The sequence below is a fragment of the Schistocerca americana genome, chromosome 2 (genome assembly GCF_021461395.2).
Source record: "Schistocerca americana isolate TAMUIC-IGC-003095 chromosome 2, iqSchAmer2.1, whole genome shotgun sequence".
Classification (NCBI taxonomy): domain Eukaryota; kingdom Metazoa; phylum Arthropoda; class Insecta; order Orthoptera; family Acrididae; genus Schistocerca; species Schistocerca americana.
In genome coordinates, this window is record NC_060120.1 from 5,067,070 (window position 1) to 6,220,502 (window position 1,153,433).

The 1,153,433-nt window shown below is 43.9% G+C and overlaps 1 protein-coding gene, 2 non-coding genes and 3 pseudogenes across 3 annotated transcripts; 2 read left to right on the forward strand and 4 right to left on the reverse strand.

Annotated features, from left to right (window-relative positions):
- Positions 1 to 77,916: 77,916 nt before the first annotated feature.
- LOC124596588 (transcriptional regulator ovo) lies at positions 77,917 to 936,491 on the reverse strand. Its single transcript, XM_047135781.1, has 5 exons — positions 935,849 to 936,491; positions 581,443 to 581,495; positions 203,162 to 203,277; positions 87,042 to 88,302; positions 77,917 to 81,592 (listed from the first exon to the last, which is right to left on the reverse strand). The coding sequence occupies exons 4-5, from the start codon at positions 88,106 to 88,108 to the stop codon at positions 80,620 to 80,622; spliced, it is 2,040 nt and encodes a 679-aa protein (XP_046991737.1). The 5' UTR covers positions 88,109 to 88,302; positions 203,162 to 203,277; positions 581,443 to 581,495; positions 935,849 to 936,491; the 3' UTR covers positions 77,917 to 80,619.
- LOC124597256 lies at positions 245,446 to 245,563 on the forward strand (annotated as a pseudogene).
- LOC124597016 lies at positions 399,145 to 399,262 on the reverse strand (annotated as a pseudogene).
- Positions 549,604 to 549,678, reverse strand: Trnas-uga. Its single transcript has one exon. It is a non-coding gene; the product is annotated as a tRNA-Ser (tRNA).
- On the forward strand, positions 922,991 to 923,108 carry LOC124597368 (annotated as a pseudogene).
- Positions 936,492 to 993,014: 56,523 nt separating the features above from the next.
- On the reverse strand, positions 993,015 to 993,089 carry Trnaw-cca. The gene has a single exon. It is a non-coding gene; the product is annotated as a tRNA-Trp (tRNA).
- Between the last annotated feature and the right edge of the window lie 160,344 nt (positions 993,090 to 1,153,433).

Consider the following 1,153,433-nt stretch of genomic DNA (forward strand, 5'->3'; position numbering starts at 1 on the left):
GTACATCTACTTGTTTGAAATGATAACTATTTGTACAGAATTTATAATGTGTTTGATATTAAATAATGCATTTCTTGCTGCTCACATATTTCTACATTATAATTTTGCTAAAACGCAAAAATGTCGTAGTTGTCACCAGTATCATTACTATGAATCTTAAATTTACGGACAGTGCAACTGATATTTCTGAGTGATTTTTAAATTTCTAAAGACAGACTATATTAGGTGAATGCTTAATCGCAGGAGTACTTGGATGAAGGATACACCAGGCTGAATAGCCAAGCAAATGCTAGACTACTTTGATGCTGAGTGGTATATTAATGAAATGTTGTGATTACCTAAAAAGAGTTTAAATTGAAACACTGTGGATATTCTTGTCATGCAGCTGTTCCTGTCCTAATCAAAAGTAAAGTGACCATGTTTTTCTACTAGCTTTTTAACAAGGAGTTTCTTCCATATGACTACCTTGACTTCAGTGGGCTTACTTTACAAGTTGTCACTTATTTTCAACTTTTGATAGTTCCACTTGGATTCTTGCAGGTTCAGTGACTCCAATTTGTGTGATGGGATCAGTGTAGTAAGAGATTCTTTTTCTGGTAGTAAGTGTTTTTTGTGAAACTAAATTTTCTGTTTGATAAATTACTGCCAGTAGACTGTTAAGAGTTGCAGTGAACTGTAACTCTAAATATGCTGCAATCCTGATAAAAAGTGTCTGTCTCTATAGAAAGAAAATTATGGTAATGTTGTGTTTTTAGGAGTGGAGTAGTCTCCTGTCATCCTTTCTTCAACAGAGCAACACTTTCATTTGCCATATGGTACTTTCTGAAACATGTAGAAGTTCTTGCATTTTCAGCAGTAACTTTTGGTAAATAAGCCATGTTTTGTGGTATGTAGGCCCTACTGTATTTCATACCACTACTTTTTTTTTTTTATTACTGTGCCTACTTTGTCATGTTCACAGAACTTTGTTGTATTATGAGGCTGAAAAATTCCATTCTACTGAAGGAATAGAAAGTTATTCTGTGATTTTTGTAATTTTGGAATGTTGTGTTCCTGTGTTTATACTGGGTAGTAAATCCGTCCGAAAGTAATACAGATTTTATGCACAAGTTAAAAGTCTACACATCATAATTTACCAGATTCATTTCTTCGCTAATGACAACTATGGATAATGATACCACCCACCCAGCTCGTGCCACACCTTCTGTATCCAAGCAACTGTTTTGAGCAGTGCTGCAGAATATTTGACAATGTCTGCTTCAAATTTTATATTGACACACACAAGAATAATTTTCAGCTACATCAATTAAACAAAAAAAAACTAAATTCCAAGTACCATAACAGATTACATAGCAGCTTCAAATATTTGGACTATGGCTTTGCATTATTGAAGAGAACATACTGCAGGCATATATTTAAAATGGTCATGAACTATATTTTTCTGAAAGGGTGTTTTTATATATATGTTTCAAACCAGATTCCAGATTCATAATGTGCTAAACACTGCAAAACCAGTGAATTTGGTAATACAGATATTGGAGTGAGTGCTTTTCATAGTAGGCATCAACTTACATACAGTGTGAAATGTAGTGAAGGAGATTCATAGAATCAGAGGTGAGGAGCAAATTATAGCATTAGCAGTAAAAATATAGGGCCGGCTGGAGTGGCCGAGCGGTTCTAGGCGCTAAAGTCTGGAACTGCGCGACCGCTACGGTCGCAGGTTCGAATCCTGCCTCGGGCATGGATGTGTGTGATGTCCTTAGGTTAGTTAGGTTTAAATAGGTCTAAGTTCTAAGAGACTGATGACTCCAGCAGTAAAGTCCCATAGTGCTCAGAGCCATTTGAACCATTTTTGAAAAATATAGCATTTCATAACTGTCGTTGTGAGAATGCTTTGAGTTTGTTGGTTCTTATTGGCACAATATTTTGATAACATTGCCCATTGAAATATTCTGCCAATAACACAGCAATCCAGCAGCATATCTGCAAGAACCTTATATAGAAGCAACACTGGCTAAACAAGATCTTACATTTCACAACTGTTACTGAAAAATTGAAGGTTATTTGTGCAACCAGTCGCTGATCACTGGAACTTTCCCAATTGGTTGAAATAAGCTGAAGTTTAGCCTCTCTGTAAATAAGGATGTAAAGAAAGATCATCAAACATCCAACCAATTTCAGTTTTGCCACGATGCTCAAAAATGTTACACTTCTTGACCATCTGACTACCTATAATCAGCATTAGGGAAACATCCAATTCCACCCATCTGCTTGACCCGTAATGTCATCAGTTGGTGGAAACACCTACTTCCAGTGTATGCAAAACGGTGACGATGTTGTCAATACGTACACATGCCAACAAACATGAACAAAAAAAAAAAAAGACACAAGAACATCTCACTCTAATAGTAAAATGAAATTAATGGGGCAACTGCTAGAAGAAGGGGGTTTAGGATGGGGATAAACTAAATATATAACAATATGAAACACAGCACCATCTCAAAATAAATATTATAAAAAAAAATTCTCAACTTACGGCATGTTGCTACAGCCACAAAACCAGCAGGAACCGTACACTTCATTTGACCTATATAGCTCAAATGAAGCCCATGACACCAAAAAACCAACATATGCAGTTGTGAAATCCAGAACCAGACATTTCCTTTGACCTTTAAAGCTCAAACGCAGCCTTCAGTACCTGCTGGCAAACCCCCAATAAAAAAGCCACAAACTTTCACACATCCGCATAACTTACAAAACATCACCGAAACTAGAACACAACTATCTGAAAACCAAAGAACCCCCCCCCCCCCCCCCCAAAAAAAAAATAATAAAAAAATAAATAAAAACCACCACCACACACACACACAGGGGAAAAAAACACCCACGATGACAAACACGAAACTAATCACACCTAACAAACACACAAACTTTGGGGAAAAAACATAACTTGCTGAAAACAAAACAGGCACTTCCAGATCCCTGTTACAGCACTGACTCACTGACTTCCCAGACTCAAATAAACACATGGTACCATAGTGATAACCAAGACTCAAATGAACGCAGTGCTCCACGTTAAACTCAACATGTCATCATCCGTCACCAAAGGGTGCCATCAAATGCAACAGGACGATATCTAGAAACACGAACCAACTAAAAAACACAGCGCCATAGTGATGTCACACACACCACCACCATTACGTCGTGGGTCAAAAGCAGGCAGGTGGAATTGGATGCTTCCAGTGATCAATCTGTTGTCTAATCATAGTCTGGATTTTTAGTGGGTTTCATTATTGAAAAGGTTATTTACATTTACAGTGAGATTGTAGTACATAAAACAGCACACTCAGTTTAGGTCTTAGGCCTGTTCCAAGTGGCAGACTGCTACCCACAAGACAGTACGAGGAGCAATCTACAATCGTGAATGTGATTAGCATGTCGCCAATCCCTCCGACTGTTATTGCCTGATCCTGATAATTCTGCTGCTTTTGTGTTAAAGTGCTTGTAGATTCTCATTTAGCTTCACAAGGATTGTGTGGACCTTACACCAGACTCCCCAACCTTAGAAAAAATCTGAGGAAGTACTGGGACTCGACCCCAGTAGAAGAGAGTCCCATGGTAAGCTGTCATTCATTATCCAACTGTGAACTAATTACACGTGGTGTCCCACAAGTTCCCATGTTAAGGCCCTTACCTTTTCTTATGCATATTAATGATCTTTTATCAGTGGCCTTACCACATGTTAATATTTTCTCTTTGCAGTTGATACTAGTGTTGCAACAAAAATATATTCAAATATAGTTTTAGAAAATGTGGTTCATGAATGTTCCATGGACATTAGTAAATGGTTCCATGTCAATTCTTTGTCACTAAACATTGAAAAGATGCACTATACATGGTTTAGAACCTCTAAGAGATTTCCACATTGTCAGCCACAAGAAGAGGCTGACAGTGTTAAATTCTTGGGATTATAACTTGACAATAAATTCAATCAGAGGAGCATATCACAGAACTGCAGCAGCATTTAAACAATTTTTATTTGTAATAAAGATTTTGCCTTATTTACAGTTCAATGATGTCATATGGGATCATTTTTTAGGCTGTGACATCTTGTCAGTTAAAGTTTCCTGAGTGCGAAAGCATGTAATACAATTCATTGGTGGGGTAAACTCAAGAGCACCACACAGAAGTCCGGTCAAGGAACTGTGGATACTAACTACTACTTTACAGTACATTTATTCATTAATAAAATTGATCATAGGTAGACCAACAGCTCACCGGCCGAAGTGGTCGTGCGGTTCTAGGCACTACAGTCTGGAGCCGAGCGACCGCTGCGGTCGGAGGTTCGAATCCTGCCTCGGGCATGGATGTGTGTGATGTCCTTAGGTTAGTAAGGTTTAATTAGTTCTAAGTTCTAGGCGACTGATGACCTCAGAAGTTAAGTCACATAATGCTCAGAGCCATTTGAACCATTAGACCAACAGCTCATTTCATGAAAACAATGCAACAAATAAGAATAATCTACATGAAGGTTTAAAGTAAATTTGGTCCTGAAATGTGTCCGTTATTGAGAAACACACATTTTCAGTGACTTGCCAGCAGCCATAGAAAGTCTAATTACTAATTAAGATGAGGGGACCCCAAACAATTTATTGGTGGCCAGCTTCTCTTACACAACTGAAAAATTTCATAGTAGAGTCATCTGATTTATATATTAATAATAACAATAATATCAAATAACATGAGTGTTATGTCAAATCTGACTTGTGCACATCTTCAGAACAGTAATGTGATCACTGTAAATGTGTGCTGTAAATTGCTTTCCATTTGTTGATAAGTGTCTACGAATTATCCTATGACTCCAGTGTTTATACATTTACTTGTCTTTGATAGATTTGGAATTACCTCTTAAACTGAAATGTTTCAGACTTTGCCTTAATTCGTCTCGCTGGGAACTATTTTACTTAGGGTCTGTTTAAGAAATGTTGGTGTATTTCTTTCTTGTAAATATAGTAAGGAAAGTTCTGGCATAAAGGAGACCACTCATCAAATAGAATAAGCATTTAGTTGTTAGGTTAGGGTAGCTAGCAGCTGGCTTGGAATGCAGGAGGGAGGGGTGGCAGGTGCGTGGGCTAGGCATGTGATGTACTGGATACCAGAGCTGTTAAGGGGTGGCGCTTTATGAAGATTAAATGGAGGAGATGGATTAGGAGGAGTGATAGGACAGAGGAAGAGGAGACTGTTGAGTTGAGTGTGGGGACAGTGGGTTAGCCGAGATTGAGGCCAGTATGATTATGGGAGTAAAGGATGTGTTGCAAGTGTAGTTCAGAAAAGCTGGTGCTGAAGGGTAGAATCCTGATGGCATGGATATGTTGTATGCAGCAGCATTTTATGTCACAGGATGACTAACCTTGTTCTTGGCCACTGCCAACAGTGGCCATTCATTCTGTTGAACAGCTGGTTGGTTGTCATCCCCGTATAAAATGCTGTGCAGTGATTGCAGCAGAGTTGGTAAATGACATGGCTGCTTACACAGGAGGCCCTGCCTGTGATGGGGTAGGGTACGCATTGACAGGACTGGAGTAGGCTGGGTGGCTGAATTGGATAGGTCTTCCACAGGGATATGACCTATGTGAGGAGTCATTGGGAATGGGAGTGGCATATGGATGGACCAGGATGTGCTGTAGATTGGGTGGACAATGGAATACCACTTTAAGAGGGGTGGGAAGATCTTGGGCAGGATGTCTGTCATTTCAGGGCACAATAATAAATGGTCGAAGCCGTCCCAAAGGAAATGGATCAGGTGCTCCAGTTGAGGGTGAAATTGAGTTACTATAGAGGGAGGTGCTCCTATGTAGCTGATTCTTAGAGTGCTAGAGAATACGGCCCAAGAAATGTGATTGTGCTTACGTTTTGTTGCAGCGCCTGTCCACGGAGGCCTTCATGTGACCTCCATCCTACTGGCCAAGGCAATTCTCATCACTGCAGTTATATCATCCTCAGGTGGCCAGGTTGTTTGGGAGTGATTATTTGGTGTGGGAGAGGTGACAGCTGTCAAAATACTGGTACTGTTGGGGGTTTAATGTAAAATTGTATTACATTTTCTTCTTTTACGGCACGTTCTGCATTCTTCAGATCTCCTCACCGTTGATCTATGGGACAAAATGTATATACACTGAAGAGCCAAAGAAACTGGGATACCTGCCTAATATCGTGTAGGGCCCCTGCGAGCATGCAGAAGTGTCGCATCGTGACGTGACATGAACTCGACTAATGTCTGAAGTAGAGCTGAAGGGAACTGACACTGGGAATCCTGGTGGGCTGTCCACAAATCTATAATAGCACGAGGGGGTGGAGATATCTTCTGAACAGCGTGTTGCAAGGAAACCCAGATATGCTCAAAAATGTCCATGTCTGGGGAGTTTGGTGGCCAGCAGAAGTGTTTAAACTCAGAGGAGTGTTCCTGGAGCCCACTAGCAATTCTGGACGTGTGGGGTGTCGCATTGTCTTGTTGGAATTGCCCGTCTGTCAGAATGCACAGTGGACATAAGTGGATGCAGGTGATTAGACAGGATGCTTATGTACATGTCACCTGTCAGAGTCATAGCTGGACATATCGTTTTTGTGGTCTTCAGTCCTGAGACTGGTTTGATGCAGCTCTCCATGCTACTCTATCCTGTGCAAGCTTCTTCATCTCCCAGTACTTACTGCAACCTACATCCTTCTGAATCTGCTTAGTGTATTGATCTCTTGGTCTCCCTCTACGATTTTTACCCTCCACGCTGCCCTCCAATGCTAAATTTGTGATCCCTTGATGCCTCAAAACATGTCCCACCAACCGATCCCTTCTTCTAGTCAAGTTGTGCCACAAACTTCTCTTCTCCCCAATCCTATTCAATACCTCCTCATTAGTTACGTCATCTACCCACCTTATCTTCATCATTCTTCTGTAGCACCACATTTCGAAACCTTCTATTCTCTTCTTGTCCAAACTGGTTATCGTCCATGTTTCACATCCATACATGGCTACACTCCATACAAATACTTTCAGAAACTACTTCCTGACACTTAAATCTATACTCGATGTTAACAAATTTCTCTTCTTCAGAAACGATTTCCTTGCCATTGCCAGTCTACATTTTATATCCTCTCTACTTCGACCATCATCAGTTATTTTATTCCCTAAATAGCAAAACTCCTTTACTACTTTAAGTGTCTCATTTCCTAATCTGATCCCCTCGGCATCACCCGATTTAATTTGACTACATTCCATTATCCTCGTTTTGCTTTTGTTGATGTTCATCTTATATCCTCCTTTAAAGACACTGTCCATTCCGTTCAACTGCTCTTCCAAGTCCTTTGCTGTCTCTGACAGAATTACAATGTCATCGGCAAACCTCAAAGTTTTTACTTCTTCTCCATGAATTTTAATACCTACTCCGAATTTTTCTTTTGTTTCCTTTACTGCTTGCTCAATATACAGATTGAATAACATCGGGGAGACGCTACAACCCTGTCTCACTCCTTTCCCAACCACTGCTTCCCTTTCATGCCCCTCGACTCTTATAACTGCCATCTGGTTTCTGTACAAATTGTAAATACCCTTTCGCTCCCTGTATTTTACCCCTGCCACCTTCAGAATTTGAAAGAGAGTATTCCAGTTAACGTTGTCAAAAGCTTTCTCTAAGTCTACAAATGCTAGAAACGTAGGTTTGCCTTTCCTTAATCTATTTTCTGAGATAAGTCATAGGGTCAGTATTGCCTCATTTGTTCCAACATTTCTACAGAATCCAAACTGATCTTCCCCGAGGCCGGCTTCTACCAGTTTTTCCATTCATCTGTAAATAATTTGTGTTAGTATTCTGCAGCAAAGGCTTATTAAACTGATAGTTCAGAAATTTTCACATCTGTCAACACCTGCTTTCTTTGGGATTGGAATTATTATATTCTTCTTGAAGTCTGTGGGTATTTCGCCTGTCTCATACATCTTGCTCACCAGATGGTAGAGTTTTGTCATGACTGGCTCTCCCAAGGCCATCAGTAGTTCTAATGGAATGTTGTCTACTCCCGGGGCCTTGTTTCGACTCAGGTCTTTCAGTGCTCTGTCAAATTCTTCACGCAGTATCTTATCTCCCATTTCATCTTCATCTACATCCTCTTCCATTTCCATAATATTGTCCTCAAGTACATCGCCCTTGTATAAACCCTCTATATACTCCTTCCACCTTTGTGCCTTCCTTTCTTTGCTTAGAACTGGGTTGCCATCTGAGCTCTTGATATTCATACAAGTGGTTCTCTTCTCTCCAAAGGCCTCTTTAATTCTCCTGTAGGCAGTATCTATCTTACCCCTAGTGAGACAAGCCTCTACATCCTTACATTTGTACTCTAGCCATCCCTGCTTAGCCATTTTGCACTTCCTGTCAATCTCATTTTTGAGACGTTTGTATTCCTTTTTGCCTGCTTCATTTACTGCATTTTTATATTTTCTACTTTCATCAATTAAATTCAATATTTCTTCTGTTACCCAAGGATTTCTATTAGCCCTCATCTTTTTACCTACTTGATCCTCTGCTGCCTTCACTACTTCATCCCTCAGAGCTAACCATTCTTCTTCTACTGTATTTCTTTCCCCCATTCCTGTCAATTGTTCCCTTATGCTCTCCCTGAAACTCTCTACAACCTCTGGTTCTTTCAGTTTATCCAAGTCCCATCTCCTTAAATTCCCGCCTTTTTGCAGTTTCTTCAGTTTCAATCTGCAGTTCATAACCAATAGATTGTGGTCAGAATCCACATCTACCCCTGGAAATGTCTTACAATTTAAAACCTGGTTCCTAAATCTCTGTCTTACCATTATGTAATCTATCTGATACCTTTTAGTATCTCCAGGATTCTTCCAGGTATACAACCTTCTTTCATGATTCTTGAACCAAGTGTTAGCTATGATTAAGTTATGCTCTGTGCAAAATTCTACCAGGCGGCTTCCTGTTTCATTTCTTCCCCCCAATCCATATTCACCTACTATGTTTCCTTCTCTCCCTTTTCCTACTGACGAATTCCAGTCACCCATGACTATTAAATTTTCGTCTCCCTTCACTACCTGAATAATTTCTTTTATCTCGTCATACATTTCATCAATTTCTTCATCATCTGCAGAGCTAGTTGGCATATAAACTTGTACTACTGTAGTAGGCATGGGCTTTGTGTCTATCTTGGCCACAATAATGCGTTCACTATGCTGTTTGTAGTAGCTACCCGCACTCCTATTTTTTTATTCATTATTAAACCTACTCCTGCATTACCCTTATTTGATTTTGTATTTATAACCCTGTAATCACCTGACCAAAAGTCTTGTTCCTCCTGCCACCGAACTTCACTAATTCCCACTATATCTAACTTTAACCTATCCATTTCCCTTTTTAAATTTTCTAACCTACCTGCCCGATTAAGGGATCTGACATTCAATGCGCCGATCTGTGGAACGCCAGTTTTCTTTCTCTTGATAACGTCGTCCTCTTGAGTAGTCCCCGCCCGGAGATCCGAATGGGGGACTATTTTACCTCCGGAATATTTTACCCAAGAGGGCGCCATCATCATTTAATCGTACAGTAAAGCTGCATGTCCTCGGGAATAATTACGGCTGTAGTTTCCCCTTGCTTTCAGTCGTTCGCAGTACCAGCACAGCAAGGCCGTTTTGGTTAATGTTACAAGGCCATATCAGTCAATTATCCAGACTGTTGCCCCTACAACTGTTGAAAAGGCTGCTGCCCCTCTTCAGGAACCACATGTTTGTCTGGCCTCTCAACAGATACCCCTCCGTTGTGGTTGCACCTACGGTACGGCCATCTGTAACGCTGAGGCACGCAAGCCTCCCCACCAACGGCAAGGTCCATGGTTCATGGGGGGGGCTGGACATATCAGGAGTCCCATATCACTCCAAGAACACAAGCCCCACACCATTACAGAGCCTCCACCAACTTGAACAGCCGCCTGCCGACATGCAGGGCCCATGGATTCATGAGGTTGTCTCCATACCCATACACATCCATTTGCTCGATACAATTTTAAATGAGACTCGTCTGACCAGGCAACAAGTTTCCAGTCATCAACAGTCCAATGTTGGTGTTGACTAGCCCAGGTGAGGCATAAAGCTTTGTGTCGTGCAGTCATCAATGGTACATGAGTAGGTCTTCAAATGTTTTATTGAATGGTTCACACACTGACACTTGTTGATGGCCCAGCATTGAAATTTGCAGCAATTTGCAGAAGGATTGCATTTCTGTGACAGTGAACGATTCTCTAGTTGTCGTTGGTCCTGTTCGTGCAGGATCCTTTTCTGGCTGCAGCGATGTCAGAGATTTGATGTTTTACTGGATTCCTGATATTCATGGTATACTTGTGAAATGGTCGTACGGGAAAATCCCCGCTTCATCGCTACCTTGGAGATGCTGCGTCTCATTGCTCTTGCACTGACAATAACATCATGTTCAGACTCACTTAAATCTTGATAACCAGCTATTGTAGCAGCAGTAACCAATCTAATGCTGCGCCAGACACTTGCTGTCTTATATAGGCATTGCTGGCTGCAGTGTCATATTCTGTCTGTTTACATATCTCTGTATTTGAATACAGATGCCTAGATTGGTTTCTTTGAGGCTTCAGTGTCTAACATACCTCTAAAATGGATTAAAACTTTCCACTGTCTGCATTACAAGTTTTATTGTAATCATTGTACATTTGGCATCACAAAAAATGGTTGTGGTTAAAATTTGAATTATCTTCCATGTTACACAGGAGCCAATTATGTTACAGGGTGTACTAATCTGCTCATAAAAGTAGAGAACACTTGTAATTGTAAGTGGAGTAGAAGTATTAATACATTTTTGACACTTAGCGTAAGGATACACCCTCTTAAAACAATCAAGAAAATTGTGCCACATCCGGTGTAGCACTGCAGATCTAAAGGTGGTAAGAAATATTCAAATGTGACAACTGCTGCGTAATACATTTGCAGCTCAGTGGCATAGTCAGAGCTCTAGTAGACAACTGTCTGGTGACAGGGTTTGGTTTCTATCTGGCACCGTGCAATTCTTTTTTCATTACTATGTTAATTTGTTTAGCATGTATAAATCACAAAATTAATAGAATAGACAGTTCACAGTTCTTATGAAGATATTTTCAGCCCTCAGAAGTGCACAGCATCCGGTTTCTTTACATTTGATTTCCCAACCAAAGGCCATCAACTTGAATGACTGTTTGCAATCTGTGAGGAAGGGAGTCCACGAGGTGCGTAATGAATTTCCAATTTTCTGCTATCTCTTCAAAGGCCGTTAGGGTGACTTTCCGAGGATCATTGGCATGGTATCAGACCAGTTTTCTTGCATGGCCTGTTTCGTCTTTGCCCGTGTGCTTTCAATAGGGCTTAGGTCTGGTGCAGGATGAAGCTAATTGAAAAGAGAAATCTCACTCTGTTCTGCAAACCACTTATGTGCCATCACTGACATGTGGGTAGGAGACTGTTTGTGCTGGAAACAGGTTTCTCCATCCAGATATATACTTATCACACTGATGGGACCATAATATTACTCTTAATATGAGTATATATCGGGCAGCATGTATTCTGTGAAGCATTCCACGTCCATGGGAACACATCCAACTCCAAGCAGCCACAGACACTTGGCCATCATGCGATGACTCATGGATGTGTTTGGGGTCAAAATGAGTACCTTGCAACCTGTGTATTCATACTGTACTATCCTTTGCTGAGGGCAATATTGATTCATCAGAAGATGAAATGTTGTGCCCATCACAATTCACACAGTCATAATGTTCGCTAACCGGTAGAGTCAATGATCATCACAGAGTTTCTCCTTGGTGACTGCACATTTGCTACGTAATCCAGGCTCACAAAACCGGTGCCAAACCATATCCATTGAGCCAGGAAAAGCAGTAGTATGTTTCAACTGCACCACGTTTTAAAAAAAGGATTTTGCTGTGATGTGTTGACAAGTTCATTATCTTGGACAGGTGTCACATGCCAAAGTCCATTCCCAAACACTTACAGAATTCTCCAGTATGTTGATAATATTTAATCCATCCTCATGCAGTATGCTCAGGAATGCCATACTGTGCCCCAGCCTGCAATGCCATCAAATTTCCTTCCTCCACAAGAGCAGTGACGTGGTCACAAATGGCCTGTTGATATGACATCATGCATGAATGATGTGACTCACCTGCAAGTGATGTGGTGAGGCGCTGTTGCTCATGTACTGTCATTGGTTATTGTAAAACAAATGCGTGCTTGCAGATGTAACTGTTTGTGACAGATTATCAATCTGTTAGTGTATAATACCAATGAAACTGTGACTAATTCTCACATATATGCAATAGAGGTAGTAAATATAAGTTTTTGACTCCAGATAAATTATAAAAAATAGAGGTAGTAAATATAAGTTTTTGACTCCTGAGAGCCAGTCTCCACTAGAAGTGACTCTTGTTTATTTACAGCCACAATTCCATCACGTTTTCTGTGGGAAGTCAGCTGCACATTGTCACAAAGCGTTTCACATAATACAATGGAGGGATTCATAGAGAACGAATTGTTGAATGAGATAAATGCTTTTCTTGTGACAAAAAAGAAAAGACGGACAGTGAGTGAGTGGGTGAGTGAGTGAGTGTGTGTGTGTGTGTGTGTGTGTGTGTGTGTGTGTGTGTGTGTGAGAGAGAGAGAGAGAGAGAGAGAGAGAGAGAGAGAGAGAGAGAGAGAGTAAATCACATGGATTTGAACTTGAAACTTTACGTGTAAAGTCTGCATATTGTTTATTCAGCTAGAGTGATCATTTGTGAAATTATATTTTTTTTAGTTTACATGCAATATATCTATAGATAATGCCAGCATATTCTACTGGCAGATTTTGTACCTTCTGGGAACAGATCTGCTTTTTGAACTAATATTTCCTCGTCTGCATGTTCTCAAGGTAAAGAGAAAAATGTGCCATGTTGCATTTCATTTATATCAGTGCTGTACCAGACATTAACTCTGGATGAAATTTTTATACTACCATGTTTACGTGTCATGGCAGGTGTTTTGTTTGCAAGACTTATCCAGAGTATGACAGAGTTATTACAAACGTAATGAGATGCAGTTGGGGTTGACTTTATAATTTCTCTTTTCCTTGCATTTATAAATTTCTTGTCAGTCACTCTCCTTTTAACAGTTTTTATATTAAATTCACGATGGTTGCTACATAGCTGCTCAAAATGCAAGATGGACCATGTAACACAACCCAGCACAAGGTTTGCTATTGTGCATTAATGGAAACTTCAGAATGAATTTTATATTTGTTTGAGGGTTACACACCAAAGAGAGGAGGCAGTGAGTTGTAGAAAACAAAATTACTCAGCTTTTGTAAAATGTTTTTCCTCAGAGCTAACAAAAGTATAGAAAGCAAACAATTTATGATATTTTTCAACATACTTGGCTGCTACTCAGCATCTCTTCTAATTCATGATTTTTATCCATCCCTAAATACTTATCTAAAATACATATTTAAAACACCTTAAAATGAATTGGAGTTTTTCTCAAGGATGTGAAATAAATGGAAAAATGATAACAAATTTATAGTTAATAAGTACAGTAATTTACTGCATACTGAAGTGCACGCCTGCAGGTAAGAAATTTTTTTAAAAAGTTTAAAAATTTTATTTCCATTAGTCATATTGCTGCACATGATTTATATTAAGAGTCGAATGTTGGACAGTACTCACAATTTATTTTATAACAATAATGAAAATTCCTGGATGGGACAAAATGTAAAATTAGGGACAGACAACCACTCGTCTGTGATGGTTTGTGTGTGGAGCATTGAAGTGAGTAACAGGAAGCAATGTTCATGCTATCTTTCGAGCTTGCTCTTTTTCTAGTGAGAGTACGCACGGACACCTAAATGCATACTTCTGTGGCCAAGGCAACAGTGGTCATTGTTTATTGATTATCGAAAACTGTTATCTGACCTGAAGAATGGGAAGGGGTTAAGGAAATAGTCAAGGAGGAAGTAATGGGATAAAGCAGGTTTTTTAACATGTGACTCAGCAGCTGCATAACAAGATGAAAGGCATACAGAGAGTAGGGTATATAAGAGATGTAGGTAGATGGGAAAGGAAGAGGAAAAAGTAGACGAAGGTGGAGATGAAGAGGGAGACAGAGAGAGGTCCAAGAATGGAAGAGGGGTAAAGGGTTAGGGGGGAGGGGGGGGAGAATGCCCACAAGAAGGGAAGAAGAGTGGTGGGAGAAGGCAGTACCCAATCTGGACAGGGGAGTGGCGTGGACAGAAGCGAGAACGGAAAAGGTGAGGTGAGGCAGTGGGAAACAGGTTAGCGCAGGTAGGCCTACAGGTCATAGGGATGCAGGTGCACAGGATATGGTGAGGAGATAATTCCCCTGTGGGAAGTTCAGAGAAACTTTTGGTTGGATGAATTATCCAAATGACCCTCACAGTGAAGGAGTTGTTGAAGTCATTTTTGTTGATGTGCAGCATGACCAGCAACTGCATGAGCAAGGTTCCCACAATTTGGCAGTGGCCATCCATGCAAATGGACAGTTGGTTACTTGTCATGCCGACATAGAATGCTTCGGTAAACACACTTCAGGTTTACAGACCAACATTGCAAGCAGATGGAGAGAGAGAGAGAAAGTATATGAGGATATTAAAACTGGTAATTCAGTATGTAAATGGAGATGAGAGTCTAATAGTCATGGGAAATTGGAATGTGGTTGTAGGGAAAAGAGTAGAAAAAAGGGTTATGAGAGGATATGAGCTTGATAGTAGGAATGAGAGAGGAGGGAGATTAATTGAGCAACAAATTTCAGGTGGTAATAGCAGAAAGATCACTGAGCAAAGAAGTGGGATATGGAAGTATTAAGGAATCAAAAGATACGCTTTGGGACTATAAATAATGTGGTAATGATTAGCCCAATAGGCATTTCAGTTGAAGAGGAATGGACATCTCTAAAAAAGGCAATCACAGAAGTTGGAGAGAAAAACATAGATACTAGGAAGATGACAGTGATGAAACCATGGGTAACTGAAGAAATACTTCAGTTGATTGAGAAAAGAAGGGAGTACAAAAATGTCCAGGGAAATTCAGGAATACAAAAATACATGTCACTTAGGAATGAAATAAATAGTAAGTACAGGGAAGCTAAGGTGAAATGGCTACTTGAAAAATGTTAGAAGGATTGACGTAGTATAGAGAAAAATCAAAACAAATTAAAAAGCAAGAGTAGTAACATTAAGAGTGCAATGGGAATTCCATTCTTAAATCCAGAAGAGATAGTGGGACAGGTGAAAAGAGTACTTAGAGGGCCTCTATCAGGGGGGGATTTATCTAATGACATGAAAGTACAAAAAATAGGAGTTCACAGGGAATAGATAGAAACTACAGCATTAGAATCAGAATTTAGAAGAGTTTTGTAAGACTTAAAATAAAATAAGACACAGGAGATAGATAATGTTCCATCAGAATTTCTAAAATCATTGGGGGAAGTGGCAACAAAATGATTGCTCATGTTGCTGTGTAGAATGTGTGCGACTGGCAACATACCATCAGACTTTCAGAAAAACATCATCCACACAACTCCCAGAACTGCATGAGCTGACAAGTGCAAGAATTTTGAGGATCTACTAGATGATGATCAATTTGGCTTTAGGAATGGTAAAGGCACCAGAAAGGCAATTCTGACATTGTGGTTGATAATGGAACCAAGACTGAAGGAAAATCAAGACATATTCACAGGATTTGTCAACTTGGAAAAGTCATTTGACAACATTAAACGCCTCAGGGGGCTTGCCACTTTTCGGTGAGTTCATGCTTGACTACCATGAGGCCCCAGCCTTTGCAGCATCTTTTCCATTCCGTGCTGTATGTCTATCCTGTTGTATTCCTTTCCCCTCCCTTGGGGACCATGTCTGGGTGTTTTTGGGAATATGTTCGACATTTTCAGTAATTGACATAAGAAGAGTTTCGCCACTGTTTTTTGTTCCTTTTTTCCTTTCTTCATTCACCTTCTCCTATCCTTCCTCTGCTTCGGTATTTCAGGCTCCTCTTTTTCTTCTTCCTCCCTGTGTGTTCCTGAAGGCCAGCCCACACATATGAAATGTAACAGGTGACTGGGTAACACGTAATTCCCAGCCCTGGGTTGACAGGTATGATTCGCATGTGCCCACTGTACAGGCCAGGCCAAGGAGGGGTGATTCCCTGGCTGATACCTTCCCAAATTGCCAATTGGTCCCTCTGTCTGATGTTCAGGAGGTGTGACCAAAGCTGTGAACAATCGCCTAAGGCAGGTGAGGCCCCCTCTCATGGAGGGGGGGAATCCCTAGTTTGAAGGCCCACCATTGGAGATGCTGGCAATCAAGGGTGATTTTCTTGCAATGAGCCAATCATCATCTTTGTAGTCCACATCTACCAAATGTAAACGGAGTGACGGTCCCAATTCAAAGGCACCAAGGTTCCTCGTGGTTTCACTTACTGAAGAGGGTCAGACCTTTGCAATGGTAAATCTGTCTTTATTCAGAAAGGTGGTGATGCAATTTCTGGCCCTGTCAAATCCTACTCTCATTTATGCAATTGTACTTTACTTTTAGAGCTTACTTATGATTCTCAGGCACAACAGCCGCTTGCCACTTTGCTGCTCCATGGCTACCCTGTTCGTGCTGAGGCCCATAGATCTCTGAATTCTTTCCATGTTGTTATGTACACTAGGTTGCTTGATGGTCTGACTGAGGCAGAAACCCCAACATACCACTCTGATCAGGGTATCATTGTCATTCATCAGGTGATGAAAAGGGTAGATGCATCCTTAGTGCCCACATGAACTCTTTTTTCTCATCTTTGACAGAGTGGTTCTCCCATCCAAGATCAAAGCAGACTAAGAAGTTACCACAGTCCGACTGTACATTCCGAACCCAATGCACTGCTATCAGTGTCATTGTTTCAATCACACCCAAATGTCTTGTCAACACCCGCCAAAATGTGTAAACTGTGGTAGAGATGCACACGAGAGCAATTGTCCAACCCCTCCTCCCCGCTGTATCAATGGAAATGGTGACCATGCCACCTCCTCTCAAGATTGTCCCATGTATCTCAATGAGCAGGCTGTCCAGATCTGGATAAATGAAAAAGTGGCTTACCTGGTCCCTCGCAAGTTCTACCATCTGTGTTATACCATCTGGCACTTACAGTACTGTTGTTGCTACATCTCGCTCCATGAAGGACATGGCCATGGCGACATGCTACCTCTAATTCAGCACTGCTGTTGTGAATCACCCAGTGTCGTTATAGCATTGCCATCTCCTCATCCCAGCTGTGCGACAAGCCACCAAACAGTCGCCTCCCGAAGTGAAATCCCCTGCTACACAATCAGCAGGCCAGAAAGGACAGAAGAAAAACTCCCACGAAGACTTCCTATGTCCTTCCAGCCAACTAACATCTGTGTCTTCCTCTGCCAACTGGAAAGGCTCCAAGAAGTCAAACAAAGGCAAAAGGTCTTCACCTTTGTCAACTCAGAGGTGCTCTTCGACAGTGTCGCCATGTGATACCCTAGCCTGGCCAACCTCTGTGTTGCAGGTGTGCACCGCCAACTTGTTTTCTGCCCTGAACGCCGCAGATCGACAGAAGGAGAATGCTGATGCCTCTGTGGATCTCATGGAGCAGGATCCTCTAGCCTCAGCGCCCCGTAGCAGGGAGTCTTTGAAGGCTGGCATTCGGCAGCTGCCGAGGAGACACTCCTTCATGTTTTGCCTCCTCCCCTTTCCTCATTATGACTTCCATTCAATGGTACGTTCATGGCCTTCCATCAAATAAAGAGGATTTACAGCTGCACTTAGAATCACAGCGTCCGCATGTTCTCTGCCTCCAGGAAGCAAAATTGCGTCCTCATGACCGCTTTGAGCTCTCGCCGCATTTCTTCCCAGTCCATTTTGACCTGCTTGATGACGGCATTCCATCTCATGGAGGAATCATGCTGCTCATACAGGATGATGTTCACGGTCAACCCAGGTCCCTGATTACCCACCTCGAAGCTGTTGCAGTTCGCCTTTTCTTCCTCAGTTGATCTTTTTCCTTTGTACCATTTACATCCCTACATCATTCAACATCACCAGGTCAGACTTCCTCCAGCCTATTGGGCAGCCAGCCGCGGTGGTCTCGCGATTCTAGGCGCTCAGTCCGGAACCGCGCGACTTCTACGGTTGCAGGTTCGAATCCTGCCTCGGGCATGGATGTGTGTGTCGTCCTTAGGTTAGTTAGATTTAAGTAGTTCTAAGTTCTAGGGGACTGATGACCACAGATGTTAAGTCCCATAGTGCTCAGAGCCATTTGAACTATTTGAACCTATTGGGCAGCTACGTCACCCCTTTCTGCTGCTTGGTGACTTTAATGAGGACCATCCCTTTTAGGGTTCTCCCAGAATGTGCCCAAGAGATGCCCTTTTGGCTGACCTTCTCAATCAACTTAACCTTCTCTGCTTTAACACAGGAGTACCCATGCTCTTTTCAGACTGCACGCACACGGACCTGTCCTTCTGCACTGCCCAGCTTGCCCATCATCTCGAGTGGTCTGTTCTCTCTGACAAATACTCAAGCGACCATTTCCTGTGTGCTATCCATTTTCTGACTCCTAAGCCAACTATGTGCACACCCAAATGGCAGCTTACTAAGCCAACTGGAGGCTTTACTCCTCCCTGGCGACCTTCGACGAACAACATTTCCCCAGTTGTGATGACCAAGTAGAATATCTTATAAACGTTATCCTTACTGCCCCAGAATGTTCCATTCCTCACACTTCCTCTTTACCACACTGTGTCCTAGTCCCTTGGTGAACTGAGGGACACTCCGATGTAATTCGCGTGCTGATACATGCTCTCTGCATTTTTAAGCATCATCCTATGACGGCGAACTGCATTCATTATAAACACTTGTGTGCACTGTGTCGTCATGATTTTCGGGATGGCAAACAAGCTAGTTGAATTTCATTCACTAGTTCTTTTAACAGTTCCACTCCCTCGTCCGTTGTGTGAGCCAACCTCCGACCGATCCCTGGGACTAAGATCCATTCCCCAATTTGTGGCCTGACAGTAGCAGACAATATCATAGTAGATCCTACTGCTATCTTCAACACCTTGGCCCGCTATTTTGCAGAGATTTCGTGCTCCTCCCACTATCATCCCACCTCCCTCCACCAGAAGGGAGTGGAGGAGGCTCAGGCGATACCCTTCTCTTCTCAGAATAGTGAGTTCAACAATGCTGCCTTTACTACGAGGGAGCTAGGCCACTCTCTCACTTCATTCTGATCCTCTGCCCTAGGGCCAGACGATGTTCACATTCAGATGTCGCAGCACCTTTCTCTTGTGGGCAAGCACTTTCTGCCTCATACATACAACCACATCTGGGCAGAGGGTACATTTCCCAGATGTTGACATGAAGCCACTGTCATACCCATACCTAAGCCTGGTAAGGACAAACACATTCCTTCTAGCTACCATCTTATTTCTCTCCCCAGCTGTGTTTGCAAGGTGATGGAACATATGATTCATGCCCGACTGGTGTGGTGGCTCGAGTCTCAATTTACTAACCACTGCACAGTGTGGATTTCGAGTATGCCATTCTGCAGTTGACCATCTCCTCACTTTGTCCGCCCATGTAATGAATGGTTTCCTGTAGATATCTCAGAATGTGGCTGTGTTTTTCAGTTTGGAGGGAACCTACGACACACTCTACATTTTCAGTTTCTTTTGCCACATGACCCGTTCCTTCAGGAATTTTTAAAAGACTGATTTTTCATGGTATGTGTGGGTTTGCTTTGTCAAGCATCTTTATCCAGGGAAACAGTTTGCCTCAGGGTTCTGTCCTGAGCATCATCGTCTTTGTTATCACCATTCCCTATAACGGCCTGTCTCCTGTCGGGCATCTCGGGCTCCCATTTCGATGATGATTTTTTCATATATTGCAGTTCTCCATGGACTTGTCTTCTTGAGCGCCATCTTCAGCGAGGTGTTGATAATCTTCACTCATGGAGCATCGACAATGGCTTTAGTTTTTCTACTGACAAATTTGCATGAATTTCTGGCGGCACAATTGGTTTCTTCCACCATCCTTACATATTGGACCTGTTGCTTTTCCGTTCTTTGAAACTACGAAATTCCTGGGCTCATGCTTGATAGTAAACTTTCTTGGTCCTCCCATATGTCTTACCTGGCAGGCCGATGTATGTGGTCCCTCAGTGTTCTACATGTCGTCAGTGGTACTTCCTGAGGAGCAGATCGAATCACCCTCCTCTGTTTGTACCAGTTCATTGTCCATTCAAAACTAGACTATGGATGTTTTGTTTATGCATCTGTACATACGTCCCTATTATGCTGTCTCAATACTATCCACCATTGTGTCATCCGTTTGGCCATCGGCGCCTTTTACACTAGCCCAGTTGAGAGTCTGTATACAGAAGCTGCCAGACTACCACTGTCCTCAAACTGTGACCTTGTTCCTCAGCAGATATGCCTGCCATTTGTCTGCCATGCATGGCCACCCATCCTGTGCCTCCTTCTCTGACGATTCCTTTGCTCGGCAGTGTGGGGCGCATCCCTCTTCTCTGTTCCCTCCTGGAGTTCGCTTTCGGCTCTTGCTCCGGCAGCTTAACTTCACTCTGCCTGCAACTTTCCAGGTGGGTGTGAGCCCTTCACCATCTTGGCTTTGTGTGGTGGCCTCGGTTCATCTTGGCCTTCATTTGCTTCCTAAGGACACTACTCCAGCCTCGCTCTATTGCCTTCAGTTTCACGACATTCACACGGAACTTCCTGATAGTAGCTTTGTGTACACTGATGGCTCTTGGACTGACCGTGGTGTTGGGTGTGCCTCCGTCATTGCGACTGACATTTTTTGGTATCGACTTCCGGAACACTGCTCAGTATTTACAGCAGAGCTCTTCGCCTTATATCAGGCCACGCAGTATGAGTATGTTGTCAGAAGTGTTTGTTCAGATCATGTTTTGCCACATTTTGTGAAAGTGGATGTGAGTTGAAATAGTGAGTGGAGATTTGTGAAAAACTGAATGAAAACAATGCATTAAATAGCATGAATGAAAACAATGCACTAAATAGCAGTTGATCGAGACACCAAACAGAGACACGAAACAGGATTAAAATTTTGCAGGTGACTTGCTGTCAAAAAAACGATGAAAACAAGCACTAAAACCGGTGTATAATAAAACAGTTCAGTTAGCGATGTAATTTTAAGAAATAAAAATTTGACCCAAACAAGATGATACTTAGGTGTTGAAACATGTCTGGGTAAATATAAAAATAAACTAATTGTGTTTGCATAAGGCTGAATTTCAAAACAACCAAGTTTTTAAATCGCAAACATGGAAGAACATAAAGAGGAGCGTCAAACCGTAGTAAAATGAGTGCTTGCAGTACATCTGGTGACACCAGTGTTCAATTTGTGCTTTTACCAGTGGGGGGGATGTCTTAGGGGGTTAGTATAATTACATATGTTGCTAGCTCGGACCATGGCGTTACCTATGGTTCAACAGTTATTTATAAATAGATGTTAATGCCGAAACTCACTACTCACGTGTAAGCACTATCAGAAAAGCCATCCCTTGTTATATCTTTAAAAGTACATTATAAGTAAAGCTTATTTACAGAATCATCTACATACAGGTATACGAGGGGAAATCAAAAAGTAAAGGCACATTTGTGAAAAGCTGTACTTATTCTGATGATAGAAAACTGAAACATGCGTTATTTTTCTACGCAACCTCCCTGGACTTCAATGCAGTTTTCCTGACGTTTTACAAGTTTTTTTTATTTCATCAGAAAATACGTTTATCGGTTGCATCTGTAACCAATTTTGCACCGCAGCAATGACGTCTTCATCACTTTCAAATCTTCTTCCCTGTAGTGCTTCGTTAAGGGTCCAAACATGTGAAAGTCACTTGCAGCCAGGTCTGGACTGTATGGTGGATATTCCAGCACCTCGAATCTAAACTCCTTTATGGCGTCAGCTGTCCGTTTGGCAGAATGTGGGCGAGTGTTTTCTTGCTGCAGGATGACACCTCTTCACAGTTTTCCACGACATATGGATCTGATTGCAGGTTTTAGTTTCGTAGGCAACACATCCACCATACAATACAGACCTGGCTCTAAAGCCTTGTTTACGCTGGGGCGACGTCTTGCAACATTGTGGCATGCTACGGAAATGTGGCGTGCGTCGTCTTGTCGTTTAGTTCTAAATGTTTTGAAATGCTTACCTACTACATAACACTTTTTCAAAATTAATAAGCAAACATATTAATAGTATTCTGTACTAAAAACTTTCAGTGTTCGGCTCCACAAATTTAAATTATATGTGAAGTTTTACTCCAGTGCGTGGGAAATAAACATCTCAGGTTGGGATGCATAAACTAAAACCAGAGGAGGGGATGGTCTGATGCAGAGGGGGGGGGGGGGGGGGGGGGGAAATCCCCCCCATCCCCCCCTGCAAATCGCACACTGGGTGACACAGGCTTTTCAATCGTGTCATCTGCTCCAACTCTCTCTGTAGCCTTTAAAGCCTCGGTGTGCTGTACACAGTCCATCCCTTAGTGCAACATGTCCATGAAAGCTGTCACTCGCTCACTCTTGGTGGAGCCACTGTGATGTTTATGGGGGTTACTGGTCACATCGGTCTGACAGGAAACGAGGCCACTGCTGCTTCTGCCAAGGCTGCAGTCTTTGTACCTCAGCCTGCTATTCTTATAGTCCCTCCGATGATCTCTCTACTGCTGTCTGTCAGCAGGTGGTGTCACTTTGGCATCACCCCTGGTCCTCCCTTCATGGGAACAAGCTCCAGTTTATTAAAGTCTCTCCCAGCGACTTGGACGACCTCCTCTCAGCCCTCTTGCTAAGAGAAGATCATTTTAGCTAGGTTGCATATTGTTTACCATCTTTTTAGCTATTGTTATTTGTTAAGTTGTGCGCCTCCACCATTTTGTGCTCAACCTTTGACAGTCCACCATTTCCTGATGGAATAACCTTTTTTAACCACTTACATTCTCGTTTATGTTTGCCATTTGAGTTATAGGCCATTTTAGCGAACAATGCGCAGGCTGTTGACCACGTTTTGCTTTTTATCTGTTGTTGCAGTGTGGTGAAAGCCATTTAATTTTTAGTTATGGACCTCCTTTTCTCTATGGCGTATCTTATAGACCTTTCTTGATGTCCCTGTTTTTAGCTGTCTTCTCTTCTGTCTGTTGGGATTAATGTATTTTCATTTTTAACTCATCCCTTTGTCTTCGTTTTCTACAGTTTTGACTTGGGCGTGTATGACCCTGGTTGTATTTGTGCCCTAAAACAAAAAAGAAAGGTTGAAGAGTGGGATTAAAATTCGAAGAGAAAGGATATCGACGTTAAGATTAACTGATAACATTGCTATCCTCAGTGCAAGTGAAGATTAATTACAGGATCTTTTGAATGGAATGAACAGTGTAATGAGATCAGAATACAGATTCAGATTAAATTAAAGAAAGATGAAAGTAATGAGAAGTGCAGAAGTGAAAACAGCTAGAAACTTATTATCATAATGAACTAGATGAAATTAAGGAATTCTGCTACCTAGGCAGCAGAATGACCCCTGAGGGACGGAGCAAGGACTATGTAAAAAACAGACCTGCACTGCCAAAAAGGGCATTCTTGGCCAAGCGAAGTCGACTGGTATCATATGTAGGTCTTAATTTGAAGAAGAAATTTCTGAGAAAGTACATTTGGAGCACAGAATTGTATGGCAGTGAGACATGGGCTATGGGAAAACTGGAACATAAGTGAAAAGAAGCATTTAAGATGTAGTGCTACAGAATAATATTGAAAATTAGATGGACTGATAAGTTAAGGAGTGAGGAGGTTCTCTGCAGAATCGATGAGGAAATGAATATATGGAAACCACTGACAAGAAGAAGGGTTAGGGTGATAGGCCATCTGTTAATACATATGGAAATAACTACCACGGTACTAGGTGGAGCTGTAGCGGGTAAGAACTGTTGAGGAAGGCAGAGATTGGATTTCATTCAGCAAATGATTGAAGACATAGGTTGCAAGTGCTATTCTGAGATCAAAAAGTTGGCACAGGAGAGGAATTCATGGTGGCCCACATTAAACCAGTCAGAAGACTGACTTAAAAAAAAGTAACATAGCTGATATATAATATGGCGGCATTCATAAGTGGCCCTGCCTTTTCTGTATCAGCTATGCTGCAATTATTGTACAGAATTCTGTGTGGTAATGAAAAGGAACAACTGTCTACTTATATGGTTGACAACCATCAAACTGTGGCACACCACAAACATGACAGTCCAGTTACAACAACAAAAAAAAAAAAAAAAAAAGACTTCAACAGGTGCTTCACAATGCAGGCCATTTGGATACTTCCTGCCAGCATAATGTTCTCTGAACTTCCCATTTGGGAATTGTCTCTCCAACATATCATGTGCTCTCGCTATCCCCCTGGCCCAAACTTCCACCAACCTATTTCCTACTGCCTCACCTTAATCCTCTCTTCTGTCCACATCATTTCCCTGTCCAGATCATGTACTTACCTCTTTCCCTCTTCTCCCCCATGCTCTCTCTCTCTCTCTCTCTCTCTCTCTCTCTCTCTCTCTCTCTCTCTCTCTCTCTCTCTCCCTCTCCCTCTTCATCTCCACCTTCCTCTCCTTTTCCCTCCCCTCCCCTCTGCTCCCACTTCCTATATCTCTTTTGTGCTCTGCCCTCTCTAGTCTTTTCATCTTGTTGTGCAGCTGCTAAGTGATATCCCAAAAGTCCTGCCTCTTTCCCACTACCCAACTTTCCCCTGCATCCTCCCCTACCTGCTTCCCTACGTCCTTCAGCCCAAGTAACTGCTTTCAGTCACTGACAGTCAATAACCAGTGTCACCATGGCCACAAAAGTGTGTACTTGGGTGTCTTTGTGTGTAATTGTGCATCCTTTATTCCTTAATATGTCTATACTTTCTTCTCCTCTACAATACCTACCTTCAAAACACTACCGGTCATCCTCTGTTACGAATCTGAATGGCCACTTTTGTAACGGCCCTCCAAGCTAAGTACAGCTTCCACCTCATGTGGTGACAGCCGCCTATCCAACATTTAATTCCACTGCTGTTTATAATGTTTTCTCTACTACTGACTCCTGCAGCCCAACCTGACTGTTAGCCGATTGCATGTGTTTGTTTACTACTGTATTGTGCGATCACATGTGTTTATTACTGTCACAGTGTATGATCACACATGTTCATTTGCAATAATGCATGTCAGTTTGTGATAGAATATATTTATTTATGAGTGCACTCACTACTTCATGCTTCCTTAAAACTTTTTCTCACCTTGCCTCTAACTCCTACAAAGATCTCTGTATAGTATCCACCATTTATTTCCTTTATAACACATCGACATTAGTTTTCACCTTATTTTCAACCTTTTGCAACTATTTTTCAGTCACTATTATTTTCTCCCAACAGTCCAACCATGAATCCCTGCTCTTTCTACCTTCATCATTTCTGAAAACTCTCCTTTGACCTTGAAAAACTAGTCACACACCTCTTTCTAAAATCCTGTCTGGCATGGGGTATCACACCTAATGGGCTGACCATTAAAATTGTTATCCTATTGCAAGAACCTTCACCTTTCCCAATTCCATCAGTCCCTAACCCTCATCAGTCTGATCCTTCATAGTCATACAAAGTGCAAACTTTAGTTGACAACCTCTATTCTCTTCACAAAACCCTTTCACTTAGTGACCACAACTTGCTAAAAGCCATTAGTGTAATAGAAACTCTTATCCTTCAATGACTGGAACAGCATTTCTAGCAGCATCTGTCCCACCTACTCCTGTCTTATGCCCACATGGGATTATCTATAGCCAAGAAAGGGCCTACCACATGATCCAACACCCCCAGCCTTCTGGTCCTTGTCAACCCCTCAGAGGGACTCAGCTATGCCTTGCTGACTTACTCCAGCTTGTACATCACCAAAAACTTACTCTACCCTCCCCGAAACACACTGCTCCTGAACACCCATCCCGTAGGACTGTTCTCAACATTTCTGCCAAAACTCTGAACCCTACAGAAGTCTCAGTACTTTCTAAACACCATGTCTTCAGCCTCAAACGTAAGTCCAACCATACTGGACTTGTAAAGGATTTTCTTTCCCTTATTCGTTCTGTCCAGTGGAAAAATTTCTTTGCCACATACCCCACTGACAACAGCCAAACAAAACCACCGCATAATTGTTTAAAACAGTTCCATCCTCCCTCCAAACATGATCCTCCTCCCTGTCCACCCTGGCAGTCTTTCAGGAATTCTTTACTTCTAGCCTGGCCTCACCTTTCTTTCCTAAGTACCTCCCCAGTCAGTCCATCATTGCTTCTGTCGAACACACAGCTATCCATATCGTAACCTGAAAACGAATCCAGACCTTATAATACTTCCCACAGCCAAAGACTCCACCACTGTGGTCATGAATCATAGTCACTATGTGCTGAGGGTCTCTGCCAACTTTCCAACAACTCTGCATACAAACCTTATGACCGTGATTCCATTCCAGAGGACCAACACAACCTCTAGTACCTCTTCAAGGCCGTAGGCCCATTCCAAAACCTGACACCTGACTCCCTCTTCCTCCCCACACCAGAAATCCCCCACATTCCTACCTTCTACCTATTCCACAAACACAGTCCCACATATCTCCCTACTGGTCGTGTCTTTGTGGGTGAATATAGTGTTCCCACAGAACGAACATCCGCCTTTGCTGATAAACACTTCCAAACTTTCGTCCATAACCTCCCATCCTCCATTCAAGACACTGTTCACTTTCTGCACCATCTCTCTACAGCAGGCTCGTCCAAGAATTGCGTCCGGCGGGCGTGCCCGCGCCCCGCGGGCGGAAGACAGTGTAGTTCAGCGCCCTGTCCGCGACCGCGTGTCGCTAGTGTCGCCATAGGGGTGAGAGAGAGAGCTACAGAGCGAGTGAGCCCGCACACCACTGCTCTGTGCTGGACTGTCACGCGGTCAGATCCAACGCAAACAAAAGAACAGAGGAAGTGCACCTCTGTAAAAGAGGCTGATGAGCGGTAAAACAAGCAAACAATTTACCGTTTAGGTAGCAACTAGAGTAACGCTTTAGACAACAATATCCAAAACAAGAATTGAAGAACATCTTACAAGGGGAGGCCGCCAATTGTGAAATTCAGATTCAATTCATATTGCGCATAATAAAAGCTCATGGCCAGAGGTGTAATGTGGCAAAGCACCAAGATGCACTTCTCAGCCGTTGTCGAGAAAATCGACAGTTAAAAGAAACCGTTGCAGTGAAATACCCTCTACGATTAATAACTTTCTACAGCGTCGTGGTGCAGCGGTAAGCGCTCGGGTTTGTAATTCGAAGGTCGCCGGATCGAATCTCGCACCATGCACCGTTTTTTTTTTTAGTATTTGTTTTTTGTAATTCCATTTGTTTTTGTAATTCAATTTGTTTTTTTATATATATATATATATATCAGTTGCAACAATTATGCATATAATAAATTGTTGAAAGTCCTTTGTCGTGGAAAAACTGGCGACTTCAAACATCATTATGTTTTCCGCAAGCAAAGTTGTATTTCACAGATATTATTAATTGTCTTCATAATGTTAACCACGTATAGTTAACGGAAGATGTAGAAACGATATTCCGAAACGAATACGTATAGCGTAAGTCAAACGTTCGAAATAGACTAGAGACCCCACGAACACAAATTTGCTGTGGCAGGTATGAAATATAAACTATGTTACTCGCTCGTTACACTTGAAGGACAGATGTGGAATGGGCCGAAACGAGCCGCCGCATAACAGCGTAGTTGCCTGCTAACTTCGAAAGAAGGTAGATGCGGTCCCTAGCGCATCTTATAACATCGTCGAAAATCAGTGCGGACGGGAGAGCTTTGGTACACCCTGTTAAACAAACGGAAAAATGGAGGCGGTACAATTGGAGAGCGATCCGCCTTCACCAACATGCATAAGCAATTCATTAATAGTATACAAAAAACTAATAATAAAAAAAAAATTGCGTGGCGCGAGTTTCGATCCGGCGACCTTCGGATTTCTAACTCGAGATCTTACTGCTGCGCCACGACGCTGTAGAAAGCTGTTAATTGTAGAGAGTATTTCACCGCAACGGTTTCTTTTAACTGTCGATTTTCTCGACAACGGCTGAGAAGTGCATCTTGGTGCTTTGCCACATTACACCTCTGGCCATGAGCTTTTATTATGCGCAGTATGAATCGAATCTGAATTTCACAATTGGCGGCCTCCCCTTGTTAGTTGTTTTCTGACCCACAGGTTCATTCTATTAGTACTGCACATGCACACTCATCATATGTACAATAGGCATCTTCTGAAAGTTTCTTAAATGAACTAGAGTCATAAATATTCTATTTAAGAAATAACTATATGTAAGGGATATAGAGTCTCATTCTTACTGTTAGCAGTTATAAGTAAACATTTTTTGTTATGCTTCGGGCTACATCTCCTTGTATCCCTTTTCAGAGTTTAGAAATTGGATCCTTAGTTTGCTGTTTTGTACATAATAATTTTAGCCGACCAAGTTTGAAAACTTGTTAAAAATAGAATTGAGGTTATAAAGCTCTTTAATTCTCACAGTCAACATTGTTAAAGAAGACAATTAACATTATACACTTTTTTTTGGGGAAATGGTTTCGTCAATGTTTGGTACAATACTCCCTGAGACTGATAACCTCAAAGAATTAGTCAAATTTTTATCACCAAGTAGTGAACGATTCTTAGTTTTAGCAAGCTTTAAAACAGAGAAAAAGAGCTCACAGATATACGTGGAACCAAACATTAAGAGAACTTAGGCCACTTGCTTGTGCAAAAGAGGATATTTCTCTTGGGGAAGACAGCTGTAAAAGTCATCCAAAGTTTTACACATGAGAAAGCGGTCCTTCGGGCGGATATCACACTGCAGGTCAATCAGCTCTAGTTGAAGAACTTGTGAGACGTCCTATGCCGAAGGCAAACGGGCTAACAAATACATATATGTAAGGCCGATTGAAGCTCACTTATCTCCAAAATCTGTTTTATAACCATTCTTGTAATTCGCAAATAATTGCAACATAATCTGAGAAATCCACATCTTCTTTAATGCTATGTAGTGCAGGAAAGTGTCCACAATTCTTCTTGCGCAATTGTTTTCCCCACAAAATAAGTTTTTTTTTTTTTTTAAATGCTTGAATCGTCTGCACTAAATCAACTGCATAGTGATTTTCCTGTTGGAGCGAAATGTTCAAAGTATTTAAATGACCAGTAAGGTCACTCAAAAAAGCCAAATTCGCCACCCACTTAGGATCTGGAGGTCCTTTCATTTCCAAAAATGTATTTATTTCGCCCCTCAAGGAGAAAAACCGATGAAGCACCTTTCCTCTGCTCAGCCATCTTACTTCGGTGTGGTAGGGGATGTCCGAGTATTCCTCTTCAATCTCAGCTAGAAATTCTTTAAATTGGCGATGTGTGAGTCCATGCGAGCGAAGATAATTAACTGTTCAAAGAACTGTGTCCATAACATTTTATATGTTGACAATCTTCACACAAAGTGCCTCCTGGTGTTTCAGACAATGGACTGACGTGAATAAGGAACAGCCAACTTCAGCCATTTTTGGCCTCAAGTAACTCAGAAATCCAGTGTGTATCCCTCGTAACGCAAGGGCTCCATCCCTCGTTACACTGGTCAGGCGTTCCCATTTTAAACCGACTGACTCAAACACATTTTCCACAGCTAGAAAAATATCCAAACCCGTGGTTGTGTCTTTTAATGGTATAAGATTAAGAAATTCTTCGGTGACACGCAGATTGTCGTCGACACCTCGAGTGAACATGGCGAGCTGAGATATGTCCGCAACGTCCGCGGACTCTTTAAGGGCGATAGAAAGTGAAATGAAGTTTGCCGCTGTCTCCATTAATTACTGCTCCATATCTGAGACCATATTTCGACTCTGTGAGCAACAGTTTGATGCGAAAGAGCTATTTTTTCAAATTTTTCCTTGAGGTCTGGTGGACAAATACAAGCCGCCGAATCGACCAGGCAATCCTTGATGAGATGCCCAGCAGCAAAGGGTTTCCCTGCTTTCCCAATTCTGAGTGATCATTTGTAACTCGCGCACAAACTTTGTCCACCTGTTTCCTGCTCGTACCACGCCAAAAAAGAACATACAATTAACTTTGTACAATCCTGTTTTTAAAACACTTTTATCACTTTAACAATTAATTGTTTCATTCAGTAAAACTCAAATAAAAAACTAACAAAAAAGATTGGTTGTAGATGCGTTTTCTCCCAGTTCCGCTTAAAAGGAGAGCGATGGGTGGTCGCAAAATAAATTTTTATCTATTGCAATATTTGCGTACAGCGGCATGGCGAGGCTCGGTGGGCAGTCCGCATGGCCAGCTAAGCGACATGACTCAGCCACTGCGACAACATACGAATTCGCCCTGGGCGCTGGCCGCGAGCGATCGCAGGCGCTAGCGCCTCAGAGGCACAGTTTGGACGAGCCTGCTCTACAGTATCTGTCCAATTACCACCAGGAGAAAGAAAACTGGCATTCTACGGATCGGAGCATGGAATGTCAGATCCCTTAATTGGGCAGGTACGTTAGAAAATTTAAAAAGGGAAATGGATAGGTTAAAGTTAGATATAGTGGGAATTAGTGAAGTTCGGTGGCAGGAGGAACAGGAATTCTGGTCAGGTGAATACAGGGTTATAAATACAAAATCAAATAGGGGTAATGCAGGAGTAGGTTTAATAATGAATAGGAAAATAGGAAACAGGAATGCGGGTAAGCTACTACAAACAGCATAGTGAACGCATTATTATGGCCAAGATAGATATGAAGCCCACGCCAACCACAGTAGTACAAGTTTATATGCCAACTAGCTCCGCAGATGACAAAGAGATTGATGAAATGTATGATGAAATAAAAGAAATTATTCAGATAGTCAAGGGAGACAAGTTAATAGTCATGGGTGACTGGAACTCGATAGTAGGAAAAGGAAGAGAAGGAAACGTAGTAGGTGAATATGCAATGGGAGCAAGGAATGAAAGACGAAGCCGCCTGGTAGAATTTTGCACAGAGCATAATTTAATCATAGCTAACACTTGGTTCAAAAATCATAAAAGAAGGTTGTATACATGGAAGAAGCCTGGAGATACCGGAAGGTGTCAGATAGATTATATAATGGTAAGACAGAGATTCAGGAACCAGGTTTTAAATTGTAAGACATTTCCAGGGGCAGATGTGGACTCTGACCACAATCTATTGGTTATGAACTGTAGATTAAAACTGAAGAAACTGCAAAAAGCTGGGAATTTGAGGAGATGGGACCCAGACAAACTGAAAGAACCAGAGGTTGTAGAGGGCTTCAGGGAGAACATCGGGGAACTTTGACCTCTGAGAGGTGAAATAGTCAGGGTAGCAGAGGATCAAGTAGGTAAAAAGATGAGGGATAATAGAAATGCTTGGGTAACAGAAGAGATCATGAATTTAATTGATGAAAGGAGAAAACATAAAAATGCAGTAAATGAAGCACGCAAAAAGGAATACATACATCTCAAAAATGAGATCAACAGGAAGTGCAAACTGGCTTAGCAGAGATGGCTAGAGGACAAATGTAAGGATGTAGAGACGTATATCACTAGGGATACGATAGATACTGCCTACGGGAAAATTAAAGAGACCTTTGGAGAAAAGAGAACCACTTGCATGAATATCAAGAGCTCAGATGGAAACCCAGTTCTAAGCAAAGAAGGGAAAGTAGAAAGGTGGAAGGAGTATATAGAGGGTCTATAAAAGGGCGATGTTCTTGAGGACAATATTATAGAAATGGAATAGAATGTAGATGAAGATGAAATAGGAGATGTGATACTGTGTGAAGAGTTTGACAGAGTACTGAAAGACCTAAGTTGAAACAAAGCCCCAGAAGTAGACAACATTCCATTAGAACTACTGATAGCCTTGGGAGAGCCAGGCCTAACAAAACTCTACCATCTAGTGAGCAAGATGTATGAGACAGGCGACATACCCTCGGACTTCAAGAAGGATGTAATAATTCCAATCCCAAAGAAAGCAGGTGTTGACAGATGTGAAAATTACCAAACTATCGGTTTAATAAGCCACAGCTGCAAAATACTAACCCGAATTGCTTACAAATGAATGGAAAAACTGGGAGAAGCCGACCTCAGGGAAGATCAGTTTGGATTCTGTAGAAATGTTGGAACACGTGAGGCAATACTTTCCCTACGACTTATCTTAGAAAATAGATTAAGGAAAGGCAAACCTACATTTCTAGCATTTGTAGACTTAGAAAAAGCTTTTGACAAAGTTGAGTGGAATACTCTATTTCAAAATCTGAAGGTGGCAGGGGTAAAATACAGGGAGTGAGAGGCTATTTACAATTTCTACAGAAACCATATGGCAATTATAAGAGTCGAGTGGCATGAAAGGGAAGCAGTGGTTGGGAAGGGAGTGAGACAGGGTTGTAGCCTATCCCCAATGTTATTCAATCTGTATATTGAGCGAGCAGTAAAGGAAACAAAAGAAAAATTTGGAGTAGGAATTAAAATCCATGGAGGAGAAATAAGAACTTTGAGGTTCGCCGATGACATTGTAATTCTGTCAGAGACAGCAAAGGAACTGAAGGAGCAGCTGAACGGAATGGACAGTGTCTTGAAAGGAGGATGTAAGATGAACATCGACAAAAGCAAAACGAGGATAATGGAATGTAGTTGAATTAAGTCGGGTGATGCTGAGGGAATTAGATTAGGAAATGAGACACTTAAAGTTGTAAAGGAGTTTTGCTATTTGGGGAGCAAAATAACTGATGATGGTTGAAGTAAAGAGGATATAAAATGTAGAGTGGCAATGGCAAGGAAAGCGTTTCTCAAGAAGAGAAATTTGTTAACATCGAGTATAGATTTAAGTGTCAGGAAGTCGTTTCTGAAAGTATTTGTATGGAGTGTAGCCATGTATGGAAGCGAAATGCGGACGATTAATAGTTTAGACAAGAAGAGAATTGAAGCATTTGAAATGTGGTGCTACAGAAGAATGCTGAATATTAGATGGGTAGATCACATAACTAAAGAGGAGGTATTGAATAGAATTGAAGAGAGAAGAAATTTGTGGCACAAGTTGACTAGAAGAAGGGATCGGTTGGTAGGGCATATTCTGAGGCATCAAGGGATCACCAATTTAGTATTGGAGGGCAGCGTGGAGGGTAAAAATTGTAGAGGGAGACCAAGCGACGAATACACTAAACAGATTCAGAAGGATGTAGGTTGCAGTAGGTACTGGGAGATGAAGAAGCTTGCACAGGATAGAGTAGCATGAAGATGTTAAGGAAATATTTTTGTTTTTAGTTATTTATAAATATAATCCTGATCCACAATTAATTCATTTTCAAAGGCCAAATCTATAAATAAATCAATGTTACTGTCTTGGGCACTCATATGGTACCATCCTAAGCCAACTTATATAAGGCCATCTGGAAGAATCCTTCCTATCCAATCAACACCTAAAAGCGCTTGTCTGTTTCAGATTCGTTGATGACATTTTCATAATCTGGATTCATTACAAGGACAGCCTTTGCTCTGTGTTGCATAACCACAACACTTACTCATAAAACCCCTTCACCTGGTTCTTCTTTGTTCAACTAGTCATCTTCCTAAATGTGTGATCTTAAGCTTTCCCAACTAGTTGACTGTCTGTAGTGTTCTTGGGTGTCCAGCCAGGTGCTGTCATTTTTATGACATGATATTTTGATGACACCTTGCCATCATTTTCAGGTGATACCTGTCGAATTTTCATATTCACTACATCCTGCTCCCATTATACTGTGATCACTCCCTACCCCTTCCACCCTTCAGTTGCTGCCGTGTTGGATAGAGCGGTGGGGAGCTGGGTACAAAACCCATGTCCGTCAGTGCTTCTGTAGTGCCCTTCAGGTGAGAAAGTGACTCTCGGTCGACATTGTGACTTTAGTAGGCTGAACAACAGGTCCCATGCTTTACATAGGGTTTAGCCACTGACTGTATTGTTCATCCTGTTGTCCACTTGGCTTTCAGCAACCTCCTTCAGAACACAGTTCCAAAATGACGAGATCTGTCTTGACACTTAAGTTTCTTCATACTTCTTTGAGTCCCCCCTAGCCATGCAATCTTCTGCAACTGCAGATTTTGTTGGTTGCTTAAGTTTGATTCGTCTTCTTGTTCCTTGCATCTTTCTTTTGAGTATTCTCACATTCTGTCGAATGTATGCCTTACCACATTTACATGGAATACAGTAAACGCCAGGTTTATGGAACTGCAAGTCATCTTTCACCAAACCTAATAGTGCATGCATTTTTGGAAGTGGATGGAAAATGCCTTTAATGTTATGTCGAGCCAGGATTCCGCCAATTTTGTTCACTTCTTTGCTGGCTTATGGCATATATGCCATTTTCTTACCCTGCTCATTGTATGTTATTTGCTATGCCTGTACATTCTACCTGCAAGCATGTCTTTCTTTGTACAATACTGTAGGGGCTCTGTGGTACCAATGTATGTAGCACACCCTCACATTGTTAAGGATGGTGGCAGATGGAAGTGTGGAGATAGAAATCGGTGTGGGTGGCTTTCCTGTACACGCTATCTGCTGTCAGTTTTGTGCTCGACTAGAAAGTGAATTCGCCATTCTCCTCCATCTCCATGGTGATTTTGATACTTTGGTGCAGAGAATTCAGATGTGGGAGGAAATACTGAAGCTTTTCATTGCCATGTGACCACACTACAAATGTGTCAACAATATATCTGAATAAGCATGTAGGCTTAAGTGCAACTGTTTCCAGAGCTTTTTCTTCAAAATCCTCCATAAACAATTTTGGCACAGCTGGTAACAGAGAACACCCCATGGTGACACCATTTGTTTATTCATAACAATCAGTGATGAAGGGAAAGAATGTTGATGTGAGGACAAAGTTGAAGAGATTAGTCATCTTTGGGTTGAATTTCTTCCTGATCAATTTGAGGGAATCATCAAGTGGCATGTGGTGAAGAGGGAGACCACATCAAAGCTCACCATAACATAGTGGTCATGAAGGTTTAGTTCTTGCAGCTATTGAATAAAATGCACACGGTTTCTGATGTGGGGCTTAATACTGTCTTTTTTGGTCAGCTGATACATAAGTGTGGCAATGTTGATCACAATTGGACATAGAGGAACATCTTGTTTGTCACACTCCTCGAGTGGAGGAGTAGGGGGACTGTTCTGAAGTATATTACTGTAATACCAGTGACTGATGGGCTGACCAACAGACATAGAGGGTATACCCTAAGCAAAGCTGGCACACAGTGCTCAGCCAACTAAAATCATAGTGTCAGCTGAGAAGCACTTTCATGTGTGACGGGTGCTATAAAAGCACTGAGGGACCAAGCTTCATCCTTAGCCCTTGACAATCTCACACCCCATCACTTCAGCCGAAGGCGTATGACCAGAGAATGGGTAAGAGATGGGGAGTGTTGGCAGTATAAAGGAGGACGGATTTATTGAAGAAGCTCATTCTATGGGTATCGCCTGAAGATGAGAGCAAGGTATGCTGTTGAAATGTTGTGTTACAAAAATGCCTGCACCCATCTGGACACCCAAGAACGGTAGAAACAGTCAAGCCTAAGATCATATGTCAGATTCCTCTACAGTGGGAGATATATCAAATACTTAAGAAGCTGAATAAGCCTTGTGACAGCAAAGAGCATTGACTCAGCTCTCTTGCCTTTCTGACGAGGTGCCATGACTGTACCATAATACCAACATCACAAGGTTCTAGTCTGGCTATAGTAAGGGAAAGGATCCAGTACACACATCATTGACTGGACACAACAGCTAAAGAATTTCTCACACTCAACTTAGAGATGGCTACTCTACACATGCCTGATTCTTGGGAGTAGGTTGATGCAATCGCTTGGGCTGGGCTCAGATGGACCGATCTCCATACAGTGTTACTACCAAACAAGTCTCCAAGCTTGAACATCTGGCAGGAAGAAAGCAACAGTTGCAAGAAGGGCAACAATAAACTGGCATCAGCCTCACAGGGAAAGAGATTTATGATGCAGCAAAATCAGCTCTTGGAGACGGACTCAACTTCATACCAGCACCAACTGCTGCCTTTATCGGTGGTATATAACAAGTAATTTCTGCTCTCTCCAGTGAGAATGGAGAAGACACACATCAGAAAATGTGCTGCACGCTCACCAGAGCCGAACCACTGAGGATGAACATCATGGAGGTGGAAAGAACTCCATTAAAATGATCCTGTAATAGTCATTCTACCTGTGGACAAAGAGAATGCTGCTGTACTACTCCTGCTGTCAGAGTACAATAGCAAAATGTACAACCCACTCAAGGATCCAGCATACACAAAATTGAAGGGAGACCCAACCAGCAAAGTGAAGAAGAAGACCATTGAGCAGATATGGCAGCCCCTGTCAAAGGAAATCATCAAGGAGCTTCGACCGTGTGCTGCTACACCGCCAAGGCTCTATGGCTTACCAAAGGTTCTCAAACAGGATGTTCCTGTACGTTTAATTGTGAGCAACATAGGCACACCTACGTACTGACTGGAGAAACATCTAATGCCATTATTAAGCCCTTATGTTGGTAAATGTCAGCACCACATCAAGAACTCTGTACATTTCATTCAATAGCTACAAGAATGATACCTCAATGACCAGGATGTTACAGTGAGCTTTGATGTGGTCTCCCTCCTCACCAGAATGCCACTTTCTGATGCCCTCAAGTGGATCAGGGAGAAATTCAATCCAACAATGACTAATCTCTTTGAATTTGTCTTCACATCAACATTCTTTTTCTTCAACAGTGACTGTTGTGAACAGATGGATGGTATTGTCATGGGGTGCCCTCTTCACCAGTTGTGCCAAAATTGTTTATGGAAGATTTTAAAGGGAAAACTCTGGAAAGAGCTGCATTGAAGTTTGCATGCTTTTATGGAAGATTTTGAAGGGAAAACTCTGGAAATAGCTGCATTGAAGCCTACATGCTTTTTCAGATATGTTGTTGACACGTTTGTTGTGTGGCCACATGGGAGTGAAAAACTTCAGGATTTCCCATAACATCTGAACTCCCTGCTCCCAGTTTCAAACTCACCTTGAGGTGGAATAGACCTTTGTGGACATCTTAGTCAAGCACAAAACTGACAGCACTAAAGGACATCGGGTGTACAGGAAAGCCACCACCCGCACTGATTTCTATCTCCACACTGCCGCCTGCCACCATCCTTAACACTGTGAGGGTATGCTACATATGTTGGTACACAGACACAGAGCCCATGCAGTATTGGACAAAGGAAACCTACCAAGGGAACTCAACTACCGTAAGGATGTATCCAACAACAATGGGTATGATGGGAGATAAAATTGATGTGCTTGCAGGCAGAAGATACAGGCACAGCAAATAAAATACGATGAGGAGGATAAGACAATGGTATATATGCCAGAAGCTGGCAAAGCAGTGAATGAAATCAGCAGAATCCTGGCTCGATGTAACATTAAATACATTTTCCGTCCAGCTCCAAAAATGTGTGCACTATTAGGTATGGTGAAAGATGACTTGTCGTTCCTGAAACTTGGTGTGTACTGTATTCCTTTTAAATGTGGTAAGGCATACTTTGGACAGATGGTGTGGACACTCAAAAAAGGTGCAAGGAACAAGAAGACATGCCAAATTTAAGCAACCAACAAAATCTGCAGTTTCAGAACATTTGATGGCTACAAGGGACTCAATATAAAGTATGAAGAATCAGAAGTATAAAGACAGACCTCATCATTTTGGGACTCTGTTCTGAAGTGGACTATTGAAATACATTCAGCCAATGGGCTAATCAACAGAGAGAGTGGCTACACCCTACGCAAAGCTTTGGACCCAGTGCTCAGCCAACTGAAGCTTTGGCTGAGAGCACTTCTGTGCCTGATGTGGAATACAGAAGATCTGAGGGATCTGGGTTCATGCCCAACCTTCAGTGATCCTGTCCCCTCCATTCCACTTGATACTGCATGCAATCGGATAGTGGGGAACTGTGTGTGGAGCAATCACACTATAAAGGAGGCAGGGTGTAACAAAGACACTCATTCTACAGGTATCACCTGCAGATGATGGCCAATTGTGCTGTTGTCATATCAAATTACGAAGACAACTGCACTTGGCTGGACCCCTGAGAACAGTATCTACATTTTCCTAGATGTTGATCTCCACCTCTCAGATAGTTCCATAGGTACATCTGTTCTTATCAAGTGCACCAACCACCAACAGTACCTCCATTTTGAGAACAGTCACCCATTTCATATCAAAAAATCTCTTCCTTATAGCCTCATCACATGCTGGTGCCACATCTGCAGTGGAAAGCAAGAGTGTAAAATCATACTGACTGCCTTACCAAAGCCTTTATTGATAGCCAATATCCTACCCAGCTCATCTATAAATGGATCACCCATGCCATCTCCAACTCTGACACCAGTAAACATGTTAACCAGTTACTGATCAACTCTCCTTTGATCACACGATACCACCTCAGCCTTGAAAAGCTCAACCACATCCTTCAGCAGAGCTTCAACAATCTTCTACCCACATGACCCTTAGTAGTCTTCCACTGCCCATTCAACTTGCAGAATGTCTGGAACTATGTTGGAAAAACTGTAGAAGAAAAAGCTGCTGATAGTGAATTGCTGTTTGATAAAATAATGAACAATTTACACCAAACTACAAAGAAGAGACAAGTTTGAAATACTTGCAATGATTCTGAATACTGTAACACTTGTCTTACTCTGACATAACAAATAATAAAAGTTCAAAATTTCAATAATGTGTTGTTAATATCCATATTTTTGTCATTCCCATGCAAATCATAAAGAGGACATGTTCACTTTAATAATTTAGTAATCTAATACTTAGTTCATCGAATTCTTCAGGGGAGATGAATATTCACTCAGACTTCAAATTATACAGAATGTGTAGCTATCTTTATAAATCAAACAGAGTCATGCAGGTAGCACCAGTTAAATCATGTTGGCAAAATTTTCTTGTGAGTTACCTGTTCTATATTTTGCCTTCAAAATAATCATCTAATGGACAATACATTTTGTTTTCACAATGATTACATTACAACTTCTTTTCAGAAAAAAAACCAACTACATACTACGCAGACAGTTTTCATTTACAGTAATTGTTACAATAAAATTTATTATACCATTTGTCATTGTAAGCAAAAAAGAGAGAGTGATAGCATTCACATTATTATCAAACAAATTACTTTAGTAGCTTTTCTATAAATTTATGTAAAAATATAAAAAGTTAAAGAAAATATTATTGCAGGTTGTAGCATAAGTTTTATGTAATTTCATTTTCAAATTACTAATTATTAGAATAATTTAACCCATAATAATACATTACTTATACTTGAAAATTAATTTATGGATGTGTTTTATTATTTTATTGCTGTCATTGATGATATACAGTGTGTCAGTAGACACTTATAGTGTTGAAGTTGATTACATCACAATACTCAGGTTGGCATGTAAAGTAGCAGAACTGACACTACATCAAGAACAGATCAATGCCAGTTCTATTGCAAACTATGGTACCCCTATAACCCACTGCATGTGTGAAGTACATTCAGTTCTCTGCATTTTGTATCAATGTTACACATATAAAGCGTATTGCCTCTTATTTCAATAAATTTGCATGAATAATGTACTGTAACAATCTTTGTAGTTGCCAAGTAATGTAAATAAACACAGCTACTGATATATTTTAATTACTAGGACAAGCAGTAATAAATGTACCAAATAGTACATAACAAGCTTATAGCAAAGACATGATAGGAACATTTACTTTTCACAATATTGAAGTAATAACATTTTTATGTAGAGCATTGTGTGGACAAATAAGAACTCATATTTGCACAAGTTAGCCAATGAAATTCTATTAAATTATCATCAAATATGAAAATCCATACAAAATTGTATCTGCTTTTGCTAATCGGCCATTCAAAGTTGTAAAATATTAATTGTAATTTGTGAAATGTACTCAAGTGTTTGATGTTCTGTAGTTTCCGAGTGGCAGCTCCTTCCCCAGTGGAACGGCTCTGGTGAATGCTGACATGCCTTGTTGTAAGATTATACAGGGTGAGTCAGGAGGAAAGGTGAAGGTACACGCTTTGAGGAGTGACAGTATCAGTGCTTCTGAACAAAAAACTTCATATGGACGTATGCCCTAATCCGAATGGTTTCCAAGATAGAACACATTTAATATCACTTTTGTATGTTTTTCTTGAATAACTCAAAAACTGCATGCTCCAGCGAAAATGTGTCGCAGTACTAAATTAAACTGTATTAAATTTCCTACAAAAAAGGTCCTATTCAATTTTTTTCTCTAGAACTAATGGTTTGTGCGAAGAGAGTGCGAGAATGTTGAAAAACTCACTCAACGCGCGTAGGTCACATAGTTTTTGTAGGCCAATCTGACGAGTTTCCTGACTTGATAGACCACAAGTGTCCTGTATCAAACTGTTCATCGCAGCTTGATCTACACTACTGTGGTACATTGTAAACCTCAAATTGGCCTACAAAAATTACGTGAGCTACAACGCATGAGCATTGAGTGAGGTTTCCAACATCCTCACGTTCTCTTTGTAAAAACCATTAGTTCTAGAGAAAAAATTGAATAGCACCTTTTTTGTACGAAATTTAATATGGTTTAATTTTGTACTGCGACACGTTTTCGCTGGAGGGTGTGGTTTTAGAGTTATTCAAGAAAAACGTACAAAAGTGATATTAAAAGTGTTTAATCTCGGAAACTGTTCGGAATAGGGCATATGTCCATATGAAGTTTTTAGTTCAGAAGCCCTGATACTATCACCCCTCAAAGCATGTTCCTTTCCTCCTGACTCTCACTGTGTAAGCAGTAACTCTGAAAATAAATATATTTGTACTGAATGCCTACTGAAACCAGATTACAACAGCTTACAGATAGACCATGTCCACTACATAGTAGTTTGAGAAAGATCAAGAGTCAGCTCACATGTCATCTGAGTCCTCAGTCACAATTTGACACTTTTCACACATGCATCTAATAATGATATGCTTCTTGCAAACAAAACTCTTACATGAATCACATTTTATTGCTGTGTTAATATTCTTGGCCCTTCCGCTAACAACACAGCATCCTCATTTCTTAGGAGAAAACTCCTCAATTTTCTCAGATGTCACCAGGTACTTGAAGGAACAGCATAATATCCTTAGGAACACTCGAATTTTGGTTCTTTCTATTAGATGCACTTTTGTGAGATCATAAGTCAGGTTCTTCAGGAAAACCCTCCTTGCAACCCCATGATTTTCTCCAGTTGAGTAAAAACGGTTCTGAGCATTAATGCCTGCAATGTCCATTATAGTGAAAAAGATTACCAAAGGCTGTCTTCTTGTTATACAAACCATGTACCACACATCTGGTTGACTGTACCCGCAACACCCCCCACCCCTTTGTGGTATTGTAATCTAATATGCTATATGGCTTTCAAGAATCCTCATTGGTAGCACATTAATCATTCTTAGTTTACAGCATCAGAAACCCTTGTTGTTCTTTGGCACATACAAAACGAATGTCATATCATTCTTATATCCAAAGAGGGACAAATCTGGTGCTCCAGCCTTCCTTAGGCAAGAATTTCAAGGGAATTTATTGTTTATTCTGAGTGTCCCAATAGACATAAACCTTTTCTCTCACAGTGATGCAGCAAGGGGCAACTTATGTTGCAATTGTCCAGTGTTATATTCCTGTTGGATTCCTCTTCATGACTCACTGGTCTGTGAACAATTTCTGAAGCTGAATTTCAGACTCTGTTAGGTCTTTTAGGCTGCTTTCCATAAGATACCACAATGTCGCTTGTAAAAAATGTTTTCTTATAACAAAGTCCAAATATCTTAATGCCATATTTGGCAGGTAATTTGGGAATATATTGTACAAATTCATGACAATCCCAAGAGGTTAAAGTTTCTCATCAGTGGTTACAAACGTACTGAAATTATATGTACTTTTACAATTGGTCACAAACTCATCCAAAATTGAATGTACTGCAGCCATCTTATCAGTTTTCCTTCTCTCTTCTGTGGTTGTTTTATCATCAAAATGAACACAACTTAGCAGGAAAAGGAATCACTTGTAGCTGTGACAACTCTTGCAACTTCAATTCGTGATCCATTGGTACTCCACAGTTCCATCACATTCATGTGGCTAGCTTTCTTCATCCTGAAAAGGTAAAGCAAACCAAGGAGTGCCAATATTTCACTTCTTGTCATTTCTTCGTAATCTCTTTCTCTCTGATAATCAGAAAATTCTGGTTTGAGCTGAATGTTTTCTGTTCATATATTTTACAATGTCATCAATCATTTCCATGCTAATTATCTTACTGAACCCAGAAATCTAAGTTGCTACACCCCTCGCTATAGCTGTGGGTCCTGGAAAAAATTTTATAATATTTTTACTTTCTGGTGTGCTTGTGGCTGAGCTAACAGTTTTCCTCCATGTAGAAGTTTTGTCCCTTCTCACAAACCGTTCACCAGTAGAACTTGACTGACACACATTATCTTCAGTTTCATATGAGTCATACTCTTGTTTACTTTCGGTGTCATCATCACTATGAATAATTACCACCTTTTCCCCACCAGTATCACATCTGATATACTGCCTACATCTTTGTTAAAATCTAAATTGTCATTCATGAGCCACTCAAGTTCCTCATTAGTTAAACACTTTCTTGCCCTAAAATAAAAAGTACTAGAGAGCATGGGTCATAGGAATAATTTAACTAAAACATAAAAATATGTTTGAGGAAGTAACATAATACTTACATGACTAGTTGCACCGTTCTCTGAGTGCACTGTTGTGACATTATTACACAAAATTTCCTGTTAAGCAAATTATTGAATACTGAGAATTACTAGACTGCACAGAAAAATAGTCACGATGCTGAAGGAATAGCTAGAGTTTGAAATGTCTCCAGTGTTGCCAACATGATGAATACAGTTTTTATGTAAGTTTGGTGCACTCTGTACTCTGGTGTGCCTGCTCTAGGATTAAATGTGCCATTCAAACTGGTAACATTTCAGGCAAATACAGAATATTTTTAAAGAAAAGGGTTTCTTCTCAGAGCCAAACTTGAAAAGAGGGAAGAAATTGAAGCCTGAATTAATTAATTTGGGAATTATTTTTTACCAAAATATGGAAGATGTGGTAAGCATTGAGAAAAAGCAGCGTGGAAGTAAACAGTTGATTTTAGGCAATTTACACAATATTTATTCAAATTTTAAAAGTGAATATCTGGAAACTAAGGCAGGTTTTTCTAACTTGTGTTCATTTTCCTCCAATTGGTGTTTTTCATGTGTTGACGCCCTATCAGTTATATTTGTGCACCTTTCATCAGAACATAATTTCACTAATGGATGCAGCATCATTAATTTCTTCATGGACGGGTTTCTCAGTCTCATTTAGAGTATACAGTGTCATTTGAAGAAAACTGTAAAGCTCTCATAAAAATCCTAGTATGTGAAAACATGATGTCGATATGAATGCTCTGACACAGCAGTGAATGCTCTCCTAAGAAACACTGTTATGTTTCCTAGAAAAAAATAATTGAAAACTGTGATGAAGATGAAACAATTGAATTTCATCAGTTGGTTTCAAGTGTCAGAAAATAAATTATCACATGTATTGCAAACTTTATTTAGGGTCAGAGTTGGAAAAACCTATTCTATATTCTTATAATGCCAAGTCTCACTCAAAATATTGTCAGCCACTTAAAGAATCATTTTATGTAAACATTGCCACAGTATCAAAGAACTCGGTGACAACTGTATCCAAGATCCTATTAAAATTAATCTGTAAAATACTCAAAGTGAAAGATTAGCTTAATGTCTTTGTGTTTTATATGCCAACATGAAACTGACTATACAGGGTGTCCCACTCAAACCTCTCTGATTTCAAGGACCCGGGAGAGAAAAACCACAGTAGATATGACAATGAAAATTGCACTAAATTGTAGAGCAACTCATAGAATTTATATTCCCACATCAGAAGTGCAAAGTATCGTCCCCAGAGTGCAGCATGGTCATATGAAGTGAAAATGGCAACTCCACAGCAGTGCGCACAAGCAGTAGAGTGACTCGCAGAAACAAAATCGCCTATTACTGTGCAAAGAAATTATCGCCATGTGTATGAATGTGATCCATCTGATTTGAAAACAATTAAGGAATGGCACAGGAAGTTTCTGGCTACAGGAACTGTACTGAAACATTCTGGCAGTGCATGTTACAGAGTTTCAGAAGAGACAGTGGAGGACATCAGACAAACATTTCTCAGAAGTCCATGTAAGTAAATTTGTCAAGCATCTAGGCAAGTTGATGTACCTTGATCAACATTGCATTGTGTAGTTCACCAGCGTCTTCTTATGTGTGCCTACAAAGTGCAAATTCTGCAACATCTGATGCCGAACAACAAACCACGCTGACAACAATTTGCTGCAAATATGCTGCAGTGTATTGATATGGATGCCAGCTTCCTGAAAAGGTGTTTATCCTCAGATGAGGCAACCTTTCATCTATCAGGAAGGGTTAATAGGCATAATGTTCAGATTTGGGGTTCGTAAAATCTGCACATTATCATTGAACGTGTTTGTGGTAGCCCTAAACTAAACATCTGGTGTGGGCTAATGCACGACAGGATTGTTGGACCATTTTTCTTTGTGGGAATGGGTCAGTGTATCTGGACATGTTGAAGTGTTTGTGTGCCCTCAGATACAAGACTTGCAACCGAAGATCATTTTTCAACAATATGGAGCTCCGCTGCATTGGTCAATGGCTGTTCGCAAGTTCCTGGATAGGAAATTTTCCAATAGTTGGATTGGACGCGGAGGTCCTATTGCCTGGCCACCATTTTCACCTGACATTATGCCGCTTGATTTCTTCATGTGGGGATTCATTAAGGAACATGTGTATGCGACCAAAGTAGATGATATTCCTGCATTGCAACACCTTATTACTAATGCAGTTGCAAAATAACAAATGAAATGTTACAAAGAACTTGGCAAGAAATTGAATATAGGCTCAATATTCTTCGTGCTACAAATGGTTAACACGTAGAAGTGTACTGATGATAAATAAATTAATTCTTTGAGATGCTCTACAATGTGGTGCATTTTTCATTCCCATATCTACTGTTTTTTATTCCTGGGTCTTTGAAATCAGGGAGGTTTGAGTGGGACACCCTGTACAGTCCACAAGGAACCATGGGAGTACATATACTTATAGTTCTTGTTTTTTTTTACGATGACTGTGCAGTGCAATACAAATATTAATTTAATTTATACACCAATATCTGCATTATAATGATTATTATGTCAGTGCTGTTGGTCACTCTTTACAACTAGCCATGGAAAACTGAGTGTGATTTCGTAGGAGGTACAGTTAAAAAATTATCATGAAAGGAAAGTTTACTAAGATCTCTAGAAAATCAAATGTTATCTGCATAATTTTGTAACATTAACATCACCAAAGTTACATTTTATTTCTGAAGAGGCTGTAAGTCAGACACAGTCTAACTTTGCAGAATTTCAAGCACTTCACGGAAACAGAAATTTCCACAACTTTAAGCCATTAGATTTTTTAGGAAAGTTGGAAGCAAGGCGTGTGAGTAGTGATGTGGAGCTCATTTTGAAATAAAATTTAAGTAAGAAATTGATTCCCATCGATATATGTAGTTTGTAAATATTCCAATGTGTGGTACTTTGGGATAATCCCTGAGTTAAATACAACAGAACATGATTGTACTGTCCAGTTTATGCATCTTTCAGAACCATCACAATCATTCCATTGGCCCAGTGAGAGTATACTTGCCCAATTCTAATTTATCATATACCGTCTGTTGTTGGATCTCCCGAAACAAAGACTAGATGAAATTACAAATTTTCACAGGTGTGAACATGCTCTATTCAGAAAGAAAAGTTACTGTTATGAATTACATTTGTTGTATGTAGTGCTGAATTAATTTGACCTAATTTTTAAAACACTGTTGGTTGGGTCTGTTTATTTTATATGTTTAATAACTTGAAATTTCAATTTTCTCAAAAGTATATTCTTCTGGACCTTTGAAATTATGGCAGTTTTCTTAAATTCTCAAGAAAAATTAAAACTATTATCTTTTACAAAACAAAAAATAACAGATGTACGAAAACCATTAATTTTATTTTCCCATCCCAAATGACATCCATTGCTTTAGAGAGAGAGAGAGAGAGAGAGAGAGAGAGAGAGAGAGAGAGAGAGAGAGTGTGTGTGTGTGTGTGTGTGTGTGTGTGTGTGTGTGTGTGTGTGTGCGTGTGTTAAAATGTGGTATGGTTACTTATCATAGGGAGAACAAAGAAGCCAAGTTTTGTACAAATGTGTGATGGCGGATGAGAAACTCCTTTTTTCTGGTTGAACTGATATGGAATATTCCTGATTCCAGTTGTATCTCATTGATGTTGCAGTCATGCAATACTACATTTTCACATTTTGTGTAATGCATAATTTTACACTTCTGAACAGTTAAAGCAAGCTGCCTATCTTTGCTCTTCTTTGAAATCTTCTAGAGTTCTGTCTGAATATATGAGCTGCTATTTCGTATAGTACTTCATTGTAGATAATGGAATCACTTGCGAAAAGTCTGAGATTACTTTTAATATTGTTTGTCAAGGCATTAACATAAAATGTGAGTAGTAAAGATAATGGCACAGCTACCTGGTGCACACTTGAAGTTACTTCTACACCTGTCAATGACTCTTCATCCAATGCAACATGTCACGTGCTTCCTACCGAGAAATTCTCAATCCATTCACAATTTTGTTTGATAATGCACATTGCCACACTTTCATTATTAACTTTTGGTGTTATACGGGACAAATGCTTTTCAAAAATCTAGAAATACTGCATCCATACGATTGCTTTGATCCATGGCATGTGACAGAAGTGTGAGTTGGGTTTTACATTACTGATGTTTTTGGAATCCGTACATGTTAGCATTGTGGAGATGTTGGACTTGGTGGTCTAGAGGTAAAGTGCATCACTGGAAACTGAAAGGTCATGGGTTCAAATCTTGGTTGACCATGAAATACTTTAGACTGCCTTTAACCTAACCTTCACCTCTCAATGATGTGGAGATTCACCAGAAATGACACTTTTTTTGGATGCACTTTAAACTGTAGGTTCTCTTTTCTCAATACAATTACTGGGCTAGGTTATGGACACGTGCATTTCTGAAGTAGCATTCAATTGAAAGACTTGTTCTTTGAATTATTATTCTGGTGCTGGTCATTCTCTTCAAGGTACCACATTTAATTTGAGCTCAAAATGCTGTTGTGGTCTTCAATCTGAAGACTGGTTTGATGTAGCTCTTCATGCTACACTATCATGGGCAAGCATCTTCATTTCCAAATAACTAGTGCAGCCTACATACATTTGTACCCACTCATTGTACAAGGTCTGTTCAAAAAGTTCTGAAACTTTGGACAAAACATTTTTGTGTGATTACGCTTTACTTAACTGGGTATGGTCTCCTCTACAATTGATACACCACTCCCAATGCCATTTCCGTTTCCAGAAGCAGTCTTGGTACACCTCTTGCTGGATTGCATTTAGTGCTGTCTGCAATTTTTTTTAAATCTTGTCTATTACTGCAAATCTTTGTCCTTCAACAAGGTTTTTTAACTTTGGAAATAAAGAAAAGTCTACAGGGGCCAGGTCTTGACTATGAGTTCGTTTTTTGTGCAATAATCACGCACCAACAGGGATGAATATGTAGGTGTATTATCATGATGCAAGAGCCATGAATTGTGTTGTCATGTTTCAGGCCATTTCCTTCTCACATTTTGTTGCAGACATTGCAACACGTCCTGATAGTACCATCAGTTAACAGTTTGTCCTTGTGGCACAAATTCATGATGAACTATCGTTTGAAGTCAAAGAAAACTATCAGCATGACTTTGATGTTTTTCCTGACCTGACAAGCTTTTTTGGTCTTGGAGAACCTTTCCCAACCGATTGTGAAGACTGAACCTTGGTCTCAGTATTGTAACTGTAGACTCATGTCTCATCACCAATTATGATTCTCTTAAGGAACATCTTGTTCTCATTTGTGTGATTCAAAAGGTCCCAAGATACTGTGTCAGGATTTCATTACATGATGCAACTGAAATGTTACAATCTCTTGGGCAGTCAGTCTTCAATTGGCAGGCACAATTTTGTTGACGTTTCTGACCTGAGCATCGTCGGTAGTCATCGAAGGGTGTCCTGAACATGGGTCATCTTTAACTTCTGTCTGGCCATTTTTAAACTGTGTGAACCATTTGTAACACTGGGTATGACTTAAGCACTCATCACCATACACTTCCTGCATCATTTGGTGTGTCTCTGGAAAAGTTTTCTTGTGTTTCACACAGAATTTAATGCAGACGCATTGCTCCTCTAACTCTGCTATCTCGAAATTTGCAAACTGTGCAACATAGTATTCTACTCAATAGAGCCAATAACAATGAAACTTCTGACAGATGCACATTAAACACAGGTGGGTGCAGGGATGCTAACCGCATTTCACTCCAACACACCATTGGTGCGAAATTACAAATGTTCTAGACTTTTTTGAACAGACCTTGTATTTGCTTCTTGTATTTGCTCTACAATCTGCTCCTCACCCCCCCCCCCCCCCCCCACCCCACCCCCCCCCAGCCCCACTCCCACTCACTATCCTCCAATACTAAACTGAAGATTCTCTCATGTCTCAGAAGTTACCACCCAGTCCCTTCAATTAGTTAAGTTTTGCCATAAATGCCTTTTCTCCCTGATTCTATTCAGTAATACTTCATTATTTACATGATCTACTCATCTAATCTTCAGCATTCTTCTGTAGCAACACATTTCAAAAGCTTGTTCTCTTCTTGTTTCATTTCTGTACAAGGCTACATTTCTAACACTGCTGTTCTGTATATCCAGTTAAAACATCTTTGATAAAATATTGTTGCTGACATATTTGCATAAAACAATCTCATCAAATGAACACAAAGGTACTACGAAAAAATAAACACTATAATAACCTAAAAGTTTTCTCAGACAATTTTGGAAGAGGGTTAGCTATAAAACTGAAAACAGATGATGCAGCAGGAAAAATACCACCTCTACAGTCCTTGAAATAGTTAGACATTAACTGCATTTGAAAGTAAACAAACAGTCTCACTTGAACTTTATGATCTGAGTAAGGCATTTGATTGTATCCCCTTTGACGTCCTTGTAGCCAAACTAAAGTATTATGCTATAAATAATACAGAGTTGGAAATATTCAACTCTTATTTAAATAACAGGAGACAATTTGTGTCAGTTCAAAATAGACACTCTTCAATGAATAATGTCACATGTGGTGTACCTCAGGGCTCTGCCCTTGGTCGTTTCTTCTTCATTGTTGCAATTAATTATTTGGCATCGTATGGTGGGCCTGAGTCAGTTATCTGTTATGCAGCTGATACAACCTTAATCAACACAGATCGAGATTTAGCAAAGATACACCAGAAATCACAGGACACTCTAACGTTAACACTAAACTGGTTCTTGGTTAACAAACTTCTATGTAACCCAGAGAGAACTCAGCATCTGCAGTTGGGACTGGCTAATGAGGTAGAACCAAAATCCATAAAACTACTCAGAATACACATTGATTTCAAACTTAACTGGCAACCCCATATCAACCAGGTCTGAAAAAAATTATCAAGGGTGTGCTATTTGATCTGGAAAGTGTCTGATCTAGTGAGTAACAAATATCTCAGAACAGCTTACGTTGGACTTTTTCAGTCTCATTTATCTTATGGGCTGTTACTTTGGGGCCACTCATGTCATGTCAGTGATGTACTACTGATGCAGAAACAGGTGCTACGAATAATGTGCAAGGTTGGTCCAAGGGAGCACTGCCGTCCATTATTCATCAAAATGAAAATAATGACAGTGATAAATCTTTATATTTATGCATCACTGAGATATGATAAAAAAAATAAAATAAGGAAGAACAAAATTTAACACCAGAGAGAACATACACTATCATGACACCAAAAACAAAGAGAGTATTGACATTCCTAGACATAGGCTATCGAAAACAGGCAACCCGCACAAAATGAACTGTTAGAAATTATTTAACAAATTACCACATATTGCACTCAATACATCTTTCAATAATTTTAAAAGTAAACTGCACAAATGGTTAATAGACAATTCATACAACAGTCTCACATAATTCTTGGATACTTGTAACGTAGGAATTGAGTTTTAAGTCTATGATTGCAATACTGTACAATTGATTAATGTAGCATAAATTATTTGTACTTGTAATGTTAAAAAAATGGCTCTGAGCACTATGGGACTTAACTTCTGAGGTCATCAGTCCCCTAGAACTTAGAACTAACCTAAGGACATCACACACATCCATGCCCGAGGCAGGATTCGAACCTGTGACCGTAGCAGTCGCACGGGTCCAGACTGTAGTGCCTAGAACTGCTCGGCCACTCCGACCAGCACTTGTAATGTAAACACTAACTAATATAGTAACTTATTATGTATCTTGACATCATTATAAAGCCTATTTCACTGCATGTGGTCATTGGCAAATAAAGAATCTGAATCTGATCCATGTAACCAAGTTGAGTGTTCTCCCCAACATAAACTTCAAGTACTTAGCATGCCGCTGCGCGCCGCTGGGACCTGAGAGGGTTTCGAGGTGTATCGTGCAGGGGAGCTCAGCCTCCTCCTGTTTGCAGAATAATTGAGCGAACGCTTGCGTGTTCCATCAGCTTGTTTCCCCCCTACATTGTCACTATTGCTAGGGGCCTCCAGCATTGGAATAACACCCCAGTGCTGGATGTAATGGGGAAGTCCTGTTTGAGCATTGTGCACTTTGTTAAAGAGAGTCCTTCCCATGACAAGATTGGAGGATATTACAGAAGATGAGTTCCAGAAATGTTACCATCAATGGCAGAAGCGCTCAAAAAAGTGTGTGCAATCAGAAGGGAACTACTTTGAAGGAGACAACAATAAACTTGACTAAAACGTTAAGCAACATTTTTTTTTCACATCAGTCTCATTACTTTATTGTCGCACCTGGTTAACTGCCAGAGAAAAAAATTAGTACTCCTGGAAAGACGAAGCGATGACAGTATATTCCACCTGGGGGACAGCAGATGTACCGATAATGGTTTCAACGTCGTCTGCCAACAGATAGCCTAGTGGCGCAGCTTCCAGAGCGCCACCTGTGTTTACTGTTTAATAGGGAGTAATGCTCACGGATTGAAGGCACAGTGTGGTGAAACATCTGAAGCAAGCAGGTAAACACGTCACGGAGACGAATTTGTGCTTCTAACACCAACAAACGTCAGTTTTCTTGTAGTTCTCGAAAAATATTGAAAAATATAGGCCATTTAATATCAGTTCATCTTTAAATTGTGTTGCCGTGTGGTTGCGGCCCCATCACATCCCTTCGCAGCGCTCCGGCAAGCGAGTGCGGCAGCGGTGTCGGCGGCAGCTCGGGTGCCTGCGGACACCGGTTCACACTCTCAACGTCTTCAACAATCTTCGAAGAAAAACTGTGAGTAAAATGACAACGGCCAACAGAAAAACTACCGTGCAGTGTATCTCTGACAGGACTATAGTTAGGCCCTCACCATTTGAAATTAATGAGTGGATCTTTAAAGAACTCGTAATTGTAGAATATGATATATTTGGTATTCAAGTAGATATCACACAGAACTCTGGGTTATAAGATTTAAAGATGCTAAAATTGTGAGAAGCTCATGACTGGAGTTTTCAATACATGCAAATTCAAGCATCTTGACGGTCCAGTCAGTAATGTCGCTGTAGTACATGCAGGTTACGGAATATAAAAGTTTATAATGTATGTTTTGAATACCCAGATGAGGTCGTACTGTTTAAGGTACTGCACCATTTCGGAAACTGAAAATGACAAATGGTCTGGCACTTTCGGATATCAAATCGACAGTGGTGTGCGAAACATTCGGACGGAATTAAAAAGACACATTCCGTCTTACGCATCAACTGTGGGAAATAGAGTGTTTATTATTCCCCATGTACCATGGACCTTGCCGTTGGTGAGGAGGCTTGCGTGCTCAGCGATACAGATAGCCGTGCCGTAGGTGCAACCACAACGGAGGGGTATCTGTTGAGAGGCCAGACAAACGTGTGGTTCCTGAAGAGGGGCAGCAGTCTTTTCAGTAGTTGCAGGGGCAACAGTCTGGATGATTGACTGACCTGGCCTTGAAACATTAACCAAAATGGCCTTGCTGTGCTGGTACTGCGAACGGCTGAGAGCAAGGGGAAACTACAGCCGTAATTTTTCCCGAGGGCATGCAGCTTTACTGTATGGATAAATGATGATGGCGTCCTCTTGGGTAAAATATTCCGAAGATAAAATAGTCCCCCATTTGGATCTCTGGGAGGGGACTACTCAAGAGGACGTCGTTATCAGGAGAAAGAAAACTGGCGTTCTGCGGATCGGAGAGTGGAATGTCAGATCCCTTAATCGGGCAGGTGGGTTAGAAAATTTAAAAAGGGAAATGGATAGGTTAAAGTGAGATACAGTGGGAATTAGTGAAGTTCAGTGGCAGGAGGAACAAGAGTTTTGGTCAGGTGAATACAGGGTTATAAACACAAAATCAAATAGGGGCAATGCAGGAGTAGGTTTTTAATGAATAAAAAATTAGGAGTGCGGGTAAGCTGCTACAAACAACATAGTGAATGCATTATGGTGGCCAAGATAGACACGAAGCCCACGCCTACTACAGTAGTACCGGTACAAGTTTATATGCCAACTAGCTCTGCAGATGATGAAGAAATTGAAGAAATGTATGATGAGATAAAAGAAATTATTCAGGTAGTGAAGGGAGACGAAAATTTAGTAGTCACGGGTGACTGGAATTCGAGAGTAGGAAAAGAGAGAGAAGGAAACATAGTAGGTGAATATGGATTGGGGGAGAGAAATGAAAGAGGAAACCGTCTGGTAGAATTTTGCACAGAGCATAACTTAATCATAGCTAACACTTGGTTCAAGAATCTTGAAAGAAGGTTGTGTACATGGAAGAATCCTGGAGATACTGGAAGGTATCAGATAGATTATATAATGGTAAGACAGAGATTTAGGAACCAAGTTTTAAATTGTAAGACATTTCCAGGGGCAGATGTGGACTCTGACCACAATCTGTTGGTTATGAACTGTAGATTAAAACTGAAGAAACTGCAAAAAGGTGGGAATTTAAGGAGATGGGACCTGGATAAACTGAAAGAACCAGAGGTTGTACAGAGTTTCAGGGAGAGCATAAGGGAACAATTGACAGGAATGGGGCAAAGAAGTACAGTAGAAGAAGAATGGGTAGCTCTGAGGGATGAAGTAGTGAAGGCAGCAGAGGATCAAGTAGGTAAAAAGACAAGGGCTGATAGAAATCCTTGGGTAACAGAAGAGATTATGAATTTCATTCATGAAAGGAGAAAATATAAAAATGCAGTAAATGAAGCAGGCAAAAAGGAATACATAAGTCTCAAAAATGAGATTGACAGGAAGTGCAAATGTAAGGATGTAGAAGTGCATATCACTAGGGGTAAGATAGATACTGCCTACAGGAAAATTAAAGAGACCTTTGGAGAAAAGAGAGCCACTTGTGTGAATATCAAGAGCTCAGATGGAAACCCAGTTCTAAGCAAACAAGGGAAAGTAGAAAGGTGGAAGGAGTATATAGAGGGTCTATACAAGGGCGATGTACTTGAGGACAGTATTATGGAAATGGAAGAGGATGTAGATGAAGATGAAATGGGAGATACGGTACTGCATGAAGAGTTTGACAGAGCACTGAAAGACCTGAGTCAAAACAAGGCCCCGGGAGAAGACAACATTCCATTAGAACTACTGATGGCCTTGGAAGAGCCAGTCCTGGCAAAACTCTACCATCTGGTGAGCAAGATGTGTGAGACAGGCGAAATTCCCTCAGACTTCAAGAAGAATACAATAATTCCAATCCCAAAGAAAGCAGGTGTTGACAGATGTGAAAATTACCGAACTATCAGTTCAACAAGTCACAACTGCAAAATACTAACCCGAATTGCTTACAAATGAATGGAAAAACTGGTAGAAGCTGACCTCAGGGAAGATCAGTTTGGATTCTGTAGAAATGTTGGAATACGTGAGGCAATACTTTCCCTACGACTTATCTTAGAAAATAGATTAAGGAAAGGCAAACCTACATTTCTAGCATTTGTAGACTTAGAGAAAGCTTTTGACAATGTTGACTGGAATACTCTATTTCAAAATCTGAAGGTGGCAAGGGTAAAATACAGGGAGTGAGAGGCTATTTGCAATTTGTACAGAAAGCAGATGGCAGTTATAGTAGTCGAGGGGTATGAAAGAGAAGCAGTGGTTGGGAAGGGACTGAGACAGGGTTGTAGCCTCTCCCCAATGTTATTCAATCTGTATATTGAGCAAGCAGTAAAGGAAACAAAAGAAAAATTTGGAGTAGGTATTAAAATCCATGGAGAAGAAATAAAAATGTTGAGGTTCGCCGATGACATTGTAATTCTGTCAGAGACAGCAAAGGACCTGGAAGAGCAGTTGAATGGAATGAACAGTGTCTTGAAAGGAGGATATAAGATGAACATCAACAAAAGCAAAACGAGGATAATGGAATGTAGTCGAATTAAGTCAGGTGATGCTGAGGGAATTAGAGTAGGAAATGAGACGCTTTAAGTAGTAAATGAGTTTTCTATTTGGGGAGCATAATAACTGGTGATGGTCTAAGTAGAGAGGATATAAAATGTAGACTGGGAATGGCAAGGAAAGCGTTCCTGAAGAAGAGAAATTTGTTAACAATGAGTATAGATTTAAGTGTCAGGAAGTCGTTTCTGAAAGTATTCGTATGGAGTGTAGCCATGTATGGAAGTGAAACATGGACGATAAATAGTTTGGACAAGAAGAGAAAAGAAGCTTTCGAAATGTGGTGCTACAGAAGAATGCTGAAGATTAGATGGGTAGATCACATAACTAATGATGAAGTACTGAATAGAAATGGGGAGAAGAGGAGTATGTGGCACAACTTGACAAAAAGAAGGTACCGGTTGGTAGGACATGTTCTGAGACATCAAGGGATCACAAATTTAGCATTGGAGGGCAGCGTGGAGGGTAAATATCGTAGAGGGAGACCAAGGGATGAATATACTAAGCATATTCAGAAGGATGTAGGTTGCAGTAAGTACTGGGAGATGAAGCAGCTTCCACAGGATAGAGTACCATGGACAGCTGCATCAAACCAGTCTCAGGACTGAAGACCACAACAACAACAACAACAACATGATATAGAAGGTGTTACAAAAACGTACGGCCAAACTTTCAGGAAACATTCCTCACACACAAATAAAGAAAAGATGTTATGTGGACATGCGTCCGGAAATGCTTAATTTCCATGTTAGAGCTCATTTTAGTTTCGTCAGTGTGTACTGTACTTCCTCGATTCGCCACCAGTTGGCCCAATTGAAGGAAGGTAATGTTGACTTCAGTGCTTGTGTTGACATGCGACTCATTGCTCTACAGTACTAGCATCAAGCACATCAGTACGTAGCATCAACAGGTTAGTGTTCATCACGAACGTGGTTTTGCAGTCAGTGCAATGTTTACAAATGCAGCGTTGGCAGATGCCCATTTGATGTATGGATTAGAACGGGGCAGTAGCCGTGGCGCAGTACGTTTGTATCAAGACAGATTTCCAGAACGAAGGTGTCCTGACAGGAAGACGTTCGAAGCAATTGATCGGCGTCTTAGGGAGCACGGAACATTCCACCCTATGTTCACGACTGGGGAAGACCTAGAACGAGGAGGACACCTGCAATGGACGAGGCAATTCTTCATGCAGTTGACGATGACCCTAATGTCAGCGTCAGAGAAGTTGCTGCTGTACAAGGTAACGTTGACCACGTCACTGTATGGAGAGTGCTACAGGAGAATTAGTTGTTTCCGTACCATGTACAGCGTGTGCAGGCACTATCAGCAGCTGATTGGCCTCCACGGGTACACTTCTGCGAGTGGTTCATTCAACAATGTGTCAATCCTCATTGATTGGGCCCCATGTTCTTCCACCTATGCTCAATGGAGCACATTATCATGATTTCATATGGGATACTCTACCTGTGCTGCTAGAACATGTGCCTTTAGAAGTACGACACAACATGTGGTTCATGCACGATGGAGCTCCTGCACATTTCAGTCAAAGTGTTTGTACGCTTCTCAACAACAGATTCAGTGACCGTTGGATTGGTAGAGGCGGTCCATTTCCATGGCCTCCACGCTCTCCTGACCTCATCCCTCTTGACTTTCATTTATGGGGGCATTTGAAAACTCTTGTATACGCAACCCCAGTACCCAATGTAGAGACTCGTATTGTGGACAGCTGTGATACAATACGCCATTCTCCAGGGCTGCATCAGCGCATCAGGGATTCCATGCAACGGAGGGTGGATGCATGTATCCTCGCTAACGGAGGACATTTTGAATATTTCCTGTAACAGAGTGTTTGAAGTCACGCTGGTACATTCTGTTGCTGTGTGTTTCCATTCGATGATTAATGTGATTTGAAGAGATGTAATAAAATGAGCTCTAACATGGAAAGTAAGCGTTTCCGGACACATGTCCACATAACATCTTTTCTTTATTTGTGTGTGAGGAATGTTTCCTGAAAGTTTGGCCGTACCTTTTTGTAATACCCTTTATAGTGGGCAACCGCAGACGTGTTCCATTTGTCATTCTATTGACCACTTACTTACTAATTGTACTAAAAGAGTACTGGTGTATTTCTCCATGGAAAGAAGCAGTACGTTAAGTGACATCCGCAGTGGTTACGTGGAAGTCACGAACAGGTTGGTGGCGTACACTTCACTGCCACCAGCTGCGACGACTGTTGCTGTAGTGCATGAGACAACTAAATCTGCACAGGAAGTGGTAACGGAAATTCAGAAACCAGTAGCAGAAAGCTACTCTCAGTAGAGAGCTCATCTGCGGCTGCAAACCTTACAGAAATTCACTCCAAAGCCAAAGAAGATACTTCCAATGAAACAAAATCAAATTCAAAAGTTGAAAAGAAAAAGGCAAAAACTGAGGAAAGTAAGACCTGACGAACCGGAACCACAGATGCAAGGTAGCGTTACCTCTGAAACATCCCAGACGACTACGTAAAGCGAAAAGACAGCAGGTAAAAGCAAAAACGGGGTGTCAAAAGCCTTGTGACCTCTGAAGAAATAAATTAGCTATAGAGGACTGGGATCTGGTTTACCAGACTGAAGGATCTGAAAACAAATGGGCCAAATTCTATGATACTATGCTAAGACACTTTGACAGATGCTGTCCTGTTAAGAAAATACAAAGCGTGTTCACCCATAACCAAAGTGCAAAAACCAACAGATTGATACTTCCAGCAAATATGATAAAACTCAGGCAAAACATCCAGGACCTGGATGTGTTACACAAGTCAACAAACCTGCAAGGTTTTAAGGCCAAGTACAATGAAACCAAGAAAATCTTTAAGAAAGAGCTTTCAAATCTAAGAAAACAGATATACAGCAGTGAAATAGCTCAATCAGACAATGTAACCAAGACCTCATGGAGAATTGTAAATCAATATCGCAAAGCCACACCGAAGCCAGAAACTGAAATTGTAAATATAAGACATGAAGGAAACACAATTAAAGATCCTAATAAAGTCTGCAATGTTTTCAATAAATACTTTATATCTGCAGCTGTTAGTCCAGTTAATAACACAATTGTGAGTAGTGAGGTAAAGCTCTGCCCCTTTGAGGAGCCACCTTTTGAATTCAAACAAGTAAGTGAAAAAGAAATAGTCAGGATAATAAATAACCTAAAGAATAAGTTCTCATCTGGATGGGATGGTTTGAGTAGTATTGTGATTAAAAAATGTAATAAGGAATTAGTTAAAATAATCACCCACCTGGTAAACTGCAGTATTAGAGAACATACATTTCCAAATGTATTGAAATGGAGCACAGTTAAACCAGTGCATAAAAAAGGATCCAAGGAAGAGGTTTCAAATTTCAGGCCCATATCATTAATACCTGTCTTCAGCAAAGTATTTGAAGTTGTGCTGCTGACAAAACTTAGTGACTATTTCTTGAAAAATAAGTTCCTAACAGAGACACAACATGGATTCCGAAAAGATCATAGTACTATCACAGCAATTACGGAATTTCTTCACAAAACGTATGGTGCCCTTGATCAAGGAATGCAAACAGCTGGCATATTTCTAGACTTTACTAAAGCCATTGACTCGGTAAACCATGAGTTACTTTTAAGTAAACTTGAGTCATACAATGTAAATGCTGCATCCATGCAATTGCTGGCTACATATTTATTTAACTGCAAGCAGTGTACAAAGCTGGCTTACAAAATCAATAATCAGATCATTAATTTCCAGTCCAAATATGAGACAGTCACACAAGGTGTACCCCAGGGCTCAATTTTGGGCCCTTTCCTTTTCCTAGTGTACATAAATGATATAGAGCAACCTTTCAACTCCCAATTGGTAACCTATGCAGACGATACCTCACTGTTATTTCTTGGTAAACAAAATGATGAGTTAACGTTGGTAGCAACTGAGGGACTTAGTCAAATAACTACTTATTTCCAAGATCAAGGTTTGAAAGTTAATATCAGTAAATCTCAGTTATTGCCATTTAAACTTACAAACTTACACCAAACCTCTATTAGTAACATAGGTGGAATTGAAGTAGTGGACACAGAAGGCTCCAGATTTCTAGGTATTCACCTAGATGAAAATCTAAGATGGGTAAACCATTTCAAATTGTTATGCAATAAAATCAGCAGTTCATTACATGTAATCATCCAGTTATCAAAAGCAGTCCCACATCAGACATTAAAAACAATTTATTATGGAACCATTTTTGCACAGATTAATTATGGGATAGAGATATGGGGTTGTGCTGCCGACATACATATGAACTGAATATTAAACCTACAGAAAAGAGCAATCAGAATTATCCATGGATTAGGGTACAGAGATTCATGCAGGGAAATCTTTGCATGCCTATAATACAAGAAATAAATACTGCTACTACAGACAAAGAACAAAATTAAAAACAACAGACCATAGTCCATGCATTAGTGGTCAAATATGGTACAACAGATTACCGAGATCTATAAGGTGCCACAAAGGGAACTTATTCAAAGTGAAACTGAAATATTTCTTGATTGACAAGTGTTTATATTTTTTAAGTGAATATTAATATTAAACTAAAATAAACTATATATATATATATATATATATATATATATATATATATATATATATATATATATATATATATATATATATATATATAATGGAAGGAAACATTCCACGTGGGAAAAATTATATATAAAAACAAAGATGAGGTGACTTACCGAACAAAAGCGCTGGCAGGTCGATAGACACACAAACATACACACAAAATTCAAGCTTTCGCAACAAACTGTTGCCTCATCAGGAAAGAGGGAAGGAGAGGGAAAGACGAAAGGATGTGGGTTTTAAGGGAGAGGGTAAGGAGTCATTCCAATCCCGGGAGCGGAAAGACTTACCTTAGGGGGAAAAAAGGACGGGTATACACTCGCACACACACACACACACACACACACACACACACACATATCCATCCACACATATACAGACACAAGCAGACATATTTAAATATGCACACGCTGTACAAAATATTTGCTTGTCTACCTGCATCTATTGGTACAGTAGAAAGAAGTTTTTTAACATTGCAACATACAAATACATGGCTGTGGTTGACAGTAATGGAGGAACAACTTCATGGCTTAGATCAGTTGAACACTAACCCTGACATTGATTCTCCTATTGATGATGTAATTAACCAATTGTCCAGGAAGAATAGCCGCATAGAATTCATCATTTAAGGAAGAGAAGCACAACTGTAACTTTTTAATATCATAAGATGTCACTGTCTTGTGTATTTGTATAATCAGTTTAAATAAAACTTCCTTAAACTTTGCATGTGACTTGATTATTTTTTTACTGCGGTAAAAGTAAAGGCAACTCAAGATATTTTTAGTGTCCCCTGCTTGAAGTCTTTCTGTCCTCTCTTTTGAAGTCACATGAGGTCGGCCCTGCCCTGGTCTTTGGGGTACTGCTTCGATCTCTATAAATTGTTACCACATTGAACTTTAGTAAGTGCACAAGTGGTGGCTCAGGGACTTGTGATGTGCATCAATACTGACTACACAGTGGTGGCTCATGGACTTGCTATACTATCCTCAAGACTCTTCAATTGTGAATGTGCACCCACACAGTCGCAACAGATGGCTGCTGGCCATCTCTGCAAGGGCTACAGTGGGTCTGCACCTCTAGTGGCCCACTACTGTATTTTCCATCTGTACTCAAAGACTGGTCAGGGAAATCCTCAATATATTTTTGCGATTTGAAACACAATGTTGCTTGTCCTTTGCATTTCTATGTATATATAAAAAACCACACAGACTGGGATACGCAGCTTTTACACTTGAAGAACATAGATCCGTAAATAACACAATGATGTGTAGTGGCAAACATCGTCTTTATTAGCAGTGACTGACACGGCTAGTGAACTACTTGTGAAGGTGTGTGTCAGATGTTGCACACTGAACTTAACACTCGAGCATAAGAATGAGGAAACATTTAATGCTGCAGCCTAATTGTTCACACTGCTGGGATGGACTAGCCTGCTTGACTCAAAGGCTTAAGTATTTTGCATTGCACATGAAAGACAATCGAAGTACAAAACAGAATATGCGGAGGAATAGAAATCATGTAACATATCTGTGACGAAAACAGCAAATAAGGCACCACCTGTAAACCTCCTAGTGAGCCCTTGCACCCTAGTTTGTACATGTAGAGTTCATGGGCGTCAGGAATACATTTACTTGAATGCTTCTCTAGGGAGCTTTTGAACATTGTGTTATTTAATTTCCATAATGGTATATTTTGAGTGTCAAAATTGATTGGAGAATAAAAAATGGGACGTCTGTTCGCAGTGCTGACTCTTGACATGCAGTTTTGAAATGATATCGTAAGTTGGTAAGCAGACTCACAGCAGTATCAGTCGAAGTCTGAAGAATATTGGAAGTATTAGTGGACCACCACAGAGCAGACCCACTGTAGTTTTAGGAGAGATTATGTGGTAGACGTGTACTCTGATATTAGAAAATGTTGCTCTGTCGACAAAGATTTTTCACAAGCATTACAAAACAGTATTTTCCATCTATCTATAGCGTCGAGAGAACCACCAAAAGAAATTTCGTTTGAGTCGCTTTAATTTAATATCTTGTTCATTACTAAAAAGAAGTACCACATTGGATAATAGCATGTTTATGAAAATGGGCTTTCACGAAAATATGTAACTTTTGTGAGACATTTTCATTACAGGAAATAGCTGGTAGGAGAGGGTATGTTGACAGCAGTGGACAACATATCAAAAACTGCTCTCCCCCCCCCACCAATCAGAAAACATAATTTCAGTGCTTCACTCCCCAGAAGAGGCTTTGCTTTTTTCCCTCTTCCCTTAATCCCTGTTCAAATGTGTGTGAATTCTTGAGAGAACAAACTGCTGAGGTCATCAGTCCCTAGACTTACACACTACTTAAGCTAACTTATACTAAGACCAACACACACCACACACACACCCACACACACCTATGTCCAAGGGAGGACTCGAACGTCTGGTGGGAGGGGCTGCACAATCCGTTACATGACGCCTCTAAGTGCACGGCCACAGCATGTGGCCCTAATCCCTGAGAAACACCACTAAAAGGTTTTCAGGCTGTGTGAAAGAGTAGGCTGCTTCAGATGTTGCGATTTGTATTTCAGCTCCTCCATTCTGAGCCCAGAAATTGCACTTTTAAGTGGCATGTAATGAAATTTTTAATGCTGTTACGTTTTAAAAAGATGAATTTTATATAATGTATGGTGAAAATATGAATTTATACAATTTTGATATAAAAATATAGACTAAACTTTCAAATAGCGAAAATAATGGACCGAACTTGGAAATATAGAAAACTATGGAAAATGAAAGATACATTTTCAGACTCCAAATGTCATAATTTATGTAGAAACCTACGAAAAGCATGAAAATTACTTAAAACGAAAATATATATTTACATATTAATTTGAGCCCAAGTAATGAATGTAAATTTATTATATTTATCATACTGTCAATAGTTAAAACGACTTTGCCACTTGGTGTTTGATACATAACACCTATTTTTTGTGACTCTTGTTGTCAAAATCTTAACCAGTTGGTTATAAATTGTGATTTCATATCATTACCTATAAATACCCAATTCTCTGATAACAAATATATAAAATTTGATTAACAAATAATAAAAAACGAACTTCTTAACATGATGTATGTATAAATGACTTTGTTGTTGTTATCATATTTTTTATCACACAAACTTTGAATAGCAACAATATCATCTTGAGGTAATTCTAAATTTGAACCATTGTATTAAGGATGCATTACCGCTCCATAAACATCTGACCATTGGGAACCTAATGCATGACAAATTTCATGAACTAAAACTTCAACTAGATTTCTCTGGTATTTCTGCATATTCCAATCAATCTCCTAGTATCATCCATATGCATCTCTGCTGGATTATTATGCAATTTGAAAAATAAAGTCTGACCATTCTCATTACCTCTTACATCTAGATCTTTTGAACATTGGTGACCAGATATTTAATACATGTGAAATTGCCTTTTACGTGTAATTAAAACATCACGATTACTGCTATCACAAAACACTATATATCAAAATATTTTTGTCATTAACTAAATGCTGCCTCTGTTACTTCTAATAACTTTTTATTTGCTCCTTTGTAATCGTGTTTTATATTTTTTATTCAGTTTATACATATTGGTTCTATAGCTACCAAATGTATCTTTTATGTCACATCTAGGCCTATTCATAAAACTTGAAGTCTCTTCATTTAATCCACCATTTATCTCAAGATTATGTCTTAACTGAAATAATGTTAATCCTTCCCAGCATCATTCACTTGCGTTGATCCAGCTGTTGATGGAATATCTAAATAACCAAAATCATTCAAGTATTTTATTGCTTTACTCTATCATCTGCTACTACTATTTCCACAAACAACAATAGTAGAAGTACCTTCATTTATATAAACTTAACGTATTATAAGATGCGATGATTCTAAGTAATATTTCTGATAAAAAAGTTCTCTATTAAATCTTTTATCCATTATAGATGAGGATCACTGTGACTGTGACTAATAAAGGGTTCTTGATATTACTGCAACCACTCTCCTTTTGTTTTATTCTTAAATTTTGTTATCCCTTTACCAGTTTCGAACCACCTAGCGATTTGTCACTAGATGATACATATTTATTGATTGTTTGCAGGAGTGTGGGAGTTGTATAGCTGTGGCAAGATGTAGAACGTTTATTCATCTTGCCACAGCTACATGCCTTCCACACTGCTGCAGACTATCAATAAATATGATGATGAATCATTGGGTGGTTCAAAACTGGTAATTGCATAATAAAAATTGAAGCACAAAACAAAAGATTACTGGTGGCAGTAATTTCAAGAAAGTTTTCTGTTAGTTAGGATCAGTTATAAATCTCATCAGTAACAAGTTTGCACACAGTGGTAAGCAAATATTTGTGATTATTGATGAAAAGAATAATCCTAAAGAAATGTATCAATGTTAAATAACTCACTTGGAAAATTTAAATAAAATTCGAGAAAATCATATATAAAATTTACAGGAATAGTTGATAACACTAGAGGAATAAGTGACAGAGACAGAGAAATAGGTACATCGCTGCCTCACATTATATCCTAAAAAATTCAGTAAACCTACACTAGAGATCATCATCATCATCATCATCATCATCATTATCATTTAAGACTGATTATGCCTTTCAGCATTCAGTCTGGAGCATAGCCCCCCTTATAAAACACACAAGAGAATGAAAGAAAATTTACATTGTTGGCTATGGTAATTATTTCAATATTTTGAATGATTATACATAAGAAGAGTTGATTAATGGTATGATTAGTATTGATCATACTAAGATAGTGTAGCAATTGCAGTGATATCGACTTCTGAAACTTTTATGATTTATTGATTATTGTATTTCATTGTTTTTGAAGCCTGACCTAAATTCCAGGTGTCAAATCTTTGGCACCTGCGAATTGTAATTACAATCTTTAAATAACATTTCTACACATTGGACAATAAGAATGGTCTGTTAACCATTTATGAACACTTTAGTTACGAAATATAGGATTTCATTTTGATTTCACAAATTGATGATTTTGATCGATTAAAGATAGAAAACATTTGCTGCCTTCAGGCTGCTCCATTATTTCATAAGGTGCTATTATTTTTTGTTTAGAAGATTTAGATAAATTTTGTCATTTCAAAATGCTATCCCAGCCAACTTTATGTTTCAATTCTGTTATAAAATGTTCAGACAATACTTGATCATTTGATACATCCTCCCAATTTAATTTGTCTTCAAACTCTCTCATAAAATGTTCAGATATATTTTGCATTACTGATATAGGGTTTCAATTTATTTTGTCTTGAAAGTCTGTCACAGAATCTTCTGATAATTGTTGTCCACTTGAAATATCATCCCAATCTGATTTGTCTTCAAAGTCTCTCATAAATCTTCAGATAATTTTTATTATCATATGATATAAATCTCCAATGCACTTTATCCTGAAATTTTCATATGAAGTCTTGAGATAATTTTTCATTCCTTGATACATATAGTCAATCTAATTCATCTTTAAATTCTTTTATTAAATTTTTACTTAAGTCTTGTTGTGATATTACATTCCAGTTTATTCTATCTTGAAATTCTTGGATACAATCCACAGGTAAATTTCGTTTAGTTGAGACAATATCCCAATTAATTTTAACATTAAGTTCTTCTACAAAATCTGTAAATAAATTTTGATGTGATATACCAGTAGTTCCTGAATTTATTTTGTCTTGAAATTCTCTTATATAATCTACAGATAATTTTTGTTCAGTTGATTAAATAACTTAACTCCTACTTATTTCAGTTTTTTAATACAATTTATATAACTCTTCAAAGCATATATTCCAAAAATCATAATCAGTTCATGCAATAAGTTCTTTCTTTTTTAGTCTAGAATATCCTTTTATTCCCAATTATCTTGCTATAGCTTTTAGATATTTTGCAGTAGATTTTGTCTGTTTGTTGTTTTGTGTTTGTGGTTGATGATGATGATGTTGATGGTGTTGATTTTTGTGAGATCAATAAGTTGTTATTTTCTCATTTTAGAATATCCTCTACATCCTAAATCTTTTGCTCTAGTTTTAAATTCGCTGACTTTAATAGCTTGTTGTTTATGAGATTTATTTTATAATAAGAAAATGAAAAGCTGTGTATTTGCAGGTAGTAAATATTTACAAGCTGTAATTATGCTAATACTGCAGAGGAAACAAATTATGCCCATGAAGGTACTACTGTTTTCATGAAAACTTTGTGCACAGAAAAAACGATCACTGAATTTTTTAAAAACGTGAATTGTTCATGAATGATAGTTCATGTTTATTATATGATATTCCCAAGTTCAAATATCTGGATGAGGCAAATTTTATATTTTTTATTCATTTTGGCTGATGTGAGGTCAACATCTGAAAATTATTCAAATATCAAAAGATTACTTACAATATTTTAGCTTTTTTATATGGACCTCTGGAGGAAGAATATTCTCCCATGAGGATTTTTAAATACCCTAAAAGAAAGTGTTGCTCACAACTGATATTTATATTTTGTTAGTTATGGAACAGAGGATATGAAGGGATCCACTGCAAATATGAATGTTATTAAAACGAATATCATTAAATCCTTAAAAAACTACAATCTTGACTATACTGAATTAAAAGATGATAACAAATTATACAGGACATGAAAAAAATAATAAAAAAGTAAAATAAGTCCAGTTTTATTAAGTTTTTAAATTATTACAACCTAGATCACACAGAAATAAAATACAATGATTCCCTTGCTTTAGAAAACAAATTTATTCAAAATATTTTTTCCTATTCAATTTTGTTTCCTTATAAATGAAACTAATATCAAGTACATCTAATGGTATATCAACTATCATCAATATATTTGAATTTATTCAGAACAACATGAATATTTATAACAATAAAGAAGTGCTTGTGATCATTAATAAAGAGAATAATCCTTGGTTTAAAACAAAGGATGTTGAAGAGATTTTTGAATAAGAAGATGCTGATGATGCACTTCGAAAACATGAACAATGATGATAAATAAAGCACAATTTGAAAAAGTATCGAGGCCTGATGGTTCATCAGGACCAACTTATAGTGAAAAAAGAACCATATTTGTCACTGAAACTGGACTATACAAGCTGATATTCTCATCAGATTTGCCCCTTGTTGAAAAGTTAACTAAATGGTCAACAAAAAAAGTTTTGCCATCAATTCAAAAACATAGCAGGGTACAAACTAAAAGAAACAAATGAAAACTTACAAGAACAAATTGCAGATTTACAAATTGATAAAGAAATGTTTTTGTGTGCAGAAGACAAGAAATTCAAAACTTAAAAAGACAAGGGGAGAAGCTTGAGAGCAAATAAGAGAAATGAATCAACTGTAGTTGTACCAACTGCAAATATTGATTTGAGAAAAGTGTAATTAGGTTTGTTGTTCTACAATTATTTGATGATGTATTTGGGTATGGTACTACGTGATTAGACGGCAAAGAAGAAAGTTACAAACACAATTATATATACCTGTCAATATACATCCAAACTATAAAGAAATAAGAAGAATAAAAAATAATCCAAAACCAGTCAACCTATACAATAAAACGAAATAAGAATTAAATCAAAATATTAATTTTTACATAACAGCTTTTAATTTGTTGACAGATATATTGAGCAACAACTTTTCAAGATGTAAGAAATCTTTTATAAATTAGTTTTATATTTATTTACCTAACTATTCTGCAAGTTCTCAAAACCCAGCCTTTTGTCATAGACTTTATCTCCTTTCTTTCTCAATTTTTTTCAGTAAGATATATATTAGGAAAATTATGTTTTGTAGCTCTTGTTCATATTAATCTCCTTTCACTTCTTCTCCACCCATTGCCATCAGCTTGTGTGTGATTGGATTGAAAGAATAACATTTTCAATTTGGAAAATTTCTTTTGACCAATTAGCAGTATAATTTTTTCGAAAAGTCTTTTAAGTTTACTAATTCTAACTTTATCCCCCGTTTATAATTTTGGTTTAACTTCGGATGAAATGGCAGTTGGCTTATAATTTTTGTCATTAGCCTCATTGGGCTTAATTTTTGTTGTTGAATATTTTGTATTACTGTATTTATTAAATGGTTTTATAACTTAAAGTACCCACTTATAATTTCCTTGAAAAGCTTATAAAAATTGATTCATACAGAAAACTGAAATATCCACATTAAGGCAGATACACATTTAAATAGAGTTAGTATTGAAAATGTTGTTAACTGTGCATGGACATAAATGATAGTATTGGAAGTGTGCTTGGATTTAGTGTCCAAACTATTCTTCCTAATGAAAGACTGTTGCTAACAATGTTCCTAAATTTGTTCCATTCAAGCTAATCTACGTAAGTTTTGATCTAGCTGATGGAATGTTTGTGAAGCATACTGATCACTTTCACCGAGAAACTAATATTATTGCTTCATGCAAGCATAATGCTCAATTTGGTGGAGCACTAATTCACGAACCACATTATCCTATATATATTCCAGTCACAATAAAATTCGGGATTTAGAAATAACTATAACTGATGAAAATGAAAATTTAATTGATTTCAATTGTACTTGTCTGACAGTTGTTTTAGAATGCTCTAATAAAATTTGATCATTATTAAATGAACGAGATTGAAATCTACGAGTTTTACTGATTATCTATGAGTGAGAAAAGTAAATATAACCAAAATGTTCCTAACAGGCTTAATGAAATGCACATCCATATTGTAGGTTGGTGGCTCTATCCTAATTATAGTCAATTGTATATTATCTTTAGGATTGTTAAAGCTGATGGACCAGATTACCCAACATATGATGGAAAATCCAGTAAAAATTAATCGATTATTACATAGTAAAACTATTTGATATTACAACCATAAAGAAAGGGTATTTTGTTTTATCTAGAAGCGAACATCATTTTATTTTATCAACAGGTGGTGGTTAGTGTTTAACGTCCCGTCGACAACGATGTCATTAGAGATGGAGTGGTAGCTCGGGTTAGGGAAGGATTGGGAAGGAAATCGGCCATGCCCTTTCAAAGGAACCATCCCTGCATTTGCCTGAAACGATTTAGGGAAATCACGGAAAACCTAAATCAGGATGGCTGGAGACGGGATTGAAACGTCGTCCTCCCAAATGCGAGTCCAGTGTGCTAACCACTGCGCCACCTCGCTCGGTATTTTATCAACACTTTTGTTGCATTTGACTTCATTTCTTGCTGATAAAATAAGTGTGGATCATCATATACTTAATAATGGAAAAACAAACAGCACGAAAAATGAAGTGCATTATCAGCTTGGAATGCTTGGTAGATTTTTAAAAGATTATAGGGGGCTACATTACAGGGTAATCTTTCTGAAATATTTATGTGGTCTTCAAGTGCTGCACATACTGTTCTTACATGGTCTGATTACAATGATGTTGGAATTAAAATAAAAGCCATTCTTCTATATGAGGGTAGAATTGTTGTAGATTCTATGGAAATTCGTGTTAAATATGAACCTAGTTATGAGCTTGACCAATGAGAAAATATTTGTAAAAATCCAAAAATTCTGATACATATTTATGAACTACAAACTGTGGTAGTCAGTGCATTGAGTGGTAAGAAGAATTTTGATTTAGATATTACGAATTTCTATAACTCGGCGGAATTTGATATACCTAACTTTGTATTCAATACATTTCAGGCAAATCGAAAAAATAATCAATTGTTTGATTCGTCGTTATCTGATCACATTAAACTATACACGCTTTATCTTATGAATGAGACGTTTTTCCGCAAGAAACGAGGAACTTAGACCTACCAAATAATTATTTGATGGCTTTCAATTCTTTTCTGGATTGTAAATGAGATACACAATTGACAGGTGATGTTGGTATAAATCCATATAATTTCATAGTGAATTATCCAATTTATTTCACAAATATGAGTTGTAGAAAGAATGTGGTTGAACTCAGAAAACAATGATGAAATTTTGTGCAAACTTTAATGATAAAATTCCTGCAGCTACACTTGCTTACATAATTATGTGTGGTAAAAAGAGTCTTTCATATGATGCACTGCACAGGATATTAAGTGAAAATTTTTAATTGTATAAATGAATAAAAAACATTTCCTTTGCAAAACAATAACAATATGATATCTATTATTATTTCTCTGGATATCCCTTTTCGTGTGGATTATACTAGCTTTTTGTATTTTTAAAATTGGTTGTTATTTGGCTGAGAAATAAACAAAAATTGATCTATTCTGGAGCTCAGAAGTGGTGCTGCCAGTATGTAGGTACTGCTTGTGTGAAACAAGTGACTCGACTGGTTGAATCAGTAATTGTGCATGGCTGCCACACTCGTTTCTCACTATCAAACCACAGTTCCCTCTCTGTCTCTTCCACGAAAGATAAGCTTGTCACACAGTACTACTTCAGGGAGTTGCTAACAGATTTTGTATTCTTGAATCAACTTTGTCACTCGAAATCCAACAACATATACAATTTGTAAATGGTTTCTGCTAGCCAATATGAGCATAGCTGATGCTTTAGCTAATCGTTTGGGTGGTCATTACTAAACCCTTTGCTGTCCTGCAATCATCAATAACATCTGACAGCTCTTACGTGGAGCACAGTAACCTATATACATAAGAAATTGGGACAGTAAAGTGTTGCAAAAAGAAAAAACTAACACAACAGCAGCACCAGGAAACACGTGGGGGGTGGAAACTAGAAGCAACCAAGAAACATCAAGAAAAAACCGTCCAGGTTTCTCTGATCTGGCCTGTAGTTTTGTTAAATTTTATTAATAAAAATTTTTGTGTGTAATTGGTACCTCTATTCGAGGAGCTCTATAATGCAAGCAATAGATTAGTAAGCTGGAAGTAAATATTTTGTATAATGTTATTGGATATGAATATTTTAATTCTGGATGAGGAGAAAAATTGTTATGGAAATTAAGAATGAATTAAAGATTCTTTTGCCAGAGAGGTATTTGAAATTAATAACTAACTGGAATTTTCAGTGTTTTGAAGATGGAAGGCACTGATGAGACACAAAGGATGGCTTATGTAGAAGTACACTTCCAGACGCTACAGAGAAAAGGTTATTATGTATGTTGTGTATGTCTACGGTCTTAATTATATACTTATAAAAAAAGGAAGAGATTGTTAGGCTACACATATATTATACAGAAGCTGTACTAGTATTTTTTCATATTTCCTAGTAGTATTTACAGTACACCTCATGCTTCTCTTGTGATGTAAACTGGTAAGCATCAGTTCACTTACTGAAGTGCTAAAATCTTCAGTTCTACTCGTATACACACAAGAATGTAGGGAGAATAGTTTCTGACATGCTCCTTCTCTCAAGCCATTTTATTAATGATATTAGATTAGTGGAGTGTGATTTGTCAGATGCTCTTTATTTGGATTCTGAATGCTGTGGCAGTCTTTACTGTGAGATGTTTATCATACATATTTGGAATCATAAAATATTTGGATGTAACCACCCAATGCAGTCTGAATGAATGATTCCATAAAACTAACTGCAAGGAGAAAAATGCAATAAACATGGAACACATATCGACGCTGTTACTGCTGATAACATCATGAGGAGACTGTCGATAAGAGGGTGTGGAATATAAGAGGAAGAAAGTGTTCTATGTGCATGTGCAACGAGAGTGGCGAAGACCCAGCAGCAAATATCCAGTGACTTACCATTAATATAGGAATAGAATAGCAGTGGGCTCTTCATTTATTTATGTGCAGTACCTTAGATGTAGCTGTAGCAATCATGCTCTGCAAATTCTCTACTAGATACAAGCCACTGAAAATGTATTTCAATGCAAAATTGAAAAAAATGAAGTTGCATTCCCTCTTGACGTTATACAGTCTATGAGATGAAGATGTAGGATTTCCCTGTTAACGTATGTTGCACGAATTGTGTGTAATACCCTACACCATACATACATACGTAAATAATCAAATACTGTAAACGACACTCGACTACATATAAATAGGTTTATGCACGTTTTCTCCTAACCTGTATACCCTCGAATCACATAAAAACAAAATCATGCACTCTTCCTTCTTTTACTTTTTGGACACAATTGCTTTCCTTCTTTGTACTGCAGCTAGTCGTTCATTACTTTCAGTATGAGGAATAGTTAGTGAATGTAATGCTGGTCTGAACACCAGATCAGTTTATACTTGTATGGTGATAATGTGATCATTACATCACTTACAATTACGACTCCTAAAATTAGAACACATATTGGCACTACAGATGAAATCACAGTACATGGATGGTTTGTGATGTTCGATGTGTGTTAGTTGCTGATGCTGTCAACCACATATCAGAGTCCTTACTGCTCTAATGCTGCAAGTGCATGTCTGTATATGTGAAAATGTGTTTAGTCCCCAATCAGTTATTGGCAATAAACTGCCACAAAATACTTAAGATTACACGTCTGGACAGATCTTATCAGAATTATTTAACACATGCACGACACATTTCAGGGAATGAGTCCGATTTTCAGGTGCATATTTCGTGTATTATTCGTAGTGTACGTTTTCCAAAGTACTGCAGATGATGAGAAAGGAAGTACACTCAAGGAGACTGATAAATAATACCATGCAATGGGAAGTGTATGCTTTCCACTTGTTATGTATGCATCAGGCTTTTTTTGCTCCGACTTGGTGAACCACCTTTGCCCAGCTCCAAACTCACCAAGAATAGTCTGTAATGTGTGTAGGAAATGAGACATGGAAAATGTTACACAAGGCTTCACAATGTTAATGAAGGACCATAAAAATTTTATTATTGATTTTTAGCTTTCGTTTTTTTCTTCTTAGAGAATTATCATAGGTATCAAGATTTGTCAATGTATTGTAGCAATCAATGTGAGGACAGTCCTTGCAGAATGGTATGTGATATACAATTGTCACTAGAAGCTTATGGTACATCACTGTGTATGTAGATAAGATGCAGATGTACTAATTCCATCATGGTTAAGCTGGCACCAGAAAACAATTTGTTGTACAATTTTCATTGGCAATGTCACAGCAGGTTTTATAGTACGCTCGACTCAAATTTTTTGAAAAATGTTACTGTACAGATGAGCTTTGATAGTAGTAGTAGTGAAATGTCTTTCATCCCATAGATCCTCATGCATATGAATCAATTACACCTCTGCGGCTCAGTATACATGTTAAGAGTTCATTCTAGTGTTGAACCAAGCAATGCGTGATTTGCGTTTAGCACAGAAGGCTACCCAAATGATAACACGTCCACAATCAAAATTTCTGCTCATTCTTACCTGCTACTCTGTTCTCTGATCATGTCAATAATACTGATATCAATCAGGCAGCTTCTTATCATTCTAGATCACTTTATCCCATCCCGAACTCCATCACGCATATTTTTCTGCAGTCTGTTTATCGTTTGGGTGTTAGAGCAGGTTTCTGCAATCATTTCTCAGGAGCAAGATGTTTGTCGCTTGAGAAAATTTGTCGTACACATCTAGCATTTACTAACAACTGTAAATCGGCAACAAGTTGAGAAGAATAACAGTTTGTGGCCCTTGCTTTGTGCAAAAGGAACCGTTTCAGTGCCTCAAGTAATTTTCTACTTAGTCCATATATACCGTTCTGTCCATATCGTGTGTTCAATCTAATGAAATTATCAATCACTGTAATTGAGCAGATCAACTTCTTGCCAGTTTAATGATTAGAGTCCCGTTTCCTTGTACACACTGCTTTTTGCTTTTTCCTCTCATGATGACTGTTTACCGAATGGCATTGTCACAATCGTGGTTTATGTGTTAGACTGCTCTAATGCAGTCTTGCAGAGGCGTCATTGGTCAATAATGCAGACATTGTGCTAATTGTATCACTTGGGTTATCTGAATTGTTGTTAAAATACCACACCGTGGTAATCGTTAAACATTTAAAGTACAGTTTTTAGATGCGCCTTTGATTGGCAACCTGGGAAAGTGGCAGAAAATCGGCCAAAATCATTGTGAAATTGTAAGTGGCAGTAAGAGATGGTCATGTGTTGGAGTTCTTACAGAAAGTGCCATGATGTCGTTAAATCACAGTAATTCAACTGTGCCCCAACGAATTTCCAAGTCACACACTTTTATGTCTAAATGTCTTATGTCATAAATTATGGTAATATTTATCTCAATTTTTAAACACGTTAACTCTACAGCTGATCTCTCTAATGAATCTTTCGCTACAGAATACAGTACCCAAATCACAAGGCTCACACAATTGGAATAGTAATAAAAGGGCGAGGAGGAGGAGTTGGTTTTCTGCCTTTTTCAAGTCATCCTATTGGTCTAAATAGAGGAGAGGGAGGTGACCTTGATTTTAATTTCCATACTGGTACAGTGGAGGTGTAACTTTGCACTGGGGCGTATCTTGACATGTAGCAGGTGTCTTGTTACATCCTGACGTTGGTTATGTCACACGTAATTGCCCAAGTGGTATGGGTGTAAGATGCTTCACCAACTGATGCCTACCTGCGGTTGAGTCGGTGCTGATTCACTACCGTCGCCAAGAGAACAACAAATATTGCAACACGCTTTTCTGAAAAAAAATTTCTCAGATCATGGCAGAGTAGTGCAATTTTTATTAAGTTGACTATCAGATTGCAATCGATAGCTTAAATATTTTTTATTGTTCTGATTGAAAACAGTTGCAGTTTGTCCGGCAGTTTGAGTAGTGTTTTTATGTTTTTCAGTGCTGTATAATAATTTTGCTTGGTGTTATTTCCGAGTGGATGTCACTCGAAGTGTGACTAACAGGAACAAAATTTGTACACAAAATAGAGTACTTTCTCTCTGTAACTTATTTGTCTATCTTATAATCTGCAATGGTTTCTACAAGTTAGGTAAAAAGTGCAAAATAGAACGATTCTATCAACAAGATCTCGTAGTAGTGGTGGTGGCCAGCCAGGTTACAGGCACGCACTGCCATGCGCTGACCCGCACTCACCTGTTTGATCCGGCGAGTCAGCGAGTTCAGCGGCACTGCAGTGTGTAAACTCACCTGCTTTCCTTTCACTACACAAGCTCTGAGGCTGCACAGCTTCTGGTGACACATTCGTACATTCTGAATGGAATGGCATGTCAGGGAAGAGGTTGACTGGCCAGCAAATAAATACCAGACTCGTCTGGTAAAAACAGACTGTATTGTTGAAATCTTGTATCTTCCAATTAAGTCTGATTTATATTCAGATTCTGTCAGTGAACTGTAAATATTGTACTGCCTATTTTCCAGCGTAGTACACAGTAATTTATTCTCTACCTGAAATTACATTACTACACAATATTATTTCATAAGTAAGTGTGGACATGGAAATGAAATAATGAAATATCACTGACACATGTTAAATTTGCCATGTAGGAACAATCATTTGACAAGAATATTCTGATTTTATATTTGTGAGTTCTGCATCTAGGAATTTTCCCAATTAGTATGTGGGAGTGACAAGTCGATAGTCGACAGAACACTGAAAGATTCTCTTGTGAGCAAGTCCTGCTTTACGCCATTTTGTTGTTTGGTGCAGTGGCTGGAACCCAAATTCACAACTTACAACATTACACATATTTTTATTTGATACGTAATGTTTTGGATACCGTCAGCTTATTTGAAGTTGTTTCTTGTTTTGAGTTGCACACTTCTATCAAGTGAATAAATTTCGACAACACAAGTGTGACCGTACAGACAGAGAGAGAGAGAGAGAGAGAGAGTGAGAGGGGGGGAGGTGGGTTGAGTTAATCAGTTTCCCTCCTTCCTATTCCATTCATGTGTAATTGAACACTAACCATTACACCTCCATGTAGGCCTGGTTACCATCGTGGCTAACATGAGAGACATAAAACGGAGGAATTAATATACTACCTTAATCGTCTTACAACATCTGCTCCAAAAATTTTAAATATCAGCTCTTCTACGTTGCACTGTGTTTACCTTGTTGTGTCACTCAAGAATTTTGAATGTTTCTGAGATACCAACATTGTATTAATAAAGCCTAAGATTTAATAGTTAGATACATAACATGATTACTTTTAGAAAACTTTTTCTGTGCCTAAAGGTGTATTCATAAGGTGTTAAAATAGATAATTTCTAAAGGCATTTTAAATTTCTGTAGGAAAAATTTTTTAGTCAGTCAGATATAAGATACTAAAATGATTTGTGTTTAAATATGTAAGCATTCCTGAGTAGCATTCAGAATCATGTTTATGAATGACATTATGTGATGCAAATTAATTCCCTGACTCAGTTGTTACCAAAACATATAACCACACACATTACAAAAGTCGTTGAAAAAAGGGGCCAAGAGTATGTCTACTATGTGATTTCCAATCCAATCTATCAGAACACACATCAGGAAGTCTTCAAGATGCTCTTTTACATATTGCTTTTCCTTAGTCCTTTACTGATACTGACAAGGGTACATCCTGTCTGTTTTTTGTGTTATCTTTTGCCCATTGACACCTATTTTTAAAATGTTTATGTTGGTAATTCCTTCATAGAGCTTATCATTATATTTGTGTCATAATTAAACATTATTACTTACATTATGAAAGGACACTCAAGTATACTGTAAATAAGAGTAAATCCAATCTTAAGCCCCATGACATACCAATAGCACTTTGTTCCTTGTTAGCTATCTAAACTGATAGAGCTGTGAAATGTTACACTCTGCTTCCTATTAGGTAAATATAAAGTAAACCTGTTATCAGTTTACTGACAGCTCAAACTTTCAATTTAAAGGCAATTTTAATTGATTGAAAATTTTATGTTTGCAGTAGTGTCCAACCACTTTTGGGTACATTAACTTCAACAGAACTTTTGAGAGAAATTGAAATAATTCCATTTACTAATTCTTGGTATCTATTTAATACATATTTTAATTTGTTCCTAAACATACTTTGCCCATGTAGTACACGGAATGTCTTGGGAGGAAAAGCAAAGAGTAGTATATAGTATGCAGTAATTGGTACTCTAGCATACAGTCAGTACAGTTTGCATATACTGCTTGCACAAAAACACTTAAAACTGATGAAATCCTGATAAATGTCCTCTTCAGTGCCTGTAGATGTTAAAAGCTCATTGCAGTTACATGAAGAATCTCTCTGTTTACTGTTAAATCTGTCTCTCTTTGATGAAATCACTGTTATGTCAACATTGTTTCTTTAAGGAATTTCTTGAAGGAGAGAATAAGACTGACACCTCAGTAATTCCATAAAAAAGTGAATGTATATTTAATTGTTGGTTATGATGTATAATCTTCATTTGTGGATCCATACCCTTCTGCATGAAATCTGGCATTTTTCATTTGCTGAAACCATCTCAGAAATATGAAGTATGAGAAGTACATAAATGTTGTTGTTTATGTAAATAATTTTCTTTTTCTCAGTCCATTTGTTGCCTCAGTAGCCAGCACACTTCTAGCACAGTTCTTCATTACATTGTGCCAATTTTGGAGGTCAGAATGTGACACCATTGAGGCTACTGCCTAGTAATTTGACAGGAGAGTAATGAAATGTATTTATGAATGCTTAAGTATTGTCACTATCCAGTGAGTGAGTAACGTGTCATCCATATAAGATGGAGTGGTCCTATTGTGAGGCACCTTATTTTTGTGTTAATTCTTTATCACTGAAACATTTGACAGTGAAATGTAGTTGAAGATAAAATCAGTATGTGGTAATGTGTAAGGGTTTTATGACATCTGTGCACACAAATAAACATATTGATCTCACAGTTCTGTGACTGAGATATTCAGAGCAGAAAAAAAACGAGATTGATTTACCTCTATTAATAGTCTCCTAGGGTTCTGCAAATAAATTAAGACAATAAATAATGTTGGCAATAACATACTGCATGGTGTGTTTGGTGTAAACATATAAATGTTGTCACATACTCAGTGTAGAGGGCTATCTTTGCCTGTCTTAAGTACAAAATGATTGTTGCAAACAGATAAAAATAGAAATGTGGAGTAGTTATAGAGATCTCTGAAAAACACGTCTACAAAGGAGTATGACATTTGCGAATATTTTATGAGTTTCAAACATTGAGCCTTATTAATGAAAGTTATTTTGTTGTGGGACAGTAAATAAAAACAGTCACTAATTGTGTAAAAATATTATTAATCTGGTAAAAAAGATACAGTTGTATGTAATTTGAAGGACATTGACACTCTTTAAGTTTTAACTAACGCTAAGAAACAGTTCACTCATTTCAGTCTGTTCTGTATTTTATTATATATTTTATGATATGGAAAACAGTGCTGCAATCATATATGCATAGCCATAAAAATCTTTATTTTCTTTGTATTTTAATATCTCATAAATAAAATATCTTAAATTGTATAACAACATTTATTACACATATATAAACATTATATAAAAATATGAATTGGCAACAAATGTTTGGCCTTCATAACTGCTATACCTAATATAATTACCTCAACTGATTGGGAAAAATAGTATACATATTATAGGATTTGTCTAAATGATCTCACTCATTACACCATTTTCACTTGATATGCACCACTGCTTCACCTCAAACACAAGGATGATCAGTTATTTACTCTCTTTGTGATTAAGTCTTAATTTTAAATGACAGTTTGATATGTTTGTGCTTTGTGATGTTGAGATGAAAATGTCAGTTGCTATTAAAGTCTGACAAATACTCTGGTGATCAAATGGGCTACAATAAATAATGTGATTCACAAGAGAGATAGTGAGTTTCTTACACAGTCACGAAAATAATTTCAAGGAGAAGAATATGTCATTGCTGTGTGGACATGTGGAGAAATGAAAGTGATACTTATAGTAAATATAAACTGATAGTTGTAGCTACATAAAGTAATCTCAGTTATGCATATTTAAAACAGTATGTTTACTCCCAGTGTACTGAACAATATTATGAAGGAACTACCAGCAACAGTTTAATCAGAGGCCTGCTTTGTAAGGGTAGTGTTTTGTTTGCTCTGTTTTGTGAATGACATGGAGGAAATAATTCTGCTGAAATATCACCCAGTGTTGTATATGGATTATCAAATACTGGAAAACTACAGAAATTACTCACTACACCAATAACCATGACCACCAAAAATAGATGAATTATAAAATTTTGAAGAATTTATGGGGCTGTGAAATTATCAGTGAAATGAAGAAAGATGCTCACAACAAGAAAAACATCCCCAGTCTTTCAGAGGCAATGCCATGGTGTACACACAGAAATACTTGGAACTGATGGCTTATATGAGTAATGCATTAAACAGCAATTAAGTTGAAATTAATTGTGTGTTTGTGTGTGTACAGACATTGTCTATGAAGTGATGAATATGTTATTTTAGAGAAGATAAGTACCTACATTTATAATACTGATTAACAGATCACACCTTGTGGCTGAAATAGGTTCTCATCTTTCAAGAAATAGCTATCATAACTGCACTCAATGGTACTGGAGTATGTTACAGTTTCATGTCTAGACATGTCAAAATTTACTGTTTTGGATATGATTTCTGGAGACATAGTAGTGTTGTATGATATTTTTGTACTTATTTGTGTTTAACAGCTTCAATTAGTTTCTCTTTTTAAAATCCAAATATATTTTTTATGGCACATGACTCTCTCAGCTTTTTTATGCAGTGCTTTTATGTTACTGAGCTATTACAAGTGATCCATGTCAGAGAGGCAGTTAACAACACAGGCAAATTAGGAGTAGGTAAGTGCGGATGATATCAAAATATTTAGCTATGCTAGTGATATTGCTATTACTAGTTACACCAGTGATATTATTATTGTTTTGCACCGATATGTGAAACTCAGAAGTACTGAGAACATTATAAGAAATCGTAATAAGCACAAACAGTAGTTGCTTACGTTCATTAATCTATGCAAACGTAATATACTGGGTGTTCCAAAGTTTTTGCACGAAACTTGTGAGGGCGACAGATCACGTGATTTGGAACAACTTTTGCTGGAGGTGCTTCCCCAATGCTAGGCGTTTTTTATTGTATTTGCGGGCCATAGGATGATGAGATTTCACCGAACGAGCAAGACGCATAACCAATACAGGATGGCCCCCAGCACCGTGAGGAAGCGTCAGCGACCATTATGTCTAACAGTTGCCCACGACGTGATCGATCACCACTAGAGTTTGATTTATGTTTGAAACATCTTCTATTTGTGATAACTGAATAAATTTGGTTAACTATGAAGCTGGAGTCGAAACAAACCATCTGAGACACTTTCCACTTTATTGAATGATTATTTTTCTGTCACATTGCTCCACACACTAGCATATCTCAGAAAAGCAGAAGGCATTACCTTATGTCAAGGATGTTCCGGTCTCACTATGGAATTTCTCCACATGTTACTCTTTATTCTTCATATGATTTTGTCGTAGTTTTCTGGAAAGAATATTGTAACAAAATTATATTTTTCTTTTTCGAGTAGTATAATATTCCAGCGCTTATGGAAGAATACTGACATCTGTGTTTTCAGCAAAAATGCTTGATAAAATGTGAACGAGTCATTTTTGTGCTACTCCGTGAAGTTTTGGACAGTGGTTTGGTATGGTCATCTTCATCGCCTCCGCCGAAATTATCGTTGTGATATAATTATTTACATTTATACGAAACTTAAAAACAAGTATTAAATAATAACAATAAAATAATAATAGTAATAATACTGAGAGATCAGCAGGAGTAAAAAGAAAAACGGGACGTTTATAACTTTCCACACTTATTGAAATTCACAGGGGCATCTATAAACTAAAATATGCAGTGTAGTTTATATAAAATGCACTGTGTGTCCACGAGATAAAAAAAAATTACATTTGCTAATAACAGTGACGTAGTTGGTGACTCGGAAATACGGACTGACCTACAAAGCCAAATGCTCTGAAGATGGTAACATTAGTGCCAACACAGCCACTGGACAGAAAGTCTGCTGCGACCGTTTTAGAGGAGAAGGAGCCGTCCGAGGCGCAGTAATCACGAGGCTTTGGGAGCGGCGTACCGGTTCTTGTTGGTGGACGGCTTGGACACGCCGCTGCCGCCTCCGCAGCCGCTGCCGCCGCCGCCGCCTCCGCCCGGTGTCAGATTCTTCTGCGCGATGTGTGTCTGGTAGTGCTTGGCGAGGTGCGCCTTCTGGCGGAAGCTCTTGCCGCACAGCGTGCAGGAGAAGGGCTTCTCGCCGGTGTGCGTCCTGATGTGCACGTTCACCGAGTACTTGTCCTTGAAGCCCTTGCTGCAGATGCTGCAGTAGTGCAGCGAGCGTTCCTTGCGCGCGCCCGGCGTGCTGCCGGCTGCGCCCTGCTGCGCTGCCCCCTTGGCTGCGGAGCTCTGCTTCTTGGAGTACTTCTTGGCCCTCGGCGGCGCCTGCGGCGGCGGCGGCGGCGGCGTCTGGTGCTGCGGTGCCGGAGGCGACGACAGCGCGTGGTGGTGCGGCTGCTGGTGGGGGTGGTGCTGTTGGTGGTGGTGGTGGTGCTGGTGGTGGTGGTGCTGGTGGTGGTGGTTCAGAGGGATCAGCGCGAGCCCGTCGTGGGTGGGTGGCGGGAGCCGCGCCATGTACAGGGACGCGTGGTGCTGGTCGTGCGGCTGCTGCTCCATCACGCAGAACCGCTTCGCCGACTCCACGACCTCGTTCGTGATGTTCCGTATCTTCTCGTCGAAGCCTCCCGGGAACGAGAAGAGGATGTCGTCGACGCTGGTGGCGGGCGGGGAGTGGTGGTCGCCGTCGTCGAACATGGCGGCCCTGCCCGCCGGCCCGCTGTCCAGCTGGAGGTGCTGCACCAGCGGCTTCTTGTCGGCGCTGTCCTCCGCCGCCTCGGGCACGAACACCGGCGACTCGGCCGCCGTCGGCGTCTTGGAGCCGCTGCCGTGGCTGCCGGGCGGCGTGGACAGCGCGCGACGCAGCTCCGTGTGGCCGTCCTTGAGGCAGTCGCTCTTGTGCACGCCGTTGTACCTGCAGAAGGGGCAAAGTTCTCTCGTTAGTGACGTAACTAAGCTGTGGCAACCGGGGCTCGTGTTTCCGAGGGCCAGCACTTTTGTCACGGGTCAAAGAAAAAGGACAATGGAAGAGTGGGAGAGGAGGGAGGACGCAGAAGAAGAAGAAGAGGAAAAGAAATGACTGGAGACCAATGAAATGAAAAGAGGCAAAGGTGTGTATAAGAAAATCGTGAGTTCGCACTAGACTATGTTGAGTAACAGTTTTCAGGAAAATACATGACCTCACAAGAGAAACTGGAATTCGAATTACTGTTGTTGTGGTCTTCAGTCCTGAGACTGGTTTGATGCAGCTCTCCATGCTACTCTATCCTGTGCAAGCTTCTTCATCTCCCAGTACCTACTGCAACCTACATCCTTCTGAATCTGCTTAGTGTATTCATCTCTTGGTCTCTACGATTTTTACCCTCCACGCTGCCCTCCAGTGCTAAATTTGTGATCCCTTGATGCCTTGGAACATGTCCTACCAACCGATCCCTTCTTCTAGTCAAGTTGTGCCACAAACTCCTCTTCTCCCCAATTCTGTTCAATACCTCCTCATTAGTCATGTGATCTACCCATCTAATCTTCAGCATTCTTCTGTAGCACCACATTTAGAAAGCTTCTATTCTCTTCCTGTCCAAACTGTTTATCGTCCATGTTTCACTTCCATACATGGCTACACTCCATACAAATACCTTCAGAAACGACTTCCTCACACTTAAATCTATACTCGATGTTAACAAATTTCTCTTCTTCAGAAACGCTTTCCTTGCCATTGCCAGTCTACATTTTATATCCTCTCTACTTCGACCATCATCGGTTATTTTGCTCCCCAAATAGCAAAACTCCTTTACTACTTTAAGTGTCTCATTTCCTAATATAATTCCCTCAGCATCATCCGACTTAATTCGACTACATTCCATTATCCTCGTTTTTCTTTTGTTGGTGTTCATCTTACATCCTCCTTTCAAGACACTGTCCATTCCGTTCAACTGCTCTTCCAAGTCCTTTGCTGTCTCTGACAGAATTACAATGTCATCGGCGAACCTCAACGTTTCTATTTCTTCTCCATGGACTTTAATACCTACTCCGAATTTTTCTTTTGTTTCCTTTACTGCTTGCTCAATATACAATTATTAGGGTCATTTAAAAAGTTCTGCACACACTTTCAGACAGAACTGAAGAAAATAATTTATTTTACAAAATACGTATACAGGCCATCAATATAATCACCATTCTTGCTCGTGACAGCTTCCCATCGGTTTGGGAACGTCTGTACTGTGCATAGGGCATCATCATTGTTGACCTGTCTGTTTACTCGGGTCACCTCACCGGAATTTTCACCAATTGTAACAAAAGATTTTTCACCGAGTTGTTCCTTCAATTTAGGAAACAAATCAGTCTCGTGGGCTCATATCAGCACTGTATCCCTATGGTTGGTGGGGAAGTATTTGCCATCCATATTTGTCGAGCGTTTCTATCAATGGCTGGGCAGTATGCGGTCTTGCATTATCGTGCAAAATGAGGTCACCAACTGCAAGTATGTCAGGCCTTATTTGACGAATTTTCGGGCGCAAAACATCTTGCAGATGTCTCCCTGGCCACTCTATTTGTAGCTATGAGTCTATTCATGTCACACGCAAAGATCATCGTCAGTTTCATCACTGAATGTTGGCGGCGTAACTTTTTTTGGGGGTGGAGAGACGGAACTTTTTCATTGTGACGACTGAGACTTCAGTTCTGGCTCAAAATCTCGCATTCAGGTTTCGCCAACTGCAATAACCCTTTTCAGAAACTGTTCTCCTTCTGTTCGATAACATTGAAGCAATCTTTTTGCGATTCTTTTGCGAACTGCTCTTCCCTCAGGTCATACGCAACCCATCTGGCAGCAACTTTTCTCCTCTGCAACTTTTCAGTTACGATTATGTTAACTGAAGTGACAAAAGGTCTGACCTCGTATGCAGTTTCCTCACATGCTTTTTTGTCAATCCTCTCTCAAAATATCATTAACAATAACTTGAGAGGTGTACTCTGTTCCAGTTGATGGCTCTCCACTTCCTGGGTTGTCCACAGTGCTCAGCCGGCCTTCACGGAAACGAGCAGACTACCGTGATACTGTGCTACGATCCAGTACACTGTTCCCGCATACTTCTCTCAAAGCGTTGTGCATTTTCGTTGCGTTCTTTCCACCTAGGGATTCGATTTGGCTGCAGAAACGCTGGCTGGTCACTCCGTGCAACCCGACCTGACTCGATTTTAGCTTCTATTTTAAAAATGAATTGTCCACCAGACAGTAACGCGAACCAGCAAACACGAACGTCACACCTAAAGTCTCGCAGACATTCGTCATGAATTTCAACTTGATGACGCGACCGTAACGGTTGCGCTTTTGCAGTGAGCAGGACTTTTGAAATGACACTCGTAAAAGAAGAGCAGCAGACTTCTGTACTGTAGTGGATATTTTTATAGATATTGCAATCCTATGACATTTAATGACCAATGAAGACTTTTACAAAAAGAGCAAAAACGGATTTGCCAAATGCGAGCTTAAAATAATCAGTCCAAAGACGGAGACAGAGAGTGACCTGTGACAAATGATCACCCAGAAGATATCACAAAAGATTGCGGAGCCTTTGCAACATCAGTAACTCAAACTTAAGAAGATTACGCACGTAGGCAGACTGCTGCGACCGGAATCAGTTAATATAAAAGTTCATTAGGGTTTGAGCTGCTTCATTGTGTACAATAACTTTCGCTAAAAAACCGTTTATTGTTAGGTAGCAGTGTCTTTCCTTGGGGTCTAGCAACTGAGAAACTGATTAGGAACTACGTAGACGAATGTCCACTTTTATTTAGTTATAACCCTTCTACTGGGCATTGCATCACGTCACAGTTTAACAAAAATGCTATTTCGACACACTTCCTACTGTCAAATGAACAGGAAATTTTATTTGAAATTATTCAAACTTACAATTCTGAAGATAGTTACAATGCCACATCCAGTGGTAGGATTAGGGCAAATGTAAGTGGACATTCTACCGCACAGTACATCAGGTAATATACGTTACATACCGCCTTTTGCGACTCTAATAAAATACTTTTTTTGGACCATATTAGGCATTTCGCTTTATTTCAAAGCATTTTCAGTTAATACTGTAACAATATGGATTTTATCACAAATCTGCTTGTCAATCCGTAAACAGTTCTCATGTTGTTACATTACTACTGTTAGACAATATTCAATTATAATTATTAATTATGATCTTTTGCTTCCTACGTCGTTCTTAATGTTCTTCCACACTTAGATGCCCGATTTTCAGAACACTGTACTTCACTAACGCTAGATATATTTACATTTTCTTGCTGTATGGGTACATTTACACCTTGTATAGTTTGTTTTGATATTGTATGATGTGACAGTCGTTTGTTTTGTTTCCAGTGGTTGTGGGAGTGTGCGTGAGCTTATATTTTTTGACTAGTGTGTGCGTGTGTATGTGTGTGTGTGTGTGTGTGTGTGTGTGTGTGTGTGCGCGTGTGTGTGTCCAGTCAGTTCTGGGTTGAGAGCTGAGTTATGAATTTTAACCTTAGATTACTGAAACCTCGTAAAATTTACGATTTCAGTAGGGTATAAGACAGGACTTTTGTAGTATTTATCAAACCATTGGGGATCTAATAACTGTACTTAAGTAATGTATAACGTGTAAAATATGTCTTCCCTTGAATAAAATTTGGTGTAGTAATATTTAATTGTTTAGTAGGAATGTAAAATTTTCCCCTCTTTAGTGTTACTAGGGTTAACTTGACAGAGTGACTGAGAGTGGTGTAATGTAAAATATGAGAACTGCTAACGACCCTGACAAAAATATTTGAAAAAAAAAAAGTTCTTGCAGTAAGCACTGAAGATCTTTTGCAATAAAGTGATACTCACATGGTCTAAATAAGACCTATTACAGTCGCAAAAGACAGTATGTAACCTGTATTACTTTTATAACTGCGAATGCTTAAGAAAGGAGACCTAAAACCAAAAAAAGACATGTACAGTACATCAATTTCTCCATTGGTGGACGAATAGCAAAAGCATTGCAACCGTAGCCAAAATCGGCAGTTGTTTCTATTTTGTAGACGTATTTCTCTAAAGTTATTACACACCACTCTTACAGCATTACTCCCAACCAGCTTCCACAACAGATATGTTATCCAGAGAGGGTCTCCTGCTCTCTAACTGCGACAGGAAGTCACCTGGCCATGGAATGGGCTATGAACTGTGTGTTAATTGTGCTATTAAAATCATCGCGCGTGCGTAAATAACCATTTCTTGACGATGACGACTAGCGTTACACAGTTGCTTGTGGATTTTCTCGGTGACTTTCGTTTCTAGTAAGCTGTCGAGTTTGTTCTAGAGACGATAGAGATAGTTCGGTATAGGCTGCCAACGGAAAACCTTGGGAGTAATGGTCTGTATGCATATAAATGTTGTTTCGAACTGAGACGAACATCCTTAGCTAGTACAAAGAGGTGCACAAATTCTTGTTCCAACCCTGCCTGCCCCTATCTCCCCCGCAACCATTAAAGCAGCTCAGCCTGTCACAGCGGAAACACAAGAGTACATCTGTACTGAAGCACACCGGTCAAAACAGGGCAACTTGGGTTTCCACAAGCCTGTCAAGTTTCACGGGACCCCGTTCAGCCTGCTGCATCTGACCACAGCTTGTTCTATTAATCCATCGTGACTATAGAATAGCCAGCTATATGTTTGCGTAGATAGTTTCACTGTAGCTTAGTTATCTTAACTGTGGAAGCAGCAAGATAAGACAAACCAAACTTAAGGGAGACTAAGGAGAAATTAAGAACTGGGAAATATACATCAGTCACGAAACAAGACTCAAGTCCGGCAGGTGAAAAGCTTTAGTGTGTTAGTGACACAGCTTCAGACAAATAGGTAGGTGTCTCACAATGCATTTTTGTGTAAAAAATATACTAACCACACATTCGGAAACCTCGAGTACGTTACGATGTGTTTGTAAATTTGACCAAAAGTTTCGTCATTCCATAAATATTTTCAAAGAGGACAAGCAGTTAGTGGGTGAAAAATGTTTGTCAATGTGTGCTAAAGACTTGAGACAATATAGCAGTACAGAGGAAAACAACTTTCTAAATTTGGACAAACATTGTTGGCAATAGAAAAAACTGGTGCAGTGGATATTAAAAACTACATTTGTGTAGTATGCAACGCAGTGGAAAGAAAACATAGTATGAATGAAAAGATTCTCTTTTTCAGACATGAGGGTTTTACATTAACATAATGTGAAAAACAAAGTTCTCGTTTTTTAAAATGCATTTGTGGAAGTTAAAACGAACTATTTTGACCACTTATAATGAATGCGGGGAAAAGACTCCCAAAGAAATGAATAAGATATAAAATTTACCTGTTCAAGAAGGCCCCTTTGCCTTGAAGCGCACTCCTCAGCAGCGAGTCCACATTGGTGCCGCTGTTGTTGTCGCCAATCTTCCAGTCGTTGTTGTTGTTGGAAGCCGCGGTCTGGCCCGTGGCGCCACCAAACGTTTCGGCGTCGCCGCTGGTCTCCATCATCGGCGACGACTCGGAGATGTGTTCGTAGCTGTACTGCTGCTGCTGCTGCTGCTGCTCCGTCTTGATCTCGTGGGCCATGGCCTGGTGCGGGCTGAGCGTGCTGGCGTCCTGGTGGCTGTGCGGCTGGTGCGGGTGGTAGCCGTTGGAGTGGAAGGGCGGGCCGTTGGTCCGCGCGTGGCCGTCGCCGGGCACGATGCTGAGGATGGCGTCGATGTCGAGCGCCGGCTGCGGCTGCTGCTGCGGCTGCTGCTGGGCGGCCATCTGCCGCAGGCCGGCCTCCGGGGCGCCGCCGGCGGGGGCGGCGGAGGCGGAGGCGGCGCCGCGGTCGCCCTTGGCGGCCGCCGCCTCCGGGGGGCGGTACCAGGTGGCGGCGGCGCCGGCCGGCTGCTGCTCGTTGCCGTGCAGCACCGTCAGCGTGTAGATGGCGCCGTCCGTGTTGCCGCCGCCGGCCGCCCCCGGCCGGCCGCCGCCCCCGGGCGTGGCCGCCTCCTTGTGGCTGGAGGATCCCGACGCGTCGCTGTCCTGGCTCCAGCAGTACGTGTTGAGGTCCTCGAAGAAGGCCGTCTCGAGGCGCACCGTCTCCTTGTCGCACTGCGGCGGCGACGACCAGAAGCCGTGCTCGGAGAAGGCGAGCGCCCCCGGGTCTCCGCCGGCGTTGGCGGCGCCGGCCGCGGACGCCATCACCAGGTGGTTGTTGTTGGCCTCCTTGAGCTCCTGGAACGCACCCATCTGGGCGGCGCCGCTGTTCACCGAGGAGTTCTCGATGAATATGCCCATGGACTTCATCAGCGAGCGGTTGAAGGTCAGCGCGTGCGGCGGGTCACCCACGTCGGGGGCCACGACGAAATCGAAGAAGTCCGTCTTTGATATGTCTTCCGCTCTGAAAGCTTCTGTGATATCCATTATCACGTGGGGTGGGGTCCTCCAACAAATGTGCGTTCTGGTACACGGAAGACTCTCCAGTGTCAACTCTGCTCTGGATTCTCGGTGTCCTCCGCCTCTTATTCCATAACGCTGCGATCGCTGCAAGCGAGGTGGTGCTGTCTACGTCAGCGGAAAAATGCAGTCACGCCTTTCTCGTTTCATCACGTCTCCACCTGCGAAACAAACAATGAACTGTTATAATTTTTGTTTACCTTAGCAAAACTGTTTTCTAATGTAAACACATTGTGTTTTAATTTAACGAAAGAGTGTAAAAACACACAGAATCTATTGCTATGTAATTTAAACAATATGATTAAAAATGTGCTTTATAAAGCAAATAACACACATTCCATGAAACCGAATACGACTGATGCTCTGAAAATAACGACCAAAGTTTGAAAACAACTAATAACAGTATTATCTAACATCAGGATCATTAATAATCAGTTCGCGTTAAGTGATCAGAGAACTCGGTAATTTAGGACTTTATATGTCGCACGAGCAAGCGGTAAAAGGAATGAAAGAAAAATTTGGAGTAAGAAGAAATATAAACCCTCAGATTTGGCGATGACAATGAATTCTGTCAAAGACAGCAAACGACTTGGAAGAGTAGTTGAACGGATTGTACAGTTTCTTGAAATGAGGATATAAGATGAACATCAACAGAAGCAAGACAAGGATAATGTAATGCAGTTGAATCAAATCAGGTGATGCTGAGGGAACTACATTAGGAAACGAGACATTTAAAGTAGTAGACAGGTTTTGCTATTTGGGCAAGAAAATAACTGATGATGGCCGAAGTAGAGTGGATAGAAAATGTAGTCTGGCAACGGCAAGAAAGGCGTCTCTGATGGAGAGAAATTTAACGTTGAATATAGACTTCAGCGTTAGGACGCCTTTTTTGAAGGTATTTGTCTGGAGAGTGTAACATCGGCGATAAACAGTTTAGACAAGAAGAAAATAGAAGCTTTTGAAATACCGCGCTACAGAAGAATGCTGAAGATTAAATGAGTACATAAATAGCTAATGAACAGAACTGGAGAGACAAGAAATTTGTGGTACAACTTGAGTAAAAGAAGGGAACGGTTGATAGAATTATCAGCTCAGTACTGGACGAAGTGTGAGGAGTAAAAATTGTAGAGGGACACCAAGAGATGAGGACAGTAAGCAGATTTAGAAGCATGTAGGTTGCAGTACCTATTCGGAGATGAAAAGGCTTGCACAGGATAGAGAAGCATGGAGGGCTGTATCAAACCAGTCTTTGGACAGATCACAACAACAACAACAACACAAAGTCAACTATGGAAAGGCGATGTAGTTCGTATCTCTCCTTGGAACGCGTGAGCTCAAGCGCCCCCCCCCCCCCCACACACACAAACACATATACACCAAAAGGCTCACATGACGCCAGTCTGTAATATAAGACTATTCGCCATCGACACCAACAGAGCATCACGCTAAGAGGAGAACGTGGGTTTCACAAATGTCGACTCGTCTCAATTAAACATGACGTGAAAAGTTCAGCTGCTTCTGCCCTCGTACCAACTGCACGATGTTCACTAAATAGACAATCACAAGCACTTTAGAAACATGACTTCTGTTAATTATTATTTAGTAATAATAGACTACAGAACTTCAATATCCGAAGCTAGGTTAGTGGAATCTGGAGTTCATTTGGTTATCAGTAGTTTTCACCTTTCGCGCACTACGACCTCTTTCCTCGCGGTGTATAAGAGCTGTGTCTTAAGTGTATCTGTTGAGTACAGGTGACTGAAAAAGATGTGTGTATAGTGCGATATCAGTTTTGTACTCCTTTATAACAAGAGAAGGGAGAGGGTGTGTCTTGAATAGCATTAAGGGGTCGCCGAACTTAACCTCACCAACGTAGCACAGCTGCATCAACAGCGTCGCTAAGCCTTCCCTCTCCAAGACGCAACGCCAAGGTGTTTGGAGCTTGTTTCAGGACAGTCCGGCCATCAGGAACTTAATAATAGCGGTCTAATATTCCGAAATACTTAGGCAAAGATCACTAAAAGTGATTGGCTAGAGTTTCTCGTGTATTTCAATTAATAATCATAACAGTGACGATACAACCTAATCTCAAATGTTCGCATTTAAAGATGTATTATCAAATATGGAGCAAGACCTATGGTCGGTCTGTAGTCCTCTGGACGAACGGCTTACAAAAAGGCGTGTGGGTCTTGGAAACCCAGTTTAGCGCCATTTATTTCTACTGAATTTGATTCCGTTGATTTATTTACTCTTGGAGCCTATCAATTTTACGAGATCCCATCGGATCTGAGAGGAGGCTTCATTGAATGACATGTTAGCGGCTGGTGTAGGACTCATGGATACTCCAGAACGCGTACTGAAGCCGTGCTACCAGACAAAGTTTTGATTACAGCAAGTGAGCGCGTTTCGTCGATCAGTTCATGTTTCTGGACGCAGAAGCAATGAATCGACAATCGAGTTCACCTTTGCGATTCGGGAGACGTTCAATGACGGGTTTCAGTTGTATTTCAGCAATAACAGGAAAACGGTACGTTTACGAACAATAATTCCTGTTCACAATGACACCTCTTTAGTCCCTATTAGAAGCTCTTAAACTGCATGTTTGGGACTTCACGAACATCCTAAATTCAACTGGCTCTGACACAGAGAGTTTTCGGGCTCCGGTCTCGAGGTTCGCAGAATTACTCTTACGTCTGTGGGAAACAGCGAAGTTCCTACCTTGATGCGAGGAGATTTGGATCTTAAGTGAACGGTGCGCGCAGCCATATTAACGTAGCGAGTCTTCTCAGTGCCGAGTGGAACAGCACCTGTCCTACTACTGTAGATACGTATATCGACCCGACAATTCGTTTGACATGAGAGGCAGTGAGCAGTGCGCCATCCAAACTTCACGGCTGTGCGCATGCTCACCATATGTGGATAGCGGCCAATTAACCGTAGCAGACGGAAAAAGCCCTACACGCACAGGCAACGCAGCTACTGGTAGAGTGCGTTCTCGCACGTGCAAACCCGTGCAAGAAAGCGTGGATGCACCTGTGTTACGAACGCCGTTCCTGCAGGGTTCTGGGAGCTGCTCTCCCCTTATGAAGCTTCCTCGTGTCCAGGAACGTACACCTACCTACAGCAGAAATGTATCTAGGAGGCATCGTAAGGGATACAGAGGCAATCAGAAGGCTGTCGGTCGCATATGAAGGGTTCGAACGCTAGTTGTGGGAGAACTTTAAACCCCAAATTACGTCGTGCGAGGGTGGAGAGGCAACAGAATGGTGAACTAATGCCTTGAGCTACGGCAGTGGCTGATGTAGAGGATACTGATGAGAGATTCGTCTGTCTCCATCTCCAATCCTCGTTTCGTCAACTGATGCAAGTTTTATGTTGTAAATACCTAGATTCTTTCTTAGCCCCTTTCTTACCAAAGTGAGCTGGTATTTAATATACAGTGTAGTAACCTCTTTACTGAACAGACCCATTTTCGGCCGTCCCTAGAAGGCCCTTACGTCCGTGGCCACTTTGAGGTTTTTCGAGAACAGCAGATTATGTGAAGACACCAGTTTCACCCTCTGAGTTCCATTCATTCCCGACTCATCAACAGCCATCAACCACAAGTCCATACTTCGTAAGTAGTCATTCCACTCTTCCAGTCTACTTATGTAACAGGACATCTACATTAGTATGAAGACAATGATTACGGTCACGTTGAATAAGTCTACGCCTAGAAATCACCTAGATTTTGAACCAGGCACTGAGGGCTCACTGACTATGGTTCAAATGACTCTGAGCACTATGGGACTTAACATCTGAGGTCATCAGTCCCGTAGAACTTAGAACTACTTAAACCTAACTAACTTCAGGACATCACACAACACCCAGCCATCACGAGGCAGGACTCTAACCTGCGACCGTAGCGGTCGCGCGGGTCCAGACTGAAGCGCCTAGAACCGTTCGGCCACACCGGCCGGCGCTCACTGGCTATCCTCTGCTAAGATTCGTTCTCTCCTCTGTCGACCTTCCTGGTGGTACTTCAAGCACCCACCACCTTCGTCTCAAATCCGTTTCACGAAGACTGCACAGTGTCAGACTGTACTCCCAGAAGTCAGTGTGATAGCTTCTCCAATTCTCACACGTTTTCATACCAGGTACGGCACTAAAGTGCATATAATTTTTACCCGGTTATTTTCATAAGACTTGCCCTTTAGGCAACCATTGCGGATTAGACCTTACAAGCTACATAAAAAACGCTAGCCTGAGGTTTTTGAATGGTTTCCCGAATTTTTATGGAGTCCCACAAGCCTCCATCATCTATAAGAACAGTTTACATTAATATTGAGCTCAGTGCTACCTAATTAAAATAAGCACGTAACAAAGAAATTATTATTGCGTAATGCATTGGAAGTGTGTTAGCGAAAGCACCTACAGCGTTGAGTTACGCGTCATTTCCGCTGTCTTTTGAGTCACTGTACTCACGCGTGTCGTGAAGAGGGTGTTGAACGTCGTGATGAGGCCGAAATGGCGGTGTTATTAAACTAATGCTGGTTCATTATAACAAAGATTCTAGCTAGTAGCTGCTGCGGATATGGTCAGGAGTATGTACTGGGATGTTACAACTAGTTTCAAGTTGATCACTCATAACAGGTATATAAAAGTGTGACCTCAGACGGTATAATCAATCCAAGGGCATTATGTATCTTCGTAGAAGGGCCAGTCGAAAATAAACGATATCATACGATGATCGTCGGCTCCACCACCATCATAATGAGCGTCATCACGCGTCGTGCTCCTCCTCTTTACGTCTCACCCAGCATTTTTATTTTGCTCCTTCTTATTTTCTTCTGCCCTTCCACTGTTGTCAGCATTCCTTTTCCTCGCAGTTTTTGTCTCATCTAATTTGTTTTCCCCTTTTAAAACAGGGTTACGAGAGTTATGCGTTCTTTTCCGTTACTTCACTATTTCTCACTTTGTTCATCTACTTTACTTTATCCACACTGAACTAACGTTTCCCTCAACTCTAACGCCATCCTGCGGCATAACAACCGTTTAGTTTCCTGGAAAGCTTGCTTTGCCATTGCAGTTATTGATTTTATTTTCACTTGTCCAGTAATCAGCATGGTTCCCAAATATCAGTACTGTACAACCTGTTCTTTGTCATGTTCTCAAATCACCTTAGGTTTCTTTGTTTTGGTTTTCGTTCCGTTGCGTTACAATCCTTCGTTAAATGTGGATGGTGTTATTTGAAGAGCTGTCGTTTTATCTTCAAGCAGTAGCATGTCAGTAACAAATCTGATGCAGTTGATCTTCCGACCTCCAATGCTTACTCCTTCCATCTCTACTTCTAGCGCCTCCAAAGCATCTTTTTTTTTAGATTCCCTCTTTGTATATCCATCAACTGGGGCTCTCAGCTGTATTTTGTTAATCGTACGCTAGGTAAATCTCCTCTCTTCTGTCTTTAATTTAAGAAAGCCATATCATTGCATCAATTTTGGCAGTATACCAATTCGGTTTTTTTGTGGTTAATCGAAATCCGCGAATGCCATCCAAACACAGTGACGTTTTGGAGTAGATGGCGTGTGCGGATCCCGATTAATTAGAGCACCTATATGGACTTTCTGAAGATGAGATTGTACAATACGGTAATGGGTCAAGTAACATGATGTTTTTTGAGTCATCAGGCTTCTGACTGGTTTGATACGGCCCTCCATTAATTCGTCTCCTGTGCCAAACTTTTCATCTCACAGCAGCAGTTGCGACATTCGTCCTCAATTATTTGCTGGATGTATTCCAATCTCTCCCTTTGTCTACAGTTTTTACTCTCTACAGCTCGCCCTAGTGCCATGGGAGATATTCCCTGATGTCTTAGCAGATGTCCTATCATACTGTACAGGTGTAGACAGATTGAGTACGGGAGTCCTTTATTTTCAATAAAAGAAAAGGGAAAATTTTTTTAAGTGCGTGAGCTATGGATGGCAAGGGATCTTCACAAAGCCGTGCTCGGGCCCTGGGTTGGCGACACATCAGATTTTTCCAGTATGTGCCGCTATCCCACGGCTTGTTCACGTGCTCGGCGAACAAACAACCTTTCTGCTGACGGGGTGACGCTTAGGGAAGCGTCGCTTGCCTAGGCAGAGCTCCTACAGCAGCCAATCAGAAAGGTCCGGGAGATCACGTGTGAGCGCCAGGCCCCCGACGAGATCAGGCGCCTCCGTGCACTTTTCGAGCCCCGGCTCAATCTGTTTGCGCCTTAGGGCCGCTAAACTCACATAATGTACCCTGGCCAGGTCAATCAGTAAATGTTTTCTCAATAAACCGGAGTTGAAAAATTAACACTTGTTCTTTTTTAGACTCCACTTCCACCTCAGCCACATCCTGACATGCACAATACTGTCCCTTCTCCTTGACAGTGTTCTCCATGTATCCCTTTCCTCGCTGATTCTGCCGGAGAACCTCCCCATTCCTTACCTTATCAGTCCACCTAATTATCAACATTCTTTTGTTGGACCACATCTATTCTTTTCTATTCCGGTTTTCCCGCGGTTCACGTTTCACTACCATACGTAAATTCTCAGAACTTTCCTCCTCAAAGTAAGGCCTATGTTTGATACTAATAGACTTCTCGTGACCAGGAAAGCCCTTTTTGCCATTGCCAGTTTGCTTTTCATGTCCTCCATGCTCCGTCCGTGATGGGTTATTTTACTGCCTAGGTTGCAGAATACCTTAACTTCACCTACTTCGTGATCACCATTCCTGATGTTACATTTCTTGCTATTTTCATTTTTCCTACTTCTCATTACTTTCGTCTTTCTACAGTTTATATTCAATCCATATTCTGTCTCATTAGACTGTCAATGCCATTCAACACATCATGTACTGCTTCTTCACTTCAACTGAGGATACCTTCACTTTCACTGAGGATACCAATGTCATCAGCGAACCTTATCACTGATATCCTTTCAGCCTGAATTGTAACCCACTTTTGAACGTTTCCTTTTTCCAGTCATTGATTCTTCAACGTCTACATTCAGCAGTAGGGACGAAAGACTGTACCCTTGTCTTACACTCTTTTTAATCCGAGAACTTCGATCTTGGCCTTCCAGTCTTATTGTTGCTTCTTGGTTTTTGTACATACTGTATATTACCCATCTTTCCCAGTAGCATATTCCTATTATTCTCAGGATCTAGAACGTGTTGCACCATTTTACATTGTCAAACGCTTTATCCAGGTCGACAAATCCTATGAACGTGTCCTGATTTTTCTTCAGTCCTGCTTCTAAAACCGCGAAGTCGGAACTGCCTCTCTGGTGATTTTTCCTTTCCTACAGCCAAACTGATCGTCATTAACACAGCGTCAATTTTCTTTTCCATTCTCACGTATATTATTCTTGTCAGCAGTTTCAATGCACGAGCTGTTAAGCTGACTGTGCGATAATTCTCACACTTCTCAGCCATTGCTACCTTCGGAATTCTGTGACTGATAGTTTTCCGGAAGTCTGCTGGAATATCGCCATTGTGATACATTCTACACACCGATCTGTATAGTCGTTTTGTTGCCACTTAACCCAGTGATTTTAGAAATTCCGATAGAATGTTATGTACCCCTTCTACCTTATTCGATCTTAAGTCGTCCAAGGCTCTTTTATATTCTGATTCTAATACTGGGTCCCCTATCTCTTCGCTGTTGAGTCCTGTTTCTTCTTCTATCGCGTCACCAGACAAGTCTTCCCGCTCAAGTGGCCTTCAGTGTACTCTTTCCGCATACCCACTCTCTCCTCTGCATTTAACAGTGGAATTTGCACTGCATTCTTAATGTTAGCGCTCTTGCTTTTAATTTCATCGAAGGTTGCTTTAACTTTTCTATATGATGAATCAATCCGTCCGACAACCATTTCTTTTTCGATTTCTTCACATTTCTCATGCACCCATTTCGCCTTATCTTCCCTTCACTTCCCGTTTATTTTATTCCTGAGGGACGTGTATTTCTGTTTTCCTGAATTTCCCTGAACGTTTTCGTATCTCCTTCTTTCGTCGATCCATTGAAGTATTTCTTCTGTTATCCATCGTTGCTTCGCAGTTCCCTTCCTTTTACCTTAAATTAAAGACAAGTGAGTCGAAATTTACCCAGTGTACGTTTCTTCTAAACGCCTTCAACAGAAAAAAAAGAGCTTATACGCAACCAGTTAAAGATACTCTTCGGCCAAAAGCGTGGTGGGTGTGGTGCCCACAGGCCCGTACACCAACAGGGCGGGCCCCGTCGATATGCCCGAGGCGGCAGCCAGGGCGGCTTGTAATTCGCCGCATTAATTACGAACGACCCGCCGGGACAAGAACACTTTGCAAAAAAGAATAAGAAGGAAAATGAAAGCGAAGAAAAGTGCCAGAAACTGCTCACCAAATTGCGGTTGTGTTCCGACCGGAGATATTTATTATCATTGGAACTAGCATGGCGGCTGCGATAAAAATTATGTAGATTTTATACCCAGCTTATCGCAGCGATGACTAAAGCAGTATTAGCTGCCCTGTCCACTGCTGCGACGCTATTAACATAACTCGAAGACAGGGACCAGGTGTTCCACATCGACAGTTTAGCTCGGAGAGAACGTCGTTACGGGGCGTCGCACTGGAAATTACGGAACACAGGCCGATAAAGTGGAGTATTCCGAAATCACTGGTCCCGTAGATTAAGCTGCTGCGATTAGCTTTCTATACACCATAAATTACAAGCAGCGTTTACCGCCTTATAAGTAACCTCCTGATCGTAATAATAAATCGCAAATCGCCAATCGGTGCGGCATTTGTGACGGAGCACGGCGGAAACAATGAAGTCCTGAGTGCAAAATACCCGTCACGTAATACATGCGACTACTTGACAGCAAAGACCTCTTCCACGATGTTCACGCAGACTCGAATATGCAATCGTGCTGCATTTGTAGCAACAACACTAAAAGGATACGAAGAGCTACAAAAATAGCCGGTCTATATGTTCATTACAATGCATAAAGAACAGATTTCATCATTCAGTTTGGTTAATGAACTTGTAGAGGAACAGTGACTCCAGTTCAAGTGAAGAGTCCATCGTGCCCTGGAGGAGTGTGTATCCATCAAAATAACTAAAACTCGTCACCATGGCCGAGGTCGATAATGGACTCCTGTGCAATGCTGCTCGACTTATAGGTAGACGGTTTGTGCTCAGGTGGTGGGGAGTAGACTTCCATCGACGGTATGGGACACACAGGTGCTGGCGCCGAGTTCTCGATCGCCGAACCTTGTGCCAATGTCCCGGCTTAAATTTAAAAACCTTCCGCAGTATCTTGTGAAATGAGAGCATGAGGCGATGTTGATGATGATGACCTGTGTCGGAAACTGACAGCAGACTGACGATTCGTACGAGGGCTACTCCGGTCAAGTGTGACTGCCTGTTCCGAGATTTCGCCTGATTTCATGCTGCCCACATAACGTAACTGTCGCCCATTTCCTTCTTCGTGACCATTCTCGGCCGCACACTGCAGGGGCAATGAAAAAGCTCCCGCAACATTTTCGGTGGGAAGTGTTTTGAGTTTCGTCTCTGCTCACACAATCCGCTGCTCACGGCGACAACGGCTTGGCACAGACAATGAGCTGCAGACCAGCGTACAGAATTGCAAAAAGCACAGACGGCTGCCCTCTGGAAAGTTGGTACAATGCTACGACAAATCTCAAAGTCGGAGCGGCGACTTTGCAGAGAAGTAGCAAATAAAACGTTTTTGATTTTCACTGTAGTTTCCATTGCGCAACCGATCGGACTTAATAAACGAACAGCCCTCGTATGTATGATTTTTATGAGCAGCCTTTGGCAGTGTCTGGATGGAGAGGACGAAAAACTATTACGTCCTTCAAAGTTACCTGAATGTTTCCATTGCATAGGTAAGAAATAATATAAACCACTGGAAGGGGTTTATGTTTATGTCACTGCGCCTCTCGACTGGACATGAGCCGCCAAAGTATCTCGGCTTCTATACTGACAAGAAACCTAAGTGGACTTTCTGTATTTCTGATGCAACTAGCTATTTAACTCTGTCACTTTCTGAAATGGAACGGTCTCAACACCTTCCACTGAACGAGAGTAACCGATAGAAAATTCATTACGGCCATGTTTTTAACACACGGTCCGAGCCACATCTCTCTCTCTCTCGCTCTTTCTCTCCCTCCCCCCACCCCTCCTTTGTTTTACCCGGTGTCTCTCCTATGGATCGCCAGGCGCATTTTGTCTGGGGTTTCAGCAGATGCTTGCAATTCCGTTTACGCAACCTGTAGCTGGTGTCAACCCCATCAAATTCTCCTCTTCACGTCTTTCATACGACGCCCAGCGTTGTGGGAAAGAGTCGGTTTGTTTCCCGTTACAAAGAAAATTATTTTTAAACAGGAATTTTAAATGCCTGTTCGATACAGCGCTCCCAGATCGGTCTAGTGGCTTTTCCATCTTACTGATATATATTAACAGATTCTTCTTTGGAAACAAGCTAGTTCCATTCATTCACCGCACACTTGCCGTTGACAACAATAATCCCCACTGTACTTTTGCTAGGCCTGTTAGTACACTCAAGTAAAACGAATATCTTGGGACCACTCGGTCGAATGGCCACGTAAAATACCACTTTAAAAATGATTTAGTTTGTAACGGGAAACAAACTGGCGGTCTTTTATCGACGCTAGATGGCGCATGAAGGACGTTATGCGCAGCTTTTTTTTTGCGCTGACTCCAGCTAAAAGTTGCAAAAACAAAATTGCGAATATCTGCTGAAACGCCAGAGAAAATGCGCCTGACGACTGTTGGGAGAGACACCCAGTATATATAATGCGTGTGAGTGTGTGTGTGTGTGTGTGTGTGAACGCGCCATGATGCAAATTACCCCATGGTTTCGATCGACCATTGTTACGCGGCCCTTATCGGGGTTCTGTTACACATTTAACAGCATTTTATTCGTGCTTCGTATCAATAAATAATGGCAGCTTCAAATTCTGCCAATAATGTTATAGTTCAACATTATCTTTCCCTTTTTATTGATCAAAGATTGTGGTTTATATTAGCAATTCCAGGTAAGGAATTGCTCTAGACATATTGCATTGCGGAAGTGCATCTCCGGTATTAGTCTTAAATATACCGTTACAGAGAAATTTTGTGCAACCTGAAGCAAACACCGTTCACCACCACAGCTTGGATAATGTCGGTATATCACAAGGCGGGTCGACATCTGGTTGTCTTTTCTCATCTTGGGTACTCAGGCAGAACCAGAAGTGAACTGAGAAGCAACTGACAAGTAGGCAGATTTGGCACACACACGGATACATTCCTGCACGTAGAACGGCACCTCTCTTCTTACAGCAGCCGTGAACTGTGACAGCACGGAAAAAGTCGCTTGTAGCGGATGGCTATAAATCAGGACTGAGGCCGGCAGCCAAATTAGAAGTATTAGCGCTTAGCTCGGTTTTCTGCCTGGGAATACCGAAACTTTCTACGCCGTGCGTCTGCCGTTCTTAAGCGTGTCGGAACGGTGAGCAAAGGCGGGCAGGTGAAAAGCTCTGGAGGGAAGACGAAACAGAACGCGACGGGGTGGGACGTGGGAGAGAAGTTGGGAAAACCCCAACCAGTGCACGGATCTAAAAAGAAAAGCGTAACCTTGAATTGAGAAGGCTTATGCTCTCCGGATAAGTTATTTGTAGCAAATACAGGTTTTCCTTTTTTTGCTAGCAATAATTTAAATCAAACCTTAGGAAAGGCGAGTGACAACTTTTTCGTTACAAATTACCTGTAGCGGTTTAGCTTGTGCTGTTGCTTCCACGCTTATATTTGATGCTTGATTGCCTGTTGGAATCTTATAGTGCAGCTATTTCAGAAAACTGATATTCATAGTAGAAGTCCTATTAATGCTGCCGTTTTATAAAATAACGAAATAAAAAAAATATAAAACAAATGTAAGCACACCGGGAAAAAAATGGATCACCCCCAATGGATCACCCACCGTGTAACATCGCTTCTCGCATTGGTAATGGCCTCGGTTCCGTGGGCAGAACACTATAAAAGTTTCTTCAGGATGCCGTATCCAGGTGAAGCAATTCATTGATGATGATACGTGCAGAGTGACGAAAAGTATATAGCTGTTGATTGCTATTTTCCACCCGCCATTCGAAAAAGTCTTAAAAGGAGGCCAAACAGCAATGGGATTTGTATATATTTTTAAAAAAATATTTGTAGTACATGAAGTTCAGAACTCAAACGTCAATTGCCAAAACAGTTCAAAGGAACTCTCAAAAATTCTCGAGAAAAGCGACTTTGAAATAACCCGTGTGGCACTGTTGTTAAATGTTCATCTGCCACGTGAGTGGCCCAGGTTCGATTCCTGGTTGATGCTAATTTTCAAACAAAGGTGCATTTTCTAAGAGCACATCCGTGAAGCGTAAAATACAGTGATGAAAAAAAAATCCCAAGACCAAGAATGGATTGTGCGAGATAAACAGAAGTTGGTAGGCGTGTTTCTACATCTGGAAGAGTTGTACGAGATAAACAGAAGTTGATGGGCGTGTTTCTACATCTGGAAGAGTTGTCTATTCAGATTTCGCGCCATTCGCATTAGAGCGGCGCCGGTAGCGGACTATGAGGATGAAAATCAGATTTGCCTTAAACAGGCGCTGTAACGGCTCTATTGACCGGCCGAGTGCAACATGCATTCAACATTCTGGCGATTACACCAGTTACTAATGTACCAGAAATTCACATTTGCAACGGCTTTTCTAACCTGTGAAACTGCAACGTTAATCACTTAAATATGCTACCTAGACAAATGTGTTCCCGAAAATTCATTACTCTACATTAGTTATTTCTTGGTGATGGCATTTTTTCCGTCAGTGTACATAAAGATGAAAAAACAAAAAATAATTGGTAGCGGTCTAGACTGGCAATTGATGTATCTCTGTTTCGTATCTCATTTTGGTCACTACGTTTTTCGTTCTATGCAAATACACACCTGTTTTAAATAAGAAATCCATCAGACATCCGCTGCTTAACACATATCTGTCATTTTACTGAAAAATGCACGTCTTCTTATATGTATTTGCATACCACACACAAAAATCCAATTTTCATTGCAAATATAAATTCTTATTTACTGATCTTTGATAAAAGATTGTTAAAAAAGCAGCTATATGTATTTTATGCTTGACGGAAAAGCTAGAAGAAAACTCACCTTTGTTTAAAAATTTGCGTCAACTAGGAATCGAACGCTGACCACCCACCTTGCAGATGACCGTTCTATCACAGAACCACATACCACAGCGAAATGTTGTCCTTTTTTAATGAATTAAAGATGCTCCGAAAACTTCAAAGCTGATTTTCTTAAGAATTTTTGAGAGTTGCATCACTTATCACAAATACAAAAAAAAGAAAGTACAAAAATACAGTGTGACTGAGATTGGGTGATTTAGGGATTTGGGGGACACTCGACGTGTGATACGATTCCTGTGCGTTCATCGAACGCGGTGCGTATGCACGCATCTGTGTTGACACGGCAGTTACCTCGAAAGATGAGAGTGTCGACAGCGACCATGAAACTGTACAAGAAAGAACAACACTAGTTCTCCGAGAATGCTGAAATGAACATCCTGTCACAGAACTATCTCCGACCTGGACCTGACCCCACACTCAGAGGATTAAACACTTCTAAGAGCCATCGATGTATTCACTGCCTTGCGTAAGTTGAGATGAGGCGAAATCGTGACTGGTTGGTATAGCTACTTGCTTCTAGCAAGCTACTGTCCAAGTTTTTATATTGTCTGGCTCGCTGAGGAAGTCTGTCTTTACGTGGTGCTGTGAGCAATGCTTTTTGAGAGCTTTATTTATTCTCATATAAGGACATATTATATACACAGTTATGACTATATTACTTTTGCTCAGAACATTGGCCGGCCGGAGTGGCCGAGGGGTTCTAGGCGCTACAATCTGGAACCGCGTGACAGCTACGGTTGCAGGTTCGAATCCTGCCTCGGGCATGGATGTGTGATGTCCTTAGGTTAGTTAGGTTTAAGTAGTTCTAAGTTCTATGGGACTGATGACCTCAGATGTTAAGTCCCATAGCTCTCAGAGCCATTTGAACCATTTTCAGAACATTGGCCACTTCCAATGCATTTTCCGCTCCTCGATGAAGTTGTTCTCAGTCGGCAGTGAAGGATACGACGAACAGTCTTTTCTTCTCAACAGTCGCACTGAATATCTTCTCGACCAGTGTAGCCCCGTCTTGCCCAAGACTTTTGACCTGCCAACTGAAGCTCGCAGTTTGTTTAGAAACTTCAGAGTCACCCAGTTTTCATCACAGTCAGAAGGTAGGGTCTCTGAAACTCTATTCCAGCCACGGACAAGGTAGGCCGTAGCCCTCCATAGTTGCTACCTAGAATGCAGTTCCCTTCGCACTGTTGGCTCGGCAATTGGTTGAGATGGACCTGCAGTCACGGAAAGCACCAATTCGTTTCGGGTTTGAACTAACTGTCATCTCTGATACCCATCGATTAGGACCTTCTACAGACGATTGTTCTCACTTTGTGTTACACAGTTGCGAGTGGTACAGCAGTTCTTGTGGACAAGTTGGGCAGTTGCCGTCGATTCTCTGTGTCTGTCAATTACATTTACGGTGTGGTTACGCGTACGCGGGAAGCCGACAGCCCTTTTCTGCCATTCTCTCTCGTCTCCGCGTCGACGCCCCTTACTCCGTTCGGTCCACGCAACGGACTGTCACAGACACACCGCGTCAGCGACATCAGTTACGTCAGCTGCGGAGGGTGTCGATTTTCGCAATTTCTCGACTACATTTGTATGCTATTTTAAACAGATACTAACAGTTTGCAGTGAAAGTAGACGGAGGTGCGCGGCAGTGTGCGGCTGGCTGGATTGCCGCGCGCGGCCGGAGGCGCGTGGGGCCGGTGACGCGGCCGACACACCTACGGGCGGGTCCCGCGTGACGTCACGCGCCCGCCGCTGACTGACCTGAGCCAACGTCGGCGACCGGTCCGGCGCTGCGCGGCCCGGCTGGCCGCCGTTGCATCCGCGGCCGCTGACCGCCGCGCCGCGCCGCGCTGGCATGCGGCTCCGGGCCTGCGCGCCGCCCCGATTCAGCTCTCGCGGTCACTCCGATCTTCAGTTTCGAGCCGGAATGCTAGCGACACACGACGGCGGTATGCCGTAGCAGAGCAATGTTACAGGAGGCGGCATTCCCATAGCGCTCCTCGTTTTTCTTGCTGTCTGCGTCAAGACACGATGTCTGACACCACATCCAGCCTCGACACGACCGTACGTCCCAGCAGCTACCTTCCAGACGGATACAGAATACCTTCCTAGTAGTGAAACAGCAGGAAAGAGGAAAAAAAAACATTAACTGTCTTCCGTGGACTGACGGAGCTGCTTGGGGCACGGATGCATGTTCGAAGCGTGTAGTTACTGCATGTCAGTCGTCGTTTGTACAGAAACAGAGTAAAAAAAAAGACAGACATGAATGCGTATAATGAACTCGAACACCGGCAGCAAAATTTTGTTGATTGTTCTCGGATATGTTCGGTGTAAAGAACTAGTAGTCCCCAGTGTTTCTTTTCGGAGCTTCTACATCTACATGTATACTCTGCAAATCACATTTAAGTGTCTGGCAGAGGGTTCACCGAACCATCTTCACAATTCTCTATTACTACAATCTCGTATAGCGCCTGGAAAGAACGAACACCTATATCTGTCGGTACGAGCTCTGATTTCCCTTATTTTATCATGGTGTGCGTTTCTCCCTATGTAGGTCGGTGTCAACAAAATATATTTCTATTCGGAGGAGAAAATTTGTGATTGGAATTTCGTGAGAAGATTGCCCCGCAACGAAAAACATCTTTGTTTTAATGATGTCCATCCCAAATCCTGTATCATTTCTGTGACACTCTCTCCCCCATTTGGCGATAATACAAGAAGTGCTGCCCTTCTTTGAACTTTCTGGATGTACTATCTGGTAAGGATCCCACACTGCGCAGCAGTATTCTAAAAGAGGACGGACAAGCGTGGTGCAGGCAGATCTGTTACATTTCCGAAATGTCCTGCCAATAAAAGGCAGTCTTTGATTAGCCTTCCCCACAAAAATTTTGATATGTTCCTTCCAATTTGCCGGCCGCTGTGGCCGAGTGACTCTAGGCGCTTCAGTCCGGAACCGCGCTGCTGCTACGGTCGCAGGTTGGAATCCTGCCTCGGGCATGGATGTGTGTGATGTCCTTAGGTTAGTTAGGTTTAAGTAGCTCTAAGTCTAGGGGACTGACGACCTCAGATGTTAGGTCCCACAGTGCTTACAGCCATCTGAACCTTCCAATTTAAGCTGTTCGTAATCGTAATTCCTAGGTATTCCTAGCAACAGCATTTAGTTTGATTTCTTAACCCCATTTATCTTCTTGTCTTTATTGCACAAAATATCTCCACAATAGTGCAAATGGGACTGTATGCACTGTGTCTTGTTTGGAAACAAACTTGGTCCATGCACTCAAGGTAGTTGATGTTGAGAACAGTTATCCCCACTACATTCTTACCCCTCAAGATCGCTTGCAGAACTGCTCTGTACTGCCTCGGTTTTGTTTACCTACCAGTGTATGCTGTGTGTTAGCAGTGTGGATAATTTACTAACGAAGAGTTGGCCAATGTGCACCTCGCTTATAGGTTCACTGCACGCAGTGCAACAGCGGTACTGGCGTATTCCACATTGCCAGCAACAGTGTCACAGTAATTTTGCATCTGTGGGTTATTACATTACTATGTGTTTTCTGTTCTACATTTTGGTAATTGTGTATTAGAGGATTTTTCATTGCTGCGAGGGTATTTTCGTAGAAATATAGATATTTGTGGTAACAAAGGGAATAAATCATAACCCCAGTACTATACTATAGCGAGCCACTGGAGACCGCGGCTCCCACATATAGGCATACACATGTGCATACACAGAAAGTATGCCTGAACAACTCCCGAAATTTTGCCGGCACAGTTTTGGTTCATCCTGTATGCATGTGTCTGTCTGGCTGTAAATACGACGAATGCATTGAAGGTAGCTGAGAGGAACACTGGTGAGCTAGCTGTCAGGTCGCCTAGCCAAACCAATTTTTTTAAATTTCTGTTTCTGTGACAGATAGAAAAAAATACTGTATCTGTTTGCTGTAAGCACAACGGAACATATTAAAACACTCGAGAGGTACTAGGTCTCTGACACATGTTGCACTTGCATGTGACGGTGTTTTGTGGAAACCGAACGGAATTTGACTGTATTCAAAAGTTCTTAATAAATATTGAGGACACTACAGCAAAATGTTGCCTGGGCAGGAAATGCTTATTGTTACAATTTAAGTAATCGTTCCATGACGACGCAAGAAAGAAATTATCTCCTGCGACTTACATCTGCATAACGACCACGACAGGAAATGAGACAATTTGGGCTTTTTCGGAGGAGTCCAGCAATCGTTCCTAACGTCCACTACTGTCTTCCTACGGACTGTGAAACTGCGGGGTGAGGGGAGGGCGTACGGGCTGCAGAGTAGCGACGTAGATTCTTATTGTCTGAAACCTCTCCTGTTTCGAGGTATGATGAAGTACGCCGACAGAGCTGGGGCAGTGGCTAACACACTGATTTTGCACTGGGAAGGAACGAGGTTCAAAATCCTCTGTGTTCATGGAGGTCTGAGATTTCCAGGGTTTCTGTAAGCCGCGAAAGGCATTAATGCCGGGAAAGTTACATAGAAAAGCGGCATTGCTGAATACGTTTGCCAACCTTTTCCATTATCTGTCACTAACGACGTTGTTATAGATAACACGTTTCCCATTTTCGTGTGATGAAGTGTTGTCCGAGGACAATAACTCAAAAACGCAACCAGATCTTACCAATATCCCAACACGGTATTAAGAGTTGCAAAAATTCTAAAAGAATGTGGAGTTATTTAGTTCTTTCGAAGTGTAAAAATACAATACAGTTGAATTACAGAATTATTACCTCGATTGGTAAAGGTATCCGAGGATACGAAATATATGGTAGCATAATAAAGGTTCAGTGGTAGCTAAAAGAATTGACAGGCCAATACCGACCAAAAAAAAAAAATAAAATAAAAAAAAATGAATTGACCTACCATCGAAGTAAAATTTGACTAAAACCCATCTTAGAAAATTCCAAAAATGGTAGTGTTTAGTCTCTGTCGCCTGTGAAAGGGCAACAATAAAAAAAAGTAAAAGTCTGAGGCACAACACTCTGGCCGGATTATCGGCCTAAGTGTAGCCGGAGTGCAGCCTTCGTCAGCCGCGGCACTACGAGGAGGGCGGCTGGCCCATCATCCCGGCCGCCTTTTACCCTCGAGAGAGACTCCCTGTACTTATTTGGCAGCCTTGTGACTGGACCTGCGGCTATCGTGGAGTGACTGAAACGAGGAAGAATCCGCGTCCCTCTGCGAGATTGAACCGGGGGGGGGGGGGGGGGGGGTCTCCAGAGCCGGAATCTAGTGCTCCGTTAGACCATCACCCATCACGAAACAACAGCAGTAGATTTGGAAAATAGAAAATGCAGTGGAACTTGTGTCAAGGACCTTGAGTAACGCCGTGTGCTTAGAATTTACGTAACCCACTCAATGTAGTACGGGGACATTATTCTGACTGGGGAGAAACCACCTACAGGGTCCTCCAAGGGTCGATCTTAAGCCCACTATTATTCGTCGTTTATGTAAACGATTTTCGTTCTAGTATACCATGAGCAGAATTTCTTATTTTTCCTGTTAACACTAGTATTGTCCTCAATCCACGAATACATGCAGAAACAGAAGAAATGGTAAAGAATTTCGTAAAATTGCTCATTACTGCTTTTCTGCGATTGGGCTCACCCCCAGTTTTAAAGAGACCCCACGTATTCAGTTCTGCACACCTGGAGGCGGGCGCCGACGGCCCGGCCTTGCCGCGGCGGCCGCACCGCCTCCCGTCAGATCACCGAAGTCATGCGCTGTCGGGTTGGTCCAGCACTTGGATGGGTGGCCATCTGGTCTGCCGAGCGCTGTTGGCAAGCGGAGTCCACTCAGCCCTTGTGAGGCAAACTGAGGACCTACTTGACTGAGAAGTAGGGCCTCCGGTCTCGTAAACTGACACACGGCCGGGAGAGCAATGTGCTGATCACATGCCCCTCCATCTTCGCATTTAGTGGCGCCTTTGGGCTGAGGATAACACGGTGGCCGGTCGGTATCGTTGGGCCTTCGTGGCCTTTTCGGGCGGAGTTCAGTTTAGGTTTTACATCAAGAGGTACTACAGCAATGGTAAGTGTAACACATTGTGAGGAAATAATAAATATGGTGGAAACTTCAAAATTCTTAGCTGTCCATATTCATGAGAATTTATACTGGAACAAGCATATTTTGGAACTCTTAAAACAACAAAGTCAGCTACATTTGCGCTTAGAATGATAGCAAATCTTGGGGAGAGACAAATCAGTAAGTTAATATACTTCCCATATTTTTATTCAATAATGTCATATGAAATAATGTTCTGAGAAAACTCATCTTCAAGAAAGAAAGTATTCATTGCTCAAAAACTGCCTGTAAGAATAATATGTGGTGCTCACCCACGATCATCTTATACACATCTCTTTAAGGAGTCGGGCATTCTGACTACTGCTTCACAGTACACTTATTCCTTGATGAAGTTTGTTGTAAATAATCAAGTGCAATTAAAAATGGACAATGATGTACGTAATTACAATACCAGAAGGAAAAATGACATTCATTACTACACATTAAAGCTGCCTTTAGCACAAAAAAGGGGGCGCACAATGCTGCGAGTGAAATTTTTAAGTCCGCAGCTCGTGGTCGTGCGGTAGCGTTCTCGCTTCCCACGCCCGGGTTCCCGGGTTCGATTCCCGGCGGAGTCAGAGATTTTCTCTGCCTCGTCATAACTGGGTGTTGTGTGATGTCCTTAGGTTAGTTAGGTTTAAGTAGTTCTAAGTTCTAGGGTACTGATCACCATGGATGTTAAGTCCCATAGTGCTCAGAGCCATTTGAACCATTTTTTTTTTTTTTGAAATTTTTAAAAATTCTGATAGACAGCAAAGTACAATACGAAAACAAACTGGAAAAGTTTCTCCTTGCCAACTCCTTCTAGTCCGAAAAAGTATTTCCATTATTGTAATGTATAAAAGGTGGTGAGAAGGGATTACTAAGTCACATATTTATTTTAAAAAATCTCATAAATGGTTAGCATGTAGCCATATTCACAAATCAATTTGCTATGAGAATGTAAAATGACTCACTCCGTATCATTGCAATGTATCGTGCAAAATGAACTATAGAACATGAAACTAACAAACTGGTAGCTATTGTAAATGACATAATAATTATCAATACAGGTGTTTAGTCCTTTTTGCGTTGTTAATAATGTTTAATCGTCAACATGCGACGTACATACTGGCAGGATATATAATTTAACACAGGCTTTGGAGTATTAAGAGTTCAATCTCGAGTGACATCCTGCAGACAGGACATAAAATTTTCAGTTGACATATTGTTTGGGCACGAAACAGAATCGCCCGAACTCAGGCGTTCGGTCGGGGCGTTGCTGGCACCTCCTTCACGGGCGTCTGCGCTGTGACGTAATTCCGCGCGGGCAGCAGTGGCCGACCCACTTATGTGAGCTCAGAACCAGTTCCAGCCAATGACCGCTAACGCGTCGCTTCTGCACCTGTGAAGTCCTTGAGCATCCGCCGGCGAAGAACGCCTCCTGAATTTAGAAGAGACTTCCCTCTTGATACTTTTAACGAAGTATCGGCCGATCCGAAACCAACAGAAATAGAGAAAGATCAGCATTCAGAAACATTTGCAAAGACTATTTACATTTTTCACCCAGAGGCGGCACGGTAATGCTCCCCGAGTTTCATCAGTTGTTATTTCAAGACATTTTCTGCTTGATACAAATAGACGTTGCTATTGGGTGATTCGAGAGCAGACGAAGAGCACTTTACACTTAGTGGTGTTGAATTTATATCCAACTGTGACCTGTGTTACACCAGTTAACTCTTTCGACTCAAATTCCATTTGTCAATGTAAATGTTTATTATTCCGGCTCTATTTTCATTTTTAAAAGGAATCAAATAAGATTAACATTTGTAAGTAGGCTGTTTATGTTTTCTTATTGGCAACGTTACGTAGCGCTCTGTATGAAAATCACTGGCTGTGCTGTGTGCAGTCTGTGGCTAGTTTGCATTGTTGTCTGTCATTGTAGTGTTGGGCAGCGGCAGTTGGATGTGAACAGCGCGTAGCGTTGCGCAGTTGGAGGTGAGCCGCCAGCAGTGGTGGATGTGGGGAGAGAGATGGCGCAGTTTTGAAATTTGTAAGACTGGATGTCATGAACTGCTATGTAAATTATGAGTTTTCAACACTATTAAGGTAAATACATTGTTTGTTCTCTATTAAAATCTTTCATTTGCTAACTATGCCTATCAGTAGTTAGTGCCTTCCGTAGTTTGAATCTTTTATTTAGCTCGCTGTATTGCAGTAGTTCGAGTAACGAAGATTTTTGTGAGGTAAGTGATTTGTGAAAGGTATAGGTTAATGTTAGTCAGGGCCATTCTTTTGTAGGGATTATTGAAAGTCAGATTGCGTTGCGCTAAAAATATTGTGTGTCAGTTTAAGCACAGTCTTGTATAATTGTTCAAAGGGGATGTTTCACATTTAATGTTAAATAGAGGCCAAGACAGACTACACGCTTGGAACGGACAAGAATGGGGACGGAAATAGATCGTGTTCTTCTTAATCGGACATTTTTCTTTGACTAATTCAGGAGAGCCACGGAAGACTTGAATCTGGATGGCCGGACTGCGGCCTGAATACTGCTTCTCCGGAATGTTAAGCCCATTTAAGTTACGGGCAGCCGCAGCCAAATTTCCACACTTTCAATGAGATGATCCGCACTTGCTGTAAAATACTTTTTGTTAGAAGTCACGACCGCCTTGTCTGCTGCTGCTGCTCGAACACCTTTCTGCCCGCGGCGCGGGTCCGGTACCCCCTTCATTTCGACAATGGAGTACGGCTATTCGTTTGTAACTTGACATCAATGATGAGGAGTGCCTCCAAGGCAGTTATCTTCCTGCTATGACTTGTTACAAAGAATCTCTGTCACCTGAGGTTGCGTCTTCAATTGACGCGAAAGCCTTTGTGTCTTTTAATGGAAGGTATTTTACAGCCAGTGTGGATCATTTCATTCGAAAAGTCCATTTAACCACACCATCTCTGTGGGCTTCATCATCGGCATCTATCACATGTATTTATGATTTTTATGAGCAACCCACAGCACGTTGTTTTCTCGTTTTATGTGACTTTTACATCACATTCCACATTTAAATAATGTTACCAGCTAGAGGCTCATAACCGTTTTATGATTCCGAGACCAAAGCGAACTCTGTAGTCGACCTGTAGAATGGAGGAAAATATGTTGCATCTTAACACATCGATCCCACATCTTATTGTTAGAAGTACCATTCGAACAGTTGTTGCTATCATCACTTGTTGCGAAAATGATGCTTTTTCTTCTCCGTTCCTTCTATGGGGGATGCTTGGCGAACCCTGGAGATTATGTTAGTACAAATTATCTTTTGGTTTTATCTGACCTTTTAATTTAAAGAACCATATTGTTCAACCTCTGTGCATGATATGAATGTCAGAACAGCGCACGGAAAAAATGAAGAAAATAACAAGGAAGTAGAGCAGGAGGTGAAGGTAATCGTGTGACACAAAAGGAAAATAATGATGGCATCTCCTCAGAGCAGGCGCAGACGTTTCTCTACCACTCTTTTGCTGCCAATGAACTGGATAAGAAACCAGGTGTTGGAGAAAGCCGATTAAGTCGACGTGAAGACGATCTAAGAAGCAAGAACGTGCAACTCAGTTAGTGGACTGGAAACCACTGCTTGGAGCAGGTCTGCTAACGGATACTAACAGCAATAAGTCGTCAGAATTAGAGCAAAAAGCTAAGAAATACGGTCGGAGGCAGGTGACAAAGCATGGGGTAGCACAGATTTTGCTATTAAAATCCTATATTTAATGTTTTATTTTCTTCAAATTATCATTCACTTCTGCGCACCAATGTTGAAATATTAGCTGCTGTCTACGTTTAATTCCCTTAAGAAAGAGCCATGCTGTCAGCGAGACAAGAAATCTAAAGAAACCTGCTATCATAATTTGGAGTAACCACCATAACAAGTAGTGTTAGTCAGTGATCAATGTCCCATCGCTGACGACGATATAAGAGACGGCAAACTCGCCAGCTGCTCCCACAGTGCAAACAGCAGTATTTACGTAAATTCGATAAGAACTGTTATATGAATAGCGACGTCCTGTGTATACTTGCCGTGGAATACTGTTTACTTATGCATATGATATGAAATACGTAAATGTCACAGGTCTTCATGACTTTCCAGAAAGTAGAACAGAACTATTGAACGGTGTCGTGGTGACGCCATGAAACACATACGGACAGAACGAAAATTTCAGCACTCTGTTTGTTATTTATTTATTTACTCGTTCGGCATCACAGAGGCATAATTCACAATATTCTTATCACTATATACTAAAAAGAAAACAATATAATTCTGCACTATATTAGATATGTTTTTGAGCCACTCTATGGCTGAGTCACTGGGTCTATGTATGTCCATGAGTTCACCACCATAGCCATACACTTTGCACACGAGTAGATGGTCCATTGTCTGTATTTCACCGCACTCACATACAGCGCTGTCTGCCAGGCCCCACTTGTTCATCAGGTGTTTACATCTCCCAACACTCGTTCTGACCCGGTTTAGAGCTGTCCACTCTGCTTGTGTTTCACAGGAACGCAAAAGCGAAATGGTTCACGAGCCACGTATGCTGCCGTCGCCCCCAGACGCTATCCATTAGCATTTTAAATAGTTCCTGTGTACAGCCACGAATGGACCACCTAATTTATGATTGTGAAAACCCATCAACCAGCCACGATTACAAGTACGATCACATTCTTAAACAGTCACATTCTTAAACTTGTCAGCCGCTCTCTACCGCAACGCATGTAATTTTCCACAACCGACCTTCTCCTACAAGTACAAGGCTAAAACCCTTCCTACAAGGCCTGAAATGCTTTTTCGTATCATATAGGCGCACCATTCCATCTGAACAACTCGCTGTGTCTTAAACCCAAGACAGAAAATCTGCTTCATCACAATTGTCCTCCAAAATATCCAGCCTTTCGAGCAACCCCATATCCTTCAGAAAGTCAAGGTGACTGCTCGTCCTGTAATTCATCTACATCTACATCTACATCCATACTCCGCAAGCCACCAGACGGTGTGTGCCGGAGGGTGCCTTGAGTACCTCTATCAGTTCTCCCTTCTATTCCAATCTCGTATTGTTCGTGGAAAGAAAGGTTGTTGGTATGCTTCTGTTTGGGCTCTAATCTCTCTGATTTTATCCTCATGGTCTCTTCGCGAGATATATGTAGGAGGGATCAATATACTGCTTGAGTCCTCGGTGAATGTATGTTCTCGAAACTTCAACAAAAGCCCGTACCGAGCTACTGAGCGTCTCTCTTGCAGAGTCTTCCACTGGAGTCTCCGTAACGCTTTCGCGATTACTAAATGATCCTGTAACGAAGCGCGCTGCTCTCCGTTGGATCCTCTATCTCTTCTATCAACCCTATCTGGTACGGATCCCACACCGGTGAGCAGTATTCAAGCCGTGGGCGAACAAGCGTACTGTAACCTACCTCCTTGTTTTCGGATTGCATTTCCTTAGGATTCTTCCAATGAATCTCAGTCTGGCATCCGCTTTACCGACGATTCATTTTATATGGTCATTCCATTTTAAATCACTCCTAATGCCTACTCCCAGATAATTTATGGAATTGACTGCTTCCAGTCCTGCCATATTGTAGGTAAATGATAAGAGATCTTCCTTTCTATGTGTTCGCAGCACATTACACTTGTCTACATTGAGATTCAATTGCCATTCCCTGCACGGTGCGTCAATTCGTTGCAGACACTCCTGCATTTCAGTACACTTTTCCATTGTTACAACCTCTCGATATACTACAGCATCATCCGCAAAAAGCCTCAGTGAAGTTCAGATGTTATCCACAAGGTCATTTATATATATTGTGAATAGCAACGGTCCTACGACACTCCTCTGCGGCACATCTGAAATCACTTTTACTTCCACCTCTTGGAAATGGTTGTTATCTGAAGTAGATAGTGGAACAAGGTGGTGAATATCAGACCACAGCTCGCTAGCCCCACCAAAGTGAGAAAGGGACGAAAAGGCACACATGGCAGAACTAGCTCCATCTGAATGGGATCTCTCAGTACTTCACCCTTCAGCCTGGTCACTAGGTCTTTCGTTATCCCAGAAATGACCATCTCGCGCTGAATATTAAATACGGTGGATACTGGAGCAGGAATGACCTGGAAGTACCTGCAAACACGGGCGGCTTGGCGGGGAGACTGGAGGGAACGCCTGGCAGGCTCCGTCAAGCATCGCTTGAGGAAGGCATTTGGTCGCCGTCAGGTGGATGAAGAATGCTTAAATACTTTTTCGATATAAACAGAAGCCGCAATAAATTCGAGACCTATCACTCAAGGAGAGAGTGGTGCGTCGTTGACAGCAGCCCACTTCGTAAATGATGCCAAAACTGGTAACTATTCCATGTGTAGCAGAAGAAGAACCGAGAACTGGAGAAGTTGTTCTATGAGGAGCGATCAAAAAGTATCTGTTCGAAGGCTGTACAGTCCGGAAGCAGTATGCCAGTCAGGCAAAATCGCTTTGAGCACTGAAGCAATCATCCCACAGATGCAACAGGTGGAGGATACCTGTTGCTAAGATACCGTGACCTGCTGCGCGAATTAGTCCTTAACTGCCTGCCGCACATCCTCGTTCGACAGCAATCGTCGAGCTTTCGAGGCCTTTTCCAGGGGACGGAACGCGTGACAGTCGCCTGGGGAGAGACCAGGACTACAGACAGAGGGGGTGGGCACTCGAGTGTCTCCCAGATGGACGGCGTCTTGTGTCGAACCGCGACCAGCTCGGAACTTGGCGCACCATTCCACAACGATGGTTTTCAACAGGAATCCTGTCCCACACACATTCTTCATTCTCTGATGGATGGTCTGCCGGAGATTGTCCTTCAGTAGCAAAGAAAAGAAAAACAAAGCGTTTGTCCTGTTTGGACGCGTTTGGTAATAACGTCGCCATAGCTCACGTTTCGGCATTTAGTGCACGCACGTCGGAAAGGCAAGAATCCCAGACTAGTCCGTTGCCTACATCTTTGTGCTTGTATGCTCGCTTCGGAGTTACGCTACGTTGCGTATAAGCTGCGGCGATGCCCTTAAAGGGAACTTTTTAGATTACCCCTTGTATTACAGGTCACCAATGCACGGCACTTGTGGAAGAGAGCAGTGGAGAAAGAGGTGCGGCATAGTAGAGACAACAAAATAAGATGCACAGTTCCACGGTCGCCGGATGGAACGAAAATTTGTCGTCCGATCCACCTGGTCATTCCCTTTGAAGTAGACCAGGCTGGTGAGAATGTAGGGAAATAAGAGACTCTTACGCCATATGTTGAAATATTATAGGAAACTGCTCTCTGCAGCAAGTGTGTGTGTGTGTGTGTGTGTGTGTGTGTGTGTGTGTGTGTGTGTGTGTGCGTGTGTGTGTGTCTGCGTCTGTGTGATATAACGAAAACTGTGCACACAGTGAAGACCCAAACAAACTGGTACACCTGCATAATACCATGTGCGCCGCAACACGACGTGGCATGCACTCGACTAATGTCTGAACTAGTGCTGGAGGAAACTGACACCATGAATCCTGCAGGGCTGTCCGTAAATCTATTGGAGTACGAGGGGGTCGCAGGTCTCTTCTGAACAGCACGCTGCCAGGCGTCCCACGTTTGCTCAATAATGTTCATGTCTCGGGAGTTCGCTGGTCAGCGGAAGTCTTTAAATTCAGAATAATGTTGCCTGAGCCACTCTGTAGCAATGCTGGACGTGTGGGGTGTGGCGCATTGTCCTGCTGGAATTTCCCAAGTCCGTCGGAATGCACAATAGACATGAAAGGATGCAGGTGATCAGACAGGATGCTTACGTACGTGTCACCTGTCAGAGTCGTATCTAGATGTATCAGGGGTCCCATATCACAACAACTGCGCATGACCCACACCATTACAGAGCCTGCACCAGCTTGAACAGTCCATGCTAATATGCAGAATGCATGGATTGATGAGGTTGTCTCCTTACCCGTACACGTCCATCCGCTCGATACAACTTGAAACGAGACTCGTCCGACCAGGCAACATGTTTCCAGTCATCAACAGTCCAATGTCGGTGTTGACGGACCCAGGCGAGGGGTAAAGCTTTGTGTAGTGGGGTCATCAAGGCTGGACCAGTGGGCTTTCGGCTCCGAAAGCCCATATCGATGACATTTCGTTGAATGGTTCGCAGGCTGCAACTTGTTGATGGCCCAGCACTGGAATCTGCAGCAATTTGCGGAAGGGTTGCATTTCTGTCACGTTGAACGAATCTCTTCAGTCGTCGTTGGTCCCGTTCTTGCAGGGTCTTTTTCCGGCCGCAGCAGTGTCGGAGATTTGATGTTTTACCGGATTCCTGACATTCACTGTAGGCTCGTCAAATGGTCGTACGGGGAAATTCTTACTTCATCGCTACCACGGAGATGCTGTGTCCCATCGCTTGTGCGGCGACGATAACACCACCTCCAAACTCACTCAAATTTTGATAACCTACTGTTGTAGCAGCAGTATCCGATCTAACAAATGCGCCAGACACTTATTGTCTTATATAGGTGTTGCCGACAGCAGGGCCGTGTTCTGCCTGTTTACATCTCTCTGTATTTGAATCCGATGGCTGTACCAGTTTCTCTGGCACTTCAGTGTGGATGCTGTGTCTAAATTGTGTGTGCTAAGTTTACAGTTTTGGAATCCTCTGAACAGTAGTAAGCAGCACCGCTCGCATCGAGTACCGTATGGAGAAGAACAGTGGGTTAGCGGCGGGACAGAGCCGGAAAACGGTGCTGGCTGGCCACGGCGAATGTGTGCCTGGTGGCCGGCGCCCAGGGGGGGAGAAAGCGGCTGGCAGGCGTCACTCTCGTCACACGGCGACAGCAGACAGCCGACAGCCGACAGCCGACAGCAAGACAGCCGACACCACGACAGCGGCGTTTAGCGCGCCGGCCACCGGCCACGTCTTCCTGGCCACTCGGCCCTCTCCAGCCGCGTCACAGGTTGTCTTTCCTTTTTCTCTCCTCCTGTCGGACGAAGAAAGTGCGCGGTTTCGAAATATGATGATGTCCGAGCCGTAAGCCGAGTGTCCCGGCAGTCGCGTCGCTAAGCAATTAAGGACGATTCGTACTGGGTGCGGAACTGCAACGTCTCGTGATCGGGGCAAGCCAGAATACATCACTTTGCCCTGAAGTCGAGACTCTGTGTTCGGTTATAAGGAAGGTCTCGTCTGTTGCAAAGAAGATTGGGTTTTTGTCTCAACATTAAGGGGGGGGGGGAGGGGGTTATGGCTTAATCCAGCGTTTATATTTTCGGCTTAAAATAATCAACAGTGACAAGAGCACGAATGTCGACTCTGCAGGAGCGCCAATGGTCCTCTTACTGCCGCGTGTCACTGTCCCAAGCGCGAGTCACACGTTGACCTGACCGTGACAGCAGAGGATAGGCCTGCACTGGACCAGGCGGCCACGACATGTCGCTCGCCTCGGCAGCGCAGCTCCCCGACATTCCGGCAGCCAACTCTTGGCGTGGTCTGGAGTGACGTTTACGTTCCGTTACGTTGGCGCTTAGCTCGAATGTGGCCATTTAAATTACAGGGCAATCGTTTAGTGCCACGTGACGTGACGGTGATGTTATTTTCAGTGTGAATTGACAGTTAGTTATAAACTAGTGCCTCAGAACTCTGGCCACATTTCAGAAAAAATTTAACAGCGAAGCTGACTAAATGCGATTGGCACACAACTATTTACTTAGTTCTAAACTGGTTTTCGGCTTCTTAAATTCATTTGAAGGGTATGAAAGCAGAAGTTGAACGGAAGGTAGAAGGAAGAAATGTAGGGACAGGTTTTGATACGAGCATGGAACACAGGTGATCAGTGATGTGTGCTGCAGTAACTATGCTGAAATGAAGAGCACAGCTGGTCTGGCAGGGTACAAAAATGGATCGCTGCATCAAACCACCCTTAGACTTAAATTCTAAACGACGAGTCAATGAAAGAGCCATGGCTGCGGATATCACATGTGCAGCTTTAATTCGGAAACACGCTTAATTTTTTGTTCTTTCTGTTGAACCCTTCCGTACAGTTTACATTGACCCCAGCGCTGGAGTACCCGGTGATCAAAAAGTCAGTATAAATTTGAAAACTGAATAAATCACGGAATAATGTAGATAGAGAGGTACAAATTGACACACATGCTAGGAATCACATGGGGTTTTATTAGAACAAAAAAAAAAAAAAATACAAACGTTCAAAAAATGACCGACAGATGGCGCTTCATCTGATCAGAATAGCAATAATCAGCATAACAAAGTAAGACAAAGCAAAGATGATGTTCTTTACAGGAAATGCTCATTATGTCCACCATCATTCCTCAACAATAGCTGTAGTCGAGGAATAATGTTGTTAACAGCACTGTAAAGCATGTCCAGAGTTATGGGGTGACACTGGCGTCGGATGTTGTCTTTCAGCATCCCTAGAGATGTCGGTCGATCACGATACACTTGCGACTTCAGGTAACACCAAAGCCAATAATCGCACGGACTGAGGTCTGGGGGCCTGGGAGGCCAAGCATGACGAAAGTGGCGGCTGAGCACACGATCATCACCAAACGACGCGCGCAAGAAAACTTTCTTTTTTCTTTTGGTTCTAATAAAACCCCATGTCATTCCAAGCATGTGTTTCAATTTTGACCTCTCTATCTAGATTATTCCGTGCTTTATTAAGTTTTCAAATTTGTACTGACTTTTGATCACCCGGTACATCTTCTCACTACCTCGGTTCCTTTCTGATATTTAATTATACAGAAAGGAAACTTCAAACATATTTTAAGATATGATCTTTGTTAATGTTTCCGCCTTTCATTGCGTTACAGCAACTGCAATTATTCGTGCAGACACACTGCGTCGCTAGTACACGACCACTATGTTCCGAAACCTCTGACGTGTGTGACTCGTCGCTTTGATTAATTTATACAGTGACAGTAGAGCATTGCTTTGGCGCTGATCCAGCTCGTGCCGTTGGCGGATGGAAACATGGAAGCAGTCGCTGAAACCAGTTTTCTTCCGGCCTGAATTGGAGGCCCGGCCACTGCCATACACGTGACAGTATGTAAACGTCGACCAATTGGCAGCTGTCCGAAGGCCTACCACTTAGAGGGCGGTGTGCCTTGGACAAAATGAGTCAACGTGAAGTCTTGGTGACCCGGCTGCCAAGGATTGCAGCACCAGTGTTCGTCCCGCTTTTAGCCATTACCTCGCTCTCTCTCTCTCTCTCTCTCTCTCTCTCTCTCTCTCTCTCTCTCTCTCTCTCTGTCCCTCTCTCGCACACGAGACTTTACGCAGAGCTTCCTCTGCAGTCTCACATATAATCAGGGATCTCTGGAATCACTGTCTGTTAGTTGATGAAAACAACAGGAAGAAAGACAAACCTAAGTTCATAGCGTTTTTAGATTTAGAAAGTTTTTGGCAATGTTGACTGGAACACATACATTAAAATTGTGGAGGCAGCAAGGATGAAATACAGCCAGTGAAAGCTTATCTACAAATAGTGTTCAAAACCGTAATGCAGTTATAAGAGTGGAAGGACATGAAAAGAAAACACAAGTTGAGAAGGAGACTTGTTTGTAGCCTACCCTCGATGTTAATCTGAACATTGAGTAAACAGCAAATGAAATCAAGGACGAGTTTGGAAAATACATTATTCAGGAAAATATAATTTGAACTGTGAGATTTGCCGATGACAGTGTAATTCTGTCAGAGAAGGCAAAAAACAGTTCAATATCCGTTGAAACGGAACGGACAGTAATCCTTAAAATAAGGTTAATGAAATGTAGTCGAATTAAATCAAGAGATGCTGAGGAAATTTGACTGGGAAATGAGAGGCTGAAAGTAGTGAATGCGTTTTGCTATTTGGGAAGACAAATAATTAACGACAGCCGAAATAAAGAGTATACAAAATGGAGGGGGGCAACAGCAAGAAAAAAATTTCCGAAATGAGAAATGTGGTAACGTCGAATATAAATTTAAATGTTGGGAATACGTTTCTGAAGGTATTTATTTCGAATGTAGCCTTTGACTGAAGTGTGGGTGATAGTTCAGACGAGAAGAGAACAGAAGCTTCTGAAATATATTACTATAGGAGGATGCTGAAGTTTATATGGGTAGATCTGGTACCCAGGTACTGAATCGAATTGGAAGGAATAAGTTAATGGCACAGCTTATCTCAAAGGAGGGATTAGTTGCCAGGACACGTCCTGAGACATCGAGGAACCGTCAGTTTCGTAGTGGGAGGAAGTGGAAGGGGTACAAACTGGAGAGGCAGACTAGGGCCTGAATACAGCAAGCCGGTTCAATTGTATTGGGCTTGCAGTAGTTACCTGTGACATGAAGAGGTTTATACTGGATGGACTAGTCTGGAGAACTGTACCAAACCGATCTCTGAACTAAAGAACACAACAGAAATAATCAGGAAGGCAATTTCTTACCCCATAGAATATGCAGGGTGGTCAGCAACAGTTTGAAAACCTTGTAAGAGTGTTGCAGGATTGGTTGAGCTGAGACTAAAGCGTTGACCCTGCAAATGAATGGAATAGGACCTTTGTTCTGTAAATTATCTGTAATTTCTGCAGGCAATGTTTCCCTACACGTCGAAAAATCATACTGTATACAGAGAAGAGCAGTCTTTGTCATCCCAACGTAGGGCACTACTTTTGTTTGTGGCGAACATTCTCTGTCTGGAGTAGCGTAGTGGCTTGAATATGAGACGTACATAGAACTTCAGCGGTGCTCCATATGTTCATAACTTTGGTATCAGTCGACAGTGTGGGACATTGTCTAGCATCTTTCGGTAGGTACGAAATCTACAATTGGTTCGCCTCTTACTTTAAGAACAGAAAGCAGAAGGTAATTCTCCGCAATATTGAGAGTGGTAGTGATGTTCAGTCCCAATGGGGTACTGTTAAGTGGGGCGTTCCCCAAGGGTCGGTGCTGGGGCCACTGCTGTTTCTTATTTATATAAATAATATGCCTTCTAGTATTACAGGTAATTCAAAAATATTTCTGTTTGCTGATGACACCAGCTTGGTAGTGAAGTATCTTGTGTGTAATATTGAAACAGTATCAAATAATGTAGTTCATGAAATAAGTTCGTGGCTTGTGGAAAATAATTTGATGCTAAATCACAGTAAGACTCAGTTTTTACAGTTTCTAACTCACAATTCAACAAGAACTGATATTTTGATCAGAGAGAATGGGCATATTATAAGCGAGACGCAACAGTTCAAGTTCCTAGGCGTTCGGATAGATAGTAAGCTGTTGTGGAAAGCCCATGTCCAGGATCTTGTTCAGAAACTACATGCTGCTTTATTTACCATTACAACAGTATCTGAAATAAGTGACACTTCAACACGAAAAGTAGTCTACTTCGCATATTTTCATACGCTAATGTCGTATGGTATTATTTTTGGGGGTAATTCTTCTGATTCAAAAAGGGTATTTTTGGCTCAAAAACGTGGTGTTCGAGCTATAAGAGCTGTAAGTTCGAGAACCTCTTGTCGACCCCTATTCAATAGTCTGGGAATTCTGACATTGCTCTCACAGTATATATTTTCTTTAATGTCGTTTGTTGTTAGCAATATTAGCCTATTCCCAAGAGGTAGCAGCTTTCACTCAGTTAATGCTAGGCAGAAATCCAATCTGCATGTGGAATGCTCTTCCTTGACTCTTGTGCAGAAAGGAGTGCAGTATTCTGCTGCATCCATTTTCAATAAGCTACCACAAGAACTCAAAAATCTTAACAGTAGCCCAAACTCTTTTAAGTCTAAACTGAAGAGTTTCCTCATGGCTCACTCCTTCTATTCTGTCGAGGAGTTCCTGGAAGAGCTAAAAAATTAAGCAAATTTCAGTGTTACATTGTTGATTTTCTTTATTTAAATTTACGACTTGTCACCTGAATATGTTTTTTTTATATTTCATTTTATCTGTTTCTAATATCGTGTAATAATTTCATGTATTGACTCGTTCCATGACCATGGAGACTTCTCCCTAATTTGGTCCCATGGAACAATAAATAAACAAATAAATCTGCCTCTTTGCTTGCTCGGCATTTAGAGTGATGGATTAATACAGGACTACTTAGAAGTATCTGCTGGAACTGAGAAGATGACTACGCGAAAACGAAGAGGAATACGGAAAAATGTCTGACATCAGTGGACACAGCATGTCTCCGAGTTTCGATTCGTAATGCGCGCCGAGGCACAGTTGTACCAGGGGCAGGCGTGTCGAGACACGTATAACACTTTGCAGGCAGATGAAATGGAATGATCACATAGGTTCAGTCGTGGGTAAAGCAGGTGGTAGACTTCGGTTTATCGGTAGAATACTGGGGAAGTGCAACCAGTCTACAAAAGGGATTGCTTACAAATGAGTGCGACCTACCCTAGAATATTGCTCAAGTGTGTAGGACCCGTACCATATAGGACTCAATGGGGATTTCGAACGTACAGAGAGAAGGTCAGCGCGAATGGCCACAGATTTGTTTAATCCATGGTAGAGTGTCAAAGACAAACTGAAGCAACTGAGCTGGCAAGCTCTTAAAGGCAGACGTAAACTATCCAGAGAAAGTCTATTAACAAAGTTTGGAGAACGGGCTTTAAATGATTACTCTAGGGGTATGCTAAACCCCTACGAATCGGTCACGAAGGGATCGTGAGGATAAGATTAGAATAATTACTGCACGCACAGGGGCATTCGAACAATCATTCTTCCCGCGCGCCATACTTTAACGGAACAGGAAGAAGCCCTAATAACTGGTACAATGGGACGTACCCACTGCCATGCACCTCACAGTGTTTTGCAGAGTATAGATGTAAATGTTGGTGTAGCAATCAAGCGCTCCATATTGTCGCATCGAATCAGTCCGCCCTTGTAGATATGCAACCCAATGAACACATTTCCAAAGCCGGCTGCTGATGCGCCTTCCCAGGCAATTCTAGTCAGTGACTTTATTGAACTGCAAACACATATGTGGTCCAGTCACAATAATGTAACCACTGTCTATGTTCGATAACGACATATAATAACCATTCACAGACAGCAGGTAGCAACACTAGCAGTGGAAGGTTGTTGTTGTTGTGGTCTTCAGTCCAGAAACTGGTTTGATGCAGCTCTCCATGCTACTCTATCCTGTGCAAGCTTCTTCATCTCCCAGTAGTTACTGCAACGTACATCCTTCTGAATCTGCTAAGTATATTCATCTCTTGGTCTCCCTCTACGATTTTTACCCTCCACGCTGCCTTCCAATGCTAAATTTGTGATCCCTTGATGCCTCAGAACATGTCCTACCAACCGGTCCCTTCTTCTAGTCAAGTTGTGCCACAAACTCCTCCCCAATTCTATTCAATACCTCCTCATTAGTCATGTGATCTACGCATGTAATCTTCAGCATTCTTCTGTAGCACCACATTTCGAAAGCTTCTATTCTCTTCTTGTCCAAACTGTTTATCGTCCATGTTTCACTTCCACACAAATACTTTCAGAAACGACTTCCTGACACTTAAATCTATACTCGATTTAACAAATTTCTCTTCTTCAGAAACGCTTTCCTTGCCATTGCCAGTCTACATTTTATATCCTCTCTACTTCGACCATCATCAGTTATTTTACTCCCCAAATAGCAAAACTCCTTTACTACTTTAAGTGTCTCATTTCCTAATATAATTCCCTCAGCATCACCCGACTTATTTCGACTACATTCCATTATTCTCGTTTTGGGGAGGGTATGTATTGTAAATTGTGTCAGGGACACGCGAAAAACAGCGCAGTCGTTGTCGTAATGAGTACTCTGAGCGATTTATGTGACGTCCAAATGGACATGATCATTGGATTTCGGGACAAGGAGGAAGAATTTCTGAAACGTCTAAGTTTGTAAGCTGTTCGTATGCCGCTGGGGTCAAATGGCGCTGTCCAAACCCGGCGCCGAGGCAACTCTAGTGCACCACGAGCAGTAGGTGACAGGTGAACGATGGCTGCGCTGCGGAAACGTGTGTGTGTGTGTGTGTGTGTGTGTGTGTGTGTGTGTGTGTATGGGTGGGTGAACAGACGAGCAACTTCTCAGCAACTGATCACCCAGAGGAACCGAGGCGCTGCCAGTCCTGTCTCCTCAAAGACCTTTGAGTGAACGTTTGTGTGTGTGGGCCTCTTGTAGCAGGCACCTTGTTCGTGCACCCTAGACGACTGATGTTCATCGACGACGAAGGCCGCAATTTGTGGGCCAGTTCCGCAACTGTACGTCCACTGAGCGGTGATGAATCACTTTTTGTGCTCCATCGGACAGATAGTCGTCGGCGTGTACGGCGTGCAATGTCTGGAAGCAAACCGGGAGGGTGCGTTGTAGGCTGTGGAATGTTTTCGTTGCATTCTCTGGGTGACCCCGTCGTTCTGGAACACACAGTGGATCAACACAAGTATGCATGTATCCTTGGGGCCCGTGTCCACCCATACATGCAGTTTTTTATTCCTCAGCACGATGGCATTTACCAACAGGACTGTGCAACGTTTCACTCAGCTCGTAGGGCGCGTGCATAGTTCGAAGAGCATCACGATAAGTTTACCGTTCTTCCCTGGCCACCAAAACTCCCCGGATTTAAACCCAGTCGACGATCTGTGAGACTACCTAGATCGGGCTGTTCGCACCGTGGATCCTCAACAGAGAAACGTAGGGCGGTTGGACGTGTCACTGGAGTGGGCTCCACGTCTCCGTCGCTTCCTTCCAGAATCTCACTGACTTCTTCCCGCTATGCAAAAGGTGGTTACTGAGGTTTTTGACCGGTGGTCAGATTAATGTGGCTAGAGAGTGTATTTACGTTTATCATGTCACAAATGGCGCCCGTACTGAGCACCTGTGTTGTGAAGAAAAAAGTTGGAGAGGTGCTCTATCCGCTGACATGTCTTGCTGCTTTCAAGCAGTTGCCTTCTGAAACCCAGAGGCTACTTATGAATATCTCTGCAGATAGGAAAGTTCTCAAGCTACGGCCCAGAGACTGTACTTCGTAACCCAGGTTGATGACACATGTTCATGTTGTTGTTGTGGTCTTCAGTACTGAGACTGGTCTGATGCAGCTCTCCATGCTACTCTATCCTGTGCAAGCTTCTTCATCTCCCAGTAACTACAGCAACCTACATCCTTCTGAATCTGCTTGGTGTAATCATGTCTTGGTCTCCCTCTACGATTTTTACCCTCAAAGCTGCCCTCCAATAGTAAATTGGTGATCCCTTGATGCCTCAGAACATGTCCTACCAACCGATCGCTTCTTCATAGTAAGATGAAATTTTCATCGCCAGCATTTTTCCGATAAGGAGAGTAGACGTCATAGCGTAATGGTCTTGACTACCATATTTTGCGCCATTATCTTGGCTTAAGAAAATTTGCATCATAATATCCACATAGCTGTGAGTGGTGAACTATTCTGCAGACATTAGAGCAAGCGGAGGCTCATAACTGTGTATAACATTTGATGGCTCATGGCACAGGCCCACAGTACCCGCCCTAGTGACTAGGTCTTCTTTGCTCTGACCATCTCATGATAACGTCCGTCTTCGTAGCTGACTGGTCACAGTAGATGGCTACCAAGCGGAGAACCAGGGTTCTATTCTCGGTACTACCAATGACCTTTCCTTGGTGGGAGGTCCGGTACGGTGTGCACTTCGCCACTTGAAGCCAAATGAGACGCTGTTTCATATGCAGCGGCTCCACGGCCTGGAAAGTCTGGAAAACATCTGGGAAAACGGTGTGCTGAACACATGCGCCTCCAGACGGCACCTGCATGACACTGCAAGGCAGAGGATGACAATCCTTGGTAGACATCCCTTGACCTCTACGCTTATATGATGATAACGCTATGTACGAGGTAAATACGTCGCTGAATAACGCAATGCCATACCGCAGCTTTTCCGCTGGCCATGTTTTCCACTCTGTAGTGTCTCCTGCAGTGATGGCAAGTGACAAGTGCAAATGGCTCTGAGCACTATGGGACTCAAGTGCTGTGGTCATTAGTCCCCTAGAACTTAGAACTAGTTAAACCTAACTAACCTAAGGACATCACAAACATCCATGCCCGAGGCAGGATTCGAACCTGCGACCGTAGCGGTCTTGCGGTTCCAGACTGCAGCGCCTTTAACCGCACGGCCACTTCGGCCGGCGCAAGTGACAATCCTCGAGATGATTCGTCCATGAGTTTGGCGGCTCCTTCGACAATGGACTTCAAAAAATTAATCATCCACACGACACAGAAGTGCACTCCACTCTTTATAACAGGCTGGAGAAGGCAACAGCAAGCGACTTCTACTAGTACTTTGTCCAAGAAAGCTATATAGAATTCTTGTCACTCGCTTCAACGTTCAGTTTATCAAGTGGACTGGCTCTCTACATGGTGTGCTCGACGTTGGGAATCCAAAATATGAGTATGGCTGATTATCGATACTATCCCAAGTACACTACTGGCCATTAAAATTGCTACACCACGAAGATGACGTGCTACAGACGCGAAGTTTAACCGACAGGAAGAAGACGCTGTGATATGCATATGATTAGCTTTTCAGAGCATTCACACAAGGTTGGCGCCGGTGGCGACACCTATAACGTGCAGACATGAGGAAAGTTTCTCAACCGATTTCTCATACACAATCAGCAGCTGACCGGCGTTGCCAGGTGAAACGTTGTTGTGATGGATGGTGTAAGGAGGAGAAATGCGTACCACCACGTTTCCGACTTTGATAAAGGTCGGATTGTAGCCTATCGCGATTGCGGTTTATCGTATCGCGACACTGCTGCTCGCGTTGGTCGAGATCCGATGACTGTTAGCAGAATATGGAATCGGTGGGTTCAGGAGGGTAATAAGGAACGCCGTGCTGGATCCCAAAGGCCTCGTATCACTATCAGTCGAGATGACAGGCATCTTATCCGCATGGCTGTAACGGATCGTGGAGCCACGTCTCGATCCCTGAGTCAACAGATGGGGACGTTTACAAGACAACAACCATCTGCACGAACAGTTCGACGACGTTTGCAGCAGCATGGACTATCAGCTCGGATACAATGGCTGTGGTTAGCCTTGAGGCTGCATCACAGACAGGAGCGACTGCGATGGTGTACTCAACGACGAACCTGGGTGCACGAATAGCAAAACGTCATTTTTTCGGATGAATCCAGGTTCTGTTTACAGCATCATGATGGTCGCATCCGTGTTTGGCGACATCGCGGTGAATGCACTTTGGAAGCGTGTATTCGTCATCGCCATACTGGCGTATCACCCGGCGAGATGGTATGGGGTGCCATTTGTTACACATCTCGGTCACCTCTTGTTCGCATTGACGGCACTTTGAACAGTGGACGTTACATTTCAGATGTGTTACGACCCGTGGCGGCTACCCTTCGTTCGATCCCTACGAAACCCTACATTTCAGCAGGATAATGCAGATAATGTTCGACTGCTGCCCTGGCCAGCACATTCTCCAGATCTCTCACCAACTGAAAACGTCTGGTCAATGGTGGCCGAGCAACTAGCTCGTCACAATACGCCAGTCACAACTCTTGATGAACTGTGGTATCGTGTTGAAGCTCCATGGGCAGCTGTACCTGTACACGCCATCCAAGCTCTGTTTGACTCAATGCGCAGGCGTATCAAGGCCGTTATTACGGCCAGAGGTGGTTGTTCTGGGTACTGATTTCTCAGGATCATTGCACCGAAATTGCGTGAAAATGTACATCACATGTCAGTTCTAGTATAATATATGTGTCGAATGAATACCCGTCTATCATCTGCGTTTCTTCTTGGTGTAGCAATTTTAATGGCCAGTAGTGTATTTGTAACGTCCAGATTTCGAGATTAGAGACATAACTTGTGGACATGACTACTAATTTAGAACGTGAATGTTTTCCGATGTTGATATGCATTGCCTCCATGAGTTCATTAGGTTTCTTTTGGGTTTTAGTTGTATATTTTATTTTGTAACAGCAAATATGAACGGTAACGCTGAAGGCGTTTGAGGAAGAAAACCACTTGGCCTCAATGTCTTCTACAAAGGGCCGCGGGAGTGACGCCGATTTCGATATTGGCTTCATGCAGCTGGAAATTCGGTGCAAGTTTTCACGGTGCGATGATCAGAGAATTGCTACTTAGGGAGGTTATTGTTGTTTCATGACGCGGCAGAACTCGCGACTCACGAACGGCGGCCCCCGCGTTCTCGGAAGAGCCAGGTGGTCGGCTGGGCGCTGAGCCGGCCATCAGATGGCGAATAAGGCGCGACCCGCCCGCGCGGAATTAGGCTGATACCCGCTGGCTAATTGTCGACCCCTCGGCGCGCCTCTGCCATTACCGTAATTACGAGCGGTGGCGAGGGGAGGCCCCGGACGGCGAATTAGGCACGTGCGGTGCAGGACGGCGGCAGCGAACCTCGGAGGTACGTACGCGACACGGCGTGGCGGGCGTCCTCCGCGTGATCGACTGTTCGTGCGGAAATGCGCCGTCGTGTACTTCTCTCTACTGCGGTGGCTGCCCTGTAAGCCGGCAGTCTCGGTTCGCTATTCAGAGTTCGAGTCATAAGAAAGTTTTCTCCGCGCACCGTACAGAGCTGTCTGCAACGGACTGTTTTCGTTATACACTCTTCTAAAGAACGTATAACGTTGAAGCTTTCACGTAAACATAGTTTTACCAAAAGTATAATACAAAACTGATGTTCACTATGCTGTACTAGCACAGAGTGCTGGTAACCGGGCTAACTTTACTCGTCCAGCTTCTGTAGATGACAGTAAACGAACAGAATTATAAGGAAAATGCACATCTGTCGTCCAGTCAGTCGGCTTCAGTTGAAGCTTCGTGCGAGTCCAGTGTGCACCAACAAACAGAAAGAAAAAGTGGTTCAAATGGCTCTGAGCACTATGGGACTTAACTTCTGAGGTCATCAGTCCCCTAGAACTTAGAACTACTTAAACCTAACTAGCCTAAGGACATCACACACATGCATGTCCGAGGCAGGATTCGAACCTGCGACCGTAGCGGTCACGCGGTTCCAACGAACAGAAGGTAGAAATTTTACGCATGACAGAATGACGGGTATGCATTTCTGTTTGTTTACCGGCAACGCCATATCATCTTGTTTACGAGAATGGCTCACTGTGATACGTTTTTGAGCTGCTTTTGAGCACAGGAAGTGGATTACAAAATAAAAAATATAGAGTCCTATATAAAAAAGAGGTACTCCAATTCATACCTTGTTAACGAACAAAATTACAGGAAAGACAGTCATGCTGGTTAATGTGCCCCTGGTGGCTAAGAGACATTTGCTTGGTAGTTTCTTATTATGCTGTTGGGTAAAAAGTTATTTGGGGTGGTAAACGTAAATGCTGCACCCTATATACACTGACGGAAGAACAAAACAGCAACACCAAGAAGGAGTTGTGAAACATAGATGAAAGTAGGTAGGCCTGTTCCTACACCTGAAAAATGATATCTATTCAAATTTCTCCCCTGTCGCATAAGAGTGGCGCCAGGAGCACCACTATGAGGCTGCAAAGCAGGTTTGCATGTCGTGAGCGTTAGTTACCTCTGAGATTGGACATGGTGAGTTTATATTAGTCAAGAATGCCTTTAAGGCGACAAAGACGCCACTATCAACACCGCACTGCGTTTGAACTAGGTCGTGTAATACGTCTACGAGAAGCTGGATGTTCCACTATGGGACTTAACATCTGAGGTCATCAGTCCCCTAGACTTAGAACTACTTAAACCTAACTAACCTAAGGACATCACACACATCCATGCCGGAGGCAGGATTCGAACCTGCGACCGTAGCAGCAGCGCGGTTCCGGACTGCAGCGCCTAGAACCGCACGGTCACAGTGGCCGGCGAACGGTATCCGTTCTTATCAGCTTATCATGAAGGTAAAAGCACGTGAAGTTGAGGGAAAACTATGTTGTCTTCTTTTGCTTTAGAGCACTTATGAAGCCCATACTGATTGAGGAGTGTACGAACCAAAACTATTGTCTGTCTCGAAAATATTATAAGAATATTAGCTTTTGGCTGCCATTTTGTAACGTTCCGTTCGCCAGGTGGTATCAGGAATTAGTTTTTATAAAATGTTGATTAAGGAAGATGTGCGAACACTGCCGTCACACGCTCCATCGCCAACAATCAGAGCGGCACCATTTTTGTTATGGTGACGGTCTGAAAGCCTTTAAGGGATCCATGAATAGACAGTTGGATGCAGAAAATTACTACGCTACGTATGAGGATACTCACTCTGCAGCTCCATGTTCTTTTGTTCTATTAGCGCCTTCGAATAGCAGCATTTTGGTCAAACCTGCGGACATAGCTCACGTTTTCTTCGATTGTCTCAATTTCTTAGTCTACGTTATTACTTACCGTTTGATTTTGAACCTTTAGACAATGGATTTACATCAACTGTTTTCTGTCGACTGTGTTGGACGTCTATCAATCATTTCGAAGTCAAAATGACGTCAAGTTTTACTTTTTTGTGGAGCAGGAAAGTAGGTAACAATTGCTGTGTTTCCGAATTTGCGAAAAATGCAATGCGGAACGCGATAAAGCGCCTAAAATGCTAATCTGAGTCGACGATACACAACGAGGCATTTATTGATAGTCGATGTCTTACAATAGTAGTTTTCAGTTAAGTGGTGGATATGTCATCTTACACAGTCTCTGCTTTTAGGTTGTGCTCGATATTCGCAAGTGTTGATAAAGGCCAAATTCTTCGCACAATATGCACAATGCATTACTCTTTCTCTTACGCAATAGTGACCAATGAGCTACCAACTGTTTTACCGTACACTTCCGATTATCTCTATCGCTGCCCAATTACTTCACCCTAATTCGACGCACAAACCTGCGAATTATCATACGCTACTGCTAATAGTACTAACAACGGTGACGTGGTACATTTCAAGTACCAACACTTGTATAAAATCCGAGTAATACTTGCATTTCTTTTACTTAATGGGCATTCATATTTTATACATGTAGTGATAAATAGCTGGTATACGTTTCAACTGGTTCGCATGAGACAATAAATGTGCTGCCGAAAACAAGAGGTTTTCCGTCTGTAACAGTCCCCGAGCGCAGCCACGTTAGCAGCGATTACAACTTCGTTTGTACGAGATTTTCTTGATAATTGCACACATCTCCTTATGAGGCAGGAAAAATGTGAGCACTGCGGACGGAGATGGAGTTATGAGAACCTATCGACACGACTGATGCCGACCGCTGTCGGCGTTCCCCGCGGTCTATTGAGCGCTGAGCGGCGGACAACTTCCTCGCCTGATACGTCAGACCCATTTATCTCCCCGGCTCGAGCGTAAAAAGTACCCTTTGATCCTCGCCGAGTGCGACACTCTCCTATGCTGCACGTCGCCTCCATTACTGCCCTGGGACGCCAGCTCGGACGGACAATTGTTTTCACAGCGGCATGCTCCTTCTCTCCATATCTGTCGGCGGTGGCGTAAGCCGCGTAACGCACAGTGCGGAGCGAAGCTCTCGCTTTACGCTCACAGCAGATAGCAACTCATATCAAACTTCGCCTGGACGCTAACGGCTGCACGTTCACCCGACGTGCAAGGAGCGTTGCCGTCATCAGAAGACGGCATTCGACGACTGACACTCGTGGAAATAGCCAATTGAGGTGATCAAGGGTAACTGCTAGTAGATGGGACAACAGCGGAATGAACCAATGAGTTCCAAATTGACATTCCATGCCATTAATGCGATGAACTCTCTATTCTTCTTTCTCAATAATTCCACCCCTCATTTAATCGTCGGCTAGCACCTATATCTGCGGCGGGGTGCATTTCCTAGCGTTACAACGTCGTATTAATCCGAACTTTCTGGCTCACAACGCCGCTGTCTACAGAAAACTAACGTCGCCGGATGACCAGAAGAAAATGTAGACTCAGTGTTTCCACGTGGTGTACCGAAGCTAGCTTTAAGCACTCGTGGGCTCCGTCAAAGATGATTTGCTGCTCCGAAAATATGGAGTTTACAAAATTCCATGTGAATGTGGCCTTTCTTACATTGGACAGACAACTCGTACTGTCCAAGAAAGATGTACAAAACACCGGAGGTATACACGGCTTTTACAACCTAACAAGTCAGCAGTGGCAGAACACTGTACTGACACTGGTCACAGTATGTTGTACGACAACGTCGAAATTTTGGCAACTACATCATCTTTTTGGGACTCGATAGTCAAGGAGGCAATTGAAATTCGCTTGACGTCGAATTTAATTGATAGAGATAGTGGTTTCAACCTTGATAAATCATGGAATTCGGGCCTTGCTGTAATAAACTCGCAAAGACGCCGTCACAGTGCAGCTCACAATGATATATCGACATGCCAACACAGATCGACTGCGGCGTCATAGATGTAACTCGCGCATTGTGCACGTCTCTGCCGCCGACCAACGTCTCTGGCGCATTAGCATCTGTGGCCGCATACACGAGTATAAAGGAACGAAGCGAGCACTGGAGCGGCAGTCTTGCGGCTCACTCTGAAGATGGCTGAACGTTATACGGCCGAAATATTAGAAGAAGAAGGAGGAGAATTCTTGCGGCTGCACATCCGAAACTTAATAGGACAGAGCTTTAAGCAGTTTGGATAATTAGAAGGTGGAACCCACAATAAAGAGAAGGAATCCAACAGTGTCCAATTACAAGCGGTAAAACAAACATTTAGTGGTATCAAACAAACAAGTGTAATAAGTAGAAACGAAGGCTAAAAATATTTGCTTGTACAAAATATTCTGTGCCTTTTTTGCCTCTTGATGTTTGGATAAATGCTTGAGAAGTTACGCTTCTATTGATTTACAATGCTGTCAATGTTATTCGATATTTTTTCCCAAGATTTACCGTAACTGATGTAAAACCAAAAAGAAGACGACAAATCTCCACCGACAAATAAAGTACGTATCAGTACCAGTGATTGCCAGTATTTAACTAAAATATACGAGGGGCGTTCAGAAAGTAAGCTCCGATCGGTCGCGAAATGGAAACGACTATGAAAATCCGATAAAGCTTTGGACAGATGTGTTGGGTAGTGTCTCTAGTATAACCCCAGTTAGCATCACGTCGCTCTTCTCATTTCTGAGCTCGCAGTGAGTGCGTAAAGATGTCTAGAAAATAGTGTCTGCCGCCAAGTACGAGGGCCTGGTGAGAAATTTCGCCTGAAGCTATGCAGCCAACATTACATAACTGTCGTGCTGTTTCGTCTTCACGACAATTCTCAGCCGCATTCTGCAGGGGCAATGAAGATGCTCCTGCATCGTTTTCAAATGGAAATGTTAGATTACCCACAATACAGTCCGCAATTGTCTCCCCCTGAGTTTCATCTCTGGTCACATGAACCGCTGTCTTTGAAGACAACATTTTGACACAGACAACGAGGTGTAGGCCAGCGTGGAGAATTGGCGGAAAGCACTGGCGGCTGCCTTCTATGATGAGGCTATAGAAAAGTTGGTACAACGCTATGACAAAAGTCTAAGTCAGAACGGCGACTACGTAGAGAAGTAGCTGAAAGGTGTAGCTAATTGTTACAAGTAAAACATTTCTGATGTTCACTGTGGTTTCAATTTGGCAATCAATCGGAGCTTACTTTCTGAACAGGCCTCGTATTATAATTTGCTGTACTGAACTCATGTACACCTAAACAAAAAGCGTCTATGAAAGCGAGCTGCACTTGGTGTAGGCGAGAGAACGGGCCAGGGGCCGCAAAATCGGCAAGGGGAACAGCCCCCAGCAGGGTTTGTGGGAGGCCCGCCTCGCGTAGACACGCGGCACCACGCCGGAAGGTCGGGCTCGACAGCGCCTTGAAAGAAGCCACCTCGACGGCAGATGGGCCAAAATCACAATGCGGATTATACTTCCAGGCTGTGCTGGGACAACGGAGACTGTTTGTAGTGAGGTGTGCACGGTTCGGGCATGCGTGCCGTTTTTGGCAGAGTCCTGAAAGATCACCTACTGCGGACAGAACTGCAGGAAGTCAGAATTCGTTCAAACACACGGGTCCTGAAAATAACATCTTAGAGACTGGAATGTGAACAGAAACGTTTATGGCGCATTTGAAAAACGCGAGATGCCGACACCACGTTCAAGGCCCACAAGACAGAATGTTCAACAAGACGAAAGACAGCTACCGTTGCATTACCTAACTAATTCAGGAGTAATAGAGGCTGTTCTCACAGAGGTCCACGCTCACTGGCCAGCACACGAACGCAGACATAGGGAGGGAGAGAGTGGGACAAAGCTTTGGAGCGCGAAATATAACGAATTTGAAACTGGATAACCAGCTGAAATGAGAGCAATGGAGGGACACCGGGGCCTTTTAACACAACTTGCAATATCTATCCTACAACCAGTCATAATTACTTGACGATAGAAAAATCCAGAGAGACGAATCTTCCACGTCGAAAGAGAACTGCAGCTGTTGAAATATGTCATTGATTTTAAGGCAACAGTTTTAATTGTAATTTTATTAAAAAAAACCTTTATTACAATACCGAGGACTGTTCGGATTTATATATACAGGGGCAGCCATGTTCTTGGCATGGGGCAGCAGTGTCTTGGAAGATATTTTGCAAGAAGCATGTAATTGCTTAAGTAAGATGTATGTCAGTGTTGTAAGCATGTCAGTATAATTATGAAGTGATTTATAGTAAAGGTTCGGAAACATAATGTTTGTACTGATCATTCCTGGTGTAAAAACCATGCTACAGTCAACAACATGAGGCTGCGGCAGCAGCAGATATAAAGCAAATGGATAAGTACACGCTACAAAACTCGATGGGTAGACTACACTTTGGAGACGACATGGTTCCCATCCGCCTGAGATGAACTCAGATGCAGACGCAAGTTATAGACACAGAGCTAATTGATTTTGCAGTCGCTTCAGCTGCCACTTGCAGATTATGTATGTGGTGAGATCCATCTGCAACAGCGAGGCGATCTGCAGGGAACATTGAGTCACTTCAGTGATTTGTACGTTCGTTCTGAAGAACTGTTTGCAGTTACAGGTTCAACATGCTTTCAACTCCGGCTACAGATGGAAACGCATAACATTCTGTAGTGTTTTCTATATTTACACAGTAAGCAACAGCGATCACTGTACGACTTATGTGAATATACACGGTCCAGTCCCACTAATGTAGCCAGCACTTGCGTTCGACGTCTACGTGCAGCGGCCATTCTCAGACAGGTGTGTAAAGTGTGTCGGGGGACGCAGAAAACAGTGCTGTCTTTGTCGTAATGTGGAAATGGAGCAATTTATCTGACGTGCAAAAGGTCACGATCGTTGGCTTTCTGGCCAAGAGTAAAAGCGTTTCTGAAACACCTAAGCCTGCAAACTGTTCACGTACCATTGTGGTTCCAAAACCAGCGCCGAAGCAACTGCGGTGCACCACAGGCCACGGGTAACAGGGCTGAGGGCGGTTGCGGAGCTGTGCGTGGAGAAACAGACGTTCAACTGTTGGATGCAACCGACCGGCGAGATGAACCAGGGGGCTCCGAACAGTGTCTCCTCAACGAGTGTTGAGCGAAAGTTGTTGAGTATGTGCCTCGTCCGTGCACTCATGTTGACTTCTGTTCACTGGCGACGAAGGTTGGGATTTGCACGCCGGTACCACAAATGAATATCAACTAAGGGACGAGTGGTGGCCTCTTCAAGTGCATCGCGTTTTACGCTTCATCGGACAGATGGCCGTTGGCGTGTACGACGTGAAACGGCTGAAAGCGAACACCCTGTAACAATTGTCTCTCGGTGGAGCGAGCATTACCGTCTGCGGAACATTTTCGTAGCATTTCCTAGATGACTTCGTAATTCTGGAAAGCGCAATGGATGAGGAGAAGTGTGCATCTATCCTTGGAGACCAAGCGCACCTCTAAATGCAGTTTGGTCAAATGGCTCTGAGCACTATGGGACTTAACATCTGAGGTCGTCAGTCCCCTTGAACTTAGAACTACTTAAACCTAACTAAGCTAAGGACATCACACACATCCATGCCCGAGGCAGGACTCGAACCTGCGACCGTAGCCGACTGAAGCGCCTGGAACGGCTCAGCCACCGCAGCCGGCTTGCAGTTTGCTTTCCTTTGGCGCTGTGGCATCTACCACTAGGACAATCCAGTGCCACACACACACACACACACACACACACAGACACACACACATCTCGTAGTGAACGTGCGTATTTCGAAGAGCATCGGCACGAGTTTATCGTACTTCCTGGTCACCAAACCCCCCGGATTTAAACCCAATCGAGAATCTGTGGGACCACCTCGCGCCGTGGATCCTCAACCGTGAAATCTGTTGCAGATGGCCACGGAACTCGAGGTGGCATGGCTCCAGTCCTTGTCGCTATCTTCCAGAATCTCACTCACTCTCCTCCTGCACGTCTCGCAGCTTCTGACAGGTGACTGGACAGTGTAATTGTTTCATTCACATATGCGTTCATTTGATTCACATTCCAGATCCCTTGTTCAGGTTTGTCAAGGTATTAGGTTATTACTGTCAGTGACTGTTAAACCATTTCTTTGGAATTTACGTGTAACAAACTCAGGTAATTTCGTACCAGAACGAATTTCCTTCCCATTGTTTTGGTGGATGGCTATTCACTTATGTCAATATACCGGCCTAAATTAGTATGTTCAGTTAAATATTCATTATAAAAGTAAGTCAAACCCAGCGACAGCTTACATCATCGTCAGGAGGGAGACGTAGCAGCTAAACATGAAAACGAAGGAGACTGCTGAAATTTCGAGATTTTAGTCGAACTTGATACGGCAAGAGAAGCGAGGATCCAAAATGCGGAGAGGAAGTTAAGAATGACGGCAATCCAGAAGAGAACAATCTGAAAATGGATAATGGCGATTGTTGGAGGAGCACTGAATTTAGCTGAGTAGCCGCGCGGGATTAGCCGAGCGGTCTTTGGCGCTGCAGTCATGGACTGTGCGGCTGGTCCCGGCGGAGGTTCGAGTCCTCCCTCGGACTGTGTGTTTGTCCTTAGGGTAATTTAGGTCAAGTAGTGTGTAAGCTTAGGGACTGATGACCTTAGCAGTTAAGTCCCATAAGATTTCACACACATTAGAACATTCTTTTTCTTTTTTAGCTGAGTATTTACTGACGTATTACGAAGAGTAGTAGCCAAAGGAAAGCAGTTGTTCAAATAGCTGAAGCAGTAAAAAACGGGCTGGCCGGGGTGGCCGAGCGGTTCTAGGCGCTACAGTCTGGAACCGCGCGACCGCTACGGTCGCAGGCTCGAAGCCTGCCTGGAGCATGGATGTGTGTGATGTCCTTAGGTTAGTTAGGTTTAATTAGTTCTAAGTTCTAGGAGACTGATGACCTCAGAAGCTGAGTCCCATAGTGCTCAGAGGCATTTGAACCATTTAGCCAGTAAAAAACGGCAAGAAAGAGTGAAAAAAGTGGATACATTTTGGTGGATAACACACGGATGACTGTCGATTATCGAAGACTGTTTATGCCTCACTTATTGGTGCTGTTGTTGATGGTACGGTGGCAGATGCAAGTCAAAGGAAGCTAAAAATAGTGAAACCTACCAAAAAGATATTTCGTGGTACGTTGCGTAAGGAGGCCTGGCTGGAGCAGCAGGATCGGCCGCCGGCGGCCGGAGCTCGCTGCAGCGGCTGGAGGCAGGCTGGACGGCTGGAGCGCCGCCGCCGCTACCGTACGCCCGCCTCCGGAACCGGTCGGACAACATGCTGGATGCACCGAGCCACTCGGGCCGGGGCAAGAAAGTAAGAGCAAACACGGGGCTTCAATTAGGCCAGCCCGCGGGCCCCCGAGGGTCGCCTGCAGTTATTAATGTGGCACACGCTGACGGAACACAGTACACGGCGTGCCGCAGGCTGCTTCCTGCTCCGACCGTTTCTCTCGCAGACTCGTCATCTTGACAATGGACTGTGGAAACAGTATTCGCTACTGCCATGCAGAGCGGTGCAAAAGGCGATCTTTCAGTCAGTGGTATTGTTTTTAACTCTTTTATGGTTTCGTACCTCAGTCGGGTGAAACAGAACTGGATCTCTTTGTTGCCCGTGCGCCTGTGTGTCTGCCGATTGTTGAAATCTCTTTTGTCATCAACTGGTAGACAGGCCGTGTTGAAATCTGTGTCACATACTAAGAGTTGCGGTAACTTGGTGGTGTAACAGTTGAAGCTTCTACAGCAAAGCAATCAAAAGATAAGGCAATTTATGTCACATACTCGGAAACTCATTAATCAAAACCTATACGATAATTTCTGCTGACCTAGAATCATGAAAACTGATGCATCGTCATGAAATTTGATTCACCAACACTGTTATTGATAACAATCAGAGCGGTACCTTTCTTGTGACAGTGATGATCTGCAAGCCTTTAAGATAATGAATAACTACTTGGTTGGAAAAAAAAAATAATAATAATACGACGTTACATATGAGGATACAGACTCTGGAGCTCCATCTTTTTTGTTTTTTTGTTTTATCACCTTCTAATGGCAGCATTTTGATGATAACACGCGGACAGTCTCACAGTAGAAGTTGAAGGAAAAATACAAAACGGTTCAAAAATGGTTGAAATGGCTCTGAGCACTATAGGACTTAACATCTGAGGTCATCAGTCCCCTAGAACTTAGAACTACTTAAACCTAACTAACCTAAGGACATCACACACATCCATGCTCCAGGCAGGATTCGAAACTGCGACCGTAGCAGTCGCGCGGTTCCAGACTGAAGCACCTAGAACCCTCGGCCACCGCCGCCGGCGATCTTTCCAAGTGTTTGACTGTGTATGTAATGTTACTTCCTTAGAAAAACTCAAGTTTTATGGAACTGATTGCTTCAGACACACCTGATTTGGATCATACTTAACAAACAGAATGCAAAAGGTTGCGCTGAATAATTCATGCAATACCGGAAAGGCAGAAAATTTTGATGACTTGAGGGGGTGGGGGGGGGGGGATATGATCCCGAAGGGTTTCAATTTTGGGTCCACTCCGATTCCTTAGATATGCACAGATTATTCTAGTTTTATAATAAATCCCAGTAGAGAGAAAGCAAAGGAAGACTTGCTGAATGATATTTTTCAAAGAATTTTCAAGTGGTTTTCCGAAGATTGATTCTCCCTAAATTTGAAAAATAACTAACTACATTCAAATCTGTACAACAAATGAAATCGTACCAACAGTTGATTTAGCACATGAGGAGCAGTCAGCAAATAGGATAGAATGCTCCTGATTTTTGGGTGTACATCTTGATGAAACCTTGAGCTGGAAGAAGCATATTACTGAGCTTCTCAAACAATTAAGTTCAGCTACTTTCGCTCTCGGGAACAAATGTATCAACCTCCTGACATATTTTGCATATATCCCTCAATAACGTCTTACGGAATAATTTTCTGGGATAACTCATCACTTAGAAAGAAAGTATTGCTTGCAAAAAGCCAGCAGTAAGAATAATATGTTGTGTTCACCTAAGGGCGTCAAGTAGATACCTCGTCCTGGAGCTCGGCATTTTAACCGCGCAGGCACAATACATATCTTCGCTAATGAAATTCGTCATAAATAACCCATCATAATTTGAGAAGAACAGTGATGTTCATTACTTGCAACACTAAATGGAAAAATGACCTCTATTACCCACTGCTAAAGTTATCAGTGGCTCAGAAAGGAGTTCAATATGCAGCAACAAAAATTTTTGATCATTTGCCCAATAACATAAAACGTCTGACAGGTAGCGAACAAGTTTTAAATCTAATTTCAAATCATTTCTCCTGCACAGCTCTTTCCATTCCACTGATGTATTTCTTCTTAAAAATTGGTAGCCAGTATAAAAAAATGAAATGGTGTTGAACGGGTAGGACTAAAAACAACGCTAATCGTTCATACATATCCTGTAAACTGACTTGTTCTGTATCATTTCGATAGCAGACTCTTTCAAATGATCTTTGTAATATGTAACTAACTGTCTAACTGACAGTCTATCATCCACGCAAATCGTTAATAAATTAACAGAAAGGGGAGAAATGATAATGGTACCAAAAGTACAGTGTCTCCCGCCACGCAACATGAGATGATTTGTGGAGTATAGGTGTACATGCAGATGTCAGCATAAAGCTGAGGTTAAAAGACCGACATCTAATATCCTTCAGTCGAATCAGTCTCATTCCTGGCTGTGTCACTGCGCTAAACGTATCTCCCAAAACAGGCCACACTTAGTCTGACGTCAAAGACAGATGCAGTTCTTTCGGTGCAGTGCCTTAGACACTACACTAGTGGTATATTAATAATTTTTACTTATGGACCGTCTGACAGCAACTGAATAAAACACAATTTTAGTGCCATACGCGTTTCGCCTTTATTTTCCGCAAGGCATCATCAGTGGCAGGTTGCGTGGATAATTTCTTACATATTACGCTCCTGTTGCATTTTTGGTGTTGTTCTTCTTCTTATGAACGCCAATTTGCGGTTTTTTTCCCATTCCACAACACTATGCACTGAACGCTTGTTTTAAAGCAATGTTTTGGTTTCTGTTACCGACTGTCAAATGATTGTCAAATGACAAATGTAGGAAATTGTCCACTCAACCTGCCACTGATGATGCCTTGCAGAAAATAAAGGCGAAACGCGTATGGCACTAACATTGTGTTTTATTCAGTTGCTGTCAGACGGTCCATAAGTAAAAATTATTAATATACCGTAATATTACACGCAACTGAGGAAGACAGGACTATAAAAGTTGAAGAACTACACTAGTGGGGTCGCATCCTGCTCAGACAACTGTTGTTCGCCTTTTCAGAGGTTTCACATTGAATGCACCTGTATGTAAGGTGATCATCTCGAGCAGACCCACTCGGAACCCGAGCTTCAGTGCGAGTCCAGTGGACAGGAACACACCGTATTGCGTTATTTTTCTGTGTTATATAGATTATAATCTGCTGAAATTACAGTTTATCCTGATGTTTGCGCACGTGTTTACCTTTCAGAAGCCACGTACATTCTAGCGATGCAACATCCATTAACCTAAGTGCATATGTACTTGAAAAGACCATTTAGTCGAAATCGAATAAGTTATTTTATTTGTGACGACAGAGAGCCTATCTGGAAACAAGACTTGTTTTGATAACTGTGACACTACGTTACAACTATACACCAACATAGTATTTGGAAGTGGCGAATACGGTAGATGCGAAAAGACCTATATTACAGCGAGTCACTCAGCTACCCACTGAAACCATAGCTCTAAAACACACCAGGGCCTTAGGTCTTGATTGCTTGCTTCGGAAGTTCGGATGAGATTCGTATCTTCCAACATTAACGACCACAGCTTGGCTGTGTCATAGGGTACAAGTCAGATCTTGCCATGAAATTAAGTTTTTTGTTTTTTGTTTTTTTGGTAAATGTAACGTGTGTAATTTGAAACACCACACTGAAAGCAGTTCTCTGCAGAGCTTAACACTAACTGACATTCGACGTAAGGCTTCCGTAAATGCACCGCAGGCATTTTGCTCCATCATCTCACTACGGGTTCATGAACAAACCCTGCACTGTGAAAGCAGGTGTGAGTAGAAAGAGGATGCGTATGTTTCACGACCGTCCAGAACATAAAGACCTCGAAGAGTACCGGTGCACCACCCAAGAAGAAAGTCAGGCTGTGGAATTCGTTGAAAAGAGTGCCGGGGGAGCTACGGACAGCTTAGAGAAACAGAGCACCATGGAAGAGGGACAGATCTTGTACGGATGTGACGGACTTCAGTCAACGTTCCCCATAATGAACTCACTCTTTGTTTCCTGTAAGCACACTTGACTTATCCAAGCAGGTTTAGATGCCATCAGCAGAGAAGTAAATCTTTGTAAATACTCTGTAATTGATTTATGCACTGTATTTTTTATTTCTAAGTTGCTATTCACTTATTCTACTCTCAGCAATAAAGTAGGAAAGGAAGTGATTTCTGGAGAATTCCAAAGCTTTCGTTTTGACAAGGTCACCTCCGCTTACTTTCCTTTGCTATGCCAGCAAAGGCGATCCTGATTTTGACGAAACGCTAAATTCTCTGCTTTTCTTTATTTTTAGACATGGTTAAAGCCATAAAAACACTGTAGCGAATCATTATGATTACGGTTCACAGTCTAAAAGACTGCATAACGTATACCCTACACATTAATTTTTACTCTACATCGCGTCAATATCAATAGTCATGCTGGCGATTTCTTCCCGTTCCCAGCAAACGATGGAAAATCTGCTACTCGAATGTGGGCCAGGAGCTATGCAAATCAAAACGGAAAGAAAAAAAGGAAAAAAAAAAGAGAATGGACCCTCCCTGCATGCTAATATCAGCGCCAACAAGGGTGATTTACCGTTCCCATCAGAGAAGCCTATCAGTAGTGGTCCTTTTCTTTATGGACTGAACGTACCGTCGGCGACGAGGTAATTACTAACTCGGAGTGGCAGGAAAGTGACAAGGAACGCGCCGTGACTTTGTTAAAGGAACCAGTCCCGCCTGAATTCATTTTCAGAGACACAAGGAAACGAAAATCAGAAAGTTCGGACCGGATTTCGCAGTCGATTTTTCCTGAAACGGGTCCAGAGAGTTGCCCAATCCGCCACATCGCTCGGCTTCTCATTAATTGAGCAAAGAAGAGGAATGAGACACTTACATCATCTGGTAAATGTGGTTCGAAAGTGGAGACGAGTGGAAGATGATGTCGAAGGTAGAGCTGATAGCGAGCGTCTGGCGAATCATTTATCTTTAACCACCGTCATTTAGAGCCGTTACATCCTGTAACACCTCTGAAGTCTACGCACGAGAACAATAAAAAATTTGTGACAGCAATAATTGTAGCGAAATTTCTCTCCTGAATGTCAAACGACAAATGGTGACTGATTTCAGTAACCTCCCCGTTCCTTCTCTGCCTCTTAATAAAACGAAGCTCCGTTACCTAAATCCCCCCTCCCTCGTAGCTCACCAAAAATTTCATCCCTGTAAATACAGTTACGACGTTGCCAAGTACGCCACCTGACTATGTATCAGTCCGGTGACTCGCTCACTTGCTACAGAAGGGGACGGACAAACGTATTGTAGGCAGTTAGTCTCTTTAGTATATCTTTTACATTTTCTCAGTGTTCTCCCAACAAATCGCAGCATTTGGTTCGCTTTCCTTCCAACATTATGTACGTGGTAGTTCAAATTTACGTTATTAGTAATTGTAATTCCTAAGTACTTAGTTGAATTTACTGTCTTTAGATAAGTCTGATGTATAGTGTAATCGAAATTTGGCGGATTCCTTTTAGTACTCATGTGGATGGCTTCCCACTTTTCATTAATTAGGGTAAATTGCCACTTTTTCACTGTACAGATGTCTTGTCTAAATTATTTTGCTGTTGGTTTTGATCATCTGATCACTTTATAAGACGGTAAGCGACAGTATAATATGCAGAAAAACCTAAGATGGTGGCTCATGCCGTCTCCTTAATCGTTTATATAGACCACGAACAGCGTGCCTTGGGGAACGCCAGATATCCCTTCTTTGTTTCTCGATGACTCTCCGTCAGTTATTACGAAGCGAGATGTTTCAGATAGGAGATCACGAATCAAGTCGCACGAATGAGATGATACGCGAGGCAAATCTGATTAGAAGTCGCTTGTGAGGAACTGTGTCAAAAGCCTTCTGGATATCTAAAATTATGGAATCAATTTGACATAATTACTTCGTAAGAATAAGGAGCTAGCTGTGTTTCGCAAGAACAATTTTCTCTGAATCCGTGTTGGATATTTGTCAATAGATGGTTTTGTTTGACGTAATTCATAAGTACAGTCACAAAATCCTACTGCAAATTGATGTCATTGATACAAATCTGTATTTCATCGGATTACACCTACTTCCTTTCTTGAGTATTGCCGTAACCTGTGCAAGTTTCCTGTACGTAGGTACGGATTTTTCGAGGAGCGAGCGATTGTATATTATTGCTAAATATGGAATTAATGTATCAGCGTATTCTGAAAGGAACCTGACTGATATACAATCTGGAACGGAGGTCTTGCCTTTATTGAGCTGCTTCACTGTATCGAGGATATCTACTTCTGAGCTACTCATGTTGGCAGTTACTCTTGATTCGAATTGTGGAATATTTGCTTCGTTGTCTTTAGTGAAGGAATTTCTGAAAACCGTGTATAATAAGTCTGCTTTAGTGGCACTGTCATCAGATACATTACCACTGCTATAGCACAGTAAAGGTACTGATTGCGTCTTGCCGCTGATATACGTTACATACTATTAGAATCCCTTTGCGTATTCTGTCAGATCTCGAGGCAGAGTCTCGTGGAAACTATTGAAAGCATCTCGCATTGAAGATCGCACTAAATTTCGAGCTTCGCAAATCCTGCATGTTTTGCGTTGTTTTAAATTTGGCATGCTTTTGGCTTTGCTTCTGCAACAGTGTTCCGACCTGTTTATTTGGTATATATCTCTCAATTGCCGTCGACACTATTTGTCTGAATTTAAAGTACATTTAGTCTACACTTACGTAGACAGATCTTTTTTTCTTTTCTTTTCTCTTTCTTTTTAATTGGCTTTCGGGACGAGCCCACACAGCCATCTACAGAGTGAAATGTGAATTATGACGATACGGACGTAAGGACAACACAAAACCTAGTACCCGGGGAGGAGAAAATCCCCGACCCGTCCCTGACTCGAACCAAGGGCTCTTCCGTTAGGAATACACCACAGTGACGGCTCAGCTACCAAGGCGGACACACAATCGGATTGGAAGGTGTGGACACTGTATCTTCGAAAAGCGGCAAGCGAATTTTTATCTGCTTCTTTAAACAGATATATTTTGCATTTATTTTGGTGGATTTGGATGTTGGGTATTCAGTCTTGCTACGACGACCTTATGGTAACGAAACCCTGTATCCGGCTTGATGCTGCCTTTTTGCTTAGGATTATTTGTAACATGTTTGGAACTTTGTGGTAAAATCCTATGGGACTAAACTGCTGAGGTCATCGGTCCCTAGGCTTACACACTACTTAATCTAACGTAAACTGACTTACGCAAGGACAACACACACACCCATGCCCGAGGGAGGACTCGAACCTCCGACAGGGGGAGCCGCGCGGGCCGTGGCAAGGCGCCTCAGACCGTGCGGCAAAAGAAGGAAATCATCGTGTGGCATTGGTGGCTGTTACATGTTATTTCATGTTATTCGTGCTTACGTTCTGCATTCGTATGCAGGCTAGTGGACGATATATGTTAGAGAATATCCCACTCCTGTCCTCAATGTTTTGGCCGCACTTGTCGTTGGACATGGCATTAAAATCAAGTTACCACATTCTCGATACGAATTTGGGATCGAATTGAGGTATTTTCTTGCTATCTGCAATTGCGGTGGAAATCTTTTTACTCATGGCAGAATATACGCCGAGAGCTAGAAGTGATTGTGGGAGAACCTCTGAGGATATCAAGTGGCAAAGCGAAGTTGTGAGTCAGCCTGTGAAGTGTGTTCGACTGGCTCAGTTGTTAAGAGTGCTGACTGTGTAACTTTGGCATTTCGGTTTAGGGCCAGGCCCGGTTTTTACAAGGTGTAACAAAATGTAAAGAGCGAACTTTCAGGATACACACAGAAGAAGAAAGTGTTACTTGGACATGGATCTGGAAAAACTATTTCTGTCATCACGGTTACTCGTACTTTTTCTCTTAGTCAGTAAATACAAGTAGGGATGGTATCTGGCAATACGTGACGCGAGCCCTACCGGCGAGTAACTGCCGCCGCACGGACTGCGCCCACTAGGAGGAAAACTGCGTCTCACATTCCATTCGCCAATGAGCACCAGGCTCTGAGCACTATGGGACTTAACATCTATGGTCATCAGTCCCCTATAACTTAGAACTACTTAAACCTAACTAACCTAATGACAGCACACAACAACCAGTCATCACGAGGCAGAGAAAATCCCTGACCCCGCCGGGAATCGAACCCGGGAACCCGGGCGTGGGAAGCGAGAACGCTACCGCACGACCATGAGATGCGGGCTCCAATGAGCACCAGCCACAGCAAGCAACACAGGTAACAACAGGGGACAGCCGACTCCCACTCCCTACACAATAGCAATCTATTGTAATACAGTTCCGCCTCAAGTGCCCAATCTGAACAATGAAATGATATGGTCGCATGGCATTGATGGTCGGGAGGCCCCATGCGGGGCAGTTCGGCCGCCGTATTGCAAGTCCTTTTTAGTCGACGCCACTTCGGCAACTTGCGAGTCAATGATGATGAAAGACACACAACAACCAGTCATCACGAGGCAGAGAAAATCCCCTACGCCGCCGGGAATCGAACCCGGGACCCCGTGCGCGGGAAGCGGGAAAGCTACCGCAAGACCACGAGCTGTGGACATCTTAACAATGACCGTTTAAAACTAAGTCGTAACGTCGTGCTGAGTGATCAGCAGTGACAAAATATAAGCAGCTCCACACAGCTATAAGCGCTTCATTAGACCAAGAAGAAGGCCGCTATGGCCATGTCCGAAACGTCGGTTTCTCCAGCACCGGTTTGTTTTCCCATTATGGCTCAGTACGATACTCAGAAAGCTTTTGTGTCAATTTTTGCGATAATTTTCTATACTCAATACATTCGTAGTTAAAGGCGAATGGTGGTTAGGGGACAGATGTGGGAGAGATGGGGAGGGAGAACTCGTGTGCTGAGTTTATTTGATTTGCAAATACGCCAGCTTTCTTTCCTACCTCCGAGGTTTCTCTCCCTCCTGAATCGTTTTCTGCGGCTCGGTCCTTGAGCTGTGGATGCGCGTTTAGCACAACGCCAGAGGAAAATAGCACTGTGACATTTTCATCGGACGTGGATAGATGTAGTCATAAACGTGCGGCCGTTTTGTTCTTATCCTCGTAGCGATGAGGCGTAATTCGCAAAATGAGCGTTTTTGACAAGTCGGCGGCTTTTGCACAGGCGAGGGAAAGCCGGGGATCTCGTGTCGGCGTGCGCGCTACAGGTTTCTGCCTGTTTAACGACTGGCCGGCGATAACCGGCGGTGTGTGGGGTGACCGGAGCGGCGGTGCCGTTTCGCCGGCAGGCTTTTTCTCGTTGCTGCGGAATGCCGCGCGTACGAGACCGCCGCTCGACCCTCATTAATCTGTCGATCTGGCCGCCGCCGCGAAATGGACATAACGACGAGGTGGCGTCTGCAGCGCACAAGGAAAGCGGTGCACTTCCTGCTGCCTGCCGTGGCTCGCGTTGCGACATTCCCGCAGCCGCCGGCCCCCGCTGCTTAATTAAACGCCCATAGCGGCCGCCGTAATTGGGTCCTTATGTGAGCTGTCCACCGGGCACGTGACCCGCAAGCGAGACGAGGCTGCCCGAGCCGCCGGGTCGGGTTCGAAACCGAACGCGGTCCCCCGCGGTAGTACCTGTCGGCACAGGCGAGCTCTGTACTTGTTCTTCGACTGAGGTAACAGACAGCTCGTTGTGATAGCTGCCAGCGTTGCCAACCACACCCATTCGCAGGATGTCACAAGTATTCCAAGACGCAAGACTGAAAAGAATTCCTAAGGGACCAAACTGCTGAGGTCATCGATCTCTAGACTTACACACTACTTAAACTAACTTCGTTGTTGTTGTTGTTGTGGTCTTCAGTCCTGAGACTGGTTTGATGCAGCTCTCCATGCTACTCCATCCTGTGCAAGCTTCTTCATCTCGCAGTACCTACTGCAACCTACGTCCTTCTGAATCTGCTTAGTGTATTCATCTCTTGATCTGCCTCTAAGATTTTTACCCTCCACGCTGCCCTCCAATACTAAATTGGTGATCCATTGTTGCCTCAGAATATGCCCTACCAACCGATCCCTTCTTGTAGTCAAGTTGCACCACAAATTTCTCTTCTCCCCAATTCTATTCAATACCTCCTCATTAGTAATGTGATCTACCCATCTAATCTTCAGCATTCTTCTCTAGCACCACATTTCGAAAGCTTCTATTCTCTTCTTGTCCGAATTATTTATCGTCCATGTTTCAGTTCCATACATCTCTACACTCCATACATATTTTCCAGCTGTGACTTATTAAACTGATAGTTCGCTAATTTTCACATCTGTCAACACCTGCTTTCTTTGGGATTGGAATTATTATATTCTTCTTGAAGTCTGAAGGAATTTCGCCTGTCTCATACATCTTGCTCACCCGATGGTAGAGTTTTGTCAGGACTGGCTCTCCCAAGGCCGTCAGTAGTTCCAATGGATTGTTGTCTATTCCCGGGGCCTTGTTTCGACACAGGTCTTTCAGTGCTCTGTCAAACTCTTCACGCAGTATCGTATCTCCCATTTCATCTTCATCTACATCCTCTTCCATTTCCATAATATTGTCCTCCAGAACATCACCCTTGCATAGACCCTCTGTATACTCCTTCCACCTTTACGCTTTCCCATCTTTGCTTAGAACTGGGTTTCCATCAAAGCTCTTGATATTCATGCAAGTGGTTCTCTTTTCTACAAAGGACTCTTTAATTTTCCTGTAGGCAGTATCTATCTTACCCCTCGTGAGATAAGCCTCTACATCCTTACATTTGTCCTCTAGCCATGCCCGAGGGAGGTCTCGAACCTCCGGCGGGAGGGACCGCGCGATTTGTGACATTGCGCCTTGAACCGCCAGGCCACTCCGCGCGGCCGGAAGACTAACACTTAGAATCTTGACCACTGACGAAGTGAACATGTGTCAGATGACGTAAACATTATGACGGCTATACCGTCATAGTCGTGGCCGTATTTTCAAACGTAGTCAATTTTGATTACCAGAATATGCTACATGAGAATACAAAATCTATCGAGTTACAACTACGATACTGTCCCAGATTGATAAGAGAAATATCCATCGGAAATAAAACGAATCGAGTGTCGAGGTGCATAAGACACGCAGGACGAACTAAAAAAAAGGAAATATTATTGTGTGTGCAGACTGAAGCGACGAATGAAAATTTATACCAAGGCTGGGACTCGAGCCTGGATCTGCTGCTCTGTAGGCAGGTGCACTAACCACTACGCCACCCTAGCACAGAACCTTTGTACAAGTGCACGGAATACCTCCTCGATTGAAATTGCCACTCACGCCTCGGCCAACTTGGTGTTCCTCCTAAACTCCAACACCAGTGCACAGGCTCTCCGGCTGTGTTGCTGAATGGCACATCAGCATCGACCGAAACGGGGGATCCTGCCTGAAGGTCTTTGCGACCATGCACTTTCAATTGGAATTTTTTCTGTAAAGGAATAGAAACAAATCACAGCAAAATACATGCTGACTTTATAGCTCCAGTGGAGACTGCGATACTCAGATGTAAACTATGTATCAGCAGTAAATTGACACATAATGACAGGAACATTTACAGACATTTATCAGAAAGGAAATGGATCCAGTAAAGCAAAAAAAGACCACGTTGCAAAGTTTAAATTTAAAAGAAACTGAGGTAAAGAAAAAAGACTGATGAATCGATGCCGTAATAGAATTCCTGCGTAAATGAAACAGATAGTATTACGGTTTTCGTACAAAGCAAAGTACAAAAAAGTAGTAATTTACCTCCAAATCAAGGAAAATACTATAACCGATAGACATATAAAGACGTCACTGTGTTCTACAGCATCCTCAATGGATAAGCTTAGTACGCTATACAGAAAATTAAGATCAAAATTCGCGCCAAGAAATAACGTCACAGCAGCCATTGTCATTACTTCAATGGCCAAAACCGATTCATCTTGATCTCGACGGGCCGTTACAGATAAAGCATGAGCTCGAAGGACAAAACAAGAAGAACGATTAGAGTTTAATGTACCGTCGACAGCGTCATAATTAGAGACGGAGCACAAGCTCTGATTACGAAAAGGTGGGGAAGGAAATCGGCCGTGCTCTTTTCAAAGGAACGATCCCGGAGTACGCCTCGAGCGACTTAGGGAAATGACGGAAAACCCAAATCTGGATGGAACAGTCGTCTTCCCGAATGCGAGTCCAGCGCGATCACTGCAGCGGCTCCGCGATAAGTTTTCTAGAACCCTCCCGGTTTTCCGGTGAAATCAAAATCTTCGACAGAAAGTGAGAAGAGAGATGTCCCGAAATGTCGTGGAGATCTTACTTACAGTTCAACTACAAACGAAAAGGCCCTGAAAGGGGTGCGAAGGGAAACATTAATGTTGTAGGTGGCTGAAGTCCAAGAACATTTCCCAGTGAACATTGCCATAGTACTTTTATTGTGTCTCAGTTGCTACTAACCTATACTGCTACATGAATTATAGGCCTATAAAAAGAGTTGTTAATAATGATTTCGTACGGCTCAATTATACTGACGGAAAAAATCACAACCCCAAAAAAATAATTACGTTAATGTAGAGTAATGCATTTCGGGAATATATTTGTCTGGGTAACACATTTAAATGCCTAACATTGCAAGATCACAGGTTAAAGCAAACACGAGATACGCCTCTGCAAATGTGAAATGCTGGTACATTAATAATCAGTGTTACAGCGAGAATGTTGAATGTAAACATGAATGCACTGTGTTGTACAGGTACCAGATGTCAATTTGTGGGATGAAGTTCCACGCCTGTTGCACTTGTCGGTCAGTATAGGGACGGTTAATGCTGTACGACGATGGTGCTGGTGGCGTCGTTCCATGATGTCTCATACGTGCTCGACTGGAGGCAGATCGGGTGAGCGAGCAAGCCGAGGCAATAAGTCGACACCTTGGCCAGCATATTGGGTTACAATACCAGTATGTGGGCGAGGGTTATCCTGCTGGAAAACACACCCTGGAATACTGTTGATGAATGGCAGCACAACAAGTGAAATCAGGAGACTAACGTACAGTTTTGCAGCCAGCGTGCGTGGGATAAACACGAATTCGCACCTCAGACCATAAATCCGTGTGTAGGGTTAGTGTGTTCAGCCCACCGACAGGTTGGTTGCAGGCTCTCAACTGGCGTCAAGCTAACCAACACAGGGCCATCACTGGCACCTGGGCAGAACCAGCTTTCATCAGAAAACACAACAGACCTCCACCCTGGCCTGCAATGAGATCTCGCTTGAAACTGCTGAAGTCCGAAATGAGTGTTGTTTGGGATCAGTGGAATGCACGCTACAGGGAGTCTGGCACGGAGCTATAATTGAAGTAAGCTATTTGTAGCAGTTCAGTGCGTCACTATGGTGCCAACTGCTACTCAGATTGCTGCTGCAGATGCATAACTATGCTCCAGAGCCATACGCCGAACACGATGGTCTTCCCTCTCGGTAGTGCCACAAGGCCGTCGGAGGAGACCGTACTTTCTGGTGACCACCGCTGCCAGCAATCATGTACAGTGGTTACGTTCGTGCCAAGTCTTACTGCAGAATCGGAGATGAAACATCCAGTTTCTTGACATCAGTTCACACTTACTGAGGTGTCAGTAATGGCGTCTTTGTCGCCTTAAAGGCGTTCTTGACTGACATCAACTCACCACGTCCAGTCTCAAAGGTAACTAGCGGTCGCGACCGTTACAGCATGTATTTAAAGCAAGTGTTATCTTTACCGTCATAGTGTCGCTACTAGCGCCACTTTTACACAACTGTCGCGAAAGTTTAATAGACACAATTTCTTCAGATGTAGAAACACGCCTACCAACTTTCGTTCATGTTGCACGACTTCTTCTCGGTGTTGCGATTTTTTTTTTCAGATGTAGAAACACGCCTACCAACTTTAATTCATGCTGTACGACTTCTTCTCCGTGCTGCGATTTTTTTTTTTTTTTCGTCAGTGTATTTCGATTGGACACCACTTAGGCGACTTGCGTGTCTCTGAGACAGCCCAGATATCTCACTTATAAACGGTGTCTGTAGTTTAACGTGAAGTCGGAACCACACGTCATCCCCTGCGGGTCCTCACACCGTTGAGACATGAATGCTGTGTTACAGGGATTGGATCCTGCGATTTCTAGGTTTCCAGACACACGCTTTACCTCTAAAGCACCGGACCCGACTGCAAGTTCTCGACATGTAACAAGTTAAGAAACCAAGAGCTGGACCGCGACACAGGATACATAGCTAGAGCAGTCTGCCAACTGTGCTGTCCGTAAACAATCTGAATCAATGCTTCAGCTAATAGCAGGCTTCCACTAAGGGCGTCTGAACTTCGCAGAAATCTCCCTCGTTGCTGCGGGGCTCACAGGAGAGAAATATTTGTTTCTTCACGGCGTCAGTGTTGGTACTGAGTTAGTTTTCTTTACTCTTCAGGGTAGACGAGAGGCAGGATCCCACCTCAAAAATCACGTTCACAAATGATGTCAACTTTTGCAGAGAGTGAGATCAGTTTCTTTCGGAATCGTAGGTGACATGAGGACTATCAATTTCTTTCCTAAAATCTTTAGTCCGTTATTATGATCAATTCTGGTTCGCACCCAAAGACGCGTTCCATAACGTCTGTAGCCGAGGTCTTCCGGATACGTACTGAGCTAAACGGTTCTCCAAATCCGATATTTGTAAAAGAGCAGTTTGCAACCATCTGAGGAAGCCATAGTTCTTTATCGTTCACCAGTACTTTTTTTTCTTTTTTCATTTTGTTCGATATAGTTCGTTGCGTTTGGTCTGGGCGGACGCCACAAGACATTCGTTCAAGTTGATCGTTGGTTCCTTGACTCAGTTTTTTTTATTACATGTACTCGAGGCACAAGCATAATGTTTAGGCATCGTCGAAGTGTCAAATAAATTTTTAACGAACTGCAGCGGGAGGTGTTACAGAATAGACGTGGAGAGCCTTACTGATGGTATTCCAACAGCCGTCGTTCCAAAATGAGTCACAAAACACACTTTCTTCAGCGTATTTCTCATGAATTACGCATGGCGCTACAGTAAGACAATTCGGGTTTATATATTATTCAGTGAAATGTATGTGGACAGCTTTTAGCGTACATCGCCTTTTGGTGACTTTAGTTCTCTACTGGGCATACTTTCAGTAAGGTATCCGCATGTCTGTGGCAGCCCACTAGTCCCCAAAAGCTGAAACCGAAGAAGGAAGTGTTGTTGGACGCTGCACTCTGAAACGAAGTCTACATTCTAAACTCATCCCAAAGGTGTTCCTTCGGCTCATGTCAGGACTCGGGGCAGGACAGACCGTTTCAGGAATGTTATCGTCCAGAAACCAATGACTCATAGCTGCTGCTTTCCACAGGGCGCACAATCATGCTGGTACAATCATCATCTTCGAACCCTACTGTATGCAGTACAGTGCTGTGAAATGTGGTCATAACCTTCCGCACTCAGCATTTTCTTCAGCCTAATAAGAGGACCACACTCAATCACAGAACCGTAACAACGTCTGCTCCACGCTTCCACACACAGTGGCAGCTAACGTCCTCCACACATTTGCCAACCCCATTTGTCGGATTGCCATCCACTGTCCACTGGCGTCTCATATCAGTGGCTACGTGGCTCATGAAGAGCTTCTCGACCAGTGTTTTTAACCCACTTTGCAGAGACATTCTACTGGCTGGACTGCAGGGAGCACTCTGGAACTAACGAGTGGTTCCCTCCTCTGATTTCACGCAAATTGTAACAGCCTTCCTCCGCAATGCTCCATGGTCCCCGTTCGTCAGTACATCAGGTCTCTCTGGTCTAGCTTTCTTTACGATTGTTCCTTCACGTTTCCACTCGACAAGCTCATCTACAACAAGCGACTTGGGCAGCATTAAGAGGACGGAAATGCCCCCCCGGTGGATTTGTTGCTGAGGTAACATCCAGTGGCTAGTCGACGTTCGGAAGCCGCTGAACTCACCTGACCCATCCATTCTGCTGTACCTGATTTTCTGCTGACAACCGAATACCGATCGCCGCCTTTTAGACTGGCGGATCCGACTCTTGTGGCATCTAGTGGTCAATTCCGCATTACGTAGGGGGTCGACACACTTTTGATCAGCGAAGTAAGTGGCATAGGAAAGAGATAAAATGGATCCGACACATTATGTACTCTTCACCACAATCCGTGCATGACTTGCGGAGTAAAAAAAAAAAAAAAAAAATGACGAATTGAAGATGTTTAGTTCCTTCCTCATCATGAGCGAGAGTTGGTTTTTGGGCGCTCTTTGCCAAATGCATTCTCTTAATTTGCGTTTTGTTTCATCCCCGCACAATATCTATTATTTCAGACGGATGTAGAGCATAATCCTGTAGCTGAAACTAGCGTTGCCTTTGGTCAGACTGTGTCTGTTGGCAACGAAGCGAAATAAGTTACTTTGAATGACACGATTCTCGCTATCTTGCCCACGCGCTGCACGTTATTCTGGATTCGTACGCTAAATAGCGCCGTGATGTGAATTACATTTAGTATGTGGAAAGCTGCCAGCTGAGAAAACGCTCGCCGGCCTTGCGACTACCGATATCCATTAGAACTGCGGAGTGAAACTGCTGTGTACAAAGGAAAAAATCCTCAGGACGTCATTTGAGCTGAAGGAAGCCGAACAGCGAAACTGTACATTCGCATCTATTCCATGTTCTCATTAGACCTGGCACCTCTGTTTCCTCGAGAGTCGGTTATTTGCTGAAAAGTGTGTCATGCCAGCATTAATGCGATAGTTGCACTGAAGGATGAAGCTAAGGAAATCACGATTTTCACCGGAAGGAGACTGCAAGGGACCTTCATGCCATGTCATGAAAAGTTATTAGTTAATAATTTATGTCATAAGACAAACCCATTTCGAAGATTTCACTTTTCAATACTGTACTGAGATTTCATAACGTTTTTAACAAGTTAATTGTTCCGAATGCATACAGGTTACTATTCATAATGATTACAAAGACAGGAAAGTCAAATTTGTTCTTTAGTATTCCGGTGGTGCGACGCTGTATTATTTCATCAAAAATCAAGTGTAATTTGCTCCAAAATTTCATTCTTCACATTTTGTACTTCTTGCTTTTTCAACTAATTTTTTTGCACCGATGAAAGTTCTCAAACAGAAACTTCAAGTTGTTCTCATTTACTTCTGTAAAAGAGAACTGAGACCTCTTTACCAATAGTTATCGCTTATGTCTCTATGTTTCTCATTCAAAGTGGTTTTTTGAGAGAAATTTTGATAAATCTGATTATGAAATAACCATAACATGTCCCAGTGTGCTATTTAGTACCTTCTACGCTTCTCTTTAATATTAATCAGATTTCATTTTTACTTGTCGTATGTTCGAACTATCCGTGAAGTACAAGAAAATCCGGGAAGGAATATGGATAGGCGTTAGAAGCCAATTTTGTATTTGTGGGTTGTGTAAAGTTATTTCTGGCTTCAGGTTATGGCAAGCTAATTCTGTCTTCTGTGAAAGAACGCCATCTACGTATTTAAATATACACAATATGAATTCACTGAAAACCATGGTAAAGTACATAGTGGGGATTAATCCACTAATATCTCCCATTCAAACGCGGAGCGAAGGAGAAACTGACTTTCTGTATGCTTCCTTTTGCGCCCTGAGTCTGAAACAGATATAAAGCATCACTTCAGTTTCCTTCAAGTGCTATTCAGATGGATGTACGGGAATGCCGTACAGTATATATGTACCTACGTTTTCTCTATTAACAGCGGAAGTAGCGATTTAATCAGGGAGCTATTAAATGGTGTACTTTGATGAGGTAAAACTGATTTGTATCCATTAAAGTGATTGATTCTGGCAGAACTTTGCTTACCATTTTCGTTTTGTATGAGTAAGGGTTCCGATTTGCTCGAACATATATCTTCACCTAGGTCTTTTCATCCTTGAAAACGCTACTATACGCGTTGGAAACGACCAGTGTTGAGAACGCAGTGTTCAGTTCGCATTCAGTGCTCGCAGTAATTAAAGGTGCAAGCAGCCTCTCACGTGCTGCGTTTAGACGCAGCCCATCACGCGTGTGGCGTGTGACCAATTGAAGTATGGAGAGCTGTAGACAGACCCTCTCTGGCTAAAGATGGATATTTCAAGCAACGAGTAACAAGGCTAATTCATCATTATCAACTCGATGACAGCAATATTATAAAGTATACTGGACATTTTTCTTTGTCCCGAGTTGCTGATGGTGATACAATCACGCATCTGCGTAACCAGCAGGTTTATTACACCCCTTCCAATGCGGAGGCTGTAATTCTGCCGCAGTGTCAATTTGTTCCCTCTTGACTTTAAATGAGAGGCGAGACTTCCTTTCATTACTAGATAAAACGGGAAGCGCGTCTAAGCACCTACGTATTTTCTCACTTAGCGGAAGTGTGTACAAATTGAAAGTCACTGTACAGGACGTGAGTCTTGAGATAATGTGGTCACGTCGCTCAGTTGCGCTATTACCTCATATGTCACAACTACTTTTATGTAAACAGTCTCCATGGAATTTCAGGCAGTTCTTACCTTATTCGAAAAACTTTTGTTAAGTTAACAATATGTTGTTACGAAGGAACTGTTTGTAAGTAAGTAGATACGTGTAGAGCTGTATGTGTCGTCACTGTTATTAGATTTGGGTTCAGTTGACAGGAATGGCAGAAGCGACCACGGCCAGTTTAAGTACCCATCCTCCGAATTTCCTCCAGTGATTTAGGAAAATAATGGAAAACAGAAGCAGTTTCGGCGCAGAGGAACCTAAACCGTCCTCCTCCAGAGGTCAATCCCAGTGCCTCATATACGGCGTCATTTCATCTGGACGATTGCGACAGAAAACTCCAAAGCGCAAGGGCGGTGAAGTCACGATAAAGGGACGCCTACAATAATCTAACCTTACAAGGAGAAAATTACATGCTACTCGTTGTACCTCAATCTCGTCCTGCAATATGTAGCATTAAGGTTCTGGTAATACTGCATCGCCCGTTTGCAGAGACAAGGTTATGGAGGGCTAATTAGAACTATTTGTTATTTGACACTGACGTGACGCCTTGGAACTCTCAGTAACACACACCTACAGTACGCTGTTGAAAATGTGTCGTAACAAAGCGCCATTTCATAGCAGCTGATTCACCAGCAACGAGTGCCATTTAACAGTTAATAATACACTACTGAACCCTGCCAGCCGCCTGTTTGCTGTCGCTCACTGCAGCGGGCGACAATGTGCTCTACCGGACGTGTCGCACCTAGTACGTCAACGCTTAACGGCGCACGAAAGGCGTCAACTAACAATTAGATTTAATTACAGTGAGTGGAAGTTAACGAGGCCACATGTAACCGTCTGAGGACACCTGGAAATAGGCTCCATAGGTGGTGAGCCACTGAATTCGTACAGGAACTTGTTTCAAATTCTAGCCACTCTCTTACTGGGTTTAGAACTTGGCTGATTTAGACGGTGCTCTCGATGACCTATTTGGTTTTACAGTCGATCGGGAAGTGCCCAAAGGATACCGCTGCGGCGATCCCCATCATCATGTGAGAAAGCTACAGATTCTGTTCAGTGAATGCATAGCACGAGTGTGACAGGCCACGAGCCCCAGTTACGCAGAACCACTTACTGTCGAGTCCAGAATCCCTCCCTAAACATGCCAGGAACGAGCCCAAGATTAATTTAATAGGTCCAAAACGAAAACCAGGGCTCTCCAGGTTCTTAACGTGTTAGGAGCCAAGTATAAAACTCGCTGGGTCAGCAAGGGGGACTATATTCCTAACACCCTTTACGGGCAGTTCTCCCAAGACATAAGACATGTGGAGATAACTTTCTGTCCTGCACGTGTCCTTTTGCAGTAAGCGACTGGGTGAAAGGAACTGAATTAAGCGTCCATCTCTTCTGGGATCTCAAATTCTTCAACCATTATTCATGGCTATCCTTCGAGATGCTAGAAAGCAGTCAACAATCCGCAATAGGCTCGCTAAATCTTTACGTACTCGACAGCGCAAGCGCTGCCTAATATGTTCCAAAACGCCATGGTTCAAATGGCTCTGAGCACTATGGGACTCAGCATCTGAGATCATCAGTCCCCTAGATCTTAGAACTACTTAAACCTAACTAACCTAAGGACATCACACTGATCCATGCCCGAGGCAGGATTCGAACCTGCGACCGTAGCGGTCGCGTGGTTTCGGACTGTAGCGCCTAGAACCGCTCGGTCACCTCGGCCGGCCAAAACGCGATCCTCCAAATGTTCATTGTCAGGAATTTGTTCCTTAAATTAAGACCTGTATTTGTTACTAGGAGACTTCTCTTGGCCAGGAATGCCCTTTTTGCCAGTGTTGCTGCCTGGGTAGCAAAATTCCATTCAACGGGTTCTGTAATTCTTCTTCATTTTCACTGAGGATAACAATGACATGAGCGAATCTTAACGTCGATATCCATTTACCTCGAATTTTAATTCCGCTCTTGAACCTTTCTTTTATTTCCGTCATTGCTTCTTCAACGTATTGAATAGAAGGGAAGAAAAACTGCATCCCTGTTTACACCCTTTTTCAAATGGTTCAAATGGCTCTAAGCACTGTGGGACTCAACATCTGAGGTCATCAGTCCCCTAGAACTTGGAACTACTTAAACCTAACTAACCTAAGGACATCACACACATCCATGCCCGAGATAGGATTCGAACCTGCGACCGCAACAGCAGCGCGGTTCCGGATTGAAGCGCCTAGAACTGCTCGGCCACAGCGGCCGGCTACACCCTTTTTAATCCGTGCAGCCGCGCGGGATTAGCCGAGCGGTCTAAGGCGCTGCAGTCATGGACTGTGCGGCTGGTCCCGGCGGAGGTTCGAGTCCTCCCTCGGGCATGGGTGTGTGTGTTTGTCCTTAGGATAATTTAAGTAGTGTGTAAGCTTAGGGACTGATGATCTTAGCAGTGAAGTCCCATACGATTTCACAGACATTTGAACATTAATCCGTGCACATCATTCTTGGTCTTCCTCTCTTACTGGTCCCTCTTGGTTTTTGTACATATTGTATATTACTTATCTTTTCCTACAGCTTAGTCCTATTTTTCTGAGGATGTCCTACATCTTTCATAATTCTACATTGTCGAACTCTTTTATTAGGTTAACAAATCCTGTGAACGTGTCTTGATTTTTCTTCAGTCTTGCTTCCATTATCAACCGCAACGTCAGAACTGCCTCTCTGGTGCCTTTCTTTACGTTTCCCGAAGCCAAACTGATCGTCGTCTGACACGTCCTCGATTTTCCTTTCCATTCGACTGTGTATTCTTCTTCTCACCATCTTGGAAGATTGGACTGTTAAGCTGATTGTGCGAATATTCTCCCACTTGTCGGCACTTGTTAACTTCAGAATTGTGTGGACGATGAAACTTCCTGGCAGATTAAAACTGTGTGCCGGACCGAGACTCGAACTCGGGATCTTTGCCTTTCGCGGGCAAGTGCTCTACCAACTGAGCTACCCAAGCACGACTCACGCCCCATCCTCACAGCTTTAATTGCGCCAAGTTCGAGTCTCGGTCCAGCACGTAGTTTTAATCCGCCAGGAAGTTTCATATCAGCGCACACTCCGCTGTAGAGTGAAAATTTCATTCTGTGTGGACGATGTTATCCGAAAGTCTGACGGTACATCGCCAGCCTTTTCGCCAGTTTTCCCAATGACTTTAGAAATTCCGATGGAATTTTATCCAGCTCCTCTGTCTCACTTGATCTCAGGTCTTCCAAAGCTCTTCTAAATTCTGATTCTAATACTGGATCCGCTATGTCTTTCCCATCGACTCCTGTTCCTTCACCTCTTACGTCATCGGACAAGTCTCATAGATGCCTTCAGTGTACTCTTTCCAGCCATTCACTGTCTCTCTCTCTCTCTATTAATGCTGCCGCCGTTGCTTTTAATTTCACACAAGTTATGAGAGCTTGTGGGAGTGCGAGGTGACTTGCACGTCAAAAGGAGCGCGAATATGTTCGCATGCCAAAATTTTTCGGATGTATTTTTAAAGGTGCTCAAGGTGGTAGAATGAAGCAGCAGCTGGTACCGCACTTTTCAGTCAGTCTTTTATTGAACAGCAGCGCATTCGCCCTTTATCTGCTCCGATAGGAGCTTTTTGCTCTGGTCCCTAGATGTCTAGGTACCTCCCAGGCCGCACTCTGGACGCCTCCAGCAGCGTTCAGACAGCCCCGTCCAGGAAGCCGCGGCAGGGTCCCAGAGAGCCCCGGGATGTGGGAGAGTGGTACGTGGCCGCGGGCCGCGCTCTCGGGAAACGCCCGCGGCGACAATTAGCGCGGCGAGAGTGGGGGAGGGGGAGCCCATCGGCCGCCGGCCGGTGCTCGCCTAATTTAGATGGTGCAGTAGAAAGCCGCAGCCGCAGCCGCGAAGAAAGTGCAGCCGGCCGGCACCGCACGGCACCGCATGACGCGGGGCTCGCCGCCCCCTCCCCCCCCCCCCCCCCCCCCCCACGGCCGGCGCTGTCCGCCGCCGCTGCTGAAAGGGCGGGGGCCGCTCCTGAAAGCCCGTGCATCCGCCGCCTGCCGCCGTAAATAACACCGCCACGTGCCGAGCGACGACGACGCTTCAGAACGCGCGCTATCAACTTGTGTCAGGCCCTACTCACCCTGTGCTGCCAGTGAAAGATACACGGAAGTTTCTCAGCCACCTCTGATTCCGCGAGGAATTGCGTTGCAGTGCGAGGGTAGACCGTACACTGATCAGCCAGGACATTATGGCCACCTACCTATCGGGCAGTCTGTCCTCTTTTGGCACAGGTAACAGCGGCGACGGCCTTGGTAGGTCGCTGCAGGGTGTTGGCACCACGTCTGCACACGCAAGTTACCTAAATCCCGTAAATTCCGGGAGGGGGGGGGGGACGAGATGAGGTCTGAAGCTCGTTCCATCAGCCCAACGTTCCATCGGGTTCAGACCTGGCGAGCTGCGGGGAGGGGGACGGCTGGGGAGCCAACACATCAAATGGAACCCGCCACTGTATTCTTCTAACCACTCGATCACACACCTGGTCTTATGGCATGGGGCATTATCTTGCTGAAAACTGCAATGAAACATGATGGTTATGAAGGAGCTACGTGGTCACCAACCAGTGTAAGCCTTGGCGGTCATGGCGCCTTGCACGACCTCCACCGGACTCACGAATGCTCATCTGAATCTTCCCCAGAGCATAATGGAACCGCGCCCAGCCGGTCTCCGTTAGGTGTCAAGGAGCTGTTCCCCTAGAAGACGACCGATTCGCGCTCTCCCATCGGCACGTTAAATAATATATAGGGATTCGTCTCACCGTGCAACACTCTGCCACTTCCCCAACGTACAGTCCGATGGTCACATGACAGTTTCAGTCGTAGTTGCGATGTCATGGTGTTACCACTGGAACATACACTACTGGCCATTAAAATTGCTTCACCAAGAAGAAATGCAAAAAATGGTTCAAATGGCTCTGAGCACTATGCGACTCAACATCTTAGGTCATAAGTCCCCTAGAACTTAGAACTACTTAAACCTAACTAACCTAAGGACATCACACACCCATGCCCGAGGCAGGATTCGAACCTGCGACCGTAGCAGTCCTGCGGTTCCGGACTGCAGCGCCAGAACCGCGAGACCACCGCGGCCGGCGAAGAAATGCAGATCATATACGGGTATTCATTGGACAACTACATTTACCAGAACCAACATGTGATTATATTTTCACGCAATTTGGGTACATAGATCCTGAGAAATCAGTACCCAGAACAACCACCTCTAGCCGTAATAACGGCCTTGATACGCCTGGGCATTGAGTCAAACAGAGCTTGGATGGCGTGTACAGGTACAGCTGCCCATGCTGCTTCAACACGATACAACAGTTCCTCAAGAGTAGTGACTGGCGTATTGTGACGAGCCAGTTGCTCGGCCACCATTGACCAGACGTTTTCGATTGGTGAGAGATCTGGAGAATGTGCTGGCCAGGGCAGCAGTCGAACATTTCCTGTATCCTTTCTGGCCCGTACAGGACTTGCAACATGCGGTCGTGCATTATCCTGCTGAAATGTAGGGTTTCGCAGGGATCGAATGAAGCGTAGAGCCACGGGTCGTAATACATCTCAAATGTAACGTCCACTGTTCAAAGTGCCGTCAATGCGAAGAAGAGGTGACCCAGACCTGTAACCAATGGCACCCCATACCATCACGCCGGGTGATATGCCAGTATGGCGATGACGAATACACGCTTCCAATGTGCATTCACCGCGATGTCGCCAAACACGTATGCGACCATCATGATGCTGTAAACAGAACGTGGATTCATCCGAAAAAATGACGTTTTGGCATTCGTGCAGCCAGGATGGTCGTTGAGTACACCATCGCAGTCGCTCCTGTCTGTGATGCAGCGTCAAGGGTAACCGCAGCCATGGTCTCCGAGGTGATAGTCCATGCTGCTGCAAACGTCGGCCAACTGTTCGTGCAGATGGTTGTTGTCTTGCAAACGTCCCCATCTGTTGACTCAGGTATCGAGACGTGGCTGCACGATCCGTTACAACCATGCGGATAAGATGCCTGTCATCTCGACTGCTAGTGATACGAGGCCATTGGGATCCAGCACGGCGTTCCGTATTACCCTCCTGAACCCAGCGATTCCATATTCTGCTAAAAGTCATTGGATCTCGTGGGCACGTTGTAGGTGTCGCCACCGGCGCCAACCTTGTGTGAATGTTCTGAAAAGTTAATCATTTCCATATCACAGGATCTTCTTCCTGTCGGTTAAATTTCGCGTCTGTACATGTCATCTTCGTGGTGTAGCAATTTTAATGGCCAGTAGTGTAGATGGGTCCTCGGTGCGCTAGGTGTTTAGACACATTTCTCCTCTGACCAGCGTCAAAGTCTGATGTTAGTTCCGCCATAGTTCGCCCCTGTCCTGTTTCACCAGTCTGCTCGAAATGCGGTTTCACGTTAGTTTCTCCACGTGCTCAAGGCACTCACCCAGCACTCCTCGAACACCGACAACTCTTGCAGTTTCCGAAATGCTCCAAACTCACACAGATTGCGCGCCTTCCCCGCTCAACACACGGACAGCAGTCTCGCTGATACTACAGTCACCATGGGTGTGTCTCAGTACTCATTCCTCGCCGGGCAACGCTGTTGTCGCCTGGATGGGTTTGTATGGATGGCAGGTCGGAGGTCATAATTTTCTGGCTGATCAGTGCAGGTACAAGAGGTTGACAGAGTTAAATTTCTGGTATTACAATCGATAATAAATTCAGCTGGGAGAGGCAAACCACAGAATTGCTGAAACACTTAAACAAGTCTATATTTGCAGTAAGAAGTATATCAGATGTAGGAGATTTGAATATATCGTATGGGAACATATTTTGGGGTACATCGTCAAACTGAGCAAAAGTTCTTAGAGTGCCAAAGCGCGTAATGAGACTCATTTGTGGTGTAAATTCAAGAACATTGTGTACGAACCTGTTCAAGGAATTGTGTGTTCTAACCACTGCTTCTCAGAATATTTATTCCTTAATGAAATTTGTTGCAAATAACATGTCTCTATTTCCAACCGATAGCTCGATACATAGTATCAATACTAACAATAAAAACAATCTAAATAAAGACCTAAAATCACTAATCTTGGTCCAAAAGAGGCCTCCAGTATTCAGGAACACACATTATCAATAAATTCTCAGCAACCATTAAAAACTTTGTTTCAGATAAAGCACAGTTTAAACAAATTTTGAAAGACTTTTTGATAGGCAGCTCCTTCAACTCTGTAGATGAATATCTTAACAGTGACTGTTAAACCAGCTTAAGTAAAAATGTCTGTTACAATTTAGTTTTGGCACCACTTGGTCACAACACTCAAGATTGCGTATTTTGTGCATCACAAATTTATTACGAGTGGATAACTACGTTTCATTCTGAAAGTGTATTAATTCTGCAAATGTTAGCAGTACCAGTTTACTGTAAAGTATTCACATATTTTGACAGTTTCATGACAAATGATCAGGGGATTGAATATTATATCCGAATTTTCTATGCTTTCTTATGTTACGTTCTGATGTGTTCCGCATCCATCTCATTTTTTAGTCTATAGAACGAGAACTGAATCTAATCGAAACTTGGTTTAGCAACGACGTTGCTTTAGAATGCCCACAGTCGACTTGTGTTAGTGAAGCTACAACGAGCTGTAACAAAACTTGTTTCCCAGGCCGTGATCTATGGCCGTTAGAGGCTTGATGCAAAGACTGTGTAAAACCCTGCAGTCACGTCAGTGTGACAATGTTGTTTTGCAAGTCTACATTTGTTTCGAAACACTGAAGGCGAGACGTAAATTGCAAAGTGATAATCTGCTCTCGCTTGTTTTTGTTATCATTCTGGATACGTGACTACTGGTAAACGGCGTTTCGACAAATGCGGTGTTCGAGGATATTTGAAAGCTTCGGCCTATTCCAGCCCCTTTGACAGTGTCTTTGAATTCCGGGAAGGCACCGAGGAGGATTGCCAACGCATTCTGAACACGCTTGAGATTTTTGAGCGAGTACGGGCGTCGATGGAGACGTGCCTCAGCCTGCCTTCACGTGAATGGGCGGCTATAGAGGTAGCTCGGCTCGGTATGCCTGCAGGGGACTTCCAGCAGTGGTGGATGTGGGAAGAGGGACGACAGAATTTTGAGAGCGGACAATCTGGACGTGTGTCCATCAGAAAAAGGAAATTTGTAAGAGTGGATGTCATGAACTGATATATATATATATATATATATATATATATATATATATATATATATATATATATATATAATGACTTTTGAAACTATTAAGGTAAATACATTGTTTGTTTTATATCAAAATCTTTCATTTGCTAACTATGCCTATCAGTAGTTAGTGCCTTCAGTAGTTAGAATCTTTTATTTAGCTGGCAGTATTGGCGCTCGCTGGATTGCAGTAGTTTGAATAACGAAGATTTTTGTGAGGCAAGTGATTCATGTAAGGTATAGGTTATTGTTAGTCAGGGCCATTCTTTTGTAGGGATTATTGAAAGTCACATTGCGTTGCGCTGAAAAAAATATTCTGTGTCGGTTTACTGTTGATCACAATAAGTAAAGAGAGAAATGTGTGAGTACGTTCAGTATTGCTCAGCTGTTTGAAAATCAAATAACGTAAGAGGTTTACCAGCACAGACATTTATAAATTATTTCCAAGGGGACGTTACAGTTGGAACAACGTTACGGCAAGTGTCTTAAGTCGGAGCGGCGAATATGTAGAGAAGTAGCTTGGAAGGTGTAGCTAACTGTTGCAAATAAAACATTTCTGATTTTCAGTGTGGATTCCATTTCGCGACCGATAGGACCTTAATAGTCTAATAGTCGTCATACATCTGTTAACTAAGTATTTCATACTGTATGAAGTGGTGGCTGCACATTCGCAGTTATTTCGAAAATTGCCAGTTGTCGTTCTACTTTTACTAGAACATCTTTGCATTTATTATCGTACATTTTCATCCGCGACAGATTTCTGTGTTAATTATATTTCCTACAAGAGCACGAGGGATCCTGTTAGATGTTCTATTGGTCCACTTTTCTATGATGAAAATAGGCATAACAACATGGAGTGTATAAAGTAAGTACACTTAAACAAAAACACATTGTGAACATATAATTCACAAAGTGTAGTAGGTAAACAAGATTGTTATTTTATCCATGTCGGGCATAGCATTGAAATTGTTATCGATGTTGTAGCTACGCACTGACTAAGGCTCAAACAGATATTGCTCTAACTGAAGCTGGGTGAAAGCCGGAAACGCATGTTAACTTAAATAAAAATACAGAAGAAAGTGCCCGGTTGCTGTATTTATTAAAATAACTTGTGACGTATTTCGAAGTTACTAGGTTGCCTAATTGCGGTCGTCTCACGTAGTGACTTTTATGTCATGGAATGCACATTAAGGACAACTGTCAGTTTAATTTATAATTACATCGTACGGCAGGACTTGGGAAATTAGGACCAGACTCCTGGCGCTCCCTTCGAGTTGTTACGAAAGCTGCTACGGAGGACTCGCTCGTTTCTGTCGCGGTGATCACAAGAGTGAAAGAACGTAGAAGTAAAGTCGCACCATTTTCCTCCTCGCCTCTCATTGTCAAGGGTTAGTGTACACGAAGCGTGGATAAAAAACGGACATCTCTCGCTGTGCAGCAGAACATCGCCCGCTGAATAGCAATTTGCATGTGAATATAGTACGCCGGCGGGAATATTATTCATGAGGCTCGGAGTTAACATCGCACCGGGTACTCGCATGCTGCAGTAGGCCCGGCCGCGCTCAACAGCGCCGATCTGGCACCGTATAATTAACAAGACAAGCTCGGCCGCGGGAGAAAACCGCGCTGTGAAATCTGACGTGCGAGGAGGGAGGCGCGGGGGTGGGGAAAGGTTGCACCGGTAGTGCACGCCGTCTCTGCTCGTTACCTCTCTTTTACCTCCCATTACAAAGTGAGCGAACGATCGACCGCAGAAGAGAGGAGGCGAGTGCTAGCGTAGTAGAGGCTGGCGGGTAATTCTCCTTACAAGTACACAGGATCAACCCGAACTCTCCGACAGGCATTGTGAGGCTGTCTTGGGATACTTTCTGACTATGTTAACACAAGGGACCAGCTGTCTTCGGTGGCGTGTTACAGAGTACGGTGTCGGCCGTCATCCGGTCGGACGCACTGCTAACGTACGACTAACACTACCCGAGACAAAACGGAGCAGTAGTGAATGAAGACTTAAAGTAGGAGCTACTGTCGTCAACAGCAAGTACCGTGAATGAACGGGACAACTTTGTTTCCAAAGAAGAAGCTGTTAGTATATATCGATAAAACAAATATCGCACTACACTGATTTCTTACTTATGTCTTGTACGTTTGGTGCTCTGCAGCTACAAATTTTAAATATGCCATATTATTAATTAATTGCTCGACAGCATGTGCTTTGTGGTAGTATTTTATTTCACCATACTAGTTTAAGCCGCTACCCATGGTCAGTGGTATCTGTATTACAAATAATACAGCGGAAATTTCGCTAGTATACTTTAATGAAAACACATTTCTTTGTTAGATTAACAGAGGTAGTACAGAATGTGAACAACCATCAGTTGTATAATGGAATGACGACAGTGAAGATGTGTGCCGGACAGAGACTCAAAGCCGGAGTTTCCACTTTAAGCGGGAGGGGGGAGGGGCAGGGGGGGGGGGCATTCATTACTCATACTCATGAGCGACGTGGAGATATAGCTTTGCTTGCAAATACGTGCGCCAATGCATACCACCCTACATCCGCCACCGCGACACGGCGGCGCCGCCACGAACAAAACGAGATGCAAGCATCCCGTCTCCGGAGCTCCAGCGGCGGGTGTATTCAAGTTCGAACATTCGCGGACTGAGCCTATTTTGTGTGTTTTCCAGTTGAACAACATTTACAGGCTTTCATAGTGGCCAGGGCTCGTTATCAACTGAGTAGTTATTGCATTGAAAAGTGACAGATTAAAAAATGGCTCTGAGCACTATGGGACTTAACATCGGAGGTCATCAGTCCCCTAGAACTTAGAACTACTTAAACCTAACTAAACTAAGGACATCACAAACATTCATGCCCGAGGCAGGATTCGAACCTGCGACCGTAGCGGTTCCAGACTGCAGCGCCTAGAACCGCTCGGCCACTCTGGCCGGCGAAAAGTGACAGATTTATAAATCTTTCGTATCTGTATATAATTCTACATTCAGATCTATTGTTAGCAACAGACGCTGCAAATTCAGGAAGAAAATTATGTGCTGTTTTCTATTAGATGTACAATAAATTAATAGCCGAATTCTCTGTTCATGAACGACATCTGTTCCTCGCTCTTGTATCCACTAAAGAACCACGCAGGGTGCAAAGTAAGTCATAAGACAAATAATGCAGTTATAATTTATTCGGTTTGTGAACCAAGTTACCTTCGATTCTGTGAAAATACTTTAAAAACAGTGGAAAGCCAGTAATTTGCAAACACAGAAACGTTGGACCGCTCTGAAGCGCATTTAATGAATCAATTCACGACATGTATTTCGACCAACTCTTCATGAGTAAACCTTTTAATATTGCTGTGTATCACTGTTAACGTACGATTAACACTACCCGAGACAGAACAGAGCAGTACTGAATGCAGACTTTAGGGTGAAAAGTAAACTACGAGTTACTGTCGTCAAAAGCAAGTACCCTGAATGAACGGAACAACTTTGTTTCCAAAGAAGAAGCTGTTATTATACATCGATAAAACAAATATCACAGTACACTGATTTGCAACCGCTCTATTAAATGGGCACGCAAACCTCCGCTTTAAAAATAATTTTGTTTGTAAAGGGGAACAAACCGACGCTTTCCGTCCACTCTGGGTGTCGTATCAAAGACGTGATGAGAATTATTTGTGTAGGCGGCCATTCTTCGTTCCTGCGGCACAAACGCTACTCGCACACACATTATGTAACTAGCGTACAGGGCAGGATACTTATTAACTGAAAGTCGCTGCCTGCATGGCCAAAGGAGCTTTGCATCGTTCTCCTTAACGACGAAGGACGACAATATGATAGAGATAATACAAATTAGTAGTGGTATTATGTATATTCCACGATGTATTCCAACGGTAATCTTTCCCTGTAGTCAATTGGGAATGATAGCTGCACATATTTCATAAAAAAATTCCGTATGCTGATTACACATACGTGTATACAAATCATGTAATAGCATTGTTGCATGAACAGTGTGAAATATTGTCATTGGGATACCCTAGAGCACATCACATATAAAGCAAATTCAACTACAATTAACTGAAAAACCACTTACGCGTAAAACACTACAATATACACTATTACGTAACTTATTATAAGAAATATGTGCCTTTTGCGTAATGCAGATGCTGCTCATGGTGGACAACGTCCGAAACTAGTCCTGTGAAATAAAATACTACCACAAAACAGCTTTTTTCGAACAGTTAATTAATAATATGACATACCCACTAGTTCTTAATTGTATTATTAATGAAGGAAATAAATTCCCTAAACGTGTCTTTGGTTACTAGTAATTTTCGCGAATAAAGCTCGCGTAAAATTTTTCACTTACTGCAAATTTTTCACTACTATCTTCTTCGTAAAACGAAGCTCAGTGTCAGTCGCAATAAAAACTTCTGCCCAAGTGGGAATTTTGAGATGACAGCCTGCTTAGGCGTAAGTGTTATTGCCGCTGACTTTGAACTCTGTTTTACGAGTTCTGAGTTTTGAGCTATGATAGCACCAGCCGAAAATCAAAACATGTTACTTGCTTCATCTGACGGCACGCATCCACTGGGAATACATCATAGGAGACAAATGGTTCAAACGGCTCTGAGCACTATGGGACTTAACATCTATGGTCATCAGTCCCCTAGAACTTAGAACTACTTAAACCTAACTAACCTAAGGACAGCACACAACACCCAGCCATCACGAGGCAGAGAAAATCCCTGACCCCGCCGGGAATCGAACCCGGGAACCCGGGCGTGGGAAGCGAGAACGCATCACAGGAGACACTCAACCCTTTCTTGGTTACAATTCATTTTGCACGTAACTGAAATGCAAAAGATGAGGAACTGTAGTCCTTTGTGCTAAATAATACACTTTCACTACCAAAAAATTTTAAGCTGACCGATTTTGAAAATCGGCGACGTGGGACCCGTGTGTACAACGAACCTAACAAAATTCAGGTTTTCATGTGAACCTAGCATTTCCAGGGCAAAATTTTTTTTGTTTTAAAATGATTTTACCAGGATGACTACTATGGAAGAAAGTGTAACAAATAAGCACAAAACACATTTATCCTCCTGACAATAAAACACATGAAATGTCGGACACAAATTTTCAACATAACATTTGAAGGTGATTTTCACGTACCACATACCAACTTTTCTGCATTTTGTGAAGATTTCTCTGGCATATACGTTTCACTACATACAAGTTACATAGAACTACCAAAAAAAAATTGGCTCCAAGCACTGTGGGACTTAACATCTGCGGTCATCAGTCCCCTAGACTTAGAACTACTTAAACCTAACTAAGCTAAGGACATCACACACATCCATGTCCTAGGCAGGATTGGAACCTGCGACCGTAGCAGTATCACGGTTCTGGACTGAAGCGCCTAGAACCGCTCGGCCACCGTCGCCGGCCCTAAAACTACTGAGGTACGTACTAATGTTTCAGATCACTATATATGATGTTTAAGAAAACTCAGTTAGATACTTCAGATATTCTTGAATGGAAAATATGGTGATTCGATCTGATTTTCGTGGAAGAGACGCAATGTGACAATGATGATTCAATTTGATTTTCATGAAAACAAACGCAATTCGCCATCAATAAACACAAACATGCTTCCGTAGTATTTTTCTCCAAATTCCGAAGGAATTCCTACATGCTAGCACTAGACAGGTATGAAATATAGGCATCCAAACGCTCAAAACGGCAAATTATTTCAGTGGGACATATGTGTCCCATCAACAACGACAGGTTTAATGTGGTGCAGCTGGGGACGCAGCGGCTTAGGGCTTTCGCTCTCGGGATCCGCACGAATACCCCGCGGCTGCAGCCTGGGGGCGTGCATGTGTCCGAGATTGCGTGCCTCTGTCTGCTGGCGGCGTTGCGTGCGGAGTGCAGGCTGCGGGAGAAACCGTGCGTTGCGGGAAGCGTTCACCGCGAAACGTTTCTTGTCTCTTGGCGGTAAGCTGCTAATTCAAAGCACAAATAAAATAAGACTAGGCATCACTGATTAATGTAATGTTCCATCTTGCTTTTTTAAAATTCTATTTTAACAGCTATACAGCTTTGATCTCTGGAATAGGCTCTTTTAGTTTATGAAGGTAGCAGGGTTAAAACGCAAGGAGCGAAAGGTTATTTACAACTTGTACAAAAACCAGGTCGCAGTTATAAGGGTCGAAGGGCATGAAGGTAGTGGTTGAGAAGCGAGAGACGAGGTTGCAGCCTATGCCCAATGTCATTCAGTCTGTACAATGAGCAAGCTTTTAAGGGAAACAAGAAGAAAGTTAATTAATGTTTAGGGAGAAGACTTTGCAGTTTGCCTATGACATCATAATTCTGTCAGAGACAGCTGGGGACTTTCAAGTGTATTCGAACGGAATAGATGTTATTCAATTTGTATATTGAGCAAGCAGTGAAGGAAACAAAAGCAAAATTCGGAGTAGGTAGTAAAATCCATGGAGAAGAAATAAAAACATTGAGGTTCGCCGATGACATTGTAATTCTGTCACAGACAGCAAAGGACTTGGAAGAAGTGGATAGTGTCTTGAAAGGGGGATATAAGATGAACATCAACAAAAGCAAAACGAGGATAATGGAATGTAGTCGAATCAAGTTAGGTGATGATGAGGGAATTAGATTAGGAAATGAAACACTTAAAGTAGTAAAGGAGTTTTGCTATTTGGGGAGCAAAATAACTGATGATGGTCGAAGTAGAAAGGATATAAAATGTAGACTGGCAATGGCAAGGATTGCGTCTCTGAAGAAGAGATTCAAGTGTCAGGAAGTTCGTTTCTGAAAGTATTTGTATGGAGTGTACCCATGTATGGAAGTGAAACATGGACGATAAATAGTTTCGACAAGAAGAGAATAGAAGCTTCCGAAATGTGGTGCTACAGAAGAATGCTGAAGATTAGATGGGTGGATCACATAACTAATGAGGAAGTACTGAATAGGATTGGGGAGAAGAGAAGTTTGTGGCAGAAATTGAGTAGAAGAATGGATCGGTTGGTAGGGCATGTTCTGAGGCATCGAGGGATCACCAATTTAGTATTGGAGGGCAGCGTGGAGGGTAAAAATCATAGAAGGAGACCAAGAGATGAATACACTAAGCAGATTCAGAAGGATGTAGGTTGCAGTAGTTACTGGGAGATGAAGAAGCTTTCACAGAGTAGCATGGGGAGCTGCATCAAACCAGTCTCAGGACTGAAGACCACAACAACAACAGGTAGTGTATTGAAAGAAGGATATAAGATCGACATTAACAAAAACAAAATAAAGATAATGGAAAGTAGTCGAATTACATCAGGCGATGATGACAGAATTGCCGGCCGTGGTGGCCGAGCGGTTCTAGGCGCAACAGTCCGGAACCGCGCGACCGCTACGGTCGCAGGTTCGAATCCTGCCTTGGGCATGGATGTGTGAGATGTCCTTAGTGTATTTACGTTTAAGCAATTTTAAGTTCTAGGGGACTGATGACCTTAGAAGTTAAGTCCCATAGTGCTCAGAGCCATTTTCTTGCTGACGCAGTTACATTAGGAAATGGGATACAAAGAGCAGTAGATGAGCTCTGTTATTTGGACACTAGAATAGCAATGGCGAAGAAAGCGTTTCTGAAGAAGAGAAATTTGTTAACAACGAATATGAGCAACTTATTGTACAAAACAGAAAACGGAGAATCTCTCTGTCGTAGAAACAGTAAAAAAATGAACTTGAATTGACATTACTGAAGGGAACTGCTGGAATTAGTTTTACTAACCAGGTTGTGTACAAGGTAGCCTCTTTTTAAGACGGCAAGAAGTCTCGTGTTAAATTGAGTAAGTAGAATTGCTGTGTTTGCTAGCCGACTTCTGGATAACTGCGCGCTTCTTTGGCGCGTTCTCTCTGTGCGCTTCCTCATCCGGATTCCCATCTCTGTTACGAAGTTAGTAGGTCTGCGCCAGCCATGGGGTTTAGTCGTGTGTTCCGGCCATTTCCACGGTAATTGCTGTATTTAATCCGCTGCCAATTTGGCCACCGCGCGCTGCTCCGCAGAGAAGCGCATTAGATCAGAATTTCCCCGTGCAGTCGCGCAGATGCTTGCTAGGATTTAATAGAGGCAGAACCGCGGAACGGTCGTTCTCTTACGGGAACTCGTATTTATCTGCGTCCCTCGTTACACCCGGTATAAAAAGTGAGCGGCCATCGTGTCCCGGCAGACTGTAATCAGTCTGATACGAATTTTCCACTGTTTATCTTCTCTGCGGCGAAGACGGCAGTAGAAAGGACTGTCTTCATTTAATTTACTTTTTGGTTGCGTTTCTGCTCTAGTAAAGTAATCTTCTTTTTTCTCTCCTGGAATTCTCGAGACGGACTTAAGATCGAGATAAATGAGCATATTTTAATAAGCAATTTCTCTAGGTGTGAGTCGAACATACGTGCAGCTACCTTCATATTAATGAGTACGAGACATAACTATCACCTCGCAAAAATCAGGCTGCTACGATGAATCGTAATGATTACGTTTGTCCTCCTCTAGGCATTCACCGTTCAATGCGACAAATTTTCCCAACGATGAATGTCTTCATGAAGATCTTAGTTGTAGAGGTCTGCGTTTTAGCTGTTCACGAAATGATCCACTTCGAAAATTATTTCGTTCTCATTCTGGAAATATCCGCCATGCAATGGTTTCTTCTTTCGAGGAAATAGGAAGTATTCCCTGGAGGACTAATTATTATAGCATTTTGGGTAATACGTTTTTACGTTGGGTAGCACCTCCAAGTGCGCAAGGCTCAAGCCAGCCATTAACACTCATTTCGCTCTGGGCAGCGGGTCAGGTACTAAGCGAACACCACATTACTCGACCTGGCCTCCAGTGGCTGTTATCGGAAACACGCGGTGACTTTACGGTAAACAAGTAGAGTGATGACTGGGGAACGTGCTTCGCCCTGAATGATTTTAAGATAGTTGTGCACGTACTGTCAAGCCGTTCGTCGTATCCTAGTGAAACAGGGCGACAAAAACTCACGATAAGGCGACCGAAGCTTCCTCGCTCTCACGTGCAATAATTTTGTGGTCAACTAATACTGAGGTGTGCACGTGTGGCCGTAAAAAAGTCTCTACTGACAGGCTTTGTCCACTTGGCGGTGCAGTTCCAACTGTGCGGGGAACATAAAGTAATAAATAATGTGATGCGCTTGCAGGATGACCACTAGACGCAGAGAAAAAGCTACCTACACGCTGAAGTGAGTACATATTAAGGTAACAATATCTGTACCTGTGGTGTGCGTACTGTAAGACCTTCGGTACACACACCATCAGATTATTTGATTTGTCGCTCTAACGAAGTAGGCGAGTGTCAGCAATATGTCTCGTGGTCTTATCGTGGCGTGTTTATTTTCTGCCGTTAGGTCAGACGATAGAAATGCCACTTGCACGCTTAGAGTGGCAGATTGACGGTGACCATCTTTAAACAGAACTTGATTAATTTTCACACACATTTATTAAAATAATAAAAAGCATAGAAATTACTTAACTTGATTCTGGATGCTATTTACAATTGACAATCTGAAGTCCCTTTGGTCTTGGTACGTTAATCTTATTCTCACATATCTCTGATACTTGACAAAGTGTCTATACATTTCTCTTCATGGCTGTCTACAGGAATATGATTAATCTTATTAGGCGCAAACTAAAACTAGACTACAGACTAATGCAGACTGATGCAGACTGGTGCAGACTGACTAATCGGAGGTCTGTACCCTCGTTATAATACTTCGAGCGTTCAGGTATCACTGCGCGAATGTAATCCGCGAGGAGAAAAGGTTCTACGTTAGCAGCAATCTCATTGGCTGCGTGACATATTAATAAGCGGATCGGCGGAAGCAGAATTTGGTCCGTCTCTAAGGCAGCGCCATCTCGTAGTGCGGAGACGGACGAGCGCTGCGCCTGCGCTGTTGTGCTTAGCGGGGCGCGCTCTAGTGGGAAAGTTGTGTACGCGCTGACTACGCGGAACTATGTACGCAACAGTACCCATACCCCATCCACCAATAAGTGCAAAGTCAAAAGCAACATCTTTCACAACCAGTCACCACTTTGTATCGGCCAAGTCTTTCTGACAGCAATCCCTCCGTCATTTACCTTCACGGTTCACGGAGTGTGGAAAACCTAAATCAGGATGGCTGCGCGGAGAACAAGTCTGCCGCCCTCCCCAATGCGGGTCCAGTGTCTTACGACTGCACAGACTCACGCGGCGCTCCTAGCGGCGTGTACATCGAACTGCTATGGTATTTCAGAGTTATTTCTTTTACGAGTGATTACTGGCTTTCGCAACTGCTAATCAGACACAATTTGGAGAGCTCCATTAAAAACGAGTTACAGAAATTACTACTAAACCTGTAGCTGTAATTCGGTCTGGAAATGGGTCGAACTAGCGGAATAGCCTAGCATGGTATTTGTGCCACGTCAGGACGTAAAGTTATAACGCAAAGCGATTTGGAAAGCGCTTGCCGTACCGATAAACAAGCAATCAAATCTCAAAGAATCCTGTGTGTATAGAGGATGGTGCCCTAATTAGAAACTTTTAGGCAGGTTGGAACTGCGTGCCCGATCTGGACGAGAACCTGGAACTTTTGCCCTTCGTGAGAAAGATCCCTAGCGACTGATTTCATGCAGCAGGGCACTTGAACGCGTAACGCAGAGCTCCCTGCTTTGTGTCGCGGTCTGGCACAGTTTTAATCTGCCGTGAAGTTTCAAGCATTTTAATACCTGTGAATGACTACAGGTTTGACGATTCAGCACATTGGTAAAATAATTTCTTACTCTGACGCTTCCAAGATATTAGTCTGTGATAATGCGCCTGCCACCACTTATAGAGGATTTAGGATATTCTGTTTTGGTGGTGCCATATCAGATATCATCACTATCCCATACTATCCTCAAACTTCGCTTGCAGAATGTGTTAATAATATCCTCAAATCAGCGCTGATTACCTATCACAGCCAATCTGAAGAGCAGATCAGGCCCACAGCGAGCAAGCAGGCAAAATTTCTCCCAAACTCTTGCCACGTTTTGTTAGAGCACGTGAAATTCTAGAGTTGCCCTTCCCAATTAGTCTCCTAATTATAAATGTACTTGCCGGTAAATCCCACAGGAAAGGTGGAGAGAGTCAGTAATCAGAATGAGATTTCAGCGGAGTGTGCGCGGAGTGTGCGCTGATATGAAACTCCCTGGCAGATTAAAACTGCGTGCCGGACCGAGCAAGTGCTCTATCATCTGAGCTACCCAAGCACGACTCACGCCCCGTCCTCACAGCTTGCCCGTGAAAGGCAAAGGTCCCAAGTTCGAGTCTCGGTCCTGCACACATCTTTAATCTGCCAGGAAGTTTCATATCAGCGCACACTCCGCTGCAGAGTGAAAATCTCATTCTGGAAACATCCCCGAAGCCGTGGCTAAGCCATGTCTGCGCAAGATCCTTTCTTTCAGGAATGCTAGTCCTGCAAGGTTCGCAGGAGAGTTCCTGTAAAGTTTGGAAGGTAGGAGACGAGGTAGTGGCGGATAGGTAAAGCTGTGAGGAGGGGGCGTCAGTAGTGCTTGAGTAGCTCAGATGGTAGAGCACTTGACCGCGAAAAGCAAAGGTCCCGAGTTCGAGTCTCGGTCCGGCACACACTGTTAATCTGCCAGGAACTTTCGGACTCAGTAATGTCAAGATGGTCCTTCTTTAAAACGAGGAAACTATTTTCTCGCCGAGCTCTGTCCAGTGGGACTATCCCTATACACCGCGCAAATGTTTCTGGTCGCCTCCGCTGCTGTCATAAATCTATTGGGTTCAAACAGAAGAATATGTTGGAAATGTTCCGATTTCTCTGCTTTGGACTCCATTTTTCTGGCGCAAACAGCTCCACTCACTACCTCGAAATGACAAAGTGACAGTATATGAACTCAAATAACAACAGTGAAAATGACAAAACAGAAACGTTTCGAACTTATGCACCAACCTAATACGAAGCCACTCGCTTTCTACGTGAATGGAATGCACTGGACTCTCACTTATATACCGGAGTACCGGATGAATCTTACCTGTGCTATATACCATAACTATAGCTGTCGTCAAGCTCCACGGGTAACTGCAATCCGGCGAAGGCCACTGGACCTGATGGGATACCAGTTCGATTTTACACAGAGTACGCGAAGAAACTTGCCCCCCCCCCCCTTCTTGCAGCGGTGTACCGTAGGTCTCTAGAAGAGCGTAGCGTTCCAAAGGATTGGAAAAGGGCACAGGTCGTCCCCGTTTTCAAGAAGGGACGTCGAACAGATGTGCAGAACTATAGAACTATATCTCTAACGTCGATCAGTTGCAGAATTTTGGAACACGTATTATGTTCGAGTATAATGACTTTTCTGGAGACTAGAAATCTACTCTGTAGGAATCAGCATGGGTTTCGAAAAAGACGGTCGTGTGAAACCCAGCTCGCGCTATTCGTCCACGAGATTCAGAGGGCCATAGACACGGGTTTCTTGACTTCCGCAAGGCGTTTCATACAGTTCCCCACAGTCGTTTACTGAACAAAATAAGAGCATATGGACTATCAGACCAATTGTGTGATTGGATTGAAGAGTTCCTAGATAACAGGACGCAGCATGTCATTCTCAATGGAGAGAAGTCTTCCGAAATAAGAGCGATTTCAGGTGTGCCGCAGGGGAGTGTCGTAGGACCGTTGCTATTCACAATATACATAAATGACCTTGTGGATGACATCGGAAGTTCACTGAGGCTTTTTGCAGATGATGCTGTCGTGTATCGAGAGGTTGTAACAATCGAAAATTGTACTGAAATGCAAGAGGATCTGCAGCGAATTGACGCATGGTGCAGGGAATGGCAATTGAATCTCAATGTAGACAAGTGTAATGTGCTGCGAGTACATAGAAAGAAAGATCCCTTATCATTTATCTACAGTTTAGCAGGTCAGCAACTGGAAGCAGTTAATTCCATAAATTATCTGGGAGTAGGCATTAGGAGTGATTTAAAATGGAATGAGCATATAAAGTTGATCGTCGGTAAAGCAGATGCCAGACTGAGATTCATTGGAAGAATCCTAAGGAAATGCAATCCAAAAACAAAGGAAGTAGGTTACAGTACACTTGTTCGCCCACTGCTTGAATACTACTCACCGGTGTGGGATCCGTTCCAATATAGGGTTGATAGAAAAGATAGAGAAGATTCAACGAACAATACGAGACTGGAATAGAAGGGAGAACCGATAGAGGTACTCAGGGTACCCTCCGCCACACACCGTCAGGTGGCTTGCGGAGTATGGATGTAGATGTAGATGTAGATGGAAGAACCAACAAAATGATGAACTATCTCTGTTGTAAATTGTAGAGTAGGGACTGTAACAATGAGTCTGCCCACAGGGTCGTTTGTATATTATAAAGATGACCTTACCAGTCAGTCACGTACACGATAGATGGGGGTAGGGACGACAGCCAGAATTACGTATTTGCAGGGCACGCCGCTACCTGTGAGGGAAACGGTTTGGTGGCGGAGAACAGACTTCGGATGTTGTGGCATTATGAAAACTTGTCGTCACAAGAGCTGAAACATGTGGCGGGGACAGGCACGTCGCGGCCGTTACGTAACGCAGTAACTTTCTTTTCCAGACATCGATAGCCGGCCCGGACAGAGGTGCCGGAGCAGCGTCGGCCGCAGCGACCGGAACCGCCGGCCCCAGCACTGAGCCGCGAGGACTTCCTTGTCGCCGGAGAAAGCGCCCGCCCGCACCACGGGCTGGCTGACCCGCGGCGCGCTTCCTGCCCTTGCCGGCGACGGACAACACGCTGATTTCAGGGCGTAAGCCTCGGAGGAGCAGCCGAACTGCTGGGAAGGGACACGACTCCACAGAGGCCGCCGCCGGTGCTGTAAGGAGCAATCCGCTCGTCTCAGAAAACACTGCTTTACCAACTGGGTACGCTGCGGACCGCACCTGACGTACGTCGTAAGGACGCAATTCCCTCACAGTCATCCCCGCAGGACAGACATTAGAGACTCCCCAACCAGATTGTGCCACTCCGTATGACATGAATTACGTGTAAGTCGCACGCTCGTTTCGTGTGGGCGGTTCTGTGATCAGTAGAGACGGGCAAACTCGTTCATCCTTGGGAACTAGTTCACTGCTGATCGTTCTTTTTTGGGAACCGTTCATTTTTACTCGTTCACCGTTCATTTGTGCTTGGTATATAGTTCTTATAAAAAAACTGAAAACTAGTAGTGTAGGTGACTGAAGGATGGAGGGCACCAAGAGGGGGCACTTGCCTCCCCCCTGGAGTATAGACTTTTTATTCATTACAGAATTCTTACACAGTTTTAGAAGTAATTTCTGTGATTCTGCAGAACCTCTCGTTTAGCCAACTGTAGCGTTGTGTGGCTGATCGCAGGGAAATAATATTGGGTGGCGCACGGAAAACCGGCCCCGAGTACAGACTGCTCGCCAATTACGGACGACGTGCTGCCCGTTACGAGCAGATACAACAAACAGACAAACATGTAATAATTAGGAAGTGAAGAAATAACAAGTTAATGCAAACAACAGTGGCGAAACAATCGATGACGATGTGTAGAGAGCTGGAGAAGAGAACATGAAAATCTCACGCGACGTGCATGGGCTATAGCACATTTAGTCTTGTAAACCTTTTGGTGGCTGTTTCCCAACTTAATAGACCACAAGTGTCTCGTATAAAATTCTTCGTTTCGACTTCCACTACATAGCTATGCTACGTTGTAAACAATAATCGTTTACACCCCATATATATACTTCACGTTGTCTCTGAGTTCGTAGGCGAAGTAGACTTTATGGAAGCATAAAATAAAATGTGGTTTTCTCATCATACTTGCGTCACACCGTTAGTAAAAATTAGGTTTTTATGTTGCATTATTAAAGTTAATGCAGCAATAATAAGAATAATAATTAAGGTCGCAGTAATAAAGTTTTTGGTTCGAAAGGTCCTTCTGAACAAATGTTTTTGAGATAATAAGTAAATACGATTTTATGGCACTCTATGTCTTTTCAAATGGAGAGGCACCGCTTTTCCTACTGAGCTAAAATGACCCATATCCCACTTCTTTTTTTTTTCAAAGAAACCAAACTAGCAGGTAATTAGACTTCCTAAATGTAATGTTTTGTATATGAAAGATACACGAAAATCATTTTATATGAATTTTCTTACACTAAAAATTAAGCAAATTGTTGAAAGTTAGTTGCTAAATCAAGTCGATGAAACCAAAAAATATATGAATAACAAAAAAAAACTGCCTTGTTATAAGTATGTCTTCTGCTGTTCATCGATATAATGAAGTGAGCTGATATGCCCTTTTGTTACCTGAAAAGACGTACCTATTATATACAACGTAATTTTTATGTAATTTACGTAACTATAAAATACTTTTTGATTACCGGTCGTGGACGCTGAATAGCCAAACCCAAGTGCAAGAACAGTTTGGAACACATGTAAAATGGGCGAGCGCAGTGAACGAAACGAACAACTGGATACTGAACTAACTAGGAGCAGTCGGCAGTTTGAACTGAGACAGGTGGTCATGCGAAGAATGACGGGTGCGGTCGAGGGAGACCGAGACTGAGACGAGCACGCGACCGAGGCTGGAACGAGAACTGCCGAAGTGACCGCCGCGACCGAAGTGAACTATGAATCGATCGTTCATTGGAATTCGTTCCTCGGTCCTTTCGTTCATGTTGGTGAACCGTTCTTTGCACCCGTTCGTTCGCGAACTACCCATCTCTAGTGATCAGCAAGTCACTGTATGAAAGAAACTAAACAGAGCACCTAGATTCAGAAGACGCCGTTGGTGCGTATGTTCTGTGTCTTCACCTGCGAGGAATTCATCCGCCAGAGCATCTCGTTACGAACGGGATGAAATTCGCACCAACTTCATCTCTGTCAGCGCTAATTTGTATTCACATGTTGCACCTTATTTAAGAGGATCTCTGCTACTAAAATCTATAACATTTATTGGAGCAGGCTTCACCGTAGCAACGTCTCGAGCTATTTAATGTTCAGAGGTTTCATATCCACTTAATCCAACATTGTTCAAGAACTTGTTTTTTTACCGTTTTATTCCACAGATTGTCAGAATTGTAAAGCAGTTCTCCCTTGTATTTGGCGGAATCTGTTGCTGGGCAAACTAAAACTTGGATATTCTTTTTAGAGGAAAGGGTAATTGCACAGGCGCGATACGTGCAATATAAAAGTAAACAAAACTGACCATCTAGTGACTGATGAACTATTAACGTCTGACAATCTCGTTACTTCTTTTTAGACGCACATAGTTTCACCTCTTACGTGGAGCATTGCATTTATTTTGTTTTATTACTTTTCGGCAATAAAATTCAAACGAATTTCTTGAGGGATAGCCATTTTTAATAACGAAATAATTCGAAACAAAAAATTTTGATAGCTACTCTTTCCTTAGTACTAGGAAGTATTTCTGAAACGTTAACATCAGCACAAAGTGTCCAAAGATTAGAGTAATAAAATAGGCAGTAAAAATATACAAGCACACTGTAACACGCTCATATGTAATCCACTTTATTGCCTATTTTATTGCTACGTGAAGTCGGTGTGTCTTTATGGCGATATTTTATGGAAGAGGCGTTAAGCAGTGTTAGGTTGCCATCTCAGTAAAACGTCTCTTTTGGTGAGATATAGGCTAATCCAAACTGTCATTCCGCGTAACTATTTTAATGACATTTAACCAACGCTTTTATTCCTTTTGTGATTAAGGTGAGTGTTCTAGCAGAGGCATCATTTAATCTCATATCAAAACGAGCTTTTAGAAAAGATATTCGATTCGGTGTGTATTGTTTGAACGGAGTCAATGAGTATGAACGGGCTGTAGGCGATCGGAAGTCCGAGTACTGGCTCGCGGAGTTGTTGAAGAAGCCATGATTCACAATCAACTGTGCAGCTACAGAAGGAGAAGAAGAAATACAGTCCTGGAAATGGAAAAAAGAACACATTGACACCGGTGTGTCAGACCCACCATACTTGCTCCGGACACTGCGAGAGGGCTGTACAAGCAATGATCACATGCACGGCACAGCGGACACACCAGGAACCGCGGTGTTGGCCGTCGAATGGCGCTAGCTGCGCAGCATTTGTGCACCGCCGCCGTCAGTGTCAGCCAGTTTGCCGTGGCATACGGAGCTCCATCGCAGTCTTTAACACTGGTAGCATGCCGCGACAGCGTGGACGTGAACCGTATGTGCCGTTAACGGATTTTGAGCGAGGGCGTATAGTGGGCATGCGGGAGGCCGGGTGGACGTACCGCCGAATTGCTCAACACGTGGGGCGTGAGGTCTCCACAGTACATCGATGTTGTCGCCAGTGGTCGGCGGAAGGTGCACGTGCCCGTCGACCTGGGACCGGACCGCAGCGACGCACGGATGCACGCCAAGACCGTAGGATCCTACGCAGTGCCGTAGGGGACCGCACCGCCACTTCCCAGCAAATTAGGGACACTGTTGCTCCTGGGGTATCGGCGAGGACCATTCGCAACCGTCTCCATGAGCCTGAGCTACGGTCCCGCACACCGTTAGGCCGTCTTCCGCTCACGCCCCAACATCGTGCAGCCCGCCTCCAGTGGTGTCGCGACAGGCGTGAATGGAGGGACGAATGGAGACGTGTCGTCTTCAGCGATGAGAGTCGCTTCTGCCTTGGTGCCAATGATGGTCGTATGCGTGTTTGGCGCCGTGCAGGTGAGCGCCACAATCAGGACTGCATACGACCGAGGCACACAGGGCCAACACCCGGCATCATGGTGTGGGGAGCGATCTCCTACACTGGCCGTACACCACTGGTGATCGTCGAGGGGACACTGAATAGTGCACGGTACATCCAAACCGTCATCGAACCCATCGTTCTACCATTCCTAGACCGGCAAGGGAACTTGCTGTTCCAACAGGACAATGCACGTCCGCATGTATCCCGTGCCACCCAACGTGCTCTAGAAGGTGTAAGTCAACTACCCTGGCCAGCAAGATCTCCGGATCTGGCCCCCATTGAGCATGTTTGGGACTGGATAAAGCGTCGTCTCACGCGGTCTGCACGTCCAGCACGAACGCTGTCCAACTGAGGCGCCAGGTCGAAATGGCATGGCAAGCCGTTCCACAGGACTACATCCAGCATCTCTACGATCGTCTCCATGGGAGAATAGCAGCCTGCATTGCTGCGAAAGGTGGATATACACTATACTAGTGCCGACATTGTGCATGCTCTGTTGCCTGTGTCTATGTGCCTGTGGTTCTGTCAGTGTGATCATGTGATGTATCTGACCCCAGGAATGTGTCAATAAAGTTTCCCCTTCCTGGGACAATGAATTCACGGTGTTCTTATTTCAATTTCCAGGAGTGTATTTGTTAGCACCACTGTAAATAACAAAAAGGAAACTGTAAAAAAAATCTAGTGTACATAGTAACCACGATATGTGCATCTTCCCATCGTACACAATTCCTGTGTGCATTAGTGAGTCTGCCGGATTTGAACAAGGTTGACTGCAGCATGCATAAATCGACTTATAGCTCGAACTACGATGTAATTACGACGTGACTTTTAATACATGCTGACCCGTGAATGCTAAAGATAGGAGGCGATTCATAAATATTTATTACCCGCCCCGCGTACGGGAGATAAATTTTACTTACATAATATTAATGGGTCTAATAAATTCACATACGCGTGTAACAATTCACGCTGGCGGGATCGGCCACGAGAATCGGTCTTCGCTGCGGGGAAGAGCGCCTGACGTGGCCCAGCACGCGTGCGTGCGAGGAATGCACGATCTGCAACGGGTGGCATCCGGAACACGCGCGCGAGCTGTAATAGGTGTAGCAGCAGGAAGTATTCCAACATTTCTGAGGCATTCGCATCCCGATACAGAAGACATGGCGCAGTGTGTTCGAATATGACAGCCAACCATAAAAGTTCTCTCTAGAGACGAACGGTTGCTTTCTCTCTTACTGGATTCGCCATTAGCATAGAGAGACAGAGCCGAAGTGTTGCTCAGAGTTTGTTATTAATCGAGGGCAGCAATATTAATGAACAATCGTGACAGGTTTAGGAGTTACGGAAACAGTATTTGATTTGTGTTGAACAAGGATCGCGAGTCTTTAAGATTTATGCAGATGCAGGCCTGAGCAAACGAAATGAGTGATTGAGCACGTTCTACAAGGGAATGACTCATCTAAACACCTGCTTCATGATCTCCAGTCAGATGGCGTCACTGGCAGCGTGCGATCTCTTAATAATTTATAAGAGAAGTCCCTGCTGGGCGGCTCGCAGGGGCGTCAGAAAAACAAGCGATGTTTACTAAAGACACGGTTTGATTTATCGTCGAAAGTGGAGAACCCTGATCCTACGTCTGCTTTCCCCTTTGTCTGTGTGAATTACGTAAGTTCGTCTGAATAACGCGGTTGTCAGTGTAAGTAGGCGGAATAACGCAAGTGAAATGTGTCTGATCGATAGTCCGATTGTTCTGATACCATCGATGGCTAATGCAGGATATTCAGAAACTGTAGCAATAACCAATTGAAATAGCAAAGAAGTAATACAGAGAGGTCCAAAAAAAAGTATCCACTGTTTAAAAGTCCATAACTTGCAAACTAATTGACGGAGTTGTCTCATTTTTGGTGAAAGTGTAGCTTAAAGTCCAACTTAAAGATATCACTGTAGGTGTTCGAAATGGTCACCATTAACATCCACACACAAACGATGCCGCCGAACTGCAGCACGAACTACTGACTGCAACACGTGTTCAGTTGGATGTTTGCACATGAATGTACGATGGATTCTCATAGTTAATCCAATGTGCGTGGCTTTTGTCGATAAACGACGTCCTTTAGTGTTCCCCACAGGTGAAAGTCCAGAGGAGTTAGGTCTGGGGAACGTGGTGGATACTCAACAGCACCTCTACGGCCTATCCATCTTCCTGGTAGATTTTCGGCGAGATACGCCCTAACCCGATTTTGGTAGTAGGCTGGGGAACCATCTTGTTGAAAGTAAACTCTTCCGTCTCCATACAAGTCTCGGATGTCAGGTAAAATGGATGTCTGAAGCTTGTGAAGGTACACCTCACCGTTAACTATGCCGCCAAAGGAGAATGGCCCAATCAAGCCCCAGTAAGACAACCCATACCACACATTTACTCCTGGCAAATTCACGTCTTTGTCTACATGGACGTTCGGATTTTCAGCGGCCCAGTAGATGCAATTGTGGTGATTTACTGTACCATTGAGTTTGAACTGTGCCTCATCAGGCCACACAATCATCTCTGCAAACTGTTCATCGTTGCGCACCATGTTAGTAAACCACTCGCAGTACTCCGTTCTACGATCTGGGTTGTCCTCGTTCACTGCGTGTAGCAATCGTGAGATTTAGCACTTCCACTTTGCTGTCTTCAAAATTCGCCGAACACTTGAGCGACTCACTCCAGTTTCACGGGCACACCGTCTCACAGACTTCTGTGGTGAGCGAGTGAATTGTTGCAACACACGACGGGAGCTAGCTGAACTTGTTACTGTTACAGGTCGACCAGATCGTTGTTTGTGTACATCTTTAACACAGCTTTCGGCTTCAAATTTTTCTCGAATGCGACGAATCGTTAAACGTATCGGTGGCTCTGTTTGATTCATTTCGCCATTGCCGTTGAACCGCATTAATGTTTTCGTACTTAAAATACCACTTCAAAACTGACTTCCTTTCATCGAATGTAAGCCTTGCGCCATCCATGTTTACTCGAGTAACTAGGTGCAACTAAGAACAAAACACTGACTATCTGGCGACTGTCATCTGACAAAACAAAACAACGCAATACAACGCTTGTGTGGCGAATGCCGGAACTACAAACTATTACACTACCAAAGATGAGACCACTCCGTCAATCAGTTTGCCAGTTATAGGCTTTTAAACAGTGGATACATTTTTTTGGACCCCCTGTATAGTGGTCGAGTGGGGTTCAAATGCTAATAGGGCTATTCCGATTACAATTTTCCACAGTTTTCATACGAGTAAAATTATCGAATGGATACTGTGACCGTACCGTCAGCAGTCCATTCTCATGTGTTTCAAGTTAACAAACGCTTTCTCTGTAACGACTTCTGTTTCACGAGGAGTCAAATTCTGTCTCAGCTGCTGCTCCTGCTGTTTGGTTGGTTGGTTGGGGGGGGGGGGGGGGGAGGGGACCAAACAGCGAGGTCATCGGCCCCATCGGATCAGGGAAGGAAGTCGGCAGTGCCCATTTCAAAGGAACCATCCTGGCATTTGTCTGAAGTGATTTAAAGAAATCACGGAAAACCTAAATCTGAATGGCAGGAAGCGGGTTTGAACCGTCGTCCTCCCGAATGAGAATCCAGTGTGCTGACCACTCCGCCATCTCGCTCGGTGCTCTGGTCTGATAACGAGTTTAATTTTCAGTAAGGATCGGTGAAACGCGTAAGAAATCGCTTCTAAAATAATTAAGTAGAGCTGATTAATCCCGAGATCAGCTGTACGAAGTTATAATAGGAAAGCATGCTTGAAAGTAAGGCCTCCAGGTTTTTAATGTGAAAAGTGTAAAGGCTTTTTAAATTAAATAAGCGTTATGAACATTCTACATCTTAATTGTTTATGTCTAAATATTTATTTCTCAATTTAGTCACCCTAGGGCCGAACGTATTTCCCCCAATGAGAGACAAGTTTGTTCGCCGCAACCTCATGTCTGTTTGCACCGCTTCATACTATCAAAATGAAGTCCTCGTAAGTGTTCCTTAAGTTTCGGAAACAGATGCAAATCGGATGGGCCCTAGTCGGGACGAAAAAATGGTTCAAATGGCTCTGAGCACTATGGGACGTAACTGCTGTGGTCATCAGTCCCCTAGAACTTAGAACTACTTAAACCTAACTAACCTAAAGACATCACACACATCCATGCCCGAGGCAGGATTCGAACCTGCGACCGTAGTGGTCACGCGGCTCCAGACTGTAGCGCCTAGAACCGCTCGGCCACTCCGGCCGGCCTAGTCGGGACGGTATGGAGGATGATCGATGAAGTGAACCCGAGGCATCGGACTGTTGTGGATGTCGCAGCGCTCGTGTGTGTGTGGTCTGGCACTGACATGGTGAAGGAGAGCGGGCTCCGTGTGAGGAAGAGTTCTCCGAATTCGAACTTCGATTGCGGCACGCTGATTCTCACGCTCCGACACAACAAAAAACGGGCAAGTCGTAAGTCTTCTAGGAGGCAGGCCCATCATATGGCTTAACCGATACTGTGCTAAAGGCTGGTAACCTATACAGAAGACATTCACTGTTACTCGTCAATGTCATATACAGAGGAAGCTGGAAAGATTTACAAGACGGCGGCGTAGACAAGCATTCTTTTTTTATGGCGAGCATACTTTGGAGCAGAGCAGATGTACGGGGAGACAATTACTGAACTACTTGAAATAAAATCGTCTTAACTTCTGAATGGGTGACTGTGTGTCGTGCAATGTCCAGTTACGGAATAATAGATGCGATATTCCTCGATGGCACGGTGGCTAACGAACGGGACTTGGAAGTTTTGAAAGAGGATTTCATCCCCCATTATCCAAAGTGACTCTGATTTCGACAAGATGTGGTTCATGCAAGACGGAGCTCGACCGCGTCGAGGCAGGACAGTGTTTGATGTCCTGGAGGACCACTTTGGGTACCGCATTCTGGCTCCGGGGTACTGAGAGGCCACTGGCATGAGCCTCGACTGGCCGCCATATTCTCCGGATCTGAACACATGCGACTCTTTTTTGAGGGGCTACATTAAAGACAAGGTGTACAGCAATAACCCCAAAACCATTATTATTATTATTATTATTATGCAGTATTCTGCCTAGTGGCAGGTCCATGTCTTCGTACGGACAATTTTTGTTTCCACTGTTCCCTGTCTTCAGCTTCTTCCTTCAGTCTGTTGTATCTCCTTCCATCTTTCATGTCGTCCAGATGTTGAATTCTTCTTCTACCTCGTCCTGCGTTTCCTCTGAGTTTCCCTCCGATGACATCATGTATGAGTCCCTCGTGTCTAAGTACATGTCCAATCCAGTTGGCCTTTCTCTGAATAATTGTACGCAGAATACTTCTCTTCTCTCCTACTCTTCGATGTACATCGTCATTTTTTATGCGATCTGTCCACTTGATCTTCTCCATTCTCCTCAAGCACCACATTTCAATGCTCTCTAAGTATTTTTTCTCCTTCTTTCTCATGATCCATGTGTCTGCTCCATCCAGTGCAATGCTCCAGTTATCAGTTTTTTCCTCAATGGCAAACTCAACTTGCTGGTCAGCAGAGTCCTCTTCTTGTTGAAAGCAGCTTTGGCCATGGCGATTCTTGCTCAGATTTCGTTGGTGCAGTGGGCATCCTTTGTGATAAAACTCCCCAGGTACTTGAACTGATTCACATTTTACAGTTCCCGATTGTCAACAGTTATCCTGAAGTGTTTCTCACGTTTTGATATGCGCATCACTTTTGATTTCTCGATGTTGATTTCCATGCCGTATTTCCTTCCCGTTCCCACCAAATTGTTCGTCATGTGTTGCAGCTGTCTCCGATTTTTGGCGAGCACTACCAGGTCGTCTGCGTACTTGACGGTGTTAATGAGACGTCCTCCTACTTTGAAGTTCCCGCATCGTTTCAGCGCTTCTCTCGCCAGGATTTCTCCGTACAGGTTGAAGAGACTTGGCGACAGACAACATCCTTGTCTCACTCCCCTTCCTATTTCCACACTATTCGTTTGTCCATAGTTCAGTCGTAGCTTTACTCTTTGTCCCAGGTACAAGTACCTTATAAGTCTCCGATCTCTCCAGTTGATTCCTATTTCCTTAAGGATGTTCATCAATATATTCCAACTGATTCTGTCGAAGGCGTTCTGCCAGTCTATAAAACAAGCGCAAACTTTTTCGTTAACGGCCAGAACCCCGTCTGACAATATCCTTATCATGCCAATGGCGTCTCTGGTCCATTTTCCTTTCCTGAAGCCAAACTGGTTCTTCTCCCATCACTTCTTCAATTTTGTTTTCCAACCGTCTATTTAGTATTCTTGCAATGATCTTTGGCACATGCGATATCAGACTAATTGTTCTATGATCACTACACTTCTTTTTCTTCTCAAGAGTAACCATTGTTGAGCTGTAGACACCCATTCAGGAGGTCATCGACAGCATCGATGTTCCGACACTTCAGCGGGTCATGCAGTGATGCAGAACTTTGCTATTCGTCTGCACCACATCATCGCCAATGATGGCAGGCGTATCGAACATATCGTAGCCTAAATCCGAGTATCTGTAGCGAGGTTTACATGCGGAATAAAGTGTGGTGCACGCCGCAGTTTGAAACGAACTTACTTTTTATTCGTGTAGTCCAATGACTGCCACCCCGTGTAAAGGCGACCCCGGCTCGTGCTGGCGGCTGCCCCAAGGCCCCAGGCCAGAGCGTCGCCGGCTGCGGCCCTCACAGGCGCAGCAGCCGCAGCAGCAGCAGCCCCTGGCCACAGGCCGGCGAGGCGCGGCCAGATGCGGCGCGCAGATTGTGCCGCTCTGCCGCCTGCTGGCCGGTCCGGTCCTAGCGCACGCACCAGGCGTGCCGCCACAGAGTTTATTAGCTGTTGCGCCGGCCCGCACCCGCGGCTCTCGGGAAAATGGAGACTTGCGATCCATCTCGCGGTCTGCCTCACACTAGGGTTAATCACGCACCGGGTGATTCAAAACGGAAGAACAGATTTCAATTATCTATTATAGCCAAACTCTAAAAGATAGAAACACAGTGCGCAAGTCAATACAGAGAGGAACGTTACAAGTTTTGACGACTTTTACGCTGTTCTTTGTTCGAAGGAACTTAGCGACTACACCACAAGAGAAACTATTTTGGGTGCTGGAATCTGCGCTAAGTCAGTCCATTGTTGAAGTGCAACGTCCCATTTCGGAACTGATTCAGCAAGAAACCACCTCTGCACAAGCAGGTTTACGACTGAAATACAAAATTATTGGAAGTTAGTTGCATACGCAAAGGGAAGAGCACTAGTCGGCCACGCACGTCTGATGAAACTTTCGGACGTATCCGAGGTGCGTGGACACGGACTCCTCGCAAGTCGGCCAGGCCAGGAACTTCAGTTTACTTAAACAACAGTGTGGCGTCTTCCGAAACGACGCCTGCGTATCAACCGTTACGAGTTGCAGTCACTGCAGCAGCTGCGCGCCCGCGACCATAGCATGACCGTTCTCCAGGATATTGCAGAAGACCCTTCTCCTGAACGACTCATCATTTCGCACGAATCGGCTTTTCATCTAGCGCCGTCCGTGGTGGCCGAGCGGTTCTAGGCGCTACAGTCTAGCCGCTACGGCCGCAGGTTCTAATCCTGCCTCGGGCATGGATGTGTGTGATGTCCTTAGGTTACTTAGGTTTAAGTAGTTCTAAGTTAAGTCCCATAGTGCTCAGAGCCATTTGAACCATTTTTTTTCATCTAGCAGGTAAAGTAAACAGCCATAATGTAAGATTTGGTGGTCACAGAATCCTTCCATGAAAGACTCGCCGAAACTGAATGTGCTTCGTGACGTTTCTGCTCAAAAATTTTCAGGACGTTTCTTTTTTGCGAAGGAAACTGTGATATGGATGTCGTACCTGGACATGCTGCAAATCTGGTTCTTTCTTCAACTCCATGAAGATCCCACGTTCATTGCTTTTGGCGTCCTAGGTCACCGGACCTCACACCTTGCGATTTTTCTCTGTGGCAGTATGTAAAAAGAGAGAATCTTTCTCCCCCGTATGGCAGCTGCTCTTGAAGAGCTGGGAAATCAGATTGTTGCAGCTGTCGATTCGATAAACAAGGCCCTGCTGATTCGTGTGTAGAATAAAGTGGACTACCGTTTCGATATTTCTCGAGCAACGCATGGTGCTAACCGCGAGTGTCTGGTACAGTGTCTGTGCGAACATAAAAGTTTGAACCTCCCTCTATGCGGTGACACGCACAATCTGTTTCTATTTTCTATAATTTGTCTGTAATAAACAACTGAAAACTATGTTTTCTTTTTGAATCACCCTGTATTTACAGTGCGAACGATGAGTCACGTACCACATTGCTGCTCGTCTGCATCTGTCCCAAAGGGTCAGGGGGGGGGGGGGGAAGCGCTCTCAAAGTCTTAGTTGTCAAATTGAAAAAAAAAGAAGCGAAATTACTATTTTCTGTCTTTATGTTAGTTGTCAGTATATGTCTGTAAAGGGAAAAAAGCCATATATTCTCCGGGTGTTGGAGAAAAGTGTACTCACGTCGCGGAGATGACATCATAGAACGAAATCAGCTACCTGTTGTACAAATTGTGCTATGTAACTGGAATAAAGACGCAAACAGTACTTTAGCACTTCGAAAGAGAAGCCAGACAATATGGTGTAGCCCATCGATAGAGTATAGCATGATGATTAGTTTTTGGCAGCAGTGGACATGTTGCAATCCAGACGGCTAAAGGAGTCATCTTCCAATGCCTGATATGGCTGATACATTGCTGCTGCTGCAGGAAACGAATTACGGCACGACAGTCTGCTTTGTCAGTGAGGTGAGCCATTTCGTTTTCGTTCCGCTAGCGGCTTGCTAAGGTGCTGTGGTGTGGAGATTTCAGTGTGTACCAGGACTGGAAAGAATGTTTACTCTGCAGCGGAGTGTGCGCTGATTTGAAACTCCCTGGCAGACGAAAGCTGTATGCCGGATTGGGACTCGAAAGTGGGACCTTTGCCTTACGTGGGTAAGTGCTCACCGATTGAGCTATTCAAGCTTTACACCTTTATGCCCGCCAGCACTTCACCTCTTACCTTTCAGGCAGTATACCTTGCATGTCTAACACATGTGGAAGAACAGATACTGCGCGCGACTGCTGCGGTCGCAGGTTCGAATCCTGCCTCGGGCAGGGATGTGTGTTATGTCCTTAGGTTATTTAGGTTTAAGCAGTTCTAAGTTCTAGGGGACTGATGAGCACAGCTGTTAAGTCCCATAGTGCTCAGAGCCATTTGAACCATTTGAAAAGATACTGCAGAGACGTGATTCAGCCACAGCCTCGGGGGATTGTTTGCAGGATGAATTTTCGGTCTGCAGCCGACACTGCGCCGACCTGGAACTCCCTGGTTTAACTACTCTCATTTTCTCTATTGTGGTTCTTCTTGGAACATACGCTCTCCGACTTCATGTAGCAGTTGACACTAGAATTTTTTAGGCATATCTGTAACACTCTCGTACTTACTAAACCAATCTGTGACCAAATGTACTGCTGTTCTTTGGATATTCTTCTTTGGATCTTCCCTGTTTCCCCTGATAGTCACATTTTTCCTCTACATTGTTACTAACAAGAGCAGTGACAACTGAGTAGAAAATCACTCTGGCAAAGAACACACAATAATGAGCAGGACTCGAACGATAGGTTCAGCAAGTGTTTTGTAAGCCACTTTCTTCACATATGAGACACATTTTCTAAGCTGTCTCCCAATAGACCTCAGAAAGGCGCCTACTTTCCCTACAATTAATTTTATCTGGATGTACCATTTTAGATTACTACGGACACATACTCATACGTATTTCATTGTTATTCTATTCGGTTACTGACTACCAATCGTGTAATCGAAAAACAGTCAGTCTTCTAGCCTCTTTATGTGCAATACACTCGACGAGAACACACTTCCCTTGTAGCTCCTTTCATGAATAAGCGGCGGGGATTTCGCGGGCAATTGTTTCACGTCTATCAGTACTAAGATCGAAGACCGAATTTCAATTGCACTCATTTCCATCCTGTTTAAAATCAATTGCTCCAGCGAGTTGCAGATTTTTGGTACGAAAAGATTCTTTCATTTTCTTAAAGATATAAAAGTGCAGAAGAGACAGCTGCAACTGAGAACATCTTGGGAGAGAACCATCGAAGACAGAAGAGTCACCAACAACCAACTGGACGAGTATGTAGTAGGTGCAACGAGCATATATCCCCCTATTTATTTCATGCGTTATTTCTCAGGGTGCAATAGTCCTCGATTCGAGTCCCCATGTGCGAACATCTCAGCAGAATTTTTTTTATTCTAACTGCATGCTAAAGGAGACAGCAAAGGTCATCAGTCACCTATTCGATCCCCGCTCCCAAAGGACAGAAGCAGCGTGCCTAATCTGCCTGCGTATGGAGTCATTCTGTGTGCAAATGTGAGAAAATGTTCTAAATGCTTGAGTGGCTTCTGCGTGAGGCGTAAGATGGTGATCAGAACGCGTCGGAAATTTCGTAACGACAATGCATAATGTTTTGAGGGTGAAATGTAAGCTCGTTTGTCATGGAGAAACCGGACAATCTGATGGAAGTTAAATATATTAGTGATCAGCGAAGTGAAGCAGAGACAGGAAAAATGCGTCTGGTGAGGTCAGTGTGCGAGCATTTGGCGTTACAGGAGTCGGATTCGTTAGAAAACAACGGGACTCCTAACAGCTGGCGTTCGGGCCGAGTTTGAATCCGGCTGCTCTCGAATACCTATTGTGCCTGTACTGCTGCACCAACTAAACCCGTCTGCACGCTCTTAGATTTAATTATTGGAATTTTGATACCGCAAAAGAAATGCAGCGCTAATGGCGTACGTCACGATTCCCTTTGCTGTTTTCTTGTAACCTTCTCGACATCTAAAGGCGTTTGTGATGAGTCATGTTGATAGTAATCGTGTTATAAACTTTATATTTACTTGCGACATATTTCGCATGAAATTAAAAGTACATTCTCTATTTTTTGTCGACACAGTTTTACTATTATTTTACATGTAGTCCAGCAGATTTTTCTATTGCTGATTTAATTAATGCCGTAAAACTGTATATTTCACTTAATCCACTGGTTTATCTTGGTACCTTATAATCAGAATCCTCTATCGCCTGTCTCATACGTGATTAGAGCTGATTGGTTTGCGTCAGGTCTGGCAGTAACATAGAGAAATGCGGAAAAGCCAGCTGTGCTGTCTGCATGACGGACATCAGAGGCATTCGTCCAACAAAACATTTGACTAAGCACGCAATTATTCTGTCATGTGGGACGTTACTTCTGACGCAGCGTTTACTGCTGAATGCAAGCCGCCGAGAGAGGCAGTTAGTGCGGCAAACATCGTGACTGAGTACCAAGTGAACACTTGAATTCGGTTTTTCGAGTAACACTTAACTCTGAATACTGCTCGCCAGCTACTAGAGAGCGAGATGAGTGTGGCATGGAACTAAGGACGCGACAAAATATCTTTTTGTAGTTTATAAGAGAAGAGATGGGCGACGTTTGGAAAACGCAGTATACGAACAGTAACGCAATGCGTCCCAGGTGCGTTAGCAATGACATGCGGATGCAAGCTATCCTGTCACGTAAGTACGATGTGTTCAAATGGTCGGGTGTATTGGCAAATAAAGCAAACGTATCGTGCTGTTTGAAATCACCTGCTGCAGTTCTGGCTGTGGGCACTCGCCTTGTGTTAGTGAAGCACCAAAGTACCAAAACGGGGAACAGATTCCAGTAAATCTATTTATTGTTCTTTGCACGAAGAAATGACCTCTACCAAATCACTCGGCAGCATGTGAAAACAAAGTGGAAATGTACTAAAAATGGAGTACGCTACTTGGTAAGTTGTGCTGTAGTTACTCTGTGGCTCAGTCGTAGCGATCGTTTTCGTCTGTCGTTCGAGTCAAGTTGTTTGACACCTATGTAGCTACACACGCCGCTTGCTCAACTTCAAGTGTTCAGTCCATCCACACGAGGTAGAGTTCGTTTGCCAATTATAATGTAACATGTAAGACCTCTAGTTGGAACTAGAACGCTCTTTTGAATGGAATTGGTAGGCAACACATTATTGTATTTGAAATGAGGAAAATTTAAAAAAAGACGAAACTGATGAAGAGCAGTAGAAAGGAGTGTAGCGACTAACTTGGAAAAGACACACTAGAAGTAAATGAAGAATGCATGATATGCCTGCGAGACCAGACAGAGGTAGGAGAAAAAACTTTCTTTGAAAAAAATAGGTCCTAAAGATATCGAATAGTGGTGTAGTAACGACGTAGAAATTTCTTAAACTGTACGCCTGAAGCGCAGCATTTTTTTTATTTTTTTATTTTTTATTATTTTTTTAAATTTCTTTTTTGGATGCACGAAGTGAATAGAAGGACGTTACGAATTTAGCGTGCTGGTGATGTAAGAAATGAAGAAGTACAGTGAAGAGAATAAGAACGATGTATGCAACCTTAAGAGAGAAGGGGAAAGTTACTCGGTGTGTGCTTAACTTGACAGTTAACACAGCGACACCTGGGGAACATCGTAGAGGCAGACAAAGTCTAAGGTATATAAATGATCATTAGGAAGTTGCAAGCCATAGGAGTGCATATATGAAAATATTAGCACAAGTAAAAGAAAAGGGTATTAACGTGGTAAAAGAAAAGAATGTACCGTATCTCACCGTGTTGGCTTTTACGTATCCCTAATCAGCATCATGTTCCCGAAACACAGACGTTAATAGCGGTGTCTGTTATGCTGCCAAATGTTGAAAGAGTAAAACGTCGGATGTGTTACGAGAACTCACCAGGTGATAGTTCTGACACAGAAAGACTACACTTACGGGGATATTAGCTGCAAATTATGCAGCGTATTTCCTTTTCGTGACCAGTGGAGGCGTTGGTCGTAAATTGAGGAATGTACTTGCTTTTACTGGGCGGCGGTGAATGCGAGAAACTATTGCTTCACCATCTGCGAGACTCTAAATGGAGCAAGGCAACACTCTCCTAATGCAACACGGAAAACACTCAGCCAACATTCGAAAGAAACTTGACAGAACACTATACCATCCGGCTGTCGTCATCGCATTTGTCTGGTAAATATGACAGCTTGTTGAAGCCCGGTGGAAAAACAGAGAACACTCATGTTATGTCTCAAAGGCACGAATCTCGGTGAGGACATCGCCAATTCTCCTCACGCGAAAACCAACGACTGGGTTTCAGAAGTAACTTAAGTTCCAAAGCCACGGAAATAATGTCAGAACGTTATCACCGAAGTGAGACAATAAAATGGCTCAGGAAATCGGATGTCAGTGGTGGTTGTCACTGAGCTATACTCGTATTCAGCAATGCAGGGTTATTATAAGTACAGTTTGGAGGGGGGCTCCTTTTCATTGTTTACATTTAACTTAAAGTATTTTCTTTCAACTTGCTTGTCCTTGAGTGACTCCCTCTTACAAAAAATGTGCTCAAACGTCACAATTTTTCATCTTAAAGTCGGTGATGCGTAAATGAGTTTGTCTTGTCACAGAAATTTGATCTGTGAGATTTCACATGTGGTTTTTCGACGATGGAAAACGTATCGCTGCATCGTGGCTTCAAGCGTGTTAAGATATTCCATGGATTCAGTGGATAAGAAATCAGTACCTAAGCACACAATGAATCTTAGCAGCAACATCCTCTGTGATCATTAATACTCCCCACTCCACTTATTACTATTGCACAATGAAAGATTCACTAGCTATACGCACAAATGAAAAAGAGAAGGAACGGCAGCGCCAAACGCAGTTCATAACCATAGACCGTTTACATTATCAGTGATGTACTGAGTGGGTCACTTTGTTTCTGAATACCAAAACGGTTTTTAATTGCAGCTGCATCGATGATGATCGAGAAGTGTCACGCTTCAGTGCAGCAACTGAACTTTAATGTATAAATCCTTGCAGTTTCAAAAGTAGTAGAGTACGTTACTTTTTGTTTTTATGCGGGTATTTACTCCTTTTTAATTTGTCACTTACAAAAATTGCCATACAGTGGCACTTGAGCTTATTGACTTGAATACTGTTTTACGAATACCTTGTTACAACGACGTTTTTCAACTGAATTGCTCTAAGCGGTTTACAACTGGGAGTTGAACCTCTAGGCTAACGGCTTCTGATTGTGAAAAGTAGGTTTACGACTTAGTTCCTGAGCTTTAATACCAACCACGAGAAATTTCTTGTGGTGGGCAGGAAACAAACGTGATCATTACTCCACAGAAAAAGTTGACTAGAAGCACTAGATCACTGTTTCGCTCAAGTTATGATATCTTACAAATATTGTTTTAATGACAAGAAAAAATATGAGATGTCTCTCTTCGCCAATATTTCATGGTTTTACGCTTAGAATAAAATACTTTTTCCTAGCACATTACTAAAGCACTCTAGTCTATACTTGCTTATAATCAGTTGCAACTTAAGCAATTTCTTTCGTCAGAGATACTGAGATATTCCACTCCATTTAGAGTTCAACTTCCTAGATCTGACTCGAGAAGTGCATGCACGTCATCTCTATTTTTTAAATGTGTAATATGTCTTCCTCTTATTGATTTCCTCCTACGAATAGTGCAGCGGCAAACTTTCGGGTCTCTCACTGCCCATGCGTTTGTCATTGTCTACAGTTACAGTTGTGTCAATATGCTTTAGACCATATAACCACAGCTTGTCTAAAAGGAGGGATCGGTTGATAAAACACATCCTGAGGTGCTTAGGAAACATTGGTTTGGTAATGGAGGGAAGCGTGGGAGGTAGGAATTGTAGAGGGAGACCAAGGTATGAATACAGCAAACAGGTTCAAATGGTGTAGGTTGCAGTAATTATTCAGAGATGAAGAGGACTTTACGGGATATAGTAGTGCTGAGAGCTGCATAGCTGGCAGCCACAAAACTCCTCTGTTTACTATATCTGTTTGTAACGCATTTCGAGTTCTGGGAGCCCATCTTTTCGAAATTAATGGTTAACTTACGTATTACTGTTAACACAAAATTGTTAACAGCTAAGAGTGGTGTTTGGCATTTCCGCTGAAAATTCTGGTGTTCACTTATCTGACGTATGCTACCTCGCAGTCACATCTACGATGTTTACTACACAGTATTGTTGCTGTCAGTCACCATTATCCAGCCGCACGGTAGCTTCAACTGTGTTATGGTCTTCTATGGATACAGTGGAAGAGTAAACAGAACCTAAACGCACAATGAGCCATAGTTACATCGTCTTCTATGACCTCAGATACCGCCATACAGGAATTATCACATTTGAGACAATAAACCGCTATATGTCCACCTTAGGATGACGGAAATTTTTAAGCATAAGAACTGTGCTACATCGTGTAGTACGTTACTGGCCTGTTGTGGCCTGGGGCTAATTTTAACTGTCTCCAACATCAAACATTGAGGAGCTAATACAAGATAAGCAAGTGGAACACTTTTTTCGACTTGTGCAGCACTAAATAGTTTTTAAATATATCACACATCTCACCGACGCACCTGTTAGTAATGCAACAGCCGTGAGATACTTGGCTGGCGTTGCTGGGCTTGAAAGCTGCAGTTGTTTTTCCTGTTTGTGAATTAAAGTTGGATTACTAAAACCCCGTCTTCTGCGAAACACACTGTATTCGTTTTTTCTTTACCCAAGCATGTTTCGACACCTGTAGTATCAACGATCATTTGGACTTTAGAAAAGGCAAAGTCGCAAGAGAAGCAGTTCTTACGCTGCGGTTGATAAAGAAAGCAAGACCAAAGAAAAATCAAGACACGTTCATAGGATTTGTTGTCTTGGAAAAAGCGTTCGACAATGTAAAATCGTGAAAGATGTTCGAAATTACGTGAAAAATAGGGGTAAGCTATAGGGAGAGACGGGTAATATACTATATGTAAAAGAGCCAAGAGGGACTAATAAGAGTGGACGACCAAGAACGAAGCGCTCGGATAAAAAAGGGTGTAAGACAGGGATGTAGTCTTTCGCCCTACTGGTCAATCTATACATCGATCTGTACATCGAAGAAGCAAGAATGGAAGTAAACGAAAGGTTCAGGCGTGGAATTCAAATTCAAGGTTAAAGGATATCAGTGATACATTCGCTGATGACATTGTTGTCCTTCGTGAAAGTAATGGACAGCTACGAAATCCGCTGTACGGAATGAACAGCATAATGAGTACAGAATATGGATTGAGAGTAAATCGAAGAAAGGCGGAAGTAATGAGAAGCAGTAGCAATGAGAACAACGAGAAACTTAACATCAGGCTTGATAGTCACGAAGTAGATGAAGTTTAGGAACCATACCGCCTAGGCAGCAAAATAACCCATGACGGACAGAACAAGGAGGACATCAAAAGCAGACTAGCAATAGCTAAAAGGGCATTCCTGACCAAGAGAAGTCTACTAGTACCAAACATAGGCCTCAATTTGATTAAGAAATTTCGGAGAATATACGTTTGGAGCAGAGCACGGTATGGTAGTGAAACATGGGCTGTGGGAAAACTAAAACAGAAGAGAATAGAATCATTTGAGGTGTGGTGCTACAGACGAATGTTGAAAATTACGTGGACTGATAAGGTAAGGAATGAGGAGGTTCTGCGCGGAATCGAAGAGGAAAGTAATACAAGGAGAATGGACATCTGTTAAGACATCAGCGAATGACTTCCATTGTACTGTAGGGAGCTGTGGAGGGTAAAAACTGTAGAGGATAACAGAGATTGGAACATATCAAGCAAGTAATTGAGGACGTAGGTTGCAAGTGCTACTCTGAGATGAAGAGGTTAGCACAGGAGAAGAATTCGTGGCGGGCCGCATCAAACCACTGAAAAGGCTGATGACTCTAAAGAAAAAAAATGTTATCTACATTGAATAACATTTTCTTTCGATAAAAATATTATACAAAATTCAGGGTTGGTTTTCCATTTCACGCCTAAAAACTATACCATGTGCATTTTTATTTTGTTTTAATAGCTCACCTGAAACTAAATTTAAGACCTACTTTTTTCTAAATCTCGATTGTGTATTTGAAAACGTGTGATACTAGGTGAGAGAGGAGTGAAAACGATTGAAAATCATAGCCTGTGACTGCAAACAACAAAGAGAAGCCACTGTTATGCGAATGGGAAACTTAGCACAAAACATGAACCACTGTTACTCTCGGAAAAAGTATTCAAAAATAACAACTGTGAGAAAGTATCGTTTCAAGTATCACAATACAACCATTTTGCTTACTCGAGAGATCGTTTTGGTGTAGTTAGGGGTAACCAATGGATTAATGGTTTTGTACATCACAGCTTCAGACTTCTAAACTGTGCTGGCAGTACCATTATGATAACGGAAAGAATAGTTTACTACAGCAAACTTCTAACTGATATGAAGAAAACTAAGGCTCCTAGGAAGTTATAGGGATACTTCTCTAATGAGGAGGAAATGAAAAGTTTTTTGGAATATTATATATAACTGGAGCACCACTAATAAGAACTGAATTGAGAATTTTTATTTTCATTTTCATTTATGAAGTATTATCCAAGTGTTAGCATACTTTTCGTGTGAAAATTGGACAGGATTTATTGGTACTGTAAATGTTTAAAGTAGATACACAATTCAGTAAATGCTATGAGTGGAATTTTGGTTTTTCTTAAAACAATAGTAAAATGTTGTTCATTCAGCTTTGAAATCCCGTATGTCACACAGTCTTAAACTTTTGTGTAGGGAATTTTGAAAATAATTAAAGTTGATGTCATACTTCCATGACTCTCCTAGACAAGTATTGATTCTCAGATGCAAAATAGTTTATAAATAGTTTTTAGTTTATCCAGCAATCAGTTTTACCTGTTTTCTCACAAGTTTACGTGGCGTGACTTACAGGGATTCAAAAATATCTGATTGAAATGTAGTTTCAGGTGACTAACAAAATAAAATTAAGAATGCACATGTTATTGTTGTTAGACATAAAACAGAAAAACCAGCCACTAACTTTCCAGATTACTTTCAGAGAAACAAAATGAGACCTACTGCAGATCATAGGTAGGTCTCGAAACAAATTTCGGTATGGAACCGTAAACAGGAATACATTGTGCTCTGCAGAAGGCGGAGTTTTTATAAACCTGAAGTTGCTGGTAATTTAAATTGTAAGTTGTTTAGGTTACAAAAAAAACTAAATATTCCCTTCGGACCATTAGTTCGTTACCTCAAAATTCTCAGTTTGGGATCCTGTAGCATCTGCATAATTTTTAGCCGTAAGCATAGCAATACCAAGGCATTCTAAATAGCACGCAAAAATCAGAGCGTGGGAGGGAGGGGAGAAGGGGTACCACAAAAAATTCATTTTGTTGAACTGTATTAAAAACACGCTTTTTGAAGAGGTACAGATATGTAAGTCGGATCCAAATTCTGAAAATACTTTTTAGGACACTCTTAGCAATAGCGACGCACTATCAATAATGCGTACTACCGACTTTATGACCATCACAAAAGATAAAAAATATTTAAAAAATGCAAATTTCGTTCACTGCTTTGGACCTCTACTCTCAAAACACGGAAGTATAGCCCTGAACCTGGAAATACTGAATACGACATTCGTCAGGGAAAGTAATATCTACTTCTGAGACTTAAATCTTTGGGTTAAGTTTAACTAAAAAATTTAAAACGCTATGGAATACCGTAGAATAATTCATTAAACACAATAAATACACTGCCGGAAAAAAATTAGTACGCCTGGAAAGACATCGATGTTGATCCGATGACGACATACGCCACCTGGGGTTAGGAGATATACTGATAAAGGTTTCAAGCTCGTCCGCCAGCAGATACCGTGGTGGCACAGCTACCAGAGCGCCATCTGTGTCTCCCCTTTGTAGGGAATGCTCGTAGCCAGAGGGCTGAGTGTGGCGCAAACGTGTGAAGCAAGCAGCCAACCGTGCCACAGAGATGCACTCGTGCTTGCTGCAGCCAACTGAGCGATCCTGAAACGGGGGCTGGTCCTTTCGTAGAATTACAAGGTTGGACGTGCTGCGCCAGCTGTGCAACGATGCCGGTACCAGCCGTAGGTGAGATTCTGGACGTCCACACAGTATGGACGCCGTCACAGTCGTCGTACCGTATGGTCAGCAGCGGCGGATCGTACAGCTACCACAGCACAGGTAAGAGGGCATGTGAGTCCTGACGTGTCAACACGAATTACTTGTGATCGGGTTATTAGCAGTGGGAGTACGGGCACACAGACCTGTAGCTCGTCTTGAGTCACACAACAGCATCGACGCGCACGGCTCGACAGGTGCGTCAGAGGGTCAGTTGGAAGATGGAGCGGCGAGCCGAGGTCTTCAACAGTGAAACCAGATTCTGCCTGCACGCGTACGACGTATATCTAGTGACGGCTGTCTCGCACAGTGCATTCGTCCAAGGCACACTGGTCGCATCGCAGGCCTTGTGGTCTGGGGTGCGACGAGCTACAACTCTCGATCACATTCGGCACGTGCAGAATGTTGTTAGACCCGTTCTTTTGCTTTTCTTGCAACAAGAAGGTGATTTGACATGTGGGATAATTGGGTCTACTGCCGGATGTTTGTGTCGCTCTGGCAAAATATTTCGGCCACGTCACACCGGGGAAGAGACAACACATTACATTCAGCGCCAGGCGGGCGCGAACGGCAAAGAGAGCACCCAGCGCCCTCTGGGCATAAATACTGGACAAGATCCTCCAATACGGTAGTCTCAGGTAGCACCTGAAGAAGGCAACGAGTTACGTGGCCGAAATATTGTGCCGGAGCGACACAAACATCCGGCAGTAGACCCGATTATCCCACATGTCAAGATCTCGCCGGGAAAGCCTGAAGAGTTACAACAAGGTGATTTGTTGTTCCAGTAAGATAACGCTCACCCATAGACTGTCTGCGACATTCCAGGTGCTCAGCAAGGCGCGCAGCAACTTCCCTGGCCACTACAATCTCCGGACATCTCTCCAATCGAGCACGTGTCGGATATGATGGGACGGGAAGTGACTCGTGCGTCTCGTTAACCAACAACTCTTACAGAACAACTTGAACAGGTGGATCAGGCGTGGCATAACGTATCCTGGAACAGTATTCGCCATCTACACGATCGACTGGATGCCACAATCAGCGCCTACATTGCCGTCCGTGGAGGCTGCACCATCTATTGTACTGATGTGGGTGTTTGAGCACGGATCGATACCAAGTACCTCACAACCATTGTGCTACTGATCTGCAAATGTAATTATTTCATGTACTCCATATGCAATGTTGCGAAAATAAATCTTGAATGAACTGGAAACCTCTAAAAGGGTGTGCCAGTTTTTTGCGGCAGTGCTTCGTCTCAAAATTTTAAAGTACAACGTAACTGACTACGTTACAATATTTCCAAAAGGTGTAACTGCGAGGCTTAACATTAGGACGTCTTGTACAGTAATATTTTTCATACTAAAATGTAGACTTTCACGGCCGGAAATGTCACGTCCATTATAATTATCCGGACTGTTATGCCGTAGTCGGTTGATGAATTCTGTGTCAATTCCCAACGTTTCGTCCCCGTCTGCGGAGGACATCTTCGAGGGGGTCTGTAGCTCGATGGAAGGTCCAACACACCCACTGGCTCGCTACTGACTGACTGACTGAGCCAGTGGGTGTCTTGGAACTTCCATGGAGCTAAAAAAAAATAAAAATAAAAAAATAAAAAAAAATTAAGAAAAGGTTCAGGATGCGAACCTGCGACCGTAGCGGTCGCGCGGCTCCAGACTGCAGCGCCTAGAACCGCTCGGCCACACCGGCCGGCATCAAGCTACAGACCCCCCTGAAGATGTCCTCCTCAGACGGGGACGAAACGTTGGGAATTGACACAGAATTCATCAACCGACCACGGCATGACAGCCCGGATAATTATAATGGACATGAGTAAGAGTTTTCGTCCACAAAGGCGCTTCGTGTGGGTACGACTGGTTCGTTTCCCTGTACAGTCTGCTGCTCGGAGTTTTTTAGGAAGCCACGCGTCACCCACAGGAACAGCAACGCCCGCGCCGTGATCCTAGCGCGCCAGCTGCCGGCCCGCCGAGTCCATCAGAGGAGCGGCGCGTGACACCGCGGGCCGGCTAATTAGGCGCCCCGCCGCCCCGCCCGTGCTTTAATTAGGCGCCGGCTTTGGGCCGGAGCACAGTTTTGTTTAATTAAGGCGGTCGGCCGGCGCGTGCGCGAGCGCAGCCGGGGAAATGACGGCGCGCGGACCGGGCCACTGACCTGGATGCTGCTGCTGGCCGCCCCGGCTCTGGTGATGCGCTAAAGCCGGCCGCTCCGAGTCCTCCGGCACACGCCCATGGAGCCGCCTGCTCGCAGCCGTCGGCCGACGTGTTCGCCTGCAACAGAGGAAAGCCACCTAAGGGTCTGCGCCGACGAGCAGTCGCCTCTTACTGCTGCAAAATACGCTCTCCCTCTGTCCGATCAGGTCTCGGAAGGTTAGTTAGTTAGTTACGTGTTCCATTGATCAATAGCACGGAAAAACCTTTATGACGTGGAACGCGTCAAATGCACAAGAAATGCGCACAGGAAACAAGCTTTTTTCCCATTTATAGTGTCATACCTAAATACACTCCTGGAAATGGAAAAAAGAACACATTGACACCGGTGTGTCAGACCCACCATACTTGCTCCGGACACTGCGAGAGGGCTGCACAAGCAATGATCACACGCACGGCACAGCGGACACACCAGGAACCGCGGTGTTGGCCGTCGAATGGCGCTAGCTGCGCAGCATTTGTGCACCGCCGCCGTCAGTGTCAGCCAGTTTGCCGTGGCATACGGAGCTCCATCGCAGTCTTTAACACTGGTAGCATGCCGCGACAGCGTGGACGTGAACCGTATGTGCAGTTGACGGACTTTGAGCGAGGGCGTATAGTGGGCATGCGGGAGGCCGGGTGGACGTACCGCCGAATTGCTCAACACGTGGGGCGTGAGGTCTCCACAGTACATCGATGTTGTCGCCAGTGGTCGGCGGAAGGTGCACGTGCCCGTCGACCTGGGACCGGACCGCAGCGACGCACGGATGCACGCCAAGACCGTAGGATCCTACGCAGTGCCGTAGGGGACCGCACCGCCACTTCCCAGCAAATTAGGGACACTGTTGCTCCTGGGGTATCGGCGAGGACCATTCGCAACCGTCTCCATGAAGCTGGGCTACGGTCCCGCACACCGTTAGGCTGTCTTCCGCTCACGCCCCAACATCGTGCAGCCCGCCTCCAGTGGTGTCGCGACAGGCGTGAATGGAGGGACGAATGGAGACGTGTCGTCTTCAGCGATGAGAGTCGCTTCTGCCTTGGTGCCAATGATGGTCGTATGCATGTTTGGGGCCAACACCCGGCATCATGGTGTGGGGAGCGATCTCCTACACTGGCCGTACACCACTGGTGATCGTCGAGGGGACACTGAATAGTGCACGGTACATACAAACCGTCATCGAACCCATCGTTCTACCATTCCTAGACCGGCAAGGGAACTTGCTGTTCCAACAGGACAATGCACGTCCGCATGTATCCCGTGCCACCCAACGTGCTCTAGAAGGTGTAAGTCAACTACCCCGGCCAGCAAGATCTCCGGATCTGTCCCCCATTGAGCATGTTTGGGACTGGATGAAGCGTCGTCTCACGCGGTCTGCACGTCCAGCACGAACGCTGGTCCAACTGAGGCGCCAGGTGGAAATGGCATGGCAAGCCGTTCCACAGGACTACATCCAGCATCTCTACGATCGTCTCCATGGGAGAATAGCAGCCTGCATTGCTACGAAAGGTGGATATACACTGTACTAGTGCCGACATTGTGCATGCTCTGTTGCCTGTGTCTATGTGCCTGTGGTTCTGTCAGTGTGATCATGTGATGTATCTGACCCCAGGAATGTGTCAATAAAGTTTCCCCTTCCTGGGACAATGAATTCACGGTGTTCTTATTTCAATTTCCAGGAGTGTATTTCTATTATCTATCCCATTCCCTTAAATGCCACAAAATTCAAGAATTCATCTACGGCATAGAAGGAGTTGTCAAGGAGATATCATTTCAATTTGTTTATGAAACTATTACTGCTGTCTGTCATACATTTTATTTCATCGGGTAATTTATCAAAAAGTTTTATAGCAGCATATTTTACCCCTTTCTGTGCCAAACGTAGGTTAAGTAAAGGATAGTGTAGGTCTCTCTTTTTTCTGGTATTGTAATCATGAATGTCGCTGTTGATTTTAAACTGGCCCATGTTCAGAAAAAATTTCGTTACAGACTAAATGACTGTGAAGCAGCTGTAAGAATTCCTAACATTTTAAACAGATGCCTACAAGATGTGCGACTACGAACGCCTCACATTATTCTAACTGATTTCTTTTGAGCACTGAAGACCTTTTGCCTAAGCGTTGAGTTGCCCCAGAATATTATTCCGTATGACATCAGAGAGTGGAAGTACGTAAAGTATGTTAGCTTACTAATTTATACATCCTCAAAATTGGCAATTATTCTGATTGCAAAAGTTGCTGAACCTAGTCGCTTTAGGAGATCCAGTTAAGATTCTCATCTATATGTACATCCAAAAACTTAGTATGCTCTACCTTGGCTACTGACCGACCAGAGCCCGGTTCATCCTCGGCCGACAGGTGTGTCTGGATGCGAATGTGGAGGGGCGCGTGGTCAGCACGCCGCTCCTCTGGCCGTTGTCACTTTTCGTGACCACTGTCCCTACTTCTCAACCAAGTAGCTCCTCAATTGGCTTGAGTGCAACCTGCTTCCCAAACGCCCTCGGCAAACCCACCAAGAGCTAGCCAAGCCCTGCAACGCTTACCTTCGCGGAAACGGTGTTGCCACTGCGACAAGGCCGTTGTCATAAAATAAGCTCACCCCCCCCCCCCAAAAAATTTGTCACTCCTAGAGAAACCGTTACACGCATCATTTATTCATTCCAATTTCACCCTGGAATGTTAAACACCTGGATTCGGTTAGGGAGCGAGTCCGTACGGTTGAGCACGTACATAATCATATCCATGTTAAGACACTCACTCAGGATTTGATCGCCCAGTTCCGCCAAATTTTGGTGGATGCTGATATCGGCGTTTTCAGAATGAGGTTTTCACTCTGCAGCGGAGTGTGCGCTGATATGAAACTTCCTGACAGATTAAAACTGTGTGCCGGACAGACACTCGAACTCGGGACCTTTGCCTTTCGCGGGCAAGTGCTCTACCAACTGAGCTACCCAAGCACGACTCACGACCCGTTCTCACAGCCTTTCTTCCAGGAGGCCTAGTTCTGCAAGGTTCGGAGAAGAGCTTCTGTGAAGTTTGGGAGGTAGGAGACGAGGTACTGGCAGAAGTAAAGCTGTGAGGACGGGTCGCGAGTCGTGCTTGGGTAGCTCAGTTGGTAGAGCACTTGCCCACGAAAGGCAAAGGTCCCGAGTTCGTGTCTCGGCCCGGAACACAGTTTTAATCTCTCAGGAAGTGTCATATCGGCCTTTTATTCGATGCTCCATGTCCCACAGATTTTCTGTGGGTTTCAAGAAATCGGTCTTTGTAGGCCAATAGAGATGTAATAAGGTGGGGGAGTGTTCAGAAAAGTAGTCAAGTTTTCATGAAATGTACGTGCAACTGCATGTGTGGACAACCATAAGCTGTATAACGCAATGACGACAATGAAGATTTCTGCCCGTCCGGGACTCCAACCAGGATTTTCCGCTTGTCGCGAGCAGTCACCCTACTATTAGGCTATCCGAGCAGGCTCCACGGCTAGACGCAAACTTCCATATGCCGTCAAAGGCATCTGCAAACTGCGCTTGCACGTTCATTATATATACTCCCGTATGGGGCAGGCCTTTTAATTGAAACTATTGCACACCGTTATCAAGCTGATGGTTGTCCATATTCGCAACTGCGAATACACTTCAGGTACTTCATAACGGTGTAGTCGCCGCAGTTATTACTTCTTCACACACGGATCTGTGTCCGAAGGAATATTGCATCGTACTTCTCAACATCACGGGCACTGCAATGTCGTCTTGAAAAGTAGAGGTATCAGTAGCATACTCGTCATGCAGGCACACCCGGTCATTCAGAATGTTCAAATAAACATACCGGTTCATGTCAGTAACCACATCACCGAGCGGGCCCATCTTTTGTTGAGTAAAACTCCCCCAGAACATCACAAACCCACCTCTGACTTCAACTTGTCCTTGGACACATTGATGATGAAAAGCTTCATTAAGCCTTCGCTGCACTCGACGACGTGCGTCATGTGAATATAGGCAAAAGCGTCATTCGTCTCACGAATAATGGGAGCAGTATGGGCCTAATGAGCCTAGGACACCCCTGCCAGCCCTAGTTGCGCGGTGTAGATAGCAAAGTGTGACACGTAGGAAAAGCTTCAAAATGCCATTGTTTTTATAGCGCACGCAGATATCATTCTTTCCCCGTCCAACAGTGGAGCCAACTAACCACAGTTAATATTTGTTTTTTAAATAGGCATTTGTTCTGGATATTAGATGAGAGTAGGCTGGGATTTCGACACTTTGAATAAGTGTTCGATGGTGGTGGTGGTGGTTAGTGTTTAACGTCCCGTCGACAACGAGGTCATTAGAGACGGAGCGCAAGCTCGGGTTAGGGAAGGATTGGGAAGGAAATCGGCCGTGCCCTTTCAAAGGAACCATCCCGGCATTTGCCTGAAACCATTTAGGGAAATCACGGAAAACCTAAATCAGGATGGCTGGAGACGGGATTGAACCGTCGTCCTCCCGAATGCGAGTCCAGTGTGCTAACCACTGCGCCACCTCGCTCGGTTAAGTGTTTGACAACTGATTAATAAACAACCAGGAATGTATACGTTAATAATCAGGTCGTATTGAGTTACTTAACATGCGTTTTCGTACACTGATGTGACAAAAGTCATGGGATAACGTATGCGCATATACAGATGGTGTACACGAGGCTGGTTCAAATGGCTCTCAGCACTATGCGACTTAACTTCGGAGGTCATCAGTCGCCTAGAACATAGAACTAATTAAACCTAACTAACCTAAGGACATCACACACATCCCTGCCCAAGGCAGGATTCGAACCTGCGACCGTAACGGTCGCTCGGCTCCGGACTGTAGCGCCTAGAACCGCACGGCCACTCCGGCCGGCTTACACGAGGTATAAAACGGCGATGCATTAGTTGAGCTATCATTTGCACACGGGTAATTCACATGAATAGATCTCCAACGTGATTATGCCACACGACGGGAGTTAATGGACTTTGTAAGGAAATGGTAGCTGGAGCTAGACGCATGGAACATTCCGTTTCGGGAATTCTTAGCAAATTCAGTCTTCTGAGATTCAAAATGTCAAAAGTACGCCGAGAACACAAAATTTCAGGCATTACCTCTCGCCGCGGGCAATTCAGTGGCCGGCAGCCTTCACTTGATGACCAGGAGCAGTGGCGTTTGCGTAGAGTTGTCAGTGGTAACAGACAAGCAACACTGCGTGAAATAACCACAGAAATCAGTGTGGGACGTACGACGAACGCATCCGTCGGGAGGGCGCCGCGAAGTTTGGCTTTAATGGACTGCGGCATCAGACGATGGACGCGATTGCAGCACGACATCCCCTGCACCGCCTCTCCTGGGCTCGTGACCATGTTGGCCGGACCGCAGGGGACTGGAAAACCGTAGCCTCGATCAGACTGTAGTTGGCAGGAGCAGATGGCAGCTCTCGAGTGTGGCGCAAGCCCGACAAACCCGTGGACCCAAGTTGTGAACAAGACACTGTGCAAGCTGCTGCTGGCTCTATAATGGTGTGCATAAGACTGAACTGATCGTTGACTGTACATGATTCCGTTCGGCTACTTGGAGACAATTTGTAACCATTCATGGACTTCACGTTCCCATGACAATGGGCCAGGTCACAGGACCGCAACTGTTTGCCATCTGGCTGAAGAACATTCTGGACAATTCGAGCGAATGATCTGTCCTCCGAGATCGCCTGACATGAATTCCAGCGAACATTTATGGGACATAATCGAGAGGTCTACATCTACATCTACATATACATCTACACTCCGCAAGCCACCCAACTTTACGTGCCACTGTCATTACCTGCCTTTCCTTTTCCAGTCGCGTATGGTTCGCGGGAAGAACGACTGTCTGAAAGCCTCCGTGCGTGCTCTAATCTCTCTAATCTTACATTCGTGATCTCCTCGGGAGGTATAGGTAAGGGGAAGCAATATGTTCGATACCTCATCCAGAAACGCAGCCTCTCGAAACCTAGACAGCAAGCTACACCGCGATGCAGAGCGCCTCTCCAGCAGAGTCTGCCACTTGAGTTTGCTAAACATCTCCGTAACGCTATCACGCTTACCAAATAACCCTGTGACGAAACGCGCCGCTTTTCTTTGGATCTTCTCTATCTCCTTCGTCAAACCGACCTGGTACGGATCCCACACTGATCAGCAATACTCAAGTATAGATCGAACGAGAGTTTTGTAAGCCACCTCCTTTGTTGATGGACTACATTTTCTAAGCACTCTCCCAATGAATCTCAACCTGGCACCCGCCTTACCAACAATTAATTTTATATGATCATTCCACTTCAAATCGTTCCACACGCATACTCCCAGATATTTTACAGAAGTAACTGCTACCAGTGTTTGTTCCGCTATCATATAATCATACAATAAAGGATCCTTCTTTCTATGTATTCGCAAAACATTACATTTGTCTATGTTAAGGGTCAGTTGCCACTCCCTGCACCAAGTGCCTATCCGCTGCAGATGTTCCTGCATATCGCTGCAATTTTCTAATGCTGCAACTTCTCTCTATACTACAGCATCATCCGCGAAAAGCCGCATGGAACTTCCGACACTACCTACTAGGTCATTTATATGTTGCTGTGGTTGTGGTGTTCAGTCCTGAGACTGGTTTGATGCACCTCTCCATGCTACTCTATTCTGTGCAAGCTTCTTCATCTCCCAGTACTTACTGCATCCTACATCCTTCTGAATCTGCTTAGTGTATTCATCTCTTGGTCTCGTTCTACAATTTTTACCTCCATGCTGCCCTCCAGTACTAAATTGGTGATCCCTTGATGCCTCAGAACATGTCCTACCAACCGATCCCTTCTTCTAGTCACGTTGTGCCACAAACTCCTCTTCTCCCCAATTATATTCAATACCTCCTCATTAGTTATGTGATCTACCCACCTTATCTTCAGCATTCTTCTGTAGCACCACATTTCGAAAGCTTCTATTCTCTTCTTGTCCAAACTATTTATCGTCCATGTTTCACTTCCATGCATGGCTACATTCCACACAAATACTTTCAGAAACGACTTCCTGACACTTAAATCTATACTCGATGTTAACAAATTACTCTTCTTCAGGAACGCTTTCCTTGCTATTGCCAGTCTACATTTTATATGCTCTCTACTTCGACCATCATCAGTTATTTTGCTCCCCAAATAGCAAAACTCCTTTACTACTATAAGTGTCTCATTTCCTAATCTAATTCCCTCAGCATCACCCGAATTAATTCGACTACATCCATTATCCTCGTTTTGCTTTTGTTGATGTTCATCTTATACCCTGCATTCAAGACACTGTCCATTCCATTCAACTGCTCTTCCAAGTCCTTTGCTGTCTGTGACAGAAATACAATGTCATCGGCGAACCTCAAAGTTTCTACTTCTTCTCCATGGATTTTAATACCTACTCCGAATTTTTCTTTTGTTTCCTTTACTGCTTCCTCAATTTACAGATTGAATAACATCGGGGATCGGCTACAACCCTGTCTGACTCCCTTCCCAACCACTGCTTCCCTTTCATGTCACTAGACTCTTGTACCTGCCATCTGGTTTCTGTACAAATTGTAAATAGCCTTTCGCTCCCTATATTTTACCCCTGCCATCTTCAAGAATTTGAAAGAGAGTATTCCAGTCAACATTGTCAAAAGCTTTCTCTAAGTCTACAAATGCTAGACACGTAGGTTTGCCTTTGCTTAATCTTTCTTCTAAGATAAGTCGCAGGGTCAGTATTGCCTCACGTGTTCCATTTATATATATATTGTGAAAAGCAATGGTCCCATAACACTCCCCTGTGGCACGCCAGAGGTTACTTTAACGTCTGTAGACGTCTCTGCATTGAGAACAACATGCTGTGTTGTGTTTGCTAAAAACTCTTCAATCCACCCAGACAGCTGGTCTGATATTCCGTAGGCTCTTACTTTGTTTATCAGGTCAGTTTATGCACGAAACCCTGCGCCGGTCACACTTTCGCAATTGTGGACGTTTATAGAGGCAACATGGCTGAGTATTCCTGCAGGGGACTTCCAACGAACTGTTGTGACCCTACCACGCCGAGCTGCATGCAGACGTCTTTTTACAATGCACAGCCCTGGCCGTGTCAGGGTAGCTTTCGTCCTGCCCCCACAGAAGGAAGAGCGCAGCGCCGACCACATCAGAACGGAGGGGGCGTTATAGGAGGACAGCGTGCGGCCGCCCCGTTTGCAGCGGGGGGCGGCTCCCCCGGTATCCGGATGTGAGCGGCGGCTGTGTCGGGCGACACGCCCCCCGCCCCCGCCGCCCGGCGCCTGCGCGGCGAATCTCCGCGGCAGCTCAGCTCGCAATTCGCCGCGGCGGCGTCGGCGTCGGCGGCGGCGCCGCTAATGAGACGCGGGCCGCGGCAGGTGGGCGGCCAGGCCCGGCCGCGCCCCTCCGCCTCCACCTCTGCTCTTCCTGGTACACCTGCCGCAAACCGGCCGGCTCTTCCGCCCAACCGCCTCATTCTCCCGTGTGTACACTACACGTATCGGACTGTTCTGGCGCACAGTCGGTCATTTGCACGATTGGCAGCACACCAGCTCCAGGCTCCTCAACGTTACTATTCCTTCCCTGCTATGGCTGATAGTTGCTTCCCGGGTGGCAGGTGGACAGTCGCTAACGCCTGCCTAAAATGTCGGATATGTTATTAGCGAACAACAGTTTAACATCTCGCGTAGAATAGAGACCACGTCAAACATACCTAAAATATTAGAAAGTAGTACTAAGCCACTGAACTTCCGTTCACTATCAGTTACATATTTCTATCAGTTACATATATTTATAGCAGAGCACTGGAGCGTACTCTCAGTTCAAACATCGTTACCTATCTTGAATACAATAATATTCTTCATGGGAATCATCGTCGATTATGCGAAACTGAACTCGTACTCTCAATATACGGACCATGGACAACGTATCAGTTTATTACTGTGTTTACAGACTGTCGCAGTGTTATAACTGAATATTATATCAACGGGTTATGAAGACGACAAAGTTCCGTGGCCCATGTAACCAGGTTCACGACATTAATGAAGTCTGGAGGCAGTACATCACACTCGACTTGAGCCTGTAGACACTGAAGTAATACGTACTGTTTTCCGGAGCCTGTAACAGTGCTATACGTTAAAGACTTAGACGACTATATTAGTTGCAACCTTGGTGTTTTCACAGATTACGCGGGACTGTGCGCAAATTATGTCCCCTAAAAGTTGCTATGAGTTTCTGTGAGACCTCGCCAAGATATAAACCTGATCCCAAGACTGGTAAGTTGCTCTTGTTGCACAAAAATGTAAACCTATGCACTTCATGAAACCTGAAAGTGTGCTATCCTTTCACCGTAAGGTTACTGCGTAACAACTAAAGACTAACATGCCATTGGAAGTTGCATAAAAAGCAACTGTCTGTCAGTACCAGACTGCTGCTCCAAGCTGTGAAATCTGTATTACGCTATGTCACCTAGCATGTGCGAAGAAGTGCCGTGCGGGTGGCGGCAGCCTCGTCAGACAGGCTCGTAACTGTAACACAAATGTTGCAAATTCTACCTGGAGGACTCTCGAAGACAGACGCCTCTAATCTCACGGGAGACTCCCCAGAAAAGTTCAAGAATTGTCTTTCAAAGCGGAAACTACGAATATTCCTCAGTCTCCATACACCCATCCCAAAGAGAACAGGCAGATAAAATTAGGCAAACAATAACTCCCGCGGATTTCTGCCAATAAAGAGAACACCAAATTGTATACACCCCTGACATCAAATCGAGTGCTTTGTTTACAGACGAGACTGCCTTCACAGAGGAAGGTACGATCAGCAGCTACAGTAGAATTTTCCACTAGGCGGCAAATCCCACGGTAACTCGTGTGTTCCAACGCCAACAGAGATTTACCGTAAATGTGTGGTTGGGCTGTTGATAAACTATCCATATACTGATATTTTTCCAGTAAGTATATATATATATATCCGCGATAATTTTCCCCGATATATTGATATCGAAATGCCGATATCGAGTGCCGATATTTTTATTTTATATTATATTTTTTTGCAGTTTTCGGTAAATATCTGAAATTGCTCTTTTGAAACTATAGTAGAACACAATTTTGCTTTCACTGTGTGAAGGGGTCTTACTATTTTTTGAGCTTTTATCACGTACAGTCTTTCTCTCTGACTGTGTCAAACAAGTACAAGTGGGAAGAAGAAGAAGTTCGATTTCTCCGGGAGAGGGGGGGGGGGGGGGGGGGCTGTTGTGGTGTGAATAGAATAACAAGACTTCCGATGTGAAGAAATAGCACACCAGTTGCGTTAAAGATTGATTTTTAATGCAACTAGTGTGCTCTTTATTCGAACTGGCATTCTTCAAAAACTGTTGCTGAAAATGATGAACGAAAATCTAAATGACACGACTGGTCTTTGGGGTGGGCGAAGACGTGTGAGAAGAAATGATGACGTAATCGGCGCTCGGCGCTACCAACAGAAACTGAAACTTTTAACTCGACCCGCAATTCTGACAGTACAACTGCTGTGTGGCTGGTGTTTACAGAAATGAAAAAACAAGGATGTCGACATGAAGTGTTCCGGACGAGTCCGGTATGTGGCGAAACGGCCGGCCGAAGTGGCCGTGCGGTTAAAGGCGCTGCAGTCTGGAACCGCAAGACCGCTACGGTCGCAGGTTCGAATCCTGCCTCGGGCATGGATGTTTGTGATGTCCTTAGGTTAGTTAGGTTTAAGTAGTTCTAAGTTCTAGGGGACTAATGACCTCAGCAGTTGAGTCCCACAGTGCTCAGAGGCATTTTTTGTGGCGAAACCGAATGACGTACCCATCGGACAGCTTCTATTGTCCCGCTTACAGGCAGTTACCATTTTTAGCAAAGTGGTTATCGTGAAGCGTGAACGCGCACAGTTTCCCTTTTAATTCCTGTTCTAAGGGGGATAAGCAGGCTGCTAGCTTGGTGATGTACAAATAAATATGCAGGCTGCTGTTTCTTACGATCATCTGATTTGGCTGTAACTTCTGCTTAACGTGCTCCGTGGAGGAAATTACCGCATCGTTGTTTTGGAGGTACTGCTGGAAATGTTTGAGAACGTCTTGCTAGCAGCCAAGCAACGATTTTGATTCCAGAATGACGGGACTCTACCATAGTTTCTCTTTAGTGTCAGAGGACCATCTTCTGCCTAGTTGTTGACTGAGACAGGTGTGGGCCAGTAGTGTAGCCGCAACGTACCCCCGATATAGCTCCTACGAAATTCCTTTTGTGTGAAGGGAAGTGAAGGGAGGTGGGTGGGGGGGGGGGGGGGGGGCGAGAATGAATCGTTTGGTGTACGAAACACCGACAGACACTCCAGGCAGCTCAGCTGCTGACATCCGGATACGGGGCCTCCTGCTATTCCAAATGGGACAGACGTACGGTGTCAGCTCTTCCTGTCATAGTACCCAACTTTAATACGGTCTCGGGTGCTACTCGTATTACGTATGACAGCAGGAGCACTCACGTGGCTATCCCGCGCACACTGACTGCAAAACTGTACGCCAATCTGGTGATTCGATGTGCTGTGCTACCATTCATGAACAGCATACCAGGATAACACTCTCCCACATACCGCTGTTGTAACCCAACATGCTCTACAGGGTGTCGACTTGTTGCCTTGACCTGCTCGAGCACCAGATGTGTCTCCAATCGAGCACATACGGGACATCATCATACGGCAAATCCAGCGTACTCCACAGCGAACATGACCGTCCCTGTACTGGTCGGCTAAGTTCGACAGGCCCGCATCTCGTGGTCGTGCGGTAGCGTTCTCGCTTCCCACGCCCGGGGTCCCGGGTTCGATTCCCGGCGGGGTCAGGGATTTTCTCTGCCTCGTGATGGCTGGGTGTTGTGTGCTGTCCTTAGGTTAGTTAGGTTTAAGTAGTTCTAAGTTCTAGGGGACTGATGACCATAGATGTTAAGTCCCATAGCGCTCAGAGCCATTTGAACCATTTGAACCAAGTTCGACAGGCACGGAACTCCATCCACAAACTGACATTCGACGCCTGTACAACACAATGCGTGCACGTTTGTATGTCTGCATGGAACAGTTTGGTTGTTACGCCGGTTATTAATGTTTGACATTTGCAATGGCGTGAGTCGTGCTTGGGTAGCTCAGTCGGTAGAGCACTTGCCCGCGAAAGGCAAAGGTCCCGAGTTCGAGTCTCGGTCCGGTTTTAATCTGCCAGGAAGTTTCATATCAGCGCACACTCCGCTGTAGAGTGAAAATCTCATTTTCAGAATCTCAAATGGCTCTGACCACTATGGGACTTAAATTCTAGGGTCATCAGTCCCCTAGAACTTAGAACTACTTAAACCTAACTAACCTAAGGACATGACACACACCCATGGCCGAGGCAGGATTCGAACCTGAGACTGTAGCGGTCGCGCGGTTTCAGACTGAAGCGCCTAGAACCGCTCGGCCACTCCGGCCCACAAAATTTCATTCTAATGGCTTATCTCGCTTGTAGTCTTGCAATGTCAGTCACTACAATATGTTAAGTTTGACAAATGTGTTCCCGTAATTTTATTACTCTAAAGTAATTATTTTTCAGTGTTGCGATTTTTTCCGTCACTGAGCAGCAGGAAAGAGAACGCTAGAAGTGTCTAGGGGGTCATATGGTCAGCGCTGTGCCCTTCTCCGTAAGACAGGCCTGCGGAAAAAATCGTCCTCATTTGGAATCGACAATGATGTTGCAGATCGCTACGGATAAAAGACCGAAGGGATGACGGAACTGTGTTCTGAAAGCGACTAATCTGGCCGCTGAAGCGGAACCCACACAATGGGCGAGCTGGAGGCAGAGGCATCTCCGGCGGCCGGTAACAGACCCCGCGCGGTATCGGAAGAGCAGCCGGCCGCCCCGAGCCTTTGTTGGAGCGCCGAGACAATGGCGAGCGCGGGTGGGCGGGGTCTCGCCGTCGCCGGACACTGGCCGCGCTTCTTCGGTCCAGTTATTAAATATAAAAGCGCCTGCAGCGGCGCATCTGCACACCCCAGATGAGTATCTAGCGGACGCGGCGGTCCACCTCTCTCTCTCTCTCTCTCTCTCTCTCTCTCTCTCTCTCTCTCTTCCTCGCTCTCTTCCGTGCCTCCCCCTCCCTGCGCGCCTCTTTCACCCTGACTCAGCGAATCTCCACTACTGCGGGTCGCCTAGCAGCTAAATAATGACGGCGGAGCGCCGACAAAAAGACATTTCTCTCGCGGACCGCTTTTGTCGGAAATTAATAAACCTCTCCGGCGGAGAAAACAGCGAGTCACGGAACGTCAACAATTGTAAACAGGTCTGCTGGCGGACATTCCGACCCCGCCAGCGGCGCAGGTGACAAGACGGCGGCGAGAGACCGGCCCACTCTGGATCGCATTCTGCCGCGCAAACACGGCAGCGGCGACAATGGGCGGACACCTACGTGGACGGCGGCGCAATCCCCGTTCACGGTGACCGCAGTCAATTATTTATTTTGCGTCCCCTGTAAACGAGTACCTTTGTGCCCGCCCGTTATTGCGGCCGGACGAGAAGCGTGCGACCCGATTTGGGCTGTCCCCAATCTCCACGAAAGGGGCGGGCTCTAAGGGCATTCCGGCGGAGGAGCGGCGTGAAGACGTCTCGCTAGGCTGGCAGCTTGCTTCTTTTTGTACCACCAGAGAAGCTGCTCATCACACCGTACTCGACAAACTCGGCTTCCTGTACGTACTTTGTTTCCCGCATTGCTGTGCAATGCGCGATTGTAGCAGTGAGACCATAAATACTTCCCCACAAATTCTTCTGGAAAGCAGCCTTAAAGTTGTATCTGCCGAACTCCCGACCTTTTGCAGCCAAGGAAAATCAAATATTTTGCATTTCTTATCCCTTACAACTGCCTTTACCGTGACCACATATTAAGACACCAGATGACGTTCGCTATCTAAGACTATTAATAATGCCTGGGAACTGATGGAAACTGCCTACGGCAGTTCTTATTTTTAGGTGACGAGATGATATCTCCATTGATCAATACTGCCGGACTGAATTGCCGTGGTCCATATATAAAACTTCTTCTCCTTCCTGACGTTTCGTTGCCTGCTGCGGGCAACATCTTTTGAGGTCGCCGACTCACCTCACAAGATGTTGCCCGCAGTAGGCAACGAAACGTCAGGAAGGAGAAGAAGTTTTATATATGGACCACGGCAATTCAGTCCGGAAGTTTTAATTAATGAAGACGCCGGCCGTGAAAGCTTACATGTTATGATAAGGTGAAATCTGTAGAGACAGGCGACTGATATATGCACGTATTGACGTGGAGTGGCCAGCTTAGCAGTATGACACTTCTTCTTTTTCTTCTGGCTTTGTCCCGCATTGGCGCAGGGTCCGCACGCTTATCAAGGGATGATTTAGAGGGGAACCGGACGGCCTCCGTGCCGCCACCCCGTTACACTTCAGGACGGAATTGTGTACCACGACTCTCTGCCGGTAGTGTCCGAAAGTTTCCTAAATGTTTGCGAATCGTGTAAATGACCCAGGACTTGGGTGCCGGCTGCTTTCACATAGTGCGATGTGGGAAACCAACCCGCTCAGCGCCCCCCGACCCGAAAGCAGCGCTTTAACACTCTCGGATGTATGAGCTGGTCGACATGACACTTATATATGTATTAAGAGAACATTTGTTTGTTTTAGTGTACAGGTATGTGGTTCCTTAACAGCCTTTTCTCCTTCGTGTAATTTCTTACCAACTCTACAAATTCGGTCGTTGTTTCTCTATGTTTACTGCATCTCCATGGATTACGACTATCGTCAAGAACGGTGCAGGGCAGAGGGACTCACAATTCTGTTTGCTCATTAATGCTACCGACAAGAGATATTCTATTCACCTTTCGTCCTTCGTGTCGAGCAGCTACGAAGCTTCGCAGTCCAAACTTCGCAAACCTGTCGAGTAATTAAATATTATGTATGTTACATATACTTGTTGATAGGACAAATGCACATTTTGATCAAAGTTTTGCCTCGTCTGCTTATTACGGACTAGGAGCCGCAGAAGCAAAAGAATATTGCGCTAAGGATAATGTGAAGACGGCAACTAAACACCGATTTTGAATAGCCTGAGTAGTTACGCGAAACATCTTTAATATTGCTGTACTTGAAACTAGAGAGCGTTCGCTTTCGCCTGAACACAGACTGGCGTGGTAACACTTCCACGTAAGAGATTGTCTTGGAAATTTCGCTATTGTCTGCGTCGAATCGATTTTACTTCTGACTGATGACTCAGAGGAACATGAGTGGACAGCTGCTTAGACATTGTTGGCGGTTAACAGTAACGCATGAAGTCCACAGTGATCGAGGTCTAAAACGCGGGCGAATCATTTCTGGGAAAAATAGTAACTGGTGAGGACACTCGCTGTTATCAGTACAAACCTACCACAAAACGACAAACTGCAGAAATTTGCATCGAAGGTCAACGCTTTTACAACATAACTGACATTCAGTCCAATGAGTTAACAACATCCTAAAGAAAGACGTGCGTGATAGTCTTACGTGCTTGTATGAACGTTCTGTGCGTTGTACTCAAGTGGAAGGAAACTGTGTAGAGCACCTGAACCAATTTAAATCAGCATCTTAACTTTTTTCTGTTTTTAATTAATGCAATGTCTAAACCTTTTGGACAGACGGGGTATGCTTCACCAAATGCCAAACCTCTTAAGAGTCTTTTATGGAATGGAGGCATGTCATTCCGTCAATTGTGATACGTTTACTACATAGAAATATTAAGGTTACTATTCTACAGGAAGGTATCAGTTTTCTCCTTTCGTTTCGTACTTACAAAAACACAGCTCTACACTGCCAAGGCATTCGCGAGCTCAATTTAAAGGTCTGAGAAAGACAAGACAAGTGACATCCGCTAGGGAGTTACCTAGAAAATATCGCAGTACTTTTGCCCTGCATTCATACATTTTCATTGATTTCGGGGCTGACTTCCACCTATGCAGCAAGGTCAGCTAATGACGACATAACCGTGTTGAGCAAAAGTCTGAGGTCACTTTGTAGTATTGTGCAGGAGGCGTGTGAAACGGCCGCTGACGATTAGCACCAAAGAACGCTTTTTACCTGCTGGGAAGCGTTTTCTAACGTCTTTCTCGTTTTCATGTCACCAGACTCCCTATTAGTATTATATAGGCTTCGTATTCATATTAGATCTTTTTAAGTGAATAGCCATATTACACTAGCTTCCATTGCTTTATTTCTGTCATTGTGGAACGCAAAAGCACTTGCTTAGCGGGTACGTCTTAAAGAAGGGGTCCCTGCCGATAACGTGTCAACTTTCATATATGCATTACCGGGAACTGAGACATTCACATAAAAGACGACATTCAGGATACGGTTCATTTACGCTGGTAGGTAGAAAACTGGTTGACTGACGGAAGTAATGGGATAGCGATACACACGCATACAGGTGGCAGTAGGATCGCGTACACCAAATATGAAAGGGCAGTAAATTGGTGAAGCTGTCATTTGTAGCCAGATGGTTCGCATGAAATGGTTTCCGACATGATTGTGGCCCCACAACGGGAATTAACAGACTCTGAACGCAAAATGGCAATTGGAGCTACACTCATGGGACACTCCATTTTGGAAATCGTCGGGGAATTCAACATTCCGAGAGCCACAGTATCAAGAGTGCCGAGGGTACCAAATTTCAGGCTTTACCTCTCACCACGGACAATGCAGTGGCCGACGGCCTTCACTTAACGATCGAGAGCAGCGGTGTTTGCGTAGAACTGCCAGTGCTAAGAGACAAGAAACACGGCGTGAAAAAGCCGCAGAAATTAATGTAGGACTTTCGACGAACGTATACCTTAGGACAGTGCGGAGAAATTTGACGTTAATGGGTTTTGGCAGCAGACGACTGACGCGACTGCCGTTACTAACTGCACAACACTGCCTGCAGCACCACTCACTGGCTCGTGACCGTATCAGTCGGACCATAGACGACTGGGAAACCGTGGCCTGGTCAGGTGATTGTCGATTTCAGTTGGTAAGAGCTTACAGTAGGGTTCGAATGTGGTACAGACCCCACGAAGCCGTGGACACGAGCTGTCCAAGCCGGTAGTGGCCATGTAGCGGTGTGGGCTGTGTTTACATGGAATGGACTCGGCCATCTGCTCCAACTGAACCGATCATTTACTGCAGATGGTTATATTGGGCTACGATTTTTCGATTCATAAATCGCTATTGTTGAAATTGTGAAGGAAAAAGGAACGCAGGAACGAAAATTAGAACATCGAGATTGTACTTCACGTTTTAAGTGGACTTGACTGTAGACTGTCCACAGTAAGATACTGCAAGGTAACTTCTGTTTGATTTAAGAGGGATACATGTAAAAAGAAAATATCATTGTACAAGGGACACATTCTCACGAAGACAGTCCCGTTCTGTAAGGTTCAAATGGCTCTAAGCGCTATGGGACTTAACATGTGAGGTCATGAGTCCCAAACCTAACTAATCTAAGGACATCACACACACATCCATGCCCGAGGCGCGACTCGAACCTGCGACCGTAGCAGTCGCGCGGTTCCGGACTGAAGCGCCTAGAACTGCTCGGCCACAGCTGCCGGCCCAGTTTCCTAAGCTCACTGCCATTAAAGAAAAGGCGAGGATCGAGGAATTCATTGTGGCCTTCAAAGAATAACAAGGATACTTTTGTAAAGATTCTGAGGACACTGTCAGTCTCACATCTGTTGCCGAGCTGTTTTCTTGAGTTAAAAGCTCCCCTGCGCATGCGCAGGTGTAACTGATTGACCTGCAAGGTGATTCCAGGTTTAATGACAATTCTTTCTCAGTTAAAAATGTCCAGGACATTTATAGTACCTTCCTCAGGTATAGCATCCAAATGTACATAATGAGGCTGCAAAAGTGCTACAACATTTCGATCAACATGTTTGTTTGAAAGACCATTCTTGATCTTGGCACTACATAAGTGACGATTGTGTGGAAACTTGAGAGCGAAGCTGTGCAAGTGATTCCATCTTGTCTGTATGCCGACAATCTGAACGAGATAACTGTTATATTTAGTCTTCAGCGCGCCGACTATAATCAAAGAATACTGAAAATCTGTTTCCTCTGTGACCTATGTTGTTGAGAAATACGAAATATAAAAGCAAGTAGTATGCAGTGCGACTGCGCTGCCATTTAAGTGCGGCGCGTTCGCAGTTTCCTCTCTCCCCCCTCCTCCTGCTCAGACAGTGTGGTGCGACAGTGGGGAGAATGTGAAGCGAGGCTGACCCCCTTGGCCGCCCCTCTGCTTTTGTAAATAAGAATTAATACGTTTTCATGCATGATGGAAATCCAGCACAATTCAGTCTTAGCGTTCAAGACGCGATGATTGGTATCTGCCATGACAGACGGTTAGGTAGAGAAGGACCAGTTCCATCGCCTGCTCGTTTTCCAACCGCAATCTTTTAATATATTAGTATATGCGTCGGCACGTCAAACAATTTGTTTAAGCAGCATACCATCCGGATGCAGAAATTCTTAATCGACGGGTCATAGAAGCTGCAAAACCATTCGAAACCATTCGTGATTCGACGTGTGCATGCATATTTAGAACCATGAGGAGGACGTTTCGAGCATTTATTATGAGTTTGAATGTTGATGAACTCGAATCATCTAAATTGTAAACTTCCATAATAATCTAAAACGAAGGATTTTCGAGAATATACACTACTGGCCATTAAAATAGCTGCACCACGAAGATGACGTGATACAGACCCGAAATTTAACCGACAGGAAGAAGATGCTGTGATATGTAAATGATTAGCTTTTCAGAGCATTCACACAAGGTTGGCGCCGCTAGCGACACCTACAACGTGCTGACATGAGGAAAGTTTCCGACCGATTTCTCATACACAAACAGGAGTTGACCGGCGTTGCCTACTGAAACGTTGTTGTCATGCTTCTTGTAAGGAGGAGGAATGTGTACCAACACGTTTCCGACTTTGATGAAGGTCGGAGTGTAGCCTATCGTCATTGCGGTATATCGTATCGCGATATTGCTGCTCGCGTTGGTCGAGATCCAATGACTGTTAGCAGAATATGGAATCGGAGGGTTCCGGAGGGTAATACGGAACGCCGTGCTGGATCCCAACGGCCTCGTATCACTAGCAGTAGAGATGACAGGCATCTTATCCGCATGGCTGTAACGGATGGTGCAGCCACGTCTCGATCCCTGAGTCAACAGATGGGGACGTTTGCAAGACAATAACCATCTGCACGAACAGTTCGACGACGTTTGCAGCAGCATGGACTATCAGCTCGGAGACCATGGCTGCCGTTACCCTTGACGCTGCATCGCAGACAGGACCGCCTGCGATGGTGTGCTCAACGACGAACCTGGGTACACGAATGGCAAAACCTCATTTTTTTCGGATGAATCCAGGTTCTGTTTACAGCATCATGTTGGTCGCATACGTGTTTGGCGACATCGCGGTGAACGCACATTCGTCATCGCCATACTGGCGTATCACCCGGCGTGATGGTATGGGGTGCCTTTGGTTACACGTCTCGGTCACCTCTTGTTCGCATTGACGGCACTTTGAACTGTGGACGTTACATTTCAGATGTGTGACGACCAGTGGCTCTACCCTTCATTCGATCCCTGCGAAACCCTACATTTCAGCAGGATAATGCACGATCGCATGTTGCAGGTCCTTTCTGGATACAGAAAATGTTCGACTGCTGCTGTGGCCAGCACATTCTCCAAATCTCTCACCAACTGAAAACGTCTGGTCAATGGTGCCCGAACAACTGGCTCGTCACAATACGCCAGTCACTACTCTCGATGAACTGTGGTATCGTGTTGTAGCTGCATGGGGAGTTGTACCTGTACACGCCATCCAAGCTCTGTTTCACTCAATGGCCAGGCGTATCAAGGCCGTTATTACGGCCAGAGGTGGTTGTTCTAGGTACTGATTTCTCAGGACGTATGCACCCAAATTGAGTGAAAATGTAATCACATGTCAGTTCTAGTACTCGTTTATCATCTGCATTTCTTCTTGGTGCAGCAATTTTAGTGGCCAGTATAGTGTATTTCTGAAACACCGTCTGCACACTTATCACCATCGTTAACACTGTTGCTCGAGGCAAAGAATTGCGGTACTGCAGTGTCAGGTCAATGAGGAAGGTACGCTCCGCCGGCTGAAATTGCGGAGGCACAATTTAAATTCACGGTGCACACTAACTTATTATCCTCAGGAGGATTACGGGATGTTTACTTTCGGGAATGGCAAGTGCGTAGAAAAACAGCAGGTGTGTTGTGAATATATAGTGCGGTGGCGTACGGAAACTGTACCGCTACGGACGCGTGTAACGGCGTCCCTCGCCCACGGCCGTAGGCGCGTGAAGCCGCGCCAACTTAAATGCAAATCCGGCGCCGGCGCGCCCAGCACGGCCGAGCGACGCACGCCCCCAAGGCGCCACTCCTAGCACGGCCGTGCGCCTGCGCAGTGGCCACCCGGACCGAGATGTCCGCGAAAGTAGAACTGAGCCATCTTCCTCCGGCTGCTTTCCTTTTTTTCTCTCTCTCTGGCCACCTTCCTCGAGTTTTCTTTAGGACCGCCTAACACGGTGAGGCACCCTACTTTCCTCTTATTGCCGTGCCATCCCGCGACTATTACTGCGGGCCGCAGGGACAGGAGAACTGCACGTAATGGTGTAAACAGCTTTCTGGGAGCGGCTACTAATTTTTGTAGTCTGCTACGCTTGTCGCCTGCGCGTAGTGGGCTCAGTATTCTGATCCGGAGAGGCGTGAGGTAAAAATTTCAAAGCTTCTTTCGTGGCACCCGCCTAATGGAATGTCGTGCTCACAAATAATAATAAATGGTCCAAATTACAGCCTATTTGAGATTACGCTTCTCTGTCAGAACATATTCTGTAAGAGGCATAGGCAAAATACGTAATACACTCAGCTTCTCTATTGTGTGTTATTCTCAACAGCTTTTCTTCTCCTGTTGTGGCATTGATTTGTTGAGACACTAACTACTGAATGGTTTCTTGTATCTTGTGGGCGAAAACATTGGAGGAAAAAAAAAAGGCAGCGTATTGGCTACGTCGATATGGTAGAACCCGAAAGTATACGACGACTAAAATATTAGTGGTGATCATCTAGAGCACGTCTTATCTTCTGTAACAAAGGGTAATACTAAAAAGCGATATGAAAGGGGACGCTCATGTATTACAAAAGGGAAACGGAGAAAGAAGGGTTCAGGGAAACTTCAGATCATCTGGAAAGCAAGTCGCATACAAGGAGACAGTGCGACCAGTTCTAGAGTACTGTTTCAACAGGGTGGAGTCCTTATCAAGTAGACACGACAGTGGACTTCGAGAAAGTCAGAGATGAGCTGCTTAGGATCGTAACAGATCGATGTATCTAATACGAAAGTGTAGCAGAGATGCTCCGGGAACTTAAATAGTAGTATATGAGGGGGGAAAAATAGGACAGTTCTTTTCACTTGACAACACATGCGTAGCTTTCTTCTTCTAACAACTTGTGTTGCTTTAACTGGATCTTTGCCAACTGACGACTCTCACTTCGCCGTAAGTCGCTTTTGTTTGCTACATGTTATTAATTTTTGTTTCGAGTACTGGCACTGTATATACTTTTATGTCGCTTTACGACTGTCTTTGTGCATTCGTACGCCCTTTTCCTTTCAGAAACTGATCGACCTGACGATGACCTAAAAGAGGGTTGAACCCTGTTAGTCAATAAAATAAAAAAGCCACTTAGACGACATTTGTCTTTCTACGTAATAGAAGTCGTCGATGATCTCTGCAGACATTATGTCTTCAGCTACGACACTTCGAACTACAGATATATCGACGTATGAAATTGGGCTTACAAAATTAGGAAAGATATTCTTCAGGTTTCAAGCCTTAAGATTTCTACTGAGCTGAAGAAAACAGTTTTTGTCCGATGTACTGCAAGACTCTACTGGCATTACAGCTATACTTTACTAAATGAGCGTTTGATATGCACCGAGTATCCTTTTTCGATATGCAAATCACCTCTCTACGATTCAGACGTAGGGCAATCATGTAAGTACAAGCAAACGGAAGGGAAGACTGGCCCTGACATGTGAACCGTAGTTGTGAGTCTTATAAGAACTTAAAATGTGACAGTAGCATTGTGCACCGATGTGTAATGGAATGAAACAGGAACCCAGAAACATTACGATTTATTGACAACACAGCTGACTGTAGAATACCACCAAACAAAAATAAGTAAACAATTCTCTCTCAGAAGAAGTGAGGGCAGAACCTAAGTTCACGGAAGTAAGTACGTTAAACTGCTACTGTGAGCGTTATGTGTCAATAAAAGGGTGGAGGTTACCCTAGTAACAAAGCTCCGCGCAGAGTCTAACTGAATCTAACCGTGGGTTTGTTATGATTCTGATGACTGTATCGAATTGGTAGAGTGTTGGTGAGATTGTGAGAACACCCAACAACAAAGTCATGGCCAAGAGGTCAAGGACGAAGCGTGAGCGACTGACACCAAGTGAGATCAAAGCGAGCCATTCCCTGGCAAGTGTTGCTCTCCCGCTGTGCCGCTGGGCAACGCAACCTAGGCTAAACGGCGCCAAGCTGGGAGGAGCCGGCAGTGGGTGTTGGTCTGCCGGGTACGCATCGCATCGGTTTCTGCGCTCTGCTGCTCTCTCCTGATGTGTCTCCCAAGACAGTTTCATCCCCAATGTCTCCGAAGGAGACTCCGTTTATAAAGCCTCTGAGAACTTGCGCTCTCCACTTCTGCCCTCAGCATTAGATATCAGACGTGCAACGAAGGTAAGTGACATCATGAAAAGAAAGGATGACAGATGATCAAAACAAATACTAGATTGTAGACCAGTTTTCCAAAAACGCCGGAGGAGGGGGGAAGGGGAGGAGAAGGGAAAGGTGGGGAGGGGGGGGGGGAACTACAGGACAGATGGGACACAGACTTAAGAATGTGTGATTCAGTTGGCTATACGAAGCTCAAGATAGGCAGAAATGGAAGAGCCTGTTCAATAGGCGTTCGGAGTTGGACAGAAATCCGCTAATATTCATATGCGCAGTAGTACGCAGTGACTAGAATAGTATTATTTCTAGGAGGAGATATTAACCCCCACGTAGCATCAATGAAGGACAAACGGAGAGGATACACTATGTACTTTTTCCCCCGCATCGTAGAGTGCCTTGTGTACTACGAATGTAGATTGTGACTTTTGTTCACTTACTTTATAATATTTTTGTCTACGTGTCAAGGTAATATCTGACAATTTCTTACATCGTCAAACATGAGTTTACTTGCCCGTCTTACTTCATAGTTTGCGTATACTAAACGAGTATTCACATTGGTTAATCCAGATGTTTGTTTGCCTTTTATCTCTGCCACCCACACTCGACATGAGCTCTCAGATGGCTTGGCGATGTGTACACTATTGTCATAATTAACTACTGTCAGCGGTGTAACAAAGAACAAATGTATTTGATACTAATTTACTCAAGTTTGGTTTCACAATCCAGATATCGTCTGAATGACTGATTTTTCCGCTAATACTTTGCATTTAGTGAAAGTGTGAGCCGACGTCGGCTACAGAAAAACCTTAAAATAGTTTAGCAGATGCATAGCGATGACTGTACCTCACACGATATTCAAAAGGTGGCGCAGTACTGATCAAAAAGCGATGCACATCTCATGTGACGGTGGAAGAAAGACCTAGCACTCGTAGTCACGAAGACGGCATTTCAAACCTCCGTTCGGTCACCCAAATTTATGTTCCGTGTTTTCCCTAATCGATTACGGCTAATGGCAGGATGGTTCCTTTGGAAAAGAAACTGTCCATTTCGTTCTCCTGTCCGAGCTTGTGCTGCAATGACGTCACCATCGATAGGATGCTACACCCCTAATCTTCTTTCCATCCTTTCTTCCACTAGTAAAATGAGGATGGCGCTGAGAATATTGTGAACAGTAATACTGAAGTTTTGCTGGTTCTGTGCAAGACATGTAGTGGTGCTACACAGATATAGCACAATTTTACCGCGATCTCTGCTCCGAGAATAGGACGGAATTTGCGAGACGAGCCGTCTTCCTCGTTGCTCCTCTAAACCTTAATATTCCTGGAGACGAGCCGAGTGCTTTCCTCAGATGGCCATGCAGGAGGACCCGGCGGGCCGTGCAGGGCACGTTTAAGCAGGCGGTGCGCTATTCACATGTAAATCGCGAGGGAAAGGGCGCCGCTGCAGGTGCGGGGGAGAGCTGAGTGGCAGCTGCCGCAACTCAGGCGAAGCGCCGGCCTGCCCAGCTGAATCGGCTGCACCTCGTCCTCTTTTACTTCCCTCTCTTCTTTGTAGCAAACTGGCTGCTTATTTCTTTACCTTGTGGCAAGCTAAGGTCTACAAGTTAGGATGAATTTGCATATACAGGGTGTCCCATTTATCTTGACCTCCAAAAACTACTTTCTGTCGAGTAGCAAAACAAAAAAAGTATCAATTGAATGTTGTTTAGCTACCAGGGTGACATTAGCAAGTATAATTGCATGTGAACAAGATTACGGCTTTTTTAAAAATAGAACGATATTATTTTTTATTCGGCAGTCCAATTCCTCTCCTCCAAACCTGTTCAAAATTGTATCACAGTGTACCATTCATGAAAAAACGACGGTATTAAAAAAATAAAAGCAAATAAAGTGGAGGTATCCAAGGTATTGTAAGTCGTCTACTTGATGGAGTTCGCAATAAAGAAATGGAAACACCAGGAAAATGTACGCCTGTCATTCAGTCATCCGTCTTCAGTTGAAGGTTCGAATGAGTACACTGTACACTAACGAAGAGAGTGTAGAAATGCTACTCATCTATAAAGAACGTAATTTATAAAAACAGTAACTCCGTCTTCAGGCCACAAGTGGTCCATCGGGACCATCCGACCGCCGTATCATCCTGAGCTGAGGATGCGGATAGGAGGGGCGTGTGGTCAGCACACCGCTCTCCCGGTCGTTATGATGGTTTTCTTTGACCGGAGCCGCTACTATTCGGTCGAGTAGCTCCTCAATTGGCATCACGAGGCTGAGTGCAACCAGAAAAATGGCAACAGCGCATGGCGGCTGGATGGTCACTCATCAAATGCCGGCCACGCCCGACAGCGCTTAACTTCGGTGATCTGACGGGAACCGGTGTATCCACTGCGGCAAGGCCATTGCAACAACAATAACTGCAATAATAATAATCTTTTTTTACAAAACGGGTACCGAAAGTACAGCACTTCAAATGGCTCTGAGCACTATGGGCCTTAACATCTGTGGTCATCAGTTCCCTAGAACTTAGAACTACTTAAACCTAACTAACCTAAGGACATCACACACATCCATGCCCGAGGCAGGATTCGAACCTGCGACCGGAGCGGTCACGCGGAGTACAGTACTGTAATACAGTTAGACGATATGCTGTGTACAGGAAAGGCACTATTTCTACCTTGCCTCCGTTGGTGTACATTCTACTCACTCAAGTCTTCAACTGAAGATGGTTGACCAAATGACCGGTGTGCTTTTTCCTTGTGTGTTCATTTGTATACTTGCATTTCCAGCAAATAAGAGTTACGTTGTACGGGATACCTATACTGCACTGCAAGAGAGTCAAAGTCGGAATTTCCGTTGCATTTTTAAATAACATCATTTCTATATGAATGGTACACGATGATATATTTTTGAATAGCTATTGAAGGGAAGAACTGAATTACCTAACAAAAGATGCAGACTGCAATTTAAAAAAAAAGACGTATCTCTGTTCATATCTTCGTAATCAACAAAGTTACAAAACAGGCACCCACGCCGGCCAACATCGAGCCCTGTTTGATGATGTGGTTCGAGGACTGATCCACACTATATTCAGGACTATCGGCTGTATTCGATTTCTGTAAGGCAGCTCTGGTTCCGGCGTGGACTGTTCGGAATATTTTTTGAGAAGCAAATCTTACCACAGAAGTGTTTTGCATGTAGAGCCGGGTCATGTAAAAAATATTGTGACTGGATGAACAAATGCGTCGTTTCGGCTGCATCTGCACGTGACCTTGTTGTGGGTCTACATGTCAATTGACTGTAGCGCCACTTACAGTAAATCTTCTTGCATAGTCGAGACCTCGGAGCTGCTAGGAAAATAATAGTGTCGCTGTGGTCATTACGATGGAAACCTATTACCATCTCTCCTCTCGTGAATTCTCCAGGACAAAGGATTGATGCTGCAGCAGGACATCCGTTCCACGGGAATACTAGCGTATGGGGCGAACGTTTTGACGTGGATTTTACAGTTACAGTGCTGTTTGAAGGCACAGCTCTGGGGAGGCTACATAATTTTTTCTCTTTTATTGTTTCGTTTTATTCATTATATTCAGTAATAAATGACGCTCCATTAAAATGTTACAAATATGTCTATCTGAACATAAATGTTGCAATGTATCTATATTTGTGCTTGCTATAAGAGAATAAAAGCATAGCACCTTATTTTCGCCACACTATCTCGGAATTCTGCACCCAGGTGACACGCAGCCAAAGCGGACTTTATGACAGAGAATGCTTAGAAGAATCTGATTCTCAGTTGCGTAAGTTATGTATCATGTGGTTTCTATTTAAAATAAAATGTTGTTCCACCTAGGTGGCAGCACAATTCACCTATTATGAAAAACGTATGTTTTGGGTGGTATGCGTATACTTTTGATCACATAGTGTATTTATTTAATTTTCTCTATCCTCCGTTTGCCACACATAAGTAATGGTACAGGGAAAATCTTTGTCAACAGCTTTTTTGAATTTGAGATGGTCAGTATATTTAATTTCATCCTTTTTACCTCAAAATACCACATGTGCAATTAATCACTCTTGACTAACACACTTAAGTTCATTGAGTCTAATATAACGAGTTGATTCCATGCCCATTAAAACTGTTTACATAAGTATTTAGGTCGACAATCCTGCATTTAGGTGTACATCTAAATTATGGTGCCCCTGCTCCTCCGCCATACTGGTACACAATACTTTGCAAGAGAATGTCCTGACTTATTATTGTTAGATGTAATGTTTTCTCTTCTTTGTAGCGAAAGCTACCATCATTCAACCTGCGTAATGGAAATACTATAGGTGTTCCTTGTTGTTTCAGACCCGACTTCCCATCTACTAAACAAGAGAAGTGTTGTGCCGACAGTCTTAGTGCCTATATACATACTTCGTATTTTCGCGTCCCCTTATACTAGCGAAACGCCAGTCACAAGTATTTTATAAGTCATGTTCCGAAGTAAGGGAGGATGAGTGTACTCCAAATTCCTAAGCGCAGAAGAAATCCTTTTTAGCCGGCCGCGGTGGTCTCGCGGTTGTAGGCGCTCAGTCCGGAACCGCGCGACTGTTACGGTCGCAGGTTCGAATCCTGCCTCGGGCATGGATGTGTGTGATGTCCTTAGGTTAGTTAGGTTTAAGTAGTTCCAAGTTCTAAGGGACTGATGACCACAGATGTTAAGTCCCATAGTGCTCAGAGCCATTTGAATCCTTTTTACCCTATAAGCAAAACTGAAACATAATCTAATTAAACTAAGTGTACAAAAAGAGTTAATGAAAGGCAACACTGCCTCACAAAGACATAAAATCACCAACGTTCGAACTGTGTTGGGCACTGCGTTCAACACAGTACAGTGATTTAAATGTGGCACTGAACATTCCGCACGCACAGCTGCAACTAGCGGAGATGAAGCTGCGTCTGCAAAGGCCAAGACCAGACGGCCACACGTCACACTGAGCAGGCAGAGCGACTTCACTCGTGTGCAGTGGTTTGGTGTTCCAGCGGTAGCACGTCCTACTCACTGGAATGTAAACTACGAGGTGCGGCATCAGGCAGCTCTCACTTTAGGCCAGGGAGAATACTACCGTCACAGTTCTGGATTACCTAAAGGGTTAAAGTGGTTTACAAATTTCAGTATCCGTAGATGCGGATGACGACTTGCAGATGCGAATCTTATTTTCCTTATCCGTGCACATCTCCTGTTTTGTTTTTTACCAAGATGTGTTAAGAGTATGTATTCTGCACACTCAAAGCTACAGAAATTGGTGGTACACTCTTTATTTTTGCAGATGAGTCATAGAGACAGAACCACCAGCCAAACACTATAGAATCTCATTTGAAGGTCCTCAGGTAAACCAATAGTCAGGCCCGAAACTAACAATGTAGAAATCTTTCCCCATTTAGAACTCAGTAATACAAGGGGCAGAAGTTGATAAATGAAAATGTAACAGACCACTGTTTGCCACACTTAACAAACTATATACAGACACTTCCTCAAACATAACCTTATGCTCAAGCATCTCATACTGTTCAAATCTGTTTTCTCTTACTGGATGTTTTCGTTTGAGCCTATATCAGACATAATGAACACATATGATTTAAAGTGGGACACGCAAGCTGCAGATGTGATTTAATGTCTTTGTACAATCTGGAGTGTAATATAAGTTTTTAGGTTAGAGGTTTTAGCATGTTGCGGAGTGACCATCTCGTACATTTTTAGTTCAGGAGAGTCGCGTCATGGTATGCGAGGAAACTGTTTTTGATTGTTGTTCGTCTGAAGCCAGAATGACTGCGCATCTTGCTGGCTGTCACTATTCATTACAATAGATGTAGCAGAGACTTGCAAGGAAGTGTCGTACATGACGTGAAGAGCCCATGTCACACTTTAGAGCAGGTAAAACTACTTCACAGGCGGCTGCAAGTCGCTTACATTTTATTGGCTCCTGTACACATATTTCAGAAGCACAAAATAAAATTACCACGTATATTATATCGCTCATCTTCAGCAAATAAAGCAGAAAGAGAAAAAATAGTATCAAATGTCTTCCGCCACACACTGGCACTCGCCAGTGATGTACAGATGTTGTGAAGAAATGCATCGCGTCACTCGCTGTGCGGGTGCAAAGGTCTTATGTTACCTCTCAAGAAATATGTTTGTCAACGAAGCACTCCGCTTTCGTTCATAAGGTGCAGTAAGTACCACAGAAGATATTCTGCTGTGAAAAAAGCTATATAGAGAGACTCGAACACGGCCTCGCAACCAGCAGCAAATTATGCCGGCCACTAAACGGTTGAGGCTACTTGTGAAGCAGTTCCACTTACAAAGGTGAGAAAGTGACCCAGAAGCAATTTCAGCCCGCTCGCAGCAGTAAAGATTATTGTCTTGCTGTAAAGGGAGCAGGAAAGACTCAGACGTAGACCAGCTGGTGGTACGGCGGGAATACCGCCACGTGTAAATGTGCGCAGAACCAGGGATGGGAGAAGAATATGGCGCCACCTTTAGCCCTTGCAGATGTGAACACACCCTCTAGGAGGCTCCGCACTGAAGTTAACTCGAAGTTTAGTAAATAGTCTTTTCCTTATTGGTTACCAGCAGCTCTTTGGAATGCCTTTTGTATTGTTTAGGCAACAGCCGGCTTGAATGTTACCTCGAAATGAGTTGAACTGATATACCAGACCGTCTCCGATCGAGATTCTGTGCGACTGACCGTGAACCACCAATAATTACGAAAGTCAGCGAAAGGAGCTGTACCAATGTTTAAAATAACACTCGGAACGCCGAGAATACGTTAAATTGTCTCACTCACTACGAGATCGACGTTTTATTGTGCTTGATACTGATTATGAACTTCTTAATTTTTATGTTGGGCATTCAATTAAAATTTTCCCACACACTCAATCACATTGTGTCAGTAAGATGAACAATTGTGTATAGAGTGATTTCTAGTAAACATTATCTTTGACGATCACGCTGTGCAGAAATATGAATGGCACGTGACTTTTTGACGATACAAGGACAATGTATCCACGTCTGCTACTATACCCGCCTCCATTACTATACTGTGGATGCACTTGAGAATGGGCAGTATCCGAAACTGGTAGCGCAAATAAAATAATGTAAAACACAGCTTGGTGGAACAATGTCCTCCTTCAAACTGGCGCTATCGTTTAACTTTTAACTACAAAATAATTATTATTGCGGAAATGTACAGATATATCCGCAGAGATCCACCTCAACGCAGCCTTTCATCCGCAAAAACCTAGGATGGCCTCGGATCTACGCAACTGTGCAGACCTGTACCAACAGCCACCATTAATTTTGCAACAAGAAAAAAATTGCAAGGTCCATTCAATAAACAACTGGAAAAGCTGTATAAGAAATACAAAACTTCGTCAGAGTTTGCGTTTCTGTGTTATTTATTGATCGTGTCCTACAACTATGGGAGGGGGCTGCCACGCCTGCTTAGCAAACGGGATGCTGGGAATCAGTGAAACAAGATGACGGAAACCTTGCGGCTTTTCAACAACGTGCGCAACGGAATGCTTTTAAATTTCTCTCAGCTGAAGGTCTGAAATGAATCGAAATACACCGCCGGCTGGCTGTGTGACGTGGTGAAAGTTGATTAAGTCGAAAACAAGTGTACGAGTGGGCAGATAATTTAAAACGAGGTGTAACAAGTGTTCAAAATTCGCCACCTCCGACTGTCTGTGCAGTCACGGAGAACAATAGTACGAAAGCTGATGAATTGATACGGGAAAACAGGCGTATTACGGTGAATGATATTACAGCAACGATGAAAATTGGTGTCGGATCAGCCCACGATATTGTTCATGATCTACTGATGTTCAAGAAAGTGTATGCGAGATGGGTTCCAAATTACTTGATATCGTAAGTCTGTACATAAAGTAGCAATCCACATTAAGTACACCCTCACGGTGGGGCCACTTATCACGATATAAGTGTATATTTTTATTTTTTGTAATTATGTACCTTACGATTTTGGTTGGGGTGGCTTTAAATATTGTGGGCTAGCATGAGACTTTTAATTAACTTATACCGCGATAACACTCGTACGGACATCGACTGCCCCGAAGTACGTACGATATACACTCCTGGAAATGGAAAAAAGAACACATGGACACCGGTGTGTCAGACCCACCATACTTGCTCCGGACACTGCGAGAGGGCTGTACAAGCAATGGTCACACGCACGGCACAGCGGACACACCAGGAACCGCGGTGTTGGCCGTCGAATGGCGCTAGCTGCGCAGCATTTGTGCACCGCCGCCGTCAGTGTCAGCCAGTTTGCCGTGGCATACGGAGCTCCATCGCAGTCTTTAACACTGGTAGCATGCCGCGACAGCGTGGACGTGAACCGTATGTGCAGTTGACGGACTTTGAGCGAGGGCGTATAGTGGGCATGCGGGAGGCCGGGTGGACGTACCGCCGAATTGCTCAACACGTGGGGCGTGAGGTCTCCACAGTACATCGATGTTGTCGCCAGTGGTCGGCGGAAGGTGCACGTGCCCGTCGACCTGGGACCGGACCACAGTGACGCACGGATGCACGCCAAGACCGTAGGATCCTACGCAGTGCCGTAGGGGACCGCTCCGCCACTTCCCAGCAAATTAGGGACACTGTTGCTCCTGGGGTATCGGCAAGGACCATTTGCAACCGTCTCCATGAAGCTGGGCTACGGTCCCGCACACCGTTAGGCCGTCTTCCGCTCACGCCCCAACATCGTGCAGCCCGCCTCCAGTGGTGTCGCGACAGGCGTGAATGGAGGGACGAATGGAGACGTGTCGTCTTCAGCGATGAGAGTCGCTTCTGCCTTGGTGCCAATGATGGTCGTATGCGTGTTTGGCGCCGTGCAGGTGAGCGCCACAATCAGGACTGCATACGACCGAGGCACACAGGGCCAACACCCGGCATCATGGTGTGGGGAGCGATCTCCTACACTGGCCGTACACCACTGGTGATCGTCGAGGGGACACTGAATAGTGCACAGTACATCCAAACCGTCATCGAACCCATCGTTCTACCATTCCTAGACCGGCAAGGGAACTTGCTGTTCCAACAGGCCAATGCACGTCCGCATGTATCCCGTGCCACCCAACGTGCTCTAGAAGGTGTAAGTCAACTACCCTGGCCAGCAAGATCTCCGGATCTGTCCCCCATTGAGCATGTTTGGGACTGGATGAAGCGTCGTCTCACGCGGTCTGCACGTCCAGCACGAACGCTGGTCCAACTGAGGCGCCAGGTGGAAATGGCATGGCAAGCCGTTCCACAGGACTACATCCAGCATCTCTACGATCGTCTCCATGGGAGAATAGCAGCCTGCATTGCTGCGAAAGGTGGATATACACTGTACTAGTGCCGACATTGTGCATGCTCTGTTGCCTGTGTCTATGTGCCTGTGGTTCTGTCAGTGTGATCATGTGATGTATCTGACCCCAGGAATGTGTCAATAAAGTTTCCCCTTCCTGGGACAATGAATTCACGGTGTTCTTATTTCAATTTCCAGGAGTGTAATACACAGCGCCCGACTCACCGCCTTCTAATAAATAGTGTGCGTAACCGCTGCTATTTAGAAAAGAAAATATGCGTATTCTTACGCAAACTGTAATTATTAATATGAGTCTCAGGGGCTACTGGTTATTTATGCACCAAATTACATAAAGATTAACTGAGATATTGCGTAATGTAATGATTTTCAATATTTCTTTTTCATTATTTGCAAGCAAAACTGGAGAGAATCTCGTTTGCCGTTAGGCGGTCGAAATGAAACATACTGAACTCACTCAGTATTCTAAATATTAATAAACGAAATCTATTTTGACTCTTTTTAACTTTGAAATTAATGAAAGATCAAAATTGAGAAGTCTCTCGCATTTACATTTAATATTATGACTTGAAATTTTAATTAAATAATACAATCAGCGTAATGGCCGACTAAATGCTGCTAGAGGAGACGAACCCCCTGCACTACGAAGTTCTGTAAAAATTTTGTTAATTACAATTAATGGTTGCAATCATGAGAGGTGACAACTAAGTCAATAATACACACTTTCTAATTACAATTTCTATTATATTTTTCAAAATATAGATAAAACTTACGTTAATTATCAGACAGCACTAGAATGGCGGATTACCGCAACACGAAACAAAATAGGAGAGCTAGTTCAATCAAAGTATTGTCTCTGATCTTCATGGCCTACGTTACACAGAGATTATAGCAAAAAAAAAATTGTGTTTTGTTAATTACATCGATATTTGTGTTTTGATAATAATAATAATATACGTTCTTTACTATTTGTTACAGATCGCGCACACGTACACAGTCTTGAAATAATTTATAATTCACACTTCTCATAACAAAAACTTCCTTTCTCTTTCTCCAAATGTCCATTTATGTGACGTACCGTCACAATCAGAAATGAAAGGCACGTCGATTTGTGCACGAAGATCTGAAATTCATCTACTTGCCCCACCCCATATCTCCAGTATCTGGCAGCTTTAGAATGTCTCATCTTTAACCCACTGAAAGTTGGTCTTCGTGGCCGAAGGTTCGCTGAAGATGAGTAAGTTGAGGCAGCAGTGCATGACTGGTTACACACGCGTCTCCAAGAGTACTTTGCGCTTGTCCACCGCTGGCGTAAGTGCATAGAAGTTGAGGGGCATTACGTTGAAAAATAAATGAGTTTTATATTTCGTTCTCGTAACAGATTCTTTACAAAATCCGGTTTATTTATTGAATGACCCTTATACAACGCTCCACGGCCCGTGACGCGGCTCTCCTTGTCTCTCTCTCTCTGCGCCCTGGAGCCGCCCCTTCCCCTCCCTGGAGCAGGGTCAGCTTCCGCGTGGAAAGCGGGGGCGCCGGCTCAGCGGGGTGCCCTCGCCGCCCCTCTCACCCTGAAGTGTGTTAAGGAGTCGCTTCAGCTAGGAGCACCGAGCACCGGCCACTTCTGGCCGCTCCGAGGCCGGCCGGGTACAGTTACCGCCGCCTCGCACACATCTGCACACTCACCACGGCCCCAACCTATAAACTGGCTGCCAGCTCTAGCCGATCCGCTCATCGGGGGCAACCCATTTGTGTAGGCTGCATTCGTAGTAGCTCACGTACACAAACAGACTACTACTTCTGTGCGGGGAAACATCCGGCCCACTGTAAGATAGTACTGTGGATTTGTCTCCTTTCTTGTGCACCTTCAGATCGGCTAATGGAGCGGGGGCTGCAATCAGAGGAAGAAGAACCGAGACTGAGAAAGGAAAAGACGAGCCAAGAATTGCTTATCTATGCTACGCAGTCCTGTTCTTCGGATCTGCAGACTCAGATGGAAACACGGCATCAGGCGTATTTCGATCTCGTCAACAATAATAATACGATCTAGGTCTCTGAAAGCAGGGATGTGGAGCACATTTCGTTCAAATGTGGGACGACTCACGTGCGGCCAGCTGTTGTAAAACAGTCGAGAAGAGGCGCTCGGAATTAAAGCTGTGAGTACCGGGCGTGAGTCGTGCTTGGGTAGATAAGTTGGTAGAGCACTTGCCCGCGAAAGGCAAAGGTCCCGAGTTCGAGTCTCGGTCCGGCACACAGTTTTAATCTGTCAGGAAGTTTCAGGCGCTCGGAACATCAGCGACACACCCGACTGACAGGACCGAGCCGATCAGCTGTTGCCGAGCTACGCAGACTTACCGACCGTTGGGTTTCCTGCCCTACTGCAGGTGCCACTTCCGACCAATCGCTTCTGCACCGTGGTGTTTCGGACCAGAGCCTCCCGCCAATGCTTGTTAACTGCAGCGGATTTGTTCCAGAATGAAATTTTTCACTCTGCAGCGGATTGTGCGCTGATACGAAACTTTCTGTCAGATTAAAACTGTGTGCCGGACGGAGACTCGAACTCGGGACCTTTGCCTTTCGCGGGCACGTGCTCTACCGACTGAGCTGCCCAAGGGTGACTCACGCCCCGTCCTCACAGAAGGCAGGAGACGAGATATTGGCGGAAGTACAGCTGTGAGGAGGGGTCGTGAGTCGTGCTTCGGTAGCTTGGTCGGTAGAGCACTTGCCCGCAGAAAGCAAAGGTCCCGAGTTCGAGTCTCCGTCCGGCATACAGTTTCAATCTGCCAGGAAGTTTCATCTCAGCGGATTTGTTGTCATCGTGCGAGGCAGTGCCCTCGCAGAGATCCTTCTCTCCAGTGCAAATTCGTGCGCTACTCGCGATCTATACAACGTATAATGGAAACGAAACAGAAGCCGTGTCTTTTGAATGGTGGTCATCGCTACCGAGCGCACAGAAAATTGTTTGCGCCATGAATTCCGAACGGAGAAAGAGCCGAGACCGTTTAAAAGTGAAAATGGCAGAATCATGGCTGAACAGTAACATTCTAGACCACTCGATGAAAAAGATACCCAAATTAAAAAACGAATGTGTAACTGCGGCAGAAGGTTTTGCGAAGAAAAAAAAGAAAGTTCGACTTTCCCCAATTTGTGAACAGGAGTTTCAAGATTTTGCAGATAAAGATATAGATTTCGTAGGAAATATGTAAAATTATGAGAATTCCAAGACTAGTTTGTGTAAAGCGAGCAAACAAGCTTTTAAGGCGACGCAGAAATACGGCTGTAGTTCGGACGTTCAACTGAGCGAAGACATTTTGAAATTAACTGATGCTGTTAGTTTTTTGAAAATTGATGTTTGGTGCTACCATGGAAAAAAACTGATGTTCAGTTGAGAAGAGGCGGAACATATCACGTGAGATAATGGAACGTTTCTTATTGACGGGATATTTGACAGCTGTTCGAAACTTTTAGAAAGAATTTGTACAAAACGAATTTGCACGGAAGAGGCGACGAAATTGTTTCCATTTTTATTTGCCTTACTCTCAGATAAAATTCAAAATACGTATGTACTTCTTACACATTCTTAAGTAAGATGCATGCGTGATTATAGAAAACTGCAGTGTTAGACTTGGAAATGGCTACAATTAAACAGGTTATCTGAAACATCCCTTTCCGTCTGCAGTTTTCTCTTCCACCAATGTCCGTGGAAGAAAATAAAACAACGTGGTTTAACCGAAGAATACAGGGATACAAGTCCGACTGTTTGCCGCATGTGTTCTGCGTTAGCTGCACTGCGTTCGCTGTACTGCTGTTTTCGTTGGTCAGTCCTGTTGCAATTCAGCAAAAGAAGTCCTTTCTACAACGATTGTATTACACCTTCTGCAGGTGAATTTGAAGAAACAGGACCCCCATTAGGTTGTACCTGTTGATTGTAGGCTTACGAATAACGAAGTAACCTTGCGACCCTCGCGCGTGATGTGTTCGTATTTAACGTCTTAGACGAAGAGCACCCTTTTGCACATATAGTGAGGCTCGATATATTATGACGCCAACTTAGACCCAGTCCTATTCTGTGGACTACTCAAAACGGCTGTCAAGTAGAAACATGAAAAGTTCTGACGTGTTTGACTTTTACATACATCACAGTAACGCGTACTGTCTCAATGTGTATACAACTGTCAGTGACCATAGAATACCTGAATTCTGCTCTTAGCGATCGCATCATAATCTTTTAGCTGTTGCAATTGGAGAAATTTATGTTAACAATAACATGTATTTAACCGTTTAGTTGTGGGAATCTCGTTCTGCCACTAGCGGATGAGATCTTTATTAACAGTTTGTACGGTGGCATCCACGAAGAAGTCGTTATGAAAAACAAATCACGAAGAGCGTTAAGTGCCTCTCTTTTTCCCGGCGGAAGGTACTGGCAGTGGTCTTAGCAGTTTCAGTCCCGCAGCGAGGCAGTGGGCGTTGCTGCGATGAGAATTTCTGTCCAATTACTTCGAAATGTAGGATGAGGTTACGGTAGGAATCAACAGTGTATTATTTTCTAGCAGTCTGCTGGCAATTTCCGGAGAAAAATGTCACAAACACTGTGCCAGTTTTTACTGAAGTTCGAGCTTTTCTTCCCTCCTGAAATGAAGTCAGTGCGCGATATGAAGAGCAACTTTGTGCTCACAGTAAAATTCACCGGATTTCCTCCTCGCTGTTTGAGGTCCAGTTGGACTTGTGCTGCGCGTTTAGAGCAGATTTTCCAACAAATTACTGCTTTACGGCTCCTGCGCGCCGCGCCGCTCGTTAACGGAGAGACCACTTGGTCACGCCAGTGCTCCAGGGGAATTCCGGGCCGGCACTCGGGCTGATGGAAGGCCGCGCCGAGCCGCGCCTCCCACGCCTGGGGCCATCATCTGCCGTTTCGGCTTCCAGCAGCAGCGTCATCACCGTCATCGTCATCCCAGTGAGAAAGCTCCGCTCCGCTAAACCTGCTACGCCACTCTCACTGTGCATTCTCGGCAGGCGAGCACACCCTTACGCAGAGCTATTTTCTGTCAGCGCCGCACATTCGTCGCATTATTTATTTGTCAGCCACTTCAGGGAATTTGATCTGCTAATGGATGGGGAAACAGGTAAATATCGCGCGTGCATGAATAATGTAGGTCAACTAAGCCGTGTTATGGCAATTCCGTCTCACTGAGTTGGACTGGAATCTAGGAAAGTACTGACAGACGTATGTTTTCTTTAATTTTTTTATATTTTTGTAAGAGTGTACGGTGCGATGTCTCGAAAATATTGAGACGAACAACTCAAAAATTTAACCTTTTTTTTTTTTTGGTGTGTTTCCGATGCCTTATCAGCGCAGTAGTTCAGATTCTGCTTGCAAAAAGACAGCTATCCGGAATCGAATCTCAATCCAGCAAACAAAAGTTTCTCACAAATGAGGAAAATAGTGATGTATGCATCCTTTACATTCACTTGAGTGTCTAACGGAAATTAATCGAAAAATAACAAACATGTTATGTCAAGAGCGTTCCGCACTGCTCACCCGACTGAGTCAGCCGTCCTGAGTTTCTAAATCGTAATTTTACAAAATAATTCTTTGGCAATGTCGGCCATCACCAACGGCTTATCCAGTGGTCTATAAAATTTCTTGAAAGCTGTCGGATGTTCGTACGTTTCTGCCACGATATTACAGTACGGACTCTTCTGATCATCTTCAGTTATAACTTAGAAAAGCAGTCTGAGTTCCTCTTTTGATCGAACAATCAATACACTGGAAACGTTTCAAACGTCACAGCTTTCCCAAGCCTTGCTGAATGTTTACCAACGTACAATAAAGCAAGTTTTTGTGATGAATGTTTATTAACGTTATTGACATTTTTATTTTCGTTTTGACATTTTACAGTTCAACGTTTAATCACTTGCTACAGATACGTCTTTCCAATGGAAAAACAAATCAAAATAAAATACGAAACACTAAGCTATAAAAATGAGCTGACATACGCCCGGTACTTTTCTGCGTGAGGGACCTCAGTCATGTAGAATTTTTTGAAATAAATTCCCCCCATTTGATTGTTAACTGTTCCTTTATTTTACAAAATCATGATTTCGAGTTTATAGCAATTCTCAAGTGCTTGTTGAAATGTTAAAATATGTCTGACCTGTCTGTGATACGTCATCTTCGAAAAAACATATTTTTGGTCTTATAGACCGGTTTTTGTATTACAGGATAGGCGTACATATCGAAGGTACATGATATGGCTGACATTGTGCACAGTGAAAAACCATTAATACACGGTATGGCGTATTTAACAGCCAATATATTCCTGCGACCTCAGCTGATGAACAGAAGTGGCGATGACATATCACAGGCTGGTCAGACATATTTTGACATTTCAGCATGCACTTGATAATATCTGTAAATCCGAAATCGCGATTGTGTGAAATCAATGAACAATTAATAGTCAAATGGCGGAAATTTCCATCAAAAAGATACACCCGGTTGTCATGGAAGTACCGCTGTTAAGGAATTGCTACACAGAGCTACCAACTGTTCAAATGTATAAATAGAATACTATGAGGTTCGTCACAAAGGTAAAAGTTGATTGACAGAAAATACTAGTATCTTTAATGATCAGCTTCTAATTTAATTTGATTTCCTTTTTAAGCGGACCAAATGCCAGTAAACTGAGTCTTGGGCAACGAGCTAGCTCCTCATATTGTTGCTTCCTATTGCGTGACGATTAAGAACGCTTGACAAAATTGAACACTCCCACCTTCCACGAGTTATAATAGACGATTCACTTTCGAAATGCAAAGGAATAAGCCTATAATGCGACTCAATTTCACCCGGAAATTGTATGGCGTTTACAAGCATTCAGCAGTGGTGGAAGAGAATCATGGTGTCGAGTATTTAGGGAAGCCCGTACAAATGTGCACCCCTGAGGTGGGAGTGAACAGCCCGAGATCAAACAGGAGTCTTGTTGAGCCAGTAATGAAAAGAGGGCCGGAAAATCTCCACTTCGCAATTAGTCAACTTGATACGGTATTCTGGATAATACGAGTAGTACACCAACTGTTACCGAGGAACGTAATTATAGACCCGACAATCAAGGCCAACACCCTTTCCCCCACAATTAAAAAAAAAAAAAATGGCTCTGAGCACTATGGGGCTTAACTTCTGAAGTCATCAGTCCCCTAGAATGTAGAACTACTTAAACCTAACTAACCTAAGGACATCACACACATCCATGCCCGAGCAGGATTCCAACCTGCGACCGTAGCGGTCGCGCGTTTCCAGACTGTAGCGCCTAGAACCGCTCGGCCACCCGGCCGGCCACAATTTACAGTCCGTAGCTTAGAATAGTTACAATTTTGATCACGCAAACAGTAGCTTTCTCCTACAGCTCAAGAAATGTCTTGTTTCTCAACATTCTGCAAATAATGAAGTGGTGGAGATTTCTGAACTAGCTAGTATCAAAAAAAGTAAAATTGTACTCAGAGGGGTCTATGGCTCCAAAGTTGTATAGAATTTAATGCAGAGCAACAGGAAGTAAATCTCTTTGTGTTGCATCTCATAATTAATGTTTCATCCGTATAGTTTACGAACGTTTCTAGTTTTACTGGTGTTTACTTTCGGAACACGCCAACAACGGCTTCAGATTTAAAACTTTCAGCGACAGGGGACGAGAGCAGTCTCTTTGCCAGGTGGTCACAAGAATGTAGCGTTTGCAAACTGCAAAGGAAGTACCTCTCGACAATGAATATAAGGGAACGTATTCTGACCATGGAAAAACAAAAATATGTGAAATTAATAAGCAAGTGACTCGTTGCTACACGTAACTGTCAGTAATTACAGTTCGCACCGCTCAGAGAGAAAGTTAGAGCGAGATACGGAGAAGAACAGCCATTCATCATGGAGTTGTCGGAAATGTAAATGGATGTTTACTAATTAAAAGGGCGGCTGTCCCGCTCGCTCCTTTGTAACACATTTTTCGATTGTAGCTATTCCTAGATGTATTGCAAAACTTTATACGGCACTACGAAATCCACCATGAAATACGAGTTGCACAATTACCACGTCTCCCTGAGACGTGAGTTTTCTGGTTTTTTTCCACGCCCCAGTTTTTTCCCCCTACCAAGAGCGTGGTAAAAGAAACTTCAACTCACGAAGCTAACGGAATACATTTAAAGATAAACTACGAAATTCGTTCTGGGTCTGTTTTGTTGACGTGACGCTGCTGGGGGGCGGTTGTTTCACATGAACCAGCAATGCAAGATATTCACAGAAACAGGCTGGGAAAATTCCGCTTATCGGCAACAGAAGAGAAACTAGTTTGCTTCCTTTGTAGCGCTTTTCGTTTGCGTTTATTAAGGTCGGGTAGGACTGATTAGCCACGTAAATCTATGGAAGATCAGTGCTTCTCGACATCATGCATATGCTTGTGGAATAATGGAGTCAACGGCATACGGTACACTTAACAGCATTTTGAACTTCCTCCAGCTCTTACGTTTTCTTCCAGATATAAACATTCCGAACTCTTTACGCAGCACACATAATTAGTTTTGGTAATGTGGATTTATGAGGCTGAAAGTAATCAACTGGGAAGTGTAATACACTGACGAGCTAAAACATTATGACTAGGTACAGGGAGAAGTCGGTGTTATTTTTTGCGAAATTCTGTGTTATTTTTGTCAAATTCACTATTATTATTCCGGATACGGTGTTTTTTTTTCAAATTTGGTGTTTTTCTTTGCCAAATTAGCTGTAATTATATTTCCAAATTCGATGTTTTATTTTGCAAAATTTAGTGTTATTTTTTGCCAAATTCTGTTATTTTTTTGCCGAATTCAGCGATTTTTGCCAATTTTGGTATTATTTCTTTGACAAATTCGGTGTATTTATTTCCAAATTTGGTGTTATATTTTGCCAATTCGATGTTGTTTTTTGACAAATTGGGAGTTATTTTTTACCAATTTCGCCGTTATTTTTTGCCGAGTTCGGCGACTTTTTTGTCAATTCGATGTTTTTTGCTAAATTCGGTGTTACTTTATGCCAAATTCTGATAAAGTCAGTGATTGTTATTCAAAATTCGGTGTTAATTTTAGTCACATTCGGCGTGGTTTGCGTCCTCACATCAATGTTTATTACATGGGAAATGAGACGTTATGTGGTTATACTCGAACGTGAGCTTAGGAGATTAGTAGACAAAATGCAGTTTCAACATTAATTATTTACAAGTTACGAATATTAGAAAACTGTCGTCCTCAGAATCATAAAACTTTCCTACGGCAAAATTACAACTTCCGCGATATCTGTCACAAATCGCCGATTTCACGTAATGTCACTAGAAGCCGATAATTTTGTGCTATCGTTTTCACGAAATTTTTCTGACCCTAATTACGACCACTGTTCGCCACGAGACTGAATGCGGCTGTGGCTGTGCGGGCAAGCGAAAAGTTGAGGAAAGCATACCTGTGCTGCAGACACGAATGGAGGAGAATCATTCTAGCGGACGATACGAGCCGCAAATGGGGAAAAGCGCTGACATAAGCGATTTTGACAAATGGCACACTGTCATAGTCCAGAACCTGGGGACGATCGTTTCTAAAATGACGAACCTGGTCGGGTGTCGGTTTGCTTCTATCTTGAGCATCGGTGGAAAGTAGTTGAAGGACGGTGATACCACAAGTAGGCGACAACATTTTGGAAGTCCACGCCTCATCACTACACGTGGAGGTCGTAGGCTTGGCCGCTGCGTGAAGTAGGATAGGCGGCAATCTGTGGCAGATCTGGCGCAGTGCACAATGCTGGTACAGGCACAGGCAATCCTGAGATCATATTGCTGGAGTTCCAACGCATACTACCCTCAACCATGTTGACACAATGACGTCATAAATTAGAAATGCAGTGGGAACAAGATCATGGAAACTGGACCAGAGATCAATGGAAACATTTCTCCTTGTCGGCTGAATCACGTTTCTTGTTACTCCAGCTCGACGGTCGCGTCGGGATATGCCTTCATCCATGCATACGGCTGGGCCAACGGCCTTGCCGCAGTGGATACACCGGTTCCCGTCAGATCACCGTAGTTAAGCGCTATCGGGCGTGGCCGGCACTTGGATGGGTGACCATCTGGACCGCCATGTGCTGTTACCATTTTTCGGAGTGCCCTCAGCCTGGTGATGCCCATTGAGGAGCTACTCAACCGAATAGTAGCGGCTCCGGTCAAAGAAAACCATTGTAACGACCGGGAGAGCGGTGTGCTGACCACACGCCCCTCCTATCCGCATCCTCAGCTGAGGATGACACGGCGGTCAGATGATCCCGATGGGCCACTTGTGGCCTGAAGACGGAGTGCTTCATGCGAACGGCTGCAAGGAAACCTACAGGAAAGCAGTATTGTGCTATGGAAGACATTTACCTGGGCTTCAATGGAAACTGCGGTACCATGGTACCATAACAACTATGGACTACGTGGACATCACCTGCGTCCCTTCACGTATTACGTCTTCCCCGACGGCGACCGCACTTTCTAGCAGGATAACGGCTCGCGTCACAAGAACTGGTTTGAGTTGCACTATAGTGGAGTCACGTTGATGGCTCGGCCACCGACTTCGTCTTATTTGAATTCGATGGAACACATCGGGACGCCGTCTGGCGCCAGCTTCGCACCCAGAAACAAGTGGCTGGCAATTTACGGGAACTGCGTGACCTGTGCGTAGACGTGTGGTACCGCATATCTCTGGAAACCCACGCAGAATCGCTGTTGTGCTGCGTTCCAAAAGTGGAGCAACAGTATTAAGCAAGTAGTCATAATGTTTCGCCTCATCAGCGGATTATGTGTGTGTTTCAAGCACAGCTGTCAGACGCCTGGTTCTACTTCTGCCAAACTTAGCAGAAATACGACTTAATGTCACGACACAGTTGGAATGGAGGTGAAACACTTACAGCACCCCTAGTTTGTCGAGGGGTATGATGGCGGAAAGGTGGTTACACACACGATCAGCTTGCTTGGGCAATTCCAGTGAACTGTATACGTTTGCGACAAAACATAGGGCAAAGAAGTTGCACTGTAACACCCTTAGTAGAGGGCAAGGGTTTGAAGGCGACGGCACGTAAAAATTATCGAAAACGATTTATGTTTGTGATGAACAGTTTTCAAGATGTCTAGGCTGGTTCCTGATGACCCTGATGAAATGCAGCCTCTAGGGATGGTATGGCGGTGGCTCGTGGTGACACGTAAAGCATAAAGATGAAACGCTTGGAGTAATTTCATCCAAACCTGTTACACTTATGAGTTAGTATCCGAAAAATAGATTATGTGGCAGTTGCACTCGTATAGGTGGGGTTGCGGACAGAGAAGGGAACTAGGGTAACATCTGAGCATAACGCGAGAGCTCTTGAAGAAACATCAACCAAATTTAGCTTTTGGATGGCTTACTAACCACAAAAGTAATAGTGTTTCGACGTGAGATACCCAGCACCTATAGAAATGGTGGCCGGCTTGGAGGTGGCAAGATAAAAATAAACGAAACGACTGATATATGAGTCTTATCTATAGCTAGTTAGATGTTCCATTGTTGGTTTGAACGATTCTTTTATGGGAACTATGTGAAACGAGCCAGTTTACAGTATATGTATATGCGATTAGTGTTAACATCAATGAACACATTTTTTAGTCGTATTAATTTTTTTTTACAGAATTCCTGTTTTTAAACAAAAATTCGTTCATTGAATAGAAGGAGTTGTCGAGAAGAAATTATTTTAGGTTAGATTTAAAACTGGCTTTGCTACCTGTCAGATTTTTTCCATTTTTGGGCACATGTCAAACATTTTTGTTGCTACATATTGAACTCCTTTTTTAGCCGGTGACATTTTTAATAACGGGCTTTCGGTTTTGCTAGACTAAATGGTGACGGCTCCGATGACATTCAACCCATGGAATGCACGTAAGAATGTGTAATTTGTTGCCGGCCGAAGTGGCCGACCGATTCTAGGCGCTTCAGCCTGGAACCGCGCGACCGCTACGGTAGCAGGTTCAACTCCTGCCTCTGGCATGAATGTGTGTGATGTCCTTAGGTTAGTTAGGTTTCATTAGTTCTAAGTTCTAGGGGACTGATGACGTTAGATGTTAAGTCCCATAGTCCTCAGAGCCATTTGAACCATTTTTGAAGGCGCATACTAGAGTGCACATACTGTGTACTATGCCGGATGTGCTATGTGTCCATGGCTGGTCACATTAGGTGCAATAGCAGTAAATACTACGGAAACAGAGCGCGCGTGCGCGCGCCCACACACACACACACACACACACACACACACACAAACTGAGAAAGCTGTTTCTTTTTTACAGTTCGTGAAAACTGTCTCATTATTACGAAACTGACTACGGCTGTGTGTTAAATAAATAAATAAATAGCTGGGAGAGCATAGATGGACATTCCAATAATGTCCTAGGGTGCAAGGGAACCTTCTGTAGTTGACTAAAAACACTGTTTATTGTGCGTAGTGATTCGTCCTTTATGATGGGGTGATAGAACTCCTCGGAGTGAACGGGGTATGTTTCTGCAACAGATAATGACCACCGTTTCTTTCATTCCACGTTTTTGTGTAATACGCGAGACACCAGACACTGAAAATTGTTTATACGATTGATAATTGTAGATATACATTTTCCTACGTACACTTTTCGACCAGAAATCGTCCGTAAGCGCATACGACATTGTGAGCTCTTCAGGATGTGCAATGCGCCGTTAAAAACCGAAAATTAAATCTGGAGTATAAAACTAGGCAAATCCACAGTAGCCTCCGATGTAGACATTTACTACTCCGTTGTTGTGGTCTTCAGTCCTGAGACTGGTTTGATGCAGCTCTCCATGCTACTCTATCCTGTGCAAGCCTCTTCATCTCCCAGTACCTACTACAACCTACATCCTTCTGAATCTGCTTAGTGTATTCATCTCTTGGTCTCCCTCTACGATTTTTACCCTCCACGCTGCCCTGCAATACTAAACTGGTGATCCCTCGATGCCTCTGAACATGTCCTACCAATCGATCCCTTCTTCTAGTCAATTTGTGCCACAAACTCCTCTTATCCCCAATTCTATACAATACCTCCTCATTAGTTATGTGATCTACCCATCTAATCTTCAGCATTCTTCTGTAGCACCACATTTCGAAAGCTTCTATTTTCTTCTTGTCCAAACTATTTATCGTCCATGTTTCACTTCCATACATGGCTACACTCCATACAAATACTTTCAGAAATCACTTCCTGGCACTTAAATCTATGCTCGATGTTAACAAATTTCTCTTCTTCAGAAACGCTTTCCTTGCCATTGCCAGTCTACATTTTATATCCTCTCTACTTCGACCATCATCAGTTATTTTGCTCCCAAAATAGCAAAACTCCTTTACTACTTTAAGTGTGTCATTTCCTAATCTAATTCCCTCAGCATCACCCGATTTACTTCGACTACATTCCATTATCCTCGTTTTGCTTTTGTTGATGTTCATCTTATATCCTCCTTTCAAGACAGTGTCCATTCCGTTCAACTGCTCTTCCAAGTCCTTTGCTGTCTCTGACAGAATTACAATGTCATCGGCGAACCTCAAAGTTTTTATTTCTTCTCCATGGATTTTAATACCTACTCGGAACTTTTCTTTTGTTTCCTTTACTGCTTGCTCAATATACAGATTGAATAGCACCGGGGAGAGGCTACAACCCTGTCTTACTCCCTTCCCAACCACTGCTTCCCTTTCATGTCCCTCGACTCTTATAACTGCCATCTGGCTTCTGTACAAATTGTAAATAGCCTTTCGCTCCCTGTATTTTACCCCTGCCACCTTTAGAATTTGAAAGAGAGCATTCCAGTCAACATTGTCAAAAGCTTTCTCTAAGTCTACAAATGCTAGAAACGTAGGTTTGCCTTTCCTTAATCTTTCTTCTAAGATAAGTCGTAAGGTCAGTATTGCCTCACGTGTTACAGTGTTTCTACGGAATCCAAACTGATCTTCCCCGAGGTCGGCTTCTACTAGTTTTTCCATTCGTTTGTAAAGATTTCGTGTTAGTATTTTGCAGCTGTGGCTTATTAAACTGATTGTTCGGTAATTTTCACATCTGTCAACACCTGCTTTCTTTGGGATTGGAATTATTATATTCTTCTTGAAGTCTGAGGGTATTTCGCCTGTTTCATACATCTTACTCACCAGATGGTAGAGTTTTGTCAGGACTGGCTCTCCCAAGGCCGTCAGTAGCACCAGTGGAATGTTGTCTACTCCCGGGGCCTTGTTTCGACTCAGGTCTTTCAGTGCTCTGTCAAACTCTTCACGCAGTATCGTATCTCCCATTTCATCTTCATCTACATCCTCTTCCATTTCCATAATATTGTTTTCAAGTGCATCGCCCTTGTACAGACCCTCTATATACTCCTTCCACCTTTCTGCTGTCCCTTCTTTGCTTAGAACTGGGTTTCCATCTGAGCTCTTGATATTCATACAAGTGGTTCTCTTATCTCCAACGGTCTCTTTAATTTTCCTGTAGGCAGTATCTATCTTACCCCTAGTGAGATAAGCCTCTACATCCTTACATTTGTCCTCTAGCCATCCCTGCTTAGCCATTTTGCACTTCCTGTCGATATCATTTTCGAGACGTTTGCATTCCTTTTTGCCTGCTTCATTTACTGCATGTTTATATTTTCTCCTTTCATTAATTAAATTCAATATTTCTTCTGTTACCCAAGGATTTCTACTAGCCCTCGTCTTTTTACCTACTTGATCCTCTGCTGCCTTCACTACTTCATCCCTCAAAGCTACCCATTCTTGTTCTACTGTATTTCTTTCCCCCATTCCTGTCAATTGTTCCCTTATGCTCTCCCTGAAACTCTGTACAACCTCTGGTTCTTTCAGTTTATCCAGGTCCCATCTCCTTAAATTCCCACCTTTTTGCAGTTTCTTCAGTTTTAATCTACAGGTCATAAGCAATAGATTGTGGTCAGAGTCCACATCTGCCCCTGGAAATGTCTTACAATTTAAAACCTGGTTCCTAAATCTCTGTCTTACCATTATATAATCTATCTGATACCTTTTAGTATCTCCAGGGTTCTTCCATGTATACAACCTTCTTTCATGATTCTTAAACCAAGTGTTAGTTATGATTATGTTGTGCTCTGTGCAAAATTCTACCAGGTGGCTTCCTCTTTCATTTCTTAGCCCCAATCCATATTCACCTACTACGTTTCCTTCTCTCCCTTTTGCTACACTCGAATTCCAGTCACCCATGACTATTAAATTTTCGTCTCCCTTCACTATCTGAATAATTTCTTTTATTTCATCATACATTTCTTCAATTTCTTCGTCATCTGCAGAGCTAGTTGGCATATAAACTTGTACTACTGTAGTAGGTGTGGGTTTCGTATCTATCTTGGCCACTATCTTACTACCCTATGAACAGAAATAAATTCGTTTCTGGCGCGCTAACTGCTGAAGCGTGACAATAAATCAAAGCCAGCGCCGGATTTTTATTTTTTCGTGTCATACCGTGTGCAGAACGCATTGCGCTCTATAAAGCTCAGACGGACGGACATAAATCAGTATTAATAACTGCGTGATTAATGCAAGGCCGGGCAGGCAGCACGCCAACAGGTCGTGAGTGTATCTATAGCGCAGAAGCGGGAGTGGGAGATTAGCAGAGGACGCGGGGGAGGGGGGTCTTACATTAGTGGGAATGCGTCGGCGAGATTCGTTTCGAACAGGGAGGGCGGTCGCCGTCGTCGGGATCGCGAGGCTGCGCGCCCGTAACAATGCAGCGCCGTGCGATCAATATTTATGAGTGGCGTTCCGGTGTGCGCGCAGCCGCTGCGATCCCGGCCGAGCCAACCTGTCAATTAGCCGGCATCGTCTGAGGCTATCCGGGCAGCTCGGGTCCCGGGGTTCGGCCGCTGATTGTCTTCCGCGGAGAAACGGCACAGTCGACGGAGCTACACGGACCGGCAGTTCAGCGCGCGGTTCAAGCGCGCAAAGACTTCCGCGTAGCACCGTTGTTATGAAACCGTAATAGGTCGCGTAAGGGAACTGCAATGCATAGCACACTACACCACTGACCTCTTTAACGTTTCAAGAGATTCTTAGGCACGCACAGGTCTCCTCTAAAGAAACTGAACTAACGATAGACATTTTTGGTTTTATATCTTCTCTAAAGCCGACAGGGGTAAAATACAGGGAGCGAAAGGCTATTTACAATTTGTACAGAAACGAGATGGCTATTATAAGAGTCGAGGGGCATGAAAGGGAAGCAGTGGTTGGGAAGGGAGTGAGACAGGGTTGTAGCCTCTCCCCGATGTTGTTCAATCTGTATATTGAGCAAGCAGTAAAGGAAACGAAAGAAAAATTCGGAGTAGGTATTAAAATCCATGGAGAAGAAATAAAAACTTTAAGGTTCACCGATGACATTGTAATTCTGTCAGAGACAGCAAAGGAGTTGGAAGAGCAGTTGAATGGAATGGACACTGTCTTGAAAGGAGGATATAAGATGAACATCAACAAAAGCAAAACGAGGATAATGGAATGTAGTCGAAGTAAATCGGGTGATGCTGAGGGAATTAGATTAGGAAATGACACACTTACAGTAGTAAAGGAGTTTTGCTATTTGGGGAGCAAAATAACTGATGATGGTCGAAGTAGAGAGGATACAAAATGTAGACTGGCATTGGCAAGGAAAGCGTTTCTGAAGAAGAGAAATTTGTTAACATCGAGTATAGATTTAAGTGTCAGGAAGTCGTTTCTGAAAGTATTTCTATGGAGTGTAGCCATGTATGGAAGTGAAACATGGACGATAACTAGTATGGACAAGAAGAGAATAGAAGCTTTCGAATTGTGGTGCTACAGAAGAATGCTGAAGATAAGGTGGGTAGATCACGTAACTAATGAGGAGGTATTGAATAGGATTGGGGAGAAGAGAAGTTTGTGGCACAACTTGACCAGAAGAAGGGATCGGTTGGTAGGACATGTTCTGAGGCATCAAGGGATCACAAATTTAGCATTCGAGGGCAGCGTGGAGGGTAAAAATCGTAGAGGGAGGCCAAGAGATGAATACACTAAGCAGATTCCGAAGGATGTAGGTTGCAGTAAGTACTGGGAGATGAAGAAGCTTGCACGGGATAGAGTAGGATGGAGAGCTGCATCAAACCAGTCCCAGGACTGAAGACCACAACAACATCTTCTCGATGTACCTCTGTGACCGAAGTCATTAGCATTCGATGATCCTATGACAATCGACGAGCAATCTTCAGTCCCCACTTGTGAGACTGATTTTCACCGCTGAAACTTGATCGACAGGTTGGGCGAATGAAGTCTTTACGCAGAGTCCTGAGTCTGGTTCTAAATCTTTTCGAAGCATACTTTGGGGTTGGAGCGCAGCACGCTGTTAACAGTGGTTCGTACACCACGAATGGGGACCTTCGTCTGTTGGCCTGCTTCGCTTTCGCTGGCAGCAGTGGGCTATGTAATAGTAACGCAACTTTCTTTCGTGTGATTTTAGGCTTTCCGAGCTTATGCTGATTCTGATATGTTATCGGATTTTCAACCGGGCGGCGTCGCGATAGTTCAAGCTCACTTGTTGCCATTTTTAGGCCGTCCTGAAGGCTCAGCTTGACTAAATACCGCACCTTCTGGACGACGCCACCCAGCTAAATTCCCGAACATTTCAAAAACTTTCTTTTCAATTGTGCATTTATTTGTAACTGTGGAAACACGCCCGCATTTCAGTAAAGTCACAGTTATTCAGGTTATCTAGTTCGCACCAGTCGCTGGGACGCAATGGAAGACTGGGTCTACTTACCATCTTGCTAATTCAACACGGCTGCCTGGAAGCAGTCGCTTTCGTAGATGGAAGCAGGAAACCTGGTTCTCAACATATTTCGTCACTTCAAATTTAAGATACAAAATGCCAATTATGTTTTATTCTTATGGTTTTTGTAGAAACGTATGACAGAAATACTACATTACAGTCAAATACATCATACAAAAAAAATGTTTATTCCACTTTCAGCAGAAAGCGGGGAAGATTTATCTTGATATCGTAATGAGTTACTACAACGTGTTTCAGATTCCTCGTGAAAATTTGTAAACTCATATGCTCGGCATAATGCACATATTTCTTGAACGTCTTGTAACTTAAATCCAGTGTTATTTCTCTACGTCATACGAGTTAAACAAGAAGGTGACGACCTGTGTTACATTTCCCTGTACACATGCATTGCTCTCAACTAATCCGTTAGTGGTCGGCAACTCGCGAGTGATATTCGACTTGAAATTCACTTATATTACGGAAGAAGTCTCCTCCCAAAAGAATAACCGTTTCTTAAGATCTATTGTAAACTGAATCCCGCTATATACTTCTCCTGTAGTTAGGCTTTTCTGTTGCACATTGCTTTGTGACAGGGAGTTGTTTTTTTCCACCCCAGAGTTCTTCTCCATCGACTACCATCCTGTTAAGCACACTGGTTAAAAAGTTCATATTTATATATACAGTATCCCTTGCTGTCGTTCGTCGCCTTATTTAACGCGCGCAGTGGAACCCTTTTATCTAACACCAGAGTTCATGTAGTTTGTCGTTCTGAATTTAGCCCATAATTGACGTTCTTCAATATCATATGTTGAATGCTAGAATATGCTACTCTCTTTCTCTGTAATTATAGATTATGTATCGCTAAGTTGTTCGTAGTGTTTTTCTGATTTTGTGGGAAGTTTTGTATCTGAATACGAACTTGCCATGTCCTCAAAATGAACACGAAAGAGACATCTACATAGCTTTAACAATTGAATCCACCGTCGAATTCCTCTCGCTCGAAACGATAGCAGAAAAAAAAGGCATTCACCGTCGTCGCCAGACTATTAGCTAGCGTGTTGGTGTTGGTTCGCTCTGCTGCTTTCCATTTACGTGTCTTAGCCTACTTACCAACTGAACAGCAAGTAAGCCACATAAATGTGCTCGTTACAGCTTGAAGTAATTGTTAATTTTGGCTTTACCTCAGTTGAAGCACTTGCGTAACGCCGCACAGCCGTCCACGCTGGAACATTAAATTCAAGGTTAACTCTCCGGTACGAACAAGTAGGTGATTTATTCTCAGTGTGTGTGTGTGTGTGTGCATGTGTGTGCGTGTGTTCTCAAGGGCATATCCTTCAATCTACGAGTACAATCATGAACAGTGAGAATGTGGTCAGATCGGGGTCGCCGTTAATGTATGTTGGTTTAGTCTAACTGCAGACCGTCCTTCGCTGATATCTTAATCCAATAAGACATGAAAAATCCACGAGAGTATGTAGGTTAATTCATTAACAACCTGATACGTTTTATGACATCCAGCTGTTGTCGGGTTTAACTAACAGCTCAAGAACTTCGTCCGCGAGTTAAGATGGGTACTCATACTGAGCAGGTAGTCGTTTGCAGATGCATGTCATTGATGTTTAAACAAAGCTTTCTTAGCAGTTTAATGTTTCTCAGTCAGTTGCCGAACACACCTTAATGCCGTGCCACACATACACTTACCGACTAATGCTGAAGTTACGTCGGTACGTATGTTAAGCAGATACGCCGTTGTGGAGTAATTTTATTTTCCTTTTAATGTAGACGTTGACACTGCTGACTGGCGGCAATACTAAGTTACTGCAGAGGTGATCAAAAATTCCGGTAGCCTCATATTGCCACTTTTTTGAGGTGAGACCTGGATTTGGGAAGATTAAAGAAGGTTCATTTACTTTTAGTGTCGTAATAATGGATATTATTAATGCTGCTGAAGCGATTTATTTAGAACAAATTTCACTAGACGTCTTTTGTTAAAAAGCTCGTCTCTTCAGAGAGATATGTGCAAGATGGTATTATATACTATTGCAGGCTTTTGTGCAATGGTGAGTTTCTTTCTAAAAGATATCGGTAACTTAATCCAAAATATTACCCCAGAAGACAAATGTAAAATGAAAATAAAAAATGGCTTATTGATTTGTTTGTGTTCTTGAATCGCGCCAGTTTTATATTACCGTGATGGCGAAGGTCTCTAGAAAGACAAAAAAAAACTGCACTTTTTTGTTACATTGTAACTACTTTTTATCGGCCGTTTAATGCGCACACATCTCTTGAAGCTTATAGTTAATCACAAAAGTACGTAATCTACACTGGTAGCTATTAAAATTGCAACTATACGAAGGCAGAAGGCGACAAACGTCAAATTGGCATGGAGTGTACTAACACGTGACGTGATGGCATGGAGTGACATTGGCTGTGAAACCCATCACCTGTAGTCTGCATAACTGGTAATTTGGACAGCAAGAGTTACGTGCGTGTAATGTTGAGGCTGGTATCTGTGCTCTATTTTCGAGGTCGCCATGATGTTAACTTTCAACAAAATAATGCAAGACTCCTTGTCGCCCTTGCTGTTCTGCCTACTTCGATGCAGAGACTCATTGAATGTTGCCCTGGCCAGCACGTTCCCCAGGTATGCCAAACATTATAAATATCTTATCAAGGCTTAGAGTGAGAATGGCATGTTACTATTCGTCAGACACTGCAATTGATCAATTCAGGCACAGAACTATGGAATGCAATGTGATCGAATCTCAGTTTCATTCTATAGCCAGCCGGGTTGGAGCCATCGTTGCTGCCAAAGGTGGGTACCGCGTTCTAAATTTCGCATCCTCTATGACCCCAAATCATCTAAACATTCAGTCATATATTCCTTCTGATCCGCATGTGTGATCTAGTGACTAGCGTCGCTGCCTCCAGATCTCTGGGTGGCGGGTTCGATTCCAGCGCGCCTGAGGCTTTCTAAGCTGGACTGGTTGTTTATGTCGTCCTTATCATTTTGTCTCATCTTCATCGACGCACAGGCCAAGGAAACATGTCGGTACTCACCAGAGCGTGTTGGGTTACAACAGTGGTACGTGGACGAGGTTTATCCTGTCGGAAAACACCCCCCCCCCCCCCCCGATCGTCAGACTGACGTACAAATTTGCAGTCAGGGTGCGTGGGATAACTACGAGAGCGCTCCTGCTGTCATATGAAATCGCACCCCAGACCATGACCCCAGGTGGTAGGTCCGGTGCGTGTAGCACGCAGACGGGTTGGGTGCAGGCCCTCAGCTGCCCCCCTCCTATCCAAACACGCGGCCATCACTGGCACCGAGGCAGAACCAGCTTTCATCAGGAAACACAAGAGACCTAAACCCTGCCCTCCAATGAACTCTCGCCCGACACCGATGAAGTCGCAAATGACGGTCGTTTAGGGTCTCTGAGTCGGAGCTGTCCTTGAAGTAACCTATTTGTGACAGTTCGTTGCGCCACTGTGGTGTTAAATGCTGCTCAAATTGCTGTTGCAGATGCAGTACGACGTGCCAGCGGCATATGCCGACCAAGACAGTCCCTCCTGCCGGTAGTGCGGCGTGACCATCCGCAGCGCGACCGTCTACATCTACATCTACATCTATACTCCGCAAGCCACCCAGCGGTGTGTGGCGGAGGGCACTTAACGTGCCACTGTCATTACCTCCCTTTCCTGTTCCAGTCGCGTACGGTTTGCGGAAAGACCGACTGCCAGAAAGCCTCCGTGCGCGTTCGAATCTCTCTAATTTTACATTCGTGACCTCCTCGGGAGGTACAAGTAGGGGGAAGCAATGTATTCGATACCTCATCCAGAAACGCACCCTCTCGAAACCTGGACAGCAAGCTACACCGCGATGCAGAGCGCCTCTCTTGCAGAGTTTGCTAAACATCTCTGTAACGCTATCACGCTTCCCAAATAACCCTGTGACGAAACGCGCCGCTCTTCTTTGGATCTTCTCTATCTCCTCTGACAATCCTACCTCGTACGGATCCCACACTGATTAGCAATACTCAAGTATAGGTCGAACGAGTGTTTTGTAAGCCACCTCCTTTGTTGATGGACTACATTTTCTAAGGACTCTCTCAATGAATCTCAACCTGGAAACCGCCTTACCAACAATTAATTTTATATGATCATTCCACTTCAAATCGTTCCGCACGCGTATTCCCAGATATTTTACAGAAGTAACTGCTACCAGTGTTTGTTCCGCTATCATATAATCATACAATAAAGGATCCTTCTTTCTATGTATTCGCAATACATTACATTTGTCTATGTAAGGGTCAGTTGCCACTCCCTGCACCAAGTGTCTATCCGCTGCAGATCTTCCTGCATTTCGCTGCTATTTTCTAATGCTCCAACTTCTCTGTATTCTACAGCATCATCCGCGAAAAGCCGCATGGAACTTCCGACACTATCTACTAGGTCATTTGTATATATTGTGAAAAGCAATGGTCCCATAACGTTCCCCTGTGGCACGCCAGAGGTTACTTTAACGTCTGTAGACGTCTCTCCATTGAGAACAACATGCTGTGTTCTGTTGGCTAAAAACTCTTCAATCCAGCCACACAGCTGGTCTGATATTCCGTAGGCTCTTACTTTGTTTATCAGGCGACAGTGCGGAACTGTATCGAACGCCTTCCGGAAGTCAAGGAAAATGGCATCTACCTGGGAGCCTGTATCTAATATTTTCTGGGTCTCATGAACAAATAAAGCGAGTTGGGTCTCACACGATCGCTGTTTCCGGAATCCATGTTGATTACTACAGAGTAGATTCTGGGTTTCCAGAAACGACATGATACGCGAGCAAAAAACATGTTCTAAAATTCTACAACAGATCGATGTCAGAGATATAGGTCTGTAGTTTTGCGCATCTGCTCGACGACCCTTCTTGAAGACTGGGACTACCTGTGCTCTTTTCCAATCATTTGGAACCTTCCGTTCCTCTAGAGACTTGCGGTACACGGCTGTTAGAAGGGGGGCAAGTTTTTCCGCGTACTCTGTGTAGAATCGAACTGTATCCCGTCTGGTCCAGTGGACTTTCGTCTGTTGAGTGATTTCAGTTGCGACCGTACATTCTCTTGACCACTTCTGCCGGCAATCTGGTACAGCTGCTACATGCCTGTCAAGTCTTCGTGCAATATCGGAGAAGGAACGTCCAGCCGCATTACACGAATTCGTTCACACTCATTGAGACAGTGGCGTCTTTTGTTTCCTTAAAGCCATTCTCGACTAACATCATCTCACCACGTCCAGTCTCAAAGGCAACTAATTCTAAAGACCGCTATAGTGAGTATTTAAAGCAAACTTGATTTGCATCCTCAAAGCGGCGCTATTAGCACAGCTCTTATGCGCATGGAGAGAAACTTTGAATAGCCATCATGTTTCAGATTTAGAAACACGTCTGCCAACTCTCGTTTACGTTGCACAACTTCTTCCTGTTGAAGCGATTATTTTTCGTCAGTGCAGAAACACTTGCATCCCAGACGGAGTCTGCCGGCCAATAATGCCATACGATCATTTCGTGTATTGTTCCTGCTGTGGTGTATAGGCACAATAAGTAAATTTCCGTTACTTGGTATCCTTCCTGGAGATTTAATGATCAAGTGCGTATAAAGAATGTCGCCCATGGGGGGCAAACAAAAGAAGAAGAGGTTACAGGAGAAGAGAAGGAGAGAAGCCAGAAAGGAAGGACAGTTTCTGGGAGTGGCAGAGGAAAACTCTGCAGTCGTACAATTGTGGTAAGGAGATAATAAGAATCACGCGTGATTACTGCGGCAGTCGTTGTTCCTGCCCTCCGCGTCGGACCTCACAGGACAGAGACAGCCGTCTCTCGGCCGCTGCCGTCCGGCTAATTGGCGCACCTCCGGTCCCCGGCAGGAAGCCGTAATAAGAAGAAGACGGGGAGAAATCCATTGCGGACCCGGCGCGCCGCCCCGCCATTCATTCGGGCCGGCGGCGACCCGCGGCCCACGCGCCAGCCCCGCTTTTTGCCGCCAGCCGTTCTGAATCGCGCGCATCCTCCTGACATCCTCCTCCAGGTCGGCCGCCGGATGTGCCTGCCCACGCAGCCGCAGCCGCAGCCGCAGCTCCTGTCCGCCTTCTCACGAGCTGTCGCAATCCCATTTGGATTTCATGTCGCCGAAACTGACTTAGGACGTCAGAAAAAATACACTACTGGCCATTAAAATTGCTACACAAAGAAGAAATGCAGATGATAAACGGGTATTCATTGGACAAATATATTATACTACAACTGACATGCGATTACATCTTCACGCAATTTGGGTGCATAGATCTTGAGACATCAGTACCCAGAACAACCACCTCTGGCCGTAATAATGGCCTTGATACGCCTGGGCATTGAGTCAAACAGAGCTTGGATGGCCTGCACAGGTACAGCTGCCCATGCAGCTCCAACACGATACCACAGTTCATCAGGAGTAGTGACTGGCGTATTGAGAAGAGCCAGTTGGCCAGACGTTTTCAGTTGGTGAGAGATCTGCAACATGCGGTCGTGCATTATCCTGCTGAAATGTAGGGTTTCGCAGGGATCGAATGAAGGGTAGAGTCACGAGCCGTAACACATCTGAAATGTAACGTCCACTGTTCAAAGTGCCGTCAATGCGGACAAGAGGTGACTGAGACGTGTAATCAATGGCACCCCATACCATCACGCCGGGTGATACGCCAGTATGGCGATGACGAGTACACGTTTCCAATGTGCGTTCATCGCGATGTCGCCAAACATGGATGCGACCATCATGATGCTGTAAACACAACCTGGATTCATCCGAAAAAATGTCTTTTTTCCATTCGTGCACCCAGGTTCGTCGTTGAGTACACCATCGCAGGCGCTCCTGTCTGTGATGCAGCGTCAAGAGTAACTGCAGCCATGGTCTCAGAGCTGATAGTCCGTGCTGCTGCAAACGTCGTCGAACTGTTCGTGCAGATGGTTGTCGTCTTACAAACGTCCCCATCTGTTGACTCAGGGATCGAGACGTGGCTGCACGATCCGTTACAGCCATGCGGATAAGATGCCTGTCATCTCGACTGCTAGTGATACGAGGCCGTTGGGATCCAGCTCGGCGTTCCGTATTACCCTCCTGAACCCACCGATTCGATATTCTGCTAACAGTCATTGGATCTCGACCGACGCGAGCAGCAATGTCGCGATACGATAAACCGCAATCGCGATAGGCTACAATCCGACGTTTATCAAAGTCGGAAACGTGATGGTACGTATTTCTCCTCCTCACACGAGGCATCACCGGCCGAAGTGGCCGTGCGGTTAAAGGCGCTGCAGTCTGGAACCGCAAGACCGCTACGGTCGCAGGTTCGAATCCTGCCTCGGGCATGGATGTTTGTGATGTCCTTAGGTTAGTTAGGTTTAACTAGTTCTAAGTTCTAGGGGACTAATGACCTCAGCAGTTGAGTCCCATAGTGCTCAGAGCCATTTGAACCATTTGAACGAGGCATCACAACAACGTTTCACCAGGCAACGCCGGTCAACTGCTGTTTGTGTATGAGAAATCGGTTGGAAACTTTCCTCATGTCAGCACGTTGTAGGTGTCGCCACCGGCGCCAAGCTTGTGTGAATGCTCTGAAAAGGTAATCGTTTGCATATCACAGCATCTTCTTCCTGTCGGTTAAATTTCGCGTCTGTAGCATGTCATCTTCGTGGTGTAGCAATTTCAATGGCCAGTAGTGTACTTGCAATTTTGTCACCGTGGCGGCAGATGCTTCTCCTGGTATGTTATGGGACTGCGCTGTACAGATTCTATCATAATGAATAGCGCAAACTGACACGGTTGACGCTACCTGACAAAAAAATTAAAATCCGGCAAGTCATGGTAGAATGTGAACGTACATACAGTTGGCGTGTATGAGAATAATTAGAGCTGTAATTCTCTGTGATGCGTAGAACGGTCACCACAGTGCATTAATGTTGTTCGTGGTTGGTGTTCCTATTTGGCCTCGGATGGAATTTAAGAGGCGTGAGCAGCGCCACATGTCGAGGAATCACTGTGAAGGAAATGCTACGTGCTAGTGTAATTAATAGTGTGAGACAGCGTTATCAACATCTCAGACAGCTGGAAATGGGCTTCAGTGCGTGTCTCCATTTGGCAGGCAGGTTGCATTCGGGTGCGGCAGTAGCCCTGACGTCGGACAAACTTGGAACTTAATGAAACATCCCCTTTGAAAAATGAATGAATTACTGTGCCGATAAACCCCTTACGTTATTTGATTTTAAAACAGCTGAGCAAAACTGAACGTGCACAGACATTTCTCTCTTTACTTATTCAGATCATCAATAAACTCACACACAATATTTTTAGCACAACGCAGTCTGACTTTCAATAATCCCTATAAAAGAATGGCCCTGACTAACAATAACCTATACCTTTCATGAATCACTTACCTCACAAAAATTTTCGTTACTCGAACTACTGCAGTACAGCGAGCGCCAATACTGCCAGCGAAATAAAAGATTCTAACTACTGAAGGCACTAACTACTGATAGGCATACTTAGCAAATGAAAGATTTTGATATAGAACAAACAATGTATTTACCTTAATAGTGTTCAAAAGTCATCATATATATATATATATATATATATATATCCAATCTTACAAATTTACTGTCTCTGATGGACACACGTCCAGATCATCCGCTCGCAAAACTCAGCCATCTCTCTCCCCACATCCATCACTGCTGGCGGCTCACCTCCAACTGCGCAACGCTACGCGCTGTTCACATCCAACTGCCCAGCACTACAATAGCGAATGTTCCAACAACGCAAACCAGCCACAGACTGCACACAGCACAGTCAGTGATTTTCATATAGAGCGCTACGTGGCGTTACCAACATAAAAACCTAAACAGTCTACTTACAGGAAAATCACGCTTAGTTGTCGTCAGGGATCCGGACGAGCACGTCTGACAAACACGAGGGAGGATTGCCCTGTTGTATAACGAGCACATCGCGACCCCTGGCCTGGCCTGGCCTGGCCAAACCGAATCTGTTGAAGCGTAGCCTTCGTGCGATTGACAGTGTGGGCGGGCGCTATCGTGCATTCCGTCCGACAATATTCCTGGGCGTTCTGAGTTAACAAGCACTGTGCTCACATTTAAATATATGGCCGAAAGAGTCAGCCAACAGGAATTGTGAAACGAACCCTGTCGTCCAGGACCGCCTGCCGCAATGGGCGCAGATTCACCACGAGATGGGGAAACTCACAGGCTTCTATTGTCTATTGAGGCCTTAAGCGCTGTAGTGCGCGAGTGAGACAGGCGAGAACCTACGTTATAGGGAAACCCAGTAGAAGCCTTTGTGGCCAAGGAGACGTTAAATATGGCGGACCTAAGATCAGCCATAAAGGCAAACATTTATGAAAACTATTTAATTCTGTAGTAATGCAGGGAATCAAGCCACAGTAATTTTAATCTGCCATCCTCCATAGAATTCCATGGTGATCCCAATAAAACTTGAATATTGATCATATCTCTAATAGTTTAGGATTTACTTTTAAAGTAAAATTAACAAGTTTTGTAACAAAGACCTGAATGCTAAAATCTGAACGCTTTGGTCGATCTTAACGATCAAGATTTCTTACAGAAGGGCATCATTAAAATGACAAACGTTGCAAACATCGATTCAGTAACTTTATTTGTTTAAAAGATACAATAAATTTAAATTATCACTATTTTCAGTTAAGCATCAGATCATCATTCCCTCCACACAAAACATAGTGAACGATGACAGCATGACACCTTATTGAATCATTAGGCAATAGAATATTTTTGTAAAGTTTAGTGCATAATAGTTACTTTCGTTCTTTATTAACTTATCAGAAATCACATTGGTGCAAGGCTACTGGTCGTAACATTCAAAGCTAAGAAGGAAATTTTATTGGTTATAAGTAAAAGAATTTAGCGTTTATTATGTAATGGATATCATTGTTACTTTATTTACAACGTGACAGTGGTCAAGCTTTGTTTATTTACATATGCTAAAATGTTAAGTAATGTAGAATAAGCTGTGGCCAATCAGATGGAGGCTTCAGGAAAGGGAACTGCACTAGTCAATTGAGCGAAGATGTTCGGCGCGCGGGAAACGCGGGCATAGGGACAGTTCTGGTGGAGACACCAAAGAGGACAGTTCGGCTGGAGACACCAAAGTGGACAGTGCTGGTGGAGACGCGAAAGCGGACAGTCGGTCTTTAGGCAGCTGTGAAGTGAAACGACTCAGAAAATTACGCGTTGTGTGGTATCGCAGGACTTAGTCTCTGAGCGGTGAGCAGCCGCACTCCTGGAGTGAATTCTAACTTTTCGTGTAAATGACGAGGTGGAGTATTGTGTTTCGCGATGAAATTGAGAATGATCGACCTGTGTGAAATGGATATGCCCTCGAGTGTAACAGTAACTCTAAATATGACCACTTTCGCTATTAGTTTGCTTTCTAAATAGACATTATTCTAACCAAATAGCAACTGTGTGGCCTACATCATTTATGGGTCATTAATTTAGTTATCGATATTACTATTACTCTTATTATATGTTATATTAACTATGTATTTCGCAAACTTGCCAAAAGCCAGACAATTTAACCAAAGGGTCACGAGTGTGTAATTTAGGGCGTGTAATGCGACACGTGCGGTTCAAGCCCTAGACGAGTTTGAGCCAAGACATTTCGACGAAGAGGAACCGCATGTGAGCCCGAACACCTGTGGGATGTCAGCTCGCAGCGTTTTCACTTTATGGTGCGTCGCAGTTTCTGCAGGTGTCTTCCCAGCACTACGCATTGAGTGTGGTTCCAGCCTCGGGGAACTGGACGAGCAGGGGCAGCAAGCTGTTGCACGATAACTGCCACTCGGACGAAGGCTGCGCTTCAGTGGTCCAGCCGGGAGACAGTGCAGCACTCTCCGTACAGCCCGAAGCTTCACCCGTGAGATTTTCACGCATTTCGCGACCTGAAGAAAGACGTACGTGGACATTAGCTTAAGTAGTGCGAGGACGTGCGAGAGTGGGTGTGGTCGTGGATCCGTCAGCTGCCGCCCGCGTTATACGAAACAGAAATTAATCATCCTGTCTCCAAGTGGGATAAATGTCTTCACGCGTGTGGCGATTTCTTTCGAATTGAAACATTCCACGATACCACTGTAGCGCGTGTTCGGTTTTCAATTGAATGATTTTAGCACCTGCTAAAAAACCATCTTCGAACATTCCTTCAGTGAGTAGGATCTTTTCATAGTACGTTTGCTCAGTCACGCAATAAGAAAGACGAAACCACTCAGACAGCGATTCGGCACTTCCCCGTCAGCATATTTCTTTTTTTCCTCCTCCTCTGGGGCCGGTGTGATGGGAAATCCCGAGCCTTCGGCGACATTGCCCAACACCGCGCCGAATTATCGCGCCCAGTAGTAGAGCTCTCTACGGAGTTCTTATTTACGAATTTGCCAGCAGCAGTAGGAAATTTCCTTAAGGATTAGGCATCAAAGACTGAGACTTGAGTCTCCAAGAGTTTCCCTGCAGACATGCACCGATGAATTACACACGTGATGATACTGTGCTCAAGACTGCAGACAGTAAAACACAGAGTAAATACAGATTTTTTAAAAAATGTACGTGTAGTGAACTGTGCATGCAGATGTCAAGAATATGATACGCCGTACTGTAAAGGATAACTAGGATATGTAGGCTACAAATGTATCGTCAACACAAATTAATTATTTTCTCAGAGTGAAAGAAGATATGTTACAAGCAAGGGAAAAATGTTTGAAAACTGATAATAAGCACAAAATACGAGAAGTGTTACCATGAGTATGAAATATATACTTCCATCATTCCTTAGTCGCATAGCTTGTTGTTAGTATCTCCTAAGTTTCGTCTCAGCAACTGAATAAAGGGCTGTTTGTTGACTGCTTTTTGTCTTTTCAACTTCATTAGTTTGTAGCGCTATCACTTGTCGCATGTGACGTCTGCCTGAGTGATGTGTATTATACAGTTTGTTCTGGGAGAAACAGCAGCAACAAATCAAATAAAGGAATTTTCTGGAAGTGTGGTTATCTCTTCGTGTATTTCCGAAAGTGAATGAGATAAGCCTATTTTAGATCCTTTTGTTGTGGAACACAGGTTTGTCGTATTCTTTTTTTCGTTTGATCTCGGGGCTTCTGGACGGCACTCAATACTTTTAAAAACGAGGGTTATCTGTCTACTCAGATATTCCAAACGTTATCCGCTGTACTTAACTCTACAGCCGACGCATACACATAGATACTGTATGCATTTATGCAAAGTTGACAACTTAGCGCAGGGCAAAGTGTAGCCACGCGAGCTGAAGGACATAAAGTAATAGACGCCGAAGTGAACTTGTTACACAGAAAAAGAAAGTAAACAAAGGTATGCCGTGATAACGGCAAGGAGTGCCTACATACTACAAGCACTATTACCACCACACAATCAAGTTCTTTTGACAGCTAAATACGTAGATATTATGCTAATACCGGCGATTTATCAGTTTTGATCGACTTTCGTGTAGAACTCAAATATAAATCGCGATTATCCCACAGCTTTGTCTTGCTCAACAGCGGAATAAAAAAGGAGGAAATGTGTTCGATTAATTCGATGCGGAAATGGTGGGGCGCTACTGGCGAGCACTGATTGCCCTAGATACCATTCTGTTAGTATTGATAAAAAAAACCTCTTCTCGCTTCTTCAGTCTGTCCTTCATAAAAGAATTTAGCTTTCCTCATCCCGAAATGTTGTGCGGGTGCTTCCCTTTTCTTTTCTTTTCTTTTTTTTTTTGCATCTATTCCCGTCTCTGCCTTCCTCTACAGTTTTTACCCTCTCCAGTTCTCTCTAGTACCATTGAATTATTCTCGGATGTCTCAACAGACGTCCTATCACCCTGTTGTAAGTAGGCTGTTTAGGTTTTTATGTTGGTAACGTCACGTAGCGCTCTGTATGAAAATCACTGACTGTGCTGTGTGCAGTCTGTGGCTGGTTGGCATTGTTGGAACATTCGCTATTGTAGTGTTGGGCAGTTGGATGTGAACAGCGCGTAGCGTTGCGCAGTTGGAGGTGAGCCGCCAGCAGTGATGGATGTGGGGAGAGAGATGGCGGAGGTTTGAGAGCGGACGACCTGGACGTGTGTCCGTCAGAAAAGCAAAATTTGTAAGACTGGATGTCATGAACTGATATATATATATTATGACTTTTGAACACTATTAAGGTAATTACATTGTTTGTTCTCTATCAAAATCTTTCATTTGCTAACTATGCCTATCAGTAGTTACTGCCTTCAGTAGTTAGAATCTTTTATTTAGCTGGCAGTAGTGGCGCTCGCTGCATTGCAGTAGTTCGAGTAACGAAGATTTTTGTGAGGTAAGTGATTCACGAAACGTATAGGTTATTGTTAGTCACGGCCATTCTTTTGTAGGGATTATTGAAAGTCGTATTGTGTGTCAGTTTAGTGATGATCAGAATAAGTAAAGAGAGAAATGTCTAAGTACGTTCAGTTTTGCTCAGCTGTTTGAAAATCAATTAACGCAAGGGGTTTACCAGCACAGTAATTCATTAATTTTTCTAAGGGGATGTTTCACAGTTCCTCCATCATGCCTGCATTTTTCATATATTCTTCTCCTCTCCGATCCCGCGCAGAGCCTACTTCATCACCTTATCAATCCACCTAATTTTCAACATTCTTCGTAGCACCAATTCTCAAATATTCACTTCTCTTCCGTTCCGGTTGTCCTACACCCCACGTTTCACTACCATATGTGCTCCAAATATAATTTTCAGAAATTTCTTTTTCAAATAACGCCTCTGTTTGATGTTAGTAGACTTCTGTTTGCCAGGCATGAGTGCCTGGCTGTCTCTATTTTACAATCAGTATCGCCAGTTTCCACGACACGTGAATGAGTACTGGTACACTCCTGCATCGGCCCTAACATCTTACAATCTAAATCAGGATCAGATCCGAGAGGCGCTAAACTACTTCCGTAAATATTTATGCTACTTTCACTCTTACCTTTTTTCTAAGTATATGTTGTTGTTGTTGTGGTATTCAGTCCAAAGACTGGTTTGATGCAGCTCTCCATGCTACTCTATCCTGTGCAAGCCTCTTCATCTCCGAACAACTACTGCAACCTTTATCCCTCTGAATCTGCTTACTGTATTCATCTCTTGGTCTCCCTCTACCATACAGGAACCAAGAACTTGGACCCTCTGGGATGACCGCTCGCACCGACTCCCTTCGAATGGCGTATTATTGACGAGAGCCTATGAGTCGGCCAGCCAGGACGTGGTTTTTGGGCGATTCGCCACATCCGACTAGATGAATGTTGAGCTGGTACCCATGTCAGGCATCAGTTATATGACTCGCAGCAAACATTTAGAGCACCGTCCACAGGACAACACTACACGCAGATAGATGGGGTACACAAATCCGTCACAGGGGTGGGGGAGGGGGAGGGGAGGGGGGGAGTCTGGCAATGGAAGGGTATCCGATCACCCTCTACCACCAATAATGTCAAATCCACATTATCATGCCGACAGCGTGAAGGAACGAGGAGAAGGCCAAGAAAACGGAGGAGGAGAGGAACCATGGATTTCACAGAGGTGGGATGACTTGCGCGCCTCAACTACGCAGACAGCCATAAGTGTAACCACAACGGAGGGGTATCTGTGGAGAGCGCAGACGAGGGCAGCATACTTTCCAGCAGCTGCAGAGGCACTGGACGACTGATCTGGTCTTTTAACGATCATGCCTATGCGAACGGTTGAAAGCAAGAGAAAACTACAGTCCTTTTTCCGATGACAGGCAACTGTATAAAATATTCCAGGGGTAAAATAGTCCCCCATTCGGACTCCAGATGGGAACTACATAGGAGGAAGACATCAGCAGCAAAAAAAAAAAAAAAAAACAACTGCCGATCAGAGCGTAGAATGTTAGATCCCTTAATCGGACAGGTAGGTTGGAGAGTCTAAAAAGATAGATGGATACACTGAATTTAGATACTGTAGGAATCAGTAAAGTGCAATGGCAGGGAGAACAGGACTTCTGGTCAGGAGAGTACAGCGTTATCAACACAAAATCAGATAGGAGTGATAGAAGGATATGTGTAAAAATGAATACGAAAATACGAATGTGGGTAAGATACTATGTACAACATAAAGAACGCGTTATCGTAGCCAAGATAGACACGAAGCCACTTTCACCTCAGTAGCACAAGTTCATATCCCAACTAGATCCGAAGATGAAGAAATTGAAAGAATGTATGATGTAATTAAAGAAAGTGTTCATATAGTTAAGGGAGGCGAAAATTTAATTTAATGAGTGACTTGACTTCGATAGTAGGGAATGAAACAGAAGGAGAAATACTAGGAGAACATGCACTGTTGCCACCAGGTAGCATTTTATCCAGGGCATAATTTAATCATCGGTAACATTTAGCTTAAGAACCATTAAGGTAGACTGTACACATGGAGGGTCCTGGGGACACTGAAAGGCTTCAGATTGATCATATAATGAGAAGACGGCGAGACTGAAATAAAACGGAAGTACTTGCAAAAATTTAGGAATTTAAGAAAATGAGACCTGGATAAAGTGAAAGAACCAAAGGGTGTTAAGAGTTTCACAGGGAGCGTCAGGCAACATTCGACTGACACAGGAGAAGAGACTACAGTATAAGACAATTGGGTAACTTTGAGAGATGAAATAGTATATGCAGAAGAGAATCATATAGATACAATGCCTAGTAGCAGTCCTTAGATATCATAGAAGATTATGACTTTAATTGACGAAAGGAGAAACTATAAAAACGCAGCAAATCAAGCAGGCGAAAGAAAACACAAAAGACTAAAAAATATTGACACAAAATGCAAAATTGCTAGGTAGGAATAGCTACAAGGCAAATGTGTAGCTGTAGAAACAAACATGGCAAAAGGAAAGATAGATGCCACCTCTAGGAAAATTAAAGGTACTTTTGGGGATAAGAGAAGCAGCATAGATGGCAGGTCAGTACTAAACAATGAAGGGGAAAGTGTAAGGTGGAAGGAATACGTAGAGAGTCTATGTAGCGGTACCATCTTTTGACTGGGACTGGGTGACAGGACATCTGTTAAGACATCAGGGAATTACTTCCATGGTACTAGAGGGAGCGATAGAGGGCAAAAACTGTAGAGGAAGACAGAGATTGGAATACATCCAGCAGATAATTGAGGACGTAGGTTGCAAATGCTGCTCTGAGATGAAGAGGTTGGCGCAGGAGAGGAATTCATGGTGGGCCGACCAAACCAGTCAGAAGACTGAAGACTCAAAAAAAGTAGTGGGGGGAACGAGTACGATATTACAGCTGAAGAAGTTACGATACTGCAAGAAGAACTAGACAGGCACTAAGTATTATTGAGATCCTTGGGAGGGCCAGCGATGACAAAACTCTTCCATCTAGTGAGCAAGATATACATACTTCAGACAAAAGAAGAATGTAATAATTCCAGTTCAAAAGAAGGCAGGTGCTGACAAATGTGGACACTACTGATCAATCAGTTTAATAAGTGATGGTTGCAAAATATTGACACGAATTAGTTGCAAGAGAACGGAAAAACTTGAAGCCAGCGTCGAAGAAGATCAGTTTGGGTTCCGGAGAAATGTAGGAACACGTGAGGCAAGACAGACTGAAGAAAGGCGAACCTAGATTTATAACTTCTCTGGATTTAGCAAAAGCTTTTGAATACATTACACGTTTTGAAATTTAGAGAGTGACAGCGATAAATACAGGTATCGAAAGGTTACTGACAGTTTGTTCAGAAAGCAAAGTGTAGTTGCCAGAGTTGAAGAACGTGAAGGGAGAGCAATGGTTGTGAAGTGTGTGAGACGGAGCTGTAGACTCTCTCCCAAGTTATTTAATCTGTACATCGAGCTGACAGTAAAGAAAATCAACGACAGGTTTGGAAAAGGAATTAAAGTTAAGGGAGAAGAAATAAAATCTTTGAGATTTGCTGACATTGTCATTCTACCAGAGACGGCACAGGACCTGGAGGAGCAGCTGAATGCAATGGATATTGTCTTGAAAAGAGATAATAAAATGAACATCAACAAAAGTAAAACAAGGATTATGCAATGCATCCGAATTAGATTAGGAAATAACACACTGAAAGTAAGAACATTTCGGAAAACAGGAAATTGAATAACATCTAACATAAATTTAATTGTTAGGGAGTTGATTCTGAAGGCACTTGTTCTACAAAAGAACGGTGAAAATTAGATGGGTAGATCGAGTCTTAATGAGGATATACTGTGGAAAAAGAAAAATTTGTGGCACAGCTCGGTTAAAGAAGGCATCGGTTGATAGGGAAAATCCCGAGACCTCAAGGAAAGTTTATTTGATACTGGAGAGAAGTGTGGGGGGTACAATTGTAGACAGACAACAAGGGACGAATACAGTAAGCAGACTCAAATGTAACAGTAATCCAGAGACGAAGACGTTTCCACAGGATAGACTACCGTGGAGAGCTGTATTATGCCAATATTCAGGCTGAAGACCACAGCAACAACATCACCAAATTTTATTTTCATCAAGATTTCATACCTGTTTTTACTTATTTTTCTTTCCTATCTCACCCTTTATACAGTGCCCGCAAAAGGCGGAAGTCTCTTGTTCGAGCTTCAGTCCGGCACACAGTTTTAATCTGCAAGGAAGTTTCATATCAGCGCACATTCCGTTGCAGATTGAAAATTTCATTCTGGACTATCTGCACCTCCCATGATACTGAAATTGTGTGTTGGATTTTGCAATGGTGAGAACTGGAACCATCTAATGCAGTTATGTGAAGGCACAACTACCTGCGATTATATTCAAGCGAGACGTTACGACAGCACACCTATGTCGTAATTTCTGGTAAATAGCGGACAAAATACAATAGAGAAAGCAGATGTTGTTGTTGTTCTTGTTGTGGTCTTCAGTCCTGGGACTGGTTTGATGCAGCTCTCCATGCTACTCTATCCTGTGCAAGCTTCTTCATCTCCCAGTACCTACTGCAACCTACATCCTTCTGAATCTGCTTAGTGTATTCATCTCTTGGTCTCCCTCTACGATTTTTACCCTCCACGCTGCATTCCAGTACTAAATTGGTGATCCCTTGATGCCTTAGAACATGTCCAACCAACCGATCCCTTCTTCTAGTCAAGTTGTGCCACAAACTTCTCTTCTCCCCAATCCTATTCAGTACCTCCTCATTAGTTATATGATCTACCCATCTAATGTTCAGCATTCTTCTGTAGCACCACACTTCGAAAGCTTCTATTCTCTTCTTGTCCAAACTAGTTATCGTCCATGTTTCACTTCCATACTTGGCTACACTCCATACAAATACTTTCAGAAACAACTTCCGGACACTTAAATCTATACTCGATGTTAACAGATTTTTCTTCTTCAGAAACGCTTTCCTTGCCATTGCCAGTCTACATTTTATATCGTCTCTACTTCGACCATCATCAGTTATTTTGCTTCCCAAATAGCAAAACTCCTTTACTACTTTAAGTATCTCATTTCCTAATCTAATTCCCTCGGCATCACCCGACTTAATTCGACTACATTCCATTATCCTCGTTTTGCTTTTTTTGATGTTCATCTTATACCCTACATTCAAGACACTGTCCATTCCGTTGAACTGCTCTTCCAAGTCCTTTGCTGTCTCTGACAGAATTACAATGTCATCGGCGAACCTCAAAGTTTTTATTTCTTCTCCATGAATTTTAATTCCTACTCAGAACTTTTCTTTTGTTTCCTTTATTGCTTGCTCAATATACAGATCGAAAAACATCGGGGAGAGGCTACAACCCTGTCTCACTCCCTTCCCAACAACTGCTTCCGTTTCATGTCTCTCGACTGTTATAACTGCCATCTGCTTTCTGTAGAAATTGTAGATAGCCTTTCGCCCCCTGTATTTTACCCCTGCCACCTTCAGAATTTGAAAGAGAGTATTTCAATCAGCATTGTCAACGAAAGTAGATAACGAAAAGAATTATGGCCTCAGATATTTTGGTCCACACACGAGACTCAGAAATAACAATGAAAAATTTTAGAACTACTGTAAGAAACCTAGCTTTCTTGATAAAGATGTCATTTAAGTTGCCAAAATTAACGCTGTCTCTCCGTTCGGCCTTCTCTGTCACCAGCGTATGTCTCGATTCCAAATAGGTTACTAAGTCATTCAACTTCCAGCTATATGCAGCAGCTGTTCCCCTGCGACGCTATTACGTAAATCAATTTTCGCGCAGTAGCATTTGACCGCAATCAAGTTTCATCACAGGCGATTATAAAATCCTGACGTTCCAGTCCACGCGGAGACTGCATTTATACAGGCCCCAAATACAGAGTGACAAATTGGTCTTACTTCTAGCGTTTGCGTGCTCACCAAAATGCCGGTAGCGATAAAAGGAGACATAAATTAGAAGAGACTCGCGCTCCGGTGCGTAATTACGGCAGCGCAGCGGGGGTTTACAGCTCGGCGTGTGCAATTTGCGGGGCGGGGCGGCGCCGGACCCCACGATGGACTGCGGGCTTGCGACAGGTTGGTTGGTGACTCGGCGCGGTTCCGCGCTACGCCTCTGAGCCGTCTCCCGGGGCGAGCAGCCGCCGCCGTCACCAGCCACCGGCTACCAGCAGGCCGCCGCACCTGCGCCGGTTGCTCCAACGAAAGCGTACGGCCGGAGACGAGCCTCTCCGCTCCAGCGACCGTGTAACAGCCGCTCCAGAACGCGGACTACAACGTTTCCAGCGCTGCCCTGTCTCACCACTGGACGAGCAGTTTAAACTCTAATTACCTGGTTGCGGGACTGGGTCGAAATCCATGCACTACACACAGAGGTGACAAAAGTCGTGGAATACGTTCTAATATCGCGTCGGCTCTTCTTCTACCCGACACAGTGCAGCCACTCGACCAGGTATAGATTTCTCAAGTCGTTGGAAGTCCCCTGCAGAAATTCTGAGCCACGCTGCCTCTATAGCCGTCCATAAAAGCACTCCGTCTTCAGGCCACGAGTGGCCTACCGGCACCATCCGACCGCCGTGTCATCCCCAGTGGAGGATGCGGATAAGAGGGGCGTGGAGTCAGCACACCGCTCTCCCGGTCGTTATGATGGTATTCTTGACCGAAGCCGCTACTATTCGGTCCTCAATTGGCATCGCGAGGCTGAGTGCACCCCGAAAAATGGCAACAGCGCATGGCGGCCTGGATGGTCACCCATCCAAGTGCCGACCACGCCCGACAGCGCTTAACTTCGGTGATCTCACGGGAACCGGTGTAGCCACTGCGGCAAGGCCGTCCGCCCATAATTGCGAAAATGTTGCAGGTGCGGTATTTTCTGCACGAACTGACCTCTCCAATATGTGCCATGCCTGGCGATTTGGGTGGCCAAATCATTCGCTCGAATTGTCCAAAATGTTCTTCAAACCAATTGCGAACGACTGTGGCCCGGTCACGTGCTGCATTGACACCCATCGTTGTTCGGAAACATGTTTACGAATGGGTGCAAAAGGTCTCTCAGCAGCCGAACGTAACCATTTCGAGTCTCGCTTCAGTTGGACCAGAGAACCCGGACCATTCCATGTAAACACAGCCCATGCCGCTATGGACCCACCAGTAGCTTACAGACTTCCTTGTTGACAACTCGGATCCTTGGCTTCGTGGGGTCTGCGCCAAACTCGAACCGTACCGTCAGCTCTTACCGCCTGAAATCTGGATTCATCTGACCGAGCAATGGTTTTCCAGTCGTCTACGGTCCAATCGATATGGCCACTGCTGTTAGCAGTGGCGCTCGCACTGGTCGTCTGCTACCACAGCCCATTAATGCCAAAGTTCACTGCACTGTGCTAAAGGCTGAGCTCGTCGTACCTTCCACATTGATTTCTGCGACTGACAACTCTGCGCAAACGCCGCTGCTCTCGGTCGTTAAGTGAATACTGCCGGTCACTGCGTTGTCTGTGGTGAGAGGTAATGTCTGAAATCTGGTATTCTCGGCACATTCTTGACACTGTGCATCTCGGAATACTGAATAAAACAATTAACAAACAATCCTGCTGGAGGAACATCCTCAACTGAGCATTATACCAGAGTCTGTAAATATCACTACAGTTGAAAAGTTCTTTTATTATCACGCAACCGGTTTCGGTCTCTTATACGCCCATCTTCAGATCTCGTAACTTGGTGCTGTGACCCCCATGTGCACCAAGTTACGACACCTGAAGATGAGCTGTAAGAGGCCGAAACCGGTCGCGTGATAATAAAAGAACTTTACAACTATAGCGGTGTTTTCAACCTCTGCTGACCTAACAATTTCCGAAACTCAATGTCCCATGCGTCTAGCTCTAACTACCATTCCAGCTTTAAGGACTGTTAATTCCAGTCGTGGGTCAATAATCACGTCGGAAACCTTCTCATATGAATCGCCTGGGAACAAATGGTAGCTCCACCAACACACTGCCCTTTTACACCTTGTGTATGCGTTACAGCTACCGTCTGTATATGCACCTATCGCTATCCCATGCCTTTTGTCCTCTCAGTCTTGAACATCCATTCAGACACGTCACCCCAAACACACATGCGTCTTGCCGTCTGCCTCTCCGAGCTAAAGATTGACTCCCAACTGTCAGGTAGAAAGAACCCTCCTATAATTACATATCTCGCCAAGTACAACAGGTGTTTCCTTCACGTACCCACTTTGGAACTACTCCCCCACCCTTCCATCCCAAATAACCTTAACCGGGATAGATACATAGTGACTAGAGTTGTAAAACTACCGTAAGATACAATATACTATCGTAAATAAGTGCACACTACGGTACTTTTCCTAGTAGCATTGGTCAGTTAAGGTCGTAATCACGTTACTCATACGTTACGTGTGTTGCATGCCTATCAGGCGTTACCTCATTTCGATCGCTTTGTTTGCGTATACGATCAGTCCCTTACCGTACTCCCCCAGAAACTGGAAGCGATGAACCGTCTAGAAACTGGGTGAGGTTGTATAAAGGGGCGCGTAACCTGTTACTTAAAAGTAAACAGTGTTCATAACAAAATTGAAACTGTCAATGTTTAATTCTGTTTTTATTCGTAACCTGTTGATCTGTAACGTGAAATAGAGGGGTGTTGTAGTAAAAATATATCATACAGTGCTAGAAACGCTATTTGCTGACAGAAGGTAAAGTTAAAAAACGCAAAACAAAACCATATCAAAAATCGCTTCAATACTTCGTCCAACTTATAGGAAACATATTTCTCCTATTCATAAACAATCCGCGTTTATCTATAATAACAGGAAACTCCCGCCTTTGTTCATGATAAAGAATGTTCCATTGAGTACGAGATAACCACAATAATTATACAGATTTTTCGCTATATTTGTGATTTGTACATGTAAATGGAACTTGCATCAAAAGTAAATAGTTTGATTACACAAAAGCGTAAGAAGTTATGCCGATCAATTAATTTTACAAAACCCAATTTATATTTTAGAAGGACATAAAATACGCAATGGACTAACACTGAACGATGTGCTGTTCTAACTACTGTATGTGCAAAACAAATAAACAAACAAAAATCAAAGAGAAGTCGTCGGCTCCCAGTTTCTCTCCCATACATTCAATTACGTTTGTTTCCCTGCAAACGCTACCCGTATTACCGGTAATCCCGCCACTTACTATGCCATTTATGTACTACACCGAAACTCCAGAATCGTTGTTTTGGTAGATCGCAACTCTAATACCGCCTCTTCTCTCAAATTGCTCGAGTTATATCCGCAATTCCATCGCAGACCACCTATCTCACTGTTACATACCAGCTCCTCCGAACTTCTCCTGACTAAATTTACTTTGGAAATATCCACTCGCTGCTACATTAGCTTCATGAATAAGCAATATCATCGAGCACAATCCCCCTTTCGTGTGCTAATCTCGGTCTGAGACTCTTAGTTGCTCCAGTAACCACGTCTTCTCGTTCATCATGAATCCTCATATAATATCCGTAACTCAATTGTCCGCCAACCACGTCACCACTGCTCCACACACCATCCGCCAAAGATTTCACATTACTTGCGAAGTACTTCTGGTGCAAGAAAGCACCACCAGCACCAACATCTTCCTTCATGAATAGCCTTACATGTAGTACAGGGCGTCCCGGGAAGAGTGTTCATTATTCAGGGATGCGACACGAACATTCGTTCGAAGCAAAAAAGCCTACAAAACATGGTCTCTAAGATGCATACTCGTATCTTAGGAGCCCTGAGCACTTCTTCATCTTCGATAATGTAAAACAAACCGCTGCTACTGCATGCTCTTCGCTTTCCATATTTTGAGAGGAGGTAGTATGGACATAACCAGAAAAAAAGTTCAGGAAACATGGGCTCTAAAAGGTGTACCTTAGGAGCTACTAGCACTTGTGCAGTAAAAATGGTTCAAATGGCTCTGAGCACTATGGGACTTAACATCTGTGGTCATCAGTCCCCTAGAACTTAGAACTACTTAAACCTAACGAACATAAGGACATCACACACATCCATGCCCAAGGCAGGATTCGAACCTGCGACCGTAGCGGTCACGCGGTTCCAGACTGAAGCGCCTATAACGACACGGCCACACCGGCCGGCACTTGTGCAGTAGCTGAGATGTGTTTCACATAGCAAAGACAAACATCTGCTCGTAGCTATTAAGTTAGGGACTTTAGAGCCCATTTTTACTGGACATTTTTTCTTATTTTGGTTTATACTGCCTCCTCCCAAAATATGTAAAGGAAAGAGGTTGTAGTAAAAGAGATTTGTTTAATATTATTTAAGATGAAGAAGTGCTCAATGCACTTAAGGTATGCATTTCAGAGCCCATGTTTAGCAGATTTTTTGCTTCGAATGATCGTTCCTGTCATATCCCTGAATATTGACCATTCCTCCTGGGACACCCTGAACATACCAACAAAGAAACCAGTGACAATTAACCACAAACATTAGAAATTTTATAGCTACTGCTTGTTTATCTTCCTAAAAAGTTTTCACTCGACGCTTTTCCTGTCCTGCCCACCGTGTGTAGTGAAGACGATGCGTGGAGTCGATCCTTAACTGGCTGGCCACTTCTCTCGCAAGACATTATTTAAGGTTGTAGCAGGTGATGTCATGTTCCGTAACTCAACTGTCTGCCTTGTTACCAGCTAGTCCACTGAAGGAATATGTTTAAGGAAACATGAAGAGACCTTGTGAAATAAAGAGAATAGGAGTTAATCGAAATCCCGTGGTGTTTGCTTTTATTTTCTGAATTGTTTCATCATCATTTGATCTTCAACAACTACGCTAGCTTAGTGGCACTGCAACTTAACCATCATCATCTCGCTGTAGTGAAATTAGTCCTAAACAACAAATTGAAATTTACGGTTAGTACGAAGTGCGTTCAATAAATAATGCAATACATTTTTTCTTGGGCACCGTGAAATATTCTCGCTTCTGTCCCTATAGTTTCAGGAAGTTATGGTAGATGGTGAAGCTGTAAGTAGCCTTGAAAATGGCGTCCGTAACGGAGGTGTGTTCCAAGCAGAGAGCCGTCACTGAGTTTCTTTTGATGAAAAACCGGAGCCTCGCAGATATTCACTGGCGCTTGCAGAATGTGTACGGAGACCTGACAGTGAACAAAAGCACGGAAAGTCTGTCATCATTATAACAAGGTCGCGCACACGTGGCCGATTTCCCGCGTTCCGGCCGGCCGTGACTCCTGCAGTGTTGGAAAGTGCGGACGCACTCACATGAGACGATCGACGGATCTCGACCAGGTAGCTCGCCGTGCAAGAGGACGTCTGCTGCTCACGCACTCGTCCACCGACTGGGGTACTCAGAGGTGTGTGCCCGCCGAGTTCCCTCTCCACCTAACAGGAGACCGTAAAGAACGGTTTCCGTCTGTTTGGCCGAATGAAGGATCCACTCTGCGGAAAGCCGTAAGTGTGTGGCGGGGAGGTTATTGACGCAACAAGGCATTGTCTCCGACGTCGACCAGCAAACTGGTACCGTGCGGGCGGGCACACATACCCTCCCAATAAGGTGGCGTGAAACCGTCGCACTGAACGGAGACTTTGTTGAAAAACAGGGTTTTGTAGCCAAAAGACTGGGGAATAATATCCTGTATTGGAATCTTGAATAAAACCAAACTACTCTATATAAAAAAAAAAAAAAAAAAAAGTGCGCTGCCTTACACTACTGGCCATTAAAATTGCTACACCAAGAAGAAATGCAGATAATAAACGGGTACTCATTGGACAAATATATTATACTACAACTGACATGTGATTACATTTTCACGCAATTTGGGTGCATAGATCCTGAGAAATCATTACCCAGAACAACCACCTCTGGCCGTAATAACGGCCTTGATACGCATCGGCATTGAGTCAAACAGAGCTTGGATGGTGTGTACAGCTACAGCTGCCCATGCTGCTTCAACACCATACCAGAGTTCATCAAGAGTAGTGACTGGCGTATTGTGACGAGCCAGTTGCTCGGCCACCATTGACAAGACGTTTTCAATTGGTGAAAGATCTGGAGAATGTGCTGGCCAGGGCAGCAGTCGAACATTTTCTGTAGCCAGAAAGGCCCGTACAGGACCTGCAACTTGTGGTCGTGCATTATCCTGCTGAAATGTAGGGTTTCGCAGGGATCGATTGAAGGGTAGAGCCACGGGCCGTAACGCTTCTGAAATGTAACGTCCACTGTTCAAAGTGCAGTCAATGCAAACAAGAGGTGACCGAAACGTGTAACCAATGGTACCCCAAACCATCACGCCGGGTGATACGCCAGTGTGGCGATGACGAATACACGCTTCCAACGTGCGTTCACCGCGATGTCGCCAAACACGGATGAGACAGTCACGATGCTGTAAACAGAACCTGTATTCATCTGAAAAAATGACGTTTTGCCATTAGTGCACCCAGGTTCGTCGTTGAGTACACCGTCGCAGGCGCTCCTGTCTGTGATGCAGCGTCAAGGATAACCGCAGCCATGGTCTCCGACCTGATAGTCCATGCTGCTGCAAACGTCTTCGAACTGTTCGTGCAGAAGATTGTTGTCTTGCAAACGTCCCCACCTGTTGACTCAGGGATCGAGACAGCCATGCGGATAAGATGCCTGTCATCTCGACTGCTAGTGATACGAGGCCGTTGGGATGCAGCACGGCGTTCCGTATTACCCTCTGAACCCACCGATTCCATATTCTGCTAACAGTCATTGGATCTCGACCAACGCGAGCAGTAATGTCGCGATAGGATAAACCGCAATCGCGATAGGCTACAACCCGACCTTTATCAAAGTCGGAAACGTGATGGTATGCATTTCTCCTCCATACACGAGGCATCACAACAACGTTTCACCAGGCAACGCCGGTCAACTGCTGTTTGTGTATGAGAAATCGGTCGGAAACTTTCCTCATGTCAGCACGTTGTAGGCGTCGCCACCGGCGCCAACTTTAGGTGAATACTCTGAAAAGCTAATCATTTGCATCTCACAGCATCTTCTTCCTGTCGGTTAAACTTCGCGTCTGTAGCACGTCATCTTCGTGGTGTAGCAATTTTAATGGCCAGTAGTGTACTTCTTATAGACCGCCTCTCGAAGACTTGTTCAGGCGGGAGTAATGGTCACTGTTTAGTGTCACAGCTTTTCACAAGTAACTACTTTTTGCGTCTTACTCTCGCTACTTTTAAGTTAGCGTGGTCGCAAGCTTTGATATCGTTCCGTAATTTGGCGAGATGGATCCGCAAAGTTGCAACCGACTTTAATAACCTGTCATCAGTGTTGCGGGTACAGCCGCCCTAGGTGCTTCTTTTTTCAAATTTTTTTTGTTTACGCGCCGTGGGGCGTATGCAAGCCCGCAGTGCAGGCGGTCGTCTCCCGCGCAGGAAGCCGTGCCCGCCGGGCGGTAAGTGTGGTAAGTGTGGACCGCCGGCCGCCGTCGTCTCAAGGGGCCGGCCGCGCCATTACGGGCAGACGCGCCGCGACCAATCGGTAATAAAAGCCGCAGCCGCTTATTGTTTGCTCGGAAACTCCATAAAACACCGGCAAGTGTTGCCGGCCTGTGGCCCGCCATTTGCATTCCCGCAGCGAATGCTTTCTTACGGCATTTTAACAACCGCGCCCTGCCCTCTGATGCCGCTTTCGTTACGCAGACTTGGCGATTAGGCATTATCTCTCTCTCTCTCTCTTTTTCTTTCAGTGACTCTGAATAAGAGTGTGCTTATAAGCCTCCACTTTAGAGACAGAGACAGACAGAGAGAGAGAGAGAGAGAGAGAGAGAGAGAGAGAGAGAGAGCGAAGAGACACAGCTATTTTCTTGCAAGAGATGATCAGGATGGTAAGAATAGCGATTGTAAAGGTAAGATAACGGACTGCCACTACTACAACATTTACGCTTCGGGGAATGTCTTCTACTGTTCCTATACACCGGAAGCGAAAGCTGTTTCCATTCTCCCTGAACTGATTTCTTCTGCGAGGCTACGACAGTCTCGATAGACTGGAAGAAAAGATCGTTCGCACTTAGCTACCAGCTGTACCGGTATGAAATCAGCGTTTCTTTTGTGAAAATGAAACACTAATTTTGAATTGAAAAGTAAAAACACTTTATTCAAAGTACTGACCATTGATTTCTATACATTTTGACCACCTTTCAAAATGGCTCTGAGCACTATGGGACTTAACATCTACGGTCATCAGTCCCCTAGAACTTAGAACTACTTAAACCTAACTAACCTAAGGACATCACACACATCGATGCCCGAGGCAGGATTCGAACCTGCGACCGTAGCGGTCACGCGGTTCCAAACTGAAGCGCTAGAACCGCAAGGCCACACCGGCCGGCCGTTGTTTGTTCCATGACTTGATGTATACTAAATATCTTTGACAGATGTCATACCAACCAAACAAAAACAAAAATTGAAGCTCGTTCACAACAAATGTTCCCTATCGGTACATTTGTATCTTAACGCTCATTTCATACCGGTACACCTGGTATTATTTTAAATACGGGAAATGTATTCGCCGATGAGAATATGATCCACCATCGGCTGTGTACTGGAATGACGACAGTGAGAATTTGCGGCAGACCGTGACTACAACCCAGATTTCCAGATTTTTGCGAACGGTCGTCTTAACGAGTTCGGATATCCGTGCACGAATCACATCCAGACTTCTGTACGTCGTCGCCCTTATGCCACAGTGTTTATTTGTACATTACGTATATTCCCGTCCAGGAGGGCATTTTTATTGAGAGTGGAGGGCCTGGTATTGGCGGATAAATACGAAATAGCAGAGCCAGTGTTATTAAAGCGTGTGATGCTGTGTTCCTTCGCATATGCATGCATGTCCGAAGAACATCGTATCGTACTTTCTAACAACACAGACACTTCTCTTTCGTATAATTTTAACCCTTTTCTTTTTTTTCTTGTGCCTTTGTGTCGCAACGGCGCTGTTATTAACGGGTTTGGCATGGTTAATTTTATGCGGTGGCCGGACGCCCTCCCCCCCCCCCCCCCCCCAACGACAGAGTATGTGTACCCCAAAGTGGGCAAAAGTTTCCTAACCATCTGCGAATCGTGAAACTGAGCTGGGACGTGGGCCACAGCCTGATATTCACGCAGTGGAAGTTGAGAAACCGGAGGATTCGATCTGAAGCTAGTATTTCCCTCCCCGAAGCGGCGCTTTAAGATGCGCGGCTGTCCGGGCGAATATTTTAAAAATCGTGCTCTACTGAGCACTTATCTTGTCTCGAGCTTTTCTCATTCTCAAGTTCATTTGTTCAAATGGTTCAAATGGCTCTGAGCACTATGGGACTTAACATCTGTGGTCATCAGTCCCCTAGAACTTAGAACTACTTAAACCTAAGTAACCTAAGGACAACACACACATCCATGCCCGAGGCAGGATTCGAACCTGCGACCGTAGCGGTCCCGCGGTTCCGGACTGAGCGCCTGAACCGCTAGACCATCGCGGCCGGCAAGTTCATTTGTAAACATAATAACACACTCGAATTAAAAGTAAATCAAATACATTCTTCCAGGAACGTTTAAAATATGTTCTATCATCCTGCAACAGATGAAAGTTGGCGACTTTGGGATCTAATTCCGTCCATCCATTCTCTTGCACTCTTTTGTAATTACGAGTGGAGGAAGTGGATGATGATGATGATGATGATGAACATTGGTTTCTGGGGCGCTCAACTGCGTGTATATCAACGGCCATACCAATTCTCAATCTATACACAGTCTAACCTCGCCACTATGGTGAGATGATGTGGACAACACAAACAGTCTGTGCCCGGGCGGAAAAAATCCCCAACCCGGGAGGAGCAGGAGGAGATTAGTGTCTAACGTCCCGTCGACAACGAGGTCATTAGAGACGGAGCACAAGCTCGGATTAGGGAACGGCAACAAAAAGTGCTTGCCTTCGCTGTACACGTATTACGTCGAAAGGTAGCAAAAGACGGTGTTGTCTGAAATGGGCGCGAGTTATAAATGGCTCTGAGCACTATGCGACTTAACTTCTGAGGTCATCAGTCGCCTAGAACTTAGAACTAATTAAACCTAACGAACCTAAGGACATCACACACAGCCATGCCCGAGGTAGGATTCGAACCTGCGACCGTAGCGGTCGCTCGGTACCAGACTGTAGGCGCGAGTTATAAACCTGTAGCGAGAATGCGACAATTCTTCCCGTCCAGAAGACTTAAGTTACACGTTTGATCACCTAGTGAGAGTGGGACAAGTCGTCGACCACAAAGAGAAGTCTACTCGAGGAAGGGGGAGAAACCTGATAATGTTGTTTTCAAAGGCTACATAAACTTATGACTTGCACTCCTGGTTGTTGTGACGTATGGAGAATTACGCACAGCCGCCAGCATCGGAAGCTCAGTACTCCACATCCGGCTGAGTTGCGAGCTCTTTGTCCCAGGCTTCCTTGTGAAAGAGACATAAATCACAGATCGGATCTCCTACGTCCGCTATGATGAATCGTAATTATCGGTCTCTAGCCCATTGCCGTACAGATAGGCGGGGAAGAACTTCCGCCTGCTGCCAAGTACTCCAACCCACCGTAATCTGTTCAGGAGCACAACCTAAGGTGACGTTAAAACTAAAGCGCAGACTGCAAACTACTGGCTAGGGTGGAGTTTTCAGAACGTTGTTAGCAAGGAAAAGAAACTTCGCCAGTGTGGAACAGCTCCAATCTCGGTAACAGCTGAGGGCAGCCCTTTGTTTTCAGAATGTCTAAGGAGCTTCCATGGTCCATTGTACAGGAATGCAGTTAATGCCGTAAGCCCCTAACCCGCTATTAAATGTCCATCGTGAAGCATCGCACGTGTAATCTCTGTAAAATGATCTGATGGGCAAGCCTACCAGGTGTTCCTGATCCTGTTGCATTATAATCTACACGAACCGTTTAAGCAGGCGCAAAGTGTGGTATCCGTTACCATAACTGCCATCTAAAATTTTAAATATTTCTACTTAGACATGTAAAACTATTTACAGGAAAAGAGACACATTACAGATGCAGCATTTGAATCACTAACTCTGAGAAGATAGAAAGCGTAATTTATGTTTTCATAGAAGAAGACACACCAGCCAAATGAATTTGTAGAAGTCGAAAAGAGTTTGCTGCTTAAGTTCTTAGCACCCATGAAACAAGTCTTGTTTTATGCTGTGCGTACTTTGTAATTTATTACTGTATAAAACTTATGGGTATGCGTTTCGAGCCTCGGTTCATCATACAGCAAGCATCATCAGAATACGTACTACCTTATAACTCTCTGAACGTTTGTCTAACGAGTAGCGGAGGGTCGAAACCCATGGTGCCGTATTTTCCAAAGAAATAAATTACACACAGCATTAAGTATTGATTGCCTTATGGCTCGTTGTTCAGTTACGAACTCTCTCTCACCCAAACTTGCAGCGATTTTTTGCTATCTGTGTATCAATAAATGATTGACAATTACGAAGTGCGATGGCAGTCTTGGTCGTTACCGCTAAGAAAAAAAATTATCACGTTTAGGGAGCTTGAACTGCTGAAAGCAATGCGTCAAATGTATTCTTGGGCGCACAATTGCGCTTAGGAGCGACTTGCCCACGGAGTGGTTGGGTTGCACTGCAAATGCATGTTTGTGACGAAAGGCAAACTAACGTGAAATTGCACTAATCCACGCAGCTCCATCTCTCACGTGACAATCTTGTTTTATTAGAAGATGAAATACAATAGCATACAGCATTACACTTCACAGAAACTCTAGATAATCGTCAACTTTTCTCAACACACCAAGTTTTCTGGCGATCGTTCTTTGCTAAGTAAGAACATCCATTGTCAATCGGCAGTGGAAATTAGTTTACAAGAAAATTATTTTTTGGGCATCAACTGTGCGTAACATAAAAATATTTATAAATAAATGCAAGTATACAATAAATAAATAAACTGAAGTAAGTAATGAGTGCGTTATACGTGAAAGAAATGCTGGGAAGAAAGTGATCCTCAAAAATATATGGACAATTAACAGATATATACACGATCCGAAACAGCAGCTAAAGATTGTAAACTAAAAACTCTAAACAATATATCGAAGAAGAGACCGAAATTATGCAACAGTTGTCCAAAAATGAGTAAAAATATCACTTAAATCGAGCTAGGTGGTAGTAGAAAATGTGTACACTTGTAAAAGATCCAATGTCCTGACTGACTGCCTCCTCATCGCCCATCCTAAACCTGAAATCTGGAGAGGCTGTTGATCTCATGCTGTGGGTATCGTTTACGAAGGGATTTTTCGAAACTCTACGAATGTTTCTTTCATATACAATTGGAAACTCTATCGATAGCTCCTGCATATCTGAGGATGGATAAATTCCGAAACGCATCATTCGACCAATAAAGTCATTCCCTGCCTGATGTTTGACTTCTACTATTGCGACACAGGTAGCCTGAATGCTGAACTACTGATCATCATAATAATGGTCGCGCCGCGCGGAGTAGCCACGCGGTCTTAGGGCGCCTCGCCACAGTTCGCGCGACTCCCCCTGTCGCAGGTTCGACCACCACCATCAATAATGGTCGCCTGGAACCTGCATGACTATGATACATTTGCATTAGAGACAAAGAAATGTGCTTAGAGATGAAAGTTTCAATGGAAATATCACCACAAGAACGCAGAAGGTATGATTAACAAAAACCTTCGACTTCGGCTAGCAGAATCGCTTTTTGGTCAGAAGCACATTCGGAAAAGACCACGTTTCTGTGGCCTTAATTAGCTTGAAAAGTTCAGAAGATGTTGCAATTTGTGAACAACATGAAAATTCGATTAAAAAAAAAAAAAGAATCTGTGTAGGCAATACAGCCGGCTCTCAAATAAAAACTACCGGTGCCACAGCTATTTAGATAACGGGCTCTGTCTCGTTACAAATAATTCCTCTCCATTTAACGTCCTTTCAGTTGCCCCTGCTGGTTACTCCATTTCTGTCACATCCAAGTCACGAGAAACAACGTCTGCCGCAGCCGCTTTGTGGGCTTACACCGTGTTCAGGTTCGTCTTCTACAAATACACGTTGCGGCTGACTTGGATATTTACTGCTTTCCTTACACACGTGCTACCAAGACTAAGATCACATTAACTAAATACGCACACAAATTCCCATGGGGCGGAGATCCTGCCATTCGCTACAGGAAAATATCCGCACGGTACAGGCATTCACTGACGCCCACTGCAAGCAGCGTTACCGTAGCTCCCATACAGGCGAACGTTCCTCTAATAAAGTCGTCAGCTAAATAAAGTGGCGCATTTAGAGACGCGGCTTAGAACTGACCGTGCGCTCGCCTAAATTTTCCCTTCAGACCTATTAAATTTCACGACGTCGGCCATTGCGCGTGCCTTCAGAAATTGCGCTGGATACATAAACGAGATAAACAGCGCGATCATAGCGTTGGCAGAGGCGAGGCCGCGAGAGGCTAATGCGATTACCATTACTGGTAACAAGGACATTTATCAGACGGGGCGCGTTTCCTTTGCTGAAAGCGACAGTGTGTGTGTGTAACGCTTTCTTCCCATACCGAGCTGGCAGCAGGCTAGCCGGAGAGGGCTTAGCGGCCGTGAATCAAAAGAGGTGATCTGATTTACTGCTGCCGTGACGTCAGGATTCTTAGCACGAACTTCTTATTGACTTGGTCGCATTTCAAGCAAGCGGTCTAGTCGATTTAGTGAAACCCTGAGAGTGACATAAAACATATTGGATATGACATTTGCGATGTTCTGGTAGCAGACGCTTATACTAAAGAGAACTGCTTCGTGAAGTAACAAGAATATGTTTTAGTAGAGAAGTGAGTAGACTGTCATTCAGATGGTCTGGAAACAGGAGACCTGCGTATTTAGCGTATTTTCTTCTCCGTGGCCGGCCGAAGTGGCCGAGCGGTTAAAGGCGCTACAGTCTGGAACCGCACGACCGCTACGGTCGCAGGTTCGAATCCTGCCTAGGGCATGGATGTGTGTGATGTCCTTAGGTTAGTTAGGTTTAAGTAGTTCTAAGTTCTAGGGGACTTATGACCACAGCAGTTGAGTCCCATAGTGCTCAGAGCCATTTGAACCATTTTCTTCTCCGTCACTGTACCGTCCTTAGTATCTTCCTTCCTCTTAGTCACTGTTAGGTCCTCTAAAAATGGAAGACGTAAAACAAATCGGGGATACTTCAACTATTCCGACAGAACAATAACAACGGATCAGATTAAAAGATGCTATGTAACTGACGAACACTGCATAACTGTTTTGTATAAGGGGTAGTCAAATGAAAGCGAGACACATGGAAAAAAAATAAGTTAACTGTTTATTATTTCAAAAATAGTCGCCATAACTGTTACTACATTTATGCCACTGTGAGACAAGACGGTAAATGCTTTCGCCTTCACGGGAAAATGTTTGCGGTTGCCTGCTCAATCATGATTGCACCCAGCGGTGCATCTCTCCAGAGCAATCGACGACTACGAATGTCTCTCATCAGGGCTGCAAAAATACGGAAATCGTATGTGGAGGGATCATGATTGTTTGGAGGATGCTTGGGCACACCCATATGTTGCCAAGGTTGTTCCGCTGGGAAGCCCTCATAGACCCTCCATACAGTCCCGACCTTTCCCCATGCAATTTTCGTATTTCTGGAGTCCTGAAGAAAGAAATTAATGGCCGTCAATTTGCTTCGGACGGAGATATCACGCCTGGATGCAATCATGGTTCCATACACAACCGCAAACATTTTTCCGTGAAGGCACTGGAGGTCTTGTCTCACAGCAGGATAAATGAATGAACGAATATGGCGTTTACTCTTGAAATAATAAACAGTTAACTTACTTTTTCTCTATCTGTCTGGTTTTCATTTGACTGTCCCTTATATTTAATAATATTAACAATGCACGAAGACCATATCGCACGTCTGTTTGTAACAGCCATTGCCTGATATGTACTATTCTCGCAAGATATTCAGTTTTTAGCTATGGAAATCTTTTTTTTTTTTTTTTTCGAGCTGAACGTGCAGAATGTGAGTACCACGAACTACAGAGAAAGGCCATAACGACTAAATATATTAATCACGCTCACAGTATTTTTGTATACACGTTTCAGCCTCAGAAACACCTAGAGGTTCCCTAAGACACTTCAGTTGAATGCCAGGGTGCTGGTTTCCACACATCTACGACCGATTGTACCCTTCCTTCTTGTCGACTGCAGAGACCTAATGAAGATACTGCCTCCGAAAAGTTGAAATTTGATGCTCTTCTGGAATGGCGCTGATGCTGTCTTTAATAGTGAAAACAATTGAGAAGGACCTTAATTTCAGGTAAATTAACGTTACAACGCCGCTATGAATGTCGAAGCCACCAGTAAAATGCCTTTCTTGCAATACTTGTATCAGAGGTCCGTCCAAATGCAAATTACGTAAGAATAAATAAAACATGACCAGCTTTCTTTCATCAGTCCGTAACCTGAAACGAGAGCAAGACTCCATTGTAAGCAAATTTTAGGAAATCAGTTCTTTTTAACACGGAAGGTTTACCGAATTATTGTATTGTCGTGAACCCGTTCTGAAGCAGCGATAAATATCAGCTTTCCTGCACCCGAAGGCGAGGTTCTCTGACAGTTCTTTGTCGTACATTTTTCAGCTTTAATCTCAGATGCATAGAACAAGGCTCGAATGATATTTATAAAAATTCTAGAGATAAAATTTCTAGACTGCGGAGATATTTGAATGGAAAAAACACTTCTGAAAATAGGTAGGAAAATCTCAGGAGAGCAGAACAAAAAATGAGGAATGCAAACTGCAGATACGAGACCACTAAAACATGAAGAATGGCTATCCGGTTCGTGAAACTATTCTCTCAAATGTTTCAAATGAATTACTTCAGCAGAATTAGGACGTCGAAATCATTCTTGGTAGCTTATGAAATTCTTTTATTATTATTTGTTTTAACCACACAATGCACGTTTCTTTACACTCTCCAGACGGAAGAAACAAACGAAGAAAGTATTACTACTTTCCAATGAGACAATTTCCTCAAATGTATCAGTAAAACGTCCCTAATAGAAATACGCGAGTGGCTGTGGTACTCGTGTTTGCGCTGTTTCACAACGTATGATCTATTAAAAAGGACACGTTACGTTTATTACCATGGAGTGGATCTTTAAACGCTCCAGTTTTCAAATTCTCAAATTTATCCTTTTCTAATGAACCTATTTGTATGAAAATACTATTAAATTTTAAACGATATTAAGTTACTACGTCACCTATTGAATGTAGCTTTAACGCGAGAATTATACGGGGTTGAAAGATGTTACTCTGTGAAATCGTTTGAAAGTAGGTACAAAGTCCGCAGAACCTTAGGAAACCTAATGGGAAAATCAAGGGTACTGTTATTTACGCTGAAAAACCATGGCGTCAGGGAGCGTTTCAGAGTTACGCTGATTGTTGCCCGAAATGTCTTTGTTTTAGGAGCATGAGATATCATTGGGTACTTTAATGTGAGTCAACATCAAGGCCAGAGTGTGTCTGCCTACGTATTTGCTTTATATTGCTATAACGAACACTAAAATGGCTAAGTACAGTCAGTGTACCTAAACTGTAATGAAAACCAAGAGTTCTACTCGCCGTCCCGAAACGCACGCTATAAACAGATGAGGTGGAATGCCGCTGTAGGCTGGAGCGTCATATGGTCCACTGCTGATTCAGATTCTTTATTAGTCACTCACCAACAGTCCACGCAACAGACTTCGTCGAGACACTCATTAATTTTACGAAAATAAATTTTACATTGTTACGCTTCTATTGGACATTTACAAAAATTCTTCTGATGAGTAAAATGGGTTAGCTAACAAGGAGCCGTGTAAATTTATCTTACACCATTTGATTGGCATGCTTGGGAGTGTTTAGATAATTTGTTATACATTCTGATTACCATGTACAAATGGCTATCATTAATTTCTGCTAATCTGTTTTGTAGTAAGAGCAGAGAACTACAGGTTCCTGTATTATAATCATTTCTTTGATATGTTATAACTAAATTAGGTATTTCAACAAGTGTATTATAAACACTACCAAGAATACATAAAATAATTTCCTTTGATATCTTGTACTTGAGGAACAAGGTTTATAATGTATTCTGCTATCTATCCTTACCATTACTCTGATTGCCTTCTTATGAATCACAAGAATTTCATTTTGTTTTTTCCTACTTCCCCAGAGTTTTCGTTCATACCTTAGAATAGCCTGATGTAGGCAAAGTGCCCTGTCCTTGCACATACCAACGTGACACATGACATCGGTCCCTTCAGCAAATACATTACTCTCGATAACCTAACTATTGTGTGTTCACTTTAGAGGTTCCTTGTTAGTTTCTTGTCAAATATGATGCCCAAGAACTTAACATATTTCTGTTTTGCAGTCTTCGAAAGACTGAAACACATATTGGGATATTTTTTACATTTAATAATACACTGTTTACATTAAACCACGATGCTGCACTTTCAGCAAATACATGCCGTTGACAAGGTTTTCAAATGTATGATTTGAAGACAGAAAAATTTTATCATCCCATACATGTAAGTCTTCATGTCTGTACTTTCCGGTAAGCCACTGATCTGTACAAGGAACAAAAAAGGTCATAATTTAGATCCATGTGGCTGTCTACGTTGAACGTCAAGTGCGTTCATACCTGACTTCCTGAACTCACCGCTTGCTTATTTTGTTGATGTGGGGTTTGACTGTTTTTCAACTTTTACCAGAAATTCTGCAGTGCTCAGCTCAGAGAACACAACAGAGTGGTCCACACTTTCGAAGACTTTACTCAGATCACTGGAAGTTACCTGTTTGTGAGTATGGTCCTCGATTGCTGATAAAATGCCTCTCGGTAGATGTTCTATGGTATGCATAGCTGATATTTCCTTCGTGTAACGAAACTGTGAGGTACTTAACATCTTTTTCAGTTCTAGTTAGCAGCCACTGTGCTTCGTCCCATCACTACAACAATCCGCGACCCCTGTTAGCAACACATCGATGGCTGGCTCATTCCGGCAGAGGCAGTTGCGTCTGAAATGAAGTAATCACGGTACTCGGCGACATGTAAAGGGCCCAGTACCTGCACGAGTGGCGTCGTGATCAAACGCCCCGCTGCCAAGCGTCACGACTGTCATGCCGACAGGCAATATAACCTCTGACGACACCCTGATCGAGTGATACGCGCAACTATTCCATTCGCGTAGCAACGGGAACTGTCTCCCTCCGACATAGCGAGAGAGGTTGTGCAGTAGCAAGGCCCCGCCCCGCTCTCGCGCACTTCAAGTCCCAGCTTCAGATCACCGTCCGACCATTCAATCTTAGGCTTTCTGTGGTCTCCTTACATCGTTTATGGCGAAATAACTATAACTGAACAAGTGAGCCGCAAAACTACAACCAATATGATGCAGATTCATCTGCTGCGTTGTTGTTTATTGTTGTCTTCAGTCCAAACACTGGTTTGATGCAGCTCTCCACGCTACTTTATCCTGTCCAAGCTTCTTCATCTCCCAGTACTTACTGCAACCTACATCCTTCTGAATCTGCTTAGTGTGTTCATCCCTTCGTCTTCCTCTACGATTTTTACCCTCCACGCTCCCCTCCAATGCTAAAGTGGTGATCCCTTGATGCCTTAGAATGTGTACCACCAACCGAGCCCTTGTTCTAGTCAGATTGTACCACAAATTTGTCTTCTCCCCAATTCTGTTCATCACTTCTTCATTAGTTATGTGATCTAATCTTCAGCATTCTTCTGTAGCACCACATTTCAAAAGATCCTATTCTCTTGTTGTCTAAACTGTTTGTCGCGCATGTTTCACTTCCGTACACCGCTACACTCCACATAAATACTTTCAGAAAGGACTTCCTGAGATTTAAATCTATTTTTGATGTTAACAAATTTCTCTTCTGGAAACGCTTGTCTGATCATTGCCAGTCCACATTTTATATCCTCTATGCTTCGACCATCATCAGATACTTTGCTTCCCAGAATAACAAAACTCATCTACTACTTTAAGTATTTAATTTCTTAATATAATTACCTGAGCATCACCCGATTTAATTAGACTACATCCCATTATCCTCGTTTTGCTTTGTTGATGTTCATCTTATATACTCCTTTCAAGACGCTGTCCATTCCGTTCAACTGCTCTTCCAAGTCCTTTGCTGTCTCTGACAGAATTACTATGTCATCAGGCAACCTCAAAGTTTTTATTTGTTCTCCCTGGACTTTACTTCCTGCTCCAAATTTTTCTTTTGTTTCCTTTACTGCTTGCTCAATATACAGATTGAATAACATCGGGGATAGGCTACAATCCTGTCTCACTCCCTTCCCAACCACTGCTTCCCTTTCATTCCCCTCGACTCTTATAACTGCCATCCGGTTTCTGTACAAATTGTAAATAGCTCTTCGCTCCCTGTTTTTTACCCCTGCCACCTTCAGAACTTGAAAGAGAGTATTCCTGTCAACGTTATCAAAAGCTTTCTCTAAGTCTACAAATGCTATAAACGTTCTTTGATGACGATAGTTGTCTGTTTTTCTTCTTATCTCTTGATTTCTGCTGTACTAAGTATAATAAACGTGTTGTCTCACCCTGTTCGTGGCCTTCCTTTACTGTGCTTTGTGACGTCACTGCCGCACCAGGAGAGCGTTCCCGACCATGTGTTGATGGATGGTTTACCATCGTCTGGGTGTACTCTATCTCTCCTAAACGTTTATAACCGCTGTGCTGAAACACATTGTAGATAGTTCATCCACAAAGTGAATCTACAATCTCGACGATTTTCGCCTCTTATCGACAACGAACACAGCAAGATACCTGCCACGAAAATTCCAAGAGTTTCTAGAAGGTTTTAATTTTAAATTTTAAGTTTACATTTTTGTGTATTTTCGCATTTTTATCGTATTTCCTGAGACGATGGTGTCTTAACAGAAGGACAGACAATCAGACAGACGGATAACACAAGACAACAATATTTTTTCCCTGTAATTACAAATTAACAATTTTCAGATTTTTCACTTTACTTGCATTGTGAAACCTTGCTGCTTGCCAAATTTCATGATTCTAGATCAACGGAATGTTCTCTGTAGGTTTTGATCAGTAAGTTTGCGAGTATCAAAATTAGTGACACAAATGGCCATATCTTTTGATTGCATTTACTTAGAAGCTTACATTTTTTACACCGCCAAGAAACCATAGCACATACTACGCCACATAAATTTGAACTTGAGATCCATATCCGTTCCTGAGAAAAAAGGGTTCTTAACAGTCGAACAGACAAAAAGACAGGCGGGTGGATAACGAAGTGCTCCCATAAGGGTTCCGTTTTCAGAAACTGAGGTACGAAAAACTTAAAAACTACGCAAATATTCACTACAAACTCGATAAGATTAGGAAGTGGAACAAACATTTGCTACTTTCGTTAAATGTCCAGAAATGTAAAATTGTGCATAAAATACAAAAGTATATTATCTTGTTATTACAATATCAATAAGTTACAATAGGAATCAGTCAGCTGATACAGACACATGGGCGTCACAATTCCTGGGGATGTAAGATGGAATGGTCACACTGACTCAGTGGTATGTAAAGCAGGTGGAAGACTTCGATCCACCGGTAGGATACTCGGAAAATGCAGTCAGCCTACAAATGAAATAACTTAGAAACAATAGTGCGACGCACTCTAGAATACAAAAGACAGGACGGCAGGAATCGTGACAGATTTGTGTGATTCACGGGACAGCTAGACGGATACACTAAAAAACAGACATCAACGCAGAAGCCTACTTACAAATTTCCTAGAACCAGTATTAACTACGGAATAAGGGAATAAACTACAGCCTCCTGCGTATCGATCCCGTAGGGGGCACAAAGACAAAATTGTACTAATAGCAGAGAAGACAGAAGGATTTAAGCAGTAATTCTTCCCCGCGATGCATGAGCGAATGGAATGCGAAGACACTTTAACACATAGTACAATGGGAAGTACTCTTCGCCATGTACTGCACACCGGTCTACAGAATACTGATGTAGATGTAGACACTGGGACGATTCCTACGCCGGCCGCTGTGACCGAGCGGTTCTAGGCGTTTTAGTCCGGAATCGCACTGCTGCTACGGTCGAAGGTTCGAATCCTGCCTCGGGCATGCATGTGTGTGATGTCCTTACGTTAGTTAGGTTTAAGTAGTTCTATGTCTATGGGACTGATCACCTCAGATGTTGAGTCACATAGTGCTTAGAGTCATTTGAACCATTTTTGAACGACTCCTACGAGAAGGACACAGAAAATTTCCTCCCTTCTTTTTAAGGTTCCATATTTCAGTCGGTGAAAGCGGAACCATTATAGAATGACATTCTGTTTTGTTTGTTTGTCTGTCTGTCTATTTGTCTGTCACTTCGACTGTTCAAATTGTTCAAATGGCTCTGAGCACTATGGGACTTAACTTCTAAGGTCATCAGTCCCCTAGAACTTAGAACTACTTAAACCTAACTAACCTAAGGACAGCACACACATCCATACCCGAGGCAGGATTCGAACCTGCGACCGTAGCAGTCGCGCGGTTCCGGACTGAGCGCCTGAACCGCTAGACCAGCGCGGCCGGCTACTTCGACTGTTAAGACACCTTCCTCTCATGCATGGGTAGAGGCATCAAGTTGAAATTTCTGTCACATGCTGTCTCTTGGTGATATAATAAATTTAAGTTCCTAAGTAAACGCAATAAAAACATATGGCCATTTTATTGATAATCGCAAACTCACTCACTCACTCACTCACTGATAAAAACCTATAAGGTACTTTCCGGTGACCTAGAATCATAAAATCTGACAAGAAGAAAAGTTTCACAATACAAATAAAGGAAAAAATCCTGAAATTGTTAGTCTGTGGTTATAGCACATAAAAAAATATTTTTCTTGCCATTACAACCTTTCATTGCATTCTTGATCCTTCAAAAGTGTGATGACCTACTGCGGGGATTTTGATCTGGTTCTCAGTAATACGTAGAGTGGCTCACAAGGAATGTTTGCATTTGTTATTTACACATATTTTGTGTTAACTGGCTGAGCTAATGAAGTAATGTCCCCTGCAACTGTGAAAACGATGTCACTGGCATCTAGCGGTGATAGACGTAAGGAGGCCCATTAGCGCACCACGCCGACACTAGCGTAGCACGTCTGTTACGAACTGCTCACTGTGCATTTCCTACAACAGTGATAGTATCTGTGATCTGTGATATCAGTCCGCCTGCTTAGCTGAGTAGTAACGTGTTTGCACCCATCGGCCGAACTTTCCTGGATGAGGCCTCCCGGCCAACAAGGTCACACGATCATTTCATTTTATTTCGTAATGTTAGAAACCAAAGTAATACCGGTAACTGATGCAGGATTGCAGTTGTATCGTTTCGGATAATGAGGTTCTGATATCTCAAAAAATATCCGTTGAAGCACTTTACAAAACAGTTCGACATTTATGTAAGAACAGCAGCCCTATGGCCGGCTGTACCGATTTCTTCTCCGGAGACTTTCGTCAAATCTTAGCAGTAATCTTAAAAGGGATGAGAGCAGACGTCAACGCATCTGCCATTACCAATTAGAAGCTCTGTTAATAGAACACCACTATTAATAAGATAAATGAAAATTACAATAGCGAATGCCGAATTACACAAAAAAATTTGAACTCCTGCAGTTCCCAAGACTGGCATCTTGCCAGTATCGATATCGGTAACAGGCAAATATGGTCAGGATTCTCCATTCCTGGAAAGAGTGAGCTATCTATACACCACAAATATTATGGAAATGAAAAGTGTTACTGGTGTACGGTTTTCGCAGTAGTCAGCAGGTCGTATTGTTACCCAATAAAAATTGTAATAATGGTTAGAAAGTGTATTTTTTCAAAGATAGCACGGGGTCCCGGGTTCGATTCCCGGCGGGGTGAGGGATTTTCCCTGCCCCGAGATGACTGGGTGTTGTTGTGTCGTCTTCGTCATCATCATTCATCCCCATTACGGTCGGAGGAAGGCAGCGGCAAACCACCTCCACCTCCACTAGGACCTTGCCTAGTAAGGCGGCGAGCGGTCTCCCGCTTCGCTCCCCTATGCTCTGTAAAGAAGTGTGGGACTCATCATGACACTTTTTAGATGGAACTATGCCTATTGAAATTAAAAAACTAAAAGTAAGTTAAATTAGAATGTCAGTGGCGTTTGTTGCAGGATTGTTGTGCGAGTCGCTTACGAGATATCGTGCTTTGAAAAGTTTCCGCACCAACACTTGCAACGTACCGGTGGTAGCAGACACTAAAAAACTGCACAAGTGCATGCCCTAGTTATGTGAATTCTGACGAATAACGAGACAGTGTAGCATCACAGGTTGTTTTCAGAATGACCACCGGCAGCGGCAATGTACGCTTCCAGTCTGGTATGGAAGACTGCTGCACACTTGCTAGCATTTCAGCGGAGATGGCCGAGCAGGTTGCAGTGGTACGTCGTTGGATACCGTTGACTGTAGTTGGTATGTCCTTGTAGACAGTTTCTTTCAGTTTTCCCCACAGGAAGAAATCTGCAGCCGTCAAACGCGGGGGACGGGCCGGCCAAGGTACCGGTCCCCTGCATCCAATCCGACTATTCGTAAACAATTCATGGATACTGTAATACTTCTCGCATTATGAGCTGGTCAGCTATCATGTTTGCACCGCAGGTTGTTCCTAATCTGCAGAGGAATGTCTTATAGCATCCGTGAAAAATGGTCTGTTAGGTGGCTGCGATACTTCTGCGCGTTCAGTGTTTGGTCTATGGAGGACGGTCCTACGAGCTGACGGTTCACTATCCCACAGCATCCTGTCTTCACGCCCGTGTGCAGAAGTTAACATAAGTCTAGTGATCGTTTCCATGAAGCTCTTGATGGAGAGAGGTGTGATAGGGATGCTACATATGTTGATGGATTGTTGAAATGTTCAAATGTGTGTGAAATCTTATGGGACTTAACTGCTAAGGTCATCAGTCCCTGAGCTTACACACTACTTAACCTAAATTATCCTAATGACAAACACACACACCCACGCCCGAGGGAGGACTCGAACCTCCGCCGGGAGTAGCCGCACAGTCCATGACTGCGCCGCCTTGGACTGCTCGGCTAATCCCGCGCGGCTATGTCGATGGAGAATGGGTAGGAAACTTGGCTGACTCGTGCCTCTTAGCCGTGCGGTTGCACGAGAGCCAACACCCAGATCAACTCCAACCGTAGCAAGAACATTAATTTCCCCCTCTTCTGCCGTCAATTCTTTCCTGCTGTTACGTTTTCTGTGTGTTACAGTACCACATTTAGGTAATTGGTTGAATAGATTGATAAATGATTGCCGAGATGGGCGACGTCTATTGGGATACCTTGCCGAATACACCGTGCGAGAACGAACTGCATTCTTCCTACTCTCTCCATACACCGTGGGCGTGTCGGCTTTTACTGCACTGACAAATGCCGCCTTCAACGACCTGCCGTTTGGACTGGCACACACTAACCGACTAGTAAGTAGCAGTATGCTGAAGAAATGCACAAGCACACTCTCAACAAACAGAACAACATCGCACCTGGCAACTATGCAGATTGAATGACACAAACAAGTGTCGGAGTGCAAAATTTTTAAAATACGATATCTCCTAAACGACTCGCAATAGATTCCTGCAAGAAACACCACTGACATTCTGTTTTACCCTACTTTTAGTTTGTTAATGTCAATAGGCGTTGTTCCATTTAAAACTGTATTTGCACTAAAAATACACTTTCTACTTACTCTTAGAATATGTTTATTGGGTAATCACACGAGCCTCTGAGTACGAATCCATTCTGTGAGAACCGCACATGAATAGCACTTTCAATTTTCGCAATATTTATGTTGCAGTTTTTAGGTGAGTCACCCTCTGCACGTAATTAATTTTGTACGAAATCCTCGGAGCGCGAGTCTTGGTAGCACTTGTTACGTTTCGTTGTTCTCCTGTACCAGCTCGTATCGCATCTGTGATGAGGTCGCTGTCGACGGGACGTTAGCCTCCAATCTTTCTTCCTCGCTGGAGCGTTAAAGGTGAAGTACGTGCCGCGCCTCCTTACGAACGCGAGTACACTGGTTAGCCACGAGCGGCCGCTACGAGCGTGGCGGATGTGTCGCGGCGCGGCGCGGAGGCGGTGTCCGCAGATTTACGCCGCCTCCCCGTGTGACAGCGGCGAGGCGGCCGGGCTTCCCGCATTGCCCGCTGCCAACAGCTCGCTACCGGATACGGCCGGCCGCCGACCACGTGCCGTGGCTCGGCGTAGGGCGATTCCGGCTCCTGGCGAGAAACCCATTACATGGCCCCTACCCCGCTAATCGGACCATTCTGCCTGGCGTTACGCTTTGTCTATTCTGTGTCAGGAGCTCCGAGCGGGGCGGAAAGCTCGAATTACACGACTATCTATCGAGTACACAACCGACTGGACCCTGTAACTGCCAGCGGTGGCTTGTTCCGTAACCTGCTCAGTAAGTATACAGTCACAAAAGAGCTGCCGTTCGCGGTGGCCGAGCGGTTCTAGGCGCTTCAATCCGGAACCGCGCTACTGCTACGGTCGCAGGTTTGAATCCTGTGGCGGGCATGTTTAAGTAGTTCTACGTTCTAGGGGACTGATGACCTCAGATGTTAAGTCCCACAGTGCTCAGAGCCATCTGAACCATTTGAAGAAAAGAGCCTCTTTATTTAAGCTCTTGCACCTGCTTGTTCGCCGCGCGCGCACACACACACACGCAGGCACCTTCCATTACAACATTACGATTCCTTGATGCCTCGGGCTGTGTCTTACCCGCCGATCGTTTCTTTTAGTCAAGTTGTGCCTTTATGTTATATCTCCCAGATTCTATTCAGTATCTCTTCATCAGTTATCCGATTTGCCTGTCTAACCTTTAAAATTTTTCTGCAGCACCACATTTCAAATCCTTTTACTTTCTTCTTTTCTAAACTATTTATTGTTCACATTTGACTTCGGTATATTGCTGCATTCCGGACAAAAAGACTTCCTACCGCTTAAAGTTACATTACATGTTAACAAATTTCTGTTTTTCGGAAAATGTGTCCTTGTTATTGTCAGTTTGTAGTTTATTTCCTCTATACTTCAGTCATACTTATTTAGCTACTCAAATTACGAAACTCACCTACTACTTTTAACGTCTCATTTCCTAATCTAATACCCTCAGAATCACTTGATCAGCCTTATTTTACTTTTCTTGATTTTCAAGTTACAATTTCTTTTCAAGACGCTATTCCGTTCTTCTAACCTTCTAAGTCATTTGCTGTCGGTGACAGAATTATAATGTCATCGGCAAACCTCAAAGTTTTTATTTAACGTCTCATTTCCGTATCTAATTCTCTCATTATCATCTGATGACTATCCTTTTACTTTTCTTGATTTCTATCTTACTATCTCTTTACAAGACCCTATTCCGTTCAACTCCTCTTCCAAATCTTTGCATTCTACGACAGAATTACAAAGTCTTTGGCAAACTCCAAAGTTTTTATTTCTTCTCTCTGAACTCTAATTTCCTTTCCAAATTTCTCGTTGGTTTCCCTTACTGCTCGCTCAACATACAGATTGAATACCTTCAGGAACATGCCACAGTACTGTCCCTCTCCCTTCTCAGTGACTATGTACTGCTTGTGTACAGCTATTAACTGACTGCAGTACTGAACGCAATTAGTCGGTATCTATTATGTATAATTCGGTAATAATAGATTTTTTAATGGCGCTGCTCGTACATAGCGTAAGAACTGTTGGTTATTTGTAAGACGAGTTACATTAGCGTTTAAGGTGAATAAAATTCCCAAAGAGCAATGGTCCTTATTGCCGGTCTTCACACAAATAAATCCTTACGACCAGGACAATATTTTTATACAAATTCGGTCTAATTCAAAGATGTAGGCATAAATAGGAAAGAGTAGATTTTTTCCAAATCAAGACTATACCGAGTGAAATCAAATAGGCCTACCTTCTACCCGCCGCTGGAAACAAAAACGTATCAAGATCTCTATTTGAGCATTTGCGAGACACAAGAAACTCTTCCTTCATTAGACATTACTTGAAATAAACCCACAATTATTGTCAGACCGGTCAAACTCCCATGGTAGTCTATTGACTACAATAACTCAGAGAAGAGAAAGGTAACAGAATAATGATAACTGTAATTTTTATAAGAAAAGTCATAAAATCAATCGAATAACACTATTCTTACATCGGGCAAAGAATGTAGCAGGACTTGGAGAGGTTGGAGCTGAAAGTCGATCGAATAAACATACACATCTACAGACATTTACGCTAGTACGTAACGCTGGAATTTTGTGATTTTTACTTCTTCAAGTAGCTCTTTTAATAACGATGAAGCTAGCTCACGAAGTGAGACGTTATAATATACTGTATGTCTGTCACTTTTATATGAATGGGTGCTGTCTGTTCATTCGAACATGTCAGAAAGAACAGACACCGCTCATTCATATAACTGACACGCCTAGACGGGCAACGGATCCACCTTCTTCAGTGCGGATGCGCAAATATGCCCGACCTCCTCTGGGACCTCAGACTAGCGAAGAACATGGAGGAGACAGAGACAGTACACGGGTGACGCTCGACGGGAGTGTGAATCGGCGTGCCGAGGTGGTCCAAGCAGTTGTGACAGCGTTGCAGCCGTTGACGCACCTGCCTAGCAAGCAGAATATCCCTGGTGCGAATCACGGTCCGATACACATTTTCACTCGTCGCGCTGATTTCGCGTAACATCCCGATACAGCTGACAGCAATGATCCCCTCCCTTCCCTTTCCTACCTTCCAACTTCATTTTACATATAATCTGTCGCTTTTATTTCGGAGGGAAAGAGTTGTATCTTTTTTCTGAAAGTTAATCAATATGAATAGATTCTTCATGATCTGTTAAGCTAACAGATGGCGATAAACGTAGAAACAAAACAAAAAAACTTCTTGTTCATGTTGCTGTGTTATTCATTGCAATTCTCGGAGACTGTAGCTGCCGCGACTTCCTGCATCTGTTAACAATTACGCCAGAAATGCCTGAGTGTGCCCGTTCCTCTCTTAAAATACGTTTACCTCCGGGAGACACTAGATGCGGTTCAAATGGCTCTAAGCACTATTGGACTCAACATCTGAGATCATCAGTCCCCTAAACTTACAACTACTTAAACCTAACTAACCTAAGGACATCACACACATCCTTGCCCGAGGCAGGATTCGAACCTGCGACCGAATCAGCAGCGCGGTTCCGGACTGAAGTGCCTAGAGCCGCTCAGTCTCAGCGGCCGGCACACTAGATGCGGATTTGAGTGCTTTTGAAACAATGAGTAATTTCACATTTAAATAACTTCCGTTGTATTTCAAGTATCCGCGTTTCTAAGTTGACTCCCGTTCACTCCACGTTAATTCATCTTTCGGTGGCAGCTACTTAGCATTGTAAACAAATTTTCCTTATCTATAGAGCGCGATAAACATTTTACGTCTGATCGAGCTTAATAATTTCTCGTGCAAGGATTTCCGAGACGTGGAAATTGTTTCAAGGTTAATCAGACACAAAGAAGGTTTACGGAGAATGGCCGTAGAAGTCCTGTTAGTGTTCTACGGCTCTAAAGACCGGCAACTTTATCAGTTTATACCTGACACACATCGGTGTGAAATTCGGTGCAGGTGAAGGAACTTTTTTAGCGGCGAAGGGACTGGTGATTTCCTTAACGGAACTAATTTCGGCTTTGGCAGATCTGAAGACCTTTCGCGGGCAGTTAGCTACCAACTTCGCAGTTTGGGCTCGGCTCACGAAGTGCTGTCGCAGATTCAGTTCTACATGCACCTCTCATATTTTTCAAAACTCCTCGGGACTTGTTCCGCACGCCTTGCAGGACTAGCTCTACCTGGAGAAAGAAGCTAATGGATAAACACAAATTCTGTCACATTTACATAATGTCAGAATGTATGTATCGATGATTAGCTGATAAAATAAAAATACGTAAGGAGACAATTATTCGTCAAATCATGGGTATGGTAGTTTACGTACTTACAATTTTTTTTCATTGAGAGTGATACTACGCCGTTATTGTTGTTCATTATTTCCCCTCTTCATAAAGTAACTAGGGAGAGTCCACAAGCGGCGCGGCTGCGAGGATGGTCAACTCAACTGTTGGAAAATGGGCACTAGGAAGATGGATATGGGAGAGTTATGTATGTAGTGACTCCAGATGTTAGATTGGATATCAGTGGGTAGCGTCCAGTTCCGCTGAAAATGAAAAGGGTACAAGGACCCGGGAATAATACGGGCTCCGTGGTGTTTTGAGTACGTAGAGAGAGCATTTAGGGAATGTAGAAGGTAAAGCCAGCGTAAGTAACGGTGTGTGTACATCTCTCTGGAATACAAAGAGATCCTCAAAACTTAGAAAGATCGTATATCATGTAACGATAGTGTTGGTTAGAATGCGGAGGATCATGGGTTTACAGATGTAAAAGGTAGAAATAGGTTGATATATATACTTGCGAACAAGGTCAAGTGTGTTAGGATACTCCACTGATATCACATTTCGACGTAAAAATAAAAAGGAAGGAAAGAAGATCAGGTCCTAACATTCTCTCGATGAGGTCTTCAGAGAAAACACGCAAGTCTGGATATATAGTGTCATCTACAGGGCAACTGGCTACCAGGGCAAATTTTGCGCCTTCTGAATCATTCCCCCCCCCCCCCCCCCCCCTTCGTCGACATCTCCCCTATTTAAGTTTAATTCTGCTTATTTAATCGGTTACTGACACCATCACTACTTTACAATGAACTCGTAACTCTTTTTGTATGATACGGTTCACAACATGATACAGAAGTCCAAAGCCATTTTTCTTGCAGCAATAACGCTATCCTTTTTGTGTTGTTTAATTACTGATCAGTGCAAACCCGTGACAAACATAAAGACAAACGCAAATACAGACACGCTTTTCCACTTCCGTTTCGTTGGCTTACTTGACGTGCGAAGAGTGTACCGAGTTAGCGGGAAACAAGCGTCTCCGTGCCAGGGAGAGATGAGTGTATATCGAACTTTAGCTGAAAACAGTCGATTCCCAATCGCCTACGGATTTCCTTTAATGCATATCAATGCCCTTTCCGTTTTGGTGCCCTTCAATCCATTGCTGTTTCGTCATTTCTCTTCTTTTTCTTCTTCTTCCCCTTCTACTTCGTCCTCCTGTTCCTCTCTTCTTTGACCACTGGTCGTTTTTCTCGCCCGTCAGATTCCTGCTCCCACACGGAAACGACGTCCAGTGTGTGCACATGTCCCCGCTGCCGTACCCTAATCACGCCACTGCGCACGTCCAAGGATGGACTAGAAAACGGCGTGGTCTTTTGGCAAAAATGTAGATTTGGTTTCACCACTAGTTAATTTGTTATCTGCACTTAGGAGACCAGACACATAGGAGGTTCGACGACGTTTAAAGGGGGAGCCAGAATTTGATTGATTGTCCGGTGGGATCAGGAAAGAAATGTTATCGGGAAACCGAACCAAGCAGATATGAGGAGACAGTTTGGATGCATCTGCAGTGTAAAAGTTGAGGAGGAGCAACCATTACGGAGCTGATATAATTACTTCAGTATTTCCGTGAATAAAGCTGAGATCCCTAAATTTATTTCACTTTTTACGACGACATCACGCTAATGCTTTTTTCTGATCAGAACTTAGAACCTGTAGAACAAACTTCATTGTTCGTTGCAATAACACCTGTTATGCCTGGGTGAGTCGCCAAGTTCGCCGTCAATGACTTGCTTAGGCAGAAGAGATTTTATTTTAACTGACGCCGAACATTGTTTTACAAGTTTCAAATTTTTATCTATTGGCGGCAGCAGAAGGAACGTCGTTATAAAAAAATGGCTCTGAGCACTATGGGACTTAACAGCTGAGGTCATCAGTCCCCTAGAACTTAGAACTACTTAAACCTAACTAACCTAAGGACATCACACATATCCATGCCCGAGGCAGGATTCGAACCTGCGACCGTAGCGGTCGCGCGGTTCCAGACTGAACTGCCTAGAACCGCTCGGTCACACCGGTCGGCGGACGTCGTTATAAATAATGACCTATATTAAGTGATGGTTTTATTCATAAAAATCCAATGATTGCAGACTCATTTAAGACACTAATTTTCTTTATTAATAATTGCTTTAGAAGTTTTCTTCTCATTATTGTCGCAGTCTGGCATGCACTAACAGTTTCATTCTTCCCGACCGGTCGTACGCCTTACGTTGGAAGCAGTGAAACATTACAGTGTAAGGTTGTTAGGCACGGAGCAATGACTCACTTAAATAAGAATGTGGAAGGAAATCGCCTGTGGCCTTCCCCTATGGACCATTTATTCTGCAACCTACGCCCTCAATTATGTGCTGGATGTGTTCCAATCTCTGTCTTCCTCTACAGTTTTTACCCTCGACAGCTCTCCTTCTAATACCATGGAAGTTATTTCCTGATGTCTTAACACATGTTCTGTCATCCTGTCCTTTCTTCTTGTCAGCGTTTTCCACACGTCCCTTTCCTCGAAAGAAGCTCTTCCCAGAGCAGTGGAGATGCAAGAAGTATATAGATGACGAAATGTGGTGTGAGGTACCTGTGAAAGATATTAGATTCAGTACCATTCCCGTGAGAAAGACCGCCTGCAGAATGCTACTGCTCTATGATTGGCTGCTATGTTCGGAGAAAGGGCGCCAAAACGTTAAAGTATAGTTATTACTATTAGTTAAACTACTTATTGGAATGACTACACTTTTTAATATAAATATCTCTCAACAGCTGACTATCAGTCAGTCATTTTAGAATTATTAAAAACAATTTAAATCAATAACAAAAGACTGACGAAATTGCAGACGAAGCACTTCGGAAGCGTTCGGGTCACACCTTTTCTGGTATGACGCGCGAGGTGTTTCGGGCTGTTCGTCACTCTGGATTAGGCAGTCGAGAAGAACAGACATGTTGTCTGTCGTAGGAAGTGTTTGCAATTTTTAATTAAGTTCCTGTTCGTCACTCTGGATTAGGCAGTCGATATGTACAGTCATGTTGTCTGTGGCAGGATGTGTTTGCCAGTATTCAGTATTAAAAGATTCACTCCGGTAGTCATGAGGCACAGACACGTGCCACAAATAGTGTAAAGAAACGTTCTCGTAAACATTGTGTTTGATCATGTACTTTGCTGTATCAGAAGGTGTTGTATTAAGATCATGTAGTCTTCTCGTGTGGCTATATTAAAGCACGCGAGTGGCATCCCAAAGAAGTGATACATTATTTCAGAACAGAACCTCGCTAAAAGTCAGTTTCAGCCTCAAGATACAGAACCTGCGACCTGCGTGCTGCTTTCTGCGCTGGGGACATCAACTTGAAGACAGCAGGTTAGTGAACTATAACAGAACCTTCTTATTCCACACAGTGCAGTGGAAACAACTAGGCGCCTCACGTGTGTTGGATGCACAGAACAAATGTGCTCAGTGACACACGTCATCTGCAGTAATGCAGAGGAGGTAAAGGAGGATGACCGTTATTAACACCAACAATCAATTCATTCTTCCTTTCTTGCCGTAAGCACCACATCACAATGGCTTCGATTCTCTTCTGTTCGGGTTTTCCCACGGCCCATGTCTCACAACCACACAATGCTGTGCTTCAAACATATATTCTCAGAAGTTTCTTCCTCAAATTAAGACCTATGTTCGATACTAGCAGACTTCCTTTGTCCAGGAATGCCCTTCTTGCTAGTGCTGGTCTGCTTTTTGTGTCCTCCTTGCTCCGTCCGTCATGGGTTATTTTGCTGCCTAGGTAGCAGGATTCCTTAACTTCAACTATTTGGTGATCCCAAATCTAATGTTAAGTTGTTTGCTGTTCTCGATTCTGCTATTTCTCGTTACTTTCGTCTTATTTGATTTACTGTCATTCCATCTTCTGTACTCACTCATTCACGGAATATTCCTAGCAGTTTCCTTGGAAATGTGAGCGCCGGTCGCTCGCCGCAACCCGCCTTCCTCCCGTCATCGCTCCTTCCCTCTCCACCTCTCCACCCGCAATGCCAGTCTGGTGCCGTAGCCACTGCACCACCCCCTCGGCGAGTTGCTGGGGGACGCTGGTGCTGAGGTGAGGACAATGCGGCAGGAAGGGCGCGCTTCGCCTGGTGTTGTGCCGGGTGGGAGGCAGGCAGATCGGAAGATCACCCGGCAGTCGGTCTGTGTACAGTCGGAGGCCGCACAGCCCCGCCCTTCGTGGTCTCGCCTTTCGCGGCTCGGCGTGGGCCCCGCCCCTTGCTCCTAGGATCAAGGCCCACCATTAACCAACAGCCCAGCAACAGCGCCTCTATAAATAACGCGACCTATGAAATCACTCCGCGCCACAAGTGAAGTCTCTTACGATCATGACATGCGTAATCCCGCACGAGTTACGGCTTATGCTGCGTGCCGTTAACAAGTATTCGACCCACGATCTCTGTTCGCTCTCTCGATACACCAACATCGCAGCGTCAGGTAACGGGAGTTGACTGGCGTGCCCTGACAGAGCAATACCGGTAAAGTCATAATGGTAATTTAGCAGACTTTACAGACAATACAGGCGTTCTAAATCACCTGTATTTATTTATACAAAAAATCCTTTATTGTTCAAAGACCACGCTAGAGGAGACAGCCACGTTGAACTGATGTTTCATTCATGCGTGCGGTGGACGTCGGCAGAAGACATACAGCAGTCTGAGGAAACGTCAGACATTTACCAACACCTCTTCAACAATAGAAAATGCATCATTGACGATCGCAGGTACTGTAGTTCCGTCCAACAATCAATCAATCAGAGGGTGTCTGCGGAGTTAAGCCGACTTAAGGGTGTCGCGAAACGATCGTCTGCTGTTAATGAGGAATAATGTCGGATAAAAGCGGCGTATACATTTCGAGTACGTGACTCAAACCCAAAAACAACACTACTCGTTATGTCAGAATTATGTCTTCCATCATATCCTGAGCTAGTTGTAATCTGGAGAGACCTTGAATGGAAGTCCAGAATAGTTTCAAATTATGTTTCCTAAGAAGAACGAATTAGGTCTAACATTGACGTCAAGATACAGCTGCTGCCCAATGAAATCGTTTTAGTTGGAGTGTTTCCCAATTTGTGCCTTCCATGTGCCCAATAAATACATACTGCAGTGGTTGTCACCTTTCACTCAACATCACATTCTCTTTTATTCGACTGTTGTTTTAAGATGTTCTGTTTCGCCTATTCAGATATTAGGAGTTATGTTTCATCGAGACGGCATTATTTTATTCTTTAACGACGTGTTCGAAGCGATAAACATTAGTGACATGTTAAAACTGTCCGGATCTGGTACACCGTTCTACCCCGCCGCAAATGTTCATTTGATCCGTTATTCAGAGATGGCGCAAATCTCAATGTTCAACTCACAACAAATTAAAGTTAACCTCTTTCCTCAGACCATGTTTTCTGTTATTGTGACAGGTACGGCTGTAGGCGTAGAGAGGCTATGATACGCTGTCAATTAAGAATAAATTATGGAAGCAACAAGTGAACATCGATTTCCGATAGAAGTTTTAGACTTTTCTTTTTTCTTACAGCCTGCTTTAAGATTAAAACCCATTTTGATAGCGGAAATAGGAAAGAAATGAATCTGGCTCGCAAATATTGTCTCACGTCGGCCGATACAATGGAGAACACTTGAGCTGTTCGTCAGAAATTGTAGCGCGGAGTTTATGGAGAAATGCATCGGCGGAGTTCTTTATCTACAACCAACTCGAAGGCTGCAACCAACAGTACATACGTGAGTACTAGTCAATTTACTTTTTTTTCGCTTCTTCCTTGTTACTGTATATATTATAAAACGGAGATGCAAGTAACTTTGGAAAATATTGAGAATGTTACATTATGAGGTAAAATAGGAGCTCTCCCTTAAATGAGAAGGGGGAGCAGCACAACAATACGTCATCGAATTTTTTAAATTCTGCTGATGCATTACCAACAAGCCGTCGAATTTTTGGATCAGTATCGTTGATGTAAATTCAAGGGTACACGTTTATATCATTTTACAATGAAATCAAATCACTATCGTTGATTTTAATGGTACAAGCAAAGAAGAAGTTGGAAGAACTGAAAATACGTTAGGATAACACGCTATACGTGCCGCCGGCCGCGGTAGCCGAGCGGTTCTAGGCGCTCGGTCCGGAACCGTGCGACTGCTACGGTCGCAGGTTCGAATCCTGCCTCGGGCATGGATGTGTGTGATGTCCTTAGGTTAGTTAGGTTTAAGCAGTTCTAAGTTCTAGGGGACTGATGACCTAAGATGTTAAGTCCCATAGTGCTCAGAACCATTTTGCTATACGTGCTTGTTGCAGCTGCTTACCTCAGCATTTCCACTCAGGCGAGACGTATTTTTCATGGAAAATCTTAGCAGAGTGCGTAGCCTCACTAATTGCGGTCAGGGGGGGGGGGGGGGGGGAGGGGAGAAGGAGGCAGCCTTCACATTCTCTTTTATTTAAAGCAGCCTTCGTTCGCATATCCTTCCAGGTATTCCAGCAGAATGACAGCTGAATGAAAATTTAGGCAGCTTAAAACAATCTGTTAAATTTATTAAGGTCATCGGCTGTACGTCGGCGCTCGGGCATTTCAACTACCAGCTTTATCGCCTCCACCGGTACCACACCGAATTCCATCCCTCTCTGAGAACGCGTGATAAATGTTCCCATTAACGCCGTCTATTGTCCGGCCGATTGTGCAACCGAATTAGCTGCACTTGTGAAACTGTATTGGATCGTGATTCGAGGCAATCACACGTCATGACTAGACCAGATTTGGAGATACTAATTGTGTTGGCTGTATGTCGATTTCACCTGCCCAAACCACTCTTCGATCATTTTTCGCTGTCTGATTTCAGGCCCGTGACTTTCTCGACTTATCCTGGGGCTGCATTATTCCAGGAATTTCACTATACCTTCCTTAAACAATGTCACCGTCACGCATGTTTTTGAGCGGCCGTGAAACCCCGTCCAAGCAATAATGCTCGTGATGCTTTTTGACTCTGTACAGGTGTATTACTTTAGTAATCGTTCTGAACCACACATGATCATTTAATTGGGTAGTAATTGTATTTATCACTTTATATTTTACTGGATTTTGCGCGATGTTGCCATAAAACGGCGCAAACTTCGTTATTTGTCTGCCTCCGGTCTACTTGTGTCACGGTTTTATACTCAGAATGTAGAACTGGAACTGACATATTTAGCTGACATATTTGTTTCCTGAGAAGCAGAGGTAATACAAAATTCGTAAAGAAAATCTCTTAAACTCTGTTCTCTGAAACGTGCATAATTTATGATTACATAATATACAGGGTGGTCAGAAATAGACTGAAAGCTTCTAAGGCTGTTGCAGAGTAGGTTGCGCTGAGTAATAATTGTTAAGAAAAAAATTTCTTTTCTATCTACTATGATTTTGATGACTTAGTGTACTGTAAAAATGTATAAGTGCATTGTAAACGAATTTATTGATCTGTATCTGTACTTACTCTTTATACGATCCGATGTATCTCTGTTCGTTACTACTACAGAGCCACCTGGTGGATGGCCATAACATCTGTAACGTTTACTCCAGATTCTCAGTCTTTATTCGCTGTTAACTGAACGTGAGCATTTGTACTCGACGCACTACGCGTGGTTTTTATGTAACGGCAATTTTACTAATTATATGCCTAGAATTTTCTAGAAATGTCTCTTTACGACGTGGCACGATATATTGTGCGCGTGGTCGAGATTCTCTGAAGTGTAGCGCGTAAGGCACGTTATGAATCCATTTTTAAAAAAGGTTTTGTAGAATGTCACACCTGAGTTGTATAAGCACATTCTACTGAAAACTAGGTCGGTGCTTTACAGATCAGAAGATGGCAACATAGTTTCCCGAAACCGACAATCTAAATAAATGCTCTACAAAAGCGATCATGGTTGTGTGAAGATTTTTACTCCAGTTTTCAAAACGTTTTGGGATGAAGAAAGAGTGAACGTTTGGTTGGAGATGACTTGACCACTAAAAAGATACTATTTCGACACAAAAACTGGATACTAATTTAAAGAGCACCGCATCTGATCTTCCTCTACATGTAAATCTGCGTCCACGCTTTGCAAACCACTATGAAGTTCATGGCAGAGGATACTTCCGACTATCCCATGTATTAGAGTTTCTTTTTGTTTCATTTGCGCATGGATGGCGTAAAAATCACTGGTCAGGTACCTGTGTGTGTGCTGTAATTAATGTAATCTTGTCTTACCGGAGCAACAGTTAGGGAAGGAGGCACTGCGCTATATTCCTACATTCCTCACATAATACTCGTTCTTCATATTTTATGAATAAGCCTTTGCGCGACAGTTGATGTCTGTCTTCAAATTTATTTTTGAGAGGGAATGCCCGTTATTGATTTTTGAAGAAATTATGTTGAAAGTGACACATCTTGACTGTATAATCCTATTTTAGTTATTGAAAGTTCAGTCATGCTAGTGGAGGGTATATGCCATAAGTTGACTGCATAATACTATTTTAGTTATTGAGAGTTCGGTCATACTAGTAGAGGATATAAACAGGGCCTTTGGTAGTTGTTTTTCTGCCTTAGCAGAGAACTGAAAAATGACCCCCCCCTCTTGTTTACTACTGCCGGTCTCCGCAGTAACCAACCCCCCCCCCCCCCCCCCTCCCCGCGCTTCCCAGCTCCACCAACCCCAAAATACAACGGCACAACAAGGCACAACTCCTATTATAGTTTTAATCGGTAGGAACGGTGACCAGACGTTCTCATTTTGTGGGGACAGTTCTCAATTGATGCAGGAGAAATAATGAGGAAAGACAAAAACAAAACGAAGGACTGAGGGAGGTGTGGCACCAAATCGCAAGACGATCGCAGGTCAGCATACGAGTCCCGCTCGACAGAGATGAATAAAAGGGATGTTTGTTTCCGTTTTGTACTCAATAGGGACTGCTTTAGTTTTGAGGTAGCTAGAGACAGAGAGTTTTCTTTCGTCAAAGACTTATTAACTGTTCCGTAGGCTTTTGAAAATAATTAGATGTTTTAATTTTTGCACTTTCTCATTTTTTCTCCTCATTTGGTCAATTTTTTCGCTGTTTGATTTGAAATTAATTTGTTCCGCCCTTTGTCGCCGCAAAAATTTTGCCGCCCTGGCCAGTCGCCTAGTGTTGCCTAATGGTAGAAACGGCCCCGGGTGTACAGCTTTTGTATAAAGGCGTTGATGTGAACAAAGTGGTGGCTTCTGGCTACTCGGTACAGAGGGGAAGCGTAAAACAGTGGCCGAAGGAAGGCCTCCGCGGCGATATTCACATAAAGTCTTCAAAACAGTGGTCTAGCAGCAGCAAATAAGGAAAGAGAAAAAAATGAAAGCGAAAAAAACAAAAACTGAAAGCAGCCCGAAGACAAGAAGGCCAGCAACAAGAAAACTGTGAAGCGCAGGAAAGACAACTCTAGAAGAACTCTTTTTGACGGCAACGACGATGACACAGAGCGCATGTACGGCGAAAAAAGAAAAAATCATATTCAGCGCCAGAGGAGCAGTAGTTTAAGTAGCAGTTGTGCTCCCACTGAACTCACGAACTCTGTACAGGAATTGAGGAAACAAATTCGAGTTTTATTTGTGAAAAGTGCAATTCGAGTCATGTTTTATAATAAAATATATTCAGTTCTTTGTTAAAATTGTTTTTGTATCCTTTACTGCTGAGTTTATAGCTAAGTGGCCACTTTGGCCGACGTGAGGGGGCAAAGTGTCCGCTTTGCCACTTTGTAATAACTGCATTGTTGACAGTACTTACTTTGATTCTGAGACGATTAAACTGTTACGGATAGTACCTGAGAAGTTGTGGATTGTAATCAGTGGTTTATACATACGTATTTCCGCCTATTGTTAGTCTGCACCAAAAATATGAATACCCTAGCCCGGCCACTTTGCCCGGATCTCCCCCACGAGTCTTCTGATTCGTTGATTACGTAGCTTCTTTGTTTTGCCAAGTGCTCGGTTTCACACTTTTGAGTATTCAAAACAATTTTCCAACGTTTGCTCTAGCCTGACACCTTATCGAGGACCGAGCGAGGTGGCGCAGTGGTTAGCACACTGGACTCGCATTCGGGAGGACGACGGTTCAATCCCGTCTCCGACCATCCTGATTTAGGTTTTCCGTGATTTCCCTAAATCGTTTCAGGCAAATGCCGGGATGGTTCCTTCGAAAGGGCACGGCCGATTTCCTTCCCAATCCTTCCCTAACCCGAGCTTGCGCTCCGTCTCTCATGACCTCGTTGTCGACGGGACGTTAAACACTAACCTCCACCTCCTTATCGAGGACTGGTAGGTCAGAACTCCCGGCTGGACAGAGGTGCCCTGCACGGCTAACCTCGTCTCGGCGCCGCCGCTCGGCCTCTGGGCGTGCAGCCAGACGGTGGCGCCGCCACGGCTGCGGCGGACGGACGCCAAAGCGGGCTGCGTGACCGCGCGGAACACGATTCCAATTTGGGCGCGCTCTTTAGTGTAATAGGCTGCCGCTCGCCGGCCGCCGGCGGCTGCTGGTCGTCTAGAGCCGCCGTTAGCGTCCCCCCCCCCCCCTCTCTCTCTCTCTCTCTCTCTCTCTCTCTCTCTCTCTCTCTCTCTCTCTCCCCCTCCCCCTGCGGTTGTTTTTCTGGGAAGAACGGCGAAGCCACGGGGGCGCCGTGCACGTCAAATTACAGGCTCGCGCCCTAGCCGACCGTTACTTTTGGGTGCCCGTCTCTCGAGATACTCGCTGCGCGGAATCTCCTATTTATATCGTTACAAGCGAAGCATCTTCGCCTTTTTCAAAAAGAGCTCAGCATCAAATCAGCGCAGCCCCTAGAGACGCTCTGGTACAACTACAAACTGTAACCAAATTGTGTATTTTCTCCCTATAATGTCTTTCCTATCTTGACATCCGTGCATATCTGTTACACCGTGCTTCTTGGGTGACCTGTGTCATATACTGTCCTCTTTCACTGTTCTTACAACAGTTCCTTACATTTTTCCTTATGCAATTAAGTTAATGTGTAGTCTACTAAAGGGCACGTTGCAGTGTACGTTTTGAATAAAGCCGGGAGCGCATCAGAAACGTAAATTTTTGCAGTAAAATGTGTGTGCAAGCCACAGCAACCTAAGAAGACATAGTGTTCACAAATGAGCAGGAGAAAAAGCGTGTCCAACACAAAAACAACAAAAACACGTTTGGCACAAACTAATCGCCAAATACTACAATAATGACACGGTGTAGAAATTTACATCTGTGGCCGATTATCGCTGGCAGCCACAGGAGGCACACAATGCGAAATAAAAGAGAAATATAAGAAGAAAAAAAAAAAAAACCAATGAGGATGTCACAACCGTGGTGAAACACATGTTGGGTGTTAAAGCAAAACAATAATTTGTTTAATTGTAAAAAGGAGGACCCACCCTTTATTTACAACTATTTTCCGCAAAGACAGGTACTGAGCTCAAAACTGCAATATGAATGTTCATGTAGTGCACAGATCTCGAGGCGCACTTGTTTACGACTACACACTTTATGCAAGTCGAGGTGAGTGTCCACCTCAACACGACACTGCTCCCGTGACGCGGTGCACGTCGGCGTACACGGACTCGATCTCCGACCTGGTGCAACAAGAAGTGTAATTCACCCTACAAGTCGACTCGTTTCCACTGATCCCTGTTCCAACCTCGATGCCCTCGTGCCCACTGCAATTGTCCTTGACGTCAAATCAACTTGAAAACAAGTAGGTGCCGTCTCCTGCGGAGCCCCACGGACAAATAACGTGCGCTGAACTGCGAGCACTGAAGCAATTTTACCCGCACCAGCGTTTTACTCCTTCGTGAGATCTGCTACAGGTCACCACCTGTCCCACATTACAGAGCGAGCAAGACGTTCGATGCGGAGGCTTCCACGTCCAACACATTTGTCACCTACTCTTCGTTTCAGAGTCCTTTAACCACTTTGCGTGTGCTCGGGACAGTAGCATGCGGACACTTGACCAGCTACCTCGTTTCTGAGCTTCCTGTTCGAATTCGCCGTGTTATAGAGATGCGAGACTTAGAGAAAGCTTTTGACAATGTTGACTGGAATACTCTCTTTCAAATTCTGAAGGGGGCAGGGGTAAAATACAGGGAGCGAAAGGCTATTTACAATTTGTACGGAAACCAGATGGCAGTTATAAGAGTCGAGGGGAATGAAAGGGAAGCAGTGGTTGGGAAGGGAGTACGACAGGGTTGTAGCCTGTCCCAGATGTTATTCAATCTGTATATTGAGCAAGCAATAATGGAAACAAAAGAAAAGTTCGAAGTAGGTATTAACATCCATGGAGAAGAAATAAAAACTTTGAGGTTCGCCGATGACATTTTAATTCTGTCAGAGACAGCAAAGGACTTGGAAGAGCAGTTGAACGGAATGGACAGTGTCTCGAAAGAAGGATATAAGATGAACATCAACAAAAGCAAAACGAGGATAATGGAATGTAGTCTAATTAAATCGGGTGATGCTGAGGGAATTAGATTAGGAAATGACACACTTAAAGTAGTAAAGGAGTTTTGCTATTTGGGGAGCAAAATAACTGATGATGGTAGAAGTAGAGAGGACATGAAATGTAGACTGGCAATGGCAAGGAAAGCGTTTCTGAAGAAGAGAAATTTGTTAACATCGAGTATAGATTTAAGTGTCAGGAAGTCGTTTCTCAAAGTATTTGTATGGAGTGTAGCCACGTATGGAAGTGAAACATGGGCGATAAATAGTTTGGGCAAGAAGTGAACAGAAGCTTTCTAAATGTGGTGCTACAGAAGAATGCTGAAGATTAGATGGGTAGATCACATAACTAATGAGGAGGTGTTGAAAAGGATTGGGGAGAAGAGAAGTTTGTGGCACAACTTGACAAGAAGAAGGGACCGGTTGGTAGGACATGTTCTGAGGCATCAAGGGATCACCAATTTAGTATTGGAGGGCAGCGTGGAGGGTAAAAATCGTAGAGGGAGACCAAGAGATGAATACACTAAGCAGATTCAGAAGGATGTAGGTTGCAGTAGTTGCTGGCAGATGAAGACGCTTGCACAGGATAGAGTAGCAAGGACAGCTGCATCAAACCAGTCCCAGGACTGAAGACCACAACAACAACACAGCGATGCGACCTTTGTCGAAATCGTTTACGTCAGTGGATATCCGAAGTTGTGCCCCGTATCAGGGCTACAGTGATCCCCTACTCGCCTCTTCTCCGCTTATGCAGGGCGTTGCAGAAATGTTGCGACGAACTTCTAGAGGTCGCAGAGAGTGTCTTGAGGAACAAATCGAGGGCAGGAACCTGTGATTGGCAACGTCACCGAATGACCTTCGGCAGCAAACGTGACTGTGTACGCTGTCGGACCAGACGTGGAACGCCTCTCAACGTTGTCCTCCATTCGGTCAGGCCGACTGGTAGCCACGACCGCGACAGGAGATGAAGATGCAGCTGGCTGCTGCGTGGACGGGCGGTTCTCTGCTGCCACGGTGGATGACTGTTTCTCCTGGCATCCTCTAAAATATACAGGTTGTGAACGCTACATTCATGGCATCTGCGAGCATTAAACTCAGGGAGAGGAACAAGCATTCCGGACGCATATTAAAGCCCCCTTCACACGAATACCAAAAAAGCCATTATTGGTGGGCAGGACTGAAAGAAAAATGTAGAGTCCCAGGTGAAGAAAATGAATGTGGTCTCCGACAAAATGTTCCAGTTAGTTGAAAAGGATCTGCAATTAGAGATCTTGTTCCCGAAACTGACAAGGATCCTGGGCGTGATCCGAACATTCGGCTGTCGTAGTAAATGTGACAAATGAAGGTTTTTATAAAACGGGTGCCAAAGAGGGAATTCTAAAGCATTTGTACAAAAGGACACACTTCATAGCATACAATAAATCTCTCTTAAAGTTCGAACATGTTCTGGCGGACTAATAAGTATCTCTCTGGAGTAACAGCAAACCGAAGAAAGACGGAAGAAATGAGAATAGCGAGAAGGTTAACATCAAAATTGGTGATCGGGAAATAGGCGAAGTTAAGAAATTCGGTGCCGTAGAAGCAAAATAACTCATTACGGACGAAGCAAGGACGAAATAAAAAGCAGAAGAACATCGCTAAAAATGGTGTTCTTGGCCAAAAGAAGAATAATAGTATCAAGCATAAGCCGTAATTTGAGGAAGAAATTTCTGAGAGTGTGCGTTTGGAGTACGGTATTATACAGTAATGGAGCAATAGGAACGGGAATGTGGTGCTACAGCAGAATGCCGAAAGTTAGGTAGACTGGTAAGGCAAGGAAAGAGTGGGCGAAGAAAGCAACGTACAGAAAACACTGAAAAGATGATAGAACAAGTATAAATCAACAGATAAAAATGCGTAACTGAAGGAAGTTGCCCAGTACTGCAGGACTTTATCGAAAAAGATTTTATTTTTAACAGGACAAGATGTTTATCGTTTCATCATCCTGTTATGTCAGTATGTCATTTTACGAGTTTATTTTCCTCCTGAAAATGATAAATTTATATTTGTCGAAACCAAGGTAAAGGGTTAGTAAGCCTTTAATTGTGCAACAGGTGGGCTGTTATTTTCCACACCTTTCAATGAAGTTTCTGGTATTGGCAACAACGAGGACGCGACGTTAGGGGTTGGGCCGCGGCGCGGCGCGCCCTCGGCACGTGAGCGAGTCCTCTCGCCGGCCGCTCTGCACTGCACCGCCCCGCCCCCACTCGTCTGCCTGGCCTGGGTCAATGTTGAGGCCGGGAAGCGGCGCGCCTCCCCTTCACCGCAATTACGGCCGGCCGCCGCCCGCCGCCCGCCGTCCGCTTCCCAGATCCCGGCTCGGCCTCTCTTTGTGTACCTAATGAATGCGTCTGAACTGGGACACCGCGCCGCTGCCGATCCGGAAGGCCCACATTCCGCGCACATTCCAGGGGCGACTGTCGGGAAAAATCGTCGTGGCTTCACTACCCGTTACTCGATGTCTCTACAAATTACTTACATTTCTCTCCGCTGTGGGCGGGCCAAATTCGCGACTCCTTATTTACGGCATTAAAAAATTGCGCAAAATTGGAAAACAGTCTGCATTGCAAAGTTATTTAATTTCAATAACGCGTTTTGGGGTATCACTAGATTATGCAAAAGTAACTGGATATGAAACCCATCCGTCACACAGTCATGAAGAATGAGAGATTGACAGTATTCTTTATGACTCTACGACGGATCGGTTTCGTATCCAGTGACTTCTGACGATGCCCCAAAAGGACGAAACGCTTTAATGAAATTAAATAGCTTTTGTTACCCAGACTGCTTTTCGGTTTGAAATAATACGAAGCGGTTGCTGTTCGAAGCGGCCAGAATGGAATGAATAAAAGATTGCATTTTAAGTTAACAATAGCCGATTTTTTTTTAAAAAAGCATATGACTCGACTGACAGGGAAACGTTATTCAACTCCAGAATCAATTTTCACTCTGCAGCCGAGTGTCTTTGTTGATATGAAACCTTCTGGAAAATTAAAACTGTGCGGCGAAAAGCAAACGTCCCGGATTCGTGCCGTGGTCCGACATACAGTTTTAATCTGCCAAGAATTTTCATTATTCAACTCCTTAAAAGAGTTTGAAGCTGACAACAAACCAGTTGCAGTCGTAAAAGACACACTCACAAGTACAAAATGCAAGATTAAATTTTTATGTACACCCTCCAACGTTTTTGAGATCAAAACTGGTGTAAGACTAGGATATGGACTGTCTCCACTCTTGTTCAGTTGCCTACAAGATGACTTTATCAAGGAATGGAAGAAAAGAACAGAAAAGGGAGGAATTTATAAAAAAAAGTTAGAATTGGGAGAACGGGGGATAATCGAAGAATTTATTGTTCGGACTTTGCGGACGATCTTCCCATCTCGCCGCTAAATCTGCTAAACGGCTTCAAAAGCAGACCTATGCAAATCTTTTGAGAAAAAAACAGTGAATACTACAGATGCGAAGGAGATATCAAAATGCCTGAACTGATTATGGAAGAATAAAAAAGGCTATAAAATTTAAATATTCGGATGAAATAATCTAACCAAATGCTTTGTACAAAGAAACAAACTTAATAAGGGCGAAGAAATAGAAGCGGCTTTTCAATTAACACAAAAAAAGAAAAAGGAAAAAAAACCAATGTAACAAGAACCCAATAATCGAAAATGCAATCCTCCGGTTGTAAAATGCTCTCATTAGAACAAAACGCTTGTATGCTTCAGAATCCAGCTCGTTAGATACAGACAAATGACTACGTGGAATATAAAAGGAGGAACGGAAAATAATAAAAAAAATCTTGAGACCAAAATATGACTATGTAAAATGGAAATTAAGAATTAGTATAGAATGAGATTTTCACTCTGCAGCGGAGTGTGCGCTGATATGAAACTTACTGGCAGATTAAAACTGTGTGCCCGACCGAGACTCGAACTCGGGATCTTTGCCTTTCGCGGGCAAGTGCTGAGCTACCGAAGCACGACTCACGCCCGGTACTCACAGCTTTACTTCTGCCAGTATCTCGCCTCCTACCTTCCAAACTTTACAGAAGCTCCCCTGCGAACCTTGCAGAACTAGCACTCCGAAAGAAAGGAGTTCCGAGTTCGAGTCTCGGTCGGGCACACAGTTTTAATCTGCCAGGAAGTTTCAATCAGTATAGAAGTTTATGAATGAATAGAAAGAACATTAGACACAATGAGAAGGAGAGTAATTGTATTCTATGGCCACATAAACATGATAGATGAAAGATTAATAACAAAAATAATTTTCAACTTTTTTACCGGAAATCCAAAAGCGTCAATGACGTGAATTAAAGAAATTAAACCAGACCGGAGGGAAAAGGAAATAACGGGAACAAATAGGAGAAAGAGAAAAGTTCAGAGCAAAAGTAAAAAGAATCAACGGCTCCCAGGAGAAAACAAAGAAAAAGACAGACCCAATGTGGACGAGAGAAAGAAGAGAACAACGTAAGGATATAATTAAAAAAACTATTGGAAAGAAAGAAAGGAGCAAAGAAAGAAGGCGTTAGTTATTTCGTGTAGCTCACAGTAGGCCAAACAAACGAAAAAAATTAAGGTAGAAACACGTCCTGATGTTTATAACAAAAGGATAGTCCTATGACGTGAATTACATATTTTTTTATATACGATGTGGAGTGCCACTGTAAGTTTAAGAGTTTGGAACAAGAGTCGAATTCAACCATAAGAAGTCTGAAACCGAAAAATCGTATTGTTGGGAGCTCCTTGTAACTGAGGGGGTGGGGGGTGGGGGTACTTGTGGTGCTAGAAGTATCGGGGAGGGTACTGTGTGAAAAAGATTGTGAATGTCTGTGTGTGAAGGAACTGCCAGATAGGACATGAGCGTTAGGAGGTGAGTGGGATGCCAGGCAAGCTAGGATAAGGTGGCTTAGAGCTTTCTTTGAGATGGGATGGAATCGGATGGATACAGTAAGTTATGATTATGTGGAAGGATAGATGCTGGGGATGAGTTGATGGTCTGGGAAGGTAAGGTGATTGACACCGCGTTGGGGAAGAATATGGAGAGTTTGGAGATGAAGAAGAGGCGGAGTGTGTAGATAGATGTGCGGCAACAGGACAAGGTTTTCAAGAATGGGGGAGATGAAAGTGCATAGGAGAAGTGGTCTAGGCGTTTGAGGGAATGTGGGAAGAACCATCCAGTCTGATGCACACGACGTAGCTTCATTTTCCCGTTTTTGGTAGGAATGTGCTGCAGTGAAGTGGTTACTCTTTCGGATCGTGTACATAGTAGTACGGGTCACGTTTGAAAGTTAAGGGCTGTTTGCTTATATTTAAATGACAGCAGCTCAGAAAAGAGCTGTGCAAATGTAGGGCCATCTGCAGTAACGAGTGAAGAAAAGGTTAGACAGTGGTGTCCACTATTTAGAACGATGAAATCATGCGCCAAGTGGATGAAAACTTGAAATGTGATTGGCAGTGGGCGACTGGTGCTGTGGCCAGTGAATTTCCTCGTACTGGGCGTACCGCTATTAACACTAAAGTCACGAAAATGCACGGATATCGCAAACTGTGTGCAAGTTGGGTATCGAAAATGCTTACCAACTAACACAAAGAGTAAAAAATTGTAAGCAGATCAACGTTTTTAGACCGCTGTCGACAAAGTGAAAATGATTTGTTACGAATAACGCGACGTGAGTATCCTGCAACAACGGTAAATCAAAATAAATATCAGTAGAATGCCTTTATTCCCACCCCTCAGTTAAAATCTTCTTTTCGGAGTAGCATTTACTCTCAATGTCCTCAGTTATTTTTTGCGTATATTCTAATCTCTGTCTTCCTATACAACTATTGGCCTTTACGGCTCTCTCTATTAATGCATTTCCTATAACTCTATCCCTTCTCCTAGCTAGTGTCTTCCATATGCTCCATTCCTAGCTGAATCTTTGAAGAATCTCCTCTACTTTATAACTACTTAATTTTCTGCATCGTTCTTCGACACCGTTCAACACAAATCTGTTCTTTTATGGTTTTCACACAGTCCATGGTTCATTTGTAAACAATAGTGCATTGCAGGTGTACATTCTCAGAAGTTTCTTTCTAAAGTTAAGTCCTTTTTCTGCGAAGAATCTGCCTGCGTTAGTCTGCTTCTTATATTCTACTTTCGTCGTCCATCGTGCGTCATCTTGTTTCCAAGCTAGCAGAATTACTTCTCTCTGACTGCTACATGATCCCTAGTTTTGATGCTAGCTTTTCCATTAACCTCATTTCTGCCACACCTCAGTACTCTCGCTTCTTTAGAATTACTCTCCGTCCTTACCCTGTGCTCTGTGGGAGTGAAGAACGAACTGTGTAGGTGCGTCCCAAAGGTTCGGTTTACAGGTTGTTTGCCAATCGTAGCGATGGAATTCGTGAATAAGATAATGAATAGTGAGTGGAGTTGCGTGGCAGAGAAATTACTATTAGCGGACGGAAAGAACCAGGCAGCGTTACGAAATAAAAGAAACGGAAAACTCATTCCTACATAAAAATGAAACGATAAGACTCCTGAAATAAAAAAGGTTTTGATAAAATGGAGGAAGTTGAACACTGCGACTACGAAATGGAATCCAAACAAACCTGAAGCTACTTCTACTTCAGATCTATCAAATTACCCTGCTGCAGATTGACCGAGCGAGGCGGCGCAGTGGTTAGCATACTGGACTCGCATTCGGGAGGCGAAGGTTCAAACCCGCATCAGACATCCCGATTAAGGTTTTCCATGATTTCGCTAAATCGCTTCAGGCAAAGGCCGGCACGATTGCTTTGAAAGGGCGCGGCAGACTTCCTTCCCCATCCTTCCTCAATCCGATGGGACCGACGGCCTCGCTGTTTGGTCCACCCCCCCCCCCCCCCCCCCAAATCAACCAACTAACCAACATACTGATTGAGAGCTAAAATGTGTTTATGAGCAGTTCATTATATAACTTTGTTCTGTTAGAAACATAATAAACAAATACTAATTACTATACCTTGAGGAATTTTTAAATGAACTGTGTATTTTTTATACGTACTATGATTACTGAGAAGATTTTACCAGTTTTTAATTATATTTTATATGGAACAACGCCTCGGATAACTACGGTATTGTTTAGTGGCGATAGATGTGGAATAAATTTCCGGTTATAATGAAGATACGTTGTTTTCGGGCATCAAAGTGATAATCTTCAGACATCTAAAGCTAAAATATGTGTCTCGTTGAAATAATCCTTCTAAAGGCGACTAAAACACGATCAGAAGTAATCAGGCATAAAAATTTCAACTTATTTCAATCCTGCCCGATGTCTGAATCGCTGGAAAAGGCTAAGATAAGACAAACGTATCCGTAACCTGGCAAGGAGTGGAAATGTTGGCACACCTGTTCCGTTACGAGAGGATGCTCAGCGCAGCGCAGGCGCCGTACTTGCCCTCGCAGTCACTGCCGCGGCTCTAAAATAAATTACGAGAAAATGGCCAGCAGGCAATTAGCGTTTAACGCCAGTGAGAGAGTTGTTGGGCCGTTATGTAAGAAACTATAACGGTCCGTTTCACCTAATACACAGACTGGGACAAACTTACGACATTATGCAAGGCTTTATTGTACAGCTAACGGCGCTGTATTTTGCAGGAGTGAATTTAAGCGATCTTTTGAGTTCGTAACGACTCGCTTAAGAAAGAATGGGAGCACTTCTACAAGACTATCGCATATTGATCACTATAGCCGACTTCTTGAGAAGTTTTTTTTTCCCACCCACTAATTCAGATTGCAGTCCTGTTACACCTCAACACCAAAGAGGCGACCACTACTGTACTTTGAGGTGTCTATGAAAAAGTGACACCTAAAGTAAAATTAGTGGTAGGAAAGGTCCCTCTTATATTTTGTATGTTGTTGGGGAGGGGCAAGGGGAACCTCCGTCGGGAGTAGATGACACGTACAGGTAAATGGTGTTCCGTCGTTTCCCTTCCAACTAAGGATCACCGAAAACACCTGAAATCACTGCTTTATCTGCTAAATGTTTGACTCTCTGTTTCCATGAAATATATTATAGTTTGTGGCTTACATCTGGTATATCTGTTGTAGAAACTTCCATTTTATTGTTCTTTTTTGTACGTTTCATTCCCTGCCGAAGTGACGAAGATACTTTCAACCGGATTACACCGAGAGCGGGACATGTGGATACCGAAATGAATATGTTGTGGACGTAGTTGCCAACTGCAGTATGTTGACTGATAAAAAGTACAGCTTTACCACAAGCTTGAATGGAATCGCGCGTACGAAAGAGTGATTCGCTGTATTTTTTTACTGCAGTGTACCTGTCACGTGTCTATTTCTCTGAGGCAAATTCCTCACTTCCTAAGTTCTCTCTCAGATGTGGGTCTGGAAGACATATTTTGATACAAACAGGTAGACATACTATGTACAGTGATGAGAAGTTTCATAATCAGCACTGGGAGTTGGAGTGAGTAGAAAATCTATGATTTTCCCAGCATACGCCGCGGCAGTGTGGGGAAATGAAACGGACTCGTTCGTCCTGAGCCGTGCACTACGGCAGGCACATGGCACATCACGTGCTAAGGGACTTCACACAGCGCAAGTGTCAGGTGTGTCACCCGGTCCTCCCCCCTCTCCCCAGTCCCAGTCCCAAAAAAACAGGGAAGAATTTAAGGACGTTGCACGATCCTCGGACGAGAAGGTGTGGAGGTTCCAAAATAGTCATATTCAGGCGTTTGGACACATAATGCATTGTAGTATGAATACAAGATGGTCAGGACGGCTGACAACACAATTGGTATCTTAGAAATGAAGTAGTTAAAGGATCATAATAGCAGACAACCAAAGGTAATGGACAAAATCGACAAAAACAACCCAGCAAGTTGCAGACTTCGATACAGATCAGGGCGTACAGACGAAGTCAATGCGAAGACTCTACTGCTGCGGCCTTCCTTGCGTGTACATCAGAACATCGTGAATGCTTGTCCGTTATTATGATGTGTTTCTCATGTTATGGGCGAGTACGGTCATGATGATGCGTGCCGACATATGTTTCATACCTCTCGATGAACACTACAGTAACCATCACTCTAACGTCCCCATGTAACTTGCTTTAAATGTTCAAAAATACAAAATTATGCTCAATAAATAGTATCCTATGACTAAAGTATGAACGAATCCCAGTTAGAATCAGTCAATTCATATAAATGCCTGTTCGTAACAATTTGTAGAGGTATGAAGTGGTATGCTGACATAGGGTCTGTCGTAGGTAAAGCGAGTGGTAGACTCGGGTTCATTGGTAGGATACTGGGAAAATGCAGCCTGCTTATAAAGGTGACTGTTTACAAATCACTCGTGCGACCCATCCTAGACTGTTTCTCAAGTGTGTGGGATCTATAACAAACAGGGCTAAAGCGGGATGTAAAACGTATACAATGAAGGGCACCACGAATGGTCACAGGTTTGTTGTTTGATCCATGCGAGATGATAGGAAAGCCAAACCGGCTGGCACTTAAAGACACACGTGAACTGCTCCGCAAGAGCTTACTTACAACATTTCAAGATCAACTTTAAGTGACAAAGCTATAACCACGTACGTAAGGTTGCCGTAGGGACTGCAAAGACAAGAATTCACTAATCACAGCACGCAAAGCGGCAGTTGTGCTTTCTTCCCAACCCCTATATGGGAATGGAATGGAAGAAGACCTGACAAGTGCAGTGGTAAGTAACCTCTGCCATGAACTTAAAAGTCTCTTGCAGTGTACTACCTGATCACGATGTTATTGCACTGTGGCCGTCAACGGAAACACGCGGTGACGTTACATTAAGAATGGTAGGGCGTCAAACGGGCCAACTTGGAGCAGGAGAGGCGCCACAGGAAAATTTTAACTTCCACTGGCCATACTTTTACAAATAAATTCATAAAACTTTATCAGCATGACCAGGAAGGATTCAGGATTCACACTCGTAGCAGTGTAAGTTCAAAAACATAAGAAAATACATTTTTGTACATGTAAAATTTGATTACTTTTTCACTTACTATTGACTGCATTTGTTGCTGTAGGTACAGTTTTCTTCATACGTAAGAGAGATTCTTCGATGAATTTTGGACAGCATACGAACCATACTTTCAGGTGCATGAAACTCTAGAATTTATTTACTTTCTAAAAAAACGAATGAGCAGTTAAAATAACTCAAATTTTATAGTTAATTATCTCAATTTTTACCACAGTTTTTAATAGATTTGGAAAATTCTTGACTTTCATGCACCTCTAAGTACGGTTTGTATGCTGTACAAAATTCATCGAAGAATCTCTCTTACATACAAAGAAAAGTGTACCTATAGTAACAAATGCAGCCAATAGTAAGTGAAAAAATGATGAAATTTCACATGTAAAAAAAATTATTTTATTATGCTTTTGAACTTCCACTGCTATGAATGTGAATCCTGAATCCTTCCTCGTCATACTGACAAAGTTTTATGAGTTTATTTGTAAAAGTATAGACAGCGGAAATTATGTCTTGTGGTGCCTCTGTCGCTCCAAGTCGGCCCGTTTGACCTCCTACCCCCCCTTAAACAAGTATAGTGGTGATCAGGGAAAACGCACCGCATTGTAAATCATTTCAAGACAGTTCTCCATGTACTACCAAATGGATCGGCGTGTCTTCATGAAACGTTACAATAAAAACGCACGATAAGCCAACCGAAGCGCTCCCACTTCAAAGTGCAAGAATATTGTGGTCGACTGATACATACGTAAATAGATTTAGATGAAGATGTAGAAGGATTGACGGCAGTCTCTTATGCTCTCACCATATATTGCAGGCAGTTTTGGAATATAGACCAGAAGGCATAAAATCAGATGGTGTGACACAGGACGCTCTGTGGAGGAGGCAACTTCTTCGAGTGTTAGAAATCTGCCAGCTTCCATCGAACCGTGTCATTGCCGTACCTCTCAGCATGGACGCCGACAATGGGCAGCGGTGGCGCGTAAGGTGAGATTAAACAGAACACGACAGCTATTACAGTCATTGTTAAAGTGGACGCAATCCTTCCGGTAATGCCGTACTTCTTACGCAACGGTCTCCCTCTCTCTCTGTCACGAAGCCGCTGAACAATCAACGACAAAGAAATTTTTCGGCTTGCTTGTCGGTTGTGTCGGCTGGCTTTGCAGGGACAATGCTACGCAATTTCTGCTGCTGGGGACTTTTCTTCATCGGCGCGCAATTAACCGTTTTGAAGGACTGTACTGATGAAACAACAGCTGTAGTTGAGAGGAAGAGGGGGGGGGGGGGGGGGGACACACTGTACTCGCTTCGCCCACCTCCGCCGTCCACTCGGCACGCACAGACCGCGTTCTGTCGCAACTCTTCCACGGCGAGCGCCGGTAATTCGGTAATGCTGAGACGGTGAGCAGGCACGGCGCGGAGAATTCCAGCCCCCCTCTGGCGCGCGTGATTTTTCGATTCGGGGCTACCGTAATACGTTTTAATGGTCGGTCACTGCGGCGTGGGGTAATAGCGGCGGCAGGCAACCCGGATTTTCCACGCTCGGACGTCGGTTGGTGGGCGATTTCGTGATAAAGCGAACCCGCCGTGCTGTTGCCGGCCGGGGACGCAGTCCCGGGGAATTTTTCTGCGCCGGCGACCTTACATTTAATTGAACTTCTGCTCACGAGCGCGCATTTCAGACGCCGGACTGCCGCCGCGAATGTCGTTTCATTCGCTCATTGTAGCCTAAGGTCGCGGGCTGTTTTCATTATATTCGCTCCTGATCTAGTTCTGTGCAATTGCGGGGCGTAGTGCGCTCTATCGCCGCGTGACTTCTCTCTGCAGATAACTGGCACAAAATGGTCAGAAATTTGAATATAAAAGAACAGTCTTCAACGCAAACAGTCTGATCAGGAGACAGTAATATGGGTGTGCCCACCCTTTGCATTTCTGACGACTCGAACGCTGCTGGTTCTGCTGGGGATGCTTTCAGTGAGGCGTTCGGAAACAGAGAAGGTAGTGATGTTGGACGCTAGGGTGTCGTGCTCTCGCCCCTAAGGTGGTCCATTGGGTTCAGGTGGGGCCTTTGGGCAGATCAGTCCATTTCAGGAGTGTTACCGGCCACAAACAATTGCCTTACATATGCAGTTTTATAACAGGCTGCATTGCCTTGCTGATACAGTCAGCGTTCCCGAAATGTTTCTCTACAGTACGCAGTACACAGTGCTGTAAACTGTATTCATATCCTTCCGCATTTAGCGTTCCCCTTAGCCGTTTTATCCGACCACACCCCAACCATGAAAAACACCCACGAGTCGTAAAAGTACCTCCTCTGTACTTCACTTTTGGCACTACAAGTGGTAGCAGGCAAAATCCTTCAGGGTTGAACCAACCCAAACCCTCACATCGGATTTTCCACATGCTGCAGAGTGGTTCGTCACCCCAAACCACTCGTGTCCAGACATCCGTTGTCCAATGACGCCGCCCTTCGCAGCACCTAAAGCACTGCTTAGCACTGGCTGCAAAAATGTGTTGATCATCAGAGATACTGAGCCATCCTACCTCTCAGTCATTCATTTTAAATCCCCAGCTGGACTGCATCTGGTGCCAGAGCTCACGAGTGATTTCTTCCCCGCTGATGTAGTGTGAGTTTCTACACCCACGCTCTGCAGTGCTCCAGCCCCCGTGCGTCAGTACGTGAGGCGCGTCTGCTGTTGGCTCAGCTGCGGTTGTCCCTCTGCGTTCCCACTTTACAATCACAGCGGCTGACTTGGCTGGCTTAAGAAGTGTTGAAATATCCCTGTGGATTTGTTACTGCGCTGACATCCAACCAGTGCTCCACTTGCGAGGTCACCGAGCTCTCGTGACCGACCCCTGTGTCATTAACTGCTCCTCTGCTGACGTCACAGTATTCCCCGCCTCCTTTTATACTGGCTGGTCCGGCTCTCGTGAGATCTAGCACGTAGCGGCGTTTGATCGGAAAGTCTACTGTCACACCGCTTCTCAGGAAAGTGATGTAGATGTTCTTACGGACAGAGCTCTGTCCGGATATGAAAAATGCTATCCTCAGCGGCAAGTCTCTTAACTGCATCCGCAACTCTTCTAACCGCATCTACGTCTACGTCTACACTCTGCAAACTACCGTGAGGGGAATCGCAGAGGGTAAGTCTCAATGTACCATTTATTAGGGTTTCTTCCTGTTCCATTCACGTATGGAGTGCGGGAAGAATGACTGTTAGAATGCTTGGGTGGCGTACAGTAATTGTTCTAACCTTATCCCCTCGCCCCTATGTGAGAGATACGTAGGGGTTGCAGTATACAGGGTGTTACAAAAAAGTACGGCCAAACTTTCAGGAAACATTCCTCACACACAAAGAAAGAAAATATGTTATGTGGACATGTTTCCGGAAAGGCTTACTTTCCATGTTAGAGCTCATTTTATTACTTCTCTTCAGATCACATTAATCATGGAATGGAAACACACAGCAACAGAACGTACCAGCGTGACTTTAAACACTTTGTTACAGGAAATGTTCAAAATGTCCTCCGTTAGTGAGGATACATGCATCCACCCTCCGTCGCATGGAATCCCTGATGCGCTGATGCAGCCCTGGACAATGGCGTATTGTATCTCAGCCGTCCACAATACGAGTACGAAGAGTCTCTACATTTGGTACCGGGGTTGCGTAGAAAAGAGCTTTCAAATGCCCCCATAAATAAAAAGTCAAGAGGGTTGAGGTCAGGAGAGCGTGGAGGCCATGGAATTGGTCCGCCTCTACCAATCCATCGGTCACCGAATCTGTTGTTGAGAAGCGTACGAACACTTCGACTGAAATGTGCAGGAGCTCCATCGTGCATGAACCACATGTTGTGTCGTACTTGTAAAGGCACATGTTCTAGCAGCACAGGTAGAGTATCCCGTATGAAATCATGATAACGTGCTCCATTGAGCGTAGGTGGAAGTACATACTGACGAAACTAAAATTAGTTCTAACATGGAAATTAAGCGTTTCCGGACACATGTCCACATAACATCTTTTCTTTATTTGTGTGTGAGGAATGTTTCCTTAAAGTTTGGCCGTACATTTTTTAAACACCCTGTATATATACTTACAGTAATCATTTAAAGGCGGTTCTTGAAACTTTGTTAACACACTTTCTCGGGTTAGTCTATGTCTATCTTCAAGAGTCTGCCAGTTCAGTTCCTTCAGTATCTCTGTGACACCCTCCCACGCATTAAACAAACCAGTGACTATTCGTGCTGCCCGTCCCTGTATGCGTTCAACTTCTTCTGTTACTCGTATCTGGTAGGGTCCCACACACTTGAGCCACATTCTAGAACCGGTCCCGCTAATGATTTGTAAGCGATCTCCTTTGTAGACTGATTGAACTTGCCCAGTGTTCTACCAATAAACCTGCTTTACCCGCGAGTGAACCTGTCTCATCGTTCCATTCCATACCCCTACAACGTGTTACACCCAGGTATTTGTACGAGTTGGCCGTTTCCGGCAGTGACTCACTGATATTATAGTCATAGGATACTACGTTTTTACGTTTCGTGAAGTGCAAAATTTTACATTACTGAAACTCATCCGCAGATATTAAAATACTCTAAACAACTTTATCCTATTCGGTACCCTGGAACTCTGACGGTGGGCGTGCAACTGGCCTAATTTTTGTCTATTGAAGTCGGACCTTGTAATTCACATTCCGTAGACTAAGAAGGTAGGGCATAGATCATTACCACATTTTCAATTAGCACAATCTTATTCTTGATACGTTCTTTAAATTATAGCGTTTTGTCATAATTACTGAAATGGATTTCGTGCAATTTTCTGCACACTGTTTCCTCAGCACTGGAAAGTCAAATGAAGCAATGCTGCAAGTTGTTGTCACGTCTTGGGTTCTCTTCAGTGTTAGCCATATAGTTTGTTCATAAAATGTCCGGTGGTTCACTATATTGTCAAAGTATGTTAACACGCTATTCTTCTAAATGTACTAAGCGTTGCATAGTATGCTTGTCAACATTTTTAAGAGAAATGTTGACAGCATCACTGATTTTATACCGATCGTTATTTACTAAGAGCTGCTATTATCTGGTGATGATGAAGAAAAGCGAATTTGTGTATTGGTAAAATCTTTCAAATTTTTAAATTTTTTTTTAATTTTAAAAGAACATTATTTTTGTGTAATTTGATTCACAGACAGGAGTCAGATCACGAAGATAAGATTCCAGTGGATGGTGTATTCTAGAATCACCTTCATGTCACTTTGTCACAGCTTTCGGCGATTACGTAAGTGACCACTTATAATGTAAACGAAACAAGAATTACTCGTGTGTAAGGCAGCTGCTGGTGCGACGGTAACAGGAAGTGCGTGTAACTGTGCATCTGTGGCACTCACCTGTACAGTGTCTTGGTTGATACCAACGCGCCACATCTTCCTCAAACACATTAGCGAACAGATATTGGAAAAGGCTAGTTTTGACTAATTGTTTGGCGTGGTCTGATAAAAAAAAATTTGGACAGAGGATGGGTTGATGATAGAAGTGCTAACAAAGAGAAGCAGCTGAAAAAAGAACAATGCTAGGTCAAAAATAAAATTTGGCAATTGTAAACAGAGGAAAATAAGTACTACGTTCGCGGAACTGCAAGTTATAATCGAAACAAAGGCGCCCTAAGAATCGGTCCCAACGAGGCTAGAAGATTTATTTCACCCTTTAAATTTATCGTTTTTAAACATAAATTTCTGATTTCCAAACATTTTTCCAAAATTATGTATCTGTAACGCAATGTGATGCGAAAAAATGATAAAAAAAGAAAAGAAGAATTTCCAGACAAGTTGCCTTTTGACACCAAAGAATGTTTCAAGTAAATACTAATGAGGAATGAGGGAGAATTTGGTAGCAGTCAAATGTTAGTTAATCTGTAATTTCACCATAAGATCCTTGTGGAATTTAAAATAAGAAGGTTGGAATGTATGTAACGTGAGAACGACCTTATTTCCTGGAGGTGTTCTGCCGCAATGGGAAATGACAAGTAAAAAAAGTTAATGAATACAATCTCTCGGTTTTGTAGCCGAGTCAATCCGCGGTGGGTCCGTGATGTTTCGTGGAGACTACTCTCTCTTAGTTTTCACTAGGGCAGTAAAACAAAAAAAAGAAGAAGACACCGCTTCTCGAGTAAAATAACTCAGTTTCGTGCAGTATCTTGCGCTAACATTTCATTAATTCGGACACCATAATGTCGGAACGTGTATTCGAAATGAAAGCGCCTGTAATAAGTATTTAATATTCAAGCAAAATACAACCAACACCTCCACCAATTTGATAGCGTGCCTTCCTCGCGTTAAGACGTTTATCATACGGGTGACAAGTATGCTGGATCAGGCTGGATTTAAATCCTGGCGCAGACGTTTGGTTCAGATAGTTCTCGGGTTTCCAATCGGATAAGCTAGTTGAAAAGGAACTAGCTTTTCATGAGTGTTATCCTCACAAACGGTTGGCGAAGTGCAGATACACGAGGCTGCTGTAAATGACACATACCTTTTCAAAGCTCTATGTTTACCAAAGTATTTCATGTAAAAATATGATTGTAGCATGAATAGAACCGTAAAATCACCAAATCTGCATTTTGTACTCTAAAAAAGTTCTATGAGTGCCTCTGGGAGCGCGTCACATATCCAGGGGGTAGTCAAGTTCGTTCCGTACCGTATTAGCAACATGCTGTGAACAGTCATCACAGCAGCATTGCTGCGTTCTCTGAGCCGTCTCAGTATTCTTGGCAGTGGGGGCGCGTAAACACGGTCCTTAAAGTACCCCTTCAAAGGCGTTAGGGCAGGCGACCTGGGAACACAGTCACATCATCGTCACCAATCGCACAATAAAGCGATGCAAAAGTCACTCGTTTACGTTGCGACGAACGTCCATGATCTAATGAGGTGCAAACTTTCGGAATCAGTAGTCAGTTGTGGAAACAATCACATCTGCCAAGTATCAAGGAAAGAGGCACCCGTCACAGCCTTCTCACAGAAGAAAAACTCTTTTCTTGCTTTGTTGCCATTTTGTCAAGGAACTGCACTCGTAACGCAAAGTGGTGAGCATATTGCAAACTGGGTGAGTTTATGGTTCTTTACAAGCATCAGTCATATTTGTACATGTAACACTTTCGAAAATGTAGACCTTTGACGACACGTGGATAATTTATAGCACCCCAGCATTTCTCACCGTAACACTGAAGATGTCTGTGGCTGCTCCATGTCATGTGTACATGTAACGAAAAGTCGGGCATATACAGTAGATAACAACATCAATATCGTACGTCAGAGAAGTCGCCGACAGCAGATGGACGGAAGGCGGCTACACCTTGCAATAAAATTGCCCACCTGACGGACAATCGCCAATCCACAATCTACAGGCGGATGTGTTTCCCCTAACAATAACCTAACGACGGAGTGTCATGCGCACTATCTGTAACTTTTGCTTGGGTTATTTGTAATTTAGCTATTTCTGTATTTTATTTCGTCGATGCAGATTGGCAAACAGCCCGACATTTGCCGAGAAAACTTTGTCAATCAGTCTAAAAACCCAAGGACGCCCGTTGTAGCAGTGTACCAGTCATTAAACCGGTAATGGGCGTGGCTCACCGTCCTGCCTCGTTAACGTATACGAACAGGTGGTCCATTAACTCTTTGCGTAAAGGTGTACGGACAGGAGTATTCGTTTTGCATTCTATCGTTACCAACCAGATCAGCGCTACCTCACACAAAGGCAGTTGCCTCATTCTGCAATCTAAACGCATTCCTGGCAACAGTGCTGGATCTCGTAGCATTATCATCAAATCCTTGACGGCGAGGATTAAAATTTATTGTGACAATACAATTAGTTTCTGGTCTAGTTCGAACCATTATGTCGCAGAAATAAACACGGTTTTCTGCAGAAGCTACGTTGGCTGTATAGATTACAATCGTCGTCTGTTACCTCACAGCCAGGAAAGGTTCCAACATTGTATATCTTACACCATCACTCCCATGTAGGGAGCGCCAGTGTTCTGATATGGACTGGCTGCTGAATGACCATGATGAAACCCGAGGCCGCAGCGTGTCTGAATGGAGCATGTTTCGCGTTCCCGGACCGGACAGCCCGGGCCGTACGTCATCGGCTGTGTATTTCAGCGCCCGGGTCGTATGCCCATTTTTTGCGCCGCTAATGCGATCCGTCGATTGGACACGCCCGGCTCCGTGTGACTGACACGGCATCGATAGGCCCCTATTTTGTCAGCCGCGCGCAGCATGACAAGGGTCTCCTGTCGTGCGCTGTAACACGATACCGCCTACCGGTAGCCCCACACTTCTTCACGCGGCGGTTAAGCAATTCGTACGAGCGTGACATAAGCGTTTTGTCTGTCCGCCCGGAAATGCTGACCTACATTTTCAAATGTTACTTCTCAGGAAGTGCTTTCCAGGCTGCGTGAGATGAAACTACATATTACTGAACACGAACAGACATGCTAGACGTTCTGTACAGTTATGCGCTGGCGCACAGTGAACGGAATAAAGGCTTGTGGAATATGAAGACCCGCAGGAAAGTCGTGCCCCCTGGCCCACGAACACCACGCGACGTCGACCGGCCGCCGTTCCACCCTCTGGCACGCGGCGTCATGCGGATGCGGTACGGATCTTAGAAGTCAGGGGGCTTCTCAGTAAAACTGGCACCACGAGGCTGAGTGCACCCCTGTCCAGTTCTCCCACCAAGGACAAATCCCTCGAAGCACCGGGAATCGAATCTGGGTCCCCCGCATGGCAGCCACATACGCTGTCAACTGTCAGCTACGAAGGCCTCCTACAGGGAATGGCAATTAATCTTCAACATAAACAAATGAAACGTACTGACCCTTAAATAAGTAGAATCGCCCATTGTTGTTTTACTGCATTATTGAGGAAGAATCACAAGAGAGAGTGACAACTTCTTTTATTATTAGTTTCAGGCAAAGCCCATTTCACCACACATAATTTTGTGTTGCAGTGATGCATACAGGAGATTTGCCTTACATCATTACAGAATATAGAACATAATCTACTACATAAAAACAAATAATACAAACGTAGGCAAACAGTTATGTGAGATTATACACATAGAATATGAAGCCACTCCTAAGAACGTCAGGCGCATTTTCTTTCGTGTTTCTGCAGATATTTACAATTTCGTTTTTGCAATGTCTAGCAAATAAGGCATACCACATGTTTAATGCAACACCCAGCGTCCCGTTGCATAGAAAACGATTTTTTAAAAGCGGAACGTTTCGTGCGATCCCAGAGTAGTCTAGTGGGATATTCGTTTTACCGATATGTATTAATAGGAGCAGGAAACCACTATAAAACAGTACTCCAGCATACACTGAATAGCGCTGCTGCTTCGCGGTAGCAGACAATGCACAGCACTGCGATACACAAGTCGTTGATGAAGTACTGGTTATTCTTTAATTTTAACGTCCCTGTTAATACAGGGTGGCGCAGGGGAACGGGAAATTTTGAACGTTACGGTTGGCAGCACTGTAGCGCCGGCAGATGTTCGAAACTTTGCACAATTGATGTGAACGCATTCCCATTTAGCAATCATGGAGAATTGGACTGGTGCGGACCGTGCAGTAGCTGTGAGATCGTTTTACAAAAATGGTGATAGTGCGACTGCCGCGCAGAGAACATTTCACAGCGTTACCAGCTTGGACGTCATGGACGTGTCCCATCTGCGCATGCGATTACAACGTGGGTGCGTAATTTTGAAGTAACAGGATCTGCCTTGAAAAAGAAACCTCCAGGTGGCATTCCAACGGTACGTACCCCAGAGAACATTGCAGCTGCTAGAGCTGCAATCGAGAGAAGTCCTCGCCGCTCTGTTCGACAGCACGCATCTTCGCTAGGGATTAAGCGACGAAGCTCACAAAGAATACTGCACGAATTAGACTTCCATCCCTATAAGTTGCAGATTGTGCAACACTTACATGAACGAGACCCAGCGTCACGTATGGAGTTTAGTAGCCAGATATTGGCTAAAATCAACGAGGACGCAAATTTCCTTGGTAACTTATGGATATCAGGCGAAGCCCATTTCCACCTGAACGGATTCGTGAACAAACAGAATTTTCATTATTGGGCACAGGACAATCCTTGTGAGTTTCGCCAGCGACCACTACGTAGCGCCAAGGGCACAGTATGGTGTGCTGTATCATGTCACGGTGTTATCGGCCCTTATTTTTTTGAACGTGAGGATGGTAGTGCAGTGACAGTAACATCCTCTCGATATGTTGAAATGCTTCAAACATTCTTTACACCGAGACTGTACGAGCTTAATCTTAACGTCGAAAACATGTGGTTTCAGCAGGACGGAGCCACGTCACATACTGCTCGACAATCGATGGCAGCAGTTCGTCAATTGTTTGGAAGACGCATTATTTCACGTAACGGTGACATTGCATGGCCTGCGAGATCCCCTGATCTTAGTGTGTGCGACTTCTGCCTGTGGGGATATCTTAAAGGCAAGGTGTACCGTACACGTCCTGCAACAATCCATGAACTGAAGGACAACATTGAAAACGAAATCACTGCCATTCCCCTAAATTTGCTACACCGCGCATTCCAAAGTTTTCATAACAGGCTGTTAGAGTGTGAACGCCGAATGGGAGCACATCTTTCCGATGTCATCTTTAAAAAGTAAAGATACACTTTTGGACATTTTGATTGTAAAGACATACTGAATAATGGCATACTGAATACATTCACTTTCGTTAATAAATTACTAGTTTTATGAATTTATTCATGGAAATGACGTTATTTCGAAATTTCCCGTTTCCCTGCGCCACCCTGTACATAATGATGAAACAAATATCGTATTAGACTAATCTGAGACTGCTCAGTCTAACTGAAGGTAAACTTCCGCTTTATAAATAATACGTAATTTCCTTCGTAACGGGTAACAAACCGAAACTTTCCACTGATAATGAGCGTGCCATGAAAGACATGGCAGCGATATTCGTTTGCGATGACTCCAGCTACATATTGCAAATACTGAATTACGCATAGCTGCCCAAACACTAGACAAAACGCGCCTGACATCTGCTGGAAGTGACACCCAGTGTATGAAAATTTTAAAGTTCCCTTTTGGAAACACGAATCCTTGAAACTAATGTTACTTCAACTTACTCTAAAAGAAAAATAATGCCTAATTTTTGAACTGTAGTATAGTCCACTTGTTCTTACCGTCAAATGCATCTGCAGCGCTACCAGCAGAAAGAAACATATGAAACTAGTTGCTAGAAAGGCAGATGCAGAAATCAGCTGGTACCTGAGAACTGCACGTCTAATTGCGGGATGCCTACCAGGTAAGATTATCCGTCCTACGCATGCCGTAAGGTGGCTTGAGGACCACAGGTGTGTATGTGGAGAGGTTATGGCGGCTAAAAGTCCGGGAGCGCTCGTCAGAAGAAGAACACAGCTACATATTACTTTCTGCCGCATTCATCTCGCGAAATGGCCCCATCAGTAAAAACAGAAACTCATACAGCTGTTGTTCCCCCGTACCATTCAGGAAGAGAGAGGGAAAGGGAGTCTTACGAAGTATCTTCCGTCACACACCGTATATCACACGAAACGTGCTCCTCAGTGTGATTTGTGACCCCGCAGTACCGTCCAGCGGCGATAACTGTCGGCCATATCTGGCGAGTTAACCACAAACTGGGTACGAAAACGGACGCTCGTAAAACAGAAGTTACGTTAGCGATCAGCACCTCCGTATGCCTTTGCTTGCTGTGCTAATTACTACTTTTGAAATTGCACAACCGCTGCTCCTCTTTCAGTGTGCCTATTTAAACACACATTTGTTCCCTCGTCCACATACGTTGGTCATTCTGTAGTTCACACCACAGAGAATTTCGACAGACTCTACCACTGGTGCAGAGAGCAACTTTACAATTCATCGATCCATTTCCCCGGAAAGTCCACATACTGGAACAAACGTACTCCGAAAGGAGAAAGCTTTTATTTATATATAACATAAAATAGTCCAGAACATGTTGTTGTTGTTGTTGTTGTTGTGGTCTTCAGCCCTGAGACTGGTTTGATGCAGCTCTCTATGCTACTCTATCCTATGCAAGCCTCTTCGTCTCCCAGTACCTACTGCAACCTACATCCTTCGGAATCTGCTTGGTGTATTCATCTCTTGGTCTCCCTCTACGATTTTTACCCTCCACGCTGCCCTCCAATACTAAATTGGTGATCCCTTGATGCCTCAGAACATGTCCTACGAACCGATCCCTTCTTCTGGCCAAGTTGTACCACAAACTCCCCAGTCCTATTCAATACTTCCTCATTAGTTATGTGATCTACCCATCTAATCTTCAGCATTCTTCTGTAGCACCACATTTCTAAAGCTTCTATTCTCTTCTTGTCCAAACTATTTATCGTCCATGTTTCACTTCCATACATGGCTACACTCCATACAAATACTTTCAGAAATGACTTCCTGACACTTAAATCAATACTCGATGTTAACAAATTTCTCTTCTTCAGAAACGCTTTCCTTGCCATTGCCAGTCTACATTTTATATCCTCTCTACCTCGACCATCATCAGTTCTTTTGCTCCCAAAATAGCAAAACTCCTTTACTACTTTAAGTGTCTCATTTCCTAATCTAATTCCCTCAGCATCACCCGACTTAATTTGACTACATTCCATTATCCTCGTTTTGCTTTTGTTGATGTTCATCTTATATCCTCCTTTCAAGACAGTGTCCATTCCATTCAACTGCTCTTCCAAGTCCTTTGCTGTCTCTGACAGAATTACAATGTCATCGGCGAACCTCAAAGTTTTTTTTTTCTTCTCCATGGATTTTAATACCTACTCCGAAATTTTCTTTTGTTTCCTTTACTGCTTGCTCAATATACAGATTGAATAACATCGGGGAGAGGCTACAACCCTGTCTTACTCCCTTCCCAACCACTGCTTCCCTTTCATGTCCCTCGACTCTTATAACTGCCATCTGGTTTCTGTACAAATTGTAAATAGCCTTTCGCTCCCTGTATTTGACCCCTGCCACCTTCAGAATTTGAAAGAGAGTATTCCAGTTAACGTTGTCAAAAGCTTTCTCTAAGTCTACAAATGCTAGAAACGTAGGTTTGCCTTTTCTTAATCTTTCTTCTAAGATAAGTCGTAAGGTCAGTATTGCCTCACGTGTTACAGTGTTTCTGCGGAATCCAAATTGATCTTCCCCGAGGTCGGCTTCTACTAGTTTTTCCATTCGTCTGTAAAGAATTCGTGTTAGTATTTTGCAGCTGTGGCTTATTAAACTGATTGTTCGGTAATTTTCACATCTGTCAACACCTGCTTTCTTCCAGAACATACCAGATCATTATAAATGACTGAAGCTATTTCGTAAATTCACTATAGCTACACTAATTACTCAACTCTCTCATAGAAAAACTCAGAAAGTTTTGTACTGTTGCAGCCGCACTTCGGTTTCCTACACGAGAGCAGTCGACGACCAGAGCAAGCAGAGAGCTGAACACACTACAGCGGGCCGCTTGGAAGGTTTTAAGGAAACGGCTGAAGCTGAAGCCTTATCGCTTGCAATTTTTAATCGCTCTGACTACCAATTACAACGTCAGACGCTTTGAATTTTCGGCACAATTCCAACAGCTTATGTAATGGGGTGGGTTTTCTGAGAAACTCATCTTCAGTGATGAAGCAACACTTTTTGTGCGTGGCACGGTAAATAGGCACAGTGTGCGAATCTGGGGGACAGACATTGTCCAAGCTACCGAGCAGCACATTCGAGATTCACCATAAGTTAGTGTGTTCTGTGCAGTCTCCTGGTTTAAAGCTTACGTTCTGTTTTTCTTGCGCTAAAAGACCGTTACAGGACACGTGTATCTCGAGATGCTGGAAAACTAGCTCATGCCACTGCCGGAGACTCACAGTGTGGACGTCATCCACCTACTGGATTTTGCTCCATCCCATTTCCATCACGATGTCCGTGAATCCTTAAAAAGGGAATTGAATAACCGATGGATCAGTCGTGGAGGGGTTGATGATCAGCAAATGTCACGGCCCCCACGCTCTCCCTACCTAATCCCATAAGACTATTTCGTGTGGAGTTACGTGAAAGATTCAGTGCTAAGGCCTCCTGTACCAATAAACCTACCAGAACTTTCAGCTCGCATCAACAGTGCTTTTGAACAGATAGATAGGCATATTTTGCACCTCTGATAATACGTCAAATAATATAGCTACAGCAGATTTGTAAAATCGCTTCAGTCATTTATAATAACCTTATACTTCTGTTAAAACAATGAGAATGCTCCAGAATTTTTTAGAAAACACGAAACGGTTGGGGGGGGGGGGGGGTTGTTTTGGGGAAGGAGACCAGACAGCAAGGTCATCGGTCTCATCGGATTTGGGAAGGAAGTCGGCCGTGCCCTTTCAAAGGAACCATCCCGGCATTTGCCTGGAGCGATTTAGGGAAATCACGTAAAACCTAAATCAGGATGGCCGGACGCGGGACTGAACCGTCGTCCTCCCGAATGCGAGTCCAGTGTGCTAACCACTGCGCCACCTCGCTCGGTCACGAAACGGTAGCCGGCAACAACGTACTTCTGATAAATCCTCAAGGCGCCGGTTCCTGCAAGCGGTCTACTTGCATAGCACAAAAGTTATAAACCAAAAAGTACGAAACACGAAAACTCTTTACCATCGTTTCTCGTTATTGTTTCATAAAAAAGTCGTACCAGCAACGACATCTTTTCGAGAGATTTTCAGTTTTCCGGGGTTTGATATAACATAAATATTCATTAGAAAATAATAACCTTCAATTACGGGAGCATGTAAGTTATAAAATAATAACCACCAAATACGGGCTTCAAGTGCAAAATTACGTAAGCCAATGTGGCATATCCTAAGTTCTACTTGTGACGTACAAAACGATCTTGCATCTGATTGGTCGTGTTTCTCTCCACGCTGCAGACTCTGATGTGTCTGTTTCTGCATCTCACTCTTTGGAAATTTCACGTTGTGATGTCAAAAAACCTCGTCCAGGTTCTCTTTCACGTCCCGTATGAGGACGGCTGAAGTTGGCTGCCAGATTATACAGAGAAAAGATGATGACAGAAGGAAAGAGAAATTTCTATTATTACGCATAAGGTAATCGAGAGATGTGGGGTGTGTCACATAAAACCAGTAACCTGACGTACCGGTTAATCGTTTCTAGAAGAATTGAATGTGAAGTGGGAACACTGTCTTGCATTTTATCTTTATTGTAACTGGCTGTTAATATGAACTCGTAATGGTTACTTGGACCCCTTGCTTTACTTCACGTCAGATGAGGCCTGGTTATGTAAAGCCGCGCAGAGTGACCGCACGGTTGGAGGCGCCATGTCACAAATCGCGCGGCCCCTCCCGCCGGAGGTTCGAGTCCCTCCCTCGCGCATGGGTGTGTGTGTTGTCCTTAGCGTGAGTTAGTTTAAGTAGTGTGTAAGTCTAGGAACCGATGAGCTCAGCAGTTTCGTCCCTTACGAATTCACACACATTTGAACATTTTCAGGTTATGTAAACAGCCAGAACTGCAGCTACTGGTAGTAGCTGCACGAAGAACCTCTCCACTCAGAGAAGATACATGTTTGATGTGCGTTGTCCGGCATGTGAATCGTTGGCCCCCATTCTTCAATTACACCTTTAAACAGCCGGCCGGAGTGGCCGTGCGGTTCTAGGCGCTACAGTCGGAAGCCGAGCGATCGCTACGGCGGCAGGTTCGAATCCTGCCTCGGGCATGGGTGTGTGTGACGTCCTTAGGTTAGTTAGGTTTAAGTAGTTCTAAGTTCTAGGCGACTGATGACCTCAGAAGCTAAGTCGCATAGTGCTCAGAGCCATTTGAACCATTAAACAGTGCCAGATGCCGTACCTAGATATCTTCGAGACTATCTATGCACAGTTATGTATGCAATTTTCGAACAATTAGGAGCAACCGCTCACACATCCAACCAAAGTATGCCCACGTCCCCAACGTGTTCCCTGAAGACCGGCTTGTCAGTAGACGCCTCTGGTCCACAAAGTCCTCGGACCTGACATCTTGTGATTTTTATTTATGGGACACACTAAGAAGCAGACTGTATGCTGATAATCGCTGCACAATCGACGACCTTAAACGGAACATTGTCAGAGAAATAAACAACATTACACCTGCAGAATTACAGCGTGTTGCTGGTAACGTCATCACACGACGTCAGCGACGCCTGGACGCCTGTGGCCATCACTTGCAGCGTATCTTGTACGTAGGTAACTACATCAATCTCAGGCGTGAGGCGTACCGGTTTTACATGGGACACCCTGTATAGTTCTTTTGTGTCTCGCGTTTGCTGACAGATCAGATTAGATTAGATCAGATTAATACTTGTTCCATAGATCATGAATACGACACTTCGTAATGATGTGGAGCGTGTCAGGTTAATAAAAGATGTCTGTACAAGATATTACGTTACACAAAATATTGCATGACACTAATGTTTAAGTTGTTGTTCTCTTTTTTTTTTTTTTTTTTATTTCCCCCCCCCCCCTTAATTTATATCTAAAAATTCAGCCAATGAGTAGAAGGAATTGTCATCTAGAAATTCTTTTAATTTATTTTTAAATGTTAGTTGGCTATCTGTCAGGCTTTTGATGCTGTTTGGTAGGTGACCAAAGACTTTTGTGGCAGCATAATTTACCCCTTTCTGTGCCAAAGTCAGATTTAACCCTGCATAGTCAAGATCATGCTTTCTCCTGGTGTTATAGCTATGCACACTGCTATTACTTTTGAACTTGGTGGGATTATTAACAACAAATTTCATAAGTGAATATATGTACTGTGAGGTTACTGTGAGGGTCCTTAAATAGATGTCTACAGGATGACCGTGCGTGGGCTCCAGCAATTACTCTGATTACACGTTTTTGAGCAATGAATACTTTTCCACTCAACGATGAATTACCCCAGAATATGATGCCTTACGAAAGCAGTGAATGAAAGTAGGCATAGTAAGCTAATTTACTGAGATTCTTATCACCAAAATTTGGAATAACCCTAATAGCATACGTAGCTGAACTCAGACGTTTCAGCAGACCATCAATGTGTTGCTTCCAGTTTAACCGCTCATCAATGGACACACCTAAAAATTTTGAAAATTCTACCGTAGCTACAGACTTCTGTTCAAAGTCTATATTTATTACTGGAGTTGTGCCATTTACTGTACGGAACTGTATATACTGTGTTTTATCAAAATTTAAAGAGAGTCCGTTTGCTGAGAACCACTTAATAATTTTGTGAAAAACATCATTTACAATTACATCACTTAGTTCTTGGTTTTTGGATGTTATTACTATACTTGTATCATCAGCAAAAAGAACTAACTTTGCATCTTCATCAATGTGGAATGGTAAGTCATTAATGTATATCAAGAACAGTAAAGGACCTAAGACCGAACCCTGTGGGGCCCCGTACTTGATAGCCCCCCAGTTTGAGAAATCAGCTGTTGTTTTAACATTACATGAGCCACTTATTTCAACTTTCTGCAATCTTCCAGTTAAGTATGAATTAAACCATTTGTGCACTGCCCCCCCTCAAACCATAATGACTTAGCTTACCTAAAAGAATTCCATGATTTACACAATCAAAGGCCTATGCAACAGAGAATCTAATGGACCTGCGAAACCTTCATCCACGACCATTGCTGTCGAGGAACTGGCTGCAAGTGCAAGAGCGTGTCTTGTAAACAGCACTCGTGAGAACTCCTGGTAGCAGCCGCTTCTGTCTGCTGAGAGCACATGTATCAAATAAACGCGCCTCTGTGTACAGTATATCCTCGCAGGGTGCCTGCCAAAGTGGCCGCAACGTGCCGGTCGATTTAGGCGCAACAACCGGCGCTCCGGCGGTCATCCGTCTTCGGCCAAAGACGGCGAGCCACAGCTGCGGTGGTGGGGGAAAGAGGGGGAGGGTGGGAGGGGTCGCCGTTGGCAATTAGGTCGCGTGCGCGGGCCGCGGCCGCCCTTCCAATTTCAGGCACGAACCGCGCGCCGCCGCGCCGCCCGGCCTAATCACACCCTGATGCCACAATTAAGATACCACCTCCAGCACGCCCTGGCCGCTGCGACGGTCACCGCTTTCCAGCGCTGTAGCGCAGTGGGCCACCGGGAAAATGCCGCTACCATACACACATTACGCGCGCTCGCGGCTCTCTTAATTGGTAATAATAAATTTAGAGAGATACGCTCTACTTAAAATCCATGGAGAAGAAATAAAAAATTTGAGGTTCGCCGACGACATTGTAATTCTATCAGAGACAGCAGAGGACTTAGAAGAGCAGTTGAACGGAATGGACAGTGTCTTGATAGGAGGATATAAGATGAACATCAACAAAAGCAAAACGAGGATAATGGAATGTATTCGAATTAAGTCGGGTGACGCTGAGGGAATTAGATTAGGGAATGAGACACTTAAAGTAGTAAAGGAGTTTTGCTATTTGGGGAGCAAAATAACTGATGATGATCGAGGTAGAGAGGATATAAAATGTAGACTGGCAATGGCAAGGAAAGCGTTTCTGAAGAAGAGAAATTTGTTAACATCGAGCATAGATTTAAGTGTCAGGAAATCGTTTCTGAAAGTATTTGTATGGAGTGTAGCCACGTATGGAAGTGAAACGTGGACGATAAATAGTTTGGACAACAAGAGAATAGAAGCTTTCGAAATGTGGTGCTACAGAAGAATGCTGAAGATTAGATGGGTAGATCGTATAACTAATGAGGAGGTATTGGATTGGATTGTTTGGGGGAGGAGACTAGACAGCGAGGTCATCGGTCTCATCGGATTAGGGAGGGACGGGGAAGGAAGTCGGCCGTTCCCTTTCAAAGGAACTATCCCGGCATTTGCCTGGAGCGATTTAGGGAAATCACGGAAAACCTAAATCAGGATGGCCGGACGCGGGATTGAACCGTCGTCCTCCTGAATGCGAGTCCAGTGTGCTAACCACTGCGCCACCTCGTTCGGTGAGGAGTTATTGGATAGGATTGGGGAGAAGACAAGTTTGTGGCACAACTTGACAAGAAGAAGGGATCGTTTGGTAGGACATGTTCTGAGGCATCGAGGGATCACCAATTTAGCATTGGAGGGCAGTGTGGAGAGTAAAAATCGTAGAGAGAGACCAAGAGATGAATACACTAAACAGATACAGAAGGATGTAGGTTGCAGTGGGTACTGGGAGATGAAGAAGCTTGCACAGGATAGAATAACATGAAGAGCTGCATCAAACCAGTCTCAGGACTGAAGGCCACAACAACAACAACAACAACAACAACGCTCCACTTGTACCAGTTATTTATTCAAACCACGACAACTTTCGGGATTTAAGAGTCTCATCTTCAAGTGTATGAAATTATGGTATTTTGTAACACGTAACATGCGGGCGATACCAATTGGTGCAAGAGCTCCAATCACTGGATGTTGGTGGAAAATGGCCGCCGCCGGGCAGTCGCGCGGTATGAACGCCAACCGCTAATCACATGGCTCCAGTTTCCAGAAAGCGACACACTAGATCTGCAACGCGGCCGAGGAGTCGCTGTAGCCCTCTTGACTTTGTATAACTGAGGAAGTAAACACAGAACTTTTTAAATACCTACTAAAAGAAGCTTGCAGGAGCGTTGTAGATTTTTATTTTTTATATTAATGACGGCAGCAAAGGTAAATACAAATGGAATAGACGAAAGCGATACTAACACCCACAGAGGACCAACACGGAATACAAAATTTATGCGAAGATAATAGTAAAACAGAGAAGTATCGTAAGCAGAAATGACTCGAAGAACATACAAAATGTATACTAAGATAGTAGTAAATCAGAGAAACATCTTAGACATCATGTAACTCGAAGAACAAGCAAATTTCCGCAAACGCAGGTCCTGCTCGGATAACATTTTCTTACTGGAACAAAGAACAGAAAAAGGGAGAGGATACTCATTAAAAACAGACGTAGTCTTTATGAAGTAGAGCACAGATTATGATAATGTTTGCAGACAAAAACTATGGAATATTACGGAGAAAAGAGGAATACAACTGGTCGAAGTTATCCGAAGAATATATACAGGACAGACATGAATGTAAAGCTAGAATCTGGAAATATCGCCCAAGAAAATATTAATAAAGGTACCAGACAAGAGTATTTTACGTCGTCGACACTTTTTTTAGTCACAGAAACACCCAGAGAAAAAGTACGAAAGGACACATGGTAAAATTTTGCAATGTTATGGCATTTCCCTGTGAACCATACGAAAGAGCAAACTGAGCAATCAACGCTAGAACACATCTTAAGACTCCAAGCAGCTGAGATAAGATAACTGAGAACAGTCCAGGGAGTAACAAGAAGATACATTAAAAAATGAGACTATCTGGAAGAATGTAGGAATCCACAATTTAACCGTTTTAGTTACAGTGGTTTCTGCATGAAACCAGCACTTCAATAATTTTATTTTGAAGCATCAGTGCCTGTAGAATGAAACCACCGATGCCGTTGCAAGACAGTGACATCTAGTGGTACACTGAGGAACTTGGACGTATGTAGTGCATTGTAGAAGTCACTTACAGCGTTCAAAGCAACAATCGGCACGGAGGTCGTTTCGTGATTGTGGGAGATTCTGCCATGTGATTTTTTTTATGGAGGCCACATTGAGGCGATCATTGGCAGTGAAAGTAAGTATTTCTAAAGTTTTTGTAAAGTAATTTTGAGTTTATTCTACTGCTTTTGTGTCGTTTCGAAACGAAACCACTGCGGCAGTATGTATCTTCGATACAGAATTTATTAAATTTCAGAATCATTTTTGGTTGTTAATTTAGGACTATATTTGTTTTAAACGTTGTGAGTTTATGGAAATTTCGAGATGTTGGATTTTGTCGAGGAAACATGCGAATTTGCTTTCAAATATAGCACATGAAGCGATGGGTAGTTGGAAATTGTATGACTCAGTAGTTCCAAAGCGAAACCGCTTCCTTAAAATAACTGCTTGTTTACTTTTTGCCATTTTTTTCTTGTATTCGTTGCTTATATGATAATAAAAGTTAATTTAGCGAAAAAATTTACAATAAGGTTTTCATGTTGTTGGGACTCAAACTGTTAAACGAAAAGATTAAAGAATACAGAAAAGAAAGAGGAAAAAGAACAGACGATCAAAATATTTTGAAGCTACTGCCACAGTACATCCGTAAACAAAGAAGAAACTTCGGTAAATTCGAGAGAAGGCGGATGGATCAAGAAGTCGCAACCGACGCACTGGTCTAACTCTTGAATGAGGAGAAGAAGAAGAAGAAGAAGAAGAAGAAGGAGGAGGAGGAGGAGGAGGAGGAAATAAATAGTTATTTTATTAGCATCCCTGCTTTGAAGCTGACGAAAAGAGTTGTTAGTATTATGATTCGCTTACAGCAATGTTTACAAGGTGTATGTGGCACAAACACGACAGAAAAAGGAGCCTTTGACCCCTGGAGGCAGTGTCGCATGTTACGCGACTCATAAATGCCTTATCAATTCAGATAAATCCAGCTGATGATGCAGATTAAACTTCTGAAACGCGTAATGAAAATAAATTGGGAGTGGTAAATATGTCGTTTTAATAGGAAAACTTTCAATATTAAGATCGGAAGCCGAATCTGTGATGAGAAAAATATCATCAAAAATATTTCATTCCATTTTGACATCAAGTTCGAAAAGTTTATCTGCAGCTCTCGCGCTCGCATCATTACCTCGAGCAAAACCTCAAACCAGCTGTCGCACAACGCCGGCCTGGCCTGCCGCCGGAAACCACGTCTTCCCGCGACCGCGAGGGGGCCAACAGGTGGCGAACGTCAAGCGCTAACGAGACGAGAAAAACTGAGAGAACATCATCTTCGACTGTCGGACACATCAAATCACATGGCCGGGAATCAGCTCACGTTAGAAGAAACACGCTTCTGGGCTACGGTGTTCGTTAATTAGCATAACCTTGCATATTGTATGAATAAATTACCATACGCTTACAGGCCAGCTCCCACTGAGTCAGTCGCCTCTCCTCGCTGCGGAGTTGCTCTCGATTCTGTCTGCGAACCGCTGCGTGTCACCTCCCACAATTCTGAACCGTCTGACATCTGTTTTGACCGGCGGGCGCTATAAAGGCAAGTCGTTCGGCTAAGTGTGTTCTTGTACTGCACCTTTTAGCGTCTATCCACAGCATGAATATGTCCGAGTCTGTTTTTATGAAGACTGCCTAGGAGTGGCAGCTTCAGACTTTTGTCTTTTTGAATTCAAAGTGATGGCGAATTTAAGTCACGCTTCATAACAAAATAAGAACAAAAATGAACAGTCCTGAATCTACATCTCACGAAACAATTGAAGATGGGAAGTGGTGAAACAAGACGGTGGCAGTTGTACGACTAATAATTTCTGTTATTTTGATTTATAACGGAGTGAGTGAGTACCGTGCGGCTGCAGCTGACAGGGCTACCAATAGCAAGTGAAACGTAAAATGTAAAAGAGGATGACACTTCTTTTTCAGTACAGTGTTGTTGAAATGATTGTATGGCATTGTTGGCCGGGACATCCCATGCGGGGTTGTTCGGCCACCGTATTGCAAGTCCTTTTTAGCTGACGCCACTTGGGCGACTTGCGAGTCAATGATGATGAAATGATGATGAAAGACACAGAACACCCAGTCATCTCGAGGCAGAGAAAATCCCTGACCCCGCCGGGAATCGAACCCGGGACACCGTGCGCGAGAAGCGAGAACGCTACCGCGAGACCAAGAGCTGCGGACAGTGTTGTTAATATCGCTGTTACCATTGGATCACGAAGTAGATTAAATAAATGTAGATACGACCCACGACCAGCCAAGACATAAACACGTCCCCTCTCGTAATAACTGAGAATGAATGCAAAACAATAATGGAAACGCAAATAATTCTCCAAGACACTTCCCGGTAGAACGCCGTCATTTTCAGGTTGAGACCTACCCTAGTATAAATACCTGTCAACTGACGAAATATCAAGTGGTAAGAATCCCAACAGAACGTTGTCCAACAATATCGTCGTGAGGTGCTACGTTCCTGTATGAACTGTGCGCATTGTTTTCAGCGTTCCCGAACAGTATTACACTCTCTCACTTCTGTGGCGAAATATTTCACCATCTATCCTAAGTGGCACATTATATTTTATTGACATATATATCTAAAACTACATCTACATGCTCGTACATACTGTGCAAGAAACAATACTGAATGAAACTTCCTGGCAGATTAAAACTGCATACCGGACCGAGACTCGACCTCGGGACCTTTGGTTTGCAGGAGAGCAACTCTGAAATTCGGAAGGTACGAAACGAGGTACCGGCGGACGTATGGCTGTGAGGACTAGTCGTGAGCCGAGATTGGGTACCTCAGGCGGAAGAGCACTTGCTCGCGAAAGGCAAAGGTCCCGAGTTACAGTCTCGGTTCGGCACAGAGTTTTAATCAGCCAGGAAGCCAGTTGCAGAGTGAAACTTTCATTCAACAACACTTCACATGGCGGAGGGTGCCTCATGCCACTGCTAGTCATTTCCTTTCCTGTTCCACTCGCAAATGGAGCGAAGGGAAGAACGTGCCTCCAAAAATGGCTCTAAGCACTATGGGGCTTAACATCTGAGGTCATCAGTCCTGTAGAACTTATAACTACTTAAACCTAACTAACCTAAGGACATCACACACACCCATGCTCGAGACAGGACTCGAACCTGCGACCGTAGCGGTCGCCCAACGTGCCTCCGATCGAGCCACATCTCTTATATTTTATTCGTGGTCCTTGCATGAAATGTATGTCGGCAATGCAGAATAGTTTTGCTTTCAGCCGTAAGTACTGGTTCTCTAAAATTTATCAATAGTGTTTCGCGAGAAGACTGTCGTTTTCCTTCCAGCGATTCCCATAAAAGTTCACGAAGCATCTCCGCAATAGTCGCGCTTTCATCGAACCTACAGTTAAAAAATTTAGCAGTTTAGCTGTGAGTTGCTTCGTGTCTTCCTTTAATCCGACCTGGCGGGGATCCAAAACATTAGGGCATTGCTCAAGAATGGGTGCACCAATGTTCTGTACACTGTCTGCTTGGTAGACGAGCTACATTTTCCTAAGGCTCTCCCAATAAACCGAAGTCGACCATTCACTTTCCCAATTACCGACCAAAAGTGCGCGTTCCATTTAATATCGCTTTGCAACGTTGCACCCAAATTTTTAATCAAGCAGCAGACCGCTGACACTGCATTAGAATATTACAGGATTGTTTTTCCTACTCATCTGCATTAGCTTACATTTTCCTACACTTAGAGCGAGCTCCCATTCATCATACCAAATAGAAATTTCGACCAAGCCCTATGTCGTGTATCCTGGTACAGTATCCCAAAGACAACAATGTTCCGTACAATGCTGTCTCATCAACGAAGAGTTGTAGATTGCTCCTAGCGATTCGTGCAAAATTAAATTCAGTAAATACACTGCTGGCCAACACTGCAAAGGTGGCATGCAACAAACGTCAAACTGGCACGATGTATTCTTTATGCTTAAATATGAAAATGATCAGCATTTCAGCGCAGCCAACGAAGAAACTAGGAGTAATACCATCTACATTCATTGTCTCAGGTGAAGAAAAGAAAAAGAAAGCGCAGCAGGCTTCTCATTCAGAAAAGGCATTTGAACGTGTTTCTGAATTTGAGAAAAAACAATACTGAATTGGTTAACACAAAATTATACAAAAAAGTAACAACGAATTTGGGAAAATACAACAAATCTGGCAAAAAATTAACTAATTTGGCAAAAAACAAATTTAGCAAAGAAAAGAACCCCATATTTGGAAACAATGAAACAAGTAAACACAAATTTGGCAAAAATGAGAATTTTGCAAAAATAGTAACGAACCTGACAAAAAATAACACTAATATTTGAGAAAAAATAAGACTGGATGAGGCAAAACATAACACCGACTTTTGCCGTAAAATAAAACTTTTCCTGTTCCGACATATCTGTCATACAAACTCATTTAGACGATTCCCAGCCGGATTAGAACTAGCGTTCCTGTCCGCGGCAGCAGCGCTACGCATTAACTTGCGCCCCCTGTATATTCACAAATCCACATAGAAATTTAATCATGTGTTCTTGCTACTGTACTGTTTACGCAGAATAAGTAAAGATTCGTTATTCGCTATCACGCTTCGCGTTAAAAAATTTAATGGTGAGCAGTGTAAAGGATGAGAACGCCTCTGAGAGGCGCGCCTGCTACAGGGTCGCTTCACGGTTTCGGGGAAGAGGGGATGCCCCGAATCGAATCCGCCTCGCGGATTAACCCTCGAAATAGCGGCGGATTTTCAGTAACGTCTGTTATCAAGGGAGGCAAGGAAGCTACTTTATGCTCACGCTAAAATAATTTAAAAATTGTTGACTATTGTTGACTTGTATCAACAACACATGTTTTAAAGAGGTACTGATATGTAATTAGGGTCCAGAACTTTTACTTTCAGCTCACTCTTAGAAATACCAATGCAACTTTTAGTATCGCGTTTGACTTTTGTCGCAACATACTTTTCGAAGAGATACCAATGTCTAAGTAGAGAGCCGCGCGGGATTAGCCGAGCAGTCTAGGGCGCTGCAGTCATGGACTGTGCGGCTGGTCCCGGTGGAGGTTCGAGTCCTCTCTCGGGCATGGGTGTGTGTGTTTGTCCTTAGGATAATTTAGGTTAAGTTGTGTGTAACTTTAGGGACTGATGACCTTAGCAGTTGACTCCCATAAGATTTCACACACATTTCAACATTTTTTTGCAAGTAGAGTCCTGAACCTGAAAATAATGAATATGACACTCATTGCAAAAAAATCTACTGATGAGGTTGTAGGTTGTGGTAAATGAAAACTTTAAAACTCTCGTGGAATCTAATGCAAGACTTCATTAAAAATAAATATTTTTAAAAAAATTTTTAAATACGAATTAGCTCACTAGATTACATTACTTGTAGAAGGTGGACACAAAGCACGCTCTCCCTTTCCTCTCCCTCTTTCGTATTGCAAGGATCAATCGACGAGGTCTAGCGAGGCAGCCAGCCTGAGTCTGGTTTTCAGGCGGTTTCCCACATTGCGGGCTGGGACACAGCCAAAACACGTATAAGAAGGCTGACCCCTTTTAGGACGGGAAAAAGGCAACCAAGAAAAGGGGAAGAAGAAGTGTGAAGACTAACTGCTGCAGCAGAGAAGTGTGTAGGTTTTCGTACCGACATGTGGATACTCCGCACAAAAGGAAAAAGAAACACACGAGGAGACAGATGCTGGGAGGTGGTACCGCGTGTGGAGTGCCTCGGCGTGGCTGCGCAGCCGGCTACGGCTGAATACCAGGTCCGTGTAAACGTGACCGCTGCCCGCCCGCAGATCGCGGTTGCGCAAGCCGACCTCCCCCAGGGCGGATTACGAATTGTTGACTAATCACGGTCGCCGAGCCGGCGCTAACTCGATTTCACATTCTGTAAACGCTCGCGTGGGAACTCGTTCACTCCGAATAACAATGGCCAGTAATTCACTTTCAATGAATGACCAGGCGCGACCGAAGTTATTTCTCGGGTACCGTTCCAACGATACATTGTATTATTTCCCAGCCGAGTTTTATTGAATTCAGATCGCCGTTCTCTAGGCCAAAATGTTTGTAATTCTGCGCTATGCAAATGCAGTATCACATACATAGTGTATTATTTCTCCTCTTTTGCGAAAGCCCCAACGTGTCCGTCTCTCATTTGAGAGGACGCGATGACTGAATAAAATAAAATAATGTCGTTCTGAAATGCCACTGGCAAATGCCTGCAATTTAACTTGGCTGAAGTTCAGTTCTTAATTGTGTATTGTGCTCTTCCCTATAGTAACACGTATTCAGTATGATTACATGCCAGTGATGTCAGGGAATCCTGTCCAACGAGACTCAAAGTGATATTTTGGTTGCTGAAAAAATTAGCACAAAAGGAATTGTATTTGTTGACCGGTCTCAGGCTCCTGTTGTCCTCCGTGAAGACTAGAATTATCTAGAATGAAATTTTCACTCTACAGCGGAGTGTGCGCTGATGTGACACTTCCTGGCACATTAAAACTGTGTGCAGGACCGAGACTCGAACTCGGAACCTTTCCCTTTTGCGGGCAAATGCTCTACCCAGGATGTGGCTAGGCCATGTATCCGCAATATCCTTTCTTCCAGGAGTCCTAGTTCTGCTAGGTTCGCAGGAGAGTTTCTGTGAAGTTTGGAAGGTAGGAGACGAGGTACTGGCAGAAGTAAAGCTGTGAGGACGGGGCGTGAGTCGTGCTTGGGTAGCTGAGTGGGTAGAGCACTTGCCCGCGAAAGCCTAAGGTCCCGAGTTCGAGTCTCCGCCCGGCACACAGTTTTAATCTGCCAGGAAGTTTCACAGAATTATCTCATCACTAGCGAGAGTCAAAAATAAGCATGTAGATGTAGCAGAGTACTATAGTCATATGGATCGCAGTACATGGACACGAGTATGGCATAAAGACACCACACAACAAGTGCAGACATCATGCAGATCGTTTGACGTTCTTATACAATATTTGTACACGTACTAGGATCCATGTGGCTACAGTAATACGCTGCTTACGAGGGGTGTCCAGTAATTAATGCAACGCATTCTTTTTCTCGGAAAAGAATTCGGTTAAACTGTGGAATTTGTTGTGAGATATCGAGGAATGTTCACGCTTCAGTCTCTACAGTTTAATAAAGTTCCGGTAGGTGGCAGCGCTACATGTTGTCTTCAAAATGGCGCCTGCAACGGAGGTGCGTTCCAGGCAGAGAGCTATCGCGAAGTTTCTTTTGGCGGAAAACCAGAGAATCTCAGATATTCATGGGAGCTTGCAGGATGTCTGCCGAGACCTGGCAGCGAACAAAAGCACGTTGAGTCGTTGGGCGAGGCATCTGTTACCATGGCAACAGCCGGCCAGTGTGGCCGAGCGGTTCTAGGCGCTTCAGTCTGGAACCGCGCGACCGCTACGGTCGCAGGTTCGAATCTTGCCTCGGGCATGGATATGTGTGTGATGTCCTTAGGTTACTTAGGTTTAAGTAGTTCTAAGTTCTAGGGGACTGATGACCTCAGCAGTTAAGTCCTATAGTGCTCAGAGCCATTTGAACCAGGCTTACCTTATGAACGTCGCGAATTAGCGATTCGTTCCAAAACAAACCACGAAGGATGTTCCGTGTTCATTTACACTTTATTTTGCTCCATCATTTATCATGGACTATTTGACTCGTCATTAGAGTTACAAGTATGTAGTACTTTGGTCTAAGTGCAGGTGGTAGCAGAATCACTAGAAGTGTAATTTCTGTCCACTACATCCCTCTTTTCCAACAGCTCTCGTTACGTGAGTGGACAACATGACGTGTGAGCATTCAGGGACAGCGTTGAACGACGTGATTCCTGTGGGAGGAGGGTGCAAACACTGCGGATATCCACAGCGCGTGGGCGGTATGCGCTCTTGCAACACGACAACGCCCGGGTCGGAAAACCGCGAGTGCCATCGCTGAAACTGGAATCCAGATGCTGCCACACCAACCGTATTCTGAATTGGCCGCTTCTGGTTCGGGGATATGAAGAAAACTTCGCACGGACGTCATTTCGCAGACTTCCAAGAACAGCAAACAGCTGTCCTGTGCTCGTTGCAATAGAGTCCAGAAAACTGGTTCTGGATAGGCCTGCAGAAGTTAAACGGCTCAAGTCAGGAGAATACGGTGGATGCTGGAGTACACGGTACCCCATTTCAGGTACGGCAGCCGTGGTTTCCCGAGCTACACGAGACCGACCGTTGTCGTGTTGGAAGAGCACTTTCCGTGATGGGGCGCTCTCGACACACACTGCCACTAACTGCCCGCGGATTGTGATTCCCCTGCCACCTACGGCTAGACCAAAGTACTACATACCCGCAGCTGTACTGATGAGTCAATACGTAATGCTCCTCATATTTTATAACTTTAGATGTGGACACAAAATTCACATAATAGGGTGCTCAGAAACATGTGATAGAGTTCGATGGTCAACGGCATATTGTAATTGGATACTGATTGATATTTTTCTCTTTGTTATGTGACATTAAATTCTAATTTTGAAGGTGAGGTTAACGTTCACTACACCAGGCCCAACACACAATATTTTCTCCATTTTGGCTACTAATCAACGTTTATATCTTTTACGGAATGACAATGGCGGCTAAAGACTCATATCAGCTGAATTGTCACGAGAGGAAACGTTGCTTATGTCTTGTCTGGCGGAGGGTGGCGCCTACATCTTTGAAATCTACCACACGATCCAAAGGTAACAAAGGTAGTGCAAGCAAAATACTTCAGAAGAACATTTCCGGTACTGCGGTACTCATTTCACAGGCATGCACAAAAGTCTACAGAATATTTTTAAATTAAGAAATAATATTTTGCTGTTATAATTAGATGCTTCAGCAATGTAGGGCCTCGGGGTTGTCTAGTGTTTGACGAGCGTCATTATTATTATGTTAATTTTCCTTTTCTTTATTGGCCTTTGGCTGACGCCATACACGCATGCATGGCACGTACACAACAGTTTTCTCAGAGTCTACCTTGTGGAAGCACGCAACGATACCAATCTACCGCCATATCAGAGTCCGCAACAGAATTGCAAGTTTCCATCCAGCACTGATAGTGGTGGTGAGGGAGTCGGCGGACCCAGTGGAGCACTCAGCACTCCCGCTGAGCCACGCTTCCAGAGGCTCTGCACCACGAGCGCCCTCTGCTCTGCCGACGCAATCAGGGCGGCTACTCGGCCCATTCGGGATTTCACAATATAAATGACCTAGTAGATAGTGTCGGAAGTTCCATGCGGCTTTTCGCGGATGATGCTGTAGTATACAGAGAAGTTGCAGCATTAGAAAATTGTAGCGAAATGCAGGAAGATCTGCAGCGGACAGGCACTTGGTGCAGGGAGTGGCAACTGACCCTTAACATAGACAAATGTAATGTATTGCGAATACATAGAAAGAAGGATCCTTTATTGTATGATTATATGATAGCGGAACAAACACTGGTAGCAGTTACTTCTGTAAAATATCTGGGAGTATGCGTGCGGAACGATTTGAAGTGGAATGATCATACAAAATTAATTGTTGGTAAGGCGGGTACCCGGTTGAGATTCATTGGGAGAGTGCTTAGAAAATGTTGTCCGTCAACAAAGGAGGTGGCTTACAAAACACTCGTTCGACCTATACTTGAGTATTGCTCATCAGTGTGGGATCCGTACCAGATCGGTCTGACCGTGATAGCGTTACGGAGATGTTTAATAAACTCAAGTGGCAGACTCTGCAAGAGAGGCGCTCTGCATCGCGGTGTAGCGTTTCTGGATGAGGTATCGAATATATTGCTTCTCCCTACTTATACCTCCCGAGGAGATCACGAATGTAAAATTAGAGAGATTAGAGCGCGCACGGAGGCCTTCAGACAGTCGTTCTTCCCGCGAACCATACGCGATTGGAACAGGAAAGGGAGATAATGACAGTGGCACGTAAAGTGCCCTCCGCCACACACCGTTGGGTGGCTTGCGGAGTATAAATGTAGATGTAGATGTAGATGAGATACCACACAACGCAGACACGCTAGTCGCGGCACCAGCACCGTATTCGTGTTCAGTACTGAGAGAATCTTCCTTGTTAGCTTTGAGACAGACGGACTTTACATCCAGGTGCAGTGTTTGTAATTAGTCTTCGTTAGCTTGGACAAGTTAAGTAAATCTTCTATTTGATTTGTTAACTTGTTCGCTAATCATTTCTGCTCCTGTCCAGCTTTCATAAGACGACAGTTGCCGCACCACCCTGGATCGCACGTCTCCTTACCGTTGTGTACGAAGTCGCAGACAACAGACTGCACTGGGTTGCACGTTTAAGGTTTTCGTATAAGTGTTGGTACACGCTTTCAGATGTTGAACCCGCGACTGTTTCACGAGGTTTCGTGAAAATTGATTGTGCAGAAACTTTGCGGAAAGCGCCTAAGAACAGGGTCATAAGACACCGAAATTGACTCCATTACGAAGTGAACAATGTAATAATAAAAACAGCTGAAAGGCAAATCTGACTGATACAGAAAAAAAAAAAAAAAAAAGCAGGTGACAGAATGCTGATGCGTCTGCGTGTGTGATCTCTGATGGGACCTACCAAGTCAAAGTTATTGGCAGGTCAAGTAGAATGTTGTCTAGGACGCTATTAAATCTCTTACTGGACACACAAGCCTTACTTTTTAGTGAGCACCACGGAAGGAATGAATTTGTAGGCTTCGAGAGCTTTTAGAAAAGGTGAGCAGCTTTTTTTTAAAAAAGAGATTTGTCTCGCCCTGGTTGTCGGCGAAGAGAAAATGGTTTTCGGTCTGTGCCCATCCAACCATCTTAATAGCAGGAAGACGACACGACAGCGTGTTTGAGGCGATTTTCGAGTCAGTGATGGTGATACGAATGTAAGGGCAACACAACACTCAGTCCCCGAGCGGAGGAAATCTCCAATCCGTCTGGGAATCGAACCAGGGTGCGTTCAGTTGACAATCTACCGCACTGACACCGCAGTCTCGAATTTTGGAGTACGAATAACGCTTTGCGGCAACGCGAGGGTAGTAGCGCACTTTAGAGCCAATAATTACAATTATTCAACTTTCTTTTTTCCTGTGTGGTTGACTGGTTACGATTACCCCGCATACTTATACGCTTTCGTTAAAGAGTTATAAGCGTAGCATACTGCACTGTGAAAAGAGAGCTGTGAGGAATAAAAAAAAGTACATCGGTTTTAATGCATGTTTTGTGGGATACTGCTGGTTCGCAAAACATGTACAAAAAGCGATGTGAAAAACAGTCGTACACAAACTTAATGCGCCTGAGAGACGTTTATTAGGGTTAATAGCTACATATACTACTTTGTAGTACCAACAAAGACGGGAAATGATATTGGGGACGATAAGCGCTGAGAAACGAATACTGCTTCTAAGACGAACTCTCACATAAAAAAGAAGGTTAAGTTCGTGAGCTGGTTGCTGACTGCCGTCTCGGCAAAGCTCTTCCTTCAGAAGAGGCAGGATATGTAGATTGGTATGCAAATGGCGCTGTCTCCTTCCCACGTGGACAATCCTGACGGCGGCGGCGCGGCTGCCGGAAACCATCTCCGCGTAATGGCCGCAAAACACAGACCAGGGCGGAGTGCTGAGTTCTGCCCGGCCGCCACGGTAATGGCCAGACATCCGCTGCTAACCGAGCGGGGGGCCGTCCGTGTTGGACCGCGTGGAAATCGATTTGCCGATCGGAGCGCCGATAGAAGCAGCAGACAAGCGAGCAGTATCGATACCTCCGTCGCGGCGATGAGCGATGTCGATAGCGAACACGCGCACCCGGTGGGGAATCCCAGCCGTGACGGGCAACCTGCGCTGCCGAAAATCGTGTCTCTGGAGGCGAGCAGTAGCTGACGATGTCTGCGGTTTTTATCTTTAGGGCACGTGGAATCTATGCCACTAGCTACCGTTAACGACTGTAGCGTTTTGTGAGATATCGAATGACACACTCATACAGGGTAAATCCAGGATAGACGCCATAGTTTTTTTAAAAGCCTGTTTCATAACCTAATACACAAGAAACTCGCTACAAATTGCCTTTTCAAGTCATAAAAAACAAAAGCCGACTTCGTTTACAAAGGTATACCAGATCTCATACTGACTAAAAATTATTAAAAAATATGTAACACTGGGTCGTCTTCCGTGAGTATCAGGGTTAGATCGCCAGACATGTAACGGATACATGCCCATCAGACGAAATATCTTAAAATCAAAGAGAAAATTATAAATTAACTTTTGACATTTAAAAATATTTTATATAGATATTAATTGTAGGCAAATTACATCCTGAACAGAACCGCATGTGGGAAAAGCATTCTACAATTCTTAAGTTTTTTAACATTTTTATTATCTCGTTGGAACATACTCGTTTCACTTACGCAGTTACTTGAAACTAGAACTAAGCCTGATTTATGAAAAGTAATGTTTACTTTATAGGCTTCTATTTTTTTTAAATTGCATTACCACATCGATGGCACACATTAACATATGATATGCAAGATTCCACTCGCAGGTTTTATCGGTTTTTGAGTAGTTTTCCCCGCAACCACTGCACCCGTCCTCTTCTACAAGAAGTTTGTCACTTGTCTCTTCCTTGCAGTGAACTTCATCTGACGAGTCTGTAATGTCTGAAGCATCTTTAACCTTCCTGACTCGAGCCTTTTTCACTTGTCTTTTTTCCCAATAGGACTAATTTTTTTTCTTTTGCATCAACTTTCAATTTTAACTTTTTAATGTCTCCTTTTGATGTCAAGTTCGTAGCTTTAATTTTTCTAGGCCAAGAGTGTTTATTTTAGGTTCGGATCTAGCGGGCAAAGGTGAAATATTGTTCAAAATTTTTGTGAGGGTGAGTTGATCCGTTTCGTTTGAAATCACAGGCCAAACAGGGCTATCGTCTGCTCTTGTAGAAGGTCCTGGTAGAGGTGACGTTGCTCTTTTTTTCAGGGGATTTTTGGCCACATTTTTCTGCTGAAGCAGAGTCGGTGGATCTAGTAGGATTACAGCTTGGGTAAAAGGGCTCCCTGAGTGGAATTCTGGCTCGATGACTCGATGATATCTACTCTAGTCAGGGAATGTGGCAAGGCTGACGAGTTCCCGGCGGGGTCAGGGATTTTCTCTGCCTCGTGATGACTGGGTGTTGTGTGATGTCCTTAGGTTAGTTAGGTTTAAGTAGTTCTAAGTTCTAGGGGACTGATGACCATAGATGTTAAGTCCCATAGTGCTCAGAGCCATTTGAACCATTTGAACCAGCTGACGAGTTGCTGTCGTGGACTGTTTGGCCAGATACGTTGATGTTTTGATTTCCTGTGAGTCTATCTGGATCACATCCAAAAGTGTAAACCGGAACTGCCACAGGTATTAAACGGGTGGATTACCGTAGCTTTGAATCACCAGTGTTGCAGCTTCACTCCAACAATCTTGTACTAGCTCGCCAAATTGCAATCTTCCTCTCTTTCGATCTGGGTGATTCCTTTGCGATTTTTCAACGGCAGTGAAAAATTAAGCTTTAAACGTATGACGAGAGGACCAGCGGCGGCAGATAATTGGTGGTGACGTGACAACTTTTCTTCGAAGTGGCATGTTGTTCCCCCACTCCTTGTTTTGTTAACTCCGTTATGACAACATGAGGAAGAAACATCCCTTCAGCGTTGCAGCATGCAAGTACTGCCATAGTACTCCTTTTTCTGACGAAGTAGTCACAGAAACTATTTTTAACCTCTTTTTAGCTACAACAGCATCTGGTCGGCTATTTGACGGAAGGCATGTCTCATCCATATTAAACAAACTTCCCGGTTTATTGAGCAAACCATTTCCTTTCATTAGGGTTGAAAGTAAGTTGAAATATTACTTGACTTCATCACGATTCATCCCCTGGACTCTGGCCAAAGATACGCCTTCAGATTTTCAAAATGTTCAAATGTGTGTTAAATCTTATGGGACTTAACTGCTAAGGGTTGGGTTGTTTTGGGGAAGGAGACCAGACAGCGAGGCCATCGGTCCCATCGGATTAGGGAAGGATGGGGAAGGATGTCGGCCGCGCCCTTTGAAAGGAACCATCCCGACATTTGCCTTAATTGATTTAGGGAAATCACGGAAAACCTAAATCAGGATGGCCGGACGCGGGATTGAACTGTCGTCCTCCCGAATGCGAGTCTGGTCTTAACTGCTAAGGTTATCATTCCCTAAGCTCACACACTACTTAACCTAAATTATCCTAAGGACAAACACACACACCCATGCCCGACGGAGGACTCAAACCTCCGCCGGGACCAGCCGCACAGTCCATGACTGCAGCGCCTTAGACCACTCGGCTTCAGATTTTCGAACACTTATATCTGGACCCCGAGATAAGAACAGTAGTAACCAGACATTTCCCTTTTTCTTTATCAAATTTGCGTTATAGGCCCACTACTTGAATCCAGACAAGAACTGGGACCAATTGGATTTTTTAAATCATAGCCGGGCTTTAATTTTTTCTCCAGAGTTTACCTGGGAATATTAAACTCCATGTTTACTTTCTCACTAGCACTTTTAAGGCGTTGTTCTTTCCAAGATCACCTAGAAGGGCCGGCTTTTCGAATGTACTTATTTGATGACAATGTCATCAAAATAAAACAGACAACACGTTTGTGGAATGTCCCTATGATGGATGGCCGTCTTTCCCGATCAACAGGGAGGGATGGCAGTAGCGCTTCATCAAACGTGGGGGACGCAAACTCAAACAAAACCTATGTACCGGTATGCAGTTAGACCTAGACAACTCTAAAACTAAAGTTTCTGTCACTACTGACAGCCTAATTTATGTTTAAATCGAAATGTTTAACATACTACAAAATTTCATGGTATAGTGTAAGCTAAAGACATGGAAATTACTTACTTGTAGTTGAAATAAAGAGTCATCCGGAGCAGCAACAATTACCCACGTTGGGAGAGCTGTATAGCGAATCGTGGAAGAACTACAAGCGTTTGCCATCTCTTCCGTATAGCCGTCTGTTCCGGGTTTACCCTATACCTCTATAAGGTAAAGTTCTCATTAAACCACGGTGCACCGGATCATTTTTCACGTCAACAAACGAAAGTCAGGGAAGTAGTGATAAAAGCACCAGGACTATCAGGGATCGAACACATGACGTTTGGATACATTGTCACTTTACCACTGAACCACACGTACGGTGCTCTGTAAACACGAACTAAACAATAATAATTTTATTGGTACTTACAAATGGAGGGGAGTGGATAATGTCGAAAGCTTAGAACAGTTCAAGGCTTCTTCACATTTTGGCTGGATGCGTTGGGCCCTTAACTCAGTTGTTCGTTCACTGTATATGGTATTTTTTCTTTTTTCTTTGTTTTTACACTGCTGTGGGAAAGAGCAGAAACTGTTGACGATCCACAGTTGTACGAAATAAACGAAAGCTAATTCACTGACTGTGAATTCCTTGACATCAGTTGTATTAGGTAGGAATGCTGTCGATCAGGCGATGCAGAGGGGTGTGGGCTAGGAAATGAGAGACTAAAACCAGCAGATGGGTTTTGCTATTTGGGCAGAGAAACGACAGATAAACATTCATGGCAGACCGGGACTCGAACCCTGATTTCCCGCCAATCGCGGACGGTCGCCTCAGCCACTTCAGCTATCCGTGCTATCCGTATTCCATGTAGCTACGAAATTTTATACATTTGCAAATAAATAAAAGTTTTAGTTGCATTCTACAAATTTTACGCTTGACTGGAATTGATAGTGTCTTGAAAAGAGCTTAAACGATTAACGTTAACAAAAGTAAAACAAGGGTAATGGAATATTGTCGACCAGGTTATGCTGAGGGGTGGAGGCTTCTACTGTCTGGGCAGAAAAATAACTATGGCCGAAGTAGCGAGGATATAAAATGCAGACCAGCAATGGCAACAAAAGGGTTTGTGAAAAAGAGAAATTACGTAACATATAAATCTAAGCATTAGGAAGTCTTTTCTGAAGGTATTTCTTTGGAGTTCAGCCATGTACGATAAACATACTAGACAAGAAACAAAGCTTTTGAAATGCGCTACAGAACAGTGCTGTAGAACAAATGGGTTGATCACACTCGTATAATTAATTGACAGGTGCTGAACCGAACTGGGGAGTGAAATTTCAGTCATGACGTCATAAAAAGAAGGGATCGGTTCGCAGGACAGATATGGAAGCATCAACGAATCGTCAGGTTTTATATATTCCAGTCTTTGTCTGCCTCAGCTCTTTCTATCCTCTAGCACTCGTCTAGGATTCCTGGATGCCGAAGCACATTCCCATTAATCTCCGTTCTTCTAGTAAGGGTATTCCTGCACGTTTTGCAACACCTTTTATTTTTATGACTTCGTATTCTTCGCATTCTGTCGAGTTACTTTTTACCATTGTTCGATAGCAACACATTTCCAGTGCTCCAGTGTCTCCTTCTCCGGATTCTGATGTTTTTTTCTCTGGGTGCAGTGCTTCAGATGTACACTTCCGTGGTTGCTTGAGCAAATAGTGTGAAATAGGTTCAGTTCAACAGATACTGTTAGTATTTACCTACATCATCCAAAGTATCCTGAGGCGCCTATGCAATGCGGAACTGGACCACTAGATGTCACGACAGACGCATCAGCCAGTATAAAAAGAAGAGCCGGGGGGGGGGGGGGGGTATTGTGTTGTCAGTAGAGAAGCATACAGAACAAAACAGTTCCGTCAGGACAGCTTAGTGACTTCGAACGCGGAGCACTCGGTGTCACTGAACAACAAATCCATCAGAGGCATTTGAACCCTTCTAAAGCTGCCCAAGTCGATTGCTGCCGATGTGATCGTGAAGTGGAAACGCAAAGGAACGACCGCACCTAGAACGAGACCAGTCAGGCCTCTGACTTGTGGACAACGGACGTCGAATATTGCGGAGGGTTGTTGTAAAATCTGCTTGAAATAAGCGGAAAGATTCACTATTGTGCTCCACACAGCAAGCAGCTAGCTAGGGAGTTATAATGACTGGTGTCATCTGTTCACAAGCCACATATTTTTGTTGTCAGTGTCTGACGTGGTATAAATGGCAAGGTCGATGAACAATGCATAAATGGGGACCAATAATTTTAGGCGATGAATCCTGTATGCCCCGTGTTCGGATTTGGCGAATGCCTGGTGAAGTGTGGTTCCCTCTTTGCGATTAAGAAAACACTAAATTGGTGGGACACGAGCACATTTTACGGCATTGTGTACAAAGTGAACAAACTGTTCGAAGGCGATGGCTATATCAGCAAGACAATACACCCTGAAATAAAGCAGAATCTGTGGACCATAACAGTCCTAAAATGAGGCAGCCTGCCCGACTTCGCACCAGACCCCGGCGTCAACATCTTCTCTGGTTTCGGCTCTTAAGGAAGAATGGGCTGCCATTCCTCTACAAACACCGAGACACCTCACTGAAATCGTCCCTAGCGTAGTCCAAGCTGTCATATAAGTGAAGGTTGGACACACCCCATATTATGTCCAGTAACAGGTGACGGGCTAGGTTTCATCAGAATGTATGGCGGAATTATGCTCGGAGGATAAATACAGTTTAGTCCTGTCAACCTCTGTGTTAACGGTCACTCCTAGCTCAGCCCGGCTATTGATCAGCAGTTCAGTAGTTGTGCCAGAGTCAAATACGAACGAGACAGATTTAGGACTGGAGATGTCATTTGGTATTTGCTCTAGCGATGTGTTATGTTTGCTCGTTTATATACGTCGAAGCGGTAGGCGTTTCAAAGTTTCAGTAAGCGTGGCTTTTGATAGGCGTCAGAACGTGCACAGCAAAATTAGGGACATTCACAAATGATACTGAGACAGGTGATTGCGAATATCTTTAACACCACATTCGCTTGAAACAAGCTATGGAACTGGTAACACTTTCCGTGCGAATTGCGTGCGTGTTGCGAGAATTACTGCCAGCAACTCAAGGTGAGCAAACATGTGGAGGTCAAGTTCCCAAGAAAAAATGCCAGCCACGGTGGAAAAGCGGCTTCAGCACTTTGTTGCCGGGGCGTGTTCGCCTTCCGTATTCTGGTTCTAAACTTCTTTCAAGGCCAGCTGTGTAGGCTTCGTTGAGAAAGGGGCATACTGGAAATTTTGAGACTGCAGACCAGATGAAATAGAATCTGACGCTGTCGTGTGTAGATCTGAAGTTCCAAACTTCTTTGCATTGCTGACGAATACTTCAGGTGTCTTTTATCGACTCATACCGTGGCTCGGAACTGTATTGCTAACGCCCGAAATGAAAACATGCTCTTTGACTGTCAACGTGGTATTCTTTGAATATGCTGCCACCACGTGGTGTGCCTTGAATATGCTGTCACCACGGCAGGAACATTTACGATAAAATCGTATAATTATTGCTGTAACGCTGGGATGAAGAATATAAGCAAGCGATGTTATATGGAGTCGTAGTGAAATGAACTACAATCATTTGCGCTGATATTATTGTACCGTCAATAGTGAAGTCAGTATTGGTCACAGGGAGCTGATCGGCGCTTTGTCGGAACACTGCTTGGGGTACTGGCCGAGGTTACTAGAAAAAAAAAGAGCACATAATTTACCTCAGGACGTTCAGATTGGTGTCTGAGCACATCTTCCTCGAAATGAGGTACAGGAGTCTTCACAGTCAGGAGGAATATAATTACAAAGAGAGAGCTATAGAGGCATCACGTAGGCCATACTTTAACTAAGCGCCTTGTTAGGGGTTGCTTCCTATCAGCTGAAGGCTATACTACCTTCCTACTTGATGTCCCGAGCAAGAGTGGCCGAGCGCCCTAAACTGAAACCCCGGACGTCGATACCACAGCTGCTGCCTTTTTGCACCACAGGTTTCCTAAACCTTCGCAGGCTCGGCTGCTGGGACGGCGGGCTTTTCTGTATTCGTGTGCGACTCAAGACCAAAGAGGAGGCGCTCCTTTTAAACTTGAATCTTTTTAACGAGCGCCGCCGTACTGAACAGTTTATTATTGTTCTCAGAATGACGACAGCTGGAACATGCTTACAGATTTCGGATCCTCTGTAAGTAGGGAATTATTATTATAAAGTTTCTTTCCTTTCTGTAACTACCCAGATCAATTCGCGGTTGAGTTTTTAGGCGCACAGAAATAAAATTGATATGCAAATTATGGATAGATCAGCAGTTTGTTCTTCACCAAAAGGTCCCAGATTTGTCACCTGATATCAGATTCCTTAATGACTTCCCTGAGAATTCCAAGTATGAAGAGGAAGACGGTGTCAGGAAGCTCCTGATAAATTAATGGTGAGTGCGAGGGGGGCAAAATCCCACTGTATCTTTCCTCTCAGCTGACCTATATACCAGCCATAAGTAGCAACTTAACCACAGTTTTTAAACATCAATAATTTGTGTGGAATATTATTCATGTAATCAACACTGTGAGATTGATGAAGGTTTCTCGGGTCTCCAGTCGGGTGGTAGCGTTGATATCCCGCGACGTTTCGGGAAGTGTCATACTACCCATCTTCTGGCCGGGAAAGCCTACAGTCACAAACGCTGTGAGATATTTAAATATTTTAAAATTTGTGATTTATGAAATTCAATAACATTCATTTTCGGTGCTAGGTATGAAACGCACAAATTTCCTGAGATTCCTCTGATTTGTTCAATTTTGTCGTATGATGACATTATGGAGACCGTGGCTGTTGTTTGAAGACAAATGTTGATGGTGTTAGGACAGCAACCAGCCACAAATTTACTTTCAGTTCCTTCATTCAAAGGCTACCTTTAACGGTTTCGAATCGTTGTGATTCATCCTCAGACGGTTTACATGCTTTATGACATGTGGTGTGTTTTTTACAGATTAATTGTCCTAACATATAAATAATACATAATTATAAACACGCCACACACAGATGGTTGCGTTACAGATTTTCGTTGCATGTGACTTACGTGAAACGTCGGTTTCGCGTTTTATGAAAACATTCATGTAAGTCACATGCAACGAAAATCTGTAACGCAACTATCTGTGTGTGCCGTGTTTATAATTATGTATTATTTATATTTTAGGACAATTAATCTGTAAAAAACACACAACATGTCATAAGGAAAGCGTGTAAACCGTCTGAAGATAAATCACAACGATTCGAAACCGGTAACGGTAGCCTTCGAATAAAGGAACTGAAAGTAAATTTGTGGCTGGTTGCTGTCCTAACACCATCAACATTTGTCTTTCTCTGATTTGTCCAAGTAAAATGTAATTTCCTGAGAATTCCAGGTTCTCCAGAAGAATCGCTACCCTCGTAAGACGACGTGTTACGAGTTGATAGGACACAAGCTGAGGCGTGAAGGAATCGTCAATTTGATAATGGCATGGGGGCGGGGGGAATTATGTAGACCGGACTGACGTGAAAACCTACATGAAACTAGTCTTGTGACTCAAGACCACAACTACAGCAGTAACAACAACGCCGCTATCTTTACTGGTGTTGAGGTTTCATTTTTCACTAGCCTCCTGTGGTCAGTGAGCCTATCTCGAATCGAAGACGATGCGCTGCGCGCGACGTATTCCCCGAGCTGGCGCGGCAGCTGGACTGGACTGGGGGCACGCTACAGCTACAGCTACAGCTACAGGGAGAGTGGGCGAGTGGATGCCGCCATCGCACTCGGCAGGTGCTTTATTCGAGTTCCGGCTGGCCGCAGTCGCTGCCGGCATTCCCCCGGCCGGCCGGCCAGATATCATCGGCCGATGCCGGCTGTGGCTGCGAGCCCTAACAAAAGCGACGCGCTCTTCTCCCTACAAGGACGCGCCAGATAAAGAGAAAGAAACCTGCCGAGTAATTGGTGTTGACTCGCCGCCCGCACTTCATTACGTTTCTATTGTACTTACCTGCTGCGCGATTGGTATCCCAGATCGCGCGCGCCTTCCTTTATTTCTGCTCCCTCTTGCTTTTTTTTTTTTTCGTCCTCTTTTTTCCGCCGGGCCCCGCCGTTCATTCGGCAGGTCCCGCGAATATCTTTCACGCTCAGCTGGAGACACAACTCTTCGGCGACTGCGGCAGCTCACTTACCTGGAACACACAGATAAGAGCTCGGTAAGGAATCCGACGTATCTTACAGTGGCTGTGCACGCGCGTGCAATTAGCGCGGCTGAGTTACGTTGTGCAGTGAGATTTATTCCACTGCGTTTCAAGGGATACCTTATTGTCTCCTTACCCCGGAATTTCGGCTACTTTTTCAACGTTGCTGTTAGGGTTTATAGACTCGTTCACAGTGGACGTATTTGAGGCATCCAACAACTCGTTCATGTTTACTCAGAAGGAAACATCGCCAATTCCCTTGAATAAGGTGAGGGGCGAAGAAAACTGAGGAAGACGAGGCATAATCGCCTGCACTTGTTTTCTTTGAGACAACCCACGTCATTTAGCTTTGCTAATAATAATTGTTTTTTGTTACGAGATAAACACTGCTCTCATTATATTTGACATGTTAAACCGTTCTTTCTAACCGACCCAACCCATTAAAATTATAAAAATGGATGTACGTGTGTGTGTGTATGGACGTTGCACATCTCCACCTAAACCACTGAACTGATTGCAACCAAACTTTGTACATATAGAATGAGATTTTCACTCTGCAGCGGAGTGTGCGCTGATATGAAACTTCCTGGCAGATTAAAACTGTGTGCCCGACTGAGACTCGAACTTTTTTTTTTTTTGTAACCATATATATTTATTTAAATATTTTAACAACGATACATTAAAAAAAAGACATTTTTCTATTAATCTATTATCCTAGTGATGGTTAATATTATTGTCATTTTATATGTTTTCGTTTTTATATTTTCCTTTTTCGTTTTTCTCTTATTGTTTGTTCCTTAAACCCTTTTACATGGCCATTTGTCGTCTTTTTTTTTTTTGAGGGGGGTAGACATTGCAGGACAGGCATAACAGTTTATATTTGGCATCGTTGCATTGATTTGAGTTTATGTTTCTGTATGTGATGCACTTGTGATGACATAGGCACATTGTGTATTCTGGTTTACAGAAGCTTCGCAGAAGGTTCGCAGGAGAGCTTCTGTAAAGTTTGGAAGGTAGGAGACGAGGTACTGGCAGAAGTAAAGCTGTGAGTACCGGGCGTGAGTCGTGCTTCGGTAGCTCAGTTGGTAGAGCACTTGCCCGCGAAAGGCAAAGGTCCCGAGTTCGAGTCTCGGTCGGGCACACAGTTTTAATCTGCCAGGAAGTTTGTACATATAGGCCTACCATTTGTTTCTGTGGGGTAAGACCACCATTCTAGCAAAGGGCTGGGATGGGTAGCGTAGCCCATAACGCGAGAAGTTCCATGCTTTAGCAGCCCAGTATTTCAGAATGAGAGCACTTCTAGACTTGCAACAAACTGTACACATAATTTCAAAGCTTTACGAAACTTTTTCTTGCTGACGATCTCCTGAAAAAGATGAAAGGGAAAACGTTTGTGGCATACTACAATTTCCTATTCATGCATTACAGCCACCACATGAAGCATGACGTTTTAATTTATTATTTCTATACTAACACCTGGACTCGTGACAAATTTTGCTGCTAGGTGAATGTAGCAGGAAAATTACATCATTGTACTACACTTACTTCAAGAGATATGACGTCATAAACACAGAAATGCCTGAGGAACTGCCGCATCGTGAATGAACTTCTTAATTTATTACTTCTTTGCTTGATACTACGAACTCTATTCACAGTTCATTTGGCAGACAGTAAGTAGATACATACTCGTATGCTAATGAATGTGCCTGGAAAATTATATCATTTCACAGCACGTGGTTCAGGAGTTACAACGTCATAAACATTAAGCTATGTGAAAATGAGGCTGCACGGCGAAATTCGCTAGACATACAGCTTAACACGTGCACAACAAATTTGGTACACATATTAGTTACGATCTGGAAAGAAATACTGTAGGGCAAGAACCAAAAGCCTCCTGCTGGGGTGAGTGTGGTAACGTGGAGAGAGAAGGCAGCACGAGGAGACGCACAGACAGCGAGGGAGAAGGAGCATAGGGACAGATAGGAGAAGGAGAGGGACATACACGGGGGACGGGGAAGTAGACAGAGAAAGGAAAGGGGAGGAAGAGACAGGCGGAGAGAGGGGAGGAGACAGATGAACAGGGAGTGGCATCACGAGGCTGAACGGAGTTGTATCATGCAGATCTATAACAGCAACAATGTTTCACAACAATGTTTGATAACTTACACGGTGTAGAATTGAAGTACGGTGCACTCACGAGTACTAGTAAGTGTATTTCGTTTATGTATTTATGGAACGTGAAATTCAGAACTCAAGTATCAATCGCCCAAGCAGTTAGATGCAACTCTCGAAAATTCTCGAGGAAATCGACAGAGCGTTTATAATAACCTAAAAATTGTCATTTTTTTACGTAGGTTGCGTAGCTGTGTGGTAGAACGCTTACCTTCCGTGGTCGGGGCTCGACTCCTAGCCACGGCAAACTTTTAATCAGTGGCACATATTCTACCAGCGTTTCCATGACGCATGAAAAAATTAATTTGTAAGGTTTTTAACAATCTTTTATAAAAAGGTTGCTAATTAAGAATTTATGTGTGCAATGAAAACTGGATTTTTGTGTGTGATACATAATTAGAAATAAGAAGATGCGCGTTTTCCATGAAAAGGACAACTAGAAATTGTTAATCAGCATTTATTTGATGAATTTCGCATTTAAATGACGTTGGTATTCGGACTGAATGAGAAAAAATACAAGGAAAAAATAAGGACACTGGAACGAGACTCGAATCAGCGATTACCAGTCTCGAGTGTCACCGATTTTTTCCGTATTTGTGCATCACGGCAACGCTTGTAGAACATTCACGTTTGTTTAAAAATATGCATCGGCTGGGCCTCAAACCCTGGGCCACTACACTCATTAGAATAGCAACCTTTATTTGGGATATTAAAGAGTATCTAAAAATTTCAAGGCAGTTTTCTCACCGGTAATTGAAAGTTCCATAGAACTGTTTTGATAGACTGATATGTACGTTCTGGACTTGGGGTGACATAAATAGAAACAATTACAAAAAGGCGACTGTTATGTGGTCCCATTGCAGGACCAGAACACAGATCTGCATAGTATGATTATGTGAGAGTGTACATGGTGTGAATGCTGTATCTTTCAGTCATCTGCGCCTTCATTCGGTAAAATCTGTATTTTTTCTAATTTCTTTTCTCCTAGTGCAGCGTCATTCACCCTTCTGTCTCGCCTTAGTCTACTTCCTGCGGTCTGGTGGTCCCTGTGGACTTACGAATCATGTCGTGTTCGTTCCTGGCAGCTGTCGATTTCCTGGCTGTGACGTTTTCTGCAGCCGGTGAGGCCTCGGAGCGGAAAGCAACTTAAATGTGTACTGCTTTAAACGAAAACTGTTTTTTTTTTTTTAGGGTTCCGTACCTCAGTCGATAGAAAAGGAACGTCTATAGGGTCACATCCGTCTGTCTGTCCGACTGTTAAAAAAAAACCTTTTTCTCAGGAACGGGGAGAGGTATGACGTCGAAATTTATGTCACGTACTAAGCTCTACGGTGCCTTGGCTGTGTAAAAGAGCTTAAGTCTCCAAGTCAACACAGTCAAAAGAAACGGCCATTCATGTCACATATTTTGATGCTTGCAAACTCATTCATCGAACCACTGACCTAAAATCATGAAACTGGCGAGCAGCAAGCTTTCGCAGTAAAAGTAAATGGAAAAATTCGAAATATCGGAAGAAAAAAAAAATTTTGGCATCTATTATCCGACAGTGTCCCCGTTTTCTCAGGAAGGTAGTATATAGAGAGGTTGTAACAATGGAAAATTGTGCTGAAATGCAGGAGGATCTGCAACGCATTGACGCATGGTGGCACGGAATGGCAATTGAATCTCAATGTAGACAAGTGTAATGTGCTGCGAATACATACAAAGAAAGATCCTTTATCATTTAGCTACAATATAGCAGCTCAGCAACTGAAAGCAGTTAATTCCATAAATTATCTGAGAGTAGGCATTAGGAGTGATTTAAAATGGAATGATCACATAAAGTTGATCGTCGGTAAAGCAGAAGCCAGACTGAGATTCATTGGAAGAATCCTAAGGAAATGCAAACCGAAAACGAAGGAAGTAGGTTACATACAGTACACTTGTTCGCCCACTGCTTGAATACTGCTCACCAGTGTGGGATCCGCACCAGATAGGGTTGATAGAGGAGATAGAGAAGATCCAACGGAGAGCGGCGCGCTTCGTTACAGGATCATTTAGTAATCGCGAAAGCGTTACGGAGATGACAGATAAACTCCAGTGGAAGAGTCTGCAAGAGAGACGCTCAGTAGCTAGGTACGGGGTTTTGTTGAAGTTTCGAGAACATACCTTCATCGAGGAGTCAAGCAGTATATTGCTCCCTCCTACGTATATCTCGCGGAGAGACCATGAGGATAAAATCAGAGATTAGAGCCCACACAGAGGCATACCGACAATGTTTCTTTCCACGAACAATACGAGACTGGAATATAAGGAAGAACCGAAGGAGGTAGTCAAAGTACCTTCCGCCACACACCGTCAGGTGGCTTGCGGAGTATGGATGTAGATGTATAGACGTATCAGGTTGAAATTTATGCACCTCAACAGGTATGGGAAGGGGAGGTTGGCAAAGCTTATAGGTGACAGCATAGGTGGGGTTGGTGGGATCACTCATGGGAAAATTCCTGCAGTAGTGGGTGTTAGAGATGCACCTTTTTTAGATTGAAGTCAGCTGATAGGTATTCCTGCCTAAGGGAAGTCTCTCTAACAACGGAATCACTTTTACAAAGCTTAGGTATCCGAGTAATGAGGGAATTAGTATATTTCATCAAAATATACAAGGTATTAGAGATAAAGTTAGTGAACTGCTTATAGATGTTGATTCTGAAATTATTGGTATATCTGAACACTTCTTAAATAAGGAGATAATTCAGAGGCTTCCTTTACCAGGATACAGGTTGGCTGGCAGCTTTTCGAGGAGCTCTTTGCGGTGTGGGGGAGTAGCCATGTATGTGAAAAACGGCATCCTATTTGAGTCAATTGATGTTTCAAAGTACTGCACTGAAAAGGTGTTTGAATGTTGTGCAGGTGTGGTTAAATTTAACGGAGCTAAACTTCTAACTGTTGTTATTTATAGATCCCCAGACTCCGATTTCACAACATTTTTGCTAAAGCTAGAGGAGGTTCTTGGTTCACTTTATAGGAAATACAAAAAGTTAGTTGTGGTGACTTCAATATTAATTGTATAAGTGATCGTGCAAGGAAGAGGATGCTGGTAGATCTCTTTAATTCATATAATCTTATGCAAACCGTATTCTTTCCAATGAGTCTGCAAGGGAACAGTAGAACAACCATTGACAACATTTTTGTTCATTCCTCATTACTAGAAGGGCATTCTGTTAGCAAAAAGGTGAATGGCCTTTCAGATCATGATGCACAAATTTTAACTTTAAAAGATTTTTGTGCTGCAACACGTGTTAAATATAGTCATCAGCTGTTCAGGAAAGCTGATCCAGTTGCTGTAGAGACCTTTGTAAACCTTATCAAGGAACAAGAGTGGCAAGATGTTTATAGCGCTGATGCAGTAGACGATAAATATGCTTTTCTCAAGACTTTTCTCATGCTCTTTGAAAGTTGCTTTCCGTTAGAACGTTTAAAACAGGGTACTAGCACAAACAGGCAGCCTGGGTGGCTGACTAGAGGGATAAGAATATCTTGTAGAACAAAGTGGCAATTATATCAAAACGTTAGAAACAATCAAAATCTAAATGCAGCAGCCCATTACAGACAGTATTGTAAGGTGCTTAAAAATGTTATTAGGAAGGCAAAAAGTATGTGGTATGCAGATAGAATAGCTAAGTCTCAGGATAAAATCAAAATCGTATGGTCAGTCGTAAAGGAAGTTGCTGGTCTGCAGAGACAGGTCGAGGATGTAGAATCAGTGCGTAGTGGGAATGTCCGTGTTACTGATAAGTCGCATATATGTACAGTATTTAATAATCACTTTCTGAATATAGCAGGTGAACTAAATAGAAACCTAGTCCCAACAGGGAATCATATAGCGCTCTTAGAAAAAAGTGTTGCGAGACTGTTACCTGAAATGCTCCTCCATGATACTGACAAGAGGGAGATTGAGTTAATAATTAAATCACTAAAGACCAAGAACTCTCATGGATATGACGGGGTATCTAGCAGAATACTGAAGTATTGTTCTATGTATGTTAGCCCAGTACTTAGCCATATCTGTAACTCTTCCTTTAGGAGTGGTCGGTTTCCTGACCGATTAAAGTACTCGGTAGTGAAGCCACTTTATAAAAAGGGAGACATTGATAATGTTGACAATTTTAGACCTATTTCTATGCCATCGGTGTTTGCTAAAGTTATCGAGTTGGTTGTATATACAAGGTTATTGTAGCATTTAAATTCACATAATTTGCTGTCAAATGTACAGTTTGGTTTTAGAAATGGTTTAACAACTGAAAATGCTATATTCTCTTTTCTCTGTGAGGTTTTGGACGGATTAAATAAAAGGTTGCGAACGCTAGGTGTTTTCTTTGATTTAACGAAGGCTTTTGACTGTGTTGACCACAAAATATTACTGCAGAAGTTGGACCATTATGGAGTAAGGGGAGAAGCTTACAATTGGTTCGCCTCTTACTTTAAGAACAGAAAGCAGAGGGTAATTCTCCGCAATATTGGGAGTGGTAATGATATTCAGTTCCAATGGGGCACTGTTAAGTGGGGCGTTCCCCAAGGGTCGGTGCTGGGGCCACTGCTGTTTCTTATTTATATAAATGATATGCCTTCTAGTATTACAGGTGATTCAAAAATATTTCTGTTTGCTGATGACACCAGCTTGATAGTGAAGGATCTTGTGTGTAATATTGAAACAGTAACAAATAATGTAGTTCATGAAATAAGTTCGTGGCTTGTGGAAAATAATTTGATGCTAAATCACAGTAAGACTCAGTTCTTAAAGTTTCTAACTCACAATTCTACAAGAACCGATATTTTGATCAGACAGAATGGGCATATTATAAGCGAGACGGAACAGTTCAAGTTCCTAGGCGTTCGGATAGATAGTAAGCTGTTGTGGAAAGCCCATGTCCAGGATCTTGTTCAGAAACTAAATGCTGCTTTATTTACCATTAGAACAGTATCTGAAGTAAGTGACACTTCAACACGAAAAGTAGTCTACTTCGCATATTTTCATACGCTTATGTCGTCAAAAACGGGCTGTTCGAGAACCTCTTGTCGACCCCTATTCAAAAATCTGGGAATTCTGACATTGCCCTCACAGTATATATTTTCTTTAATGTCGTTTGTTGTTAGCAATATTAGCCTATTCCCAAGAGTTAGCAGCTTTCACTCAGTTAATACTAGACAGAAATCAAATCTGTATGTAGAATGCACTTCCTTGACTCTTGTGCAGAAAGGAGTGCAGTATTCTGCTGCATCCATTTTCAATAAGCTACCACAAGAACTCAAAAATCTTAGCAGTAGCCCAAACACTTTTAAGTCTAAACTGAAGAGTTTCCTCATGACTCACTCCTTCTATTCTGTTGAGGAGCTCCTGGAAGAGCTAAAAAATTAAGCAAATTCCAGTGTTACATTGTTGATTTTCTTCATTTAAACTTACGACTTGTCACCTGAATATGTTTTTTTATATTTCATTTTATCTGTTTCTAATATCGTGTTATAACTTCATGTATTGACTCGTTCCATGACCATGGAGACTTCTCCTTAATTTGGTCCCACGGAACAATAAATAAATAAATAAATAAAATGTCACGTGTTGAGGTCTATTTTCCCTTGGCTGTGTAAAATGCGGAAACCTCCAAGTCAATGTAGTCCAAAAATACGGCACTTTATGTTAAGCGTTCTGATACTCGCAAACTCATTCATTAAGAACCATAGGGTACTTCCCGCTGATCTACAATCAAGAAATTCGGAACAAGCGAGATTTCACAGGACAAATAAAGGGAAAAAAATCAGAAAATTATCATTTATAATTATATCACACGAAAAAAAATCTTTTGTCGTTTGCTATCCGTCTTCCAACTTAAAATCAACTTTCTAGAATGAAGTCTTGCATTTTTTTTGGGACTTAACTGCTAAGGTCATCAGTCGCTAAGCTTACACACTATTTAACCTAAAGTATCCTAAGGACAAAAACAAACACGCATGCCCGTGGGAGGACTCGAACCGCCGCCGGGACCAGCCGCAGTCTTGCAATTCCTGGGGTCGATATCTTGGTGGGAGTATCAATATCGATGATGGATAAAAATCGTCGCGATATTCAATTTCCGGGATGGATTTTATATTTTGTGCAGAACCTTCACAACGTTAGTCCTACTCGCAGCTGGTCAGTTTTTTTTAGATCCTCTTGACATTTTCGAGACGTATGTTTCCGTTTACCATACTTTTCAAAAGTTACTAGAAAACTTGGAAGTTAATTTGTAAAGAAATAATAACGTATTCAGGATAATGTTATTTGGAAACGGGATGACATGACTCCACGAACCCCCCCCCATTCACTCCTGTATCACCCCCCCCCCCCCCCCCCCCCCTGGAATCCACGCTTTCCCGCACCCCAGGGATGGACATGCTAAGGCCGCCTCTGTGTACAGACTATCCGGCAAGCCAGCGGTGGCACTGCTATTTTCAGAGGGTAAATCACGTTTGTATAGAGGTGATGGGACCAGAATCCTCTACTGACCGGGGTGTGTTTACCGATAAATCAGACGAAGCGGGTCCCGCTGGCGACACGTGGCGAGGTTTCTCCGTCGCGCCGGGAGTAGGTAATGGTCGGCGGCCACAGCCCCAGATATAGCTGGCCCGGCTGCGACGGCGGGTATTTTCGGTGCCCGAACGGGCCGAGGCGTTTCCGATCGCTCGCCAAGGGCTGCCGCGTCGGATAGTACGTTTTTTTGCTCCCGTGGGGCGCGCCATTGTTTTTGGAGCGCGGCGCGCGCGGTCGTTAAGTTTTACGGCGGCCGGCGCGGCGCGGCCTTGCGCAACTCGGCCGCCGGCTGACGGCTGACGGCTGCCGCTGAGGCGGCGGGCAGCTTCCGCCGCAGCCGCGGGCCGCGGGGAACCAGCCCAGCGGCCGTTGCGTCGCTCGTTCCACTCCTCACACACATTTACGAGGGTGTGGCGTATCAGCTAAAGGGGAAGCATGGAAGGTAAATCAGTCTTTCCTTTTTTTTAATTTTGACTTGTTGACAAAACTGAAGTACGCGAACTTTTAATTGTTTACACAACAAGTAGGTGTACCGGGCCACGCATTGCTGTGTGGCTCAGTCTGGTTGCATGGAAAAGAAGGAAAAGAGAAAGCGCCCGTTTCTAGTATGTATGGGAATCGGATACACGTCCTAACCTCTCCCCCTCCCCTCTCTCTGTCCATCACCTCCTCCCACTCTTTTTGCCCATTATCTCTCCTCTCCCCTCTCTTAGTCGATCCTCTCTCCTCTCCCCCCTCCCTCCCTTTCCATCTTCTCCTGCCCCTCTGTCTGTCCATTCCCCCCTTTCTCCTCTCTGTGTACATTTCCTCCCGCCCTTTGTTCGTCTTCTCTCTCTCTCTCTCTCTCTCTCCTCTCTGACCTTGAGCCTCGTTTATTGTTGTTGCAAGTTCAGATTCTGTTGTAATATTCTTTTCATACGCCGACAAGCCAGAAATACAAGTTTCCTGCGAAGAAGAGAACTTAACAACAGATTGCCGTACATACAATTTATGCTTAAAAATGTGAATAATGAGAAGAAGTGTATATCGGAGAAACAGTTAATCTAACGATTTAAATGCCTCGGTATCATAGCTGCGTCAAAAGTTATAAAACTGCACATTTTTTACGACACAGCATTTTCTTTCTCGCTGTCGCTTTTAACACAAAACCAGTACACAATTCTTTAAATTTATATAGATCGAAAATTTGATAGAGTATCTTTAAAAATTTGAAGTAGATCGGCCAAGAACGTATCGATACTTTTGCTAACAAGGTTTTCCAGTTATATTTACATTCTTCAAAGCGATTACTAGAAAAACGTGTAAAACTTTGAAGTAAATCAGCCATTTCTTTTTGAGATTTTTGGAACAATATTTCCTCTATGTGTACACACGTAAAAACATATGACCTATATCTCTCCGACTGTTCATTAGAGTATCGTGTAAAAATATGAAATACATCAGTTAAGAAAACGTCGAGGTTTTTGGTGACAACGTTCCCCTCTTATATGTTACATATTTGTTTGTATATTACATATATTTAATAATACGTATACAAAAAGAAGCGCGTATTCTGATCCAACGTTGTATCAAAATATCAAAGCAAAATATGAAGAACTTCCGGAGATTTATGATTTTGAACAAACGAACTTGAGATGTCTGCTAATAACCCGTTTATATTTACCATATGGCACTCCAGTAAGTGTATAAAAAAACGCGCATGTTCATACCCAACTTTCTGTTAAATTTCAAGACTATCAACCGACTATTTTTCGAGTTTTTCGAGCCCGAACACACGCACGCTGAATTTTTATATATCAATATTTATTACGACTAATATCCCTTAAAAACAATCACAGTACAGATTACAGCAGGTGATTGCCATTTTCAGATGTGACTATGAGTTAGCAACTTCAGCAATATATCTAACAATTCCACTTTTGAAGACAACAATCAAGTGCTGAAACCAGTACGCGACCTTGGACGTAATAAATGATCATCCATCCCCTTTATGCGAAGCACTACCGGAATGTGATATTAAACCAACATTAGGAAAGTGTTGCTCGACAAAGCGAACCGCGGACCCCGTCGTATCGGGAACGGCTTGGTCACGTGGCTAGATACAGCCGAATTTCAGATCAAAGGGGTTCGTGTTTATGCCTCGCAGTGCAAGGGCGTCGTTCGTAAGACTTCCTGTCGCAGGCGTCTCAGGGAATTAGGTTGCTGTTCATGCAGCCAATATTCCAACTCCACTACCCAGCCCTTTTCGTAGGAATATTCTATCACTCTGGCACTAACATTGCTTTCATCCCCGTAGGAACAAACTCTGAACAATTAAACCCTTTCCTACGAGTTCAGCGACTTTGTTTTGGCTGCCTCGTTGCGAGGAGGTAATTTTGACTAGACTACGTTTACTCAGAAGAATGGAAAACTGGTAGAAGCCGCCTTCGGGGACGATCAGTTTGGACTTCGGACAAATGTAGGAACACGTGATGCAGTACTGGCCCTACGACTTATCTCAGAAGATAGATTAAGTGAAGGCAAACCCGCGTTTATAGCATTTGTAGACTCAGAGAAAGCTGTTGACAATGTTGCCTGGGATACTCTCTTCGAAATTCTTAGGGTAGCAGGAAGCGAAAGTCTATTTAAAATTTGTACAGAAACTAGATTATAGTATAAGAGTTCAGGACATGACAGGGAAGCAGTGGATGAGAAGCGAGTGAGACAAGATTGTAGTCTGTCCCCGATATTAATCTGTACATCGTGTAAGCAGTAAAGGAAACCAAAGAAAGACTTGGAGTAGGAATTGAAGTTCATAAAGAAAATGTATAAAAACTTTGAGGTTTCTACAATGAGGTTTGTGTGATTCTGTAAGAAAAATGGTTCAAATCGCTCTCAGCACTATGGGACTTGGGACTTAACATCTGAGGTCGTCAGTCCTCTGGACTTAGAACTACTTAAACCTAACTAACCTAAGGACATCACAAACATCCATGCCCGAGGCAGGATTCGAACCTGCGACTTTAGCAGGCGGCCGGCAACTCTGTAAGAGACAGCAAAGGATTTGGAGTAGTAGTTCAACGGAATGGACAGTGTCTTCAAAGGGGGATACAAGACGAACATCAGCAAAAGCAAAACAAGGATAATGGAATGTCGACAACTTAAATCAGGTGATACTGGGGGAAGTAGATTAGGAAACGAGACACTTAAAGTAGTATAGATGTGAGTTCTGCTAGTTGGGCCGCAAAACAACTGATGATGGCTAAAGATAAACTGTGGACTGGCAATGGTAAGATAAACGTTTCGTAGGGAGGGAAATTCGTTAACAGTGAATATAGATTTAAGTGTTAGGAAGTCTTTTTCTGAAGGTATTTGTCAGAAGCGTAGCCATATGTGATAGCGAATCATTGACGGTAAACAGTTCAGAAAAGAAGAGAACAGAAGCTTTTGAAATGTGATGCCACAGAAGATTGCTGAAGATTAGATGGGTAGATCGCGTAACTAATGAAGAGATACTTAGTAGAATTGGGGAGGCAAGAAACATGTGGCACAACTTGACTAAAAGAAGGAATAGATTGATAGGACACATTCGGGGACATGAAGGTAAGTTTACTATTGGAGGCCAAAAGATGAAAACGGTAAGAAGATTCACAAGGATGTAGGTTGTTAGGTTGTAGTGGTTCTTTGGAGATGAAGAGCCTTGCACAGGATAGAGTAGCATGAAAGTAGTCTTCGGACTGAATACCACAACAAGAGCGACGTTTTTATAGCCGTCGTCAACCGTTAACCGGCGATCCTGCACCACTTTGCTGTCAGTGTATCGAATCACTGACTGTCCGGTACTCTCTAAATCACTGTCAGTTTTTTAATCCTTCTCATTTTAAGACGTTTTGTCTTATGAGCTATGCGAAATTTCGGCAGACACAGCATAGGTTATAGAACCCAGAAATTCTTACCGATCGGCTTGTTAAAAAAAGAGGTAGTTGTTCATTTTACCTTTCCGCTGTGATTGTTGTCTTTTAATTAACGTTCCAAGTTCACTGCCATTATTCGTTATAGCTTATACCCTCCTACTACCACCGTTTAGGACAGTGCGGGGTTATTACTCCCTAAGGGATAAAATTTAATTTTGGGGGAAAGTACAAGAATGTTCAATTGCCACGAACCTAAATAATTTTTCGCAGATTATTACGATTATCGGTATTTCTTAAGACCATAATACGGACTACATAAGTTCTCCATATACTTGTTTTAAACTAGAATTAATGGGTGATACAATGTAGTGTAGGTTACGCCTGGTGAAACACAGATGTGGATATCTTCCTCACATAGTCTAACCCACTACACACGTACATTGCACCATGCTAGTATAACAGTAAAAGTGAGACATATATATCACGCATGCTTAAATATCTCACGAAAATGCATTCCCCTAGTCGTAAGTAGTTCCCTCAGTGGAACAGAAATTACTTCATTATTCGTTTCGCGAGAATAAACGAACTGACTGACAACAGAACACAACGGTAGGTGTCGTAATGGCTGCAACAGTGATGAGAGGCCTACATTATATTAATGTTGTTATTGGCAGTGGCCAGACGCGGGATTGGCAGACTGAAGTCTCACAATGTCTGCCATCTCAGGAGCATGGAGACCAACAAGCAAGTGATTTACAAACAGCAGACCTAGGTATAGTGCACTCCTTCCACTTTGGTTGAATTTGAAGTAGGGGTGCGGGGTATGGTTGCGCCGCAGTTTGCTGTTAACGTCATTAAATTCGTTGACGTGTAGAAGGAGAACAACTGACAGACTGAAATAAAGAAAAAAATGAAAGAGAAAAAAAAAACCTCTCGGAGGAAAGCTCTTCTGACAGAACAAACGATGTATCATTTTTATGTTAAACTGAAGCTGTAGAAAATATATGATGTCTCCAGAATGAGATTTTCACTCTGCAGCGGGGTGTGCGCTGATATGAAACTTCCTGGCAGATTAAAACTGTGTGCCCGACCGAGACTCGAACTCGGGACCTTTGCCTTTCGCGGGCAAGTGCTCTACCATCTGAGCTACCCAAGCACGACTCACGCCCGGTACTCACAGCGTTACTTCTGCCAGTACCTCGTCTCCTGCCTTCCAAACTTTACAGAACTTCTCCTGCGAAACTTGCAGAACTAGCACTCCTGAAAGAAAGGATATTGCCGAGACATGGCTTAGCCACAGCCTGGGGGATGTTCTCCGCAATATCCTTTCTTTCAGGAGTGCTAGTTCTGCAAGTTTCGCAGGAGAGCTACTGTAAAGTTTGGAAGGTAGGAGACGAGGTACTGGCAGAAGTAAAGCTGTGGGTACCGGTCGTGAGTCGTGCTTCGGTAGCTCAGTTTGTAGAGCACTTGCCCGCGAAAGGCAAAGGTCCCGAGTTCGAGTCTCGGTCGGGCACACAGTTTTAATCTGCCAGGAAGTTTCAATATATGATGTAACGTATTCATCCCCCCAATTCGTTGGAACTTGCAGGCTTCCAATGAACGCTTAGTTGATGCAACCATGTAAATGGTAACAAGTCTGTTAAGTGCACCTTCAGTTAACGAATTCACCGTCGTCTGCTGAACATTATAACGCGAGAAAAACTAAACTTATTGGTAGAGACAGGAAAAACTAAACAGGAGTGGTAACTCTGATAAACAGTCAGCTAAGTCGAAAGTGAGTACCGCGTTTGATGTACTTCGACATAACACAATGTCAACGAAACAATTGCGATGGGAACTGCGCGAGCAAAAGTTATGACAGAGCAGTTATTACTAAGAACTTTGTACGCCCCGTGAATGCAAAGAAGAGGCTTCAGTTATGCAAGTGGTGTAAAATCTGAACTATCGACCAGTGGAAACATATATTATGCGGTCTATTTTTACATCCGGGAAAGAAAGCAACTGACTGCTTCTAGTTGTACACGTTGGAGGTTCTGTAATGATTTGGAAGGTCTGATCCTCCTTGTCAGTTGGTTCTAAGGTTGTAACACAAGTAAAAGTAAACAGTAAGATAAGATACCCTTAAATATTATGTCTTCAGACCCAGAATTTTATTTCTCTAATTAAGTGCTATTCATTTAGGAGCTACAGCCCCATTTTCAATCAGTGCGTGTCTTTTTGGGAATTACGTGAGCTTCAGTGCATCATCTTCGTTCAACCAAGATTTTTGTTGCCGTCACTGATGAAAAATTGCACTTTGCATTATGCAACATTCTTAATATATTACATTTATCTGTTATAGAGAACTAACAAAATATTATACAATACTGCGTGTAAAGCTGAAAACAGTCAATTAGCTTCAGTACTAATGCGACTTCGTTCCTGTAACGTAGCTATTTTTTACACGCTACAAGGAAAGTAATAATAACTGTGTTGGTTAAATACACGTATGCACCTGAAATCTTAATACTGTCCCTCTTAGCCTGGCGACATTGTATCGTTTGCAGTGGTAGGCAATTTACTTCGAAGAAAAAGAGAAAATCGTCTTGCATGTAAATGAGGTCACTAATAAGAATCCTCGGATGATTCCCTTCAGATAACATTAGTGTTTTGTACACAACTCGCAATTACCGGAGAAGGGAGAAACTTCAAAGAACTATGAGTGTTTCTTCTTCGCCTTGATGCTAACACAACTGTTGAATAATTTAACGAATGAAAGTATCTTTCAGTAAAAACTATAAAACTTCTCAGTATCTCATCTTTAATGAGTTTCTCTAAGTCAATGATTGCCAGCCCTTTGTTTGGTGAATATATTCAGCATAAACGTCTGGCTGGAACGCAACAGCGGACACAGTTAATAGCAAACACTCTGTTGTAAAGCCATAAAGAAATCAGTGCTGTCTTAAAGTAGCCATATCGTACGCCTACAGGATATGCCTTTTTAAGTGGACTTTAACCGCAATTGACTTCAAAGTTATTGAAACATCTTGCTACAGATTAAACCTCATTTTTATTTTTGTAATCAACATGGCAGAAGGCGTCGCTTGAATGCGGAAGAAACGAATGCCACTGAAAAACGCTTTGCACTCTTTTACGACCCGGATAACCGTTCCCTATTTCGAAATTGGCTACAAAATTTCATCACTACATTGAGTAACTGAATGTACAAACGTATCCTCGAAGGCTGCCACGCACAAATGATTTTCAAGGCAGCATTACTTACTTCTGATGACGAATCACTTTCCATTTGTAGTCGTACAGAACTGTGTAGCGTCTGTTACTTGGAGCGTGCGTACAAATTGATCTTCATGACAAGCGAAAAGGCAGCACAAGTATTAAACTGTGCTCTTTGGATAATGTCATGTTCTTTAGTGGCGGATTTAATAAGCTACGAATATGTTCCTCGTCCGACTGGAGAGAATGTTTCTCGTTTCGTTTATTACGAACCACATGCATGAGAAGAGTTGCATTCTGTTTCAACTTGCAGGTGTACTTGGTTTCTAACATTAGCAATTGTTAATCACACCTGAGAAAATTTTTGTAGAGAACGTAACAATAATTTCAAGCTTTAAAGTTTACAGACAAAGAAGAAACAATTTCCCAAGTGCTCTGTGTAAGCTGTTACACAATGTGAGAGCTTAAGTCTAGCTAGATATTCTCCACAGTTTATTAAGCAAAAACATCAAGAAAGAGTGGCCGAGCGGTTCTAGGCGCTACAGTCTGGAACCCCACGACCGCTACGGTCGTAGGTTCGAATCCCGCCTCGGGCATGGCTGTGTGTGATGTCCTTAGGTTAGTTAGGTTTATGTAGTTCTATGTTCTAGGGGACTGATGACCTCAGACGTTAAGTCCCATAGTGCTCAGAGCCATCACGAAAGATGTTTGAGTTCCCTGTATCCGACGCTCTAAGTACATAGCGAACCATCTTCGCAAATAACATCTTAATGAATTCGTGCTGCCCTTGACGGTATGCAAAGCACGACTGCACCCCCACTTTCGTCCAAAAATAATTGTACTTCTATTAGTACCTGTCTAAATTGTTGGTTAAGCAAGGTAAAAAAATCTGCATTTATTTCTCGAATATGTTTAATGAATTTTTTGCGAGTTCGATAATAAAGAACATTGTCATAACTCAGATTAAGTCTTTTAAAGACAAGCTGCGTTATAAAACTTGCAATTATTATTTCAAGTTTTCCGAAGGCCAGCAGCTGCAATTAACGGGTGGCACGCCGTTCTGACAGCAGAAGGCGGCAATTTGCTTCTCATGTCGAACACTGCGTGACTTGCATACGGGTCCAGCCAGAGACAGAGTCGAGCAGCCGTTACTCGTGAGCGGTGTAGCTGTCACGCGCCACCGTAGTTAGCGGCCGGGAGGTTAGGATGTTACAAGTCAACTGTCGCTGTAAATAAAAAGTGTAACGTAGACAATAAATTATAACAGAATAGCAGTGATTAGTTAACAGTGTTAATACTTCTTGTAGGTCCATCTTTTGGAACGCCTTAAAACTAATTAAAGAACAATAGAATGCTGACAAGGGAACCTCCCCATCACCCCCTTCAGATTTAGTTATAAGTTGGCACAGTGGATAGGCCTTGAAAAACTGAACTCAGATCAGTCGAGAAAATAGGAAGAAGTTGTGTGGAACTATGAAAAAAAAAAGCAAAATATACAAACTGAGTAGTCCATGCGCAACATAGGCAACATCAGGTATAGTATGAGCTCAGGAGTGCAGTGTTCCCGTGGTTAGCGTGAGCAGCTGCGGAACGAGAGGTTCTTGGTTCAAGTCTTCCCTCCAGCGAAAAGTTTCTTTATTTTCCAAAGTTATGATCTGTCCGTTCGTTCATTGAAGTCTCTGTTCACTGTAATAAGTTTGGTGTCTGTGCTTTGCGACCGCACCGCAAAACCGTGCGATTAGTAGACGAAATGACGTGCCTCTCAAATGGGAACCGAAAACATTTGATCACAAGGCCATAGGTCAACCGATTCCTCCACAGGAAAACACGTCTGATATATTCTATACGACACTGGTGACGGCATGTGCGTCACATGACAGGAATATGTTGTCGACCCACCTAACTTGTACACTTGGCGAATGGGTAAAAAGATTCTTCTACTTGCCCGATTCAGGTTTTCTTGTGGATGTGATAATCACTCCCAAAAAAGTGATGAAAACGTAAGAGTTTGTCACATAAACTGAGAATAAAAAATTAAACTTTTCACTCGCTGGAGAATTTTTATCAAGGACTTCTCGTTCCGCAGCTGCTCACGCTAACCACGGGACCACGGCGCTCCTGAGCTTAAACTTCCCTTGATGTTGCCTATCTTCCACATCGACTACTCAGTTTGTATATTTTGCTTTTTTTTTATAGTTCCACACAACTTCTTCCTGTTTTCTCGATTGATCTGTGTTCAGTTTTTGAAGGCCTGTCCACTGTGCCAACTTATAACTAAATCTGACGGTGGTGCGATGGGGAGGTTCCCTTGTGAGTAAACGAAAATTTTGGCAGAATTGGGATGATGGTGAGTTAAGAAAGCTTAGGGTCTAGGAGACTGAAATGGTCTACCAGCTAACTGTCATTTCACACAGAACGTTCTTCTCGTCATGATTAGCAAAAAACCTTGGTCACTAGAGTAGAGTTATGATCTGTATACAGAATAACTCTTGCATTGGAAAAAAGGAGAAGAAACTGATCTTCATATTAGTGGTTACACTGAACCGTACTCAGTTAGCCGGCCGGAGTGGTCGAGCGGTTCTAGGCGCTACATTCTGGAACCGCGCGACCGCAAAAATTGTCTACCAATTGCAAAAATTGTCTACCACTTTTAGTGTCTTATTTCTCACTCAGATTCCCTTAGCATTATCTGATTTAATTCGACTACATACCATTATCCTTGTTTGATCTTTATTGATGCTTGCTTTACATACAGTTTTCAAGGCACCAACGATTCCACTCAACTGAGTCTCCAAGTACTCTGCAGTCTCTTAAAGAATCACAATGTAATTACAACCATTAAAGTCTTTCCTTTGTATTTTTTTTTCTCAGTGAACTTCAGTTTATTTTCCAAATTTGTTCTTGTTTTGCTTTGCTGCTTTCTGTCTGTGGAGATTGACTATTTATATGCACATTAGTCATATAGTCTAAAATGCCGGGTGATCAAAAAGTCAGTATAAATTTGAAAACTGAATAAATCACGGAATAATGTAGATAGAGACGTACAAATTGACACACATGCTAGGAATGACATGGGGTTTTATTAGAACCAAAAAATACAAACGTTCAAAAAATGTCCGAAGGATGGCGCTTAATCTGACCAGAATAGCAATAATTAGCATAACAAAGTAAGACAAAGCAAACATGATGTTCTTTACAGGAAATGCTCAATGTGTCCACCAATGTGTCCTCAACAATAACTGTAGTCGAAGAATAATGTTGTGAACAGCACTGTAAAGCATGTCCGGAGTTATGGTGAGGCATTGGCGTCGGATGTTGTGTTTCAGCATCAGTAGAGATGTCGGTCGATCACGATACACTTGCGACTTCAGGTAACCCCAAAGCCAATAATCGCACGGACTGAGATCTGGGGACCTGGGAGGCCAAGCATGACGAAAGTGGCGGCTGAGCACACGATCATCACCAAACGACGCGCGCAAGAGATCTTTCACGCGTCTATAAATACTTTTTTTTTGTTCTAATAAAACCTCACGTCATTCCAAGCATGTGTGTCAATTGTTACCTCTCTTTCTACATTATTCCGTGGTTTATGAAGTTTTCAAATTTATACTGACTTTTTGATCACCCGGTATTATGAGCTGCCATTATTTAACTGGTTTCCTACTCAGTTTGTCGGTCATACTCCTGGAATCTTCACAGTAGCAACCTCTTGATCGACTTTTTTTATCTGTCACCAATCATGCTACTGACAAAGATACCAACAGCAGACGTTAGATTGTTCCCGTGACGTTGTTCATCCGCATATCGGAGCAGCTGAAACGGCGCGTCTCTGCAGCCGCTTTCGGTGCTGTTCTGCTGGCGGACAGAATGAGGACAGGCACGCCGAGCGCGGGAGCTCCTGCCACGGTCGCCAGTTTTATGTGGTCCTCCCTCGTCCGGAGACGCGACGGCAAACGCACGGCCCCAGCCAGTCACGGCGCCGGTAATAGCAGGTAAGGCACGCGCGCGCATGCGCACATCCGCCTACCGACCCGTTCGTCACGTGCACGCCGTGCTGCGCCGCTATCTTGATTGGCTGTAATTCAACACATGCGTCATGATTAGAATTACTAAATAACCCCCTCGGACTGCGTTATCGGCTGCTGAGCCACGAGGGCAATCTGCATGGGAAATAACCTATGAACTTTCGGCGCAACAGAAGAAAACTGACCTCGTCCTTCCAATAGCATTGTACATCATTCATCGGACAGAAAATATGTGCGTTATTAAGAGATCTCTATCGGTCAGAGACGTAATTTATGGCCTGAGAGGCTGCAGAAAATACTGTATTGGGAGGGGGGGGGGGCGATTAAAGGGACGAGGAATATTTTGACAATTTCTTTGAGGAGCCATCGGCCTACTGCACATCATCTACATCTACAACTACACACGTACACCGCAAGCCATCGTACGGTGCGTGGCGGAGGGCACCTTGTACATCTACTAGTCGGTCCTTTTTCCGTTCCACTCACAGATAGAGCGAGAGAAAAACGACTGTATATATGCCTCCGTATCAGCCCTAATGTTTCGTATTTTACCTTCCTGGTCCCCAAGCGAAATATATGTTGACGGCTGTAGGCTCGTTTTGCAGTCAGCTGCAAATGTAGATTATCTAAATTTTCTCAGTAGTGTTCCTCGAAAAGAACGTCGCCTTCTCTCCAGGGATTCCCGAAGCATCCTCATAACACTTGAGTGTTGTTCGAACCCACCGGTAACAAATCTAACGGCCCGCCTCTGAACTGCTTCGATGCCTACCTTTAATCCGACCTGGTGCAGATCCCAAACACTCAAGAAATCGAAGTCAACCATTCGCCTTCTCTACCTCAATATTCACATGAGACGTCGGATTTGACAGTAAAACATCAAAGAGTTGAGAGAAACTATGCCTTTATCGGAGTAACAGCCGTTCTGTGCTGAACCCTCTTTCCGACTAGCGACTACTTCACAAACGGCAACTTTATTAGTTACTAGAAGCTTAGCGGAGTACACTGAATGAACTAAAAACTGTTTGTGTAGTTTCCTTTTTGTGCATCATTTCTCCTCACAAAAACGTATTGTATGCTCTGAGAGCTAATAAGATCTTGCGAATGCTACACATTTGACAGAGTAATTAATGGACGATGTATAGCACAGTTTCATACTGTATTCCAGAGTGGTAACTGAACCTCGACAATTTTTTGCGAAGTGTTATGCTCTGGTTTCGATTCCCAATCTTTATAAATCTGTCAGAAAAGTTCAATCAGAACATTCTCTGTTGCAGAATAAAGCTAACTTCATTTTAGTCACCCTGCTCTTGTTCAGTTGCGAATAATCCTATTTAAAGCAAAAATGTATGCATTGTTTTTCCGGAGAGAGAGAGAGAGAGAGAGAGAGAGAGAGAGAGAGAGAGAGAGAGAGTAGGAATACTAGTTAATACTAAAAATACAACCATTCAAAGTTTAAAGACAGAAAGTAGGTAGCTCGAGATGTAAGCATTTCTTACTGTCCATTATATCTATGTCCGACCCGTTGAACGGCATGTGCTGTAAACACCCACAACACAGCGGCATTGTTGCAATCCGCTGGCAATATCCTATACGCTGCGATCTGCCCTTACCGAACGTCAGAGATCTTCCATTTCGCTTCATCTAGGCCTATCAAATTCCGCGAATAAATACGTAATAAAAAATCTGGCATAATTGCTATGTCTAGCGACAGTCAGACTGCATCAACGGAGCCCCCTCAATGAGTTGATGCTCAGAAACATAGATGTATCATATATTTTTACAGTTATCCATTGACTTCGTCGAATTGGGCTGCGGCTGGAGAAGGAAAATACAATTTCGTTGGCTATATAATTTCAGATTATAGTTCTTTTGTGAACTCCGATAACTAAACGGCTTTCAAAGGCTCACAGGAAGGAGCGAGTCATCGGTAGTCTAGAAGGTGACCTTGGACACGTAGTCCACCTGACAAGGGCAGCTTTTGTGGAGTTGATGCGCATAATGTCCGCGCCGCTGCGCCCGGCGTGTTCAGAGGGACAAGAGAAGGAAACCGATCCTCGATAAGGCAGTCCTTCGGCCAGTGTTATACATTTGACATCTGTATCAGTTCAGGTGTCATTCCGACAATTACGGCCTCGACTGTTTCTCCTTTCTTTGCGAGCAAGGGCACGCACTTTGTCCTTTCGAGTCCTGGGACCACATGATACAGCAGCAAGGAACTTTTCTCTTCCAAACTTTCAGTGCTGAGCAGTTGGCCTTCAGTAACTTCTAGAGACGCACAACATCTCTCGTCTATAGTATAAATGCAAATGCAACGTGATCTCGAGGAAGAATGAACGCCGGCCGTTGTGGCCGTGCGGTACTAGGCGCTTCAGTCTGGAACCGCGTGACCGCTACGGTCGCAGGTTTGAATCCTGCCTCGGGCATGGATGTGTGTGATGTCCTTAGGTTAGTTAGGTTTAAGTAGTTCTAAGTTCTAGGGGACTGATGACCACAGATGTTAAGTCCCATAGTGCTCAGAGCCATTTGAACCATTTGAAGAATGAACGCTGAAGTCGCATAACTGCCACATTGTACTCTTGATAGAACGAGGCGTAACGGATGAAAATCGTCACCACGATAAATTACGTTACGCATCAGTCTAGAAGCTTCGCGCATATGCATGAAAATTATTGCAAACACTAGTTAATCCTTAAGATCCCACTAACCATCCCGCTGTTGCATCGTAACGTGCTGTTTGTCAAAACCTTTGTTTCAACGGCAGGATCAAATAGTTTTTTATCTAATCTTGCATTTGGATGAAGTCTCCAACGCCAGACGGAACGTAACTTTTTTTGAAATGACACAACAGAACGTTTGAAATCTATTTATTTCCTTTCCCGTCTCTAGTATAAATGCAGACGCTAACCAGGAGACGGACAGATGTCTCCAACGATGAACAATAATGCTATTCATTTTCCTTTGTTGTTATCGCCCCCAAATAAAGTTTTTCCAAACAGAAAGTATTTATTTGATTCTGATAGGAAAAATTAATTTTGGAGTCTCCAGACAATTACTCTATCAAACTGAGAAGGATTTAGATAAAAAAATTGCTTTCTGTAGTCAATGGAAGTTTGTTAAAAAGGCGATAAACGTAAGATAAGGTATGTTAATATAAGAAGAAAGCTCAATAAGAATTGAGTATGGCATTGGTGGTATTACCCTGTATTCATACTCCCGAATTAAATTCCTAAACATACGGATATGAATTAAGATGAAGTCGGAATAGAAGGTTTCTTGAAACTTTCTGGCAGATTAAAACTGTGTGCCCGACCGAGACTAGGCGATAAACGTAAGATAAGGTATGTTAATATAAGAAGAAAGCTCAATAAGAATTGAGTATGGCATTGGTGGTATTACCCTGTATTCATACTCCCGAATTAAATTCCTAAACATACGGATATGAATTAAGATGAAGTCGGAATAGAAGGTTTCTTGAAACTTTCTGGCAGATTAAAACTGTGTGCCCGACCGAGACTCGAACTCGGGACCTTTACTTTTCGCGGGCAAGTGCTCTACCAACTGCAACGTTCGCAGGAGAGCTTCTGTAAAGTTTGGAAGGTAGGAGACGAGGTACTGGCAGAGGTAAAGCTGTGAGTACCGGGCGTGAGTCGTGCTTGGGTAGCTCAGTTGGTAGAGCACTTGCCCGCGAAAGGCAAGGGTCTGGAGTTCGAGTCTCGGTCGGGCACACAGTTTTAATCTGCCAGGAAGTTTCATATCAGCGCACACTCCGCTGCAGAGTGAAAATCTCATTCTAGAAGGTTTCTTATTTGCTGGGATGTTCTAGATGAAAGTAAAATGTGTTTTAAAATGACCGCGAGTCTATTCTCGATGTTAGGACATCTGCGCTTTATCGAAGTAGTGCGAAAGAAAGGTATGGAAGAAATTATAGTCATGCTACCAGAGTTATAACCAGCCGGTTCAATAAGAACTTTCTTTGCTTACTCGAACGACACGTAGAAGGGAATGACTAAGTGTACAAATGGCGCTGGATGGTAACAGCCGTTCCAACTGTGAAGTTTACTTTAGTGTTCACTGGATTGACTCCATACGGTGCTTCACAAGTAAAACTATTTTCGATAGTTTACATGCTCCCAGGACTTTGGAATATTCTTGCGGTTGTTGGTCTTTGACGTCAATATATTGTGATACGGAGGGGAATAGCGTGTAATGAAGGGGACGACATGCACATAGACCGTCGTGTCGAGAAGCGCCACTTTACCGCGGAACGAACTAAACTTAAGTAGACTTGTCTGCTGTGACCAGTCGACCATAAAGAGGGTACAGATTTGTTGTATAGTGCAGAAATGGGCGAGTACTGACTTTTGTTACAGGGAACGAGAACTGGCGACAGAGACGCATGCTCCGGTGGAGGGAAGCAGAAGCCGTGAGAAAGAAATGAAACTGTTGGTAAAGCTCAGAGACGGACAACACCGAGCAAGTACAACAGACGCTGGCGCAAAATCATCATCTTTCTCTGAGACTGGTATCAGAGGAATTTGAGATCAGTAAGTACGGTGGTGAGGCCGTCACTAAAGTTTTGAGTGCGGTCAAGACTTGCTCCCGATTCGTTCAGAGCAAATGAACTGATGGGCAAAATGGATGGGAATTGCTAAGAGATTATTCCACAGAGACGTGACCTACCGTCAGTAGTTATGAGAGTGACAGTTCAGTCTGGAGTAGGTCAGGCAAGCGTCAGAGTCGCACTGCAGAGCCACTGCTTCACGTCAGGAGGATGCTCAACACGGGTGCTCCGGAATACACGTCCCTACACCTATAAGTACATCAGTACGCCACAAGCGTGAAGTGTGAAGGAGGATACTTCTCATAACACTAACTGATCCCCCTTTCCCAGTTCCGCTCGCGAATGGCGCGTGGAAGGAATGACAGTGCGTAAGCCTCTGTATTAGCTCTAATTTCTCGTAGTGGTTTGGTGAGATGTGTTTGGGGGGAAGCAACATGTTGTCTACTCTTCCAGGATGGTAATCTCTCGAAATTTCTCTAGTAAACCTGTCCGTGACACACGAACGTCTCTCTTGTAGCGTCTGCGAACGGACTCTGTTGAGCACGTCTACAACACTCTCTCGCCGACTAAACGATCCCACGAGGAAACATGTCACTCGCTGTTGGATCTTTTCTATCTCTTCCCTCAGTTCTATCTGGTAACGATACTCATCTATCTGTACGATACTCAAGCGCCTTAAAGCCACTTCTTTAGTGGGTGAGTTACATTCTCTCAAGATTGTTCCTATGAATCTGTTTTATGTGGTCATTCAACTTCATGTCACTCTGGATAGTTATTTCTTGATATTTTACAATAGATTCTACATCCAGAATTGTGCCATCAATAGTGCAGCAGCACCAACAGTGGATTTCTTCTCCTCCGTGTGTAGTCCAACCTGAATATGCATTCCATCGTTAGGTGTGTCTGGGATGCCAGTAACATCTACATCGATTCAATGAAAGACGCCCATGCTTGGCGAATCGCCAAGCTGCCCTACCACAAAATCACGAAGTAGGGAAACGAGTGCCAGAGGTATGGTAAGGAAGTCGGGGCGGCAAACATTAGAAGGAAGGCGCTTTTCTTTTCACGAAATCACCTGCTTCCTCTTCGGAATGGCAAAATATTTTGTTCACTCCCAGCCACTTAGAGTGTTGCGATAAAATAACAGAAATCAGAGCACGCTCGGAAAGATATAGATGTTCGCTTTTCCTATGTGCTGCTCTAGAGTGAAACCGTAGAGATACAGTCTCAGGGGTTGTGTGAACCCTCTGCCAAACACTTATGTGTGAATTACAGAGTAATGATGCAGAGATAGATGCAGGTATAAAGTTTTACTACATACAGACAACAGCCACGATTCACTTAAACAAAGAACATGAACCACCATAGCCGTGTAATCGTAGAAATTAATTTCAAACGACTAGTTTCGGTGCAACACTTACGCCATCTTCAGGTCCACTGTAAACGGAAAGAGCACTTGTATTTCTTGGTCTATGTACCGTTGAAACCATATAATACTAGTTGTCGCGAACTGCGTACATCAGCAGTGTATATTCTACAACGTGTTGTCACCTGTGTGACAGTGAAGACAACACGTTGTAGACTATACACTCCTGATGTATGCAGTCGACGACAACTAGTATTATATGCATTCTAGAAGACATGGGCCAAGGAATGAAAGTGCTCTTTCGGTTTAGAGTGGACCTGAAGATGGCGTAAGTGTTGCACCGAAACTAGTCGTTTGAAATAAATATTCGTGATGATACCACAAAGCGATTCTCTTAGTTCGAACAGATTGTTTAGCCGACAATTTCCGGCAGCTTTATAGACGCTGCCGAAAGGTTACTGGCTTGTCATTGGAGGTTAAGTTCGATGACAAATATTCAGCGAAATTTTTATACTCGCGTTATTTGTCGGATGTAAATGTGTGTAGTGTAGCTGTTGGCGGAATCTCACTGCGGGGTACATTTCGTCTCGGTATCAAGGCTCGATATAGAAAGTTTTCAATGTGCGAAAATCTGTGCAGCGAGATGCTTCCTGGACCGGCACGTCCACACCGAACCGTCCACAGGAGTCGCAGCCAGACGCAGTCCGCGGGTGTTGTGTTACACGCAGCCGGCGCACGAGTCGGCTTCCTACTCTGCGGCAGAGAACTTTCGCGAGGGCGGTGTCGGGTGTTATCGGGAAGTGCAGCGGTAGAAATCCGGCGCGGCACGCGGCCGCTCGCGGCGTGCGGCGCGGTCTGCACGCGGCGGCTGAGTCAGAGCGGCGCGGCGCGGCGCGGCGCGGCGCAGCCCGCGGCCCAACAGCCGAGGACCGCGGGATCAAGGCTGGCCGCGCCGTTACACAAAAGCGCAGCCGGCGCTCTGCCGATGTGGGTCACGCGAGTCGTGACGACGCCGGCGCTCTGGCGAAACGGCGCGTCCCGATCAGCCGCGGCCCTGGTGGACGGCGTCCGCCCTGGCTGCCTGTCTGCCTCCTGCCACTGTGGCCGCGCGGGGGAGGCAGCGGGTGCCAACTCGGCATGTGAAGCGGAGGGAGGCTGTCCATTCGTATTGCTCACTCTAGGCCAGGTGTACGCTCAAGCAAAATAAAAAAAAAATCGTGACACCAAAAAATAATTAATGTACAGTAACAATATTTCGGGAATACATTTGTCTAGGTAACATACGTAAGTGATTAACACTGCAAGATCACACGTTACTGTACGCGCGAGGTAAGCCACCTGGGATAACCGCCAGGACGTTGAACGCAAGCATGCAAACGTGCATGCATTCTAACAACCCTACCACAACAAAGGTCAAAATTTAATAATGGTTCAAATGGCTCTGAGCACTATGGGACTCAACTGCTGAGGTCATTAGTCCCCTAGAACTTAGAACTAGTTAAACCTAACTAACCTAAAGACATCACAAACATCCATGCCCGAGGCAGGATTCGAACCTGCGACCGTAGCGGTCTTGCGGTTCCAGACTGCAGCGCCTTTAACCGCACGGCCACTTCGCCCGGCCAATTTAATAATGATTCTGGTGTTGCTCACACTGTTAAATACTGCATTTTCGGGCAACAACAAAGTTATTATGTGGCAGGTGTCATTAGAGCACAGTTAATAAAGTCATTTCATGTAATAATGAATAAACTAGGCACTCATCTTTCCGTGTTTCCAACGCTGGTCTCGTTGTAAAATCATGGCTCAATCGTCGAAAATCTAGATGGGGATGATTCCAAGCTCGGATGCAAAAAGGGTTAGGTTTTATTCTGCTATATTCAGAAGTTTTGTAGATGCGCTTCACAAACCATTCTTGAAGATTAAATCTTTAAAAGTTAGGACAATAGGGATGTAAAAAAAAACAAAAACAAAAAAAAAAAAAAAAAAAAAAAACCCTGCACTCCGAATTTAAGTTACACTTCCTTTTTATTGCTTTTGTTGCAATATCTCGTAACACACAAAACATCACTTCACAATACAAAACATACTTCAAAACGTTTTTCCCACTGTTAAAGTTCACATTTTATAAGCTGACTGCGTTATGCGTCTTTCCAACATAACGTCCAAGACTTGACCTTCTCAAGGTCCGACTCTCCAACAACTAACAAAATAATCGCTTACGCGCCCAAAAATCAGAGTTACGAGTACGTCAAAGATCATAGTGACAAAAGAAAGAATACACTTAAGAATAATATCAATGCAACATAAACATATCGGTGTATCAAAGTAGCTGTACATTAATGAAATCAAATCTGAATGTTGTCTCAGGAATATGTCAAGTACCTTGCAGAAACTCAGTAGAATATTACTGGTATCGAGAGGTTCAGGTGAGGTGCCGTAATGGTTACGTAATTCAAGTACCATTACAGCATTGCGTTGTACAGGTGCTGGATGTCACTTTGAGGGATTGAGTTCCACGCCTGTTGCACTTGGTCGGTCAGTACAGGGACGTTTAATGCTGGCCGTGGATTAGCTGGAGTTCCCGTCCGACGATCCCCCATACGTGCTCGTTTGGAGACAGATCTGCTGATTGAGCAAGCCAAGGTAACGAGCCGACAATGTAGTGCATGTTGGGTTACAACAGCGGTATGTGGGCGAGGTTTACCCTGGTGCAGAATACGCCCTGTAATGCTGTTAATGAATGGCACCACAACAGGTCGAATCATCAGACTGACGCACAGTTTAGCGGTCAGGCTGCGTGGGACGACAACGAGAGTGCTCCTGCTGTAATCCTTAATCGCACGCGAGTCATCAACTCCAGTGCGTGTCACACACAGACAGTGTGATTGCAAGCCCTCAACGAGCCTCTCCCACACGACCATCACTGGGACTGGGGCAGAACCTGCTTTCATCGGAGAACACGACAGACCTCCACCCTGCTCTCCAAAGGGCTCTCGCTTGGAACCACTGCAGTCGCAAATGCTGTTGGTTTGGGGTCAGTGGAGTGTACGCCACATGGCCTGAGTGAGGCTCGGTGCTGTCCTTCAAGTGACCGATCTGTAACAGTTGGTTGTGCCACGGCGGTCCGGACTCGGCTGCTGCGGGTGCGGTACGCCGAACACGGCCTCCCTCCCTCTCAGTCGTCTTTCGACCCCACTGTCTGCTGGCCACCGCTGCCAGCCATCACGTACAGTGGCCACACTCCTGCCAAGCCTTTCTGCTGTATCGCAGAAGGAACATCCAGCTTCTCGTAGCCGTATTAAACGACCTCGTGCAAACGCAGTGAGGTGTTGATAATGACGTCTATGTTGCCTTAAGGGGGGTAGGACGTCAAACGGGACGACTCGGAGCAGGAGAGACACCACAGGAATTTTTAACTTCCACTGTCTATACTTTTACGAATAAATTCATAAAACTTTGTTAGAATGACCAGAAACGATTCCGGATTTACTCTTATAGTGGTGTAAGTTCAAAAATATATGAAAATATTTTTTTTTTTAACGTTTGTATTTCACCTTTTTTTCACTTACCATTGGCTGCATTTGTTGCTATAGGTACACTTTTCTTCATAAGTAATGGAGATTCTTCGATAAATTTTGCACAGCATACAAACCATACTTACAGGTGTATGAAACTCTAGAATTTTCCAAATATATTAAAAACTGTGGTAAAAATTGAGATAATTAGCTATAATATTTGAGTTTTTCCAAACATAAAGTTCGAAATGTAACAGGACACTCATTTTTTCATAAATTAAATAATTCCTAGAGTTTCATACACCTGTAAGTATGGTTTGTATGCTGTCCAAAATTCATCGAAGAATCTCTCTTACTTATGAAGAAACGTGTACCTGTAGCAACAAACGCAGCCAGTAGAAGTGAAAAAATGATGAACTTTCACATGTAAAAAAATTTATTTTGTTATTTTTTTAACTTCCACTGCTATGATTGTGAATCCTTAATCCTTCCTGGTCATGCTGACAAAGTTTTATGAATTTATTCGTAAAAGTATAGACAGTAGAAATTAAAATGTCCTGTGGTGCCTCTCCTGCTCCAAGATGGCCCGTTTGAAATCCTAACCCCCTTAAAGGCAACTAACGGTCACTACCGTCAAAACGTGTATTTAAAGCAAACTTGATTTGCATCCTCATGGTTACGCCACTCTTATCCGACTGGCGCTAAATTTTACTACACATTATCCTTCAGATCTAGAAACACGTCTACCAACTTCCGTTTCTGTCGTACAACTCCTTATTGCTGTTTCGACTATTTTTCCGTCACTCTACATATACTCAGCTATACTCTGCAAACCAATGTCAAGTGGATGGCAGAAAGTACGTCTCATTGCACCAGTTATTACGGCTTTATCCCGTTCCACTCATGTATGAATTGCAGGAAGAACGATAGCTGAAATGTCTCTGTGAATACTGTAATTGGTCTTATCTTGTCTACGCGATACCTATTCGAGCAATTCGTGGAGGATTCTAATATATTCCTTGAATCATCATTTGGTGTTAGTTCTAGAAACGTCCAACCTAATTAGGCTGTCACGAGATTTTTTGTGTCTATCTTCAGGCGTCTGCTAATTCAGTTATTTCAGCATCTTCGAGAAAACTCTCGCATGGGTCGAACAAACCTGTGACCATTCGACCTGCCTTCCTTTGAATCTGTTCAGTATAGCCTGATAGTTCTATTTCGTACGGGTGCCACACACATGAGCATGCACAATCAATTAAAAATTTGGAATATACTTAACACGGCCTCTTGTAGTGCCTACGTAGCTGGTCAAAGTGCCAACAAATTAAATTAAACAGATATAGACTAAATATGCTTTCAAGGTCGCACTGTTTTGCTTTTAATTACGCGTTTCTGCAGAGTGCTATAATAGAGTATGTGCTCATACCACGTACAATGATGTACTGTTTGACGTAATACGTTGTACTGATTAAGTTAGTGATCTGACAATGGCAGTCGGTCCGAACGGGTAACTATAACTAGAAGTAATGTTGTGTAGTGTAAACTAAAAATTTTATGTACGAGTGCATCATGTAGAGGTCTGCGACCTCTACAAAAACTGTCTTCCATTAATATATACATTCAATTTTGTTCAAGTCTTCAAGAAAAAGATAGAGATGCAACGCAAACAAGTGCTGAGAAGTAGGCAGCACTTGTTGATGCTACACGCCTCGGGGACAGCTCACACCTCCGCCTGAGACCCACTGTACCTACTGCAGAAGTTTGAACACAGATTCTTCTCCTGTTGCAGCCTACCTCCGTGGCGTAATGGTCAGCGCCGCTGACTGCATGTGTGGAAACCGCAGGCTCAGGTGGTCAAGCGATTTTTGCTGTGTCCAAGGTCAAGAACAAGGGCTACTAGATCTCTTGACGCTCTGTGATAAGATGCTGTAATAAATAGGCAGCAGCATCGACACGAAACTCTCCGAGCTGGAGTTACATCGCACGCTTCGCGTCTTGCAGGGAATCACACCACATTTACTTTGTCTCCCGTAGTGGAGTCCAACAACAGTACGAATTTTGATTTAAAGGCATTCACATTTAAGTGAACATGGCCTTAACGCTAACGTATAACATTAATTTAAGTGGAGTTACTACTCGATACAATGTGTTGCATTAAGTTTGTTTCTGAAATTTAGGCCTTACCCCAGACGCCCCAATAAAGTTTTTATAACAAGTAAACGCTTGTTATTTAGCGATGTATGTTAGTATTCACGAAGTTGTCACTTCATCACATAACAGTCGCAAACCTCTAGCGCCACCGTATGTACAAGTTAAATATGCAGATTTAGCCATGTACCAAGATCCGAAGACCTTAAAAGTCAAGGTGACGTATACGGAAGCTCTGGGAAATTACGGATGTAAACGAATAATTGAAGTGCAATGCAGTGACGAAAAAGACTGATGTACTGTTCGGCAATATTTGAACTACATGTTTGATAGCTCCTGAGAAAACCCCAACTGACGCAGTGGAGACGTAAATATGCTGAAGCTGTATTCTGAACATACTGAATTCAAGCGCTTGACCGGTTGAATTAGATTTCCAGCAGTTTCTCCATTTCACAACCACCAGTATTGGTTCTCTACTCCATTTCCTTCCAACCAATTTATACGATATCGACAAGACGCAAAACTTTTTTTTCCCTTCTTTCTCCATTTCCTAGCTTTCAAATCTGATACCATGTGTGTCAAACACAGTAAACATTACATAATTGATTGTCATATAAATCTGTTGGGACCACTGTAGAAATACAAAAGCGAGGAGCGTTTACCAACCGAGACAGATGTTCGGAAGGTAACGAGTGTGTTCGCGTCGCTCGTTACCGGTCAGGAATGGGAGCACAGGGTCGTTACTTCGCTCGTGTCATCTTAGCTCTTGCACTGCGCTGTCGTCAGCGGGACTCAGACCGGCCTTACTCCTTCACACAGGACTCCACTGCGGGCGGTTGGTGGCTGTGAGAGTGGAGAACGAAGCGGAGTGCCTGAGCGTGCTCCGTTCCGCTGCGGCTTAGCCGCTCGGCCGACGCAGGCCGCGGCCGTCGGCGTGCAGGTCCCGGGGCGGCTGCCACTGACTCGCATGAGTGGCTTAGTAGGCTGGCCAGGCTGGCCGCTCGTTCACTGCGCCGCGGCTCTCTGTCGCTCGCCAGCATCTCCCCTACGTGGTCTTCCTCTCGCGCTCAACATGTAGAACGGCCTGTCTTTGTCGCTGTCTTCTTTCAAGCAGCTCCGAGACCGTATGAAAGACATTTGTGACTTTGATATTTGTCGATTCAGGAATTTAGTAGTTCTCTTCGCATAACATTACAAACAAAGATAAGCCATCTACAAGGTAATGTACTGCGCGTCATCTCAAGTATTTGCTATAAACTTGCTTTTCTAGAGAGGTGCTTGCCATGTTACGTATTGAAGCCTCCAAAAGAAAAAAAAAATAAATAAATAAACTCTAAACTCCTCCCAAGCAGGCCATGAAGCCCCAAGCGTACCGACCGGCCGCCGTGTCATCCTCAGTACACAGGGGTCACTGGATGCGGATATGGAGAGGATGTGGTCAGCACACCGCTCTCCCGGCCGTATGTCAGTTAACGAGACCGGAGCCGCTACTTCTCAGTCAAGTAGGTCCTGAGTTTGCCTCACAAGGGCTGAGTGCACCCCGCTTGCCAACAGCACTCAGAAGACCGGATGGTCACCCATCCAAGTGCTAGCCCAGCTCGACAGCGCTTAACTTTGGTGATCTGACGGGAACCGGTGTGACCACTGCGGCGAGGCCGTTGGCAATCGTTACATCTACATCCATACTCCGCAAGCCACCTGACGGTGTGTGGCGGAGGGTACCCTGAGTACATCTATCGGTTCTCCCTTCTATTCCAGTCTCGTATTGTTCGTGGAAAGCAAATATAGCACTCTTGAGTTTGTTCTCTTCGCTTAGCTATCGTATAGTATTTTTATTGTTACGGTCCTATCCTAACTCAGCATGCTGGCCCTTTACGGTTTTTTTGTATAGTAACGCTACCAAGTAATATCGTTTCTATCACGCGACTTAGAGGAAGGTTTGTCACGTCTGGTTTACTTGTTGCCAGAATACCCACAAATACGAATACTCCTTAGTACCAACTACGGAGATCAGTTTGCATTTCTAGAGTGTTTTACTGGTAGTTCTCTTGCTTAACCTGCAATTAACTCCCAAAATATGAAATCGAATTTCCCTCTTTGTTTTCCGTTACAACGTCTTCCAAGCATTTCGTTAAAAATTCTAAATGCGCTGTCTCACACATATTTTGAGCGACAAAGTACTAAATAAGAGCGACATAACATGGATCTTAAAGTAGCTTACGTCTCAAATTTCTGAATATAACAAGGCGAGCGTCATACTGGGAGATAACATCCATTACAAGTCCCGCCAAGGGAAGAAATGTTCAGGAGGGAAGGAAATTTCAGTCGTAATGGAGACAATAGCGATTTCCTGTTTTGAAGGTACCTTATTTTCCCTCCCAATAACGACAATTTCAGTACAAAATTACCAGTTTCTACCGTCACCGGCCGTTCTCAGATCATGATCATGATCACGATACACAACTGTATTCTCGTTTGCTATCGCAAATCACTTTCAGACTTCGTACTGACGTTATCTCCGAGACGAATCAAATCTTTCCAAACCATCTACGTCACTAAAGCGTTGTTACTTTCATCTTTCTGGCTAAGTCAATGGAGCTGTAAAACGTCTGTTCTCAAACAAATTATGATGGCCACACGTGTTAGGTGTTTCAGCTAATGTGAGCCCTGAGTTTCTCCTGGCGTATACAATTTTCAAACAACTTACGGGAATTCAGCCAGGTAATATTTTCAGCGACCGCCGATATTTCGGCGGGAGTACACCCCGCCATTTTCAAGGCACACGCGGTCGCTGAAAATACTACCTGGTTTAATTCCTGTAAGTTGTTTGTTTCAGCTAATGTTCTTCAGAGCTTCTTTCACTGCGCGTTGTAACCCTTACAAACACAAAACACCATTTTGCGTTCATCTAGAAACTGTCCTTTTTTCTGATCCTTACAGGGGTGAATCATATTTCAGTAATCTTCAGGTATCTAATTATTTTAAGTGATTAAAGAAAGAGAGAATAAACGAAAAGCAGACAGCAGAATAGACTTTGAAATATTTTGCTCATTTAGACCAGAAAAATCATTATGATACTTTCGTTCTGTAGTATTTAGACAACAGATTCAATGATTTATTATTATTTCGATATCGTATATTTTATTTCATGAATGACGGGATGATGACACCTCATGAAACCGTGATCACCTGTAGTTATAATTGTGAAAGGCAGTCTGAGTTACCAAGTGATGCAAACGACGTATTTCTTAATTATAGCGAAGATTATAAGACACAACTATTAAAACTGGGATTATAATTTATCTCACATCTGCACTACCACAAAGCGTTTGTAATATTTCCTTAAGCGACGGGGAAGTTCAGTAGAAGTACGTTTATGAGTGAATTCATTACTCGGGAAGTGACACATTCAGACCCTTTCTTGCCTGCTGGCCTTTTCATGGTCAGTCATCTGATTTTCCTAACTAAATTGTGCAAAGCTGTATTCCTGTTACTTTTATGTTTAAGGGCAAGACATACATAATTTCACCTGCTTCAGTTTCTTCACGATTCGAATATGAAGTATAAGGCATTGCGAAGCTTCCTGGCAGATTAACACTGTGTGCCAGACCAGGTTTTTCGAGCCTGGGGCCTTTGCCTTTATCGGGCAAGTGCTCTACCAACTGAGTATACGAGCGTAACTCACAGCCTTACTTCTGCCAGTATCTCATCTCTTACCTTTAAAACTACACGAAAGTTCTCCTGCGAAACTTGCAGGACTAGCACTTTTGGAAGAAAGGATAGTGCGGGGACATGGCTTAACTATAGACAGGGGACTGTTTCCGATTACAGTATATCCGTTAGCACTGGAATCCTTGTTTGATGATCTGTAGACAGAATGTGGACTAACTAGGCTTCAGCGATGAGTTTGTTGAAAAAGTCACTGAAACAAGACTTTTCTTCAAGCTCCAGTCACAAAAAGTTTCCGAATTTACAGAGGATTTCTATCATAATCTCAGTCTTTGAATTGGTATCGTTTAAGATAAGGTAGTCGTGCCTTCAAAGTCTCCAAAATAATGAGTCCTGCATCAGATTTAAAAATATCAAGGCTAATACAGATTTTTCAACTTCACGGGCCTGGATGACATGTAGCAAATGTTAGACGGCGTAAAAGAACACGTTTTAGATAATCTAAGTAGTAGGAAACTCTCTTAACGATGATAAATGAATTGCCCGTTTCAGCGTATAAATCATACCATAGGTGAAACGAGACCAGCAATTAGAACAAATGAAAACTGCAGAACGAGATCTGAAATAGGGTTTAAACTACAGGGATTCGTGCTTCGTTTTTCCACCAAGCGTTCGGTCGAGCGACAGCAATTAGAGGCCGAGGTGTTGGATGGCGGTAATTGCGGAGCCACCAAGAGGCTAACGGGAGTCGTTGTACGAGATAAATGGAGCTGATAACTTCATTTGCAGGCGGGGCATCTACTTGGTGATATGACTTGAATTCACTAAACACGCTGCAGATATTTTTTTATTTTCTCGAGAAAATTAAAGCAATAGAATATCAGTAGACCAGGGACTGCTCCACTGAAATGTTACTACAATTTTTGTTGTTATATTTCACTGTCAAGGATATTCGGTATATGGTTTTGCAAGAAATTGGTGTGAACTCTTATTTAAAATAGATTTTCTTCCAGAATACTTATTGACTTTAGCTAGCGTGGCTGTTCAAAATGGTTCAAATGGCTCTGAGCACTATGGGACTCAACTGCTGAGGTCATTAGTCCCCTAGAACTTAGAACTAGTTAAACCTAACTAACCTAAGGACATCACAAACATCCATGCCCGAGGCAGGATTCGAACCTGCGACCGTAGCGGTCTTGCGGTTCCAGACTGCAGCGCCTTTAACCGCACGGCCACTTCGGCCGGCAGCGTGGCTGTTACTAGAGAGTTCTTTGAAGTTATTACTCTATGAGTTTTTGTGAAATTTGTTTAAGCGTTATAAAGCTACTTCCTTCCCTACATCTATGCTATATGAAACAATAGTCTCTGAATATCTCTGCATGCGAATTCTGTATGGTATCAGGATGTGCAGGATCAGGATCACGGACGTGCTTTCCTTCAGGCTGTGTCAAGGAAGAGAAGTGATTCCCGAAGGGCGGACGTTGGGAAGGACTCACAGGTTAACGCAAGCAACATTCGACAGGCGTATGTGTACCGTGATCCTAATGTGTTGTGTTATTCTGAAGTGGGGATATCGAGGAAGCACGAAAGGATTGATCACACTGGTAGGTCTAAGGAAGTGTGACAGTTAACATAACACTGCAAATCCGACTGTAGAAACCAATATACAACGCTGAACCTGACGGATGTCTGACAAACAGTTTTTAGCTGTGAGGATTTTGGCTCTAAAAAAATTGTTGGAAGCAATGTAATTTCTAAGCCTGATAATCCCACTATAAGATTGGATTTATTAGTTTTCGCCTTTCGCAGAATGCACAATTTTTGAACGTATTTCAAAGGATAATATGGTTCCTACAGTGTGGCGGTAGTTTGGGATCAGGTCTTTGCTGTACAATTGTGACAATGATGCAGTTGATTCTGAAATAACCTTAGATCATGGTTTTAAAAAAACCCGCTGTGTTTGTTGGAACACTGTGCGGTCTCAGGCGCTGCAGTCATGGACTGTGCGGCTGGTCTCGGCGGAGGTACGAGTCCTCCCTCGGGCATGGGTGTGTGTGTTTGTCCTTAGGATAATTTAGGTTAAGTAGTGTGTAAGCTTAGGGACTGATGACCTTAGCAGTTAAGTCCCATAAGACTCCACACAAATTTGAACTTTTTTTTTGTTGGGACAGTCTTGAGAAAGTCTCGGTCTCGACCTCTTCAGACATCTTTGGGACGAATCAGCGCGATAGGTGTGTGCCAGATTCATTCCTCCAAACAACGAACAACTGTTCGCCACACTCGAGGAAGAATGCAGACAAATTCCGTCTTTAGAACATCAGAACTTAGAGCGCTATGGTAGCTTAAATGCCGTCACAGTGAACAAAGGAAGGCCCATAGGCTTACTTTAATAGTTACATTTTAGCATTCAACAGTAATGTGTGCCCGAAGGTTTTCTGCCTTATAATTACCTGTTGTTTCATAAATACCGCTCAGTTTCTCTGGGTGTGTAGGAGCGTTTAAGAGAATCAAAAGTATTGAATACGTTTCTCTCTATGTAAAGAGAAGGAAAGCAAGCAGTTTCCATTACTGCTGTTTTTTTTTCCTCGTCATTTGCAAGCAACTCTAAAGTCATAATCGACTTGCGATGCACAAAAGGAAAGGTAGTGCTGTCGTTCAGTGTGTTTATTGTGATCGGGGCAGAACGAAGCAATTTTGTAACAATCCTCATTATGCGTTTCTCGCTCCGTCCAGGCTGTAAACATCATGACAAGTTGCTCTCACACTGTTAACAACCCGCGGCAAAGCATTTACCTGCCATAGCGCAAGCGAAGGACGAATACAAGACTCGTTACTTGCACACGTTTGAGCATTATTCTTCATGTACACACAAGTCGCGGAATAATAAAGCGCCAGGTTCTTTTCGTAAAGATATAAAAGCCCGTATACCGTTCATTACATCGAGTGTATGGTGCTGACTTTAATGAGGAAACCTTTTGTTGCTTTCACGTGGAGCGTTATCACTCAGCATAAATGGAAAACTTAAGGGGTACAAAGTATTTCCGATTGCAAATATTGCATCTGAAGTTTTTGCCGTTTGAGAAACACTAACAGATAGAACTTTCCGACGTTGCTGCAGATTAGACAACTAAATACTCTTTTTCATTTTTATAGTTGATGGACTTGTCAAAATCGAAACGACTGAAGAGAGAAAGAATTCCGTTGCTGAAAGATAAGTACAACTTTGGATATTTAGTGTGGTGCACATGAAAAGGTGAATAGGTAAGCACAAAATATGTCGAGATGGACGACGACGTCAAACTGATCGAAAGAGAATTCCAGTGAATTTTATCGGCGTCTGTTTTAGGCGACAGACAAGTCGCTTCAGTCTATACTGTAAGCGTCAGAGGTAAACGAACCGCGGCAGCCGACCGGTCACGACCACGGGACCGCCGGAGCGCGTCCTCTGTCTCGTAACGCCGACTGTCAGCGTGGTACAGCCGCTCCGAGCGCCTGCTTGTCTCCGTGCCGCCAGGTTCGAGGGACCCCGGAACCCTGTGGACACCGGAGACCTGGGGAACGTGTTCCGTCTCGCTGCTCGTTCCCACCGAGCGTCACCGGCGACGGCGGCGCCGTTATTATCAGCTGAAAACCTAACGGAGGCACTCATGTGCGCCGTGGAGAAGCATTACCTCACTTGGCACCACTTGACACACTTCCCATATTTTAGTTTGTCTCTATGACTAGAAATGAAGAGAGCATTTTGTAGGAGCTAGCCGCTTCTCACTGTTTTTAATGTGTACAGCTTACTTACGGATTTGTTTTAGGTCCAACCGAAGGAGGTCATTAGAGACAGATCTTCTTTTGGCACTATTTTCTAGCATTTGGATCTGTCTGTCCCACTTCACTCGTCGCCTCCGACTGCAGTTCCTGTGTTACCCTGACATGGTAACTCAAACGCAACATTTCGGAGATTATTTACTGATTTCTGAGTATTTTAGTAGAATGGATTCGTGTTCTCCGTTGGTCCGTTAGAGGGTTCTGTGAATATATCGTTAGAATAGTGAAAAAGCTTATAATACTCCAGCACCAAAACGTACAACACAAAACACAGCGCAGAAGTGCTGCGACGTGGTTGGTGTGACTGCGGGAAGAGCTGAAGCCCATCGTCGTTGTGCAACTATTCCACTCATACATGTGTTGCATGTCAGTCACATCATCAGTTGTCGGATAAAAAAACAAAGCCGAGACAGAAGCGAGTAGTACTGAATGCAAGCTTAAGGACGAAGAGTAAAGTGGGCATTAGGTTTACGGTTGTCAACAGCAAGAGTCGTGAGGGAATCAAACATAGAAGGCGAACATTAATAAAACCGACAAACTGCAGGGATCCCGTGGACATGTGGAAATGCATCGTTGCCTAGGTGACTGGCGCTGACGAAGTTTCCCTGACCACGTGTCGTGTGACCCTTGGGTGTTGCAGGCTGTGTGATTGACGCAGCAGTACTGCAGGCAGCAGAATGGTCCGGTATTCGTGTCGGGAACAGGCCGAGGTGGTGTTTGTGTACGGCCAACCAGGTGGAAACGGTCGAGAGGCATCACGGCCGTACCAAAACGAGTACCCTCACAGACACACAGGACATCACAGGACATTTCAAGCCATTTTTCGGCGTTTGCACGATCACGGGTTCTTTCAAGCAGAGGAACGTGCAGGGAAGCGGTGAACTGCGCGGACACCAGATTTGGAGGACCGGGTTCTACAAGATACTGAGACGAGTCCTGGTACAGCACAAGCTCCAAGCAAGTCCCCCGCCAACATGGGTGTAAGCCAAAGTACGACTGTGTGTATCGTGCACGACAAGCGCTACCACCCCTGTGATCCCAGGGAGGCCAGTTTGAACATCTGTTGTGGCGTGGGCGAGATGCAGCTCTGGACTGTGTACCGAGACGATTTGTTGTCGTTACACGCACACCGTCCATTTACGGACACGTGTTCAGTGGACCTATTCTTCTCCATTTTCAGTTAGTAATTCGTCCCTGCACTTTCTCGGTTTTATTAATGTGCGTCCTCTATTTGTTTCCAAACAAGGCACACAGAGCATAATATCGATATTTGCACGACTTAACAGATATTTTCACTGAAATACATGTAGAAATGTCCACTTCATTAGCTGAGTGGTCTGCGCTGCTGACGGCTATGCGGAAGGCCCGGGTTCAAAAAAAATGGTCCAAATGGCTCTGAGCACTATGGGACTTAATATCTGAGGTCATCAGTCCCCTAGACTTAGAGCTACTTAAACGTAACTAGCCTAAGGACATCACACACATCCACGCCCGAGGCAGGATTCGAACCTGCGACCGTAGCAGCTGCGCGGTTCCGGACTGAAGCGCCTAGAACCGCTCGGCTACAGCCCCCAGCCGGCCCGCGTTCCATTACAGGTACTGCCGGGGGTTTTTCCTTGGTTGGAGGACTGGTACGGGATGTACTGAGATTCGAGAGGTCAACTAAGTTAGCGGCTACAAGGTGAAGGGCGTGCCACGACCAGGAAAGCAGTGTGCCGACCGTACAGTATCCGATGACACCATTGACAAAGGATGACTCGGCGGTCGGTCGGAGCCGACTGGTCTGTCTATAGGTAGATACAGAACATTAACTTACATATAAAAAACCAATGGGTGTAAAAAATCAAATATGCAGTTACTATGCAACGAGTCACTAGAGACTATGGGTCCCATCTACCAAAATATAAAATACCTTTGAACAACATCAACGTATAAAATGCTGTTGGACAACATCTGAAATTTTGTCGACAGAGGTAGAATTCGCTCTGCTTATGAATGAGTAGTTGCTTACACGTGGCACAGTTAAATTAGAGTTTGTCACTGTTTGGTGTACTGTACCATCAGATTTATGCATAATTCAAGATGCTCTTGCACACAACATAAGTAACTTATTACGAAATTATGTGCGAAAAGCTGAGTCGTAATTGGACATTCTCTGGAAATGATTCAAGGAAATAATGAACGATATGAATTCATACCGCCTGTGGAGATTGGTTCCCCATCAAATATGAGATAAATGTCTTATCCAATAAGTAATTTCAGTCGTTGATAATCATAAATAGTCATATGGATATTCAATGTTTTGGGAATTCTATCTGCAGATTTTGCTTGCTGTTAAATAAAGAATATTTCTTCTATAGCAAATACATAAGTGAGACATTTCTTTGTTATGTTCACTGCTCATAGAACATTTTACGTTCAGCAGCAATCGCCAAGTGCTCACGGCTAAGGATATTACAACATGGCGTTATGAAGGTAAAATCTAAAGAGGACATCTTAAGACTCGAGGACCGCCAGTAAAGTATTTCGAAGATTGGCGCACTATTAATTAGGGGCAGTAACGCAGCACGATTTATTGCAACGTCGTCTGTGAGCGGTCTCGATTCAGGCCAAAGGATTTCATCACCTGTCGTCCACGCTTCAGTTGGAAAGAACTGAAACGAAGCAAGGTGCACGTTATATCGTGCTTTCGTCGAAACGGGACCTACTACGTTCGTTGCGTAAGCGTTTCTTTGTAAGCTTGTCGTTGTCATGCTACTGACTGCAGAACTCGCAGGACAGGAATGCGATAATAATTCTGTCGTCTACAAAGAAGTTTAACAGGAATGAATTGAAAACAACTATCCCTGATTTGACGGTACGTCCATTTGGTTTGGAGTTTTTTCTGCGGCAGCTGTTTTTAACAGTGTGTATGGTCTAGGATAAGAAAAAGATAAGATGGTGCTGCAACTGATCGATTTGTTGCAATAGAGCACTCTAACTTTGAAGACAGTGTTTGTGATGGCAGCATGGAAGTGGTAATAGTTATGTAATTGTGTTGTTGATTTGGGTTGTGCTTGGTACAGTGTTAATGGTATTAGTGGCAGGGACGTAAGTGAATGCGGTATTGTAAGGAATGGAACTGTGCATCGCGGGAGTGGAGGTGGTGCAGAGAGAGATGAAGCGGTAGAAGCAGTTGCGTAGATTTTGGTGCAGGCGTTGAAGTAACAGTGGTGGTCGTGATGGCTGTAGTAGAGGTGGTAGTGGTGATTGTGATGGATGACATGGGTAGGGGTAATATTGGTGACGGTGATGGGTGTGGTGTTGGTGACGGTAACAGCCACGATAGTGGCGATTGTTGCGTCTACTGCTCACTAATATCTGCGATGCACGATAGAAGCGGTACACTCCATAAAGACCGTACTTCACCACACGTCATGTATCTTGTTGTAGACCAATTATTCAGTTGTGCTAATATTAGTGACTTGGTGCCTCATAGCGCCAACAAGGCGTAAAGGCATAATTACGCTGACAGACAACAAATTTTAATATTCCTCTATAGCCACAGGATGACTCTGTGAGTACCAATGTCAGAGTACAAATCGAAAAGTGCAGCATTCAGTAGACAGGTGTTCTTCCTCAGCCTTCTTGACTCTGTGGTTAAGGAACTTGACTGGTAGTTGACAAAGCTAATCTTTAACCGGTCATAGGGAATTACATTCACTCTAATTATCCATAACAGCGTAATACGGGTGCTGGAAAGGTTCCTATTAAAAAAGTTACGAATGATTTTCTCTCAGTGACTGTTCAATCCGAGCTTGTGTTAAGACACTATTAAGACAGCCGTCACCGATTCAGTCAACCCTTCTTTAAAGGTTTTTATTAAAAACGAAATTGCTCCAGCTGTACTTAAGATTTTATATTTACTTCGCTACTAGTTTCGACGTTGCGTCAACGCCATCTTCAGGTCTGTACACTTTGATGAAATCATTTGTGTGTGGCTCAGTCTAGCAGTCCGCGGTGAGACCAGCGCGTGTACGAAGAAAAAAGAAGAGCTTCTTTAAAGGTGTTCTCTTTCCAGCACCGAACACGATAACCTTATACAACATGTTGTAGAAGTGAAAAATCGAAATGCACTGTGGTTCGGGTTCCTCCACCCCACCACCTCTCGATAACCGGAGGGAGTGACTTATTTCCAGGTCTGAGGAAGGCAACATGCATATGAGAATAAATCACTGTGGGGTTCAAACTAAAGATGATGTGCGTCTTGTCAGAAACGTTGTAAGGGAGTTACTGGGTAGGCTGCGCTGAGAGATAATTGTTAAGAAAAAAGAATCGTTACGTTGCGCCGTTTCCGAGTTAATTAGCATTGAAACTGGCGAACCAGCTGTTGCGCGCGAAAATTCAAGCGGCGCGCCAGATGTAATTAGTGTCGGATGTTCTCGTAGAGTAGAAGGTAGCGCAGCGGGCTCTTCAAACTTTGGCTCGGGTTTGAACCTTATTGCCGTCCCACGACCAATTTTTATGTTGCTCTGTTGTTCGGTTTTACGAAACCAAACGAAGAGCAGGTTTGGCGAGCCGCTTGAATTTGCTCGCGCAGTAGCCTAATTCGTTAACTTCAACGCTACTTAAGACGGAGCCGGCCGGTGTGGCCGTGCGGTTCTAGGCGCTCCAGTCCGGAACCGCGCTGCTGCTACGGTCGCAGGTTCGAATCCTGCCTCGGGCATGGATGTGCGTGATGTCCTTAGGTTAGTTAGGTTTAAGTAGTTCTAAGTTCTAGGGGACTGATGACCTCAGATGTTAAGTCCCATAGTGCTCAGAGCCATTTTGAACTTAAGACGGAAACGGTACAACGTATCGAATTTTTTCTTATTAATTCATCATTTAAAAAAAAAACGTACCACACAAAACTAACGAGCTTTTCAGACTGTTTCTGACAATGCTGTGTAAGCTAAGACAGTCATTGAGAGCCTACGAATGCTATGTCTTTCCGCAACTGTAACGCGTTGCAGGTCCCTTCTGGAATTATTTGCACATGCGATAATATTTACGTGTTTGGTTTGTCGTGTTGAGTTTTTCACTAGTTGGTACTACATTGCGTCACACTTGCCGGACCGAGGCTGAGCATACCGTAAGGCAGGGGTGTTGCGGAAGCATCGAAGAATGTTTCTGTTGGCAAATATAGTAGTGTAAACAGTGGGAATGTGGAACGACTTTCATCGGCGAGCAAATGTCAGGCGCAGGTGGACGGCCGCCTTCCGGTGTCGGTGCTCCGGTTACGTCAGCGGCCGGCGACGCACGAGAGCGCCTCCTAATGACTGCGCCAGGAGTTGGTTCAACCCGGATCTGGCTGGCCGGGGCTGCCGGGGCAGCAGCCTGGTGGGGCGGGGCAGGGCGGCGCCGGGCCGTGCGTCGTTGTGCAAGCGCGGCCGTGCAGTGGCGGGGGTGGCGGGGGTGGCGGGGGTGGCGGGGTTGGCGCTCCCACCGGGGCCGGCCGGCACCCTCTGGCCAGCGTCGCTTCTGGACGACAACGCAGGCCCAGTCGCGGCATAGCAACTCCGAAACTCTTACCTGCCCGGCAGACTCCAAATTTGCCAAAGACTGCCATTAAGTCGATGTGACGCGAGCCGTGGCATTCAGTGTACAACGCGCTGACTCGATCTCCACCGTTCTGCTGAACGCTCAGAAGCCACTCGGCTCGTGCACACGGTGCGTGCGTTCCGACGTGGTAGGAGCGACCGCAGCGGGCTCCAGCTGATGTTCGCGGCTACACGTTGACGGTCGCGAACTACGCTGTACAGACGAGTTCTCGAAATGGACAAGCGTAAACCTGCTGCGATGACTTTAAGCCGCCCTCACACGGGGCGAGACAGCTGACGTCGGAGTGAACGCGTGCGCCAAAACCGACTGCACGAGACACAGCGCCTGCATCTTATTGTACTTACTGTTTAATGTGACCTGCCTAGGTACCTTTGTTGTTTTGCGAGTGCAGTTGTCGGCTGCATCCTGCTCGCAAATTATTTTCTCTATGAAAATGGATTGGGGTAAAATTCCAACGTTCGCTCTAATAAAACGCACATTTCTTCCATCGTTCCTATGCTACAGTGTTGGTCTGTCTGTAGCGTTCATAAATAAAAACTTCAATACACACGAAAATGTTAGAAGGAAAAGGAAATTACAACCATCGCAGCACAGATAAGAGCTCTTGTCAGCCCAGACATGTCGGCACGAACTGTTGCGAACTGGGTACTAGCGGTGCGACTACGGATACCCACCCACTCCTCTGGTGCGGTTTGCTCTCACGCCACAGCATCGACTTGTACGGCTCGACTGATGCCGCCGAATGGCGCGCCACGGTCTTCAGAGATAAAAGCAGATTCTGCCTGCTCGCAAGTGATGGTCATTTGTGCGTACGACGTAAGTTAGCGAGCAGTATCTGTTAGAATGGATTCGTCCTGGACACAATGGCCCCACCACTGCCCTCATCGTCTGGGGCTCGACTAGCTAGAATTCTCGTTGCACTTTTGGTGTTTCTGGAGGATGCTAACCAGCGCTCGGTACGTGCAGAATGTTGTCTTGCCGTTCTTGCAACATGAAGATGATGTGTTGTTCCAAAAGGATAATGCTCGCCCACACACACTGCTAGTGAAACTGAACGTGCTCTGCAAGGCGTGAAGCAGCTGACCTGGTCAGCGTGATCTCCGGCCAGTAGATAAAGTGTCGGGGACGACGGGAAGAAAAGTGACTCGTGCGACTCGACAACCAGCGACTCTTGCAGAACAGGTGGAGCAGGCGTGGAATAACGTATCCCAGAACAGTATTCGCCATCTGTCACGATCCACTGAATGCCAGAGTACGTGCCTGCTTTGCCGCTCTTGTAGGCTACACCACATACTAGTAGGGTGTTTCAGCATGGTTCGACACCTAGTACCTCACACCTGCTTGTGTTACTGTTCTGTAAATGTAATCATTTCATATACTCCATATGCACTGTTGCAACAGTTAATCTTGTGTGAATTGGAGATATCTAAAAGGGCGCACAATTTTTTTTTTCCAGCATTGTGTACAAATCAATGTGTTTACATCTTTGTCAGAGATAATCACTGGTACATATTTAGTAATATGTAATAGAACTTAATTTCAAAATTTTATGTTCAAATTTTAATATTGTTCTAAAGATATGGATTATAAATATTTAAGGATGAAATAATTAATTTTAATTGACACAGTTTTTATACGAACATTTCCTTTCGTACGCGATGATAACGACAGCGTCTGGTATCGTAAAATTCACAATGTGTCTTGGGCTTGATTACATTAGATCTACCATCTATCACAGTGCCATCGAAACAACACTTACCTCCCGGCTGTCACTGCTGTCCCAGCACATGCACCGTTCCTTTTCTCAGGAAACAAGTAAACTCCTAGACGCCACGACGCACAATTTGAAAACCCCTGCATTCGCTGATCGCACAACTGTTACGAACGCTCCGTAAAGAAATGTTGCCTCGGAGTCCCGCAGTGCCGTGCTGTGTTACGAGAGGACGCAGGTGTCAGCAGAGAGCCTGTGAGTACGGGAGAAGGCGACCCCGCGCGCCACGCGGCGGCAGATGTTTTGTAAGCGGCGCGCCGGCCTCCCGGCTTGTCCCTGGAGGTCCAGCTCGCCTGCCTCCGCTGTGGGCGGTAAATCACGGCTGCACAATGGCGCGCCCTGTCTCGCGAGCGCTGACGAACGTCTCCATTGCGCGGGCCCCGCCGGCGCTGTTCGCACCCTGTCGGCGCGTCTCTGCGGTCCCCCTGCGAGACGGAGGGCCGTCGCCCGCGCATCGCTCGAGAAATAAAGTGCAGACGGTAGCCGTTTCGGCAGCTACTGATTGAGAGAATGACTGTGCCGTCTTGTATGACAGCAGGGACAATGGCACGTCCATTAGGCGCGGCTCTTTAATAACAGATTGTGTCCCAACAAAGTGACGCTGTTAATACCTAATCGACGGCTGCTGCCGCTGCATTGCTACTGGCGTGTAAGGGAGCGCGGCGGCCTACGTCGCCTTCTATACGACATCATTAAGAGAGTTGAAGTCAAGTCGTTTTTGCATATCCATTCCTTGGAAGAAATAATTCATACTGTCAAAGTTCTCGTTCCCTCTAATAGTATTACAGTACAGGAAGGAAGGAAGACAAGAATTTAATTCCTCATCCTTGGATGATCGTAAGAACATGCTGTACGACATAAACAGAATTCCCAAAAGATTTCATGTATGGCAGCTCTTTTAAATGCGGGCAAGTGAAAAAGATAATCACCGTAAAAACGAGAAAGAAGCCGACAGTGTCGTATTATGCTGGAGCACTTGACATCTTATAAGTTTTTACACCTAATACTAACAAGTGGAACTCTCCAGCACTCCCCCTCAGATTCAGTGATAAGATGGCCCACTGTATGGTCCGTAAAAAACTGAACACAGATCAAGCGTGAAATTAGGGAGAAGCCGTACTGAACTTTTTTTTTTTTTTTTTTTTTTTTTTTTTTTTTTTTTTTTTTTCACTAGCTGCTTATATTTTATGACCCATCGTCTAATTTCTTATGGTGGGTCGTATATTGCCACTTAGCCGCTGTGACTGGGTCCGGGGTCCGCAGTGACTTAAAGTAACACCACACCGGCACCCGTCCCCACTCACACCGTTGCCCGTGTCCCGCCACGTGGAGGCGGGCTCTGTTTAGATCCATTTGTTATCTTTTTTTTGTGCAGCATTAGAAAAACTTATAACTAATACAAAATCAAGTAAGATATTAATAAACAAAACGAAATTAAATATTTAGAAAGAAGGAAGGAAGAGAACTGAATAGAGAAGTTATATGTATAATATGGCCCGTCACCTGGTTGTGGGCTGCGGCCCGGGTCTTGGAATGACCATCAAGACGCTGGCCGTTGCTCACCATGCCTTTAACATCTACCATCCTAAAAACTACCTTAACTAGAAGAGATTAGGGTACGTTAAAGCTAGAAACTAAGACTAAGACCTCCATGTCCAGCCTGCTAAACTATTTACGATATACAATAGAGAGGTAACTGATATTGTGCTTGGCTCAAAGTTGCTAATGAAAGGGTACTCGTGGTAAAAGTAATAAGGTAATGACGCTAACGGTTTGTGTTGAGCCTGCAAGGCTCCTAGTAGAGTACATCAGGCGCAAGCACCTCCCGGCCCCGTCGACAACACGACCTGAACGGTGGTTTTCCCCGATCTACCATAGGTATCCGTCGGGTTGGGCTCAAAAGAGAGGAACCACAATTAAGATCCTTCCATCCAGGACGTGCGCCGCCTCTTACCAGGGGGGCGTAGGTCCCTTGAAGAGGTGCCCAACTTTAAGCTTCAGATGTGAGGTTCTTAGTATAGTGGAGGTTGAGGTATAGGCTGTGTAGGTTGGTTGTACAAACAGTTCACACTGAGCCAATGAGACTTACAATGATACGTGGTGTGGCAGTTAGCACCTTCCGGCCCCGCCAGCAACACAGCCTGAGCGGTGGTTTTCCCCGATCTACCATAGGTATCCGTCGGGTTGGGCTCAAAAGAGAGGGACCACAATTAAGATCCTTCCATACAGACTGTGCGCTGCCTCTTAACGGAAGGTGTAGGTCCCTTGAAGAGGTACCTAGCTTTAAGCTCTTATTGGACATGGAGATGCTGTAAACTATTTATATATACGGTGCAATCTGTTTTTAGGATTGTGTGTGACTTGTGCACCTCTTGTCGGTTGTTCCACTCTGTTCTTTGAATTTGACTTGGTTGACACTATGGATCATCCGCGCTGGACGCTTCAATATCTGTGTTGGTGCCCTGGTCTGTATCTGTTTCTTCTTCATCACTCGTGGTGCTAATCATATCTGTATCCCCCTGGGCATCGTGACGTCTGTTTGGACCGACTTGCCTTCGGTAGGGTCTGTTGCGCAAGTATTCTATTTGTTGGATCTTCGAGATTTCGTCCGTTAGTTTGTTGAGTTCAGTCCACCTTTCCGGGTCGCGTATTATGGCATGTAGTTCGTTCTGTGTGTTCAGGCGATTTATGTGTACTGTGTGTCTTGTGTTCGTGCGTTGTCCGCAGAAGAAGACAGTATGTTCAGGGGAACCTTCTTCCCCGCATGTGCATCTATTAGTCTGCTGCAGACTCACGCGGTACAGGTGCGTGGGATAAGGGCCATGTCCTGTGATGAAATGTACCATACCGCGGCTGGGATCAATATGTTTTAGTTTTAGTCTTTCCCGGATGTCAGGGAAGAAGTTGTAGACACGGCGGCCCTTATCGCTGTTGGCCCACTCGCTCTGCCAGGTATCCACTCGCCATGCTCTGAGTTGGCGTGTTGTCTCAATCGGTACACCAGTGATCTGCCGAACCTGGTCTATTCTCCCCATCCTAAGCCAGTACATTGCTGCGCGGTACCTGATGGTGATATCTATGGGGAAAATTCCCATGACGACACATAGTGCGTCATTTGATGTTGTATTGAATGCCCCTGTTAGTCGAAGTAGAACACTTCTTTGGCCTCGACGTACAATGGTTCTGTTGGTTGAGAGATTTAACCTGTGGGCCCACGTACTGGCAGCAAAGCATAGTACTGACTCGAAGAGAGCGCAATGGTATGTTCGTGTCACTGACAGGGGTAGTCTGAATTGCTCCGAATTTAGCCTAGCCAGTTTGTGTAGTATCTTTTCTGCTTTGTTTGTGCATATTCGCATGTGTTCGTGGAAGTTCAATCGTTCATCAATGTATACTCCTAGATAGCGTGTGACTGCTAGTCTTTTTATGTTTGTGTCCCCAATTTTGACTATTGGGTTCCTGCGCAGGATACCCTTTAGCAATGTATAAGTTGTTTTGTTTCCTGCTATCTTTAATTTATTATCTGTGCACCATTGGGTTATTGTCCTAAGTGTTCCATTGGCTCTTTCTTCTAGCTGGGCACGGTTATTTGCTGAAACTACGACGAGTAGATCATCAGCATAAGCGACAGCTCCATCTGTCAAGATGTGCTCCTCTAGTAACTGTAGGAGCGGTTCTATAACTATGTCCCAGAAGATGGGGCCGCAGATCGACCCTTGTGGACAGCCTTTTGTAATTCGTTTAATCACTTTCTGGTTGTCCATTTGCCAAACGACCGTTCTGTCTCTGCAGTAGTCCATGAAACTATTATACAGAGACTCCGGTACCTGCAGGTGTCTGAGCCTCTTGAACAAGGCCGGCCACCAGAGGTTGTCGAAGGCACCTGAGATGTCTATCATAATTGCAAGTGTGTATTTGGAGGGTGTGTCGTGTACTATTTGGAGTGCTCTGTTAATTGCGTCGTCTATAGATTTCCCTTCCCTGAAGCCGTATTGGTGTGGTGTCAGTCCCCGTAGTGTTCGGTGTGCTTGTAGTCTTTTGCAGAGTAGTTTTTCTTGTACTTTACCGAGTGTATTGATAAGGCAAATTGGTCTGTATGACTTGGGGTCTGATGGGTCTTTGTCTGGAGCCTTTTTGATGATAACCGCCTTCGAGGTCTTCCACACTGCAGGCACACGGCCCAGCCTTAATGCATCGTTTAACAACGTTGTGAGAAACGGGGTGATCTGCGGTGCGGTGCAATTTGTTTCAGTACCTCAGAGTGGATACCATCCGGTCCAGGCGCCTTTTTGTTTTTGAGTTCTGAGATCGTACTGAACTGTGAAAAGAGAAGCAAATTAGGAACAGTGAACGGTCCAAGCTCAAGAAATGCAACCACGAGCGAACCGGCAGAATCCTGATCGTGGCTGTGTCGTCACGGCGTCGGACTGCAAAGCGCAAGATGTGTGTTCAAATCTCTCTCATGCCCCATTTTTTTCACAAAATTATGAACTGTCTATCCGGTTGTTGACGTGTCTGTTCTCCTTCTGTACACTCGGCAATTGTCATACTGTACACTGGTTGCAGAATATGGGTCGTGTAGTATGAATATACTATCGTCGCAAGCAAATGTTAAAAAATGGTTAAAATGGCTCTGAGCACTATGGGACTTAAACTCCTGAGGTCATCAGTCCCCTAGAACTTAGAACTACTTAAACCTAAATAACCTTAGGACATCACACACATCCATGCCCGAGGCAGGATTCGAACCTGCGACCGTAGAGGTCGCGCGGTTCCAGATTGTAGCGCCTAGAAACACTCGGCCACTGCAGCCGGCGCAAGCAAATGTGATGAATTGTGAGGGCAGGCGAGATGCTGAATAGACCTCTCACATCAACGAAAACAACAAATAAACGGGTCTGAACTAAATTACAACAAAGGAATTCAAGTGTCAAAACTTCCAAAACGGAACGCGAGAGTCATAACATGTGGTACTTGTGTAGAACAAACAGGAAGTACGTACGTCTGAATGTCCCTTCCTTACACCTCGCTGTTACAGACGGACATTACACCACGACACAGACCCAAATCCGAATACAACGAAGAGACACGTCAATGACCGGACGGCCAGTTTACACCTTCGTGAGAAAAAAAAGAAGGAAAAATGATGAAAGAGGGAGCTTCGAACACGGATCTTCCTTTTCGAAGTCCAACACCGTTACCGTATTATCACGACGGCATAGTTCTTGAAGTTCGCTCGATGTTGCCCATCTTCAGCTTGGACTACTCACTATTTTTATTTACCACCAAATCTAAGGGGGCTGCGACGGGCAGTATCCCTTATAAGAAGCGATATGAAATGGAATGAAAACAAAATCTGTAGTCGGGCAAGTAAATAGACGACTGAGTTTTGTTGTTAGTTTCTCGGAAACTGCTGTGCATCTACAAAGAAAACTACACTTCAGACGGCAGTGTAACCGGTTTTTAGCCGGCCGAAGTGGCCGAGCGGTTCTAGGCGCTCCAGTCTGGAACCACGCGATCGCTACGGTCAGAGGTTCGAATCCTGCTTCGGGCATGGATGTGTCTGATGTCCTTAGGATAGTTAGGTTTAAGTAGTTCTAAGTTCTTGGGGACTGATGACCTCAGCAGTTAAGTCCCATAGTGCTCAGAGCCATTTGAACCTTGTTTAGCAGGCTTGACAGCAGGTACTGAGCGATTTCAGTGGCGTGATGCTAATACTGTAAGAGGTCGGCAGACCCAGTATCCAATACTGGCCGTGAAATAAGATTCCGTCATCAGTTTTTGTACACGGTGTAGCGTAAAATTTCTGGTCACGAGACCTTGCGTCAGTTTTTGGCTCAAATTTCAAACTCCTCTACAATGGCATACAGTGTAGACCGATTAGCATATTTAGACTGGAGCACTTACGCTATGTGCGGCTTGAGCAGTATATAATCAGCAATAAACGAACACCAGTTGACCGTGGTAGGTCAGTTTCCAAAAACCTCATGTCCTTACCAGGCAGCCATGGGTACAGCAAGGGAAAACAAGAGAGGCTACCAAGACTGTTGAATGCCGCAGCAACGTGAACAGGAAGGGTGACTACAAGCGACCGTCTTGACGGCTCTCGGCAATCCGACTATAACGGGGCATCTGAATTCACAAGGCGTCAGAATACCTGGTCCAAGAGAAAAAGAACAAAGAAGCTGCCAAAACAGAATTTCAGGCTGGCACTGATTACTTCTCGCAAGTGACACTGCGCTTTGTTGCCAACTGCCGATTCACTGCTGGCAGCCTATGTACTCTGGAGCAGGGGTAGTCAACCTTCTTTCCCTGCCGCCCACTTTCCTACCTCTTTAGCAGCAAAATTTTCTAGCCGCCCACCGGTTACATAGTAATGGTGATTTATGAAGTAGGAAAGTAAATTTACTTTATAAAATTTATATAGCAAAGTTACAGAAAGTTGAAGCGTATATACTTACAAAATACTTTATGTAAAAGTTTAATGAGAACTTAAACCCGTCTTTAAAATCTCCATTGCCCACGGCCCACGATGGAATCTGGAAAGTCCGAATGTCGCAGACAGGGACAGATTAACTAACCACCGCTCTAGGGCAACACAGTAAGCTGTCTCGCACAATCGTCTCACCACAGGCATTTTAGCTTCGTAAAGTTCAATCACGAACAAAAACGTTGACGTATTTGTAACCATCGAGAAATGAAGTAATGTAATACAGTAATAATTTCGTGTGGCTCAGTAGCCTGATGCGGCTCTTTCAACTGGACACCACTCGGGTGACTTGCCTGACCCCAGCCTACCCCAGTTATCAAACTGGGGAAATGGCGCTTCAGTGTATGTGCGTTTCCCAGCCATGACTTTCGTCACCGGTGTACTTTACACTGAGGACTACCGTGTTCTGCGCATTCGCCGTGTTTCGGCGTCCGACCTGCTTACCGCTAAACGTGGCTGTCGTTTCTTGTTGGATATTCTTCGTGTGGTGGGCAGCATCTGGCGAGGCGAGGCCTCCGCTGTGTCTCCAGCTGCGACCGCCGTGGCGAGGTGCGCCGCGGGGCATTAGCGAGTGCGGCCGGCAGAACGCTTTACATACGTTTCACGGGCCGGGCTGTCGCCCGCGCGCGCGCGCGTCTCCGTGACTGGAAACGCGTTACAAGTGCTGCTGGAGCGGCGGCGGCGGCGGCCCGCGTTTCATTCGCCTGCCGCGTGTCATTCCAGTGCTCCCGTTCCGGAGTCGCGGTGAACGCTTTTAAGGTCAGCCTAGTAACTGCTTCGTCCACTTAACGTTCCGTCCCTGTGGGGCCCTAAAGAAATTCTGTACCACCAGCTACGAGGGAAAAAAAGTTTCAGCCTTTTATACTGTGAATAGAGTACGACCAACAAGGCCGGTTGTCCAGTTAGAATTAATCAGTCAGTTCGACTGCTTTACTAAATCCAGCATGTGTTGTAGCAAGAATGTGATCCAATGCAATAGCCACAACGTCCTAGGGACATGTCTGTGATGTAATTGTCACTTTATATCCCTTAAGCGAATTACTTTTCAAGCTATTTAAAGTAAATTCATTTCTCTAATGCGACAAACAGAATACTGCGAATGAGAATTTCTTGTTGTGCTGCGCTCCTTCTCACCTGCTACCTTCTAGTACTGTCTCTCTCTCTCTCTCTCTCTCTCTCTCTCTCTCTCTTTCTCTTTCTCTCTCTCTGTCTCCTTCACATACACATACACACACACACACACACACACACACACACACACACACACATACAAATGAAGTGTAAAGCGTGCCACTGGAAAGATACTTTCAGTTTATACTGTCAAATATTTTCTAGTCTAAAAAGCGTTCTCCCTGAAAGGAGAGAATATTAACCACATACTGTGCCTTAACTGCTTAACCTAGCACCTACATGAATCTTACAAAAACAAAAAATATGGAATACGTAAGGAAACAGTTACCTGTAGTTATTACTTGGATTAGAACACCTTTAACTTGTGTCAGTAAACGGTTGCTATGTTAGCCCAATGGAAAATTTCGATGTAGTATTTAATAACCTAAACAAGTAAATTAGAACTGAGCACTGACTGATTATGGTCTGCTGAAACTGTTACTCCAGCCACCAATTTTTTTCCGTTTATGGCAGCAGGCTAATGGTGCGACAGATCATCGCTCAATGCTACGGTTTATTCGTCCCTCTTCCGCCTACAGTTCTTTCTAAACAGAACACAGCGCAGTTTACGGTGCATCGACAGCTAAATACAAAAGCTGAAAAAGAGAAACATGTACACAGTATCACGTAGTAACTTGTCACTTATTTTTATATTCTGTTATTCATATTGTTGAATCTCGCTGTGATATAAAAGATGGCAGATAGTTTATAAAGATTATGTTTTCTTAATGAGAGTCTGCTATGCCCACATTCTAGTCATTTAAATGAAGGACTTAATTTATGTTTTTGTTTCTCTTTAGCTTTATTTCAGTGGGGTGGTGGGCGAATATTTTATTTATTCCAGAAGTTGTCCCCCTCCGTTTAAAAATGATTGAGTCGTTGACGTTTTTATTCCTAATGTTAAACTCTTCAATGTTAACATAATTGCCGGCCAGAGTGGCCGTGCGGTTCTAGGCGCTACAGTCTAGAGCCGAGCGACCGCTACGGTCGCAGGTTCGAATCCTGCCTCGGGCATGGATGTGTGTGATGTCCTTAGGTTAGTTAGGTTTAAGTAGTTCTAAGTTCTAGGAGACTGATGACATCCGAAGTTGAATCCCATAGTGCTCAGAGCCATTTGAACCATTTGTCAACATAATTTTAGAATTCTGACCGGCCGTTAGCGGTAAACATTATAAGCACTGTCACTGAATTTTGTTTCTTGGAGAACTAACGTTGCTAAGACATTAAAATGGAAGCACAAGTGGAAATACCGGGTGATCAATAAGTCAGTATAAATTTGAAAACTTAATAAACCACAGAATAATGTAGATAGAGAGGTAAAAATTGACACACATGGTTGGAATGACATGGGGGTTTTATTAGAACCAAAAAAAAAAAAAAAAAAAAAAAAAAAATTGCTACACGCGTGAAATATCTCTTGCGCGCATCGTTTGGTGATGATCGTGTGCTCAGCCGCCACTTCCGTCATGCTTGGCCTCCCAGGTCCCCAGACCTCAGTCCGTGCGATTATTGGCTTTGGGGTTACCTGAAGTCGCAAGTGTATCGTGATCGACCGACATCTCTAGGGATGCTGAAAGACAACATCCGACGCCAATGCCTCACCATAACTCCGGACATGCTTTACAGTGCTGTTCACAACATTATTTCTCGACTACAGCTACTGTTGAGGAATGATGGTGGACATATTGAGCATTTCCTGTAAAGAACATCATCTTTGCTTTGTCTTACTTTGTTATGCTAATTATTGCTATTCTGGTCAGATGAAACGCGATCTGTCGGACATTTTTTGAACGTTTGTATTTTTTTGCTTCTAATAAAACCCCATGTCATTCCAAGCATGTGTGTCAATTTGTGCCTCTGTATCTACATTATTCAGTGATTTATTCAGTTTTCAAATTTGTACTGACTTTTGATCACGCGGTACTTGCCATATGAATGTAGAAACGAGATACAGCTTTCCGTAACGATTTAGAATAGCACAGCCTCGCAAGCCTGTGAATGATTTCCTCTGTTTAGATTTACGTGAGCTATTAGTAGCAGTATGTGTTAACAGTGAATTCATTTACACCCAGTAATCAAGTTGAGATACTCTCTTGTTGCCTTTCATCGAAGAAACGCTGACGTCCGCTGCAAACACCGTTGTCACAGTCATACGAGAAAATGTTGTCCTCCGTGGCTGACCTGCAATTCGCCACAAGTTTGTCGAAGCGGGAAATATCGATTATCACTCTCGAACGCAGAGTAAGAGCATGTTAGCATTCTCTCCGGCAACAACTGTTACGGCAACTACAAGACGGAAACTACCGTTAATCGCAGACAGCAGATTTGATATCTTAGCAATCAAACAAAGGCCGCCAGATTAAGAGCTTGTGGCTGAGACGGACATCTCGGCAATGTCTCCCTGCCATCTGGACTCCTCCTCCGCAGGGCGCAGAACGCCTCCGCTGATGGTTTGCCACGGGTGTCACACGTGTCCCTGTTCCTCGGCGCGTTGGCACGGCCAACGCTGGCGCGCAAACAACAATTTGCATTTTATGCTGGCCGGCCGGTTTCCCTCGTTACCATACCAGTGATAAACAGCAGTAAAGCGCCGTAATGAAGCGAGCAAACATTTGCCGGCGCCAGGAAAAGCCATCTCGATTCGAACTGGAAAAAAAAAAAGTACTCGGCGGGGCAGCCCGCGTGGCAGCTGTCAGGCTGGAGCGAGCGAAAGTGCTCGGCCTGGAAGCGGCTGCGCCCCCTCCCCCCTCCACCGCTTTCGTTGCGGTGGGCCAGTGTCCGGCGTATTCGTACTGCCACTGCGTGACACTACGTTTCTAAGTGATTCAGCAAGTGTGGGTCGGGAGAGCTGGTACAAAAGCAAGTCCGGTGTCTCCAGCAGCCACCAGAAACATAACCCCGATGGTTTCCGGCTTCTTAGATAAGTAGATGATTTTATTTTTTGTCAGTTATTACTATTTCAGTTTTCCTTTCAGTTTTCCTGCTCGTATATTTAGACTCGATCTAGAAATCGTACATCTCGTGGGAAGTGGAAAATTCCAGCATATCTCTGCCAAAAGACGCATCGTGTATGAGGCAGAGGCCACATTTAGTTGACCACTTCCGACAGAACTCAAAGCCTTACATGTCAGAGCCCAGCACAGAATATCCTAACTGATGCTCATTTGTACAGGACGAGTCTGCCGGCACTGCTTTTCGACGGGAGACTTGGCGAACGATACGTCGTCAACGAGCAGAGGCAGCCAAGCAAGGATGAGGTCACGCCCTTCGTCACTGTGGTCATGTCCGAGACATGAACCGCATTTTCGAGACCACTGTTGCTGTACACCTCGAAATCTGTTAAAAGGAAATAAACGTGACTTCGTGCTTTAGCGCGGTATTGACCCGATTTGCTGTACACAGTTGATATTTTCGGACACGATAAGAAAGAAGATCCACTAGCTGTCCTGCCTCTTTACATTTTAGTCACTTCTGATGACTTGAGAATTACCAACAGCTTGTAACCTGTATCTAATGTAGCACGAATTGGCCAATGCCCAGTTGAGTATCTTAATACTGTAAAATCTCCAGAGCAGCAATCTGTTCTTGAGACTGTAACACCGCGTGTCTAAAGCTGATAAAATGAAACCAAAAGTGTGCCATTTATTTTCGCCATTCTGGGTGATTTGAACACTGTGTCTGATGTAAAAAGAGGATAATTCCGGTCTAAATAGCAACCAGTCCACGTTAACTGTCTTGACATATTTCATTTATTCTTCTATGAGATTTAAAGCAACTGCACATTAAACTTCTAGCGTGATATTTATAAAAATATTCATCCCGAACCGCGTGCAAACCGTCATTTAACTACGCTGCTAGAGGAAACAGTCCACTTTAGAAGGATTCTACCAAAATACGTACAAATATTGTATCACGATATCACAAATTTTCACACAATCTTCCGGAGTCTACAACAAGTGAAATAACGATTCTGTTCTAGAAAACAATTTTGAAGTCAGACGTCCGCCTGTGTCATTTGTCTTCACCGTCGCGACAGCTCTGCTTGTGGATCTTTCCTTTTAATGCCACCTCCACATGATGAGCCCGCAGCGACGTGAAAACTAGCTCAGGAAATAAATAGTTCAAGACACCAAATAGCGACTGGTTGTTGTTTGAATGTGTCTAAAATGGAATACCAAAGTATTATCAGTGAGTGAACCAGTTCTAAATAATAGTTCCCGAAATTTGAAAAAGAAGCACAATGAATGGAAGATTACACAGACGCTACTAATTTTATGGTAATAATATCCGTGGAGAGTACAGTTAATATCCGTAGGGGAAAACTTTCAATTTTATTCGAAATATTTGTCATTTCTGGCTTAAATACACTCCTGGAAATGGAAAAAAGAACACATTGACACCGGTGTGTCAGACCCACCATACTTGCTCCGGACACTGCGAGAGGGCTGTACAAGCAATGATCACACGCACGGCGCAGCGGACACACCAGGAACCGTGGTGTTGGCCGTCGAATGGCGCTAGCTGCGCAGCATTTGTGCACCGCCGCCGTCAGTGTCAGCCAGTTTGCCGTGGCATACGGAGCTCCATCGCAGTCTTTAACACTGGTAGCATGCCGCGACAGCGTGGACGTGAACCGTATGTGCAGTTGACGGACTTTGAGCGAGGGCGTATAGTGGGCATGCGGGAGGCCGGGTGGACGTACCGCCGAATTGCTCAACACGTGGGGCATGAGGTCTCCACAGTACATCGATGTTGTCGCCAGTGGTCGGCGGAAGGTGCACGTGCCCGTCGACCTGCGACCGGACCGCAGCGACGCACGGATGCACGCCAAGACCGTAGGATCCTACGCAGTGCCGTAGGGGACCGCACCGCCACTTCCCAGCAAATTAGGGACACTGTTGCTCCTGGGGTATCGGCGAGGACCATTCGCAACCGTCTCCATGAAGCTGGGCTACGGTCCCGCACACCGTTAGGCCGTCTTCCGCTCACGCCCCAACATCGTGCAGCCCGCCTCCAGTGGTGTCGCGACAGGCGTGAATGGAGGGACGAATGGAGACGTGTCGTCTTCAGCGATGAGAGTCGCTTCTGCCTTGGTGCCAATTATGGTCGTATGCGTGCTTGGCGCCGTGCAGGTGAGCGCCACAATCAGGACTGCATACGACCGAGGCACACAGGGCCAACACCCGGCATCATGGTGTGGGGAGCGATCTCCTACACTGGCCGTACACCACTGGTGATCGTCGAGGGGACACTGAATAGTGCATGGTACATCCAAACCGTCATCGAACCCATCGTTCTACCATTCCTAGACCGGCAAGGGAACTTGCTGTTCCAACAGGACAATGCACGTCCGCATGTATCCCGTGCCACCCAACGTGCTCTAGAAGGTGTAAGTCAACTACCCTGGCCAGCAAGATCTCCGGATCTGTCCCCCATTGAGCATGTTTGGGACTGGATGAAGCGTCGTCTCATGCGGCCTGCACGTCCAGCACGAACGCTGGTCCAACTGAGGCGCCAGGTGGAAATGGCATGGCAAGCCGTTCCACAGGACTACATCCAGCATCTCTACGATCGCCTCCATGGGAGAATAGCAGCCTGCATTGCTGCGAAAGGTGGATATACACTGTACTAGTGGCGACATTGTGCATGCTCTGTTGCCTGTGTCTATGTGCCTGTGGTTCTGTCAGTGTGATCATGTGATGTATCTGACCCCAGGAATGTGCCAATAAAGTTTCCCCTTCCTGGGACAATGAATTCACGGTGTTCTTATTTCAATTTCCAGGAGTGTATGTAGTCTCTACTTGAAGCCTAATTGGTAATGGGATACAGAGGTCGCAAGACCATTTAAATGTCTTATAAATTAGTTTTCTGCATCCAGGTTCCTGCATTCATTTTAGTGTTGTTCTGCTTCACATACTGCTATCGTTGACAGTATGATCTAACGAGACACGTGTATGCTTAGTAAAAACAGACGTGAATCGCGCAACTAATGCAAAAAATAGATTCAGGGGAGATACTTTCTGTTTTATGTCTCTTACTGACGATGTTACATGCCTTAATTACTATATAAAACAAAACCAACCGTTCGGTTATAAATTTACAAACACACACATCCAAGTCGTATTTTATTTTTGCAGAATGTGAGATCCGTGTTATTGACAGAAAAATGCTAAAATATAGCAAAATTTGATAGTGCCATGGTATCCATATTTTCCTGCTACACTGAAAGAGTTTTAGAAATGAAGAGAAAAGAAATCACTGGTCGCTTTGAAATGGGTTCCTCCTGCTTTTGCTTTATTAACAGCAGGACGTGGATTCTCGTAGTGAATGCCGTTTTATATGACCCTCGCCTCTCTGTACCCTTCCTTTCTCCCTATTGTTTGTCCTATTTCTCTTTCGTCTTTCTCTCTTGTCTTCCTTTGATTCTTTAACTATGCAGAATGATGACAGAAAGATGAGAAGATTTTATCAAATGTCGCTTGCAGTACCGAACGTGACTCTACTATCATACTGCGCAAATCGGGATGTATGTGAACGAAACAGTAGGGGAGAGGGGGGGGGGGGGGGGGGTGGGCGGGGCGGATAGAGAATGGACGGTGGGGAACTGTAATTCGTGGTAATGCAAGGAAGGGACTAGAGTGTGGAATATAACGTTGTCTGTAATTGCGTCACCTAGAGCGCGAAACCTCTTCTGTCTGATGTAAATGCGAGTGGCAAGGAGAAAACGTTTCGTAATTGAGCATTCCTCACGCGCTACACTTAAGTGCAGCTTTTTGACACCCACTTGAGAGAGTAAAAGCACTGACTAGGCAATCGTCTGCATTGTGCAACTTGAGCTCTTGAGAGACAGCCGAGTGCAAACGAATCATGTTGCACATAGCGCAACATTGTCGCTTCGGAAACAAATGTTAATATCTTCCGAATGTACGTACGTACTTACCGACCAAGAAAAATATGTGCCTGCAGGAAAAACGGTGTTTCCAGTGTGTCTTTGTTCCTACTGTTTTTCTCTCGACTGAATACGGAAAAGTTGAATACGTGAAAGTTTTATAGTAGTTCCGAGAGAATAATCGGACGGTTCGGAAAGGGCGATAAAGAATGCATATTTAGGAGCACTGTTTGGTTCCTCTAAAGTTTAATTACAATATTTCAAAAAGAAACGTCCCATAGCTAGTCATTTCATCTTATTCTTATTAACTTCTCATCGCTTGTTCAATCGTCGCTGATGAAATAGCAGTAATTTATGGCTAAACAGTGATGATGAACTCTGCAGCTGAATGCCGTCGCACAGAATAAACTATACCAGTTGAAACTACGAACTACAGAAACAAATCACTTATACGTATTACATTATATGTTCCACTAGGCGTTTCGGAGTGTTGTACTCCAATCATCAGATCGATTTATGCCAATTAACAAGATATGGCTGTACTGACGCACAACTTTTGTTTAACTGCTGACACTGCCTTTCATTGGTCACAGGCTACATTTCCAGTTGTATTTACGTCGCGTATACTTTCTATAAACTGAACTAAGCAAATACGCCCATTGTTACTTAGTTCAATTTAATACGACTTCATAAGCAATCTATGGCTACTGAGGACAGCAAACTTTTTAGCTGACGTGAATTTCCATGATGATGCACTTGTAATACTCCGAAACGGCAGTGGGAATTATAATATAATACATGTGACTTGTTTCTATAATTTGTAGTTTCAATCGATATTAATATCAACATGCTGAAGACCAACCTACGATGTTCGCATATAAGGAGTAGACTATATTTGAAATGACCAAAATGGAAAAGAAAAGAAAAAAAAAGCCCACAAGCTGCAAAATCAAATGATTGCGCTGTTCATGGAATTTCGACGTGTTGTGGATCAAACACCGTGAAAAGATTTTCCGAAAGATATCTGTGGAAATTCTTGCAAATTGGAAACTTGTGATACGGTCTTATGAGACCAAACTGCTGAGGTCATCGGTCCCTAAGCCTACACACTACACACTAGAATGAGATTTTCACTCTGCAGCGGAGTGTGCGCTGATATGAAACTTCCTGGCAGATTAAAACTGTGTGCCCGACCGAGACTCGAACTCGGGACCTTTGCCTTTCGCGGGCAAGTGCTCTACCAACTGAGCTACCGAAGCACGACTCACGCCCGGTACTCACAGCTTTACTTCTGCCAGTACCTCGTCTCCTACCTTCCAAACTTTACAGAAGCTCTCCTGCGAACCTTGCAGAACTAGCACTCCTGAAGGAAAGGATATTGCGGAGACATGGCTTAGCCACGGCCTGGGGGATGTTTCCAGAATGAGATTTTCACTCTGCACCGGAGTGTGCGCTGATATGAAACTTCCTGGCAGATTAAAACTGTGTGCCCGACCGAGACTCGAACTCGGGACCTTTGCCTTTCGCGGGCTAGGAGTGCTAGTTCTGCAAGGTTCGCAGGAGAGCTTCTGTAAAGTTTGGAAGGTAGGAGACGAGGTACTGGCAGAAGTAAAGCTGTGAGTACCGGGCGTGAGTCGTGCTTCTGTAGCTCAGTTGGTAGAGCACTTGCCCGCGAAAGGCAAAGGTCCCGAGTTCGAGTCTCGGTCGGGCACACAGTTTTAATCTGCCAGGAAGTTTCACACTACACACTACTTAATCTAACTTACGCTAAAGACGACACACACACGCACACACACACACACACATGCCTGAGGGAGGACTCGAATCAAACCTCCGATGGGGGGGGGGGGGGGGGGGAATTGGAATTCTTGCCTTACTGGGGGGGGGGGGGGGGGGTGGGTGTCGCCGTTGTTTTGAAAAGAAGTCTGTTTATTGTTGGTAGGAGTGGGTTGCGCAACACTTCCTGTTACACTATTATTTGCCTCCTCATTGGAATATGGGTGTATTATGACTAAATTTGAAACTGTAAACCAAACTGTAATGTACTCACCGTGAAACGGTCACTGGTGACCATCTAGTAGGTTAACGGTGGCCCTATTCCGGTAATTCTGCAAACGAACATGTGCCTCGTCACTCGAAACCATAATGACACCGTCTACATCTACATACGTACTCCGCAAGGCACCATATGACATACAGCGGGGGTCGCTATCAAGACTGAACTTACATGCTTTGTAGGAGGCACTAACTTCCAGAACAAATGTTATCTTGTACCGACGGAATTTAAAGTCCCCATGAAGAATTCATCTATTACTTGGATCTAGTGCGCCAGCATACCTCACTGTGGTATGGCTTAGTGACCGCGTCACTGCGTTCAGGCTTTCCACTGCTGCGTTTCCGTCCTGTTTTTATTTTAATTTTTTTTTGAATGCAGACGCAGAAAGCTACTCATTCATAGCAGTTCGTTTTCCTACAGGGGGTACACGCAGTTCAGTTTACATCAAAATCCCTACAAAATAAACGCTGCGCAGCGATAACGAAATCGTTTTACAAATACAAAAAAATATTCTCTTATTTTTTTAAGTTAGATTTTTTTCTTTTCTCTAGTGCCTAGTGGGGTTTCACTGTATGAAAAAATGAGTTTTGTGTAACCTGGGCCCCCACAAGTAAAAGCGAAGCCATGCCCCTAGGGCTCTACATTTCAAAAGAAATCAGGAAGTCACAAAAAAATCTCTCTTACCTGTATCTAAAAAGAAAAAAATATTCAGTGAAGTAGCTGATTCAGGAATTACTTTCTCTCAATTATAAATTTGTTTATTAGCTTTAATAATTCAATGTGTAACACCATTACGTACAATAATTGTGAGAAAATCAAATTTTACTTTACAAATCGTTATTCTTTGTCAAAGTCTCTTTTTTATGCTCTGGAAACTTGTGTCGATAGTCGTATAAAATTTGAAGCACATACTGCTACCATTCTCCGTTTCACTGCACCTTGTTCCCCCCCACCCCGCTCCTTTTCTCTCTATGATAATATACAAGTTCCAGTTTAGTGACTAGGTGCACGTCAACGAACTATTGATGCTTCAGTGCACTGACTCTTTTCATTTCAGAATTAAAGTAGTAAGGGTACTTTATTATGGAGGCAGGTACTATAAATGATTTATCAGTTTTTGTAAAGCACAAGAGAGGATCATAACTGACAACATATAAAAAAACTTTCAAAGAGTGAGGAAATCTACACAAGGATTCCTTATAACTCTCGCTAAGTTGCTATTCTCTCAAAATATCGCGAAAAATATCGAGACACATCGACTTGGTTCGTATGTTACACCTTTTTGACAACAATTTCATATATATGTGTTACCTACGAGGTAAATACTAGAGGTCTTAAAAGTTTTCAATCGTAACACATGCTAATCTCAGAATTGCCGTATTTAATCCTGTTCTTCCAAAACTAAATGCTTTAACTTAGGACTGAAGACCCCAATGAGTGAGATTTTCATAGACACCTGTAGCCTGCTCTTTTCCAGTCTTAGATGGCAATGCAGGGACTTTAAGAAATTTCTAGGTAACACAATTTGAAAGAGTCACCGGAGTTTCTGTACTTTATCATTACCTATTAATATTGCCGGCTGGAGTGGCCGAGCGGTTTTAGGCGCTTCGTCTGGAACCGCGTGACCGTTACGGTCACAGGTTCGAATCCTGCCTCGGGCATGGATGTGTGTAATGTCCTTAGGTTAGTTAGGTTTAAGTAGTTCTAAGTTGTAGGGGACTGATGACCTCAGAAGTTAAGTCCCATAGTGCTTAGAGACATTTTTTGTTAGTGTTGGTAATAGTTTACCATCCAATAGAAGGTTACAGCCTGAAACGTCCTATTCTTAAATTGTTTCTTGGTTTCTTTTCTTACATATTCCCTCCGGACTTGAGAACAGAATTACAAATTTTTATTACAAATTCATCGACATCTTGACCTAGGCTTTGACTGTAGCTGTCAAGATGCAAACAACTTCCCTGCTGCTGATCCTAGATTTATCAAAGGCAGCACTAGACGTGAGAGTTGTTACTCTCATACGGCACTAATACTTTGCTAGGGTGACGCTCTCGTGTTTATGGATTTTCCGATTTAGAAAGCCTTTCCATTGACTAACTGAACCCAAATTTCGCACAGCTCATTTTTATTTTGAATGGAACCAAACTGCAGGGTAGCCTAAGTAAATTTATAATTTAAAAAGCACTTTAATATTCATCCTAGCAATTCATGATGGCTTTTAAAGTGATAACAGCGGCACCCTCATGCATCAACACTCATTTTCACTGATCGTTGTGCCAACATACCAATACATACTGCATATTTTGACTCTTGTCAGTCCCTGTACTCGGCATTCCATTTTTTTTTTATCTGAGTTGACAAACAGTGCTTCCCCAGTCCTCAAATCACGATACGGCACTGGGCCACCCTTCATGTAGTCGTACGTTAGACTAAGCTGTTTAAATCCGACGCGTCTGTTTGGAATTGAGTCTGTGAATTCAGATGTGAAACAACGGCAGTGTTAACGTCTCAATGCTGACGCGTGACAGGTGACCAGGTCTCCTTGTGGTAACATTTGTCAGCCGGTCACCTTCGTGCCCGTTAGAACGGAAAAATGCGAAGACGGCCGCGCTGCTACCGACGGCGGAGGCTGGCAGCGCCGATGGTGAGATGCTTGTCTGGCAGAGTTGGTGCTGGCAGCAGGCTGATCACATCTCAGACACGGCCTGTAGAGAGACAAGACCGCTGACAGCCCCACAAATGTCTGCAATTTGTGTTGCGCGGCATTATGTTCCTCGCCTTTCATATCTGATCTTACGGCCTGGTGCCTTACTTCTCGAACAAGGCTGTAAGTCTGCAGTCGAGCGTACAACGGAAACGCCGCGTTCTGGAATAGAGACCGCTAAGGGACGAGAACGAGAAGCTTGGCGGCGGACGTGTTTCGCAGACGTGTAGCGCCGATTCACATCTGTGAAGAATACCTATACCTGCTGGGCAAAGCGGACATATTCAACTTTATTAACACATTCTGAAACTCGCCAGTTCGTTCGATCCGTATGTCAATGAGTGTCAACTCTTACACACACACACACACACACACACACACACACACACACACACACACACACACACACACACACAAACGAACACAAAAACACACACACCACCAATTACTACATACAAACGAAAACATGGACGAACACGCGGTAACACCGCGAGAAATGCATATTTGAACATAAATGCAAATGCTTGCCAAGCCTGCAGGTTTCGGTGTTGTATTTGACCAAAAGCGGTACCTGTGCAATACGTTGCAAGTTCTGTGTCGCTGTGGGTGCCTTATGTCGGCTCTAAATGAATTCGGACGTGGCAGACTGTTGGCTGGCAGCCCAAGTGTTTGGTCTTTCAAAAATCACCGTATCAAACATTTATACCGCGTGCAGGGAAAGCGGAAAAACATCACCCACTAAGTGTCAACGTTACTGAAAGTTTATGTAGAGTGATCGTGACGGACGGTCACTGAAGAGGATTGTGACGAAAAACATGAGGACGACAGCTGCAAAAGTCACCGCAGAACTGAATGTCCTACCCGTGAACACTGCCAACACCGAGACAACACGAAGGGAGCGCCAGAAGCTCGGAACTGCTTGGGCGACTTGGAATTCCAAAATCACTCGTCAGTGACGCAAATGTCCGTAATAAGAATACGTGGCACCGAAGCCACGAACCTGGCCTCTGGAGCAATGGAAGAACGCCATTTTATCGGATGAGTCCTGTGTCACACTGTTTCCGACTTCTGGCCGAGGTTACGCCCCAACAGTGACACGTGGCTGGGGTCGGCGGTGATTTGGACACCCATATCGAGGTATTCCACGGGCCTCGTGGTTACTTTACTGCCAAGGAGTACGTGACCATTTAAGTGACCATGTCCATCCCGTGGTACAATGTGTATTCCCCAATGGCGATGCTTTGTTCCAAGACGAGAGGACACGAGAGGATAAACGTGGCACTGTCCTGGACTGTGGGTACGGGGATGAATTGTCGGTCTCCACTGGGCACCACTGTCACCGTATCTCAATATTACTGAGCCTCTGTGGTCTACTTTAGACAGAAAGACGGGTCACCTACATAATCGTTGTCTGAACTTGCCACTATTTTGAGGGAAGAATGGTATAAGATTCCCTTGAAAACCATGCAGGACCTCTATTTAGCCATTCCGAGACATCAGAGAGCTGTTCTGAAAGCCAATGAGTTTTCTATACGTCCTCCCGCTGTATATACTCTACAAACACACTGAAAAGTGCGAGCGTACTTCCTAATCTACCACTAATTAGGGTTTCTTTCCGTTCCATTTGCGTGTGAAACGTGAAAAGAAGACTGTTTGAATGCCTCGGTGTGTGCTGTTTCCGTTTTCGTCACTGATGTTATTATGCTCCATGAACTACTGTTACTGATGAAAACTTACTTTCATGTTCTTTCGCGCCGTATGAGCTGGCGCAACGGACTCGATTTGTGGAGGGCCATCCTGATTCGGCTTACTGGAGTTTTCTCTTGTTTCTTTCGTGCTTGCACTTCGTCTATTGTGCTCCGTGTCGAAAGGAAGACGAATTTCACGTCTAATCTTATCTTCCTTCACCTCCTTCACTCCCTCTCTCCCCCGAGTGTTAATTCTCAATTATGTAAATTAAAAGCAATTTTTCAAACTCTGCAGTGCTAGGACGCTAAAACTGTTACTACTCGCAAGACAGAACACGCAGAATTTAATCGCTTAAGATCAATAGGGCGAATCTGAATTCTACCAACCAATTTTCGGAGGTCGTTCACGGTATTTTTTGAGTACTTCGATACAAGAGACACGTGTTTTCCGGTCACTCGTTACAGATTAAATTATGAGTTATTCGGTTCGTTATCCGAATTACCTTTCATTACCTTTCAAGTTGTGCAAATAGCAACAGAGAAATACCCTGTAATGCGCAATCACGAGAACTGCAGTGTATCACTGTTAACGCACAGATAACATTGCCATAAAAATAAACACGAGACAGAACCGGTCCGCACGGAATGCAAACTTGAGATTGAAGCCTACAGTTGGCGTAACTGTTGTCAACAAGTACCGTGGGTGAATGGAAAAAGTTTATTTCCAAACAAGGCACACAGCGCATATCATTGACATTTGGACCACTCTGCATTATAGATATAAAGATAAATATTGAGGAACAAACGAAATGGCAGTTCTTCTGTAACGAACCAGCGCAGATCATAGGTCAGTTATACCAAGACAGTCAGAAAATTATACACGTAATTGCTTTATTAACGAGTACTCTCCAACATTTCATCCTACTAGTGATTTTAAATTCAAGCTCTCCTACGTTTAAAAAAAAAGTTTAGGAAGAAGAGGCCTTTCCGTTGAGGTAAGTAAATGAAATGGCTGCACGTATAATTTATTGTGTTTGCGTTGGTGGTATCAGTTTTACGAATATCTTGATTTTGAGGTCTTTCCAAGTGGTTTAAGTCTTTAAATTGAGAGAAAAAGAAAAGAAATTTACCTGTACCTGAAAAGTTCTTCAGTGATCAATATATCGTCTCCTCACATAACTCAGATGTGTTCTGTCATACAATGAGTTGTGTGTCACGAATAGAGCAATGCCGTGTGTATGACGAAAAGATGGAGTCAGTAAGGTGACGACAAATCGACCACGGATTAATACTGTACCGGATGCCCCACATTGAGCAAACAAAATAACTTTTTATCTACGAACAAAATAAAATAATGTACCAAGTAAATATCATTTAGCCACCAGGGACATTAACCAGCACGCACGGGCAGAAGCACAAGTTGATGGGGATCTGCCCTGTGTTTTAGCTAATGATGAGACGTGTGTGTCTAGGGTTTTTAAGTTTTGTGACGTGTCTGGACTCTGGCCTAAACTTTTAGGCTGGAGGTTTTAGTGTATTGCAGAGTGGCTGACTCTTCCCCTTTTTTCCTTGCGATCAGCCAGCCACTTCCATCTGCTACATTGTTTTAGCTCCCTCTATCATTTTCTTCCTGTGTTGTCCATGTTTTACTGTTGACACCCTGCTTCATCCCACGCTTCGGTGTGGATGAGCACATATTTTTCAACGATTGTTACCCGTGTTTTATGTTCCGTTTTATATTCCTGTTCTGGGATTTTTCTTGACACCCGTCTCCCTATGTTACTGAACGGGCGCTGAAGACCTTGCTGTCGTGCGCCCATAAACCCTTCTACTACTACTACTACTGTTGCCTATTTTATAACTTTGTTCAATTTGAAAAAATGGTTCAAATGGCTCTGAGCACTATGGGACTTAAAAGCTGTGGCCATCAGTCCCCTAGAACTTAGAACTACTTAAACCTAGCTAACCCAAGGACATCACGCACGTCCATGCCCGAGGCAGGATTCGAACCTGCGACCGTAGCAGTCGCGCGGTTCCGGACTGCGCGCCCAGAACCGCGAGACCACCGCGGCCGGCGTTCAATTTTGAAGATATGAATAGCAGCACGTCTTTTAAAATTCTACCTTATATTTTCTATTCTGTAACGCACTTCGTCTTCTCAAGACCTGTTCAAGAAAGTGTCACAGTGTGCCATTCACGTAAACATAAAGTTATTAAAAACGTAACAAGGAACTTGGTCTTTCCTGCTCTAGTTCACAGTGTAGATATCCGGAGTAACATAATTCGTCAACTTGCAGGAGTTGAAAATAAACAAATATAAACACATGGAAAATGCACACCAGTCTTTCAGACATTGTTATCCCGGGTGCCTGCACTGTGAGCTGGTGCAGAAGAGTCAAAGTGGATTTTGTGTTAACTTTTTAATGATGTCAAGTTTACGTGACTGGCACACTGTGATACTTTTTTGAACAGGTCTTGAGGAGATTAAGTGAATTACAGAATAAAAATATAGAATGCAGTTTTAAAAAAGGCGACTTGTTCTTCATATCTTTGTAGTGAACAAAGCTGCAGGAAAGGAAACTATGCTGGTTAATGTCCCCCAGGCAACTGAACTACATTTGCTTGACACTTCTGGGCATAAAGTAATCTGAGACGGTCAAGAGAAATGGGACACCATGTACATGAAAGTGAAATGCTTTGGGTCGGAATTAAGACGTACCACACTGGTGTAAAACTTGTCACAAGTAAGATATTGTTTGAACGTTCTATGTTTCTCTTCGCTGACCACGAGAAAGTACGAAGGGACATCGGGTGCTACAGACGGAGTGCTGTCTTCGCGTGAGGACGACGACCGGGCTAGCGGGCGCGCTCGTTCGCCACGGAGCAGCGGAATGGGCAGGCGGCGATGTCTGCGCGCCGCCGCCCGCCCGCTCGTGCCCACGTAACTCAAGTCTAGGCACGTGCCTCGCGAAGCCTGTCCGGCGATTGATCGCAGTGCCTCGGCACACCGGGCCCATCGCTAGCCTTAAAAGGCACTCCTCATTACTCTGTTGCGCTTTCGCGTCTGATAAAACATCCTTCACGGTTTCGCCGGGGCGATAATGTGTTAATGCGCCACGTGGACTGTCGCAATAAAGACTTTACTTGGCACTAAAATGTACGTTCTGGTATACCGTTGTCGAAATTCTGCTAACGTCATTACTACATCATAGGCAAGCCTTATATGGCCCTTATACGTGCCGCAACTAGAGAGATTTTGCTCCTCGTATTTAGGGTCATACCGTCACCCGCAACGCGCTGCGGCTAGCTGTGTTCGGATGCGGTGTTGAGGATGAATATTTGTTCGCTGCATATGTATTCCTTTGGCCCGAATGATATGGTTACTTATTTAATTCAGCTGAGGAAGTCCAATAATAGAATAAAGTTAAATCTTGAAGTGCTTGCGGTTAAACCTTAACCTTCCTTCCTTTACATGGCGTAACAGCATGGCAAAATAATTCGCCAGAACAACTACATCTGCACCTAGACGCCGCAAGCTATCCTACAGTGCTTGGCATTTCGGAGGATTACACCTCTAAGTGGGTTTATATCGACTGACGAGCCACGGGTGTGTGGAGTGTGCAGCTTTTGTGTAGCCTGTGGGACTGTTGTATCACTATCGTATCCCCCATTCTCCTGTTTCATTCGCATACACTACGCGGGAAAAATGATTGTTGGTAAAGCTTCCTATAACGTGTAATTCCTCTGATTTTCTCGTCGCAATAAATTTGTGGGAAGAATGTAGTACCAGGTAATGTGTCCTGGGGCTACAGTCTGGAACCGCGCGACCGCTGCGGTCGCAGGTTCGAATCCTGCCTCAGGCATGGATGTGAGTGATGTCCTTAGGTTAGTTAGGTTTAAGTAGTTCTAAGTTCTAGGGGACTGATGGCCTCAGAAGTTAAGTCCCATAGTGCTCAGAGCCATTTGAACCATTTGAATGTGTCCTGGGAAAGGAGCAATGGCGATCGATGGTTTGCTGTTGCCTTCCATTGTTCCATCCCTGTTACCTGTGTGAACCTTTACTAAATGAATACCTGTGATAGGCATTAGTGCAGCGCAGGATGCTGTTATGGATATGAGTAATATCAATGGGTGAAATCTGGCGTCATTACATCCCTAACCTTTTCGTACAGACAAACTAATGTCCCAACCAGTTACGATCAGGGTGGTTGAGGAAATTTTCATCAGCGCTATTTAGCCGGCGAGGGAGGAAGATTTCGAGTCCAGATACACCTGTAGTGACTAGTGAAGTGAATGCACACTTATGACTCCTGTTGCTCCAATACTAATGGAAAATGGTGACGTCAGCTGCGAAATGTTTTGTTATGGAGAATAAAAGATATTACCTAATTACCTTTCTTCCACTCAGTTGTGTTTATGTTTTAATTTATTTTCAGTCGATTTCGAAACTGTAGGAGTAAAGGCACATAACAGCCCAGATCGCAGCACCTCAAAATTTCGAGTGGCTCAGTCCCCGAAATATTGTTCTCAATATGAAAACAACAACGCAGCTAAATGCCCTGAAGTACACCACTAGAGTTCTGTTTATTTCTTGACAGAATCGCCTTTTATAACGCCATCACGACTGCTTTCGGTCCACAACGGCCATCTTCACATGGGACCTGCAGTACCTTTTTTTAACACTATCGTAACCGGTTTCGGCCCACACTGCCCATATCCAGACGCCACCCACAGCATGTGAAGACCGCCGTTGTGGACCGAAACCGGTTATGATCGTCTCATAAAATGTAATTGTGTCAAAAAATAGGCAGAACTTCATAATGAGTCAATCATCGACCTCCTTAAACGGAATGTCGTTTTTTCCGAAGACTTGTAGTTTCGATGGTCGGTGATGCTTAGAGTATATACTTGCGATGGTCTGTCACATCGGCAACACTGCTAAAGTGGTGCAGATGAAGCAGTAGTTTCTTCAAAATCGAGTGCAAATAAATTAAAACAGCAAATACCGTCGACTGTAAAGGAAGTATAAGTGGCGATAAAACAGTTTCTGTTTGAGGGCGCTGCTGCAGCTGTATGCAACGTAGCGCGACTCCGATGCGGGTATATAAACACCGACATACAGGCAAGGGATGTGTGAGTGCAGTAAATGCGGAAACGTGTACTATGACGACGTTATTACCAAATGCGTCCAAAAAGGATTGATCCGTTGCTGTTCTTTCCTTGGTTGCCGAAGGACAAACACCGGATGACATCCATTAGAGAATGAAGATTGTGTATGGGGCAGCATATCTCACGAAAACCACTGATCAGCAATGGTGCGGCAAGGGCTGCCGCTTCATGACAACGTGCGTCTCCGTATCGCAAATGTCGTGACGTAGAAGTGACGCCAGCACAAGTTGGAGAGAGTCGAGCATTCGCCCTATATTCCTAACCTCTCCCCGTGCGCTCATCATGCCTTCGGTCCTTCGAAAAAGACGTTGAGGGTCGACGATTCTTTTCGGACGAGGCTGTGTAGCAGGCAGTTACGGAGACTGTGTTCAACCAACTTACAGAAGCAGCCGGCTGAAGTCGTCGACAACCGCCGACATTTCGACAGGAGCCCACGCTGCCATTTTCAAGGCATGCCTGTTCATGCTGAATAGAAACTCAGGTCTCACAGTTACGGAATTCTTCACGCAGCAGGGCACGGTGTTTTCTTCAACGTGATGCGTCCGTGGGATGACTCCCTCGACGCTCATGGCCAATTTGCCCAATTAACGAATCGAGTCTGGCCTTCGAACGTAAAGTTTTTGATCGCCCCTTACAATAAGAGGAAATTCTTTGTTCCCCAGAAAAAGTTCTGTTGTCTCCTGCATCGGATGCGGATGTTTAGTTCTGTGGCTCCGTAGAAGCTACTCGATATACCGAAACAGATCTCTCTATATTTGTCATGTTGCCGCACCGCCCTCCATCATTCTTTCTTTCTTTCGCTACCGCCTTTATCCCGCATAGTGCGCAGAGTCGGCAGGGTTAAGTACGGATTTGGCATAGTTAATTGTAAGGGGGTGGCCGGATTCCCATCCTGCCGCCACCCCATCCCCCCCCCCCCCCCCCCACCGTGACGGAATTAGTGTACCCCAGCTGTCTGCGTCAAGTGTAAATCGTGAAATAGTGGGAACGTGTTTCAAATGTCTGCGACTTGTGTAGCTGAGGCGTGACCTGGGGACCAGCCCGGTATTCACCTAGTAGGATGTGGAAAACGGCCTAAAAACCACATCCAGGCTGGCCGGCACACCGGCCGTCGTCGTTAATCCGCCGGGCGGATTCGATCCGGGGCCGGTGCGCCAACCCGAGTGCAGGAAGCAGCGCGTTAGCGCTCTCGGCTACCCTGGCAGGTCCGCACCGCCCTTCATCTGTGATCCCACAAATATTTGCACCAAAACTTCTCTGTACCAGTGCCATACGGAGATGGTGACCTCGGTACATCCACTTCCAACATCGTCGCTGGGAGGCTTGTCAAATGGCTCTGAGCACTACGGGACTCAACTGCTGAGGTCATTAGTCCCCTAGAACTTAGAACTAGTTAAACCTAACTAACCTAAGGACATCACAAACATCCATGCCCGAGGCAGGATTCGAACCTGCGACCGTAGCGGTCCTGCGGTTCCAGACTGCAGCGCCTTTAACCGCACGGCCACTTCGGCCGGCGGAGGCTTGTCATTTAGCGGTCTTCGACAGTGGTGGTGATTTTCCAGACGGTGGGGATTATCTTCTATCCCGCAAAGGGCCTGCATTGTTGACCTAGTTTGACGGACAGATGTCGGCACGGAGGTAAACATCGCTCTCCGGTAGCAGCTCTGCTCACTCACCGCAGTGCCTGCGACACGACACGTCAGAGGAGGCGCTGCTGCCGGAAGCCGCCAGCGCCGCACTTTCCGGAGCGAGCCGGCGGGCGTTCGCGCGTGGGCGGATGTTTGCGCGGCGGCCGGCGGTGATTAGCGGCGATGCTGCGCCGTCACAGCCGGCACTGTGCGCGCCGTTCCCACGGCCGGCGGCCAGAAGCCGCGCTTTGTGCCGCTGTTAGCGCCCGGGCCGCGAAAGCGCGTCCCGCTCCTGGAAGCGACGCTGGGAACGGCCCGGCTTCACGCGTGCTCTGCCCTACACGTGCGTCAGTCTCCCTCCGGACAAGTCATTTCCACAGTGTGCGGGAGGTGACGTTAAAACAGAACATTTCGATACCACTTTCCTCAATGACTCGATTAAGGAAATGGCGCACTTCATTACTGTACATAATCCTTGCTACGCCAACCTACGCAGAGTACGTGGACGGAGAACAGCTCTCTGCGATTGCAGAAAATTAGTAACCCCTGTAAATATCGTGCTTAATTTACATCAAATGGAGGATCCTCCTGTAAGAGTGTGCAAAAATTTAACAGAACATAGAGCATGCTCCACTAAACCCGTGGTCGGAGAAGCCAGCTTAAGGAGATAATAGGACTTTAAATCAGGTTACAGTGTATTTTTTTATTTACATTGTGGTGTCACCGGCAGACACCACACTTGCTAGGTGGTAGCTTTAAATCGGCTAGCGGTCCGTTAGTATACGTCGGACCCGCGTGTCTCCACTATCAGTGATTGCAGACCGAGCGCCGCCACACGGCATGTCTAGTCTAGAGAGACTCCCTAGCACTCGCCCCAGTTGTACAGCCGACTTTGCTAGCAATGGTTCACTGACTACATACGCTCTCATTTGCAGAGACGACAGTTTAGCATAGCCTTCAGCTACGTCATTTCCTACGACCTAGCAAGGCGCCATATTCAGTTACTGTAATTATTATGAACAGATAATATTGTGAATCATGTACCGTCAAGAGCGACGTTCATCATTAATGAATTAAAGTTAAGTATGAAACTAATTACGTCCGCTTTCGGAATTCTGATTCCTTGTCATGGCTCAAATGGCTCGGAGCACTATGGGACTTAACATCTGAGGTCATCAGTCGCCTAGAACGTAGACCTAATGAAACCTAAGTAACCTAAAGGCATCACACACATCCATGCCCGAGGCAGGATTCGAACCTGCGACCGTAGCGGTCGTGCGGCTCCAGACTGAAGCGCCTAGAACCGCTCGGCCACACAGGCCGGCGTAAAGGACCACCCATTGCAGTCCAGCGACCTAGAAATACAGCACTGAGATGGTTGCGGACATCCACACTGAAGTGAGGCGGTGAGCCGTCGTGTTGTATCCACATTCTCTCACGAACAGCCGAGGGGACAGTGTAAATACGATAAAACAGAGCCATTTTACTGACAAGTAAAGTAAACAAAACCTGCATCATCACTTCCTAGTGATCAGGCTCTTCCTCCTTCATTCCTTGTAGGGCATAAAGACTAGACATATACATAAACAGCTTAGTATGTGTAAACTTGCACGCATGTTGGTTGTACATGAGCAAAACTGCAATGCTTCACAGAGTGGCAGACAAGTTTACCTCCGCATCTCCTTAACTTGGCTTCTCCGACCCCAACTTCCCTACCTCAAATTATTCAATGGAGCATTCTCTACGTCCTGTTAGATTTTTGCACGCTCTAACGGAAACACTCTGTACGGACTGGATTACTTGCACTTTGACGTGATTGGTCGAGATACCGAAGAACGGAAGTTGATCCTGCTGCCAAATATCGAGCCTACTGCGGTATCAGTTTTACGATAGGAAGCAAAGAGATATTGATGCCGAAGAATGGGACATTATACCTAGTAACCAAATTGAACAAGATCAAAGAGAACTGCTCTAGCGACTGAGCTATACAAGCACGACTCACGACCCGTCCTCACAGCTTCAATGCTGCCAGTACCTCGCCTCCCACCTTCCAAATTTCACAGAAGCTCTTATTTCTTCCAGGAGTGCTGTTCTGCAAGGTTCGCAGAAGAGATTCTGTAAAGTTTGGAAGGTAGGAGACGAAGTACTGGCAGAATTGAAGCTGTGAGGACGGGTCGTGAGTCGTGCTTGGGTAGCACATTTGGTAGATAACTTGCCTGCGAAAGGCAAAGTCCCGAGTTCGAGTCTCGATCCGGCACACAATTTTGATCTGCCAGTAAGTTTCATATCAGCACACACTACGTTGCAGAGTGAAAATCTCATTCTGGAAAGATCAAAGAGGTTCGGAGTGCAGGCATACAGAAAGAACAGCGACAGTAGAACCACCTCGAGGGGAAATTCAACAGGGAAACGGTGAGGTGGAAAGTTAATCCGACGTTCTAAGTTCGGAGAGACATGGTGGTGATGATCGGAATGGAACACGAATGCCATGCTAACTGAGGCATTTTCCGGAAGGAGGTTCACAGGTCTACGTGCCCTTTTTCGGAAAACTGTTTAAAATTAATCAGTGGGCTGTACAGAGCTTTCTACCTAGGTTTTGTTTTATTATGTTAAAGCTAGAGCTCTTAATGCATGTGCGTACAGCACTTATGAACAATTTAATGTGATGGGTGCTTACGTGTAGGTCAGCTTACTTGGATCATCGCAGTTGGTGTCGTGTTTACATTACGAAGAAACCTGTCGAGGGTCCGCAACGGTAAATAGTAGTAGTGGGTAGGAAAGGACAACATTCTTACGACAGTTGTGCAACGTGTACCTTTCTGAGGGTTACCTGATCGTAGGTATTATGAAGAATAATATTACTGTCACATTTTGAAGTGTTCTGAAGGGTAAAATAACTTTTTTCGAAAGAAATGTTTGCTCATTGTAACCTACTGACAATGGTTTATGGGAAAAGGCCTATAAATGTTTATCAGAAACATTATTCTTCACATTAAAAACATAGGTTAAAATATCTAGTATTACGGAGAGATTTATTTAATAATAGTACACATTATACTAAAACATACTTGTATTTTAGAATCAGGTTGTTATTCAAATATATTATTTAAACTGTCCTATCTGAAATAACCATTTTCTCTTGTGAGCCTTTCCTCCGGAAAATTCCTCAATTACTGCTAGAATATGCTACATTTGAGTGTACAGTTATATTAACAGCATATCTAGAAACGTTTAGGCACAGGACCTCCAATAGCAGTGCAAGGGCTAGAGTGCTGCCGAGCCACGCAGGATCACTGGCAGTAGCCTGTGTGGATAATTTTTTCTTTGACATCTACTTCACTCTTCTTCTCACATGTACACATCTTTCTGTTTATAAAGCCGTATTATATATTCAGTGGTATACTGGAAGAAATATATAATATAGCGACTTACCTCAGAATCGCAAGACGTCTAATTCAGTTTTAATAGCAATAAATAATTAAATAAATAAACGATTTGTCAGCCACATTCCAGACACAGTTAGGGTATTCCATACGAGCATACGCCCAAAAATCAGGATCCAGATGACAAACGAATGAATGCAGAATGCAAAGTATTCGACTCAGACGACGCCAAGTGGCGCCTCTGGAGTTGCCTGGCTACCAACAGCCCCGATACCAGGCTGCGATCGCCGCATGGTGCTCCAGCCCTTTGCTCGGACTCTTTGACATACTGGATTTCGCTGACATAGTTAAAGGACGAGAAAAACTTTACGCTGTTGAGAATTCACACTGGTGTGCCGGGACATCGATTCGAATTCTCAACTGTAGGAAAGTGTATACTGTTACACGTAAGATGTTTCCATAAGGAATATTTCATTCCAATATGGATTGTACACTGTTGAAATATCTTTTGGACAGATTCTAATTATGTGCAGTATCGGAACACGAATCCACATATTTAACCAGTGCTCTTACGAATTGAGGTATCGAGACGACCGTACAGCTCAATTGTTAAAAGCCTCTGTCACAATGTTTTAATTCACCGAAAGGTTTCATCTCATACAGTACTGAGGTCCTCTGGTTCTCCAATGCTACGAATGGTGAACGAAAGACATTACAGCTGTTTTATCGCGTTACTGTTTCCCTTTGAAAAATTTCTCGTTTAGAACATTTTTAAATGACTCCGTTGTCTGAAATGCTGTTACAGGCTCAGCGTTTACTTAAGAAAACAACGGTATGGTGCGACGAAGAAGTTCCTGCATTAACGGTAATCCATACGCGGTGGATTGGTAATTTTCTCTGCCATTCTAACTCGCTGGCACGCTGAGAGAAAGTCGGTGCAGTATGAAGAAGTCGAGCCACCAGCACCCCAAGGCCCTATGGCTGCAGCTGCGCCGGCGCTAGCTGATAATTGAAAACACGCGTGCTTTACAGTCAGCCGGTACTTTCTTGTTTGATGCGCCTCATAATTCTAAAATTACGTGACATACAATTAACATTGTGGTTGATTCATAAAGCCTCTCACCTGTTAATGTTTTCGCAACGTTTTTCGCTTTGGGCTGAAGGTGACGTCAATAGAAGAAGTAAAACAATGCTTACTGTGTTGTAACAAGTACACTTCGCTTTTACCATTCGTAGCCGATGTTTCGAACAACACGGAAAAGTTTCATTACCAAATCCTAGCATATTAAACCGAGACGCGAACGTGAAAGCGTCTGGAGGCGTTATGTCCTGTCTGAGCTCAAAAAATGTTCCGAGAAAGTGTCTGCGATAATCCAAGCGCAGTTGAACGCAAACGCAGTTAAGTTAGACAACCTAGAAATACAGGAACTGAATGCAACACAATAATTTATCCATACTGTTCTCTAGAAACACGTATATCTCTTCGGTTAAAAATGAGAAACATTCATGCTTTGCAAGCATTTTAACCGTAGCTGTCTGACTACGAGACCAATGTCTTACCATTGTCCCACCTCCCTCGACAGCATGTTGGAAGTTCTCAACAACGGTTGATGTTGCTGCTTTGTGGATACATTTCTTCGGCAAGTGGAGAAGCCATAGCGGAGCAAATGACTGACCGTATTCAAAGTTTTGCTACAACCTTAATTTCAAAATAAGGATCTCTTAGGAGTTGCTGAAGAAATACTGAAACGTGTGGCCAAAGAAGGAGATAACATAGACGTTCTGAAGGCAACTAGAGAAGCACCCATCGAAGTCTGAGCGACGAAAATTAGAGCTATTTATTACATAATTTTCTATGTCAACTTGAATCTGCACTATGTTGTCCTTTAGGAACTTCCCGTACATTTTTGATTTTTGGATGGTAAATTCTACTTCACACATTTTTTTGCGTTGGTAAGGAGGTAATAATAACTTAGATATTTCAAGTCTACAACACATAGCTCTGATAATAAATTTCGCAGATGGCTTACAAATTTGAAAATGGACGCAACACGCATAACAGATACATTGTAAACGTTACTACAATATGCGATTCACACTGCCAAAAAAAAAAAAAAAATAATTGGAAGACCCTATTAGGTGTTTCCAGTTCACTCATAGTTTATTGTTCCAACGGTGCATATGGAGTACACGAAACGATTACACTTAAAGACGAATAGTACAAGTAGTAGTCTGAGCTACGATGTTTCGAACCACTGCTGAAACAACCATATTTTCCGTGGTGTTGCCTCCACAGGCGGCAATGCAGGTGCTGACTCTGGCCTGTAGTGGATCGTGACAGATGGCGATCACTGTCCTGGACACGTCACGACACGCCACGCCTGCTCGACCTGTTCACGTATTTCTGTAAGAGATGTTGGTTGACGAGTCGCACGAGGCAATTCTCATCGCTTCGTATCCCACAAGTGGTCAGGAAATCATGCTGGTCAGCGAAGTTGATGCACGCCTTGAAGAGCACGTTGAGTTTTACTAGCAGTGTGTGTACAAACAAGCATTTTCCTTTTGGAACAGCACTTCACCTTCGTGTTGCAACAACGGCAAAAGAAGGGATCTACCAACATCGTACACGTACCGAGCGCTGCTTAGCGTCACATCCAGACACACCAAAGGTTGACGAGAATTGTAGCTTATCGCACCCCAGACCATAAGGCCATAGGTGCTCACCATGTCTAAGTCGTACACACAAATCAGCATCACTCGCGTGCTGGCAGAATGTGCTTTGATCGCTGCAGACCACGGTTCGCCGTTCCATGTTCCAAGTGATCGTCTGGCGGGACCAGTCGACCCGCGCACGTCGACGCTGTTGCGTGAGTGAAGGCCGGCTGGAGACGTGATTGGCCATAACTCTACTGCTAATAATCGGTTATCAAGAGCTCGTGTTGACATGTGTGGGTTCACATGACGTCTTATATATGCTGTAGTAGCTGTATGGTCTGTCACTTGCGGGATTACAAGCAGAAAATGTGATGAGTGCCCCTTTAACCACGTACCGTCTGACTCAGAGTTGAAATATTGAAAGTTTTGGCTGGTTTCGTGGTCTAGGGGCTGGGATACGTAGTTGCCGCATTACAAGCCAAATACTGCTGAGAATATGAATGTACACATGAATCGAATGGTCGAAGGTTCCTATCACTCGGAAATTTGGAATTTTGAAAGTGACATAGAAATTTATAAATGAAATATTGCAATTAAATAAAACCTACAGGTATAATTTTTAAGGACTTCAAATGACGAGTACGATAGCAGAAGTACCTTTAAGAACGCCGTTTATTGCTGCAAAACACTTATTGGTGTCGCTGGTCCAACAGTTACATAGAATATAGGTTGAATAACAGGGAAACAACAGATTCCTACTTCGCGTAATTAGTTCAACATAGCACGCGAGATATTCACTTCTAAGCTCATAGTACGTCTTCACTGCAGAAGCCACGGAAACATCACAAGTGCACAAGTAGGGACTACGAAATATTTCTATCTCCAGCGACCACGCGCAAACTGCTCAACACTATCCAACGTAGTTCCTGCGACCGACCGCCGTGTTCCCGGTCCAGCACCCCTTGTCCTGTCCAGCGCTCCTTCCCCACTTCCATCCAGTGCCCCCTTAACGAGCGCTGTGGTTGGCTAGAGAGTTCGCGCCATTTCTTCAAGCCAATGCACACTCAGAAACATATTGAAACACATACGAAATACTGGTATTACATTTAAATAACTTGAAATTAAATAAATATTTCTACGGCTGGACCATGAACACGCTCTAACACCGATTATTAAATACATAAACAAATCAAATAAACATAAATCACAGGAACAGAAACAAAAGGTAGGCCAGTAGCCTAATGTGTCTGTGCTTTCTAAAACGCAGTAAATATTTAACTGATTTGTTCATGAATAGTATATATCGGATGTAAAGAAAGACATACACGAATAAATATATTGATAAGCATGCTGCTACCGTGTTTTCGTGCAACTGTAGAGTACTAATGGCCCGACGCAATCAATAGTATTTGCGCACTTTGACCTTCAATAACTCATGTACTATTCAAGTTACATGCCTGCAGTTCTTACCAATTTAGATTTACACTAATAGCTTTCTAAAAACACGTCGACGGACAAAACCGGATGAACCGTTTACATTTTGGAAATCTGTTGCTGGGTGTTACTTGTGTACTTTACAGTCAGATACTAAACTTTAAACTAATAAACATATTGAAAAGCTGATTACACCATCAGAAACGTCGTGCAAATAATGGTAATGTACGTGTTTCTTTTTAAGATATCATGATTCCTCTGGCTATTATTAATTTCTACAGGAGCTGTGAAATGCCTGCTATTATGGTTTCACGAAGTCCGACATCTTTGGCACTCCCGGCAAACAAGTCTCCTTCATCGTCATAAAGTCCTCTCCCCGTCACAGCGTCAATATGGGATTCCCAGCCACGAGGTCGGCCTGGACCACGTTCTCGGGCTGCCCACCCCTCTTGCTCCGCCGATACTCGGCACCACGCGACCACAGACCAACCGCGGCCGGCCGAGAGGCCCCCAAACGGTCACGCCATCTCCGAACTTTGAATATTTTCAGGGCGCCACAAGTCGCCCGTTGCCTCACACACTGCTGCCCCTGCATTACCACGATCCTGGCGGGCGCCTGTGCTGTGTGGACTTCCAGAGCTCGTATAGGGGTGTGAGACAGTGCACGTAGCCACAGACACCAGCAACGTTGCACACCTGGCGCAGTACGTCCAACTGTGTGGCAGTTCTCCGAAGGGACATCCCGCCACTCGGAAGTCCACAATTAGACGCCTTTCAGACTCGCTCAGTTGGCTGCACCAAGTACGAGCTGGTGTCCATTGCACGGTTGCCTGCTTGCACCACGCTGCGCCCTCTGGCTGTGAGCACTGTTCCCTGCTAAAGGGCAGACACTGGTGGCGCTCTGGTAGCCGTCACACTACGCTACTTGTTGGCGGACGACGCTGGAACCATTACATCTACTGCCCCCCCAGGTGGCGTATACCGTCATCGAACCAAAACAGACGCCATCTTTTCAGGTGTACTAATATTTTTTCCGGCAGTGTAGCTGCCAGTCCTGTAAGAACATATTTTTAGATTATTTTTCATTTTTTATATTCTATATATTCTATATTCTATAATATAATTAATAGACTGGCAATGGCAAGGAAAGCGTTTCTGAAGAAGAGAAATTTGTTAACATCCAGTATAGATTTAAGTGTGAGGAAGTCGTTTCTGAAAGTATTTGTTTGGAGTGTAGCCACGTATGGAAGTGAAACATGGACGATAAATAGTTTGGACAAGACGAGATTAGAAGCTTTCGAAATGTGGTGCTACAGAAGAATGCTGAAGATTAGATCGGTAGACCACATAACTAATGAGGAAGTATTGAATAGGATTGGGCAGGAGTTTGTGGCACAACTTGACAAGAAGAAGGGACGGGTTGGTAGGACACGTTCTGAGGCATCAAGGGATCACAAATTTAGCATTGGAGGGCAGCGTGGAGAGTAAAAATCGTAGAGGGAGACCAAGAGATGAATACACTAAGAAGATTCAGAAGGATGTAGGTTGCAGTAAGTACTGGGAGATGAAGAAGCCTGCACAGGATAGAGTAGCATGGAGAGCTGCATCAAACCAGTCTCAGGACTGAAGACAACAACAAGAACAACAATATTCTGCTGGTATTAATTTTAAGACGCAGAGGTGAGAGCGTTGAATTAATAACGTTGTGTTCCAACCTCCTATACATTAAAGGAGGAACAAGTAATTACATATTAATGCTCAGCAAGCACACTGATTTGCGAGCTGACCAAATTTGAAAACTTAAGAATAGTGCTAACACGAGGAAGAACTAATCGCTAACGGAACACACCGTACGCGTCTTTTATTAATTTTCTCGTGATTTAAAGTCTCTCTGTGGCCGGTCGGTTGCTAATGAAGAATACCTCGTTAGTATTCACGGTGCTGGTGGGGTTTCTTACGCGGAGGACGCGCCTTCGCAGTAGACTGCCGTTCTGACAGGCGGCTGTGAGGGCCAGGCCGCCGCAGGTTCTGCCGCCGGCTTTATCTAGCGGCGTGCGCCTCTCCCGGCAGCTATTATGACGCCGGAGGCGCTGGCCACCTCGCACGGTTCTCCCTCGTTAACTATCTCGCCTAGCCGCTTTCCGAGCGCCCAGCCTGCAGCCAACAGCTTAACGAGGATCTACGTCAACGTCTATATAAATTACACAAATGAGTAATATCTTCAGCGTTAAAACAGTATTTCCACACATGCTCCGACTAGTGGGCTCATGAATGTAATAAAAGCGATGGTATAATGAAATCGAACCGGGTTATTACGATACGGAATCCACATATGGGAAGAGCAGAGTTCGAAAGCTAGTCTAGCAATCCAAATATTGCATTCTTTCGTCAGTCACACCCTCTCAGGAAAAACTACGATCGTTTGTTACAGGTGACTACAACCGGTTTCCTTCCTCAGTCTTGTGTGGATGAAATAGTACCCGGAATTCAGCTACCTCGATTTCCACAGTATGATAATGAATTGCTGGCTCTTATTCCAAGTCAACAAACTCTCATTCCGCATCACAGTGTGCAACTTTGCGAAGCTGCCTGACGTATTAAAACTGTATGCCAGACCGGGAATCGAACTCGTGTCCCTCTCTGGAAACGTGTGTAGATGGTTCAAATGGCTATGAGCACTATGGAACTTAACTTCTAAGGTTATCAGTCCCCTAGAACTTAGAAGTACTTAAACCTAGCTAACCTAAGGACATCACACACATCCATGCCCCAGGCAGGATTCGAACCTGAGACCGTAGTGGTCGCGCGGGTCCAGACTGTAGGCCCTAGAACCGCCCGGCCACCCCGGCCGGCAGCTGTGTAGATGGATCGTGTGTTGTGCTTGGGGTAGCGGAATTGGTGAGATCGTTTCCCACGAATTGAAAGGGTTGGTGTTCCATCTCCGGTCCGGCACACAATTTTAATCTACCATTAACATTCATTACCTCCAAGTGTGCAAGATACGAGTTTTTATTATTTTGTAACTTAAAATCTTAAACTTCCGGTATTAATCTGACTTACTCGACAACGATCAGAAGTAGTCGTACATGTTCCACGGAAACTTGTAGAGATTCCATGAACGCATGTCTACTTCCTGCAATTTCAGTAACATAGCGGAAGGAACTGCTGAACTCGTACAGCTAGATTCCAACTCATCGGTGTAGCAATCCGTGTGGGGCATCACAATCCTGAAAAAATTACCTAGTGAAGATTTCGGCTGATGCAGAGTCGTGACGAACGTTTGTATATCAAATTCGTGGTCCGGCTCACAGACCGGCCGGAGTCGCCGTGCGGTTCTAGGCGCTACAGTCTGGAGCCGCGTGACCGCTACGGTCGCAGGTTCGAATCCTGCGTCGGGCATGGATGTGTGTGATGTCCTTAGGTTAGCTAGGTTTAAGTAGTTCTAAGTTCTAGGGGACTGATGACCGCAGCAGTTAAGTCCCATAGTGCTCAGAGCCATTTGAACCAACCGGCTCACAGTCTGAACTTCTATGGCAATCGTGCTTCCGAAAATACCTTCCTGAACATCCGGGGACCTTTGTCATCAATGAACTACGCCGTTACTTACACGTAGCTCTATGAAGCCTAGGAATGTTGTGACTGTCTTGGTTTTCCAGGCAGGACAATTGTGAACCACATCACGTCAAACAAGACAATCACGTCGCACGATGCTTGAAATAACGCAGCTGATCATAGGAGGGTGGGAATACGTTTCGTAGAATAATCAGTGCCAATACATGAACTAAGAAGTGACAAGGTTGATGACTTTTGCGCTAGCTGCAACCGGATTGAATTGTGAGGCAGTTACAGCGGTTTTTGTTGCTTGTGTAGAGGATTTGGCTTTCTGAGTCTTCTGAAAAAGAAAAAAAAAAGACATTCGTTAGATGATAAGACTGTACCAGTGAAGCACTGAGTTCACAAAAGTCATGGGATAGCTATCTGCACGTATACAGATGGCGATAGAATCTGACGCGGAATTGTAGTTGGAGCTAGACGCATGGGGTATTCTATTTCGGAAATCGTTACGGAATTCGATAGTCCGAGATCCATAGCGCCAAGGGTCTGCCGAGGATACCAAGTTTCAGGCGTTACCTGTTACCATGGGCAATGCAGTTGCCGACGACAGCCTTCAATTAACGATCGAGAGCATCGGCGTTGTCGGCGCTGACAGACAAACAACATAACATGTGGCTATTGACGTAAAACATTGTATTTGAAATACATACCTATTCAGTTACCTTCACCCTGAATGTACTCCCCTGCTCTATCCCTTCAACGCCCCATGCGAATTTTCCATGTGTGGAAAACAGTATCTGGTCCCGGCGGAGGTTCGATTCCGCCCCTCGGGTATGGGTGTGTATGTTTGTCCTTAGGATAATTAGGTTAAGTAGTGTGTAAGCTTAGGGACTGATGACCTTAGCAGTTAAGTACCATAAGATTTCACACACATTTGAACATTTTTCGGAAACAGTGCTGGAAGTCTTCCTCTGTTACTTTTTGACGGCGCGTGCCGCTTCTTTACTGCCTCAAAGGGCTAAAATCTTGTTCCTTTTAATTCAGATGTCAGGTTAAGGAGTAGGTAAAAAGTTACATGGTGCAGTGTCAACCGAATGAGGTGGGTAGTCGAACACTGTAATGGTGGATTTCGCTGGAAAATTCTTACCGGACTATGATTTATGAATCGGTGCGTTGTCTTGATGCAGAACCCATGATTTGTTCTTCCTCAATTCGTGTCGTTTTACCTCTAATTTTGTCTACAAGTTGAACAAGAATCTCAAGTTAGTAATTATGATTAATAGTTGGACATTCGTCACATGTTATCACTCTTTCCAAGAAATTAGGAAGAATTTCAGTGGTATTCAAATTTCACGAGATTATTTTCGTTCGATCGTGAGAATTTTCGGCACCAGTACGCAAACACTTTTCTCGTGCTAAATTACTTGCGTAAAATTTGCCCTGCACGTTGTTTGTCTATTCCTACACTTGATCGAATACTCAACCGACGGTCAGATCGCAACCAATTACCTACTTTTTCGACATTTTCATCCGTTTTTAATGTTGAAGGCCGTCCCTGAGTTGAGTCACCTTCAGCGCGTTCTCAGCCACTTTGGAACTGCTCGACTCTCTCAAAAACTTCCGTACGAGATAAAGGGTCTTCGCTATACACTTCTTTTTAGTAAACGACAGGTTTCAGTGTCAGTTTTTGACGTATCATGTGAAACTTCACAATTGCTTATTCTGTTAACACACCTATCATTTTTCCGGCAAATAAAAATAAACAGTTGTTACACAGATGAAGGCCACGATCACGTTGATTCATCTACGGACACCAGAGATGCCGAAATCGACTGAGGAGACTTCACGCTTCGCAGCTATTGGTCGTTCATCTCTGGCACACGGATATTTATACTGCAACAGCACCAGTCGCATTATTTTACAGATACACCTCTTATGCAGGCAATACGTCGCGTAACTATACTGCGTGCCGCATACTGCTGGAGTGCGACAATCCTGCCAGGTGGTGCGATTGTCAATCCGTGGGACGCCACGGAAGCTACGAGGAACGGACGAACAGAACGTTTGGACGTGCGCCTGCGCTCGTGCGTGTATGTGTGTATGGGAAGGGAAGGAGAGAGGACTTGGGGAGGGGGAGAGGGGGAGGGGGGCAAATAAGACAAGTTTCGTGTAGCCAGAGATGTGGCGGGGTACGCGGTTGCGTCACGCGGGGTTGCGCTATGTTGGCCGCGTCTGGCTGCAGCTCTTATCTGTGAGCCGGACGGGACGGGAGGGGACGCTCGGCCGGGTATCGGTCGATGAATATCAAGCGGCTCCAGCGCTGGAGCATTACGTAACGCGGCTGACTGGAGAAACGCACCAGCCGCGCGCCGGTGGCTCTCCCCGTGTCGTCACTTCCTGACAGCCGCGTCGGCCCAACGCCTGAGTATTGACAGTCTTCTGCAGCCTCAGGGCCAGGACTCGCGATACGTGAATAATAGCTGCCGCGTGGGCGGCGGCTGTTTCTGCACGCTCCTCTCGCAACACAGGAACAAGGTATGAGTGGAAACCAAATCGTAGAATTCTGCTGGCGTACAAAGGCCACACAAACCTCAGGGAGTAGAACGTTGGTATTTACAGGGTGACAATTAGTGAACTGTATGAAACAGAATCGTCATAACTTCTGAACGGTTTGCGACAGGACGTTCAAACTGCACAGCTGGCCGCGAGGCATGATGGGAATTAGTATGGACATGCACATGCTTTAGCGACGCAGTCCACTTTCGTTAATATGCAGAACTGGTGCGTTTTGGACACTGAGAACCCGCATTTCGAGATCGAGAAAACCTCAATGCATGACTGTTTAGTGTGCAATATCCAGTCACGGAATAATCGGTGCGAGTTGGTGAATTTGTGGTAAAATCTTATAGGACCAATCTGCTTTGGTCATCGGTCCCTAAGCTTACACACTACTTATTCTAACTTAAACTAACTTACGCTATGGACGACACACACACTCATGTGCGAGGGAGGACTCGAACCTTGGGGGGAGCCGCGCGCACCGTGGCAAGGCGCCCTAGACTGCTGGGAAGGGTAAGTTTTCATTACTGCTAACAGTTTCCACATTCCAGGACAATTACACTGCTTGCCGCGGTGGCCGAGCGGTTCTAGGCGCTTCAGTCGGCAACCGCGCAACTTCTACAGTCCCTGGTTCAAATCCTGCCTCGGGCATGGATGTGTGTGATGTCCTTAGGTTAGTTAGCTTTAAGTAATTCTAAGTTCTAGGGGCTGATGACCTCAGAAGTTAAGTCCCATAGTGCTCAGAGCCATTTGAACCATTACATTGTTATCGTTTATGTCAGGCTGCCTTCACATGAAATTTTCTACTGACGTTTACAGCAGGTTACACTCTGACCGACTAAGCTGACATGTATCTCATTTATGGGAAGGCAGAAGGCGATAGCCAAGCAGCAAGGGATCTGTATGCAGATCAGTTTTCAGGGAGGAGGTTAACAAATCATACCTCACTACACAACTCGTTTGAAATAACTGGATAATGTGATTACTGTGGTTTTCGCACTATTACAATGCGGATACATCGACAATGATGTAGTATCATCACATATTGCCCTTGTCAACCGAGCATATTGTTTCCTATCACTTCACTGAAGCTCCACATTTCCGCTCCGATGACGAAAAGGGAAGAACTTTCAACAGCATAGCAACTTCTAAATTGGAAAGATGATCGTAACTACCGCATGTCTCACTGCACATTGCTCCAAACATAAATTTATCTTTTTGCCAAATAACACCTCATTCATGGCGCTTGTCAATCTGTTGGTCTCCCAATTGCCTGTTACGTGGGTACGGTTCCTACTGTCCTTTAAACATCCACTGTACAGAAATGCATCTTGCAGATAAATTATGTTGCTGGATCGTAGAGCAGACAAATTTCCATAAGTTAAAATCATTATTGTTCGATTTTGGCCGTTCAGGCAGAAGCGCTCCTCTTGTGAGTGTACTTGGAATGGAAAAACACCGAACAGTGTCAGTAAAACCAGTTTAAGAAACAAGCTGCTCATAAATTTCAGTTATTAGTCCAGGTGTGACAAGGCTAGGCACCTGTCTTGACTGTTGTTGATAGTTATGGTGTCATTTTCTAATTGTCTTCACAGTCGGAACAGGTAAGATTCAAAGAGGAACCGAGCGATTCATCACCTGTACGTCTTGATTTAGTAAGCAGGAGAACGGTTCTGTGGGAGACACTAGTGGAAGTCCATATTGTTCTGCACCACTACATTCTTGATTTTCATGCGTGAAGCAGAGCTCTGGTGTATTCCTGAAAATCAGTACCACCTTGTCGGAAATGCGAAGTTTATCAAGTCACAGAACCATACAACTGGAAATAAAAATAACAGAATAAATTCTTGATGAAGAATATGATACTTTCCCTAAATGGGAGCATATATGAATCCAACAAACACCACCAGCACTACAAACCAACTTCAACACCCGCAGTAAGCCAGCAGGATTCATTATGCCTCGACGTACTTGAAGAAAGCTACGAAACTGCATAAAACGATGAAGTATGCAAGGACTTCCTATTCAAATGGAAAAAAAATACCCGGCTTATCTTGCAGCTGCGGCAAACGACGCCATCTAACTCATCGTGCAGCAGTGTACCACAATATCATATCCGGGTGATGCGATGAAATTCCTGACACTGACTCTTCATGCTGTTGACAGCACTGAAAAATTAAATTTAATGCTATGGTATCAAATACACGGGGTGGACAAAATATGGAAACATCAAAGGCACAACACATTACCATGCCCAACATTGCGTAGGGAACCCGTTGGCATTCAGAACAGCTTTCAGTGGTCTCGGAAAGATTCGTTCACGTCCTGTATGGTTTTCGATGGAATTTTTTGCCGTTCCTCCTGCAAGATAGTGGTAAGTACAGGGAACTATGATGGAGGTGGATAGCGACCACGCCCCCTTCTCTTCAAATTAGTCCACAAAGACTCAATAATACTGACATCTGGTGATTGTGGTGGCCAGTGTAAATGCGATAATACATTTGTCTGCTCAGAAAACCAGTCCACGGCTATGCGAACTGTGTGAATAGAAGCCCATGCATCTAAGAACCTGGCATCACCATCCTGCAAAGGGACAGATCTGATGAGCGGAAATGCTGACAAAATCCTTGGCAGTAATACGATCTTCTAGAGTAACCATGGCGCCCGTGGAATACCACGATATAACTGCACTTCATCACCGAATCCCCGTCATGTTTTTCTCTTGGGACGTAGACATGGTTCCAACTCATCCTGAAACTCTTGTTGATGCTGACGGGGTTCACGAGTGCGACATCCAGTTTTTGCATTGACTTTTGCAGCTGTCACCCTTTTATTTTTCATCACAGTCTTCTTCAGTGGCCGTCAGTCACGATCACACAACACACACTTTGGTGACTTAGCGGATGATGTTTTGCCGTTTTCCCTGTATGCAGTACAAATCTTCGACATGGTGCTTCTCGAAACACCAAACATTTCAGCTACATTGGTTATGAAACCACCCACCACGTGAGCACCAACAATCTGGCCACGTTCTAAGTCACTTAGCTCCAACATGAATCGCTCACAATTATTCAGAACGCTATTCTGACCGCCATAATACTTGCAACATATTTAGGACACAGCACAGATGATCGAATACAGCAGCACAACCAACAGCCTTGGGTAGCATCTGTGTTTGTGATCAAGCATGCGTTTCTCACGGTGTTTCCATATTTTTGTCGAACCCCCGTATGTAATATATTTTTACACTATGTGTAATTAGTAACGTTGTTTTATATACAAAACATAAGGTATAATAATACCGTGTTTTCCACCGTAAGCCAAATAAATGAACAATACCCCACACCAATGACTTGACTCCATCTCCATCTTTCACTTCTGCCTCTGGGAACACAACTTGCAAAGCGAAATGCATCTTCTCATCCTCAACGAGGACAGAGTTAAGTCTGAAGATAATAGTCAAGCCGCGTGGAGGGATCGTGAGATTGAGAGGCGCCGCAGCAGCTTGCGAAGAGAAAGAAAGTCGTTTATAATAGTATGCGAACACTTTACGAGTTTCTGCAGCGGAGAGAAAGTGTAGAACTTGGTCACTTGCCAGCATTACGGCTGAGCGTGAAGGAAGGTATATCACATCCTGCCTGTGTTAATATGTTTAGCTTCGAGCGGGTACTCGTACGTCATAAGTCTTCTGCCAGACAGCTTTCGTATTCTTCAGTTATTTCTTTTAAATTGGAAAACTTTCATTCCAAATTACCCAAATGAAGTTTTTACAACTTTTGATTGCATCTGAGGTCAAAGAAAAAGGACAATCTACACTGTAAAGAAGGAAGTAATAAACTCGTTAATTAGGAAGTATTTCAAGTTCAGGCTGAAGTACTGCATTCGAGATGAAGCCATGAACAAGCATACCACTTTATAAAAAATTGCGGAAAATCACCCAAAGCTCTCGTTTACCGACGATAACTACAGCTAGATCTGATACTTAGCCTTCTTTTACGTGTATGTTTAAGAGTTCCCAGAAAAACGCTCATGTACACCCAATTCCATAACTGGGAAGTGAGCGATACCGTTGAAGCTCTGTTACGCGGCTTCTTTTTTAGCGCAAATATGAGTGGATCACTAGTTCCTCAGCATAAATTAATTCTGATATGGCTTGGGATAATTAGCATCCTATAAAAGTCTTAGATAACTCCATCCACGCTTGACTTGGCTGCATTTGTCAGAAGACAACAGAAGTGATTTGATGCGGTACGTAGAATTATGTGTTGTTTATTAGAAGGCTATATTTTCCTGTCTGCATTCTCGCTCGCTACGAGCGTTCACACACTGGATAGCGGTAAATTCTGTGTCATGCCAGGCACGTATACGTGGAGTGCTTACTTGCTCAAGGACGAGTAAAATTTCCTCGCTGCAACTGAACTCGTCAGTGGATATACGGAAGCAGTTTCTGAGCAAATACTGCTTCCAGGCTATGAATTATGCATACCACTGTTTCACAACGAGTTTCTTGTCGGTGTTCTTTAATAAACATGCGAATATATATCGAGTTTCGAAATATGTTTCCCCTCTCGCTCTCTCTGGCGCTTCCTCGCACTTTTTGAGCAATCACTCATCGAAATACAGTCAAATACGGCATCTCCTTTTTATACTCTTTTGGGATTAATTTATGTCATTTTTTATGTATCATGCTTTGGTTTTGCCAGTGGAGACTATACGTTGCTGCAAATTATCACTTTTCAGGACTTTTAAGCATACGAGAACTTTGTATCAGATTCCGTTGTTATATAGTAGATGTGCAACGAACGATATCGAGCATTCAGTAGGAGCACTTTGACAGTTTATGATCTAAAGGGGGAGCTTAGTGAAAGGCACATTCCAATGGTACTCAACAAAAAATTTCACGTTATTCGTCCGTAGTTCTTAATTTATGTTTCCATGGTGGCCGTAGTTGCTGTATAATTACCTGTGGTGTTTCAAATCGGCACATGCAAATACTAAAAATGGGTATCTATTTTACCATATGTATTTCTTTTATCAACTTACAATAGGCGAAAATTCAACCACTGACGAAGTGCTAAAGGAATAAAATAAAGGAAATGCTACAATAAATACGCATTTTAGTAACTGTTCAGACAGATTATAGGTACCTAAAGTAATTATTCATCTGAAGATTCTCACAGCAGTCAACAGATCGCTGACAAACAACATGATAAACACACAAGTTACAGTAGCGAGCAGCAACTAAATGAAGATGAATAGAAAACTTCTGTGACGTCAGGAATACCGGTATAGAACTGGTTGTAGCATCACAACTTCTTAGCCTGTCCAAGGAATCGGAGAGATCAAGAGGATTACGGAGATCAAACAATCTGAGGTCTCCGTTCTAAGGAAGTCAAACAATTTGCTGTAGACTGTATAGTCATCCCGTCGATGGGGCGCCAAAATCCGGCGAGGACCGTAACGTGTTGTCAGCAATGTTCTGGTGCCTACAAGGTCCGGAACAACTCTTAGAAACATATTCACCTGTTAGCAGGTACAGTAGCAGTGGTAGCTATCATTAATTTGACAAATATATCCAAGTTCAAAGCACACAATAAAGGAGAAGACCCAAAGTGCGCCTACTCCGCTCTGGCACGTTATTCTGCTCTTTCCTTAAAAAGGTGTGGTTACAAGTTTCCATAAAGTATTCCTGGACGAGATTCTAAGAATACACCATTTGCGGTGTAGATTGCCTCTTTTATAACTTTGTCGAAGAGTTAAAGTTTCAGATATGCTCCGAATGTTAAGAAATCGACACTTTAGATACGAGAACGGTCTCCAAAAGAGTTAACTCCAAGAACGTATGCGTAAGACCACCGTCAAGATAAACATTGTGTTTGGTGCCATTTGCAGTTAGTGTGCAGGCAGTGACCCTTTGATAAGCTTATGTCATACTGGTGTCAATCTTTTACTGCACCAAAGTAGCTCTTCCTATGTGCTTTACGACGCATAGTGCTAAGTGGGGTCTACACGCTGCGCCTGTACAGTTGTTTATTACTGATTTGACACGTCGTAAAAATACTGAAAGAAGCTCCGTGTAGCAGAAAAGAATAAAAGGTGTTTTCCTTGTCTTTTCCTCTTGAAGCAGGTAGTTCGAGTCATTCAGAAGCAACTGACAAGCAAATAAGGAAAACATTGCGAGGTGGTAATAGCGCGGGTTAAGCTTATCATGGACTCACGACAACAGAAGAAAATTGTTAAATGAAGATCCCAATCATTAGAGTATATCATATATATTTCATATGTAATACGGCCCAAAGGTGACTTACGTATGCGGTAGGAGAACATGTACTTACCAGCTTCAACCTGAAATGAAGTTCTCAACATCAAATAGCAACCAGTATCTTAGAAAATACGGCTTAGTGTGCACATGGGCGAGAATTTCATCTCAGTATCTTTTCGTGGATAGCGCAATAGGTAGACCTTCAATTACACATCAGGTTGGTTTATTCTTTGTAATATTTTTCTTCCTGTTTTCAAGTGGGCGTGTACAAGTTGCGAGTACCCACTGTCTTAAATATGTGAGATGATGGAAGAGTTTGAGTCTTGGAAAATATATTAGTTAGCAATCAGTTTAAGCAAAAACTACCTCTATGTATTTAAACGATACGCTGTGTTTCTGCTGTTCACCACCAACGTTGTAATCGCATACATGGGGCCTTTCTCGTTGCAACGGGTATTATCTGGATTTTAAGTCAATGATAAAGATATCCGCAAACGGAAGGTCTGTTTCAACTCTACAGAGCTCTGCTAGACGTACTCTTATTGGATGTGGAATGCTCTTGCCTTGCTCCTATATTTTGATCTGAATAACCCCGTCAGTTACAGAGGGACCAACAGTTTAATATGGAGTACGATCAGATTTTCCACTTTAACATATTGCTGTTAATCGGGAAGGAGCGAGGGTTGAGGATTGAATCTCTATCTTCGGAATTTTAGCACGACGGGGAGCCACACGTATCACATTTATGTTTTAAAGCAGAGAGCTGCCGTTACTTACACACTGTTAAAGAATAGCTGGTTACTGCTCAGTCGTTGTAATAAAACCTCATTATCATTCCAAACACTTCTTAGTAAATTCGAGTCATGAGTCAGGAGTCGTTTTCACTGGTGTTATGTTAGACTTCATCTCAATGAGATTAATGGCTGGAATCGACACTCGAAGTTTATGAGGTAAGAGCTACAGTAAAGCAAAGTCGCACGTTCTGGCTGTAGACGGGACAATCGGTCCCGACTGAGCACCATGTGATCCTCTCTCGGGGGGGAGAGGGCATACGTGGGTCAGCGGCAGGCTTCGCCCTCAGTTTCTTGATCTTGGAGCCGCTACTAATCGGTCGAGTAGCTCTTCACTTGTGCACACGGCACGGGGATGAGTGCACCCCGCACCAGTCCTCCGACTGCGGAAAAATTCCTGGCAGTACCGGGTATCGACCTCGGGTCCCCCGCATGGCAGTCAGCCGCGCTGATCACTTTTTTCTTTCTTCTTTTTCTTTTTTTAAGCTGAAGATTTGTGCGAAAGTGAGTCTGTTGCTTACTTTTTCTTTTTCTTTAATTTGATGCCGTAACTGAAGAAAAAGTTTGGCTTGAGCGAAACTCGGAATATTTTATTTTATTTACTTTTTTTTTTTACTTTTCGCAAGCAGTCACCTTAATCATTCCAAAAAAAAAAAAAAAAAATTCTAACTTAAGGAAGTAGAGCGATCAGCATCAGGGTGGTGGAGACAGGGTGGGCAGAGATCTAAACTTGAGACCTGGCCGCTGTGCCTCCCTCTCCCTGTCCCTGAACGCCCCTCCGACTGTAATTTAATTTAATTTTATTTTTATTTATTTATTTATTTTTTGTCTTTAACTCCAAAATTTAGGATGTAATTTTAATAAAAATTGTTTTCGTTACAGGGAAGACATTATAAATGATTTAATAACATAAATCACCTCAACACGAAATAAAATTTAATCGCTTGTACTTCGTGCGCCCATCTTTCAACACACGGATCAACTCAAGAAATCTAAGGACCAGTAAGAGCATGCAGATTGCTTCAGTTATACTGCTTAAACAACAATCACGAAAGAAGTCAAAATAATGACGAAAAACAAATCCTGCACGTCATCTCACGTGCGCTTCCCACCTGCGGACGACGTTCATAACCATTTCGCCTCTTGTCGAGGTCCACTAGGGAGACGCCCTCTTCCCAGTGCTCCCCAACTGTGAAGGGGGTCTACGCAGACACTGCGCAAATAATTTGTGTAGAGTTGCTGATGGCGAGGAGTGTGCTCGAGTGTACTACGATTATCTCGGAGTTACTGCCAATAGCCAAGAACCATCTTCTCACCATCGCAGAGTAAGTGGTAAATGGATATGCCTTTCAACAGTGTAAGAGCGTGAGTCTTCGCGTTCGGGAAGCAGGGATCCTCGGGGCATAGGAAGAGCTGGGGGTCAATTGTGTGAGGCGGGGCGCGAAGGTAACTGGCAAGGATCTTCCGTACCAGCATCCGTACGTCAAACGCTGTTCCACGTGTCGAACGGCGTTCCATCACTGGTCTGGGAGGTGCGCAGAGGGAGAATCCGTCGGCCCAGCAGCGTGCAACCTGTGTCTCGTGTCACGTACCTCCGGTCGACCACATGGTACCGCGTTGCTCCTTCCCGTGTACGGAGGAAGAGCTGCTGGACTGCTCTCCGCAACGAAGGCCGCAGTGTGGCCGGGCTTTTACTCCCAGTCACACTGCGAGGGACAGATCTCACAGTCACTAGCAAACGCCCACGCAGCTACGGATGCGGGCACTGGTTACTGGAGTGATCCTGTAAACATGAATAATGCTTTGCCGTGACCTTGACTGAACAACCAGTGCTATTCCAAAGAGCTTACTCACAGACTCGCCTACTTTATTCTGCACTGGGACACATGTATTATCTGCAGAGAAGTCGTTTCCCTAATGATGCAAGGTGTGTTTAAAACGTGCTGGAACGGAAAAGAACAGTGGTTAAATTTTTGACGCGCTTTGTGGGTTTATGACTATTGTTGCATTACGCAGCGAGTGAAACTGTGTTCGAGCGGCGGCAAGGTGGTCAGGTGGGAGAGATGGCTTTCCTGCGACCCTCAGACGTTGCGCCACCTGGAGCTGGAGCTGGAGGCAGAGCGCTCTGTTCTGAGGGCATTTTTTCTCCACGTGGAGGCCGCACAATAAAGCAGCCGAGCAGCCTGAGGCAACGGCGATGACGCACAGCCTTACTCAGCGCCAAGTTTCTTTCCCGGAAAGCGCGCAGTTACTCGAAAACACAGCGCCGGCGAGTAACGGTAACCGGACAAAAGGTGCACAATTGGACAAGAGGCGCGCGGGCACAGGTGTCGCACAGAAGTCCTTCTCGGCTGGGTTTCCTTCTTTTTGTTTTCTTATTCGCCGCCGCAAGGAGCGGGGGATAGGTTGCTGACAGACGTAAGCGCGTTTTGATCTACTGCAGCTGTCCTCGGCAGGAAATTAAAGAGCTGTGCCTGACAAATGCCGGAAAGGGCCACCCATGACGAAGAGGAGGACGGCGATGTTCGAAATGCATTAGCCGCAGTCCCGGGCGGGCATGCGCTCACCCCCACACGCGACAGATTCGCAGGCTCGCTGATGCCGTTCAGATTTCGTACCGCTTCGGAGAAATACGGCACTTCGAAGAATCCGAGACTGCCAGTCATCCCACGTCGTCACGCATCATTCCACTTCGTCATGCACCAAATGAGAGAAGACGGTGTCACGCCTCAGTTTTGTGGTCGGAGAGCGCTCGTTCGTGGGTATCCACAACGACCAGAAATGAGAAAATGGACTGCAAACTTACGCAAACAGCTAGCGTATTACTGTTAATTACATCAAAGAAAGTGGCAAGTGACTCCTTGGAGTCAGTCACTGAAGTCATTTGTAAAATTAATACAGAATTCACCTCACGATGGAAGTGGAAAAAATGGCAGCTTCCCATTTTTGGGTTTCATGCTTAGAAGAAAAGCTGGGACACACTGTCTGCGGCACATCTACTGATGCAACTCGGTTATATTTGCAAGCAAAAATCTGTCATCACCTTGGAGCCTGCCAAGTAAGCTACAACATCTAAGAACGGTCTTCTGACAAATTCGTTGTTCTGAAGAACTTATATAATGTACTGCAGGCAAAACGAGTTCATTCCAGGCAGGTAACTCAAGATACGGAGGTGCCCACTGCAACGGCCTATTCGTGGCGTCTCTTCAAGCAGCTTCAAGAGATACGACATTACATGCGCTTGCAGTTAGCCGACAAAATTGAGGAAAGTGTTACATGCGGTCAAAGATGTCTTAGGCTTAGGAAACTCGGCATATGTAAGATTCCATGTCAGTGCAGGAAGTCTGATGTTGGGCACACCACGTCACACTGCATAAGAAGACTGTGTCAGATACCATAGACAAACATACATGGGGCACGTGACATATCACCAATAGCGAAGCACTGCCCAATCACAGCGTATGTTTTATGAAAAGACTAATGTTGTATCCTCAGCATTATCGTTCCGGGATTGCGTTTTGAAGGACGTTTCACAATTCAGCACGCCAGACAATCTCATCAACAGGAGTACGGAATTCAGCGCTGGTTGGCATTCTCCTAAAACGGGAGGAACAAGACCCTCCGATTACAGAGCCGACAAGGCGCACTGCAGGGTATTAATTCAGCTTACAACCACAGAAACGCCCGGCAGCACAGTAACTGCCACTGTTCGCGCGCGGAAGCCTTTTCTACAGGCTACCGCCAGGGTGCGCTAGTTCCGTCCAACTCTGAGAGCTTTTCCGAACACATGAGATTCCCCCTCGTAAGCCATATAAATGTACAATCATGATTTCAGCCTATGGCCATTAAAAAAGAATGCAGTAACTCTAGGCAAAACAAGAACTGTTACTGTACATTAACTTACATTTAAACTTTATAGTGTTCACATAAGAGATAAGCTTAACAGAATTATGCAACTAAAAATAAAATGCGCGTCTTTATAGCAACGCTAAATCATTAACTGGGCACCTGAGCATACTTACACTAAAAATTTTAGAAGACTGCGCATTATTAAAGTCAGTATCACTTAAATAGAGTTCCAGCTGAATTAACGATATTGTGCATTCGGAACACAGATGCCACTGAAATGGGTGTGATGAATAAGATCTCTGAGATAAAGCCGTGTTTAGATTTATGGTGGCAAGATAGCTATTGTAGTTTGATTGCCGACTGCCCTCATGGCCCTATTCGCATGAGAGGAAACTACCAAAGAGGAATGGAACGAGGGTTGGACAGCACTTTAACTACATATTCTCACAACATACCGGGATCTAAACTGTCTAATTTCAGCTCTACGCCAAATTTCAGCCGTGCAATGTATCAGGAGAAAAGTACATTTTATTAAAATACAGTAGTTTAAAAATTAACATGTTGTACCCGTTTTCATTTAGGAATGGGGCTGATACAAACTCAGTTCCGTTCTGTCAAGTTCTTTTGTGAGCGAACCACTATTTAATTTGCTCGTAGTTTTATCTTGCGAAGTTTTTTTTATTGTTATTGAGATTAACATGCTTCAAGACCAGGTGTCACACGCAGTAAGCGTCCGTACGTTAAGAAGCATTCCTCTATCCGACTCCTGTAATAAGACGAGACCATAGAAACTCTACATCAATATACTACAATAGTCATTCGGCACACGGGGCTAAATTAACCCCCTTCTGGCATTTATTACCCCCGGAATTTCCTCATTGTGATCAAGGATCGAAGTCACGACTTTCGGTTCAGCATTCACGAGGCCAACAGTTGGTCCACAGAGGCAGTCTTTGTGATAGTAACAGATAATTATGTTCTTTCATCATTCTCCTACTCATTCTCCTCCTCCTTGACGACGTTAACATAATAAAGTACAGACCACTGTCTGTCTGGGAAAACTTTCTTGTATCGCAACAGAAATTTAAGGCAGGAAGAATACATGATCATATGGTGAAATGCCATCCTTTATGTCATCCTTTATGAGGAAAAATCTGATGTATAACATTTCGTTATTGACCACTGTGATAAGTATCTGTTGCACATCTCCCTGTTATGAGCTTTGTGATCACATGGAATGGTATTTCGCGATCATGTTTTTGTAGGACTTTATATGTCGCGATAAGGCAGGAACCGGGTTTGCAGATGAAAGTAAACATTACCCTTGGATACGTCCTGTTACTGGGCAGAGGAAGGTAATCCTACATCGTGCAGCAGATCATTGATGTTTCCCGACAAATTCACTATGACCCGGAGCCTTTTCTGAGACGAATACGAGACACGGAGAAGACTTAGCAGCTGTCCAGTCCAATCTGCATTAGAAACAGAGAGAGGTGAATTAAATAAAAATCACACATACACTCGCAGACTGCTATTGCTTCGTATCCACGACTTTAGTGATAATAATCATGGATACATGAATCAATTAATTAAAATGTCAATGAAGTTAATTAGCCAATTTGTGCATTAAGATCTCTTATCCCTGGTCAACTGAAAACACCAATGGCTCATCTTGGTGTGTGGCTATCGAATGTTTTGGGAGGAGTAATTTTCATGTTCGCCTATTAATTAGTTTAGAAAAGCCACAAAACAGCGGAAATCGATTGAATTTCCGAGGTGTTACTTTCAAAATCAAACTGTCCCGTTGGCCGAAAACAGTAGCCGATCGCTTTGCCGCCCCCGGTCAAATTGGCTGCAGGAATCTTTTTCCGTCGGAGGTGGCGCACTGCTAAGTTGCACCACAGATTTCAAAACTACAGAGAGGCTCTGTCGCTGCCCACTTCGTTGCAGTTCTTAGTCGGCTTTAGTTCGTGACCAGCAGTAATGCACCAGTCACCGTGATTCTGCGACACCTGCGTTGGCTTCCACAATCGTGGAAGCGACCGTGTGGAGGCTCAGGCAGTCTTACTCGCGACGTTCCGCAGTGCAAAGCTCGTGGAAACTTGGCCCGTGATTAAGATGTAAATATGCGATTTACACCACACGCTGCCAGCATTACAGTTCCACCGATGTGTTTTTATCAAGAACATATCTGCTTTAATTTCATTTCTCTGCTTGTTAGCACTCCGTTGTTCCTCATGTACCCTTCATTATTTAAGTCGGTTATACAGACAACAGAATTCCGTGCAAAAGTGATGAAGACTGATGTCTCCAGGGTCCAGGGAGCACAAGTTCAGCAGCTGGGACTGTTTTACCTACTGACAGGGAAACAGTGGCAGGCAGTTCGTCTGAGTTGCATTCCACCAAGAAACAACAGCAGTATCTACACTACGAGCTGGCAACTGCCTTACTCTTTTGCACATTTTAATGCGGGACGGTGAATTCTAATTAAAATATGATGCAGAAAAAAATCTAATGCAGGCACCAGACTCTACAGTTTTATCCAACGGACGAATTACTGTGAGGAAGATATTTAAGCCCACTGATCATAAATAGAGTACCGAGTAAGAAGAAAGGAACTTCTATCAAGATCAAATTTGGAAATTTGTGGCAAGGTCTTATGGGACCAAACTGCTGAGGTCATCGATCCCTAAGCCTGCACACTAATTTACGCTAAGGACAACACACACACACACACACACACACACACACACACACACACACACACACACACACATGCCCGAGGGAGGACTCGAACCTCCAACTGTGTGGGGTGGGAGGGGGGCAGTGGGGGGGGGGGGGGGGGGAGGAGCCACACGGCTCTATCAACATCAGGAATTACTCAATTTAACCTACGTTGTCTAGGAAAGTCGCCCACGGTGTTGAGTAATTTGCATAGATGGGATGAACAGAAAACTAGGTTCTACACAATACATGCGGCCACAGCGCGGATTCGAATCGTATCAAGGTGTAATTTGCTGCACCCGAGAAAAACATCTCTCTGAAGTACACCACTAGTTTCTCTTATAATACTACAGTGCAAGGCAACTACCCAATACAAATACAACGTGCAAACTATCTTCTACGGCACCGCCCAGCCATTTCGCCAGTAAAATGACCGGAATGAATAGCGCGAATTGCGAGAGGTGAGAGATTAATGGGAACGCGGGAATGAAGAGATTGATTCACGCCCGGGGGGAAAAGGAAATGTAGTGGAGGGTCGCCTCAGACAGACCGGTCTGAATAGCGGCGAGAGAAGAAAACTACCGCAAGTACGCGGGGCCCGTGTAATGAGCAAAACTGATGATATCTACGGTCTATTAGGCAACGACCGCTTCAAACCGCTGTCGACCTGACCTACCGTCACGGGGCGAGCAATTTATGACGCGAGATGGCAGGAGAAGAAAATAAAAAACAGAAAATAAAAGGCGGCTGCGGCGGGCAGCGTATTTCCGCGTCGCGGATTTCTCCAGCCGGCAGCCGGGCCTCCGCCTCCGCCTGCGCCTGCGCCTCTTCTGGTACATTTGGTGGGCCGTTCCCAGCCGGGCGGCGGCCCGGGTCACACGGCTCGCACGTCTGCCACCATAACAGTAGCTAACACTCACAAGTATGGCTCACTGTTATGCTACCAAAGTTTCTTTGGGGTTCACAGGTATAAAATAACGTCGTGTGGAATAACTGTGTGTATTTGCGCCTTTACGTAGGATGCCAGGATGAATATTTCCCTCTGCAGCGTAGTGCACGCCGTTTTGAAACTTGCTGCACGATTAAAACTGTGTGCCGGATCGGCTCTTGCCTCTTGTTGAAAATGCACCTACTGACTGAGGCCTCTTCAGTCCAGGGATTGGTCTGAAGCGCCTCTCCACCCTCCTCTATCCTGTGCATCATCTCCGAATAACTACTGCAACCCACATCTGTTTGAACCATGTTACAATGTTATCCCTCGGTATCTCTCTGCAACTTCACCACCACTTCCACACACACTCCTTCCCCCCCCCCCCCCCTCTCCCCCTCCCCCCAACACAAATACGAAATTTTATTATCCTCCGTGTCTTAATTAGCTGATTCCTTATTTCAGTCACGTTGCGCCATAAAATTCTTTTCGTCCCCAATTCGACTCAGTAACTCTTTATAAATTACTGGATCTGCGCATCTAATATTCAGCATTCTAGTCTAGCTAGTGCCCCGCGAGGTAGCTGCGCGGTCTGGGCGTCTTGTGCCGGTCCGCGCTGCTCCCCTAGCCAGAGGTTCAAATGGTTCAAATGGCTCTGAGCACTATGCGACTCAACATCTGAGGTCATCAGTCACCCAGAACCTAGAACTACTTAAACCTAACTAACCTAAGAACATCACACACATCCATGCCCGAGGCAGGATTCGAACCTGCGACCGGAGCGGTCGCGCGGTTCCAGACTGAAGCGCCTAGAACCGCTCGGCCACAAAGGCCGGGCCTAGCCGGAGGTTCGAGTCCTCCCTCGGGCATGGGTGTGTGTGTCGTCCTTAGCGTAAGTTACACTAAATAGTGCGTAAGTCTAGGGACCGATTAACTGAGTAGTTTGGTCCCACAGGAGCTTACCACAAATTTCTTGTCTAGCAATACATTTGAAAGCTTCTGCTCTGTTCTTGCCTGAAATCTTTATCGCCCAAGTTTCATTTCTCTACAAAACTACACACCAGGCAAAAGCTTTCAGGAAAGACCTCCTTACATTTAAATTTCTATCTGATAAAAATTTTGCCGGCCGTAGTGACCGAGCGGTTCTAGGCGCTACAGTCTGGAACCGCGCGACCGCTACGGTCGCAGGTTCGAATCCTGCCTCGGGCATGGATGTGTGTGATGTCCTTAAGTTAGTTAGCTTTAAGTAGTTCTAAGTTCTAGGGGACTGATGACCTCAGAAGTTACGCCCCATGGTGCTCAGAGCCATCTTTTTTGATAAAAACTTTAATTTCTTTTTTTAGTTTTATATTGTTTTGAACTGCAATTTGCTACAGTTGTACAAATGCTGATATTAAGCTTAACTATTATCAATGCATCCTTAACATGATCTACATTTAACAAAAAAATAATTTTACAAAGTAACAATACAAGTTTCATTTTTGTATCCCCAAGGACATCTTTTTTTTTTAAAAAAAACGTAAATTAATTTAACTTTTCTTGCACAACATTTTCTTTGCAAATCCTGAAGTTTAAGAACCTCTTGCGAAACTAAAACTTTTTCTTGGTTAAATAAAATTTTGTATAACCCATAGTCTATGGTGAATTGTATTCTTCTGGTGTCCACTAACTTTTTGATAAATAATTCTGTTAGCCTAATGGCTTCCTTTAAGCCAAAATCTTTTAACAAAATAAAATATTTGACTAATACTTTTGATGAACCCACATTCAACTTGTTCTTTTTCTCTTTTTGATCTTGCGACATGGTCTTCCTTCGCAGCGTTTTGTGCCACTATGAAATAACAACGATTATTAGGCAATTTTTTAAGATGGTTTGATATTTGGTATTCTGCCTCTGTTTTATGAATACTGAGGAACCCTCCTGTATTATGTGCCTTTACCGTGTAAAAAGTGCAATGTGAAATAAGGCAAGTTTGACCTTTGTTTTTGCTGCCGCAGACAGTTTTCAGTGCGGCTGTAATATGCAACTGTTCTCTACCTGTTGTGATACCGTTATATTTATCGTAGCCAAATTACGTATTGTACATTTCCGTGTATTTATAGGCTGTTTACATAGGATCAAATGAACTGGGCTAGCTAACATATTGCAGATACTGTATATCATGATCCGTGCCATGTACTTTCTCTTCATCGTGGGGAAGATTCCCATAACCACGTCGAACCAAACTAACTGAACGTCGATTGTTAAATAAAATTAAAATTGTGTATGTTTTCCCATATTGATTCCAGGTAATCTTCGAATACCTGAGTTGCACAAAATGTAGTGTTATGTTCTTCGTTAAGAGCTGTCATGTGCAGGTTGTAGATAAGCTCAAGGCTTCGTCTCTAGCGTAATTTAATTCGATTCCACATATGCATACCGCTTTCCCACTTTCCAAGCCTCACAGACGTTCTGCTACACGCCTTGCGGGACCAGCACTACTGTTTTGAAACTTCTTGGCAGAAGTAAGGTCGTGAGGGGGCCGTCAGCCGTGTCTTGATAGTTCAGTTGGAAAGAGCATTCTGCGCGAAACGCAAGGTCCCGGGTTTGAGTCCCGGTCCTGACGATGTAAATCCACTGTAGCCAATGTTGGAATCTACAGAAACGTAACTAGCTGAAGAGCGAAGAGAAACGAGAACAATGCAAATGAACTGTCACGACAAATCTACATTCGAATACCTACGTGCTCTTTCGAACGATTCGTGTATGTTAGATTTCACTCAAATGTAGATATTTTGTCATGATAGAATTATTGTCACGAATGTACATTTTGCGATGGCTCAGTATAGCCGGTAAGAAAGAATAATAATAGTAAAGAAAGAAATCCTATACTTCCCGCGCACAGCTGATTACCGCTTATGAGTTTCATATTACCTTGGAAACTGTGAAATAACTGTGTACTCTGGATGCAACAAATAAGAAAAGTAGCAATTCATTACGTAACATGTGAGACCTTGGTTCCATCACACAGGTGTGGACGTTACAGAGAAACCTGTTGCTGAGGAAGTTGCCACAAACGTTCGCGTCAATATCAACTCGTTACTCGGAACTCAAATTGGCCCTTTTCTCCTTTACTCGTTCATTTTTAGCAGTGTAATTGGTACTATATTCTGAGTGGAATTGAGATCGGTGTTACAGCAGAACGCACAAGGCAGTGGCAAGTAACGTTAGGGACCAGTACAAACGACTTCTCGGCGTGATTATCAAGGCAGCCGGTTGTCAACAACCTTACTGGGCTTACGGTAGCTGTGCTAGAGCTGATGCGGTGGCTTTTACAGTGACTGGAGGAGCTCGAAAAGTGTCATTATTAGCAGTTTCAAAACTGCGCCCAAATGGACTACTGTTCTTGTTGTGCCAAGCATCGCATAATATGGCGGCTGTTTCTGTAAACAGTTGAAGGTTCCTTTAGAACCAAGGAGTACGTCTCTTCCTCATAACACGCGAAGTATTTTGAAATGTGACCACACTTCCGTAAGAAACAACTGAAATAAAGCCCCATAATCGAGTGTTAAACCGTTTTGATGGATTACAAATATTAAAAACGCGCTCTGACAAAAATGTTTGTTACAGAAGTTAAAAATATAATCCAAGGCACCGAAGAATTATCGTTAAGATGTTCGGTATATATTACCACATAAAATAAATGTACACTCAAGTAGATAAAAAATTTCCTCGGTCAAGTCCAATGACGGAGCAATTTGGGTCGTTGGCAAAATTTTGGTGCAGCTGGAGTGTAGCATTAATGATCTACGCGTACAGTGACACCATTCAGGGAGAGAGCTTCAAATACGAATGTGTGAGGTATCAATACATTTTCTTATATTCCAGACGGAATACAGGTTTCGTAGCGTAAGGTAGTTATTCTTTCAGTGCACATACGAGGCAGATTTACTTTCATAGCTAAGTAGTCCAAATTACACTCAAGTAATGAATACAATTGGAAAGGAGATATTTTTTAAATACAGCAGACCTATAATTTCAGGTGTCGAAAGTTCCGATTGTCATTAATAAGCCGTTTTCAATTGGAGTGACGTTTATTGCTTTGCAAAATTTTCTGTTTTCCAGAACGATATTGACATTCTCAAGAACTACAAGGTCATAACTGTCATCAGGTTCCGTGTTTCTCCTGGGAGTTATTGAGTAGCCTATACAAGTACTAACCGTATTCTCGAATTTATTCCGGGATATGATGTTTTGAGCAACACCTTTGTTGTCTGTTTTGTATATCGCTAGTATCTCTGAATGAATTAACAGGTGCAATTACAGTGCAACTTTTTTCATTAACGATGATCCATATAGGCTATATGGGATACTAATGATAAAATGTTAAACCAGCTGGGTTCTAAACATTTCTATCTGGAGGTAGAAAAAAAACTCAGAACAAGCTGAGGACAAATGAGTGTGTAAAGACATCCGACAAAAATATTCCTTGTACAATATTTTAGTTCGTTTTTTTAGCTTTATCCCTCGGTACACTTGCTGCTTGATCCTATATTCCTAAAATTGTCGCATACAGTATTCGTACCATAGCTAGTACTTAATAAATAGTGCTGTGTTTTAATGCTGAATCCTTTTTAATTCTACACTTGCAAGATTCATTTCGTGATTATAGCTGTCACCATTAGCTTCTACACCCGAGAAATGCAGAAACGTTTTATAATATACGATAATTAGCCTCTGTATACCGATCTTTGCCATCCAGAATGGGTAATTTTTTTCACGACATGAGTTTTTAAAGTACCATGGACGTGTAGTCCGCAACGGATTTTCTCGAAACGTCTTAGATTACGAATAAGTGATTTATGGGCTGGGTATGGACACTCCTCACCATCACATGCTGAGACATCCAAATGTAAAATAGCGCAGGGCGACTGTTAAACATCATGTGGATGTGTATGTAGTTGTGAGCCAACTCGCCACTTCCTACAGTCGACAAGTGATAAACGAGGAACTTTGTTATCACCGTAGTTAGGTTTATCATCGAGAGGTGCTGTTTCAGTTATCAGCAGTTTACGTAGTGATGTATTCTAGTTTAAATGTTGTATCTTCACACTGCTGCGACTCCTAAGTGGCGAGTTGACCCGTAACCACTTCTAAGTCCACGTCATTACTCTGCAATTTACGCTTAAGAGCCTGGCAGAGGGTTCTTCGAACCACCTTCAGACTATTTCTCTATGGTTCCAATCTCTAACAGCGCGTGAGAAAGGAGAACACTCAAATCTTTTTTTGTGTACGAGCTCCTTTTTCTCCTATTTTATTACGATGATCATGCCTTGCTATGTTGGGCCGGCCGCGGTAACCGAGCGGTTCTAGGCGCTTCAGTCCGGAACCACGCGACTGCTACGGTCGCAGGTTTGAATCCTGCCTCGGGCATGGATGTGTGTGTTGTCCTTAGGTTAGTTGGGTTTAAGTAGTTCTAAGTTCTAGGGGACTGATGACCTCAGACGTTAAGTCCCATAGTGCTCAGAGCCATTTGAACAATTTTTTTTCTATGTTGGCTGGCGACAGTAAAATATTTTCGCATTCAGAGGAGAAAGTTGGTGACTGAAATTTCGTGAAGAGTTCTCCCCGCAACGAAAAACGCCTATAACGATGGCCACCCCAGCATCTTATGGTATCCGTGACACTTTCTCCACTACTCCACAACATTATCTATGTGATCATTCCAATTTAACTTGCTCGTAATTTTAATTCCCAGGTATTTAGTTGAATTAACAGTCTTTAAATTTGTATTATTTATCGAGTAACCTAAATTTAACAGATTTCTTTTCGCACTCATGTGGAGACCTCAAGCTTTTCCTTATTGAGACTATTGTCACTTATGGCATCATGTAGATATCTTCTCTAAATAATTTTGCTATTGGTTTTGATCTTTTGATGACTTTACAAGACGGTAAATGACAGCATCATCTGCAGACAGTCTAAGAGGTCTGCTCAGATTGCCTGCTAAATCGGTTATATACATCAGGAACAACAGAGAGCCTCCTAACACTTTCTTGGGCTGTGACTGGTATCACTTCTGTTTTACTCGATGATTTTCCGTCGATTGCTACGTATTGTGACCTTTCTGACAGGAAATGACGAATCCAGTAGCATGACTGAAGCCACGCAATTTGGTTAGAAGTCTCTTGGAAGGAATGGTATCAAAAGCCTTCTGGAAATCTAGAAATTTGAAATTGAGATCCCCTGTCGATGGCATTCATTTCTTCGTGTGAATGAAGAGCAAAGAGTATATCGGGTACCTATTTGAGAAGATACTAAAGTTTTCTTTGCACTGCTCAGCAGTTGAATCATCTGAGGTCAGCAAAAGGAGCCAACTGTTAATTGATTCCGATTGCCTTGTATAGGCAGTACTCGTACTAATTCACAGGAACTACCTGCTTCAGTCTCACTACCAGAGAAACTATTTCTAATAGCAACAAAAGGGCTGTCACCATCTGCATTTAATCTATCTTTCATGAACACTGTCAGGTCCTTTGTAAAAATTTCAGCTGAACTTATCTCCGGCTTTAGCCAGCCCTCGCTACCTGTAACGATTCGGTGCTTTCTGTTAGCGCTTGGAGCTCTGGCTCTTTCTCAACACAGCTGTTTACAATTTTCTACCCTTTTGCTGTATTCGTCATGCACCCTTTGAGCGTGATACCCTTTCTGTATTTACCCGAAATCTTATAAACTAAAAAAAACCGTCCAGTTCATTCCAAACAGGACCAGCTACTAATTGGTAAACACGTCATCTCTCGTTGCAATTGATTTATTTATTGACAAATAATGATCTGTACTGGCCTCACGGAACAGCATTATCAAGTGGAGGCACGTTCTTGACTCGGTGAAGCGAGCCACATCGAATACCACATGACGCACTTCACTACACCGAGTCAAGAACGTGCTTGGACTTGATAATGGCCTTCCATGAGACCGAAACCGTTCGTGATTTGTATCACAATCAAGGTGATACTGAAAAAGTGAAAAATCACTTTTGGATCACATCTCAACATGTATGACGACGTTTTGAAAATGACTTGGCTAAGATTCGAAAATCATTGCGTGGCAAGCGTTTCCATAATGACGACGGGATGATTTTCGAAGTATAACGTTCCGTGAAAACTCAAAATGCAACACTGAAGAGCGAGTATACAGGGATAGAGTAATGTGCGGCTGACACTGAAACGACACGATGTGCTACACGACACGTTGCAGCGGAGGTGGCGCCACGCGACGCGACGCTTACCGGTGCGACACGCTATACGACGAGTAACAGGACAGCACGACTCACGCTTGTGTTGCTGTTTCAGTTGCAATCATGACCCCTTCCGAAGAGGACGTTTTTGTATGTTACCATTATTTAAAGTTCATAAAACTAAAAAAAAGAAATAGAAGTACTGGATGCACCCGCATAGTGCTATAAATATCAAACATAGTTCGGCCCCGGCCGGTGTGGCCGAGAGGTTCTAGGCGCTTCAGTCTGGAACCGCGCGACCGTTACGTCGCAGGTTCGAATCCTGCCTCGGGCATGGATGTCCTTTGGTTAGTTAGGTTTAAGTAGTTCTAAGTTCTAGGGGACTGATGACCTCATATGTTATGTCCCATAGTGCTCAGAGCCAGCCATCACATCAACTAGAAATTTTGTGTGAGTCATCTCGTATCCTCCTCAGTCACTCAACTTCCACCCCTTCCCACACATCACAGCGTCGTCAGCAGTCGACCGCAGGTTGCTGCTCATCCTGTCCATCAGATAATTTACACTATGTGATCAAAAGTATCCGGACACTCACAAAAATATACGTTTTTCATATTAGGTGCATTGTGCTGCCACGTACTGCCAGGTATTCCACATCAGCGACCTCAGTAGTCATTAGACATCGTGAGAGAGCGGAATGGGGCGCTCCGCGAAACTCACGGACTTCGAACGTGGTCAGGTGATTGGGTATCACTTGTGTCATACGTCTGTGCGAGAGATTTCCACGCTCCTAAACATCCCTAGGTCCACTGCTTCCGATGTGATAGTGAAGTGGAAACGTGAAGGGACACGTACAGCACAAAAGCGTACAGGCCGACCTCGTCTGTTGACTGACACAGACCGCCGACAGTTGAAGAGGGTCGTAATGTGTAGTAGGTAGACATCTATCCAGACCATCACACAGGAGTTGCAAACTGCACCAGTACTGGAAGTACTATGACAGTTAGGCGGGAAGTGAGAAAACTTGGATTTCGTGGTCGAGCGGCTGCTCAGAAACCACACATCACGCCGGTAAATGCCAAACGACACCTCGCTTGATGTAAGGATTGTAAACACTGGACGACTGAACAGTGGAAAAACGTTGTGTGGAGTGACGAATCACGGTATACCATGTGGCGATCCGATGCCAGGGTTTGGGTACGACGAATGCCCGGTGAACGTCTTCTGCCAGCGTGTGTAGTGCCAGCAGTAATATTCGGAGGCGGTGTGTTACGGTGTGGTCGTGTTTCTCATGGAGGGGGCTTGCACCCCTTGTTTTGCGTGGCGCTGTCGCAGCACAGACCTAGATTGATGGCGAGTGCATCATTCAACACGATCGAGCACCTATTCATAATACACGGCCTGTGGCGGAGTGGTTACACGACAGTAACATCCCTGTAATGGAGTGGCCTACACAGACTCCTGACTTTTATCCTATAGAACACCTTCGGGATGTTTTGGAAAGCGGATTTCGTGCCAGGGCTCACCGACCGACATCGATACCTCTCCTCAGTGCAGCACTCCGTGAAGAATGGGTTGCTATTCCCCAAGAAGCCTTCCAGCACCTGATTGAACGTATGCCTGCGAGAGTGGAAGCTGCTATCAAGGCTAAGCGTGGGCCAACGCCATATTGAATTCCACCATTACCGACGGAGGGCGCCACGAACTTTTGAGTCATTTTCAGCCAGGTTTCGGGGTACTTTAGATGAGATAGTGTATATACCGGGTGATGATAAAGTCAGTATAAATTTGAAAACTTAATAAACCGCGGAATAATGTAGATAGAGAGGTAAAAATTGACACACGTGCTTGGAATGACATGGGGTTTTAGAAGAACCAAAAAAAAACAAAGTATTGCTAGACGCGTGAAAGATCTCTTGCGCGCGTCGTTTGGTGATGTCAATTGAACTAAGTACCTGAGTGTTAAAATTACGAAGAACTTCAGTTGGAAAGACCGCATAGATAATATTGTGGGGAAGGCGAGCGAAAGGTTGCGTTTCATTGGCAGGACACTGAGAAGATGCAACAAGTCTACTAAAGAGACAGCTTACACTACACTCGTTCGTCCTCTGTTAGAATATTGGTGCGCGGTGTGGGATCCTTACCAGGTGGGATTGACGGAGGACATCGAAAGGGTGCAAAAATGGGCAGCTCGTTTTGTATTATCACGTAATAGGGAAGAGAGTGTGGCAGATGTGATACGCGAATTGGGATGGAAGTCATTAAAGCATAGACGTTTTTCGTCTATTTACGAAATTTCAGTCACCAACTTTCTCTACTGAATGCGAAAATATTTTGTTGAGCCCAACCTACATAGGTAGGAATGATCATGAAAATAAAATAAGAGAAATTAGAGCTCGAACAGAAAGTTTTAGGTGTTCGTTTTTCCCAAGCGCTGTTCGGGAGTGGAATGGTAGAGAGATAGTATGATTGTGGTTCGATGAACCCTCTGCCAATCACTTAAATGTGAATTGCAGAGTAATCATGTAGATGTAGATCGTGTGCTCAGGCGCCACTTTCGTCATACTTGGCCTCCCAGGTCCCCAGACCTCAAAATGGTTCAAATGGTTCTGAGCACTATGGGACTTAACATCTGTGGTCATCAGTCCCCTAGAACTTAGAACTACTTAAACCTAACCAACCTAAGGACATCACACACATCCATGCCCGAGGCAGGATTAGAACCTGCGACCGTAGCAGTCGCGCGGTTCCGGACTGCGCGCCTAGAACCGCTAGACCACCGCGGCCGGTCCAGACCTCAGTCCGTGCGATTATTGGCTTTGGGGTTACCTGAAGTCGGAAGTGTATCGTGATCGACCGACATCTCTAGGGATGCTGAAAGACAACATTGACGTTAATGCCTCACCATAACTCCGGACATGCTTTACAGTGCTGTTCACAACATTATTCCCCGACTACAGCTATTGTTGAGGAATGATGGTGGACGTATTGAGCATTTCCTGCAAAGAACATCGTCTTTCCTTTGTCTTACTTTGTTATGGTAATTATTGCTATTCTGATCAGATGAAGTGCCATCTGTCGAAGATTTTTTGAACGTTCGTAGTTTTTTTTTTTTTTGTTCTAATAAAACCCCATGTCATTCGAAGCATGTGTGTCAATTTGTACCTCTCTACATACATTATTCCGTGCTTTATTGAGTTTTCAAATTTATACTCCCTTTCTGATCACCCGGTATGTAGAAAAGAACGGGAGTCCTGTGACACAAATAGGCATTTCTCTATGCCTCAGTTCGTGTGTGGCGTGGGACGTATGATTCGGTAATCTTGGTGCGAGGTATCGCGTGACGTGCATTGTGCAGTAGCTGGTCTGCTGAAGTACGTAGGAAAGTCGCAGCCGAGTAGACGGGGCTCGGCCGGAGGCAGGTGCGCCGCGGCTGCGGGCCGGGGGCCGGGGGCAGCGGCGGCCGGAGGCGGCTAAGCCGCGCCGCGCCGCGCTCAGGCAATTACCGCCGCCCGGAGAAAGTGCGGCCGGCAGCGCCGAGCCGAGCCGAGCCGAGCAGCAGCGCCCGCACCAGCTCTCGCACCTGCGCTCGGCGGTCGCAAAGAGCCACAGTCTACATCGCGGCCGTAACTCGCTACTTGCCGGATATGGCGATATTCCTTCTCCTGTTGTGTACGACTTCCAACACGACGGTAAAGAGAGGTGGGCTGCGGAATGGTGCGGTAACTGTAGTCGCAGGGAAACTGGAGAGGAGCAGAAATCATTAGCGAACTAGTTAACACAGCTAACAGAGGATTTGCTTAACTTATGAGGGCTCTTTACACATAATGCCACAAGAAATAAGTCCACCTGTACAATAATAACGAGGATGAGGCTCTCTGAACTAAAGCACGAACGATGGCGTCAGAGGCAAGATTATGTGGCGTCTGTCGAGTGTCACGAAGTGAACAAGCTCTGACAAGGGAACCTCCCCATCGCACCCCCCCCCCCCTCTGACTTAGTTATAAGTTGGCACAGTGGATAGATCTTAAAAAACTGAACACAGATCAATCGAGAAAACAGGAAGAAGTTGTGTGGAACTATGAAAAAAATAAGCAACTATACAAACTGAGCAGTCCATGCGCAAGATAGGCAACATCAAGGCAAGTGTGAGCTCAGGGGCGTCGTGGTCCCGTGGTTAGCGTGAGTAGCTGCGGAACGAGAGGTACTTGGTTCAAGTCTTCCCTCGAGTGAAAAGTTTACTTTTTTATTTTCGCAAAGTTACGATCTGTCCGTTCGTTCATTGACGTCTCTGTTCACTGTAATAAGTGTAGTGCCTGTGTTTTGCGACCGCACCGCAAAACCGTGCGATTAGTAGACGGAAGGACGTGCCTCTCCAATGGGGACCGAAAACATTTGATTGCAAGGTCATAGGCCAACCGATTCTCCCACAGGAAAACACGTCCAATGTATTCTATTCGACACTGGTGACGGCATGTGCGTCACGTGACAGAAATATGTTGTCGACCCACCTAACTTGTACACTTGGCGAATGGGTAAAAAGATTCTTCTACCTTGCCCGATTTAGGTTTTCTTTGGACGTGGTAATCAATCCCAAAAAAAGTGATCGCATCGGACGGACAGATAATAATTGTCTGAAAATATGAAATTAAACTTTTCACTCGAGGGAAGAGTTGAACCAAGGACCTCTCGTTCGGCAGCTGCTCACGCTAAGCACGGGACCACGGCGCTCCTGAGCTAACGCTGTCCTTGATGTTGCCTGTCCAGTGCATGGACTACTCAGTTTGTATATTTTGCCTATTTTTTTCACAGTTCCACACAACTTCTTCCTGTTTTCTCGATTGATCTGTGTTCAGTTTTTAAAGGCGTGTCCACTGTGCCAACTTGTAACTAAATCTGAGGGGGGTGCGATGGGTAGGTTCCCTTGTGAGTGCAAATGCAGTGTCTGGCTGCCGCCGGTCGTCCTACGTCACCGCGGCAGAGGGCGCCCGTGGTCTGGAGCCTCTGGAGGCGTGGCTCGCTGGGCGCGTTCCACTGGGTCCGCCGGGTCCAGCACCACCGCTATAGGCGTCTGACGGAACCGTGCAGCTCCGTTGCCAACGTGGACGCCCGTGGGGTATCGACAGTTCCCTTACTCTTACTCCCATATTTTCATTATAATCTCTCTGCGGATATCGCACGACCGCCTAGCATAGCTTAACGTGCAGCCTGCTAGCTCGAGGGAAAATGGAGCTGCCACAGCCTGTTAAAATCGTACTCCTGACACTCGACTGTTGGTCGGGTACTAGAAGTAGTCGTAAAGTTTAACTATCACCTCGAAAAAACGAAGTTAAGTGTTGTGAATTGGCAGGAGCCAATTCACGGAGTTTGGAGGAAGCCGAAAGGCACGCGTTTAAGCTCACGCAGGCTGACGTGAGGTCTGGAAAATGACAAGGAATTATAGTAGCCAAAAATAGTACATAGCTTCTGGAATACTTAACTTTAATCCATAATTGGAGAACATCGCTCTTGTTGATACATTAATAACAATCTCAATATAAACTGGTAATGGCGCCTTGCTAGGTCGTAGCAAATGACGTAGCTGAAGGCTATGCTAACTATCGTCTCGGCAAATGAGAGCGTATTTGTCAGTGTAGCATCGCTAGCAAAGTCGGCTGTACAACTGGGGCGAGTGCTAGGATCTGTCTCTAGACCTGCCGTGTGGCGGCGCTCGGTCTGCAATCACTGACAGTGGCGACACACGGGTCCGACGCATACTAACGGACCGCGGCCGATTTAAAGGCTACCACCTAGCAAGTGTGGTGTCTGGCGGTGACACCACATTAAGTAATGAAGTTTTTGTGTCATTTCAGGTTTACCTGCCGAAGGGAAATCCTGCAAAGTTTTCGAGAATTCAGCTGGGTGGCGTCGACCAAAACGCGCGATATTTCGGCAAGCCAACGTCTTGCGATCTTCACGCTTTTCTGGTGACCGAGTAGTAAGCTCTGGGCGCAGTCTTTAACTTGTCGCTTGTTTGCAGGTCATGTCTGCTGAGCCACGCGGGGTAGCCGCTCGGTCTCAGGCGCTTTGCCACGGTTCGCGCGGCTCCCCCGTCGAAGGCTCGAGTCCTCACTCGGGCGTGGATGTCTGTGTTGTCCTTAGCATAAGTTAAAGCTAGATTAAGTAGTGTGTAAGCCTAGAAACCGATGACCTCAGCAGTTTGTTCCCATAGTAAATTACCACAAATTTCTAATTTTGCATGTCTGCTGTCCCGGTACACCACCAAACACGCGCGCCGTAGTACTGTAGGACGCGGCTAGAGGATCGATAACAAAAGCACGCAGCCTATCTCCACTTTACCAATGGGGCAATGGGGTACACGGAGATTACGGCGTCTACTACGACTGCAAACGTGCCAAACGAACAAAAAATTCACATTAAACTCCCTGTACGTGTACCGCCGTGTGCTTTTTTAACACTCGTCATCACAGTGGTGGGTCCTCAGATTTACTTTTGGAGTAGGTCGAGTTCATATTATAACACACAGGAAATATTAGATCACTACGTTATCGCTTGAAAAAGATGAAATTTTTCACTTTGAATCAGTCATTGCCACAGGAATGTCACGATCAGGTTGGTTCAGCTGCACTTACCCCTGCGGTTTACGCAACCCGCGTCGCCTTCAAATACCACGCGCAAAATTTTCACATTGTTCGCTACGTGCAAACTATATTAATTACAGCAAAAATAAACCCAATCATTTTGTATGAAATTTAATGTAGTTAAATTTTGTTCAGGGATACGTTCTCGCTAGAGGCTGTAGTTTCCAAATTAGTCTAGAAAAATTACGGAAGTGTCATTCAAATGAGTTTTCTTGAATAACTCGAATACCGTGTCCTCCAGCAAAACGTTTCTCAGTATAAAATTTAACTGCACTGAATTTCCTACAAAAACCTCCTGTTCATTTTTGATGTAGAACAAACAGTTTGCACAAAAATCGCGAGATAATACGAAAATCTCGCACATGGTTCGCGAAGGCGTTCCAGGTTGCATAGAACCCAGCAGTAGGGGCAGCTGAATCAGCCTTTATATTTGTTACTGTCTTTGAACACTAGCGTATCACTTGATACAGTACAGGGTAATAGTCTCTTTTCCCAAAGTACTGCTGGCTGTAAACTTTGCTGTAGTTCTGGATGATACAACTTTCTCCATGCTCGCTGTGGAGAAACAATGCTGCCGCCAGCGATGATTGCAGACTGGTCTGGGCGACATTCCGCTCAGACGTAAGCGTGCACCCGCGGTGGCGTATGGAAACTCTCGACGGCGTGTCTACACCAACGTCTCTCATTCGTTGTTGCGTGTGGCAACGACTGTGCTTGCTGGTCGTTCCATCTCGAGGTACCAAACTTGCTTTAGGACGTCGTTTCTCGGACGACACCACAGCTAAAAAAAAAATACTGAAATAATATATGTTCCGGCCGTGAAGCAGCTGTCTTCCTCGGGAAAGCCTGTACGCTGGGTAACGCCGCTAAAGCAATGCCAGAACGTCGGTTATCTCAGCATTTTTAGCATTTTAAGTATTTTATAATACGACTCAGCGGTACTCCTAGAAGTATTGTAATGAGACTGGTACCAACCGCAAAATCCTGGGATTTAAAACAAAACATTAATTATGCTTTACTTTCTCGGTGCGATAATTAAAATTTCGTCACTAGCCTTCATACACAGGCCAGCACGAGTATAGCTTTTAGGCGGTTTTCCACGCTCATTAAAACAAATGCTGAGCTGGTTCTCGGTACTTCTGTCAGAAAATACGACACTCAAATAATTAAAACACGATAACACACAGAATGAAGTTCATATGATTCTTAGACAGAATGGGCACCGACTTCCCTCCCATCGGTCAGTTGCAGAATGTGGCGGCAGGAAGAGCATCCTACCACAAAGTTGAAACGGAAGTTTAAAAATGCCAAATCGTAAAAAGCAGTGAACCCCATACGACACGATAAACGCAAAGAGAGAGGGGGAGAGAAAGGGGGGGAGGGCGGCGGCTGCGGACATCTCCTGGATCACAAGCCATCACCTCAATCACCCCTTGGACATCCACTGCTGGATAAGACCTTGTCTTTTCTCTGCACTGTGGTGTTCAGCCATACACCTACCTCTTATGTTTTCCAGTATGCAGTTAACGTCCATTACGCTGTCATCTTGGCTACTCCGTTCCAGCTGCATGAATACACTAGAGTACCGCTTTCTGAATATCTTCCACCGTCTCCACAGCTCTCGTCAAAAAATCATCTCCTTCGTTCTGAAGGCTCGGAAGAAACTTTTGGCTGATCGTTCCTCTCTGAAGTTCGCGGTCTTCGGTGGGAGCCAACGGGCACAAACTTTTCGATAACCATCTTTGAAACGCTGCATCCGCGCAGACATCTCCGTGGGTACGTTGAAGTTTGAGGTGAATTTCAGCAGCAGATTTTCCCTCTTTGGCAAGAAATTCAGTGGCAGCACGTTGTCGAAACAAAACATCGATGTCCGTCATTTTGGAAGTACTGTCTATGGTCACGTGATAGACGCTAATGACTTCACAATACGGCAATACGTGGAGGAAAGTCTTTAGATCATTGTCCTGCAGTCGTTTTTGTTACATTGTTGTGATTTAATTTTAAGAACGGACTGCTCACGACTTCCAGTATAAATGAATAGACATTGGAAGCGGTTTATTCTATTTTTGTTGTTGTTCAAGCTATCCGGGGGAAAGGAATAACCAAAAGGACTCCTAGTAGAAAACATCTCTTCAGTACGCAGATAGAGGATGTCACCAACCATTCAGAATGCTGTTCCTAACGCAGGGATTAACTGTAGAGTCGAGTTTCACCATTCGAAAACACTAAATAATAAAGCTGCTGTCGTAATAACATAGAGAATATTGGCAACCATTCGTCTCACGGCCACCGCATTTACTGCCCTGAAACGCCCCCTGAGCAGTCCGTGACGTGTCGAGAGGGCGTGCGAGGCTACCTACTCCACTCCGACTGCTGCTGCTGCTGCGGCGAGCGCACGTCTTCTCGCCGGCGAGCTCGCGACCAGTTCGTGGCTGCTTTATTGGCGCCGGACTGCACGCCAATTATCCGTACCAAGCGCGCTCGCTATCCAAACCGCGCGATCCCCCAGTACGTCGTCCTATACTCACTTGCGAAATTGAGAAGTCTCGTGTCGGAGCATGATTTGTGGTGGGTCGCTGGGAAAATCTTGTTAGCGAGACTTGTGGAGCTGGTACATCAATTGCTCATAGTTGCAGTTGTTTTGATTTACGGGCACAATAAACTCGAATCAGGAAACCTGAGCACGTTTTGTGGTTTTACGCTCGTAATAGGCACTCGTTTCAGGGCGTTTTCGATTTTGTGAGACCTGTGTAGTTTTTTGTTGCTGAATCATACAGTAATAAGCCCGTACATCAACCAAAGTTTCTTATAAACCAATTCGGATAATTTTGCGACGCCAACCTCGTCAGCAAGCAATGTAACACCGCCGTTGAATTTTGTTATTATTTTATCAGTTACTTACATATCTCTACATCGGGGACAGGCTAGCAACAGCCTGGCTGATCCATTAAAGAAATGGTAGTTTACACACATAAACAAACACTAAAGATAAAATATCTGGTTGAAATAGCTCCGAGCACTATGCGACTTAACTTCTGAGGTCATCAGTCGCCTAGAACTTAGAACTATTAACCTAACTAACCTAAGGACATCACACACATCTATGGCCGAGGCAGGATTCGAATCTGCGACCGTAGCGGTCGCTGGCCTCCAGACTGTAGCGCCTAAAACCGCACGGCCACTCCGGCCGGCCGATAAAATATCTATCATGGTCTTGTGATGCGTGTGGTTCTACAATCTATAGGGATTGTTGTGATGAGTTTCTGTTAACCGTGGGTGAGGTACTTCGAATGGAGAAGGATTTAAAATGAAGCTATGCAAAAGAATGTGATAAGTGTATGGGTGAGTGACATAACAGTTAGGACTTTGGTGTCGGAAAGTGGGTATGATAGATTTTGGGATGTTGTGACGTCCTGGGAGGGGAAACTTATTAAAATTACCGAGGTAAGGATTTGGAGATAAAAGGTGGGACACGGCAGCAGACCAGCGTTTCAAGACTGGGGTGTACAGTGGGCGTTGCCGTTCAAGTTTTTACGGTATTCAGGATACGAGAAGAGATTGGATTATAGGACATGCGTGATGAGCCAACAGCTTTCACGATACTATAGGGAGACCTAGGGGGGTAAAAGAAGAAGGCAGAGACTTGAACATATATGACAAAAAGTTGAGGACATTTGGTCGATACAGGAGAGGGAATATTGGGAGTTCGCTCAGGAAGAATGATATTTTTTCTCTTTTTAAACGATGCACCACTTCAAGCGCACCGACTCCCCAACGAGACGTTTGATCTGCAGTGTGTGGAATCTGCAGTTGAGGCCTAGCTTGCGCCCACTCATTCATATTACCGTGAACATGAACGTATATGTATAAAATAGTTCAACAAAGTCGGTAAGCAAGAGCTTCACTTTCTTCTATACCATCGTGATGTCTATGCTGTGGGCAGTCACGACTTTGTAAGGGTATCAAATGGTTCAAATGGCTCTGAGCACTATGGGACTCAACTGCTGTGGTCATAAGTCCCCTAGAACTTAGAACTACTTAAACCTAACTAACCTAAGGACATCACACACATCCATGCCCGAGGCAGGATTCGAACCTGCGACCGTAGCGGTCGTGCGGTTCCAGACTGTAGCGCCTTTAACCGCTCGGCCACTCTGGCCGGCTGTAAGGGTATCACCGTTGTCGATGCTCATTCTATGTAATAGATTACAAACACGTATTTCCGGTGGATATCATATCAACAAGGTTCCAGTACGTAACGGTTCGTGCTAGCAGGCGGGGGTGTTCCCCCCCTCATGCACGCCTTGGTAGAAGCGGGAGAAGCATTTTTTTTTTTTTAATTTAATAATTTTCGGGACGTGTCCATACAACCATCCCAACAGTGGAATGTCAGTTATGACGGTACTAACGTAAGACATCACTCAGTCCCTGAGCGGAGATAATCTCCGATCCGGCGAGGAATCGAACCCGGGCCCTTCGATTGGCACTGAAGGCTGCATATGTCACACTCAGAGCCAGTGAGTCAGTTTAACCTTTCAGAATATAATTTTCAGTTGTGGCTAGACGGAGTGCGTGTTGTGGACGTGTGTTTGAGACGGATTAGCGACAATTTGCTTGTCTGGAGAATAAATAAACTGTTTCTAAATAACGCCAATGGTGATCTTAAGGCCGGTACAGGAACAGTCACAATAGCAGTAGACCTGCACGACGTATTGGGGTGATGTAACGCTTTTGCTGATATGTAGACGTTGGAAGCTACTTCTTGTTGTATTTCTAAAATATCATTAAATATAGATCTCTACGAGCGTAGGAAGCAGTGCTTAGATCGGGTTCAGGCACATGGAAAAATTTAATAATGACCTATGTATCTGGATGTAATCGCCAACCCTCTTCCCTCATTTGTCCGATAGCCAAAAGACCTATTAATTATCTGGGGTGCGTTAATTTTTCCAAGGTAAACGAAAGCCACGAACACGGAAGCTGAAGCATATTATCACACCTCGACTAACCCGATCTTAGTCTCACAGAAGAAGCCTGGGAGTATCTGAATCGGAGAGTGAAACGTAGCAATCATCATTCCCGCAGTATGATAACTCTGCGGAATGCAGTCATCAATGAGTGGCTTCAGCTGGATATGGCACATACTAGGTGAAAGCTATAACTTCCGTTAGTCGCCGGATTGAGGCCAGTATAAATATTATGCTGATGATATTACACGGATTTTTTCGAGAGTAGATGGTTTACAAAAGGAAATTGTGAACTAAATAAAATGTATACAGAATGTAATATGGAAATATCTTTTGTAAAACCCAATAAATGGCATTTTGGGGAAAATATTTAGTGATAACTAAAACAGTAATTAATGAAAAAAGGAACAACTGAAGAGAGAAAATATTTTAACTATCTTACATGTAAAATACGGTGTGAATACGAACACCATATGCAGAGTAAGTTGAATAGGTTGGAAGTATCTTTGAAACAATTAATAAAACTGTAAACATAAAAGACAGAAAAACAGTCGCATTGCAATCTCTATTATATGGAAGTGAATCGTTGGTATTGAATAAATGACAAGTAAAACAAATACAAAGAATAGAAATGAGCTTCCTTAGAGGGGTGAAGCGACGTAAAAGTAGAGTACTAAATTAGATATTCGAAAGGAGTTGAAAATTTGCAGTGTGAAATAAAAACTGTACAATAACGAAAAGAAACTGAATGAAAATCTACAAAGAATGGATCCAGAGAGAATGTCACGTCAGATAAATAACTTTAAACCAAAAGGGAAAAGAGACCGTGTCAAAACGAAAGAAATATGAGAACCGTAACAGGCCCGATTATTGGTGTAATACGGAAAGTGCAGAACAAGAACAAAATGATGATGATAGTGATGGAGTTTAGAGGCGCTGTTTACACGGCATTAGCCTCATACCTCCTGGGGCAGACTACTTTTTTGTCCAGTGGGCTTACTACGGAGACAGATATGGTAGGTAGTGGATAAGGGCTAGGTCGACATGTGACGGAACAAGAAACTTCCTGGCAGATTAAAACTGTGTGCCGGACCGAGACTCGAACTCGGCACCTTTGGCTTTCGCGGGCAAGTGCTCTACCAACTGAGCTACCCAAGTACGACTCGCGACCCGTCCTCACAGCTTCAGTTCCGCCAGTACCTCGTCTCCTACCTTCCAAACTTCGCAGAAAATCTCCTGCGTACCTCGCAGAACTAGCACTCCTGGAAGAAAGGATATTGTGGAGACATGGCGTAGCCACAGCCTGGGGGATGTTTCCAGAATGGAGGTGACTGAACAGGCTGAGAGGCACATAATGAAAGACAGACTAAGTCAGGAAGGACCATCGGACGTTTAACTGTGCGACAGCCGACGCTGGAAGCGCCTCGGCAGGGCTGACAGCTTTCCCCGTGTGCGGCTGGCTCCGCTGCGCCTGCCCTCGGCTCTGCTGCTGGATTGAGGCCGCGCCGCGCCACGCTACGCCCTCCGACCATTCCCTATTAGCGGGTGCGCGCTCGAGCGCTCAGCGCCACTCGGCTCTTAATGCGTCCTCGTCATCGCCGCTGCCGTTCGCTTCTGCTTTTATTTATTTTCCTCCTCGAGTCCACACCCGTCTCTCTCTCTCTCTCTCTCTCTCTCTCTCTCTCTCTCTCTCTCTCTCTCTCTGCATCCTTTTTTCTTTATTGCCGCCTCCTCTTAACGGCTCTAACACAGCGCGCAAAAACCGTGTCTAGCCGGCGGCACGGCGGAGTTGCGTTTGCTAGGAGTGTGCAACCGCGACCAGGTGGTGGCTAGGCTGGTGTCTTCCGCGGCCAGCCGCCGCTGGTATGCGCCTCCGTGCTCCGTTACTGCGGATACCCGTCTCATAGAGACTCCGCTACTGTTTAGAGGTTACTTTTCACGCCGCGAGAAAGGAACATTTTGACTGCGAAATGAAACACGAAACTGACTTACAATTACTTCAAATGGCTCTGAGCACTATGGGACTTAACTTCTGAGGTCATCAGTCCCCTAGAACTTCGAACTACCTAAACCTAACTAACCTAAGGACATCACACACATCCATGCCCGAGGCAGGATTCTGGTTTCCTACCGCTGATTCGTGTCACAATTGCACGCGACTTCGATCAAGTAATTCGCACTCTTCATTACGCGCTTCTTGGGCCTAGGGAGCAATTGAAGATCGCGAGCTGAGTGATCGAATTATCGTGCAATGTCACGCGGATTACCGGCAGAAGACCTGAGTCTCCGACGCGGTGACTACAGTAGCGTTCCTACACGGCTGTTGGCACATTTCTGCATTTTAGACGTCCGCTCCTACGGCGAACGAAACGCGGGGCAGGTTGGCGGAGCGGCAGAGCCGAGGAGAGCCGGCGCAGCCCAGCGATGCCCCGCAGATAGCGGGCCGGGCCTGGCGGGCCACGCTCGGCTCGGCTCGGCCACCTGTCCACGGCCGGAGCGCGCGCTATCGCTCTTCTTGATCGACGACGGCCGACGCGCCGCATATGCAAAGCTCCCTCCGCAGTGCGGCGCGGCGCTAAATCGTCCCACTGGAAGGCCGCAGCTGCCGCTCTGCCGAGTCGGGGAGCGCCACATAACTCCACTGACGACAAGTCGAGGCGCGCCGGTCTTACCCTGTCTACTTTCAGCAGTGATACACTTTCCTCCTTTCTGTACATTGAGCAAGCAGTAAAGGACACAAAAGAAAAATTCGGAGTAGCTATTACAATCCATGGAGAAGAAATAAAAACTTTGAGGTTCGCCTATGACATTGTAATTCTGTCAGAGGCAGCAAAGGACTTGGAAGAGCAGTTGACTGGAATGGATAGTGTCTTGAAAGGAGGATATAAGACGAACATCAACAAAAGCAAAACGAGGATAATGGAATGTAGTCGAATTAAGTCGGGTGATGCTGAGGGAATTAGATTAGGAAATAAGACACTTAAAGTAGCAAAGGAATTTTGGTATTTGGGGAGCAAAATAACTGATGATGGTCGAAGTAGAGAGGATATAAAATGTAGACTGGCAATGGCAAGGAAAGCGTTTCTGAGGAAGAGAAATTTGTTAACATCGAGTATAGATTTAAGTGTCAGGAAGTCAATCCTGAAAGTATTTGTATGGAGAGAGAATAGAAGCTTTCGAAATGTGGTGCCACAGATGAATGCTGAAGATTAGATGAGTAGATCACGTAATTAATGAGGAAGTATTGAATAGGATTGGGGAGAAGCGAAGTTTGTGGCACAACTTGACCAGAAGAAGGGATCGGTTGGTAGGACATGTTCTGAGGCATCAAGGGATCACCAATTTAGTATTGGAGGGCAGCGTGGAGGGTAAAAATCGTAGAGGGAGACCAAGAGATGAATACACCAAGCAGATTCAGAAGGATGTAGGTTGCAGTAGGTACTGGGAGATGAAGAAGCTTGGAAAGGATAGAGTAGCATGGAGAGCTGCATCAAACCAGTCTCAGGACTGAAGACCACAACAACAACAACAACAACACTTTCCTCCGACGTATACATCGAGACTGTAAGGCGAAAAACTGTAATATTCCGTATAAGAACGCAGCATTCCTCGGCGAATTACGAGGGGTGTTCAATAAGTAGTGCAACGCTTTTTCTTCGGCCTTCTCGGTTGAAAAAATGCGTAATTTGTTGTAGGACTTCGTGGTTTACTCCCGATACAGCCGCTTTAGTTCCGTGGATTTCCAATTGGTGGCAGCGCTATACGTACTCTTCAAAGTGACGTCTGTAACAGAGAGTTTCTTTTCTCTAAATTTCGCTGGAATTTAGACCATGCGATACAAATACGGTTCTAGTGCTTTAGATGCTGCGCCATTTCGGTAGGTTACTTTAGTACTACTGGTAGTATTGTTGGTAAATAGTCCTTCCCTCCTTCGATGTAAGAATCAACTACACCCATCACAATCGAGTAGACAAAACGTTTAACGTCTGATCCGTATGGAGATTCGATTTAGTGTGTTTCACGTACTTGAAGTACTCACTGAGGTAAAAGGTTAGTCGTCTGACAGAGAGAACACTGACCATCTCTTGTGTGACCTAACATGCTGCTAGTGAGAAGAAATATGAAGTGGTGGGCGCTGACTCGCAAATTTTTGTGTATTACGGAAGCCAAGTGTAACTTAGTATAACACAGTTCGTGTCAACACATAGTGAAACACTGCAGAACATCGAAGCACACAGTGAGTGCTTGAATTTTAGGACGCGACTGTGCTTCACCAAGAGAACTGCCACAACTCACACTTCGCTGAAAGAGTTTTGTAGTATTACAGCACGTTTAAAACCACACACGTCTTGCATACATAGTTTACAACAGTTGCATCACACTTCACGGCAAATCGCGCGATAGATTCCTCTGTTTTTCCTTCAGCTCCACACTTGTTCCGTGATCGGAGATATAGCAACTAGTTTCAAAGCTATTGCGCTGATATACGCTGTGAATTGCTGGGTAATCCCTTGATGCAGGTTCCAGATACGTGTCTCAATACGATTTAGCAGCTGTTTGTAAGCCCACTGGTATTCATGTATGATAATATCTAATATACTCTGACGAATAAAATGCAGAATGAACACACATAAGACGGAATAGGCGAATAAAGACAAACACATTTAGCAGTAGTTCAAGTGGGAATGTAGCAAACAATTTAGGATACTAGAAATAACGCAGTAAGGCAGACAGTAAATAATCGTAAAATATTAATTACATAGGCTTAGCACTTTCTGACAACTCACTGCCACAATGGAAAATGTCACCAAAAAAATCGTATGTCCTTTCTCTTCTCCTCCTCCTCCTCTTTCTCCTCCTCTTTCTACCCCGGCTCCTCCTTTTCCTCACCGCGTTTCTTTTCGCTCAGACTAACAATTTCTTCCTCTTCAAACTCTGTCCTTTCATGTCCTACTTTCTCCTGATTCTCTTTTATTTAGTCGTTCCACCATTGTCTCATCCTGAGTGGTAAACTGGTTTGAATGAGTTAATAAATGACTGACATTACTCTTTCTTACAGCTGAAATAACTAAGAGATTTTTTCTGTCTATACAAAACACTTCCACCACCACAGTATAATCAGTAATACCTACTATAAACAATTCTAGACAGCTAAGCCACGTGGCACACGCGTACGTAATTAACCTATCTGTCCGCAGCTCGTGGTCGTGTGGTAGCGTTCTCGCTTCCCGCGCCCGGGTTCCCGGGTTCAATTCCCGGCGGGGTCAGGGATTTTCTCTGCCTCGTGATGACTGGGTGTTGTGTGATGTCCTTAGGTTGGTTAGGTTTAAGTAGTTCTAAGTTCTAGGGGACTGATGACCATAGCTGTTAAGTCCCATAGTGCTCATAGCCATTTGAACCATTTTTAACCTATCTCGAAAAAGCTTACTGGCAGCCCAGGAGAAGCTATTATAAATATACATATGTCGTACAGAAGACCAGGTGGATGTGCCCCCAGCAAAGTACTACTCCCATGGGCTTCCGCCAGTGCCGCGCCGCATGTTTTGAGCAGCCGTTTGCTTGGATGACGGCGTATCTGGACACGACTATCCACCACATATAATAAGAAATGAGATTTATCCGTGCAGATGACATGTTTCCATTGATGCACGGTCCATTCTCGCTGATCCTATGCCCACTGCAATCCTAACTGACAATGTAGTTGGCTCGACACGGGAACGTGTAGGGGTTCTCTATTGCGGAGTTCGAGTCCAACAACGTACGGTGAACGGTGTACTCAGAAACTCTTGTGCCCATACCAGAGCTGTACTCTGCTGTCAGGTCTGCTTTACATAGTGGATGAGCTCCTGACCCCCACCCTGCGTGTTGGGGGCTGGAAGACCAGCTCTTTGTTGCCTTTTCGTGGGTTTACTGCGCTTCAGTCACTTTCGACAGATGCTCGCGCCAGTAGCTCGTGAACAGTCGATCATCTTCGGACTTTCCGAGATTCCCATACGCCGAGCCATAACAAACTGCCCTTTGTCAAGTCACTTGCGTCAGTGCGTTTTCCCGTTTGCGACACGTATCGTCATCAAAGTGATTCCGAGTTTGTCTCTCCTCCACTTATATACTTTTCTTACCACGTCAGTGTTCGTAAAGTTTTGACTCATCGGTGTACGTAGATGCAGACCACAGCTTCTTTAACCCCGGGTTACCAGAGATCCCGCCCGTCGTACGAGGACTATTTGGAAAGTAAGGTCCGATGGGCCGTAAATGGAAACCGCGTTGAAAATCAAAACCGTTTTATTTGCTACAGTTTGCTACACCTTCCAGCTATTTCTGTTTACAGTCGAACTCCGACTTGGATGTGTGTCGTAACGTTGTACCGACTTTCTGATACTCTCGTCATAGAAGGCAGCCAATTGTACTTTCCGCCACTTCTCTACGCTGGTCTGCAGTCCACTGTCTCCGTCAAAATGTTCTCTTCATAGCCAGCACTTCATGCAAGCAGAGATGAGCGTCTGAGGGAGCCAAATCGGGACTGTACGGCGGGTGATCAATCACTTCCCATCGAAAACGCTGCAGGGATGTCCTTATTGCCCCTGCAGTGTGCAGGCGAGAACTTCTACGAAGAAGGAAATGCATGACAGGTAAGTTGTGTGGGGTTGCATGAAATCAGGCGAAACCTCGCAGCGGACACCCGTACTTGGTGGGAGACACTATTACGTGCTCACTGTGTGTTCAGAACTGAAAAGAGCGACGTGACGCAATCGACACACATATTAGGGACCACGTCCAACATACCTGTGCAAAGCTTCGTCGGATTTTCACTGCTGCGTATCGTAACCTATCAGACCTTACTTTCTGAACAGTCCTTCCACTGGCGTCTCACGTGGTCAGTATCGGAAGACGCCAGAGAGAACATCACTAATGTATGCTAAGTCCGTATCGACATAGGATTCATAGAGCGCTACACCTTTGGATGATAGAAATTAATCTGTACAGCACTTTTCTGGTCAACGCCGACAATATTTTGTCACTTAACGTAATCAATACCCAGCAGTGCAACGCAGAGTATACTGCACAACATAGTGCCCATGGGCGCCTGAAGATGGCGGCATGTTACAGGAAGCAGTACATTGTAATGCTTCGAACTGTTTACTACAGAATGTAGTTTACTACAATATGAGCATCGGAGTAAAGCGGCCTGTCATCGTACCACGTCGTCTCAAAGCCCTTTCGGTAATAGAATTGGCTTAGTACGAAACGTGTGTAGTTTCTGTTTCTTTCTCTAAAGGCACCCCGCCCTCGTGATGGTATCGCACAGTGCAACTCAGTTTCCTCGGACTGGCAATGCTGCGCCGGGGTATTTCGCAGGAACAAGCGGCATTTGGGAGAATAAAGAAATAACTGGAGGTCGCGAAGCCGCCTGGGCGCGTGGCGGGCGTGGCCGTTTCGCAAAGTGTGTGGGCGTGTCCGCGGCCCGGCCGCGTGTCCATCCCCTCAATGGCCTTTTGTTCGGCCGGCTGGCCGGGCCGTGCCTCGTGACGCAAGCAGCCGCTGGCCGCGGGCGGCGGGCGGCGGGGGAGGCGGGCGTGACCGCCGCGGGCGCAGCGGCCTACCCGTGGGAAAGTGACGCAACGGACACACCGCCGGCTCGACAAGTGCCGTACGTCATGCTAAAGTAATGCCCGCGTGTATTTACGTGGCCGATTATGCACAGGGCATCACAACCACTGCGCGGCCTGCAGTGGTCGCGGGTCACCGAGCACCGTGCAGCCCCGAGCACTGAGCACTCGCAACAGGATACGACGTCCGGTCCGTCTCGTGAGGGGGGCCTGCAGGGACGAAGCAGTAGCTCAAGGACAGTTCAAGGAAGGGATTTTTTATCTTTATAATCTCTCCTTCGAGATATGCCACAATTTTTTTAAGGGAGGGGGGAATGAACCACCACAAATTAAGACTGAATAACAGGGGTTTTTTACCAATATGTTTTTAAATTCTTTTTATCTAAATGACGAATCGGAACTGCTTAATTTTACATAATCCCACAGATGATCATATACGGTCGGTTTTTTATCATTGTTTTGGTATCTAAAATGTCCCTTGCATATGCCATAAAGGCCAGTCCTATCTTCATACATCTTCCATATCTTGCCATCTTTTTAAAGTTCTTCTGGTCTTTCTTCTGCCTGTTGATCTGCATTATTGTTTTTTTCTTCTTTTTTGCTTCTCTTTCATCGTCTATTCTTCGTTGCCACTTTCACGTTTCCTCCAAATTATCATTTGTGGCGAATATTTTCAAATCTTTCTACAGGGTGAGTATGGTTTAGCGTGATGTCACCGAAACTCCGAGAACGGACGACAAGAAATGTTACGAAATAGTGCGTTACTAACGCTGTTTGTTTTGCGTCTCTGTAATATACCTACAACGGCTCCGGATTCATTCATACGTCGAAAGTGCCAAACAACTGGTACTACCATACGAAGCAATGAAGAAAGCTATATGGAATTTTAATTCAAGGTGTGTTCGTGAATGTACAATAAACACTATTCTAAATGCCATTTTTTTCATTGTGTTGTACCTTTGGATGACTTTTGTATAACCATTTTGTATTGACTAATGAATGTACTGGTTCAGGAGCGCACGCGCACACACACACACACACACACACACACACACACACACACACACACACATGCCTGATTGAAGTCTCTGCATGATCTTCGTAAAAGTTACAGAGTTCAAACCACATATATGCCCGCAATTACATTCACGCAGCCAAGGTGAAGCATGCTATTAGAGCGATTTATGTTCCACGCACGACTGCCTGATGTAACTTACGTTCAGAGAAAGCGAGATTTTGGTTACATTATGGTTGGAGGTCATTAAGGTTTAGAAGACAATAGGCACGTCCTTGCTCGTACCTTTCTCTTTCTGTGTCCAGCAGTTTTATTTGGACTGCTGGCCCGGGTAAAACTCGACACATTCTTTCCTTTTCAAGTAGCAGTTACTCAGCTACACTTCACTGTTTTTAATTTGCTTATTTATGGTTTTTCTTTCTTTCGAGTAGTTTCATGGGTGCATACTCGAGTGCTCTTTCTTGTAATCAGCCGAGCGAGCTGGCACGACGACGACCCACGGTCGCAGCCTGTGGGCAGTGATGTCGCCAGGTTATGGCTCATCAATTTGGATGGATCTGACAAAGGGCTCTCGAGGACGGGGTTGCGACCGTGCAACTAGACGCTAAGAAAGAAAGAAATTAAGGACACATAATAAAAACAATAAATCGTAGCAGTGGAAGTGCAGTTTCCAGAAAAACACCGCGTAAAATGGTGAAGAAGATTATGAAAAATTGGATGGAATACGAAGGAAACGGATGTGAAGAAAAGGTATACATTTTGGTGTTTGGTGTTTGTTATTTGGGCGCCCCTTCATCGCCTTGGTGGAATAGAAAAGATATTTGTGAACCCCTCGAACCGGACTCATATCTGGCTTTTCACTCACTAGGCAACTTTGCTCCATCATTAGCCTCTCGTGCAGTGACAGGCTGGAGTCACGTGGTATAGAGGTATTCACCGCGTTTGAAGGGTTAACTTGTTCACAGCAGTTTATTACAGCCCGCCAGGTGCAGGGCAGCGACCCTCACATCGCCCTGGCTAGCGCGGTGGCTCTGTCACATAACGCTGTCGAGTCGCGCTCCATCCCTACGAGAGAGAGACGGATACGCAGGAATACTGAAAATTACTGCGGCGTACAGCATGTATTGTGAAAACACGTGGTGTAAAAAGCTCTCAGGTTGTTCTCTCGACTACCATTACTAAAATTTTACAGAAATTAACTATCGAATTTTGATTATCGCACTCTTCACCGTGTGTCTTCAGTTTATGTTGTAAAAATCCATTACATCATTGCAACGTAAATCACAGCTGCACTGCGTCCGCATAATTTGAATATACTTAAGCAAGGAGGAAAATTTCAGTGCCCCGTATACTACGTGTTTTTCACTACAAACAGCAGTTTCTGATAATACTCAAAACATAACACCTCCATTTAAGTATAATTGTAATCCATGACCTACTAGATCCAGAAAGAACAATGCTCGTCTAAAGTTCGATGATCCATAAAAGAAAATAACAGATTTAAGAGAACTCCTCCTTGGTCGCCGTACATAAGCGGCGTCTGTAAAGCTGCTGGAAACTAGCAGCGAAAGTTTCTTCCGCAATCGATCGACACACAGACGTCAAAAGTATGTTTGCAGAAATTTGATACAGACGACAGTTGAAACCATTAGCGTCACATTGTAACGCCGGAAATGCATATCCTCCTATTTCCATCTATTGTACTATTGTTTTTTTCCTTGTTTTGTTACCTCAAGATATGACATTTCTGTCTCTTTATATATTGTAATTGCTTTACTGTTTGGATATATATATATATTTATGCACTTATGTCGATGTATAATTGGTTTGTTTCGTAAATATTATTTGTATTTTTACGCTGGGTCTTGCCTAGGGAAAACTGCTATCGAACGATTACATCGATAGGTCGTGTGAAGAATCAAAGTGTGTAGGATCTTTGGTAGTGTGAACTCTGCCGCGTGGAGCGCGGGCAGTGAGAGTCTGGCGGGAGTAGCGAGTGGAGCAGGTGTTGTGTGACGCTCCCGCGAGTTGCCGCGCTTTCGGGGTTTGGCAGCATGTAATTGCGCTCGACTTGCGATGATAGTTTCTGACATGGTGTCGCGGACGGGAAGCATTAGCTAGCGCACATCAAGAGCCCGTTTCGCCTGGTGACCGTGTCTAGAAGAAGGCGCGCCAACATCCAGCTTCTGCAACAGCGACGGCCGACAATGAGTGACTGTCGCCACCTCCTCGATCGACGGCTTCAAACCTTCAATCAACCAACAAGGAAGACTAAAAGCACGTAAAGTTTCAGAACTGTATGGCAGACCTCAGCTTTTCAAATTGTTCCATTTGCCTCGCAAAATTACAGCAACTTAGCATGAACCTTTGTTGCTCATTGTCCCAATTGCATTGCCAAGCAGGGTCCCTTCCTTTTCCGAAATGAGCCCGAGGGTCGTTGAAATTCAAACGCCAGCATCATTCGATTTCACTGTTTTAATTTCAAAGTTCAGCTGGCTACAATATTTAGATTGCACAAGCACAAATTAAGAGTGCGAGTTTTGTTACCGTATTTTAGTTACCTGTGACTGCAGCTCAGCTTGGTACGTACTAAATTTTACTATTGTTAATTGTTCAGGATCATTTAATTCAAGTTCAAAGTTAAATCTCTTATTTCTAAATTGCGTAGATTCAAGTAGCTTTTGAAATGATTGTTGAGGTAGTCCAAGACTAACCGTATTTTACTGAATTTCGATGTGCTTCAGAAAGAAAGCTCACTATTAACTTCAGTCACTAAAATAACTTTCGATTTTCCGGTTTTAGTAATTCTTTTGCTAAATTAAGTCAGAGTGTAGCGAAATTTATTACTTCTGACAAACTTTCAGTTTTCACACTACACGTGTCAACCTTCAGTTGCCACGCTTCTAGTGCTAATTATATGTGTAATTACCTTTCTTTTTCAGTTACTATAGTAATTGTCCTTAGGACTGGCGACCGTGATTTCCCCAAATCTCAAATACCTAATTACCGCTAGTTAATTGTTAATGTAACGGCTGCACATTTACTTTCTTTATTAACTTTACCCCTTTTCAAAATTAATTTCCACCAGTTTCATTAGCACATTTCCTTTCATTTAGATGTAACCCTTTCCTCCCTCTTTACCGACAGGTTAACTTCGGTGACGATTGCTTTTCCAAAACTCCCATTAGGTACACGCGGTTTCATTTTTCACTGTCATTAAGGTCGGTAAGTGAGGGGGAGGTTACACGTGGCGACCGTGACAGGATAATCTTCAGATTTGAGGTTGTTCTGGACACGAATTTGGCATTGTGCAAATCTCGTAACAAAGCACTGGTTACGTACAGGCCGTTTACGTCAGCGAGAATAAGTAGTGGGAGTAGTCCTAATTATATTTGAGATTTGGCATTTATATTGAAAATTATTAAAATGAGTGAAGGCAACAATTGCCAAAATTTGGTAGACTTGGATACGGAACAATCGGTCGAACAGTGGGAAACGCGCACCGCGGTACCCATTGTTCAGGGGCAGGCGGCTAGCATGAAAGACGCGACCGCCGAAACGCAACAAAGAGCAGAAATGGAATTCCAAACTTTAGAAAATGTTTCGGAATCGGAAGCGAAAATCAAATCTGTACCCCTTGATGATGAATACGGGGGAACATGTATAGAGGAACCAGCTACGGAAGTAAAACCGGTAGTCTCTGGGAATTTAACTGATTTATTGAATGCTTTGATTAATGAAATCAAGAGTCAATCGGCAGAAATTATAGCTCTGTCTGCCAAGCAAGAAGCTCAGTCTGAAAAGATTGAACGAAAGCTAGACAATCAGAACAAAGCTATTAATGTTGTTAACAACAATGTTGGAGTTGTTAATACAAAAGTTGATAAAATCAAAGAAGATATTGTTGTAATTAATACCGAAATCGGTAACCTTAAACAGGAAATGATAGGCGTTCAGGCGGAAATTGCGAGTACAAATACTCGTTTTGATTCCGAAATTAGCAGAATCGAGAAAAGTGTAGGAGAAGCAGTTGCTCCGATCATCGAGAATAAGGTGACGGAACAAATTCAATTAGTGAAAAAAGAGGATCAACAGAAGGTGGAAACTTTAAAGGCTTTAGTGTCCGAAGTAGACACTAAAGTGAGGGAGCAGGCTAATACCTGCGAAGAGAAAAAGAGGGAAGTGGAAACGCTTGCGACAACCACATGCCAAGTAATTACGAGAGTGTCGGAATTAGAAAAGAAACTTGACGAAAAACAGAGCTATGTGCCAATCTGTGCACATAGTTCGGAATTGTTGACGAAAGAGGAGCGGTTCGACCCCTTGAAAAAAGGCGGTATACACGCGACGGATTTCATTAAAAATTGTGAAAGAGTTTTACCCAGATCATGGACTAATGAGAGAAAAATTAATGCGGTTATTGATGTGCTGGCTGGTGATGCCAAGCGTTGGGGCTTAAACCTCAACATTACGAACCTGACTTTTGACGAGTTTAAAAATTTGTTTCTGGCTGAATACTGGTCGGAGCAAAAACAGCAAAGTGTCTGGCGCGAATTTGTCGTATCGAGGCCTTTCGATGCGAATTCGCGCGGTTCGATGAGGGAGTTTTGTGAGGGCTGGATCCGCAAGTTGGAATATTTGCGTGATCGCCGCACGGAATCCGAAATAGTCTGGGAACTCTACAAGAAGCTTCCAGATGATACAAAACGCTACGTAGGAAGCAATTATAGGACAGTCAATGATTTCCTGGAAAGAGTTGAGGACGAGGACAATTGGCGCAATAATCGCGACAGTGGTAGAGGCCGTGGTAACAACAACGGGTACCACAGCAACCACAACAACGATAACCATGGAAATAATGCATACCGCAACCATGGCAGCAATAACAATAATGGTTCGGACCGTAATAACAATCGGTACAATGCAAATAATAACAGGAATGACGGAAACCAGTATCGTACTAACGTGATACGGGCCTCACAGAATAGTAATAACGCCAGAGGGTGTGATGAACCGCCTCAGCAGCATCCGGGGAGCGTATCTGCTGGGACGAGACAGGGAAACCATTAGCCGCGCCGGTGAGGGGCCGAGCGGGCGTGGAGAAATTTTGGCGGCCCAATAACAGGAGAAAACCCAGGTATCGTCATTATGAAAATTCCGTGTGGAATAATCAACGGCGGGAGAGTGTGCCAGTGTTAAGAGAAAAGAGTGCGCCCACAAGTAGTAGATCAGCTGTATACACGGCAGTAGAAAATACATTCGCTGTCAGTGAGAACAATTTAAGTAGTGTTCCGGAAATCGATCATAAAGTGGCAGCTGTAATACCCGCAGCGGAACTGGAGATTGAGTTTAAGAATGATTCGCAATTGTTGAGAGAAGATCAGATGTCGGATAACACGTCCGTCATCGAGCGAGGGGATGCAGAGAGGGATGAGGTCTGGTTAAGGCAGTTCGGTCGCTTATACGACGAACTAAGAGATTATAGGGGTCTGTATGGGAGAAGTGTTTATGGGGAGCGCGTGCAGGATTTGCCACGTCTCGTCCCGCAAGAAGATAGTGTTTGTGAAATGATAGAAAGTTCTGGCCCTAATCGGCAGACTTTACTAGAAATAGTTGATGTTAAGGGGGAGCACGAGCAAGATTCGTCGTGTCTCGTCCCACAAGAGTTGGATGTTGAAGTAGTAACGGAAAGTTCTGGCCCTAACCGGCAGACCTTACCGAAAGTTTCAGTGGTAGAAGTAGCCGACCCATCCGACGCAAACCTCCAGTTTAAACATTGCGAAAGTATTAAGGAGAAAGATTGCGAAAATTTTAGTGATAGCCGGACACAATTGGTAGAAAATCACATAGATTTCAGCGTGTATGAGGTTAGAGCTGACGTTGTGCGGTCAGACGGTAGCAGTGTGGGTTGCGCAGATCCAGAGGAAGTAATTTCAGATGCGACTGGGTACATTCCTCCAGGTAGATTGGCAGATGAGATCGATCTGACCAAAGAGGAATCAACGAAGCTGACAAATAGTGACTCGATAGCAAAGCAACACTCACTAGTTGACGAGTTACAGGAAAAGGTTTCGGTATTGGAGGCGAAGCTACAGACTAAGCCTCAGGACAAACGTGTTGAAATTAAAACTGTATGTAAACAGAGGCTGAAAAAGCCGCCAGATAAATCGGATTTAGGATCAAAGCCGGATGGTTTTTTCTGGAATGACCTGGATATAGACGAGGATTTACTGTGGGAAAATAAAGAAACAGTCGAGGACAAGTGTAGACAGATAGTAGTGTCCGTTAATATGCACGACCTACAACTAAACGTGTTGATTGACACCGGGGCAGAATTGAGTGCTGTATCTGGGAAAATATTTGAGTTACTGAAAGACAGACCTGGCATCGTAGTTATGCCAGTAACAGGAGTGAAAATTATCGGTGCTACTGGGAAGGCCAGTAAACCGGTCACAAAACAGATTTTTGTCAACTTCGAGATATGTGGGGCACGATTTGAACAAGAGTTTGTCGTCGTGCCAGACTTAACTACGGAAGTAATTATCGGGTTAGATTGGCTATTAAAGTACCGTGCAGTGATTAACTGCGAAAGCAAAACTTTGACATGTATGTCACTAGATAAAACAATGGTAGTTGGTTTTGACGAGGCAGGAGACTGTGTGCATAGGCAATACCAGCCTATACACATTGTTAACTGGCCAGATGACATTGACGTAGGAATGAGTTTGAACTGCCATAACATGAGGAATTTCGGCATTGACAAAAGTGTAGAAAGTGAATTGGAAGAGATAATCAAATTCCCTCCACGGATTAACATTAGTATTGGTGTGAAAAAAGATCGTTTGCGAGAAGTAATGAAGCTAAAAGCCGATGCTCGCATACGTCGTCATGACGCTAAAGCGCGTTTTGCTAAGTTTGCAATCGGAGACTTAGTACTGGTAAAAGCTCATGAGAAATCGAGCGAGATAGACCATGAAAACTCTAAATTTAAGTTTGTTTATAATGGACCATATAAAGTCATTGGTATACCTCACACAAATGCTTATTGCTTAGAGTATCCAAGCTCTGGAAAGCTATTAGGTATACGAAATATAGTAGATTTGAAATTGTACCAACCTAGGATCGATTAATACCACACAATGGGTAATTTGTACAATATGTAAATATAGAGTTTAAGATTTAACGATTTGCTAGATTGCCATGCTTTTGACTGACCAAGGTCATTAAAGAAGTTGTAATTAATAAGTAATTAATTTTGATTAATCAATTTAATTTTAATCAATTTAATCATGATCTAATCAACTGAAAAATCCAAGCTGCTAGTTTAAGTTTTCAGCTGAGTCACAGTAGATTAAGCAATGTAAATATGATTTTGTAACTAGCTGTAAGATTTCATGAATATGTGTTTTACTAGTCATTGCCGATGTACTTAGACGCTGTTTTAAGTTTCAGGCTTGTACATGTGTGATGATGGACAGTGTTGAGTTATCCACTGTGATAGTGTTTATGGACTCCTTGAGATTACTCGGGAGTGAGTTTTTCCGAAAGAATTCAGTGGAACGGACGTTCTGGAAACGCCGTCACAAGGGCGAGTGAGATCAAGCGTGCCGCACACGCGGGCGCAACAATACTGGCGAGGCGAGCCGCTGTCGGCTCTTGTGCCGCTGTTGGCTCTTGGGCCGCTGTCGGCATTCTTTGTACTTGCGAGTACGGAAGGCGGAATTGTTTTTCTTCCTGGACAGCTGAAAGAATTCTACTGTCAATATTTATGTTTTTTTCGATCTGATGTATATTATTTTCTTGTTTAGCGTTAATTGGACATGACGAGAAAATTAATTATGAAAAGGTTACATAAAAATGTGTATTCTATGTAATTAATTATTAGTTTGCGTATTTTGATATACCTGTTTTTTATGACCATGCACTCTGATCAATTTTGCAAATAGTATTCCATTTCTTATAGTGTTACGAATTTTAATGATTTTAGAATAGCTAAACCATTTTCTATGTTTTCTATGAATTTTAATATATTGTCAACCTGTTTTATTTTGTGCAAGATGACAGAGTGGAATAAGATTAGGAGTGTCTCCACTCAATTATTATGGTCTAAAAAAAAAATTTATTTATGCTTAATTAGACGAATGCTAAATTTTGTTGATGTTTTGAGCATATGCATTTCCGCTGTTTCTTTTTTGGGACATTTTCTGAGTCTGTTTACGTTACACGAACATCCTCAGACAATGTGGGGCACGTGTAACGCCGGAAATGCATATCCTCCTATTTCCATCTATTGTACTATTGTTTTTTTCCTTGTTTTGTTACCTCAAGATATGACATTTCTGTCTCTTTATATATTGTAATTGCTTTACTGTTTGGATATATATATATATTTATGCACTTATGTCGATGTATAATTGGTTTGTTTCGTAAATATTATTTGTATTTTTACGCTGGGTCTTGCCTAGGGAAAACTGCTATCGAACGATTACATCGATAGGTCGTGTGAAGAATCAAAGTGTGTAGGATCTTTGGTAGTGTGAACTCTGCCGCGTGGAGCGCGGGCAGTGAGAGTCTGGCGGGAGTAGCGAGTGGAGCAGGTGTTGTGTGACGCTCCCGCGAGTTGCCGCGCTTTCGGGGTTTGGCAGCATGTAATTGCGCTCGACTTGCGATGATAGTTTCTGACATGGTGTCGCGGACGGGAAGCATTAGCTAGCGCACATCAAGAGCCCGTTTCGCCTGGTGACCGTGTCTAGAAGAAGGCGCGCCAACATCCAGCTTCTGCAACAGCGACGGCCGACAATGAGTGACTGTCGCCACCTCCTCGATCGACGGCTTCAAACCTTCAATCAACCAACAAGGAAGACTAAAAGCACGTAAAGTTTCAGAACTGTATGGCAGACCTCAGCTTTTCAAATTGTTCCATTTGCCTCGCAAAATTACAGCAACTTAGCATGAACCTTTGTTGCTCATTGTCCCAATTGCATTGCCAAGCAGGGTCCCTTCCTTTTCCGAAATGAGCCCGAGGGTCGTTGAAATTCAAACGCCAGCATCATTCGATTTCACTGTTTTAATTTCAAAGTTCAGCTGGCTACAATATTTAGATTGCACAAGCACAAATTAAGAGTGCGAGTTTTGTTACCGTATTTTAGTTACCTGTGACTGCAGCTCAGCTTGGTACGTACTAAATTTTACTATTGTTAATTGTTCAGGATCATTTAATTCAAGTTCAAAGTTAAATCTCTTATTTCTAAATTGCGTAGATTCAAGTAGCTTTTGAAATGATTGTTGAGGTAGTCCAAGACTAACCGTATTTTACTGAATTTCGATGTGCTTCAGAAAGAAAGCTCACTATTAACTTCAGTCACTAAAATAACTTTCGATTTTCCGGTTTTAGTAATTCTTTTGCTAAATTAAGTCAGAGTGTAGCGAAATTTATTACTTCTGACAAACTTTCAGTTTTCACACTACACGTGTCAACCTTCAGTTGCCACGCTTCTAGTGCTAATTATATGTGTAATTACCTTTCTTTTTCAGTTACTATAGTAATTGTCCTTAGGACTGGCGACCGTGATTTCCCCAAATCTCAAATACCTAATTACCGCTAGTTAATTGTTAATGTAACGGCTGCACATTTACTTTCTTTATTAACTTTACCCCTTTTCAAAATTAATTTCCACCAGTTTCATTAGCACATTTCCTTTCATTTAGATGTAACCCTTTCCTCCCTCTTTACCGACAGGTTAACTTCGGTGACGATTGCTTTTCCAAAACTCCCATTAGGTACACGCGGTTTCATTTTTCACTGTCATTAAGGTCGGTAAGTGAGGGGGAGGTTACAACATCTGCCGCTCACCAGTCAGTGACTCCTGCCAGTAGCTCCCATGTATGTTGCCTTTCGCTTGGCAGTCAATTTCTGGCGTAAGTCGCTCGATAACCCCAACTGTGGTGAATGTTGGAATTAATAAGGTGATCGCTAATCACCAGTTCTTCCTACATTCACCACGAGGTCGGCCCTTTGTCATACGCTGGAATTTTATATCGATAAAACTTTTGAGCGTCAGACAGAAAGTACTGCTTCCTTTTGCATTCCGAAAGCGTTTAAAGTAGAAAAATGTTCTCTACCGACAGGCTGTGAACAGAACTTTAAGAAAACAAACAAGGCCACAATGTCAGAGTTTTATAAAACGGTAGGCGGCGCCAGATCGTTCAAGATAATGAAATTTCGATGTTAGTGAAAGAACATTGGTTGTTTGTTTTGAGGAAGGAGACCAGACAGCGTGGTCATCGGTCTCATCGGATTAGGGAACGATGGCGAAGGAAGTCGGCCGTGCCCTTTCAGAGGAACCATCCCGGCATTTGCCTGGAGTGATTTAGGGAAATCACGGAAAACCTAAATCAGGATGGCCGGACGCGGGATTGAACCGTCGTCCTCCCGAATGCGAGTCCAGTGTATAACCACTGCGCCACCTCGCTCGGTGTGTGAAAGAAGACACAAGAAGACAGCATGCACTAGATGAACTTTCTGCACAGACATCAGTTACGAAATAAAACAACGAACAGGGCGATTCATCTACCACTGCCTACGGTGTTTATGCGACCCACAACACCTTCGAAAACAATGCACGAGGTGTCCAAATTCTCGCGCTCTTTACACGCAAGCCATTTCTTCTACAGATGAGCTTTTTATAGGAAATTCAATATAGTTGAATTGTGCGCTGGGATACATTTCAGCTGGAGGTCACGGTTTTCGGGTTGTTAAAGAATAACGCGTTTGAAGGTTGTTTTTGTGTCTTTTTCTCGAATAATTCGAAAGTACGTATACCAGTACAAAATTTAATTACATTACATTTCCTGCAAAATGTCTTGTTTGTTTTTTCTTCAGGACTAATAGTTTGTGCATAGCGGGGGACGTTGTATGAAAATCTCGCTCGTGGTATTTGAAGGCGTTGCGGGTTGCATAAAACCCATACTGTCCAGTACGAGAACGCGGCAGCAGCGGCCGCTGTGTGAAGAGGACATAAGCACCGCGACGGACTGGTGACGCCCCAGTTAAATAGCAGCGTCAACGCTAGATACTTCACTTGTACTCTATGTTGCACACACTCGGAATAGTCTGTACTGAAGAAGATTGCTTATTTTGTATGTCGCCCTCTACTAGCGGCACATCTGTGTAATTGCAAAAGTATTGTAATTACCTTTTTGTAATAAAACTTGTTAATACGATATGTTTGAATGTTGTCTAGCCATCCGACTAAGCAGGCCTCCTAGACACCACAGGACTGGCTTAAGGCGTGCTTGGATAGCTGAATGGTAAGGCGACTGCTTGCGATGAGCGGGAAATCTGGGTTCAAGTCCCGGTCTGGCATAAATATTCATTGACGTCATTTCATTATATAGCTGATGGTTGTCCATGTTCGTAACTGCGAACACATTCAATGTGTGAGAAGGTGAGTGTCCTGCTGTAGCGGCCTCTGGCTGCAGCCTTGCTTTTCTCTCCCCCCCTCTCCCCTCTCTGTCCGCCCCCACTCGCACTGGCAGCACCAGGCACGACTGCGGTCGTAGCGTTCGCGATAGTGGATTGCTGTCTCAGCTGTCTCACGAGGCCTCTCCTACACCAACTCAAATACGTCACTTCCCCCCCCCCTCCCCCCGAGCGTCACGTACTAAAGATAACTTTCCCACAATTACTCACCATTGCCGTTAGTAATGATTACTAATAAAATAATAATAAAACAGTGCAGATAAGAACACTATTAGGGTTTCAACCTTAGCACGAAATGTAAACAAACAGCTACATACTGATGTGACCTGACGACTGCGGTCTGATGTCGACAACCTGTCCAGTACACAGAACTCACTCACTCTATAGATATTCTCTGAGAGTCTTCACCGACACAACACTTATGAAAAGCTGTCCGCTCAGTAGTTTGATAGGGCACGGGCCGGCCCTGTCACGCTTCAGGAGCCCCCAGATCGCCAGCTGCGAGAGAAACTGGAGCTCGCGACTTCCTTCTCTAGAGCTGTGTTTACACCGTCCGAAACACTACTTAGCGATTCGTCACAGCCGGCGAGATCACTGCGGAGCAGACTGTATCAGCTTTTCCGTTACGTAATGCGTGCACTTCTTGCGGCAATTTGTTTAGCGGCGGCTTTCCGAGGAAGTGGCTGGCCGCGCGGCGCGCCCGAGGCTGAGTTCCAGCTGCTCGTAGCTGCGGCCTGCCGCAGCCGCAGCGGCTGCCGCCGAAGCCGAGACCCGATCACCAGACCGCAGAGTTGCCGCAATGCGGCCACTGTACTCACTTTGTTGAGACCAAGTCTTCTGGGAACACTAGCAAGAGTTGAGACCATCTGGCAGATTACAACTGTGGGAGCTACTTCCGCCAAGTTTGGCAGGACTACTGCGAAGTTTGGAAGGTAGAAGACGAGGTACTGGCGCAAGTACAGCTGTGATGGAGGGTTACAGGTCGCGCTTAGGTAGCTCAGAGGACCCGCGTTCGAGTACCGCTCCTGCACACAGTTTTAATCTGCCAGGAAAAATCATCCTGGAAACTAGCAAGAGTTACTTCGAAACATAGTACGAAATACAGACGATCAATCAGAAAATTCAGCCTCTAAATGGATTGGATCAATCCAGTCACTCTGCAAAAGTCAACATGTTTCATGGACTCACATCTTTTTCTAATATACTCGAAAAGTTATGTACTGAACAGTAGCAACATAGCACATAACAGTTTTGATTCCAGAAGGGTTGCAACACTGAGAATGCTCGCTCGCAAAATACTACTAACGTTAAATAACCGTATTTTTTGTGATCTTTCCAAAGCCTTTGATTGCACGGTTCACGACAATCTCTTTGAAAAACTTAAGTTTAAAGACATTGTGGCTTTACGAACAACTGGTTTGAATCACACTTACCAAAAAATGCAAAAAGTTGTGCTGAATAATTCAAAAAATGCTGGAACGAGAGAAAATGTTGGGGGTTGGACAGAATATCTGTCAATGACCTTCCACCTATCATTCATCAAGCAGAAGTGGTACTTTTTGCAGACGATACATGCAACAATAAATCCCATTAGAGAGGAAACAACAAAAGAAATTGTTAACGGAAATACACTCTTCCTAAGTATTCAGAACATAGACTATACTCTGTGATACCAACAATTCATGCTGCTCATCAATAGGAGCAGAACACTACAGAATTTTTGGCGTACATATTGATAAAAATTTTAACTAGTAGACACAAATATATTACTGAGACACTCAAAACATAAATTTCAGCGGCTTCTGCTCTTTGTATAAATGCTAATCTAGGAAACAAACGAATCAATCAGCTAACAGATTTTGCTTAGTTCCACTCAATAATGTCTCATGCGATAATTTTCTGGGAGTAACTAATAACTTAAGAGAAAGAATTGACTGAACAAAAGCGAGTACTAAGAACAATATATCGAGTGCAATCATAGTCATCATGGAACTCCCTCTTCGAGGAGTTAGGCATTTTAAACTGCACCTTCACAATACTTGTATTCGCAAATCAAATTCATCGTTAATAATCCATCAAAATTCGAAAAGAATAGTGACGGCCGTACCTACAATACTAGACAAAAGAAATTACCTTCACAAAAATCATTTAATATAACAGGTTTTTGAAACGATCTAGAAAGTATAAAATAGTTTCTCCTAGCCTCATACAGATTCATAGCCCCATATAGACAGTTCTGAAAACATGTGTTTTTGAGTTTCTAATAGCTATGGTAATACTTGTAAACTTGACTACCGTCGTTAAAGAAGATGCAATAATCGTGAACAACATTGAAAAAGACGTTACACTTCAAGAATGAGGTACGAATGAAGCGTAAATATCATTTTTGACAGTGCTGTGGTAATGCAATTAAAAATGTTAAATTTAACATAGTAAATAAATATTCGGATATATTTTCTGAATAATATAGTATAAGGTCTCTGGTGTCTCGTTACAAAATAATAAGGTAATTACAAAAATTACAAAAAATAATGAGGAAATTACAAAATAATAAGGTAATTACTATTTATTCAGTTTATTACCCCATTAGCATTGTTCCTGTGAACATAACTTCACAATAGTAAAGAAAGCCTCTAATAATCGATCGAAAGTGCATACAATGCAAACCGCAGAGTTCTGTAAAAACAGGTGAAACACGGACTCTTTCGTGTGGTTGGCGTCGACGCGGGAGCAACTCAGCATGGAAACCCACGAAGGGAAACGAAAATCTCGGGAAGAAGGTACAAGTTATGTGGAGCAAGGGTGAAGCTAACATTAAACATGGCGAAATAGTCCATGACATAGTCAAGGCCGCTGCTCGATTTGGCACATTTAAAAACAACTGATTACCGACACCACATCTGAAAATTATGTTAAAGATAGGAAGAAGGCAACAACTGTAAGACGAATATCAGTCATCGATACGCAGTAAAGGAAAATATTACGGGAAAAATAAAAAATATTCTCTGAACACCCGGGTCCCACACAATTAAGACGAACAAAAAGTTTATAAGTTCCATCATTCGCTTCAGATTTAATGATATATCGTTCCGCAGCCACCTTCACCGAATACACGTTCGGGATAATTATGGGGAATGCGATTGAGTAACAGTACGATGGATCAGTCACTTTTTTTTTTTTTCGAATGTTAACTGTGTGCAAATCCGAGGTGAATAGCGAAATAGTTTTCAGGTTTCATAACAAAAGCTTTTCTTAAGTGATACTGATAATTTGCAAACAGAAATTCCTATTCCATTTTCTCTTTGATCAAAGGTTTAGCCACTAACGTCAAGCGTTTTTGTTTACAGGAAAGATCTTCGGAAAGCGTCTGTAGCAGTCGGGAGCGAAAAGTCGGGACCAGCAGCTGTGGGAAAGACTTCTGGTTCGTGTTGACAGGACACAGCAAACACGTACAAGTTTAAGTATGCCACATTCGTTGGACGACATAACACAGTAGTTCTGCCAGATAAACCTGGAGGCAGTTCACTACTGAAACGTTTTGTGCACCACATGATCAACTCGTTTTGTTTAGTCGAAGCAGCTCCAGCATTTCTAAGACCCAGGAAAAAATTCTACAGTAGATATGATAATGAAATTGCACTATGTGCTAGAGCACCTCAAAGATTTTATTTCATAATCGTAAGTATACAGCTACATGTGGATCATTTGTGTTACGAAGAATATCGGATCTGTATTAGTTTCCTGTCAAGTTCTTCGTAACATGTCCTCGGTCACTGTTGCAATCGCATCAGTGGTACGACATCTTAACATAGGAACATAGTTCACTCTGGTTGACTACACGCAGTCCTCCATGAGTCCGTACAAGCAGAAATCCAGCTGGGTAACGCTAGCGGAACGTGGTACCTAGGCAGTGGGTCACGCGCGTCCCATCCAGCGACTGGGAAATTTCGTACCCAGCAACTTGCGATCACCCTTTGACCAATGCGACGGAGCTACATCTTGTTCAGACATGACGTTGCGTAGCAGTCTGATACCTGAGGCTATAAAAACTGTTTCAAACTGTCCATATACAGTGACACAGTCACTGTTTTCTGCCAACAGTCCAACAGTACTGTCGCGCATTAACCCACACCAGACGTTACGTTTAGGGCTGTCACGAACATGTTCGTTAATAGCGTCCGGATGTTGCGAGCCACAAATCCGAACATTATGGCGATATACCGTTCCTGGTACATGAAAGGTTGCCTCACTTGACAATAAACATATCCACAGGAAGCAGGCTTTCATATGAATACGCTGCGGCATATCCGTTGCAAATTCTCGTGGCCACGGTTTGTCGTTCGGCATCGGACGTTGCAGAATTTGCACTTTTTAAGCATACAAATAAAGACGCTGGTGTACTTCAGCAGACGATGTGACGTTGCTCAGGATACATTAGGTTGCCTAGATGCCTGTCAAACTGAGTTACGTAGGGTTCTGAGAGACGCTCCACCGATGACCTCCACTGCCTCTTCCGAAACACCACGACGTGTCCTATGAGAATGTTTCATAACACTTCCAGTTGCCAGAAAGTTACCGTACTATTCGTTAATTGTTTCCACGCCAGTGTAACATACCCACACAACCTTTGATAATTTCCTTGCACAATAATCGGCGATTTTGTTTCTGCAAATCACAATACGGCTTCCACACGCTGCTCTGGAGTCGCCATTTTTACTCCATGCGATCGTGCTGCACTCTGGCTGCATTGGGAACGCCTGAAGGGCGCATATACATTCTTTGAGATGCTGTAGTATATGGCTCATTTTCATTATCATAGCTACTGTCTTTTTTTCTCCTGGGCCTTTGAAATGTTGGAGGTTTTACGAATTACTTTCACATTTTTTGAATTGTCGTTTGTGAGCTACTGAAAGGCAGAGATACTTGGAAACTGGAAATTCGTGGTAAGTTCCTATGGGACCAAACTGCTGAGGTCATCGGTGCCAGCGATAGTTGATTTGCATGATAAATAGTATGTTGACTTTTTGATTTCTTTCAATATTATTTGTAGGTAGATTGATTTTCTGCGTACATCGAAATGTCACCCTGTGTAATGGATGACGGAGGTACTGAGCCGCAGATCAGACGGTGCTAGGGGGACGTACGGCGGACAGTACGACAATCAAAGTATCGCAGCGATTCGCTAAGAGCCAGGTGAACTGAATGGTTATACCATTCTTTTGGATATACCGATTTTAATCACGTAGTTTGTCGAGAGACCTACTGATACCTTTATTTCTGTTTCACAAAGCAGTGTTCGATTTTCTAATTTGCACGCATGTTATTCACGGTTCGTCCACATTAATTGTGGATGCACGTATTTCAGGAGCTATAATTACTGTACTGTACAGCGGAGGCAATTTCCGCTACCCAACGTTCTGCGACTGAACTCTGACAGGTATGCTCAGCGAGCGCGCAGCACTCGGGCGAGCCACGGTAGTTACGGGTAATTCAGTGTCCGGCGTAATCACGACCATTCATCGACTTCTCTTGGGGAAACATGACGGCAGCGGGCAAGGAGGCCGTCCGATTAACGCGGGTCGCCGGCGTTTTCGCCGGTATTCTTCGGTGTGCCGTCAGGTACCCCCAGAGCGAGCACCCACGTGCAGGGAAGGGAAGGGAAGGCAAGGCAAGCGGAGCGGGCGGCAATTTTCGCGTGCTTTACGCCGCGCGCAGCCATGTAACGGGAGGCGATCGCCGGCAGCCAGGAATGCGTTGCTCTCCATACAATGGGGGCGGCCGGCCGCTTACAAGCCCTGCTATATAGTAGCAGCCGGCGCGCGCCTCACCACCCATTATCCGGGCGAGACGTGACCGCACCTGATCCCCCCAATACGTCACCTCTCCGCTGGCCGCAGACTTTAATGGCGCGCTTTCGTTCCAGCAGGTACGGCTGCACCGGGTTGGATTCCTTAGCCGTGGCCTCGGAGCAAACTCAGGTTTGTTATTATTGAGAGGTAAAGGACTAATAACAGAAGAAGGCGGGAGCGTGGTCAGGCGTTCGGTGCCGTGTCCTCCAGCGACGTGTATACCAGCGTAAATAAAGCACTCCGTCTTCAGGCCACGAGTGGCCTACCGGGACCATCCGGCCGCCGTGTCATCCTCAGAGGAGGATGCGGATAGGAGGGGCGTGGGGTCAGCACACCGCTCTCCCGGTCATACGGTATGATGGTGTTCTTGACCGAAGCCGCTACTATTCGGTCGAGTAGCTCCTCAGTTGGTATGACGAGGCTGAGTGGACCCCATACCAGGATAAATGGCTCTTGATATGTCCGGTGGAGATGTGTTGCCTCCGAGCACAGTGCCGTTTCGATATCAGGACAAATTTCCTGATGGCAAAGTTGTCATATCACTCTAAGACACAGAAAGCTACTTCGTGTCAGTGACGTTCCAGTACACTCGTTAACGTAACACAGGACAGAGGAATTCGTTAATACTGTGACTATAGTTCACAGTGTATAGTTATAGTGAATGGTTCGAATGGCTCTAAGCACTATGGGACGTAACCTCTGAGGTCATCAGTCCCCTAGAACTTAGAACTACTCAAACCTAAATAACCTAAGGAGATCACACACATCCATGCCCGAGGCAGGATTCGAACCTGCGACCGTAGCGGCCGCGTGGTTCCGGACTGAAGCGCCTAGAACCGCTCGGCCACAGCGGTCGGCAGTTACAGTGAGTACTTATAGTTTATTATGTAGGTATGGTGTCCGTTCTTTCAGACATGCATGCCCGAAAGAACAGACACCATACCTGTCCTCGTATATGCGATTTGACGACAAATCGGTCTTTCGGCCAGATGCACAATAATGTTCACCTCCCGCGGGGATACGGGAGGCCGAAGAGGAATAATGGACAGGGGGCACAAAACTGCAGGGTGCAGCACACGGAGATTTCATTCAGACCGTAGACGTGCTCAAACAGGCAAAGCGATTAAGGCGGCCGCTCGCGTACAGTGGCATGTGTGGGTTCGAGTCCCGTTACGGCACAAATTTTCATCTGTCGCCGTAGAGTTATTTCAATGCCCCTGAGCCGTGGCGCTCGTTACTGGCGCGCCAGTCTCTTGGATGTCCATTATCGATCCTTCGATGTTTCTTATCTTTGCTTGCCTTGTTGTTTTCCGCATTCGCAGGGCGAGTGGCAGTTAACGTTTTCTCGGGTTACCTGCTGAGACGCCGCGAGGTACGAGGTCGAAGCAACCACGTATATGTGGAGTTGGTTGTACGCGGTCTGCCGGTTCAGCATGGAGGATATGTGTTGGCTGCCTGCCTGTCTGCTCTCCTGATTTTGCTCGCCGTGCCTTGCGACTGCCTAGCTTGGGTTGCTGCCCGGTGTATCCTACACGAGCCACACCGGACGTCCAGCAGAAATTAAGCAGTCTTGTGTTTCTTTAAAGAAAAGGAGCAAATGTATAAGACCTTTTGTAACCAATTTTGGTGGCCTCTTAAGTGTGACCTTCGCGTCTACACTGCCTTTGTGGAGAGCTAATTCTTTTAAATTTAAATAGTTGGAGTTCCCTGTCCTTTATAATCTTTTGGGGGTTTTATTTGAATTTTCTCTTTGGGGTTCCTTCCTTGTGCTTGGTTAAATGCTTATTTTTATAGCGGGAAGTGACTCCTGGTTAAAACTCGGAGAAGTTGGTTGATGTTACTGCCGCCTCCGGCATTTGTCTTTCCAGGTAAGTGTTGTCATCCCTTCGAGCGACTTGGTGTCACTCCTCGTTAATTAATGCTGGTTTATGTGTACTTAATTTTGAATTGGCCATTTGAATTAATATTTTGTAGTGCAGTATAGCACTAAGGCAACCTCACTGTATACCACCTTGTGCCCCGGTCTAGTACCTCAATTTTCAGTGGCACGAGTTAGCTACACTAGCGGTTTCACTGATGTGCTCCCTTCAAAATCTTGTCTTGTATAAGTTTGCCCCATGTGTGTCTGGGAACACAGAGATGAGCTTTAGTGGAATCTTCATTTTGGCTTGGCTTCCACTGAAGAGTCTGAGTGGAGCGTAGTGTGTTCGATTTGTTATTCATTTAATTACTGTAAGTATTAATTTGTTACCGAAATTGTTTAAGTGTCTGTGTCGTGATTCAATCACTAGCTACGTGTTTGAGCTAAATTGATATAAACCTTACATTGCCTCCTTAAAATTTATTGCCAGCAGAAACCCTTAAGACAACTAAGTTTTGTCACTGCTTATGTTAATCTTTACTGGGAGCAATATGTCATGTAGTTAAATTTTGTCTTAAAATGTGTATTTCTCTGATGTAATAAACGAGTGATAAAAGAAAAAAGCAAAAGGGGCCTGGTCCTTCCCATTGCGTCCGGTTTGTAACACATATCAGCCCCACTGCTGCGGAATTCTGAAATTTCTTTCGCCAAGTTATAATTTAATTTGTCTCGAATGCCTGAGTATACATTGCGAGTGCTGTTCCAGGAATACTTTGTATCTGGAATGAACCGCACGGACGTCCAGGCGCGTTACCACGCCGCCTCCGTGATTCGCAGAGGCGCATCGGCGCCGGATCTAGTCCAGCTGGAGGGTGCCGGGTAGCCTGGATGCGATTTTTAGGCGGTTTCCCACTGGGCGAATACGCACCTCAGTTACACGATTCGCATTCATTTAGAAAGTTTTCACATTCTCTCAGGGAACAGGTGGCCGGTTGGTGATATTGGCGGGAGGGGGAAGAGGGTCGATGGGGGATGAGGTGGTAGGGGAAAGGGTTGGTGGGATCAGAGTGTGGTCGGGGAGAAAGGTGCCGAAGTGAGGGGGGCGGTGAGGTGGAGGAGGCAGTGGGGAGGGGGTGGAGGGGAGGTGCAGTGTGTTCCACTAATAGCATTGTCAAATCCAGTAAATGACATGCCGACCCTATGAAGATACAAGATAAACGCCAGAGTCGCTGAGAACCCTAGGAAACCTGGGCTCGATGGTGTGCAGACCTTACCAACTAGTAACTGCGTCCACACTCGCCGTGCCAATGCTTCGCCTCTGAAACCTTTACTGTGGGCACTAGAAGGAGGTTTTACTACAGCTGTGAGGTGGCTGAAGGTGTAACTCTCCTTAAGGGTGACTGCTGACAGCTTTTCAGCTGCTTGGTACAACTGGAAACGAACTAGGGACACCTGACAGTGAAGAAGAAGAAGCAAATGTTCTTCTAAGCAGAAATGTAAGTTCGCTACACAACGTAGCCCTTCGTTAATCAGCAGAGATTATTCAATAACAGGCACAGTTAATGCAATTTTCCTTAACGCGCTTTCCTTGGCATGATGCACTTAGCCACTGATTAGTTTGTGCTGCTCATAAAAAGCTGGACTCGATCAGCTAAGGCATGGCAGGTATCTAGCTGGTCCATTCTGCTTGTAATTTACTCACCTGCTGCGTGTTCGTTGTCTCTTACATCCCTTCGAGATCAGTTAGTGTCTCTCTCGTGGGAGGCACTAGTGGTCCAAAGTTTACACGTCACTTTTACGTAATAACGCCATTTGTCAACTGGCAGTGCACTTTTACCACGACAGCATACGATCAGTTCACAAAGTGAAATATTGTAGAAATATTAACAGAATCTTCCGTCGGTTCTTGGTAGAACATTATAATAAATGAAAAGCACCAGTTTGCTTTTGTTCTACAATATTGTAGAACAAAAGCAAACTGGTGCTTTTCATTTATTATATTTTAGAAACACTGCGAACTGTCATCGGGAAGCTTATAATCAAGTCGTCTGGAGGAGTGACATTGTAGGCCAGTGCTCAATTGCACATTCCTTAAGTCAGGTTACCACACTTGATGTACTCCACGATCAGTATTATGCTGATGAAATATCACGGTTATACCCCGCAATCTCACTCAAGGTATTTAATTATCTTTGTTACAAATTCATGTGTTAATTCGGCTATACCTTACTGATTAGCTGTAATAACTACGAGTAGAGCATAAGAGACAGCAAAGATTGAACTTCCACCGACTGAGTCACCCACAAGGCATTCTATCATGCTCCATTGTAGTCAGCGGTCTGGGTCCGAGTACGTCCGACACTAGGGTGAACTTGTCACATATAGTCAACACAGCGTATACTCCGCGAAGAGTACAATAGTTTCATCTGAATTCACAGGACGCTTCAGACACCGACACTTACGATGCACCTGTTGTTCTCTTTGTATTTCTTGTGTGTGACAGGACAGCACGTCTCCGTTTAACACGGCTGCAAGTGTACTTGCGTGTGGATACGGGAGAGAGTTACAAAGCCACGCCCCTCGTCGCACTAAACGCCATCAGAGCGAACCCAAGCGCAAATTCGACTTCGTTATTCAACTTCAAGCCCATATAATTTTGGTTACGTTATGTCGAAGAAATTATGCAATCTGTTTGTAGACTGTAACCTCCCACTAACTAACGCGTAGACATTGTGACTCGAGATGATGAGTCCATCTCGTCATCTCGTAAACATTTCACGATTGCTGAATACGGTTCTCCAGCTCAACCACACTTCATAATTCTCTTTTATATGCACCCTTTAGCCATTGGAGTTTGCTGTCTGATATAAGACCTATGATTACCGACGATATTATTGTGAGGCTAGTGCTAACTTCTACTTGGCAACCAACAGTATGAGCTCTGGAGGAGAAACTGGGACGCGGATACGTGTACAATAGCACTGCTTCGCTCGCACTTCGGTACCGTGCGAGTGCATGAAGCATTCTTGACGCTGATTGCCGAGCGCTATAGAGGCTGCAATTCACCGACGTTACGGTGCATGCAGCCGACAGCTGCACAGCCTTCGGTCAACGGGCGCCTTGCGGTCAGATTGTAAGTGCCGGCCGGCTGTCATAATGTTAGCGGCAGTGACCGGCCGTGCTGCGCGTGACACGGACGAGGCAACTCGTTCTCCTTGCACCGATGCCATACTCGCAATCTCGCCATGTCTTACTGCAGTCACGAACACGCAGGTAAAACGCCACCTGTCTCCGTACTCCATACGTAACAGGGACATTACAGTTCTGCGTGTCAACGGTGCAACCCTGAGGAAAACGTGACTGCTGAGATCCCAGATTGATCGGCTAATCGGCTACAATTTTCTTCTTCTAGTTACCCACGTCACAAAAATCGCTAGTGAGATTCACGAAGACACATCTTGAATTCTGTATTGTTTGTAGTGTTTTTCTCCTGGAGTAGCTCCCTTGGACCAACATTCTGGCTTTAGTTCTGTAACAGCTTTATCATTCTCTCAGTATTTTCGTCAATCGTCAGTTCGAAGATCGTTTTGAACACCACCGTGCTTTACTAGGCACGGTCTTGTTAAAGGTGGTAGGAGGCCAGACTGCCTTTAACTGACATACCGAGCCAGTTATGTGGGGTTGAAAATTTGTTTGGGTACCTGGCTACAGCTGTGAGACATTTATAGAAAATAATCTTATTTGCCATCAGCTGTATAAACTATATTTATTCTTGACCGGTTTAGGTTGTTTCAACCATCATCGATTGGAAGAAAAATTATAACATCCTTTAGTTTTAAAATGCATATTTCTCATATTGGACACTTTAATATGCCAAAAGTAACAATGACAATACGTGGAACCCAACGTAACAAGATTTTCACAACACACGCACAGTATGTTGCACTCTGGCGCTATACACCTTCTCGTCGACGTCTCTGGTGCTGATATTGAACAAACTGTGTAAGCGGCCTGTTAATAATAAATTCAACATTATGCCTTTCTCACTTGTTTGACCTTTTCTGCCAACATCACGTTCCTAATCCATTACGTACGGAAACATTTTCATATGTTTTTGTTGCATTCACAGCGCTATATTTGAAGCTGGTGGCCAAAACTGGAACTGATTTTTTTTCCAGCTCAAATCAGTTCCGCATTAGTGCATGTGTACAAAGCTTCACTACCCAGGGTGGTTACAGCCCACACTAGACCCCTGTGAGTAGACACACTTCAATTAAAACCACTCGTTACATAACTCTAATATCAGTGAATTGTTCCATAGAAGGTTATATTCTGACAATTAGGGAGCGATGGGGCGCTCATGAAACAAACGGACCCACGTGATCAGACAACAGGCCCCTTCGTCCTTCACCGGCGAGGGACGAAGACTTGCCACGAAGTATTGTTCAGGTCATTCTAACAAGAAGTCGGGAACGATAGGTCTCTATAGTGTGTTGCTAAGGGTAAAGGTCAGTAGCAGTGTCTGTACGTGAACATATCTGTACATCGAAAGCGGACAGTACTTCTGCTACCACCATCTGTTCCGCCCTCCCTGTTTTCATTCGCCAACAGCGCATGGAAAGGCTGGCTGCCAGTAGACCTTCTTATTCCTTGTAATTGCTCGGATTTTCTTGTTGTGGTTATTTTGCGAGACGTATGTGGGAGGAACGCTGGATGCTGCCTACAACGTAGTAAGTGTCCCAGACTGATGTGCAGTATTCGAGACTCGGTCGGACGAGTGTTACGTAAGCCTCTCCCTTCGTCGATGAGTTATATTTTCTTAAGATTCTTCCCATCTATTTGAGCCAGGCATTTGCTTTTTCTTCGGTTTTTCTATGTTGCCATTCTAAATATTTTACAGTAGTTATCGTTTCTAGCAAGCTGTCGCGAATAGCGTAATAGTACATTAGTGGTTTTCTTCGACCATTTATGGCCAATATGTTACACTTACAGTACTTAAACTTCAGATTCAACTGCCAACAGTTGTACCAGCCATCAATCCTCTACGGTGCTTCTGCAGATCGCTACAGCCTTCTGCCCTTGCTACCTTCTTATAGACGACTGCACCATCAGCGAACAGCCTCACGGACCTAGCGACGTTATGCACTACATCATTTATAGTCTGTGTAACGGGTAGAATTGCAGATATTTTTATACGTCCACGCTTAAAATGCACACGCATTACAATTTTGGTTGTTTTTTCTCTCCGTCTAACAGTCTTCCCACAAACACCTCATAAAGATTGGACGTCTGCGACTGTGCAGAGAACGTGGGGTTCGAAGACTTGTCCGCTCTGTAAAGTGGGACAGGTGGCGGGAGATCTGTGGCACCAGTGCCGAAAGAGCACAATGCAGGCGCACACGCCAGTTTTTCGGAGCATACCGTCCATTTTACATTGTTGAACACGGAACTCCGAACTAGATCACTCCTACACGTTCACGTGTTGACCCGACGACACCGTCAATTACGACTGCAGTGAGCACGGGACCACTGGAACTCGGCCGTCGATCAACGGAAACGTGTCGGCTTTTCGGGTGAATCACGTTTTTCCTACACTAGATCGATAGTCGTCTGCACAAACGCCGTGATGGAGGTGGACGCCGGCTCGAAACGTGCAGCGCGCCACGGACGCAGGCTGGCGGGGCAGTATTATGGTATGGGAGACATTCACCTGCGCTTAGATGGGGCGTGTGGCAGTAATCGAAGACAAGCTGAAATCTGCGCACCGCCTTGATGTTTTCCGCGACGGTGATATCATATTTCAGCAGTACAACTGCCCGTGTCTCGGAGCCAGAACCGTGCTATTTGAGGAGCATTACAGTGAGCTCACGTCGATGTATCGACGACGAAATTAGCCTGATGTAAATCCTACGGAACCCATCTGGGTCACTACTAGAAGCCACCACCGCGTACACAAGTCAGCGGCCCATTATTTACGCGAATTACATGACCTGTGCGTTTACACCTAATGCCACCTACCTCCACAAACCAATAACTGTTGTGCAGAATCAGGGATGTATTTCGTTCGAAACATGGACAAACAAGCTATTAAGCAGGTCAACGTCAGTGTATATATGTATATAGAAAATGACAGCGGTCCTATTACCCTTGCTGGAGCACTGCTGACGCTACTCTTGTCTCTGATGAACACTCTCCGTCGAGGACAACATACTGGTTTCTATTACTTCAGAAACCTTCGAGCCACCCGCATATCTGGGAACCTATTCCGTATACTGGTACCTTCATCAACAGTTTTCGGTGTGTGTATGTGTTGCGCCGACTACGGCAGACACAGGCTGGGCCGGTGGAGAGCTGGGTGGCGCGGTCTCCTGGACCGGACCGGACGCCCACCTGCTGCAGGCAGCTGACCGGAACGCCGGCCGGGCCGCTATTAACGGACAGCCGTCACACTTGGCCGGGATGCGTGCTGTGGACCCCTGGCCTGACGGCTCGGTGTCATCGCCCACCGGCTGCCGAATGCTCTCAGGAGTAAAGCGCACGGTGGGAGAAAATGAACCCCACTACCACTACTATTTTACCGAAGCTCGGAATTACAGGAAACACATATTATAACTGATCATCTTCCACAGCATTCTCTGTATAAGTTAATCACATTCTCGTACTAAATATCGTGCCTGTCTAATAACCAGGCGACCTGCTGCACTCAGTACCGGACGACTGCTCGGCGGCTACTGGTGTCGCCAGCCAAAGACTCAACTTCAGCCCGTATCCTTCTCATCCTCCACATGTCGTCCCTTGGCTCGAGTAGTAAGTTTGTCTAACCTTCATGATCCATATCGTGTAATTGGGGTTACTGACTTGGCTGCGGGTAGAATGCAGCCGTGGCACTAGTAAGGACGGGGGAGGAGTGGCTAGTTCATCATTCCAGTCGCCTTTTACTGCCGGTACTCATCTGGTAGCAGGGGACGCCCTGGAGGGACTGGAACGAGGAAAACTCCTCGCCCCTATCCAGGATTGAACCTTCATGGCTATAGCTCAGTGTTCTATCCGCCGTACGAAAGGAGCTGTGGAAGACTTATATCGCAAAGTTTCGCCTGAAGTCCAGTGTGTCAACCACTCCGAGGCCTCATACGGTTGATTTCAGAGCTTATCAAGCAATATAACCCGTAAGGTATGCGTGCATGTGAAGAGAATTACTGCACATTTTGGTAAATGGCCACGAATAAACATAACCGAAATCGCTGTCTGCTTGCATCGTGATTAACAATAAATTACGCAAATGCTCCGACGCGTCTTCGGCAGTTGCTGGATCGGCCACACCAGCACGTATCTGACGGGATTCCAGCAGTTACTCAAGTCAAGTCCTGCCTCAGTCGTAAACTAGTGTTTAACCACACCGTATCGTGCCGAGCTAAAAGTCGATGAAGAGCATTTTGAAGTTAACGTCATATCCTTTCGTCGTAACGCTGGTGGTGACTCCACAAGCCTTGACAGACCAGTCCTCTGTGCGCCATTCCGCACCCCCACCCGTCCGCCACCGTAGCCAAACGAGGTCGAAGCATCGGAGGAGATTCCGGAAATGGTGTGCTCCGTACGACAATGACCTCGCAATCAGTGTGTGCATCGAACCGCTCTCACACTGTTCAGGAGCACAGAGGTAGTGCATTATTCTGCTGAAGATAAAGATCTCCAACAGAACTCTGTAAGCGAACAAAGATGTGCAGATGGTGCGCGGGAAGACTGCTAGTGTATTCATCATACCTAAAGCAACGAGAAAATCAACGACAAATGTTTTACGCGCTCCGCGTAGCTCACAGCACTCGCCAAACGGACGCCGTAGGACGACGCTCTGGGTTGGAACATCACGCGCTCACTGCGCATCGCCACACCACCCGCCTTCTTACTCACACAACCGTAAAAATACATGGGAAGCAGTCTAAGCCACTCAAGACGGGTCTCGCACACCAAACCGTCCTGACTGAATAATGGAATCAGTAAGTCAACGGGTGGTGTCATCGAGGTTTCACCTAATCCACACAGTCCCGGAAATTCCTGTTATCACTGAGCGAGGTGGCGCACTGGTTACTACACTGGACTGGCATTCGGGAGGACGACGGTTCAAACCCGCGTCCGGCCATCTAGTTTTAGGTTTCCGTGATTTCCTTAAATCGCCCCTGGCAAAGGCGTGGATAGTTTCTTCGAAAGGGCACGGCCGATTTCCTTCCCCATCCTTGTCGCAATCCGACCTTGTGCTCCGACACTAGTGACTTCGATGTCGACGGGGCGTTAAACTCAATGTTCCTTCCTTTCCTTCCAGTTCCTGTTATCGGACACGGGCAGAATAACGTTAATGTTTTTTTGACGGTCTCGTGGGGCCTTATTGTGGTGTACCTAGCGTTCGAAGAGAGACAGCGCTTCTGGGATGCCTGGCTGCTGCTGCACGGGAAGCGGAGCCCTGCGTGCCGCGGCTTCGGCGACCCAGCGAAACGGCCGAGCCGAGGGGCGGGGGCGGGGGGCGGAGACCGCGGCGTGGAATCGTTAAGTGCGGCGGCCGGCGCGCCGGTAATTACTCGAGACGGAAAGTCCGCATTAAAAATCCGCACCGCTAATTACGTCATAACTTACACAGCAGCGCGGTGGCCCACCGGCGAATTGCCTCGCCGGGAAATTCCGGAAAATTGCCGCGGGAAGCTGGGGCCGCAGGAGCACGCCGCGCCTCGCTTCCCAGCCCGCGGCAGCGCCGCTTTCCGCTTTCCAATTCATTTGCATTTCGTCTGCCGCGGCCGGAAGCGGCGGCCAACGAGGTGGTCGTAGAGTGGGCGAGCTGCACTCTACCGGCGTAGTACTTCTATGGTGCCTGTCCTATAGTGTTTCCTGTATCAGACCTTAAAACTCCTGATGTCTACACGCCTGTCAGCCGAATTAAAATTATTTTAGACTGAAAGCACCTTCAGTTCGTGGAACTTTGTTTTCAGTAAGGGAGACACTGAAGTTAACTAAAGCTGCATGGTAAAATAAATAAATTAGTAAATTTAATACCAGTAAGTAAACAGTTATAATAACATTTAAAATAATTATTTAGCAACTATGTGCGGCACCCCATCTCGATTTTGCACATTACTCTGTTTTTGTGAAATTGCTCACTGTAAGTTAATAACTATCAAAACATCTGTAGTAGACTGTACACTACCGAGTTTTAGTATTTATGGTGCTACTGAGTACGTTTATTATACTGCTCTGTTGATGCCACTCTAACACCATTACTCCGTGGATCTTCTTTACGATACGTGTGATAAATTTTTGCTTGCAGTCGCTTTTTGAGACGCTGTCACCGTTTCGGGCTACATAATGTCGAAGAGCAAATATTTTTGTTTATGTTACGGATCGCAACCCGGTTCTTAGCAAAGAAGGGAAAGCAGAAAGTTGGAAGGAGTATATAGAGGGTCTATACAAGGGCAGTGTACTTAAGGACAATATTATGGAAATGGAAGAGGCTGTAGATGAAGATGAAATGGGAGATATGATACTGCGTGAAGAGGTTGACAGAGCACTGAAAGACCTGAGTCGAAGCAAGGCCCTGGGAGTAGACAACATTCCATTGGAACTACTGATAGCCTTGGGAGAGCCAGTCCTGACAAAACTCTACCATCTGGTGAGCAAGATGTATGAGACAGCCGAAGTACCATCAGACTTCAAGAAGAATATAATAATTCCAATCCCAAAGAAAGCAGGTGTTGACAGATGTGAAAATTACCGAACTATCAGTTTAATAAGTCACGGCTGCAAAATACTAACGCGAATTCTTTACAGACGAATGGAAAAACTAGTAGAAGCCGACCTGGGGGAAGTTTGGATTCCGTAGAAATATTGGAACACGTGAGGCAATACTGACCCTACGACTTATCTTGGAAGCTAGATTAAGGAAAGGCAAACCTACGTTTCTAGCATTTGTAGACTTAGAGAAAGCTTTTGGCAAGGCTGACTGGAATACTCTCTTTCAAACTCTGAAGGTGGCAGGGGTAAAAAACACGGAGCGAAAGGCTATTTACAATTTTTACAGAAACCAAATGGCAGTTATAAGAGTTGAAAAAATGGCTCTGAGCACTATGGGACTTAACTGCTGAGGTCATTAGTCCCCTAGAACTTAGAACTAGTTAAACCTAACTAACCTAAGGACATCACAAACATCCATGCCCGAGGCAGGATTCGAACCTGCGACCGTACCGGTCTTGCGGGTCCAGACTGCAGCGCCTTTAACCGCACGGCCACTTCGGGCGGCTATAAGAGTTGAGGGGCAGTGATTACCAAGGGAGTGAGACAGGGTTGTAGCCTTTCCCCGATGTTATTCAATCTGTATATTGAGCAAGCATTGAAGGAAACAAAAGAAAAATTCGGAGTAGGTATTAAAATCCATGGAGAAGAAATAAACACCTTGAGGTTCGCCGATGACATTGTAATTCTGTCAGAGACAGCAAAGGACTTGGAAGAGCAGTTGAACGGAATGGATAGCGTCTTGAAAGGAGGATATAACATTAACATCTACAAAAGCAAAACGAGGATAATGGAATGTTGTAGAATTAAGTGGGGAGATGCTGAGGGTATTAGATTAGGAAATGAGACACTTAAAGTAGTAAAGGAGTTTTGCTGTTTGGGGAGCAAAATAACTGATGATAGTCGAAGTAGAGAAGATATAAAATGTAGACTGGCAATGACAAGGAAAGCGTTTCTGAAGAAGAGAAATTTGTTAACATCGAGTATAGATTTAAGTGTCAGGAAGTCGTTTCTGAAAGTATTTGTATGGAGTGTAGCCATGTATGGAAGTGGAACATGGACGATAAATAGTTTGGACAAGAAGAGAATAGAAGCTTTCGAAATGTGGTGCTACAGAAGAATGCTGAAGATTAGATGGGTAGATCACATAACTAATGAGGAGGTATTGAAGAGGATTGGGGAGAAAAAAATTTGTGGCACAACTTGACTAGAAAAAGGGAGCGAGCGGTTAGTAGGACATGTTCTGAGGCATCAAGGGATCGCCAATTTATCATTGGAGGGCAGCGTGGAGGGTAAAAATCGTAGAGGGAGACCAAGAGATGAATACGCTAAGCAGATACAGAAGGATGTAGGCTGCAGTAGGTACTGGGAGATGAAGAAGCTTGGACAGGATAGAGTAGCATGGAGAGCTGCATCAAACCAGTCTCAGGACTGAAGACCACAACAAAAACAACAACGCAACAAGTGCACTGAAATTTTTGCGCTATAAAATTTTAAAGGCATTTTATATTTATGTCGATTTTCACGAATTATGCGCCGATTACAATGTAAATATGCCAGTTATACGTGTAATATACTGTACTTTGCTTCACAATTTTTACTTTCAGCATTTATTCAACAAAATTGCATTTCACTACAGCGGCCGCTGGAACTAAAAATAGTATAAAGGAGAGTGTGGGATGTCAGTTGTTCCCGAGTGTGCCGTACCTACCTCACGGTGAGCGGACTGTTTGGAAGCGATCATACCAACGAAGAGTAAACTTATGTAAATATTACATCTATTCAGTAAATTTCATCGAACAATTTCTCCTCATAAAGTAATCACTACTATTTTAAATTCTATGACGATAGGGTGACAAATAGAATTTCAACAAACAAAATTTCAGCGTAGCCATCACGCAACAGCGAGTGCCCAAGTCAGTACCATATTCCAGGGCAAATACAAGTTAGCAGCACAACTGGGTATTTCAGTTCTTTTGGTGCGACCACCGACGCGTAGAGTAACCGCGTTGATGACCACCCCACTAATAATCCCACGGATAGTGTGAAACACAACGAGCAAGCCTGAGATACATATTAAATATAAATAAAAATGTTTACTAGTGATTCGTCATAGCTACATCGGCCGCTGGGAGAAACATCAACACTGCGAACTAGTCACGCTTTTGTAACAAACATGTGAACAATCGGTTGACGGAAAGAAAAGTTGAAAGATCGAGAGTAAAATACATACATGCCTACCAGATTGAATCCCTTACTCCCATACTTGGCTCGAGCACAACATGCAGAGCTCACTATACTGCCTTGAGTCTCAGGTCCAAGTGACGGAAGATCTTGCCCGAGTTAGCATGTCCCTTGGTGAAGACAACGCCATTCAACTCAATAATACGTTCTCGTCTACTCCTCCAACACTCTTAAACATCATCATCATCAACCAACACTCTTGTATACCTTAGTTTTATATTTATCCAAACACTTTCAGTTTAGCATTGCATAATTTGGTGCTGCTTTCATTTTTAGAGGAGGATCAGTTTCCTAGCTTGCTCGCCTATGACCACTCGTAGATTACTTGACAAGACGACTGACTTTGGTACCTCAGAGGTCAGCGCATGTTTTCAAATTTCAACATTCGACGACGAACGCCAGGACATTAGAGAGTGATCGGGATGAATATTTTATACCTCCCTCACAAAGTGACTATTCGCAGTTCTTGGAAGTGTTCAGTTGTCTGTCTTAGTGAACCTACATAACACGGACAGTTGGAGTGAGTTATTCTTGCCCCAGTAGTCCAGACCAGTTGTGTACTTCTGGCCATTGAAATTGCAACATTAGAAATGACAGCAAGTAACGAAGTCTTTGTTGTGGGTTGGCAGGAGAGCCAACACCGTATTATTAGAGGAAGCCGAAAGGCACGCGTTTTAGCTCACGCAGGCTGGCGTGAGGTCTGGAACAGGACAAGGAAATTATACTTTAGAAAAACGGACGTAGCTGGTGGAATACTTAACTTTAATCCATTAATGATGAGCGTCGCTCTTGGCGGTACATTATTCATAATCTCAATAGTAACTGGTAATGGCGCCTTGCTAGGTCGTAGCAAATGACGTAGCCGAAGGCTATGCTAAACTGTCGTCACTGCAAATTAGAGCGTATTTTGTCAGTGAACCATCGCTAGCAAAGTCGGCTGTACAACTGGGGCGAGTGCTAGGGAGTCTCTCTAGACCTGCCGTGTGGCGGCGCTCTGTCTGCAATCAGTGATATGGCGACACGCGGGTCCGACGTACACTAACGGACCGCGGCCGATTTAAAGGCTACCACCTAGCAAGTGTGGTGTCTGGCGGTGACACCACATTCTTACTCGTTGTCCAATTTGACAACCTTGACCTGAGAACGCCCGCAAACGGATACGCCAGCCATCACACCGTACGCAGCACCAGGATTCGCACGACAAGAGGACGTGGTCGTACTCCTGTGTGCTATGTTGCCGTTGGGCGTAGCGGTGTCGGCGCGCCGCCTCAAGGCAAGCAGCAACAGCTGTCGCCATGCTGAGTCTCCGCTGTGGTCCTGAAGTTGTCGTACTGTTCTCATCAGTAGTTGCCTTATTGCAGAAAAAAAAAGGTTCAAATGGCTCTGAGCACTATGGGACTTAACTACTGTGGTCATCAGTCCCCTAGAACTTAGAACTACTTAAATCTAACTAACCTAAGGACATCACGCACATCCATGCCCGAGGCAGTTCCAGACTGTAGCGCCTAGAACCGCTCGGCCACTCCGGCCGGCCCTTACTGCAGACTCTGGGTCCTTGGTGTCACCGGCCGAACAATATGTTTAGGTCCGAGGAGATACTACGTGACGTTGAGTGTGCTCTCCTGAAGCCATCGATTCCATACTCTCATGATACTTCTGGGGTACCGAGTGACGCCAGCAGCAACATGGTTGAACAATAAACTGCAGTCTCCATAGGCCAGGACCATGCTACTGTCGAATTGCAACACGTGGTGGTAAACGTTTCTTCTTCTTCTTCTTCTTATACGAGGAATATATACTAATCAGCCACAACATTATGGCCACCGAGCTACTATTGAAACAAACCCGTCCAGGCGACAGCAGCTCCACCTGACAGGGGACGTCAGCCACACGAATGGTGCATGTGAAATCACTGAGGGTGTTATCCGTGTGTAGATTAGGAAAGGCGCGCTATCTATCGGATGAGCCGAGGGCAGGTTGTAATGGTTCGGAGGCTCGGCACTAGCATTTTGGTAACTGCATGACTTCTCGCGTGTTCGAGGACTGCTGCGGTGAGTGTCTTCACACATGTTGAAATCTAGATGAAACCACTTCCAAACGTCGCGGGGGTCGGGTGGACGTCGTAAGCTGGGCAGACTGGTAAAACAGGATAGGAGGCGAACTGTGGCGGATCTAGCATCACACTTTAATGCTGGGCAGAGTACGAGTGTGTGTGAACACACAGTGCACCGAACACTCCAAACGACGGGCCTCCGCAGCTGACGACCCAGGCAGGTGCGAATGTTAACACCACGACATGGCAACTACAACCGGAATGGGCGCCGGCCGGTGTGGCCGAGATGTTCTAGGCGCTTCTGTCTGGAACCGCGTGACCGCTACGGTCGCAGGTTCGAATCCTGCCTCGGGCATGGATGTGTGTGGTGTCCTTGGGTTAGTTAGGTTTAAGCAGTTCTAAGTTCTAGGGGACTGATGACCACAGATGTTAAGTCCCATAGTGCTCAGAGCCATTTGAACCACTTTTTGGAATGGGCACGCGCGCATCGGCACTGGACGTCGGCGCGGTGGCAGAGCTCTGCACGGCCTGACGAATCCCGCTGACTCTGCCCAGCACGACCCCTTCCTCCTCGTCGGCCAGTGACAGAGAGTAATGCCGTGTGGAGCTGCAGCACGGCTCGCCGCGTTGGCGGTGTCCGGAAGCCGCCGCCCTGAGCTACGGCCCCCGGCCTCCCCTCTGCTCTTCCGGCGCTGCGCGTCGCGGCGCCGACGCAGATGCTATCGGCGGCCCCCGCGCCGCAGCCCTGCATAATCGAGCAGGGGCCGCGCCGGCCCGCATCTGAATGCGCCTCCCCCCGCCTTCAGGTCGTCGTCGCCGCTCTCTCTGTCCGCCCGTGGACGGCGCTGTCGACTCCGCAGTCGGGCGGCAGAACTGCGAATCTGATCGCACTAGCTGTTCTTTACGACGTCGACTGTTCGAAGAAACCAGTTGCGCTGGCTGCTCATTATCTATCTGGAACGGGTCATTTCCTTATCGACAGGTATTCTGCGGATGTTAAGTAGTCTAGATATATTTCCAAGAATCTTAAGAGGTGATTGAATTTCCGACCGTTGGCAAACCGAGACTGGACTGGATTACGATTACATCTTTCCACGTCGTTTGAATATAAACTTCGTGTAGACTAGTGGAAATCTGCTTATTTATCTTTCCAGTGTGCCCTATATCTGCTGATGATAGCTACATCTCGCATTCACACTGGTTGTCGGTCTTAGGACAGACAGAACTGCGATACTCCATCGACTGAACAAATTAAATACATCCGATCGACTACAGTACTGCTTCGGATTATAGCTGTCTGTGTACGAAGAAGGGAATGATCCTGAAATTCTTTTCTTTCTGATGAAACGTGGCTTCATTCGTCGGAATACGCCAACTCGAAGTAAGATCGGCACCGGAGTTCTGAAAATCCTAGTAAGTTACATCAAGCGGCTCTGCGCAATAGTTGCTTGGAATCAGCGCAACGCGAATAACTGGACCGATCTTTTTGACCCAAGTCATACTTTCGAATGGTACGTGACATATATATTGTGAAACGTCCCCTTAGAAAAATTATACATGACTGTGCTTAAACTGACAGACAATATTTTTAGCGCAACGCAATCTCACTTTCAAAAATCCCTACAAAAGAAAGGCCCTGACTAACATTAACCTATACCTTTCACAAATCACTTACCTCACAAAAATCTTCATTACTCGAACTACTGCAATACAGCGAGCGCCAATACTGCCAGCTAAATGAAAGATTCTAAGTACTGAAGGCACTAACTACTGATAGGCATAGTTAGCAAATGAAAGATTTTGATAAAGAACAAACAATGTATTTACCTTAATAGTGTTCAAAAGTCATTATATATATCAGTTCATCACATCCAGTCTTACAAATTTACTGTCTCTGACGGACATTCGTCCAGATCATCCGTTCTCAAAAATCCGCCATCTCTCTCCCCACATCCACCACTGCTGGCGGCTCACATCCAACTGCGCAACGCTACGCGCTGCTAACATCCAGCTGCCCAACACTACAATAGCCAACAACAATACAAACCAGCCACAGACTGCACACAGCACAGCCAGTGATTTTCATACAGAACGCTACGTGGCGTCACCAATAAAAAAAACCTAAACATCCTACTTACAATGCGCCAATTTTTCAGAGAACTGCCAGCTAACGAATAGGTTCAAAAATGATTCAAATGGCTCTCTATGGGACTTAACTTCTGATGTCATCGGTCTCCCAGAACTTAGAACTACTTAAACCTAAGTAACCTAAGGACATCACACACATCCATCCCCGAGACAGGATTCGAACCTGCGACCGTAGCAGTCGCGCGGTTCCAGACTGTAGCGCCGAGGACCGCTCGGCCACCCCGGCCAGGTAACGAGTAGGCCTATGATCATTTAAAGCCGTACAATGCAAGAGCACACTCCGACAATGCACCTATTTATTGCAAGATTTTTCTGATGACAGGATGATTCCTATTACGTTTCCTTCGAAGAAAGACACCATTCCACCTGTATTTTGTATTTCATTAAGCGCAACTAGTTACGCGCTTGGGCCATTTTTAGAGCATCTATAACACATGTGGGTACATCATCCTCGTCAATTACAAATCACGTTTCATGCGTTGATTATGCAGAGTGCGTGATCTAAAAAGTATGGCGCGATAGTGTTTGCGAGAAATATGGAGGTTTCCTTTCATGCTACTGTCGACGAAAGAATCTTTCGACAACGACCGATGCATTCATTTGACACATCTCCGACGCTGGTCGATCCGTGCTGTGGTCAGATGTGATGCTTTCATACGACGTTCCATCCATATCGAACTGTTGCCGCCTCCTTCCATACCCGTTCCATATACTGCGGAAGAGAGATATCACGGTAACACGTGTGAGCGAAATCTCTGCAGCAGATCGCATCTGTATGTCTTCTGGTCTACAGAAGTAAGGAACAGAATCTCTGATTACCAACACCTTCCTGAAAACGGAGGTTAACACTGTCGTTAATAATGTCCAACCCTCCGATACGAGTTTCATAGACAGACAACAGGTTTTTTTGTCGGCATCTACTGTAGTCGGCGCATGTTGTCTGTCACTGTGATCGTTCCCAGTCGTCCAAATGCTGGACAGCATCAGCTGCTTCTGAACAAAACTGCTTGAACAACGAAAAAACTCATTTTCGCTTCTGTGGAGTATACTTGCACCGAGTTACATGTGAATGTTTTAGTTCAGCAATTACCAACGGCATAACATGATGTTCATTTGTTAAAACATCGCAATCGGCGATTTTTCTCCGCATTTATCGCGTTCGTTCACCTGCAAAAGACAAATTCGCTCGCCAAATTCAGGCTCAAGCACACCAACTCACTTTGAGCGCAGTAAGTGTTCTTCACAGGTGCTGCGCGGAGAGATACAAAATGGCGGCCTATTGTCTGCTTTAGAAAACAGCACAGACTTCTTCAAAATAAATTAACTTGGAATTATCTTACCGGTAATCAGATACATCGTACAGTTATTCAACGTCATAGCTCGCCATCAGGTGAGTTTCAACGAATCAATGTGTTCTCCCAAATATTTCTCCAGTACAAACCACATCTCATCACTCCAAGCAACACCAGTTCACTCCACTAGCTTAAGACTTAGAAAAGAATGGCTGACGTCCTTTTCGAACCAGAAGCACGTGACAGATGCTACCGCCAAGCCCTCTGGTTGGCGGAGACGGCAGAACCCTAAACACAGTTTGCGATGCTGTGGCCGTGCAAAGAGTTTACGAACGTACCAGATCGGTACATAATGAAAGCGATTACCGTCGAGACGCCGTAAGAACAAAATAGTTCAAATGGCTCTGAGCACTATGGGACTTAACATCTGAGGTCATCAGTCCCCTAGAACTTAGAACTACTTAAACCTAACTAACCTAAGTACATCACACACATCCACGCCCGAGGCAGGATTCGAACCTGCGACCATAGCGGTCGCGCGACGCCGTAAGAAGATCAGTGACAGGTCGCAGTGCTATTTCCGGCTTTCAACCGCGAACTGCTAACGGCTGCAGGCGTAAACAATGACCGTATACAGAGCTGTGACAACAATGAGTCGTTGTAACAGAGGCGTTTACAAAATCGCGTTGCGTTATTGGTTAAGGTAGCCGTGTAAAGTTGAGGCTCCCAGCCCACTGCAGCTGTGAGGGATCAACTTACGCCAACTCAACTCTGATTTAATATCTCAGAGACGTTGTAAAGTAAACGTTATGGATCTGGGATAAAGATAAAATAGGTCTAGATGGTGAGAGGATGAAAGAGTCAACAGCAGACGCCTTTCAAGTTTCGATGTAAAGGATTTCGCGAATTACCGTGTTCCGCGCTGCAGACGACTACGCCCGGACCGTGCAGTAGGAGTTTCCTGGCTGTAACGGACGCCCCCGCGCAGGGTCACGGAACGCCGCCCTGTTCCAGCGAGGATGCCGGCGCGTCCGCTCCCCGCTAGACGGGCAATTAATCCGCCTGCTCCGAAGCCGGCCCGTTAGGGGCACGATGCAGAATTTCGTTATGACCGTGAAAGCCGGCTCCCGCGTTTCGCTATGCCGCAGCCACCCTGTAACGGTGCGGCGTAATTTCAGGAAGTCGGCAGCGGCTAACAAAACGTGGCCGCAAACAAAGGGCGGCGGCCCGCCGTATATGGGGCTAGCGGCGGCGGTCGGAGGCTGGGGGCGGCCGGCGTCACGGCGCCCGCGTCACGCCCCCGGCGCCTAATCGCCGCCTTCCGCTGTCCCCACGGAGCGGACCGCCGGCACACGACGGCGCCGAATGACGGCCCCAGCATCATTTGCTTTTACCCGCTCCTTGTACAGAGAGAGGCACATCGGACTGCGGCGCACGGCTAGGAGGGGTTTCCACTGGTCCAGATCCGACAAAGCAATGATTACTGTAGCTTAATATACGTCGATATTGACCTCACTGGAGATACACTACTGGCCATTAAAATTGCTACACCAAGAAGAAATGCAGATGATAAGCGGGTATTCATTGGACAAATACATTATACTAGAACTGACATGTGATTACATTTTCATGCAATTTGGGTGCATAGATCCTGAGAAATCAGTACCCAGAACAACCACCTCTCGCCGTAATAACAGCCTTGATACGCCTGGGCATTGAGTCAAACAGAGCTTGGATGGCGTGTACGAGTACAGCTGCCCATGCAGCTTCAACACGATACCACAGTTCATCAAGAGTAGTGACTGGCGTAATGTGACGAGCCAGTTGCTCGGCCACCATTGACCAGACGTTTTCAGTTGGTGAGAGATCTGGAGAATGTGCTCGCCAGGACAGCAGTCGAACGTTTTCTGTATCCAGAAAGGCCCGTACAGGACCTGCAACATGCGGTGGTGCATTATCCTGCTGAAATGTAGGGTTTCGCAGGGATCGAATGAAGGGTAGAGCCACGGATCGTAACACATCTGAAATGTAACGTTCACTGTTCAAAGTGCCGTCAATGTGAAAAAGAGGTGAGCGAGACGTGTAATCAATGGCACCCCGTACCATCACGCCGGATGATACGACAGTATAGCGATGACGAATACACGCTTCCAATGCGCGTTCACCGCGATGTCGCCAAACACGGATGCGACCATCATGATGCTGTAAACAGAACCTGGATTCATCCGAAAAAATGACGTTTTGCCATTCGTGCACCCAGGTTCGTCGTTGAGGACACCATCGCAGACGCTCCTGTCTGTGATGCAGCGTCAAGGGTAACCGCAGCCACGGTCTGCGAGCTGATAGTCCATGCTGCTGCAAACGTCGTCGAACTGTTCGTACAGATGGTTGTTGTCTTGCAAACGTCCCCATCTGCTGACTCAGGGATAGAGACGTGGCTGCACGATCCGTTGCAGCCATGCGGATAAGATGCCTGTCATCTCGACTGCCAGTGATACGAGGCCGTTGGGATCCAGCACGGCGTTCCGTATTACCCTCCTAAACCCACCGATTCAATATTCTGCTAACAGTCATTGGATCTTGACCAACGCGAGCAGCAATGTCGCGATACGATAAACCCCAATCGCGATATGCTACAATGCGACCTTTATCAAAGTCGGAAACGTGATGGTACGCATTTCCCATCCTTACACGAGGCATCACATCAACGTTTCACCAGGCAACGCCGGTCAACTGCTGTTTGTGTATGAGAAATCGGTTGGAAACTTTCCTCATGTCAGCACGTTGTAGGTGTCGGCACCGGCGGCATCCTTGTGTGAATGCTCTGAAAAGCTAATCATTTGCATATCACAGCATCTTCTTCCTGTCGGTCAAATTTCGCGTCTGTAGCAGGTCATCTTCGTGGTGAGCAATTTTAATGGCCAGTAGTGTAAATCTGAGTGCATTGTTGCAAAAATCCGAACCACATTATTCTGTAATGGTTTAGGATAGTCACATAAATAAAGAATACCGGACAAGTGTACAAAGTTTCACCGGAAGCCGAGCCCAAAAGTCAAGTTAAGATTTCTTAGTGGGACATTTCACAAACTGTGTTGAGTAAAAAAACACCGCCGCAGCTTCATGTTTATTTTATTTAAAAGTACGACCGGTGCAGACCTGAATAGAATGAAACCGTGAATACCTGGGATAGAAAGAACGCCAGATCATCAAGGAACCAGAAAAAACGGAAAAAAACTCTGCCATATACTAGTGGATCAGACGATTGGAGTACAGGGTAATGCAGCGGCTGGCCGCAGACTATGGCTGAAACCGATGTTGGGACACTATTATAGGAGGCGCATACCCAGAAGGAACAATAGGAATAAGGTGCACACGAGATTACAAACACAAATGCTTGCAACAGTCAATGTAAACTGCGTACTATTGGAAGACATAAATGACGTAAGGTAGGAAACTACTAAAAATGTCAAACTGTTTGAAAAAACTAAAAGGAGAGTCATCCATGAAGCGTCAAACCCTAAAAGGACCCAAAGATGTGTTGCTGGAGAAGGGGGGGGGGGGGGGGGGGGGGCAGGGATAGACGAACACCGGGTTATCGACTTATCCACTGATATAGTCAAAATTAGCGCTAATTTATGTTCCAACTCAAAAGGCACGGCAAATTTATAATTCTGCTATGATATTAAGATAACTCTCCTTACATTCCCTGTGAAACACTGGAGGGTTGGACGGAATACTGGTAACAGAATGACCCTTCTCAGGAAAATGGGTACCCAAAGCCGAATTAGATGCCGAGCCAGGTGGATGTTCCCTAAACCCGACCAGAAACGTTCTGCCGTCTCGCCGACGTATTTCTACGGGCAGTCGTTATACGCAGTTCAGTAAACCACGAAGAGTTAGAGAGATCATCCTTCACTTTTCACTGTGTCCGAACCTCTGTCTCTAATTCTTAGGAAATATGCTGGGACTATCGTGCGAGTCGAAAGCGTGTTTGCCAAATCTACATCACTCTCACCAAGAAGACTTTTAGCTGTGGATTTCCATTGCACAACTTTTGATTTCACGAACTGATGCTGGCTGCACACTTTACCTAATTCTCGGTTAAGTCTTACGTTAATAAGTTCATCAAGAAGGCGAGTGGAGTTTTTATGCTGGAAAGAGCAGATAAGCAGTTATTATGATCCTACGTAGACAGTTAATTCATATTGTTTAGATCAAATATGGTGGTCGTAGAGGAATTACGGGCAAAGTTTAACCTAACTGAAAATTAGAAAGAGGATCAAGGGCGGAAAAGACCCACAGTTGTTTAATATCAAAATTCGAAAAATGCTGTGGGAACGGAGATTGTTACGCTCTTAGACCAAAAAAGAGTGCATAAATATCGGTAGGCAAAACGTTTGCAGGAATACATGTCTCCATAAAAAGACCGATGCGCAAAGCGCGCAATTTCCGCCGTCATACGTAAACGAAACATCTTCCCGATAACGTGAGAACTGGTTCTCCGTAATGTCGTTAAGTGCTTCGAAGGGCTCTGGGGCTTAAGTACTTTTTAAGTAATAGTAGCCAGTATGATGTCCTGGACGGCGAGTGGTATCGCCGGTAGTGTTCCAGGCAAGTGCGATGGGGCCGGTTTTACATAAACGAACTGATGGAGAGGTTGGGCGCCAGTCTGCGGCTGTCCCGGGATTAGCCGAGCGGCCTCAGGCTCTGCAGTCATGGACTGTGGGGCTGGTCACGGCAGAGGTTCGAGTCCTCCCTCGGGCATGGGTGTCTGTCTTTGTCGTTAGGATAATTTAGGTTAAATAGTGTTTAAGCTTATGGAGTGATGACCTTAGCAGTTAGGTCCCTTAAGATTTCACACACATTTGAACATTTTTTCAGCGGCTGTTTGCTGACGGCAGCGCACTGTGCCCGAAGTGTCGTTGTCGAGGGACTGTAGGAGGATACAGGGTGCCTCAGAATTTCTATTCTGTCTGATGAAAGGCAGCTTCCTCTAAATGCAGAAAACCCTAGGTTAGCGCAGATGAGCAGAAAAAAAATCCTGCAACGTTCGACTACCATATTAGTGTATTCTGCTTGATGAATGGCGAATTGGGAGAATTCTAGGAAAGTGTAGCTCATCTGCGAAGGAAACCGAGTACACGACTGTTGTGACACACACTTTTCAGCACTGCGCGAATGTTTGGGATCCCTATCAGATCGAATTAAATGAAGAGCCAAGTATTTCAGAGCCTTGTCGCTAGATTCATTACCGCTAGGATGAACCCGAGTGTTACGAAAATGCTACGTGAGTTCAAATGAGGATCGCTGGAGGGAAAAGGACGCTCAGAGTTCGTATGGAGGCGTATGGACGGTCGTTTCTCGCTAGCTCCGTTTGCGACTGGCACAGGAAAGAGAATGGAATGACTGGTAGTGGAACAAGTTACCCTCCGCCATGCACTGCATGTGTCCTTGCGGAATGTGTGTGTAGATTTGAATGAAGGCTGTATCATAATTAATAGCGAAAACGAACACATGTGAAAATATAAGGTAACAGAAGCAAAAACGTTCCACTGAACGCAAACGTGCCGTTTCTGAGGGATAACTGCGAATGTGTATGAAATACGGTCCCAGTCAGTACAAATATATTTGGAATAGAAACTTTTCTATTAAATTCCCATCTAAATCACCCATGGTTGGGGGGTTGGAGGGGGAGGGCGGTTTGTAGTACACATATGATAGGGAACAGGCAGATTTTGTTACTCGCGTAAGAAGGCGTCTAACGAGAAGTACATACCATAAATGTGGATAAGAAGTTGGGTCCTGTCCCAAAGCTTATCAAGTTAACTTTACCTTTGTTTCATTAATTGTCCCCCACCGTGGCTGGATTTTCTGCGTTTCTGACTACCGAACAGAGAAGCCGTGTACGGTCTGTAGCACTGCAAAGGTCTACTAAGCCATACAGGGATAAAGTGATGAATGGTCGGGGCAGTAGAGAGGAAAAAATTAATGGGGATAAAGGACGCAATATGCAGCCCAAAATGGTGAGAAACATGTGAAATTAATGGAAAGAGAAGCTAATGAAACAGACTAAAGAGTCTTAGGAAAACGATAATAAAAATCATAATGTACACACTGTATTGGAAAGTTTGTCATATTACCCGAATTCATCATTACCAAGGCCAGTACGTGCAATTTTCATGCTGGAGTAGAAAACTTACTTTGTCCGACCTCTTCACAACACTGCCAGGATGAATGTTTGGCGAAGAATTGTATAAACTCCCAGTTTAGATTATTTAGTATCTATATATATCCTTGTAGTAGTCAATGAAAGGTGTGATAAAGGCAAGAAAACTTACTAATTAATTAATTTGTTTATCATTCGTATTTGTCAGTTACGGCAGCGGTACTACAGCGAGCTAGCTTTCATTTCCTCGCACACATTCGGACCATCCATTCATAAAAGTGTGAGTGTTCTGTTTTCAAGTGTAACTGCATACTATCAGTGACTATGATAAGGACGTGTAGAGTGTGCAGTTCGTGTTTATACCGTTCATGCGCACACACACACACACACACACACACACACACACACACACACACACACACACAAACTATGAGAGGGAGGGAGGGAGAGAGAGAGAGAGAGAGAGAGAGAGAGAGAGAGAGAGAGAGAGAGACGTGCATACGTGTCTTGAACACCACCAAGAACAATTAAGCATCCACAACTGACACATGGAACTCTCACGCAGTGAAGTATGTGATGTGTCGGGGTTTGGTACGGGACATGGCACGTAGCTTGGTGATCAGCACCTTTGACCACCAAATACTAGTTATGAAAATTTCTTAAAAGACGATAATTCGAAGTGGATGCCTCTTGTTCGAGTGCTACCGCTCTATCGTGTGTAAGAGATGTAAACTGCGGACGGAGGTTGGGCAGTGGGTGCGACTCTGGACTCATATTCGGCAGAACCAAATTCAAACTTCTGTTTAGCCATCCCGATGTCGGTTCTCCGTGCCCGTGAGAGACAACTTTCTTGCGAGTCCTCCAGGAGTCTCAAGACTGAGCTACAGCAGTGTCTCTAATAATCTCGATGTCGACTGGCCGACGCACTTGTCCCTCTCCACCGCCCTTGTTTTCAAGCGATTCCGCGCCTATCGCACACGCCTACATGTCTATCTGTCACTGTCATCTTCGTGCGTCCATTCCGGCCTCGTCGTTAACAACTAAGGAGGGACTCCGATGGAAATCAGACGAGGATGCCTCCGAGATTACAGCCATTACAGGGTATCTGTCTTCGTTCTCGGTGCTCGAGCAGCGGTAGCAATTTCCTTCTTATGTACACAGAGATCTACCGCGTTACATCGAAAGTAGATTTGTTTGCGTTCGGTCTTTCCAATTGGTCGCGTAATGAACACCTGTTTCATCTCCGTGGGTCCGCTCGGGCAGTGTGTCCACTGGGAATCACGTGGTAAACTCACGAATAGCATATTTCAGGGGCTGATTTAGCTCGGACGGAGCGACTCCGCCGCCTTAAGCCGGTGGCAGGAATGTGCGCAGAGGTCCCTGCGGCCCCGGGCGAAGTCGTGCAGGCAGGACCGAAGCGGCGCTGGCTGGGCCCGCCGCGCATTAGCGATTCAGCAGCCATTAGGCGGCAGCGGCGCTGACGGACTGGCTCAGCTGGGCCTTAATGACGCCGCACCGCCGCCGCCGCCTGTCGGGGTTGCGCCATTCCGAGTGCCTACCTATCTGCCACTGGGCGCTCCCCACTCGTATGCGCCGAGTCGGTACGCACAAACGTAAGCTTTAAGCAAAGTTTTCATTCGTCCAAGCATCAGGGCTGTTTCTAGGTGATTTGTCGCCCTAGCCGAGAATTCAAAATTGACGCCCCCTCTTTTTCACTACCAGCGGTCTCCCCGATATCCTTCTCTTCCCCTCCGCCCACCCCCCACCTCCATCGCCACCAGCAATGCAAATCTCATATTATACTTTTAATCATTAAAATAAGGGGACCAGTTTTAGGCGCTACAGTCTTGAACCGCGCGACCGCTACGGTCGCAGGTTCGAATCCTGCCTCGGGCATGGATGTGTGTGATGTCCTTAGGTTAGTTAGCTTTAAGTAGTTCTAAGTTCTAGGGGACTGATGGCCTCAGAAGTTAAGTCCCATAGTGCTCTGAGTCATTTGAACCATTGTTTTTAAGGGGACCAGACGTCCTCTTTTTATGGAGACAGTCCTCAATTTTCATGCTTTGTTCTCAATTCCTTTAAAAAGGGTCGAGGACGACAAATGTCCTCAACTTCTTAATTTTGTCCTCTTTCTTTTAATTTTTTCTCTTCCATTTTTTCTCCTCATTTGATGCTTTTTTTTTTGCTGTTTGATTTGAAATTAATTTTTTCCCATTATTTTCCTGAACAAATAAAATTTTGCCGCCCTGGGCGGCCGCCTCGTCTTGCCTATCGATAGAAACGACTCTGGCAGGCATGCTAATGTAATATTGCCACAGAGGCAAAAAAAAAAAAAAGGTTAAAATGGCTCTGAGCACTATGGGACTTAACATCTGAGGTCATCAGTCCCCTAGAACTTAGAACTACTTAAAACTAACTAACCTAAGGAGATCACACACATCCATGCCCGGCGCAGGATTCGAACCTGCGACCGTAGCGGTCGGGCGGTTCCAGACTGTAGCGCCTAGAGCCGCTCGGCCACTCCGGGCAGCTTTAGAAAACATCTCTCATACGAAACCCTTCTTACGATCTTCTCACACGACATCCTGAAAGCCATGGATCTAGGTAATAATGAAAAACCTTTGACTCAGTGCACCAAACTTCATTAGTGAAAGTACAATCACAAGGGGTATCGAATGAAATTTGTGGCTGGATAAAAAAGTTCTCGATAGGGCGGCGCAGCATGTTGTCTTGAACAGAGTGCCATGGACAAGTGTAGGAAGCCAGTTCAGGCGTGACCCAAGGGAACTGTGTTGGGCACTTGTTATTCATTCTGTATATTAATAAACTGGCAGCCGATATTAATTGCACCAAGATTGCCTGCGTGGCCGCAAGCTAACACATATTCATTTTGAAAATGTAACCGCCTTTTTATTGCTGCAATGTATTTTATTTATTCCAGACACGTTCCGCCTTTTACTTTAAGGCATCTTCAGTGGAATACTTATTCCGGTTTTTGGCTGGAATCTGCGTTTCCTCTCATCTGGTCACATGCTGGACGTCGCACTATTTATTGATAGGAAGAGACATAAAGTGAACACACAGTATTTACGACATTAAATCGCAGTTTTCCGTAAAATGTCTACGGATAGTGGTAGAAGAATAATAATGCACCACAGAAATTAGCGCAAAGAACACGAAAATTGTGAAGAAAATGTTCGTAGTGTGAAAACGTGCTTGTGTTTCCTGAGTGAAGTTACAGAGCGACCCCCAGCATGCCATCAGATGCCAGCCAAAAACTCGAATTACTATTTCACCGAATATGCTTTAAAATAAAAGGCGGAAAGCGTCTCGAACAAATAAAATTCACTGCAGCAACAAAAGGGCGGTTTTTATATACAAAACGGTTATTAATAGTAATTTAAAATTTTTTGCAGTCGATACAGTCATCTAAAGGGTGGTTTCGTGAAGATGTTCCGGACTTTCAGGGACTACGGAGGAGGGTAAATGTATTAATTAGAGGGAAGAGACCCTTGTTCAAAAACGACTGAGTCGAAAATTACAAGAAAAAATTTTTCTGGTATATCTGCCAGGAGACCTCTTCTTTTGCAAGCCCTTTGGTTTCCATATTTATGGAGGAGGTAGTATGTATCAAAACAAGAAAAAAAAAACCGAGTGGACATGGGCTGTAAAAGGCACACCATAAGAGTTATGGGCCGCCTTGTTTAATAGAAGAGATGTGTCTTACAGCGGCAAAGATGTACAAGTGTTGATCATAGCTCTTAAGATATGCACTTTAGAATCCATGTTTACAGGAAATTTTTGTGTTGTTTTGAGCCATATTAGCTCCTCCCAAAATAAGGAAAGCAAAGAGCTTGCAGAAGAAGAGGTCCACTGTCAGAAGTATCAGAACGATTTTCTCTTATGGCTTTGTACCCGATCGTTTACGTCGTTTTCCAGGGCAGGGTTCCTTAACTCAAACGGATACATTTACCCTCCTCCATAATGCCTGAAGGTGCGTAACAACATCTCGGAAACGTAACGTTATGCGTTTCACAACACGCAAAATTGTAATGTTTTAAAACTACAGTATCACTAAGTCGCAGCTGGAGTTAGCTGGTGTAAGTACTTGGGTGTATCAGTTTGTAGGAATACGAAAAGATATTATCACCTAGGCTAGGACGCATGTAAAAGCGGAGGACGTAGATTTCGAATCACTGATAGGGTATTAGGAAAACGCAGTCAGTCAACAAAGGAACTGCTTACGAAACACTCGTGCAAATCGTCCTGGACTGATGTTGAAACATTTGCAACTGATGCCAGATAGGACAAGTAAAGGGTATTGAATGTGTACGAAGGAAGTCAGTACAATCGGTCATATGCTAATCTGACTCACAGGAGGAAATCCTGGAAAAACAGAAAAATCAGAATTGGCAGACGCCTAATGAAAGATCCCCAGTTACCCAGTGGATGCCCATTTACAAAGTATTAAAAATATCGTTAGAAGAGGAAATTAGAAATGTAGCACAGCTCACTATGTGTTACTCTCGCAGGACCACGAACACAAGATCAGACTAAATGCAGCGTATACCCATTCTTTCCGTGCTCCATATGCGAATGGAATGCGAGAAAACTGTAACAGAGGCGCCGTCGTAAGTACTCTCCGCCTTGCACTTCACAGTATTTTGCAGAATATGGGTCTAGGTATAGACGCAGACTTGATTTCCTTGTAATTTGACGTATGGAAGCTACAATCTGCCTAAATAGTGTTTCAAATGTAACAGTTTGCAACACAGTTTGATAGTGACGCAGCTTTTTGTACAACTTGTTTTTTCAGCTTTAGTTATATCAGTTCTCGAAGACCAGTTTTGATTTCACACGAGCTCTTACGTCGGTTCGTTTGCCATCTAAAGTGCTGATGTTCGCACCATAAACTGCACTTTCAGCATTTCACCCTATGAATGTTAAGTTTTGTAATAATGTACTGTTGGAAATTGGAAATTTGTGGTAAGGTCTTACGGGACCAAACTGCTGAGGTCATCGGTCCCTAAGCCTACACTACTTAATCTAACTGAAAGTTAGGACTCGAACCTCCGACGGTGGGAGCCGCACGGACCGTGTTTAGCCAGTGAGTACCGCAGTAAATGTCACGAAACGTCTTACAAAAATCGAAATTCGAAAGACTGGAAACAAGTTCTAAACTGTCACATATCACATGATTGCGCATACACCGACATACTGCCTAAAATAGTTGGCGCTTGCTGAAGTTTAGCCAATGTCCAACACAAAAAGTTATGTTACCTGATTCTTCCGTCAGTTCTTGGTAGAACATCACAATAAGTGGAAAGCACTATACGGCTTGTGTGCTGCAGGACTGTTGTTCATGAGACCACGAGCAAAATGAGTCCTGAAAATAACCGTTATCGTAGGTCGAATACAACGAACAGTGTAACTTCACGAGAGGACGGAGCTCTAAAGTACCAATCTTCATAATCAACCAACAAATGAGGCGATGTAAAAGAAACTGGTCTAGCGTGCTGAAAGAAGGCACCTTATCAGGCCATGTGAAGAATAAAAGACAAAGAAAATCCAACACTACGGATGAAGTAAATACGAGATACTTTGTTGTTTCGAAAGAGGGTTTGAGGGCGCCACGAGATTTTGTTGAAAATAAGAACTGTTCTAGAACAACTGAGACGGTTGTAAACCATTCACAGGCGGCAACGATAAAGAAACGTGGTGCCCCAAGGTGACTTTTGCAGCCTTGCACAGTATTCGCTAGATTTTGCACCATCACATCGGAGCAGCAGCGGTGGTGCGTGAAATGTCAGACAGGGTTGTTATTTACTGTGAACTAGGCGTGTGTGCTGAGACAGATAATTGCAGAATACCACCGGGCGGAATTCACGCTCGCACTTGTTTGCTGCGTCAGACAGACGTCTGAACAATACAGCATTTTACTCTAGGAAGTGAGGTTGCATACGTTTAGCTTTGGAACGAGTAACATAAACGAAGGCCTCTAGGTAATGTAAGGATACAACGCAGGTTTTTGCTCAAGGAGGTATATGAAATGTAGAAAGCACAGGAGTGAAATAGCAGATATAAGACGATAAATTTCTTTACGAAGACAGCTTTATTCAAGATCTGGCACAGGCGTTTAACAGTACTTCCTAGCGAGAGTTCGTAATTACTGATGTAACCGAGTAAGATGGCACAAAACACTCATATTCAAAAACAATCAGATTTACATCCTTATCTGGTCGTCCGCATTTATCTTGTTGTGACCGAATGCCAAGATGATATCACTGAGCTAACGATAGTCAACTTCTCTCCCGATCCTTGTCCATTTCAGCTAGCGTAAGCAATTAAATATGTATTACAACATGCTTTAAGAATAATACTACGACGCAGTAAAGAATAAAGCCTCCGAATGTTTATGTGAAAACTCTCAAACGTTTTTAAATAAAGCAAACGTTGTTAACGCTCTACGTCTTTATTTCCCAACATAGTCACCTTGGAGACGAGCACATCCCAACGAGAGACCAGTTTGTTGACACGGTCACTGCAGTGTGTTTGACTCTGTTGCCGGAGCAACAACCTCACCCCTGCTTGCACCGATTCATCACTACCAAAGTGAAGTCGTCGAAGATGTTCTTTAAGTTTTGGAAACAGAAAATCGGATGGGGCCAATTCGGGACTCTGTGGAAGATGATGGATGACAGTCGTCGGACTAGCGCTCGGTGTGGCCTGCCACTGTCCTGCTGAAGGAGAGGCTCTCCGTATCTGGATGAACTCTTCGAATTCGAAACTCGATTACCGCATGTTGTTTCTCACGCAGCGGCATAGTTACGTTACAAAGCCTCATGTTACACACTACAAATAGGCGGCTGCAATTATGTTGACATGGTTCAAATGGCTCTGAGCACTACGGGACTTAACTTCTGTGGTCATCAGTCCCCTACAACTTAGAACTACTTAAACCTAACTAACCTAAGGACATCATACACATCCATGCCCGAGGCAGGATTCGAACCTGCGACCGTAGCAGTCGCGCGGTTCCGGACTGAGCGCCTTAACCGCGAGACCACCGCGGCCGGCTATGTTGACATGAAAGATAATGGTGTAGAACGTTAATAACGTTAGTTTTAATCAAAAACTTTAACAAATGTCCTTGTACTAGGATAATGAATGGTTATAAAACATTTTTAGTCTTCGACTTCTTGCAAAGAACTTCTTACTACCTTAACTAGGATTTGAGTTATATTATGTGAATACATAATGGTAGCATCAGTAACGCATTCAGAGCTTATCAGGATGATTTTCTGCCGCTTTATCGACGTTCGGGGGAACGCGGAACTGACGAAGCTGCTAGAGCAACTCTAGCTGAATCGTCTAATATACAAGGTGACAATTACTGAACTATATGAAGCAAAATCGCCGTAACTTCTGAACCGTTTGCGTTAGGACGTTCAGACTGCTCGGTTGTTGGCCGCGGGGCATGATGGAAACTAGTATGGTTGGTATGGTTTGGTTTAGCGACGAAGCCAACCTTCATTTGGATGGGTTCGTTAATAAGCAAAATTGGCGTATTTAGGGTCTCTTCACCGACAACGGGTGACTGGTGTGCAATGTCCAGGCACGGAATGATCGGTGGGATATTCCTTGATGACACGGTCACTACCGAACGGTACGTGAAGGTCTTGGAAGACGATTTTATCCCCATTATCCAAAGTGACCCCGATTTCGACAAGATGTGGTTCATGCAAGACGGAACTCGACGCCATAGAAGCAGGAAGTTGTTTGATGTCCTGGAGGAGCAGTTTTGGAGCCAGATTCTGGCTCTGGGGTACCCGGAGGTTCACTGGCATGGGTCTCGATTGGCCGCCATATTCTCCGGATCTGAACACATCCGACCCCTGTCTGTGGGGCCATATTAAAGAAAAGGTGTACAGTAACAATCCCAAAACCACTGCTGATCTGAAAACAGCCATTCTGGATGTCATCGACAGTACTGATGTTCCGACACTTCAGAGGGTCATGTAAAATTTTGCTATTCCTCTGCGCCATATCATCACCAAGGATGGCAGCACATTGAACGTCGTAACCTAAATCCTAATATCTGTAGTGCCGTTTACATGTTGAATAAAGTGTGTGCACGCCGTAGTTCCTAACTAACTTACGTTCTTTTTCATATAGTTCAACAGCTACCACCCTGTAAGAAATAGACCTGTTGATCCACGGTCTTACACACCGGAAAGCTCTTTATATAGCAGTGACAATGTAGCTTGGAAGAGATGCAGTGCTGTTCTATGCAAAAGGGCATTCTTGTCGAGCAGAATCTACACGATGAATTCCTCCTGAGTTCGTTACGAACAGTGAACAATGTAACATACAGACGCTATGGAATTAAAGCTACTTGAAAAAATCACGTATTTGTCCAGCATCGGTGACGGAGACAAAGTCCCTACATTTCGATACAAGATGTCAGCAAATGATTCGTTGGAGCACTAGTGTACTCCTCTAAGAAATGTTATTATTGGACAATTCTACCTGCTGGAAAGAGCCTTTCTGGGAAGGAGGAAAACAGAACGTGAAACTAGGTACTAAGCTTGTGATCGATGGAGGTAGAGCATCCGTAATGAGATCAGTGCTGTCGATGTCCTGTTAGCGCTGCCCGCATGACGTGCCGCTCTGACTTGTTGCCTGATCCTCGCCATTCGCGTGCATCTGCGTAACAGACTGCACCTCGAGACAGCACGCAGTTCATGATGTATTCCAGCGACCGTAGTTAAAACGAACACCGGCCGCGTAGCGTTGAACTTGATTTCTTCCGTAAAATTTCCATCCTCTAACGACGTTGTTTGGCAGAGACAAATTGACACAAGAGTTGAACAACAATTCACTAAGTTCTTTTTTACTATTTGGTTAATATTGTTCTTCGCGATTTTATTTCGTTACGACACGTGCCTGTGGTGCTTCAGTAACATAATCTCACGACATGGACCTGTGGTGCTTCGGTAACATAATTTTTTTTCTGAATAACATATCAGCTGATGTGTATTATGCCGATAAATGATTCCCGAGAAATTTGTATAAAGTAGCAAGCCAGCCCATGCAGTGGCCTGCTACAGTGTATTAATTTATCTATAATCAGTCAAGAGACTGAGTCACGGATACCACTGCATCTAGGTTAATGTCTCGAACAATGTACGCATGTAAAAGTGACAGATGCTGCACCGATGATAATAATGTATTTTACGCTAAGGAACCATCCTTTAACCTGATGTAATGGTTTCCGTGACTGGAAAATGGTTGCTTGTCCGAAACTGGCTATAGATAAACATATACACGTTACATTCACTTTTGGTGGTTTCGGGTAGGTAGGTGGTTAGTGTTTAACGTCCCGTCGACAACGAGGTCATTAGAGACGGACCCCAAGCTCGGGTTAGGGAAGGATTGGGAAGGAAATCGGCCGTGCCCTTTCAAAGGAACCATCCCGGCATTTGCCTGAAACGATTTAGGGAAATCACGGAAAACCTAAATCAGGATGGTTGGAGACGGGATTGAACCGTCGTCCTCCCGAATGCGAGTCCAGTGTGCTTACCACTGCGCCACCTCGCTCGGTTTGGTGGTTTCGAGATTTCGCCATATAAATAAGAGGATAATTATACAGATTAATTGAGGAGCTGTTAATTGAGGAGCTGCGTGACGGAAGAGCAGTAACGCTTTCGACTGCCAAACTCGAATGTTTTCGAGAGTTTTTAATCAAGTTGAGAGCAAGTAACTGGGTACAAATTTCTTCCTCTACCGCAGAAGAACTGGAATTAATCATGTGCTGTTTTGAAATCCATAATGAGAATTACAAATATCCATGCAAACAATGTACCACAGGTTTTTTTTTTTTTTTTGTCTCACCTCACAAGGTCGGCAGGGATTTCATGGAATGCTGCATCCTTACGGTGGTAATGATTTTTTTTTCCTGCACGTCTTGCTATTATTTCCATAACCAATTGCAACCAACAGAGTGGAGTGGTTGTAAAGAGGTGGAGACAAGCCAGTCGCACAAGCGCCCGCGACCTGTCGCTGGAGAAGCACGCGGGGGTCGCGGCCACTGCAAACAATGGCTCGTAGCGCCGACAGCACGTCACTTCTTGCAGCCAGCCTGTCACCCAATCAGCAAACGCAGCAGGGGCCGCCGCCTTTTTACGATTCTGCGGCCGTTTCTCTCGAATGCGGAATCTCGGAAGCAGAGGCACGGGTAGGCCAGCAAATGAGGCGTTCAGTGGGTCTTTACGTTAAATGAGGTGGCAAGGCACGCCATTAACATTTCTTCCTCCCTTCCTGCGAGCGCGCAGCCACTGCGAGAGCATCGGCGAACGGTCGGTGGAGTGCTAAGGAATTTCCAAGACGCTTTCCGCTATCGCTGTGGGAGAATCATTGTTGCTCCTGCCATATTGCCTCGGTATTGCGCCTCTGATACAACACTGACGTTCGAACTAGTTTCATTCCGGTTATCTGACATTGTCAGCAGGAGAGCGATCTCTGAAATAGAATAATTAACCTTCTTAATAGATAAGTTCATTTACCCACATCGCGGTGAATACAGTGTATATAAAACTTCCTGGCAGATTAAAACTGCGTGACCGACCGAGACTCGAACTCGGGACCTTTGCCTTTCGCGGGCAAGTGCTCTACCATCTGAGCTACCGAAGCACGACTCACGCCCGGTCTTCACAGCTTTACTTCTGCCAGTACCTCGTCTCCTATCTTCCAAACTTTACAGAAGCTCTCCTGCCAACCATGCAGAACTAGCACTCCTGAAAGAAAGGATATGCGGAGACATGGCTTAACCACAGCCTGGGGGATGTTTCCAGAATGAGATTTTCACTCTGCAGCGGAGTGTGCGCTGATATGAAACTTCCTGGCAGATTAAAACTGTGTGCCCGACCGAGACTCGAACTCGGGACCTTTGCCTTTCATGGGCAAGTGCTCTACCAACTGAGCTACCGAAGCACAACTCAGGCCCGGTACTCACAGCTTTACTTCTGCCAGTATCTCGTCTCCTACCTTCCAAACTTTACGGAAGCTCTCCTGCGAACCTTGCAGAACTAGCACTCCTGAAAGAAAGGATATAGCGGAGACATGGCTTCTGTAAAGGTTGGAAGGTAGGAGACGAGATACTGGCAGAAGTAAAGCTATGAGTACCGGTCGTGAGTCGTGCTTCGGTAGCTCAGATGGTAGAGCACTTGCCCGCGAAAGGCAAAGGTCCCGAGTTCGAGTCTCGGTCGGTCACACAGTTTTAATCTGCCAGGAAGTTTCATATCAGCGCACACTCCACTGCAGAGTGAAAATCTCATTCTGGAAACAGTGTATATAAACAACTAGTTTCGGCAAGTTGAATTGCCACCTTCAGATCATCTACATGCTCAGACCATTGTGCCACTCTATGGAGTACGCTGCCATTTAGTCACGTGTAACTGGCTAAAGGAAACTGCACGGATAGTGTGTCACAATGAAACTAATTCGAACGTCATTATTGTAGCAGAGGCGAAATACCGAGGCAATACTGATCAGCCACAACATTATGACCACCGAGCTATTATCGATATAGGTGAGTTCAGGCGATAGCAGCGTCGCCTGGCGAGGAATGACTGTTAGTCAGACTCGGCGGAAGTAGTATCGGTGAGCGTACGTAGTATCCGTGTGAGTAATCGGGAAGGCGCGCGAGCTATCTCAGTTTGACCGAGGGCAGAGCACTTCGGACAACGGATGGCTTGTCGGGTGTTCGAGTGTTAGAGGAGTGCTGCGGTGAGTCTCTTCAACAAGTGGCGAAACCGAGGTAAAACGACGTGCAGATGTCGCGGGGTTGGCCGGTAGCCCTCACTACAGGAGTTGGACGTCTTAGGCTGGGCACACTGGTAAAAAAGGACAGGCGGCGAACCGTGGTGGAACTAACATCAGACTTTAACGCTATGCAGAGTACAAGTGTGTTTGAACACTCCTAACGGTGGGAGTCCGCAGCCGATGACCTATGCACGTGCCAATGTTAACACCACGAAATCGGCAACTGCGACGGGAATGGTCACGTGACCATCGGCACTGGACGTTGGCGCAGTGGGAGAGCGTTGCACGGTGTGATGAATCCCAATACCTTCTTCATCATGCCGATGGGAGGGTGCGAATCCGTCGTCTTCCGGCGGAATAGCTCCTTGACACCAGTACTGAAAGACAGAGACAAGCTCCGTTATGCTCTACGGAACATTCGTGTGGGCGTCCAGGATCCCAGTGGTGCTCGTACAAGGCACCATGACGGCCAAGGAGTACCGTACACTGTTTACAGACCGTGTTTCCCGACGGCAGTGGCATTTTGCAACAAGATTATGCGTCATGTCACAAGGCCAGGAGCGTGATGGAGTAGTTCGAGGAACACAGTGGCGAGTTTCAATTAATGTGCTGGCCCCAGCTCATCAGATCTGAACCCGATCGAGCACATCTGGGACGCGCAGTTAGAGTGTTACATAATATTTCTTTAAAAATAGAACTGACCCGCCAGTGGCATCACGTTACTAGACTGCCCTCTGCAGGACTCCGTATTCACTAAAGACGGGATACAGAACGCCGCTAGCAACGTAGCACGTGGACGCCATGTCGACAGCGTTTAAAGTTGCTACGTCGCTGTCATATTGCTTTCGGTTCGGCAGCGTCTGTTGTACACCCCAGACGTCTTCGGTCGGGTTCAGATCTGGCGAATTGGGAGGACAGTACATCAACCACTGTGTTCCTCGAACCACTCCATCACACTCAACATCAGAACTCACCACTCCCCTCCCTGGAATCAGGTGACCTGTGTGTGAAGACGTGGTGCCGGCTCCCTCCGGCGACTTACCAACGCCTCGATCTGGGAACTAAACTACTCTAGTAAGAAGATTACATTATTGTCCTGTAATTCCGTTTAATAATGAAAAGAACTGAAATTCTTCCAATCCATATGTGGCATACAGCAAACCAGTGCTTAACAGTATTGGTTAAAAACAGTCTTGGTTGCAATTTTAGTTTTTTTATTTATCAACGACGCGGTCCGCTTACTTAGGCATCTTCAGGTTATCTTTTCTAGATGGACGCGAGAGGCACCAAGATCTGCATAACAATGAAAAGAATAATTCTTACACTGCTTCATTCTACTCCTCGCTGAATGTAGTCGGACGTCTATAATTTAGAATAGATACCAATAACGTCCTAAATAATAAGGAAAAGACACCATGCGGCGCCAGTCTGATATTTATCAAACTTTGTGAAGAAGTTTATCACATTACGGGCGTTACATGACTAAGCTTATATTCCATTTGTAACTGATGATCATCATCAGTACCAGAATGTGGTAAGACCCCCATGGGCGCCAACACACTCTTGTGTCCAATATGGCAAGGATGCAAACAGTCAGCCAATGTCATCTCGACGAATTTCCAGCTGTTTCTAAAAGACATTTTATTTCAGTTCGTGAAAATTGCTGGCTCTTGACTGGTATGACAATATAAAGCTTGCCATCGTATTCCATACACGCTCTACGGGTGTCAGATCGGGGGACTGAACAGGACAGTCAAGTGTCTGTGCATGTCCTCAGGACATCCGCGTTGTGTGAACTGCAGTGCGTGCTCTTGCATTTTGCGCTGGAATATGACACTTGTCATCTTCGTCAAAGAATTTCCTGCCACATACTGGTAAGCGTTCAGACTCCCTTCAAGAATTACCAAAGCAGTTCTGTTGCCACATCCAATAACTCCCTACACGATAGATGGAGAGGTATGTATCTCAAGAGTCGCTCTTTCCTGTGACCTTCCGGCCAGGTCGTCTACGGACACACCGGCGTTGATGTGACCATCAAAAGCAGAAGAGAGACTCGTTGCTCAACACCACGGAATGGCACTAATGTCCCAGTTGACTATGAATCTGCACCACGAACGCCTCTGTCGTCTGCTGTGTTATGTCAGCGGCGAACAATGCCTGGCAACTCGATTTCTCAATACAGCTTGGGTAATCTGTTTTCAAGAGTTTGTGATGACAAGCTGTCTGTAATCTCTGCCCTGATTTCAGCTATTGTCATCCATATGTTGCCGCGCGGGATTAGCCGAGCGGTCTTAGGCGCTGCAGTCATGGACTGTGCGGCTGGTCCCGGCGGAGGTTCGAGTCCTCCCTCGGGCATGGGTGTGTGTGTGTGTCCTTAGGATAATTTAGGTTAAGTAGTGTCTAAGCTTAGCGAGTGATGACCTTAGCAGTTAAGTCCCATAAGATTTCACACACATTTGAACATTTTGAACATCCATCTGTTCCTCAGTGCAAATTGAATAATTCTGCATTCTCATCATGTAGTCCTGCTGGTATGATTTGTAAATTAGCAAATTTGTGCTATCGGCTTACGGGACCAAACTGCTGAAGTCATCGGTTGCTAAGCTTACACAGTACTTAATATAACTTAAACTAAGGACAACACATACACCCATGCCCGAGGGAGTAGTCGAACCTCCGGCGGGGGCAGCCGCGCGAACCATGACAGAGCGCCCTAGACCGCACGGCTACCCAGCGCGGCGAAGTATCTGTACTTACTCTTCGTGCCAAACTGTTTTTTATCGTCCATTTCATCACAACCCATTATGCAGTAATCGCATTAGTGCCAGCTGTCGTGTTTAATGCCCTCATTGAACAGCAACCGTTTTTCCAAATGGCTCTGAGCACCGAGGCGTACGATAAACCACAGTACAATAGATTGTCGACAGTTGACTAATGAAAACTTACCCTTTATTTACTCTTGATTCTGAGCTGTTGCCTTTTATAAATGAGAGGACATTGAAAGTATTTGGACGATGCAGAAGCACACGGGATGCCATGGGAGTAAAAGTACGCCACCGTGCTCAGAACCATTTTGCAGAAGGATGCCTGAGCGAAGTCCACGGACTGGACAGCACTTTGTATTGCCACACAGCGGCATCCAAAGCATTGTGGACGAACACAGATAGGATCTTCTGTGGCAAAAGTCCCCTGCAGCATAACATTTTACAGCCCGGGAGAGTAGGAAGAGGAGGAACTTTCTAGCATACGGCGCTATTGTGCACAAAAACGTCAAACTGCGTTTTTCTCTAAAGCACCGGACACCACCCCAACTTCTGGGCCTTCGAAGGCGTGAGAAGCCATTGGACATGCTGACTTCACAAAAACCAAATGTTTACGTGATTAAGACCCATAGGGATTGGCTAACATAAGTAAACAAGAGTTATCCAGAGAGGCTCTGTCGTGCCGACAAGGGCGACGTCTTTGGTCAGAGAGAGAGACAGAGAGAAAGTGAGACGACATTTTTCTGTGTAAAATGGCGGAACGCATATTACTGGTTAATGGAATAGACCATAGCCAAGGGAAGGGATTAGGATGTTCTAAGGAGCAATTTTATCGGTTGGTGCTTGGAAGATCTGAAGCCCAACCAGGATGAATACAGTAAGAGAGACAAAATGCGGCAATGCGAGGCTTCGTTTTAGAAAACGTGAGATCAGAAATCACTTCAACTTATTCATCTTGTTCGTCAGATTGCGCTGAGAGTCGCTGATGGTCTGCCGCCACTAGAGCTGATATATCAAGGGACTCCTGCACAAATGTGAAGCTTTTCCGCACTTCGCTGTTGGTGAAGGTCATTGTTGCTGTCAATGAATGATTCTGCAGCGAGTTCAGCCCCCACCTATGACACTATGGTGAGATCCAATCGCAACCGTGAGATGATGCGTAGAGGAATTATAGTCATTACATAACAATTCGATCACTTCAAGATTCACTTAGCAGTCTTGTTTTTTGATTCAGTGAACAGTCTGCTTTCACTTCCGACCAGAGGTGCGAAGTACCATCAGCCTTTCAATTAACTCCATGACGATCACTGAAGACTTCACGATTCCAATTAATTCACTTGTGCAATTACTCACATCCTTTCCCCTGACCTCATGGTTGGATGTGCCGAATTCTTATTATATTAATACTGCCATTGTTTATCAATCGTTTATGTATAAATTTATCAAAATAAACCGAAGTAATTGTTATTCTTGTTTCGTTTAGTAGTTAAAGGTATCCTACTTCATTATTTTTGAGTGTGATTAATTAATGTGTGTCAGATACAGAGATACAGAGCCCACTTTCACATTTCTTACATAAATTTGCAACCCCCCCCCCCCCCCCCCCCCGCCCCCAACAAGTGTCCACTTGCACCGCGTACCTCACGCAAATAATTCGACCTTTCTCAAAGCTCGAAAGATCACGATAAACTGAATGTGCTTTTCTTCTGAGAATGCTGCGTTCTGGTAACGTTAACTACACCTAGTACCGATAGTATATTCATAACATTCTTCGGAACGGCTTTTTCCTGTACTGAGAAAAAGCTAGGATAACGATGAAATTTTAATCAACATTTCCCACAGGCACGGAAATACTGGAGTATTATTTTGGTGCCGTTATCGTATAACACTACTCATTCCCATCGTTGAAATTACAACTTTTTGTGCTCGTTTTGCTACAACCAAACTGTCTCGAAAGTTCTGAGAGTATTTCTCACAGATGTTCCATGTAACAAATGTGGAAGCAGCTTTTCAGTATCAGATGGAGCACACGTTCATACGGGGAGGTGACTGACGTACATATCTTCCAGTTGAATGAGTTTTCTCCCGTAACAGGGTCAAGAATCTCGAGAAACGGTTGGCTGCTAGCAAGTAGCCACTGGGTCACCCAGCACCGCCGTGAATCGAGACAACGGCCACAATTCGAGATAACTGCAGACGTACGGCTGCCGCCGATGGCGCCGGAGGAAGATAATCTCGTGCCATCTGCGTGTTGCTGCTACCGAAGATGAACGCAGCCATTGTCTTAAGCAGTGAGTCCGCAGACGTGTACCAGCGAGCCCGCAGCAAACAAAAAAACTACGTGCAGAGTCGAACAACGGAACACGGCGGCGGAAATGTACGAGGTCCGGGCCAACAACGGCGGCGCTCCGACAGCCAACAAGGGGCAGGCCCGGCGGGGAGATGCTTATCGCCAGCGATTCCCCGCCCGCCGCGGAAATTAACTGGGAGCCGGCCGGCGCCGTGTTGTACGTACTCGTCGGCCAGAAGTGGGGCGGGCTGTGCAGGAGACGGCACGGTGAGCCGGCCGGGGCACGGCCCGCTTCCGCAAATCTGGCAGACGTTTCTCCCAACGAAATCCTGCGCTCCGGTTCATTACGCTGTGTTCCAGCAGCACTCTTACGCCTTCTGGTGCTGAGTGTGCTCTCGGCGTGCGGCGTATCGCGCCTCATTTCATTCCCGGAAGTGCAGGACATTACTGTCATTTCCCCGCCACTAGAAATTGTCCACACATCGGATGGGGATTCCCTCCTTCACGATCTTATTCGTCAACATCAGTTGATTCCTGGAAGGCGTGTGCGTGAGACGAGGAGAACGAGTTTCTCTGTTAATCTTTGTCAAAATATTGGGAACAGCATCGATCGCAATGAGCTAGTAATAAAATATTATTCGGAACAGTCTTAATCCCATAAAACACGATTTTATACGTAAGTGCTGACAGGTTTTGACCCGATGCGTATCATCTTCGGAACATACAAGGACGACTTAACAACCAACGCAGATATGAAGACCGCACGCAGTCGAGCCGAATGCAGAATGGTAGCGGCGTAGCATCTCTGACCGCTCTCGATAAGTCGTCCAAGTCGCTAGTAACCAGCGGGGCCCAACAACCAATCCTTGGTTTACACAAAGTCCCACAGAGGGCAGACTAATAACATGATGCTGTTCTACATCTACATGGTTACTCTGCAACTCACAACTAAGTGCCTGGCAGAGGGTTCATCGAGCCATTTTCATACTACTTCTCTACCATTCCAATCTCGAATAGCGCGTGGCAAAAAGGAACACCTAAATCTTTCCGTTTCAGCTCTGATTTCTCTTATTTTATTATGATGATCATTTCTCCCTACGTAGGTGAGTGTCAACGAAATATTTACGGATTCGGAAGAGAAAGTTGGTGATTGAAATTTGTTAAATAGATCTCGCAGTTTGTTTCAGTGACTGCCACCCCAACTCGCGTATCATATCAGTGACACTCTCACCCCTATTGCGCGATAGCATGAAACGAGCTGCCCTTCTTTGCACATCTTTGGTGGGTCAATTATATTTTAACGTAATGTTATGAAAAATTCAGAACATATAAATTGTTACTTAAATATAACTTGCGATGATACCCAGCTTAGTATTAAGATTTATATTCATACTGTATGACATTTATCGTTCACGTGGTTTCCCATTGGCTAAGGATGTCTACGGTGACAGGCAAGTGTTGGGCTTCTACTGTTTAACTCCATGAGAGCACCACATGTCAGCAGTCGAATCAATGGGTCGTGTCCACATTTCCTGGTCAGTGCTATCGTCTCCACACGACATCACTGGGTATAGGATCGTAGAAATTATGTTTAACAGAATGTTGATGACATTACCTGTTACCCTCTAATCTGTTACTACTTAGAAATAAAACTGTAATATTTTATTACGAGTTTCTTCACCCTGAAATACTGAAAGGCAAGGACTGACGTTGTCCACAGTATCATTCACCGAAGATGGACAAAAATTATATTCATCTTACCACTGTTCCTAAGTATCGTTTCCATCGCATTTGATAACCCGCTACTGCACATCTAACAGCTTCGTAACACGACGTTACGCTAATGCCACCAAAAGGAGTGAAAGACAGCTAGTAAACTTTTTTCTCCATCTATAAGTAATACTAATGTTGCTATTAGTCCGACTAACAACTTCGCGAAGCACCGTCGGTCAAATAGTTAAGTCATATTGTGTTAAGACATCGAAATGTATACATCCGTCATTCGCCCTGCTGGCGCGATCGACTCCTTGTGCCTGCAAACATCGTTAGCGCATGGCGCACATTGAAGTTCGCTACGGATATACGCAGTAAGGGTGTTGATATACATCGATATAACGATATATCGAAATGTTTTCTAAATATCGACGTGTGTCAGCGACATTTTCTGCCACTATATATGGATATCGAAATGGCAATATCAAGGGCCTACTTACAACAACCAGCCACAATTAATACTGCTATTTATTTGGGTAAATAGCGCCGTCACCGGTTTCGAACTGGCAAGTTCATCATCAGACGGCTGTTGACATGATTTTCAAGATACACTTTACATTATCGTCCGTTTTCAATTTTTATTATTCCACTATGGCGAAGTATTTTTGGTGTGTTGTTGCCGTCGAAAATTCCGCGCAACAACACACCAAAAATACTTCGCCATAGTGGAATAATAAAAATTGAAAACGGACGATAATGTAAAGTGTATCTTGAAAATCATGTCAACAGCCGTCTGATGATGAACTTGCCAGTTCGAAACCGGTAACGGAGCTATTTACCTAAAGAAATAGAAATAGTAATAGTGGCTGGTTGCTGTTTTCTTCTTTGTAAGAATTAACCTACATTAATTGTACACAGCCACGGTCTCACCATGTCAGTTTTATACAAAATAGAAACTGTAACGTTTAACTTCACCACGCAATTTTACGCTACCACTACCATGTCGCTGGCGTTGGCAGCGATGAGAAAAACTTGGAAGTGTTCCGGACAAAACCGATACGTGACGAAACCGAACGACGGACGCCTTTTATTGTGCCACTCACATGCACTTACTATTGTTAGCAAAGCTATCGCCAAGTGTGAACGTGCATCGTTTTCCTTTCAATGCTTGCTCTAACGGGGATAGGCAAGCTGCTAGCTTGTTGATGTACAGAATATTTAATAATAAATCACGGTCGTTGGTTGACGTCTCGGGACACGAGTTCGTGTCCTCGATTTGTTCCTCAAGCCACCCTCTACAATTGATTGCAGTTTCTGGGACACCATGTACGCCGTCAGTACAAAGTATGCAGAAGTTCACGGCTGATTTATTTTTCGCAAGCAGTTAAGAGGTTAAGAGACTATAGTTGCTGCCAGTGCGAACGTAGGACTGCCGGCCTGGAGCTTACATGGTGCACAACTTCTAATTTCATCAGTGCTCTACTGCTTTCACTCATCATATCAAAACTTCGGCCGGCCAGGGTGACCGAGCGGTTCTAGGCGCTACAGTCTGGAACCGCGCGCCCGCGATGGTCGCAGGTTCGAATCCTGCCTCGGACATGGATGTGTGTGATGTCTTTATATTAGTTAGGTTTAAGTAGTTCTAAGTTCTAGGGGACTGATGACCTCAGAAGTTTAGTCCCATAGTCCTCAGAGCCATTTGAACCATTTGAAAACTTCGACTATGCGTTCCTTTATGTTTAGCGTAAAAAACCACAAAAATACTCTGTAGTTCATGTTAGTAGTTACGGAAGTAACGAAGACAAACGTTTAAAGTCCTACCTTGCTCAGAAGTATCTTTTGCATATCTTGGATCGATTACACCAGTCGTTCCTTGGTCAGCAGTTCCGTGTTTATTGGCTTCGTATGTTGGTTGGTCCAAAACAACGCAGAATCATCGGCGAGCCACGTGCTTTTTTCCATTCGAAAGTATACTTAAAATACCAGTTTCGTTGTTGATTAATTACCAGCTGTTGCTGTTGTGGCATATATAGCGTGCTATTATATTCTGCATGTTATTATTTCGTTTCCTTTGTATGTGTCAGTATATTACTGGTAAAACGTAAGCAGGTCGTAATACACGTGGGTGAGGAAGAGGAAGGTGGCACCGCAGTCTCGTATATAGATTCGTTATGGTATCATTATTATTTTTGTTTCAGATAAGTATAGTTGTAAAAGTTTTACAAAAGTTTAAAATCTGAGAAATTTTTGAAATTACGACACGCTCATTTTTCTCGCGAAGACACTGGGCGAAAAACTTTCTAAAATCTTCTTTTGCTGTTTTATTGTTTACTATTAACATTATATCTGAAAAACATGTTATGTAAACTTGAAACACATTTGACATTGATTCTCTACAGCATAACGTAAAGAAATGGCTCTGAGCACTATGGGACTCAACGTCTGAGGTCATCAGTCCCCTAGAACTTAGAACTACTTAAACCTAACTAACCTAAGGACATCACACACATCCATGCCCGAGGCAGGATTCGAACCTGCGACCGTAGGGGTCTCGCGGTTCCGGACTGTAGCGCCTAGAACAGCACGGCCACTCCGGCCGGCAGCATAACGTAAGTTGCGTATTATTCCTACATTTGCACTGTAGATTTACATATAAGCATTGTCTCTCATCTCCTATTATAAAAACAAAAATATCTAAACGCCAATCATATTGCGTATTAACATTTGGAATTTTCAGATGACCTGATAATGACCTAATATAAAGTGCGGTTCGTGAGAAAATAACAAAGCTCCAAAATAACCAATTGGAGAGGCTTTTCATTAGTTCATTAATTAAGTGGATGTTACTGAAGTAGACGTCCATGCATAAATCATCTAACTGGTTCTATGTTGAATGTTTGTCTGCTAATAGCGTCTTGTAGCATACTGACACTGCTGATTGATCGAATAACCTTTGTTTCCCGTTCTCTGTATTATATACCACTGATGATGGGTCATAAACGGTAGCGGTTTGGTAAATAAAGTATAACCGTTAAAGCTGGTTAAGGTGTATCAACAAAGCGTTATTTTTAAAAAATCAGTTTTTTGTCTTAAACGACTTACGGGATCCATGAAAATTATAAATGTGGATACCCGGACGGAGAACTGAAACCCTTTCGTCCAAACACGAACCCATTGTGATAGTTACTGCTACACATCGTTCGGCACCGACTTGTTTAGCCATAACTTACCTGTAGCGGTGTTTGTGCGGCAGCTTGCACGCAAAAACCCACAGTTTCTATCATTGCAACGAAAGAAGGTAAATGTGTGTGTGTGTGTGTGTGTGTGTGTGTGTGTGTGTGTGTGTGTGTGTGTGTGTATGTGTGTCTGCCTGGAGCCGGCCGAAGTGGCCGTGCGGTTAAAGGCGCTGCAGTCTGGAACCGCAAGACCGGTACGGTCGCAGGTTCGAATCCTGCCTCGGGCATGGATAAACGTGATGTCCTTAGGTTAGTTAGGTTTAACTAGTTCTAAGTTCTAGGGGACTAATGACCTCAGCAGTTGAGTCCCATAGTGCTCAGAGCCATTTGAACCATTTTGTCTGCCTGGGCGGGTGGAAGGGAGGGGAAATGGAGGGCGTGCAGTAGGCGCAGGCAGTTATGAAAACGCCTTCGTGTCGTCTAACCTGCGATCGCGGGAAGCCTCTGACGAACACCTCAGGCCTGAACACCACACTTCTCTTTATTATGACCCTTACAGAACCGAACAGCTGAACGAAACTGCACCAACAACTCTCGGCTGTCGTAAAATGACATTACACAAGAGCATTGTGATCGAGTGTTCTACTCTGATGGATGATGAAACATAAAAGGAAACTGTGGCATATCACGAAGAAACGAATTTGACAACTACTTCCGAACATGTAGGTGTTCGAACACCAATCTTTTTCAGAGTACGGTATCTGTTCCTCAACACACTGAACTCGTAGCTCCGAGAAGCACTTAGTTCGCGCTGACCTCACTAACTGCCGGATGACACAAGAGGTACGAATTGCATAGTCGTGGCACAAATTAGGGGCCGGTACAATGCAGGCAAACTGTCTCCTTCTTCGTCTAAAGTAGAATATTTATTAATATACGAAAAGATTTTTCCCAGTCAGTCCGTTTGATTACAAGGCAATGTATACCGCTGTGTAATTCTGCTCATGATTGAAAACCATCCTATTTCAGCTTATGCTCTGTGACAAAGGCAGAGCCAAAGTTTCAGAGGATCCACCGTGAGTTGGTCACTGTCAGGTATTCTGCACTGCCACAGTTCCTGGAGATACAACCAGGAGTGCATCGTAATGCCATAGCCAGGTTTATAGCACAAGAAGACATCACGGTCGAAAAGGAGTGCTGGCCACTGAACTTAATTCACGGACTAAATTATCTGGTTTCATACAAACCAATGGTTAGCTGTTAAGAGTGTCCAGTTGTTTAAGTGAATTCACGTAACTTTTTCAAGTTTAAGATAAATTTAACGAACGTATGCCCTAAAATGTACGAATATGTAAGATGAAGTTCAAATATTATCTTGCTGTATTTGTCAGTCCTGTTAACTTTTGATGGCTAAAAAGTATATATGTTAGAAGCCAACACAAATAAGTAATACCCCGTACATAAAAAAACTTTAGTCTCTATGTCGTTATCATTTTACCAAAGAATTAAACTATACAATAATAGCATATTTTTAAAGAACTCTTTCATACTGATTTTCATCTTTTAAATACAGATAATTTATACTCGTCCTTGGAACTGAATTTTGTTTAGCAATAAAACGTGGTACAGTTATTTGCTGTATACGTCTTCAGTGATCAACGATACATTTGATTGTTAAGCCTATTAGGAAACTACCAGCCATTTTGTTTAAATTATTTATTAATCGTTCAGTAGTTTTTGTAAATGATCATAGCGTAACAAGGAGTTACACTAAAAGAACCTTTAAGGACTACTACATATCCAAATAACTCAAAACAAAGCAGTTATACACAACACATTTAAATAAACAGCAGAGAGACAAACACAACAGTAATTTTTGTTATGGATTATTAAAGAAGTCTAAACCAATCGAGTGGAACGTATTTGGTTACTACACAAAGACAATTGCAATTAAAATAAAGGAGTAATATCTAGTAGATGTTAATTAGCAATGGAGACAAGTTGTCCTTAATAGCCGGCCGGAGTGGCCAAGCGGTTCCAGGCGCTACAGTCTGGAACCGCTGCGGTTGCAGGTTCGAATCCTGCCTCGGGCGTGGATGTGTGTGATGTCCTTAGGTTAGTTAGGTTTAATTAGTTCTAAGTTCTAGGGGACTGATGACCTCAGAAGTTAAGTCCCATAGTGCTCAGAGCCATTTGAACCATTTTTTGTCCTTAATATTCGTCACAGTTTGGAGTAAGAGAGTTTTATATCCACAAATAACAGACGTTTTGAGAAGAAACAATGTATTCTGACGTGCACTGCTTTATGAAAACTCATAAAACTCTTGTTTAAGGTAGCAGTGGAAATGAAACAGAACTTTTCATAGTAATAGGCAATAGATACGAATGTCTACAGAAAATCAGGGATACAAAAGCATCTGAGTATGCCTCAAAGAAACTTTAGATCCTTTAATATTAACTTGCAACCCGTTTTGAAACCAACACTGCAACGTTCGCTGTATGTAGGCCAGCACGACGACAGCATGAATGCCGCCCGCTGCTATCTGACTGAATTATCTTGTCAGCGTCGGGCTTTTAACGGCGTAATATGGGCTATGTCTGATTTCAGTGAAAAAGTAATAAAATTTTACGATAATAAATAAGAATTTACTCCAACACAGAGTGAAGAGGCGTGAAATTGAATAGCTGTATAATTTGGCGCATTGCTCAAGTATTTAGATTGAAAGTTGCTACCTAATCAATGCCGACACGTTTTCGTACTTATCGAGAATAACAGGCGTTCGATTTAACATTATTCCAGAGTAGTTCGCACGAAAATGACTACGCAGGGCAACTGATATCATGACTGAGCGGGAAAACCTGGCGGTGAGAATACCGAACCGGCATTTCGGGAGACTCGGGTACGACACTGGATCACCATGCCGGGCTTCCAGAGGTTTTCACGCGTGCCGAGCTAATGCTGCACAGCTTTCTTATGGAGGAGAAATTGCAATTCCGTCTACATCCGTAAACACGTTACACGAGGACGGACATGTACAACTCGTCTGCCTGTGCCGCCCAATACAATTTCTTTTTCGTTACAGTCATTACTGACTCTCTCATTACAGTTCATTCCGTGACCCATTTGTTTGCTTCTCTATCTCTCCTAGTAACTTCGAACATAAATCTCATCATTTCTCGCTGAGCAACACAAAGTTATCAACTTTCACATTAAAAGACCACATCTCACTGTCGTAAGTCAAAACTAGCATAGTCGTTGTAAAACGAAGAGAAGAAAAACTGAAAATTACCTGTACGAGACATGTTCTGCCAGTTAGTCGCAATTTGTATCTCGCCTCGAAACGTTGTTTATCATTTGATTTAACGAGATTCACGACAGCAACATATTTGTAGTTAATCATTCAAAAAAATATTTTTTAATTTATGAAGTGTGAAAAAGTTACAACGTAATAAGAATTCTTATTATCAGCTTAACCAGTTTGCTTTGAGTAAAGAAAAAGAGAAGTGACGATATTTTATCAGCTAAAAAAAGGAAAAAGAACAAGACGATATGTTGGAGCTAGTACTTGTCACCCTATGAAAATATCTCCTACTTAGAATTCTGAGAAAGATTCAAATATTAAACATTTAAATAAGGAAAACTTATATATCAATACTGAATATACAGGGAACTTGGTTGCATATTCAATTTAATAACATCTTTAAGTTGAGCAATATCTCAGACCCTGAGTGTAAAACACATCTCTGTTGCCGCTATAGCAACAATGTAAATAACAAATTAAGAACAGCTGTCCTACGTCGTCATGTAAACTTCTTCTTTCTCTGAATACTTACTAAGAAATCTTTTCCCACAATAATCTGTAATAAAAGAGTTTTACAAGGAAACGTACAAAATGCAATCTAAACTTGCGTTACTTTGGTACGTTCGAATTGGCGAAGAGCATCTCATTTTTCTCAGCTCACGTCTGGATACACCGTTAAGATCGATTAAGAGGTTTGTGCATTAGCTGCTGGATAATGTGGGCGTCCCTGAAAAGTCACATATTTCGACTTCATGGTCTAGTTTCCCGCCCTAAACGCGTCGGACATTTGAACCAAGGGCAGATATGGACTCTTAAGCGCTTTTATGTATGTATAACGTGTCTGAGAACAACGTTAATCGAGAGGACGACTTTTTTTTTTCTTTTTATTTTCTGCCTTTATCGGCTTAACGACGCGGTTGCCACAGGATTGGACATGCTGGAAATCGTGTTATAAGAACGTAACAAGTCACGCGTCAGGGTATTTGGATGTTTTATGTCCCACAACGGCACTATTCCTTGTGAAAGTTAAGAGTAGGAAAACGTTGCGCGATTAGTTCTTAAGTTTTATAGTCTACTATACTGGAGAGGGCCCACAGAACAACTTTCAGGTAAATCCTATCGGCATACTCTTTGTCACAATCACGCGCAAGTTTCCGCTTAGGCTTGACAGTGCAGTGCTTCGCATGGTCGTATCGTAAAATAAGAAATATATTTATTCGCTTCATGTACAGCGAAACTCGTTAAATATTGCTTGTAAGAAGTAAATGTTTCATTCTTTTTCAATTGGGGGGTTTGTCTTAACAACACTGTACGTACGATTTCAAAAACTTCATTTGCCTGCTTGGTTGGAGGTAGTTTATGATCTGATGTTATTAAATATGCAAATGAGAAACAAATAATGAAACTGATGAATCGAAAATAAAAGTCCACGGTAAACATTATATACTACACATCCATGAAAAAGTGAAGGTAAAGATGACGTCGAAAGACTGAATTTATGTTCAAGGAAGTAAAAGAAAAAGTAAACGAAAACTAAACACAGTGTATAGGTAGCCACCTTCTGAAAGCTTTTGCCACGATTGCAGGAAACGCAATAATGGATGAGGGAATTGGCAAGGATCAAGTACATTGCCATCCACGGCTCGCGTTCGGGAGCAACAAGTAGTAAATGATGACAGGTAACTAAACAGCTGGAATCTTCAGTTTTCTGGAAGTTGGTTATGTAGGTATAATATGCAGGCAGAATGTCAGCTGGGGAAATATACATCGTCGGAATGAGTTTGCCATGGATACCACGAGGCAGTGGAGTGTAAGTACACTAAAGCACAGCGATCATTTCCTTTAGTAAAAATTTCGTTAAGTAAATATCCGTTATTTCCGCTAGCGCAATGACCCTAGCGTCCAGACGCAAGTGTCCAGAATATATTTTTCCTGTAATAGCAGGATCTGATGATGGACCTGCAGTGGTTTTAAAACTGCTCAATTATACAGTAAATGGTATAAAATTCAAATAGTGACTATAGCATGTTACACCGACATAAACCGATAATTTAAATCACTACTGTAATTCGTCATCCACAGTTTATGGCTGGAAGTTGGCTAAAGGAATCATGAATCCTGCAACTGTCTGCTCTACCTTCTACGGTAGGGAATGAAACATGAATAGTAAAAATTAAATAAATAAAAATAAATAAACTCTCATAATCTAGATTTCTACAATGGAACGAGATGCAGCGGTCCTTTATTCTTGGCTAAATACGGAATTATAAGTTTCGAGGACCTCTGATTGTCTGCCTCGTCTGAAAAAAGAAAAAAAAATGCCAACCTTTCTCCTGATACACGAACTGAAATCATAACCTAGAGCCGGCCGGAGTGGCCGTGCGGTTCTAGGCGCTGCAGTCTGGAACCGAGCGACCGCTACTGTCGCAGGTTCGAATCCTGCCTCGGGCATGGATGTGTGTGATGTCCTTAGGTTAGTTAGGTTTAATTAGTTCTAAGTTATAGGCGACTGATGACCTCAGAAGTTAAGTCGCATAGTGCTCAGAGCCATATGAACCACTTTGAACCATAACCTAGATTTCGAAACAAGTAAGAGCCACTATTTTCTTTTCTTATCGCAAGCAGTGAGCCACAGGTCTTAAATGATAGCAGAGATCGCATCCTCAAAGGGTGCTACGGCAGTGTTATTTATTAACGACTACTTTTGATCACGGATCATTATCAGATCAAAAATGGTTCAAATGGCTCTGAGCACTATGGGACTTAACTTCTGTGGTCATCAGTCCCCTAGAACTTGGAACTACTTAAACCTAACTAACCTAAGGACACCACACACATCCATGCCCGAGGCAGGATTCGAACCTGCGACCGTAGCAGTCCCGCGGTTCCGGACTGCGCGCCTAGAACCACTAGACCACCGCCGCCGGCATTATCAGATCAACACAGAGTTGTAAATGTGGCACAGAAGAGCAGTTCGTTCACGTCTGACATACAGACCAAACCAAAGAGCAGACTGTATTCAGTTTCACGACTTCCGAAGGCTGACATCAGACGTACGGTTAGAGTCATGATGCTCAACGGAGCACGCTCTAGTGTTTGGCTTGTATGATGTCAACAAACTGTACGTCTATGCTACATTCATAATTAGATGTCGATCTGATGATGCTGTGAGATCACAATTAATCGTAAATAAATAAATTATTTTGTACAGAAACCAGATGGCAGTTATAAGAGTCGAGGGGCATGAAAGGGAAGCAGTGGTTGGGAAGGGAGTGAGACAGGGTTGTAGCCTCTCCCCGATGTTATTCAATAGGTATATTGAGCAAACAGTAAAGGAAACAAAAGAAAAATTCGGAGTAGGTATTAAAATCGGTGGAGAAGAAATAAAAACTTTGAGTTCGCCGATGACATTGTAATTCTGTCAGAGACAGCAAAGGACCTGGAAGAGCAGCTGAACGGGATGGGGAGTGTCTTGAAAGGAGGATATAAGATGAACATCAACAAAGCAAAGTGAGGATAATGGAATGTAGTCGAATTAAGTCGGGTGATGCTGAGGGAATTAGATTAGGAAATGAGACACTTAAAGTAGTAATTGAGTTTTGCTGTTTGGGGAGCAAAATAACTGATGATAGTCGAAGTAGAGAGGATATAAAATGTAGACTGGCAACGGCAAGGAAAGCGTTTCTGAAGAAAAGAGATTTATTAACATCGAGTATAGATTTAAGTGTCAGGAAGTCGTTTCTGAAAGTATTTGTATGGAGTGTAGCCATGTATGGAAGTGAAACATGGACGATAAATAGTTTGGACAAGAAGAGAATAGAAGCTTTCGAAATGTGGTGCTACAGAAGAATGCTGAAGATTAGATGGGTAGAGCACATAACTAATGGGGATGTATTGAATAGGAGTTTGTGGCACAACTTGACTAGAAGAAGGGATCGGTTGGTAGGACATGTTCTGAGGCATCAAGGGATCACCAATTTAGTATTGGAGGGCGGCGTGCAGGGTAAAAATCGTAGAGGGAGACCAAGAGATGAATGCACTAAGCAGATTCAGAAGAATTTAGGCTGCAGTACGTACTGGGAGATGAAGAAGCTTGCACAGGATAGAGTAGCATGGAGAGCTGCATCAAACCAGTCTCAGGACTGAAGACCACAACAACAAACATATAAATTATTGAGACTGGAGATTTTGTCGGTTTGAGTATCTCATTCTGAATTTTATTTTTTTGTTAATGAAAGTATTCTCCTGTGGAGACACACGGAGTGTTATTACAGTGTTCAACTGCGAAAAGCACGAATAAAGATCTTTTGCAGCGCGAGACGTACGGAAACAGGGTCAATGAGGTTCTGGAGAGGAGCGACATGGGTGTGGAGCGATGCCGACTCCAGTGCTTCGGTCAGCTGCGCCAGGTTTGTCGCTTGAGGATCCGTGACGCGAACAGCCCGACTGAGGTGACCCCACAGATTTTCAGTTGAGCTTAGGTCTCGTCACTTTGGTGGCCAGGGATGAAGGTAAAGTTATCCCTGCTTTCCGAACTACACACGTACACTGCTAGCTGTGTGACGCATTGCATTGTCCTGCTGGCAGATGCAGTCGTGCCGAGGAAAAACGAACTGCGTGTACGAATGGACACGGTCCACAAGGATAGACGCACATTTGTGTTGATCCTCTGCGCATTCTGGAATTACGTTACATTCCCCAGACTGTAATGCTGTCTCCTGGTTGCAGCGTGTTTGCTTTCGGACGTTTAACATCGCACATGCCTACGGCCATCTGTCCGGTGGAGCATAAAACGTGATTCATCTGAAATGGCCACCAGTGGACGTCCACTTACGGTGCTGGCGTGCAGATTGCAGCCTTCGCCGCCGATGAACACCAGTCATCTAGGGTGCACGAACCAGGCGCCTGCTGCAGAGGCCCACACACACAAACGTTGGCTGGTCGGTCGTTGAGGAGCTTCTGCCGGCAGTCACTTGGTTCGTCTGGGCAATCAGTTGCTCAAGAGTTGCACGTCTGTTCAGCCGTACGCATCTCCGCAGTCATAGTCCACTCCCACCTGCTGCAGCCCGCGGTGCATCACACTTACCTCGGCGCCGGGTTTCGATAGCGCCATTTTGTCATGCACGGTGTACTTCAACCACGACGGCACTTGAATAGTTCACAGACTTAGGCGTTTCGGAAATGCTTCCACCCTCGGCGCGAAAGCCAATGGTCTTACCGTTTGGGACGTCAGATAAACCGCTCCGTTTCCGCACTCGTGTCCCGTCTGTGAGTAGTTACTGCACAGTTACTGCACACTGACGTCAAACGTAAGGCGTGGTCACATTAACGCAACAGAACTGTGTATTTCGTATCCTCTATAACTCTGATGAGAAGTTACAATCACTCGAGTGTTAACATCTTGGAAAAGGACAATCTGACGGCTTTTTATATTTTTTTGTATTGAGGGTTCCAGAAATTGATAATTTGTATATCCATTAGGGATATCGATCGCAACTCAAATGAGCCCGTACTACACAAAACAAAGTAGTAAGAACAAGGAGTCACCCTAAGATGGTAAGGTGCTGCCATAACGTGTCGTGTACAAGCCAGTGAAATGACTGGGCCACGGTCCGAGACCTGTGATCACTGATTACCACCAAGGAGTTCTTGCCCGGTAGGCGCTCAGACTTCACGAAACAACGCCGAGAGTCGCTTACTTCTGTTTGTAATTCTTGCCGTGCCTCCACAATGAAAGCCACAGAGAGACCTAATCTCTGAATCGGAGGCACGTAAGGCGTAGGAGGAGAGACGCAGTTGGCCGCTTCGGCAGCGGCGGCCGCCGTGATTTCACCCCCTTACGCAACGGCGGGGGAGTCTGCGATGACGCAGTGCGTACGCCCGCGCCGCCGCGCCGGCAGTATTTATGTGCGTGCACAGCGCGGCGCGTTCCCCTCGTCCGGCGCGGCACGAGGAAGGGAATTACGCTTCTTATCTGCGCGCGGCCGAGTCCGGCCGCATTGCCCAAGCGCTCACGAGACGCGGCCCACGCAGCTGCCTTCATTAAATTTCTCCCGAGTTCCCGCAGACGGCGCTTTTTCCCTTATTAAATTAAGACAGAAGATCCGGTCCTGCGCTCGTAGAAATGGATCCGCGCGGCCCCGCATTCCCCACGCCGGTAAATGCCGCTGCAGTTATCGAAGTCCCCAGGCGGACCGCAGATGAACGCGAGTTGCTACTCACGCGAGTTCTTTACCGCATTCCAGCTCAGAACACGCCACGTCGTTACTCACCGTATCGGTAAATGTACTAATTCCCATTTGTTTTATGGCTCGTATTGGTAACAGTATCACTGTTCTGTTCAAAAACTCTTATCTTGACTGCTTCGTGTAAGGTGAAACAATATACAATGAGGCACTGAGAACCATAAGGGCCCAAGACACAGGCATAAAGTGCCCATATGGAAATGTGGGAGTGAATGTCAGTGAAATCGGTGAGACAGCTTTTCGCGAATGTCCACATATACAATGTTGGCCCACAGCACAGACATCCTGCTTCACCATAAGATCAACAGATAACACGAGCATGCATACAAACTACAGTCTCAAAATCGACGGCGGGACGGCGGTGTGTCTTAGGCCTGCCCTTATGTTTCTCAGTGCCCGATTCTTAAGTATGTTGTTTGGCTATGCCCAAACGTATTTCGACAAAGTTTTGCCACTGTCACACACCTTTTATGTCTTCTCTTATTTTTACAACTTACATCTTTGCTGCACCCTGAATCGAAAACAAGAGCAGTAGAAATAACACGTGGTCTAGGCTAAATAAAAAAAAAACCTATTATGATCGAGAAACTTTAGCGAAAGACTTTTGAATAGAGGCGGACTTGGGAACTTAAGAAAATGAAATAAATAAATAAATAAAAAATAAAAATAAAACAAAAAATAAACATCACAGGCGCTGGTAAACCACAAATGAGGAAAAACGTTGCTGGTGTCCTATTTAAAGGAGTAACAGAGGTATTCACTCTCCGTCGATTTAGGGAAACAACGGGGAAACCTATACTTGTAGGATGGACGGGGATTTGATGTTTTATCCTACTGAACGTGAGTCCAGAGTTCTAATCAGTGTGCCATCCGGGTCGGTTTGCAGTGACAATTTGTAACGGAGGTCGCGAACTGAAATAAACTGCAGTATGGTTTTTCGCACGGATTTCTGCGGTCTTTGTGGGAACGCTATATATACATTATACGGTTGCCTTCAACTTCAAATAAAACTTCGTGTCCCGCCTCCCACTCGTCTGCAAACACAGACGCGTCTTGTGACGAGAAATAGTTCGTACCATCGTTGGACTACATCGTAGGAGGCATACGAAGTCCAAATTGACCATCGAACAGCAAAAACAATGCTTCATCGCACGTATTCAGTCACACGTTAGATATGATCGTTTATTGATGTCACCATGTTTTCCAGCAGCAGCTACGTAGACATTTTCACCATGTAAGTAGGCTGTGTAGGTTTTTATGTTGGTGAAGCCACGTAGCGCTCTGTATGAAAATCACTGACTGCGCTGTGTGCAGTCTGTGGCTGGTTGGACTCATTGTTGGAATATTCGCTAGTGTAGTGTTGGGCAGTTGGATGTGAACACCGCGTAGCGTTAGGCAGGTGGAGGTGAGCCGCCAGCAGTGGTGGATGTGGGGAGAGAGATGGCGGAGTTTTGAGAGCGGATGATCTGGACGTGTGTCTGTCAGAAAAAGGAAATTTGTAAGACTGCATGTCATGAACTGAGATATATATTATCACTTTTCAACACTATTAAGGTAAGCACATTGTTTGTTCTCTATCAAAATCTTTCATTTGCTAACTATGCCTATCAGTAGTTAGTGCCTTCAGTAGTTTGAATCTTTTATTTAGCTGGCAGTATTGGCGCTCGCTGTACTGCAGCAGTTCGAGTAACGAAGATTTTTGTGAGGTAAGTGATTCATGAAGGGTGTAGGTTATTGTTAGTCAGGGCTATTCATTTGTAGGGATTATTGAAAGTCAGATTGCGTTGCGCTGTCCGCAGCTCGTGGTCGTGCGGTAGCGTTCTCGCTTCCCACACCCGGGTTTCCGGGTTCGATTCCCGGCGGGGTCAGGGATTTTCTCTGCCTCGTGATGACTGGGTGTTGTGTGCTGTCCTTAGGTTAGATAGGTTTAAGTAGTTCTAAGTTCTAGGGGACTGATGACAGTCCGCCTTTCGCCGCGGAGCAGCTCGGACTTGTTTACGTCTCGGCTGCGAACGGTCGCGGAAGAAGCGGTGTTTACACCGTCGTCACTCGCGTGTGTTACTGTTTAAATCGAACGCAATGGCACACAATTTCCGAAAAACCACGATACAGTTCACGTTCTGTAACGAGTATGCAAGACCGAAGGCTTTCGAAATCGAACGTTTCTTGAGGGACGAAGTGCATCTTAATTACACGGAGATTATTGGAATTCATTTATCAATCGTGAGCAGCACTCTTTACGTGAAGATGATTGACGACGCAGCATGTGATAGGATCATTGAAGCCGCCAAACGAGGATTCCAGTTCCGACACTCCGATGGTCATATTGGCGAAGTTTTAGTCGCTCATTCGGGCCTGGGCGTGCGTACGATTCGAATCTTCGAGCTGCCTTTCGAGGTACCCGAATCATTGGTCACTGAATCACTCCAGCCATATGGCAGAGTTATTAGTCATACGGCCGAACGCTGGGCAAGTTTTAGCACGTATCCAGTGCTCAATGGTGTCCGACAGGTGCGAATTGCCCTTACAAAACATGTGCCATCGTACATAAACATCGGCGGCTGTAGAGCTATTGTCATATATGATGGACAGCCCAGGACATGCTCCGGATGTGGTGGTGAAGGACATCTTCGATCAGCGTGTATGCAGAGGAGACTCGTGCAACTCCCCAGCGGAGACTTCCAGAATCCGACCACACCAACGTCACTGCCGATGACTTACGTGACGGCACTTCGCGGGGAGGTGACGCCGAGGTCGGAGCGCACCATCGAACCGACGCCACAGTTGATTGAGGCGCCTTCGGACGCCACTGAAGAAGGAATGGCTCAGACCAACCTCCAATCTGAGACACTACAGGTGGCGCAGAAAGAGGATGAGAGCATCACAATAGGCATGGAAGCTGAAGTGGAACGGCCCCAGGGGATTGTGGCGGCGGCGGGAACGCAGGAGATGCAAGATGCGCCAACACCAGAGGCCGAGGTTAGGGCTCGCAAACAACGCTCGCCAAAGCGCCGCAAGAAGCGCCGACTAAACTCTGCGGAGACGCTCCCTTCTCTTCTAGGGAGCCCAGACGAGTCTAACACTATGGACCTGTCTGACATGGAACCACAAGCTTCGGATGTCGCAGATCATATGAATTCGGACAGTGAAATGATGTCATATCGTTCAGACGACGCATCCGCTCAGGGGCCTGCTACCCCTTCGGCGGTGGAGTCTACAGCTGCGAAAGAACAACAGATGTCACACAACAATGCCGCACAGGAAAATTTGGAGCACACCAATAGTATCAGCTGGTATGAGCAGGACGACGACATCACCGATGCGGACCATTCTATTGGTGGGGCCTTGCATTCTTCCGCATCTCAAGAAACCTAATGCCGCAGGGACACGTTCCTCGGGCGACCCTCGGCGGATGTGCAACGGGACTATCGACAAGGTGAAATTTTGTCATTTTAACATCATGTGGAGATGACAGCTACTCGACCCCAGGCATACAGAATAGGAACAGTGAATGTAAATACCATTAGATCGCCCGTGAAACAGCAGTTGTTTAGGGACATGATCTACGCGTCGGATGTGGATATACTGATGGTGCAGGAAATTTACATTCTTGAGTTCCAGGACGTACATGGATACATCTCCTACACCTCGCCGCACTCGAACAACGACAGTGGAACGGCGATATTGGTCCGGGACGGGATTCCGGTCCGAGACCTGGCTTATCTACCTTCGGCACGAGGACTGGCGATAACTGTTAATGGTATTCGCATTCTCAATGTTTATGCCCCTTCCGGCACAGACAACAGACGGGCGCGTGCGAGATATTATTCGGAAGAGATTGTGCCCTTATTTACCGGCAGATTCGATCATTTCATTATAGGTGGTGACTTCAATTGTGTTTTAGCCCAAAAAGACCAGACACCACATTACAATACTTGTCGTGAATTGCATGTGCTATGCCGGGATCTGGAGTTAAGCGACACCTGGGACATGATTCATAGTAACCGTGAGGGATATACTTTTTTTACCAGTCACTCGGCAAGCAGACTCGATCGAATATATGTTTCGGTTGGCCTACAGGATAAGGTGGTCGACGCGGAACGATGGCCTGCGGCATTTACTGATCATCTGGCTTACATTTGTACCATGTCACTCCCTAGGCAAAGTGTGTGGAGAAGCCGCGGGACATGGAAGCTCAATTCGTCCCTTTTGGCGGACCCCGAATGTCGTCAGAGAGTCGAGGAGGTATGGACCACATGTCAACGCCGTCTACCAACGTATACCTACGTGCTTCAATGGTGGCTCGAGTGCACTAAGCCGGCAATAAGAAGAGCTCTAATACAGTATGGTCGGGATAAGGCGAGATGGCAGAGAGACACTCTTGATTATTATTACACCATGCTTCGTGAGCTGTCCTTCCAGGTGCCGTCTGCAGAACATCATGCGGAAGTTCATCGTGTCAAGGCACAAATCCTATCGATCACGCGACGACGACTGGGTGGCATCCCAATACGGGCAAGATGTCTTGACACCATCACTGGGGAACGTACCTCGATGCACCATGTGTCGCGGGAACATAAGCGTTACCGCCGGGCATTGGTAACAGTGCTCCACGGTTTAGATGGCCGTCAACTGACAACACAACAGGACATTGCAAATGAATTTTTAGAGCATTTCCGCCATCTCTATGCCGGTACACCGACGGACCGTCAGGTAGGGGAAGAGATACTGCAACATCTGCAAACGACACTGACAGAGACGGATAAGGCAGCGCTTATGGAGCCACTCACAGAAGACGATATAAACGTGGCACTCACAAAAGGAGCGGCCCATAAATCACCGGGGCCAGATGGGATTACGCTAGAGTTTTATCGAGAATTCGTGGACATGATGATGCCTCAGTTGGTGTCGATGTACAATGAGGCGATGAGTCCGAACATGCGCCTACCGTCGGATTTTGTGACGGGCTTTCTTCTTCCCATCCCGAAGATGGAGAGGAGTCGTAGTGTTACTCAATATCGGCCTCTCACTATGCTAAACACCGATTATAAGATTTTTGCACGGCTACTAGCGTCTCGTCTCAAGCTGGCGATATCCAGGACAATATCCCCTGATCAGGCTTGCCTAGGGGTGCGAAGCAACATCTCCTCGGCGTTAAGTGAATACCGTGACGTTATCGCCCTTGCGGAAACTTGTAAAATGCGAGCAGCGATGATATCTGTGGACTTCGACCGTGCGTTCGACAGGATAAACCATGACTTCTTGGCGTCAGTCATGAGCCGAATGGAGATTCCACCTGTTTTCATCTCCATCATTATGAGGCTAATACGAGGGGCTACATCGAAGGTGATTGTAAACGGTCGGGAAGCGGGCTCGGTTCCTATTAACAGCTCCGTCCGACAAGGGTGCCCACTCTCCATGATGCTGTTTGCGATAGCGCTTGAGCCGCTGATGTGTGTTATGAGGCGCTCACTTACTGGGATAGCGCTTAATGAGAACTCTTTCGTTTGTCGTGCATATGCGGACGACCTGATCCTTCTTGTCAGATCAGGTCATGAAGTGCATCAGGCTGTTGAATATCTAGACTCTTACGGGACGGCAGCAGGCAGTGTCATTAACATGACGAAATCCAAAATTATGCACATTGGACGGGGTCTGGAAGACATACCGGGACCGTTTCAGACGGTGGAATCGCTGAGATGTCTGGGGATCACATTTACCCGCTCACTACGGCGGTCAGCGGCGGCGAGTTCTCGGCGGCTTCTGCAAAATGTTCGTCTGGCGATACGGAACAACGCACTGAGAGCCTTTGACATGATCCAGCGTGTGGCATACACTAACGTTCACATAGCGTCACGTCTGCCCCATTTAGCGCAGATCCTACCAATACCGAAGGGTATTGCAGACCGCCTCATGGCTGCCTTTGGTTACTATGTTAGTACTGGGCTGTTGTTTAAGATCACATATGACACGTTAACGCTGCACTTCCGGGACGGTGGCCTCAACCTCACAAACGTGCGAAACAAAGCTCTGGCGCTTTACATGCGAGCGATGATACGAAATTGGCAACAACGAAAGCACACCATTACGTCAGCTCTGATAGAAGTACTTGTTCCGCCTTCGTACGAACCCCCTATTGCGGTGGGCAATATTTCGCCTGCTCTTGCACACATTGCCTCATTTCTGGTTGATTACAGTTATGTTCGTCTGAAAGTACCTTCGACGAGAATACCCACGACTCGGAAGATCTACAGGTGCTTGATGGATCACCATGCCCGCAACGTAATGGAATTCAAATACCCGTCGAGAACGTGGAACCACATTTGGTGTGCAGTGCATACTCCATTGCTGTCAACAGCAGCGAGATCGATGTGGTACATTCTTATAAACCGTAAACTTGTGACCAGGAGTCGATTACATACAATTCATATGGTCGATTCTCCTCTTTGCACAAACTGTGGCCTGTTAGCAACGGAAGAACATGGTTTAGTGTGTGGCGCAGCGAGGGACGTCTGGATGCTGACGCGTCGAATATTGGCCTTCCTTCGGCGCACTAACTACACAGAAATCACATCGGATGTACTTTTTCTACCGGACAAGACCTTTTTTCCCAAACAAAAGACGTATGCGGTCAATTGGATCGCTGGACATGCGACGAAATATTTGTATTCGTACGATATTAAGTCCGTGATGGATTATTGGATGTATTTACAAGAACAACACGAGCTCATACGGAGTCATACGAAATACAGGACTTACTTTTCCAATTTTTTAGGAAGTGTTTTTCACAATCCGCCCGACAGCTGGGGTGTCCCAGAACTGGGAAGACTCCTGCAGCAGAACGACTAGAGACACTGGCAGAAATGGTCAAGATTATATGGCTGTCTGCCAGATTTATGATGCGACACCGCGTGCTGCAGGGATTGTGATGCAGATGCTAACTTCATTTTCACTCCCGCCCGTGACTAGGATTGTCATTTACTTTCTTCATGTTACACAAACAAAAAAGGGCGGCCTTTACGTTGATTTTCTGGTTTCCAAATTGTTTTTGCTTTGTTTTTGCTGTCTCGATCCTTTTCTTATCCCTAAGATAGTACAATTGTACGAATAAAGATTGTTTGTTTACCCTGCCTTCCTGCTCCCAAAAAAAAAGGATAAAACCATCCGCTTGGAATACGGATTTTTTTTCCATTTAAGTTGTATGTAAATCTTATTTATGTATTTGTATAGATGTATGACATTTAAGTAAAAAAAAAAAAAACAAAGTCCGGAACCGCGCGACTGCAAAAAAAAAAAAAAAAAGTGGTCAGGGCGACGGACTGTCAAAAAAAAAAAAAAAAAGAGGTCCTTGGTTCAGACATACCCTCGGGTGAAAAGTTAAAAAAAAAAAAAAAAAAAAAAATGACCATAGCTGGTAAGTCCCATGGTGCTCAGAGCCATTTTATGCGTTGCGCTAAAGTATTGTGTAAGAGTTTAGAAATGATGAGAATAAGTAAAGAGAAAACAGTCTCAGTACATTTGGTTTTACTCAATTGTTTCTGTATCAAATAACGTAAAAGTTTAGCACCACAATCATTCTTATTTTTTCTAAGGGGTAGTTTCAAGTAGAATATGCAACCAAACACGAATGTAACATCAAAGACTCTTCGCTTGTACACTGAAGTGACAAAATTCATGGGATACCTTCTAATATCGTGTCGGACCTTCTTTTTCTCGCCGTATTGCAGCAACTCGACGTGGAATGGACCCAAATAAGTTGTTGAAAGTTCCCCGTAGAACAGTGAGACATACTGCGTCTATAGCCGTCCATATTTGCGAAAGTGTTGCAGGTGCCGAATTTTGTGCACGAACTGGCCTCTCGATAACGTCTCATAAATGTTCGATCGGATTCATCTCGGGCGGTCTGGGTGGCCAAATCATTCGCTGGAACTGTCCAGAATGTTCTTCAAACCAATGGCGAACAGTTGTGGCCAGGTGACATGGCGCGTCGTTGTGTGGGTACATGAACACCACGAATGGCTGCAAATAAACTAGCCGCACATAACCATGACAGTAATCGGTTGAGTTGGACCAGAGGAGCCAGTCCATTCCATGTGAACACAGCCCATACCGCTGTGGAGCCACCACCGGCTTGCACAGTGCCTCGTTGACAACTTGGATCCAGTGCTACGTGGTATCTGCGCCATACCCGACCCCTACCATCAGCTGTTACCAGTTGAAATTGGGGCTCGTCAGACTAGGCCACGGTTTTCCAGTCGTCTACTCTGCGCCACAGACCATTAATGCCACATTTCGCGCCCACTGTCCTAACAGACACGTTCGTCGTACGTCCCATACTGATTTCTGCGGTTATTCCATATATTGTTGCTTGTCTGTTAGCACTGACAGCTCTAAGAAAACTCCGCTGTTCTCAGTCGTTAAGTGAAGGCCGTTGGTCCCTGCGTTGTCCGTGGTGAGAGATAATGCCAGAAATTTGGTATACACTCTTGACACTATGGATTTCGGAGTACTGAATTGCCAAACGATTTACGAATTGGAATGTCCCACGCGTCTAGCTCGAACTAACACTCCGCGTTCCAAGTCCGTTAACTCTCGTCGTACGCGCACAGTCGCGTCGGAAGTCTTTTTCCAAATGACAGCTCCGCCGACGCAGTGCTCTTCTATAACCACCGCCGTCTGCATCTGTGCACATCGCTCTCCATTGTCACCTCAGCGTACATTTGTCCATCTCCGTGGATGGTTTGATAACATCCGTGGCAACCTGGGAAATGGTCATTAAATGTTCGAACTTTACCGCTGAATTGATTTATTCATCAGGCTGCATCTTTCGGAAAACTCTTCTGTTTTGAAGTGCGGCTAGATGAAATGCCACGATACACAGTCTTTTGGAACTACATGGCAAGACGTGTAAAATACACCCGTGACAACCTGATCGGAAGAACAGGCCTCGATAGCAGCGACTCGCTCATCAAGCTGCTTCACTTACTTGACGGTAAGGTCACAAATTTACGATTATTGTTGGTGAAAAGACAAGCTTGTCATGAGCTTCAGTCATCCTGTGTCTCACATTTTTGTTTCTTCGACGGGCCCTGAAAGGAAGTTCAGTATTATAGAGACGATTCGTTGCAGTAAACATTAGCGGTCTTGCCGCAGAGTGGCCGTTAACAGGCTTACTCAACGAGCAGCACGTAATCGCTCTCCCGCGGGCACGGACTGGGGCAGAAGCGACTCGTGCCTAACTGCCTCATTGTCTGCCGGACGTAACGGCGCCGCACGACGCTCGCCGCTTGCCGCCCCCTTTGGGCGAACGGGGGAGACAGAAAAACCGGCCGCAGGCTTACCTTCTTGTCCCCGGGTCTATACTGCTAGTCTCTACGGGCATCACGAACACCTCGCTGCAGGGCGTGAGTTGTTTCTTCCCAGTCGAACTCTTCGTTGCCGCATCTCCAGTTAAACTAATGTTTTTTCTTCTAGACGCGAAAATGACAGGCGGTGCAGAGTTACTTTATTTCTGAAACGTGTGGATAAAAATCCTAGGTCAAGATCGCAAAAATTCCTTTATTGATTACTAGTTTCAACTCAATGGTGAGCCATCTTCAGTTCAGTAAAAATTACTACTTAATTCAGGGTATTACACTTTGTCACAATCTGATGTGGTCACGTACTCACTAAAGTAAGTCGTCTTGTTTGTACTTTACCTTATTTAGCGTGTACATGGCAACAAGAGCGATTCAGCTCAACAGATTGTGAACTATGTATAATGCCTTATTCGCACTGAATTAAGTAATAATATTTATTGAGAAGAAGATGGCTCGTCGAGGGGCTGAGACTAGTAATCAATAAAGGAATTTTAGCGATACTGACCTAAGCTTTTTAACCATGCATTTTAAAATAACAGATGGTGTGTCTTCGTATTTGAAAATGTCAAAAGACAACGTACTGTATTTCACTGGCAATAAGATTGAAACATGTAGGAGACTACGCTTCTCATTTGCTTAATTTGTAATAGTACTAAAAATTATAGTCTATACTACGAGAAACTCATGTGCTGCTCACAAAGTGCGAAGCACTACCTACTTGCTTCCCGTGCACAAATTTTACCCCACTATGATAGAGTACGTTCCAGGATTACGGCATTGAGAAGAGGGTGTATGAGTTTATCATCAGCTCGACGTGGGACAAAAATGGGTAAAGAAGTACACAGTGGCTATTTACAAAAATCAGCATTAATCTGAAGTTCTTAAAGAAGACGACAAGAAATGTAACGAAGGATGGTTGGATGAGTATTCGAACAGAGCTCCTCCGAAGTATCAACCCAGTCTCTTTACCACTGCTTAATCTTTCTCAGCCGGCCGCGGTGGTCTAGCGGTTCTAGGCGCTCAGTCCGGAACCGCGCGACTGCTACGGTCGCAGGTTCGAATCCTGCCTCGGGTATGGTTGTGTGTGATGTCCTTAGGTTAGTTAGGTTTAAGTAGTTCTAAGTTCTAGGGGACTGATGACCACAGATGTTAAGTCCCACAGTGCTCAGAGCCATTTGAACCATTTTTGAATTTTTCTCAGGAACATGGTCACGGCCATTAGTTTTGCTGGCTTCACATTTCTCCCCAGAGCAGTTATTAAGAACACAGACTAAACAACGGCATACACAATTGTCTCCATTTCGGTGAAAATGGAATCTTGAATATCGTGAACTTCATTTCCTTACAATATCTACTTTGTCTTTTTCTTACAGCACGACCGGCGTTAAGTACACACCATCATACTTGACGGGTCAAAGGACTATGCCAAACATTCAACAACAAATCTGCTATAAGTCCACTTGTCGCGGAAACAGTACAAATTATCTACGCCTATCGCAACATCACGGCGTGATACGGTCATATTTTCTTAGCGTCCACACTGTAAACAGAAACTGCCGAAGTAAAGCGTGGAACGTTTTTCCAACCTGCTGTACGACGTCTGACTACGAGCTACAACCTACGAAACTAGGAAAGGGACATCACGCAAGAGCACCTGGAGACACTCGTTTCATTCAGCCATTACTGAAGCAGTAACTCTGTGACTCACGTTAGACGTCGACTGGTTGGAAGCGAAAGTTTTCATTCCTGCAACGGACAACGTTTTGAAACTCCGGATGTAAGAAGACGAGAAGTGTTGCATAAAATCTTCGTTCTCTCTCTGTAAATGACACCGCCAACCTATTTATGTATTTTAATTGTCAAATAGGTAAGATTTGGTTTCGTGTTTGAATCAGGTAATTTCTAATCGCATTTCCCAGTTTCTAAACCGGGTCGTTGAAAATACTTATCACTAGTGAGATTATATCTGGAGAACACTCCGAAGGCAACTCTTTCAAAGTAAGGACGATGTTCAGTGAAATCAAATTTGATTGTCCTTAGACCTCTAGGAAAACTAAACTCTAGGAACAAAAAGCAGATGTACTTACCTTACAGCAGTAGGCTGCTGTAAACTTCCCGTTACGATACGATGTCTGGAAACCTGAAACAGCAGCAGAAATCAAGCGTCACCGCGTGTCGTTCATACATACATGCATTAATACTTGTTCCATATATCATGAAACGACATTTCGTAATGATGTGGAACGTGTCACTTCGCACTTTTTTTTTTTTTTTTTTACAGTTGCTACTTCATAGGCCTATCTAAAAATTCATTTTTGAATAGAGGTGGTTGTCACTCAGAAATTCTTTTAATTTGTTTTCAAATGTTGGTTGGCTGTCTGTCAGACTTTTAATGCTATTTGGCAAATGACCGAAGATTTTTGTGGCAGCCTAATTCACCCCTTTCTGTGCCAAAGTCAGATTTAACCCGGAATAGTGAATATCATTTTTTCTTCTAGTGTTATAGCTATGCACCTAGCTATTATTTTTGAATTGGGGTAGATTATTAATTACAAATTTCATAAGTGAATATATGTATTGCGAAGGTACTGTGAATATCCCGAGTTCCTTAAATAAATGTCTGCAAAAGTGATCATGGTTGGACTCCAGCTACTGTTCTGATTACACGCTTTTGTGCAATGAATACTTTTTCTCTTAATGATGAATTGTCCCAAAATATGATGCCATATGAAAGCTGTGAATGAAAATAGGCTTAGTAGGGTAATTTACTGATATGTTCCTCAACAAAATTTTCAATAACCCAAACGCATAAGCAGCTGAACCTAACCGTTTCAGCAGATCATGGATGTGTTTCTTACAACTCAATTTCTCACCAATGCACACTCCCACAAATTTTGAATATTCTTCCTTAGTAACAGACTTCTGTTCATAGTCTCTACTTATCAATTGTGTTATGCTATTTACTGTACTTAACTGTATATACTATGTTTTATCAAAATTTAGTGAGAGTCCATTTGCAGATAATTTAATTATTTTCTGAAAGACTTTATTTGCAATTCCCTCAGCTGATTCTTGCTTTGCATATTCACGAATATAGAGTGGCAAGTCATATATTAAGAGCAATAATGGACACAAGACTGAACCCTGTGGGACACCATTCTTGATACCTCCCCAGGTAGAGAACTCTGCTGCTTTTTGCAGACTATCTGTACTGTTAATTTCAACCTTTTGCATTCTTCCACATAAATATAAATTAAACCATTTGTGCTCTGTCCCACTAACATCACAATACTAAAGCTTATCTGGAAGAATTTCATGATTCACGCAATCAAAAGCCTTTGAGGAATCACAAAATATCCCGTTGGGTGGTGTTTGGTTACTCAATGCATTTAATGTTTGATCAGTGAAAGGATATATAGCATTTTCTGTTGAAAAAGCTTTCTGAAAACCAAATTGAAACTTTGTTAGTACTTCATTTTTACAAATAGTTGATGCTACTCGTGAATACATAAGTTCAAATATTTGTAAAAAAGATATCATATGTGAGAAGACTGGTTTGTTATTTCTGCTGAACGCTACGGTCGAGTCCAGAGAAAAACAGCTTTTCACGTAAGTAAAATGTAGCAACTATTCTCTCTTAATTCTTACAGGGTGACCAAAATAAAACTGACGCCAGAAGTTTGTTCATGATTTTGGGACAAAGTATTTCAAATAGCAAATATACCATTAAAAAAACCGAGAAAATCCGAACATCACGAAGTGCTACTAAATTGAAAGGCGGACTGCAAAAGAATCCAAGAAATCGCGACTGGGCAGCTGTGAAAATGGGAATGAAGAGATCTTTGTGTCTGTACATTACGAAAAAAGACCTGCATCTTTATTCTTCAAATATTTATGTTATGGACGAAATAAAGCTTTCAGAATAATCTTCTCACGTAGAGTTCTGCCAGTGATTGCTGAATGAAGCAGTATCGCCACTTTTTCTGGTTCAGCCTGTTTGGTTATGCGAATTAACAAAACATGCTCTATAGTGCTGCGAAAAATTCTCAATAGGTTGACCAGGTGTTGTATAATGTTAAGATTAGTGTTTGATACCAAGTTTCTGGTCTAGTTTTACTAACCTTAGTCTGATAACGCGGAGAAAAAAAAAGAAGGACTACTGTGTTGTAAACATTCCTGAAATTTGTGGACGAACTAATAGTGAAACATAATTTTCCAGCACTTCAACAAAACAGAAGACGCTATGCTGTATGAAGTCAGATGTGATACTCTGTCGCTAGTTTTGGAAACAATCATTCTTGTCATAAGTCTAACCTAATCGCCTTGAACCGCAAACTCTTTCCTCTTCTTCTTCCTCCCACAATTGTTGTCGACGTAACATAGTAGAGGTATGAATTGGTCTCTCCTGGTAGGACTGAAAAAACTGTTCACAGTGATTTGGAACTGATGAGCTTGCTTAATTATTCAAGGAGTGAGTTGTGTTCTCCGGAAATGCTTTAGGCTAAACTTAATCTGAGTGGCAAGCTGGTATTTGTATCTCGCTTCTGGACAGTAACGGGTCAATCTTAAAACAAAGACACAGGAGAGTAATAATTTGGGTACATGATAATGGGGGCAGGTGGACGGGTGCCACAAGACAAAAAGCGAAAATGAGGATGGGTCAGAGAAACAGCGGGAGAGCAGGAGGGAAATATGGAGGCAGATGGAGACAGCAAATGTGTAATGGGAGAGAGAAAGAGATACGGTCCTTTATTTAGAAAAACTATAATACTGTGCAAAATATAATTTTTATTTCGTAAGCACAACCGCATTCGGCAAACAATATAACGCTTCTTCCGTTTCGTCATAGTATTCTCATAAAGATAAGCTTTCTTAGAAACAGTGTAATCTCTTATAATCGTGGAATCTTTAAAGCTTTAAATCATTTTAATCACTCCCTTCGCTCATGTTGCCAAATGTAACCGCAGTTTCACTCGCCAGAAAAGCTCAGAAGAAATATTCGCAACAGTCTTCAGATGACGGGAAGAGATATCACAGGAAAAATGTACGTACGCAACTTCAGACTGGCTTCAATTACCTCCTGTCCGGCGCAGCGGTTGTAATTAAACGTAGACGTCGCTAATAGCAAGGGGTAACGTGAGCCAAGGAGAAGAAAGACGGCGAAATCTAACAGAGGCGTTGCTGCCTCCATCAAATAATTAAAAGTGATGCTAACGCATGTTGAACAGCTGTTTCAAATTGAATGACCACAAAAATTTGTTCAGCAGTCTAGTGGGAAAAGGGTATCGTCACTCGAAATATTTTATTCTACCTAAAAAATTTGACAAAGACGATCATGTTGCACACGAACGTAGATGATGTGTATGAAAGAGAAATTGTTAACACTTGCTGATTCCACTTGTTTGCCATCGCTGGCTTTCCACGCTCGGCACTTCTTTCATCAAGATCTTCTGAGCGTCGCCTGTTGTCTTTACTTTTTCCGTATTACTTTACAGGATGCTTTCTCTTACGCGTCAAAAGTTTTAGCGCAGCGAAATAACACTCTCTACAAATTACACAATAGGACTTTGTTCGAATTTTCGTAGCTGAGCGAAGAGTGGGAGCCGGCCGGAGTGGCTGAGCAGTTCTAGGCGCTACAATCTGGAACCGCGCGACCGCTACGGTCGCAGGTTCGAATCCAGCCTCGAGCATGGATGTGTTTGATGTCCTTAGGTTAGTTAGGTTTAAGTAGTTCTAAGTTCTGGGGGGCTGATGACCTCAGAATTTAAGTCCCATAGTGCTCAGATCCGTTTGAACAATTTTTTTAAGAGTGGGGAACCGACATATGGGTTATCAGATCGATCAGCGTGAGTCTAGTTTTGAAAATAATGTACAATAAAAATTATTTACTCTGAAGTAATCACGATAATAAAGAAAAACTTAATTAGGGGTATCAGGGTAAGAAATAATTCACATAAAGCGACTACTAGCTATGTAAATAAAGTATCAGAAAGTGCATCTGTTCACGACATAGTTATTTGGCTCATAAAAAGCTACAGTGGTGTGCCATTTTTACATGTGAAAAGTGTTTCCTTCGAATGAAAAACTGAAGACATTTTGAAAGGAAATCATGTGTCAGTAAGACAGGCTTATGAACGAAAGAGAATACAAAGAAAAATTGAAAAAACCGGTCAAATGTTTTGTGAAATGATTTGTCTAAAAGTAAGAAATAAAATAGATTAAAGAACATTTTTGGCGCCTCTGATTGATGCGCGAAATCATGTGGAGCAAACGAGGTGCGTCAAATGTTTCTGTAATCTGTTCCATTTCTTACTCTTAGACAAATCATTTCACAAAACATTTTATTGCAATTTTCAAATTTTTCATGTGTTTATGCAAACTTTTTAAATCTCATTGTTTCTGTATTTTGTTTCAAGGCATTTTACTAAACTTGTGTCCTTACTATAGTATTTTATTCGTCCTGTCAACCCTACCTACCCTCTACAAGCCCACCCTGTAACGGGCTTCTTACCTTTTACTCATTACTGATTTCTAATATGAAACAGAGGAACTCTGTAAGGAAAAAAAACACATTTTCCATATAAAGCTAGAAAAAGCAACTTCCTCAAAAAAAGGTAAAATAAAAAAAAGCGAAAAGGAAGTATCAAACATCCCTTCAGTAGATTGTCGAGCTTACATAAAACATGTTTTTGTTGTTGCTAAACAACTGCCGCACTCATCAATAATGGGAAACTCTTGACTCTTGACTGTGAACGCGACGAAGAATGTTTTATTGAATACAAAATAATGACGATATTCGTACCTATTTTTCGTGTTTGTTCATAAAGAGTAATTGCTTCGGTTACATAAAAGCGCAGGAGGTACGTGAACAACTACTTTTTATTACTTATGATAATCAATTTATATTTTGTAAGGATGTAAAATACAGAGTGGAGTGAAGCTGAACGAAGTTTCGTGCAGAACAAAGAAACAGACAAAAAACAAAGAGACGTCGTCAGCTCCCAGCCGATCTCCCACAGATTCGGCTGTTTCTTTCCCTACCAGTGCTACCAATTCTACCGGTAGTCCTACCACTTACTACGTCATTTATGTACTGTACCAAAACTACCGGACCTCAACTCTGTACAGTGCCGCCGGCTAACGTCAGAGACGGCTGTCACGTCGGCCTCCAGAGATGCTACGCGATGCGGCCGGTGACATCTGACGAGCGGCGTGGTACGACGCACGGAGCGGCGCCGCGGCGCGCTAGCGAGCACCGCTCGACCCGGATTCGCGTTCTGAACAGAGCCCGAGCGGCACTTCTGCCGGGACGCTGGGCAACGGGCACGCGTCGCGCGGAAGTGACGCAGCAGCAAGCGAGGCTGCCGAATAAGGTCGCACCTATACAGGGCCAAGCCAGACTAAACCGACGAAATTGCGCGGCTACAAACTGTAATAGTTCTGATCCCAACTCAGCCAAATAGTAACTAGACAATCGGTTTCGGTTGACCCACAATCACAAACCATACAGTGAGGTGACAGATTAGTTTAGTCTAGTTATGTCATGTTCCGTAGATCATTTTCACGATTATTTTATCGATATGATGTGGAACAAGTCACATTACAAGATATATATACACACATGAATAGTTTTAATATTGATATTAAAAAAAAGCACTGCGTCTTCACGCCACGAGTGGCCTACCGGGACCATCCGACCGCCGTGTCATCCCCAGTGGAGGATGCGGATAAGAGGGGCGTGGGGTCAGCACACCGCTCTCCCGCTCGTTATGATGGTATTCTTGACCGAAGCCGCGACTATTCGGTCGAGTAGCTCCTCAATTGGCATCACGAGGCTGAGTGCACCCCGAAAAATGGTCACCCATCCAAGTGCCGACCACGCCCGACAGCGCTTAATTTCGGTGATCTGACGGGAACCGGTGTATCCACTGCGGCAAGGCCGTTGCCGTTATTATTAATATTACTGAAATTTTTAGTTCTACATATGCAACTACATTTAGAGGTACCAAATTTTTTTATCGTATCTCACTTCCTTTTGCCCGACGTACTGCACCATCTCGACGTGACGTGGACTCAACATACTGTTTGAAGTCCCCTACAGATTTACTGAGCCATGCTGCGTCCATAGCCGTCCCTGATTGGGAAAGCGTTGCCGGTGCAGGATTTTGGACACGCATTGACTTCTCCATTACGTCCCACGAATGTTCGATGGAACACTTGTCCGGCGATCTGGGTGCCCAAAGCATTCGTTCGAACTGTCTACAGCGTTCTTCAAACCAATTGCGATTAACAGTGTGGTGTCACCGCCAGACACTACACTTGCTAGGTGGTAGCCTTTAAATCGGCCGCGGTCCGGTAGTGTACGTCGGAGTGTCGCCACTGTCAGTGATTGCAGACCGAGCGCCGCCACACGGCAGGTCTAGAGAGACTTCCTAGCACTCGCCCCAGTTGTACAGCCGACTTTGCTAACGATGGTGTACTGACAAATTACGCTCTCATTTGCCGAGACGATAGTTCGCATAGCCTTCAGCTACGTCATTTGCTACGACCTAGCAAGGCGCCATTATCATTTGCTATTTATCTTGTGATGCATGTACCGTCAGACCGATGTTCACCAATTATGGATTAAAGTTAAGTATTCCAGAAGCTACGTACTTTTTTTACTAGACTCAACTCCTTTAACTGTTCCAGACCTCACGCCAGCCTGCGTGAGCTTAAACGCGTGCCTTTCGGCTACCTCGTAGTGGCTTGGCTGTCTCGCCAAGTCACAACAAACTGTAACCTAGAGACGTGTCGCTTTATCATTCATAAAAGTTCCATCGTTGTTCGGGAAAATGAAGTCTATGAATGGGTGCCAGAGGTCTCGAAGTAGCCGAACATAACCATTTGCAGCCAAAGGTCGGTTCAATTGAACCAGAGGATCCAGTCCATTCTGTGTAAACACAGCCCACACCACTGTGAACCACCATCAGCTTGCACAGTGCCCTGGTAGGTAGTAGGTAGGTGGTTAGTGTTTAACATCCCGTCGACAACGAGGTCATTAGAGACGGAGCCCAAGCTCGGGTTAGGGAAGGATTGAGAAGGAAATCGGCCGTACCCATTCAAAGGAACCATCCCGGCATCTGCCTGAAACGATTTAGGGAAATCACGGAAAACCTAAATCAGGATGACTTGAGACGGGATTGAACCGTCGTCCTCCCGAATGCGAGTCCAGTGTGCTAACCACTGCGCCACCTCGCTCCGTCCGTGGCTTCGTGGGGTCTGCGCCAAACTCGAACCCTACCGTCAGCTCTTACAAACTGAAGTCTGGACTCATCTGACCACGTGACGGTTTTCCTGCCGCCTAGGGTCCAAACGATACCGTCACACGAGCCCAGGCAAGGCGCTCCAGGCGACGTCGTGCTGTCAGCAAAGGCACTCTCGTCGGCCGTCTGCTGCCACAGCCCATTAACACCAAATTTCGCCGTACTGTCCTACTGGATAAGTTATTCTTACGTCCCACATTTATTTCTGCGGCTATTTCACGCACTGTTGGTTGTCTGTTACCACTGACAACTCTACCGAAACGCCGGTGTTAGTTGTGAGGAGTAATGCGTAGAAATTGATATTCTTGGCTCGATATTGACACTGTGGATCTCGATCTCGGAATACTGAATTCCCTAACGATATCCGAAATGGAATATCCCATGCGTCCAGCACCAATCACCACTCCGCGTTGAAACCCTGTTAATTCCCACGGTGCGGCCACAACCACGTCTGAAACCTTTGCACATGATAATCAACTCAGTACAAATGACGGCTCCGTCAATGCGCTGCCCTGCTACACTCTGTGTACGCCATACTTCCGCCACCTGTACACCCTATCGATAACCCATGACTTTTGTCACCTCAGCGTGCTGTAGTTGTAACTGGTACCACAAGCATCACATAATATCAGTCATCAAAAAACCATTCCTATGAGTAATTTGTTAAAATTACACTTAATCATATACAACGAGAAGGAGACACAGTTGTCTAGTTATTTACTAGCTTAGCACACACTGCTTCGCTGACGTACACTATATGGTCGGGACACATTATTATTATTATTATTAGTTTTTCTTTAATCGAATTATTATGTTGCCCACAAACTGCAATATTTTCTGAACTCTTCGCTCCAATTAAGGCGATAGGAACACGGTGTTTTCCTGATGAACTTCTGACCAAAAAGCGACTCTTGAAGCTGGAATCGGAGATCTTTGTTAGTCTTTCTGACTTCTTGTGTTGATATTTCCATAGAAACTTTTAACCTCTAAGACATATTTCTTTAGAAGTCAAATACCGATTTTCGTAGATTTAGCTTCAAGAATGTTCTGATATCGATAACTAAATGTTTTCATAAAACATTGAGGTTGGAACTCCAAGAAAAAGCACAAAAACGTGTTTCTTAATTTATAATCAAGGAGCCAAACACAGCGTTTCGGAGATTTGGTTTCAAAAATGATTTCGTAATGACATATTTCGATAAAAACGTTGATCCCCTATTTCACCCCTAATGGGTTGAATGTCCAAAAACACAAAAATACGCATTTTTAAATTTCTAACCAAGAATGGAAATACAAATTTTCTTAGATTTAGCTTTAACTGTTTTTCATAATGAAATATTTCCATAAAAATTTTCATCCCTTATTTCCAAAACCACTTAAACACGTATTTTTTTAATTTCTAACCTAGGAGCCAAATACCGATTTCCATAAATGTAGCTTTAAAAGTGCTTCATTGGTATTTAAGTTTTTTTTTAAAATTTGCACTTACTATTTCACCCCTTTAATGGCTGAATTTCTAAAAATGTTGAAACACGTATTTCTGTAACTTCCAGCAGAGAAACCAAATACCAGTTTTTGTAGTTCTGGCTTCAAAGTTGCCTTAATAGCGGTATTTTACGAAAAACCTTTCTTCTCCTCCTTCACCCCCTCAGGGGGGGGGGGGGGGGGGGAGTTTCGAAAAATGTCTATAGTATAAGATCGACACACTTTGCAATATAATATCGACACCCTAGCCGTTCGGGATGGGCGATGGTGAGTCAGGCAGCACATTTCCTTTATTACATGTTACATTGCGATGAAGGGTATTGAAATTTGTAAAAAATAGTACAGGTCGCTGTGTCTCCTTCACCTGACAGTGTCAGGTTTTCCAAAACTGTCGGAGGTTGTTCCACGATAATTTCTGAGTATTTTGGTCTGAGACACCCATGGTCCTCGGAGGACCGTTGCAGAATAAGAATGTAACTACGATTTATTATAATGATTAATGAAAACCACCGCAGCTGTATTATTACTCGTTTACTGTGTTACGATCGGCTTCATTCATTGAACGTCTTCAGGTTGCCGAGTTGTGCTGAAGTCATTACACAAATGGTCTGGCTATTGTCTGTAATGTAAAGACCAAATCCAAAAACACTGATCACAAACATTCTGCAGACCGCCTGCACAAGTATGGCGAGCAGTGAACTACACACAACACGCCGTGTCTGCTCGCCATATTTCTTCCAGGCGGTCGGCAGATTGTTTATGATGAGCGCTTGTGGACTTGGTGTTTACATTACATACGACAACCAAACCATTTGTCATGGCTTTAGCACAACTCGGCGACCTGACGATGTTCAACGAACGAAAGCGATCGCTACGCCATAAATATGTTTAAAATAACAGCTGACGTGGTGTTAATTAATCATTAACATTAGTGTCAGCTGTGGTGCTAACCACGATCAATATTATTACGATTTATTTGGATTTTTAACCTCACTACTTCTATTTCTGTGAAAGCAGAGTCACAAGAGTGAAAAAAAACCTACAAAATGTACTCATCAAAACTGCTGTGTACCTCTGTTAACGCATGCCTAAAACTACCGAAGAACTAAACTAGACGCAGAACGGAGTAGCACTGAATTGAAGCTTGAGCGAGAAGAGTTAAGAAGGCATTATTGTCACCAACAGAAAGTCCCGTGAGTGATGTCGCCGGAGACCACATGTCCCTTCTACCAAATTACTCGGAAAATATCTCTGAACAGTCTCCGAAATATTGCCTGTGGTGTTCGGGCTCGCACTGGTGTAGCAGATTACGTCTTTGGGAGGCAGAAGATTTATGAGTACTGTGTATACTGTTTAATATTTCGCGGTCGCAAGTGTTTCCGTAGATAACCTCTAAGGGCCAAAATACGCGACGATCGAACGAATGAACATTCATATCATTTTACTGCATACCCCATCCAGTTTTAAAATGGCTGCAATATTGTCTTAGAGAGATATTATTGTTAATATTTTATATGAGTCGCAGCTGCAAGAAGATGTAAATGATTATGGCCGTTACAGGTCATCTTCAGATCTCAGTTGGTTGGTTACTCCGCATCATGACACGTTCGTCGCCGTAAATAGCTGTATCGGCATTGTAGTATTGGGCAGGAGAGTGTCTAGGGAAGTCTACACGGCGCAGACATGTACCCTACTGGGTGTCCTGCAGAGTTCAGTTCAGTCCACCACCTCCAAGCCCAATGCCACTACTGGGAAAATTGTCGTACAAAACATTTGATCGCAATTTAGTCAGTAAATGAGGATCAAGGTAGCGGCGTATAATTTCTAATCAGACAGTGCACTAGCGTATACCACTAAATTACTTCGACGTTTCTTAGTGAGTGAACATAAGGCAATGTTGATGATCAGGCAATCTGGTGGGGACGTAAATTCGGCTCCCCCATCCGCACTTTTCGAGAGGAGTAGGCTATGGACCGGAATAGCGTTTGACTTTATTCCTTAATTTGAGGCCACAGTCGCACAAACCGGGGCCAACACCACACAACACAAACACGGGCGACGGTAACTTCACGGTTGCTAAGAACACTAATACATTAATAAATGAGTCGCGACAGTAACGCAGAATCTCCACCTTTCTCCCTCCGCTCAGCCAAGTACAATACTTTCTCTCATTTTTAGTAGAGGGCCAAGTGTTGCTACTGTAATATTCCTCTGTACCTGCAACTTCGTTCCACGGACAGGTAAGCGGACAAACGAACAAAAGAACCACCAAACACAGAACAGGAATGCGTAATAGTACTAAATATTTGCGGTGTAGTGAACTTTTTCTCACATCTGGCTCCCTCGTTTCGTGTAGCTAAATCTAATCTCCATCCAGGATATGAATCAGAACCCCAAAGGACGCTTCTCCAAACGACAATAGCAAAATCGAGTTATCGTTATTTAAGAAACAAAATGGTTCCAGTTGTTTTATAGTCTTCAATGTTCTACAGTAATCCACTCCTACGATTGTGTGGCAGCTCAAATCTGAGGCACGATCAAAAAAGTTTCTCTTTGAGGACGTTACTGCAGCGTATATGAAACCCAACGGCACTCCGATGCGGGTACAGAAGCAAAGACATGTACGCTGAAGAGTCAAAGAAACTGGTACACCTGCCTAATATCGTACAGGGCCCAGCGAACACGCAGAAGTACCGCAACACAATTTGGCATGAACTCGAGTAAAGTCTGTAGTAATGCTGGAGGGAATTGACACCATGAATCCTGCAGGGCTGTTCATAAATACGTAAGACTACGACGGGGTGCAGATCTCTTCTGAACAGCGTGTTACATCCCAGATATGCTCAATATGTTCATCTCTGGGGAGTCCGGTGGGCAGCAGCCGAAGAGAGTTACTGGAGCCACTCTGTAGCAATTATGGACGCGTGGGGTGTAGCATTGTCCTGCTGGAATTGCCCGAGTCCGTCGGAATGCACAATGGATACCAATGGATGCAGGTGATCAGACAGGATGCTTACGTACTTGTCATCTGTCACAATCGTATCTAGACGTAATAGGGGTCCGATATCAAAACAACTGCACATGACCCACACCATTACAGAGCCTCCACTAGCTTGAACAGTCCCCTGTTAACATGCAGGGTCCATGGATTCATGAGGTTCGTCTCCATACCAGTACACATCCATCCGCTCGATACAATTTGAAACGAGACTCGTCCGACCTGCCAACATGTTTCCAGTCATCAACAGTCCAAAGTCGTTGTTGACGGGGCCAGGCGAGAGGTAAAGCTTTGTGTCGTGCAGTCATCAAGGGTACACGAGTGGGACGTAGGATCCGAAAGCACATATCGATGATGGTTCGTTGAATGGTTCGCACGCTGACACTTGTAGATTGCCCAGCATTGAAATCTGCAGCAATTTGCGGAAGGTTTACTTTTCTGTCACGTTGAGCGATTCTCTTCAGTCACCGTTGGTCCCGTTCTTGCAGGATATTTTTTCGGCCGCAGTGATGGAGGTTTGATGTTTTACCGGATTCCTATCATTCGCGGTACACTCGTGAAATGACCATACGGGAAAATTCCCACTTCATCGCTACCTGGGAGATGCTCATGCACCGACTATAACACCACGTTCAGATTCACTTAAATCTTGATAACCTGCCACTGTAGCAGCAGTAACCGATCTAACAACTGTGCCAGACACTTGGTTACCTGTGTAGACGATGCCGACCGCAGCGCCGTATTCTGGCTGTTTACGTATCTCTGTTTTTGCATACGCATGCCTATATCAGTTTCTTCGGCGCTTCAGTGTAGAAACAGGGTTAGTATGGCCCGCGAACGAAAACTTTTCGATCGCCCCTTATCTTACAAATCGTCTCGCCGTAACATACAGGAATCACGTGGACTTCCATAGCCATTTACTTCCAGCCACATGGTAGATTCTTGTAGAACCTAGGTGATATGCGTGCCAAAGGCGGCCGTTAGAGGGGTAGCCATAATGTTGTGGTTGATCAAAACCTAACTTCAATCAAAACACCACGCTGTTACAGTACAGAGGATGGAATTCAGAGCATGGCAAATTCTATCTCGATGGCGTGAATTCTCTCACGTTCACTGCCTGTTTATCTGGAGCTCCTACTCTCACACACACCTCATTGGCTGACAAATGCCGCATAGCCGCTGCAGAATGAGAAAACGCGTCAGCTGCGAGCCGTGCTGAGAAAGGGCAACAGGACGGAACGTGAAATACTAACCACGCGTACAAAGTTGTGTGTCGCTAGGAAATGGTAAGGATCACTGAGCGAAATACAGATTTTTCTAAAATAAATGCTGTCTGATCTCATTTCGGGAAGACGTTGTGAACCGTACGTCATCAGTAAAATACTGTGTCATCCCGTATGGTGTACACAGTCTACATGCTGAAATCACATGCTTTCCGCCTATAACAACTGTACGACCCTGAAACAAGTCACTTTTTCCTGTTTAAATGGCTAGTGGAGATATGAAGAGAAATAGGAAACATAACTGGAAATACGTAGCAAAGTAAATTACCTCTCTGTTTCACTGAACACGTCACGCTTGAAATTAATCCGGTCTTTCGGGCTAAAGAGACCGTTGTTTCACAGCGTAAAAAATGCAGCAGTTGGCTGGAGCGGAGTTAATTACGATCTACGGGCTGGCCTTGTGCTCATTGTCCCTGCGTTGCCACAGCGACATTCCATTTGATTCGAAACTTTTGCGGAACGATGCGAAAAGAGCTGCAGTTGTCCTTAGAAAGTCGCGCAAAGTCGTCAGACATTTTGCGTCGAGTGCAAGTTATGTCTTATTTTTTTCACAGCAGTCCCAAGCTTCACTCGGCGAACAAGTGAGCTTTAGTTGGGTAAACCTAAAAGGTCGGGAACAGCATACCCGCTGCAAACTAGACTGCTCCGTAGTCTTTGAAACCTCCCCTTAGAAAAATTAATGAATTACTGTGCTGATAAACCCCTTACGTTATTTGATTACCAAACAGCTGAGCAGAACTGAACGTACTCAAGACATTTCTCTCTTTACTTATTCTGATCAACACTAAACTGACGCAACGCAACGCAGTCTGACTTTCAATAATCCCTACAAAAGAATGGCCCTGACTAACAATAACCTACACCTTTCATGAATCACTTACCTCACAAAAATGTTCGTTACTCGAACTACTGCAATACAGCGAGCGCCAATGCTGCCAGCTAAATAAAAGATTCTAACTACTGAAGGCATTAACTACTGATCGGCATAGTTAGCAAATGAAAGATTTTGATAGAGAACAAACAATGTATTTACCTCAATAATATTCAAAAGTCATCTCATATATATATATATATATATATATATATATATATATCAGTTCATGATGTACAGTATTACAAATTTCCTCTTTATGATGGACACACGTCCAGATCGTCCGCCGGCCGGAGTGGCCGTGCGGTTCTGGGCGCTACAGTCTGGAACCGAGCGACCGCTACGGTCGCAGGTTCGAATCCTGCCTCGGGCATGGATGTGTGTGATGTCCTTAGGTTAGTTAGATTTAATTAGTTCTAAGTTCTAGGCGACTGATGACCTCAGAAGTTAAGTCGCATAGTGCTCAGAGCCATTTGCACCATTTTGAACCAGATCGTCCGCTCGCAAAACTCAGCCATCTCTCTCCCCACATCCACCACTGCTGGCGGATCACCTCCAAATGCGCAACGCTACGCGCTGTTCACATCCGAACTGCCCAACACTACAATAGCGAATATTCCAACAATGCCAACCAGCCACAGACTGCACACATCACAGCCAGTGATTTTCATACAGAGCGCTACGTGACGTTACCAACATAAAAACCTAAACAGCCCACTTACAGCTTAGCCACTGAAATTTACAGCCAGAATGTGGCCCTCACGGATACAAGTCGTACGGAGGGTAAGAAGCCCTGTAATCTGTATTATTTCTGGTTTCGCACCAGGTAAGTCGTAGTAGCCGAGGTTTCATCTTATCCTGGGGCTGCCTAAGACTAATGTGGACAAATGCTTTTGTCTTTTGTTGTTTCCCCTGATTTCCGTGAATTGATTAAGGGTAATATCGCAATGGTTCGTCTGTAAAGGGCACGGCCCTGTCTCTAGTAACCTCGTTGTCGATGTGATTTAAACGATAATCTCCCTTCCTTCCATTCTCGTTCATAATGCAAGCGAAGCTTAAATGGTAAACCAATTGTTTAAGCATATCAAGACTCCACCCTAGAATAGTGTTGTGTATAAACATACATAGGATTTCGTATGGAAACTTTGGACTGCTTTTCTGTTCTGAACTAACTGTTACTGGTGGCTGCACTGTCACATCAGTGGTTTTGTTATGATGAGTTAGTACATCTCTCACACGTGTGCCTGTTCGGGTAAGCATAGCTCGTGATGTGGTCCCCGCTCCCCTCCCTCCCCCTCCCCCTCTCCCTTCTCCCAAGCTGTCACAACGCACGATGCTTCGGCATGCACAGCGTCACTGGCGAGCAATGTGTACAGTGTGTACACATGGGCGTAGACAGTAACGCGCGTTTATGCATTGTGCTACTGAAGCAGCTATACGTTATAGAACATTACGCAATAAATAGTGTGGAGGTGTGGATTAAACACATTGAAGATTGTATAATCATCGCATTCGTTACTCTAAATCGTACCACGAAGTGCGTATCAACCAGGTAAGCAATTTCAAGAATATGATAAATATCTAAAGTGAAAGAATAAATAGCTTCTGCAAAGAGCAAATATTTTTCCATTATTCGCGTAATACTCTTCAAATCAGTAAGCATCTTGTACTACACACTTACTAAAGTAGCCTATGTTCTTACTCAGAACTCAAGCTACCTCTATATCAAATTTCATAGAAATCGCATCAGCAGGTTAGTTGTGAAACCGTAACAGAGCACACTCCGCTGCAGAGTGAAAAATCTCATTTTCGTAACAGAGTTATTTTCGTATTTATAACATTAGTAGAGATAAAACTTTCAGTTACGATATCTTTTTCCCGTGATCCGAATTTTATGAAATGAAGCCTTTACGGTGTCCCAAGCTATAGTCAAGTTACCTGCGAAAACACCATGAAAATTCGTCTAGCAGTTTTGGAGAAGCATGTCTGAACAGACGTATACGACAGTTTTACAGTTTTATTGTTAGTATAGATAAGAGAGAGTGAGTGGACAGGAGGAGCCTTTCTGTAGCTCGTGAGCAAATTAGGCTAACTGTGTGACAGCGCTGCAACAAGTAGATAACGAGACAGGTGCTGCAAAAGTCAGTTTTCCTATTGATAGAGGAGTGGAAACACAGTGGGCAGTCTACAGCATAGTACCGACGAGGTAACCGACACGTTTCTTTCGTGGAGCTGCAGGAGCACTAAAAAACGGCCAACGTCACAAATCCGGAAGCCTCCCTCGCTAAAGAATTTAAAAACTGCAGTTACATCTACCAGTATTCTTACCACTCTGACTGTTCGATCTTGTACATAACTTGATTTCTGTATAGGAGCAACTGTACGAGGTGTATATGTGAATGACAACCTACTTGTTGCTTCACTGAGTGCTGAAAAGGTCGCCCCTAAATCCTGTCTAGGTTGACAAATTCTTCACGTTTATGGAAAGAAAGCAGAATACGAGAGTGCTGAGAACGAATAATAGCAATGCTGTTTATTCCAAGTAACAAGCTAAATGCATGTACGTGAAAACACCAGAAATAATCTTGTGGCTAATGTCAGATAACTGTGGCGAAATGCAGGAAGACAGGCAGAGGGTGACGTTTGGACCAAGACATGAACAAATTAAACGTATTCTGCATAAATAGGCGGGAAGACCCGTTATTGTGTGATTTCAAGACTGCCAAACAAACACTGGAAGGAGTCACAGCCGTCAAATACCTGAGAGTACACATGCGGAGCGATTTAAAGTGCAACAAAGACGTAAAACTAAACGTAGAAAAACAGGCAACAGCCTGAGATTTATTTTAAGAAGCCTCAGGGGGCAGCTAGCAAAACCATCGTTCGAGCGATACCTGCAAACTACTTTTCAGTCTGGGATATTTTCCAGATACGACTAATAGAGGTAACAGAGAATACCCAAAGAAGAGCAGCGCGTTTCGCTACAGTTTCGTTCAGTAAGCGCGAAAGCATCACGGAGATGCTCCAATGGCAGACGCTATGAGAAGGGTGTTATGCATGACGGAGTGGTTTACTGTTAGAATTCCAGGAGTGTTGTTCATAAAATGGTTCAAATGGCTCTGAGCACTGTGCGACTCAACTGCTGTGGTCATAAGTCCCCTAGAACTTAGAACTACTTAAACCTAACTAACCTAAGGACATCACACACATCCATGCCCGAGGCAGGATTCGAACCTCCGACCGTAGCGGTCACTCGGTTCCAGACTGTAGCGCCTAGAACCGCACGGCCACTCCGGCCGGCGAGTGTTGTTCCTCTGAGGGTCAAGCAACACACAGGTGTACCGGGTCAAAGTGCTGACGTTTTTATGTGTGCTGCCTTAATACGTATACACGTCAGAGTGTTGGCTGTTTTGCCGGCCGGGGTGGCCGAGCGGTTCTAGGAGCTACAGTCTGGAACCGCGAGACCGCTACGGTCGCAGGTTCGAATCCTGCTTAGGAAATGGATGTGTGTGATGTCCTTAGGTTAGTTAGGTTTAAGAAGTTCTAAGTTCTAGGGGACTGACGACCTTAGAAGTTAAGTCCCATAGTGCTCAGAGCCATTTGAACCATTATTTTGTTGGCTGTTTTCTCTCTCTCTGTCGAACAGTCTTGGCACAAACACGTCAAGAACCTCGCCACCCGACGTTTTCTGCATTCTCTTATTGCACCACTATGTGGACTACGCATGTCTATACTAAACGTTTTACGTTCACGCGTCCATTCTTCGAAACCTGATCTCGCTTTAATGACTTGTCACTCCACATATACTTGGCGGTACTAACCAACCTAAAAACATACAACTTGTAATGGGAATAATTATTAGTCTGCAAATGACGTATAGTTGATCTAATGTTGTTCAGTACACCGTCCTTGTTGTTCAGTACACCGTCCTCAGTGAGCAATAGAAATATCTGCACTTATAGCAATTACATCCCATACTGCTTCCTGCAAATTATATCAGAAGGAAAGGTTCTGAAGGCAAAAATAGAGAGATTCATGCTGACACGGAAGCTTACCAACAAACGTTGTTCTTCCCGCGCGCCATTCGAGACTGGAACTGCAATGGTAGAAGGTGACAGTGGTGCACGAAGTACCCTCCGCCACACATCATAAGGGGCTTGCGCAGTATCCATATGGGTTTAGAAATCGGAAAATGGTGTGAAACAATTTTTAAAATGTAGGTAGTGATTTGTTGTTAAAAATCTCTACTGATTCATAATTTTAATGATTGAAATCGTAACTAACGTGACGATCGCCGGCTTCAGCCCCGCCGTGGCCTCTCGCTCTGTCAGTACGCTCTCGACAGCGACCGCAGGCGTTTCATTAGGCACTGCGAGCGGAGATCAGCTCAAGGCCGGGTGACCGTGTATCACCGCGGCGGCGGCGGCGGCGGCGCGGGGGAGGATTAGCATCGCTCACCTCCGCCGGCCGCCCTGATTGGCCACTTGGTTGGGCGTGGGCGGCGCTGCAATTAGAAGGGCTCCGGCTCACTCGGGCCAACGCCTCGGCCCGGCTGTCGCGCGAGCCGCCAAGTACTGCTCTGCATCCTCATCAGCTGTTGCGCGCAAACCGGTCCTTGAAGCGCACAAAATAGTTGTTGTAGCACGGTATCTTCTTTTAAGGCCACATTTTTACATTTAAAATTGAAGAAATCGACTTATACTGAATGATTAGCTTTAACGTAACAACTAAAATAGTCTCTGACTTTCACAAGTAACAGCTCCATTCTATCGATTATATTGTACCGTCTTAACTTACCTTTCATCCGTGGAAATAACATGGTAAGTTATTGGATACACTGATACGTGCAAATTGTTATGCTCTTATTCCACGTTCATAATTTCTATGGAAACGCTAACTGAGGAAGCTTAAGGATATTCGTATATTATGTCCCGAAAATCCACTTCCGTTATCGAGAAATAAACTCGTCTGATTGCATAGTGGAAGTGCCAACGAATAACTTTTGGTGGGAAGATTGAAATAGCGTGCAGTCCGCCCCACTACAATACGGAGCTGTACGAAGAAGTTGAAGTGGATTCGAAGTGGACAAGCCTATACTAACTACGGGGAAAGCGTTGTGATGCATACGCAGCAGGTATTCGTCATTGCGTTGTTGGTCTATAGCTATGTGCTTAGTTTTTGTTTCCAGAAGATTTGTCAGTATAATTTTCAATTATCTCTTCGCTTTCAAGTCCCTTACACATCACAATATTTTCGACACAGCTTCCTGCACGGCACAAACACTGCGACCTTTCCTCTATTGTTTTAACCTGATACCATCGTAAGTACTTGAACAGTATTTCAGTATAGGCCGTACATGTGCCTCACATACCATCTGTATCACAGACAAAATGTTGGTTATGATCTTCAAGAAATGATCTGTCATTTGATTTCACTACGACTAAACCTATGTGACGTTTCTATTTTACAAAAAAATGGTTCAAATGGCTCTGAGCACGATGGGACTCAACTGCTGTGGTCAAAGTCCCCTAGAACTTAGAACTACTTAAACCTAACTAACCTAAGGACAGCACACAACACCCAGTCATCACGAGGCAGAGAAAATCCCTGACCCCGCCGGGAATCGAACCCGGGAACCCGGGCGTGGGAAGCGAGAACGCTACCGCACGACCACGAGCTGCGGACTTCTATTTTACATTCCTGCGCATCCGGTTCATGTTGCCTTCCTTATTCCACCTACGAGGCTTCTTGTGCTGACAGAACTCGGAACACTGGCAGAGTGCCTTTAGCTCATCACTATCACTCATTATCAGCTGCTGCTTGTACCTTTCTACTTTCGGTTCCCTTTCCCTCTTTTGATATATATCAGATTTTTTATCAATTTTATCATGCCGACGTTTGCTCTAAGACAATTCTACAGGGCAAGAGTGACTGCAAAATCAACGCTAACTTCGTAGAAAGAAAGAACATCCTGGTACTTCTCGGAGATAACACGCTGGCTTACAACTTCTGGAAATGAAAGGATATTTGTCATTTTTATTTTCGCAACAACTGAACCTGAACTAGCATGCCACTTTAAAAACAGAAAGAGGACATCATCATCATCATAATCATCATCATCATCATCATCATCATCATTATCGTCATCGTCGCCATTATCATCATCATCGAAGATAAACGTATGTATTATCGCCGAGAAAGTGTACCGAAGCTCTTGAGTCAAAATGGGAGACCATAAATAACCACACAACAGGGCTACTTATGATTTACTTACTGTGACAGTGAATATGTGCAACAAATGGAAATTTCACAATGTGAACATAAGTTAGGAGAGTGACACTAACGAGACACAGATATATATATATATATATATATATATATATATATATATATATATATAATAGAAACGTTATTTTACTCTGAACGGATGAGCCTCCAAGTCACAAGCCATTATGGCCACTATTGATTTATGAGTTGTGGCTGTGACCAACAGTTAATGAACCTGAACTTTCCTAATACCCTGTAAAATGATGCCGTTCCATTCTCAAAGAGCGACTTCCTGGGTCACTACCCACTATGAACACGACTGATTTACGGTTATGGTAGGTGGGCTGCGAGCCGGTAAATCGACTGAGACTTTATAAATAGCCTGTGAAATGAGGCTGTACTGTGCTCTCCCGACTCTACTGAACCGAGATTCGCTGAAAAAATTAAACCACTATATTTTTCTATATAAAAGAGGAAAGGCAGTCCAGGAAAGATACTTGACTTGCAATTAACATTAATGCTGTGCAGAAGTTGGTGAATTCACTAAGTAGAACGACACGACAGAAGAAACTCCTCGCCTTACGTTCTTGTTGACCGTACGAATATTTTAGTTGACCATACGAATATTTTCATTCATGCCCGTCAAAACGTTTGTTTTACTTGTTGCGTATGTAATATCGACTAATTGCTACTCTCAGTGATAGACAATGGGTGCTACAGCACACATTGATGAAGCGGTTGAATTACAAAAATTAGGAAAAACTAAACCATCAAGGAAATGCCATTTATGCCTCTGCCTTCTTTGAGTGGAATTTTACCCACGTATTCCACTTCTAGGGCTCTCATTGTGCGCTATGGCCTCTATTACTTATTCTTGGGAAAAAATCATTTTATTTTATGATCAAATGCCTAAATCGATGTTGTTATTTTGGCTGATTTGGTGTTATGTGTTGGTAATTCGATGTTATTTTCTGCAAAATAAGTCATTCTTTGCCTAATTTGGTGTTACTTTTTGCTAAACTCAGTGCCGTGTTGTTTTTCCCACAATCAGTGCACCTTTTTGCTAAATTTAGAGCTGATTTTGCCAACTTGAGTGCTGTTTTTTGTCAAATTGGGTATTATATTTTCACCAATTTCGTTTTAATTTTTTGCCAAATTCCGTACTTCTCCACATTAGATGTTTTTTTTGCCAAATTCGGTACAGTGTCTTGCCAAATTTTTTGTTTCCGTCAAATTCAGTGTTTTTGCTTAGTTCAGTGTTGTATTTTTGGAAAATCGGAGCCGGCCGAAGTGGCCGTGCGGTTAAAGGCGCTGCAGTCTGGAACCGCAAGACCGCTACGGTCGCAGGTTCGAATCCTGCCTCGGGCATGGATGTTTGTGATGTCCTTAGGTTAGTTAGATTTAACTAGTTCTAAGTTCTAGGGGACTAATGACCTCAGCAGTTGAGTCCCATAGTGCTCAGAGGCATTTGAACCATTTTTTGAAAATCGGAGTTCTGCCGAAACTACACGCTATTTTTTTATCCATTTTAGTGCCATTTTCGCCACCATATCAAAGTTCATTGCACTGGAAACAAACACTCGTTTTAAGATCATACACAGTCGTCAGTGAAGGCTTCACGCATTGTTCAGTTGGCTGCCAAACGCGTTTCATCCTACATCTGTCTACAGTGCTATGCTTTGTCTCACACCTACTACGCAGTAATCTCTGTTTCTTTAGATGCCGCATTCCATTGTCAGAGGTATCAGAACAGGTTTCGTTTATAACTTTCAACTCGTTCGTTTCGGATACAGGGGCCCTTACCTGAAATTTATACGTTTATGCTCCTCCATAATCCTTAGAAGTTTGTAACATCATCACATTTACAGATACCGACGCCTATAACAATGACGATCTGTAGCATCGATGGATAACGTGTCCGGACATGAGTCCATATGTAAAATTTGATCTACTAAGTCCCCTGTACAACCTCTAGAAGCCTGTAACATGATTTGTGAAATACCCTGTCTATTTGCACGCGCATGTCTGCAGTCCTGACACATACTGAAATTGCAGGGGCTCTGTAACGAAGCACGCCGCTGCAGGAGGGAAAACAATATGCCGCAGACCACTGATAAAGTGCCGTGTAGTAATTCCTATTCAGCATCGGTTGAAAAACTGCAGCTGTCTCAGATCTGTCCAGATAACCTCCTTAGTAGTCCAGGTTGGCGTGACACAGCTGCAATATCCGTGCTGGTGCCGAAAAACAATTACCGTACCGCACTTTATCGATGGTCTACACCGTTTTGGTTTGCACTTATTGCGCTGGGATTTTCCTGTGCACCAGGACTGTAGATATGATGTTCCTGGAAACCGACAAACAGATAATTACCTATCTTAATTTTTTCCAGTTCACAATCGAAACTTTGTGACTACCTCTCGTAAAATATGTATATAATCATAAGCGGAAGTATTGATTTTCAAAAGCTTTATGAAGGCTGTGGAATTTTTAGTTTAAACATGCTGCTACGTTGCGTGCAGACTCTCGTGGCACGGTGATGCCCAATGATACGAGGGGTTACTACGGGCAAGCTGTAATAGCTGTTAACTTCGCTATCGAGTTGTTTGTCCCCTTTGCGTCTATTTGAGAAAATTGCAAGTGTCGCTGGCAGGAGAGACAGGCGAGGTCGGCTCGCATAACCGGCGCCTGCCGCGCCCGGCAGGTCGCGAGTTCGTTCGTCTTCACCCTCGAGAGCAGCCGCTGTACCCATCACTCGCTGCGGATACCAGGCTTCGCTGCCGCCCGAGACCTCTGATTAACAGCGAGGTTCGCGTGCCGCTCGATTGCAAGTAATTCCTGAACCGGCAGCGCGGTGGAAATGCTAGGAAAAAAGAGAGAGAATTTAGAGGAAAAAGTTGGTAGTGGTCGGGATTAATGTTTCCCCGGAGGTGGCCGACTAAACGAGTGCGTGTCGTAACTATGGCAGCGGCGGCTGGTAGGAGGCAGGTTTCGCGGCGGCGCCGCTGCGGCCATAAGGCGGCGGCTATCCTCCGTATTCAGGGGGACCGCTTCCACTTTCTCGGCACCCCGCCGCCCACTGATTGCAAAATTATCGGCCGCCGCTGGGTGCTGTCCGTGCGGTGCGGCCCCGTCCCGGCCAGCGGCCGCTGCTCCTCGCCTCGGGTGCAGCTCGGCCACTTGTCGTTCCCCCCGCCCCCACCTGCTGCTTCTACTCCTACTGCTACCCGATCACTCGAGCCTCGAAGCCTAAACGACGGCGCGCCGCGAGCAGCAGTGTCGCTTAGAGGTTTGTCTTTTTGCTTCGCTACGCTCCGCCTCTCTCGTTTCGCTCTGCGTAATGGGCGAATTAAGCAGGTGGCCCGCCGTCTCTGGGAGAAAGCACAGCGTGTCACCTACTCGGATGCGGGGTCATTACGGGCTGTTAGAGCCGCGGGACCGGCCGGCGTTCCTCCGACCACGCTTTTACTCCCCTGCCGTTGCAGGCGATCCGGCTAATCCACTCGACCAGTCGGCGGTATCGTCCGGGACGAAAAATGCGAAACCCAATAAAAAGTACCCTCCAGACACGCGTTCTGGAGGATAGTGGCTCAAATCTACATTCATCTACGTCTACATCTACGTACATACTCCGCAATCCACCATACGGTGCGTGGCGGAGGGTACCTCGTACCACAACTAGCATCTTCTCTCCCTGTTCCACTCCCAAACAGATCGAGGGAAAAATGACTGCCTACATGCCTCTGTACGAGCCCTAATCTCTCTTATCTTATCTTTGTAGTCTTTCCGCGAAATGTAAGTTGGCGGCAGTAAAATTGTACTGCAGTCAGCCTCAAATGCTGGTTCTCTAAATTTCCTCAGTAGCGATTCACGAAAAGAACGCCTCCTTTCCTCCAGAGACTCCCACCCGAGTTCCTGAAGCATTTCCGTAGCACTCGCGTGATGATCAAACCTACCAGTAACAAATCTAGCAGCCCGTCTCTGAATTGCTTTTATGTCCTCCCTCAATCCGACCTGATAGGGATCCCAAACGAGCGAGCAGTACTCAAGAACAGGTCGTATTAGTGTTTTATAAGCGATCTCCTTCACAGATGAACAACATCTTCCCAAAATTCTACCAATGAACCGAAGACGACTATCCGCCTTCCCCACAACTGCCATTACATGCTTGTCCCACCTCATATCGCTTTGCAGTGTTACGCCCAAATATTTAATCGACGTGACTGTGTCAAGCGCTACACAACTAATGGAGTATTCAAACATTACGGGATTCTTTTTCCTATTCATCTGCATTAATTTACATTTATCTATATTTAGGGTTAGCTGCCATTCTTTACACCAATCACAAATCCTGTCCAAGTCATCTTGTATCCTCCTACAGTCACTCAACGACGACACCTTCCCGTATCCCACAGCATCATCAGCAAACAGCAGCATATTGCTATCCACCCTATCCAAAAGATCATTTATGTAGATAGAAAACAACAGCGGGCCTACCAGACTTCCCTTGGGCACTCCAGATGATACCCTCACCTCCGATGAACACTCACCATCAAGGACAACGTACTAGGTTCTATTACTTAAGAAGTCTTCAAGCCACTCACATACTTGGGAACCAATCCCATATGCTCGTACCTTAGTTAGGAGTCTGCAGTGGGGCACCGAGTCAAACGCTTTTCGGAAGTCAAGGAATATGGCATCCGTCTGATAACCTTCATCCATGGTTCTCAAGATATCATGTGAAAAAAGGGCGAGTTGCGTTTCGCAGGAGCGATGCTTTCTAAACCCGTGCTGATGCATGGACAGCAAATTCTCTGTCTCAAGGTAATTCGCCCAGACTTACAACTTCCATTTCCTGAAACCGATGGCGAATTCAGACGCATAACGGGGCGGTTGCTGCAAACTGGTCACGACCGATGTCCTACCTAACATTTGTGCTCCGTCTCGAATGTGAGCATCGTCGGCAAGAAGGTGAGTCTCAAAATCAACTGCATTTTCATTAGTTCATAAACAGCAAGGTGAGCAGTGTAGTAATTAGGTAAGCACTTTGCTAACATACTTGCACTGTCACGCTACGAACAATTCCTAGACTAAATATAACCAAAAGTAAAGAGCAGAAGGGATACTGGAAGAACCAAGCTTCGCGGAATGTCTACTTCCTTTTCTGTCTATCGCGATTGAAAAATCTCTCACAATAGAATATTAATTATTTACAGCGATTTATTAAATCCCTTCGCATCTAGGAAACAGAGGCTAAAATTTTTGTCAGAGAAATAACACTGATTTTCCTGAGAAAACCGCCAAAGAACACCAGAAATTTATTTACAAAAGTATATAGGAATCACTACGAAAAACGTAGTCCCACACGCGGCGAATGAGCGTAGGAAGTAGAAGCAGGAATCCTTCATTGCCATCCTAGGCAAGGTTCTAGTGGAGGTGTTTGCCGCTACCTGCCTCCGGCGTGTCATGAAGCGTCAGGCGTGTAGGCCTGCGTGTGTCGTGTGTTTGGCTGCGACGAGTACTTGTAGAGTGTTGTGCTGGGTTCGTGTTGCTGTGGATGAATGGAAGGCAGAGGGTGAAACCCGATACCGGCACCACTTAGCACCAGGGGAGTCGCCGAACTTAAGGCCCCCATCTGACGGGCGGATCGCCTTCTGTAATGGCGAATGCCGCATGCCCTATGTTATTCAGACACTATGGAGAAGTTTGGGACCTAATCCAGTAACTGGCGCAAAGACTGGTGCTCAGGAACTTTATGTCTCCACCTCTCTTCCCCTTGTCTGCGAAATACTGGCAGTGAAAATTTTTCACCAACGGGGTTCGAAACCGCTTCCTTCCGAGTCGAGTACCATTATTGGTGCGAATAAATAATGGCTTCTTGCCTGACAATTCCTGCGTGGACACGAAAAAACGACAGTTCCAATACTTGTAAGAAAAACATATCGTTGGAGGGCCTTTTTCCAGTATAGTACACGTCACTTTGTTCTGCATCTGTTTTATCCATTTCATGTTTTTAAATTAGGAGAAAACGTGAGAAAAAACTATACAATGAAGGCAGCTACAGTTTAAATCTCTCTACATTCAACGGTAAACTAGAACCTTATAAGCTTAAATCGCATAGTAGGAAATGTCATTAACCGCAGCGTTATCTTCTAGAGTCGTGATTGGAATATCCTAAAAACATCTACTTTGAAATATATAAGGATATCCGTAGAGTAGAAATACGGCAGAAAATGATCTCTTCATGTAAACCTGGTTAGCCCCAAGACAATCAGAGTGGTATACAACTTTAATCGGCGTCAGTACAGCTGGAAGGGAATTAGGAGCCTTGTGTATAATAGTGGCACTTGTATACACTGGAAAAAACTGATAGAAAGAGGTAAGAAGTGACCTCCTGTATTGAAAGTAAACAACTAACAAAACATAATTTAACTCCTGTTAGCGCTGCAGCAGAAGAAACAGCAAACAGCTACACACATCTTGAGTAACTTTGCGGAAGAGCGCACGATGAGAGGCGAGGAGTGTAGTGTGCTGAGGCTCCACGCAAGAAGAGTTCAAGTCAGCCTGAGGCAGACAACGGTTAGTCTTCAGTAGAAACAGAGCAGTGGATACAATTATCGTGTATGGACAGAGACCGCCTGCCTACAAATTTAAACGAGTACTGTTAGTCTGGAACTGTTCTTAGAATAGTACATCAAGACAGGTGACTGATTTTCTTCCGACTTTAGTTCAGAGAATGTTATTTAGTTTGTGATCACGGAACTGTAGTCAACGCGGGACAGACAGGCCAAACCTGCATATTACAACTGCTGTAAACAGTGTTACCAAAGTTGAGTAATATATTTCACTATTTACTATTCTGTGTTACTTTCATTGTACGTATGATACCCTAGCACCCAAGCATCCGTCCTATTAGGACATCTTTATTACACCTCTTAGCGTCAGCGAGATATTCATCAGAGCGGATGCCTCCACTCCAGCACAAGGACAGAAGCGATTCTGCTGTTGATTTTGTCCAGTTTCAAACTCTCTCTCTCTCTCTCTCTCTCTCCCTTTCCCTTTTGCATACACGCATCCACAGTCGGGAGAGAAGTATTAAACAACATCAACTTGCGGAAGAGTTGCACCAGGACAAGTCACATACTTGGTCCGCAACTCCTGTAGATACGCCCGCGTGCCGAAAGATATTTAAGCTCACACGAAACGAGAACCACCAGAATGTTTTATTTGCTCACAAAAAAGGAACAGGTAGGAAGAAAGAAAAGAACTAAAACATAGCAACCACACGGGAACTTTGAGAGATCGATGCCTGTCCAAGTGTAATTAACTGCTACTGGCTCTCGAGCTACAATCTCGTGTGCGTGCATGTGGAAGCTTCGCTCAAAGACGGACTGACGGCAGCAGAGTAGGAAAGAAGTGAACTGATATTGTCCAACCTCGAGTACTAATCAATTATATGCTCTTCAACAATTTAACAGCTATACTGATTTGTTCTTTCCTAATAATATCTCACATTCTGCACTCGACGAGAGTTTTTTTAAAAATTTATAGACGGAACCGCAAGCTAAGTGCGGATCTTTCCACGTGCTTTCGGACTCACGCAAGAGCTATTCCTCCTAACCGACTGTTATTTATAATCTCAATTCGTTAACCTGTGCCAGACTAGAAAGCGCGAGTAATTAGTATACATCAGCTCGAGCTGTCAACAGCTGATGAGGACCTGCAGCCATTAATCACCGACGCAACATCCGCGGATGACCCGCAACACCAGAATGCATTACACAGTTTTTGCCACTAGATAAAGAAAGAAAAAGTCTCATCAGCGTCCAAACCTAAGTTTGAGTAGAGTAGTGGCACTAATGATATTTCGTGCTAGGATTACTGAAACAAACACTAGAAATAAGGAAAAAAGAAATTTTATTTCTTTGATTGCCTCATCCCTCACCGACGGTAGTTCTATGCTACACGAGCCGAATAACGGTGTAGTATGGCTCGAACGAAACAATTGCAGAGCAGCATACCCACTACGCAACGCAAGGATGGATAACTGTTTTGCTCCACAAAGAACAAAATGTCGTTAAGCAGAAAACAGGAACAGACTTTTGTGTTGTTGTTGCGGTCTTCTGTCTCAACTGGTTTGACGCAGCTCTCCAGTTAGGAAAACATTAATCCATGCAAATGAAATACCGTGAAAAGCTGGAGAAAAATACATCGGAAAAATTCAAAATGTGGTCCTACAGAAGCAGATTAAGAGTAAGATAGAAGGACGTAGCACGAAATCAGCAGTTGCTAGAGAGAGTAGTGAATAAAATCTAGCAGGACGAGGAACAGGCTACTGGAGGAGGAGGAGGAGATTAGTGTTTAACGTCCCGTCGACAACGAGGTCATTAGAGACGGAGCGCAAGCTCGGGTGAGGGAAGGATGGGGAAGGAAATCGGCCGTGCCCTTTCAAAGGAACCATTCCGGCATTTGCCTGAAGCGATTTAGGGAAATCACGGAAAACCTAAATCAGGATGGCCGGAGACGGGATTGAACCGTCGTCCTCCCGAATGCGAGTCCAGTGTGCTAACCACTGCGCGAACAGGCTACTGAGACGTCGGCTCAAGGAATTCAGGGAAGATCGCTTTGCAGTGGAAAGAGCTGTAGAGCTAAGAAAGGAGCGAAGATTGGGGTTTAACGTCCAGTCAACGAAGATGGCATTAGAGGCGGATCACAAGCGTGCATTGGAGGATGGTGGGGAGGAAATCCGACATATCCTTTTCCAATAAATTTCGCGGCAGTTGTCTTAAGCGATTTGGGGAACCGACGAAAAACCTAAATCCGGATGGTCGGATTGGGAACTGCGCAGCTGTCTGTTCAATTGCGAGTCCAGTGTCTTACCAGTGCGCCCTCTCGCTCAGCATCAGTAAAAAGAATTGTAAAACAGACAAGGGTTAGAATATAAGGTATATAAGCTCGAGGATGTTGGATGTAGTAAGCGACCAGTAAGCTCGAAGAAAGCTCATAATAGCTATTGTAACTAGGCCTTGGTACGATATATATTCGATAATGACGTTCGGCATAAATAATCTATCATAATTTCAGAGAATCAGTAATGTCGAAAGAAAAAACGTATGTAGTCACAAAATTTTTTAATCATTTACCCAGTAACTTAAAATGTCTGACCGACAGTGAAACAATTTCTTTTATCTAATTTGAAATAATTTCTTCCCGACAATTCCACCTGCGCTATACAGAATAATCGATTAAAAACTATTAGCATATGTAGTGTAATAGACAAATTCATCTACTTTGTCGTTAAATTTGTGTTTGCTTTTAACATGAAAACCGTCGCAGACTAACACGCATTTCTTTCAAATTTAAGTCGCCGTGCTATTTGTAGTTGTTTTGTTGTTGTGGTCCTCAGTCCGAAGATCAGACTGAACCAGTTTACTGCATTCATCTCTCGGTATCCTTCTACAATTTTTACGAGCCCACCTCCCCCCCTCTCTCTACCACACACACACACACACACACACACACGCACACACACACATATCCCTCCATTACCAAACTGGTGAATGCCACAGATTCTGTCTTATCAAGTGATACCTTCTTTTACTCAAGTTGTGTAGCATAAATTTCTTTCTTACCCAGTGTTGTTCTGCACTTCCTCTCTAGCTATTCGATCTATCCACCTAATCTTCAGCACCTTTACTAGCACCAGATTTCAAACGTTTCTATTCTTTCTTGCCTGAAACGCTAATCGTCCAGACGTCCACGTTTCCCTTCCGTACAAGACTACAGGCCGTACAAATAGCTGCAGAAAAGACTTCCTTGCATTTAAACTAGTATTAAATGTTAACAAATTCTTCTTTTCCAAAAATGCTTTTGTAACTGTTAACAGTCTACATTCTATATCATCTTTAATTCGGCCATTATCCGTTATGATGCTGCTCAAGAATCTAAAGACGCCTACTACTTTTAGTGTCTCATTTCCTAACCTAACTCCCACAGCATCGCCTGATTTAATTGGATACATTCTATTACACTTGTTTTATTTTTGTTAATGTTCGTCTTACAGTCTCTTTCCAGGATACAATCCATTCCGTCCAACTGATAGTTCAAGTCATTTGCCGTCCCTGAAAAAATTACAATGTCATCAGCTAACCTCAAAATTTTCATTTTTTTCTGCTTGAACTTCAATTCCGTTTAATTATTTCTCCTTGGTTCCCTTCACAGATTGCTTAGCGTGCGGACTGAATAACATCGGTGATAGGCGACAATCCTGTCTCACTCCCTTCTCAACTACTGCTTCCCTTTTATATTTTTCGATTTTTGCAACTGCAGTCTGCTTTCTGTACAATCATAAGTAACCTTTCTATCCCTATATTTTATCCCTACTACTTTCAAAATTGCAAAGCGTGTAGGTTCTCGGAGTGTTATACCTCCTATCTCGTCTTCATCTACTTTTTCTTTTTCTATAGTATTGTCCTAAAATTTGTTTCCTATATTTAGACTCTCTGTATTTTCCTTCCACCTTTCAGCCTTCCCTTCTTTGCTTAGTCCTGAGCTCTTTAAATTCCTACAACTACTTCTCTTTTCCCTGAAGTTCTCCTTAATTTTCATATAGGTAGCATCTACCTTTCCCCTTGTCACGCTTCTTTCTATAAACTTTCATTTGTCCTCTAGCAATACTTGCTTAGGCATTTTGGATTTTCTCTCAGTCTTATTTTTAGACGCTTGTGTTCCCTCTCGCCTGCTTCAAGCGCTGTATTTTTACATTTCTTCATTTGGTCAATTAAATTCACTATCTTTAAGGATTTCTACTAGAACTTGATGCTCTGCTGGTTTCACTATTCCATCTTTCAAAACTATCCATTCATCTTCTATTATATTCCTGCTCATGTTTCAGTCCATTGTTGCCTAATACTCCCTCTGACACTCTCAACAACCTCTGGCTTCTGGAATTTATCGATGTGTGATCTTAATTTCCAACCATTTTGCAACTTCCTTTCTCTTAACCTGCAGTTTGTATCCAATAAATTACCATTGGAGAGCACATCAGCTTCTGGAAATATCTCAAAGTCTGAAATCTGATTTCTAAATATGTATCTTACCACCACGTAATCAATTTGAAACCTTCCTGCGACCCTTTTCTACCTAATAAACTGTAAATGAACAGGGTGCACCCAAGCACATAAAAAAATCAAATTGACTCATTCCACATCGATAGAATTCATGCAGATGAATGTCCGTAATACATAAATTAATTAATTAACTGTTGGATGTAGTAAATACAAAGACGGAAAGATTAGCATAGGATAAACAAAGGGGAGAGCGCAATCGGTAGACCGAGATTTGAAAAAATTACGTAATATATAAAATGAAACATTTTGCTTAGACTTTTTGTGGTTACTGAGTGATTCACAATTTTGTGGTACATGACAAAGATTAAAAATAAATTTATCCATTACATATAGAGATATGTACGAGAGAATGTGAAGTGAGAAAGAACGAAGAAAATGATTATTCGCGCATTCAAGATACTAAAGACATTAGTCTGTGGTCCGCCATGGCAGAAGTTGAACACTACTAGAAGAATAATCGGTTGTTTAGATTATTGGAGTCTATCATCTTGTTGATGTCGATATCATTAAAATCGAGGAACAAGCACGCAATAAACACGCATGAGGAAGGAAATTGCTGGTACCAGAGTTTAAGGGTCCGTCCGGTCTGTTGTAGGAACCGTCAGTCCACGAACTCGTACCGGAACCGGGTATCTCCCAGCTTCTTAATCAACGTACTACTGTACTCGGTAACAACAACTTATATTTTAGCTTTTGGCGTTATAACTGAGTGATTTTTGTTAGAGCTGGATAACAAGGACCATCACATTTCTTGAATACTTCGACGATAGCAAGGATTGTACAGACCGGGAATTTGCTCAGTTTCTGTAGTAGAGGGAGAGCAAATAACTGGTGTATCCCTCAACGACGTGAAATAACGCAGCATATTCGCAACAATAACAGACCAGAATTACGAGAAAGACATTTTACGTCTGCGTACATCGTGGGGTACCTTGGGGGACATAGTCCCATCAGTATTAAGACGTTACGAGGCTTCTAGCCTTCATCGCGAGGCCAGCGTCTTTTGCTGTGCCTGACAGACGTTATCGCATTTACCTCCTAGTCTTTGTCTCTCTAGGCAGCAGTTCAAGGCGAAATAACTGCTGCGCTTATACTGTCATACCCAAGATTACCTTCATATCACTGTTGTGATCAAGTGATAATCTGATTTTGATAGTTACAATTATAGATATTCAACAATTTTTCCAACGATTCGCACAAACACAAACACCATGGCCGCGCGGGATTAGCCGAGCGGTCTTGGGCGCTGCAGTCATGGACTGTGCGGCTGGTCCCGGCGGAGGTTCGAGTCCTCCATCGGGCATGGGTGTGTGTGTTTGTCCTTAGGATAATTTAAGTTAAGTAGTGTGTACTGTGTAAGCTTAGGGACTGATGACCTTAGCAGTTAAGTCCCATACGATTTCACACACATTTGAACATTTTTGAACAAACACCATGATTATTCCACTCTTTAAACTGCGAGATACTATCTACCATAAGCACACCAAACAAAATACAGGGTGATTCAAAAAGAACACCACAACTTTAGGAATTTAAAACTCTGCAACGACAAAAGACAGAGCTAAGCACTATCTGTCGGCGAATTAAGGGAGCTATAAAGTTTCATTTAGTTGTACATTTGTTCGCCATTTCAGCCAATAAAGTTTTTGGTCCCTTTTTCTTCGAAGGTGCTACTGTAACTGGACTACAGTATCTGGAGATGTTAGAGAATTGGCTGTTCCCTCAGCTCGAACAAGAAGCACAACAATTCATATTTCAGCAGGATGGAGCGCCACCACATTGGCACTTATCTGTCCGTAACTACCTGAACGTCAACTACCCAAGGCGATGGATCGGCCGCCAGGCAGCCCGTGACAGAGCACTTCTTCACTGGCCTCCAAGATGCCCTGATCTTACCCCCTGCGATTTTTTCTTATGGGGGTATGTTAAGGATATGGTGTTTCGGCCACCTCTCCCAGCCACCATTGATGATTTGAAACGAGAAATAACAGCAGCTATACAAACTGTTACGCCTGATATGCTACAGAGAGTGTGGAACGAGTTGGAGTATCGGGTTGATATTGCTCGTGTGTCTGGAGGGGGCCATATTGAACATCTCTGAACTTGTTTTTGAGTGAAAAAAAAACCTTTTTAATACTCTTTGTAATGATGTATAACAGAAGGTTATATTATGTTTCTTTCATTAAATACACATTTTTAAAGTTGTGGTATTCTTTTTGAATCACCCTGTAGAATGCTGGGTAAAACTTAAGCACGAAAGTAAATTTCATGATGGGTCACTGCGGAGTAACATAGCTTAATGAAACTTGGACCATACATGGAAAGAACTGCTACAATGTGATACAGAATGTAACTGAAAGAAATACTCAACTGCTCACAGCAGTTGACGTTCACAGAGTCTCAACACCTACTCCGTTCAGCACCACCGTCTACTGTCAATGTATAAAAGGCCTGAAGATGGTCACATTCTGAAGAAGCCGGTAACCACTGTAAATAAATATTTTATTGTGGTCAAGACTGTTTTTAATCCATTTTTAAAGATTTTTTAGCCAAACCACTATTTTTCTCCACGAGAAATGTTTTAAAATATTAATGAGATGTCTACTGCCTGTTGGTTATAAGACGCACAAAATAAAAAGGAAACTAAGGTATTGGTGTACACTGAGAGTAAACATGCTGGACGGCTGAATCATAGCTTTAGTCAAGAAGCTTTTGAAGAAGTGGACCCACTTGATTTTTCAGAAGCAGAACAGATAAAGAAGCTGGGAGGACAGTAGATAAGATAGAAGCGAAACTACAAGGAACCTTTGAAATGTGATGTTCCAGCAGGTAGCTACAGATCACGTGAATAAAGACCTTCAACGCGACAACGAGGAAACATGCCCAATAAAGAATATAATGAATCGAAGAGTTAAAATGCGACGAGTCGTTGCTGAGGAATCATCGCAGATACAGTCTCAAATATGAGCACACAAGGCAGAACGTTGATGGAGGATACAACAATTACGATGAAACGAACAGAACGGGCAAGCGGCAGGTCTGGAGAAGCACATAAAGCCTACCTTAGGCTGCGGTCACTGTGGCACCGAAATCGAGGCATTCGGCCAAAGAGCAGATTCTACCGAACACGTCTGATCTTTTGATATTAGTTCGGTGGTACGTGTGCGGTCTAAACGTATTCGATCTCAATGCCCGAACGTACAGACTACGAACGACGGTCGGTAGAATTCAGAACAATTTGTTTTCTTCGGTCGAATCGGACGACGATCCCACACGCAAATCATGAGTGCGAGAGATTTTTTGGTTCGTGCGTCCTGAGGATTAAGAACATAACAACAGGGATAGTCTCATACTCTGTGGTGTGTAATCACTACTTCATTGGAAACCACACGTTTCGAGCAACGTAAAAATTTAATAATGAGTAATTCAACGTTATACTGTGTTACATTATGCCTGCTCTAAGGGTGTCTACCAAGTTCAGCCTCATGTTTATACTTAAAATGTTGCATGTCAAGAAGGAAACATCGGTATCGGAAATTTTAGGCCTATATTATAGTCTCAAAAAATTATCCGTTCGAGTGAGAAAGTGGGGGTATGGCAATTCTGTTGCTTAAAGTTACTGTAGTGGACTTTTTATGCGTTGTAGAAGGTGGACGTTAGCTCGCTACGCATTATTAGTTCTGCCTATTAGTGTTTTATGGCAGTAGGGTGCAGATTCTGTTACAAGAGGTGGTTTGTGAATGTGTCGCATGTGCTTCCTCTTTTCAGTTATTTAGGTGTCTTCTTCCACTTGTATGCAGAATGGCAGTCACCGAAGGTTAACTGACACTTGTCTGTTTTTCTGAATTTATTTGAAGTTGCGCAGAGTGTTTGTAATCTTGCATTTCAGTGTCACCATTGCGAGGATGCAATAGACGTCTTCTCTCCCCATCTCATAAATTTCTAAACCTTGTCCAGCTATCACAGTAACTGCGGATAGAATGTACAGCGTTCGCCACGTTAGAACAGGTTCTAACCTTCTCGACGGAACAGATTCTCTTCTTGAAGGAATGCGTTCTAGCCTCGTTGATCCATCCAAAAACTGACGAAAGAGATCCGACACACTGTGACCAAGCGGTCATCCGATACCATCGGACAACCTCTGGCTACAGCGTCTAGCGACCGCTGTCGATGAAACTGTGACCGCAATATTAGCGTTAATGACCGAAACAAGAGGTAATTCTATGAAACGAGGTGCAACTGTACGTAGGAACGATTTTATATTTAAAAAATGGAAATGCATTTTTTTTCATCTCGTTGGCTTGATTCAGTCACCTGTCGTTAGTTCACAATATTAAATTCATGTGTTCTATAGCTTCATATCGTTGACGGGTGGCATGATAGAAAGCAACACCGCCAGCTCAGGTCGTCCTGAGCGGTGATGTCTGCGGGGAGCTGGTGGTGGTGCGCTGCGGGATCTTTATGGCTCAACTCGGAGAAACTCGCCTCTGGCATCTGACTTTTTCCGCCGTGTCGCATTATTTTGCTGACATGTCTTACGAGATCCGCGTATTCGGGTGAGTTTATTTCTTATTCTGCGCCGGTCGGCCGCTGCAGCTGGCGTTGTTGCAGGAGAAAGTCGCCTCTCGTAATTTGTCCCCGCACTCCGACGGCACGCATTTTCGTATGCCGGAGCCACCAAAAACGGGTGTCTCCAGGAAATAAACGCGCAGCGAGCAGACTCGCGTATTCGACGCACGCACGTCCGCTGTTAGGACCTCACCGCCTGTTCGAAAACTGGACCGCGTCGCCGGAGCTGCTTCTGCCACTTTTGATTCGACTTCTTCTCTTCAGTCGCCGATCGGCGGCAATTAGCTGGGCACGGCACGTCCGCCGGTGGCGAATTATGAAGCTGTAGGGCGGGCTGTCACACGGGGGCCGCGGCAAGCCACGCCACACCTGCACGGCGCCCGCCGGCGCTCCCTCTGTGCGCGGTACGCCTTCCAGGAACTAACGGCAGGGAACCGCGCTGAGGAGTTGATCGCTCGCTTGAAATCGATAAATCCCATCTGGCCTTTCAGAGACGTATCCACTCCAGCAAGTGGAGTAGAGAAAAACAGCTGCAGAGCCCTGCGCCCTGATCTCCACGAAGATGGCAGCAATTCCAAAAGACAATGAAAGAGATTAAAAGACATCCTGAACCATCATCGCTCAACCGCTGCCCAAAACTCGTGGAAATTGGTCAGAGCTGGGACCGAGGCGAGTATTTCTCACACCGTGGTGTCCCACATGTGATAAACACGATTGAGGTGAGGTGCCTCAAGGCATTACACAATCATCAGTTGTCCGTGGACAGCTCCTTGAGCCGTCATGACAGTTCGGCAGGGATTCGGTGGTTCATTGTCTTGCATAGCGTACAGGTCGCCTGCTGGGTGCTGACAGATGAGGACGTCTTCACACAGTTGGCTTCTGTATTTCTCGCCAGTGGGATACGATGTCAGACACTTTAAGGGCGTCATTGGATCCAAAGTAAAAATCCCCAACAGGAAATCTCTCTGACAGCAGCCCTAAGAAAGATATATTGGAAAGAGGATGCACAGCTCGTATGATTTTATAAGGGTTCGCATCTCGTCATAGGCACGTACCGTGAAACCGATCCAGGCGACCTTTCCCCATGCTTCGAGCTCCCGCTGCTGTGCTAATTTCCGTGCTCCACTCACGTCCGCTCAGCATTAGTACACGTACGGGATGGTAGGTCCCGTTCCTCCCAGCAAAGAGGTGCTTCTGAATGACAAGGTTGCTCAAAGATTGCTGTTCTCCAACACTGGATTGGCCACTATTTAGCGGCTCGTCAATCCCCTGTTTCAGTTCGCGGTTGTTAACGTTAATCCCTGTCAAAAACTTTGTTGTCAGCAACAACTGAATCGAAGAACTCTCGGTACATCCTTAAACAGGAGTCACGAGGAAAGTCCACTGTCTGCACTACCTGAGAGGTGGAATCATTTAGGAATCGGGTACCTACGATCTGGCCGAAATCCAAATACAATAAATTTTGAACGTAGTAATTCTGCAAAGGGTGTTAAAAATATTTATTGCGATTGCAATTTCGACACTTTGTCGTTTTTAAACATACTAAAAGGAAATATTTCCACCCAATTAAAATACGTTGGAGTTAAAAATAAAGTAAGAGTGCTTTAAAACTGAAAATACAAATGTACTTACAGCGCATGTTAAAGCGCACTTACGGCATGACATGCTCGATTGTAATTCCCTACAGTTGGAAGCCAAATATGCATTTCCAAACACCATGTAAGCGCGTGCCATATGTCAAGCACAGTAACAATCACCTGGCATAAAAATAAAAATTGCATCCTCAGTACACACCGAACGTGGTGCTGGGATTACAATAACCCTCAAAACGACAATGGTGTAAACTTGAGACTGAGAGGATACACACATCAAAAAAAGTTTTGCATCACCCCGGTTCCCAGAACTCCTGAATATAGACGTTGACTGTGGATATTGTATTACAGACACAATCGCTTTGATTGTTCAGAGATATCACTAAACCCGCCCAAAGGTGTAAAAAACCATGCATGAGCAGCGCCTATTAGACGGAGAGGGTCCGACAGCCGATCAGTTCCGCTGTCTGTAGTGAAACCATGCCTAGACTGTCAGTACTGCGGTTCGATCGTCTTCGCATTGTTGCTTTGAGGCGTGAAGGGCTCTAACAAGTGTCCAGGCGTCTCGGAGTGAAGCAAAGCGATGTTGTTCGGACATGGAGGAGGTACAGAGAGACAGGAACTGTCGATGACATGCCCCGCTCAGGCCGCCCAAGGGCTACTACTGCAGTGGATGACCGCTACCTACGGATTATGGCAAGGAGGAACCCTGACAGCAACGCCAACTTGTTGAATAATGCTTTTCGTGCAGCCACAGAACGTCATGTTACGACTCAAACTGTGCGCAATAGGCTGCATGAAGCGCAACTTCACTCCCGACGTCCATGGCGAGGTCCATCTTTGCAACCACGACAACATGCGGCGCGGTACATATTGGCCCAACAACACGCCGAATGGACAGCTCAGGATCCGCATCACGTTCTCTTCACCGATGCCTTCAACGAGAAAATTGTCGGAGACGTGTTTGGAGGCAACCCGGTCAGGCTAAACGCCTTAGGCACGCTGTCCAATGCAACAAGGTGGAGGATCCCTGCTGTTTAGAGGTGTCATGTGGGGCCGACGTACGCCTTTGGTGGTCATCGTAGGCGCCGTAACGGCTGTACGAGACGTGAATGTCCTCCTCCGACCGATAGTGCAACCATATCGGCAGCGTGTTGGCGATGCATTCGTCTTCATGCACGACGCGTCCCCATCGTGCACATCTTGTGAATGACTTCCTTCAGGAAAACGACATCGCTCGACGAGGGTGGCCAGCATATTCTCCAGACATGAAACCTGTCAAACATGCCTGGTATACATTGAAAAGGGCTGTGTATGTACGACATGACACACCAACCACTCTGAGGGATCTATGCCGAATCAAAAAATGTTCAAATTTGTGTGAATTCCTAAGGGACCAAACTGCTGAGGCCATCGGTCCCTAGACTTACACATTATTTAAAGTAACTTATACTAAGAACAACACACACACACGCATGCCCGAGGGAGGACTCCAACCTCCGGCGGGAGGGTACGCCGAAGTCGTTAAGGAGTGGGACAATCTGGTCCAACAGTGCTTGACGAACTTGTGGATAGTATGCCACGACGAAAACAGACATGTATCAATGCAAGAGTAGGTGCTACTGAGCATTAGAGGTACCGGTGTGTACAGCAATCTGGACCATCACCTCTGAAGGTCTTGCTGTACGGTGGTACAACAAGCAATGTTTGGTTTTCATGAGCAATAGAAAGGGCGGATATGATGTTTATGTCGATCTCTATTCCAATTTTCTGTACGGGTTCTAGGTGAGTCGATATCACATTGTTTGTAAATTGAGGACGCACGACTGACGAATGTGAACGGGTCATGAATAGTAATGTAAAAGGAATAAAACAAGTAAAACGATGAACGCAAATGAAAAATAAGTAAACCGTAAGCACGTCCACATCTAATCGCAACTGTTATCTAATATCGTAAAAATGTAGTGACTTGCCCAGTCACGGTAAACTACGCCTCAAACAGGAATGTAGGAGAGTACACAATCCTAAATATAAATTAAAGGTAGAGCTCCGTATTCGTAAAGCACGCGCATACAGTCAGACATGGTGCGTAATACCACGCACGTGCAGTGTTTTTTGTCGAAATACCTAAGAGGGGGTAAAAGCAGCAACTGCGACACGGTCAATGCGCCGACGTCGAGCGTCTGGGCACTCGACTCTCACGACCACATCCCAGTCACGTGACTCGCCGAGTACTCCACTCGCCGTGGCGAGAGGAATTCTCTCTCTCCCCCCCTCTCTCTCTGTGTCTCTCTCATCGTATGTTACTACAAAGGCCTACGTATACACAACAGTGAGGCGTCCTCGTATACCGTTCCCTTTCTCTCCGGTCGAAACATTTTTTGTCGGTGTCCCCCACCAACTAGCCCTCTTTTCGCAACCAGTCAACTGACGAAGATAATGCGTGCCTGGACTAAACCAGTCGAAAGTCTCTATCGAAGTGCCAGAGAGCTACATTCATTCCGTTTGTGCATGTGTGTGTGTCTTTTGCTCTTGCAGTTGCAAGAGCGACCAGCAGGTATCCTGAAAGCGCAAGATTGGTTACAGCATCGAGCACACAATGAATACGGAAATAACCACGTCGCTCGCGCGACAGAAGAAACGCGTGGAGAACCGTCCGTTCAGTTTGTCCATCTGTGACGGGCGGTGGAGAGTTCTCAAACGGCTTTTGTGGCGGGCTTTCCTGGAGCCGACGGAAAAGTTCGGGGGGCCGCGATGTCGGGTAGACAGCGGCCATCGGCCAGCGGCGTGTCCTGAGAATTTGAGCGACTTTTTGCCGCCGCCGTGCGGCGACCACGGAGCGGTGCGGTTACGACAGAGGCGCGCCCGCCGCCCCGGAGGAAGTCGTTGGGGCCGACGCGACACGCCCGCCGCCGGCCGGCGTACATGCTCGTTCGCCACGCCTCGAGTGGGCCGGGGAAAATTGCTCTCTCCTTGTAGTTCCCGGCAAAAGTCGAACGAATGCCACCGGTCAGTGGATTAAAACGTTCGCGGCAGCGGCGAGAAAAGCTCGCGGCCAGAGTATCTGTAGCTACTAAAACGTTCCTTCCTTTCGTCTGTACCTCGCAGCTTCCGTGGCGTCAGAGGAAGTCACACTCGCGGCCGCGTCCAGAGTCCACGCTCTCTCACCGGACGTGAAAACGCAAGTGGACGAGGAGTGGTGACGTCACAGCATGGAATTCCACGTTCCGCTACACCGCGGAGTGTAAAATAATCTGACGTGTCAGATTTTTGCCTCATGGAAAGGAGCGTGGGTCCGCAGCTCATGGTCGTGCAGTAGCTTTCTCGCCTCCCGCGCCCGGGTTCCCGGGTTCGATTCCCGGCGGGGTCAGGGATTTTCTCTGCCTCGTGATGACTGGGTGTTGTGTGACGTCCTTAGGTTAGTTAGGTTTAAGTGGTTCTAAGTTCTAGGGGACTGATGACCTCAGATGTCAAGTCCCATAGTGCTCAGAGCCATTTGAACCATTTGAAGGCTGGCACCAACGCCGCCCTCTTCTTTCCAGTTTTTTTTTCGCCTTTTGTTTCCCAAAAGATTCTGGGTTTTTCTTATTCATTTAGTAGAAGTATCATTTCAAAAGTCTATGTTATTTACTATAATGAATGTATCTGATGCAATTCTCGTTGCAATGGCCAACGATTGGGGCGTTTCCCCAGTGGATAGAAATCTTAACGTGAGTGCCAGTCTACGTCTGAAAGAAAACACAAGTTGTACACTGGATGATTTTACTATTATTATACTTTCTGTAAAATATGTATACCGATATCTCGGTTTACAGACTGACTCGTGTTTGTATCTTGCTGGTAAATAACTTTCTCAGTGATGGTCAGCAGCTTCCAAAAGATCTCTTCCATTCGAATGAAATTCAAATGGCTCTGAGCACTATGGGACTTAACATCTTAGGTCATCAGTCCCCTAGAACTTAGAACTACTTAAACCTAACTAACCTAAGGACATCACACACATCCATGCCCGAGGCAGGATTCGAACCTGCGACCGTAGCAGTCCCGCGGGACCGCACTGTAGCGCCCAGAACCGCACGGCCACCGCGGCCGGCTCGAATGAAATTACCAAAGAAATTTATGTGATGTAGTTCGTTATTTCAGAGTGTTGGTAATCAATGCACTATCGATAGTATGGATATGATGCATGCGCAAGTTGACATGAGACATTATATCATAATTAAACTTAAAGACGGAAATGCGATGAAAAATCGGTTGAGTTAAGGAATAAGTTCAGTTAATATGCAGCCTTGGTAGATGTACAGCTTTACGCGGCGTTCCTCTACCAGCAATTCGCTGTGCAAGCCATCGACGAGTTCAGAACCTTCTTCGCGATTTTCTCCGCTCTTCTTCGACAATCGCTAACAGAGTTCACGCCGCTATTTTACGCGTGTCCATTTTGGTAAAGGAACGGCGGTGTTTGAAAGCCAAATAAAGCTGACGACGGCCGCTGGGGAGCAAATCACGTTAAGCGGCTCGTCCCGTGTGCCGGCAGCGCTGTCCCTCGTTACGCCTCACGTCCCCTCCGCATCCACGTCAACGTTAGGCGCCACGTCCTGTCAGACGTCTGGAATCTTTCACTTCGTTTCTGGAGGTAGCACTGAAAGCTTTGCACAAGGTAATGGATTTTAGCGTTTTGATTTTTTTCACATATCTAGATGATGTCAATACCATTATTGAGAATAATGGACCGATAAACTCGTAGGAGCGAGCCATACACGTCTGTTTTCATGTCCTGTAGGAAAAGTTGTAGCACATAATAATATGTACCTGTGATCCTGCAGTCTAACAGTCGATGCATTGGCTAGAATTGCGAATTAATAAAATAATCGGAAATATTATATAAAAAATAAATAAACAATTAGTAGAAGCCTCTTATTTTAACCTCTGAAACTGATGTAGAGGGCACCACAGAATTATGTTGAATAATGTTTATTCAAGTAAGTAATCGCAAATAAACGGAAAGTGGTTCTACAGTTACCAATCATAAAACGGCCAGAAAGATAACATCATTAACATGCAATAAAGTAGCGTTGAGTACGTTACAAGAATGGGAGCAGATTACCCAAGCTAAATAGTCATCCAATATGTCAGAAAAATTAACTCCATTTCTTATTCACAATAAACGAAATTTTCGCCAGCTCAGAACAATTCGGGGTTCAAATGGCTCTGAGCACTATGGGACTTAACATATAAGGTCATCAGTCCCCTAGAACTCAGAACTACTTAAACCTAACTAACCTAAGGACATCACACACATCCATACCCGAGGCAGGATTCGAACCTGCGGCCGTAGCGTCGCGCGGTTCCAGACTGAAGCGCCTAGAACCACTCGGCCACACCGGCCGGCAACAATTCGGGGTTCAGCATGCCGATTTATACATCAACATACTAGGTATAAAGAGTAGATACCTACGCTCTGTCTAGCTTTAATTCCGTAATGCAAGCGAAAAAGTTGAAGTTCTGAACTGGAGGACATTCGGACTTCTCGAAAGTTAATATCCCTTCGAAAGTCATTCTAGCGGTCGTTCGCCGCCCAGAATCTATCACCTACACGACCAAATATCACACGCTACATCAGGCAGGTTTGTCTTCTTCCATATTTCGACGTAAAAGTGTCCTCACTCTCTCTCCCTTGAGCGCACCGCCCAAAAAGTTCCTGTCTGCACTTGACTCTAGTAGTGTTCCGACAATGCCAAATTCTCGTTGGCGGAAGGCTATCCCCACCAAAAATACATAGTTCTTGTCTCCTACAGACATGATTTCAGCCAACTTAACTGCTTTCGTACTAAACTAACAAATTATAACAATATTTAATAAAAAGACTGCTATGAGCATTTGATGAAACTCAGAACATTTAGAATAAGTATAAATAATGTTTTGTTCATAAATATATAATCCAGTATTTCTGCGCATATGCGCTCAACTTAAACGGCAGTCAGATGTTGTAAAGTATTGGTTAAACAATTACTCACACCCACATGACAGAAGCACCTTTTAGCACTCTTTTCAACTGCGGTGCAAGCTAATGCACAGGATTAACTACTTTTAAATGAAAGTGGGTTTTAATATCAACTGTAATCAACATCTAAGCAAAGTTACTGGCAGAAATGGCAAAATTTTTATTAAATAACTACACAAGTATTCACGATATGAGTCATTCGTACAGCTTTCATTTGGTGTGTTGTTGTGGACAATACCATGTTCTGACAGACATTTGTATAATGGAAAAGATGTAAAAAAATGTAATAAATCAATAAGCGAAATTAGTAGAGACGTGTGGCTTTGAAGAATGATAGCTATAGTACTATGCTATCATCTGAGGCATTGTTTGTTGAAAAGGCACGAAACGTTTAAAACTTGTTAAATTCAAGGTTTATTGTGAAGATATTCAGTCACTGTAAGTTACTAATAATTTTTAACATTTTTATACAACGACAGCAACTGATATTGTTTATATAAGAATATACAGCCTACAGTTGCAGGTTAACTTTATCGTTTACCTAGGTTTCAACGTTAGTAATGTCTTCTTCAGAAACTGCAAAAAGTTAATATTATAATGCGCTAGTAAATTATATTAGATATGGTCATCCTACAGGATGCAACGTGTAGTACTTACATAAAATATTATTTAAATGTTTGCCTGAAGCAAGCCATGTCCTAAGTCAACGTTATGAAACTTGATGCATAACCATAAGGTTTTGTCACTTCTATTAAACAAGCGGCTTCGCGGTCTGCCTCACAGATGGCGGCGCGCATGCGCGAGACGTATAGAATCAAACTCTTATTACGCACGCGTCGGATAACATTTTTGCTATGAATTAATTTTATACTTTACTATTGTAAGTTAATCACAGTATCCAGCATGACTACGTTTTACATTCTACTACAGAACCTTATAAACTGACCAACAAATCTCGTATGAACATCTGTAGGAAAGGTTCTATTATTACAGAAACTGTAATGGTCACATGCATTACGAATTATTGTAAACTTAATATAGGCTGGAAGCCTTCGAAGTATGTCCTATTTTTTAGATACAGTTGATCGTTCAGTAAATTGTATCTGTAATTGTTGTTGTTGTTGTGGTCTTCAGTCCTGAGACTGGTTTGATGCAGCTCTCCATGCTACTCTATCCTGTGCAAGCTTCTTCATCTCCCAGTACCTACTGCAACCTACATCCTTCTGAATCTGCTTAGTGTATTCATCTCTTGGCCTCCCCCTATGATTTTTACCCTCCACGCTGCCCTCAAATACTAAATTGGTGATCCCTTGATGCCTCAGAACATGTCCTACCAACCGATCCCTTCTTCTGGTCAAGTTGTGCCACAAACTTCTCTTCTCCCCAATCCTATTCAATACTTCCTCATTAGTTATGTGATCTACCCATCTAATCTTCAGCATTCTTCTGTAGCACCACATTTCAAAAGCTTCTATTCTCTTCTTGTCCAAACTACACTCCTGGAAATTGAAATAAGAACACCGTGAATTCATTGTCCCAGGAAGGGGAAACTTTATTGACACATTCCTGGGGTCAGATACATCACATGATCACACTGACAGAACCACAGGCACATAGACACAGGCAACAGGGCATGCACAATGTCGGCACTAGTACAGTGTATATCCACCTTTCGCAGCAATGCAGGCTGCTATTCTCCCATGGAGACGATCGTAGAGATGCTGGATGTAGTCCTGTGGAACGGCTTGCCATGCCATTTCCACCTGGCGCCTCAGTTGGACCAGCGTTCGTGCTGGACGTGCAGACCGCGTGAGACGACGCTTCATCCAGTCCCAAACATGCTCAATGGGGGACAGATCCGGAGATCTTGCTGGCCAGGGTAGTTGACTTACACCTTCTAGAGCACGTTGGGTGGCACGGGATACATGCGGACGTGCATTGTCCTGTTGGAACAGCAAGTTCCCTTGCCGGTCTAGGAATGGTAGAACGATGGGTTCGATGACGGTTTGGATGTACCGTGCACTATTCAGTGTCCCCTCGACGATCACCAGTGGTGTACGGCCAGTGTAGGAGATCGCTCCCCACACCATGATGCCGGGTGTTGGCCCTGTGTGCCTCGGTCGTATGCAGTCCTGATTGTGGCGCTCACCTGCACGGCGCCAAACACGCATACGACCATCATTGGCACCAAGGCAGAAGCGACTCTCATCGCTGAAGACGACACGTCTCCATTCGTCCCTCCATTCACGCCTGTCGCGACACCACTGGAGGCGGGCTGCACGATGTTGGGGCGTGAGCGGAAGACGGCCTAACGGTGGGCGGGACCGTAGCCCAGCTTCATGGAGACGGTTGCGAATGGTCCTCGCCGATACCCCAGGAGCAACAGCGTCCCTAATTTGCTGGGAAGTGGCGGTGCGGTCCCCTACGGCACTGCGTAGGATCCTACGGTCTTGGCGTGCATCCGTGCGTCGCTGCGGTCCGGTCCCAGGTCGACGGGCACGTGCACCTTCCGCCGACCACTGGCGACAACATCGATGTACTGTGGAGACCTCACGCCCCACGTGTTGAGCAATTCGGCGGTACGTCCACCCGGCCTCCCGCATGCCCACTATACGCCCTCGCTCAAAGTCCGTCAACTGCACATACGGTTCACATCCATGCTGTCGCGGCATGCTACCAGTGTTAAAGACTGCGATGGAGCTCCGTATGCCACGGCAAACTGGCTGACACTGACGGCGGCGGTGCACAAATGCTGCGCAGCTAGCGCCATTCGACGGCCAACACCGCGGTTCCTGGTGTGTCCGCTGTGCCGTGCGTGTGATCATTGCTTGTACAGCCCTCTCGCAGTGTCCGGAGCAAGTATGGTGGGTCTGACACACCGGTGTCAATGTGTTCTTTTTTCCATTTCCAGGAGTGTATTTACCGTCCATGTTTCACTTCCATACATGGCTACACTCCATACAAATACTTTCAGAAATGACTTCCTGACACTTAAATCTATACTCGATGTTAACAAATTTCTCTTCTTCAGAAACGCTTTCCTTGCCATTGCCAGTCTACATTTTATATCCTCTCTACTTCGTCCATCATCAGTTATTTTGCTCCCCAAATAGCAAAACTCCTTTACTACTTTAAGTGTCTCATTTCCTAATCTAATACCCTCAGCATCACCCGACTTAACTCGACTACATTCCATTATCCTCGTTTTGCTTTTGTTGATGTTCATTTTATATCCTCCCTTCAAGACACCATCCATTCCGTTCAACTGCTCTTCCAAGTCCTTTGCTGTCTCTGACAGAATTACAATGTCATCGGCGAACCTCAAAGTTTTTATTTCTTCTCCATGGATTTTAATACCTACTCCAAATTTTTCTTTTGTTTCCTTTACTGCTTGCTCAATATAGAGATTGAATAACATCGGGGAGAGGCTACAACCCTGTCTTACTCCCTTCCCAACCACAGCTTCCCTTTCATGTCCCTCAACTCTTATAACTGCCATCTGGTTTTTGTACAAGTTGTAAATAGCCTTTCGCTCCCTGTATTTTACCCCTGCCACCTTTAGAATTTGAAAGAGAGTATTCCAGTCAACATTGTCAAAAGCTTTCTCTAAGTCTACAAATGCTAGAAACGTAGGTTTGCCTTTCCTTAATCTTTCTTCTAAGATAAGTCGTAAGGTCAGTATTGCCTCACGTGTTCCAGTATTTCTACGGAATCCAAACTGATCTTCCCCGAGGTCAGCTTCTACTAGTTTTTCTATTCGTCTGTAAAGAATTCGTACTAAAGTCGTTGTCCTTTTTCGCATTTTCTTATGATATAACTGCATCACTATCTTTGGATCATAGCGATTATTCTGTGCAATACTCTCGAGAATTTGTAATTCTTTTTCGAGGTTGACTTCTGACAACGGGATAGAAATAGCCCGATGGATACTAGAATAGAAAAACGCCATTTTACGCGTCGATTCAACCCACCCCCAAGCGCAGTTGTAAGCAGCCGTGTTTCTGGCTGCCTTTGACGCTGTCACCGATACACCTGCTGCACTCCGGCCACACGAGCAGCCGCCGCCCTAATTCCCCCTGCTGTGGCATTATACGTGTCTGGTCACGGGCCTGCCCCCGCCGACTCGCATCAAGCAAAGCAAGCAACTTCACGTCTCCTCGATATCAACGCTAGCCGGTGGAACGGCCTCCTCAAGACGTATAACGTTACATGGTGCTGCTGGTTGTGATGGCAATGGTCGTTGCTTTTGTTCTGTACAGAGATAGTCCTGGTGATGAGAAAGATGGCGTCAGTGCGGCATGTTGATCCTAATGGTGATGGAGTTGTCAGTGCAGTAAATGGGTTGATGTTAGATAGTGGCGTTTGTAATGAAGAACTGGAGAATCCGAAAACTGTACACTGGTACCCAGAAACCCGAGTACGGTTTGTGGATAGGCGCGGTGCCTTCCGGCAGTGACAGCAATCATGAATGGCCATAGAGCGAGCATGGCTCAATGTTTCTGCAGGGGTCTTCGAAAAGACTTGTTGAATCCATGCATCGTCGGATTGCCCGCAGTGCGCGGGCAAAAGGAGACCCGACGCGATATTGGAAGTTATCCCATGTCTTTTGTCAGCACAGTGTATATCTGCAAGGTACAGCCAACGGCGCTACGCAAACGGAGGCAATGGCGACGAAGTCGGCAACGCTCGGGTGGCGTCGGAGATAAATCAGCCGGCGTGGAGGGTGCGCTGCGGGCGCATTCCGCCGCTCGCCCGCGCGACATCTGGCGGACAAGCCGGCGTGACTAATGACGGCGCGCCAATGCATGTAAACGAAATACTTGGGCGGCTGCGGCGTCAGCGGGCTCAGGCAGCGAGCGGCCGTGCACAGGTGGGGCGCGCCGGCAAAAAGCGCGGCGGCGTGTCTGCGCAGCGTTCATGACGGCGTCCAGCCCGAATACGTTAGCCCGCTGAAGCCCTCAACACTTGTGACCCGCAATGTCATCCACAACAATTTCACCATTGTTTGGGAACGTGAAATAAATGAATGGCTGCAAATGGTCTCCACGTAACCATTTCCATTCAGTGATCGGTTCAGGTAGACCAATGATCCAGTCCATTCCTGGTAAGCACAGGCCACACCATTATGGAGCCAACATCAGCATGCAAATGCCTAGCTGACTTCGTGGGTTCTGCAACTCACTCTAACCCTCTCATCGGACGGTTTTCCAGACGTGTAGGATCCAACTAATATGGCCAGAGCCCAGCAGAGGCGCTGCAGGCGATGTCGTCTTGTCAACGAACGCACTCGCGCCGGTCGTCTGGTCTGCAGCCAAACCCCTTAACACCAAATTTCGCCCCACCGTCCTAACGGATACTTTCGTCACAAGTCCCACTTTGATTTCTCCGGTTATTCCACGCACTGTTGCTTATCTCTCACCTATGACAACTCTACGCAAACGCCACTGCTCCCGTTCGTTAAGTTATGGCGGTCGGCCATTTCGTTCTCCGTGGTGAAAGGTAATACCTGAAATGCGGTATTTTCGGCACGTTCTTGACGCAGTGGATCTCGGAATATTGAATTATCCATTTCCGAAATATAATGTCCGATTCTTGTAGTTCCAACTATCATTCAAAGTCTGTTAATTCCCCTCCTCCAGTCATAATCACGTCGGAATGTTCTTCACGTGACACACCTCAAGGTGCAAATGACAGTTCCGCCAATGCTCTGTCCTTTTATACCTTGTGTACGCGATACTATCGCCATCTGTGTACGTGTGTATGGCTATACCACGACTTTTGTCTCCTTGTAACGCGAAATTGTTGCACATTCTCCCTCTCTCTCGCTATATCTTTTCAATTCTAAAGCAAGTGACATTTTCTAGTAGTTTTCTTGTTTTCTTTCTTTCACCTTTTTCCCCTAGGAGTTAGCCTGTTTCCCTTCGCTTCCTGTATGTATTTTTCTCATCTCAGCACAGGCCTTCCTCTCCCTCTTCTAACGAGTGACTACCAGTTTAAAACCATCCATAGCGATGTATGATTAGGTATTCTTGGTACGTGCCCGTACCTCTGAAGTGCTTTATTCTCCAAAGCTTTTATTATGCAGCACGTCTGCTGACTTCCTCGCCATACCTCCTCGTATCTTATCTCGCCAGCTTAACTGCAGACATCTCATATTGTCCGTTTCCACTGTTCTAATTTTCTCCTTAACTTTCCTTGTTTGAGTCCTCATCTTAGATCCGTACAGACTATGTTCTCCACCACACTGGAAAATACTCTTTTCTTAGCGTCGTGCCGAAAATCATTATTCGATATTATTCCTTGCAAAGCTTTAGTAGCTCTCTTCCCCGTTGCTATTCTGGAACCAATATTCTTTTCAAATGTACCGGTGTTACTTATCATTGCTCCCAAATATTTGTAGCTTTCGCAGGATTTTATTTCTCCTTCCTCTGCGTCAGTTTTCCCCAAATCCTGTCTTGTTCAGATTTCCGTAGAGAGAATATTTGAACACAGCTATTCAGAGATCGCTCAAATGTATGAGAGCCCTTTAAACTAACAACAGCTTGCGACTCATCATTTCCTGGTCTTGGCTGTGCGCCCATCCTGTTCGCTACTGTTCGCGCTAGGGCCTGTTTCCGGTAGCCGGGACGGGGCATTCAGCCTTTCAAAAATGTTCAAATGTGTGTGAAATCTTATGAGACTTAACTGCTAAGGTCATCAGTCCCTAAGCTTACTCACTACTTAACCTAAATTATCCTAAGGACAAACACGCACACCCATGCCCGAGGGAGGACTCGAACCTCTGCTGGGAGAATCAGCCTTTACGTCATAGTCTAATCTCTAGAATCCTAAGTGGTGTGTGGCCAGGACCTACAGTGCTAGCTTAACGACTGTCTGCTGACTGCGAGTGTTTTCCTGTATGTGGTGGAAATAAACTTGGAAAAAATCCTGGCAGGAAGTAGGTGATGGCTGAAAAGGGTTATTAGCATGAGCAGAAAATGGCCAATTGAAATAAATGGAGGTAACTGAATTGTATTTCTGAGACTTGTTGGCTGAACGCGATAAAAAGTAATTTCGTGTAACAGATTTTCAACTTGCGAAGTCCTGGAGTCGGCCGGTAGTCTTCAGGGGTGGAAGGAGCCAGCCGTGGCCCCTGTGAGGGAGGGAGGTATGGAGGTAGGTGTTCTTCTAAGTGTTATGTGAATGAAGTCAGCAATGACTTTTCCTCAGTGATCAATGAAGTACTTCTTCCGGTACGGAAAGCTTTGAAAGGATTCGAAAGTGTGTACTGCTGCGCGGGAGAAAAATTCTTAGTGAGTCGTTCGTATCCGGCCATTTAAGGGAATGTGGCGTTTCCTTGCGTGAGCGTCCAAGTGCCCGGTAAACCTATCATCACCACAGATAGTATTCTTTGTCACGTACTAAAGAGAGATTTATGATGTATATTTGCTGACGTAGAAGAGAATGGTTTACGGGGTTTTTCAAACGACATGCCATTGTTTGGGACATTTGCAACATACAGGTAGGTATATGCAACTTAAATCATCTTTACGCCACAGATTACGCAAGATTAAGGTGTAATTGTCCTCAAAGATAAAGTTAGTTTGAACGTCGTAGTACTTTACTTGCTACGCTTGTATTGGTGGGTGTTGCCTTCCTGCTGCCTTTGTACTTTTTCGTTCAACCATTTACAGGGAGACCTAGAACGCGCTGTTGACCGTGTAGACGGGACAACAGTGCAACGTGGAAACACAGTTGGTCAGCATTACAGGAGAAAAGGTGCTCTTTTAGTATGGTATTCTACTTAAGTGCTGTACAGATTACGAACTTCACTGATGGGCCGAAGAAAATGACACCAAGTACTAGTTGACGGCGGTGTCAGCTCTCCTGCTCTGCATTTTAAGTCTGAAGATGACGTAGTTCGACCGAAACCGGTCATATCATTAAAATACCTCATGCACACTGTATTCTGTTTAGAAAAAGAAATGATTAGCATTATGGATCTGCAACTGATATCTAACTTTAAGAATAAATCATGTTGTGAAGGCACCCCGTCTCCGTGCCCCTCGTGCTTTATTAGACCTTCTAAACGTCGTGTCTCGCAATCGAAACGCACCTGGATATTTTCCTGGACAATCTCTCTCCCCGCTGTTTCTATTTGAGTCCATAACAGAGAAAAAGTCGTACCGGGAAAACCCTGTCGAACGAGCAACCGATCAACCGTACTGTGACGTGCTCGATGGATGACAAGTCAGGCAAAAGTGCAAGCTAGGGAAATAGCCTTACCGGCTGTTCTTCGAGGAAGGTATGCATTTTCCTCTTCATGTGCTTCTGAGCGCCGCAGTAGCGAAAGGTAGCGTGGTTCTTAGACACACACCTATATTCATCATACTGTGTCACGAACACTTTGCGAAATTTACCTTTACTTGCTCGGATGACCTTGGTGTTGTAAACATGCACACGTCGTCTGTCGGAAACTACCATTATTTTCTTGTACGTAAAGTGGCGAGACTGTGAAGAGATTAACGTGTCTGATTATCGCTACTCGGATCAATATGCGTTCTCTGTCAGTCAACTACCTGTAGACAACTGTGTTCCAGGAACACGGAGAACACACAAACCACGTGAGTGATTTGTCTTCGTTAAAAGCGAGGGCATAAGACAGGTTAATGACGTGAAATATACCTCTTTTCGCGCTAAGTACCACTTATGTACGTAGTGAACTCTATCCATATGGACGGAAAATTATCTGACGACTATAAACTACTAACTACTTCTTTTTGTTAACGTAAAAGATTTATTACTTGCTGAGAAATGCACTGCTAAGATCCATACTTAAGGATCTTAACTAATACTAGCCAAGTAAATGAATTTGAAAATTAAAAGAGTAGGGTATATAATCTTACTTCAGTATTCAAGTTTCACATTATCTTAAAAAGAGCCACAAAAATTTAAATTTTCGTTTTGTAAATTTATACCGTGATCATTAAGTTGCAAATAGTAAGATCTATGATGATCCATAAAATTTCGGGCGTGCAGCCGCATAAATTTGACTTCTTCTTCTAATATTTCCGCTGAAGGCCGTCCAGGCGCTGCAAATGAAACCAACTGTGGATATAAGAAAATCAGAAGAAGACAAGGAAAGTTTTAAATCGACGGTTTTTCTGCCATAGGTAGGAAGCCTATCGTCAAAAATAGGACGGAGCATGAGGTGAAAGTTATTTTCCGCTCTCCACCAAAGACAGCAGCACTCCTGGGTACTGTTGAAGATGATATGGTGCTTCGGCAGCCTGGGGCTTACAAGATCCCCTGTGAGTGCGGCTGTTCATTCATCGGACAGACGACACGTACTATCCAGGAGAGATGCACAGAGCACCGCAGGTACACCCGGCTCTTACAACCTAGTAAATCTGCGGTGGCCGAGCACTGTATTGACACTGGGCGCACTATGGCGTACGGTAACGCCGAAATTTTAGCCTCGACTTCATCCTTCTGGGACTCAGTAGTGAGGGAAGCAATTGAAATTCGCTTGGCGACGAATTTAATTAATAGAGATACCGGCTTCAACTTGGACAAATCTTGGAATCCGGCAATTTTTGTAATTAAATCACAAAGACGTCCCGACGGTGCAGCTCGCAGTGATACATCGAAATCACCGTGTGGATCGACTGCGCAGCCATAGATCTATTTCCATGTGTATGCCATACGTCTTTGCCGCCGACTGACGTCTCTGGCGCCTTGTGTATCTGTGACCGCATGCGCAGTGGTGTGGTTCACGGCTTTAAAATGATGGAGCAAGTGCTGGAGCGTTAGTCACCTCGGCTCACTCTGAAGATGGCTGGACGCTATTCAGCCGGAATATTAGAAGAAGAAGTCAAATTTATGCGGCTGCACGCCCCAAAATTTTATGGATCAGTATTTTTGCCGCGAAAATATTAAAATGCACGGTAAGATATATGATATTCATTTGTATCAAACGTACAACCACGGCTGCTAGCAGAAGTTATACCGATATGGTAAATGTACTTCTCCCTTTGGCGAAACAACTTATAGATAACATTCGAACCTACATCCCGCCACAGCTGCAGATTTCCCAAACTGGATGCTATGTTGTGACGGTCCATAAAAAAGTCAAGTGTCTAGCCTCTACTTACACAATCTTTAGTCTTGTGGAAAACGTGGTATCATAAACGCTGATAAATCGTTAAGAGTCGTTCACATGATTACACTCGTCGGTGGACATTGCACGCAGGCTAGGATTCAAAATGAGAGTATTGCTCTTATATCTTCTGCCTCTGAGAGTCCTAAAATAAATATACTGAAGACTTTGTTACTGTAAAGAAGTTTCCACAAATTTCCAAAGTAAACTTTAAAAATACTTTTTGTTTCTTTAATGAACGAAAATTCTTCAAGGCCGTGTTAGATGTGTTCAGGTTTCTTTATTAGGCAACGCAAACAGTTTCACGGCTTTATAAGTGCATGTTCTGGTGATATTGTGAATTGAATGCCAAAAAGATTTTTATAAGATGCTGATAATATTTAGTCTATAACAGCAACAAAAAGGAACAGGTTTCTGTTTATTACTTTTCACTTTACAAGGCTAGAGAGAATGTATGTTATCCCAACCGATGTGTTGCCTAACTTCTTAAAAGGTTGATCATCGCATGCCTAAACTTGGAATTTGTACACCATAATCCGAACGCCGAAAACGTCAAAACTCCTTAACTAACAACATACCTTGGAACGAGAGTAAATCACTGCACACTACTGCTATGGCCTGTTGTGGGGTTGTGAACCACTGAGGGCTACGGCGGGACGAAGCTTCTCCGTCGCTTCTAGGTCCCCGGTTTAATACACAATACACACAATGAATGAAATATGGTATAGAAAATATATGAAAATATTTATAAAAAAATTATTTAGTCCTTGTATACTAAGCAGGCCTTAAAACAGCAATACACAACCAGTATGCAAGATATGAAGGTGGTCGCGTCGGGGAGTTCAGGCAATCAAAAGTAGTCAAAATGCTATGGTGCTTCAGCTCAGTTTGGTTGTCTATAACGAAGACTGTTGGTTTCCAAATTCAGTGTTGTAGGCTTCGCAGACGGCACGATATTCGTGAGCTGAGAACCACGATTTGCCTTCCGCGGCCGCTTGCGCACGGGCAGTTCGGGTTGGCGTACGCCGTCAGCGGCTGTGGAATGTAGTTCCCAGTAGTAGAGCTACGAGTGCGTTAAATGGAAACGATGTCGGAGCGTCGGCAATTAGGGATAGCACGCACCGGCGGCCTCAGCGCCCGGCTGGCAGGCGCGTCACGGTGCGCAGCGCACGCTCGCCTGCCTAGCCTCGCAATTAAGGCGCACGCTTAGCATACCGGCTGTCTCTGCGCGGTCACCCCGACAGGGGCGCCCGTGTTTGTACGACCGGATACTTCCTCTTCCTTCCTAGAGACGTCTCTGCGACCGTGGTCGATAGCATCAGTGGTCGACTGTCGCGAGAGGTTGAAACGTGTCTGTCAGAAATGTTGCACATTACTTGATATTCTCATTCATTACTGCACCTCGAATATCGATGCGTTTCTTGGCTCAATCAGCCCAAAAAAAGGGCACTGGTGCATGTTTATTTCATTCTAGATTAACTGAACAACGCAGACAATCTGTATTATGTATCTCTACCAATGTACACTCCTGGAAATTGAAATAAGAACACCGTGAATTCATTGTCCCAGGAAGGGGAAACTTTATTGACACATTCCTGGGGTCAGATACATCACATGATCACACTGACAGAACCACAGGCACATAGACACAGGCAACAGAGCATGCACAATGTCGGCACTAGTACAGTGTATATCCACCTCTCGCAGCAATGCAGGCTGCTATTCTCCCATGGAGACGATCGTAGAGATGCTGGATGTAGTCCTGTGGAACGGCTTGCCATGCCATTTCCACCTGGCGCCTCAGTTGGACCAGCGTTCGTGCTGGACGTGCAGACCGCGTGAGACGACGCTTCATCCAGTCCCAAACATGCTCAATGGGGGACAGATCCGGAGATCTTGCTGGCCAGGGTAGTTGACTTACACCTTCTAGAGCACGTTGGGTGGCACGGGATACATGCGGACGTGCATTGTCCTGTTGGAACAGCAAGTTCCCTTGCCGGTCTAGGAATGGTAGAACGATGGGTTCGATGACGGTTTGGATGTACCGTGCACTATTCAGTGTCCCCTCGACGATCACCAGTGGTGTACGGCCAGTGTAGGAGATCGCTCCCCACACCATGATGCCGGGTGTTGGCCCTGTGTGCCTCGGTCGTATGCAGTCCTGATTGTGGCGCTCACCTGCACGGCGCCAAACACGCATACGACCATCATTGGCACCAAGGCAGAAGCGACTCTCATCGCTGAAGACGACACGTCTCCATTCGTCCCTCCATTCACGCCTGTCGCGACACCACTGGAGGCGGGCTGCATGATGTTGGGGCGTGGGCGGAAGACTGCCTAACGGTGTGCGGGACCGTAGCCCAGCTTCATGGAGACGGTTGCGAATGGTCCTCGCCGATACCCCAGGAGCAACAGTGTCCCTAATTTGCTGGGAAGTGGCGGTGCGGTCCCCTACGGCACTGCGTAGGATCCTACGGTCTTGGCGTGCATCCGTGCGTCGCTGCGGTCCGGTCCCAGGTCGACGGGCACGTGCACCTTCCGCCGACCACTGGCGACAACATCGATGTACTGTGGAGACCTCACGCCCCACGTGTTGAGCAATTCGGCGGTACGTCCACCCGGCCTCCCGCATGCCCACTATACGCCCTCGCTCAAAGTCCGTCAACTGCACATACGATTCACGTCCACGCTGTCGCGGCATGCTACCAGTGTTAAAGACTGCGATGGAGCTCCGTATGCCACGGCAAACTGGCTGACACTGACGGCGGCGGTGCACAAATGCTGCGCAGCTAGCGCCATTCGACGGCCAACACCGCGGTTCCTGGTGTGTCCGCTGTGCCGTGCGTGTGATCATTGCTTGTACAGCCCTCTCGCAGTGTCCGGAGCAAGTATGGTGGGTCTGACACACCGGTGTCAATGTGTTCTTTTTTCCATTTCCAGGAGTGTATTTACTTATGCGTATTTATATTCCCACGGAAGCCCTCAATCCCAGTTGCAGTGCTTATATTTTGTGCTTCTGCATTTCCTTTCTTTCCCTATCCTCTGTGTGAATGCGTGTGTTCAGTTTCTTTATTCCAGTCGTAGTCAGTACGGCAACACCTCGCTCTCTGTTGTAGTCGCCTTGTGCCAAACACAGTGTTCAGCTAAGGCAGAGAGGTTTGCGGCCTCCCAGTAGTCATTCGACAGTGGTCAAGTCGGTGGCAGAAGGGACTCCTCTGGTTACTTCCTGCTACCTGAAAAGTTCTTTTCTTCTGAGAGCTCGCACAAGCACTTGGCGCTGGGCTGTTGGTGAGTCTGGATCCTAGCTTTAAGAGTGAGACTGGGGACTTCGACTTTAGATGAGGTTGTGTATGTCTTGAAGTTAACTGAAGTGTTTTACTGATTTTCTTTTTTAAGGCATTAGGTTTGGAATCACGTTTACTAGTTTAAAAGGAGTGGTCAGTGTTGTTATTTCCAGGTTTCATTAACATTTTTTGGTTTACCAGACCTTCTACATCTACATCTATACTCCGCAAATCACCTGACGGTGTGTGGCGGAGGGTACTTTGAGTACGTCTATCGGTACTCCCTTCTACTCCAGTCTCGTCACCTTGTGGTGCGGAAATGCATTCCACGACGAAATGCTGAGGTTTCGATAGAATGGTGTCTCCTAAGTATGGATGCGCGTGCGAGTGTACTCTCGTGTGGATGTGTTTCCATTTCTTGTTGTAAATTCGTTTCTTCTCGGTTGTGTTAGAAATTTCGTAGCTTTTCTCTGTGTTTCACACCAAGCGGTAGCAAATACCTTGTATGCGGCTTCAGCGCTATCCGATCTTACTTCCTGCACTGAACCCGCGTGACATTAAATGCTCAGCGTGCTTGAGCGTTTTTTCGTGTGTTTTTATGGTCTCAAATTCATATCTTGAATACGTGCACTGGTCGTGCAGGCCACGTGTTTAGACGAGTCAACTGAGCCATCCACTCTTCGTACTCATCTCCACTGCAGTTCTTCTTATTTTATAATCGTGGAGCGTGTCTATTTAATTAATTCGTTTGTAAATATTTGGCTATTTTGCTAGTATCTCACTTTATCGAGTCTTGGATCCGCGTGGTTCCTTTTTGCATTGATTGCTTTGCTGGAGGATGCTGTGTGCTAGTTCACTTACTGCAACGTTACCCAGAGGACACGAGTCTCTTGGTCATTAGTTACATTGTGAAGGACTAAGTTCATTTAATCTGTCTTCTTAATTTTGTATGAATCTCCTCAAGATTACCCTGTTGTCTGTTGAAACGATTTCATTACATAAATAAAGGCAAAACGGCAAACTTTAATAGACTTTTTTTCTTATGCAGTATTTAAGTTTGTGTTATGAAAATGAACTCAGATAAAGTGTAATGACTGTTTCTGAACACAACATCCTCCTTCGTCTTCAAAACAATCCTGGTGCTTCGAACCTAGAGTTTCTAAGTCACAGCACTTCTTGCAGGCCTAATATTGTCATGTTTTTCAGTGAAAGTGTAGCATATGATTTCGAGGTTAAACCACTTGTTACCTTTCATTAAGAAAGAACATTCCCCATGATTAATTTGATGTCAGCTCATGAATTGATGAAAGCAATTAGATCTTTGCAACGAAGGTGTATCAAAGTCATTAATTAATTACCTTATTGTAATTAAATTTTCCGAACTCAGTTGGGTGGTGATCATGAATAACTGATGAAATGCGTTATGTCTGAGCCGACCTGAGAGTTACCCAATTCTTCAAATAGTAAGTCCGAAGCTCCCATTTATCATTTACAAGTTCCCTCTGGCTAGGATCTTAATACAAGAAAGTTCACATGAGTAATTTAAGTTATCAGATGGAGGGTGAATCCGGTGGTTAAAACAAACTATTGAGAAAAAATTGAAGAAAGATTACAATTACAAGAGTACACAGACAGAGAAGTAACTCGGCCGGGGAAAAGATGGGGAAGGAAACAGACAGTGTCTCTTATTGACCATCCATGCATTTGCCTTAATCGACTCAGGAGAACCTTCAATAAACAATAGCTGGATGGCTGTCCTCAACAGGAAATTTATTTTAACGCTATCGTGCGTAACCAGACAGAGCATTGGAGATGCTATGGTATTGTCTTCCTCCGACCTCTGAAGTGTCAGAGTGAGAACGTAAGCGTGACGGGGACTCCAAACTACGGTGCAGATTGCTTTTCTTCGCAAGTACAAATTAGTGTCCTAACAGAAAAAATCCTCGAATTCGTTTCACTGGACTACAAGTAAATATATTAACGTAATCTTAGTATAAGTAACAGAATTTTTCCGTTCTAGTCGGTCGATACACTGAAAGAGGTGGCAGAGTCAGTAACCTGTCTGAACTGCAAGTAGAGAAACGTGACAGTGCAGAGTATGCACGAAGAGACAGGTGTCGGTTTCATGTATATTTTTCTGAACGTCTTTCTGTTTCATTCCTTTACACTGATGACGTCTTTTCAGACCTCCAAGGCTGGCTGACCCTCATCACCTCATTTTCGGGAGCGTCTGCAGCTGCGACGTCCGCCTGGGACTAGCTGACTTCGCAGCATTTTGTCATCTGTTACAGGATGTATACTTTCTAACTGAAAAATAAATTCGCTGCTCTGGACGGTCATGCTACTGTTCGGACTGATTCAGCAGTGGTAAGCAGGACCCAACAAGTATCTCTTCAACAATACGCTGAACGTCTACGCGAAAGTTGTTGCAGAATTTTTTTAAACTGATTTGTTTGGGGAGAGTTTGAGAGCCTTTAATGCACCTGAACTATCAAATATTACACCTCTGAGGTGATAAATAGTGATTTAGAAGTTTCAAGCAGGCGCGGATTACGATATGGCAAAAAAGCACCAGACTGTTTTAAATGAAGACTCAAGACAATGGTCACGACGCTACGGCGCGCCGGCAGCTTTAATTACTGATACTGTGTGTCGTGGCGGTTCTGCTGCCCTGCAGGCTCCTGTGTTCCTCGGGTGCAGGTGTTCAATCAGGCGACTGACCTCAGGAACTGTGAGTGTTTCGAGATGTAGTCACTGACTAGGGGGAAAGCCACATCAAACAGGGTTTTAATAGAAATTCCAGCAATTATGACGATTTTACTAATCGTTATATGCCCTGACTTGTAACACCAAAATCTGACCTGTCAAAAGAAGTCGAGGGGAAAGAATTCGAAACTATGACAGCAAGCGAAACTTTCACCAAAGTCAAAGAGTAATCTGAGATCCATCGAGTAAGTAAAGTGTCACTCAAATCTATATCAAGATCTTTTCTAATTAATCACGAGTCTAAATCACCACAGAATACTTCGTAACCATTCAATAGAAGCAATCCTCCACGTCGAAATTACTGATCACTTCAACACAATTCAAAATAAGTATCGCTTTTTTTTCTGGTAACGAATACATCAATGCACCACTAAAAAGCCCCAACTAGATCTCAGTTTCAATACGACATTCAAGAAGAAATGGCGCTGTAAAACCAGTACCGCTACATGACTATATAGCCAGCCTTTTGAGAGGTTACTGTGAGCGGACGATCTGGACGTGTGTCCGCCAGAAAGAGTAAATCTGTAATACTGTACATCATGAACTGATATATATATGATGACTTTTGAATATTATTGAGGTAAATACATTGTTTGTTCTCTATCAAAATCTTTCATTTGCTAAGTATGCCCATCAGTAGTTAATGCCTTCAGTAGTTAGAATCTTTCATTTAGCTGGCAGCATTGGCGCTCGCTGTATTGCAGTAGTTCGAGTAACGAAGACTTTTGTGAGGCAAGTCATTCATGAAACGTATAGGTTATTGTTAGTCAGGGCCATTCTTTTGTAGGGACTATTGAAAGTCAGATTGCGTTGCGCCAAAAATATTGTGTGTCAGTTTAGTGTTGATCAGAATAAGTAAAGAGAGAACTGTCTGAGTTCGCTCAGTTTTGCTCAGCTGTTTGAAAATCAAATAACGTAAGAGTTTTTCCAGCACTGTCATTCTTTACATACAAGGGGGAAGTTTCAGTGTGTACGGTATGAAGCATCTTAAAGCAAACTGTCGGAAGAGTCCACACCGGCGGAGGAACAGTTATGGTCTAGGGGATATTTTAGTGGCATTCCATGGCTGATCTCGTCATTCTGTAACCACAAGTACGCCTCTATCCTTGGGGACCACGTCCACCCCTACATGCATTTTGTTTTTCCTCGGCACGATGGCATCTGCCAGCAGAACAAAGCAACGTGTCACACAGACCGCAGTGTGCGTACTTAGTTCTAAGAGCGCCGGTGAGTTTACCGTACTTCCCCGATTTAAATCCAACCCAGAACCTATAAGACCACCTCGATCGGGCTTTTCTCACCGTGCATCCTCAACCGACAAACATGGCGCAGCTGGTGACGACACCGGAGTCGACATGACTCCACGTTCCTGACGCTGGTTTCCAGAACCTCTCTGACTCTCTCCCTGCACGTATCGTGGCGGTCCGCACTGCAGAGGGAAGTAATCCAGCCTTCTGGAATTCTGGTTCAATCACTGTGAAAATACACAAATCCAGTCGCATTATTGTGACCACCTGTCAAGGCGGTCACAATGTGTCTGGATAGTGTATTTTGACACTGATTAAACACAGAATCTCCCCATTTTGGACCAGGGCGGCGCTCTCGGCTGTCTCTTTATCAAATATCAAGCCAGCAGATCGCGCGGTTGGTTTTCAAAGTAAATTACCACGATCGCTGGGGACGTTGCGTTCGTCTCCGACGTGGAAAGACACGCTGCAGGGTTACGTGGTATTGAATCGAGTGGTGTGTTGCAACGGGTCAAGGATTACCGGCTCGGCACCGCCGCTGTGATCGATGTCCAGAGCCGCTAATGACGCGGATGCAGGCTCCCACGGCCGGTGTCTTGGACGCCAGCCAAACAGCTTTTCAGGTCCGCGGCGCGTCTCGGGGAGAACTGCTGTCGTCCAGTATGACACATTTAATGACGTAACACGGCCCGGGCCCTGCCACGACGTTACACGCAGCGGAAAATGTCGTCCCGTCTCTAAATAGGGACGTTGACTGATCGTGTGAACGGTGGGAGGCCATCGGCTTTAAAACTAAGGCAGCAAGTATTATATTTTTAGCTCACTAGGAGGAAAGCGCTTGTCAGAAACTGACATCTGCTCTCAGATCTTGTCTTAAATACGATAGCCCGCATCTCGTGGTCGTGCGGTAGCGTTCTCGCTTCCCACGCCCGGGTTCCCGGGTTCGATTCCCGGCGGGGTCAGGGATTTTCTCTGCCTCGTGATGGCTGGGTGTTGTGTGATGTCCTTAGGTTAGTTAGGTTTAAGTAGTTCTAAGTTCTAGGGGACTGATGACCATAGATGTTAAGTCCCATAGTACTCAGAGCCATTTTTTAAATACGATACGGCCAGTTTGTAAATAGCTGTTACGTGACGAGCCAGTAAATTGATCTACATTCAAAACGCACATACGTGAGGTAAAGGTATTTACGTCCGCGCCAGCGGTAATGGGACACACGTCGTAAAGGCGATCGATGCACGCATTGTAATTGAATCCGGAATAGCAGCGAATGATACAAGTGGATTGCAGTCTCCTCTTTACACAAGAGAACATCCTATGGTCAGTTTGTGTTTGGATCTGTTGTCGTTCGTCTACAACACGTAACTCTCTTACATTCAAATCCATTGCAACAGCCCATATTTTACAGATTTGTATTATTTAGAAATTTGTTAAGAACAGTAAAATTGACATAGAAGTTTTCTTGGTGTGGTACTGTGACATATTATAAAAAACAGTTACTGGCGAAACCTTTATAATATGACGCAATACTATACTCAGAAAACTTGGTCAACCCATTGCGGGCACGCGGGCACGGAACCCTATGAAATTATACACTGGAGATCCAAAGGAAGTGGTACACACCTGGCTGATATCGTGTGGGGCCCACGCGAGCACGCAGAAATGCACCAGTAGGACGTAGCACGGAGCTGACTAATGTCCGAAGTAGTGCTGGAGGGAACTGACACTATGAGTCCTGCAGAGCTGGCCATAAATCAGTAAAGCTCAGAAGAGCGTTGCTACATGCACAACGGATATGAATGGATGCAGGTGATCATACAGGATGCTCACATACGTGTCACCTGTCAGAGTCGTATCTAGGCGTATCACGGGTCCCATATCACTACAACTGCACACGCCCCACGCCATTACAGTGCCTCCACCAGCTTGAACAGTCACCTGCTGACATGCAGGGTCCGTGAATTCGTGAAGTTCTCTCCATACCCGTACATATCCATCCGTTTGCAGTCATCAACAGTCCAATGTCGGTGCTGACGGGCTCAGGCGAGGCGTAAAGTTTTGTGTCGTGCAGTCATCAAGGATACACGACTGGGCCGTCGACTCCGAAGCCCACTATGATGAGGTTTCGTTGAGTGATTCGCACGCTGACACTTGTTCATGGCAAAGCATTGAAATCTGCAGCAATTTGCGGAAGTGTTGCACTTCTGTCACGTTGAACGGTTCTCTTCAATCGTCGTTGATTCGGTTCTTGCAGGATCTTTTACCGGCCGCAGCGATGTCGGAGATTTGATGTTTTACAGGATTCCTTATATTCACGTTACACTCGTGAAATGGTCGTACGGGAAAATCCCCGCCTCATCGCTAACTCGGTGATGCTGTGACCCATCGCTCGTGCGCCGACTATAATACCTCGTTCGAAGCCACTTAAATCTTGATAACCTGCCATAGTAGCAGAAGTAATCGATATAACAACTGCGCCAGACACACTTGTTGTCTTACATAGGCGTTGCCGATCGTAGTGCCGTATTCAAGCTGTTTACATATCTCTGTATTTGAATACGCATGTCCATACCAGTTTTTTGGCGCTTGAGTGTAGTAGTAAAATTATGTATACAATTAGATTTACAAACACTGGTAATTAAAAAGAGAGGCGAATATTTGGTCGTCTTCATGCTGGCTGAGTGGTGCGGTGGCCACTTTGCCTTTGACGCCTCAGCAGGGAAGGCTAAACTGCCAAACTGAGCAACCGGCTAGGGAGAGGCGCGGCAGTATAGCGTCCCCCCCACCTGCAGGTAAGCCAGGGCCCCGGAAGGCAACAACCTCACTTCCGCGAAAACTGCCCTTGTCGTCCCTGGGCAGATATGTATCTCCTAGTGAGACTCATTGACAAGATGACCCTGAGACCACACAGAGAGAAAAACGCAAAGCTTTTCGCACAAGCACGCATGTCCAATATTCACAAAATATCAGTTACGAAATAGTCTCAGAGAATGAAACACGTCGCAGCTGTTCTTCGCGGTACCACTACAAGCTTATTAAACTACCGTTATATCTCTATTATGTTTTTTTGTGTTATAATGATTCGTGCCATCCACCTGCTCAGAAAATTTAGATCGCATCGTGCTCGCTCATGAGACAAGGGTGAGCTTTTCTCGGCTACGTTGTGAGCAATATTTGAGAGCAAGTATATAGTTTGTTATACTCTGTATTCAAAGTAAAATTGTAAATCAGTTTTCGTAGTACCTGTATCTTGCTTCATTTTCATTCTCGCTTTAGCATTAAAATGTAGTACATGCATTACTTTAGTGAAACCTATTTTGTAAGTAAAATTTTTTAATAGAAGCCCTGCGAAAAAATTTTACTTTAGCTCTAATATTAAACTATAATATTTATCATCATTTTTAAGATAATAGCGATGATGAAGATTACTATCATTCAAATGGTTCAAATGGCTCTGAACACTGTGGGACTTAACTTCTGAGGTCATCAGTCCCCTAGACTTAGAACTTCTTAAACCTAACTAACCTAAGGACATCACACACATCTATGCCCGAGGCAGGATTCGAACCTGCGACCGTAGCAGCAGCGAGTTTCCGGACTCATGAGCGTAGAACCACTCGTCCACAGCAGCCGGCAACTATTATTATTATTCATATTGCTATTAGTGTCATTACTTCATTATTACTCTTTGATTAGGATGTGCAATAGCGCATTCTTTCTTAATGGTCACACGTTTCAGAAAGCCCTAGCTTCCGTGCTCTTACTTCAGGCTGAAATGCGACATACTAAATTCCATGAGCGCAACCTCCACCAGACAAGTGAATAGAATGGTAGACGCAAAGAACGCACTAGTTCAAAATTACTGTTTTCGTAGATGACGTCAGCTCAACAAGTTTGACCAATGGGATGCGTCAATTACAGAAACAGAGGGTAACCTCAGCTGCTAGCGAACGGCGTTGAAATAGTTGCCTACACAGTGCTCATTGTGACATACTTCTGTTTCCTTTTTTGTAAAATATAAAAAGATGGATGTTTATGGTTTGTTTGCGACAGCAATAACTACGTCATATACGACAGGAATTTAGCTGTCAGGCAAGTGTATGCCACGGTATCAGCCGCAGTCTTTGTCAAGGAACCATTCCCGCTTTCGCTTTAAGTGATGGAGAGAAACTGTGGGAAAACCGAAGCAGACGAGGATAGCAATCTTGTTCATCCCCAATAATAGTCCGTTGTCTCAGTCGGTACAGCCACATCGCTCCTTTGAGAACTGAACCGGTACCGAATAACGATAAAAGGACTCGACGAAGATGAAGAGGCTTAGAAAGCATAGCACTGGTGTTTCTAAAAGCACAGTGCTAATAAGCTTAAAGGACGAAGGCCGCGGTTATTGTCAACGGACAAAGTTATTTTTTTGATAGCAGACAGAACAGCGTGAAGACCCCTAAGAGGGACAAACACCTGTCCATCTGTGCGGAACTGTCTGTAGCGAAGAACAGATGCAGGAGAGAGCCGTAGGGAGAGAAAGTGACCGGACGGAATTATTAGCGCGGATAATTACGGCGCGTTACAAAGGCAGCCGACGGGCGGAACGATTGGTTCAGGGCAGAAGAGATGAGCCGTAGCGGAGCCGCAGCTCCGAGCCCACACTTCACAGCAGCTACTTACACACAGCGTGTATCACACTTAGCTCACTAGTCCACGTCCTCGCATTTCAAACGAAAGCACTCGGATGTATCTACAAAGAACGGACTGATACCGAACGTTTAGGACCCTCGGATTACGAGAAGTAGACATCGAATTCGCGACTGTTGTCACGATTTTACGTTATATTGTTTAATTGTTTAATTTATGTAGTATAACGAGATGGACTTTTGCTCTGGAGTGAAATGCGGAGAATAAATCTGTGTGCCAGACCGGTACTTGAGCGCAGAACTTTGCCTTTCGGGGGCAATGTCCTTACCAGCTGAGCAACCCAGGCACGACGACGGTCACCTGCCCTCACAGTTTTACTTCTGCCTGTACCTCTCATCGACGTTCCACGAACACAGAAGTTCTGCAGTGTGATTTGCGGGCCTGCACCTCTGTGGGGAGACGGATTTGCCAGATGTTAGGGGATCGCTGTTGCCAGGCTAAATTTTTACTGCGCTGTAGCGAATCTTCCCGCAAGGTATGTGGGAGAACTTCTGTAAAGTCTGGTATTTATGGGAGAGCTATTGACAGCAATATAGCTGTGAGGGTGGACCGCGCGCCGTAACTCGATAATTCACTTGGTAAGGACGTTGCCAGCAAAATGTAAGGTTCCGGTTTAGCGTCCTGTTCAGGCAAACACTTTTAACTTGCCAGTAAATTTCATATAGTATTTAGCAGTACTTGCCAGTATGGGACACAGTAAGGGCAGTAGAATCTGTACTGGTAATGAGTCTGTCGTACATACGATATCTGACGGAAACGAAACGAGACTACGTCAATTAATGAGGAATTGTTTTTCGTAGTGGGTTAGAGCGCAACTGGTTTTCGACATTGCTGTGACAAGTCTGAGCCTGCCGAGCGGTCTAGGCGCTGCAGTCATGGACTGTGCGGCTGGTCCCGGCGGAGGTTCGAGTCCTCCCTCGGTCATGGGTGTGTGTGTTTGTCCTTAGGATAATTTAGGTTAAGTAGTGTGTAAGCTTAGGGACTGATGACCTTAGCAGTTAAGTCCCAAAAGATTTCACACACATTTGAACAGTGATGGTCTGATGTGCTAATTCATTTCATAGCAGGGCCCCTTTAGTTGCCATCAGAGGCACCCTTACAGCACAGCGATAATTTGACGATATTCTACGCTCCTTTTTGTTGCCCTTCATGGAAACGTATCCTAGACTGACTTTTCAGCAAGGTAATGCCCGTCCACACACGGCAAGAGTTTCTACCATTTATGTTCGTGCTTGCCAAGCACTACCTTGGCTAGATAAATCGCCGGATTCCTCCCCAACTGAGAACGCCTGGAGCATTATGGGCAGCGCTTTCCGGCCAGCTCGGAATTTTGACTATCTAACCCGCCAATTGGACAGAATTTGGCACGGTATCTCTCAGGAGGCATCCAACAATTCTGTTAATCAGTGCCGAACAGAATAATTGCTTACATAAGGGACAGAAGTGGACCAACGCGTTTATGACTTGCTCAATTTGTGAACCTCTTTTTATTGAATAAACCAACCACCTTTTCTGAAATTACAATAATTTATTTGCCTCTACATCTATCGCTTCTATCGATTTCCGTTCCATTCGGACAATTCCTATGTGGAGCGCCTTTTTTATTTTCTTATTTTATCTTAGAGCGTTTATGTATAGGGAATAGGAAGATTGAATGAAGACATTTGTGGATTCGAATGTGTCCAACTTCGAAGGTGACAACCACTGAATAAACATATCTGATAATCACATAAATTTATAATTCCAATTTCGTTTCTCTTATCAGACGTCTAACACATCTTTTGTCAGAGAACAAGAACATGTCGGTCTAAAACTCCCCCACTGTTAATGAGTTGACCAGTTTTGATGGAATTCTGCATTGCATTAGGACACAGTTTATGGGCAAGAAACAGTCACACCCCAATTCAAAAAAATGGTTCAAATGGCTCTGAGCACTACGGGACTTAACATCTATGGTCATCAGTCCCCTAGAACTTAGAACTACTGAAACCTAACTAACCTAAGGACATCAGAAAACACCCAGTCATAACGAGGCAGAGAACACTCCAATTCGCCTGAACAAGTAGTTCCTAAGTAACTCTATAGTTCTTTTTTCTTGCAAATTGGATAGTTATGTTGTACTTGATTACGTTAGTCTCGTTCTCAGTATACAAAATTCTTCTAAACTGCCCTTGCATCTTTTGGCCGAGGATAATATGGTAAAAACGTGTCGCTCCATTATCGAATTTATAATCAGTATGAGTAGAATATATATGCACAGGCCCAATGGTAGAGCGTGTTAATGGCCAGTGACTGAGGAGGAAGCAGTTGGTGAGGATCAGCTAACTATTCGAGAATTACGCATAACTCGATAGAAATGTGGATGCAACGAATGCCACATTTTCGAGATACGTGTCGTGACTCGAAGCTGGTGTCTGGTATACTCTTTGTGCTCCAATCACGAACTTTTTGCTTTCAAGAGTAAAATAAAAATAAAAAGAATTAGTGTCGTTATGCTGTGTACGAAGTGTTGGAAAAATGTTCGTAATGTACGCTTGTATTAAGAACGTTAAGTGTTTATTTGAGGTCTTTACGATGCACAATGCTATTAGTCTGTCCTTGTAGGTTGTTGTTCATGTTAGGTTTCGAGTTAATTTTACGATTTATTTAGTTGCGCGTATCGTGTTCTCGCTACGAGCGCTCATAAAAATATCACACGCGATCAAGGTATTGCGACGGAACGCTAGTCGGTTGGGCGGCTGCCAGTGCTGCCAGATCCGTTACTAATAAAGCGAAGCGGAACTGTTGATGCGGCGTGCCAATCGACGGCGCTTCCACCTGGTGCCGTTTGCGCTTCGCGTGCCTGGAGAGCGTCTGCCCCGGGGGCCGGAGCCGCCGGCAGGTCGAGCGAGGCGACAGCGCGGCCAGCCGGCTGTCAGGCCGTGGTCCTTGAGCAGGAAGCGTTGTCACCGGGGGCGTGCCCCCTGACATTCTGCCGCATTGTTCCCGCGCGCCCAAAGGTCAGCAGGTGGATGCGGCGGCCGGCCCCTCCACTGGACGACACCGGCTCCCAAGGCCGTCGCTGCTGCGTCTTCTCGTTCGGTACCGACACACTCAGCTCTGCTCGGTCACTCTTTCACACCACTGGATGACATAACAGACTGTGAGACGTTGCCAGTTCACTGAACCCGAAACTACTGACCGTCCAACGGAATCATCCACTACATATGATCCGACCCCCTCCTCTTCTAAGATCGCATCTCGATTTAAGCTTCTCCCAAATTCTAACACGCACTCTAAATCACGGAAGCGTTTCATTCTGCATCCACTCTAATCCACCTTTCGGATGACAACACTTCAACCAGACAAGTTTTTCTGAAGAATCTGCGCTATGCCTCCTGTATTCCCAGCTATGCGATATGCAGGGTGATTCTTACTAACGTTTAAAAAACCCCGAAGTGATGTAGATGACGACGGAACAAGTAATTTACCGTAAGACACGTGGGGCTGCAAATTTCGAGAAATACGCCAAAAGTGGATGAGAAATGTTGAACATGTGACGTCACCAGATGACATACCTCGCCGCACGTGCAGTGGTTGAGCGTATATGTCTCTCGCACATGATTATCGCAACCAGAGTCAAGCATTCACGCCGGCGCTGCTCTGGTCCTACGTGCACGACTTCGGATCAGGACTCAGGTTTCGATTCTTGCGTCTGAGAGGCAATATTCTTTTACATACGTTACATAGTTACGGTATTTACATTGAGGAAAGATTGGCTACTTTATTTATCGATCTCGGGGTTCCACTGGTTTACTGCGAGGTACAGTACAACAAAAACCTCACACGCAAACGGGTATAAGCTTCCGAATTGCATCGCTACCAGTAAATGACCGACGTTTTCTTTACTGAAGAAAATCCGTAAACAAAGGGGCAAATGGAAAGAAACACAAAATACAAGCAACTTTTGCTTTGGCACAGCGAGGAGAATAATTTTGTTAACTTACACGTTTACAAAAGATCACTTTTACAAAAGGGGTTCGAAAAGAGAGTAGCCTAGCAGAGCGATGTGCAGCACCGCCCCCTGCCGGCGAGAATGGGATCGACAAGTCCAACCGCTCTACGTGTGGCTTGTTATCCAAACATGTTCAACACTTGTCGCCCGCTTTTCAGGCATTGCTCGATATTCGTGGCCCAATGTGTCTCGTATTAAATTACTTGTTTCAACGTCATTTAGTCACTTCGGGTTGTTTTAAACGTTAGTAATAACCACCCTTTATGTATTTTCTTATACGACTTTACAGCTTATGTAACCTCCGCCAAACATGTCACAGGATGTAGTTGTCACTGACCGCCGTGGAGGGGAACTTTATGGATGTGAAGTGACACGGGAATGTGTGGTTGGTTTACTTTCATGAGCCAAGATAAACTGAGTCGAGCAGTTTGTATCTATTTGGTACTGTACTATCCAAAAATGGATTGTCAGGCTATGTGATATAACATGATGATTATTAAACGAGATGCCTAGCCCGTTACTTCATGATCACGTGACAAATGACGCACAGGCTGGACGGAGTGGCACTCACCGTTGAGGAGTTGACAGCCGTGTGTGCCGTGGTATGGACACGTACTTCAAGCATGCCAAGATACAATAGCAAAACGCGGGTTTCCGTTGAAAGTCGACAATAAACGACGAAATGGAGACCGAGACAACATTGCCTAGTTACCCAAGAGAACGGACGCCGTTTCAATGCAGGACCAACACGGTACCAGGAAAATAATGTAATCGAATGATGAGGCTTGATATGCATAGCGGTAAACTCTAAATTTGTGTTTTATAGAGGCGAGTGGGAGTAGTGTGAGTGAAAGGTGGAGCTGTGCTGGAAGCGCAGGTACTGCTGGGACGTGCGTCCGGTCCCCCGCGTATACGTCAGCGGTCACGTGCGGACAGCTATTAGTTAGGAGCGCGTTTCGGGGCCTGCTTAGCATAAGGCAGCGCCCGCCGCTTGTAGATGTTGTCTCCCGGCTGCTCATTGTCTGCCGTAATTGAATGCCGCCGCTAAATGCCTACCTGGTCGGCGGGCCTGCGCTCGTATACCACCGGCCGCCGCCGCCGCCTTTCGCTTCTTGCAGAGGCCTTCGTGTGGGCGCGTGATTTGGAAGAAAATGAGTGCCACTGAGAGGCGCAATGACCCAAGTAGTGATACGAGTGCATTTCAGTATACTGCCACCTGAATAATTTTTTCCGCTTCCATCGTTTCCTCGAGCCAGATTTGTCGTCGCTTCGACTCCAAACTCGATGTGGGTATCGGCTTTAAATGCATAGTTGCACCGTACGTCCACTATAAATATTACAGGATACAAATATCTACACGCGTTGGTTGATATGATAGGAACGAAACAAAAGGACTTACGAGGCGTGGATATGGATTTTCAATGTACCGCCGCACTTTATGTCCTCTATAAACGTTAAACGATAAAAATGTCTAAAAATACGAATTACGTACGAACGAAATAGAAGCATTTACTTGGTAGCAGAGACTTTCAGAATCCTAATGAACTGCTTTTTTTTTTTTTTTTTTGGCAAAGCTGTCAACTATAATCCACACTTTGAAGAAGGTGTTGATTTACTGTCAAGGCCTGGTGAAAAAATTTCTTCATTGAACAACCAGTTTCGGTCCACGGAACATTATCAGTTTCACAAAACATTTACATCACGCGAAGTGATATACAATCAACGGCGTAAAATACTAAAATCCAGGAATTCGTCACTGTTGTCAAATACTAATATAAATTATAAAAATTTATTATCATCAAAAGCACTACAAGTGGATCCTACATGGTACCCGTGAGTGTCTCATCTCATGCGAACTGATCGGATCTTATCGTACTGCTTTGTAGTTTGTAGCACCCCTCAGATTTCATGTTCCTCCTCGTTGGGAGAGCATGTGGCAACAAATGGTAACCATAACACATTTTCCTCGTATGTGTTGGTGGTTGCAACACACAAATTGCACGAAAAACGGACTATAAAAATGTGTAATTTAGAGTTTACATGAGTGTAACGTATTTTGCAAATGAAACGTGAAGTGCAAAGGAATAAAATTTGACTCAAGAAAAACGAGCTTGTAAGGAAAACTAATAAAGTTGCCATTGAGTACGCTTTGTACTTCATCCTCTTCTGACAACTATAAGAAAAATCAGTTATCATCATAATTGGTGAAAAGATACACTAAGCAACAATTGCTGCTGAAAATGTTTACCCAGTGATGTGAAAGGCGAGCAGTGAAAAAATGTATGAAATGTGAAACAATTAAAATAATATCAAAACGGAAGATAGCCAATCTAACAAATACGAAAATTTGGGCTTTTTCTTTCATTTCTTTCCTTCTAGAGCCGAAAACATTTAGAAGGGGCATATCTATATATAAATCTACCTGGCTACTCTGAAAATTACACTTAAGTGCCTTGCAGAGGGTTCACTGAACCCCCTTCACACTAATTCTCGATTATTCCAGCCGCGCCGTCTCAGGCGCCTTATCACGGCCCGTGCGGCTGCCCACGTCGGAGGTCCGAGTCCTCCCTCGGGCATAGGTGTGTGTGTGTGTGTGTGCGTGTGTTGTCCATAGCATAAGTTAGTTTAAGTTAGATTAAGTAGTGTGTAGGCTTAGGGACCGATGACCTCAGCGGTTCTGTCCCATAAGACCTTCCCACAAATTTCAATTTTCTGTTATTCCACACTCGAACAGCGCTCGGAAAAAAACGAACATCTATATCTTTCCCTGACAGTTCCAATCGTTCCTCCCTACGTAGGTCTACGTGGAGAAAATATTTTTGCATTAGGAGGGGAAAGTTGGTGACTGAAATTTCGTGAGAAGATCCCGCAGCAACAAAAAACGTCGTTGTTTTAATGATTACTGCCCCAAATCATGTATCGTGCCAGTGACACTCTCTCCTTTATTTCTCGATAGTACAAAATGTGCTGCCTTTTTTTGAACTTCATCGATGTACTCCGTTAATTCAATGTGGTGAAGATCCCACACCGCACAGCAGTACTCCAAATGATGATGGCCAAGCGAAATGTAGGCAGTCTCTTTCGTAGATGTGTTATGTCTTCTAAGTGTTCTGCCAATAAAACGCAGTCTTTGGTTCGCCTTCCCCACAACATTTTCTATGGTTTCCTTCCAATTCAAGTTGTTCGTAATTGTAATTCCTAGGTATGTAGTTGAATTTACGGCCGTCAGATTTGTGTGATTTATCGTGCAACGGATGTTTAACGGATTCCTTTTAGCACTCATGTGGATAACTTCACACTTCTCATTATTTAGGGTCAACTGCCAATTTTCGCACCATACAGTTACCTTATTTGAACCGTTTTGCAACTGGTTTTGATATTCGGATGGCTTTGCTAGAGATAAACGACAGCATCAACATCGAACAACCGAAGACAGCTGCTCAGATTGTCTCCTATATCGTTTATAAGTATCAGCAGAGGGCCTACACCACTACCTTGGGGGGAAGCCAGAAATCACTTCTTCTTTACTCGATGACTTTTTGTCAGTTACTACGAACTGCGACCTCCCTGACAGTCGCATAACTGAACCGATATTCCATAAGCAGATAATTTGATTACAAGCCAAGTGTGAGGTACAGTGTCAAAAACCTGCACTATAGTAAGTTTCTATTAATTTTCAGGTGTTGCATTCCATTGCGCTGTCTCTGGGACAGTTCATTTCCGTCTGTTAGGAGGTAAATATGAATGCTGAGGGTCTCCGCTTGTTGGTGTGTGGCCGGAAGACGACTGCCCATCCCGTCGTGCTCGGCGCAGCTCTCTGACGTTCCGGTGGAGCGGCCAGCCGCTGCGCATGCCGTGGACTCGCTTCCCGGAATCAGAGGCGGCGGCAATGTCTCCGGTGACAATAAGGAGGCGAGGCGTGCGGCAGGGGCCGGCCGCTCCAGCGGCGGCCCGGAATCCGGGCGACCGCACCAACTGGCGACCCTGCCAGGATCCAGCCTGCCCTGCGCATCTTGGGCTTCTGGCGGCACTGCAACTTCTGCCGCACTAAAAGGGGTTTGTGACCATCCGACTTCATGGTTTAAGGCGCATTACAGCCCTATGAAATGGAACTGTATGACTATTTCGATAAGTTGAATGACAGCTTAAAATCTCTGCTTGAGTCACAGCACCAATGCACAGGGACTGTTCATTTCAGGTGCTATGATATTTTCGAATCTTGGAGGAAAAAGTCTTGATAGTAGTGAGCCATCCAGTCAGTTTTTTTGTTCTTCGTACAGAAAGTGTGGCGTCTGAGCCTGTCACTGCAAAAATTATTATTCCAGCCACTACACTAGCAGAAAAGGTTAGATTTCCTCAACTGAAAGTGGCATTGGGTATCGTGAAAGTTACAAACGCATGCCGAATGCTTTTTCAGAAGTTTCTAGTTTTTCATAGCTCCAGGTAAATTTTCTGAAGTTGTTATCTCGTAAATAATGAAACAGTCCCAACTACAGAGAAGTAAATAGTCAAGCAGGGTGCATGACCAAAAGGTCGGTTGATCTGTGGTATATAACACGAATTAATGGAATGATCAAATTTTGCACAATCTCCACAAGTTATTAGAGGAGTTGAGGAGTCCTACCCTGGATTCACTCAAGTGATGCTGGGAGATTTAGGTATCCTACAGAGTGAAGGTGTAACTTTAAGCTTGTAATTTCTGGCTTGGTTACAAAACTGTTGCAAGACACAAGAAAGCATTCAAATAAGCAACGCTTGATGCAACGATGTGTAGCTCTCCTTTAATATAAGCGGAAATAATTTGGTAATCTAAAAAGGCGAAATAACTATAATCAGGGGTACCTATACAGTGTGATTTAATGAGTCATTACGAAAATTCGAAGATAGCGGGTTTTAATGAGCGATAAACAGTTTTTTGAAAACAGACGGCTATATCAAACTTCCTGACAGCTTAAAACTGTGTGCCAGAGCGAGACTCGAACTCAGAACCTTTGCGTTATGCGGGCAAGTGCTCTACCAACTGAGCTACCCAACTACGACTCACGCCCCGTCCTCACAGCTTCACTTCTACCAGTACCTCGTCTCCTACCTTCCAAAATTAACAGAAGCTCTCCTGTGAACCTTGCAGAACTAGCACCCCTGAAAGAAAGGATATTGCGGAGACATGGCTTAGCCACAGCCTGTGGGATGTTTCCAGAATGAGATTTTCACTCTGTAGCGGAGTGTGCGCTGATATGAAACTTGTGGCAGATTAAAACTGTGTGCCGGACCGAGACTCGAACTCGGAACCTTTGCCTTTGGCGGGCAAGTGCTCTACCAACTTTTTTTTTTAATCTCATTTTGTTCACTTTTGTTCGTTGCATCTGCTCGGGGCGGACGTCCTAAGGCATCCGTTTAAGTTCGTTGTTGATCGATTAACTCAGTTTTTTTATTACAGAGGGCTGTTAACCCTCAGACCGAACACGCTGACCTACCGTGCCGGCGACCAACTGAGCTGGCCAAGCACGACTCACACCCCGTCCTCACAAGCTTGATGATATTGTTGAACAGCATGTGAAATGAAAACAGCTACTTGAAGAACGAGGTCTGAAACCTTAAAATGACACTAGCTCGCTAAAGTCACTCAAATACATTTAACTGAGTTGAATACTTTCTATTGGGTTAGAAAAATACTTTTAGTGATAAAAGTGAAAAAAAGATACGTAAGGAAAAAAACCTGTTTTCCACTGACGAATGTGAACTGATGCAGATCCGCAATCACGTCACTTACCTGTAAAAAAAACACGGAAAGTTTGTTACTAAATTTTGTCTGGAGTAAAAGATACAATAATTAGCTGTAACACTGATTTTGCAGTTTAGCAGACAAATGTCTTATTTGAAGGCTGCTGATTGGCACGTCTATGGCTCTGAGCGCTATGGAACTCAACTGCTGAGGTCATTAGTCCCCTAGAACTTAGAACTAGTTAAACCTAACTAACCTAAGGACATCACAAACATCCATGCCCGAGGCAGGATTCGAACCTGCGACCGTAGCGGTCTTGCGGTTCCAGACTGCAGCGCCTTTAACCGCACGGTTGGCACGTCTAACTAGGAAGCAAATCATGTCATTGTAATACACATAGATACACTGGATTGGTACTTACGTATCACAGTTTTATTACATCTTTGGTTTTTATGTCGTGATAGGCTTATGTTTATATTAGAAAGCTTTTCCACGAACGGTGCCTCGTGAAAAGAACAGTGACAGAGTTGCGCATTTTATTGTAGAAACACGGGGTTGAATGGCAACATACGGTCTTTTAGAAGCTATTTGTAGTACATTTCTAACGTCAGGTCTTTAGCGAAAAATTAAATGGTTCAGTTGTATCTCCAGTCGTTAACATATTCCTCTCTCGTGTGATAAAAATTGTGTATTACTAGCACCCGATTAGGATCACCACAACAGGAGTAAGTGAGCGTATTAATTTACGCGTAGTAATTTAAAAAAAATAAGTCCGCTGCTTTACTAATGAGCCACTAGTTGTCTCAGTTTCGAAATACGATGCACTGTCGTTCTGCTGAGAGAACTGCTCGGCATTCACAGGTCGTGAATTAATGGTACTCGATATAAAACCTGATGAACACGAAAACTACACCAGTGTTTGAGTGGTCTACGTGTTTTTGTTTACGAAAGAATCTATGCCTGGAAATCTGATTTTCCAGTCCAGGCTCCGACACTCGTGTATGGACTCTAGTGGCAGCTTTAGCAGTACACCCTCAGAAAGTAGCAATCAAAAGAACGACTTCCGGAATTTGTATATAATTAATGTGACCAGTTTGATTATCGATCGATTAGTAATTCTTTAAACTCTGTGTCGAATTTTAAGAATGTTCTGCTTAGAGAAAAGAGAGAGAAACCTAACAGATAAAATACACAAGAAAAGGGCTATGCCCTGATGAAATTTCAGATTTATGTGACTGTTAATTACAGCAGTTTTAAATAAGTGCAAATGGTGACTTTCTAACAAAGAGAGGACGCGTGGACACAACCGAAAGTACGTGAGCGTGCGCGGCTGCTGCAGCTGAAAGCCGGGTGGCGGGGACAGCCACCTCCGCATGGTGGCTCGCTGCAAACGACGCTCATCCGGATGATGGATGAGGTCGGTAGAGTCCCAGTCCTACATGCTACGGCGATCTAGCTTTGTTCAAGTCGCTGAGGCTACACAAGGTCTCGTGCAGAAGGCCACAGTCAGCACATATCCTGAGTACGGTGGTACGGTTTATTCGCTGAAGTAGGAACACATGTGGCGCGGCATCAGCAATCCATGTGCCGAGATAAGCTCGTGCTTGTGGTGGCGCTAGTTTAACTTCGTTCTCTCTTTCCCAGGTAAATCCTACACTTCCTGTAAGCTCCCGCTCGTCTTACGTTTCAATGGCCATAGTGTTTTTCTCGTCTTTCCCGGCTGCTTTGCCGGCCGCGGTGGTCGTGCGGTTCTAGGCGCTCCAGTCCGGAGCCGCGCTGCTGCTACGGTCGCAGGTTCGAATCCTGCCTCGGGCATGGATGAGTGTGACGTCCTTAGGTTAGTTAGGTTTAATTAGTTCTAAGTTCTAGGGGACTAATGACCACAGAAGTTAAGTCCCATAGTGCTCAGAGCCAGCCACCGGCTGCTTTGACCCGACCCGGCACGAAGTCCTCTCCCGAGGCAATCTGTTGATCGTACAGTTGCACTTGCATCCAGTGTCCTCAGTTACCTGTTGGATGTATTGTAATTTCTGTCTGCCCATATAGTTTTTACCGTTTTTACCCTCTACTGCTGCCACTGAACTTATTCCTTGATGTCTTAACAAACGTACCAGCACTCTACCCCTTCTTCTTGTGTGTTCTCCATATGTTCATCTTCTCACTCATTCTATGAAGAGCCACCTAATTTCTTATCAGTTCACCTACCTTTCAACATGCCCCTGTAGCAACACATGCCAAACGCTTCGATCTCTTCTTTTCAGTGTTCCACGCAGTCCATGATTCAATTCCTTACAATGCTGTGTTGCGAACGTACATTGTCAGAGATGGACTTTTCTGGCCAGGCATGCCCTCTTTCTCCGCGCTAGTCTGATTCTTATGTCCTCCTTGGTTCTTCCGTCATGGGCAATTTACTGAAAGGTAGCAGAATTTCTCCACTTCGTCTAATTCGCGGTCCCCAATTTTAATTTTAAGTTCATCGCTAATCTCGTTTCTGCTACTCCTGATTACTTTCCACTTTGCAATAGTTATTGTCAGTCGCATGATTAACTAAACACAATCGGAAATTATTTAGAGGAAGAGAGGGGGGGGGGGGGGGAGAGAACTCACATCAGGTACACACTGGAAGATTAAGACGTGCGACCGTGTGCGTAGTACCCATTTAAATAAAGCTTAGTTATTATTTGGTAAAAGAATACATTGTCCATAGTAGGCTGTATAGTTATCCTTTAATATTTCTTCTGCAATTCGTCAAATTCGACTCTAAGTCATTTTCCAGCATCTACAAAAGTAAATGAACATGGGCGAGTATTACATTAGAATATGTGCACTGTGGATATAATTAATCATAGCTGTAATTGTGTTTACATTCCATGTAGGCAGTCTCGTTTACTTATTCATAAGTAGCACGCTACATGTCCTACGTGTTGTGGCATACAATGGAAAAAGCCGTTCCGTATGTTCATCCATACGTGGAATAATACATTTTCAAGGCAATCTGAGACGAAAACACCGTGCTAGACGTAAATAACCACTTCACATCATGTGTAAACTACAAGACTTCGAAATTCAGACTCTGGCAGAAATCAGTTTTTCTAATTCCTACCAAAGTCTATACTCAAATATGAGATAGATGACTGTCGATAACGTACCTCTGTGTATATTATAGATAGTCATGTATCTTATCCTTAAATTAATTCTTTGCTAGAAATTAGAACAGGTGATTTCTGATACAGCCTAAATGTGGAAGTTTGTGGTTCACAAGTGAAATGAAGCACATGGTGTACTGCTTATGAATAAGTAAATAAGACAGCCTATATGGAATGCAAACATAATTACAGCTATGATAAGTGATATCCACAATGTATATATTATAATGTAATACTTTTCCGTGTTCATGTATTTTATCAGGTGCTGTAAACTGACAGAGTCGAAACTCGCCAACACCACAACAAATGAAGGATAACTACGTAGCCTACTACGAACAATGCTTTCTTTCACAAATTCTTGCAAATATGAACGAAAAATAGATTATTGGTCATATCAGGTCGCAGAGGTAACAAAATAGTGATTGTTTATGTTCAGTAGTTCATATAAACACAATATGTGGACATAACTAATCTTTATTTCAACCCCAACAGTTGCAGTTGGCATTCGAGCTCGTCACCGTTGCGAATATATATTACACTCTGGTTAGAGCTAATCTTCAGTATTCTCCACGGAAACCACTTAAATTTAGATGAGATATTCATACAGGACAATTACTGTTTCCCATCAATCTCACGCCGTTCTGAATTTTAACCACTTGAGTCACTTAAGAACTGAACACTACTTCCCCAATTACTCCTTAGTAACGTATTTTCGTCTGTATTATTAGTGTCTATCCTTTCGTTTATCATGTTTGCCCTGTACATCCGCTATCCGCATTAATTTCACATTATATATTCTTAAATATTCTACGTAAGGCAATTCATTACAATTTTGCCTATCCCTCGAATCCATAACCTTGTACAGTCTGCACTAGAACGGCCAACGAATGTCCGTCCACCACTGTCCCAAATGGTACGCTAACACGCTTTTAGATTCTAGCCATACGTAAGTGGATAGATTATTACATCGCGCTGTTTTAATTGTGACGTAATTTTCTGTGTGTAAATGTTTGCTTGATCAACACGCACGTGCGTGTGTGGCCTATTCCACTGTTGTATAAGTGTTCTTTGGCACGTATCGAGCCGCGCGGGGTAGCCGTGTCGTCTGAGGCGCCTTGTCACGGTCCGTGCGGCTGCCCCCGTCGGACGTTCGAGTCCTCCCTAGGGCATAGGTGTGTGTGCTGTCCTTAGCATAACTTCGTTTAAATTAGATTAAGTAATGTGTGAGTCTAGGGACCGATGACCTCAGCAGTTTGGCCCCATAGAAGCTTACCACAAATTTCCAAAATTTCCCCTATCGATAGTAAAATACTCTGTGGCGACGAATCCAGCATTGGTAGTGTTTAATGAACTTCTGTCGCTTCCTGAGCCGTGCTGTATGAGAAAGTATGGTCGAACACGTGAGGGAACTTAATTAATCGTGACGGTGCTGTCGAACCTGAGTCCACCTTTATATACGCAGCGTAATTACTTGCTGTATTATTTACACTCGTATCGCCGGATGGCAGAAGGCCACGTCAGAAGGAGCTGGCCCTGGGGGAAGGGTCGGCGCGTGGCAGCCCGGCAGGCCGGCAGGGCGTCGCGACGCCAGGTGCTGGACGGCGGACGGCCCAGCGGGGCGCCATCTGCCCACAAGGACGCCGGCCGCCGCCCGCCGGCCTTGGCTGCCGACGCTCAGTGGCCGCGACAATTCGACGCGTCGGCCGGCCGTAGCCAGTAGCCGTCCGCGAGGCGCAAAACAGGCCGCCGCAACCCTCCACCTGCTGGGCGCAGAAGGTTGGCCGGTAGGAGGGAACGAGTTCCACTGTGGAGCGAAGTACAGGTTTAACGCGTGGGACGAAGGTGTCCGAGACTGGTGAATCTGTTCAGGAAAACGGGAAAGGAGCATTGGTCGAATCACCGTTTGAACGTTATTTTCGTTTGTTGACGGTGTTAACGACGTGCAAAATCCCAATCGCGCCAGCGGACAGTGTATGTGGGGTACTGGTCAGCAGATTTACTCGGAAATATTTTATTGGCGGATGCGGATTAACCCGCCGTACTTCCATACTATCAAATCAGACTAAATAACCGTCGTCAGCGTCGCTTTACGCTTCACACGGAGTTGGATATATCTCTACATCTACGTCATCTACTTCAGTGCTCAGTAAACCATATAATGGTGTGTGGCGGAGAGTACTTATGGTACCACCATTTGGTCCCCCCTTCCCTGTTCCTTTTGCGAATGGGAAGAACGATCGTCGGTAAGCCTCTGTATTAACTCCAATTTCTCGAATTTTGTCGTTGTGGTCATTTCGCGAGACGTTTGTTGGTTTGACGTCCGGCTCTTCTCGGAACGTACTCTCTCGGAATTTCAATTGTAAACCACTCCGTGATGCACAGCGGCTCTCATGTAACGCCTACCACTGGAGCTCGTTGACTATGTTTGTTACGCTGTCGTGTCGATTAAACGACCCTAGGACGAAGCGCACCGCTCTTCGTTGGATCTTCTCTATCGCTTCTACTAGTCCTGCTTAGTAAGGATACCAGAGTGATGAGCATTACTCAAGAATTTATTAAACAAGTGATTTGTAGGCCACTTCCTTCGTGTGTGAGTTACATTTCCTTATGATTCTTCCTACGAATCACAGCCTAGCATCTGACTGTCCTACTATTTGTTTTATATGCTCATTCCACTTACGATCGCTGCGGATGTTTTCTGTTAGGTAATGCACGGCAGATACTGTTTCCAATAATTTGTCGTCAGTGGTGTATTTGTAGAGTAGGGGATTTCTTCTTCAATGAATGTGCAATATGTTACATATATTTAAGTTCAGAGCCACTTTCTGTACCATTCACCAATCTTCTGCTGGTCCTTTTGCAAATAGGTACAGTCCTCTGGCGTCCCTTCTCTCTTGTTGATAACCATATCATCTGCGAATAGCCTTACGGAGCTTCCGACATTTTCTACTAGACAACTTATATGTACTGTAAACAGCTACCTCCCACCTTTACTTCTGTCGATTTTGTTCCATTAAGAACGACGTGTTGAGTTATCTCTGAAAGAAAGTCTTGCACCCAGCCGCCGGTCCCGTTCGCTGAGTGGTTCTAGGCGCTTCAGTCCGGAACCGCGCGACTGCTACGGTCGCAGGTTCGAATCCTGCCTCGGGCATGGATGTTTGAGGTTAGTTAGGTTTAAGTAGTTCTGAGTTCTAGGGGACTGATGACCTCAGATTTATGTCCCATAGTGCTCAGAGCCATTTGAACCATTTTTTTTGGATCCAGCCACAAGTCTCGTCCGATACCCGGTAACCTCATATTTTTTTCACTACTAACTGAACATGCAACACTTTCAGTAAGATTCCGAGATCCGACCACAGGAGTGTAAGATGTGCCCTCCTAAACAGTTAAAACACCGCCTCCAGGAGGCTCCTAGCTACTTCCGCCGGTAACCTTTACAAAACAGGACAGGAGTTTGAAGTCAACAGGGAAACAGAACTCAAAAATCCCACACACTAATTTTTACTGACACAAAAGGAATTATTGATTTCAGTTAAACCTCGCCAAGTCTCATTCGTTCACTGAACACCATGTTAAGCGAGCTGCTGAATTCACTATCTGACTTGAGGACTCAGAGTACCGAACACGTCCATGGTCGCTAAAGTGCAACACTCACCGTAAAAAAGGCGAAATGACTAAACTGAACACTGCGCCGGCGTACTGAACTTTTGATTCTTGCAGCTTTTCCATATTTGAAAAACAACTTTCTTGATCATACTGTCTTTGTGTAGACACACACGACTAAAACGCACTCAGCTGTTACTGTTACCTGTTTGACGATATTCGGTGCTATGGTCGTTTTATAACAGGCGGTGTTAGGTTTCTCCTGTTGCTTTATGCTGTTCTTATTACTAATTGTACATGTGACTTCTTGTAAGTTTTGTGTTTGCCAGCCATATGCTGGTGGATACACCATTTGGTGGCTTGTCCTTACGCACTTTAACTATTACTGAAAATAGCATAATGGCCGATGTTTTCCAATAGCGGTAACTAGAAAACGGAACAGTCGTCAGCGAAGATATTGTCATTTCAGAGAAAGGAAGGGAAACGGCTGATTTATGCCGAGAAGAAAGCTACTCCTGTGAGAAAGAAGTTGTTCTGATTGAGACTGGTCAGGTGTCAGTCTTTTCCACAGCAGTATGGCTGAAATGAAGGAGATCAAGAAACATTTGGTGTTACAGAATGGTACAGCCAAGATGCTGAATGTATCCTAATCTGGTACCGCAGTTATGTAGGGTGATTTCACCCCAGGACCGGTGCACTGTTACTGTGTCTGATGATGTCGTTAAACAGACAGTAACAACAGTTCTTTTCTCTCACTGACAAGACACATGCAGGAATATAGACAAGACGGTAGCCGAAACGACTTCCTCACCGGCAAAACGTCGGTAAGAAACACCGAGTGCAGTTTTTGCTGGTAGGTATTAAAATTTACTGCGCCCCTTTCTGCCCCGGGGCAGTAAGTCGGCGGTTTACAGGCGAAAGTGCTGAGTAAGGAGGCGTTGCGACAGCGGGCGGGCCGCACACCTGCTCCCTGGAACCCCGGGGTAGCGCGAGGCAGCGGAGCGTAGCCGCCGGACAGCCTCCCAGCCGCCGGGTGGTGCTGTCGGCAGTGCTCCGCGGATTTACACACACAATAAGGAAGAGAAAAGGCTTAGCAGCACACAGGCCGCCGAAAATGGTTTCTCTGGAGAGAAATGTTGGTTACTCTGGGGAAAGAGAGAACAGTACCGCACTGAGGAGGCGTGGAAGTTGGCAGTGCAGGCACGAATCGCTTGTCAGTAACATTTCTTTGTACACGTCTTAACAATAAAAGTATAAAATTAAATTTCTTTTACACTGGGCTATGTTGCAAAATGCCAACGTTCACGGCCAGAAATCTCAGACTTATTTAAATATTCAAAGCTATTGTGCATCGGACGAATGAATTTCTTGTAGAAACCTAATGTTTCGTGCCGTCTACGGAGGACACGTTTTAAGGATTTGTAGCCTCTGCGAACGTACGATACAAACCGTGGCTCGCCACACTGTTTCTACAAGAAATTCATTCGTCTGCGGCGTTATAGCCTGGAATATTTTAATTAGTGCTTACACTGGATTGCGAACTACGATGTAGTCCCAGCCATTACATATTTCATAGTATGCGTACGGAAGCAATTTAAAGTGGAATGACCACACGGAAATAATCCATAGTAAGGCAGAAGCCAGGCAGAGTCACTTGAAAAATCCTCAGGAACCATAGACCACCTATGATGGAAGTAGCTTACGAAACCTTCTCCTTCCGGTAGCTGAGTACTGCCTTAGCAGACAGGATTGATAGAGGAAACAGAAAATATTCAAAAAAGAGCAACAAGTTTCATTACAGGTAAGCGCGAAAGCGTCAAGGAGATGCTCAGCCAACTGCAGCGTCAGAAGCTACGGCCGAGCCGCTGTGAATGAGGTGTGGTTTACCGTCAGAGTTCCGAGTGCCTACGTTCCTACAAGAGTAACAAACAGTACATTGCTTTCTCCTGCGTATATCTCTCGAAAATATCGTGAACGTAAAGTCAGGGAGATGTGAACACGCAGGAAGGCCTACCAACAACGCTTCTTCCCGCGCAACATTCGCGAGCGGGACAGGAAAGAGGGTACACGAAATACACTTGGTAACTCGCCGTAAGGTGGCTTGCGGAGTATAAAAGTCAGCCGGTGACACCACATGAGCAGTGTTAGAGGGCGAAAAAAGTTGGAAAAACTCCGTCAGAAGGGGGAATGTACACAGCTACAGACCAACTTTATTGCTATAGCTTAGCAGAACAGAAGGGATTATCACTGAGTACTACAACAGCTCAATAATTGTATAATTTGTTATCAAAATGACAGCGTGGATGCAAGAAGGGAATATCGACAGAAAAATGTAATTTATTCTTTTGTGTGTCAAGCAACTGCACGACAAAATAATGACAGAATATACCTACTTTCATTTAACAGGAGCTTGTTTCGACTGTGCTACACGCTTGCTAACTTTGAGCATTATACAGCTAGGTAAAAAGCTCAACAATGCTTCATTTCGTGTGCACTATGCAGCAGACAGGAAACAGGAGGAATCTACACCAGAGGCATCAACCAGGGAACGGATATGAATCTGATTTTAATACTGTTAAGTGGGAGGTACCACAGTGTTTGGTTCAACGTCTACTACTTTTCTCTATTTATATCAACGAAATGCAATGCAATGACTGAAAAAAAAAATACTCAGATGTCCCAAGTGATATTTTAAAAGATGCGGGCTGTAGTATACTGATTTAAGAAATTCGATAGTGGACAACTCCAGCTCGAGCGTTACAGGAAACGGATTATCAAATACCTGCAGTGTACACTCTTTATGGTAGAGAACTGTCACAGAAGCAGACTGTCATTATCACAGGTTTAGTTAAATAATTAATAAAATCAACCATTTTAAATACTTAGAGCTGATGCCGAATAAGAAGCTTTCTTTGATGTATCACAATCTGGATGTTGGGCAGAAACTGAATCATTGCTGTCTTTAGTATAAACTTAATCTGTGCTAACAATGACACAGAAATGCTACAGATTACTTTCATCTTTTCAGTCTATCTCTTGTGGTAATGTGCTTTCTGGAAACTTTGTGCTTTCACATAGAATATTCTTAGCCCAAGAAAGAAAGGTGACAACAGCCTGTAGAGTCAGTTTGTGGACTGCGTGATCGTAGTCTTTCGAGCACCACGCGGTCCTAAGCCTGCCATGACACGCCCGTTTGAGTAGCTCCTCCTCGAACCATTAGGGCAGAGTAGCTTCAAACACGAGAACTTATTAGAGGTGAAGAGCGCGAATTAAATTTCATACAGATATTCGGTAGTCATTATGTTACAAGGCATAACATTCCGTAGATCTGAAAGAAGGAAGACATACACGAGCGTTAGACTCATGAATCTAAATTCACTTTTACAGTACAGCAACAAGGTAACTTTTATGTTAGACCTGATGCCACTGACAGTATATGGTATATTACTCAGAAGCAGGTTGTTTCGCGAACGCCACGAAATAGCTCTTGCGCTGCTTTGTGTGCAAGGTACAGGGAAGGGGTTCCGGTAAATCGTGAATCAGACGAACACCCTTAAGGAAAGAAATCAGTCGCTACCTTGCTGAACCAGTCATCGTGGTAACACCTATTTTCGATGAGGGAACTGAGACAATTTGGCTGCAGAGGGAGCTGTCGACAGGCACAGAAGTAGCTTTAGGAATTTATTGCGGAAGCCTAATAAAACTGCGATTCTTCACAATATAAATGAAAGATCGATAATGTTATTTAAAAATGTTTAACATGTAGTGCAATTATGAATATGTGACTGTGTCTGAGGATATTAAAATGAACGGATGTGTCGGTTCTGTTGACAGCAAATCAATGACGGGCCTCTGTTCATTGCCATCGTCATCGGCAGCAGTTATCTGACATCCACTGTTGGATCAACGCCAGCCTCAGATTTTACCGTGCATCATGGTTTTCAGCTGTAAGCAAGCATCCATGTTGTTCGTACACGTTTTCTAACATAATCTACACGTCTTCCGTTATCCCGTTGTCTCGGTCTTTTCCCGTATTTTAGAATTCGCCGAAGAACTTCCTCGAGCATCTATTATCCATCACCTGGCTACATGTACTAACTAGCTACACTTCACTTTCACTATTGTCTCAACCACATTTTCGACTCCTGACAGCTTCCTGGTCCATTCGTTTTCTGTTTCTCCAAATAATTACCAATCTCCAACACCCATTGCTCGTGAGAATCACTCACAATTTCTGAATGGTTTTCACATGACGTCGTAAACGTCCATGTCTCAATGCCATATGCCAAAACTGGCAATGCACGCTGACTGTAAACACTGCTCTGGGAGGCACCCTGGATGGTAGCTTTGAAAATCGGGCCATGTACGCTGATTGTGAGCACTGCTTTGGGAGAACGTTGGCAGTTTCAAAAATCCACTGAGTATATCTTAGGGTACTGGGAAACAGTAACATTTTTAATTGCAATGGCGATTGCTAGGGAACGTGCTCATGTGGCCTATGGCGACATATCAGTCGTTCTCGCAGGATCCATGCGAGATTTAACTAACATGATGTATCGAGAGCGTAGGCCTACCAAGAGTGGCCACAGTGATTAGAAGCTGGAATTGTACTCGAAAGAGTATAGCGGAATGCTAATAAATGCGGACTGGCGGATAACGCCACCAAGATTCCGATCATACCGGAGAAATCTTCTTACAAAATTCAGCAATTATTTCTATATCAAAATAAATTGGGAATAGTGAATGTCAAATGGTTCAAATGGCTCTGAGAACTATGGGACTTAACAGCTGAGGTCATCAGTCCCCTAGAACTTAGAACTACTCAAACCTAACTAACCTAAGGACATCACACACATCCATGCCCTAGGCAGGATTCGAACCTGCGACCGTAGCGGTCGCGCGGTTCCAGACTGAAGCGCCTAGAACCGCTCGGCCACTCCGGCCGGCCTAGCCGGCCTCGTGAATGTCACTGACGTGCAAAGTACAGATGCAAGCCGACAACTGATCTGCACTGAAAGTCGCCTGTCCTGAATACAGGGACAAATGAAACGGTAGGCTTCTGTTTGTTGCTTAATCGTTGATAAACTACAATTTATCTACAGAATAGAAGATGAGGAAGTTTTAGATCTGACATTCCTTCGACAACGAGATGCTTAGGGATCGGGCACAGGTTCGCTTGCGGCAAGGAAATCGGCCGCTTTGTTTTCAATGGAACTATCTCCAAATTTAATCGATTTAGGGAAACTACAGAAAATTGATACCAGGTTGGGTTTGAAATACTGTCCTTCCGAATACGAGTCTAGTGAATAAACAACTGTATTACCATGGTCTGCATCACAAGAGTCCATTTGCTTTCTACATTGGATTACTCGGGTATATGAGACCAACGTTGCATACTTTTAACACCCCTGAACTGTTGCTAGTACTAACATTCATTCCTCAGATTTGAAACAAAACGTGTTCGGAAGCACTGTATACCGAGCATGATGACACACGCACCTCTCTAACAGTCTCTCCTGGTGTCGTCTTCTGTTGCTAAAATCGGTAACCAGCTTTCAGTTCCCTGTCCTGACAGCGACCTGGGCATCGGATGCCCCTCACACATGCAGGCTGGTTGTTCGACGTCTAACTTAAAGATTGTGATTATGATCAATCTACTAACAGATGTTAAGAATGGCTGAGAAGTTCACAGAGTTACTAGACAGACAGGACGTAAAAGTAAATTAGCTCAGACAAAGAGGGCGTTCCCGGCCGAGTGAAGTCTGCTAATCCTTAACTCACGAGGCGTAGATCGCGCGAGAAGTTTAGGACTCGCTCTACAAGGTCGGCTCTGGCGAAATAGTTCCATACCCGCCCTCCCCTCCTACCCTCCATAAATTGCTAGCCCTGCAATGTTGTAGTGTCTGTTGCATTTTCGCCTTCTTTGTTTGTTGTTGACAAGTGTTGGTGAGACGCACTGGGATTTCCTACACCCCGCCTCGTGAATTACGTACCTATTTTCTTCACTATGGTATATACAAAATGTGTTTGCAGGAAAGCGTCAACGATCTTAAGTTTGATGAAATTGTTAGTCGGTGGATGGAGGAATGCGACCGCGATACAGATCAAGAAAAAGACGAAGAAGTCAACGATTTGGCAGTAGCAGTGATGACAATACTGCTAACGGGCAAGGGAATCACTCAGATGTAGAATTTCAGGATAATAGTGACGGGGACCTTTCTGTTACGCGAATAAAATAGTTAAAGAGTTATTTAAAATCAAATGTGTTCTGAGTGGTGCTAAAGAGAAATGTAGATCTCAGGGTTGAATTCCAATTTTGCAGACTTTCTTTTTGTATCTACTGAGTGTAATTTTTATGTGCAAGTTTAAACCCTGGAATTTAGATTTGTGTTAAAATTTACTTGCTACGGAGATACGTACTACAATTTTTCGAAACGTAAAGTTGAGCTTTCTAACAGTTCCATTTCGAAAACCGCAGAAAAGTATGTGATTTTACGTGATGAAAATCAAAATACGGCAGGTTTTGTTTAAAGCGATAAGATCAGTAAGGAGTATTTAAAGAACACTTAAATAAATATGAAAGTAAATGTTATGACAACTTAAATTAGAATTTACATATGTTTTACACCCTAAATCACGATTTGAACGTTGACGACCTACAGACCCGCTCTCACAGTGTACGCTACAGGAAAGTCACCTCTTAAGTTAGACGCTAGTACCAAATATCGGCTTTAATCTGAAGAATAAATTTCTGGGACTGTATATTTGGTGCACAGTATTCATGTGGTAGTTAGTTATGGATTCTGGGAAAAATCGTAAAAGAAGACGAGTTTGATGTATGATGCTACAGAAGGATGTTGAAAATTGAATCGATAAGATAAGGAATGAGGAGGTTCTGCACGGAATCTGCGAATAAAGGGACATATCACACCCGTCAAGAAAAGTGTCACAACCCAAAAATACGTGTGAAGCGCCCCAACGTGCACAAAAACCGTCACATCTCTGTCTCGCAATTTGTCCGTTTGAGGGCATTTGTGTCAGTTTTGCCGCGGGTCTCCTCCTTCACGATTCGCCACGGCGAGAGCAGTGCCGCTTCAGTTTTGGTACTGGCCGGCACATCCTGAGATGGCTCATCTTTCATGTATCTGGTGAGAGGAATGAAAATTTCTCATGTCACTGATTACTGCAATGTCTGTTTTATACAGTGTCTATATCTTGCAGTACAATGTCCTTATTACACGGATACATGCCTAAAGCGACATAATCAGTTTTGTCGGTTACAGCTGTTGTACCGGCACATATTACGAGATTTCGTGTGCTGCAGCATAGATGAAAAATAAAATGGAAATTTCTGCTACGAAGAAATTTCATATTCAGTCGCTTTTGTCAGCAATATGTATTCCTACTCTACATAAGCCAATTTACGATTCTACGGTTTCGTGAACTGTGTTCCTTAAACTTTACGCAACTAAAGTTCCTTATGAAATTGTGTTAATTTTCTTAAATTACAATTTTGCATTTTGTGTTTTTCTAATAAAACAATTTCAACCTGTTTCTTCCTTTTTTGTTCTAACTTACGTATTAATTTTGCCTGATTTAGGTTCGAATGCCACATATTACAGTACGTAAAAAAAAACTACATTATTTGTGGGGGGAAAAGTGACGAAAGTATTACGTGAGGGATCATAATAAAAACAAAAAAGTTTGTAGAAAAATATGGAAAGTGACACAACTCAAAGAACTAATTAAGAATCACCCGATAAAAACTCACCCTCGACGAGAACAGAAATACATGTCCATATTACTGTTGTACACAGTGTAATTGAATTCACTGCCTGTTGTGTAAACTGTTCCGCGTAGTCAGCGCGTACACAACTTTCCCACTAGAGCGTGCCCCGCTAAGCACAACAGCGCAGGCGCAGCGCTCGTCCGTCTCCGCTCTGCGAGATGGCGCTGCCATAAAGACGGACCAAATTCTGCTTCCGCCGATCCGCGTATTAATATGCAACGCAGGCAATCAGATTGCTGCTAACGTAGAAACTTTTCTCCTCGCGGATCACACTCGCACAGTGATACCTGAACGCTCGAGGTATTATAACGAGTGTACAGACCTCCGATTAGTCAGTCTGCATCAGTCTGTAGTCAAGTTTCAGTCTGCGCCTTATAAGATTATCATATTCCTGTACATAGCCATGAAGATAAATGAATAGACACATTGTCAAGTATCCGAGATATGTGAGAATAAGATTAACGTACCAAGACCAAAGGAACTTCAGATTGTCAATTGTAAATAGCATCCAGAACCAAGTTAAGTTATTTTTATGCTTGTTGTTATTTTAATAAATGTGTGTGAAAATTAATCAAGTTCTGTTTAAAGTTGGTCAGCGTCAATCTGCTACTCTAAGCGTGCAAGTGGCATTTCTATCGTCTGACCTAACGGCAGAAGATAAACACGCCACGATAAGACCACGAGACATATTGCTGACACTCGCCTACTTCGTTAGAGCGACAAGTCAAATAATCTGATGGTGCGTGTACCGAAGGTCTTACAGTACGCACACCACACTGCCAAAAATATTTACTTGAGATTTAAAGGAAGTTTATACCATTTCAGCTTACGTTTCTTAGAATTATTTAAGTCGATTTTTCTCAAGTATCGCATTTTTGAGTTGTGTCACTGTCCTTGCCGTGGACGGATATAAAACCGACCAGAAGAAGGGACAGAATGATGCTACGTGTGTTAAAACACCAGGGATTAGCTCGAATGGTACTAGATGGAACTAAAGAGGATAAAAACTGAACAGAAGAGAAAACGGAAGAGAAGGCAGATAGATATTGGAATTATGCGACAAGTAGTGGAGGATGTAGGGTGCAGGTGCTGGAGCAGACAGGGATCCGAGCTGTCCGCACCACGATTGATGGTCCCTCCCACTCGCCTGCCTCTTTTGCTCGCCTCTGCCGCCCGGCCTGTTGCTCCCACACGCGGCCGCCCCCACCCGCCGCCCACGCAGCCCCAAGCGGGCGGCGCTCGCTTCCGCCGGCGGGCAGCCCTCGCTAGCTTCCGGCGGCTGCCCGCTGCCCGCGGCTTTTGCGCAACGGCCATATCTGCGGCGGCCGCGCGCAGCTCAGCCCGGCCCGTCGAAGTGGGCCAGAGCGGCCGGCCGCCTTGAGCGCGCGTCGATAGCAGATCAGAGATCGACCGATTTGTCGCGCCTTGCGGCCAGAACAATGCATGCTAATGGCGGCGCGCCCGTTATGACTTACTGCGCATGTGCAAACACTCTGTGTAGATACGCTGAGCCGATAGCGCTGTTTGGGCATATAGGCAGTTCCTGAATTTCGCCTGCGCCGTTAGCTCTGGAGGCGTGAACTTTCTGCGCGCCGACTCCAGTGATTCTTCCCGTTTTCGTCGATCGTTTCGGCAGGAGTGGAGGGCACTTGGGCACCCAATTACTGTCTGACGCGTATCTCTTGCACTCTATCTACGGTCAGATGCCTCTGCGCCTAGTATTGTCCCTTCGTTATGAACTTCGCTCCAATTCTTGCTTTTGCCAATTCTTTCATTTACAACACTACGTTTCCTATCCACAGTCGTCAAACTAAACGAGGAATGTTTAAGTTTGTTTTGTTCGTCTGAAATGTTACTTCTAAAGTCAGTTGAAATTTGTACGTGCTAAGAACCCGTATTTTGATTGTATGCCTTTGAACGTTTCAGCTGGAGGAGAAAATGTAAAATCTGTAACGATTTGTGAAGTCACGTTAGTCTTTACTGTGTGTGAACCTGCTAAACAAAGTATGTTGTAATTCTGTGATATCGCAGAAAAAAATAACAGCCGTTCTTCTGCCGTCTTCACATTGCTTGCTGTCTGTCACTATTTTCTGATATTTTGTACGCACCAAGTATATTTGTCATATATGCTACATCAGTTGAACGATTACTGTTAATGTCTGGTATATCACCGCGTGATTTACTTTAATTGTCACCTATCCGAATCCTTCTCAAGCAAATATTAGTCACTGCCTTTCTAGATTTTACTTCTGGCTTCACATAAGCTAGGTTGGTAACGAATTACTGGACGGTGAACGACCGAAAGCCAGTCGCGTTCTCTCGTTGCATATTTATTTAAATAAAATTAAGGTGTCCCTGTGATACTTCGCACCGATCAATTTTTTGTGAGACTTGTAGTAAGTTGATCTGTCACCCGCTGTCAAACGAGGCCGTCAAACAATTTGTTCACTGGTCTGATACGCAAACGTAAGAAAAGAGAGTCTTTGAGGTAACAATTATGAAATGAATGCTATTTACCTCTTTAGTGCTGCACTATAAGGTGTACTAAACAATGTTGTGACCCCTATCTTCATTTGGGCTATCTTTTGGGTTGCAACGAACAAAAATGAAATATAACGCTTCACATAATCGCATTTCAACACGATGTGTTTCGTGTTTTCTGAAGCGGACTTTAGGTACACGCGGGACCCTGGGAAACTGCCTGAAAACCACACCCATTCTGAGCGATGTACGACGGCAGTTAATCCGGCGTGACGATTCGATCCGTGACTAGCTCTGCGCACTAAATCGTAGCTGGCAAACTGCACATTAATGTATACGAGCAGGTAGCTATTGCTGTTTCATTGTATTCTCTAGTGAAAATTCTATATAGGAGCCGCATATTTTGTCGAATAGCACACATGATAAACCATAAGGTTTTGTTTCATCCTGGTTGCATTAAGTAACAGTAGAAAGCATTTTTCGTTCAGCCATCTATGTAGCTTCAGTGTGTCTTTTAACAGAAGAAGGTATTTCTACTGTAGCGACATTCGATCGCTGCAAGTACGACAAAGATAAGTAGTCATTAACTCAACATCTGCTCAAAACTGTACCGAAGAGGAAAGGATCGTGGATCTTTTGCGATTCCTGTCCTATTCCAAATTATGCGAAGGCACTTCCACACGAAACATTCGTAATAAGTCCTTCCGAATTGTTACTGAAATGCATTGGTCAATTCCGATTTGAAAACGGTCGTCAGAGAGATATGCTTAACTATAAGTGGATCCTGTTGACGTCAGTCTCTTGTGGAGTTGTGGAACGTTTTGAGATATCCATCGAACTATGCATGACGTGAAAAATTTTATTTCTTTCATTATTGTTGGTAGGATGGTAAGGAACCGTTACTGTGTTCAACAGCAAGTATGAGGAATACTCTGTGCAGGTCGCACAACCAGTCTGATTTATAAGTTCGAATTCTTGCAGAAATCATTTCCTTGTATCACTCAGTTTAGTATGTCCTACATGCCAAGTAACACCATCGCTGCAGCAGATTTTCTGATACCTTGCCAGCTGGGCACTCACTATGTACAGCCGATAGAGATAATTCGGAATGAATCACGTGTTGACTGTTGGCCGCCGCCAAAGAGCGTCGGCCAAACCTCCATGCTGTCTCTGGCGCCAGCATCCTGCTGCATAGGACGTGTCTCCTTTCTGAATCCTTTGTGGAGTTCGGTTCGAAAGGATAACATCACATCTCTAAAGAGCTGACCTACCAGTCAAGCCAAGACTGGCTGGTCACCTCGCAAACCACCTTGGGTGCTCCCAACTGTACCCCGTGCAAGGAATAAATGTCATTTTTGCGGGAGAAGGATATCCGTCGGAAAGCTAATATTTTTCTCTTAACTTCGCTCGCCAACCGGTTTCGTGCCACATACAGGGTGTCTCAGGAGCAATAGCTAGTATTCAGGAGTATGACAAGAACGATCATTCGATGGAAAAAAATCTGCGTATTCATCTTCCCTGCTGTGAAACACTTTTACTCAATAATTGCTCATAACTCTTAAGGTATGCATATTAGAGCCCACGTTTACTAGTGTTCTTTTCTTCGAATGATCGTTCCTCTCATATCCATGAATATTGACCAATCCTTTCGGATACCCTGTATATGACCAGAAATTGATAGTAGTGTTTCATACACACTGAAAGGAAAGAAACTGGTACACCTGCCTAATATCGTGTAAGACCCCCGCGAGCTCGCTCATGTGCCGCAACACGAAGTGCCATGGACTCGACTAATGTCTGAAGTAGTGCTGGAGGGAACCGACTCCATGAATCCTGCAGAGCTGTCCAGAAATCCGTAAGAGTACGAGGGACTGGGAGGTCTCTTCTGAACAGCACGTCGCAAGGGGACCTAGATATGCTCAAAATGTTCATGTCTGTGGAGTTTGGTGGCCAGCGGAAGTGTTTAAACTCAGAAGAGTGTTGCTGGCGCCACTCTGTAACAATTCTTGACGTGTGGGGTTTCGTATTGTCCTGCTGGAATTGCCCGGGTCGGTCGGAATGTACAACGGACATGAATGGATGCAGGTGATCAGACAGGATGCTTACGTACGCGTCACCTGTCAGAGTCGTGTCTAGACGTATCAGGGGTCCCATATCAGTCCCACTGCACACGCCCCATATCATTACACAGCCACCACCAGCTTGAACAGTCCCTTGCTGACATGCAGGGTCCATGGATTCATGAGGCTGCTTCTATACCAGTACACGTCCATCCGCTCTATTCAATTTGAAACGAGAGTCGCGCGACCAGGCAACGTGTTTCCAGTCCAATGACGGCGTTAACGGGCGCAAGCGAGGGGTAAATCTTTGTGTCGTGCAGTCATCAAGGGTACCCGAGTGGGCCTTCGGCTCGGAAAGCGCATACCGATGCTGTTTCGTTGAATGGTTTGCAGACTGACACTTGTTGATGGCCCAGCATTGAAATATGCAGCAAGTTGCGCAAGGGTTGCACTTCTGCCACGTTGAACGATTCTCTCCAATCGTCGTTGATTCGGTTATTGCAGGGTCGTTTACCGGCCGCAGTGATGTCGGAGATTTGACGTTTTACAGGATTCCTTATATTCACCTTACACTGGTGAAATGGTCGTACGGGAAAATCCTAGCCTCATCGCTAACTCAATGATGCTGTGACCCACCGCTCGTGCGCCGACTGCAACACCACGTTGAAACTCACTTAAATCTTGATAACCTGCCACTGTAGCAGCAGTAACCGATCTAACAGGTGCGCCAGACACTTCTTGTCTTATACAGGAGTTGCCGACGGCAGCGCCATATTCTACGTGTTTACATACAGGGTGTTTCAAAAATGACCGGTATATTTGAAACGGCAATAAAAACTAAACGAGCAGCGATAGAAATACACCGTTTGTTGCAATATGCTTGGGACAACAGTACATTTTCAGGCAGACAAACTTTCGAAATTACAGTAGTTACAATTTTCAACAACAGATGGCGCTGCGGTCTGGGAAACTCTATAGTACGATATTTTCCACATATCCACCATGCGTAGCAATAATATGGCGTAGTCTCTGAATGAAATTACCCGAAACCTTTGACAACGTGTCTGGCGGAATGGCTTCACATGCAGATGAGATGTACTGCTTCAGCTGTTCTATTGTTTCTGGATTCTGGCGGTACACCTGGTCTTTCAAGTGTCCCCACAGAAAGAAGTCACAGGGGTTCATGTCCGGCGAATAGGGAGGCCAATCCACGCCGCCTCCTGTATGTTTCGGATAGCCCAAAGCAATCACACGATCATCGAAATATTCATTCGGGAAATTAAAGACGTCGGCCGTGCGATGTGGCTGGGCACCATCTTGCATAAACCACGAGGTGTTCGCAGTGTCGTCTAAGGCAGTTTGTACCGCCACAAATTCACGAAGAATGTCCAGATAGCGTGATGCAGTAATCGTTTCGGATCTGAAAAATGGGCCAATGATTCCTTTGGAAGAAATGGCGGCCCAGACCAGTACTTTTTGAGGATGCAGGGACGATGGGACTGCAACATGGGGCTTTTCGGTTCCCGATATGCGCCAGTTCTGTTTATTGACGAAGCCGTCCAGGTAAAAATAAGCTTCGTCAGTAAACCAAATGCTGCCCACATGCATATCGCCGTCATCAATCCTGTGCACTATATCGTTAGCGAATGTCTCTCGTGCAGCAATGGTAGCGGCGCTGGGGGGTTGCCGCGTTTGAATTTTGTATGGATAGAGGTGTAAACTCTGGCGCATGAGACGATACGTGGACGTTGGCGTCATTTGGACCGCAGCTGCAACACGGCGAACGGAAATCCGAGGCCGCTGTTGGATCACCTGCTGCACTAGCTGCGCGTTGCCCTCTGTGGTTGCCGTACGTGGTCGCCCTACCTTTCCAACACGTTCATCCGTCACGTTCCCAGTCCGTTGAAATTTTTCAAACAGATCCTTTATTGTATCGCTTTTCGGTCCTTTGGTTACATTAAACCTCCGTTGAAAACTTCGTCTTGTTGCAACAACACTGTGTTCCAGGCGGTGGAATTCCAACACCAGAAAAATCCTCTGTTCTAAGGAATAAACCATGTTGTCTACAGCACACTTGCACGTTGTGAACAGCACACGCTTACAGCAGAAAGACGACGTACAGAATGGCGCACCCACAGACTGCTTTGTCTTCTATATCTTTCACATCACTTGCAGCGCCATCTGTTGTTGAAAATTGTAACTACTGTAATTTCGAAAGTTTGTCCGCCTGAAAATGTACTGTTGTCCCAAGCATATTGCAAGAAACGGTGTATTTTTATCGCTGCTTTCTGCCACATTACGCAGATTTGATAGTGAAAATACAAACTTCAGTAAGGGTTGGCAATTAGAATTAACAGAAAAATTTTAGCTGTACGGTAGATATTGTTTCCCTAGAATAAGAATATACTGCTATTGACCCAGTCGAAGCAACCATCATATTGGAAAGCATCAAAAATAAACTTAGTTTTGATCAATAAAAGCCATCGTCTTATGATTTAATGCCCCCGTTGTGAATGCCCACATCCTGACCATTCTGACCACGCTCCATGTGCACCTGCTGAAAAGGCTGACTTACTTCATCCGTGTTCCGAGAACACGCCTAATTCGGCTGTTACCACTGTTACCCGATTCCCGGTAAGAGTGAAAAACGAGAGGTACAAGAAAATTTCACCGTCGAGTGGCCGGGCCCTGCAAGAAGTGGCGGCGCCTCCGGAATGAGCTGCCCAATGCTTCCTCGCCCGCGTTTCTTGGCGAGTCGGCGCCGTTCCGTTTCCCAGGAGCGGGGCTGGGCTGGGCTGGGCTAGCGGTGAAACCCGAGCGGCCGGGGTGTCGGGTGGCGTCCGATGAGACGAACGCAGCGGAATGGGGTCGTCCGGGGCTCGGCGGCCGCCGCACCGCACCGCACCGCGCGGCCAGTGTCCGGCGTCACCCGACACCTGCCGAGGGCGCACCGACCGCAGGAAGCGCCGCGTTCTCACACGCCGGCCTCGCCACACCAGGCAGACGACGCCGCTGGGGAGAGAGTGCGACACCCTCGACGTCTGTGTTCAGTGGCACCGGTGTATAATACGTATACGCATAGTGAGGGGTTGCAGTGTTAGTTGTAACAAACCTTGCCTCCTCGCATGTTAACCGAAATGTTCGATTCCGTATAAACTTTGGCCAGACTTGGGTTTATTTTCATACTTAAATAATACATTTCTCATCTGTACATATTTCGGAACATAATGATTGCCAAAATATTTTTATCATTCACGTCAATCAGTTTCGTAATATCGATGTTGTACTATCAAAATTAGTAATAACAATTGTCAACTTAAATGATAAAAAAATAACAGTAAATGTAATATTTTTCATATAAACAACGTTTCTGTCTTAGATCATTATTTTTTGTAACAACCACAAATGAAAGCGATTTTATAAAATAAAATATTTTAAAATATTGTCAAAATTTGGAACCATTTTTGTTAATTCTTAAGGCTATACTTCGCACTGATTAAACAATTAAAAGCAAGAAGTCTTTATAGGAATCTGAAGCTGACTGTATATTGCACAGTGGTGAGACAAGTGGTGATGTGTAGTTTGGAGAATGACGCAAAATGACGAGGAGTTGTTGCAGAGATGGCAAAGGAAGATACTTAGGGAAATCTTCGGGCCAGTGAATGGTAGGGGGTTTGGGGCAATCAGAAATAATGAGATCAGAGAGTTGGTATAACAAACCAGATATCGTGACAAAAATCAGAAGTAATAGACTACACTGCTTGGGACGTGTAGAAAAATTGGTGGAGGGCAGCACAAACAAGGTAGTTTTCAAGGGAAAACCAGGTGGGCGCCGTATAAGGAGCAGACCAAGGACCAGATGGCCAGACAACTTGGAGGAGAACTTAAGCCGAATGGGAGTTAAAAGATGGAGAGTCAAGGCAGCCAGCGGAGAACAGTGGGTGGAGATTGTCCGGAAGGCCAAGCCCCTACACGGGCTGTAGCATCAAGGAGCAAGTAGGTAAGGCTATAGTTCATCACTTAAATAATTATTTTCAGCCGGCCGCTGTGGCTGAGCGGTTCTAGGCGCTTCAGTCCGGAACCACGTGGCTGCTACGGTCGCAGTTTCGAATCCTGCCTCGGGCACGGATGTGTGTGATGTCGTTAGGTTAGTTACGTTTACTTAGTTCTAAGTCTAGCGGACTGATGACCTCAGATGTTAAGTAGCACAGTGCTTAGAACCATTTCAATCAAACTTTTTCAGAAAACGGGATATAAATTAAATCTGAGAAACAGTTTCAATTACGACAGTCATTTTAATACTAATTTGGAGTATATCCTATTCTGGACGGTACTGAAACTGGGTTCGAAAGATATATAAAGATTTTTGGCGCCAAGCGCGTCAAAATGGGTTTAGTACCTTTTCAATTTGGAACATATTGCTCTCTGATCGATTATATTCTTTGTTTGGCTCAAGAAAGTTGCACAACGTATATTTCAAAAGTGTCAAATATGTGATGGTAAATTGTGTTTCGAGAACATACTTTGTGGAAATAAAAGAAGAAAATGACTAAATACAACATAATGCTCCAGTGACTTGTCATGTAAACTGCCCTGCACAGGAACAAAGGAACCAGCCATGACACTGAGACCGGCTTTGCAAGATAAGTACTATTTTTCTGCAAATACAATGCATCTGCTCTTTTATATATTTTAACAAGACAGTTATTACAACGTGATAACTGTGCTTCATAATACATGGACTGTAAGTAAGGGGGTACATTATACAGAGATTCACTTGTCACGGTTATCAGAGATGATATGACGCTCAGGAGGCATGTCTGTACACTAGTGCGACTCTGCAAGCATTAACTGTGATGAGTTTAGAGCTGAGCGGTGTTCACACCACACAGTTCATGGCCCCACCGACGGTTGTGTAGCACCGCTGAAGAGTTTCAGTCATTTGAACGTGGGCCTGCTGGAAGCTGGATGGAAGTATTTACGGACTGCTGCACTTGTTGGGCACAATATATCGGTGGTATGTTGCTCTTTTCAACAGTGGCCTGTGCAACATTCCCACACCTGCAGACCAGGTTCTGGAGGTTCACGCAGTTATACACGCACCTCAAGATCTACACACAGTGCGACAGGCGGTGGGTGACCGAACATCATCCGGGGATGAAGTCTGGGCAGCACGCTGCAGCTGCTGTGCCATCATTGACCACTGGGAATCGTCTGACCCTAACATGGTTCTGATCACGTGTGCCTCTGGCCAGGGTATCACTGACACCACGACACCACCGAGCGTGGCTGCTCTGGTGTCGTGAAACAGTTAACTAGATAGTGCAATGGCGTTGTGTTCTCTTCAGTAGTGGCAGCAGGTTTCGTCTGTATGCAAATTATGCGTGTACACGCCTGTGGCGCGGTCCTGGCGAGGTGCCCGCACCGCAGTGCAAACTTCATGGTGTGGGGCGCCATCACTTACAGCTAGAGGTCACATTTGGTGTTCCTGCAGGGTAAAATAATCAGTGACCGCTACGCTACACAGTCTGTTATCCCCGTGCTTCTGCCATTTCTTCGACAGAAATGTGATGTGCTTATTCACCAGGACAGTGAAAATACACGTCGACTGAAATCGTATGAGACGGATGAAGCGGGAACTTAATCGTTCTCCGGAGCCTGCAAGAACCACTGCCGAATTACAACAAAAGGCACAAGATGCTCGGGGCAGTCTATCACATGATGCTATTTACCACCTTTACGATCGTTTGAACACGAGAATACACGGCTGTTACCACCAGAAAGGTGTACCCTGTCTATTGATGCGACTATATTAGGTGCATTGTGCTGCCACCTACGGCCAGGTTCTCCATATCAGCGACCTCAGTTGTCATTAGTCATCGTGAGAGAGCAAAATGGGGTGCTCCGACGAACTCACGGGCTTCAAATGTGGTCAAGTGATTGAGTATCATTTGGGTCATACGTCTGTACGCGATATTTCCACACTCATACACATCCCTAGGTCCACTGTTTCCGATGTGATAGCGAAGTGGAAACGTGAAGGGGCACGTACAGCGCAAAAGCGTCCAGGCCGACCTCGTCTGTTGACCGACAGGGACCGCCGACAGTTGAAGAGGATCGTAATGTGTAACAGACAGACATCTATCCAGACCATCTTCACACAGAAATTCCAAACTACATCAAGATCGACTGCAAGTATTATGACAGCTGGTGGGAAGTAAGAAAACTTGGACTTCATGGTCGAGCGGCTGCTCATGAGCCACACATCACGCTGGTAAATGTCAAAGGACGCCTCGCTTTGTGTAAGGACCGTAAACAATGGACAATTGAAGAGTGGAAACACGTTCTGTGCAGTGACCAATGACGGCGCACAATGTGGCTATCCTATGGCAGGGAGTCGGTACGGCGAATGCCCGGTGAACGTCATCTGCCAGCGTGTGTAGTGCCAACAGTGAAATTCGGAGGCGGTGGTGTTACGGTGTGGTCGAGTTTTTCATTGAGGAGGCTTGCACTCCTTGTTGTTTTGCGTGGCACTATCACAGCACGGGCCTACATTGATGTTTTAAGCACCTTCTTGCTTCCCACTGTTGAAGAGCGATTCGGGGATGCCGATTGCATCTTTCAATACAATCGAGCACCTGTTCATAATGCACGGCCTGTAATGGACTGGCCTGCTCAGAGTCCTGACCTGAATCCTATAGAACACCTTTGAGATGTTTTGGAACGCCGACTTCGTGCCAGGCCACAACGACCGACATCGCTACCTCTCCTCAGTGTAGCACTCCGTCAAGAATGGGCTGCCATTCCCCAAGAAACCTTCCAGCACTTGATTGAACGTCACCATATTGAATCTCAGCATTACCGATGGAGGGCGCCACGAACTTGTAAGTCATTTTCAGCCAAGTGTTCGAATACTTTTGATCACATAGTGTATGCAGTGCTGGGTAATCAAAGTGAAACAGACGGAAGAATGGGAAATAATTTAATGCTACGTATTGGTGTATACAGCATAATAGGAAGAATAGACGATTTAATGTGTAGTTGATTCGGGGCTACACAAGGTGGGAAACTTAGAACACAGGGCTGCCATACCTGGCTCTAATCTTAGTAGGTGTCGAGTCTAACTGAGCTTGGATGGGAGATGCTTCACATCTACAACAGAGTTCATCTGCAATAGTGACTGAAGAAGGATGGCCTGTCAGTCTTTCGGAACCTTATGACTGAGGTCTTCATGCGCTGACTTGAGCAACAGTCGAACACTGTATCGAGGTAGATCAGGACACCACGGACAGAGCAGTCGCTCTTGCGTTGCTCTGTTGAAAATATCACAGAGGCATCAAAGACAGGGCACAACCATTGCCCGTAACATGTCCAAACCTTACACCTGCTGTCCAGATTACTGGATACGCGAGTCGGAGGTAATCATATGTTTACTCAGTGGCACCACTCTCTGTCATGCTAGATGTTGGGCTAACGTCTTACTCAGTGACTATTTCTCCCGGTCTACGCACGTTCGAATTTTGCACTTGGCATGAAACAAAATGGTATTAGCTTATGCAGAAGACACAGCACTTGGGTTCAGAGAGGTGGCGAACCCAGTCTGCAAGAGGATAATAACTGGTACTAATATTTCCAGCTGACGTCTACAGATTACACACATCCTGCCATTTCATCTCTCAGACACAGCAGTCAGGTGACGATACATTATTACAACTTCAATTTTTTATTGAAATATCGACCCTATATTTAAAAAAAACTGCATATAGAAGGACCGGGGTTTAATCTCCCGACGACATCGAGGTCAGTAGAGACGGAGCACATGCTCGGAATATTTCAGAGGTAGGGAAGGAATTCAGCCTTTTCAAAGGATCCGTCTCAGAATTTGCAGGGAGCGATTTTATTGAAATCACAGAAAACCTAAATCTGAATGGTGGATTTGAACCGTCGTCCTCCCGAAAAAGAGTACAGTGTAAAAAATAAATAAGTAAATACAATAAAAATAAAAAAACTGGAGTCAGTATGTGTGCTTACATATGTCCTACAACTTAAAGTAAATTTAGCCAACACGTTTACGAGTCGTGAGCCGTGTGCAGATCAAGGGACCAAAACGAATTTTCGCCATGTAATTACGGTTGCGGATCCGCTGCTAGAGGACATAACTATTGAAATAGCTTTGTTCCTTTTCCAGCTAACTACTAGACAAAAACAAGCACGTGCCTTTCGAAATTTGACTAAGATAGACGTGCATATACCCGATCCCATGTATGTCGGTAGGACGAATTCCCACACAGCTGGTATTCCTCACCAACTGACACAGCCTTTTTTAAGTCAGTCGCGAAAAGTGAGCGGAGTACGAAGTCCTCGAGCCCAACCTTCGCTCCCGGTATCGGGGCGTTCTCGCCTGACGGGCAGGTTCGACAGCGCTCCCAGTCGGCGGCGAAGAGCGAGCCGGAAGGTGAGGCGGGAGGGCCCGCAACAAGAGCAGAGAGAGCCAGCCGCCTGGCCGATCATAATTTCCGCGCCTTAATTCCCGGGGCTGTGTGTCGTTGCGGGCGCCGCATCGCAGCTGACCATCTGCCAGGGCGGGCGCACCTCATAAATCTCTGACAGCGCAGCCGCGGCGGGAGGTCTACCCAGCAGGCGCCGCAGCGGCCGACGTCCGGCGACTGCTGCTCGCTGCTGAGAGGAAAGCGCTCCACACGAATGCAGCGGCGACTCAGGCGTGCATTGTGGTGTGCTCCGGACTGGAGTAGTACGCATCGCTCTAAAGACACGCTCGTCAGCATTAATTTCTTGTAATATGCATCCAACACTTATATTAAATTTTAGAATGGCGACATGTACGTTTCTAGCTGCTTTTATTTAACTTTTGAAATTTCCGAATTTTCTATCATTTTCAAGCATATGATCTGATGTTGTACTATGTCCAAGAAATACGTTAAAATAATGTTTCGTAATTGACGTCATATCTGAGGAACCGCGATCTCGTTATAATAAATAAACAAACACTGTCCGTCAAACCACTGTTGACAAATTGCGCTTTGCGGCCGCAAAATGAAGGTGACTGTAGGGCAGACTGAAAGAGGCAGACGGTAGTGAAAAGTTTCCATCTAGGCTGTCTTTGTTCATTTATTATAAAAATAACTTTGTTGTGGGTCTGTGTTACTCTTGATGGTAACACAGGTGTTGATCATTATGAGCTGTTACTGACATGCAGGCTGAAGTTAGGTCAATTTGGAGCAGAGATAACAACGTCGTTGTCAACAACAAAATTCCATAGTCGTTATTAAACACCAGCGACTACATTGGTATTAAAAGTGACAGTCCTACAACGACGTCATTTTAACAAAAATGGTTCAAATGGCTCTGAGCACTATGGGACTTAACATCTATGGTCATCAGTCCCCTAGAACTTAGAACTAATTAAACCTAACTAACCTAAGGACAGCACACAACACCCAGCCATCACGAGGCAGAGAAAATCCCTGACCCCGCCGGGAATCGAACCCGGGAACCCGGGCGTGGGAAGCGAGAACGCTACCGCACGACCACGAGATGCGGGCATTTTAACATATTTCTGTGACATAATGTAACAGCAAATCTTATATTAAAAAATGGCACAAGTGCCAAAATTGCAATAGTAAAATAAAACAGCTAAAAGTGAATATGACGTAATTTAAAAGTCTTTCATGAATGCAGTAATATGAACATTTTAATTATGACTTGATTTTCGAGGGACTCAGATATATTAAACCGCTTATATTTTTAGCGTATTGATATTTCCGTAGTAAAACTCGTCAAATAATTCAATGCGTGTACATGAATCAGTAACTACTGTACGAATATTTCGTTAATACTCGTGGTGTGTCTGCAACGTTTTTGCGTCACGACAGACATTTAGTTCCAGTCAGTTCAAACATCGCCAATGGTAAGTTTTTCTCAGTTCTTTCCTTTCGAACGCTACACTAACCCCTTACCTATGTGTCGGTCCTCATTCTGTATCTGAATCACGCTACGTTCCATATACGCTGCAGCAATTCCGTCAGACTGCAACTTTCTGTTCGCCCCTTATATAACAATGTTCCCGTCAAAGAAGGGAGTCTTGAACGTTACATCTAGTCCACGTAATCGTTTTTGCTTTAACAGCGGGTGACAAGGCACAGAGTTTGCCTACGGAGACTCCCCCCTTTGGTTGTACGTGTAGTCGAAAGAAGCGAAAAAACAAGAACAATTAATGTGAAATGAGTCTGGTTTACAATTTCTTCTAAATCAGACGTGGAATACGGCTAGAAATCTTAAAGAAAGCAGAGCAAAACTCTGGTTTTAAATCACATAGGAAGCAGATGTGTTTTTTTGCGATGTTTGTTAATACACGTAATATATGCTAAACACAGAATTAATATAAACCCATAAATAAATGGGTGAGTCCTAATTTCTCTTGTTGTAGCGCAGGGTTTAGAGTGGGGTTCAGACTGCAGGTTGTACGAGCGTGGTCTTTTATTTTCCACCGTTTATTGTAACGTGGAAATGTATAACAACTTAAGCAGAAATACCTTCCGAGATGAAATTTTAAAGAAACAATATTCTGCCCGGGTTTTCCCAGGAATCCTTCTTACTAAAAACAGACACAGAAAAGTAATAATATTAATATTAATATTAATATTAATAATAACTGATTCTAAACACATCCAAACATTCTAAAAAATTCGCCCATATGATATCAGTAGTGGACACCAAGCAAGAAACTTTCTCCCGAAAACTTGTAAAATAAGCTGCACTCGTCTCTTCTCCTCTCTCTCTCTCTCTCTCTCTCTCTCTCTCTCTCTCCCATTTCTGAACAATATAGAATAATCAATACACAAGTGAAGTTACGAGTGCCACATTTTTCCCTAGTTCTCAAAGCTGTTCATGTTACAGTTAGCTTAAAATACTGTGCTCAATACATCAAGTTTCCCGTTTCTGATCGATAAATACCTTACCGATGAAAGGAAATACAAATGGTACCAAAATAGAAAATTGTACACGAGAGCGACAACATGTGAAACAAAGTAGTGCAAGTTAACCGTCGTAGAAAACGATCGCTCCTTTCCCTCTTGAAATCAATTTTTCATCACACTATCTTCTACATGACTAAACCTTAAGACTGGAAGTTGGTGGCCATTGACAACGGTGGTCTTACAAAATGGTGAAGTTAACAACAAAATCTGCATGACTCTTGATGAAATTAATCCATTACTGATAGCAAATGTAACAGCAACTCTGGCGTTCTGTTTCATATCGACAGAGGCTGAAGTGGTAGACGAAAGGAGACTACCTAACATCCGCATAATGTGCAAGGACAAATTCTGCGGTCCTCATGATATAATCGAAATACAATTAGCAATAAGCACAAATTACAGAAGAGATTCTAGCGAATATTTGACATGATTGATTGTGTATGAGATCAAACATTCTGGAAACGTGGTACGCGGTAAATTTCTCTTTTTAGATGAGAAAGCAGTACAAAATTTAAAAAAATCATTTCGGTAACACACTAGCTACAGCTTCGTTTCTGTTCGATAACATCCAACATGAGGTCTTTTCCTGGCAGAATCACCCTGTCGTTGGCTACATCACAACGCTGCATTGAGGTTCACGACAAACACCGCAGTCAGGGCACCGAATAAGTGCATCCTACAAAACGTGTCCTTCCTCATTGACTTGACATTAGCTAACCTTAACTCGTCTACAACTTCAGCTTCTGTCGTGTAGAACAGCGTGCCACAGTTACCGTTAAGTGTAGGTGAAGCTGTGTGCTGGTAGCAGTAATCCACGAATTTCGTCACGCAGTGCTGCAGGGTTTGCTGCTAGCTTTGTCATTTTTTAAGACTGCTCGTTGTCAACACTTCCACCAGCTTCCAATCCTCGCTGGAGCACGCATTCCCTAATAAGACGTTGCCGAAGTGTGTGCCACTTGCGATCGCGTGTTGGCGTTGGAAGTCGAAACCTGGCGTTTTTGTTTGAACCGCTTTATACAAGACAAAGGTGATACGCCCAGTGAGCCCTTTTATGAAATCAACTCCGCAGTTCATCTTTCAAGGATTTTTCTGTTGACCCACAATCCACACTCGTTTGTTGTGCCACTGAATATTAGTTTAAATGAACTCACAGTTCTCTTATCGTCTCGTGTTAACTTACACGCATTCGTCATTTGCAGTTGAGTTGTACCCCAAAACAGACTCTTCCGCTGTAGTCTAATGCATAGAACGAGAGGCACTGTGGTTAACACAATGGATTAGCATTGTGCTGTAGAGCAGTTTAGCCCCCCAGATATACACTGAGGTGACAAAAGTCAGGGTATAGCGATATGCATATATAAAGATGGCGGTAGTGTCGCACACACAAACCATAAAAGGGCACCGCTGTAACGGAGCTCTCTTTTGTACCCAGGTAATGCAAGTGAAAAGGTTTACGACGTGATTATGTCCGCACGACTTTGAATGCGGAATCGTAGTTGAAACTAGACGCGTGGGACATTCCATTTCGGACATCGATAATTCAATATTCTGATGTCCACAGCGTCAAGAGTGGGCCGAGAACAGCAAATTTCAGGCACCACCTCTCACCGCGGAGAACGCAGTTGCCGACGACTGTCACTTAACGACCGACAGCTGCGGCATTTGCGTAGAGTTGTCAGTGCCAACAAACAAGTAACAATACGTCAAATAACCGCAGAAATCAATGTGGGACGTACGACGAACGTATGCGTTACGACAGTGCAGCGAAATATGACGTTAAGGGGCTGTGGCAGCAGACGACCGACGCGAGTGTCTTTGTTAACAGCATAACGTCCCCTGCAGCGCCTCTCTTGGGCTCGTGACCATATTGGATGGACCGTAGACGACTGGTAAACCATAGCCTCCTCAATTGAAATCCAGTTTCAGTCGGGAAGAGCTGATGGTATGGTTCGAGGGTCGTAAAGACCTCACGAAGCCATGGAGCCAAGTCGTCTACAAGAGATTGTACAAACTGCTGGTGGCTCCATAATGGTGTGGACTGTGTCACCAGACCACCGCTGTTCGCGATTGGTGTGAGGAAGATTTCGAACATTTCGAGCGAATTATTTGGCCACCCAGGTCGTCGGACAAGAATACCATCGAACATTTATGAGACTTAATCGAGAGGTCTGTTCGTGAACAAAACAATGCATCGTCAACACAACCCCCCCCCCCCCCCCCCCTCCTTTCGCAATTATGGACGGATATAGAGACAGCATAGCTGGCTGGTAGAATTTTGCGCAGAGCATGATTTAATAGTTGCCATAGCTTGGTTTAAGAATCATAAAAGAAGGTCGTATATGTTGAACAGACTTGGAGATACCGGAAGGTTTCTGATTGATTGTATGTATAATGGTTAGGTAAGATGTGGACTCTGACCACAGTTTATTGGTTATGAATTGTAGATTCAAGCTGAAAAAAAAACTGGAAAAGGAGAGAAAATTATAGAGATGGAACCTGGATAAAATGAAAGAACCAGAGGTTATTGTGAGTTTCAGAGGGAGCATTGGGGAACGACTAATAAGAAAAAGGGAAAGAAATGCAATAGAAGAGAAATGAGTAGCTTTATTAGATGAAATAGTGAAGTGAGCAGGGCATCAAATACGTTAAAAGACAAGACCTAGTAGAAATCCTTGGATGATAAAAGAGATACCGAATTGAATTGATGAAAGGGGAAAATTTGCAAACGTAACAAATGGCTCTGAGCACTATGGGACTTAACATCTATGGTCATCAGTCCCCTAGAACTTAGAACTACTTAAACCTAACTAACCTAAGGACAGCACACAACACCCAGCCATCACGAGGCAGAGAAAATCCCTGACCCCGCCGGGAATCCAACCCAGGAACCCCGGCGTGGGAAGCGAGAATGTTGCCGCACGACCACGAGATGCGGGCACGTAACAAATGAATCAGGCGAAAGGGAATACAAATATTTAAAAAAATGAAATTGACAGGAAGTGCAAAATGGATAAGCAGGAATGGCTAGAGGACAGATGTAAGGATTTAGAAGCATATTTCACTAGGGGAAAGATAGATTCTACTTACAGGAAAATTAAAGAGGCCTTTGGGGGAAAGAGAATATCAAGAGGAAAAAGAATATCAAGAGCTCAGACAGTAAACCAGTCGTAAACAAAGAAGGGAAAGCAGAGAGGCAGAAGGAGTGCAGGAGGGTCTATACAAGGGAGATGAACTTGAAAGGTATATAATAGAAAGGGGAGTGAACGTAGATGAAACTGAGATGGGAGATATACATACTGCAAGAAGAATTTGACAGTGATATGAATGATCTAACTCAATACAAGGCCGCGGGGGCAGACGATATTCCGTCAGAACTACTGATAGCCTCGAAACTCTTCCGTCTGGTGCGCAAGACGTACGAGAGAGGCGGAATACCCTCAAACTTTAAGAAGAATGAAGTAACTCCAATTCTAAGCCAACCAGCTGCTGACAGGTGTGAAAATTAGTGAACTATCAGTTTAAAAAGTCATGGTTGCAAACTACTAACACAATTCTCTGCAGAAAGTGGAAAAACTGCTAGCAGCCGACCTTGGTGAAGATCAGTTTGGATTCCGGAGAAATATAGAAACATGCGAGGCAATACTGACCCTACGGCTTATCTTAGAAGACAAGTTATGGAAAGGCAAAACTGCATTTACAGCATTTGCAGACTTAGAGGAAGCTTCAGACAATGTGACTGGACTACTCTCTTTGACATTCTGAAGGTAACAGAGATAAAATAGAGAGAGCGAAGGGCGATTTACAATTTTTACTGAAACCAGATGGCAGTTATAAGAGTCGAGGGGCACGAAAGGCAGGTAATGATTGAAAAGGGAATGAGACAGAGCTCTAGCCTCTCCCCGATTTTATTCAATAAGTACATTGAACAAGAAGTAAAGGAAACCAATGGAAAATTTGGAGTATGAATTAAAGTTCAGGGAGAAGAATTAAAAACTTTGAGGTTTGCCGATGACATTGTAATTCTGCCACAGACAGCAACGGACTAGGAAGAGCAGTTGAACGGAATGGACAGTGTCTTGAAAGGAGGATACAAGATGAACATCAACAAAAGCAAAACAAGGATTATGGAATGTAGTCAGATTAAATCAGGTGTGGCGAAAGTAAAGAGGATATAAAATGTAGACTGGCAATGGCAAGAGAATCATTTCTGAAGAAGAGGAATTTGCTAACATCGAGTATAGATTTAAGTGTCAGGAAGTCCCTTCTGTATTTGTATGGTGTGTAGCGATGTAAGGAAGTGGAAGATTGACGATAAAAAGTTTAGATAAAAAGAGAATAGAAGCTTTCGAACTGTGGTGGTAGAGGAGAATGCTGAAGATTAGATGGGCCGATGACGTAACTAATGAGGAAGTACTGAACAGAATTGGGGAGACAAGAAATGTGTGGCACATCTAGATTAAAAGAAGGGTCAGTTGGTAGGACACATTCTGACACATCAAGGGATCAGCAATTTAGTATTGGAGAGATATGTGTGAGGTAAAAATCGTTAAGGGAGACCAAGAGATGAGTATAGTAAGTAGATTCAGAAAGATGTAGGCTGCACCAGTTATTCGGAGGTGAAGAGGCTGGCACAGGATAGAGTAGCATGGAGAGCTGGATCGAATCATTCTTAGGACTGAAGACCAGTATAACAACAACAGCTAAGCATGTTTCTGCACGGGACTAGTTAAGTGCTGTTGCATTGCGGCGGGCGACACGATATCAAAAGGTACGCCATGACTTTTGGTACCCCAGCGTAAATCTTCCGTTGTTTCCCATAAAGTTCTTATTACAACTGCCAAAGTGATTCCTTAGAAAAGAACAAAAGACAGTTTCCTTCACTTTTTCATCAATTTCGAACTTGAGGTCTGGCAATAGGGAACTGTTTGCCGACGTGCTGTTAAACGACTTTCTTCTTCGGTTTTTTTTTTTTTTCGTGTCAGTTGTGTCATTTAGACTTAAGACATAGGGAGAGAGAAACGGGGTGTAAACTAGCGTTGAATAGAGAATTTCACCCTCTTACGTAAATTGGAGGAAAAGCTCCACTTTTCCAGACACTGAACCACAGCAATGAGCAGCGCCGGCTGGCTCAGCGAGCAGCGTCATCACGAGCTGAGTACCATCGTTAGCGTAGAGATTTCACTTCGGCTCTCGTTTGCTTTACGACCGGGAAAGCTAGAGATTTTCTCGAGGAAACAATTTCAATAAATAATAAAAAGAACCAGCGTATTTCTTTCTTAGGATGCGCAGCCCATGCTTCGCAAAGCTCATTCCGGAGATGACTGACGGCGGCGGCACTAAGCACCTGCAGCACAACAAAGCCGGCAGAGTTGCCGACTGCCGGGGGTCGGGGGGGAGCCGCTGCCGACGCAGCTGTATCAGCAGCGTGCGATCACACGGGCGCCCACACTCCGCTGCGACACGGCAGCAGCTAAACGCAGAAACTTACGTCACTCAGGAACGTCCTGCTCTGGCGTTCGATAAAACACCCTCCCCCTCTCCATTATTATATTTTTCTTCATACTTTAGACTTGCGTCAGCATGTGTGTGTGTGTGTGAGTGGGTACGCGCGCGTCTCAGCTGTTACTTTACGTTGTGTTCTCATCTTAATTGTCCATGTGGTGCATTAATTCGTGAGCGGTAAAGATTAATCTGGACGGATGCGAGCTTAATGTGGCGGAAAATTGGTAGCAATGCACGGCCCGCTTGCCAGGGGGCGCACTGTACTCCAGTCATTACAGCGCGAGCCATATGCTGTGCTGCGTATCATGCATCTGTGGCTCGACTGGATTCGCTCGAGCTTTTGCTTTCCCCAGCTTCCATCTCATTCCATTTCTCTCTTCTCTCGTCTTGTTCACCGTCCTTTATTCCAATGAAACATTCTGTTTGTGTTTAAGGCAGTTACATTCTGGTTAAGCAATAACAATGGAAACGCACGAAAAGAATTTAGGATTATCCAAAGAGAAGTCTCTTTTTTTAATGTAGTGTAACTACATCACATTATTCAAACCGTGGTTACATGCATAGTCACCAAGAGAATGTTACTGTGTGGATGGTGATACTACGTTTTCCATTACGTAGCTTTTCTTGTCAGTTTCATAAAGTGACCGAGTGACTCTCTCTTGGATTCCATGTGGAATAGTGAATTGGCGGTAGTTTGTGACGTCACACTGGTAGTGAATAAGGCATAGAGGCAGACACGTGAAACAGGATATAAAAAGAATTAAAGGAATTTATGGAGATTTGATGCCTATGGGTAGAGATACCCAGCGAAAGCAGAGCTCCCTTGTTGCAAAATACGTCAACGTGAGTTATGGACAGGTGCCCCCGCCAGTACAACGATCGCTCCTCTGTTTGCCTTAGTGCATGTTATGAAGAAGGCACCAGCCACGCCTAATGCTCTGTCGTTGGATCTTTCAAAAGTGAGCTGCCCGTGGCGTCTACACTAACGGGGAAAATTACAAGATATACTGAAACCTGTACAAGTTTTAGTCACTTTTAACAACGAGACGCCTCCAATGTTGTTGAAATCTTAATACGACGAAAATCGTTCACTTGCTTGTGTTTTATTACTAGTTATCACTGAGCTCTAGCTAAAAGACACCTCCACAGATTCAATGAAATTAGGAATTAGATTTTTTTGAATCTTTTTAGAAAGAGAATCTAATGCTCTGACCAAAAAGCCCTAACGTAAATCCATTGGGTATCCTTAGTTCAGGGTTTTTAAGAGAGAAAATAATACGGACACCTGAGAAGTATGTGTTTTGGTCATAGTGCAGACCAAAGATCAGAAAAATACGCTCACAATTTCAAGGCGATGAGCAACAATCGTCCATCCAGAAGGTTCAAACTGATCTGTAAAAATAAGTGAAAATATTAATGTGCCACTGAAATTTGAAATGGCAACGCATTCGATCAATAACAGCAGTCGTTTCATATAAGTTAAGGCATAATTACATATTTGCTTACATAATCTTTCGGAGTATCCCTACAAATACAGCGAACTTGGAATCGCTGAAGCCATAGCGTTTCTCCTCTTACTCGCTGAACCAGCGTCGTTCGATTGCGTAGTTCAGCGCACGTTACGGAATCCATAGAATTTAAGTGGTTTTGGGCACGTGGCATGATTTGAAATCGCTTTATAACACCCATAAGGACTGTACATCAATCCAATAGGAAGATATTTATCATAAACTGTACGACATAACGAAGTATTTGCAAAGGGGCACTCGTTGCCAACCTACACAACAAAGCCGCAAAGTATGCGTGTTCCTGGGCTCATTCCTTAGCAGTCTACATCTACATTTATACTCCGCAAGCCACCCAACGGTGTGTGGCGGAGGGCACTTTACGTGCCATCGTCATTACCTCCCTTTCCTGTTCCAGTCGCGTATAGTTCGCGGGAAGAACGACTGCCGGAAAGCCTCCGTGCACGCTCGAATCTCTCTAATTTTACATTCGTGATCTCCTCGGGAGGTATGAGTAGGGGGAAGCATCCAGAAACGCACACTCTCGAAACCTGGACAGCAAGCTACACCGCGATACAGAGCGCCTCTCTTGCAGAGTCTGCCACTTGAGTTTATTAAACATCTCCGTAACGCTATCACGTTTACCAAATAACCCTGTGACGTAACGGGCCGCTCTTCTTTGGATCTTCTCTATCTCCTCCGTCAACCCGACCTGGTACGGATCCCACACTGATGAGCAATACTCAAGTATAGGTCGAACGAGTGTTTTGTAAGCCACCTCCTTTGTTGATGGACTACATTTTCTAAGGACTCTCCCAATGAATCTCAACCTGGTACACGCCTTACCCACAATTAATTTTATATGATGATTCCACTTGAAATCGTTCCACACGCGTACTCCCAGATATTTTACAGAAGTAACTGCTACCATTGTATGTTCCGCTATCATATAATCATACAATAAAGGATCCTTCTTTCTATGTATTCGCAATACATTACATTTGTATGCAATATGTGACTGCAGTTAATTACCGGAGTGGCGCTGTTTCAAGGCACGAAACAAAATATAGATTTACGAGACTTTAGGAGTTTTTCCTTAAGACTTTGTCAGAGCAGTATCCTGCGTCAAAACGAAGTGTTTAAGCTTTAAATAACGTAATGAATGTGACACGCATTTCTAGCCTAATGTGGTTTGCCCTTTCACGAAACTATCTTTGCATTCTGCTACACATGGGTAACAAAATAGGACAACTGCATGAAACTTCTGACACGAGAGCGAGCAATCATGAAAATTTTCTTTGTCATCACTTGGCTTATAGCTGCCAGATTTGGTAAACTGACCTAAATAATAAAACTGAATTATACACGTTGAGCACCGATTTAATAAAAAAAATCTTTCTTAACAAAATTAGGGCAAACTTGCAAACTGTATCTGCTCGAAATAATCTCTTTCTCATTTTTAATAAACAGTACTGGAAAACAGTTGGTCGAGAAACTTCCAGAGACCAGTCATGATGTTGAAAGAATGCTCTAGCTTCCTTCAGAACACAAAAACCTAGCCCCATTCTGTTCAGCGCACACTTTTTCTTTGAAAATAGAAACTCAGATGAGGAGACTGATTTCACTCCACTAGTGCAGTAAAGTTTCTTATAATTGACATAACGGGCTGTTTCAGTTTATGGGAGCTTGTTACACTCCGCAGACCGCTGTTAAGTTGTATAATTACCGGAAGCCTTAAGTACACCGCACAGCGAGGAAAAAACCACACAGTGGAGTGTTCCATGGAGCTTTGAATAAATACAAAAGAGTGCAACACCTGGGATGGAAGCAGTTAACTGACATCACCTTTTCCTGGAGATATTCGCTGTGTGGCTTGCCAATGCTATTTGCTTCAAACCTAGGCGTAAAACTTCGTTCTCCTTTCTGGGGTTTCACGTAAATATTATTTATCGTAACAATACTAAACAACGGGGAATAATAAAAAGGACTCTGTGATCTTTCTTAATACTTTCAAAAGCAGAATCCAGTAAACGGAAAAGAACTATTAATATTATTATTATAAGTTGTTACGAGTCAACTTAGTACTTTAATACTGTTACTGATTTCTTCGGAAGTCAAATATCACTACAATAAATCTCTTTCGCATAGTTACACTCTTATCATTTCACTTGAGCCGTCACTTAGGAAAAACAAACACGTATTCACGGATATTGTAATTTTTAGCTGCTAATGTTGAATTTGTTTTTGTCGTTTTTATGAAATGATGGCTATTACAGTGATACTGCTTTATAGGTTTATCAATCTGCATCTCAAGATTGACTTAGTGTTATGTACTATACTAAGACTCCTACCATATCAGTATCATCTGCGCCTGAATATCGTCGTCATCATGTTTCGAGTGCATTAGGCCTGTTACGGCTGCATATAATGATTAGTCAGGTCCTTCTATCTGGTTGTGTGCCTCACTATTTCCTCGTCCTTTCGGTTTGGATTGTGTACCATTTGTGGTAGTTTGTCATCATCCTATTGATGGGACCTTCCCATTTTCCTCTGTATTCTTGTATGTTTTCGATTAGAAAAGTTAATCTTTACTGTACGACACACAAAAGTTTACACGATTCAGAGACAGATGGCTGTCGTGACTCATTCCCTTAGGTTACGTCGAGGACTGTGGCGTCAGGAAGTCCATAGGGCACATCCTGGAAAATCAGACTTGTGCTAGAGGACAAACGCTTGGGAGAAGAAATAATCCTAATTCTGCCCCTATTCTGCATTATGCTTTCGATCATGTCTTGTGTATCCTGGTACATATCTGAAAAATCACATTTCCTCGCCATAGATTCTTCTTATGCCCTTTTTTTGTTGTTATCCATGTTTCACTTCCATACATTACGACCGCAAAGGACAATGTTCTGTAAAATTTCAGAACTGTCTCTTTACTTACCATCGTTTCTAATCTTTCGTCCAATAGTACCCTTCATTAAGTGAAATATCTTTAATGTTAAAAATCAGTTTCGTCTTCATGTGATGTATTGCATCCCATGTGTTATACATTTGTTACTTCCTCTATTAGTTTGTAATTTATTACAATTTTGGATCTAATTTTACTTTTCCCATAAAATTCCATCACCTTTGATTTGTTATCAGACATCCGCAAATAGTATGAAGTGCATATTCTTTATAGTTGTTATGCTGCTCTTTGTAGATTATCCTCACTGTTAGCAACAATTACATGGTCATTTCATATAATATTAATCAGTATATATGTTACTGTACAGGTAAGGTAATTGGTAAGTCCTAGAATTAACTGGTGAAACCTAAGATTTACCATCGCGGTGTGGTAGAAGTCCGAAATTTCTGATTACTTGCATATATTTCGAACTTCTATCAAGAGACATTCGTAAATCTTAGGATTTACCAATGCAAACAGGTAAAAGCTGGGCCTAAGACTCCCGCCTCCGTCGTGCAGTTTCACACAAGTGTCGTTGTTGCCAATTTTGTGTTCAGATAAGTTTCTTTGTTGGCAGTCATGAGTTGTCAGTCCCCGTACCGCTGCGCGGCTTCAGAAAGTGTAGAGCATCGTGCGTACGGTCGTCTTTCCGACTCGTCTTATTGGCGTTTCTTCTGCAGCTTCGCATCAGAATGAGTGATGGCATGCGTAACAGGTTTTATGAACTTCTAAGTGAATCAGCGAATAATAAGAAGAACAACAATTTTTATGTAACTGGTGAGCAATATAATATTCTGTTAAGTGAAGTGAAAAATGCAAAAATCGTTTCCAATAAAAACTCTGTTCACTTCAGACGTTTGAAGCGATATGATGTTCTCAACATCAGAGGTGAAGAGAAACACCTGTGTCTGCTGGAAAAGAAGAAATTCGTTATTACGTTCGTTTTGACGAACTGTTTAACGTACTACATGAGACCCACGTTGCCATATTCCATGGCGGCCGAACACGGATGATTGTGGAACTGAGTCGGAGGTACAAGAATGTGACTGTTGAATCAATCGTTACTTATTTGAGATTATCTGAACCATGTCAGCAAAAGCAAAAAACATTGCAAAGGGTTGTTGTAGTGAAACCTATCATACATAGTGAAATGAATTCACGATGCAAGATTCACTAAATCGACATGCAGGCAAACCCAGACAATAAGTAGAAGTTCATACTTGTATACCAAAATCAATTTACAAAATTTGTCATCCTCCACGCACCAACTTCGGAAAGGGCTGATGAAGTAGCACATTTTTACCACATTCCGTGCCCCAAGTATCCTTCATTCCGATAATGGTAGAAAGTTTTGTACCAAGTCATTCAAAGTTTATGTGGGTTGTGGAGTGATATAAAGATACTCTACGTGAAGCCGAGGCACAGTCTCAGGGATCAGTCGAACTGAAAATCAAGGTATCGAATATACGTTACCACCTTGGATAGAAACAAATGAAACTTCAAAATGGTCTGAAGGACTGTGATTTGGGAAAGCAATGAAAACTAGGGCTTATCATGAAGGGATCAGATGTTCACCATACGGAGCCATGTTTGGGGTTCCTATGAAAATGGGCATTGCGACCTCAGTTGCTCCACTGAAGAAGACTTGGGAACGCTGTTAAAGACCACTTCCACCGACTCATAGGAAATTGAAAATGACGGCCAAGAAATTGATGCCAGTGAATGAAGTACTGGAATAGAAGAAACGGAGGTGGAGAGTGCGTCTGCAACAGGTGAGCAGTCATGTGAGACACGGGAGTTGACGACAGAGACACCGGCACCAGCCGACGGTTGTGATGAGACGCTGACAACTTCAACAGTGTTAATAAAGTGAAACGGATCCGAGGAGCTGCCAAAGAAGGCTTCAGTTGCAGACAAAGAAAATGAAAGCAGCCTCATGTAACGAAACTCCAAAACCTTCTGTTGGACAGAATGTCAGAACCAAAGTACCTGATGTAGGCAGAGCAAAACCTGATGCAAAAACTGTAATAGCAATGGTAATAAATATTCAGGATAACGAATGTTTTCAACTTGGCACCAAAGCTCGTAAACTGAAGTCATTCCACACTAGGAACCAATTTACATTGTGCAAGGAAAATTTATCACAGACGAAGAAACAGCAAGAGAAGAAATTAGTCTACAGGAAGTGGCTGCCAAACAATCTTTTGCTGTAGGACAAGTGTTCAAAAAGAGCAATTCCTTAAAAAAGTGTCCAACTAAAAAATGCTTGTGTAAATCGTCTTCTATATTATGTAATTCGAAAGGCCACAATAGACAGCCTTGTTGTAACGAAAATTAACGTTCACAAGGTAACATTTTTGACAATATTTTTCACTAATATGGAATATTGCTCATTATGAACACATTGTAATGCTAGAATGTTTAAAATACATAAATTTACGATGAATACAAACTATTTCACTGATTGCTAAGCTGATTTTTTTTAATGAATACAGTTTTACCAGTTGATATGTGTATATCCTAAGATTTATCAACATCTCTCGATAAAAGTTCGAAATCTGCGGATGTAATGAGAAATTTCGGACTTTTACCGCACCGTAATGGTAAGTCTTGGGTTTCACCAGTTAATTCTAAGATTTACAAATCATCTTACTTTTACAGTAACATATACACTGAATTATTAAGGTTAAACGAACATGAACTATTAAATATACTGGAAAAAACTGTAACTGTAGAAACCATCCGAATTTTAAACGCAAAGTAGATTATCCTCAGTGTCCTCCATCTATTTGTGACGCAGATCCGACTGACTGAGAAGGACGAGACTACATATGAAATTATTACGACACGCATATACAAACTCCTACTGTCGGAAGCACAGGAATTCGAGAATCGTGGCCTCTTCCTCACAGTGAACAACCGGCTTCTTCTGTGTGGTCTCAAACTGGGCCACACGGAATGCAAAGAGAAGGCAGCAGTCCCACCTGCGACCGCAACGCCACCATTAGCAGGCGAGTGCGGCCGCAGTGGCAGGAAGGAGCACCAGCCACTGGACTGGGGCAGGTGTGCAAACATCTTGTGAGTGCACCGGGCCGGGCCGTCTGTCAGCTGCGCCACCCTCCTCACGCAAACCCAGCGAGCTGAGGCAGCGGCCAGCACGCTGGGCTCTCACTAACAACGACCGTCCGGCCACTGTAGGTTCCGTAAATCACTTCAGGTAACAGCCGACATTATCCTGATTTGCTGCATCTCTGCCGTTAACAGGATCACCTGTTTTATCTAAATTAAGTGCCTCATTTCCAATTACAAGGGAAGCATATAACAAGAGGGGCCACAGGCGATTTATCCACACATATTAAAAAAATGGATGGACGTTCGAAATCTGCTTCTAAACCATTGGATCGATTTCAGTCAAACTTGATACACATATCACTTACTGTCTGCAATAGCTGTGAGCGTCACAGGCGAGGGAGTAGGAGTGACAAAAGAGTGTAGCCCACGAAACGCCAATATCCGTATTTTGGGAATGACAGCATTTAGTGTTTTGCAACAGACTTTACACTTCATTTCAAATTTTCACGACACTTTTCTCGTTGACGACCCCACAAAATGATGAAAGAGAAATAAGTTTATAGATTCTACGTTTTCGCTGTTCATGGAGTAAAACTGCTCCATGCATACGACGTTTTAATTCATTACTTCTTTCCTGCTGAGTGTATTCGCAACGAATTAATCAGACAATATTCACGTACACCACTGATTGTACCAGCGAAATTATATCGTTGTACGACACATAGTTGACGATATATGACGTCATAACGACTGAGACGCATGAAAAACCACCACGTCATGCGTGACGTTTTAATATATCACTTTTTTGCCACTGACTCTACTCACAACAGAGTTAGCGAACAGTAGCCACGTATACCTACCTGCAAAATTACGTCATTGTACGATACTAAGTTCAGGAGATGCGACATCGTAAACAGTGACGTACATGAAGATGAGTCTACAGGGCGAAATTCGCTACAGATGTGTACAAATACGTGTGAAATATGGTAAATATATGTGAAATATATTTGACATGTGCATTCACGGGCAAAACCACGGGAAAAGTGCACATACTAAATCCCAGGAACGATTCCAATAAAATTTCCTACGCATATTAGTTACGATCCGGAAAGAAATACTGTGGTGGTAAGAACCACCAGACTCATTTTGGGGTGGGAATGATAACGAGGAGAGAGAGAAGGGGAGAGCAAGAGATGAACGGAGAGAGGGGAGAGGGGGAGATGGAACTGGATGGGGGAGGAGCAGATGGACAGAGAGTGTGGGGTGGAGGAAGTCGAGAGAGAGAGAGAGAGAGAACCAAGGAGGAGGTGAACCAATGGAAGTTCGGAGTAAATACACACCCACGAACTGCTGGGCACTAGCTAGTGCTGGTATCAAATTCAGTCAGTCCCTTTTTGAATCTGATACAATTTATTGTGCCATTAAGTAGTTTTCGGTTCACTGCAGGCTCTTTATCAACTGAAGGTTTTACAGGAAAGCTGTTTTCTGGACCATGTGTACCAAGGCCGGCGTCTAGCTAGCTAGCTTTTAGCTCCACATGTTCCAGAAAACATATGTCCTGTAACATTTTCATCTGATAACGAGCGTGCAGTGGCTCTAAACTAGTTAGCGGTACAACAAATCGAATCAAATTGAAAACCTGACTTGGTGCATTTTGCACCTACTTAAACCGCCAATTTAAATCACAGTTGTATTTCGTCATCCACTAAGCATAAAAGAATTTTGCCAATCTTTCGCGTAGTTGTAGCACATACTTCGATGTAATAAAGCTTGCTCTAAAACAGTGCTCTTTCTAGCGGTTTCGAGCTCCAGAAATTTTTGACCCTGTTGAATATCATACGGGATGGCCAGTCGCTGCGTCCCAGCAATAACGCAGCAGGCTGAGGTGTCATACTGAAAATCCACCTGTACTGCGTCCCAGCCAAGTAATGTATCTTTTCATAATCTTCCACCAAAATCGTGTGTCGCTATAACGAATCACGTATCCGCGGAAATAAAATCGTGATGCAATTAACTTTCATTTATCGGTACATACATAGGTGTACCGCAATGAAGTCATAACAGGCTATATACCTACTTTGAATAACTCTCTTTCTCTCTCTCTCTCTCTCCCCGCCCAAACAGGCCATGAAGCCCCACCCACCGGTACCGACCAGCCGCCGTGTCGTCCTCAACCCACAGGCGCCACTGGGTGCGGATATGGAGAGGCAGCACGCCGCTCTCCAGGTCGCATGCCAGTTAAACAGACCGGAGCTGCTACTTCTCAGTCGAGTAGGTCCTCAGTTTGCCTCACAAGGGCTGAGTGCACCCCACCTGCCAACAGCGCTCGGCAGACCGGATGGTCACCCACCCAAGTGCTGGACCAGCCCGACAGCGCTTAACTTCGGTGATCTGGCGGGAACCGGTGTTACCATTGCGGCTAGGACGTTGGCCTGCTTTGAATAACGTACACTGTAATTGCTGTACGTGGATAAACGTATTGATAAATAAACTGTTTCAAAAAATGGTTCAAATGGCTCTGAGCACTACGGGACTTAACATTTATGGTCATCAGTCCCCTAGAACTTAGAACTACTTAAACCTAACTAACCTAAGGACATCACACAACACCCAGTCACCACGAGGCAGAGAAAATCCCTGACCCCGCCGGGAATCGAACCCGGGAACCCGGGCGCGGGAAGCGAGAACGCTACCGCACGACCAACTGTTTCATCGTGATTCCTTCTTATAACGCCTTTATTTATACCAAGTCATGAATGTTCTACAATGATTATCATTATCATTACTATAATTATTGTTCGTTTCCGAAGAAACACGATCTGCTGTATCGATAAAAGCTTGTGGTGGAAGATTAGAAAAAATTAAAGAACTGACGGTGCCGGAGCGTGGCACCACTGCTTCCAGTCTGCTGCCTTAGCCGGTTGCGCTACGGCTACTGCTGGGCGGCTAGCTTTCTCGTATGGTATTCAGCAGGCTCGCAAAACTTTGTTTCTCGATTTCTCTACAACTTTTGAAAAGCGCATCCTACTAGAGTAGCTTTTTTACATCTAAAGTTATCCCTATCAAAATAAAAAAAGTAATTCAGTTATTTATGAGACGCAGAGCGACACATTGGTTCATTCAAGATCTTAACTTCAATATCTGTTTGGTTTTTGAATTTCCTGTCATTACTCCAGCTTTTTTTTGTATCCTACCCTCTTAGCAATTTAGTGTTTTCTAAAGTAAATTGCTTTAGAGACTATTACATCAATTTCTCGATCTCCAGAAATTTGTTATTTATTTTTATTTTATTGTTTCTCTGTTACTTCAATTTATAGCATTTCTGTCTTTATTCCAGAAAAAAAGGACATGTGGTGGAGGGTGGAGGCTGACATTGTCACAAAAGAGCGAAGTGACGCAGTGGCAGGTCTTTCGGCTCGGATTAGCAGGCTATCAAGATTTACGTTTTAATTGTTTTCCCTAAATTGCCGAAATGGCAATCCTTCCTCAATCTGAGCTTGTGCTGATCTCACCGCCGAATGAAGTTTAATATCCAACGTCCTACTAGACGGTACTGTAAAAGATATACGACGTAGTGAGAGTAGCATCTGTAGAGGTGTGACTGGATCGTGCGAAGCTTTGTGATCCAGTTTTCTCAGTTTCCGTGCAGCTCTCATATTTTTTCGATGAATTGTCTTTCTTTAATCCTTATTCTTTTTTTCTTCGCAATTTCGTTCTGCAACTGCACTTGGCACCTGTCAGTCTTTTTCTGTACGAGTTTCTTTCACAACAGACTGTTTATTTAGGTATATGACAGTTCAAGCGCTTTTTGAGACAGTGTAATGAGCTGGACACCCTGATTTTTTTGTTTTCTCTACTCGGTATTCGAAACTGAAGGATTTGTAAAACGGACTACCGAGTGCGACCTTGTACTAACAGAGTAGCTATCGCCTATGGTGGTGCTTCACGTAAATGAAATGGTATCGAGAAAGACTGAATTTATTTGATTGAGGAACAATGTGTGCGCCGTGTGTTCCGTGTGTGATAGCTTCTTAGTGAAATACACCACGTCCCAGAACCTGAAATGAAATTCATTTTCGTTATTTGCATAGCAATCAGGTTCAACAGTTCAATGATTTACCCTGTCACCTCTAGACGTGTCTTTCTTTGCGATGACCTATAAATTAATAGTTACGTCTTAAAATGTCATTTATTATTATTAGTATTATTATATTAGCATCAAGTGTGACAGGACAGTGCTGGATCACGCGAAGATTTATGATTCAATTTTCTCAGTTTGCACGCAGCTCTCATTTTTCTCGAATTCTGTTTCTGTAGTTCTTATTCCTTTTTTCTTCGCAGTTTCGTTCTCCGACTGCACTTGGCATCTCACAGTTTTTTCTATATTAGTTTCTTTCTAAAACGTCTGAGGAATTTATATTTTTCAGATTTTTGTATGCTTATGGCCAGAATTTATTTTTCAAATAATGACATAACCAAGCAGTGCACTATGCAGTCCTAATACTCTACCGGCTGAGCTATTCTGGCTCAAACTCGACGATCGTGGTATAGCTGCAGGGTGAGCGAGTGACTGACATACCGTAATTAGTGGCCTATGGCTCCTACGGCGACTTCACCAAATTACAGATCTAGTCAAAATATTACCATTTCATATCAGCAGGCAGTCTAGACATGAGCGTATTAATCAAATAATACGCTCGCAGTACTAGAACTACGCTAATGAGACAACATGCCACCCGTCTGCGTAGGCTAAGTTGCTTATGCACGACAGCTGTTAACCGGTTCGGACGCCGAGTTGGAGACATTTTTTATCGCCAGTATCCCAGCAAGGACAGGAGGGGTAGGGGCGGAAGCATTCAGCTAATCACACTTTGCGTCACTGTTCCAAGTTAAATTTGAAATAGCTACGCAGTTTCTAATGTGCTGCTAGAAAGTGACGCTATTAATGATCCGCGTCTGTGTCCTCAATGGCGATCGCTACGGTGCTATGAAAGAGTGTAGGTTGTATCTCATCACACAGTTTCCCTCCGCCTCCGTTCTCCCATCAACGACAACAAAAACTTGATAATACTCTTACACACTTTCATCACAGTCACCGATGCTAATATGAGTTGAATGCACTGAAACTAATTCAAAAGAATGGACTGACGGGAATGAAATCAGTAACATCAGTATGGACCTACAGTGTAATGAATATATCTGTAATCACCGGATAAGCCACGCGGCCCTCCACTACCTCCTTTCCACAGCGGTGCTGTTTCCGCACACGCGAAGGCAGAACGTGTAACAGTAATTGGTGGAAATCATAGTCGAAAAAATCAGACAATGAAATATTGAGCCGGCCGGAGTGGCCGTGCGGTTCTAGGAGCTACAGTCTGGAACCGCGTGACTGCTACGGTCGCAGGTTCGAATCCTGCCTCGGGCATGGATGTGTGTGATGTCCTTAGGTTAGTTAAGTTAAAATAGTTCTAAGTTCTAGGGGACTGATGACCTCAGAAGTTAAGTCCCATAGTGCTCAGAGCCGTTTGAACCACTTTACAGCACGCTGAACAATCAACAACAGTAACATTTCGCACAACATTCTCCGGCACCAAGCATGAAGCTATGTTTGGTATGCGGAAAATTTTGAGTATTGTGCAATTACGTTCTGGAGGACAGTTGAGCAGGAATCAGAAATGCTGCTGTCGTCCTGAGTGGAGTTAGAGATGTAAAACAAAGGTACTAGCTTTTTGACTTATTTAGCAGCTTCAACGATATTTAAATCAAAACATGACATACTCGCGCTTTTTTACTTCTTAGTATTAGTACCCATGTCATGCAATATAGTACATTGTGTGAAGTGAAGTAAAGTGACACATGATGTCTTGTCGTATAACACTGCACAGACCTTCATATCAACCAACATGGCATTTGTCATGTCGTGCAATATGACACAAAGTGTCATTAAATTTAAGGATGGACGCATTCCCACTCTGGGAAACTTTCTGTTGTAGATGCATCCCCACTCTCGGATGCTTCCTATTGTAGGTGCATCCCACACTCCAGAAGCACATAAATTTGTGTATTTGTTCTTACACCACTCACTATACATGTAACAGGGGGTCAAGATGTTTTAATTTAAATGTCTATGAACCTGCCAGATAAGTCGAAAAGCTGATTCCCTTCTTTTACAGCAGGCTGACGTGATTTTTAGATGCTGCCGCGCGAATGGTAATAGACACGAAGTTGCACGGCTGTATCGGACGGCGTTTCAAGACCGAAACAGCCGAAACTGCTCTAACCTTTGGCGCTGTGTGTCGTCGCGTTGCCGAGATAGGCTCCGTGGCCCCACAGACTGTGGACTGAGGAAGATCGCGTATTGCTCGTACGCAGACCAGAAACACCACGTTCTAGGAGCTGTCCACGACGAGCCAGGTATCAGCGCAAGAGAAGTGGGCCTGGCAAGCGCTGAACGTCCACAGTTTACGAGCAACTCACGTATCCGTGTCACAGGGGGGTCTTCAACGCGAGCAGGCCCTTACGTCTGCCAACCATCCACCTCGGGGAACCTTCAGCGAAGGTTTGTTGCACGAACTGCCAATCTGGTGTTCGTCTCTTCACTCTTGTTAGCCGCGCGGGATTAGCCAAGCGGTCTGAGGCGCTGCAGTCACGGGCTGAGCGGCAGGTCCCGGCGGAGGTTCGAGTCCTCCTTCGGGCATGGGTGTGTGTGTTTGTCCTTACGATAATTTAAGTTAAGTAGTGTGTAAGCTTGGGGACTGATGACCTTAGCAGTTAAGTCCCATAAGATTTCACACGCATTTGAAAATTTGAACATTCAGTCTTGTTAACAGACGAGGCAACGATTGGAAGAGATGGCAAATCAAATTTCCGCAGCCAAAACATATGGGCTGATTGCAGCCCTTATTCTACTGTATATTCTAGACATCGGCGTCAGTTTAAAATTAATGTGTGGGCTGGAATTGCAGGTGACTGCCTGGTAGGGCCATACGTTCTCCCATCTCGCCTTGCAGGTGATGTCTTCAGAGACTTTATTCAGAGCCCCCTCCAGGACCTGCTAGATGTGCCCATGCAAAGAAGAAGGAACGTGTGGTTTCGCGTGATGGAGCTCCAGCACATTTCAGTCTCAGTGTTGCAGATGCAATGGATGATGCCTGCTATGACAGATGGATTGGTAGAGGAGGATCAGTTCCATGGTCTGCACGTTTCCTCCACATCAGCTGTCTCTGTGGGGCACCTTAAACGATTGAGCTACGCAGCTGACCACCCAGATACAGAAACTCACCATCGATGTGTCATGGAAGCCTGCGTTCCCATTGGAAACCGGCAGGGAGTATTTGAAAGGGTGTCCGTGCTTCGACAATTGCATGCGTGTTTAGAAACAAGAGGAGGACATTTCGAGTGTTTATTATGAGTTTGTGTGTTGATGAAGTACAGTCGCCTAAGTCGTAAATTTTAGTTACTAACTCGATAATGAAGGATGTTCGGACATTTGTTTGTCTGTTTTCTCTTGTTTCGGTGTAAGGAAACTGTCTCAAAAGTTTGTACAGTATTTTCGAAACACCCTGTGTACGACGACGCCACTGAGAAAGGTAGCGCGTCGTTGCCTCCCAGTCTCGGAGCAGGACCACGTTTCCAGAAGTAAGAGTGAGTGTCTTTTTCTCGCGCCTGCGGTGTAAAGCGACGTAATTTCAGCGCGTGTAGCAGCGGCTGACCTTTGGCGCGCCGGCACGCAGCTGCTGCCCCCCCAAATCACACCCCGAGGAGTCCGCCGGCGAGACGCGGTGATTAGCTGCCATAAATCGGCAGCGGGTCCACCGTCCTGGAAATCCGAGTGCGCACAGCCGCGATCGCGAATTAATGCGTCCCGTTAGCGCGCGCCAGGTTTCTGCCAATTAGCGGCCGTTACTGCCGCTCGTGATGCACGGCGGACGCGCGCTGTCGCGGGCCCTCGTAGGCCTCACACATTCTGCCCCCCCACATCCTGCTATTACTGCCGCGCCGGGCGTTACTGCAGCACACGACTCTGTCCAGTTGCGGAAGTCAGACGCGGTGGTACGCTGGACCTTCGCCTGCAGAATTACGACAACAGCACTGCAGTTCTCTTTCACTTCAATCTGTCTCCATCAATAGTCATTTCACTCTCACTGGCGGCTAAAAGGCCTCTGGCGGAACCTTTAGCAAATGACAGAAAGATCCGCGAAATCGGTCAATGACTATATTTACTTATTTATTTACTTTCGACAGGCGCGGAAACAGATAACGAAAAAAATATTTAACATAGGTTAAGATCTCCTGAGTGATTAGTAAGCGTCAGTGTCCTCTTAAAACTTCTTCTTTAATACTCAACAGATGGAAAGGACTTCCACGAGACTGCTGGAGACTAGAGACTCCTGGAGGCCAGTGCAGATTCCGAGAGAATGTCGAAGGCTCCAGAAGTCTAGTAAATACTTCAGGACATCGTGAACACTCCACGAGACTCACGAAGACTCCAGGAGACTCGTGAAGACTCCAGGAGTTTTCTGACGACTCTAGGAGACTCGTGAGAACTTCATGAGACTTATCGAGGCTCCATGAGACTCGTGAAGATTCTAGGAGACCAATGCAGACTATCACCGTAAACTATCAAGGAACTTCCTTCGGCCTTCTACCATCCATTCGCCTGCCTATAAGCCCCGACTAACTTCACTTAGGTTAGTGATTTTTGCTTCCATAAAGATGAATATTGGGACTCCAGCTGTGAATTATTTTGTTGTTGACTTCTAAGGTTACCTGCACACTGATTTTCCGCTCAATCAATTTCGAAGCCTTTTACGGCTTCTCCTTTACGAACTTTGTCAGAGTTATCGAAGTCGTATGCACTCACAATTGTATCCTATTGCGATAACACAGCATCCTCCTATGTGTATACCATTTCGTTCACTGTGTCGAAGTGACTGACGGTGAAGTCGTAAAAGACTTAGAAATCGTTTTCAAATAAAGTAAATAACAAACACAGTTGAGTGGAAAATTAGTATGAAAATACCTTTTGTGGCTCGTAACAGGTCATTTGCCTTGCGGTTATAAATTCGTCTGCTACTCCAATCTGTTCACTTACCAATATTTTTGTTTTTCACCGTAGCCGACATTTTTCTCTCGAGAGAATCAGCAGATGCACTGATACGTAAAATAATTCTAATTTATTGTTCAGTCTCAGTTACATATTTTTAATCACGTTACATGTTTCGATCACTCTCGATGACCTCCAGATTTGAAACGAAGTAGAACTAAACACGTAGCGCCTAATATTACGCAAAAAGTAGAGAAAAGCGTTGTATATAAATGTAGAATTTACGTAAGTAACTGAGTCAGCAACCCGTCTTGTGTATTCAGAACCTCATCTCGGAGTACTGTGTTTTGCAGTCGCCTCCTTTTCCTCTCCACTTTTCCCTACCTCCACCAGACACCAGTTTAAAATACTGACTGTAATTTCAAAGCACACTGCTGTGATACGAAGTCCTGAATAGACAAGACAGGTTGTTGACGCAGCTTCATAGATAATTTCTACGTTTATCTACAATTCTTTTTGTTCTTATTTTAAAATATTACACGGTCCGTATTTAGTTTTACTTTGTTTTGGATCTGAAGATAATCGAGAGTGATCGAAACTTATAATGTAATTAAAAATGTGCAACTGAGGTTAAACAATGAATGAGAATTACTTTAACTTTTTTTGTCTTGTTTTCCCGTCTTTCCGTATGAATTCACAACTTGAATCTCCACAGCTCAGTTTTCGAAAGGCTTTAGCATTTAAAGTTCATATGTCACTGCCGTAAGTCAAAACTGGTAATTTATTTTTGAACTTCTTTTAATTTTAAACACACACACCTGACTATTTTTGCTCCTCTATATATTTTTTGCTTTCTGCACGTCCAGTTGTTGTCTTCAACTCCGCTAAATACGAGGCCCCGTGAACTGGTCCAGCTATTAATTTATTTGCATTTGGTCCATGCTGGGTGTGGGGGACGCTCGATCCTGCCTCCTCTGCTGCCGCCTCTGACATCCCTCCTTTCTTCTGTTTTGACTGCTTTTAAGCGGTGTGCCTCTTTTCCCTCCTCTTCCGTTTCAGGAATAGTACTCTGATGGCTAGTGGCTGCTGCCCTACTTTTTAACGCTCTGCCTGTGATGGATCTGCGGCGGGATGACTGTAAAATTGACGTCACTTTCGCACTTAACTGTTTATCTCATCTTGTTTCATTATTGACGGTCCAGCCAATATCCATTACATCTTTAGCCTTTCCCCTTTTACTTTTCTGGATGTCTTGAATAGAAGGCATTCTTGGTTCTATAGCTGTCCTCGCCCTTAATCGAGCTGGCGGGGTTGGATGCCGGAGGAGTTTCTCTCGTCGTCAGAGTGAGCCCTGAGAGACCACTCGTCTGCTCTAATCTACGTACCGATCCAATTCATACGCCTTTACTTTTCTGTAAATCGCTTATCAGCTCTGGTCTCAGTATTGCCTTTAGTGTCTCGCTTTTGCCCTTGTCATGTACTTTCCTCATACGATAACATTTATGGTGGACGCACTGCCACCGAAGACGTTGATCGAGGAACTGTTTGACTGTTTACCTTCTGTGTTTAGTCTCTTACAACACCCCCCCCCCCCCCCACAAGCCCCATCCACCGCAAACAAATCGATTACTCAATCAATCCATGTGGCCATTCTGATTTAGATTTTCCATGATTATTTATATATCCTCCGTATTTTTCGTTTGATAAGTATTTCATCAATTCTTTTCCCCATTCTCCTGTCTCCTGCCGTGAAGTCTAGTGCCATGATGTTTAACTCAAATTACGAAACAAAGCTCCTGGTTATTCAATATGTACTGCGCTCGTTAAATTGGCTGTGATAGGCACCTCATGCTTATGCAAATCAGACAGGAACACGTATCCAAAACTTGGCGCCGGGGCGGCACTACTCACGTGGTTACAGATTCTATCAATCTGGAATCTAAGGAGCAAAATGCGTGTGTTACTGCGCTGTGTAAGAGTAATGTGTTTGGCCGCAGTGTTAATTCAGCGCGCTACCGGTGGTCGTTTGTTAGGGAAACGCTTGTCTTACGTCACGAGATTGCAGGGACTTCTCGCTCGCCACGGCTCGGGCACCTGCTGCGGGCGAGAGCTCGTTGCCCGTTGTGTCTAGCCGCCTGCCATAACGAGACCGCTGCATTCGTAACGCTGTCTCGTTACACAGATAGCCGATCTGATCCCCGGCTCAGCACCGCCGCATTAGAGCATTTCGCGGCCCGTATAACCGTAATCGATGCATCGGCCTCAAGCTGATACTGTTCCCTCGTAGAAGTGTAAATATTCGCCCGGCACCACGGGCATCCAGCCACGACGCCAACCCCTTCACTTTCACCCGACAGTTGTGACGCGTACAGTGACCGAGCTCTGTCCTTTAGACGCAGCTCTGCAAAGCCAAAGCTTTAAATCTGAACTTCGGGAGGTTTGCCTCGGTGTAGTGATGCAGGAGGCTGCTCCTACAATTAAACGCTGCGTTCTTGTAGAGGTAGTGACAAAAATAATAAATTCAGGATACAGTATAGAGACTGATGCGAAATGTACATATTATTTCTTTGTGAAGAAACGGGAACGGCTACTCTTCTCAATGGTACAGACTCGTGAGATAAGTCGTGTTACAAACAGTGTCGCAACCACGGTAACTGCCACACAATACCACCTGTCAATATCTGCCCTCTTTTTCTCTTTCTGTGTAATCCTTGTTGCCATCTAGCCGGTTTATTTGTTTATTGAAAAAATGGTTCAAATGGCTCTGAGCACTATGGGACTTAACTTCTGAGGTCATCAGTCGCCTAGAACGTAGAACTAATTAAACCGAACTAACCTAAGGACATCACACACATCCATGCCCGAGGCAGGATTCGAACCTGCGACCGTTGCGGTCACGCGGTTCCAGACTGAAGCGCCTTTAACCGCACGGCCACACCGGCCGGCTGTTTATTGAAATCAACGGGGTTTACAATAAACTAATAGGTACACATTTCAGTAATACTTTTTCGTTTGATGCAGTTTAAAACATGTAACGGCACACTCCAAAGTCTCATTGCTTGCTATAACATCGCGATTCGTTTTTCATTGTTTCATTCTCGATCAATGCAAAACCATAACAAAAACAATAACAAACGCTTTATACCTTCGTTGCGTTGGCTCACATGGCATAAAGAGGGCGGCTCAATTTAGAAACTACAAAGTAGAAAAAGGACGGAACACAAGCTCGGATTGGTTCAAGGATGAGGAACGAAATCGATCGTGTGCTTTCAAAGGAACCGTCCCGGCAATCACGGAAAACCTATATCTGGTTTGAATCATCGTCCTCCCGAGTGCGAGCCCAGTGTATTGACCATTGTGCCACCTCGCTCGGCCTGAATATTAGATTCAAGCACCTCTGTACCAGGAGAACATAAATATTGTGGAAGGGTTGCTCAACACAGTGCAGTCCTAGTCATATGGTTCAAATGTCTCTGAGCACTATGGGACTTGACATCTATGGTCATCAGTCCCCTAGAAATTAGAACTACTTAAACCTAACTAACCTAAGGACATCACACAACACCCAGTCATCACGAGGCAGAGAAAATCTCTGACCCCGCCGGGAATCTAACCCGGGAACCCGGGCGCGGGAAGCGAGAACGCTACCGCACGACCACGAGCTGCGGGCGAGGCCTAGTCTCCTGATGATTCCCTTTCATACATCTCCGGTGCTTTCCAATTTCTGTGCCATTTGCAGCCGCATGGCCCATGCGCTCGCCTCACGCAGACGCCGGTCCGCCATTTCTGCGTGGTTTGCTTTCCACCGTGGAAGACTTGTTTCAAGAAGAAATGACAGTTCTCGTCTGACGAACATTTATTCAGGACGATAGCTTCCACTACAGAGCACGATCATGGTACAAAAAAGTTATGTACCGTTGAAGTATTACATTTTAATAACCTCTAAAAAAAATGGACGGATCAGACAAATTTTATGATGATTATTAGCTATTTCATGTGCAGTTGGGGTGATATGAGACCCCTGATACGTCTAGATACGACTCAGACAGATGACACATGCATAAGCATCCTGTCTGATCACCTGCATCCATTCATGTCCATTGTGCATTCCGACGGACTTGAGCAATTCCAGCAGGACAATGTGACATCCCAAACGCCCAGAATTGCTACAGACGGGCTCCAGGAACACCCTTCTCAGTTTAAACACTTCTGTTGGCCACCAAACTTTCCAGGTATGAACATTATTGAGCATATCTGGGATGCCTTGCAAAGTGTTGGTGAGAAGAGATCCCCACCCCCTCGTACTCTTACGGATTTATGGACAGCCCTGCAGGATTAATGGTCTCAGTTCCCTCCAGTACTATTTTAGACATTATTCGAGACCATGCCATGTCATGTAGCGGCACTTCTGCGTGCTCGCGGTTGGCCTACACGATATTAGGCAGGTGAACCAGTTTTTTCTGGCTCTTCAGTGAAATATGATGTAAGAAAAAGACACTGTATGTGGGAAACCGTGTTCCGATGTAAGAGAGGGCACTATGGCCCTTATCAGGCCAGGCTAAATAAATAAATAAACAAATAAAAAAAATGAAGTACATGGTCAACCTGTGCAGCAAATGGGTTCGAGAAATTTATTACATGCTTATTTTGTAATAGTAAATGTGTGTCATACGTAACGTCTCAAATTTTATAAGTTTAAATTTTTACTTGTACGTCTGAAGATGACCGTCTGAGACGGTCGAAACGGGCCATCCTTAAAGACAATTGTGATTGTGTCAATAATGATCGTCTCTGGACGATATACAAAAATGTAGTACATTTTCCTCTTCTCCTATCTCCTTCACCTTCCCTCTAAGGCATTTCTTTTCACTATTTTATTTTTTCGCCCGTCACAATATTACGCTCACAAGACAACGCCGCCCCGACTACCATACCCTGGTCATGCCACTGGCCGCTGTCACTAGTGGAGATAGGGTGTACAGGACAAGTCCTATACGTCGTCTCTGCGGGTAACCGCGAGCCTCCGTTTGCGAGTATCGAGAGGTTGGCCGTGCCGGGTGCGGCCTGACGTCACGCAATGTGCGACCGTGCCCGGACCCGGGAGTGTAGTGGAGCGGAGTGTAGGGGGCGCGGCGCGGCCGAGTGGGACGCAGTCGCAATCTCGCGGCAATTTGCAGCCGCGTGGCCCACGCAGCCGCCCGCTTTCCACGTCGGAAGGCTGGTTTCACGAGGAACTGACAGTTCTCGTCTGACGAGCGTTCACTCAGGACGATACCTTCCTCTACGGAGCATGTTCAGGATACAAAAGCGATGTACCGTTGCCGTAATATTTTTCAATAACGACGGACGATCAGTTTACTAGACAAATGTTATGATGAATATTAGATTACAAGATATTATAATGTAGTATAGTTAATTTTCCGCCTCAGAGAACAAGTGACGGACGGTGTGGTTAACTGGATCAATGCAGCTATCGTTTCCCCTGAACAGAAGTATCGTTAGTAGAGTTTAACATAAACAGTTCACAATGAGCTTCTTGATGTAGACCATTAGATATTTCATAATCAGCGGAAAATGCGAGTACTCTCTCGTTTATTAAAAGACTGACTGAAAAGTGGGGTACCAGCTGCCTCCTCGGCACCTTTAAAAATTTTCGCAAAAATTTTGGCCTGCGAAATTTTCCGCTGGTTCCCTTCTTTTCCCTGCTGCAGCAGGGCATGTTACTCCTACGTCACTCTTAAGAAAAGTACTTTTATGGGTGAGTGAAATTTTGATAGTTTACTTATGTGAAATTGAAATAATGCAAAAATATATAATTTTACACGTCATGCCGGATTTTATGGGCACAAAAATATCGCATGTACTTCAGTACTACAAAAACATGTGGTTCCCAGAACTCTTCCAATGACAAAGCAGACACTTAACAGTATCTTTCTCCATGCTACGTCATTTTATAAACTAAGTTTTCGCCTCACACGTGCGTATTTTCCGGGTGCAAGCAGAATAACTTTGAACCTCTGTGTCTTGGAAACGAATATCAAGAAAATTTTCAGCGTTGTTCGAGATCATGAGAACTGCAGCCGTTTTCTGCGTATAGCTGTCTCGGAATCCGCAGCTCGGTTTTGGTTTTTCGGGTTTTCTCAGAAATCGCCCACGAGTTAAACGGTACTCAACAAGCCTCGTAAGGCGCACAGTAAACCATATCTAATGCAAAAAGAACCAGTCGATTTGCTCCAGTTGCCCAAACTGGAGAAAGTGTGTAATAATTACACTTTGACCCTGCAATGGAAGAAAGCGTGCAACATTCAAATTTTTACTCTGTAATGCTGGACAGTTACAGAAAGACGATCCTTCTCTTGGATATACAAATGGTCCCTAGCGCAAGGGCTATCCAAAATACATGACGCTACCTTTACGTTATCAATAGCACCCAAGTTATGATCTGTGAAAAAATACCGTTTTTATGCGTGATGTTTCGGAACATTACAGGCTTCTACGCTGGAACAATACACAGATACGGCTCTTTGTGCAGTAGTTTATAGACTTCCCATCCAAACGTTAAAACCAAATCCTTGACAGTTAACTGTACGTGAAGATCTATCCGGGACACAACTAGCATTTTTCCACCGCAATCGCATTTAACATCTTGAAGTAACAGAATGATGAACGAAAATAAAAAGAAGGAAGATGTGAAATACATCCATCGATATCTCTCGCGGACTATCGTACAGTGTCCAGTGAGGAGTACGTACTGCACCAGTCTCCTTTCTTGCTTTTCTTTCCTCTCTTATTCCTTGCGTCGATAGTGTTTAGCAAGATAGACTTTTCGAATCCACGTCCGACCACCCAGATAAGGTTTTCCGCGATTTCCCTTAATTACTTAACTCGTGTTGGGATGGCTTCTTTGAAAAGTACACGGCGAATTTCTATTTCCATGCTCGGTGGGGACTTCTGTTCCATATCTAATGATATCGTCGTCAACGGGCGTTAAAGTCTAATGTTAATTCCTTCGTTTTCAATTTATTGAGCATGCAAATGCAAAGTAGTTTCATACAGTAAACACAGGACAAATAAGTGAACATTCTTTTTACAATGCTCATTGAAGTTATTTCATTTCATGTGGTGTAATCACTGTAAGACAAATCTCTGCATGACGGCACTTAAGCACAGAACAGGACATGAGAACGACGTGAGGACGATCCAGTATGACAAGATGCTACAGGAAAATAGGTTCACGCTTTAGTACACGTGCATTCATTACTAATCGATCAAGGACGTTGCGCCCATATCAGCATAAAGTGTCGATATATAATGTTTATAACGTGTAGCGTGGCCAAACGACAGTGAAAGTGTCTGTTCTTAAGAATAATCTATCTTTTATGTACTACTTTTATTTGTGCTCGTAAGTAAAAGTGGATGCCAAGAATCACATAAAAAGACACCAGCAAGAACTAGAAGAGCCGTAAGACGGATTCATAGGATTCGAAACGATGTATACGTACTAAAACTTTTCTAAGTTTGAACATTGAAAAAGAAATTTATATCAGTTTTGATTTGGATTGCCACAGTCACAGCTATCTGAAACGCAACAAGTGAGTCCCGGTCCGACACACTCTTTTAATCAGTCAGGATTCGTAATGGATAAGACAAAGAAATTCTCCTCTTTAAAGTGAACGTGAACTCAGCAAACAGGGATCGTACGAAAGTAAGTTCACTCTGATCGTCCATGAGTGGAGACAAAGGCATTCAAGTTCGTGCTGTTTTCCTTAACTTCCGGAAGTAATTCAGTACGGTTGCGCACCGTGACCAAAACACGAGCTTACCGAGTATCGGACCACATTTGTGATTGGATGCAGGACTTCCTTGCAGACAGAACTGAACACATTCCTAGCCGAAGTGAACCGACAAATGTAAAGGTAATTTCGGGAGTACCCCAAGGCTCGCTGTTATTTGCAGTTTATGTGAGTGATCTAGTGGATTACCTTGAAGACTCTGTGAGGCTATTCACGTGCAATGATGATGGCAGTTGCCAAATTTCTCAGCTGCGTTTAGGTTGTGCTCACAGCGTCGTTGGGACAACTAACTCATTGCACGAAAATTCTGCTTGCACTCTGGAACTGATACTTGAATTCGTGTCCCTTCACTAGTTTACACACTGTCGTCTTTCATTATTTCAAAAATCTGCGAAGCTTTTCTCATCAGCAATAACTATTCTCTTCTTGCGTGGGCCCATGGACGCAGCGTTCACAAGTAGCCGTCGTATCTGACCTGGAAGAATTCTCCGCGCACCGCTTTCTGTGCTGTTTTTGTAGAACAACAGGACACACCCGTTTCGATACTGAGCGCAGCTCGGGTTCTGGACCGCCTGCTACCATGTTCCGGCTGTTCCGAGTAAACACTGCCGCGACTGAGTTTGCTGACTGACGCACGCCGGCGGCGGTGGATCCTGGCGGGCTGTCACCTCCCCTGGGCGCGCGCGTGAGCCGCCTCCGCGAGCGGGCTCCTGGGAAACCCCCGACACCTTGGCAGGCGCGCGCAAACACGCCGCCGGCAGGAGCCGATCGCTGCGGGCACCGCATTTCTGGCGGTTCTGGCGCGTCGGTCCGCACTTCGCGCGTGTCGCAGATCGCTCGATCCGCGTGAGGCCCGTAGGCGGCACAGCCATCACTCCGCTCGCCTATCTGGCCGTCGCAGACAAGTGGAGACAACCTTTTACGAGCACCGTATTTCGTAGACTTCAGTTTAGGGGTTGAACTACAACGTATTTGCAAAAGTTCTGAAAAATTCACAGAGTTCCAATGAGGGCGAACTATCTGTGGCTGCATTACTGGTGTACCTGCAAAAGACTTCCCAATCTAAGCACATCTATGCGAATGTAAAGCCGCTGTCTCTACTTTCATGACAGCAGATTTCGCGTAGGGGAAAACAAGCGCAACTCTCGTAGGAAACCAAGTTTTTGAGCGTTGCTCTTTAGTCTATGACAGGTAGATTAATAGGCGTAGCACATAAACATACTTGCAAGTTGATGGTGTTGAGACAGCGACCAGCTGGTGGCTGGTTGCTGTCTCAACACCAACAACATCTGTCTTCAAATAACAGCCCCGGTCTCCAACCATGTCATCATATGAGAAAATTGCATACTTGCAAATAATCTTCAGGATCTTGGTCATAAGTTCCCGAGCAGCCGACAAACGTTTTTTAGCATCCGACATACAGGAACGTACAAAATGCTGGACGAATTCTTCGTCAACAGTGCCGACATCCCGATATAGCTCTCTCTGCTGTTAATATAGTACTCTTGGTAATTAGAATGCCAAAGCACAATTGACTGACTGCATTCCCACGTGCTACCCAGCAGGATATGAAACGCTCAGCCTATAAATGTGTGTCACTGTTTAACTCCTACATACACAGTATGATAATTATTTAATAATGCGAAATAAAATCGTCATAACTTCTGAACGGTTTGCGTTAGGACGTTCACTCTTCACGGTTGGCCGCGGGCCATGATGGGCATTACTATGTGAATATGGTTCGGTTTAACGACGAAACCCACTTTCATTTGGATGTGTTTGTCAATGAGCAAAAGTGGCGCATCTGGGGGACTGAGAATCCGCATTTCTCTTCACCTTCAACGGGTGACTGTGTGGTGTGCAATCTCCCGTCACGGAATAATCGGTGCGATTCCTTGATGGCACGGTGACTACCGAACGGTAGGTCAAGGTTTTGGAAGATGATTTCGCCCCCTTCATCCAAAGTGACCTTGATTTCGACAAGATATCGTTCATGCAAAACGGAGCTCGACCCCATCAGAGAGAGAGAGAGAGAGAGAGAGAGAGAGAGAGAGAGTTCATGTCCTGGAGCAGCACTTTGGGGACCGCATTCTAGCTCTGGGGTACACAGTGGCCGCTGGCATGGGCCTCGATTGGCCGCCATGTTCTCCGTATACGAACACACGCGACTCCTTTTTGTGAGGCTGTATTCAAGACAAGGTGTACAGCAGCAACCCCAAATCCGTCCTGAGCTGAAAACAGCCATTCATGAGGTCACCGACAGCATCGATGTTCCGACACTTCAGCAAGTCCTGCAGAATTTCGCTATTCGTCTGCGCCACATCATCGCCAAGGCTGGCAGACATATCGAACATGTCGTAACCTAAATCTGAAGTCTGTAGTGACGTTTACATCTTGAATAAAGTGTGTGCAGGCCGTAGTTTCTAACTAATTTGCGCTTTTTTTAGTTCAACAATTGTCATCCTGTATGTGTCTGAATGTTGGTGTATCTATACGTATGGCTGTAATACCCAGTTCTGGTTCTTGTATACTGTTCTCATGTTCTGTCTAGGTGGTACGTTTAGACCTGCACAAATAGGCAATTCTATATCCTCAGCTTTTAAAACGTAGGCCGCATACAAACGAATATTTTGTTTACTATGAATGAAACACAAACAACACTGGTGTTTCGTTCATAATGTATAAAATATTCTACCAAGAACCGACGGAACAATCAGTCAATGTGAGCATTTTATAGTTATTTTAGACACACAGTCATTAATATGGATTGAATCGGGAATATCCGAAATGTCTACCAATGATTACCAGTAATATTTTTGTAACACACCACCTCTGTGGATCCTGTGTTACATTTTCGTCTCGTTTGCTCGTTTCAATACACTGTGAATGTAAAATCTGTCCTTCGTTAAGCCTAAACTAACGTATTGTATGAACTGTCCAACTGTTGGTGAGATGGCTGCATGGGCACCTTCCGAACGCCAATAAATTAAAAAAAATAGATTAATAGGTATCGTCAATAGAAAAATCAAAGAAAAGCTGTACGTTTCGACACGGCTTTGTTTAGTCAGATCGAGTGCATTATAGAGACACTTATCCAATCCAAAGCGTAAGTTGTTAAATGTAAGATGTTAGGCATAACATGCAAGTGATACATCGTTTCGTCCCGCACGGTATATCTCACTGCGTGACTACGGCGAGATATTGCTTAGCTTACGCAAGTGGAGTAGAAAGTGCTAATATTCCACGGAGAACTGTTCTCCAAAATGGTGAGACACATCCTGTCCCGTATCTATTGTGCATTTCGAAATATCTGTGCAGATGTAAACGTTGATGGAAACTTACAGACGGAAAGAGGGGGAACTCTAAACTCACATGAAAGACTGATAATCTCATTGTGCAATAAGAGCAGATGTATGAAAAAGCATTCATGTGGAACTGTTACTAAAAAAACCGCTTGAATTGGAAGAGAAACATTCAATGGTGTAACGAGCACAAGATAGGGACTGTCGACTAACATTACTCAGTACAACAAGATCTCTTTGAGTATGGCGATCACTTCACGATGTGTGTAACCCACACTCCCAACTCTCAAGAACACCGATGGTTCTGTAATGACTTGGACTACCATGTAGCGTTTTTCAGTGGTTACTATGGTCACAATGAGAGAAAGTGTAGTGTGTGTGTGTGTGTGTGTGTGTGTGTGTGTGTGTGTGTGTGTGGGACTGTTGTAGATCCTCACAATCAACCGATGGCGCAGGCATTGTTTCCGGCAGTTGAATGCATCTCACAAGACACATATTCAAAAATGGTTCAAATGGCTCTGAGCACTATGGGACTTAACATCTGAGGTCATCAGTCCCCGAGAACTTATAACTACTTAAACCTAACTAACCTAAGGACATCACACACATCCATGCCCGAGGCAGGATTCGAACCTGCGACCGCAGCAGCAGCGCGGTTCCGGACTGCAGCGCCTAGAACCGCACGGCCACCGCGGCCGGCGACACATATTCCCACTGAAAAGAAAAGAGATCATAGTTTAAAAACACACCAGTTCGAACTGGCGAAGGATGGGGAACGAAATTGGCTGTATACTTTAAAAAGAAACTATACAGGTATGTTTAGAGAAATCACAGAAAAACAAGACATAAATGGCCGCAACAAGATTTGAAACCCTATGTAGTTGCCTCTCACACGCCAGGAAGTTACCAAGATTAGTACGGTGAGAATTAAATTTGATATAACACGTCTACCCTGACTTGTATAAAAGCCACATTCGACTATTATGTTCTGCAGCATTGGTTCGTTTTACCCTTTTAGAGTACGGTGGTATGGAAACATTTTCTTTGAAAGCAGTTGTATTAATTTCGGTGTCAGCCACTTACTATATAAGCGTGCCGACCACTGTGCGCTTTCAGGCTTCTTCGGATACCTAAGACTGCACAAATTCATATTAAGATGTCGGCCCCCTTCCTTCGCCTGCCTCCGCCCCCACTCCCTCCCCTTTCCCCTCCTCCCATTATCATGGCTGGGAAATTAGTTTAATTTCCTTCTTCGAAGCAGGAAACGTAAAAGCAGATATTGTCACGGGCTATTGACCTAGAATTTCTCCATAAAGACAGATATGTGCCTCGGAGTGATGTAGTGGGAAACAGTTTTAATGTTCCACTAAAAGCTGAAACGCTGGTCACGCCGTATTTAACACTGTAACCACACCGGAGAAAGCGGTGCTCCCGATGGGACCCACATCATTACGACAGCCCCGCTGCCACTTCCTCACTCTTTTTTAGTTTCAGTCCTTAAATTCTTTTGTCGGAGTCAAGGATCCTCGTATGAAACAGCTGCTTTTCCTATCGTCAACTTTACTATCTGTGGAGACTCAAGGAGACTGTGGCACGGTAGAAAGGACATCCTTTCCTTTTCATACTTTCCTTGAGGCTCTTGTCTAGAATGACTCATTTATTTAACCCATCAAATCGCACGGACTGCTTAGCATCTTGCAAAATATTTCAAAACATTATTTTCCAGTCGTCGGTAGCTCCTCAAAAGCAATATCCTTTACATTATTACATTTATTTATTTCAATAGTGCAAAAATTTGAATGAGAATTGTCTGTACTATATCACCTTGCAGTCGAATATTTAATCTTGTCCTCGTGAAACAGAAAAAAAACCAATGTATATTTCTCAGATTAACGTAAAATTCCGTAACATTACTATGGAATTGTGTGCCGATTTCGTCTATTTAAACTTCCAGGCAATTAAAAACTGTATGTTTAGGGGGGAGGCGGTGGGGGGACTGCGGGGGAGTAAACTCGAATCCGGACCGTTGTTCAAAAGCATTACCCGCGACAAAAAGCGGTGGAACATACTGCATGCATAAAAGTAGAACAGAAATATTTTCTCCGAAAAAAAAGGCCAGTAAAACTGGAGGGAAACGAAACAGCTTATACCAACGGAATGGTCTCAGGAAAAACCATTTCTCCAACTTCTATAGTTTTATTTGTTCAATCTTGTATAAGGGAGTTGGCTAATTCTGTCACTTGGTTTTTCGCCAGTTAAAGAATATCGCAATGTTTTAGACGCGAGGAAAGCAAATGGCATGTTTCGGAAGCTGCTTTTTGTCTACAAAGATGTTTGCTAATAAAATAAGTCTATGTTATAAATTCCAGAATATTTATTATCTCATTGATGCCCTTATAAGTTAGAGGAAATACGAATACCAAACGATAACGTACAAGGGCAAAGCGGATGATGACTTACTTACTCGTCGGTGGGGCGGGGGGGGGGGGGGGGGGGGGGGGGGGGAATGCAGCAGAAGTACTGGAAAAGAAAATTTGAAAACGACGTAAAACAACGATTATGCAAACCTGCAAAGTACAATACTCAACGAAAAACACCTTCCAGGTTCGTACATATCTGTTTTATAGGAACCAAGAAGATACATCGTATGTAAGCAGTCGTTGTTCTCACGCAGTGGAACAGAAACAGTAAGTAATATTGGCTGCTATACTGTGACAAGAGCCTTGTGACGCGTACTTCATCTAAACTGCAGTGTGCAGATGTGGCGCAACGTGCCTTGTCTATTCACACAGTTCTCATAGGACACGCCTCACGAAGCATAGCTGAGAGAAAATCGATGGACTGAAAAGCCAACGTGCCGTTTCGGAAGGGAGCAAAGTTGTTATCTGCCTTCCAAGCAGCGTGGCTGCAGCCGACCCAGTCTTGCGTGAAAACAATCTTCGCTTTACTCTTCTCGGAATGATAGTCACAACTTCGAGACACAGTACCAACAGCATTTTCAAGAATCCTTACCTCAGATGTTTCCAGCCTTAACTCAAATAATTCCGGAAATATTTCTTCCGTACTTCGGTTGTTCATGATGCGCGCTGCACGTTTTTACTAAACTCCCTTCTTCTGTGATTCTCAACATTTTACCCATACATCGAATACATGTGCGTGTGGCGTGTAATCAAGACGGCTCTACAGTTCCATTACATCTGCCAAGTGAGATTTGCTTTTACTACTCAGTTTTTCTACTGTTACTGAGAGAAAATACACGTCGATCGTGAGGATAGTTTCGAGCGAGTCACGAAATTCAGTGAAGGCCGTTCGAAATCACTGCGAGAAAGGAAAGTATGATTTCAGTACGTGCAAGAAGGTGGAGATAAAAGTGGACTATTGTTATTGAAGCACGAACACAGCAAGTTTCCGATCACAGCAGTTTATATAAGAGATTGAATTTCATCTCTCGAAGGTGACGCTACGAACTGATAGGGGTGTTGAGACGAGTGCTTTGAGCCGGACGTGGTGATCAAGTGCAAATTCGCTTGGTTCTCATAACAGAATTATGCGCTGTAACATTTTATCGGAAATCCCAATGGAAATCGATAAAAATACCTAAAAAACAGACCCAGAATATTGCGAACACAGGATAGGATAATTAAAGAAATGAAAAGAAACTAATATTTTAGACAAATTGTTTTACTAAGACGCTAGTAAATTTTTATTTCACAATGAGACAAGGAAACCAACAAAATTTATTTAAATGTGTTTCCTTCCCTCAGAACTACTAAATTAATAAGAAATTACGTAAAATGCTTGTATATTGAAAAAGGAAGGCCAAAGAAGAAGTAGGTTTACCCTTCTCATAAAAATCTACGTAAGTCACGTCGGGGCTCTTGTTTTCACTCTTGTGAGTTACACCATAGTAAAATGTTGGTGGTGCTATAAAGTCTACAAAAACAGCATAAATACATTCTATAGAAGATTCAGCGAGCCCTGTTCGGTACCCATAACAGCGGAAGCAATTACTCGTGAGTTTCAGGCAGTCCAGCTAACACAATAACTGCGCGTAGGGAGTTGGAGTACAATCGTCGAGGAGCTCTTCAGTCACCGCTAAGCGACGTTTGAGGTGGTATGTAGTGCGACTCCACTGATCGGAAACAGAGTGATCTGGAGAGATGCGTCACGCTACATCGCGTAGCAGTCCGATGGACGAGTTTGGGTTTAGCGAGTGCCTAGAAAGCGTTTCCTGCCGTCCTGCGTAGTGCCAACAGTGAAGTACGGAGGAGGTGGTATTACGATGTTAGGTTCAAGTTCCCATACTGCGCTTAAGAAGACGCTAAATGCGGACAGACAAGAACTTATTTTACACCATTGTGTACTGTTCACAGTACAGCAACGTTTCGGAGACGATGGTTGTATCAACATCACAATGCGCCATGCCAAAAAGCAGCGTCTGCGAGGCAATAGTTTGTGGACAACAACAATACCGAAACGGACTGCACTGCTTGGAGTCCCGAGCAGTACCCAGTGGAACGCCACTCGCATCAGTTATAGTGTCGACTTGGCTGCAGATCGCAGCGTCCCACATGACACTTCCTTCTCTGGTTCCGGATCTTGAGGAAGACTAGGTTGACATTCGTCCACAGACATTTGGATAACTCATTGAAAGTGTCCCCAGATGAGTTCAAGGCGTAATAAAGGCGAAGGGTGGACACATCTCATGTAAATGTTCGGTAATAGGTGTCTAGATACTTTTGATCTGATAGTGTGCGTGGTAGAGGTTATACTAAAACTGTAAAAAAAAAATTTCAACTGCCAAGACCTGCTAATAAATACTTCTTTATTCACAGAAGGTTTAGATCTTCAAGAATGTGGTATCTCAATCATTTACAACAGTTTATGTGGCAGTACTTACTGAAAATGTTGCTTTCTATAATATAAAATGTACCCAACTGTAATATATAGGCGAAGATTGAGTTTTCATACATTTTATCGTTAACTGTGTAATGTATTTTACCACTTGACAGCGGTGGCACCATACTTTTAATACTGGCACGTAAGACGTCGTAAATGACTTTGAATGAGATATCTGATGATGATGATTTCAAAATTGGAGTGAGTAAAGAAGACTTTAGTAGCAGCTCTTGGCTGTTGAACGTAACATTTTTAAATATGCTTACGAACTATGACAGTAGGTATGATGTTTTGCGTGTTTAAAGGTCCTCGTAAGTGGTCGAACGTAAACGTAAACTCTGACCAGATGCCCTGGCGCGTTCATCGGCACCGACCGACCGCCGTGTCATCCTCTGCCAATGGCATCATCGGATGCGGCATGGACGGGCGTTGGGTCAATACTGCGCTGTGCCGGCCGTTGCCAGCTTTGGAGTTGCTGCTGCTCGATAAAGCAGCTCCTCAGTTGGCATTACGAGCTCGAGTGCAGCCCGTTGCATTGAAAAATGCCTGACAATATAGGGAATCGAAGGCGATCCTCCCCATAGCAGCCAGACGCGCTAATCACTCTGCTACGGAGGCAGATAGTGCTGTGGTGTAGTTTCTTCTAACCAGCTTTCTGTGAGTAACCAAAGTAAATCTCTACATACTGGAATTGGTCGTTTTACCAAAATATCAGTCGACATTGGCGTCGACGTTCTGGGTGTAGTGAGTGAAGAAAGGCGAGTGAACTGTCGCTCGCCTCGGCGCATTCAGCAGAGCCCCCGCGCCGGCGTTTCCGCGTCCACGCCCACTGGTGCTTTCCTGTCACGCGGCACGCGACGTTATCTCAGCGGAGAAAGCCGGCCGGCGGCTCGCGTAATGAGAGCTCGCCGCGGCTCGGCTCGGACACGCGCCATTCGCGGTCGTCAAGTCCGGCCGCACATGCGGCGTGTGCACATGTCAGCGCGAGCCTGCGTAGCCGCCGCAATTAGATCAGCCGCGCACCGTTCAATTACGCCACAATACGCGCGCGCGTGACGAGCCTAACGTACGGCACGACAGGGCGATTTACACGCGGCCGCTGCGCCGGGCACGGCCGAGTAATTGCGGGAGAAAGTGGAGGCGGACCGGCGGCCGGCGGGCCGCAGCCACCCCCGAGCAGGCGGCTGGCGGCGCGCCCGCAGCCACGGCAGCAGCGGGACGGGCCTTCTTCTGCCGCCGCTGCTGGGATTAGCCGAGCGTTAAGCCGCCGCCGGTCAGAAAACCGGCGTCTCGATCCGGTTGACGCATCCGACCGAACGGGGACGGCTCTTATGAAGCCACCCGGGCGGTAATGAATTTTCTTCTCTCCGGGCGGGATCTTTTACGGGAAGCGGGAAGCCGACGAGGAGAATGTGCACAGACGGATCTCTGTGCCGCCCGACGGCGGCGCCTGGAATGTGTCAAGCGCAAGAAAGACCTCTGCGCTCGATGACGTACACAGCTGGCCGCTAAAATCGCAAGACCACGAAGGCGGCATGCAATAAAAGTCAAAGTGCGCTACATAATTGGTTATGTAGGTCTTTAACATTTCGGTACAACCGTGCAAAGTAGGTAGGAATAATTTCGCCAATCACATTGGTGTGACATCAACGTGCAATAACCAACCACTCCCAGACGGCAGCAATGCGGAAACGCAGCCACTTACCTGACATCGAAGAGGGCACGATCATTGGCTTTCGGGCCAAGGGTGGAAGCATTTCCGAAACGGCTCTTTGCAAATTGTTTGCGTGCAGCCGTGGTTGAAGACTGCTGTGCACGGCAACATGGCGACATCCAACACCGGCGCCGGGGCAACTGAGATGCACCAGAGGCCTACGTGACAGGGTGGAACGACGTCTGGGCAGAGACGTACAACTGTGGACCAACTGACCGCCCGGATGAGCCGAGGTGCTGTCAACAGCGTCTCCCCAACGACCGTTGAGCGTCTGCACCTCTGCAGCCGACGCCTCGTTAACGGGGATAGGACGTCAAACGGGCCTACTTGGAGCAGGGGAGGCACCACAGGACATTTTAATTTCCACTCTCCATACTTTTACAACTTTAACAGCATGATCAGGAAGGATTCAGGATTCATACTCATACCAGTGGAAGCTCAAAAATGTAACAAAACACATTTTTTTACATGTGAAATTTCATCATTTTTTCACTTACTACTGGCTGCATTTGTTGCTACAGGTACACTTTTCTTCCTAAGTAAGAGAGATTCTTTGATGACTTTTGCACAGCTTACAAACCATAGTTACAGGTGTATGAAACTCTAGAAGTTATTTAATTTATGAAAAAATGAATGAACTGTTACATTTTAAACTTCATGTTTAGAAAAAATTCAAGTTTTATAGTTCATTATCTCAATTTTTTCCACAGTTTTTTAATAGATTTGGAAAATTCTAGAGTTTCGTACACCTGTAACCAATGTTTGTATGCTATGAAAAATTCATCGAAGAATCTCCCTTACTTAGGAAGAAAAGTGTACCTATAGCAACAAATGCAGCCAGTAATAAGTGAAAAAATCATGAAATTTCACATGTGAAAAAAGGTATTTTCTACGTTTTTGAACTTCCACTGCTACGAGTGTGAGTCCTCAATCCTTCCTGGTCACGGTGACAAAGTTTTATGAATTTATTTGTAAAACTACAGACAGTAGAAATTAAAATGTCCTGTGGTGCCTCTGCTGCTCCAAGTCGGCCCGTTTGACGTCCTACACCCCTTAACGCACCCAGAAACGACGGAGGGGCTTCGTCCGGCCGTAACCCTCAGTGGACCCCCACCCCAGCCGCGCGAACGCCTCACACCAGACGTGTGTAGCCCCGAATGTGTGCGTCGCAGAGTAGTTATGGTGTACGCGTACGTGGAGACAGTGTTTGCGCAGCAATCGCGGACACAGTAATGCACCCGTGCTGACTGCCGTTCACCGGCGAATCTGCACGCCAGTACCGCATCTGGACGTCCACTGGTGAGTGCCGACAGGTGGCGCTTCCAGATGATTCACATTTTGTGCTCCATCGGGCAGACGCTGTTGCCGTGTAAGGCGTGAAACGTCTGAAAGCAAACGAGGAGGGAGCGTCACGGTCTGGGGAATGTTTTCGCGGTATTCCGTGGGTGATCTCCTCATTCTGGATCAGCACACGTATGCATCTATCCTTGGGAGACTTGTGCACTCCTAAATGCAGTTTCATTTTCCTCGGCACTGTGGCACTTACCAACGGGATAATGCGATGTGTCTGACAGGTCGCAGCGCACGTGGGTGGTTCGAAGAACAGCAGAATAAGTTTACCGACTTTCCCGGCCACCAAGCTTCCCGGCTTTAAACCCAATTGAGAATCTGTCGGACTACTTCGATCGGGCTGTTCGTGCCGTAGATCGTCAACCGCTGAACTCAGCGCAGCTGGAGTCGGCGTGGCACCACATCCCTCTGAGTGCCTTCCGGAACTTCATTGACTCTCTTCCTGTGCGTCTCGTAGCGGTCCACGTTACAAAACGTGGTTATTCACGCTTTTCGCAGGTGATCACAATAATGTGGCTGGACAGTGGTTTCTGTAAGGACAAATTTAACAAAGGGTCTCTAATTCAGGAACCACATTTGAACATTCCAGGACGAGTGTGGAAGGTAGGAGACGAGCTACTGGCAGAAGTAAAGCTGTGAGGACGGGGCGTGAGTCGTGCTTGGGTAGCTCAGTCGGTAGAGCACTTGCCCGCGAAAGGCAAAGGTCCTGAGTTCGAGTCTCGGTCTGGCACACAGTTTTAGTCTGTCAGGAAGTTTCAAGTTTCACATTTGAACATAGATTGTGTACGATAGGCTCGTGTTATGCCTCGTGCAGAGATGATAAATTTCTACAAGTCTGACTGCGAATCTGACAGCGACTGTATAATAGTCAATCGAAAGCGCAGTTTATCGTTCCACAATTATGCTGTTCTCGCTACTCGAGATCCCAGGACTGTGATGAATTCGATAGCTACAGGAGAGCCATATTCAACTCCTTGTATGATCTCAGCACCCGAGGATATTGTTTGATCGGTTGTGAAGTATCCCACGTCACGGACCTTGAGCCAGGTAGAGGGTTTGCTGCAGCAACACAAATAATTGTGCACACAGTGCGACGACGTCTCGAGTAGCACCCTGATGAGGAAGCAGCTGTCAGCCGCGCCACCGCCGGCACCAAACGACAACTCTGGACACGGCAGTGGCGCCACATTGTCTTTACAGGTAAGTGCAAGTTGTGGGTGCGCCAGCACGTTGGAAGCACCTCTGTGTGGAAGCTCCCAGCAGAACAAATGTTACCAAGCCTGCACTTGCCGTCGCTATACGGACTCACTACGTGATGTGAATGTGCGAGGTGCCATTGGGTGCAAATAGATCATCTTTGGTTCGCTAACAGGTCATTTCAACAGAAGATGTTACGTTCCTTAAGGATAGTGGCTCCACTCTGTCTGTGACTCTGTCTTTCAACAGCACCGGACCCAACACTGAATGTTGCACATGCTATTCCGACTGCCCCTTGCCAGTGCGTTCCCCAGACTGCTGACCCTTCGATGGCATGTGGTTCTTGGCTGCCGACAGACCACCACGCCACCACTCACTGGCCACTAACATCGATGAACTTCGGGACACAGTTGAAGCAGAGTTGAAAGACGACTTGATGCACAGCCAGATTGAAGCCTTTGTTGCTTTGTGTAGTAAATATCGCATCCTGTGTACCATCAAAACAGCTGCAAATTTAATCACGTCTTTTTCCTACTCTCCTCCACATGCACAATAACTAAAATCTCCTTCTATACCATTCTTCCTGGTGTTGCAACTTTAATCGCGAGTAGTTTACTTCTCATACTATAGGTTCAGCTAATGGAAGAACAAATATTACACGATAAATAGGAAATTATGTTTATATGTTGCTGTTTAATCTCATACGAGCAAAGAAATGAAAGTCAATCTTTTGAGGGCCGAATAGATCGAGAGCATTACATATTTCTACCTAGAGAAGATTGCTTGCAAAATAGAGGTTTGCTGCAGGGAAAAAGTGACCTACTGTAAGTAATGAGACTACGCGGCTTCCCGTTGTTCAGTGTATCCGGCCATTATATCCCTTGGAGAACGGCGGCAATGAAAAAGGCAATGCCTCTCGTATACACATAATTTTCTCAACTTTTGCAGGGCTGTAAGAAAAGTACAGAATCGCCTTCCCTTTGGTAATTTCATACCTGAATGGCGCAGTATTACGGGTAACGGCAGATCCATTTTGTGCGCCACCGCAGCAGCGCATTGTTCTCCACGGAACAGCCGCTTCGGTGGTGGATCGACGTGAAGCAACAACAAATTCACCGTGCTGAGCCCACTATAGAGATGTTAGCTGGTAATTTGTAAAGCAGGACCCGCCAGCGAATTTGCTACGATCGTCTGTCCAGCGCGACAGCAAATACGTGACTGCTGGGTCAGCGAACAAGAGCAAAGCTGTCGTTACGGCAATGAGCTCGCTCAAAGAAGAAATTGATTCCCTGTCGTGAAAGGAGCTTACCGATTTGTCGCAGCCGTCACCGGCGGCTCCGTTCTCCATCGGAAAACTGCCGCAAGTGGTTTAGTGAAGGCTCCCGAGAGGGAAGGGGTGTTAAATTACACTAACGCAAGTGCAGCGCGCTGCGGGAAAGATTTGACCCACTTGATGTTGCACTACTTTTCTTGGTGAATAGGGACATTGAAGATGAAATATCCCATCGTATTCATGACGTGCGACGCTACAAAAAACGGGCTTATCTAAGGAAAATTTTCGAAAAAAAAGATTAAATGTGCAGTTAAGTTCATACGAACATACTATCTGAGACGAATATCGACGTTATATGGTAATCTGCAAGGGATAGCAATAAATAGGAAAGCACTCGTTGAAATACACACTTTGAGTATTTCATAAAGTCTTCAAAGGATCAAAACCAAGTTTTCCGCTTGTGATTATATGCAAAAGAGATACGACTGTTAACTTTATCTACAGAAAAATTAAATATTGGGTACTTGTGCAGGGTGAGTCAACTGAACTCTCCATCTCAAATATGCCGGCCGGGGTGGTCTAGCGGTTCTAGGCGCTCAGTCCGGAACCGCGCGACTGCTACGGTCGCAGGTTCGAATTCTGCCTCGGGCATGGGTGTGTGTGATGTCCTTAGGTTAGTTAGGTTTAAGTAGTTCTAAGTTCTAGGGGACTGATGACCACAGATGTTAAGTCCCATAGTGCTCAGAGCCATTTGAACTATTTTTTTGAACCATCTAAAATATTTCCGGAACCGGTTGATATATATCGTAATTCTCTTTTCACCGCGTAAAACAGTAATCGGTTTCATGTTCAAAACAGATAAATTCTATGTTCTACATAATGAAATTGCTCCCAAAGTACTAATCGCAGTTTGAATACTGAAAAGCTGTTAATTCTTCTATTTTACGACTATAACACAGCAGCTGAAGATACTGTTTCATTTGACAAACCGAAGCTGATACTGGTATCTCTATAGTTAATATGGCTATGAAAAGAGAATACACGGCATTGGGTGAGGACGTTTTCTTAATTCATTTGAGTGTAGACAGAATTATGACATCTTAAATGGTCAAGGAAATCTCTGTGGTAAACAACGTAGGGGATCCACCACCTTTTATGTATATCCTGCACCAGCTCGTTACGCGTCACAGCTTAATGTAAACTAGTACCTGCTAAAAGAAGTGTTACACGTGTCTTCCTCGCATTTGGATGCAGTACTCCCTTCGAGTCGGCACTTAGCTACGAATTCTTTCACACAGCCACACATCGTCTCGTAAATATTGACAAGAGTGTGCAATTCGCAATAGCAGTTCTTCAACCGCATCAGTGGGAGTACTGTACACTGGGCTCTTTGGTTGTCGCTCGACAGAAAGATCCAGAGGACTGAGGCCAAGTGATGTTGTTGCTATCGTGCAGCCTCCGCTCGTCATACACGTAAAGGTAAGTAAAATTAGGGTAATAAAATATAGCTGAATTAAATGAAGCGATATTGAGGGAATCAGTTTACAAAATAAGACTATATAAGTTTCAAATGAGTTTTGCTACTTAGGGACTTAATATAGTTTGTGATAGTTAAAGTAGGGAGCATATGAAATGTAGACTGGCAACACCCAAGAAAAGCATTATGAAAAAGAGAAATTTATTAAGATCTAATATAAATGTCAGTGCTATGCAGTATGCATCTGGAGCGTAACCTCGTATGGAAGTAAGACTTGATGGTAGACACATCAGAGAAGAAAAGAACAGGGGGTTTCGCACTGGGTGTATTGCATTACAATGCTGAAATTGGAAGGGTATACCGGGCAAGTATCGAGGAGGTGCTAAATGGAATTGAGGAGAAAAGGAATTTATTTCGCAGCTTACCTAAAAGAAGACATAGGATGCATCGTTTGTGAGGCATCAGGCAATCGTCAGTTTGGTGTGTGGGAGGAGGGGGAGAGGAAATTGTTGGAGGAGACAGAGGCTTCACTGGAGTAAGTGGATCCAAGTAAATGTAAATTGCAGTAGTTTTGCAGAAATGAAGAGGTTCGCAAAGAGTAGGCTTGCGTGGAGAGCTGCGTGAGAACAGTTTTCAGGCTGTAAACGACAGCAGTAGCAAAAGCAGGACTCATTTTCAATTTTTATGCTGATCACATTGAAGAGAAATACCAATCTTGTTATGTACGTAGCTCGTTATACCGCATGGAAGGAGTAATTGATTGAGACAGGTGTGACTATAAGTGCCGTCAACATCACGGCCAGAGGAATAGATGTAGAAAGAAACAGAGCCAATTAGTAACTAGCAATAATCTCCGATAGAAAGGCAAGCCTACATTACCCGTTAATGAAGATTGTCGACACAAGACCTATGGTCCATATCATAAAAAAATACGAGGATGTACTGAAAAGTAATGCCTTCGAATTTTTTATGTGGCAACTCTTCAGGCTTTACAAATAAAACAAATGTTACTAACGTCCTGCATCTTTAAACTTCATGTCTACATATTTATTTCTCAACATAGTCACCGTGGCGACGAACACATTTCTTCCAACGAGAGAGCAGTTTGTTGCGCGACCGCTACGGTCGCAGGTTCGAATCCTGCCTCGGGCATCGATATCCGTGATGTCCTTAGGTTAATTAGGTTTATGTAGTTCTCAAGTTCGAGGGGACTGATGACCTCAGTCCATAGTGCTCAGAGCCATTTGAACCATTTTTGAGCAGTTTGTTGATGCCACCACTGTAGAATATTTGAGTTTGTTGACGGAGCCACAAGCTAACCTCTGCTTGCACCACAGCATCACTACCGAAAAGTAAGTCCCTCAAGGTGTTCTTTAAGTTTTAGAAATGGATGAATATCGGATGGGGAAGTCGGACAGTATGGATGATGATCGACGACAATGAACCCAAGACGTCGGACTGTTGCAGGTGTCTCAGCGTTCGTGCGTGGTTTGGCGTTCTCATGTTGAAGGAGGGGCTGCCACATGAGTGGACCGACTCTTCGAATTCAAAACTCGCCATGTTACACGCTACAATTCAGAGGCCTCTAACGGCAGAGGGCTGCACATATGCAGACATGAAGAATAAAGACGTATCAGTCTACCACAATATTATTGCACCTGGGAGTCAGGGTGGTTCGGTCGGTTTATCGTGGATTTTCATCGTAGTGACGCCATTCACATGCGATGCTTTTTCCCTGGTCGGCACTGTACTTCTTTATCGTAGCGTCACCACGTGTTTCAGATAACGGCCACGGGAGGCCAAATGCAATAATATCGTGGTCGGGTAGTAGACTGATAATGACATTTGTTTTATTCAAAAAGTTGTAAGAGATTTCACATAAAAAATTTGGAGGCATTTCTTTTCAGCATGCCCTTGCATTTATATCCGGTCTCGTAGACATTCATATCTGGTCTCATATTTGCTACGAATACTCTCTGCTGTAATAACATGGGAAACTCTGTCACAGGCGTGCTGACACATATGTATCCCACGTCTCACAAGTAAATGCCTCCTCCTTTACTGTGCTATGATGGCTAGATACAAACTAGTGGCAATACTGCTGCAATGTCAAACTGGTGAGACGGTGAGTTGCCATCTGTGTTGACGCAACGAAGGCCTGTGACACGATTTGTACAGCAAGCGGGGGCAGTACTCGGTCAATCTGCTGTAGAGTGAACACTATCGAACGTCATGGCAATAGTGCAACTGCCCTAATATCATGTTTACAAAGCAAGAGCAACATTCTGGGCTCAAACTGAAGTTCCAGGGACTGGGTGAAGCATGTGGTGACGCAGCGTTGCTATATAGCACATTCGCTCGATGGCTTAAAGAGTTCAGATTTGGCAGAGATGTCACCCCTGTACAGGACGACCTCACGTGGAGGACCAAACAGTTCAACACCTTGCTTCGTTGCTGGACGCTGATCGCCGCTGGACTACACGTGAGTTAGGAACAGAAGTCAGAATAGGCCCCAAAGCCGTGTTCCACGTTCTGCAAGATATTTTGGGATAGCGCAAAACTGCAACACTTTGGATACTCCACGAAATGACCGAGATGCAACAATGGCACAGCAATATCATGGTTCAAATGGCTCTGAGCACTATGGGACTTAACATCTTTGGTCATCAGTCCCCTAGAACTTAGAACTACTTAAACCTAACTAACCTAAGGACATCACACAAGTCATCACGAGGCAGAGAAAAGCTATACCATCGCACAGTATTTGTTGGGCCGGTACCAAAGTGAAGGTAGCGACTTTCTTTGACTATCTACGAAACCTGGGCGCACTCGTACGAACTCAACTTGCAACGTCAGTCCAATGAAGAGAGGCATCCCGGGAAGTGTGCGCTACACCAAGTGCCGTGAAGGTGATGTTTATTGTGGCGTACGACAGTGATGGCGTGATACTGAATCACGCTGGACCACCAAAGGTGACGCTGGACGCCGCCTAATAGTGCACGTTCGCGCAACACCACCTCCATCCAGCCCTCAGGTGACGACATTCCGTGGAACAGCACTCCATCATCCTTCGTGGCAATGCACGACCCCCACACTGCTGCTGGTGCCCAGGACCTCTTGCGCCGCTGGTAATGGGCGAGTCTGGAACATTCACCGTACTCACTCGGTACGAGTCCCTGCGACTACGAACTCTCCGTCAAAGTGAAAGAAGCACTGCGAGGGATCCGGTACAACACCAGAAACGACGTCATCCACACCACTGGGCGGTCAGTACACGACGCCAACAAATGCGCGGATGGTGTACGACACCTTCCGGACATTTGGCAGAAGGTTGTAAATAACGGGGGCGGTTATATAGAAGGTATGTGACTAGAAGTACCGCTGTCAATAAAATCATTTCAGAGAAAAATAATAGTTGTCACTACTTTTTATCCAGCCCTTGTACATGCATGGAAGAGCTTCAAGTTTCGCTTTATAATTTCTTCGCGGGTACCGCTCTGGCACTTTGTGAGGAGGGGGCGGGGGGGGGGGGATGAGGCGAGGAGCCAGGAAGTGAGTGGGGCCTGACAGGAGGGGGGGGGGGAGGGGGAGGCGGGCGGCACGGTTCTGGTTTCTGCCGCCAGGCGGCTCTCCCCCCACTGTGCCGCGGTAATACGCGCCGTCCCAGTTGGCGCGGCCAGTCGCACACGGGCCTCCGCCGACGTATAAAGCCGGCTGTTTATGGCTGCGGCGATCACAATAGCTGCCTGTTTACGGCGCGACGCCTGCATACACCGCGCGCTCCCCCGGTGCCAATTACAAAGCAATACGCACCGCTACTGCAGTACAAATACGCCATTTTATGGAGAAGCACTGTGCCAATATTGATGGCAGATTCCTTTACTTTCGCCTCTACTTCCTCCTTACGAGTTGCATTGTTTTATTTTGTACGACACTATAAAAACATTTTAGTTGTGGATGCTCAGCAACTTTCAAGTCGATTAGCTCGCAGAAGGTCAAGCAAAGACGGTGAATACGATCTACTTTATGTCCTTCTCAAGGCATTAAAAGAAACTGAAATTCTGGAGATTTAGCATTTGCTGCTGCAATGTAAACGTGTTTCTGAATACTTTAAGATGAGGTTTGCCTCACCTGAAGGTTGCCTTGGTTCTGTTACAGCAGCATTCTTTTACGTTACGTACTGCACAATGAACCTTCAGTCATCATTTCGTGCCTTGCGTGGGAGGAGCGAGGAGGTCCGCAAAAAAGGGACGACGTTATTTTTTGAGATGTTGTTAATAGTTGTTTAGTTCTCTTTTCTTCTAGCTATTTAATAGAATATGTTTAAAAAAAGGAAAAATGGAATCCAGTTTTCTTCCCGTTTGGGAAGTCACTTACAGTTAACTGCAATCTTGGTATTCAATTGAAGCATAAATTTCATAGCACATACCAAGAAATTCAGGAAAGAAAGAGTATCGAAAAACTAGCTTGCCATTTTACATTGACTGTTATGTTCTATAAGTTGACCTAGTGATAAAAAGAGTGTTCTGATGCAGAAGGAAACGAAAAGAAAAGGATGACCAGAAGCAACGTGCAATCTGCGAAGTCATGGAATTCAACTCCATCTTTGTAATCAACGACATTTCAGTAGACTGGAGACAGACACGACGATTGATTGTTTTGAACACAATTTATTGTCCAGCACAATCATACCAATGACGTGATTTTGCCGGACAATGAATTGTTTTCAACGCGATTTGTTCGTTTGTGAGATAGCAATGGAAATTGACAGCAGCGCCTAGGTAGATGCCGTGCTAGCTGACTTCCAGAAGGCACTCCCCTGCGTTTACACAGAACAAAAAGCGAGGCTACATTATTTGAGAAGCTTCTGGAGACTGCTCGCGTTTGGTGCTGGTATATATAAGGAATTCTAACGTCAGAATATTGCTCCGAAAAACAGAAGCATCTGTAGAAAATAAAAGCGTAACGCAGAGCTTGGCAATTAACTTCGAACATAAGCAAATGTAACTTGTTACACGTAAGTAAATGAACAGTGCGTTATTGATTTGATTCCACCACTGGCGATGGAGCACTGATAATATGCACTAATCATAAGTGAATTTATGAATTTGCTGTCTGGAGTTCTTGAAGTGGAAAAACTAATTAAAATCATTTGTAGGAAAAAAAAAACAAGACACATTAAGATGGAATGGAAGAATCGTGAGAAAATGTAATTAATTATGAATGAAGCTGATCACCAAACCTTTGTCCGACCCACTCATGACTATTACTTATCAATCTTGGAGGCGCGCGGGGTAGCCGCGCGGTCGGGGGCGCCTTGCACGGTCCGCGCGGCTCGCCTCCGCCGGAGGTTCGAGTCCTCCCTCGGGCGTGGGTGTGTGTGTGTGTGTCGTCCTTAGTGTGAGATAGTTTAAGTTAGATTAAGTAGTGTGTAATCTTAGGGATCGATGATCTCAGCAGTTTGCTCCCATAGGCTCTTTCCAAAATTTTTCGTTCTTCGCAAATAGGTTAGTGAGAGAGAGATGGAGAAGATCTAAAGAAGAGCTGCACCTTCCCTAATGGTTTCGTTCAGTAGTAAGTGCAAGGGCATTGCGAACAGCTCATCAAACTTCACAAGCAGACATTGATTCAGTCGTTCCAGAAACAAGCAACGTATTACGTCTTTCAACATCGCCTATATCTCCTGAAATTACCATGAGGGGCAAATTCAGAAAAAATCGAGCTCATACGGTGGCTCAACAGAACTCGTGTTGTATTTAATCTGTTTTGCTCAAAAGCTATTTCTTCATATACAGTAATCTCACGCAATGAAAGAAACGGGACATCAGTCTGACTACATCACTAAATATGAAACACAGTGTAGTCTGTTATGTAAGCAAATTCTATAAAGATGAGCGAACAGTTGTGGGAGATGATTAGTATACGAAGTACGTTAGTGAGGTTTTAGCATTCAATAAAAACCACTGCCAAAAGAAAAGCTCTTCAGATATTAATGTACCCCTCTATAAAGACGTATATATATTTGACACTGGAACTATTCTTGGAACCAAGAGCTGCTGTAAGATAAAAAGAATTCTTAATTTTTAAAAGATTGTATGCTGTGATTTGTTGTTCTTGATTGATTGTGTTTATGAAATTCATTGGTGACTGTAGAATTTTCTATTCGACGAGGCAGGAATCACAGCCTGGAGAGGGTGTAACAGATGTAAGAGAGGAAATGTTACCATTTCAAGTGCCAAATCTGGCATTTGTCAGGAGAGTAGAAAGACAGTACATCTCTTTTTGTATGTAACTTATTTGTATTGGAAAAGCTGAGGAGGTATTCGGAGACCACAGAACTATGGTCTTCATCTCATCACTGTAAAGAGTAATGAGAGAAATTAGAAAACAAACAATTTATTCGTTTTAGGTGCCTTGCCAGGGAACTGACTGGCTCTAAGTGCTAATAAGAAAGATTTATTTTCTAGTGCCGTTAATACTGTTTTGATAACACAAGTAGAGAAATATTGCAGTAATATTTTGACTAGTAGAACTGTAGTCAACGAAAACCATGTATCACATTTTTTTAAAGTTTTCACAAGAGAATAACAAAACTAAATTTAAGAAAAAAACTTTCAGTGTTGGCTTCTGATTCATACACAACTCCTGCACTTGGATCATTTATCACAAAATTTGCTGTAGAACGCCCTGTGCTGTTTAGGAAGAAACGAATTTTCAGAACATTTTCCGCGTACACTTCGCACAGTCTGTTCAATTCTCCAACGTTTTTCTTCAACATTTTTACTAGTTTTTAAACCCAAATTATCTCCTTCTGTCTCAAAAATGGTTTATTGACACAAACGAAAGCTTACGAGAACTCTCCTTACTGCACGACCTGCGCATCAAATGAACGGAGTGAATGTCGACACCTGGCACTTCTGACTCCAGACGGAAGTATTACTTGTCATAAAGACCATAGGGCGTGTAATACTGAATTGATTAGGCATCCGGAATAAGGCTAGAGTCATGCAACATTGTACCGACAACACAAAAGGTCTGAAAACGTGTTCTGTGAAAAAGTAGCATTTATAACGTTTGACACGTTTTATTAGTATCCATGAGACCTACTCTTAGTCTATCAATAGCAACAAATTTCTTTTCCGCTGAACGTCGAACTGAAAAAAATGGTTCAAATGGCTCTGAGCACTATGGGACTCAACTTCTGAGGTCATTAGTCCCCTAGAACTTAGAACTAGTTAAACCTAACTAACCTATGGACATCACAAACATCCATGCCCGAGGCAGGATTCGAACCTGCGACCGTAGCGGTCTTGTGGTTCCAGACTGCAGCGCCTTTAACCGCACGGCCACTTCGACGGCGAACTGAAAAAGCAGAGATGGTGTGGAATCTGTTGCTGGTTCGCCCCGTAACACGTGCGTGTGCCGTTAGTGTTCATGTCCATTCCGTTTCCGATCTGTTGGTGTGTGTATTATGAAAACCACTGTATGGTAGCAGTACGCCGGTGGGAAGGGAATGCAGCACCATTAAGCTCGTGCTCCTTCCCGTGCACTGTTCACGAACAGGACACGAGAACTGGTACGCGCTCTTCACCCCACACCACAGCATTGCTTTCGGAGAGAAGAATATAGATTCAGTATCCCATATACAACCCTGTCATTAGAGACCGAGCACCAGCTCATTTAGATGACGATTGTATAATGGATGGGCAATGGTCTTAACGGACATACCTACCCCGGCATTTAGCTAAAAGCATTTTGCGGAGGCCGCGGTAAAACCGTCTGCATGGACCGTGCATTCGAATGTTGAACGATGATCGTGCTGAGTTTCTGAGGCCACAGCGTGGAAAAAGCACACTGGGGAGTCTTTTCGAACATGCAGAGCAATACATAGCTTGACAATTGTTCTGAACGTGAGTTTGAACGTTGGACGTTGGACGCCTCTTACGTCACAAGGACGGCACAGCGTAGCGGAACGCGTTATTGGCTTTCAGTTGAAGGCCATGTGTATGTATGCCGTTTCAAAGCATCAAAAGATTTAAGACCTCTCGAAAACCCGTCGTTAATTCAATGATATGCTGTAATAAAATGATGGGAAACTCCATATTGATGGTTAAAGAATTATTGTAACTTGCGTGTTATGAAAAGATATCGTTTCATGGTGACGGCACACTAAGGATCCATAAGAAATGAAACGTTGTTGGTAAAATCTGATATAATTAAATGTCAGTTAATAACATATGTAGGACTAAAGTTTTCACTTAATATATCTATGATTAAAGCTTTCCGAAGACGCTAAGATGCAAAGTACCGTCGTAGTACAGCTTTGGTCGGTGTAGCGCAATGAGTAGAGTCGTAGTAGAGTTGTGACGTATTGGGTTATGAGTTGCTAATCCGCGTCTCAGTGCATCCAGAAACGCTTTCTTGTAGGCTTTGTATTAGGTTCTGATAACATCCGATGTTATATACATCTAAGTGGGCTCTCTCTAAGGAGTGAGTTTGTTCGTTTGGCTTTGTCTATAAGACCGCTTGCACTACTTGCAGTAAGATATTTTGCATTTTCTTGTTTCAATTTCTGTGTTTCACATCTTGTAAAGATTCTGCTGCATTGCTGATAGGAACGGTGATCAAGTAAGAATGACCGTAGCATTTTTCTGAAAGGTGAGAACGCTGAAATAATCTTTACCTTATATGCAGAACTATTGTAAATTTGTATCGCACTGTTTCTCATGAAAGTTTTATAGGCCTATGTCCTTGCTGACTGGAGATCGTACTTTCCTTCTTGCCTTATAAAATGTCCATGGATATCGAAGTTTTGGTTTATGTATACTATAGGCAGAATAACGTCAGTACCATACAGACAATGGAGGAAATGTGCGTTTTAATGGAGCTAACGTAGGAATTTTAAGTTCACCGGTTTCGTAAACTGTGATTTGCAAGCCAGATACACCGGAAACTGCCGCTGGAGCGCGCTGCGATCCCATGTCGCGCGATAAGCACCCGTATCGCATGCACAAGCTGCTTTGTTTCTGATCGTTCGCCAGCATGCTGAGCTCGGCACGGTCGAAGTTGACGCGCGGCAGCACAGTCCGTGCGCCGGCGGCTCAACTCTAAGTCACGATGGCCGAACTGGAATACGTGCCACCTCGCTCAGTCAGCCGCGAAAGGCACAGCTTGACAAGGAAAATACGTCGCTACCACGACAGATGCGTTGTAAGAGGCTCTTCTGGCTTAATAACTGCTTCTAAGGTTCTTGGGTGCAATACAGTTGAGAAAATAACAACATTCGATGATAACGCTCTAGAAAATGTCGCTACAGAGGTGACTCCTTTAGGTTTTTCCTAACAGAGGAAGAGAAGTGAGCGCCTCTCTGCTAACTGCTACGATGACCTTTTTTTCCTCGTCAGCGAGCACGACAGCCGATCATAACAATGCGAATTCCTTTGCCTCCTAGCGCTAAATCGTCAGTGTTTGTGGTGCTTGTACGACTCTTAAGCAGCTCCACGAGCAACGACAAGAAATGAAATCTGTGGGAAAAGATTTTATAGCTGCGGTGAACGGTCGTCTGCGTAACGACGTTTCCGTTTTGTGGGTCACGATTCGCGAGCAATAAGGGGCCGCATAAAAAGCGTCCAGCTGCGGGCGGAGTGCAGCGCCGGGCAACGTCCGCCGTGTCTAACGAGCCGCGGCAGCACTCGGCTCCCTGTCTGCCTGTCTGCTCGCCGAGCTTCAAGTATGACGGCCGAAGCACTGGCCTGCCGCTCGCTAGCTACGTCGCGCCGGTCCGTGTTCTTTTTCTGCTCGCGGAAACAGCAACCAGATCGTGTCACGACTGCAGCCTCGCGTTGTCAGGGACACTTTTTTTCCCCCTCCCTGTGTTGGAATCCGACACATTTCCTCTCTCCCATCCCCACGGTCCTGCTGGAAGTACCTGTAGCTTGCTTGTCGTCCAGCGTGGCCGTTGGTTTCCGGGTGAAAAATTTACAGGCTTGCAGAGTCTTTTTCTCGCAGCATCTTTTTCTTTAATTTGTTCGATATAAATCTGTGCTGGAGATACTAAACAAATTCCCTTCTTCTCTCTCAGTCTTTCTGTACAACCGAGCATAATGCGTCGACGGTTAGGCCGCTGAACCCGTAATCGCGGCGAGCAGCTTCTAAATTCGCGCTCGGTCTCTAAACGGGCAATTTCTAAAACGATGCTGTAGGCGCTTGTTAAGAAAAAAACAGGCGACTCTAGTTTATTACGCACAAGTACGGATATGCTACAATATAAGGGGCGTTCAAAAAGAAACGAGCTGGAGGCATTATTACAGAAACCAGTACCTGTATGTTACAAGTATTGACCCTGGCTGTTGGGACACTTTGTAAGGTGGATATAATTTCGCACCTTACAAGCACTCATCTACATACTTTGCCGTGATTGACAACCGGAATTAGGTATCATTTGATAGGCTGCACTTCGTATATATGAATATTTAAAGAAGACTGATATTGTCACGTACACCTTGTAAATTGTTGCTAACGTTTATTGCATGAAAGGCGACGGAGTGTCTTTGTTATCAAAACGGCGTAATTAATGATTGCTTATACTACTAGAGGTTGGAACGCCAATGGAAATGAAACGGCAGGCATAGCTCAAGCACTGCGTGGAAAAGCCCGCACAGGTGTGTTGGTCCCGCTTGACACAGGAAGCAGCCAAGATGGCGGTCGGGACACCTGGGCGCTGAAGCACAATACAGCGGCGGCCGGCCGGCTGGGAGCAGGGTCAGAAGGATAACCGGATAATACTTGGGAAATCTTCGACGCGGCAGAGACGAACGAGGAAGCGTTACCTCGTAATTCACGCAGGCTGCGTTGTTTCCCAGGATTTTTACTCTGTGAAGCGTACCATTGTATCTATTCCTAATTAACGGGGATAGGTATTTCCTCGCAAACTTTCCGCGCTGGAGGACAAAAGACTAAAATATGATTCGCTTTCTGCAGTTACGAGGCAGGGGAGCCGAGCTTTGCTGGAAAGCGAGCGGTGGAGAGAAAGTGGTCTTCCGTTTTGAGCGCCCGTGTTTGACAGTTGCTCAGTATCAGCTTTGTTGCTACAGTAGGTCTTGCTGTCTTTTCTCTCAGGAGATTTTATAGTTAGAACGGTTGGGCGCTGTACTGTTGCGAACTTATACAATTCTGGACTTCGCCTCGAGGTAGGGAGTCGTTGTTGAGTATGCAGCATTCAGTGATAGGGAGCACTTCTTCTGTCTTTAATCACGTTGAGACGTTATCTGAACTCCGTTCTTGTCGCTGGGAGTTCGAGTTTCTCGTCTGCAGAACACAGAGAGGAGAAGACAGTATTAGATTATACTAGTCAGAGGACCCTCTTCTGCCATCCTCGTGATTGAATGAGGTTTTTTATTTTTATTTTGTGGCTGGAGTTCTTCCGTCGTCGCAGACGTGTACGAGAACCATCGCTCCGACGCACCAGACGCAGTACATACGGTGATATTGCTAATTGCTTCGGCTCATTAGGGCTATAAAGCTAAACAGCTGTGATGATGTAAATCTTATTTCCACTGAGGTTCCACACCACTGTAGATCATGTTTGAAAGTAGTGACTTCTAGTGCGTGGTACATAGGTGATGTCAGTCATCTCGCTTTACTTATATTAGATCGCATAGGGGCAGATTTGGGCAATTGATCAATCATATTAGTTAGCAAATTCATTTGTATCTCTTTGTGTCCATTGGAAAGTGACATATAAACATTTGTAATATATAAAGGGGCTTTAGTCTATAATAAATGTATAAGCAGAAACAGCATTTACCATTTTGTAGTTACTAGTTCCCTTAATCATTCATTTATGTTTATGTTGTAATTTATATGTTGAAGAGCAAGGAGGATGAGGTAATATCATCATTAAGAGATCCTGAGATCTGCTTCAGGGGGTAGTCACACAGGGCCAATTCTTCATTTTCTCGTTCAGTATTTCCCGTTTCGCCCATTGACTTTTACGACCGCCTGGAGTAGCACCTTCGAACTTCTCCCACTGTGACACAAGGCGGTGAATGGCTGTCTCATAAAATTCCCGGGGCTGCGATGTGAACCAGTTCCGCACGTACAGCTGGACGTCGTCGTCTACACGAGTGCACGAAAGGCTAGGCTGACGTTCTTCTTTGACCAAGAAGGCCCCCTTGTGATTCACTTACTGCAGCACGGGACAACAGAGAATGTCCAACTTTACTCGTCAACCTTGACCACCCTTCGCCAAGCGATCAAATCAAAACGGCCAGGCGATCTCACCCATGCGGTCATTCTGCTCCACAACAATGCAAAGCCTCATACGGGGAAAACAGTCGCGGCACTCCTGCAGAAATTCAAATGGGAGGTTCTCGGCTACCCTCCATACAGTCCGGACCTCTCCGTGTGTCATTATGCCGTTTTTGGTCCCCTTAAAAAAGCTCTGAGGGGCAAACGATTCACTTCGGACGAAGACGTCCAGCTGTGCGTGCGGACCTGGTTCACATCGCAGCCCCGAGAATTTCATGAGACAGCCATTCACCGCCTTGTGCCACAGTGGGACAAGTGTCTCAACAGCCAGGGCCAATACTCCTAACACACAGGTACTGGTTTCTGTAATTATGCCTCCGGCTAATTTCTTTTCAAACGCCCCTTATAATACCGTTAGCGTCACTGTAGCCCATATACATTGTACGGGGGTTGGACAATTGGACAAAAACATGGAAAACCAGAAACACAACCGTTGGCATTCAAAACAGTTTCCAATCGTCTCGGAGAGTACAAATATTGATCGTGCACGCTTCTGAAGAGAATCTTCTTCCGACGAATTAGTGATGAGTTCAAAGTTCAGGTAATGGTCATAGGGTCGGATAGCGATATAGCGATCACGCACCCTTTTCTGCAAAGAAGATCACAAGCACTCAGTAATGTTGAAATGTAGTGCCTCTGGTGGCCAGGAGAGATGCGACATTTCATTAAAAAAACCTCGATTACGCGAGCTGTGTGAAGAGGGGCCATGTCGTCTTGTGAAACAGAATCGCCATTGGTGAACGAACATTTTACGATGGAATGGATCTGATCAGCTAAAACGGTCAGCTGGTGGTTGACAGTAATGCGACCTGCAGAGTGGCCCAAATCAGCAACGAACCACCGCCACGTTTCTCTCTCGGGATGTAAACTTGGCCAGGACTTGGAAACATTGTCAAACAAGTCTCATCCAACCGAATGAGTTTCATCCATTGCTCCATAGTCCAAGTCTTAGGGCTTCGGCACCACGTTTTCCGGTTACAAGCCTTCACGTCACCGATGTGTCGTTTTGGAATTCCACCTCGCCCTCAAATTCCGTGCTTATGCAGGTCCATTCGTGTCGTTTTGGTGCTGACGTGATTCACGAGTACGATACTCAGTTGCGCAGTGATTTTTGCAGCTGTCGTCCTATTATTTTCCATCACAATCCTCTTCATCGACCGTCTGTCACGATTACTCAACACACACTTTCGTCCGCGTTGTGACGTAGCAGATGATGTTTTTCCTCTTTCCCCGTACGTGGCATAGATCTTCGATACTGTGCCTCTTGAAACACCGAACTCTTCGGCTACCTTGGTGACGGACCATTCATCATATGAGCACCAACACGTAATGCACTCCCAACTACACAGAACAGTGATCTGGCCATGGCCGTCATTTGCACCGTATTGAAGACATTGCACAGGTGCTTTTCGTCATCAAACACAACAGCGCAACACGCAGGCTTGGCCAATAACTGCATTTATGTTCAAGCATGCATTTCTCGCGTTGTTTCCATATCTTTGTTCAACTCCTGTATAAGCGCCGAAAACCACAAACATCAAAGCCCTGTTAGTATCTAAAGGCTTTACGAAAGATCGACCCGTAATGAATATTTAAAAATGTTTCTTGAGTTGCGGAGTCAATATCGCGGAGTAAAAAGTGAGAAGAGACCGGTAGAGAGTGCAATGAACTTTTGACGCCGTAGATCTATAGAAGTAACCTCTGTCAAAATTTCTGCTTGCAATTTTTTGCACATACTTAGATGTGGCAAGTAATATTGTAGTACGATGGAAATCATAAGCGTTTTCGGGTAATCGAGATTCAAAGTCTTGCATGCCTGTTTAACACCATAAAGGAACAGTCATCAATCGACTTTATTTACCAAAACCGATTTAATTAAGAACTGTCACTGCCTGAGATTTGACGACAGCTACGTACATGACAACCTGTATATTAACTGATACGCGTGTCGTTGCTATAGGGAAACACAATATGCCGCTGATGATAAGTTATAAACCCGAAAACGTCATGACCTCGCCGTTTACTCCCATAAACCCCCCCCCCCCCCCCCCCTCAGTCAATCAAACCGGAAAATCGATTTCGATAAACAAACATTTGTAACTCAGGTAATGGTGTATAGAGAATGCCCTTTATTAAATATTTCAAATCTGCGGAGCACTAAACATTCAAGATCTTTACATCAACAGACGTTGATAGCACAACCGGCTACGTGTAATGAAGATATGTCAGCGAATCGCAATGAAATGACCATTTATTTATCGTAACATTAATGCACGAATCGCAGTGAAGTCATACCTGCCTTTACATGCTTTGAGTACGGTACACTGCCTTTCAGATGCGTGCATAAATTATCGATAAATAAGTGATCATTTAATCTTGGTTCCTTGCTTTACATCGCCACGAATGCACCACAGTTATCACTATCATTGTTCTTTCGTTGTAGCTCTACGGCTATTTGACGGAGGATTAGGCGAAAAGGAGTGGCGTGCCTGGAGCGCAGTACGTTCAGTCTCGTGCGCTGCCGACTCAGCCGGCTGCGCTAACGACTGTACTCGGCGGCCTACGGCTCTCGTGTGTTATTAAACAGACTCATAAAACTCTGAACCTCCATTACTCGATAACGCCTGAGAAGCGCATCCTCCTATAACAGCGGTCGTTAATCTAGATGCGTACTAAAGCGATGCGGAAGGGAAGCAAACTTACTGACCAGCTGGGTGTGTGCATCCACCCCTCGCGAGCCCTACGAGTCTAGTTTACGCTGTGTAAGCCTCTTCACCTCCGTGTAGTTAATGTAAGCTACGTCCGTTTGAACCTGCTTACTGCACTCATCCCTCGGTTTCCCGCTACAACTCTATAATTTCAACCCTCTCCACACACTCCTCCATCCCGTCAAGCCCCCAACGCCACTTCCCTCTGATACCAAATTGACAATTCCTTGATGCCTTCTTTTAGTCAACTTGCGCTATTTTTGAAACAAGCTGTCGCTACAGATTTTACGACGTGTATTTCCAGAAAGCTAATATATTCCACTGACGACCAGCAGTGACACAAGATAAATTACCTTCAACAGAAGAGTGAGCACTGAATTAAGAGTCTGGTGACAAATTTGTGGATGCATAAGCAGGATCTACATCACAGCATCAGATTTACATAATTAGGTGCTGAATTTACATAATAAGCACCATCAGGGAAGAAATGGAAGTCAGAACTCGATATCGATGTATTCATAAACACTTGGCAAGAAAACATGCTTCAAATATTCATCAATATTCACTTCCTCCTTCCCTCGACTTTCCTTTACGTCTTTATTACCTTTCCTTTGACCTCCCCATGTTATGGGAACATTGCATACCACTGATTACTTCAAGAAGAAAAGAGTAGGTCAATTTGTGAGAAAAGTAATAGGAAAATGAAATGCTGCTGTGGTTGGTACATAATTGTAAATTCATTCCGAGATGCCTTCATAAGTGTTTGTCCCATAAGGACACATTAGCACGTCACGCCTCCAGTAACTTCATAGTTTCTACTCTTGCATCATAGTAGTGTTCCTGGTCTTGTAGCAGGCTTAGCGGAATGAGGTTACGGATGGTGCCGCGAAGCTCTCTAAACGCTTACTTACGGCCCGGTCGCGATCTCTCGGACCTGCGAGGCTGGCCTATAAAGTGCGATGATGACATTTACGTTCGGCGGTGCGTGCATGCGCCGAACTAGTCGCGGGTTTCTCCGCCTACGAATGTTAACGACGGCACGTTTACAGCTCAGAGCTGATTACTTAGCTGGGTTGCTCCATTTGGCGAAGCGGCGTATTTCCATTAGTCCTGGCAACGGAATCCAGATCATCGCCAGTCCGGAAGAAACAGTGCAGCTGCAGCTGGCGTTGATTCCTAGATGGCTTGACTGGTTGAAACCTTCTTTTAGTTTGTACGAGGCTTCAATGGAGCACTGAGCTATGAGCTATGCTTATGGAACCAGCACGTTTCGTTACAGGTCCACTTAGTAGGCGCGGAAGTGACACGGAAACGGTCAGCCACCTGCAGTGACAGGCGCTGAAAGAGAGGCGTGCCGCATCACGTTACTGTTTACTGTGAAAGTTCCGAGAGCGTACTTTCCCTGACGAGTCAACCAATATACTGCTTCCTTCTGCGTATATATCGCGATAATACCATGAAGATAAAATAAGAGTGGAGCCCACTCGGAGGCTTACTAAGCAACCGTTCTTCCCGCGAACCATATCCGACTGGAACAGGGAAAGGGCGAAGTGGCACTGGTACACAAAGTACTCTTTACCAAACATCGTAAGGTGGCTTGCCGAGTACAGATGTAGATAAAAACGCAGGACCAGCCATTATACTTAGCTCTCAAAATAATCAACAGTCTCGGTAGCAGAATTGATTTTATTGTTTTATTTAATCACGACGTGCGCGTTTTGCCTCGCAAGTCGTCTCCACGTTGACGAGCGTAGTGTTGCTGCCACGGCTGGGGCGTCGGCAAAAACAGACTGCCTTCTTCACATATAGTAAGTATGTGCTCACGTCACAAGGTAAAAGAGGAATACCCGATAACACTTTTAAGATATGACGTGATCACATATTTGCTTCGACTTATTTTACTGTGTATGAGGACGGCAGGCTATTTTTACGGATGCTCTAATTGTTGCACCCAAAACCCACTCACCAAAACTACTTTGGTGACCAATCTGAAGATGCCTTGTATTAGGCAAAACGCGCATCAGGAATACGGCAGTAAAATAAATTCTGCAAGCAAGACTGTTGATTTCACCACATACTGCGTATTGGTTGTTATATCAACACGCCATGAAGTGCATATCCTTTTACAATGAAATACCATTTCTGCACTCTGAGGTGATCCATACTAGTTAGGATAGGTTTGCAGCGCCAAGTAAACCATCATCCTCACAAGCCACATCCGCAGCTAGATGAAGGCCTCCTCCATAATGTTCCATACATAGGGGTCTTCAGTTACACGCTTCTCTTCTGTCACTTCCATTACTCACGTTTCACTAGGTCATCTTTTGCACGTTTTCTTATCTTTTGGAGCCAGCAAAGTACTCTCTTCGCCAAACTATCATCCTTTGGTTTTATTACAAGACCCACCTCTGTTTCATTTTCATTAGCCATAGCTGCGTCTTTCATGCCACTTCACCATTATGCCGCTTTTGGCACTAAAACTCTGTGTGATGTGAATTGGCAGGAGCCAATTCACGGAGTTTGTAGGAAGCGGAAAGGCACGCGTTTAAGCTCACGCAAACTGGCGTGAGGTCTGGAACAGGACAATGTAATTAATATAGCCAATAAGGTACGTTGCTGCTGGAATACTTAACTTTAATCCATAATTGGTGTGCATCGCTCTTGCTGATACATTAATAACAATCTCAATATAAACTGGTAATGGCGCCTTGCTAGGTCGTAGCAAATGACGTAGTTGAAGGCTATGCTAACTATCGTCTCAGCAAATGAGAGCGTATTTGTCAGTGTAGCATCGCTAGCAAAGTCGTCTGTACAACTGGGGCGAGTGCTAGGAAGTCTCTTTAGACCTGCCGTGTGGCGGCGCCCGGTCTGCAATCACTGACAGTGGCGACACGCGGGTCCGACGTATACTAACGGACCGCGGCCGATTTAAAGGCTACCACCTAGCAAGTGTGGTGTCTGGCGGTGACACCACACTGTGTATCACTGTCACAGAGTAATTGTGGTAAGAATATCGAAAGCACAACACCGGCGACTTTAGGGTGGCAACAGAACTGCACGTTTCTGTGAGACCCAGCGGCTCTGGACCACGGGCGCCGCCTGCCGCCTGCCGCCTGCCACCGCGACACACAGGACGGCCGGCGGCGGCCGCTCGCCCCTGTCGCACACTTGGAGCCTCTCCACTGCTGCCCCATCGCTCGTGCTCAAGTGCAGCCAGCCTCCTTCTCGTTGACGTTGAGAGCTCGACTCTACTTCTTGCTGTATTTTTTGTAATGAGTCTTCGTATGCTTGGAGAAATCCGGGTTAAGTAAATCTTCTATTTGCCGTGTTATCTCGGTCGAGATGATTTCTGCTCCTGTCCGGCTATCCTACGACGACAATTGGCACACCTGTCCTTACCGTGGAGTACGAAGTCGTACACGACAGTGATACATGCTGATTGTGAATCTTCCGTTTTAGACACCCCAGATATTTAAATTCAAAATTCTATTTGCTTTGTTTATGTAATGCATTTTATTACTGACGGTAGTGATGCGGCTTTTATTCTGTTTGACGTGACAAATTTCCAAATTTGCTCCAAAGAGTGCGGCCAGTTTTGTCAGGTGTACCAGGCCAGTAGCTGAGAGTGACAAGGGCAGCACCGCGCCGCGCTACGGAGAGGCCGAGTCCTCCCTTACTGGGCAGGAAGTACGTAAACAGCGGCGCGCATGTCCCGCGTGCCGTGCGACGAGTCGTAGCCGCCGCCGTCACGACCTCGTATTTCACGTCGCGGCGACGCCTCTGCGGAACTCTGCAAAAGGGCATTCACGCCCGGGCCCCGTGTCCCGTGTCCCGCTCCGTGTAGCGCGTGTCGCGGAAACAGCCGTCACGCGGGCGGCGGCGCGCTCTCGCCGCGTCACTTATGTTAATGCGGCGGCGCGCTGTTGGCGCAGACAATAACATTTGTCACGCGGGCGGCCGCAGGTGCCTCCCCAGGCGCTACTGCACTGCGCCGAGAGGGGCCGCGCCCGCCCACCGTGCGTCGCCACGCACGGCACCCACACTCCTCACACCTACACGCACGACGTACAAGAGACGAGAGGGGACAATCAGAGTGGAAGACCGAGAACAGAGTGCTCCGATTAGAAAGGGTATAAGACAGGGATGTAGCTTCTCTACCCTGCTGTTCAATCTATACATCGAAGAAACAATGACGAAAATAAAAGCTCGAGAGTAGAATTAAAATTCAACGTGGCAGGATACTGATGATAAGATTTGCTGATGACATTGTTATCCTGAGTGGAAGTGAAGAAGACCTACAGACTCTGCTGAACAGAATGAACAACCTAATGAGTACAGACCATGGATTAAGAGTAAATCGGAGAAAGAAGGAAGTAATTAGAAACAGCAGAAATAAGAACAGCCAGAAAATATCAGGATAGGTGATCACGAAGTAGATGAACTTTAGCAGTTCTGGTACATATGCACCAAAATAACCCACGTTGGACAGAGCCAGGAGGACATCAAAAGCAGATTAGCACTGGCAAAAAGGGCATTCCTGGCCAAGGGAAGTCTAATAGTATCAAACAAAGGCCTTAAACTGAGGAAGAAATTCCTGAGAATGTACGTTTGGAGCAGAGCGTTGAATAGTAGTGAAACGTGGTCTGTGGGGAAACCAGGAAAGAAGAGGATCGAAGCATTTGAGGTGTGATACCACAAAAGATTGTTGAAAATTAGGTGGACTGATAACGTAAGGCATGAGGAGGTTCTCCGTAGAATCTGCGAGGACAGGAGTGTATGTAAAAAACTGACAAGAACAAGGGGCAGGATGGTACATCTGTTAAGACATCACGGAACAGCTTCCGTGGCATTACAACGAATTGTAAAGCGTAAACACTGTAGAGGAGAACAGAGATTAATACATACAGCAAATAATTCAGGACGTAGATTGCTAGTGCTACTCTGAGTCGAAAAGATTGGAGTAGAAAAGGTATTTGTGGCAGACCACATCAAACCGGTTAGAAGACTGATGACTAAAAAAGAAAAAGAAGCGAACCTCAGATCTGATACTGTCCACACGTACTAAAGGTACGGCCACTTCTGCTATACTTTTCACATTATGTTGCGACGGAATTCTGGTTTTTCTGTTAGTCATGTTCCGCCTAAATCGTCTACATGTATACGCACTTCATCGGAGAGGAATGAGAAATATTTGCAATACTGACTGCTAGGAAGAAAGATTTCTAGTGGAGATGGAAAGAGAGAACATTCCTTCCGACAGAAAGCGTACTGATCTGGCAAGAACTCCGAGGAGACTTTACTGCACTGACACTACGCAGGAACGTTTATTTGCACATTTCTCATCACATTGGTCTGCAGATATAATTTCATATAAATCAGTGAACCGAGTGTGATGCGATTCGCACATCTGTATGTACTGCCGGGACTCGATAACGTACATAAATTTTTAAATATGCCCAGTGGTTGTCAAGAGACTATGACATGTGACCAGATCAATTGAAAAGCTGTGTGAATCACTCTCTCGTGAGAACCACAGGTTATAATGTAAATTCTCCACAGCACCTTTTCACACAGGTGTAAAACGTGTAGCGTCCTCTTAAGCACCCTGGTAATGCAATTGGACATTTTTACTATGTAATTTCACCATCGCTTAAAGCGTAATCTTCTACCGCAAACCTTCTCCGTTCCAGGAGAGAGGTGGTAAAGACGGTCCAAGAGAACAGCAATGCGACAGTGAGAGCTCATTATATTAATCAACTGACATAAGTTGTGATTAAGATAAAACAATTCTAAGAGTATAAAGGTTAACGTATCTAAAACAGGTTAGAAACGGTTTGGTCGATGTATCACAAACAAAATGATGAGTCATTCTGTGAAATTGGTGGCAGCTGCTTCCGGCAGCCTGTTAAACGTGACTGTGAAGTATAAATCCTCGAATAATTGGCTCGCGCATTTGCTGACCATTTCGTCTGTGCTAGCAGCTTTTGAATGCGCGACAATTTATTCTAATAAAACATTATTTCGGAAAAATAGGTTATTGGGATTAGAAACGGTATTGAGAGGAACTATTTTGTGAGTGAGTTTCAACAGCAGTAACCCATTTTATGAAATGCATCACACAGAAATTTTGTTATCTGCTAATCCAGTGGGTATTACAATTTTCTGTAGGAAAGCACTTTTGCCTTTATAATGCGCAACTGTCAATATTTTATAAGTAATTTTTGGTTTTCCATGTCATAAATTCTTATGATATATGACATATACGAGGGCTATTCGTAAAGTAAGGTCCGACAGTTCGTGAAACGCAAACGCCAGTGAAAATCCGGTGAAGGTTTGAACAGATGTGTCTGGCTGTGTCTCTAGTATGTCTGTCGATCTCGTCACGTGGCTCTTTTAAGTTACGAGCACACAGTGAGCACGTGGAAACGCACAGGACGGCAGAGCACCACGGAGAGTACGGGCGCCCGCAGGGAGGTTGCGCCTCATTTCACGCAACGTCAGATAACGTACTTGCCATGCACCTCCCTCTTCATGACACTCCTCGGCCGCAAACTGCACGGGCAATTAGGACGCCCCTGCAGCATTTTCGCTGGGACCTGTTTGATCACCCACAATACTGCCCGGACTTGGCTCCCTCTCCCGCTGACTATGAAGACAACATTACCGCATTTTGGCACAGACAACGAACTGCAGACAAGCTTAGAGAAGTGGCTTAAAGCACAGGTGACTGCTTTCTATGACGAGGGTACTGGCAAGTTGGTACAACGCTGCCACAGATGTGGCACCTGGAAGCTGTAGAAAAATGTCGCAAATTTATTTTTTATTTTTACTGTGTTTCGATTCCACAACCAATCGGACTTTACTTCAGGAATAGTTCTCATAGTTATTGGTTGACTCTTCTAGGAAAATACGCTCTCGGAATTTCAGCCGGCCGGTGTGGCCGAGCGGTTCTAGGCGCTTCAGTCTGGAACCGCGTGACCGCTACGGTCGCAGGTTCGAATGCTGCCTCGGGCATGGATGTGTGTGATGTCCTTAGGTTGGTTAGGTTTAAGTAGTTCTAAGTTCTAGGGGACTGATGACCTCAGATGTTAAGTCCCATAGTCCTCAGAGGCATTTGAAGCATTCGGAATTTCAACAATATACCACACCGCACGACACAACAACTCTCTTGTAGTATCGGTCACTGGAGGTGGATCAGAATCTCCCGCGACGCTTACATATTTATTGAACAAACTTATAATAAAACAGTCTCTTCTCCGGATCTTCTCTTATCTCTATCTATCTGGTCTCCATTGAAACTCAAGTGTCATTCGAACGAAGATTTTGTAGGTTATCTCCTTCGTGGATTTGTCACGTACCTGGGAAGAGAGGAGGATATGAGGGTTAGCATACACGAGCAGACTTAGGTATGTTCCTCGCACCAATCTTACACAGTTTAGAAACAATCGGGTGTTGCGTCACTAGAGGTGCTGGTTGACCGGGAGATGCTTTAGGCGACGAAATAAATGGACGTGGTTCAAATGGCTCTGAGCACTATGGGACTTAACATCATTGGTCATCAGTCCCCTAGAACTTAGAACTACTTAAACCTGACTAACCTAAGGACATCACACAACACCCAGTCATCACGAGGCAAAATGGACGTGGCTAGATAGAAACTGTCTGCTTCAGTCGCCAATGAAGGACGATGGAGGTCGTATCAGGGTCGCTATTTCAGCCCATGTAAGCATGCCCCTCACGACAATATATCCACCGTTTACATCCACCACAAGATGTTTTGGCTGTAATGAAAGATTTGAAATACTTCTCTGGCCCTCCAGCTTCGTGTACCTCAACGCAATTTAACGCCTGAAGGAACAGCTTGAGCACAGTGTCGGTAATGTGAGTCCTCTTGCTTCTCCAACTCGGCCAGCTGCTGCGTGTGCTGAAACCAGCGACAGTAAGCGGAGTGGACGGTGCCGCTCGCTCACGCCCCGCCAGTGCCGGCCTGTGTCGTCAGCGGGCGGCTCGCCCGGGCCGTGCTGATTGGTCGTGAGATGCGGTCCTCCGATACGGCACGAGCGGCCGTCGCGACCTTGCAGCGAGCTCGTACATCCGCGGCACGCAGATGCCCGCCCGCCGATACGGCGCTCGTTGCGTAAACCTGCCGGCCGTGATTACGTCGTACGGGCACGCGTGGCAGGGAACGAGGTAGGGCGCACGCAAATTGAAACACTGCCGGACATCTGAAGGTAAACGATCTGCTCTGCAGGCGTCGGGCGCTTTCTGCAAGGTGCAGCAAAGCCGGCGCAGTGCCGGGGTGTTTTACTGACTCGGGAAGACTAGCTCTTTGTATCAGTGGGTGAGCAATTGCTGGAAATGCTTCGTATTGATGCTGTATTCCTGTGGGCAGGATCACATTAGATACACGAACACTTCTCGTGGACTGGCTCAAAATTGCTCTGCCACGACCCCACTCCGAAATCCAAACTTTCGGAAGTGCTGATCGTACGTTGGTCTAAAAGTTCTGTGGATAACGAAATCGGAGGCGAGAACTATTCGTAGAAGGCAATATAACAGAGCTCACGTACGAGGAAAGATCTCGAAAGAGACTGGCGCCTACCTGCCACATCATGGGAAACGCTCAGTCGCATTGATTTTGTACAAATACATCAGTTAGCAGAAATAATCTACAGTATATTCGCTTTACCCTTTGTGGCTGAAATACAGTATTTCTAGGCAGAAAGGGTACGAGATCTATTATTTACTCAGCTTTTTGTCACTTGTTGTGGGGTTTGTATTGTGCAGAGGGGAATCGATTCGTTCTCATAGCCTCTGCAGATTGAAAGCCTCGCTTATGAGTCAGTAACTCTCGAGAATGTACCACTCCGGAGACACAGCTGATTTCGTACACCTAGAAGTCTCAAGACGAGTAGTCCGAAAACTTTACGCAGTCGTGGCAGAGTTATCGCTGTTTCAGGACAATTTGGGGGGCGGGGGGAAGAGAGGGAGAGGAAAATAAAAGGTACTACTCTTGGGGCTGGGAGTCTGGCGTGGACGTCGATTTTTAAGAGTGGAGATGTTCGCGTCACTTGGTGAAGCGAAAGCTGCCACATGAACCCTCCGATGTGAATAATTTAATATTATTGAATGAAGAAAGTAACGTTCTAAGAAATTAGTGGTGAAAAAAGGAGAAAATAAAGAGCAAAGTAAGAAGAAAGAAGAATCTAACTGTTACTATTACGCCAGCATCACTTGACTACGCGTCATCCCTTTATAACTTTCATTGGTCGGTCTCTGTCAGAGCTACAAAATGAGTACATACACTCCTGGAAATGGAAAAAAGAACACATTGACACCGGTGTGTCAGACCCACCATACTTGCTCCGGACACTGCGAGAGGGCTGTACAAGCAATGATCACACGCACAGCACAGCGGACACACCAGGAACCGCGGTGTTGGCCGTCGAATGGCGCTAGCTGCGCAGCATTTGTGCACCGCCGCCGTCAGTGTCAGCCAGTTTGCCGTGGCATAAGGAGCTCCATCGCAGTCTTTAACACTGGTAGCATGCCGCGACAGCGTGGACGTGAACCGTATGTGCAGTTGACGGACTTTGAGCGAGGGCGTATAGTGGGCATGCGGGAGGCCGGGTGGACGTACCGCCGAATTGCTCAACACGTGGGGCGTGAGGTCTCCACAGTACATCGATGTTGTCGCCAGTGGTCGGCGGAAGGTGCACGTGCCCGTCGACCTGGGACCGGACCGCAGCGACGCACGGATGCACGCCAAGACCGTAGGATCCTACGCAGTGCCGTAGGGGACCGCACCGCCACTTCCCAGCAAATTAGGGACACTGTTGCTCCTGGGGTATCGGCGAGGACCATTCGCAACCGTCTCCATGAAGCTGGGCTACGGTCCCGCACACCGTTAGGCCGTCTTCCGCTCACGCCCCAACATCGTGCAGCCCGCCTCCAGTGGTGTCGCGACAGGCGTGAATGGAGGGACGAATGGAGACGTGTCGTCTTCAGCGATGAGAGTCGCTTCTGCCTTGGTGCCAATGATGGTCGTATGCGTGTTTGGCGCCGTGCAGGTGAGCGCCACAATCAGGACTGCATACGACCGAGGCACACAGGGCCAACACCTGGCATCATGGTGTGGGGAGCGATCTCCTACACTGGCCGTACACCACTGGTGATCGTCGAGGGGACACTGAATAGTGCACGGTACATCCAAACCGTCATCGAACCCATCGTTCTACCATTCCTAGACCGGCAAGGGAACTTGCTGTTCCAACAGGACAATGCACGTCCGCATGTATCCCGTGCCACCCAACGTGCTCTAGAAGGTGTAAGTCAACTACCCTGGCCAGCAAGATCTCCGGATCTGTCCCCCATTGAGCATGTTTGGGACTGGATGAAGCGTCGTCTCACGCGGTCTGCACGTCCAGCACGAACGCTGGTCCAACTGAGGCGCCAGGTGGAAATGGCATGGCAAGCCGTTCCACAGGACTACATCCAGCATCTCTACGATCGTCTCCATGGGAGAATAGCAGCCTGCATTGCTGCGAAAGGTGGATATACACTGTACTAGTGCCGACATTGTGCATGCTCTGTTGCCTGTGTCTATGTGCCTGTGGTTCTGTCAGTGTGATCATGTGATGTATCTGACCCCAGCAATGTGTCAATAAAGTTTCCCCTTCCTGGGACAATGAATTCACGGTGTTCTTATTTCAATTTCCAGGAGTGTATAAAAGCTAAGTTGAACAACTGCTGTACCTCATTCGATAGAAATCAAAGAAAGAGAATAAAATGGTCCTAGATCCTAATGCTTCTTGGACGTTATGAGCTTGAGTAACTATCGAAATATAAATATTTATATTCTTATTTATTAGAGATGATTTACGTGATAGCATTTGAATATAAATAAACAGGAATCGGGACCGCGAATGTAGCACAAGGGAAGAATGAGCTAATGGCAACCCACATCTTTAACGAATGTCTTAAATCTTGTGCTCATCTCTTGTTCTCATCTAATCTGAATGCCACGTGTGTAAATGTGTGACATAGTATCTCGTTTTCCTGTTGCTCATCTCTAAACAATGTGTCCGAAGCATTTCAGTGATTTCATATATTGTTATCGGTGATAATGTAACTGCAACCGTGTGGTGTTATGCGACGTACTCCTCTCGAATATAATGAAGTTGAGACGCGAAGTCGTGTCGAACCATAATGTAAATCAAGAGTAGTTCTTATATCACTGCTGAATTGGTCGCTTTAAATGAACAGATCTATTGTTACCCAACAAATTATATTTGAGGCGTTTAGGGCGTAGCCTATCTTCAGTATATCGTACAAAATGAGTTCGCACAAAGTATAGCGTCACATACAACCGTTCTCAGCATCTGTGTTCAACCGATGGCATTTTGAAAATGTGTTACGCCTGAAATGCGTCGAGTGTAATCTATTAAACACAAGTGATTTGTTCATTAGAACCGACCCATCCAGCACTGAGGTAAGAAGTCTCCCTGCCTCTGGAATATGGCTAAGATAGCGCTGAGCTATCCCAAGGACGGGTCACCATTAACAGACACATCGAAGATGATACTTAAATAGCTCAGAGTTTTGGCATATTGCCTTGTATAAAACCACGCCATTGTTCTCTTGCAGGCATAATGCTGGTAATGGAAATTTCATTCGGCGCTGCTATTCAAAGCGGTTACACTCCAGTCGAGGGATCCCGGCTACAGGGACGGATAGATACATCGTTACTAACTACCCACGAAGTACTGTCACTGTGTCCTAACTTTAAACAATTTGTGTGGGCCGTGCTTTTCCCATCACATTTTGAGATCTCGGTGTGTGGCAGGTGCGGGCCACGCCCAGGTGGCGCCGGCCGCGCGTGTCCGAGGCGGCGGGCGGGCGGCGGCTCTCTGGCCGGGGCGAGCCGCGCCTCACACAGAACAGAGAGACACGGGGCGGCGCGCCAGATGCCGAGATGCGGCCGCGTGGGCGCCGGCCGCTTTGTCTCGCGGCTGCCATCTCGAGTGTGAAACGGCCTCCCAGTGACTGATCGATCGGCCGGATAGCGAGGTGAGTGTAACCGCCAACGGCACGCAGCCGATCGGAGCCGCGGTAGGGCACCTTGCGGAACCGCCTGGTGGGCGTTCCGTGGCGGGTCACAAGGTCACATGGCGCTCACTTGACCGCCAGCGTGTCTGATCAATGCCGGCGCCTTGGCTCTACAACTGGCGATAATGCAGACACAGTCTACTTTCGTAATGTGCCAAATGAAGCACACGTCGTCACAGACTCTCCGTACTACACTACTGGCCATTAAAATTACAACACCACGAAGATTACGTGCTACAGACGCGAAATTTAACCGACAGGAAGATGCAAATGATTAGCTTTTCAGAGCATTCACACAAGGTTGGCGCCGGTGGCGACACCTACTACGTGCCGACATGAGGCAAGTTTCCAACCGATTTCTCATACACTAACGGCAGTTGACCGGCATTGCCTGGTGAAACGTTCTTGTGATGCATCGGAGTAAGGAGGAGAAATGCGTACCACCACGTTTCCGACTTTGATAAAGGTCGGATTGTGGCCTATCGCGATTGCCGTTTATCGTATCGCGACATTGCTGCTCGCGTTGGTCGAGATCCAATGACTGTTAGCAGAATATGGAATCGGTGGGTTCAGGAGGGTAATACGGAACGCCGTGCTGGATCCCAACGGCCTCGTATCACTTGGAGTCGAGATGACAGCCATCTTATCCGCATGGCTGTAACGGATCGTGCAGCCACGTCTCGATCCCTGAGTCAACAGATGGGGACGTTCGCAACACAACAATCATCTACACGAACAGTTCGACGACGTTTGCAGCGGCATGGACTATCAGCTCGGAGACCACGGCTGCGGTTACCCTTGACGCTGCATCACAGACAGGAGTGCCTGCGATGGTGTACTCAACGACGAACCTGGGTGCACGAATGGCAAAACGTTATTTTTTCGGATGAATCCAGGGTCCGTTTACAGCATCATTATGGTCGCATCCGTGTTTGGCGACATCGCGGTGAACGCACATTGGAAGCGTGTATTCGTCATCGCCATACTGGCGTATCACCCGGCGTGATGGTATGGGGTGCCATTGGTTACACGTCTCGGTCACCTCTTGTTCGCATTGACGGCACTTTGAACAGTGGACGTTACATTTCAGATGTGGTACGACCCGTGGCTCTACCCTTCATACGATCCCTGCGAAACCCTACATTTCAGCAGGATACTGCACGACCGCATGTTGCAGGTCCTGTACGGGCCTTTTTGGATACAGAAAATGTTCGACTGCTGCCCTGACCAGCACATTCTCCAGATCTCTCACCAACTGGAAACGTCTGGTCAATGGTGGCCGAGCAACTGGCTCGTCACATTACCCCAGTCACTACTCTTGATGAACTGTGGTATCGCCTCGATGCTGCATGGGCAGCTGTACCTGTACACGCCATGCAAGTTTTGTTTGACTCAATTCCCAGGCATATCAAGCCCGTTGTTACGACCAGAGGTGGTTGTTCTGGGTACTGATTTCTCAGGATCTATGCACCCAAATTGAGTGAAAATGTAATCACATGTCAGTTCTAGTATAATATATTTGTTCAATGAATACATTTTTATCATCTGCATTTCTTCTTGGTATAGCAATTTTAATGACCAGTAGTGTAATTCATTCAAATTCCGTACGATGTTGCTCTACTCGACAATGACCTTCCTGTGCCTAAAGTGTCATTGGATACGGTATTGACGGTGCATGTCCTAAGCTACATTTCGAAACACGAACTCTACTTCATTAGTTCCTCAGTTGTCGTTACGAAACTGAGTGGATGCCGTCCCTGTATTATACGAAGAGAGAAATCTTTCACAGTAGCGAGAATAGAACCCGCCTTTCCCGTGCAGCAACCAGATACGCTGACAGCCGAACCAACTCTCTAGTTCCTATGTAAAGCACGTAACAGTCAAACGCTGTACGTATTCAAACGTATCGTACGGGTACGAAACCTGACAAAAACTTGTAAGTGAAATAGATTGGTTGCTTAGCACAGGATCCGGATTAAGAATCACTCAGTGAATCAAGATAAAGAAAATGAATCAGAAAAGTAACGGGATCAGAAACAAGGTAAGGTCGAATTTGCAGGAGATGGAGGAGGATAATTCCACTAGCTCAGAAAGATAAAAAATGAAACGATTCGAAGTCGTTTCACTGTCGTGTTGTTGTGGGCTGTTAAAAAACCGATGGAATGATCAAGTAAGGCATGAAAACGTCCTGACAAATGAAAAAACAAAACTTCGTAAATAACATGAAGAATAGAAGAGGTGGAATGATTTGGCGCATATTGCGACGTGAACTGTCGGTCAAAACAACAATTCAAGAGATGGTGGAAGGAAAGAGTCACAACTGAAGGCTGAGATGTGAACGTATAAAGTCGATCTTTTTCGGGGTAGGATTTAGCACTTTTAGTGAAATGAAGAGTATAGCTGACAAGGGACAAACATGGGGACCTCATGAAACAATCCTTAACACTGACGACGGTAACAACAACAAGAAGCAATGAAAGATGTCCAATAATACATCTTTTTACGAACAGAGACAAATGTATGCGCACAAAGTCGCTTTTTAGGGTTGCGTACCTCAACTGTTAAAAACCAAACTCCTATAGGATTACTTTGTCAATAAATTCGTCTTTCGTAGCCAAGAAACCGAATTTAAATGAAACCTATCAAAAACAGGAAATCAATGACGTTCAGTTTTCATTACACACAGCGAAATCAGTAAATCTCTATTCCTCAGTCAAGTAAAATCAATGTAAGTTTATATTTGTAAAGATAAGGTTTTTGCACTTAATTCTGTCACTGACGTTAACTTCCGAAAATACTTCTGCCACTGACGAAAACTTTCGAAAATACTTCTATCACTCTTTTCTTGTAGTGGAAACTTCTATCACTGTGGGAAAAGAGGAAACTAATGACCCCATCTAGTTACCACGAAACTAATAGCGCCATCAGTTGGTTATTTGACATATTACGCTGCCACTGTGGTAAAAATCCGAATACTGAACTGAGCACGCATGTAAAGGCTTAAATTAGTGTATCCTTTTCCCCTTATCGGATTTTGATGAAATAATGCCTGTATGTTGCCCTAAGCCTTGCTCAAGTTACCTATGAAAACTCCACAAAAATTCCTCCCACAGTCTTGGAGATTAGCGTGTTCAAATAAACAGACAGACACGACGGTTTTACAGTTTTATTATTAACGTGGAAGAAGATATAGATGCTTTAAGGAATTCATAAAGTGTTAAACTGGCAAACAATGGGACAATTTGGATAGCGGTTACATGTCTGCAGTTCCGGCATATACTGAAATCCCCACTTAGAAGTACCGTAGCATGCCGTGCAGAAGATAAACCAAAATGCCGCTGTCCATTAATAAAGTGGACCTGGGCTATGCTGTTTCATTACGACCTCTCTGGCGGCGTTCTGCGGTACTGTGGGGCAGGGATCACAGTGCATACCAGGACTACAGACACACATCTGCAAGTAAACAAAGAAGTAATTATGTGACTTTATTTTTTCGAAATGATAATTGAAACTTTATTGGTACCACTCGTGCAGACGCCAGGAGCAGTCGTGTCTACAAATATGGAATTGTCCCAAAAAAGCCAAAAATATTTACAATTACCCCAAGTCAAATGAAGTTCGTTTCAGACGCAGAAAAAAAAGTGAGGGTCAAATGACTTGTGAAAAACTAACAAATAAAACAGGTTAGAGTGACATTTGTGGCGCCTTTGAATGATGATTAAAATGATGTACTGCAGCTGAGATGCTCATATGTTAGTGTCGTTAAGGAGAGCACTGAGTGAAAATCCACCAAACAAATGTTACAAGTTAAACACTGAACTTTCAATTCTCGAATGGCAATTCCAAGCATCATCCAAGGTGCACCAATGTTTCTCTAATCTATTTCATTTCGTACTTTAGACAAATCATTTCACAAAACATTTGATCGTTATTTTAACATTTTTATTTTCTAATTTTGTTCGGAAAATATGAAATGTAATCTATTGAAATATCGATCAGTGTCCTATTGCTCTTAAGAGAAGATCTATCAGCAGAAAGCAGAGAAGTTTCAGTTTATGCTGTGATTTGATAGTTATTGACACTTCATTTACGTACGTATTAGCAGCTGTTCGTGAAATATATAAGTTCTCCTCCCTCTAACCATCAATTAAGTTTTCCCTAATCACCTTTATTACTTTCAAGAAGTTAAATCTTATTTCGCAAAACTGGACCTCGAGCAGGTCAATTTGATTACCCATTTGTCCATATACCAGTCTTCGTTTAGCCTTGAAAATTTGTAAAAAACCCATTGTGTAATTTCCAATTTGACCAAAGACAGAAAGCACAGATGGAATTGGTGAAACAGAAAGAGGAGAGATTAATTACGAAATGGATAGCCCGCAAATTGTAAAGGTATGATAGGAATTAGGAAAACGCTACTAGATTGAGATGTGGTCAGCAAACAACGGCATATTGTCATAATTATAGTAGCCATTGTAATTAGTTGCAGAGGAATCTACAAAATGTTTAATGAGACCGCGGACAGTCCCTTAGGTGCATATAAATACTGTGCACGTAAATGTTTTGACAGCCCTCAGGTCGGCTGGGCAAAGCCAGCTCTCGTGTTTAATGATGCAAGAGCACTGACATCTCAGCGAACACGTAAGGTATTGGTCAGGGCAGACAGGTCCGCACGTGTTGTGCAGCTGGCCTCGGGCAGAACGCAAGCGCGGCGAGACCCGGGCCACAGTGATAAACGCAGCGGTCGGTGCTAAACAAGCGGCCGGCACGCGATGCCACCGAAAAGTGGCGGCCAGAATGCGTGGGGGCAACGGGAATGCTGCGGGCCGCAGCACGCCATCTGCGTTGTCCGCGGCAAATCGCTACCACGAGCCGCGCCCCATGCACAGCTGTCAGTTTATAGCGGTCGTAGTATCACGAACACCCACTAAAAATCTCGTAACGCCCCTTAGTTACCGTAGTAGAGAGAGAGAGAGAGAGAGAGAGACAAATAAGAAAGGTACAATGGGAGAAGAAGAGTAGAACACGGAGGAGCTGTGGGGGGAGGGAGGCAAGGGAGAAGTTAAGAAAATTAACAGTTTAGGGTATTCGACAGTATGATTATCAGAGACAGAACACTAGCTCACTAGAAAAATTTGGGGGAAGGAATGAGTCACTGGCATATGGAAGGAGTTATCAAGATATTCGCCTGAAGTGATGTACGAAATCCTCAGAAGTCTTAAAAAGAAGGATATCCTTACGCAGATTTGTATGCTGCCCCCCACCCCTTCCCCCCCACCTTGTGCCACTTATGTACAGTATTTTTTATCTAAATCGATAAGAGAGATGGGTAGGTATGGGAATGAGGAGAGAGAGAATGAAAAAAAAGGGAAAAACAGTGACCTGGTATAAGAAGGCTCGCTCCAAATGTCCGTTGCTTTACAAACTACACGTCGCCTTTCACCGTGTCTCTGGTGAAATTAACATTTGGAACTGTCGATGACAGACTGCACCACATTCCACACTGCTTATTATTACTGTAAAATAATTATAACTTTACGAACATTGACGTCGAAGTCATTGCTGTTCGATTTTAAAATAATTAATATGGATAGTGGATGTCCAATTTCTTTCTTTGTAGCGTCTGTAGCTCTCCATCTCAGAACATGTTTTAAAGCCAAAGTCTCTACTACTCTAGCCTTAAATAATAGCCTCTCCGCACACATTCCGGAGACGTGAGACGTGTGGTCCAGATCTCCGTCCAGCCATCCTGATTTTGTAGGTCGGTGGCTTTCTAATTCTCTAACGAAATAGTGCTTAATTTCAATACTGAAGGGACCTTAATCAGTAAGCTTGCTTTGATCTTCCAGAAACAATGGTAAAATGTGATGGATCACAGGTAATAGGCGAAAAAGTATCATCTCTATATTATTGTTGTACTTTGATCACGAGTTGCTAGTAATATTTCGAGGCTGTGTGTGTATCTGAATCCATGCAATTCATATTTTGGGACACACCTTTCACCCCAGTATAACAAGAAGCATTTTCAGTAACAATGAGTGTTGCCGATGTTGTGCGAGGTGGACAGGGGTGGATATAGTTTAAGTGTTGTGCTGACAAATCGCTGTAACGCTAGAAGGGAAAGAATAAGCGCACTCTTAAAGCAAGCGCTGACACTGACGATGCTTCTTAATAAACTGCGACGTAACTCTTACCGCAAAATATAAATATTGTTCACATACATGAAATCAAAACAATTAATATAGCAGCATTACTGCTTTCAGAGAAACTTTTACTGGAAGTTAAAGGGAATATGCTTCCAGGTTGTAGGAGCCTATACTATAGAAACGTCAAAGCTATAGCCCACCTTTCATTTTACGGACACAACAATTTAGGTACAGCTTTATCTGTGCAAGTGACAGACAAATGGGCGTTTCAACGGGAAACCTGCTGTGGGCTGTGTGGACGCTTTTCGTTGCCGGTCTCCGTTCCCCAGAGGTAACGCAGCTGCCACGTAAATTGGGGGTCATGAGTTTGGGACCCTCTTGAGCGTTACTGTGTTTACAACACAATGTTCGTTTAGAGATCCCATATCTACAGATTCTTAGTTACGGTAGTAGTCACCAAGTTTTAACGCGAAAAAATAAATCTGTGTCCATGATATTTGTTGATGGTGTAAGTCCTTCTCTACATATTTTCCCTCTACACATTTTTCCCAATAATGGATGACTTAACGGAGCAGTGACTTCTTCATCTGAGCAAAGAGAAATAAAGTGTGTGAAAATCATATCTTCGTTATTCTGGAAATGTTTGACAGGCAATGACTTCTTCATCTCCGTAAAGAGAAAGAAGCCATTACGTACCACGTTAGCACGTGTGACTGTGCGCCCAGCATCACCTTGCGCGGTGCTGGTTGGATTATCGGCTATTTCCGCAATGGTGAATCCACACGGTTTCCCTGTTTGCTTTGCTGATTCGTCCCGGTGTCATTGTGGTACACCCAGCACTCATACAGGCTGATGAGACAAGTAAATAAGTCGTCTAGAGTGGCGTGACAGGCGTGCCGCATTTCCAGTCGCGAGACCCAGCGGGCAACCGACCTATGTCGTAATCACTACTACGTGGGAAAAAATGAAAAAGGGCCAACGACAGATTTTAACTTTATACATTATCGCCTCCACTGTGGTACGCTGGTCTTCAAGCACCACTTCGTTTGCCATTTCATTGTACGACATTCACGCCTCTCTGACCACACTGGAAGCGCCTACGCCACCGAAGCTCTTCGTCATATGACGGCGGTGCATGACTACTGTATACCGCCACCACCAATTAAGCATGGTTCGCTGCAGTATTGTCCCACTTCAAATGAAGATACTCCACTTTACCAATGATTTGCTCCATCTTGTTTTGGCTTATCTAGAGAGAGGTGGGGGGCGGGGGAGGGAAGGGGGTGGGTGGATTTCTACGGTGTTGTGGCACTAGGAATTTAATGTGCATCAGGACCGCAGATTTGTAGCTTAATGTTCTCCAGACGATAATAGCAATCTCATGCTTACGCCTCGTATGTACGTAATGGCCTTCCTCTAAAGGAGACACACACACACACACACACACACACACACTTGTACATATACACACACTCTCACACACGCGCATACATACATACACAGGCACAAGCGCAAGAGCTGCGTGGAAAAGAGGAAAGCTGGGACGGTTAGCGCCCAGTGTCTCGTGATTAGAGATGGAGCAATAGCTGATCAGCCTATGGGACTGTTCCATCATCTGAAAATTTTTTTTAGTCGTAATGAACGTATCACTCGCGATGCAAACGACCGTGAGGTGGCAGTGCCAGCTGGTGATACCACGAGGGGATGACAGAGGCGCAGACGGCACGTGGCCGCTGGAAGCACAGCCTGGGCTGCATTCCCGCCGTAACGAGCCTGATGAATAGGCGGGCGCCTTTGTACGGCGCCAAACAATGCCCCGCCTGGCGCTGCTCGCACAATGCGGCTAATTGATTACCGGTTGTTGGAGGCGGCCGTGGTCCACATTCCCGTCTTCGCGAGTGGCGCATGACCCTCGTACATCAATGCCGGATTCTCTGTTCCCATATGATGAGCAGAATTATGTTTCAAGTTGGCGAATCAGACGATTAGACGTTGTTCTCTCGTATTTTAATGACTTTTTTTAGGGCATACATAGCGTGTGACAGTTGTTAATCATCGAATCTGTGCTTAATCGCCGGCCGGAGTGGCCGAGCGGTTCTAGGTGCTACAGTCTGGAACCGCGAGACCGCTACGGTCGCAGGTTCGAATCCGCCTCGGTCAACGATGTGTGTGATGTCCTTAGGTTAGTTAGGTTTACGTAGTTATAAGTTCTAGGGGACTGATGAACTCAGTAGTAAGTCCCACAGTGCTCAGAGCCATTTTTTTGTGCCTAATCATTACAACCGGCACGTCATGACATATTTTAATGGGTTTTCTTCTAACTTTCTGAAATACTGATTTGGAACTGTTTTTCTTTGCGTACCCCACTTTGTCAAGTATATAAACTTTTGTGTAGATGAGAGCGTTGATTAAAAGGAAGACAACCTAAAAATCAAGCGACACTAACTGAGATTCACATAGGACTAGATCTTTTTTGTAATCCGAATTTCACGCCAACTATGAAATATCATATGGTATCCGTACTGATGCACCGCCGGCCGAAGTGGCCGTGCGGTTAAAGGCGCTGCAGTCTGGAACCGCAAGACCGCTGCGGTCGCAGGTTCGAATCCTGCCTCGGGCATGGATGTTTGTGATGTCCTTAGGTTAGTTAGGTTTAACTAGTTCTAAGTTCTAGGGGACTAATGACCTCAGCAGTTGAGTCCCATATTGCTCAGAGCCATTTGAACCATTTGAACTGATGCACCGTGGAAGAAACAACATACAGGGACTGTCGAAGTAGAAAATGTGTATCACACACGTAATGTGCTATTCGAATGCCTAATATATTTCTTACGTCATATCAGTTACCTCATTTGTGATGTAGTAAATCATTCATTCCAACTCTACACCTGAAAATTTAATACAACTTTTTTTTTAACAATACTAAATCCTATCTTAATAATAATGGTACATTTCAAAGAAATTCGCAATCATCTGTTTATAAATTTGCTGTGATGGAAGTATCGGGTAGGAACGCTTTGTGCACAAGACGGCAGTGCGATAAGTATCATGTAAATTTTGTTAAGCTATGGAGATGTGATAAAACTGTCTTTAAGTTGAACCTCTGCACAAAAGAACGGTATGGTTGAAGGGCTCTGAATCCAATAGATCTACAGACACTTCCCTGTACACCGAACTACGTGGAAACAATTGAGGGACCAATGATAGGCGAGTTTCATTCTGTCGGTAAGACATACAATATCTCAGACGTGATTGAAGAATGGTGGATTTTACTCTGTAGTATATTTATGAAGACTGATATTATTTCAGCCCCTCTGATTAATTAAACGCTATAAACTGAGAAAACACAATGATGGCAGATGCTGATCTCGCTTGCGGATGTCGGTAAATCATAAAATGAAAGTTCAGAAAATAACGTCTCGCTTCTAATTTAGAGTCAACCACGTAAATACAGGCGAACAAAGGACGCCGCCTTAGTAAGTATCCAGGTATTTTAATCTACGCACAGAGCGGCGACTTTCTCCAGTCTCCCACTTTAATTACCTGCCGCTCTACATTTTAAAGTTATTAATAAGACTATGGCTTCAAGGAAACATGCCTGAGTCAATAGTGTCCCACATGAGGTTAAAGTTTTCACTGAAGCACACTCGAGATATCCTGCTTATTGCTTATCCTGCATTCTTTCAAGAATACACACAGAAGCCTGCCAGTGAAAAATATATCATGGAAACAATTATGGCTATTTTCGGAATGCGAATATACGAATCACAGCAGGTTTACTTGAGAGCGAATTCGGAAAAACAATCAAGGTCGCTGAAACTAGTAAATTATAGGTTTTTGAAAGTCAGAATGGAATCTGACAGCCGATGAACAGAAAACAACGTAACTGCATTAGCACGAGTAGCGCTGTAGCTGCACAGAAAAAAATGTGACATCGAAATATTTTAGGAGTCTTGGAGAGCGAAGAGGCCATCCGTCTACCTCTGGCTTTCCTTTTTTGTAACTGTCAACAGTGACGATGCAACTTTAGGAGAACCAATTTCTGCAGACGAAAAAGAGAACTGTGCCCTCCTTCTCGATGAAGCATTCAACCGAGGACACGCAGCTTCTCTTCGCCTACAATACGTAAGCGCGAAGCTAACTGTAGCCGGACCTCCTTTGCCGAGTTCGGACATTCCACAGGACAGAGGTCTCGCGGAATTCTATCACCGCCGACTTCTGACAGGTTTTGCGGCACAAGTGGAACGAAGATGCAACAGCTGCCCTCTCATGAATTGGTGGCCTGCCTGCTCGACATAAAAACCCCAAGAATTACCTTCAGATATGCAAATGTGCTGCGGCTATGAGATTTTGTAATTGTTTCGCGTAGTTCTTAATATCACTGACATTTTGTTACGTCATTAGCTACGAGAGCGTTATGAGAAGAAATCCACGATACATGTTACGACGTAGGACCAAGGAAACATATGAGTTAAATGCATATTATACTACACAGTAGATTCATGTAAATGTTCAAATGATTAGGATCACAGAACTGTACATGACTGAGTCGCATGGACCTCTTGTCTGGGACACCCCGAGCAGTCACTGGAAACGTCTTTCTCACTGTGAGGAATCGTAGTACATTTCCGTCACCAGGCGTGACAGCTGTGTCTTAAATATGCTGAGCGTGACAATAATGGGCGTGTGTATAGTTTAGTGACTGTGCCGTATCATAATGAGAAGAAGGAGAGGGTGAAGACCGGTTACTGGCCGCTGTCTACTAATGATAGCACTGGAGGACAGCGTGCGGCCCTCGCACCACGAGGCGTCACGGAGAGGTTATGGAATATAATCCCGGACACTGGCGTAACGACTGACTTTAATGGCCTTAACGCCCCCTTCCTTGTCCCCCACGTCGCTGAATGTTTGGCAGGCACTGTCAGGATTACTGGCTACCTCCAAGGCGACGGCCACCGCCCAGGCGACCTCTGCTTCGAATAAGGAGGTTGATCTCCGGCTTTGAGAATTCAACATAATGTGAAGTCCCCGCGTGTTGCAACAAGAGCCTCTAAACGTCGTGGCAAGCAATCAGCTATTGGTTGCTTTCCAAAGAAATCATTCTCCATGCAGCTGGAGACGACAGCCTCAATACATTACTGCAACTTAGTAACGAACAAGTTGCCGACAAACAAAATACAATGGACGTTATATTAGGCAAACGTACGAGTATCGAAAGCAACGATAAGTTAGACGTTGTTGTTCGAAGAAGCCTTTCATGCTTCGGCATTATCTTGATGACATGTGCCATTTAGATTGGCTGAATGACGGGCTATATGTCAGGTTCTAAAGGTTCTGTAACGTAACGATTGCCATTCAGATTGCTCCCAACACACTGGTGCAATGTGCGTATATTATGTCCAATGGAGTTACAAGCATTACACTTGGAGTTTGTCGCGTCCCAAGAATGAGTATTGCCTGAGACTGAGTGACAGAGTTTGCGAGAAGGGAATTAGCCGTTTGGCCTATGTGACAGGGAGTCTCGACCCGCTATAATGTTAAATCACTAATTATTAGAAAGTGAGTTGAAATAACCTCAAGTAAAAGTCTTCTGCAACTTCCAGATTTATTCAGAAGACAGTTTCAGCTCTTGCTCTAGTTGTCTTGAAGGAGCAGTACCTGCAAAGAGAGCAGGTCTTACTACAGAGACGGTGGTTGCCTATCTGCATTAACAGAGCCCACAGAGTTCCCCGGCCTCTCGCCTATGATGATACTACTATCTGCCTAGCCGTGCCTGTCTGCTCTCCTGCTCCTCCCCGCCTCTCTGACTTCCCTGACTCCACTGACTTCGCTGACTTCCACCTGGGAGCGTCCTGCCTTCCACTTTGCTCCCGCCTTTCCCTGACATGACGTGAATCCCAAGCCCTCTCGCTACCTCGTCGGCTCTAGTTGTACACTGCTCTTCAGTAGTTTTCCAGAGGTCGGATGGAGGAAGAGAGGTGGTTCTCCCTATATGGTCACACGCTGCGTCCTAAGCCAACCACTGGCCTGTCATGAAATACCGGAGTACCTACAGAGACCCTCTCTCTTTGTCCCTCTTATCTCACGCTCTCTAGCCAGGAAATGCTGGCTTCACTATTGCTGTCGACATCTGTACTGAGTGCAGTGGGTACCCTGTGTTCATAGCTTATAGCGTTATCACTTTACGTGGTCACCCGACACACTGGCGTCTGGTTGGCCCGCCGCTTGCCCTGTGACCTTTCCTTACCGTGTCCCAAGGCTTCTAAGGCTTCACGATATTCTCCACTTGCTATTATTTGTCTATTTTACAAGACTTGGCCGTTTTCCGTAGTTACAACTTTGTGCGCAATGCTTCCTGAAGATATGGGCTGCCACACTGTGAGCAACAGTGCAGCGTCTAACACGCATGTGGCCATTTCCAGAACACAGGTTGAAGTGTGAATCGTTTGGGAAAATAAAGTTTCTCCACTCGACGCATCCTTTTGTGGGTTCTGGACGGTAGAAGCTGGAACGAATGGGTGTGACACCATATCAGTTCTCGGGAGAAAACTTCGAATAAACAACGCAGGCAAGTCCATACCTCCTGCGCCAGCGTCCACGCTTTATAAGTTGTACGATGCCCTATGAGCAAGTAGGCCACATGGAAGTGCCGTGGTTACACTGTTTGTATTCTGTGAGTCGACGTAGCGAAATGGCGCAGTGAGTGGCACGCTCTACTCTTATTTGGAAGGACGCTGTTTCGATTTCCTGCCGTGTCAAATGACCTCGTTGTTGATGGGACGCTGAACCGTAACATTCTCCCTGTCACACTGGATACGATGGGCGTTCAAATTCGTGTCCGACCATCCCGATTTCGGCTTTTCGTCGTTTCCTGAAGCCCCTTGAACAAACTGCCAAAAAGGTGGCGCACCACTCCGGGAAGTTAAACCCGAATCTTTGTTGCTTCCGTCAGAGTCGAAACTATACAGTATGACGCACACATTCCTAACACAGACCTTCCGTGACACATGACAAAGAGAGTTGTCGGACACTCTTTTCCGCCGCCTCCATGCAGTCTTAATATAAATTGCTTGAAGGCTGTTACAAAGTTTCTCAAAGTTTGAGTTCATTCAGCCCATTCTCCTGAGATGTTAATGTGATTAGAGAACCGGAGGAGTAAAGGCTGTAATCTGTTTTAAACATTTTATTTTACGAGATACGTAAGCAGCGACTTTTGTATTTGCGTACCTTACTCCCGCTTGAGGAAAAAATCGTCTTGGAAGAAGTTCTATATTTTTTCACCCAAGTACTGTAAAACCAATATCATAGAGTTTGTGCTACACGTACCAGAGATCTCACAAAATTCATTAATAAAATTCATATTGTTAGTTTTGAAAGGTTCAAAACATGGTTAAAAATTAATTTATGTTACACGTATATATACAGGAATTAATGTACAGTAAGAATTGGAATGCAATAATATTCAGAAAACAGTCAACCTAACGCTTGCGTTTTACCTTGTGTGGCGGCTTCTGTTACGCCAGTAGTTTATGTGCCAGCATAATAAAATCCAAAGCTGTGAGCATTTATACTTACGTTAAGTGAAATGTGCGCCGCTTGTCTCAACAGAATTTTTAACTGGCAGTACGTATTTATTTCCATCCGTATATCTACATCTACACACATACTCCGTAAGTGAATGCACAGTGCATGGCGGAGTGTATGTCGTAGTAATGTTAGCGATTTTCTGTACTGTATCATTTCCATTTCTAACAGTTACAAATGGCTGCCTCAGCATCATCGCTTATCTAATTCTCGTGGACCGTCAGCGAGATAAAAAATGGTGGCAGTAGAAGTGTTGCACAGTGTTCCCCGAATACCTGTTCTCCAAATTTACCCAACAGGGTCCCGCGAGAACGTCCCTTTTCGTCTAAATAAACCCATTTAAGTTACCCATTTATCTGTTATATTTTACTGTGAGCTGTACCAACCTATTATAATAATAGCGACGCGCTTCTAAATTCGATTTTTGCTATCGCGCCCACTTCATGACTCCAAACGGTGGAGCAATACAGCAGGATTGTTCGTAATAGCGACAAGTGCACCAATCTTTTTCAGAAAACTTCTTACAAATCTTAAGTTTTTCACTCACTTTCCCTAATACTAATACTACTCAGCAAAATTTGTTTGAACTCCATGGTCGAGATGAGGCGACTTATTCTTGTAAAATGCAACTACCCTGATAAAATACTTTTCAGTGCTAGAAAAATAAGATCCACGGTTTTTTGGGCATGACTGAGAAACCGTTATCGCCCTATTGACACTGCTCTTCAGCCAAGGGATTTTTCATTTCTGTTCTACATTTGCGTTGTCCGTCAGTTTGGACTAAGCGGCGTGACAGTCCCCCGCAGTCGCGGCTCTCCGCCGCCCAGGTGGTCCGCCCCCGCCGCGCCCCCGACGTCACCGGACGCTCAGCTCGCTGTGCGGTCCGCCTCGACTCATCTCGCCACCTGAATCGGCTCTTGTTTACCGGCGACGAGCGGTCACGAAGCTGCGGCCGCGGCCCGCCGGCAGTCGTTAGCGGACGGCATTGTTCGCAACAGCCTGTCCCTCTATTACTCAGCACTGGTTCGGTTTCTAGCGTAACCCAAAGTTCCTGAGCTGCTCCACGAATCCCAATATCTCTTCGTTAAGAACTACTAGAGAATTTCAGACGTTCCTGTCTGCACTAAGAAATATCTACTCACAAATGCATTATATTCACCGCGGTAAAGTGCACTTGTGTTTGCTATTAAGGAAAGAAGGAGAGTCAGTCCTTGTAAGTACTGTGCCTTTGTTTCAGTCGAGTACTTGCAACGAAACGTTGGCTGCGCGAGTAACACATGCATTAAAGTTCTTCAAACGTTTCGAAACTGACATTTGGTTTCCAGTAATGTAGACGTTTATTTATACGAGGAGTATTCGGAAAGTAAGGTCCAATTAGGTGCGAAACGGTTGGGCAGTGTTTTTAGTGTGACTGTCGATCGTTTCACCTCGCTCTTTTCAGTTCAGAGCGCAGAGTGATGTAGAACTGCCTAAAACAACAGTGTTTCCCTCCTAGTATGTGGATCTGGTGAGAGATTTCGCCTGAAGCTATGCAGCCCACATAACATAAATGTCATGCGTTATTTTCAGCCGCTTTCTACAGAGGCAATGAAGACGCTCCTGCACCGTTTTCGATGGGAACTGTTTGATCTCCCACAAAACAGCCCTTAATTGGCTCCCTTCGTTGTTAATCTCTGCTCACATGAACCGCTGGCTACAAAGACACATTTTGGCACAGACAACGGAAGACCGACCAGCTTACACATTTGGTGGAAATCACAGGTGGCTGCTCTCTGTGACGATGGTACTGGACAGTTTGTACAACGCCACCGCGAATGTCTAAGTCGGAGCGGCGACTATTTAGAGAAGTGGCTCGAAGGTGTGGGTAACTGCTGACAATAAAAATTTTTGATTTTCACTGTGGTTTTCATTTCCCATTTTCCGAACAGCCCTCGTATAAACCACTGAAGATGGGCCATCTAAACAGGAGTTTGGTAAATAACATCCAATCACGTGATTTCTGGGGTCCCAGGTTCGATTCCCTACCGGCTTGCGGATTTTCTCTGCCTGGGACTGGTTGTTTGTGTTTTCTTCATCATTTCACCATCATCAAAAATCAAATGGTTCAAATGGTTCTGAGCACTATGAGACTTAACATCTGAGGTCATCTGTCCCCTGGAACGTAGAACTAGTTAAACCTAACTAACCTAAGGACATCACACACACCCATGCCCGAGGCAGGATTCGAACCTGCGACCGTAGCGGTCGCACGGTTCCAGACTAAAGCGCCTAGAACCGCTCGGTCACAGCGGCAGGCTCAGCATCATCATCTTCATTCTTGACAGTGGCTAGATTGGACTGTGTACAGGTTGGGACTTTGTACGGGTGCTAATGACCGCGCCGTTGAGCGCAGCACAAACTGAACGTCATCATCATCATCATCACACGACTTCTGTACAGCCGAGAGCGTACCCAGTATCTCTGTGTCGCGGCCTCGGCGGTGTCGGCGGTGGTGAGTGATAGTTTTCTAGTTGTGCAAAACAGAGGTGCAGGAAACGAAGTACATTTTCTGCAAAATAATACTAAAGAATATTGAGTAACCGTGTCCCCTAAGCAAACAACATATCAATGCTATAATGAATACCTACTACAAACAATGTATTTAAACCAATGAGTACAATTTGTACGTGATTTGTACACATTATTTTGCAGTTGCTCATTTAACACTGAGATATAAGCGAATACGTTTTATTATCACATTTTAGTTGTTTCTGACATCGGCTGGTAGCACGAGAAAAAAAATCGTGAATAGAAGGCTCAACGCCACTGGAAACCCTCAGAACACGGAGCACTTTTACACTCTTGGTGCGAGGCGTGTAGTGGCGAATGCCGAAATTTTACGACAAATGGCACCGAGTACCCTTGCAACTAGTCAATATGCGTTACATTTCTTTTATTGATACGTCTGTGTATGCGATAGTGTTAATGCGGGTTCGGTTTGCGAAGATCATAGCTGCCCCTTGTTACACCGTTGTATATAGCATATGAAGGAGCTGAGTACCCAGAATACCGGAGATAACAAGTACACTTGTTAGTTCAGCAGGCTAGACACTGAATAAATGTTACAAAGTCTGCCACGTTTACTACTGAACAATGTGTGTGACACTGGGATATCTAAATAACCTACGAAAGATATTTTACTATAAAAGTACAGCGACCAGCCACTTTTTTTAATGCATTTTATTTATGCCAATATGCATTTCGGGTTTGCACCCATCTTCAGCTGGCAAATTACATGTATCTTCAGTGCAGCTGGCGTGTGCAAAAGCAACGATTCCAATCATTTACTTCAATTTCGCGAGTTTAAAGTTACGCACTATCAGTTGTTCATTTTACTTACATTCTCCTCTCCTTGTTTTTTCTTCGCATTTCTTCTTTTTTGTAACAGCACAAACACTTTTAGTCACGCATTTTACACAGGAGCAATGCGTTATCCGCTATATTGTCGACTGACAGGTGTTTTTTTTTTTTTTTTTTTTTTTTTTTTTTTTTTTTTTTTTTTTTTTTTTACATACAAGCAGTTTATCTATGGACAGAGTTATATTTTACGAAAGTTTTGAGGTTCTAGCTGAGCAACTGTTTACTAAATATTGACTTGGGTGATAGAGGTATTCTAAGTACGATGTATACTAAGTTTCTTTTTTTTCTTACTTAGGCAGTATTGAAGCAAATAAATTAACATAACACATTTATACAAAGCAGTAATTCATACATTTACAATATAACAAAGATAGAATTAAGATTTTTATGTTGTATATTATTACATGCATTTGTTGGGTTTATATTAGATTATGTTATTTCTTGATTGTGCTTAGTAAGTGGTCTGATAAGTAGAGTGTGGAACTTTTTCAGAAATATTCGGTTTAGTAATTTCGATTACTTCTAGGAGGTTCAGTCTTTTTCCTCTGTTGGGTAGGTGGAGAACTTGTAGGTTATGGGATATGTCTGTTACTTGATGTTCTTCTTCTGCTACATGTTTGGCAAATGTGGATTTATTTAAGTTTTTTAAACGAAGAGCATCCATGTGTTCTCGAAAACGTATGTTGAAGTTTCTCCCTGTTTGGCCTATGTATGTTTTTGGACATGAGTTGCAGTTAAGTTTGTATATTCCTGATTTATTGTACGGTTTGGTATTATTTTTAATGTTATGGATAGCTTTGTCCTTTATTTTGTTATTTCTATAGTAGCTGATTCTGATATCTGTTCCTCCGAACAGGTTTGCTATTTTATATGACAGTTTTGCTACAAATGGCAAGCTTACATATTTTTCTTTTGGCTTTGTTGTGGTATTCTTTAATGCTGTTTTGTTATTGTATTTAGTTATATGGGGATTTATCTTAGAATTTAGTTCATCTATTAATTTTGGATTGTAACCATTATTGTAAGCAATTGCTTTGATGGTGTTTAGTTCTTCTATTTGGTCAGCTGGTTCTAGTGGTATTTTGTGCATTCTGTTTAGCATTGCTCTGTGTGAAGCCATCTTATATTTATCCGAGTGGCAGGATGATTTATTAATTGTATTATCTGTGTATGTTGGTTTCCTGTATACTTGAAAGTTGTGTTTGTTGTTGGAGCTGCTTATGCAGAGATCCAGAAAGTTTAAACCTACTTCTGTTTGGTGTTTTACAGTGAAGAAGATGGTCTGATGCATTTTATTCATTTCTTTTGCAAGGTTATCAATTTCTTCTGCTGTGCAATCAAATAAGATTATTATATCATCAACATACCTTTTGTAATAAATTATCTTGTTTATTATCTGGGGTTTTCTTTAAAAAAATTACATTCTAAGTTATTGGTGAAAATATCAGCAAGCAAACTGGCAAAGCAGCTACCCATAGCCACGCCCTCTTTCTTCTGGTACATTTCGTTATTAAAAGAAAAGTACTGGGTTCCGGGTTAGTAGCTTATAATATAAATTATTCTGTTTTACGGAGAAGAAATAGAAAAGAGCAAAGAAAAATAAGTGAGACTACTGTGCCGAGAGTGGTCAACGTTTCCTAAATCTCTTTCTGTGCGCTACAGATTAGAGGAATCGTCTTATCTCCTAGTTTCAATAAAGAATGTCGTCACGTCACACGATTACCTCTGTAAGAATTGTGGTTTGGCTAACTTCCGAAATGTCGAAGTGAGATCCATTTCTGGTCCAGCGTAAGTGCGTGCGTGATTGACGGTGAAAGACGTCAGGTAGCAGCCACGGCTTCGCAGAGCAAACACGCCGACGGCGCCGCACCTCGGCCGACGCTACGCTCTGAAAAGCCGCCGCGGCGCCGCCTTTGATGGCAGGTTTTCCCATTCCATCCCATCCCACTTTACACACCCCTGTGCTCTCGCCGCTTCGTTCTCCGCAGTGATTAAACGTCGCCTTTCCTACAGGATCTTCCACATCCGCCCCGTCACACTATCGTCGGCATTCGAAAGGCAGGTCAGTCGACAACGGAATGCTGGCCCTACATCTCGCCGATGGATCCATTTAGTGCTTGTCACTGCCTCTCATCCGCTATCATACCACAACAGGCTAGGGTATTTTATTTGAAATGAAATGTCGAGGCAAACAGCAAAAACGTTCGATCAAGAGACTTTTGTTTTATCCACACTTTTGACCCCGTTACATACAAATAATTAACAGTGTGTCAGTCTTTTTATCCCCCGAAGCGACCCTCTCTACCCGTCATAAAATTCATATATGTCAATGGACCGTTACTTTCCCTGAGTATACAGGTTGAGTCACCTAACGTTACCGCTGGATATATTTCGTAAACCACATCAAATACTGACGAACCGATTCCACAGACCGAACGTGAGGAGAGGGGCTGGTGTAATTGTTTAATACAAACCGTACTAAAATGCACGGAAGTATGTTTTTTAACACAAACCTACGTTTTTTAAATGGAACCACGTTAGTTTTGTTAGCACATCTGAACATATAAACAAATACGTAATCAGTGCCGTTTGTTGCATTGTAAAATGTTAATTACATCCGGAGATATTGTAACCTAAAGTTGACGCTTGAAACCTCCGACGTTCAGTTGCGTGTTGTAACAAACACGGACCACGATCGGCGAGCAGCATCTGCAGGGACATGTTTACGATGACGACCGCGTTTACGAGTGTGGCTGTAGTGCACTGTTGTGGTATGGTCTAGCTGTCGCAGTGTCCGCATGTAGCGCTTGCTGCTATCGTTATTCTGCATTCGTCTCCGCACGCAGACCAACTGTAGTACACCGTGTTAACAGACGTCTGTGATAGTGTAATGTTATAGGAACTGTGACCATGGTGTATTCGAACTCTGAAAAAGCGGAGATGATACTCATATATGGCGAGTGTCGACGAAATGCACCTGAAGCCTGCAGGGTGTATGCAGAACGGTACCCGGACAGAGAGCATCCAACGTGCCGCACATTGCAAAACATCTACCGCCAACTGTATGCAACAGGTATGGTCGTAGCACGCAAACGGGTCCGTAACAGGCCCGTCACAGGAGAAGCGGGTGCAGTTGGTGTGTTAGCTGCTGTTGCCATGAACCCACACATGAGTACAGGGGACATTGCGAGAGCCGGTGGCTGAGTCAAAGTAGTGTCATGCGCATACTGCATCGTCACCGCTTTCACCCGTTTCATGTGTCGGCACATCAGCAATTACATGGTGATGACTTTAATCATCGTGTGCAATTTTGTCAATGAGCATTAACAGAGAATGCGTTGCAGTTCTACCTGTTTACCGATGAAGCGGGTTTCACAAACCACGGGGCAGTGGCTCAGACAGGTAGAGCGACAGCGACCGTGGACTGTAAATGTATGGTGCGGAATCATTGGCGACCACCTCATTGGTCCTCACTTCATTGCAGGGGCCCAAACAGCTGCAACATACATCGCGTTTCTACAGAATGATCTGCCAACGTTGCTCGAAAATGTCCCACTGGAAACCCGTCAACGTATGTGGTATTAGCATGATGGTGCACCTGCACATTCCGCAATTAACACTAGGCTGACCCTTGACAGGATGTTCGACGGGCGTTTCATAGGACGTGGAGGACGCATAAATTGGCCAGCCCGTTCTCCTGATCTTACACCTCTGGACTTCTTTCTGTGGGGTACGTTAAAGGAGAATGTGTACCGTGATGTGCCTACAACCCCAGAGAATATGAAACAACGTATTGTGGCAGCCTGCCGCGACATTACACCAGATGTACTGCGGCGTGTACGACATTCATTACGCCAGAGATTGCAATTGTGTGCAGCAAATGATGGCCACCACATTGAACATCTATTGGCCTGACATGTCGGGACACACTCTATTCCACTCCGTAATTGCAAACGGAAACCACGTGTGTACGTGTACCTCACCCCTCATGGTAATGTACATGTGCGTCAGTGAAAAAGACCAATAAAAAGGTGTTAGCATGTGGACGTAATGTGCTGTTCCAGTCTCTTCTGTACCAAAGGCCCATCACCGTTCCCTTTGGATCCCTACGTAATTCGGTGCTCTCCGATACACACGATCGAACAGCGGAGGAGTGGTACTCAAGCGTCAACTTTAGGTTACAATATCTCCGGATGTAATTAACATTTTACAATGCAACAAACGGCACTGCTTAGGTATTTGTTTATATGTTCAGATGTGCTAACAAAACTAACGGGGTTCCATTTAAAAAATCGTAGGTTTGTGTTAAAAAACATACTTCCGTACATTTTTGTATGGCTTGTATTAACCAATTACACTAGCCCCTCTCCTCACGTTCGGTCTGTGGAATCGATTCGTCAGTATTTGATGTGGTTTACGAAATATATCCAGCGGTAATGTTAGGTGACTCACCCTGTATATTTTTTGCTCTTTAGGTAACGTGACAGGCACAGTCTAAAGTAATAGACATTGAACCCCTTCCGAGAATATCAATCGACTCTCAATTTATTCTTGTTCACTCTTCACCTCTTTTTCTGCAACATCGCATAAATTTTTCACCAGATACTCAAGCTGTCTTGGTGCTAGTTTCCTCGCAATAATAAACGTACAGTACATACAAAAAATGGTTCAAATGGCTCTGAGCACTATGGGACTTAACATCTGTGGTCATCAGTCCCCTAGAACTTAGAACTACTTAAACCTAACTAACCTAAGGACATCACACACATACATGCCCGAGACAGGATTCGAACCTGCGACCGTAGCAGGCGCCCGGTTCCGGACTGCGCGCCTAGAACCCCTAGACCACCGCGGCCGGCCTACAGTACATACCAGATTTGTGTTGTACAGGGTGCTCCAGAACTCCAACAGCAAAACTTCAGAACTAGTAGCATGGACCAAAACAAGAAAAAATATCTGCCGAGCCTGGGTTCTAAAATCCATATCTTAAAAACAATAATCACTTGTTCAGCAGAAGAAATGTATTTCATGTTTCAGAAGATGTTTAACGGACGCTTTACTGTTAGTTTGGTCCATACCACCGCCTGTCAAAATAAGGAAAGCAAAAGGTTTTCTTGCTTTCCATAGAACAGATCTGTCTTACAGTAGCGTAGAAGAGCAAGAGCTGTCAGCTCTTAAGTTATGCATTTTAGAGCCCATGTTTAGTACATTTTGTTTTATTTTAATCCATTGCATCACCTCTGAAAGTTTGTTGGTGGAGTTCGGCTTCAACTTGTATAGAAACGTCAACTATGTGAACATTTCTACTTCGCACATGAAGTTCTGCCTTACTGGTTGCGCCAAGAAAATCAACTCTAGCAACAGTTTTTGTTGTAGCAACAGGGATTCATTTTAAGCAGTTAACTTTCTTGTTGCACGTAGAAAACCACAGAGCACGAGGCAACTTTTACGTAAAGACCATAAAACTTCAACTTTGGTTAGTGTGGTTGTTTGACGACCTAACGAAATTGTATGCACTCATCTGTTACGACCGCACGAAGTTCTGTGGTCTCCAGCTCTGCCGAAAATCCGTATTTGATGTCTCTTGCCATGAGGTACTCAGCATTTTGTTTGCTGCTATACTTTCTACGTACACGCTATTGGTTTCAAAAAATGATTTTGCAGAAAGCGTTGCTTGAAGTTTGAAAATTTCAGTGACTAGTCGAAAAAACATTATTACCAACGACTGACTGATTTAACAGGGATAATTCCTTTTTATCGACTCTGGTCTGTAGAAACACATGAGAAAGTTAAAAGAACCTACGTACATAGTAATTTCCGAAAGTATTTAGATAGCTACAGGACTTTAATGATTGAATTTGGAGTAGTCTCATGGATGAAAACGATGCTGACGACGGTTGTACAGACGTATTTTACATGAGGGACTATACGGAAAGTAAGGTCCGATGGGGCGCGATATGGAAACCACAATGAAAATCCGTTGAAACTTTGCACAGATGTGTTGGGTAGTGTCTCTAGTACGCCCGTCGATCGCGTCACGTCGGTCTTTTCATTTCTGAGCGCACAGTGAGCACGTAAGAATGCCTAGAAAATAAATGTGGCCCACCAATTACGAGCTTCAGGAGAGATAACTCGCCTCATGTCGCGCAGCCCTCTGCAGGGACAATGAAGATGCTCCTGCCTGTATAGTGTTTGAGCACCCACTATACAGCCACTAACCACTGGCTATGAAGACAACATTTTGGCACAGACAACGAGCTGTAGACCAGAGTAGAGACTTGGTGGAAAGCAGAGGCGACTGCCTCCTATGAAGAGGGTACTGGGAAGTTGGTACCACATAACGACGAATGTCTAAGTCGGAGCGCCGACTACATAGGGAAGTACTGGAAGACGTAGCTAACTACTGCAAGCAAAACGTTTTCCATTTTCACAGGAGTTTTCATTTCGCGGCCGATCGGACCTTACTCGTAGATATAGTAGTACAGAGAATTAATCCGGGCGCGCCAATCAACGCTTCCGAGTAAAGCCGCGGAACAGTACATCGCGTGATTTGTCTCGAGAGCATAATTTCGGGATCAGAGCGTGCGTTCTGGCCGCGAACGCGAGTGGTATTTCGTGCAGCGGCACGGAGGGTCACACGGCACTGACTACAGGACTTTTTCAGCGTGTAGTTGTAAAGCTGTGCGAAACCGTTTCATAGGACCATCTCGAATACAATGCTAGACTGCTGTGCTAGAGGTGTCTTGTTAAAAGTATCTTGGCACTTATTAGAGGACATTAATACGGAGTATGTCAACTCTTCGCCTTTATGACAGCTTGAACTCTGATTCAATGACCTTAAATGAGGTGTCTGAATGTCTGTGAAGGATGTCAACCAATTCTTCCCCAAGAGCCGAGACCAGGGAACGTAGCGATGCTAGACGCTGCGGTCTCGAGCCAAGTCGTCATTCTAACTCAATCGAAATGTGTTTCATTGGGTTCAGATCCTGTATCTGGTGAGGCCACTTCATTTCAGGAACGTTATTGTTCACAAACCATTGCCACACAGAAGCTGCATTATGTCAGGGTACGTTGTCATAGTAATGAAAAGAGTCATTGTCTCTTAACTGTTCCTCTATTGTACGCAGTACACAGTTCTGTAAAATGCGTTCGTATCCTTCCGCATTTAGCGTTTTCTTAAGTACAATAAGGATACCACACCCTAACCACGAAACACACCCCCGTACCGTAACACCACCTTTCTCCATATTTTACTGTAGCCGCTAGGCATGGTGGCAGGTACCTTTCTCCAGGAGTTAGCCAAGTACGCGCCATTCCATCAGACTGCCACACGATACAGCACGATTCATTGCTGCAAATCAGTTTCCAGTCGTTCACCGTCCAACGGAGCCCGTCTTTCCATCACGTCCCTCGTCGCGTAGCAATCACTACAGAAATGTGTGGCTTACGAGAAGCTGGTCGACCATTCCATCCCATTGAAGAGGATGAGCTACAGTAGTCGAGCGGTCTTTGTATTAGCCGGACTGCTGGTGTCTCGGTGGAAGTCACGAGCGATTCCTTCCGATCGTGTAATTTCATTTTCGGACATCCTCGGCAATCCTCGACGGTCCGTGTCCGCCAGAACACCAGGTCTGGATGGTCCTGTATTAGCACTGGTTGTTCCTTCGCATTTCCACTTCACAATCACGTAGCCAACAGTCGACCTGAGATGCTCTAGAAGGGTTGAATGTTACTGGTTCATTTGCCACTCAGATGACATCCAGTGACCAGTTCACACTCCAAGCCACTGAGCTCTCGTGACCGGCTCACATTGCTGTTACTGCTCCTCTACTGACAACACAGCGCTCCCGCATCCTTTTCTACATCTCCATCTACATACATACTTCGCGAGTCACCTAGGTGGAGGGTACCTTTCACCACTATCAGTCATTTCCTTTCCTGTTCCACTCGCAAACAGAGTGGGGGAAAAACGATTGCCTATCCGTCTCCGAACGAGCCATAATTTCACTTGTCTTATCTTTGGGGTCCTTATGCGAAATATATGCCGGCTGCAATAAAATCATTCCGCACTCAGCTTCAAATGCCGGTTCTCTAAATTTTCTCAATAGTGTTGCGCGAAAAGGACGTCGTCTTTCGTCCAGGGATTCCCATTTGGGTTTCCAAACATCTCCGTAATGCTTGCGTATTGATCGAATCTACCGGTGACAAATCCAGCATCACGCTTCTGAATTGTTTCGATGTTTTCCTGTAATCCGACCTGGTAGGGATCTCAAACACTCGAGCTGTACTCAAGAATAGTTCGCACTAGAGTTCTACACGCTGCCTCTTCTATCAGGTAAACCACACTTTCCTAAAACTCCTGCAATGAAAGCGAAGCCCATCACCCGCCTTACCGACCACCGTCCTTACGCCCTCGCTTCATTTCATATCTCTTTGGAGCATTACGCCCAGGTATTCAGTCGAAGTGACTGTGTCAAGCAGTACACTACCGATGCTGTATTCTAAAACTGTGGGATTGTTTTTCGTATTCATCTGCTTTGACTTATACTTTAAACCAGAAATTTTGTCTAAATCGTCTTGCACAGTCTCCTACAGTCACTGACCGAGGACACCTTCCCGTACACTACGGCCGCAGCTTGCTGCTTACCCCGTCCGTCAAATCATTTGTATGTGAGGAGAACAAGAGCGCCCCTGTCACACTTCCCTGGGACACTCCTGGAAATACCCTTGTCTCTGATGGAAAACTTACAGTCGAGGACAACGTACTGGGTTCTGTTCCGTAACGAGTCTTTTAGCCGCTCAGCTATCTGTACGCTCGAACCTCCGTTAAGCCTGCAGTGGGGCACCGAGTCAAACACTTCCTGGAAATCCAGAAGTATCGAATCCTCCCCTGTTCTCCTTCGTCCACTGTTTGCACAACATCGTGTGAGAAAAGGGCAAACTGAATGTGCTGTGCGACGCTTGCTAAATCCGCACTGATTTGTCGATAGAAGCTATCCCGCTCAAGGAAATTTATTGTATTCGAAATGAGAATAAGTTCAAGAATTCAGCAGCAAACTCATGTTAAGTATATTGGTCTGTAATTTTTCGGATCCGTTCTTTTACCCTTCTTATATAAAAGAGTCACCTGCGCTTTTTTACAGTCGCTTGGGACTTCACGCTGGTTGAGAGTTTCGCGATAAATGCAAGCTAAGTTAAGGGGCAATGCCGCACAGTATTTTCAATGTAAGCAGAATGGGATTTCAACCGGTCCTGGTGACGTGTTTCTGTTGCTTCTCTATTCCAGGGATGCCTATTACTATGTCCGCCACACGTGATTCCGTGCGACTGTCAAACGACGATATTTTTTGTACCATCTTCCTGTGTGAATTACTTCTTAAACGCGAAATTTAGAACGTCAGCTTACTTTTGGCTGTCTTCTACTGCTACACTAAACTGGTCAACGAGTGGCTGGGCAAACGACTCCGACCTGCTTAGCAATTTTACGTAGGGTCAGAATTTCCTCGGACTCTCGGCAGTGGTAGTTGTATATTCGCGCTACGATATTTTTTACAGACGAATTTCTCCTAATTTTTGTCTGCCGTCATTTGCACGTTGTTTTTTCAACCGAGAGTTAAAAGTCTCTGCTTGCTCCGCATACTCCGATTTTGTTGTTATAGCAGTGGAGTTTCAGCGTCTGGTGACACCAGCGGTGCCCGCATGCTTCTGATCATACGCCGTACAGGTTGTGCACTGCGCAGGTCTCCTCTCTCTTCCTCGAGCCCCACGAGCCGCCTCGCCTCTCCGTGCAGACTGCGGCTCTCGGCTGCTGGGCGGGGGCGTCCGTCACGACTAACCGCAGTGCGGCGCGGCGCGGCGGCGGCTCCTGTTCTCCCCGTGAGGCCGGACATTATCGGCCTGCGGACAGCTTTCCGGCACCGCGCCGGCCGCAAGCACGCTCCTAACTTGTCATTTTCTCGATGAGTTTTGGATTGAAAACTGTAAATGGCTCTAAAGCTCGAGTTCGAGGCCGCACGTTTCTATTAGTCGGCGGCCGATAGGTCGCGTTCCGGCCGCCGCTACCTCACAGATTTTTACGTTACAAATGCCGATGCACCACTGTGCTACACTGCTGTAAGGGAGATTACCTCTTCTCGTGCGTTTTGCCTCCTGTGCTTCCCTACGTCGCTCCTAAGACCAAATCAGTGCCTCAGCGTACCCCAGCAGGTGTGCGTGTTCTGCACCGAGGAATATGCACACATACAGACGGCGGTAGCATCGCATACACCAGGTATAAAAGGGCACTGCACTGGCGGAGCTGACATTTGTAATTAGGTCATTCACGCGAAAAGGTTTCCGACGTGATTATGGCCGCGCCGGCCGCTGTGGCCTAGCGGTTTAGGCGCTTCAGTCCGGAACCGCGCTGCTCCTGCGGTCGCAGGTTCGAATCCCGCCTCGGGCACGGATCTTTGTGATGTCCTTAGGTTAGTTAGGTTTACGTAGTTCTAAGTCTAGGGGAGTGATGACGTCAGATATTAAGTCCCGTAGTGCTCAGAGCCATTTGAATCATTTGATTATGGCCGCACTACGGGAAGAAACAAATTTCGAAAGCGGAATGGTAGTTGGAACTAGACGCCTGGGACATTCCATTTCGGAAATCGTCAGGGAAGTAAATATTCCGAGATCCACAGTGCCAAGAGTGTCCCGAGGGTACCAAATCTCTGGCATTGTCTTTCACTACGGACAATACAGTGGCCGACGGCCTTCGCTTAACGACAGAGAGCAGCGGCGTGTACGTAGACGTGTCAGTGCCAACACACAAGCAACACTGCGTGGAGTAACTAAAGTAATAAATGATGGACGTACGACGAACACATCGGTTGGGACATTGCGGCGAAATGTGGCCTTAATGGGCTGTGGCAGATGTCACTACCTTCGCTAAAAGCACGACGTCGTCTGCAGCGCCTATCCTGGGCTCTTGATCCTATCGATTGGACCCTAGGCGGCTGGGAAACCGTGCCCTCGTCATGTGAATCCTGATTTCAGTTGGTACGAGCTGATGGTAGGGTTCGAGTGTGGCGAAAACACCACGAATCCATGGATCAAAGTTCTTAGCAACGCACTGCGCGGTGGCTCCATAATGGTTTAGGCTGTGTTTACATGGAATGGACTGGGTCCTCTGATCTATTCGGCTGCTTGAACACCATTTGCATCGATTCCTTTTTTTTCACGTTCCCAAACAACGATGCAATTTTTATGGATGACAATGCGCCATGTCGCCCGGCCACAATAGTTTCCAATTGGTTTGAAGAACATTCTGGACAGTTCGTGCGAGTGATCTGGCTACCCAAATCGCCTGTCGTGTATCCCGCCGTACATTTACGGGACATGATCGAGAGGTCAGTTGGTGCACAAAATCCTGCATCGGCAACACTTTCTCGATCACAGACTGCTGTGGAGGCAGCGTGGCTCAGTATCCAACGACTTGCTGAGTCCAGGCCACGTCTAGTTGCTGCATCACGCCGCCCAAAAGGGGGTGTCACACGACTTTTGTTACCTCAGCGTAAATAGAGCTGGGAGATGACTAATTGCCTCTGTTAGGACACCGTAGAAAGCCTACGATTAACTTCGATTTTCTAAAATATACATTCATGTGTGAGTAAGTAACTTGGATACTGTAATAAACTCATTTATAATTACAAGTTCAAAGTTTAATAACATATCGTTGCGCAAGCGCGAGAAGAGCAGCCGTCATGGTCAGCCGTTTCTGTAACAAAATGAAAAGGCCTTTTTATGTCACACGTCGAAGTACTTTTTCCCACTGTAGAGTCAAACTTGTCGACGTCTCGTTCTTCGCATTCGCGAAATGGCCAGCTCACTGTCTTTCCAATTAAAGTTCACTTTCCAGCATACCAATGTCTGTAATCACGGATCGGATGTCATTGCTGCTCCCTGATTTTATCGTCATACCTACTATGGACATTCCACAGTGTACTGAAAACGAGCAAGCATTAATGCTTGAGTGAAGTTAACGCAGAGTATTAAAAAAATGCTAATGAGCTATGTAGATCTGAGTGAATTTTGTATGCTGAAGTGACTGCAACAAGTACTATGAATATATCGTCCAAATGAAAAAGGTGAGTGTTATATTAAGTACAGAATCAAAAACAAAATAAGTTAAATAATTATTCAAAAATCCTGATCGAACGATTAATTTATTTGAAATTATTTAACACACTTCAGCGTTTTCACCACCGTCAGAAAGTAGAGGTAAAGAATGTAGTACATGAAGAAGTACAGTCCCCCAAAGGATAACTTTAATCAGAACGTGGACCCAGTATCGAATACACGTGCTACCAGTGTGCTTTGAACATCATAGGAATTAGCTACATTGCCTAACAAGGCAAAGGGTGGAAAACGAGACTCTCAGGAAAGATGGCAGTTACCGAGAAATCATCATCTGGGGGCAGTGATAAAGGAATCACAGGTTAACGTTCGACAATACGAAACCCAACTCACTGTCAGCCACATGAGGCTACATCCCAGCAACATCAAGCGCGAGTACCGCGAAAGCCAGACCGTCAAGCGTCTGCTCCAGTGTTCAGCGTCCCCTTCTACGTCTGCAGCTATATTCCACATCCAACCTTACGGTATGTGGCGGAGGGTACTTCTGGTATCATTGTCTTTTATCACTTTCGTGAATGGCTCATGGGAAGAATGATTGTCCGTAAACCTCCGTATGAACTATAATTTCTCTGATTTTATTATGGTGGTCATTTTGCGAGACGTATGTGGAAGTAACATGCTGCTCGACTATTCTCGGAACGTACGCTCTCTGAATTTCAGCGGAAAACCTCTCTGTGAAGCATAAACGCCTGTCTTGCACCCTCTACTGCTGTGACGGCATCTCTGTAATGCCCTCGCGCTAACTAAACCATCTCTTGAGGATACGTGCCGTTCTTCGTTTGAGCTACTGTGCGTAACAGCGCGCTATTCATCAGCTTGTTACTATCCCAGACTGATGAGTAATAGTCACGAATGCGTCGAACAAGATTTTCGTAGGCCACATCTTTCGAGGACAAGTTACATTTCCTAATATTATTTCTTCGAATTTCAGTACGGCATTTGTTTTTCCTACTATTTGATTGTGATCACTCCACTTCAAATCTCTCCGGATGATTAGTCGTAGGGGTTTTACGTTAGTTATGGTTTCTAATGATTTGTCACTAATCATATATTCGAATGGTAGCGGATATCCTCACCTATTTATACTGAATACGTCACATTTTGTTATTTTCAGTGTCAATTGCCATATCCTCCAATCATCGATTTTCCTGAAATTCACTACAGTCTTCAGGTGTTCTCACTACTGTACTGAAGGCGGCCTGTTCCAAGCTATACCGTATGTACTCGATGCTGCAAAACTATTGATCGAAACTGTTGTAGTATACTTTTTGTGTTTCATATTTGATATTTGAAGTTTCGAAAAGGAGTTTATGAAACAAGAATAATAGTAATCAACGGAATTCGAAGCGGCTGCTTGCAGGTTCAGCACCGTAGTGTCACTACAGTTCAACTGCACAAACGGAAAATCAGTAAGTGAAGTCTGCTCGAATATGCCTGTCGGCGATTTGCTGCGCGAGGAGCGTATGTCTGCGTCCGACTGCCGGTCCGCCACATAGGAGAACGGAGTTCGTCTCAGAGCACGCTCCACTGCAAAGGGGTGACGTCACGACGTCATTTCGGGAACGCCGAGTGTTCCGGGAGCGCACCAGCAGAATCTGGGGTACGGGAAAGGCGGTCCTCACTGCGTGCGAAACTGCGTTATTGCATTCTAAGTGTTGCTAAAGGGCGGCAGCCTTTGAGCGTGGGGGCGCTAATGGGAGGCGGCGCCTTCGCCGCGACGCGCGAACGCGAACTGCGGTGCCGGCCTGGGCGGGGGAGGTGGGGGAGGGGGGAGGGGGGGGTGGCAGTTCGGCCGCTCACCGCACAACATCGCAGCAACACCACTACACCGCCTGTAGCCGACGCGCCGCTTTCTTCGCCGGTCGTGAAGGTGCACCTCTGTCCTGTGACGCGCTAGCGGGAGAATAGCTAATTCACGTCGTGTAAATATTCTTCCTTTTTGTCTCGCCGTGCCGTAGAAAGTTGCACAGGGAAAGCAAACGAGTGATTTGTGGCCAAGGGCGCGGACCTTGCTGTGTATCTATCTATACATTTCTCGGCCTGCCCACAGACACGGCGTTCTTCGCATCTTCTTTTCAGTAACAGAACAAAATGCGCTCTGTGATGTGACCACCTGTCAAAAGCCCGAATAACCACCGCTTGCAACGCGGACAGCAACGAGACGTGCGGGAAGAGAGTCCAGTCCGCGAGGTTCTCGGAGGGACCGATATGAGTGTGGAGCCGTGCCGCTCCAGTACCGTAGTCAGCGGTCCTAGGATTCTCGGCTGAAGATGTATGGCGCGAAAAGCTAGATCCAGTTGGTCCCACGGATACTCGATTGGGTTTTAATGCGGGGAGTCTGGAGGCCAGGGGACTACGGTGAACTCATCATGGTGCTCTCTGACCCATGCAATGTACATCTGGAACTGTGTGACACACTGTGTTGTCCTGCTGGAAGATGACATCGTCATAAGGAAAGGCAAACTACATCCAGGGGTAGACATGGTCCCCAAGGATAGATACATGCTTGTGTTTGTCTGCAGTGCCTTCCAGAATGACTAAAACATTCCCCGGGCCGCAATGCTCCCTCCTCCGGCATGGACCCTCCAGACGATCGTTACAGGGCGTCTGCTTTCAGACGTTTCACGCCGTGCAAGTCAACGGCCGTCAGTGAAATGGAGCACAAAACGTGATTGGTCTGAAAAGTCACCTGTCGCCACATAGTGGACGTCCAGCTACGGCATTGGCGTGAAAACTGTAGCGTTCATCTCTGACGGGCACCAATCAGCGTGGGTGCATGAATTAGGCGCCCACTGCGGAGGCCCACACGCACCGTCGTTCGTAGGACGGTCGTTGAGGAGACGCTCCTGAGAGCCCCTCGGTTCATCTGAGAGGTCAGTTGCTCAACAGCTGCTCGTCCATCCGCCCGATCACATCTCCGCAGCTGTCGCTCATCGCAGTCAAGTACAGCCCGTGGTGCACCACAGTTTCCTCGGCGCCGGTTCTGGACGGCACGGCATACTTCAACCACGGCGGCACGCGAACAGTTTACAGAATTAGCCACTTCGGAAATGCTGCCATCCTTCGGCCGAAAGCCGATGATTATGCCCTTTTGGACGTCAGATAAATCGCACCGTTTCCGCATTACGACAACGCCTGCACGGTCATCCGCGTCCCCTTCGACACGCTTTATATACCCCCCACTGCCAGTGCTGCCACCTACCGTCTGCGAGTGGTTATTGCACGATGACGTTGAACACAGGCGATGCTCACACTGATTTGACTGGACCACGTAGATCGTACACTACACAGGAAGCCCCGGTTAGCGTACAAATGCTCTTCCATTTCAAGATTACTTGAGACCACCATTGCGTTGAACTGCTTCAACATATTATTTTGGACGAGGGACTCTGTTTAACGCCACCATTTTTTCTTCTTTAAGAAATTTCGCTCTTTACATTGCTATTCGCGATATTTTACCTCATCATTATAGTATTAATATGGCTATTGGATCTAGTGACTCAGAAGTTAAGTGACGGACGACTGGATCCAAACACCTGGAGCTAGATTCCGGTCGGTCTCATGACTTTTGTCACTTATTTCTTGTGCCGATGTCTGTCGATGTGAAAAATGCCAGGTTGCACCGTGCTTTGGAATCGACGTTAAACAGTAGGTCCCTCTACAACTGGGTCGGTCAGTCAGTTCAAAGATTTCGAGGAAGGCTATGCCATACCATCTCAAAGACCAAACCTAGTAAAGCATTATATCATTCAAACCGACCTCCTAGTTGATTATACCATTTCTTGATAAAGACGAAGAACTAAATTGCCATTTTCGCTCAACACAAAATCTCTCCACAGTTGGAAGTCCGTCCCATTGCTTGTGGTGGGTCGACCGTCGCGTGGGTAGCTCCTGTTAATTGGCCTCTCTTGTAGATGTTAAGAGGTGTGACCTACGTTTAACTCTCTCCGTTTCTTGTTACAAACATTCCTAACTACATAAATTACATAAATACATAACAACACCGCGCAAATATTCATGACATTAACGGCGCAACTCAAGTACACGCTTGATCAAAGAAATGTGATTGTATTTCAATATGAAAATTAATTCCATATGTTCAGGACACGATTAAGAACCAGACGACTGAATCTCCTTTTCTCTCTGATTCACAGCCTTTACAAACACCGGTCTACCGATCTTGAAAATGCTAACACGATTCGATAGTTTCCTCTGTACCCCGTGAGAAATTGCTGTCTCAGTTTAAACTTCGTGGGCGTTATAATTAAATTTTCGCTATCTTAAACCCCCCCCCCCCCCCATGAAAAACAAGTGACAATGAAATTTTTTGGAAACATTTGTTAAGGACGTGAGGAAGAGAAAGAAACTTGGCACGTTCACGTTCCAGGCTATAAACGTTACTCAGGGTGCTGACCATCTGCATCGACAGTAGCAGCAGTATGGTATTCTGCGTTACGGCAGGTCTTGTCATGGTTTAAGCCTCTTCCACTTTTGTCTGTCCATAGCCAGTCTTTCTGAATATTTGTCTCCTTTCATATTTGTCCAGAATTTGATATCTTCTTTTTCCTCTTTCCCTTTTTCCCTCCACCATTCCTTTCTCCTTTCTCCAATAAACAGTCCCACCTCAAACAATGTCCAATCCAGTTCCGTTTTCTCTTTCTGCTGACTTTCAGCTTGTTTCTTTCTTCTCCAACTCTTCTTAATACTTCTTCATTCCTTACTCGGTCTTCCCATTTCACTTTTCCATTCTTCTCCATATCCACATGTCTAGTGCCTCCAATCTTCTTTCATCTCCCTTCCCTACACGTTCATGGGATGGCATCGACAACAGCTACCCTAGAGATTGCTCTACTGCTGCCCGAAGCATCTCAGATGGGATGCTGGCTACCTGCCTCGCTATGCTCATCTTCAACCAACGCGTGTTAGCGTCCCCTTGACAAACGCTACCCTCCAGGTAACCCCAAGACCAGAAATCACACGGGTTCAAATCTGGCTACCTTGTTGGCCATGCAGCTTAGAACGGCCGGTCAGTGGTTCCGACTTCTCCAACATTTTACACAGTAACCAAGTGACCTCACGAGTAACCTGAGATGAAACTCCTTCACTGATACGAAGAGCTGCAGCACAGTTGCTGTTGGACACCTTCACGACTAAAGGCCTGATCACCTTGTCCAGACCTATGTTGATTGGGCGCAACTACAGTGCACAGTGGTGCCTGCGTTTCAACGCTAGGCCGCCGCACCAGAACCGGCGCCTAACGGCAAGTCACGACACGAACACCAATAACAACGCAGAGCCTACAGCGCGCAGTCTGAACATCATCCCTATGAAGTTGGCTACCCATACGGCAAACAGTTTTCCGTCTACACTTGCTGAAGTAGTGAAAGCTTAATTATAGCCACGCCGTATATTCAGGTGAAAAAACTAGAATCACTTTTCTCCAACACATTACTGATTGATCACGTCCTTCATTTAATACTGACATGAGTTGTTCTTAACAGTTTTCTTCCGGTAAGAAATATATTGCAGTTTTAAACTGTCTTATCTTAGACAGATATCAACAAACGAGTAGCCATAGAACTCAATTTCTCTAACCCCTCTGTGAATGAAGGAAGGTTTTTGCAAGGACTTGGTAAACCAAAGATACTAAAAATATTTAAAATATTTTAACTGATGATTTATTTATCCCTTGACTTGACGATCATTTTGTGATAAATGCTTCTTAACATAATCTCTTTGGATCATTATTAATACACTTTTTACATTTTATGCTTTTAACTAGATATCTATAGTACAAATATCGAATACTAAAATGTTGAATGAAACAACTCTTTCCACTGATGTTGCTATATACGCAATTATTAGTTCACATTTTAGGAGTTCTCTTAAGCAAATTACCTCCCCTATTTCATTCTACATTTTTATCCATAAACTGATTTGATGCTGTTACACGGAATACAGTTGTTCATACATCATATTATCATGAACTGCTATCCTTACCACAGAGTCTTACTAAATGTTCTGTGTTTTGGAACGTAGTATTTTTCCCTGTATTTATCACCCTGTGATCTACATGGGACTGCAATAGGATTATTTACACGTTTCTCTCGCTTATAGAAATTATTTGACAGTTTAATGCCTCGACAATAAACTGGGCAGAAACTAAGAGATAATACACGTTTCTCTCGCTTATAGAAATTATTTGACAGTTTAATGCCTCGACAATAAACTGGACAGAAACTAAGAGATAATTACTCTACAAGTAGTTGTGTTCCTAGACAACGGACCTCTGCTGTGTGACGCGTATATGGATGCACAATATTTCAACTGTGTAAGAACTCAAGAGCACCAACACCTTGTTACCGTCCAGTTTACGTGAAATACAAAACAAATGTAACACAGGATTCACTCGCACGTTCAGTTGTACTCTACTATATACATTTACTCTCCATGCTGAACGGTTCTAGGCGCTTCATTCTGGAACCCCGCGACCGCTACGGTCGTCGAAGGTTCAAATCCTGCCTCAGGCATGGATGTGTGTGATGTCCTTAGGTTAGCTAGGTTTAAGTAGTTCTAAGTTCTAGGGGACTGATGACCTCAGATGTTAAGTTCCATAGTGCTCAGAGCCATTTGAACCATTTTTTTCCATGCTGAACATGTTACATATGTGTTATTTGGTGCAGGGCAGGGCCCTGAAGAAAAGATTTGAATTGCATAAGAGTTTCGAGTGACAGAACTGGAAAGAAAGATGACATCTATTTCATCAGGATCGATTAACTTGTAAAACCGTGTTCTATTCTGTATTCCACTTTTCAAGACCTTACCTTAAACAAACACAAAAAAAGAAAAAAAATTGTCAGCATTCAACAGAACTAGTAACACATAAGTAGGTCATTCCTTATCCTATTTCTTCTTCTTTGGAAATGTTTCTACAGATAACTTGTGAGAAAGCTGAAATAATGATTCGTTGGATGTGTAAGCTTAATTTTGTATGGAGATGTCGGATGACTGGGTGACGCTATTCTAGTTTGCTTGTTCATAGTATAGCTGTTTATTAATATTAAATTATTTTAAATTCTAGACTGGCTGCTTTTTTAACTCTCTTAATTCTTCAAGTTCTAGCTCTTGTTGCGTAGTTTTGATAGTAAGCAAACTAGAAAAAAGACTATAGTAGCATCCACTGCAGCAGTACTTGTCCAGAGGAAGAAAGGAGACCGTAGTGACAATGGAACGTTCAAGAAAGTATAAATTAAAGTGCATACACGTTGTTTCCGAAAAGAAACATAATACTACTAATACCACTACTAATAAAAATCGTAGATTGCGTTCGTTGCATTCCCAATGTTCGTATATGGCTTCTAATTTGTGTAAGCCTTTGGCTCGATTCTCTCCCAGTTTGCTCTTTATCACTGGAAGGAGAAAGCACTAGCGGCGTTCTCTAGAGCCACAATGCGTTACATAAATCATGAGTGTGGCTTTGGAATTCAAATCGCGTACAACGCAAATGCACTCTACTTTCCCTAAGTAACGCTAGGCAAGCTCGTTCTGTGTAATTGCCAATAACGTATGTGCACGATAAAAATCAATATTCGCAAAATGATCTATTAATTTCACCCTACATATTTCTAAGCACCGAACGGCTTTGGAGCTGTTCCCAGGGACATGCGAACCTGTAATTCCAGTGTGTGAGTTACGCAGGTGCGTTCAGTTTGAGCTAAGTTTTATAACGGTTGCTCGCTTACAGAGAACTATGAACACCACATTTCATGTACTATGTCGTTTCTGGTTGAGCTTTTGGTGTATGGGTATAGAAACGTCTGTCCAATGCATTTTATATACGAGGGAGCCGACGTCCGTTATTTTACTTTAACAGCGGCGGCCAACGCTGGCATGTGAGTGAAATACAGTCTCTCTCGCTCTCTCTCTCTCTCTCTCTCTCTCTCTCTCTCACACACACACACACTCACACATCGGAAGGCAAACTGCTTGGCTACTTGGTGGTCGTGAAGTTGATAAGCAAAAGTAAAAATAAAATACTCGTCATTAACGTGCGCTCTATAATTACAGACTGTTCGTATATCTTTGTCGGCACGAGAAAACTGTGCCAGCCAACCTGAATTATCTGTTGCTCAGTACTTGTGTGAACAGACATTAGTAGTTAATCAGGAGAAAGGGATGATTACGGATAGATTGGTATGTCTATGCAAGTTTCTCCGTCTGTGAGATAAGACATAAAAGAGCTTGGAGGATCAGTTGAACGGAATGCAGAGTCATGAAATAAGTTACAGGACAAAAGCCAATAAATGTAAAATTAGAGTACCGAACCGTTGTCGAATTATGATGAATTATGGTGGTTGGTGATTAGATCAGGAAATCAGAAATTAAAAGTGGCAGAAAAGTTTTTCTATTTGGGCAGCCAATCAGCTGACAGGGCACAAGAAAACCTATTCTGAAATAGACGGAATTGTTAACATCAAGCATTAAACGGTGTGGCCCCAGGTGTTCTGCCAAGTTGTTGTTTCCATTTTACGCACAGCATTTCGGAGACCGACTGAGTCGTCTTCTTCAGAGGCTACGACTTTTGCTGTTATAGACTGATTGCTGCCCTTACTTCAGCCAGACTGTGAACTATCGTTGGGTTCGAGCCACTATTTAAAAGCCAAGTTCGATTCCGCCGACAACCACGCCCTTTTTGATGCCCTTTTGTTTTTCAGAGCCTGCTATGATATTCAGTGAAATGCATATTCTCTCACCGTTTTCAGGCTCTGGTGGAAGTCATGGCCAGCGAGATCTGAATAAACTGAGATCTGTGCTCCAAGCCATGTTTAAACTGAAACCTCTGTCCCTGTTGATTAGGTTTTTCTGTCATCTCTGTCTGGACAGGTTCATTAATAATGCTACCTCAGAAACTTGGCGTCTACACTACCATAATGGTTTTATCGTTTTCATTTCATAATTATATTCGAGGCAACGTTCGGTGACAAATGGTTTGCTTGATTGTTTTAACCTGCTCTGATGTTCCTTGCATCTCTCCTCGGCTGTTCTGAGAGTATATGAAAGGTAAGACATGCCACATTTGCACGGAATGAGATGCACATCAGACTTTTGGAGATCTAGATCGTCTTTAACAATACAAGGAATACTTTTTTCTCGCGTGAAAGCACCGAAGTACAGGGAATGCCATGTTACCATTGGAGTCTGCCGATCTTTCCGGATATCTGGACAACCTAAGGAAGATAAGTGATTTCAGGCTTCTCTTCCTCGGTCTGTCTCAAACTGTTTCGCACACTGGCTTTGTGGATCTGAGTACTCATTCTTCCGGGGTACTATTCGTGGGAGTAATTCTTTGGCGAGGTTCTCGTTGTCTGTACGTGTTCGAGACCTGTGGTCCACAGTCTTTAGCACCGAATTTCTTTGTGATGGATGATGATGGTTCGAGGAGTCGAGATAGTCAGTGTGAGTAGGTTTCTACATGCGCTGTGACCGAAGGATCCGTCCGCTCTTCTCTTAACTAAAACATTGACGGAAGACAGTAATCCCTCTCTCTCAAGTTCCATTGTGAATTTTATATTACGATGGCTAGAGTTTAAATGATTCATGAACTGTTTACGTTTTCGACTCCAGGTGGCCACACAACACTGTGTCGCCCACGTACCGTTGGTTTCAACTTGGTGGCCTCTAGTGCCATGGTAGGTGATAACGGATTACCCTTGCCACGGCATCTGGTTGCTCATAATATTTTCCGTCGAACAGGAAAAATATTGATGTCAGAATGTGACTAAAGAGCTCTGTGGAGCAAACGTCGAAATTTACCGCAATTTTTAAGATCTCACTGGCCATCACATCCACCAGAGCTGGAAAACCCTGTGAGAATTTGCATTTCACGGAATATCAGTGCGAGGTCTGAAAAAACAAATGAGCATCAAAGTACGTGGTGGGTCCCGGAACTCCAAGCCGGCTATAAACAGCAGTGCACAGTACAGTCCGGTTACAGTCCATGCAGCGAGTACACATGCAGCAAAACTCACAGTATCTGAAGAAGGTGATAGCGATCGTCGCCGAATTATTGAGTATAAAATGAAGAAAAAGCGCGAGAAAACATCCCGGAAGCACACCATTCATCAATCGCGTCGAAAAAACCTGAGAGATCACACAAAATATTGAAGAAATCCTTCGTGCAAGTATTTGTCTTTGTTATAGCCTTGTATAGACGTGAAAGGTTGGCAGTATACAGTGCAGACAGTAAGAGAATATTTTGAAAAGTAGTCCCACAGAAGGGTGTTGAAGACCAGATGACTAGATCGGATAAATTAAGAAGAGGTTGCTGAACCGAATGAACAGAAGGGACCTTTATGGCGCAATTTGACTACAAGAGGAGACCGTATGATAGCATCTGTCCTGGTTTAGGATATATGCCATCAGCCCCTTAAATCTTTCTGAGACGAATGATGGGATGGTTCTCGTGAGTAGAACGTTTTGGTATTTATGCCACTAGAGACTTGTAGGAAATGAGTGTGTGAAATTATGATGGACGATGCCGAAATACAAAGAATATTTCACTATTTCTCCTTGTACAAACCGTAAATTGAAGGAATCAATTTTTTGTCTCGCTTACAACGGATGCATCCTCTCTACGAGAAAATAAAAGAGCGCAGAGAACTACTGCAATCAGGCGTTTTGTTTCCACTCACCAGAACGCGTTCCTCCCTTCAGCTAACTTCACAGGCTTTCCAAGAGCCGCTAAGCAATCCATGTGAGGAAACAGGACGTAATTTTTTTTCTCTTTTGACTTCATAATGAGATTTATAAACAAGGGCAGTGACTACTTCCGTTACTTCAAGACTCACAACAAAGCGCCTTTTGTACCTGTCATCTGCATGCGGAGATAAGCTTAATTAAAAGACGCTCCACAAAGACGAAGCAAGCCGTTATAACGACACACGAACAGAGGCGGCATGCCCTGCCTCCAGGGAACGTGTTTACATGACAGAGGCGAGTAAGGGAATTGAGATGCAGACCAGAGGTAAGCTATTACGGTCCAATTAAAAATACTTGTAGCCATAAACCGTCGGGGTGTTCCTGTGTCTGCCAAAAGCAACGAAAAGAAACTCTTTATCTACGTCTGGTCTCCGTACATCCCAGCACAGTGTGATGTGCAATCTATATAATGTCTTCTCCGTCTAATGCCATTCATAAATGGTGTACGAGAAAAATGACGGAATGAGTGATTACGTATGTCTATATTATACCATTATACTCATTACGATAGATGTACGTGGGAAGAAGCTATTTATTTTCTTAATTGTTTTGTACTTCGGTAATTTTCTAACACACTTCTTTAGTGTAACCATGAGCAAGTAAGATGCTTCCTGGAATGTTAACTGTCAGAATTTGAAGATCAAAACTTAATATGGCCGACATCTTCCCAGCAGCGCCTCGTTCCGGGCTTTGTTGAGCTCTGATTTAACAAACCAATATTCACGCAGCCCTTCCGTGAACGACACGTGTCTCTTCTGCATATTTAATTCACCCAGGACGCCATGCTGACGTATAACAATCGGGAGTCGCTCGGAAAATAGTCTCGTAAGTGACCAACTTCATCAAATTTTGTTTTCTTGAGATTCTTCCAACGATCGTTAGGTTCACATGTGTACTCTATTGAATTATATTTTTATGCATTCAGTCTATTTTTCATTGGAGTTTTTAACGTACTTACATTGTCACGATTAGGGTGACTGATCTCCGATAATGAAGTCACATTGTACTGTGTGTTTCTAGACTTTAAACTTATGTACAGTGAGAGATAGTTACCAAAGTCTGTGTGAAACATAGAGGCTACCAATGTTTCAGGTGATGTAGGTAGGTGGTGGAAGTTGATAGTATCATAGACAATAAATGCTGCTATAATATTTTCCATCTGAATAGGATTGTTAAATTTTCTGAATTATTACGCACTGAGACAAAAATAAAATAAATGAAAATTTTGTGGAATATTACAACAGTATCTAGCCTTCTACACTCATAAACTTGCTTCATCAGTGAAGTTCTTAGGATTGAAAAACTATCGCGTTTGAAGGATGTTGTGAAATGGAAATGGCGGCGATCTGTCTGAAAGGGTAACAGTACTATTCTTACGACGCATTTTTGGGAAACTACGAAAGAGGTTCACCGCGAGACTATATGCTAATTTGCGGAGAGACGACCCGACAGATATTTATTTGTTTTGTCGTTTTGTAGCGACAAGCTAAGGAAATCAGATTACAATTATTATCTTCGCAGATAACAACTGCTTCGGTGATTAATGAAAACAGTTTGTCCAGAAAACCGCCTAGCAGCCACGTATGAAATTTCTCTGGCCGGTTTCGTACATTTTTCGCGCGCACCGCAGCCGACTAACTGCTCGGACACTGCGTCGTGAATGTCAGAGACTGCCGCGGGGCGGCGTCTAGAAAGCGTGACGGCTGGGGGTTCGTGAGCCGCTGCTGCGGCACTCAGATAAAGATCCAGAAATACTTCAGGCTCGATTTCACTGTCAAATTCTCTCGTCACAGGAAGTATAGGGGGGAGAGAGGAAGAAAGAAAGAGAAAGAGAGAGAGAGAGAGAGAGGGAGAGGGGGGGGGGGGGCGATGCAGCAAAGCTAGCTGGTACTTTCCCAAGTTTTCTTTCTTCTTCGCGCCTACAAAATTTTTTGTTTTTTCATTTCTTTAAAGCACATGATGAGGTTTGTCGTCATGTTTTAATATTTTTTTTTTTTTTTTTTTTTGTGGGATCTAAAATTTAAAAACCTCTCTCACACCGGCCTGATTTAGCTTCACTCATCAGTATAGTAAAAACATGCGTATGTTAAGGGGATTTTCATTCACAAAGCAGGCTTATCACATTCACACAGTTCAATACTGTTCTATCCTGATTAAATTGAGCTTAACTTAAATTGCATAAGGCAGTGAAGCAATTTCGAAGTCTCGGTGCGACGAAAATTGTCAGTCGATCTCCTGAAAACATTTGTAATAATTATTAACTTTCGGTGATCACATGGGGAAGACCGGAGATCTGCTGGTAAGACCGTGTTTGCCTATTTATTTGAAGTAACTGGACATCTTGAGCATACAAAACGGCAGGTTCGTCCAGTGTAAATCAGACGTTCCCCACTGATCCCGTGCAACACAGCGTAGTAAGCAGACACTGTCAATAATAATGAGTTAAATAATACGCCAACACACTTACTTTAGTTTAGTTCATGTATAAAATTCCTTCTCATACAGAATCTCCTCAAGATGGCGACTAGCTCAACAATACATACATATACATCCTCCTTCTTTCACGGCTAATCGGCAAGATCTCTATCATTCTTTTCGTAAGAGAAAACATAGATAGCAGAGAAGCTATTCCATGGAGTAAATGGACGCTATAAGGAATAATAGGGCTTGAAACTACTTTGCATTGATAATCATCGTATATTAAAGTTTAGGAATCGGTAAGATAAGACGAGATATTTCGAGATATGTACTGAGTTACATAATTTATAAAATTTCTGTAAATATCGCGGAGAGACCGCTGCAAGAGACATTACAATGTCATTGTCATTACTCACGCGACAGAATGCTCATTTAAAAATTACAAGAAGGTTACGGTGCCAACTCTGTAACTGCCTCTAGAAGTTATTCTGGCGTACAGCATGGTGAGCGGTCCCGCATAGCAACCAAATTAACGAGTCCTTTTGAATCAGGCAATAATTTTATTTTAAAATAAGGCACTCTGCGCTACATATAACGTGAAAATCACGTAGGGGGTTCCAGTTGCAGCAGCGAATTGTTCAGGAATCTATGGATCTTTGTTTTACGTTTCCTGTCCCTACAAAGTTCTGAAGTCCACTGTTTCCAGAACATGGTGGGCCGCTGACAGACTTAACTGTTTTACTTATTTATCGTGCGAAGTACTTCTGCATCAGAATAAATAAATTAACGTTAGATCTAGGAGTAGGCAAGTGTTTCAGTTCTTTCTTTTCCTGACCAACTGTTTAGATATCAGAGGACGTTGTTCTATGAAGAGAAATATAAGAAGTAGTCAATTATAAAGAAGGAGCTGTCGTATGACCATTACTCCAATTTATTTGCAACAATTTTATTTGAACGAAGCAAGCTAGGTTTGAGTTTAGCGTCCCGTCGATGTAAACGTCATTCGAGACTGAAAACCAGTTCAGTTGCTGAAGCAGGAAGTCGCGCGTGACGTAGTGGTGACCTGCAGTGACTTTGGGAAACCACGGGAGACACTAAATCAGGATGACCAAGGGGAATCTGATTCTACTCTCCCTGTAGTGCATTGTCGTATACATTTTAACACTGATCGGATGATGTTATTGGAGGTGGGACACTATTTCCATTATCCGTGTGGATCTATAGATCACTACGGAACCCGAAACCACTGTCCACAACTGTGCATCTAAAATAACTGTGCATCTAGAATAAGTGTGCATCTAAAATATACCAAAAGGATTTCCAGCTGCACAGTGAAATAACGGTGTGGCCGGGCTATCTGGAAAGTATAAAGAATATTTTTCCGTTGTACACATATATAGATTAGGGGACGCTGTGGCGTTAGCTTACGTGGAAGTAAACATGGAATGGAAAAAGCCCGAGTTTATTAATAATATTGTTTGCTATATCAGTAGCGTACAAAATCAGTGGCACATGCGTCAGTATATTTCTCTCAGGCTCGCTTGAAATTGCTTCTACTTCTATCGATGACTCTTTATTCCCGATAACATGCTGCAGCGTCCCTGCCAATAAATACAGCCACTCGGTGGTGTAACGTGATAGTTAAGCGATCGTATCAGAACAGTATTCCACGTAGCGGCTATCCGTTACGGAGGCATAAGTTACCGCGTCGGTAGCAGAACAGGTTGCCACACCTTGACCCTCAGCCACGGAGCTAGCAAGCTGGCGTCTCGGCAGACTGACTGTCAGCGCCGAAGCGCTCCCTTCCTTCCAGGTGGAACCGCGCTCTGCAGAACGGCCGTGCTTCGGCGTTCTCGGGGCCGGCGACTCTGCAGGGGATGTGGAAACCACACGGAGAGCAGCGGGGCCGCACATTCCAGCCAGGGACGGAGCAAGGCGGGTCGCCGCTTGCGAAACGGACCGGGGTGCGCTGCGAGTACTCGCCGCGGTCACCGACACGCTGCAGCGGCCCGGCCCAGGTAGGTGGCTGTGTGCAGCCGCGGCCGCCGCTGATCAGTCCACAGCTGCACGCTTTCTTCTGCTACTTCTCTGCTTCGAAAAAGTCATAAAACTGGAAACAGTCAAAGTTTGGATGAAGCTGCTATTTAGACGTCGCTGCACATTGGGCAAAAATCCCGAAAAGGCGGTCATAAATGAAAAAAAGTCCGTAGTTAAGAAGTTTCGTTTAACAGGTTGGCTAGAACAATATTATAACTATTGAATCCCGGTCTTACAAGCGGCCAGCTATTTCTTCCGAAGGTTCAATTTCGTTCGGATGAAATTTAGATGTTCAGCGAAACCAAGCCGATTTCTTTACAATGGAGGATATTACAGAAAGTATGTACTTCATTACGAACACTTATTTTTTTGTTTAGTCATAAAAAATTAGTTTTTCTTAATTAACTTCTTACCGGACTTAAAGCAAGAAAATTCTAAAACGCAAAAAAAGAAGAACAAGGGAGAGAGAAATTTACATTCCAAGCCATTCAGTCTTCTCTTTCATTCCTTAATTGTGTTCTGTTATTTTTAAGGATCAGCCTTAAAATCAAGCTACTAGCCACAGCTCCGGCTATGAGGAATTTTTTTTTTCTCAAGTTACAGTTGCAGAATTCCATTTTTTACACTGAAGAAGTAGAAGCTGGCGTGGAAGAGTTTCGAAGATACGCCACTGCAACAGCCAGGCATTATGTCAAAGAGTGCTCATTGTACAGTATGTCAATAGCAGTTCGTAGACACTTGATCCAAGGACCCGACATAAGTGCTTCCACACTTTTGCCAATAGGTCAGCTGTCGGAAGATACACAGGACTCAACAAACAAGTTAATAAGACAATATCTCCTAAACTTTGCCCGAAAGTCTTTTCGGGTGAAAAATGTGGAGGATGTGTTCCGGAGACTTCTGGAAACAACCGACCCCCACTTTTCTTCTTTGCGGAAATCATCTCCTAGGAAAGCTGTTACCCTCTTGATACCTGCTGCAGAGCATTACGACGATTCAGAAACTGAGACTGATGAAGAGGATACAAATGTCGGTGAGGAACAAGATGAAGAAGGAACTGAAGAAGAAGAACAGGAAGCACTAGAGGAAGAAGATTGAGAAGATACATAAAACATTCAATTTTTGTTGCTAATGCATATTTTCTGTAATAAAGACAGTAACAGAGGTAGTTTTGTAACGAAGTTTAACACAAAGATTATAAATGTTCACCGAAAACACATTTTGTCCATTTCATTAATTTTTTCTAAATTATTTTCGCCATATTGGATCCGCCCTTTTGAATTTTTCAATTTCGATATAAAAATCTGGAGTAATTTTAAAATTTTGACAGGGTTTACAGGATTCTGGCCCATGCACGGCGCCATGAACATACCCTCACCGGATGAGAGGAGGATTAGTCGATCAATGATTTATTGTTTCTTTATTTATCTGCTACCTGAACACGCAAAAAAGGACACGGATCGTATGACTGAGGAACTGTCGCACCCCGTTAGTGCGCAATATTAAGTGTATCCTCACAATGTGGCAAGCTTCATAGAAATTGTGAAACTTAGTTACAGAGTGGACGAGCAGTTTACTCAAGTGTGTTGTTGTGTACAGCGGAAAAACATTATTTGCGAGGAATATTACAAAAGAAAGGAGCCTGAGGCTCAATATGTTGTATTAATCGTGATCCTCTCCAGGGCATTTGAGACCACAAGCGTCTTCATTCATTTCGAATCCGAAAAGTCTGTGCACACGTGGGACACTCTCTCCTCCAGCACGACAACGTCAGACCACAAACGAGCGCTCCATCTGCAGCAGTTCGACGCCTTGGATTCTGTGTCATCGATCACGTTCCATACAGTCCCGACTTGGCCAGCATCCGATCTTCATCTCTTTCCAAAACTTAAAGAACTTCACTTTGATAGTGCTGAACAGGTGCAAACAGAGAAGAAGTTGTGACTCCGTCAACAAACTCAAACATTCTGCAGTGACGGTATCAACAAACTGGTCTCTCGTTGGGAGAAATGTCTGCGTAGTCAGGTAAAAATGCGGAGGTATTACTAATCGACAAACGCTGAATTTACTGGCGTGTAAATTTTTAAACACGAACACGTTGCTGTTGAAAATGTGCCCCATAAAGTTCAACAGTGTAAGAAATCTAGGGACTATTACCTCTTACTTTCTAAACAATATTTCCTTATACAGTATTTACTTGGAACGCTTGGAACACACGAGAATTCCATGTGGGTACAATATATTTCATTCAAATGCAGTCACTGGCTTGCTTGGTTAAGAGTCAAGTTGTGCAATCGAGAATTGGAATGAACTCCGTAGATGAAATGCAACGAGATAGTTCCTTTGTGATCCGAGCGCGTTGCCACATACTGGTTTGCCTATATTTGTAAAGTAAACGCGGTAGTTACTTAGATTACGCAAAGTTCTCATGCCGCGGTCAAGCAAGTGTATGTCTTGCCTACATCTAAACGCAGTGTGGCGAGTCGTTGGAAATGTCCTTCAATCAATGCGAAGTCCCATGTGTGAGAGAACTAAAAACATTTACAAAACTTTCAGTTTGGGGCCGATCCCTCCATAATTCCGTAAGGCTCCTCAAAGTGACAGACTAACCCCCAAAACACGAGAGCAAATGGATAACTTGAAATACATTCACAATCGGTAGTTTTCGAAGGGAGCTACGAAGATGGAAAAGCAGGATACATCCCTCGAGTTAGACCCTTCAGTACCTTGATCCATAGCATATTACGTATCACGTGTTGGAACGAACTATGTACTCTGCCACGTGTACTTTTGAAATAGAGAAGGAAATACTGAAAACTCACAATCGAAATAGATAATCGTAGGACCATTGAGACAATATGAATTGTTCGTCATATTTGGAGTACTTATTTTGGTTATGAAACATAACCAAAATCATACCAGTTACTAAAAATTCATTCTGACAGTGTTACTTAAGGGAAATCAGTTTTCTGTTTTTAAGCTGCGGTTAAGAACATTGTTTTCTCTGACAAAATAAACTTAGTTTCCTAGTAAAGAAAAACTGATAATGCGAGCTCTAAGAAGAGACTCATCTTTAATCAACCGTATCTGTTGCTGCAGCATCGAACTATGTGTAACCGAAACGAGTTTAGGAGAAAACTTCACAAGTAAAGCAATTTTCACGTAATGAATGTTAATTAACCTCCTTTTCATCCTTGGCTACAGGCATAATGTGGGCCAGCATGAAGGTGTGTCGCTGTCGACTTTCTCGTAGAACTGGAATGCTGTGACGTTGAGAAGTGCCTCTGATGTTCTATCATAGTTCAATACAGATGAATTCAAAACAGTTTGGGTGCGCTACGGAAACAAACATCTTCGGCCGTGTCTGTGTGAAGTAATCTAAATATTGCTCGTCCGCCATACCTACATAGCCGATCCTATAAATGATGTGAGCAGTTCTCTAAGGCTGTTAGCGTACGGTCGTTCATAGAGATCTTCAGTGAGAAGTGCGATGGTGTACGGGAAAAATGGCTGAAAATTTGGTATTGCAAGCCGACGACTGACTTCAATCATCGGACATTGGCAATGGATCATAGCCACCGAATCAGATCAGCCTCGATTCATATAGAAGCGTACAGATGACCGATTTTCCCACCTATTAACGGTGACTGGAAAACACGTTATAAAACAGACAAATGAAGCCGGAATATGGATAGTACAGTCGTGCGGTGACTTGTAGAACAGTAACGTAGATGTGGGTGCAGATGCATGTACGTACGAGTACGCTGCATAGGAATTTCTTTTAATAGCCTAGTACTACTTCGTTGGTAGCAGATTATGAATCTTTGAAAGATGTATATTTCGCCAGACAAGAAGCAGATTCTCTCGTTTTAAAATATTTCCAGTGTTTTGTTGTCCGCTCAGTGAACGCCGGCGCTCGTAGCTTGTTGGCGCTTAACGTATTTCTCTGGCGCCTACGCGTCGCGCTAGGTATCGTTTTTTATGGCGGTCACCTGCGGTCAACACTGATCTCAGAATTTGGCCGTGAAACCACAGACTTCTGCGGACGAGAAAGAAAAGTCGTATTTCTCACAAAATTGAGTGGCTGTCCAACCACATTTCTTCGTAAGATCTGAAAAAATGGGCCTGATGTTTTACGTTAACTGGACAATGGCAGCATCGGGGAAGTTTGGGAACTTTGACATACCAGTTACCATAGGTGCGCAAGTTATTATCTTTTTTCAACAGTCTTCGAGAAAGACGAGGCTGCTGCCGCTACTTCGCTGCTCACTTTCCTCAAAAAGACTTTTATATCTTCTGCTCTCCTTAGGAATCGGATCAAAGACTACATGTCTTGTTTTGGATAGCAACATAGCTGCAGCTGAATGTACTGAATATGATACTGATTCCCTGTTAACACCCAACAGTATTAAGCTATTTTACACGCTTATGTTTCCAATGTAAATTCATCTAGAACAATCGCGAAGCCTGTTATTTACTGAACTGTCATTCACCAGTTATTAATACAAACAAAAATCGAGTTGAAAACACCGACACCTGCTAAGAGGAATCTATTTTGCTACCAAGCTGCTGATCATCCTCAGGTCCTTGAGTAACACAGAAAACTAATTTATTGGAATCACTGTCTTTGTCACATAATATTCGTGACCAGTTTCGGCTTTATAGGTATCATCGGACCAAAAAAGTTAATGTTGTGTGGCATAGTTAGCTGGGATATCCCACAAGCTGAGTTCATACGCCTGTCGGAAAAGGTGTCCTTCCTTCACAGATGTTGACAGTTGTGTCGTATGTGTATTTGCAACGTGTCGGTGAGTGCAATGAGTGTGTGTATAGTGTGGTATGATGATAATGACGATGAGAGAAGGGAGAGAGTGAAACCTAGTGCTGACACACAGCACTTGTTTTGCTCCCGACCCAGCTAAGAGTTTACATGTCCTCACTGCATGAGAAGCAGCGGAGAGCGAGGACGTTTACGTAAAGACTGGTGATCACGAACTTCGTGCCAACACCTCTCCTTTACGTGCCGCCCAAACATCGGCAGCGAAAATTTCTACCACCACCAGGTTTCGAACCGGCTTTCGGATTTCCTTCTAATCGAGTGCCACTGCACAGGCGTGCGTCGGCCACCTTGACTACGGAAGCGAATCCATCAGCACCGAGGCGCGAAGTCAGTACATCAGGCATGTAGGCTACACAACTGACAGAACTAGCACTGTACTCGTCGGATCCAATGATGGACGCCCCGCCGTAGTTGAGGTCGCCAAGGAGAATCTCTAAGCAATAACCTGCTTCAAGAAATCGCCATGGTATTCGCATAAAATTTAAAGAAATCACGATGGCTGTACTTGGATGTTAAATACTCAGCCACTTCGGTGTCTTGGTTGAAAGATTTGCATTCTAGCCACGGTCGTGTTTTTGTCCATTCACTTTCTCGAGACCAGAGTAACACTTCTTACAACCTGTGGTGTCCGCAGCTAGGACAAAGGGTGGTACCGTCGTGACTCGCCCGCGGTACCTCCCAGGCTGCTCTGTGGACGGCAGCGCTAATCGAACAGACGCAGGTGCACACTGCCTGCACACGTCATTCCGCCGCAAACGCGAGATGGCGTAATCGAGAAAATACGTGCGCCTGTCGGCGACTTTTCTACAGCCGGATAGCGTGGTGGCGGGCTGCGACACTCCAGTTTGTTGGGATAATTCGCCTAACGGTGCCTGCGACTCGTGTCTACGACGTGATCGCAGTTCACTCTCAGAGAATGACAATAAAACTAGACTCGCTTGCTGTGAGAACTCGTGCAGTGGAACAACGAGTTTCTATAACGCGGTGTCTCCAAGTGTTAACTACCTGGCAAGCAGCTCGCAGCAGGTTACAATTACTAACCGGCCGAACACGGGGTTGACATTCCTTCCACATCCTCTAAACTCACTAACCCTAATTCAACATCCTCGCATTTCCCAATATTTCCTTGGTCGCCACTTCCTCTAAATTCTTCAACTGTCCCAGAATCCCTAAATACTATCGCTCCTAACTCCATTCTTTACCATTTTATTTAATTCCCTTCTCTCGGCAAATATACAGAACATCCACGCTTATACGATATCTCCGGGAAACGGGATAGCATATACTCTACAAGTTGCCCTATAGAACTGATTCTTGATGCAATATCAAACTTATGCTTCTGTATTAAGCAAGAATAATGCTCTTCGGCCTGACGTACATGGCGTCAGTATTAAGAAAAGTTCGTTTGTTTTGCAAGTATACACGAGTAGCACACTATAACGAAAATTTAACTGTTAGGAGAGAACTTCGTTTAGTGCGTGTCTCATTCAAATCCATAACAGTGCGGTTATAAAAATCTTTTTGGCAATATATCACCAACGAAATCATTCAATTTTGGCGAATATTCGTAAGAAACCTCCTCATTTTCAACAATGAAGACACGGTCGGATGGACTGAAACACGAGCGTACTACTCTTGGAGATGATACTCTTGAAGGACATTTCAAAACATTAACCAGAGACAAAAACAAGGAAAAACTGCACAATAAGTTTCTGTACGATCGGGGATTAGGGGTTAGAAATAGCTGCAGCACTACGGTTGCATGAAGAAGTGACTAGGAGAAAGCTCTGTATAACATGGGTTTCACATTTGTCAAACGAGAACCAAAACAAAACGCAAAAATAAATTTCTCATCCCTGATTGCACAGATTTAGAAGGAAGGAACTCGGCTGACTTTGTGCCCAAATTGGTTACTGTGAGACTTGGACCTCACATTTCACGCCAGAAATAAAGCAAGTAACAAAGCAGTGGCTGAAGGCAGGTGGAGCTGCATGGAAGGGATCCAAGTCGAAAGTATCTGCCAAGATAACAGCTGGTAGTGTTCGGAATACAAACAGTGTTTCTGTTATTGACCACATTGATGAAACAATGATTGGCGACTGGTACACATATCATCTGGAACAACTCGATGAATGCAAAAATATACTTGTGGAAGGTCTGGGTGGAAAAGGGAAAAAGAGAAAGTAATTTTCCATTAGACAATGCATGTGCCCAGAAATGTGTTTCGGGAAAACTAAATACTGAATTTGAAACTGGGAGGAAATTCTCCATATTCGCCGTATTTGTCACCCTCTGAACACCAGTCATTCTAATATCTAAAGATATTTATGGGTCTAAAGCGTTTTTAGTTCAATGTAGAGGCTTAAACTCCTACCGCTGGGCCTTACAGAGACCATCCAGCGTGGCACTTCATCGATGGAACCTACCACTTAAAAATACTCTGGACAAAGTGCATTGATTTGCATGTCGTTACGGTAGAAAAAGTTCATATTTCACTTCAAAAATGCAGTTTCCCACAGCCTGGTAGGGAAATTGTCACCTTGACCTCGGTAAACCCTCCGCTTTCTCTCCCAACAAAACTTCAATGAACACTCACTCACCACCTGATCATATGGAATCTATTTTTCGCATTACGAATCAACTCGTCATCTACCTGAGCATACCTTCGGTAACTATTAAATCAATGAAACCAGATTTTCTGTACGTCTCCACAACAATCCCTGGGGTCCAGGGATTAGCACTTTAATCAGATTCAGAATGACAGTCACAAATCAAATTCTAATCTACTTAACGGGTAGTAATATGGCTGCTGAAGAGGACTCACGGCCTGCTGGAACCATTCCGCGGAGGTGGAAAGTAGAGTGTGCTCCAGTGGTGGAGTGGGTGTAACAGCTTGCAGTGGTGTAACACGTTGAACAAGTTGAGACGGCGAGACGGTACGGAGGGAAAGTGTCGTAGGAGGCTGGCAGTATGCAAACTAAGTGAGCACGACCTGCCGTCTAACAGGCAGCGTCAACGCCGGGTTTTATAAGCACCCTACATTGGCCTCTTTTTGCATCTAACAACTGTGCGTGTAGCTATGCAGGTACTTTATATGTTCAGAGGAAACATTTCCAGGTATTGAGGGGTAGTTTACCAACGGTTGACAAATTACGTATGACGGTTTCCCATAGCTGAAAGTGAAAAAACTGTTACACTTTTGCATTCAGATTGCTCGAAGAGTAAAGCTGGTTAGTTTTATGTTAAACACTGGTGATGCCAATACCGTAAATGTAATTATACGCTTCCAAACATGTCTGTAGTATTCCGCTTCCCATAGGTGTGCAGAGCGGTCCGCTGGAGCTAACTTCCTTTTTCTTAGATTGCTTTCTTTCGCTGAGATTTACTGCTGGCCAAGGTTGAGTATTAAGGGACTCTTCTGATTGAGAAGCAAAACCTCGTTTCAGGGTTCAGACGGTCAGGCTGATCTAGGAAGAGGAGTGCGCACGCGCCACTAGAACGTGAAAATTTTGCCGTAGCTAATCAGAGAATCAACTGGTGAAAATAATGCATTAGATGTTCTGGTCCCCAAAAGGTCCGAACATTTCGACTCAGTTGCGTGCAACAGGGAAAAAGTATCCATAAAGCCGTCACAGTATCACTGAATACGGCTGTAAATGGGAACGAAAAGAAAGATAGGAAGATATTTCTGCTTAGTAAGAGAGACAAGAAACAGATTTCAGATTACTTGAGCGGTCGATACGTAATCTTCATCTTCGGCACTGACAATTTCGAGCATCAGTGGACAAAGTTCAAGAGAACTCTACAATACGCCTTGCACAGATATCTCCCCTTAGTTCAACAGCTGTGCTACAAAGCTGCTACGAAACAGAGCTTCACCGCAAATTTAAACTTAGCCACAGCCTCACAGACAAATAAAAACTGAATAAAGTCAAAATTGGTGTAATAAGAGCGATGCCTGATGCGTTCACCGAAATCGAGAATAAAATTCTACCTGCCGACTTGACAGAAAATCCTGCGAAATTTTGCTCTTACATTAAATCAGTAAACCGATTTAAATAATGTGTCCAGATACTATGCGGTGATGATGATATAGAAATGGTGGAAGGCACAACTGTTCCACTGAGGAAGAGCGAACTGGTGTTTCTCCTTTAGATGGCTTCATTAACGATAAAACGACACATATCGAAACAAGTGATCAGGGGATAGTAAAGCAACCGAAAACGCTGAACAGAGGAAAGGAGGATACCAACACAATTATACACAGAGTATGGAAAAGAACTGCCTCCACTTCTAGCAGCAGTGTAGCATAGGTCGGTGGCGGAGCGGAGGGTTCCTAATGACTGGAAAAAAAGGGCAGCTCATCCGCTTTTTAAAGAAAGGTCCTCCAACAGACGCACAGAACTGCAGGCTAATATCTGTGACGCCGGTCCGTTGTAGAACTTTGGAACATATTTCATGGTCGCGTATTATAGCATTCCTCTGTAGGAATCGACTTGGATTCCGAAAGAAGAATCATATGAGACCGAAAAATCAACGTACATCGACGCCCAGGTTGATACCGTGTTGTTATGTTTGGGGAAGACGTTCGATACACTTCCGCATTGCCGGAAATAAACATAAAACGGTCATACGAAATATCAGACTAGCTGCATGATTGGACTCAAGAGTTTCTAAAAAGCACACAGCATGTCATTCTAGACAAAGATAAATGTAAAGGAAACTTCGAGGATACTCCAAAGAAATAATATAGGACCACTACTTTTCACAACGTGTATAAACGACATAGAAGATCATGTAGCAAGTTCCACGAGGCTTCTTACAGGTGCTGTTGTATACGGAGAAGTCGCAGGGCTACAAAACTACTGCGAAATGCAGGAAGGCCAGGAGAGGATCGGCGCTTGTTGCAGGGATGTGTAGTTGATCCTCAACGTAAGGAAACTGTGCATAAACAGGCATAAAGACCCATTATTGTTTGATTATATTGCTGAAATACAATCACTGAAAGTGGTCAAATCCAGAAAATGTCTATGAGTTTGCGTACGGAGCTGCTTTACGTGGAACTGCCACATAAAAGTAATCGTAGTTGAGGCAGATGCCGGACGGATTCTTTGGAAGAATGCTCAGGAAGCGTAGTTCACCCACAAGGGAGGAGGCGGCCCACAGATCCTTCGTTCCAGCATTGCTCGAAGAGTGCTCGTCAGTCTGCGATCCGTCTCAGATAGGATTAATAGAGTAAATAGAGGAGATCCAAAGAAGAGCAGCACGTTTCGCCCCAGGTTCATTTAGCTCTGCATCACGGCGTGGTTTACTGTTGAAGTTCCGATAACGTTAGTTATTACTTCCTCTCACATATATCTCGCGACAAATCCACGAGGTTTAAATAACAGAGATTCAAGCTTACATGGAGGCTTACCCACAATCATTCTTCCCGCGAACACTCCATAACTGGAATAGGAAAAGGGGAAAGTGACAGCGGTACAGAAACTGTTATCCGACAGGCAACGTAAGATGGCTTGAGGAGTACAGATGCAAACATACATACATTTGTTTTGTAAATAAAAACCGCCTTGCAGCTTTTATTTAAAAAAAAAATCTATGCTTGCTGCTGATGACGCCCACGCAAACAAACTTGCATATGTAGACGTAGATGTACATGTAGAATATCAGTTGCGTGTCGTGTTTCTGAGATTCTGGAGTGGAAGCAGCTCTGCGCTCGCTCAAATGAGTGGGGAGGCAACATCCATCTTGGCCCGTGTAACAAACCGACTACGCTCAGCTGTTGTCATGGACGGGAACCAATGTTGTCAGTGTGGTATGGCCGTTGAAAATAGGCAGATCGTTGGCACTTCTGCTCACTCATTCGATGCGGTTTCATCGTTATTTCAGCCTAGTGAGCTGCTGCCCTACTCTTTATTGTGCGCCGGAAGATCACCATTCCGCATCTCAGCGTATGAAACCAAATACTCGCCTGAATCCGTTACAGTTAACCGTGGAAAGGTATGCCTATAGGTAATTCAAGAAAATGATTTGTGTTTTTAGTCATTGGAATGACAGTTTTAGCAACGCTTGGAAAAGTAAAAAAGATACTGAGCTAGAGTTGCCGATGACTAGGTGAGGAGATAGTCATAAATTATGCTGATCGTGAATTGTTCTCAAAATCTTAACGCAATAATAACATGGGTAATCTTCAGTTCAAAGCGAATTACTGATTGTACGAGGTGTGAAAATTCCTTCTTCTTTTCTGAAGACCTCTGATATAGGAATTTTCTAGTACTTTATACGGTTAGGTTACAATTACTTAAATTTTTTATAATTATTTTTAAAATAAATACATTTTTGGCGGAGGACAGCTGCTCTATGAAATCAGTTTGTTAGTTTGCATGCAGTTCACACCCCAAGATATCTCCATCCGTTATTCTGTCACAGCCACGGTCTAGACTACCTGGAACGTGTATTCGGTAACGAAAGCTGTGGAGTTACCCGTGAAGTTGCCTCTTAACGGAGCGCCGTGCTTCTCAAATGATGTCGCGGGCCCCGCTCTCTCGGCCACAGCTGACGGATCACTGACATCGGCGGACGGGAAATTGGTGTCCGGCGGAACCCTGACATTTCGCAGGCCGCCTGGAGCCAGACTCCGGCGACGTGCGCGCCTCGGCTCTCCTGGACCGACGGACGAGCGCTCCCCGATTCGTCGCTTCTCTCTCAAAACGACTCTCTGCGCTGTCTGTTATGACACGTGCGACGATGAGCTACGATGTTTCAGTCGATTTTTCAAAACGATGACTGGATCACGATTAGTCTGTAGTTCTGCCAAAATTCTATTCAGACGTTGTCAGAGTGCAGTATTTGACAGTGCTATGTAAGACCTTGAAATTCGATTTGTTTCTTTTACAGCTGATGGTGGGTCGCCCGGTTGACACAATTACTTTTAAATAAATATGATAATAATATTTAAAATGTTTCTTTCGGTCGTTTCTGACTTCACTCATAAATAAATTATTCTTATAGATAAGATACAATAAGTTTAAAAAGAGTGCACTGAAGAACCAAAAAACTACGTGACCTGCATTTCTAACTTGACCGGCCAAGTAAAGCATCACAATTGTAAACTCATCTGATGAATAACAGTAAACGTGTGCGCCGGCCGCGGTGGTCTCGCGGTTCTAGGCGCGCAGTCCGGAACCGTGCGACTGCTACGGTCGCAGGTTCGAATCCTGCCTCGGGCATGGATGTGTGTGATGTCCTTAGGTTAGTTAGGTTTAAGTAGTTCTAAGTTCTAGGGGACTGATGACCACAGCAGTTGAGTCCCATAGTGCTCAGAGCCATTTTTTGAGTAAACGTGTGCATTGATAATCGGATGAGTTTTGTTTTTAATTCTCTTCACGGTATTCTCATTGGTGACATGTTTTATCAAGTAGGCCTTCTTCTACGGTAATTTTCGGCACATGTCTCTCCTCATCTATGTCCTTTTTAGTACCTCTTTACCAAATCATCAGTTATTGTTACTCACAAGAAACACTACAGCCGAACTACTTCCGTTCCTTCCTTTCCATTTCTCTTCCTCTCCACGATTCACATCCGTACTGTATAAATCCCTAAACGGACAGACGCAATGTCTCATTCTAGAAAAACCCGATCATCCATGCCATTACCGATGATGTAATTGTCGCAGCGATACAGCATCCATATTACGCCCTTGCCGTACTTTGACGAATCCATCTCGTGGAAGCAAATGCGCACCAAGCATAAAAATCACGAGTCACAGTCATGGGAACGAAAGTCGGGCTAAACCTTTTTTTATATGTAGGATTTAACACTTTTCAATATTTACTTTATCCAAAAAACAATATACACTCGGAGAAGCAAAACACTTTTTCATTACCCAGTAAATATAGCAAAAGGTAACGGTAAAAAATGTGCAACTGCTGGACTACGAAAAGCATGGAAAACCGTCACTAGGCGAAACACCGGCTGCAAGCGCAGAACCCAAAGTACGGAGCGAAACGACGTGGCAAGGCGCGCAGTCCTAACTGACGTTACATCTACCACAATGCTTTCGAAACTACCATGCCATGCAGGAATAGTAATTTTTTAGAGTTGTAGATATTTTCCTATTAGAAATTCGATCGAGGGGAGCATTTCTTCTTGCAATTCCATTTCTTGTTGACAATATCTACGCTTAGACGTTGTGTTATTACATTCCCTCTGAAGAAGTCACATCTGAAGACGCGCGCGATGGTTATAATTTCTATTAACTGTTTATGTGTAAAAAATTGTATTTATATTGTAAAGTACAGTTTGAAATACTAAGTTTGAAATCTATATATAAAAAAGAACAAGAATTAAATTAGTGTTAACGTCCAAAAAGGTGAAACAAATAAACGTGTAACTACATGAGTGGGCGACTGTTTAGCACACCACGCTGGCCCGTTCCGCGCGCCGTCTCCAATCACTTGGGCACAGATTTCGTCGAACTGAATGCTGCGGAAAGGGATTAATAAAGAAAGATAGAGAAAAGTTGAGCGGATGGCAAATGTTAGTATTAACGCTCGACTAGAGAACAAATATTCCAGCTGATTACGGTGTTGTACTGCGCCACATTTGAATTTTTACCGTGTCTCTTTAAGGAAGCTTTACGAGTAGGTAAATGCGTAATTTGTGCTTTATCACTATATTTTGACGCTGAAACAGTCAAGGGACACCGCATCACCGAAAGCAAATTTCCTTTATTTGCTGGGTAATTGCTGTGTGCCCGAGGCATGACTGTAGTACATCGTACGGCGCGGCGGGCAGGCGACATTTAAGGCCGCGGCTTTAGCACCTTCTAACGGTCCCAGTGTTTGCTCGCACCACGTACTGCTGCCACCACAAAACCACATTAGCGGTCTTGATTTAGCGCCTCTCACAGGAAAGCCTTCAAGAAAAAGTTGAATACCTGTAGACCAGTAGCAGAGAGAGAAAGCTTTCGATAATGAGAGTGGTAACATTACACATTTTTTTCCATGTGTGAAACTTGCCGTAGTTTGTCCACTGTTCAGCTACATTCTGCAACGATTACGCGTCCTTGGAAACCGAGTTAACTTATTTTGAGTATTAGTGTCTTTTATTTTCCATTGTATTTAAACGAGCTATTCTGTAGTTCTGGTAGCCCAACCAAAAGGTCAATATGGAAATTGTCGGCCTGATACAAGCTGATCCGTATAATAATAGGTTTATATTTGATTTAGAGTTCTCTTTCCAGTTTTTTGTCTTTAGGGAGGTGCGCATTCAGACAGCTCAACAGTGCAATGTCAATGACGACGATACGAACTTAAGGACAACACAACACACAGTCCCCGAGCGCGAAGACCTCGGACCCGGAGGGGAATCGAACACGGGCCCCTTCGCTGAGCCATCCGCCGCGCAGAGCGCGCAGATCGCTCCAGAGCTTGTTGCTGTGGCCTCCAGCCGCACGTCTGATTTGTTGCAGCTGTCCCTGCTGGTCTGTCCTGTGCAAGCCTCTTCATCTCTGTACAGATACTGTACCAAGCTGTAAGATGCTTCCATTCTTTTCTGAACTTTTTATGGCGCGATTATATAAATCAAGTGTCAGCTTCATCTGTGGAATTGTTTTAATTATACGGCTGTTTAAGGTGGACGCATTGTGTACGTTTCGTTGAAATGGATAAACTGAATTACAGGGTAGTAATAACGAAGCTTCCGTTACTTGAACCAGTGAAGGCGGAAAACTATTTGCCCTATGTGTACCCATCTTTATAGGAACGATGTTCAGACATGTATCTGCAGGATTTCCGTTATTAGCAGTGTCTGTGTCGCGATTTGCCGTTAGGCGACGCAGGAGGAGCACCGGTGTGCTGCTTCACGGGTACGCACAGGGTGAGCACGTCTTTGCCCACAAAGCTGTTTTCTCAAAGCAACAGCAATACTGTCGCAGGTCTTCGCGAGTGAAGACGCGTTAGAGGAATACGGAGAGGTCGTGTCGTCTTTTCACACCAGCCTTGAAGAACACGATTCGGAAGTTCGAATTAACTGGTGATTCGTGAACTGCTCCTAGGAAAGGCCGACGGCCACCTGCGCCACAACTGTTGAAGGAGTTCCTGGCAACACGGCTGAGAATGCGGGACGAAATGTGCGTTCGTCGAGCAGAGCACGAGCTGTGTCACTGTAGCTCAACGTTCCACGGTCCACCCTTCGAAAAGTGCTGCGAACAACTGATGGACCAGTATCTCTAATGCGGTTCCAGGCTGATATGGATACAGATTATCGCCCCACTGAGCAAACGCAAACACGGACGCAGTCGCCGTGCGGTTCTAGGCGCCACAGTCTGGAGCCGAGTGACAGCTACGATCGCAGGTTCGAATCCTGCCTCGGCCATGGATGTGTGTGATGTCCTTAGGTTAGTTAGGTTTAATTAGTTCTAAGTTCTAGGCGACTGATGACCTCGGAAGTTACGTCCCATAGTGCTCAGAGCCATTTGAGCCATTTGTTAAGTCCCGTAGTGCCATTTGAACCGTTTGATTATGGCCAATCTACGGGAAGTAACAAATTTCGAAAGCGGAATGGTAGTTGGAGCTAGACGCCTGGGACAGTCAATTTCGGAAATCGTCTCTATTCCCGCTACAACATTGTGTTATGTTGTAAAAAGATATTGTTTTCTTTTCTACTCTTAATTTTCTGTGTATTTGTACACAAATAAAAAAAGTTTTGCATCACCCCAGTTCCCAGAACTCCTGAAGATATACGTTGACTGTGGATATTGTATCACAGACACAGTCCCTTTGACTGTTCAAGGATCACTAAAGCCGCCCAAAGATGTAAACAACCATGCATATGCAGCGCCTATTAGACGGAGAGGGTCCGACAGCCGATCTGTTCCGGTCATTGCACCACGAAGGTGGTACATGGCTCGTGTTGTCTGTTGTTCAACCATGCCTAGACGGTCAATACCGCGGTTCGATCGCCTCCGCATCGTTGCTTTGACCCAGAAAGGACTCTCAACAAGGGAAGAGTCCAGGCGTCTCGGAGTGAACCAAAGCGATGTTGTTCGGACACGGAGGAGATACAGAGAGACAGGAACTGTCGATGAAATGCCTCGCTCAGGCCACCCTAGGGCTACTACTGCGATGGATGACCACTACCTACGGATTATGGCTCGGAGGAACCCTGACAGCAACGCCACCATGTTGAATAACGCTTTTCGTGCAGCCACAGGACGTCGTGTTACGACTCAAACTGTCAACAAGTGGCTGCATGATGCGCAACTCCACTCCCGACGTGCACGGGGAGGTCCATCTTTGCAACCACGACACCATGCAGCTCTGTACGTATGGGCCCAACAACATGCCGAATGGGCCACTCAGGATTGGCATCACGTTCTCTTCACCGATGAGTGTCGCATATGCCTTCAACCAGACAATCGTCGGAGAAGTGTTTGGAAGCAACTCAGCCAGGCTGAACGCCTTAGACACACTAAAAAGAATGGAAATGTCGTGTGGCTAGGGCCTCCCGTCGGGTAGACCGTTCGCCTGGTGCAGGTCTTTCGATTTGACGTCACTTCGGCGACCTGCGTGTCGATGGGGATGGAATGATGATGATTAGGACAACACAACACCTAGTCCCTGAGCGGAGAAAATTTCCGACCCAGCCGGGAATCGAACCCGGGCCCTTAGGATTGACAGTCTGTCACGCTGACCACTCAGCTACCAGGGCGGACTTTAGACACACTGCCCAGCGAGTGCAGCTAGGTGGAGATTCCCTGCTGTTTTGTGGTGGCATTATGTGGGGCCGACGTAAGCCGCTGGTGATCATAGAAGGCGCCGTAACGGCTGTACGATAAGTGAATGCCATCCTCCGACTGATAGTACAACCACATCGGCAGTATATTGGCGACGCATTCGTCTTCATGGACGATAATTCGCGCCTCCATCGTGCACATCTTGTGAATGACTTCCTTCAGGATAACGATATCGCTCGACTAGAGTGGCCAGCATGTTCTCCAGACATGAACCTTATCGAATATGTCTCGGTTAGATTGAAAAGTGCTATTGATGGGCAACATGATCCACCATCCACTCTGAGGGATCTACGCTGAATCGCCTTTGAGGAGTGGCACAATCTGGACCAACAGTGCCTTCATGAACTCGTGGATAGTATGCCACGGCGAATAAAGACATGCATCAGTGCAAGAGGACGTGTTACTGGCTATTAGACGTACCGATGTGTACAGGAATCAGGAGCACCACTTCTGAAGGTCTCGCTGTATGGTGGTACAAAATGCAATGTGTGGTTTTCATGAGCACCAAAAAAAGGCGGAAATGATGTTTATGTCGATCTCTATTCCAATTTTCTGTACAGGTTCTGGAACGCTCGCAACAGAGGTGATGTAAAACTTTTTTTGGTGTGTGTATAAATCACTGTAAGTAAAGAGGACCACGAACTAAAATGATCATGTTGACGTATTTTTCACCGAGGAAGTACAGTGTAATTGTGAAACAGACTTATTTCTTGTCACAGCTACAGATCATAATTATGATACTGAGTTTAGTTTATCGACAGGTAAGTAATTAAATTCAGCACACGGTATTACGTCGGAGGAGTCAGTGTCACGAAAGACAGATAGAGAGAGGTGAGCGGGGGGCTCAAAAATGTTCAAATGGCTCTGAGCACTATGCGACTTAACTTCTGAGGTGATCAGTCGCCGAAAACTTAGAACTAATTAAACCTAACTAACCTCAGAACATCACACACATCCATGCCCGAGGCATCGGTCGCTCGGTTCCAGACTCTCGTGCCTAGAACCGCAAGGCCACAACGGCCGGCGAGCCGGGGCTCGATAAAGGAAGTAAAGTGAAATATTTGAACATTCAGTGCCGAGAATCAGCGTTTCCCTGATTTTCATTTTCCTTTACAGTAATTTTCGAGCAAGTGGCCTAGCATAAATTTGAACCACGTGTCGATAATTGTGCCCGTATAAAGAGTGTCGGCCGCATAATCAACATATTCCGGCGCAAATGTCATTACTCACGGCACTGGAAGACTGCCCTCGAGTCTCTTGGGTGGTCGCGCGGGGCTATCGGCCAGGCTGAAAGCGCGCTGCGTCACAAGTTAATTATTCGGCCGTCCCTTCACGGCTACGGCGGCAAGCGGGGTGCGCGGACGGGCGGAAATCCCGCGGCGGCAGCTGTTTGGGCGGCTCATTAGCGCCCTTAGAAAGCGCCATGTGTGCCGACGGCCGCCTTTATGTTGACACGCCGCCTCAAGAGCTGCCGCGTTACGTAACCCACGCACAGATGGTCCGCTCCTTCGGGAGACGCAGTCGTCCTTTCTACTATTCATTTGTCACGGTTAACATCAGAACATCATGACAAACATTGAAGAATCGCTGTGGAAGAAAGGAAACTTAGGTTGCTAAGTGATTATCAGCTTAGGACCTGCACAGGAATTCTCTGACAATTAGGACTTAGCTAGAAAAACGACTGGAACATTAGCTGGTTTGAAGCTCCAACATGCACTCAAAGTTCTTTGGTAAAAGTCTTGATTACTTTTAGATATTCTGATTCTGTGTTGTTTCCTTTTTTGATATCTTGCTAGAGTTGGAGTCAACTGACTCGTACGAGAGCAACAGAAACTGTTCTTCATATGCTTCGTATCGAGAATTCTAACGAGAAAAGTATCCTGTGTACTTGTCTGATTGCTTGCTTCTAGCTTCTCAGCGTTCCTCGTTGACTTGTCTTGTATGTTTTGAATTGGGTTCGGATCATCGTTTAATATCATATGCACAACTGTACGCAATGGGCACCGCATGTAATGCTCTACGGAAAGTGTTTAACTGGTTCTAGAAAGTACGACAAATACTTTAAGAAATCCGATTAGGCACATGCTAAGAAATTCGCTTATGCAAATGATGACCTAGTTCCCATCTCCGCCTCACAAAATAAGATAAGCAAACAGTGAAATACGATATCACAAAGAACAAAGTCATAGTCTGCGGTCACGTCATCCGTCCCTCTGGCTAGCGAGAGTGTAGGGCATCCCGCCACAAAAACAAATTAACGAACATAAAACAGCGGTCTTAGTACGGCGGAAGTAAATCCAAGGAAAAGGAGACAGGTACGTCTAAAACTTTTTCACGCTTTTATACAATGTTTTCTCTCCACCTCTTTTTGCAGTCAGACAAAAAGAATGAAATCCGTCAGTAACCTCAAGTTGCAAGTAGTAAACCTCAGATAGGATACATTCCATCATGATGCATCATATAGGTGTCTGGACAAGCTGGCAATCTTTCATTTCTCCACTCTACCCTAAGAAGTGAGATTTTGTTCGACCACTTACCTTCAACGTTAGATTTGTTTAGATGAGTGACTTGCTTTCATGTCACGAAGTACACAATTTGGCACCTACAGTGCATTGTAGACACAGATATATTTCTAGCATTTGGTAGTAAATATGTATAGTAGTAACAGTTATTTCACTCTTTTTGTAATGTTTCATGTTAATCGAGAGTATACGTATATAAGAGAATTAGATTGATTTTCCAAAATTAAGGGTAAGAAACTGTAACGAAAGAAGAAAACCTAGTAAACTAAATAGTTAACAATGAGACCCTAGGTGTCCACAGGATCAGTGTTACAACGCAGAGGCAGATGAGATTTGACAGATACACATGGCGAATTTCTATCGGAAAATATGCCAATAAAATCCAAATATGGTGAAATCTTCTCATCTACTTTCATTGTTTACCTACTTAAATTCATTTTCTTATGAATAAACAATTCACCATCTTCTATTGTATTTTAGCGCATTGGAAGTGTAGTACGTGTGTCGTTGATTAATCGGAAATGACATAAAATCGAAAATACTTTATATTTCATAGCGAACACTTTAGATTTTAGATTTGCTGGGGTGCAGACTAAAAATAATGTTATAAGTTACTGCATGACTACTAGTATTTATTGATGGTTAAACCCTTTAGCAGAAAACCAGTGTTTCTTTTGTTTTGCATGAAGGCCAGAAAACCATAAAAAACAGTTTTTAAAAGTATTCCCTTACTGTATTACACGTTTCATATGAGCACACTGTATCAGAGAAAAGCCTTTCAGGTTGATGAGGATCGATCTGACCTCTCGTCTTGTTCCAGTCGTGTTCCCTGCTGTGGTAAACCATTCCAAGATGAAACGGTTATTACACTTTGACAGGCATGTACAGAACGCGTTCTAGTTACATTCAATTTCTTATCTGGACATTAAGATGTAGGCTTTCCGTAGTTTCCCTAAACCGCTTACGCTGAATGAAGGCAAGTTCTTTTCAACAGAACAGGCAGCATTCCTGCACGCTCATTGTCAAATATGAGGTTTTGTTCATTTTAGGAATAGTCTCTGGCTTGACGTTTCTCATCTTTTCGAGATCAAGAAATTAATGGATATAACGGATTCGCAACTAAAACATCTTTCATGAATTAGAAATAGTTCCTCAAATATCACCTCCCAACATTTCATTACTTTAGTCAGAAGAAAATATTTCTCGGAGAGACAAAGTCTGCTGTTGTAGGCACGTTTCAGTTTAAAGGATCAGAACAGTAATGAGCGTAAACGAAACAAAAACAAACGACTCCAGACACTTCTCATGCATAAGTAAGCCGAAACGGTATGTTACTTCCGAGCAGGTTAATTACGTCAGTAAACTTACCGTCCGCAGGAGAGCAAGAGAGGGTGCGCGATGGAACTCCAGGTTTCCGCCTTCCAGGCGTACGAACAGCAACAAGTTCTACGCCCGACTACAGTCGATACGTCGCTAGTGCAAGGGCGATTCCACAGCAGCTGCAAAAGCGACTCGACTGGATGTGCGGCACTCACCTGTAAATGAAAGGAGAAAGAATTATAGACATCGACTTTGAAAGGATCGACTTTTGTCATTGACGCATACGTGCGCCTGGCAAAAACGTTGAGACTGCCATGAAATACGATCTCCGCCTGTCCACCTCTAATAGTTGATGAATGTGAGGCTTTAATGAGACGCTACTGCTGTCACCTTAGCTGTTCACGACAGAAACAAATTTCTTGCTTATTTTCGCCACAACGGTTCTCACTTGATTACTGGAAAAAAAGCAACGTACGCTGTCTCATTTCACGATCTATCTTAGAGACGGCAATTCAAACAGAAGAGCGATTTCTAGTTTTCGACGGTCGACGTTTCTCCGTCATCTGAAAGCTTTAGACATTTCTCACATTTAACATTTCCGCTGTAAGTGGTGGAGGGACGGGGAATGGTATAATGTCTAGAGCGTTCAAAATTTAGCATAAAGCCTTCCTAGTTGTAAAATAAATAGAAATGGAAACAAAATGAGAATTTAACAGAGACCCTGAAAGTCAATATCAATTAACAATTCGCGTAAGTCGATAGTTTCTTTGAAACAGAATTTTGGAATGAATGCACTTAACCTGGAAATGTATTATGCAGACTGATGCTGGAGGAGCGACTTTTTTGACGGAAAGCTCGCGATGCGTATTGAGATACGGTCATGAATAAAACATTATGTATCAAATATATGATTATTGTAAAAGCTCGAAAATATTTTCTGAGCTTCTCTCGGTGCTTTCATTGGAACATTGTCAAGTAGCAACCATCGGATAAAATCCGCCAGAGGAAATCCCTTTAGAAAACTGGGAAGCAGTTACTTTATCGTCAGGGTAGTATAATCATAAAATTGGGTGTAACAGTTACGCAAAGAGGAAAGACCTGGTGATGGACGTAAAAAATGGAGGACAGCGTCGAATCAAATGAATGATGATTATAAAAATATTTTATTAATGCAGGTAATAAACTCCTTAAACGAATCGTTTAATGTATTTTTTAATCATTACATTAGTGACATATTTCGGCCACTGCCATCGATACATTCAAAACTTAGAACTAGTGAAAGGAAGTTCAGTTTTTGGTGGAATAACATCTACTCGTCTGAACTGATGCCCTTTCGTTATAGGGGAGCGTCGGGCAGTAAGAGTGAGAGAGCAAAATCGCACACGCGGGTAAAAGCACGCATTCGGTCGGGCAAGCTTTCGCACGTGAAGTTCTTCTGCTATATTCACAGAGATGTCTCATATCTTGAGAAACCACTAAATTATCTTACCACCATTTTTTACAGTTATCACACCGTATACAGTCATAATCAAAATCCTCGGGAAATATAGTTTTTTACTGAATCCATCTTGTAAGGAGCTACGATCAATTTCCTTTTTACAGAACGATGTATTTTTCTGTTCTAGAAGATCTGTTTTCTTTCTCTCTCTTCCGTTCGGTTCTTCTGCTCCTCCTTCAGTATCTGTTCGAGAGCGTTCTTTACCGGTGTTGAGAAGAGGGTTTCAGATCTCTGGACCACCCGCTTTGGCAGAAGTCACATGTCAGAAACGGACGTGTCTCTTTGCACACTTGTGGCAATGAATTCTAGCACTCCCAAAGAAGTTCCTTCGTAGGACTACTACCATCACTCGCGTAATTATACCCGTATGACCTGCAGCTGTTGCACAAGAAGGTGCAAAATCTTTCGCCAAATAAACGCCAGGACGCGCCACTCCAAACCGCTCCTGCTCTACTGTTGCTGCACGACAGAAGGAGCATCTGTTGAAGTTCCGGTGTGGTGAGCACTGCAGTTGGCAAGCGCATCATCAGATCCCATCGCATGGCAGAGAGCTGCTACCCCATGGCTACAGGAGCACTACAATGTTCACCTAACACGTAATGCAAAAAACAAGAATTTTATCTTGGAACTCATCCATTGCTCCATGTTTGCACACAAAAACAACCGTATGGGAGCTGTGGGTCCGCCCTGATGCAAAAGATTTTTGTTGTTTATTTATTTCCAAACTACTTTCAGCGACAAATATGGCTATCATCATTCGGTTCTTTAACTGTTTTACAATATTTTGTAACTATGCTACCTCTGAATGTTTGAGAATTAAAGAATCCACTAATGATGGCAATATTTGTAGCTGAAACTAGTTTGGGAATAAATAAGTGAAAAACAAAAGTGTCTTCATCAAGGTGGACCCCCAATTCCCATAATGCAAAAAAGTAAACGGTAGTGAGTGTTCGCATGAAACTGCTTAAATTACGAGGTACGTATGTCCCTTTTTTTATGTGAACACCAAGAAAGAATACAGCAGCACTAGCAAGTGTCTGCTCTTTACACCACAACGCACAGTTACAATGGCTTGTCAATGCCATTTTCCCGCTAAGTGCAGCCAACGAAGGAAAGATTGGACGATGTGCACCCTTGATGGTTCAAATGGTTCAAAATGGCTCTGAGCACTATGCGACTCAACTGCTGAGGTCATTAGTCCCCTAGAACTTAGAACTAGTTAAACCTAACTAACCTAAGGACATCACAAACATCCATGCCCGAGGCAGGATTCGAAGCTGCGACCGTAGCGGTCTTGCGGTTCCAGACTGCAGCGCCTTTAACCGCACGGCCACTTCGGCCGGCCACCCTTGATCAATCTTCCCTTATGTTTTACTGCAAATGACACAGAACTCTCTTTCACGAGCTCTAAGTTTTGTATCTGATGATAGCACTAGGCAAAACAGGTCACTAACGTGATACATAAAAATGTTCCTTACAGCGATCTAGATAATATTATTCGCAAAAATAAAATTAAAATATAGCAAATATTTATACAAAATTATGTATATAACGTAAAAAGATCATTAGAATGAAAACAGAAGAAAAAAGAACCAACTAAATTACGATTACGCTACATCGGGGAAGAGGCCACTTAATTGCAGGAAACAGCCATTTACCAGCAGAGACAGTGAAAGGACGCCTTTTCGCAATTGGAGGCGGTAATTGTATGCGGGGTACTGGAGCATCCTATTAGGGGCCGAGGCCGCAGGCGTGCCAGGTGGTCCGCCCAGGAGGAAACACAACCGGTTCACGGGGACGAGGGGAACACGGGAAGGCAAACTGCACTGCAAGGTGAACGCAGAGGGCCATATGCGTGAGTAAGAGCGCTCACCTCGAAGGCGAGGCAACACTTTAAACACAGGAGCCACATATTTTGCAGACGTGCATATTAATGAACGAGAAGTGTACTTAACTTCAATTACTGCGGGATAAATATACGACTTAGCTCAGGATTCCAGACCACATTCTTCCTTCCTGCTCTAAAGATGAGCTTCGCATCAATGTACGGTTGTTTGTAAAAGACGAGAAAGCACTATATTGGTACGCTTCATCAGCTTGAATTTCGTTGTGACGTTACTGTCACATATCGCCATGCGATATTAATTCATTTTCTGTCTCTACTTCGCGGTTGTTTTCTGTTTGGAAAGGTAGCCTTATGCCCTCCACGCGGGGATCATGAGCTGCTAGAAACGTCTACACGGCCTCTTTAGCCGGCAGAAAGCAGTCTGTGAATCTCTGAAGGTATCCTTTGGGGATACGGGCAGTTTTTGTGGAAGTCGGGTAGCGACCAGCTCCTTCGGCTTTTGAAAGCCCGACCAGTGCCTACAGCCAATGTGGTCACTGAACGCTACGGCCGCCCAGAATGTCCCAGACAGTAAATGGGCACGACATTTTTTTTCATTTCTGTGCGAACATCAAAGAGCAAGACACAGCACCACCATCCGACCAGCGCTGGTGAGTAAGTTGCATTCGCTCTAAAAATCTGCTTCAGCCAATAGAATTGTTTCGCTCTAGACAATATTCTTGCCGTGTAACGGTGACCAATCGTGAAGACAGTGCTTCGACCCAGTATCAATTTGCTGTTAAAAAGTAAGTCTTGTACATAAAAGAGGGGAATTTAGGTGTGATTTCCTTTGTTTTTTCGTGAGTTTAGCCCATCATACTGGCACCAGCAAGGAGTCGTCCCCTCCGTGTCGAGTTTCTTGAAGTGGGGGAGTTGGGAAGGAGCAAGGAAGTCAGGCAATTTGGTGGCCGGCTACTGTCTGGAGAAGTAATTCTGAAAGGATCGCGTCCTAGCTGCTGTCTGGAGTTGTTCGTCGCACTTTGCTATTCTTGAGGAAATTTAAGTTCGCAATCTGTATTAGCACGATCCATATTCTGAGGTGCTCGCTTTCTGTTTTGTTTCTAACACGAAACTTGTGTTGTCGATTTGATTTATTGTAGACTGTAATTTTTGATTCTTTAACTTTACATTCGTGAACTGCACAGATAAGGAACTTGGTGCTTTAATCTCCATGCAGTCGTCTAGCTAAATTTTGGTGTCTCCCAATGTGTTAGCGTTTCTTTGTCTGGTTAATACAACATACAGTTAACTTTGGTCTCTGCCAATTTGTTGTTAATTTATTGAAGCATACAGGCCAAATTAACTCCTGTTACATGCATACTTCACTTAAATTTCAAGATACTTTAACTTTTTCTGGTTAGATGCACCATTAAAGATGAATGCAACCTGTTGTACACTCAGTTGGTTACGTTCATAGTGTCGCAATTGTCCATGAACACAGTGGCCAAACACAAAGACAGATTGCTTATTATTTTGTGAAAGTAACGAACATTGCACTTGCTCGTCCTGTATTACCACGATTCGATTTCATTAAGTAGGAAGAGTTGAGTCCACTTCCTCTAGAAGTATAACTTGGGTTGGTATTAGTTCACAATTTAATCACCAGACTAGGAAATTTCATCGTACTCACATGAACAGATATTCAAACACTCACTAGGTTTTCACACTTTTGCCTGAGACGAATTTTTCCTGAAAGAAAAAAAATTAGCTCTAATATCGCGGTTCCAAACATGGTTTTCGGAGGTTTCTCTTCTTTGTAGACCCCCCGCAGGAACTGGAAATCCCCTGTCAAATATTCCCGAATATGACCACTGACGTCCCACTACCGACTCGCCTCGCATTTGGCTCAAAAGATGCTCTAATAGGGGCATGGTCTCAAACATTTCGCTGTGCCCTTCGAGGGAGAGAATGAAACGTCTTACATTAAGATTGTTCCTTACAAAAACCTTAATCGACCCATTTTTATTTCACAGACACAGCTTCACTCTCTGCATTCCCGAAGTCTTACTTCCCTGCATACATGCTTTAGCAACAGACGCTTCTGACACGTTCCACACCAAGTTTATTACTATCGATTTTTTACACCCAGCATAGTGGGCGGATCACTAACCCCCTTTGGATATTCCCGAAGTTAATTTTACATCTGACAGTTTCGGCTCGTTAAGAACGACGTATTGGATTGTATTTTCTAGGAATTCCTTGATCTAATGACAAACCTGGTCCGATGTTCCGTAAGTACATATTTTGTCACTGTGTTCCTATGAAAGACAAACACACACACACACACACACACACACACACGTATATGCAAATGGCAGGCTCAAGGAAGTACACAAATGCATTTTTCTATATTTTGGAAAAAGGTTTCCATGCCATACCACACTGTCTACTGGTTGCCAAAAGTCAGTCACAGTATGTTACAAACAAGCTAGATGTTCGAAAAATTCTTACTACAATAATCCAGATTCTTTTCTTTTTTTTCCACATCTTTCCCATATCCTTACAGAGATAACACTGGTAAAAACAGATCTTATATATACTTGCTGAGATATGGACAGTTTTGTTTGTGTTGACAACGGTACCGTGTGGTGTACACCTTTCGACTTTTTTACGGTTTCTCTTATTAGTTGTGTTTGTCACTGTACTTAGTCCTCTGACTCTCGGAGCGTCGACAGACATAGCACATTCAACCTTCTCCTTCATTAGCCATTCTCTACAGATTATATTCATGTTGTGTTGGCATTAGAAGAGGATTAGTGATTCCGTGGATAGTGGTGTTCTGCTATGACCTGCTATAACTTAGGCAACGGAATTAACTGCCAGGCACTTGTCATTACCATGTACGTTGGACGACATTCTAAACATCTCATTCCACCTAAAAAAATGAAAAAAAAACTGTTCAGTAGCTTACTTTCACGGACAAGAAATCATTCTAGATCTCACACAGTTTGCACACCGGTTACGCAAAAGCGAATGAAAGACGATCCTGAAATAAGTGTACGAAGAATTAGAGATGTTAAAGCTATAAACTACTTCCCTGCAATGCCTGTTCTACACGAGCAGTTACTGTAACAATATTACTTACAGCTCTTAGGGCACAAAACCACGGTTGCACGGTTGTCAGATGATTCTAAGTTGCCAGAGGATTCTAAACCGCAGCGCAGCAGATCCGCAGTTCAGAGCTTGCGTCTGATCCATGGATGAAGCGGAATTTACACAGAATGTGGCGTTATACTGCCTGACAACATAGAAGTGAAGCACGCAGAAGACACGGTCGGATGTGAGTGTAACTTCGTACCGTACACAACATCAGCGGGTATGGAAATGATTAGAGCTCCAGTAGTCTGTGACAAGTACAACGGCATTAGTGTTGTTCGTGTTCAGTGTTGTTGCCACCAATACAGTGTGCGTGAACCGCGACAGATCTGGAGACATCACTGTAAAGGACACACAGACGTCACGTGAACGCGTGGGACAGAGTCATCCGCACGTGACACAGCTTGAAAGCGGTGTCATCGTGGGTCTCCCTTTGCCTGGCTAATCGAATCGTGCCGTATCCAGATACGCGGGGCGTTCACGTTTAACAGCACCCTCGTGTCGCACACCGTGGGAACGTGGGGCCTCGTACTCGTCGTCAAAGCCTGCGGTCGACCACGTCTGACTACAGCAAGGGGGGATCGCCATGCCTTGTTCCAAGTTACAGTCGCTCTTTACTAAAACTGCGGTTCGATGTTTTGGCACGATACATAGATGGCGTACTAAACCGTGGGGTTACCGGTAGTACTGGCAGCATTGGTAGCGAAAAAAACGTGAGAGAGGAAGTGATTGTTTGCTTTGCACGTAATTGGAACCGCGCATCGCTCAGTGTTACTCCATTGTGTATTTTATATCCTTACAAAATGTAAATTGCATTTTATAAGCAAAAAACAAAGTTAGCTGCTCGCACAACCTCTGTGATTTTATGTACGCAAAACAGTACTTTTGCGAAAGTACAGTTTACGTGCACAAACACAAAAATTGCATGTAATTATTGTTTTATTTTCTTCAATACCATGTTCTTCACATTTTCAAAAAGACAAGAGTTTCCTTTTATAACTGACAACTGCGGAAGTTGTTTAGCAACAACAGAAACATCTTCGTATAAGCTCGACGAAATATTGAAGTAATATTTGATATGTTTTAGTTTTAGATTTTTTAAATTATACATTTTTTCCAGGAAATTGCGTTCTATCGCTGTATGATAAATCCTTGTTTTTGTATTTTTTCTACAACATCGCTCTGTTTGATGTTACAAATAAACAGTTTTCAAGTAGAATCTGAGTTAAACAATGACAACTTCAATTTCGCTGTGAATATTTTATATTTCTAGCGAATAGACTGGAGAATAACTACGTAGAACAAAAATGTTCCGTAGGTTACGTGTCCCTTTATATATCCGTATTCAGTTTAACCGCTTCCGGTCTCTAGGTGAAGCTAGTAAGACACCGATAGCCTATACAAACAGAGCAATCGAATTGGGGTAACGACCAATAGGTGTGCAACACACGTAAAGTACAGATTACGCAATTCCGTTAACTGACCAAAGCTACTAGGAAAACTACCGTAGCCTCCGCTTACGTCGGATAGTCTACGGTAATTTGGCTACTCTACACCAGGTACATTGTAGCCCTTTTGAAATCTGCACCTGACATCCGAGAACAAGCTACGCAATCCCTGCGGCATTGTGTGTCGTCCGGCGCCAACGGCCAGAGACTAGCAGCGTCCAGCCTGGCGAGTTACAGTAGTCCCATGAGGACACAGACAGCTACAGTTGTGTCTGGAGTGGTGCCACGGCGGGGACACCCGAACGGCTGACGAATGCGGCTGCGTCGTCATCGGTGATGATGAATCACGTTTCTCAATTACCCCAGGTGATCGTCATCAGCAGGTATGGTGGCGACCTGTGGATGTAAAGCTCGACCAATGGATCGTGATAAAAGGTGTAGAACAGTTTAAGCGGCCAAGGTTCACAATTAACGACAGAGCCACAGAAGAAGAAGAGATAATCTTCGACATCGAGTGTTTACGAGAGGCAAGTGAACTCTCAAGCGCGCTCCTACACATTCGGCTTTATTATTTTACGATGTGCCAGCTGTGTGTGTGTGTTGTGAGAGTGGGGTACTATCGCCTTCATCAGTCAGCGAGAGCGTGGGAAGCTTCCCCGCCGTCTAACGGTTGCTCCGAAATCCTACACGGCGCGAAAATGCAGAGAGCTGAACGCGTTTCCGTCACGGCGCGCCGTCTGCCGGGGCCGGGGACAAAAGTGGACGCCGGCGGCACTTCTTGCCGGCCGAGAGCGCTCTTCTTGCCGTACAAGGCTGGCCGGGCCGCGACGTGAGCGCAGCCGGCGCGGTTCTCACCTCACCTGGCGCGGCGCGGCGACACTTGCTGCAGCGGCGGGCCGCGCGCTCCCGGACGCCTCCTGTTTTGGCGGAGAGAACGCCTGCCGGGCTGGTACCTGGACGCGACGTGCGGCGTCGGTGTCGTTTGTAACACCTTCAAACGGCCCCGCGACACCGCCGCACGCCCGTCTTCTGGGAAGTGGCATCTGGGGAACAGCGAGTAATTACCTTCTGCCTCTGACACTGTTGCTATCCGAGGCAATGGATACTGGGCAAGAAATGCTCGACGCCTGCTCTACGAGAAAGCTTTTAGCCGCATCTCGGCACTGAGCTTACGCCTATACTTTACTAATTGCCGAGAGAGAAACAGCGGTGGTTGAAGCACGCCTCTGAAATAAATCTCAACAAAACAGCAGGGTAACAACAGTCCAATGAGGATATCGACACTGAGTACTAGACGGTCTCTCAGGAGAGGAAGCTGTTTGTCTGCTTGTTGTATTTTTGGTAACCAGTCTCGTGACTCATACGATGCGCTCCGCCTCGACTTCCTCTCCTGTCTCAATCTTTTCGTCTCACAGTGGTGCTCGCATCCTACGTTCTTAGTATTTGTTGAATGTTCTCCAGTCTCTGTCTTTCCCTGTAGTTATTACCACTTACTGCTACATTTTGTACCACGGAAGTTATAGACGTCCTGTCGTCTTGGCCCTTCTTCTTGTCAGTGTTCCCGCGTATTCCTTTTCGTGCCGATTCTGTTGAGAAACTTTACATTTCTTATCAGTGCGTCTGAGTTACAACATCCTTCTCTAGCACCACAGCTCAACTGCTTCGATCCTCCTCTTCTCCGGTTTTCCCACAGCATATGATTCACTTCCATACAATATTGTGCCGCACACGTTCATTCCCTCATCACGGATACGCGATAACGCATCTTGCGGCGTCTTAAATTATTCCGAGTCTCTTATATGTGACTTACATAATGGAGTTTGTGCTTTTCTATATATGAAGGACGTTTAGTAAGTAATGCAACATGTTTTTTTTTTTTTTGTGAAAGCAGGTCGGTTTTAATCAGCATTCCAATACACCATATTATTCCCCATTCCTTTGGTTATGAAACTCTACTTTCCCACATAATCTCCGTCAAGTGCGACACCCTTACGCGACCTCACCAGTCCCTGTATGCCCACACGGTCGACGTCAGAGCCCAGGTCTTAGTAGCCTCCCCACCATCCACGTCCTGCTTCCAGCGGAGTGCGTCTTTCATTGGGCCAGACAGATGGAAGTCGGAAGCTGCGAGATCCAGGCTGTAGGGTGGACGAGGGAGAACAGTCCAATCAAGTTTCGTGAGCTTCTCTCGGGTGGGCAGACTTGTGTGAGGCCTTGCGTTGTCATGGAGAAGACGTTCGTTTGCATTTTTTCCTGAGGGCAACACAATATACTTCAGAGTTAGCCATTGCTACGGTCGCAGGTTCGAATCCTGCCTCGTGCATGGATGTGTGCGATGTCCTTAGGTTAGTTAGGTTTAAGTAGTTCTAAGTTCTATGGGACTGATGACCTCAGATGTTAAGTCCCATAGTGCTCAGAGCCATTTGAACCATTTTGAACTTACGTGACTCTTTTAGATGTGGAGACTGACTATTATACGAATGTTAATACTGCCAAGATTACTGATTTTCCACATTGCACTTCTGTGTTTCGTGGTGGTCGTGTTGATTTTGCATTGACTGACATTGAAGTTCAAGCTGGTCAAGCGTGGCTTACTGTTAATATTGTTCGTTTTCACTCTGCGTTACGTTCTTTGGCTACTAGTTCGGAGAATTTTGCTCCCCGTGATTTGGCCGCATATCGAACTTTCTGATACTAGTAAATTTCTTTTGACTAGGATTACCCTCTTTGTCTGTGCTTTTCATGTCCCCTTTGCATTTTACGCCATACGTTACTCTTCTTCCGAGGCAGCAGAATTATTTAACAATTCCGGTCCTAATTTCATCGCTGATCTCATGTCCGATATTTGATTACTTACGTCTCCCTCCAGTTAGAATAACATTCTCGATTGGTAGTTCTTTCTTATCTTGCTTCCATCACCTTTAATTATGCCAACTACCTCTTTCATATCTCACATTACATTACGAGAGTAAAGAATGTCAACAAATACTCATCCGAATAAAAGGTTCGTTTTAGGATAACTGATGTGAAGCCATCGTACAACTGTTATTCAAGCAATATTGAATATCATCAGTATTGCTTAAGTTCGTTTTACCTTTGTTCAAGTAGTTCTCTAATCTTAACACAGGTCTACTCATAAGAGTATTGCATGAGAAATTGTACTTCCTTAATACCTTAATTCCTTTTTTTTGTTAATGCACGAGCACGAAATCAGGACCTATTACGGTAGTTTTCTTACAACGCTGAAGAAAGCAGCCGAATGGGACTATTTAGGTAGACTTTTCAGAAATTTATTTCGTTCCTTTCAGTTATTCTGTCGATGAAACTACCATTTTACTGAACTCATTGCTGGTACTCTAAAGAAATGAACATATTTGATTTTGAAAGTTCCTGGCAGATTAAAACTGTGTGTCCGACCGAGACTCGAACTCGGGAACTTTGCCTTTCGCGGGCAAGTGCTCTACCAACTGAGCTACCGAAGCACGACTCACGCCCGGTCTGACAGCTTTACTTCTGCCAGTATCTCGTCTCCTACCTTCCAAACTTTATAGAAGCTCTCCTGCGAACCTTGCAGAACTAGCACTCCTGAAAGAAAGGATATTGCGGAGACATGGCTTAGCCACAATCTCATTCTGGAAACATCCCCCAGGCTGTGGCTAAGCCATGTCTCCACAATATCCTTTCTTCCAGGAGGGCTAGTTCTGCAAGTTTCGCAGGAGAGCTTCTGTAAAGTTTGGAAGGTAGGAGACGAGATACTGGCAGAAGTAAAGCTGTGAGACCGGGCGTGGGTCGTGCTTCGGTAGCTCAGTTGGTAGAGCACTTGCCCGCGAAAGGCAAAGGTCCCGAGTTCGAGTCTCGGTCGGGCACACAGTTTTAATCTGCCAGGAAGTTTCATATCAGTGCACACTCCGCTGCAGAGTGAAAATCTCATTCTGGATATTTGATTTTCTTTTCTGTTATGGATCGTTCCGGAAGTCTGAGGCAGTGTTCGTTGTAATAACACGTTTCTTAAGCTTTAAATAATAATTTAATTGTTAAATTAAGGACACAGGCTAGAAATACAATATCACTCATCTCGCCTTACATCCTCGTGTGTCTCTCAGAAACTGGAGAATATGCTACAAAGTATGTTCTTAGCAACGGAAAAGAATATTTACAGCTGCAGTTCCATGTGTTTACTTATTTTTGCGCATCAGTTTTTCAACCTTTGTATGGAAATTAATTGTGCATCTTTTCCCAAGCAAGTTGTAGATAGATGAAACTGGCAGGCCATAGTGAAAGGTTATTTGCGCGAACTTATGGGTCAATTGATAGATACTAAGGCAACAAAACCACAGGAAAATAATAAATCAATATGAAATGTTCCTTTCCAGCTGTATGAATATACTTGAATAAATGAGCTACGTACAAGAATTTTCAAGTTCGCGTCCTTACACTGACAGCTTATGGTATGTTTGAACTTGAAGAGCGACTTCTATGGCAAGTAAGATGTCAGGCGCAGCGGTACAGAACGGTTTTGTTCTCGTCCGTTTGCCACACAGCCAAGGTGATCGTTACTGGCAGAGAAGCGGTTTCACAGACAATTGCTCTTTAGCTTGTTTTATTCGCACCAGAATTTGGTTCGGATCGTCTACATTTACCGCAGGTTGCACACGTAGGAATGCCGCGCGCTTGTCAATGCAAACAAAAGAAAAAGAGGTACGCGGAAAGTCTCGCAAACGTTCTGTTCCCATAAATATGAGGTAGCCACACGTGAGTCTGCAATTACGTTTTCGAATATCTGACGCGGTTGGGAGACCGCAGTAACCGACATTGTAACAGTAATTTTCTTTGTGTGTACTAAGTCGAACAGTGGTCTCGATGTCGACGCGGTCTGATGTTGCAACCAGAGCGCTTAGCGTTACTCTTGCGAAAATCACACTTACCACTTGTCATTTTCAGACTCCTGAGAGATACCTATCAACAGGTTCTGTTAAATAACGTTTTCTCTTCCTTTATCAGCCATGCGGTTAAAGGCGCTTAAGTCTGGAACCGCGTGACCGCTACGGTCGCAGGTTCGAATCCTGCCTCGGGCAAGGATGTGTGTGATATCCTTAGGTTAGTTAGGTTTAATTAGTTCTAAGTTCTAGGCGACTGATGACCTCAGAAGTTAAGTCGCATAGTGCTCAGAGCCATTTGAGCCATTTCCTTTATCATTGTACGTTTTCACAGTTCTTATGTACAGTGTCCTATTAAACTACAGGCCAGTCACCGAGAAATTCGACAGATGTAATGAAAATTGTTTCAGTAGTATATGGTCAGAAACAAAAAGCGATGGAATGTTACTGGTTGCTTTAAAGCTAAGTCAGTGAATATGTTTCCAGGCTTTCCACTGTCGATAAGTAATGGTTTTGCACTAAAATTACTGACGGGCGTATGACCAAAATATGATTTTATGACTCGACTCAGTAGCCAGGAGGATTTATCTACGTTGTTCACCAAAAATATTTCCGGACCCGTTTAAGGCACCGTAATTCTGTATTCAGCCAGAAGAATAAGAATTTTTTGCACTCACTGAAGTGTCATTCTTGTTTGGCACCGTCTGTCAGGCCACCTTTGTGCGTACAAAACTGTTCCCTTGGCATTCTTTCTGCATTCTCCGTAAGAAAGTAACACGTATATTTTCTGTGATTCTGAAAGACATTCATTTTTGAAACTACCCAGCATTTGGTGCAAGTGAATGAAAACGACAGAATGAAAGCTAAATTTCTTTGGCAGCCCTTTTATACCGGTATCACAGCGGTGCAGCACTCTGTTTCCTCCTTATTCGACGTGACGTATTTATTATTGAGTAAGACATTAATCAGTTTCTAAGTCAAAACAGATAACTCTCAAGTTCTAAATATTGCATTTACTTTGAAACTACTAACTGGGTTTTGAAGAGTGAAACACTGTTGAATTTGTCTCTTTCTGAAATTCGCTACCAAGGCCTTAAATTATTAAAATTCCAATTCAAAAAGCAAAGTCGATACCGATATCTCTGTAATTAGTATAGCTATGAAAAGAGAATGTATCTAATTTTGCGACGACTTTTCCACAGTTCAACTGGATTACTTGGTATGAAGGTGATTCCGTGATGATGTTACAAACTTTCGGGGATGATGGACAAGGGAAAATGCACCAATTTGAGTTAAAGGATCCCGGACCGGAAACGGCTCGAAAATTATAAGGGAAAACCGTTCTGATACATCTGAGAGTGGAATACATGTACCGGTACTTTTGTTGCTAATATTGCAGGGTAGGCAACTTTCAAAGTAGATAGTACTGACCAAAAAGCAAGAAAAAAATGTCCAGTAAACATGGACCCTAAAATGCACACCTTACGAGCTGTGAGCACTTGTTCATCTCCGATACTGAGACATATCTACTGAAAGCTCTTAGATTTCCATACTTTTGGAGGAGGTAGGAAAACAGGAAATAACAGTAAATATGGGCTTTTAAATGCATACTTATGAGCTATGACCACTTGTTCATCTTCACTACTGTGAAACACATTTCTTCTCCTGAACACGTGCCCACTGCTCTTAAGGTAAGAATGTTAGAGCCCTTATTTACTGGACAACGTTTAGTTGTTTTGGTCCATACTAATACCTCTCAAAATATGCAGACAAAAGAGCTCGCAGTAGGGAAGTTTGTTTCACAATATCGAAGGTGAGTAAGTGCTCGTATCTCTTAAGGCATGGATTTTTATTTGACATTTTTTTCTTAGTTTTGTCCTGTTCTACAACTGTAGCAGCAGCAGTAGTAGTGTATTTATTCCATTGTCAGAGGAATATATGTTTAAGAAAAAGACGTTGACTTCCAACTTTCGTCTCGATAGTTTCAGGACCAGGGTTCTCACCTCAGATCGATACATTTACCCTTCCTCATCAGTCCGGAAAGTTTATAACATCGTCCAGGGATCACCAGGCATACTAATAAAGGAAAACAACCATTTGCGGAAAAAAGAATGCGTGAAAGAAAGGCTGTTCACAAAATATAGTTCATTCAGATGTTAGCAGCATGAAGATGTATCTAGCTTACAGCTGTTCAATGGTTGGTAAATATACTAGAGTTTAACCTTCCGTTGACAACGAGGTTTTAAAGACGTAGCAGAAGTTCTCGTTAGGAAAGGATGGGGAAGGAAATGGACCTTGCTCTTTTCATTGGAACTTTCCCGGCATTTGCCTTAAGAGATTTAGGGAAATCACGGAAAATCTAAATCTGGATGGACGGGGACATGAACCGTCGTTCTCCAGAATGCGAATCGTTTGTGCTAGCTTAACCACTGTGCCATCTCGTTCGGTATCTATTCCCCGACAAGCACGTACCATCGTTTAGGTTATTTTCAACTTGATACGGACACACGTTGCCAACATTTGCCCTATACCGTTAACAAGCACTGCACTTAAATTTAGCCTACGTAACGCTGTAGTGTAGTTACAGTGCCCTTATGTTATAAGTTGCGTGCCTCATATTTCAGCGTTTAACTCGTATCTATGAAAATGCAGAACCACAACCTGCGAATTGTGGAAGAACAATATACGAATTAATTGGGCACGAGAACCGTCGCACCACACACTTACTGCGCCAGCTACCCGCGGACAGCCCCACTCAGCCTCGGCGCAGCAGCACCTGCGGCAGTGTGCTGTGGGGAGGTAACGGAGCGTGGGCAGGCTCGTGGTCCAGTGGGCGGCCAGCGTGCGCTATGTGCAGGGGCAGGGGCGCGGGTAGGCAGCCCGCGCAGCGCGAGGGCGTGGCGGTGCCTGCCGCTGACTCAGGCCGCTTGCGAAACACCGCCTCGCGCGGCGCATCTAGCCAACACAGTCTAGCCCGTGCGCGCCTGCAGGTGAGCTGCCTCCACGTGCCAGCGAATTACTGCTCGTTCGATTAGAACGCAGTCACTTTTGGCATTCCCGCCTGTACAGTGCAACTACTCAGCTGAATCCTAGATAAGAGACCCACGACCGTCACAGTAGGTGACAAACAATCTGCAGTATTCATCCCGGAAGCTGGAGAATCAGGAGGAGCCGTATTATACGCTATCGATTTATCTGGCCCAACTGTCTGAACAAAGTTTTAGAGTTGTACACAGATGACATTGTACGGAAGAGTCTCGATAATTCGGGGTGAAGGCAACAGGAGCCACTGCGAACAATCGAAGACTGTCGAAGTTTATGTGAGAAAAAGAAATAGAGCGATGTTGAAAAGAGTACAGACATCAAGTTATCAACTATATTTCAACAAGTATGTCAAATGAAACAGCTTTCAGCTGTCTGGTTTCCAAACTTATTTTACTTAGCAACCAGTTTCGGCAATTTACTACGCCATCTTCAGGCCCCAGATCGACATTTAGGGAGATTCCACCGCGGTTATCGTCAAAATAGGGGCCAGCAATACTGGTATTCGAAGATTTCTGCTTGCTATAGCGATCACTTCAATCTTCATCTGCCGGCAGATCCGAACCGCGGAGCCGCTGCTACTCAGTCTGGTATCTCCTGAGCTGACGTCACGTGGCTGATTGCACTCTCATGGTCGGTTTACCTGTCTCAGAAAATTGAAGTTCTAATCATTTACCTACCTGCTGATGGCGCGTACGCGTACGAAGTTACATAAAGATCATGTGTTAGGTGCTTAATTTTCTTTGTGAGGCAGTCCACGCTGCCTTAAATCGGATAAAGATTCTGAGAAAGCTAAGTAAACAACCTAATTTTGTGTGAAGCGTACGTATGGACAATGGAGAAAATTGCAATGAAATGATTGGAAGACTTTGCAATGGGGTGGTACGGGGCACAAACCAGACGGATCGATTGAGTAAGGAATGGAGATCTCGCGCGCCGGTGAGAAAAAATTCTCAATAAAGAATGTAATGAACCGAAAAAAACAGAATGTTTGTTGTATGTTACTACACGACTGTAATGCAAAGGCTGGAGGAAGCAGATTACTCCAGATACGTGTATATAAACGCAGATTCCTGGTGACGCAGGCAAAAGTTTTGTTAAAATGAAGGATGTAGAACTACTTTACTTCCGCCACTCCTGTCCTACTTTGAAATCTTCAAGGAAGTTCTCCTGAAAATTTTGCGTGTCTAGTACTCCTCGAAGAGGTCTGACACACAGTTTTGATTTCACAGAAAATTTCAAATCAGCGCACATCCCATCGACGGCTAGGAGGTTCGTTCTAGAAGCAATCCCTTAGCCTGTGGCTAAGCCATTCTACTGCAATATCCTTTCTTCCATGAGTGCTGGTCCTGCAGATTATGTAGTCGAATTTCTGTGAAGTGAGGAAGGCAGAAGAGATGTGAAGCTCTGAGGGGAGGATCGTGAGTCGTGTTCCGGATAGCTCAGCCAGTAGACGATTTGCCTGCGAAAGGCGAATGTTTCGGGTGCGAATCCCGGAAGTCGAGTCCAGTTATTTGTAGTTTACATTGGGTATATATATTTCTCACGTTACAATACTGCCTTATGATCAGTACTTACGACGGTATCTCGTTAACTGTATAAATTGACAAATATGTTCACATTTCTCGTAGAACTTGTTACTAATTCCAGTCTTCTTAGACTATTATTTTTTCGATGCTGTCATCAACTAACAAATGTAATCTAAGACCGCTTTCATTCGTGTGTGTTACAGCAGAGCGATAATCTCCCGCAAAATCTCAGTAGTCCTTACTTTACAGCTTTGGTGGTGCAGCTGGAGTACGAGATAAGGGAATGCAACCGTGAGACGCCGCAGAGAGAGAAGCGTCGGTCAGGGAGCAGCGACCACCAAATGTCGCGGACGCAAACCACCAGAGAAGTGCGATCGCTTTCCGTACCGACACTTCTTCGCCCCGATCAACTAGGCGAAAGCGTGACAAACTCGTTAATATCTCCGAGACGAACTGACAATGAGCTATAATGCCTGCCGACTTTCTTCAGTCGCGAAGATGAGTGAAACGGCCCCCCTTTGTGCCGAGTCAGGCCCGGCTCCGGCGGACACGGGTCGGCTAACGCGATTGAGGGGGGCGAAGTTGGCGCCATCATCAATCATACAGCCCCGTCCGAGGCTCGTGCGCAAAAACTAGCCACTTCCCCGTGGCTGCTTCGAAAGGCAGCATAAACAGGCAAACTCTGCCTTCATCCTCACCAGCTCATAAGAATGGTCCTATGGAAAATGATTGCGTGACAAGTTCGGACAATCTAAGAAGAGTTTAGCTCTACAGGAAGAAAACTGACTCTGCTGATACTAGTACTTAACATAGATGCAAGGAAAAGGCAGGCTATCCCCGAACGTTCAGTCGATGTCGAGGACGACAGAAACGGAAAGGTGCCTGACTGCACGAAAATGAGGAAGAAACTCAGCTGTGGCCTTGTTCAAAGAAACATCCAAGTATCGTTTCATGTGGTTTAGTGGCGTAGTCCCTAAGACACTGGTCCTGCGTTTGAACGGAACGAGGTACAAATACTATACCGGAAAAACAGAATTTGGGTTTTCTGCAGTTTTCCTACATCGCTCAAGCGGAATACCGTTGTGGTTCCTCTGAAAAGTTGGCGGCCCAATTATTTATCCACTCTTGTCCAGTTCTAGCTAGTGTTGCATCCGTAATGCCCTTCTCTTAAAGTGGTTGAGTTATCAAAGAATGGGCAAACCAGAATAACTGGAAAGGAATTTGAAAGCCTCTCTTCTCCAGTGCGAACTCTTCGCATCAAACACAGCGACACGATGTGTAGTAGCTTCAGAGAGGTTGCTGGATGAACGGAAATGGTAATATTTCGCGGGTGAAAATAGAGGGCGTTTCAAACTCATTGCATCAGATGTCCAGGGGTGATAGATTACGCCATGGGGAACGTCAACTGTTAGAGGTGAAATGTTCGCTGACGCTGTGACCAATGGGGCAGGATGGCATTGAATGTTGCAGGGAGTCCATTGCTTGTTGCCGGCCGCTGTGACCGAGCGGTTCTAGGCGCTTCAGTCTGGGACCGCGCGACCGCTACGGTCGCAGGTTCGAATCCTGCCTCGGGCATGGATGTGTGTGATGTCCTTAGATTAGTTAGATTTAAGTAGTTCTAAGTTCTAGGGGACTGATGACTTCTGAAGTTAAGTCCCATAGTGCTCATAGCCATTTGAACCATTTCAGATTAACAAAGATAAGTGGCCATTTCATTAGTATGGGCCTAAATCTGTTTCATCAGCCATGGTGCCGTGGAAAAGACTGACGAAATGAAAAGTTCTTTGGTGGCGTTCCACAGAAACAGATTTTCCTAAGTCTATTCACGTCCTGCTTTATCAGTTGTTTTCATTGCTATAGCAATACGGCTTTCTGAATTCGTTGTACTAATCTGTTATCGCTTTGAAAAAAAAACTGTAAAATCTAGGTAACTTTTTGACAAAGACGAGCTTTTTTTGGCGTTGTGAAAAGAAACAACAAAAGTACGTTACGTGATTTCATCAAGAACAGTTCGTTACTGTTCATACTTCACTGAAATCATGTAAAGCAAGTAGCTTTTCGCGATAAAGGTTCGGTACCTCACTTCGGTTTCCAGTTTCTAATTGAAGGTTTCTCGAACGAAACAGAAAGGTATTTTTTTGTGAATGGCCATATGATGCAATTCTTTCGTTAACCATAAATTTTCTTTCTGAACTAGTTATTTAGTGCTACACTTGTTGGCTAACTGCATAAGAGTTATTATGGAATGACCATTACAATACAGACAGTGCACAACAAATAATTAGTGTAAGTTGTGTAAAACAAACAAGTGGAACAATGTAAATCAAACATGCAGTTCAATCACTTTAAGATGCGTTAGTGTCTTCGGAAAAAGAAATGGCTTGAGGATGCTACGCTAAACAAATGAGTAAAAAAATTCACCCAAAACTGGCTTAAGTATTCCACAGAGATACAAGTAAATGTGTCAGACCCTCTTGAGAACTTCTGTTTTATCCTACAATGCACATCAATATAGTTTCCCTCTTTATGCGGAAATGTTGAAATAATTTTTCATGGTTTTGCTCGAGTACTTATCGACAAATAAGAAGAAACTGAGTATTTACAGTTGTAAAAACGTTTCAGTAGTCCACCGTCTGGCTGATACCTTATACTTTGCTACCTTCCAGAGGCTTTCTTCGAGTAATGCGAAACGCCTCCGGGAGGACAGAATTGCGTCTGGTACCAGCCCCCAGGTGCAGAGCCGCTCCACTTTCATTATACAGCGCTTCCTAAATGCAGCACTCCGTAAATACTGTTCATTAGTCAAGCATTGACAGCAGGAAGCATTAACATACGGAGTGGGGTTGATCGCAGAGTTGGCTTCGCAGTGCTCAGAAAATAATATGCCCGTCGGTCCTTCCTGCCATGATTAATAGCGACTCGTACAGGGAACTGTTTGGTAGATCAGCTGTAGAGATACGTACTCATGAATAACTCCGGATATTATCCTGCACTTACCATTGGCAATGTAAAATCAACAGTAATGTGGAGTGGAGAGAATGTTGGGCCTCTTATGCCGCGGGCACTGGGCAAAAATTGTTTCAGCTATTATGTTCTCATTCCTGGCTACTGCGACTTCCTGTTGTGTACTCAGCTATATTAACGATTACTTTTCGTTGTCAAATCAAACGGTGTTTCGAAGATGTCGGTACCTAGAAAATGTTATGACCTGGAAGTAGAAACTCCTCGAAATGCAGCTATGATGCAGCAGAGTTTGACCAGAAAATGGCACGTATTCACTATCAATAAAGACGTATAAATCCGTAACTCCGCTAGTTAACGACACGAGTATTTTGGAACTGTACCATGCAGCAAACGTGTACAGTCACCAATTGCTCTTTAAAAAATGTAACGGGTAAAAAGGTGGCCTTCCGCCCGCTACTATTACAACGTTCAACCTTTTTCCATATGTTTTGGCAGCGTCAGTGAGGAGTTTATTTATATTCTCCTTGAAGTATGATGAACAGTTATTGGTAGGTTTTTGGACGAACTGTTTTGACGAAGTTACGCTCTGGTCATCTCAAGGAAGTTCGACAAATTTCAGGATGGGATTTCAGCAGGCCGCTACATCAAACGCTACAGAATGTCTTCCGACCGAGACTGTAGACAGAATCATTATCATCCAGAAACGGATTGGTTCCATGTGAGAAGAATGCTGCTGTATAAAATGTCTCCTTAAACGCCTGCCGTAATTTCATCATCGACAAATCTGACGCAGCTGAGGCAAAATTCAGAAAAATCAAATACAGAGCATTACATCTTGTGCAATTGTTGGGACAACACACACGGATAGACATCTTTTGCTAGACATTTCCCAAGACCACACACGCTCACCTGAATACCATATTACATAAGTCTGCATCTAGACCCATGGCGCCCAACCTACAGTACGATGTGTGGAGAAGGTTACGTAGCTTTATCAGAAGAATTTTCCTTCATTTCTATTTCATTAATGACAAATATTAAGCAAGATGAATTGTCGGTGCATCCGCCCCTCCCTCAAACCCTCACCTCCCTCTACGCCTGGCCGGCCGCTGTGGCCCAGCGGTGCTAGGTGCTTCTGTCCGGAACCACGTTGCTACTACGGTCGCCGTTTCGAATCCTGCCTCGGGCATGGATTGTGTGATGTCCTTAGGTTAGTTAGGTTTAAGTACTTGTAAGTCTAGGGGACTGATGACCTCAGATGTTAAGTTCCATAGTGCTTAGAGCCATCTGAACCCTGTACGACTAAATCTCTCTAACTTCACCACAGTGATCATTACGTGACATGTTTGTTGCAGGAGGTCACGTGTTTTGAGTGTAAGGCTCCAAGCGACGCAGAATTGTTTGCTTGTAGCATCAACCGCTGTAATTTGTTAACCAAGACTATCAACACTGGCTAAGCCTCCTACTCCGAAATACGCTGCCAAGATCATAACAATTGCGCCAGGTGGCGAAGTCAGTCCTGATGGAGTCACTATTCGATTTCCCTTGTAGCCAAAGGCTTAGAAAAGTTAGGAATTTCCGTACGTAACGGATGACTAATCGGTACTGCGTGCGTGCAGCAGAGCCACATGTCCGGAGTGAATCTTCCACTCGTGCCGAAAGGGAGGGATAGTGTTAAAAATTGCATGAAATCAGCCGGAGGAATCAGTGCTGAGTTCCAAACAGTTTTCAGCTTTCCAGCTAGCACAGTGACGATATACCATGCGCACTTCGATGGACGGGTTTGCGTTTCGCAAGTGCACGGAGGACCTGCCATGAAGTGTTGAGCCAGCCGTCAAATACCAGAGGTGGTCGTGTTACAAAATGGAGGTGTTTTCCCCGGTTAGGTAGCGGTCGCGTTGTGGTACTTAAAGTGAATGCAAATTACGGAAGAATGCGGACACATTTTACAGTTTGTCTCCTGCGTACATTAGAGGAACAGTTCGGAGACGAGACTTTATCAGCATGGGAATGCACCGTTTCATAAAGCAGCACCTGTGAGACGATGATCCGCGTGCAGTAGCACTAGCCTGCCCAGACTCTCGATGTCAATCCACTGGACTACCTCCGGAATGAGTTAGAAGGTCTACTTCGCTTCAGATCCCAACGTCCAACGTAACTACATTCGCTCGGTTCGAGTCTTGAGCGAGAATCGGATGCCATTCCTTCACAAAAGCACCCCATTCAAAGTGTCACCAGCGGAGTTGAGGCCACCGTAAAGGCAAAGGGTTGACACACCCCATATTAATGTCCACTAATAGATATCCGAATATTTTTGACCAGATAGAGCAGGTCTGGCAACGAAGCTACGGACGCAGCCGGGAACGAAGCGCAGGGGCGGCGCCGGGTGTTGGGGGGGGGGGGGGGGGGGGGGATATAGCGTGCCCGCTGCTCTCGCAGGCTCACAGGCGAGCCGTCCGCAGTTTTGCGGCGCGCAGGTAATTTGCAGAGAGCCGTAATAAGCGACCGAGCCTTGTCCGCTTGCAGATACAAGGCGACAGCCGCGGGCGACCAAGGTCGGCAAGACTGCCAGTCGGGAATGCGTGTGCGTGTGCGTGTGCGTGTGCCGGTAGGTGCGCACCTCGAGTGCGTGCCTAGCGCTGCGTCTTACGGACCTAGCCACCCACGTACGGCCGCCGAGCGCACACGCAGTCCGCTGGCAGTGTGGCCAGAGTGAATCAGACCACAGCTGTTTTTGTGCCGATGGCTGTTTTCGGCCTTCTTGCATCCTGAGTAGGTTTCACTTTCGACCCGAGACTAGGCTGCTAATTGCTACAGCTCTCCTAACCTTCCGTGTTGTCCAGGATGGACATTTCTTTCTTATGTTCCACGACAGATGAGAAAATACACGAGTTCTCACTGGACAAACCCTGTTAGAAGCGAGAGTGTTTATGAAAAGCACGGGCGTTCAGAGTATCGATAGGGAAGTGAAAATGACATCAGTCGTTCGCAATCTTGAGTCATTGTTACAGCGCTTTTCTGACTGGCTAAGGCATTCTTGCAATAGTTAGACAGCAGTGCTGTCGTTCGTGAGGCGATTTAAGGATCCCTTCTTCTTAGTGGCCTGAACATATTTCTCTCTTTCGCTCTTACACTCATAAAAGAATTTACCTAAAAGGGTATAGCCACCTAGAATAACTCCGGAAGTATGGTAGTAGCTGAAAAGTTGGTGGGACAAATGTTGCGGGGGACAGCGGGGGCCATAATATGACGTTGGTTTTTTGTTGCTGGGTGGGGTCGCTTCACTTTTTTTTTTTAAGTAGGATGCTATGGTTTGGTTCTTATTTTCTGATAGCGGCTATCGAGACGAATCCAATTATGTCTAACAATGCAGTACTGCAATTTTCTTATCATGGATTGAGTGGTATTCCGTATCGCATCGGCACTTATCGAAGCACATCCTCTGATAATTCTCTCTCTTCATGAGTAGTTGGAACGTCTTTATAAACAATGTCTTTTACGAATCACCACAAGAAAAAATCCGGAGGCGTCAAGTCTGGTGAACGAGCGGACCACGACATATCTCCTCCGCGTCCAGTCCAACGATTGGGGCCGGCCGGAGTGGCCGAACGGTTCTAGGCGCTACAGTCTTGAGCCGCGTTACCGCTACGGTCGCAGGTTCGAATCCTGCCTCGGGCATGGATGTGTGTGATGTCCTTAGGTTAGTTAGGTTTAAGTAGTTCTAAGTTCTAGGGGACTGATCACCTCAGAAGTTAAGTCGCATAGTGCTCAGAGCCATTTGAACCAACGATTGGGGAATTGTCTCTGCAACTTATTTCTAGCCAACAGCGAAAAATGTGCCGGACACCCATCGTGTTTGATACCACATTCTGTTCCTTGTTCCTAAAGGTGTTTCTTCCAATAACAATTAAGGCACAGAAACGCAAAGTCTGTGAGGAAAATTAGAGATGAGAGTATTTAACAATCTATCCAACAAGATAATGCTCTCTTTTAATTTTAGCAAACAAAACCACAGCTGGTCAAATTCTTTGCAAGATGGTGCACCCGTCTGTATGTGCTTAAACATATGAAACGACTGATTGGAGGTCTGCTCTCTGGTTCTGCCGCGGATTACAGCTGTAGTGACGGATGCAGTAATGCTCCTTTTTGGGAGTCTCGTGGTTGGGAACACTGTCCCTCGCCGTCGCTGTAAGTATGGATGTGTGGGGCCAGACTTGATGCAAATTACAGCTCGCGGCTTTCGAAATTTAGCACTCGAATCTCCCAGTGACGAAGCTGGCTGATGCTGCACGTAATTTTCTGCCGAAATGCTAAGCAGTACCTACCGCGCCAACCACAAATACGTAGTATCACGTTATAAATCACTTTCGAAACTTGTACTTGCCCTGTCACACAGTATGCTTGCCGTGGATAGTGAGATTAGACTTCTGTAAATGAAGCAATGATTAATCGTGGCACATTCTGGAAATGGAGGTCTCACGTAATTGAACCAATTTACTTCTATGGCTATCAACGACGAATGGCGAGGCAAAAGGTTAAAGGACGCGTAGGACTGGGTTACGAGTAGGCCCTTCATTTACCGTCTTGGTTCACTGGCTACGGAAATATGGTGTTATTACTTACTTTTCACCTGTAATTTTACTTCGGTCAAGGCAAATTAATACTCAACTACCTGTACAAAAACACTGTAAGGTTTTTGACCTCATTTACATTGAAGAATACACTTCTTTTACGTGCATTATCTGTATTGTTGCTGACAGTAACACACGATACGACTTCTCTAGATCTGTAATTCAGTAGCTGTAACATTAAGCTTTCATTCCTCGTACGCCTCACTTGTTCCGAATATTCCTATTTCAACTTTTTATCATGTCAATAAGCCCAGTTCTACAAAGCCACCGTCTGTCAGTGGAGCTTTCTTACCTTTAACTCAGGAATCAATTTCAGATGTTTGTATTCGTTCTTTCTGCTTTTTAGTGACTGTCTAAATCTCATTTCCATGTGTCAATATCGACATGGTTATGGTTTTGTAGATAACAGTAATGGACGCAGCAACCAGCTTTACTGATTACGAGAACACACAAAACTCATTTAGAGATCCTTCAAATCGTGACAAGGAATTTCCTATCAAGAAATACATCTAGAAATAGAACATGATGGTGTCTTTATGGAAACGAAAGAGAAAGTACGTGGCTCAAAGAAACTTCACAGATAGGTGCAGTTTTATGTAGCCTTTCCTAACGTCGTTATTGTTTCGAGTCTGTCTGTACCGTCCTCCGCTTTTCGTATCTTGTGTCGGTCTTACAGTCGCCGCGTAACTACATTATACGCAGTACCCTCTGTCAACTCTAGGCACATCGCGGGGCTGCAGCCGTATTGTACGTGCTCTGACTCCTGTAACCTGATCGCAGTTTTTGTTCCGGTACAGAGGGTGCAACCATTAGCGGCTGTTCAAAACCATTCGACGAAATTCGAAAGAGATCCGAAGCAGCAAAATTCGCTTACCCTTTTTCAGCTATCCAGTGTGGTGGTCAAGACGGGTAGGGGGAATGCAACTTCAACTTGTGCGTGGATAAAACGGCAGTGGCCTCCTGAAAGCCCCCCTCCCCCAAGTTCTGCAACAGCCTCTGTGTCACCCACGTACCTCTGTTGAGCTAGAACAGCAGCGAAGCTCAATGTGTGTCGATGTTTCTGACAGATACGTTGGTAAAATGCTCAACAAAGATACCTAGGTGGCACTGAGGGTGTTGCCGAACTAGAGGGTCTCAGAGGGATGTTTTGCCGTTTTATTCACCCACACGTTAATGTTGCACCACCGCATGATCACGCCACAGGACGGCACGAAACAGGAGAACTGAAAACCATAAACGCCCTATGCTGCTTGGGATCACGTTCAGATTTCGTCGAATGGTTCTGAACGGCCTCTGGTGGTTCCGCCCTGTACACCAGAACAAAAACTGCTGTCGCTCTTCACTCCGAAGGTAGCGTTCTCGCTTCCCGCGCCCGGGTTCCCGGGTTCGATTCCCGGCGGGGTCAGGGATTTTCTCTGCCTCGTGATGACTGGGTGTTGTGTGCTGTCCTTAGGTTAGTTAGGTTTAAGTAGTTCTAAGTTCTAGGGGACTGATGACCACAGATGTTGAGTCCCATACTGCTCAGAGCCATTCACTCCGAAGGGATCGAATGACGCTCAGTGGGGTTGCAGCCCCACGATATTCCTAGAGTAGGGTGAAACGTCCGGGGGTGCCAGCAGAGTGAAGTGTTGTCAAGGACGTGTTGCTGTTGCTCAGCGCACTGCGAAGTTTCCTTTTAGAGCGAGAAATGTGTGAGAATCAACGTCCCAAGGGATGGGGCTGGTTTCATGAACTGTGTTTATGCCCCCCCCCCCCTTTCAGGCCTTTTCGTGTCGAACCTGAGTGGCAATACGTCGCAAATATTATCCTCGGACGCCTATAAGAAAACCGTGGGATTTCAGTGCTTCTTTTCGTGGTTCTTACCTCTATCGCAGACATAAAAAAAGGGATGAAATGTGGGTAACAGAGTACGTGGCGACCTTCCCATCGTGTGACACGTCACGACGGCGTTGGGTAGAATTTTGATGAAATTTTGTGCGAATGTGACGTCGTTAACCCAGCTCACACCTCACGTGTCGACATCACGCTGTCGCGAGCGCAGCGCGGTGCGGACACCGTCCGTTGGCACGAGGTTGTGGCTACTTTTGAGCCAGATTTCAAGCTTAAGCCTCCAAATGCGATACGATTAAGCTGTTTTGAAAAACGTTATCCTTTAATTTTTTAGTGCAGTGTAGATTCCTAGAGACGTGGGAATGAACCAGTCTACAGATTTTATCAAGTAAGAGATAGAAATTACTAAAAGAAAGCAATCACGAAAATAAAGACCATAAATTAAGAACTTTGATTTTTTAAACACGTGTGTGAATCGAAACCTGAAAAGTTTAGTTGTACATCTTCAGCGAGAGACGGTGACTCCGGGTCGGGCCGCAGCGACACGAGCGCGCGCCCGCAGGAGTCACCGCTATAAGCGGCGCCCGCCGGCAGCCCAGCCTGTCCCTGATCCACTTCTGCCCTGGCACCAACATGCGCCCGCGTGTGTACCGCCTGCGGTAATTGAAGCTGAATATCACGTTTCCTCGAGTGTCCACCTCCGGCGTAATTACTTGCGGTGTTTGGAAACTCTATTTTTCTAGCCGCAACAGCCGCGAGTAGGCTGGTGGAAAATCGGCGTGTGGAGTAATATCTGCATTCAGTACGCATACCTCAAAATTACTTCGGTGTAAAAATTTGGCACAAGTAATTGCTCTCAGAAACGAGTTCGTGCTCACTGGAGGCCGCAATGAACATACTCTACTGGATAGTATGAAATATTTCTGTTGGAATATTGACGTAGATAGGTCATCACAGGCGCACACAGGAAATTCATTATCCCGTAGGCTGCTAAATTGGTAAATTAAAACTAAAAGCTTAAGTGGATTAATACGTACATCGAGCAAGGTAAAACTCACGTACTGTGTTCGCGAGGACTGAAATAGCGCGGTATCATAGTGGTTAAGTTGCTGCACTTCCGAAGGAACTGACTTTCACTCTCTGTTCCGTCGTCCATTATTCGGATTTATATGGTTTCCGTAAATCGCTTAATGTGGTGGGGATGACGGTCTCACCGAACGAGCAACACGTGGCGACAGTAGCGTACATCCCGAGCCCGTGATATGAATGACGTGAGGCGTCGGCGGGTCCTTAAGCGCCAATCATCCTCCCAACTAGCCACCCCAATCCGTGGGCCTACGGCGTGTGCCTAGTGATCGCAGTTTGCGAACTCGCTGATTTTGACGACATGTTTACTCTGTAAAATATATCACCTCATAAAAAATTAGCGATCAGTAAAATAAAAAAGTTTTATTGTTTTCCTATTATAGGAAGCGTGAATATTATCAAACTTCATAGTTTTACTTGTAAGTAGGCTGTTTATGTTTTCTTATTGGCAACGTTACGTAGCGCTCTGTATGAAAAATCACTGGCTGTGCTGTGTGCAGTCTGTGGCTAGTTTGCATTGTTGTCTGCCATTGTACTGTTGGGCAGCGGCAGCTGGATGTGAACACCGCTTAGCGTTGCGCAGTTGGAGGTGAGCCGCCAGCAGTGGTGGATGTGGGGAGAGAAATGGCGGAGTTTTGAAATTTGTAAGACTGGATGTCATGAACTGCTATGTATATTATGAGTTTTCAACACTATTAAGGTAAATAGATTGTTTGTTCTCTATTAAAATCTTTCATTTGCTAACTATGCCTATCAGTAGTTAGTGCCTTCCGTAGTTTGAATCTTTTATTTAGCTGGCAGTAGTGGCGATCGCTGTATTGCAGTAGCTTGAGTAACGAAGGTTTTGTGAGGTAAGCGATTTGTGAAACGCATAGGTTAATGTTAGTCAGGGCCATTTTTTTGTAGGGATTTCTGAAAGTGAGATTGCGTGGCGCTAAAAACATTGTGTGTCAGTTTAAGCACAGTCACGTGTATAATTGTTCAAAAGGGGACGTTTCATACTTCATCAGCGCCTATTTTTCTTTCATTTCATAATCATATGCTGCAATAAATATGAATTTACCTCCCAAAAAAGCTTAAAACCTATTGTTCCATAAGCTTAACAAAATCATAGCTTCTAGGTTCTTCATTTCTAAAGACCCACGCGACTTTGCGACACAGAATACTCCAAGTTAATTATCGACATTGAAAATTCTTCCACATTAAATTAATACACACATTTTTAGTTGGTTGGTTGTTTTGGGGAAGGAAACCAGACAGCGAGGTCATCGGTATCATCGGATTAGGGAAAGAGGGGGAATGAACTCGGCCGTGCCCTTTGAAAGGAACCATCCCGGCATTTCCCTGGGGCGATTTAGGGAAATCACAGAAAAACGTAAATGAGGATGGCCGGACGCGGGATTGAACCGTCGTCTTCCCGAATGCGAGTCCAGTGTTTAACCACTGCGCCACCTCGCTCGGTATCACACATTTTTAGTAATTATACACTGATTCTTATAAAAAGTATATTTTGATTAGGCAATGAACACTCAGTTTTTTAGGAAAGACTCATACCATGCAGAGATCCGTTGGAATCATCTTCAAGAAATGTAATACGCTCAAGAAAAAAAGTTACTTAAAAAACATAAATTCAGCCGATTCTTGAGTATTTGTCATCAGTCTGGGACCCTTACAAGGCTGAATCAGTGGATGGTAGATAGACAAATAGAAAGACAGAGAGAGAGAGACATAGATAGATAGATAGAGAGACAGATAAAATGAAGGCGTCGCAGTCATGAGGGAATCGTTTACTCGACGCCAGAGCGGTACAGACATGACCAGCAACTGCAGTGGTAGACGACGGGCCGTGCATCATCCAGAGGTTTGCCGCTGAAATTCTGAAAGCGTATTTCCTCCAACGAACAAGTCATGAAATGACGAGTACGACAACATATAATATACTGCTATGCGTCCCGAACATGTTTCTATACCAAAATATCGGCATGTGTCCAACAGAGGCATTTCAAAAAGATGAACAACACACAGCTCGGTCAACATCACAACAAGTACAGAAACAACAGTGGACGTCACTTTGTTGCCCTCTGTCCTCCCCTCCCCCCCTCCCCGTCCACCAAGTCTATTTTCTTACGAAAAGCGTGTGCATCAAGGTTATATTAAACATAGTCTGTCAGAGACACCAAAGGACGTGGAAGAGCAGTTGAACGGAATGGACATTGTCTAGAAAGGAGGATATAAGATCAACACCAACAAAAGTGAAACGAGAATAATGGAATGTAATCGAATTAAATCAGGTGATGCTGAGGGAATTAGATTAGGAAATGAGACACTTAAAGTAGTAAAGGAGTTTTGCTATTTCGGGAGCAAAATGACTGATGGTGGTCGAAGTAGAGAGGATATAAAATGTAAACTGGCTGTGGCAAGGAAAGCGTTTCTGAAGAAGAGAAATTTGTTAACATCGAGTATAGATTTCAGTGTCAGGACGTCGTTTCTGAAAGTATTTGTATGGAGTGTAGACCTGTATGGAAGCGAAACACGGACGATAAATTGTTTGGACAAGAAGAGAATAGAAGCTTTTGAAAGTTGGTATCACAGAAGGATGCTGACGATTAGATGGAAAAAGAAATTAGTGGCGCAATCTGGCTGGCTACAAGAAGACCTCTGTTGGTTGGACACATTCCCAAACATCAAGGAATCGCCAATTTATTTCTGGGGGAAGTGGGGGGAGGTAAAAATCAAATAGCGAATATTAGATTACTTCAGTAACTTTTCTTATGCATACAGCAAAATTGCTTGACGTTCCGTCGTACTGACAATCGCCGGCACGAAGACAAGTAACGCAAGGGCAGCACAGTACTAGATCGGTACTAGGAGAGCACTCCGACAGCAGTCCTTAGTGATCCATATCTACTGCTCGTGTGGACATAGTATACAGAGAAAGACACTGACTGACTGCTTGTCGCCCACAGCTTCCGACACTTTCTTGTAATACAAAGTCAAGTACTGTCTATCTTCTTTATTATAATAAAAACTATGACTGTGATTTGCTCGAATTGTTGTATAGCATTCCGAGAACGCAGCATCCCGTAGTCATCCTATACGAGACGAGTGGGCAGGACCCCATACCTGATGACGAGCAAAACACGCTCGAAACGTTTAGGCACGTATTACAGTGAGACGTAAATAAGTATTGTGACTGGCAAGAGAAGAAACCCAGTAATGTCCCTAAGACATTTGTTCTTACTGAAGTACTGAGTATTTTCTCGAAGGTAGTCCAGGAAGCGCTCGGCACGGCCTGGCCGCCGCCGCGCCGTGCCGTCCTGTCCTCTGCTATCCTACCGCGGCCTAACCCCGCCAGGCTATCGCGATGGCCGCAGAAACCGAGAGTGCCGGCCACACCCGCGGCGCAGCTCGTGACTGGCCCCGGCGCGGGTCGGGGGTCAAGCCGCGCAGAACGTGTTCCACGGCGCACACGTAACCCTGTCCTTGCGGGACCGCCGCGCCGCGCCGCGCCGGCAAAATACTGCTCGAAAATTGCCCGCTCCGCGCTGTGCAGCCTCGCGCACGCTCCCACCTATAACTGCGCGTTTTCCGATTACCCCACTTCTGCGCTGATTGGTGACCCCAGATCGAACGCCGCCGATCGCCTCGCACGCATGCGAGAGGCCCGGTAACAAGAGCACAGGGAAAGAGGTGGGGCGCTTGCTCTGCAGAACTACAGCGGCAAGAGTAGTAGCCGACGCTACAGTGTAACTGTACAGTGCTGGTGCGTACTTCAGTTAAAATTTCCGAGCTGAGCGGCTGTGGTCGAAGTACTAAACGGCTCACTAAAGTTTCATACCGTCTACGTGAGACGTCTCCCACTTCTCCATACATAATTCGCATTCCTCTGCACAGTGCACGGAGAACTGTACATTGCACCAATACTCTCGATTTTATTTTCTGCTCCGTTCGTGTATCGAGCGAGGCAGAAATGGCTGTGTGCTTCTGTAGGTGCTCTAATCTCTCTCGCCCCATCTCCTGACCCCTTCGCCAGCTATACGACGGTGGCAGCTTAGTGGTCCCACATTCATCTACGAACAAAGGTTTTCTAAATTTACACAACAGTATTTCGCAGCAGTTAACTGGTTTTTCTTTCAACAATTCCCATTTAAGTTCCCCGAGCGTTTGCGTCTCACTTTTACATGAGCTGAACTATGTTAGGATTACGTCTCTGAATTCAGTCAATGTCTCTAGCCACACTAGTATCCCGTAAGCGATTTCTTTACATATGCACTGCGTTCTCCCAAAATCCTTTCAACAACTGTCTCTTCCATTCGCCTTCTGTGATGTGGATGTTACGTGATCGTCTCTTTTTATGATCGTGATATGATGTCTCCCAGAGATGGCTATAAAACGGCAGTGAATAGATTCATATTTTTATCACAGCCTCTCGTCCCGGAAGCGATCAGTGTATAAAGATTTGTGCTAGAAATTCTGTATCTTAAAAGGATTTATTGGGTCGTTCTCTTGTCTGTTTTTCTGTTCGGTACAAATTTTGCAGTTGTTTTTAAACTAACTTCCTGATCAGCTACGGACTTGAAACTGTCAACATAGCTAACAACTCGATGACAATGCAGTATTAACTCTCTTTCGTGTCTGATGTGTCGCGGGTGATTTTTTGTCTGTCTGTTCATTTCAAAGCAACATCCCAATGAGACAGAGACTCGAAAGATTCATCGTAGCTCAGAACTGGATGACAATGCAATATTAAAACGCTTTCTTGTCTGGTGTATGGTACTATGTACTATGTTTTTCTGTCTGTTCGACGTAAATTTTGCATTTCAATTTAAAGTTACTTCCCAGTGAGCTACAGACTTGAAACGTTTAACATAGTTCAGAACTGGATGACAATGCAGAAGTAACTGGCTTTGTTCTGTCGTGAGTTCAGAACTGCATGACAATGGAGAATTAACTGGCTTTGTTCTGTCGTGTGCGCCAGACGGTACATTGTGTACCATTGCCATTTCCCCCTTTTCCTGTTCCAGTCACGAATGTCTCGCGATGAGAACGATTACTGGTGAGCCTCTGTGTGAACCCGATGATCTCTAACTTTTACCTTCACGGCCTTTTCGCGACACATACGCAGTATGAAGCAATAGTCTATATTGTCTGCGTCAGGTGAACAGAAACTGAAATAATCCTGAAATTTATAAATGCCTCTGCTGTAATCTCACAAAAATCTTGAAATTAACTGAGAAGTTTCAAACACACATGACTAAAATGCAGAAAATAATTATATCAATAAAATTTATTTAAATAACACGTTTTTAAAAAGGACTAAAATGTACAAAATAATTTCTCCTAGCCCCATACCGATTGCAAATCCTATACAGACAGTTCTGACGATCTGTGCTTGTGAATTCTTAACAGCTATGACAATAGCTGTAAAATTTAAAACGAAATATGTGAGGTTCCTGCAGTAGATAATAATTACGAGTTTAGAGAGCAGCTGTCGTTGAGAAAAATCACACAGTACTTCGTACCATTTGCAGCCGAGTAGAATGAACTGTTAGTGACAAGTGAATTACTCATGTATCATACGTTAATTGCACGTACACATCTTTCGTTTTCAATTTTAAAAGCACAATTTTTGAAGACAATGTGTACTGGATTAAGAATGTGTAAGGGGCTAGGCGAAATTATTTCATAATTTATAGTCCGTTTCAAAAGCGTCTTAAATTAAAAAGTTTCTTAATTAAATAATTTTTCAGCTGTTTTGGGTTATTGAGCACTTTGTCCCATTAAGTGCACAGGAAAGAGTATTTCCGAACACGAATCTCTGTAGCCACTGTCAGAGTGTCGTGGAGTTGTGTGAAAAAGTAAATAGCGAGCAGAAAAACGTCTCATGTCCTTATGAAAAATGGTATTCGACTGCTCCAGTTCCTTAGCGGGGCACTCCGTCTCGCAGAGGATACGATCCCAGTGATCGTCCTCCCACTGAAACTTCTATTGTGAGGTTAATCTTGGTATCGTTTACCGATATATTTGCACACCAGACGCTGAGATCAAGCCGTACGTCGAGAATTATTGTCGCCTCATCAGCGACGGGATAAACAGGAGAGCCACACCCCCTTACGTCCCCCACTCACGCTAGGCAGCGCTGCAGTCGCCACACGAGGGGCCGGGTCGGCTCGGAGTGAGCCGGAGCCCGGAAAGCAGCGAGCGTGACCGGGTCGGTGCGGAGTGGTTTGGGAAAAAGCCAGAACGGGTTTGCCGGCGGAGCAGACGGCGGGCGGCGCGGCGCGGCGCGGCCGCCGGGGCGACAGATGGCCCGGCTGATCTCCTTGTGCCGCGCCGCGCCGCCCCACACCACCCTGTCAAGGACGGGTCGCGCCCGCTCCTGCCCGTTTCTCAACGCTCCCGAGTCGTCCATAGCTCCGGATTAGTAGTTACAACTGTGGACAGCCCATAACAATCATTTCAGAGCAGACGCAGGGTGGGATTTCGTAGAAATTCATTAGGGGACCGATTTTAGTCTGAAATCACTCCACTGAAAAGGCGATAACTGTTTAGTCCCATATAATGTACATTACGGGGAACTTTCATTCAATTCTAGTTCATCTTGGGCCACTGGAGACAACTGCAACTAGCACTCCCGCTGTACAAACTCAATTATCTGCACAAGTGTGGCGTGGTGGGCGCGTTCCTATTTCATGCCATTTCGGCGACTTGCGTGTCCCTAACCTAACCTGGTTATTCAACGGGCGTAACGCGACCCACAGCTTAAGGTGGAATCCAAAACACGTGTTGTTTCTGGTGATTCGACACGTCGTTGAGAGGTGAAGCTAGGTTAAAAAGAAGACTGAAAAATCCATGGTCCGAGCGAGATTCGATCGTAAGACCTCTCCGTTTCTATGGACGCTCTTGACACGTTTTTTCTAACCATCTACTTCGTCGTCACTTTTTGCCATTTACGTCTTTATCACTTTTTTATCTATCTACTTATTCGTCATTCTTTGTCATTTACGTCTATCCGGATGTCAGATAACATCTCTTGAAGTTTATCTTTGAAAACTTCACTCAGGGTTCTTTATTCCACAATGTGGCCACGTCCTTGACCACCTAGCCCACCAAGACCGACTCCTGTATGAATAATTCCCCTACAGTTTGAGGAGTAATTTTACAAGTATCGAAATATGACACCAAATTTAGTCGATTCATTTTACTGCATTTACTTCGGAGGTTAAATTATTTACACGCCAAGGGACCGTAGACCTTAGTATTTGACACAAATTTGAACTTGATACCTCCATCCGTTCCTGACAAAAAGAGGTGTCTTAAGAGACCGAAACAAACGTAAAAATTAAAAAAAAAATTCGATACTGTAACAAAGTAACAATTTTCGGATAACTTGTACTGAGAAAAACCACGTTTCTTGTTAGGTTTATTGAGTCTAGGTCAACGAGAAGTACTCTATAGGTCAGGGATGTCCAAAGCAAATATGAGTGTGGCTCAAGAACTCAGCATCCACCACAAGATCGGTAAAAAAAAGGAGAAAAAGGAAAAAATCTACCAAATTCTTCTCTTCGCTCATTGGTCCATATCATTCCGTTCTGTCTCCTTATCTCTCCCTCCCTCTTTTCTTTTCCTGTGCGGTTATTGCTAGTGTTAGGTACATCAGTGCGACCCAAAAACACTCGTCCTCTTCCAATAAGGCGAAAGTACGCTAAAGGTTAGACATCACAGCAATAGGCTCTGATGAATGAGTTTAGGAGTATCAAAACATGCAACATAAATGTCCGTGTCTTCTGACTGCACTGGTTTAGAAGCTTAAGTAATTCACACCGCCGACAGTCTGTAGGTTTTAGTATGTTACAAATTTCAAGTTGATACCTGTACGAGTTCCTGAGAAAAAGCGGTTTAGACAGATGGACGGAAAAAAGTGATTCTGAAAGGCTTCAGTTTTTACCGACAGAGGTATGTAAACGTAAAAAGAAATGCAGATCATTCTCGTCATCAATCTGAATCGTCGGGCAGACGAACGTAGTTACAGGCTTCTATTGACGATATCAGTACGTTGTGCAAGTAAGGAACACGTTTCCTGCGCGTGTGTTGCGGCCTTTTTAGAAATAGAAACTATCCTCTGAACCTCTGTAGGAAGCAACCCGGACATCGCAAACAGCGGTCTCGTCAGTTCGGTCCTGTCGCTTGTTGGATCCTGAAGACTGCAGCGACGCTTAGGTCGATGCCGTCTTCCTTGACTTCTGGAAGGCGTTCCAGGCGTCCCACACTGTCTTAACTAAATACGAGATAACGGAATATCAGTGCAGCTTCGTCCACGAATTGAGGACTTCCTAGCAGATACACCATCTGATCAAGTATCCGGACACATATATTGATGCGAAATTCACAACTAAATGTCCTGAAGCGGACGCACTAGTACAAAGGATGAGGGAGTAGTGTGTTGTCGGCATGGAAGCTGTGACAGCAGTGTGGGTCTGTCAGGAGAGGTGAGTCACTGTGAAGGCGGACTAGTACTGGATGTCATCTGAGGTATATATAAATCTGGGACATTTCAATCCTTCCAAATCATCTCAAGTTGAATGTCCATTATGTGCCCGTGAAGTGCTATCGCAAAGGAACAACTACGTGGACCTAACGTACAGACGGACAAAAACGGTTGATCATTGCATGGGGTAGTTGTACGAAACCGCATGAAATCAGCGGAATGAACCTCCAGGTAACAAAAAGACTGTGCGGAGGGAGTCGGGGACAGTGGGGTGCAGTGGCGGAGCCGGCCCTCACGTGTATTGATTGATTCTTGCGCAATCGCCTTGGCCGCTTATTACGTAGGATCAATGAAGCTAACAGAACATCAGAGAAGAGCAGCGTGTTTCCTGACGAGGGATGAGCTGTCAAGCTTGAGAGCGATACAGCGGTGCTCGTCCGACTCCAGCGGCAGACACCACACGAGAGGCAATGTGCATCACGCAAGAGTTCACTACAAAAATTCTAAAAGCCTAGCGACGTATTACCTTTCCAGAAGCGACCGTGAAGGAAAAGGAGGAAAGTATGCGAGCTTTTACAGGCATTCTGTCTGTGCTGCATTCGCAAGTAGAATACATAACTTGGGGAGGGGTGACTGACACTGGTACACGAAGTATTCTCCACCATATAATTACGGACGGTAAATGATAATAGAACGTGACGCGTTAGAACATGGCCGTAAAACTCAAAACGTTGAGGCATAGTGGCGAGCGATGCGCTCTGTCCACTACCAAGATTGGGACAACCTTTTCGTCTGCAGCAATTAGCAGGCGAGGGATATCCCGACGTGTACGTTGGGTCTTGGGATAGGTCCTAGACTAACCAGGCTATAGATTCTATGCCATCCGATGCTTCAAGGGATTTTCACTCACAAAACATTGCGAAACTTAGAAAGTAATTACTAATAACGAAAGATTACCATCACTAAATAAGGACTCGTAATTAGCAAAGTAAAGGACAGAATCTGTGAGAGTACTCGTTGCAGAGTCAAATGCCAATCGCTTTTTAACCCGGGAGATAACTGTCTGAAAATTCAGTTGTTAAGCACTTTTTGAGACCTGCTCCAGACTCAGTAACTCGGGAAGTCGAACGTCGATGTACCCGAAAGTGCACTGAAGTGCGCAGGTGTGGCGCTCTGCGCGGCTGGGGGTGGAGGTGATAGTTTTTCGATCAACAGAAAACTCTGATGTCGAGAATTTTATAAATCAGAATGTGTCCCAGCAACTTCCGGTTCAACAAGAGCTCTACTGTGCGTCCGCAATCTCGGTCAGAGAGATGTGCGTCGCCGATGAGTTTAGAACTTTTTCGAAGTGGTTTTCTAACAACGATTGGTGAAAGTTGTACTTGCCTAATCATACATTTATGTCTTACTCAATAATATAATGATCAAAAATGATTCTAAAGAAATTATGGAATGTAAGGTGAACATTATTACATGGGTTTTGTGGAAATACGAAAAACGTGAATTTCTTCCACGAGTGTACCCTATTTGAATCTTTTGGAGAGGATATGTTGCAGGTATCGTTATACTTGTGTTAGACGAGGGTAGTTGGAAAATAATAGTTATTATGGAGCAAATTTTTAGTTCTGTTTCGTGCTGTATGTCAGTTTCGATGATTTTTTATATTATCTTGTTAATTACTTTCCTGAGGTAGAGTCCACACTACTGCTATGAATGTAAACAAAATGTAATGGACGTTCATAACTAAGTAAGACAAAATAAGTGTAGCACTTCTTTAACTACACCACAATTTGAAAGAATTCGGTGAAAGATATGCTTAATTTAAAACTAATACCGAAATACAGCGGCCTAAATCTCACAATTTCACATTCCTTCTTTCTACATTATACGTATTTCGCATTTATTAGACCTTCGAAGATCTCAAGTCTCTGTCGTTGTTGAAATGCGGCAAACTATAGTCAGACCACGTGTATTACACTAGAAACGTTGTACGTTTGTCGCAAGATGAGCATGACCTAGTGACACTAATGTAGAGTCGGAAAACTTTGACAGTGTTGGCGATCGCTATGGAACTACATACATTGCTAGAACTTCTTCCAGCAGATTTTTCTGGACTGGTTTCTGGTATTCCTTCGGAGAGGGACAGACCAAAGAATTCTACGACGTACAGCGGCACAGCACTGAAGCGTGCAAGGACACCACGAAAACAATGCTCCGCCAGAGCTCGTGAACTTTACCGACAGCTATAAAACTCGGCCTTCGGGGAAAACGCCCCGCCAGTATCTACAGATCAGGCGATCGTGCGCTACATGGGACGGACCGACTTGGGCGCAGAAATACCCCAGAATTTCGAGATACGTGCGCCCGTGTCCGTGCAGGCAGCACCCACGTATAGAACGCTTCAGCGAGATTTCACGTGAACCACGAAGAAAGAAGGCCGAATTATTTGTTTTAGTGGCTTTTTATCTGACAGCCCGAGGAAAAGCTCATCCAAGCATAGCGTTACGGTTTGAAGACTTAATAATACGTCTGTAAGCAACAAACCACCCATGAAAAGAGCGCTTAATCAGTGGAACACGGAACAGTTAACTTGGAACGAAGATTTTGTCAAGGAGAGTAAGGAAGCGTTCGATTCGTGGCCACGGAAGTTCCTTTATAAAGTACTTTCCGCTGTTGTTTTTCTTTCTGTTGATCGATGAATTGTCAATAAGAGTTGGGCTTAACTGGTAGTTGACATACTTTTGTGCCATAATGTCTCCTGGCCTTCGTCTCAAACCACAAACTGAAATTTTGCGTTATAATGCTTTTCATATCTTCTAACCACAGTGAGAGGGAAATGTTCAGTAATCTTAGTGCACTCGGGCATTATCAGACAGTAAAATATTTCAGAAAGGTATTGAAAAGCGTTATAAAACAAGCAGTTTCTCAAGACATGGTGTATGCTCAAAATCCTAGTGTAACCGAGTGGCTGTCAAAAGTGTAGATGGAGAAATAAAGATACAAGATTAGAGTAAACGGTGAATTGTCAAGAATTCAAAGCAAAATTAGTAATTTGACAAGCTGACAGTCTTCCTCCCATCCCTCAACCTTGATTAGTCTAGTCCTACAACGAGCGTGAAGGTAGACTTGGCTACGGGAGTCTGAACGGGCCTGGGCTGTGGCGCGGACACAAAGAGCAGAACACAGAAGAGTTCGAGCAAAAGTCGAGAGCACAACTAGAGAAAGCCAGAGATGATGGTCTGGAGGCAGACGAGGAAAAAATATCGAATATGTCAGAGTCATCAGAAGCAATAAGGGCAATAGCAAACCACAAATCGATGCAATTGCCTTTGGAAAGTTGAAAGATTAGTGTCTGGGAGGTTAGCTGAACCATAAAAATCTGACGGATCAAGAAATATTGTCAAAAATCAGACACACAATAGAGTACGTTTTACAGACAGTAAATTGCTCAGAGGTAAGGCTTCTTCAAAGAAAACCGAGATCGTGAATATTAAAGAACTATCACTTCCACACGCCAAAATTTTTAAAATACGAAAAATAAATGGTGAAACCGTAGGTGAAGTGTTGAAAGAGAACGTGAATTGGATGAGACCAACGGAAGACCAAGCCAAACTAGTATCAGAAAATTCTTTGTTAGAGGGAAATATGTGAATATGAATGAAGGGCCTTCGTTGCAAATAGTAACACCAGTAACAGTTTTGAAATATATACTTCATGTTACTCGTGAAAATCGTAAGTATTGCCTGCATAGACGTCTGAAATACGAGAATCGTTTCTCTTGTTAAGTTTGTTAGGTCATTTACCGCACAGAGCGTTTTTAGGTCGATAAATGTCGCCATTAAGTACGAAAGTAGAGGAGTTTCGTCAGCAGTTAGTTGTAGGATTGTTTGTGGCTTCTGCTGAGACTCACTTTCAGCAACGAAGCTGTTTGTGAATGCGAAAAAAATGTATAATTGCGTGGTCAGGATCCCACCTTGAACCGTAGCTCACTGTGTACATGGCTGCAAGTATCTGATCTCACGAAGGAAGAAGACAAGGGCGTACAGGTAACTCTATTTGGGCTGTTCTTAATAATGACAATCAAACCAACTCTCAGGCGTTTGTAAATGACTTCGCATTCGCCACCGACTGTATTATTTGTTAGTCTACAGCATCCAATATTGCAATTCAGACCTTAAGCAATTATTAAGTGGTTGTAGTGCTGAAAAAGAGCTAAAGTCGGAATTGCAAAGTGGACACTGTTAATAAATAGTACACTCGATGGCGAATATGAAGTCATTAAAAATGTTCTACAAGATTGTGATGCCGCAGCAAATGCAGCTGTGTATCACACGTTTGCCTGACCCTCCCTATTTCTTTCTTATTAGCGTTCGATGGTTTTACGTTAGCGGGGTAGTCGGAAATATTTAATTATCACCTCGAAAAAATAAAGTTATGTCAATAATTTTAGTCTATTTAAAGGTACACGTCCGCACCCTTTGGTAGTCACTGAAGTCCCTTCGTCACGCCACCATATCACGACGGTAGAGGAGCCAAAACGAAAGTGTGCAGTCTGTCTCCATATTCCCAATGGGCTGCGGCATTTTAATTTGGTTGCTCTAGAGGCATGCTACGGTTCTATAGCGTGGGAATTACGAAGACTACAGATGTGTACTCTCCCCTTCTCATCCCCAAAACAAAGTTATAACTAATACTTAATAACTAAACGGTGTTAAGAAGATCTACTAGGAATGTAGAAAAAAATGATTTGAATGTGTTGCGTCCTGTCATCGCAAATTGCGTTTAATATCGACAGTCCTCAAGACAGTGCAAAGTGAGGAGGGATTCGACCTAGGAGACACCGACATCGGCTTCCCTCGTCTGTCCAAACAAAGCCGAAGGACTTTTCCCATCTGACTCGGCCGCCGGCGTCCAACAAAGAACTCCCGCACGATTTAGCGACTTGTGGCGCATCCTTCACTGTTGCCGGCGCTATTACAGATGTTGTGATGGATGCATCGGCACCTCCCGAGTAACACTTCTACATTGTCATGTCCTGAATACAAACGGCCGCGCTGAGCACACTGGAGGCGAGCCCGTGTCCGGCATCCCGGCCCGGGCAGCGGCCGCGTCGCCCCCTGATGGATCGCGCTGAAATGCCGCTCTCGCCGGCCCGGGGTCCCGTTCCCTTGTTTTATAGTGGCTCTTGTTGCGTTTACACCGAGACGTGCTCATCTCCGCGAGAACACCGCCTGCTCTCACACTCCAGCGACTCCCTGATCGCGGCACCTGCCGCGCTACCGGCCACGCCGCTACACATCTCCTCGGCAGAAAAACAGTCCGAGAGACCACATCTCCATCCGCAGACGTACTCTGTGGCGTGAATCGTGAAGTTTTCCCCTGGCAGTGAGTAATCGGTGAGATTTCCCAAGTGTCACAGGATGACGTCACATCTTGCGCGATGTTTCGGCTTACAACCATTCAGCCATCTTCAGATGGAGACGGCTGTCAGCCGAAATATCGTGGCGAGATGTCGGTGTCTTCCGGCGCAGTCTCGAAACTCGTGGAACACTGTCGCGTATATTTGCAGGGGGCACTTCTCACTGTACCGGTTATTAAGACTTCTTTCTGTTCGCCTCACATAAGGAGCGCAGGCTCAATCATTGCTTAAAATCCTCTGTTCGCGCTGTAGTAAGTCTAAGCTTGTCTTCACTGCTCGTGCGGAACAGACAAGGGCTGTAGCTTATGCCCAGGTTCCTCAAAAATTACTCTTGAAACTTTGCAAGAGGCCTTCGCGCGATAGTTTGCGTGTGTATTCAAGCCTTTGGCAGTTCAGATTCTTCAACATCTCTGTGACGTTCATATAAGGAGCAAACACCCCTGTGTCCGTTCGTGTCAGCTTTCTTTGTATACGTTCAATATACCTGGTTAGTTGTGTTTGGTGCGTATCACAACACTTGAGCGATATTCTAGGATGGCAGCACGAAAGTTTTGCAAGCGATCTCCTGAGTAAGTTGTTACCATTTTCCCAGAATACAGACTAGGTTTCACAACATCCACTAACCTCAGAAACCAAATTGTGACCAATAAGTGTTTCTCTTATAGAAATCCCCTCAGCTGCCGTTTAACTTTTAACAATTCTCTAACAATCAGAGTGACTATTGGTGAAAACTAAACAAAATAAATAAATAAAAAGAAAAGCAGAGCTCTAGCAAACAGCACGTAGCTAGAAAAATACTGGGAGCAGTTGTTTCTCCACTGGTATTACAACTAGGAACATTTCATCTAATGTCAACAACACACCATCGATACTGCAAAATTGCGATATATTGCTTTACGTTTCTTTCAGATGTTGAAATTTGGACTTCCTGAAGAATGTTCTCTCGCCTGTGTTTAGCCTGAATGTGGATCGAATTCTTTCACCACTAACTACGTGAATTTTGCCACTACTAATTTCGAGAAGTTACATTCACCAGTTTATTAATGGTTTTTTCATATTTTTAGTGTCACGTCCTGTTTTCTACAGACGCAGGACATTTCTCACCGATATGATGAGGAACTTAAATTCAATGTTTTTTAAATGGTTCGGTTCGTTTTTTTTCACAGTTGATCAAGGCTAAAATATTTTAGATGAAAGCAGTCTCGGCTGCAAAAAACAGTTTTGCAACCCAAACCGTTTTCATTCAAAATATTCATAACCGATTGCTGCATCAGACAGCCAAAACGGAGTGGAACCAATAAGGCTAAAATATTCTAAAATTAGTTATTCAAATCGTTCTTATTTTAGTTACACTGCCTTGCACTTATTATTCAGATTTATGCACGTATATTTACACTGGAGAGAGCGTTTATTTATAAGTGTAAATCGCTGTCCCGTTGCCGGTAGTCGTTACTCTCCGGCGACCTCCAGCAACGACCGTTAAGAAGTTGTCGTATATAGGTCTGTATTTCACTGAAATATTCTGGATGCGAGACCTATATATTCTACTGATTTAGCGTACGCAGACCTCAGATAGCAATATGAAGCTTCACAGTAGACAGTAACTGCTCAGAATGGCGGCCATCAACTCAAGTTACAGATTCCGTCGCACTCTTCCAAATGCCTCTTGTGAGTTTCCAAACACCACATAAAGCTTTAAAATGACAGAGCACAGCAATCAGTCGTCCTTTTATGTTTTAGATTTCCACTAATGCTTAGCCATTATCAATGTATTATTTCGTGGAATCAGTGCTTGTCCCAGTACGTGAGTCCCCTGTTGTTCGGGCTTCTGCCACAGACTACTCTTCTCTATTGACGTACTGGGACATGCATTGATTCCACGAAATAGTGCACTGATAATGGCTAGGCATTAGTCGACATCTAAAAAATAAAAAGACGACTGATTGCTGTGCTCTATCATTTGAGAGCCATATCACAGTCGTTGAGTGCACCCACATTCCAAATAGAAGGTAACTTGACCACAGAAAACTTTCTATCCTTAGATCTATCAAGTTGTTTGAAAATGTAGTATTATACTGGATACAGATAGCCTCACGAAGAGAAACAGTACATCTTCATGCGGACGCCACGTATCTCGGACAGCATGAATCGTATCTTTCTGATTCACAGGATGTGGTGCTATGTAACAGAACGACACGCCGATGAAAGACCAGCAAAAAGGCAGATAGATTGATAAATACGGCGAATATACGGCGAATATAAAACATGGAGAGAAACAAATTTAAGTTCGTGTCTCTTGGCTTCGTAGACCTCATATCTAAAACTGTACAGTTGCAAAATCAGGAGTTTGTAGTTAATCGAACCAATATCCCCACATTTCATCGTATGTGAAGAGACGTATTTGATCATCACTCAGTTTTTTAAAATGTGAGTGGCAACAATAGTTTCATTTCATTCTGGGACAACTGCTGCACTATAAGCTCACTTACTCCTCTTCGTCACTCTGCTAGTGTTTTATTATTGTACTGCTATTAATCACACAGATGTTTACATCATGCAAGGGATTAGCTACTTCTATTCTTCTGAGACAGAACCTACATTACATCACCCTCTCCCCCATTTATTGCGTAGAATGTTCTCATATTGCTACATTTGTATCCTGTAGGAATAATCTTTTGCTCCTACCTTTAGCCAGACTTGTACCTATGTGGTTACGGGTTTCATCGGATTCAGATAAGCTGAAATTGATGGCCAAGACAGCAGCATGAGTTCACTACCACGCTCCCCAGACAACTGCAGCACGATTCTGGCCTCGTGACACGCACAGTTATCCCACTGCAACGTGTCGTCGCTGTTGAGGAGGACATCAAGCGTAAGGGGTGGCAGATGGTCCCTAGTAACGCTCACGTACAGGCAGTCGACAGCTGCCATGGTGGTCCCAGCACTGACCCCTGAGACACCTCCTACTTCACCCTGCCCCAGTCAGACTCCACGTCCTAGCCGGTTTCATTACTGTAGACAACGATCTACTCCTGCCCAACTCTGAGCTGCTCCTCTTCTTCAGTAATGGTCCGAACTTCTGCAAATGCCTTAATTAAATCAAAGAAGATACCGAGTGTCCGCAGTCTTTTTTTTTTCATACGTCCTGTGCCTCACAGACAAATGCGAGTACAGTGATTTTCAATTGTTAAACCACTTCTAAAACCAAACTGTACGTTTGACAGCAAATAATTAAAATGAAATGATTACTTAACCTTATATATACAGATTTTTTAATAACTTTAGCTGACTCCGATGGCACAGGAATTGGTAAAACTGTCCACATTATCTCTTTCTCCTTTTTTATAGAGCGACCTTTCCTAGAGAAAAAATTACAAATGTGGCTAAGAACTGGGCTAACACATGGATCACAGTGATTTATGGTTTCCTAGGTACCTCATCGTATCCACGAGAGTGCTTAGCCTTCAGTGATTTAATTATTGACTCAGTCTCATCCTTGTCATTATCGTGGACGCGTATTTCAGGTAGCAATCTTGGGAAAGCCGTTTTCTAAGGGAGTTACGTGATTTCCTGTTGCACTAAACGTTGCGTCCCACTGGCCACCGTCTAAGATTACGGCACAGAAGCTTTGATCCCGGCGTTTAGAAGAGACCATCCGAGACTACGCCGTTAGACTGCGCCGTTAGTCAGTGCAGCCTTCTGGACGGGACTCATAAAGTGCATCCAAGGCCACCACCGGAGAACCAGTCGCGGCCTGCAGCTGCGCGTCATCGCTGCAACATCACTTCTAGACACATACATTCCGTGACACCGAACCAAGATCAAATTGCCTTTTGATATAATGCACAGATATTAAGTTCTACGAAAACGTATAGACAGGGGCAACGAAAATTTAATAGTGGACTATACTGATCTACTTGGAGAGTTCTAGTAACACAGTTGAAGGATTCAATGGCCAGACCACACGGAAGTTTCTGTACACAGAATTCTAGTTTAGTTTTGAAAAAAATGTGGGAGAGAGCCACACTCCTTATAAGGGAAACAATTTATGGGTTTGAATGGCATCCGCCTCGGTTATCTAGTGGCAGCGTCATTACCTCTAAGTTGATGAACGTAGGCTCGACTCCCATCTCGTTTTGGGCATGGTGTGCCTTTTTATTCGTCAGAAATATGAGACATCTACGTGGTAGTTTCTCGCTCCCATACAGGGGTGAAGTGTCGTAGTGCGAACTGCAAGAAACACTAAAATCGTTGAGAAGCCATCCTGATCCATGATCACCGAACCGCTGCCCATAACCCCATAACTGACATAGTTTGCCGAAGCTGTGTCCAAGGAGCGCATATCTCAATCGAACGCGTCCCAGATGAGCTCTAAAGGATGGAGGTCAGGTGACCTGAAGGGTGTTTCTCAAACTGTTCTGGCACAATTCGTGAGTGATGAGCTGGTAGATTCTGTTCAGGTCGCCAGCAGGTGCTGTAAGCGAAGAAACGGATGCCCTAGTTTGGGTGATTTGTTCTTCTGCCGTTCATCGGTGAGAAACTAGAGCACACGGACGTATCAGGGGCCTCCCGTCGTCATCTCCCACGCCAGAATACGTCAACCACACACTTAAGCGTTGTTTGTTTCCCGGAATCGGTGAGTACCAAAACGTATCGCGACTTATGCATTCACACAACCTAGTACCAAGTTTAGAACGTCAAATGATGGTGCAGTGCTGATAATCACGGTTTATGACGTCCAGTGAACAGAGATACACATTTGGAACAGCACTATTGACTATTCTACAGTGAGGAAATTATTCTAGATGGTACAGGTGCTCACTGGCTGGACCCCTGCCATTGACACTTAATGTTGCTCTGACAGCAGTGGACCGGATCATAGTGCTTAAGGTCCACACTTGATACGGTGGAGCGTAAAAGGCCCAGTGGATTTACAGTCCTGGGTGGAGTGTGTAATGTACCGGACGCTCTTCATCTGGGTGCCGTCCCTCTCTTAAGGGACCGAAGACGTGATAATCGCATGGGAAGTGAACAGAACTGCAAGACGGGTGCTCCACTGTCTCCCTCTTGAGTCGACGTAACTTCTGCGTTACCACATTTGCGATATGGGGACGTGCGTCTTGTGTCAAATCGCGACCATCATCAAACTGGGCGTACCATTTCACAACGTGGTTTTCGCCAAACGTGCTGCCCAAATACATACTTCATTCTCCGATGGATGTCTACCGGTGTGTTTCCTTTCGAGAGCCAAGGAAAGAATAACAGCACATTCGTCGCATTTACCGCACGCACGCCGGAAAAACACGAATGTCCCGCTAACCTTTGCCTACAAGTCGGTACTTATATACCCACATCGGAGCCGCCCAGCGTTGCATATACGTTGTAGTAACGCCCTCAAAAGAAAACTTTTTGATCGTCCATTATGAGAAGACTTGCTACGGACAGACAAAAGTGGAATAGGTTTAGCCCGTGACAAGACCTGCCATAAAACAGAATACCATGCTACTACTATTATACATTAGAAAACCATACCCTGGACTCCTATGTAAATTTTCACATAGTATAGATGAAATAACTTGGCAACTTGCTCCATTAATGCCTTTCTGCAACTGAGGCAAATATAGCGAGAGGTAAAAGCACTGGCTTTTTGAAAGAGATTTCCCTGGATTTATCAAACTAAAAACTCATATAATCCAGATTGTGACAGTCGAACCCATTGTTTCAACCAGTGCGTCATCTCTCACGATAATGGTTGTTGTTGTTACAATAATGCTACTGATGGTGGCATCAGTGGTGGAAAAGGTGTCTGCAGTGGTTTAATTTGTGAAGGACATATACAACGAGCAGTAAACAGGCAGCTTCCACTCTTTTCATCTGAATGAGTTTGTTTGGTTTGTTACGAAATCGGAAGAATGTGGTACTGAATGACAGCAGCCCAAACTATAGTAAATCTACATCATGACAGCATGAACGCTGAACATCTACAACCCTCTAATTCTGCATCTTATTTAGTGTGTTCTTATGAGGTATCCGGAGAATTGGAGTCCCCTTCGTTGGTAGGGTGCCAGAATTCGGATGTGTATTCTGAAACCAAGGTAGCACACCATTCCGTTCTGCATCAAAATACCTCCGTGTACGGACGCCTGGCGATTGCTAACCTAACGCGATCTTGCTCAATAAAATGATCTTGCTGACGCTAATGAGTGACAGTTTAGTGATGGCGTTAATATTACTGGTGGGAGTAACGACGTTAACATGGACCACCCCTTACACGGTACGCAATAATGTGACTACCTGCTACGTTCGACATCAACGTGCAGGTCACAGCACTTGCAGAGGAGGCTACATAAAGCGTGCCAGGGGACAGTCGTTGTCGTAACGAGGAAACGGAGCTATTTATCTGACGTGCTGGATAGCACGATTATTGGGTTTCGGCTCAAAGACGGAAACTTTTCTGAAGCGGCTAAGGTTGTAAACAGTTCGAGTTCGCCTGGATTAAAGTACGCCGTGCACGGCAAGATGGCGCTCCCGGAAACCGGTGCCGAAGCAACTGTGGTGCACCACGAGCCATGCATGACAGGGGTGATCAACAGCTGCGAAGACGTGTTCGGTCAAAAAGAGCAACTGATTGCCCAGATGAACCGAGTGGCTGTCAACAGTGCCTTCTCAAGATCCGTTCAGCAAACGTTGCTGCGTGTGGGCCTGTGCAGCAGGCGTGGAATTCGCGAGGCAGTCACCAACTGAACGACCACTGATTGTCAGGCCTCTGCAGATAAATCACGTTTTATGGGCTTTCGGGCAGATGGCCTCTGGCGTATGCGGCCTGAAAAGTCTGAAAGCAAACACCCTGCGACGATCGTCGGAAGGGTGCAGGCCGGCGGCCATTCCTTGAGTCATCTCACCATTCTGGAAGGCACAACGGATCAATACAGGTATGCATTTACCCTTGGATACCATGACTACCGCTACATGCAATTTGTTTATCCTCTGACGGTGGCATCTACCAGCAGGACAATGTAACGTGTCACATAAATCGCAGTGTACGTGCGTGGTTGGAAGAGCACCAGAATGAGTTTACCGTACTCCCCTTGCTACCAAACTCCCTGGATTAAAACCCAATCGAGAGTCCGTGGGACCACCTCTATCGGACTGTTCGATCTTTGGGTCCTCAGCCGAGAAACCTATGGCAGCTTTCCACGGCACTGGAGTCGGCTTGGCCCCCACACCCCTGTCGGTACGTTCCAGAACCTCACTGACTCTCTTCCAGCACGCCGCGCAACCGTCTGCGCTGCAGAAGGCGGCTCACTCGGGCTTCTCACTGGTGCTGTATTACGGGGCCAGAAATACTGTTTCTCGACGCGTAATCTGAGACGTTTGGAAATTCATCATCGAGCTTGCCCGGACTCCTTCCACGCTGCCCTCGACTGACAGCGAGGCGGTGAGAGCTGGCCGCGTGCGTCATTACGGCAGGAAACCCGGCAGCCGCGGCGGCCGTCTCATAAATGAACGCTAATTGGTCCCAAGAAAGAGCGGTTCGCCGCAGCCATTCCCTCCCGCCGTGATGACTCGCTCAACCAAAGGACAACCGACTGGAGAAAAAGTGGTCATAATTCGCCGCGAGAAGCAACAAACTCACTTCCCGGAATCATTACAGCGCGAGTAATGTGTAGCACAACTGCGGAAAGCGGGAAAGTGAAATCCTTCGTGACAAGTTATCTTCATTCTGATTGACGCAGAAAAAATATTGAAAAAGAAAGGTCTTACCTCCAGATTTAGCTACGGCCTCAGTCAACTATCGCAATGAATTTCCGCCGAGTGTAGGTCAGACAGGTAAACTTATTTGTGGCCGCTGCACTCTCCAGGAAAAATGTAGTACCTTCTATACACGCTTCACTCGGAACAGTACGAAATATGTGCAATATTTTTGCTAATGCCTATGACGTTCCATCACGTTACCTTCATTAACGTATATGATGGACGCGCATTATTGCGGAACTTGAATGACACCAACGTGAAAACGTAATGCGTACCTATTGTAATAATCTGTATTTCACGGCTACAGGACGAACATTTATTTTCTGCACGCTTCCAGAAAGCTATTCGCGTGGACAGAGTGAGGCGAAGCGTTAGTCTTACACTCTGGGGTCAAACTCATCAACTATTCTAAGCTCGTATGGCCAAGAAATGTTGTGTCTTGCTATGGTGTCCTAAACCAATCAAAGAGAATGCTGGCGCGATTCCTTTGCACATTTACGTATGTATTTTCAACCGAGTCACAAGTAGCCACCACTTTCTGATTATAGTTTCACTGCTAAAAATAACACACTGTCAAAATGTTACGGTCAAGTCCCGAAACTCCGGCAAAACAATAACGAAAATAAATTGCTGCCATTTCTTCTTTGGTGTCACTGTATTGATATGGTATGCAAGACGTATAAACTCACGAAGACAGGTCTTTTTTTTATATATGCACGCTTGTACTCCTGATCACAAGTGCATTGTAATGGTATAGCTCTTATATGTCAATGATGGAAATATTATTCATGGCGGATCTAATATGCAGTACAAATAAAATCTATGAAAGCCCAGCTCTGGACTTTATCTTAACGCCCTACAATCTGTTTCCCAGCGTTTCGTGTATGCAAGAAATTCTAGCTTAATTTTGCAATGTAATCAACTGTTACATCTAATACTACATTTTCGTGACTTAAAAAAGTAACGGGTTAAGGGTAAACAAAATCGGCTTTTTTTATCGATTTTTGTCTTATAGTCATTATGTCATGAAATCTGTATTAAGTAGAAGATTCTCAGTCCTAGGAAACTTCTAAGATATCGACAGTTTCTGTAATATTTGTCATTAGCGACGAGATTTTTCTGAAGAGGTCCTTCATCAAATTAACCATTTTTAAAATGGTTAATGAAGCCTTTTGTAGGCTCGAAAAGGAAAGTTTAAGGCTTTAAATTTTTACCCTCGAGAGTTTCATATAATTCAGTATGATGCATTGGCCTAAGGATTAACGGCTTCCCACCTAACAGGAAAATCTCTGATCCAGGATCATTTATTTCCACGAAATATCCTTTTCCCACAATGACTGTGCTCAATGGCCTACTCATTACTTGTTTAATACATTTCCCCCTACTCATTTCTTACATTCGTCTCCTTCGCCAGAAAGACATACTAAATTGTAACAGAACGTGATCCAGCGTGTTCAGCTGTAGTCATTAGGTTGGTAATGTTTCTTATGGCAACTTAATCAAAGAAATACAACGGCAGAAATACAAATGAGACTCTGACTTAAGCATTACACGTAAAAAGAGTGGAATGATGGCGTTAAATCACGGGACGCTATCTAACTGTACTAGATTGCCGTCCTCAGGTGCAAGTATTTCCTGCCAACGTCGTAGGTGAACTTTTCAAGGTCACCGATCCAGACAGCTGCGGTTTCTGGACGACGCAGAAATACCCAGTGATACAGATTTGCGGTTCTACCGTGACCTTCGTCTTTAAATGCGCTTTACTCTTTTTTCCTCTAATTCTCGGAAAATAACGTTCCCCCTCTATAGATTTCCACGCGTGCAGATAGTGTTTCGTAAATCTGAAATAATGTTTCTTCCACACAATCGCTGAAAACGTCTACACTGACGCACAGTACGTACTTTATATTGCCGGAAAGGCCACCTGGCTACCACTTAGGACCTTCTTAGTTCCGTACATCAGCGAAAATATAATACCGGGGAAAATTATAAACATATCACAAAGGAAATTTTCGCTCAACAGCTGAGTGTACGTTGTAATGACATTTCCTGACAGTAAATCTGTTTGTTCGACCAGGACTTGAACCCAAATATGACTGCTCTTCTCAGATCTCGGTCTGACAACTAAATCATCCAAGTACTGCGTGGAAAGCTACGCAGAAAATTATTCATCTGTGGAGAAAGGTTTCTTCCAGAAGGCAACGAACAAGCATACAATTATGCTTGTTGAAAACATGCCACTGCTCAGTCTAAAATTCCAATCTGCCATAACCTAAACTCCAGAAATGCTTTCAAACGTACCTTGCTGGCCAAATATCAGCAAGAAGAAGGTAATGGTGAAAAGTCTCTACCCGGTCCCGTTTAGCTGCGGAACGTCAGAGGGATGTACTAGCAACTCAAATCTTTAGTCGGGTTGTGAGGCTTATTTTCATCGCACGAATAATACCGTCTAGATCGCTTAAGAGGTATCGGTATTCATCATGTGTTATGCCGTAACGAAGGTAGGTGGCACGCACAATAACGCAACGCATCCTGTACTGATTTTGAAATGGAAAACTTGCGAATGAAAGTATGTGCTTTTCAATGTGGCCCCACAACTTGATAGCAGATGGAGTACAGTCCATTAAAAGTGCTCGAGGTCCGCACTGGTTTCATTAGAATCCAAAAGTATTTTACGTGGCGATGGCTAATGAGTAGTCGCTGAAACAGAGCTTCATTGTTTGCGAATCAGGTCATTATCAGATGTTGCACAAGGAAATGGATTTTCCATGGTTGAAAGCAGCTCTACAGACATGATAGATCCTACTTTTCATGTAAGGACTCAATATAAACCGCGTCAGTTGAGGAAGTGAAGTAAGATAGTAGCCACGATTTTTTTCTTTTTTGTCCATCTCCCATATTCCTCATTCAGTTTGTAACTGACTGATACTACAGCCATAAGAAATGGAAAAACAGTTGCGTCTTGGTACGTTTAGGAAAGAGTCGACGCGAAAATGGTTTATGGAAGTGAAACGAAATGTACATCCGGATGATCGGAAAAAAAAATGGTTCAAATGGCTCTGAGCACTATGGGACTTAACTTCGGAGGTCATCTGTCCCCTGGAACTTGGAACTACTTAAACCTAACTAACCTAAGGAGATCACACATACCCACGGCCGAGGCAGGATTCGAACCTGCGACCGTAGCGGTCGCGCGGTTCCAGACTGTAGCGCCTGGAAACGCTCGGCCACTCCAGCCGGCCGGATGTTCGAAAAGCTGACTGAAATCTAATGTACATGGTGGGGAAGCTCGAAGACTGTTAGCCTTCTAATAACTAAGAAAAAATACTTTTAGCACAGCACTCTTCGGATAGCATTGCACGAATACCAGATTTATTCGAGTAATGGCGCAAATTATTTCTCGTGCAAAAATTGAGTCCTGGGACTTACTGAACCGCCTGAACAGGGGTCGTCAGCTGTTTAGATACGGAAAAAGTTACAGACCCAGTAATGGAAAATGATTTAATGATGTAATGTTAAATATGTTACAACAAAAATATTGCCGGATTCTAAGGACGGAGAATTCATTTAAATTATCAACGACACGGATCGTTCTGTTTGAGGCTGCAGAAGAAAAAGTCAGTAGGCATATAGCAGATGAGAATGAAATCTGTAGAGGGTAATTCCATGATGATATTACAAGCTTCCAGAGATGGTGGAGAAGGATGAATGAATCATTTTATGATAAGAGGTCCTGGTCCATAACGACTGCGTCGAAAGTGATAAAAGGAAAATATTCTGGTACCTCCGACAGTGCACCTCTTCTACTGCAAGCTCTTTGGCTCCCATATTTTGGGGGAGGTAGTATTGACCAAAACGAGAAAAGAATGCAGTAAGCATGGCCCGTCAAGTGCATACCTTAAGAGCTATGAGCACTCTTCACCTTCATTACTGTCTTCTACTGAAGAACTACTCATAGACCTTGAGGTACGCATTTTAGGGCCCATGCTTACTAGATAGTTTTTTCTTGCTTTGGTCCATACCAACCCTTCCGAAAATATGGAAATCAAAGAGCTTGCCGCAGAAGAGATTCACTGTCAGAGGTGACAGGAAGATTTTCGTTTATAGCTTCCGATTCGATCGTTTACTGGTCAGGTTTCATCACCTCAAGTTGATACATTTGCCCTTCTCCATCATCCCCGAACATCTGTATCGTCATCAAGGCATTACCCTGTATAATACAGATGGGAATAACGCAGGTGCCAGTTTTTTGTGGATCATTCCTCGTACACCGAAAGCCACGTGAGTCAGTGTCGTCAGCGTGTAGGAATGAGCGAGGGAGACGGCGGGAGCACGCTGGCTGGCTGGCACTGCTCTCTGGCCGGTACTAACTATGCCGGCGCCGCCGTGCAGGGTGTTTTGCGCTCGCCCGACCGCAGCGCGAACCACGGGCTGAGTGGCGGAACAGCCGTGGCTCGTTGCTCGGCCGGCGTGTCGCTCTGCGCTGCTCTTCAGTGAGTGTACGTCGCACTGAGCGTGTGAGGTTCTGGCCCCACACACTACTAACGAGCCGGGCTTCTATTCTTACATCAGCGAGCGAGGTGGCGCATTGGGTGGTGTCCTGGATTCGCATTTGGGAGGACGACGCAGCCGCCCTTCCAGATTTAGGTTTTCCGTGATCCCCCCTTATCACTCCAGGCAAATGCCGGGATGGTTCCCTTGAAAGGGCACGACCGATTTCTTTCTCTGTTCTTTCGTAGACTGAAATTGTGCTGTAACGCGCTCGATGTCGACCGGTCGCCAAACCCTAATCTCCCTCTCGCTTCTTCTATTCTTACTGAATCATTGGAGAAAACGGTAAGGATACTCCGCTCATGAGCGATACAATTGATTTCTTCTTCACTAGACATGCATTGGCACTTTACGTATGAATTTAGTTTCATTTTATTTTATTACTTTTTGCTTGCAATTTGTGTCAGAGAGTAATATTTTTTTAGGTATTTCATATAAATTAGACATTATACTATTTATACAAGCAGTAATAATAATTATAGCTCATTTCTGAACCAAAAGCTTTTGCAAACCAATTTTCTGTTATCGCTTTAAAAGTACAGAAAGTATAATATCTACATTAATAATAATAATACCTACATTAATTTAGGATTACGGAGATTTTGTCTCAGAGAAACTAACATTACAAGAAAGCGATAAAAACTTACGATATTCCTGCTTAATTATCAGAGTACTGATGAAACCGTATATTGTAAAAAGTCTTGCGCAACTGATACACTGTGAACGGAAATTTACAGAGAGGTGAAAATGCACTGTTTTTGCGAGAAGATATGGTAAAAAGTGCTAAAAGCTATGGTTTCTTAATATTAGCAAAATCTGCGTAAAAAATTCTACCAAAAAAAACGATTAAAAAGAGAGTGCTATGCGCTATTAGAATAATTTGCTCGTTTTGTTGCCGTCGCAAGTCTGTGCAACTGAACAGTTAGATAATCGTTTGCATATCAGAAACAATGCGCGAAAGGCTGAATACAAAGTCGCTAAAAATTCAGTGTACAATGTATTTTACTTCCGCTAGTATCTAAATAATAAGAAAGTCACAAACCATAACATTATACAATTCTGAAACGTTAACGAAATCAGCACAGGCGTTCAAGACAGTACAAAGTAGCAGAGCACACGTGAGATCTGGAATTATTTACCGGAAGGCGTCGGCAGACGGGACTAAATAAAAACATTTAGGACATAATCAAATGTTACTTAGTCGCAGCTCTTCGAAATGCCATTTATTCAACGGATAAATGGAAGTCAGTAGTTGGGTCTTAATAAATGTGAAGAAAGACAGACGTTATGCTTTTAGTGAAAAGACTTAAAATAAAGAATCTCTTAAAAAGCGTTTTGACGCAGGAGACGGCGAGACATTGGTTTAAAATATGAATCAACTGAAAAAATCGTACAGATAAAATGAATTATGCTAAATTTATGTGGAAAAAGACCATTAAGAAACAATCTAAAATAAGATATGTTTAAAAGGGTACTCCTAAATCTCCCCCTGCTAAAATAAAAGTGAAAATGCATTAAGTACGCAAACAGTAAAACAAAAGCAAAACGTTTGGTTGTTTCTCGAAGTAATATGTTTAGGAAGAGAATAAAGACTTTATATGAGGATTATGTAATTCAATGGGAATAAGTTTCATAGACTCAAGAGATGGTTAAACACCTGAGTTTGTACATCAATTTGCGGCAACTATTTGGTTTTGAACCGATTAAATTACATAAAGGTGAATGATAATGGCCTCATCTGTGAGTCCTAGCTGTCTCGTGTCATTCAAAACGAATATGGCTTGATATTTAGTAGAGGTTGAGCTTTTGGTAACTGGCGAGTCAATATGATCTGTTCATCAGAGAAAATTAAATCAAAAGTTACGAAACCAAATCATTACAATGACATAGCTATTCCTTCTCCAGATTGGAATGAATTCGACAAGAGTGGCACGTATTAAGACATAACTGTTTGTTTGAAGTTAGTCTCTGTGTGGTGTTTCCGTCTCCTACCAGAAACTTCATTTTTATATTTCACTGTAAAAATACAGCAACCAGCCACTTCTTAATGCGTTTTATTTATGCCAATATGCATTTCGGGTTTGCACCCATCTTCTTCTGGCAAATTACATGGATCTTCAGTTTCCATGTAATTTGCCAGCTGAAGATGGGTCCAAACCCGAAATGCATATTGGCATAAATAAAACGCATTAAAAAGTGGCTGGTTGCTGTATTTTTACAGTGAAATGTTATTATCCACGGCCACGGAGCTCAACAGTCCAAATAAAATGGACAAATTGTTACTTCATTTTTGAACTGTCAGACAAACAAAATTTGAGGTATGTGTGTGTATGTGAGTGTGTGTGTGTGTGTGTGTGTGTGTGAGAGAGAGAGAGAGAGAGAGAGAGAGAGAGAGAGAGAGAGAGAGAGAGAGAGATAGAGAGACGTGGGTGAGGGGAGGAGAGACAGAAATGAGAAGGAGGGAAGAAGGTAGAGGACTGCAATATATTGGGTTATTATCCTGAAGCCAAATGAAAAATGAACATTAACACAAGGTCAACAATTTCAGTAAAGTACGAAATAATTTTCGTCACTCTGCCTCACGTCGTTAACGTATATTAATCCAGGAGTTTTCAAACCGGAGGTAACAGGTTGGAAACTTACTGCTCTAACAAATTTTCGTCTGTCTGCGGACGCTCACAAGAGGAGATGTGGCCGCCAATCAGTCCTGATTCCCATACTGTTCCGCAGTGTCTCGTGGAGTGATACCAGAGTCGTAGTGATCCTTTTGGTGACCGCTAGTTCTGGGATCCCTTTGATAATGTTCGAGAGGAGTGGGCCGAATGCAGGAGCCGGGATGCGTCTTATTTTTATTTCAGTAATCACACGGAAGAACAAAGAAACAATACGGTCCTGCTTGTGCATGTACCACTGTCAATACGATACTGACAGAGCATCGATCTCCCACATTGTCACTATTTCCAGCAACGAGAGCCAGGATTCTCTTCACTCGGCTGCAACGATACGAGACGCGGCCAGTGAGGAAATTTCTACAGTCGTTCCCCGTTTTCCCTTTGAACAGGCGGGCGACCAGAGCGCCAGCGTGGCGGGCACACGGCCCACTCGGACCGCAACGGCGCCGCAGCTCTGGAGCCCTGGAGGCGACGTCGGCGGCGACCCGTGGCCATGGTCGCCCGTGACCAAAGGCGCGCGTTCGCCACGGTCCGCTCCGACTCGATGCCACGGCCAGCCCTCCTGCTCGCTCCGTCTCCAGTAATTCACTGGACGCAGGCTGAAGCGCTAGCGACACTACGGGAATACATTGCCTTGTAACAGGAGTCCTGTTTAGCAGCAGTGTCGACGTATGCGGAAACATATAATGCTATCAAATATAGCCAACGGGAAAACGCTCCTGTCTGAGAGCAAAACGTGCGAATATCTTCCTATTTATTTGAAAGATGCTTACTCAGCATCTTTAAAAATTTTCTTAAATATTTCACCATGCGAATACATTCGCGTTTTTTTTTAACGTGCAACTCACCTCAAATTCCCACAAACTCCCCTAACTGTAACTCACCCACATCCACTAGTCATCGCAGTAAGTCGCTCATAACCATCCACTTTCAGTTGTCCTTTCTCATTCACTCATTCAGCCCAACTCTTTGTCATTCTCTCTTTGTATGTCTCTGTCTCCTGTGTCACTACCACAGTCTCCTTCCTACTGTCCTACTACTACAGTCTTCTCTCACTTTCAGTTTCCCTCCTGCTCTCTCTTACTGCTAGTATCTCATTCCTTCCTTCCTACTGCTTTTGTCTCTTTTTACTGTCACTATCTCTCGCTTCCTCATTGTCATAATCATATACTCTCCCACTATCACTGGTTCTTACTCCTTCCACATTTTATCCCCCCCCCCCCTCCTACTTTTCCACTCGCACCGGATTTTACGTGCGTATTTTATGTGTACAAGTAGGGTAACTTTGAACCTCTGCATCTCGGAAACAGATAAAGATATGAAGAAAATTTTCAAGATTGTTATAGATCGGGATAAGTCGTAAGAATTACAGCCATTTGCCGTACATAGGTATATCAGAATCCGACGCTGGATTTTGGTACTAGCAATTTGCTGCGGTCATTAATTATTTAGATTTCACCTCATACCAGATTTTACGCGTAGAAGTGTGGTAACTTCGACTTCTGTTTCTTGGGAACGGATAAAGATATCAAGAATATTTCAAGGTCATTAGACATGAGGATCTTAGGAATATATCGCAAAAGTTTCAGCCGTTTGCTGTGCGTAGCCGTCTTGGATTCCTCGGCTGTAGTTTGGTCCGCTCGTGAAGCGAAAATATAATAAAAAAACGCTTTTCGTGCGGGTTTTCCGAGAAACCGCCCATGAGCTAACGGTGCGTACGTAAGTCCCATCAAGCTCACCATAAACTACATCAAATGCAAAAAGAATCAACTGATTTGCTCCTTTTGCCTAAGCAGGAAGAAGTGCGTAATATTCGTGCTCTAACCCTATACTGCGGGATACAGACACTGGGATGATCATTCTGTTGGACACACAAATGGTCCCTAGCCCAAGGGCTCTCCAAACCACTGGATCGTACATTTCTACCACCAGCAGAACTCGAGCTTTGATCACCAAAAAATCCCATTTTCACGCGTGGCGTCTTGGAACACAGTACGCATGCTGTCGCATGCATACCGATACAAAATGCTGACTAAAGATTTGAGTCCTGTAAGTTTCGAACCATGGTCGGCAGGACGCGTTCACAGTGTTCATCTTCAGAAGTAAACTTCTTTTCGTGTTTCTTTACACACATCTTCAAGAGAATCCCTCACAGCCCCATACTTTGGTACAACTCCTATTGAAGATGAGGTGATGCTACTGTTTAAAAAGTTTTACGCTACACGACGACGGCCGTTGAAGCTTACATCGCTATGTCATTCGAGTTCTGTTGCTTCACGTGGTTTAGCTGGTTAAATTAATGCTGATAAACTACTGAATGTACGACCAGACACTTCTTAAGTCAGTAGCTAGTAGCGGAAGAAGATGTACTACGTCCTAGTATTACTTTCTATTTATTGAAATGATCGTATCTCCAGGCATTCTGTGGCTGGTTGTAAAGTTCAACAAGAACTAAATTTATTTGTTTGAGTACGAAGTAACGTTTCAATATATAGTCTGAATACTGCGTTGTTAATGAGTCGATACTATAGGAGCGTTATAACTCATACCAGCTGCAGCTTAACTATAAAACGAAGTATATTTGCAGCCAGTTGTTCGCAGTTCGTTATTATCGTTGGAACTCACTTGTTACGTAGCGACGGAAGCAGCGTGCAGGCTGACACGGAAATTATTTTTTTATTCCCTGTCTTTCCGGAAACAACCATAAAATTTTATAATATGTAATCGCATTTTTATTTCAAAGCCGGCCGGAGTGGCCGAGCGGTTCTAGGCGCTCCAGTCCGGAACCACGCGACCGCTACGATCTCAGGTTCGAATCCTGCCTCGGGCATGGATATGTGTGATGTCCTTAGGTTAGTTGGGTTTAAGTAGTTCTAAGTTCTAGGGGACTGATGACCTCAGCAGTTAAGTCCCATAGTGCTCAGAGCCATTTGAATTTTTTTTACTTCAAATGTAAACCGCAGTAAAAGCCAATAAAAGTAACCCAGCCCTACACTCATACTACCAGCTCATAAATTCATTTATGGAGTAGAAAGAGTTAGCAGAAATAATTTCGATCTGTTATTAAAACAGTTTTCATTGTCTGCTGAAAATTTTAATTGGCCAATTATTTTTTTGCCTGCAAACATTGCTTCTTGAAGTGAGCAGTGCACGGTATCTGTTTCCTACTGTCATTTTTACGAATAATACCGTCATTTATAAAAGTCAAACTGACAGAAATCATAAAGTGCTTATGAACATTCCAAACGGTACGAATTAACTTAACTGATTATATCGGGCAGGGTGGTGGAGTTATGAGACTCTGGAAGCGTGTTCAGGAGAACGGTAGATAATAAGGTTAATTCGAAAAGGGCTCGGTCGATTACCTCTCTCTCTCTCTCTCTCTCTCTCTCTCTCTCTCTCTCTCTCCCCCCCCCCCCCCCCCCTCACCACACTGATCTGAATTTGTTGCACTCCGAATCTGATGACGCTATTGTCGACGAGATCTTGAACTTTAATATTCTTCCTTACTTCAACTGATTATAACTACGGAGCTTGCATAAACAGGGCGAATAAACAGAATATCTAAGAAGAAAGTTTAAGTTCAGTGTACCCGTATAATCTCCTGGGGTCGCCACAGGTGTTTCTTTCGCCATCAACGGTCCAGCTCTAAAGCTGTGGGGATGTCAGTCGTGCATCAGAATTAGCGCCCCGCCTCACACCTGGAGTTGCTGAGACCGGAAGCGTACCAGGCTTGTCAACCCGCGAGAAGAGCGCCCGCCGCAAAAACAGTCGGGGCGGGCGAACAGGTTTCTCGGCTCACTGCATTTATTTTAGATCCGGGTTTCTGCCACCCAGATGAGAGATGCTGCAAAAAGTTGCTCACCTGATCGCCTATAAACACATCAGCCATGCTTCACTCAGTGCATTGACCTGTTTCCTGAGGTCAGCCGGCTTTCCAGTGCTGCCACGGTCGGGCGCTCAGCACACCGAAATGTTTCAAGACAGAAACAATTATCGGTGAATGGTGTCAGCCAACATCTGCACTGGACGCTGTGAGGTAAGTGTTCGCGGAGGAACGTATCCGTCTCGGCGCTCCCAATTTTGGTATCGACACCATCTTCCGCACAACTGAAAACTATTGCTCTCATTTCTGATGAAGCGACGTTAAGATCTCCGAGCTCGTCTCCTGACTAGCCACAAGTTCCACATTTTTATGTCGTAGAGAGAACCGCGACAACTGTGTCAACGATAATTTTTTTATTGAGGAGGAGGAAATAGCAAAGCGTCTTCCAAACATTACAAGTTTCGGGTTTACAGGCAACACATGCTCAGATGTGTTCTTCTTACAATGTAACTCAGCGGTTTAGTAGCTAAGTAGGAACTAAGGAAGGAACTAATTCTGATTTGAGTTTCCCACGGATTCCCTAAACCACTCCAGACTATATCTGCGATGATTCTTGGCTGCCAACTAACGTAGCAATTTTCCATGCATTCACCAGGAACTACCTCGAGTTTGATCATGAAATAAAACGCGACAAGATCAGAATCGCGGTGCAATCGTCAAGTTTCTGGGACAGCCTAACTAAGAACACTGTCGAATGTAGAGACGCAGTACGGTTTCAGTTTAAACAATGCCTGTGATCCGGCACTCTATTTACTAAGATCTTACCGATGGGAAACGTTGAAAATAGGTGCGTTTAAGCGATGTCAGTGCGGGCTCTGAAAAACAAAGTGGCATCAAAGGGAAGCCGCCATAAACTGCAGTGAAACACCACAGTACACCGAGGTGACAAGCGTCATGCGGAAGCGACACAGACATATACAGAGGGCGGCACTATCACGTACACGAGGTATAAAAGGGCAGTGCGTTGGCGGAGCCGTCAGTTGTACCCGGGTAAACCATGTGGAAAGGTTTCCGACGTGGTTATGGCCGCACGACGGAACTAAGACTCTGAACGCGGAATGGTAGTTGGAGCTAGAGGCGTATGACATTCCACTTCGGAAATCTTAGGGAATTCAGTGTGCCGAGATCCACAGTGTCAAGAGTGAGCCGAGAATACCAAATTTCAGGCATTACCACTGACTACGCAAAGGCCGACTGCCTTCACTTAACAACCAAGAACAGCGGCGTTTGCATAGAGTGTCAGTGCTAACAGCCGAGCAACAATGGTTGAAATAACCGTAGAAATCAGTGTGGGACGTAACGAGGAACGTATTCGTTAGGACAGTGCGGCAAAATTTGGCGTTAGTAGGCTATGGCAACAGACGACCGACGCGAGCAACGACCGAGGTCTTTGCTGACAGCACGACATCGCCTGCAGCGCCTCTCCTCGGCTCGTGACCATAGCGGCTGGACCCGAGGCGCCTGAAAAACCGTCGCCCGGTCAGATGAGACCCGATTTCAGTTGGTAAGAGCTGATGCTAGGCCTCGAGTGTGGCGCACACCCCAGGAAGCCATGGACCCAAGGAGGTACTGTGAAAGCCGGGAGTGGCTCCACAATGGTGTGGGCTCTGTTTACGTGAAATTGGACTAGTTCTTCTGGCCCAACTGAACCGATCATTGACTGCCAATGGCTTTGTACGGTTACCTGGAGGTCATTTGAATGCATTCATGGACGTAATGTTCCCAAACAACGACGGAATTTTTTGGATGGCAATATCATCGGACCGCAGTTAATTCTGGACAATTTGAGCGAATCATTTGATCACCCAGATTGCCCGACATGCATCCCACAGAATATTTGTGGGACATAATAGTGATGTCAGTACGCGCACAAAACCGTACACCAGCGACACTTTCGCATTTACGGACGGCTGTAGAGGCAGAATGGCTCAATATTCCTGTAGCAGACTTCCAACGACTTTTTGAGTCCATACCACATCGAACTGCTACACTACGCCGGTAAAAAGGGGGTTGGTCTCCATAGTAGGTGGTATCAAACGACTTTTTTCACCTCAATGTACTTCATAGTGTGGTTGGAGTCCTGGTAGCTAATATGAATAATAACACCGTTTACAAAAATCAACTGGCTCTGAGCACTATGGGACTCAACATCTTAGGTCATCAGTCCCCTAGAACTTAGAACTACTTAAACCTAACTAACCTAAGGACAACACACACATCCATGGCCGAGGCAGGATTCGAACCTGCGACCGTAGCAGTCCCGCGGTTCCGGACCGCAGCGCCCACAACCGCACGGCCACCGCGGCCGGCTACACCGTTTACAGCAGCTGAAGAGAGACAACTGGGTCGATCGTCGAAGTATTTTGCATAAAAGCAGAATCAACAACTCCGCTGAAAACCCGAAAGAACAGTATTGGTCAAACGCGCCGAGAAAACTTGGGTCATGGTATTAATAGATTTGAAAGTCGTGCTCGATAGCCAATAGCCGAAGAAGATCGTCGTAGTGGTAGGTCAGCAGCACGGCTCTCTCAAAGCTGCCAGATGGTAAACATTGTACGTCAGGAAAGTCAAAAAAATCCGTCCGTTGCGACTAACGGGGAGGTGTGTGGCCGTCTATAAATAGACGCGGCAGGCAGAAGCCACTTGCGCGTCATCCACTGCAGATACCGTTGTCAGCACCTAGCGCGCACAACCGTGGAGTCTGTAACCCAACAAGTGGCCGAACACTACTTCCTGCAGATGACACTTTAAAAACTGCGGTGGCCTCTAGCATAGGTGGACTCTCACCTTCGCGAATGAGGACGTCCGTCATGCGAGCATATTCGATCTTAATTGCAGAAGATGAATCCAGCTGTCGTGAGGCAGTCACTTGTATTCTCAACCCTGTCTTCTTTGAACATTTTTCCATTTCACTGGTTAGCTAAGTGCGCTCTGTGTAACTTGCCCGAGCGAGGTGGTGCGCGGTTGCCACACAGGACTCGCATTCGGGAGGACGACGGTTCAAACCCGCGACCGGCCATCCAGATTTATGTTTTCCGTGATTTCCTTAAATTGCTCCGTGCAAATGCCAGGAAGGTTCTTTTAAAAGGACACGGGTGATTTCCTTACCCATCCATGTCACAATCGGAGGTTGTATGCCGCGCGGTTAGAGACACCGTGTCACGGATTGCGCGGCCCCTCCCGCCAGAGGTTCGAGTCTTCCCTCGGGTATGGGTGTTTGTTTTGTCCTTAGCATAGTTTAGTTTAAGTAATGTGTAAGACTAGCGACCGATGACCTCAGCCGTATGGTCCCTTAGGAATTCACACACGTTCGAACAGAGCTTGTGTTCCGTCTCTAATGAACTCGATGTCGACGGGACGTTAAATCCAATCTTTCTCCCTTCCTTCCTTTAACTTGTCGTTATTGGTACTGTCACAGCACATTGACGGCGAATTATCAGAATATTTTTTCGACTTCCGCTAAGACAAGCTAGAACTAATATCAAAGTAACGAACGAGCTTCTCTGGAGATGCACTGAACCACCTCACACACGAGTGAAAAATGTCCAGTTACCATTGGGACGAGATTTTCCGTCTACGACACAATAGCACACTGGAGAAAAGTTAAAATTGCTTGATAGACTAACCACTCCAACAGAGACGCCGGTCTTCCACGAACAGTCTCTGCCAACACAGCACCACGAATAGAAATAAGCACTTCAAAGTGTCACTTAACGCTTCCCTATGACTTCCATGTAATGCATAGTCTCTCGCTCGGTATTTTAAGGGTAGCGCACTAAGAAAGATGATACAACGATGAGTTTGGCTTCTCTCCTTCATCAGTTTGGTCAGATGATCGCTGCAATGCGTATTTGGAGCGAAGCTTAGAAGAAATGTAGAGGAGTTGATGCTAACCTGATGTTGTTAGTCAGCCACATGTAAACGATATTTCCACATTTGTTAATCATTATCGTTTACTGGATACGAATTCACATAGTCCACCACTACCGAAAATTACTGTCAACTGAGACAAATCAAATTTCATCTTCCACAAAAAATACCATTTGCGGGTCCTAGCATTCACGGATCCTTGTAGCTACTGAAAAGTATGAGAAATTTATATTCCACCTCTCCCATGCCAGTTCCTCCTTATTCCTCATTACTAATCGAAAACAAAGATTACTATTGACAAAACTTTGAAATTACTAGTATGGCTTTAGTAAATGTTCCTCTGAATCGCCAATTTAGATCGATTGATCTCGCTGTTTAATAAAATTTCCACAACGTTAATGACTACAGACTTCCAGTTATATTCATTGGCTAGTGAATACAAAAACGACTGGCTGTACAGACTGCAAGCCTGAAGGCAAAGAGCAAAGCAGGCATTACTGTTGTCAACATCAGGTTGCGTGAGTAAATAGCACAAGTTTGATTCGTAGTCCGCATCGTCGACATTTGCACTGTTGTGCAGATATTTTACGAGCAATACGGACACAAAGGTAAATGAAACTTCCTGGCAGATTAAAACCGTGTGCCGGACCGAGACTCGAACTCGGGACCTTTGCCTTTCGCGGGCAAGTGCTCTACCAACTGAGCTACCCAAGCACGACTCACGCCCCCTCCTCACAGCTTTAATTCCGCCAGTACCTCGTCTCCTACCTTCCAAACTAGAACACTTGCCCGCGAAAGGCAATGGTCCCGAGTTCGAGTCTCGGTCCAGCACACAGTTTTAATCTGCCAGGACGTTTCATATCAGCGCACACTCCGCTGTAGGGTGAAAATTTCATTCTAGAAAGAAAGGTAAATGGATGTAACAAATCAAACGAAACGCAGTTACTGTGTAACAAACCACCTGAGACCATGGGTCCTTCCCTTACGCCAAAATACACAGATAGTGTCCCTGAGAAATCTCCGAAATTTTGTTGATGGAACTTGTTCTCACCCTGTACAGATAGGTATGTAAAAACATAGCTGTATATAATCAGAATGGGTATTTAAATACGCCTTATGAATCACTCCAAGGTATATATTTCCCGCGCTCTTTAAGTGTATCGATGCTATCGCCTATGTCATTTCTACGAGAAGCATTTGGACAACTGTGGCGGTTTATAATTAAGACATTTATCAAGCCTGTCGTACGACAGCGAGAAGGACAACCTGTTGGAACGGGCTCAGAATCGGCTTTTGGAGACTCTCCAGGCGGTTGATTCATTGCCGGCGGGAAACGAGAAGAAAAGCACGCGGTCCGACGCAGTATTTCTGGAGCGTGGTCCATTGTCGGCGGCCGGGATGCGGCGCTAGGCGCCTATGACGTCACGGATGGGTCTCGGAAGCAGAAGGCCGCGCGCAAGGTCGCACACATCCGGGTCCCGCTACGCGGGGTTGCGTCACCGCGGCGAGCGATCCGCCGCCCCTGTCGGCCGCAGCGCGTCGCTGGCGCTGCTGCGCCGCCGGGCTGGTCACGCCCACGCGAGTGGCCGCCGACGTTCAAGGGCGCACCGCACGTCAGGTGGCCGCGCCGAGCGGGGGCGGCGCGGTCGCCCATCACTCTCTGACGACACACCTTAACGTGCAAGGAGGAAAGGGCGGTTAGGGTTTAACGTTCTGTCGACAAGTAGGCCATTAATGGCGGTCGTTTAACGAGTTCGGAACGCCATACAACATTTGTCCATTGTTCCGTCGGAGATGGTACAGTGGATTTGTACTCGATTGTATGTGGTTCAAATCCCCCGACCATCGAGACCTAGGGTCGCACAAAAACCGAAGTGCTTTTTTTTTTTTTTTTTAGAAAAAAAAAGACCTTTAACTTCGCTACTCATGCTTGTCCAGTACGAGTTTGAGCTTCGTGATTAGTGACATCGATGGGACATTACAATCTATTCTTCTTTGTTTCGTGTCTCATTCAGAGCTGGTTTGAATCATACTTGACAAACAGAATGCAATAGATTGTACTTGAATAATTCAGACAACGTCGGAAAGATAGAACATTGTAGTGACCGCCCGTAAAAATCACAACGGGAGCCCCACAGGGTTCAATTTTGGATCCACTCCTATTTCTTATATACGAGGTACATTCAAGTTCTAAAGCCTCCGATTTTTTTTCTAATTAACCCGAAATCGATGAAACTGGCGTTACTTCTCGACGTAATCGCCCTGCAGACGTACACATTTTTCACAACGCAAACGCCATGATTCCATGGCAGCGGCGAAGGCTTCTTTAGGAGTCTGTTTCGACCACTGGAAAATCTCTGAGGCAATAGCAGCACGGCTGGTGAATGTGCGGCCACGGAGAGTGTCTTTCACTGTTGGAAAAAGCCAAAAGTCACTAGGAGCCAGATCAGGTGAGTAAGGAACATGAGGAATCAGTTCAAAGTTGTCATCACGAAGAAACTGTTGCGTAACGTTAGCTCGATGTGCGGGTGCGTTGTCTTGGTGAAACAGCACACGTGCAGCCCTTCCCGGACGTTTTTGTTGCAGTGCAGGAAGGAATTTGTCCTTCAAAACATTTTCGTAGGGTGCACCTGTTACCGTAGTGCCCTTTGGAACGCAATGGGTAAGGATTACGCCCTCGTTGTCCCAGAACATGGACACCATCATTTTTTCAGCACTGGCGGTTACCAACAAATTTTTTTGGTGGTGGTGAATCTGTGTGCTTCCATTGAGCTGACTGGCGCTTTGCTTCTGGATTGAAAAATGGCATCCACGTCTCATCCATTGTCACAACCGACGAAAAGAAAGTCCCATTCGTGCTGTCGTTGCGCGTCAACATTGCTTGGCAACATGCCACACGGGCAGCCGTGTGGTCGTCCGCCAGCATTTGTGGCACCCACCTGGATGACACTTTTCGCATTTTCAGGTTGCCATGCAGGATTGTGTGCACAGAACCCACAGAAATGCCAACTCTGGAGGCGATCTGTTCAACAGTCATTCGGCAATCCCCCAAAACAATTCTCTCCACTTTCTCGATCATGTCGTCAGAACGGCTTGTGCGAGCCCGAGGTTGTTTCGGTTTGTTGTCACACGATGTTCTGCCTTCATTAAACTGTCGCACCCACGAATGCACTTTCGACACATCCATAACTCCATCACCACATGTCTCCTTCAACTGTCGATGAATTTCAAGTGGTTTCACACCACGCAAATTCAGAAAACGAATGACTGCACGCTGTTCAAGTAAGGAAAACGTCGCCATTTTAAGTATTTAAAACAGTTCTCATTCTCGCCGCTGGCGGTAAAATTCCATCTGCCATACGGTGCTGCCATCTCTGGGACGTATTGACAATGAACGCTGCCTCATTTTAAAACAATGCGCATGTTTCTATCTCTTTCCAGTCCGGAGAAAAAAATCGGAAGCCTTAGAACTTGAATGCACCTCGTAGTTGGATACGTGACCTGTCAGTCATGACGCGCCGTCAAGAATAAGTTCATTAGAGGTGCAGCACAAACTGAGATTGGTCAAAGATGGAGCAGTAAGTAAGTCACGTTCTTTTCAAACGGAATTTCTCGGCCTTTGCATTTCTCTGTTTAGGAAAATCACGGGGCGCACATTTTACAGTAGTTTTTGTCTACCACTCTACTCCTAAATTACTTCTTGTCTCACGATGTGTCTTGGCCGATACGTGTGCGTGACTTTCACCAATCAGCGCGGGTACTTTCTTTACAATGCAGAAGACGAAAGCTACAAATGTGTATGTGAAAGACTTGACATAGCTCTGAGAAGACAGTAGATCTTTCTTGCTAACGTTAGTCGGCAGAGGAAGATGGTTCAAATGGCTCTAAACGTTATGGGACTTAACATCTGAGATCATCAGTCCCCTAGACTTAGAACTACTTAAACCTAACTAACCTAAGGACATCACACACATCCATGCCCGAGGCAGGATTCGAACCCGTGACCGTACCAGCAGCGCGATTCCGGACTGAAGTGCCTAGAACCGTTCGGCGACAGCGGCCGGCTGCTGAGGAAGACAATAACATTGCAGTAACGTAAAATTGTATGAAGAATTGGTTTGTGGGGACGTAGGGCAATGACAACAGAATTCAAAAGAATATAAATTTGACAGGTAATAATGGCAATTTATTATTATTCTGTTCATGTACTACGCTAAATGTTGACTCTCCAATGATGTCTCGTTAGATGTAAAACAGGACCAGAAAGCTTTTATGTTGCCGGGTGAAATAAATTCACAAATAAATAAACGAGTTAATAGCAAGTAATATTTAGAGAGAACAGGAAGAGTTGATGAACAGGAATAGATGAATCATGAAATGCGTTCACAGCGGAAGAGCACCACATCCCAGTTCCAGAATGGAACGACCTCCATCACTCCCGGACATTCTGTGCCGCACGGGTAGACCTCAGTTGTGTCATTGGTGCGTCACACATCACTCAAGTCCTCAATATAGTACAAGGACACGACAATAGAGTCTCGCACAGCGCTAAGTGACTGACTTACTGCAGCTGAATATCTGTCGGTGTAACTTTCCAGTTGTCTCACAGGGATTTGTAGCCCTCAGAATTACCATTTAAACCGAGTTGGTGAGCACAGTTTAGGGAATTAGAAGAAAGCAGTGAACTTTCAGTTGCCTGAGAATGCAGCCAGGTGTGTGAGCGGCGTTTGCGCGCGCGCGGGTGTGTGTGTGTGTGTGTGTGTGTGTGTGTGTGTGTGTGTGTGTGTGGGTGTGAGTGTGTGTGTGTCTGAGTGTATGTGTATGTCTCTATTGTTGACGAAGGGCTTATGGCCGAAAGTTTTTATTGTGAGAGGCTTTTTGTTGTGCCTATCGGCGACTCAGCATCTTCGCTATATGGTGAGTAGCAACTTTCCATTTCATAATACTGAATTAGAAGAAAGAAACGTTTTAATACTAGGGTGCTAGCTGTAGGAGATTTAGAGTGTCTCAAAACTGAATTTTATTCCGTGGAAAAAAGTTATCAAAACAGGAAGGAACATTCTCGAATAACAGGCACACTTCAAAAAATGGCCCTGAGCACTATGGGACTTAACATCTATGGTCATCAGTCCCCTAGAACTTAGAACTACTTAAACCTAACTAACCTAAGGACATCACACAACACCCAGTCATCACGAGGCAGAGAAAATCCCTGACCTAACCGGGAATCGAACCCGGGAACCCGGGCGCGGGAAGCGAGAACGCTACCGCACGACCACGAGCTGCGGACCCCGCACACTCATACATGCGTTTTGCCTATCATTTATTTAACAGCGAAGTCTTCAACACGATTTTATGAGGTGTTTCACAGTCTGCTTTAGAAAAGTATTAGTATGCACTGTTCTTATCTTATTCATTCTTTATTCATGACAGTTTTTTGTAACGACTCCGAACTAACGTGTATAGAAAACGAGTACTTCCAAGTTCAGAAGAAAAATTAGACAAGTGAAAACGATCGATGACAGTATGATCAGGAAAGGTAATTAAAATAAAGTTCTGTAGCCGAGGTCACTGAAAGACGCTGTAGAGGAGTTTTCGAGACAGAAGCGGAAAAACTGTGGTGTCACCGCCAGACACCACACTTGCTAGGTGGTAGCCTTTAAATCGGCCGCGGTCCGTTAATATACGTCGGACCCGCGTGTCGCCACTATCAGTGATTGCAGACCGAGCGCCGCCACACGGCAGGTCTAGAGAGACTCCCTAGCACTCGCCCCAGTTGTACAACCGACTTTGCTAGCGATGGTTCACTGACAAATTACGCTCTCATTTGCCGAGACGATAGTTAGCATAGCCTTTAGCTACGTAATTTGCTACGACCGAGCAAGGCGCCATTACCAGTTACTATTGATACTGAGTCATGTACGGTCAAGAGCGACGCTCATCATTAATGGATTAAAGTTAAGTATTCCACCAGCTACGTCCGTTTTTCTAAAGTCGAATTTCCTTGTCCTGTTCCAGACCTCACGCCAGCCTGCGTGAGCTAAAACGAGTGCCTTTCGGCTTCCTCTAGTACCCGGTGTTGGCTCTCTCGCCAACCCACAACAAAAACGTTTCCCCAACTTCATGGCTATAAGGGTGGAAAGTTGGTAGCGTACAGTTTCTGATGACTCACAAGGGAACCTCCTCATCGCACCCCCCTCAGATTTAGTTATAAGTTGGCAGATTCGATAGGCCTTGAAAAACTAAACACAGATCAATCGAGAAAACAGGAAGAAGTTGTATGGAACTATGAAAAAATAAGCAAAATATACAAACTGAGTAGTTTATGTGCAAGATATGGAACATCAAGGATAGTGTGAGCTCAGGAGCGCCGTTGTCTCGTGGTTGGAGTGAGCAGCTGCGGCGTGAGAGGTCCTTGATTCAAGTCTTCCCTCGGGTGAGAAACTTACTTTCTTTATTTTCGCAAAGTTATGATCGGTCCGTTCGTTCATTGACGTCTCTGTTCACTGTAATAAGTTTTGTGTCTGTGTTTTGCGACCGCACCGAAAAACCGTGCGATTAGTAGACGAAAGGACGTGACTCTCCAATGGGAATCGAAAACATTTGATCGCAAGGTCATAGGTCAACCGATTCCTCCACAGGAAAACACGTCTGATATATTCTATTCGACACTGGTGACGGCATGTGCGTCACATGAAAAGAATATGTTGTCGACTCACCTAACTTGTACACCTGGCGAGTGGGTAAAAAGATTCTTCTACCTTGCCCGATTTAGGTTTTCTTGTGGATGTGATAATCACTCCCAAAAAAGTGATGAAAACATAAGCGTTTGTCACATAAACTGAAAATAAAAAGTTAAACTTTTCACCCGAGGGAAGGTTTGAACCATGGACCTCTCGTTCCGCAGCTGCTCACGCTAACCACGAGACCACGGCGTTCTTGAGCTCAGACTATCGATGATATTGCTTATCTTGCACATAAACTACTCAGTTTGTATATTTTGCTCATTTTTTCATAGTTCCATACAACTTCTTCCTGTTTTCTCGATTGATCTGTGTTTAGTTTTTCAAGGCCTATCGAATGTGCCAACTTATAACTAAATCTGAGGGGGGTGCGGTGGGGAGGTTCCCTTGTCAGAGTCTCATGGAGCAAGGTATGTCACATTAATCACACAGGTAATAACTGCACCCTACGGTAAAGAAACATGGGCAACAGACCTTAGTTGAGCCATGAGATATTGGAGATATTGAGTGTCTGCTTGCCACTGGTAACAGGGGACAGAGAATGATACAGATATAAGAGGACCGTCATATGATGGTGTTCCTGTACTTCGAAAAGCGCATCCTGGAATGGTGAATCACCATGCACGTTTGTACATGCCGGCGGTAGTGCATGGGTGCATCAAAACCATGTGATGTGTTGCATCCCGATTCATGCAGGAACTGCACGCTTGTGTGTGTGTGTGTGTGTGTGTGTGTGCGCGCGCGCTTGTGAATCAGGTTGTTCGCCTAAAGTACGATCTGCATCTTCAGCAAGATAATGCATCCCTCATTCGCTTTCGATTTGGTTTAATAGTGTCTGAAAAACACTACATGGAGAGTGATTTTGGATCTCCATGTTCACCAGTTTTCACGAGTTATGGGCGGCAGTTGAACAGTCACTGTTCAGGATGGGTTCCTAAAGCATTCGATGTCTCAAGTAATCAATGCCACGAAGCGTCGCCGCGGAAAAAAAAGGGCTCTACGTGTCATTGGGTAACTATATCTGATTCAGTTGATCTTTATTATATTTGCCACCCGAACCCACGAAAATGATTTGAAAGTCCTCTGTTTCTACATGTACAACTAAGATATTATTCGGCCTGGAGAACGTCATTAGTAAACATCATTTTGTAAACGACGATTAAGTCTTCTATTCACGAAACTGTGATTGCACTAACGGAATACAGTCTGTTACAAATGGTGTACTTCTAAGGGCGTGCAAGATACATGCCAGACCTCTAAGCGAAGCAGTGACACGTATTATCCGTCAAACGCAGGTCAGAGTAAGAAAAGTGGCAAATCACTTCCTCTACGACTTTTCCAAGAGAGGAGTACGAGATTTACCACAACGCTGCCACGTTCGGTAACGCGTCGTCATATTCAGACTTTCTGATGACTTGCACCGCAATTGACTTGTTCCAGCATTAGCCACAGTATCCAGATAGTGTTTGACACTGATGAGAATTCGTAAGCCCTCACATCCCTGCCAAGAACGTGATAGAATTTCTAGACCGACGACAGCTAGCCGCAATTACAAACAGTGACTGTGATTGTGAATAGGATTTGCACAGCAAAGTAGCACAAAATTCTAGCGTAGCCGCTTCACGGGCTGGTCTTTTATGCGGTGTGCGGACGCGTGAATTGTGGCGCGGCTCAGTCCACGATCACGACCCGCCAACAAAGGCTACCACAAGCATGCATGCGCTGTCTGCCCACACGGCTCTGCGCTGCAGCTCCTTCGAGGCGCGCTCGCCGAGCATCGCTCACCTGCATCTGGGACATTAAATGCACACAACGCACGTAAAGAAAGAGGACACATAGTAATCAAAACTAAGCTGTGAGTCTTCATTTTACTCGGCAGGCAGATACCGCATCCAGTCAACTTCACGTGTGACATGAATGAGTTCTTCTTTTTCTCCTCTATACCTACAGACGGGCTTCCCAAAGGCGATACGCTCGGCAGTCTGATTTTCAGTTCCACAGCTGCAGGCGGCCGATCATTAGATGGCCCATTTTACTTCTGACACCGCACGATATCCCTTGTTAGTACGCACACTTAAGAGTCTATCCACAGCGGACGGGGTAGTTCAAATCCTGGAAGTCTAGCTCTGTGCTTTTTCTGAGCACATGCTTATTCCATTTACTTTCCAGGCTGCATGTTTTGCATTGTTCTACACATATGCTGGATGTCTTGATATTATTTTCACGTATAGAGACCTGCGGTTCAGAATAATATGAATTGTAAACAGTTTGTTGCGCTATGTGTTTCCAAATTCTCGTGTGGAACTACTTTGCTTCTTGAAATGTGGTGCGGCAGTGAGGCCTACTTTTGCTATGTTGGATCGCTCATATTTGTGTCAGTTAAATGTTGTTGGGAGCTAAAAGATTTTTGTGAAAATCTGACGCAGTGGATAATATGGGGTGGTTTGCAGTGAGAAGACTGTTGTAACCAATTTGCAGTTTTCCGAGATTTCCTTAAATAGCAGAACGAATGCTCAAATGATTCCTTTGAAAAGGACATGGCGTTTCCTGAGCCAGTACACCAACAACCGGCCATATTGCCCCACTACATCTCAAGAAGAAAATTATTTTCACGCGAGACTGAAAAAGTATTGCACGACAAATATGTACCAATTGATGCTGATATTCTGAAGCGCAGATCCTTATATTTGAGAATAATATCAAGAAATCCTGCACGTCTGAAGGACACTCACTGCAGAAGTCTACAGCCTAGATAGCAAATGCAATGAGGAGTGGTCTCCGTCGGACTATGAAGAAGCGCAGCGTTAAACGTCCTAGGATGTGACTGTTCTCGTCGACTACAGTCATTATCAAAAGTGTGATTATAAGTCGCAGACACCGTACAACGTGTATAAGTAATGTGCACGGCCATAACTTTTATCTATCGAGAAAAAAACTAGCAACAATTTGTTATGTGCGTACCTATTGTAACAGAATTACGGTGTGTGACGTTTGTCAACGTTTAAATTCAAACACTTGGCAAAAATGGCCAAACGTCAAAATTGAATCTATCTGCACAACGTAATTTTACTTCTATTATCGCGTAACAGCATTCTGCTTTCAAACTCTAGACTCCTATTTTACATATTACTTGACTGTTTATGCTAAAGGATCCACAGCAAGCAAGGGCCGTATCACTAATTTTCTCCGCAATGCTTTTAAAATTAGTGTACCTCCAATTAAAAAAGTCTTACTCCTCTAGAAAGATCTTCCGAATGTTAAGTATACAGTAACACAATCACTTGCTAAGAACTGTCTCCTAGAGCGTTTCTGAAGTAGTATGGATTTTTACGATATCCGGGGTATCCACCTTGTACCCTCTAGAAAGCTTGCGCCTGTCGCTCCTGGTTCAGTTGCGTCTGTTGCAGCAGCCGAGGTCTGGGATGAACGTCTACCAGTATATGGTGTGTAAAGATAGGAGAATACCGACTCTCATTTACAGCGCACGTTAGTATAAAAGACAAAAATAGGAGTACAGCTTGCAGGTTAATTAAAGAATCGCTTTTTATTGATATGTACTGGAATTTACGACTCAGGAGTGAAATGAGAATTGACATTTTGTCTGTCGCTTATGAGAACACCATTCTAAAGTCTTTAAACGCGAAACTGCCTTCGTTACTTGTAATACGGTTGTCTTTATGAGCAGTGAAGAGAGGAGATGGATGAAACTGACAAGTGCCTAACGAAATGGTGCAGTTGTGAGATACTGGATTCGCCTTGGAGAGGACAACGGTTCAACGTCCAGCCATCAAGATTCGGGTTTCCCGAGATTTCCTTATGCAGTAAAAGGAATGCTGGGGTGGTTACTTTGAAAAGGACATGGCCGATTTCCTTCTCATGCCCTGTATTTATGGTCTAACTGCAGACGGGACATAAAATTTAACCCTTTTTTCCATATTTTTGTTTTCACGTTAGCAATTGCTTATGAGTGGTGAATGTCGACATTGAGCAGCAAGGTGACGCACGGAAACATTCAGTAAAAAATTAAGTTTTGGGTAAAAGCCTTTGATATAGCTGAGCAGTTAATTGCAGATGGCAAGATTATGCTTGTTTATTTTGTGTGACTCTGCAACGTACAAAACGTGTCGTTCTGGTTGAGGAAGCCATTACCTACTGTGTCCCACGAGTGATAGGACAAGTCTCTTTCCACTCTCGAAGTGAAACCATCATTGTACGAGACTTGGTCGTAATTCTTCCACACAAAAACTCTGTTACGGTCAGGAGGGTAACTTTCATGGAATTAGACACTGTTAAGAGCAACAGGAAAATTAAAGAGACCTTTGGAGATAAGAGAACAACTTGTATGAATATCAAGAGCTCAGATGGAAACCCAGTTCTAAGCAAAGAAGGGAAAGCAGAAAGGTGGAAGGAGTATATAGAGGGTCTATACAAGGGCGATGTACTTGAGGACAATATTACGGAAATGGAAGAGGATGTAGATGAAGATGAAATGGGAGATATGATACTGCGTGAAGAGTTTGACAGAGCACTGAAAGACCTGAGTCGAAACAAGGCCCCGGGAGTAGACAACATTCCATTAGAACTACTGATGGCCTTGGGAGAGCCAGTTCTGACAAAACTCTACCATCTGGTGAGCAAGATGTATGAAACAGGCGAAATACCCTCAGACTTCAAGAAGAATATAATAATCCCAATCCCAAAGAAAGCAGGTGTTGACAGATGTGAAAATTACCGAACTATCAGCTTAATAAGTCACAGCTGCAAAATACTAACACGAATTCTTTACAGACGAATGGAAAAACTAGTAGATGCCAACCTCGGGGAAGATCAGTTTGGATTCCGTAGAAACACTGGAACACGTGAGGCAATACTGACCTTACGACTTATCTTAGAAGAAAGATTAAGGAAAGGCAAACCTACGTTTGTAGCGTTTGTAGACTTAGAGAAAGCTTTTGACAATGTTGACTGGAATACTCTCTTTCAAATTCTAAAGGTGGCAGGGATAAAATACAGGGAGCGAAAGGCTATTTACAATTTGTACAGAAACCAGATGGCAGTTATAAGAGTCGAGGGACATGAAAGGGAAGCAGTGGTTGGGAAGGGAGTAAGACAGGGTTGTAGCCTCTCCCCGATGTTGTTCAATCTGTATATTGAGCAAGCAGTAAAGGAAACAAAAGAAAAATTCGGAGTAGGTATTAAAATTCATGGAGAAGAAATAAAAACTCTGAGGTTCGCCGATGACATTGTAATTCTGTCAGAGACAGCAAAGGACTTGCAAGAGCAGTTGAATGAAATGGACAGTGTCTTGAAAGGAGGATATAAGATGAACATCAACAAAAGCAAAACAAGGATAATGGAATGTAGTCTAATTAAGTCGGGTGATGCTGTGGGAATTAGATTAGGAAATGAGGCACTTAAAGTAGTAAAGGAGTTTTGCTATTTGGGGAGCAAAATAACTGATGATGGTCGAAGTAGAGAGGATATAAAATGTAGGCTGGCAATGGCAAGGAAAGCGTTTCTGAAGAAGAGAAATTTGTTAACATCCAGTATTGATTTAAGTGTCAGGAAGTCATTTCTGAAAGTATTCGTATGGAGTGTAGCCATGTATGGAAGTGAAACATGGACGATAAATAGTTTGGACAAGAAGAGAATAGAAGCTTTCGAAATGTGGTGCTACAGAAGAATGCTGAAGATTAGATGGGTAGATCACATAACTAATGAGGAAGTATTGAATAGGATAGGGGAGAAGAGAAGTTTGTGGCACAACTTGACCAGAAGAAGGGATCGGTTGGTAGGACATGTTCTGAGGCATCAAGGGATCACCAATTTAGTATTGGAGGGCAGCGTGGAGGGTAAAAATCGTAGAGGGAGACCGAGAGATGAATACACTAAGCAGATTCAGAAGGATGTAGGTTGCAGTAGGTACTGGGAGATGAAAAATCTTGCACAGGATAGAGTAGCATGGAGAGCTGCATCAAACCAGTCTCAGGACTGAAGACCACAACAACAACAACAAGAGCAACATTTATGTCCCAAGTGAAACGAGCATTTATTTCATGGTTGGGATTCGCTTGCCGCGTCACCAAATGCTTAGTTGAGATCCGCCAGCTGGTATGATAATGCTCTCTCTGCGGCAGCGATCGGTAGCGGCTGCTGTGCGATGGATCTCATTGTCTGGAAATTTTTGGAACAAATTTGTTGTGTATCCGCGTTTCGCGTCACTGATTTTTTTTCCGCGCGGCTGGTTGCGGGACAGAACTAATGACATATTTCGCCACGGACGTCAGAGGCAAAGAAACCGTGTCGAGGTGTATCGGTCGCAGTACTCGACCGTGAAACGCAGATGGAGCACTCTGCCGAGTAAACACTGGAGGCGGCCCTGGACACCGAGGGCGCTCGTGCGTTTGTGTTTCCCAGATGGCGTGTCCGTTAAAACACTTGTCGCCGCTGCAAGCCATTTCTCTCGGACCGTTTCAGTGTGATGGTTTCCGGATCCCCTTTGCGTTCTCACGAAGCTTTCCAGAGAAGTCTTACATCAAGTGAGGAAGTGACTAGCCCCCGTGGGACAGCTAAAGGCTACGGAGGATTTATATCCCTATGAGTGAAGGTGGGATGCAATTTTCAAATGGTTTTCCGCCTCCACTTACAAAAATGTCCAGCTAACATCCATTTATGTCCGATATACGTATAGAAATAATCACAATGTGAATATAACGAACGTTAAAAATACGTCGTTAATGACATCAAGTACGTATGACAGGAATATTTGTCCGTTGCCCATGTTTTTTTTTTCCATTTGGAGAAGGAGTGATGGACGAGGAATCGGGTAACAAGTAGGTCAGATCTGAATAGAAAATGGTGTAAGGAGTAATTAATATTTCCTACTGGTTACCAGAAGCGGAAGTCAAAACGTTGCGTGAAAAAGTTATGAACTTCCTTCTCAACCTACAGCTATACTCTGCGAATGCTCTGTACAGAACACGGCAGAGGGTACTTTGCGTACCACACATAAACAGTTACTTTCCATAACTTTCATGTAAGGAGCGTGGGAAGAATGATTCCTTACGTATCTCTTCCTGCAGTATTGGTTTTACTTCCTCACAATGCTACGCTCCAGACATACTGGTTCAGAAACTTCTCCCATAATTCTGTAAAAATAACCAGTACCAGTGTGTATTGTCCAGAGATCATGGTGCCACACCAGTGTTGGCAACACATGTCGATAGCACAGACGTAACAACGTATGGGAGACGCTCCTGAAGACTGCACCTCCCCCTCAATACAGCAGCGCCCACACACCGGAGGTCAATATAGAGCCGAGCATGGAAGCGCTCGCCCCCGTTCCTGCCCCCATCTGAAGGAGTGAACATCATAGTGTGGGACCAACGAGTTGTTAACGAACTTGTACCGTCGTAAATGTCAAACCTTGCACCTCAAGAGAACTGTTTATTAACAAGTACATCAAGTGATGGCTTGCTAGTAAATGACAGTTCTAAATTGTACAACAATCCTGTGGCAAAGAACTGTGTCAAAGTAAATCTTTTATTCACTAGTGTAATAAAGTGAACTAATGTTTCACCTGTTCTACTTTGATGAGTCTTCTCCCAGAGCAGTCCAAGAAACCGCAGTTGTGACTGGACGAAAGTAGTTTCGTCTGGTCGTAACAACTGGTACATCTCTTTTGTTGTAGATAAATTACGTCGTCATGACCATTCTCATTTATATGCTTCCTACTGAAAAGAAGTGTTTCATTTCATTTTTTGTCCTCACCATTTAAGATACTTGTCAAGTTACTACACTTCTGTCTACGATTTCAATCGTTTTCATCCATGTTTTGTGTATTCCCACATGAAATTGTCAGCTGCGTTGCTTGTTCATTTCATTAGACATTTCTTTTAACTCTTCCACAGTTTCTACCAGACGGCTTATGCTCTCCACGAACCCCCCCCCCCCTCCTTTTGAGTTGAAATACGATTGTCTTGAAGTTTTGTTCCTATTCAGAACTTTTGTTTCACCTCTTCCATTCTATTACAAACTGAAATCGAAAGTAAACGACATTATTGGTCTTGTGACGTTGAAATAAATGACCTGGCAGCAGATTGGAATTGGAATCGTGGATGTCAGAGTACAAACTCCGTTACCAGTTTTGGGATGCTCTCGCACCATTTTCGACAAAAATATACTCTACGTAATATTTATTTCCCTATTCTCTCAATATTGATAAACGTCCGATGCAATATACGTACCATCCATAAGCTACAACTATCTCATATTTTTCTCACTTCTCTTGCAGAACTTGGTTCTGCAGAAATTGTAGGCTTCTAGTCTGTCTGTGTAGCCGCATTCGTGAGAAAGAGCCACACAGACTGAGCAAGTCAACAACGTGGTGGTCCACCTCTGACCATTATTCAAACAGTTATTTGGTTTGGAATTGATTGAAAGACTTGCTGCTGAGGGACACCGTGCCAAATTCTGCCCTACTGGCGCCTTAGAGTGTCAAAATGCAGAGCCGCTCGAGGGACGTAGTGCGAAGGGGTTTGCAAGCACGGAGACGAGCAGCAGAAACTCTCTCTCTGTGTGCGGGAGGCCACTGTCTTGCTGAAATGTAAGCACAGGGTGGCAACAAAACAGGGTGTGGAATATCGTCGACCTACTGCTGTGGTGTAAGGGTAAAGAGGGCATCCCAGACCATCACTCCTGGACTCCTGGTTGCCGGGCTGTGTGGCGGCCGGCAGTGAGCTGACCACCCCCCAGCGCTGTGCGGGGTGTCTCGAGACACCTCTTCTCTGGTCATCGGAGCTCAGCGCGAAGCGGACCTCATCACTGAAGACAATTCTACGGCATCCAATGAGATTACAAGCTGAGCGTGGTCATCGCCAATGTCAACGGGCTTGCTGGAGTACAGGGGTAAATGGTGGTCGGAGCAAGACGCACCGTGAGCCGCCTATTAATGGCTTTTACGGTCACTGTAGCGGAAGCTGCACGTCGGATCGGCGCTAATGATGAGTGTGGGGCTCCGAGTGCCTCTGTGGCGAGTGCTCGGTCCCCATGTTGCGTCTTACCTGCAGGTCGGCCGCTTTCTTCTTGACGCTGTGTTCGGGCACGGCTCACTCATTCCTATCAAAATCTTCGAGTAGCGGGGTGGGTCCCACTCAAATGTCGAGTGATTTGCCAACTACCGCAACCGGCTTCTTTGAGCCCACTACACGTCCACTCTCAAGCGCTGACACCTGCGTGTATTATTCACCAGCCTATCTGCGAGGCTTAGTTACTGTCCGACTGAGTATTCAGAATGGAATTCTCGAATAATTTCTGCCCTGGTATCGCCTCTCACGTGTTTACTGTCCTTGCCAGATGGGCGGTGAAATTACGCTGCAGCGTCACACATTAAACCATCGGCCGACAAAGTTTACAGTTTGGTATTTTCCGTCGATGCGTGTATGAAGATCAATTTGTAACCAGTTTGCATAACTCCTTCGCGGTGAGTCGTTTTTTGTCATAGAGTGTATTTTTTGAAGATAAACTCATCTTCACGCAGTTCCTTTACAGTTTGTCCTTACAGTGTTCTGCATATTTTGGCCAAGTATTTGTAAGTGAGTACTTCACAAAAAATGAAGCCCCTTTTACCGTAGGATATCCAAACATACTAGGAAGAGATGGAGATGGAGGAGGTAAGAAGCGGGGGAGAGAAGAGGAGGGGAGGAATGAGCGGATGATAAACGAGGAAAGAAGACGGACAGACGGGAAAGATAAGCAGGCTGTCAGTGCCGAAACGCCAGCAGAAAAGTTTCCGTGTGACTCAGCAGGCTAAGCCGGCCTCCCGGCGAGGAGAGCAAAAAGCGAAAACCGTAATGCCCAGGTGGAGCGGGCGCAGCAGGCAGGTGATCGAGCCCGAGGCGCAAACCGGTCAAGCGCGGCGCTCAAGGATGCTCCAAACGGCGGGCTCTCCAGCGGCGACTTGCCTGCGGCCGTTTGTACCGCGGATACGGCTGTACCGAAAACAACGCACGTTCCTGCAAAGTACACTGCGGAACCCGCTTTCACTTCAAATTCGCTCAAGTGTCAAAACCGAAACCGAGTACTGAGCCAGACGGCGTAGTAGCTAAGGCACCTCGAGGAGATTGACTCAGATCACTCCCTCTGCGAACCTGTCACCCCCGAATTTCTCCAGACACCTTCCGGCTGTTCTGATTCAACGATTTTGTTACACGGTGTACGGAGAAAGCAGGTATGCTTCTCGTAATCGTTAACGAGGCTCCAGCGGCCGTCTTTATCTGAGCCGGTTCCCCCGCTCTGTTGGCCTAGATGTCGATGGAATGTTAGACTTTACCCAACCTTCCTTCTGAAATGAGCTCTGTGTACAAGCTGAGTCCTTTGCTACCCACCGTCCGTTGTTTATTAAGTACATTTATTCTTTCATTTCTTCCCTTCACAAGGAATGTACTACAATTTTTCAGATCCACTTGGTGCATGTTATCTGTTGCACAGAAACTCAAATAACATCTTTACTAGCAGGAAGCACAGGAATATGCGACGTTAACATACGCAGATGGATCACTAAATATGACAGAAAATGACATTCTCTGAAGCTGTGAGGCGAAAAAATGAATTGCAGAATCTCAAGTCGAAGCTCATACGCACACAGTTGCCCACTTTTTCCTTGAGTTACTTTCCTTTTTAGATGCGAGAGAGAGAGAGAGAGAGAGAGAGAGAGAGAGAGAGAGAAGCAGTATTACTTGTAGCTGCACATTTTATTGTGACGATCGTTGAAAGGGGTCAAACTGTGGCCTTGCTAGGGGCGGAATAGTCTTTCTGGAAGACTACCACACAACCTGGACGTGCTGCGTCGGTTCTACAACGATGCTGATATGAGTGGTCGCGTGGACACTCTCACGCCCTTACACTGGGTTGTGGACGTCAGCGCGGCGCTGACGCCCAGCTGGATCGTCGTGTTGTTAAGGGCAGCAGTGGCGGATCGTACAGCTACCACAGCACAGGTAAGAGGTCTTGTGAGCAACACGAGCTGTTGCCAGCTGGTTACTATCAGTGGGACTGGGGGCACGCGCGTCTTCCACTCGAGTCACAGCAGCGACTGCTGCCGTCAGATCACTTGGACTGAGGCGCCGTGATTTTCAGCGGTGAAGGCAGACTCTGCCTGCAAGCCAGTGAGTTGAGGTAAGTGCATGCGACGTAGACCTGGTGAGTGCTACTTCGTAGAGTGCATTCGTCAAAACACACTGGCCCCACCTCAGGCCGTATAGTCTGGAGCGCGATAAGCTACAACTCTTGTACGCCTTCGGAGTTTCTGAAGGAGACGCTAACCAGCACTCGGCATATGCAGACGCTGCCAGACCCATTCTTTTGCTGTTCCTTCTGCGGGAAGGTGATGTGTTCTTCCAATAGGGCAATCCTCGGCCACATAGACAAGATGTGCAGCAACGTCCGTGGAAAGCACATCTCCGGACTTGTCCTGAATCGAGCACTTGTAGGCTACGATGGGACGAAAACTGACTCAAGCGACTCGTCAACCAATAACTCTTACAGAACTACGTGAACAGGACGAGCAGCCGTGGCACACCGTATCCCACGACGGTATTCACCATCTTTATGTTCGACTGGTTGCCAGAGTCAGCGCCGGCATTGCCGCCCGTGGACGCTACACGACGTACTAATATGGGTGTTACAGCGTAGTTCGATTTTGGTACCTCAGAACCGCTAGTGCTGTTGATATGTAAATATGATCTTTGATGCACTCCATATGCACTGTTGTAACACAAAACTTTAGTGAATTGGAAACCTCTAACATGATATACTACTTTTAAAGGGCAATGTATACTTTCAAAACGATCTGCAAAGTGGGAGACTGCCCTCGAATGACCTCCGCCCCTGTCGTTTCTCGAATGAGGGTGATCGGATCAGATTCTGTGGCCACCACCTCCGAAGTGTCAATGAAACAATTGACCTCTGGTTTTCTCGTCATCCACGCTGCACAGGCGCTCGAAGCAGTTGTGGTGGTGGTAGCAGTAGTATAGTTCTTGTTGTAGCAACGAAGAGCCGCGTAGTGGCGGCAGTCGTGGGGGAGGGGAGGGGTCGCAGGTCGGCGGCCTTGGAGCACCTCCAAGGCTGGGGCATAGGCCGCCGCCGGCACGACCGCGCGCCCAACTTCCAAGCGACGCGAGCCGCCTCGGCAAACGCGGGCTCCGCTCCCCAGCACTCGCTACATGCTTCCTGCGAAGCCTGTACCAAGACGATGTTCCCGTGCGTTGAAACAGGTACGTGTCTGAATCGACGTTAACAAGAGTCCCAAACGAATTTACTACTTGTTTCTTAGGGAGGCTCTGATAGGTATGGTAGGAACTATCCTATGAACAAAAATAACTCGCAATAGTCTCACAGTCGCAACGATGCCGTCTGCTGTTACGAGCTCCTGCTACGTTTCGGTTATGTTTCGGAATCGACTGCATTTACGAACTGTTAGTGTTACAACCACACAATCATTCTGATGTAATCAAAAAAATGGCTCTGAGCACTATGGGACTCAACTGCTGTGGTCATCAGTCCCCTAGAACTTAGTACTAATTAAACCTAACTAACCTAAGGACATCACACACATCCATGCCCAAGGCAGGATTCGAACCTGCGACCGTAGCAGTCGCACGGTTCCGGACTGCGCGCCTAGAACCGCGAGACCACCGCGGCCGGCCTGATGTAATCGATTGTGGTCTCGGGATGATACAACCTACGGCTACTTCAAATATGTGGACTTTCAGTAAAAATATGAGGTAATTTTGAAAAATTTGGTGAAAACCACTGAGCCTGGAAAGGTAGGACTACTCACTGTTTACCAAAAAAAGAAAGAGGTCAAAATAATTATCCCAAAACAGTGAGGACACGAGTTAAATACTGACGATTCCACTGTGTACCTGACATTTTCTTAATTTGTTGGCTTTCGTAAAGAGCTCATACAACCATCTCAACACAGGAAATATTATGTTACAATTGGTTTTGATAACTCATGGTAAACATTATACGAACGCGTTCAGAGCTGATTTTTTTTCTGGAAGCAAGATAGTTTTTCTTTGTGTCGTAATGCTCTTAGGTGATTTTTTAATGATTTTGGGTGCAAGATTTATGCAAAAACATGTATCCGTTTTCAAAATATAGTTTGTACACTTGGCTTCATTTTATGGACTAAAATAATTGAGAAAAACTCTATTGTAATGAATAGTAACATAATCATTCAATAATTATCGTGCAAAGCAACAATAAAAATGTTCAATTATACAATAGAATATACCGAACCAACAACACCTGTGTATTCTGGTGGTAACGAGCTCGCTACTGCACTGACTTACCGATATTTTCATAGTGATGCCCAGGAGTCGGCAGCACTTGCGCATGATGAAATGACTGAACGTTCACAAATGCGTACCTCAGGTTCCCACTGGGGAAAAAGACTTCTGTTGCAGCGAAGGCACAGTAAAATTAATATACACGATTGTAGCCAGAGCGTCTGAAAGGGTTAAATCTCACCCTGGTACGATGTAACATCGTAGGATTAACAAAGGAACTATTCGACATAAAACAACATTTACAATCAGAATAAACGTAAACGAATACACAAGACGAAAATGGAACACAGGGCGCACAGTGGTAGTATCCTATAGAAATCCTACAGGTAACACATAACAGATGATAAATCGCCTTTGGTAGTCATTTGGGCTATTCCCAATTCAACTCACATTAATGACTACATATGTAAATTAACAATAAAGTGTTCTTTGTATCTCCTGTGAAAATTGTTTCGAAAGCTGCGGATAGAGTGTGTAACTACCACGTATTTTAACCGATAGTAGTATGGAAATGATGCAATCTACGGTTATTTCAAAAATGTGAAAATATGTGTGAAAATATGCGGTAATTTTGATAAAATCAGTGCGTATGAAACTGCAGGAGTACTAACTGTTTGCCAATAATGTAAAAAAATCAAAATAATTGCTTCAAGATAAAGAGGTCAACTGTTTCTTATGGACACTTCCACTCCGTAACTGATTACCACGCATTTGTACTTAAAGCCGAGTAGTAATCTACTTTTCCCTATTAAGTTTCTGTTTATTTCGGAACCGATTGCCTTATTTCCGAATTATTAGGCTTCTGACCACACGATAAGTGTGACATTTTATCAGTGTATGAGAGCGTTGACAAAAACTGTTAGTTTGTTGTTAGTTTCCTGAAAAACATGTTGAAGTTTATTGTTCGTATGCTTATCATCAGTTATGTTTACAGGGGTAAAGAACTGTCAAATAATTTGTGTTGTACTAACAGTGTACAATAATTATTCTTCCATGCATAGGCACCCGATGTAACTGATGATAAGTCGAATGTTCTGCGCTTTCACGTAGCCATGTAGGCTTGCTTCACCAGAAAAAGAGCATTTCAGGATCAACCCACCCATCACGAAAAGACTGTTCCAGTACTGGCGATGAGACACACTATCTGAATTGGCCAATCGATACACTACCTTTACTTCATTGTTTTAGTATGTTTATGCACCATTCTATCAGTAGCTGCTACTGACACACACGTCTGAAACGTAAAATGATACTTATATTTTCTCATACTTAATTTCAGGCTCACTCATAAATCATCTAGTTTGTAATCGGCTGAAACAGGTGTGGGACCTGCCACGGAGTCCGAGCAACGGTTCGGAGGATTTATATATCGGAGGTTTTCGTTCCCGCTCAACGCCGGATACATCGCTCGCGTCGTACTTGAAACTCCAGTGTCACTCTTACGTTCAACAGATAATGATCAGTCTGTATCTTACTACCCACCTCCACAGCCGACGCGTATCGCTCTACCGGTTGGGATTACACTGTATTTAACAGGCCCTTCCTATGTCGGACTTTGTGTAGAAATAATAGGTTCCGTAGTCTTGAGGAATGCCTTTTTCTTAACGAATTGCTGGAGCAGTATTCCTACATGACAAAGCTTTTGGTCGCTCTGGACAGACACAATTACGTGTAAAGGAAATTTCACGGATAAAATTCTGAGGCCAGTGTTTGCGCCGTTAACTGGGAGACTGCGATTTTTTATTTGTAAAATTGATGTCTTTGTTGTACAAATAGGATCCATCAATTGATGATCTTTAAATTATTGGGCTTATCCACTTCATACATTTAGTGCAGAATCGTTGAACTTCTCAATTCTTTCTATAGCATTCCTCGAAGACAGTTAACAAGAAAGTGTGGGTTCCAGCATACTTCATTAAGTCACAGCTGTGCGTGGTGTGTGTGAGTGTATGTGTGTGTGTATGATCAACCGATTCGCGGAAGCTACACGGTATTTAGGTTGCAATTAACCGCATTCTTCTCATTAGCTGCGAGTTGGGACGTGGCGGATAGTTTCTCTGGCCAACAGAAGCGGTCATCGAGCCCGCCACTCCCTGCAAAGAGGAGATGCACTGGAGTGTGGAAGGATTTGCGGCGTGGCTGCAAGAAATTCATGCAAGTGGCGGTGTCGGGAAGTCGTTCCGGTTTTCTAGGTCTAGCGGCTCTGTGAGACGTCCTCGACTTACTCTTCAGTACGAAGCCGTCCGTTATTCCAACATCTGTCACTGCAGTTTACTGTCTATATGGCATACGTTTCTGAAATCGATATTTATTAGCGATCAGATCACGATTTCGGTTTGGAGGTTTAGAGTTTTGGGGAAGAGTAAGAAGAGAATATTGGTAAAATATATCATACAGATACTATTTGTCTCCCATCCACACTTAAAAATGTAGAAACGTATATACTAGTTACAAAGTCATATAACCTGTATCCCAAAAGATATTTACACTGTCATACGCGTGCTTCTGTGTTTTTACCTGTGTACAACCATGCCAGAAATACGTCATCACGCGGTGCTATTATGGTGCTCATTAACATTAGTATGAAGAAGCCAATTAACAATATGCAAAAGTATCATATTTCCCAGTGTTACGTTATGTCATTGTCCTCCTCCGAGCATTAAACTGCTACCTTTAAACTAAAAAATACGCTACGTTTCTCTCAGTAACGACTCTGAGACTACGGTGAAGGTATACATCAACGCCAGTACCCATTCTCCCGGGGCCGTTAATAGAGAAGTGCGGGACTCATATTCTTGTTCGGCTATCCTGAAGTAGATTTTCCTTTGCGAATGATGCAGTGGTTCCTTCAGCAAAGCTACGACTTATCTGTTCCGGCACACTTTTTCAACTGAGTGTGTTCTCAATCTCCAGTAGCCTCGATGTTGACTTCAAGCTTTACGTTTCCCTTTTTTAATGGTCCCACAGCATTGTGGGAGATCTTTTAGTAGTATGTCCAGCAGCATGCGAGATTTGGAGAGGGATTATGACAAACTGGAGGTTACTAGACGCTAAGTGAAGCGTGCTGTGTTAGCTGATCTGTCGGAAGAACAGCCGCTTAAGGGAAGTGTCCGGCTTTGAGTCCCAAATCGGCACAAAATTTTAAATTGTTACAAGTTGTCAGCTCTACGCTACGTGGAATCTGTTTAGCTACTTGTCAAGTCTTAACGCGCTTTTATCGTGGAGCAGTAGTGGAAACGCAGCTTAAATGCTATAAAAGAAGTCTATACTCAGTCATCAATAGTCAACAATAGTATATAATTTTACATTTTCCTCTTCATTCTGAACACGGGTTAAGAATAAACGGACGGAAGGATGTAAGTAGTGAGGAAAGAAGAGAAAAGAGAGTAAGAAATTCCGACAGATATTTAAGGAATGAAGAAGGAAATCAGGTGTTATTAAAGGATAACTATAGAAGATGTATAAGGAAGAGTCAAAATCATACAGCTACATACGACGAGAGCTTACATTGAAAAAAGCACCTGCTTGCAGTTATAGAACTTTTCTGAATGTATTTATTTCTTTTGGAAAGTAGACATTCTTAGGAAATTCGTATGTAAGCGAGACTTTGGCTGTGGAATCGTGTACGTGTGATTTCGTAGAAGAACGTTAAATGTAAAGTAGACAGATGAAGTACAAAACAAAGAGGTTTTGGAATATGACAGGATTTCTTTGGTATTGTTTCATGTTTCGTGTTGTCCAATTTGGCTGTGATTTAGCGAAGCCAGTGAATAATGTGAGTGTGAGAAAATCGGTTGTGGAGACGGACTGATCTGTAGCGCAGTCAGAGGTTTAGGTTAGGTTGGAATATTACAGTCTGGCTATGGTTTGGCGAAGGTGAGTATTGCGACTGGAGAAAAAGTGGCTGTGGTGACGGACCGATCTTTAGCATTACCCAATGATCGTCTCAAAAACTCTATGGCGTACTCTCGAAATGTCTGATTCCTCGCGTTGTGGTAACGAGAAACCTAAGAGTACAGTAGAAATTTTATGCAATATCGCGTATTATATGATCACATGTTGCACAATATATTCCATTATGCCCCTACGCAATTTCATAAACACCATGACGACGTTTATCGAACGCTACTTTATCACTGATTCGCCATTTTGTCTAGTAATCAGACTTATGATTCATTGTGTTCACTTCCCATCATTCATCGTACAATCAGTTTCCATCTGCAGCCGGCCGTGGTGGCCGAGCTGTTGTAGGCGCTTCAGTTCGGAACCGCGCGATTGCTACGGTCGCAGGTTCGAATCCTGCCTTGGTCATGAATGTGTGTGATGTCCTTAGGTTAGTTTGGTTTAAGTTGTTCTAAGTTCTAGGCGACTAATGACCTCGGATGTTAAGTCCCATAGTGCTCAGAGCCATTTGAACCATTTTTTTCTCATCTGCAACACACAATGCAAAAGTCTCCGACGCCGTAAGTACGCTTTTACCGAAGAAACTCTGTAACGTAGCAACGATGATGTTGCCTCGAGCAAACGTATCTCCACGCTCATCAGAGTGAAAGTGTATCTGACGGCACTGCTAGCAAAAAATTATGTACAGTGAAGAAAAACGTACGTATGAGGACATATTCCTCAGTTTTCTTTTGGGATACTTACTACGTTATCACTAACTCACTGTCATGTGTTATGAAAAGTTTTTAATGTGGTAACATTTTATAACACAAGAGAAAACAGCCATGTTACCCAAGAAACAACCTCACTACTCAATACTGTACTTTCTTGTGTCCAAGGCGACATAATTCTTTATTTAGCGCACAGTGAATTATCCAGAGAAGACTAGGGAAGTGACGTGGTCGGATTCGTCCTCACCCGGCAACGTGCGATGACGTTACCGTGTCGTTTATTATTGTCTGGACCGGCCGACCAGTTTTTCAAGTTCGGTGACTCAAGAGCAACAGCTGTCGGAAGGGCGACTCGCGCTGCTTGTTTCAGTTACAACTTTTGACGTGGGCGTGTCACGGCAACGCGGTCTGCGTGCAGAACGACAGTGCGCCTTCGCTCTCAGTGCCATCCGATACTGGCGTGGGTGCGGCTCGCTCTCAACTAGATCACGGTTTAGTAACGATACCCGTTCCGAACGCATAGGCGACCAAGTACGACGTTTCGCATCAGGTATCACAATTGGTTGTATCGTTGATAGAGGCTAGCTGGCAATACACACTTGCACCTGGTTTGTTTATGCCAACGGAGAACTTCAAAAAGACGGCTCTAAAGAGCGCTACTACAGTCGATGTCGAATGACGTGGGTAGGTTGCCCTTATACAGGAGGCATGCCTCTCATTGCCGAGCGGATCCATTACCACTCAGCGTACGGAACAGAAAGTTTTCATGGTTTACTGAAGATGGAGGGGGCGAAACGATGAGTAACATGTGAGTCCCGGTCGCGCCGTGTGTCGTCCTCTTGCTCGTTAGGGACACCGGGGCAGGCATTCGGTGGTAGTGAGGTCTGCCCTGCCCGGAGCAGATGCTGGTGTCACTCCGCCGTCCATGTAGAGGAGTAGCCAACTACCACATGGTTGCTTAAGGCACAGTGACTCACGACGGCAGTTTTTTTTTTCAGCACTTTCCTGGCAGGAAGCAGAGCTTTGCAAAAGATTGCTGGTAGTGGGGCCACGAAACGACCATGAAAATGCTTGCTTTATGTTCCTCCGGCTAATTAGTTGAAAGGCCTGAAAGTTCAGGCTGTATGTAAGAGTTTCTTTCTCGCGAAACACGGGCTCGGTTAGCAGTCCACCTGGGTACAGGTGGCAAGTTTTAAGTGTAACCTTTCTGAAGCTGGAAGTCCCAAGTGAGCAATAAGGTTATTTTTCCAACATGATATGCCCACAAGAATTCAACAGTGCTTCCTGTGTGAGGGTATGAACCTTTGATTAACAATTTCTGCTCGCTTGTTCTCTGTGCTCTAGTCAAAGTGCACACGACAGGTAGGCTTGGTGGCAAGAAGCCTCACATTAGAGTGTGGAACTAGTAGGCAGCGCTCAGTGAAAAAGACAAACTCAGTTAGATACAAGTGAAAACAGTCATAAATGAGGAAACACCGTCTGCATCACAGCTGTTGATTACCGAATACAGTTTTCAATCTGCGCTGCTGATCATCTGCACCGCAAAGTGCAGTTTGTCCGTCGGCACTTCGTTGAGAATCGTACTTTGTGGCCACAGACCCGAAGACGATCTGGAGCGTAGATTGAAACCGGTAGTCAAAAATAGGAAGTTGTGTTTCACACACTGTTAGTTTATTTATTATAACAAAAGATATTACGTATTCTAAGATGTAACGTCAATTATGGAACCAATAAATTACCTTCGTTTCTGTGGAAACTTGAAGTATGGTTATCGTGAAGAGATTTACTGCTCAATTGTCGAGGGCATATCTATCAATTAGAATCAAGTAACGGATTAGTTCCTTCCATATGTTTCCTACCATCGCCCATCACGATTAAATGAGGGAAACTGGAGTTTTTGCAAAGGTGAATGTACCTGCAAAACCGTTTTACTGGAATAGACGTGAAACAGAGGGTGAGGGTTTCGGGACGCATACGACTTTCCTCTGTCACACATCGTAATGTCGCTTTAAGAGTAGAAATCGAGACGTAGAACGTAGATGACATAGTCATACGATGGTGGTAACTATATTAACCTCAATCTTGTAGCGAGGGATACTAGCCGTAGGACGTGTGTAGCTATAGCAGCGTCTGGTTAGACTTATGTGGGGCGCATTAGTTAGGTTCTGAGAATCACCGCTCCAATGAGAGGAGAGTACAGGTGCAAGATGCGATTCTACTCCCATCGCATTTCAAATTCCACATTGACGTAATTTTGTCCGTCTTTACATTTTTATATTAAAAAAATGGCTCTAAGCACTATGGGACTTAACATCTGAGGTCATCAGTCCCCTACACTTAGAACTACTTAAACCTAACTAACCTAAGGACGTCACACACATCCATGCCCGAGGCAGGATTCGAACCTGCGACCGAGGCGGTCGCGCGGTTCCAGACTGTAGCGCCTAGAACCGCTCGGCCACCTAAGCCGGCATTTTTATATTAATTTGCTAGCTGACGAACCCGGCGTTTCCCCTGTACTGATGTTGCCAGTTTTCTGTTAGAAATGAGACCTTTACATGTATTCCTGTAGTGGACCCGGTGTGAGATGATACGTGATGGTTCCTGTGCGCTGAGCGCAGCTGCTTCGCGATACTGGAGACGCCTCTATGATAACGCCTCTTCACAGCTCTATAGATGGCTATCGTTTTCGGCTACAGCCGCTGGCGCCTCGCACTTGAAAGCTGTCAAAAGCTCTGCCAGGTTTCGGGGTTTCCTTCGAGTTGACTCGACTGCAGCCGTGTCTTAGCAGTAAAGAATAAATGTATTGAAACTTCGTGAATGACGCTGCATTCTTTCACGCGTCTCGGGACTTAAGACGTCATATCTCTTGAATTATGTGCCGTGCAATGATATACTTGTATAGATATATTGAGAGACATATGTGGATACTGTGTGAGAAATTATGGTGCAAATATAGCTGGTAGGAAAGAAGTAACAAATTTAAAGCTCTTGCATGATGCGGCAGTTTCTCACGCATATCAGTGTTTATGACCTAATATATCCTGATATATGTGTTATACAATGACACAGTTTACGAGGGGTAGGTGGATACTGTCTGCAAACTCTCCTGCCAATAGTGCTAGTAGCAAAGAGCTAATAAATTTAAACATCGCGCACAATGCGACAGATTTCTCACGCATCTCATCGCTTACGACGCCATATCTCCGAACTATGATAGATAGATAGGGGCAGCTCTTATCCCGATAGCGATTGTTGCCTGACGGTAAGATATATGTGTACCAACTTTGATTGAAATTGGTCCGGTGGTTTAGGAAGAGATTTCGAACACACACACACATACACACACACACACACACACACACACACACACACACACACACATACACACACACACATTTTTATAATATGTATGAATGCAAAACTGCTCCTGCTCCGTAAAAATCCACATGGATAGCACAAACAGAGATCCTGCGAAATTCAGCTCGCTTTGTTCCTCCATGAGAACTACAGCGCCGTAGACAAACACAATCAGGTTACTGCCACATTCCTTGAATTCAGGATGGTATTTGACACGCCGTCCCACACTGCCATTTGGTAAAAAAAAAAAAAAAAAAAAAAAAAAAAAACCAGCTTATAGAGTATCGGGGCAGATTTTCGAAAGGATTCAACACTTCCTTGCAAACAGAATTCTACATGTCTTTCTTAATGGAACGAAATCGACTGATGTGAAGGTAATTTCTGGAGTGGCCCAAGGAAGTGTAAATGATGTAGCAGAAAGCGTCGGATGCTCTATAAGGCTCTTCACAGATGATGCGGCTGCCCACAGCAAAGTAGCAACGTCAGAAGATAGTAACGATGTGCAGAATGACCTCCAGAGAATTGATGAATGGTGCAGACGCTGGTAGTTGACCACGAACGTAAATAAATATAACATATTGCACATCCATAGGAAAAGAAATCCACTAATTTGCAGCTACGGAATTGATGACAAGCCACTGGAAATAATATCTGCTGTAAAATATCTAGAAGTAACTATCCAGAGCGACCTTAAGTGACAACATAAAACAAATACTGGGTAAAACGGATGGCAGACTCGGATTTATAGGAAGAATCTTAAGGAAATGTAACTCATCCACGAAGGAAGTGGCTTATAAGGCGCTCGCTCGACCGATTCTTGAGTACTGTTCATCTGTCTGGGATCCATACCAGATAGGACTGATAGAAGAAATATAGAAGATTCAACGAAGAGCGGTACACTTCCTCACGGGATCGTTTAGCTGGCCACAGACCGTTGCGGAGATGTTCAACAGACTCCGTTGGCAAACTTACAAGAAAAGCCTTGTGTGTCAGGGAGGGATCTGCTACTGCAATTTCGAGACAGCACTTTCCGAGAAGAGTCGGACAACATATTACTTCCCACAAATACGGGTCGCGTAATAACCACGAAGAGAAAATTCGAGCTATTGGAGCAATAGAGAGGCTTGCCGACAATCATTCTTCCCACGCGCTATTCGCGGCTGAAACAGGGTTGGAGGACTCTGTTAATGGTACAAGAAGTGCCCTCCGCCTCACACCATTAGGTGGCTATCGGAGTTTGACGTAGATATAGGTAATAGGGAATTTGCAACCGTTGTTATCAGTTTGATTCTGTATCAGCTCTAATTTTTGCGAACTTTACGTAAGGTGTGAGCGCCTTCTAAGGTTCACTGCTCACAGAATAAGCCTGAACAGGTGTTTAACGTGGGAGGTAAGTGTGCCAGCGCCGTCCAGGACGAGCAGGCGGCGGCCGTCGCAGCCGGCGGGCTGGAGCCGCCGCAAGCCAGGCTGGTCACGCCCGCGGCGACCACCCGCGGCGACATTGGCGGTCGCCCGAGGCTGCGGCCGCAAGTTCTCTGTCACAGTCCCGGTCTGCTTCCAGCGGCGCTACCTTATTGTTTCAGCTGAGCCTTGTCTCCGGTTCCGACCAGTACAAAAGGCTCGGCACTGATGCCGCGGATAAACTTTGTAACATATTATTGTTAATAATAGGTTGGTGCATTCGTCCGTAGCGTTTTTCCACAAGTTTAATAAACACAACAGACACACATAACAGACACGTAAGTCATTAATAGTACACTGAAGAGCCAATGAGACTGGTATAGGCATGCGTATTCAAATACAAAGGTATGTAAACAGGCAGAACATGGCGCTGGGACCGGCAATGCGTATATGAGACAAGTGTCTGTCGCAGTTGTTGGATCGGTTATTGCTGCTACAATGTCACATTATCAAGATTTACGGGAGTTTCTAAGTAGTGTTATAGTCGCCGCACGAGCGATGGGACTCTGCATCTCCGAGATAGCCATGAAGTGGGGATTTTCCCGTACCACCATATCACGAGTGTACCGTGAATATCGGGAATCCGGTAAAACATCAAAGCTCCGACAACACCTGCAAGAACGGGACCAATGACGACTGAAGAGAATCGTTCAACGTGACATAAGTGCAACCCTTCCGCAATTGCGTAGATTTCAATACTGGGACATCAACAAGTGTCAGCGTGCGAACCATTCCAGCTATTTACATTTACAACTATATGCTTATGGTATTTACTTACATTTATAAAGGACAATCAAATATTTTTCGCTTGAGGGCGTTGCTGCATTGTATATGCAACGTAGCGGGGCTCCAATACGTGTATCTATGTACCGACATGTACGTAGGTGAGGGATTAGGATGCATTCTTATCTTTTCTGCATGAGTGCAGTAACTGCGGAAATGTGAACTATGGTGACGTTATTACCAAATGCGCCGTACACGATCGCCGTGCTTTTAGTTTTTTTGGTGGCTGCCGGAGGACAAGCACCGGTAGACATCGATCGGAGAGGGAAGAACGGTGAATTAGTTTGGATATTGCTCTTCTGTTTTTGTTCTTTTCGCCATTGAGAACATTTTCAGTTTCACTTATGCCCTTCTCTATGAAATATAATAACACAATGCGCCCTCACACCAGAAAACACACCCCTCAACACAGAATGACACACCATAACATACCACAAACAACTCACACACAAGATTAGCAATATCTTGAAAAGACATAAAATTAATATATTCTTCAAGATAAATAGGACAAAACAACTAAAGCTGTAACAGAAGAGGGGGATATATACAACAGATCAGAATATCTGGACACGACTGCAATAAATTTTAGCCTCAGGTACAAAGAACACACAAGAGCATTCTGGTGTGAATCTATCCATTCCATATATGCACACAATCTAATAAAAGAAAATAACCATCACACTGGGATAAAAGCAGACATCACAAACTTCTGGCATAACAACAAATGTAAGGGAATGATCACTCTGCGGGAAGAATATTTCATACAGTAGGCCACAAATAAAAATGAAAACATTCTCAGTGACCAAAAGAGCATTAACAGAAGAACAACATTCAAACTAATACATACATAGCCACTCACCACCTACCTTCCCTCCATCCCCATCCCTACAGCTCCCATGATCCCTCAGTGAGGCCTAAAGCATGAGACAAAGAGCATGTGCAGTGTGCTACAGTACAGTTTGTGTGCAAAGAAACCTTTAACTGTTATACATCAGTTGCAAGAAACCTGTGCTATGCGAATTTACAACTTACAGAGCAACAGATACAATCATAAGTAGGGCATAAAGTGGGTGCAAGTAAAACCACAGCTATGTAGGTGTAAACAGAATTAGCTAGATTTAAATAGACTGCCAAGGATCACTACAAATCTCAGATCAAAATATGTGCTATTACAAAGGGCTTTCAAAAAGATTTGCACAGTCGTCTCTAATTTTTTTAATTTTTTGCAGGAGAAGAATGGAATGTTTTGAGAACATACTTGGAACATTTAGCTATAAGTTGGCATATAAAAAAATTTTCTTTTATTTACAGGTGAGCTACAATGGACCGTGAAGTAGATGTCAGGTTGCGACAACGGTCGGTGAAGGAGTTCCTCATCAAGACCGGCGATAACTCTGCCACATCGATTCACAGGAAGTTGCTCCCTGTTTATGGGGAGGACACAGTGGATCGCAGCAGTATCCAGCGGTAGTTGCAGAGGTTTAAAGAAGGTGATTTCTCTCTACTGGACAATCCACGATGCGGTAGACCATCGACGGCAGTGAGTGATGTGAATGAGGACACCATTGATCAAATCACCCATAATGACAGATGTGTGACGACACGAAAGTTTGCTGAAATGACTCGTTTGTCATTGGGTAGCGTGGTATCACTGGTAGTCACGAGGGTTCAGAAAAATCTGTGCACGTTGGGTACCAAGATTATCGAGAAGAGAAATGAAAACAATGAGGAAGAATGCGTGCGGGGGCCCATGAAGACCTTTACTGAAGAGTGGAAACAATGTTTTGACGGCGTCATTACCCAGGATGAAACACGGTTGTTTTTGTCCGAACCTGAGAGCAAAACCCAATCCGTGGAGTGGCGTCATCCAGGTTCCCCTCGGAAGAAGAAATCAAGACGTTAACGAACAGCAGGCCGAAAGGTGATGGCTTCCGTCTTCTGGGATCAGTGTGGTGTCAGTTTCATTGACTTTTTGGAACCTGGCTCCACAATTAACCGGGACCGTTACTGTCTGTCATTGGACAAGCTGTGACGTACCATCAAGACCCACAGACCACAGCTTCAGGGTCAGCTCATCAGACTACACCATGACAATCCCAAACCCCATACAGTCCTTATGACGCACGAGAAAATCAGGAAAATGGGTTGTAAAATTGTTCCTCATTCTCCCTACAGTCTGGACTTGGCTCCTCTGATTTTCACCTCTTTGGTCGTGTGAAGACCCACCTGCGCGGTAAAACATTTGATAGTGAGAAAGACCTTATATCCTGTGTCAAGCGATGGTGTAAAAGTCGATCCCCAGAATTTTACCAAAGTGCATTTACATCATGGAAAGAAAGTTGGGCCAGATGTGTCACATCTGATGGAGGCTACATTGAGTAAGCTCAATGTGTTGCTAAATGTTCCAAGTATGTTCACCAAAAATTTCATTCTCCTCCTGCAAGAAATAAAAAATTAGAGACGACTGTACAAAACTTTTTGAACGCTCTTTATAAATAATTTTCTTTGTACCATAAACCAATGATTTTCTTTCTATTATAGACCACTGAAGGCCCATAGTAATGGATAGGCTAAATATGTTTGGTACATACAAATAAATTCACTTGCAAAACACACAACAATTCTTATCCATTTAATAAAGCATAATCCTATCTATACAATAAAGTGTAGTTGCCCTTTTCTACATAATAAAGCACAATAATAAAGCATAACGTATCATTTCCCGGAACACGCCCATGTGCTTGTTTCTGTGGCTGTTGTGTACGTCAGGGAAAGTGGTTTGTTCCAGTCTGGAAGTAATGTGCTGATATTTCCTAATCCTCCTAAATGTGTATTGGCCACAGCTGTCTAGGCTGACTTCAGAGGTAAGACTCATTGCAGTTCCTGCCAAGAAGCAATGCCTTGCTATAACGGTGCAAGGAGGATAAGGAAATAAGGCCAACGAAATTGCCTAAATTGCCCTTCTGATACTGAATAGCTGCAAGACCTAAATGTTAAACAATTTCGCGGAGGGGTCTGGAGCTCTGAAAATGGCAGCAGGCCTCTCTGGTTGAGATGCCGTCGTGTGCTCGCGGGGGCGTACGTCGTGCTCTGAGGAGTGTTTCATTAGTTGGCAACCCAGCGTGGTCAACCAAGCTATTTCTACACTACGGAAAGTCTACAAGAATCGAAAGTGGGCTCCAGTCAGGCAGGGTGGTTTTCTGCTTAGGTACATTCCGGTTTTCTAGGCGACTGTTGCTTTTGGGAGAGCAGGCGGTCAGTATCAGAGGCCTAAAATTAGCTTGTGGAGCCAAGCTACCTGCACAGTCGCGTTGTCAGACATCGAGGCGGACTTGGTGAGGTTTAACAGAAATCAGTACATTAAATTTGTTTCCGTGGAAATCTGAGAACGATGTTTCCACTTTTACGTTATTGACACTAAGTTGTTTTCTTGTTTTGTTATGTGTAGATTTCCAGCGGAAATTATGAGTAGCCAACTGGAGGCGGTGTAAGATCTGTTAGCGATGAACTTATTCCAGTCCGATGCACTGATTTCGGTGTCTTTATGAAAATGATTGGAGTGCTACATGACTTTTAAATACTTTTTAACCGTGCTTCAAATGATAAAAGGAGGCTGATGACCCTTATTAAGAAGGATTTTAGATGTGCTGCAGCGCAGGGAAGTAATCTGGGTCCGGCAATAATCCATTCTGGTTAAATCTGCAGAACACTACGTCGCCATAATTTGTCTCGCGCGCCCCACATCGCAGCACACGGTTTCTGGCCGAGGCCGCGAGAATTATTTCGCATCACGCTGCAGGAGCTCCGAGCCGCCACGGACTAAAGGAACGTTTCAACTTTTCAGGGCCTTCTCCACCTCTGTGTATTTGGGCCCTTGCATGAAACAGACTCAAATACATTTACCGCGTTCTAGCATATATTCTCAGGATTATGAGATCAAAAACAAGAGGTGTATGTGCGTACACACACATACAGGGTGTCTGCACAAAGAAACGTAAGGCGCAGTTTCTCTGGCCGGCAGATATTTGCAATTTAGTTTTTGGAATGTGTAAATGAACTCGGCCCAAACAAATGCTGTTCACCACGTTTTCCATGTGACGTCCAGTGTCGAAGGAAAGCGTCTGTTTGTTTCCAGTTAGAAACAAAATGATTTCGAAAATAGAATTTTACGGTTCCATTCGATAGAGCGAGCCAATGGCCTTGCCGCAGTGGTAACACCGGTTCCCGTCAGATCACCGAAGTTAAGCACTGTCGGGCTGGGCTAGCACTTGGATGGGTGACCATCCGGTCTGCCGAGTGCTGTTGGCAAGCTGGGTGCACTCAGTCCTTGTGAGGCAAACTCAGGAGCTGCTTGATTGAGAAGTAGCGGCTGCGGTCTCATATACAGGCATACCGCTGGGAGAGCGGTGTGCTGACCACATGACCCTCCTTATCCGCATCCAGTGACGTCTGTGGACTGAGGATGACACGGCGGCCGGTCGGTACCGATGCGCCTTCCAAGGCCTGTTCGGTCGGGGTTTAGTTTGGTTTTTATTCAGTAGAGGGAACCCAAATTAGTCTAGTGTGACATTTATTTTATTGATACGTATTGACAGGGACAGTAAAACGCGAAGGATAACCGGTACTCCAGCATTAACTGAGCAGCGTTGCAGCTTGGCGGTAACAGAGAGCGCGAGGCAGGGCGGCGCACGACGTGGGGCGAGTTGGATGGGGTCTGCTGCTGGACTGCTGGTCACTTTTCGTGTTTAACAGTCCTTAATAACACACTTCAACATCGATGAAGCGAGTATCTCACTAGACTAACTTCGGACTGCTTTATCGGATCGGCACGTTAAATTCCCCATTAGAAACATTTTTGTTTGCAACTGGAAACAAACCAACGCTTTTCGTTGACACTGGACGTCTGATGATAGACGCGATAAGCAGTATTTATTTGGTATGACGACAGTTATACATTACGAAAACGAAATTGAATATATCTGCTGAAATACCGGAGAAAAGCTGCTTGACAACACATAGGAGGTACACCCGGTGTATTGTTGCAGGGCACAGACCGGGACAGACAAATGAATAAATAAAATGAAATAATACTATATCAATAAACATTTATAATAAGAACTGCACATCAAGAACTGCAAAAATAACGCATTACTAATGGGAAGCGAAAGCAGAGCACCTCTACGCAAAGGACTATCTAGCGATGAGCTATAAAGTAAACAAACTGGAAATGGCAAAAAAAGTAAACAAACTGGAAATGGCAAAAGAGTCGTCGGAAAATATTTCGTCAATAGGAAGCAAAGAAGACTGAAAGTTTAAAAAACACCAGTGGCAAAATAAATCAAAATACAGAAAAATGTCAGATGCAATAAGGCAAAGGATGCTCATATTTTTAGACATTTCCACACTATGAATGACAATAAGCTGACAAAACAGATCTTCAGATGTATCTGGGGACAAAAATTAACAACGACCTGGATCCGAGAAGTTAAAAAAGATTTAGAAATACTCAAAATAAAATGAGATGAGGCAGCAGAAAGACAAGCACTATTTGATCAAAAGCCCCTACGTAATGCGTAATTGATCAATAGACGTCACGAGAGGCGGACTTGCTAACGTAAAGTGAGGTGGGAGGTATTTTGTCGCCGGCAAAGAAGCAGTAAAATCAGAAGTGGTCGGTCAGGAGACCTCAGCGAGTCAGAGTGTGAACTAGTCGTTGCATGCCACGTGAGCGGGAAATCTATAAGAGGCATTTCAACTGTTCTAAAGCTGCCCAAGTCGGCTGTTGGTGATGTGACTGTGAAGCGGAAATGCGAAGGAACGTCCACAGGTAAACCAAAACTAGGTACACCTCATGTTCTGACGGCGAGCGACCATCCAACATTGCAGGGGCTGGCTGCAAAAGAAATGGCATTATATCGGCGGAAGGGATCACTCTTGTGCTCCAAAGTGCTACCAGCAATCTAGACGCCAAAGTGACTGTGGGTGGGGGTTTTAAAGGAATGACGTAAAGTGGCTGAGCTGCCCCTCATAAGCCAGTTAGTGCTGAGCGACGCTCGACGTGGTGCTAAGAGCGTAGCCAGCACACAGTGGATGGCGGGAAACGGGTGGTCTGGAGTGGTCAGTCACGCTGTACCCCCTGGCAGTCGTATGGAAGGGTCTGGGTTTGGCGAATGTCAGCAGAACGCCACCTGCCATCGTGTGTAGTGCCAACAGCGAAGTACGAAATGGTTCAAATGGCTCTGAGCACTATGGGACTTAACTTCTAAGGTCATCAGTCCCCTACAACTTAGAACTACTTAAACCTATCTAACCTAAGGACAGCACACACTTCCATGCCCGAGGCAGGATTCGAACCTGCCACCGTAGCGGTCGCGCGGCTCCAGACTGTAGCGCCTAGAACCGCTCGGCCACCTCGGCCGGCTAGCGAAGTACGCAAAGGATGTTGTTACGGTACGGGGGTGTTTTTCGTGGGTGGGGTGCCTCTTTTGTGTACAGTATTATTCCTGAAATGAAGTGACCTGCCCAGAGTCCCGACCTGAACCGAATGGAACACCTTGAGGATGAGTTAGAGCGTCGACGTTGCTCCAGATTCCAGTGTCAGACAGCACTACACCTTCTCGTTCCTGCCCTTCAGTGAGAATGGACTGCCGTCCCTCCACAGACATTCAGGCAAATCATTCAAAGTATCCCTAGCACAGTTCAGCACGTCATAAAGGAGATGGCCGGCCGCGGTCGTCGAGCGGTTCTAGGTGCTTCAGCCCGGAACTGCGCGACTGCTACGGTCGCAGGTTCGAATCCTGCCTCGGGAATGGATCTGTGTGATGTCCATAGGTTAGTTAGGTTTGAGGAGTTCTAAGTTCTAGGAGACTGACGACCTCAGATGTTAAGTCCCATAGCGCTCAGAGCCATTTCAACCATAAAGGCGATGGGTGGACACACACTATTTATTGTTCTCTAATAGACGTCCGGATACTTTTGAGCAGATAGCGTAGTTTCAAGAGAAGGCTGTTAAACTTAGGATTGCTAGGGGGAGCAATGACAGAGAACGTGTAAAACGGTGTGAACGAAAAAAGGAGACATAGTGAAAAGGTTAAAGAGTACTGGAGGAAAAACAAAAAGCAAATAAGAAGGAGCTGAAACTGCCACGTGGTCCCTAGATGGACGAAACGGAAGCAAAAAAATAAAATGAATGTCCAAGATAGCGGAAATGGTTAATTTCATATTGACAGCGGAAAAGAACGGACTATTATGCTTGTAAATAACTGAGAAGCAATCTCGACAGGTCACAAACTTCCAAAAATACTCAGCTGGTCTCGGAAATTCTTATGGAGTTTAAAGAAGCCTTCCTTCTTCCGAGATATTTTTGTGTACCTGAGAAGTCTAGTTGTAACCTCACTCAGATTCCATGCCAACTCATTGGAGTGTCAGAGAAGTAAGCACTATTACGCTGGAATCCACAATTGGACTGATACCGTTAATACAGTATATTCGCGTCGAGCTCGCAGGAAGCGGAAAAATTGCTCAGAACGGGTATAAGAGGTGTGGTTTCATAATAGTATTTCAAAAACAACTTCATAAAATAATTTATTTCTAAATTACAAGGAAAAGATTCATGTAACGCTAGAGTCAGTAAGTGACAAGACCTACTTCCCCGCTAGATTAAGCGAATAAGTCTTAATGATAAACAATACTTACACAATTTTGACTGAGAATTGTCTCACCTAGAACGTTCTACAAAATATTGATTTAACGTGTCAATATTCTTTGTAATACTTGTGTTTTGTGCCAGGGGATAAACTAGAAGCTGCAGCGGACGTATGGTTACTAGTAACAAAATGGCCCGATAACGTGGTTTGGATGCGGAACAAAAGCGTGATTAATACGGAAACATATGTTGTGGAATACTTAATCTGTACCAGTATATGTCAGTCGAATGGTAACATTTTAGTATGGGAGCATTACGTTTAACAGCCAATGAATTAGAAACAACCACAAAGAAACTTACATCATAATAGAACAGGATATAATGTTACGAGCACTTTTATGTATTGTGACAAAATTTGTGTGTCTGTCTGGATGGAATATAAACAAAAGTGATACGGAGAGGTTGTCAAAGCATTTATACGTGCCAAAGTGCGTTAAAACACTTATCGAAGATTGTATACGAAATAGTCTTACGATATCAGACGTGTGTCAAGAAATGCATTAAGCTGTAATAGAAAATGAACTGAAATCATATTAAACAATTTCTTTCAGTCATTGACAGCAGTTCTATGATGCGAGAAAAAAAGAAAAAGAAAGAAGGCTATCATATGCTATTTTCTGTGTGCATGTGAATTAATTAATTGTACAACTAGCTGTAATTTTCGGCACCACACTCGCATGTATGCAATCGATTTTATTTCACACCAATACTGAGTGGAACAACCAAAAGGTTCGTCGTGAAATATCATGGTAATCTTTATAAAATGCCTTGCAAATTTTAGCATTTTAGTACCGACGGGAAATCACAACACAGAAAAGAGCAAAGTATTTAAATGTTTCTCACGTGACAAAACATGCTCACGTAGTTGAATAATTCCAGCAGTTTTAGATGTAAGATGTAGGTACGTAAACCTCAATCAGAATATTTTTGTAAAAGACGGGAACAGTGTCAGAGAGAAGGAAAGAAAATTTAAGAATTTAACAGTGCTATACACTTCTGGTATACTAAACTCCAAGTTCGATTTATGCGAAATGCAGCTTGATCTTTGCAGAATTTTCTGTCTGCAGAACTTAAGCTCCTAATACCAAAGCTCTGAACAGCGAAAAAAATCAGAAAATAGTCAAAAGTCATTCATGAATATAATTCTGCGACACTAAAGCAGTTGAAAGACTGAAGGCTATGACGCCAGGGAGAACGTTGTTGGAAAACGGTCTCGCAGTAAAACCCGGGAAGTTGTAAAATATTGCCTTCAACGAGGCTCCTTGGATGCTATGACATCAGAAATGATGAATGTGAGTAAGCGGCGGTCATACTGCGACGGAAACTTGGTAAGGCTGATCCACTGATTCGGCAATAACTTTATATCTCTGAGTCATTGTTTCATTTGTACCACGTCAAAAATATCACTATGATCTCAATTCCAGTTGACGTTAGCGTTTTAATATAATCTCTCTCTGTGGTTGACTTTAAAGTAGGGCTTGAAAGTTTTATGATTTTTTAAGATTTCTGTAGAGCTGTCTACTGTTTATATAAGGTTGCGCGCACAGAGAAAATTGCTTCAACTTCGATACTCGGTCAATAAGACACAACACGTTACCCTAGCGGTAGAGGTTTGCAGTTAAAAGTTAACATGTTGCCATGGCACCATTTTTAAGAGTTAAAAAACTTTAGTTTCGCCATTACTTATGTGCGTCATTTCAATGAAACAATTTAAAGTCATCCACCACCTGCCAGGTGCTTAAATGTGGCCGCTCCAAAGTTTACTGTAATGGCAGTGAGCTTCTTTTGTATATACCAGCGCAAACATTGTCGAAAGTATTTTCCTGTGTTACGGAAAGCGCAAGAAACTACCAGAAAAGTGATGACGTCAGTAGTATTACAAAACTGCCCACAAATACTATCTGGTTTTTCAAAGTATTATGTGGCAGTATGTTTCCACCTGTGAACAAGTGCATCCAGATTCGCTGTCACACTATTAACTTTTAGTGACATGTTTTGACAGAAATGACTTTTCCCATTGAATTAGTACAGCCGTACGTCAATGAAGTCAATACCTCGAGAAAAACAGAATCGAAGAAGGAAGAATTACTTTAATATTTAAAAAGACATCGCAACAGAGATTTTTCTGTAGGGAGTTGTCAAAATGAATACACTAAACCTTAATTATAACTGTTTACATATCCATATAAATGGGTATGTTGGTTCTACAACCTGAAAGTGAACATCAGAACTAAATGTGAGCTACTGCAAACCTGTAGTCAAAGTTTCGTGAATAATGTAGCAGATGTTAGCTTTGTGGCTATTTTTGCGCAATGTCGTTACTACACTCATAAATGGTTCAAATGGGTCTGAGCACTATGGGACTTAACATCTATGGTCATCAGTCCCCTAGAACTTAGAACCACTTAAACCTAACTAACCTAAGGACATCACTACACTCATAATGCTGGACATTAATTTGGAGTATCTGATCTGATGCTCCTTTTATTATGACAGAAAGTGTAGAAATTCTACTCAAACAACTGAAACATCAACTTTTGTCTCTATGTTATGTATATGTTTCAGCGTTAAATTCTTAGCCATCTTGTCCCCATGTTTCTCCAACTGAGTCCTTAATGGATTCAATTGGAGAAACTGAGGCCAGCTAGTTTGTCTGTCCGAGAACAAAGGCCAGTAATGAAGGATCAGTAAAAACGAAAATGTGGGACGAATATTAAATATTTTCCAGTTAGAGTACTATCTGATGAACGACTATGTTCAGTTTAGATTGTGTAAATTGTTTTACATTTTAAAGTGCATTCTGCCAGTTTCAACTGAAGCTTTGCGTACTTGTGTAGCAGATGTTGGATAAAAGGGAGTTAGCAGACGTATTTTTGCGCGAGTAGCTATATTTGTTTCCTTGAAATGGAAACGGCCACTAGAATTTCGGCTCATGGAACGCCATTCAGAAGTTTTACTTGGAGTCTATATTACTATGATGGAGGAAAAATAATATTACCTCCACTTCCTCCATTGGATCAGTCTCATTTTTTCCGGTATATGTTAAACAGAGCATGTCAGCACTAATCCAAAGTTGAACTGCGGCCAACCAGTTCCACACGCGCCCGGCCACGAGTCTGAGTGGACGTTGCACCAAATTTCACGCTTTCTACCGCTATGCAGATTCTTTATGTTTCAGCGAGGAGGGGAAATCGCGATCCGTGGCATCTCGCCGGCTGTGCGAGTTGGCCACGGCGGTTGGACATGCCCTCTGGATGAGAGTTTTTCGCAGCAACCGCCGGACGGCCTTCCGTGCTCCGCAGCATGTAACCACGCTGACATTGGCACAAAGCCTGACGTTAACAATTGTGCGGTTATCCTTGTTCCAGAGCAAAACCCATTTACAATCGAGGCGGCAAGCAGTGTGACAAATCATTGGACTGTAACCATTACCAAGGAGTTTCACTTGGCAATAGACGGAACTTCGATACTGCCGCTGGCCTTCTCGTAAGGACGTCAAATTCTGATAGTCGTACTTCGTTTCCTACGTTCCGGACAATCGTTCTCATTATCTGCAGTGATGTCGTATCCAGGAATAAGCGTGCGTTCTGAAACGGTTCTGAAGTTATCAATGAGTACTGCAAGCACGATACTGAACCAAGTAGAACTAAAATTGTCTGAATCGAATAAAAAGAGGGTAAATAAGATTTTCGTTTTACCATCGACCAAATTAATAGAAAACTGTGATAGTTTGATAAGTACTCTCATCGTAGTTTGAAGTATTGAATGAGTGGAAGTCAACGAAATGTTGCATATTTTCGGCAGATCCCTTGGTTACCGTAGAAAATTTTGAAAATAAACGTAATGAATAACATCTCTATACAATCACTTAGATGGGAAAGTATTACCTTTAAATCACATCAACTCTCTGAGTAAGTCAAAGAGACAAGAAACAGCACAGCTCATACGTTAGTTGATTGCTTTATAGAGATGAACAACTGCGAATAAAATATGACTGTTTAATACAGAACTGTACCACAGATTCATTATTCCGTACCGTTAATGTTACATTTATCTCTCTACCAATGATTAAAGAATTATTCTATTCCTGCGCATAGTGTTCTATCTTGCATATGCTTTACAACTAACAATATTTGACAATTTACTTTAATGAATCGTGAAAAAATTTAAATATCTTAAGTAGTAATGGATGTTATGTACTTAAGAACCAAAAAAATATTTGTGTTACAATATTACAGACGTACGTCTACTAATTCTCTTTCATTCAGCATCTGCTATTCACATAAAGAAGGTTCAGCAGGAACTAGCAAAACTTTATGAGTTGTAATAATATTTACAGTAGTACACTCTAAAATAATCATTCATGAAACCTTGTACTGACTTGACAATATTTTCGTTTAACTAAGCCTTTATTACGGGCAGACAAACTGTTTTGTCTCAGGAGAGATGTAAGGGTGGATTAGTCAATTCAGGAGGAGAAATGTGGCGCCAAGATGACTAACACTTTAACATTGAGACCTATAAATACCAAGGAGACAAAAGTTGAAATTGTGCTTTTTGAATGGAATTTCTAAAATTTCTTTCTTAAACAAAGCTGAATCACATGAAGTTCCCCTATTTAAAATCATTCTTTACGAGTGCAGTAGCGTGAGTCGACAAAACCAGCTACAATTAAACGTAATAGCTTTTACATTATTCACAACGCTTTGATTATAGAGCTACAATAACTCAGATTTACTTTTAACGTTTCTGGGCTTCAGATTGTAGAGCGAACGTAGATATTTATGCCATAATTTATCATTAAAATTCAGTGTATTCCTTTTGATAATTTTCTGTAGGAAAATTTCTGTTATGATCTCCTACTAAATACTACACTACACTAACAGCAATTCTACGATTTCATCTTTCTCGAGATATTAGTTTCATTGACATACTGTTTCATACGATTGAGAAAAATCATTATTGTCGTAAGACTTACATTGTTCATTTTGTGACTGCGAATACAGACGCCCTGTTCACCGTATTTATATCTACATACATTGTGTAAGAAAAAACTATATTTCAGGCGCGGATTCACTCCGCCATGAATGTATTGGTGAGCTATCCATCCATTAATATCTGCTAGGTCCTACTCACTTAAGTAGTAACTTACTGTTTAAACTCATCTTACCCCTGGCGTAAGTTAAGCACTAGTTCTCTCTAGTGTAAATTGTATTACTATAATAGCTACTTACCGAGAATGACTTTAATAAGCGAATTTTACAAATATTAAAAAAACCAAGATGTCACTGCGAGCTATTTAGTTGAATGATACGGGCAAGTGGTGTTAAAATTTAGCTTTTCATTTGGAGATCGGTTTGTGACAGCAACTACAGTGCTGGAGACTTCGATGAATGAACAGAAGACGAACGTATCAAATTCTCATACGCCAAAGAGACAGTAACGTTAGTAATGTCTTATTATAACAAAATGTACATACAAAATAAATTCTGCTTCACCGTAAATAGCTTTAATGTTGAATCTATTCTCAAACTACTTATATAACAGTCCGATGGTTGCATTGCAAATTAGTATACTTTTATTTATAATTTATTGCTATGTTATTTTTGGAAACAACAATTAAAATCGAAGACAATTTAAAATTAGTTTATATTAGGTAAGTGTTGTATACGCATTTCAGAATATTTGCGACAGCAGTCTAATCTGAAACGTTAATCCTGTTATATGTCTCAGGATTTTACACAAAGAACATTATATTGTGACGACGGTTAATGAAGCGCCCATTTTGTTTCTTATAAATGTCATTCAAAACATACTTCAAGATGAATCTAACGTTGAACGAAATTGATCGCAAGAGTCCTTAAACTTATCTAGTAGTCAGATTTATGAATTCTACACAGTCACCGTAGACAAATTCACCCCTGTCATAGGAGCTGACTAAAGTCAATGTTGACAGTAAAATGGAGATAAAGTGGAAAATGAGACAGTTATAAGTTGATCTTCCAGTACGAGTATATGAGGGTCTGTTTTCCAAGTTACATGTTAAACTTACGGATTTATGCAACTCGTTGAAGAACAATTACTAAAAATAAAATAGCTTATATTGCTGTAATGCAGGGGGATGCAGGTGTGAGCTACATGTATGAAACGATACGAAACGCATAAATAAGTACGCAAACCTACGACAAAAACTGTAAAATTTCTGAACTTTCAAAAACCTGTGTCTTTCTGCACAATTTATGAGTAAAGTCGCATTTTACAATTTTCATCTCAAAGTGTTGCAAACAGTTTATGTTTAAGTACTGGTGCTACTGCCGTAGTTCAACAGAACACGGGCGGGATTGCCAGGAATGGAGTCTGCTGCAGTGTGTGGTCACGTGACTACGACGGCAGAGCTACTGCGGCAGGCGCTAGAATTACTGCGCCAAGTCCCGTTAGCTAACAGCTGATACCCCACGTGCGAGCTCCGTAATGTATTTTAAGGGTAGTCACCACAAACATCACGATTTCGGGAAATTCAGTTTGTCATCAATGAGTTAGCGTTATCTTTTGCCGAAAAAGTTTTCTTCAGAAAGTTACGGTACTACAGATCACTCTTTATCTCACTTTCATTAAGCGCTCAAGAAATAAGTAAAATAATAAAAAATATTCATTATTTACGTCAGCTTGAAATATTTTGTGAAACGTATTCTATGAGAGTGGAAGGGGCTTCCTTTCCAACAAACTGTTAAATGCACCTCCACTTCCAGGAGAATACGTACTATCCCCTTGATGCTGTTGTCTCACATTTCTTCAAGTTATGACATATAAAAAGATTTCAAGCAGCCACATTTATTAATTTATAGACGAATATGAAATCAATGTAATTCGAACGATTACAGTTGGTCACGAAACTTTTTCATCAGAACAACCAATTTGTAGAAATTATATCTTACGTATTATATCTCAGTTTTTAAATCACTACTACCATGAAATGCTTTCATGTAATTTAGAAAGGACATATAATAAAATTCAATATTTTCCATTGGAATACTTCCCTGCAGCTTAAAGAAATACGGCTCAACGTTTGTGTGTTTTCAAATGGCGGTGAATTAATTCCCGAATCAGTAAGATCCAGTTTCTGTATCAGTTAAAAAACCATTAAAAATTCTTCCGAGGGAGAGATAAAGTAAAGAGCTCCAGCCATTCAGAAAGTCTTCAATACTCCACGATTCGGTAAACAAGTATAGCATTTCAACCCTCATTGATTACTGTTCATCCCATACGTAAAGTAACTTTCATATATATATGAACGTGTAGTATACCGGGGAGAAATGGTAAGAAAATTTAATTGTAATATAAGAGTTGTGTTCGAAGTGCAAACAGATTGCAGTATAAAGAAATCATGCTAATAACGTTAACCATAAGTAAACAATGCCGCATTCTTTGAGTTGACACAATGTAATACTGACTGAAGTTTGGATCGAAATCTAAAAGCAGGACGTGTCTACCTTAAACCTTATCCAGTTCACGCATAACTGGTATTAAAATTCGGAATACTTAAATGTCGTAATGAATAAAAATTCTTTTAAATTCAAGAGACAAATTTAGTTTGAAAATGTTACTCGTTATGTAGATAACAGGCAGCCTGCGTTCTGCGAGGATAAAAAATTATAGCTATCGCTTGTCGCAATTGCTTTACCAAGAGTTAAACTGTGAGGTAGTTTTTAAATGAATTTCATTCATCTCGGAGCGAAAATTTCACTTAAATATCTTTTCCAGATATTCTGCGCTACGCCTGTTCATATGTATTCGCCTATGAGTTTCCATAGCCGTGAGCAACTAGTACCGCCCCGACGGGCTTCCCAAACATATTGTTGTCATTAACAGCAAACAATAAAAATAGCTACAAATGAAAGGCAGACAGTTCCGAGCCTCTTTTGAATAAACCCTCACAAGCTGCTCGTCTTCTGTGCGTTCGTCGATGTCTCCATATTCTCTACTGAAGCCTTGAACAGAAGTATAGAGAAAATTACAGCTTTCTTGCGTATCATGTAGCTGTGTAGACAGAAGTGTATTACGTAGAATCGAGGCTTGGTCAGTTAATTGGCTTTCGGCAAACTGAATCTAAATTAAGTCAGGACTCACATATCTACTTCACGGAATGGCATAAAATTAAGATACAGGATAGCTATTTCATTATAGATATCCGGACGTAAACTACTTTTCATAACACATCTGGAGCACCACAATGGATAACTACTATACCATTTTAGGTTATAAAAAAGTGCAAGAAACTATCGTGCTCAGTTTTGTTTGGACGCTCAGAGACGCGACGGAGATGCGTCGGAGGAGCGGTCAGTCCCGTGTGTGGCTATGCATCCCGCGATGCACTCGCCCGCGCCTCGGCAGTTTTTCTATCGCCAGGTGTAACGGTGAGAATAACGGAACACTGCACCAACCCAAGTGAATACACGTCGTCTTGGACATGTAAACATGTATTTTTTGGATGCGCTTCTTAGTGTCTAATGTCGAGATTTCTTCACCTAGTAACACACTATTTGTTAATGACTCTCCTTGATTGAACAAGTCACACGATTTCGAAAGTGTTTGACAAACTAAATCGCTGTTTCAAACTAATAAGGAAACACAAAACTTGGCGTGTTTCAGCCTAATGCGACCAGAACGTTGAGTGTAAAGTTTGTTAACAATATTCATGGGGGTCATTATAAAAATGTCATGTAATTAAGAGCAAAGTGACAATTACATACCTACACTCCACCCTGAAATAATCAACGCAGATCTGATCTTTGAAAATCGAACAAAATAGATTCTAGAAACAACGACAGAAATCGCAGTTTTTTGGAAAGTAAAATCAAGCTTGAATACCGGTATGAAATACTGAGCTCTTAATTAAGGCATAATGAAGGAACAAGACAAAGTGACCTATTGGTTGCATGAAAGGATAATATGCTAATCAGTTTATCACATGGCAACTCAAGTTCCTTCACTTTCGACGGCGAATGCCTTTTTTCAGAGTAATTTTCTTTCAACGACTACGTAGGTTGTGTTGATTACGAGAGCCATCAGTGAAGCAATGTAAATTATATTTTCACTGACAATAGTACATACAGTCGCATAGAGGGATTCATTCTGTAGCGACCCTATGATTGACGTATATCAGGGATAAGTTGCATTCAAACGGTGAGTGACTACGAGTGCTCTATTGAAGTGGAGCTCCGGAGATTTCAATGCATGGATAGAACAGCAACACATCCGTGGTGAAGGTTGCGGTAAGCGTATTTAATAATTTTTATTAACACTGCAACAGACGAAGAATTCCTCTTGTCTGTTAGGTGCTTACCTGTTCTTCACTTCCGGTAGAGCCGCAAGGATGCACTCGTTAAGGAGCGTGGAGACGCTGCTCACTTCACAGCGCGGGCACTGCACTCGATACACACACACGGCTAGCGGGAAACTGTGGCCAGATAAGTAATATCGTTCCTTCTTCTCGTGTCCCCCCGTCTAATTTGGTCCTCCACCGTTCTCACTAGTTCAGTCACACGGCGTATTAGTTGAAAGTCAATTGGCACCTCAAGGAGAACTGTCAGATTACGTTGTTTTCGGAAGCTGTCATCACGTGGGTTGTGAAGTTTTAAGGAAAACTGTTTTGCGTGGGAGCAGAAAAAACATCCAAGGTGCAGATGAATTTAGTTTGTGCGCGAAACGTGCCTCGGTGGTTACTTCCGGTGCACGCCGACGACGTACTGACTGAAGCCGGCGACGCCGCGGTGTTCCTTGTCCCCGCGAGAAGGTTCCGCCCACTACTGCACACAGTCACACACACACGCACGCGGGAACAATGAGCGGCGCGTGGCAGCAGACCGCGGCTGGAAGCGTGCTTCCGCGCCTGGAGCGTCTTCCAGCCGGCCGCTCTCGTGCTCGCCGGTGGCCGAGGTCGCTGGCTGACAACGCTCCTGAGCCGGTCCGGTCCAGTCGTGGCGAGGCGAGTGTTCGGCGCGCCGGTTCACTGTGGCAACAACCTCTGGGCGAGAACCCGCTGCAGCAGCCGCGGCGGTGGCGGCGGCGGCGGCGGCGGCGGCGCGCGCCACCAACAACACACACCTCCCCCACCCGCAATCGGCACCCAATCAGACCCAGAGACCTACATTCGCGGCGGCCCCCTCCCGCCGGCAGCTGGCCGGGTGGGGGGACGTCACGCAGCAGCCGGCCTGCCTGTGCTGCTGCCGCGGCGCTGGCGGATGCGGCTGTGGCTGGCAGCGCCGCCCCGGCGCACCGGCTGCTAGCGCGCCGCCAGCCCAGCCGCGCCGCCTGCATCCGCTGCGCCGCACCGACGCCGCCGCCGCCCCGACCTCTTCGTGCACTCAACTCCCACACGTGCTACTTTTCCGCAGCCACCAACGCTCCCAAATACAGGATTTTTCACGTGCTACGCAAGCACTGCTTTCTGGAGCCAATACCTCCGAAGGCAGTCGTCGCCGACCTGCGCACGACTCTTCGGGACGTTCCTCGGATAGAGTGGCAGGTGGTCTGCAGTTTCAAAGTCCGGGCGGTGGCAGGAGCGAGCGTCGGACGAGTGACGCCCTCGCTCCGGCCCGTTCCTGCGTAAACCACGAGCAACCGGGGCTCGTCCACATTTCTGTTGTTCCTTCAGATGGTCTGAAAGTAGTGCTCTGTCTTCTTGTTTGTGAAAGTTTTAAATACGTTCTACAATTTTCGTAATAGGAAATTAGGACTAACAGCACTTGCTTTAGAGGCACAACAAAAAGAAGCAACGCAAAAAAAGAAGAAATACGTGAATCCATAGTGTTTGGAAAATGAGATCAGTATAGGGTGAGTTTCGAACGTTATTTCTTCATCTCATGGTTGATGAGAGGAAGTTTTATGAATATTTTAAGATGGCGCAGTACACCTTCAGTCAACATTTAAACAAACTAAAAGCAAAATTGAGAAGAAACGACACTTTCTGCAAACTATCAACTCCACACAAAGAACGCCTAATTGTATTTTTGAAGGTACGCTATGTGATCAAAAGTATTCGGACACCCCCAAAGACAGGTGCATTGTGCTGCCACCAGCTGCCAGGTACTCCATATCAGCGACCTCAGGAGTCATTAGTCATCGTGAGAGAGCAGAATGGGGGAGCTCCGCCGAACTCACGGACTTGCAACGTGGTCAGGTGATTGGGTGTCAAATGTGTCATATATCTGTACGCGAGATTTCCGCACTCCTAACATCCCTACGTCCACTGTTTCCGATGTGACAGTGAAGTGGAAACCTGAAGGGACACGTACAGCACATAAAGCGTACAGGCCGACCTCGTCTGTTGACTGACAGAGACTGCCGAGATTTAAAGAGGGTCGTAATGTGTAATAACAGACATCTATCCAGACCATCACACAGGAATTCCAAACTGTACCAGGATCCACTGCAAGTACTATGACAGTTAAGCGGGAGTTGAGAAAACTTGGATTTCATGGTCGAGAGGCTGCTCATAAGCGACACATCACGCCGGTAAACCCCAAAATATGCCTCGATTGGTATAAGGAACGTAAACATTGGACGATTGAACAGTGGAAACACGTTCTGTGCAGTGACCAATGACGGTACACAATATGGCGATCCGATAACAGGGTGTGGGTATGACGAATGCCCAGTGAACGTCATCTGCCAGCGTGTGTAGCGCCAACAGTAAAATCCGGAGGCGGTGTTGTTATGATGCGGTCGTGTTTTTCATGGAGGGGGCTTGCACCCCTTATTGTTTTGCGTGGCACTATCACAGCACAGGCCTACATTGATGTTTTAAGCACCTTCTTGCTTCCCACTATTGAAGAGTAATTCGGGGATGGCGATTGCATCTTTCAACACGAACGAGCACCTGTTCATAATGCACCGCCTAAGGCGGAGTGGTTACACGACAATAACATCCCTGTAATGGACTGGCCTGCACAGAGTCCTGACCTGCATGCTATAGAACAACTTTGGGATGTTTCGGAACGCCAAGTTCGTGCCAGGCCTCACCCATCGACATCGATACCTCTCCTCAGTGTAGTACTCCGTGAAAAATGGGCTTCCATTCCCCAAGAAACGTTGCAGCACCTGATTGAACGCGTGCCTGAAAGAGTGGAAGCTGTCATCAAGGTTAAGGGTGGGCCAACACCATATTGAATTCCAGCATTACAGATGGAGGGTGCAACGAACTCGTAAGTCATTTTCAGCCAGATGTCTCGATACTTTTGATCACATAGTGTAGATTCCAAAAGGGGTAAACCGAAGGTAAACAAAAAAGAGTGATTAAAAGATACTTCCTGGATTCTCCACAAGGGAGTGTGGAATATCAAGAACAGTCGCCTTAGCCACATACTGACGACGTAAAGCAAAAACGTCTGTTTGTTTTCAAAACAATGACCAACATTATAAAAAGCACTTGAGGAAATCTGACATCTGTCACAAAATAGAACAGAATCGTTCTTATTATCAAGGACACCTAGTAATACTGTCACATACGCATTGGCGGTGTGCGCTCTTGTATTATCCCGCATGACATAAAATGTAGATCTTTTCGTTACATGTTAAATCTGGGAAAAAAGGCAGCGGATTATTGTTCTCAAACCTAGCAGACGTTACGGTCTGGTGCAAAAATATTGGTCCAATAATTCGTTTTGCACTAACTGCACACGGCACTCCTGTTTTCTCGTCGTATAGAGACTGTTGAGACTGCTGATGAGGATTTGCAGAAAAGACAGGAAATGACACATTCTTTCAAACATGTAGTGTCATTCTGAAAAGTTTTTATGTTGATATGACAGTGTAATACGCATTTGAGGGCTACTTCATTGTGGCACTACATACAAAAGAAATTAACAAAATTCGCAGATACGTCTTTGCTATAAGTTGACATCGCAACGAAATTGTGAAGAACTGACAGTGAAGCTGTGTCTCCTAAATGTGCACTGGCACAGTGAAACGTCACTGAAAAATTTCAGAATCAGCCTTTCCATAATGCACAGACAGCAATATCCTGCTACAGTTTTGACGCCGAGAAATAGTAACTGTATTGGTATGTCAATGCACTGCCGTTACTGATGAAATGTCTTTATGGAATGTTTCATAAGACATTTTGACCATCTCATTTTCTACACCGCTCACATGCGGCGAACTTCTTCAAACTCTCCTAAAAGGACTGAGCATTGATTTTGGCATAAATTCATTAATTATCTGACCTTTAGATGTAAGCAACCTGTAGTCTGCATCAGAAATTTTATGTAGTGTGTAATTCCATTATTCATCCTTCGTAATCCACATCTAAATTCATATTGCGACGTCCTATATTATCATGTTCCCTTCTTTACCTTGCCTTTTGTCTTAAAGAATGAATGAGTATATGTATCTTCTCGGATTTGTAAGCTACGTGGCAGTCTAGTTGTTTTCCATCTGCTGGGTGTACAGTATAATCAACTTAGTGTTCTTTTTACGGGGGAAAAGAGGTCTGTCCCCACTGTGTGTGCCTTGTTTGTTAGTTATACTGATGCCGGAAACAACCCCTCTGGTATTTCCGTTTCACCTGGGTGGGATCACTGGGTGCTATCGCTAGAAAGGCTCTCTGTTTCTGGCTGTTGGTGAGTCCGTTTCTTATAGTTACTAAGCGCGGTCTTGCTACTTTAATGTCGTTGTGAATGTGTAAGTTCTTCAGCCTAACTGAAGTTTTTTATCTCCTTTTCCAGAGTACGTTCAATTAAAGGCATAATGTACGCCTAATGTCATGGATTTCGATTTACTCGGTAATATGGATTTGCCCTGTTCCCTTGGAACCTTGTGGCGTGGAATGTTCACCATCACGTGCTGATTAGGCCAAGTTAGGGCGATCTTTACCCTTTGTGAATGTGAGAATAATTGTATCTTCGTGTGCGTCCGTTTCTTTCTATTCTAATTTACGTGAGATTAGAAATATCGGTTCGTGTGTGTGTTTTTTCCTCCTATTTCCACGTGTTCTTCGTTCAGGGAGCCCTCAGTTCGAATATCTTTATTTCAATGCGTAATCCTAATTAGATTAAACGATCAGTACCTATCGCTCTAATTGAGTACCCGTATTTTCATAATTTTCTGGGATCTGAGTAACCTGTTTTGTTTGTGGGACCACGTGTTGCTTGAACCAGTGGGGCCTTTGGCTTTCCTAATCTCGTTGATCTATTCGCAGTTTCCCCGTGATTTATTCTAACTTTCGTAGTCGTGCATTCTTTGCTCTGTAATTTTGTGATGTTTATCTACTTCTAAAAGTGTTTCTCGATGAGTAATTTGTTCACACACGTCTCCTTTCACGTTCATCTTCGGTATTCTGGGTGCGAATTCCCGTACCTTATGTTTGTTTCAGTTGTTCAGTCGGTATAAATCTTTTTACTCTATTTGCATGTTCGTGGTGCTGGTTAATTTCTCTCCGAACTTTATCTTAATGTGTGAGTCCAATTTGAGTTCATGAGCCCATACGTTCCTTTTTCTGTCCCTTTCACTTCCTCTATAGTTGGTCAAATGGACGATGTGGTATTGCGTTAACATGTTATGGAGCATTATTTAATATTCAGCCACCAAACAGCTACTGAGCTAGTGTGTTCCTCCTTTTTTATTTTTACCAGGTCAATATAAGAATAAATTTTTCAGTGACAATTAATACATCGTGTCATGTCGCATTCTTTTTAACTTACCACGCATTCACCTTCTTCGTAAAAAAACAGTGACAGAACATTTTGCGTTGTTTCTACAAGTTGCAAAAAGAGGGAATAACTATTATGCAATACTGTATAATTTTGGAGACAGCCTTCAGCATCGGATCCCACAGCCCACATTTTATTAATGTTTTCGTATTTTATTGTGTGATTACATGCTTCGATTTTGCATAATTTGTCAGAGTTAAATGAAACCTATAAATCCCATTTATCTAATAATACGAAATTTTCCAGCCCGGGCCGATCTTCAGTAGCTAAAGAAGGGTTTGGGCTGGCGGCGACACTGAAAATTTCTAAAAGTTAATACTTCGCGTAGTACCGGAAACGTTTGTCCACCCACGTTTGTACCAGCAGTGGGTACGTTACACTGTTTAAGTTTGCAGTTTGTGCGCAACTGTGTATGCAAGAAGCCACTACTTTCCAGTCCGTAGTGCTAAAGGGCGCAACGATCTTCTCGGAATTCTCTCCAGTACCGCTCCTAACTTTCCCCAGCCCCTCCCTTTTATTCGGCTAAATCCGATATGTCACTTACCACGCTCTCCGAGTGATACGCTGGAGCGTCAAACAGTGATCCGGCCTGCCAACGGCCGGTTTGGTTCCCGCTCCATGGCTGACCACTGCGGCCGAGCGGTTCTAGGCGCTTCAGGCCGGAACCCCGCTGCTGCTGGGGTCGCAGGTTCGAATCCTGCCTCGGGCGTGGATGTGTGTGATGTTCTTAGGCTAGTTAGGTTTAAGTAGTTCTAAGTCTAAGTCCCATAGTGCTTCGAACCATTTGAACCCGCTCCATGCTGGACACGTTACTTGCAATTTACGTGCAATATGCTCCATTTCAATATTTAACTCCTCTCCCCTATTTTTCTCAGCGATCTGCAGTTACATTGAGGTGGAAACTTCAACAGCATAAGGCTGATCATCTCGGAATATCAATTAAATCCACCTCATGCGTATGTAGCAAAGAGAATTCCTGTGTGTACCAGTTGAAGTAAATTCACTGATTTACAATAGATAGAGGTAAGGGAATGAAATCAAATAAGAATCAGTACTATCAAATGATCCCGGTAAAGAAACGCTCAGACATCCTCATTGTAGTGAATATACAGTGACTAACAATAATCTGCGCCTAACCGGTATCTGACGCCAGACGCTTTTTGCCTTAGCCTTTACGCTCTATGAACACTTCTCCAGGTTTGATTAAATCAATCGTCATCGTCATTGCTTTCTTCTATTAATTCTGAACTATAAATCTTATGTTATTCACAAGGTCTCCCTACGCTCGGTGTACAGTGCTATAGATTTGTACACATACTCCCATATACCCAACAGGTGTCCAATAGATCAGTGTCATCTTTCTTGTGAATATTTCCACGTAGGTCCCCTCAGCAGTTCCATTACACATTCGTATAGGTTGTACCGACATGTTATGACCCAGCTCAAGCAATAGTAGTTGGAGGCGAGTTCAAGCTACGGGGTATAGATAGGCACATCTATGGATTCTTTGCAGGTGGTGAAGTACTTTTGAACAAGTTTTCCGAAAACTCTCTTGAACAGCTAGTCCGACATCCCCCACGCAATGGAAATATTTTATATCTTGTAGCTACAAACAGGCGGTGTCAGTATACAGACACCGGCGGAGGTTCGAGTCCTCCCTCGGGCGTGGGTGTGTGTGTTTGTCCTTGGGATAATTTAGGTTAAGTAGTGCGTAAGCTTAGGGACTGATGACCTTAGCAGTTAAGTCCCATAAGATTTCACACACACACACACACACACACACACACACACACACACACACAGTATACAGACAGGGAATAGTGACCGCGATGTCATCTTAGCGACAATGGTTACTGAAGTTAATAAACCCATCAAGAAGGCTAGGAGAGAACGTTTGCTCGAAAGAGTAGATAAGAAGTTGTTCGCATCTCATTTCGACGATGAAAAGACATCTTTCAGTTCCAGAGGAAGTTTGGGCAAAGTTTATGCGGACTGTAAATCGCACTCTGGAGAAGAAAGTGCCGAACAAGTGCATTAAGGACGAGAGAGGTCAACCGTGGTTTCGTAACAGTCTTCGGTGAATGCTGAGGAAGCAGAGACTGTTGCACTCTCGTTCCAAAAAAGAACGTGCAAATGACGACATGGAAAAATTTGTCGAAATTCTTGCACCTGTAAATGATCGATGCGCGAAGCATACAACTGCCACCACCTTATTTTAGCAAAAGAACTTGCTTGAGAAGCCGAGAAAATTCCCTTCCTACGTGAAGTCATCAAATAGATCGAAGGCTTCTTTCAGTCACTCGTTGACCAGTCTGGCTGCGCAATAGAAAACAGCAAAAGATAAGCTGAACTTATAAATTTCACGTTTCAGAAATCACTCACTCAGGAAGTTCGTACAAACATACCGTCATTTAACAATCGCACAGACTACCGCATGGAGGACATTGAGGGTGACAATTATTGAACTAGGAGAAATAAAATCGCCGTAACTTCTAAACAGTTTGAGCTAGGAATTTGTGTGCTCATGTATGGTTTGGTTTTTCGACGAAGCCCACTTTCATTTGCATGAGTTCGTCAAAAAGCAAATCTGGTACGTTTGGAGGAGTGAGAATCCGCATTTCGCGATCGAGAAGTCTCTTCACCCCCACGGGTGACTGTGTGGCGTGCAATGTCGAGTCGCGGAGTGATCGGTGTGCTATTCCTTGGCGGCACGGTCACTAACGAAGTGTACTTGACTGTTTTGAATCACGATTTCATCCCCATTATCCAAAGTGACCCCGATTTCGACAATATGTGGTTCACGCACTACGAAATTCGACCTCATCGCAACAGGAGAGTGCTTGGTGTTCTGCAGGACCACTTTGGGGACCGCATTCTGAGTCTGCGGTACCCACATGCTACTGGTATGGGCCTCGATTGGCCGCCATATTCTCCGGATCTGAAAACATGCGACTCTTTTTTTGTGGGGCTGTATTAAAGACAAGGCGTACAGCAACAACCCCAAGGTCGGCCGGAGTGGCCGAGCGGTTCTAGGCGCTACATTCTGCAACCACGCGACAGCTACGGTCGTAGGTTCAAATCCTGCCTCGGGCATGGGTGTGTGTGATGTCCTTAGGTTAGTTAGGTTTAAGTAGTTCTAAGTTCTAGGGGACTGATGACCTTAGAAGTTAAGTCCCATAGTGGTCAGAGCCATTTTTGAATAACCCCAAAACCATTGCTGAGCTGAAAACAGCCATTCAGGAGGTGATCGACAACATCGATGTTCCGACACTTAAGCGGGTCACGCAAAATTTCGTTATTATTCTGCGCCACATCATCGCCAATAACGGCAGGTCTATCGAACATCTCATAATCTAAACCAGAATATTCGTGGTGACGTTTAGAAGTTGAATAAAGTGTGTGCAAGCTGCAGCTTGTAACTAATTTATGTTTTTTTCATATAGTTCAATATCCTTCACCCTGTAGTAATAGGCATCCCTGGTGTAGACAAGCAGCTGAAGAAGTTGAAAGCAAATAAGTCGTTGAGTGCGGATGGAGTGCCAATTCGGTTTTGAGTTCATGGCAAATCTCTCGCTCAACACACAGTCCCAAGCGACAGGTTGCTCCGACATATAAAATAGTAAAAGAACGGACCAGCAAAATTACATACCAATATCCTTTACAAGGTTTGCTACAAAATTCTTGAACATATTCTGAGTTGGAATATAGCAAATTTCCTTCAGATGGAAAAGCTGTCCACAAATCAGCTCGGATTTAGAAAGCACAGCTCGTGTAAAACTGAGCTTGTCCTCTTCTGACATGACGTCCTGCAAATTGTGGATGAACGGCAACAGGCAGATCCATGTTTCTAGAGTCCCGAAAGGTGTTTGATACGCTGAGCCACTGCAGACTGTCAACGAAGGTCCAAGCATACTTATTAGGTTCCCAGGTATGTGAGTGGTTCGAAGACTTCTTATATAACAGAAGCCAGTACGTTGTCCTCGACGGCGAGTGTTCATCAGAGACAAGGATATCAACAGGGGTGTGATAGGAGTGCTTTCATTTCCTACACACACACACATTATCTGAGACACAGCAATCTGTGGCTGTTCGCTGATGACGGTGTGTGTTGTAAGGGACGGTGTCATCGTTCAGTGACGGTAGGAAAACGCAAGATGACAGACAAAAGTTTTAATTGGTGCGATGAATGACGGCTTGCGGTAAATCTAGAAAAATGTACATGCAAGAGATTGGGAAAAGCAATCCTATAAAGTTGGAATACAGCGTTAGTATTGCGTAATTTTCTCTTTTGCGGGGGTTTGTTTCTATTTCTTCTTTTACTTCTCACTGCTTTGTTTGTATCCATGATATGTTTTTTTTGTTCACACACACACACACACACACACACACACACACACACACACACACACACACAGTACAATATCAGATAGGGACTGTGTTTGTTTGTACCGGCCACAAGGAGAATTGGCTGCTGTCAGTTGACAGCTGGAGACTGCACTGGCCACGCCACGGTCAGCGGGCTCGCGGCTGCTGAACGGTTCGTCTTCATTCGACACTGGGTGGCGGACAGAGCTGGTTTAGTGTGTAACCGGCTGGAAGGCAAAAGAGGGAAACGTTCGCACTGCTAGCTCCTTGCGCCTTAACAACAAGTATGAGGTGCTACGCGGTGTTGGTAACACGTCTGAGCCGGTGCGGGATGCCTCTTCTGTTGAGCCAGCGATCTATTTCCTTGCCCAGTCCGGGAAAGTGCAAGGGCGGGTATGCTAGTCATTGGGAGCTCCAATGTTAGCCTGGTGATGGAGTCCATCAGGGAAAAAGCAGGTTGGGCGGAAAAGAATCCCAGCGTGCACTCGGGTATGGCTACCAGGGTATTCCGAACGTGACGTTGAAGAGGCTCTGCCGGCCGCTATCGACCGCACTGTGTGCGATCGGCTGCCAATAGTAGTGCATGTGGGCACGAATGAAGGCTGACACTTGGATTCTGAAGCCACCCTCAGTTCCTTTCGGCGGATGGCTAATTTGGTGAATGGAGATTGCATCGCACGAGGGGTGCAAGCTAAGCCGACTATTCTTAGCGTTATACCCAGGCTCGACGGAGTCCTCCGTCTTGAAATAGAATGGAAGGTCTACACCAGAGGCTCAGGCGGCTCTGCAACGGTATCGGATGCAAATTTCCCGACCCTCGCTGTTGTGTGCAGAATTCTAGGATTCTCCTTAATAGATCAAGCGTGCCCTACACGCAGAAAGCAGCTACCAGGCTATCAGAGTACGTGTGGCGCGCAATTTTTTTTTCTTTTTTAGTTTACAGAACCGCACCCTCCCCCCCCCCCCCCCCCAAACATACCCCTTGGGATCAGACACGAATTGCCTGTCGCAGATTCCATATAGAAGAGGTCAATAAGATATTAGTAAACTACAGGTGCATCCAAAGAAAGAGCCCATGACTAGTATCGCTAATTGAAGACTATAGTGCCCAGATAGTACTAGGAACAGAAAGTGGTTGAGACCTGATGTGAATATCTACGAAATCCTTAAGTTCACAAGAGAACATTTATCGTAAGAATAGCTTAGTCGCCAATGGTGCCGACGTATTTATTCCAGTAAGATTTTCGATTATGCCTAGCAAGGTTACCACGGATTCAAAATGTGAATTAATCTGGCTGAAGTTAAGTATCAAAGGTCGGTCAAAAATTGTGCTTTTTTTAGACCACCTGGATCGCTATCTATAGTGGTAAAGCGTTTCAGACGGATCTTCCAGAACAGCGTTAAAATTTTCCTGAGCATGTTGTTGAAATTGCCAGGTATAGAGGCCAGGGAGAGTCATGCCTTCAAAAGTGATGCCAGAGACAGAGAGTCGTTTCACATAAATCTGAATGTGTTGTCGAACATTACTTCGGACAGATAATTAGAGAACAAATTCGTGAAGGTAGCGTCTTAGTCGTCCTAGCAACAGGAGACCTGAACTTACGAAATCACTTAATGTAGAGGAAGGTATCGGTGCATCGTAAGGGTGTGCAAGCATCTATGACTACGGGGTATCACAAGGAATGTTAAGAAAGGTAGGAAAATGTTTTTGCTTAGCATGAGTGACAGGATTACAAACTGCAGAATATCCAAGTAGTCATCATCAAATATTCAGTACTGAGGACGAAGGTGTGGAGCGCAAATGGAATAAATTCAAAAGAATCGGTCAATATGCCCTAGATGAGTATGTTCCGAGCAAGGTCATAAGGGGCAGGAAAGACCGACCGTGGTTTACACTCGTGTAAGGAAATAGCTACGTAAACAAAGAGAACTTCATCACAGATTCAAGAGAGGTCAAAATTCAGCTGACAAACAAAAGCTGAACGAAGTGTAAATGAGCGTAAAGAGAGAAATGAGAGAAGCGTTCAATGACTTTGAAAGCAAAAATTTGTCAAATTATCTGAGTAAAAACCCTAAGAGTTTTGGTCTTACGTGAAATCACTAAGCAATTCGAAATCCCTTGTTCATTCACCCAGTGACGATAATGGCACCGAAACGCACGTTAACTCAGACGGGGCCGAAATACTGAATTACTTCCGAAACTCTTTCACGGCGGGAGTCGTAACACGGCTCCTCCTTTCAGTCATCGTACGGATGTCGAAATGCAGATATTGAGGTAAAAGTTCCGCGGAACAGAAGAGCGACTACAGCCGCCTAGTAGTGGAAAGGCATCAGGATCGGATGCGTTACCTATGACATTCTACAAAGATTATGTGAAAGCTCTTTGCTTCCCTTCTAGCAGCAGTTTATCGTAGATCGCTGTAGAAATGAAAGGTACTTAACGCCTGGAAAAAAAGCGCAAGTCATTCCAGTTTTCAACGAGAGTCTTAGGACAGATGTACGTAATTAGAGGCCTATATCGTTGACTTCAGTCTTTTGTAGAATTACGGAACATGTATTACGTTCAAGGATTATGGCGTTTTTTGAGAACATAAATATCCCCTATAAAAATCAACACGGGTTCCGCAAACATAGATGATGCGAAACTCAGGACGCTCCGTTCCTCCATGAGATCCGCAGCGTTGCAGAGCACGGCGGCCAGCTTGATGCCGTAGTGTGTTCCTCGACTTCAGGTGATGTGTTGGCAGGAGAGCCAACAGCGTTTTGCTAGAGGAGGCCGAAATGCACACTTTTATGCTCACGCAGTCTGGCGTGAGGTCTGGAACATTACAAGGAAATGAGAACGCAGAAAACGGACGCAGTTGCTGTAATACTTAACTTTAATCCACAACTGGTGAACATCTCTCGTTACTGTACAAGCTTCACAATATTAATTATCAAATGCTATGGCGCCTTGCTAGGTCGTAGCAAATGACGTAGCTGAAGGCTATGCTAACTATCGCCTCGGCAAATGAGAGCGTAATTGTCAGTGATCCATCTCTGGCTAAGTCGGCTGTACAACTGGGGCGAGTGCCAGGACGTCTCTCTAGACCTGCCGTGTGGTGGCGCTCGGTCTGCAATCACTGACAGTGGCGACACGCGGGTCCGACGTATACTAACGGACCGCGGCCGATTTAAATGCTACCACCTAGCAAGTGTGGTGTCTGGCGGTGACACCACATCAGGAATGGATTAGGCACCGTACCGTACTGCTGTTTAGATAAAATAATAAGAGCTTACTGAATATCGGGCCAGATTTGCGACTGGATTCAAGACTTCCTTCCAGATAGAACTCAACATGTCGCTAAAAAACGGAACAAAGTCGACAGATGTGAAGTTAATTTCCGAGTACCCAAAGGAAATTACCTAGAGAAAGCGTCGGGAGCTCTTTAAGACTGCTCGCAGATGATACGGTTTTCTATAATAAATTAACAATTATTGATTTGCAGAACGACCTGGAGACGAGTGATGAATAGTGCAGGCTCCGGCAGTTGTCTCTGAACGTACATAAATGTAATATTATAATACGAAAATCCACCACCGAAGAACTATGGTGCTGATGGCAAATTTCTGGAAAAAATATCCACCGTAAAATATGTAGGACTAATTATCCAGAGCGACCCGAAGTAGAATGACCACATAAAACAAATAGTAGGAAAGTAGATGCACGACTGAGATTCATAGGAAAAATAGCAAGGAAATTTAACTCATCCACGAAGGAAGTGGCTTACAAGGCACTTGTTCGGCCGATTGTTGAGTATTTTTTTATCAATCTTGTTTCCCTACCAAATAGGACATACAGAAGAGACAGAGAAGATCCAACGAAGAGCGGCGCGTTTGATCACGGGATCGTTCAGTCGGCGCGAGAGCGTTACCGAAATGCTCAAAAACTCGAGTTGACGACGTTACAAGAGAGTGCACTGAAAGTTTGAGAGAAAACTTCCCGGAAGAGTCGGACAACATATTACTTCCTCCTACATACATCTTGCGAAAAGACCACAACGACAAAGTTGCAGAAAATAGAGCTAATATAAAGGCTTTACGACAATCATTCTTCCCACACTCCAGTCGCGAGTGGAACAGGAAAGGGGGGAATCGTGGTACCAGAAGTACCCTCCGACACACATCGTCAGGTGGCTTGCGGAGTATGACGTATGCAGATGTACATGTACCATGCTCCTTGACACTGTCGTGTCGACGCATGCGTAATGTTGCAGAGCTATATTAAATGGAACAGACAGTTAAGGACGGTAGTATCGATGGCGAATTGTTACCTTCCGTTTTTTGGGAGAATTTTAGGAAAGTGTGGTGCATCTGTAAGTGAGACGACGCATAGACCCATTCTTGAGTACTGCTAGAGTGTTTGGGATCCTTTCCAGATCAGGTTAAAGGAAGACATCGAAGCCACTAACAAATGGCTCTGACCACTATGGGACTTAACTTCTAAGGTCATCAGTCCCCTAGAACTTAGAACTACTTAAACCTAACTAACCTAAGGACATCACACACATCCATGCCCAAGGCAGGCATCGAACCTGCAAACGTAGCGGTCGCGCGGTTCCAGACTGTAGCGCCTAGAACCGCTTGGCCAACCCGGCCGGCCACTAACAAATGTGCTGCCAGGTTTAACGCTGGTAGACTCCATCATCACACTAGTGTGACGGAGATGCTTCGACAACTGAAGCAGCAATTCCTGGAGTGAAGATGACGTTCTGTTCGTGGAATGCTATTGGGACAATTTAGATACCCGTCATATGAATCTGACTGTAGAACGATTTCACTGCAGCCAACATATATTTCGTATAAGGACCACGGAGACAAGAGGGACCGGAGTTCGTACGGAGGCATACAGGTAGTCTTTTTCCCTCGCTCCGTTTGCAAGTGAAACGGGAAAGAAAACGACTAGTCAGGCCGCTGAAAGAACATACCTGACAGTTCAGGCACGTGGAGCGCATTGTATGGAGGGGACATTCTAGTGCCAGTCCGAGCTATGGAATTCGTAAACGCTGTGATGGCGATGGCGTCCCGTTGCCACCACGACAACTCAAGGTCGCGGCTGTTGCTGTACTCAGTGGCCGCAAATAGCGGTGTTAAGTATCGTACTGTCAGTTTAAAACGCATATAATGTTACTAGAATGAAATTTTCACACTACAGCGGAGTGTGCGCTGATATGAAACTTCCTGGCAGATTAAAACTGTGTACGGGACCGAGACTTAAACTCGGGACCTTTGCCTTTCGCGGGCAAGTGCCCTACTGGCGGAATTACAGCTGTGAGGAGGGGGCGTGAGTCGTACTTGGGTAGCCCAGTCGGTAGTGCACTTGCCCGCGAAAGGCAAGGGTCCCGAGTTCGAGTCTCGGTCCGGCACACAGTTTTAATCTGCCAGGAAGTTGCATATGATGTTGCTTCTACCCCAAGCAACAGGAGGTAAGCACGGATACTACCTTAAAGATTAAATGTCCTGAACTCGTACTTAATTTATTATCATAAGAGGAAGCAAGTAACGGTGGACGTTCGTGGAAGTCGTGGAACGAGTACCTACAGCACCGAAAACTGAAATGGCCTCGGTGAAGGAAAGAGCGAGAGGAACCAACTGCTGCTCTTTTGACTGCACGACGAGAGTACGTGCTGCCAAAAAGAAGGAACTTGATAATTTATAAGAGGACGCTATTCGGCGACATACATGTGACTTTTCAAAAGAAATCATTTCCGCGTTTGGCTATTGAAACATTATTTATGGCGACTGCAATTTCGACATGCTGTCATTTCCAAGTACCGGTATTCAGAAAACAACCAGTCATCAAACATAATACACGCAATTATGAAACTGACAAACACTGAAAGTGAAAATTTTAAAGCTACCTACGTAGTACAATGCTGTGTCACGCGGCGTAAGAACATTTGCATGAGGCATTGTATGTGGTACAGCCAATAAATTTACAACACGCACTGCACAACACCTCTCTTACAGCGTCAGTCACTGAAATCTTCTCCCTATAAAGTCCTTGCAGTTAACAAACAAACCCACCGACCTTCTTCGCCTTTTGTCTACCTCCTCAATTAAGGGCCCCAGTCTGGCATTCAATACTCAAGAATGTGTTTTGGGAGGCCACTTCAGTTTCTAGAAACACTACGTTTCTTTAGGAGTCATGTAGTGGATCACTCAGAAATTCGGTTTTCCTAAATCTAGTTTTATTTGTCGTTATTAATTAGGATGCTACGGACGGTTACTTCTGTATATTTTACTGTTACATTGTCCCCAGTCATTTATAACCAACAGCGTAACCGAACTTCATCGGGTCTTTCCATCTACTTATCCTCAATTCGCTACGTTTAATTACCTTGGAGATCAGCTGTCACTGCCTGCGCTAATCGTCTCTCATCTCCAGGTCTTCCTGGATTTTGCTGCTGTTTTCTGGTGGAGCAGCTTCCCCATGTACCTCGTCAGTGAACAGTCGATAGAGGGCGGGGGTGTGTGGGGGTGTGCGTGGGGCCAGCACACCGCTTTCCCGAATGTTATGAGTTTTAGTGACCTTATGAAACGTCCCCTTTGAACAATTATACGTGACTGTGCTTAAACTGACACACAATATTTTGTTAGCGCAACGCAATCTGACTTTCAAAATTCCCTACAAAAGAATGGCCCTGACTAACATTAAACTATACCTTTCACAAATCACTTACCTCACAAAAATCTTCGCTGCTCAAGCTACTGCAATACAGCGAGCGCCACTACTGCCAGCTAAACAGAAGATTCAAACTATGGAAGGCACTAACTACTGATAGGGATAGTTAGCAAATGAAAGATATTAATAGAGAACAAACAATGTATTTACCTTGATATCATCATATATAAATATAGCAGTTCATGACAAATTTCAAAACTCCGCCATCTCTCTCCCCACATCCACCACTGCTGGCGGCTCACCTCCAACTGCGCAACGCTACGCGCTGTTCACAGCCAGCTGCCTAACACTACAATGGCGAGTATTACAACAATGCAAAGCAGCCACAGACTGCACACAGCACAGCCAGTGATTTTCATACAGAGGTGGCGTTACCAATAAAAAACCTAAACAGCCTACTTACAACCTGAAGCGATTTCTACTCGGTTAAGTAGCTCCTCAATCGGCATCACACTTCAGGAGGCTGAGTGCATGCACCCTGTGTCATTCCTTCAACCGATGAAAAATCTCTGTTAATATCAGGAATCGAACCCCGGTCCTCCGTGTGGCAGTCAGCCGCGATGAACATTCAGCTAAGGATACACAAGAGTCGATAGACCAAAACAAGAAAAAAGGACCTGAGGACCTACGAGCACTTGTTAGTTTTCGTCAGTGTGAGGCACATCTCCTCTATTGACCGCTCGTAGCTCTTTAGGTATTCATTTTAGAGTCCATGTTTACTGGACTTTTTTGTGTAAGGCACCTGTTACTAAACCTTGTCGCTGCTTTTTTGTGACAAAATACTTTTCCTAAAAAGATCAACCCTACTATTAACAGGAGTAAATAGGAGAGGCGGAAACACGATCCACCCTGCTGTACAACGTCTCTTGGGGATGTAAACGACGATACTTTTACAACTCACAACTTCGTCAAGTTCAGCACAACGTCTTCTATGAAGTCTTACGTTCACTCATAGAGCTTCTCCTTTATTCGGTAAGCCTCTATTTAGTCCACTAAGCAACAGTATGGAACTGTATCTAATGCCTTCTGGAAGTCAAGAAACATGACATCAACCTGGACGCCAGTGTGTACAGCTTTCTGGATCTCATCGATGAACAGAGCGAGCTGATTTTCAGAAGATCAATAATTGCGGAATTCATGTTGCTTTTTAGGGTTCCATATCTCAATCGGTAAAAACGGAACCGTTATGTGATCAGTTTTTGTTAGTTAGTTAGTTAGTTAGTTACCTATTTAGTTAGTTGGTTGCGTGTTCCGCTGATCGACCACACGGTACGGTAGCCGTTATGATGTGGAACGTGTCAAGTGCACAAGCAATGCACATTTGAAACAAGATTTTTCAATATACATATTACAATACAGTGTTAAAGACTAATATTTCTATTATTTACCCCATTCCCTTAAATGGCACAAAATGCATATACTATATTTATGTTATTCAATCTGTATATCGAGCAAGCAGAAAAGGAAACAAAAGAAAAATTCGGAGTAGGTATAAAAATCCATGGAGAAGAAACAAAAACTTTGAGGTTCGCCGATGACATTGTAATTATATCAGAGACAGCAAAGGACTTGGAAGAGCAGTTGAATGGAATGGACAGTGTCTTGAAAGGAGGGTATAAGATGAACATCAACAAAATCAAAACGAGGATAATGGAATGTGGTGGAATTAAGTCGGGCGATGCTGAGGGAATTAGATTAGGAAATGAGTCACTTAAAGTAGTAAAGGACTTTTGCTATTTGGGGAGCAAAATAACTGATGATGGTCGAAGTAGAGAGGATATAAAATGTAGACTGGCAATGGCAAGGAAAGCGTTTCTGAAGAAGAGGAATTTGTTAACATCGAGTATAGATTTAAGTGTCAGGAAGTCGTTTCTGAAAGTATTTGTATGGAGTGTAGCCATGTATGGAAGTGAAACATGGACGATAAATAGTTTGGACAAGAAGAGAATAGAAGCTTTAGAAATGTGGTGCTACAGAAGAATGCTGAAGATTAGATGGGTAGATCACATAACTAATGAGGAGGTATTGAATAGAATTGGGGAGAAGAGGAGTTTGTGGCACAACTTGACTAGAAGTTGGGATCGGTTAGTAGGGCATGTTCTGAGGCATCAAGGGATCACAAATTTAGGATTTGAGGGCAGCGTGGAGGGTAAAAATCGTAGAGGGAGACCAAGAGATGAATACACTAAGCAGATTCAGAAGGATGCAGGTTGCAGTAAGTACTGGGAGATGAAGAAACTTGCACAGGATAGGGTAGCATGGAGAGCTGCATCAAACCAGTCTCAGGACTGAAGACCACAACAACAACAACATATTTATAGATTTATTTATTCCTTTTCAGGAATTCATCTCTGGTATAGAAGGAGTTGTCAAGGATGTATAATTTCAATTTATTTTTGAAGATATTACTGCTGTCTGTCAGACATTTTATTTCATCTGGTAATTTGTCGAAAATTTTTATAGCGGCATAATTTACTTCTTTCTGTGTCACAGATAGGTTGCGTAAAGGAAAGTGTGTCTTTCTTTTTCCTGGCATTATAATAATGGTGAATGTCACTATTGTTTTTAAACTGGTCCATGTTGTTGAGAACAAAATTCATTAGTGAGTAAATGTTCTGCGAGGCTGTCGTAAGAATTCCCAATCTTTTAAAAAGATGTCTACAACATGTGCGACTATGAACCCCACACATTGTTCTAACCAGTTTGTTTAGAGATGTGAATACTGTTTGTCTAAATGTTGAGTTACCCCAAAATATTATTCTGTATGACATCAGAGAGTCAAAGTATGCAAAGTACATTAGCTTACTAATTTCTATATGCTCAAAATTGGCAATTATTCTGATTGCAAAAGTAGCTGAAATTAGTCACTTTAGAAGATCCAAAATACGAATTTTCAAATCGAGATTCTCACCTACATGTACACCTAAAAACTTAGTATGCTCTATGTCTACTGACTTCTGTTGATGTGTTATATTTATTGAAGGAACTGTACTTTTTGCAGCAGAAAATTGGATGTACTGTGTTTTTTCAAAGTTTAGAGCAAGCCTATTTGCAGAAAACGAATTAATGACTTTTCCAAAGACCTTATTTGTATCATTCTCAATTGGAGTTTCTTTTACTGGATTAATAACGATGCTTGTATCATCAGCAAACAGTGTCAGGTCAGTTTCCTGTTTCAGATAGGAAGGGAGGTCGTTCACGTATATCAAGAACAGAAGATGACCCACGATCGAACCCTGTGGAACCCCTAATGTAAATTAACCCCAGTTAGATGAAGTGGCAACTGACCTATATAAGGAAACGTTTTGCTTCCTGTTCTGTAGGTACGACTTTAACCACTCATATGCTATCCCATTTATACTATAGAATTGTAATTTCTGTAACACAATGTTCACAAATCAAATGCTTTGGACAAGTCACAGAAAATTCCTATTGGTGAAATTGTACTATTTGAACACTCTATTATGTGCACAGTGAAACTGTATATTGCTCTCTCAGTGGAAGAGCATTTCTGAAATCCGAACTGTGATTTACTAAGTATCCCATTACTGTTGAGATGGCTAACCACTCTTGAGTACGTTACTTTCTAGAAGATTTTTTGAAAATACTGTAAGCAAGAATACTGGCCGATAATTATTGACATCTGTGGTGTCCCCCTTTTTGTAGAGAGGCCTGACAGTGGCATATTTCAACCTGTCTGGGAAAATACCTTGAGTTAGTGATGCATTACATATGTGACTCACAACATCAGCTGTAACTGCTCCACAGTGTTTTAAAATCTTATTAGAGATGTAATCTACTTTAACAGAACATTTATTTTTCAAAGATTTATTAATTTTACTTATTTCACAAAACGTTGCTAGGTGAAAGTTAATCTGACTAAATGTTTTTCAAAACAGACTCTTCCATGTACTGCCTGGCTTTTTCTTTTGAACTGTTCTCACCAGTTTTTTCTCCTACACTTAAGAAATGGTTTTTAAATACATTAGCTACTTGTGTACTGTTGGTTAGGAAGGTCTTGTTCTTTTTAATAGTAATACTACCTACCCCAGTGGTTACTTTTCCTGTCTCCCTCGTAACATCATTTAATATTGTTTTTTTTTTTTAATTGCTGGAGTTGTTAATTTCTTCTCTAAGATACATATTTCTTGATTTCCTTACAATTTCTGGATGTTTACTCGTTCTTGCTGTCTCATACAGTTTTCTTTTCCTTTCTGAAGACACTTCAATACCCGCAGTAATCCAAAGTTTCTTTGAAAATTTTGTGGTGTTACATTCAGTAATTTTCTTTGGGAAACAATATTCAAAAAGGGATATAAATTTATCAAGAAATATGTTGCATTTATCATTAGCATTTGGCCTGTCATATAAAGTATGTACCCGTGGTCTAGGGGTAGCGTCTTCGGTCCCGGGTTCGATCCCCGACATTTCCTAAATTTTGATAAATAATCGGCATTGGCGGCCGAAGGCTTCCGGCATAAGAAGTCAGCCTCATTCTGCCAACGGCCTTGTCAAAGAGGGCGGAGGAGCGGATAGAGGTTCAGGGCACTGTCTTGTCCTAGGGGTGGGAAATTGCCCCTAAAGGCGGAAGAATCAGCAATGATCACCGACATGAGGATGCAGAAGGCAACGGAAACCACTGCATTAAAGACACGCAACGTGTATCCACAGGACATGTGGCCTGTATTTGAAGAAGTGTCATGATGATCTCTCCATTGGCAAAAGATTCCGGAATAGTCCCCCATTCGGATCTCCGGGAGGGGACTGCCAAGGGGGAGGTTACCATGAGAAAAAGATTGAATAATCAACGAAAGGATAACGTTCTACGAGTCGGGGCGTGGAATGTCAGAAGCTTGAACGTGGTACGGAAACTAGAAAATCTGAAAAGGGAAATGCAAAGGCTCAATCTAGATATAGTAGGCGTCGGTGAAGTAAAGTGGAAGGAAGACAAGGATTTCTGGTCAGATGAGTATCGGGTAATATCAACAGCAGCAGAAAATGGTATACCAGGTGTAGGATTCGTTATGAATAGGAAGGTAGGGCAGAGGGTGTGTTACTGTGAACAGTTCAGTGACCGGGTTGTTCTAATCAGAATCGACAGCAGACCAACTCCGACAACGATAGTTCAGGTATACATGCCGACGTTGCAAGCTGAAGATGAACAGATAGAGAAAGTGTATGAGGATATTGAAAGGGTAATGCAGTATGTAAAGGGGGACGAAAATCTAATAGTCATGGGCGACTGGAATGCAGTTGTAGGGGAAGGAGTAGAAGAAAAGGTTACAGGAGAATATGGGCTTGGGACAAGGAATGAAAGAGGAGAAAGACTAACTGAGTTCTGTAACATGTTTCAGCTAGTAATAGCGAATACCCTGATCAAGAATCACAAGAGGAGGAGGTATACTTGGAAAAGGCCGGGAGATACGGGAAGATTTCAAATAGATTACATCATGGTCAGACAGAGATTCCGAAATCAGATACTGGATTGTAAGGCGTACCCAGGAGCAGATATAGACTCAGATCACAATATAGCAGTGATGAAGAGTAGGCTGAAGTTCAAGACATTATTCAGGAAGAATCAATACGCAAAGAAGTGGGATACGGAAGTACTAAGGAATGACGAGATACGTTTGAAGTTCTCTAACGCTATAGATACAGCAATAAGGAATAGTGCAGAAGGCAGTACAGTTGAAGAGGAATGGACATCTCTAAAAAGGGCCATCACAGAAGTTAGGAAGGAAAACATAGGTACAAAGAAGGTAGCTGCGAAGAAACCATGGGTAACAGAAGAAATACTTCAGTTGATTGATGAAAGGAGGAAGTACAAACATGTTCCGGGAAAATCAGGAATACAGAAATACAAGTCGCTGAGGAATGAAATAAATAAGAAGTGCAGGGAAGCTAAGACGAAATGGCTGCAGGAAAAATGTGAAGACATCGAAAAAGATATGATTGTCGGAAGGACAGACTCAGCATACAGGAAAGTCAAAACAACCTTTGGTGACATTAAAAGCAACGGTGGTAACATTAAGAGTGCAACGGGAATTCCACTGTTAGATGCAGAGGAGAGAGCAGATAGGTGAAAAGAATACATTGAAAGCCTCTATGAGGGTGAAGATTTGTCTGATGTGATAGAAGAGGAAACAGGAGTCGATTTAGAAGAGATAGGGGATCCAGTATCAGAATCGGAATTTAAAAGAGCTTTGGAGGGCTTACGGTCAAATAAGGCAGAAGGGATAGATAACATTCCATCAGAATTTCTAAAATCATTGGGGGAAGTGGCAACAAAACGACTGTTCACGTTGGTGTGTAGAATATATGAGTCTGGCGATATACCATCTGACTTTCGGAAAAGCATCATCCACACAATTCCGAAGACGGCAAGAGCTGACAAGTGCGAGAATTATCGCACACTCAGCTTAACAGCTCATGCATCGAAGCTGCTTACAAGAATAATATACAGAAGACCGCAAAAGAAAATTGAGAATGTGCTAGGTGACGATCAGTTTGGCTTTAGGAAAAGTAAAGGGACGAGAGAGGCAATCCTGACGTTACGGCTAATAATGGAAGTAAGGCTAAAGAAAAATCAAGACACTTTCATAGGATTTGTTGACCTGGAAAAAGCGTTCGACAATATAAAATGGTGCAAGCTGTTCGAGATTCTGAAAAAAGTAGGGGTAAGCTATAGGGAGAGACGGGTCATATACAATATGTACAACAACCAAGAGGGAATAATAAGAGTGGACGATCAAGAACGAAGTGCTCGTATTAAGAAGGGTGTAAGACAAGGCTGTAGCCTTTCGTCCCTACTCTTCAATCTGTACATCGAGGAAGCAATGATGGAAATAAAAGAAAGGTTCAGGAGTGGAATTAAAATACAAGGTGAAAGGATATCAATGATACGATTCGTTGATGACATTGCTATCTTGAGTGAAAGTGAAGAAGAATTAAATGATCTGCTGAACGGAATGAACAGTCTAATGAGTATATAGTATGGTTTGAGAGTAAATCGGAGAAAGACGAAGGTAATGAGAAGTAGTAGAAATGAGAACAGCGAGAAACTTAACATCAGGATTGATGGTCACGAAGTCAATGAAGTTAAGGAATTCTGCTACTTAGGCAGTAAAATAACCAATGACAGACGGAGCAAGGAGGACATCATAAGCAGACTCGCTATGGCAAAAAAGGCATTTCTGGCCAAGAGAAGTCTACTAATATCAAATACCGGCCTTAATTTGAGGAAGAAATTTCTGAGGATGTACGTCTGGAGTACAGCATTGTATGGTAGTGAAACATGGACTATGGGAAAACCAGAACAGAAGAGAATCGAAGCATTTGAGATGTGGTGTTATAGACGTCTGTTGAAAATTAGGTGGACTGATAAGGTAAGGAATGAGGAGGTTCTACGCAGAATCAGAGAGGAAAGGAATATGTGGAAAACACTGATAAGGAGTAGGGACAGGATGATAGGACATCTGCTAAGACATGAGGGAATGACTTCCATGGTACTAGGGGGAGCTGTAGAGGGTAAAAACTGTAGAGGAAGACAGAGATTGGAATACGTCAAGCAAATAATTGAGGACGTAGGTTGCAAGTGCTACTCTGAGATGAAGAGGTTAGCACAGGAAAGGAATTCGTGGCGGGCCGCATCAAACCAGTCAGTAGACTGACGACAAAAAAAAAAAAAAAAAAGAATACATCTCCTCAATTAACATTTCTTAAGCTTTCTCTGAAGTGCTCTATAGATACTGGGTTGAGCGACCTCACACTTCTACTTAATGGTTTCCGAACTGTACACCCTGTTAGGTTTTGTAAGTTAATCAATTGTGCATCATGGTCTGACAATCCAGTTATCACAGGGAAAGCATGTATTTCATTCCATGTAGGCTTTCACGGCCGGCGTCTTTATCAGTAAACTCTTCCGGGCTAAGTTGGCGTGGTCGATCTGTAGAACTTCTTCTCCCTGACGTTTCGTTCTCAACTACGGAGAACATCTTCCGAGGTGAGTCGACGACTGGCTGCTAGGAGCTGGGGCCGCCGCTTATGTAGAGATCGTAGGGGGCGCCACCACACGTCACGTGGCGTCGATGTGCAGCTATCTCTGGCTATCGCCTGTTCTCTCGATTGCAGGCAATCGATTGTCACGTGATTGATGCAACGTCGACCGCCATATCTTACCCAATTTTAATCCTTCTTCTTTACGATTAAAATTGTATTGATGTTTGTGGATTTCAATTGCCTCTCTATACATACGTGTATAATAGTGCGACGTCCTCGCTAGCACGCTTGTTTCACCAAATTTTATGTCGTGATCTCCATCCTTAAAAACATGTTCCGCTACTGCCGATTTGTCGATATGTCCCAAGCGACAGTTTCTTTTGTGCTCCGTCAACCGTGTATTGATGCTTCTTTTTGTAGTTCCTATGTAAACCCTGCCGCAACTACACGGAATTTTATATACCCCTGGGGTGGCTAGGGGGTGACGAGCATCTTTTGTTGATCTTAGGCATTCACTAATTTTCTTAGTAGGTCTAAAAATGGTCTCTACCTGAACATTGGCTAGTACTTTTCCAATGCGATCCGTGATATTATGGATGAACGGAAGAAATACTTTTCCAGCTGATGGTTGTTGCTGTCTCCTATTTTTAGGCATTTTTCTATTTGGGTGAAGTGCTCGATTAATCTCGTTTTTCGTATAACCATTTTTCGCAAAGGCCATTCGTAAATGATTTAGTTCTTCTTGTAAGTAGCCTGGTTCACAAATATTACTGGCCCTATCCACTAGTGTTTTTATGACCCCCCTCTTTTGCCTAGGGTGGTGGTTTGAATTCTTATGGAGGTAGCGATCAATATGTGTACCTTTCCTGTAGACCTTATGGCCTAAGGTCCCATCCGCCCGTTTGATAACTGATACATCCAAGAAGTTAAGTTGTCCATTCTTCTCCTTCTCCATAGTAAATTTAATCTTTGGGTTGATGCTATTTAAGTGTACCAGAAAATCATTCAAGTCTTCTTCCTCATGATTCCATATTACAAAGGTATCATCCTCATACCGATACCACTTCGAGGGGCTTTTTGTGGTCGACTGCAGTGCTTGATGTTCAAAATATTCCGTGAGTAAATTCGCAATTGCGGTACTTAGGGGGCTTCCCATGGCTACCCCATCGATCTGTTCATAAAATTCACCATTGTACTGAAAATAGGTTGAGGATAGACAGTGTTGGAACAAGGCTACAATATCAGTAGGAAACATATTGGCTATATGGGAGAGAGCTTCATCAACTGGAACCATCGTGAACAGAGACACTATATCAAAACTGACAAGTATGTCATTAGGAGCGACAGTAATTTCCCTCAATTTCTCAATGAAGTGTAGAGAGTTTTTAATATGACTCTCAGTTTTGCCTATGTGAGGTTGTAACAAAGAGGCAAGGTGTCTGGCTAGTTCTTGGGTAGGAGCTCCAATTGCGCTGACTATTGGTCTCGAAGGAACATCAGGTTTATGTATCTTTGGTAATCCATATAATCTCGGAGGATAAGGCTCCGTTTTACAAAGATACTTTTTAACTTCTGTAGGAACTGAAGACTGTTTTATCAGACGATTGGTGGCATTCAGCACATTCGTTGTGGGATCCTTTTTCAACTTCTTGTATGTGCTGGGTTCCAGGAGATCACAGATCTTCTTGTGATAATCCCCAGTATTCATTAAAACAGTAACATTTCCCTTGTCAGCGGCAACTATAATAACATTCTTGTCTGCATTGATCTCCCGCAATGCCTTCCTTTCCCCTTGAGACAGATTGCTGCTGGGTGGCTTAGCTTTGCGTAATATCCTGGAGGTTTCCATTCTAATTTCATCAGCAGAATATGATGGTAACTGACGAATTCCTGCCTCTATATTAGCAATAATGTCCTCCACAGGAATCACGGATGGAGTTATTGCAAAATTCCCTCCTTTAGACAGAACAGAAAGTTCTTCCTTAGACAATTCTTTTTCCGATAAATTAATAACCGTTTGGGAATTGTTTGGAATCGGTGTTTCCTGTCGACCCTCTTGTAGACGATCAAACTTCTCCTTCTGCCTATGGGAAGACACTTCTGCACTAATCTCCATAGATCTAAATGTTAAACTGTTCACTTTGTTCCAATGACAAAACTGCATAGTATTGCTAATAAGTAAATGACGATTTAGCAGTTGGCCATCACATACCGCCAGTCCTCGTCGTGTCTGATGTATCCGCTCACGTAGTAATGCCAGTTCCATACGAGAATAAATACGGTTAGCTTGTGCCGAATGAAACATTCTTCTCATTGGATAGGGTCAATAATATTTGTGAACCAGGCTACTTACAAGAAGAACTAAATCATTTACGAATGGCCTTTGCGAAAAATGGTTATACGAAAAACGAGATTAATCGAGCACTTAACCCAAATAGAAAAATGCCTAAAAATAGGAGACAGCAACAACCATCAGCTGGAAAAGTATTTCTTCCGTTCATCCATAACATCACGGATCGCATTGGAAAAGTACTAGCCAAGGTTCAGGTAGAGACCATTTTTAGACCTACTAAGAAAATTAGTGAATGCCTAAGATCAACAAAAGATGCTCGTCACCCCCTAGCCACCCCAGGGGTATATAAAATTCCGTGTAGTTGCGGCAGGGTTTACATAGGAACTACAAAAAGAAGCATCAATACACGGTTGACGGAGCACAAAAGAAACTGTCGCTTGGGACATATCGACAAATCGGCAGTAGCGGAACATGTTTTTAAGGATGGAGATCACGACATAAAATTTGGTGAAACAAGCGTGCTAGCGAGGACGTCGCACTATTATACACGTATGTATAGAGAGGCAATTGAAATCCACAAACATCAATACAATTTTAATCGTAAAGAAGAAGGATTAAAATTGGGTAAGATATGGCGGTCGACGTTGCATCAATCACGTGACAATCGATTGCCTGCAATCGAGAGAACAGACGATAGCCAGAGATAGCTGCACATCGACGCCACGTGACGTGTGGTGGCGCCCCCTACGATCTCTATACAAGCGGCGGCCCCAGCTCCTAGCAGCCAGTCGTCGACTCACCTCGGAAGATGTTCTCCGTAGTTGAGAACGAAACGTCAGGGAGAAGAAGTTCTACAGATCGACCACGGCAACTTAGCCCGGAAGAGTTGACTGATAAAGCATGTATTTGTTTTACATCCTCTTTCTGCACAAATACATTATCTATTAGCGTGCTTCTGTCCTGAGCTATAAGTGTAGGGGAATTGTTCATTGATTCTAAGTTATATGTTGTTAATAACACTTCTAGTTCACTTTTCCTCTCAGAATTATTTAGAAAGTTCACACTGAAATAACCACAGATTAATAACTTCTTCTTTTTGTTTGACAGACAGCATAATAGGGAGTCAAACTTTTTTGTGAACAGCTCCCAGTCTCCTAATGGGCACCTGTACACTGTTGCTTATATCAATACTACATTATCTAGCTGAAGTTCACATGCACAAACCTCAAACTGCTGATCAACACAAAATTTGCTTACTTCTAGAGTTCTGTATTTATACCCTTGTTTTATGAAAATGGCAACTCCTCCTTTATCCATCCTAGATCTACAAGTGTAAGATGCTAAATGATACCTACTTATACTGACACTATCCAAGCCCACAGTTACATCGTGTTCAGACAGACAGAGTTTATCAATCTCATTCTTATTTTTGAGATCATGTAAACACTCTAATAGCTTATCTACTTTATTTTTTATTCCCCTGATATTTTGATGAAGTAAGTTGATACTGACCTTAGCTTTATCACTATTTACTGTACATGAAGTTTCTTTTGTTATATTTATCTTGATTGTCATCTGTCTGGACTTTGGCTTTAACCTAAAAAAAAACTGTCTGTCTCGACCCATTAACCACAGGGATCACCCCTTGTGTGACTGTGGACCCCTTTACAGTTTCTGCTAATAGAAATCTAACTTATTTTTCCCCATCCCATTCACGTGTATGCCATGTGTAGTGTATCCCCACCTACGAACAGCATATACTGGAACAACACATATGTGAGATTTTGCTGGTGTCTGGAAGATCCTGTTCAGCTCAGTGTTAACATGCCTTACAGCAGTGTTTACCCAGGGCGAATCATGGCCCTGAAAGACCTCCACACACTCCACATTTGTGTGCTCAGTTTCTGCTCCTATTTTATCCAGGTCACTCTTAATACTGTATCTTGGATTCATAGCCAGGCTGTTTCTTGCTCCCCCAACTATAATTACCTGATATTCCTTCTCAAAGTCCCTGCATAGCTGACCTAAGTTTTCTGTCACCTGGCTGACGATAGCACTTGGTTTCACAAAACTAGTGACCTGGTACCCTGCACGTAATTTCTCTTAAAGCTGCTGGCCCACACCCCTTCCATGACTGCTGCCTCTAAGCAGAACTCTTCTTTTCCTATTCTGGTATGATCCCGACCTGTCTTTTTTCTTTAAGCTAATATTCTGCTTCACCCTACTTTCAACTACAGCTGGATGAGGCCCTTCCTCCACTTCAGATAGCAAGCCAAATTGATTTACTAATTGAATTTCTGAAGTTTTTTTTAAGTGTTTCCCTTTTTTGCCCTTTGCTTGCTACCTTTTCCCAGTTCCCAGTCTCTTTTTCTTCCCTTAACCTACGTAATTCCAAGTTCACGCTTTCTGATTCAGCCTTAAGGGCACAAATTTTTGCCTCCTGTTCAGCGATTTTTCTGTCCTTTCTACATAACCTACACTGCCATGGAGGAGCTTCATTTTCTACCCTCGTTTCCTCGCTGCTACGTTCACCCGAATGAAAACATAAGTTACAGTCCACACAGAACACATTTGTCACACCTGGTTTGAAGTACTTAACACAAAAGCAGAGAATAAGTTGGCGCAAGACTACAGTAGTTTCGTAACCTGTAGCCTGCTAATCCGTGCCGGCCGCGGTGGTCTAGCGGTTCTAGGCTATATGGAGCGGAAACATCTTTAAAGTCGCCATGCCAACCATAGTGTTAACCCGCGCCGCTGGTGGTTTGGGCGTCAAAGACATCAAGAACCAATGCACTGCCGTATATATGGACCGAATCCGCAAAATACTGCAGTCACCCCATCCGACAATTACGAAAACGTTATTCAACAGGTTAGCCCCAACGAGCAAAAAGGCCCCAGTCGATGTTGGTCGCATCAGCGCTCAACTCGATCACGTCCGGACTTATTACCTGTAAATGAGCTATATTCAAGATACTTCACAGCTGCTTAACACCAGAAGGACCTATTACCACCTCACGAGACACCATAGGCAAAACCCAATTGAAGCGAAATATCCAGCGGTCAACTGGAGTAACGTCTGGAAAAACATTAACAATCCCATCCTCCACTCCAAAGTAGTGTCCACGTGGTATGACATTGTGAACGAGAAGGTCCCCACAGGTGACAAGTTGCACAATATCAAAATGAAGCAGAGCCCGTACTGCGATCATTGCCATACTGTAGATACCTTGGCACACATTGTCATCTGCCGCGACCAATACCACATATGGAACTGGACTAGAAAAAAACTCGCAATAATTACTAGAACCACAGACTCTGCTATAACACTTGAAGATGTACTTCAACCAGACTGGCATTTCTTTCCTGCAACAAAGCACAATAGCTATGCTTGGATTATCGGCCAGTTTGCATATTTTGCAGTTACGAATACACATGCGAGTTTAGACGAGTACATACAGTATATAATGGAAGAGCACCACAACCTTAAAACGAGTCGGAAATACGAAGCTTTGTTTCAAAATTTCTTACTTCACACTTTGCCATAATGAAGCGGTAATTTTTTTTGGTTGGTGCACAACACTACAGCGAGTCGATACTAATTGTGCTTCATTATAATTAAGTTGGCATTTATTTATTTTTATAGTACAGCAGGTGAAAGTGCCTCAGGAAAACTAATTTTGCCAGAAGCCGTAACATAAAACAAATCAGAAGTGCTTGATTGATTTCGTGTTCTTCTGTTTCACGGGTATTGGACAGATTGTCACGGCAAGAAGATTTATTCAGTTCCTTTATATATTATTTTAAAAAAAAAAAGGCGCGCAGTCCGGAACCCGCGCGACTGCTACGGTCGCAGGTTCGAATCCTGCTCCGGGTATGGATGTGTGTGATGTCCTTAGGTTAGTTAGGTTTAAGTAGTTCCAAGTTCTATGGGACTGATAACCACAGTAGTTAAGTCCCATAGTGCTCAGAGCCAATTTTTGCTAATCCGTAAATAAACACTAATGCAAACAAACTTTTAAACTTACTTCAGAAAGTTTTAAATACCTAAACTCTGTATGACTGACACGAATTAATTTGACTTTGAAGCGATAACTCTAGTCAAAAACGAAAATCTTCACTCGCGCGAAATTTACGCCTAAAAAAAACGTAAACAGAACTAGCGACTACCGGCCTTTTACGAAATACTTCCTTTTCGATCTAAAGACGGTCAGAAAATCGAAACTTTCAATAGATAACCTAGACAAGAAGCATATATACTAGTCTAAAACGTTATATTAACTGAATTAGCTCTTATTTCAATATTATTCACTTAACTTAGCGAGAGCTTCGTATAGGCGCGTCTGCCAAAAGCTCCAGAGATAATATATATGACAAATGCTATTAACTTAACTCTAGAAACCTGTGCAGGAGAACAAAGTGTCAACTGTAGACAACTTTTGTCCGTCTGTCTGTCTGTCCGACTTTTTCTCAGGAACGGGTAGAGGTCTCAGGTTGAAATTTATGTCAAATACCAAGGTCTACGGTCCCTTGGCGTTGCAAATAACGTACGCTTTTAAGTCAATCCAGTTCAAAGATACGGCCATATATCTCACAAATTTGGTATATGGGCAAACTCACTCAACAAAATATACATACGAGCTGCTGACATAACTGTAAAGTGAGTGTCTGGAAACTGAAAGATCGCGGGCTCAGATCTCCGTTGAGCTACGAATTTCCTAGTTTTCATTTTTACTTAGCCTTCACCTAAAAACGGGGAAGTGTCACCAGAAGCAACACACGATACGCATTTCAACTTAAACTGTAAGGTCCCCTTCTCCCGGTCGCACAGCTGCTGTAGGTTACTGAAACGCAAATCGCCAAAGTGGCGTCCTAGAGGAAGACTTAACCAGGCCAATGAACCTCCCTGTATGGAACCCTCGATCTCGGGTATTCCTCGCGACTTGTCAGATTTTTAAAGAGGCGATTTCAGTTTTCCATTAACATCATAATACGGAAGCATAAAACATGTTCCATAACTCTACAACTGATCGAGGTCATCGATATAGGTGTCTTTTTGCACTCAGTTAGTGCCCTTTTGGTGCTTCAGTGAAGCATGGTGTTACACGAGAAGATCATCTTCTCTCGCCTAATCTCTCAGGTACCTCATCCAGTCCAGTGCCTCTCCTCTGTTGAGCAATCTTAGTTGATTTTCTATTCAGTGATCGCTTACCTCAGTATCTGCAATTTCAGCATTCGTGCTATGGTTCAAACGATATGACGTGTATGATCTTCCGCAGTTATTTTCATTTTTCAGAAGACTGAAATCTGTATTTCGGTCTTCTGTCATCTCCCGTTTTGTTGCCGGTAATCTCACCGGTCCGCTCATTAACTGTACCTAAGATCGAAGCTGTACCTAAGATCGGTTGGCTAAATTCTACCTTCGAAATCACTTAACGCTGGTTCCGCTGATCTGTGACTCTCATTCTCGCTTCGTTCGGCTGTTGGATGTAGACGAGGTTAGAGACGCTTAAATCTGTTACGAAGCTCTCTCTGCTTTATTGCAACTTTCTATTATGGCTGTTGAACCTTAGCGGGTCTTCCGCATCCTTCGTAACCGTGCTCAGCAAGTAAGTGTCTAAGTCATATTGTTAAACGTAATTTTGGACTCCATCAGTTTGGGTTCCACATCTTCGACTCCCGAGAAGAATGTTGTTGACTGATAGGATAATCCTCAACTTATGCCCCGTCACATTTGGTAAGCATAAATATTTTCCTATCTTATGTAAGATACCTATCAATACTTGTAGCCTTTGATATTATAGCAGCATTAGGGTCTGTAATTCCTCCTCTACGTTAAATGATTCGAGAAACTTGGACTTATTAGCTACGACGACATCGAGGACGTTTTCCACTAGGTCTGTTGATATCATATCAATATATCGACATGTAGATATTTTTCCAACAAATATCAATATATACTGGCGATATTTTTTGTCCGATACATCGATATCGAATGGCAACATAATTTTACTTTATATTTTTGTTGCAATTATCGTAAGATATTTCAAATTGTTCTTTCGAAATTGTAGTAGAATATAATATAACTTACTAGTTCCTCTGCTTTCATAAAGTCAAATCTTCCTCCTTGAATGTGTGAAGCAAGTACAGGAGACACAAAGAAGAAGCCCGATTGCACTGGGGGAGGGGGGAAGTGGGGTGTGAATAGAATAACACGATTTCCGATGTAAAGAAATAGCGCACCAGTTGTATTAAAAACAATTTTTTACGCAACTTGACACCGGCACTCTTCAAAAACAGTTGCTTAAAATGACGAAATAAATCTAAGTAACAAAACTGGTCTTTAGTGGACGACGAAATCTGAAGGGCAATGCTGACTTAATCGGTGTTCGACATTACCAACAAAACAGCAATTGTAAGATGGCAAGAACTATGCCCCTTACATTAGGTCATTAAAGATCACCTAACTCACTTTGAGCGAACAGTAGGGCTGAAAAAAATGACTGACAAGGCACAATGCATCTTGTAGAGGGTATAGTATGGACATATTGGAATAATCATTATCGGGTGATGGTTTTAAAGTAATTCACACGACATGAAAACATTGTGGAAACGTGTCGATTTACTGGAGGCTAGTTTAGCCCAGGGAAGTACTCAGAATTGACCGTGGCCGCCGGGAAGGCGGCTAAGGGAAGCGACAATAGGCAGCTTATGGCGGCTCAACTCTGAGAGAGCGGTAACGGTGCGTGGCCTCCAGCTGCCTTAAGATGAGTGACAGTGAGTGGGTGGTTGACCCCGACTCCATGCAGGTGTACCAGGAAACAGACGAAGAACTTGTATGCCTGTTGATAAATGTCTGTCGTCCCGTTTTCTGTGAAACATGCGAGAAAGTCACGCAAAGCTATGGTGGAGCGGTCAACAGAGGTCAAAATATGCGTATTCGTGACTATAGCAACTTCACGCTGAATTCACGGTCCACAGAGTCTGAAGCAAATCAGGTGAAGAGCGACAGAATGAAATACGCCAGCCTCCGATGGGAACGTAGGACCAAGGAATTTGAAGTACTCTCCTGGGAGTCAGAATTCCAGAAAACGTGGTGTTTGTGCAGACATTAACCTTGATGGGTGGCCTTGGAGGAGCAAAATAGAAGTTGAGAGGAAGGGAAATTTTGTGGGAATTTGTTCACTTCCCAGAGCAGGCATTGGTCGGCGCTGGGAAGCGACACATAATTAATGCGACTTGCGCTGCAATTGGCGTAAGTGATTTTGCTGGAGGGGAAAATGAGGCGAAGAGCGGACTGTGAGAAGTCTCCGTAGAGGTCTTCCGTTCCCAGCTTGCCTAGAGTGCGGACGTAGCGTTCTTGACTCAGCTTGCCTGAGAAAGAGTGAGCATCTCTGGATATTAGGACTGAGCAAATGGAACGATTGAGCTTGGAGATAGACAGTTTTGGTTCAGCTATGTACTGAGGAAGATATCTAGGAGTGAATAGACGAGCGCGGCCTTGCAGCACCACGAGGCCGGCCGACGTCCACACGACGACACCGCTCCTCCACGCCGAATTCGGTGATATTGCGCCCGCTCCGGCCACTGATTAATTTGTTGAACCACGTCGGCAAAGTTTCCACAAGGGTTTCATGGGCCCTGTACTGTAGAATTCTTCTCGCACTTCGCATTACGCTTGGGTCAGTCGATAGGAATTACTTTTGAGTTATCGAGCTTTATTCCACATAAACGCAATTTATTATCACTGCCTGTTAGGAGAGTCATGTAATGTGATGATTGAAGGTCGTGAGTTAAAATAAATTTGTGATAATCGACTGCATCTATTTTCAATCAAGTAGTTGAAATCCCAAGTCACTGTCTTAATTAATTTTATGTTCAACATTTGCTTCTGGTGTTCAATAGTTGAATATAACATCAATGTGCACCCCTTTTTAATTAAAAGGGATCAATTCTGAATCAATTAATGTCAACACTGCCACCGCAGTTCAATCAGGACCTTATTACTTTCTTTGCGTTATCCGACATTGCGGCAGTTTTGCACTCTCTGTTGATCTGTTAGTCAATTAGCTGGGGTGAACACACGCCAAAACCAGGTAAGTGACAGGTGGGACGTTACACAATGTTCAGCTTCACTATGCAATTTTGACACTGCAACTGGTAAGTCGCTCGCGTTTGAAGAAATGAGAAAAACAGGGAAGTCGACATGAAATGTTCCATACAAATCTGATATGTGACGAAATCGAACGATGGACCCATCGGACACCTTTTACTGTGCCAGTTACATCCAATTACCATTGTTAGCAAAGTGTTTATCGCCAAGTGTGGTCGTGTTTCGTTTTCCTTTCAATTCTTGCATTAAGGGGTTTAAGCGGGCTCCTAGGTTGTTGATGTACAGAATATGTAATAATTAATCAGTACTTAAACATACAGTTCTAAAACAGGCAGTACATTTACAATGTGCAGCCAATGATTATATAGGCCAGTACGTCGGTAGTTTCTCTGTCCATACATGGTTACTTTTCTCTATATATAGAGGGGCGAAGATGATGCTATGAGGTGTCGATATATTGGATTCCCGATATTTTTAAAAATATCAACAGTGCTATGTCAGCCGGTCGGAGTGGCCGAGTGGCTCTAGGCGCTACAGTCTGGAGCCGAGCAACCGCTACGGTCGCAGGTTCGAATCCTGCCTCGGGCATGGATGTGTGTGATGTCCTTAGGTTAGTTAGGTTTAAGTAATTCTAAGTTCTAGGGGACTGATGACCTCAGATGTTAAGTCCCATAGCGTTCACAGCCATTTGAACCATTTTGAACCAGTGCTATGTCCACACTAGTTCATTCTCTATCTGCTCGAAATAATTTTCAGTGAAGACACACAAAACCACGTCACGTAAATCCCCATTCCTTCCATCAGTGTTAACGATGTCACACTCTGCTAGCCTATTGAAGTCTCTCCCTGTTGCATGAGTGAAAATGTGTCCGCAATCCTTCTGAGGCAAGTGGTATACAAAAACGTCCGATGTGAATGACTGATATTTCTTTGATGTTTACGTTCAACCAGATTACTTCACATTTAGAGCCGGTAGTGACTTCAGTAAGTAGTATCGAGTTCTTTACTAAAATAAACACGCTGCTGTAAATATGTAGCAACTTCTAGTGCCCGATGTCATCCGTACAGCTCAATTGAATATGTAACTGTGGAGTCATCACCTAGTATTTAGACATAATTTTCGACGGTGATTGGTTTGTTAACAAGTGCACAAACAGTCTGTGGAAACACCACGAAAATTAAGAAAGATTTAGGCAATAGCTACTCTCAATTTCTCTCTTACTGCAACAGTCTGATAGCGCTATGCATGCGACAGCATGTGTAGGCCTACCTAATGTTTTCCAAACAGCAGTGACAAAAACAGGATTTCCCAATGCTGATGCGTCGAGTTCTGTTGGTGATAAAAAGTGTCGTTCAAGCTTTTTGGATAGCCCTTGGACTACGGAGCATCTTTATGCCCAACCGAAGGATCGTCTTAGCGTCACTATCCTGCGGTACATGGTCAAAGTACGAATATTACACACTTCCTCCTGCTTAGGCAAATGAAGCAGATCGGTTAGTTCGTTTTGAATTTGATGTGGTCTACGGTGGGCGTGGTGAGACTCACGGGTGCATCTTAGTTCCCGGACGGTTCGTCGGAAAATAGCACAAAAAGGGTTTGTTTACTATGTTTTCGCCTTCATCAGCAGACCAAAACCCAGTCGAGGATTAAGACGGCTACCCACAGCAAATGGCTGAAATATTTTGCGTAGTATTCGTAAGAGCCCTACAGCGAACAACTTTTCAAATGGTTCAAATGGTTCTGAGCACTATGCGACTTAACTTCTGAGGTCATCAGTCCCCTAGAACTTAGAACTAATTAAACCTAACTAACCTAAGGACATCACACACATCCATGCCCGAGGCAGGATTCGAACCTGCGACCGTAGCGGTTGCTCGGCTCCAGACTGTAGCGCCCAGAACCGCACGGTCACTCCGGCCGGCTGAACAACTTTTGTCTTCGTTTCAAAAACCTGAATCTGTTTTCGAGAAACACCTCAAAAATTTGATTTTAGGGTTCCAAAATCCAGCCTCGGAAACCGAGACGGCCCTGCGCAGCACATGGTTGTAATTTTTACGATGTTTTCCAAAGATTCCGATTTCGGAAACTTTTGAAACGTTTCTTCGTATCTTTATACATTTCCGTGATACACAGGTTGAGAATTACCCTACTTGTGCACGCCAAATAAAACTAAACTAAACTCTGCACTCCGCCCGAGCAGGTCATGAAGGCCCATCGGTAACGACCGGTCGCCGTGTCATCCTTAGCTCACAGGCGTTACTGTATGCGTATACGGAGGGGCACCGCTCTCCCGGCCATATGTCCGTTTGCGAGACCGGAACCGCTACTTCTCAATCAAGTAGCTCCTCAGTTTGCCTCACCAGGGCTGACTGTACACGTAAAATACAAACGTAAAATCCGGTGTGAGGCAGAAACGTAGGTTATAAATTGATGTGGCACGGAAAATGACGCTCTGAAGTGCCTCCGTTACCATATGGGAACCTCCTGTTGTAGTAGTGGAGCACATGCAAAAGATTTTTTCAATAAAATTCGGTCTGAAGTGTGCAATTAGTTCTGCATTATTTCAGTTTCACATAAGTAAACTATCTAAACTTTACTGGCTAATACATTTTTTCCATCAATTACATGCCTTGCAGCAGCAAGGAGAAGAAGGGAACCAGCGGAAAAATGCTACTATTGGAGCACAAAAAATGCATGTGTGTTCCCGTTTGTTTAAAAAACTGACTGAAAAGTGGAGGACTAGCTGCCTCGTTGTACCTTCCTCAGCACCTATAAAATTCATCTCATAGATTTTGGCATGTGATCATATTCGCGTCTTTTCATGCTGATAGAGAAAACAGTGGCAGTGACAAAGAGACGAAAAAGTAATAAATACTGGAAAGCAGAAGACAGTGATTGTATTATACGTAGAGTGAAGGAGAGAGTGTGAGAGAAAGACAGGGATATAGTGGCAGTGGAACATAGTTGACAGCGACAGAATATTAGTAGGAAAAGAGTGAAGAAGATAGTGCCAGAGAGGAGGAATAAAGAGAAAGTGGAAGTAGGTGAGAGCCAGTGATAATGAGAAACAGAATATATGACAAAGAGAACGAGGAAGAGAGAGATAGTGACAGTGAGAAGCGGCAGAAGCAGTAGGAAGGAAGCAATGACATATTAGCAGTAAAAGAGAGCAAGAGGGAAACTGAAAGCGGGAGGAGACTGTAGTACTAGGAGAGAGCGAAGGGGACTGTGGTTGTGACACAGAAGAAGATGACAGACAGACACAAAAAGAAAATGACAATGAGTTGGGTTGAAGAAGTATGTGAAAAGGAGCAACTGGGAGTGGATGGTTATGTGCGACTTACTGCGACGGACTTGTGAATGAGTGAGTGAGTAACAGTTACGGGAGCTTGTGAGAGTTTGAAGTGAGTTGCATGTTAATGTGATCGCATGCTGAAAAATTTAGGAATATTTTTAAAGGTGATCAGGAAGGTAGAATGAGGCAGCTGGTACCCCACTTTTCAGTCAGAGTCTTTTAAACAAATAAGAAAATACTTGCATTTTTGGTGCTTCAATGGTCGCATTTTTCCATTGATGCCGTAGTTACTCTAGTTATAACAGCACCTTCTGAAGAACGTATATTTGTCACACGCTAACACTCATATCACTGAGAAAAATTGCGGCAGCGGCTGTACGTAACTCTCTCTGGAATATACATACCTTCCAAACACTAACAGTTGCAATTAAGGAAATTCCACCCGTAGATACGTAAAACAGGATGCGTGGAACGACGCACTGCTTACAGGAACGAACCATGCATTGAGTGGAACCATAACTCCTCTAGATGTGCGTGCATATATGGGGAATTAATGTATAGGACGGCACGATATGGGGAATTAATGTATAGGACGGCACGATATGGGGAATTAATGTATAGGACGGCACGCAGTTTTCTGGCGTGAAGGTTGCAAACCGAGTCTTAAGGGAAAAAAAATGTATAATCGATTCGTCAGAAGGAAAAACAGAGCTGTGACGTCTACGCTGCAGTGACTTCTTTCAAGTGTTTAATTCAAGTGCATTCGGAGTTACAACTGTATGTAAGCGATGGTCTACAAAACAGTATGAATAAACAGAAGCTGCTATTATCTGAGTTCCAAGATAATCCCGTTAATCCTGGATAATTATAGCTTGTTCTCTGAAGAAAATGTTCCAAGAAACATCGTAAGTGGCAGAGGAATGCATATTTATTCGCAGTTACTGCTTGGAAGCGAAAGAAGGTAATTCTTGGAAGACTTACTTCATGGCGGAAGTGTAATGTCACACGAGGTGTGATGTAGACGGCTTCTGTAACAGCCTGACTCAAAACGAGCTCTTGCTATGCGGAGACTGCCGGCCTGGAATTTCAAGGACGCATTCAGTCATAAGGAAATCCGTCTGTTATGGACTATTTCATTTGAGTTCCGCACTGTACACGTACAAAGCGGCAGAAGTTGTTTGAATTATACTTATGGCCATGTGAATAATTATTTACGATTCTCAGGATTTTTTCCAGCATTAGTTCATTCAATTAAGATTGTTTTCTATCGTCTTACAACGTTGCACTAGTTTTTTTCTTGTTTTCTCCGAAGGTGTGATACTAAAATCATGTTTAGAAATGTATTTCTCTTTCGAATTTAATGACCTTCAATCATCATTTCTTTCCTATAATTTCTCATTTATTGCAGCCAAGTACAGACGAAAGATGTTTTCCTCTCCGACATATTCGGAAACTGTTCTGAGTAAGAAATTTTTGTTCTTCCATAGAAGATTGGTTCAAATGGCTCTGAGCACTATGGGACTTAACAACTGAGGTCATCAGTCCCCTAGAACTTAGAACTACTTAAACCTAGCTAACCTAAGGACATCACACACATCAATGTCCGAGGCAGGATTCGAACATTCGACAGTAGCGGTCGCGCGGTTCTAGACTGGAACGCCTAGAACCGCTCGGCCACTCAGGCCGGCATGGGTGCAAAATTGGTAACGGGAACAAGTTGTGCTGAATCGTCATTTTCCTTGTCTGAACAAATACAGACGCATGTAGCGAGCTTGTTGAGAAGGAACGGCAAGATGTAAATCTTTATTTTTAGTAGTGTTTTCCCTTAAAGCCACAATTTTAGGTTTAGCTGTTAATGGTTTTGCGTTGTATCCGTTACATAATCATTGTGGTGTCACCGCCAGACACCACACTTGCTAGGTGGTAGCCTTTAAATCGGCCGCGGTCTATTAGTATACGTCGGACCCGCGTGTCGCCACTGTCAGTGATAGCAGACCGAGCGCCACCACACGGCAGGTCTAGAGAGACTCCCTAGCACTCGCCCCAGTTGTACAGCCGACTTAGCCAGAGATGGATCACTGACAACTACGCTCTCATTTGCCGAGACGATAGTTAGCATAGCCTTCAGCTACGTCAATTGCTACGACCTAGCAAGGCGCCATTACCAGTGTATATAAAAATGGAGATTATATCTGTACAAGAGCGATGTACACCGATTATGGATTAAAGTTAAATATTACAAGATTTTTGTACTTTATTGCAATTCTCTGTTCCAGACCTCACGCCGGTCTGCGTGTATCTAGATGCGTGCATTTCGGCCTCCTGTAGCGACACGGTGTTGGCTCTTGAGTCAACACTACAATCATCACAAAGCATTTTTCGAAGAAAATTTCCTTGTCCATCACGAACTACGAATGCATTGAATTAAGCATACAAACACGAGGAAATAACAACACAAAATGGAAGTATCACGTAGTCTCACTCGAATGTGATGTAATTCATATGAGATGTGAGCCTAACAGTTATTATGTGATAAATACACCGATGACAACTAAAGCTGCTACACCAGGAAGAACAGCAAACAACGAAATTTTACTTATTGCGAACAATACAGTCTAGTACATGAACTGACGGTCTACAGGGTGCAATATTTAGTGCACAGAGCTACCACCTGTGGCAGAAACAATACCCCCACCCCGACCGAACGTTCAGTCAAACTGAGCTTCGATGAGAGATGTTGGTACGTCATTCCATGCTTCTTCAATTCTATCAGTCAGTCGCAGTAGTGGCAAACGATGACGTGATAGTCTCTCAGCAACTCATGAAGAAATGTTTTCAGTGGATGGGACATCTGGAAAACGGGCTGGACATTGTAACAGTTAAACACCCTCCTTACCGAGGTAGTGGAGGACAACACGGGTAACACGCAATGTCCCGCTATCTTAGTCAAAGATTAACGGCTACTCTCCAACGACTACGTGAACCAAAAGTTATGGCACTGTTTTCTTAATAGATTCCCATGTTATCGCACCTTGTGGTAGGATAGTATGAAGATGACGAACGGAAGCTAGCAACGTTCGTTATAGTAGTAGCCGCGACACGCCAATATGGCCGTCGTGATGCTGTATTCGCCCCAGGGAGACGTGGAGCCTTTCTCTGCCTCGTGATGACTGGGTGTTGTGTAGTGTCCTTAGGTTAGTTAGGTTTAAGTAGTTCTAAGTTCTAGGGGACTGATGACCTCAGAAGTTAAGTCCCATAGTGCTCAGAGCCATTTGAACCATTTTTGAGACGTGGAGCCACTACCGTGCCCGGTGTCGTCCCTGGCTGCACCACTGGCGACGCCTCTGTTTTGCTGTCGCGTCAAGTCGAGCCACAACAATGGTCGCCTTCGTGACAGTCTGTGTTGCTACGCAGAAGTCACAGCAGAGTCCATGTGGAAACATGTCTTGTTGCGAAGACTGGCTGTTCCATCCTACACAAACAATGTCTGTCTTATTGAGAGCTAAATGGTCCGTTGGGAACTGTCATTTTTACTCAGGTGATTCGTGTGGAAACGTTTCCGACGTGATTACGGCCAAACGATGGGCATTAACAGACTCCGAACGCGGAATGTTAGTTGGAGATGGACAGACGGGTCATTACATTTCGCAAATCGTTAGAGAATCCAGTATTCCGAGATCCACAGTGCCATGAGTGCGCCGATAATACCAAATTTCATGCCTTACCTCCCACCACAGACAAAGCAGCGGCAGCCGGCCGTGCGGTTCTAGGCGCTGTAGTCTGGAACCGCGAGACCGCTACGGTCGCAGGTTCGAATCCTGCCTCGGGCATGGATGTGCGTGATGTGCTTAGGTTAGTTAGGTTTAAGTAGTTCTAAGGCCTAGGGGGCTGATGACCTCAGAAGTCCAATAGTGTTCAGAGCCATTTGAACCATTTGAACAAAGCAGTGGCCGATGGCGTTCAATTAACGACCGAGAGCAGCGGCGTTTCCACAGAGTTATCGGTGTTAACATACAAACAACACTGCATGAAATAACGCAGAAATCAATGTCGGTGTACGACGAACGTATCCGTTAGAGCAGTGCGGCGAAATTTGGCTTAAATGAGCCATCGCAGCAGACGACCGACCGAATTCGTTTCCTAACAGCATCTCCATCGCCAGCAGTGGCTCTCTCGGGCTCGTGATTACGTCGGTTGGGCCATAGATGCCTAGAAGACCGGGATATTGTCAGATGAGTTCCGATTTCAGAGCTGATAGTGGGGTTCGAGTGTGGCGCAGACCCCACGAAGCCGTGGACGCAAGTTGTCAACGAGGCACTGTGCAAGCTGGTGGTGACTCCATAATGGTGTGGGCAGTGTTTACATGGAATGGACTGGGTACTCTGGTCCAAATGGACCGACCACTCACTGGAAATGGTTATGTTCTCCTACATGGAGACCATCCGCAGCCATTCGTGACCTTCATGTTCCAAAACAATGATGGAACTTTTATAGATGGCAAACTGCCATGACACCGGACCACACTTGTTCACGATTGGTTTGATGAACATTCTCGAAAATTCGAGCGAATGATTTGGCCACCCAGGTCGCACGACATAATCGAGAGGTCAGTTGGTGCACAAATTCCTACGCTTTCGCAAGTTTGGACGGCTATAGATGCCGCAAGACTCGGTACTTGTGCAACGACAGCCAAAAGGTGATCCGACGTTTCTGAAGTGCGGGGAGTGAACTACCGCAGCAGCTCGCTTACTCACCATCTCTACTGACGTATGAGCACAGCTGCAGGTAACAGTTAGTTTATAATAAGTGTCAGTGCACAACTATTTATTTAAGCTCTTCTGTTCGTATCCCAGCAAGTTCCACTGACAGTATCTGTGTATGATCTGTTTTGATCTGATTTAGTCGGCCTAAAGCATATACGTATGATCTCTATTAATCCAGCTTTTGAACACAAGGAAAAATGTAAGATATATAAACAAGTAATGTATACGAAAATTTGTTGTTAATAAAACATTGTAAACAGTTTTACTCTGACACGAGCAACATTTGATTATTAGTTTTTTAAGCTTTTAAATTTTTTAAACTCATAATACATTTATTGTTAACAGCAATTCTAAATTCCTTATCACGTTACTAAATTAACTTTGTTATTACTAGAAATTATTTGATGAGGTGAACATCGGCAAGCAAGGAATATATTTCTAGAATAAAAATCCTCCTTCAGTAGCTAGTTATTGTCTTAATTTGTTTCACAACCGGTTTCAAAGTTTAAAGCTTCACATTCAGGTACCAGTCCCTTCCGTTTCATGCTCTCCAGGTGGGCACTGTGGTTACTGGTCGTACGACCCCACACATTTGTTTGACATTGGTGTGCTCCCCAGTGACTGATTGGTCCGACTGCCACACATTCAAGAAAAGTACTAGCAACTGAAGCGGATTTTTATTCTACAAATAAATTTGCCCTTACTATTGATAACTTTCTCTCCTACTGCACCTCATGCCCATATTCTGTTGCAGCCCATCTACATTTTAAAATACAAGGTAACACACACACACACACACACACACACACACACACACACACACACACACACACACACACACAGGGGAAGTTGTGCTATTTAGTAATGAATTTACCCAGTCAGGTCGCCGCGCATGCAAATTGAAACAGCCTGCCCAAGATAGTACTGCCACACTGCCAAGCTTGTTCTTCCTTTGGTTTCCTCAAACCGAATAAATGCAACTTTTGCTCAGCTAGCTTAATTATCACTTCTGAGAAAGCCACACTTTAACTGGTAAGGAGAATTTGAACACGTGGTAACTAACAGGCCCACAGATGTCTGTGCATTGCTTGAATCTATGTGCGCAACGGCCTGATTGCCTAACTTCAATGCTAAATAACTTGGAAACGGCGCAAAGTATACAATTTTTCCTCAGAATTATTTGTCAGAAAAAGCTTTCCTTCACCCCCTTTACATGTTTTTCAGACAGTTTCCTACCAAAGAGTATCTTTAACACAGTAACTAAATAGTGGTGTACATTAAACAAATAGCAATTCTTCAGCAATTCCACATTCCATTTGTCTTTGTACTGAATCTAAGAAAGAAAATCTCTCAAATGTATAACATCCTTGTCTGAAATCAATGTAGCTTTGACAGATGAAATAGTGAAGGTAGCTGAGGATTACGTATGTAAAAAGACGAGGGTTAACAGAAATCCTTGGGTAACAGAAGAGATATTGAATTTAACTGATGAAAGGAGAAAATATAAAAATGCAGTAAATGAAGCAGGCAAAAAGGAATACAAACGTCTCAAAAATGAGATCGACAGGTAGTGCAAAATGGCTAAGCAGGGATGGCTAGAGGACAAATGTAAGGATGTAGAGGTGCATATCACTAGGGGTAAGTTAGATACTGCCTACAGGAAAATTAAAGAGACCTTTGGAGAAAAGAGAACCACTTGCATTAATATCAAAAGCTCAGATGGAAATATAGTTCTAAGCAAAGAAGGGAAAGCAGAAAGATGGAATGAGTATATAGAGGGTCTATACAAGGACGATGTTCTTGAGGACAACATTATAGAAATGGAAGAGAATGTAGATGAAGATGAAATTGGAGATACGATACTGCGTGAAGAGTTTGACAGAACACTGAAAGACCTGAGTCGAAACAAGGGCCCGGGAGTAGACAACATTCCATTGGAACTACTGACAGCCTAGGCAGAGCCAGTGGTGACAAAACTCTACCATCTGGTGAGCAAGATGTATGAGACAGACGAAATACCCTCAGACGTCAAGAGGAATATAATAATTCCAATTCCAAAGAAAGCAGGCGTTGACAAATGTGAAAATTACCGAACTATCAGTTTAATAAACCACAGTTGCAAAATACTAACACGAAATCTTTACAGACGAATGGAAAAACTGGTAGACGGCGACCTCGGGGAAGATCAATTTGGATTCCGTAGAAATGTTGGAACACGTGAGGCAATACTGACCCTAAGTATCTTAGAAAATAGATTAAAGAAAGGCAAACCTACGTTTCTAGCATTTGTAGACTTAGAGAAAGCTTTTGACTATGTTGACTGGAATACTCTCTTTCCTATTCTGAAGGTGGTAGGGGTAAAATATAGGGAGCGAAAGGGTATTTACAATTTGTACTTAAAGCAGATGGCAGTTATAAGAGTCGAGGGGCATCAAAGGGAAGCAGTGGTTGGGAAGGGAATAAGACAGGGTTGTAGCCTCTCCCCGATGTTATTCAATCTGTATATTGAGTAAGCAGCTGAACGGAATGGACAGTGTCTTAAAAGGAGGATATAAGATGAACATCAACAAATGCAAAACAAGGATAGTGGAATGTAGTCGAATTAAATCGCGTGATGTTGCGGAATTTAGATTTGGAAATGAGACGCTTAAATTAGTAAATGAGTTTTGCTGTTTGGGGAGCAAAATGACTGATGATGGTCGAGCTAGAGAGGACATAAAATGTAGACTGGCAATGACAAGGAAAGCGTTTCTGAAGACAGAAATTTGTTAACATCGAGTATAGTTTTAAGTGTCAGCAAATCGTTTCTGAAAGTATTTGTATGGAGTGTAGCCATGTATGGAAGTGGAACGTGGTCGATAAATAGTTTGGACAAGAAGAGAATAGAAGCTTTCGAAATGTGGTGCTACGGAAGAATGCTGAAGATTAGATGGGTAGATCACATAACTAAGGAGGAGATATTCAATAGAATTGGAGAGAAGAGAAATTTGTGGCACAACTTGACTAGAAGAAGGAATCGGTTGTTAGGGCATATTCTGGGGCATCAAGGGATCACCAATTTAGTATTGGAGAGCAGCGTTGAGGGTAAAAATCGTAGAGGGAGATCAAGAGATGAATACACTAAACAGATTCAGAAGGATGTTGGTTGCAGTAGACCACAACAACAACAACATGAAATCAGTGTGTAAACATAATGTACATTGAAGAGCACATGCAATTTTTGGCAGTATGCACCATCTTTTCGACTCTACTTCACTTGTAAGTACACTTCACTCTTACAAATTCATGATTTTTTTTTTTTTTACATTAACAGTGTCTTCTCTAAGAAAATCAGCTTTATCACCAGTAAAAGATGAAAAATAATCAGCGTTGCTCTTGGTCTGCTGCTACGATTAGGCGTCTGTACTTCACACTAGCATCAGACATACAACAACACAATTCTCCACCATACGATAATGGTGTGAACCACGGAAATACGTAGTGGAAAATATGCAAGCTGACGCAGTAAATTATTTTACTTATAATTGTCAACAGTCGCAACCATCATGGTGCCGCCGTTAACGGACGAGATATTCACAAATTAGGTGTTCAAACACAGCCTAAAACCGAGCTGCGTACTGCTTTGCGTCAAAATTATATCACACGGGAAAACAAGTGAACTCGTAACTTTGAGGAAGATTCTCGCTAATATTTTGCGAAACAGTTCCTGTCTCATAAATTGTTTCCGTTATCACGCAATTCTGACAGGTTCGAGAAGTTATCAGTGAGAGCTCATTTGTGGTCGAATCACTCAAGTGTCACGTGATGGATGGCTCATATGGTTCAAATGGCTCTGAGCACTATGGGACTTAACGTCTGAGGTCATCAGTTCCCTGGAACTACTTAAACCTAACTAACCCAAGGACATCACACATATCCATGCCCGAGGCAGGTTTCGAACCTGCGACCGTAGCAGTCTCGCGGTTCCGGACTGAAGCGCCTAGAACCGCTCGGCCACCGTGGCCGGCTCACGTGATGGAAAATCAGATGATTTCCACTGGGCAGCATGGATCAACACCATATTAACATTGCTATGACCAGCTGTGACAGCATTATACATAAATATTATTATCTTATTGTAGTTTCTCATACAGTAATGACTTTCTATTGCAGGTGAACAGCCGGCCGTTGTGGTCTAGCGGTTCTAGGCGCTTCAGTCCGGAACCATGCGGCTGCTACGGTCGCAGGTTCGAATCCTGCCTCAGGCATGGATGTGTGTGATGTCCTTAGGTTAGTTAGGTTTAAGTAGTTCTAAGTCTAGGGTTCGGATGACCTCAGATGTTAAGTCCCATAGTGTTTAGAGTCATTCGAAGCATTTTCTGCAGGTGAACAGTCAATATATCACTCACTTAAGCTTGTTTGTGCTTTGTTCACAAGTTAAATACTCGTTTATTATCTCGCACAAATCCAATAAAACTTTCTATCAGATTAAAACTGTGTGTCGGACCGGAACTCGAACCTGCATCTTATAAGCAAAAGTCCCCGGTTCGAGTCTCGGTCTGGCACCCAGTTTTTTCTCACAGGAAGTTTCATATCAGCGCACATTCCGCTATAGAGAGAAAACTTTATTCTTGAGGTTGAAGATCACCCTTATGTTCTTGTTTGCTTACTAATAATTTTCGTTTTGCATAGGTTCCGCTTTGAGCAAAAACAACTTTCTTCTCTTTTTACGCAGATCTGCTTCGCTGAAGTTACACTACCGTCAATGAATTTTTTTATTTCCTTTCTGTTAAATAACAGGAAATTGCTCTTTACTATTGTATAACAGAATTTCAGCTTATAAGAAAAGTATTCCAAATTTTAAAGCAAATTATTTTTTGTATATTACCTTGTTAACACATGTTGTAGTTATTGTGGCTTATTGTATTTTGCGTTAAAGCTACTTTTCTTTCACGCTTTGTCATCTGCAACCACAGAGAACTTAATGTGGAAAGTTATTTGCATTCGCAGAACAAATTATTGATTTGGACCACAGACATCAACACCGACGTAAAAATTCTCAAATGCAGCAACAGGGAACTCTATTATCCACTCTCAAAGAACACACACACACACACACACACACACACACACACACACACACACACACACACACACACAGTCTTTCACATAGAATAAAATAATATTAACCACAATAGTCTATCACTAGCTGTCCTAAACTTCCGATAGAAGTAACATCAACACTAAGTTCTCTATGCATGCACGTGACAAAATGTGAAAGAAAAACGGGTATAATTCAGAATACAGTAAGCCACAATAATCACGACATGTGTTAACAAGGTATATGTAATAAAATTTTACCTTTTTTCAAAACTGAGAATACTTCAGTTAAAAAACTGAAATTGTGTATGTGCAGAGCGTAAAGAACAATTTTCCTGTTATTTAACAGGCAGGAAATAAAAAAAAAAACCTCACTGATGATTTATAGCTTCAGTGAAACGTGGCAAGGTAAGAATATTTGTGTTTGCTCAAGGCGGAACTTATCCAAAACCAATACTTTCTCTCCGCCTGCCTTATCTCAGATTATCTACGTAGACCAGTCCCAAATCCGTACTGGAAGCAGATGAGCGGTCATATACTCCAGCGTTACGAACGAAAGACATTTGAGTTATTAAATCCTTACTTGTTTGCTAGGTACATCTGACATCTGAGTTTACGGGTACGATGTTTTATTACGTATAAGCTCCCATTTTTCTTAGAACGCACACATTGAAAACATATGGCACGAAAATAATTCATAAGAAAAAAAGGGGTAACACGAAGCGATATTGTGGACCCTATGTAATTACTTACTCATGTTTCCTTATAATAAGAAACAATAAGAGTTTAACGCAAAATATTTAATTCCTCGTAGGTATAAACTGAGAACGAAATGTCTAAGGAAAGAATTACAATATTGTTAGGATCTGAATTATTTGCCTTTGGTAACAGTTTAAAACCGTAATGTTTTAAAATTTAAGAACGTTAGATGGAGCCGGCCGCGGCGGCCGAGTGGTTCTAGGTGCTACAGAACCGCGCGACCGCTACGGTCGCAGGTTCGAATCCTGCCTCAGGCATGGATGTGTGTGATGTCCTTAGGTTAGTTAGGTTTAAGTAGTTCTAAGTTCTAGGGGACTGATGACCTCAGAAGTTAAGTCCCATAGTGCTCAGAGCCATTTGAAAAAAAATTTTTGAACGTTGTAAGAAGATACTGGCATAGTAAAATATAAAATTCTTTTCACTTTTTTCCGTTTCCTTTCACGTCGAACATAGAATTGCAGTAGTGTACGTCAGGTTTTGTGTTTCTTTCTACTTAAGTCCTGTAAAGGCCATATATGGAATTGTACGTCAGATTTTATGTTCTTTCTATACCCGTTATTCAACTGCCATCTAGGGAATTATTATTTTTCGTTTTGTGCTGTGGTGCCCTTACAGATTTAATAACACGTTACTTCTGAGTAAAATATTTCTATTTGCATAAAATTGAATATTCGAGTGAAATATTTAAAGGACTGAATTTATCTGGTTTTTGCGAGAGAAACGAGATTTGCAATAAATCAATAGCTCTGTATGCGAAGCGATAGCAAAGCAGTCGGGATAGTAGTGTGGAGGCCAGTTGACGTAAGCCAAGCTTTGTGCGTGAAGCGTAACCACGAAGAGAACGGTCATTTATACAGGTGAAGAGTACGGAACGATGAGTGGGCAATTGCACGTGTTTACGCGTTCATAGTCATACAGAAATCTTTCTTGCATTATTGCATCAAGTACAGACTGTGAGATCATCCTTTTTAAAGTGGACGGTTTTCGGCAAGAACTACCCGATGAACTGACATACGGACTGAAACGTACAATGAATACGTTTTCACTACACTGGTATTTATAGTGCTGCGGAATGTGATTTATACATTCGTATGTGTTTAGTGCACTGGTTGCTATTACTTGTGTTTCGTAAACTGACTTATATTACTTGTGTTTCGTAAACTGACTTCTACTACTGCTCGCAGTTGAATTAATATGCAGAATGCCACATAATGACGGTGATATACTTCTCGTCCTAGTGACATATTTCCTTTCGTACGACGAACCGGAAGACAATGACTTGCAGGCTTTTTGCGCGCTTGTTACTGGTACTAGTGGCAGATAAATCACTATGCGCAACTCGACTGTGTATAGAAGAGGGAGCAGTCGTTGGAAAAAATACTGACTCCAAAAGGTACTCTGTTGCAAGTAAAATTAATTATTTTAATAGTTAATGTCCTGTGTAATCCTTGGATATACAATTGACTTACTTCAGACGAAAACCTGTTTGTGGCAAGTAAAATTAATTATTTTATTTTACTAATTTTGTAGTCTTACTCGTATAATTCATGACAGGGGTCTTTTAGACTCTGTAGCAAACCAGCTGTCTTTCCGATAGTTTATATTTCACCAGAACGACATGTTAAAGTAGCTGTATCACTTACAACGTTATCAGTTTATCACAATTAAACTCTATTGAGCGGTTAAAAGCACTGTAAAAGGTAAATCCCAGTGCTCAATTGAAGATAAATGATTTTTCTCATTATCAAAACACTTTCAGATGAGAGTAAGTTTTTTATGATAAAATAAGCATTTAGGATTCCACTATTCCTTATATAGAACGCAATTGTATACTATACTGCTTGTAAGGACAGAAGAAAATCTGAAGTCAACACAAGTGATCAAAATATTAAATCGTTAATTACTGAATAGCTTGAAGACCAAACTCTCTTTGACGAAGATGACAGCAGAGATTCAGACAGAGATGGTCATCAGGACAATGAACGCACGTCTGTTTGCGTCCCAGGCGAAACAAGCAGTGAAGAATTAGATATAAAAACTACAAAATTGCCTATTTCGCCATCGGTCATGGTGGAACTCAATGGAGTAAATCACTGTCTCCTGTGGGCAGAAGCCAAAGTTCCATCTTCTCCAGGAAGAGGTAGTGTAACTAAAGGGAATGGAAAATCCACTCTAAATGAAGATTTACACGACGCGAGGAATATTATAATCAACGTTTACGTGTAGAAGACAATTTGACGGTTTTACGTTGTGTGGCCGAACAGAAAAATTGTGTCACCAAGTCTCTGCAAAATGCAACCACTGTAAATGAAGACGTGAAAACAACATTATTTTATAACGAATGTACAGCAGGAAGTGATTCTCTTGACCTGAAGACAAGTACGTATACTTGAAAGTGACAGTCAACGGGATGATATTTTGTCTTACGGACAAATATGCTTATTTTGACAGAAACATCTCAACGACATGATAAAAACAGAACTTTTCTCGTACGGAGAGAAGAATCAACGACCCACGCCTCCAAAACTTAAGTTGTAGAAGGCGCGGTACGTTGTGGAATTAGTAGCCAATGGGCGAAGATTGAGGCAACTGTAAGATCACCGAAAGGGAAATGCTTCATGTGCTCCCAACTGTAAGACAGAGAAGCGGTCAATCATTCCGCAAAAGCACAAAAGTGAAATTATATGTGGAAAGTATTACTTTTAATGAGAAAATATTCTGATGTGGGTCAGTAAAACTAAGAGTTAGACAATTCTGAAAAATTATAATTTACTATACTGTATTTCATATTATCTTAAAAGCCATAATATCATAATAAATACGTTCTTATTCACTTTGTGTCACCAACTCTCTCAGAACTTCATAATACTTCCTTTAACATTAACATTTAGTACTTGTTTTAAGGTAAAGTCTTAGATAGCCCTCAATGTATTTTTGCTAGTCGAGCCACTCGTGTATCCAACGGTTAATCCTTGCAACTCGCTGCTGGATTGGTTTGTTGTATATCGCACCCAAATTGTGAAGTAAACAACATGTTACGTAAACTGTTCTCCGTTTTGAGGTAACACACTGAGATATATGAGCAGAGTGTTTAACGTTGCTAAATTAACCTTTGGTGTTATTGCTAAACGTTTTGTTATTCGTACGGAGTTCACTCGTCTCAACCTTAAAGAACGACGACTACAACCAACCACAAAGCTTAACAACACTTAACAACAGGTATGTCAGCTGTCAAGGATCTCGTTTCGCCGGATCCACTACACTGTTGTAGTTAAAATATTTTTCATAATAACGCTTAAAAGGGAGGACTGACTCAATTTAGTTACATATTTTATTTCTAACGTCATTTACTTTTAGGAAATTTCTTGTAGTGTTGGCGTAATATTCAGTTTCTTGCTATCTTCGGATTCTTCTGTTTTTAAGTATTATATTTTCCAGTGGCTGTAAGCGTTGCTCTTTTATTTGTGTGCACATTGAACCATGCCAAGCGTCTGTAGGATTTACACGAAGTGTTATCAGAATTTGCGCGGTATATAGAACCCGCTAGTGGGCACATCAGCTTCAACCAGTGAGGAGCTTGTTTCTATTGTTTAATTTTATTTTCCTGTTTCGTCAGAATTGACAGTTTACCCGTTAGATGCAAGGCAAGGAAAAAAAGAAGACAGAACGTGGATGGTAATCATTATTTTCATCGATTGGATTTCCAGTTTGCATAAGCGATTTTTCGTGCGAAAAAAGTGTAAAGTACCAAGAATTACTAGTAATTGATTGGACCATCACGGTATCAAATTTAAGGCGATAAAGCATATATTTTTCTCTCCGAAAGCTGGAAGTGATTCACTTCAGCGTTATGAACGCGTTATACAGAACTTGAAATTTCACTATCGAAAGCGATTGTTTCGAAAATATTTACTCATAATCTTAGGAAAAGAAGATTTTTCCACCAGTTTATTAGATGCGTTACGTTCTACACAGAATATGGTATGGCTAAAGACAAATTAAAATTATTTTCGCCTTACAGACATCTCCGAAGTAGCAGATCCTTTGGATCTTCAAGAATCAACCTTATGTGAACTTAGCCACATTTAACGAAATGTTTGAGAAATTATACGGTTTGCGGTCTTAAGTCACCGTACCGGCTACAGCTAAAAAATTGACAATGAAATCAATGTCGTATGTCTTGTCCACACTGCATCAAAAAAGCGGAGCATCATGAAAAGTACGTGCACTTATTTAGAAACGCATTCGAATGTCAAAATGAATAATACAACGGACAGTATCGTACAATCTGTAGAAAATTTGACACTGCGAAACACACCGCAACAGCAATTTGTTTCATTCTATCCAAAAAACTGTGATATACTGTATACAGATTCACGATGAAGTTTTAGTAGGAAATCGAAGAACTTAGAAGTAATAAAATTTGACAACATCGGAAACAGTATTATTTTTCACACAGTTCGTGTGAAACGATATTTTTAATACGGATAAATATTTTGGTCCTCTTAGATTCGTGTAAAACGTTTTTCACTGGTTAACAACCGTTTGTGCTCTGTTTCACGACATTATCTATCTTTACTAGTCATTATGATTCGTAAAAACTTCATAATATCTAAATGACTTACCTTCATATCAACAGCCGTAGTTTCAGTATGTGTATGAAGTTCACATAGTTTGCAGTATTCAAGGTTAGAGAGCCTGTATCGGTTCTCTAATCATGGTTGCTTAAATATTTTCAGCAATGTTGTCACAAACTTCAGCGATATTACTTACTTTTAACAACTGAATCACTATGCTTCGCTAATGTCAATCGTTGGTAGTGATTCGTTTACGCTGCCAACTGTTGCTCTTAAACATCTTTTCGTGAAAATTATATTCATAACAGATTTCATTTACAAAGACTACACACACACTGCAGCTTTCGTAAGCTTTTGCCAAGAAACAGAATATATTTTCAGTTTAACATTTTGCGTCGGTTATTCAAACCTGCATACAATCAAATATATGTCAGTCAAATTGAAGAAGTAATCTTCGAAGTTCCCTTATTTAAACGCTCATATAAAAATTATGAATAGTTTTATTGACGAAGAAAGAAGTACTGTGGTCGTATTAATTCTTAAACTACATTAACAGAATATTTTGTTGATACGATAGAAGACACATTCAAAAATATCTGTCGTTGACTACGTGAAGCGTTGGATGAAAAAAGTTGAAAATCAAGACTGATAAAAGAGGAAAGCTTGATTATCAAGTAATTATAGTGCAGTTAATGGAATTTTATATACTATTTTACCTTATCAAGTATAATACTCGCAAACTTAAAGTTATGTTCAATTATTGTTTCTCTGTCCGCAGCTCTTGGCCTTGCGGTAGCGTTCTCGCTTCCCGCGCACGGGGTCCCGGGTTCGATTCCCGGCGGGGTCAGGGATTTCCTCTGCCTCGTGATGACTGGGTGTACCAAAAAGGACTTGCAATACGGCGGCCGAAATTCCCCGCATGGGGCTTCCCGGCCAACAGTGCCATACGATCATCTCATTTCATTGTTTCTCTCAATGAAACGTCACTAGACGGTGGTTTAAAAAACTAATGGAAACACCAGAACCATAAAGCGAGCGGATCGCAGCAATCCAAGTCGCGCGATCTGACTGGGATCGCATGTGTGTGAGGTGACTGCAGATGGCAAGCACCACTGCTCGTCGTAATGTCGAAACAAGCCGACGAACCACGTACGATGTACGTGTGGTTGCTTGCTTACGACTCGTTTGTCCAATTATAAAGCGTATTGGTGTAGTCTGGTTTCGTTTGGCTATTTCAGCTCAGAATTTATCCACGGAAGACTAACCACTCTGAGAAATGAAGCTGAAGGCGGGATTGCCACTTCGATTGAGAAAGAATGCAACTAAAAGAATAAAAGCAAATATTCTTAGTTCGAAATTAATTCGCTAAATGCGAATTCTTTGACATAGTTGTATTAAAGTCCGATTCATGAACGATGGCGGTTCGCGTATGTCGAGGCATGGACGGGGACTGCATTGTTGCCGGTCCCAAGCGACGGACGCTGTATCTGAATATGCGTGCTTTTCACTTAAGGAGAGCGGGCATCCCGTAAATTATGTCTCTCGCTTGCCTATTTAGAATTTGTCGCTTACTTCCACCATCAGGGATGACAACTCGTAACAAATGGAATAAAAATTCACTCCCGCATCTCGTGGTCGTGCGGTAGCGTTCTCGCTTCCCACGCCCGGGTTCCCGGGTTCGATTCCCGGCGGGGTCAGGAATTTTCTCTGCCTCGTGATGGCTGGGTGTTGTGTGATGTCCTTAGGTTAGTTAGGTTTAAGTAGTTCTAAGTTCTGGGGGACTCATGACCTAAGATGTTAAGTCCCATAGTGCTCAGAGCCATTTGAACCAAAAATTCACTAAATAACTCGCTACGATCATGTTTAACGCTGACATTGACTACTGCATTCAGAGCAGAGAGTCAGAACACCACCGAACGATCATTGCCTGTCTGAGAATGTCTGACGTAGGTGCGTAGAAGAAACCCAAACTCGACTACCATCGTTCGTGGCTCCATCTGGGATGGGTATACTCTACTACATAATGCTGACATACACTATGTTATCAAAAGTATCCGGACACCCCAAAAACATACCCGGTCGGGGTGGCCGAGCGGTTCTAGGTGCTACAGTCTGGAACCGCGTGACCGCTACGGTCGCAGGTTCGAATCCTGCCTCGGGAATGGATGTGTGTGATGTCCTTAGGTTAGTGAGTTTTAAGTAGTTCTAAGTTCTAGGGGACTGATGACCTCACAGAGCCATTTGAACTAAAAACATACGTTTTACATATTAGGTGCATTGCCACCTACTGCCAGGTACTCCATATCAGCGACCTCAGTAGTCATTAGACATCGTGAGAGAGCAGAATGGGGAGCTCCGCGGAACTCACGGACTTCGAACGTGGTCAGGTGATTGGGTGTCGCTTAGGTCATACGTCTGTACGTGAGATTTTCACGCTCCTAAACATCCGTAGGTCCACTGTTTCCGATGTGATAGGGAAGTGGAAACGTGAAGGGGCACGTACAGCACAAAAGTGTACAGGCCGGCCTCGTCTGTTAACTGACAGAGACCGCCGACAGTTGAAGAGGGTCGTAATGTGTAATAGGCGGACATCTATACAGACCATCACACAGGAATTCCAAACTGCATGAGGATCCACTAAAGGTACTATGATAGTTAGGCGAGAGGGGAGAAATCTTGGATTTCATGGTCGAGCGGCTGCTCATAAGCCACACATCACGCCGGTAAATTCCAAACGACGCCTCGCTTGGTGTAAGGAGCGTAAACACTGGATGACTGAACAGTGGAAGAGCGTTGTGTGGAGTGACGCATCACGGTACACAGTGTGGCGACCAGATGACAGGGTGTGGGTATGGTGTTGGCAAGCGTGGTGCACTCAGCTCTTGTGAGACAAGCTGAGGAGCTGCTTGGCTGAGACGTAGCAGTTCCGGTCTCGTTAACTGACATACGGTCGGGAGAGCGGTGTGCTGACCACATGATCCTCTATATCCACATCCAGTGACGTCTGTGGTCTGAGGATGACACGGCCGCCGGTCGGTACTGTTGGGCCTTCGTGGCCTCTTCAAACGAGGTTTAGTTTTTTTAGCTCCAATAGGAGCGGAGATATGGGCAAAATATTTTTTTTCCAGCCCCAGCGTATAGGCTACCTGTACTATACACGTGTTGGAGTACTATTGACCTTCTTCATCGACTGGCTTTGTATGGCGGCCTATGCATCAGGGCCAAATAAATTATTTTCAGGGCGCTGATGTGTAGTCTACCCAGTATAATAGGCACGATGTCGGAGTAGTATCTCTGATTATCCTGAACTTGTATCCACAGTAAGCAACCTTCTAGTTACTAAGAGCTTCGATCAGTCTCAATATCAGTGCGAGGCAGTTGATATGGAACTAATACAATTAAAAAGAAAGCCAAGCGTGATAGAAACATACGAGGGTTGCAACTTTAATAGTGGCAACTACTTATTTACAGCTCGTACAAAATAGATACGTGTTTCAAAGTTTGACTGACCTTCAAAGAAGTCACCAGCATTGTGTATAAACCGTTGCCAGCGATGAGGAAATCGTACGATACTCTTAGCAGTGGTAGTTGAGTTGATAGTCCGAGCGGCGCGGTCTATTGCCCGACGAATTTGTAGCAGTTCTGACGCGAAGGCCGTGAAGTGTCTCCTTCAGTTTAGAAATCGAGTTGGACTCTAGAGGGCTCAAGTTAGGGGAGTGCATTAGGTAGTATAGCACTTAGCAGCCCCATCAGTCAAACAAATCAGTAACAGAATGAGATTTTCACTCTGCAGTGGAGTGTGCGCTGATATGAAACTTCCTGGCAGATTAAAACTGTGTGCCCGACCGAGACTCGAACTCGGGACCTTTGCCTTTGGCGGGCAAGTGCTCTACCAACTGAGCTACCGAAGCACGACTCACGCCCGGTACTCACAGCTCTACTTCTGCCAGTACCTTGTCTCCTACCTTCCAAACTTTACAGAAGCTCTCCTGCGAACCTAGCAGAACTAGCACTCCTGAAAGAAAGGATATTGCGGAGACATGGCTTAGCCACAGCCTGGGGGATGTTTCCAGAATGAGATTTTCACTCTGCAGCGGAGTGTGCGCTGATATGAAACTTCCTGGCAGATTAAAACTGTGTGCCCGACCGAGACTCGAACTCGGGTACCGAGTTCGAGTCTCGGTCGGGCACACAGTTTTAATCTGCCAGGAAGTTTCAAATCAGTAACAGCTTGCACTGTACGTGCTTGAACATTGTCCTGCAACATCATGGCCAGGTCCTGCTGAAAGTACCATCACTTCTGTCTCTATGCTGTTCATTTTTTTGAACACAACCTACGACCAGCTTAGAGACAGAAGTGGTGACACCTTGTGCAGGACCTGACCATCATTTTGCAGGACAATGCTCAAGCACGTACAGTGTAAGTTGTTACTGATTTGTTTGACTGATGGGGCTGCGAAGTGCTATACCACCTACTGCATTTCCCTGACTTAAGCCCTCTTGAGTTCAACTCGTTATCTAAACTGAAGGAGACACTTCACGGCATTCGCTTCAGAACTGCTACAGATTCGTCGGGCAATAGACCGCGCCGCTTGAACTGCCAACACAACTGGCACTGCTTACAGTATCCTAGGACTTCCACGTCGCTGGCAGCTGGTTGTACACAATGCCGCTCTGAAGGTCAGTCAAACTTTGAAACACGTATGAATTTTTTGCGATCTGTAAATAAATAGTTGCTACTATTAAAGTTCCAACCCTCGTATACTGATACTGCTGCTGCTAAACTACCACCACCCTTCCCATGTTTCATTATATAGCAAAATGTAATGCCTGTACTATACACTTTTTCACTTGCGATCTTCCCTACAGGTTCTAGTCGTCTGTGGCAAACGGAAATTACAATCCAGGGAGAGCTTATCATCAGATTTGATAATGTCCTTCATTTTATTCGCATTTTGGTGGTTTGTAGTTTCCTTGCCTACTGTTATGCTACTCCAGGACTCGTCCTGCAACCAAACCTGCCGAGGCCCACAAACAGCAGCTGCGCGACGTTCTATGAAAAGTCCTTGCGGTAGGCAGTCAACAAGATGTCCTCGGAAAATGTCAGGCAGTGTCCTCTTCGTGTTCATATTATTCTATTCCTACATAAGGCAAATATCTCTTTCTTTTCCCCCGCTCTTTCTCCAGTTGCAGAGAGAAGGCTACTTGGGTTTCGGCCGAGGCTGCTACAATCGATCTTTGCTCTTGGTAGATTTCCTGAGACACTCGTAGTGAATAACGTTATCTAGAGCACATTCGGAGTCGGATTATGAAGGCTAAAGTGCGCCGTAATGTAGGCGTCTGTGAAAGAGAGCAGTCAAAGGCAAGCCATTTGTACTGGAAGTACTGCTTTTGTTCTCGTGGTCCTGCGGTACCACCCGGGTTCCCGGGTTCGATTCCCGGCGGGCTCAGGGATTTTCTCTGCCTGGTGATGACTGGGTGTTCTGTGATGTCCTTAGGTTAGTTAGGTTTAAGTAGTTGTAAGTTCTAGGGGACTGATGACCATAGATGTTAAGTCCCATAGTGCTCAGAGCCATTTTTTGAACTGCTTTTGTTTATGAGAAACATGTGTGTTTACGGATCTCCAGCAAGCCGAAGGTACTTTTTCCATGATAAACTATCTGCATTTCCAAAACTACCTGAACTGACGTTACAAAACTATCTGAAATCCTTACTAGGTAGGATTAATATAGGACGGAGAGAAATCAAAAGAAGAGCTTCACGTCTCGATGTGGGTTCACTTAGTAAGTGCGATAGTGCTATGGAGATGCAATGGCAAAATCCTACAAAAGAGGTGCGGTGCTTTACACACGGGTTTACTATAAAAATTATGTGACTGGGCGCTGCAAAAAAAGTCAGGTAACTCCCACACACAATTCGCAAAAAGATGGCTGACTGTGGGACATTAAGATAACTTAAGAACTCATACCGAGAATTACAGACAGTCATTCGTCCCAATCAACACTCGCGAGTGGAAGAGCGAAGGCAGGGAATAGTAGTGACACCGGAAGCAAGCTGTGTCACACAACGCAAGCTGGCTTGTACTCACGTGGTACACGTCTAGGCATATTGACCAACAGAACAACTTGGCGGCATTGCTATACACTGGCTGGGAATTATGGAGATCCGTTGTTCAAATCCCTTTCCATCCATCGCGAACTGAGTTTTTAGTGCTTCCACCACAAATCACTTCAGTCTTGTGGAGGAACGGCTACAAAACTACGACGAGCGGGGCAAAGACGGCAGTCAACACGCCTCCGCATGAGCCATAATTTTTCTCGTCTCCGTGTTTCTTACCCGATATATTCGCTGGCGGCAGTAGAATTGTTTTGCTGTCAGCTACAAATACCGTTTGTCTAAATTTTCTCAGTAGTGTTTCGCGAAAACAAGTCTTCTCTCCAGGGATTCCCATTTGAATTAACGAAGCATCTCCGTAATAACCACATGTTGATCGAACTTAACGGTAACAGATATAGACGCATGCGTATAAATGGTTATGACGTCCTCCCTTAATACAACCTGATGACGATCTCAAACACTCGAGCAGTACTCAAGAATAAGTCACATTACTGTTCTATCCGTGGTGTGTAGATGAGCTATACTTTGCTAAAATTCTCCCAACAAACCGAAGTAAACAATTCGCCTTCCCTACTATTGCCCCTAAGTGCTCGTTCCATTTCATGTCGCTTTGCAACCTTATGCTCGACCATTTAATCGAAATTACTATTTCAAGCTTCTAGCTACCAATACTGCTGTCGAATATTACGGGACTGTCTCTCCTGGTCACCCGAATTAATTTACAATTGTATACATTTAGGGCAAGCTGCTATTCATCACACAAAATAGATATTGTACGTTATCCTGCATCCTTCTATAGTCACTCTACGACGATACTTCCCACATACTACACCGGCATCAGCAGCAAACAGTCGTAGATAGCTACTCACCCTATCCGTCAGATTATTTACATGTGTTACAGTGGAAGTGGAATTTTCATGGAAAGTATACCACCAATGGCGATGGTGCACCTTTGCTGACCCCTTTGCTAAAAGTGGATTATTAATTCCAGTTTTTCCAAAGAACATACATTCACTATGGTTAGTACACTATCGCTAGTGAGCTAAGGAATATGAACCGTGGTTGTAATAACAAAACGTAGTGGTATTTCAAATGCTGCAATTTAAAAACATAGTTATATTATACAAAATTGATTTATTTAAGCAAGGAAGTGCACTTTTGCACTTATAGTTGGACAACAGATTTTCCTCTTTGTAAAAATATCTCAGAGTCTGACATTTGTCTTGGCAACTGCATTTGAAGAATCCCTGGCCGCTTCCCATCAACTCAGGTGTCCCAGGTGTCCTCAGGGCAATAGTTTTGTCTGCTGGAACTTCATCCTGTGAGATTATTCTTAGACAGCGAGTACTGAACTGGGATCTCAAACACAATCTTGTCGCAGTCGTAGTCGCAGTAGCACATCGCATCGTCCGTTTATAAAATAAATAAAATAAAATAAAATAAAATAAAATATTAATTATTAATATCTGTATGATTGGCTCTCCTATGAGTCGTCAGGTTTTGATTATTCGGTATCAGACGCTTGACAATGGCTTTTTCGTAAAGGCAATGTTACTCGTAGTTGACCGTGAAATAAAACTGAAATAATCGGACTTCGTAATTAAATCGTTTCCAAAGACTGCTGCGGTAGGTGCGGACTCATAAACTAAATCTCAATATTACAATAATTTGCCAGCCATGCCAAAACGTCGTACAGAGGTGATTGTCTACTAAACAAAAAATTACACAGTTAGTTAAATCAGATATATTCAATGAATAAGCCTACAGTTCATAATCCTACTTACTTTTATAAATATAAATTCTTTACAGAATCGAGTGCCTAGTATGGTTGCAACTCGCAGTAATTTTCTATACCATGAAATATGGCGGTGTGCCAGACAATAAACTAAAATACGTGCTTCTCGCACCACTTCAACCAGGGCTCTCCTTTTTCTTAATCAAACATACGAGTAACGTAAATGTACTTTTGTTTTATCAGCGACACAGCGCTGCAGTTGTGTGCCATAGGCTTTATTTATTTGTCACTGATTATTTATTTAATTAATATCTCGCGTTTCCGAGGAAACTCACGCTCGGCATGCAAATGTGCCTTTATATTGCCCCCTGAATTGCGAGGCGAAAGGACACACCTGCAGGCGAGCAATTCACCTAAAGGCACAAGAAAATCTAAGTTATCTACAACTATTTACATGACTTACATTATACTGTATATTATATACAAAATTTGAATGACGCGCGTGCGCCGAAAAAGTTCTTATGTTGGCAAAACAGAGTGCGCGCATGCGCAGAAGCGTCTGTGTAACTACGGCACTGCCGTTATTTCGTAAATTTAGATCACGCGGCACAGTATTGCAGTTCATATTGTTCGTGTGCGCGCGCATTTCTTAGTCGTTGCACAAAGAAAATATTCCACCAAGATTACATATGAAGACTACATTCTATGACAGGTAACTTAGTTTTAAAATTACAATATTTGTTATAATACAATACAACTTTAGATTGTTGAATGTTCTTAGTTACACAGCATTGCAATGAAATGCTTCAACGAAAAATGTTCTGTTGTTTCAGGTGCGTTGACCTATACATTATGATATGGATTTGTACCACTGTAATTACTGCAATGCTCAGCTGGCGAGTAATTACGATAATGTTGCTGTGGTTTACCATGATAATACCTTGTGTTTGTGTTTGCACGTTGTGGTATGTGTTGTTGTCGTGGTGTGTTTTGTTCTTGTGTGTATGTTGTGTGCGGTATGTGTGCGTCATACTCGAATGTATATTGATTTCTGAACTGTACATTTTGACTGATATTTTCGTTACATTCAGACTGTGGTTGATCGGTGAATTGTCTCATGGGTGCAGTGACGGATTGTACTGCGTCACTAATCAGCTGTTTGTTATTAGTGATGTATTCCGCTACGGAGTCGTGCACAATTGTTGGTAAATTTTCACGTATGCATCTATCAAAATGTTTGTCTTTGTTCTCTACCCAATCATGAAATTCTTTATTAATATTTTGAAAATGAGCTGTGGCATCAGATTGTAAGATGTCAGTCAGGTGTTGTTCAACATCGTCAAATTTATTCTGCACGTCAGTAATTCGTTTTTCAAGGTTGTCGTGTACTGAAGGATATGTTTGAATTTGTTCAGTAAGAGCTTCACACGTGACATTAAGGTTTTTTAATTGTGTCTGTAAAAGTGCTACGTCATTTGTAGTCTTTTCTTGTCTCGTATTAAGCTTGGAAAATTTCGTACTGAGTTCAGTCATCTGTTTGGTCAGTGTGGCGTCTATAAGTTCCACACGCTTACATAAAGTGTCATTAGCTGTCTTGAGTGCTATGAGATCAGATTTGATTCCGTCATTTTGTGTCTTTAACTGTTCATTTTGCATCTGTAAGGTTGCCATGTTTTCGGCGTTTTGCTTCATTAGCATTTGTAACATGTCGGCAATGTTTACCGTTTGCAAGGTCTCTGCCCCCGCCGCGTCATTAGACGTGACGTCATGCATTAACATGGGCTCTGATTGAGACTTTGAAATTTTTGTGGTGGAAGGCCTTTTGTCAAAATTTTCGTCAACACTCGCGTCAATGTTTGATGAATCGTCACTACCGGTTGCTGTCGTAAAGTCATTTTCTAACATTTGTCTCTCGTCCGAGTCGGATTGCGTCTGAATAGTACGTCTTTGCTGTTCCATTTTTGCGTATTGTTTTCTAGTTATTACCATGCCACACGTGATATATGTTTCAAGAAAATATTTGACACTGATTTTAAAATAAAATACAGTTGAGTATGAATCGGTCGTAGCAACAATGGCTGTCTGTTAATTTAAAAATATAAACTGAATTTGAGATTATTGGTAATGGCTGCTGGCCATGTTACATGATATCGTACAGAAGTCGGCCATATTGTACACTCGTGTATTGGTATTGTTGCATACGTTATTGTTTAAGGAAAAATACTGAGAATGGAATTTATCACTGAAACTGTTATGCGGAAAAGAAACACTACAGAATTTTACTGAAAAGCTAATACACTGAATTATACGTCTGGTCAAGCCTGCTAATGCAAAGATGCTGCGTCTTACCTTATTTTGCTGGAAGCTTCTCTGCGTCTTCCCGCAAAATTTTATAATTGGCAAATATCTTCTGATTTTTTTTTATTTCTCATATAGTCAAGTCCAGGACCAGAAGGTTGATTTTTCACATGAAACAAAGAGAACAATGTAACAAATGACAAAATAACAAGTCCGACACGCAGTCGCCAATATAAAATAAATAAAATAAAATAAAATAAAATAAAATATTAATTATTAATATCTGTATGATTGGCTCTCCTATGAGTCGTCAGGTTTTGATTATTCGGTATCAGACGCTTGACAATGGCTTTTTCGTAAAGGCAATGTTACTCGTAGTTGACCGTGAAATAAAACTGAAATAATCGGACTTCGTAATTAAATCGTTTCCAAAGACTGCTGCGGTAGGTGCGGACTCATAAACTAAATCTCAATATTACAATAATTTGCCAGCCATGCCAAAACGTCGTACAGAGGTGATTGTCTACTAAACAAAAAATTACACAGTTAGTTAAATCAGATATATTCAATGAATAAGCCTACAGTTCATAATCCTACTTACTTTTATAAATATAAATTCTTTACAGAATCGAGTGCCTAGTATGGTTGCAACTCGCAGTAATTTTCTATATCATGAAATATGGCGGTGTGCCAGACAATAAACTAAAATACGTGCTTCTCGCACCACTTCAACCAGGGCTCTCCTTTTTCTTAATCAAACATACGAGTAACGTAAATGTACTTTTGTTTTATCAGCGACACAGCGCTGCAGTTGTGTGCCATAGGCTTTATTTATTTGTCACTGATTATTTATTTAATTAATATCTCGCGTTTCCGAGGAAACTCACGCTCGGCATGCAAATGTGCCTTTATACGTTCCCCTTGCGTCAAGCTGGCTTAGAACATCTGCCGTCCAGATTCGGTAGAACCCATCAGCCGTTGTCTCGATTAAGACACTCAAGATCGACTTGCATCTCCTCTTCCACGACCGAAGTCGACAACTGGGATTCTCGCCGTACATCCCTCTTCCACTGGTGGCGAACGACAGTCTGAGCAACTGATGCGTTCTTTGTGCTTGTTCTTTTCAGCACTTGTACACCTCTGTTCTGTGGTTTTTAATAGCACGCCTTAACTCTTCTAAATCAGTTAGGTAGTATTCACTGCTGTCTGGGACAGATTATTTCTTTTTGTTCTCAACATCTGTTCCTACTAGTATGTTAAAAAATGTTCAAATGTGTGTCAGTTCCTAAAGGACCAAACTGCTAAGGTCATCGGTCCGTAGAGTTACACACTACGTAAACTAACTTAAACTAACTTATGCTAAGAGCAGCAAACACACCCATGCCCGAGGGAGGACTCGAACCGCCGGCGGGAAGGAACGCGCAATCCGCCTCAAACCGCGCGGCCACTCCGCACGGCATTAGTGTGTTATCCTCTTGCGCAGGAGATATGTTATGACCATCTTCCTCCAACGTTTCAGTTCTTTCCTCACTAGTAATACTCACTCGATTAATTATATTTTGAAGGTCGTTGTTAGGGTGAACGTTCGCCAATGCTTCAGGAGGTAAGCCTGACGAAGACACTCTATGTTCAGGAGGGCATCCAAACATAGCTGACCTTTTAGTTCCCGAATGCTGCCCTTCGTTGACTGCACAAACCTTAGTGCGCGGCTCCGTTCCACGTTGTTGTCCTCCTGCAGCCATGTAGTGGGCATACTTTTTGTCTTGATTTGCTCACTCTACGCTGCTCTGATTCTAACAGTATCTGGTTTTACCGTGCATAATCTTAAAACTCAATCACAGTTCAGCTAAGCTGCTCATTATTTTGCTAACGAATTCTGGACCATTGTCTGACTGCGACACTGAGAGAGCGCCAAACAAGGTAAAAATGTTAATAATTTTATCGCATACCGCATCAGCTGCTTTGAACTTCTAATGGCCTGAGGAAAACGAATTTAGTGAGATGGTCCTGATAAACCATTACGAATTTACAGTCTCTGTTGTGTTGGCGGAAGAGCCAACACCGTGTTACGAGAGCAGGCCGAAATGCACGCGTTTTAGCTCACGCAGGCTGGCGTGAGGAGGGAAGGACTATATTGACGCGAGGTCTGGAACATGACAAGGAATTAGAATTTAGAAAGCGGACGCAATTAGTTTGATACTTAATTTCAATCCATTAATGATGAACGTCGCTCTTGACGGTACATGATTCACAATATTATCTGTTCAGAATACATTCTTGAAGTAATTATAGTAACTGAATATGGCGCCTTCCTAGGTCGTAGCAAATGACGTAGCTGAAGGCTATGCTAAACCGTCGTCTCTGGAAATGAGAGCGTATGTAGACAGTAAACCATCGCTAGCAAAGTCGGCTGTACAACTGGGGCGAGTGCTAGGGAGTCTCTCTAGACTAGACCTGCCGTGTGGCGGCGCTCGGTCTGCAATCACTGATAGTGGCGACACGCGGGTCCGACGTATACTAACGGACCGCGGCCGATTTAAAGGCTACCACCTAGCAAGTGTGGTGTCTGGCGGTGACACCACAGTCTCCATCTCGTTAAGATCAGAAGTCGATGAGATCAAATTGTCATCTGGAATTTATCTCTTTGAACAGTATGGGCTTCATTGTTATTCCTTTCTTCTGACCTTTTTGTTCTGTAAACGAGGCTCACATAAGCTAGGATAAATCTGGAAATACGTGTATGTTATCTTATGGTACTTCGACTTTAAGCATTTTATAATTCGGTCGTATCCTCCGTGGCCAGTCGTGCAATGAGCGTCACGCAGAATAACACACAGTTCTTAATGACAAACGTAGTGCTTCGTCTTGCGTTCTTCAGTAACAGGTTGCATTAAATTTCGTTACTCCATTCACCTCGAGCACTTCATATCTCTTCAAAAACTTGAAGCAGTTGCCGTCCAGATTTTATTCATCCTTGATGGCAAGCGACTCGTACTTCTCTCCTTCTCCGGAGACACGTTATTACTGGGGTTTCCGCGTCCCATTGTCGTCAGCCATAGCTGCGCAGCTGAATAATAGAACTGATGATATTTTTAAAAATCAGACAACCGATATATCGATATTTATAAAATCATTATCTGCTGTCGAAATATCGGAGAACTTATCTATATATCGACGGAAAAAATATCGACGTCCTGTCCTATAAAAATATCAATTGCACATTGTAAATATACTGCCGGTTTTATGTAAGTATTGATTTATTATTAGATATTCTGTGAACCAGAAAGCTAGCAGCCTGCTTATCCCCTTAGAGCAAGAACTGAAAGGAAAACGACGCACGTTCACGATAGGCGATAACCTCTTTGCTGACAGTGGTAACTGCAGGTAACTGTCATAATAAAAGGTATTCGTCGTTCGGTTCCGTCAGTTACCGGATTTGCCCGGAACACTTCTTGTCGACTTACTTGTGTTCCTATTCCTGCAAACGCTACCGACCTAGCAGTTGTAGTGTCAAAATTGCGCGGTGAAGTTAAACCTTACAGTTTTTGTTGGTAGCGCCGAGCGTCAGCATTTCCCCTCACCTACCGCAAAGACCAATCTTTCGTTTAGATTTTTGTTCATCATTTGCAACAACAGTTTTTGAAGAATGTCGATGTGAAGAAATAGCACTCTAGTTGCCTTAAAAATTGTTTTTTAACGCAACTAGTGTGCTATTTCTTCATATCGGGAATCTTGTTATTCCATTCACACCGCCACCGACCGCCCCCTCTCCCCCTCTCAACGCAATCGGTCTTCTTCTTTGCACCAACTATACTTGCTTCACATAGTCAAAGAGACAGGACAGACTGGATGTGATGAAATTTCAAAAAGTAGTACGGCTGTTTCAGACAACGAAAGTAAACTTATACTCTTCCAAAATTTCAAAAGTATAGTTTCAAATATTTACCGAAAGTTGCGAAAAATTTTAAATTAAAATATCGGCACACGATGTTTCCAGTTAGATATCGGTATGAGATAAGAAAAATCGCCGAACTATATCGATAACTTCGTTGGAAAAAATAGATATCGATATTTCGACACTCTTTAACAGCCGTACTGTGTAACATAACAATAAGCAACTATCGACAATTACATTTATGCCGGTGCCTCGTACGATTGTTGGACGCACCTTCAATAATCTGCTACTGTACAAATTAGAGTTGGGCAAACTGAAACACCTAACTGTTTCGAAACAAATGATACAGTACAATGTAATGTTCCGATACGGTGTTTCGAAACAGTGAAATAGTTTGTGTTTTGTAATCTAATAAACCTACACATTTTATCATCTTGAATGTCTACTGTATAAGTATGTCCATATAAACACAAATGAGGTGCGAGAGCGCTAATCATATCGCAGAAAGTATGAAACTATCACTTACGCGTCTTGGCAGTTTCGTTTTTCCTGCAGCAAATGCGCTGCTTTTGTGTCGTGTGACTTTCATACTTTTCAATTGGCTGAGGACAGCCATAGCTGAAGACACAAGAACCCCCACGAACGGAACTGGAGGTGGGAGCAAACTGCAGAAACGACGGATATGCCACTGGGATTCCCACATTCCGTTAGTATGGGTTATTAATAGGCACAGTGACTATAGACTCACAAATAACGTCAAATAATTCGAATAAATATCAAAATATAACAGAAAAATATTTTGTATTTCAAGGTGTTTCGAACCGTTACTATAAATTCACCATGCTTCCCAGTCCTTCCCGTTCACCATTACATTGTCAGTGATATGTCAAACAGATTGCTTTCAATCATACCTACATCAAATTTTTGTATATGTCTAATAACCGTCACTCTACGCCTTTTTTTATTCAAAATGTTGTAGGCTTAATTGCGTTTCGAAATATGATTACTGTACATATTTATTATTTTGAATGTGAGTAGTATGCGTTGTTTTATTGTTTGGTTAGTGTTTATAAAGCAGATGTTACGCCATTTCTGAATAGGACAGTCACCTAGAAACGAAGCTTTACTTTCGGATATCTTAACCTTCATGCTATTGCTTGTCAAAACGATTTCGACACTCTTGAAAATGTTTCATGAAATGGTATGTTGTGTTTCAGTACCTGTGCCGAGCCCGAATCTCGTCCGACACAGAGCGGAATGAAACATCACTGTTTCGATACAATTAGTCCGTTCCAAGCACAGGTGGACTGAAACAGCCTTATTTGAAACAACGATACAGTTTCTGTGTCTGGCTCGAGATCGAATCTGGTCCGGTTATTCGAGACAGCGGCGGAATGAAACACCACTGTTTCGAAACAGTGAACCACAGCCGTTCCGAAACACTGAAACAGTTCCACGTATCGATACACTGTATCGAAACATAGAAACAGTGGCCAAGTCTAGTACACATACAATGATGGTATACTTTCAATAGCGGATGTGTGCTTGTTTTCTTTTTCTTTTTTAGTCTATGGTAAGCTATCAGTGATCATTTTAAGGATGATGTACATACACTAGGGACGGTTTACCTCCCTTAACCATCCACTGCCACTATAACATATATATATATATATATATAAAGAGAGCGGTCGTATCACGCTTCCCTGGGACACTCTTGACGATGAGCAGCCGCCGTCCAAGATAACGTACTGGGTTCTGTTACTTAAGAAGTCTTCTGGCCACTACTATATCTGGAAAGCTATTCCGTATGCTGCAGTATGGCACCGTGTCATTTTACAGAAATTTAGGAGTGTGGAATCTGTCTGTTACTCTTCATTCATCGTTCGCAGGATGTCACATGAGAAAAGAACAAGCTGAATTTCGCACGAGCAATCATTTCTAAATCCATGCTCATTTGCAGCTAGAAACTTTCTGTCTTTAAGAAATTTATTATGTTCGAACTCTGAATATGATCGAGAAGTCTGCAACAAATTATAGCCATATCGCTTACAGACGCTCGCTGGAAACGGACTGAAAAGAGGGGTTAATGCCCAGTGGTGTGCTATTTCTATTTTTATTCTACGAAATCTATTTAACACTTTATAATAGTAGGAAAGTGCCTGCGAAACTCAAGGCATCCGGGTTCGAGTACCGCTCCAGCAGTCTGCTTCTGTCTGTCACAGAGGTCGATTTTGCTCAAAATTTATTACCGTTTTACGTGCCGCCGACAGTTAAGTGCCTTCACATGAAAGATGAGCGAATAAAACTCTGCCGCGTGGGTCCCGTATCCCAGGAGGGGACCAGACGGCGCTCTTGTATAGTTGCAAGAGAGAACACGGCGCTGCGTTATACAAGTAGTTAATGCCGCCTGGCCTGGCATCGGCTGCACGCCACACGTCGCACACTGCCGTTTCTTTTTGATGGCGATGCACGCGCCATTACGGTCGACGAACCTGTCCGCATAAGACATCGCGAGTGATCTCTTCCGCATCTCGTAGTTATTAACAGCCCCTTTCACTGGCAGCCTTAATTGCATTACACTCTTTCCTTGCTAAGTACCTACGGCAACAAAACGCAATTTATCCGAGCAAAAATTACTTGGGTAAATAGATATACCGATGGTTACTCGCTAAGAAACTGAGCGATTATGTGCCACAAAGTTATTTCTCTGATACGGATACCGGCTAATAATTAACCAAACTGTCGAGTCTATGGCTGAAAGAGCAACAGCACGTTACCAAATGATACTGCTACGACGCGTGAAATGTTGCATAGTTTAATTTTTACGAAAATTTGTTTACATAACTCCCGGAATGCAAAAGCTATTGCAGCACCTGAAGAAGACGGGTACAATGTTGTTTGTGTTTTGTAATGCCTGATAGAAACTTATCTGCAGTAAAAGCTCCTTTCTAAAAATATGTGTTAATTACAAGGATTAGTTTCTGAATCGTAATTGGCAGACATTCGAAGCGAGACGCCGTACATGTCATGAGAACCAGGCTTCCAAGGCAGAAACTGATATTACTCTTCATTCTCCTACGCATCGATCCCGTTCAGATGGAAGGATAAAATTAGGCTAATGACATCTCCCAAACAGAGGCACAAGCAGTCATTTTTCCTACACCCAATTCATTAATGGAACAGGTAGAAGCGTAATATAAGGTGCAATGAAAAGTTTCTTGTGTCACACAATTCGTAATAATTCATAGAGTACAGGTCTAGATATAATGTCTTCCACCTTAAAATCAAAGAAGGTCTTCCCAATCTGAAGCTGCCAGACTGAGATTCATTGGAAGACTCCTAAGGAAATGCAATCCGAAAACAAAGGAAGTTGGTTACAGTACGCTTGTTCGCCCACTGCTTGAATACTGCTCAGCAGTGTGGGATCCGTAACAGATAGGGTTGATAGAAGAGATAGAGAAGATCCAGCGGAGAGCAGCGCGCTTCGTTACAGGATCATTTAGTAATCGCGAAAGCGTTACGGAAATGATAGATAAAAACTCCAATGGAAGACCCTGTAAGAGAGACGCTCAGTAGCTCGGTACGGGCTTTTGCTGAAATTTCGAGAACATACCTTCACCGAGGAGCCAAGCAGTATATTGCTCCCTCCTACGTATACCTCGCGAAGAGACCATGAGGATAAAATCAGAGACATTAGAGCCCACACAGAGGCATACCGACAATCCTTCTTTCCACGAACAATACGAGACTGGAATAGAAATAGAAGGGAGAACCGATAGAGGTACTCAAGTACCCTCCCCCACACACCGTCAGGTGGCTTGCGGAGTATGGATGTAGATGTAGATGCAGAAGGTAATAGAGTTGGCATCAGTTCAGTTTTGTCACTAGAAAGTACCTGTGATCACACTTTAACTACGGATACATACCAGGGGTATGGAAATAACAATTTCAGAGTTTGCAGTGGTAATAATGCACTAAAACTGCCGAATTTAATAGCTGTTGCGTTTGACACTCTCAACCCCGCGGAATGGACCTATGCCGAACAAATGGACACACGCCATTATTGATATGTACCGGTTAATGACACATTGCTTTCGTATCGGTTACTGACACGTTGCTTGAAATAAATGTAGCGAGTACAACGACTAACATCTGAGCGAATGTAGTTACGAAAAAAGAGAGGGCTGTGGCCGAACGAGAAATTCTCGTCCTCTTTTCAGAGACGCAGCAGGTAATGAATCCCATAGATATTACACTTGCGTCAGTTCGTGTGTGAGTATGTTTATTACTCCTTCACGTCGAAACGGCTGGACAGATTTAGAAGAGATTGATGGAATTAGTTTACACGCTGAACTAACAAATAGCCTGCTTTTAAAAGTGTGCGGTACAAGAGATCTGTTGATTTATAGAATACAAAGCGAAATGCGGAACAATAATTACTCTTAGAAAAGACTGTCTACTCTTCGATTGTTAAACTGTATCATATTTACGAAAATGTTTTTAATGTCTAATACGTCCTACATAATACGATTCAACACAATGAATACAGTGCTTATACTAACCTCAAAATGTTTAATCCATACTTCCATACAAGCCTGTTGCATTTTAGCTGCTGAACTTCAGGCGTATCCTACAGCTTCTCAGACACTTGAAGACGCCCAACGACGGTGTCAGTTGAGGTGCCGTACGAAAGTGAGACTTCGCGCCTTTACATGTGCAGCGTGGTAGGCTTTTAGAGAGGCTGGATTTGATTGTAGTATGCGGGCGTATCCACCGGTAACAGGAACACAGGTGTCGCCAGATGATGTTGTTGCTCGTACAGATTCATTATAAAATTTGCGCTGCGCCGAACTATAAATTAGTTATTTTCTTTCTCCGTTAAGTTAGTAATTAGTATATTTGTTATCCCTTCACACTGAATTACCTGGATAGATTTGGATAAACTTTACAATGTAGATTGCCTGTACCGTGAATTAATACATAGGCTATGTTTTACTTCGGAAAAAAATCCTTGTTCCGTAGGGATGGTTAAATCAACTATTGTTCCTGTGGGATACGTAACGTGAGTAAATAATCATTCATGAAAGTTAACCATCAAATGAATGCGTTAACTTCAGCGTAGAATTTGTCATTGCTGTTTTGCTTTTAGGAATTAAAATCACGCAGTAACGGTCTCAGTTGCATTAATAATTATTCAAATAGTTGTGCAGCCCAGAAACGGATGCTACTGACAAAGAATGATGGTATTCATTAATCTATTGACTTAGTGTATAATTACACGTACTCTCCACGAATAAACCGATTAATCACTCACACTTGCCTTACCATTTGACGGAAAACTTCGACTTAACTGCGTTGAACCATTCCATGTGAACGACTGCCAAGCACTTGGGCATTTTGATCTAAACAGCAATACAATGCCCTCTGCCGGAAAATGAGTTTTATGTTCCGAATCTTTCAGAGAGTCAGCGATATGTACGGTATGCGACTGACTACGTCATACACCTTGATAGCAGTATCCCTTACAACATATCCAACGAAAATGGTCAGACGACATTCGTCAAAACATACATTTTAAATTGATGGAAATCGGTAACGGGCAAGTGAAAATAGATATTAACAACGCAGCACGAATACAGTGAGGCACAACACATGGAGAAGACGGTTCAATGTTCGCAGTGACCATACAATTGCACAGATGTATTCTCTGAGTATTGGGCAACAGAGCCATCCACAATTATGTAATTTTAATTTTGGTGTTTTAAATTTAACTCTTGACAATTCGGATACAAGAATAATAGCACTTTGTATAAAACGAAGTAGAAAAAAAAAGTGCCACAGTAATAGACAGGTTACGTACAGTGTTTCAAGAGTGCAAAAACTCTTAATAAATACAATGGCATGCATCTTAGCATACATTGTCAATAAGTATTGCCCTTGTAAATAAACTGTCTGAAAAGATAGTGAAGCACCCAAAAGCGTAGGAAGAAACGAAACTTCATAGGCTGAGAGAGTATATGGTGTTACGTCACTCAGAAAGCCTTGGTATCCTCTCATGAGGCAGACTAACAACTGTTGTAACTGGTCCATGATATTTTGGATACTGTAAATGGGATGTTGATGTCCGAGTTGGTGCCACACATGTTCAAATGGTTCAAATGGCTCTGAGCACTATGAGACTTAACATCTATGGCCATCAGTCCCCTAGAACTTAGAACTACTTAACCCTAACTAACCTAAGGACAGCACACAACACCCAGCCATCACGAGGCAGAGAAAATTCCTGACCCCGCCGGGAATCGAGCCACACATGTTCTATCGAAGACAGATCTGCGGATGTTTTCGTCATTGGAGTGCCTCAGCATCATGCAAATAGCTTATGGAGCCACTTTAAGTTAGATAAGCATTGTTCTGTAGAAAAATGGCACTACGATGCTATCGGTTCAAAGGTAACATGAGAACGCAGAACGTCCGTGATGTACAGTGGTGCAGTCAGACGTCCCCTCAACCATTATGAGCCGTGACCTAGTCATACCAAACGGGTCGGCACTGCACAGCACCAGGAGTGACACGGCTGTGCCTCTCCAAAACTTTGGAAGAATGGGACCTCTCCCAGGTAGCCGCCATACTCGCCTACGGTGTTCAGCCTGGGTAGCGCAGACCCGCAATTCGTCGGTGAACACAGTACGACGCCATTCGGCAGCAGTCCATGTTCTCTGGTCACGTCACCACTAAACGTGCAGCCGTTGCAGGCGCACGTGTGAAGGGGTTACGATGTGTACTCGTACGGTGCACAAGACGGCGATGCTCCCTTGTGGTGGTCACACGTTGTCGCCCGGATCTTGGTAACTAGTATGCCTGTCCTCCATTTTCATGCAGTCCAACATTGGACCACTGTAACATCCGAACGCCCACAATTCGACTAATATGCCGAATGGACACCCACAATGAGACTCCTATCAAACACCGCATCTTCATGTCCTTTTACATCTACATCTACGTCTTCATCTATATTCCGGAAGCCACTTATGGTGTGTGGTGGAGGGATCTTGGTGTACAACTGTCATTTCCCCCTTTTCCTATTGCAGTTGCAAACGGTTCACGGGAAGAGCTGTCTGATCTTACCTTTATTGTCTTCACGCTAAATGTACATTGTTGTTATTGTTGTTGTGGTCTTCAGTCCTGAGACTGGTTTGATGCAGCTCTCCATGCTACCCTATCCTGTGCAAGCTGCTTCATCTCCCAGTACTTACTGCAACCTACATATTTCTCAATCTGCTTAGTGTATTCATCTCTCGGTCTCCCTCTACAATTTTTACCCTCCACGCTGCCCTCCAATACTAAATTGGTGATTTCTTGATGCCTCAGAACATGTCCTACCAACCGATCCCTTCTTCTGGTCAAGTTGTCCCACAAACTTCTCTTCTCCCCAATCCTATTCAATACTTCCTCATTAGTTATGTGATCTACCCATCTAATCTTCAGCATTCTTCTGTAGCACCACGTTTCGAAAGCTTCTATTCTCTTCTTGTCCAAACTATTTATCGTCCATGTTTCACTTCCATACATGGCTACACTCCATACGAATACTTTCAGAAACGACTTCCTCATACTTAAATCTATACTCGATGTTAACAAATTTCTCTTCTTCAGAAACGCTTTCCTTCCCATTGCCAGTCTACATTTTATATCCTCTCTACTTCGACCATCATCAGTTATTTTACTCCCGAAATAGCAAAACTCCTTTACTACTTTAAGTGTCTCATTTCCTAATCTAATTCCCTCAGCATCACCCGACTTAATTCGACTACATTCCATTATAGGAAGCAAAAAAATGAAATGATCGCATGGCATAGTTGGCCGGGAGGCCCCATGCGGGGCAGTTCGGCCGCCATTTTGCAAGTGCTTTTAAGTTGAAGCGACTTCGGCGACTTGCAAATCAATGATGACGAAATGACGATGAAATACCCACAACACCCAGTCATCTCGAGGCACGTAAAATCCCTGACCCCGTCGGGAATCGAACCCGGGACCCCGTGCGCGGAAAGCGAGAACGCTACCGCATTTTTTTTCCTTTTTTTTTTTTTTGAGTATTGTTCTTTGCGTTTGGTCTGGGCGGACGTCACAATACATCAGTCCAAGTTGATCGTTGATACCTTTACTGAGTTTTTTTTTTTTTTATTACAGAGGGCGAGCAGCCCTCTGACCGAACACGCTGAGCTACCGTGCCGGCTATGTTTCATGAAGTGAAGAACGAGCACGAGCTGCGGACCAGTAGGAAGCGATATACTGGCTGACTCCTCTAGGAATGCGCGCTCTGGACGTTTTAACAGTAAACCACACGGCTGTGCACTACGCCCCTCCTGCAGCGTCTACTGCTGGCGTTACTTGAGCATGTCTGTGATGCACTGGTGCTTACTAAATGTAACTAAACGCACCGATCTTTTTCAGATATTATCTCTTGCCTCTATCTATCCTACCTCGTGCAGATCCCAGACTGATGAGCTATATGAATCTCATTCGGGCGTCTGTCTTACATGCGAATAGTTTTACGTGGTCTTTACACTTTAATTAGCCCCATAAGCATACTCAAAGGTCTCTTTCTCTCTCTTGTTTTTTTGTTTTTTTTTTTTTTTTGTTTGAGTGATCATTCTTCTGACTGGTTCGATGCTGCCCGCCACGAACTCGTATCCTGTGCCAGCCCTTGCATCTCAGAGTGGCACTCATATTCCACGTCCTCAATTGTTTGCTGGATGTATTCCAACCTCCGTCTTCCTCTACAGGTTTTGCCCTCCACAGCTCCCTCTAGTAACATGGAAGTTATTCCCTGATGTCTTAACAGATGTCCTGTCACCCTGTCCCTTCTCCGTGTCAGTGTTTTCACGTATTCACTGCCTCTCCAATTCTGCGCAGAACCTCCTCATTCCTTATCTTATCGCTCCTCCTAATTTTCAACATTCGTGTGTAGCATCACATATCAAATACTTCGAGTCTCTTCTGTTTTGCTTTTCTCACAGTGCGTATTTTTCTACCATACAATGCTGTGCTCCAGACGTACATTCTCAGAAATTTCTTTCTCGAATTAAGGCCTGTGTTTGATACTAGTAAACTTCTCTTGGCCAGGAATGCCTTTTTGTGCCAGTGCTAGTCTACTTTTGTTGTCCTCCTTGCTCCGTCCGTGATTGGTTAGTTTGTTACCTAGGTAGCAGAATTTCTTACCTTTATCTACTTCGTGATCAACAATCCTGATGTTACGTTTTTCGCTGATTTCTGCTACTTCTCATTACTTTCGTCTCTCTTCGATTTACACTCAATCCGTATTCTATACTCATTAGACTCTTCATTCCATTCAGCAGATCATGTAATTCTTCTTCAATTTAACTCAGGATAGCAATGTCATCAACGAATCATATCATTGATATGCTTTCACCTTGACTTTTAATTCTACTCCTGAACCTTCCTTTTATTTCCGTCATTGCTTCTTCGATGTACAGATTGAACAGTAAGGGCGAAAGACTACATCCCTGTCTTACAACCTTTTTTAATCTGAGCAGTTCGTTCATGTATACATGCCTCCATGTGATGGAACTTCTGAGTGTGTCAGTGGTTCTTAACATTATATGCATATTTATACATAAAAAGTGCATTATACAGCTTTCGCTGCTGCAGGATGATGAGCAGCTTGCACTGAAACGTAATGGCGCGGAATTCTTCATCGGCACCACCACTGCAAGGAAATTTCGTCAGTTGGGGAAACAAAAGGCGGAATCTAATGTAAAATGTGGACTAGCCGTCTGAAGATGAACCTCTCGGTTCGAAACCGGTAACGGCATTGTTTAAATAAATAAATAGCACTGTAAAAAGTGGCTGGTTGCTGTAATCTTCTATGTAAGAGTCAACCTATATTTAGTACACATCCACTGGCTCAAAATGCCAGTTTTTGACAAAATTGTATTAAAAGGGGCAACAAAACAAGAAGAATAAGCAACATCCCTCTAAATTAACCTGGTGCAACTGTAAAGAATGGAACGTAAAAGTCTGCTTTAAAAAATAATTTTGTTTGCAACTGCAAACAAACCAACGTAATGTGAACTATTAGTTTGGGCCATAACATCAGGATAAAGATTAGAATTCCCAACACAACACACAAATTTATACAAGGAGCGATGAGGTCAGAATGACAATTCATTAACAGTTCATTTGTTTGGGTCCAGTCATAACCACACACACCTGAACAAAAGTCTGAAATATCATAGAGTTTACTACAATGACTTCTCATAGTACACCCTTTGTGGTTCTTACATTACCTTATTAACATAATAAACATAACTCTTTCTGAAAACAAGAACGATCTCGGCTAGTTAGAAAAAATCATTACAAAACAAAGCAGTCCCTCTACTACGAATAAATTGAAAATCTTCGTCTCATGATGATGATTATCAGTCTCTCGTAGTGAGTACGTCATCGCTGCACACGGATGACTTCTTCCACGCTGCGAGGTATGCTCTGGATGAGAACATCAAGATTATCTTGGGGTATGAGGTCCCATTCCTTAAAGGCAGCTTCAGTGAGGCCGTGAAGATTGTTAGGCTGATTCAGACGCTGAACAATGACCACCTTCATCAGGTCCCATGCATGTTGCATTGCATTCGCGTATGGGAACTATGTTGATGCTGGATATTCGAAGATACCGAGACACTGCTAGAGCACGGTGCGCCCTAGCATTGTCATCGACTACGATGAAGCTGTCACTGACTTTACATCTGTAGGGCCTTACACTCGTTTGTAGGACCTCTTGGAGGTATCTGGGACAAGTCAGATTGCTGTAGATGGGAATTAGATGGGTCCGACGTCCCATCATTAGTGCCAGCCTGAACATTACACTTCCACCTGCAAACAGTGGACTTTCTGAGTGTATCGGCATTCCTGGTGTCGTCTAGCGCTCTTACAAACCCTCACACGTGTAGCGTCCGGTCGAAAACCAACCCTGGCCTCGTTAGCAAACATGACGTAAGTCCATTCTGCAATGGTCCAATGTTGATCTGCAAGAGCCTAGGTCCTTTGACTGTGTTGGTTTCGTTGGTTCAGTCCAAAACTTCTCATTGGTCTACTGGAATGAAGACCACACTAATGCAAACTTCTGTGCACTGTCTGGTCTGAGATACGAATCCCTGTTTCCCTGGGAGTTTATTACCAGTACTGAATTTGGACTGCTGCGAGCCGTCAGTCGGAGGAAACGATCCGGCATTGCTTTTGTCATACGAGGACGACCACTGCGAGGTCTATCGCTCACGTTTCCCGTCTCTCTGGAGTTTCTGCACTGCTTAGAGACACCACTTTGAGTAAGATATTGTTGTGTATGGCCTGCTGAAAGTAAAGCCACTATCCTGACTATATCAAAGTGTTGTATGTCTCTACGTGGCATGTTGCTGAAGTGCCTACACAAACTGAATGAAGCTGTTGTTGATACTGGATTACTGGATTACTCGGGGTATGCCGCTGCGGCAGCGGTATGTTTACATGACTGGGAAACGGCCGCAAAGAATGCCCATAGTACACACCATCTAGCATATGGGCTCTAACTGTATAATGGATGACGTGCCTCGGTCAGTGAGACCTCTAGTATCGTAGACTACATTTTACGATAGTATTCCAAACTTTCATTGAGCCGTGTATTTTCTCCGAGTGAGTCGCGGTTATCCAGTGTAGGCCGGTTATACCATAGGTCGTACATCCTCGTTCTCACAAGCGATGTTACTGCAATCGACGCCCCACTTGAAGTTACGTGTCGTGGCTTAGCATAGTCCTCCGCATCCAAATGCAACAATAAATCCGCTCAATACTTGTGATCACCTCTAGATAACTTGTTTTATGGAGTTCACTCGTGAGTAACGCTCGTCGGGAAACACCCTTGTAGGTATACATATCACTCCTCTGGAATGTAATATGACACCGCACCATCAACATTTAGATCTTCCGTGATTTCTCTAAGTCGCTTAAGTCAAATTCCAGGTTGGTTGCTTTAAAATAACACAACCGACCTGGCACCATATCTTTCCCCAACCAGAGCTTGAGCTTTGTTCCTAGTGATTACTTTGCCGACTAACCTAATCTTCCTGCGTCGAGTACATCTACATCCACACACATCGGACCACTGTGAACTTCATGGCAGGAGATGCTTCCCAGTGCACTCCTTACTTGCCCGTTTCATTTGCATATGGAGCGCGGAAATAATGATTGGTTGACTGTCTCTGAGCGCGCTGTAATTAATTTATTATTGTATTTACAGTTCCTAGGGAGCAATATGTATGGGTTGTAGTATATTTCTAAAAGCTTAATACTGTTTCTCGAAACAGAAGCCAGAAGTTGCCACGTTCCGCGATCCTTGTTGTCTACGTTCAAGTGTCTTTCAATTCATGTTTTGCTGTAACACAATGACGATCTCAATCCTCCCCCCTTGGGTCAGCCGGACAAGTGACAATATTGGTGCAGCCCTTCTAGGGATGTGGTCTAAAACCTCAGTTCTATTTATCGTCGTTCCTACACGCCCGACCAACGTTGTAGGATAGGTCGCACGTGAGTTTCTTTGACCTATGTCTAGATGAGATGTTTTGAGCCAAGTCTGTATAGTGATTAACATAAAATAATGTGGCAAATGGTGGGAAAGTAGAATTTAGCTTGTTTGGAGAAGCTACACAAAGGCCACATTTCCACACCACGTTACTAGATCGATATACTCGAAAACTGGCAGAGTTTCGCAGAGTTTAATCGTTTCCAAAGCTATCACAATCGCTCAGTATTATGCTATTACCCGGTCCAGTCACATTAATGTGAACACCACCTATGTTCTACGTCAAATTGCAGTAACCACTCAGAGACGGGGGGTGTTTGTACTGCAGTGGAAGCTGATAGAAAGCGTGGACAACACCGCAGTCATTGTCGTAATGAGGAAACTTAGCGGTTTATCTGACGTGTAACACGGCATCATAGTTGGCGTTCGGGCCAAGGGTGGAAGCGTTTGTAAGCAATTTGAGTGTCGCCACGGTAAAAATATACTGTGGATGGCAAACTGGCGCTATGTGAAACCGGCCCCGAGAGAACTGTGGTGCACCACGAGCCATAGATGGCGGCGGTACAGGACGGCTGCGAAGATGTGTACGGGCCAACAGACGTGCAACTGTTGGGCAACTGAGGGGCTGTCAACAGCGAATTGTCAGACTTTTCAACGATCGTTCAGCGAACGTGCAACTGAGCGCCCTTTATGAACGAAGGGACTACCGACAGTGACTCCTCAACGAGTGTTCAGCGAACGTTGCTATGTATGAGCCTCCGTAGCAGGCGCCAGGTCCATACGACCATGCTGTTCGTAGGCGACGAAGGATGGAATCTGCAACTCGATTTCCACTGAGTGGCGACAGGCGGTCTTTTGAGATGAATCACGTTTTACGCTCTACCGGACGCGAACACCCTGCGCCAGTTGTTGGAAGCGTCCAGCATTTCCTGGTTGATCTCGTCATTTTGGCACAATGGGTCGACACAAGTATGCATTTATCCTTGGAGACCATTTCCATTCTTAAACGAAATTTGCTTTTCCTAGACACGGTAGCATCTACCAACAGGACACTGCAATGTGTCAGACAGCTCGCAGTGTGCGTGCGTGGCTCGAGGAGGACCAGGGTGAGTTTAGAGTACTCCCTTGGCCACCAAACAAGTCGGATTTAAACCGAGACTGGAATGCGTGGGAGTGCCTTGATCGGGCTATTCGCACCACCGATCTTCAGCCGAGAAACCCAGTGCAGCTGGCCACGGCTCTGACGTCGGCCGGCCGCTGTGACCGATCGGTTCTAGGCGCTTCAGTCCGGAACCGCGCTGCTGCTACGGTCGCAGGTTCGAATCCTGCCTCGGGGCATGGATGTGTGTGATGTCCTTAGGTTAGTTAGGTATGAGTAGTTCTAAGTCTAGGGGACTGATGACCTCAGATGTTAAGTCCCATAGTGCTTGGAGCCATTTGAACCATTTTTTGAACTGACTTCAGCATGGTTTCGAGAACACACTGACAGTCTTCCTCTCGCAGCGATCTGCGCTGCAAAAGGTGTTTATTCACGTTTCTGATAGGTAGTCCCATTGATGTAAGTGGGCAGTGTATAATGGTTAGGAAGAGGAAAGATTTAGTTAGTAGATTCACATACACAGAATTAAAAAGGGAGTTCGCATTTGTTATGACCCAGAATTGCCGTCAGGTAATCGAAAGAGACGCAAATCGGAAACCGAACAAAAAGACAAAATAGTTTTAACAGGCAGCAGCAGCAGCAGCAGTCCGCAGCGGAACTGTGCAGTAAATGCTCCCGCCAAAGGGAGCCGCTCTCCGTCGCAGCGCATAAAAATCTGTAAATGGAAGTAGCGACAGCAAGTGCCTCGGTTAATCTAACGAGACACGAACGCCTGCCGCCAACTGCAAACGTACGTCGCTGTGGGGCATTTAAATCGCGACTGCTCTCACCTGGCAGAAAAACAGACTATGAATATTTTAAGCGTAGAGCGAGCCTCGTTACACAACGATGCCTTCACGAGAAGCGGAGGAAATAAAAAAAATACGGCCAGCTATTGGAGCAAGGCCGGCGCGGGCCTTTTTGCTTATTGTTCCGCCGGCGCACGATCCAGGATCATGACAAAAGGGTTGGCGGCGGGGCGGGCCTTGGCGCGCTGGCTCTGCGTGAGGCAACCCTGACTCGGCGACTCGCCGACTCGCCGCCAGGCGTCACCACTGCTCGCCGATCCCAGCTGGCTGGCTGCCGGCCTAATTGCGCGGGCCGCTGATTGAAAACTGCTGCGTGCCGCGGTGCGCACGACTCGGTTCGGTAGCGGCGCGGTAATTAATCGCCCGCGATGTACTGCGTATGTCGTGGAGAGGCGAGCAGCGTTGAGTAATGCTGCGGCCTCGGCCGGGTAAGTTGTTATGCTGTCAAGTGAGCGGCGACAGAGGTCCGGCATGCGCCACTCATAACATCACGAGAAGAATCCGGTTTGAGGTCCTCGAATGTGGAGAACGTCGTCGATTGTTTCCGATGTATTCATCGGGTTGAGAATATATACTATTTTAGCAAGTAATGGTGTTTTTTTCACTCACGAGAGAAAGCGGTTAGCCACAGTTTCATGACCAGCACTTTCAAAACACGGAGAAATTAAACACAGCGTGCCAAAGAGTTCTGTCTCAGATCCCTCATTATTTCCAGTCATCATCTTCATCATCATGCACGGGTTCCCACCCCTACCAGACTCTGCTTGAAACGCAAGTCTGTCTTCTCCAGGCATCCCATCACTTCTCTGTCGCCACTCTGCCCCACTGTTTTCCGCTCTTCAATACGGTTTCTCTTATTCCTTTTAGCCATTTGTCCGTTGGCGTTTCCCCTAAGCTCTTAAAATCTATCTTCATTTCATGCATCTTCCTAGACATTCCCGTATCATCCGTTCTCTTCACGACCCATACTATTTTAGTACTTTCTCCTCATATTAGTAATATATAGTAATAACATTCCGCTTGTAACGACACACGAAGCAAACATAGTCACTTTTGTCAAATTATGAACAAATAAATAATCCTCTAATCCTCTTACTGAAAGGTCACCTAGCGAAATGAAAATACCAACAGATCATTCAAGATCAGTCACGAAACTTCGACGAAAATTTGGAAGTCAAAAACCACAAGAGACAGTGCAAGAGCGAGGGAGGTGGTAGAGGCTTTCCCTTGTGGAGAATAAACCTTGAGATCAAATGAAATCTCTCATACGCTGTTTAATCCGTGGATCTGTTTGTTTGCCAACAGCACCCAGCAGATATACGGCTCCCTTGGTGGTCACTTGACATCAAACTGATCTCAGGCACCGTCAAATGAGATGTGCATCAAGCTCCGGCTAGTTCCCGTGAGTTAGGGGCGGTGGATATGCGGTTATAAATAAGGATACCGGGAGGTGTCAAGTAGACGTCATACAACCACTCGATGCCAACATCAGCACCACGAAATGAGTTTTGACTAAGGTTTCCTGTGATTTACTCAAATTACTTTAGACGGATAACTAATTGGTCCATAAATAAAACGAGGGCACGAATTTCGAAGTGGTGTTCGACTGTACTCTTCTTTTTTTCTGCACCTCGTGACACCTTCTAGGTTTTAACAACATGAAAGTAAACAGTTCATCATTTGGTGGTATCATCTAATTTATAAGGATTTATTGTCTTATGGCTCTATGTTGGATGTTATTCTTTTTTTTTCCTTTCGCTCCCCCGCGAAGTAAAATGAAGGGGCTAAATCATATTTCCTCATTTCTCCCTGAAAGTGTTCCTGATTGCAAAATTAAATACATCGAAAACTAAGATCGGTAGACTAGTGCAACATACGGTATGTTTATTGTGAAAGCTGTAACACTTTTAAACTGAAGCTTCGAAATAGTTCGAAAAGCTGCTAACAGGCGGTACTGTAATCGCAATACGTAGTGCCTATAAATAGTGGGCCGCAGCTCAGAGCAATCAGTTCAACCGTCAAAACGTGAAAATAGGTTCCCATACCGAAGGAAGAGGCTGAAATCGTGGATTCCACTGAACAACGTGTTTTTCTTGTACTCTATTACCCCACGTTATAACGCAATCCTACGGCAACAAAGCACAGTTTTAAAATACGATTTAATGTTCCAGAAACACCCGATACTAAAACCATTCACAAGCTCTTCGCTAAATACCAACGGACAGGCAACGTGGATGATGACTTAGTGGGGAATGTTGGCGCTGGGAAAACTATAGTTGCTCCTGAAAACATCGCCACGCTCTCTGGAATTATTCAGCAAACTCCAAGGAAGTACGTCCAAAAAATTGCAGCAGAGGCGTTCCAGTACGCAGAAAATACTGATCCAGAGCCTACACATGTTTCCATTCAAAATCCAAAGTCGCCAGCCCATCCCTATACGAGCTGTGCGACAGAGGGCTGGCTTTACGAACTAGTTTCTCACACTCAAAGCAAAACTAACTAGTTACCAACCTCAAAATCTTTGCTTCAAAAATCAAAATAGCTGTTTGGCTCTTAACAACCAGGAAAATTGTAAGGTACTTGCTGATTATTTTGAAAAACTATTAAACTGTCCAGAAACAGCAAATAAATTCCAACCACAACAGACTAATAACACCTACCCTAACTCTAAGGAACCTGACGAAATTGAAAGAATTAAACAAATTAACAGACTTAAAAACAATAAAGCATCCGGAGAAGAAGATATAATTGCAGAACTACTAAAATCAGCTGGCCCTAACACTATAAAAACGACCACTAAAATAATAGGGCATATCTGGCAAACTGAGAAAATACCTGAGGACTGGAAAACTGCCCTAATTCATTCATTGCAGAAAAAAAGGGGACAGAACCGATGTTAATAATGACCGAGGAATCTCCCATCTCCCGGTCACATACAAAATTCTCTCGCGTTATTTACTTGATCGAGCCCAGGTGCAGTTAGAATCTAAAATTGGTGAATACCAAGCAGATTATTTATTTAAATTATTTAATTTATTTAAATTATCAATTTAAAGCTAATCCTTAGGTACCAAAGGATTTCTGGTAACAATATTGTACGTACATTTGTGGATTTCAAGACTGCCTACGACACAGTTCATGGTGAATCTCTTTTCCAAACTTTAAAGGAGCAAGGGCTAGATAATAAAACTCGAGCACTGATTAAGGAAACGTTAATTAACGCTAGCTCTAAAGTTAAATTCATAGGAGCGATTTCTGAACCATCTGGTATAAAGACATGGAGATGGACTCACCCATTACTGTTTAACGGTGTTTTGGAAAAGGTGATTGCACAATGACGAGAGCTGAAGTCGAGTCAAAATATAGAGCAGTAAATCAGGTTACACAGAAGTAATGTTAGAGTAGATTACCTCGCCTTTGCAGAGGATCTGGCAATAGTAGAATTTTAGGAAAACAGAAATAAGGCCAAAACTAAGCCAATTAAACGGATCGCTGCGATTAAGGATTATCTTAAAGTAGCCAGTGTACGTGCATTAGAGACGGAAAAATATTCAGACAAAAGATATTTACTTGGGAAGTTCGTGAGAGGAAATTTAAAAATGGAACACCGTGGTCTGATGAAAGGAAGAGACTACTCTGAAAGGATGAAATAAATTTGGACACAAGTAACATTGATGGATTGTACCTCTTGTGGTCCTGCTGGGCCAATACGTGAATAATAATAAAGTTTATCACCTTAGACAAAAAGTCTTTGAGGGTATCTGCGACCATGTTCACATTAATGATTATACACTTGATTGGTTGGCAAAAATATTTTTCTTTGTTTCATGAGAAATTAAAAATAAACGACGTTTTCGGCTACCAGGACATGTGTATAACCGTCAGTAATAATACGGCTATCAAATAAAAGTTTTGAACAGAATAACGCTAAATCAAAATATTCGTTTAACCTTTAGAGAAACATTTATCACATGTGTAGGAAATACTGTTTAACCCTATACGAGCACAATTCTCAAGGACCCAACCTTCACAAATGTGGCATTGAATCCCGCCTTCTTCAAAAGTTTTATTGAGCGTACAATACGAGATTGTTTTCTGTTCATCACCGAACGCTCGCAGGAAACGCTCGTTGTTTCCTAATGTAGTCCTTGGAAGCGAATGTTATTGTCTTGCTTTTTTCTGATTGTCATTTGAAGTAGTCTGATATTTTCCATACGTTCCTGCATATTGTTTTCATCCCATTTGTGTAGTGACTTCTCCATATTTTACTGTTACAGGAACAAACGTAAAATTGAAAGATTTTTGGTATCTGTGTTGTCCGGTACAATCAGAACTTGTTTTGTCAGATTCAACTCGAGAGTAGCGATTTGGCAGATTAACATTCCCGTTGTTGTTACTTAGCTTAGAGATTGTCACGGTCTGCGATGTAGACAATAACATCAGTTGTATGTAGAGATGTAACAAAAACGTAAAATTACTCATCTGCCAACAACACACAACACTCACAATCAAATTCGTGCACGAAAAACTCACTAGAAACGTAGGGTGTTGCTATTCAGAAGGGTTTTACTTTTTTTGATCAAAATCGCGTGAGTTGTCTTGCTCCTCCATAATTTGCACTACAGCTCTTATCTGATACAATAACCTGTCCCATACTATCCAACCTCACGGTCGCAGGTTCGAATCCTTCCTCGGGCGTGGATGTGTGTGATGTCCTTAGGTTAGTTAGGTTTAAGTAGTTCTAAGTCTAGGGGACTGATTACCTCAGATGTTAAGTCCCATGGTGCTTAGAGCCATTTGAACCATTTCAACCATCCGACCTCGTCCGTTGAAGATTGAGGCCCAGTAGGAAAGCGCCTCGTTACATTCTCCAAAACCAGTGTCGTGCATACAGGGGAATCAACTGAAGCACTGCTTCGGTGACAATAACTGTAACGATATATTATGTAATTACAACCACGCGTTTATTCAACAATATCTAGACAAAAACCTTACATTCCTTGAAACGTAGTGATCTAATACGACCGTTACGTTACATTAATGATAAAGGATTGTGAGGCGAGCCGATGCAATGTCCGTGCAGCTTAGCTGAGCAGTTGGTCATCGGCGTGTGCGGGTTTTTCAACCGCAGTCGCCGCTAATATTGGACAGCGAGTGACTTACACGCGCACATCTGTTGGCCTACGGGCAGTAGCAATGCTTCGGATGGGCATGTAATATATAGTGGTGGAGCGTATCAATGGTGCAATATTGCAATGCTCAGTTTGCGAGTTTGTCGAACTGTAAGAAAATGTGTCTGTGTGTCAGGGTGCCAGGTGGTATCTAGTAAAATAAACAGAACTACATCTACATGTATTACAAAAAAATCTTTTATCTAAGTCATTTTGTGCGTATTATTTCCCACAAAAGACGAAAATAATTAAAAATGAATGATCAGCACCAAGACTACCAAGTTTGGTTCAAAAGACCAATAAATTCACTAGACATTTTAACTGCAATATTTATAGGAAATGTGACTGGTTAGCGTAGCGGTGAGCTAAATGCGGTGTTCCGATAGTACTATTTGTTGTTTGGAAAGGATAGAAATGCTAATTGCACTAAAACTGGGTACAACATTCGGGAAATTTAGTGAAGTCGATAATCGAGCACGGATTGTCTGTTAAACGTCTACGATCGTCTGTAGCTGCTTTTGAGGAAAATAGAATAGACTTGTGTTTGATGACCAGCTTAAAAATGAAATACCCGGTATCTCTCCACAGTCTATAAAGGTATGGCGCAAAATGGGCATCCTTTGAAGACCTATTAATGCGGTGTGTTTTCTTGTAAAACTAGAGCTGACCTTTTGATGACAAGATGAAATAACAAATTCTGCCAATAAGGGAAGTTACGTGGAATTGTCGAAGAAAACTGCTGGGTATGGTCCCCATTGGCGGAGTACACACAGACTTCTATTGTGCTTAAAGGAATTCTTAATCGAACTCCGAATGATGAAATACAAGCCGTAGGATCGATTGTTGTCTACTATAAAGCAGGAAATTATGGATGTTCCTGGTGTAGCCATCATGGTTGCCGAAACCTCAAATGTGGCAAAAAAAGAACAGTGTTCTATAGTCCTGCGTTATGTATATGAAGGAGAGATAAAGAAAAGACTCTTAGGGCCTGTGATATAAGTAGTCATAGACATGCCCATGTTATTGCAGAACTTATTCTGCTCTCCGTATCAGAATGCGGATGTAATGAAAATTCATTGCACAAAAATTTGACAGTGCGGCAACAATGGTGGGAAATTTAAGTGGGACTCAAGCATCAATCACAGTCACATGTCATGAAACCATATTTTTCATTATTATGCCCATGAGCTAAAACTCGTTTTGCCTCAAACCACCAGCCAAACAACAGAGTTTAAAATATATTTTAATTCGATTGTTGGGCTTGCAGATTTTTCTCAAGGTCTTCTAAACATTTTGGATTCCTTTTTTGCAACATAGTCTTCCACACGTCCTACGCAATGGAATACTAATCATGATTTTTGAAGACTATGTGTAGGAACAGAAGTTCAGAGCCATGGTAGAAACTGATTCAGATATTTTAACAAGAGTTAAGGGTTTTTCGGCGCTTTTAGACTTCAAATTTGCTTTTCTCTTGATCACATTCGTCAAAATACATTCAACTATGCGTTGTACGACGTCCTACAGAACCAAGCAAGTAGTATTTTGTACAGTAAACAGAAAATCCAAGAAATTAGCTGCCCCATAGGTGCACTACGTCACGACTGTGAACGAGTTTTCCAAGAAACCGTGCCTCATGTAGAAGAGTCTTTCGGAGAGGAAAAAAATCAACTATAAGCGGATCTGTTGCGAAATGTTTGATAACGCTGGTATCCAATTGGATTTAAGACTTTTTCTAAATTAAAATTTTTAAATTTATTTCGCATGGAAACTATGGACAAAATATGTTACTAACTATTTTTGCCTGTTACCTTTACACCGCCTTATACGTCTTTCCGTTTTTCTGTAATTGGTATAGACTCGAGTGAAAACTAGCAATGTTCAGTGAATGAAGGGCTTCTATAGGCGTGGGACAATGTACGTCCACAGCTTTCACAAGACAACTGGGAAACAGTGTTAGCTGAGTGGTACCCAAGGACAACGCCACGGATCGAATGTCGTGAAATTCTTATTGACAAACTGGAAGAGTTGAGGGTATTGCAAAAATTTATTAGTGCCTTTTCTCCACTTCCTGGCTGCAACTTTCAACAACGGAAGTATCTAGTTTCAATTGCTTTATCTAATGTTACACTGTTTGAAACGCTGCCAGAAGACATCGGCGTGTTTCCGTTTATTGTTGTCTATACATCCACAGAAGGAAAAATCGTTTCCCTCACGGACAAGCACACGGTTCGAAATCTCAGTAGATACTGAGTACCACTCCAGTTGTCATGAAACTACCGTGGCTATTAAAAACTCCCCAGCCTTGCAGTGTAAACTTGTTTATGCGAAATACGCACTCATCGTACGACGTAGTACCAATTTATGTCAATTCTCAGTAGATTTTCATACCTAAAGCGCTTTTCGGTAGATGTGCAGAACTGCTGCAACTTCCTCATTACACTCAACAGGTTTTCTAGCCACATATTTCCTTACGCAGAGGGATAAGTGTAATTCAAGAGGATGCCACATCTAAAAAATAAGGTGGATGATCAAGAATTAGCGCTTCTAGTCCGTTACATTTGCCATTGCCAAAGCACCTTCCGTTCTTTCATATTATTTTTTCTATTATGATAGTCCAGGAAACTTAAACAGTATTTATAAGTTATAGCTTTTCAAGAAAATCGGCAAAGGAAACCTTATTACATTAAGGTACTTTGTCTTTACCGTTTTCTGTGCCTTAGCTTGGGCTAGTGCGAAGCAATGCACGAAGGTTTTCGAGTGCTGCCAACTTATGAAACAGACGTCGCCTCTTTTAGTGCACAGACGAAGGCTACCATAAACGAACTGCACTGTGTTCAGCTCTGGGGTGAAGAGATGGACCCACATAGTGTCAAAAGTAACAAATTGGCGCCGAAACTGCTCAAAACTAACGAGAAGTTCGTTCACTATTTGCTTTTTGTCACCCCATCTTAACACAAAGCTTAAGTGTACTTAGTTCATCACGTATCAAGATACCATACATTTTCTGCCAATGTTTCTTTGAATCAGCTCTGTAATACAACTTTAATAATAAATAACGAAGTAATTCAACGCCATAAAGTGTACTTTCTTGCGATTTAGGAAATCCTTCAAGTGAACCGTCTTGAAAATACGTACTGCAATATTTTAATTCAATTATCAGCTGTCCCAAATCAGGTAGCAGAGTTCGTAGAAATCTTCACGAACTCTGGGTGAATTTTCGCTGTCAATAATAAGTTGGAAATAAAGAATTTTATGACCGGGTGGTGTACCAGTAACCCATTTGAACAAACTTTACTTAACGTGATTACTTTAAAAATCTATTTAAATAAAACTATTTAGCAGATAAAATTAGCACTAGACTTACGTTCCCTACGCAGCACGCATCAAAACAAGAAAGTTAAGATTTCATTTTTAACAACACGATCTCTGTGACAGACGGAGAACTCTTTACCATATCATGGTAAATTTGATTTCTCTCTTACAGATGATGCTTCCTCCAGATATCTACCAGTCGGACATTCAGCGGCTGTTTACGACACAGATGCAATGTCATAGGAAATGCCCAGCAATTTACATTTCACACATTACTGATCAAAGTTTCTCGTGGTTTCCAGTGAAGTCATCTCTTCCTTCCTATAATGCCATAACCGATTTCTTTCCAAAGAATGTGCAACGTTTAATGACGTTATTGGTGACAGATTACACATGAAAATCTTAGAAAAGGAGGGCTTTTTTCCTCGTTATATCTCGAACAAATGTTTTACTTTAAAAGATTTTTTTTGTTTTGTTTTCAGATACAAGCCTCCGGAGTATTTACGAGCTTGTTTGCCGTCTGACGATTAGGGCCAATTTACTAAGCAGACAAGTAATTCAAGCGTGTCGTAAACTGGCATAGTATGCAAGACGACCACGGAGAATTAACAGCTCCTCTTTTTCTACGCTTAATGTTTATAAGCTTTCGTCGACAGCGATCATTATAACTCAGACAGCTAACAAGGCACTTTCTGTGATGGTAAGGCAGTAGAACGCGCGAGCAGCACGCTTCAGCCTTGTTACATGCTTTCCTCCGCACTGCAGACGAGTGCGCACTATTCAGCTTCGAATTCAGATTAAAGTGCAAAACTAAAGTAAAATGCGTAACGCTAGGAAAGAGACTTGGAAACTGTATCACTGGAGAAGATTATTTAGGGTAACAGATTCCGTTACCTATAGAGGAGAGTTACGGGGAAGCTGTCGAATCAGGGAATAAGCATGGCGGAGGTGTTCTGGAACTAAGTGGGGAGTAGGGATGTGTTTATGGATAACTCTACAAAAACGCGGCGAATAAATGTATTTCCGTTGGAAAAGGCAGTGAAGGAAATGATTTAAAATGTCGCAACAGAGTAGGAGCTACTTGCAGAGTATGAAAACCCAGAGACTGTGTAACAACTGTATCTTGCTGAAACAGTGGTCAGTTGTTCCGAGCATCGTAGACATGTGGAAACGCATCTGAGGAACACAGATCGCGCTGATAACTGAAACTACCTGCCCCTACGTCTGTGCCACTGAACGGTGCGTGTTGGTGAGTACATCATTTTCCATACTTACCACTCCAATCGTGGGTGGCACAAGAACGATTGTCAATACCAGTAGTCGACTTTGTGAGCCCTAATTTCTCGAATTTTTGCGTTGTGGTCATCACACAAGATATATCTCAGAGAAAATAATATCTTTATCCATTTGTTTTATGACTTAATTTTGTGAGTAACGCCCTCCGCGATGCGTAAAGTCTTTCTGGTAGCTTCACTCACGTATGTTGAACCTAATCGGCTGAAAACTTACTATCTAAAAACTTGTAACTGAAGACTGTGTGTCTTTTCATTTCTGATTACAGTGTCGCCCATGTAATCTGATCCACAACAGCTTTTGCTACCCGTTTTTTGAACACTAATATTAACGGCACAAATTACTTTCAGTGTGTGAGTGAGCTGAATCTGATTATGTATAAAAAAACTGAATGCGAAGAATGGCTATGAATAATACACAAAATGGCCTCCTTAAACAATCACAACAAACAGGCTAATTGCCGCATATAGGAACCGTGCCCTGTTAGAAAATACATCTACCGAATTATGTAAAAAGGTCACACAAATGAATACTGTTTTTAACTTCGTCTCACAAAGTTCGTTTAAACCTTTGCACTCCGCAAAACAGACTCAGGACGGCATCGCGCGCCCCAGAGAATTGCGCGGATGTCATTGTATAAACAATGACGCCACTGACCAACAATTAGGGTATATATTAAAACAAAAAGTGCACTTTCAGTCAAATATATTTACAAAACCATTATAGTAAAACCATTTCATGGCGTCATATTTTTACAGGAACTTTGCTAGCGCAATAGTGACGGCCTCTCAGAAACATGCTATGTCTTGTTTAACTGTTAAGATAAGAACCACTGAACAGCAAATGCCTAAAATAAATCAATGCACGGTTATTTGCCTTATCATTTATTTTAAGCCTCTTTCGAAAGGGAGGTTTGTTAACTTTACTTTTAAAAAAATCATGCAGTAGCTGTCCACGCAATAGTGAAATGCTTGACAGTACCGTTTCGTTAAGATTTGCATACAAACTGTGAAGCTGAACTTACTAAAATGTTTGAAAATGAAGGAAAGGTTCGTTTAATTCGAAATTCTGCTAAGCTTCTTTAATAACGTAGAAGTGGGGATCATACTAACTTGAAAACTACGTTCTTCCTTTAGCATTATTGTGAACAATGAAAACTGATTCAAACAGTATTTAAGTTGAGAAATTTACTTTTTGCTTTTATTACAAAACGGTTGCAACTATAAGTGGAGGGTGACGAATAAGAATGAAGATTCAAATTATTCACCGTGGATACCAACACGTTAACGCTTGTAGCAAATAAGAAGTCTTTTCATTTTACCTTTTTCCAAATGTCCCGTTACTCAATGAAACCATCCTTTATCCGCAATCTCATAGGGAGCATTTCAAATAAAAATTATGGTCTGCACGTACGTCATTCAAACTCTTTACTCACTGACCACTCGACACAGTCTCTCTATCGCAACAGAATCTCTCTCTCTTTCCGTCGTCTACTTCTAGTAAAATCTCTGGTAGCCAAAGAGTATCGTATCATTCAGGTGTTGAGGCAGTCAAAGACGCTCATAATCGCAAAGATTTCAAATGGAACTGTCATTTCTCAGTACATATAAGCCCTTCGAATTTTGTGGAGGATCTCAGCGACATGCTCACACTGACGGAACAAAACTACGATGAATGGTGCACCTCTTTTCCATCTCTTGCATTAATCTATCTTGATAACGAAGCCATATTTACGTACAACACTCAAGGGTCGGCCGAACGAGTAGATCAATAATTTCGTTGCAAAGTAACTCGAGCTGAACAGATATTCTTGGAAAGCTTGATGTGACTGATTCCAGAACTAAATGCGATCACATTGCCAAACAATATAGTATATGGTCAATGTAACTTCGTGCATGCACGCACCAGCTGTGCAATGATTACAGCCGCAATTTTCTGTGACTGGTAGAACGGTCATCTGAGTGAGTTAGTGTTCTTCACGTTCAGTGTTATTACCAGCATTAATTAGATAGACGCCGTCCAGTCATATAAGTATGACCAGGCCTGTCAAAAGCCTTTTGCAGCGCGGACCGTTGCGAAACGTGCAGGAAGAAATTCGCTGACCTGAGGCTCTGGAAGGTACCGACAGGAATGTGGAGCCATGATGACTCCAGTGCTGCCTCCAGCGTACGGTCCGATCGGCGTGGTCCCACAGATTCTCGGCTAGGCTTAAATCTTGCGAGTCTGGTGGCCAGGGGAGTGCGGTGAGCCCGTATTTGTGCTTTCGAAGCACGCACGTACACTGTGAGCCGTGTGAATTATTACATTGTTCTGTTGGTAGGGCCATACTGCCGAGGGAAAACAAACTGCATTCAGGGATGGACGTGGTTCCAAAGATAGATATACATCTATCGTTGATTATGTCCACCTCTACATGCAGTTTGTTTTGTTGATCCAATATGCCTTACAGAAAGACGAGATCACTCAGAGATTGCCACGAAAACAATCCCCAGACCATAACGCACCCTTATCCGGCCTGGACCGTTCTGAAGATTGTTGCAGGGTGTCAGCCGTCTGTGCGATGAAGCGCCGGTTGTAGATAGCCACATCTTACCATACACGGTCTACTTTAAGCACGGCGTCACGTTGACAGCTTACGAGCTTCACCGTTCCCGAAAGCCATTGACGATGCTCTTTTGGACGTCAGATAAGTCGCTCCGTTTCCACTTTACGACAAAGACTGCACCGTTTCCCACATCGTCCCGACACGCTTTATACGCCGAAGCGCCAAAGAAACTGGTACAGGCACGAGTGTTCAAATACAGAGATATGTAAAAAGGCAGAATACCGAGCAGCGGTCGGCAACGCCCATGTACGACAACGTCTGTCGCAGTTGTTAGATCAGTTACTGCTGCTACAGTGGCAGGTTATCAAGATTTAAGTGAGTTTCAATGTAGTGTCATAGTAGGCGCACGAGCGATGGGACACAGCATCTCCGAGGTAGCGATGAAGTGGGGATTTTCCCGTACGACCATTTCACGGATGTGTCGTGAATGCCAGTATTCCGGTAAAACATCATATTCCGATGTCCTGCAAGAACGGGACTAACGACGACTGAACAGAATCGTTCAACGTGACAGAAGTGCAACCCTTCCGCAAATTGCTACAGATTTTAATTCTTGGCCATCGACAAGTGTCAGCATGCGAACCATTTAACGAAACATCATCGGTATGGGATTTTGGAGCCGAAGGCCCACTCGTGTACCCTTGATGACTGCACGGCACAAAGCTTTGCTCCTCGCCTGAGCTCGTCAACAGCGACTTTGGACTCTTGATGACTGGAAGCATGTTGCCTGGTCGGACGAATTTCGTTTCAAATTGTATCGAGCGGATGGGCGTGTACGAGTATGGAGACAACCACATGAATCCATGGAGCCTGGCCGCGCGGGATTAGCCGAGCGGTCCAAGGCGCTGCAGTCATGGACTGTGTGGCTGGTCCCGGCGGAGATTCGAGTCCTCCCTCGGGCATGGGTGTGTGTGTTTGTCCTTAGGATAATTTAGGTTAAGTAGTGTGTAAGCTTTGGGACTGATGACCTTAGCAGTTAAGTCCCATAAGATCTCACACACATTTGAACATTTGAGCATGGACCCTGCATGTCAACAGGGCACTGTTAAAGCTGGTGGGGCGTGTGCAGTTGGAGTGATATTGAACCCCTGATACATCCAGACACGACTCTAACAGGTGACACGTACGTAAGCATCCTGACTGATCGCCTGCATCTATTCATGTCCATTGTGGATTCCAGGAACACTGTTCTGAGTTTAAACACTTCCAATGGCCACCACACTCCCCAGACATGAACATTATTGAGCATATCTGGGATGCCTTGCAACGCACACACACACACACACACACACACACACACACACACACACACACACACACACACCACTGCCCCGGTACTCTTACTCAGAAGATCAAAACAAAATGCAAAACTATTTAAAAATATATCTGAATGGTGCGAAAAGTGGCAGTTGACCACAAATAACGAAAAGTGTGAGGTCATCCACATGAGTGCTAAAAGGAACGCGCTAAACTTCGGTTACACGATAAATCAGTTTAATCTAAAAGCCGTAAATTCAACTAAATACCTAGGTATTACAATTACGAACAATTTAAATTGAAAGGAACACACAGAAAATGTTGTGGGGAAGGCTAACTAAAGACTGCGTTTTATTGGCAGGACACTTAGAAAATGTAACAGACCTACTAAGGAGACTGCCTACACTACGCTTGTCCGTCCTCTTTTAGAATACTGCTATCCTTACCAGATAGGACTGACGGAGTACATCGAAAAAGTTCAAAGAAAGGCAGCACGTTTTGTATTATCGTGAAATATGGGAGAGAGTGTCACAGAAATGATACAGGATTTGGGATGGACATCATTAAAAGGAAGCCGTTTTTCGTTGCGACGGAATCTTCTCACGAAACTCCAATCACCAACTTTCTCCTCCGAATGCGAAAATATTTTGTTGACACCGACTTACATAGGGAGGAACGATCACCAAGAAAAAATAAGGTAAATCAGAGCTTGTACGGAAAGATATAGGTGTTCATTCTTCCCGCGAGCTATACGAGATTGGAATAATAGAGAATTGTGAAGGTGGTTCGATGAACTCTCCGCCAGGCACTTAAATGTGATTTGCAGAGTATCCATGTGGATGATGTAGATGTAGACTTCAGATACGTCATATGTGAGCACAATACCGCTTGTATTGGAAAATTTTAGAAGGAATCGACTTGTGTCAGACAGGTCTAGGGTTGTACATGTCCAATCTTGCAACACTTTTTATGGATTGGAATGACCAGCACCTTTTTTGCACTGATGTGAGACGTGTCGTTATTCCAGTGAACTAATCTGTACTGACGACCGGTGCCCATTATTACTTAAGAATGAAATGCTTTAGGACTTTTTTTTTGAAAAGTTATCAGTTAAGAGCTTGGTTTCGAAGTTTTGAACACACGTCACCAAGGTTTTGTCTTTATTGACATACAGGGTGTCTCACGAGAGACGCTCCGGAGGGGTCCACGGGTGGCACGCCACGCCACCTCACGACAACATCCGGCCACCGCCCCCGCAACCGCGGCCGCCGCCGCCCCCGGCTCTCGGACACTGATCTACCGGTAGTCGGTCGGCTGTGTGCACGCTTCCCCCGAGGTAAGCATAAACAACGTTTCCATCTGACTAACGTGAGCTCACCTTTATTTACAGCAGGTGCTCAAAATGATGTCCCTGTTTGGTAAGAGCAAGCCGGCATCTCCTAAATCTGGGAAATGACTATCGAACCCTGTCTTGTAACTCTTCGAGCGTGTGGGGATTGTTTGCATTCACCTTGTGTATAAACATTCCCTAAAGATAAAATCACACGGATTCAGATCTGGAGAACGAGGAGGCCAGGCAACTATCCTGTCATCAGAAACATTTCGTATTACTGTCATAGAAGCATTGGCGGTGTGTTGTCTTGTATTGTCCTGCACGGACTAACCGTCCATCTTTTCGTTAGGTATTAGCTTTCGAAAAAAAGGATGCAGTATACTATTCGGTTACCTGTCAGAACATGTTGTTTCGTGGAAAAAGATTGGTCCAGTAAATCGTCTTGCCCTAACTGCACACTACACTCCTGGTTTCACATCATGCAGACGTCGTTGCTGTAATTCACGAAGATTTTCGCAGCTCCAGTGTCGATTGTTCTGTGAATTCAAACGCTGATAAATGGAGCCATGCTTCATCAGAAAAAAAAGCCTCTCAGAATGAACTTCCCCACTGTGCACAGACCGTAACAGCCAGTTGCAATAACGACGTTGAGCAACAGTATCTGAGTTCCTCACTTCATGAATTACCTTTACTTCGTACAATTCAAATTTCAGTTTGTGCACAGCTCTGTGAGCAGTTGCTCCAGTCTGAAGTGCCAAACGGTGCAGAGATCTTCACGGACTTCTTTCCGAGGCCTCTCGCATAATTTATTTCCGATTAAAACACTAAGTGCTCTAGCCTTTCGTTGTGTAACATGTATCCAGTCTCTTGAAATGTCTTCACTAATCTGCAAATCGTCGAATCATTGGGAACATGTATACCGGCAAACTTTCGTATGAATTCAGGCTCCACATACCATTCTATTTTTGCTTATTTCAGGATGAGAAACACTCGTTCATCCTTCCTTTATACTATACCGAATGGAAACTCGATAGGGAACTCAAAAAGAAAAAGAAAAAAAAAACAACACCAGGACACTCAGTTGTACAGTACAGAAGACGTGCGCACGGTGTTTCAGTCTGAGGACCGGGCCCAGCGACAGACGGGCAGGGAAAGCCCCAAAGTCGGCCCAGTTGCAATAATGACGTCCAGCAGCAGTATTAGGAGCGATTAAACTTGACAAAAGAACTCAAAAGAAAACACCAGTTCACTCAGTCGCACAATGTAGAGAGTACACGAAAAGTATTGGCGTCCGAGAAATACGCACAGCGACCCGCCGACCCATCCCAGACGTCTTTGGTGAGACATTCCGTATCTTGGAGTATAGTAAACGATGACTGGCTGCAAGCTGGAAACTTCCTTGAATATTCAGTTCGCCGGAAAACTTTTAACACTCACATTGCACTGAAGAAATGCGAAAGATAGATCCACCGTTAAATGTCATCAGCGAAAATCCTTTTAAACAAATTAGAATATTATAGTGTAACAGGAAATGCTGCAAAATGGTTCAAATCTTATATCTCTGGCAGGAAACAAAGGGTGTTATTAGGAAAGAGACATGTATCAAGCTATCAGGCATCATCGAACTGGGAACTTATTACATGTGGGGTCCCAGAAGGTTCCATTTTGGGACCCTTACTTTTTGTCGTATATATCAATGACCTTTCATTAGCAACATTGCCAGATGCCAAGTCGTTTTGTTTGCCGATGATACAAACATTGCAATAAGTAGCAAATCAAGTATAATCCTAGAAAGATCAGCTAATAAAATATTTGTGGCCATCAATCACTGGTTCCTAACCAATTCTTTGTCACTAAACTTTGAAAAAAACACACCACATGTAGTTCAGAACTTGTAAGGGGTGCCCCACAAGTATACGCCTAATATACGATGACAAGCAGATAGAAGAAGTGGACAGTGTTAAATTCTTGGGGTTATAGCTTGATAATAAATTCAACTGGGTGGAGCACACCACAGAACTGCAGAAGCGTCTTAATAAATCTGTATTTGCAATTCGAATTGTGTCAGATATAGGGGATATAAAAATGAAAAAATCTGCCATATTATGCTTACTTTCATCCCATAATGTCATACGAGATTATTTTTTGGGGTAATTCCTCAAACCAAGGCAAAGTTTTCCGGGCACAAAAACGTGCAGTAAGAGTTATATGTGGTGTGAACTCAAGAACATGCTGTAGAAGCCTGTTTAGGGAACTAGGGATACTAACTACTGCTTCCCAATATATTTATTCCTTAATGAAATTTGTCATTAAAAATTTATCACTTTTTCAAACCAACAGCTCAATTCATGGAATCAATACTGGAAATAAGAATGATCTTCACAAGGATTTAAAGTCACTTAGTCTTGTACAAAAAGGTGTGCATTATTCAGGAACACACATTTTCAATAACTTGCCAGCAGCCATAAAAAGCTTAACAACCAATGAAATTCAGTTTAAGAGAAGCCTAAAGGATTTATTGGGGCCAACTCCTTCTACTCCATTGATGAATTTCTCAGTAAAAGCAACTGATTTCTGTATATAAAAGTACAACATAACTTCTGCGCAATTTCAGTGCAGTAATGTGTTCATTGTAAATATGTGTTTGTGTGTGAATGTGTGTGTGTGTGTGTGTGTACGTACAATCTAACTTCTCCACCATTTCAGTGCAGTAATGCATTCATCGTAAATAAACATGTAGTAGTTGTAGTACACCTTTATTAACTTATAAATAAATAAATAAACTTTTTTATTTTAAATTCATTGTATTAGTATTTGTAAAATGACTCTTTCGTATAGTGTTCATTAAAAAATGACGATCACTCCACTTGGGACCTGTGGAATGGTACATTACGTTATTTGTTTTAGTTGTAAATATTTGTCATGTATTGTTGTTTTTCTGACATGTTCTACATCCTGGAGGACCTCCTCATTATGGATCAATTGGAATGAAAGTAAATCTAATCTAATCTAATATTAGTAACTTCCAGAAATGACATTTAATCACAATGGATCCATCCCGTGCTTCACCATCTTCTGTGGCAACATCACAGATAGAAAATAGTCTACAACATCCTTACATTTATTACAGAGATCCACATTATACTCCCTGTTGCTGAATGTTTTTTCTGATGGCTGCCCACATAATCATTTTCATATCAAAAGTTTTGATCATAAATGTCTTTATAGCTTCACTAACTATTGTTCCAACAACAGTCCTCAGTGATGCTACTATAACCATGAGGTCGTTGATTCCCGCATCTGCACTCACCACGACACAGAAGATCAGATACGTCTCCCACGTCAATCTATACAATTCTTTAGTCAGAACCCGCTTTGAACACTTTCTCCTTATTTGTAGGCAACAACTTTCAAGTTTTCAAGGTACCAAAGTGATTTAAGTTACAGTGGTTACTATTATTCATTTTTAGCCAATCGAAAACTTGTTGGTAACAAGTGCATGACTGTAAATTTATAAAGCTTTACTTTTTTAAAGATAAGGTACCATGAAGGACAGAAGCTGTCAGGAGGCGTCGAGTTGTCGGGTTTGATGGGTATTATTACAATCCTCCTTTGAGCACCGAGAATATCAAGTTACGTATCAAACGATTTCAGTGTTCGCAGAAATAATGGGAGAAACTTGTCAAAGCTTTAATTCGAGGTTTATAGATTGAAGAAACGACGAACAATTCCAATACAGCTACAATGACAAAGTTTTACTTCGTGAGATACGCCTTTCGACGGTTAAATCGTCTTCACGTGGAACCTACTGCTTACATTAGAATGTGTGATGGATTTTACATGGAAATGACTTCCGTCATGCAGTTGCAGCATGCACCGTAATCCCATGATCTCCTTGAACGCCATTAAAAGCATTTATCGAAAAGGTAAAAAAGACTTCTTAGTGAATGGTGTAACCGTCGAACGCCACAGTCGATGAAAGTAAACTTTAAAACTAACGCTGTACTGTATTTTTTTTTCGTTTTGATTGTCAGTCACGGACTCATCAAATTTTCCCTAACGGATGAAATTGTTATACGAAACCTTAAAATTTAGATTTAAATTAAATGACGAAACAAAAGAGAGGTAATCTACTAGGCAGTTTTTCTGTGCAAAAAGACCAATCTAACAGATTTTAATGTAGCTCTTACGCTTCTGTCTCTAATTGAAGGATATGTAGTTCACCCTCAAGCCTTCCAGGCGCGATACGGGCACAGTTAGCTCACCATAAGTATGTAGGCTAGAGCACAGTTAATCCTCTGGAATGTCACATACGGCACAGTCAGAGACACATACATAAAGAGATTAGCCAAACGCTCGTGTACGTTGACACGTCCCAGTAGCCCCGTTATATCTATTCAGAGAAGAAGATTACGTTAATAAACTTGTAGTCGCTGTCAACGCCGTGGTATAGCTGCTTTTTTATGGAAGTATCGCCCACGTCTTCTTGCGGAGTGCAGCGTTTTTTGCTAGATTAACGAGATGCGCTACTAGCAACGATCTAGAACTGTTGCAGGGCTATATACACCCCATCTCTCTCTCTCTCTCTCTCTCTCTCTCTCTGTGTGTGTGTGTGTGTGTGTGTGTGTGTGTGTGTGTGTGTGTAAGCTTGCTAAAATAATCCAAATGAATTTCTCATGGAAATTGTACGCGGATCTTTCCTGTGTAATTTGGTGTAGGGGGCGCGAGGTCCCTGGTAACTCGTTACACAGTAATAAAGTAATTGCGATTTATTCGGTTTGTCACACCAATTTCGTATGTTTTTGTGAAGATACCTTCACAACAGTGATAAAGCCTGTGATATGCGGTCGCCGCACTGCTGTGTACCACTTTTAACGTGCAGCTTACAGTGCCGGAGAAACTAATCCAAGACGGAAGCGTGCTGTAGTGGATGGTAGCTTGAGGACGAAGATTGAAGTATCGTGAGTGCGGGTACTTTCATTACAGTAAAGAGACAAAGATTAATGGGGATTATAAATCAAACGAAAAGCAGTCACTGTGCCACCAGACCATGTGTTTCCTGCAACAAAAACTCAGAAAATACACCTGATCAATCAGTGGGCGGAAGGTCATATTACAGGTGATACGAAACCTAGAAAGAACTTACATGTGAGGCACGTGTTTGTAAACTGCTTATTTTTAGTAAGAAATGATTTCCTGCTGCAACATCCTTAATTATGCTGCCTTTAAATAATCCTCTGTCGTTTGTGATGAGTCTACGGTGGTGCGTTACTCACAAGGGGAAAGCCTCTACCATGGCAAACAGATTAGGCTCATGTTCAGTAGGTCGCTTGTGTACCATCTAAGACTCTATTTTGGCTCGAAGATCTTGACTCCCTGTCTCCTCATTTTATTAAGAAAAACGCCTATAAACGGTAAGACAAGCAACGGCTTAACATTGGCAGGTTCGATAGCTAATAGAAAGTTGAGCATTTTTCATCAGCAAGTGTATATTTTCTGTGAAATCGCGTAAAGAAACGACTACCGTGATTGTACCCTTGACGTTAACGCTGTGAAATAAAAGTGGTGATGGCCGAGCGACTAAGGCAAGCCGGCCGGAGTGGCCGAGCGGTTCTAGGCGCTACAGTCTGGAACCGGGTGACCGCTACGGTCGCAGGTTCGAATCCTGCCTCGGGCATGGATGTGTGTGATGTCCTTAGGTTAGTTAGGTTTAAGTAGTTCTAAGTCTTGGGGGACTGATGACCTCAGAAGTTAATTCGCATAGTGCTCAGAGCCATTTGAACCACTTTTGACTAAGGCAACGAACTGATCGGGTAGCGGAAGATGTGTGTTCGTGTTACGCCAGACGAAAGTACAAGTGCAATCGTCTGGCCAGTATCTGTAGATTATTTTGTTCCTCTGGGAGGTGGCCCATCGGAACTACAACAGATGACATACCAGTCCACTTTATTACATGAATGATAAAAACGTTTACTTGACTTTATAAATCCTTTTCCAAGGAAGTACATGATAATTTACAACTGACGTTGATTATTAAAGCATCACTTGATGCAATAATTAACAAACTGTTCTCTTGAAGTACAATGTTCAACTTTTACAAAAGTTCATTTCCGATTGAGACACGAATAACTCTTTGTTCCTACCCGAAGTTGTTGACCGCTTCACCTGAGGTCACGAACTGCGGACAGAGAGCTTCCATGCTCGGCTCTCTACTGACCTCCGTGCGAGGACGCTGCTGTGCTGACAGAGGGGCTTTATTTTTTTCATTCTCTCGCATTCGATACTGTGGATTGCAGCGAGATATCACTAATATCTGTGATGTCAATGTGCTTTACTGACTTTGGTGTGGCCCCGCTATCTTCGGACGATACCACAGCTCGATTCGTACATGCGCTGTGCAGTTTTTTCATGTGTTTATGTTTTATCCTTATGGATGTATAAGGTAAAAAGTCTCAGCAAGTAAACTCGATGTTCGCAGTAGTAATGGGCATCGGATCCTTTCAAATGTGGTATTATACGGGGTGAATCACCTAAAACACGCATCGGAAATATTGCGGAAATGGAAAGTGCCATAGATGTGCGGTTTTCGCGTAATGCATTGGTAGTCAGGGCCTCGTATTCAAATAGTTGAAATGGCTCTGAGCACTGTGGGACTTAACATCTGAGGTCATCAGTCCCCTAGACTTAGGGCTACTTAAACCTCACTAACCTGGGGACATCACACACATCCATGCCCGAGGCAGGATTCGAACCTGCGACCGTAGCGGTTGCTCGGCTCCAGACTGCAGCGCCTAGAACCGCACGGCCAGTCCGGCCGGCCCAACCTCTTCCACAAGGTACTTGCAACTAGTAGTGTAACACGTAGACAACGTTAACGCAAGGAAACAAGTGACGACAGATGAGGGGGCAATTTGACGTTTTTGCTGCTGTTGCCGTTGATCCGCACGTTGGCGGCCGCGCAGTCGCACGAGAAATGAGCCAGGCGAGTGTCCTACACACTGTCGACTGACACAGGCTCCATCCCTACCGCATCTCTCTTCATAAAGAGCTGTATGGAAACGATTATGAGAACCGTGTCAACTTCTGCACATGGGCATTAAGACAGGATAATCCAGATGTGTCACGTGTCTTGTTTACTCATGAAGGCACACCTGCTAATCACGGCCAGGTAGCTCGTCGAAACATGCAGTATTGAACTGTTGGAAATCCCCACTGGCTTCGTCAGGTGGAACGTCAGCGTTCATGGAGTGTAAACGTTTGGTATGGGATAGCAAATCGTCAGCTCATACGCTCTTGTTTCATAGACGGGGCACTGAACATGCACAAGTATCACAGCCTCCTAACACACCATCTCCCACAGATACTCGAGGATGTTCCTCTGAAGACTAGGAAGAATCTGTTGTACCAATATGATGGCTGTCCAGCCCGTTGTACCAACATGATGGCTGTCCAGTCAATAATGCACGAGGTACTACTCGATGTTTTCACGAATCGTTTCCAAATTGTTGGAATGTACGCAGAGGAGCTGTACCTTGGCTGTCCCTTTTCCCGCATTTGTCGATTGTAGGTTTTTCCCTGTGGGGAAAGATGAAAGACGCTGTCGACGAGGGCATATGAACTACATTCATTAATATGCAATACAATGTGTACTACGGCAGCCTGCTGGGACATCGCCGCCGAAATGCTAGCACGTTTGCAGCGGTCGTTCCATACCAGACTGGAAGCCTGTATTGCCACCCCCAGTGGTCATTTTGAACACAACCTGCTACGGTTATTTGTCAGAATCCACGTAACTAGTACATGCACTTGTGTTATTCTTTAGTGTGTTCTACCACAGGTATCGTACAAGTGTCCATGAGGGGACTTTTCAAAATACGGTGTCTTGCAAACGACTCTCACTGGAATCCTCGAACAAATACCACTGTAATTCTGATTTGACCTACTTTAAGTTTGTTACTGTAAATAGCTGAGTATTCTGTGTGTATGATTCAGAATTTGTAGAACTGTCCGTGAGGTCGGCCAAACCTGAATCCTTGCTGTAATTGTCTTACTCGTGGGCTCTACGCCCTTCGGTTGCCCGGGATTTTGTTGCTCATAAAAGTAGTTGGCAAGGCCTTCAGTCTGCTTCACAGGCATTTACATAGTTTTAAATTTTCTGTTTTCTATGATTAAGCATATTAGTGAAATGGTAATTCCGTTTGGCTACTTCACAGCTACGTATGTAAAGTTAAGATTTATAAAGCTAACTTTTTTAATCAGTGCGATTGATATTAGTTGATGGAAAAATCTGCTTCACAGATGTGTACATTATTTCAAAAAAACGGCTCTGAGCACTATGCGACTTAACTTCTGCGGTCATGAGTCGCCTAGAACTTAGAACTAATTAAACCTAACTAACCTAAGGACATCACACACATCCATGCCCGAGGCGGGATTCGAACCTGCGACCGTAGCGGCCGCATTATTTCAAATTTGCATATTAGTCAAACAGTAGTTCACCCTGGCTGCTTCACAGCTGTGTATGTAAAGTTAAGATCTTTAATACGAAGTTTCTCATCCACGTGGCTGATAGTTGTTGATGCAAAAGACGCTGGCGCCACCGCTGACGCAGACGTCGACGCTCCGGTGTCTTGCACGCGCGGGCAGCTGACCGTTGAGGACCGAGCCACTAAGAACCGGCTCTGGGAGCATTTAAGTCAGCTTAAAATCAGCTCTAGTTATCGGGACGCTGAACCACAGGTTTGTCCCCTGAATCTCTGGTACCTGTCACCATCCTGCCCCTCACCCCTCGCTGTTTCCCTTTGAGCGGCGATCGGGGCGGGGGGAGGGAGCGAAGAACTGACTCTTGCACACGGCTATATCGGCTCTTGCGCTTGCGGAAACTCTGTCCAACGTTACTTAGCTACCGATTCCTTAAGATCTTGAATGGTGGCGCACTAGCGTCTCCGCAGCCATCCATGACACACTTTCGCCTGATACAGTAACGACAGTGAGCACCATTTCTTGTGGATGTTATTCTGTGTGTTGTTTCCTATTTGACAATAAAGTGATTTGGATTGTTCTACTGGTCGTGTTTGGCTGGTGCCTTCATGTGGATCAGCATTCTGATAATTTGAACCTGTCTCAATCAAATAATTATTTAATTGTAAGAGGGTTTCAGTTTCGGAAGGTGTATGTGTTTTCTAAATTAAAGTTTTAGACTCTGCCATTTCTTGTACTTGCGTGCCTTATTATTTTGGGTACTACGGGGCGAAACGGACTCAGTTGTATGTCCTCGTTTTTCTGTTGTGCCTACAGTTTACTTGCTGTGTAAATTTAATGTGTATTCCCTGTATATGTTTTAGAGTTTGTCGAGCAACTGACCGTGAGGCCTGTCGAAATTGAACCCTTACTATAACTGCTTAATTCATGTGTTGTAGGCCCTCTGATTGCCTGGGATTTTCTTGCTCACAATACTCGTTGGTAACGCCTTCAGGCGGCTTCACAGAGATGTACATTATTTTAAATTTACTGTTACCTTTGATTACGTATGTTACTGAAATAGTAACACCCTTCAATTGCTTTACAACCGTGTAAGTAGAGTTTTAAAATGATTTTTTTCCGCCGGCCGGTGTGGCCGAGCCATTCGAGGCGCTTCAGTGTGGAACCGTGGGACCAATACGGACGCAGGTTCGAATCCTGCCTCGGGCGTGGATGTGTGTGATGTCCTTAGGTTAGTTAGGTTTAATTAGTTCTAAGTTCTAGGGGACTGATGACCTCAGATGTTAAGTTCCATAGTGTTCAGAGCCATTTGAACCATTTTATTTTTATTTTTTCCAAACTAAGTTCTTCATATGTGTCACTGATATTTGTTGACGCCAGAGACTGGACATTTTAAATTTTGTACTTTCCGTGATTATACTAACGACTGGGACAACAGTCCGCTCTGGTTACATTAGGACTGCGCATGTAATACTTGTCAATTTTTTCTAGTAATTCTGTCTATACGTATGTATGATTATTGATGTTACAGCGCGCCCTATCTGCTTCACAGAAGTGTATTTTATTACAAGTTCCCAGCATCTGTTAACAAATATTATAAAATTTGTTGTTACAAGCAATAAATAATAAAATTTTCCCTGACTGCTTCACAGCCGTGTATCTAAATTTACTATATTTAGTTATTTCACCTATGTGTTTTGGTATTATCTGTGCTACAGCCTATTCTGTCTGTCACAGACGTATAAATTATTTCCAGTGTCAGCTATTTGCTGATGTGTATTACAGAAAGTGCTTTTGAGAAAACTTTTGATGGTGTATGGATACGAACAAATATTACTTGCCTTGTAAATTAAAAACCAGCCTTGTGGTAAATAAAGATCCTCACCTTACAAATCAGAACTGGAGATAGAGGAGAAGAAAAAAGAAGAGCAAAGGAAAATTAAAGAAGAAAGAATGAAAGATTAAACAATGGTGCATTTGGCGAAGATACTAAAAATAAAAGGTGTCCAAAGAGAAGGCTTTCTTTTCAATCTAAGTTCCAAACAAAATATGAAAGTAGAGAGGTAAAAGAAAAGAAAGTGGAAATAAATTTGATGAAGATGCCGATGACTTGAATGAAGAAGAAGAGGCTTGCGTGTTCTGAAGTGAATTATATTTTGACTCAAAGGACAGGGAAGGGTGAATTCAGTGTCTTAACGAGGGATGGGCCCACAAGACTTGTACAACTGTGAAGAACAAGATGACAACTTCGTTCGTAGCTTTTGTTCTTGAAACTTAAATGTAGTCTCATGTGGTGTTAATTTCTTATTTTATGTTGATAAATTCTCATAAGTTTTTTAAAAAATTCATTTGTATATTTTTTTGTAAATTTTAAATTTTTTTACTTTTAAATCTTACGAGTGTCTGTTTTATCCCAACTGTGGGGCATAACCGCCATTTTGTCAACGCCAGGAAAAGAATTCACAACAATTAAACCACTTATCAATATTGCACGTAATATTAATAGCCTCATTTCACAAAAAAAAAAAAAAAAAAAAAAAAAATAGCTGAAGTCCGATTTTCATAAGACATAATGTTAACAGGTCGGTTTTGCCCCAATCTCCCTTTCATAATAAAGAATCGAAGTGTGGAGTCATCATTATCGCTATTTCAGTCTGCACTACGATAAAATAAACGTGTAAATGGGACAAGTACTTTGTCGTCTCCAAGTACTTACGGGATTCTTCCGCCTTATTGAACTTTCTGTGTACGTTGTAGGCATGTTTAGCCTGGCAATGTGCAGCTTGGCCTGGGTAGAATGTTACCACTCAAGTCGTCAGCGCAATACAAGTTTTCTAGCACTTTATTCTCCGAAAGTTCTTAGTGAATTTGGAAATCAAAATTTGAAAAACATAAACATATCCACTGAAATTTGTTCTACGTGGACATGACACCCTGACGCCTTCTCTACCACTGTCGATGCACACGTAGGTAAGTGACAACAAACACTGTCGTAGACGCGTTGACTCTGGCGACAGCGGTTTTGCCCGGATCGAGGTACGGACGGCGCACCGTTGACTCGGCAGCACGCGCAGGCCACAGTGCCTGAACGGCCTCCGAGATCGCCCGCTGCTAAATGTGCTGATATAGCACGTGCTGCCAATTCTGCGCTCTTTTGTGCCTCTCTGACAGCCGTTACAAAATTAAGTGACACGCTAAACAGTTCCGTTGTCCGTGGCTGCTTGTACATTCTCTTTTCAGCACAGCAGCTATCTACACGAGTTATGCGCTCGCAGTGTCTGTGCAGATCTGTTCGTGATGTGGCTGTCGACGTAATCCAATAGCGTAGAAATTTATGATACAGGAAGCGGCCTATGGATTCGAACAATCATCTAATATAGCATGACTAGGTTTCTTGGAACAGAGACAGCTTTGTTAAGCCTTTTATACTCGCAGTCTCTTTACTAACCACTTTCAGCATATACGTTTAAATGCTTTCAACATGCCATTAAATTTAGAGTACATATTACTGTGTGGATTGCATTTAGGATGCCCCTTACGAGTCGCTTTCTTATCATTTCTCTCTATTGCTGCGTGTGGCTTAAGTCGTCAGTCAGAGGACTGTAAGAAAGGTTTCTTAAAAGACATCATAGTCGCCGTTGACTGTATAAAATACGAGGGGCGTTCAGAAAGTAAGCTCCGATCGGTCGCGAAATGGAAACGACTATGAAAATCCGATAAAGCTTTTCACAGATGTGTTGGGTAGTGTCTCTAGTATAACCCCAGTTAGCATCACGTCGCTCTTCTCATTTCTGAGCTCGCAGTGAGTGCGTAAAGATGTCTAGAAAATAGTGTCTGCCGCCAAGTACGAGGGCCTGGTGAGAAATTTCGCCTGAAGCTATGCAGCTAACATTACATAACTGTCGTGCTGTTTCGTCTTCACGACAATTCTCAGCCTCATTCTGCAGGGGCAATGAAGATGCTCCTGCATCGTTTTCAAATGGAAATGTTAGATTACCCACAATACAGTCCGCAATTGTCTCCCCCTGAGTTTCATCTCTGGTCACATGAACCGCTGTCTTTGAAGACAACATTTTGACACAGACAACGAGGTGTGGGCCAGCGTGGAGAATTGGCGGAAAGCTCTGGCGGCTGCCTTCTATGATGAGGCTATTGAAAAGTTGGTACAACGCTATGACAAAAGTCTAAGTCAGAACGGCGACTACGTAGAGAAGTAGCTGAAAGGTGTAGCTAATTGTTACAAGTAAAACATTTCTGATGTTCACTGTGGTTTCAATCTGGCAATCAATCGGAGCTTACTTTCTGAACAGGCCTCGTATTTATTATTACAAAATAATAAATATTTTATACAAAATAAAATAAATAAAATAATAAATATTTTATACAGTCAACGGCGACTATGATATCTTTTAAGAAATATTATATGACTGTGAATCCCAACCATGAGAAGTTAATCAAATATAAGAAAGGTGTTGGCGACGTAACACAATCCCATAGACCTTTTACTTTTCACTTTTTTTAAGTGAAGAGTGAGTTGATCATTAGAAATCGTTAACTGTGGCCCTGAAAAGGGCTCCAATGTCGATATTTCTGGAGTGAAAGGATTAGCCGGCATTCTTTGACGTTTCCGAGGGAAACAATCCAAAAAAATTTCAATCAGTCGTACTAATATTTCATCTTCACAAACTGCTGGAAAGGTTGATTTTAAAGCGCCTGTGATTGACCTCTTACTCATGCCTCAGCAATGTGGATTTCGACAACTGCTAAATCTCACGCAGTTTATAGAAGATGGGTTTGAAGCTCGTAAGGCGACAGGAGTGGTACCTATCGGCTTATGAGCAGTGTATTTACTAGCCAAGGCGTACAAACCTGACCAAGGGTTTTAGCCTAACTAGGCTCATGGGCACTTTTTCGCCGAATCGCAGGTTCTTCGTTATCTTCCAAGATAAGCGCAACCGATGGAGGCTACAGAAAAACGGCCCCTCACAGGAAAGTGTACTGGCTCCAGTTATGTTCAGTATAAAAGCAAATGACCAGTCCCTACTACCCAATAGCAGGAGCTTCTTGTCTGCCTTGCTCTAGCCACCCAGAGCACAACTTCGAATCAATGGAGAACATCCTCGCTAGTGCCCTTAAACAACTTACCAGGTCTACAGCGCAATCCAGCTTCAACCAAACGCCACAAAATCACAAGAGTGTGCTTTTCATTTGAGGAACAGGGAAGCTAGTCGCAAATTACAACTCCTAGATCTCTCATTTTCAGGAAGCACTGCATGAACTGCAAGTCAGATTTTCTACCGGGAGCAAACTTTTACGGAAACCGAGCGGATGACAGTGGGGTAGTCAACCTCAAACTATGAACCTGTGCAATAGCAGTATGCTATTCTGCGGCAAAATATGCATGTCCTGTTTGGTACAAATCAACACTTGTCAAACAGGTGGACGTAACTCTGTGTGACACCAGCAGTACCATAACAGGTTGCCTGAAATCCACTCCAGTCGAATGGCTTCACACCTCACAGGAATATGGCTCTGAGCACTATGGGACTCAACTGCTGTGGTTATCAGTCCCCTAGAACTTAGAACTACTTAAACCTAACTAACCTAAGGACATCACACACATCCATGCCCGAGGCAGGATTCGAACCTGCGACCGTAGCAGTCGCACGGTTCCGGACTGTGCGCCTAGAACCGCGAGACCACCGCGGCCGGCTCACAGGAATAACACCACCTCCTGTTCGAAGAGAAATAGCCGCGAATGAGGAAAAAAGAACCTGAAGCAGGAGAGAACATATCCTCTGTATGGCCACTAGCCACACTCTCAACAGCTGAAGTTAAGGAGGAGTTTTCCAGAACATCGACCGTACTTGGAACCATTGCGGGAAAAACAAGGTTGCAACTATGGAGGGCTGGGTCCTGCCTTCCCCTGGCTGTAACAGAGCTCCAGAAACTCTACCTTCTGGCTTTTATGAGGTCTGGACGAATTGCAAGTCCTTCAACAGACTGAGACGTGGGCTTGGCAGATCAAAGGTCAATTTGGCAAGACAGGACTACACTGACGAAGATGATATTCAGTGCGATTGTGGACAAGACCACCCTGTTCCTCTTTGGTTCAATACCGACTGCGTCCAACCTCCTGCGCAGAAGATCATCAAGCAGCAGATAATGCTGTGGAAATTGGCAAGTTCTGAACAAAAATAATATAGTATTAACTGCCTGTACATATTATCACATATGTTTCCGATACGAGAATAAATAAAATAAAATCATTAGAAATATCACAATCTATACTAAAATAAGTAACTTATTACCCGTGTATTGCAAAATGACACCGATTAACCGGCTAGTGAGCCAGAGATACTAGTATATTAAGGAAAAAGTTTGGCAGTAGTTTCAACCAATACTGTCTCTAAAGGTTTCCAGACTTCTTAGCAATGATATCATTTGATGTAATTTTATGGTAGCAAATCCCAGAAAAGTGTTTACGATTTTGGAAGTAGATTTATAAATGACTCTTCTTATCTTTGCATTCTCATACTGAAATATTTTTATCTTTTACAAAATCTTCTCGCTCGAAGTTTAGAAGCTGCGTATCGAATGGTTTTCCGAAATCGAAAAGTTTTGAGCGAAATAACGAATCAGGAAAACAGGTCCGCGGACGTTTCTCTGGTAAATCACCTAGGACAATGTTGCAGTATCGTTCCACAGGAAGACCAGTAGCTGAACGATTGATGTGTTTGATGTAGCTCTTCAAATACTTCCGAATCACGACTCATGTAGCATGGTGGAAAAGCTACGCATTCGGTCGTTCGGGGCAAGACATTCATCACATCGACCTCCCGAGAAGTATTTCGACTGCACGCACACACAGTGTGCAATTTACCACAGATGTGTAATACAATGAACTCTGTGCTCCATTATCTGTTAAAACGAGGAAAAGTAGTAGTTTCCCAGGACTTGAGACTTACCTCAATTTATGTTGACAGTTTGTGATTAACCGTGGTTCGAAGGTGTTCTATGCAACCTTGAAGATACTAACAGCCCTCTTGACAGGACACTGCGACGCTGTTGCCATAGAGAAATGTTATTCTGACGCTAACATCAGCTAGTCAAGTGGAGGTCAGCATTTTACGTTTTTTTGCGAAGACTGTAAAATGTCATAACAAAGAAAGTGAGAAGAAATAAATACATGTATGACTTATGTACAGTTGCACTCCTGAAACACCAAGAGCGGAAATATCCATTAAGATGAGCGAATTGCAAATATTTTATTTTATTTAGCCGGTCGGAGTGGCCGAGCTGTTCTAGGCGCTACAGTCCGGAACCGCGCGACCGCTACGGTCGCAGGTTCGAATCCTGCCTCGGGCATGGATGTGTGTGATGTCCTTAGGTTATTTAGGTGTAAGTAGTTCCAAGATCTAGGGGACTGATGACCACAGAAGTTAAGTGCCATTTTATTTAAAGTTCAAGGTCGACGAACACATTGTTGCTTTCCTGTCGTACCTGAAGAGACTCGAATCTAAACACGATGTTTTCTTTTTATTTCATTATTGTACTTTATTCACAGTCCTTTGATCTCAATTCTACGGCTTGTCGGTCAAGTCTGTATGAAAACTAAAAATTATAAAACCAACTGCAGCAAATCCTATAGGATTGGGAGCATATTGGCGCTGCTTCGTCCTCTGTCTACATCTACATCTACATCTACATCTACATCTACATTGATACTCCGCAAGCCACCCAACGGTGTGTGGCGGAGGGCACTTTACGTGCCACTGTCATTACCTCCCTTTCCTGTTCCAGTCGCGTATGGTTCGTGGGAAGAACGACTGTCTGAAAGCCTCCGTGCGCGCTCTAATCTCTCTAATTTTACATTCGTGATCTCCTCGGGAAGTATAAGTAGGGGGAAGCAATATATTCGATACCTCATCCAGAAACGCACCCTCTCGAAACCTGGCGAGCAAGCTACACCGCGATGCAGAGCGCCTCTCTTGCAGAGTCTGCCACTTGAGTTTATTAAACATCTCCGTAACGCTATCACGGTTACCAAATAACCCAGTGACGAAACGCGCCGCTCTTCTTTGGATCTTCTCTATCTCCTCCGTCAACCCGACCTGGTACGGATCCCACACTGATGAGCAATACTCAAGTATAGGTCGAACGAGTGTTTTGTAAGCCACCTCCTTTGTTGATGGACTACATTTTCTAAGCACTCTCCCAATGAATCTCAACCTGGTACCCGCCTTACCAACAATTAGTTTTATATGATCATTCCACTTCAAATCGTTCCGTACGCATACTCCCAGATATTTTACAGAAGTAACTGCTACCAGTGTTTGTTCCGCTATCATATAATCATACAATAAAGGATCCTTCTTTCTATGTATTCGCAATACATTACATTTGTCTATGTTAAGGGTCAGTTGCCACTCCCTGCACCAAGTGCCTATCCGCTGCAGATCTTCCTGTATTTCGCTACAATTTTCTAATGCAGCAACTTCTCTGTATACTACAGCATCATCCGCGAAAAGCCGCATGGAACTTCCGACACTATCTACTAAGTCATTTATATATATTGTGAAAAGCAATGGTCCCATAACACTCCCCTGTGGCACGCCAGAGGTTACTTTAACGTCTGTAGACGTCTCTCCATTGATAACAACATGCTGTGTTCTGTTTGCTAAAAACTCTTCAATCCAGCCACACAGCTGGTCTGATATTCCGTAGGCTCTTACTTTGTTTATCAGGCGACAGTGCGGAACTGTATCGAACGCCTTCCGGAAGTCAAGAAAAATAGCATCTACCTGGGAGCCTGTATCTAATATTTTCTGGGTCTCATGAACAAATAAGGCGAGTTGGGTCTCACACGATCGCTGTTTCCGGAATCCATGTTGATTCCTACATAGTAGATTCTGGGTTTCCAGAAATGACATGATACGCGAGCAAAAAACATGTTCTAAAATTCTACAAGAGATCGACGTAAGAGATATAGGTCTATAGTTTTGCGCATCTGCTCGACGACCCTTCTTGAAGACTGGGACTATCTGTGCTCTTTTCCAATCATTTGGAACCCTCCGTTCCTCTAGAGACTTGCGGTACACGGCTGTTAGAAGGGGGGCAAGTTCTTTCGCGTACTCTGTGTAGAATCGAATTGGTATCCCGTCAGGTCCAGTGGACTTTCCTCTATTGAGTGATTCCAGTTGCTTTTCTATTCCTTGGGCACTTATTTCGATGTCAGCCATTTTTTCGTTTGTGCGAGGATTTAGAGAAGGAACTGCAGTGCGGTCTTCCTCTGTGAAACAGCTTTGGAAAAAGGTGTTTAGTATTTCAGCTTTACGCGTGTCATCCTCTGTTTCAATGCCATCATCATCCCGTAGTGTCTGGATATGCTGTTTCGAGCCACTTACTGATTTAACGTAAGACCAGAACTTCCTAGGATTTTCTGTCAAGTCGGTACATAGAATTTTACTTTCGAATTCAATGAACGCTTCACGCATAGCCCTCCTTACGCTAACTTTGACATCGTTTAGCTTCAGTTTGTCTGAGAGGTTTTGGCTGCGTTTAAACTTGGAGTGGAGCTCTCTTTGCTTTCGTACGTTAACAGTCACAGTCTTGAGTTTTGATGACTAAAAGTCGGCCACAGGGAAAGAATATGTAAAATTTTCATATGTCGGCTTCATAAAGGGCCAACTACCCATCTTCAGCAGGGCACTATCAATGTGACTAAAGATGGACACGAAGCCCGATACCGGTCCGGCCTGGTAAATTTTTAAAAACTAACCCAATGTAGCCGATGTCGACGTCATCGAAAATGTGGTACTTGAGCGTCACGCGAGCTGCAGAATACCAATGTACGGCATCTGTAAATAGTCAAGTGCACTCGTCTAGAAATCGTATCAACATGATTCTGACCCGGAGGTGTAGCCCCTTGCTTGCGATCGCCCCATTCGCACTGGCCACGTGCGCTGGCCACGTCGAGCAAACAGCGTTCCAAGCTGCGTAAGCAGTTCGCTAAACAGGCGGCTACACAGGCGAACAGAATTAAGTCTTGCACTTGGAGCTATTCACGGCACAAATGCCAAGACTGTCCCTCCCGACAAGCTCAGTGTTACGCTTGTGGTAGAAACGGACATATGCAATCCGTAAGTTTGCAACGGAACAAATATAAGAATTCAGCCCACTCACAAAAATCTAGTCATAAGGCCCATGTCATTAACGCAGTCTGTCCGAAGTCTACAACAGGCATTCACAAAACTGGCAAGCATGCGGTTTCTTCGGTGATATGTCACTGAAAGCAAACTTTTTGTTCATTTACTTCTGTGTGAGAAACGTTAGAAATTTTAGTTGGTCGCGGGTGATTCTGTCACATTGCTCAGCCGTCACAAAATAATCTGAACTGTTAGGCTCCCCACACACGCCTAAGGTCAGCACGCAACTGACAGCTTATAATGGACAAGACATTTCTGTTTTCAGAACATGTATTTTGCCTGCCTTGTATCACTCTCATATATGAACAGTGACTTTTACAGTGCTACTATCACGCGATTGTGAGAACGTATTTGGTCTTGACTCTTTTGATTTGTTTGGCTTTAAGATTCAGACAATGTGTTGTCAGTGTTTGCATTCAATGCAAAAGACAGTGTAGCTAGCTCGCTAAAAGAATTCCCGGAAATCTTTTTTTGAGGGTTTTGTTGCACATTTTACTCTGGAAGACAATGCTCAGCAGAAATTTTGCAAGGCCAGAACTGTTGAGTCTAAAGTCAACCCACAAACTGTGATTAATACGTATCCATTGCCGCGCCCAAAGGATCTCATGGACGTATTAGGCACTGGATGCTGCTTTTCAAAAATGGATTTGGACGACGCATTTATTCAAATACCGCTCAATGAAGAATCCCAAAAAGTGTGTGTAATAAATACGCGTTTGGGCTTGTTTGAATATTTGCGATTGCCTTTTGGCAGTGCTTCCACACCCTCCATTTTCCAATGGTCTTTGGAACAGCTGACTGTACAAGTATCAAACTGTTAAAACTAATTTTGTGATATTGCAGCAGCAGATCGTACACCTGCAGAACATATTGCAAATTCACATGCTTTGTTTTGTGTGTTATCTGAAGCGGGCTTAAAGTATACACTGGACAAGTGTGATTTTTTTTAAAACCTCATTTGCAGTATCTTTGTCATGTCATAAAAGTCAACGTGTACAATCATCTTCAGTTAAATTTGTTAGCCATACCAGATTCGCCGGTTTCTCGCAATGTCACAGAATTGCAGTCCGTCTTAGTGAAAATAAACTGTTGTATTCGGTTCATACGGAATGCTGCACAAGTCGCGGCTCCATTGCATCGCAAGAATGTCCCCTTTGCTTGGACAGATGAATCCCAAGTAACTTTTCCAAACCTTAAAGATGCGTTGCTCAGTGATAGATGCTTGTACGTATGTGTCTATATGTATTAAACCGGGGACCTGGAAAAGACAGAGAGGCTTCGTCCTTTCCGTAGCCCTCAGTGGTTCACAACAGGCCACAGCAGTCCACCCGCCACCCACGCCGCGAACCCAGGGTTATTCTGCGGTTCGGCCCCTAGTGGACCTTACCCCCCCCCCCCCCCCCCCGGAAATGTCCCATACGAGACGAGTGCAGCTCCAAACGTTTGTGTGGTAGAATAATTATGGGAAACGGTGTTTGCACACCAATCGCCGATTGGAGGAATAAGGTGAGCAAGTCCGCATTCGCCGAGGTAGATGGAAAACCGCCCAAAAGCCATCCACAGGCTGGCCGGCACACCGGACCTCGACACTAATCCGCGAACCGGCACGCCTTCCCGCACGGGAAGCGTCGCGTTAAACTAAACGGGTAGATACTTAGTTAATTTTGATCCTGGCAAACCAGTGGTACTGCAAGTTGGCTTACTCTTGCAGAATCGGTGCAGTGCTTTCGCACAGAACTGGTGATAAAGACAGACCTATTGCTTTCGCATCAAAAGTGTTGTCCAAAGGTCTGTGTAATTATTCACAAATTGAGAAAGAGGTATTGGCTATTGTGTATGGGGTCACCAAATTCTACCAATGTTTGAATAGCAGAAAATTCTACTTAGTAACGGATCACAAGCCTTTGCAGTTCTCGTTTTACTCGACGAACTGCCCAAAAATGACAAAGATGGGCTCAGTACCAGTACGAGACTGTGTATCGTCCAACAGCTCAACCTGGTAATGCGGACGCGCTTTCACGTCTTCCGATTGGCCCTGACGCAGACTTTGACGCTTCTGCTGCATCTTGTTGTCACATCACAGGCTTAATGCATGCCTCTGGTGTAGTCTCCAGTATTTTATTCCTAGGATCAAATGATGATACCTGTAGAATCTCTGGACCTGAAAACTCCAGTGCCTTGCTCCAGCGCTTTTCGTAAAATTTCAGTTGCTGAAACAGACCTCTTCAACCACAAAACGCCCCCTCCCCGCCCTCCCCCAACAGCCTGCAATAAAAACCACAAGTTTTAAGTTTTTATATATTGTGATAAAACTTAGAATGAGAAAGCATTTTTTAGAAAATATTGTTCTGAAACTCAACTTTTTAAAACATATTTCTTATGATCAAATCAATAAAACCATAATATTTATTATAATCAACAGATGCATCATGTTGGGCATTGTAACATTATGTGATTGCCTTATTTTAAAATCATTCACTAATCGAGCAGTCGCTCGGCAACAGCTACAATTAGCAAATAATGTTGCGAGAATGTAAAAGGTGAACGATCTGTGACGTAACTTGTTTTTTGTCGAAGCGCCGTCAGAGATGCAGTGAGTTATTGACTTTGAAAACCGCGGCGCGAAAAACGGACAGAAGAAGAACACTTTTACACTTTTTTTTTTGATGTACGAGATATTCTCGATGAACAGTTACCCATTCTTCTCTTGTCTCCTGTAACTTGTGTCGGACGCGCATGTCTTGCCGCCGTATTATTATTGTTAAAAATAATATTGTTCTAGTGTAAAGTAAATGTGTAATACTAAAAGTGCCTAGCAGTAGATTTATTGTGCGACGTGTATGTGAAAACGTCAAAGGAATTGTTTTCATTACGAGAAGTGCCAGTCAAAACGGCATCCATGTTAAATCCTTCATTGCAGTGTAAGTTCGTCTATTAATTGCCATAAATTCAGAGTTAAATGGGACTGGTGTATGGACTATTCATTTACTATAGAATCTATGTCTGACTTCTTCATGAAATTATTTAATTTTGTATATGTTTCTGCCAAATGGAGAGTTCACAGTCACGAATTCTTTCGTCGAGTTCGGACGGAAGTTGCATGCGGCGAAATATTTTCTCCGCGCCATATTCTACTGGTAAATGCATGATAAACTACGGTACCTTAGGAAATTCATGTTGAGCTATCCAAAATAATTGTATTTTGAATAGGCATTTACTCTCCTCTGCAATGCAACTTCCGACTGATCAGACGATCCAACAAGAAACAGCCGCACACGGTCGGCGTTCGCAAATATGTTTCCACCGCTGATTATAGCTATATGTTACAGCACAAAAGTAAACATATTGTTATAATTAGCGACTACGAACGGGGACATTTATAACTGTACGTTTATGTATACACATTACGTAAACAATCGTTATAATTGGCGCCCGGACAGGGACGCCATAAATTCAGAGTTAAATGGAACTGGTGTATGGACTATTCATTTACTATAGAATCTATGTCTCACTTCTTCATGAAATTATTTAATTTTGTATATGTTTCTGCCACAGTCACGAATTCTTTCGTCGAGTTCGGACGGAAGTTGCATGCGGCGAAATATTTTCTCCGCGCTATATTCTACTGGTAAATGCATGATAAACTACGGTCCGTTAGGAAATTCATGTTGAGCTATCCAAAATAATTATATTTTGAATAGGCATTTACTCTCCTCTGCAATGCAACTTCCGACTGATCAGACGATCCAACAAGAAACAGCCGTACACGGTCGGCGTTCGCAAATATGTTTCCACCGCTGATTATAGCTATATGTTACAGCACAAAAGTAAACATATTGTTATAATTAGCGACTACGAACGGGGACGTTTATAACTGTATGTTTATGTATACACATTACGTAAACATATCGTTATAATTGGCGCCCGAACAGGGACCCGAATTAAAAAAAAAAAAAAAAAAAAAAAAAAAAAAAAAAAAAAAAAAAAAAAAAAAAAACTTAAAGGAATAAAAATTTATGTAAGATAGGCATTGTGGAAATATTCATAAATAATTGTAGCTAATCTTGTGCTTTTTATTTGTTACACGACATCAAACGCCATCCAATAAAATTTCCATTGAGCGAATGAAACGAGATATTCAGAGAAAATTACGGAAGAGAGATTTTTTATTTGGAACAGAATTTGTGCGAAAATCTAGTTGCAACGCCCAAGGCAGTCATCAACAACGTAAGTTAAAATTTCGTTAGCCATAGCCAAGCTTCCTTAATTTCATCCGACATTAATCAATTTGTGACGATCTTTAGTAGTTGCAGTAAAAATTTGCTTTGAATTCAGTAGATTGCATTTAGTAGAGTAGAAATTTCTTCAAATATTGTTTAAATTACATTGTTGTGTATTGCATATCAATTGTTTTTAAATGTCCGCTGCCTGTTCACGGAGCTGACCAGCCTTAGTTTTCATTAATTTTGACCAGTGTGCAGCCATACTTTCTTTACGGTCCAGAATAGTCTCTTGTTCTCGTGACGTGCAACTCCCGACATTCCAAACTTGGACGTAGCAGTGACAACCGACTCGCAACCGATAAATTACATCTCTGTCGACAGCTGACGGCCGTAGCTCAAACGAACTTCATTGACTTACTGTTTGTAAATAAGTGAGCTATGGCAGACGATAAAATGTCATCACTAGATTCAAATGAACGGAATGAAACGAGTGAAGTGTCGCGTCGCTTATGGTCCCGCACGATAATTAGTAGGGCTGAGACACCAATTGAAACAATTGTAGAAAGTGAAGTGGGAAATCTTACGGACTTTGGTGCCTCACTCCATAATGTTACCGGTACTGAACTAGACAATGCCAACATAGTTTCTGCCACTTGTAGTCGTAGCCGTATACTGGTTACAAGGGAGGCAGGTGAAAGCAATTCAGGGGTAGTGACAGACGATGTATTCAAACAGCTACTGAGTCAAATAAGTCAAATGATGCAGGACGGAAATCGCCAATTGAAAGAGGAAAATCGCCAAATGGTGAATTCCATTAAAAATGATTTGAAAGACGAATATAGACAAATGTTAGCCTCGCTTGAAGATAAACTTTCTACAGTAATTGAAGATAAAATTTCTACAGTAAGCGAAGAAATAAAAACTGTTAGAGAAAACGTAGCCAAAGAAGTAGCAAAGCAAGTTAAGGATGCTGTTTCTCAAATGCGAAGTGGAATAATTTTCGAACTGAATGACACTTTAGCTACCATGCAAAGCGAGACAGCTGACATCCGAAACGCAACCAAGAATCTTGACTCCACCGTAACCACGGTTAATCACAGATTAGACAGAGTAACTACGCAGGTAGAAAAACTAACCGAGGGAATGTCAAACTTGACTCTGGAAACGGAAGCGAAAGTAAAGGAGAGGCTAGATAGTCATGAGAGAGAATTTAGAGAAAAGTATGAGAACTGGATTGCTGGAAAGGACAAATTTGTCGAAGATAAAATTAACAAAGACCTAGCAGAGACTGTGAAAGCAACCACTATTGGTATCTTGTCAGCTCCTGGAAGCTCCGGAGATACCGTAATGTCTGAACTCGGTAGCATTAGGCGTACCCTTCAGCAAGAATTGCCAAATTGGAAGCAAGAGGTAACGGAACAGCTAAATAACCTGAAGGCACAAGTGAGTAGTAGTTCCCGAATACAGAGACCGAATTATCCTAACTCTTTAGCCTCAGAGGAAGAAGATGAATTATTTCAGCAATTCCGAATACCTGTTGTATCTAATGAACACACTTCACCACCACATATTCCAGTTAGTCACCGAAATCAAGAATCTGACTCAGTAGTAAAAATGATGAAGGAAGAAAGCATGATAAAGCATCGAGTTTTTCAAACCTTTAACTCGGAAAAACGAAATATCCACCCAATTGTTTTTCTTCGTGGATTCTCCGGCATTTTTCCAAATTCGTGGACTGATAGCGTATCCAATTTGTCACCGGATATATAGGTGGCGAATCGGCAATATGGGGAACAGAAATGGTTGATAAGTGTCGAACATATGAGGAGTTTGAGCACTGTTTCCTCAGCAAATTTTGGAGCGAAGGTGTTCAGAAGCGCCTTCGTAAAGAAGTCTATAATGCAGAACAATTTGACCCCAGGAACAGTAGCCTGAGAAAGTACTTCGAAAAATATCTTGGAAAAATTAGGTATTGGGATAACCCTATCAATAGTAAAGATGTAATTATGATTCTCAAGTCTAAATTACCTATTTCGATTCGTGAAAAGCTGATAGCCATACCAGATGATGATCCAGATACCTTTCTGTCGATATTAGATTCCCTAGACCTGATCTATGAGGACATGAGAGCTAACAAACCGCGGAATACTCCCCACAATTCTTGGCCACAGCATTACGAGAGTAACGGCTATGAAAAGCCAGGGAACAGTTACAAAAATAGTAACGATTGGCAAAACGGAAATAAAGGAAATGGGTATCCACACAAAAGGAATAGACACAATCAACACAACCGATTCAATCCCGTGTAGCAGAGCGGATCGCAATGGAATGCACCGTACTCGCGCAGCCAACACTCAAATTACGGGCAGCAACAAACAGCTGATAGCGCCCACTCATACCAACACAACTCCGCGCCTAGTAAAAATCAAGCGCAGGGAATGCACAGAAACACACAGTTTAACGGCAACACACAGTGTGAAGGTGGATTTCACAGTAACAATTCCGGAAATCATAATAGTAATAAAAATCATCAGACCCCGCGAAGGCATTACAATCTCCCTGTATTTTTCGCAAACGCGGAAGACAGTAACACGTATTGGACACCAGAACAAACGCAGCAACATTTTGACACGAGGTTTGTGCATAACAGTAATTTTGTTCCTCAGTGTTCTCACAATGTCAGATTGGTCGAACTTTCTAATGATGAAGGCCAATCAAAACCACACAAGCAGGAAAACTAAGTTCAACATCTGAAAGCTCCCTAAGTGATGCTGTGAGACAGAATGGGGGCGACCACTTCGACGGAGAGACTAACCATGACGTACTTGTACTGAGATACAATGACGGGATTGACATGAGACAAGAATTATTACAAGAGGAAGAGACGACTGACGGTGATGAACCGATAGATGACCAAGTGCAAGATATGACAAAACTTCCTATAGCCGGAATTTTGACGAATGTAATCCTAGATCCAGGTGCAAATATTAATGCTATGACCTTATGTTTCTATAAGCAAATTAGTACATTAATTGAAATTCCAACATTACCCGTTCAAGGATGTTCAAGGTCAATTCAATTCCTAAGTGTAACAACACAAGTGCTAGTTTAGACGCCAGAATAAGACAAGCTCTAACAACGTTGACCACCCAAGCCAATTTACGCAAGAAGGCGTATGACAAACATATTAATAAGGTGTTAACTTATAAAGTAGGCGAAAAAGTCTTGCTAAAAACGCACTTTAAACCATCGTTGCTCTTACACAAAAATCGAAAATGGCAAAGTCTTTTTGAGGGACCTTACGAGATCCTTCGTATACCGCATACAGGTTGTTATCTGATTTCTGATCCCGGAAATGGAAAAATAAAAGGGTTATACCATCACTCTGATCTTATAAAATATCATGCTACAGAATAAGTCAAAAGGAAAGCTTTCTAATGACAAGAGAAGGTTAGCCGCTAGTGACTAAGTGACAACTGATTTGACTTCGTTAAAAAAATGCTTAGAATATATTACACGACAGTGAGTCTATCTTGCTATACAGCAGACAATTTAAAATATGTTATCTTGAGCCATAATTTAAGTACAGACAAGCTGATAAATGAAAAAAAATTCTTGTTTAACAAAGAAAGTGATCAACTCCACGAACTCTAGTTTTAAGATTTAGTTTTAAGGAGAAAATATTTAAGAGAGAAAAATGAAATATAAAGCGAAGGATGTGCCTAACAAGCCGGCCTCTGCGATATGAAATGCTAAAGAAGTGAAAATAAAACATAGTATGTAAGAATTTTCTTTTTTAGGTTCAAGGAGAAACGATCCAGAAATGAAATTTATTTTCGTCAAGGACAAGGGTCGCTTGACAATTATTGGTTCCTGATCCCACTAAAAAGGAAAACAAGTAACTAGTTTCTAAGTCAGCTATGTCTAGATTAAGTTCCAATGTACATAGAAATCTTGAACAGGTTCATCTCTGCATTAAAATAACGTAATGTTTACGAAGTGTAGCGCAAGCAGGCGTCAAGGCGAGAATAAAATGACAATGAAACAGCCGGCAAAACAACCCAACTAGTTCTTAATTGGAGCGCGTACGCAGACGAACGGCGCAAAGGGAAATTAATTTCTAAGTCATAAGGAACAAGGAGTTGTTTGCTAGATTTCTTCTTCTATGTACTATTATATCTATGTCTTTCTTCTGAATTTGTGTAAATACCCTAACCCGCCTAAACCCGTCCCGTAGACTTGACGTCACAGATTGAGAAATGCGGTTGACATGGAAGGCTGGTTTGGCATACGATTTTCAAAAGGAAACGCGTGAACGAAATCGGGAAAAGCTAGTTTTGAAATGTCTTTATTTTTCCTTTTAAAGTCAATCCGAGACGGAAACCGAGATCGTGATAAGGAATTTGAATATTTTCTTGAATGGTGTTCTGTTCTCATGTGAGAGGGCGATCAAATGTGACTCACATCTAGTAAAAAGAGAATTTTTGTTGAAATGACAGTGATAACTTTAATGAATCTAATAAATAAAAAGAACGATTGAAATGAATTGAAATAATAATAATTGCTAACAGATCGGAGAAACTAATGTATTGTGACTGTGAACTAAAAGCATAATTAGTCTTAGAGAAAGATGAGGAACAATGTAAAGCGAAATGTTAAGGTAGTTACCAACAAAGCAACAGAAATTGAAATGGGCATGATAATCAAAGCTCTCACTTAGCAAGCTTCAAAGTGAGACAAACTATTTGATTATAAACTGTAAAAAAAAAATTGAGTACATATTAGTGTATAAGTGAAGGCTTAAAATGGTGTGGAAGTCTGCCACAGACACGATGAAGATAAAAAGTGTTAAACGTGCAGATAGGCCGACGGACAATGATAGTCCGGTTGTGTAACCGAAGGCGGTGATGTGATTACGTGCAGTGCACCGGAAACCAAGTGTGTTAGCTGCTTTGCAAAGTGCGAGCGCTAGCCTACCTTAAAATCTTCAAAATCGGCTGGAAAATGTGGAGACAGGGATGGTTTCAATGGAGTCTCTGTCCCTGGTAATCCTCGTCCCTCCGCACCAGCTCAGCAAACCACAACACCATCGACGCAACGTGTTCACTGAACCGTGCGCGGAAAAGCTCAAGTACCGCGTGGAGGCTGGTGAGCGCCTCGAGTTGCGATTCAGCTCTAACAATCAGCCTGTGTCAACGTCCATCGACGCAACAAACGCGTTAAATTTAAAGTGATGTACTTGCACAGCACTCCCGCTGCAGTTCGACGAAACGGACTTTCCATGAAAGCCGCTCCCAAAATAAAAGACTCTTATATGAGTTCACAACATATCACATACTATGCTAATGTTATATCCCGTGGATGAAATGTGAACAGCCAAACCACACGCGAATAGTGACAAAGTCAAATTCCTATGAATCCCAAGTCCTAAAATAGATTTAAGCTTAGTTCTTAGACTAATGGGTATTTATATTTTTTGTTACATGTAACGTGTGTACGTAACGTGCGAGTAAGACTCGCCCGCCAGAGCTGATGAAAAGTTTTCTACTCGGAGACCGCAAAGTAGCGATCCAACTTCTTAAGGCATAAGCTTCACCTGGAGAAGCATCAAATGTTAACTTTCCTGTCAATACACAAACAATGAAAGCGTAAAAATCATAACAATAGTGAGCAATGGAAAATGGACACGTGTGAGAAATTCCATGTGTGAGAATTATATATGTATAAAAATGGACAAGTGTGAGAAATTCCATGTGTGAGAAGTATATGTGTATAAAAATGGACACGTGTGAGAAATTCCATGTGTGAGAATTGTGTGAGAATTATGTGCGTATAAAAAGATGAATCCTATGTGTTTTCTTTCAGGAGCAAACAGCGTATGAGCTCTGGACAATAACTCGAGGCCACAAAGATGGTCGTTATGAACTCTGTAAAAAAAAAAAAAAAAAAAAAAAAAAGACTGTAATGAGTATAATGTATAATCTCCATTGTAAACTTCGTAGATTTACTGTCTTAGTTTTTAAAATTTTTTGTGTATATTTACCTTAAGAACTGTCTTTGTCTAAGAATGAGAGATCACCATATTTGTGTAATCCTAATAATCAAATGACAGGAATACTGTGTTTGATCAATGTAAATCTGTAAAGTACTCAATCCCATAATGTTAACGGCGACATGTGAATCTTGGCAATCTCCTTGATTTCCAAGATTCCCATGGAAGGCAATGTAACATTATGTGATTGCCTTGTCATTTTAAATCATTCACTAATCGAGCAGTCGCTCGGCAACAGCTACAGTTAGCAAATAATGTTGCGAGAATGTAAAAGGTGAACCACCTGTGACGTAACTTGTTTATTGTCGAAGCGCCGTCAGAGATGCAGTGAGTTATTGACTTTGAAAACCGCGGCGCGAAAAACGGACAGAAGAAGAACACTTTTACACTTTTTTTTTGATGTACGAGATATTCTCGATGAACAGTTACTCATTCTTCTCTTGTCTCCTGTAACTTGTGTCGGACGCGCATGTCTTGCCGCCGTATTATTATTGTTAAAAATAATATTGTTCTAGTGTAAAGTAAATGTGTAATAGAAAGTGCCTAGCAGTAGATTTATTGTGCGACATGTATGTGAAAACGTCAAAGGAATTGTTTTCATTACGAGAAGTGCCAGTCAAAACGGCATCCATGTTAAATCCTTCATTGCAGTGTAAGTTCGTCTATTAATTGCCATAAATTCAGAGTTAAATGGAACTGGTGTATGGACTATTCATTTAATATAGAATCTATGTCTCACTTCTTCATGAAATTATTTAATTTTGTATATGTTTCTGCCAAATGGAGAGTTCACAGTCACGAATTCTTTCGTCGAGTTCGGACGGAAGTTGCATGCGGCGAAATATTTTCTCCGCGCCATATTCTACTGGTAAATGCATGATAAACTACGGTACCTTAGGAAATTCATGTTGAGCTATCCAAAATAATTGTATTTTGAATAGGCATTTACTCTCCTCTGCAATGCAACTTCCGACTGATCAGACGATCCAACAAGAAACAGCCGCACACGGTCGGCGTTCGCAAATATGTTTCCACCGCTGATTATAGCTGTATGTTACAGCACAAAAGTAAACATATTGTTATAATTAGCGACTGCGAACGGGGACATTTATAACTGTATGTTTATGTATACACATTACGTAAACATATCGTTATAACATTCAGTCATGTTCTCTGGGACTGGTCCATCAACACATTATAATTATTTTGCAATTTAATGCACATGTACTACGATTTAGTGCCTTTACCTCACACATAAGAAAGAAACTGGCTCTTAGCGGGATACAGAGGTAGTTTATTGGTTGTGCCACAAGAGAAAATCGTACAGTAACGGTAGATTGTACAGCTGCACAGTATGTGGGCTGGCGTCTCTTTGAATATGCTTATATATACTCAGTGTTGTGTATGACTTCGTACACAATGGCAAGGAGAAATGGAATACAGGGTGGTGTGGTAACTGTTGTCGTAGGAAAAAACTGGACAGGAACAGAAATCGTCAGTCAGCAAGTTAACACAACAAACACTAGATTTGCTTAGCTTGTATTTCTCCAAGTGTACATAGACTCTTTATAAAAGACATCACATTTACGCCAGTGACTGTAACACTTTTTTATTTCACGATTTGCAGTTTAGTGCATGTATGACTAGTGATGGGCCAACGAACATGAGTGTCTACAGACTATGTTGTTACGGACGTGTGTGCTCGCACTATGTAACAGCGTCTCCAGTGTATTCAATAGTAATGACAACGACATATAAATGTGTAAGCTCATTTTAGATTGACATGGCCTAATAGCCTAACGTCTCCACTTGATAATGGACTAAGGCCGAAATTGCAATCGTGAAATAAAGAAAGTGTTACAGTCACTGGCATAAAGTTCTACATGACTGTGAATCCCAGGTATAACAAGAACACAAATTCATTACAGATAAGCAGCAAGATCTATTGTCCAGCTCATGCAATAGCAACTAAAATGAGACTCGCTGTCCTAAGCACGAACAAAGGTGTCGTAGCACAGTGGCTCCAAGCACGGGTGTTCTGAGCGGCTGCCGCTGGACGCTGCATACTGCGGTCGCATTACACACATGCTGAAGGTATGGTTCAGCGGACACGCAGCACTGGCTTCCCCAGATCCCGGACGACCACTGTCAGCGTCAGACAGAAACTTGTCATTCCGTTACCAATGTTGAGACACCGTGAAATGTTATGGGTATAAGATACCAGATCCCTCCGGCCCCCCTGCCTAAACCTCTTCACCGTCGTCGTGCAGTATAAATGTACAGTGGAGAGCTGGATGCAGATGGCAAAGAGGAGACGGGAGCCGAAAGTGAGGCTGACGTCTGGCTCCCATCCAAGCCCCAGCATACAAACTGATTCTGCCTGACGACATCTGCTGGAAACCGGGCAGAGGGGGAGCAGCTAATGAAGATAGAGCACTGCAGAGATATACGATACGGCAGATGGGACAGCTTCTGGGAAGAGAGGCCAATCGCAGAAGATAATGGCTGTCGAGATGACGACAACTTTGAAAGTGTGTCGACTTCCATCGGCTCTGGGACCTGCGGCGATGGCATGAGGCCCACAGGAATCAGACGCAGCGAGAGTTGCTGTGTCCAGGCAGGCACGCAATCTGAAAGCACAAAGCCTGTGGCAGGAACATGCAATTCACACGGACGAACTTGATGCTCGTGGCGTCACAGCAATCCTCTCGCTATCTACAGAAAGAACATAAAACGTCCAACAAGTTGTACAGTGGTGCCTCTCTCTCAGTGCCTCCACCCACCATCTAAGCTGTAACACACCGAATCGTTAGTGTGACACTTTGGCTGTTTGCACAGCGTGGGCCCCACCCGCCGTGTGGGTGCAGCTACTGACGCAAGGTCCATAAAATCACTCTGCTGCCAGAGGTCCATCGCGTGGTTGGGGGCTATACAAAGATACGAAGGACCACGGATTTTGTTCACGTGCATGGGAGGCACGAAGTTTGTCCCTCTGTTGCTTAAATGTTCGTACAAATCATTCCGCATTGCCGTTGGATTGCCAGTTCAACGATGCGCTCGCGAAGTCCTTGATGCCGGAGGCATTGCAAAACTGTTCAAACTCGGCGGCAACTAACTGAGGTCCATTGTCGGTCACAATCATTACAGACAATCCCTCTGGGCAATAAAAATCGACGACAAAGCCTAGACTGTGCAACACGCCATAATAGAGTTAACAGGAACGACGAAGGGAAATTTGCTGAAAGCATCAACGACAATGAGCAAACTTTCATTCGAGTAAGGAAACCCCCCCCCCCCCCCCCCATGAACCATAGACCTTGCCGTCGGTGGGGAGGCTTGCGTGCCTCAGCGACACAGATAGCCGTACCGTAGGTGCAACCACAACTGAGGGGTATCTGTTGAGAGACCAGACAAACGTATGGTTCCTGAAGAGGGGCAGCAGCCTTTTCAGTAGTTGCAGGGGGAACAGTCTGGATGATTGACTGATCTGGCCTTGTAACATTAACCAAAACGGCCTTGCTGTGCTGGTACTGTGAACGGCTGAAAGCAAGGGGAAACTACAGCCGCATTGTTTCCCGAGGGCATGCAGCTTTATTGTATGATTAAATGATGATGGCGTCCTCTTGGGTAAAATATTCCGGAGGTAAAATAGTCCCCCATTCGGATCTCCGGGCGGGGACTACTCAAGAGGATGTCGTTATCAGGAGAAAGAAAACTGGCGTTCTACGGATCGGAGCGTGGAATGTCAGATCCATGAAGAAAAAAATAGGAGTTCGGGTAAGCTACTACAAACAACATACTGAACGCATTATTGTGGCCAAGATAGACACGAAACCCACGCCTACAACAGTTGTACAAGTTTATATGTCAACTAGCTCTGCAGATGACGAAGAAATTGATGAAATGTATGATGAGATAAAAGAAATTATTCAGGTAGTGAACGGAGACGAAAATTTAATAGTCATGGGTGATTAGAAGTCGAGAGTAGGAAAAGGGGGAGAAGGGAACATAGTAGGTGAATATGGATTGGGGCTAAGAAATGAAAGAGGAAGCCGCCTGGTAGAATTTTGCGCAGAGCATAATGAAGTGCAAAATGGCTAAGCAGGCATGGCTAGAGGACAAATGTAAGGATGTAGAGGCTTAACTCACTAGGGGTAAGATAGATACTGCCTACAGGAAAATTAAAGAGACCTTTGGAGAAAAGAGAACCACTTGTATGAATATCAAGGGTTCAGATGGAAACCCAGTTCTAAGCAATGAAGGGAAAGCAGAAAGGTGGAAGGAGTATATAGAGGGACTATACAAGGGCGATGTTCTCGAGGACAATATTATGGAAATGGAAGAGGATGTAGATGAAGATGAAATGGGAGATATGATACTGCGTGAAGAATTTGATAGAGCACTGAAAGACCTAAGTCGAAACAAGGCCCCGGGAGTAGACAACATTCCATTAGAACTACTGACAGCCTTGGGAGAGCGAGTCCTGACAAAAGTCTACAATCTGGTGAGCAAAATGTATGAGACAGGCGAAATACCCTCAAACTTCAAGAAGAATATAATAATTCCAATCCCAAAGAAAGCAGGCGTTGACAGATGTGAAAATTACCGAACTGTCAGTTTAATAAGTCACGGCTGCAAAATACTAACGCGAATTCTGTACAGAAGAATGGAAAAACTGGTAGAAGCCGACCTCGGGGAAGATCAGTTTGGATTCCGTAGAAATATGGGAACACGTGAGGCAATACTGACCCTACGACTTATCTTAGAAGCTAGATTAAGAAAATGCAAACCTACGCTTCTAGCATTTGTAGACTTGGAGAAAGCTTTTGACAATGTTGACTGGAATACTCTCTTTCAAATTCTGAAGGTGGCAGGGGTAAAATACAGGGAGCGAAAGGCTTTTTACAATTTGTACAGAAACCAGATGGCAGTTATAAGAGTTGAGGGGCATGAAAGGGAAGCAGTGGTTGGGAAGGGAGTGAGACAGGGTTGTAGCCTATCCCCGATGTTATTCAATCTGTATATTGAGCAAGCAGTGAAGGAAACAAAAGAAAAATTCGGAGTAGGTATTAAAAACCACGGAGAAGAAATAAAAACTTTGAGGTTCGCCGATGACATTGTAATTCTGTCAGAGACAGCAACGTTCTTGGAAGAGCAGTTGAACGGAATGGACAGTGTCTTGAAAGGAGGATATAAGATGAACATCAACAATAGCAAAACGAGGATAATGGAATGCAGTCGAATTAAGTCGGGCGATGCTGAGGGAATTAGATTAGGAAATGAGACACTTAAAGTAGTAGAGTTTTGCTATTTGGGGAGCAAAGTAACTGATGATGGTCGAAGTAGAGAGGATATAAAATGTAGACTGGCAATGGCAAGGAAAGCGTTTCTGAAGAAGAGAAATTTGTTAACATCGAGTATAGATTTAAGTGTCAGGAAGTCGTTTCTGAAAGTATTTGTATGGAGTGTAGCCATGTATGGAAGTGAAACATGGACGATAAATAGTTTGGACAAGAAGAGAATAGAAGCCTTTGAAATGTGGTGCTACAGAAGAATGCTGAAGATTAGATGGGTAGATCACGTAACTAATGAGGAAGTATTGAATAGGATTGGGGAGAAGAGGAGTTTGTGGCACAAGTTGAGAAGAAGAAGGGATCGGTTGGTAGGACATGTTCTGAGGCATCAAGGGATCACTAATTTAGTATTGGAGGGTAGCGTGGATGGTAAAAATTGTAGAGGGAGACCAAGAGATGAATACACCAAGCAGATTCAGAAGGATGTAGGTTCAAGTAAGTACTGGGTGATGAAGAAGCTTGCACAGGATAGAGTAGCATGGAGAGCTGCATCAAACCAGTCTCAGGACTGAAGACCACAACAACAAGGACCCGGCACGAATCCGCCCGGCAGAGGGTTCATCGAACCACCTTCACAATTCTCATGCCTTTCTTTTAATGATGTTCAGACCAAATCCTGTATCATTTCTGTAACACTCTGTCCTCTATTTCCCGATGATAAAAAACGTGCTGCCCTTCTCTGAACTTTTTCGATGCACTCCGTCAGTCCTATCTGGTAAGGATCCCACACCGCGCAGCAGTATTCTAAAAGAGGACGGACAAGCGTAGTGTAGACAGTCTCCTTAGTACGCCTGTTACATTTTCTGAGTGTCATGCCAATAAACCACAGTCTTTGGTTAGCCTTCTCCACAACGTTTTGTATGTGTTCTTTCCGATTTCAGTTGTTCGTAATTGTAATACCTAGGTATTTAGTTGAATTTACGGCTTTTAGATTAGACTGATTTATCTTCTAACCGAGGTTTAACGAGTCCCTTTTAGCACTCATGTGGATGCCCTCACACTTTTCGTTATTTAGGGTCAACTGCCACTTTTCGCACCATTCAGATAGCTTTTCTAAATCGTTTTGCAGCTTGTTTTGATCTTCTGATGACTTTATTAGTCGATAAACGACAGCGTCATCTGCAAACAACCGAAGACAGCTGCTCAGATTGTCTCCCAAATCGTTTATGTAGATAAGGAACTGCAAAGGGCCTATAACACTACCTTGGGGAACGTCAGAAATCACTTCAGTTTTACTCGATGACTTTCCGTCAATTACTACGATCTGTGACCTCTCTGACGGGAAATCACAAATCTAGTCACATAACTGAGACAATATTGCATAAGCACGTAATTTCACTGCGAGCCGCTTGTGTGGTACAGTGTCAAAAGCCTTCCGGAAATCCAGAAATACGGAATCGATCTGAAATCCCTTGTCAATAGCACTCAGCACTTCATGTGAATAAAGAGCTAGTTGTGTTTCACAAGAACGATGTTTTCTAAACCCATGTTGACTGTGTGTCAATAGACCGTTTTCTTAGAGGTAATTCATAATGTACTAACACAATATATGTTCCGAAATCCTGCTGCATATCAACGTTAACTATGTGGGTCTCTAATTTAGTGAATTAGTCCTACTGACTTTCTTGAATATTGGTGTGACCTGTGCAAGATTCCAGTATTTGGGTACGGATCTTTCGTAGAGCTAACGGTTGTGTATGATTGTTAAGTATGGAGCTAATGCATCAGCATACCTAATTGGTATAGAGTCTGGACCAGAAGACTTGCTGTTATTATGTGATTAAGTTGGTTCACTACTCCAAGGATATTTACTTCTACGTTACTCATGTTGGCAGCTGTTCTCGATTCGAATTCTGGAATAATTACTTCGTCTTCTTTTGTGAAGACATTTCGGCAGGCTGTGTTCAGTAACTCTGCAATGGCAGCACTGTCTTCGATAGCATCTCCATTGCTACCGCGCAGAGAAGGCATTGATTGTTTGTTGCCGCTAACATACTTCACATACGACCAGAATCTCTTTGGATTTTCTGCCAGGTTTCGAGACAAAGTTTCGTTGCGGAAACTGTTATAATCATCACGTATTGAAGTCCGCGCTAAATTTCGAGTTTCTGATAAAGATCACCATTCTTGGGGATTTTGCGTCTGTTTAAATTTGGCATGTTTGTTCTTTGTTTCTGCAAGAGTGTTCTAAACCATTTTGTATACCAAGGAGGATCAGCTCCGTCGTTTGTAAATTTATTTAGTATAAATCTCTCAATTGATGCCGATACTGCTTCTTTGAATTTAAGCGACATCTGGTCTACACTTTCATTATTAATTTGGAATGAGTGGCGATTGTCTCTGAGGAAGGCGTCAAGTGAATTTTTTGTCTGCTTTTTTGAATAGGTATATTTTTCGTTTATTTTTGTAGGGTTTTGGGATTACAATATTCAATCTCGTTACGACAACCCTGTGCTCAGTAATCCCCGTATCGGTTTTGATGCTCGTTGTTAGGATTATTTGTTTCCAAGCACATTAACCCTGGGTTCGGTGTGGGGTGGCGGTGTGTTGAGGAAACTGCTGTAGCGTGTTGTGGGTTTGTGTACAACTGAGGGCTACGGTGGGAACGAAGCCTCTCCATCGTTTCTAGGTCCCCAGTTGAATACAATACAATACAAGGAGCCGCGAAATCCATATGCAACTGTTGCGAAAGTGCCGGCCGCTGTGGCCTAGCGGTTCTAGGCGCTTCAGTCTGGAACCGCGTGACCGCTACGGTCGCAGGTTCGAATCCTGCCTCGGGCATGGATGTGTGTGATGTCCCTAGGTAAGTTAGGTTTAAGTAGTTCTAAGTCTAGGGGACTGATGACCTCAGATGTTAAGTAAAATAGTGCTCAGAGCCATTTGGACCATTTTTTGTCGCGAAAGTACTTGAGGTTTGGGGCGTGCAAAGAACTGCTGAGACGGGGCTCACTGACGTTCAGCGAAGGCTTCGGACCGAGAAGTCAGGTGTTCAGAGTTGGCGCATCCAGCGAGCCAAGCGCAGTGGCGCTGCACCAAGTGGTTGGTACGGAAGTCGCCCCAGTGACCCTTGTGTAGTAAACGAAGTACGCCAGGGTGCAGAGGTGCGGAACCACAACAAATGACTGGTCATTACAGGCGCGAAACAACACGATGCCTTGGTGCACTGCAAGTGCGTGCCGATGGGCAAAATACTGGCAAACCACAGGGCTACGAATCTGTCTGGCTGAATGCGGCCATCCAATGTGCGTGTAGTGCAACAAAAGCGTCAAATCAGGATCCGCTGCTGTGGCCTGGGTGATTTTCCGGTGATTAAGCGGAAAGGTGTGCAAAGCATCTGTGAGTTGTGCATCAATGTAGCAACAAGAAGCGGAGGACTTGTCGAAAGTTGAATTTTGGCCATCAGAGAGGCGAGAAAGAGCATCTGCGTTGACAGGTTTAGAAGTGGGCCGACACACAGTCTCGTAGTGGTAATTTTACAAAAGAAGAGTGCAACGTCGCAGCATCTGCGCTGTGAGAGCTGGGGCTGACTGGGGAAGGCTGAAGAAAGAGGTTAATGGTCGGACACCAAGCAAAATTTTCTGCCAAAAGGATACTGGTAAATGGTGAGGGTGTGCTTTTCAATTTCAGAATAATTACATTTAGCTTTCTTGAATAACATCGAAGTAAAGGCAATCGGCCTGTCAACAGAACCAAATTTACGCGAAAAAACGGCACCGATGTTGAAAGAGGATGCATTCACGGCCGAGACCACATGTTTGGCTTGATCAAAATGAACAAGGCATCGACCACTAAGAAAAGCATCTTTGAACTGCTGTAGATCTGACTGACACTCCGGCGAGCAAACAAAGGGAACATTCTTCCTGCGCAAGCGATGCAGGGGAGCCGCGATTTGAGCGGCATCAGAACTAAATCGGATCTAATAGGTGAGCTTCCCTGACACAGACTGCAATGCGCGCACATTGTGTGAGAGTGTAAGGTGAGGGATAGCAAGCAAATGTGATTACAGTGGGGGAACACCTTGGCCAAGTACCACGTTCAGCCTGGAAAAATCACTCTTTCTTTCTTACTTCTGACGTCAGCTGCAGACAATACTCGAAACGAAGTGCGACATTTGCTGAAGTGTTTTTCAGGAGGGCGACCTGAGACGAACGGCACCCAGAATTGCGAGCAAAAAGGAACTTTTGCAGTCAGCTAATCCAGAAAGCCCTGAGACATGGTGGGTGTGGACGCACGGCCAAAAGGCGACCTCAAAATTTGAAGAGACCCAGGTGAGTATTAATGACAATGTCCCTTGCGACTGCTCATCCATAGTAGGCGTCGCGCAAATCAACTTCCGAAAAGTAGCGACCAGCACCAAATGTATCCGTCAGTTCTTCCGGGCGCGACATGGAAAACTGTCGATAACTGATTGAGGATTCACAATTCTTTTTTAAAAAAATGGTTAAAATGGCTCTGAGCACTATGGGACTCAACTGCTGTGGTCATAAGTCCCCCTTAAACCTAACTAACCTAAGGACATCGCACACATCCATACCCGAGGCAGGATTCGAACCTGCGACCGTAGCGTTTTTTTTTTTTTTTAATTTAAATCGGCGCACAGCCAGAGTCTGTAGGACGGACTTTTTACAAGGACAAGAGGGTCGGCCACTGAGTGGCTGTAATGGGCGCTGCGACCCCACTGTGTTTGCAAAGCATTAACTTCCTCTGTCACTTGTTCTCGAAGAACCTGAGGGGCAAGGTGGACTCCGACAAAATGTGGCTGTGCATTAACCTTCATTGTGATATGGGCGACAAAATTCTTGGCTTTGCCTAGAGCCTCGGAAAATGAATCCTGAAATTCCGTACGTAACTTAGCAAGACTCTTCACAGGATCAAAGAAAGGAACACAAACGACATTGTCCTTAATGGTTAACCGAGTCAACTCAAGAGTCTAGACCAAAATATGAGCACTGTTGGAGGGGGGATCACTGTTGTCATCTGCAGTGGGACATTTAGTGGAATCAGCGGCGACGAGCGAAAATGTGTACCTAACAGGGATTCGAACCTACGATCTCCTGTTCACTAGTCAAGTGCGGTAACCACTGGCCACCCCCAACACAGCGTCGTCGGACGAGACTCGCCACGCCTCACCACTGCCCATCCACACTGCCACCGAGCGCCTCCTACCCGCCTGCAGTCCCTGTCCACTGTACTCCCGTTCGCTGCTCAGACATTCCCACAGGACGTCGGACGTATTTGTGCAATCTCACTGAAGAAGGTGTTTCTATTACCCAGCTAGACTGATCAATATTCATATATTAGTACTGTCTTAGAAGGAAAGCGCTGTAAATTCACAGTCTCCGTCAAATTTCGGAAGTTGCAGGAAGTTTACAAGTGCCTGAGACAGGATTGTATTGGCCGTTATACTCCCTCAGCGTATGGCTCGATGTGCACAACTTAGGTTTTCCAGGTAATTTGTAAGTGCTACGACTGAGCAAAGCCACTGAAGCTTCAGTGTCAAATTTCGAACGGACCGATTGTCCAGGAATAGTAAAGAGACCCAAAAAGTTTCCTGTCTTCACGTAGCACTGCAAACGAGTTGCGAGCCGTTTCTGAACGGCTATTACACTGTTGTTTTGCACTAATGACACAGTGGGGCTTTGAAAACACACTACGCACTGTATGTGACTTAGACGTGCGTGAAGTAGCAGCACGAAGGGTGCCTTACATGTCAGCACACAGACTGCACATGGCTCCGTTTTTCACAAAAAAAAAAAGTCGTTTCACGCGTAGGCAAGACCGGCGATTATGTGCCATATTACCGCGAGGGCATGGCTTCACACCTCGTGCCGGACGCGACACATATTTGCATAAGCGCAATGGCTGTGGTCGGTCGGGCTTCTGTATGCGATGCGTTGGTGAGGCCTGTTTGTCGCTGCTTCCTACGGAACAAACAGGCACTACCTCGAAACTGTATGGAGCACTCTCGCAGGAATACTGATCACCTAGAATCTGCAGACCTGTTGCAATAAATGGTCCTTGTATTTAAGATTGTGTTCCCGAACTCCAGAGTCTACTACATTGTGCATGGTGGAATCACTAAAAATAGCATCACAGTAATTTTTGCTACAGTCGCATTTGAACCTACGTTGTCTAGAAAGGCCCTGAAATTCACTTACCTCCGCGCGGGATTAGCCGAGCAGTCTAGGGCGCTGCAGCCATGGACTGTGCGGCTGGTCCCGGCGGAGGTTCGAGTCCTCCATCGGGCATGGGTGTGTGTGTGTTTGTCCTTAGGATAATTTAGGTTAAGTAGTGTGTAAGCTTAGGGACTGATGACCTTAGCAGTTAAGTCCCATAAGATTTCGCACATATTTTTTTTTTTTTTTTTTTTTTTTTTTTTATAATTCACTCACCCACAGGCGGTATGTCTACCGTTTATGCTTACGCAACTAAAGAATTAGTAACTGTCAGCCGCCACTTGAACCCCGTACTCATAATACTTCTTAAGCGCCTGCAAAAGGTCCTCATGATCTACCAACTCAGGGTGCGATGCGGGAAACAACTTTGGGCATAGGCGGGAAACTGTCACTCCCGTCAACGCCAAGAAATAAGATTGTTTGTCGGTACCTTGTATGTGATGCGCTGCAATGTGCGCGTTGAATTGTGCGAGGACTCTTCCCAGTCTTCCTCCGCCTCGCAAAACTCACAAAGTGGCAGCAGTTGCGCAGGCGGTACGGCTGGTGCCACTGCCACTGCCGCTGAGTTGTATGAAGTCATCTGCGACGCCACGAAGCGATTCTTCACTTCAAGCAGCTGCGCCATTTGTTGACTCAGAAACTGAGTGAACTGCATACGATCAGCCGCAGGCGGCGCAGCAGGCGATTGCGGCACAGTAGCCATGATCAACGAAGCAATGAACTAAGCCAAATAGCGGAAAGCAAAAATAGCACAGAGTGAGCAAAAAGGGGTGCAAAAGCAGCAACCATGGAACCTAGAACATAAAGAGCACAAGCAAGGGAAAACGCTGGGTATCCAAATTACAAGTAACAGAAAAAAAACAATGACAGCAGACACCAAGCAAGAAGAGGACAGAACAGGAAGAAAGCAACTCGAAGACAGCCACACGATCACTAGCCGCCAGGAATTTTCGCGTGTGACTTGGTACACAACGTTAAGGAGAGATAAGCTACAGAGTGGAAAGCTGGATAGGAGCAGGAATGATTAGTTATCTAGTTAACACAACAAACACAAGATGTACTTGACTTGTATTTCTCCAAGCGAATGCTTGGTAAATGGTGAGAGCCTCCTTTTCAATTTGCGAGTTATTGCATTCAGCTTTTTTCAATAACTTCGAACCAAAGGCAATCGGCCTGTCAACAGCACCAAATTTATGCGACAAAATTGCACCGGTGTTATAAGAGGAAGCATTCACAGCCCAGATAGGCTCTGGAATGGTATCGATACGTGATACCACACGCAGATGCATATTGATGTGGTTACTAGACGAGCACTGTTAACAGACACTGTACATCTGGCGTTCTTGACTTCCAGGACTTAAATGAGCAGAGGTCACCTTGTTTGTAAGACTTGTGTACAACATCGATTGTACCACTTTCAGACAATCTCGTTGTTTTCTGTGAGTGCTGTAATACCTGTGTTATAATGTTCTTTGAGTTGCCACACATGGAAATAACTGTCCTTATATCTGTAATATTATGATAACAAAATTACTTTGCGAATGTATTTTTTAAAATTATACTCTTTTATAATGTAAATGTGTTAAAGTGTTATACGTATTACAGGTTCATGTGTAGGAAATATAGGTTTATATGAAATGTAAGACCTTGAGTGAATTACTTCCGCAACGAAAGCTTTAGGCGGGAGTGTAAAAGGTGGTTTGGAGTGAAGCAGCACAAGAGATCTTTGTGTCAGCATCCAGCCAGCTAAAAGCCTGAGTGCTTAATGAGACAAGAAATATAGTACTACTGGATTATTTGCCCCTCAGATGTGGATTTATATTAGCTATTAGGTCCGTACATATATGGGTTTCCTCTGAATCGTAAAATTCTGACACCAAGAAGATAATTTATAGAGCGTTTTACATCAGGAGCCATGACTACGCCTGACGACTTTACACATTTACCACAAAAGTTTGCAACAGCAACCACCTTCAGGAAAGTAAAATTTTTAATTTATTTGCATTTACCAATAATGTGTTGAATATTTCAATAATAATTCGTCCATTATTAACTGTGTGTCAAGAGCACTGATTTAACCTCAGTCACTTTCCTGGATAGGTCCCCATTTCTAGTGATGAAATATTCCCAGTGACTCCATTTCTAACGTACTACAGAGTCATTACTGTTCGATAATATTTATTGACTTTCATGGAGTAATAATTTTATGTAGTGTTTAGTCTTTTTATGAAATGCTCCACATGACCAGTTAAATGAATGGTTAAAGTATTTCAGAAGGCTTCTCCACAGTGACTACTTTCAGATTTTATTGAAAGCCTTGTTCAGTACTAAACGTCACAGAACAGAACTGTAATTATAAAAACCAAGCATGGGCCATAACAGTTCAAAGGCCTATGCGATTCTTATACACTCCAAAGGTTTGGCATAGTGCTTTTATTCATATATTCGTGTTTCTTTGGAGTAATATCAGTGTGTCTTGCTAAAAGTGTTAGTCACAAACCCAGTTAGCAGACAGAACAGTTTTTGGGTCCTCCATCTTCTGTTGACTGTAGTTTACAGTGAAAGTATTTACAACGGTCAGTAATTATTTCAGTGACTTCTGTAATTTCAAAGTTACAACTGGCAAAACTTATAAAGGGTATAACTGATTCAACATTCCTATATCTCACCCCTGCCCTGTATAACATAAAGAAATATATGCTTCTCATGAAAATAGTGCCCATGTTAGTTAAGACAACAGTTGGTTAACTAATTCAATATTACTGTTATTCAGTAGTAATGTATTAAACCCATCTCAGTCCAACATAATTGTGCTTATCCCATATTGATCACTGTGATGATCATTATCTTTCATACTTTAAATCAGACAGTTAAAATTAGTATGAAGTAGTTTGTTGCGAATACATTTCATGCTTTTATTTGTGTTACTAATTTCTAACTACTTTAGCAATATGTGCTATGATGGGCAGTGCTTTCATGCCCAACTCACAAAACAGATTTATGACATACACTAGTTAGTTTTCTTGATTAGCAATATAGTTCCTTGAAACTGCTTCTGATTTACTTTCCAACATTAATACTAGTGTTACAATTTCCAATAAAATGACTGCTCCTCCCTTTCAGTACGTAATCCTTCAGGTAACGAAACAAAGTCCGTTTCCTTCGCATTACTGTACTGTAATGGTCATCTTGAATTTCCACAGAAGGAGTAACATTATCAGGAACTTTCACTTATAGTATAACCTGTAATGTCATTGATTTTCCTATTGAATCTTTTAAATGCCAACATATGTAACTTGCCTTCAAACAACCATTTGTATGAACATGAATAATATTAGCTATCTGGAAGATTTTCCCATATTTGACATGAGTTGTATTCTTTGTTGATGCTGTACTGTATCACAGACCGTTTGTGCTCCTAATACTAACTTCTGTTTGTCTTATGGTAGTGGGTGATGTTTGTCTGAAACTTGAAATTCCGCATCATATTGATTCGCTTACATGCATACTTATTTCTTATAGATTTTGATATTGAGTTAATTGATTGTGAACTTTCATACTGTCTAGTATCCAGCGGTTTGGATTTTTCAGGTCCGTCCAATCGTCGCAAATGTTGCACTTGAACATTTTCAATTTCGTTTCAGGAGTCTCATGCCAAAGTTTAGTTTCATGTAGTTTTGCTTACTATATCCATTTGAACTGTTTTTCTGTTGTGACTGCATGAGTTTGGACTTTGTAATATATATATGTAAGTATGTATCACAAGTGCATAGTAGGTTAACTCTTGTATTTGATTGTGTGTTAGTGTGTAAATGAAGTTCTTCAAATACAACTTGTTTTGTGGCCTTACAATCACTTGTTGCAATCACATTTCCTATGTGTCGATGAAATCTGCACAGTTTGGTGCACTACTTCGGTCTCAGTTAACAGACTGGAAGAAATTTTCCTTTACGTTTTCGTATATATACTTTAAATTAGTGTTTTTCTATGATTTTGTGTAGGATAACTCTTGATTCTGATATGTCATTCGTGGGCACAGATCTACATTTTGTCTGGTATAGTAGTATCAACTTGAATTTTGTTTTGTCACACTGTATTATATACACAAAATAACTCTTTATGTTATACAGTTCACTATACTTCTGAGTTGGAAGTTACACTGTGATTAGGTTAACTAAAAATTATGCTCACTTTTCATATTTCACTACTTATATGATTTTGTGCTGATACAAGTTTGAAATGACCAAAGAAAGAAGGAGTGGGAATAAAATGATGTGAAATTTAGTATGACAAAAACACAACACTTTATACTGAAATACTGTTTACTGCATTTGAAAAACTCATAAAGGTAAGAAGCAAAGTAGTTGTGATGACAGAGGGGTTACTCTAAGTAACAATTAATTTTGTTTACTGATGTCCATTCACACTTACTTGAGGACACTGATCTAGATCTGATCATTCTGACCATTAAATTTGGATGATGTTACATTTCTTTCATCCATTGAAATTTTGACTTTGAAAATGTCAGGCACTCCAGTTGAGGCAAGTTCTTGTCTGGAAGAATGAAAGTATGATCACAGTTTCTTGTGAGTGCCTATTTAATAAATAATTTATGTGGTACTACATCCATATCTTGACACCCAACTAAATAGAGACTTGTGAGAAATGAACTAACCTAACATCTTTCTTTTGGAGGTGAGACACAATTTCTTAGGTAGTGATATATGAACATTGAACATATTGATAAGAAATCTTATAAAAATTCAATGGAGTGCATCAATGGAGCACAAAAACGATAAAACTGTGAAATTTTATACACCTGTAGTTTTTTCCTACTATAGTGAAAAAAATTTTTTCATTTTCTGTATGAGACTGACTAAACTTTATATGTAACATGTACACAGTATATACCTTCTATTAAAAATGTACATGCCTTGTAAAATTTCGTTGTGGTAGTACAAACATTTCACACATACTAATTATCAAATTATTTATTTGTTTCACTAGCCATGGTTATGTTCCCTTAATTTTAGCCAAAGATTTAAAAGAGCTTTGTCTCTCTTCGACAGTCAAACCTCTTTGAGGTGTATTGTAATACCACAACCCCATTGGGATCCTGCATCCTATTCCAATCTCGCACCCACTCTCCCAAAGAGGGCATATATATATATATATATAACATTAGTAATTTACACTAATTTAGACTGTTGTTTTGACATTATTTACATTGTATCTAACAGTAAATGGAATGAAGGAAACTTGTTGGATTAAAAACTAATGTATCATCGTAATTTACACACAACACATTCTTCAGGCACATGATTGGAATGATTTCCCTATTGTAATTAGGGAGTAATTAACGATTAAAGCTCCGATATTTCCAAGTCATAGTGAGACAGCTATTTTATGTTTTGAAGACAGCAATTGTTTGAATCCATAATAAAAATATGGCATGATGATTTTTCAGTCAGAACCAATCATATTCGTGTTGTAATTAGTATTATATAATTAATAGTAACTAGAACTGTAATTATGACCATATAGAAACGTAAATTTTACTCATAAAAAAATTAATTACTTGCATCTAGGCCTTTAATTCGATAAAATTAATCACTCTGTACGCTTGAAAATGTTAGCATGATTTTTCTTTGAGCCAATTAATTACTATATGCGAATTAACGAAAAATATTGTTCGAATGATAAAACATGTAATTTATAGTCTTAACAGAAAAGGATTCTTTCCTGTTTTTGTATGGAATTATGTAGTTTTAGTCTTTGTAAATTTCTATGTAATTTGAGAAGATGTAGGTAAAAACTTTAATTGTTCTTGTGTAAAATTCAGTATGTAACAGTGATAGTAATTGTTTAAAACCATGTAAATAGAGGCGATTTGTACGCCACCTAACTTCAGTCTTAGGTTGAATTTTGTATCTACAGCACGTAGTCAGACTTTGTTTTGTCAGAGTGTAAACTGTTTTATAACTGGAAGATGTAAATTATACGATGTAAAACACGTTCGTCAGAATGGGGAATGTCAGCAGTCTGAATGAGGTAGGGAAGCTAAAAAATCTGAAATAACAAAATTCAAAACTAAGGCTAAGAGGCAGTAGCATCAGGGAAATGAAATGGGAAGGAGACTGAAACATCTGGTCAGTCGAATATAGTGTTAAATAAACCGCACAACAGCAAAAGTAATGAGGATGTAGTACGCACACTGAAAGTTAAGCGGAAGGTTTTTGATAAGGTATTAGTTTGAAGTGTGGAGCTACGCAGAAGTGAAACGTGGAGTCCTAAGTGTATCTGATCAGTGTAGGAGATTGTAATGATGTCCTGAAAACTGTACTGAGCGAAATTCCCACCCGGGAAGGATCGTCGAAAGGACCATTATTCGCCCTGACCGAACTCCGCAACTTGTTCGATGGGTAGAAGAACGGGGGGGTTTTACGTGACATGTTGACGAAGGGGACTGGAGGTGCTGGAACAAAAAATTAAATAAAATTAGGTATCACATGGCGTTGTTGGGAATCCTACGGGATGGGTTCCGTCACGTATTCGGAAAAAGTGATTTTCCTCCAGGTACGCTGGCCTCTTTATGTGTAGATATGTGAGAGTTGTACCATACGTGTGTTTGTGGGGTGTAGGTGAGTGTAATGGATGCTTGCATGACGTAGAGTTATGTTTGATGCTGGCACAGGCAGACAGCCTACTTCTGTAGAACAGCGCCAGGGAGCCGCTGAATTCAACGTCCCCATCCGACTGACAGCTCACCGTGAAGTGTCACATTGCCCTCACTTCACGGGACACTATGGACATGTCTGCAATTTAGGCCAGGACGTTGGTGCAAAGACCGAATATAAGGTACTTTACGCCACCACCTATCCTACATTTGCTGCCCAAATAGTGGCAGTGAGAATTTCGGTCACAACAGGAGTGGTTCCTGCTGGACCGGTATGCATTAGCGAGCTCATCGATGGAGGCGGCTACTCGAACATGAACTGTAATTCCATCGTTTTTACAATATGAAGTAATCGTAAATTACCTTATTTTCTATGGTACGCAGTGACAAAATTTTCTTATTTTGATATCTTCATAGACTACAATGGGAAACACAGATGAAACTTTAGTCAAGGGAAGGCAGCAATCGGTTACGATTCTGGACGGTGCCGTAAACAGTTACTATTGGTTGCCTTTTACAGTTACACACAATTTATTTTAAACCACTAATTCTAGACTCAACAATAAATAAAAATACCACACGTTCTTAATCAAGGAATAAATAACTGTGTAAATAATAGTGTTTTCAGTGAGTTACAATTTAGCAAATCTCCATTAAATACAGATATAGCAGATAATAATTTAAAAGCAAGCCACTGTGATCTGGGTAGAAGGCCTTACACGCCAGGATTGGCAATAAATTAAGAATTATTTAAAACTCGCTGCAGCATATAAATTAGGTACTGAAATATTAAAGGCAAGTCGCCACAAACACAGCAGAAGGCACCAGACGCCAGGAATGGCAGTAAATAAGGTTTTAAGGTTTACTGCTAAAGTACAAATACCAAATTAGAATTTCAAGGCAAATGACCACAATCAGGGCTGAAGGCTTCACACGCCAGGAACGGCAATAGTATAAAAAAAATTAGAAACCTGCTGTAAAACAGGCAACTGATCACCAAATGAGTGAAATAAGATGATGGTAAACTTTGTAACACAACCCTTAACATAAACTGAACACTATATTGCTAGATTTATTCCAGTAGGCGACCAGAAATATTAACTAGACACATATAACCTTTAATGTAGGCATTACAAGGTATTGTAATAAACAATACAATAAGAAAACACAAGGACCAGTACATAAGTTCCTTAATGAGTACTGAGGCAGATTATACCCGCAGAAGGCGTGGGCTGAAGGAGCGTTATACTGAACTACTGGCTATCAGACTTCATTTTAGAACACACATGTCTTACAAGAACCAAGGGCCCACAGACGGTGCTCCAGAAATCGACCTCTGAGAAGGTCCGGCAACAAACACTTTCGCGAGCGATGAGGTAGGCAGCCAAGAGTTCCATTCACTTCAGAAGATGGTATCTCAGACTAGTGGCAGTCTAACGAATGATTAATGATAATCTTGCTGAAGCTACTTAACGTCCTATAAACCAAATGCAACGATGTAAAAATACGCCAAAGCCGGAACCGGCGGTCTGCACTACGTCCCCAGAATGCTGTGTTTAGAGCATCCAGAACGAGAAAAGAATCACTACCACCAGAGTAGAAGAACCACCAGCCGCCACTACCCCCCAGGGCAGGTAACTGGGGCGTTAGCGGCCACCAGGCGAGAAAAATTACCTCTGGTTGAACTTAACAAGTTGTAACAAGTTGCGCAGTAAATAGTAATAAGAAATTGGGGAAAGCTAATCAGATCCGCCTTCCCCAAGCACTTAACTCGCTGTTCTTCGCCTTGGCGACACTACGAGCAGCAACACGAACCCAAGTCACTGGAGAATAGAGAGATATCAGAATGCTGGAGGGTTCTCTACTTGGATTAAAATGGACTCAAGTTGAAGCCTCCTGGATCCTGTTTACGACTAGGTTGTGCGCCTTCGTGACCACAGCCCTTCCATCCGGCAGTCCATGCGAGTGTTGGGACAACGCCGGTTTCAGGTCACTCTGCATTGCTGCCAGATGTATCGAAGATGGCGGCGATGTCATCCATGATGGCGTCGTGTAGACTTGGCAACAGCACATGACTCATATAGGATGGCGGCCATGACGTCATTCAAGATGGCGAGAAGTTTGAATTTTGGCTTGAAAGTGCCACGCTCCCCTTTCCCCAGAAAAATGGTGCGAACTTCAAATTCCAACAGGATAGTGCACCACACCTCGGTTATCTCTACTAAGCAAAGAAAATGGCGGGAAGAAAGGTCAGTTGGGCTACCTGCATAACCTAAGTCGCCTGATCGCCACATCTTCCTAAAAACAGGCGCCAAGTTTGAATTCCAACAGGATAATGCACCACACCATGCTTATCTCTACCAAGAGAAGAAAATCGCTGGGGGATAGGACAGTTGGCCTACCTCCACTAATCTAAGACACATGACCGCCACTTCATCCTAAGAACTGGCGCCAAGTTTCAGTTTTGGTGGGAGGACAGGCCACTTGGGGTTTCGCTGATGGCGCGAAAGAAAGGACACTTGTACTGACCTCAGTCGACTCCTCCATCTAAGGATTCGTGTGAAGAAAGGACTTGTCTTTGTTATTTAACTAATTTCAAGCAGATGTGTTCGCTACTAGGACCAGAGCCCAACTGGCTCAGTTCAGATCGCCAACAGCAGAGTGTGCTCTCATGTCGTCAGGTGATGACCCAAGTATCATTTTTCAAGATGACCATATACAGTTTCTTCACCAATGTGAACAGCCCTTTTCAATCTATTCTAGGCATTTTCGATAGGCTCCATGTCAGGGGAACATGCAGGCCACTCTAGTCGAGCGATGTCGTTATCCTGAAGGAATTCATTCACAAGAAGTGCACGATGGGGGCGCGTATCGTCGTCCATGAAGACGAATGCCTCGCCAATATGCTGCCGATATGGTTGCCCTATCGGTCGAGGATGGCATTCACGCATCTTACAGCCGTTACGGCTCCTTCCATGACCACCAGCAGCGTACGTCGGCCCCACATAATGCCACCCTAACACCCTAAAACAGCAGGGAACACCCCCCCCCCCCCCCCCCCCCCCCGGCTACACTCGCTGGACAGTGTCTTAAGGCGTTCAGCCTGACCGGGTTGCTTCCGAACACGTCTCCGACGATTGTCTGGTTGAAGGCACATGCGACACTCATCGGTGAAGAGAATGTGATGCCAATTCTGAGCGGTCCATTGGGCCCATCTGTACCGCGCTGCACGGTGTCGTGGTTGCAAAGATGCGCCTCGCCATTGACGTCGGGAGTGCGCATCATGCAGCCTGTTGCGCACAGTTTGAGTCGTAACTCGACGTCCTGTGGCTGCACGAAAAGCATTATTCAACATGGTGGCGTTGCTGATCGGGTTCCTCCGTGCCACAATCCGTAGGTAGCGGTCATCCGCTGCAGTAGTAGCCCTTGGGCGGCCTGAACGAGGCATGTCATCGACAGTTCCTGTCTCTCTGTATCTCCTTCATTTCCGAACAACATCGCTTTGGTTGATTCCGAGATGGCTGGACACTTCCCTTGTTGAGAGCCCTTCATGGCACAAAGTAACAATGCGGATGCAAACGAACAGCGGTATTGACCGTCTAGGCATGGTTGAACTACAGGCAACACGAGTCGTGTACCTCCTTCCTGGTAGAATGACTGGAACTGATTGGCTGTCGCACCCGCTCCGTCTAATGCGTGGTTACATCTTTGGGCGGATTTAGTGACATCCCTAAACAGTCAAAGGGACTGTGACTGTGATACAATACCCACAGCCTATCTTCAGGAGTTCTGGGAACCGGGGTGATGCAAAACTTATTTTGATTAGTGTACATAATCGTGAAACTTCCTACGAAAAGTAATTTCTTTGTGTTTTACTTTTTTAATACATCCTTGTTTTTATAAGAAGTGTATGAACGGTCAAAGCTTTTTCCTTCTACGAGATATTGTGACAATTTGAATTCCGGTTACGAACTCATTTCCATCGCTGATAACGTAGTTTATGTAGAAATCTTGAAACAATGTGACTGTTCCCGTCTTTGAAGCCGGCAACGTTTTGACATCCGTGTAAATTAACCAGTTTATGTCGCATTCATTACAGTCAAGGTGAGTTTATTCGAACTAACGACCGTACGATATCTACTGTATAAGAGACAGAACCACATAAGACGCCAGGTGAATGGAAGCGACACCCGCGATGTGGGTTCTTGTCCATCTGCGACATCTGTACACTACTGGACATTAAAATTGCTACACCACGAAGATGACGCGAAACTCAACCGGCAGGAAGAAGATGCTGTGATATGCAAATGATTAGCTTTTCAGAGCATTCACATAAGGTTGGCGCGGGTGATGACAGCTACAACGTGCAGACATGAGGAAAGTTTCCAAATCCAGATTTCTCATACACAAACAGCAGTTGACCGGTGTTGCCTGGTGAAACGTTGTTGTGATGCTTCGTGTAAGGAGGAGAAATGCGTAACACCACGTTTCCGACTTTGATAAAGGTCGGATTGTAGCCTATCGCGATTGAGGTTTTCTTATCGCGACATTGCTGCTCGCGTTAGTCGAGATCCAATGACTATTAGCAGAATAAGGAATCGCTATGTTGAGGAGGGTAATACGGAAAGCCGTGCTGGATCCCAACGCCCTCGTATCACTAGCAGTCGAGATGACAGGCATCTTATCCGTACGGCTGTAACGCATCGTGCAGCCACGTCTCTGTCCCTAAGTCAACAAATGGGGACGCCTGCAAGACAAGAACCAACTGCACGGACAGTTCGACGATGTTTGCAGCAGCATGGACTATCAGCTCGGAGACCATGGCTGCGGTTACCCTTGACGCTGCATCACAGACAGGAGCGCCTGCGATGGTGTACTCAACGACGAACCTGGGTGCACGAATGGCAAAAGGTAATTTTTTCGGACGAATCCAGGTTCTGTTTACAGCATCACCATGGTCGCATCCGTGTTTGACGACATCGCGGTGAACGCACATTGGAAGCGTGTATTCGTCATCGCGTATCACCTGGCGTGATGGTATGGGGTGTCATTGGTTACACGTCTCGGTTACCTCTTGTTCGCACTGACAGCACTTTGAACAGTGGACGTTACATTTCAGATGTGTTGCGACCCGTGTCTACCCTTCACTCGATCCCTGCGAAACCCTACATTTCAGCAGGATAATGCACGACCGCATGTTGCAGATCCTGTACGGGCCTTTCTGGATACAGAAAATGTGCGACTGCTGCCCTGGCCAGCACATTCTCGAGATCCCTCACCAACTGAAAACGTCTGGTCAATGGTGGCCGAGCAACTGGCTCGTCAGAATACGCCAGTCACTACTCTTTATGAACTGTGGTATTGTGTTGAAGCTGCATGGGCAGCTGTATCTGTACACGCCATCCGAGCTCTGTTTGACTCAATGCGCAGGCGTATCAAGGCCGTTATTATGGCCAGAGGTGGTTGTTCCGGGTACTGATTTCTCAGGAGCTATGCATCCAAATTGCGTGAAAATGTAATTAGTTCTAGTATAATATATTTGTCCAATGAATACCCGTTTATCATCTGGATTTGTTCTTGGTGTAGCAACGTATGTGCAGTACTTGGGTTTTAGATTGAGCCAACATGAGATGAGTCGTTGCAAGTCGAGCTCAAATTCTTGCGTGTCATGGTCAAACTAGATTTCATATTCTGGGTGTTACGTCACATGTAATTACAAAGTCGAATGGATGCGTGCTTAAAGATAAGAAAAGACGTGAAGGGTGAATCAATTAAGTGCATAAAACAAAAGGAGCTGGAGGGAACTGCTACGCTGTAGAGGTAACAGGTGTGAGGGGAGGGAGGCCGCAAGTGTGCCGTGGATGGCATGACAGCATTGGAGGGAGTGGCGGTCACGGCCTTGGGACACGGCCTGCCGAGGTGCGTGCCGGCTTCCGGCTGGCTGTCCTTCTGGCGTGGGGGCTCGTGCCGCGCCTCTTCTGGCCACAGTGCTGACTGCCGCCAGCGTCCGGCTCGCAGCACCAGCGGATGGCGGATGGCGGCGTGGGCAGCGCAGAGACGTCAGCGGACGTGATTCGTATACTCACGAGCAGCTGAGCCAGGCTGCGTGTCGCACCCTCTCTCGTCATTATAACGGCGGCGACGTGTAGTGCGCTGAGCACCGGACCCCTGGGAGACGTTTTGATCCGTGGCTGGTCAGCCGCTGTCCACAACTCACGAAAACGGCTCGGTGGTGAGTGCGAGGCGCGTGACACCCTCTAGAATGCATCCCCAGTACGGTTAATGCATTCTCCAGTCCCACAGATGTGGCCGCCCGTCCAAAGCCTGACTAACCACCTCTCGGAGCTTGGACCAGAGTGAGACATGCAGGAAGAGGGTCAGTGAGAGTCCGGGAGGAACTTACAGGGTTGTGGGGCCTTACTGGTTACAATGCGGCGGCCAGCTACGCTAGGTTCCTCGGCTGAGTATCCTTGACACCTACAGCCTGACTGAGGTGGTCTCACAGGGTCTCGATTGGGTTTTCATCTGGGGAGTTTGGTGGCGACGGGAGTACGATAAACTCATCCTGACGCCCTTTATATCACGGATGTACTCTGCGGGCTGTGTGACACGTTCCTTTTCCCTGCCGGTAGAGCGCATTGCGCCGAGGAAAAACAAACTGCACGGTCTCCGAGGATAGAAGCGAACTTGTGTTGATCTATTGTACCGTCCAGAATGAGGAGGTCGCCCAGAGAATGACACAAAAGCATTCCCCTCCGTGCATAAAGCTTCCTCCTCCCGCCTGCACCCTTCCAACGATTGCCGCACCCTGTTTGCTTTCACACGTTTCACGCAGCACACGCCAATGGCCATCTGTCCGACGGAGCATAAGACGTGATTCATCCGAAAAGTCCGTCCATTCAGTGGCCGTCCAGTTCTGTATTGGCTGGAAAATTCCAGCCTTCGACGATCACAGACGGCAGTCACAGCATGGATGCACGAACAAAGTGGATGCTGTGGAGACGCATATACAGTAAAGTTCTTTTCGCGGTCATTGAGCGGACACTGATGGTAGCCCCCCGTATCATCTGAATGGTCAAATGGTCGACAGTTGCACGTCTATTCGTAGCTACACGTGTCCGCAGCCGTCGCTCATCCGCGTCACCTTCGGCGACTGCAGCGCCGCCGTCGCCTTGGTGCGGGTTCTGCTGGCACTGCAGTAAGAAGTGGTGAATCAGCTCGCCGTTGTTGTATAGGTGCTTGAAATACTGGTTGCGGTTTAAAATCTCTTCAAGATACTGCGTGTGGAGGGAAGTTTACGATACCTAATCGTATACTATTTTTTTCTGCAGCTAAAACATCTCCATGGTCTGATATAGGTTTCAAATTCCACAAAGAATATACAGTGTCTGAAGGCTGGCAAAACTATCACAAAACCTCTCCACTCATATGATTGCTTTATGTAGGAGAATACATGGAGAATAAAGCAGCAAAGTTATTGTCTGTGCAGCCTACGAATTAAAAGCTAGAGAATTCAAAATTACAATGTACAATAAATCGAAATGGCATCGTTAGTTTCGTATTAGAAAAACAGAAGCAAGCAAGCTGCTCAGAATACGGGTCTCACTACGACACACTGCGAACTCAGACTTGCTCAAGAAAATCAAAGTGTGGCGAACAGCATCAGCCGGTCACTAGGTCGCGTTCACAGCAAATTACCTCCGAAAATGGCAGCCGGCCGCCGATTCCCACTTCCTCCTCACTCCTTCCGAACTTGCCATTTAAAAAACACTACGCGGAGTGGATAACGCTACACTGTTACTAAATTCACGTAAAAGCAGGGAAAAAGCACACATAACTTCCCTCCATATGCATGTTACATGCTCCTTTATAAACATGAAGCTGCCTTCACGATTGGTCAGTCTTACACAAAAAGAACATTGTCTACGACGACATAATTATGTTGGCTGAACTAAATCAGAGTAAACGCAACTGACTCCCACACGTTGGATGGATGGTGCCTTGTTATCTTGCTCCTTGAAGTTCGTGCGGAAAAGGAAAATGTCATGCTCAGTTATTCTCTGCGGACATGCGGGGTGGCTGTGGCGTTCACAGATCACAAACACTTTTAAAAGCTTCAGAGCGGGCTGCTACCTGGCTCCCACGAGAACTGCTCGTATCCCCTGCAGAGGGGGCCTACATAGATTCGTGAACAGCCTTCCGCCGACAAAAGATGACCTGGAGACGTTTCCAGCATCTCACCACCTGGAGAGTGCAAGACTACAAGCACGTAGCTCTATTATCCTCACTAAAATAAGCGCGTAGTAGTGGCAGAAAATGATTTAATGTCGAATAGTTATACGCAGTGTGGCTTGGCGCTTCATTCAGGGCCGAGAGGACCGAACGTTAGCGATTCGGCCAATACCTACACTCGCAGCATCTCTAACGAAATGTGTCAAACCATAGCTCTCAAAGTGCGTCGAAGTGTTAGCCTTTGCAACATAGAATGACATCAGCAGTGTCAATGAAACTCAATCGAACAGACGCTGCAGGAGAGTTTGTGGTGTAGTCGAATGTCTACATTTGTACACCTTAAGCTGCTTTACAGCGTATGACAGAGAGTAATTGTAGCATTCACTCCCCTTTCCTGTTTCACTGGCGAATGATATACGGAAAGAACTATCGTTCATAAGCCTCTGTGTAAGCCCCAGTTTCTTTTAATTAACCATCATGATCATTTCACAAGATGCCTGCGGAGGGGAAGTAAAGTGTTTTGTGACTATTCTAAGAACGTATACTCTCGTGTTTTAGTTGTGCGTGTTCCTGATGCGTACTGCTTTTCTTGTAGAGTCTCCCACTGGTATCAGATATGCAACTAAGCAACGCTCTCTCACTTACTAATGCACCGCTCGTGTGTTCATAGTATCTAGTCTACTAATTTTACCTGTAGAGTGTCCCAGATCGACGAACGATACCCAAGGACAGGAAGACAGTTCTTTCGTAGATTAATTGCATTTGCTTAGGTCTAATGGAATGTTGTCTACTCCCCCATGAACCATGGACCTTGTCGTTGGTGGGGAGGCTTGCGTGCCTCAGCGATACAGATGGCCGTACCGTAGGTGCAACCACAATTTGTGTACTGAGCAAGCAGTGAAGAAACAACAGAAAAATTCGGAGTAGGAATTAAAATGCATGGAGAAGAAATAAAAACTTTGTTGTTTGACGATGGCAACGTAATTCTGTCAGAGACGGCAAAGGATCAGGAAGAGCAGCTGAACGGAATGGACAGTCTTTTGAAAGGAGGATATAAGATGAACACCAACAAAAACAAAGCGAAGTTCATGGAATGTGGTCGAATTAAATCAGGTGATGTTGAGAGAATTAAATTAGGGAATGTGACACTTAAAGTAGTAGACGAGTTTTGCTATTTGGGGAGCAGAAAACTGATGACGGTCGAAGTAGAGAGTATATAAAGTGTAGACTGGCAATCGCAAAGAAAGCTTTTCTGAAGAAGAGAAATTTGTTAACATGGGGTAAAGATTTAAGTGTCAGAAAGTCGTTTCTGAAAGTATTTGTATGGAGTGTAGCCATGTATGGAAGTGAAACATGGACGATAAATAGTTTAGACAAGAAGAGAATAGAAGGTTTCGAAATGTGTTGCTACAGAAAAACACTGAAGATTAGATGGGTAGATCACGTAACTAATGGGGAGGTACTGAATAGAATCGGGGAGAAGAGGAGTTTGTGGCACAACTTGAGTAGAAGAAGGGATCGGTTGGTAGGCCACGTTCTGAGGCATCAAGGGATCACCAGTTTCCTATTGGAGGGAAGTGTGGAGGGTAAAAATCGTAGAGGGAGAACAAAGGATGAATACACTAAGGAGATTCAGAAGGATGTGGGTTGCAGTAGTTAGTCATAGATGAAGAAGCTTGCACAGGATAGAGTAGCTTGGAGGTCTGCATCAAACCAGTCTGTGGGCTGAAGACCATAGCAACAACTATCAGGAATTCATTACCGGTCCAAATTAGTGTATCCCTCAACTGGATCTTTCAGCACCCAATACATCTGATGTTTCCAGCGTACGTGTGTATGAGATCGTACTGGTTTAATGGCTTAATGTAATCCTACCAAATAAATCTGTAGATGCGATTCATTATTACAAACCGGTTGTATCTTGATGCAACGACAAACAATGATCTAGTATTCTCTACAGTTGTTTAGAAGATTTTAGCACAAACTTTTTGAAAGATTTTTAACTAGGTGTATGGGACAGATGGGTAACCACTGTTCGAGAGTGTCTTGAATCCCCTCACAAAGCTGGTCTGGTGTAAAATTCTTTCACTCGGCAACAACGTGCAACTGTAGCGAATAGATTCTGTAAGTCAAATAACCCGGCTCTATTGTATGCTGCTGTCTATGTGTCACGGACGAGCAGAACATCTTGATCGTCAGAAACTACTCGTCATTATCTCTGCTGCACTTGTCCGGTAATGAAAGTTACTACCCCGACTGGAATTCGAACCAGCTACCTTGCACACCGGCAGTCTCCCGAATTTGGCAGCGGGGAGAGTGCTAGAAAACCGTAGGATAGAGACCCACTAGCGCGGGCTCTCGGATGACGCAAAGTGCTAGAGAGTGGTTGGAACTGGAGGAGAGCTCGCCAGACAGAAGCAGGTGGGCCTCACCTCGACCAGCGACACGGCTGCAAACAGGAGACCCGCCCACCGCCCCCAGTAACACGCAGTGCTCGAGTGCGCTGCCCTGTGAAAGCCACACAGCGGCCCACGGAGTACATCGGCGTCCCCGTGTAAAGCAGTAGCCAGCCGGGCCGGCGGTCGGCGGCCGTGTTTGCGCTTCCGGGAGCCGGCGTGGCGGCCGCGTGTTTGCGCACAGCGAGTACGCACGGGTGCGCGCCGCGCCGCGCCGTGCCGCCGGCAGCCTCCAGCTCCAGCTCCAGGCCGTCGCCGCTCGGCACCTCGGTACCTCGGCGCTCGGCCACAGCGGGGGCTGGGCCGGAGGCGGCACCGCCTTTCACGGGGGCAGCGCCGCCGAATGGCCGGCAAGCGTGTCAAGGGCGGCGCCCGGGGTGGGGACACCGGCAGCAGTCACAGCTCGGCCACGTATCCGTTTCAGACCAGTATCTTCAGCCATAATCGAGAACTCTGTTCATTTTTACTTCATTTTGCAACTTGTTTTTTCTTTGAAGCCGGAGGCTTTTAGTAACAGTAACCGCAGGAAATAACGCTAACGATGGCAATCTCACGAAATAGCAATTTTTCTCCCCGCCCATTCCGAGATGCATATAAATGTTATTCCGCTTTACAACTTTTATACCGATCGAGAACCGAGTTGCTGGATTACTGCCAGACGTTCGCCCGGAGTCGTGGTAGCGGTACAGCGTCTGGAAACAATAACGATAAAAGTTAAGTGTTTTTTGATTTAAGAAATCACGGACGCCTGTCCTGCCGATAGGGAGTTGCTTAGGCAACAAACCGTCTGTGACTCGCCTGAAATATCCTGGACACGATGTAGTATGTGGCTCCCAGCCACTTTGTATTTCGCAGACACGTGGATGGTTGGTACACGTACAGACTAAATGGCTTTATAGTTTGTGTTGCATTACTGTTTACAAACTTAAGCCACTTAAGTCTCGAGTTTTACAGTAAAAAAACTAAATACTTACACAGAACAGCATGAAGTATAGCGACATCAAACATCTCAAAAAAGAGTGAAACCGCGTTACCAAAAGAGGAACGTGCGGATAAATACGACGATAGGTGTTGTGTGTGTTGTTTGGGGAAGGAGACCAGACAGCGAGGTCATCGGTCTCATCGGATTTGGGAAGAACGGTGAAGGAAGTCGGCCGTGCCCTTTCGCAGGAACCATCCCGGCATTTACCTGCAGCGATTTAGGGAAATCACGGAAAACTTAAACCAGGATAGCCGGACGCGGGTTTGAACCGTCGTCCTCCCGAGTGCGAGTCCAGTGTGCTAGCCACTGCGCCACCTCGCTTGGTCGACGATAAGTGTAACAAGTCATTCTTGTAAACTATTGACCGGAACAAGGTGGAGAAGAACAGAAAGAAAAGTTGAAGACGTGCTGGACAAAGATTAATTTGGTTTCGGGAAAGTAAGCAGTTATCACTTTGCTTCGTAACGCAAGGCTGGCTGAAAGTAAACCAGGATATCTACCTAGTATTTATGAATATACAGGAAGGCTCCAACAAAATACGGTGAAATACATTTTTCGTAACCATCAGCAAATATGGGCTGCACTATAGGAAAGGAAAAATTTACCTACAATATCCATAATACCCAAGTTGCAGAAAGCGAAAATATTTTGTTGGCGTTTACCTACATAGGAAGAAACGATCGCAATAAAAGAGAGAGAGAGAGAGAGAGAGAGAAATAAGAACGCGACCACGGAAAGATTTAAGTGTTCGTTCTTCCCGCGCTGTGTTCAGGAGAGAAACCGCAGAGGAACATCTTCAAGGTGGTTCGACGGATCTTCTGTCAAACACTTAATTCAGAATTGCAAATTAATCATATAGACGTACAAAAAAAAGGCCAAGAAAAATAAGTTCGTGTTAAGAGGAGAGTGAAGCAGCATTGCAGTTTATCACAACTGTTCTTCAACTTGCACATAGAACAAGTAGTGAAGAAAGTGAAAGAATTTTGGAAGTTGAACATAAATGAAGATGAAAAGATAATGCTAAGGTTCGGAGACGACACCTTTCTGGGCGGATGTAATAATAGGTTAGATGGCTGAAAGGATTGCAAAGATACTCAGCTTAAGGCTAAATGAAGTAACGCTGATAACGAAGAATTTTACAAATGAGAATAAAAGCCTGCTTAAAAAAAATTGGAAAGATACAGTAATCGATTAAGTGAAAGAATATTCCTATCTAGGAAGACGAAGTACACAGGAAGAATGTCAGAAATTGATTGGTACAGAGAAAGAGAGCTTTGTATATGGTATGGCGTTCTAGGCACATTATTGACAGTCCCGATGACTTTTCAGCCCTCGAGGAAGGAGTAAGGAGAGTGTACAAAGGCAGTGACATTCACCGTATCTCGGCAACCACTGATGGAATTTGTACCACATGGGAAAACTACTGTCACAGCAGTAGACCTCTTGCACCCATGCGGTTGGAAGTAGGTGCGCAAAAGGGGTGACTTAAAAATATAACTCAGGAACACCTGGGGCAAATAAAACCAAATTTGGTCTATACTTCCCCTTCTGTGTTGATGGGGATGAGGAGGGCTTGCATGTAAAAATTTTCAAAAACAACCTAGTGGTTTCTATTTTCTGTATTTAATAGTCTTGGAATACAATAAAATTATGAGGCGCAATCTGACGCTTATCTGTGGTGTTTGGTGCGTCTGTCTGGTCGCGAGAGTGAGCACAGCCGCGAGCGAACACGTAATTCTACAGTCGCGTGTTGGGCCACGTTGCTGAACAACATAGTCACGTTTAACATCCTGTCCGGTGTGTCACGGTGTAAAACAGCGAAGAATCAGACGGTTGTCAACGACAGTCCTTTTTGTCGGAATGGTAGTCAGTTACTGTTGTGAATAAGCCTCAAACGAAACGGAAGTCTACCTAATACTTGTGCCATTAGCGACACACCTCTTCTTCGCCCGCGTATTTCTGTGTACGAGCGGACGACTTATCTAGCGTAGCGGTAATTTTGTTTACGGCCCACTGCATAGAACTACGATTGAAATTCGGAAAGCAGCGATAGTCAACTAAATACTAAGTCAGCTGAATACTAACATCAAATCCAAGTATAAGATAAACTATTTAAGTAGTGTGCACCAGGAAAGTTCTCAGGAGGCACGATTTAATCGAGAAATGTCGTCACAGACCAGACAATTTGCACATAATATATCCAAAAGTTATACACGCAAACGTTCCTCGAGAATCAAATTATCTGTTAGTGAAAACCGTATCAAAATCCCTACAGTAGTTGCTGAGATTGGCTCTCAGTTACAGTCAGAAAAACGTGGCGGCAGACTTTAATTTATAATTCGTACCGATATGGGTGCGCAGGCGTAGTCGTGGCAAAAAGCTAATCCATAATATATCGGATAGCTATGCTGGAAAAAAGAACTGTAGTACGCATTGTTTGAAAAATAAATTACTGCAATTGGCATATAGCGTAAATATCATGAAATCTAAAAGTATCCTGTGCTGTTCTACCATCTTATTTACGACAACCATTCAAATCAATCAGCTAACATGACGTCAATACAAGCCACCGACGCTTTGTTCTGGCTTACGGATTGTCATGTCACATGTCAAGGATACAGACCATTATGTTGCAATATTAAAAGAAACTTTTTGTCGACTAAGTAACATTCGTAGATTTTGCTTATAATGAAAAAAATGATACAGCCGTTTTCTCTCTCTTAAATTATAGGATAAACTTGTGCGAAAAATCCTCGTTACCGAGACTCGTAAGTAGCTATGTAAAAATAAATCATTGATTCGTAAGTAGTGTAGCTGGTTGCAGTTTTTCTCCTCACTGATATTTCCAAAACAGCCGCTACATTCTGTAGACGTCATAGACAGAGCAATGACATCCTACATAACCATTTGTAAATTGGCTGCAGAACGCATAACAAAAGGCAATTGTTACTGTAACATTTACTGGAACTCTCTTATCTTTAGTGACCATGAATAACTTCCCGCTCGTTTTTGTTTGCACTGTGATCCCTATAAACGCGTTAATTTCGGCAGTCTCTTTTGTGGCACTGGTGTTCTTACTAGATGAAACAGTCGTCTTTGAGCCGTGTAGTAGTCACTAAACTACCGTTCGATCTGCATCTGCATCTACATCTACATCCATACTCCGCAAACCACCTGGCAGTGTTGGCGGAGAGTACTTTGAGTACCTCTATCGGTTCTCCCTTCTATTCCTATCTCGTATTGTTCGTGGGAAGAAAGGTTGTCGGTATGCCTCTGTGGGGCTCTAATCTCTCTGATTTTATCCTCATGGTCACTTCGCGAGATATACGTAGGAGGGAGCAATAACTGCTTGACTCCTCGGTGAAGGTATGTTCTCGAAACTTCAACAAAAGCCTGTACCGAGCTACTGAGCGTCTCTCCTGCAAAGTCTTCCACTGGAGTTTATCTATCATCTCTGTAACGCTTTCGTGATTACTAAATGATCCTGTAACGAAACGCGCCGCTCTCCGTTGGATCTTCTCTATCTCTTCTATCAACCCTATCTGGTACGGATCCCACACTGGTGAGCAATATTCAAGCAGTGGGCGAACAAGTGTACTGTAACTTTCTGCCAATGAATCTCAGTCTGGCATCTGCTTTACCGACGATTAACTTTATATGATCACTCCATTTTAAATCACTCCTAATGCCTACTCCCAGATAATTTATGGAATTAACTGCTTCCAGTTGCTGACCTGCCATATTGCAGCTAAACGATAAAGGATCTTTCTTTCTATGTATTCGCAGCACATTACACTTGTCTACATTGAGATTCAATTGCCATTCCCTGCACCATGCGTCAATTCGCTGCAGATCCTCCTGCATTTCAGTACAACTTTCCATTGTTACAACCTCTCGATATACCACAGCATCATCTGCAAAAAGCCTCAGTGAGCTTTCGATGTTATCCACAAGGTTATTTATATATAATGCGAATAGCAAAGGTCCTACGACACTCCCCTGCGGCACACCTGAAATCACTCTCACTTCGGGAAACTTCTATCCATTGAGAATGACATGCTGCGTTCTGTTATCTAGGAACTCTTCAATCCAATCACACAATTGGTCTGATAGTCCATATGCTCTTACTTTGTTCATTAGACGACTGTGGGGAACTGTATCGAACGCCTTGCGGAAGCCAAGAAACACGGCATCTACTTGGGAACCCGTGTCTATGGCCCTCTGAGTCTTGTGGACGAATAGCGCGATCTGGATTTCGCACGATCCTCCTTTTCGAAACCCATGCTGATTCCTACAGAGTAGATTTCTAGTCTCCAGAAAAGCCATTGTACTCGAGCATCGGTAACTTCAGTAAAGGCTTTTGTCTCTTGGTAGCCTGGCTAAGATGGATGTACAATGAAAAGTTATTGATTATGTTGTACTCTATTTACACAAGAAATTGTGACACCATTTAATGTTGTTGCCTTAAGCTAAAGAAACTTTGGGTCCACTTCAAGAGCAGAGATGCAAAAGCGACAGCGAGCGACCAGTTGGCGGGAAGCCCCGAGTTGATCTTTACTCGACGCTTCTTTTCGGTAACTATGCGTGGGTTTCCGTCTAGTCGTGCGTAGGCAGTCGAGAGGCTGCCCGTGTTCCCCGGTACTTAACTCTGCAAACAGAGGGGGCGAACACGCTGGTGACACGCTACACGTCCCTTTCTACATGTCGTGTCTTCCCAAACGGGGCCAGTCGCACCCACAATTCACATCTCTCCGGATCCACTTGCCGTTTGCAGGCAACAGTAACGCGCACCGTAATGAAAGAACTGCGAGAGCTATGAAACTGGGGACTTAGACTTCGTGCTGTACCATATCACAGGGAATATGCAGCTGCTGAGGCTGTCTTAAAATGGCAGGAACGCCACCAATTAAACGACGCGATACCACGGACGTATTTATCTTACGTTCTGACTTACTAACAACAGAATGATAGGAATTCATATTTCATTAATTTCTTCCCTATATTAACCATTCTCGTGGTACACATGGGCGAAGATTAACCATTATAATGGGATACTTGAGCGAGGGGGAGACGAAATGGCGCCAAATTTGAGTTTCGGGTGTGTTATTTCGTGTAAATTGGTGGTAATTTATAATCTTAACATTTTTTCTTCTGAATAAGTGGTCGATTTCTGAAAATTCAGTAGTTCAAATTTCACAACAAATTTTAAAGTAAGGAATGAAAAATTTATGAAATAGTCTGAAATCAGGGTTTTCATCTTTCCTTCAGGAATACAGTGGGGTGAATGAATTATCATATGTTTTTCATCCTTTGTATGACCTATTGGGGCACAGAAATTTACAGAATTTTGATTTCCTTGTGCTACACAAGGGAGGGGGCAGGGACTTATACATATACACCTCTCATTTTCTTCTTAACTCAAGGTGTGTATTTAAGAGACATCGTAGTTCAAGCGCTAAGAGCTGCTAATAAGTACATGTCTATTCACCAACGTTTTCAATTGTCGGATTATAGTCAGGACTCTTACAGTCATAGAGAAACATTAAAATTGTGGTTTCAAACAACATAAAATATGTCCTACGTTATTGCTGTCAAATAAAAATCTACACAACGTTGTCAATAATAAAAGTATCACACTGTTAACTTTCGTTTACGTCTTACAGTCATACATAATATAATCGGGCTCTCAGATTTCTAATGGAAGCAATACCTGCCGTAGCACCACATGTAGCGTGCTTTCACAGGAAATAACGTAAACCGGCTCTAATGTGTGTAGACGACGCTTACCTGTATTGTACGTTTCATTTTTGAGAAAATTAGTTATGTATTCAATGAATCATTTGTGTGATTAATCGTAGTGCTGTGGAACGAGTCACTTTAAGTTCGTATTTCACATTTTATCTGTAAAAGGTAGTGGATGGGAATTACTAACTTACATTTCCAAATTATTTTACGAAACAGACATTTTATATCACTGGGTGAGTGATTAAACATTTTTGTTGCAGCACTGTGCGCCCCTTTTTGTGCTAAACACAACCTGCATGTATAGTAATGAATGTTATTTTTCCTTTTGGTATTGTATAGGGGCGTTTTCCACTGAAACGGCAAACGATCTCGAAGACAGCTCAAAAAAAAAAAAAAAAAAATGTAAGAGTGGTGATGTCTTCAAAACTTTAGTATAACTATCCTTTTAATTCTTGCAAGTGCACGATGAGTCCTCCAAACCTCGCACTTTCTTCAACGCCAGTCAGCTTAAGGATCTGGACTGTTTTTGTCAGTATGTATTCCTTCTACAACGCGATTTTCTTTTTAAATACACCTCCATCAAATCAGAAAACGGTTACCTTGCAGTGTTTTATTGTGAATAGTGTGCAGTCAAGTCCACTTAAAATTAGAAGTCTGCAATCCACTCCATAGGCTCCAATTTTCATCCCTGCACTCTTTCTTCCTTCATAAATTCAACAATAGCGAAGTCGAAAGCCGTCCCAGGCATGCCACTTAACTTAACCAACGTACTTTGCAGTAATATACGAAGTCTATATCTCTTCGTTTATTTCCATTGAAACTATTGAAATTGACAATGGAATAATAGGAACAATTTCAGTAATTTTACTGTTGTACCGCCAATTTCTTCAAGTGCTCCATGCTCCACGCTCCATGCTCCATTTAGCACAAAGTCCTTCTTGGTGTTCAGAGCAATGAATTCTGTCTGTCGATCTTTGTAATTTTTTGCTCTTTCATTGTCAACTAAAAGTTTAAATTCTCTCTGAATGGTACTGTAATGTGTTTTCATAGCAAATAAGCAGTACCCATCGCTTATGCGAATGCAGAATTCTCACCCATCTCTTCTGTCATTCCCTTCCGTTTTAAAAGATTGTGACGATAGATCGCTAGACTGCCTCTTGTTGCACAAATGGCCACTGGACCTGTGAACTTCCTTCATATCACCAACATATAGCGAAGGGCGAAGAGCGATGACACTACGACTCTACCGAACTCGAGAGTTGCGCCGACCAAAAGACGCCGCACCGCAACGCTAAATGAAACGTAGCACTGTTCCGGGTATTTCCGAGAAGGGGCGAGCAAGGCCGAGTCGAAAGCCGGGCCTCGGTCCTCCAGCAGCCCACATCCGTTGCACGCCATGGCCGGCCTCATCTACACTTTTCAGCCGAATTCGATGCCTGCTACGCATGAGTTGGACGCAAAGGGCTGACGACTTGATGATCGATGGCCTGTAGATTTATGCTCCACAGGCAAAGCCGAAAAACAGTGTGACTGTAATGGCTAGGCGCAAACCACTAAATGCATAGAAATCCGGAAAGTTTATTTTTAAACTGGAGGCACGAGTCGACTTGTTATTGGTGTCTGATTCTTAGTGTAAACAGTCGATTGAATTTAGGCCACAGCTTTCCACTTGTTTAAATGAAAATTCAAACTCTCGATTGTAATGACAACGAAGATATGGCAAAAATGTAATCCGGAAATCATCCTAACCCTTCCGCTTTAATGAATCTCTCTGTCTACTGTAGATGGTCAATTTCTGGCATGTTACCATTTACGTAGAAGCTGGGAAGTATTATTAGAAGTATGTGTCTAGCGACACTAACATTTCATCAGGTTCTAGAAAGAGATTTATTAGGTGTATATTTGTCAAGGTTGGTGACAATATGCTACAAGCAAAGGGGAAGCCGAAGACTCACTAAAACTTCTACCGAGTGTCGAATCCTACAGATCAAGAAACCGGTAACTTTGTGGAGTGAATCACGTTACGGTTTCTTACGTACTGATTATCGGACTTACGTTATATGCAGGCAACTTAGCAAGATGATGCTTGGGTGTAATTCAGCATCATTAACTGTCGTCATCAGCAGGCATTTAACATCCGCCGCTGCGTTCCTCTACACTTTCCTGTCTACTTTAAGCGTTACGTACATGAGGCACACCAATTATCCATATATTCCATTATCACCTACTCCCCTGTTATTAGGTTTTCTTCTTGGTCTTTCCTTATATCTTGAAATACAGCAGATAATTTCCACTCGGTTTGCTACATCTACACCTCTAGTTCATCATCACAGCCATAAATGGTTCAAATGGCTGTGAGCTCTATGGGACTTAACAGCTGAGGTCATCAGTCCCCTAGAACTTAGAACTACTGAAACCTAACTAACCTAAGGACATCACACACATCCATGCCCGAGGCAGGATTCGAACCTGCGACAGTAGCGGTTGCGCGGTTCCAGATTGAATCGCCTAGAACAGCTCGGCCACACCGGCCGGCATCACAGCCATAGTTACGTCTTATACTGCAGTCGGTCTCTTAGTGTATTTCATTAATAGGTGTACACTTTTTCCGTTTCACTGTTATAATGTACCTGAAAAGTCCTCTAGGGCTGCCGAGATTAGTTTCGATGATATGAAATCTCTCTGTTCGGCTCCTAAGTGATTCCTTAATTTCTCAGTACGTTGATAAAGTCTAGTGGACCCTACAGAACTGGCGTCTGTGTTATTCAGTACACTAACACAGGTGTAATGAACTTCTCGTTTCTCAAGATCTGTCACCACACATTTTGTTCAGAGAGAGTTATACGCTTGCTCAGAAGTTTTGAAAAATTCAAGTAAAGTTGCGAATTCAGATTCATTACTCACTGTTCATGATATATCGAACGAGACGACAAAGTGGTAAGGCACTGCGTTCGTATCCATAAGATCTGCATTCAAATTCCTATCTCGTCATCTGTATGTTTACGACTTCAAAATGGTGCAGACTGCTAGAAACCGACTGAACTGGAACGTGTAATTTGTCTTCATATTTTCAGGCCTCCTCTCTTCCTTTTTTTAAAAATTCAAACAATTACAGCATCGTATCAGTTTTGGGGAATTATTTTTCGTCGCAGGCATTCGGTAAATAATTTTACATGTTTCTTTAGTATTAATTTTCCTCCAGTTTCAGCCACTTCCTCCCTGTTCCTTGATTGTTTCACATGACACATAGAATGAGTGGAATATATAAATTTCATCAATAAAATTCCGTTAACTGTATTTAGATTTTCATTCCAGTACGTATCCCGGAGCGAAAGCTCGATCATTGGGTTTCCAAGTCTTCTCACGTCAGGTTTTTCTACATGGCGTGCTGGAACAGGCGCACTTCTATATTGCTTCCACGTTTAGTACAGGATGAAATTCCTCAACATTGTTTGATTTTCGTTATAACTGCATCGACACAACAACTCAGGAATGCAAACAGTGATCACAGGGGCCAAGCCAAACAAGCTAAACAGTTCTACGAAGAACTGTCTGTAAAGCAAATTCTCTCAATGTGTAGGTGTAGCTGCTTCATCGGGCCATTCCGGAAAATATGTGGTCGTACTTGGAAAGCTGACGACGGAGGTTCCGTTCCAGTATGTGTAGAACATGATCTGCAGGAAATGAAATACAGCTGACGGATATTTTTCTATAAAATATTTATTTAGCCATTTCTACTGAAACACAATGTTCGCTAGACGCCTTTCCTTTCTTTGTACCTATGATGGTTTTATAGGCAAGTGAAATTACTAGCCGAATGTCATTATTTTTAGTTGTTTATTTTCTGCTTTTCTGATTTTTCTCTTGAACTACAGAAACGTTTCCAGAAATGTTAGTTACTGTACCGTCTACCGTCTTAACTCCTCCGAAGTGATGTCAACATTACACAAGTTTATATTTTGTATTCTTTCTAATTTATTTATAATGCAGTCCGATTCGCAATAAATTTTAGCAGTTCCAACATAATTACCCGTTAATTATGTCTTTTTCAGACGATTTTCACTGGCTTTGTTGCTGACCGACAACCAACGTACCCTTGGTCTAGATGGCTAGTATAAGTTGTCCCTTTACTACAGTCTAAGAAGCCGAAAATCGGTTGATGAGTAAGAAAGAATACACGAGGTGAAAAGGTTATGTTGTTTTCATGTTCTTCCAGGCATCTACAGATAACTGGATCAATTTTTTTTTCTTCAGATTCAAACGTTTGATGGAATAGTATTGGTACGATTACATGAGTCCTCACCTCTGTCAGGTGCTATACAGTAGTCTCAAAACATAGTTGTCCGTGTTTAAGCTTCGCAGTGTGCTTGGGAGTTGGTTAGTTTCGTATTCCATGGATCATTTTGTGCGATAAACCGCACTGATGTGGAACGTGTCATTTTACATTCACACTGCAAATTAATTTGTAAATATGGCAACAAGATGTGCACTTATAAGATTTTTTTAAATATAAAGATGTGAGTTAGTAATACCTACGCACCATCTGTTACACATAAAATAATAGAAATTCTTTTACAGGAGAGAAGGAGTTGTCAAGGAGAAATTTCTTGAGTTTGTTTTCAAATTTTACTTTGCTCCCTGTCAGACCTTATTACAACACCGGGTAAGTGACCAAAAACGGTAACTGCAGCATTGTCACCCTTTTCTGTGCTAAAGACAACCTTAATGTGGAGTAATGAATGTTATTTTTCCTTCTAGTGTTATAATTATGTACAACATTGTTCCTTTTCAACTGCAGTGGATTCCTGACAGCAAACTTCACAAGGGAATAAGTACACTGTGAAGCAATAGGCAGAATGCCCATCATCTTCAAAAATGTCTACGAAGTGATCGTGGCTGGAAACCACATATTATCCTTACAACACGTTTTTGAGCAACGAAGATTTTCTTTCTTAGAGTTTGTAACACGCCCGGGAGCACGAATGGGTGGGGATGGGGGGTGGGGGACGTTTTAAACTGACTTCTCGTTTCGTGACCGTGCGCCCTCTCCACACCACATACGTGGTAATCCCGCGGCGGTCGTACTGTTCTGCTCCACAGCTGGCTGGTGGCTTGCCTGAAATTATCTATCGAAAAAATGCAAGCGGGTTTATGGGAGCCATTCAAGGTTGAAACACAACACTGTCCAATGAACATCTATATTCTGAGATGATATGGAAACCACAGGTTGCACTGTTTACACTCTAAATCGTAAATGTTTATCCCAATTAACAATTTTGATGATTGACAGTCCAAAATGTAATTCGGACGAGCGTACGCGTAACCGACACGACGCGGGTGATTGTTGATGATGCGGAAGCCGAATGATCGCACGAAAGTTCTTACGCTCGTCACACATACAGAAATCTGCTAATAGTCCTCCTTGTCACTTGTAATGATATAACACTGTTCGTAAAGTTAATTTTTCAGTTCTCAGTTCTCAATTGTACGAGCGTGCGCGTAACCGTCGCGGCGTGGCTGATTGTTGATAATGTGGAAACGCGATGATGGAACGCACGTCCTCACGCTCGCTACAAGACACTGGCACTTAACTGCACTCTTTTACGGTGACTGATTTTTTCACTGATTCACATTGGTTCATTCTGGGAGACCGAACACGGCGCGGATGATCGATGCTGTGCGACACGCAACGAGAGGAAACATAAATACGTTATAGGCGGCACTGCTCATTTTTTCATTACTTCTTGACGCACTTTCCTCTGAACCATTTCCATATTTCATCACTTTACTGTATCAGCATTTGTAGCAACACTTCAGTCTGAATACTAACAATGCCTCTCACATGCAGAGCTACACACTTCACAACACAACAGTTCCGTGTCCCGCGCTCGACTCACTACAGACTCGGCTGCCCACAAAGATACTCCACAACTAAGCCAGCGATATGACAATACGCTTACGAGTTACTGCTGAATATTATTCTATTTGACATCTTCCCCTCAAGATTTGCAATGATTTTAAGCGTGAAAGTAGTTGAATTAAGTTGTTTTAGGAGTTCCAAAATATGCTTTTTCCAGTTTAAATTCCCATCAATATGGAGACCTAAGAACTTTGAAGTTTCCACCCTATTTATTATTTCCTCATCATGTATTATGCTGATCATTGGTCTAGTACTCCTAGATGTGCAGAACTGAAATGTCGAATCTTTTTAAAACTGAATGTGAGAAAATTCGCGGAAAAATCAAAAATGGTTCAAATGGTTCTCAGCGCTATGGGACTTAACTTCTAAGATCATCAGTCCCCTAGAAGTTAGAACTACTTAAACCTAACTAACCTAAGGACATCACGCACATCCGTGCCCGAGGCAGGATTCGAACCTGTGACCGTAGCAGTCCCTCGGTTCCGGACTGCAGCGCCAGAACCGCTAGACCACCGCGGCCGGCAAGACGTTGTGGTTTCCTGACCTTGATTGCTTACATATTCCACCCTCACAATCATATTCCGCACATCGAGACGCTTCATTCGAACCAAAACTCGATAAGATAAAGTCAGTGTTGTACGAATTCATGTAAACGATATGCAAATAAGAAGTGCACACTGGGGTTGAAATTCTTGAGGCTGGTGTACACACATACATTCCAGACACGGCGGTCACCGGAGCTTTTAGTTCGAGAGAGGCAGACCACACACCAGGAGGCTGGTCCATTCAGAGGACGAGTCAACCTCGGCTGCCCGTGGAACAGACAGCATGTGCCCAAGTGAAAGGGGGAATGACCCCGTGTTTGGCTTAAAAGCAAATTCCGCTACACTGTGTGGGAGCGTCCAACCTACGCATTCTTTACATATAGTACGCAGTTTCAGAGATTTTCACAGGGAGACAGCAAACGCCAAACGCCGATACTACAGATTTCTGCATTGGTCGCCTTAAACGAAACGTCATTCACCTGTTTTAGAAGAGCAATGCTGATTGGCAGACGATATTTCTGACGCATTGAGCTCAAGGAGTAATGGAAGAGACCGAAAGATATACCCCTTCTCGTCTGGCGTAGAGAGGCGCCGTTATGTTGTCGCTCTTGGAGCGAGGAACAAGTCTCTCCTCAGTACTTCACTGGGAGAGCACCTCTGTCGAGAGCGAATCGAGTTGCGACTCTATATTGAGTCCTTGCGATAAAGCGTCGTTCACTGTGTTGGCCGATACACTTATTGTGCGGTGTGAACAGACAGAGTTATAGTTAAGCGCCTGTGAGCGAATTTTTGAGTGGCATCGCGGTGGACTGGTTATCTGACCTCTGTACCACGCCAATAGTTAGACTAGGGTTGAATAGGAATCCCTGACTTCATCAAGGCGTAGGGAGAGTTTAATTGGCAAAGGTCAATCCAGATAGAACGACAGTTATCTTATTTGTCAGCAGCGAGCGGTGCAGATAGCAGTCATCGCAGCTTACGGTATTGTGCACTACAGCTCTTGCGAGCCCCATATTTCCTCCGCAACAGTACACTTCACTGCATTTCACACGCGACAGCCTCGACCGTACCGAGCAACATTCTAAAGGATAATTATTCAAGTCGAGTAGGCATGCCTCTCAGCCATTCTGCCAAGTCAACAACCATCTTAAACTTTGTATAGAAATTTCATCAACGAATCCTATCCTTGAGAGGTAACTTCACATTCCGAAAAGAACCAGGATATAACTTGTTCAATTCATAACTAGAAGTGCCATTGTGATTTCTCAGGATTTTTGCAAAATAAATAATAACTTTCGTTAGTTTCATGTTTTTCTTACACTAACTAGCACTACTCCAGTGCCCAAGTATCCCACTAGTTACGTAAGAAACTTTGTGAATTTTTGTGTCATTTCCTTACAGCGGACGACTCCAGAAGATATTTATTGCTGACAGTTTTTCAGGCAGTTCTCTTTAGAACGTTAGGAGCGTCTGTCTGACTTCTGTAGTAGTGTGGGGGTGGAAATTGGATCTTACAGGAGCCACAGGGTAAAGGGTACATCTCAGATTAATCCGTTGCGCAGAATAACAGAATAGCAGATCAACCCCACGCACACAGTATGTGAGACTGAAGATCGTTTGCATATGTGAGGAACAATAGTGGGAGATACCCGCCAGCACCTTCTGGCTCCCGGTCCTTGCTACAAAAGGAGCACCTGGAACGGGAAGGCAGCGCTGCAGAGAGCGGATATATTTGCAGCGAAGCTTGCAGCGGCGTAGTCGGTGCAGTCGTACAATTGTGAGCGGTCGGCCTGTACAACGTGGCGAATTACTGCACGGCGCGGGATTGCGAGCCGGCACTGGGGATGTGTGATTAGGGCAGACGGCAACGCTCTGTTTGGCTCGCCTCTTGCCGTGTCATTAGCGGCCTACACGCGGCCTCGCTTCGCCTGCCGAGCGGTCTCTCGCTCTGACCGACGGAAAGAAACGCCGACGCCGCGGTTCCGACCTGTCGTTTGGCTGCGCGGCCGCGACTGAGCGCTTCATTAGCTCAAACAGACGGTCGCACTACTTTCCGCGGCGCGGTACTCCTACCAGCTCAGGAAAAAAAAAAACGAGTGCAAGTTAATAGGGTACTTAGTTTCACTGCGTAGAATCGAGAGCAATTTCTAAACGCAACACCTAATTTTATGGAAACACCAGAGGAGGTCTGACGGCAGGGATAATGAGCAGCCGTGACAATGCTTGTTGCAGATGGAGCGGAATTTCTGAGATTTGCAGGAACTGTGATCACACGGTGTCTAGGTCGTATAGATAGAGGGCAGAGTGAGTTAGGGGCGAAATGGTTCAAATGGCTCTGAGCACTATGCGACTTAACTTCTGAGGTCGTATAGGTGGAATAAGTTAACATATCGTTCATGTGGAATCAATTAGAGCGAAACTACGGCATTATATGTCTTCTATGAAACAACACAAATATTTATTAAATATGTCAGTTACTAAGGTTTGACAATATAATGCCCTAGATTTATGGCCTTCGTTCTAATTGATTGTACATCGATGAAAAATTGCTCCACTAATACATTTTGTATGAATATTGTCACTCAAAATTTTATGACGGTGTGTAAAGTCGTTACGGCAATTACACTAATCAAGAGAGGTTTTCTTTTTTTTGTGGCTGGTGTGTAGCTGAAACTAGTGTTCACAATAAAATTTGTTTGTGATCTTGACTTCAAGGATTTTTAGTCCTGAAAAACTTACGAAAAATTTTCCATCGAGGTGTAGGAATAACTTTAGTTCAAGTAACAGTTGAACTAAATCATCCATCAAACTCTTATTCCGAATCTCATAACCCATAACTGAGACTTGGCTCAAGTTTGTAGTAATCATCAGTTAGATAATAAGAAGTGTGTTCGGAAAGTAAGGTCCGATTAGGCGAGAAATGGAAACCATTGTAAAAATCTGATGGAACTTTGCACAGGTGTGTCGGGCAGTGTCTTTGCTGTGCCTGTCGATCGCTTCACGTCGCTCTTTTCAGTTAAGAGCGCAAAGGGATCACGCAGAAATGCCTAAAACAAGTGTCTCCCGGCAAGAATGTAGATCTGGTGAGAGAAGCTATGCAGCCCACATACGATAAATGTCATGCATTTCTTTCTTCCAGACAGTTTTCAGCCGCATTCTGCAGGGGCAATGAAGACACTCCTCCAGCGTTTTCGATGGGAAGTGTTTGATCACCCACAAAACAGCCCTTAATTGGCTCGCTCTGTTGTTCATCTCTGCTCACATGAACCGCTGGCTATGAGGATAACGTTTTGGCGCAAACAACGAAAGGCAGACCAGCGTAGAGAATTGGCGGAAAGCACAGGCGGCTGCTCTCTGTGACGATGGTACTGAACAGTTTGTACAACGCCACGACAAATGCCAAAGTCGGAGCGGCTACTATTTAGAGAGGTAGCTGGAAGGCGTGGCTAGCTGTTGCGAATAAAAAATTTTTGATTCCCACTGTGGCTTTCATTTCGCGACCGATCGGACGTCACTTTCAGAACAGCTCTCGTATATTAATAAGTGAAACCGTGACACAACACTCATGAGATACCATCACAATTAAAACTGAGATTACACTTAATGAATGGAGGAAACAAGAACACAACAAGGTACACAAAATCCTGGCTTCCAACTGAAAATCTGCCTCCTTGCACACACAAGAGTCAACTAACTTAATAGAATAATATAAAATAATAAGTTCGTACCAAGAAACTAAACATCAGTCAGGAAAGGTAGTGCGATACATAAACGAAAACTTGGGAGTTTAAGACACAAAATTTTGTCGGTACCAACATAAATCTACCACAAAGCCTTCCGTAAACACCACTTACAATAACATTGATCAGTATAAGCAAAGGCTCTCCCTGCCAATGATAGCACCTCTGCAGTAGCCTTAGAGTACGCAGCCACCAAACAGGTGCACATCTCAAGAATGCCCTTCGCGCGTATTTTAAGCGAAAACAAGTTGATACGCCAAGTTAAGCACAGCTGACACCATGAGAGCTTCTCTGAGTAGTACTGTGTAAGGCCCACACAGCTCCAGGCACCAGCACGTCGGTCACTCCAGCCACGGTCTTCCCGGGCACCAGGACAACCCCAGCCGTCCATTTCTACTGGCGCTCGGCGCCGCCCTCTCTTTCTCGTATCGTCGTCTGCCAATCGCAACTTGTCTCCTTAGGCGCACGTTTCAAGCCCAGGCTGTTCCGCTGCTCACCAACAGACTCAGGAACAAACTTCTTGGCAGCACAACACTGGACGACGCGACGGTGTTCGAGTGTTGTTGCCCAGCAGCTGCCCATCGCCTTCCAAAGCGCTTGCTTCAGGCTTCAACCAGTCTGCTGTTTGACTGGACTCAGGGACCAACGACTTCAGACAAAACTCGGTGCTAGGCCCTCCGTGCACTGGACTCCACGCTCACTTTGTTGTCAAGCAGCACCCATCCATCGCCTCCCCACGTGCTGGCCAAACAAGCTGAGTTGCCGAGGTGAGGCGACCTGTGGGAAATGTCGGGGAGCAGCCTATGGAGTAGGACTGACTTCGTATCTCCAGCCGTCTCCATCAACTGCACTGGCAGTCACCCGGTGTGGAGTCGACACTGCCCTGTTTATGCTGAGCAACACAAAATTCAGGAAATAATCGATCATACGGATCCCGTACGCAGAAGCCCAAAAGGAATACAGGGCGACAAAAAAATGGTTCAAATGGCTCTGAGCACTATGGTACTCAACTGCTGAGGTCATAAGTCCCCTAGAACTTAGAACTACTTAAACCTAACTAACCTAAGGACAACACATACATCCATGCCCGAGGCAGGATTCGAACCTGCGACCGTAGCGGTCGCGCGGTTCCAGACTGTAGCGCCAGAACCGCTCGGCCACCAGCGGCCGGCGGGCGACAAAACCCCCTGTGTTTGCCACTTCGCAACCTCCAAGGTGAATGTCTCAATACAGACGACGTCCAGAGCACAATTATCCGGCATCTGCGCCTTATTTTCAGATGTACATGCCAAAGCAAAGTGAATAAACACATAGCAATCCAGGCAGCGACGGCAGATGAGATCAGTAACATTTTCTCAGCTAGCGTTGAAGAAATTCACGGGTGGGTTGCTGGATTTGTTACTGGTAGGTACGAACAACACTTGTTACAGATATATACTAAGATGGTATCTGTTCTTTGGGACATGTCCGAAGGAACAGATACTATCGGTGACCAAGCAGCTCGTTAGAATGAAATTACAATGAAATGAAAACCCTTAGCTGCCTACAGGCGTTGACATACGTCAACGGGGACAGATGAAAATGTGTGCCCCGACCGGGACTCAAACCCGGGATCTCCTGCTTACATGGCAGACGCTCTATCCATCTGAGCCACCGAGGACACAGAGGATAGTGCGACTGCAGGGACTTATTTCTGGCATGCATCCCGCGAAACCCACACTCTCAACGTATTGTCCCGCACTACATTCATAGTGCCCCCGCCCATTATACTCATTACTCGCGGCGCGTCTCCGATTCCCGTAAGAGTTCGGGCACTGTTTGTGCATCTGTATAGAAGAAGAAGATGGTCAAGTGGCCGGTGAGCCTTAACTTGTTACAGAGATGCTTCGGGAACTCAAATGGGAATCCGTGGAGGGAAGGAGACGTTCTTTCCGAGAAACACTATTGAGAAAATGTAGACAATCGGCATTTGAAGTTGACCGCCACACGATCCTACTGCTGCCAACATACACAGCAAGTAAGGACCACAAAGGTAAGGTTCGAGAAATTAGGGCTCACATGGAGGCATACAGACTGTCGTTTTTCCCTCGCTCTATTTGTAACAGGAAACGAAATGACTAGTAGTGGTACGGGATACCCACCGCCACGCACCGTACGTGGCTTGTGGAACATTGACATAAGTGTAGATCTGTATGTAGAAGCTCAATCTAGTCTGCTGCCTGACACGAGACCCAGGAACCAACGGGTTGGGAACCATGATAACACCAGTGGTGTTGTGCATTCGCCGCTGTCGATGTGTTGTCAGACAACAGACGCCCATCTTCCAGGAGCATACTCCAGTTCCGACCCTTCCGCTGTCCAGCACGACACTCCTTCCCGCTGCCGCGATCGCTCGCTCCTCGACACCGGTCCCTCAGTCCGCGGCTGCTTTCGTGTTCCGCGCGCCCTCTGCAACAACGAGCAGACGCCTCCAGCCTAGAGGTCACCTGCTGAACAGTTTTGGACCTGAAATGTGCCACGAAATCACGTCACAAACGGAAGAGAGTAGAAACTGCTGATTACTGAAATAAAGTACTCATCGCCTTGAAGTGTTGTCTGGATGTTGTCACTACTCACTCACACATTATTTTCCTTTTATTTTTGTCAGATGGAACTTGAGTGACTTTTGTTTGTATTACTGTTCTCTCCACGTAATGGCTGTTGTCACTTGCGTGTGGTCTCGTTGGCTTCGCTTAGAAGAACAAGGTGAGAAATATGAATTATGATGGTATCGTAGTAGACTCGATTGAGCTTGAAATTGAGCATATTATACAGGGTGATTCAAAAAGAATACCACAACTTTAAAAATGTGTATTTAATGAAAGAAACATAATATAACCTTCTGTTATACATCATTACAAAGAGCATTTAAAAAGGTTTTTTTTCACTCGAAAACAAGTTCAGAGATGTTCAATATGGCCCCCTCCAAACACACGAGCAATATCAACCCGATACTCCAACTCGTTCCACACTCTCTGTAGCATATCAGGCGTAACAGTTTGGATAGCTGCTGTTATTTCTCGTTTCAAATCATCAATGGTGGCTGGGAGAGGTGGCCAAAACACCATATCCTTAACATACCCCCATAAGAAAAAATCGCAGGGGGTAAGATCAGGGCTTCTTGGAGGCCAGTGATGAAGTGCTCTGTCACGGGCTGCCTGGCGGCCGATCCATCGCCTCGGGTAGTTGACGTTCAGGTAGTTACGGACAGATAAGTGCCAATGTGGTGGCGCTCCATCCTGCTGAAATATGAATTGTTGTGCTTCTTGTTCGAGCTGAGGGAACAGCCAATTCTCTAACATCTCCAGATACTGTAGTCCAGTTACAGTAGCACCTTCGAAGAAAAAGGGACCAAAAACTTTATTGGCTGAAATGGCGAACAAATGTACAACTAAATGAAACTTTATAGCTCCCTTAATTCGCCGACAGATAGTGCTTAGCTCTGCCTTTTGTCATTGCAGAGTTTTAAATTCCTCAAGTTGTGGTATTCTTTTTGAATCACCCTGTATTATTGGTCCCTGACCTACGGAACTCGCCGAGATGGGTGGCATACGTGCATCAACGAACAGGTAACTGCACCGTTGGAACAACCACAGCAGAGTGGCCACAGTAACTCGGGGTTCTGAAGAGGGACAGCTGTCATCTCAGTAGTTGCAGGGTAACAGGGTGGATGACCGACTGCTCTGGCCTTGTAAAATTAGTCAACATGGTCTTGCTGTGCTGGTACTGCGAATGGCTTAAAGCAAGTGTAAACCACAGCGGAAACTACAGCTGTTTTTTCTTCCGATGGCATGCAGCTCTACTGTATGGTTTAATGATGAAGGCATCCTTCTGGGTAAAATAAGTCACAGGCACAATATTCCCCCTTCCGGAGATCAGCAATCGGACTACTCAGGAGGATGTCGTCATTAAGGAAAACGTAATATGCATTTTACAAGTTGGAGCGTGGAATGTTACATCCCGTAATCTACATCTACATCTACATTTATACTCCGCAAGTCATCCAACGGTGTTTGGCGGAGGGCGCTTTACGTGCCGCTGTCATTACCTCCCTTTCCTGTTACAGTCGCGTATGGTTCGCGGGAGGAACGACTGTCTGAAAGCCTCCGTGCGCGCTCGAATCTCCCTACTTTTACATTCCTGATCTCCTCGGGAGGTATAAGTAGGGGGAAGCAATATATTCGATACCTCATCCAGAAACGCACCCTCTCGAAACCTGGACAGCAAGCTACACCGCGATGCAGAGCACCTCTCTTGCAGAGTCTGCCACTCGAGTTTGCTAAACATCTCCGTAACGCTATCACGCTTACCAAATAACCCTGTGACGAAACGCGCCGCTCTTCTTTGGATCTTTATCTTCTCCGTCAACTCGATCTGGTACGGATCCCACACTGATGAGCAATACTCAAGTATAGGTCGAACGAGTGTTTTGTAAGCCACCTCCTTTGTTGATGGACTACATTTTCTAAGGACTCTCCCAATGAATCTCAAGCTGGTAACCGCCTTACCAACAATTAATTTTATATGATCATTCCACTTCAAATCGTTCCGCACGCATACTCCCAGATATTTTACAGAAGTAACTGCTACCAGTGTTTGTTCCGCTATCATATAATCATACAATAAAGGATCCTTCTTTCTATGTATTCGCAATACATTATATTTGTCGTGTACGTAGGTTACAGAATTTAAATGGGGAAATGGATATGTTGTAGTGTGAATAGTGAAGTGTGATGAGAGGATAAACTGGACTTAGGGTGAGTAGGCCTAATAAGGAATAAGGAAACAGGAATGTGGCTAACTTAGTACCAGCAGCATAGTCAACGAATTATCGTATCCAAAACAGACACGAAGCCAACGACAACGAAGCAGTGCAGATCAATAGCTCCAGCTTCGCAGATGAAGAATCAGTAGAAAGACTGTGTGATGAAATGAAAGAAATTATTAATATAGTAAAGTGAGACGAAAACCTGATTGTGTTTGGTACCAGAAATACGACAGTAGGAAAAGGAAGAGAAGGAAAAATAGTAGAGAACATGGACTCGGGGAAACGAATGAAAGAGAAAGCCACCTGGCAGCATTTCGCACATATAACAACTTAATAATCGTTAGCGTTTGGTTCATGGATTATAAAAGAAGGTTGTATACGTGGAAGAGAAATGGGAACAATGGAAAGTTTCAGGTTGATTAGGTAATGATAACAAAGCGATTTCGGAACTAGATTTTGAACTGTAAAGCATTTCACAGGGCAGGTAACTAATGAAATGGCAAAAATGTAGAAAATGAAGATGTGATATGCATAAATTGGAAGAAGCAGAGGTTGCTACAAGGTTCAAAGGGAGCATTACGAAACTTTGAACTGAAACAGGGGAAAGGAATACAATAGAAGACGAATAGGTAGTTTTGACAGATGAAGGCAGTACAGAATCACATACGTAAAAAGACAAGGCCTAGCAAAAATTCTTAGATAACACAGGAAATACTGAATTGAGTTGATGAAAGGAAAAAGAAAACATAAAAATGGAGTATATGAAGCACGGAAAAGGTCATACAGACGTTTAAAAAAAATTGACAGAAAAGTGCAAAATGGCTAGAGATCAAACGTAAGGCTGTAGGAAATTGTATGACTAGGGGAAAGGTAGATACCACCGATAAGAAAATGAAAGGAACCTTTGGAGAAAAGGGAAGCAATTGTACAATTATCAAGCGCTCAGATGGCAAACCAAGTACTAAACAGAGACGTGAAAGCTGAAAAGTGTAAAAATATACAGAGAATTCTACATAATAGCAACAAACTTGAGAACAATGTTATACAAATACAAGTAGGTGAAGAAGAATGCGTGATACGATACTGTGAGAAGAACGTTGTACAGCACTGAAAGACCTGAGTGGGAAAAAGGGCCCTGGAGTAGACGACTTTCGCTCAGGATTACTGAGATACTTTGGAAAGCCAGCCTGACAAATCTGTTCCACAGAGTGCGCAAAGCAAATGAGGAAGGGGAAGTAACTTCAGACTTCAGGAAGGATACAGCAGTTCCAGTTACGAAGAATTCAGGTGCCAGGAGTTGAGAACACTACTGAACCATCACTTTAATAACTCATGGTCGCGAAAAAAGACACGAAACATTTGCAGAAGTAAGGAAAAACTGGTAGAAGCCGACCTTCGGGAAGATAATTTTTTGTATTGAAGAAATAGTTGAACTCTCGAAGCAGTACTGATCCTACACCTTATCGTAACAAATAGACTGAAGAACAGCGAACTTACGTTTATAGCATTTGTAGAGAAAGTTTTTAACAGTGTTGACTGGACTATACTTTCTAATTTTTGAAGGCAGCAAGGATACAATACAGATTCGAAGGACATGAAAGGGAAGCAGTTGTTGAGAAGGGAGTGACACAGAGTTGTAATCTATACCCGATGTTATCCAATCTGTACATCGAGCCAGCGTAGATGAAACTGTAACTCTGTTAGAGATGGGAATGGTCTGGAAGAACAGTTGAACGGAAGGGATAGTTTATTTCAAGCTTAGCATCAACATAAGTAAAAATATGCTGACGGATTTCCATCGAGTTAAATCAAGCGATGCTGGGAAATTAGATAAAGACATGAAACACAAAACGTAGTAGGTGAGTTTTGTTATTGGAACAAAGAATAACTGTCAAGGACAGTAGTAGTGAGAACATAAAATACAGGCTGCATTTATGAATAAAAATGCGTTGAAATTTAACATAAATTTAAATGTTAAGCACTCTTTCCTGAAAATATTTGTCCGGAGTGTACGGCAGTGAAATGTGGTCGATAAAGAGTTGAGACGAGGAAAGAATGGAAATGCTGTGCTACAGAATAATGCTGAAGATTAGATGGGTAGTGTGAATCGCTAACTAGGGGACAATCAAAATGGGAAGAAAAGGAAATTACGTGTTGCACCAACACCCGACCAAGCAGACTTCATAATCTGTGCACCTTTTCGTGTTGAGTGCAATACACCAGTCTGGTGTAGTGGTGTGTGGGGTTCACTCACGCTGTGGTTTCTTGGCTCAACAGCAGCGCCTTGTCGCAATAGATCCCGGCCGAGATAGTATAAACACTGCCCACTCTAACCCAGCAATAGCATATGTCTCAGCTGGTGCCTGTGTCAAGACGTACTCCATACCAGTCACGTGGGGGACGTAGCCTGATCTTTACCAGCTGCCTCCCCGGTCTGTTAGTGGTCTATTGACCACTTCAAGGCCACTCCAGCTACTCCATTCTGTGGTTTCCCTCCGGCTGTCATCAGAAGAATCTTGGTTGTCTTCAAGGAGTCCCGGGTGCACAGTCCACACCCTGGCAAGACCAGCACCTGCTCTTTTAGTGCTGCTTCGTTTCCGGCGCTTCCTTGTCTTGCTTTTGGTGGTACACCAGCTGGCCGTACATCACAAGGTTGTTGATGCAGCGGGTCTGGCCACGCATCCCCATCATGCTGTCTGGTTTTGTGCTGTGGCTGTCACTGTCACCCAGGTCATCACAGACCATCTAGACGTCAGCTCTGGATGCTTACAGGATCTTGGTAAACAAAGTACAGTGATGATTTGGTTGCTATTCTGATGTCACTACATCCGCGGAATGTTCCCTCACATTCTGCTCTGGTCATCATTCTGAGGTGACCCTCTTGACACTTACAGGGCGGCCTGTCCTTAACACATGGAATGATTTGATTAAAAGAACGGATCAGTTGATAGGACATATGCTGACACATCAAGGTATCGACCATTCGGCAACAGAGGAAAATGTGAGGGGTGAAGATATAGAGGCTGACCAACACCTGACTGCAGTAAACAGCGTCAAACTGATGTAGATCGCAGTACTACGCAAAAGCTTGAATAGGTAGACTAGTATGAAGAGCTGTGTCTCTGGACTGAAGACCGCAAAAACAAACAGAAAAAGCAAAATGGACAGTCATAACGTCCCCTATAGATTTTTTCCAAGTAAAACATTATCCACCACATCAAGAAAGTTTTAGTTCACAATGAACAGAAAGACAGTGATGTACTTTAAATAACCTAGAACACTGAACGGAACTTTTGTAAGAAATTATAATAAGTGATACACTATGCGAATATCATAATCACACGGTACAAAAATTAGTCACTCTGCAGGAGCTAACATGCAGATATCGTGTACCACCAAGTCTAGCCTTGATTATATCCTAATTTCGACCAGAAGGAGGATCCACAAGTTTCTTCCGGTCTGCTGTTTCCATCTGAAGGGGCTCAGTCATGTTTCCCTCCTGTAGAGCTATTAGATTTCGCAGACGTTGATTGAAACATTTCACCCACTGTATCAAATAGACCCAGACATTTCCTATGGGATGAAAATAGGATGTTTTAACAAAGCAGTCGAGTTGCAGTAGCATGCCTACAAGTCCATCAAACCAGGAACATGCACGTGCCACCCTGTGAACATGGGTGTTGTCGTCTTGGAAGACGAGAGCTGTGAGTACCACAGCCGTCATGAAGATGCAGAAGATTCAGTAATACTTTGCGATATTACTGCCCTGCTTTCAATGAGGCAGAGGGGCAAATGAGCGACTCCGAATAAGGCTTGGCTCGTATATGCGCCTGGGACGAACAGTACACCGTCTGCTTTACTGCCTGTTGCTGTATTAGCAAAATATTGTCATCTTGTCGTCGAATAATTGAGGGTAGACAAGTTAAGCGAATTATGAAGTACTGAACATAAATAAACAGGGAAAAATTTGTAATAATAGTAAGCAACACTGCTTATTTATTCAGTAAGGTCAAAACTCCTGCCGATTGGTTGTCCTACAAGCAGTTTTAAACGTAAATAGAGTTAATTTTTGAAGTATGTTACAACCTTTCAATTATCTAGGGCGACACCAAAGACCACAGAACCTCTACTCAGATCAAATCATCTGCATTCTTAGGTGCCCCTAACTTCTCCCTCCATCCATCCTGCCCCCAAGAGCACCTCGTCCACCAGGAACGTCCACCAACGTCTTGACACTTCAGCCAGTGAGAGCTTGGGCAGCTCCCCACCAAGTTACACATTTCATACGACACTTGACTTACACTTCGCAAATGGGCAACCATTCCTATACTAAGGATTAACACACATATTCTAATTGACAGGTAATGTCATGACGTGTCTGCTGGCACCAGATCTTATAATTTTTATCACATATATCATTAACACCCTCAGTCACATTATAATCAACATTGAACATCTATTAACGAATCCGTTCAGTAACAACTGTATACTGCTTCATTTTATCAGTGTAGCCGTGGAGAATGGTACGTACAGTTAGATACCATTAGACAGATAAACTTAATATTGTAGAATATTTAACATTGTTTGGTTCAAATGGCTCTGAGCACTATTTGACTTAACTTCTGAGGTCATCAGTCCCCTAGAACTAGAACTACTTAATCCTAACTAACCTAAGGACATCACACACATCCATGCCCGAGGCAGGACTCGAACCTGCGACCGTAGCGGTCGTTCGGTTCCAGACTGTAGCGCCTAGAACCGCTCAGCCACTTCGGCCGGCTACTCGTTGTTTGTCGCGATGGCGGATACAGTGCAATGCCATCACTGGACATATGGTTTATTATGTATCATAAAATTATTTATCACCCAGTAAGTGTAAACATTTGTGATGGAAAGAAGGGTTTGTTTTTATGTTCGTAATTGCTGTTGGTAATTTTTATATGATGTATTGCTTTCCGTTGTTTGACTTTGTGCCCTTGTATTTACCGCATGAGTCATTCTGGCCTCATTTCAGATTATTAAAGTGAGTGTGTAACACTATTTGTGTATGGTTCATCTATGTTTTTGATAATTTTTTGCTTTAAAATTTTCCCGCATTGGTACTATGTTTTTTTGTATATGTAAAGAAAAGTGTACTATACTGGAGATTGAAGATATTTGCATTGTATGTGAGTAATGTATGAAAAATACCATGTAAATTGTTTATTACGTCAAATAATTTTCTGTTGGCATTTGTATTTAAAATTATTTGTGTGTATAAACTGTTCATGTTGATGTAAATTTGACAATTGTAAGAAATGGTCACGCTTAGGAACAATGTAACAAATAGGTGTTATATGAGAGCCAGTGTACTCTTGTTTGAAACGAAAGTGGCCCCACGGCGTGGAAAGAGTGGCAAGGGTGAATTGGCGCGCTACCAGGAACAAGTGCAGAAAGTAAGCCACACAGTCTGTAGGCAGCAGTGAATGAGGCAACACCCTTGTGGAGCAGGAGAAGCTTTTCCTGCAGATTTGAATAGACTTGCCTCGTATGAAGACTGAAAACGGTTTACGGCATAGCTGCGAGTTGCTGGGCTGCTGTATGTAAAGTTGAACGACGCCAAGAAGAGAAATTGGGCCCATACGCAAGATACTTGCAGGCCATACTGTGTGCAGTCTAGCCGTCATAATTGTTCGCGACACCCAAGCCTTCAGCCACCAGATAATATTTTTTTGTATTTTACTTTTGTACAGCGTGAATCATTAATTTAAACTGTGTTTTAATAATCATTCTTGAACTTTAAAGAAACTGGTTCACCCTGTTATTTCATCCTAATCATATACCTATATAGGGTTCCTTCTTGGTGTTTGACAAATCCGAGTATCCTGTTTTATAGACGTATGAAGTGCCAAATTAATATAAAGAGGCACCATTTAAATTGTTTTGTATAATAATGAGAAACTTTTCTTAATTATTTTAAAGTCTTATAGTAAAATTCAGAGTGAAGCCAAGTTACTAGAATCTGTTAAATGACTATAGTGAGTTAGTTCAAGGAATAATAGCTTTTGAAAGTAAATTCCAGTAAGAAAGATGTTTTGAAGTGAAATGTTCAAAATAAAAATTGCGTGCTTTAGTATTTAAGTATTTTAGTACTTCAGTATGTTGATTATGGAAAGTGCTTTTCTAATGGTCCCCCTGGTCTACTGGGCTTTCTCTCTTTTAAAAACGTAATGTATAAGAGTGCAGTCCAACATTGTTTAAGGAGAGTAATATTTATTTGAAGAACCAAATTAAACAGTACCAAGAAAGTATATAAAATTCATACTTCTGCTTTTCCAATACTTCACTGTTTCATTGCCTGGATGGGCTGGCGACCATAAGTACACGTTTCAAACCACTAAATGAACTTGGAACTGAATTGTCCTACCTTCAACATAATATTATTCATACAGCGTTTCTAGCTACCCGCTGGGTAAGGTATTAGGAACAGGAGTGAATAGTCTGATTTACTTATCCATTAGACACAACATACAGTCGAATCCTGTGAAAAGGGTAACTCAATTGATTAACTTTTCCTGTTAACAAGACTATCCTCCCATAGTGTGTGGCAACATAGAGACAGGGGTTCTGTTATTTAGGTAAAACCATACTAAGTTACAATAGTAGTGGTAGGGTTATAAGTGTTATGTCTTTCGTTAGCCAGCCGTATATACTACTTATGGTCCAAACTATCTGCGGTCCAGAACAGCTGACATGCTGCCGCCTGTAAAACCCCGTTCAGCGAAACCCGGTCGCTCGCTCGGCTAATCCTCTGACTGTCCATAGACTCTCTCAGTACCTGCTCAGCGAAAACTGTTTCCAACCTACTAGCTTTCTGTTCACGTTTCCTCTGAATCAGACCACACTTACTTATTTGTTACGTTCCTCGAGATTCTGCCAAGACTCGTTAAGTTACAGTCTTCTATTGTAGGCGTGTATTGGTCGCACTGGGCGTGTGCACACTATGTCTCAACATGCAGCTAATGTTAACTACTTGTTATGTTGGGTTCCAGTCAAGGGATTCTCCCTACGCTTGCTACGTTATAACAAGGTCACCGAAAATGCTTGAATAAACATCCTGGTTCACGTCAACGGTAACTGAATGATTGGGTCCAAGACAATCTATGTAAAATCCACTTAAAACATCGCAGAACCACCTGTCACCCGAACTACCGTCTCCACACAATGCAAACTGGAGTCTCGGCTTATGATCAGAGACAGAAGTCAGCGACGGGGGGAGTTAAACCGACGGTATTCAAGGAAAGCAGTTCTGCAAGAAGAAAAATCCATGACCCTCACCCAGCCGGCATGCATATCGACACTGGACAGACACGGTCATCTCAGGTGGCCTGGCATGGAGACAGCTGCTGGAGCAGGCGTTCCTTTCTACAGCTGCACACAGGCTATTGCAGGAAGGCAAGGAACGGTTCTCTCAAGTTGCAGAGTGCTTTTCAGAATTTTTGGTATTCTGGTGCTATTGTGTTGAAGTCACAGCGTTATATGCAAAGGCGCATTAAGTCAAGTGATCTGTGGCTCACTTCATCTGGAAGTTGTGAGCGTTGAGTTACGAGTTGTGTAGCTATTCGATGCAGGGACGTGTTAAGTAAAAAATTGTGCATTGTACGTGGAGAGTGCCTAAGTGAATATTTCATCATAAAGCAAGCTGGTTCATACCGGTACATACAGTGTGCATGAGTGTAAAAAGATTAAAAGTAATTTAAAATTTTGTACAGCTATGAATCTGTGCCATACTTCGTATTCTTTATGTTGATTCAGCAAAAATCTTGTTATTGAAACTTGCGGTTCATTCATGTGTATTGTGAATTGCTATAATTTCTAATACGAATGAATTCCCCGTACACTGTAACTAAGGTACTGATCACTTGGATGTAAGCATGGCTATTTGAGTAATATATCGTTAGTTCATGTGTTGGTGATAGGGAGTAGCTAGCAGTAGCCAGGCAAGAAGTATCTAGTAACGATTTTACTTAGGTGTCTATCATAGATAAGCGAATATTTTTTGGTACAACAAATTACTATTCCCAAAACTGTTCGAGGCCAATGACTGTATATTCTAAACTGTTAAGTCGTTATTTGGGTTGCCCATGTGAGCACATGTAAATGTGCGATACCTAGGAATAGTATCTGACAAATAAGCAAGACTATTCAAAAACACAGATGTAAAAATCTGCTTCAGCACCAACAAAAACCTAAGTAGGAAGCTTATTCACAATATAAAACCGCAAGATACAAGCCTTGATGCATATGGCATTTACAAAATTACCTGCCCCCAGTGTAATAAATATTATATCTGCCGAACATGCAGAAATTTCAGAACCCTATTCAAAGAACATTTAGACTGCTACAGGCTTGATAAATGTAAGAAATCAGCAGTAGCAACTCACATTAAAGACACAGGCCACACTTTGAAAATCGAAGACAATCTCGAAATTTTACACAAAACAGGAAAAAGTAAGAGAATGGATATCATTGAAGAAATGGAAATTTTCATTCACAATACAAATCATGGAGATAACATTCTTAATGAAATAACCGAATTCAGAAACCTCAAAATTCTTCAACAGTCTTAAGCCAGTTCTGACTCAATAGATTCATTTGTGCCACTGGCCGAGTGGTTCTGGGCACTTCACTCTGGAACCGCGCGACCGCTACAGTCGCAGGTTCGAATCCTGCTTCGGGCATGGATGTGTGTGATGTCCTTAGGTTAGTTAGGTTTGAGTAGTTCTAAGTTCTATGGGACTGATGATCTCAGATGTTAAGTCCGATAGTGCTCAGAGCCCAGCCTAGCTGTGTCAATGTAAATAATTGACTACAAATGTGTCAGCACCAAGAATATCGACACAAAACCTCGATAATCGATACAGACTCACATTCTACAGTCCACCATCTTGTGTTGTGTGCATAATATTTACATGTATGGAGAAGCAATTTGTGCAGTGAATTACGTTGACCGTCAGAGACAAAATACAATGTGCAATAGTGTAATGTTAATCAAAAGCTCCGCCATTACACCAATGATGCAATTGAAGCAGCAAGATGATGAAGTCGTATGTGATCAACTGTCATATAAAAGCCTTTCACACTATTTTCGTAACATATAACTGATACAAAACATCCGCATCCTATGCAGGCTGTGATATCATACATAATCAACCACAAGGAAGAAAACCAGCAGAAGACGTCACTGATTTCGATTTCTAGCCATCCACTGCCCCCCTCTTCCCCCCCCCCCTCTCCCAAATGGCACACCAGCCGCTACAGTAACTAACAATCGACAAAGGGTTCTAGTTTAATCTAGTTTAAGACTGTTTATTTTTAAGTAACATTTCTCTGTATGTATATACGTATGTATATATGAATGCCTGAAGATGAACAGAACATGTTCGAAACGTGTTGCATTATGTTAGATTAAACATAAAACAGAAAAGTGACTGGTAGCAGAAATTAGAAATAAATAATTATCCCACACAGTCATGGTTGACAGACATAGCCATTATGGCTGAGAATGATCATAATGTTTTATTTGCTTCAATCTTTTGATTAAGACACAAATGCCCAGAAAGAAACAGAGCACCTTGAACAACTAGAAATAGGACGTTCATATTCACAGGACATGTACATTAGGATGTTATGCAGAAATGACCATCATATCAGTCGCCACCGTTCAACATGTGCCCTGTTGCCTATTAGGCACAGGGTCTGCCATGCGCCCCGACAATTTGTTACAAGCATGATGGCATGACGTCTACAAGCCGCGAATGGCGTCATATGGTATAGTCATCCATGCTGCTTCCACCTGGTTCCAAAGTTTACCTGTGGTGGTTGGCACTCGGTCACAGCACTGCTCCCATCATTTCACAAAATCCCACACATTTTTGATTGACGACAAGTCAGGTGATCGGGAGGGCCATGGGAAAAGCCTGACACACTGTGACACCAAGAAGACACGTGTTCGTGCAGCAACATGTGGTCAAGCATTGTCTTGCTGAAAAATAGCGTTTGGGATGATGTACAGGAAGGGTATGGTTAAGGGTCGCAGGATGTCATTCACGTAGGTCACACTGATCAAAGTGCCCTGGAAACATACCAGCCGTGGTTTGTGGCTGTACCCAGCAGCACCCCACACCATAGAGCTTCGAGTTGGCGCTGTGCGTCTTGTGCGAATGCAGTCACTGTGACGCTCCTTCCCCTGTCTGCGACGAACCAAAATGCGGCCATCGTTTTCAAACAAGCAGAACCTGGATTCGTCGGATCTGATGCCATTCCTATTACTCGTATTTTTTCCCGGTGACATCGTTCCATACACGACTTCCGGCTAGCATGTTTCTGCACATTCATCAAAGATAGGCGGAAAAGTGGACAACGCGCACGTAAGCCATCCCGGCGACGGGCTGGCGCCCCTCATAGTGTACGGTGTGTCAAACAGTTCCACTGTTGCGCCAGAACCGAGGTGGACGCAGATCTGTCTGCAATGCCATTCGGATGAGGTGCCGATCTTCTCGGGGGACGAGGGGGGGGGGGGGGTGCCTGGGCGTTGCGACCTGACCCATCTCGTCGTGTTCTACGGACGGCCTTCCGTGCACCATTCTGCACACACCCGTTGCACTGCTGAAACACTTCGTCCCACACGAGCAGCAGTTTCCCGGAAGCACGCGTCACATCCTCTCATGTCAATAACGCATCCTCTTTCGATCTCACTGATTTGTCGGTATGGTTCACCCTTACGTCTACGAAGCATCCCGCACGTCTGCTGAAATCACACTGATCCATTACCTTCGGTTTTAGGCGACAGTGAGAGCCGCAGCCAAATTTTACAGATTGGTGTTGCGCCGCGATATTGATGTTGACAGCCGGCCGGAGTGGCCGAGCGGTTCTAGGCGCTACAGTCTGTAACCGCGCGACCGCTGCAGTCGCAGGTTCGAATCCTGCCTCGGGCATGGATGTGTGTGATGTCCTTAGGTTAGTTAGGATTAAGTAGTTCTAAGTTCTAGGGGACTGATGACCTCAGCAGTTAAGTCCCATAGTGCTCAGAGCCATTTGAACCATTTTTTTCGATGTTGATTCTGAAGCTGCGTGCCGACATGGTTCAAATGCTAATCATTTCTGCAGAACATACTACTGTACTTGTCCTGTGAGTGTGAACGTCATATCTCTAGCCGTTCAAGGTGTTCCGTTTCTTTTTTTTGAGCAAGAGTGTATTATATTTATTACATTCATTGAAATTACATCCATTAATGTTAGTTCATTAATTAATATTATCAATATCAAGTTGAGGCCTAATATCTTCATTTCTTATAGGACGCCAGGTAACACCTCCCACTTTCCTAAGAAATCTCATTAGCGATGCTTGTAGTTTACTTTTATCGCGTTTCTTTGAGGGATTCTTGTTCACTTCCATACAATAATAAATGCGTAGCCATGGTTGTAGTATCTATAGCTACGACGCCACGGTGTAGGTGCAAGTTCTTAGGTTGGCACTACGACACCCACACCGACGGCAGCTCCCTCTAGCCCGCGCTGTGCAGATCTACAAGCTGCGCTCCAGATTCAGGCCATTTGATTCCAAGGAGACGACCAACCAAGATTGTTTCTACTTCATAAGGGGCTGGCAATTACAGACTGTGTTACTTCACTGATGGTTTGTCCAACTACTAGTAGCTGTTAGATTTGATGGATGAACGGCTTCGCACCTACGTACTCATCTGTACGCAAAATTAAGTAAAAGAGTTATAACCTAATTTCATTGCCGAAGCATTTTCACCTTTTCCTGCTCCTACTCACTTCCTACATTCGGCCCACCCTTCAGTTTACACGAGCAGACCCACGGGCCGCCTTCCAGGCGGGATACAAGAATGGTTTTGTAAGATTTTAATTTTGTTCCCTCCATAGTTTGTTCTGAAATATTTCGTATATTATTGTCCATGTTTATTGATACTAATTGATCTATGTGCTTGTCTCATAGCTTAAGTAACGCCCAAAAACAATTAAAAATGGATTGGTTGGTTGATTCAGGGGAGCTCATTCGTCCCATCGGATTAGGGAAGGATGGGGAAGGAAACCGGCCGTGCCCTTTCAAAGGAACCATCGCGACATTTCCTTCAATTGATTTAGGAAAATCACGGAAAACCTAAATCAGGGGTTTGAACCGTCGTCCTTCCGAACGTGAGTCCAGTGTGCTAACCACTGCGCCACCCCGCTCGATGTAAAGGTGGAGACCTGTTCAAGTTGTGTATTATTTGTGAGAGGGTCGGTTATTTTCCATGTGGGCCACGAGTTTAGTTTTATATGTCGATATCTGAAGGTTACATTCTCTTTCCCTTAATGTACGTAGTTACTACACTGATTTTTTTAAGCTCGTATTCACTTTCTTCCAAAGTTATAACATCATTTGCATACATAACAGAACGAAAATATTTATTTCTACTAAACGAATACTCAGATTGAAGTCGTATCTCGAATACTTGCTGATATAACTTACATTTACACTAAGTGACATTGGTAATAGTCAACAGCCTTGTTTAAGTCCATTATTAGAAGAGGCCTCTAGAGTTTCAATATCGTCCAGCTTTATTATGATTCAGTAAAACATCTTGGTTATCCAACTTTCGTGATTACGTCCTATAATTTCTCTCTGTTTACAATGGCAAAAGCTTTTTTGAAGTCAATAAAAGTTATATATGTCTGTAAATTAGCGTCTCATCGCTTCTCTAAAATTCTTTTTATGATGAAAAATTTTATCACTATATGAACGGCATTTCCTTGATCGTCCTAAGTTCTTCTCATAAGAGAGTTTCTGTTATGGTTCTTATGCAATTATTGATTATTTTTGCAAATATTTCATAGGCTGAGTTTAGGACTCTATTTCCTCTATAATTTCCACAATTGTTTCTTTCATCTTTTTAAAATACTGATATCACTTTCGATGTTTTCCAAGAGTCTGAGGTTTCACACGAGCGCCAACATCCGTTATATAAATCTAATAATCGGAAATCACGAAAGTGACCCGAGTATTTTAAAAGTTCCATATTAATACCATCTGGGCCATACGCTTTCCTGTTTTTCATGCTTTTTAAAAATATTTGAAGTTCTTCTAGTTTGCGTAATGCGATCTCCTCCTCCATCTTCAATTCTGGATCTTCTACTTGCCACGACTGTTTTAAAAAATTCATTCCACTGATCTTCGATAATTATATTTAGTCCTGAAGTATGTTTCTCTTCTGTATTTAAGTGATTAATTAGTTTTGAGGTAAAAGTTTGCCATCGCCTAGATATCCCATGACTAGCCTAGTTATTTGTTTTGCACGCTTCTGTTGTTGCTTCTATTAATTATTATTACGATTTAAAGAATATACTATGTGTTTTTCACTTTTCAATTTTACTCGAGCCTCAAAGAATATTTTGTTCAAATGGTTCAAATGGCTCTAGGCACTATGGGACTTAAAATCATAAGTCATCAGTCCCCTAGACTTAGAACTACTTAAACCTAAGGACACCACACACATCTATGCCCAAGGCAGGATTCGAACCAGGGACCGCAGCAGCAGCGCGGTTCCAGACTGAAGCGCATAGAACCACTCGGCCACAGCGGCCGGCAATGTTTTGTTTATAGTAGCGTTTTCTGACTTCTTAAGGTGGTCTTTGCACGGTATATAGAATGTTAATACACTACTGGCCATTAAAATTGCTACACCAAGAGGAAATGCAGATGATATACGGGTATTCATTGGACAAGTACATTATACCAGAACTGACATGTGATTTCATTTTCAGGCAATTTGGGTGCATAGATCCTGAGAAATCAGTACCCAGAACAACCACCTCTGGCCGTAATAACGGCCTTGATACACCTGGGCATTGAGTCAAACAGAGCTTGGATGGCGTGTACGGGTACCGCTGCCCACGCAGCTTCAACACGATATCACAGTTCATCAAGAGTAGTGACTGGCGTATTGTGACGCGCCAGTTGCTCGGCCACCATCGACCAGACGTTTTCTATTGGTGACAGATCTGGAGAATGTGCTGGTCAGGGCAGCAGTCGAACATTTTCTGTATCCAGAAAGGCCTGTACAGGACCGGCAACATTCGGTCGTGCATTATCCTGCTGAAATGTAGGGTTTCGCAGGGATCGAATGAAGGGTAGAGCCACGGGTCGTAACACATCTGAAATGTAACGTCCACTGTTTAATGTGCCGTGAATGCGAACAAGAGGTGACCGAGACGTGTAACCAATGGCACCCCATACCATCACGCTGGGTGATACGCCAGTATGGCGATGACGAATACACGCTTCCAATGTGCGTTCACCGCGATGTCGCCAAACACGGATGCGACCATCATGATGCTGTCAACAGAACCTGGATTCATCCGAAAAAATGACGTTTTGCCATTCGTGCACCCAGGTTCGTCGTCGAGTACGCCATCGCAGGCACTTCTGTCTGTGATGCAGCCTCAAGGGTAACCGCAACCATGGTCTCCGAGCTGATAGTTCATGCTGCTGCAAACGTCGTCGAACTGTTCGTGCAGATGGTTGTTGTCTTGCAAACGTCCCCATCTGTTGACTCAGAGATCGAGACGTGGCTGCACGATCCGTTACAGCCATGCGGATAAGATGCCTGTCATCTCGACTGCTAGTGATACGAGGCCATTGGGATCCAGCACGGCATTCCGTATTACCCTCCTGAACCCACCGATTCCATATTCTGCTAACAGTCGTTGGATATCGACCAACGCGAGCAGCAGTGCCGCGATACGATAAACCGCAATCGCGATAGGCTACAATCCGACGTTTACCAAAGTCGGAAAGGTGATGGTACGCGTTTCTCCTCCTTACACGAGGCATCACAACAACGTTTCACCAGGCAACGCCGGTCAACTGCTGTTTGTGTATGAGAAATCAGTTGGAAACTTTCCTCATGTCAGCATGTTGTAGGTGTCGCCAGCGGCGCCAACCTTGTGTGAATGCTCTGAAAAGCTAATCATTTGGATATCACAGCGTCTTCTTTCTGTCGGTTAAATTTCGCGTCTGTAGCACGTCATCTTTGTGGAGTAGCAATTTTAATGGCCACTAGTGTAAATATATTGAGCCCTACGTCTGTACAATCCCCAGTCTGAACACCATTCCACTTAAATCCCATGCTACAGTAGTTCGTTGATTTAAGGATGCCTGTTATGCTGCAGTGCATTACTACCGAGGCGGAAAGACGTAAAACCAAAATGACCGAGTTAAGAAACGTTACTGATGCAATCCTATGTAACCTTCGAGGGCAAAGTTGCGCACGCGAAATGTGCTCTGCATAACGACTTTCCCCCTCACGGCTATTGCGGGCGGTGATGGAAACGACTGATCACACACACACACACACACACACACACACACATGCAGACGCTATGGCTTCCCCTTTCGATTTCCAGCCGATCGATAACGAAAGTGACGGGCGCGCGGGTGCGCGTACCGCCGGACTCACGCACCGAACGAAGGCGTTCCGGAGAAATACGCGTATCCGCGAGACGTGTAGTGTCGGCGCGGCTCGGCGGCCAGGCCGCTTGCGCAACGCGGCTATCGGCCACTCATTAGAGCTGGATTTATGGCGCTCTGCGCGCCTCGTGAACTTGTCATTAGGCGGCGGCGGCGGGCGGCGTCCACCGGGGGCCGCTTGTTAGGAGGCTGTGGCGGCGGCGGCTGCGTGCTCCACATGGCCGTCTGCTGACGGCTGCATCACGGGCGTGCACGCACGCACGCGGGGGCGGCGGGGGGGGGGGGGGGGAGGGCGGCAGGCTAGCTCACTCGTGTATCGCGTGGCTCCTTCGTTGACCTGACCGGACTTGACTACTCAGATCGGCCGCGGGCAATCCATCGTTGAGTAAATTCTGTAAAAGTGGCGAGTAATAAGCCCGATTAAGAAGTCGGTCGCCTGAGGGTCGAAAAAAGTATTTATACACACATTACTTTGCACTCATTTCTATGGTTCCGTACCTCACTCGATAGAACTGGAATCCTTATAGGATCACTTTGTTGCCCTCGTGTCTCCCTGGTCGTCTGTCTATCCACCTGTTAGACCGCTTTTTCTCAGGAATGGGTAGGAGGCGAAGAAAATTAGATTCCTGCTCTCTAAAATTTAGTGGAGTTCCAGAAACTGCTTTAATCATCAAGTTGACCTCTGATACAAATACTCTGAGTTTGCACCGATTTCTGAGTGGAGATTCACCGTGGTGAAAAGAAAACCATCAAAATTTCGGATTTTTTTCTGTGCATTTCATTAATTCCTCAGTAACTGAGATTTAATCGAAAAATCCAAGGTAACCAAACATGAAGAGGACTAAATTTTGCATAGACTGATGCTTTTTGACAGCGTTCCTATAGGACAGTTTGGTGGATAAACAAAGTTTTATTATTCAATGTCACTTTGCGAAGACCCCTTCTTTGGTCGCTATACAAAAGAAGCATCTGAGAACTGGCCTACTTAACGTAAAATCTTACAGTACAGGAGTTGTAGAGCATAGAACCATGTTTTCTTAAAGTCAAGAAAGTGACAAAAAACCTAGTTGTAAACTAACTTTCTACTTTCTATTCAATGAAATTTTCAATATTCAATTTTTTAAGTTTTTTACTGGTGCATAATTCCAGACCTACACTTAATCGAATCATAGTTTTGAAAACCATGAAAGTAGAAGTATAATACTAATATATTTAGTTATATATCGATCCAAAAGTTTTTCTACAACTGTAATTGTGAGAAGAAGTACTTTAGGTCTCTTATTGCCTTATTAAGAATCAAGAAACTTAAGTCAATCAACAATAAGTTGAGTTAGATGTGATTGTATAAAATTGCGTTAACTGATACAATAAGACAAAGTATCTTAGAGTAAAATATTAATGTTTAGCTATGCACAATACGCTTTTCTTCATTTTACGTTATCAATTCTTTCCACGCTTCGAGGATGGGGGTCCAAATGACATTAACTGCAATTCTTCCATTTCTTCCGTATTCGTGCCCTCGGTGGGATCTCAGCTTCCTTCTTCCGAAATGTCATTTTCTATGTTACAGTCATCAATGACAATAAGAGGGATTCCATTAGGATTATCTGTGAGAATTGGCATTTGCAAGATGTGCAAACGTCGGTATATTTCACGCTTTTTTCCGTTCAGGAAAAAACCTCCTATGCTGCATGTGAAGTAAACGGCTTTTAAATGGTTCAAATGGCTCTGAGCACTATGCGACTTAACTTCTGAGGTCATCAGTCGCCTAGAACTTAGAACTATTTAAACCTAACTAACCTAAGGACATCACACACATCTATGCCCGAGGCAGGATTCGAACCTGCGACCGTAGCGGTCGCTCGGCTCCAGACTGTAGCGCCTAGAACCACACGGCCACTCCGGCCGGCTAAACGCTTTTCAACAGATCCCCAAATGCAGCTTCTTTAGTAGAGGGAACTGGCAACAGGTCAAAGTTTGGAGCATTCCAGCCTCATTGCACTAGATTTAATGGGTTGTTTTCTAAGCTTGCACCTTTAAACAGGTTCTCAGGGAGTGCTGTCGAGCAATTGTTTCAGTAGGAAGCAAAGAGCTGAAGTTGATTGTGGTCGCTGATATACATTTTTCCGAAAATTTGCTCGCGAAGCACACATTATGGCTTTGTTTCATCCTTATTTTTTTGGAGGCTCTGCGCAGCCGTTCAGTTGATTTCGTACTCCTGTCACAATCGTCACTTTACTGCCGTACCGGTACTCGATGAAATCTACATACCTTGCAATTGTGGAATAAAACAGTTCTTTGCCTCCCACAGTAAGGGGTTCACCACCCTGCTGGAGCAAATGTAATTTCGACGTATTGCTCACGCACTGCCTGCGACAGAAAGTGTCCTTGCTGCAACAGAGTCGCAGGTCAGAGCAGTCTCCGCCGCAGTTGCAGTCTCTCGCTGCTACAGGGCAGTTGTAGCCTGTCGCAGGCGGCGCGTGAGCAATACAGCGAAATTACATTTGCCCCAGCAGGATGGTGAACCCCTTACACCATGTCAGTCTACGCAACAGAAATTCTACATTTCCAACTAATTCTGCCTTTGCTAAGACAGTTGGAGTTTTAAAGGCATCAAACATTTTGTAATACACAGCTTTTTGTATTTTCCTCGGACCTACGTATGCAGAGCATGAGTGTACTGAAAAGTAAACGAACAAGAGAGAACGCTGGAAGGAACTATTCAACTGAAAGCAAGAAGTTGATGTTGGTCGTCAACCATGTGATTCACATATAACTGAGCAATGGCATTATTTACTTAACAGCTAGGCTTTTGTCATTTTCTTTGACTTTTTGAAAACAATATTTGATGTTCTACAACTTCCTTCGTAGAAAATTTTGTGTGAGACTGGACAGTTTTCACATGCTGCTCGTTTCAGAGTGACGAAACGAGAGTTTTTCGAAAAGTGTGGAATTTAAACAAATAGCAACGTTTTGATACTCAGCCGAAAAAAATTAATGTTCTACATTTTAAGTAGCCTTAGCTTTTTCGATAAAAATATTAGTTCTGAGCAATTTGAAAAAAAAAGAAAATCTGAAAATCTCCAAAATTTTGGTGATGTTCTTTTCATCACCGCTGAAGCTCCAGTTGGAAACCAGGGCAGATCATTCATCTCAGAGACCTACTTTTGTGTGATTAAAACAGTTTCCATAATTTCACAAACTTTTGGAAGACAACCCTCTTTCTAGAGTTAATATTACTGGCTTATCAAGTCGAAATTTATGTCACACACTAAGGTCCACGGTCGCTTAGCGGTGTGAAATATTTAATCTTTTAAGTCAATACAATCAAAAGATACGGCCGTTTATCTCATGTTTTGATTCTCACAAACTCACAGATCAAAACATACAGTATGTAGATGAACTGCCTATATACAGGGTGTTCATATTAACTGAAGACATTGAAATATGCCGGCCGGAGTGGCTGTGCGGTTCTAGGCGCTGCAGTCTGGAACCGCGAGACCGCTACGGTCACAGGTTCGAATCCTGCCTCGGGCATGGGTGTGTGTGATGTCCTTAGGTTAGTTAGGTTTAACTAGTTCTAAGTTCTAGGGAACTGATGACCACAGAAGTTAAGTCCCATAGTGCTCAGAGCCATTTGAACTATTTGAACCATTGAAATATCTCGAGAACTACACATCTAATCGGAAACAGTATCGCTTCCAATCTGTTTATCTGGGAGGGGGACATCCAATGATACCACACTCGACCCTCCACCCCACACCGTGCGGAGGTGGTGGTACTTTTGAAATAGTGGGAACCTTACTTTTTTTTGTTGCAGGTTCCGACTCTACGGCAAAACCTACATACCTTTTGTCTGAAGTATTTTTTTCATTTCACCACAGATGGTGCTGTAATCGGAGGAATAGAAATGGGTACATAATTTACGACTTGCTACTACGGCCCATGAATATCCAATGGCACGTGAGGCCCCACCTCGATGCAGCCAGGGTACGACAGGCCAGTATTTAATAGCTTCTAATTGGAATCCTTATTTGCAACGTTGTATTCCTCCGATGTATCGAACGGGGGACTCCTCGACAAGCCAGTGTTGCCGTGGCTCGAGACGAACGCTACTCTACTTTTCCAATTAGAGTCAGTATTCAAAGGTAGTACCGCCAACTTCAGTGCACTTGGTGACGCGCTTTTCAGATGAGCACACACAGGCGTTTCTAATGCCGTCGGCACTGTCCTCGCGGCCTGTCGGCACTTGCTGATACACCTTGTCTCTTAAACACCACCACAGAAAGAAATCTGGTGACGAGAAATCCGGCGAGCTAGCGGGACAATTAGTAGGGCCACCTCTGCCGATCCACTGACCAGTGTAAACAGGGCCTAATACCTCCCGTGCTTCACCTGCGTAATGGGCTTGGCAGCCGTCATACTGAAACCACGTAGGCCGTCGAACGTCGAGGGTGACGATCTGCAGTAGTACCAGAAACGTTCGATATTTGCATCCATTCAATGCCCCATCGATAAAACAGGGACCAACAATTTTTTCGTCATGACGCCACTCCGTACGTCAACCGTCCAAGGACGTTGATGGTCAACTTGCCGTAACAAGTGAGAATTGTCTATACTCCAGCAATGCACGCTATGGCGGTTAAAGCTACCATAGTTTCTGAATGCAGACTCTTCGGAAAATAGTACCTCGGCATAGAACATAGGGGTCGTTTGCATTTGTTGACGTGCCCATGCACAAAACACTACCTATTTACGGAAATCGGTGGCATGAAGTTCTTGATGCAGTGACACGTGGTAGGGATGATACATATGACGATGCAATATTGTGCCAATACTACCTTCGGACATACCGGAATCGCTGTGTAATTGCTGGCGGGATTGTGGTGCGCTGGCGCTAGTACAACTATTTCTTAAGCTTCTCCGGTAACACGTCTGCTTCGCTTCCTTTAGCTGGTCTGTATGCTGTCATCAGACGTAAAGGTGTCCACAGTCTCGTAAAAGAACGAACGAGGACGAGCTTCCTCTGGAAAACGCTCGGCATACGAGCCAACAGCAGCCTGAGCTGCCTGCCGCCGTTGGATAAGTATAGGCCAGCAGCAAGTCGTATACTCTTAGCTCACTTCTTTGTTTCATAGTTTAATTATTAATTTCTTTCATTGTTTTTGGGTACTTGCATAGTTTAATTCACAAATTTCGGGCGTATTATAATATTTGAGAGTTGTAGCATCGCGTTTTAGTACCGTTTGGTGTAAATTCGAGTAGTCGTCAGTCATATGGTTGTTTTGAGCGGCTTGTGAGATAGAAGACAGGAAAAAAAAATGTTAGGGATGAATAGGGACTGCACCTGTTGTGTGCGGATTCAGGGGGAATTGGCCACCGTCCGTAAACAGCTGGAAGCTGTGTTGGCCGTGGTCGACAGGCTCCAGGCTGTTGCCCTGGGCCGCGGTGACGTTGGGACACCCGAGGCGAGCGCTTTGGCGCCTCTGGAACCTGCAGCACCGCCTGGGATCTCTGATGCCACTGCGCCCTCGGATTCGGACGTCCTTCCCGGTCGACACTTGCCTGACATGTGATTGGCGAACCGAAAGTTGGTGCTGGCCGCCTCCGTAACAGGTTTGAGACCCACAGTGTCAAGAGTGTGTCGAGACTATCAAATTACAGGCATTACCTACGCAGTGGCTGGCTGCCTTCACTTAAGCGACCTTTGCATAAAGTTGTCAAGCACCACTTCTTGAAGTAATCTCATAAATCAATATGGGACGTACGACGAACGTATCTGTCATGACAGTCCGGAAAAATTGGCATTAATGGGCTATGGCTTCACGTGACCGACTGTAGTGCCTTTGCTAACAGCACGAGATCATCGTGGGCTCGTAATCATCTCGGCTGAACACTAATCGACTGGAAATCCGTGGCCTGATCAGATGAGTCCCGATTTCCGTTGTGAAGAGCTGATGGTAGGGGTCGATTGTGGCGCCGACTCCACGAAGCCATGGACCTAAGAGGGTGTGCAAGCTCGTGGTGGCTCCATAGCAGTGTGAATGTGTTTACATGGGGCGGACTGGGTCCTCTGGTCAAGCTCAACCGACCATTGACTAGGAATGGTTACGTTCGGCTACTTGGAGACGATTTGCAGCCATTCGTGGCCTTCATGTTCCAAAACGACGATGGAATTTTTACGGGTGATAGTGCGCCACGTCACCGGGCCACAATTGTTCGCGACTGGTTTGAAGAACGTTCTGGAGAACTCGAGTGAATGATTTGGCGACCCAGATTACCTGACAGGAATCCCATCGAATATTTATGGGACATAATCGAAAGGTCAGATCGCGCCCAAATCCTGCACTGGCAACTCTTTAGCAATTATGTACGGCTATATGGGCAGCAATGACCTATATTTCTACGTGGGATTCCAGCGACTTTTTGAGTCTATGATACGTCGAACTGCTGCACTACAAAGGGCAAAAGGAAGCCCAACACGATGTTAGCAGGTATCCCATGGCTGTCGTCACACCAATGTAAACACTACTGAAGGAGGGAATATTAAAGAAACTAAACTCCACCTGAACAGGCCACGAAGGCCCAACGGTACCGACCGGCCGCCGTGTCATCCTCAGACCACAGGCGTCACTTAATGCGGTTACAGAGAGGCATGTGGTCAGCACACCGCTCTCACTGCCGTACGTCAGTTTACGAGACCGGAGCCGCTACTTCTCAGTCGAGTAGCTCCTCAGTTTGCCTCACAAAGGCTGAGTGCACCCCGCTCGCCAACAGCGCTCGGCAGACCGGATGGTCACCCACCCAAGTGCTAGCCCAGCCCGACAGCGCTGACTTCTGTGATGTGACGGGAACCGGTGTTACCACTGCGGCAAGGCCGTTGGCAGCAAATGTTAACACTAGAAAGTAATCTATTTTGTGTGTCTTTCAACAGTTCTTGTTCTGTTTCTATCTGTTATGAATTGAGACTGGGAGAGAAAAATTTTAATATTAAATAAGTGGTGCTCTTTGGGCTTGGATGCTGAAGAAACGTTTTCATAACGGCCACACTTAAGGTATGGAGGCTCGGTCTGTGGAAGTCATAGCTCGCCTACACGTAACTCCTACATAAATATAACACATCTGAAAGTATTAGATCGTGAGAATATTAAGCAGCCCGCAGAGACAATTGATACAAGGTCCATTTAAAACACTCGTGATGAGACTATTCTACATCGTATAACTACTTAACACAAAATGGTTCCAATGGCTCTGAGCACTATGGGACTTAACTTCTGAGGACATCAGTCCCCTAGAACTTAGAGCTATTTAAACCTAATTAACCTAAGGACGTCACACACATCCATACCCGAGGCACGATTCGAACCTTCGATCGTAGCGGTCGTGCCGTTCCAGACTGTAGCGCCTAGAACCGCTAGGCCACCTACGCCGGCACTTAATACACTCATTCGTACGTTTGTCTGCATACCATATTGTTTTTCACTTTTCAAGCAACTGCTTAACACAGAGCAACGAAAAAAGGAAGGAATATTAGCGTTTAACGTCCCGTCGATGACTCGGATTCTTTCGTAAAGGACGAGAAAGGAAATCGGGCTTTCCCTTTCAACGGAAGCTACCCTGCTTTTGTGTGGAAAACTTAGATCTAGATGGTCGGAAGTGGATTCGAAGCACCGTCATCCAGAATAAGTGTGATAGCCACTACGTCACTTCGCTCGCTGCAAGTAGAGAGGTTCCTTGGTAATAGCACATGGCGTTCTATTAAAACACTTTGGCATACAGCTCGCTTGCCTCTGCCTTCGGCATTATTTTTTTCCCTCTTTTATTATTTCGATTCTGTACAATGGTTTCATATAAAACAACGAGGGGCTACGCAATTCACGAAAAGGTCCAATCAGATTTATGCGTCTTAGTTACTGCGCTTCCTCCAGTCCGCAGTACTTTCAAACAAATCTGCTTGTCTGTAACACTCTGTTTACTACGCCTACACCTACGTCGATGCCCCACACGCCGTCTCGTGCTGTGTGGTGGAGAGTACTTCTCGTGCCACTAACTAATTTCCCGTCCGCCTGTTCCACAAGCGAATGGCGCGTCGGAAAAATCATTTTCGGTAAGCCTCTGCATTAGCTCTAATTTCTCAACTTTTTTCATCGTGCTCATTTCGCGAGATGTACGTGGCAGGAAGTAATATGTTGTCCGACGCTTCCCTGAAAGTACTCTCTCGGAACTTCAATAGCCAACCTCTCTGTGATGCACAACGCCTCCCTAGTAGCATCTGCACAGTGCATTTTGTTGAGCATCTCTGAAACACTTTCGTGTCGATAAACGATCCCGTGACGAAACGCACCGCTCTTCGTTGGATCTTATGCAGCACTTCTGTCAGTCCTGTCTGGAAAGGATCCGTTTCATGGACAGTATTCAGGAACCGGTCAAGCCATCGCCATGTAAGCCACTTCTTTCGGGGAGGACTTACATTTCCTCAAGGTTCTTCCTATGAACCACAGTCTAGCGTCTGCCTTACCTACTACTTGCTTTAAGTGGTCATCTAATTTAAGGCAGCTGTGGATAGTTACCCCTATATGTTTTACGGTATATACTGTTTCCAGCAATTTGTCGTCAATAGTGTAGTTGTACAGTAGTGGATTTCTTTCCCTATCTATGCTCAGTAAGTTACATTTATCTTCGGACAAAATCAACTGCCAGAGACTGCACCATTCTTCAACCTTCTGTCGGTGATTCTGCAAATCGGTACTGTTTTCTGGCCTTGCTACTTCCTTGTACACAACCGCATCATCTGCGAACAGTCTTAAAGAACTTCCGACGCTTTAGACTAGCTCGATAATACAGGATGTTACAAAAAGGTACGGCCAAACTTTCAGAAAACATTCGTCACACACAAAGATAGAAAATATGTTATGTGGACATGTGTCCGGAAACGCTTACTTTCCATGTTAGAGCTCATTTTATTACTTCTCTTCAAATCACATTAATCATGGAATGGAAACATACAGCAACAGAACGACCAGCGTGACTCCAAACATTTTGTTACAGGAAATGTTCAAAATGTCCTCCGTTAGCGAGGATACATGCATATACCCTCCGTCGCATGGAATCCCTGATGCGCTGATGCAGCCCTGGACAATGGCGTATTGTATCACAGCCGTCCACAATACGAGCACGAAGAATCTCTACATTTGGTACCGGGGTTACGTAGACAACAACTTTCAAATGCCCCCATAAATGAAAGTCAAGAGGGTTGAGGTCAGGAGAGCGTGGAGGCCATGGAATTGGTCCGCCTCTACCAATCCATCGGTCACCGAATCTGTTGTTGAGAAGCGTACGAACACTTCGACTGAAATGTGCAGGAGCTCCATCGTGCATGAACCACATGTTGTGTCGTACTTGTAAAGGCACATGTTCTAGCAGCACAGGTAGAGTATCCCATATGAAATCATGATAACGTGCTCCATTGAGCGTAGGTTGAAGAACATGGGGCCCAATCAAGACATCACCAACAATGCCTGCCCAAACGTTCAAAGAAAATATGTGTTGATGACGTGATTGCACAATTGCGTGCGGATTCTCGTCAGCCCACACATGTTGATTGTGAAAATTTACTATATGATCACGTTGCAATGAAGCCTCATCCGTAAAGAGGACATTTGCACTGAAATGAGGATTGACACATTGTTGGATGAACGATTCGCAGAAGTGTACCCGTGGAGGCCAATCAGCTGCTGATAGTGCCTGCACACGCTGTACATGGTACGGAAACAACTGGTTCTCCCGTAGCACTCTCCATACAGTGACGTGGTCAACGTTACCTTGTACAACAGCAACTTCTCTGACGCTGACATTAGGGTTATCGTCAACTGCACGAAGAATTGCCTCGTCCATTGCAGGTCTTCCCCACTCACGAGTCATAGGCTGGAATGTTCCGTGCTCCCTAAGACGCCGATCAATTGCTTCGAACGTCTTCCCGTCGGGACATCTTCGTTCTGGAAATCTGTCTCGATACAAACGTACCGTGCCACGGTTATTGCCCCGTGCTAATCCATACATCAAATGGGCGTGTGCCAACTCCGCATTTGTAAACATTGCACTGACTGTAAAACCACGTTCGTGATGAACACTAACCTGTTGATGCTACGTACTGATGTGCTCGATGCTAGTACTGTAGAGCAATGAGTCGCATGTCAACACAAGCACCGAAGTCAACATTACCTTCCTTCAATTGGGCCAACTGGCGGTGAGTCGAGGAATTACAGTACATAGTGACGAAACTAAAATGAGCTCTAACATGGAAATTAAGCGTTTCCGGACACATGTCCACATAACATCTTTTCTTTATTTGTGTGTGAGGAATGTTTCCTGAAAGTTTGGCCGTAACTTTTTGTAACACCCTGTATATACAGTAAAAAGTAACGGACCTATCACACATACTTGGGGTATTCCAGACACTACCTTTACGTCTGTCGACTTTGTTCCGTTGAGTTCTGTCTGCAAGCAAGTATCCAGTCTAATCGCAAATCTGCACCGATAGTCGATAAGCTCGTATTTCTATCAGTAGGCGGCAGCGCGGGACGGTTTTCAGACGCCTTCCTGAAGTCAAGAAACACGGAATAAGCCTGAGCGTCGTCGTCTACAGCGCTACGGATCTCGCGGAGGAACACAGCGCGCTGAGTTTCGCAAAATCTCTGCTTGCGAAGTCCGTGTTGAATTTTATAGAGGGAATTTTCCTTCTCCAATCAATTCCACAGCTGACTGACGTCAACGATATAGGCTTATGATTATGTGCATCGGTCCTACTACCGTACTCGAAAACAGGAACGACACGCGGCTGTTTCCAGTTCCTAGGTAACCTTCGTCGATTCAGCGAACTACGATTAACTGCTACCAGAAGGGGAGTAAATTTTTTCGTATACTCTTGGTAGAATCGTACTCATTTACAGGGTGAGTCACCTGACGTTACCGCTGGATATATTTCGTAAACCACATCAAATACTGACGAACCGATTCCACAGACCGAACGTGAGGAGAGGGGCTAGTGTAATTGTTTAATACAAACCATACAAAAATGCACGGAAGTATGTTTTTTAACACAAACCTACCTTTTTTTAAATGGAACCACGATAGTTTTGTTAGCACATCTGAACATATAAACAAACACGTAATCAGTGCCGTTTGTTGCATTGTAAAATGTTAATTACATCCGGAGATATTGTAACCTAAATTTGACGCTTGAAACCTCCAACGTTCAGTGGCGTGTTGTACCAAATACGGACCACGGTCGGCGAGCAGCATCTGCAGGGACATGTTTACGATGACGACCGTGTTTACAAGTGTGGCTGTAGTGTACTGTTGTGGTATGGTCTAGCTGTCGCAGTGTCCGCATGTAGCGCTTGCTGCTATTGTTATTCTGCATTCGTCTCCGCATGCTATTGTTATTCTGCATTCGTCTCCGCATGCAGACCAACTGTAGTACACCGTGTTAAAAATGGTTCAAATGGCTTTGAGCACTATGGGACACAACTTCTGAGGTTGTTAGTCCCCTAGAACTTAGAACTAGTTAAACCTAACTAACCTAAGGACATCACACACATCCATGCCCGAGGCAGGATTCGAACCTGCGACCGTAACGGTCTCGCGCTTCCAGACTGCAGCGCCTAGAACCGCACGGCCACTTCGGCCGGCGTACACTGTGTTACCAGAGGTCTGTGATAGTGTAGTGTTGTAGGAACTGTGACCATGGTGTGTTCGAACTCTGAAAAGGCGGAGATGATACTCATCTATGGCGAGTGTCGACGAAATGCAGCTGAAGCCTGCAGGGTGTATGCAGAATGGTACCCGGACAGAGAGCATCCAACGTGCCGCACATTGCAAAACATCTACCGCCAATTGTATGCAACAGGTATGGCCGTAGCACGCAAACGGGTCCGTAACAGGCCCGTCACAGGAGAAGCGGGTGCAGTTGGTGTGTTAGCTGCTGTTGCCATGAACCCACACATGAGTACACTGGACATTGCGAGAGCCGGTGGACTGAGTCAAAGTAGTGTCATGCGCATACTGCATCGTCACCGCTTTCACCCGTTTCATGTGTCGCTACATCAGCAATTACATAGTGATGACTTTAATCATCGAGTACAATTCTGTCAATGGGCATTAACAGAGAATGCGTTGCAGTTCTACCTGCTTACCGATGAAGCGGGTTTTACAAACGACGGGGCAGTGAATCTACGGAACATGCATTACTGTGTAACTAGGCTGTTTATGTTTTCTTATTGGCAACGTTACGTAGCGCTCTGTATGAAAATCACTGGCTGTGCTGTGTGCAGTCTGTGGCTAGTTTGCATTGTTGTCTGCCATTGTAGTGTTGGGCTGCTGGATGTGAACAGCGCGTAGCGTTGCGCAGTTGGAGGTGAGCCGCCAGCAGTGGTGGATGTGGGGAGAAAAATGGCGGAGTTTTGAAATTTGTAAGACTGGATGTCATGAACTGCTATGTATATTATGAGTTTTCAACACTATTAAGGTAAATAAATTCTTTTTTCTCTATTAAAATCTTTCATTTGCTAACTATGCCTATCAGTAGTTAGTGCCTTCCGTAGTTTGAATCTTTTATTTAGCTGGCAGTAGTGGCGCTCGCTGTACTGCAGTAGTTCGAGTAACGAAGATTTTTGTGAGGTAAGTGATTTGTGAAAGGTATAGGTTAATGTTAGTCAGGGCCACTCTTTTCTAGGGATTATTGAAAGTCAGATTGCGTTGCGCTAAAAATATTGTGTGTCAGTTTAAAGGACAGTCATGAATAACTGTTCAAAGGGGACGTTTCATATGTCGACCCTTAGCCGAGGATACCTCACTGGAATCTTCTGATTTTTTTTTCGTGCAGTTTGTGTAATTAGTGTAGCTTTTGTTTATTGCTAGTGCGTAATTGTAGAGAGAATCTCCTTTGTGGTTGCAGTCTTCCATTGTTGTTGTGGCATGCATGTAGATTTGCACCAAGTATATCGCAGCTGCGCTTGCAATTAACTAGATATTATTTTCAGTGCCATGTTAATGTGTTCTCTTATTTTTGCTCTTCAAATTGTGTTTTTCTGTGTTATCGTGTGAAATATTGTGACAATAATGGCGTGTGAAAAACGTAATACTAGGCTCCAAAGTAAACTGAGACATGACAGTGAGGACGAAAGCAGTGTGTTAGTGCCACTGTGTAATGAACTAACTAATGTTCGAAGTAGTAATTTGGTAATTGTGCATAGGGAAATGGAGCGGGCTGCAAATCATGGTGTAGGCAGTCAAACAATTAGTGAACAGGGAAGCATTATCGATCGATCGGTCGGCAACAGCTTGCCACAAGAATCCGAAAGGACAGGACACAATCTTGCAAATACTGCAGATTTGGTTTTGGGTCCTCACCGTTTTCTCAAATAAGTCAAGACACATTTTCTGCTTGTCAAAATGCGAATGTTGCCGGTGCAAATTCACTGCCGAAAAGCACTGAGGAACCTGTTTCAGACACCAGTGCATTGTTATTACAATTAATGCAACAAATGGGACAAACACAGCAAAAGCTTCAAAAGTTAGACACAATGGAACAAAATCTTCAAAAGTTAGACACAATGGAACAACACCAGAGACAAACACAGCAACAGTTAGACGCAATAGAACAAAATCTTCACAGCACACGTGAACAAACATGTGAAGATTTAACTACTGAGTTACATAAAATAGAATCGAAATGTCAAAAAGTCTGTAATGACGTAAAAACACAAATTTGTGAGCATTTCCAACCTATTTTTTCGCGTCATGAAAATGCATTACAGAATCACGAAGCAGCCATAAAAGTACTGCAAACTATTGTTCATGAAAATCATGAGACCTTGCAAGCTAAAATTGACTCAGTTGCGTCTACCGATTCGGTTACGCAACTTGCAAAAACTCAGGAAAACTTAAAGGACACAGTAGATACTCTGAAAATTGGTTCAGAAAGACACATGGAGGAAATTAGTTCATTATCAGAGAAAGTAGTTGAACTTTCGGATCAGCTAAATAATTTATCTACGAAGGTAGATGATAATCTGAATGACACAAAACCGGTAGTCTTTAATGACACAGAAGAGTGCGAACAAATTAGGAAATTCAAACAAAATCAGAATAAAATTAATAAGCAACACCAAAGAGAAATCCGGGAAGTACAAGATCAGCTGACACAGGTAATACAAGAATTACGTATTTCAGAGGCCACTCGCGCTCCAATACGGGAAGAGGGACATAGAAATACGGAACAGCCACAAAATAATAACACAACGCATTTCTGAAATTATGAAAGAAATTGGCAAGGTACACCGAATTTTGAGATGGAACCGCCGAAACGACGTAACAATGACCTACATGCGACTCGCCGACATGATGGTTTTGACTATAAGCTGTTCATTACTACACGTAAATTCAAAACATTTAACAATTCTGGCAACGACATTCATCCACAAGCGTGGCTCCATCAATTCTCTCATTGTTTTCCTCCCAACTGGTCATTGCACCACAGATTAGAATTTATGTGTGGCTACTTAGAGGATGAACCAGCTGTAAGAATGCGATCGGTCATTCACGATTGTCACAGTGAAGAAGAATTTTACCATGCCTTCCTCTCAGCATATTGGTCTCAAGCTACACAAGACCGAGTAAAACATAGCATCATGATGATGAAACACTTTGAACAATCTAAATTTTCCAGTCTTGTGAAATATTTTGAAGACATGTTGCATAAGAATCAATATCTTTCAAACCCATACAGCCCTTCAGAACTCATCCGCATTTGCTTAACAAAATTGCCTGAACATTTAAGAAATATTATTTTGGCAGGACGTTGCAAAGACGACATTGAAGCTTTTCAGGGACTCTTACAAGAATTAGAAATTGGCACAGACAGTCGCGGGATGCGAAAACAGGAAAACAATCACTACAGGTCACATCCGTCACAATTCCGTGACGACAGAAACAATAACTGGACACAACAAGTCTATTCTTACAACGCAAATCGTGACCAAAACAGACACCACCTATATGACAACCACTGGCAGAGTAATAATAGTTACAGAGAAAGATCGCATTTCCGTAGTAATGAATATGACAGAGATCACCATAGAAACAGACAATATGGGAACAAAAACAATTATTATCAAGGGAGACAGAATAACTTCAGACGCAACAGTTCAGTGCGCAGTTACGATTCCGGGAGAAATTCTCCACCACATGACCGACAAACAAGAAACTATGTGAACTACCGACAAAACGACAGACCTGAATTCCATCAGAACTGGCGATCTTCAAACAGGGCAGGGCCTTCTCATCAAGGTGAAATTGTAGAAGTTAGGTCTCCTAATCCCAATAACGACGCGCGCCAAAAAAGAGACAGACAATGACTCGCACCGCAGGTAGCCGCGTGCGCCGGCTGGCTCAGAGAAAAATAAAATAGACGCTAACCTTGAGAAAAATTCCAGTATTCTTTACCGACGTACACCGCATGATAATTGCGTTCAAGTTGAAACTCTGAGTACTATGAAGAGTAAAGGATTGCACCACATTTCACATGTAAAACCGTTTATTGAAAGATAATCTGCTTTTAGCTTTGTCTTTGCCATAAAACTTTTCACTTCACGGTACTAGTGTACTTTGTCACACTTAAAAACTGTTAACATGCAACTATGTTTTAAAATTAACTATCCAGTCAAGAACCTAGGGAACTTAGTTAGATAAGTAATTACGAATGCATTGTTATAGTGAACAGACGACACAGTGTTATTGTGTGTCTACATTCTTGCTTGTTAGTTGCACGATTACGTAACGACTATAAGGCTCACATACTTAGAACATATACCAGTACTGCTAATGAGATTTTACTGCAACATTTTGGTTTACTTGAAAATACATTCTGGATTTAAAGTACTTTCTGTGAGATACCAGATGACACAGTGGTTAGTTTATGTGACAGCTACACGATTGTATCATGACACTACTAATGAGTGACAATTTACAATGTTGCTTTTGCGGTGTTTCTGTTTCATATCTGCACAGTTTTTCTGAATTATTCTGGAAAGTAAAACATGTTTTAGTAGTAACTTTTGTGGTATAACTACAATGAGACAGCCTTTTCCATGGCACAACAATACGTTACAGCACAGTACTTTCTTCATCATGGCAATAAGCATAATAACTAAGATATCTATACGCAAAGCATTTCACTTTTGTTTATCATGAGGTAAGTACATTGACTTTTGCGGAACTTAGCTTTCGGAGGACGATAACTATGACACTTCCACAGAGATTATCTTACAACAAGACACACAGTTTAGCGCTACAGTACAAGTATTTGAGTGATTAATTTTGTACTTAAAACATTTGTTGTTAAAGATATTTGAAGTACAGTGATACAAAGGTTTTCCGTGATACATTTCATTCCATTGCTGTAATCTGTAACACCTGAGGGTATTATTCATTAATCCTCAAGGGGGTACACGTTTACTTTGTGTACCATGTGTTTGGCAAGCACAAGAAGCCCTAGCTAATATGGTATTTGCTTATACAACTTTACACATCGGCACCATATTTCTCTAACACACAAATTACACAGCTATCTGATCATTTAACTGAGAGATAAACATTTTTTTTACTACATCAGTGACACATGTTTACACAATTACACAGTTGGGTAACTTCACACTTATGAAATTGTATTTTGTCTGTACTTTGTGAACTGTTCATATTTTTTTGGAACCATTGTGATACTATGAGAGATTTGAATGATGTATTTGGGAAGGGAGCATGATTTTTAACGTACGTTTGAGGTAGATAACACTATTGAAATGAGCAGAGAATTTTTTTTAGATTTTGACAATTTTCTAGAAAGTACGCCTTTTTTGAGATTTGGCTGAGGTTTTATGGTGTTATGATGACGATGTGTATTACGCTGTTGCGGCATATTTATGATCAATAAGCTGATGCTATATGAGGAATTTGATTATGCTACGTATTTATTATGATGAAATATTGAAGAAGTGTCGACGAATATGTATATGTGTAATAAGGTAAGGAATAATGAGTAGTGGTTAGGGACTCTGACTTATGAAAAAGTATGTTGGATACCAAGAATCGTACTTTAAGAGTTATGAAATGAAATGTGTCTAAATGCGTGAATGTATCACAATGCCGACGAATATTTTTTGGACACTGTTATATTTATAGGATTATATTTCTACAGATTTGCAACGCAAATTCTCGAACTGTGAAATTTTTATATGAGACTGTCACAGTAGTGCAAAATGGTGTCATAAATATTTCGGTAAGAAAGCCAAGTGACCTCGACTTAATGCGTCTTGAGAGGCCAGCTGTGTCAGACGCCTGGAGAAAAAGCCATTAGTGTGTGCTTTTTCAGAGGCACAGGTAAAAAAAAAGAGGGAGGCCATTATCCTCGCTATTGACATTTCTTTGTAGAAAGCATCGCAAATACGACACACTCAAACTTGAAAACATATGATTACACTGTGGAGCTCTTAATTTATGATATTTGCTGAAATGCCTAATGAAATGATGAGAAACATTTTACATTTATTGTCTTTCTAGTTGAGAGATTCTTTTGCCTTTGGAGATGCCATTTGCCTAGTGAATGATGTTTCATGCATTGCTCTATATAGGCTATATATATTTGCTCATTTCGTTTAATATCTAGTTTCTAGCTGCACTGCAGCATTGGTTATTATAAAATTTAATAGATGTACTAATATCACTATTTTCTGTCTACAGACCCAGGAAAGATTACATTTATGATGTACTTTCTTAGAAAAGAGAGCACAAATAGACATTTCCCTTCACAGGAATTGCATAAACAATTTTTTAAACGATTTGGTAACTTGTCTGGTACAGTAACTTATCGTGATGCATCACTCTAGTATTAAGATGTGACATAAGTATTAGACATGGCCATCTGTAGTGTAATATTTTTTCTCATTGAGTTTTTTCATGTTTAGATATAAGTTATTGCATTTGCTGCTGCTGTTTGCCAGGGATAGTGCTACTAAATTTCACTTTGTATTACTCTGTTAAGCTAGTTTTACTACTGATTTATTTTTCTTGTTGCTGCACATTGGCTCATATTAGTTGTAATGTTGCATTGCTTGGTAATTTAGATTTACTGCAGCTTGCTTTGACAATTTCCATTTTTTTCATTGCTGTTTGTATTAATTGTTTTATGCTGCTGCATTGCCTCGTCCCTTAGTTTAGCATCTGAGCTCAGTAGATTTAAGTTAGCTTAAGAGGGGGTAGACTACATAAGAGAATGAGTTGCGATGAATTGGAAGAAATGCATTAAGAAGTTTTACAAAAAAGTACAGAAACCAGGTATAGATAGCACTTCTTGAAATAATGAAGAACGAAGCGAGATCTCCAAGAAGTAAAGAAAGTTTTGTTTGCAAGATATTGCAGTAAAACAAACCCTGTCCTTTCCCTTTCTGCTATTCCGCTATGTGTTTGTGTATTCTTGTATATTTGTGTTCTTCCTGTCTTTATGCGTTTAGCTGATGAGAGTTATGTTGTAGAAATTTTCAATTCCTATGTTATTTACTTTGTAGAGATGTTTAGACATTATTTATTCTGTTTTCTTTTAATGCTCATGTGTGAAGCTGATGTTTCAAAAGTTATTCTGATCTTTATGCATGTACTTATGTCATAATTCCTGTAACACTGATGTATCTGTTTATTTCTATTCTTTTGTAAAGCCTGTAATACTACAGATTTATCTGTATTGTTATGTTCTTTAATGATGTATTTTGTACCTTTGTAATTGTATTCTTATGTTATAAAATTGTAATTGCCACCAGTTCATCATATTATTAACTTGTAAGTTCCATTTCACTGCACACGTTTCTGTTGGTCATAGTATATGGACAATATGTGAGAAGTAGGGACTGTTAGTGTTTGCACGTGTGTTAATAATTCAGCAAGGGACTGGATAACAGCATTGCTGGTTCTGAGGACAATTCCAAAAACTTTGTGAGTGCACAAGTGTGGACTTGCTATATTAGCTGCAAGACTCTTCAATGGTGATTGTGCACCTGCACAGTCACAACAGATGGCTGCTGGCCATCTCTACAAGGACTACAGTGGGTCTGCATCTTTGATGACCCACCAATACCATTATTTCTATAAGGACTACAGTGGGTCTACACCTTTGCTGGCCCACCAATACCATTATTTCTACAAGGACTGCAGTGGGTCTGCACCTTTGGTGGCCCACCAATACCACAATCTCTACCAGGACTACAGTGGGTCTGCACCTCTGGTGGCCCACCAATACCGTAATCTCTACCAGGACTACAGTAAGTCTACTCTGTAATGACCTACCTACCAATATTGTTCAAAACTTCGAATGACTCTGCTGTGGGTTTGCTCTGTTGTGGCCCATTACCTGTCTGCATGTCGAGAGTCAGCACTGTCTTTCCATGGGAAGGACAACACTACAGGGTTATTACAAATGATTGAAGCGATTTCACAGCTCTACAATAACTTTATTATTTGAGATATTTTGACAATGCTTTGCACACACATACAAAAACTCAAAAAGGTTTTTTAGGCATTCACAAATGTTCGATATGTGCCCCTTTAGTCATTCGGCAGACATCAAGCCGATAATCGAGTTCCTCCCACACTCGGCGCAACATGTCCCCATCAATGAGTTCGAAAGCATCGTTGATGCGAGCTCGCAGTTCTGGCACGTTTCTTGGTAGAGGAGGTTTAAACACTGAATCTTTCACATAACCCGACAGAAAGAAATCGCATGGGGTTAAGTTGGGAGAGCGTGGAGGCCATGACATGAATTGCTGATCATGATCTCCACCACGACCGAACCATCGGTTTTCCAATCTCCTGTTTAAGAAATGCCGAACATCATGATGGAAGTGCGGTGGAGCACCATCCTGTTGATAGATGAAGTCGGCGCTGTCGGTCTCCAGTTGTGGCATGAGCCAATTTTCCAGCATGTCCAGATACACGTGTCCTGTAACGTTTTTTTTGCAGAAGAAAAAGGGGCCGTAAACTTTAAACCGTGAGATTGCACAAAACACGTTAACTTTTGGTGAATTGCGAATGTGCTGCACGAATGCGTGAGGATTCTCTACCGCCCAGATTCGCACATTGTGTCTGTTCACTTCAACATTAAGCAAAAATGTTGCTTCATCACTGAAAACAAGTTTCGCACTGAACGCATCCTCTTGTATGAGCTGTTGCAACTGCGCCGAAAATTCAAAGTGTTTGACTTTGTCATCGGGTGTCAGGGCTTGTAGCAATTGTAAACGGTAAGGCTTCTGCTTTAGCCTTTTCCGTAAGATTTTCCAAACCGTCGGCTGTGGTACGTTTAGCTCCCTGCTTGCTTTATTCGTCGACTTCTGTGGGCTACGCGTGAAACTTGCCCGCACGCGTTCAACCGTTTCTTCGCCCACTGCTGGCCGACCCGTTGATTTCCTCTTACAGAGATATCCAGAAGCTTTAAATTGCGCATACCATCGCCGAATGGAGTTAGCAGCTGGTGGATGTTTGTTGAACTTCGTCCTGAAGTGTCGTTGCACTGTTATGACTGACTGATGTGAGTGCATTTCAAGCACGACATACGCTTTCTCGGTTGCTGTCGCCATTTTGTCTCACTGCGCTCTCGAGCGCTCTGGCGGCAGAAACCTGAAGTGCGGCTTCAGCCGAACAAAACTTTATGAGTTTTTCTACGTATCTGTAGTGTGTCGTGACCATATGTCGATGAATGGAGCTACAGTGAATTTATGAAATCGCTTCAATCATTTGTAATAGCCCTGTACTTCTTCAAGACTGCATGGAAATCCATTACATCCGTGTGCATTTTCTTTTATTGCTCAGACTTTGAGAAAAACACTGCAATTTTACTGTGATGAATGATCAGGACTGTATTATGGACTGTGAGAAAATTTTAGCTGTTGACCAACATTGTATCAATAAGTGTGTGCATTTGATATCTTTGTTATTGTAATTACGAAAAATTTTATCAAATAATTATTGGCCACTGCCCAAAACAATTTGTAAAATTTTTTGTGGGGAGCATGGGGGCTATGTAAGTAGGCTGTTTATGTTTTCTTATTGGCAACGTTACGTAGCGCTCTGTATGAAAATCACTGGCTGTGCTGTGGGCGGGCTGTGGCTAGTTTGCATTGTTGTCTGCCATTGTAGTGTTGGGCAGCTGGATGTGAACAGCGTGTAGCATTGCGCAGTTAGAGGTGAGCCGTCAGCAGTGGTGGATGTGGGGAGAGAAATGGCGGAGTTTTGAAATTTGTAAGACTGGATGTCATGAACTGCTATGTATATTATGATTTTTCAACACTATTAAGGTAAATACATTGTTTGTTCTCTATTAAAATCTTTCGTTTGCTAACTATGCCTATCAGTAGTTAGTGCCTTCCGTAGTTTGAATCTTTTATTTAGCTGGCAGTAGTGGCGCTCGCTGTACTGCAGTAGTTCGAGTAACGAAGATTTTTGTGAGGTAAGTGATTTGTGAAAGGTATAGGTTAATGTTAGTCAGGGCCACTCTTTTGTAGGGATTATTGAAAGTCAGATTGCGTTGCGCTAAAAATATTGTGTGTCAGTTTAAAGGACAGTCATGTATAATTGTTCACGTTTTTAGCTAATGTGCTATTGTAATTAAAAACAAGAATGATAAAAATTCCTGACTTAACCACAGGGTAACTTTTCTGGATAAATTGTGTATCGTAAGAGAGTGCTTAAGGATTTTACTGTATAGTCAAATATTGAAGCCAGTGGAGGTATTACTTACAGTGAGTCGTGTGGTAATCTCTTTGCTGCTTCCTTATTCGAATCCGAGAAGTACATTTCAGTTCTGGGTGTATCACCATCTACGTTGATAACAAGCCCATCAACAACAGGAAGGAAGAGATTCCAGATACTGGATGACATACAGCAGCCTTAAGAAGGAAGCAATGGATGGCAAAAAATGGAGAGGCAAAGGACCTGCTAATATAGCAGATAACTGATGATGATGATATAGGAAGCGTTGAGCGACCCTTGGTTGCGGATATTAGCACAGTCGTTGCATTGACACTCCGTCGAATGTGTCGCCAGGATATTACGATGTCCTGCTCACAGTATTCTGCCTACCATTAGATAGTTGTGTGGTTCGAGTCGTGTTGTAGGCTACGTTTAGTTGTCGTCGTGTTTCTGTGCCTTATTGTACATCAGTGTCATCTCTGGGTACGTATTGTGGTGTTTAACCTTCTTCAAAACGCTGGTTCACTTATGTGTTTACTGTTATAGCGTACAAATGGTGTAGCACATTTACATTTTCTCTCATCCGCCACTTGTTAGCAATGGAAGCCTTTTACTCGACAAGTGGAATGGTGGATATGATACTCTGCTATCGTTTAGCAAATGGACGTAGCCTGCGAGCCCGTGCCCTCTACACTGAAAAATATCCACAGCGCGGAATGCCCTCAGATGAGTTGTGTCGGCAGACGTGTCCAGCTTCTGAGGGACACAGGTATGTTTGCACTGCGGAAGACTGACAATTGGGGGTGGGGGGAGGGGAAGGGGGGGGGGCTCACCTTGGTCTTCTAGTTCCGCAGATCACAATCTCCAAGACATTAGGCTATGGGGACACTTCAAGGAATTGGTCTCCGCCATGCTAACCGGCAACGTCCGGACACTAGAGGGTCACGTCCAGATCTCAAAAGCCTCCAGCCTTTCTCTGTCTTTTTTCCTCATAGTCCATGTTTCAGCGCCATATAGAAGAACACTCCATACAAGACATTTTATGAGTCTCTTTCTGAGTTCTCTGTCCAGACCGCTGCAGAAGATTCTCCTTTTCTTATAAAACGCCTCTTTTGCCATTGCTATCCTTGTTTTAATTTCTGTGGTGCACTTCCAGTCGGTGTCTATCCTGCTTCCAAGATACTTAAAATTTTGCACCTGTTCTAGTGTTTCTCCATTCAGCGCAATTTTTGTTTCCTTATTTCCTCCTGTTGCCAATACTTTTGTTTTATTTGTGTTAATTTTCATTCCATATTTTTTTCCGTTACTTGCAATGGTGTCCACCAAATCCTGTACTTCTTTTTCCCCTGTGGCTAGAAGGACCATGTCATCAGCAAATCTCAAGCACCCTACTCTTCTTCCTCCAATTTCTACTCCTTTGTCATCTAATGAGCATTGGTCAATCATATTTTCCAAGTACAGGTTGAAAAGAGTAGGTGATAAACAGCATCCTTGTCTTACTCCTTTCCCTAGTCTGATCCAGTTTGTACTTTCTCCTCTCACTTTAACTGAAACTTTTTGATTAAGGTACAATGAGTTTATAAGTCTTCTGGTTTTCCAGTCCACTCTCTTTTCCCTCATAATAGTCGCTAGCTTGTCCCAAACCACATTGTCAAATGCCTTTTCTAAATCGATGAAGCACATATATAGGTCTCTTCCTTTTTCAATAAACCTTTCTCCCAAGATTCGTAGGAGCCCTATTGCATCTCTGGTGCCCGTATTCCGTCTAAAACCAAACTGCTCCTCGCCGAGATTCTCCTCTATTACTTTTTCAAGTCTTTTATTAATTATTCTTAACATCACTTTGGCTGCATGTGAAATGAGGCTGATTGTCCTGTGCTCGCTACATTTCTTGGTTCCTTGTTTTTTCGGTAATGGAATCATTACTGTTGTCAAAAAGTCCTCAGGCCATTGACCACTGTCATATATTTTATTACATAACCTCAATATTCCTCTTATTCCATTGTGGTTCAAGCATTTTAGTATTTCTCCCGGTATTGTATCTGTACCTACTGCTTTGCCATTTTTCATTGCAGCAATGGCAGACTTTACTTCTTCCATTATGATGGTCGGTCCTTTCTCTTCATCACTTACACTGTTGTGTAATTCAAGTTCCAGAGTTTCTGGTTTGCTATTTGTGTCATATAGCTGTTTTATACATTCTTGCCATCTCTGGAGGACATCGTCACGATCTTTGTACTCTACCTCTTCGTCTTTACTCAAAATTTCCATAGTAGCACTTCCTGCTCTGTTTTGTTCCCATGTCATAGTCTTTACTCTGTTGTATAGTAAGTCGTATCTTCCCTTCCTGTCCAGTTCTTCAATTTCATCACATTCCTCTTTTAGCCATTTTTTCCTAGCCTGCTCTCTCTTCGCAATTCGTTATTTAACCTTCGGTATATCTTTCTTGCATCTTCAGTGTTCTTGTTTTTCAATTTTCTTCTGTCCTCCATCTTGGAAATCATTTCTTGTGTGACCCATGGTTTTTTTGACCTTTTCTCTTTTTTGCCAACGAGTACTGGAATATGCTGAAAGAAGGAATCATTAAAGCAGGACAGCAAAATATAGGATATGTAAAAGGGAAAAGGTCTTCCTACATACAGGTGTTCAAATGGCTCTCAGCACTATGCGACTTGACTTCTGAGGTCATCAGTCGCCTAGAACTTAGAACTAATTAAACCTAACTAACCTAAGGACATCACACACATCCATGCCCGAGGCAGGATTCGAATCTGCGACTGTAGCGGTCGCTCGGTTCCAGACTGAAGCGCCTATAACCGCAAGGCCACTCCGTCCGGCACATACACGTGTTCATCTCGGATAGTATATCCATGTTCAGTTGACGTATTTTCCTTGTTTCGATGAGTACTACCACCCTTTCAGAGAGTATTCGTCACTTTTTTCAACACCCTGTTTATCGCATAGTTTTGGGAATAACGTTTTCCACGAAAGAGAAAAAGCAGGGAAAATAAAGTGTGAAAGTGAAACTTCCTCGCAGATTAAAACTGTGTGCCGGACCGAGACTCGAACTCGGGACCTTTGCCTTTCGCGGGCAAGTGCTCTACCAACTTTTTTTAAATTATTTAACACATCTGTCATACTTGTCAAATGTCACAGTATTCTTTCCAAATGTAAAATATCTGCAATAATGCATCAGCAACCCAAATAGTGCAACAATTAGGTATCAACGTTTGAGTATCTACATGTCAAATACCATGAGATTATATTCCACACGTATCCAACGGATTGGTATCTAAAACATAATTGTTAACTCTAAATCTGAACACATGTGGTTGAGGAAAAATAACTGCGAAAATTAGGAATGAAAATATTTTTGGCGTTAGACAGTTGACATTTAAAGTTCGGTCTAAGAGATCGAAACTAACGTGACCAGCCTAAAATGAAACTTCCTGGCAGATTAAAACTGTGTGCCAGACCGAGACTCGAATTCGGGCCCTTTGCCTTTCGCGGGCAAGTTCTCTACCGACTTTTTTTTCCTAAATAAAAAAAACCCTCTTGTGTATGAAAATAAAAGACGACGTTTTGCAGAAAATAACACAATATCCTTCGAAAACGTAAAACATAAAAGGTAGCTCTATTTCCGCAAAGGCCTTCTTTTTTTAAAATTTTTTTTTTTTGTTAACATATATGAGTATACAGTCTCACCATCAGCAGCAACCCAAATTTATTTATGTTTTTTCTTTTTTTCTTTTTTTTTGTGAGAACACCGGAGAAAGAAAACAAATAGGCTGCAGATAGAGAGCTATGCGTGAAAAGGATAAACAT

Coding starts and splice junctions, on each gene's coding strand:
- LOC124596588 (XM_047135781.1), bottom strand. CDS start 88,108: ATGGATATCACAGAAGCTTTCAGAGCGGAAGACATATCAAAGACGGAC. Junction 81,593..87,041: donor AAAGGGGCCTTCTTGAACAG/GTAAATTTTATA, acceptor CCCCTTCTGCAG/GTACAACGGCGTGCACAAGA.